The following is a 1,095,616-nucleotide window of genomic DNA, read 5'->3' as shown; positions in this document are numbered from 1 at the left end:
AGCACTCTGAAGCATGAGAAAATGTTTTAACCTTTTGAAACCTGGATGGACATAAGTTTTCTTGTGCTGCATTCAGACAGCTTTCACAATCAACTTAACCCTTTTGAAACCAGAGGAAACTGGTTTGATTTCTTTGATAAAACATGGAGAAAAGGCAATGAGCAACCCGGCAAGAAACATCCCACAAATTAAAAACAAAAATTCTAAAAAGTGACAGGAGAATGACTTCAAAATTAGTTGGAAAAAGGGAAGGGGGTCAAAAATATATTTAAAAAAAAGACAAAATATTTTTAATAATATAAGAACTATATTTATAATAATAGTAATTTTATGTTTACAATTATGTGAAAGAATAAAAGAATTACTACATATTTAAAATAAATAAATCAGCACTTTTTGGGGGGTCATTTTGTTTATGTTTGGTTTTTTTTTTAACTTTACTTTTTTTGATGTTGCTTATATTCAGGTAATTTTATTGTAAATTTTTAAAAAATGTATTTCTTGCTGATTTTTGGGTCATATATTGTTAAGTTGCTCATGTGTTTTTAAGGGTAATCAAACCCATTGGCCCAGATTCATGGTTAATGTGAAACAGGTGTGTTGAAATTGAACTGAATCAAGATGATGAACTGTTAGGCCTGACTTCATAGTAACACACCGTCAGAGCGGATGGTCAACCAGCATAGGGGGAAAACTTGCCTCAGTGACGGGGACTGTGCAGTTTGCCTCCGCCACAGGACAGTCGCTGTAAGAGCCAGCTTTTTTCCGCCTCACCTGCATGTCTGCCACTCTCTTTCTCTCCGGCTCAGAGGCTCCCTTTATTGTCTCTGTCAGTTGTGAGCTGGTGGTTTTCCTCCACTTTCTGTCACCCCTCTGTCAGGCCCTGACCGATAAAGCGAGCACCAGCGCCAATCTCCCTTCTTCAGCTCCGTTGGCTGTTCCTGGACTCCATTCCACCACTAATTAGCTCTTTAGAGATTTCTCTTCATGGAGGCAGGGGTTGGGGTGGGGGGGTGTAGGGGGCTTGAGGGGCGGGGTGGGGTAAGGAGGAGAGGAGGCAGGAGGATGTATGCGGAGGAGTAAGTGTTATTGGATATCATGGCTCCAATGACAGTGCACTGATTCTTGTACCGACAGATCAAGACAGATAGATAGATAGACAGATAGATATTGTAACATAACTTACAAAATGTCTTAAGGCTTTGGTCAAATAGGGGGCAATGAGGTGCAGAGGTGTCTCACTAATGTCCTGCCTCTGCCGGGCCAACGTGACCACTGCAGGTCCTCAGGTGATTAACATGTTGGCAGGGGTTCCTACATGAAAAGACCCCTGTTTCTTTGTCTTCTAGTGTGTAAATATTGTGCTAGCGGAATATGAAAGTAGTGCAACTATAAGGTACAAAAACATAGGGAAAAAAGATCAAGAGTGGGTCTCACATCAAGGAGGACCCTGAGGATGTCTTTGTTGTCAACTTCAGAAGGGGGAAGAGAGGAGCAGAGGAGGAAACTGGCAGAAGGGGGAAAGATGCCAGAGAGAGCTCAAAGGATTCGGTCTGGGCAAGGTGATCGGTATTCCTCGGCAGTCTGCCTTCTGGCTCAGATCAGTGGGAGTAAGCTGGCAGCCAAGCCAGAGGGCATAACAGCACAAACACACCTTCAGCACTACACTGCTACAGGCTTGGCTTCACAATCTGGAGGGGCGGGAGTTGGAGGGAGAGACAGAGGGAAGAGAAGGAGAAAATAAATACACTGTAATTATCTTCAGATCATCAACCGCTGACATCCATTGTAAATATGTGCATGTGTGTGTGTGTGTGTGTGTGTGTGTGTGTGCATATTCCAGTAAAAGCCATAATGCATCACTTACTGATGTGTCAAAACAATAGTTTATTAGATGAGATTCACTCGTGGGTTAACGGTGGTAAATCCACCGAGGTCACCAGTCAGGCAGACTCATCCTCGGGCCAGCCATGTCGAATCTGCTCACATCATCACCTCGCTCTTGGATGAAATCCAAAAACCCTGAATATGTGACAAGCAGAGAGGCTGCATCCCACTTCAAGGATTTCCTACCGCCACGCTGGGACACATGCATGACACGCACCTTGCATTAGACACCTACACGGCCCTCGCTGATGTTCTGTTACAGCTCTGACTAAAGGTCTAAACAGGTACCTGATGGGTGGGCAGAACTGGACAGGGCACACCAATGAAGTGCTCACACACGCACAAAGTGTTGTGACAGGTACCAGATGTCCTGGCAAAGGCCAACTGTCTCCACGGACAACCACTTCCCACACACACACGGGCACACGCACTTATAAACACACACATATGCACACACAAGTTTGGCCATGATGTTCATCCCATGCATGCGTGTCTCAAAGCACCTGTGGTCTGACACGCAGTAAGTGGCTATCACACTAATGCCCTGCTACACACATTTAGCTTCACACTCAAGCAAAACAAATGTCTTTCTATAATTGAAGGTTTTGGCCACTTGATGATAAAACAAATGAAAAACAATATTCTCACACAAGTCGATTACAATTCTTTGTTTCTTGACATCATAAGTAAAACCCTGACAAAAACACAACAGAGAGTTTTCTTAGCAATACACCTTAACATAGAAGTCAGTTCTGATTATCCTTAAACTCCTGCAGACACCTTCACTTTAAAAGCTTTTTCAGATGTACCTGTTTCTCAGAATAAATCAGTTTCACTCTCTCAGTATATGTAGCTCTGATTTTATGTCATGTCTACTTATCACCATTAACCTTTCACCTTTAAACTGTCTGTAAAAAGTCAATAAATGATTGCACCCTCCACTGCGTTTGTAATTAGATATATATCATATCAGAGGGTTATTAATGGTATGCTGGTATTCTTTTAGTCCTCCAAAAGACTATTGGTCATAGATGGAGTACTGAACGGGCCTATCAGGCACAGGCCCAGGAGCCCAAAGTGTCAGGGCCCTCCTGGCTTTCACTTGCAAAACGTCAAATGTCAAATAAACACATATAGACCAAGAAGACGATTCAAGATATTCACAAAGAGATGCAAAGAAAGTGCAAAGAGAAACAAAATAGCCACAAGGAGACACAAAATTACCCCAAAGAGACACAAAACAACTACATGGAGACACAATGTGACTATGACATGACTACAGAGAGACACAAAATTACCTCAGTGACACACAAAACAACTAAAACAAGACACAAAGTGACTACAAAGAGACACAAAACAACCAAAATGAGACACAAAGCCTTTACAAAGAGACATAAAATAATCATAAAGAGATCCCTAAAGACTTCAACGAGACACAAAATGACAAAAAAAAAAAGCACAAAATGACTACCACAAAGTCTGTGTGTCTTGCACCTATATATAAGAGAGGTGGTGGGGCTCTTTGCATACCTACACTCGGGGACTTATTGTCTCATAATCTCCTACAGGTAACCAAAAGTAACTTTACAAAAGCACAACAAAAGTCCTTTGTAGGTACTTTGATTTGCGATAATGTATCTTGGTTCTGTATTTGGTTCATACATTATTCCAGCAAGCATGCAAGTAATGAAATGTTCATTATTGGGCACAATTTGTTTATTATTATTATTATGATATAATGAAATACTACGAGATATAAATGAATAGACTAAGTGTATCTGTATGTTACAGATTTTGGCCACAAACATAAGACAAACTTATTTTAAGTTAAATTCTAAATCTCATCTTTCACTATTTATGCCACATATAATTACAGTCTCATGAAGTCAGACCTTGAGTTTCTGTTAAGACTGATGTGTAGAGAAACTAATTTAAGAGATATGAATACATTTTTGATGCGCTAAATCCAATAAACCCTTAATGATGAATAATCTTCATTATTATTCTATATCTCAGATAATGTAGTGTTATAATTGATCAATATGATGCCATCTTGAACCTTCAGTAATATCTGTGGAGATTTTTAAGAACATCACTCTTCAAGGCTGCAGTAAAAAAAGAAACTAAAGTATCCTCTGATGTTGTCTCCACTCCATTCTGCTTGTACTTTTCAACCTCGTGAACACATCACATACTCTCCTTTGGATGGAAAAGAGAGAAGTCTTTGCTGTTTTAAGGTTTTAAGTGGAATCTTAATGTGTGTTTTTCCCTCTACTGAACAACCCTGTTATTTCCCGCTGCACAAGGTCAACACATTCACATGGCCAGAGATGGAATTAAATAAATAACTGCGAGAAACAATTAGCGATGCATCAATAGTCGGATCAATAGTGATGTTGGTAATTATCACTTTTGGGATAGGGGAGATGGTCTTTCCTTATTGATCGCTCTCTAATTCACGGGTATAACCTCAGGGCCTGCAGAATAAATCAAAACACATCAAGGTAAACCAGATTCCCAATTCCTTTATGACAGATGCGAATAAATATTGCCCCGTAACTTAAAATATTAAAACCCGAACTTAGCTTGCATGAACACGGTGTTATGGTCATCCTTTTATATTTTGACTCTAGCTTTGATTAGGCTCTTTATGCTTCAAACAGTGAGTGCTGATTTATTCTCATTAAAGGTGGTAAAAACATGTTAAATGAGCTCAACAAATGGAGTTTATCAATTTAACAATTTTGTTTGAAATAATCAGATATTTGAGGAAAAGTCTAATATGTTTTATTAACGTATAAAATAGAAGTTTTGTCATTCTCATTGCAACTAATATCTCTGTTAAATTAGCTAATGTTCACTTTCATTTTTAGGCTTTTTCCTTGTTGTTGAATCAGTATTTCTCATATCAAATCTGATTAACTGGACAGCACAGATTTTGTGTTTGCAATTTAATCCACATTTATTTAATGCCCCTTCATTTTATTTGTTCCTGCTCAGGCATGATGTCTAATGAAATGTGACACTTAATTTAATTTCAGGCAATTTATTTTAAGCTGAATGAAAAAGCAGATGCCAAATTAACTCTGACCCAGCCAGCAGTTCTTGAGCCAATTACAGTCTGTCACATTAACCCCTATCACACAAGTACATACGCTGCTCAACACCAGAACAGAAAGCCGTGCTCCCAGAGCATTTAACCAATCACTTACGCTACATCTAATTAATAGTGTTTCACAGAACCGAGCTTCAATTAAAGTGTAGCCCTGGAAGGCTGGAAGGCCTTGGAAAGAATTGAAAAACTCAAGTTTTGTTATCCATTTGGCTGTAGATGTAGATTTTAGGTGGGAGGCAGGGGACACGTCCCCTTCAATATATATATAAAAACATTAAAATAAAAAAAATAAATAAAATAACTTTTACTTCAATAAAATTAAAGACATCTCCACCATAAATTGATGCATTAAAGTACAAATTTGCATAGTTTTAACAGAATACCAGAAATGCAGTGTTTGATGCCCCTATTTTAAATGTGTCTCAGTGTTTAAATGAAACCAACGCTTCTTGCATGTGGCAGCAAAAAATACATACAGACCCTGTATGGGTGAAATAGCAAGAAAGAAGAATTAGAAGTAATGTGCAGAATTTGTTTAGTGATTTCTAATTTAAAAAACAGTGCATCACATAAAAAAATGTCACACAACATTTAAATCATATTAGTCTTATATATTATTCAATCAAATCTTTATTTTTTATTATAGATTATATATTTCAAACACTTCCAAAACTTAAAGGTAGTCATATTTGTATTACATGAAATACACGAGGCAGAGAAAAGCTGCAAATCCTAACATTTAAGAAGTTGGAACCAGAAAATATTTCCCAGTTTGGGCTTTAAAAATGATTTAAACAATATCAAGTATCAAAATAGCTGCAGATTAATTTTCAGTTAATGACAAATTTGCTTCAAGTTAGGCACAAATGTCTCCCAAACTACATGATGAGATCTATGCTGTGTACACAATTAGTTTATTCTATTAAGTATTGACAAAATTGACTTTAAAGGAGCAGAAAATAGTGAAGCTGTCCATATATCAAAATACAATTCCCCTTCAGTCCACATTGCCTCTGCTGATGAGTCTTGTTCTCGATTCAGCATGCTCTCCCTTTCCCTCTTTATCATTCCCCCTGTGTTGCCTTATAAAATGTTGGTGCAATCCCTCACTATCAACTCTCCCCAGAGAGGCCTTGCTACCATTTATTTTCAGTTAAACCAGAATAAGTTGGCTCAGGTTTTCAGCTTTAGGCCTAATTTTGGTTTTGTCCTAGCTTACCTCTGAGCTCTCCCAAGAACCAGACTCTCTCCAGACACACAGGAGAACGTTGTGAGCCTGTGCACCATCTGAGCCAGGGCCCCTCAGGCCCCTGCTGTATCAATAATGCAGACATGACCACACTGATTGGAGGAGACAACTGGTGTTTAGAAGAAGCAAACCCAAAAGAGTGCTTTGTCTCCACACAAGTTAGAGTTCTGCGCTCCGTTTGCTGCTGATTTAGATGTACAGCTGCTGGAATGATTGCTCGGCCTTTGTGTGAGAGCGTTGCTGCCATGGACGTGTATGGGCGTAGGCATGCATGTGCATGTGCACACACAAACGCCTAAGTACATGCACACACTCAGTCACCCAGGTGAGGGAAGGCACACACAACACCCAGTCTTGTTGATAGGTCCATTGATTTTTGAAGGCCTCACTCCTTTTTCCTCTTTTTCTTTGATTATTAATTCACAGAAGCAAAAGAGAACTGCCCAGTGCTTTTAAATCTTAACTGCTCACTGAGATACGAGCCATGGGGAAGATGTGCCCGACAGTAGTTACACGTCTGTGTTTGATACGGACAATAAGCACGAGGTCATTTTATACCTTTCTGTTTCCATGTCATTGTAACAAAAAGTGCAGCATTAATGATTGTGCAGGCTGGACGTGGTTGGATCATATTGCTCAATGTTCTCATATTACATAGAATATAGTATAGAGAACCAAAATTAAAAATTTAGGATTAATCAGAGGACACACATTTAGTAAGATTCTATTTCTATAGGATACATCTGTAGTAAAAATTACTTCCTCAGCTTTTTTTCCCCCAATTACCAAAGTCCAGTATGATGATGAAATCAAAGTGTAAGTGCTGGGTTTTGGCCAAAGGGTAAGAAGTGCTGGGTGTTGGGAAACAGCCAAGCTGACCAACGGGGCTCTGAGGAATTGAGATTTTCTCTGGCTGAGGGTTTTTGAAAGTTATATATTTTCTTATTATATCAAGAGAATATGATATAATATTCTATATTTAGCTGTACATTTTGTTAATGTGTGGAATTACTTTATTCAAGAACACAGCACATAAATTAAATATACACAAATATGGGCACATTATGAGTCATAAGGCCCCTGTGCACGGATATACAAGGGGCCCCACCACGGTGGTTTTGCGTCTTTGTAATCGTTATGCACCCTTTAGTGCTTTTGAGTTCATTTGTGTGCCATGTGGTTGTAATATTTCTTTTTGAGGTCATTTTGTGTCATTTTGTTTTCATGTTATGTCTCTTTGTGATAATTTTGTGTCTCCCTGTGTCTTTTATGGTCATTATGTTTTACTTTGTGGTCATTTTGTGTCTCTTTGCAGTTGTTTTGTATCTTTTTGTAGTTGGTTTGTGTCTGATTGAGGTAACTGCCTTTTTGGTCAATTTTAGTCTCCTTGTGGTTGTTTTGGGACTTTTTGTATTTGTCAGGTAAATTTGTGTCATATTGCATCATTTTGTGTTACGTTGTAGTCATTAAGTGTTTCCTTGCAGTTGTTTTGTGTGTTTGTGTAGTTGAATTGTCTCTCCTTGAGGTAATTTTGTTTCAATTCGGGGCATTTTGTGTCACTTTGTAGTCATTTTGTGTCTTCTTGCAGTTAATTTGTTTCTTTTTGTAGTTGTTTATGTCTTTTAGAGGAAATTTTGTATTTTTTGTTGGAATTTTTGTTGTTTTTTTTCTCCTTGTGGTTATTTTTTTGTCTCTTTGTAGCACATTTGATTCTCTTTGGGGTCATTTTGAATCTCTTCCTGGTTGTAACTTTTTTTCTTTTCTTACATTTGACATTTTTGCAAACGAAGGCCCCCTAACACATTGGACCCCTGGACCTGTGTCCGTTAGGTCCATCAGAAAGTCCATCCAAGCACACAAAGATGCAAGAGACTGGTCTTTTTCTGCTGACATACAAGCAATCAAGTGTCCAGTTTTTCATTTCCCAAATTATTCACTAGAGGGAGCAAATACAAAGCTCTTCAGTGTTTCTACACTCAGAGAAGGAAGTGGACAAAGCATAGTGTAGGTTGTTTGTATTATTAGGAATTTCTTTCTAAAATAATATACTGTACACAAACTTTGTATATTATAAAAGAGCCGTTTACATACATTTATATTCCTGCTCATTTCTGTGCAGTACTTTCAATACTTGACTGTGACTCTTTAAAAACTTTTCATTTTGGATGAAGAACATTCACAAATAGCAGGGGAGGGGGTAACAAGGTTTGCTCCAAAGCGAAGCCACTGAATGTCTATGCCTCTCAAAGTTGATCCCGCGAAGGGAGTGCAGTTCAATACTGCATGCTGGGTTCTTTTTGATCACTTGACTTAGCCGTGTTTGTTTGTCCGATGTTGTGATGCAGCTGATTAGTGGAGACAGATTAATGAATCATAAAAAGACACGTTAGAAGTGTCTTCTCTGAGGGACACATCCATTCATCTGCGGCGAAGCACGTAATGCATTTTTCACTTTTTCACTGCATAATTAGACATATTGATGAATATTAACAATTAAGTCTTTCAAATGTCTTATTTTATCTGACGCCAGATAAAGACTGCTGCTCTTAGTGAATTAAATCCTGAGATGCTCCTTGCCGAAACATCTAACATTCACCCAGAAGGCTTTGCTCTGCTTGCTCCATGCTAGTTGCTCTGGGCTCCCTATACGCCCCCCCAAAGCCTGCATCCCTCAACTAACACCCACCCTTCCACTCTTCCTTTTTTCCCTTTCCCCCCACCATGATTTTTTTTTTCTTTTTGCTTGTTTGATATATTTCTTTCCACCCCACCACCACCATATTCAAAGACTTATACAATATACATGTTCCATCTGGTCAAACTTGGTGAACTTAAATATACCTGTCAAGTGCAACTTTAAAGTTTCCCTCGCAACCTCTACTAAGTCTCGCCCAATCCACCAAGGCTTTAATTAAAAAGCAGCCCCAGTTCCAGGATGTGCTTCTAAATGAGGGAGTTTGTGCTGGCAGACGAGGAGCTGGGGTCTTGCAGTGGGACCCGGCTTGTGGCTTTCATCACTTCCACTCCACAGCTCTGAAGTTCCGGAGAGGCATCTGTCTGACTTGAATTGGAAAGATGGAGAGATGCACAGTGAGAGAAATTTAGACAGAGGAGAAATTGAAGAAGCAAGACAGGAAGGGGGGAGAAAGGGTGGGGGGATATCATGTGGGGGCTGTTGATACCCTGCTTTTGTTCTGACTGCGCAGAAGTAAAGTGAAATGTTAAAGGTAGACTTTTATCTCTATTAATGCAGGACTTTTGCACACAAGTTTAAATGGTTGCCCGTTAGAATAAAATTTAATTTGGCAGAATTTTTTTTATTTTTCACAATCAATTCTGCTTCTCACTCCTGTCAATGGATGTATCATTTTAATAATTGGTGAAGATTATATATTTTTTGAGTGTTATAAATCTCATAAAAGAACACTGATCAGAACCATAATGTTTAATCAAATTAAAGCATTTTTATTGCCTTTGTGGCCATTTTAATGTGTAACGTTTTATTAAAACGAGTTGACATCAACTGTAATTCAGTCTAATAAACAAGCATAAGTGCCCAAAGTGCTCAAAAAAAGTCTATGGAAATAACCTTCTTTCCTGACAAGTGTTTTGCTCAGTTTAGCAGAAGGTCTGTAAGGATTTTAAAAAGCCGGATATTCTTGAAAACCGAGCAACTATGACATCTAGTGGTTATTCCATTTAAATACAGTGCTGCAGAGAAATGTCAGAAAATTCTGTGAGCTCCCATAAATATCTAAGAGCTTAAAATGATGAAGTTTGAAGATTTTGCGCATCCAAAGCTCACATCACTGGACAAGAGATTTAACCCCTGAAAAAGGCTCTATAATGAAAATAACAATCTCAAAGCTTAGTAACATTTAACAGTTATGAACTAGTACAAAAGACCTCCAGTGCAATAGTAAAAGAAGGAGAAGTAAATGAAAACCAGTGAGAAACGTATAGTATGTTCTCTATTATACAACGCAAAAATAAAACTGCTAATAGAAAGTTTATAAACAATAAGAAAAAATGTGATCTGACCTCACACGTGTAATGTTTGGACCAATGGTTTAGGCTTGAGACATCCACCAAAGAGGGTTACAATATACATCTGAAGGCTTACATGATGATTAATAAGACAAGAAAGATGTGAAAGCTTAAAAAGCTGCAAAAATACTGTTTTCATGAGAGCTAATGTCTGTTCTACTTCTTCTTTCTAAACTTCCAAATAACTCAAAATAACAATCTGAAGAGGTTAAAAAAAAAAACCTATTTGTTTTAAGTGCTCATAGCTCAAAAAATACATAACCTTTACAAAGGGATCACTTTTTAGACTTTCATTTTAGAGGGCAAAAAGTGAAAAAAGCTGAGAACCAGAGGTTTAGACATGTATATTTTATCATTAAATTCTCATTTAGATGTAGTGCTAAATGTTAGAATGGCTATGACTTCTCTAATTCTATAATTTATTTTATGACTGTTTATAGAAACTCTACTTTTACATGTAAGAAAATCAAAAGGGCCGAACATCATCCAGAGCTTGACGATTCTAGGCAGAGAGCCAAACCCCACTGAACCCTGCGAGAGGTTAGAAATTTCTCACGCATGTCTCAAGCGAGTCTCCGGCTTAGCATGCTTTTTGCTTAAAGTCTGAGCTCCATTTATTTATTGCCAACGACAGCACACAACACATTGGCATTTTCAAAAACTTACAGCATATCTGGTGCCGTGTGCTATAATAAGTTCAAGATACAAAGGATTAACCAGTGTGTGGTTGCTACAACTGCCACATCAATTTAAAATACAAGATGATTATAAATATACTCTGCACATTTTTGTCCTTTAACACACAGACAACTGGCATATGTGCGAGCTGAATTATTACATATTTGTCTTCCCTGTGGTGTCATTACGCATCAGCTGTTCGTCTCTGATGAAGGCCATCAAAGGAAGGGTTCAAATATCAAATACCCAAGTCAGTCATATAGACATATGTAGGTATTATAATAATCAGTCACTATACTAGCTCTGTTGGACATGAATCCCAAATTATTAACTGATTTTTTTGTTGTTCTATGTAGTTTTAGGAGGAACACAAACACATGCAGTGGTGCTGCTATATGACCTGCACTAGGATTTAACCCTGAGTATCTCCTTGTCTCAAAGGAGTGGCAGAGGAAAATTTGTTTCAGATGGCAGAGTTTACAATGCTCAGATTATCCACTTTTTACTTTAGCTCTTTGGTGCAACGTTGTCGTCACCGATAGTGACATGACCAACTTCATTATACTAGATTAAGTAAAATATTGTTTTCCAACAAAGCTAATAAATCAGCAGCTCTTAAATAAAAACAAATACTGATTAAATTTGATTAAAAATGTTAACGGGCAATTATAAATAAAACAAACTCATCGCAACCAAATTAAATATTTGCAATGCCAGTGAAGGTCAAAACAGGTCAAAACTCAGTCATATGTTTTGCTAAATTCATCTCTGAAAGACAAACACAGCTCTGTTTAGAGAGCAGAATGCTGTGTATTTGTGTTTTCTTGCATCAAGTCAGACCAGCGTTTAGCATTTGATCTTTTATTTTGATTTTTTTTTTTTCTTTGACCAAACTCAGTCTTGCCATCGACCCACCAGGGAACCGGTTCCATACCTCAAGACTTTAAACCAATAAAGTGCTACCATATGTGGGGTAGAGGCTATCGACACTGTCACATGTTTGCGATTACGCACTACAAAAGCAATCACACAGGCATAAAGGCATTAAGGTTTTAGTTTTATTTGCATTTTGTTGACACAAAGGAACTGGTAGAGAAGATGTCTTTTTTTCTATGCAGATTTCTATGCAGTGTTTAACTTTTTTTCCCCCCACTTTTAAAGTGCATAGATGTAACTACATAAAAACCTTTTCTCACAGTTTGGACTTACCGATGTTTTCAGCACTTTGTCAGGACAAAGCTGTGTGGAGCCGCCTGCATTGTTACCAAGACTGAAAAAAAGTCAGATTATGGGTAAATGAAATATATCATTCTGAGGAAAATGCCTGTGAAAATTAAACATGTTCTCCAGAGATTTACACTGATTTTTAGGGTAAGATGGCGAGACCTCCACATGCTTATGTATATATGTGATAGATCTGTTGGCTGACATTTCTTGGATAAAAATGCTAGTTTATCAGTGTCCGCACTCTTCAACCTATGTCGGTCACACTGTAACAGTCTGTTTTCATTTTTATAAGCTCCGTGACTCACCGCATTTATAATAAATCATAACAGTCAGTTACTGGAATGAGTGTTTCTTGACAGACTGGTCAGTGTACGCTCTTTCAGCCACATCTAAGTTTGTTTGCTTCCAAGACTAAGTTTTGTTTTGTTTTAACCCCCCTTCCCTCCTTTTTACAGCACGCCCCTTGTCCCTTGTTTGCAGTTTTAATGTTTATAGTTTTGTATTGGGAGGTTTTGTTGATGAAAGAGATCATTTGAACCAGAGTGCAGTGTGGGGACTACTGTGGAAGCAGAGGGCTCCCAGTTGCTTTTTAAAATCTTAATCTGAATTGTCTGTGGCTTCATTAGTAGCATGGGGGATACCACACAATATAACTTTTAATAAATGTATTCATGGAAAAGGATTAGCTAACTGATACCGTTATTTATCATGCCAACGATTCATAATTACTATAATTTGCAGTAATGTTTTGGGTTTGGCGGGATGTAAAAATGTGCATGGCATTAGCATGAGATGGGCTGAGTCTGTCTGTGTGTGAATTCAGACTAAACTCTGTTTCATCTTATTTATTTATAAATTAAATCGTTTTTGGGATAACGCACCTATGTGCCTCTCTGTGTCACTGTGAGATACTTTCACAATTTCTTTGCAGAGTGGAGGCCATTAAGAGAACAAACAGAAAGGGCACGCACAACACTCGTAAAGATCCGACATTTCAACCAGATCAACACTAGCTCTGATCTCATCTGGGCCCCCTCTCTTTCCGAAAAACTACTCCACATCCTGTAACCACTGTGTCACATCACCAAACACCAAAACACACACATTCTTTATATTTGTATCCTTCCACACCATCATAGATTCCCATCATTCAAGTATTTCATTAGAGTATTTGGAAAATACACGACACGTGAAAGGAAGAAATAACATAGTTCAAACAGTCCCTGCTGACGTGGTCTACACACACACAAACACACACACACACACACACACACACACACACACACACACACACACACACACACACACAGTTAATCCAAGTAAGGAAGCAAAACATAGCTATACATACACACGTACACATACACACGTACACACACACACACACACACACACACTATGTTTTCCTAGTGTAATTAAATCATCCCATGCTCGGCCCATGGGATCTCCCTGGAGAATTCGGAGGCCCACACTGACAGTCCCTGCAGGTCACAGGGGTGACTGTTTTTCTTGGACATGTTTCATGAGACTGCATGTGTTCTCTCTGGGAATTGGGTCCTTCTGCAAAAAGGCGATCTGGATTCTGGATATGAGAACAATTGTGGAGCACAGACTCATCTAAGTGCTGCACCTTGACACCACCAGCAACACAGGTCTTTGATTGAAGAGGCTCCCAGTGGGCGGCCTTGCATCCACAATAAGCCAGAACTCATCTCAGGTCATCTCATGTTTTCTCTGTTCATGTTTTATTAAGGAACTCACAACAGCAATGTTCAAAGGACACGGCGTAGTTTTGGATAAGAGGAGCTCTTGAATTTGTCTACCTCTTACTCCTTGTGTGTGTCATGGGAGGCACAGAAGGAAGAGGGTGGAACAGCGAGCGTATTCCTGTTTATGATAGTCTGAGATAAACTGAGGGACTAAAAGTTAATGTTGGTATAAAACATTGGAAGATCTGTACAGTAAGCGGACAATGAAAACTTACAGATCTAAAAGTAACATTTTTGTAGGTTATAGGCTCCACTGTACTGCACCGGCTTTTACTCCTAAATCAGTATTGTTGTTCCGGGCAGACCTCAGCACAATGAAGCTGAGCGGCACTCCTGTCTGTGAGCAAGGAAAACAATACGTTCATGAGTTGTATTGACTTCAGTTTAAATCACCTATTGAATAAAGCTGTTTTTTCTCAATAGGGTCACTGATACGTCACTGAGAAGATCACCTTCTTGTTACTTTCAGTCTTGCTGAGATTTGGTTGAGCACTTGGAAGCAAAATTTTGTATCAATTGGAGGTAGAAATAGCTTTTTTTGGTCTGATCTCTAAATAGTGTGACATATGTGAGTAATACCACTCTAGTGACATAAAATCACAGATTACCTCATTGATGTCAGCAACACAAAATATATCTATATTTGCAAATGTTTATCAAGTTCTAAAAACAATTTAAGTTACATGATGGTGAAATGAAAGCTTAGAGACAAGTGTCAAGATCTGATTGCACCTGGTGGACTGCAATAAGGAAGCTCAAAAAGAAAATCACTGTACATGAGTGTGTGCTGGGCTGCCATAGACAGTGTGTGCTACTGGGTTAGCTGCTAACAACGTTAGCTGCTGTTTCACTGCAACTCAGTCGTTTCAGCTCCTTTAGTGGACACACCCCCAGTGTCTCAGAAAATACTGCTCATTTTTTCACGATTTGGAAAAATAAACTCATATACTTCAAGATTTTTTTATCAATTAAATTTGGCTGGGTGGTTACTTACACATTTTCCTGTGGTGTGACAAACTAATTTCACATGTTATAATTTAAAGTTTTTAAAACAAGCATTGTGGAAAGGTGTCTAAAACTTTGTAAAACTAAGATTCACAATAATGCCTTTAACAGGGGGGTGAATTGTGGCACGTTTCTTAAGTTATAGTAAATAAACAGATAATTAGAATTTAAGACATAATCATATGCAAACGTGAAATGTGTAATATTATCTATAGAATAAAAAGATCTTTGAATTAAAGATGTTAGAGATCCATGAACACACCAATGCTAATCTAGACTTGAAGAACAGTGGCCCTCCTGCTGATGCCGAGCTTCAAGTCCATCCTCAGGTTAGACATATTGATGACTAGCCCATTTGAGTGGAGAGCTGGCAGGCTTGGGTCATTAGCCTCGCTGCTGCGGCTACGACACCAGATGGAGGTGTAGGTATAGCTGTAGGCTGTGCTGTGATCCAAGACTTCTAAACATGTAATCCACTCTCCTCTGAGGGTCCCTAACCACAGGAAGTCTCTCATGCTGCTCCACTGATCTCTACCTCATGGCCTCAGTGCACCTTAACATGTTTCACCCGGCTTCACCCAAAAAAATAAATAAAAAGATGACATCATGTTTTATATGGCAATAAAGGTGTGGTGAAATGTCTTCCAAAGCATTGATCCAGCTTGGCCTCTTGTTGTTTATGATGTCTGTGTTGTTGGTTCAATATGAAAGACTGGAGTCAGTGTATGGATTTTTTGATGTTGTTAGTTCAACAAGAAACGATATAATCAGATTGTCTTCAACAGGACTATGTAACATGAGAGATTAAAAAGGTTAAGAGTATCTTTGAGGAGTGTGATATCAATTGTAAACCAGACTTATAGAGAACAATTAGCTCTGAAGGGCAGTTATGTGACTGTTTAGGTACTCTCCGTATAGTAATTAGTCCGTTGTCACAGGATTGTTTTAATATACTGCATGCTTCTGATGTTTAAAAAGAAATCCTGGCAGCTGATTAAATATTTCAGGTTTTAGGTGGTGTTGTCACTTCATGTATTTCATGTGAGGTCGTGTGGTATTTATAAATTTTTTTTCATGTTTTTCATTATGTTACATTTTTCATGTGTGCTGTTCATTTTACCTGGCTGCGGGACACATGTCCTTTTTGGGATTTTCTTTTTCTACAAATTTCTGGGTATGGTGTGTCTTTTTTTTAAGATTATTTTTTGGGCTTTCTGGCCTTGAATTGATAGGATAGACTCAGCATGAAAGGGGGAGAAAGAGGGGGGGGTGACATTCAGCAAAGGGCCAGGGCCAGAGTCGAACCTGCGGCACCTTCGGCAAGGTCACGCTCTAACTGAGCTACTGGGCGCCCCTCGTGTGTCTTTTAAAATACACCATACTATTGCTACTGAACATTGAAAGATATAAGATAATGTTTTTTGTCTGCAATCATAAAAAATATGTGTGGAGATTTAAGAAAAAGACTACTTAATAGGTGTTTAAGCAATTACCAACTATTAATGCTTGCATTGATTTCATTTCCTTTAATTAAGACAAGAATTAGTCAGCTAGCCACCCCACCGCCCCTCCTGGTTAACGGCAAAATTTCTGAAATGATTTACTGATACTGACACAGGTTTTATTTTGTTTGTTGTGAGACTTTCTTTTAGACTGTCTTTTTGATAAGTTGTTCCCAATACTGTTGCAACAACTTTCTCTGCAGGATTTTCCACCACTGAATCAGACTTTCACCGAAGGGACATGCACACAAATCTCTATTTATAGAAAAGTCAACAGGAGCATCCTTGTTCTGAAATGACCTGTGATTGGCCAAAGCTTACAGTCAGGGCCTAGATTTTCAGATTTTTTTTTCAGAAGTCTAGTAATCTTTCAGACAACTTAAATAACAATTATGCTTTATTATGGGATTTTTGCTCAATGATGCTTAAATCAAAGTGCACACCCCAATTTTAATGCCCTCCAAGTTTTGTGCTGTATTCGCTGCTGTATGTATACTCCAAGTTAACTACAGCTGGTTAACTAATAAAATGGTTTATTACACTTCAGACTTGTCTTGGCCCAGTCATGTGTAAAATTAAGGCCATTAACAGACATTTTTGATAGTCTTTGACATGTCCGATAATCACAGTTCCACAGCAGCCGTGTCTTCTGAAAGAACTTTTTGTGTAAACAAACACAGGAAATGATGATGGTGATGTCGGGACATGCTGATGGTTTTCTGGAAGCCTGTTTTTTTGGCACTCAGCTGGTTTGACGTGATAGAGTTTATACCCTTTGCAAGTCATTTACGTGTTGACACATTGGCTGTGTGACTGTACTTAGCACTTGTGTGAATATTCATGGATGAAAAACAAAAAAAACATTTCTCGAGCTTACTGTCATCAAACTATTGTGAAACACGGGACATTTAGTGGAGGTCTAAGAAAGACATGCTACACTGTCATCACCAAATCCCCCCAGATGCCAAGGATAATGAAGCAATGACACTTTTGAATAGCACTGACAAAGTCTAGTTCTGATTTACTGAATGGTCAGTCTCTTGATAATGGATTTTTATTTTTAGATTTTCTCTCAAAATATTGTGTTTTCACAAACAAGCACACAGTTTAAGCTGTGTGCACTTGTCCATCATTAGTCTTTATCAACTCAGTAACCTCAACAAACGTCTCTCAGAGAAGCACGCCCACAAAAAGAACATAGCATGGTAAAAGCACGGAGCCTGCAGTTAATGGTCCGTGTCTACAAACATACAGTAAGTCACTCAGTAGCCCTGCCCTGGCATGCCTGGCAGTGCCCATTTCCGCAGCTTTGATCATCAAGAGCAGGAAACATGCGACAATGTGGGAGGCATCATCTGTGTTACTCACTCTACATTGAGACTGATTGCATGAGTGATATGTAAAGACGAAGAAAGCTAACTCACCACTGCACGAAAAGAGTGGACACAAAAAGAGCAGAAAAAGCAGTATGTTGCATATGGTTCATTATTAGAAGTCTGTGAATTAGTACATTTCTACAATAAGCAGTATCTTATAAAATATTTATAAAAAGGTTTTGCCACAATGATTCATTTAAGAGTTCAAAATCATTTGTTAGTGCCGCACAGATCAATCATGATCATGAGCTGTTACAATGCATAAAAAGAGGACCTTGCTTGATTGCAAGCCGACATTAACAGTACACAAACAAACCCTGTTAGTTGGTAAATTTATCATCTTTCTAGATTCTAGATTGTTTTTTTAAGATTGATGAGGCTGTAATTATCAATAGTTTTATGACAACAACATGAAATTTCAACTTGAAATGACTGTTCAACATGACAGGGGTTGTATCTTGTGATAAATCCACAGAAAATGATCACCATCATAGTTCCTTTTATCACTAGAGCGTTTTAGGTTCATTTCGCTCATTGTTTTGGTTTTCCACCATGCAGCTTTCTGCTTTAGTTCACTCTCACTGCTCTCTTTAGTACAGCATAACACTACTGTGTTCAGACAAAGTTGGTGAACATAGTGGAGCATTTGGCAATGCAAGAGTCAGATATTCCCCTTACGTAGATGGTGAAGGCCAAAGCTAAAACTAAATGAATATTGGGCTTACATTGGTTGGACAGAAACAAAACGCAAAATTCATGCTGAAGTTGTCTGCAAGGAAACTGGAAAAGGCAACCTTTTACGACTAGCCGTTTAAGTAATGTTAAGTCATGAATATTCTTTTAATGAAGGTATACAGTGCATGATTTTGCTAAATATTAATGTATACATAGCCTCATATAAATGTAATCCTTGCCAAGTTTTTAGCAGTGTAATTTTCTCCTGAGATACTGCCCTCAGCCTGTATTTTCTTATTTTCTTCTTATTGTCTGTGTTAAGGATAGTTTTGGGTGTGTATCCTATTTTCAGGTGAAGTTGGAGTTTTATAAAAAAAAAAAATAGCTACCAGGTGCCAAACTGTGAGCAGCATCCAAGAGACACACTGCTGAAAAATGCAATTATTGTGACGTGTAATGCCAAATGAGAGTGATTCTGGGGTGTGTACAGTAATAGTCAAGCACGCATAGTATTCCTTTAGTGCTTTTCAAACAAAGGTTTTCATTCAAATCTGAACTCAAAACCTGGCAATGAAAATGTTTTATTCATGCATTGTAACTTCTTATTGTAGATCTGTAAAGCATTATGAAAGATTCAATAACTGTTAACTTGGTCAACAGAGACTCATTTAAACCATTTCAAAGTATGCTATGTTGTAAAGTATTACCTCTAAATCAAATATAAAATTATCTCACATTTTATCCATCAAATGCTGCTTTTCGGTGTTGTGTTTCAGTTTGCAAACAAGCTTCCTGTTTTAATTGTCCTCACAGGTGGGCCTCTGAGTATCCTTTGACCCTCAGGGCTGAATGAGGGTCCCATTATACAGGTCAAAGGTCAGTTTAGTGCTTGAGGCTAATTGATCTGAGTGGTGCTTAGATATGCATATCCCACGAATCACAGCAATCACAACTAATCAGTGTGATTATCTGTGTGAGGCCATCAAAGGTATTATCAATTATTTAGAACTATAGATTTACTGTTTTTTGTGTCATGATTGTTAATTATACTGTGGGGTATTAAGAGAACTGTCACTTTGTTTAAGTCAGTGTGTGTAAATGGTAAAAACTGCCACAAACTATACAAGGTGATCTGTGCGCCCACACACACGCACGCATGCACACGCGCACACACACACACACACACACACCTACACACACACACACACACACACACACACACTTAAGGCACATCTCATATGATATCTCAGCCCTCATCAGAGACGTAATCACTGCCAGATGGTGTCAGTCATCTCCCCTATAACCTTTGACAACCTCTTCTCCCTGGCTCTAACTCATGAACACAGGCGGGAGCGATAAGGTCCAGGGAGTCACTGCCCAGCCTGCTGGAGGAGTAAAACTCAGAAGGAGGTCATACAGTATGACGGGCCAGATGAGGCCAGGAAATCCCTGTGGTCTGTTAATCAACATGCAGGGAAAAACAAAACAGAAAAAAACCAAAAGGTGATATATCATGTATGAAGGTCTTGTGAGATAACCACAGTCGGCAACACTGCAGCTGTTTGACAGCATGATGACATCAGATGTCAGTAAACATTTAGAAACACTGATTATCATCACGAAGCCGTCTATGTATTCATTTCTGGTGTTTACATCAAGAAAATTATGATTAATCTATGCTACGGTTTAACTGTTGAAGGATGAGGGTGCATTATTCTATATTTTTATTAGTAATAACAAAACCCATAAAAAACAACAACAACAACAACAAGTTTTTTTTTATTTCTACACTCCTTGCTGTAACATTGAAGCACATTGGTTTCTTGTTCTCAGAAATACTAATTTAATCCAATTTAAAAAAAACAACAACAAAAACACACTCTGTAATATCCGAGCACTCTAGTCTTATGCAAACATCATTCTAACAGGAATGCATTTTGGGGGATTTTTGTGCATCAATACACACGTGGTGCTCTCATGAGTATTTACAACAGCAGGATAGTGTACGTGGGATCAACTCAATATAAATTACAGCTCCCATGTTTATTGTTACGAAGGGAAATGTAATCCAGTGCAACAGTGTAGCTCTCTGATGTGTTTTGAATCATTTCTGAACAACAAAGGAGCTCGATGGCATAGAGTATCTTTGGGTACAGATGCATTACTTGTTAGTATGATGAATTCATTGCTGGTTTTGGTCTTTTCATAGGATTTATTAACAAGTAGAAAAAATATAAAATAGTGCCAGACTTTTAAATCTTTTAAATGTGTTGTACATGTTTAGTTGAGGAAAAAAAATACAGTATGCAAAATGCAAAAACTCAGTGGGTTTCTTTGCCAAAAAATAAGAGCGCAAAACCTGTATATCTTCCGATAGTTTGTCTGGCTACTCTGACAGGTGCAAGCCATACAATGGGTATGTATGTGCACGTGTGCATGTGTTAAAAATAGACTTTGCTTGAATGGCCCAATTTGTATTGACCCCAACAAAAATAGAAATTTGATTACTGTATGGTGGGACTTTGGTGCCTCTATTTCTGGCAGAGCTCATACTCCAACTAAAATGGAAGCAGTCTCTGTCTGTTCGTTGATTTTCTCGACAACTGTTCATTTGATCTACTTCACACTTGCTGGGTGTATTGCTGAGGACCTAATGAAGTGCAGTGTCAAGTGTGAGCTCTTAAGATCTGCAGGACATATTTTATACTAGTGCAGTGAAGTACACACTGTGTAGCATACTGAGAGGGAACTTTTTACTGCCTCACCACCAAATGGCATGCTGGGTACAGCTCACACTTGCTCACTAAAGTTCATTCAACCACAAATTAAGGAAAAGAGAAAGGAGGTATTACATTGTGGCGAACTCAAACATTTCAAGCATCTCTATGTAACTTTTTGAATGAACATTTTTGTTCTGTGAAATACCCAGGCTTTGAGGCCATAAAATGTTTGTGTGCACTTTTGCGTCCAAATGATGCATTTACTCAATCACAGGGTATGCCACTATGTCATGATGTTTGGCCAGGACCTGAGGAAACAAAGTGTTGAGTGTAAAGTTATCTGCATGAACGGTTCTCCAGAAAGCTGCAAACAGCAAGTAATTGTCCCTGTTTGAACAGGCATGTTTTGAACGGGCACTGCTCTTTTTATATTTAACTTGCTGATGTCGCCTTTATATGAAAGGTCTCAAAGCCAAAGCATCTTGGCTAATGTTAAAACAAGTCAAAGTATTTCAGTGAACCACAGCAGTGTCAGTTCTGCTTCAGGAGTCAAGTAATCTGATTTTTAATTTTATAATTTGAAGTCATAAATAAAAGTTGTTCTAACTGAGGCCCTATTAGTTCCAATTTACTTTTTTACATTAAAAGGGTTCACATTGAGTTTTACGGATGAATCCCAGTTTATTAGCTTTTACAACTGCTAAGTATTCTTTTAAAGAAAAGGCAATGTATTCAGTAATTTCATCAAGCAGGCTCAAAGGGCAAAACAAATGGGTCAAATGCACTACATCAAAGTAGAAAACAACGCTGCAAGCAATCAAGGAGAGTAAGTGGAGGGATTAAGTGTTCTGCAGGGAGGAGGGGGGAAGGCAAGAGGCTGGCCCAGTTAAAATAGCAACTGGTTATGATGGACAGTTGGGAACAGACTGGGAGGAAAGCATGCAAAGAAGTGGCGGACACAGGGGCACCCACTGACAAACTGCCATCACATGCTACACATGTCAAATTAGTTACCAGTGTTGTAAAAGACAGCATTTTGTAAATCTCGCAGCCATTTCATCCAACATTCCTATTAAATCTTGAAAACGCTCTTTTTTGACATCGTTTCCTAAAAACTCTGCTTTCACTAAACAGACGGATGCAATTATAAGGTGAAATACATTCAAATTGCTGCCTGATATTAGATTTTTATCAAGTAAAGAGCTCGAACAGCAACATCTGGAAGTTCAACAAGAAACCCCATCAGTCTCTCTTGACGGAGGTTTGTTATCGTCAGTTTTTGGCCACTTGGTTTTCACAGCTGTGTTTACAAGTAGCATGCCATGTTCAAATTGTCCACAGATGTTTTTCAAACACAACCTACCTGTAGACTGCGAGGTGTTGATCACAGCTTCAGTGGCAGTTTGCATTATGGTCACGACACAGCATCCTCACACTTATTTCAAGTTTATACAGGCCATACACAGAGATATCCATGTTTAAAATTACCACACAAACATCCAAAACAGTCCTGCTTGCTGGTCCGACAGACATGGAGTTATAATTATGCTCCAGACATTTTGAGCATGCACTCATGGGCTCCCTGATAGGGGAAAGCAAAGTGCAATGGGCTCAGACTCTTGCACTTATCAGCACGTTTAGGGTCTGTCCAGCAAGAGCCAGATTGTACACAGGAATGTGTCTCGGCTATAAGTGCCATGTCAAAGACTGCACAATCGGTTACCCTGTCGCCTGAAAGCCCTGCGATAATGATGTGAATACTACAAGCAAAATGTTGAATTTGTGTCCGTGAATGAAAATACACCTGGCCTCTAACTAGCAGGAAATAAATGTGAACCTTAATCATCAGTGAAAAGGGTCACATTTTTAAATTTGTCACACAGTGAACTTGGTACTGCTGGCAATAGTGGACTAATTAAAAATGATTCTGAGTTTTGGTAGGCTGCATAACTGTTATCACCTGTAATTTAGTGCTATCATGAACTTTTATCACAACTGAAAGGACATTACTTCAGATCAGATTCAAGAGCCTCAAATCACAGTCTAACCTTTACAGACACTGCTCCTGGACAATACTGTCCTGTGACTTATGATATTGCAGCCACAAAGAGACTCCAGGGAGTCTAGTTGGCATTGTGTTCCTACAACAGCACACAGTTAGAAAAGAAATACTTTCTTTCATTTTTTTAACTAATTAATTCATCATTTGTAAGCAGTATCAAAGCATAAAAAATCCTACATTTTCTTCTTCATCTTTGGTACAAGATTATTGCAATGCCACCATTACAGTTGAAAAAACTTGAATCCTGAAAAAGAACCACATAGCTGATGGTTGCTAATGACATAAACTTTACGCACAGCACACAGAGCACAATCAGCCTTTCAACCCTTGGCATGTTGCTAAATGTTAACAGATTAAAATGGCGCCACATAACTGTATTTTTATATAATCTCCTCTGAGTGTTCCTTGTATTCAACTCAATGATGTTCAAATTGGCAGTCACACTCCCCCATTTACGCACAGCCTCACCTCCTCCCTGATACCATTTGGGAACGCTGCTGCCAGTAAGACTGAGTCATCCTCTGGAAATGGTTGAGTTTGGGAATTGTAAGGTGCTGTCATGGTTGAAATGCAGTTCTCACATATGAAACAGCAAAAACTTCCATAGAGCAAAATACAAAGTACAAATGAGATTTTAGACAGCTGTCCCTGTCACTCTGGCTCTTTAGGTGGAGAATCAAAGACTCAAGCGAAGCAATTTAAATTCAATTTATGTGTTAAAGGAATACTATTTAGGACTGCTGGTCACTGTTTGTTAACACACTCAACAGTAAAAGCAAACATTAAAGCCAACCCCAGATTCACTCGTTTGGTGTTTCACTTTGCTTTATTTGTGTTTTTTGGCTTTGTGTCTTTTGGATGCCTGCTGCTTACGGTCTGGCACCTGATCGTTGCCTCTTTAGAAAGTCCTGACCTCAGCTGAGCGCTGTGTGGGTACACCCATAAATGTCCCCAACACATAAAACAAAAGAATAAGAAAATAAAGGCAGAGGGCAGAGTCTATGCAGAAAAATACACTACCACACTCTTTAGGTTGTCATAAGTAATGATTGAGTAGAATTCCTTCTGAATGTATTTTTTAGAAAAATCCCGCATGATGTATCCTCAAGGTCAATACACACCAAATGGACATGGTGAAAAGGGACGACTGAACTAGCAGCGAAGAGGGACAACTAATGAGCTGCCTAATTTCACTTGTGTCTCGGTCAAAGGTTCGACCTGAACAGTCTATTTCAACAAAGTCTTCATATATACTGCTGCTTTTTGCAGTGCTACGAACACCAAATGCCACTTTTTGCGTCTGAATGATAAACTAAACTTAACCATCTATACCCTTTATGCCCAATCCTAACCATCTGGACTTTTGTGGATGTCCAGCGTTGGTTCCCATGTGCTTTTGTTGCCTAAACATAACCGCTTTTGTTGACATAGCGCCATCCCGGAACGTCAGCAGCAGATGCAGAAGGACACCTGTAGACACAGAAGTCCATTACAAAGAGACAACATGTGACGACTTGGGATGATAACGTGGTGCAACACACTGCAAAGATTTAAGCCAACGGCCAACTAGCAAGTACGTTCTCCACCTGTCCATACCAGCGTGCAGCGGTAGTCTGTATATGTCAATCAAAAAGGAAAACCTAAAGACCAACAGGATGGATTCAAGAGGCTATGTAGCCATTTAGCACATTAACAACACAACCCAAACAAAGCACATTTATCATACGCTAGCGAACAATAACACACGATTACAAATTATATCTGCTAAAAAAAAACCCACAATCTTACCTAATATGACAAGTGCTTTGCTTTTAACATTTGTTTCTGAGCTGAGCTGCCAATCTCGGATGCCAATTTAACTGAAAAACAGCTGACAAAGACCAACTAGTGCCACCACTGCTAAACTTAGGGTGACCAATGGCTGACCATTGTCCTGGTGTGTCAGGGCCCTTAAATATTTTGCTGCTATAGTGAACTCCAGTTTGTGCAATATTTGGATAAAACCTGATGTAATGCCTTAATTTCAGTGAGCGTATCTTCTCTTTAGTCTCTCCATAGTGTCTTTTTAACTCTAAGATATAAGTATCATACAAAATAACACTGCATTTCTAAAATAAGAACAGATGGGAAGAATTTTAACTGCAGACAATGTTCTCATGTTTCGATTTTTATGTCCTATGGTCTTGAGGAAAACACATTACCAAAGATAATCAGCTGAGAGCTTCAAGAGCTCTGAATCAGCTGTTTTTGCAGACTTATCACAGCAAAGTAGAACAAAAGATAACCCCCTGTCAGTTGCCATTAACCATTCACCTTCAGATAACTTGAGGCCATTGTGAAGAAAGTTGCAGGAACTTTACAGCAGCCAATTTTTTCTCGAGAGCGTAGACTCCTCCACAGGCTCTTTTCATCAGATATCATCATCACCGCTTTGACAAAGCTTCCCTCCCCCTAATTAAGATAGTCTGTAAATATTATATTGATTAAATTCAGAAGTCAGCCACTAGTCAGGCTATTATGAAAATTCCTTCATCAAGATTTTCTTTTTCCCCTCACTCTGTAACTTTTTGTTTGTGTGGAGCATATGTCCCAAATTAATAAAGCCAGGCAGTATACTGAACCCTCTTCACTCTGTCACCGCTTGTCACAGTAGAATTGGCCTCAAACTTATTCTCTCCCTCTCTTTCTCTCTCTCTCTCACTCTCTCTGTTCTTTCTGTTTTTGCGCAAGTGTCCCAGTTAAGAAATTGCTTACATCCCACTCAGTCTGGGGCTGGATTGAAATTTCCCATAGGGTATGTACCAATATGCAGAGAGCACACTTCGACAGATGCCATCAGAGAACAAGCATATGAATTACCAGGCAGCCTGCCATCTTTGAGTTCAGACAGAATGGCATTAATACCTGATTACGATCCAAACAACAACACAACAACAACATGAAAGCCAAAGCAACTGGGAGCAGGTAAAGGTTTCATCATTTATATATTAATGGATTTACTAACAAAGCCTCTACTACCCCCTCAAAAGTTAAAATGTCATAGAAGCTGCCAACAATCAGGGGACTTTGGAAAAAATAAGAGGGGGCTGGGGGTGGGAGTGTTAAGAAATCAGATGCCGTCAGCAAATCACGTTCCAATAAATTAAATATTCGCCACTGCTGACCATAACTAATTCAGAAGCCATGATAAATTCATGACTACAATTAAAGAAAACACGATCCCTTTAATTTTAAATAGCTGTAAATATTGGCATTACCCAATTAAGTCACTATTTGACTGTAGGAAAATTACCTGCAAATGAACCATAAACACTGAACCTACGTGTTATGAGAGGAAGCATGAAAGTTTTATTCAAAGTTACAAAACAAAAAAAACCTTAAGGCATGGCAGTGTTTTACCGAAAAGGTTTCAAATAATTGTTACATTTAATATGAATTAAAGGCATGATATACACAGACTCTAGAAAGGATTTCTTTTTTACTGTTTCTTCAAAGCTGTGAACTTAACTCAAAGTACAATTGCAAAATAACAAAAATAATCCCAACTGGTTCATGTAATTGAGGTTCAAACCAGATTCTGCAATCCCTATATAACAATATACTGAATATTTGCATAACACAAAAACCTTCATATCAAAAATATTTGTATAACATGGCTGAAAGAGGGAAACAAGTCACTAGAAAAAAACAACAGCATTCATGGTATCTTCAAATTATTATTTCATATTTCCTGACCTTAACAAAGTTTTTTATGTGGGTAACCTCTACCAAAATATTTTCATACACAGTTCAACAATAAAGGCTGCCTGCTTGCCAGGGACAAGTAATATGCCATACTGGGCTAGTAAATGTAGTGAGTCACTCTTCTGATTGAGAGAGTAATAAAAACTAATTACACACATAATTTTTTTTCTAGGGATGATAATTGAAGTAACTAAGGAGTGAGCCATTTTGCTTTGTTCTCATCACTATTGAGAGTTGCACATATGCAATACCAACAGGGCACTTATGATGTGGGTAACAACAAAGAATGGCCTGCATAAGCATCAGCATGTGCAAGTATTTCATGTATCCTGCAAATGAGTTTAGTCAGATGGTGATAGAGGATGGGGCTGAAACTCCAACTATGTATTGCACAGTTGGCCTCAAGTTTGGTGGTGTATAAGATGAGTTTGTTTAAAGGCACATCAAGTTTCCAAAAAATGTCACAACATGACAATTAACTTAAGTCTTTGTTACTCAATAACTGCTAATGAATAAAGCTATTTGCAGGGGTGGGTACAAATTGACTTTGGCAAGTATATTTCTGATCCACTTGCCCAAAAAAACAAGTAAAAAAAACATAAGAAAAATGTGATATGAGAAATGTTTGTAATGGTCGTAGGGGTATGGATTTTGGAATGCAATTATAACGATGTAATCCTAATGAGGGGGCAACAAATTAGAAAATTTGAAAGGAACAAATATTTCATCAGAGAAAGAACTAAACATTTCGAAACACTGGAAAATGGAGTCAGCACCTTTTGACACTTCAGGTCTCAGCAAAAATCAGTGTTTTTTATGTGCATGTGTGTGTGCTCTGTATGCATGTACTGACTCTGATTTCTCTTTATTTCATCATACAGTTTTTACAGCACAAAATATATTTCTGAGGTACTTACTAATGATGTTATATCAATTTAATATAGATATTACTGTTGTGCTTAAAAAATATAACAGGTTCTGTACATTGCTGTTTGCTTTCTATAGCTGGCATTTCTAAATATGCTTAACTCAATAACCACAATAGTGTAACCCCTTTATTAGAACGATATGTTTATGGTGCTTGTAAATGTTCCCAGTTTGAATTTACATTTTTAAATTTAAATATATTTTGAATTAAAATACAGTTCCAATTTAACTGTACTTAAGTTCATTTTGATGTAAAAGCAAATCCTGCAAAATCTGCAACCTCATCAAATCTAAATAAAGTACCCTCCTTAATGTCAGTGGAAAAATCTATTTGTTTGTCTAATGTATTCAGTGGAGAATTGACCATTTTAACAAATATGTACTGAATTCCACCAGGCAATAGGGATGAGCATTTTTTTTTTAATTGAGTGGTTTTCCCCTTTAAGCAGTTGCTGCGTCAGCATTCTGGCAGTGGGAAAAACAAAGCGTGGTGACTCTGATAGCCTTCTTCCTGCTCTCAGGGCACATCACGATAAATGGTCCATTTTGAAATCCATAATGGACAGTGATGTAGGAGCACTCTTCTCTCTTGACATTGACCTGCCTTCTTCTCTAATTCAGGCATTAAGTCATCTCACAGAGTGCTGTCTGTCTGTGTTGTTGTTGTTTTTTAACATGTGAGGAAAAAGAAATGTATTGGATTTTCTGGGTTTTTCTTATTTTGTAATTTAGATGTTTCACAATTTAAGGGAACGCTCATCTAGACTGGGCCACTTTTTTCTCCTCCAATTACTTAACCACTTGGTGATTACCCACATTTTACGGCTAATAGAGAGCTTTATTACTGCATCATAAGAAGGTGTGATGTGTTGCGGCCACCCACGCAGTGGTTAGTCTGTAAAAGTGAAGGCATGCTGATGGTGAGCTCCCACTTCCCGTCTCAGTTTCCCACCCCTCTCAAATGAGGGAAACATCACAACATGGACACTGTCTTCCTCGTGCCTCCCATCTAATCTCTGCTGCCTCTCGTGTGAGGAAACAGTTGCATGTAATGTATACAAGACATAATGTGAGTCTGAGAGGGATTGAAAGAGAAGGTAGGAGGGACTGAAGCAAAGGGGCAGATTGGAGGGGCGTTGGGCTCCCAGATGTCCTTGCACCCCGTGTGTGTGCTTGTGTGTGTGTATCTGTGTATGTGTGTGTGCGTGTTGGAAATGACTGTCAGCAGGCGGTGCCTCAGAGAGAGAGGGAAAGGAGGGGGGTGTGAGGGGGGTAAGTTTCCAAAGGGGGCCCAGTCTGTTACCAAAGGGAGGTGGAGATTTACTATCCCACCCAGTCAAAGTGTCTCACTGGTGCTCTGATACACAGACACACACACACACACACATGCAGAGATACACACAACCTCACACACAATCTCTCACACACACACTCAGACATACTGCAAACTCTCCACAGGAAACTCTGAGCCATAATGCGAAGGCACCTCAGAGCAGACGGGTGCATTGCTCAAACCAAGTGGGATACGGTGCGGCTTTGATAGTGCGTTAATTACTCATGTGATGTGATACAGATGTCTGGGGGCTTCAGCCGAAAGTTTGCCTGACGGTTTCCAAGGGGGCCAGGCAGACATTTTAGAAGCGGTAGGTGAAAACCAAATGTATTTATTATTTATGGATAGATCAGTTTGCGTGCTGTCACAGATCCCAGCAGTGTCATGCTGATGCTAAACTGTGATGCTACTTGAAGGGCTGGCTGCTAAATAGTTCTTTGTGTACTTGGTGACAGCTGGGACTTTGAACAGGAAGAACTCTGGGCTATAAGAGCTGCCTGTGCTGTGACATGATGAAAAGGGCTTCACTATCGATCTGACAGTTTGAAACTTTTATCTGCTCTTTACTAGGAGTTTTGTGGAGTTAATTACTTTGATTTTGTCCGGAAGTTTGTTGTTGTTTTTTTTTTTTTTTTTTCAAGTAAAGGTGAAAATAACTGTATCTTTACAACAGTAAATGCAGTACAGCACTAATGGATTCAGACAGGAATCTAAGTTATAACTACAGTATGTACCTTTTGATGCAGATTTGGATCTTCATCTGACTTATATTTACCTATTATGCTTGAAAATTGACTGAAATCAGCCCTGCAGCATCTCTTAGTTCATTGTATTGTGACCACATGCTTAAACCTTTCTAAATTAGAAACAGAGGGAGAATGTAAAACTGAGGAAATCATCCAGTTGCAAACCCACGCAAGGGTCTCATTGTGGAAACAGCACAGGGGGCTTTGGTGTTTGGCTGCAACATTATTGACACAAAGCCATGACAGAATCCAAATACACCAGACACATACATCAAATGTAATAATGCTAAAGGCACTCTTCCACTGCTTGTGGGACTGTAACACGGACTAAAGTTTTTGGAGAGGTTCTTGATATAGTTAGCCAGATAAACAAACCAGGTGATTATATTACCAAGAAAAGTGACCGTGCGCTAATAGACTTGTGTCTCTAACAAGGTAAAAGAGCAATAGATAGGATGGAAAAATGTGGAAAAAATGAGTATAAAGCTATATATCAAGGATTTATCAACATGTGTTGCTATTACAAAGGAAAAGCTGCCAGTTTTTGAAAATATCTTGGGGAGCTTCATGGACCTTTTGAAACAAAATGTTGATAAAGACCAATAACACCAAAGATGGGAGTTGGGTCGGGACAATTGGAAATAAAAATGTAAAATGTTGCTGCCCATGTAATCTTCAAGACTTCTGTACATTGCAAAAAACATCTGTTTTTTGTATTTTTGATTTATGATTAATGTTTTCATTTTGTGGCATATCATATTTGCTGCCAAGACTATTTTATTTCTATGTCATATCTGTTATAATTGAAAAACCTCAATAAAAATATTGTTAAAAAACAAAAACAAAAACAACAACAACAACAAAACAAAGCCATAACAGACAGCTCCGTCTTTCAGGGACGAATGAGAACAAACAAGATGCCCAACGCACTCTGCTGATGCCTCATCCTAAACTGCCTGACTCTAACTAGACCTGGCATTTCCCATCTGTGCCCCCTTGGCAAAACCTTTTTGAAGTCCTAAAGAAGTTGTTAAACTTCCTCACTGCTTTTGAAAGGACAGTAATGCTGTTTAATTGAAAAATAAAATTCCACTTTGGTAAGATTATTTTACGTTGAGAAAAATGTGAGATGAGTGAAAGTGTTTTGTCTGAAAAATAACAAAATTCCCTCTCGTTTTTTGTTTTCTTTCCTTACCAGTGATATATTGGGACAGTCTTTCAATCAACGAAATCAAAGCGCCAAATGTGCTCCATAATGGGCACCCCAGCTGTGCATATGTTGGTGCTAATGGTCTGTATGGCAGCCAGAGGAATGTGCCAGATAAACAGAGCCGAAACAGAGGACTACTCTCTCCCAGGCTCCCTCGTCCACTCCACCCACCAGTCTCCAGGTTTCTACAGCACCGTCAGTCCCAGCACGGGGCCTGGCCCCTACCCGTGGGCCCCCGGGGGTGATACCCAAGCTGTGGGATCTGGAAATGAAAGTGTCATAAAGAAGCCAATACCACCGCCAATGTGCACCAAAACGAAGACTTCTATTAACTACTATTTTAAATACATCAACACCATCATTTCCATCCATGTGTTTGTGGTCGGCCTGGTCGGCAACGCCACCCTGCTGAGGATTATATACCAGCACAAGTGCATGAGGAACGGGCCCAACGCCCTCATTGCCAGCCTGGCACTGGGAGACCTTATCTACATAATTATTGATATACCCATCAATGTATACAAGGTACAGTTTGGTGCATGCTATAATTAAAGTCTTGACCTTATTTTGGAAGCTAATCTGCTGAATGACAGGTCTCTGTGTTGAAATGATGAAATGCAGCAACAATAGAGGTGATATGCAGAGATAAAGTGGAATATTACAGACGGGAAAAGGGGGGAAGGGAAGTGAACAAATAGACGGGAAAGTGTAATCAGTTGGATGCCGTTATCTCCCTCATGCGGGCAGATTAGTGATGAGAGGAGCAGGAATATGGCTGGCTTAAATAAACATGGGGATGAAGCTGTAGTCACACATGCCAGTGGCCTTGCATTGACCTGGGACATTAGTCACTGACCCTTATCTCGAGGTTTTATGTTAAAGAAAAAAAGTAGCCAGTGTAACTCGTGATAAATCACTTGTGGAGTTTTGAAGTCAGTTCTTCATTAAGCCCCATCTGTTATGTTTCATCTAAATAACAGTGAGATTCAAAAGTTTGACCTATGCTGTAGTGTAAATATCATCTTATTTTTAACCTGTCTGATGTAAACATACCTGTAACAGCATCTGTCTAATGAGTATCAGTGTTTTCAAAAGAGTGATAGCTGGTTTAAATTCTGTATTTTGATTTTTTTTTTGGTGAGTCACAACACTTTTGTTTACTTTTTGAATATTGATTGTGCCTTTAAAATATGAAGCATTTAATGATGATAAATTAGCGCTGTCTTGGTTTGATTTATACCAATAAATAGTGTCATGCTTTGTATAGTAACCAAGAATGATGGCGAAATGGAGTCATCAGTCAACCTGATCTTTCCAGAGCATTATGGGTTGCCAAATGAGAAAGCCACCTGGTTAGAATCAACTTGAAACTTTGAGCGCACAGTGACTTCGTGATCTGAGCAACACATGTGCAAGACAGAAACAAAAATCTTAGCAGGGGGAACAGTTGATGCACAAACAAAGAAAGAGCCACGTCTACAATGTTGAAACTATGTTGAAGCCCCGTGTTTGCTTCCTCTGGGCTGGGACAGTGTTTCCAAAAATAATCAGCTACTTATACGCTGAAAACAGTAGTGTGGGATCCTTTCCTCTCTGCTGCTCCTCTGTGCTCTCAGGAAACTTTAACGGCACAAGTAAACAATAGAGGGCCAAGGAAGCACTGTGAAGTTCTTACTGTGGCTTCAGGTTTGGGAAACGTGTTTAGTTCAGGTTATATCGTACTGAAGGAAAAGTGCCGCCAAGACCACTTTGATGACCCAATCAAACAAACCTCGACTTATTTTCTCAAAGGAAGCAATACTATAAGAGGTTGTGGAAGTGGCTCTAAAATACTATTGACAGCAGAGTGAATTATTAGCAAAGTTTTGTTGTATGCTTTGAGAGGCAGTATTTTTGCACATAAAAGTAGATTTCGGATGGGATACAGGAAACATGCCCCCCTCAATATTCAAAAAATGTGCAACCCCCCAGTAGCAGGGAACTTTATTTTGACAAAACTAAATACATAAGCACCATAAATTAATACAGAAAATACACAAGTAGGTGCAAAAATTTCACCAAAAGGAAATTAGGTCTTTGAATTTTCTGGTTGAGAATTCTAAATCCCCCCCACATATGTTAAAAAATAAATTTAAAAAACATACCCCCTTGTGTTTACAGGAAATACAAAAGCTGAGCAAACACTGTGCAAAGTTTTATCAGATGATGAGTTCCATATGGTCCATGTCAGACTAAACTCACTCTGACGTTAAGATGACGTTGAGAGGTCTTTCATGTGGCTCGATCTGCAGTAAAATTGCCTTAAATAGATATTAACGTCAGTCTGCATGAATCAAGCCACAAAACTGAGATTAACAGTCATCTCCCTAAAGACTCATAGAAAACAGAATGCTTTATTAACAGCCAGTATTAATACTATAAGCTAAACCAAACAGTGATTTGATCACAAATGATGTTAGCGTGAATGTTGTTGACTAAATTTTTGTACAAATGTGATTAAACTCCTATTAGGTAAGTGTTTGTTTCACAGTTATTGTATGTGCTTTCTTTTTTTTTTTAAGCTCCTGGCAGGACGCTTTCCCTTTGATGACAGTATTGTTGGCCTGTGTCTGTGTAAGCTGTTGCCCTTCCTGCAGAAAGCCTCTGTGGGCATCACCGTACTCAACCTGTGCGCCCTCAGTGTGGACAGGTCAGTGCTTTCACTCTCCAAACTGCAACAGCTTTGACATGTGAGGGTCAGTTTTGGTGGCCTGGCAAAAAGTTCAAGCAAAAGTCCTTCTCTCTATACTAAAAACTGACCCAAAACACTTTACGTTACTTTTATTATAACATGTTTTGTGCATATGTTTGTGATGTGGCATTTGATTAAACACGGATGTTAAAGCAAGTTTTCAGGAAATTAATTCAGTCTTAAACTTCTTGGACTTCTTTCTAATTCTCATAAAAGAGGTTTTATTTTTGTTTTTATCCATCCATAGAAACAAATGAAAAGCAGCAAGTTTCCTGTAAAGTTGCATGGTCTTGTAAAACCAGCATGAAGTTTTTTTTCATAGCTGAAAAAGCAGATGCTGTTGCCAAAAATTTAAGGAGGCAGTGAAATGATTGGAAAAAGGAAATTAAACAAATTTAATTTGGACGTCTAGTCTCAACAACTCATCCACAGAGCAAAGCTTCAGATTAATTTGTCTCAAATGTTTTCCTCTAATATGATTTTGGTGATTGTGCGCTGCAGAGATTAGTTTAGACAAAAACACATGAATATTGAAATTTGATTACAGTTTAATGACATAAGGATTTGGTTAGCTGAGATGATGATCACTTTTGGGAAAGGTCGATATTGACTGTGCATCATCACCAGGGGCATTATTTATCTCTCTGCTCTTCTGTTTGTTGCCTCTGTGTTGACAACTTGTGTGCTGAGCAGTTTACTTCTTTAATAGAAATATGACAGACGTTTATTTTGTATGCACCATTAAGTGTATGATATACGCACTTTAAACTCTCCATTTGTTAATATTAAAAACATTATCTCGATAGCAAGTATACTGAACACTTATTTTTTTAATAGAACCTTAATAGAAATTCCCCGATAAATAAAAGATGAGCATGAAGTGCTGAAGCTCATTGTCATCTCACTTTATGCACTAGACACAACTTTAGAGATAAGAGGCTCGCCTATCCGCTCTGCAGAGGCTCCAAGGTTCAACCAGGCAGACATATTTAATGACCTCTAAAAAGACTGCAGTGCGGTACAGTTGTGTTCAACAGCAGATGCTCACCATTTGTTTCCAGGAAATGTGTAGCATATTTTTGTGGGTATGTATTATGAAAGTACCCGGGTCTCTTTTGTATCTTTTCAATGTTGGAGGAAGAGAAAAAGGTGGATACATTACCACTTAGTGAAATATAAATGCCACCATGTTGTTCAACAGAGAAATTCAAATGTGTCATGAAAAATATATTGTTTTTGCCATAAAATCTTGATGCAGGATTTTACTAAAACATTTCGACAAGTGGTTTCCATTAATGAAACAAACAAGCAAACAAGTATTCAGTGCACAGAGAAACACAAGCCAACAGACAGACCTCTCTGCCAACATGGGCCAGTCTGTTTGGAGGCTTCACAAAAATATAAATATTAGATATTTAAAATAAACAATTGATCATCTCTGCTCATTAATTCTTAACATTTTGATATTCTTTGCTGACTGAGCAGTTTGTTGTGTTTGGTGTGCTGCCATGCACAAAGAAAATGCTGTCAGGAGAGACAAAGAAAATGATGACTTTACTGATTTCTATTTAATGACGGAGCGGTGACTAAAAACAACTGAACTCCTGCAGCCCTGTTTCAATTAATAAACAGGCTTTTTTCATAACATAGTAACTGTGTTACACTTTATACTTTATAATTTCAATTTGTATCCCAGGAGTGCTATATGAGAATCATTCCTGCTGCACTATCCCCTAATCACATTACTTTAATGCGATCAATTCAATAGGTCTCATCCATCTGTTATGTCTGCCCCCTTCTTCTGTCTGCCCTCCACAGGTACAGAGCTGTGGCGTCCTGGAGCAGAGTTCAGGGAGTGGGCGTCCCTCTGCTCACAGTCATCGAGATTGTCTCTATTTGGTTGCTGTCGCTCATCCTGGCAGTACCGGAGGCTGTCGGTTTCGACATGGTCACCTTCAGCTACAACAACCAAACTATACGCACCTGTATGCTTAACCCACAGAACAAATTCATGGTGGTATGCTATCATCCTTTTCCTTATCATTTTTGGATAAGAAAAATTGCTGTTTGTGCTTTTTTGTCCCCATGTTTTGCTTGTATTAAGGCCAAGACGTGCTGTGTTGTACATTGTGTCAAGGTACTCACACAGATGGGTGGTTAAATTTGCGATGAAGAGACAAAACATTGCTGGAATAATGAGATAGGGCACCCACCTGCATTGGGAGAACTTAAAATGACAGTGCAAGTTCAGCTTAATCTTGCCGTTTCTTTGAAGCGCATGTTGTTTTTGAGTCAGTAAGTGATTTTAATGGCAGGCTAATGTACTATTTTGGTTATAGGTGCATATTTTTTTAGCGCATGAACAGTAAAATAAATCCCCTACATTTCCTGCTTCGGGTAGATAATAATTAAAAACACAAACGATTGAAGAGTGCAACCAGCTTAAACTTCTCCTGGTTACAACTCACTGTTAAGGGGGTTTTCAGTTGAATTATCCGCAGAGATCTTTTCCTCTCCAAAACAAACAGACCTGGTGATTAAAATTGGTAAAATCACTGAATAAAGGAGTTTTATATTACAGATCAATGTGCAGTCTGACGCTGTTTAGCACATCCCAGACACGCCACTGACCCAGCACTAGTGTTAAAGCAGTACTCAGAATCAGTCTTGGTCTCGAGACCACTTTCGGAGGGTCTCGTTCTTGTCCCAGAATCAAATGCATTTTGACTTGGTCTTGTCCTGGTCTTGGACATAGTGGACTCTAGATTTTTAATTGAGATCACAATGGATATATTTGTTAACATAATTATTATGATTGGATGCATGAAAACGACACGAAGAGAAGCAGGGTGGTTGGGGGTTTGGGAGCAGAGACGCCAGTTCGCCTGTAATCAAGTTTGGCTACTTAACTGAAGAGAGTTCATTTGCAAAAAACAAAAAAAGAAAACACTCGTCAGTGCAAGGGGAAGTTCTGCAAGGCAGCGCTTACTGAGATGGCTGGGACAACATCACTTCTGTCAGTTAAACTGATTTCAGCTTCTCAGTGTTTGCTTGTATTAATAGAAATCAGAGGAAAATTGTGTACACACACACAAACACAAACACACACACACACACACACACACACACACACACACACACACACTGTATATAGTGTCTTGGTCTTGACTCAGTCTCACCCTGCTTTGGTCTTTGTCTTGTCTCAGCACACTCTGGTCTCAGTCAAGTCTTGGTCTTTGTTAGTATGGTCTTGACTACAACACTAACCAGCAGCTGCTAATGTGTGCCGACCGTTTCTTCTATGACTGAAGATCCAGACCTTCAGGATGTTTTACCAGTAGCTGAAGTATTTGCAGTGATCTCTTCCTTCCCAAAACAAATATAGAAACACTGAAAAAAGCAATTTCATGTTAAAAATCTGTGCTTTTTGGAAACTGTTCAGCTCATCACTGAAGGGCTGTTAAGTAGTTGATGTGAAAACATGAAAAGGGGAATGACCTTATTTAGAGCCAGAGTTTGGTTTGTCTGTTCTGGGCTTCTTTAGAAACCTGGCGGTTCAACACGGCCGACTTCGTGGACGAGGATCCACTCACTGTGTAGCTATATAACGGCTCATTCTAAAGTAAAAAAAACCCACAAAGATTCTCATTTTCAGGTAATTATACACTAAACAAAACATACTTATTACATCATCTTTAATTTCTGTGAATATATCCCCCTAAATCCTGCACACTGGACCTTTAAGAAGGACTACAACCAAATTCACCCTTTAAGGCATTTAAGCCTACATTTTGGGTTTAGTATCACTTCAAGAAATAAACCTGGTCTTCTTACCCTCTCCTTGTGATTGTGGCCCTTTTCACATCCTTGGAGCACATAATTGATTGCAGGCCAAGTGCAATTACTGAAACCTGAAATCTGGGCCTCAAGGTTAGCCACATGTGTGTATCTATGCCATATGTACAAAACTGGAGTAATCTATCTCTCTCGGATATCACATAGGCTATACAATGCTGAGGTCTGAGCAAAAAAAGCTTCTTAACAGCATTATTTATCAATTTCTTATTTAAAAGATTTTCTCAACAAGGCCAAAGTTTGGGGTGGATGTGCAAACTTAAAATGTGTTGTTTTCATTTTTCATAGAAATTGTATAACAAGGTCCTTTCAAGTTTGTAGGGTTGGGAAAATGTGGTATTTTTACAGAGCATACCTACAGTATTTCTTAAAACCACAAAGAGCCAGATGAGCCAGATGGGGCTTTCAGACTTATTACATTATTTGCACATGTGTGTAGCACTCACATGGACTGCAATAGCACAAGAGCACAGAGTGGGTCAGGTTCAACTACAAAAGCCTTGACTCTTATTACTTTGATCATAACTGCACAAGCCAAATCAACTTTACTTCCATAGTAGAAAACAATATCACAAAAAAATCTCATTTAGGTTTAAAAAGGCCACATAACAGCAGTTACCTAAAGTTGGAGAGAGGTCCTCCTTCTACAGATCATGTTTTGGCCTACAATATCCTGTTAGGGGGGCACAATCAGCAACAGCTTTTTGTGCCACTACCCCGGCATGAAAACCAGCTCCTGGTGAAAAACAACCAATTTTTGTGGATTAAAGCTGCCCAGACAGCAAAGGGTTGCTACAAAAGCCTAAAAAGTGGCTGGAAAAACAGCAATGACTCAAGAAATCACAAACATTTTTTGTTGTTGTTTGTCTCAAGCAGATGCTTAGCAGGCGGTTTGCACATTGTTCGACATGCTGTTCACCATCCCCTCTTCTGACATGATACATATAAAATGTGCACATGCAACATTTTCATGGTTTGCAAAAATGAAACATTTTTTTCTGGCAACTGGTCTCTACAGATAGATGGAGGTAGAAAGGGAGCCATTTGTGGGAAATGGGCTATTAGAGAAAATGAACAGAAAGTTTAATTATGTCTTAGGGAGTCTTAGATTAATTTACAAGTTTAGATCAACATTCGGCAGAGAGCAGATCACCTTCTGAGCAGGGTCAGGAAGATGGCGGAGTTGTGTAAGAGAGTGGGGCAGGCCATTTGATGCACTGTGGGAGACATCATCATGTGGCTTAAAAAAAACAACAACTTCTTTTATACTTAACTACAGTTCACACAGTGATTCATTAATTTTTCTCAGTTTACATGTAATGTACTGTCTTATGTGTGCTTGTTTCCCCGTAGTTCTACAGGAATGCAAAGGACTGGTGGCTGTTTGGCTTCTACTTTTGTGTACCACTGCTCTGCACTGCTGTGTTCTACACTCTGATGACCTGTGAGATGCTCAACCACAGGAACGGCAGCCTTCGCATCGCTCTCAGTGAGCACCTCAAACAGGTTGGACAATTGATAATGTAGTCCTTAACTTTAACCCTTTGAGACCTAAGCAATTGGCTTTATGTCTTCAAGAAACATTGGTAAAAAGCTATGAGAAACCTAAAAGAGATGACCCAAAAAACAGCAAAAAAAAGTATAAGCACAAGAAAATTATAAAACAAATTGTAAAAAAAAAAAAAAAAAAAGTATTATTATCATAATTATACATATGTTTCTGGGCATTTTTCCTTTAACTTTTTAAAAAATAATTCTACTGATTTCTTGAAGTTCTTGCCAAGTTGCTCATTGCCTGTTTTTTTTTTGGTTCTGAAGAGAATTAAACCTATTTACTCAAGGTTAAGAGGTTTAAATACTTGTGAAGGTGTCTGAATGCAGCACAAGAAAAAAACCTATATAATGCCAGGTTTATTAGACTAAAAGCACATGAGTATGTGTGATGTGGTTTGATCATTTAAAGCTGCTTTTTTTAGGGAGTAAATGTCTTGACATTGGCTCAGTCAGCCGTGTTTATTCCATGGTTTTAACCTCTAATCCTCCTTTACACAAACTTCACCATCTCCTCTAACAGTGGAATGATGTCTGCTGTTTCTCTCTGCAGAGGAGGGAGGTGGCCAAAGCCGTTTTCTGCCTTGTCCTCATCTTTGCCCTGTGCTGGTTCCCACTGCACCTCAGCAGGATCCTGAAGAAGATGGTTTACTACCAGAATGACACATCACGCTGTGAGCTGTTTAAGTGAGTTGCGGGTAGAACAAACAAGCAAATAAGCAAATGTGCATGATGTGGCACTGTTGTTCTGTGAGTTTTATAAGGTTTTTTTCACCTTTTGTATCCTGATAAAAACACAGAAACAAGGCTGATTCTGACAGAAGTGTTTACTATCAATGCTATGCCAAAAAGAATCTAAATGGCCACTGTGGTATTCTATAAAAGTAATTAAAATCATCTTCCTTTAATTTCAGTTTCCTGTTGGTCCTGGATTACTTCAGTATCAACCTTGCAACAATCAACTCCTGCATAAACCCCATTATTCTCTACTTTGTCAGCAAGAAGTTTAAAAACTGCTTCAAGGTATAGTACTTCCCTATAACAGATGGGTATTAATGCATGCAACACACTCAAATGCTTACACTTTATCCCTCTCTCTTACACACACACACTTCAGATTTAGTCTGGCCAGTAAAGCAAACAGTGAACTCAGGCCTTTTGTCCATGATACAACAGACGCAGCGATGGTGATGACATTCCATGAGCAACATGTAAAAGCAGCTTGGTGATTTATGTATTCACTTTGTAGGGCTGAGGTCACACACTGCAAACGTCTGTCAAATGGACCTGGGCTGGAGATAAACCATGTCTCAAGTTTGCACGTTAAAGATTAGGGGAGGGAGGTGGGGGAGCAGAAAAGCTGCACATACAGAGAGACCTCTTGGTAAAAATGGCGATGTTAAAGGAAGGAAGTACACTTGTTTGCTTTCTTGCCGAGAGTTAGATGAGGAGAGCTAAAAAGAGAACTCTCACATCTGTGCAGTAAATATAAAGCCACAACCATAAACTGGTGATCTTAGTTTAGCATAAAGACCGGAAAGTTTGGGACACAGCTAGTCCCACCAGAAAGGGGACTGCAAACAGCCCAAAACTCCAAAAAATGGTCCAATTAGACTAAAAGCCCAATTCTCTGATAGCAGCCCATATTCCCCAAAAAACATGCTTATAGCACCAGAGTCCTGTCCTGTTTCTCTGAAAATACACACAGTAAAAATGTTTGCCATGTACATTTCTGTAAAGCAACAATAAATTACATTTGCCAATGACGCTGTGGTAAATTTGTGGTTGGGCTTAGGCACAAAAACCACTTGATTGTGAAGTGGACAAAGATCACATTTTGGCTTAAAACACCCAAGTTTGGTGGCACAAAATCTGATGAAAAAGCAGGGATGGGTCGCTGAAAACAAACACTGCTGGGAAACTAAATGCAGTGAGTGTGTATTTTTTGCACATTCTTATTCTGAATTCGTCAAATACTGCCAAAGACCACAAAATACCACTTGTAATGTGGCAGGACGGAACTTTTTGTGGTGTTATGATATGCCACCAGTTGGCCCAACAGCACCTGGCCCAGCCGTATGATACGTGCATGGGCCACATCAGTTAGAAACGTTGCCAGTAATGTAATATAAGGAGCGTAGGGTCTCTATAGGGTGGGTGGGAGTTGAGGTGGATGGAACCAACAAACGCCGCACTTTCATACAGGAGCCTGCTGTTCACGTCCTGTATAAATGTAGAGCCAAACCATGATGTTTTTGCCTACACCTAACCATGTGCTTCTGTTGCCTAAACCTAACCACCCATGCCTTTTTATCCTAATGTGAACCATGTGTTTTTGTTGACACTGTGGCGTTGGTTGCCATGTGCTTTTTTTGCCTAAACATAAGCATGTGCTTTTGTTGACATCCCAGTGTGGGTTGCAACATCCCAGAACATCAACAGTACATGCAGGACGATACCTAGAGCGTATAATGTAGATGCAGAAGTCTGTTGACAGAGCGGGAATGTGTGACGACTTGGAATGAGAGTGTGTTGATATCTTCTGAGATATGGGTACTCTGAGAGTTTAACTTTGGGATAATGGGCTGTCAGAGAAATGCACTTTTGGGCAAATGGGACATTGTTTGGATGAATGGGACTTCAGAATTTTGGGCTGCTGGAAAAATGGCATGGCACCCCTGGAAGTCACTGCTCTAGATAAAAAATAAATAAGTTAAAAAAAAAAGTATATATATATATATATATATATATATATATATATATATAAACTGCAACTTGTTAAATTTACGCTTTGGCTTTTGTACAGATTGAACAAATGTGATCTGCTTTATTTATTACTCAGTTTTAGAGGGGCATAATCACTGCATAGATTTCAGTTTGTATGCTATGATAAGCTAACCATCTCCTGGGTGCAGCTTTATATTTAAAGGAAAAATATGATATGTATCAATCTTCCCCACTCTCTGCAAGAAAGCGAACAAGTGTATCTCCTACTGTTTCACTAAAATGTATTCTCTCTCTTCACATGCTTCTCAAGTCGTGTTTGTGCTGCTGGTGTTACTCTGACAACCAGCTGAGCAGCATCGGACCCATGAATGGTACCAGTATCCAGTGCAAAAGCCCCGAGCCCAACAACATCCACACTGATCGCAGCATGAGGAAAGACAGTGACTGATCTTTCACCTGAGGACTATTTTCAAGCTCTTCTATATACCCAGCAGCTTTTACAATGCAGCCAGCACTTACCCTAACATATACACAACAGAAAGACAATAAATGCACATCCGTAGGACCACTGAAGCAACAAATGAGCCTGGCAGGGATGGATTAGGAACTGGAGATAAAAGGAACAAACAAAGGATCTGGTGCACCATGCTCTGAAGCTGCCCGAGCCTCTCAGCAGGCCAAACTTCCTAAGACAAACTCCTTGTATTCCCACACCCACGGACAGTGATGCTGTAGCGTGAGAGACAAAGGGGGAAAGCGGGATGAGGAGGACCCTTTTTAACAGGATGCAGCTGAACGGTGACTATAAATTACTCTCAATCAGTGGCAGAGCGTGCTATTCCTGTAAAGGGCAGCACTACTGGGAAGGATGCACAAAGCTACAGGAAGGAAAAAGCAGACAGCTCGCTGTCAGAGGGAATGATGGGAGATGAGTATGCGGTCCCCGGGAGTTTACTACTCATTGATGGTGGAAAACAGGAAAGCATGTTACTGACTCGAACAATAATTAATATTCCATTAAACATGCGAGTGGTTGCACAGTGTATTTTACTCACACTCATTATTCATTGGGCTACTTTGTGGTATACTCAGAAGGATGTTTTGGAGTTCATTTGCCTCCTACTGCCTGACAAACCCCTTTTTTTAATTCATCAGGAGAAGAGGGAAATGTGTCTAAACAAAAAGGTGCATCTTACCTAAAAAGACCCCCAAAAAACAGTATTTTTGCTTTAGGTAATGATTATCAAAATGGCAAAAACTTCTGCTTAGTCATCCAAAAATGAAAGATTTGAATCAGAATCACGTGCGGTGTTAGGATGAGCCAAAAAACACTGGCACACAATCAAGTACAGTGTTGTAAGTTTTATAGCGGATCAGATACAACTCTGTATTTTCATACATGTCAAGCAAATGAGAAATATGAGGTAATGCATTATGACAGGTCACCAAAAATGGACATGAGCTTTTTTTTGTGAACACTGTGAATTTCAACAGATATAATCAACAATATTTGTGACTTTTATGCTTGTATAACCAATGGAATATATAAAGTATGTAGGCCTACAGTATCCACTTTTATAAAGTGTTATATTGCAGTAATAAGAAGTATTTTACTCAGACAATGTTACCTGTGTAATGACATAGGCAAATGAGTTTTTAATGGTGGAGGTTAATGTTCTGAATATTAAAGGAATGGTTTGACATTTTGGAAAATATCATTGGCTCAGTTTGAGTCTAAGACTTTCTTGCTAAGAGTTAGATAAAAGGACCAATACCACTATCATGTCTGTACATTCAATATTTAGAGATTACTTTACAGACTAGTGTAGAAAAAAGACCGGAAATGTCTGACCTGGCTTCTTCTGAAGGTGACAAAATCCAACTGCCAGCATTTCTCAAGTTCAGTAATTAAGATTTCATATCTAAATAGTTTAATTCATATGAAACCCAAGTGTTTAAGTGAAAATTTGTGTTTTTTAGCTGGCAGCTACCCCCACCCCACGCTACCCCCACCCCACGCACTATGCTCTTAGTTTACTATTTTTTAAATCTTGCACTGCTGTCAGGTGTATCATGGCAATCGAACTTGTCACTCATGAGTGACAGCATTGATACACCTGACAGCAGCTTCTCATTAGATGTAAGTCTTGTCTTAATTCATAGTATAACCTGTAATAATTGTCTCCCATAGATTTGACAAAGATAGATAGAGCATGTCTTTTATTTTCCAATTACGGGATTATTCCATATTTTATAGCACAGTTACCAACCCTACCAACAGCCAACAGGCTGTTTAAATTACTGTTTGTTCAGCATCTGTCCAGCTGTTAACTGTAGTTAACTGGAAAAAAATAAACACAAACTATATTTAAAACGAGAGATCATGTTAGTTTTACACAGAGCCAAGCTGTTTCTCCCTGTTTCCAATCTCTACGTTAAACTAAGCTAAATGACTTTAGCTTCATATTTAACGAGCAGACATGAAAGTGGTTTTGATTTTCTCATCTAATTCTTCCTGTGAACAAGTTCATTTACCAAAATGTCAACTATTCTTTATATGCTGAAATCACATTTAGCTACCAAAAACTATACCGCCTTATACTATTTTATATGTGACTACATGTAAACCTGTGTGTGTTTGACTGTGTTGGCGTGTGTGTGTGTGTGTGTGTGTGTGTGTGTGTGTGTGTGTGTGTGTGTGTGTGTGCGGTGTGAATAATTACTTGCACTTCTTTAGTTGGAGTGTTTTGCACACTTGTGTACAGAGGAACAGGCTGATATCTGTTTTAATTTACCACTATCCATCTGAGAAAGTCATAATGGAATTCATATAATGTTTGTTGTCAATGATGCTGCTGCTTAAACCAATAAATCAATTTCCATCTCCACTGTACGGAAAAAGGAGGTTTATTTCACAATTGTACTAATATTGGTTTCTCCAGGATGGCTGAGGGGGCCCCTTCTGTTTTTCATCTGCGTCTGTGAGAAAGAGGCGTCTGGGAGTGATTTGAAGCACACTGTGACCTGCTTGGCAACTGAGCCCTCAGGGTTGCTAATGTCAGCAGAGAGGATGTGAACAGTTTGGACTGTGGGAATTTGATACACAAAACTCACTTCTCATCTGTGTTGCCAAAAGAGGATTGAGAAAAGCAAAGTTTGTCCATTACTTGTCCGGGCTTTAATTGTATATTAACTTGTGCGACAGAAATGTATATATTACATGAATAAATCATGTATAATGCTCATAAATAATCTGAAATTGCTTAAAAAAGTTTCAGTCTTGCTTAACATTCATACATTTCAAGTAAGGTGTCTTTTGACTGTTCATTATCTACAAGTCGGGTGGGGGGGACAATCAACTTTAAATGGTCATATTTTGTACTATTTTAAATGCCATCTGAACCCAAAAACCTAAAGGTAGGTCTAAAAAGCATGTCTTCTTGAAAAATCGCCATAATCAAACCATTTACCATAGACAGAAACTGTGAAAACAGACATTATCCTCAGATTTTCACATTTACCAAAGCCTTTGAAAACATCACACATGACAAATGCTTCAATCAGCATCACTTGTGTCGTTGAAAATGTCACCAAAAACAGAACGTTTCCACTAACCAGCACTTTCAAAAAATATTAAATTTTGTATGCATGAAAAAGGCTTTTATTTTATTTTTTTAATCAGCTGTAACTTTGCTGACGGCAGTTCACTTAATGGCCTCAGAAAGACGTGTCCCTAAAAACAAGGATTTTCTAAAAGTTACATACAGAAATTTTAAGAAATGCGCTGTTTGTTTTGGAGATAACTCCCATCATGCTGTTTGCTTTTTGCATTGGCTCCATACATTTGGTGTGAATGTACAAAAATATGGTTATCTATGGTAAAGGGAGCGTTCCCCCAGTCACTTGGGGAGGTTCAATGAAAAACAGGACTATTTGTAGCTCCAGCAAGGGTCATGACAAAAAGAAAAAAAATAGGTCATACCCCTTCTTGCTTAAATAAAGAACAGTCCCTTAATGGAACAAGCTTTTCCCATTGAATAAAGCACTAGCTGTATCGAGACTGAGTCTGTGGCAATTACCCATAATTCTGTGTCTACCACAAGTCTCATTAATGCAAGATTACTATACCTCTCGAAAAGAGACAGCTACCAGAACAGTTTGATCCCATACACACAGCTGAAAAACACCCAAGACCAACAGAGCGTCGCAGCAGCCGTGGCTTTATCGGATGTTGGTCCAGTTATTTATTTCAGCGGGTTGGTGATAAGTCCCAGCCAGATCATAAACTTTATGAAACTGGTCCATATTCCTCATATGAAATCATGCCACATTCAGGTTCCAGTACGCCTGAAGAAATACAGGAATGCTCAACACTTTGGTTGCTACACAACATTTCACGGTTTAATGAATCAGAAAATTAAGAGGAACTAATATTTACGATGAAACTTATCAGAACAAATTTGTGCTTTTGTGGGAAGTGTGAGAGAGAAATGTGAGAGAGGGAGAGCGACGGAGAGTGAAACAGAGCGGTTTGGAATTTGGTGGGAACCTTGTTTCTTGCCAGCGGTGAATTGAATAAAGCTCAAAAACAAATAATAAAGGATCTCAAAGGTCCAAAGTGCCTCTCCATGCAGAGCTTATTAAGATTTGGTTGTTATACAGTAAACATGTTCAGACCAATTAATGTGCATGACATAGACAATAGAAAGCTACTTTACAAGGAATTTCTCTGATAGGAAATAAAAGAAAGCATGATTTTCACTACTAAACTTTTTACTAGTTATTTATTCTCTCTTTCTTCTCATTCTTATACTATGATAACTGTGAATATGCTCTCATTTAGCTTTAAAATATACTTTTCTTTTCCTTTTTAATAAACTAAACTTAAAATACATGCTTTTAGTTTTGATCTTGCATACATTTTAGGTCTTTACTTTGTTTACAATGCACAGTGGACAGTGCAAGCAGCAGTTTTTTTTCCTGTTTCTAATTAAAGAATTATAATATACAATTCACAGAAATGCTCACAATTTGCTTGCCACAAAACCACATAATCCATAATTACAGAATCAGTTATAACTGCATCGAATCAACTGAAAGAAGTCAAAGGAGTCATCCAAAATGAAATAGATAAGTCACTTGGTAGTATCTAAAGAAGAAAAATGTGTCTCAGAGTTGCTTAATTTCTTAAAATTCAATTCTTCACAATCTTCATAAAGATAATGACCCTGGAACAAACTCCAGGGGCCCCAAAAGCTCCATGTTTACTGTGTGTTACCAGGTTTCTGTTAAATGTACTGAAACTTTGTTTGGAAATATGCAGCACTAAACATAGACTTACATTAACTCACATGATACAACCCAGTCACCAGGAAAAAAAAAAAGTTACCATTGCACATTCCTGCAAACCAAGGATACGTTACACTTGGGGGGCACAATCCCTGCTAGAAAAAATGGAAACTTACTGCTACAAAACATCCATATTTGGTGCCTTAAAAGAAGCTAGAAACACAGCAATGACTATATCACAACTGTTTTTGTTGTTTGTTGGTCTCAAACAGCGGTCCTGTCCTCAGGACCTGCTCTTTAGGCCTCGTCTTTAAAGAAGGTCCATTGGTGAAAATCTGCTTGAAAGACCTTGATTTTCATAGCCTGCTCTCACATTGTACACTGCTATCTGTTCACAACAAATTATTCAGAACAAATCTGAACTGGCTGATAAGATCTGTAATATCACTAGAGTAGGGAATGAATGAATGAATGAGAGTAAGCAGCATGAGTGTTGTATTACTAAAGGTAGGACAACAACAGGTAAAAAGCTAAAACCATGTGAGGGAAGAGGGGATTTCAACAGGCCGTCATGCATGGGGCACATCAAGCCTTCAGATTCAGACACTGCAGACAGGAAAAACTGAGCAGCAAACGATGCAGGCACACAGAGGGCCCAGCAGCTCCTATTTGGCCTGAGGCCTCCAAGCTGCTTAATCCGGCCATGAGGCTCCCGATATTCTAAAATTTTGTTATTGTCAACAAACCCCAGAAAAAGACCAAAACCTGACAGGTCACAAATGTACTTTCAAAAGGCTAAATAATATCCTATTAATTTTAGTCAAACAGAATTAACCCTCTGAGGCCTTAGCACAGTGGCTGGCTTTCTTTCAAAAACATGGGAACAAAAGGCAATGAGCAACTTTACAAGAAATGTCCCAATTAGCAGGAAAATTACCTGAAATTAGAAAAAAAAAAAAAAAAAAAGAAGTAGTGGAACAAAAACCGAAAATGTCTTTAAAAAATGTAATTATAATAATTATAAATATAGTTTTCTTGATATTTTTAGGTCATTTTCTTGTCATATTTTAATAATCTAGTAAACCTTTATTTTTCAAAGGTTTACTACTTGTGAATGGCATCTAAATGCTGTACAAGAAAACTGATTTTGATCCAGGCTTTTAAGGGTTAAACAATGTACATTTTGTGGACTATTTTCATGCCCAGATTTGGCATCCTGGTGTGTATTTGAAGCAGCAGGACAGTATGTGTTATTGACTCAAAATAAGCTACAGTGCCTTATATTACAGTGTGTAATGTGGGAATGTGTGGCTCGTTGATTTATATTTAATAATTTCTGGACAACAATGGAGGTCTATGCGCAGAAGAATAAATCGGGCTTTGGAAGTCCTTGAAGAAAGTCAGAGCTACAGTTGTTGTTTTTAAATAAACGGCTGCTCATGCTGTATGAGCTTCTTTGACGTCATCCTACTTTACTTATGTTGTTGTTCAGGAACAGATGAACTGAAGTGAACACCCTCAGTGAGCCTGAACATTTCCTGACACAAAGGCCTATGGCAGACGTATTAAGATAAATAAGTAATTGTTGAACAATTGCAGACTTGTGTATTCCTCTGACAAAGGAGGTGCACTTTGGCTGATACATTTTATCTCAGGAATCAGACAGTGTGTCTCCTCCTTTGTTGTGCATTGATTATTATTATTCCTCAGACCTATCCATTCTGCTCATCCCGTCTATGTGTGTTTCCTGGAAGGCATGCACGGTACGACGCACTTCACCCTACAGTTATGGCTACGACTCAATGAGACATAATGGACGCCACATCCTTTATGCTAAAATATGTCTTGGGTCTGATCAAACACAGCATATGTTTATCTACCCTGCCCTTACATGGCTGTACCCTGTATGCCACTTTGCATGGCAATCCCTCCAAGCTATCCACCATGGCACTCGCTCACACAACTTGTGGCAAAGACTATTTCTAATTCATAAAAGCCAAAAGGAGCAATTCAAAATTCATGAACAATCTGTCCTGCTACAACCAGTGATTTCTGTGACTGTGGGGCAGTGGAGACAAGGAGTAACAGAAAGGAAAGTTCTGCCTCCCCTCATTTTACAGGAAGACACACAGACACAAATAAACTCAAGCATGTGCACATACACGTGCACACTAGAGCAAAAGATAAGAAGGAGGTTCTGTTGGATAATTACTTTGTTAATGCAGGATTTAGATAAAACAAAAACTTTAAGATATACCTTAAACAAAAACAAGGCACATTGCTAATAGAGTTCTGCATTTATGAGCTAAATGCTTTTCTTAAGGGAGTGAACGATTAATGTTTTTTTTTCTCCAAAAGCAGTAAATCTTACTGTTTTCTCCATTTTATCTAAAAAATAATGTCAATGTCTTGTCATAACTTTTAAATAGATTTAACTAACTTAATTTTATAATCAGGGATGGAAAAAAATGTGTGTAAAATATAGATGGTGTGCTTTATTAAAAAGGATTTTTTTTCAAATTACAAAAATAAGCCTACATAATGTAATAAATTAGACGTTTATTATCATATTACTTATTTGGCTCTCGGTTTTGGATATGGATATGCACCGTGTTGTCTGCCTATAATAGGCCTTTCTCACTGACAACATTTTGATATTTCACAGTAGGAATATTACAAATGATAACATATTGCGTATGTTTACTCATGCCTTACATAAGCAATACCACACAAGAGGGACTGCTGTTGTACTGTAGGCCTACATCATCACAGCTGTGTCATAGGTCGCAGTTCTCTTGTTTTTAATAACTGTAACATCACTCATGATTTTACCCTTAAATATGTTATTTTTTATAATGATACAAGTAACAACTATTTGAACTACGTTGTTACAATTTTTATTTTAATGGGGAAATTCTTTATTCATAATCAAAAATTTTAAGGCTCACACCCCTCTGTCTTTTCTTGATTGATTTCAACTGAAAGCTTTCTTATCTTGCTCTTTGGCAACAGATTTTGAGAGTATCAAAAAAAACGTTTTTGTGTTGGCTAGGTCTACATGTTACTGCAGACCAACTGTAGCTTATTGTTGTATATTGTCATATGGATATTGTGTGTCCCTCAAGTGCTGAGGCCAGTAGGAAGACTCCTCACCTGCTCATAACTGCGGTCTCTGCGGCCTTTAGCTGCCTCACCCAGCTGCGGAAACTGTGGCTCCTGTCGCCATTGAGGGGAGAGGACAGGTCAACCTTAGAGTCCCTGCCTGACCAGCAGCTGTCAAACATCCCCGCTATGAATGTAAAAGGCTCCTCTTCTCCGCCTCACAGGTTCATACGTAGTTTTACACCGTCTTGACGCAACTCGCGGGGGTTAGCCAGCTAGCTAAACTGAGGCAGCTAAGCTAAAAACAACAGCAGGCTAATGGCTCCACCCCGAAAAGCCCTCACAGCCTAACTGACAACTAATAAAACAATAAACGGGACGGAAGACGGTGTGACAGCTCCAAGAGTAACAGTGGCCACTTTATTTTTACTTCACTAAAAACTCACTAAAACACTAAAACTCCCACACATACAGGAGCCCCCAAAATAGTGGAAGTTCCCCCCATTACTTTTTTTCCTATCATATGGCAACTCAAGAGGGACACGCAGGGGGCGTCTGGTGCCTCAGTGGATAAAAGCAGGCACACATATATGAAGACATTGTCCATGCTGCAGCGGCCGTGGGTTCGAATCCAGCTCGCGGCCCTTTGCTGTATGTCGTCCCCCCTTCATACTATCCCTCTGTCCTTTCTAATAAAGGCAACAATGCCAACAAAATAATCTAAACGGAAAAAAAGAAGAAAAGAAAAAGGGACACACAGTAGGCCTCCAGGACAGTCTGTTACACTACTATATATATATATTTATATGATATGAGCACTCATGGAATACCCCACGACCAGTAAGAGTGCTTGGTCGGGCCTAACTGCTGCGCAATGGCACTTTAATAGGATGAAGCCATCATTAATGTTATTAGTAACACCTGTTCTTTCCTACAATAACAAGATACATTGTCTGTGTTGGAGAAGGAAGACAATGTTGACACGCTTTTACTAATACTTGTACAGCAGGTTGTATTGCACTTGCACAAATTCCACACATTGCCGTGTGTACTTGTTATGACATTATGTTTAGCGTACCTTCAAACCATACATACTGACATTAAATACAGTCCGTGAAAAAAATCGGTCCGTAAGTGCTGATATTACATACATATAACTACTCTGGGTGGTTTCGAATTAGACATACTAATTTACATGTCAGACATGATAGTTTAAGATGCACATTTTTCTGAAAATGTGTGCCACCTCAGCGATGATGGGGATGGAAACAAATTACTTACAAATGGAAACAGCTGTAACATATCAATTACATTAAGCCCAAATAAGGAGTCGTTTTTTTTACAAGGTCTGGATAGCCAAATGATCTGTTATATTCTTTTTACTTGTTTTCCGTAATTGTTTATATTGGTGCGAATAAATAAAATAAATAAGATAGTAAATAAAATGACCGGTCTGAGTCTACCGGAATAGGTTTTAGGTCTGCTGGTGTAATTGTTAAACATTGCCATCTGCTGGCGAAAGCATAGATCACGTGATCAATGAGAATGCAGGCCAACCAAACCAGCCATAAGTAACGTCAGACTGCAAGCTCTTTTTATTGATTGGCTGATTATCTCAATTCCACCAATCAGATTCAAGATTATAGGCGGGACTACATCTGAGGCAAACAGCAGGAAGTACACCCTCAACAACAGTTACTTTTTCGGAAACTTTTGACCAGCGCAAACCTCCTAAAAATACAGTAAATTGTTTTTTCGTGTAAACAGCCGATGGACATATCAGTGCGGAGTTTTGTCGCGTCGCGGCAGACATTGTGACACTTTCAACGGTCCAGACTGTATCATCTGCTTTGTTTGTTTACATGGTGAAAAAGCTGACAAGCTAACGTTAGCAACCTAGCTTGGCATAACCGAGTCATATGAGCTGATAATTATCCTCAAGCTTTGTCCTCATGAATGAAACTTAACATTAGCGAAGGAGCCAAACGTACCTGTGCATTAGTGGAGGGTTGTGTCGGATCGCAGTGTGCCGGTGAAAGTGTAACAATGCGGAGCTAACGTTAAATATGTCTAGCGTCTGTTAAATTGTTTTGTCACTGTACCTGCGGTGGTTTTAAAGGCCCGACAGCGTCTTCATGTCAAGATGCCTTGTTCCTGCGGGAACTGGAGAAGATGGATCAGGCCGCTGGTTGTTGTTTTGTATATTTTGCTGCTGTTAGTCGTCCTGCCCCTGTGTATCTGGGAGCTGCAGAAGGCAGGGGTCAGTTCAAATGATCGATGGATCTGATTGACATATTGCTTATTTTGATTCTGAGAGCTCTGTTGGTTTAACACAGTGGTGAAATGTAACTGAGCACATTTTGTACTCTACTTAAATGCAATCTTAGTCACTTGTACTTTACTTAACTGACGTTATATTAGTTTATATTCATTGCTTATTTATGCTATACTCCTGCATTTCCATGGTTAACTTATTAATCCATTGCATTTATTTTACTGTAGTAGTCACTGATAACGTTTATTGAGTCATACAAAGCATGTGATAGACTTTTTAGATGTGTTAAATATCTCTCACTGCAGAGCATTTCCTTATTACTAGTCATTTTAGTCTGAAGTTGTGTATCATGTTCGTAAGTGAGAAAAAAGCTTTTTTTTAAAAAAATAATTCTACAAAATCCACTTGTTTCAAGTGTTTCCTACCCTGTAAAGTTGTTTATTCAAAATAATCTTGCAAACTGATTGTCTTGAAAAGGAAAGTAAATATAACTTTATGTTTACTTTATATCTAATTGTGAAGTTAACTTAAAATTTCCCGATATGTGCTTCATTTTGTAAAGTTGTTGCGACTCAAAAATGACATAAGAATACACCAATATGACTGACTAATTTGCAACCATCAGAATACAGATATAAAGCAAAGTAAACTTAGTTTACTGAAGTTGCTAAAACTCAGAAAGATTAATTTGATTAAACTTGTCATTTAAGTTGCAACAATGTAACACAGTTAAGTAAATATGACTACATTTTAAAATAAAATTTTAAAAAATAGATATAATGTAAACATACATTAAGAATGATTAATTTGCATTTCTCAAGACAATCAGATAACTAGACTTTTTTTTAGTTAAGTCAGATACATTCTGGAGAGCCAAATTTCCAAGGCTTAAATGCATCACTATATTACATTTCAACTGTGTTGACTGTTTCTTTCTATGTAATGACAGGTTGGCGTTCATAATAAAGCATGGTTTATTGCTGGGATATTTGTCTTCATGACCATACCTATATCATTATGGGGCATCCTCCAGCATCTGGTTCACTACACTCAGCCAGAGCTTCAGAAACCTATCATCAGGTAAAGATGTCAGCAAACGTGTCATCCATGACAGCCGTCTTAAACTGCTTTTTAATTGTATGTGTCTTGTTATTTGTTTGTGTTTTTTTTTAGGATATTATGGATGGTCCCAATCTACAGCTTGGACAGTGTGAGTTGCAAATTATTAAAAGCCATTGTGCAATACATACTGTATGCACAGATATCATTTATATATGTATATACAGAATTAAGGATATTTAAAAAAGGCAATAAGCAGAAATTTGGCTGTATAATTGAAAATTTGAAAACTATATATCCTCATGTTCCATGCAATTCTGCGCTCTTTTTTTATCTTTCAGTGGATTGCATTAAAATACCCCGGTATAGCAATTTATGTGGACACATGCAGAGAGTGCTACGAGGCCTATGTCATCTATAACTTCATGACCTTCTTGCTGAACTACCTGGAGAATCAGTACCCCAGCCTGGTGTCAATGCTGGAGGCCCAGGAGCAGCAGAAACACCTACCCCCTCTTTGCTGCTGCCCGCCCTGGCCAATGGGAGAGTATGTTCAATGTAGAATTTTTTACAGGGAGGACTTCTATGCATGCAATCCATGTGGGATCACAGGCTCAGCTTACTGTGTGGCAGCCTACACACCGTACAGCTACACAAATTCTTTTGAGTTCCTTGAAGATGTTTCACCTTATCTAAGAGGCTTCCTCAGTTCTAACAGACTGGTTAGGGGTTGGTACTCTAAATACTTTGAGCAAAACATGTCAGCTTACACATTTCATAACTACTTTCTTAAATTCCCCACAATTAGAGATCTATCTGATTTTTCAATAAAATGTATATATATATATATATATATATATATATGTATATATATATATATATATATATATATTGTATTTTTATTCTCAGTGTTCTTGTGTAAATGAAGGCATGCAACATTATCCCCCTGATATTTTTTGATTTCATGGAGAGATGTTTACAGTTTTGAAAAAAGGAACAATGAAAGTCACTTAAAGATATTAAGGCACATGATGTTTCTTGAACTTTTTTTTTTTCAAGCATTGACAATTTGAGATAAAAGCGTTGTAGTAAACAAATCAAAGACAGTCACCAGCTTCATATTAGCCTCAGTCAGGCAACATCTGTAATTGATTAAAATGCCTGTGTGTGGTTAATTTTGTCCAGAGCTTTTTTTTTATTTTCCTACTGAGCAGTCAGTTTGCTCTTCAAAACTGAAAGAGAGCAAATTAATTAACATTTACCTGTTGGTCTGCGGCATCGGTGTCATCCATTCACCTTGTATTTTAGACTACATCCCTGTTATTACTTTAATGCATTTTGCATTGTTAGTGCTTGCTTTTAAAATCTATAGATTTTTGTGTTATGGGCAAACCAGATGTTGTAGCATCTAACTAACATAATTCTAATTCAAATCATACATTTTCATTTTGCAGGGTTTTGCTGTTGAGATGCAAACTGGGAGTGTTGCAGTACACAGTTGTAAGACCCGTCACAACAGTGATTGCCTTGTAAGTAAGCTTTGCTCGTCATGCACTTAATTTTGTTCGATGATACTAATCACAGCTTTATGGTCACTATTTTTGTCGGTCTTTTTCTTCTTCTGCTACATAGGATCTGTCAGCTGTGTAACGTGTATGATGAAGGTAACTTTAGTTCCAAAAATGCGTGGACGTACCTGGTCATCTTCAACAATATGTCACAGCTGGTAATGCTGCTACCATTTGTTTTTTTGTTTGTTTGTTTTTTGTTTAATGAGTCGAGATGTAATTTGTCTAAAGTAGTGACTGTATCATACAGTAGGGCCTGGGAGCATGTTAAGAGATGGCATAGCTGTAAGGAAAAATTACAAGCAGCCTGTTTCGAACTGGATTTCTCTCTGTCTGTCTTCTCTTGATCTAGTTTGCCATGTACTGCCTGGTGCTGTTCTACAGGGCTCTGAGAGAGGAGCTGAGTCCAATCAAACCTGTTGGCAAATTCCTTTGTGTCAAAATGGTGGTGTTTGTCTCTTTCTGGTAATTCTCAGTGTTTTCAAATGAAATGGCATGATATGGACATTTCTAAAAACTTGTTTTGAGCTTGATTGTATGTTGTGTACAGTCTCTTGATCTAAATGGCATCAGATTGTGTGGTGGCTGCTGACAGTAGTTATTTTTTCTTCCTCTTCTAGGCAAGCTGTGTTCATTGCTTTGCTGGTGAAAGTGGGTATTATCTCAGAAACACGTACATGGGACTGGAACAGTGTGGAGGCTGTAGCAACTGGCTTACAGGTAAGTTTATCTAGGTAAAGGCCCAGACACACCAAACCAACATCGAATAACTGGTGATGATGAAGGCCAGCTGTCACGTCCCTTCAGGTCGCCTGGGTCTCGGCCAAAAACATTGCACTTAGACACACCGCACAGACTATAACCGATGGGCAACCAGCACATATGTTATGTACCAGTGTGAGTAGAAATAACTCCATAGAAGCAGGCGACAGCATTTTGTATTTGTCATTCAAAAACAGAAAGGGGTCTGGGGGCCGAAAAGAAGGATTCAAGAGGCTAGTTAGCCAGTTAGCATTTTAACAACACAACCCAATGCAACCCAGACAAGAACAAATTATATTACTGTGCGCTGGTGAACAATAGCACAAGCCATTATGAACTGTTTGAGCTAAAGACCTCATAGGCAAACAAACAATCTTATATAACAAATTTGTTTTCAATCTCATGCCATCTTGACTTAAGCAGTTTTTACTTTCCTTACTTTCCTCATCAGTTCAACATGCTAAATCAGCCCAAAAAAGCTGACACGGGCTGACTAGTGCCAACAGTGCTGGGCACTCAAAAACTAGGGCCACAGATGCTCAGCAATGGCCACGACGTTGTCCGACAGCCAACTACTGGCTTTGTGTCAGAGGGCCCTAAAAAAAATATCATAAATGTGTTTAATTTGATCTAAGTGTCAGCATATTTCATATATATTATATATAACTATATAGCTCTCTAAGTTGTTGTATCTGATACATCTTCACTTTTTATCGGTGTGAAACACAACCAACCAACTGTCCTGTTTCCCTCAGGATTTTATCATCTGTGTGGAGATGTTTCTGGCTGCCATTGCCCATCACTTCAGCTTCACCTACAAGCCTTACATCCAGGAGGCTGAGGAGGTTTCATGCTTTGACTCCTTCATGGCAATGTGGGACATCTCTGATGTCAGAGCAGACATTTCTGAACAAGTCCGAAATGTTGGTAGGTGACTTCTGACTGCTGGAGTGGTTGCACAGTTGTGCATTATAAGTATCCGGTTCTGACTTTATGTTTGCTTTTACAGGGAGGACAGTCATGGGTCGTCCAAGGAAGTCGTACTTTGGCGAGGCGCAGAATGATGGTGAGCGATCTGGCTTGCTCTCTTCAGCCTCCCAAGATGCCATCTCAGAGGCGGTACCCAACGCCGTATCACCCAAAGGTCAATACGAGGGCCTGGGCAGAACCCCAACACCGCACTCCCTGTCAGCCCCCGCCGGGCTCAGCTCGGCCCCGTGGGATGAAGGATATGAGGCTGGTGCTGAAGAAACACAGGAAGAAGAAAGGACCAACCAAACCAAAGAAGTGACAGAGGCAGATCTCATCGTGATCACTTAGCCAACAGACTACAGCAGACATGGTTGGGCAGGACCCAATTATAGCCTTGCCATTTTCCTTCAGACATTACTGGACTGATGAAACATTAAATAAGCTGTTTGAAAGGCACATCAACCAAGTGATAGTACACGTTTGCCAACAAATGCAAAACCAGACGGACCTCTCTGCCAGTGACAGCTCCAAGAATGTTCAGTGAAGTTGTGGCCCTAAATGACTATAGATAACGTGCATTTTATGCCGTTTTGTTATAGTTAGGAGTTATGTGGCTCGTGGTCCTCTGCCAAAATGGGTTTAATTATGATTGGAAAGTCGTTCGGTTGGTTTTAACGTGCATCCCAAAGAGCACACTAGTTTCTTGAGATGAGACGCCACATAACGCCTCCCGAAGTCTGAGTGAAGTTTCCATGTGTGTCCTTTCCTGTTATTACGCACTATTTCTGGTGTCGTCTTAGTCATAACATGATTTCAGATATGACAGATTATAAAGAGAAATATGCAATTTTAAAATACAAATGTTTTCTTTGCTTTATAATGTAGTTTATAGTGATCTTTTTTTAAGATTATTTTTGGGGCTTTTTTTGCCTTTATTGACAGGACGGCTGAAGATAGACAGTTAACATGGTAGAGAGAGAGGAAATGACATAAAGCAAAGGGCAGCGGGCCTGAATCAAACCCAGGCTGCTGCAAAGGCTTCACCCTTCATGGGGCACACACTACCTGGTAGACTAGAGGTTGTTTGGATTGAAACAATTTTAAATCAAAATATGATATTAAAGCACATTACATTTCCAGAAGCATCTTTAGGTATTTTTTTTAACTGTTAAAGATGTGTGAAAAGAGCTGACGCAACAAAGGTTTTGGGATGTGCAGGTAAATGTATTATTATTAACACTAAACTGTTTCAGTGGAGACTTTAAATTGAGGAGAGTGCTAAAAGTTGTGTCCTGACTTTGTGACACCACTACAAAATCAACATGAAAGGTTCAGTGTGTAGAATTTAGAGCAGCTATTAGCAAAAATGGAATTTAATATTCATAACTATGATTTTATTAGTTTAATATCACCTGAAAATAAGAATCGTTGTGTTTGCGTTACCTTAGAATGAGCCATTTATGTCCTCAGACGTAGTCCACCTGTTGTTTCTACAGTAGCCCAGAAAGAGAGGGTCATTTGCATTGTTCCCTGTAGTTCTCTTACATGCTTGGCATAAGTTTCAGTTTTACAACCTCACTAAATCCTACACACTAGACCTTTAATACAATGTATTTCCAAGGGATATGGCAGATACTACAAGTACAAACAAGTATTAAAATAACAAACTCAATTCAGTCAGTTGCAATCAGCACATTCTAGTAAATTTATATCAATGCTTTCATTCATACAGCTCACTCGAAATATCTGGGTTGAATAGAAATTTATTCATTAGTCTTCTCAGATGCCTTTTTCTATGTGCCGTTGATCTAGTGTATTCACCACATCAATTTAGCTTTTATATTGCAGAATTAGTTTAATTTAATGAGGTGTTTTCCATCATTTTTAGACTTTAAGATGAAGTTACTTTGCAGCTATTGTACTTAAGCCATTTACTTTTTCCCACAGATTTTCTGGGCTCTTTTGTCATCGTGACTTACTTGGATTCGTGCAGGGATATTGACATGTTCAATGTACAGTGTAGGATATCAGTTTGTGTCAGAAAAAAACCATTAAACGTATTAAATCACAAGCATAATCTGTATCATATTGAGATAGAGAATGTTGCATTGCCTTACATGATTTTATTTTATTTTTTTAAATAAGACTGAGCTGATGTTAATGGTTCCACATTTTAATTGAATTCCATCTCTGACAGTCTCTTCAATAAATCAGATTAATAACATTTTCTGATTTCCTTTGTTCTTGCATTTATTTAAAAATGTCACATTTATTGTTGGAGTTTTTTTTCATGTTACAGACAAACATCTTTACAAAAACAACTGCGTCCATTATCTAGGGACAGCTATATTTGTATTATATACTTACAAATAGTACAAATTATAACTGTCATATGATCTTATAGCACAATTTACAGATAAAAACATGAATTGAAGGTTCATTGTTACAAATTCTTTATGACTGTGATAACCCGCTGATACTTGCAAAGTTGTGGCTCATGCTTCTACAAATTGTCATTGGAAAACTGAAGGTTCGTATAACTTTTATGAAGAATGACACTGGAGGAGGTACATCTGTAAATGATACCAGAAAAAGAATGTGTAGTATTCAATTCATTCCCCCTTGTGTCAATAGCCTCTATAATTGAGGCTTAAAATACACAAATGAAATCAACTGGAAAAAATACAGTGTAAGAGATTACTGTTCCATTGTCCTGGGTGTGTTATCGATATGAGCTGATATGGAGATGGTGCTCTTATGAAGCTTCACAGCGAGCTGAACCCAGTCTCCGGCTTGTACCTCAAGGGGCTGCTGTAGCACGACAGCTGCCTGCTTCCAGTGAGAGTTCTGGCTGAGGGTGCTGACACTGATCTCCTGGTCCAGGTAGATGTGGTACCAGAAGGGAACTGCAGTTATTTTGCCTGCAGATGTCACCTGGACCTGGGAAACAGGGAAAATGGCTTTACAAGACATTTCACAGTACATAAGAACAGTCAGCTACTGAAATACGCTGTGACAATTATCCGTAAATCACTAGGAATGTTTTGTTTCTGTTAGTTTAAAAATAATATGATACATGAGATCATGGTTTGTTTTAGTTAAACCCTGACCAAAAAAGCAGAAATGAGACCAAGTCATGGTTTTGCAAGTCACATCTCTCAGGTTTTACACTGAGGTCCCAAGTCAAGACAGACAAGTTTCAAGTCAGGTCAAAAGTCAAGTCAGTTTTTTTACAACAGAGTAATGATATATTATACATATAAAAACATACTTTTACTTAAAAAAATAAAAAAATAAAATGTGTTTTTATAAAATTTGTTGAAAACAAAAATGTATTTGTTGAGACAAGCCTGTTCAAAAAAGAGCGACTGAACTTAATCATAAGTAAGTAGTGCAGACGTTGCATTTTCATAGCATTTAGCACTATTAACCAGTATCACAATTACTTTGTGGTAATTGCTGGAAGTTGGAAGTTGTTGCATATCCATCTGCAATTTCTAACCGACACATTTTGCATGCTGTAATTCCTTTTTTAATAACATCGGCATAGTTTTTGCTTGCAAATAAAATTATCTTTAGTGTCATTTTTTTAAAACTAGCATTCAGTAATGCAATGTTAGTTCTTCATAGTTCTTTCCTGCAACTTGACTGGATGCTGTCAGATTGGTTCAAACAAAGCGGATCTGGGGAATTATGTGTTGACTTGTTGGGAATGGATAGCATTAATGTTAGCTGATTCATGAAATGACATATCAGACCCTTAAATAATATACTTTTTTAATTGCTTTGAGGAAGGTATCAAGTATTTTCTAGTCAAAAAGCTCAAGTCTATGTCAAGTCATGAGTCAGTGGTGTTCAAGTCCAAATCCAAAGTCTATTTTGATTTTGTCAAGTCAAGTCTAAAGTCTTTAAATATTTGACTCAAGTCTGACATTTTTTGCATTTTAATATTTATGTCTGAGCATTCAAAAGGTGCTGGGACAAAAAATACAAAGTAAGGAGGGAAAGTAAATGAAGAAGTTTGTCTAAGGTCAGGTCATACAGTCAGTATGACTCATTTCTAGGCTTTGGCGCAGCATGTCGGTGTACCAGAAGGTGGCTCAGAGACTGTTTGGGTATTTATTATATTGACAATGCATGAATTACAGTTTTAGCAGTTCAGCCTTATTCTACCACAGCACTTGTAAAGAAGTGACACATTTCAAAGAGTTTATTTACATTTATTCCAATCATGTTGGCAGCACTCATTAGGCTAAAGCATGTCCTACCTTTACGTCTCTGTTAGTGTAGTTTGCGGTGGAGTCCATTAGGTCAAGAACAAAGAGCTCCACAGACTCACTGAGATGTCTGCACTCCAGTGTGGAAAAGTCCAAAAACACATGGACCGGTACCTTCAGGACATAAAAGATAAAAATAGCATTAGCGAGTTGTTTGCAGCAGAAAAAAAGGAAGGACTATCTGGTGACAATTTTCATATGGGACTAAATGACATGAAAAATCTATGAAAGACCCCAAGAGAGGAAGTGCTACTTGGATCTGACAGAGATGTAACATTAAACAGGTGCTCCTGATGCTGTCCACAAGAGAGGGAATGGATTCCCTCAAAAAATCAAGGCACACTTGATCTTTAAATACACAAAGTAAAAATGCTTTATTTTTTGTGGCTACATGACTTTGATTTATAAAAAGGCCAAATTGTATTTATCATAAACGGCTTGTACTCTAACAAAGCAGTGTGCCTTCATTTTGTTTGACTTGGTTTTTTTTTAGGGGGGTGGGGGTTAGACAAAAAAAACTATTTATCATGTACAGTTATATTTGTGCAAAAAAAAAAGCCCAAACCAGAAGTTTTGGTTAATAACACAGATTATTACAAAAGCTTAATAAAAACCCTGAAACACTGTATTCAAAATCGTGCAGATGCTGGCTCACATTTGTTAGCACCATTATTTATCCAAATTAAGGTTTTAATACATAGTGTCAGTGGATAATCACTCAATCGCTGATTAATGCTCGGAAGCTCATCTTCCTCCTCAAACTTCCAAACTTGACAAACAGGCCGCGGCTGCAGGGCAGCAGGCTTAAAAGCTGAGGGAGAAACCAAAGTGGCAGCACAGAAAGTGTCACAGTTTCCTTTACTGCAGAACAAAAGAATATTTCCTCCCCCCTGTCACAGTTGTGTAGACCTCAGAGCCCGCTGTTTGATGTGCCTGATGTAATGTATACTGATGGATTCAGGTAGGAATGTCCTGGGCCAAGCTGTGTGCTGTGTCTTGTGTGACAGTTGTGCTAGAAAAGTGCCCTCCACTGAGGGCTTCAAAGACAACATCTGTTAAAACAAACGACCGTCCCGTGTGGGGCCTGCGAAATTAGAGCACAAACATGATGCTGGAAAAAAAAAAAAAGATAATTTCCAGACCAAATAAAGAAAAAGAATTCAAAGGGATTTTGCAGCTTCTTTAACGCAGCTGGAAAGCACACATCAAAGAGGAGTGCACAACAGAAAACAGAGTCCTGGACCTTAGTATTCCAAGTGAAATACCTTGTTCAACAAAAGACAACCCATACATGGTAGGAAACAAAACAACTGGTTGCACAGAGCCTTTTTTTTTTAGCCTTTATAGTATTGCACTATATGGCAATCATATTTAACAAAACTCACACATTTGCACCTAATGGTCAAACTTCGTATGTGAATGACGCAAGTTCACAAACATGTACGCACTGCAAGTAAAAACTGGCAGTATTGACTGTTGCATCAGGGACATGAGAGAGAATACAAAATATGAGTGGCATGAAGCGTACAAAAGGAAGATTTTGCAGCTTGTGTTTTGAAGACTGAAGAAGTTTCAGCTTGACAATATGGTATTAGTGTGCTTCAATGTATTTTTTTCTATCAGTTATTCTGGCGTTCCTTTGATATTTTTAAAACCACCATTTATCAAGAACTAATCTTATTATTAAAACTAGTTGACAATAAGACAATATGTTGTAAACCTCTTTAGCTGTTGATGCTTGTTAGAGCCGCTCACGGACTGAATTGCAACAGGTGATCAGCTTTAAAATTCCTGTTGAAGCTGACCAAACTGCAGCGGTTCACACACATCGCATTTTAAGCCATATTTTCAGGGACTGCCATGTCGACTTGTTCCATCATTTTAAGAATGTTTTAAAGTAAAAGTCATGTTACAAATGAACAAACAGTTATGACACTGCTGCTCAACTGCCAATTCATAATCTGCAGACCAGTTCAATGTCATCTTTCCCCTTTTTTTGCTTTATTGCTTAAATATAACTATCGCCATTAAAATGCAGAGAAGCAAAAACATGATGTAACCTGGCATCTCTTTGCTGCTCGTGTTGGTAAAGGTAGCCTACATTTTTGTCAGCCTAAGATATAAAAACAAAATATCAATGAAGGGATAAAAAGAAAATACAGTGGTCAGTAGGACTGGCATCTGAGACCCATTGTCCCCCAAAGCTTTTTTTTCCCAGCTGAAAACGCTGGGTGCTGCTCTCTGAGTTCTTCTGAGCGGCAGCGTTTTTTCAGCTGAGACACTTTGCTTGTGTCTGGTTGCTATGATATGGAATGTCCACACAAGTACATGGGTCAGCACAGGGTACTTGCTCTGGATGAAGGCAAGGCTGAAGCATGTGGGGTGAGACAACAAACCCACAGGTGGGAGGATTCATTAATATATACAGTACAAAGTATATTCATATATTTCTCCACTGTTTTTTTGTTATCTTGTATGTGTAACATGTGACAGTTGGTCTTTGCGGTATTTGTCCTGCCCTTCTTCCGATGTGATTGGTCGGCTGGCTATAAAGTGAAAGTAACGTGTGCAGCACTTTACCCAGAGTTGAACATGTTTCAGCTCTTGTCACTCGGGGGAAAAAAAAAAACAGCAAACACGCTGAGAAAAGAAAAGATGCTAAGCGCTTCGTCACGCTGCTGGCTTTTGACCCATAGTGTAATCACGCAGCACCTCCATGGTAAAAACTGTAAACAAATACGCTGACCTCAGTAGAAACACTTTGGTGGACATGGCCTCTTAGAGTAAAGATGTTTAATGCCATTAATAAGTTAACACTGATCCATGGGAGCTTATGTAAGAATACTTACAGTAAACTGGTTGATGAAAGGTGCAATGTTGAACCCCAGTGTCGGCTCTTGACCCTGGACTGCACTTTCCAGCAGCAATGTGTCCGACTCCACCAGCATACCGTGAACTACAATCTTTGCTGGGAAAATTTGACCTCCATCTTCTAGCAAACACCTGGTATGGATTATGGAAATATATATTTTTGAAAAACATACAACGGTAATTGAAACACAAAGCAAAAATAAACAAACACAATAAAACTTTTCTGCATGGCCCATTTTGGTCTGTTCTTTGTTAATAGTTGAATAGCTATTATCTGTCCTCATCTTTTTGTAAACTCATCTAATACAAATCACCACTTTAATAATAAGCAATGGCAATTTTGTTATGCTGTCATTGTGATCATAAAGTTCCTCTTACCTGGCCAGTGAAGCTTTTTCCATCAACTTTTGTCTAATGAGACCACAGGTCTCCACACAGTCCAGCATGATGGCGCTCCACAGCTTCTCTCTGGACGGCCTCTTCAGCATCCCCTGCTCATCCTCCATGTGGTTGAGCCAGAACTCTAGATGTTGTTCTGGGACATTATTGGAGCGAGCCAGTCTTTTTAGGACTTCCTGTTGGGGTTTTTTTTCCACAGAGCTGTACGCTTTGACATGACCTTGGCTGGCAGCGATGAGGGAGAGCAGAGAGAAGCCCTCTGACACATCGAGGACATAGAGCAGGTTGCTACAGTCTGTGGAGTCAGACTGATCAGCTGATCCTGGCTCTTTGTTTTGGCATTTCACCTTCAGCTCAGAGATGAGTTTGGCCAACGCAGTGCAGAAACTCTGATGGTAGTCCCGATTGTTCAGGAGCGCCATTTCTGAGCACTCCAGCATGCAGAAGTCTTTCGTTTGATTCTGGTCAGTCTGAAGACATGCGAGTGCACTGCACAGTTCTGCCTCTGGGTTTAGATTTGAAATGGGGTTTCCAGAGTCCTGCGAATCCAGACGCTTGTCTAGACGGATTACATGCTCGTCTCTCAGCACAGCGACACTGCAGAGCCTCAGGAAAGCGTCTCTGCAGGAGACTTCAACAATCAGCTCGTCCTGAGGTTTTAGGACAAAACCTGAAAAGAATCAAAGGAAGAAAACACTCACTCGACCTGATTATTCTCGAGCTGCGCAAACCTAAATAAGGTTTCAGTATCAACTGAAATTTACTGAAGCACAGAAAAATGAAACCTAAATGTGGCATTGGATGTCTAGTCAGATTTGTAACATTGTTTACTTAGTTCTTAATGAGACAGTTCCTGATTTTTGCTGGTTTTATTTAGGTAGGTATCAAAAGCTTTTTATTCTTCATTTTTAAAAAACGTTTTTGTAGAAAAACATCTCGATATTTCTCAAAGTTAAGTCGACAGAAAAAAGGGTTTATCTGCACCTATTATAAAAAAAAAACATCTGAAATGACAAACAAAAAAGGGAAAAATGCAGATAAACAACAACATTTTATATATGATACTGTCATGCTTAAGATTTAATATATGCTAAGCTAACAGGGGTCTGTGGACAGAGAGTGTCTAATGTACAGATGGAGCCAAATTTGTGATTTAGAGTTACTGAAATAAAATTGACTTAACAACTGAAACCACTTTAAAGAGAGACAGAGTGAAGAAAAAGCAGGAGATGCAGAAAGAGGGAAAGGGAGAGTGAGCCCAAAAGAGAAATGAGATTCAGGGGACTGTGTGCACAGAGAGAGGGGGAGAGGCGCCAAAAGGATTCCTACAGGAATAACATCTGTTCGTGTCTTCATGTCAGTGCGCGGCTCATCAGAGGCATTTGGGAAAAATGCATATTTATTGCCTATAAGAATTTCATGAACACTAAAGAGTGTCACAGGCGATCACGGCGCACACGTCACGCCGGCCGGGAAACGGATGTTGGTGATCACCGGGAAAGGTGGCGGCTCCCTTGACGCTGCCGTCGCCAATTATCAGGGCGATGAGATGCTGTGGAGCCCTGTCTGAGAGAAGATGTACTGCAACACCAACTGGAACATGTCAACTCACGTCAGGGGCGATTAAGATCACAGCGGATCGGATGACAGCAGAGTAAAGAAAATACAGTGCTCCTAGGGACATTTGGCACTCTGCAAGTTATAACATTTTGCATTTGTTGTCAGTTTAAGTATATTGTTTGACACATCTCAATTTTACTTTGGTACAATAACTTTATCAAAAGCCTCAAAGATCAGAAAATATGTGCAGTAGTTACTGCAATATCTAAATGTATTAGAATTTTTACACTGGCATGTCGTGGACTTAAGTTGCAATATTTACATAATCATGTGTCAGGTTTTTAAGACTTTCAGGGAGCTAAATCTTTATGTAATATCATCCCATCATTACAGTAAATATCTTAAATATTCTCACATGCAGATTAGCTAAAAAAAATACTCAGAAACCCTATTTAAAATTAACTGCAGGCTGGAGTACAGTAGTTGTGATGGTTTTAGGTTGAAATGTATCTCTGACAATATTTAGCAAAGTTAGAAATATTTTAAATACTATGTGTAGTCAACAACACACACTGCCCTCATCTGATGCAACATGGAAATGCATGAAAAAGAGGAGCAAAAAGATGCAAAGCAGAAAATAAAAAAAACCTTTATTATTACTAAATATGCTATAAAAAAAAAGAAAAAAATCAGGAAGGCATTCGTGTACATTGAATCTTACCCTTGGCTATGTGGACAGGGTAGATGGCTTGCTCCCAGCAGGTGTCCTCCTGGGGTCCAGTGGACAGACTGCTCTCCTCATCCAGGTGGAGTTGGAACCACACAGCCAGAGCGTCCAGCTCCCCTTCCTGAGTGACAGGCAGGCGGATCTGCTGAACCTCTCTGGAGCTCAGCCCCTCCAGGTCCTACAAGGTGCCAAAACAAAAAGGAGTTGTTACAGGGATATCAACTAAAATTAAAATAAAAATCAAGGTTGGCTGTGAAAATAGGTGCAAAAAAATGCAATATGGGTATTAAAATGCAATAAGATTTCAGAAGGTTTCATGTTGAAAAAGGAGAGTTGTGAATGTTACTGTCCTGTGAATTTCACAGACCGTTTGGACGTTACTGGTCTCTAAGCTTCTCACGCCAAACTTGGTTGTCAAGGAGGAGGAACAAAGAGAACATTATTTTTCCCACAGATAATCTGTCCTGTGTACTAATGTCAGTATATAGAGACAGTTTCAGCAAATATTACAAATAGTTGTTTTTTTTTTTATAAAAGTTGCCTACTGTAACTTTAATTTAAAACCAAAGAAGAGCTTTGTTAAAGGTGTATGTATGCATATCAAAATGTGTGAAAACACACAGTGGATTTCATAAATCACAAGTCTAATTCTAAACCTGAAAGGCTACATGTTGTATTTTCATCCGGACCAATTACACTAATATGATATCAAATATGGCTGGTCTCTGACAACCACCAAGAATGTGTCCGTCACAAAGAGTTCACAACAGCATGCTGTGTAATACAAGCAGCGTTTTAAAGATATAATTTCCAGGATTTTCCTAAAAATCAGTGTACAATGTAATCATCACTTGTGACTCACTAGTGCAAACCCACCTTTAACAATTACAAATGGACACAGTAAATGCGTCTCTCTTTTATGGCACTTTGCAAAATAAGTTGGGAATATTTTAAAGCAGTTCAAAATCCCCCCCAAAAAAATGAATAGTAATACTCATTGTAGAATATTTCAATGTCTGCTTATATTCTTTAGGAAAAGCTCTTTGAAGCCTGAGGTTTTAAGGTGGTAATGCAAATAGGATCTCTGAGTGAGATAATATCTCAACCCCTCGAAGGGGAAATTACAATATAAATGGAAACGGAGCAGAATGAAATTCAAATGTGGAAGAAAAATGCAAAGGATTTTTTTTTTCTTATTGTGTTTCTTGCTTACTATCATATTCTGAGACACAAGCTGAAGACTGACGCTGACACCCTTAAGTCTGGGTAACACTCTGCTAAAAAAGTTTGCCGCACTGATTCCACACACATTAAGTTCGTCTGCAGGTCCCTACTGCACACGTGTGGATAAATATCAACTAAGGATCCTACAGGTGCTGTCTAGGAGATAAACACAGTGTCTCCAATCTGTCAGGTGCTCACTGGGAGCTAATAAATCAGGCAACAATTCCTGCAGGCCTGTAGCTAAATAATGAGTGGCCACTGATCTGCAATATTTTAGCCTGGGAGGCGGCCAATATGTTCATTTACCGGGACCAACAGAAATATGGTCAGGTGAATTAATCATTTTTCTCAGAGTTACATTATTCAGCTTCACTTAAGGCAACTAACACAAGTTGAATATTAGGATTTCTCACTTGGCTGCATATCAGACACAAAGAAACCTGCAAAGTGAAGTAAAGTCCAAACACATTAAATTAATAGTAACTGAATGAATTAAATTATCATAGATTGTCAGCACCTGTCGTCCCTGTCTCTGCTCACCTGCACGTTGTTGAAATCTATGTTAAGGGCCGTGAACGCTTCCGTGAGAGGTTTATATCCTCCTGGCAGTCTGCTTAGTCTCTCTGTGGTGTACGGCTCCATGGAGTCATCCGGCTCAGAGCTGCAGCTCACCGGGCTGCGGAGCTCCCCGGCTGCAGCTATGGACAGACTGCCCACCTCTGATACACAAAGCCTGTATGAAAAACAAACAGCGGCGTGATGTTTGGTTCACACACCTCATGCTGCCGTCCTCATAAGGTCATTACATATTTTGTCTTAAACACAGACCTCACACACAGATGGACTCCGGGACTTACCTGTGATGCCTGCGGATCTCGAGGGACTCGACAGCCATACCGAACACAGTAGCTCCAGCAGGGATGACCCGTCCTGTTGCAGACTGCTCCTGGAATTCATTCTCACCTCTCTTTGAATGAGAAACGTGCTTTTAATGAAACTACACATCAACCGCCCTAATGGCACCAACACAACATGGAAGTTAACTAGTAGTAGTAACTAGTCGAGTATTAATTGGGAATGCAAACTTTGCCATCTAGGTCCAAAACCTATCGAACACACTACCTATAGATATCAGGGAAGCCAGTTTGCTAGATATTTTTCAAAGAAAGTTTCAGATTTTTGGAGAGTATAAGGTCCTACCTGCACTCTGAGCAGTTTCAAATGAGCTTCAAAGCTTTGCACTCAAAGTAGTAAGAATGATATGATCCATTTTTTTCTACATATAAAGTCCAAAAATGCATAAAACTTGAAAAAAATCACCTCACATAATGTTTATAAATTGTCACAGAGTAAGAATATGAGAATAACTTAATTTTGACAAAAATGTCTAATAGAACCTTATTATTGTAGGGTGATAAGTTATTTCCTCACTTTAGCCTTTAACTAGCTTTGATTTTCCTGATATAAGCATGAAGTTCTTTTCTTTTCACACTGAAATTCTTTCAAAATGTTGTATTTGACTTGATTTTATGATTTATAGTTTTGCTTACATTAAGTTATGATGCCTGTTATGTACTCTATTTTCATCCTATGAGTGGGCAAAGTGTCCCTTAAAGCCATCTTTACTTTTATTCACTTTAGGGCCCAGCCCACTCCCTGAGTTGTAAAAATTGCACAATAACTTTTTTTTTTCGGATTTTCTTATGTCAGCGTCAAACAGCATTGTTGGTGCAAAGAACTCACAGAGACATTAATATTGCACTGTGGCAACTGGAGAACAAAGTTCTGTTTCTTCTTTTTGTGTTTAATATTTGAAGTTACCTGTGGAGGGAGCAGGAGGTGGTGCCAGGCATGAATGAGACTCTCTATGATGCCCTCTCCAAATAACCCTGCGTCTACCGTCTCTGTCACCACCAAAGATACCCTAAATAAAACAAAACATTGAATGCAAAAATATGAGAAATACTACTTACACATGAGCATGAATTTCATAACAGAACAAACAAAGACAAACGTGTTGTGCTTGTAGGATCAATGTCAAGTATTTATGGTATAAATTAGGGGTCGATCGATATTGGTTTTTCAGGGCCAATACCGATTATTAATAGTTAATGAGAACAATTACTGATATTTGGAACCGATATGCATTTACAATAAAAATGAAAATCTTTCTGTCAATATCTAGATTTTGGAATATATCAAACTCCAACATAAACCTTTGTTTAAGTGCCTTTAACAAATGTTTAATCAAAACTGAAACGTCCAACATCATATACAGCAAGTTCCTAGCAGCTTTTTTTTTCATAAAGTCAAGTGAAATTAAAATAAAAAATGAATAACTAAAACAGCTTTCTGGGGTTTTTACAAAGTTAAAGTTCCTTCCATGCTGCCATTTTCTTTACACTTTTTAATTAATGAATTTGATAAAAAATTAATAAAATGAAATGCTGATACAGATAATCAGCAAAATGACAAATATCGGCCCCAATAATCAGCCAGGCCAATAATCTGTCGACCCCTAGTATAACTTGCACCTGTGTGGGATGTCCTTTGGCACTTCCATCTCCAGAGATTTCATATGGACGATCTTGATGCTACCGTCCATTCCATTAGCGGTCAAAACCTCACAGGCCAATTCATACATCGTCTTCGACAGCTCGCAGGCGTACACCTCAGCAGCTCCTGCCTTCTTTGCACACATACTAAACAGAGGAGGAGGAAACAGAACTATGACACTCATGCATTAAAACACAGACCCTATTGTAGCTGCAGCGAGTATGGTACCACTAAGAGTGGGTGATAAGTTCTAACTCAAAAATAAAGGACACTCCACAACATAAACATTTTTTTAAAAAAAAATCCAAATTCTCATGAAAATGTCTCACCCAAGGATCCCAGTGCCAGTACCTATGTCAAGTACAGTGTTGCAGCCGCTCTGGACAGCCTTCTGAATGGCTTGCTGGTACTTGCGGTTCCTCCCGTGGTCGTTGAGCATTAAGAAATGCCAGCGCTCCACCAGCCAGTTGGCCACACGGTAGAAGTTCTCCCTGGCCTCTGGATAGTCTGGTCTCAGCTTCAAGGCTTTATGGAAATGACCCGCAGCTTCGTCTCTGAAGCCCATTCTGAATAAGAAAAGAAGAAACACAATATAATCAAACACAGGAGAGGATAATTCCTCTACATAATAATGTAAAACTATTTTGTGCTACGATTACAGGAGTGGTGACGAATTGTAAAAACACGTGTATCAATAATAAAATTCATGCAGATGAGGGTAATACCTGAACAGGTGTTCGCCCATGCTGTTCAGGATAACTTCATCAGCAGGAAACAGTTCCAGCGCTTGTTCGTAACAGTCAAAGAGGTCCTGAATGCGGCCGACAGAGTCCAGCTCTTCTGTCCATTTGAAGAGAGTGAACCTAAAGGACTCCTAAAAGGAAGACGTCACAAACTTTATCTCCAAAATTAAACACCTTTCGATTCTGCAGAAGTAGAAACAGACTTCTGCTGCATGCATGATTGTGGTTATGTGTGCACAATGTCTGGCAGTGAATGTGCGCAGACGGGGTGTCGGAGCAGTGTAAACAGTCATTACCCTTGCAAAGTCCTTAAACATAGGTGCGAGGTTGAGGACCAGGAGATAGTGTACAAAGGCAGTTCCATAATCCTGGTTGAACAGGCACTGCTGAGCACTTTCTAGGGAACTTGAGACCAGCTCGTTCCTGGCAGGGTCCTCTCTGCGTCGCCTTCTGGTCCTTCTGCCATGTTTTGACTTTGCACTGGCGTTAGGCATACCTTGCAAAAATTTTAAAAATAAAAAACAGAATGCGAAGTCTGCTGTGAAATTACACTGTCTGACAACAAAATACAGATTAATGCCAGTTTTAATTAGACAATAACATTCCACATACTGAATATATGACACAGTGCAGCAGCACTGAGGGTCAAAACACAACAATATTTCACAAATCGTTATGTTTTGTGAAATATTGTTGTGTCTTCTAAAATATTGTTGTGTTTTGTGTAATGCTGTAATGGTAAGTGAAATGCAATGTTTTAAAATATGTTGTGTTTTTGGAAATGTTGTAATATTTCTTAAATGTTGCCGTGTTTTGTGAAACGTTGTGTTTTGACCATCAGTGCCACCGTACAATAGTCTATGGAAGTCCGTTTAGGCCAGGAAAAAACAGAAGCAGATGAAAATTGAGGAGCAATATAACTAAAACACTAATTCAACAGTAAGTACATTTTTCAAATTTCTAAGTCAAAGTCATGAGATAAAGTCATGATTCTGAAGTCAAAATGTTGGCGGACCCTGGTGATCTCAGAGCACTGAATTACCCAATACATTGGTTTTTTTTTTTTTTGTCACTAAAACATTGACCTCTATTTGAAAATGGGCTTCCATACATGCCAAAATTTTGTACAGTAACATTAAACAAAAGGGGCAAACGCATATCAAGCAGTAAGTCCGCTACTGTTGATTACATAAATGTTAACATAAACACTTTAAACAAAATGCTAAACACTTGAAAAGCATCTCTAACAATCTCTTCAGACTTACTGTGTGCTGTTTTAGATCACAGGCTGGGGTTCAGGATGGAGACAGACGGAAAAGATCACTGCTGTTTAGCTGAGCTGCTATTTTATAAACACAGAAACGTTAACATTTCGACTGTGTCCGATAAAGTCATTAGCATCGTCGCGAGCAAACCGTCTTTTGGCAGCATCCTAGCATTAACTCACTTGAAAAAAATATATTCAGACCGCCGCTACGATACGTTAACTCCATGTCAACAACGATCGCATCTGTTTATATCGTCGTTAAATCGGCGAGATGTTGATGAAGAGTGTGAATCACATTTTTGCTGCCGTTAAACAAGGAATGAGTCCGCGCGTTAAACAAGTCGGTTAGAAACGTGTAAAGAGGGAAGGTTCCGCGGGAGCAATTGTGAATGAAGTTTAATTCGAAGTGACGTGCAAAACGCATTAGCTGTATTTAAAAAAAGAAAAAGACAAATAATATTTTCCGTATTTATTTATAAGAACACCTCTGTAAATGTTCCCGCCCAGCTTCGCCTCTGGTAGCACCAATGACAGACGAATGTTGAAGCACAATCAAAGAGTAAAAAAGTTCAACATAGATACCACCCATGCAAACTCTTGAGGTAGCGCATGAGGGAAGAGTGACTATACAAACGATTGCAGGCCTTTATGTGGCATTTTGGTGGGTTAGTCCCTTTAGTGCTGATTATTTTGTTGAAACTTTTTTTTAAAGCAAACTCAAGACCTACCTTTTTAGTTTGGCTTTTAACTGAACTTTATCTATTGACTGTTTATTCATACACTTTAGTCTGTTTCACAGTTTTACTAATTCGTATATCATTTTATTATGTTAACACATTTATGTATTATTTTACTTAATGCTGTTATCTTGTCATTTAACTTTTACTTACAGTTTGAGTATTTTCCTTATAAAATCTTTTATTGCTACTATTATCATTTCATCTTTTTTTAAAAAAATAATTATTTATTTATTTACAGTTTATTATACCGTTCATTTTGATAGAAGTTATTTGGATGTATGAAACCGGGTTGTTGGCTACCTGCTGGAAATAACCTCAGTTAGATGCCTAGATCACGCATACAGTATGTATATATGTTTAAACTTTTGACAATATAGACATGCTACTCACAATGTTAGCTTGGTAAGATTCTCCATGAGCACCAAAGAAGACAGAATTGTCGGGATAGTAAACAAGAGAGATGAGAAAAAAAAGAAAAGATTAGTAGATGTAAATGACTTTAAAAAAAAAGAAAGCCAAGGAAAAATGTCCAGTGAACATTATTTATAATTATTAACAACATTTTTCAACATAATTATTACAACTTTACAACTTTTCTAAGGTCGTTTCTTGCTTTGTATTTAATTTAATTTATTTACCCCACCCCCCATTTTTTTGGGCAAACTTTCTAATAATTTTCTTGTACTTGCGTCATTTCTTCTTTTGTTGCTCAATAACTTTTTTAAAAAGTAAATTTTCAAGTTTCAAATGATTAAATAATAATTTGATTGTGTCTCCATCTTTGCTGAGCTACAGTTTTGTGTGAAAGGAATGAAAACCCATACATAAGCCTGTTGATGTAAACGATTTTAACAAATAAAAGCCCGGGCCATTTTGTGAAGTTTTATAGAGACCAAATCAATGTTCACTGGGCAATGACAGCGAAGCGGCGAAGCCGGAAGTAGATCGGAGTTAACCCTCTTGCAGAGGCTTTGCTGTAACTTTTGCTACACGCACACAGATGTCAGCGGAGTTTCTCAATCTGTCACTTGGGTAGGTGGAGTACGTTTGATAAAGGAAGGAAAAACTGGACACAGCTACCATGGCTCTCTGACAACTGTCTTGAACCGACTTCCGATGAACACTTCACCCGTTACCGTGTCGTTATCACCTTTTTAACGGTTATACCTGTTAGCTGCTCTCTTTTTTTCGTCATTTGACAACTGTGGAACAACACCCATGCGCCCGTGTCAGAAGTTACCATGCTAACCCCCGTTAGCTGCTGCTACTTCTCGCAGCTATGTCTGCTCTGCTAGACTTTAACCTGCCAGCGAAAAGAGCGGTGTTTTTATTGTAACGGCTAGTTTTTGTAGCTACAAAGTTAAGCGTCGTTTCGACCAGTATCCCGTTGTTGAAAACGAAGCTATCAGTCTGTGACAGAAATGGGACTACACCCGCTGGAATTCAGTGAATGCTATCTGGACAGCCCCAGCTTCAGGGAGAAAATAAAGGCACACGAAGCAGAGCTGGACAGGACCAACAGATTTATCAAAGAACTGTACAAAGATGGGAAGAACCTCATTAATGCAACAAAACGTGAGTTGACTTTCATGTTTTTAAACTGTAAGAAAAGTCTGTGTTCAGTCACAAAAATCATGCACTTGCTTTGGGAGTAGTCGTTGAGGTCTTCATGCTGTAACGACCCCAGTTTGCCAGTGACTATCCTTTCCAGTTGTGTATGTATTTAATAGGGGTCGACCGATATTGTTTTTTCAGGTCCGATACGGATTATTAACAGTTAATGAGACCGATAACCGATATTTGTAACTGATATGCATTTACAATAAAAATGAAAATCTTTCTGTTAACATTTAGAATTGGGAATATATCAAACTCCAACACAAAACTTTGTTTGAAATGTAAATGCATTTAACAAATGATTAATCAAAACTGAGACGTTCAACATGATATGCAACAAGTTCCAAGCAACTATATAAAAATAATAAATAATAAAAAAAAGTCATGTGAAAATTAAAAAAGACAAAGCAGAATGAATAAAAATAGCTCCCTGAGGGTTTAGAAAGTAAAAGTTACTCCCATGTTGACACGTTCTTTGCACTTTTCAACTTATTAAAATAAAATGCTGATACAGATAGTCGTCAAAATGCCAAAAACCAGCCCCCATAATCGGTCAGGCTAATAATCTGTCGACCCCTAGTTATTAATGGGGAAAACGGCATACTTTAAATGAATTACTTGTCAAATAGCACCAGAGACTGTCGTGGTTAGCACACTGTAAAATCTGATGATCTGTTGATCTTACTTAAAATAATCTCAGAAACCGATTGCCTTGAAAAAGGAAAGTAAATATAACTAAAAATATTAATTTATGTATCTGTGTGTATTTATGTATATGTATTTATGTATATCTCTTTAAGTTACTTAAAATGTTGCTGTATTCACTTAATTTTTGTGAAATTGTTGCAACATCAAAATTACAAGTGAAATTTCCTTGTTCTCTCTAAGTGGCAACTTCAGTAAACTAAGTTTGTCTGACTTAACTTGATCACGAAAAGAGGATTTTGCCAATGATGAAGTTATCTGCAAGTTCTGTTTTCTTAACATGTTTAAGAAAATACAGCTATGACAAATGTGCAACCGGCACAATACAGATATAAAACACAGTAAGCTTGTTTTTTTATATTTTATATTTGTATCTTCTATTTTATCTGTTTTTTCTTTTTTCTATATTTATGTTGCACCAACCCACCAGAACAAATTCCTCGTATTGTGCTAACTATACCTGGCAATAAATCTTTTTCTGATTCTGATTCTGATTCTGATTTAACTGAAGTTGCTAAAACTTAGAAAGATTGTTTTATATAAAATTGTCATTTTTAAGTTGCAACAATCTCACAAAATTAGGTTACTCTAACTAAATTTTTAGTAAACTTAAGAATGAGATTTAAAGGAAACATACATTAAGACTAATAGTTATATTTACTTAAAATTTCAAGGCAAGCGGTTTCCTACATTTAAAAATAATAATAAAATCAACTCAGATTTGACAGTGCAGGATGAGGCAGTACCTTTCTTATGTCTGTGAATATGGCTTTCTTTTATTTTGCTTTATGAGGATTATTTTTCATGTTTAAGACTAAACCAAAAGGCTCTGACTTCCTTAAATACATTTCTGTTGTCAGTCACACACCTCTACTGGGTTAAATGATTAGATTGTTATCAGTTTGAACTCTAGTCTTGTGGGCGGGGCTTGTTTGCAAGGTGCAGGTCATCAAAAATGGGCTGCTGCTGCTGTGTCTGCTTGAAAAATCCCTGATGTTGTACAATTGTATTGAATCAAGATGCATTGAAGTATCTCCAGGCAAAATATAAATTTTACCGGCAGTCTTTTTTGTATTTGTCAAATGACGAAGAGTTCAATCATGTGTGAATGTGGCTTTTGACACAGTTAATCTTTTCAATGCATCATTACTAATACAGTTGTATTAATGCCGAAGTCTTGACAGATGGACATTAGGGATGTTACAGCTGCAGTGCTACAATTGTTTAGAGATTTACCTTCACACAGACTTACTTCATCACTTTTGTTTAATGCTCCTTGTTAGTCCCCCATGTTTGTCTTTCATTTTGCCTTTAGGACTGCCCAAATTCTTCAAGGCACAGATCCAGCAAGGTGCTGTCAAGCTTGCACAACAATCTAAGTTCATGCTGACCTCATAGCGTCAAACTGCTGTAGGAGATTTTTACTGGCACGTTTTGGGTTTGTAAACAATTTAATACTGAAGAGTTAAAAACTCCAGCAAATATGCCTGTCAATACATTATCAAGTTATTGGCCTCAGCAAAATTGATTGAGGTCACCTCTATATATATCGTATATTATTGCCCTCTTTTTTTTTTTTTACATTTTTCTTTAGTTACATAAGAATATCACAAACATTTTAGCCAACATTATGCCAGAATAAACAACAGGGTTTCCCAACTATTAGGCTCTAAGACTTGAGCACAACTCCTAAGCCAAATGAACAACAAAAAAACCTATGCTGAGTTTTATTGATTTAGATGGTTTATTACAATGACAATGTCAAAATGTTCTTAAGAATTAAAAGTTAATTGCTCTTTGAAAGGGTGTGCTTGCAATATTATGTTATTATCATTATATTAGTGGCATAACATTGTCTTAAAATGACATTAATATAATTTATTGCAATTGTATCTGGGACAATACATTGTCAACCAAATGTAGTTATCATGACAGGCCTACCAGCAACACTTGTAGTATAAAGAAAAATTCTTTTCTCAGGGTCTAAACATATTTCATTGTACTTAACAGGTATGAAAATGAAAATGGAAAAAATGAACACTGATGGTAATTTCAACAATGCTTCTTCACTCAAAGCATGTCCATAAATGCTGGAGCTTCATCCTGAAGTTGTGTTTTTAGTTAGGTTGAGCTTTGAGAACGTTGCTGGTTTCTGGGTTGAATAAAATCATCATCAGTCCTTCGACATCTTGAAACGGCAGGTGGTCCATGATTTGGTGGAGAGTATGCATTTGATACAAGATCCAAAAGTCATGAAGGGAACCAGCATGTGTTTATACTGTAGTATTCAAATGAAGCAGCAGTAATATTTAGGAAACTTCTCCATTGTTGACACCAGGTCTGACAGATCTGTGGATTCAAGCTGTCCATGCATTTCACAATAAAAGTCGCCTCCTCTATAGATCCAGTCTTGCTGTAACTGTAGCTAACATAAGAGAAACCCAGCGTGGCCTCATGCTGCTGTAGCTCCTTCTGCTTCACACTGTCCTCCTGTGCTGTAAATTACTGTTGTGCTAAGCTGTTATTTGCATACTTGTGGTCTGTTGTACCTGCTAGCTGCCACTCTCCTCTGACCTCTGTCATCATGGTGAATATTCCCCCAAAACTGCAACTTCATCACATATTGTATAAACTTATTCATTTGTACAAGACTCTCAGGAAGGCAGCTGTTTTTAAGCTAAGTTAGTTTTTCAGTACAGGGTTGCCAATCGACTACTTTTGAAGTTGTTGCCACTGGTTGATTTTTTTTTTTTTGTCCGCTGGTTTGGTAGGTCTATTTTGCATGAAAATGACATGAATGATAAAAAAAATAAATGCTACAAAACTGACTCTCAAAAGAAAATGGAAATTGGAAGTAGTTCAATTTCAAGGAGATTTTCTCTTTCTCTTTCTTTCTCGTTTCTCTTTTTCTTTTTGTTACTGCAAGGTGGTCAACCCTCACATCAAACAATTAAGCTGACATTATTTTAATTCTGTATAGATATCCTATATACAACATTAAAATGCTGTGAATTAGGAGGATACAGTGTATCAGTTGAAATAAGGTTAACAAAAATACTGTCAGTAAATACATATGTACATATATGTATGTACTATAAGTTTATGACTACATTATAGTAAATAACCATTATAATGCGTTTTATGATACAGTACTCATTATATACTTTATCTTGTTACACAAGGCCCTTTTAGGGCCTAGGCAAAAGAACTGTTTAGGGAAAATGTTTTTTTATGGTTCCACACTAAATATTTATGGTGTTACTTTGTTGATATTGCAGTACATTTGGCAATGATAGCAGTGTTGTTGGACTTGAAAAGCAGTGCATATGGTTTAGCAGGAGCTTATTTTGAGATCTGGTATTGGACTGGTTTTGGGCTGATTTGCTATGGCTATTGGGCTGGTTTTGTCACACAGACCTGGCAACCCTGATCCAGTATTGCCTAAATAACACATCTTTCTTTTTGTAGCTCTTAAGTTACCAGAGTACCCTGACCTTGTCTTCGTGCTTTCTCTCAACTTATGTTTCATCAAGCTGCACTGACTTCCAAGTAGATTACACGCCACTTTCTTCAGGTTTTGCAGCCACGAGGAGTTGCAGTACCAGGGGAAACTCCACAGAGCACTATGGTGAACTCTGGTATTCACTGTCGCTCACAGATGAGTTGACATTGATGCTCTGCTATGTTGGTGTAAAATGAAACCTAGTATCCTGTTTCAAACATGTCATGTCTTGTATTTCATACCTTATCTGACTGTGGCACAACTATGCATCACTTTTTAAATGACAACATAGTGACACGTATCACATATCAAGTCTGTTAACCCTCATTAGTTCTCAATGTTAGCCTCTTGCTTCTAAGAATATGGCAAGAAATAGGGAACCCTGGTCATACCCTCCCTCCGGGAGTACTGCAAAGTCAGTTGAAATTTCAGGAAGGAACTGATGGTCATGTTGTTATGTCCTCACGTTAATGAAGAGCCCTCATCCTGTTCTGCTCAATCAAGAGTATTTTTGAAAATATGGTGTGACCCTTCTCCTGTCAAATGACTGTTTTTGATATTGTTTGATCACTGTAATCATGAGGTGTTTACTCTCCTTCCTAATTGCAGTAGCAGAGAAACTAAAACATTAACACTGCCAAAGCAAAATATAAAAACATTAATTCCCATGGCCTGGCTGTTTTTATGCTGTCCAGAAGAAAGGAAAAAAAAATGATACACCACTGTTTACAAAGGGTGTTTCCTAGTTTGATAGGTTTGTGAAAGTACCAAAATGTTAAATCGACAGAGAAATGCACACAGTCTGTATTCAGTAACTGTGTCTTTAAACAAGCTGTCAGGACTTGTGGGAAGTTGTGATGTCACAACTGTACTATACAAATGTAGAACAGCTACAGTGCTACTGTACAGAGACACTGAGAGCGCAGATCATATATTTTAATAATAACTAGATACCGGGCCCCAAGATGATGTGGTTTGTGGCCCATTGAATATGTTTGAGCTTCTCTTGCTGGCCCCGCCTGCGAGTTCCTGCTCACCTCGTAGACTTCACATTTTGATGATGCCACAGATTTTTAAAATCCTCTACTCAGCTTCAGGAAAGTTTTAAGAACACAAAGGCACCATGTCTCAAAAATCCATCATATAAAGATTCATTATTGACCTTGTTTGCAGTTCGAGGTGTCCTGACAGTACAATGGTATTCTGTAGGGAAAATGATTTTTGGGCCACAGGGGATTTTTTTCACTGAAATGCCAGGATAGACCTGGAAACACTAATCAGTCAGAGATGATTGGGCTTTTTTTGGAAGGGAAACTTAAAGGGGTGCTAAAAGGAGCATTTCAGACAGAGGGTGAATACAGGTATATTTATATATATATTATATATATTTCTCAAATGTCCTGCTTTTCTCAGTCTTAGGTATTACTTAATATTTTGGAGTTTTTGTCAGTCATCTTTGGCTCTCGTGTGGCCAAACAACTGCAAATAATGAATAAGAACTGTTTGCTGCAGCCTTAGTTACTTGTGTGACTTTAGTAGTCCCACGTGTTGTGCTCCCAGTGACCAGAAATGAAAATCTTGCACCTTTCAACTCATAAATACAATGACCAGTTGTAATTTTAATCACAAATCAACAAGTTTTGATTTTAATTTTGCAGGACTTTCATCCTAATAATCTAATGTAATATGGAATGCCCTTAAAGGTACTAAAGTTTGTAATCATAATTATTAACAAATAATCAAATTCTTAAAACAAATTTAAAGGCTATTTTTTTGCTTTCATTCAACCTGCTCTCATACTTAGTCTAAGCACAGTGGTGTTAGTAGTTTTCCCAGTAGTTTTAGCTATAGCTCAGATGTAAGTAAGTTTTAAAGTAAAAGTGTTGTTAATTTACACTCTGTGGGTGAAGCTCAGCTCCAGCTTTGCCCTTAATACTGGGACACTCTGATAATCTTGTCTCATGAGAATGTGACCCTGTGTTTGGCTCTCCTCTTCATAGAGATCATACATAATAGCCCATCAGTTTTTTCCTTCTAAATCTGCCTTGTTTGTAGTAGCTTTGAAGTAGATAGCCCTGCTAGATGAACTTGTGAGCTCAGACGGTTGTTTTTGATGAGCGGAGTTGATTTGGAGAGGCTAAGCTGTGTAATCCTCTCTGTATATGAAGCTCACACCATAAGATCTAACACTCAGCTCCGTTGTTAAATTGTTGATCTAGCATTCTGTAGTAAACATTGACAGCTTTAGTCTTGTTTACAACTTTTAGTAAATAACGTGGATTAAAACGTAGCATAAAATGCTCCACATTATGTTTGACCTCAGAATGATCTGCTGTTTGGTGTTTCCAAGAGACAGTTGTTGATCTTCACATCCCATTCCCTTCTCAGCCCGTCAGTGACTGGGAGGATGTCCCACTACGGAAAGTCCTTGGTTCTGGGAGGAAACTTTACAGTGGGGCCCCGGGCCAGAGAGCCATGACATGGAAGTGCCCACTAGAGGAGCAACATGCAGATGTGCTTCTGTTTCAGAGGGTTTCCTCCACAGGAACTGTGTCCTGTCTGTACCCTCTTATCCACCCCTCACTGCTGTCTTTACCAAGCGCATTGATTCTTGTTTGTGGGAGAAAATATGAACTTTCCATGTCTTTTGCTTTATTAGTTTAAATTTTTCTTGCATGTTTTGTTATTGCTGCAATCATCTGAAAAGTGAAGTTTGACAGAGTTGCAGAGGGGTCAATCATAGTACTTTCCACAGCTGGACTTCCTCTGGTGAGTTGACCATTTGGCTCATAAAGCAAAAGAAATTTTTACTTTTTCTCTTCACTCTGAGTTCCAGGAACCCAGCCATGTGAAGGTCTTTCTTTCTCACTGGCAGACAGGTTTAAGAGTAGCCTCTCTGCCATGGTGTGCTTTGGCTCAATGCTGCTCTCTGTAATCACATTACTGATTCTGCCAAAGAGCCACATCACAATCTTTCATTAAAATCGCATTAGCACAAGACGTGAAGTCATGTGGGAGGAACGCTTTTTTTTATCTTTCACTTCAGAGATAATAAGATGGACTATAAAAATGATGCTTGATGGCACAACTATGCTTTTGGGGCTCCTTTTTTGGTGCAAGCAAAGTGTTGAGAACTATTTGAAGTACTCATTGACCACATCATAATATTTTTGTGCTAACAGAAGGTCCAGATGCTGATATATATTTCATTCGCTACTTAGTCAATATTGACAGGATACTGCTCAGCACAGCCTCACCCTACAGACTTGTTTTGAGAATCAGGAAGTCATGAATGAAGTAATGCATGCTTTGTGGGCAGGGAGCTCGGGGGAGAGAGATTGTGGGAGGGGATGGGTGGGCAGGCTCTGCTGAGGGCAAAGGTTGGAGGCGAGTGTGGAGCAGGGATTCGGACTGGAAAAGATGGGAGAGTGAAACAGGAAGTACTGTGGAAAGGCGCACTATAAACGCTGGCCGCTGTTTGAGGGCCTGGACCAGGCAAGCTCTGACCTAAGTGGCACATCTGATGAGATTGTAGAAATCAAAACAAACATCACTGCAACAGACGCCAATGACAATACACTATGGACATCTTCAGCAGCTGAACTTTGACATATACAACCTTTTCTGGTCTGTTTTTGGGGAAACTTTTTCAGCAGCAGTCAGAACATGCAATGTTAAGTTTCCTGCTTTAAGACTTACAGTCAGCGAAAAACAAGTTCAGATAAGTAACTATTTCATATTGTAATGTGCTGCTGGTGATGTTTTGCAACATGGCTGTAATTAAGGAAACAATGTGACTATGTTGGGAGAGGAAGGTAGGCTTAAAATATTGTTGTAATTCCAATGTCACAGCAGCCTGAGGTTGTAAGCGAAGAAACAGCAAATTCATCTCAGGAGGATTAACAATATCCAGCTGTATGTTGGAAGCCTTTGGAAAACACACAGACAGTGTGTGTTTTGAACTGCCATGTTTCTACAGAAACATGGCGGTCAAAACACACTCACTGGTTCAACATGGCGATCTCCACAAATGAGACCCGCTCCCTATGTACATATAAACGGCTCTTTGATAATAAGATCCAGATGTTAAGGTTTTTACAGGGAGTCAAGTTATCTGCAGAGGTCTCCTCCTTTCCAAAACTGGAAAAATGGCTAATTTTAACAGTTGAAAAAGAAACAACAACAACCACTATATAAAGCAGTTTCACGTTAAATATAAAAAAAATTATCAATTCTGTTTGACATCTTGCGGAAGAGCTGTTAATTACAGTGCAACATGGCAGACTCCGTGGACAAGGAGCTGCTCCCCAATTAGATATGAACAGCTCAGTCTAAGGTGTTGAAAACAAGATGATTCATTTTTTTTCAAGTGATTATACACATACGTATTATATTATATTCCATTTTTGCCAATTTATCCCCTTGACTCCTACACACAGGAACTTGAAGATTAGTTTTTCACACATGATTTTTGTATCTTGTGGCTGTCTTGTTCTGACAGTGGTGTTGTTGAAAAAAGCCGCTTCTGCGTTGGTTTGTGGTGCTCCATAAGAACCAGAGCCCTTTGATTCAGTCCCCTCCCCATTGTGTCATCTTTGTTTTTCTCCCCACCTCTTCTGAACAGCGGCACACATGTTTATGTCACAGAGCTAGACTTTTATTTTCATGTTTTTCCTATTACAGAACAATCTGGCCTGTAATATCAGATATATGCAAGGTGGGGTCTGTATGACTCACACGCTGAAGGCAGTGGACCGGGGTCTCTGGCTTTCTGCAGAGAAACTAGCCAAGTTTGACAGTTCCCAGGTTTGCTCTGAAATGCCTTGCTTTAAAAGGCAAAAAGTGCGAGAAGCCTTTGCAGTGGACTTGTTTGCCCTAGTGTGTGTGGTATTTCTATCTTGTGATAGTTCATTCCTCCAGGACAGCAGCTATCATTTTAATCTGTAATGCAGACCTCTCATCTGACACTTTTATTTATTGCTCTACTGATTGTATCCAGTTGATCTATGCTGTTTTAACATCAATTGACACTACACAGAACACGAATGCTGCTGCTATTTTTTCCTCTTCTCAGAATGTTGCCTGCCGTCGATTATCTCTGGAGCTTCACGTAACCGGATAACATTCATTCTTAATGTTTTATGTAATCAAGTCCACACAGCCTGGCCTCATATATCCTCATATTAGCTGTCCACCCCACTCTGAGTTAAACATGCATGCAGCCTGTGTAATCACATTGTGGATGGGTGTGATCTGTGCACTGCACTCACATATGGCTCCAATAAAGAGCCTGCAAATCTATCCATTGACATCACTGTTGTTGGAGTACACACTAATTGTCCACAGTGACCTGAGCCTTGAAGCTGTCTTTGCTGTGTGAAAAGATACCCTGTGTAATGTACAGACTCCCCAAAATATATCTGGGGATAATAAAAAAAGAGGCTTGCACATTTAATTATGAAATGAATTATGAAAACATAAAATTATGAAAGAGATGGCAAAGCAATGCAACATACAACAACCCTATTAAATTCCTGCATTTATTATGTTCTGCATTGGGGCAGTAAAAATGTCAGGCTCTTATCACACTTGCTTGAATGGCATTGATTTTTACTGTCCAAACCCCATCAGATCTTTTACAATACTGTGACGCCGAACACTTCCCTCACTTTACGTCAGACACAATATAGTGTGTCGAGGCTTAGTTAAGGTGTGTCAAGGTTCAGTGTAATGTTGTCAAAACATGTTTTTACTATCTGGGGGAGCAGCTGAACTTTCCGTTCAACATTCATGTGTGTTTTGGGATTATTTGAGCTGCAGTTGACCAATCGGAGTCACAGATTACCCATTAGATAGGGAAAGAATTTTAGGTTTAGTTTAGGTTATGATGTGTGTTTTGGAGACTAAATTTAACAATGTATGTCATTACAGAACTATACATTCTAATGTCAACACCAACACCAGATTATAACATGTAGGCCTACTTTTTATTTACAATATAAACACATGCTGTGGCTGAAGCTTCATTCTTGTCTTGCATGCAGGTGGAAAATATGTAAAAGTAAAAAAACAAAAAAACATTCTGCTAATAAAGCCAAACAAAGCAGAAACAAAATCACTAAGAAAGGAAAGAGTAGAAGAGACACAGTATCAACATGAAATAAAATGATATACAAACTCTAAAACTGCTTTTCTATAAAAGGTTTAATGCTGGGATTTAAAAGATCATCCTCCCCACGTTCCTCTGGCAGACTGCTTCAAAGCACAGAGAGCTGCAGACTGCAGAAACCTGGTCACACTCGAGCTCAAGCCTGGATATAAGGGTCATTAGAAGGGCAAACAAAGACTATTGAGTTACATCAATTAAACTAAATGTTGTATTTCCAACATAATGTTACTAAGATAGGTAGAGTGATGGTAAACAGCAAAGGGCTAAGGATCAAGCGTTGGCACCTGAGGCCAAGGAAGAAGCAATTTACACCAAAAAAGGTTTCAGGGATGTTTATGAAAATGGTGACAATTGTATGTATTTTTTCTGACCTTTGTGGGTAAAAGAGCAATCTGTAAACACAATTTTCTCCTTCTTCTTCTTCTTCTTCTTCTTCTTCTTCTTCTTCTTCTTCTTCTTCTTCTTCTTCATTTGCACCCTGAGTAGCATTATTATTCATTTGGACTCTGTGTAAATGTAAATGCAATAGTCACTGGCCTTTTAGCTATGTTAAATAAGGTTGCAACAACTTCTGAGAATTAAGAATTTGGCTTTTGCAGGCTAAATTCTCAAATATGTTCACCAGCTACCTGCTCTGCATAAACAAAGACAGACTGATCACTGAAATATGCTAAAATGTTCTGTAGAAGTGAGGGAAGCTGCTGATCCTTCCCTGTGAGTTTGTCACTACAAGAGATCCCTCTCATAGTACATACACATATTTGACCAATTGTTAAAAAAAATGTGGATACTAGTGCTTGAAAGGAGTTGATCGTAGTATTATGTAACTCAACCCTGTGCCAGGACCAGAATATTTATGAAAAATGTCAAAAGAAGCTTTTGCAGTCAGATGGGTCAGCAGAGATGAAGAGGCTTATAATTTGCCTGACTAGCTTATCTCACTAATGTGGGGAGCTTTAAAATGAGGTTCATACAGGATTTCATATGATTAAAGGTATATTCGTTTGAATATACTATTAGTGGCATGCCATAAGGAGGTTTCCATGCTGATACAGCGAAAGCTGGGCTCGGACTACAAAAACTTTGGGCCAATTTACCCCCAATTCCTCCCTTCCAACAGAGGGGGAAAAATCTGGTCTGGGACTTTGGTCACTACCAGTGTTCGGCCCAGATTATCTGCTATTGTGAGAGGTTTTCAGATTCAGTTTTAAACCTTCCAAATTACACACAGGCTCATCTGGACTGCCCTGATCATTTTAAAATTTTTCTGCTTAGGATTTTAAATCTGGATGATTGCGGTTATGATTGCTTCAGTATTGGCAGCAGCAGGTGCTGCCAGTCAACGGTAAACACTGTAGCCCTTGAGGCTAACATTAGCTATTATACTTATATTGACAAATATTAAAACTGACAGTTAAAATTCCTCCTCCAGTTCTCACTGAAGAATAGACAACTCATGTTAATTGTTTCTCCCCAACCATTTTCTCATCCAGATTCATTTAGCCTTTTGCTTTTGTGTTTACTCATTGCAAAGAATTGTAAACACTGCAGCAAGTTGTCGTACCACGTCAGTTTCAGTTTTGTGAACATCTGGTTCCCCATGAGATTAATCTAAGTGGTGCATTACATACTGGATGGTGGTGGTGGATAATTGATCAGTCAATCTGATCAGATCAGGTCGATGGATGAGAGGAGTGTTGAGCTGTTTTCATGCCAATAAACAGTTGACGAAAGTAGAAAATTGTTGTGTCAACAAAAGCAGAGAACTAAAGAGGAAAAAAATAAAAGCATACTAGAAGTGAAAAAGTGAGTTGATTGGAAGTTGTAAGTGTTAGCCAGCTTCTTAACACTTACGGGCTATGCCTTCCAACAGTATTATTGACAAGTAATAGAAACACGAGCATTGGTGAAATCTTGTCATAGTGGTGCAGTCAGTAGTATGCATCTATAGATAAAGCCTACCAGTTTAAATGTAGTAGATGTTAGATCCAGTGAAAAAAATGTCTTGTCTTCATCCTGCTTACTGGACCATAAAATTACGGAGTTTGTGATAGACCACACCAATATAGGATTGTTTGTGTTGTCTGCAGTCATTCCATGTGCTGCAAATTAAGGACTATAGTCCACACCAGAGTGACCAGAATCACCTTTTATGGACCTGCAGTCCTGCACACCCTGCTCTAGATTTTAGCTGTCTGTGCGGTTTGGATTCATTCTTGATTTTACAGTCACTTCAAAGAAAATTGCTATGTTCAGCATAGCAAGTGTTTGCTCCCAAAATAATGACCTGACAGGCTTATATTTGCCATACCTTTATTTTGAAAATAGTGCCCATAACCCGTACTTAGATACTCCCACATGGCAGTTCATCAGGTTGTGTTTACATTAGTTAGAAGTCACCTCTGCGACAGAAACATGTTTGCCAAAAAAGTGAAAAGCTTTTAGCGTATCAGGAATATGAGCCCCAGAATTATTTGGTGTGGTTGACACAAGTTTATAATATAACATTTCTATTCTAAACTATTCTAGGGTAATAAATTTTTACAATAACTCACATCTGATTCTAGGCTGACAAATATAAATCATCCTGTACTCTTTCCTCTTGTGACCTCACCAAAATACTGTCTTTAAAGAGGTGCCTGGGACAGAGGGCTCGACACTCTGCTGCTATTGTTTGTCAGAGTCTCTTAATGTTGCTTGTGCAGAGGCCTGTTTTTGTTTACCATGTCTCTGAAGAGAAGAAAAATGGAGTCCCTCTCCAGTCTTGATTAATGATCTAAAGTTAGGTCTGTGGAGTTTCTTGCTGAAGTGCGTGAGCCAAGAAATGAGCTATTAGCAGCCATAAACAAGTTATGAATCCTTTTGTTTTGCTCCCTGTCATTAGAGTATATCTGCTACATTCCTGTGGATTAAAAGCTGTATCTGATTTGTAATTTTACTCGTGAGTCAGCTTACTTTTTATGCATACATTTCTTTTGCTGTTGAAACTTTTAATTTCTTAAACACAACAATTACTTCACCCGCAAGTAAAGAAAGAACATTTCCTCCAAGTGCTATATTAAGAACTACTCAAAGAACAAACAATTGTAAATGCTGCAATATACAAGCTGTCCCATTGTCTGTTTTGCATCCCTTAGCTTCCTGTAGTGTGATGATTTACACCAACTGGCCAAAGGAATCAACCACAGGTGTTTGTTTGCACATATTTCCTTGTGTGTTTTTGGATTGTAAAGATTTGAGATTGAGCTGAAGAGCACCAGCAGTGGATTTCAAACTGTTTGAAATAAATTATTGAGGCAGAAGCTATGCCCTTTGTGCCAGGCTCAGGCAGACATTGTCCAACACCTCTCACATGTTTGGGCTTTGGGCCCCACTATAGATTTAATCCATAGTATGTGTACACACACTGCTCAGAGAACTTTGAGTGTTTACACAGCAGGTTAGCCATGGATGGAAATTAAAAAGACACAGTAAACAGCTCGAAAATATGATATAAGAAATTACTGTGCTGGATTGTTTTGTAATTTGTGTTTTTAGTGGTATTATTATCATGAATTTCTATTATTATCCATACAACAAAAAAAGCTAATTGATTGTTTTCTCTTTGAGCATCTGGGGCTTTTTCTTAAGAGAGTATTAAATGGCCTCTGCTTTCTTTTGCAAAGCCTGAGTCGACAAAAACAAAGCATATTTCAAGTCACGGATGATTTTGTGGCAAGTGGCAACATCTGGGGCGCAAATCTGATGCTAGCACGCAAGTGTAATAAACCGCAGTTTCCTGAATGGCCACCTGAGGCTGGCTCCAATAGCCAGTCAGTCTCTATTGACATTTATGTTAAAATACCCAACTTTACAACAGAATTACACGGTTTTGGTCCATAGTTAGATCCTCCCTTCATGATAACTTTACGGGGGATAAAATTTTTATATAATTCGCCTATTTACTTTTTGTTAATGCATAAAGTCAAGCATGATTAAGGGCGGGCTGTCTGTAGATAGTGTCGCCGGATTTCCTCTACAGTGCCAGCCACTTGCCCAGATATGGTCACTTCACGGCTCCAAAAAAACAAGATAGCGATGGCAAAAATGCCGAACTCAAGACTTCAAAATAGAGTCCATAAAACGAAGAGTTATGTCATGGTAGCTACGTCCATTATATTAATACCAGTTGGGGACCTTTGTTGCATGAACAAAAAAACTATGTAGTTTAAAAATTAGATTCATGATTGATTTTTTTAAGATTTTGTCAACCGCAACAATGAGAGAGCAAACCTTTACCTCTGTAGCTTTGTTGGTCAGACTTAATTAGCAATTTGAATACTTCACTTTGCCTTTTTTTTTTTTTAACAAAAGACAATTTAGAATATTTTCTGAAATGAGTCAGTCATATATATGAGTTAGTCAAAATAATCATTAGTTGCAGTTCTACATTACAGCCAGCTGTTGAGTGTTTTTGTAGCAGACAAAGATGCTCAGCAGAGTCAGAACTTTATTCAATGGTTTATCTCAGTCGATTGTTCCCTATAGAGTCCCAGCTATCTGCCAAATCTGATATCACTGCTCCTCAGTATACTGCTCACAGCTCCAGTCTTAAAATATCCCTGTTGCATTCTGTCATGCTTCCCTAGGGGACAACCGTGGGTCAGAGATCCCACCTCGGGGAATCTCTTCACTGTTTGGAAATAGATTTGGTTTGCTGTGTTTACTGGCGTGCAGGGGTGTAGTGAAGGGTAGACTTTAACAGTGTGTATCCATAATACTGAGATTGTTTAAATGCAGATACAGGAGCAAATAAATTAACCCTTTGAAACCTGGTGTGACATCACTTTTTTTGTGCGGCATTCATACACCTTTCACATGCATTTAAACTTTGATTACGCAGTTTGGTTTGATTTCTTTTAAAATGTGGCTAAAATCGCAGAGAGCAACGTGGCAAGAGATGACCCACAAATAAAAACTGAATAAAATTAGGAAAAGGTGACATAAAAATGACAAGGAAATTACTTTTAAAAACAACAGAGGGAAATAATTAGATGTTATTAATAATTAAAAAACAAAATAGGAAAAAAAAATCATAGAAATCATATTGTATAGATATATGTTTCTTAATTATCCTGTAATTCCTGTAAGTAACTTGTAACTTCCTCCATTGTTTTTCAAGGAATCGTGCAAATTTGGTCAGGGTTCAAAGGGTTAAATAGATGGTAGCTGTTTCATTGTGCCAAACTATCCTGTAGGTTCAGGCCTATTTTATTTTCTTAAATCAGCCATGTCTTGAAACATCTTGTAACAGTGGGAAAGGCTGTTGAGGAGAAATGTATTTGTTTAATTTCTTAGCATTTCCTTTTGATTATTGACAGATTAATGTTGTATTTAGGGCATAGACCTTAGAATACAATGTAATACAACATTTACCGATATTAGGTTTGCAACACTGCTACAGCAGTTTTCAAACAAGGGTTTGTAAGGGAGTTCCTGGGGATTCCCAGAAAAGGGGGAATATTTTATTTTCACTTTTTAATTCACTATAGAAGTGAGCCCAGTGTAAGTTAGGGTTTTTTTTCATCATGCTAACTAATTCTTACTCATGTCTTGATTACACCTGGGACCTGGGAAACACAAGTGTAGCCTATGCATCTCGTTTTCACATTTCTCACATCCTCTCCAGGAGGAGCTAAGATGCAAAGAAGAGACGTTAGTCAGGGAGACACATTAGTCACTCTTATGACTATTGTCATAAGTGTTTTCATTATGCTTTTCTTACCTTTAGTTTCTTTTTTTCCCCACAGTTTTCTCCTGACTTTAGTCGATAAAAATAAAATCCTAGTTTTTATCATATCTAACAACCAAAATTATTTTGGACGGAGGTCCCTGAAGAGACGTCTTATTAAATGGAGTCCCAATGTGTATCAAGTTAGGGGTCCTTGACACGAAAAAGGTTGAGAACCACTGATATAAATGCACATATTTACATATTACACCGGCAAAACGAAGGAATTTGTGCTATTAACTAAATAAGAATAGACTTAACTTTAGTAATGTATCAGTTTTGTTGCTAATGTAATGCTAGTTTTATTTAGGGAAAGACTTAACTATGACTGACAATGCATTACATGATATTTCATTACTGTTACTTCAACTGAAAAAGCTGAATACTATCATATATCTTGAAAACTAAAACATACATAAAATATTTTGCTCATATTGAAGAACCTGACATATGCTATCAGCTTCCTTATAAGGCTCTCCAGCATTTTGGTAATACACTAGTATCATACTGTCTCTTCTGTCTTTATTTGTTCAAGCTATGAAAGCTAAATATAGTTTGCTCTATATTTTGGCATGTGCTAACCTGTGGTACCTGCCGCCCTGGCACACTAGGGTTTGATTTGCAACAGGATGTAGCAGACTGTAGACAAACAGGATGTTTGCAAAGTGGTTAACTCTGTTTGATGCATCTGACCTTCTTTTCACGAATGCTTATATTGTGTTACATTTTCACAAATGTCTTCTCAGCACAGTAAAACTTAGTAGATCTTAAGAACAGATAGTTCATATGAAACGTTCTGCCTCAATTTAAATGCACTATTTGTAATGGCTTTTATATCTGAAATTTTTTGTTCAGAGCTTGGGATGGCGCAGCGAAAGTTTGCCCAGTGCCTGGGAGAGTTTCAGTTTGAGTACATCGGCGATGCAAAGACTGATGATGAAAGATGTATTGGTAAGTGTGAGTTTGTCTCCTCACATGCGAGAAACTAACCACTAATTTTGTTACCACCATGCAGACATGCACTGTAAATGTTTGTTTATAGTTTCTTCTCTACCAGCAATTTAAGAGCAGTTTTTGGTGTGCACCTGTGGTGAGAGCAGCTGTTAATCATAATGTTTTTAGGCTGTGTGTGTGTGTGTGTGTGTGTGTGTGTGTGTGTGTGTGTGTGTGTGTGTGTGTGTGTCTGTGTGTGTCTGTCTGTGTCTGTGTGTGTGTGTGTGTGTGTGTGTGTGTGAGTGTGTCAGAAAGAGAGCGAGAGAGTGACGCAGAGTGATTGCATTTAAACTGTGAATTTTTTTTCTTCAGATGAGTCTTTGCAAGAGTTCTCCTCATTCCTCAAGAACCTTGAAGACCAAAGAGAGTTAATGGTGAGATCAACTAGTCAGAACATGCCTAAAACTCAGGGGAAATACCTGTGTGTGTGTCTGTCTGTCTGTGTCTTTGTCTGTGTGGCGTATCACACTTAAACTGTTTAACTTTGTATGCTTACACCTTTCATTGCCCATATTTGGTGCTTGCATCTATTAATGTCTGACTCTGTCATCCGCCAGAGATCCACACAGGCACTCATATTATAATTTTCTCCAACGTACGGTACAGCCGCAGCATCCAGCAGGCAGAGCAAACCAGCTCCCTAGTGGGTGAATATTTGTTGATCGTGTTTAAACAGTTCCCTTCTTGTGGCTGTCTAAGGGTCGCTGTCACACCACCTGCCTGGGAGTGGCTGCAGAGACGAAAGGATCCAATTTATTACAGCCAAGCTTTAAATACCAAGACAGATTCACATGACCTACTACTGGCAACAAGGTCCATGGCAATACAGCCCATAACATATCGAGGAAGTTGCAACATTCTTACAGGATGTGTCATTTAATGGTGATACACAGTTAAAAACTGTTAACCTGAAGGGTTGAAAGTGTCACAATATGCCCAGTAAATGGACCTGCACGCATATAGCGTCTTTCTTTTCATTTCACCATTCAAAGCACTTTCACACTACTTTTTACATTCACACATACATTCATATACTGGTGGAGACTAATGTACAAGGTGCCACCTGCTGCTCAGTTTTAAACATTCAAACACACTTACACACCGAGCAACTGGGACCAATCATTTTTTAATTTTATTTATTTTTATGTTGTGAATTGGTTGTGTTCAATACTGTTGCAGACCAAACTGCCCCTCAGGGACAAAAAAACTTTCAAATCTAATCAATTTAGGGTTCAGTATCTTGCCCAAGAATATTTTGATCTGTTGACTGGAGGAGCTGTGGATTTAACCGCCTACCCGTTCTACCTATAAGTCAGAGTTATAGTGTTGTGTTTTTAATGAGTATTTGTTTTCATGTTGTTAAGTTTAATTCTTGTTCTCATTTCAGTTCAGTTTCAGTTTGTTTTTAGAGTGAGTGTGCTTGTCTCAGTTTAGTTTTTATTGTTGAAAAATGTTTAGTTATAGTTTAGTTTTGATAAGTTTCAGGATTAGTTTTAGTTTCATCATTGAAATACAAGAGATTTTTGTCAGGGGCAAGACTTAAGAAGCTCAAAATAGGAATTGGAGTACAAACATAGGACTTTTCAAAGGCATTTGACTTGAGTATTGTGCATATCCCTGTCTTGATATACACATGCACCTCTGCCTCCTTATGCTTGCTTTGTTGATAGTTCTGGCCAAATTTACAAAGACTATAATGAAAAACACATTTCCTGTATACTTTCATTTCATTGACATTAGTTTTGTCTGCATTTCATTTGTCTAGTTTTTATTTTCATTTCAGTTAACTGAAATAAATATCACACCTAGCTTTAGTTTTTAGTTTAGTCTTAGTTAACTTAACAACCTTGATGTGAGAGATGATACCCCATCTTGTACTCTGATTTATTTGTGACCTCAAAGAATGTTAGGTAATAGATAAACTTGTCAAAGCACCTCTTTTTAAGACTTATTTTGATTGCCTGAGGGCCAGTGATAGTGTTGTAAAGAAAGAAAACATCTAAAACATTCCTCCCCTTTGGACAGGGATGCACAATTTAATGTCTGCAACTTTCTATGAACAGCCATTCTGTTGTAATGTCTGTCTGTACCGTCTGAGGTTAGTGAGTGGGCCCATCATCAGCAGCTGACTGAGATGACTGTTTTAGCGCCTGGCTCAGACCATGATGGTAAACACTCAGCTCGGCTCAGCACTGCTCAGCATAGTGGGATGACATCACAGTGCAAAGTGAGGAAAAGGTGGAGAACGGGCAGGCAGGCACAGACATGTCCTGCAGCCAGCATAGTAGAAGCACTGGAGGAATTAGGACAAATGCATTGACTTTATGAGCTCATTATTGGAAGACAGAGATACATTTAGAATATCAGTTATGTCATTTGAGTTATGTAATATAGTGCGAGCAGCCACACTGCACTGGAGTCAAACACTCAATACTGGAAATGTTGTGTCATATGAAACATCAATGGGGGTTTGTCATTGAGTTCAGGAATAATGATGGCTTTGTTATGGCTTCTGTCTAGATGAGAAACATCACAGAAACCTTAATGAAACCCCTGGAGAAGTTCAGGAAAGACCATCTTGGTACAGTGAGGGTAATGTATGATGCTTAATTTCCTCTCCCTAACATGTCAGCTCCTAGTTTGTATGCTTGTTGTACCCTAATGATTGTTAAAAAAAAAATCCATATTTTACAGTTGAATGCTAATAGCATATTAGTTGTACTACACACACTGCTCATGGCTTTGTTTCTTTCCCTGAGAATCATCTAGTATTTTGTTCTTCTTATATGTCCGCTCCTTTCACTGCACCTTCTTAAGGCGGAAAGAAAGAAGTACGAGAAAGAAACAGAAAAATACTACAGCTCCCTGGAAAAGCTTCTGAATATGTCAGCGAAGAAGAAAGAGCCACAGCTACAAGAGGTATTTATCCTTGTCTGAACTCTCCGACAGATTTGTGACATGCAGAATAGCAATTCATAATGGCAGCAAAATGGATGGAAAAGGGTATTTTGTTTAGCTTGAGAGTCCCTGTTTTGGTTTATGCCTTTGGAGCAATGGTGGGAGAGCCTAGCTGCAAAGCCTGTTGGACCATGTGAATTTCCACTGACATGCCTTGCAGCAACAGTTTTCCTGGCTTGTTTGGAAAGGAAATGTGTGCTCACTTGTGCTGTACTATCAAGGTCAAACCCAGTTGCTGCAGTTCGGGGCAGAATCCATGCTGCAATAGTATGGCATGGACTTTTTAAATTATTGGAGAATTTACCAACATTGCACTAAACAATGTTTCTGTCTTCTTGTGTTTGCAATGCAGTGTTGCCATTTAAGGCTTACCCATATGTTGTATACACCAACCAGAGAGGACACTTGAAACTGTTGACATTATGACTGCAGGCTGTTTTGTTCCCTGTGTTTTGATACAGGGGTCTGTGGTACCAACAGTGATCTCTATCAGAGTTGAATAAATAGAGCCAGTGATTTGCTCACAGCCACAAGAGTCATAAACTTCATCAACACTGCATCAGTTGTTTAAGTCCACTCAGTAAACAGTGGCATATATTATGAAAAGCAGCATGTGAACTTTAAGTTAAAAAAAAAAAAAAAAAGTTAGTTATCAGTAGTTGACATTATGTAGGCAAGGATATAAGCCAGAAATCCTACCATATTAAGAAGATACATCACATAATTGCAATTACAGATGCATTGATTTTGTTAAATTGCAAATCTTGGTATACTGTTGTATATATACTCTTTAGCAGGTGTTATTCTGAGTTCAGTTTTTAAACAATGCGACTCTAGAGTTCTTAGATGTTTACTGTAATTCTGGTGTAGCACAATGGTCGTCCCCTTCTCGACAAAAAGAAAACAAATCCTCCCGGCCGGCCGGCCAGCATTGGCCTTTCTGTGTTTAAATTTTCCCACACATTCTCACACGTCTGATGTCTCTTGACAAAATCGAAAAAGACTTGTTACACAATTTGAATATTTTTACTTACCTTCAGCCAGGCCTAAAGATGAAAAAATATGTTAACGTCAGCAATGTCATTTGCAGCATCAGTATACTCTATTTACTATTTTACAAAATTTACATAATACATCAAGGCATGACAGAAATGTATACATTTCATTCTGTTGTGTTATTGGTCAGTAGTGCTATATGCAAGTACGTCATCACTTCTTTTTTAAGAGTTGCACTTCAATCACACTTGTTTTAAAAAACTTATTTAATGAATAAATACAAATATTAAAAAGCATTCACGATTTTGTAAATGTTATATATTATTACTCTTGTTAAAATGTCATTACATTTATTGAAAAGCGTATAATGACTTGTTTAGGACTTGAAACTTGAAGTTCAGGACTTGGGACTTAAATCGGAACTTGCTAGTCTTGCGATTGCGATTTGAGTGCAAGGACTTGAGACACCCTTGTGACTTGCATAACAATGATTTTGTCCCACCACTGATTCTTTTTTAATCTAAATCAAAGGTATAAGGATTGTACAGATTACATAGCCCTCTGAGACAAGCTTGTTATTTGAGGCTATATAGATTAATTCCTATTATATATCATCAGTATCTGATCGAACACTTACCAACTTCACTATCCCATTTGTAAGACTGTAAAGCCATAAAAAGAAAAACCTCAAATTACACTGCATCAGAAGGGATCATAATGTTTCTCCTCTGCTTCCATGCATCTGTCTGTCTCTATAATCATCAAGGTGTGTGTTCTCCACCTCCACAGGCAGACATCCAGGTGGAAACCATGAGGCAGCACTTTCAGGAGGAGTCACTGGACTACGTGTGCAAACTGCAGGAGATCCAAGAGAGAAAGAAGTTTGAGTGTGTGGAGCCAGTGAGTGACTCACCTTAGTGGCTTGGCAGCACTCATGTGGCTTGCCTTTCATATTAATAAAAGCAAAGGGCAATATATGATGTCACATGGGGTTAAGTTATGAGTGATTTTTTTATGAGTTTCTCTTTCAGTTGCTGACTCTTTAGATTAACATCTCTGATCTGTTTCTGTTTCTTCCTGTGCTGTGATCTTTTTAGATGCTGGCCTTCTTTCAGACAGTCTTCACGTTTTATCACCAGGGCTTCGAGCTCGCCAAAGACTTTGACCATTATAAAAGAGCACTGCAGATCAATATTCAGAATGTAAGAAATATTGATGTTTTTTTATATTTGTAATGTGGATTGGGATGATTTGAACCATGACAATAGTTTTATGTATACAATATGTTTTTTTTCTTTTTTTCTACCAAATGAATAGAAAAGTTTTGAGTGTAATGGGTGCCAGTGTAAAATTATTTTTTTTCTTGTTTTTTATTTGACCACATATGGGAACAAAACCTTTTATATGCTGTCAGCCTATCAATTTCCTATGGCTCATTTGTTATGAAAGAGTTTCCTACTTATCATAGCCACTTAAGGTAAAAATAGAAGATTGTCAGATACAAGTTCAATATTTACTTTACTTTTTGTCTTGTTTTGGCCACCAGCTTCTGAAAGATATCTGGCTCTGCTTCATTTTTAGCTTCCTCCGGTACTTGTTAACCGCCATCAGTTAGGTTTCTGGTATTCTGCCATGCTATTGCAGTCTTATCTCAGTTTCATTCTTATTTTTAGTTTACTACCAACCACTTTCATAGAGATAAAGGGATTTCCAAGGGAAGCTCATAAATTTTGATTTGCAGAGGCCTCTCGTTAGGAGGGTCATCCTACCTAACCCCTGAGCATCAGGAAGTGACTTCCTAGAGTGTGTGTGTGCTTCCTTTCCCTACAAGACAAGGAGTCGATTTGAGGGCGCCCGGTCAGAGGTATACGAACTGATGAAGAGGATCAGGGAGACACCTCAAGAATACAGACAGACCAGCCCTATAAGTTGTGAAGGCTACCTCTATGTACAGGAAAAACGTAAGAGCTTTATATAGTTCCAATGTTTTTTTTTAATGTGGGGTGTCAAATTAGGACCATTCATAACATACTGCTGTGAGGAATCACAGTCAAGGCAAGAATGCATGACAAACTCCCCTTAAATACGCTGTCCAGTGTCAGGGTCAAAAGGGTACTTTTCTGGATTTCCTTCAGCTCCTGTTAAAGTGTGTGAAGGGTTTTACCCCATATTAACATTTGAGTTGGGAAATATTTTTGTACCTTCTGTAGGTTGTCAGTGCCTTTATCTAAAAGGATTATTGTGGCAGGAAAAGTTTGGATAGACAAGTAATTCTCTTTTATCTCTGTTATGAACAAAACATGGAGGTTCAAAGGCATTTTTAACCACCAGCAGCAGTGATGCAGTGTGATGCACCTGCAAAATGTTGCTGAAATAGCCATAAAGTGAACATTTTTTTATTTTTATTTTGTAGGGTGTTTGCAGGTCCTTTAAATGTCTTAAAGTATCTGTAATTCAATTTTATATATATATTAGTTCCTAATATAAAAAAGTCATGAAATAGTCCTCAAGGTTTATGAGGAAAAAAAAATCATTTTATCCAGTTTCATTTGTCCATCTTTTAAATTCCTTTTGTCATATTGAGTCAAGCTCTTCTGTGGTAAAGTCCACATTTCAGATATTACAAATCTTTAAAACTACCACTGAACCTAAAAGTTTCTATCTACCCTACACTTGCACTCACCTGTCGGCAAAATGCAGAGTAAAAGAACCAACCCCAAACACCATATTCTTACAAAAAAAACCTACCTACATTTGCACATGATGACAAATATACTACTAACCTTTATACTAACACTATACTTGCAATTTTTAAACACAAAAAAGATGATTTGTTCAAAGTGCAGTCTCAAATTTGGTTCAAAAACATCTTAAAAAGCATTAAAGTTAAGTGTCTTATTACTGTAGACACCCTGTTTTTTTTAAGTGGCTCCCTTGCTGACACACATAGTCATTGCAGACATCTTCCCTTGCACTTCGATCCAAATAGTGTTTAATGTCTGTATCACACCCTTGTTTCTGCAGGGCCACCTCCCTTTGGTTCAAGTTGGGTCAAACGCTACAGCACTTTTGTCAAAGAGCAGAAGATCCTGCACATGGTGACCTTCGACCACAGATCTGGTGGCAAGATGGTGAGTAGTCATAGAACACATAGAGCTGGGATTCTAATGCTACACAGTTTTATGATATTTCAACCATATCCACTATTAAATCTTTCACCTTTAAAGTTTGCTTTTTACTTTTCAGGGTGAGACGGAGTCTGTCACGCTCAAATCCTGTCTCCGCAAAACGACAGACGTGTTGGACAGGAGGTTCTGCTTAGAGCTCGACATAACTGATCGGTAAAACTTCATCTAACACGGATCCTCAAACACCCTGTAAAAGGGGTCAACTGATTTTTGTTTTTCAGGGCAAGTACTGACACAGATTATTAGGAGTTAATGAAACCGATAACCAATATTTGGAACTGATATGCAATTACAATAAAAATAAAAATCTTTCTGTCAATATTTAGAATTTGGACTACAACAAACTCCATCGCAAAACTTTGTCAAAATGCCTCTAGCAAATGTTTAATCAAAACGAAAACGTCCAACATCATATACAGCAAGTTCCCAGCAACTTTTTTTTTCATTAAGTCAAATGAAAGTTAAATAAAAAATGAAAAAATAAAAAAAAAAGCTCCCTGAGGTTTTACAAAGTAAAAGTTCTTCCCATGCTGAGACTTTCTTTGCACTTTGTAATTAATTAAATTTAACGCCGATCATTCAAATAAAATGCCAATACAGACAATCAGCTCCAATAATCAACCGGGCCGATAATTTGTTGACCCCAACCCTGATGATACTGTGCGTGTCGTTGGAGGTTTCATTTTACACTATGTCTCAAGTGACACTGTTACTTTTCTCCTGGATGACTCTTGTTGGAACACAATGCAAAATATTCTCACGTGCCGTGTCCCACAGCGGCCACAGAGCCTATAGATTATCTGCTGTGTTATTCCACATTAACAGTTTTGCTAAAGATCCTAGCTCCACACACTTGCTGATTACACTTTAGCTTGTGGCTCTATGTGTTTTGGATCGCAGAGGGCAGGACAGCAGGATTTGTGTTGGAGGGTTGCCCTTACACACTTAGCTGGGAGGGATTTGTCATACCCTGCTGTGCTTCCTGTAATAGATATCACATTTTGTCACACAACTTAACTCTGCCCTGCCCTTTTTTTGTAGTATTAATAGAAGAGCAATACCACATATTTAGTACGGAAATTTGAGTCCACACATCCATTCTGATTGGGATGAGTAAGTTGATATCCATCTGGTCCCACATGATTGTAGATCTCATAAACCAGCTGGGATGACTAATAGGGCTTATATTTGTAGTAAGTGCAAATCCAAGGTGTGCACCCTTTGCAGAAGGTGTTTTTTTGTTTCAAAGATTGCTAAACCTTTTTCTCAACAACATAATTTAAATACATTCACCTTGAAATACCAAAAATGCAGCGTTGATTCATAGTGGCTGACTCCCTGTTGGGTGCAGTGTAGGCTTCCAAGAGCCTTTGTTTTTTTTCAAGTCCTGGGATATTTCATGAACCTCCCAATTTTTGTACCTCTGGGTGAAACATACTGTGCAAGCTGCTTTTTTAAAAAAAAATGTTTCTAGGGGTTGCTATGGAAAAAAATTTCACACCCAAACACGAAGCCTATAAAATATTAGATTTTTCGCCACTTCTGATGCGCTTTCAAGGTTTTTGAGTTTTCGAGCCCTATCAGCCCGTAAAAACAATAGCTTTTTTTATGAAATACTAATAATAAACAGAGTAATTGCAATAGGGTCCTCGCATAGAAAGACAAAAGGAAAAACAGAAATACAAGTTGTACAAAATTGAAATAAAAGTACATAGACATGCATCCATACACACATACACAGTTTAGATATACATGCACAATTAATGAATAAATCAACGTTTAAATGTAAATACACACACATTTATGCAAACATTAGTTACAGTTGTCAATGCACATTGTATTATGGTGTGAATGAATGAAGAATCTGTTATTGAAAGGTTCAGCATTTTCATATATGTCAAAAATGATTGCCATGTCCTATAATACTGATCTGTAGAGCCATGCAGCTTGCACTCTTGTTTCCTGTGAAAAAAATCCTCATGTGTTCTCCAGCCCACTGGACATGTGTGGGGGAGGCCTCCTGCCTTCACCTCACATGTAGATATCTAGCAATTTAGGAAGCAAAAGCAATAGCTGGCTAATCACATTTGATGTTTTATATTGACACTGACATCCCTTAATGCCTTACTGCACTTTACCTCAAAGGCTTTGCCTAATGCTGATGTGGTATGGCTCTCTTACAGGCCAGGCACGGTGCTAACAGTACAGGCTCTGTCGGAGGATGACCACAAGTTCTGGATGCAGGCCATGGGTGGGAAGGAACCTGTGAGTCAGCCGCCTGCACTGTGTCATCATCTACCACTCACACTTGGCTCATGTAGCCCCACTGTATTCTGTTAAACTGACATCTTATAGAAAACCATTCTTTTTAGTTTAATATGCTTCCATTATCATTATATACCTGCACTTTACTGTATATCCCGAGGGCTTAACTGTACATAATAAACTTTAAAAAAACATGAAGATGTTTTTTTTCTTACAGATTGGGCACTATCTTGGTAGAACTTATTCTAAAGAAAGAGGAAGTAAGTAATCTAGCTGTACCGGACATTGTATTTTTTAAAGAATATCATTAAGTCTCATGAGCACAATGTTTCACCTCATTTTAAGTGTTTTGTTTTGCCTCCACTTGCAGTTGATGCCCAGCTGGATGATGTGGGTTTGAATTTTATGAAGAACTCCATAAGTGCCATAGAGACGAGAGGTAAGCCTCAGATTTGTAAATATATAAAAGCTCAGTTGAAAGAATTGCAAAGTGAATTATTTATCGTGAGAGTTGGTGGGTTGTGAACAGGTAACATGAGTGTAGTATCTTTATGTGTACACAAGGGGGCAGACTTGCTCCAATATTGAAACAAAAGGCTGAACAGCAGGTACTGCAGGCAGCGTGTACTGTAGAAATACTGATGTCTTTCATTGAGCAGACCTAAAGTTCTTATTCATTTGCTTCAGTCTTTATGTGTTTATCTGATCTCTTTCAGTCAAAGAGTCAGACTTGGTCTAGTCCCTCTCAACATGCCAGATATTACTTTATGCAATATTTATCTATTTTAATGAACATAGTTCAGATTGCAATGACAGCTGCTGTATTCTCCAAATACATGTAGGTATTTTCTGTCTATCTATATATCTATATGTGCATATATATATATATATATATATATATGCATACAGACTCCCCACAGTCATGAAATTATTAAATTAGAAAAGCAGTCTCCAGGCACGGAAATCATTTTGGAATAAAAAGAATGTTAGAATGAATGCTACTGTTGAACGTCACTTATATCACGCTATACGCAGTGATGCATACCGCAGGTTGGCAGCAGGAATGTCCAACGTGCCTATCCAGAAATGCCTGGGAAGTGCATGTTTATTAATGTTTAAATTTTGAACAACAAATATGATACATATATCAAGAGATAGGCAGGTCATAGCTGTGCTAGATGGAGGCTCTACATTAAAATGTCAAAAGTTTTGGTGCACAACATCAGCAGTTTTGGTGCTGAGCAGAATTGTGGCCAAATTAAGCTGAAATGAAGCGTTCATACCTGTCCAGATTTGAAATGGCACCCAACTTCAAACCACGTCTGAGAGGTGTCACTGGTAAAAATGTGTGGAAACCTTGTGTATAATATTTTATTTTTGTTTGTGTTTAATTTATTGTTTGCTTTTTGTGTCCTTTTTGCAACTTTATTAAGAAAAGTGCCATACAAATAAAGTTTCATTGTTGTTGTCAGGTATTAATGACCAGGGCCTGTACAGAGTTGTCGGAGTAAGCTCCAAGGTCCAGAAGCTCCTCTCATTAATGATTGGTAAGTTAAAGCCTCTTAGTTTCTTCCTGCTCTGGAAATGTATTTTTGTGCAGAGTTTCTGGTAAGAGCTGAATGTAGTTAAAATTTTAATTTATATGCCACTGCACTATCTCTGTGATATTAGGTTGCCCCCAGTTAGCTGAAAGTGCTGACGTAATGGATGTGTCTGTCGGGGCGATATTAAAAAAGATAGCGATTGACAATCAGCCCATGACTCAGCCTATCAGTACCATGTCTTTCTAAAGTGCAACAAGTGCCAGGATGTATCTTTGCCTCACTTCATTTTAGTTTTATATCCCGTAGAAAACCAGACAGTATCCCTCCCATCAACATCCTTGCACTTTTGGGCTTTTGCTTCATTAACACAGCACTAAAACCGACTCGCACGTGCTCATGGCTGGCTCAGTCTGTCAGTTGCCTTTATGCCTCCTACTTGTCTTCAATCCCTTTCACTCAACTCCTTTCTATAGAGCTTGTCCTCTGTCCTTTCCATTGCTTTCTGTCTGCTCTCTGGTTTCCTGCCGTTTCCAGCAGACACCAGCTCACTTTCAGCTCTGTGTTCAGAATGACAACAAACTCAGGCAGCCGCCAGCCTGTCTGAGCTTCCTTTCCAAAACCTTCCAGCCTCCCAACCTGCCGACTCATGCTGTAGACTCCATTAACACTCTGCTGCGGCACTCTGAGAAGTTTCTGTAAAGCTTGAATATAGTAAAATAAGCATTCGTCTGAGGGTTTGAAATTCCACATGTTCTTGTGAATGAGTCAGAAGTATTACTTGCATTTAAATGTTTGTTCCCTGAAAAACAACACAGAACAGAACATTAAGATGAACATTACTTATACTGGATCCCTGAAATGACAGAGGTAGTACTACTTCTACACAAACCAACACATTCACAAACATTTCATGCATACAACAGTTCACACTGAGTGGGTGAAGCGAGCTTTAAACCCTGAAGAAAGACTTCGGATCCTCCCACTCCTCCTCCTTTTCATCTCTCACCCACCGACATGGCCAGGGTCCAATCAGAGAGGACAGAGTGATAGAAAACGAGTCTCCCATCATATTACAGTACAAACAAAGAGAGCGGCACCTATTGAATGTCAGGCAACAGTATAACAGGAAGACGACTGTAAAATTGAGCTGCGTTCTGTCTCTGTAGTGTCTGTTGTACAGTAAGTGGCAGGGGAGAGTGTGGTGCTGGTCGGGATATGGCTATCACAGCTGCTGAGGTTTTGGTTCTATAGATATAATTGCAGAGTGAGGCAAAATTTGAGGAATGCAGTGAGATGTTTCCAAAGAGCTACTCAATACATTCCACATTTTCATGGTTAAAGGCATTTACCTACCATTTACCCAAGGATGATGCCACAAATGTTTCAATCTTGTACTGTCATGAGCGTGAGCCTTTCGGGCATGAGTAAATGAACAATTCCTTCTGTGCAGCAATACAGTTGGCGAGTGTAGTTCAGTAGAAAGAAAATAGTTCCTTTGAAATTGCTCACAACAATGTTTGAGGATTATCTTAAGTAACGCGGTCATGATTCCTGGAAAGAGACATTGTTGAGCACCTAAAGCCGAGTGCCATCTAGTTTCATTGCATTATTGAGAAGGCAGACGTCTCTACAGCTCATATCTTCAGCACTTGGCAACTAACAGCAAAACAATGTAGTTTGATAAATAACACCGCAGATAGGAGCAGAAAAATATGTATTTTTTTAATCTGGAGTGTACTGTCCCCATCGATATTAAATTGTATGGCAACATGTTTTTCTGCACATAATGGTGTCATGGGAGCTGCAGTTCAGCTACCACACTACAGTCACCACACAGTGGGGTTATGTCCCTAAAGGCTTAATGTAGATAAATAACATAGAACAACAAATAATTACATCTCTGAGCTTACTGCTGCTTTGTGGTCAGTAGCTTCATAATCAATGCTACTCCAACTGCTACTGCCAAAAATATATATTTGTGTCCTTGACCTAACCAAGCCTGAGCCTGTTTGTGTTAGAGCAGACCACAGAGCCTGTGCAGACCCCATCAATCTCAACACATACACACTTACAGAGGCGAAGCTTTGGCTACAAACACTCTTCAGAAGCATTTGCTTTCAGAAGTTGATATTGGACAGGCCATTTTGTGGACAGAGCAGGCGGAGAAACACACAGTCCTCCTGGCTGCGGTGCTTAGTTGAAATCAAAAACATAAATATCCACAGACCACCTACCACCCACGAAGCCAAAGTGACCTGAGCCCTGCACAGTACATGTGTGTGACTCACAACACTGACACATTGCACCTCCACATCCTCTGTAATTCATCAGAGGTTACTTAAGGTGTGACTAAAGCCCCCTGAATTTTCAGCACAACACAGCGCTGGAGTCCCTGTGGAGCCAGTGAAGTAGTGAGGGATTAATTAAACTTGTAATGAGTATAGAACCAGCAGCCCTCTACAGAAGCTGTAACTTCCTTCCATATCCACTGGGGCTAGACTCGACCCCCAAGGCTGGTAGCACTGCTTTTATCCTCACATGGCTAATTACAAGTTACATATTTATATTACATATTTTGACTTTCTAGGCAGACCACAGAATCACAGTCTGGAGTCTGGAGCTTAATGCAGAAAACCATAGTTAGCTTGTGCTTTGTGTTGTTATCTCAGTCAGTGAGCTTTTGAGTAAGAAAATGTTTTATGGTTGTGATTCATTCAGATGAGAAGAGCAATGAAGTGGATCTGTCTACCAGCGAGGACTGGGACGTCAAGACAATAACAAGTGCACTAAAGCTTTATCTCAGGTAAGCATCAGTGAGATTAAAGACACACAATAGCACCTTTACAAACGTAAACCATCTAGAGCTGTTGAATAATTTAAGTCAACCAACAGAGTATCAATTTGCCACTAATCTGATCATTGATTAATTGTTTTAGATATTTTTTTTAATCCAAAAGTTCCAGTATCCACAGTTTTCTGCTTTTCAAATATGACTGTTTGATTCTTTAATTTGTTATTTGTGATTGCATATTGAATATCTTTGAGTTTTGAACTGTTGGAGGAAAACAAGCAATGCATCACCTGTTTGATATCAAAGCTAACATTTTTCAATATATATTTATTTATTTTATGGACAAATTAGCAATAAAATCTTAGAAGGAATCAGCTGACTAATTGATCATGCAAATAATAATTAGTTGCCGCTCTAAAACCATCAGGTTCCACTCATAGGCACTGATAATATCCTTCATTTTCTAATAATTTTTATTACACATAACATCAGTCTTTAAAAGCAGGAGAGGACAACACTTGCGGTGTCATGATATCCAAAATCTAAGACGATATCTAGTCTCACTTCGCGATATCAAAAAAATATTGATACATCGCCCAGTGTTGAAATGCAAGCTAAGTTTCCGTATTTTTGTCTTTGTACTGATGCATTCAAACAGATGATTTGACTCGACTTGACCAGTTCAGAAACACTCGGACCTGGATTGATCATTTAGATTCATCTTGTAAAGCATCAAACTCTATTATTCAGAGTTGCTATGTGTCGAAGCAAATCCTCTTCTGACCTAAGAGAACCCCAGTGGTTAATGGAACATTTTCTTTCTCTCTTTTGATGAATATGATAGAGCCTCTGTTCGCTTGAATATGAAACATTGAATCCATTGTTGTCTCTGTCTTTTATAAAAATGAGTTAATTATGCAAAGTGCCTTTGCATAATTAACTCCTTGCGAGGTCACATTGCTTACTGTATGCCTGTTCCACATTCACCAACTCCTTCCTTGGTTGACAGATAGTGTGGGTGAAGTTCAAAGATTAAAAATGTAGTGGGGCTCCAGAAGGCTGAGGCAGTTTTCGTTTAAATGCCAATTTGTTTTTGTAAACATGTGCAGTTAGCAACAAATTGAGTTGGCTTTGCAGATTTAAATGAAAGCAAAGTTATGTTTTTTGAGTTTGGAATCTGCTTCTTTTCCTTACAAAAAATACTCACAAGAAGCTGATGCTTATGTATTTAAATAATTAAATGTCAAATTAAAAAAGACAACTATTCATTATGATTAAGCCATATTTTCAATAATTTGTAGCAGTTTAATTAACAGTGCTTAAGTTCAAATACAGAATAACAGCATTAAAGTTGTTGTTAATCTACTTCATTTCTCTCTTATTTTCACTGTTAGTAATTCAAGGGTGGGTCCATCTGCATTCTTTTCTGGGTTTTTTGAATGGAAACTCCCACTCAGCTGTCATTAAAAAGCAGTGACATAGGTTACAGCACTGATCCTCCATACATGCCTTCGCTGTCAATGTAAGCGGAGAGTGAGAACAGTGTTAGCTTGGCAGGTTTGAGCTTGGAGATGAAACATGGTGCTATTTTACCTTCATTTAACCAGGTGGAGACACATCGAGATATAATATAATAATGCATTTGTATTGTTTGAACACATAATTAGATCCACAGTCAGTTTATTACCTCCGGTTAGATGGCGGTCAGCATGCTCCCTGTTCGGGGAGGCAAACAAGAGTAGCAGCACACATAAGTTTAGCAATGTAGCCTACAGCTGTGGATGCCAGCTTAGTTTTTCCCTGAAAGTACACAATAAAACAACTAACTAACCAATCAGCGATAGTGGTAACTAGTAACTCCTTGTGTTCTGCAAAGCACAATTACCATTTCTGTCAAAGGAGTCTGGTGGCTATGGACAGGAGGAGCAGCCAATAAAAGAACCACCAAAATAAACAGAACATCAGTTTAAGTGTACGCTATATTAGCTTTATTTTACTGTGCCACATTGCCATCAGACAGCTCTTTCCAGCAGGGAACTGAAGCCGTCAGCAATGGTTTCTTCAATGCCACCAGACTCCATTGATAGAAACAGTTATTTTACCTCACAGCACACTGGAGCTGCAGGTTTAACCCCCCAGGCTATCACTTAGTCTGATTGTTATTGTATGACTTTCAGAACTGAATCAACATTGCATCCACAGTAGTGCGTTGTTTTATATGTAAACAACATTATGCAGAAACCGTCATCATGTCACATGGATAAGTTTTCTTTAAAGAAGGCTTGGGAAAGTAGCATTCTGAGGCTAAAACATATATACTTATACTTATATATACATATATACCAAATTTGATTTTGTGGATATGATTACATCATGAAATCTACTGGAAAGCTACAGAATGATGTAAACCCACAAAAATATAAAAATAATAGAGCTGCTCTTTAAAGTGCCACCGAAATTAAAATAGTAGTTTTTCATGTAATTTTAAGACTATTGTCCGTCAAGTATTCTAACCAGGATAAAAATGACAATGATAAGGTTGTGTTGTGATTGGCTGATTGTAAGCTTTGACCCATGCCAGTAAGCAGTTTCTAATGGGTCGTAGGACTCTGTCACACTTATAATCTTCTCTCGTTTCATCTCGCAGAGTAGAGGAGGGCTTGACTGTGTTTAGTCAGGCAATCCTCTCCGCAACATTTAGTCATATTTAAACACTGTTTAAGCCAACACAGCATATCCATATTGTTATGCTATATTAAACCATGCTGAGTGTTGCTCTGACTTGTCTTTTACTTTGTGTCTGGCCTGCTGGAATAAAGCAGGGTCAATCTCCTCAGTTTCCTCTGAGGCTAAGTACCTTTGGCTGCTGGCCAGCTGCAGTGTGAAAGTACCTTCAGATGAACTTGGTTATCTCAACGTGTGCACCATCTAATTCCATCCCCTGGCCCAGCCACATTAATCATTGCTGTGCGCAGACCCTATAAAACAGTGTGCAGGCTATTTCTGTCCCCCCCATACTCACATCAACTCTCTCCCTCCAACGCCCCCACCCTTCTCTCTTTCTCTCACTATCTCTGTGAAGGAGCCTTCCTGAGCCGTTGATGACCTATGGACTTTACAAAGAGTTTATTAGCCCGGCGAGTAAGTTCGACCACCTCTTCTACCATCACTTAATCTGAATACAGACCTTAATCAAACAGCAGTGTACACATGTGTTGTATCGGTCTGAAACGGACGTCAGTTTAGTGTCTGGAGTCCAATAGTTTGTTCTCCTTGAGTGAGTTATTGAAAACATGCAGTCAGGTGAAAAACAGTGAAATTACTTTTATTAACTTTTTTGGAAACTTTTTACCAATTCTTTTAAGTGGCTAATAGTGGTCAATCCTCTTAAGTAAAGGGTTCATAGTCTGAAAGCTATTGGTCTGTGTGTGTGTTGAATACTGATTAGGTTGCATCCACAGTTGTCCTCATCTTAAGAGTTTAAAACACTTGATAGAGGTCTCTAAGAAGTTTAACACTACATCTGTATGTTTTTCTTACTTGTTTTCAGAAATGTGCACTCTTACCATGAAAAATGTTAATTTATTGTTTTTTGACTTCCAGTGAATACAGTCAGCCCACTCTGACTGCCCAAAAAACCTTTCAGCTGACTTTGGCTTAAGCATACATTTTTGACATTTCAGCCTGTTTTACAACACTGTGTTTCTGACATTTATCAGCCATTCAAGAATCCCGTGTGAGCTTACTGCCCATCTTCATATAATTTCCACCTGTTTCAACCTGCTGTTAAAAATGTGTGGCCAAATAAGCCATTCCAGGTTAAAGCTAAAAGGTTTTAAATGATAAATATGCTGTAATTTACATGCCCTCAAAGGGTCCACAGAGTGACCTTGAACAGCAAAAAGACACACTTTTTTTTTCTTTCGCCCACATAACATCATTTATGTGGGGAATGTTTTTAAAGCCAGCCAAACTTGAATCTTATTACAACAAGTGCTATAATTGGATCAGGTTGACATTTTTATCAGGCGCTCGCAATGCCCTCATAACGAGGGGGAAAAAATGGATTAGCAACGAATGTTTTTTTGATGGATGACAGCATCCATAAGCAGCTTTTTTCCATGTTTAAATCCTTGTCGTTCCCATAGTAATGATATTTTGTGTGTCTGTATGTGTGTGTGTGTTTGTGTGTGGGCGGTCAGATGCCCATGTGTGAGGAAATGTTTAAGAGATGATCTTGGGGGGTTTTAACACAACCCTTTTATACGGTAGCGACAGTAACGTAAAGCTATCTCCCTCGCCAGCATAGTGGTCCCTGCTGCCAAATTCTGGGAGGCTTCAAACCATATATCACTTTCACACCTCTTCCTCACTTATTTAAACTGGGATGTATCATCCTCCAATCCTTATCCTCGAGGGTGATAGCCTCTGATCATTGTGTCCTTAAAGGTCTGCTGACTTTTCCTCATTTTTTAGTTTTCTGGACGGTATCTAATTAGTTTTTTAGGACTTTTAAAGTAGTAGATGTGTCATTTCTTTCACTGACTTTTATTTGGTGTGTCTTTACCTTAAACTCTGATTGTGAACTACGCAGATCAATAATGCATGTACTGTATCATCATCTCTTTAAATTTGCGGCTTGCTAATGTTGTACAGTATTCGATCGCAGCTGCGTTGGCTCTTAGCCACCTGAGGAGCACAGAGAAATCCTTGTAGTTTAATGCCGGTGCATGGCTGCTTCTGCGTTTGAACAGAGGGCGGTAGTCCAGAGTCTCGTATCCAAGCCGTCCACTGCCTGGTCCACAAACTACCAGAGAGGAATCGACAAGTCCTCGGGCTGCTCATGAAGCATCTGGCCAAGTGAGTGTTCATAGTTACTTGGTCATAGTTCACCCAATCTCCACCCCCTCTCTCTCTCAGTTCTCTCTTTCTGCTCTTCCTGTCTGTCTCCTCATTCTCACTCCACATGCTTTTTTCTCTCTCTCTCTCCCTCACTCCCACGTTCTTCACTCCCCCTTCCCTGCTGTCACTCTATCTCCTCTCTGTCTACTCAGTGACTGCTGGGTAAGAAAATTGATGCCGCTAGCATCTTAACATTTTTTTTGGGGGGGTGGGGGGTGTCTTTTCTTAGGTCATTTTAGGGAGAATTGTGTAGCCTAGCATACCTGTTCAGCATGCCGCTGTGCAGCCCACCAGTGAAGTGAAATGAAATGGACCTCTCAAATTAAGCCCTCTCTTGAGATTACTCCATACACCCCTGGATAGACCACTATTGTGCATCACTCCATTTGTGAGATTAGATAGGAAGAAAGATTTAAGAAATAATGTTAGCTAACATTACAAGGTTTTACCTCAGCAAGCTTTTTATAAACTAAATATGAGCAAATTGAAGATAAGTAAATAATCCCTCTTCCCTGAGGCAGTGAAAGTCTGGTGGATCTTATTTCATAGAAACCCGCTGCAGAATCAGGCTCTGGTAAAAAGGCAGCGCTATTGAAATTGAATTTGGATTATCCAGCGTGAAATTCTCCAGACTGGAGAGACTCGAATATTTTTCTGAAGTTGGCGTGTGTGCATGTCCTGCAGGGGAAGGAAGCAAAGCCAGAATTTCACACTCCTATCTGAAATGGTTTCAGAGATGTTATAAATGTGAGTTGTCACCAATGTTTTTGTCTTCAAAGGCATCCTTTGAAGCTATTTAAACTGTCTCTCTGCAGATGCACTGCATATCATCATATTTTGAGTGTGAAATCTCTTCACCTGTCCGTATAACTTTTTCTTCAAATTAAGGTTTTTTTTTCCTTCCACTTTTTTGACCTCCTAAGATAAAGTTTCACCCGCTGAAGGTGTTTCATCTACCGAATAAAACGTATCATTCCTCCATATCGAATGTCATTAACGTGTTGTTGAAATAACCAGAATAGCCACAGCCAGAAGTATTCATAGTTGTTGTTGGAATCGATAAGGAAAGCCTTATCAGGTACATGTGTGCGACTTCAAAAAGTCCAGATGTACAGATCTCTCATTTTTGATTAAATGTTATATTCAGTGTAGGAAACTATAAATGCCAAACTGTACATGCAGGACAACTTAATGTTTGGATTGAAGGGTATCGGCTGGGATTTGCGACAGCTTACTGTTGTTGTTAAAAACATTAAATGTCATACTATGTGTTAAAATCCCCCATTTTCAGTTGCTATATTATCTCAAAATGCAGTGACTGCTTTATGTTTCCACAGTTTGTAGTGCCTTTGGATCAAAAGAAAGTTTAAAGTAATCCCTAAAGATAGCAACTTCTCATTGTTTTTCCTGAGCCGTTTTGGACTTTTTGATACGTCTGCTCATTGAGAAATTATGCATTATAGGAAGAAACAATACAGACTTGATTTTTTGTGCAGTGCTTTTTAGCAGAAGTAGGCTAAAACAAAGACCAGCTCTCTCTTAACATCATAAAAATGATAAAGATTTGATGTAATGAAACATTGACGTTTTGGGAAAAAGAGCAGAGGAGCACTTTTACTCAGCCCTGTATTTAATGATTTTGGCTTTTGTTTAGTTTGCCATCCACCAACTAGATTTATCATGAGACAAAATGCTATGAGACCTGGTGGCTTACCACTTCTTTTACACAGTTTGCATTAGTAAAACTTGTATGGAGTGTCATGGTTTTTCTTTTTTTTTTTTTTTCAGGCAGCTGCCTAGTTGTACTTGCCATTTGCAACTATGTTTGTCTTCATTGTCTTGTTTGCTCTCATACTTAACTTTCATTTAATTTCCCCCAATTTTGTTTAAATAGGAACTAATTACAGTTATAGTACAGTAGAGTTGTCCTCTGTTTGTCTTTGTTTGTATTTAATCTGCGCCTTTTTCTTTCAAGTGTTCAGTAGCTTATTTAAGAATGAGGTAGAAACGGAAGTTATTGTTTCTCTTTCAATTGCAGTTTTAGTCTGTCCCTAAAATCAGTGAAGCTGAGAAGGTAAGTTGGAGTAAAAGATATATAATGTGTGTTGTTATCTTCCTCAGTGTGGCGGCTCACAGCAAACAGAATCTGATGACCGTGGCCAACCTGGGCGTGGTGTTTGGCCCCACATTAATGAGGCCACAGGAGGAGACCGTTGCTGCCATTATGGATCTTAAGTTTCAGAACATTGTGGTGGAAATTCTCGTTGAACACCACGAAAAGGTAACACTCAACACAGCCAGACACAAAGTGCTTTTTTTTTTTTTAAAGATTATTTTTTTGAGCATTTTCCCTTTATTGACAGGACAGTGTTAGATAGACAGGAAAGGTGGGAGAGAGAAGGGGGGAATGACACACAGCAAAGGGCCACAGGCCGGTATCAAATCCGGGGTCGCCCCTACACAGTGCATTATTGACAGTACTGCCACAAATACACTTGAAACTGAACACTTCTGAAAGCTTGAAGTGTCTACAGCAGTAAATCCTCCAGTGGAAGTTATTATTACCATGTTTTTAAGAATAGAGAAAAAGACTTTTGTATTTTGTTCCATTTTCTCCCAAAATGTCTGTCTTTGATGGTAAAATCTTTACTGCACTTTAATGATTCGTTCTTTCAGTGCAACATTTTGTGTATCATTGTGTTTCCACTTGTCATCCAGAGCTCCATTTACTAAAAGGTACGCACCCTAGGTAACACAAGCTGCAATGACAACAGCAAATCAAATCTGAATCAGGTGACGTGACATCAGTAGGCTGCACACAGCACCTTTGTATTTATCTACCTGGGTGGCGTGTAATTACTCGATACCGAAGGATAATAATGTGCGAGTGAGGCAAAAAGATCTAATGTTTGGAAGCCCTGGTCTCTTGGCACTGAGCGCTTTCTTACTATTGTTTAGAAGTTGTTGTCTTTTTTTCTTGAGTTTCGATTTGGCAGTTTCTGTTGGCAGAGAAGTGCAAATATTTTACTGTACCTGACACCAGAATTTAATTTGGGCAGAGACTCAATTAGGGTGGATGTGAAGCTCTTCTCTGTTTGTCCTGTTTGTTAAGGCTGCTTAAGATTTATACTTACATAAAAATCTTATCTAATCCACCTTAAATTCAGTTTCTTTGAGCAAATGCATCACATTAAATAATAGGTACTCACTGGTCTGTCTGTATTTATTGCTTTCTCTACAAAATAATGAGCAGAAATAAGTTCTCAGATAATGAGACTTGTACCACATTTAACTTAAACCCTCAGGACAGCATACCCTTCACCCAGTTATTAAAGTGCAGAGGAGCTAGACAGTAGTTTAATATCCAGAGTCTTTTATTTGGCCAATAGGGGGAGCCCCAAGTGCTCACACCAGGATTAAACACATTTCATTCTGTTCATTCTCAGTAGGTTGATTATACTTTAGATTCATCATATGCATTTTATATTTGAAAGGTCCTTTGCCTGCCTAAATGCATTTATTTTCTTATGCATTAGTTTCATAACCTGTAGTTCATGGGATCATGTAATCTCCCCAGAATGTTATTAATCGGTGTCAATCCTCAAAAGGGGATAATTGTCCGTGTCAAAAGAGAAAAAGGTTTGAGATTAGTTTTCTAATCTGTTTGGAGCAGCACTGCACTCTGCGTAGAATCAGATGAAACCAGGAGCTTTTAGTTTTAGTTTTTTTTTTCTCCTTCAGCTTCATTAAATGAAAGATGATGTGTTTTGTGTGAATAAAAGCCCCACCCAAGCTCAGAAATCTAAAATGGGGTGTGAGAGAATACAGAGTCCCGGTGAAAACCAACTGTATACAAATGTGCAATAATAACAGTGGCAACACAGTGTATGCTGCTAGTTGCTGAGACTACCCAGATGTATCCAACACCGTCCAGGTGATAAAGGATGTAGTGTTAGAATGCAGCAAGAGCATTTTGGAAAGTACAGCGTGTTAGAGCAGGGGAAAAGTTGAGCAGACAGACAGACAGGCATTAACTTCCCTCACAGCTTAGTCCCACTCCAGACTGTTGATACCCCCAGATACCAACAGTAGACTCTGTTTTACATTCACCTCCATCTGCAGAGAGAGGCGAGAGGGAGAGAGGGAGGCAGCAGAAACTCTCAGCCATATCAGATTTCTCACTTTTTCTATCTGCCTTTCTCCTACAAACTTTCTCTCTCATGCCCCCTCCTCCCTGTCTGCCTCTCTCGTTCACACTCTGTCTCACTTTCTCTGCCACTTTCTCTCTCTCCTCCCTTCCCTACCTCCCTCCTCTCCTCGTCTGTGATCCTTTCTGAGGCTCTGCTGAGACTTCCTCTCCTCTGCAGCCCTATTCTCTTTTAACTCCACATCTGAAGTTTATATGTAAACACGGCCCGGTGTAAACAGGCTGCGCCAGTTGGCCAGACCTCCTCGAGCCCAAGCCCTGTTTATTTTACTCTCCACTCTTTCAGAGAGTGGGTCAATTTCTCTGAGGAGAAATGTCACCTTAACTTAGACCCAGATTTCTGGACGGGATGTGATTGCGTTGCATGTGGAGCTGCGCTTGTTTATTTTGGCACAAACAAAATCTTCTCACATGCAGTTTTTAGGGTCCAATCAATGAGCTGCTCGGTGCTCCCTAGGAGCACATGCTGTGGCTGCAAATGGCCTTTTCCATTCATCTACCTCTACATAAAGCCTGTGAGTTTCAAAAGCCGTTCACTAAGCGAGGTCAGTTGAGGACATGCTGCTGCTGCTGCTCAAAACTCAGAGTATCTGCACTGTGCATTTAGTCTTGGTAGAGACTTACTGTATTCACATTCTGCATTCAGATCTTTGCAGATGCTCCGGAGTCGTGCCCTCTTTCACCTGCTGCCCCAGTATTCTCTGCTCCCACAAGGCAGTCCAAAAAGCTGAGTCGACAGAATCGGCCTCTGGCTGTCTACAATCCACAAGCCCTAGACATTCAGAATGGTAAGAGACATACACATCTGCACCTGCATATTTTCACACCTGTTAATATATAAAAGGAACTGAGTTGGGCAAAAGATGTCATTCTGTGATTGGCATAAGATCTTTATACGATTATACAAAACAATTTGGACTGGTTATATAAACCTTTGCAAAAAGCCTTTTCAGTTGTAAACTACCTTAATGGTCAAGAAATAATGACTCTCACACATTCATTTCATCATTTACGGAGCCCAGCATGCATTAGGGTAAAAATGTTTGTAAATTCGTGTGCACTAGTTAGTAATTCATGCTCTTAAATTAATAACTGGTTGCCCATACTTATGTCTGTTCTTGAATTACAAGTACACACAAATGAATAGGACATAAGCAATCTGTTCTCCTGTGAAATATGTTTAGAATTACCAAAGATCAGATCCGTTATCCAAATGTGTATTAGCCTGATAGTAAGCATGATTTGCTGTTTTGTTTTGCTTCATTATTTTATCCTAACATTGTGTTCCTTTCAGCCAGTTCATGTTAGCAGGGCAAGTATCTGTTTGTTTTGCTTTAAGCAGTCAGTTGTAATTGACATATTAATTTTACAGTTTTTCAATCAAAAGTCACAGTTGCAATTGCAAGGAGCAATTAGCAAAACTTTAAAAAAAAATCAAAGAAATATGTGGATTTAAAAGTTTCTATTTCTGTAAGTCGATTCACAAGAACCTGTAAGTCATCCACACTATTTTTCATGGATGTAGCCAGGTGGAGAATTATGCAGCTCGATAGCTGGCTAGGTTTTCTTGAACCTCGCATGCTTTCTTGTTTCTGTATAGCTATGTCAGTATAGCTAACACTAACAGCAAATCAGCACTCATTAAAATACATTTGTAGCCAAAGACATGACAGTTATGGTACATAAATGTAACATATGTAACACACATATTTTACATTTTAGCCACATTCAGCTTCTTGTGGCCTAAATGTATATTATAACAACAAACACAAAAAATATCTATAATATTTCTACAGATGAAAAAAAAGGAGAAACTTCCAAAAAATTATCCTAGCAAACTTTTTTTTCCTCACCTGCTCATAAGTCATAAACACAGGAGGGAAAACAGTTTAGATTAGACTGAGAAAATGGATCAACAGAATTTTTTTTTTCTGTCTTGCCTCTGAGGGCTTCTGTACTTAAAAGAAACTGAGACTACAAATTTTGCGTAATTCAAGGTTAAGAACTGTTTACATGTGCACACAACTTGTTAAGTTTAGATCACAAATGAGAATTGTTTGAACATTGCTGAACATTATAACTGTATTAAATGTATGATGCAATGCAGGGCAGTTACATTAAATTGCATTTCTGTATTTTTAACTTGTTGTGCTTAATAAACTAGCAACTGTGTGTATTTACTTTGATTCCTGCTGGTCTCACTAACTCAGAATTAGCCTGTCTATCCCCCAGTGGCCACTATGAACCATAGCAGTGTCTACAGATGACACACTAAACTCAGTAACCTCCTCTCTGTATCACTGTGTGGAGAGATTTGCATCTATGACTTTATGTGCCCTTATTCTTTCTTTGAAATGCCTATAGTTAACTTCCTCTGATGAAATGATAGGGGCCCTCCCCTGTGCATCAGGTGAGCTGATCACCTGACCTGTTGACCAAACAATCTAACTCCAGCAATTTCTGATCCAGGACCAGCCAAATCCCTTCCCCTCCATTACAAAAGAAATCTAAATCTGCTTACCAGATTGCCTCTCTTTACCTCCCTCGCGGCAGCTTTTAGCATGGGGTATTTTAATATCAGGGATGAAGGAGTAATCCTTTTTTTAACCTTTGTGTCTTTTATATGAGTCCCACGTAATGGTTTTAAAGTTGTCTCAGCATTCAGAGGGTAAAAGCAAATTTTAAAATGATGAAGTGGGAGAGAGAGAGAGTGCTTATGGATGCATGTGTGTCTACCTGTGATGCTGCATGTTGTACCTGCAGACGTGACAGCATACCATGCATACAGAGAGAGTACTTCAGTGAGATTTTGTGTCAAGAAGCCTCACAATAAGCGCAGTGCAGGACAGCAGTGCAGACAAAAAATATCTGTCAGTAAAGGTTTTCAGATCAGTTGTACATTTGTTATCGATTTGCTTAAACCTGCCATATCTATCTTTTTCTTTTTGGCCACCTTGGCGCAGTGCAAATAAGTACAAAGGTAACATGGTGAGCTTGTTGGCAAAGAGTTGCTCATAAGGTATCATTGTTATTCAATTAGAGTTGTGTTCTGTTCAAGCACAAGTCCAATATCCACTCTCTGTTAGCTCTGTTTGTGGTCTCTACTAATGTCTGAGAGGTACCAAGCTCTTTAACTGCTAAATGCACACTTATGTTCATTAACTTGTCATCTGTCTGCTGTTTGGTATTGAGCTCTAAGGTTTTTAAGCGTTTTCACTGAAAATTGCTGCCAGTTGCAGCCAAAAACTATGAGTGATGAGAATAAACAAAAATAGTAAAAATGTGGGCTGCGAACTGCAAAGCTAAGGGAAGCTTAAGTATTATAACTGTTAATGTGTCTCATAAGACATCCCATCTCTAAATGTTCTATGTTAAATGATTATTAACGGGACAGTTCACCCATAAATCAAAAATACATATTTTTCCTCTTACCTGTATGCTGTTTATCAGTCTAGATTGTTTAAGTGTGAATTGCAGGGCGTTGGAGTTATCTTCCGTAGAGATGTCTGCCTCCTGTTGCATATATGTCAGGCCCATTAATGTTTTCATCTTGCGCTGTCCTGAGCGTGAGCTTCTTGTCCATGAGTAGACGCACTCTTTCTTATGTGCATTTACACGGTTGGCGGGAATAGTTCACTAAACAATAAATAGTTATTAAATGAAACTGCTCTCAACAGTCTGTAGATTATCTTGAGTAACCATGTTATAATTTATGATGATGATCTTTTTGGTGCTTTGAGCACCACAAGTCGAGTGCTATCTAGTTTCATTATATTCAGAAGAAGGCAGATATCTCTATAGCCAGTATCCCAATAACACTCTGCAATTCACACCAAAACAATCCAGACTGATAAATAGCACTACAGGTAAGAGGACAAATATGTGACATTAAGTAATAGATGTATATACAGTAATAATTAGGCCAAATTCCCAGCACCAGTTCAGGTTTGCTTTGTTGTGTGTTTGCTGGGGAAAAAAGTAGAAATGGTCCAAACAAACTACTTTTTTTTTCTAACATTAACAACAGTTGCTTCCATGCTTCTCCCATCTCCCAAAAGCAGGATCTTTACTTGACAGTAAAATTGAAATAAAAGAGCTTGGATCTCCCTAGTGTTTCTTAGGTTCCTGTCTATGACTGCAGAAGTGTATTATTATGAACAATACAAACTTGGTTGTAAGTCTCGGCTGTTTTGACAGCAGTTTGATTCATAAAATCCCCTGTTGATGCAGCATTGCCTTATGTATTGATAAATTATTCAGGTGTTTTATCAGGCAAGCTATCATCACTAAGCAGGAATAGGCTGAATCTTTAACAGTAGGATAAAATTAATTGAAAAAAAAAAAGTTATTAAAACAACTTACTTTGTTTTGTTTTCGTCTCAGTGTCAGCAGCGGGAGATAGTTCCAGTCTAGCCACAGATGAGACATCAATGGGCAGCAATGAGTCTGTATCGTCACAGTCATCGTCAGCTTCAGCTTCAGAGGTGCTGCCAGAGAAGAGTGACCATGTCCTTCTTAGCACCACCCTCAGCTCAGACAGCAACTCCAGGTGAGTGGTTCACTACTGAAGTTCCAAATCAGTATGTGCCTGTGTACCACTGAAAATTCAGGTATTGATTGTGAAGGAAGTAGAGTCTTACATTAACTTACATGATTTATATTCATAGATTGCAAATGGAGCTGAAATATTGGAATTAAATATTTTGATCACTATTTTAGCAACCACAATTGAAGATATACTATGCAGGATTTTCTAAACAAAAAAAAAAACAGTTTAGACCTGTACAGCAGTAACCCTCTTTATCATCACAATAATAAACATTAGGTATTTTTAGGGTTTTTTCTAATACCAGTGCTAATTTGATACTTTTACAATGGTACCAGTGCCTAAAGAACTCTTCTTTTTAAAATAAAGCCTTAAACGATGGTCAGTGATGTTAAAGGGTGGCTTTTTTTATTACAAAGGCATTGAGCAATTTATTACCTCTTTACTGTTTAAAGCACACTACCATAGTGGTCAGGTCCCACTGGCAAGCTAACTTTTCTCATTGTAGCGTTTATTAACTAACAAATCACTTTCACTGTATACACATTGCATTCTTGCATTTAATTTTATATTCTCTGTTTGGTTGCTGCAGTCTTGCTGTCATACATCACCATCACACACATGCCCTCTGTTTTTCTCTTTTGGTTGCACACTCGCTACGCACATCATCTGGCATAGACATGAGGCACCAAAATTTGCGCAAGTCCTATAGGAATCAATACCATACACATAAGAATCTGTGCCACTGGGTTTTGGTACCCAACCCTATTTATGATTCACTAGCAGTGTGCAGTAAGTATTTTAACATACAAACTACGCCTTCTGCCTGCATTTTCTGAATTTCTTCTTATTGTCTTTGCTTGTATCATTTGTGAGCATGTACCCCGACAGCGCTCAGGTGAGGTTAGAGCATTATAAAAAGGTAGCATCCAGGTGCCAGACACTAAGTAGCTGGCATCCAAGTGACATTACCTCACAAATGCACAAATACAGTTAGGAGAAACTCCAAACAAGAATGAGAGCATTTACAAACCGACAACCTGCATAGTATCACTTAGAAAGTCATTTGGAGGCTAAATTGATGCTCTCTGTCTAGAGTCCTTTAACTGGTGCATCAAATCAGTGATGTCATACTCATATGCAAACAGTCTTTGCAATCATCAGTGTTTGATTTGAGCATGCTGTAATTAACTGGTCTCCAATTCCAAAACACCGTTATTGGCCTGATAATCAGACCCAGTTGCCATTTAATTTCACTTCATTCATTCACTAAAGGAGTCGCTGAACATGTTGGAGATGTGGGCGGCGGCTCATAGGTTTGGAACTAAGCTACACACAGCTGTGACTTCAAGCAAGAGCACTTTCACTACACAGGCAAACTATGAGTGCAATATGAAGCCATTTTTTCTTATTTTTGTGTCATTACTTTTTATGTGGTTGCATTCTGTGCTGGCATCTTTGTTGTTTTCATGATTATGTGAGTAACAGTAGTAATGCTGAAAGTATTATTGGTGATCTAATTTGTGTTATTAGGGAATTTAAGTTAGATTTGATTTACATGTTTGATAATTTTGACAAGACCTGAATTGCCAGTTATGTTCCCTACTGCTGCAGAATAAAATGTGGAGTAAATTATTCTTTTTTTGACAAGCAGCACACTCTGATAAGAGTCTGAAAATAGTGTCTCTTAAATCTTGTTCCCTCTTCACCCACAGATTATTAAATCTGAAATGCATCTCACCCTCATTGTAGAGCAACTGGTTGAATACATTTTTACTCCTGTATAGCATCATAGCAGTTACACTTTGCTGCACTGTGTGACACAGTTTTGTCTTTTCCACTCTGGTAAACAGTATTTAGCGAGGAGAAAGTGTTATAATTAACAAGCAAGAATTGATTTTTGAACATTGTGAATTGACTCACAATCCCAGCAATAGGCATCTCAATTCTTATGTGAATTCTTTAGAGTTCATACAAAAAAACAATAGATTAATCAATATTGGAATTAATGCAGTAGATGGAAAATGCTTCAACAGTTTGGCTCTCTGGCTTCTCCCTCTGTCCTCACTCACTCTACTAAGAGTCCTTGGTCCTTTTTTGTTGTTTCCAGCCCATGGCTTGTCTTGAATGCTGATGTGAGAGATGAATTATTGGGTTATGCTGCAGATGTTAGACTCTCTGCTGTGTCATGTCTACAGATTCACCTTGAAATAGACTTTTTTTCCTCATTCACTGTCCCCCCTCTCTCCTCCATCAGCTGAAAAGAGCTGTAAAATGAAAACAAATCCACCTAACAACTTGACAGAGGACAATGTGATTCCTTTCTCACTTTGACCTCTGTGGGTATGTGCCCACCTGCGTGTGTAGGCATGTGCGTATCAAGCGTTTTCTCTAAGTTGCAGGATTAGATAGACAAGGCTCTACAGTATTTTACTTATGTAACCAACTCCTTTTTTTTTCCTGCGGGTATTTTTTTGCACTTTCCCACATATGTGGCATCATGTTGGAGGACGGAAGGAGCAACCAGGAGGAGGTCGTAAATCTCAGCTCTTATTTGTTTGGGAGACAGGTGGCCGTGCGTTGGCCGTGTAAATCGTATTGACATTGGGGAGATATTCATCTTGTTTACCCTTATAGCCGCAGCCCCTGTCCCTTTATGAAGACTTGCGCCATATGTCACAGGGTGTCGCCCTGGCTTTGTTCACTCATAAATCTTAGCATGTGAGATGGTGGAGACCTGTTAGCACAGCACCTCTCTGGCCTGGAACCCAGGGATTCGGCTTCAGTCCTCGCCAAAAGGAGCAGTAGGGAGGGCAACTGTTAGATTACTTCCAGCCACTCACAGAAATGTATTATCTGCATTCTGGTGTGCTCAAAAGTGCACCTGGAAAACAGCACATTTTCGTCTGTTTCCTGCAGGAGAGCTGCAGCGAAATCTGCCTGGTCATACACAAATGCATCCTGACTCACTATATCATGCAATGACTCTTTGTGGACTGTGGCATGATTTATCATCTCCGTCATTTTCGATGTCTTGCCTCATTTCTCCCCTTCTCCCTAAATTCAGTCACAGCTTCTCCCAGTGGTGCTGTTGCCTCAAGTCCTGCCCAATGAGGTTACATTTTTTGGCCACTCTTCCTTCCTCTCCCCTGCCCCTACCTCCAGCCCTCTATGCTTCTCGCTGGCAGACAGCTGTGGATCATAAAATGGTGGATCACAGCTTATTTCCTGCCCACCCAAACTGGCGGTGGCTGGGCAGGCGGCTTGGCTGTTGGTTTGATCCCACTTTCTACAAGAAACACTACTAAATCCCACCGCTGCCCTTCTTCCTTTAATAGAAAGATAGTTGATAGCCCTGCTCATCCCCGTGTTAGCTCCACGCCAGGATCAACATGGCCTGGATGCTGGAGGGTGAAATTCCTGCAGTAATGAGAAGCAGCAGTCCACTCCTATTGATGAATTTCTCCCTGCTACTAACCTGGCAGTGTGTGATAATGTGTGATAACCCTGATGGTTAAAATAATAAAGCAAACGACCTTCATTTGTAGTTCACTCTGGAGTTCGATGCTTTTTTATGTATAATTATGTCAGTTTTCTTGCATATTCTGATCTACAATATTTGCCTATAAAATTCCTCACAGCATGATAATCTTAAACTTGTCATCCATAAACTTGTTATGAACAAACCAACATCTCAAGGGGGATTTTCATGTGGGCCTCACATGCAGTGAATTTTCCCCATTTACTGTATTTAATCATGTTTACAGAAGAAGCTTAGCTAGGCCTGTGATGGGTGAAAACAACGGATGAGTAATTCAAAGCTTGATGCTATTTTTGTTAAAGAGAAATGGCAAACGATTTCCCTCGCTTTGGCTTAGCTATAATTGTGAAAGCAATTTTGGGATGAATCCATTTACCTCTGGTACATTTAACAAGTTTCTAGGGCAGCCATGTGGCATTCACTGATTTTCCCAAACTGTTTATTCTATAATTATTTTGATATCTGTTTATTTAAAAGATCTTCACAGATCGGTTTAATCCTCTTTGAACTGAAATTAGCACTTTGACATATAAACTTCTCTTCATGTGCATTTCATTTTATGGTATTCAGGGGTTTTGTGTGTATCTGAGTGGGTTCACCTGCAGGTGGGTGAAGTGTTGGTGCTCCTCTGCTCTCCCTTCTTTTGGCCGTGACCCAAGCAGACAGTGGTTGTGCTTGGGCCCAGGTTAATGAGTGGATTTGCTGCACTGCAGCGCACTATCCCCCCATGCTGATGTGGAGCAGCTGAGCACCACAGTGGCCCCACACTGCTGCAGAGCTATAAATCACCCACAGTCAGGCCAGACCCGAACGGAACAGCCACCGCTGGGGATGGACAAGCGCACTAAGAGGGAGGCAGGGGAAGAAATGGAAGGAGGAAGCGATGCAGAGGAGGGAATGAAAGCGTGAGCCCACTGCTGCGTGCTCACCTATGTCCACATGAGATCCCCTACCATGTTCCCCCTTAGGGCCGTCTCACTCTCTCTCTTCCACCAGTGCCAACGTAACAACTATTCACAACATCCTCTCAACCTCCAGCCCCTCCCCAGCTGCTCCCTCTAATTGCCTTTATTAACGTCTCTATGGGAGCGGCAGCTAGGAGCAATTTGCTCATTATGTACTGTATTAGCACTGGCCCTGGGGCAGGCATGGAACACAGAGGGATGCCTGGCTTAGACTCCTGCTCTCCTGTGCTCCACTCTGCCTTTACCAGGACCCCTACCTCCGTCCTGTAGGTCGACCATAGACTCGTTGGCCCAGAAACCAGCTAGTGTAAAGCACAGCTACTACTGTAAAAGATAAAGCTTATGGTAAGAGTGTGGGAGTGTTACTGTGTGACTTTACACTACAGAAGTTATATACATTCCTGTAGGAATTGTATGGGTGACATATAAAAGGAAAAAGCAACATAAAGTAGGCAAAGACAGCTTCAGCAGTCTTTGGTATAGTTTCCACAAATATCTGCAATATCAAGACTGAAGAATGAAGATTTTTCCAAAGGATATTTCCTCATTTGGTGTTCTTACCAACTTTGCTTTAATATCAAAAGTATAATTGGTTTATCAACGGGGTTCTTTTTTCATTCTTAGTGTTGTTTGCACGCAGGTCTGAATTACAATGTGACTTTTGGCTGTTTTCAGAACAGAAAAGCAAACAACAGGCCTACAATGTATGAATATTCCTCTCGAATTCAAACATAATGTTTAATTCATGACTGTTTGCATCCCTCATTCTGAATCCACTCTGTTGGCATTTTACAGATACAGTCAGTCCTGATTATTTTGCCTGAGAAATTGTTATTAGTCTGGCTTGTTTACTTTAGACAGGCTGACAGGTGTGGGGTTGACGATGATGTTACTAGTTTGCTTGTGTTATGGAGCCTCAAAACTATGAAGGTCAAATAAATGTCTTTATTTGAGTTTTAATTTTAGACCTTTAGATAAATATATCAAAGTTGCTCTTGATGATTACCTTTCAGGTGAATATAGGACTGCTGTCGAGAGTCAGCCTTCTCGAAGGGGCTTTTTGGCAGATGGAGTGGAGTGGATTATTTGATTTATGGAAGCCTGTTGTCCTTGTTATTGGGATAAATGTACAGCCTGTACACAATGGGAATTCAAAGTGCAAGTCGCTCTGTATGTAGCTGCTGTACAGTAGAATGAAAAAAAGGGATATTTATTTCTTTTTTTTAGTGTAATGTGTGATATATTTTCAAATTAATCACATTTTATCATGTGCTGCATGTTAATATTTTATTAGCACTGGTGACCTAAATTGGCCCAAGTTTGCAATGATTTCATCTATCTTCAACTCTGATTGTGTAATTTTTGACTTGACACAAGCCTCATGACATCTGGAGTCAGCTTGTTAAAAATAATGGTTGTGGATGGTGTTGAAATCTGCCACTTAAGAACATACACCCTGTTGTAATTTTTGTTCTAAATTCCCAACCTCACAAGTCCTCAGGATTGGTGTAAAAATGTATTCTCACCTTGTCTCCATAACAACAGGTTGCTCAATTTAGCTCACCTGTTGCTCTGACACCACCACTTTCAGTTGTTGCTAACAATACTAAACAATCTAACAGCATAACGCAGCATCTGTTTGTCATGGTGAACATCTCACCCTCTCCACTTTGCTGAAAACCCACCAGGTTCAATGTTTTTAACATGAGGCCACATTCTTGCTACCGTCTATGTGTTTTCTTCATTTTTTCTACCTAAAAGACATGATGGCAGTTGAGGGAGAAAAAAAAAACGCTTCAGTCTTCAGGGCAAATATTCCACATTTCAGTCAGAAGAAAGCACCATAGGATCTGTGGTGAGTGAGGTGTGTTTTTTTTAATGTTTTTTTATCTGCAGGGCCCCGGCAGCTGGAGCCTCCTGGTCCACTACTGGAGCCTCAGGAGAAAGCCAACCTGCTTCCACCACAGCTGCATCCGACCAAGAAAAACCAGAGGAGAGGTGAGACACGGTTCCCTCTCTTTCAACGATTTACCTATTTTTCTCCTAAACTGGATTTAATAATTGCAGTTGAATACTTTTTCCCCTTTCTTTATCTCTATTTCGTTTTGTCATTTTTGCATTCACATATTGGCTAAATGTCACACTCTTGGATTCTTTCACTCTCTCAGTTTTCCCTCACTTGCTCCATTACTCGCTTGCTCGTCTTATCTTGCATGTTCACTCAACAGAATCACCAGCTCCCTCACTCGTCTAACATCTACTTGCGGTCTTGCACATCAATATTTTCCCTGACTTTCTCTTAATGCAACACAAGTATTGCCTGTAGCAGGGGCAGCAACCTTCTCCCCTTTCAGTCAAACCCCAGATACACACACACACACACACACACACACACACACACACACACACACACACACACACACACACACACACACACACACACACACACACAGGTATCTGAGCGAAGTGGATAGGACTGTGTACGCAGTATGCCCATTACACTGATCTACTGCTCGGCCTGCTAGAGACTAAATGATGAATTCGTTTTCATTGCTTTCAGATGCTACCGAGGAAATTGTAAACAGCTCGGTCATTCTGTGGGCAATCCATTAATGTGACTTTCATAGAAATACAAATCCTCATTTTTTTCCAAATGCGGTTCCACGAGAGTGCATTCTTCCGATTCTGAATTCAAGAACTCGGCTGAACATTGTTGTATTGACAACTCTGTGACCACAAACTTTTTTTTTCAGTTTGTATATCTTCTTTCTCCTCTCTCATCCTACATTGTTGCTGCTCTGCAGAAAGAATATGAAATATTTATCAGGGCATCGTGTGTTGAAGGCACAATTTCGACATGGTAATGTTGCTGGCATTCGAGATAACGGTTTGCAATGGTGGGCAAAACAACCTTTCTGTGGAAAACGGTTTTTATGTTTTCTGGAGCGCAATGGCATAAATACGCCTTTTTACTAACGTTTTCAGAGCGATGAATATGGCTTCTTTGGCGGCGCTCTTTTACATCAAACTGATTTAAAATGCAGCTTCTAAGCACACAAATGTGAATTTAAAAGCTGAAGCACCGTGGAGAGAGATTTCTATTCTACCTCTGTTTGTGTGCAAACCTACTTTAGAATCCCCCCGCCACTTTTTAATTATCTCACCATAGATGGTTGTCTGCTGTGTGGACCTAATGTGTGCCTGCCTTTTCGGCTGTACAAAACCTGCTACAAACAGCGCTGCATCTCATTGTGTTGGTGCATGCACACGGGTGCACGTGGGTCTGTTTTGACTCGCTTGCTAGTGTGTCTAGACTGGAGATAGGGCAAGACAAGAGTGTGTAGCGGCCCGGCTCCTCTCTCAGTGCTTTTGCTTATATTCCAGCCTGGCCCATTTCTGCTGTTTCAGGCTAGTGAGTGAATGAACAAGCAGGCCCCGGGCCCAGATTGAACTGTGCGGTAATCCTCCCCAAAGCTCCGCCAGCTCACTGATTGCCTTCATTTTTCAGTGTCACCAGCAGGAAAGCCAAGGCAGTGTACCCATGTGAGGCTGAGCACGACTCTGAGCTCTCCTTCCAGGTCGGCGCAATATTCAACGCCGGTAAGTGTTATCGCCTACACCAGTCGCTCACTCAGAACCAGCCCTGGCATATTGGATTTGGAGGAAAACCGAACACCCAATCTGATCTTCAATCGAACACAGAGATGAGACGAGGAGAAGGAGGACGGGGAGGGAGGGAGGGGGCAGGAGACACAGATTTGCTCTTCAGTGTGTCTGGAAGAGGCTCGACTGAGCTTTAATCACTCTCAGAGGAAATGAGGATTTTGTAGTTGGTATTTTTTGCCTTTTTGCTCATACACAGACACTATAGATACATTATAGTTTTACCTGGGAAACGTGGTGATGTTTTTGATAAGATCCAACAATGCATTGCGGTTTATTGTCTTGTTTTCTTTATGCTTAACAGAACACGTCTTTTTTCAACATTGTGAGCATCAGTGGTCCTGCAGATATGAGGAAATCATTTCCCATTAAAGATATAATGCTCTGAAGTTATGATCTAAATGTCAAAATCACACATCTGTCATCTATAAATATGGATTAGATGACCAAAATCTCATCTTAATCTATATCTACTCTACATACAATATTATCTGTTTTGATGACTGCACTTTAAAGATCCATTGTGTTGGATTTATGGGCATCTATTGGCAGATATGGAATAGAATATTCATACATATTTTTTCATTAGGTTATAATCACCTGAAGTTAAGAATAGTTGTGTTTTCGTTATCTGAGAATGAGACGTTTATATTTATGTCTTCCACAGAATCCACCATGTTGTTCTACAGTAGCCCAGAACAAGCAAATCAAACACTGGCTGTAGGTGGGGCCATTCGTGTTTTTTTACATCATGTATATACAACAATTTGATATACTGGAGAAGTTCCAGTTCTGCAACTTCTCAGCTAGATGCCACTAAATTCTACACACTGGACCTTTAAAGCCATCAATGTGTGATTGTTGGCTTAAAGAGTTCGTGTCGGGATAAATGCCTACAATGGCAAAATTTAATTCATCAAAAAATGGCTTTCTAATTCATATTACCTGAATGATAATAAACATAAAATGAATGAAGTGTCACATTATCAAAAACTAAATTAGATTATGTTCTACAGGCCATTCTCTTACTCTGAAATTTAATTAGGAGCTTAGCTGTTTCGTTTAGTAAAAGTACAACCGAATGATGTTGTGTGTTTCTCTTGGATCCTGACCTAAATCTCCAGTTACCTCGATGCAGACTTAGAGATGGTGATGGGAGAGTTCAGTAAAGTCTGTCCTTTAACTCCAAATCAGGCTACAAATGAAGTGATTTGCATGTTGCATAAAAATAACAAGATGACTAACTAAACATCTACAGTATCTTGCGGACCCTTGACATTTTCTATATTTTGCCGCATTATCTTGTTACTTCTAAATGTATTTGTGTTTTTTTTCATGTTGTTTTGTGTGTGTGTGTGTGTGTGTGTGTCTGAGATATGTGCATAACAAATGTGCAAGAGGTCAAAAGGTCTGAATACTTGAGCTAGCCACTGTACATACAGTCCGTCTAAAGACAAAAATCAACATTTGTTGATGTTTCTTCACTCTTGAAACTGAGAAGACAGCCTTGCTTTGCTTCTTTACTTTCTTAAATCTGTATTTACTGATGATTTCATTAAGTTAAATTGTGTCATAAAACAATGTATTCATGAGATACTCAGCCACTTAGTGGTGTCCAGAGTAGATAATGTGAGCAGGAAAAGAAAAGAAAAGCTATACAAATGAGACAGACACAACTTGTGAAGTTCCACCTGTGTAGTCTCTGCGTGGTGCATGTCTACAAACTGTATGAAAATTCTACCATTGTGATGTGAATGGAAAAAATCCAGTGTGGCCTTGCTTGATTTACCAATATTGTGTGATGGGCCACATAGAGTATTTTTTTAACAACAGGCCACGTCCAGGCAGGACGTAGACATAAACGTAGTTCCTTCTGTGTTAATGTGAACACAAGTTTAAAAAAAAAAAAAAAGAAGTATGGAAAAACAGTTATGAGTATAAAATGAAATACTCATGCTAAGATGATACGTTTTATCCCTCCATCTAAAGACAGCTTTATTATGTGTTGACTGATGATTGAAATATATAAAAATCTATATTTGTTGATAAAAATCCCCAAAATAGAAGTGTAAATAATCTCATATTAGTCTGTTATTGTACTCAGATAGAGGTGGGAGTCTTTGTTTACCTGTGGTCACTCATTTTAATGGGGAGAAGCTGATGTAAAAACACGTTAAACAACATCGGAAAACATTAATAATGCAGAATGAGTTGTTTTGTTGTGGTAGCCCTTAAATTAGAGGACCTGTCAGTCAATTTGGGAGTAAAAGCATGTGTGAATCCTGCTTTGAATTGTGGCGGCAGGTCAACTCTTTTGTTTACACCTGTATGAAGGATTGAGCTTTTAACTTCCTTGTTCATTTTGTGTTTAATTGACGCACAATACAGTGTGGGTAAACACATTTCTTTGTGTCGTGAGGCCGGCTGTGACATGTTACAAGAAGAGAAACGACGTATTGAATCAGTTTATGTCTTAATTTGGCCTTAGAAGTTCTCACTGTCAATTTATCCATGCAAATGCTGACTTGCAGATGCACTCAAATTTTTAAACTGGCTCACTTTGTTGGCAAATCAAGAAATCCTGGGAGGATTTCGAGAAGGCATGCCATAGAAATGTTCTGTGCTCTGACACATCTGTCACAACTAAATGGTTTGTGAGAGCTGTGTTTTGCTGCTGAGGTTAAGTTCAGGGTGAAATTCTAGAAAAATGGATCCAAAAACAGACTTATGATGTACAGTAGAGATAAAAATGACTCACACTGGAGTTTAGAGTAACTACGTAATCACTGTATCCTCTTCAGACCTGCTCGCTCTGACACATGCTGTATACTCACCAGAGGCTCTGTGTCCTCTGTCGTCCCCCACCCTCACCCTCCCTGTGCTGTTGTCCCCCCCTGGTGACGCTGTGTCCTCTCCTGCAGTGACTCAGTCGAGAGAGCCAGGCTGGCTGGAGGGCGAGCTGGAGGGAAAGAGGGGTCTCATCCCTGAAAACTATGTGGAGATGCTGTAGCCCCAAAATGGAAATATTTATGGACAAGTTATCACCTCCACCGGGGAAAATATGGCGGAGATGCATGCGCCTCCACTCTCCACCTTCTCTATCGAAGCCCCTGAATTCTCTCAAGCAAGTGACAATATGTTATTACTGCCGGGACATTCTTGATACACAAAGCATATGCATTATAGGCTGGCAAGTAGACTTTTGTGATGCATGTGTAAAATTTTGATCTTACTTTGGTCGAGTATCCACATGGATTTCTGCATCACAGAATGGTTTTGCACTTCCAATATTCTGCTGTGTACAAAGATGCTGTAGCCTCTATACATCCAGGTAAGTTTGTAGCAGCACCAGAGAATGAGCACCTCTTTGTCAAAAGCCTCGCTCTGTCCTCCAGTTATACATGGTATCCATGAGCTCCCAAGTCACAGAATGATCCTCAGAAACTTTTAGGAAGAATGTCAGCACTCAAGTCATTGTAATCAGACATTTCGTATCCAATCCAGCAGCTTTTGACCCTCTTGACAATGATGCATCGTTTGTTTTCAGCTTATAAAACATTAGAGATACTGTACTTACCGTGCCTTAACCATCAAAACACACTGCGTAGATGTGTTTACGGTTATGTATGAAAATGAATTGGAGTGTTACTGCTTTCACTTTTAAATTGCGGCATTTATTTTGGATATTCAAAATGAGGCACATCGCTTTTGTAGTTGTATTTTATTTAATTGGCACATACAATGATTGCATGACTTTTGAATTTTAAATACACTCTGTACTGTTTTGTTCTTGGTGCACTCCTCTACAGAAACAGTGAAACGCCTCTTTGATGCCTGAGGAGCCTCTCGTGTTAAACACTAGCGTCAGACAGAGTCAGCAGAGGTAAATTATTGTAGGTAGTGATTGAAACCAAGTGTTTTTTCCTGTTATATGATCTGTTTGTTTGTTTTTAAAACGTATTTTTAACGTCGCTCAGTTTGTTCATTGAGCAGAGAAATGAGACACTCCCACAAAGTTGACGTTTTACTTTAGCTTTATTTAATCTTCAATGTTAGAAATCTAAGTTTTATCAATGAGACCACAAAATGCAGTATTTCAAAGTTTTATGACTGTTTAGTGTATATAATCTAAATACTGAAAGATTAAAGAGTACCAAGTATATTTTACAAGTCTCCGTTAAGTGATGGACAGGTTTTCATTTGGATTGGTTTTAGCATGTACACATGGCCCATTACGATTTATCCCTCAGCTGTTCAGCAAGACACTTTAATTTTTCTGAGAGCTTTGGTTCAGCAGACTGTTTTCACTTGCGATAATTTAAGACATTGATTTATGATGTTTTTAAAGAGCCTTGACTCCTTTCACTTTTATACCCATGGGTATCCTCTTGATCAATGTTAAACAAATAAAGATTTTTTTTTTTTGTTCTTTACTGTCTGTATTATGTATTTTTGCCGTAAAATAAATATGATGAATGCTAATTTGAAACTCAACGGATTGAAGTCTTATCAAAGCTTTTACTTGATAATCAAAACAATCTCATCTCAGGCACAGTAAGATTTTCCCCCAAAAAATGGACTGAAATATTAACTTAGAGAAAATTAAGGAAACCACTGTAGCCACTTTTATGGCCACATTTTGTTGACTGAGTGTTATAATAACTGTCAAATTTATATTTGGGGAAATTCACCAATGTGAAATCCAGCACTATGTCTAATTTTGTGATGACTCATCTATTGTGTCACTGAGAAGGCCCACAGTTTCCCACAGAGACTAAGAATAAAATGACTGCTGCAATGAGGATTCATTCTGCAGCCTGTACAGTTACAGTGAGCCATGTAGTGTAATGTTAGCCTTCCTCTTTATATTGACCTGCACCCGTCCATCTGACTAAAAGCTACTTCCAAAATAACTTTCCAAAAGGGGATTAAAAATAGATCTTTCACAGAGGAAAGCACACACTAATCCACCTCCCTGATCCATTAACATCTCAGCCTCACGCATGTTAATTCTTAGACTGCATCTGTGTAATTAATTAACACACCAAATGGCCTCCAGACCCGACGCGTTGGCCTCAGTTATATAATTACCAACAGTCCACCACCACACTTAGACCCCCAGTTAGTGTGCAGCTGCACTATTTAGAAGTATAAACACACACACATTTAGTGCGCTTTGAAAATACCAAAGGTTGGATCTGTGGTTTCAGCACGACACATATGTCCACCGGCTCCCTGAAGCGACGCAATGATTACATAATGAAATGAGGCACAGCTAATGAGATGGGCAAAATACCCCCCACTATCGCCCCCCACCGCCATTCACCACCACTATCCACCCCCGGGGCCCTTCATCATCATCTTCCCTCTGCCAGAATACTGCTGAATCATAGAGACATCCACCCTGCCTGCCTCTCACTCTGCTTTGGACTGTCTGTCAGAGAGCGTGCCATGCTGCTCTATCTGCCTTCCTTTTTCTTCTGCCTACCTGTCTGCGTCTCAGGAGGATTTTAAAATCTGTCTCTCTCCTCCTTGGCTTACTTCTTTTTCCTTTTCCACTCCCAAGTCAGTGCTTTACTTCTCCGGTGCTCTTATTGTAATTTGTTTATGAACTTGGAGCATTTGTCTTTCCTCCTAAATTTGGTATTTTGACACAATTAACAACAGTGTTCATCTGGGTGGGGCAGCCTGTACATTGCCTTAAAGCAGTAGTTATCAACCTTTTTTGTCTCAAGGACCCACATTTGATAAGATTTGGCTTCAAGGACCTCCACCTGAAAAGATTTTGGTTATATATGATAAAGACCGCAGCTACCAGTTTAGGAGATTACTGTGGAGAGAGTGAAACCTGTGATCATAATCGTTACTCTTATGACCAAAGGCATGGCTCTTTTATAAACATTTGGGGGAACACATATTAAGTAAAGGGTCTGGGGTCTTCCCCCAAGAAATGTTGAGCATCAGATGCCTAATTTACTGAATTATTTTGATTGAATGCAACAATTTGTCCCTTTTCTTTATCAATTTATGGTGGAAATGTCATGGTCTTTCCTACTTAAACCATGCTCTTTCTTTTCATTTAATGACAGATTAGAACTGATTATACTGAACTGAGATTATACTGCCATCACCTACTTTACTGGATGCATTGTTGATGCAGTTGCACTGGATGCATTCTTGCAGTTCATCAAAATTAAAATACTGCCACTTCTTTCATGTCTTTAATGGGGGATACAAATGCATTGTTCTAAATATTGAAGGGGACAAGTTCCCTACATGCCCCACTCAAAACCAAGGCCTCTGCTCATGAGTCTTACTTTGCAGCTTATATTGGGCTCATATCTTAAATGAATTAAATCAAAATAATTACATAGTGAAAATAAACTGTTTTTCTTCAGAAACTCTTTCAAGGGGGTCCCTGGACCCCTGGCTGAGAATCACTGCCTTAAAGGAGCGCTCCTCTTGTGTTATGTTAAATGTGTGATGAAAACGTTTTTCTGGCATGCCTTCATGGTGAACGAAGAGAAAATTCTCCATGAACTGTTGTAAAAGGGGGCTGTGTTTTGCAATGGTAAAACTAAACATCTGTTTACAAACTTGTGTAGTATAATCCAAGCCTCATTTATCCAGTCGCATTCTCAGTACTTCCCAAACATGCATTTCCTCTAAAACCTTACTCTTGAAAACATTTCTACATAAACAGTCTCATGCAGGGACCACCAGCGTTCCTGGCCGAGGACGTGCTTTTGAATTCTGCTCAGTGAAATGCACAAGTTCAAATGCACACATTTGCCCAGGTGTGCTACTTCTATGTGGAAGTGTATTACACTGTAACGTTTTGGTGTAAAAGCATGTTTTTAAAAGTACTGAGCATACAGCTGACCAAACAGACTTTGATTATACTGCATGAGTTATAAATTTTGTAAATGTTAATGTATTGATATAGTTTTGCTGGTGTTAAACCTTGTCCGTTTTACACCAATCCATCAAGAATTTTCTCCATTTTTGTATTCTTTGTTTATGATGGAGGCATGCATGCAAGTTGATTTAACACGGGGGGAAACGGATATACAAATGATTATTTTATGGATGAATTACTCCTCTAATTGAGACTGAAATTGTGTTAGCTGTGTTGATTTCTGAGTCTCTGCATGTGTTATGTTTCAGTGTCTATCACTCAGGGATACGATGTATACATCAGTGTCACCGTGTCGTTTTAGACTAGGTGTGGGTGTGTTTGAGTAAAAACCCAGATGGACATTTTCATTTCTCATTTCCCAGGGTCCTGGCTGTGTGCCAGCTGTCCTCTGCCTCCCATGACGCAGTGTCCTTCAGCACCAAAACATGGTCTTACACTATGACTCAGCTTAGATCAAAGCCTACAGCAATTTACCTCGAACAATAAGCGAATGGCACAACTAAGTGCCACAAATGTGTCTGAATTTCCCGAATGTGTGCGTCTAAAAGTTACACTAACTTAATACATTCCTGTGTCTTCATTTGGTTCCTTTGGAGTGCGAAGCCTCTGAAATATAATCATAATAAGACTTGATGTATTATTGGGGTTGAAAACTGAGTGGAAATTTGGAGAAAAGTGAATTTCAAACATAAATGAGACAGTGTGGAGGGAAAAAAACCCTCAGCTCAGAGAGTGGGCCACAGAAGCCGCCATGTGCGCGGGCGCAGCCGTGAAATCAGCCTGATCCAATAGATTCTGTTTATCTGGCACGACTACAAGTGAAAGCAATTGGAAATCTGGGGGAGATTTGGAGAAGGCTGTGGATTCGGAGAGAGAGAAAAAAATGAGCAAAAAAGTAATACTGTCTGCTCTACAGTCTGGCAAAGCAGGCGTGTTTTCAGATCAGCCTTTAACAAGGTTAATGGTGATTTTTCTCCACAGGCGCCGTTTTACTGTAAAAGCCTCATCCTCGCACGCTTTATCTCTGTCATTTTTACTCTCTTCTCTTTCCGTTCCTCTTTGTTCTCTTCATCTCCTCTCCCTGTGACTGCTGTACCTGCTGCTGCTCCACATCAGTTCTGTTTTTCCATGCTAACTCTGTGTTTTTTGGCTCATTATCCTCCCCAGCCACCAAATGCAGCTGTTTCAAATTCACACAGATCAAACAGCCCATTTTTTAGGGCACTTTTCCCTAGCTCCTGTCTCATGGTACGATTTTCATCGCGCACACACACACATTCAAACCGTACATACATACATACACAGACAAATTACATCACATCAAGCGATCAGTTTAACTGTTTTATTAGAATCTTGCAATAGTTTTGCAAACACAAGTATGGCAATATCTGCATCAAGATATACAGTAGTAACTGGTTTTATTGGTTTATGGTGAAGGATGTCTACTGTATGTTTACTGGATAGTTGCTGAGAAATATTGTACAAAGCATCTGAGTAAAAATTCATTTTTGGAATTGGAAAAAAAAGCAGTTGTATATATATTCATATATTAATAAGAAATGCACTGCCATGGCTGTGGAGATATGGCTTAGTCTCTCTACACCCGATTCATCACCATGAACAGAAAATGGCAATGACGTGACTCCACATACAGTGACGCGATGGTGTACTGTGTAACAGCAGTTAAACACATTCTGAGTCATTCATGCCTAAAAAGAGTTCATTTAGAGGGAGACAGCTTTGAAGATAATGTTGCTCCCTTGAATAGAGGGATTTTTTTTATTTATTTGCAGTGGGTGGAGCTTGATGACCAAAAATAAGTATTATTTTTGTTCCTCTAAAGGAGTGGTTTGACATTTTGAGAAACAAATTCATTTGCTTTCTACATTTTGTATTCTTTGCTGTGGAGGATTAGATCAGAGGATTGATACCATGCACATGTCTGAACAGTAAATATGAAGCTACAGGTGGTTAGCTTAGCTTAGCTTAGCATAAAGACTGGAGGCAGGAGGAAAAAAGTTAGCCAAGAACAGTACAATGGTAATAAAATCTGCTTGCAAGCACCAAGCTCAATAACTAGCTATATATGCTATATCTTGTTTGTGTTATTTGTAAAAATGGCTGACTTTATGGGGTTATGTGCTGGACTTTTTGTGGGCCAATCTCAGAGACTTCCTGTGACTGTACAATTATCTCCCAACAGGCTGGCACACAGCCAACTATAAAACTACAACTTATCATCTTCAGGGCCCTGACACACCAAGCCGATCGGCGGGTGTGGTCAACGTAGGGCGTTTGGTGCACGTCTGTCACCCTACTTTATGTGGCGTGTCCTGCACTATTGGCATTAGTCAACCCTTGTCAGCTATTTTTTGAACAGTTCAACATGCTGAATCGACATTGTAGACAGCGGAGTCCATTTGCGAATGAAATTCTTCAGATTAGCAGTTCAGCTCAGCACATGAGAAAAGAAACCAAAGTGAGGGAAGCAAACAAACAACTAAAGTCAAGGCGAAGTAAGGTTCATTTAAATTTATATATTTTGAGAGATTATTTTTAATCCATTAAGCTCTTTGCAGAAACAGTTGGTATTGTTTGTGTTTTTGTTCGCTATAGCACACGGTAAGTATAATTTTGCCCTTTTAACATCTGGTTTTGTTATTAATGTGCTAATTGGCTAAATAGCGCCCTGAATCCATCCAGTCAGTTTTCTGGTTTCTCTTTTTGAATGACAAGGACAGACTACCACCGCCTGCTGGTATGGAGAGTTACTTCCTCTCACGCAGGTGCAAAATGCAGCCTGCGTGCTAACTGGCTGATGGCTGCAGTCTTTGCACTATGTTCCAACGGTGGCGTGTCTGAGCCTTTGCACTTAAGTTTTTCTGCGGGGTTAGACAAGCGAGATACATAGTGGTTATCAAGGGTTAGAGGTTTTGGCAGGTGGATTTTTTATCCTTAGATAGAGTCAGGCCAGCTGTTTGCCTCTGCTTACAGATTAGCTAAACTTCATATTTACAATACAGACATTAGACTAGTATCAAACTTCTCATTAAACACACAGCAAGAAAGCAAATAAGTGTATTACCTAAAATATCAAATCATTCCTTTAAAAAATTAAATAGCCAACAGTCAAAGCCTTTATTTGTGGAGTGCAGAAGGGTCGTACAGTGGCTTCAGAACATTACTGATGACATAATTATCAGGAATCTAATGTGTACAGATTTTACCATGTTTACATTACCATTCTTTGGGACACATTTGTTTCTTTTATGATTGAATTTTATTTTAGTGTAATATGCCCACTTAATAATGATAATTTAAAAAAAAAAAAAAACAGTCGAATTTCAATTGGCTAAACTTACAGTCTCTACATACATCCTTTCATTTTGTTTTGTGCATGTGCAAAGTTACTATTTTAAAACTGAAAAGTCAAGAACTGTCTTTCACGTGTCTCAGTTTTAACAGTTTGTGATTTCTTGATTTTATTGTAGTGCTCATCGACAATACCGCCATGGGTTAGGAAATCATTTAAACAGCAACAACTCAAGGATCCATCACTTGATACATCTTGTTACAAAATAAGAAATACTTTTTTGATTATTATTTTTTGTTTTGAGCCACTTGGACAATGATGCAAAACATTAAAAAAAAAAAAAGAAAAAGAAAAAAAAGATGCAAAATCAAATAACTTTACTTAATAAGAAGATAATAAATGTACTCTCTCTAACATTCAGGTAGTAAGTTCCATAAGTCTCTCACAATGTATGATACATTCATTTCTCCATTTGGCCCTTTCTGGCGCCAACTCTTACTGTAAATTCTTTTCTGTGATCCAACACACAGAACATGGCGAGTGGGAAACACACATTTTTTTCCAATATTCCAACAAGATGGTTAAAGTAGAAATGTTTTATACTATACTCAACATAAGGACTTGCTGTATTATTTACAATATATACTGTAAAATTGTAAATCAGGTGAGATAAAAAGGCACAAGTTTCCCTTTTTTAAATACAATGTAAACATCTCATCAAAAAGCATGCATTAACATTTCATTTTACAAAAAGGATATCATTTTTAGACAAAGTACTTAAATATTGTTTTCCAGCAAAATATAATTCTCTCAAAAATACTTTCCCATTCATCCTATGAACCTTTAGACATTTTTTTTAATCTTTAAAAAGGACAAAAAGGGGGCAAAAAAAGAGACAGTGAGAGATTAGCGTAAGGGTCCTTCACAACTCGAGCACAATAATGCACAACAAAGACAGATTGTAAAATGAGACCTTTCTGACAAGGGACTGTAAAACAATTATTGAGCAGGGGAGGGGGACTAAATCTTTCTTTTAATGAAGAGCAAGACATTACTCTGTATTATAATTATTTTGTTTGGACCCTCCTTTCCCAATAAATCAAATTTAGATATTTATGGCAAACAATACAACGAGTCACTATTTTTTAATAAAGAGCTGCCAAACTGTTGATTTTTTTTTTTTTTTTTTTAAAAAGCCACTGAATGAGTCATGTGATAAGAAAAAATCATCCCGAAAACTGATTAAGGATGGGCATTAAGGAGTATTCGTTTGGATGTCGGTATTAGTTCAATATAATTTACACAAAAATATGCTGATTTTTCTTATAATTTATGGTATATGTGGCTGTTGAAGTCTGGTTGTTCACTAAATGAATTTAATATTGTACTTGTTTTCTGTTGTTGACAATTTACTTTCTAATTCTGATAACAGATATATTTTTTTGAAAGTACTCAATAATAATGTTATATGAGCATTCAAATATAGAAGTTACCTAAAATGCCCATCCCTAGAATTGAGTCTCTTGAGCACCAAAAAATTCCACTCTAGAATGAATAAAAAACATAATATCTTGAATGAGAATAAGCTGAGACACGCTCCCTCCCCATTCTTCCAACAAATATAGACTACCCTCCCATGAGCCAAAATTAAAAATACATACCCCTCCCCCTTTTCTGAACCCCCTGAATAATTTTCATACAGTCCCTAAAGACAGTCATACCACTGCCATCTCTTTGTACTCCAATCTCCACACAATTACTGCCACATAAGAGAGCTCATAGTGTAGCACAGCGCCATCATTATGAGAGCTGAGGCCACAAATACATTACACCAGCACTAAGCTGTGCTAATGATGTCATGTTGTCTAACTTTAGGCTGGGTGACCATGCAGAAAGTCTTTTCCTGCATCATCACAGTTGCTTATCAAAACAGACAATTCCTGCTAGCTGCACTAATGCCTCATTTCACATTGTATCTCCTCTGTGCAAATCTAAATGTGGAAATAGGATATGGCTAATCCTATAACATAAATGCATAATACCCACACTGAAAGAGCAGATCAACTATGCACATGCTTGCCAGAAAGGGAAAAAAAAACCACACACACACAAACTTAAGCCATTCTCGCTCCATACACAAATGTAAATACACACTCACAGGGCACATTAAAAAAAACAAACAAAAAAACAAATAATCACACGCCCCCACTGTTTTTCTTCCCCTGTCGTTTTTCAGTAGCATCATAGTAGTGTTCCACAATCACCCAGAAACCAGTGGGGTGTGAGACAAGTTAATGGTCCAGATGACTGGGCCTGCCATACCTAAAATAGTAGTACTTAGCCCATAGATAAGGAAATAAACTAAATTAGGAAAGGTGATCATACCAACAGTTCTTCATCAAGCATTCATCGACATGTACCTCAAAACATCTTCTGTACAACCGCTGAATTATGTGTTTAAGAAGTTGTTAATACCTGTACACATTTGCCTGGTTTTTGATACATTAGCCGTTTGCTGTAAGCACTGCAGAGTAATGCTCCATTTTGGATTATAATCAACTTTACAGAGTATGTGTGTTTATTACACTGTGTGTCCACATAGTGTACTGTATGGACGGTCTAACGCGTTAACTGTACATGTTATGCTTTTGCCTGGCTTTGTAGAAATGAAGCACCTTAATGTAAAATGACTGGCTTGTCAAAAAACTAAACCTTTGCAACACACTTTTATAAAATGCTTTTTATTATTTCTGGGAAGAGTAGATAAGTGTTGGTTCACAAAGGGCTGGTTTTGCTTCATTGTGAGTAAAAACAGACATTTGGACAGCTGCTCTGGAGATAACACAAAACACAATTACTATGGATGCACCTCAGTCAAATCCATTACCAGCGGACTCTACTGAAATCATTTCCGTAAATGCATGATGTTTTTCCATCCTGCAGCACTCCTGACCAGTTTTGCACAAAGGTAGAATCGCTCATCAGTATTATCTTAATCCACCACAATGCCTAAGATAGTGACTTTATGACATGGGAGCTAAACGTGCAAGCTTTCTTTACACAAGAGAGACTTTTTTTAAATTTCAAAACAGCTTTAGCTTTGGACTTTTGCATATTAGTTTTGATTGTTTCACTACACATTTTAATTAAAAAAAACTCAGTATGTGAATGTTAATGATGGCTGTTATGACACCAATTGAGATTGGACTTGTTAGATTTTATGTAATTATTCAGCTTATGATGACGCTTGTATAGCCCTTAGATTATATTCAAATAGACCTTTTGCCTCACAGTCTAAAAATTTCTGCCTCCTCATAATATCCTTTGCCCTGTAATCTTGCAGTATGCTGCTACACTGCAAAGCGAAATCTAAGTATTGGCAATTTTTTTCATAGTGCTATTATTTGTGAAAGACTGCATAAGCCACATTTAATATCTGCAAAAACTTTCTCTCTAGATTTGTACGGGAATCTGATTTTAGTGCATGTGGAGTGCATCTGTGCGTTCGTGTGAAGGCATGTGGACGGCATGTGTATCAATTTCCCTCTAAGTGCATGTGTGTTTGTGTGTGTGTCTGTGTGTGTGTGTGTGCAGTGAATGTATCTACCGCATCCTAAGAAATGTATGGCTTTATCTCCATAGAAAATACTGTAATCGTCTTTGGGGCGGGGGAGGGGGTTACTTCGGGATGCTTTGTCACATTTCTCTCAAGTCCTTCTCAGCGTGTCGCGCACAGCTCCACCAACTATTCACAGCTCTGACCCGCTTGTGGTGATCGCAGTGTCAAATCAGTTCTCCCCTTTTTCTTTTTTTTTTTACTTGTGTCACCACGCCACTTAACTTTCCCATCCAAGATGAGGACGCTGGCATACTGGGCGACCGGGTGCGGGCCAACTGGTCTGGCCTTTTCTCGCACATTTTTTCTCATCTCTTCCTCCTTCTCTCTTCCAGTTCTTAAAGCCGCTTCTGTCCCGACTGTTAAGTGAGTCACTTCTTGTGGAAGTAGATTGTGTGAGTGAGGCCTGACTCCACCTTTGGTATCTGGTCACTGATGATCTCCACCAACATTTCCGGAAACTCCACCTTCAGGGCCTGGGACTCTCGAAAGGTGTAGAAACAGAAGTCCAACAGATTCCCCACCAGCTGGACAACACAGACACAAAATGTGATGAGAGACATGCTAGAGGTCAGGGGTGTCCAAACTTTTTAGAGCAGGAGCCAGATTAGACGATGTGAGAATACCTGGGGTCCAGCCGCTTCACATACAAATGACACAAACGCAACAGTTTCATCTTTAAGTAAAAAAGTATACAACTTTCCACCGTTGCTGAAAGCGGCAGCCCTTGCTGTTGACTTTATACCGTTTATCATGACCATGTCTGCAATAAATATCTGGTGTTAGGTAACTATTAGTTTGCTTCCTTACCGTCTATTTATGAAAACACAGTAGTTTTGCCTACGTAGTTCCTACTTGGTGGATGTCTTCAAACTGTATGATTGTCCTGCTATCATGAGGTGAATTAAAATAAATACAAAGTGATCTTGCTTGATTAACCAGTATTGTGTTAATCATACAGTATATTTTATAAGAAAAGCCAAGGGCCGTTTGAAAATGTTCTGAGGGCCAAAACTGGCCCTCGGGCCAGACTTTGAACTTGTCTGCTTTTAGGTGGAGCTTGTTATTGTGTCTTTAATGGCTGGCATAGAGGATTTTTTTTTATAAATCATATGTAAACCTTTTCTAAATATAAGAATTCACGTAGACTACTGTGTAGTTGTATGGGTGTATTTACATCCTGATGAGGCTCTGACCCCTTTACAAGTCTTTCCGGCTCACCACTTGGGGGCACCACTGATTTTTTTCTAGACAACACTCCTGTGAAGCAGGGTCATCCGTTCAGCACTAACCCCATTCACTCAGTCATGTGGGTCATGAATTCCAGCCATTTATCTCTGTGACCTCTCGCTTGCTGACTCTCACTTCTTGGGGCTTCGCCTACACAGTCGGTTGTTATGCCACATACCGGTTGACCCATGCATAAAAAAAAGAACAGAGATTTTGCACATTTGCTGCAGTGACCACTGTGCACTCTGCTCCAATATACTGCAAGCTGGCATTGATCCCCTTCTGTTCCATTCACCAATAACAGGCTGGTCACTGACTCTTCCAAAATAACCTCCCCCTCAGGGAGAGATTGGGATGCAATAATCCTTATTCCAAGCTACAGCACCATTGAACCGCTAAGTAAATGCATTATCCTAATCCACTATGCTGCCATTTTTCTCAAAACATGTCCAGTGATATTCGAGGCCCAGAAAGCCACTGGACACCTCGCTCCGTTTGTGAAGGCACGGCATACCGAGAGGCTGCCAAGGGAAGCCTGTGCTGTACTGTAGGCCATTGGCATGGGAGGCAGACAGGGCAAGGGTACTTACATCATGCATGGCGTCCAGTAGCTTGGTGAGCTGGAAGAAGCGCTGCCAGGTTTGGCCAGAGTTGTTAGTTGCTTTTCCCACTGAACGCCGGAGCTCCTTAATGTAATTAACCCTCATCTCCTCGAATGCCGCCTGGTTCTTCAGACCCTCTTTGGGAACTGGGAAACAAAACAAATCCTTCTGTCATCAACTGGATTTAATGAGTGGACAACAATACGGGTATAAATGTTATGACTCAATATTGGCAAAAAACAACTGATATGAGACTTGTGTGGGTAGTGGGCAGATTTATTACAAATGACTAAAACTTGTTGGTCATTTGACATGATTGGTGAGAATGTGAGTTACATAACAAAATCAACACTACTGCCAGTTATATGCAAAGAGCTTTATTTAGCATTCTGTGCTATAAAAAAGGACTGTACTGTTAGCTTTGTATGTGTTGCATACCTCATGTTACTGCTGACCATTTTACAAACTTTATTAATAATCACTTAAGTCTCCCCATTTGATCAGTATTAAGTTTTTTTTGCTTTTTAATTTTGAACTTTTGAATACAGAACGACCACTGTTGTACCCAGATTAGTCTTGAGGGTTCCAAATCTCTCTGATTTGATTTTCCTACTACACAGAAATGAGTTAAAAATGAATTGCAGCCTGCAATGTAGGATGTAAGAATGTATAGTATGCTTAGAACATTAAACACCATTTGCAGTTAATGGGCCGAGCCATGCCCAACCATCGGTATGTTCCTTTAATGTAGAGATGTGTAACTGTGTAAAGGGTAATTAGAGGTGTTCAGCGAATTACGCTCAGACTCCCACACAGTAGCCTTTTTTGGACATTTTTTCTGTGTTGACAATCTAAGCCTATTTAAGCCGACTCATTACAACCACTTTGGCCATTTCAAGAGGTAATTAGTTGTCATGTGTAGCCACTGATTCATGAAAGACGACTGATATACTGGGAAGCATTGATTAAAAGTTATCTCGGAGACAGTGACAGCAAAAAAGGGAACAACAGCGCTTATGTTTGTTAAGGAGCTTAATCGTTTTGTCAGCCAAACCTCATTCATCAGGCAGTTTGTTCCATGACCAGAGCTGTTAGATTACTGCAACCCTCATCCACATCATAATGATTTGGATGGTGGCATCAATGCACTTAAAATAAAAGGAAAGTGTAATGGGAGAGATTTAGACAAAAGTAAAGAATGAGATACAGTAACTGCACCATGAGGATGCATCGAAACGTCTACAATATCTTTCCCTCTTGCTCGTTCTCTCTCCCCGTGTGCAAAGGAGAACAAAGTCACAGATATGGAAGTCTGCCAAAGCTCTTAAATGACATTCAGCTGCTGGCTACCAGATTAAGAAACACCTCACCTCTCAAAGAGCACACCTCAAATCAGTCCGAGGAAACGCCTTCAGTTGTCCTTCAGCCAAGACTAACACATGACGATATACAGTATGCCACGTGACTGTGAGTTTTTGCAATACCGTTCATACCAAAGCAGCTGTGCTTTTAATAGCTGAACTCGTGTAAGGTCATCTCAGGCAATGAAGCAAGGCAGTGAGTGCGATTGACCCATTTATAATCTGTTTTTTGAGTTTTTGAGCGTGCAAACACCATATTCTGTTTCAGAGAAACTCAAATATGCTAGCTGAAGAAACCAGAATGTATACTAGAAATATGAATAACCAAATCTCCCCTGTGCTTATGTAAAAATCATATCCAGAATATGATAATAACCAGGGTAAGCCTCATAAATAGGTTGTTCATGTTGATGGAATTGCACTGAATAAGCTTTTTGGCAGTTTATTTATCAGTTTGATGGATTAGACATTAGATTATAATTATTTACTCATAAAGAGTTTCTTACTTATCTTTCCAGGATGTTTACAGTATAACATTACTTATACAGTGACAGAAGATTTAATCCATATTGCCCACTCCTATTCCTATGTACGAAGAGGATTAGGGCCATATGTATTTGAGTTCTGAGTTTAAAATCTGAACTCAAGTTCATTTTCAGTGTGACCCTAATCATCTTCCATACCTGTGTAAATAGTTTGCACAGGTATTCCATACTTACAAAAAAATATTATGTGAAATATGGCTGCAACTTCTGATTATTTTCATTATAAACTCATCTTTTGATTATTATCGTCTCTATGAAATGTAATTAAATAGAAAAAAATATATAATTGTGTATATATAAATCAGTTACAGTTACTGAGATAATTGTTGATTACATTCAAATATTTTTTTACAGTCAAAAGCTGATAAGTATAATAAAATGTTAACATAACATATAATAAAATGCTAAAATCACTTAACTATAACTATTATCAAAATAGTTTCTGATCATTTTTCTGTTGATCACTACATTTAAGACTGAGCTCCACACGTGTGTGTAAAGAACTTGGTATCTCAGTCAGTCACCAAATACACAGTAATCAGACCTCCTCTGCCTTCACAGCATGGCTAAACATGTCGTGGAGAGACGATGGTATCAATGTCTCATAAATTTTTATGGTGTTTTTGAAACCTCACAAAAATATCTTTTACAGCAGAATGTGAAATTCTGAGCCTGGCCTTCCTTTAAAATCTAAATCATGTGCTTTCTGTAGTAAGTTTGAGTCACCACCGGTAGCAGCAGGAACTGACAGGACCTGTTTTGAGTTCTGCAGAATGAATAGCCACAAGCAAAAGTCTACTTCTTGTCAGTTATTATTGCATCTTTTTGAGAACAGATCATTGAAGGTCAATAAATCTGAGAATGTGTGTTTGTCTGGCTTCATCAAATCCTTTTTTTAGGGTCTCTTTCTACGTAATTCTCCTCATCACACTTTGATGCGCAATCACATTTAACTATGACATAGATGAGGCCGAGGAGAGCAGATATAAAAACAGATTGGACCCTGCTGCAGAGGCTGTGATATCTGTGCTTTATTTCATGGCTGACATGAGGAGAATGTGCTAAAACCCAAGGCCACATTTGGACCTTTTGTTTTCCTCCCACTGACCCACATACACCCTGATTAGAAACTGACCTGGCATTTAGGGGCGTTACCATGACCGTCCCCAAAATAGGGCATTTATACCACCATAATTGGTGTCAAATGGATTTTTGCTGCAGGTACAGAGCCTCTTCAATGAAGCCATATTTAGTGCAGCTGCATTATTATGAGAACCAGAAGCCTGGCAAAGCTCTTTCTCTAATGCACGTAGCATAAAGAGGCAAACTCATGCAGCTAGGAGATGCTATTAGTACGCATGTCGTTCAAGGACATGCAGCTTCCTGCTCTGGGTTGCTGGTACATACCTAACTGACAGGGTGGCTCTCGGTTAAGATTTAATACCCGATACTAGTCATTAGGGAGTTCTAAAGCTGGCCCTGAGCACAACCACAGTAACAACTTATTTAAGCTTTAGGGTGTTGTATAACAGACATTTTAATAAAAACATTACATAAGTGGAGAAATGACTTGGTTAGAATGAAAATGATTACGATCAGCCCTTTTGCTTAATTATATAATGTTTCATGTGAAATGCACTCAACACCTCAGCTAACACTTTGAAACCTGAGCATATTGGCTTGATTTCGTTCAAAATCATGGGAAAAAGGCAATGAGCAACTCAGGAAAAATTTTTCCAAAAATTAGCTTTTTTTTTAAATTACAAGAAATATACTTTAAAAAAAATAGCAAAATTAATTAATTAATTAATTAATTAATTTAAAAAAAATATAGCAGCAAAGATAGCAGCAAAGAAAAAAGCAAATCCAATAAACAAACAAAGGAATGACCTGGAAAAATGTTTTTAAAAATAATTAATTTATAAAATATTTTAAAATATATAATTAATGTAATTAGAATTTTTTTTGACAATTTTTCCTAGCTTTTTTAAAAAAAAAAAAAAATTCTAAACCTACTAATTTCTTGCAATTTGCGGAACAGTTCTTATCAAGTTGCTTATTGCCTTTTTTACTCCTATGTTTACAAAATATAGCAAGCCAACTTGTAAGGGCGTCTGACCATAGCACAAGAAAAGTGATGTCAGTCCAGGTTTGAAAGGGTTACCTTACTACACATTTGCATCACCTGGAAAGGGGCAGTTTGGTGAGCGAGCAGAATGAATGAGATAATCGAGCAATGCCATTGCAGTCTGTGCAGAGGTGAGGAGTGTAACTGGCTTGAGCAGGCCACTGCTCCTGTACCAAATCCAAACAGGGTCATGAGACACCGCAGGCTCAATGAAACCTTAGCCAAGGTCAGAGAGGAATAACAGCCCTTCTCTCTTTTCTTTTTATCCCTCTTTTGCTCTCTTTCACTCGTTCACTCTCTCCATGTAACACAACATTTTTCAAACTAGCCCAAAGGCACACACACACTCACTGACTCTGTAGTACTTGCTCAGCTGACAAGTTCTGACAACTCCTCTGTAAACATTTCTGCCGCTACTCCTTCCATGAGGCCCTTGCATTACCTCTGAATGACTGTAACGAAGAGAGCTTCCTACACTGCCTCAGAAAATCCAGAGACGGACTGCCTTTTTAAGAAAATATTACTCACAAGTGATTTTGCTGAAATGTTTGTCGAGCGTCCATACAGTACAGCTGCTCACAGGTGCAGGAATTTCTTAGCTGCACATTAGAAATGTCAAATTTTCTTCCCCTATTTGCATATTTCACTGCCATATTTTGACTATATCCAATAACCACAGCAAATTGAAGCACCTTAAATTCCCCGTTTCAATTCTGTATCCCAGCTTCTTTTATCCGCACCCTCTCCTTCGAAATTCCAGCCCTGGGTTTGAAGAAAGTAAAGAAAAATAGCAGGTCTTGGAGCATTGCCTGGTGCTTGACTGGCCTTTATTAAGTACAGCAGGGCTCTCTGGAAAACCTCCAGAGGACCAGTGAGGAGAGGAGAGGGAGGCCACAGCAACAGAAGGACCAGCTCTGCCAACCCCCCTACCCCCCACCCCCCCTTTGTATTCTCTTTCTTTCTCCCTATAGCTATGCACCTGTCTCTTTCTCACCAACACAACCTCTCACTGTCAACATTTGTCTGATTTCACTCTTTAAATCTCCCTTTTCCCTCTTGGTTTCTCATCCTCTCTGTATTCTCTTTCTCTCTTCCTCATCTCTCCGAACATCCAATAGCTGAAGTCCGGCTGGAGCTCCCTTGCTTACAGATGACTCAACAACACTGAGTTTATGTCAGGGAAATGCATTCACTCCGCCTCTTCCATATGTCACTGTACTATGAAGCCAAACCAGCCAGTCAGTTGGGGATATACTGTTGGTTTCACAATCCACTGACAGAATCTATAATCATTTCTATATTTGTACATCTATAAGGTATACCATACCCAAAAATGAACATTTTTACATCAATAAGTCATGCCATATTACCTTTAATCTGTGAAGAAAAGGTATTTCTTGTATGCCTTCACAGAATATAGCAAACATATTGATTTATTGACTGATTTGGGGTCCACATTTAGCAACACCAAAACTTAAAACTCAAAACGTCTCTTTAGCAACTCTCACACAATGTGTGCAGGATAATCCAAGTCTCATTTCTCCAGTCATATGCTCAGGACTTCCCAAACAAATGCATTTTTGCTAAAAAAAAAAAAAAAAAAAAAGAACAAAAACCAAAACAACTTAATATTGGAGACTAGTTTTCAAGAGAGTGTACATAAGTTTTACTTTTAGTTCAGTTTTAAATTGGAAGACTTTAGTGAAACTACATGTGTTTAGGAAGTAGTGAGCATACAACTGCAAAAAGTTGTTTCAGAGATCGTTGTTTTGTTGTTAAACCTGGTCCCCAATCAGTCAATAATTCAGTATGTTCACCATTTCCTGTGTAGCCATGCAAGAAAAACAGAGTTTTTTCACAAATTAAAGGTAACACGAGACTAACTGATATACAAATGGTCCTTTTGTTGTGTAAGTATTCCTTTAATTTTTGCAGTTTTTAATGATGATGAATGACAACGACCAAGATTACCCTTTTTAAGTTATAGACAGGGTTTAGAAACTGAAAAACTGTTGGACTGCAGTTTTGCAAGTCTGGAGACCTTTTTATATTTTGGCTTAGAATGTGTAAGACTTAATTTAAGGTCTAAACTATTTTTTTTTTTTTAACTGTATTACAAAGATGGATCAGAAATAGAGCCAAGATGCAAAACCTTAAAGGACTTCAAATGTATTTTGATATCCATAAAATATCCATTTTTTAAAAAAGTTTTTCAAATCAATTTGATTAAAATTATGTCATCACTCATAAAGGATAAGTATAGAGCCAAGAAAATACCTGCTACATTTTGTAAGCAGTTTTGGCTTTTAAATTACTTGCAATGTTAATGATACACTTCTATGGCTGCACTCATTTTGGATAATGTTGTGACAGTTAATTGGCCACAATGTAAAGATAAAATGGAAGAGCTTGCAATACTAGGATAAAGTTAAGTTTGCCACGGTTGTGTTTTCGCCCAGTCCAACATTAACGCATCACTTTCAGAGGCCTCAGTAACTGAAAAATAAATACTCTGCCAATGAATATTTCCACTGATTGGCACTGGTGCTGAAGTTCAAAGAGTTTGAAGTCTGGCCAGCATGCAGACTCTTCAAATAGATCGCCACAACTCTCACTCCCTTCCTTATCCTCACCTCTCTCCCGCTCTCTCAATATCGAACATCTATTGACACACAAACACACACGCAGATGTATGCATAAATACAAGACTGCAGCAGGTCACCAGTGTCCCAGTGCTGTTTTAAGCTTTGCGGTGATCATTTTAATAGCAGAGAGTGGGTGTGGACGGCAGAGTTATGACACAGCTGCCATCGCGGAATTTTTAATTGTTACTATTGAACTGACAGCAGCAGCTCACAGGGTGTTAAGGTGGTGGAAAAACCACTACTTTCAGTTTCCGACTGAGCAACTTGGTCCAACACATCCTCTGTGTAAGCCTGCAGAGCCTGTGGGCGCACAGCGGCAACATGGTGGGACCTTCTTTAGTGACTGATGGACTTATTCTGTTTATCCGGGCAATAACAGAAAATAAAATGATATAAAACTGAGTAGCCTTTGCAGAGGAAATACAATAATGAAAGCACTGCTCTCTTTTTGCATTTGCATATATTCTCTGCTGCTACAAAAACAGGTGCATGCAACATCAAGTCTATTTCCATGCTTGTTATGCATGTTAACGGATTACCAAGAATGATAATCTAACAGACTTTAAAAAGGCACGATCGTGGGTGCCGGGAAGGCGTGTACAAACACTGCCAAAACAGTCTCAAAGGTGTGCGGTGGATGGAACAAAACATGATAGCTTATCAATACATTTCCTCTTTGACAAGGTGTCTTTTGGTTGAGGAATGTGGGAGATTTTGGGTGGCTGAGGTCATAAAAGGTATTGCGCCTTTGCCTGTATGTGGTGTAGAAGTAGACAAACACTCTGGCACCTCTCCTGTTCATGAAGCCAAACCTATCTCAGCAGCGCTGTGTCAGTGTTAGAGAAAGGTCTGAAAGCACCTATTATTATTCTGGTAAAGGGGGAAAAAACACTCAGGGTTGTTTGTTTTTCACTGAACCAATCACAACAGTCTTGGGCGACGCTAAACCCAGGATGGGATTTAGCCTGCCTCATTGTGCCTCTGATTATCATACCATAACATTCTTACTCTAACTCTGACCAACCCCACTCCTCTTGCCTAGACCTAACCAATAAAACCAACACTGGCAACAAGGACTAGCCAGTCATAGGGAGAGTAGGGCAGGTCAGTCCTTTATTGTTAGGATACCAATTAGGATTGGTAAATTTGAGTTTAGGATGAAGCAATAATATGGGTATGCAGACAGTGCAAGGGGAGGAGACTGCCATTTAAAATGAGTAGGTAGATCTGCAGCATGGATGTATTAAAGAAAGTCTGGATACAGCCATGGAGGTAGGGCTTCTTTCATTCCTGCTTATTGGCGTAAAAAAGCAAAAAAAGCTCTTTTTGGGGGGTAAAAAATATCTGGATCTAGTGGCCCATACGGCACATGCACTAGAGACTTATAGCAGCTGAGCACGGCTGAGCAGGTAACTTCCGCCGACAGAGCAACTGAATTCCCAGTTTGGCACTTTTGCTAGCTTGAGCGGGGGTCAAAAATATTTAATCTTGCGGCTCTTTTAGACTTTTCAAATGTTATCGAACTGGACAGCTTAAACCTAGATAGCAAAATGAGTCCTTTTCAGGGCTTTTGACGCTCACAATACACCCGCTGAGTCAGACTAGTTCAAAATAAACCAAAGATCATCACTGGAATTACCATCACTGACTCTGATGAATCCTGTTTCCAACTGCATCACCATAATGGTTGATTCAGGGTGCAGCATAAGTCACATTGCACGTTTGAGTCCCATTAAAATGTTGAGTGTCACAGCAGCAGACTATCCATTCTTAGGAAACATGTTCTTACGAGTTGGTACTTTCAAATAGAAAAAGCTCCTTGTCATAGTGAGGTTTCTCCAGGGGTGCTTTTAAAACGACCTTGCCGTTGTGATCTCTGCAATCAAAAAACATTAAGTCATCCCACCTTTGCACCATTGGGATGACTTTGAATGTAGCACCTGAAAAAAGGTGCATCCACCTCTCAACTTTGGGAAGTTGTTTTGAAAACAGATGTCTGTATCATCAGCTCTAATTGGAGCACCAGTTCAGTCATTGCTATGAAATGTGGCAGCTGTGCAGTACTTAAGTGGTACTGAACCATGGTTTCTATTTGTAATGCCTAGTCTGGATGCCTTTTAGCAAGGCAAATCATATTTTTTCCATTTACAGCATTAATTTTTATTGTTTGTTTGTCCATTTGAGTAATGGATAGCCTGAAATTTTAATTAATTCTTGCTTGGAAAATTGATGTGGACTACATAATTTTTTTTTTTTAGATAAATTATTTCCAAATGACATTTCATTATGCAAGTAATTTGTGCTTGTGGAGAGAAAAAACAGTGTGAGCAGGTTGGTATATAATGAATAAATAAGTGCTCTTGTAGGGCTTGTAGCTCACTGCTTACCTGTGCTGAGAAGCAGAAGGACCTTCATGGAAAGGAACTCGTCGTAGGTTAGCTGTAGTCGCACAAACTCCTGGCTCACCTGCCTCATGCCCAGACACAGGTCGTACATGGCTGACTGCTGCATGCGCTCCCTAAAGACAGAAAAGAGAAAGGGAGGAGGGAGGGGAACATGACAAAACAAGGATTTTAAGCTTCAGAAAAAGAAGTATTTCTTTCAGAACTCCTATATTAGCATTAATAACAATCCATCCTCTCTACTCACTCAACCACACATTCGTTGATTCATATATTTACTCACTCGTTCGGATTTTATGTCACAATTTTATGTAACTTACTCATTCATTTCCTACCACACTAGTTGAGCCCAGTGAAACAGTATTTCCACACAGTGCAGAGGAGGATCCAGCTAGTCTGGGCTAAGAGCAGAATACCAAATCCCCCCAGATTGCAGAGCGCTGTGTACAGTATCACACCACAGATGCACCACTTTTCCAAGGCTGTGGCAGCCTACAAGAGACCCCATATCTAACCCTAGTCACCATAGAAACACCATAGAAGAACAATTTGCAATTTCCAACATGTTTATGTGGACAGAAATGACACACACATGAACATATGTTTATCACACAGGGTTGTACATGTTTACCAAACAGGTTTATGTGCATAGATGTGTCAAAAATACATCACTGATTGTGCACGCCAATGGCGCATGCCTGTCGTGCATGGCATTTTCCCACTCCAGTACTCTCTCACACACATTTTATCAGCAAAATAATCTTGGTTGCGTCACAGAGTTCACAAAAACAGGAAAGAAACATTAGTAGGGATAAAGCACGGGCCAATCAGCAATGTGCTCTGCAGATGCCACAGATTCACAGGAATCTCTGGCTTTAGATGCCACTTCACTTCTCTATAAATCACCATCACATCAAGACTACAGTGATTAAGTGGCGTGGCTTGACTTGAAAGAGGTCGGAATCATACCCACAATACAGTGAGGCCACATCATTACATATGCAGCGAAGGTGGAGACTTCACCCTGATAACGACTAGACTAAACAATTTGTAGAGGAGACCAGAGGCAGCCGATTGGAAACGAGTGCATAATGTTCCCATTAAAGCACAAGATGGATTTTACAGTATTTACTGTACAGCTGTGTCTGCCGGCCCGACTAAATAACTGATAAACTGTGACAACGTCTGGGAGAGAAGCAGTCCTGTTTCCCTGCTGAGCAGCACTGTGTATGTGAGCAGTTTTGCAAAGTGCAGCATAACATCATTTGATACAACTTTGGGCTGGAGTTTCTAAAGTCTCCACACGTTTTCTCTCTCTCTCTCACCCTCTCTCTTCCTGAAATCAATTTTGCTGAATCACTGCCCAAAATGAGCTGCTGGTTTTGGGGAGGAAAGAAAAAAACCTGGCAGAAATCTCTCCTTCCCACCTTCTCGCTCTCTCTTTCTCATCTCTCTATATCTCTCTGTCTCACTCTCACTCTGTTTCTCTCTGAGTCTTGAACTCGCTCTATTTCTCTGTTTCTATGGCAAAAGATTCAGGAAGGAGCACAACTGAGGAGAAAGGGAAAGTTCAGATTCACCTTTGGCTTTAAAGGGCCAACAAAATGGTTTTTTTTTTTTCGGAAATGTATGCTCGAAACAAATCACTTCAAGTCTAACTGAAATCACAATAAAAAGCCCCAAACCATTTGATATTTTATCCCTACCTACATTTTTGAGTGCCATCTTGCCCCTAAGAAAAGAGGTGCAAGGGGCTGTGGTTAAAAACATCCCCTATGAAATGGGAGAACCCTTCAAGACCCTGATGCGTCATTGGTATAGAGAACCCCGGAGATGAGTCCTAAAACCAGAAATCACTTAGCATTTCAGCACCTCCAGTTCCCTCGTCTAAAAGTCTATGTTTTTTTTGTATGGGTTTTTGTTAGAAGCCTGAAATAAGGTCTGTGGTTAACACAAGCTGAAGAGACTTTCAAGTTTTGTTGTACGACATAAAATACGTCAGTAAATACCCCAGTCGTGAACTTTGAAAATGTTTGTGTGTCTTAACAAAGACAGTTGCTAACAAGTGGCTAAATAAGACGCCAAACATGGCTTTACAGCCTTGTAGCGGTGGCAGAGCAACCGTAGTAGAGCTCTTTTATAGCCTAATGTTAGACTTCTACTTCTGGTGACTGTATTTAGGCTTCAAAAATCCTGAAAAGGTGTTGAGTTGAGTATCATACATGTTTGTTCCACTGCTTATTTTCTGCAATGTTCCAAAATCCAAAGCAAAAACCCCATAGGCTTTACGATGAGGGAACCAGAACGAAGCTAACTTCCACAGCAGTCTACAGAAAAACGTCAACCCTGGGGTTCTTTATGCTGGCGTTAACGTATAAACGGATATGATGAGTATTGAGGGGCATTGCGAATATGTCATGATTTATGGGGTTTTGTTATACTGTGAACTTTGTTTTGGGGTTCTCTGTTTTCTAGTTTTTCCTTGTTTCTAATCACTGATGTTCTGTTTCCTGTTTTATTTTGTATTTTTACTACTCGTGTGTCACCTGTGCTTTCTCTCTGTATATCTTTGTGTCTCCCTGTCTCTCTGTGTCTCGCTCCATGTCCCTGATTTGTTTCACCTGTGTTATCAGTCTTGTCTGTCCTTCCCTCTCAGTCACCTGTTTCTGTTCAAGTCTCGTTTGCTCCAACCTAGTGTTTCCAGTCACACCTTTCTTAGTTAACCAATCCCTGTGTTTCCCTCCTGCTCCTGTGTCCACCTACCCAGCCGTGTGTCATTGTCTTGATTAGTTCCCTTTTATAACTGTGTTTCTCTTTGTCCTGGGTCAATTCGTCTGTTTTTTCCCCGCCATGTTAGTTTGCTCCCTTTTTGTTTTTTCTACATTTTGGGTCCTCATCCTGCCTCACATGTGACGGAATATGCTGTCATCTGCAGCGGTTATTTTTCTTGCGTGGGCAACCTTGCGTGAGCAGACCCTCAATGATTCCTTGAAATTTCATTAAAGGTTACAGGAACACTGTGTAAGATTTAGGGAGATGTGGTGGCATCCTGTGGTGAAGATTGCAGATTGCAATCAGCTGAAACGTTTCCCTGTTAGAATTCCTTCAGTGTTCGTTGTTTTTACAGGGAGATAAATTATTCGCAGAGGTCTCTTCCTCTCCGAAACAAAGAGAAAGGTTGATTTAAACAGGTAAAAACTCTGAATATAACAGTTTCATGTTACAAACCAGTGTTTCATCTACACTCTTTACTGAAGACATACAGTAAATAGCTTGTTTTAAAATAATGATGAACCTTTTTGTAGGTGATTATACACTTAAGAAATCTTACTTATAGTGTATTCCATTTCTGCTAATATGTCCCTCCAAAACCTACGCACTGGACCTTTAAATGAATGAATGACAAAACAGACAAAATATAAAATGTTATCTTTTCGGTATTGAGTCTGTGGACAATTAAAACACACTGTATTTAGAAGCATTGCTAACATAAGTTGCATTTCATTTCTACTTCTGCACGTAGTAGATGAATTTTGCCTGTCCAACATGTACATTAATTGAATGAGTGAGTGAGTGCCCAGAACTTTTAGGGAAATTGCTTTGTTTGTCTGTTTGCACATCAAGGACTAAATGACACAGATTACGCAGGCTTACTTTGTCTTTAGTGTAAAATGCACATCTGTCTTTGTAGTATTTACGCTCAATCAGTGACAAACTCCACTCTAATAGCTGAGTGAGCAGACAGTCTATTCAATAAATGCCTTAATGCCCTGAGTCAATAAGCACTAAGTAGCTATGGAAACAAGTGTACACTGTCCAGCCCCCAAAAGAGTGAGTGGACTCAGCAAAATAATGCACCAATTTTGTCCCCATTTTTGACAGAATAATTAATGAGCTAAACAACAGGAAGACTACTGTAGTTGAATAGCAAGCAAGCAACACACCTCCACCTGAGAGCAAAACCACACAGTGAAGATGGCAGTGACATTCAGGCTACCCATACAAAGCAGCATGCATGTGACCAGCATCCAGGCCACCAGCATCTCCAGCTGGTCTACATCTCATCTCCTCTGTCGAGCTGAGTACCAGGCCCATCCGTCAGTGGGACAGGCCTGCTGTAAATGCATCATAGAGTATGCAGCAACAGCAGCATACTGTACAGTAAAAGCGATATCCTAATGTCTCCGCAAAACGTACTTACTAATTCATCACATAAATGCATGTGCAAATCTCTGTTAGAACTTATTCCAAACTGAACTAGCCAAAATGACACAAACCATTAAGTCTCTATCACAAAATTAGATTTCCTCCAAAAGCTGTTGTCATCTCACAGAAGGAAACACATAATTCTTAATAAACTGTGATCCACTTGGCATTAAATTGATTAGAGGATCAGAGGATCTCTGGTGTGGCAATCTAATGCTTTACCGACTGTACTAAGCTCCCAGTGATACAACACAGGGCTCACAGAGTCTGAAGCTGTGTTGCACAATGGCATTTGCGCTGCTGTTTATTTATTTGTTTATTTGGGACAAACTGACCCACTGACATTGACTTACACAAGCTATTAGTCGGAGCTTTTAAACCTGCCCCCGACTGAACTCGCTCCTCTACAGCGAGCTGCCTACAGAGGCTGCTATTCTCATTTTTGATTAATTCTGTAACATTCAATTCATCAGCTGCTGTGCAACACAGCTCCAACGCAAAAAGGCCCACATACACTTCCTTTCCACTTGCTCTCTTGTTCAAACATATTAACACAGATCAAGTGGACCATTGACTGCCCTTGCTCGGATTTGCTCGTCTGTGCCTGACGCAATTAAGGAACCACCAAAAGGCACAAAAGTATTTCCTTGTGAAGTGCTAGAAATCAGGTACAACATTACGACCTTGTTTTAAGCATACTATGACTTCCTAAAAACAACGTCCTTACTGCAAAAACTCATTTTGGCCCCTTTGAATAGTTTTCAGTGAATGTTAATGGGATGCTCAAAATAGTGTGGCAGGAAAATACACTCCTTTCCTTCCAAATTCCACTTGCAAAATTGATGTTTATGCATAAATTTGCATCTAATGAGCAGCTGAAAATAGCAGACGCTACTAAACATTAATAGACAAAGCCTGACTGCTCAACCAATTACTGTATCTACTAATTATATACTCTGGAAAACAAATTCTTCTTTCTAACATCTGTAATAGTGTGTTGGGGATCCCGCAGGACATCAGACAACATCAAATGCATTTTATTCATTCTATTTAGGAAAATGCTACATTTCTGGTGCTATAAAAACAAATGAAATGGTTTGTGGGTGACCTCCTCTCTTTGTTACATTTTTGAAAATAAGATAATATAGTTTATGTATGACAAAAAATATTTCATATCTGGGCCACTACTAAATGTCAGACATTTTAATAAAATCAGAGATGTGTGCAATATACTGCAGATATGGAAGTGTGGACCTACTCGTTAAAGATGAGGTCAGGGGCAAAGTAGAGCATCTGTCCATTGGTGTGTTTGTAGGAGCGCCAGCTGAGGCAAAAGGAGGACAGACACATCCACGAGTACTGGATCAGGGTGATTTGGTCCTCGATGGGCAGGCCCCTGAAACCTAACACACACAAAAACAGACACAGATGAAGCTGATGAGGAGAAAGTACCGTTTTAAAATGTAGCTGACAATACTCAGGGTTATATTTAAACCATTCTGGACTTAAGCACCAACTTGAATTAATTTTGTTGCATGTGTGTACCTGCGTGTCTGTTTATGTGCATTATGCACCGTGTATCTTTGGTACAGTGTGCTTTTTCTTTGGCAATATTTGTTTAGACACGATAACCACCCAGAGGTATTCACCCATTCTTGTTTCATGCAAATCCCACAAGGCCTCCGGTTATTGGCATGTTGTCTATGGAGTGCCAAAAATAGAGTCGGATAGGAAACTTGCCAAACTCTCAATCAAACTCTGGCAAGAAACTCCTCCTCATACAAAACAGAGGCCAAATAAGGACACGCAAGTGACTTATCAAGGCTTAGGTACTATTTTAGTCAATACGCATGTCAATCTGCAAAATACAATAATTAGGGAAAATACATATTTGTAGAAAAGGTATCTCCAACGCCTGGCTTGACACTCAGTACAGGGCTGATGATTTAAATATCAAACAAGAGTTTGATCGCTCTCATTTTTTAAAGTTAAACTTACAGGTAACTTGACATTAGAAAAGTATGTGCTAATAACATAGCTCCCTTTGACAAACAAGTCTGACTTCCCTGTACTGCTGGCATTGGCAACATTGTTCCATGTTGCCTTGTGTGTAAGACCTGCCACGTTCAAATGTTAGCTGAATGCAGGCAGTGGCATATCTGAAAGTCGAAGGTACTCATTTTGACCCTTCTGTCTGGCTCCCCTTCTATTTATACGCCCGGATATGGCAAGCAGACACCGTGGAGGTATCAAATATTTGCAATACAGCAAATTAAACAGCCTCAAAGAGCTACCTGTGAGGCATCTTTCAATATGTCTCCCACTGACTGGCATTTTAGGGGAACTTGTTTATCCCTTTTCAAACATTTTTTTCCCACTTCCACTGCTGTGGTTTGGTTTATAGGTAGAAATGCACGAGATAAACATTAGATCCTCTGTTTAACATAACATCTGACAACGGCGATGTAAATGAGTTCTGTTTGGAAATCTTAATCTTGATTCGTTTTAATGGTAAAATAGGATTCCCTTCTTAATCTCGTTGAAGCTTTACAGGATCATTTCCTGACCTAATATTTGAAATTAAAATTGTGTGCCCCGACAAAACTAGCAGTGTTGCATTCTTAAAATGTTGAGATTGAAAGTGAAGATGTTGGCATGTTGTCCTCAAAGGGCGTAAGTTTTGTTTTAAAATTGGAGAGGACACATATGAAATGAGGGGTTTGGGGGTCCTTTGCTTGAAATCTTTGAGCGTCAATTAATTTTTTGCATCCTGGTGAATTTTTATGCACCAATTTATGCTTTTTCTGCTACAATTTATGGTGTAAATGTCTTTAATTTTGTCAAAAATAAAAGCTCCCTGCTACTTTCATGTTTTAATTTGGAGGGGACAAATGCTTATGTGTTAAATATTGAGAAGGATGTGTCCTCTGTGTCAAATCTACATCTGTTTACCATTAAGTCCTCTATCACAGTATACTCTGACTTCTTTTTTAATTCTGCCATTTTGTTTGAATCATCCCTAATAAAAACAGACTGAATTTCAATTGTTTAAAATGAATTCATAGTAAATATAACATTCTAGATGTAAAAATAGTCAATTTATAGGCTATGGTCAAAGACATTGTATTGCACTGAAAATATTCATTGAATTTAAGAGCTATTTTATCTTATACGTAATTTGCCCCTTATATTGACCTTCAAAAGCAATGGGGGAAAAAAAACTCTTGAAAATGCAACTTTTAAAAATGTGATTTACACACCTTATTTTTTTCTACATGTATCTGAGAGTGCCCTTCTTCAATTACTTTCTGATTTTGTCTTAAAAATAACTCTTAAACATTATTTAGGCCTCAGCCCACTGCTCTGCTGGTCACTAACCTGGAAGTACTTTGGCCCACTTCACCATGCGTACCATCTGCTTTCCGGCCAGGCGGTTGAGGCTTGACAGCAGGTGGTCAGTGGTGTCAGGCTGCGAGTTGTCATAGCCAGAGTACACCACTTCAGGCTCGATCAGCTCCAACACACTGCAGATGGAGGGCGGCAGAAAAGGTGTGACCACCCCAGGCCCGTGGGGCACCAGGGCATTGGCAGCGCTGGCGTTGAGCTCCTTCTCTGAGGACAGGTAACTGCCTCCAACGCCACCTGTGGCAGTTTGGCTGTCCTTAGAGCCCTGCAGGTCCTCGCTGACACCCTTCAGCTTCCCTAACTTCTTGGACTTTCGTGCTGTGGGAAACACAATGGTACTCATTAACACATTGTTGGTGGTGCCATTTCTTACATTCATAATCTGAGGTTATAATTACAATGTGACAGATACTTTACAGGTATATTTTAACAAACCTGAATATAGCGAGAATACATTGTATTATTGTGTGAACATGCACGTCTGCTGCTTAAACCTTGAATGCTTAATTTTAAACTAATGTCATTTTTTATGTCTCACTTCAGTGTTAAAGGTGTGCTGACCAAATTTCCAAACAATATCAAGGAAATCTGTCAGCTGTGCCTGAAGAAAGTTATCACTTCTGGTAAATTAAATGTTATGATCTGAATCAGAAACTGGAAAGCATCCATCTCAAATAAAGTCCAGTAAAAGCAAGAGCACATACAAGCACAATGATCATGTTTAATTTCCTGTGTATTGTTTAGTCGCACACAGATATAAGGGGATCTTTGTGGACTGATGAGCAAGCAGATATATACTGCTATTATACATTCATAAAAATCAATAGAGCCATGCAGCTCAGCTTGTCTGTCTTTCACATTGTGTTACATTAATACACATCTTTTGGATTATTATCATTTTGTAAATTTCACATAACCTCTATATTTTATACAATGAACTTTTGGACATTTGTTGGACAGTGTTTTGCAGCAGCTGCCTTCACCTGCAAATTGCCACTCAAATTAACATGTACTGACCAGAAAGAGACTCAAAATGACCACAAAGAAACACACAAATAGGGGGAGACACAAAATGACAACTAAGAACTACAGAACAACCAAAAAGACACAAATTGACCTCAAAGAGACACAAAACAGATGCATGATGGGCACATTTGAGATACAAAACAATAACATAAAAAGATACAAAACCAATACAATGTCCCCACCATCTCTCCTACTTAGGAGAGATGGTGGGGACATTGGTGGTATTTTTTGCATATCTGTGCCCAGGGGCCCTTTTTTTTCATCATAATCCACCAACACAAATCCACCCATGGGGGTAAAGCTTGACAAGCTGTCAGTTATCAGGAATTAATAGACAATCGGTTCTGGTTCATATGATCAAAAAAATAATTTTTAATTTAATTTTGTTACAAAAAAGCATCTTATATATGCTAAAATTATTATTCATAAAATTATTTTCTTGTTTATGTTATTATTATTATTATTATTATTTTTACTTTTCTCTCGTGTCACTTATTATCAGGTAATTTTATTGTAAAATTTTACTTATTTCTGGCAATTTTTGTCCTTGCTTTCTTCCCAAGCCTTCTGAAAAAATCAAGGCCGTTTGCTCAAGTTTCAAAGGGTGAAGCAGCTGCAGCAAAGAAGCTGCAGTTGTGTGTGTGGCCGCGGGAGGGCAGAGAAACAAAAAGAGGACAGTCTGCACTCAGCTGTCACTCTGGAAGAGATACACGTTGAAACGTTAAGGTTCACCGGTCGAGGGTCGGCAGGTGCGTCGGGTCGCACCCGAGCTGTGGCTAGCTGTGGGTACAGCAGTCCAAAAATAGTTGCATCTACCTCAAGTAATCACTCAATAATGCTCCACCCCGTGAGCATGCTAACTGACCCAAATCAAACGCACCTTTGACGTTGCGTGACACCATAATGCATCCATGCGTGACACGCGCACATTAGCCCATTAGCCTGACTCAGGCTAACATGCTAAGCTGCGCACGGGATCCGTCAGCGGGACTTTGACTGCGGAACTTTTACTTTCAGCGAGGTGTGTGAGAATTGCTTTATTTGTGACAAAGATGCGGCTTCTTTCAGCTCAACATGTGGGGGAAACTTTAAAGCGCATTGGGACAGAGAGGCCGGCTGGACTGGTTATATCGACATGAACCAGCAGGGATGAAAGGCTCCGCGGACACACGGCTCACAGGGTGACATTAAGACTGGTGAGTGTAACAGTTAACTTTTTCTGCTTACAAGTTATATTTTTTTAAGTGAAAAGTTCAGCAGTATGTTTAGCTAGCCGACATTGGTGACGAGTAGCATTGCGTGTGTCCGCTGTGTGGCGTACAGGGATAGTGCACTTTTGCTGTAATACGTGTTTGTGGGTACAGCTGCTGTGAAATTAATATTGCTTTATTCTGTTTATTTTCTAAGAAGTGTCAGGTCATGTGATTTGTATAGCTTAACATTGCCTTTTGCTACCAGTGTCTATGGTCTTTTTTAATTGTCCACCAGGGGCGTGTCTAGAATTTGAGGACACTGGGTGCTCCCTCTGGAGGAGGGACTTTTTTTTAAATCAAAAACCAAGCTCTGTTTTGATGCTTTCTCTTTAATGCACATCAGCATCTTATTTATAATATTTTTTATAACTTGCCAGATTAATTATTAGCCCAACTGTGATGTTAAAAATATTAGTAGTTGTAAGTAATTATTGTCGAGTAAGAATAGAATATTTTGAATGCTGTCATTAAATGTGAGAGAATTTTTAGATAACCTACATGTACTTTAGTACTTCTATTTTATGCTACCTAATACCTCACTTTTACTGTGGTACATCTGGGAGGGAAATTTTGTACTTTTTACTGCACTACATTTTTTTTGTCTGCTTCAGTAACTCTCAGATGAATAACACAAAATATAATAAACTAATACATGATTATTTATTATTTGTAATAATAATTATAAAAATATTTGTAATAATAATAAAAATAATAATCATCTTAATACATTTTATTTACAAAGCGCTTTTCAAGAAAAAAAAAGATCATAAAATAGAATACATTAAACTACACAGAAAATACACACAACATTACAACTCATATGACATTAATAAGACATCGAAAGCTGTTTTAAACAGGTGGGTTTTCATCAGTGATTTGAACTGGAAGAGGTTGTTGCAGTCCTGGATGTGTTTGGGGAGAGAGTTTTTGAATGAACTACCCAGCAGTAACCTATATAAAGCACTTAAAATGAGCTCCACCTTTACCAGTAACATCAAAGTAATAACTGGCATGCTTTCTCTCTTGCGCTCGCACACTCAGTTGCAAAAAACATGCTGCTTGAACAATGCAAGGGACGCATTACTTTCCTTTTTGATAAACTATATCATATTTATTTTGAGGGCTTTAATGCATGAACAGAGTGATAGAGTAATAGTTCCAGGGCCTTGATGCTCAGGCCTAACAACGCCACTGTCCATCATTTTTGTGTGAGTTTTGTCTCTTTTCTGGTTAGTTCTAGTAGGGCAGCAGATGACCATGATTCATGAATAAAACCTTAAGGTTGCCAGTGCGTGTTCAATGAACATAATCAGTTACAGGCTGCAAAATACAGGCTGTAACTGATTATGTACATTGATATTAAATGCAATTTATTTTGTAGCCTAAAATGTCAGGCAATAATATTTCCTCAGAGTACATTTTAACTAACCTACTTTTTGCCTTTACTCAAGTCTATTTTCACACAGTCACTTGAACTTTGACTTGAGCAAAATTTATTTTAAGTAACAATATTATTACTTTGGTAGGGCAACTCTTTCCACCTCTGGGAATATGACTGTTTCTTTACACAGCTAATTCATTAACTTATTTCCCCTTAATTCTGGCTTCAGGGCAAATTTGGGGTTCGTGATCACGCTCACTTCTCTCTGCATACTTGATATTCAGCTAGCATTTGATGCATATTTTTATTCTCTAGCTTTGGGAATCTGGCAGCTTTTTTTGCTTGTCTTACTATCAAAATCAGAATAAACAGCTGAGCTCCCATTCAATGGGTTACACTGCTGCTGCTACTCATACAGGCACACTCATTGGCAACCTTAAGGTTTTATTCATGACTCATGGTCATCTGCTGCCTTTCAACACTACATAACATTTCACTAAAAAGAGATGTGTTTACTCCAAGTCATGTTTTTGCGCTTGTAATATGCTTGAGTTAAAAATTTTATGCTGCTAAGTGGACATGTCTACATATGATTGAGACATGGTGGAGGGTTTAAATGTCTCCATTTCAGTTTGGTACACCATCCCTTTTTGCTGATGCATTGTCAGAGGGTAATCTTATGGTGTCAAGACCCCAGGTATCAATTACCGCTGTGTAATTTATGTCAGGCTCTGTATCTAATGTAGTTTTCATATTTTTTGGCATCACTCCTCAATCTACTCCGTGCTACTTAGGGCTGGGCATTATTTAAAAAATATGATACCAATACCAGTACCCTTAGATATCAATAGAGTACTTCATCTGATACCTTTTTTTCAAACTTTATTTGATACCCATCATGTGAATGGAAGGATTCACTTGCGTAAAATGCCACTATCACTCATTTGGTGGCATCTCTGCACGCTGAGCTGCCAACTCCATCAAATACACTGCGCTCCATTTCACCACAACCACAGACTGTACGGGTTGTAGGCAGCTGCTGTGGTAGTAGGCAAATCACACGAGGCACTGGAGAGGTTTCAGTGCTTCTAGGTGCTGAATTATTATGGTTGATAGCTTAAAGGTATTGAGTACCAATGCCCAGTTCTCGTGCTGAGGCTGGTGTATGTTTTAGAGGAATGCCAGTGTTGTTTGAACGATTGAGCGACATGCGGTCGTCTGTTTAAAGGAAGACTTCACCCTCCTAATCATCATTTGTATATGTGTTACTCACCTAGTGTTATGTTGAATTCAGGAAGAAAACTTTGTTTTTCTTGCTTCATAGTGAACAGAGATCCAAAAAGGCCCACATTGTTGATGAATTGAGGTCATAGGGGATTGCATTTAACAACAGAAAAACTTTATGCGGTATAATCCAAGTCTCATTTATCCAGCTGTGTAGTAGTACTTCCTGCACATACATTTCTTACTAAAATCATACTATTAAAAATGCTTCTGCATAAACTGCGCTTTCGTGCCACCCGTCTGTGTGTAAGACTCTCAAGTCAGGTCATGTCATGTCAAGTCAATTTTATTTATAAAGCCCATTATCACAAAACATAGTTTGCCTCAGAGGGCTTTAAGCATACAACAACCCTCTGCCCTTAGACCCTCACATCGTCTCAGGAAAAACTCCCCCCAAAAAAACCCAGACTCTCTATGCGGAAATGTTGAAAACATTACAGTTTAAACGAAAATGCAAATGCTTGGGAAGTACCGAGCATATGACTGGAAAAGTGAGACCTGGATTATACTACACGAGTTGTGTGAGTTTGTAAATTTGATGTTTGATGTTATGATTTCTTTAACATTTTTTTCCAATTATAGATTCTCTTGTTACCAGGGAGGCATTCAAGACAAACAAAGTTTTCTTCCCAAATTCCACATAACACAAGGTGAGTAATTGATATACAATTTTTTTTTTTTTTTTCTTGGGGGGGTGAAGAAAATTATTTAATGATGACTTTGTTGTGCCCACTCTTTTGCTCTGCTGCTGTGTGTATACTACTCCAAACACCACTTCAACACTGCTGTTGCTCATATAGCATTTCATTAGGCTGCACCTCATCCCAGCATCCACCTGTAGACTCTTATTCCCCTATGAGTGAGTTTATCATTGTCACTCTCCGGTCCTCTCTGTGCATGAACACTGTGTATGCTTGCACAGGGTGATGATGCCAAAGCAAAGGAAAATGGACTCTTAAAACTCTGTATTCACTCAATAATACATCCGTTCCACATTAGGTTTGTTGACTGCAATATATACAGGCAAGTCAAATTGGCCATAAAAAACATAAGCATTTGCACATTCACAATGCAGAAACTGTATCATAAAAGTGCTTTCCTGGAATTGATTTTCCCAATCAGTGGCCATTGGTTTATTTTATGTTATTTGGATTGGTTCCAGAAAAAATATGTTAGCTGTAACATTCAAAGGCCTTGAACATAAAGTAAACAATGGTATCCTCCCCACTGAAAATTTTTATTAATTGTTGCCCTCAATGTGAGCACTTAGCTCGTAGCATAAATTACATGATTGTTGACAATAACCTAGCAATCTGACCGCAGTTTAAGAAATCCCTCCAGATAAAACACATTTCATACTGCACTGATAATAGCAGTCCTGCCATGATTGTTGCATTGCATCCTTAACTGATGGTGTTTATTTTCTGTGAACACCTGGGTTTTCCTTGCACATTTAACTGTGCATAACAACAAGTGTTTAAATGATTCTCCTGAGCTTGAGCGAGGCTAGGAGCTGTTTCTGTTGTGGGTCTGCTGAGCTCTCTGGATCTTAAATGTGATACTGGGATATATACAATTAAACATGATTTGACATGACAGCAGACAGATATAGTGTATTTCCACAAGACAGACACAAGCATCCCCTACGTCTGGAATATGATTTGTAAGCCAGGACATCTCTGTGGCACCATAATACTTCATATATAAGAGTATGTTGTGACACAATTTACTTTCATAAAAAAATTGCAGCTCCTAAGATTTGGATATTGCACTTGGCCATATTGCGATTTTGATAATATTTTGATTAATTGTGCAGCCCCAGTTTGCTCTTAGTTCAGCTAGACTTGTATTTGGACTACATTCATTGTTACACAGTGATTCAAGTTGTAAAATTACTTTTTTGACATTTTTCATGTAGCAAAATACTAAAACTATAAACTATTTTTGTACCTAAAAGGAAAGAAATTTTTTAAAATTTTTATTTCACCATTGCATCTGTCATGTAACTGAACTCCTCTATATGACTATAATTAGTCATTAGTATTGTTTATGGCTATTTATTAACGAATGTTCAGAGAAGTTGATGCACGTTTTTTTAAGTTACCTGGCTAACTGAGTGATTCTGCTTGGTGCAATACCCCACCTGGACTCTAGTTTTGATTGCATGTGCCTTATATAGACAGACTATATAAGACCAAAGCTTATGGGGTGGTTGTAGGTCGTCCAGTGATCAGAAAGTTGGCGGTTCAATCTCTGGCTCCTCAAAGTCCGCATGTCAAAGTATCCTTGGGCAAGATTCTGAACCCAAATTGCTCCTGATGGCTGATCTATTGGTGTGTGATAGTGTTTGAATGTTCAAAACTGAGTAGCAGGTGGCACTTTGTACTTTAGCCTTGGCCACCGATGTATGAATGTGTGTTTAAATAGGAGATTGTGGCAAGTAGTGTGTGAGCGCTTTAAGCAGTAGAACAACTTGAAAATACAAGGGCAAATCTATTAACCATAACATTTCTTGCATTTTCTTGTGAGTATGGGGTATTTAGTATTTTTGGTTCATGTATGACCTTTAACCAAATGGGCGCTTTTTGCAATTCTGCAACTCTTTCATTCACTTTGCTAACATGTGACTTTTTGGCATAATTTGTTTTAATTTTATAACACAGGTACATTGTCAAGTTGGTCATTTTTTTTTTACAAAGTAGTGTGGAGATTTAGTGAAGCAAACTAGACTTATGTGCCTCTGCTGTAGTTCATTTTCTTGCACTGGGAAGTAAGTGGTAGTTTGCATAGCTATGCTTTCGAAGAAGCTTCTCCAACACTGCCAAATTGTAAAGATTTTATGATGGATTAATTTAGAAGACCTACAAATAGTTGTAACTAAAAAGCATGAAGCGGATAACTTGTGCAACCTTCTGTACCAGCAGCAAGTGTACGTGTGTGTGTGTGTGTGTGTGTTTTTCCCCTTTGGCCACCTTTTATTTTCTCAAGTAATTCAACAACACTATCAAATTTTTCTGTACATTTACATTAATTTTTAAATTTAGCCTCCTTGGGGAGCATAAAAATGTGTAATTTCAATAACTCTAATGGACTGAAAACCTATCAAGTATGCTTTTAGCCTTGTGTCTGCCACCATGACCCTGTATTGAAATGAGCCAGTGGCAATAAATGAATACATTTCATTCCACATCCTTCTCAACTATAGTGTCGTCTTTCCTCATAATACAATACTGTAACTTGTCTGCAGGCTTTGTCAGATGGCATCGTATAGAGTACTGTAGATCTACGCCTTGTGCAGATGCATTATGCATATTGTGCTCAGATATACTATATGCACACGCATACACACAAACATCCTATGACTCAGCATCCTCGGGCCTCCTGTGACTACAGCAAGACCTACTTTTCCATATCTAACATTTCTTATAAGGAGAGTGCAGCTGACTCAAATGTCACATCTGGGACACGTGACAGGGCCAATCTGTAATGAGGGTGTGACTCCTCACCTCCTAAGTTCATCCCGGCCTGGAGACACTTCCGTACGCGACATGCCGGACAGTTTTTCCTTCTGATCTTGTCAATGATACAGTCATTTCTCCCGGCACACAGGTAGTTGTGCTGACCTACAGAAAGACAAGACGCAGTGTTAATAGGATGGTGAAACATACATGCAGTTTGACACAGAACAGACATGATATTTTTAAAGTGATGTGCAAAAAAGAAGCAATAAAGGGGAAAATAAATTAGCCTAACATAAGCAGTATAGAAGGAAATGTTTGATTCTGCTGCCGAGCCTCTGTCGGTGTTTGTAATATAGGTCAACACAGAAACCCGTGAAATGTCTGGCAATATCAGAGATCTACATTTCATGATTATCACTGTGAAATTGATTGAAATTGTGATTATTCCGCTCTCACATTCTACAACACATGACTAATGGTGTGTTTTACAGTATATGGCATGGGGGTATTAATATTCACTGGAACCAGGACACTGGCTGCAGCTAGACTATTCCTGACAGTGATGCTAACATGGCGAGAATCCCTCCTGCCTCCTGCCTAGCCCTTAGCTAAACCCAATGATCTCCCGTTTCAGAGCGCTTCCTTCCGCTTCACTAGTTCTTCACTGTACAGCTCCTCTCCTCCTCCACTCTTCTCCTTCTCTACGCCTGCGTCTCCATTCCTCCTTTTTCCCTTTTTCCACACGTCCGCCAGCCTCAGAGCGCCATACGCCCACACACAGGCAGGCTCATGCTCGTGCACACATACAGTCATTCACTCTCTCACTCCAATACACACAAATACACACACATTCACACACACAACATACACGCACATAAACACACACACACACACAGCCAAAGCTGCTCCACTTGGCAATTAAAAAAAAACTGCAAATGTTGTATCTGCTTTCACAAACAAATACACACACATGGAAATCACGACACAACCCAGATGGAGTGGTATAGTGTGGCGTAGTGACCCCAGTGACCCCAGTACATGGCTTATCTCTGTGAGGGTTGATGTTAAAATTGTGTGTACATTTTAGATGGTGTGTGCAGTTGTGTGCATGCACATGCTTGCAGGTCAGTATGCATCAGTCTATATTCCCCTGCATGTTTGTCTTGAATCATTTATTTCTTCTGAAGATTTCTGGCACAGACTTGTGTTGTAGCATGAAAGCTTCCGCGTTGTTTACATGCAGTTTGCTCAAACATGTACATTCTGTGCACTGCCTTTTGTTGCATCCACAGTACAGTATTTGTATTTGTGTGTAGGACTGAGCAGAAGTTGTTTTCTGAGCTAGCAGGAGTAGTGCGCAGTGTGTCTGTCTGGCTGCTGCCAAAAGCCAAGGAACCGAGCTGCAGGAGGAGAGGCAGCAGCTGTAGCCCCACCACTATTTCTGGCTAAATCACATGACCGTTACATAAGCCCATTTTTCTTGCTCTAAAAAACAGTAAACTGCGACACAGGAAACACAACGCAGCCATCCCCTTCCCCACCCCCCTCGTGCACGCACACACACACACACGTGCGTATCCACACACACTCTCGCTTGGATAGGCTGGACCAAATGGCAATTCTGAAAAACTCTGGAGTCTTCCTGTCAACTGTTTTGCTCATTGCTGTGAATGTTGTTAATAATTGTTGGAGTGAAATACACTTTATGAGACAGGCGAAGTTGTAGTCCAATGGTGTGTATGCGCGCGACTGTGTGTGCATCTGAAAAGGGAGAGAAGTTGTTTATTTATGCACTGTGTGCATGCACTCACATGGCCTCACACAGCATGTTTACCTCTGAATATGTGCATTTGCTTATCACCTCGCCACGTGGCGGACTACTGATAAATTGTATTTTTTCAGTCTTACCTTGGAAAACAAAAAAAATCCTATGAAATCTTTAATTTATAGAGTAATTTTGACTCATATTTATAAGCGCATCCTACACAAAAATCTATAACTTCCTTTTTTTGCAATAAAAAGATTGAGAATTGCCAAATCCTATCAACATACATCATGAAAGAGACATAAGATTCTTCAGATAGTGTATTTAATTTGACATCATTCTAGTAGCTGCTGTCTGCTGGTACAGTGCACACTCTGTCACTATTCTCCATTACATGGCAACCCCAAGAGTTTTTTAATGGAGTCCACTCATGTCTACTTTTAGCTAATGATCTCATAATCTGGCAACAACCCACTGAGCGGTCTCTGTTGTCTGTCAGCTCCAGCGTACATCAGTTATGAGGACATTCTTCTGAAAGGGAAATACTCTTTCCTATGGGGACCCCACTTTAACAAGAGTAATCTGCCCCGCAGTCCTCCTGCCAGCCACAGTGCATCTGCTTTACAAACAAAACAGAGACGGACTTCAGGCCTTTGCTACAATCCAGCCTTTAACCTGACATTTTTGAATAGCCACTAGACACAAGTGGTCAGGCCCCCGATTGTGTAAATAGCCTCTCAGATACAGTAACTGCTGACCCACATCAATAATACTACTGTGCCTCTCTAAATGGCATTTAGTAGTGGCGTCAGATCTCTTAGTTGCATGCCAGTCCTGCAGACGCAAGATGGCATATAACTAAAGGAAACTTATGACACTCTCGTAAACTAATGCCATTTAATTATCCACTCACAAAGTATTTGGCCAATGCTGTGATCGTCATTCATCGGTATTTATGCAACCTAAATTACATAGCCAAACAAAAATACCAAACAACCAAAAAAAAAAACAAAAAAAAACAGCCCTCTCATAGATGTAATTGCTTTTACCACTGGGCCAGCAGTATGCAAATCACTGCCTTGCAATAGCGCTGCTACTCCAGCTCTTTGGACAACGCACAAACAGCTGTGTTGGATCGGGCTCTACACAATTAAGTTGGCCTGTCTGGATCGTCATAAAAAAGAGGGTGCAGAAGTTAAAAAAGGAAGTAAATAGAAGCTGTTATTTTGTTTACTAATCTCTTTACTTCTATAATAATCTGATATTTTTTTTTTATGTTTTCCTGTGCATTTCAGTCTCTCAAAGATTTTCACCATCTGCCGCCTTTGTACAAACTGAGTTTAGTCATTATTTAGGCCTCAATTTGGTATTTGGAGGTGTCTAAAAAAAGCAGCCAGTTATGGCAGCGTTTATGATAAAAGCAGTTAGAATTGAAAATCTGTCTTACAGTACTCTCATCCACATTACATGATAACCTGTTTTTCAGCATAATTTAAATCCAGACATTTAAATTTTATACTTTATAACAAGGTGGCACGACGGTGCAGTGGACTGTTGCCTCACGGCAAGAGGGCCTCTCTGTGTGACGTATGCATGTTCTCCCCGTGTCGGCATGGGCTGTCTCTCCGGGTTCTGCGACTTCCTCTCACAATCCAAAGACATGCAGATTAGGTCAATAACTGGTGAGTCTAAATTGGCTGTAGGTGTTAATGCGAGTATGAATGGTCGTCTGTCTCTATGTGATAGTCTGGCCTGTTCGCCTCTCGCCTGATGTCAGCTGGAATAGGCTCCAGCCCCGCGACCCTTAACAGGATAAGTGGTTAAAGCTAATTCATATCCTATTATATACTGGTTCCCAACCTTTTTCCTTGAGGGACCTCATATCTGTGATTGAGTAAACTCTCCAACCCAGACTAAGTGATGCATATAATGGATATTTCATATTATTTTCGATGCATAACAAAAAAAGAAAAACTGATATACTGTTTAATAAATGCAAATAGTAAACACAATAATTCCAGAAAATTTGTGTGAGCTAAGCCATTTTGATGAATTTTGAGCAAATTGTTTTCTGAGTTTCTTGAGTTATAATATTCCTGATATGTTGGGACTTTTGTATAAAATTCTCTGTCTGTATGTTTTTTAAAAATGCTAAATACTTTTTCAACAAATTTAGTATTCTTTTCTCCCTGACTCTTAACCGTTGTTCTATTTCTTCTTTGCTTTTTTTTTTTTTAGTCCAGGTCTTTGCTGTGCCTTTATCCCCTGAGATTTATGTATTTATTTATTTTTAGTTTATAATATTTTTTAAAAAGATATTATTTAACTAATGTTTAAAGGTAAGTCCTGTTCAGATGAACAATTTGTTTTTGTAAAGGAGACCTGGCCAAGACAGCAGTATCAGAAATCTAAACTTTAAGAAAAAAAAATTAATTTGGTTGTCTTTACAGAAATGAAGGAAATTCTGAGATAATTAGCTACTGTAAATTTTAAGAAAGTTTTCTCATGCCCTTTAAAATTAAGAAGGCTTGCGACCCCTTATGAAGCTTTGGCAACCCACAGTGGAGATTGAGACCACCAGGTTAGGAACAACTCGTCTATATAATATATAGATAGTTAACTGAGGCAGCTCAGTTGGTAGAGCAGGCGCCCCATGTACAGAGGCTACATCCTTGCTGCAGCGGCCGCAGGTTCGATTCCGAACTCGGCCCTTTGCTGCATGCCATCCCCTCACTCTCCTTCTTTCACGCTTAAGCTGCCCTATGCCCAATGAAGGCAAAAAGCCAAAATAAATAAAACAAAAAATCAAAAAACAAACAAACTAGAGGTTCAAAAGACATTTGACTTTGTTCCAAATGAAATAAATCAAAGAGCACTTGCTGCTGACTGTTTTCAGGCCACAGGGTTACAGTAGAAATATGCCCACTTCTTGTGCCCTCTTTCTCATCAAAGCAGCATTTTTAGTCTATTTAGCCATTGCTTGAATGTCTTTTCAAAGTTTAAACTCATGCTTTGAAGGAAAACAACATGGAGTAATTCCACTTAACTCTTTATATTACTATTAAACTTAAATGTTTTTAAGATGCTCATCATACAAAAAACATCATAAATTCACTTTTTCCCGTAACTACTTTGTATATATTTTTTATGTATAGAGCAAGTGCATGTTACATTTGCATTTACGGCACATTAAAAGCCACACTAAGACTTTAAAAAATCCAATATTGACATCAAAGAGTATCGCCACAACACTCTGTTCTGCTCTATCTTTAATAAACCCATCATCAGTGAAGGCGCTGATAAAGCCCATCAGATTGGCACTGCTTATTTGGTTGAACACAAAAGGTGTAACCCAGTGACTGCACTGGATCCTTTTTGCATTGATGTCAAAGAACAAAGGTATCACCGGGGAGCAGGAAGAGATGGAGGTCAGATTATATCCACTGAGGAGCCATCAGGCCGGCAGGTCAGCCCGGGCCAGGGGAACTGAGGGCACAGAGGAAGTAGTGTGTGCATGTGTGAGTGAGTTATAGCATCATATGTGCACCAAACTTACAGCACACCTTTAATAAGAGGCTTCTTGTGTAGGCTAAATGTGGTGAGTACTGTGTGTTGCAGTGCTGAAATATTTAGTCAATAATGTGACTAGTCATTTCAAGAAGAAAGGAAATAATCAATAGCAAGTCAAATAAGTATTTAAGTCTTTTATCAAGCAAAAATACCAAATATTTGCTATACCTTTCCACATGTACAGACTTGCTGTGTTTACCTATTTTTAGTTATTATTGGAATTTTAAGTCATTTGTGTTTTGGACTCTAAGTCAGACAAAACAAGCAATTTGGAGTTGTCAACTTAGCTTCAGGAAAAGGGTAAGCGGCATGTTTTCTTATTTCTATTATTTTCTATGATTAATACTTTACCAGTAACTTGTGTTTTTAGAAAATTAAAGAATCTTTAGTTGCAGCCCATATGTATTGTAAACCCTTGTGTCTGTTTTTAAAGCAGTACAAATGTAAAATGCACACACACACATACCGTAACACAAAATGTATCTAGGTTGTGTAAGAGAGACCCTTCCTCAGGCTGCGTTCTCCAACCTAAATACCTGTTAGCAACGTGGGCCACACTCATACTGTGAGCTGTGCCGACTTAGTTTTGACCTAATGCTGCACACCTGACTTTCTATACCACTTCTAAGGAAAATGCGCGCCCATGCATGTGTGCACGGTTACTGTGCGCCTGTGATTGTGCTTATATGACTGTTGTATGCAGTTTCTGATCAAAGAAGCTCTGATGTGAGACATGTGTTGTGGAGATCGAGGCAGCGCTGCTAAATGGCTTCACTCCAGCCGTTGTTACATGAGCCGCTCACACACAACCTGAAGCATTCACTCCAGCACGGGAGGGAGGCCTTTATTCTCTCGGCCCCGAGCATAGAGAGATGTGATTGGATGGCGGAGCTGCCAGTCAAAACAGAAACAGCACAAGACGTGTCCTCAGATGACCTCTCCCACAGCGGCGGTACCGAAGAATAGGTTTTTTAGATTGACACGAGCACCATGGAAACCACGACCCAGTCACATCGCAGAACACAGTGGGGCCATAACAAGGTTGTCTCTGTAAACCTCTTAGTTAAATAAGAGAACAGTAAAAACAGCTAGTAAGCTAAAAGCAGGGCCTAGTATTATTACAAAGCGCAGACATGCCAAGCCACTGATGACATGTGAATAATAAGCTAGCGTTCAACTCTTCAAATGTGCTCCACATGGAGCCGTTTATTGAGTGCAGCTGTCTTGTATCAACAAACTAGTCTTTAGTGGAGTGGATGAATGAGAGAAGCACATATGAATGCATTCAGCTATTTCCACATTTCATTAGTGATGATAGCACATATTTAGGAACTGTTGTTTTGTGTCAGAAGGCATTTTTCCTGCAGCGCAGGATAAATGTTTACACCGTGGAATCCATTCATTTCAGTAGAGCCTATAAATTGGCTGCATGTTTGCATGTGACAGTTGAGTCAACTGTAGCTTTATAAAAGTTATTATGCCTCTTCTACGTTTGTTTATGTGACAGTAAATAAAATGTATGAGTGTTAAGAGCTGCCATACTATTTAGGATAAACTGGATGACTTGTGGTGAATAGTAGAGCGGGTAGATGAATGTTTCTTTGAAATAAATGTAAATGCTTAAAGAATGAATTGAGGGAATTTTGAAAAGCTCCCAGTCAGTACTCGGCTCATAATTTAGTATTTCTATATGTTTCCTGGGACCATGGCTAAAAACGTCACTGCACAGTTGGCTGTGCCTTCTGGTCGATGTGACAAAAATTAAATGAATATTTGTCCTCTTGAGAAGGACTGTAAGTGCACAGATTTGGACAGTAAAAGGCCCATGTGGCCAATAGATATTCCAAACAGATGGTCTAAATGTAAATCTAAAATGTAGACTTCAAAGAATAACCATGCCAAGCTCCGGTAATGTAAAATAAAGCTACCTAACTTTGACTCGTCTGACTTGGATAAAGGGGGGAACCAGACCCTCCACAGTCAGGATTTCATCTGATTTGTTGATGACTCCAGAATGCTAACTAGCTCTGTAGTAAAGGGCTGTGAGCCAGTTAGTCGTCTAATGAGCTACAGACGACTGAAAAGTTTTGTCCCCCGAGGCAGGCAGTGCCAAAAGAAATTAAGCATGGGCTGGATTATTCCCCCTCTACAGATGCCCACTCTCTGCAGTCTTCTTTTATATCTCACACGCCAAGTCTGAGTTTTTAACTTTGAGAGAAGAGAGGAGGAGAAGGAGGAGGAAATACTGCGAGAGGGGAGGAGTAAAACGTCTTCTCACGTCCTAACTTACACCTCTCCAGTGCTCACTGCTGACACATCGTTTTCCATCGCTCTCCCCGTTTCTTACTCCCTCTCTTGGCTCCTCCTCTCTTTATCTCTCTGTCTGCGTCTGACTTTTTCTTTGTCCTTCCTCCCCGCCTCCTCCTCCCTCGCTGTATCTGTTTCACTGTCCTCTATCTCTCTTCACTTTGCAAAATCCTTCTCTCACTATTTTCATCCTTTGCCTCCCTCCACCTTACCTCTCTCTTTCCACCTCAGCAGCAGCTGTGGAAGGGTCAGGTAAGGCAACAGCTCGCTTTGCACATCAGAAGGGCACACACGTCGCACGCAACCTTGGTGACATCACACCACTGTACGTGGTGCCTTTATTACGCTGTTGTAGTTTGCACAGTTGCAGTTGTTTGGCATAACTAAGAGGAAACTCCAGTCAGAGAGATGCTCATAGATAAGAGTGCTGTATTAGATTTAAAGGGCATCATATAATCAATGAGTCAATTTCCGTTTAAATATAATTCATATGAGAGACAAATAGGGTTTCAGTGGTGTAATCACAGCGGCTATAGAAATCTCAGCACTTCAGCGCCTCACCTGACTAACGCTCTCACACAAAGTCAGATCTCTAACATCTGCTGCCGGCTCTCTGCCGGCCACGCTTGAAGCGAGAACAATGGCATGTCTGATTCGATAACCCCTGACACATAATGTGGTTTCAGGTCGCCGTAATGATGGTGTGTAAATATCATCAAATTAAGGAATGATTTGATTGGGAATGAGTGCAATTCCTCCAACGGTCAGGAAAACACCTAGAGGGCCTGATAGCTGACAGGCAGGCTTGTTTGCTTGTTTTTTTTTTTTTCTCCCTGCCTGCACTGGCTCTGTAAGAGTGTGTTTTGCATTCAAACACTCATCTTAATGAGTGAGGCCAACGCCTCAGGCAACAGGCACAAAATGAAAAGCACATTATGGCTGTTGCTGATTTTTTCCTGAGCTAAATATAACATAAAGGGCTGCTGCAGGAAAATTACCTACTGAATGTTTTTTTCTTTTTTTCCCCCCTTGATGTGCCACTCTACTTGGTCACAGTCTATAAATGTACTGTACCAAATATGTTTTTTGGTCATTTTAATTATCTTTTAGAAGAAAAAAAAAATGTACAAGGTCCGGTGAGCTCAAACCGTAGTTGGTGCATTAAACAGTGTAGTGGAAATAAAACTAGAATTCTCAATTAGTTAATAATTCTTGCAAAAATGATCAGCGCTGCATGCTGCCCAAACAAAAAGAACAAGCTGTTTCACGTCTGCTTCATCTGACTGAGCTGTTCAAACTGTTCTATCAGGAAAAAGTGATTATCTCAAAATGTGCGAAAATTGCTGAGTTATTGTATTTGCACACATTTTCTCATTAACATTTCCCAGTTGGAAAAGCCGTAAGCTTGTTGCACTTTTGTTTTTTCTTAAGATTATTTTCTTGGCTTTTGCCTTTATTTGATAGGACAGGTTCAGCGTGAAAAGGGGAGAGAGGGGATGACATGCAGCAAAGGGCTGCAGGCTGGGGTTGAACCTGCAGCCGCTGCAGTAAGGACACAGCTTCTTTACATCAGGTGCCCACTCTGCCAGGTGACCTCCGGGGCGACCCGCATGTAGCACAAATTTAAACATATTTGCTATAAAGCACCACCCACCAAGCACTTATAATTAACTGGTGAATTTCCTGAACAGTAACAGCATTATACCACCAAGTAGCTTTCTCCTCTTACATTCATACAAGTATAAGGGTTACAGTTTAAACATGTCACTGTCCTCTTAACGATAAAAAAGAGATGTTTTTTTTCTTTTTAAAATGTCAGTAGAAGAAAACAACTATGGCTAAGAGTTAAATACAGCAACAAAAGAACACAAATGAAAGATTGCATGATTAAAATATTACAGGAAAAACTGGCTCCACACCTACCTTCTGTCTTGAACAATTAAGAGCGTGCATTTTTAGCACAAAGACATCCATTGTGTTATAACTTAATGCCATTATTGTGTAAAACTTGCAGCATTTCTCTATTTAGTGTGTTTGATGTGCATTTCTTTGTGCTGCCTATGTGTTGTCAAATTGGCAATTGTAATTTTTAATTGGCTTGTTTTGCTAAAGCATTCACATTATGTCAACGTTGTGACAATATTTATTTTTATTTGCTTGTGTTTTCTTAAAGATTTACCGTCCAGGTTTTTCCTAAAAAAAATAAACAAACCCAAAACAATATATAGACACATACAGAACTAATCCCTCTCAATCATCACTTATGACCCACTTCAAGTGTGTGTATTTTTCTGCCGTGACTCTTCTTCTGCCTGTATTTTCTTTTTTTTTTCTGATTGCAATGTTGACGTGTATCCCTTGGCACTTAGGTGAGGTCTGGGTTTTATAAAAAGGTACCAATCAGATGCCAGACCATAAGCAACAGACCACACAAATACAGGGAAGTGAAATGCCAAAGGAGAGTGAATCTGGAATTGGATTTAACTTTCATTTTAGCTGGTGAGTGTGTTTACAAACAGCGACCAACATCCTTCATAGTTCTACCTTTAAGTTGTAGTTTGTTAACCTCTCTCAGACATCCCAGAAAAGACCTACATCTTGTATGAACACGAGTCAATGCCATACCTTCCACAGCTCTTTTGAAGAAGACTTTGCAGCTTCCACATGTCACGACACCATAGTGGCATCCTGATGCCTCGTCTCCACAAACCAGGCACACTTTGGCCGTTGAGGACGGTTGTCTCAGTGGCGAGCTGAAAGGACACAAACACACACATACACAAGAGTTTTCAGACTAGACATAAATCACCAAAGAATTTTCAAAAGTCAACAACAAAGCCGGGGCAGTCTGTCCCCTTCCTTACAGTGTTATTGCCTGATACACATTGTGAAACATTCTTGGGTTTTATGACCCACCGTACAGTAGCAGCACAATGTGGCTAGCCATAAAGATGTCTGCCAGCCAAGAGAAGAGGGCTTTGCACTCATGTGATTTATAACTTCACCAGACTTACAGAGATGACAGTGACAGATTTATAGAGGAGATTATTTAAATTCAATAAGCAGAGAGACACAGAGCAGGATGTCAAATTTAAGTAGGATCCAAAATACTTGTCCTGTTCTCTGGCATTAAAAGTCTGATGTATTGGAAAACAATAATGCAAACCGTGATGGATCAAGTATTTGACTGTGTAGTGGTGTAAACTGTGTAATTAGTTCAGGGTCAGAAATCAAAGGGGAGATTTTTACAGACATAGCATGTCATGTTGTCGTTATTTACTCCGAGCAACAACCGACAGGCAATGGCGTACATGACAGTGTGCTGCAATTCTGATCCAAGGCATTGTTTACTTTGGCATCATTTACAGCTTTCACTACTGACTGATTTCTACAATTGCATGAACATTGAAGCTCAGCATGTACAATGTGTTCTTTTTACTCTGTCATGCAGCACTAAATGGCAGAATTAGTCACAGTCAGTTACAGTTAACCTCTCCCTGCAAATGAACCCATGTGGGTCGTGGTAATATGTGCCAAAGGTCAAAAGTAATGACTGATGTGTGTCTAAAGATAATCTATTAACAGAAAAGGCAGTTTACTACTGTGTTTGAAGAACTGACAAAACCCTCACAGTGCACACAAAATAAAAAAATTGTCAGATTTACCTTGATTATTATAAATGCAATAATGATTACTTTAAAAAAAATAAAATAAAGTGCATGCATTTCCCTTTTCACTTGGGCTTACCTCTGATTTGTTTGACCGATTTAAGTACTGTATGACCAGTGAAAGGTACTGGGCTTTTGGCTGATTGGTTGTTTAAACCTCTGATCAGATGCCACTGACTGTACTTTGTCAGTTGATGTTTAGTCAAAACTGCCGTATGAGCAAATTTAGGTTGGTAAGATATTCATAATGTCACTGATAAATTCTGTTTATTAATACAGATTGAAGAGCAGCTGTACAGTGTCAGTATTAGCGCTCATCTCATATATCAGTGGGAAATTATCATCGACAATATAGCTTCCCCTGATACTGCATATCAGTATTGACATATGCCTCGGCCAATAAATAACAAGAAATTGCCGTACAGAAATTACATGACATAGTTTAGCGCTGGAACAATTAATATAGTAGTTGATAGACAGAAAATTAATTTGCAACTATTTTGATCATTGATCAGTGATTTTAGCTCTTGCATTGTTTATATAAGAGCCCCAAAAAGTCATTTTTAAGTTTATTTATTAAACTATAAAATTTGTTGTCACAATTATATTGATAGCTAAAATTATGGTAACATTATAAAAAAAGTGTGTTTATGTTTGGCATTTATGAAAAAGAATATTTTTGATTTAGATATTTTAAAACTTGAATTTTGGCATTGACACCAAAAATCCAGTATGCATTAGACTTTAGTCAGTATACTATATCTAGATTTGATGCTAAGCCATTTATTAAGTCTTTTAAGCATTTATGTTCAATGCATATATCCAGGGACATTAAGATTGAGTCTATTTCTCAAGCCAGGCTCTGCTAAATGGAGATGTAAGGCAAAAGATAGAGGGAGGGCGACAGGCAGATTTAGATTTTGAACAGGCCACCCAGTGCTGGGCGGTATGAAACATGACATGGTTTCATCAGTTTGCAGAGCAAGCAATACTCTATGGATGAGGCTCCGTGCGTGCACGAGGCTGAATGATGTGAGTGAAATTGGAATGGGCCCATTATATTAGGGTATGCTACTTATTCATGCTACTTATTAATGGAATGACACTGAATCAGTTGGCTCTCACATGTGATAAAAAATTCAACACACATTTACATTTTGAGTAGATTAAAAGCTTCCTGCATTTAAGGTTACGTGTGGGTCTACACAAAATGAGGATATACTGTATAATTTTCGATAAAACGTTTCCCTTCATGTGCGCTCACACGCACACACACACACACACAAAGAACAAGACACGTAGATGGGTACAAAGAGAGAACACCTTGTATCAAAACATTAAAAGTGGCCTCAGCTTCCCCTTCTTTTCTGTTCTAATTACCTCTCTCCCATCTCAATCAATAACATGCAAGGTGATTGTCTGGTTAACATTCTCCTTACATCCTTCATCAGACCAGCTGCCAAGCACTCTCTCTCTCTCTCCGTCTCTCTACCTCACACGCTCTCTCATGCACACACATTTCCTCCAGGGGACTAGCTGGAAAGGGGTACAGCAACAGCACACTCAGATACAATCAGGACCACTGATCTAATTCCCTCTTGTCCATCTACACACACATTCAATTTGTTAGGACGCTTAGAGGAGTCTCTGGTGAGGTGTTTGTCTGACTAGATCTTTCTGGCACGGGGCCCCATGGTTTCAGCTAATGTGAGTGCGAGTGTGTGTATGTGTGCATGCACAAATCCAATCCATGTCAAGATGTGTTTTTCAGCATGTTAATCTGCTGAATATCGCCCCTCCCCATACATCGGCCTTTTCACACCGTTACCAAACACTGTTCGAAGAAAAGCAATCCACGGCGAGAGAAACAGCCTCAGAAAGTTTAAAGTCAAGAACAACACAAGCAGAATTCAAGCCGCCCCTCTAAAGTACGCTTCTAATATGCAGTCAGTGGTCCACCCTTTCATAGTGCCGCACATTAAAACATTGTCGCTGCGTGCCAGGCTGCCTGCCTGCTGGTCTACCAACAAGGTGACTTCCCCTCCCTCAGAGAAGTATATAGGTCATTCACTCTCTCTGCTTATGAAACCAGAGCAGACGGGCCAGGCTGCAGTGACTGTGCACCAACGGCTGCCAGTAGCCCAAAACTAAACACAAGCTACCCGACGTTCCCAAATCGGGCTGTTTGAGCAGAGACGCTAGCCTACAGTTTGTCATGTGCAAGAATAATAATGGAAGGAGCTTGAGAGAATAAGAGAATGACGTGCAACAAAGGTCTCCAGTCAGAATCAAAATTAGGATGTTGTGGTTGAGTGGTGCGTGCCTTTGACCACCAGACCACAACGACACGACAAATACATTTCCTTTTTGTTCAGCTTGTCATTTTCAGAGCTTAAAATATTCTGAGGTTGTAATTTTTGTCTGTTTCAGTGAAGGTTTAAATGATGATGTACCACTGGAAGCAACGTTGTTGTGAAGGCCGGCAGTTCAGACCGTTAATTCCTGCATGCAAGACCTCGTGTCAACCTTCATCTCATGCTGAAAACACAAAGCCAGAAAACAGGAGAAGCAAATTTGCAGAGAACACGTTAACTTACTAGATGTGTATTTTAGGCAACTACAGCATATCACACAACAAATGTTCTGCTTAATCCTTAAAGACAAGACATTTTTTCTTTTTTTGAGAAAAAAATCTTAAATAATCCATCACAATATCGCGGAAATAATGTTCACAAAAGTTCTGCAGTTGTGTTCAGGCTACTTCTGTGAACTGGGCCTTTTTTTCTTGACCCCTGTCTTCTCTATTTCTGGGTACAATCTCAGACTAACTCAATGGGACTGACTGCACGGATCAAAGGTCTCATTCTTCGCTCCAGTTGTTGCTTTTTTCTCTTCCTACAGAAACCCCAGGGCAGCGGTTTCATTGTTTTCAGTGTCCTTTCATCTTTAAAGATAACACACAAAGCTAACAACTGATTTAGTTGCTGTTTATTTCCCATGAGGATACAGATGAGTGTGCGAGTGCACAGCGCCTGTTTCTTCCCACCAAAATGTGCAAGCAGAAATTTGTATCTCTCGCTAACGCTCGTTGCCCTCTTCGCTGCTTCTCAGACCGACACGCTGCTTAAGATATTAATGAAACGACAAAAGAAAATAAATGTGAGAGCTTGAAACCAGACGAAGCCCACTGTGCCCACTAAAATGTGTGAGGACCAAACCACAGGACAGATGTTTGGGCTCAAAATTGGCCTCATGCTTTTTCTACAAGTAATTCGGATGTCACACTGGGAGCATTCTCCAAATGGTTCACATTTCTCCACCCTCTCTCAGCTGTGGAAGGAATGCTAAATCAGCAACACCAGAAACGACCGCCAGAGATTCATCAGAATCTGGAAATATTGCACTTGATAATCACAGGGGTCATTTAAAGCAATCTTCCTCTTCCCTTTTTTTTTTTTTTTTTAAGATAGTTTTTCTCAAGTCGGAGTTGGTAATCGACATTACTCATAAAAGAGTCAATATGGGTCACAAGAAAAGGTCAGAAGTCATGCGAGCTTGCCATAACTAGAACAATTAGTTTCCATAGAAACCAAGCATGAAGTTGAGGAAAATGACAAATTAGAGATACAAGGGAAGTCATGGGGGCCTGTGGTTATTCTGAGGTTATCAAGATAACATCATTATGGGTGAATAATGGGCCGTGAGATGGCTATATGATGGAGGACCCACGTGGTGAGAATGAACCCTGTGACCCACATAAGTACATTAGCATGGCAGAGTCAGTAAACAAGCAGCTGAGCCACAGACAGAGTTCTGTTGTATAGAAAAACAATGTCCTCCTCATGCATGTTACACGGTCAATCACAAACACATACACACTCCTGCACTGTACTGTACTGTATTTACACTGCTGTGGATCCGGCCGCCCACTGTAAAGATAAATTTGTGTGTGTGTGTGTTTGAGCAGACACACCGACTCGCTCATTCTAGAGGCTGTTATCACACGGATAGTTCAGACAAGTACCACAGCCTCCCTGAACCTACCCCTCATGAAAGAGAAGCATCCTTGACTCTGCAAAAAAAAAAAAAAAAAAAGCACAGCTTTCACGGTACAGTACGTCTCTACAGTCTGGCCCTACAATATTTATGTAATACACACCTTGGCATGCTGAAAAACCTTAAGCTAGGCCTGTTCAAAGAATATTTATGTAACACACAACTTGGCATGTTGGAAAAAGGTAAAGGTAGATTGGTTTAAACAAGCGGAGGGAGATGAAGAGGGAGAGGAAGAGAAAGAGAGGACAAAATGGCTTACATAACCATGAGCAGACAGTATAAACATTAGGTTGACACCCACTCACCGCCTCTCAAAGGGAGAGAGGTCTTATGGGTAGTGTTAGAGAGCCACCAGGGATTTATTTTTCCTGGTGAAGGTGACCCTGGCATTGGGCAGAGTACCTGAGCATACAGAAATATGAGATTTCCTCTTTGTCGGGCTTGTGTTACACTTCTGTTAAGGTTACAGTATAATCTACTCTGAGTGGCTGCCTCTCATTGTTAAGAAAAGAACCAAAACCTTCAAGTGTTATTTATGGGGGTCATTTTCTGTTTTCAAAATCATAATTGTGCTATTTTTCTCGTAAAACAGGGGAGACTGGGGTTGATTGACGCACAGATATTTCCTGGTCCTTAGAAAGTCGCAGAAAGATAAATTTAACATCAAAATAATTTTCATTTTTTGTAATACTAGCATTTTAACATTGAGCCAAATGATAGAAAATGACCTAATATTATAAGAAACTTAGTTATTAATACCTCAGACCTTAACTTTTCATTAGCTGCTGGTTAGAACATCTAAAGGCTCATTTATATTTCCTTTACGTATGAAAATAGATAACGTCCATTTCAAATGTCACTGTTCTCATACTTCCATGCTTCATCTATGTTAGCACAGATGCCACCAAAAAATGGCAGGCGGTGTCAAAAGGTTTCAACAAGAACAAACAAAGGGGACAGCAGAGAAGGTTGTAATAATGGTCCTTTAAATGGAGGCAGCATTGTAATTTTACCTCATAGTACTAAATATTATTATGTAGTACTCGTACGGTTGTGTCTTGCTTGAGCTACGCTACACTGCCTCCACGATCTCTGGTGGTATTGCTCAGCTTTGTTCATAACTAAGCTCTCAGAAAATGTGCACAAATACGGATGAAATTACCACAGAGTACAGACAGAAAGCTCTGTCTATCTCTGTCTCCCTACGTAAGGTTGAGCATTAATGATCACTAAGATTGATTATGCCAGTGAAATATGTAAAAGAGTAAAAAGTGTGCAAACCAACCCTGGTCTTCCCTTCAATAGATACAGACTTGAAATAGAGGGTAAATGAGGTGATTTCACTATCAAATAAAAAGCATTTCATCGCAGAAATGGCAAATTTACTTTCTGAGGGAATCTGGTATCCCGGCTGTGATTGCATTCCCTGTTTTAATTTCCAAGCTGTTGTGTTGTCTTCCCTCCAAGGCTTATGCCTACAAACTTTAAGTGACCTTCTCCATAACAGCAAATCATGATTATCTGTCTCCTATAAATCCACTGTTTTGAGTGTAAACAAAGAAATGAGACAAGTCAAAGAAATGCACTCACTCACTCTGTAGGAGGTTGATAGAGGCTTTGTCTATGGGCGGAAACAGACAAGAGTATCTCATGATCTACACGCAGTATCCAGTTTGTACTCAACATGTCTGAAGCTGTGCCTGACTTCAAATTCCATAAACCAAATCCACAGCCGCTCTTCACCTCTTTCACCTTTTCTTTAGTGTGCAACCACAGGGTCTCATGGACACGGTGGGTAGGTTTAGGGCAGCAGGAGTGTAACTCAGCTACTTTTTAACTAACCAGAACTGTTTGACCATTTTTACTTCACCTAATTACTGTCACACACAGTGAATGAAATTAATCACCTGAGATATTTTGGCTAAGTTGCAAAGCATGCAGGCATGAATCTCAGGGAGATGTGGCAGGGTGTTATTATCTGGTGGGAAGGATTATAGTGGCTGGAAACTCCCGTAATTCATGCCTGTCGAGGGCAGCGAGGGACCGATCACATCCATGCAGCATAAAATTAGGCATGGGATGCCACTGAGTGCCCAGAGCTACGTTCATAGTTTCTGTGTAGCACAACATACTTAAACTGTGTGTGAATGCTAACATGCTGTTAATGAATTCTGTTATGCAAGTTTTTTTTTTACTTTTCAAACTGCACATAAAAACTTAAGGGCAACTGTATTAAAATTTTTTTTTTTTTTTTTTTTTGCATAATGCGGCAACAAGCAAAATAAACAGTTCCTATATACAGTTTATGGGGTCAACACACCCACTCGTTTGTTTCTGACCATATGCATTGCACAGGATTCATTTACACACAAAGCATGAACCAGGCCAAAGATCTCCAATACTGCTAGGAACTCAATTTAGATGGATCTTGCATCTGAGCCTTAGAAATAATGTATCTGTACAAGGCTGAGAAGGCGTGTAAAGAGGTGTAAATCCCACACACATTAACTTGGGTACCTCAAAAATGTTCTCCATTTAGAGAAACATTTTACCGAGCTAGAAATGGACAAAACACCTGTAAAATGTAGTGTAATGCAAAACAACAACCCAAAAAATTGCATGTAACTTGGAAATATTGCACTACAAAATGACACAATTTACTATGCTTAATTCATCTCCATGAAAACAATCCTGCTATTCATTTTTGCAGCTCTGTAGCAGCCTCGACTGATCTATTCAGCAAGTCCTGCAGCGCTGTTTTGATTGGCTGTGACAAAAGTGTCTTTACTGCCTTAAAGCAGTTAGGTTCTCATGTGCTCCTCACACTGATCTGTTACTGATCCCCAAAGTTTCTGTTTTTAGCACCAAGTTTCCAAGATCTTTTTTGCTGCAGAGAGAAAAAGCCACAAAACAGCTGACATGTTGAGAAATACATTGCTGGGCATCAGGTTGATTTCAAGGCATGGGAAATTGAGAAATAATGCAAACAAGAGGCCAGTGATGAAAACAATGTTCTACACATGAAGAAACATGAAATACCAGCTTGAATCAAATTTTTCTCCTGAACATAAACCTACATGATAACAGCATAAATAAGCACGGTAGTTGGCTTAAATCTAACTAAACACACAGAAAGGAGCCTGTTTTTAACCACCTTTGTGAAACGTGGCTCAAAATTTTCACTAATCTGTCTTACTGCCAGGAACATAAACACAAATGGACCACTTCAAAGCTACGCTGCTAAAACTGGTTTTGTTATTGACCCAAATCCTTTGATTTCAGTGGCATGGATGAACTCTAGACCTGGCCTCCCCTGATGTGGTTTCAACTCTATTTACTGCTTACTCTGCTTTCTCCCTTCGACTCCACGCAATACCTGGCTTCTTAAGAGTGTGTCTCTTTCCAGGTTTTGGTTCTGTTGTCTGTACAGCAGGTGACCTCCAAACTCAGCTTAGAGGCCCTGGGACAAATGAGAAAAACAAATCCCTGGAGAGGGAGATTATCTTAAAGGGATCAGCCCTGACCCGAGCCACCTCCACGCCACATACTCCTTACCTCTGTTCTCCTCTTTCTAGCAAAACTTAGCATGGTCAACTCCTGTTTACCCTGGCCTTGTTAAGTGCAAGAAGGGACAATAGGAGTCAATAGGATTACAGTATACTACAAACTAAACGTTGCCATTTAAATTCTCTTTTTTTGCATTTTTTTTAAAGAACAAAGCTTGTGGGTCCAGAAAAATTAATCATGCCAAAAAATATCTTATTCAAAAGGCGACCTTTTCCTTCCCTCTGTGATTCAAAAAGGCCTCACTCTGAATGTAGGTTAATGTACACTGGCGCTGACACATGTTGCCAGCAACCCTACGCATTAGCTGTCACATGCAATCATCCTCAACACCCACCAGTCATTTACAATTCTGCCGGGACAAACATGGAGGAACGGCAGGTGGGGAGTCCAGCGTGTGCAAAGAGGAAATGCTGCATACACAAACCATAATGCATTAATGTACATACTGAGGAGATAAAGTCAGCCGTGGGGCTGCCAAGTGGATCTGATCCGAGTGTTTATTGTATGTATACTTTTTAGTGGTTCCCAAAAGTCACAGGGTATGAAACCACAACCTCAAGAAGTGGGCTATGCATGAGAGCCAAAGCCAAGTTCCTGGTTGGCTGGGATCCAGGTGGTTAGCACCACGGCAGCACATTCTGCATGTTAGCTCAAGAACTGCTGAGAACTGCTCTCCAGTCAGCCTCTCTATAGTATCTGACAGGTTCAACAGCAGAAGAGCAGCCGTATACCCAGCTAGAAGTCTTGCCTGCACTCAGCCACTTAGTCCAAACTGCTGCTGACAGCATCTATCAGGAGCCAATCAGGTGATCGACGAAAATGTGCCGATGAAACATAAACTGTACAGCTACAGAAATGTGGGTTTTCAGAAGTTTCCTGCATGGTGTTATACATATTTTATTGTTTAAAATAGCACATATGCACATAAACCTTAGTAGCAGGCGGAAAAAGAAGGAAGTTGGTTAAAGCTCCATTTCCATATTCGATGTTTTACAAATATATTTTTATCTTCGAGCGGGGATGATCCATTTGGTCTGTGAATGCATGTGTATCCGCCCGTCCGCAGCTAATCTCTCAAACCACTGGACAAAAACAGCCTAATATTTTGTGTACACATTTAGGACTGTATGTTCAAGGACCTCCTGTGGTTTTGGTGATTCACAGTTGTTGAAAAACCTGTTTTATTGACGGTTTTCTGAATTTTCACTCCTTTTGAATGGGGTTGCAAGTGTTTTTTGGAAATTGGCTCAGCTAAAAACAAGCCTTACTGTCCATTTCAGACGTCCGTTGTAAGTTTAGACTTATTTTGAACCATAGCATCTGCAAAATAATTGCATACCTAATATGTTATGATCCACTTAAATAAGGTATGATACCAGATGAATCGGTCCCCAGTTTTGTCAACTTCACCGCCGTCTTGACGGTAAGGGAGCTGGGAGGAACAATTCCACCAGCTGTAGCTGTGGCAAGCTTTTCTTCTGTCCGCTGCATGTCATCATACAGAAGAGTTTTAGAGGCAAAGTGTTTTGCTTTCCTGATTTTGTAGACTTACAGATTTTTTGACTTGGTCATTTTTCTTTGATATTTGTGATTCTACCCTAAAAAAATAAGCAGTAAGTTGTGAATGACATGGATCAGTGATTTGTGGCTGTGTTATAAAAGATACATTCATTCTCATCATTATCTATATACTATATAATATCTGTATTTCACACACAGTACCTGTTAGCAGTAAACATTGCTCTGCTCTGCGCAATGTGCTTTGGCTCCATCAAAAATAGATGACGTGTATTTTTTTTAGCCTCTGGGACGCTTCTGAAACATTTTGCAAGGCGTCTGCTGAAATTACAAGTATTGTCTTAAGTGGCCACAATCACCTCGGGTGGCCGCCTGCCGTAGATCTGTACTCTACTGAATGCACTTTTCTAGTCAGAGATTGGTTCAGTTAAACACCACAAAAGATTTTGCCGTTATGGTGATTCAGAGCTTCTGAATAGGAGGTTAACACCCATCATCCCAGAACAAATACTATGAATGGTCCAACAAGATTATGACCACAGTTTGTTCAGCAGCATCAGACCTGCTCATTGTAAAACTTGACATTATTTTCCTGAAAGGTCAACTTTAAGATTCTGACCTCATAAGTACAAAAGGACCCACACGACTTCCGGTTAAGGCGGCCATGTAACAAGACGTGTTTTTGACCGCTCCGCTGTTCGTGCTATATTCTTGCAAAAATTTATACTCTATACCGCATATTATAGTTTGCATTGTCTATGGGGATGAAATAATGCCTCCTAAAGTAGCTAAAGTCAATCAAGAAACCAGCGAGAAAGTAAAACAGCCAAAGCTGACGGACTACGGCCTTCGAAGTGAGACCCAGAAAGCTAACGCTAGCAATAGCACCCCTCCCGCAACTACGATGGTGGAAATGGGTGAGGATAGATCCCAGAGCAGCAAAGTGGATGCAATACTATCCATAGTTACTGCCATTAAAAGTGATTTGGACAACATTCGGGAGGATATTAAAGACTGCGCCGAAGCGGGTGACACAAGCTGAAAATGCGATTTCTAGCAGCGAGAAGTTGAAACCCTGCGGGCTAAAGTTGACACATTGGAGTCGAAGCAGAAAACCTTGGAGGACAAAGTAATGGACTTGGAGACACGTTCAAGACGAAATAATGTTCGGCTTATTAATTTGGCTGAATCTACAGAGGGAAGAGACCCATGTAAGTTTTTGGAAAAGTGGCTACCGGAGGTCCTGGGCATCACTCTACAGAACCCGGTGCTCATAGAAAGGGCGCACCGAATCGGACCACGGAGAGAGAGACAGACGCCACTTTTACTGATAATGAGATTCCTCAACTACAGGATAAGGAGGCTATTAAACGCAGCAAAGGCTAAAGGGGACATTCAATACGAAGGACAGTGGATCCATTTATCCGGACCTTGCTGCAGGTGTGCAGCAGCTCCGGAAACGGTTTGACTCTGTTCGGGAAGATCTGCGTAAACTGGGACTGAGACACGGCGTGACTCACCAAGGGAAGCTACTGGTGACATACCAGGAGAAGACTTATTCCTTTATGTCCCCGGATGAGGCACGTGTGATGATAAACAAGATTCAGAAGAAGGGAGAAGACAATAATATGATGGACTGAAATGACCTTCTGTATCAGCAGTGAGTAATCCTAAATTACTGTGTTAAAGTGAAGAATGGACACTAGTTTTCATAAACTGAAGCTATATTTTCGTTTATTATCTGTTTGATGTCTGCACAAAGCCAAAGAGATTGTATTGGTGCCTATGGGCATTATTGCGTATATCTTTAGGATGTAAGACGTTTATATAATGAAGACTGACTTTTCATGCAAATTACTCTATAGATGAGCGGTAAAGAGTAAACAATTACTTCCAGTTAAGCGCGAGCATGTGAGGTTGTTTGGTTTTGTCTTGGTTAGAGAGTAGAGTTAGACTGCTCCTCACATAGTGTGGAACAGCCACACGCACTCAACGGGAGGTGTAAAGAGGAGGGAGGGTTACCTGCAGAGGTGGGGAATGGGAGGGGTTTGTTCCGGTTGGGACGTGTTCTTGTGTTGGGCCATTATAAGCTTCTTAGAAAAATGTTGTTCTATTTTTATGTGTCATTTACTTGGATGGCGGTAGCATTCAACTTTTCGTTAAATTTAATTTGAGCAGTTAAAATGGTACATGGAAAAGATATTAATTTTGTTACATGGAACTGCAGGGGACTTCAGAGTTTTAAAAAGGTAAAGCAAGTCATGTGAAGTTAAAGGACATGGACTCTAAAATTATACTTCTGCAAAGAGACACATTTAGTGGAGGAGGATGAAAAAAGGGTTAGGAGAAGGTGGCAGGGTGGTGTATATACAGCAGCATTTTCTTCACCAGGGTCAAGAGGAGTGATGACTCTAATACATGAATCAGTTCCATTCTGTGTCAACAATGTTATTAAAGACAAGAGGGCAGATATTTGATCATTCAAGGATCCATGTTGCTAGAAAACTTAAATTTGGTAAATGTGTACGGCCCTAACTCAGATGACTCAGGGTTCTATGAGGACCTGTTTCTTTTGCTTGCAACACTGCCGGGTAAATATCTAATCGCTGGGGACTTTAACTATACGCTTGCTCCGAGTTGGGATAGGTCTACAGGTACAGACCAATCTCATAACAACAGCAGATTAACTATAAAAGATTCATGAAAGATTTACAATTGCTTGACATTTGGAGAGAATTACACCAACAAACCAAAGTTTACTCATGTTACTCTGCAACATATCAGACATACTCACGGATTGATTATTTTTAATCTCTTCTGATTTATTATCTAAGGTAAAAATTGTTTATACGACAATATTGTAATTTCAGATCATGCTCCGTGGTCGCTTAGTTTATAGGGATGAAGCGATATGTACTGATCCACCTAGATGGCGTTTTCAGCATAAATGGTTGCAGGATGAGGAGTTTGTCAATTATATAGGGAAGCAAATAGATGAGTTTTTCAAATAAATACTAACCAAACATCAGCATGTACAAAGTGGGATACCTTTAAAGCATTTCTTAGAGGCACATTATTAGTTATATAGGTTATAAATCTAAAAAAGCAAAGCAGGATAAACTACACTTGGAAAACAAAATAAAATATACCCAAAAGAAAGTCTTTGAAAAAAGTGATCCTGAAGCCGAAAAGGAATTATTGCTTTTAAGGGCGGAATATGAGAAGCAATCAAGTTTCAAAGCAGCATCCAGTCTTTTAAGGCTGAAACAAACGTTTATGAACAAGGGGACAGAGCAGGAAAACTATTGGCGTGGCAAATTAAACAGTTGGAAATCAAAATATCAATAACGTCAATTGTTGATTAAAGGCCAAACAATAGTAAATCCAAAAGATATCAATGATGCCTTTAGGGATTACTATCAGAAATTATATGAAGCCAAAAAAACTGTAGCTTACAGGACATTAATGTTACGTTAAACAGGTTAAATATCCCAGTCATTTCAGACGATGCCAAAGCAAACTTAGACTTAGAAATAAGTAAAGAGGAAATAGCACAAGCCATTGATGGAATGAAATCAGGTAAACAAGCAGGACCAGACGGTATTCTGCAGATATTTACAAAAATTTAAGGATAAATTATTAATACCACTTCTAGACATGTTTAAAGAAACATTTGAAAAGGATGCACTCCCTGATACTTTAAATCAAGCATTAATCATTCTCCTTCCAAAACCGGGTAAACCTGCTAACAAGTGCGAGAATATGAGACCTATCAGTCTTCTCAACTCTGACCTTAAAATTGTTTGTAAATTATTAGCAAGTATGGATTCAAAAAATACTTCCTGACATAATAAATAAAGATCAGAATGGCTTTGTAAGTGGGGAGACAAGGGTTCCATAATGTAAGGCGGTATTAAATATCCTTTATTATAAAAAAGAGGAAAAGATCGGCTCTCCTGTCACTAGATGCTGAAAAGGCCTTCGATAGGGTTGAATGGCCCCTATCTTTTAAGGTTCTAGAGAAATTTGGAATGGGAAACAATTTCATAAAATGGGTTAAGATACTTTATAGTAAGCCTACAGCAGAAATTTTAACAAACAAAATTTTTTTCCAAGCCAATAGAAATCAAGAGAGGTTTATGCGACAGGGATGCCCTCTCTCTCCTGCTCTTTTCTTTAGCAGTTGAGCCATTTCGTTGGCTATTCGTGCACACTCTCAGATTTGTGGAATTACTATAGGCCCCACCGAACATAAGATTTCTTTGTTTGCTGATGATGTGATCTTGTTTTGTCAAGGCTCAGCTCTTCAATCCCGGCAGTGTTGGAAGTAATTCAGTTGTTTGAATTATCTCGGGCTATAAAGTGAACCATACTAAATCCTCCATTTTACTGTTAAATACAACAGAACGAGCAAATCCTGCTCCACAAATAACACATTTTAATTTTAAAATAACAGAACAATTTGAATATTTAGGGATACAGATAGTGCCAGATATAGAGCAGACTGTTAAAATTAATTATGAAAAAATAAAAGAGGAAATTAATAATTCAGTTGACAGGTGGATGAAGTTGCCTATATCGGTGATGGGAAGAGTTAATGTTCTCAAAAATGACCATACTACCAAAGTTGTTGTATCTATTCCAGAATATTACTTTACCTCCTCCTTCTGATTTCTTTAAATGGATAAAACATGTTGTAACCAGTTTTATTTGGAACAATGGTAAACCAAAACTCCGTCTCCCTCCTCTATTTGCCATTTGATCGGGGGGGTTAAAATGCCCCAATTTTTTGTGGTATTACTGGGCTACACAACCGGCTCTGACATTCTATTTTTCAGAAAAGTTAATCCACACTGGGTAGAGATGGAGTCACATAATTTAAAATTACCTCCTCCATCATTTCTATATTCTGACACGGCAAAAAAATGCTTAAACAGATCAGAAATCCGATTCTGAAACACATGGTAAAAATCTGGAATGTTGTCAGAAAATACCTGAATGAGTCAAACTTTTTGTCACAGTTTAGCCCAGTTTGGGGTAATCAGTCATTTATACCTGGGAGGGCAGATGTAACATTTAAAATATGGGCATCAAGGGGACTGAAAACGATTTGTAACCTTTACCCTCCACAGTCAGATGTTTTTATGTCCTTTGGGGAACTACAATCGAGGTTTAATTTGGACAGAAAACACTACTTCAAATATTTACAGTTAAGAAGTTTTGTCAATACCAATCAAGGTGGTCTTAATAAGGTTCCTCATACACAACTGGAAAAAATTGTTTATAAAGAATGCTTTAAGGAAGGGTATTATTTCAGACTTTTACAATTTGTTGTTATGTAATACATCAGAAAATTAAACAAAGAAATTAATTTCTTGGAACGAAGACCTATCTGCCAATATCAATGAACAGGATTGGGAAAGGGCATGCAGTAAAGTCCATACAATGTCAATTAATAGTCGCTTAAGGATATTACAATTCAAATGGCTAATGCGTATATATACAACACCTGTGAAATTAAATAAGTACAATAAAGGAACATACCAGATATATGTATAAAATGTGGCTTAAAAGGTGCGTTAATACACTGCATGTGGGAATGTGGCCAAATAAAACGTTTTGGATAGAAGTGAAAAACGTAATTGAAAAGATAATTTTAAAACAGATCACGCTGGATTCCAAATTATTTATAATGGCTATATATCCGGATAAACATAACTTTAGTAAAGCAGAAAGTACCTTTATTGATTTCAGCTCATTGATAGCAAAAAGATGTATTGCTTTAAATTGGAAAAATATGAATGGACCTGGCACTTCCCAATGGTTAAAACAGATGTTAACTAGCCTACCTTTGGAAAGAATAACGTATATTCATAAATCAAAACAACATGTATTTGAAAAGATTTGGAGGCCCTTTATTGACTTTATTAAGGATTTGGATGTTTCTGATGACCTGACCAATTTTTGAATCCCTTGCAGCCATGCACTGTATCTAGTGATGATTACCTCCTAAACTCCAAAGAGAAGTAATGTTTGTGAAAGGCCCTGTTTTATTTTGTTTTATGTTTTATTTTCGGGTTATTTTATTTCTGTTATTGTTTTTTTTTTCTTTTTTCTATATTTGGTCTATATATTTGTACAAAACATGTGATACTGAACTACTTTGTAATTACGAGTATAATTGAAAATTGTTTCACTTTGAAAAAAAACATAATAAAACATTTATGGAAAAAAAAAAAAAGGACCCACACAAGCGGTACAAAATGCAAAAGAAAAAAAAGGTTAGAGGGCAAAGACATCCGCGTGCGAACACGCACACAATATCGGGCCAAACTAAATGTGTCTGTGCAATGACCTTTTTCAAATTCAGTGTGTTCACCTACAAAGGATTACAGGCCCAGATGGCCACTGGATGAACAATGCAACACCTGCTAAGGGGTGTAGCGCAATTAGGTTCTTGCAAAAAAAAAGACCTCAGTTGTGAACTATGGAAGGAATACGTTACGTATCTGCTGACTAGTCTAACTCCTGGCTAATCTAACTCTGAGCACAGAATAATTCAAGCCTTTAATCTACACTGTATCTACAATCAATGTCTGTCCTCACAGTGCACCACAGATATCAATAGTTTTCTGATATAGCTTGTTGTACATAGTATAACAACAACAAATGTTTCCATGGTTTTGAGGTCTAAATAATGAGACAAAATTTTAGAGTAGAAACTCAAATATTAAAAGGTGCAATCTGTAACCTCTGCACATTCAACCTGCACTCACAGCAACAATGAAGTATCTAGTGTCGTGTTTGCAAAGCTGTTTTACTTTGTTGTTGCTGTTTATGCAGTTAAAATGTTTTCAACCAAACAGGTAAAGTGAAATCAAATACTGTATATCATTTACTGAAGTGATGAAGTTAGCCTGCGCCCGCACCGTCATCTGAACAGGCGCAACCCGACAAACCTGATCGACGTGTCTCAATTTTCTCATTTCAGACAAAGTCACGCAACCCTTGAAATCTGACCAGATTGGCCTTAACAAAGAGGAAACACAATTACTGACTGATGTCAGTTAGTGCTGCTTCCTTGGAAAGGAATACAGAGAGCTGAATTTTTCTGCTCAACCGCTACAGCTTGCATATCATGTCTGTGTGCATTTCTATCATAAGGCATTGTGCAGTCTATTGTGCATTTCTATCATAAGGCATACACCATGTCTTGGCCATCACTGCACAATGCCCAGACTCTCTTTAACACCAAACAAAGTGTGTGGGTGTGGGTGTGGGTGTGTGTGTGGGTGTGGGTGTGGGTGTGTGTGTCACACAGAGTCATGCAGAGAGAAGCAGGGGGGGAGTCAGGGAGAGAGACAGGCACATAAAAACCAGGAGGCTGGTTTTACCAACTGTTGTTACCTCTCACCCATCCCTCTCATTATTATTGAACTCTTATATGTAGCACACATTATAGCCTGTAACATCATTTCCTGTTCAAAACAAGAGGTTGAAAATAACATCAGTCATCGTAACCTTGGCTCGGGTGAGAGCTTCTTCACAGGTATGGCTGACTATTGATGTATTTTTAATAAGGTGAAAGATTTGCAGTGGTGCATGTGGCTGCCCTTTCAGAGCGGGTGTCCATGTCACCTTTTTGGGGCGGCCAATTCCATAGATGTCAGCAATGGTAAGGCAGACTGGAGGAGTGCAAAGAGTAGGGGGACAAAGGACAGAGTGAGACAGGGCTAGAGAGGAAGCAAGAGAAAATATTTAATTTGCATTCTTATGTCCGCAGATACTGACGGCTGATCCTGAGAGGCTTCCGAATATATCTAAAATTTCAAAAATATTGAAAATAAATACTGATCAACAATCATAGTGAGACAGTGTAAAGTAGCCAGCTAATGACTGAGGCTTCTTTATTGGCAAAAACTGATGAATAAACAAACCAATATTGCAAATACATTTGAAATCTGTTTATCAAACTGATGTTCAGTTAAGTGAACAAAGTGTAATGCGTGGCATCAGAAAGAGCTGTTGGTAAAATTTTGACAGCATTTTGTAAAATAGTAACACCATATGTTCACATCCATGCTAAAATTGTTTTGTTTTTTTTCAATTGACTATATATTAAATACGTTGTATAAAGGTTCAAATAAATCATAGAATCTGATTCCCTTTGGGTCAGTCTATAATTGCTAATAAGACAAAAAAAAGGTATTTGAAGATGATATATTGAGCTCTGGGAACAATGACACACACACACACACACACACACACACACACACACACACACACACACACGTATATCACCATTACTTACATTAAGCCACTTCTTTTGTACATTACAGTGTTTCTAAAATATTATATTTTAAATCTACAAATGAGTCATTGTCCTATTAAATATACACTTTTTGCATAATATTCAGATCAGAAATCTGATTCAGAATAAACATCTAAATGTATTTGGGAAATTTTCTTTCCGCTAGTCTGAAAGAAGAAGTATTATAGAAGCAAGAAAGCCCAAAACCTCAAAACTGACCAAATTATGTTTCCCCCCCTTGTGAGTACTGCCTTCATTAATCTTTAGAATAATTAAGTAATATCACTTACATCCCTAGATGATATTGTGATGATATGACTCTGGCAAGTAGATATATATAAAATGATATATGGTTTATAAACTGAAAATTAACTATTCTGATAATCATAAAATCATTTAAATCATTTTTTAAGCGCCAAGTGACATTATCTAGTTCTTGCATCTAATTTGTGAGAATTTGCTGCTTTTCCTATACTTATGTGTCAGTACTAAATATGTACTAAATATCTTTGGGTTTTATATTGTTGCTCGGAATGAAAACAAATAATCTGAAGATGTCCTGTTCGGCTTTCAGGAAATTGTTATTGGAAAAATCTGATTTTTCTCTATTTTCTAGAAAGACCACAGACCAAAGGATTTATCAACAGACTCACTGACAATGAAAAGAACTGCTACATGCAGCCTAAAAATTGAATTATCCTGCTATTTATGTATGCCCTTGTATATATTGCTTCACTTTACAGTATGTCAAGGAGGAAGAACAGTGGTATGCATGGAAATGAAATGTTTTGTTCTGCTCGTCATCTGACTGAACTGTCCTTGCCCTCTTTCCTCGGGCTCACAGTCACATGGGCACAAATATATTCATCAACATACAGTTGTAGGCACCAAACACACACACACACACACACACACACACACAGACACACACACACATATGTAGCGTTTCCCACCACCTTGTAATTCCCTTCACGCTGCACTTTTAATAAATCATAACATCAGGCTTTGCCACTAAGATGCCCTGTTCAAATAAAACATTCGCCCAACCAAATACTCCTGGGGCTCAGAATATCTCCCACATTTTCCATGCGAGGGAAATTCTGTCGATTCAGAGGTTCCTCTCCTCCCCCCTCTCTCTTTCTTTCTCTCTCTCTCTGTGTCTCTCTGCTGCTCTTCCTCTCACTGCCGTGTGTATACACTAAATCTCATTGTTTGAGGTGTATGAAACTCTTAAGATTAGGGTAAATACATGATATCTTGAGCTTATGGCATAAATATTTAAAAATGGCAGGCAGATCTCAGGTGGAGAGGGGGAGAGCAGAAATATTTCACGTATGTAGTATCTCGTTTGAAAGGTGTATGAGGGTGATGATTTTGTTATGAAGAGGAAATATAAAGGTGTGAAGTTGTATTTTATTTTATTTTTCTAGAGTTGGATCTCACTCTTAAAGGAGACCACTCTAGGTCCAACCTGAGTGGGTTTTTTAAAAAATATTTTAATTACTTTTTTGTGAGCAGGAGTTTAGTCTCAAGTGACATACTGAGCTCTTAAACGGGAGGCCACAGGGATTTACACAGTGAACAAAGGATTCCCTATTGAAACACGGGCTTTGTGCAGCAGAAAAGCAGCTTGTAGCTCGACATTTTCTATCTATTCACTGTTCTGCTTCATGTTGCGAAACCCGTCAGTGCTAATGAGTGGCTTTATAAGAGGAAACAGAGCGTAATTGGTTTTTCTGAGCAATACAAAGACCTGGTGGAAAGATGTCTGCACATCTCATATCCAGCATATACCTTCTACCTTAGACCTGACTGACACGCTACATCCAGATTTCTGACACCATATACTGTGGAGTGCATTGACAGCCTCTCAATGTGGCACTGACTCCTCTTTATGTACTCTGCCCCCAGGGTCTGTCTGTCCGCAGAAGCTTTATATGAGGAAAGCCTGTCATAACAGCCATGTTACAGTGCGAGGCATGCCCATTTCACTGGGATGCCTGGCCAAAGCATACAAACTCTGGTTACTGTAAATTCACGAGAAGTGCCAGGCTGCACCGAACAGATCTGTCACCACTGAATCCCCTTGGGAAACAGAGGTCATAATTTCCATTTAACACCTACTGCTCCAACACATACATGCTACAGTTTATAGTCTTGCATGTATAAATTATATCTAAAAGAAGCATATTTTTTATGTTTTATAGCTTAAAATATTGAAGCCTACAGAGCCTAAACCTAAAGCCCTGCCTCTCTGCCATAACTGAACGATCCTCTACTGTTGTGAATAAATCAGCAACTGGCTAACCCGTCGGATGTACAAAAAAAGGGGATATATATATGCCGTGTCTTTTTCTTCATGGCCGGATCTTGTTTGTGTTGCCGTGTCTTCTTAGTATCTAATATAGGATCCTATTCAGCAAAATCAGAATGCTTTCATGTTGAGAAAATCTACAAAATTGTGTTCTTTACCATGATATTTAAAGGGATAATTTGCTGATTTTCAGTGAACTTTGTATCACTACACCGTGGGCAGTATGTGTAAATGAACTGTGGTAAACTTCCCACCATTTTACCAGCACTCAGATCTCCCTGCTCATCACTCAGCTCAAACCCACTGAATGATGGAAAACGTATCATCCTGTAGCTTTTCGCTGGCTCCAGGTCTGTTGCGCAAACTACAGATTCTGCATTTTTGTATGGCCACCACCACAGACACAGATAGTTTAGAAGCAGATAGATAGACAGTGACCAGCCCCTCTATCTCTCTCTCTCAAACTCAGACCAAACTCAGATCGCTGATCTGAATTAACGAAGATTCTGTTCATGTAATTCCTATTTATCAGCTAAAATGTCTTAAAAAACAGCATCTGATGCTGTCATTCTTCCTGGGAGGACGGTCTCAGTAAATAACGTTTGTGAAAAAAAGACATGGCTTCAGATGATCGCCCAGTCAGTGTGAAACATTTTCCTGCAGCCGTCCAGGTGAAGCTTAATGTATCACCTCTCAGTCCAGCCCATTCTCATTCCCAACTCATCAAATACCGCCGTGAGTTCGACATCAGACACTAACAAAAAAAGGCACCTTTCACAGGATACACCACTGTATGGCATCAGTTTGAAATGTCGCCACTTACAACCTCATATAGGGAGCTAGAAAGTCCCTATAGAGTGGGAGGGGAGGCAGATGCTTCCAGCAAACCCTGAGCTTTCACCTTGAAATCTGCTGTTGGCTTCCCATATGAATGATGAGCCCAACAATTCTGTTTTTTAAAAAAATATAACCATGTGCTTTTGCTGCACAAGGAAATGAATGTAAAAATGAGGTGTTTTACTGGTGTTCTAAGTTTATTTTGAAAAAGCCTGTATGCATCTAATGAGCAGAAACTGTACATTTCCTGTGAAAAAGATGTATATTTTTAACAGACACAATGCATTAAATGGCACAAAGAAACACAAAGTCCCAGAGCATCAACAACACAAAAAAACTCTCTCACACCCTCTTAGTAAGAAGCGCAATCGTTGACTTTGTTTCCTCACACTACATTCATACAATATTTGCACAGAAAAGTAAAGTTTTAAGTTGAAACTGTCAGGCGCGTCTCATCTAGAGAAATGGGGTCTTGATGATTTTTATATTCCTGTGTGACGCACAGACATGTAGTTTTCAGCAGAAATAGACAGAGAAAATGGTCTTTTGATAATTAAATTGACTCTGTACCAAATTTTACGTAATATGAGATCTTAATTGTCATTGTTAAAAAACAAGCAAAGTCAGTTTGGAGACAGTTTCGATGTCTTTATCTGTCACAGGCATGAGGAAACACAAATTTATGTGTTTAATTCAATATGTTCCTGTTTCTGTTTCAAATTAAAAGCCCTCTGACAACGTTTCTGTCGCAAGAATCCCTTCAGTTGTTGACACAAGGCATTTTACTGTGAAACATTTGCAGGACTGTGTTGTTGACAATACAGTAGCTTGCACGACTTCATAAATAAGTTGTGTATGTGCTTTTTAATTGTGGAAATACAGTAGTTATAACAGTAGGTAGCTCTGCTGCAGTCGCAACAACAAAAATGTAAAATGTGAAAATATACTGCTCACGCCTGCAGTGTGGCCTGAGCATAACCTCCAGGGCCTGTGATGCGCACTGCATGAAAATCATCCTCAATACAGCCCCTCCAGTATGAAGTTAATAGAAATATGAGGCTCCGTATTTTCGATGGTATTTAAAATCGCACCATAGGGATTTCTAAATACCGTGGTAAACATGCCTACAGTATAATGGAACTTTATCCAGCACATATGCACTTCACTGGCCAGTCTGTGCACGTTCATGGTAAATTACTTTGTAATATGAACATATTAATTCCCCTGTTTACCTCGCTAAGACTCAAGGCAAAGGATAAATTGATTTTTGTATGTTACCTTATAAAATCCTTCCTCTGCATTATCACCTGTTGTGCAGTGTTTTGCCATCTGATAAGCCAGTACCTGAAGCAACACACCCACTAGCGCAGCTGTTTTCAGTCTGAATTTCCACTCGGGAAGACCTCACATAATACACTGAAACTACATTAGTATTAGATGGCTTAAGCTCTGGAAGTTATTCTAGTCACATACTATAAACAAAAAAGTCTTAAATCTCCATATGAAGGTAGTATATATTCAGCTGTCTGTCTGTGGAGTGTAATAGTCAATAAGCCACAGAAAATGATTAGAAATTATTGCTTTTGAGATTCCTTGAGACTGCCTTCATTACGCCTAATTGGATTGAATGGTGCCCACTCATTGGCCTACATTTAAACATTTACATCGTATTTAAGGCGCTTAATCTGAATGGCACAGATATCATGAGACTGACATTTAAGCTCTTAAATCCGGAGGATGTCATAAGGGTTTTAGAGAGAGAGAGAAAGAGTGAGGGGGAGGGAGACGGAGAGAGTGGGGTGGGGGGGGAGACAGAGAGAGGGAGAGAGGGTGAGAAAGCAGAAGAAAGAAAGCAGTGAGAGGGTCTCGGTGACTGTGTGCTCAGAGAGACAGTAAAGCAGAATGACAGTGCAGGGCTTTTGTTCGAAAGACTGCCAGCATGTCAATTCCGATGTAACATTTTTATCGACACCCCCCTCACCACAACCTGACAGGCGGGCAGGAGCTCAACTTTTACGTTCCACACCAGAAGTTCAGGGTTAGTCAAACAGGTTCCCTTGGCAAACTTTGGAGGAAGTCTTTCTTTTTTTCCGCCCGTTGTCTGCTGCTTAAGGAAGTATGCAAGACTGGCAATGTTTATTCACTTGACCTAGAAAAAGCTCTTGGTGTAACTGTGCACATATTGTGAATTCAAAAGTAATTTTTGATTTTATAGTGGAACTGCATACATTGTCTGGATGCACAATGTGCTGTATAAGCTATTTACTGCATGATTTGCTGTTGTTTTAGAGGATCTCAGGGGGAAAATGGTTTGTTTTTCGGGATTTGCTGGCTTCTACATCAGGAAACGGTTCTGATCTGTGAATAAATAAATTTGCTCACTTTAACCTGCTATTATAAACTTCTTCTGGCTGGTGCATTAACTAAATGGCACCTTGTAAATCACAAATTGCTGAATCAATTAGTCAGTTAATAAACTAGTCAATCTACAGAAAATTAACCACCAACGGGTTTTATAATTGATTAATCATTTTATTGCCGAACACTTCCAGATTCTAAAATGTGATGATTTGCAAATTTTTGCTCTTTGTAAACAAAATAATATGTTACAGAGATCAAGCCAGGTGCATTTACGTAGAACCTAAAATTCAGTAACAGCTCAATCAGAATAAAAATACCTTTTGTTACCACCTCAATACAAAGAGACTCAAATTCAGATCAGAAGGAATTTTCAATCAAGCTGAGAGGGATGGTGTGAACCTTTGATAATCCATTCAATAGGAAAATATATAAACCCTTAATATGATTGTTTCTCTATCTGTTTGTATCAAATATTTCTTTCTGCACATATTTTCCCCTCATAGGGGTAACAATAGGTGATGCAGCTGATGCGTGCACAGCTGTTTTATAGGCCTCCCTCTGCTGGTTTTGACAGAGAATCGTTCATAAATTAACAAAAAATTAGCTCTGCTAGTGCTCAGGGAGTGCTCTTTGATTGTGAAACAGTAGCTTTGCGTGACGTTGTTACAGGCTGCAATGTTGAGTTGTTGGTTATAACAATCATCTGCTGTTATTGGTGGCAGTAGCCTGCATATGAGACGTTTATCGGTAAATTATAAAGTCAACCTGTCGTCAGCATGTGAGGTGCTTTGGGGACATTTGTAATTTGTAGCTACAGAAAGCAACATGGCTAACAGTTTTATTAAATTTACAGTGGGTAGAACTGCTTTGTGCAAGTCAACAAAGCTCTATTCTGATTAAATACTTTGGGGCATGTAAACACACCTCTTATCGGATCACTTTATTTGATGTCCATGTAAACAGTTCAGTTGGATAATAAAAATTAATCAATCAAGATTGAAGCCCAGATTAAAGCTAATGATATACTGGTCAACAACACAAATTTAGCCTTCCAGAAGGAAAAAAAAGAATCTTAGGGTTTTAAACTGTTTGTTGGACAAAACAAGACATTTGAAAAAGTCCCCTTGGGCTCTAGGAGACTAAAACATAAAACTTTGTTGAAATCCTACAAAAAATATTGAAAATGTATTTTAATCAGCATTACTGATTGCATTAATGCTATGAAACTTTAACCAGAACTTTTTCATTTTCCACTCATTCGGTTTCTACCGCCTCTCAACGAAGCTGCTGTTATATTTAGCCAGTTTACAGCACTACCTGGCTGTAAACAGGAAGTGCAGCAGATTACAACACAACTGTCCATCTGGACATTAATACACAATAGAAACCCAAAGCTTTTCACTGGCCACAGACAGACTGTGTTGTTCACTGCTGGGCTCAGTTTAAGCCTCGCGACATACATTCATCCAAATACACCAGACTGAGCAGGACGGGGAGTCGTCTGTGCGGAGGACGGATTCCTTTGATGTCTAATAAGCAATTATTGACGTCTCGCCACGATTTCTTCTTAAACTCACTAATCCTGAGCACAAAGTTGTTTGACGGCTTTATTCACTGCTAGTACTTGCTTTTGACCACCTCAAATGATGCAAGCATTTTGTATTGATCCGGCGCCTTGTGTCTTACGTTTGTTTGCCGATTGCTCAATAATCCAATTATTGCAGCACAGCTCTCGCTGAGCCCCTGTGATGTGTGAAGAGACACTTCCTTAGCATGCAGGAAGAGGGGAGCAGGAGAGGGGAAGGGAGTGAAAGTGGGAAAACTCTTAAGAGCTGGAGAGACTGTGTGAGATCACCTATGTTGGGGAGAGAGGCAGGGAGAGGGAGAAGGGGAGAGTGAACGAGTGAAGGAGAAAGAAGCCAACGAGGGACTCTGCGGCTGTGTGTGTGTTCATGTGAGAGAAAGAAAAAGACAGAGGGTGAAAAAAAAACAGAAGACAAAGTCGCAGGCAAAGCAAAAGTTACCTTTATAAATGCACTGACCTTGTGCACTTCACATTAACCTCCCTCTCCTAGAGAATTAGTCTGTATCATTCACACTCTGCTGTTTCTAACTGCGCCAATTGATTTCAGTGGACCAGAAACGGGGAAATTGAATCTCCTGCTACCCTGGCCAAACACCAAGGGAATACATGCTAATGCTGCACAGACAGACCTGAAACAGCCCATGCTTACTGTTAGTCCACTGTTGTCTCACTGGATAGATTTGGTGTGACTAGTATGGCTCCCTAGGGTGCAAGACTGTTGGAACAGTTTCATAAGCTGTGGCTGCGAGGGATGGCCAAACTGTGCTTTCTCTTCTCTGTGCGTCGGGTTTTGATGCAGGTGAAGACAAAGAATACAAGAACGGACCCAAATAGTTTTTGGTGAATGACATTTGGCATCATAGCGTTGTACTGCACTATGGCGTCCTTTCTAACCCTATTAAATCAGAAGTGAGCATATTACTTCTGATTGATGGCCGAGGGCGAGGAGCTCAGACAGATTCATTTACGCAGCATTTGGTCCGTGTTAATAACAACTGATGCTATCACAACAAAAACAAGTTTTCAAATAGCGCTTTGTACGTTCAACCCGGGCACAAAAGGGCTTTCGGGTGCAATGAGTTTACAGAGACAGTTCAACTAAACATGTATTGATTTTTTAAATGCCTCCGTTATACAATGGAAGATGTAAGTCTCCAGCATGAGGCTAATGTTGATGTTTGGCTCCACGACGGCACATTTTGCTTTCTGCAACAAATGGCTTTAATCCACATAAATTAGAAGAAGTTGCTCAGCAGGAGGGAAAGATTACAGGGATAATGCATGCAGTGTGTGCGTGTGTGTGTGTGTGTGTGTGTGTGTGTGTGTGTGTGTGTGTGTGTGTGTGTGTGTGTGTGTGTGTGTGTGTGTGTGTGTGTGTTTAGGAAAAGAGGGAAGACGTGAAGGAGCGGAGGAGCTCTGATGAGATGGCTGAGAAAGCAGGAGTGTTGACAGAGACATGGTGTAAGAGCAGCAGTTGGGGTAAGGACCTTTCAGCAGCATGCCAGTGTTAGACCTTGATATAAAAGAGGTGGTGCAGGGGGAAGGTTGAATCAGATCAGCAGAGAAGAAAGAAGGTAGGCAGCAGGTGACCCTAAATGTCAAAGATTTAGGGTCAAGTGACAAGGGCAGACGTAATTCTGACTAGGGCAAAGGAGGAAGTCAGGTGACATTGTTATAGAGTGACAAAATCATCAGACTTTAACACAACAGACCGCCGTTTGTTTCCTATTTCACTCAACGTTCACTCATGATCATTCCCTAACCCTAACCACATGAACCACTTGTTTATTATGGTAACCATGATGACAAATGTAATAGAACCTATTTTAACTCAAACCACAATCTTTTCCTAATTTCAAAACAGTTTTTTGTGCCTAAAGTTAACTAAACCAGAACCCTTGCATTTTCAGTTCATAAAACTGATGTGTTTTTTAACAGTGATTTGTAACGCTATTGACTAACACAGAGGAATGATGCCACCACTAGAAATCTGGTAGGTGCGATGTCAACACTCATATCCCTTTTCCATCACTATGATACTGGTTCTGTTCTGGTTACCGCACCTAATTTTGGACCATTCAGAGCATTTCGCCAAAAAATGAATTGGTTCAGAACCCAAAAAGCTGAAAGATAAGATAAGATATTTGCAGAAGAGACCAGAGGTGGAGAAGGGGTATCAAGGGGGGGGATTGGGCAGCCAAGGCAGTTTGACTGAGGTCTCTCCATTCAGTAATAAAATGGAAGGTAAACCCACCCATACTAAACTTAATGCTTAATACACATTTGTAAAACCTTTGTAAAGCTCTCACTCACTCACAGCAATGTATTGCAGCAAGCTACGGTTAAACTCCCTCTGACTTCTATGCAAAGACTGTTTGAATCTCACACATTTAATAGTAGAACAAGACAGTCTCACAGCATCACATATCATGTGCCACTAGATGATGTTTTAGTCCAAATCTCCAGGAAATGACTGATTTTATGCTCTGGTTAGATCTGGTGGAAAACTCTTTCCTTCTATTACACAACCTTAAAACAGCTGTTACAGTTAGTTTGTTTGACTGCGTTTTGTTCCAGTAATCGTCATGGCTGCATTTGTTATTGCTTTTCCACCAAATTCATTCATTCATTCTCCTAACGGTATACTTGAAGAAATTTGGCTTTTACTTGCTTTGAATTTGTCCTGTACCTGATTTCATCATCCATTCATGGAGGACGCTTTGATGCATATAGCAGTTTTTCAGGTGGTGTGTGTGTGTGTGTGTGTGTGTGTGTGTGTGTGTGTGTGTGTGCGCGCGCGCGCGCACACCATGCCTGCCAATGGTAGCCTAAATTTCGGAGAATCAAATATTAGTAGGCTGCATTGATTTTGGAACAAACCTCCACGTTCTAGTGTGAGCTCAGACCTCCTGCCAAGTTTGTCTGGTCTGTCTACTCACTCTTCCTCTCCAAGCAGCAGAGTCGCCTCTCTGAGCTGTGTTCAATGGGCAGAGTAGCAATCGCTCTGCGTATTCACTCTCTGTCTTGTCTCTCTCTCTCTCTCTCTGATGATATTAGGAGAGCTCTTACTAATTTCTTTTTCTTTTTATAATTTGCATTTCAACAATTGCTAAGCACTCTCTGTGCTACTCTGGGTTTGGATTTGAAGGTTTGTTCTGTCATGCTCTTGACACTCGACTTAAAAATGTCAATGTTAAACTGAATCTTGGCCTGCAGTGTTTCAGCTGGAGTGGCAGGGAGACAGGCTCTGGCTAAAACATGTTTAAAATCCCACTCTGATGCATACAGTTAGTGGCAGTGTCTTCCAAGTCACTGGCCACCAGCCAGTAGGAGAAGACAGGAAGGACAAGAGACTTTGTTTGCATTGCATTCCTCACTCCCTTCAGGCAGCCACAGTAAAGGGTATTTCCTCTTGCTGTGTAAAATAAACATTATACTACACATTGTAGCTTAATGCTTTTTAATTGGCGCTACACACGCACCCCAAGAACAAACCAACAATTCATTTCGACTTTTTCAATTGACCTTTATCTCATTAAAGCGACTGCAGTCATTTGTACGACACAGATGGCACAGAGAAAACGCCATTGTTCCATCTTTTCAAACATAATGCTTTGATTAGTATAGAGCCTGATTCATTTGCTGGATAAACCCATTTTTCCATAATTAAAAAAGAAGAGGATAAGTTCAATGAGGTGTGGGTTGATGTGTGGGGATTAATTATGTTCATGTGGTACTTTTATTGAGACTTTCTGCTCCCAAATCTGTCATCTGCAATGAACAATATAGAATAAATTGAAAGGGGACTTAGACATGCCCTTTCCCTGCGCCCTTTTGTTCCTCTTTGAGCTTATCTCTGATCATCATCTTTCCCTCTCTGTCCACACGGCTTTTTATCTGTTTCTGCGTCTCTATTCCTCTCCACTTTCTTTTTACTGTAAATCTCAGATTCTCAGAGGGACCCTGACGTAAACCGAACAAGACACTCTCCTTGCAGTTATTTTGGTGCTTCAGTTTTATGTGGCTTCAGTGATAAATGACAAATGAGGGCTTATTTAACATTTTAGTGGGTTTAATTTTTAGCTGAGTCTGTAATGTGTGTACTGTACACATACATTGAGAGTGTTGTCATGAGTAATTTATCTTTTATGAGTTTTTTTTTTAATCTGCATTATTGATCTTCTAATTCAGGATACCATTACTGATGAAAGTTAATTTGTTCATCATGCTAATTTAGATTTTTTCCCCCTCTTCCCTTTTCTTGTCTTGACTTGAATGTTAATGTTGACAGTTTGAATCTGCGGTACGAAAATAAGCTCACAATGAATTAGGAAATTCCCAAACAGTGTTCATGTGGATTATTTAGTATTATAAAGCATATGGAAACAGGGAGAAACAAATGCTGGCGCTGCAGATACAAATTAAGACATTGTGCCGAGAAACGTGATTTTATGTAAATAAGGGACATTGGGAGATGAGTGGTGGGCCACAACAGTTACAGAAAACTGTTAATTTGACTTAAAGATATATTTTGTGTAAAATACTTCAATAACTCAAAGAAAAACACCCTAATACAAAGATCCTTGACAAACATGAAGCTTAAAAGTGGATATATAAAACCTGGTTTTGCATTTTTGTTATCCTAAGACAGAATTTCAGGATTTATTGCACATAAACTGTGTCAGGGCTTGCAAAGTGGTTTTTTTTGTTTTTTTTTTTACCACTAAGTGAAAACTTGTTGCCAGCTTACACCTTCCTCTTACCAGTTATTATAACTGTCATGTCACTTTATAGAAGTGCAAAAAACTCTTACAAGAACATCTGCAAACAACTTTAGTGATTGAATTGCTTATTTTCTTGAAACTGCGACCAACTATGGTGGTAAAAAAAAAGTGCTAGAAACATAACTGACATTTCTTTGCTCAACGTTTATTCTAATGTGTTTTCAGGCTGGCCTAAGTATTACAACTTGATCCCTGATATATGATATAAATTCTATGGTATTCAGAGGTTATATATCTGTTATTTTACACACTTTTATTTTTAGTGGGCATACATTTTGGGCACCAAAGCAAATGAAAAGGGATTCTCCTGCTTGTCTGTCTTTATCCCCCTCACACTGTAGTACAGAGGTGTGTTGACACACGTGAACGTGCTGTAACCCTCCCCTTTGGCACGCTCCTTTGTGTAGAAGAGCCTAATCTGATTTTAATACACTGCAGGGTTAACAGCTGCTCGAGGCAGAGCAAGCTCAACTCTGTGAGGACAGATCGGATCAATTACCCAATCCATCTATAGGCAGCGAATAGAAACTACCCTGCGCTGCCCGTGGATTAGATGAATATATTCTCTTTTAATCAGAGTCACCACGACCTTTCATCAATGCCATCTTCCCTCTGACCAATGAGGTGTGAAGAAAGAGGAGTTGACAGGTTTGAATGTCCTTCAGTGTCTGTCCTGTATCATTACCCATCTCTCAAAATAGATCGAAGCTATCTAAAAAAAGAAATCCGTTGTCATGCATTCACTGTGCATGGCGGAGCTTCAAGCCCTTCGTCCAACAGTAGTGCAAGGTGTAGGTTTTGCACTGCGGGTTGTGCAAAGTGTTACTACTACATTGTGAACACATTAATTTTTATGTTTTGTCCTGATTTTATTGTTAGACTTCTTTTTTTGAGAGATTTTTTGTAAAATAGACAGATTACTTACATATTTGTGATTTGGATGGATCCCTAATGCACCAATATATTTCCCTCGGGCATGATCATGATTTACCCATCCATCAAATACAATAAAATTACTTATTATAACACTAAATGAAGCATATTTCCCCCAAAGTCTTTCTAAAAATCTTTCCCTTTATTTATCACGTTTCGGTACACCAAATCAAATATTCTCTACAAAAACAGAGCCAAAAATCAGAAGCCACACTAAAATATCAACATGTTCACTAAACAGCTGTGGTTGTTTACAAGTGTGCATGCATTTGTGTCTGTTTGTGTGTGTGTATACACACCCCAAAGGGAGCCACAAGGGGACTAAAACCAAAGGGAGACCACTGAGGGGGAATAACTAAATCATGCAGCCCACAGATGTTTGTTAAATACCACAATAGGACAGGAAAGATGGGCCCAAAACTGTCAGATTGCTGTGTGGACGTGTTATTCTGTCTGACCAGTGCAGAGCATGCATTATAGAGTCGACAAATGTGGATCTAAATCTTTGAATCCATGTCAGCCTGTCTGTAGCGCTATCAAATGTAAACTAGATGACAGGAGGACCATAAGCCCCACACTAACACCATCATGAAACACTTGGCATGCGAGCACTCATGGAGAAAAGTTTATTGAGATGCCGCTTAATGAGTTATGAGGGGTTACAAGCTGAAATAAAAACATTTTTATTAGTTTTTTGTAAAGTTTTTTGAACTCAAATGAGGCTTTTTGTTTGAAGAGCTGAATCTTGAGGTTTGAAAAAGGTAACAGAAATCACTCAATAACAGAAATTCTTGTGCAGTTGATAAAGTCTGCTACTGGCTGTCAGTCCTCATGAAAAACTCTTTCATAGTGACAGTAAATTAATAATTATTCAAATGTTTTAACTGCAGGAAGGTGTGTCATGTAGAGTGTGGATATACAGCAGCTTGTACAGTGGCTGAGCCTCGGGCCAGCTCTGCTGAGGCCAGTGCCTCTCCCATCGCGTCAACACATGTGACGTGCCCTCATTTTCAACACCATTAATCTCAGAGGGGGGGGTTTAGGAAGGGAGGTGAAACGTGATGCAGTAGACTGAGCATTTGACTCAGCATTTTGTCTTGCCATTCAACTGGGGGTACTGTAAATGGTGTGTGTCATCGCTTAACTGGATGTGCAGGTGAAGAAATGTGGAGTCAAAGTTACAGGATGTTGTCGTTCATCCTCACCATAACACAGCCCATTTTTATTACTCTCAGATTGTTAGGACAAGATAACACAAAATATTTGTATAATAATTTTACTGCTATTAGCCTCAAGTGAGACTATTTAAATTTTGCTGAACAACGTCCAATGTGGCCGCAAGTGGAAAACAGCCCAATGGAACTTAGTGGAAATTGCTTACATTTCTTAAGAAATCAAATTTAATGACTCACCATCACGTGACCTGCAGTTGAATAAGACCCAAAGTAAATAACAAATGTGTCATCTACTGATTTCGCGGTATGTGTATTGTATTCTAGTCACTTTCCAAAAGCTTAGTAGCATCCATGCACAAACATTAGTCACTGGTTTTTCCAAACAGGTAACACAGCAATGTCAAAATCCCCAAGTACCACGGACCAGTCTTAAATTATTACTGGTTCTTGGTTGATCAGATCTAAAACTATGATTAGTTCCTGACTTATTCTAAATCACAAAGTCTCTCTCCTCCCAGACAACAATAAGGAAATAAATGTCATAAAGTCTCTCTCCTCCCAGACAACAAAAAGGAAATAAATCTCACAGCAATAAATCCATAAAGAAAGGGCACATTAACAATGATCACGGGAGGACTGTACCGATATTCATTCTGTTTTAACCTGGTATTTTTGAACAGTAGTGGATAAAGATTAGGTAATGCTAATATTATTAAATAGATTTGTGCTATTCAGACTCCAGTGGTGGCTGGATTGTTTCCAACTCTTGTGATCAAAACATTTCCAAAAACTCTAGAGTTGTGAAGTCCAAAAATAAAAATGTATTGGAAAAAGATTGGTGAAATAATTCCTAAAATTCACAATGTTTTTATCTTAACAAATATTCTGCTTCAGTGCATATCTTTTGTTGTTTCACCTTTCAAGAACAACATTTTCAATGCGATCAGCGATCTCTAAAGTCATTTCTAAAGTCAGTCCGATGAATCACTGGAATAAATATTCTGAACACAATGTCCACTGTCTCAGCTATTCCCTGAGCTTTGACAATGTCCCACGTTCCTCAGCAAATTGTATACATTTTTATCCACCTGTTTTTAAAAATGGTCGAAAATGTGACTATAAAGGCACAGTCTGAGGCACTCAAACAAATATTTTACAGTGATAGCTACTTTAAGATATTGCTCTTCTGTGGTTGTATTTAGGATAATTTTTTAGTAAGCAGAAATGTATATTCATTAATCCTGTCAGAGGCAAATAAATAAATCACTAATAACACTAACTGATCCAACAACATACCCAACAACACAATTATCAGAATTATGGAGAAGTATTGAGAGGTATTGATAAAAGTTCCAAGTATTAAACTGCACTAGTATCAATATATATATATTTTTTTAAGAGAATCTGACATCTGTTTGCGAAGGCTCTCTTTAATAGACTCAGTACAGTAATATATGCACCCATCTACTGTATCTACTGTATTTTCCCTCTCTCTCTCTCTGCCTCTATCACCAACAGATGAATACTGTGCATGTGCACACACCCAGACTCACACATTGTGCCATACTTTTGAACAGGTTTTCTCTCTGTCTCTCTACAGTATGGTAATTTTCTACTGTTCAGTTTCTGGCACCTCTCCAGTGGTAATCACTAAGGGGAAATCACCCCTTGAAACACTTGTGAGTGTTTGGCCCTTAATTCATATTGCATGAAATGAGCATGCAGCTTTGTTCACAGAGAAAATAAATGCCATGCCTTCAGTAGAGCTTGTCTAATACAGCCCACAGATGGGAGCTCGAATAACTAATGCCAGAGCCCAGAGAATAGAACAGCTATAAAATGGGACCTGTACCTGATCTGACAGTTATTTTCAGATTGAGAGATCTACTGACATGTCATATTCCATATATGGAGAGGTAAAAGCACTGCTTCACCAGCTGATAATACTTGCAAATTACTTATTTCATCCTCAACACTAGCATTGATTGCTGCATGATGAATGTAAGCCTAATATATATACATATTTTTTTCATCTCCACCTGAAAGCTATCTACCTGTTTAACTGCTAAATGTTTAATTTACCTTTCTTAACTATTTTCCATCTGCTGTTTGGTCCTGAGCATGTAGTATGCAGTGGGTTTAAACATTGACTGTATGAAATGTATAACAGCAATGTTATACATATCAATAAAAGGAGACATGCAGGGGAAACCCAGAAAACCCTCAAGGGGCTTGACAAGCGAGGTTCCCCATGACACTATCAATCAGTGCATACAGTCTCTTATCATTGATTAGAAAAAACAGTTATAAAATTGTTTAGAAATATATAACATATAGGCCAAAATAAAAAAAATATTAATAAGAAAGGACAGGCAGATGACCACAAAGAAGTTATGTAAAGAAAAGGAAGAGAATTGTAAAAAGAAAAGAAAAAAGCTGGAGCTAAGGAGCAGAAGTAAGGTGTGAATCTGACTCAGATTATGGCAACGCCTTGCATACAGCATGTCTCTCACTTGGTGCCCGCCCTTAATTATGAGTAACTTTAACCATAATAAATTGTAAATTAATGTGTTACATAAAAACTCACTTCCTGTACAGTTCTCAGGAATGTTGAAATTAGCTCTACAGACCAAAAACTGTTTTTTGTATCAGGCTGTAAACATGTTTATATCTGCTATAAGGTTGGCATTTTAACACAGGAATCTATGGACATTTACTCTGTTTTGGAATAGATAATAATTGGATACTACAGTGAAGCTTATTACATATTTACGGAAATATTTACTGTTGAAAACTGCTATTTATAATGAGGGTGTCATCTGACTGACAATAAGCTAATTTTCACAGTGATGTGTCACACTAAAACAATAATGACTGATGATAAATTCAAAACATTTACAAAACCAAATAATGTTGTAATTTCAAGGCTGCGGGAGTTGTTTTCCATGTTGTTTTAATTCTGTCAGCAAATGACAGCTATTTTAAATGCTGTCGGCAACACTGGAAATCCCCAGTAAAATGTGAAATGTTTCTAGGCATGCACTGCCCGTGTCGTCATGTGACTCCTGTCATAGAAACATACTGGTGATGAATGAGATCTCCAAGTGCATCAGGGGGAAAATAAACTAATTGTATTTTCCTTCCTCACACCATTGACTAAGCTTATCTGGTAAAATTTAGGTCATTTGTATAAGTAGGTTATCACTTTCCTCAATTATTTTGTCTTTCTTCTTCTGCAACTGTATCACTGTGGCACCATCCATCTCCCAACACATTCCAATGAGACAATCAACACATCCACTCAATCTGTCAGGCAAACACAGAGGCAGCTGGAGCAGTATCAGCATCGCACCTGAATACGAAGCTTCCTCCTGGTGAGCCTGAAATACCACAAGGCGCATGTGTCACTGGCACTGGAGCGAGTGGGTGTAATCATACTGGAATGAAGGAAGAACTTAAGGCATGTCAGCTGCATTCACAACAAGCAGGATAACATCCTCCTCCACCAGCAACCCAAAAGAAACCTGGTACAGAAGGCTGCTTCTCCTCTCAGGTTGCAAAGAAAGAACTTTTAAAACCACACGTTTTATAACAGCAAAGAGAGGAAGCAAACTTTAAAAGACATATCATAGAATTATTCCAAGATTACATTATACCTTCTATTAGGAGATGTGAAATCTAAAAAAAATTGTTGGTTATCGTTAGCCAAAACTAATGTATGGATCCACATGCAGAACATCTACAGGCCCAACGGAAAATTAAGATATATGTATTGCCATCGATCAAAGGTGTGAATCATGGTTAAATAATAAGTTTGATGTCCATATTTCCTCGTGTGTGCGGTTCCAAATCAATAACCCACTGATTAGGGCTGCACAATATGAGGAAAATACCAAAAATTACTTAAATTAAAAAAAAGAAGAAAGGAAGTTGTTTCCAACATTTTTTAGGTTGGAAATTAAACTAAACACAAAAGGCATTAGTAAAAAAGAATTTCGGTTACATCTTAAAGTATCGTTTTTTTTCTACTGATACACTCTTTAACTCTTTGAAACCTGACCAAATTCGCTTAATTTTTCCATTAAAAAAATATGGGAGGAAGGCAATGTGCAACGAAAGAAGAAATGACTCCAACATGAGCAGGAAATTTGTAAAATTTAAAAAAAGTACAGTTAAATGAGCAAAACATTGAAAAAGACAATTAACAAAAACTTAAAGAAATTATCTGGAAAAAGTAAGTAAAAAAAAAGAATTATTATAAATTTGTTAAATACCTTTTAATATGCAATTATGATAATTATATATATAGTTTTTCCCTAACTTTTTCTTTTTTTCCTAGACATTTTTCCCTAACTTTTTGAAAATAATTTCCTAAATCTACTCATTTCTTGCAATTTGTGAAGCATTTATTACCACGGCGTATTTTGACTTTTTCCCCATGTTTTTGAAAGAAATCACACTAATTTGTTCAGGGCTCAAGGTTAAAATAATTGTAAAAGGCATCTGAAAGCAGCACAAGTAAAGTGATGTCACTCCAGGTTTCAAAGGGTTAAACTAACTCAAAAAATTTCTGACTGCAGTATCGCAATCTTTCGCAACGTGTTTATTGTGCAAGTTGACATTGGGATGAGGATTAAAAAAACAAACAAAAACACTAAAAACGCAATATATTGTGCAGCCCTACCACTGATGAGATAATGTAATCGTGAAAGCCACTGAGAGCTGCAACAACACCAAACAGATGCTTGCCCTCCAGAGTTAAGGGTACAGTACATCAGGATTGATCTAAGATGGCTGAGATGCTGTAATAATGATAGTGATGCCCTTGTTGAGGCGGCGCAACCTCGTGTGGTAACGTTTCAACATCGTTGGCACACATCCATCAAAACCATCAGAAAGAGCAACTATTCCCACAGCTGTAAGAATTGCTATGGTCTTCAGCAGCAGGTTTAATGTTAAGGCAAAATGTTATGTGAATGCAGTAATATGTACCTATAAGGTATCACCAGTAAAATATAAAAATCTCCAAGATATACTATAAAGGCTACAACTGCTGCACGTGCAGATTAAAAGTTTATTTGCATTACTGAGATTTATTCTATAACCAGGGGCATAGGTTTAATGGGTTAAATGGAGGTCTTTTGCAACTTTAATGTTTTTATAGGGGGACACAAATGCATGTTGTAAGTAACTATATCTAGGTCTACATAGCTATCTAATTCCAACACGAGTGATACAAAAATGCATTTTAAAGTTCATTTACCACTAATAAGAGGCTTTAGCAGTCTGGGTTTGACAAATCAAGTCAGTATCTGTCAAACTGAGTTTCCTTGCCGAGCTGTGGCAGCAGAAAACACCCTAAGAGTTGTATGTAGATGAAGGTAACCACTTGATTTAACTAACTCAGATTGCTGAGGCCTCATATAAGCCTTAACTGAACTTTTTTTCGCAGATAACAAGGATGCTGGATTTTGTCAGTTATTTCTCACAGCGTAGTAGTAAGGGATTATTTCAGGGCCAGAAAAAGACAGGAGAGTGATTTTAGCAACTTACAATTCTTTTAATTTATATGACACAGCATGTTGTATTGAGGTAGACTTTTAAAAAATCTAACCTCAAAAACTACTGATATTAAATTATGTTACGTGACAGTATTACATGCTTCAGCTGTTAGTTATAAAGATAATTGGAGTGTAAAGGGCAACAGTGGCACCAGACTAAAGGAATGCACCTGTTAAACCTGAATTGTGACCTACATTGTATTTTCTCCTTGTCCCTCCTTTATTAGCTCAGTGTCACTTTAATGATACTTAACAACAACAAAGCAAACACGCAAGTGTAAATGTTCCTGTGTGTGGTTAGAGAAACAGGATGAACATGCACAAACTCTTCTACTACTCTGCTGTAAGTCCAACATTACAGTATAATGGTCCATCTCTCTGAGGTCCAGCAGCTGAGTGAGATTGTGAATAAGAGAGAAAGCTCCTGCTTAACAGTCAAAACCCCCCAAAAAGCCCCAGACTGTCTCCCTTTCAGAGCAGAGTGAAACAGGCAGCTGTAGCCAAGTCATAGGAAGGCAGGCGAAACAAAAAGCAGACACTGAACGCGGGAATGTTTGGTTGTGCCAGGTACAGTGCAGTAACTCTACAGGGAGAATGGCCAGATCTCTGTTGTTTCCCTGAGCTGTGGACAGTACTGAGTAGATGCCATCATAGTGTCCAATCAACAGTCTGACTTCGTCTTTCTGCTGAAACTCGTTAATTACTTTATAGATGGGCCAAGTTCCCAAAATAAGTCATTTGTACTCATTGGGAAACAAATACCACCACCCATTCATTATAATGAAATGATGGCTAAAAACTCACATCTCTCTAGATAAGAGCCTGACCAATTTATGGGTTTACTGATATTATTGGCCGATATTAGCCTTTCATGGACATATCAGAGCACATCTGCATTGGCTTATATTTTTTCCGATAAGCGCTGGTAAGAAAACTTTCTTTTTACAGACCATATAATGCAGAAAACGATGTTTCATTATGATGATTCATTATATAGTTTATCCGTCAGATTGCACTCCCACTCCATTGTTCATACTACTTTTAGCACTCTGGTGCACATATAGCAGCAAAAGTGCCAAAAACTGCAGTACCTCAAATGGCCACTTGAGGCTGATTCCAAAAGTATTCAATTTTATTTTATTTAAGTGAGTCAATCCTCATAAACACCATCTTAAAATGCTCAACTTTACAGCAGAAACAAGCATGTGTACAGTCTGGCATAGAAAGTTTCAGTCTCTATAGATAATTTCAACATTCATGACAACTGCAAGAGGGGCAAATGTTTTGAAGAGTTGGGCATTCAGTTTTTCCAGTGAGTGCATTTTGTTTTTATGGTTTTAAGCCTTTTTTTTGTTAGTGAAAAATGGCATGTGCATAACCACAGATAACCATAGACTGTGATGCAGCTAGCAGCTAGTGTCAGGGTTATCTCCACAGCGTCCCTCAGGTGCAGATAGCATTAGTTTAAATTGACCCAAGTTTGAGATTTCTGTATGGCTGGGCAGAAATCTGAGACTCTATAAATTAATGGACATAGCCACCCTGACATCATGCATTGGTTTTGAAACACTGGGTTTTGCAATTTGATTGTTGCCATCTTAGATTTTTGCAAAAGTGACTATATTTTCGACGACACTGTGGATTGATAAGCTTCTAGTGACCATACAATACCTTACCTTTTGGAAGAATCATTTTCATTTGACAAAGATAGCCAAACATTTTAAAGTTTAAATATTGTTTAAACACATGCAGCTATAGAAAAACATTGCTTCAATTAACTAGTCTATAACTGTCAGAAACTGTTTAATGAAAGAAGAAAGATGACAAATCTGACAAGCTCTCCGTATTTCACAGTTTTCAGTAATTTCAGTTGGTACCAAAAATGTATTGAGGTTTAAAATCCCATACTGTTTGTCTTTGCGATTTCTACTGCAGATCCAACATAGTGGAGGTTAATGGTTACTCTGAATGATCCACAGAAGACGCTGTGAAATAGTTGTCTGTGGGACTAGAGGGCATTTATTAATGAAAACTTTTCACAATTATAATCCATTTGTAATGAAGACATCTATTCTACAAACATAATTTCAAACACCTCCATTGTATTGTTGGCAGGAGACTTAAAGTTATATCTAAAAATCTTGACAAGTGAAACCAAAACTATCTGCATGATTAGACGTAACCTAAGGTAAGAGAGGAAGGAGAATGTTGTAGTATATTCTGTGTGTAATTTGAGAAAGCTGACCCCTTAACATCCCTTCAATTATGACTTTCTTTCTCTCTCCTACTGAAAACAGAAATCATATTACACTTCCTGCCAAACACGTTTACCCGTTTTGCAGCGTCAGGCAAGTAAATGATCTTTCCAAAGAGGCTCTGAATGATATTATATCTTTTTCTTTGAGCTGTCACTTGATCCCTGGATGCCTCCTTTTACCTGCTGGGTCGGTGTGACACTGCATGCATGCTGAGTGCAACAACAGGGAATCCATGGGATGGTCCTTTATGGATTCAAAGAACTGCCTGACAGGTTCACAAATCATTTAGTTTTTTTTTTCCCCACAGCAGAGCAGGAGATGCCCAGTAAATGTGGGTTTTCTAGGTCACCATCATATGATTAATTATACATTTTAAAGGCTAAAACATGTGAGAACATTACTGGGTGTATCTGGGATTTGAACATACTGTAGACACATACTTTTTCCACCCCAAAAGGCAGTGGATAGAGTGAATAAAATATACAATACATCCAATTACATCCAATGTGTAAGCTGTAGTATCTTTGTGGCATATTTAACAGAAGATTGGTTTTAGTGCAACAAATGCTATTAATTCAAGAGGTAATTTTAAAGCAGACCCAATTAAGATAAAGCTATCTAATAATTTATTTGAGTTAATAATTTTAAAATGTTATCACAGAATTAACATTTGCACTGCAGAGAAAATGGATGCATTAACTAAAAAAACAAGCTGAATAAAAATAATTTGAATTGCTAAAATAATATTTATGAAGGTCACTGCATTAAAATCCTCCGGACCATTTGGGAAATCTAAAAAAAGGTTGACTTCCAGCTTTCTTTTCACTGTTTTCTTAACAGATATTTTGTTTCTGTTTACTCTGCCTTTTGGTCGTTTGGGTTATGAATTAAGTTATCAACAAAGTCATTAGTGTTTAAAGTCACAGTTGGCAGCACCCCTTTTCTGAATCAGAGATTCTGCTGATGTAAAAGTGTTTGTGGATGCATGTGCGTGTGTTTGCGAGAGAATAAAAGTGTTATGTAAAAAGGGCCCGGAATAACCCCCCCAAACCAACACACGCACACGCGCGCGCGCACACACACACACACACACACACACACACACACACACACACACAAACACACACTCTTCACTCTATTTGAGCCAACTATGCATGGCCTACTTTGGGAACCTTTCAAGCTGAACAATTAACATTTTTTGAGCATTTCTTCCTTTATGGCATCGTTTCCAGAGAGGAACTGACAAGACAAACATGGGGGCTTAAACGTAAGCACTTTGGCATGAATACTTGGGCAAACTCTAATTAAACATGAATGATAAAGGCATGCCTTGTTTGCTCAGTCAAGTATATCAGGATACAAGAGGAAGACAATAATACGCTGGGAGAGTGAGTGGAGATGGGTTCTCTCTGCTTCCTCTTCACCAAAAATGAAATATAGATCTCATTGCTTTTTATAGCTCTGACTGAATAATGTCTGACGAGTGAATTAGACAACTGCCTGCATTTAGCTCTACAAACAATTCTTTTTTATTTATGACAATAATGATAGGCTCTTATGACCAGTTAATGTTTGTAATTTGTGATTTAATATGTACATATTTCCCTGTAGTCACTCTATATTACTGATACCAGCATGTTGCTATATCATCTCAGATGATGGGGCATTACGTTCAGCTCCTCCTCACAAAACCTCATGACTCAGGAGATCTTTAAGTCGACTTGTGAGAGATCTTTAAGACAGCAAAGTGCTGCCATTCAGCTACATTATATCATACAACAGCACACTATAAAATCCAGGCATTTATCACCAAACAGACGCATACACAATTCTTTGTTGCAGCTCTGGTATTTAGATTCTGCCTCCTTTATGCAGTTTAATGACCTCAACAACAGAAGGGAATGTCAGCGGTAGGTAACGGAGAGTAGATCTCCAACTGCAGGACTGGCCTTGCGGAAATCTGGCCCTCTGTCACCAGACTGTGTTTCAGGAAGAAGTTCACATGAGGACAAGACAAGCATTCAAATCCCAGGAGCCCCGGCCAGCAGTAACCACACTTTTATTGGGGTGTCAAGTCCGGCCTAGAATGTGTGCTGTTGTTGTTGTTGTCGTTGGCGGCGGCCGTGTTGTGCGCTTGTGTGTGTGTGCGTGTGTGTGCATGGCTCTGCGTGGGAGAGGCAGAGTGGAGACTTTTAACATGGTTTCTTTTCTGTGCAACAAAAGCATCCGATCATTGTGCCACACAATGTTCTTTTAAAAAGATTACATCCACTGTAGGCATTTACTCCTACGCTCTAATAGCGGAAGGTAAAAAACATTTCCATTCATAAAGCTGGAACAGAGAGCTGGCTTCACTGTGTCCTCTTGGCTATACCTTCTCAGGTGGAAATGTTGGATAGTAAGATCAGATCTGTGACGACTTTGCGTTTTGTATTGAAGCTTTTCCTCTCCTTGTTTTTGTTAAAAGATAAGAAAATAAAATCTGACAACTATGACATTAAAATCAGCCAAAACTTTGAGCCACTGTTGTTGAACTCCTCCAGCAGGATTAAAAAAAAAAAAGAATTTTGGTGAGCATCTGACACAGAAAACAACAGTATTGTGGTGCGTAACAGAGCTCACAGCAAAACCAAATCTGCTCTAAAAGCCAAAATGCTGATAGTGACCTTTACTTTTCCCTTAAAACTGCATAAATAGATTTTTTTGGCCAGTGGAACAAGCTGTAAAACAAAACATTGACATATTATCACCTTATAAAGTTGTTGTGGTGAACTTGTTAGCAAAAATTGCCTGTTTACTCATCCAGCAGACAGAGCTCCTTTTTGGCCTCCACCAACTCCTTAATTATAATATTCAAGGTCCAGTGTGTAGAATTCAGGGGATATATTGGCAGAAATGCAGTATGATACCTATGTTTTCTTTAGTGTATCGTCACCTGAAAATAGGAATTGTTTTATTTTCGTTACCTTAGAATGAGCCGTTTATATCTACATACAGAGTAGGTCCTCTTCATAGATGTATAATTATAACTATATACCAGATGTCAAGATGTTGCCTGCTCATCCAGGGGAGGTGCTCGCCTGACACATACGCCAAAAGTTCTTAGCTTTGTGGCTGTACTTCTGCAGTATATGACTCATTGAATATGTGCAGTAGCATTGACTTTTCTCTTTACCAGGAAAGTTTTCAACAATTATAAAACCTCCATGGATCAAAAAATCACAACAGAAAGAGTCATAATTGGCCTATTTTGCAGTTGGAGGTGTCTTGTCAGCAGTTTTACAGAGGTCTCTTTTGTAATAGTGGTCTATGAGGAAAATGCTTTTTGGGCTGGAGGGGTTTTTTTCGCTGCAATATCGCAAGTAACCATTGGGAGAAATTAGCTGCAAGGCTGAGCTGCTTTACTGGGGGCCTGGTCCTCTTCCATAGTGCTGTCATGTTGCAACTCCATGTTTCCATAGTAACCAAGAACGGACAAACCAAACACTAGCTCTAGATAGGGCCATTTGCCTTTTTTTTGTGTGTATTTTTTTTGCATTTTTTGCATTAGACATGGTAGTTCTTCTACACACTTGACACAGTCTCCAGTACCTCTTCTTTGCCTCGCTAGTTGCTACATGCCAGTAAATCCTACACACTGGACCTTTAATACAACAAAATGTCTTAAATCATATCATCTAATTTTGTAAGATCTGTGTACCTTCAACAGCAGTCGTTGAATGAGTATTTTAGTAAATGGGAGGGTCTCATCAATGATTGTAACTAAATAGAGGAAGGCCGAATTACCAATTAATGTTGTTTTGATTTTTTTTGCAGCATGGCCCTTAAACATGTAAACTAATTCCAATATGAAGCTATGAATCTGCAAGTGGTCTACTAACTCCCTTTTTCAAGAAATTTCTAAGCACCGTTTAAGTCTTTCTCTCTTCTAGTAAGTCTTTACCTTGCCACCAAAGTCTAAAATGCTTCAAAAGGAGCCTTTATTGACACCAAGCATTCATTTTAAAGGATAAAATCATATATCATCATCATAAAAATCACAGAACCAGCAGACAGAAGAATTTCTCCAGTCAGACCAGCTCATTCTACTCAAACCTTGAAAACAGTCTCACCACTCTGCTCTCCACAGCCTCCAATCCACCCACACCAGCGAGTGATTGGCTGCCCAGCAGATAAAAAAGAACTGGATTCTTGTAGGCTTTATGTATTATAATATTTTTTATCCATTCAGGTGTTTTATTCATTTAGATTTTTTCCAGTCTGTGTTCTTTTTTTTCCTTCTTTTTTTGCCATGCCAATTCACACAAGAGGGGAAAGATTGAAAACATAAATAATAATTTCGTTCAGCTATTTGTCTATTTTTAAGAGAAATGGTTTCAGGCAGTGGGGCTGTTCAGGTGCTTCAAGGCTGTCCTTGGACATGACAAATCCTATTATACTAAAAATGTATTTTCAATGCTTAATCAGTATACAAGTACTTTTCTTCCCTCCGTGAGCCAGACAGTGTCACGCTCCTCTCTTTAAACTGATTCACAGACTGAAATTCTACAAGTTTCCATGCTCGATGTGAAAACATGGCTAATATGTGCTTAGGAGAACAAGCTGATTTTCATCACTAGCTGTTGGACTGGACTGTCATACTAAAAGACAAAGTTTGAACTGCCAAAGACATTTATTCATGTGCTATGACAGCAGTTCAGAAGACATTTTTAGTCCATGAAAAGCATGTATAATGTGAAAAATGTTACTTTGATCACTTTCAGATTGCTAGAATGTGTGTTGTATGGTCCTAACTGTCCATTTGAAAGCCATTATTGCCTATTTTGTCTTGCCAAATCCTGCAACTAATATGGTGCTTGACAAAGATTTTGATCAATCGTCCCAATTAAATTAAATTTTCTTAATGTCACACAGTTCTACTGTAGGGTACCTTAACATTGTGCTTGAGTAGAACTGCAACAACATAACTGATTACTTGTCAGCTACTAAATTAATAGACAACTGATATGATAATTGCGTAATTGGTCTGAGTAATTTTTTTAAACAAAAAGGTCAAAATTCTCTAGTTCCAGCTTCTGAAACATAGGGGTAGATTGAAAAGAGCGCTTTTATGTTGACAGAGTTCAAGGTATTTACACCATAAAAGGCACAAATTGAGGCGTAAAAAAAAAATTCTACAACGCAGGAGATTAGGTGTTTGATGCCCTCATTTTTTAGTTTTGTGGAAAAAAAAAGATTGACATTTTTCACCATTTTCTGACCTTTTATAGACCAAACATCTAATGGATTAATTGAGAAAATGGTCAACAGACTAAGTGACCATGAAAATGCTTGTTAGCTGCAGTCCTATTGCTGAGTGCTGTCCTTTCTACATTATATATTTTATTGAGAATAACTGTTGGCTGAGATGAGCTACATCCCTAGTATCCTTCAGTGGGCTTTCAATTATCTTACAGCGTTTTAGTCGCTCTGAAAAACATGAACATTTCGACCAGTGTCCTCACAAACCACCACACTGTCTGAATTAATCATAAAATGCCATTTGAGACACATTGAAAAAATTAAATAAATACATATCTTCCTTTGAAATAAGTCTACACTACAATCTGAGGAATGTACAGTATACTGTGAGCACATGATGACTTTAATCTTCAAATGGTTGAACCCAATTATTCAGTAAATGTGGACAGCCCCTGCTATTCACGCTGCATTATTCTTTATCAATATACGGGCTGAAAGCTGCATACATTCAGTAACAAAAGAAAATGATTTATTATGTTTGTCAAACACTCTTGCAGAATGGCCACCATATTAATATGTCTTGCTTAAGAGTGTATGAAATGACTCATACTCAATACTGTGAGGTCTGCACTCCATATATCAACAAGAATTTCTACACACTCAAAAGAGTAAGCTAAAGAAGTTCTTGTGTGTTTTTCTAAAGCCACCTGGCATTCATTTAATTGCATTGAGTCAAGGAAGTTAATGAATAAAGATGGACGAATAGTAAAAATGTGATCGTTACTTGAAGTTTGTCAGCATATGTGCTTTAAACTTCAGCATAGTAAAACGATTAATACAAAATAAAACAAATATAAAGTTTTGACAGTACACATGAGAATGCACATAATTAATACACTTGCATGCACCATAAGATGACATCTTTGCCAGATTAGTGTCGACACCTGAGACCCACAGCCATTCCCCAACACCCTCACCTGTAACATCTTTTTCACAAGCCAAACAAGCAGCTACTTGCTTTATATAGACAGGAACCCATAATGCACTGGGAGCCCCTGTGCATGCCTGGTGTTGGGATTTAATTGGATATTAGTATCCAGCAGTGTCTGAATTAATCAAATCATTTCCATCCATTAATTTAGTGGAGGAACATACAATTAAAGCCTTATTAGTGTGCTCTCAGGAGTATGCCTTTTCATCCCTCTACAGAACATTGAGGGTTGGCCGGAGTCCAGTGCAAAGCATTCTCCTCGCTCCAATCTGGTGCTTCCTTATGATGGACACTGTGTTGATCTACAGGCTGCAAGCTTAAAGCCAGGGAAATATCAGCCCATAGCAAAGTGCCACTTTCCCCATTGCCATAGAAAAGCTAACAAAAATGTAATGAGAGCTTATCTAAATGAAGAAAAAAACACATTGTTGGCTTCTATTTTGAGTCTTTACCATTTGTCAGATTATGAAATTATTAGGTCAGGGGGCTGACAACTTTTAGAGTAATTCTATTTGGTGAAACATTACTGTGAAAACCAGCACAAAAATGCCCTAAATAGGGTGAAAAGAGATTTGGAGATTTACGCAGCAAGCAAACATAATCCAGAGCACAAATGTAGGTCATTTTATGATAATTTCCATATTTTCATATTTCATACAAATCAGACTTATTTCATAACTATGGTGCACAGCTTATTAAATAGTCTTCCAGAGCATAAATACAGGAATTTAACTTTTCTGTGATAAAAGAATTTCAGCACCCAAACCTCTAATCACGTACGATACACCGTTCTGGCCGCCGAGTTTGTCTCAGCATTAAGTTTAAATCAAACATCACATAAATACAACAATTCTGGTTAGGGCGACTCATTTTTTTCCCCCTCCTTCCTCCTCTCTTGTGAATCTCAGTTAAAACGTTTTCGCACAAAGTAATCCAGACTGCTCAGATGAGCAGCCATTTTTAATTAAAACCATTTACAGAGGAAACCAAAGTGAGAAAAAAAAGAGCCAAGGGATTTTACACTCTGTCATCCAAGGCTTCAGCGGATCAAAGAGTTTTAGTTGTGCTTTTTAATGGTTACGTAACATTTTTGCCTATGAAATATTGGGCCTGGGCACTATGTAGTCAGTCCAAGGCTCGACAGTACCACAGATTTCCTGCAGTGCATTTTCACATTTTAGGCAGGATACAATAAGCCCATGTTTATGTCTAAGTATAGCTGTCAATCAATACAATACTACTGGTGTAACAAGACACTGAAAGTGGGCAGAAACCTCTGAAAAATGTTAGATTTTTGCATTCTACCTGAGACTGTTCTGTGAATACTGTATGCGTGTATGCGCAGTAATTGTATGTATGTATGTATGTATATGTGTGTTTGTGTCTTTCTGCTTTCTTGCCTGCCTGGCTGGCTGCCATGTGGCCCGCCTCTTACTGTCATCCTGTCTGACATTAGGGCTAAGCTGGATCTCATTAGGACCAAGGTGGCAGTGATCCCGTCAACATCGCTTTGGCTCCTGCCATATGGGTCGCCTCCAAGGTAACGGGGCTGTATCAGTCTCCTCAGAGCTGCGAGCGTTGTTATAGCACGCACGCGCGCAAACACACACACACATACACACACACACACACACAAAGGCAGGGTATCGTCTCTCTAGCCGAGCATGCACTGTACATATAAAGCTGAATAAACATGTCAAACAGAGAAGACGTGAAAAACACTGATGATAAGATAATCAGGTCAGATCTGTGGGTGAGATGCACTGTGACTACATACACACACACACATACACAACATGCTTACTTAACATGTTTTCCACAGAAATACAAATCATTAACAATTCAATCGATCTACTTTTTTTTATGAGCTAAGAATTAGGAAAAATTTTCAGGAATTCATCTACTCACAGTTAATCAGTTCTTCACGTTATTAGCTATTATATAGCTGTGTGTAACCAAATCAAACCACTCATTTTACAGCAAAACAGTATTTTTCTCATTTTTGTTGACTAAAAAAGTTATGATGGATGCATCAACTCCTAACTTTTAAGTCACCACAGAAAAATGTGTTATTGATCACCAAACCAAATTTGAATAATTAAAAAAATCGCCAAGTATATAAAATCAGGTTTCATAATTGTTAAAACAGAGCAGTATTCTCTGCTCTAAAACGCTGGGGACATTTACACTGAAGGAGTTGTAAAGACCCAACAGGTACCTTTTATTCGTTTTAGCCGAATGAGCTACCCATCCGCCGGCAGGTACTGCTCACAGCTTTGGGTGTGTGCTTTGTGCCAAAGTTAGCTACTATTAGTGGCTGAATAAGAGTCTGTTGCCACACAGCAACTCTCTCGTTCTTCGGTTCAGGGTGTGTATGTTACTGTGCTATTGGTTAAGCTGCTGAGAGCAGTTTGCATCTGCGTGCTGGCTCACTCTTTGGCTCGGGAGACATGAGTACTTTGTGCCTCTAAGTTAGCTGCTAACTAGAGTCTGTGGCTTCGATATTATATTTTATATAGTAAGGAAAGGATTATGTTAAGGATGACTTGAGTGCATCTGTAAGCAAGCTTTTAGGCCCATCAAAAAGATCTGGACCAGAAATGGTAACAAAATAAAATAGTTTAATGGTCTAACTCCACAATCCAGCGCTACATATTTCCCCATGTTTTCCACAAGTATTTTTTTTAACATTTATGATATGTTCAGGAAATCACGGATTATGTTTTACTCAGAGTTTAATATTTAGTGCAATAACCATCATTATTCTCAAAGTTTTACATTGAATTTGCAAGCTACGGTGAATCAGTTTGCAGTTAATGACCAGAGTGAATAGACAGTGATTATGTAACAGATAAACCGACTTCTCCCCAGTCCCTTCCTCCAAACTTCTCCCTCCAATCTGAACGACAACAGCTGAAGAAAATGAAAATAGACAACTGAAAATAGCAGAACAATCAGTGAGATCTGTGAAATTTGGTTTCTGCAAATTCAATCAGGAAAGCTTTTGATCTAATAAATCTAAATTTTGAGATTCTGTGCAACATCACTGCCCCAAAGTCCTTCTGGAACTGTCATGGTCAAGTCACGGTTTGACATAGCAGAGCAATGTACATCATCATCCCAGCTGCAGCTAAAATGCTGTACTTCTCTTACAGTGAGCAAGTAAACAGGAAGTCATTTATGACTTGGTTTAGTGCTTCTTTGCACAAGCTCATAAAAAGTGTGAATTTATAACATCCCATGCATAAAGAGAGGATAGCAATGTACTTTATAAGAACACCAGTGGACACTTAATGCTGTTTACATACAGGGAAATCATATCACACCAGGTTTCCCAAAACCACAAACGTTTCCTCTGATTTACTGCAAATAAAGACCAGCACCTCTAACAGTAAGGAGATTATACATACTTCTGTGTTTTCAACAATGATACCTTTTGTTTCATGGTCTAGATAATGGCTTTGATATCCACTGTCATTAACAGTGTCAATGATAATTTACTTCCTTCGGCTTCACATGCAATTAGGACACCCGAGCATACTGGAAGTACAACAACTGTGTCAAAGTTTCACTTTGCCAGATTGGCGGCTATTATAGATTTTTTTCCCCTTTGGCCTGTTTGTTTTGTTTCAGCCCCCGCCCTCACAAACGCAACTGTTTATTTCATCAGTTTGGCAACAAAAGCATGTGATCAATCATTCATAATTTATGACGCTGCCAGTGGCTCAGGGCCCATAAAAACAGATATTTGCATTACACTGAGTCTTAGCTGGACCTCCCGATAACAGACCAATAAATTTTGTTGTTGTTGTACATACACAAGGGCCCCCGATAAGAGGTAAACTTTGCCTCTGTGTTACAGTACAACACAGTGCAGTGCTAGCAGGGATGATGTTGTGATCACATGCTACTATAACAATGACCTGGACCCCGTCCTTTAATTCCTGTTCCCCCAGCCAGCGTCCCGCTGCCTTTCCCAAGCCCTGCTGTTATTATTTCTGCACTGTTCAAAGCAAACGCCCTAAGTCCCTTGTGCAATATGAGTCTGACTGTAACAAACTGGCGCTCCATCTATCTGATCCTCTAGAGAGGCACGCTATTATACAGGTATACTGACACACAAACAAAAAATCATTATTTAGGAAATATGAAAACTGCTTTTCTCTGTAAAGCTGAACTTGTGATGCAATGAAAGGCATACATACAGACTACATAGAGACGTTTCCTTACCTTGACATGCTGTCTGTGATGCAGTTCTGCCCCAGGTATCCCTCACCTCTGGCTGACAATGACCCCTGTGACATGCCCGGTCGAGATTTCCACGACTCCATTAACGCCGTTACGGGCGAAATTAGATTCAACAAAGGGTTGGACTGGTCTCTCACATCATGCCGCGTGAAAGACATTGTTCCTTGCGCTCCAATCTGGTAATGGAATGAATGTCCACCGGAATTAACTCCAACAATGGCCGATGTGGGCATGCTGTTATTCTCTTGGTAATAGCTGCCATCAGTGGTCTCCTGCTTAACCCCTTTAGACAGGACATTGTTGGAGAACACATCGGGCTCATAGTTCCCATTCATAGAGGAGACAGGGGGTCCTAAGATACCAGAGAGACTGTATTCATCTATGTTATTCCTCAGGGACAAATAGGTGGTTTCGGATGCAGGAAAGAGACCAAGAGATGGTGATTGCTCACCGTAGGGCTGTTGGTTCATACATCCCTCATTTTTGTTTGGCTCACTCTTAATCTGTGTGATAAAAGGTGTGCTACTCGCATTACATTTGGAGCTGCCTAAACACATGCTCCTGAAGTCAGTTCCAGGCTCATTCTTAATGTATTTAACCATGCCCATCTGGTCTAAGCCCACGTTGAACACCTCCCCATCTACCATCTCTACTTTGGGGAATTCAAAGTTCTTGAAGTCTGTGTCTCTGGTCAGACTTGCTGCTTCTGGGCTGTTGGTATCGTTCTGCACCAAACCCAGTCCACTAGCAGGACTGGACACAGGAAACCCACCTGAGGAGGGGTTCTGTGGGCTACTGACAGCCATAGTGCCCCCCGTGGCTGGACTGGAGATAGAGGGTCTTGCTGTGTTGCAGTTGTTGGTTGCACCGGTGCAGCTACCACCTGTGGGGCTTGAGACAGATGACCTAACATTGCAGGTGGTGCTGCAGGATGGAGGTGATCTCACACTACTCATACTCTGGGGGCTGGACATGGGGGACCTCATGACGTTGAGCGGGCTGGTGAGAGGTGGTGAGCCCACTGTGCTGGACTCCACGGGGCTACATGTGGCTGAATTCCTGCGCTTGATGTGGGCCAGAGTTGCAGCACAAGACGTCTGGCTGACAGGACTGCTGACGGACGAGCACACCGGTCCGAAACACGTAGGGGGACTGGTGGTTGAAGACACCATGTTGTTGCTGCCCCCGGGGCTGGAGATGGAGCTGGACGTCTGGGGGCTGCAGGACAGAGATGAGGCCAGCATTGAAGCTGAGCTAACCGGAGTCCCAGCGGTGCACTCTCTGGGAGTGGTGCTGGGCTGCGGGAAACCAAATGGCTTTAACTTGGGGTTCTTTGTGGAACCACACTGAGCCTCCTCTAGAGCCCGTCCGCACACTGGATACATCTTCCCAGGGCTGTTACTGCCCCCATGCTGGCTAAAGGCAAAGTCTGCCTCCCTGGCAGCATTCATGTACAGGCCCATAGACTCAGCCACAGTCTTGGAAAGCTCCTTGGAGTCCATTTCCTGCTTATGACCATGGACAGAGTTGTTGAAGTGTGGGAGAACAAATGGCTGGTTCTGGCTGAGCCGAAGCATTGGCTGCTCCTGCTTCTTTGTATTGTTGTCTTTACAGTCGGTGGCCGGGCTTCCAGCAGGGCAGCTGACATTGACTATGTCCATCAGGATATCACTGCTAGTCAAACTTGAATCCTCTGTGCTGCAGCAGTGCTCCATGGTGCCGGGGACCTGCGACCATCTGTTCTCTGTATCGCTTCCGTCAAAGAAACTTTGGTATCTTTTGGTCTCCATTGCTGGCTCATTGATTCACCTTAAAAAAAAAAACAGGAAAAAAAAGAATTCAATCAGAAAAGTTCACAATGCTGTTGTTACAAGCTGCACACAAGGCATTGGTTTAATGGTTATAGTTGAGTGACAGGTGTATTAAAGGTATTTCATTCATTCAGACAGTGATTACAGGTCTCATGTGAGGCTGAATTATGTATTCAGGCATATGCTAATGAATCTTAAATTTACAGTGTAAATATAGTCTTTTAGTTTTTGGATGGATGCCAAAGCAGAAAGTTCTGCTTCAGTGGATAAAAACCTAATGAGGCATAAAAGGTAGGGCAAAGGAAAAGGGCGGTGTGATGATGTATGAGTATTCTCTCTACACACAACATACAAGATTGAACTTATTTTGATATTATAATGACTTACTTTGAAAGAATACCAATCCAAAAACATAAATTAGACGCTGTACAAACAGTATGTTAATATAAAGAAGTTCAAAGCAAGTCTGTACAGTATTTCCTCTCTCACTGATAACGCTCCTTATCGCTGCACTACAGGGGATGTACAGTCTGATAAGTTGTGGAAAACTGCATTGCAAGGGTTAACGTATCTATGTGACGTCGTCTGGGCTTTTTATTTAAATTCCCACCTCTGCTGCGCCTCTATTGGACAACTCAGCCAGAAGTCCACCAGCTTTATCAGACACATCCATGGATTGGTCGGAAAGCTGTCACTCAATAGTTATTGCTCTAGCAGCCACAACATAGCTGCGACATAACTTAAAATGTTGCTTTAGCGGCTGGATCCGTCATGTGCAAAAGCAACAAAAATACTGGAAATAATAACACACTTGACATAACAGGTTGCAATGATAGGGCATTGCTTTCAGTGATGTTTGAAGATTTATTTTCTGAGCACTACGGTGCACTGTGCGACGGGCTCACAGCTGTGGAGCAGCCGAGACATCTGAGTTAAAGTTATTCACATTGCCCGCAAAATATCCCATACACGTTACGTGCAGATCCACAAATATAAAAATAAATTTAAAAAAAAAAGAGATGCAAGAGTGATAATTCCTTCCTCTTGTCCTGCTGTGATTGCCCTGCCTCTGTAGGACATGCAACTCTCTGCATATCTCTCCATTTTGCGTTTGCGCAGAATAAATTCTAAAAGCCGATTTGTGGTACATTGTTGCTGTTAAAGTTATTATTAAAGTCATCTTAGTAATAGCTTTTGGAATGACACGACGTAGCGGGAGCAGAAGGAAGAAAATAATTATTATTTAAGTCGTATTTTTGGAAAGAATTTGAGAACACCAGATATTTCTCAGCACCTCTTGACAGGTGCGTAAAGCCAAATAAAATCTACTAAGAAAATGATTGTGGTTATTTCTGTTTGTGCATAAAGTGCGTAAACTTCTTGGCGACTTTTATTATGGAGCAGACTCCGTCAATGGCTAACGGTCCCGGTGTAAAGTTATTAGATTTGTCTCCCACAGCGAAACGGACCGAGGATGCATGCATTTAATCATCCGACTGAAGAGTGAGGAGTTTGCTTTCAGTATCACCCGAGAGCCAGCGCCAAATTAAAATGTACAGTCAAACACTGAGCTCCGTCCTTCCTTACCTTAATTACGACATTCAGAGTTGTCAGGTGGCCGTGTTGCTGGGCAGCGATAATCCAGAGGACAGAAAAAGACACGCAAAAAAAGCAAAGTCAATAAATATGAACAAACGTGTTCTGTCTACTCTTTCCAATACATAGTTGTCAGTTTGACAGCTAGACACACTGTGAGAAGTCTACTGCGTATTATCACGAGTAATCCTCCACAGCGAGCCGCTGCTCCTGACAGGACGAACGGCAGCGACGGGTCGGACGACAGCGGCAGATGATCTCACATTATGGCCGCAAATTTGCAGATTACCGATTCTGGGCCCGAGATAAAAAAAGAGTAATAAAAACAAACGAAGGAGTCGTTCGGACTCAGAGCGACGTCATTTGTGCACATGGACCCTCCTACTGCAACGAGTGCAACACAAACTCCGAGGAGGGGGGAGGAGGGGAGAGGGGAGGGGCTCAGCGCAGGTAGACAGAGCCGCCTGGAAATAGGGCACCGTGCTCAGCGCAGCCTTGCTGGAAATCAACTCGGAGGATAACAGCGAAGAGCAGGCGTTTTGATTTAATTAAAATATTCTCTGCAAGTTTGTTCAATTTCTCCGTCGGTGTTAAATCTGTCCTCTTCCCTCATCATACTTTATGCTGCTTTCCCCCCTCCTCCTTTTCATCTTTTCTACTGCCACCTCTGAAAAGGTTGTCCATACGGAGCTCGTGCGTGTACGCGCATATAGATAAGAGGGGATAGAGCAGGAGCCTCCCCAGCCTCACTTTTACACTTCACACGGATCTTACAAGAGCCCTGCAAATATTGAGTGAGGAGTCATTCTTACTGTAGGAGAGAAATCGAGTCAGGATGTTGCCCTGTTACAATGTGACGGCTGCCTCCACTAGGTGGAGCAATATTTCTATTGCTTTTGGAAAAGCAGGTCTATTGAGTGGTCAAGATGTCAATTTTATTCACACCATGTCAAACTGTGATATTGTTCCTTAATTCACACCTCGAATGAAACAGGCTTCATGTGTTCAATATGGATTTTACATTTAGTTAAAATAGATTTATTCCCGTGCTGGTCAGCCAAACTTTAAGCTGTAGTTGTCTTGGCTTACAAACAGTAAAGCACCATCTTAAAAGAAACTGACATGTAGAGAGAGCTGTAAAAAAAAAATAAAAAATCAAATGAAATGCTTTAATATTCACAGACATATTTGGAATCTGTTATTAAAATTGAAGCAAAATACAATCTCGTGTATTATTTAAATATACAAGCGTGTACCCAATGGTGGATCTTTCTAAATAAAAAACAAATAAAATTGACATTTGAAAAGAAGCAAAAATATAAAGAAAATTGTGGGGGCTAGTGTATGCAGAGAGTATCCGAATAAGAGAAAATGATCAAATGAACAGTCAAAAGCTATCGGGGACACAGTAAAAAACAATTCTCGCCCTGTTTGTTATTTATTAGGCTATTTGTGTTTGTTGGCCAAGTTGTTTATTTGAGTTTATTTCTCATCAGGTCTTGTTCTTTTTGTAAAAATAAATAAATAAATAAAAATAATTGATTTCTTTAATAAGAATGTGTTAGGTACAACACTGCACTGCATGCACCAAAATATCAGTGAAATAATAATGGATAGAAGAGATGAACACTTCCAGTTAATTCAAAAGCCATCACACACACAGTCAAATTGACATACTGTAACTTAGATTTGACAAGCTCTCTGATAATGCCCTTCGGTGTGCTCATGAGAACGTAGTGTGCCCATGTTTATCTGTGACACCACCAACAACCAGCTCTATCATGTGGATTAAGCTGTTATTTACATTTTACCGCCGATATGTCATGGCATCGATGTGAGTGTAGACTTTGGTTTCACTCCAGCAACATGCAATAATCAGTTTAATCTCTGGAGTTGTCAGTCAGTGGAGTCACTTTGTGTAGTGATTCAACGTGGCTGCGTAGAAGTGTGCATGCAGGATTTTAGGCTTTGAGAGTGGAGCGCTATACAGTGGTTTGAATGTTTCTCTTTATTGCTTGCCTGGGTTCTCCAAGCCAGCCTGTAGCCATTACCCAAGCGAGGCAGCAGCAGTTAGATTAGTCAAAGCCATCCAAGCAACACTGCCCACCTCCCTGATCTGCCTGTTAATCACCCATGAATGGGGGACCTGCTTTCAGAAAAAGCAGGAGAATTGAGATATAACCAATGTTTCCCACCCCCATTCATTCATGCAGCTCCCATTTGTCCATTGCACATAATGGGTGCCAGTCAAACACATCATGAGCAAATCTAATTTAGCTTTGCATCACAGATTTTTCCACAGTGACAGAGTCATAAGAATTTGCAGACTGACAGCAGAACATGGCTGATATGAAATCAGTAATAATTGCCTCCCTCATTGGTAAAGATTCAAGGCAGCTCCATTTGAGTCCCACTGAGCTTTCAAGCACCGTCGTTTTAGTCAAATCAATGATAATCACACAAGCCCGAAAACATTGTATATACATGGGAGCTAAAAATAGCTGTCTTTTTAGAGGGCGGGGATCCTCTTGGATGAGTGATTGCTATGATTAGGAGCGGGCTTCCTCTCCAGTTTAGACACATAGCAGACAACTCCAGAAGCTGAGGAGGCCAGAGGCAAAACGGAGAGGTGCATGCTGAGCCTCGTGGGGACAGGTGAATTGGAGCATGTTAACGCTGAAACAAAACACTTGTCAACTCAGCAGAAGGCCCTGTCCCCATCATGTGTGGTAATTACAGAGGTAGTTTTAATCAGGGAAGAAGTCCGTCACCACCGCCCTCCCTTGACTGCTTATTGTTCCTATTAAGCAGTTATTCATGACATTCATTCACATTTAAAGGGATCATGTAGTAGCCCCCGGACTGAGCCAATAGGTTGCCATTCCCGCTGCTATTCCACAACTTCGATTTGACTGAAATTTTCTAGTATTTGTTTGTATAGTTGTTTATCTTCAGGACTATGGAGAAAAACTACTGGCCCATCTTTCCTTACACTTGCATGGTCCAAAAAAGAACCCATTAAATTTTTTAGCGGATCGAAATCAAGGGTCGGGTACGCATTTTTATTTTTCGCTTTTGTTAACATTGCGAGATGTGGCATTTAGGTCTTAACTCTCAGAGTGCCTTTCTAGTTGGCACTGTAGCCCTGTTTTGTCTTGAATTCCTCCCTGCTGCAAATTAGCTGCTAAAATCATCAAATATCAGATTTTTTCGGGCAGTGAAAATAAGCTATGAACATAACATTTATCACCTTTAAGGTTGATATTGTGAATTTGTTTGCAATTCTTACAGATCCATCAGATGCAATGAAACATTAACATTCACAAGCAGTTGAGATTCTGGCCATCGTGATTAATGCAAATGAAAAGCATCTTTTTGGGTTTTTTGTATGGTGATTTTTTATTTTGCGTTGTTTTTGTATTTTTAAGATTTTTTCTTCATCTTTTGTTGTCTTTATTTGCTAGGTTTCCTGAATGTCAATGTGACAGCAGGGTGATAGAGGGAAGGACATGCAGCAAAGGGCCGTGGATAGGTATCAAACCTAAGCACTCAGCCTACCTGGGACACAGACTCTACCAGGTGAGCTACCAGGACACCCAGGCTGTTCTTACGCATTGTTAGTGCATATACCTGCAAAAAGTAATGCAACAGAATTCATACATAGCTCATGTAATCATGAGTCAGTAATTCATATGTAACCCACATAACTGTAAAACACATGCCAAAGTGCTGATGGGAGTGAAGAAGGAATTTGTACAAAGACCAAAAGTCCAGGTCAGGCAGCAGGTTGTGTTAGTGATTGACAAACACAGGACTTTCCCCTAGGACAACAGTGTTCATGTCCCATGTGAAACCAAGCAAACTTTGAGTTATTTTAAGGTACGTCATCACTCTAGGTTAGGTTAATTTTTTGTGAAGTACATAACGTGACGATACAGAACCATGTTTTTTTCTTCTCAAATCCACCCTAACCAGCAGGTTATTCCTAAGGTACCATATGAAGCATTGTATGAAGATACATTATGATGTTCCTGTGTGTTTTGTTTAGCTGCTAAACATGTTTACCAGCAAGTTAGTTTCTTTGTCTGACTGCTGAGTTTTCGTGTGGTGCTGTTCAGGTAGTGTACAGGTTTAACAGAGCGTTTCCCACAGAAAACAGCTGCTTGTTGCATCTTGAAACAAAACTACCAAGAGAGGTGAGAGTGAACCAAAACAGTTTAGATGCATAACAATGAGCTGACTGGTGCTAAAATGCTCTGTAGAGGTGAGGGTAACTGCAGAGTTATAGAGATAATTCTCTGTGTGTTCATCCCTACAAGGGAACTCTGCATGTATACATATTAATTTGGTCAATTGTTACAATAAAAATATGGATTATTCCAGCTTTAACAGAAATTAGAAATAATGTTTCATGAATATTCCTGTTTTACTGTAAGTGCTTTTGCCCCTGGGCTGTGTTTTTTCCATTTTTCGATATCATAGTAGATTTCTGGAGTGAGATCAAGACACACACACACCATCACCAGCCCCCCACCACTCTGGCCAATACTTTTTGTAGCTGATCATTCATGCTGCATGTGGTACATTTCATGCCTATATGTGGCAACTTTGAGCCCATCTGTGTGAGCATTACTGGCCTGTTTTCATTAAATGTGTCCATTTGCTACAGTAAACCATTTTCCGGTTAAGTGTTATTTGATGAGACGCCTGGTCTAATTCTGTTTGTCTGAGACAGACTTGACTGTGGCCGGTATATGGTGATGTATCTGGCGCACAGACTGAATAACCCCACAGTTGGATGCAAACACTCTTGCCTACAAAGGTCAGACATGGAAAATACTGTATGCTATTGAATTTTAACCAGGGTTGCCATGGGAACTAGCATGTTTTGACATCTGATCTCTGTAGCCATGGTCAGTGTAGGCAGATTGAAAAAAAAAGAAAGAGCCTTGGGCTATAGAAAGTGTTAATAAAAATGTATGTTAGTGATTATTTTTGAATTACCTCCTTGACATTTATAATTTACTAATGGAGATTGTGCAGCAAATGCAAAATGATGTAATATCCTAGTCTCTGATTTACAGACTTGCAACACATTAGATTACATTTTCATGTTTTTATTCAAGTTCAGTATTTAGTGCAACATCTAATATATTATAGTATTACTGGTACAAAATATAGTCAAATATATGCAAAGTTAAAGAGTTACACAACCAACTTGCAAGAGTTTAATTAATTCATCTAGACGTATAATCACTGACAGAATCACTGAAGTGTGACTGTGTCAGTGTGAAAATTTACACTCATACCATTTCAAATAAAGGCATATTTAACTGACTCCAGATCAGAAAATGAGTATATTGGGAAAGAACTGTATCACCTAAGATAGATAAATAGATAGATAGATTGATTACTTATGTTTTAGATATTAATGCATCATTTATGGGTTTAAACTTAAGATATTCATGTTTGATAAAAAAAATAATAAATGAACTGCATGTTATGCAGAGTCTTTATGTGTCTCTCCTGAGACTCTGACAACATAAATAACCTTCCAGTCTCACTTTTGACACAGATTGCCGTTCACCTTAAGTTGCCCTACTACACGGATGGCACGTATTGTTTAAATGCTGAATAATATGCATTCAGCCTCCCTCCCTGCAGAAAGTCTCTCGTACTATGTGTACACCACCTGGGGTTTGTTCATCCTACTTAAGCAATGACGATTGAAAACACATTGATGATTAAATAACATGTTTATCCTCTGTGTAGACAGAAATACATATTCAGTGGGAACACTGCGTATAGGCTACAGCCTGGCTTCAGATCAGATTATTAACATGCAGAGAATTATCACTAAATAATGTGTTGTTCAACAAAACTGTGTCAAGTACATTATGAATTGATATTCCTGGTGTCTGCTTGCAAACATTCTCCCCAACCTGCAGCACCTAAAGGAAAGCAAACACTCAGATTGCATTATTGTACGTTTGAGTGTTTTTTGGTGTTGAATTATGACTGCATTTGATTTTGTGGCACAAGATATTTGGAACGGCTTGGCAGAGCATTTTTTATGAATGTTTTGCAGGTTATTCTTTGAAATTTAAATGCATGAAACAACTTCTGTCAATCTACCCTACTCAGACAGAGTTGTTATTGGCAGCCTGTGTATGTTTTAAATCAAAGACAATGTGAAAAGTAGCAGCGAAGGTGTGTTAGACTATACTGTGTTTGAGCTTCGTTAGATGGATTAAAACTGAAATCACTGCAGATGTTTGTCAACAGATGTTTGTCTCACTGAGGAATTGAATTGAATTAACACAACTTGTTCAAGCAGATTTCATATTTTTGTGAGTTTGTACATACAGGGAAATATTGTGCTTTTCTCCACTGCATTTATTTAGCAGCTATAGTTTTAATAGTGACTTTTCAGGTATTGTTATTTAAAATAATTAATAACATTTGTAAATATGATGCTTTCTTATGGATAAAACTACTCACTGATATATAAAGTAGTTGAAAGTAGCCTCAAATCAACCACTTACAACTTTAAAATACTGCCTCCAGGTTAATGCATCAGTAGAAATTTAGTAGTGACATATTAAAGTAATTCATTGCTTTGAAAAGGGACCATGCAAACATCTACTTTGACACTTAGGCAGTGGTGGAAGAAGTATTTAAATACTTTTTAAAATACTTCACTACTCATGAAAATGTCACTTAAGAGGAAGTACAAGTATTGGCAGTACAATGTAAAAGTATCAAAAGTAGCAGCAAACTGCTTGCTTTATATTTCCCAACTAAAATACATTTATATGTATTTTTTTTTAAATAAAACAACTGAAATAAAGTAGAGGTTATTCAAAATTGTACTTGTATAGATATATGTATATATGTACTTTTTAAAATAATATTTTAAATCAAGCATAACCTTTACTTTAAATCAGTATTTTCACATTATGGTATTGTAATTGAAACCTGGATTAATTAATTATTTTTTCTTTTCTTTTTTTTTGGCCACTTTGGGACAGTGCAACATGTGTCATGTGTTAGCGTGATAACCAGCTGACTCAGGGGGCATATTATTATTCGTTGGAGGCATATTTATGGGCGCTTGACAAGTGTAAAAACAATATTCACTCTCCTTTTAGCTTTAGATTTGGCCTCCACCAGTTCTAAAGCTACAGTTATGGTGCAGTTAACTTCATGAGCCTTAAGTTGTAATGTGGAAACAACATGGAGATTACAGAGAGGATGTGTTGTAATTTATTGCTCAGAGTGTTTAAACATGTTTTTGATTTGAGGCTTTATAGGAGTAAAGTTGGTCCTAACCTGTGCTGCTCTAGCACATTCCATAAAACCACTAAAATCCTGCTTTACCTAACTAATTCTAATAAACAGCTTTTCTAACTAACCTGGGTCAGTCCACATGGACAGCCTAACACCATATTACAAATTGCATGTGAGCAAAAATGCACTATGCCATACATGAATTAGTAACATTAAAAGTTAATTACCATCATCCCAACATTTACTATTTTTGTGTAACATGACATCAGTTCAGCAAGCTGTGTACTAAAAATGCTTGCAAACTGATTTATTGTTCTGTCTTGAGGGAGCGTTCATGTGAACTTGTTGTGAGTTTTTTGGCTCCACATGAATGCAGGATAATATCTGGGTCTTAAGCTGCTAAATTCTTAACTCATTAACTAGTTGCTAACTAATGTGTGAAGCTTGGTGCCTAGCTGATAGCAGCGCAGCTGGAAACAATGTTCAGTAGAGCAGTAAAAGTAAACCAAAACAGTAAAGTTGTGGCCTGAAAACCCCCAAAATTGAGATGAAAGACACTAAAACACTTCTTAGAGCTGAGAGGAACTTCAGGACAACTACGGTGACATCACACACAGTCATTTGATCCATTATTTATATAAAAATATTGATCAGTGCAGCTTTAAGCAAAGGTTCAAACACTTCTCCCTTGACTGATACACAGACGTAGTGGTCCTTTTTCTTGAAGTATCATTCAGTTCTTTTGCCTTGACTCGAGCTGAAGGAGGGGGGCAGGTGAAGCCCATGAGACAAGCAGAGCATCAGAACAGAAGCCAGAGAATCAGCCAAGCTCAATGTGTCACTCTGCCTGGGATGTAATGTAGCGATACAGTTGAAAAGAGAGACCAGACAACAGGAGGGGAGAGGATTAGAAGAGCCACCTTTACGCTGATGCACTGTCTGGCTGTTTGTGTGTCATTTATAAAGGTTACCTTCTGCTCCTCTGTCTGTCACATACGGTTCACACATCCACGTCTATGTGCATCCAGTCTCACCAGGAGGTAGAGTGGATTCATTTTTACAAATACTGACAGTGAAGCAATGTGAATACCATCTGAAAGTTTGATCTAGTTAAGCGTCTGGTCTCTGCATACAGAAACAACTATGGTCTGTACCAGTGGGTCTCTGACTTTCAGCATTATGTGTGCACAGTATGTGTGTACATAGTTTGCACATGTTGGTCTGTGCTGATTATTTTCGAAAATATACTCTGGCCTATATTCAAACTGTGACCTTTGGTCAGACAGACTGATAAAAGTGTTTACACATACATGATTATCTTGATCTTATGTCTGTGCTTTCTTTACTTTTGGATGCAGATACAGTATAGTCAGTGTAGTTACAGTAGGGTACTCACAGCCAATACAAAGAATGATAATATTCATTATCAACAAAAGAATAAGAATCACAAATACTGAATGCTCTTTTCAGCATCTTTAAAAAAAAACAAAAAAAACCCAATTATAAATCAGTCAAATTTTTGTCTTCTTTTTGCATAGAGCACTTTTTATGTAGTATGCTATGGAGCCTTATTATTATTATTTTTATTATGATTGTTATTATTAATATGATTGTTATTATTGCAAAATTATCATCATGATTTCCACAAACACTTTCAACAGGACAGAAGCATGATTTTTATTTATTAGATTTTTTAAAGAAAAGAAAAGAAGAAAATAGGAGGCGTTTTGGTTAAGATGCTGACCATACAACTGCATCCTCCCCAGTTTGAGTCTGGGTTCATGTTATTCCTCCTCTCTACCCTCATTTCCTTCTTGCTACTGTTTCCTATCAAAATAAAAGTAAAATGCCTGAAAAAATACATGAATAAGTGCAGAAGGAAATGTTTAAATATAAAAAAGAAAACACACTCTTTTCATTACTCTCTGGTCTCTCTCAGCCCTCTCTGTGTGCGCTGCCGTCTCCGTCTCCCTGTGCACTCAGTGACCCACCTCATACTCAGAGTAGCTGGGAGGACTGGCTTTGGAGAACAGCTGAAGCCAAGGTGCAAGAGTTGAAATGGTTGGAAAGGATATACATACTGCACAGAGAGATCATATGGCCCTAAAATAGCTTGATAGTACACTTTGCAGAGAAAGCACAAGACACTCCTGTACCAATTAAAAAATACAGACACTCTGCACAATATTCATAGTTCTTTCTGGGAAAATAACATGTCTCAAATGGGAAACAAGTTTTCTTTGTGTTTTTCAAATGAACAATTCTGATACATTACACTTTGAAGCCTGTGGAAGATCAAAGCTAATCACAGTTGTGTGGTGGGTAAAAAATATAGCTATATGAGAGGTAAACAATATCTGAACCTGATTTTAACAAAAAAGCGAGATGTGAAATCATTTTGCCTGCATCTCGTCCGAAATGCTCGGCTTGTGATCATTTGCCACCGAGGCAGCAAAAAAACTCTAGAAATGAGCAACCAGCTCTTGTCGGAGTTTGTGCACTGATGAGCTGCATGTCACATTAATTATGCCAGATATGGGTGGGCTGTGTTTCTGGAGTCTCACTTCATCTATTTGTAATAATAAAGTAACAGCAAGGTTTTTTCCTGCTAACTGAAAAGCAACTGTTTATGCTATGCATGACTGAATATACTGTAAGCGCTTTCCAGTACAGTGCTATGATTTATAAATAGCATTGTATTCTTCTGCGAGCTACTGTGGACCTACAACTGTTTAGAATTTGAATATGGATACAATTATATGCCAATGTCGTACATTTCATTATTTTCCACCCATGCTAGCAAACAGCTCCTCAAAGTGAAAACCTTAAAAAAACATATTCTAATAGTCAGAAAATAATTTGTTGCTATTTCTGTTTTTCTGCTGCACTTACTTTCCTCCCTCTTATCTCGACTGTGTAGCACCTGGCATTTTTTGAAGGTGCCTGGTTATTATTAAGACATCAGTGTCAGCGCCTAATCAGTATTTGTGTGCATTTGGTTTATTAATTACATCGGCTGGTACGAACTCAGAGCACTTGGCGAAAAATATCAAAAGCTGACGCCTGTGTCATGATTAATTTCACAGTGAACAGTCTCCGCGATGTCAGTGGTAATTAGGCATCACCCATTGCATAACACACCATGTGTCAGGGTGGGTGGCGTGTGTGTGTGTGTGTGTGTGTGTGTGTGTGTGTGTGTGTGTGTGTGTGTGTGTGTGTGTGTGTGTGTGTGTGTTTGTCTTAGTGTGTGAGAGAGAAAGTGAGAGGGAGAGGAAGGGAGGGAGGGGTAAGGGGACAAAGAAAAAGAAATATGGCTTCAACTACTTCCGTAACTCAAACAGAGAGGAAGTTTTAAAGTGCTATAGCTGTCTTGTACAAAATGCTGTTGTTATATTACAGTATAAATAGTGTTTAGCATATATGTATACAGCTGTGTATCTATGTAGGTATCTGGCTGGATATTTATATTTTTTATATCGCTTTTATTAAAGCTGTGCAAGAGTATCTGTCATGACAATTAATGGGGATCTGAATTAAAAAAGCATAAACATCAATGGAAGCCCATGGCGGTCCAAATGTTTTCACCAGGTGGTAGAAACAAACGGCATCACAATTACTTTTATCTGCGCAGCGTGATTGCTGGCCTACATAATATTCTATTTTTAATTTATTAAAATGTTTCAATATGCATCTACTTCACTTTGACTTGAATCCATGAAGTATTATTGTCTCGTAGCTATATTAAATCTTAATTTTGCCAGGTTAGACACATGTAATTTTCAGCAGTGACCTGCAGTGTGCTTGGCATGCTGCACGTCTGCAAAAACTTCACTACAAACTTTTCTCAGAATTAACTACAAAAGGGTTTATTAATCCTGTGAGTGAGGGCTTTTTTTCCCCTCTTTCCTTTTTTTTTTTTTTCAAAAATAAACAATGGCCCTTAACACTCAAATTAACACAGATTGGGATTTGATGTGCTGTGCAGCCAGATGGCTTGCTCACTCACTCTCTGGCGGGCTGGCAGTGCAGCTGAGGACGAAGGCACTTCCAGAGCGGATTTGAAAGAATCTAGGCCAGAGAGAGTGGGGCTGCTCTCGGAGACTAGCCGCCAGTGCTGTCATGTTTTAGTGCACATTTTCTATTTGAGGAAGAAGCCGCTACATAGAGAGATGTGCAGTGTGTATTTGCTTGTGTGTGTGTGTGTGTTTGTGTATGTGCAGTGACTGGAAGAGGAGGAATGCCTTGATAGAAATGAAGGGAAAGAGGACTCATCTTAGAGCTGTGTAAACAAGCTTGTGGAAAAAATAAATTCCATTCTGCATTTTTCTCCTGTCCACCTACGGTCTACAGTATCTACATACATTGTTGTAGATTTTGGCACAGTGATGCCTTGGAGAAGTCAAAAATGTTCAAAATAACTGAGGGTGAGAGATAATAGAAATAGTTCTGTTAATTGTAACACCAAAGGACGTGAAAACAGTTGACAGAATCCTGATATATAGACTAAAATCCATGCTCAGTGAAATGTAAATGTTCTTGAGATTGATGTTTGAGACAGTATACTGTATGTACAGCATGCATCAATGTACGGCGACTCCAGCACCGGTGTAGAGATCAGCACTTTTATAAACACTGTAGCGCAGACATTCAAATGCAACTTTTAGAGCTAGTCATTATTCAAAAGCCTAGCCTCCATCTGGAAAGTGGCAAACTTGGCTGTTTTCCTGGTGTTGCTGTGGAGGAAAAACTGGGTCTGTGTGAAATTGCAGGACTCATGATACTTTGCTAAGGTGTAAATTTGTCTGGCTTTGATGATCATTTTCTTCACAGCCTCGCTATTGCCAATGGGGAAGGGTTAAAGTTGTCACAAGACTTAGAAACTTTTCAGGTTGTGAACACGAGTCTCCTGCAAATGATTATTAAAGAGTGAGCACGGAGAGAAGGGTAAGATTAGGAGAAGTAATATCATACTTGCTCTGCAAACTGCAGACTCCACTGAACAAATGTAATAATTTGGACTGTTTGACCATCACACATTTCCTGATATCAGATAAAATGATTTCACTAAAGGCAGGCATGAGTAGATTTCAATTTCCTGAACATCTTTCCTGGAGGTTTGACAGACAAATCCGTATAGTATTTGTTGAACAGAAGACGACTCTGGCAAGAAACAGCTACTTTGGTTTCCTATCAACTAGGGCTGCAACTAACAGTTATTTTCATTATCAATAGTACTGCTGATAGTTTTCATGAAAAAAAAAAGATTAAATATATTAGAAAAAAAAAAATAACGCCTTCTAATACAACCCACAACTCAAACTTTAATTAACCGACACTTAAGGCGTAAGTCCTCTTAACTTATGGCGACATATCTTCTATGGATTATTACATATAAAATATTTACCGGTTCTTACTGGTACTTAAATGAAGGTACAGCGGAGCAAGGGATTAACATTTGGGAATATTAGAGGAAAGGAGAAATATTAATTAATTGTATGTATTAACTAGGTACCCATGAGACATTTTAGAGCAGTGGATCCCAACAGGTCCAGCCACAGGGTCCAGATTTCTCCAGTCATTAGTTAAAGGTCCATACAGTTTCATATTTTCAGCGGTATACACACATTTGGCCATGTCCTCTGGCAAGTTTGCTGTCTCTGTTGATTAGCTGTCTCTTATTCTTTTACTCCAAAGCAGGAAACTGTGCTTCACAACAAAATCTGTGTTCTAGAAATTCACTGTATTTCTAAAAAAATTGTTTTTCAAGAACTTGACATGTTCACAAGTCACTTGTGGTCCATTCAGAATGGATCTGTGACCCACTAGTTGGGAACCACTGTTTTAGAGGTAGGAAAAAATTAGTTGTATTGAAAGTATATTGTGTATACTGAGTACTTACGGGTATATTAGAGAAAAGAAGGTATTACTTATACTGTAAGTATTCTGAAAGTACTGGGTACTTTTGGGGTATTTAAGGAGAACAGAGAAATGGCTTATATTGTAATGATTTGAGTTTGTTTGTTTGCATACAATACAGAGCCAATACAATACAGAGCCAAACAGTTGACAAGAACTGACATCCTGCCGTATCTCTTATCTAAGTATGGTATAACTATTTTCACAGCGGTGATACGCTGCAGAGAAAAAATAATACAGACTATTTCCCAGAGCTCACACTGATGTTTTAAATTCCTTGTTTTGTCTGACCAGCAGTTCCAAACCCAAATATATTCAGTTTACACTGATATAGAGCAGGGGGAAGTTGCAAATCCTCACATTTCAGAAAATGAAACAAGCAAGCTTTTGGGCAGTTTTGCTTGAAAATGATTAATTGATTACCAATATAGTTGCTGGTTAAATTTTCTTCACTTTACCAATCAAATAGTCAACTTATGGTTCTTACCTTTATTGTCATCTGACACAGTAATTTCACAATGGAGAGACACATGGAGGACATTCCTGAAGCAGACAATGGTAGACACACATGGCATTAAGTAAAAATACTAATGAACAAGGGCATCAGTTTCATTTTAACACATGGGGGACACATGAAACAGTTTTTTTCGGATGGGGTCCCTCCCTAGTAAGATTTTGAGCATGTAGCACTTATTTTTTTTCTGCACTCTGATAATTTTTCTCCAAATCTGCACCAATGCAAAAAGCACAAAAAACATAGTAAGCACAATGAAATAAAATATAATGAAAATTACTGAAATTGTGTCCCATAGGATAATGGTGAAAACTGTAAAATAGACAATAGTTAAGGATCTTTAAAACGTAGAAATCTTAATTGTACAATACATGAAATCCCTGCCCTTCATGAGGTCCTTTTGTCTTTCTCAGAAAATATTTTTTATCAAAATGGCTCCATAAGCAAAGAACAGGGCACATCAAGCTCAACAGCAGATTCACATTAATTACAAACTGGCAAAGTTGTTAATATAACTCTGCACTCAAAGCCAGGAGTCTGTGTGAATGGCCTGAAGTGCCAGACAACACCTTCTGTTTCGATCGATGGCCATCAGCATGCACACCCCCTTACACAAGCGAGCCTGCTTTGCTATATATACACACACACCAGCCAGCCTCGACTGCCTGAGAGGAATCTCCTCTCACAAACTAACTTTTCTTTCTTTTTTATTTTTCTTTTCTTTTGCAACCTAATTATCTTTGTGTGTGCGGAGGGCTGCAGATGTGCTTCCGGCATCTCGGAGGAATTTCGCTTATTTTTAAGATTAGAATTAAGACAAAGTAAAAGGAAACTTCTCCAGTGCAAAGTTACAAAAGCAAGCTCTTATATGTCTGTTTGTTTTTGAGGCAAATGAAACTGTGATGTGGAGGATAAATTAGGAACATATGTGTGTTCTGACAGTGCGAATATCAAACACGATTGAATTGGGTTATCTGTAATGAGTAAACACATTTCCCCCAAACACAGAACAATGCTAAACTTAGCAAAGCTGTAGCCGGATGTTTTGGTGTTTCATGTAAAATAAATAGTAGTGGTTAGGCTATAAAACTGTTCATTAGCTGACCACATTGGACAAGTGTCTCTGTTTGTACTGTATCGTGAAAAACAACTTTGCCGGCGTACAGAAAGCCTGTAAATACGAATATTGAAGGAGGTTGACAAAAAAAATCCCAACTCAAGGTCCATTCACCATCTTTTTACAGTGTTTTCATCTTTTTCACATGGTCTTAATCAGTGGTTTTGGGACTACTATGGGGTGCAAAATGTGAAACTATGTATTGGCAGTAACTTCTGAAAGTCTCCAGGTCACTGTGAAGTTGACAGCAACTATAGCAGATGTTGTTAATTTTGGACAGAGGCAGGCTAGCTGTTTCCCCTTCTTGTTTTTAGTGTTTATGCTAAGCTACGCTAACCAGCTAATGGCTGTAGTTTTGTATTCACCGTAACATGAGAGTGGTATCATCTTCTCGTGTAACTCTCAGAGTAAATTAGTATATTTCTCAAATTTTGAACTATTGGTCAGTGTGTTGTTGTACATTTGAAGCAGTTACTGATCTTTCTGTTTTCTTAATTTAATTGTGTCCTTATCACCATACTAGTGCAGTGCTTGCCTGGTTGAAACGAGCTGATTGCTTGGCTTCTTGCTGCCTACAGCTATCTCAAGAATTGTTCACCCAAACAACTTCACAGTCACCTCTGTGCTTCCTTGGGTCCTGAGCAATATAGCTGCCATTATAAATTGCATCCTCTAGCAATGCTAGAGTAAATGTGTCATTTGCTAAGAGCTAGCTATTTGGGATCAGACTGTATGTGGAAACAAAAGCATTCATTCTGAAAGTAACATCACTGATGCTTAAAATCTTTTCATTTGCTACAAGGTAAGGTCTTTGGTCTCTAGGATCTATCTTTCTTCAGCTGTTCTTGAATGCACCATTGTGACTGTTGGAGAGCGAGCTGCACCCAGCATGCCAGCATGTATTGACAAGTTAATGGACATACTCTCTCATTACTGTAGACTTTATCAAATAATTGACACTGACGTCAACCATTAATTTCTAGACTCCCATCTTTTTCCCAGTTTGTTGCTTTTTTTTATAAGAAATGACCATATTTAGACAAGAGGGTGGAGCTGTGGAAATACGAGGGGTAGAAGCGAAGGACACTATTGGCAGACAGCCTCTAACTCAAAGTGGTCCGCCCTTAAATATGCATAGCTCTAAGCCTTAAAAAAATGTAAACAGGTAAGTTAATAATTCATCACCCCATTCCATTCAGTATTCATGAATGGGAGAATTAGCTGGAGACAAAAAAAATGTTAACCTTCCGCTTAAATGTGAATACAATGGATGGATTATTATGGATTATTGGTTGAGAAAATCGACCTACAGAGAGATACTCCTTTCATTTTAGTAAGGTCACAATTTATGTCAACAAATCCCCTTCCTCTCTTAAAAAACAGACTTCCTTTCAGTGGTAACAGTACACATTGACAGAGCAACATGCTTTACTAATATCATGTTATCTGAGGATTAGAAAACCCTGGCATCTCTACTTTTATTATTAAGTATTTTCTTAAAGCCCCAGAACAATCTGCTGGGTTTGTTTGATCAGACAGTGGTGAAAATGTGTGCCACGAACAACAAAGCAAGGAGGTCCCTTTGAAAAACATTTACCCTTTCCTTCTCTCAACGGCACCAACTCTGCACTGGCAGAGTTTGCAGACAGGAGAAGATGAAAGTTTTACTTTTATGTTGATTGTTTGGTGGATGAAACCCACCGAGGACTTGGTATGGGTGGCAATGCTGATATTGAGCATCTGTTTTGTGCGGTGAACAAGTCTTTCATACATTAAGGAATACTTATGTGAAAAAGTTTTAAAAGTAGACCAGATTTCCTCCTTTGGTAAAAGCTGTAGCTCAGTTATCACGCCGGCAGGCACTGTGGATTAAAGTAGGAGGGAACTCTGAGAGTAAAAAGGAAAACTGTACCTTTGGTGTCTATTAACAAACATAATTCACAGGGCTGGGCGCAAAGTCCTCCCAGCAGGGAACACTTGTTGTGATTTGTGGAGTGAGTTTACTGGAGTGAGACTGAGAGACTCATCAGTTAAAGTCACTGCTCCACCAGAAATACTGGTCTTGGTCTAATTCAGAAGCATGCCTTGTTTTTTAATTGCCCCCCTCCCCCTTGTTAAAGGTTCAATTTACCTGAAATTGCAAGAAGGAAAAATTTCTAGTTATTTTAGTCAGTGATAGTATATGACAGTCAGTGTGCCATGCTGTGTGTACTTTTAAAACAGATAAGGCCTATGTCAGTCACTCCATCAGCTATACAGTAACACCAAGAAGGTTAACTTCTGATACAGTATGTTGAGAACAAAATAAGAAAAGCTATTGATGACTATAGTTGCATCTTAGTGTTTAAGAATAAGTACTTTTACTTTGAATATACATAGTTTATTGGATTTTAAAGACCTACTGTAAACGAGGTGTTCACATATGCAACAGAAAAGCAGAACCAAGTTCAGTAAAAGTATTTGTGAACTCAATAGTTACTATATCCAGGCAGCTCCAAAATCTTCAGTAGCTGTCAGTCACACTTTTTGGGGCTTCTCCTTATCTTTCAATGTTTAAGCATGCAAATACAGTATACTGTCAAAGATGTACTATGCCCAAATTATCAGCTCCTTTTGAAAATGTTATTGAAATTAATAGTGAGAATGAAAGATAACTGCTTGGCATTTCACCTTGTTATATTTTCCATTTTTTTGCCACTGTGTCCACCATTTTTATAGCTTCCTCTTGCATGCTCCTTAGGTATTCTGGCACCTGGTTACTACCTTTTATAAAGTCTTGAACTCAACTGCTCTCTGTGCCCAGGAATGTCCCAAACATAGCAAAATAAGAGTAAGATAGAAAATACAGACAGTGAGCAGAGTCTCTGCAGATAAATATGCCACACACGTTAGGTTATGATTTAAGAGGTTTTAAGATAAGGATTTTGCTTATTTCTTATTGTAATGGTGTTGGAAGCAATTTTTGTTAAAGCATGAAAAATTTCATTTTAAAAATCCCATCTCTATCCCAAAACTGTGTCCAAATTATTCTGGATAATCCACAGACCTCAACAGATTTCATTGCAACTATTACAAACAAATAGTTTCTCCCCTTGAAATTTTTGAGATTTTCAATGGTCTGAGTGCCACAAACAAATCCTTTGTGTTAGTCATTGTGTTGGTGTGAAGGCAGAAACCTCAGAGGTGGATACCTCAGAATATGACCAACTATAACCAAAACTTGCCTTAAGACCAAGCACAATTAAAGAAAGTATAAGATTTTTTTTTTTTTTTTTCAAAAATGGTTGAACTGACTCTTTAAAGTCACCACTTGATCAGAAATACCAGGCTCTCTTATTCAAAAGAAACACCTTTCAGTTAGCTTTTATTTGACTGCAGCATAGGGCTGCTTGATTATGGCAAAAATCATAATCACGATTATTTTGGTCAATATTGAAATCATAATTTTTACCACAATTACTCATTGACTTTGTAAACATGTTGCATTTATTGAGCTTCTTTTAATTCCTTAGTTTAAATACTATTGAGTTGCTTTTTATAGTGTGTCCTTAACTGATGACTGCGTTGTGGTGGATGTCGATGGAGTTGTCCTTTTCTCCTTTAGTTTTTTTTATTATTTGGTCATAGGCCACTTTGTGTTTGAACTTAAGATGATTAAAAAGATTTAACATGTTGCCATGTGGTGTATTCACCACCATGTAGCAAATCTTGCATTTTATTCTTTTTTGCTTCACATCGGATGCCTCGTATCCAAAGTGTTCTCACACAGTGGAATTTGTTCTGCCTAATTTGCTCTCCAAACGCTGTTGCTCTTCTTCCATCATCTTTCCTCGGGCGGATACAACTTGCCTCGCTGGTAGTATCGGCTGCAAGTGTCAGCTTAGGCTGAGGGAAGGAAGGGCGAAAATGCGCATGCACGTGGCATTCAGGGCACAAGACAAAATACAGGTACATTTGCAAAACGGAATGTGGAAAAGTAATTGGGTTTTTTTCCCTGATTACATTGTTTTTGTAATTGTTGGGAGCTGAAATTGAAATTTGGTTAACTTGCTCAGCCCTACTGCAGCACTTGTAGGTCCAGAACAGGTACAGTAGGTCCAGATTAATCTAGATTGCGGCTACAAATCCAAATTTATGGACATGCTGAGCTATTAGCAATTGTTTTTGCATCATGATGTGCAGAGATTTTGAAGGTGCTGTAAAATCACAAATTTAAATTCTTATATCCAATACCTTCTTCATTAAAACCTCCCCTTCTCTGGTGTTTTGTGCATCTGCAGTCCCATTCTGACCTACAGGAGCATATTGCTACATGAATTATCTCTTTGATTGCTTGTGTAGGAGGGACATTTACAGTAACGAGGAACCTGGGAACAGGATTTACTGTTCCATATGCCCTCCAATGACATTACTTGAAGTGATGATGATGACAGTCATAAATTGGTCCTGATGGCCCACAACAGATAAAACCTGCATGGGATTTGTTTTGCACGCTGCTGGCCCACCAAGACTCCCTTGATAAACCATTTCATCACTTTCAATTAGACCATTGCAATGTGACGTCTGTGATAAAATATTACAGCAAATTGCGTCAAATGCCTTCATCCAGTGCTCGCGGTTTCGTTTTGAACGTTCTCTAAATATTTTGGGAGGAATATTCATGGGAAGGTCCCCCACTCTACTATGTTGTTTTCGGCCTGTCACTCTCCATCTCCTGTAGAGGCATCATTCCTCATCTACTCTGTCATCCCGGCACATGTTCCATTTACCACGCATTAATCTCACTCAGCTTCACATCATTCTCTCTTGTCTCGTCCTTTGGGATACAACAACAGAAAAACATGCTCTGCTTGCCAAAATTCGCTGTGGCTGCAGCGCTTAACGCTAAATGGGAAGTTATAGCAGCAATCAAAATTTTGTATCACTTACGAATGGTATCAGTGTTCCAAAATTCAGAGCGTTACAGTATACCCCAAGTTCAATATTGCAGTGTCCCAGCAAGGCCTTTATAAACTTGTCTCAATGCTCCTGAGCTAACCTTTTGATAAGCCCTCGAGACAGTGTAAATTAAAGGCATTAAATCATGATTTGGTGGTGTGTGAGGGTGCTCATGGAGACATCCCCTTCACAGTCTAGTGGTCAGGGTGGAGGTGTGGTGGTCAGTGCAGACAGGTCATCCCACAGCGGTGACGGATGGCTTTCATCAAGGGGCCCATGGGCTCACTGGGGAAATGTACATGGAGACCGCTGCCAAAGGAGCTGATATTTATCTACCAGCAGTCCTGCTAGCCAGGATGCAGGAAGAGAGCAGGAAAGACAGAGTTTAGCAAGGAAAGGGACATAAAATTGGTCACTTCTGTATTAAAAGCTATTATTGAACAACTCCAGCATGCACTGTACAAATGTGTGGTTACTGGCAAATGCAATGTGGGAGGGAGATCTAATCCTGAGTGTGATTTCGGCTCAGAAACATGTATTTCTACAACATGCCTCCCAGCAGCCCCTCGCTGCTCTAATTCAATAGCAAGTGGAGACATCCTGAGATTGAAATGAAGCCAATTAGCAGAGGCACAGCTGATTTTAAAGCACTGATTAAGGGAGATGTGCCGTGCTCGTTCTAGGATCTATTCCCTCACTGCAGACCTGCCTCAGCTTGGGCTGCCATTAATATCCCATGAGGCACTGGGGCACGCTCCTGGCCAACAGCCAGATTCCCAGTTATCTGTTTAAACAATTTTGCAGGCTATTTCAAGAGGAGGGAACTGGCTGGCTATGCCTCTTGGCGCTGTTATGGCAACAGCCCAGTTCATCTTAAGCATAACATAGGGAGGTGACCCAGTATCCAGTGCCCTGCACAATGAGCATTTTGTAAGAGAAATTAGATATTTTACATTTAATGTCAGTTCAAGGTTGTAATGACAAAGAACACCCAAAACATACATTACCTAAAGCAAATATGTGGTAAACAATTATTCTACAACATATTATTTTATCTAGTAGCAGCCATCAGTATGATCAAGCTGGTGTTAAATGCCAATTTTGTTTATTTCAAAGTACGCTATTGCAAGTGTTTTGCTGCTAGTCTGATATAATAGAATTAGATCGTCATTACGAGAGAAACCTGCATGAGTGACTCTAATTTGAATTTGCTCAATAATTGCTTATCTGTGCAACCGCTCCTAAATTTAGAATCCCTTAATCCTTGATAGCTGTGTAATTGTTGCAGGATTGTAAATGCACTGAGTCCGGTACAGAAATGCATATGAATAATGTGATGTTAATGAATGGCACCTAGGTTAATAACACTTCTCAGGCTGCACCGCCCACAGAAGTGTAAAACTTAAGCAGAGTGAGACTTATCTACTATAGTTTGTTTCATTCATCTAAAGAACTTTTTTGATGACAGAAAGTTTAATTTATTGTATAATTTAAAGGCTACTTATTTATGGTGGCTAGAGAATAATATTGGAAATGATATTCATAAAATGTTATGTCCAGCATATCATAAAACATATGGAAATGAGATCCTCCATAAAGTTAATTTCAGCTTTGATGTAATTCAAAACAGTATCAGTATTCGTCCTGGTCATGCTAGTGGCATAGCTCTAGGGATTTCAGGTCTGTCCATTGATTTTTCTACTTCTTGAGCTGAAACAACTCAAAAACAATAGGATGGATCATCTTTGAAATTTGTACTGAGAATGGATGAATCAGAGGATGAATCTTACTGCCTGCAGTGATCCCCTGACTTTTCATCTCTCCCCACCAGCAAAGACAAATATGGTTTCCAGAGGACGAATACTATTCACTTTTATGATGTCTTGAGTTGTCTTCCATCATAATTTGACATTTGTGGTTTAGAATGACAAAAAATACAATACTATTGGATGGATTACTGTGACATTTGGTATAGATATTTCAGATTTACCATGGGTCCTTGGAATCCTTGCAAGTTTGTGAATTTGAGGGGGAGGATAAACGCCTTTAAAGTTTTTGAAAATATACATAAATAGACATGGGTCATCAAAATTATTTGAATTATATATTTTGTGCAAGAACAGTTCTTTTGATATTTTTTTTAACTTTAAGTTAGTAATTAGGCTATGTTCTGCTGTCTTCACCATTTCATGTGCCACCTAACTGAACAAAGTGTGACGGTCATGGGGGTGCATGAGTGGTTGAAGTTGAATGGTGCAAGGTTAAATAATGGCTAGAAAGCGGGAAAGCTATACTAAGTTAACCTTCAGCTAGGCCTGGAAAATAAAAATTAAGAACTTCTGGCTCACCAAAGACATTTACAAAAACTGGCGTGTTCAAGATTCGAGGTACATCCATATGGTGTTTATGTAGAGCCTGCAGCAAATCAATAAAAGTTCACGTAATGTGCAAAGCAGCTTAGATGAGCCATGCCACTTGAGCACCACACAGGATGTCGCTCTGCAAGCTGACAGTTATTAACCTTTATCCATGTCTCAAACTGTAACATATTTGAGGAGAATTGGGCCTGGAAAGTCAATTAAAAGTCATTGACTTTGATATTGAAGGTATGGGAACCCTGTATTATTGTTCTTTTGTTGTTATTCCCTGAAATTTACTTCCACGGCTATCATCAGGTTAACATTTTAGTTAGTCTAATATCTGTTTATCACCAAACACCTGTGAAAGTAATGACACTCCCATCAGCCTCAACTGTTAACTGAGCTTTCTTTAGTGCTAATTACCATGTTAGCTCGCTAACACCATCAAACGAAGATGATAGACATAGTAAATATTATACCTGCCAAACATAAACATGTTTACATTGACACTGGGAGCATGTTAGCAAGCAGACATTTGCGTTTAGCTCAAAGCACAGCCCCACAGAGTGGCTAGTGTGGCTGTAGACTTGTTGTTTTTAAACATACAAGTAAAAATAACCCAACCACAAACTGAGCTCCGCACAATTTCAACGAATAGTTCACCCAAAAATGAAGATTCAGTCATGATGGACTTACCCTCATGCTGATGGAAAGTTTAATAGTCCACAAAGCACTGCAGACATTTTGTGGTTATACTGTGCATTTTTTAAAAACAATCCTGGTCACCATTTGCTTCAATTGTTTGGGAGATGAGTGCAATGCCTTTTCCCCTTGAACCTCCGTCGGTGTTTTGTGGACTATAAAACTTTACCTGACTTTCCATCAGCATGACGGTGAGGAGTTAATGACTGAATTTTCATTTTTGAGCGAACTATTCCTTTAAATGACTTCTCTGAACTCTATAATATTTCCATGTTGGGGGTCCATCTCTCCATGGCTGTGAGCCTTTATATGTAATCACTTTTATTCTTTGCCTTTAGAATTTGTCATTTAATAATTTGAGACCCTTGCTGCTTTAAATAACCTTGCAGTTCTCATAATTGGTGCCTGCAATTTAGGCACCAACTATTTGACCACTTTAGAACTCCATTAGTTGCTTCATGTTGCTTCGGAAAGTCACATAAAAGTGGCAATTGTCAGACCTCTTTTAAAGCTGACCCATAATGCTAATTGACTTTTCGTCTTAAAATTACACACTGGTGTAGCTGACTTTGTGATGAGGATTTAATTACTTCAAAGTATTTTTACATGTGCTGCTTTTAATATTTTGTCCAGCCACTGCATCTTATATGATCTACCTTGAAAGCCATGAAATTAAGATGCATAGTAAATAAATAAGTTAAATAAATAAGTAACAGCTTTTTAAAAATATTCACTGAAAGAGGACTGGTAGTCTTATCAAAGTCATGATTTTATTTAGACTGAAGAAGCAGACAGGTCTTAGATCATTTCAGTCAGATATTCTGCACTCTGCTGAGTCTTGAGGCACTGCTTTCAGCTGCATATGTTGTGTGCTTTTTCTTTCACCAGAGTGAACAGTTGCACCCCACAAAAGATATTAAAAGAATATGTCACTAATTAGCTTCCAGCAATCCACAGCCATTAAGCAAACAATGTTGAGAACCTCTGTGTAATCAGTGTATGAATATTTGAAGTCATTATTGTTTTAATGAAAAAGTAAGACTATTGTGAACTTTAATTTTTGGTATTAAAGTTCAAATCAAATCAAGTAAAGCACGTTATATAGTGTTCCCACACATTATTTTCAGTGAATTCTCAAAACTTTTCCATAATATTTACTCATTTTCCATGACTTTATTTAAATTGTTTAAATGTGGTAGGCCCATGACCATACATTATTACACATGCACTTCCCAGAAAATTGGCAAATAAGCAAACTGCTAGCACTTGCTAACTAGACATTCCTGCTGCCAACTAGCTGCCAGACCGGCACATACGTGTACTTTGATAGCAAAATTAAAGATCCTATAGATGTCAGTGCAATTTTACGTATGTTTGCATTATAATTTTGACATGTCAGCATGCATTTATTTATTGTCAATCAAACCTTAGTTTTATAGACATGTCTAATAATTATTCAGCAACCTTGCCTGAATCTGGTTGTACATGATACCTGCAGACTGTATTGTTGACTGTACTGCTGCCGCAACGTCACCCTTTGCTATGTGGACTGTCATTTTAAAGCCTCAAGATTGGCATTTCAGCCATTGCCATCTTGTTTTTTTGTAGCCAGAAGTGACCGTATTTGGACAAGAGGCTGGCACTTTGGAGAAGCCAGAGTTGGATCTGACTCACAGACTACAGCAAAGCCTCCCAGACATCCTTTCATTCATGTGGTCCCGCCCGTGAAAATACATTAATTTAGACCTTTCGAAATGTAAGGGGTGACTAATAAAGAAATTCTACAGCGGCACAGTTGTCATGAATTTTGAAATTAGCTATAGAGACCAAAACCTTTGTTGGACCAGGCTGTAGACACGTTTATTTCTGCTTTAAAGTTGGGCATTTTAACATCGGGGTCCATAGGGATTTACTTTTGGTTTAGTTTTGGAGCCAGTGTTAAGTGGCCATTCAATGAATTGAAGTTTTTGGCACTTCCTCACTGGCTCTATTTTTCAGCCTTGGAGGTTGATGCTTGGTGATTCCTTAATGAATTAAGGTTGATCTTCCTCATCTGGGATGGATATTGTTTATCCAGACATCTATACATGTTAAGATTTGACAAGGTGTTTCTTTCCCCCAAAACAGGGCATGGCCTTGCCATCAATGTGATGCTGGGCTGGTCTATGAGTTTAGCATGTGACGTTAATGGTCATGCAGCACAGCACTAGATCCTAACTTAGTAATACAAGGATTACGTTTTTACATAAACCTAAACATGTTTTGGGGATTTGTATGAACAAATTTTAAACAATAGCCCAAACAGTACATATTCCACATTTTCAAAAACATTCTGTTAATTCCAAACCATTTCCAGGCCTGGAAAACAGTTGTTCTATTTTCATAACTTTCCAAAAAAATTCATGACCATTTGAACCCTCTTGATTATTGACTGCTCAGACTCAGTTTTAATTTTATTTCAAATGTGTTCACTAAGGATTGCCCAATTCACAAATATGCAGTTTTATTGCTTTTAATGCATTTGACATATGATATTTTCATACTAAAAAATACCAGTAATGGTTAAAACAAAAAAATACACATTCAGTCTAGAATTGGTTTCACATATCTTTAGTATGTCACTAACAAGAGAAGAGGTGACATGGCAATGCATATTCTACAAACATTATTCATGGTTATTGTACTTCTTACATTACTTACATCATCAGGATCACCAAAATAGTGTGATTTTGTTGTCAAAAGAGACAGGTGATGCTGCTAAGCCTTTGAGAGGATTAACATTAACGCAAATACAATGCGATGATGAATATCATATCAATATCTTTTAAAACCAAATGAAAATGCTAAAATGTTAGTGTTAGAGTGCCAGAAATCTGAGCCCAGCTACCCAGACAGTGCAGGCAAAGGAGTTTGAATTCTCTCTCTATCACTAAAACTGAGTTCCAGCAGCCCACACATGCAGAGAAATACAGTAGACAAACAACCACACACACACAAACACAACCACACACTGGTGCAGAGAATAAGAAACTACCTACTGTATATAGAGGGACACACAGAAAGATAGATATGGGCATTAAAGAAAGCAGACACGGTGCATACCTTATTTTGAAAAAATATTTACATCAAAGATCAGATTTAGAGGTTTTTTCAGGAAGTTTTATTTTTTTGTTTTGAGATATTTTTCTTATGTGGAGTCAAAAGCCACATCCCCAATGGTTTGTTACTTGTCAAGGTTATAACTTTGACTAAAGCTTAAGGTCAGAGTCTATGACCAGGTCAAATAAGATCGTCCTCCAGCGGATAGAGCATTATTCAGTAAGATGTCCTCATAAGTATACTACTATATATTGTGTGTGTGTGCGTGCGTGCGTGTGTGCATCTGTGTGTGTGTGTGTGTGTGTGTGTGTGTGTGTGTGTGTGTGTGTGTGTGTGTGTGTGTGTATGTGTGTGTGTGTGCATGCATGTGTGCGTCTGTGTGTGTGTGTGTGTGCATACTCTGCTTTATATGCTGGCTGGTGTGTGTACTGTATGCGTCCATGCTGGTGGGCGGCAAGTTCTGCATTTGAAGCCAGAGAGTCTGTGTGCCCGCTAACATGATCACTTGACAAGCAAATGCAAATTTTTTATCTTCAAAGGGACATTAAGGTCCTCTGAGCGTGCATTGATTCACAGTTTTTCACCACTGATTATGTCATCAGTGTCAAAGTGGTGAGGTCACATGATCAGACTCCTAAATTATTGACCTAAGAAAGGTTTTTTGACAAATGTTTTAACAAAATAGACTAGGGTGCATATTTATATTTCTACCTTTAATACTATATATTTAATTACACATTACTGTTATTCCTTCCATCTTGTTTCCACAGCTTTACATGTTCCTTCACCCATTTTCTTCATTTTCCTTCCTTGGAAAAAGGAACCCCAATTTGAGATGTTAAGGAGCCTATGATTGTCTAACGATCAGTGCTTGTAAGTGTGCTAAGCAGCAACTTTAGCTTACTTTAGCTGAATGCATGGATATCAGCGGGATCAATAACAGCTCCTCACAGGAGAAATTAAACATTTTTCAGTTGAGCTTTCCCTAAGTTCCTCCCATGAACAATGATTGTCCAATCATAATTTACCAATCTCAGAACCCACTGGATATCATCTGACAATAATATAGTCTCTGAGGTTATCAGACATTATTTTCATAAGTAGGTCTTGCTGTGCACACACAGTTGTGATGGTTTGGGTTAGGAAAAAATTGTGTCATGTAGTGAAATGGGTAGTCTGCAATACTGCAGCTAGACCTTTTTCATTATTTCAGGGGTTCCTGTGTAGACAGTCTGCCCACGTCACCAAGTTTGATTTGGCTGATTCGTTTGGCACTGCGACATAAAACAGTTTCTATGTTATTATTATTTTTTTTAAAAAAAAGACTAATGAGCACTGCTGTTAGGCTTTATTAGCCAATCAACACCATGGGTGGGACTAACGCCATTGTCATGCTGTTGTCAAGAATTGTCAGGCGGTAGCATAAACAATTATAAGTAATAACAACAATAGTTTGAGCCACAGACAAGATATAGTCTGCTATTTTGGGTTTTCTAAATCAACATGTCTTCTCAATATCTCCCAACATCGTAATTTGTTTTACTCCACACAGCTCCACTCTAAAAACCCTAGCAAAACAGGTATATTGGCATGGCTATGCATCAGTGTTGAGTTAAATGATGTGAAATTCAGAGAGATACTAGGTCATCTGTAATTGATTAGGGAAGATTGAATCTCCCTCCACCACAAAAATTTGTTAAGATTTGTAATAATGTCAGACTGACTGTGGAAAAGGAGTGCAACGAGTTGACAGTTCTGTCTCATTTTAGGCAAAAGACTTCAATTTGCAAATAATTGTTTACACTTTATTTAACAACATGAGACACGTCCAGACAACATTTAGGCTAATCTCTAAAAACAGATATTTGCATGTGAATGCAGATAAATTAGAAATAAACCTACTAAAAAGCTAAATTGTTGCCAGACACACGCCAGCTGGGTTGAGATTATATTTTGGCCAAGTCATTCGGCCTCTTTTGTTCTTTACACTGACTGTTTACTTGCATGCAAACAAAGCCTGTTTAAATGTGAGCATTCAGTATTACTCTGAATATTGGCGGACTACAAAGGGAAATGAGAAGACTTCCAATACAAAAATCTTGTCCCATTGCTTATAGATTTGGCATTCATATGCAGGTATCTGTTTATAGAGACTGATAGCTCAGAAACCATAAAAGAAAATCTGTCAAGCTTTGGATACCTCTTACATGCCTAAGCAGTGAGCACGGGGCTGTAGGAAGATTTCCAGTAAGATCGTGTATTATATTTTCTCATGTCATGCTTATGGACTAAGAGCAATTAAGGTTTTCATGCATGTGGCCGTCGAGCATTACAAGATTTTCTTTTAAAATAAATCAGTCTTACATGTCTATTTAATGATGACATGTCACAGACAAAAAAGCTTCAACTGTGTTGAGTAATATATAGATCCAAAGCCTGTTGTAAGTGTCGCACACATCTCTGATCATCCGCCTCGTTTCATTTTTGACTCTTGCGTGTAACTCCTCGCTGTCTGAGTGAGACCTTGAACCGACTCTCCCAATAACAGGAGGCCATCTCCATAATTACAGTACAGAGAAAACGGACCTGCCATGCATCAAACTCACAGCCCTCAGATTGTTAAAGCACATATGTCAGCTGTTGAATTTGACCCAGATCCAAGGCTTGCCGGTAATGAAACAGGGGGATGAGGGGTGAGTCAGCCACTGGCCTTTGTTAATTGCATGTCTCACATCGTCCTGGCTGGGACAGTTAATTGGAAAAGATCAAGGGGATTTGCAGTGTTAATGAGCTTCCCGTGAACCCAAGTCATACTTTGGATACCAGAGGAGCCTTTTCTATCTCCCACATTCACCGACCCGTCTGTTAGAGAAAAACTTTTTCATTTCTGGGGAGATGTGGTCGTGGCTGACTACTGCCTCATCTCCTGTGTTTGGTAGCGTTGGCTCAGAGGGGAAAAGACAGTCTATTATAAGCACAGCACCGTTTAAGCAAAAGTATTCAACTGTTAATCTCAATCTTGGTGTTACTGTGCGTTCAACATACATTATGTTGTATTTCCATATGCTTTATACCTTTGATTACAGCATAACCTCAATGAAAAACTTTGAGAAAGTGGAAAAAGGAGTAAAAGCAAAACATGCTGGCATGGAATAACTCCTTTTGTTACAGTTTAACACTCTGCTTCTTGGAAAACCTAATTTAACTTCCCCAATAATAATGCTATTACTATTAGGAATCTCCACTTTGTGTGTTTTGATTATGCCACTGTCTGCATCTGTCAACTCTGATATAGAAATCACATCATAGTTAATGAACCATATCATAGAGAGCAAGGATAAAATGCTTACCTGTGCTTTCCCTAAAAATAATTCTTTTCATTTCTTGAGTTTCTTTTTCTTCACAGCCATTTTTACTTGACATTACCTGACACTTTGGAAAGGAGTCGTGTACTAAAAAATTCTTTGCAAGAAATCACAATTATTGTTCACGCTAAGACACCTTTCAAATTCAAAGTCTTAATTATCACTCAGCACAAAATACCAGAGGAGAAAAGTGGCACATACAGTGTCAAAAATGCATCCCATATTCATGAAAGTTCGCGTTCATCAGTGGTAAAACAACCCAATGTTAACTGCTATATTAAGTTGTTCTTTCTATCAGAGGTAAAAGCACACACAAACAGTACAACTACAGTTTCTTTCAGTCTGATATCCAATCTGTACCCCAGAGCATGGCTGTAAATTTACAGTATATCCAGGTATCAGAATGCCATGGCTCTTCTGCCCTGAGGGAGTTACAGTGGTAGTGGAGTTACAATATGCTGTTGGCCCTATAAATCATACAGCACTTGGGCTATACAATCAATCCACAGCTCAGTGTTGACTCAAACTGTCACCTCCATGCTGCAGCTTACCGCACAGCAATACATGCAAACAAAATGACTGTGGAAGTTTTGGTTAATGTCGGTGTGCAGGGGAAATTCTCAAATCAATATTCAAATTAACGATCGAAACAATATTTCTCAGAACACAGTCATTTGTATGATGAATAACTGTAAGTGTCTGCTTTAACACAGATTTGTTTTATTTTATGTGTCAATCAGCCAAAACATTTAAACCACCTACAGGTGAAGTGAATACTTATGGTCATCTTGTGCTGGAATTCATGTGGATGCCACTTGACACACACCACCCACCTGAACACCATGACAGACCAAGTACACTCCCTCATGCCAACGGCACTCCTCAGTGGTAGTAGTCCCCCCCAGCAGGACTGTTACTTAGTTTGTAACAGTGTTTGGGTGGGCAGTGTATGTCAAGTGGTATCCACATGAATTCCAGGACCCAGGTTTTTAGAGCAGAGCATTGCGTGGTAATGAGATGACCAATGTTATTCACTTCACCTGTCGGTGGTTTTATTGTTTTGGCTGATCACTGTATGTCACAGTCAGACTCATCTCTAAGCGCTTTATACTGATCATGCTTTTAGTTATTTGTTTAATAGGGATAACCTGACAATTCTGGGTTAGAAAGCTATCTCTCCAATGTGATTTGAGAACATTTATTTTAAACCCCTTTGGACAAAAGCATCTACCCAGTTAATGTTATGTATAGTCGATTTACAGCGACCAGTACAGGATTTATTGATTTGATTTTGTCACATGACCTTTGTCACATGTCACACCCCTTTCTATCTCCCCATGTGTCCTGTCTAAATCTATACTGTCACAATCTAATAAAGGAAACATTCAGTAAGATTCTTAAGGACAAAAAAATCGATTCATAAGTCCTAACCCTAAACCAGCCTGCAAAAACAGTCGTATAACATCTTCTATGGATCTGGGGGAGCTTTGTCCAGTCAGAAAATTACTCAAGTGACATCACCTAGGCTTACTGGAGTTTACGAGTCAAGTAGCCCTCCTCAACATGTGCTGGCTTGGTTTGACTCAGTTTTACTTGGTGTGTCAGACCAGCCCCGCATGGATTTGCATCTTCATACAACAGCCAGGCTGCCTGATTGAAGGTGTTTCTGAAACTGATAACGCGCTTGTCTTGAGTCAATGACTTTTCAAAACAGTGCCCTCTCTCGCACTGTTTGATATCGCCATTTCCCGCTTACTGTTCTAAAAATGAAGACGGGATGATGAAATAAATACAGAGTAGGAAGAGCTGAATTGTCCCAGAATGATAATGAAGTTCATCTGACATCACTGCAACCCACTTGGAGGCAGCCGGGTGTGCTTTGATCCAACTCTGGAGATGGTCCATCGCAGCACCACTCGGCGCAACTCTGCAATTTTAAATTGGTAATGGAAACGCAAATCAGCATGACATACTGTTCTTTGACGTGGCATAGCCAATGAAAAAGCCCTGCAGGAGGGTCTAGTGACAGGCCCTATTGAATTGCATTATGGAATGTAATATACAATGTTTTTTGAGCATGACCTATACTACAGACCTAAAGTCAGGATGTGACAGCATCTGCTGCATGATTCTTACCAATTAAATCATGTTCCCCAACTTTATGGAAGAGCTGCATTATATTGATGGAGGACTTGTATGATTCATGTTAATTCAATGAAATTCAATGGCGCTTTGTACACAGGCACTAGCAACTAATCAGTGCAGTCGAATATCCAAAAATCGGTGCTACTTTTGATTCCGTTTAACCATGAGTGACTTGTACCTCTCAGTAAGAGGGTTAATGAAATAATGTAAAAGCAAACATGCTTTCAGCATTTGCAGACTTCATCAGTGTTTTTAGTGCTTTTAATTCTAGAAGTTGAATTGTCTAACATGCATCCTGCTGTCCATACAACTGTATGACAGTGAAGTATGGGCTGCTAGCTGTCATGCAAATACTGATAAATGGGACAAACATTTAGTTTAAGGTGAAGGTCCACAAATCCAGCCTCACTGAGGCAAACCTAAATCTTGTGAGTTCAGCTTTCGTGATGAGTTGTAGGCTGGCTTTACAAGGCTGCTCCAAATTAGTCCTTGGTGTAAATGCTCCATGCGAGACGTGGGAATCTTTCCCTTACACTCCAAAATAAGAGCCATAAAACTCTGGCAGCACCTTCACAAAGCTGACCATAAGTCTGTCAAACATAAAGCTTTATTCAGCAACACCACATCTCCCAATAAAAACCGTCCAACACAATTTGCTTTGCATCTCAAATACGATGCTGACATCAGACACCAAGACAATAACTCTTGAGCACAGCTACAATAACTTAGTGCTGAAGTGTGGAATCTGACACAAAATTTCAAAACAAACAGAAATGTAATTCCCAAATAGATACGATAATTCCTTCAGCCCATTCTTTAAACACTTTTAAAACATAAAGAATCCTAAACAGCTATTAGCATCAAGTCATTTAGTTTGTGGTATTTGGGCTGCAGAGCAAAGCGAAGCAATCTCTACATTAGTTGTAACTGTTTTATCTGCACACACATAAAAATGCATACTGAGTACAGGGATGACCATCATGCACATTTTTGCCAACTGTAGTGGGACAGTAATTCATATCAACAGTGTGTGGGATTAAAGGAATACTTCAGCCTCAACGTGACCATTTGTATAACAATTACTCACCGCATGTTACCTTGGATTTGTGAAGATAACTGTTTTTCTCACATGCCTCCACAGTGAACAGAGAATGCAAAATAGGCAAATATTTTTCATGAATTACAATAATCGGGGACCACATTTAACAGCAGAACTACAGTATATCAAAACATCAATTTACAAACTCTCACACAATACCTGCAGTATAATGCAAGTTTTATTCATCTAGTCTTACGCTCATTAAATCCCAAACACATGCATTTTCACTAAAACGGCATCATTTAAACAAGCCTGAACAAACAGCCTCATGCACGATCGAGTAGCATGCCTGGGCACAGGTATTTGTTGAACTCTGCTTATGCAGAGATCATACACGTGCAGGTCCAGTCCTGGTCAGGTCACACTACTGGTATGCGGAAATGTTTTATATTAAGTTGTTTTAATGAAAGTGCATGGGTTTCGCAAGTACTGAAGATAAAGATAACACTAACACTATAAGCCCATCATATTTTGAATGTGTGTGTTATGATCAGCTTGTTGTGAAGTTGTGCTCCCAAGAGACCAAAATCTGAAGAATGCAGCTTTAAGAATCTTAAAGAATCACACAGTCTAGCCCTTTTGTAGTCAAAAATAATGCCAACATGTTTTTTAAATGGATTGTCAATAGTTTTTTATTATAAAAAGGTAGACAAAACATCTTTGGTGAAATATTTAAATGCTCCTTTTTGTCTCAGCTGGCTGGGTGGGGCATGTCAGTGTCTGTGTTTGACTGACAGCAGCTGGCAGGCTGCCTGATGTTACACTGTAGAGAATGAGAGAAAAAGTGAATAGACTTGTTCTGTAGCCTGCAAGCCATTGGACAGACAGGGTATTGTTGTTGATACAAACCACACTTAACCAGACCAAGGTGACATTTTCAGGTATATTTACCTGGTGTTTTATGTGCTGCAATAAGACAGCTAGCCTGTAAACTAACATTAGCAGCTAGTGGTGCACTTTTTTATTAAATGTTTGTTTGGTCCCTCGTTCAACTACCAGAGCTGCATGACAAGATGTGGGTTTATGTTTGTGAGATAAGTTAGATAAGAAAATGACTTTAGCAGAGAGGCTAATGTGATTGTTGTTCAAAACTCACCTGTTTCGGGGCAAGCTCGAGCTCATCTGGTAGAACACACGATGCAAATAGGCTGAGCCTTTGACAGTGGCTCTGGGTTCAAAACAAACCCTTTGTTATGCGTCATCCATTCTCTCTATCCTTTCACAATCCAGCTGTCTATCATAAAGGCAATAAAAGCCATAAACAATCATCTTAAAAAAAACAGAGATCACCTCAATCGTTTCAGTTTGTTCAAATATGGTCAACTCTGGCTCAGAAAAAATGACTCTACAGTCTAATAAGTAATGTCACAGTACCTATGTTCATTATCTTAATACTATGGTAGCAGTAAACTGAATAATACATAACATAAATTTCTCACTTTTGGTTTCTGATTTTTTTTTCTCAAAGAAGAACACAAGAAAAGTGGTTTACAGATCAGAAATGTTTGTGGTAGCAGAAGACAAAATCAGATACATTTACTTTGATTTTAGTTTTAAACCACATACAAAAATGTAAATGTGTCCATAAGCTTTTTTTGTATTTTCTTGTAAAGACTCTCATGTATTACCTTGTTTTATATGGATGTAGTATTTCACTAAATTATTTTTGTTACTTGTACTTCTACTACTTTTAATCCACCATCCAATGCTGACTTCATTAGATAACAAGATATTAGCCAGAGAAACCTTTTCCAACTTTCCAAAACTATAGCGACTCTGATCTAGAAGCCAACTTTTCCTGGAGAACTGTCCACAGAGTATTTCCAACCACCTATCCCAATGTGGACATTCCTTAAAGACAATGTGCGTCTGTTTAGCTGCCTACGATAGAGTGCAGTGAGGAGGTGAACATCAGACAGAGAATGACACAGAGACTATTGATACCAAGCCTTTCAAAATTTGGGTTAATTCTGCCCACAGAAATATGACCCTTGGAAAGTCAGCTGTCAGCGAGGAAACACTGTCGGCAGAGATTGCCAAGACAGTACTGTACTCCGCTTGGTGCCGCTGCCCTGGGGATGGTTGTAGTGGAGAACACAGCACTAATGGATTGCAGCACGCAGGCTTGGACTCAGTCATACTGTACAGCCTCTCTGATTTGAAATATTCAAGCCAGCGCTCTCGCCTGTCTATTAATATTTACTTCAACAAGCGAAACACACAGTCTGCTCGTGGTGCTCTGGGGATGCATGTGACTTTTACTGTTGTTGGCTCATTTAGACTCAAGATGGACACAAAAACAAAGGGTACAGTGTATGTTGTTCAAAGCACGTAATGAGGTACACTAAATACTAAACAGTTTTCACCATCTTTGTGTAGTTTAGTTGTGTTGTGGCAGGTAGCGTTGCACTGTGTTATGTTGCACTGTGCTGCGTTGCGCTGCGTTGTGTTGATTTGTATTGTGTTGAACTGCATTGCATTGCATTGCACTGTGTGGCACTGGGCTGTGTTGCATTATGTTGCGTTAATAATAAAGGTGAATAAGTGCTAGAACTTGAAAGATTAAAGTCATATTCAGCCTTAAAGGTATACCATGGTATACCGAAAGTGAAAGTAAAAACCAACCCCAGATCACTCTTTTTTCGAGTTACACCTCACTATATTTGTGATTTTTCAGCACTGTGTCTCTTGGATGCCTACTGCTTACGGTCTGCCACCTGGTCCCTACCACCGAGTCAACTCGGCAACTTTCTCACTATATTCAGCAACTTTTCAAACCCTCTTAGCGACTTTACTTCTAAAAAGTGACAAGCGAAAAATATAATGACTTATTTAGATCAACAGGGAAAAAAAGACAGAAATATAATATACTGTAAAACATTCCCATGCATGCTGCTCAGAGAAATCACAGTCCGAGGCTCTTTCACCATGAGTGTGAGGTCTCTCCCCCTTTCTCCTCTGGGCAGTACGTTTGGGACAGGCAGGAGGAAGTAGTTCAGTTGTGGTGAGTTTCTGTGGTTATTGTTGACATTTTTGCACTCTGGATTGGAAGTGCAAGAAAGTGGTACACTATAGTATAAGCCCCATAGCTCTTATGCCATTGAAATGTTCTGTTGGGGATTCTTCTATTGAATCTAATTCAGCAATGTTTTAATGCCTCCATTAATTTAATGCCTTATGATGTCCCCAAATGCAAACGAGCATGTGACATCATTTGGCAGCTTTTAGCAACTTTAAGAGCTAGTGCTAGCTACTTTCATTGAAAAAGAGCTGGTGACACTGGTTGCTACATAAGAAAATCTAGGCAGACGGCAGAGTCTTTGCAGAAAAACACACTGCCACACACTTCTAGTGGGTCATAAGTGATGATTGAGAGGGATTACTTCTGTTTAAGTCTATGCTTTGTTTTTTAAAAATGCATTTGATGAGCAGCATGTTACAGAATTTTGGAGAGTTACAAATACAGCATTGGCTTGAAAATCTTAAGAATTCAATCTTAAGAACTGTTGAGCAGTTGTAACTAAACCACTGTGAAAATGGAGGCTATGGGTTACCTGGCAGCATTTTTGGACTGCCTTTCTCACTCCCATTATGCTGACATGGGTGACAGATGCCAGCTCTCCTGCCAAAGGCCGCATCACTCCTTGCACCCCCCACCTCACCCCCACCTGCCAAACTACCCATTACTGCTGCTGAAAATGCAGCATACATGAATCACGCCGCAGCTGTCAAAGCTCCCTGGCCCCAACCTAATTAAACAATTAGGGCATTTGGTTAACAATCAGTCACCGTCAAAGGACAAATGTGGGCTAAACGGAGTCAGTCATATGACGGTGCAGTGAAAAGAAATGAGTTCAGATAATACAAGTTTAGGAAAAAGAGGTCAAACCTGATTTTTTAAAAAGAATCTTACAGTGTGACAGTGGTGATTCTGTAGAGAACAAACTTAATGGCTGAGATATTGAATAGGATATCAGCATTGTCATATTTGAGGTGAATCTTGAGCTATTTTCAAACTAATTTAATCTTTGGAATGTGAATTAGGTAATAAGAAATGGTAGATTTTTGCTCTGATTTGTACATCTGTCTGTAGCTATGAAACTACATTATCAAGTTGTTCGAAATAGACACTTAATAACAAGAGAGCACTCCAAGAGCTGTTCTCCACCAGTGCCAATCTTCCAAGTTTTCTGAGTGAACACTGTACCATATTAACCATATACTGAGAGAAATAGCTGGACTAAAATAGCAAAAATATGGCCTAATGCTGGTGTGAGAGTAAAGGTTGCAAGGTCACCAAAATCATCTAGTTTCTTCCTGTTGGAAACACAAAAGTCTTCAGCAAATAGTTTGTGCTTTTGACTGAGGGGTCAGGAGATGGAAATTGAAATGTTGGCCTGGTATGAAGGTCACTAAAATCAATATGTTTCTTTTGTTGGGAGTTTGAATGTACATGGCAAATTTTGGACCAATCAAGTCGTAAGTTGTAGAAATATTCTCGTCAAAGTCAAATAAACCACAGACGGACGGAGGCGATCACATAGCCGCCGCTCCCTGGCAGAAGTGATGAATAAATCCAATAATGCAGACATGCCATTTGACATAAAAAACAGTTTACAATTATTTGGGTTGACTTCAGTTCAAGACAGTTACGAGGGTTTTAACCAGACTGTTGTACTGTGACTACACGGACTTGAACTCAGTGACCCGTGTTTTCCTGTGTGTAGGTCACTAGAGGTAGAGAGTGGGAGAGAATGAGAATGACGATGGAGGCAGAGAGGCAAACTGTGATGGTGTGGGAGGGGGAGAGAGAGAGAAAGACACTCAGAGACAGAGAGAGAGATTTTTTACTGCAAACAGGCCTGGGGGATTTAATCACAGTAAAACACTGAACTCTTATTGGGGGTATCAAAACACTTTATGAGAGCAGCTGTGCCAAACTGTAGCACCACAACAGCGTCCCAGTCCAAGATAAATCAACCGTAGTCCTCCAGATCACCTTATGTGCCTCATTTAAACCCGACTACTGTGCAACTGGCGAGTAATATTTCATCACATGTGAAGAATCAGTTACAGCACAGGACACTTAAAGGGTCAATTCACCCAAATTACAAAATAACTCATTTTCTATAATTTTGATATTTAACAAATAGGGCCTTAACAAAAGCATACTGGGGTTGAGCCAGTAGAAATGTGTCCACCTGTAGAGATTTGGCAATACCATTTGTAGCGTGGGAGATGCTCAGGGTAGGCAATGTAGCAAATCAAGGCTGGATTCTTGCATGATCTTGTGTGAAACCAGCTGTCTCACAGGGGTAGCATCATTAGGGCAGACATGGAGGAGGAAAATTAAGTTAATGCAAAAACCTGTAAGGGCTCATTTCATTTACGCACAAAAATAGATTTGTTCATTTCAAATGTTGCCATTTTTTAAATGTCTTTATTCCATATGAATATGTCTCACTTGAAATAGCTCTATGATTTCAGGTGGTATTGCTCTTCAGAAATGTGTGCAAATACAGACAAAATAAATGCAGAGTGCATACGAAAGTCTCTGTCTGTGTCCGTATACGTATACGATCAAATGTTAAAATGGGCTTTGATACTGGAAATTAATGTTCTCAGGAATCTTAAAGCTTCCATTTTTAGAGAATTTTAATTTTACTGTTTATAGTCTTTTAATTCAGGTATTCTCTCATGAGGCCATTTTGCATTACAGTTTCAAACAAAAGAAAAAAAATCAAATGTAATAAGGTACTGTTAATTTATTTTAAACAGTTTCTTAATTGAATTCACAATTACTGTCTTACTGTGTAAGATTTTGGCCATGTCATGACCTCTAAAGTATCCTCATGGTCTTAATTGGGACAAAGAAAAACTCCGCAAAGAGATCCCTCCTCCAGGACAGATGGACATGCAACATACTGTAAGCTGTGTGTACAGAATAGACAAAAATAGTAAAAGTAAAAGTTTCAATATGGAAATTCAAAATGACAATATTAGAAACAGATTAACACGTAGGACCTGAGCCACCCAACCTTATCTCCAGCATGAAATCCTGGAAAGAGGACAGAAGAGCACACAAGAGGCAAAACTCAAGGAAATCATTCACACATCAGAGGAAGAGACAAGGAAGCCATACATGCAAAGGGAGAGAGAGATGAGGAGCAACGCAGAATTTCCTGGAGAATGAAGATCCTGATCCAAAACATTTGTAAATGAGGCACCGACGGCCACAAAAGAGAAGGAGAGCGAGAGAGAGAGACAGAGAGGGGTCCTAGAGGCATCTGACTTTTAAACTTTGTGACAAAGAACTTCAATGGCAGCATGTCTTTCTAGAAACAGTGTTGTATTTACTATGGATAATCCACAGATCTCTGTGAACAATTTTCTTTGGACTTTCTACCAAAGAAATAGCCCCTATAAAAACAGTTCACAGCGCATTTGGAGATTATCCATGGCGAAACTTTCTGGAAAGAGATGTTGCCATTGAATTCATTGCTGCATGTCATTTTTTAATGCTGTGAGCACCACAAATGCCAGTGGTGCCAGTTTCAGAGACTGATATCTGAAAATATGAACAAGTAAAACCAAAAACAGCATGGCTATGCCACTGGTGGAAAGTAAGAAAATGACCATAACCCTTTAAACTTAAGGGCATTTTACTACTGTTTGTGCAAGGATAATTTATGTGGCGTTACCTCCTAAAATGGTGGCACTGTTTTAAAACTTTCTGATTATTGCAAACCATGATTGAGATGGATAAATGAATATTTCTAACACTAACCCGAAGCTTCCAAACATACAAGGTTCCAGGGCCAAACTCGGATGGACAGATATGAAATGAGCAACAGATGGCTAGAATTGATGAGGAGAGGAAAACAACACTACTGAGTAGAGCCGAAGTGGCATTCAGGCTGATTTCAGTCCTCTTGTCTCCATCATAATAAACCATTCATTTCACCAGTCAGAGGAGAGCACTACTCATCCCAGAGAGATTTAAAGCCGATTATTTTACCCACACATACTCAAACATACACTTTATAGGCATTAAGAACCTCTATTGACTACATTAATTTGATAAAGGTAACCTCTGTCTTTACCAGTGCGCTGCTATAATTATTCTTCATTGTAGCTTTTATTTTAAACAAATTTTAGAGCTGCACTGATCAATATTTCTGATATTAATAGTGGATCACCTGACTATGTGTAATGTGAAAGTTTTGCCAGGTACAGTTTCCACAGTTACTTCTGTTGTCCTGCTGTCCACCATTTTCGCTACTGGGGACAGTAACTTCAAAGAACTTGACACTCATACTCTTTGATAACTGGGGACAGCTACTGATGGCTACCAGGGAAAAAACAAAAGTGCTACTCTCTTCTTGTTGTGTTGGCACTATGGTTGGTTCTCTTCCTTTGTGCCATAAATTGAGTTTCATTTTCCCAGGAGATTGTGTCCAGTTACAGACAGAATACCTTAGTGATGTCTAAGGAATGATGTAGGCAATATTCTTTAGCAATCACATGTGCAATCAACATTTACTTTATAATGATTAGTTAATGACAAAAACATAGGCCCTATGAATCAAAAACCTCCGTCTTCAGTCTGAAGACATGGAGTCCACTAAATGTCAAACATTAACTTTGAAGTGCTGTTTTACATGTGCCACAAGTTGGATGCAATTAAAAATATGTTATGACAACTTCCTCTTGTTTTTAGCCGCAGTCTAGATTTTAATAGACCTCTGGAAACAGTTGACCTGGTTGTTAGAAAATACTAGCTAAACTGAGCTAACTTTAGTTGATATCATTAGCCCGACGATTGTACATCCATGTAAAGAGTTGAAATATGAAAGGCAGATATACTCACACGCATTTACTGACCCTGCGACAAACAAGACGGCAGTCATTTCAGTTGTGGACCCAACTGCTCACAAAATAGTTTTCGTCCACTAGACTCTTGTATGCTTTCACTGGCTCGCTGTCTAACATTAGTAACGTTAGGAGGTCTGGAGGACAAGGTAGTTTGTAACAATGGTTGTGTCCATACAAATCAGTGAAACTGAGGGACAAAATCACTTTTCTTTCTGCTGTATGGATCTTATCCAATATTAGTTTAAATGATGTGATGAAACCCCCTTCGTCCTACCTTTCATGTAGTTATTTTCCTCTATTTCCAGTTCATAGGGTGTATGGCTTTACCACTTTATGGCCTCCATCTAAATTTCATGTGTCCTAATAGTATTTGAGATCTGCTAAAATATCCTCGCATTGGTAGATTTTCTGCAGTGGGTCTTTTTCACAACAGATCATTTGACTTGTCAAAGTAGTCAAAGTATAGGTGTTACTAACAGCGAGCCACGGCAGTGTGACAGTGAGTCAGTGCGCACAATACCAGCACCCTGAAATAACAGCAGAATGGAATTCAGCCATTAACTGTGCCTTCATGCTGATGATAAATGTGGCCCCGGGCATTATGTTTTCGGGTTGTCCGTCTGTCCTATTCTCATGACCATAATATATCAAGAATGCCTGAAATTTCCTAAAATTATCAAACGGCCACTTGGACTAAACTACGAACCGCTAAGATTTTGATGGTCAAGGTCACTGTGACCTTGTATGTCTCATTCTAGTGTGGAGATATTTCAAGGGTTTTTTTTGTTTGTTTTTTGTTTAATTTGGCACGAATGTTCATATATGGAGACCCATATATGAAGGCAGTGTCCTTGCTGCAGCGGCCATGGGTTCAGTTCCAGCTTGCAGCCCTTTGCTGCATGTCATCCCCTCTCTCTCCCCTTTTACACTGTCACTCTGTCCAATCTAATAAAGGCAGCAATGCCAAAAAAATAATCTTAAAAAAAAAAAAATAGTAGTCAAAGATCAAGGTCACTGTGACCTCACAAAACCTATTTTTGGCCATGCCTCAACAATGATGAGATGAGAAAAATGTAATTATGGCAAAAGTTCACATGAATGTCCGATAGGATATAATGATGAAGTGCAGATATATCCAAAAGGTCGAATGTCAACTTCTCTGGAATATAATAATATTCTGCAAAACACTTCTCTGGTGATTATTCAGCATCATATCTCAGGAACAGAGGGGAAGAAATTTGGTGAGATTCTGAATTGGTGACACTAATATTGGGTGCCCACCTTGAAAGTATGCAGATTGTATACACCTTCTGTGCTGCCAAAAGGGAGGTTTATGTTCAATGTCAATGTTTTCAACAAGCATGGATGTAAACTGTAAGTGCAACTTGACTGATGCTTGGAGGCATACAACCATGAGGCAGTAATTCTAGTTTTATCATAAGAACCTGTGCTTTTCCTGATGCAGCAGGTCGAAATGTCTTCTGTGATAAAGGCCTACATCCTTTGAGTGTTAACATGTAACTTAACCCACATGTAAAAGCCCAAGAAGGCACACACACACACACACACACACTTGGTTTCTACTATATATGGCACACTAATTGTCGTACTCACTCCTGCATTGAGTGTAGGGAGTGATTCACTGAGTAAAGCTCAGTTTTCGAGAAGCTCACAGCAGAGACCATGAGGAGACCCGTTACCTAGCAACCACTGTGATTGTCTCATGCTCCAGGTGTAACTTCCGCGTAGAAGGTAGCCCCATGTGAACCAAGCAGGCGCTACGCTATTTGAAACCCTGTTATCCTTGTATTTTAAGAACACAGTGAGGAACAAAAGGATGCTGAACACACACTGTGTTTGTGCACTTACGGCAAAAAAAAGAAGCAGCTGGTGAGCTTCAAGGTTTAGGAGAGAATATCACGAGCTCAAGCGGTTTTCCCCGGTATCACATTGACTCATCAATCAAACTTCACCCTGTCTCTCTTCACACTTTCACATTCTGTGATCAATGTTATAATTAATCAAACAGCACCACACAGCTCTCTAATCAATCTCATCTCTTCCTGTAAGTTTCAAGCCAGACACCTTTGCAACAAAGCAACAGTCAATCATCTGCAGGTAGATCAACTTTATGGAAAGGCAGGGCCAACAATCCTATCAGCATATCATATTTTATCTAAGTCAGCACACAGCATTGTTTTCATCAGTAGAATTTCACACACACACGTCAATACACATAATTTACTAACAAGAAAGTGTAAATAGTTCATATAAACAAGAAAAAATGTTTCTCAAATAATCAGTTTGATGTGCTTTCCCTCTCTCCCTCTATACTTGTGTGACATCCAAAATCATTTTTGAGAATTATGTTTTTAGTAAATATATGTTAGTTTCTGAATGGTTAGGGATCTGTATAAAGTGCCACTTTTTGCAAAGACAAGCCTCTTAAGTAGTTAAAGCCCCTGAAAACAAGATATTTGTTTCTAACCTGAAGTACCTGTGATTAGATCTGCAACAATCAAAGTTAAAGGGATAGTTCACCCTGCAATCAAAATGCATATATTTCCTCTTACCTGTAGTGCTATTTATCAATCTAGATTGTTTTTATGTGGGTGTTGGAGACATTGGCCATAGAGATGTCTGCCTTCTCTTAAATTTAATGGAACTAGAGCGCCAAATTAAAAATATATACTTGAAAAACTCAACAGCAATGTCTCTTTTCAGAAATCATAACATGGTTACTCCAGATAATCTACAGACTCGGTTATTCGCAGAGTCATGATGGAACTATTTTCTCTCGACCAAACTACACCCACCCACTGTATCACTGCGCAGAGGGAAGTGTGCAGCACGGTCTTTGGATTATCTTGTGTAACTCAGTCATGATTTCTGGCAATAAACATGGCTGCTGAGTTTCTCAAATGTGTGTTTTGTTTGTTTGTTTGTTTGTTTGTTTGTTTGTTTGTTTGTTTTGGGGAGTAGGGGGGTTGGTGTTTTGAGCACCACAAGATGAGTGCCATCTAGTTCCATCATATTTGAAAGAAGGCAGTCAATATATGTATGTTTGTGTTTGGGGTGATCTCTACCTTTAAATTAAAAAGAGAAAAAAAACAACCAAAAAACCACAACATTCAAACATTCTTATATGTTTTTTATTTGAGATTAACAGTCAAAAACTCAACCAATCTGTTTGTCAGGACTGTGTCAGTGTTCTTTGATCAGTTTTGATTGACAGCGGCAGTGTAAGCGGATAACCATTGGACTCGATAATATTAAATATTTTAAAACCTGATGATATTTGCACATCCTTAAAAGTATGTGACACACCTTTTTCCAGTTAAATCCAACCCACTTCAAACATGTGAGAGGGGCACAAAGGGAAAAAACAAATACAGAAATCTCTCTTGTGAAATAACCAACACTGTTTGAACTTTGGCATAAAACAATGGGTAGGATTACAATGCTTATAAGCAGTAAGAAGTTGGTTAAGAAGTACTTTTTTTTTTTTATTCTGTGCCTTAGTCATAACTTTTTAAAACATACTTTTGAATTTAATTACAAGAAATAAAATAGATTAAAACTGGCAGTGACAGCTGACTGGTATACAGTGAACATTTATATATGCAGAAGATAGATATTCATGTTTAGAAACCTTCAATATGACATTTTTTCTTATCCCCATAATGCAAAAATGACTGATTTTATAGCATATAAATGTGCCTCTAACCTTCTATAGATTTCTCATATCGTGACCACCACCATCTGTCTCATCCTCAGTTATATTCTGATACAATAAGTGCAATGATGTTTGATTCCTTGTAGGATTTTGCTTTGAATGACTCCAGGCACACTTTGGCCAAGAGTCTGTTCAACATTTTAGTGAAGTAGGTTCTAGACAGAACAACTACAGGCTCCCAGGAGTGAAAGGAAAGAGAGAGAGGGAGATATGAAGTGGTGCTGACTGAGGTTGAGGGCTAAGGCCTGGGAAACAGTGCCATCTATTGACTCTGCTTTCTGCCTGTTGTACGTACGTGTTGTAACGCTGCAGTGATGCATGCTTGTGGGGTTAAACACAGACGCAGAACAAAGGTGTTATCAGAGGCATTTCTTTTCTCAGCCATCATGGATGTATGCATTTCTCCATGTGCATTATTCCACTCAGACACAAGGTGCACTCATAGTTTTCAAACTTACTGCAAATACTGCTATGCAGGTTTGCTGGTAAACATCAATGAAGTTGAATAGTTCAAGGTATGCAGACTGCAAATGTCAGAAAAAGGTTTACTTACTTTTTTGTTTTAATTATTGTTTATTTTCTAATGTTATTATTTTATAGGTATAGCAAGTATTTTTTATTCATTTGTTGTGCTATTTGTTATATTTGTGTAATGTGTTTATTTCACACCTTAGTAAACTGCGTACAATTTTCCAGCCATAGTGTATATAATCAAAGGGGCAGCATTTAAACAATAGCTAAATATTTTTAAGGATCAGGCAGATAGTGTGGATCTGGGAAAAGGGCAATTGTTTTGCAGGTATTATTATTTATTATAATATAAATATAATAATATCACCATAAATGGCCATTTAGCATTTTTGAACGCCAAACATTTAATAAATGGCCTATATCACAATATAATACAGTCATGTGCTAGTATGATAGTAAGAAGTTTTTTTTAATGAACAGTATTCATCAACAATTATAACTTTTTAAGACACATTTTCACACATAATAATAATAATAATAATAATAATAATAATAATAATAATACTCTACAGGGTAAAACAAAACGATCATTAATTTTTAATCAGAAAAACAATAATAACAACAGCACCATCAATCAAATAAAAATTAAAATAAGCAACGAGACATAAAACTTCACATTTAAAATGAAACAGTATTGTCATCCATCATCTTATTACACGCAAGCCTTCACTTATGGTATCATAGTTACAGTTGTAAACAAATTCAGTGATGAAAACACATTTGCCTGTAATTACATTACAGTGTGTTAAATATTATTTATTAACTATTTGTATACTGCTTGTAAATGCTAAATAAGGTTAAAGTAAAGTGTTACATATTCTGTTTATTCATTTAATGGTGCTCTGTTACTATTTATTCTGAGTTACATGTTTTGTTTTAATTCTTGAGTAACTAAAAGTATTTTGGTTGCTCTCTGTTTTCAACCTGATAGTGATATATCCAAGTCTAATAATGTCGTCCAACTTTTGAATGTTTCTAAAAACCTGTACCGTGACTAACTACAACTGAACCAAGATCAGATCTTAATCTTTTTTGACCCAATAAGACCTCATATCCGTTAGATGCCATCACAAATTCAATAACATTCTAATGATGTTAAGATTTGCCTTTTTTGGAATGAATAAAAAGTTTTTAATTTCAAGCTGTTAAATGATGGAGAGAGGATCATTTTAGGTCAGATACTCCATTTAAAAACCGAGAGCCACAGAAAATGTGTCATCAAAGCACACTCACACCACACAGTGACGACCTTGTGAATTATTACAGTGACGATTCATTCATCAGCTACTACTGTATCATAAGGATGCAGAGAGCCTTTCAGTGCGACAGCTGTATATTCGACAGCAAACGCGCTCTTATGGGAGCATGAACTTACAGGCTCTGACATCACAGTGCTCTGTAGGAGTTTGTGACAAGATTAGATGAGAGTGGACGTATTCAGCAGTGCCGTGGTTGATATTCACAGTGAAAGACAACCGTCAATGCCCAACTGCTCACAATGCTAATTTCTGACACATCTCTGTGAATTTTATGCCAGATCTGTGGTGACATGCAGTGACCGGTGTAACTGTGCATCATAGTTCACATCGCAATAGCGCAGTTAATACTTGAGTCATGAGCATGTAAAGACACAGTCCTTACCACACACATAGTTACTTTATTATGTAGGTTTTTTACTCCCTTAAAGGGACAGTTCACCCCAAACTCAAAAATAATTCCTCTACCTCTAGTGCTATTCATCACTCGTTAGTTTTAGTGTGAGTTGCTGAGTCGGCCATAGAAGCGTCTGCCCTCTTTGAAACCTTTCAAACCAAGGGCAGCATCACTTTTCTTGTGCTTCTTTCAGACACTTCTCACAAATATTTATGTCTTTTAACCCTGTACACATTGGTGCGATTGCTTACAAAAGCATGGGGAAAAAGATGATAAGCTACTTAGTAAGAAATGTTCCACAAATTGCAAATTGCAAGAGCAGATTACATTTTATTTTAATTTTTTAAAGGTAAGGAGATAAAACTATATTTATAATGATCATAATCACGTTTAAAATTATGTTACAGAATTTTCATCATTTTTGCAGCACTCTTTCCGAATCTTTTTATTCATTTACACTAACTTCCTGTGGCACAGTGCATACTGTCTGTAATGTGCTGCAAAAGTTACAATTTTTTTAATGTACTCAAAAGGCAGAGAGTTTCGCAAACACATCGGAGACCACAGAGCTTCTCGTAGAAATGAAAGGACTTCCTGTTGACCTTTATATGTACACACAGCTTTGAGGAAACAAAGCATAAGAAGCAGGAGGGTTTTTTTTCCATACATTGTGGAACACTTAGCTTAATCCTCTAATTTGTATGAAAATAAATGCAAAATGGATTTTATAGGGCAGTGATGACAAACATTTTGATATCATCTTCTAACAAGGCATTCTTTATTAAGGGTGTACATAGTAACTAATGACTTTATTTGTTATTATATATATTAAAGAATTCTACATAAATCAATTCTAAGCTTTTAGTGAGAACATACTTGAGTTTGCCAAATTGTAAAAAAAAAAATAATAATAAAATGTGTTGCTAGTGTTCACCCTCCAGCACTTGTTTCAGCTTTTTAGCTCTTTCATTCATCACTAATGTGGATTGTTAGAGCCCTTTATCAAGGACTTATTGGCTTAGGAGCTGAAGGATGGCTGGTTTTAGTTCCTACAAGACAAAGTACGTAGTCAGGTAACTGGTGAGGTGCCAGTTCACCTCCTGGGCACCATCAAGCTGCCCTTGAGCAAGGTACCAAACCCCCAACAGACCATGCGGCAACCCCTCTCTCTAACATTTCTCCACTAATGCATGTCTATAGGTCCTGTTTGTGTGTGTATTTTGGGCCTATGTATGTAATGAAGAACAACAATGGGTGTGAAAATTAAATTTCCCCAATTAAACATTAATAAAGGGCCTCTGCCTCTATTTTTTGAGCTGCAGTCTGCATGCCTTGATTAAAAATGAGAAATTTGTGAGTGTTAAGTGGTTTACCAACATTTGTAACCACATTTTTACTTAGTAGAAATGATAAAAAAACAGGCACAGGGATATCTCACAAAGAGGCAATCCTGAACATACTTTATAAATGTCTTATAACTGATAAAGCATGACTCAGATTTACTAATAATATACATTTGTAGAATGTAGAAGCTTATTTGTTACGCATAAACTCCTTAGTCACTGCTTAGAAACTCTGTATAAAGGGTGCCTTATTAGAAAATGGTATAAACATTTTGCTTTATCGTCCATGTTTTGCAGTAAGGGACAAAATATCATGTGTTTATTGTCAAATATTTTCACCCCTCGTTTCCACTTTAGCACTGTCGTGGAGGGCAATAATGCCATCTTATAAGCCAATGCCTTGTGACACGATGTGTACAGTACTCATATCTTTGATGGGTTGGTACATGCAGCTTCTCAAAACGATGAGGCCACCGGGGCCAGTGATTTCTCTGTGGAGGAGCAGGATGTCTTGGATGAGATCAGACCCGAGCAATGCTTCGCTCTGACACGTGTCAGCCTCGATTAGTTTTGACTGTTCAATGCGATGACCTCTCCAACTGTAATCTACCAGTACTGGCTCTGACAGATTAACAGTGCTATTAATTTCTAGATGGGTTTTTTTTTCTTTTTGTTTGCCTCTGGAGGGGACTCGAAGATTATGTTATTGATTAGAGATGCCATTCCAGTGAGAGAGGTGTGTTTCATGTCAGGTCCAGGCCAAAAGGTGCAGTGACACATAATAGCAGTGTGGTGGTTTAAACGTGGGCGGTTTGATAGAGTTTTGTGTGGGTGGTTATATACACAAACATGTCAGTACATACCTTGATGTCATATTACAGTCACTGCAAACTCACTGTCATTCAGCTCTCTTTTCCCTGCAGTCTGCTCACCGCTCCACACCGACCTGACCGTGATCCATCCTGGTCTTTCCCCTAATGGTAGAGAGATTATTTTCCTCTCGAGTTATTCCCCACTTTCCTTTGGAGTCTGAAAACTCATCTCTTCATGAAATACCTCATGTCATCCTCGCCTCACTGAATCATATCCCCTTTCTCCACACTCTTCCATCTTCCACCCATACACCCCAATTTGTTCTTCAAAAAAATCCCTTCCGCTGCTCCTTTGCTGTTATTTTTATTTCTATTCCCACCGCTCAAATGAAATATGGCTTTAAATCAAGCACTCCATGTTGATGGTTATGAAGGTGATGTCGGGTTTAGCTCATTAAACTGATGCACTCTATTAATGTTAATCTTAACAAGTCAGCTAAAGATTCACAAGATGAGCATGTAAATCTTAATCTGAAACATAAAAACAAAATATTTCGACAGTATAGATATTTAAAATGAAAAATAACTCACCTCATTTAAAGTGAGTTATGCAGCTGCAGTGGAAAGTAGGTGTAACAGCCTCATCTAGTGGTCAGACCTGCACAGAGGTGTTTCAAAGTACTACTGTAATAACATACTTGTAATATACCAAGAATTGTCTTTTGTACTGTAATTTTCAGAAATATTTTTGCATATATTTCTCTCAAAGTGTAGTTTTTATACCTCTTTTATACCTCTTCATACCTCTTTCACTTTAGTATATTTTTTTTCTCTCACTCATTCATTCATTTATTGTCAGTAATCCACAGTACAACAAACACTGTCAGATGGCAAAGGGACAACTTTTACAAATATTTTGATTTCATGCACTGAAAATTATGTACTTAAGTGTTTGAGAATGATTTTAATAGCAACTTTTGACACCTTTTAGAGCCTCTAAACAGATGCGTGGACACCTGTCCCTCAATGTCTTGATTCATTGACTGAAGTAACTTCAGTCACCTTAGGGGGACTGTAAATTAATGCTTTACAGTGTCCATTGGTAAAAATACAAATTACACTGTTATAACAGTAGTGGCAGTTTGAATGAGGTGTGTCAAAAAGTAACACATCAACATACTGTACTATAACCCACATGTTTTACCTTTTGCCCCAAATCTTTTGGTTAAGCATTTTTAAAATCTTTGAAAATGCTCAAATATGCAGAACAACAATTAGCTTACAATTACAATCCCTAAAAGAAAGCAAATAAACCTGGTAAACAAACAATTATGACCAAAAGCAGAGAAACTAATATGCTCGAGACTTTTCACTGCAGATTTGACTGCTGCATGGCTCGTGTAAAATATAACAATTTTTGATTTTTCCTCCCCAGGAGACTGATATTTCCACACACATCAACAGTTATGGCCAATATAGTAAATCAGTCTTAATCCACTTTATATGAGTCTCTGACACCAAATCTATGGAAAATGAAATGGGCAATTATTAATTCTCGGGCCAGATAAGGTGATGCCGCCTCTGCTCACTAACAGCATCATGCTAGCTGACCTGGCAGCATTACCGGCTACTCTACCTTTAACAGAATGTGAGAGAATTGGGTCATTGTGGGAAAACATGGCCTCTCGGAGTCACTGCTGCCAAATGGTGTAAAACCTGAAGTGACCCGCTGTAATTCAATTTGTCTGGAAAGGAGTGCTAGGTTCATTTCACAAGGTTTCTAACCAAGCTGTAGCTGGCCCACATTGTCTGGCACCTGTAATACCCTTGTCTTTGATCATGCCGAGGCTTATGAATCCCTGCTGTGTGCTTTTTTCTGTGAGCAAACTACCTGGTTAATAATAAAGGTAGAAAATGTAGCCTGGTTGGTCATTTCTATTCTGGAGAACACTTAGCTTTCCTATAGTGCAAGATTTACTTGATGAAATCACAGTGGCAGTGTGTGACTCTCAGTTTTATTATCCTCTTAATAGTAGCCATGACTTGACTGAGGGGGATTGTTTTTTCTACTTTATGGCTGTGTAGACACAGTTTAGTTCAATTTTGGTTTATTTGTATCAAACACATAAAAACAAATCACATTAAATACATAATAAAAACATATTAGGTACATGTGAGGGTGTGGTAGAATTTTTTAAAGCCTTATATAGAAAACCACATGCAAACTACGTACAAGAGGTAAAATGTTAACATTCAGAATCCACAGAAAAATTTAAATGTGAGTTTGCAAAAGTTTAACTTAAACAGGTAAAGGAGTATATTTTATAAAAGTGAAAGAAAAGCAGTTTCTGTAATTTAAAAAAAATCTTTAACTATATGGGAGACTGACAACTTTGAACTCAAACCCAAATTTATTTTCCTCCTGTTTAATTGCATTTTCAGCTTTAATGATTTCAGGATCTTTTTTTCCTCTCATAAATAGATATCAAAACAGAAGTCAAAATTGCCTAAATTATACTCCTGGTACTTGTAAATGCTGCTAATTGGCTTTTGTCCTGTGGGTTCCTCTGCACCGCTCTCAGAATCATCACCTTATTACTGTGAAGGGTTTTCCATACCCCTGTGATCCTGGGAGCTGTGTTGTCAGAGGCAACAGCTCCTTGGAGGGTCTCTGAAGGTAAATTGGTCCCAGGTGAGGGTCCAGGCAAAAATAGTGTCTGTGTTTAAAAAAGCCAAACTAACCTTGCCTGGACTAGGCATACCGGGGCCCGCTTACAGTGCTAGACCCAGGCAGATGAAGGTGCTTGGGGACTTCACCACTCATTTGGGTGACAGATTAGCAAAGAAACTTGGAATAGAGTGACTAGGAGGAATGGCCTGATGTGGACTTGAGTGGTGTTTTATTTGTTTATTGAAATATAAAGTTCTTCATAATTGTACCTAATACCAGAACACTATAATAATGATGCTCAGCTTTGTAACGGTAAGTTATTATCACATGTACAGTCATAATTGTCAGCCTATCACCACCTGATATTGAGTTGTTGAGTCATTGTTGACAAAACATTGCTGAACAAATGCAGTAAACTCCATATATGTAGTGACTTCTAACTGCGCCCCCACTGTCTGTGAAATCTCTTTATTTCTCAATGATTTTCCATGCATCCCATGGCAGTAATGGTTGAGGGGCATTGAATCCCAGTTGATTGTGTACAAAGCCTCCATTGCAGAGGTGGCTGCTCTGAGTTGTAGCCTGACAGTCACTGCAGCCTGCTGCATCATTGATTCAAAAACCCACTTGTTGACACCAGTAGTTAAAGAAATACCCAAACTGAGGCAAACCAGTGGAAAAGAAGCTGTTGTCATACCCCAGACTCAGGAGCGATACAGATTGCCCATTCAATCTGTATGTAGTTTGTGGACTTGGCTTTTTACTGCATCCTGCAAAGTGTTTTTTTTTGTTTGTTTGTTTTTTTGCAAAGTGCTGCTAGAATATGTGATTTTTGAGTCATTGATATAAGCCATTCAGCCTTGTATAACTTCAGTAATAGCTGTGTCATTGGCATTGGGCTCAGTGGAGGTTGTGCTTTGTCACCAATTCTGTTGGTGATTTTCTTGGGCAGAGACTCAACATGCAGTCGAGGAGTGGAGAGTGTTTGGTAAAGTGACCTCAGGATGGCATGTCTGCTTTTTTGGCAGTGATATAGTTATGTTGCCTTCATACACTGATGCAGTTTTCAGCCAAGTGTGAAGCAGCTGAGAATAGAGTGAGGACCCTTCAAGTCTGAGGCCATGATACTCTGACATGGCCTTTGGGTTGAGTGGGAGTTCTTGCCCCTAGTGGTGGAGTTCAAGTATTTCAGAGTCTTAAGTGTAATGTGGAGTGTAAAATTGACAGGATCATGTCGGATGGTCACAGTGAAGAGGAAGCAATATGTATTTCAGACTATTATCTCTGCACATTGCACATACTTGCTATATTGTGAACATTTGCACATTCATTAATAAATATTTTTGCACATCCTGTTCAAAACTGTACAGCTTTCTCATTCTGATAAAGCAAAATTGTACATATTTATTATGTTATAGTTTTTTATAGCATCTTCTTCATATTTTAGGTATTGTATAGTTATGTTCTTGATTGTTGCAGCACTTTCCTTTTGTTTTGTCTCTAAATATGTCAGTTATATTTTAATGTGTGCACCTAACACCAAGGCAAAATCCCTGTAAGTCAAAACCTAATAACTCTTATTCTTATTCTGATTATATATTGGCCATATCAGCATTGCTCTGTCACCAAAATGCTCTGCATCTTTTTAATGGGCTTGATTTCTTCAAAAAAGATGCAAAAAAGGCAATGACAAACAAAAGAAGAAATGACATAAAAATTGGCAGGAAATTAATTAAAAATATGGGAAAATTCTCTGAAATTTAGTTTATTTTTTTGTCTATTTATTTTTTTAAATATATATTTTTTAATTTATTTAAAAAAAAATATTTTTCTCGATCTACTAATTGCTTGCAGTTTGTGAAACATTTATTACCATGTTGCTCATTGCCTTTTTTCAATGTTTTTGAAAGAAACTGCATCAATTTGCTCAGGGTTCAAGAGTTGAAATATTGAAAGGTGTTTGAAAACATCACATGTAAAGTAATGTTGCTCCAAGTTTCAAAGGCTGAAACTCTGTCTAATACCAACACATAAAAATTCTTGTTCATATGAACAATCACCTTTGAATCTTCACTTTATAGTTCAAATTTTCAAAGCCACCACATCTTTTTATATTCAGTAAGGACTAATCTGTGTCTCATACAATGAAGGCAGAATATAGGATTCCCCATCCCTTCATTTAGTGTTAATTGGTGACCACTAGAGGGCGTACGAGTACTTATTGCCTCTCATCTCAGATCAGACAGTAATTTCTTTGACCTTGACCTCATGAAAACAAAGCAATCATTTTTGTATTTAGATGTTTATTAGTGTACTTGCAGTCATTTTACATTGCTGTTCTGTATTGTCCACAGCTCTCTTTTGTCAGATGTTGTCTTTAAACATCTTGAGGTTGATAATGTTCACTGCAGCTCTGGCTGTGATGCCTGTGGGATGTCTCAAGACTCACATGATCATACAGCACTGACCTCTCTTCAGTTGCTGTCTTTCCTCTCTCTTAACCTTCGACCCCACAGCTATATCCTCATCTTTATTGGCACATTAATCTGAGATTGTGTGTGTGTTGTGACACCTGGTGACTGCCATGAAAATAACACCCACACCTACGCATACTGCCTGTCAGTGGGTTTAGAGACAAATAGGTTTTTTTTTCCAAATCTCCAGATACCTTTTATCTACTTTCTCTTAGAGGATGGTCATTGCTTCTGAGAGCTGAGGGTCTATGTGGTACTTCAAAAAAGCCTCCTTAGTAAATGCAGGATGAGTAGAGCCTATTGTTGATGTTTGAATTTCCTTTGTAAATATAATACAGAGATCACAGCAATAGGTTCACATTTTAAAGGAACTGTGTATAAGATTTAGGGCAGTGGTTCCCAACGGGTGAAGCCATGGGATAGCCATGGGCTTTTGGTATTAGTTTAAATAGTTTAATTATCACATATTCAAGTTTATTTCACAAAATGTAATCATCACATTGGCTTAGCACATGTTGAAATGAGACATATTGCAAGAACAAGCACAAACAGCACTTTAAAATAAACGCTCTGAGGCAGAAATTCACTGTACTTCAGAAGAAAGTGTTTTTACAAACTTGCCATCTTCAGGAGTCACTTGCAGTCCATTCAGAATTGACACACATTTATCCCCAGAGGTGTATTTCTCTCAGAAACAAACTGACCTGGCAATTTCGAATGGTGTAAGCACTAAATAAAGCAGTTTTACATTGAAAAATTGGAGTTTTTATTGCTCATTGTGGAGGGGGTGCTAACTAGGTTACCGACACAAAACACTAATTGCACTATCTAGAACCAGTGTTTGGTTTATCCATTTTGAAATATGGCGGTAACTCCATGGATGAAAACCCACTCCCTATGTAGATATAAATGGCTTATTCTAAGGTAATTTAAACACAATTCTTTTTTTAGGTGGTTATATACTAAAGAAAATGTACTTATTATATTATTTTCCATTTCTGACAATATATGCCTCTAAATCCTACACTTCCTAAATATCTAATTAACAAAGATGTACAGTTCCAGAGGCCAAATGTTGTACTTTCAATTCCCAAAATGAGTATCCTGTAGTATATTCATAATGCATGTAATTTCAGCCTAAAAACAGCAGAGCTTTGGAACTGATCACATGCTTTGCATTATTTCCTTAAGAGTGGATTGTTTTGCTAAGTGATTTTCATACAAATGCCAGAGGAGACTTACTCCCCAAATCCATCATAAACTGCATTATATTAGTAGCTTACAAAAAGTACCAGAAGAAACAGTCATAGGAGGCTTTTAAGCCTTATCGCCAACCTGATTGTTATTTTTAATTTAGGGAGAGGGATTCTTGTCATTGAGGGATTTTCTGCTTTGTCATTCTGTACAGGATTTCCCTTCTGCCGGGGAAACGGTATTTCCTATTTGCTTTCTGCTGAGAGACTTCCTCACTCAAAGGGCTGCTCAAACAATACATCCAACACAGCTGACTTTCAGTTTGGAGAATTCCTCAGACGCTGCAGGAAACTCATTGGTGGTGTTTATATAGATTTGAATGAAAGCAGCGAATCAAATAAAGCGTGAATACATTATACTAAAACCTGGGACAATAGACAGATGAGATCACTTTAATTATTTTGTTTCCATTCACTCAAAATCTAATTTCCTTCCTCAAATACAAAATCTGTGATAATGTGAAAGCAAGCGTCACCCCGCCGCCAAAATACAAGAATGCCCCTGATATCTCTCCTACATTGAGTTACACATCTTTTAATGTTCAGGACCTAGTTTCTCTTATTTACTGATGTTTATGCTAGACTTCTTGTGACTTTTCTCAATTGGTACTGTGTGGTTTAACATTGTTATTTATTATTTTTATTTCCCTATTTGTGTAGACGTCGTAAAAACAAACTTTGCAGAAGCCAAATGAGGAATAAATTATGATCTAGCACACAACATCTACCAAAAAGGAACTGTTTTGTGTTGTTGTTGTTAGAGGTTTGTTTCTATTAGTCCTGTTTGTAAAACAGTAATTGTAGCCTGCATTTTAAGTTCAAAATCAGTTTAGATATACAAAATGGTGTTTGTTTCTTTTTTAATCTCTGAGTGAAGTCATCTAATATATATATATGCAACTTTACTTTTAGATTTTATGCTCCAAAAGTTACAACTGGCTTTTAAAAACTGTCCTCTCCCTACTGAGTGCTTATAAATGTGACAAAGATAGACTTATTAGTTTCTGTTGGCTTCAGGAATTAGGCTACTGTAGTTAAAAAGTGGGTTAACTCATCCCCAGTTTGCCTGTTACTACTGTTGCCCTGCTTTTTGACAAGCTGCAGTTAGAGTGAGGCTCAAGTCCGTGCTGTGCGGCGCCAGGTGGTGACGCAGGTATGTAAGAGCCTGGCAGTGAGCGGTGGTGAGTTTCCACTAGGAACCCACTAGGTGGTGAGTAAAACTGGCGTTGCCCTGTATAATCCAGGCTCACTGTTGGCAGACATAGAGGGTTTGGCTTAGTATTTGCTGCACTCTGTAACACAGCCGTGCTGCTCTCATGTCAGAGGCATACATAACTGTTTGTATGTATCTACGCATCATTGTGACTATCTTTGCCTGTAGTTTACTGTATATAGAGATTAATACAATACTCAGACTCATAACCTGTCAATCTTTGAGTCAGGGGTGGATCCAGACATTGTAAACATTTGGGGCTCTGCCCAAACCAGTGGGTCCAGTGGCATGTTCCCCAGTGAGATTGTTTTTAACCATTCATGGCAGCTATGTGCACTGTATTTCAAGCCATTTGAGAAAATAAAATGCCTTAAACTCTTTACATCATGTCGGAAAAAAACATCATCCTGTAGAGCCTTCATCATCATATTTTGTATCTAATTGTTCTCCAGCTGTCTTCATCTGTCTGAAACCATAACACAGCAAATATTGAGAGTGACTTACTTTCACTATTGCCGCCAGAAAAAGTTACCTTCGTAGGTAGTGAATTTTAACTTGTCTTTTGATTTGATCGATTTTCCTTGATTTCTTTAGGGAATAGCACAATAGGAAAAACAACATAGACATATACTGTATAACACCTGTATGACACAAAGTTGAAGGAATTTTTTTAAAATGAATATATATATATATATATATATATATATATATATATATATATATATATATATATATATATATATATATATATATATATATATATATGGGGCTTGTATGTAATGTATTTTCCACTAGTGAAAACAGTGGCTACTAGTCAGCCTTACTGATTAAATATGTCATAGGCTACAACTTTTTGCCAGGTCTATGTCCAAGTTTTGACTGTCTATCTTTGCTTTTGCTATCTTTTGATTGTGGTTCCATTGCTCAATCAATATATATTAATACCCTATATAAAAATTATACATAATATGCAGATATCTAAAAACAAATGTTAATATATAATATTTGGACAAAAGCATTTTTTTTTTTTTTCAAAATTAGTAGCTCGGTTTACCGGTGCTATTCTCAGCCTCTGTGTTTAAGGACTTTAAACTTCAAACTTTCTCTGGTATTTAACAGTTGGAACACATTTTGGGTCATCGAGGATGAGTGTAAACTTCATTGTTTCCAGGTCGTGAATATTAATTAGCAGAACAATAGAGAGCTTTAGGACCCTGAGGCGGGCAGGCGTCTCCCTCTCTCATTATCCGCTGATTTGACAGCTTGAGCGGCCGACCAGTCACAGGGAGGATGTGAGGTGGAGAAGGAGGCGGCTTGCGGTGTTTGGTGCGCTGCGCCGAAGTTTGGGGAAATTGCTCCGTTGTTTGAAAGCCAGCCGGCAGGTTCACTGCAATGTCTGTCAAACACAGCTGCTCTCTATTCGACACATTTTCAACCGGATAATCCCGAGCTGGCGTTTGGATTATTGCTCCTGCTGGGTTGTTGTAGGTAGACAAATCAATTCATCGGATTAGTCGGGGCTGGATTCATTTTCTGTGGACTTCAAGATTATTTCTTGACTTGTTTCTCATTTTGGGAGCTGTGTTTTAGTGTTTGGACTTGTCGCAAGCAACCGGTGCAGCAAGAAGTCACACACAGTGGACTGAAGTGACTGGAGACGCACACGTGTGTCCTCTTTCCTCCTATTTTTCAGCACTCTGGATAAAAAGTTGTGTTTTTCTGTTTGGGATATCGTTTAAAACAGGGAGCAAAAGAGCAAGAAAACATGTCGCTTAGCAGAAGTATTGAATTTGAACACTTTGAGGAACGAGAGAAGCCGCACCGGACACCGAGAACCAATTCGGGCTCCGGGTCCCAGTCAGGCTCCAGAGGAAACGGTCTGGTCCCCAGCCCGGCGCACAGTGCGCACTGTAGTTTCTACCGCACACGCACTCTCCAGTCACTCACGTCTGAGAAAAAAGCCAGAAAAGTGCGCTTTTATCGCAATGGAGACAGATATTTCAAAGGTTTGGTGTATGCTGTGTCCAACGACCGGTTCAGGTCTCTGGATGCTCTGCTCATGGAGCTCACGAGGTCCCTTTCTGACAATGTCAACCTTCCTCAAGGAGTCCGGATGTTATATGCGTTGGATGGAGGCAGGAGGATCACTAGTCTGGATGAGTTAATAGAGGGTAAGGGGGCCATCATGGATACAACAACCACTACATGTGACCACAAAGGTCCTCAATAGGCTATTTGATGATATTAATGAGAGATAAAGTGCATTGATTCAGACAAGCAATTGATTTTTATAAAAGCTGGGTTCTGCCTGGAGTATTGGCTAATAGGCCAGCACAACACTAACCTCAGGCAAGTTATGCCCGAAGTTTAAAGGTCACCGAGAACATATTCACATTTTAAAAGCTGGCACCTATTGGCTTTAGTAACTGTGTTGCCAGTCAGGAAAGTTTCTCTGCCAACAAAAGGTTGCTCTGATAACAGTGATCCTTTGTGCAGAGATCTACAGTACTTTAGTCAATTTATCTCCGGAGGACAGTGCAGTATAATGGATACAATGCAGAGCTTCCCTTGCACCATTGACATAACGGCTCTGACATGTTTGACCCAGTGTCCTGCATGCAGACAGGCAGACCCCTCCTTAGTGCAGCTTAAGTTCAGCACAGGCTGCTGCTAATGTGCATCGCTGGCCATTGATCTCAGCTGCCCTCTCTCCCCTCTTTAGTATGTGTTTGTGAGCTGAGTTTGTTTGGGTGAAAGTGCATTGTTAAGTGCAATCCTGCGTTGGCTGCATGTGTGATGAATGTGTATGTTGCTGTAGGGTCCATTGGCTGTTAAAAGTCTTTTAAATTGATCTCACCCTTGGGGCTTGAAAGATGGAAGTTTCCCTCCCCCATCCAGTATTATTACATGTTCAGTGTTTGCAGTATAGGAGTAAAATAATAGGTTGTAGTCGTGAGAATTTAATCAAAATTGGAAACTAATATATTGAAGTTATCATGTAAAAACTAAAATTTGAGTTTTGCATCCAATAGCCTCTTGTAAATGTTTCCTGCAGTAACAGATGTGTGATCATTTTAGTAAGGAGCTAGATAACCTACAGGGTTCCTAAGCATAAGTGCAACAGCGTACAAGTTAACAATGCTATTTCATAAAAAGTGTGAAAATACTGTATCACAGGCTGTTGCACATTGCATACACAAATGGTGCTAAGCCTTCACTTACCCTTTCACTTTCCCTGCACTGTTATTCACCCTGCAGGGACAGTGACCTCTCAGTAATAAGTTAATCTTCATGTTCAGCCCTTATGTGTGTCTGGACTGTGACCCGCCTATGATCCTCTTTTAACACGAGATGTTACAGCTCCAACACACGCGCTCAGGATTCGCTGACCTCTCACTGCAGTCATTATTCTCATATACTGGTCTATTTTCATCTCACATCCGCCTAAAACTTTAGACTCTGTGCTACACTCATTTCCTGTGTCCCATCCCCTGAGTGATGGGGGAAGATTTAGGCCAGTGCCTGATCTGAATTTTGTAGCATCACTAGTCTGGAAATGCAAAAAAAAAAAAAGTTGTTTTGGTGCAGTGGATTGGATCATTCTGCTGCTGCACTTAGCCTACATGTACAGGACATTGTTGCTAAATAAGGATCCTGGATATACATTACTAGTTGAGTACTACTAAGAATTCACCAACTTATTTTGTCCGCAAATTCTTTGTTTTTAAAGGAGCTAGGCCTTTATGACATTAAGAGCATTTTAAAGCAGCTATTTGTCAGGAAAAGATATATTGGAGTAATGGCCTCTTGAGCAGTGAATTAAATCATGCTACCTACAGTATGTGTGTCCTGTAATCCAAGTTTCTTCAGCAACGCGTGATTGTTAGTGCCTGTGTATTTCCCGCTGGCTTGCTGTTGTCGGCACTCTGCACTGCGCTCACATGGCAGTTACAGCTGATATTAGGCGGACGGTGTCGTTGCGGAAGTGTAACGGCCAGCCTCCAGTTCTCCCGTGGTTAACATTGTTGGTTCTGTCAGCACTTTTGCTGTTTTTTAATCCTGTTAATGAAGTTAGCACCATAGCTAGCTAGCCATAGCTAGCCACTACATCTGTGTTAAGAATCATTTCCAGAAAACTCATACACTCTGAATACTCCACAGAGCTTCTTTAATGGGTCCAATTGCAAAAAGATCAATTTTATCTGTCTGGCAATGTAGATTTTTTTTTTATTATAAATTTTGAGGTGTTTGCAGGGGACGCCAATTTTCGACATTTAAATGGCATTCACATCAAAAGTGGGAAACTCTGACTTTACCAAAAGATTCAATATATTTTTAAACAAAACAAACACAGATGTGTCACCTTAGCTAGTTCATTAGCCAAGGTGAAACCAAATTTAATGTATGTATTGTTATTTTGTCATTGCACAATATTAACCTTCACACTACCAACTCTGCACTAAATCATCCATCTTCAGGTGTCTGATTACTTGAACTAATGCAAGTCATAAAAATTTGACCTACTACCAACAATCCCATATGACATGAGCACAGAATTAAACTTTATGGTTCTCCTGGGGAACCTCAGTAGGGGTGTTTACAGAAGAAGTTTGTAGAATTTTTGTTGAAATGATCAGGAAGACTTTCTTTTTTCACAGACGGTGTCCCAGTTGCTTTGGATAATTCACTGACCTCAACATGGACAGTTTTTGCCATTTCCGATCGCCATTACAAAATGCTGCTGTTGTGGATTACAAAGTCCCATCCTATATATTATTTTTTCTAAATAAACTCAGCACCTAATTTGAAATTCCATGCTATCCAATTGTATAATGGTAGTGGCAGAAGTCTCAAATGTTGATTTCTAAAAACTTAAGCAAACCAGCCAATATCTGCATGCTTTGATAACATAAGGGGTATGTGGGAAAGTGATTTTGTGATTTTGGTAAACTCAGAAGTGAGATGCTCTGCAGGTGGGCCGAGCTCCAGTGTCTTGTCCTTGTTTACTCACCCATCTAATGGACAGAGAGAGGGAACATTACTGCACAGCTCAGCAGTCTGCCTCCATTGATTGAGTCCTGCTGGGGCTCTTTTGTGTGGAAACCCAATAAGCACCACTCACATGTGTGCCCCTTATGGCTGGATGGGATTACTGAGCCAAATGGTCAACTCGTCAGTCGGGTTTTTCCGACTGAGGCACGCTGTGAGCAAGGCTGGCATGATAGTGGTGTTGAACTGAATAAGTCCATATGCCATCAATTATATGTATTTTTTACTGAATAATAGCACAGTTAATGAAGCTCTGCTAACTTGGAGACAAAGACATGGTATTTCCTGTGACTTCTTCACAATAAAAGCATCCCAGTTTGGTTCGACAGTGGGAAGTTCTTAATATAAAGTTGGGTCTGCATCAGCAATAACTTAACACATCCTCAATACGACTTTAAGCACTGATAAACTGTAAAACAGGCTGATATCTGCCAGGGCCCGTGGAAGAATCATATTGACCTGCTGTGCTAGTGGAAAAGCACACAGAGGTAGCAGATACTGAACTGGGTTTAGAGAGAGCTTTGTAGTTTATAACAAGCTGACTTAGGGATTCTTGTTGGTACAATAGTGAATGTGCAAGCCAAGGGATTTATAAGCACCAACTGTTGAAATTAAGGTTTAAGTGGATTTTATATAAGCTGAACATTAGAGAATTAATCTATAGCTTTGTTAAATTCATGAAGTCATTCTTAAAAGGGTAAACTTATTCGTTAGTTAGAGAAAAAGTGAAAGAGTGTTTCTTTTAAAATGAAATAACCCATTTGAGATCTATAATGTTTTACTCGCTAACTGACCACACTGCTGCTCTACACTAGCATCGTGCACAGTGCTGCCACTAATAGCCAGACGCTGAGTTGCAGTAGGTTTTGCTCCTGTATCAGTATTATTGTCATAGAGCCTCAAGGGCTAGCTCACAATTTTCTGTTCTACAGTTTTGTTATCTTAAACTGAGTACAAAATAATATGCATCACAAAATATATTACAAAGTATACATATAAACCTCTCCACCCTAAACTAAACATCTCATTATCATCACATATATTGTACACGATTGGATTTGGCTGCAAATGTAAATACACTCCATCATATATAGTGGACACATAATTAAAACAAGACAAAATTAAACAAATGAAACAACACAAAACAAGGAGGAACAAAACAAAAACATAATTTTTGCCAATGCATACACTCGGACACTAAACACAAAAACATGCGACTCCCTACAAAGTGTGGCATATGTCAGTAGCCCTCCAAAAAAGATAAAGTATTTGTCCCATTTTCTAATGCAAAGCACAGTGGAGCACAAGTTTCTTGTGTTTTAGTTGAATCTTACAAGATTTTGTAAAGAACATCTTTTGTCTTGCCATCTCTGCAGCTCATTCTTGGACTGAAGGTAGCCCCCCAGTTTTCCATCCTTTTGACAATAATCCCTCTGCCCATCATTATACTAGTTTGGATCCAACTTCTTCTGTGTTTTTTTTTTAAGATTATTTTTTGGCATTTTATCCTTTTTTAGAGAGGACATATCAATAGTGTGAAAGGGGGAGAGAGATGTGGGGACAATATGCAATAAAGGGCCTTAAGCAGGAGTTGAACCTGAGGCCACAGCAGCAGGGACACTGACTTCACACATGGGCCATTTGCTTTATCCACTCAGCCACCAACACCTGCAAGCTTAATGTGTTTGACTCTTCTCATTAATACTGCATCACCCAAAGCAGATGACCTGGGGAAGGATAGCTTGCAAAGCGAACTCTTTGGGCTGAAACTAAGCTCTATAATGAAATACCCAAAATATAAGAAAAAAAGGTTTTTACTGTCTTCATGTAATTTACTGTTTTAATCTAATTGTTTTTAATCTTATGAATTACCTAGATTTGTTCATGTTGCCTGTAGAATTTCACTTTTAAATCATTTTGATTTCAATTATCTTCAAATATCAGTATGATTTATGAATGAGCTTATGGGATATGGCTCCCGGCTAATGCTGAGCTGCATCATGAATGTATGCTTGATGGATTGATGGTTCTCTGTGTCTTGGTAGTACTTGTTCTGTACATTTAATAGTACTCTGTGATCACTAAACACTCGTATGAAGAGGTTTGTTTGATAGTAGAACAAATCTGCCATTTTTCATAGAAACTTTGTGCTGTAAAAAGAAACTATTTGATTTGACTTAAAAATGTTAGTGTCCTGGCTTACTTAAAATATTAAGTGGGCCAGATTTGAGGAGGTAAGTTCAGGTAAGTTGTACTGATTCAACTTGTCCTCTCAAAATTCAGTTTACTTAAAAATTAAGGGCAGCCCGCACACTAACTTCTTTAATTTAAAGCAAAGAGTTTCTTTTAACAGGGTGCTTAGCAACAGATTAAGACCATCAAACATTTCAAATGATCATTTCTATAAGATGTGGCCTAATGGTATGTCTCCCGAGGGACACCAAGAGCGTACTGGCCATACTGGTTCTGTTCCTTTTAATACAGTGGTGAATATTATGACCGCAAAATATGAGGGCATGCATGCTGGGAATGTAATTGGATCGTGCGGTCACTTCATTGTCTTGGTGATGAGGAGTTTTATATTGCCTTAATATTAACATTGTTTTATGATTCCCATCCACTGCCCTCTCCTGGGTTTCTGACTGGGGACAGCTGTGTGATCACTGCAGTTAAAGCTTCTGGACTGGTTAGACAGCTCTGTCAAGGCTGACCTCATCTGTCGTCCACATGAGGACAGCAGCCAGCGGCGGCTGGTTGGGGGCACCCCTCACATCACTAAGGGATGTTGCACCTGAGATCCCTGCACCTCAGGGAATAGACTTGTCACCAGTCACCATCTGAGAGCCTTTCAGTATTCTGTCATTGTCCCTGAGATGAATGACAGCTCCAGTTATATTTTGTTTTAGTGTTCAGCCATAGCTCGGTCCCCCCCAGCTGTGGCCTAGCCTTTTAATTAGCCTTTGGTTAATTGCAAGCTTAATAAAACCAGGTATCGTGGGACGCGCTGTCTCATATGGCCTTTTTTCATTGCAGCTCGATTCGTTTGTCTTGACACACATCAGATAACTAACATTTCATTGACTGGATTTGATGCTGTATGTAAACTAAGTATTTACCAAAACATACTAAAACTTTAGAGCATCATAAACAATAGCCTTTTAAAGTTGTAAAAAAATACATACATTTCTGAGGTAAACTAGTTTGTGTTTTCAGGCCAGGCTCATAGCTATTTTATTTTACTAAAAACCCAGAGATGCAGTAATACAGGAATGACCAGCATGTTAACAAGCTACACATTTTCAGTTTCTCAGTTTGTTTGTGCTATTCTCCTTTTTTATAGCTTTGATGAGGGATTCTGTGACCTTTAGCCCTGTAAATATCTTCACTAAACAACAGTGGATATTTGCTCATACAGAATTTCCATCATGTAAAGTATAATATATGTGAGGTGTCTGTTAGGCAAAAGTTGATCCTGAGAGACGGCCATGTGTTCGTGGACACTTAAATACTTTTGTGCTGAATGTACCATGAGCAGAAAGTATCCGTCACTTTCTCTCTCCTGATAAAAGTGGAACAGAACAGCACTGAGTTTCTCGGCCAACACTCAGCCTTCAAAACAATCGCCACACATTCTTGCTGCGGTCTCCATATATCGGCCAAGCCCCTGTACTTGTCACATGACTTTGTTCTTAAGGGGAAACATTTGCGTGTTAACTGTCGGAATGGAATGCTGGCAGATAAAATAAAATGCTTTTCTTTGGAGGACGGCCAACGCAGCAGCTCAACAGCTGAAAGGGAGGGAGAGCAGTATTACACTGGCCTGGCCTCTCAATGTGCCTTTTTGTTTCAGCTGAGGAATGTTAACTCTTTGTTGTTTCACTGAGTCGCCCAATGCCAGGTTGACGCAGAATTTTAAGGTACATACCTTACATATGCAACATGCTCTCACTCCCAAATCGTCAAATATGACCCCGGTGCTTCAAAGCTTGGATTGTTGCTGTGATAATAATCAATGTCAGTATTTGACTGCTTCATATATCCATGCATTACTCCAAACAACCCAAACAGCCCATAAATTAAGAAATAGTTCTCCAGCATTATTCCTTATGCGCCAACATTGATTGTTTCTAGTTAATTTCTGACAAAGAATTATAGTTTTGTGACTCTGACTTACTCTCGTCTAACTCAGTCACCAGCAGTCCAGAATTTCTTTTTACATTATATACAGTATATATTCTGAATATTTTTTAGAACTTTTTGGCTGTGGAAATGTTTGGTAAGAAATCAATTCTAGCAACTTCTTTCTCTCGCCAGGTGAGAGTTACGTATGTGCCTCAAATGAACCCTTCCGCCGTGTGGACTACACCAAGAACGTCAACCCTAACTGGTCTGTTGGCTGCAAGACCGGCACATCACGCTCCCTCTCGTCTCTCATCCCACTGAAGAGTGAGCAGCAGCGTGAGTCCAAAGACTTCATCAAACCCAAACTAGTCACAGTCATCCGCAGCGGCGTCAAACCCCGCAAGGCAGTTCGGATACTGCTCAACAAGAAGACGGCGCACTCCTTCGAGCAGGTGCTCACTGACATCACAGACGCAATCAAGTTGGACTCCGGAGCTGTGAGGCGACTGTACACATTGGAGGGCAAGCAGGTGAGTCTGTTATGATGCATGCTTATTTAAGTGTAAATGACTGGATGATCATTGCAGCTCTTGTAATTAACAAGCAAACTCAGCCAGCAGTTTGCAACACAGCAAGTGAAACAAGGCTGATATCTAAATGATATAACATGACAGTTGGAGGGAGCTGCTGTATTGTTTTCAGTGAGAAGAGATTGGATAATGTGCATATGAAAACCAGATGGAACTCTTAGGCTGAGCTTTTTAGCCAGAGGTTTTATCTCCAAAAAGCGCTGTGATTTATAGGCTTCAGCTGTGTCAGCAGTCTAGGTAATTACACCCCATTTAATCATCCATACATAATTACACGCCACGATTATTCCAACAAGGCACTAATGAATACACTTAAGAGTTCAGGCCTTTTGTCATATCCATCAGTGTAGTTTCCCCCCTACCTCACCCACCCATACTAAGCCATTTGAGACTGTTTTTGCTATAACCCTATCCATATGGGACACATATATAGTGATATTTCCACATGAAATTCTCATTTAGGGTCCCTGGTGTTATGAGATGTGGTGAGCTCCAACACATGGTGCCCCTAATCAAAAGATTTATATGGCACTGTCTCGTCTGGGAGAAGTCTTAGAAAATTATTATTAATTATATTGTTTTAACTCTCACCTCACAGAATTATTTAACTCCAAATACGTAAATTGGGTTAAAGTAAGTAACAAAAGTAGTTAGTGTCAAATAAACTAGAAATAAAGATAGTGAACAATAGATTAGTTAACAATAAAATTGTTTCTGTCCTTTGTTAAAATTGATGAAAAAAAGACTTTTGCCACGCAAAGTGAAGAGGTAGTATTTCTGTCATATTCCAGGCATCTAGTCTCCGATTAAATGACCTCTGATTTGTTTTACTTTAGATGCAGCAGGCTGTGACACACTTTACATCACAGAGACATTTCTTAAAGCTGTGCATGCCAGTGCACTTGTGTGTTTATGGTTTCTCGTATAGTTTTTATGAGGGCAGTGTCTTTGCTCTGCCTCACTGCAAACACAGCTGTAATTGCTCAAATTATGTTGCATTTATTCATAAAATCAAGAAAAAAAGAGCTTTTTATAGCGTGAACAATTTATCAGTTTTGTTACTTCTGTTTAAGAGACATTTTCAAAAAGATTTAACTGCTACGTTTTCTATGTTTTTAATTGACGATTCCACAGATAGAGAGGAAATACCCCTATTTCATTATGATAAAGAAAATCGGACTTTAGGGTCACAGTGAAAATAGTTCAAAACCACTGATTTTCCTGAGTAGTAGTTGGGGTTGACATGTGGCTGTAACAAAAAAATCTCCTGTCTGAGAATCCCAAATCTGACAACCAAACCAGCTGATGTTTGCTTCCTGTGAGCTGACAGGAATATTTATACGTCGGTCAGTCCAGACAAATGATACATGACAACAGTGATCCTTCTCACTTCTGACAGGGCCAGCTCAGCATCCTTTCTGTCAAGCCAGTACTGTACAGGAAAACACTTTCTAATTACTTGTTGGGATCATATAATAGTATGCGATGTATCTTTCTGATTCGCACGTGCTGTGACATCCTCGATTGGGACAGGGCCTAATGAGTCGCAGATGTTACAGAAAGCAGTGCAGCCTCAGCTTATTGGTCTGTGTGATTGAATGTGTTGCCCTTTAACGTAAACATATCTGTTTTTCTTCTATTGTGTGTATTTACATCGTATACTTAGTTTTCATCATTGTTTATAGTAAACAGAGTTATGTGGAAGACATGGCTTCACACACCTAAGATAGTAAACATTGTAAGGAATTGATATGCTCGAAAACATAGTCCTAAAATAAATTACCTCCAAATAAATGCACCATCCAAAACTGCACACATTAATGCTTCTTGTAAGATTCTCCTCGGTGATTAATTCAGTCCCGTATCTGTCACATTAAACCCTTGATGTGTCTCTATTTCCATCTCTTGGTAAATTCCAAGTAGATCAGCCATGCAGGCCATCTGTTCTTTCCAGGCATCTCATGCCCTGTATTGCTACGAGGAATGTTGCATTGGACTTTAGGGGGAACATTTAAGTACAGTAACGTTGGTGCTTACATTACTTATGATGTCCACAGTGTCTTATAAGCGTTTGAGTTCACCGTGTGTTGAGAGACGACAGTTTGACCAATCCTTTGAAATGAGAAAAAGCCGGCATATTATTTGATGGATTAAGAAGGAGCACCCCTTCTTCAACCTCCTTGTTGAGATTTTTTTTCCAGCCAGGCAGCTACAGTCTGCCAGACTGTGGCAGTTTGTTGAAGGTTGTGAAGTCTTTGGGAGTTTTATTTTTTTTTTGGCAGTTAAGCCAAAACTGAGAGATACAGATCTGTTATGACACAGTGTCCTTCAGTGGAGTTTTGCCTACAACATTGCTAAAAGCTAAAGGTCCCATTATTCAAGCCACACTCTTCAAATAAAATACAGTAGAAATCATTATATTGATCATCAGTCATGATAATTACATTATTGAATTGTCGAGATGAGCAAAAATAATTGAGGTCATGTCTATATATTGTACAATATTGTCCTTGTGTTTGCATGCATGTCTGTTTACATTATAATGTCAGCTAGATTTTAGCCAACATGATGCCGGGTTAAATAACAGGGTTTTCCTGATCATAAAAAGGCTTGCACAGCATGCCTAAGCATTTTCTCACAGTGTGTGAGCCGAACGAAAACAAAAAAACTTTGCCGAGACAACTTTTGCCGTCCTCTCTAGTAGAATTAAAAGTTCATTGCTCTTTAAATGGGTGTACTTGCATTATTATACTATTATCATTATATTAGTCTTAAAATAACAACAATATCATCTGTCGCAATTATTATTCGGGACAATATGTTGTCCAACAAAAACAGTTATTCTGACAGGCCGGCCTTATCATCACCACTCACTGTTGTAACTTTGTCCACAGTACAATTGTAAATGCATCAGAAATTCAACTCAAACCCAAACTGCACATCAGGCAAACCTAACGTTCTGTTATTGGACTGAAGATAGATGACTGTCAATTCAACCACCATCTATGGTACAAATGAATTTAATAACTGATTTCTTTTGTTGCTTTTTCTATTTTAAATCATAAGTCAGTCATTTTAGTCGTGATTTATGACATGTGCTATACAGTCTTTAAGGATTACACATTACAGATGACACATTACATCTGTCGGGCTGACAACTATGTCATTTAGCTTCCTTAGATATCCACCACAGAGGTTTTAATGATAAACACATCTGCCATTAGTTACAGCTGTCTTTTTTAAGCTTCCTTTGATAGATGATTCCTTCCTCTGCTGGAGCAGAAATCCACCCATCCATCACTGTTAGGTTCTCCAGTATCAGATGAATGCTAAAAGAGTCTAGAGTTTCTGTGTCACCGAATGTTCAAGTCCTTGCAGAAAAGGTCTTTTGGTCTTTTGGTCCATCAACAAGCACATGTTAGTGCATGTGAGTCTGTGTGTTTGTAGCCCTCTGACTAGCTTTTTGCCACTGCTCTGCACTGCGCTCATCGTGCAGTTACTGCTGATAATGCTATCCTAACTCACAGCATCGTCCTGGAACCATAGTGCCCCTTTAAGGCCAGAGATTTGAATCATCAGTCGGAGACCCCTCCTGCTCAACTTTTTCAAGTTGAGCAATTTTTTTTTTTTTTTTTTTGTTCGCAAGTCAGTTTGTTGTGCAGCAGGGGTGTTTTGCTCTCCACATTGTGCTGTGGAGCGAGTACTCTTGACTTTCACGCTACTCTTTGATTGAAGCAGCTGCAGCACAGAGGAGTTACTTGGCACGGAGGGAGTGAGACACTGCTCTTCTGCTTAGAAATGGTGAGACTGCAGCTCACAGCAATCTGATAAGCTGCAGTCTCTGGCTTTTGTTTAATATGTAGTTTTGGCAACAAAATTTACATTGCACATTTGCGAGCTGTTTTTAGCTCCGTTAGTTTGTTTACTATACAATGTGAATGTCGTTTTCACACTGAATGTCCCACTGAGCCCTATACAAACTTTAAAACCTTATATGGAAAATAAAACAAATAGCTGAATATTCATATTGAACTGCCAAATCCAATTCGTCTGGCATAATTTTGAGTCGGGTACAGCCCTAGCGCCCTCCCACCAGTTCTCCCCAGGTTAACATTGTTAGCTCTGTGGCACTGCTGCTGTTGTTAGCACTGTTAATTGAGGTAGCACTGTTTGCTACAACCTGATGGCTCACCTACTGTACCTCCAGACTTTAGACTTTTATTCATAGATACAGTGTGAATGTGGCATATAGCTACTTTAAATTAGTGAGTCAAGTACACATTAGATTTAGCTATCCTTATGTGGTGCCTCATTGTAAACTCATTATTACATACAGGGTGATGGTATATCTGCTTGGCCTTGAGCCTGGCGCACCTCCAACGGTGCCAAAGGAGGACTTGTGCATGGCAGGGGCGTCCGCTTCCCTGAGCCAGGCCTAAACCTGACCGCATACCAAGGAACAGGTTGAGCTGCAGGGTCTTCAGCTGGGGACCACTTCTCACTGACGTTTCGCCCCTCATATAACATGTCAGAACAAGCATTTATCAAGCACTCCAGTTGATTCTGTATATTCAGAAGGTCATAGTCAGACTAGAAATGCATTGTTTTAAATGGATCATATTGAAATATTTATCTTCACTTGTATTGACATTTTTTCCAGCTATGTAATGTGCTTAAGCTGTGTCTTTATAGAAGATGCCAGTGTAATTTGGTTAGACTGTGTTTAAAAAAATCAAATCATGTTCTGGTTTGTCAGCAGCCCTGCCATTTAACCTGAATCAGGTTTGAGTAAATCCAGAACAGGCCTTCTTAAAAGCAACAAATCAGGATATTCAAAATGTAAAATTATTTTATTAAACTCACAATTCACAATTATTTTAACTGCCTCTTGCTTGAAAGTTACACTCATTCTTACCATTGCTATGTTAGTTTGGAGTAACAACCTCATGCCAGCAGCTAGTCATTGGAAAGACAGCGAGTGTGTTCTTGCCATAATGTCTGATTCACTATTTTAAAAAGACTGCTTGCTTTAGCCCTGTCTTACTCTCTTGGCTTCAACAGTAGTGTCTCAAAATTGAATTAAGAGTCTAATTCAGAGGTTTAACCCATTAAGCCTGTAACCTGATCCTGAGACCAGAGCTGGACACCTGACAACATCCTGTCCATTGTAATCAGTTCAGTTTGAATGTAATAGTTAGTCTGGGCTTTCTTAAACAAGGGCTGATGTTTTCAACTTCGCACTGCAAAATAAATTTATATCTGACAACATAATCTTTATTTAAAAATACTGCCGACTTAGAGACTTAAATGGAAACGCATTAGCTTTAATCTTGTGACTTTTTTCCCTGTCCTCTGCCCCCCTCTGTTTGAAGAGGAGGTAAAACTCTCCCAGACCAAACATGTCTCAATAATCTGACAGCTTGACTTGTTGGGAGTCTCTCTACCCTGATAAGCCTCTTTTCACATCCTGGGTGGTGATGGCTAAAGGACGTTTCACACATCGTCAATTTTCTGTGAAAATCATGATTCTGTTTTCAGCTCTGTAACAAAGTATTTTTCTGAATGTCCGGTGGGTATTTATTTTTATTGATTGATTTGATTGTGCATAAATAATATGACCAGTCCAAACAGGCTTACAAGACATTATTTTAAAAAGGAGAGGCTAGAAACTAGAGTAGCAACATAAATTACAGATAAAAACAATCAAATAAATTATCTTGATGCTTTTTTTGCTTTGGAAACAAGGTTAGCCAACTTATACACACCAAAATTATTTTTTTAAACATACAGTTTATTAAATATACATATTCATAACTCATTATGATGAGAACAATACAGAAGAAAATGTTATTTATTTCCCATGTCTCCCAATCCATGTAATTCACACATTTAAATTGTTTATTTAGCTTGGCAATTAGGAGTGTTTTCTACCAAGTTACACAGAATTTACTGGACAGCAACGGCATGCACCTTTACCCACAAATGCATGTCCACTTTAACACTGAATGGAGCAGTGTTTGTGTAAATTAATGAACAACAACTTTGTGAGGGAGGGCATTTCCTAATGTCAGTTCCTATTAAAAAAGCACAAACATTTTGGGAAGCTTGTTTGCCCTCAAACTACCAAGTCAGACCACACAATCGATTGCCATTTCAGCAAACCTAGAGTATAATGAGCACAGAGTACGCTAGACTGGAGGCAAAAGAGAGACTTCGTCAAAAGTGGAAAAAAATACCATCTATTAAGTGTGGAAGGGTTAATGGAGACAGAAACTGCATTATTTTGACCAGATAAGCTAAACTGTTAGCAGGTCATACTGTGGATAGTGTGTGGTATAAATTACAATCATCTGCCTTTTATTTGCACATTTTTGAGAGATGTCACATGCCATTTATCTATAGCTTTGATAATTGATCCCTCCGCAAATCTCAATATTTAAAAGTTTTGTACATTCGATCGCCAGTTAATTTGGTACACTTAGCTAAAACTAATGCAGTTTAATGCAACAGCCCTTCAATAAACCTTTTGTGAAGGTTATATTGTTAAGTGATGCTAATTCAGATAAATTTGTTGGCTGTAGTTTGTGGTGCTGTTGAACTATATTAAGTTATACTAAAAGGTGTTTCCATTGGTTTGTCCACCTTATTTATATCATTCAATTGATAAATTGTTGACAGGGGCTATTACAGCAGAGAGGTTATGGGCAATTACATATGTCAGGAATGCTTTACATTAAAAGTCAGGTTTATAAATCCCAGCATCCCCAAATAAAAAACAAATCTACACAATATGTTTAAGCTAACAAAAATATTCAAACATAGTCTTGTGTCTCCACCCAACTATCTTAACCCTCAGTGAAAGTAATATCATATGTATCCATAAATGTTTACAAATCATCTGCTTGAAATACTATGCAATGAATTGTGATAATGGGCTTTTTAAATATAATTGACTTGACTTCTCTGTTTAAAAGTAGTGTTCATCTGTGATTTGTGTTCTGCTGCTTTGTTTTGGGTGTATATTACCAAAGATATCAGCAGTTCCTTAAAAGAAATGCATCAAATGTTAACATTCATGCCCGAGCAATGCCCCACAGATGCTGTAACAAGCTTTACATTTCTCTCCTAAAAGAAAAGTAAGTTTTTACCCAGTCACTCATACACTCAGAAGCGCGCACACACACACACACACACACACACACACACACACACACACACACACACACACACACACACACACACAAACACACTACACATGCCTTCCAGCAGCAGCCTGCCATCTGCTCCTCCAAAATCAAATCACAGGTCCCAGCCACCCGGTCTACAGGCGTTGCAGCCCCTCCCACTGATGAACACACACACACACACACACACACACACACACACACACACAGCATCTTGCACACACAGTGTCACACACTGAGAGGCCCCCCACTGGGGCCCTGGCCACCACCGGATAATTAGACCTATAAGCTGGGAGGGAGGGTTAAAGTGCAGCTGTCAGGTGTGTGTATGTTTGTGTGTGTGTGTTCAGGGACTTGCACGTGTGAGTAAGTGTGCTTGCACAATACATCTCTGTCCACTCTCCCTGCTGGATTCAGAGATGCTCTTCAGACTGAATGTTAATTGTAGATCTTGGTTATCAGGGCCAGCAGAATCAGCTGCTGCTTTTGAGAAAAAAACCCCTATTTTACATCTCAAAGCTGACTGGGCAGGCGGAAAATAAGATTTCTCTATTTTTTATTGTCTAATCAATGCATTCATTAATTTGGGGAACAGTTAGCGGTCCAGTACTTGCTAAGTTGTCTTTTTTTAATGTAGAAATCATTTAAAAATGAATCAAGGGAACTGTAGAGGTAATGACAAAGAGGAGTAAGTTCATCTTACCTCTGCACAGCTGGCCAATCATGGATTAAGGTGGGTTTAAAGGTTAGATTGTCTGTTTCGGAAAGTAACAATAATGACCGGACACCTATCTACCTCTTCCTTTCTTTTCCCTCCTTCTCACCACCCAGAGGAGTTATCCTGCTGTGCAGAGCAGCTGACAATGACTTCTGTTGGCCATAATTACATTACCAAATCTATTTTACATTGGCCTTTCAGTTACATGGTCTGTGCAAGTTTTGGAAATGTCATTTTGGATGCATTAAGAATTTGGTAGTCAGAGACAGACAGAGTGCAATATGACCCAGTATTAGGTCCATACACACCTCCAGCTGTCTTAGTCAAATTCAATCTAATGTCTGATCCATAAAGAGAAAGTCAACAAACATATGATGGAGAACACATCATTGACCATTCAGTGACCTTTCTGTCACCCCACTGTAATTTTGGAAAACTGGATCCAGTCCAGAGTTTTTCCCTGCCTTTACCCAATGTAGCTTTCCGCCCCCCTGTGACCCAGACACATAAAAAGTGTCAGCCAGAGTGTGGTACTGGTGGTAAAACATTTGTGATCGATGTCGCAGATCTGATGTCTGAGTCAATGGAAAAATGAAAAGTATTAATTCACGAACATAATAACCATCCATAAACTGTAATTATAAATACATACCCAGCCTTGGAAGTCAAACATTAGTTTCTTTCATTTTACTTTTTATTCCTTTTTTTGTAAATGAAAGATGTTGATTACTTCAACTTATAAACTCAGGTAGTTATCAAAGATCTTAGAGGTATTCTGATCCTTTGTTGGTGCTTTACACTTTATACCAGAGGTTTGAACTCACGTCATGTGACTTGGTGCATGCCCAGTAGCTCAGTTGGCAGAACGGGCGCCCCAATGTACAGAGGTTATGTCCTCGCCACAGCGCAAAAAAAAAAAAAAAAATCCTAAAAAAGATGCAACGATTTCGAACAAACTTACATAGAAGTAGAAGTTTTATACAACATTTATGATTTTTAATGTATTACATGTACATTAAATTGTATTATTCAGCCCTGCGATAGTCTGGCGACCTGTCCAGGGTGTACCCTGCCTCTGCTCAGTGCCAGCTGGGATTGGCTCCAGCCCCCCGTGACCCCTGTGAGGACAAGCAGTTACCGACAATGAATGAATGTATGAATAAATTATATTATTATTGTTGTTTTTAAAGTGATATTACATTTTGTGAAGGGCGCATTATGACTTGTTAAGAACTCTAAACTCAAAGTTTAGGACTTGGACTTGAGAGCAAAGACTTGTGACTTGCAAAACCATAACTTGATCCAACTTGTGCTTCATACACTGTCATTTAGTGTATGTCATCATATAGACTCCTGTACAAACTTTTGGTAGATTGAGTTCACGGCTGTCAGGTCTAACAGTCTGCATAAAGATACATTTTAAGATTGCATTTACTTGTGCTTGTTCTAGTTATTGCGAACAATACCCCAATTGTTCTTTCTGCCTCACTTGATCTGCAAAGTATTGCTATTAAAATGTCTGTCTCTTGGAGTTTTAAAGATTAAGTCTAAGTTTGTTTTGGCCGGCATTCTGTCAGTGGTTGCATAAGAGCTTATTGCACTGAATTTAATGAACAATGTCTTGGATTTATTACATTAGATTTTAATTGGCACTGGAGAAGTACCAAGAGCACACTATATACTATAGATCTTTGTTGTGTACAGGCTGAAAGTTTAGATTTCTTGCCGCAGAAGCATCTTCTTCTGAATCCTAAAATATGTTTTCTTTTCAAGATTCTTTTCCCTCAGTGATGTTATCAGAATGACAGTCAGTCTGCCCATTAACCAGGGGCTGGAAACAGACCTGGACCATTTAGACTGCTGAGCTGTAAGAGCTGAAATGCTTGTCTTTCTGAAATCTATAAAGGCCATTTTAGTACACAGAGCAAGCCGAGGAATGAGAGAAGAAATGAAGCTCAGCGCTGATAATTGGACCGTCTGCTCAGATGTAATGTCTTCGACTGTTTACATTATGCAGTAGTTCAGTGGGCGTACTGTATCCTTGAAAATAAACAGAAGACACAGCTACAGCGCATCTTGAAAAATCTACATAAGCAGTTCTGGTTAAAACAAAGTGCAAAACAAACTTGCGTTTAAATTATATTTTTCATCTCCTTTTATTTATTGATCTCAGTCTTGTCAATGTTTTTGTCCAAATTCTTAGAGGCAAGCACATTAGTTCTTCTGCATAACAGGAGTTGAAGTTCATCCACAGGTCTCAGCACTGCAGCAGTTTATCAGGGCGCACATAATTTTACGGCATGCTGCGGGTAAGCAGCAGGCAGGCAGATGGAGACTGCTTCCAACAAAGTCAACTTCAAATGCACAACGCACAATTTTTCTTTCTTACTGTATGTCTACAGATAACAGTGCAGAAAATGGATAGTAAATGGAAAATACAGACTAACTTCCATTATCCATAGTGGCATTCCCTTGCCTGTGAGCATGCACTGTAAAAGCTGAAGCATCTATTTACTTGTTTCACTTTTTATTTCTCAGTTATCAACAAAATACACTTAAATGTGTTTTGTGCCTTGAAAACACTTGTCTGTGTTTGTGTCAGTCTTTTAGAATTTAAAGGGGACCTATTATGATCATTTTAATGGTTCAAACTTGTATTTTAAGTTTCCGTTTGAAAATCTTTACAGTCTTTAATTTTTTAAAAGATATTTTCCTCATAGTGTCTGTGCTGGAATACCTGTACTGACTTAGACCTGATTTTAGTGCTTGTCTCTTTAAGCCCAACTCTCAAAAAATCTCAGTCTGCTCTGATTGGTCAGCATTTCTGTCTTTGCGTATCCCAGCATCTCTTCCCTGTCATTACCGCTGGGGAATGACTATAATGGATAATAGCGGCACTTTTTACTGTGAAAAATCTCCAGTAAAAGCTTTTAAAAATAATTGGGGGAGAAAGAATAAAAAATTGGCAACCAAGATTACTGACGTTGGCATGAAGCATAACTAAGGCTATATAATGATATAATGTAAACACTTGCAGTAGTGTGCCTGGAGCAGATGACCATACAAAGAAATTTGACACACTATGATGTCATAATGTAGTCCAAGAGTATTTAGAATAATCTGAAGCCTTGCTCACAGGAATTACTTTTACTAATGTTTACCTCATTGTTTAAAACTTCACATTTAATATGAACATCCTTCATTGTAACACTATATATAAGACAATATATGAAAAGCCTCAGCAGTCCCCTTTAAAGAGTAATTCATGAAGCACTGATCGTCTTGAGAATAGCTCAAAGTCAGTGAAAACACTTCTTCAGAAGCTGGAGGATGCCCAAGTCACTTAAACCAAATCACAAACTGTCTTACAAGTAGCCACCAAATCAGTATATACAGAAGCTCACTACCCAGGACAACACATGAAATGTGCACAGTGAAATCTGCTTAGATTGGCTTTGTATGTTCATTAATTTCCTTATTTTTGAATTTGTTTCAAAAGAAGTCACAGAAACATTTCATAATATTGATGCATGTTCACTAACTTGTAGACATGATGTGATAGTTTGTTCATTCAGTAGGATATATTCTGTAATGACGGGCTCAATCCTGCCTCGTCTCTTTGGTTAAAAGCTCCCCAGATTCCTCAGTAAAAGTTGCCCTCTGCAGTTTGAGAATAGATCTTAAGGTTAACTCTTTGCTTGGAACACAATGTAACATGGTTAGTAGAAATACTCATTATAGTGGTAATATAAAATACTAAATGTAGTGAATACAGCCCCAGAGTAAGAGCTAATCTTTGATCACCAAAGTGTCATGAAAATAACAGCTAGCTAGTTCACGGTGCATGGATTGCTGGATTTTGGGGGCGCACACATTAGTTTGAGAGGGAGGTGGATGTTGGTTAGCGTGACACTGATGCACTGTGGCATCATTTCACTTGACACGCTTCTAACAATGATGGCCTCCTGGCCCCGATACTCTAAACCAGCTCGAGTCTTACAGTACATGTGTTAGCAGGGATGTGCTGCTCTGCTATCTTGTGCCAACAGTCAAAGACTTTACATTCATGAAGATGTCTGAATTCTGCTCACCCTTTAATCATATTGATGAGGATGCTAGCATGTCATTTGCAGGATAGTGAAACATGCTTGCAGTTGCAGACAGATTAGTAAAATGATCTAGTGAGGGTCATGGTCACACAGGGGCTCCATCTGATTGTCAGGCATGAGCTGTTTTCAGGGCCAAGTCTGGATTAAAAAACGCCATTTAGGCCAAAGGCATGAAATTTGCATGCCCACCTATTGTTCAGTGCTGTCGTTAGCATACAGCACCATCTGACACCAGTGCAATGACACCATCCAACCAGGAATATTCTTGATTAGGCTCTGTGATATTCTACTGTTTATTCTGGACTCACTGATTAATTAAGCTTTTATGTTCTGAATTCCTAGAAGTGTTTGGTGAAGTTGCAATCAATAGATAATAGGTGTAGAAGTATCATCCACTTATTTCATAGCTACTTTTCAAAAGAATGCCATATGTAATCAAGCTCATTTTATTAATTTCGATCTTGCATCTCTGTTTTGAATATAACCACAAGGAGAGCACACAGACACAGTTCAGTCCTCTTTAATATGCAAATCTGTTATTGCTATAGCCACTATATGTGTAGATATTTCCAAAACTTGTATTTATGTCAAAATACGGTTGTGCCCAGCTGAAACATCATCATCTTAGCTGTGCACTTATCGTTCATTTTTAAATTGGAAATATTTCACATACGTAACATGCATTTAGTAAAACATGCATTTCTGCATGTGTTTTATCTCATGAACTTTCTCCTCTTTTTCATTACTTCTACAGTTCCCATGCATGCATTTAGTACAAATAAATGCTTAGAATAAAATAACATTATGACCACGTGATCATCTTCATCATATGTTGCCACGGAAGAAAATTTCACTTGAGTAAGATTATATGTATAGATATTACAAAAAGTTAATCAATGTCCTCCAACCATCAGAATCAAGAATTATAAGTGAAACATAACACTTGCAAATCTACATGCATTATATTAAACTTCATATTAAATCAGTCTATATCTATTTAATACATTTCTCACTATTTATTCATTTCTTAAATAAAAAATCTACTTCCACTTTACGTTTTCCTCCGTAGTTTTTTTTTAGGGTCTGAGGAAGGACAGGGGAAGTCCTACATTGTACCTTGTGATTTTTGCTTGTATAAATGCACATTTAAACATGACAGTCAGTTACAAAATCAGTGAACGTCAAAAGGATGAAGCCTTGGCATAACGTCTTTGCTGTCTGGCCTTTGGAGATAAAATCCTACAAATCCAGAACCCCTCTTTCTCTTGTCCTAGCAGATGGCTCTCTCTCTCACAGACACACACACACACACACACACACACACACACACACACACACACACACACACACACACACACACACACACACACACACACACACAAACCATCAGTGTTTTCCCCCAGTCTTTTTGGGCAACACAAACACACTTCATTGTATATATAAAGCAAAAGTGCCTGACTGAGGTTTCACAAGTGCTGGCATCACATCCTGCACTGACGAACAGGAAAACAAAACGCCGGCAGACGACAGAGAGCGGGGGTGTCAGGGGGACGCGGGGCTGTCGGCTGTGCAGAACGTGTGGGGGCCACAGACGGGGAGGGCATCCATTGTGTGCTGTGTGATCTCAGCTACTTGTTTTGTTTTGCTTGTCCAGGCCTGGCTCTCATCCATTCTTTGCAGCGGGCCTTTCACTCTCCCATCAGGAGAGTTGACATCATGATATTCAAACCTCAGCCCACACACAATTGTTTGTCTACTTGAGTTTAATCACTCAAGCAGGCCTGAATTGCCTCAGCAAGTTTTGGCATGTTGGTGTGATGGATGTGTTATCACAGGGCAGATCATGAACTGTGTGTTGATCCTGATGTATATGTATATGATACTGATGGTGGAGTTTATTTGCACATCAGACTGTGTCTATTCTTTTAGTTTTCTTGAAGTGTAAGTCATGCATTAAGACTATTGATGTGTATGTTAGTGGACTGTTTTGTTGCATAATTTATTTATTCAATCATTTGGATAGTGCAAACATTACATTCTACAAGATATTAATGCAGGTCTTTGGAGACTTCTGCTCGAACTGCAATATCATAGATTGAGCATTTATTGCCTAGTAGCCACTTTAATTGCAGTTATATTGTTGGTTTTTAATTGCAGGCTGAGAAATATGTTAATTGGCAACAAAAACCAACATTTTATGCATCTCTTGTGGAGCTCTTATCACCTCAGCAATTCTGCAAGTCTCACTTTCTAAATGAGTCAGGGAATCTACTGAGGCTCATTTGGGCTAAAAGTAGTGTATGAGCATGTTTTGGCTTCTCACTCTCCTCATTCCTACTTGCACAGCTCCATTTGAGTATAAAGAGCTCAGCACTCATGTACATTCAGACAGCCTGAGGATGTGTACAGTAATGTCTCTCTTTTCTGTGTGTGACTGTGACTCGGAGCCAGGCAGCTGTGAAATGTGTGATAGGCCAAGCAGCCAGTGGCTGATGCGATGCAGAGTTCACTGCGCTGCCTTGGAGTTTCCCTAAATTGGTTTACAAATGTCGGGAAACTGGCAATTTAAAGTTGTGCTTCTTTTGTTCTGAAGTGCTTTTGCCTCCAGATAAAGTGTCTCTCATGAATTAATGAAATCCTCTTTATGAAAAACCCAAGGAAACATGCTTGTTTATTATATTTCGTCTTCAGTGCCTTCGCTGAGCAACGGTTTGTTGATTCTTTTAAACCTCTGTGGTTGCTGTTAAATGTTTTAGAGACTAAAGGAACAAAAAGCAAAGCATTTAGTAGCTAATGTTTAATGCAGCTAATGTGGTGAATCCAGAGCAGCGAGTTAATGATGAGCTTAGGTTTCTCATTGCGCATTTTTGTGCCGCTGCCTTGTCTTGGCTGTAACACGTGCCTGAGATTTACTGCTCTAATCCAAAGGAATTAAACAGTCTCAGGAAGCAGCCTCTGTATGTTAGTAAGAGTTCAAACAGAGTTAATAACCTGGTTGGCTTTTGCTTAAGCATCGCCCTGGCAAACTTAATAGGCATCTAGCGATCTGGATGTTCTCAAGTAAGTCACAGTTTAAGTGAGAGTTAAAGCTCATCTAGCTCACCATGAAATGTTCTTTTCCTTTGTGGCAGCAGCAGTGCTGTGTAGGCTGACCTTCCCGAAGGCAAGACGCAGAGATCTCAATCGTTCTGTCTCTTTTTTCCATTTTTCCTTAAGGCCTCCTCCCACCCTCTTTGCTTCTTGTTCATTTGGCTCAGGATGATGAGCAGCAATGAGGGGTTTGGAGGTAAATGAAGATAATGGTACCCAGTGATTACTGTGATCATTGTCCTGTCAGCCCTCACAAGGAGAGCCTTTACTTTTTGTGTGCATTTTTTTAGCCATTTACAGCCTTTTTTCACAGCCCCAAATTCTTACCAACTGCTGTTGTGTTACTTTTGTTTTTTTGGAACAAAGCCCTGACTTAAGAGCAAGAAAAGATGCTGTCCACTCCCTAAAAACCCAGTGCAGTGTGTTGATACTGGTTATGTTGTGAATATATTTGGATAAAATATGTTTTGTATTAATTTCATGCCTTGAAAATCCAACCCACCCCCCTAATATATTTGTTAAACCACTTCTGTTATTAACAGATCTGCGACCTTGACTGTATGGGGACCTATTGGCCATTTTTTGGTTTTATTCAGGTACTTTAAAGTGATTCAAATCAATCCACTGCATATGCTTGACAGGATAATACAAGAAAAATGTCTGCATCCAAACAGTTCCTAAGGGTTTTTATTTATTTACAAAATAACAAAGTAACAACTAAAAATATTTTTATATGGCTCTTATCACAATTCCACATAGTTCAGCATTTGTCTTTTCAACAAAATAACAAAGTAAACCAGCTAAAATATGTCTTCAGAAATTGCTCTCAAATTTAATTTTAATAAAAATACAGAACACTGTAAATGAGTAATATAAGCACAATTCCACTTCAAAGTAGTGTTGCTGAATTTTAATATTTGAAGTCACAACAAATAAAAATCAGTCAAAATTCCACTTATTACAGCATTATAGTAAAACTAGTTCACTAAAAGCATTACAGTAAAACCTGAATATCTGACGCAAATCGTGCTCTCCGTTTATGACATCTGTGTGACAGCTAATGTAAAACAAAAGGATCAGGCGGGGCGCATGCACAAAATAACCAGTCTCGATTAATTAAAAAATGTGTTGATCTGTCCCAATACTAATCCTTCGGTTCCGATTGGTAGTATTTAGAAAACTGTTTCCTTCAAACTCAGACTATTTTTGTGGGATATGTTTATCTTCAATACCAACAAGTCCTCTTACAATGGTTTGTAAAGTTACTCAGGTCAAGTTCTGGTTAGGTGTCGTCAGATTACATACTTAATTTAAAGTTATGTACTTAACATAAGGTAACGACATGATGACGTACCTTAAAATAACTCAAAATTCACGTAGTTTCAAACAGGACACAAAACACTGGACTCCTGGAGAAAGTTGTGTGTTTGTTTGACCTTTCCACCACTCCAAGCTGCCTCTATATGCAGACTTAAGTCTTTATAATACCACCTTCTTCACTCCTGCCAGCACATGCCTCACTTGATTACAGCCTTCACAATTACATGGGTTAAAGACAAGTTCTGGTGCATTACTTTTATTGGGTATACATTTGAACAGTGCATGAGAACAGCCTGTCAATACAAAGATTCCTTTTGTTACTTTCAAATGCACACACACTTAAAGCCCTCAGCCTGTATTTCCTCTGTTGCCAAGCTGAGCAGGACAGAAAATACAGCAGGCGAGACTGAGGACACTCACTGATGGTGAGAGTAAGACAGGGTCAGACATATGAGAAGAGGGGGGTTGTCGCATCTTGGAGGGCAAACTTCAGTTTACCCTCAAGACACGACGCCCAGCCAATACAGAACCCTGCAAACAGTTCATTTCACTGATTGGCCGAGACAGGCCCTAGCAGGACAGCGCTGGAGATGGAGTGCCGTTAGCTGTTTATCCTGACAGTGGCTGACAAGAGCAAAGACAAACATAGACAATGCAGTCTGACATTCATACACTCCTTTACTTCTTTGCTCCAAAGAATCTGCTGCAGAGGTTTTGCTGAGTCTAAGGAAACCTTTATGCTTTGACTTTATAAAAGATAATCCAGTGTACACATTTCAGTAAGGTGCAGACTACACAGTTGTAAAAGACAAGCAATGCTCGCAACTACATGCCCAGATAGACCCCAGGTGAGGCTTAAGCACCTCCATTTTTGGTCTTTGACTAGATAAGTGCTCTTTTGCAAGAATTTTTGTTTTTTTGGATTGCATTTTGTTTTTTGTTTTATTTTTTATTTATTTATTTGGCTGTTAATGCTGTTGCACCTATAACCACACCCACACAGTATTGACATGCTGCACTGACACCTCACTGCAACAAGTTAAGAAGGTAAACCTCTTGAGGTCAGCAAAAGCAAGATTAGCAGCAGCCTTTGGGTTATGCTTAAAGCAAGGTTTGGTTTTTTCTTATGTTTTATAGGTGTATAGTCGATTCCTTAACACCTTTTAATCATGTTAAATAAGTGTACCATATTATGTTTAAAGTGTTACATTAATATGATATATTCTTCAAAAGACATCTCTTACCCTGCATACTTCATCTGTATTCTAAGATCAAATATAAATAACACATTTGTTCAATGAATGTATTCTTTACTCAGATATATGCATTCATTTGAACCATTTTTAAAAGTCTGAGTAAAAGCATCATAATTTAAGACTTTAAGAGACCAACCTTTTGACCTCCTTTAATTCTTGCCTTTTTAAACCCGTGTCTATGCATGCACCATTTGTCTCCATTTCCCTGCATTCCCTTGAGCATCACAGGCCAGCCGAAAAGTACTTTATCACAGGCCGCAGCAGTGCGAGCATTGCAGAGAAAGAGGTGTGCGTAGAGGTGAAAGTAAATGAGAGTACAGCCAGGGGCCTTCACGACAAAGATAGATAATATTCCAGCCCTGAGTTCCTTTTCTTTACAGTGAGCCTGCTGCCTCAGGTGGTGCTGGGACAAGCCTGTCCTGGGGCAACAGCAAGATAACTTGGCCTTGTAAAAGGCCGTGGACTCAAATTGGACTCTGAATGGATGTGAGGTTATTTAGTCCGTGTTTGGCTGTGTGTGCATTGGGTGCAGAAGTGAAAATGCAGTGCTAGGATTGTAGTCTGAACAGTTACACGTCTTGAAAAAAAAAATTTAAGATTTGAGGGAATATGCTTAATTTCTTGATGATAGAGAGTTATAAGAGAAGATTAATACCATTTTCAAATGAGTCCCATAAATTTCAAGCTGCAGCCAGAAGATGGTTAGTTTAGCTTAGCAGGCAGACTGGAAACAGGAGGGGGAAACAGCTGCTCCGCCTTTGTCAGTAGCAAAATTAGCCTTTTAGGACAATGTAACATGTTGTATCTTGTTTGTTAAAAGGATCAGTGTGAATGATTTACTGGCATCTAGCGGTAAAGATTGCATATTGCAACCAGCTGAAACTTCAGAGTGCCAAGCCTCCCAGTTAGAATTCCTTCAGAGTTCCTTATTCAGGAGGTTTTTACTGGGATACGAATAATCCCCAGAGGTCTCCTCCTCTCCAAGACAAACTGAACTGGTGATTGAAACTCGTAAAAAATGTGAAATGAAGCATTTTGAATATACAAGTCAGTGGCCAATGCAAAAACTTGACTGGTCCTGTCTAGAATTCATTTTTGGTTTGTCTGTTCTTGGCTACTGTAGAAACATGGCAGTGCAACATGGTGGACTTTGGATGAGAACCTGCTTCCTATGTAGATATAAACAGCTTATTTTATGGGAAAAACACAACGATTCTTATTTTTTAGCTAATTATACACTAAAGAAAACATACTTATTATATATTCAATTTCTACAAATATATCCCCCCAAATCTTACACACTGGACCTTTAATTCATAAAAAAGTAAGCCTAAAAATGACAGTTCAACATGTTAAGGTGGGTTATTTGCCGGATTATTTTTTTGGTGCTGAGCAGTTCCTGGGCAATTGCTGTGCTTGGCCAAGAAAAAGCCTGGCACATCACTACCTTTACAGTGAACTTCACTTATTTTTTACGAATTAAGCAAATAAAACACCACATGTTAATTAGTGAGCTTCAGAGGTACAGATGGACAGAGCCAGGCTATCTGTTTCCCCTTATTTCCAGTCCTGGCTGTTGCTGTTGGCTATAGCCTTACACTTAACAGACAAGTGTGACAATGGTATCAATCTCTACATCTTAATATCTGCCATGAAGCAATTTCTCAAAATGTCAAACTATTCCTTTGCCACCACTGTCCTCTCACTGCAGATGTCACCACGGTCAGTGGTTTCCCTGCCAGGGGGACACTGCTCACTTCAGCAGTCCTCTGTGCTGTCCCACATTGTCCTCAAACAAATGACAAACACAGTCCGCTGAGTGGATGGAAAAACTCAGGACAGTCTTATCATTATAATGTCTGCACACCAGAGAAAGCAGTGTGTGGAATAAGGTCAGAGGTCAGGGAGAAATATCTAATATCTGCATGTTATAGTGTCTCACTCTCATAGCTTACACTACACTAGAGTCCATTTTTGACACATACATCGGACTATCCCCGTGGGCAGTTGCTATGGTGATTCTAACACCTGTGCTCTGACAGTATGGTGTGGCAATCAGCTGCCAAGTTCCAGAGTGAGACCACATTTAAAGAATGGCATTCGCTGCAGCTATGTCAAACCTTTGTAATATGTGTTCATGCTGAGGTGTGGCAGATTATCACACACTTCTCTTCTACTTTCACTGACTTGTCATGTAAAGAGGCCGTCGGTGCCTCAAAGACTAGACGAAAGGTGCATATAAAGGCCATCCATTACTGCTTTTTAATATTTATAAGTGTGTTATGGATACTGTTTCATATCTAATTGATGCTGTCTGAATGTGGGACATGCAGAAGTGTCATGTGTCTTATTTATTTTTAATGAATGTGTAACTACTGTAATGATATTTATTTGAGGTTTTAAATACTATTTTTGCAGTCAGATGTCTCACTCCTACTCCATATCTGTCTCCTTTCCTCTTAGCCTCCAACTCTTCTTTTTACTGTGGACATAGTTTGTGCTCTTAAGTAGTCATTTAGCTTTTTCGGACCACCAGTTTTTCTGATACGCATCTAACACACACACATATACACACTTTCCCCTACTGTGTCAGCCCCCAATCTCCCCCAGAGGATCCATCTGCCCACTATCTTATGCCATCCCTTACTCCTCCTCCTTACTCTTGTTTCAAGTGTGTGTGTGTGTGTGTGTGTGTGTGTGTGCGTGCGTGTGTGTGTCTGGGTGCATGGACAGTATATGGTACATACTGTATGTCTGGCAGTGTGTGGGTGCACTTGTGTGGAAGGGGGTGGGATAATGAACGGATCTTTTCCTCCTTTGTCTTCCTACTTGTCCACCTACAGTAACAGAGGGATAATCTGTGTGTGTGTGTGTGTGTGTGTGTGTGTGTGTGTGTGTGTGTGTGTGTTTGTGTGTCTGTAGGTTTGTGTGTGTGTGTGGGCACAACTCACTATAGCTTAAAAAGTAACTCCTGTTTCTGTCTCTAGGGGTGGGTGGTGGGTGTAAAAGGAAAAGTGCTCTGAGCTGCAGAGAAAATGACGATCACAGTGTGAGACAGAAGAGAAAAAGCAAGACAAATTACTCTGCGGCACAAACGCTACCAGTACTGTGCCGCTTTCCTGTGACTCTGCATTGACTCTGCAGTATTCTGGATGTCAGGGTGTCTTGACCTCGTCCTGTTGCTTTGCTATCACAGTTATTTGATTTAAATTGGCCTATTTCATTGAGCACAAAGTGAGGCACTTATTTCACATCCAAAAATACTATGGTCACAAGTGTACAGCTAAATGCACAGTAGAATGACGGAAAGCCATTAGATTTATGTAAACTAACGCAGAATCACATGAAACCCCTGGAACTGGTAGGAACACTGGCGTACCAAACTCAATCATTCATGCCCCACGAAAAGAAACTGGTAACTGTTGCTGTGTGTTCACAAATAAATTATTATTAAGAAGGATGTAGATACGATTTTTTGATTAATTTATGAGGTAAATGATTATTGCACAATGTAATGGCTTTAGAATCATGACACTGTCTGCTCATAGATTTGTTCCCCATAAGCCTCTCTTTGATGATGCAACTCTGTCTGCCACCTGGTGAGTCTCCCAAGAAAATAAAAGCTCATTTTACAACACAAAGGATCAATGATTGCACAACCAAAACAGGAAGAGGATACCTCTAATATTCACAATAACCGAATGCATCCTTGAGTATTGGTAGAAAGTTGCTCATTTATGCAAGTACTATTACTAAGTACAGTTTTGAGGTACTTGTACTGTAGTTGAACATGTTGGCAAAATACATATGTTTCTGCAATCTATTAACACAAAACTGTTTCATCGGTATACTATTAATGTTTCTAAAGTGACATAGTATATGAGCCGACTTTGTCATGCAGAGGTGGAGGGGATGGTGGATGGGGTGACAGCAAGGCGAGACGCCTGCCAAGCTGCAGAGCACTGTTCGTAAGCGACAAACATCAAAACTTGTTGTTGTAGTTAGTCATTGCTAAAACATAATCTTTTCCCAAGCACAACCAAGTGGCTTTTGTACCCAAAACTAACCACTTGTTAACCAAAGTGTTGTTGAAATGTTAAGTTTCAACATGTCTGCTACATAATAAGGTACAAGTGTAACGTATCCATGGTTACTGCCACCGATTGCCAATCAGCAGAGTGATTCAAAACCTTTGGCATGAATGCATATTGCCTTGCAGTGTTTGTGCACATGCATGTTGCATGTATCTTTAAGGCCACTGTGTAGAATCTAAAATCTTTTGTTACTACTTTTTACGAAAAGGATCCAATTATTTCACTCCTTGCTACTTCTGAATATTGTAACAAGTAAATGTCTTTCTCTTTACCCTTCCTCCTCCAGATTATCTGCCTGCAGGACTTCTTTGGGGATGATGACGTCTTCATAGCGTGCGGCCCGGAGAAGTACCGCTATGCCCAGGACGACTTTGTGTTGGATCACAGTGGTAAGGCTTCCACAGCCTTTATGACTGGTAGGCCTGACTAAGACTAACTAAGCGTCCATCTCTGTGTGTGTGATCATGTGTGTGTGTTCGTGTGTGTGTTTCTGCCTCACTGTCCTTCCTCAGCCTTCTTGCCTTAGTAGTGCTTGCAAAGCTTTTTTCCTTTAGGAAGTTTACACCAGGATATGAGATCGGACTGTATTTGTGTCTGAAACACTCTTTTTATATGATTTTCTTACCCACACGCTCTCTCACACACACATTCTTGACCTCTTTAAACCAGCGGATCCATTTGGTGTCCAAGCTATATAGAACTTCAGCCAACACTGGACAACCTCTCGGGGGAAGGAAAAAGTAGTTTAATATAGTAACAGTCCAAAGTATTGACATCCTGTTTAATTTTGTTTTGTTTTGTCAGGTTAGCTAACTACAGGGAGGTACATCCTAACACCTACTGTGTTAACTGTTACAGAGCATGAGTGATGGTGCATGCAAGATAGTTTGGAGCTTTCGTCCCACTTACACTCCTGTGCTCCACTTTTAAGAATTAGGTCTTTGAAAGAACAAAAAAAGGCACACTGTACTCTCTGAAGAAGGTACAGAAGCTGCTCTTCCTTTTGCAAAATGGGTCCAGTATACACTCTACTGTTGAAATATGGAAATAATAAAGATGTAGAAAACTGGCCTTTGCAACAGATGAGGCTAAAAATTGTTTGTAATAACGCTTTAAACGGAAGAGCTAGATAGAGAAACAGCTCATTGTCTCCTGGATCCTCAGGGATATGTTAACGTTATGAGGTTTTATATCACAGGTTATGATTCTTTTGCACTTGAAATATACCTTAAGTTTGTCAAATCTCTCGTTAGTGACGGAGTACCCAGCTGTGCGTCACTGCAGTAATTACTAGTAAAAAAGAATATTCCAATTGTTTGGCTAAAGTAACAAAGCAAACAAATAAACAAAATAAATGGTTTTTGGAGATAGATATCCTCATTCTAGGGGTTGTCCTAGAAAAGGATTTGGTTCCTTATGTACATCATGCAAGGAAGTGTACTACATTGAAGGCCCCTTTTTAATCAGTCAGTGAAATATGAATCATTTGATAAATAGCATGGTGAAGACATTAGAAATGCTGTGGATGTGCTTCTGTGGGTGTTTTTTTTTTTTTGCATTTGTGCGTGTCATTACATTACACCTCTTACCGCCCCCACCCTCATTAAAACAACCCTGACAAGTTTACCACAAGCTCCTTTACAACATCTGCTCTCACTGTACACAGCTTCACAGCAGCGCCACAAAATCAGCTGTGGCATGCAGCAAACGCCATACAAACCAAACGTGTTCATGGTGTGCTGTGATTGTTATATTCCCGCATAAAAACACAAGCGTTGTAATTGCTTTGCTCTGGATGGAAAAAGACATCACCAGTATGTACCAAATCTTGATCTGAGAGTCTTTTTTCTATTTTGAACAAATCAATAGTGACCGCTGTTAATTATTTCTAGCTCCTCTACATAATGTAGGTGTTGTTTGGACTCTTTGTCAGACAGGATATTCTATCCTCAGATCAATTACACTTCAGCTGAAATTCAGCATTATTCCTAGGATACCAAAAATCAACAAATGTATGTAATTTAGAGCTGTAATTACACAAAATGCTATGTAAAAGTCATTCTCAGAGTTAACTGATATTTTATGGTCAGCATATTATTGCTTTAGTCAGTTCTTGGGAGGATGCTACATTACAGCATTTTAATGCTAGCTCAAAATTAGGGCTTTGTATTAAACTTCTGTCCTTGGCCTTGACCAAAATTTGTCTGTCAAGACAATTATTAAATTGTCAATTTTTGAAAGTTCCTTGGTCAGATTTATAGACTTGATTACTAATTTCATGAAACTGATTTTAGTTCAAATAATTTCTTGTATGAAGGCCTGTCACGATAATTACGTTGTCCTCCACTCCATAAATCCACCGACAAACAGCTCAGTTGTCTGTCTATTATATGCAATAGGCACTTTGTTTTGTTTATGTTAGCCATTTTGTTGTTGTTGCTGCTGCTTTATATTTTTAAAAGTAAAGGTTATAGAAGGCCATTGGATTTAAAAAGTTTTTCTATCAGCAGGACATAGAATCAAAAAATGTTGTTTTATTTTGGTATTGGTACTACAACTTAAAAAGCAATAACGATACACAGCCCTAATCACAACCACAATGTAAAATGTTGGCTCAACTGAAATCCAGTATCAGATAATTAATTAGTTCCTTTTTGTTTTTTAATCTGTCTTGACTCAGCCGTAGTTGCAACTATTTTCTTTGCTGCCTCTTTGTCCCCATTCTCATATGTAACCATCATTCATGAAATCATGTGACATATTTAACATTTCCAGGGTCATTTCTCTGCTGCAGCAGCTTGTTGGGCATAAATGTGCCACATAAAGTCTGACTGAGAAGAAAGAGCAGGTTTGTTTTTTTGGGAAAGGTTAATATATACGAAAGTGACCCTGAACATATTGTCCCCCCAGAATGCAGAGTGCTAAAGACGTCACACAGCCGCTCTGCTACACCGAACCGTACAGCTAAGAGCCCTGGACCTTCGCGACGCAGCAAGTCCCCTGGTGCAGGTAAAAAAACATGACTGTGCACACAGGCAAACTGTATATATTGACACTTAAGTAGACATTGTGAAAGGTCAAGTATGGCAAATGATTACAAAATGTTACACAAATCTAAAAAAACAATTCCATTAATATGATGCCCCAAGTGACACCGCAAGGTCACTTCTGGTTGACAGGCTGAGTAATAGCCTTTTCATGCAGCAACCTCATCCTGAACCTTCCACAGCTGTGACGAGTGACTAAGCGATTTGTGTGGTGCATTGAGAGATGGTGACGTTATGCTGAGTAATTAGTGTTCTACAAGCCGTTATGTCAGTTTAAAGGAGAAGCATTTGACAGGTTGCCAGTTTTGAGTGCCTGCAGTCTTAGTTTAGCCTTGGAATGTCAAACACATTTAATGTGTGTTGATTATATCTAATCATATCTGCCTGACTACTCTTTTTTCCCCCCGACACTGCAGCAAGACAACCTGTCCACTACTCCACCAGTCAGTCTCCAATCAAATCCCCAGGTGAGGCTCCTGATGGTGTCACACAGTTTGCCTTATCAAACACCTGCCATATCAGTAGGCTCTGGTAGTGATTTTGTGCTTAACAAAACAAACTTCTCACAGCTTTAGGGTTCTTCTTCTTTTCCTGTCTCGGTTGGTTTGGGAGTTCCCACTAAAACACTGTCAGTCAGTGGGTTGGTTGGTCTTTCAGTCCAACATCATCCAAAATGAAATACTTTGAAAACTGGATTTAAAATTTTGTGCTGAGATACATGGCACCCAGATTATGAAATGAAGGTGGTTAACCAGAATTTTATGTATTTGTTTTACTGACTGACATGAAACACATTACAGTGAAGCGTTATTCAAGAGTAATTTTAACATTGGCCGCTAATACTGAACGTCATACTTGCATGCTAGATGTTAGCATATTACCTCCATCCCCTTCCACAAGCTATCTTAGTTTTTTTTAGTTGGATAAACAAAATATTCTCTAATGACTATAAACTTATCTTTAAACTTGATTTTAAATCATTTCTAATTTCTGTGCTGTTGGGTTATCTGTTTGAAGGAGTCTGTCGCTGATTAGTCATGCATTGCTAGACCTACTGTATCTCCATGCCTTGTTTCAGACAACAGCAAACTATTAAATTTGCATTAAATAAAATGACAAAAATGGCCCAAATAATGCCCAAAAATAAACAACTAGTATTCAGCCAATTGCTCAGCTCTAATATAAAATTGTTCAGACTGCAAATATAAGCACCTGCGTGGAAAAAACGTCTCTCTCTGGCCTTCTAGTTGTCAGTTCAAGTCAGAGATATCAGGAGTTTCTGACAGCTGCAACATCTGAACTGTAAAGTAGTACAGAGTTTTCAGCAAAGACTCCATTGCTGACAGTTACATAAAAAACTCTATATTAACACTGATACAGTTGATGTCTGTAATTTAAAAGAGTCAGCAGTATACCCCACTTTAGAACTGCTTTAAACCAGAAACACATAAACAGTATCTTAGAAAGTCTTTTTAAATGTTGGAAGTAAAAGGTTAGTGAAGAAAAATGCAGCATTAGCTGATAAAATGTCCTCAAGGCTTTTGAGTGAACAACATGGCCTTTTCTTCGGGTACTAAACTTGGGCTAGACTCAACATTTTTACCTTAACAGTGGAAAGGATCTTTGAATCACAAAATGCATCCATTGATTATATTTTCTGTTATTAGTACCAGTTTTATTGTCTTGCCTTTCCTTCTGGTTGGAGGTGAAATTCCTTTAGTGTCATATGAACCCCACAAATTTATAAAAAATCCTAATTCTCCATTATATAATGTTTCATCTTTTCTTTTGGCTTTATTTCATTCAATCTTTCTCTCCCCATATTGGACTTCTTAATGCCATGCATTATACATGTCTATCTATCTAATTTGTAATCCAGCTGCTGCAGAATCCACTCATTTAAAACCATGAACTGATTAGACTTCCTCCTCAGCAGTGTTAATGAAATCCTGCTCTCACTGAACAGTTAAATCGCCTGCCTTTTCATCTGTAGCTGCTGAGGTGCTCCAAAGTTAAACTGTACTTTTGAAACATTAAAAGCTAATACCATGTTTGAGATTCCCTCACATAGTGCTTCAGAGGCTCCTTTACAAACGCAAGATAAATACCCAGAGGAGAGTTACGTGGGAAAACAAAACCTCTAAGTGATTGTACAATGAAACAAAAACTGTGAAATAGTAGTGCAAAGACACAGCCTGTAGGCAGTGTGAAATGATTTTCCTCAGCTCAGCTGGGTTTATGCAGATGAAGACTTTGAGTTAAAGTTTGACGCATTATGTCTGTATTTGTGCCAAAAAAACAGGAGAGAGGGAGGCAGAAATAGTCTCTTCTTAAGAGAATGAATCACTTGAACAATAAAAGCTCTCATCCCTGCTGTGTTCCTCTGCTCCTTGTGTTACACACTTTAAGTATATTGTGGATATAGTAGTTTGGAGGAAGTCCTTTAATATTGTCATATTTTATACCAAACTGAACCAAATAATTTGAGGTAAACATGCTATTACCCATTGTATTTTAGAATCATATTTATTCATTTCGACAATTAACAGAGGAAAAGTAACAGCAGATTAGAGCTGTGGCCTGCTGATGTGTGCCATCTATAGACAGTAAAAGAAACAGATTTTGCAGTTTTGACACTGTGAGTAATGAGTGCTAGAACTGTGGGTTTTACTTGTTTGTAGCTACTGTTTGTTTGCTTGTGAAATAAAGTGTTTGTTGAGGTGGATTTTGTTGCACTTTAACATATGGCAGAAATGTTAAATGTGTAAATTTAAGAATGCACGAAGGAAACCAACAGCTTGAAAAAAAAAGAAAAAACACTGCTGTAACACTAGTTGCCTGCAGGTGGCACAAGCAGCCCCTTCTACCCATTTGAGAACATGTGCAACTCATTGGCCTCTGCGCAAGTGTCATTGGTAGAACGCAGTGGTCATTTTCATGCCCGGTGCCCACGTCCTTTAAATAACAACCCGTGCCCATCTGTGCACCACTGAGTGTGTCAGTCTTAAAGAGAGGTGTGTTCAGGGGAACTGTTGGCAGATTGCTATTTTGAGGCAACAGAAAGCAAATGCACCATTGACCAATAAAAGCTTGTCTGAAGGCAAAGGCGCAGTCTGTTTCCTGCTGTTTAATGGGTGGATTTTTCAGATAGCAAGATGCGCCTGCATACGGTTCAGATGTTTGGATAAGTCAGGTGGAACATCACAATACAGCTCTCAAAGAAGAGAATTCTTTGTGGCATGTTGTTTGTTGATATGCGTCATAGATGTCTCTTGGACATACATGGACATGGATGTCTCTTGGACATACATGGAAATAGGTGTCTCTTGGACATACATGAGGGCACATTACAGGTCACAGGAAGGCGTGAGGCTGAACTGTGCGTGCCGATGCCAGTTAACCCAAATATGCCAGCAGCAGCACGAGCATCGATAGATCAGCTGGCTCCTCCCGTTTCTGCTTGATTTTTACGCTGAGCGTCGAGCTTTGTTTACCCTCCGCCTCATGTCACTGTACACTTTTCTGCTTTGTAAGGCCGTTCTAGAGGTTACAAAAATGATGGGACCTGCACCACCACGGCCTCCATGCCTGCTTTACCTCTGCAGCTTTTGGTGGATATCTGCTGCTTCCACAAATTATCTGCTTGCGCACCTTCACCTCGAGCACTGTTGAAGATTACATGGAGATACCTAGCTGTCTGGTTACAGAAAGAAAAACAAACTTTCAAACAAGCCAAGCCACTGACAAGTAGTTGTATACACACTTACATGCACACATTGTATTTGTGTATATACTGCATAAACCATGTAAAATTAACAACAATACTCACAATCATACTTACTCCTTTTCCTGCTCTTGCATGTTTCCTGCCTGTTTTTCTCCACATAGTAAATGGAATCTCAAACAGCCAGATCTCAACTCCAAAGTCCACCAAGTCCTCCACTCCATCTCCCACCAGCCCCAGACCCGTCCCCAGTTTTAAGGTAAGATTGTTTATCACATTGATGTGACACCCATGACTTGTAGCGGCACTTGAAAACATTTTTTATAGTACAGTTTAAGTATCTTGAAGTATATACTATCGGTGTGCGTTTACTGTCTTGGACAAATGATGGTCACTGAGCAAAATAAATGATCCACAGACCTGTAAAGAGACTGTGTAACTACTTACAATTATTGATATAAGCTTTAATGAATTGGGTGCTATTTATATTGGTTATTGCAATTCATCTCACCTGGGTCCATTGAAGCCAACAATAAGACCTCTGTCTAAAGGCTTAATCGGTCAAACAGTTATCTAGATAAAATCTAGATAAAGTTAAGGGTGATATGTTGAGTATTCTCCAACACCATTTAGTAAAACTGCATTGTTGACTTCTGTCTTTGCTTGCGCAGAGTCGTCTTCTTTTCTTGCTCCTTTTCTTGGAGCATCACCTGTGTGCTTCTGTGAGATACGAACAAAAATGGGAACCCACTTGTCAAGACATCAGTGGTCAAAAACTCCATAGGTTACTTTAGGTCTAATTGTTACTCTTCAGTAAGAATCTGAAAAAAAAGTCAAACCCTTACTAAATACAGCTGTAACAACTCACTTACTGCAAGTGCATGTCTGTCACCTGAATCAAGTTAGTGTCATAAATGGTTCTATCTCATCTTGAATTACATGCTTGTACAAGACACATACATTAAGGAGTCACTTTAAGGTGGGGGATAAGGCAGGAGTGTATTGACCTACATACCACACAGTTAAGAATAAGTCTATGTAAAGTCAAGTTATCAAGTCACTGACTCAAAGCCATGTATGACCTACAGGTCTGTTTACAGCACATCTCCCATGCTGCAACTCTGGGATGTATTTTTGGTAGAGTTTGAGATAGTAATCTGATTTATTGTTGGGTTCTTCTGTAAGCAGTGCGTTAGTCCCAGACTACAGTTTCAACTGCTGCAGCCAGCTGGCAAACCTCCTCCAGAGAGCCACCACTCCTCTAAGCCCAGTCAAAGACTTATCCATCCACATTCATTTGGCAGGATACTAGATTTTTATGATTTACTGACAGCTTTAAAATTCACTGGCAAAGAGGCTGAGTAGAATAACACTTTTCGAAAACTAGACGAGCAAGCGCGAGGATGTCAGTGACACAGTCACTCATTCTGGAAGTGGTCACGTTAACTGAAGCCACATAAAGAAGGTATTTATTAAAAAAAAAAGCTTTTCCATGTCTCCAGTTGTAAAGTAAACCTTGACAGTGTTACATTTCTACATTGCTCCAAAAGGGCTACCCTTTAAGACTAAATAATAGATCCTCACTGTAAGGTAATGTGCAATATGGTGCAGTAAGGTACAGAACACTACTGTACATTACTGAAAATATCACTTGGTCTGATTTTTAATGGCGACTTGCATTTATGGCTGACATTTCAAAAATATAGCTATAAGATGTTGAGGTTGCCCGTGCTGTGCTTTGCAGAAATGGCGCTCTTAAGAAATGAATCATTCATTTGGGGCCATAACAGGTTTTATGTGCAGTGATGAGCAGTGGATAATGGAGGAGCAGATCTATTCTAGGAGCTCTGACACCTTGTACCCTCTGAAGGGCAAGCTTAATTTAGACCTTGTTCATTATTTAAATATATTTTAGAAGTAATATAAAGGTTGTCGTGTTTTTAAAAATGTGTCTTTCTAGTTTAAAGTATTTCACTGATGGAAAGACGGCCTTTTAATAAAATTAATAGACGATGCATCAACAAACCAGACCGTTTGTAAAGTTGGAGTGCTATTGCAATGTACCATTCGGTTATTTGGAGCACCACACTCTTGAGTAAATGTGTGACTAATGTAATGGTTTTATAAATCATGTAAAATTAGAATGTCCTATTTGTTCAAACAACAGCGCTCTCAGTTTGGAGAGTTTGGATTAATGAACACACCCTTTTTGTCCGTGGTGGCAGGCATAAAAAAAAAAAAATGCCGAAGTGCAATCTATAGCTCAAGCAACAGCCCTAGAGCCAGCCAAAATCCATTTCAGCTGGGATCTGAGCAGGGAGATCTGGGAGCCAGAAACATGGAGGGAAATGTTATGATACAAAGCTGGTTAAAAATCAGCAAAGTATCCCTTCAAGAATGGGATCAAATTATAATTTTAAATTTAAAGGACTTTAAAGTGCTTTTTATTTATATGAGTAGACAATAATTATAGATAAAAATATGTATCTTGCAAAGTGACATGTCTTGTCTATAATATTTATTAACTAATTCTCATTTCATTTGAAACAGTTATACAACAAAATGCCATCAGTCAAAGCCACAAAAATATGACCCACCAATAATGTTTTATCCATGTGCAGCAAGTTTTGCGGGTGCTTTTAACACCTAAGGTTGCCATGGAGATATGTCTTTGAATTATGTTTCAGGCCAGGTGCTGATCTCTATTTTTGTTTCTTTTTGCATCCTGCAGATCCCTCCGTCACATCACATCTCGTCCTCAAATGTAAATGGCTCACTGAACAACCACCAGGAGCAAACCAATCGACTTAGCCCAGAGGGTTCGTCCTCTCCTCTCCTCTCCTCTCCTCTCCTTTCCTTTCCTCTCCTCTCCTCTCCTCTTTTTGTCTGAGTCATTCACCTGATCTGCCAACTATGATACTATTGCATTGACTCTCTCGCCCTCCAGCATGTGGAAGTGACATTGACTATTACATAAGATTGATCCTCATCTTTTCCCATCAGGGCACATTTCACGATTTGCTTACCTGACAAAAGTTGCAAAGAGTGATGTAGGCCTCGCATGGAGGATGAGTGTGGAAAATTCCAATGCTGAGCAGATACTTATCTAAATGATTTTAGGGATGCGTGTGTGTGTGTATAGACATAATATCACTGCTCAGATCACTAATTGCCACAGGAGAACTAGCAGAGATCGCAGTGCATCTTGGTGCCTGTGTGTTATTTTGTTGCACAGTATGTGGTCCCTTAATTCAGTCTGAGAACTGGTTGAATTTCTGCCAGTGCTCCGTTAGTTTTAATAAACAGCTTGTCTGTGTCCTGTTGTAACCCCTGTCTCTCCTCAGCAGTTAATGGGAACCGCTACCTGCCTAACTCCACCATCTTGGAAAAATACAAGATTGGCAAGGTCATTGGAGATGGCAACTTCGCCGTGGTTAAAGAGTGCGTGGAGAGGTAGGTGCAACACATTCACTCAAAGTACCAATGTTTAATGCACAGTTGGCAGCCGTCTGCAGTGATCATGCCGCAGGGTGCCGTGTTGTGCAACTTAATAAGACGCCCGTAGCGTGCGGTAACTGCTCCATCAGGGTTTTTAAGTCCTGATGACAGGCATTGTGGAGACAGAAATATCCCATGGATTAAACCCAGCGGTGAATTCACTTCATTAGCCTTTTAATCTCTGAGTCAACACACTGCCCGGGCAGATGGGGGAAATGATGATGGGAGGAGGTCTGTCAAGTGTGTGTGTTCATAATTTGATGCACATTCCAGGAAACTACTTAAAGGTTCCCTGTGGAGTATCTTGTAAACAGTTATGTTTACAATAAGTAATTGTTACACAACTTGATTGTGTGTATCATTGAGGACAAATAAGAACGCTGAATTAATTTCCTTACACAGAAAAACATTTACAAAGCTAATCTTCTGAATGTCCAATTACATTCGCTGTAAGTTTTTTTCCTTGGTTTTTGCTGGCGCAATGCTGCAGTTTTTTTATCAGAAGAAAATTATGAAAGTGTGTCGTGTGACTTGTATGCACTAGTGCATTCTCACCTTGTAAAAAGTAACTTACAGAGTTTTAAAAAAAAAAATCAAGCTAATTTGCTCAGATTTCAAAGAGTTAAACCTGGCTGATGCAGCTAACATATCTTTCTAATAGCTCTGTGGCAGTGCTCCTGCTCACTGTAACCAAGGCTCTCTTGTGAACACTTGTTTTGAATTATAGACATTGTTGCAGCGTCAGTGCTGTGTTTAGTTGTTGGCCCTAATTGCACTGTTTCTGTTCAGGTCCACAGGAAAAGAGTTTGCACTGAAGATCATCGACAAGGCCAAGTGCAGTGGAAAGGTCTCGCGTGTCTTTTTTTTCTCCTCATCTCCTCCCATTTCGTCTCTCTCTTTTGTGTGTAAATCTCTTAGACCAGTGTACACACAAGTGTCATATGTTAGCTCTCCACTGTGCATTATTAACACCCACCCACACACACACACACACACACACACACACCATGGTGTCGCCAGTGTGTGTCTCTGATCCTCTTATCCCACACAGTTAGATCAGGCTGGTAATGTTTTATTCAGCACCTAACTCAAATTATCTTCACACTTTCACACACAGACACTGAATCACACACCCTTGACACAAAATCAGATTCAATCAACAATGCAGGCGTCTTTTTATTAGCATAATAGCTGAGTGTTGATCCTGTGTACTGGAGCATGCAGTAACTTGGATTATTTGTCTTGGTGTGATTCCAGGAGCACCTCATAGAGAACGAGGTCGCAGTGCTGCGGAAGGTGAAACACCCCAACATCATCATGTTGATAGAGGAGGTGGACACTCCCTCTGAACTTTACCTGGTTATGGAGCTTGTCAAGGTACAGCAGAGACAAATAGACAAAAAATATCAATGTACAGTATAGTCCTAGTTTCTCTGTTTTATGTTGAACCACTTTGTTGGCACAGGGAGGAGATTTATTTGATGCCATCACCTCCTCAGCCAAATACACAGAGAGAGACGCCAGCATCATGGTGTACAATCTTGCTGAAGCTCTTAAGTACCTGCACAGCACCAACATCGTCCACAGAGACATTAAACCAGAGAACTTACTGGTAAATATTTACACGCAGACCAGTTTCTTTCCCACAAATCCAGCTGCTCAGCAGGCTTTAACCAAGCATGTGATTCATTTAAGGTGTTTGAGTATCCAGATGGCACCATGTCATTGAAACTGGGGGACTTTGGGCTGGCCACAGTGGTGGAAGGACCTCTGTATACCGTTTGTGGAACTCCTACATACGTGGCTCCAGAAATCATCTCAGAGTCTGGGTAAGCAATGTGTTTGTTACAGAGATACATTTTTACTCCTGCCTCTTTCTCACAATTTTTACTCATCTGTGATTTGGTTTAAATGGAAACATCTGCACACAGCAGCAGCAGAGTAGAAATGTAGTTTTGCAAGACTGCTGTGTTGTAATCAGCCGCATGGAGATTTAAAGAATGTTGGTAATTTCTTTAGAAATGGTTATTCTGGTGTATTCTATATTATTATAGTGGACTGAAAACCTTGTCTTTTTTTTTTGAAAATGTCAAAATATTTGACCTTATTTACTGCTTTTATGTCCAGTCAGTCATCAACTGCATTCATAACACTGATATGATGGAAATAGTGTGTATTTGGCTGCAGTTAAAGGGACAGTTCCCCTTAGAATAAAAAATACATACAATCATTTATCCTCCCACCTGTAGAGCTATTTTTCAGTCCAGATTGTTTTGGTGTTAGTTGCAGTGTTGGAGATATCGGCCATAGGGATGTCTGCCTTTTCTCAAATATAATGAAACTGGATGGCACTCAGCTTGTGGCACACAAAGTGCCAAAAAGCACATTTGAAAAACTCAACAGCAAAGTCTCATCCCAGAAAACCAACTGACAACCATATCACCATACAGAGGGAAGTGTGCATCTACTCATACGAGAGGCTCATGCCTGTAACATCATATGATGTAAACATGACGAGTCCTCCTCGGCTGTAACGTCTGCTAGCTTAGTGACACCAGGTGAGCTAGCAGTAGATGCACATTTTCCTCTGCATGGTGATTCAGTTGGCGGGTGTAGTTTGGTAGTTCCTGCATGAAACTGCTCACAACAAGATCTGTTGATTATCTTGAGAAAGCGCGTCATGATTTCTTGAAAGAGACATTGCTGGCACCACAAGCCGAGTGCCATCTTGTTTTTATTATATTTGAGAGAAGGCAGACATCTCGCCAGCTGACATCTCCAACACTCTGCAGCTCACACCAAAAGAGATTATGTTCTAGATTTCTAGATAGCACTACAGGTAAGAGGAAAAATATTTTTGGTTTGGGGTGAACTGTCCTTTCTGTCTTGTCTGACCTTCTCTATCGCCTCTTTCTCTCCACAGTTACGGTCTGAAGGTGGATATCTGGGCTGCAGGTGTCATAACCTACATCCTTCTGTGTGGATTCCCTCCATTTAGAAGGTACTTGTCCTCCATTTATATCATTCAGTAAACCTCATGTTTACACTGATTCAAATCATGTCAGCGTTATTTATATTATTGATATTAACATGATGATATGACAATATTAAAAAGAGTTCAGTCACGCTGTCTGGCAGGTTTGTTTTTCATACCTGTCAATTATCTGCTACACTGACAAACAGTTGCTGTGATTAGTCGTCGTGTTAAGAGTGTCATCCTGCAGTCATAGTGTGGGAGATTTTCAACTTAAAACGGTGTCCTCCATATTTAATTTATGGCACTCTGCGCTTATTAAAATAAACACATAATTAAAGGGTTGCTTAAAGGTGAGGAAATATATTATTATGTAAAATGCAGAACAAACCGTTTTTATTAGGATAGAATAGAACTGAATATGTCATGTAATGCCGATTAATACATTTTGAATTTCTGTTCACTGAGTGTCTCTGTGTGTCTTTCTATGTAGTGAGAGTAACCTGCAAGAAGATCTGTTTGACCAGATCCTTCTGGGGCGCTTGGACTTTCCCAGTCCTTACTGGGACAATATCACTGACTCAGCCAAGGTTGGGACCACTGACAGACACACATACCAATAACACATGCTAATTTATATCACATTTGCTGACATTTTATTGAGTCCATATTTTTTCCATAAATGATTACATGAACCAACGCATGGTCTAATCATAACCCTACTATACCTAACCACCTAACAGATATTCCTTCAACTGAATGCAGTGGTAGTAAAATTTTGTAATAGTTTTCTGAATGTTAATTTTTTTTTACATACATGTCTCCTTTAATGACTATCTTCTAATGGACACACAAACCACCCAGATGCTCTAAATTAATGTCATGTATGTCATAAAAGTATGTGATAGTATAGAATGCCATAAAAATGTCAGGGAAAACTACATAGTATAGTACGCTATGAAAATTATATAGAAAACTATAGTGTGAAAACTATAGCATGAAAAGTAATAGTGCGTCAAAAAAGATAAGAAATAAAAAGATATAAAAAGTCTTGAAAATTGCATTAGACAATGTAATGCTACAGCATAACAATAAAAGCTCATGAAAAATGTCACAGAATAGTATGCTAAAAATGTCATAGTAAATGTCGTATTGTAGTATGTCATAAAAATCTCAAAAAATGTCAGGTTATAATATGCCATAAAAATAATGACACATGTCATAGTGTAGGACACAATTAAAGGTGTATAGAAAGAAAAGAAAGCATACTATGACCAAAAAAATCATAAAATCTCATTAAAAACATCATAGTTCAGAATGCTAAAAAAAATCACAGAAAATGTCACAGTACAGCATTCAATTAAAAATGTATTCATGTTCAGACTCATTTTAAGGCTGGGTCATTGGACTGTAAATAAACTTACATTTTTTTGCTATGTGTTATGATATAGCTGGTGAATGTAAAGTCAAACATAGAATCTTTAGAGATATACCAGTTAATATTTATATAAGAACGATGTGTGAAGTGAAGTGAAAAATGTATATTGTAAAATGTTTCTACATATGACCATAAGCTCTATGGAGCTTTTAGCTTCATTCAGCTTATTGCTTTGGTTTTATGGCCTGCAACTTTAGTGTTTTGGTTCACTGTCACTACTTTTATCAGTGTTGTTTAGAGAAAGCAGGGTTTCCAGGCAGCTGTTTCCAGCAATAAAGTTCTAAATACCTACAGTAAGTTAACTACCACAGCAAAAACAGCAGATAGACACAATTAATGACTGACTGGGGAACGCAGAGCAACATTTAGCCGCTTAAGAGCCAGATATTTCCCTCAGGAGTTTGTGGAAACCTAAGAACTAAAAGGAGAAGAAATATTGAATTTACATTCATCAAGCAGCTAGAAACACAACTTTAAATGAATGCCAAAGTTTCTATAGTTATTTGCTAACGCATTAGTCATAATAGCGCCATTAGTGTGTGCAATGAACTTTATTATTGTGTGCTATGTATTTTGTGATTTTGTTGTGGAGTGCTGCTCTCAAGTTAAAAAAACAAACAAACAAAAAGAAAAACAAAACAATTTTTTGCGGTTTTAAAAAGTTGTGTTTATTGCAGTTAATTGTTTTTTACTGATATACATCAGACACAACTCTTAATTTGTGTCAAATAAAAACTTAATTTTAAATTGTGAATTTGGAAAACATAATTTTGGAGACCAATAGCACAATATGGTTATTTTTCTCACAATACAATACTCCTAAAAGTCAGCAACATTAAATTATGACCCAATCCTACCTTTATCAAAATAAGTCACAATGATACAATCAAGGGACGGCGCTGCTTTAGAGGTGAAGGAATGTTTAGCTATGATGTGTTTTTTTTTTTTTTTTTTTGCAGGAGCTGATTGGAAAAATGCTGCAAGTCAACGTTGAAGCTCGATACACAGCACAAGACATCCTATCTCACCCTTGGGTCACGGTAACTCACATATCTGATTGTCTCTGTATTTGCATGTATATGTGCACACTCAACTTCTCAATGTGGAGTGACTTTTGTGCATCTGTACATCCAGTAGTTTCTTGCGTGCAAACATTGTGGTACCACTTCACCTCATTGTATGTTTATTTGTATGTAGGATGACGCAGTCATGGAGAACAACATGAAGATGGAGGTCACAGGTAAACTGAAGACGCACTTTAACACTGCGCCTAAACACAACAACACCACAGCTGGGGTGTCCGTCATCATGGTAAGTACCCCAAAACACTCAGAAACCAACAGAGAAATGAAGAAATAATTCACAGTTTTAGGCAATTTTTCTGAGATTTACTGCAGCCTTTTTCAGAGAGAAATCTCATGACCTTCATGGGATAGTTAACTTTCAGGGACCTCTGTAATCTGCAGTATTTAGCATTTAACAGGGGTTTAAAAGTACCTGACAAGGTGTCTGAAGCAGCTTGAACATGTCGGGACCTTTCCCAAACATTAACTGCATGTTGGTAAATGTCTGACCCAAATACAGAAAATTGAGCTCCTTCTTATTCATTTTATATGAATCTCACGCCCACTTAATCAGTGGGCCGAGAATATCTGACCTCAATCATCATCCAAAGTTACTTATAAACGGCTCATGCTGCTGTAAACATGTCAGACAGGCTTGTAGAGAGGATTGTAGAGATGAAATGATGGAGAAACTTGGACAGGGCATAAGAAGTCATTCTTGTTGCAGTCATATCCTTCCTTCATGTCCCTTTCCAAGCCTCACTTGCATCATTTCCTGTTGTACAGTTTGACTTCCTCCACTCTTCATCTCATCAGGTCACCCATCAGCCCACTCTCTTCAGTCTGTCTGTCTGAACTGAAAGCAGGGAAGGGGAAGTGTCTAATTAGAAATTTGATTTGGTCTTTGCTGCAAAGAGCCTCATTTCTTGTTGTAAATCTCATTTGACAGTTTGAGGTGTAAACGCGGGCCCTGGCCTCGGCCCCTCCTCCTCCTCCACCTCCTCTCCATCCTCTTCCTCCTTCCTCCTCCTCACCCCTCCCTCACACCCGGCCCAAGACCAAAGGGGACGCCTGGAGCTGAGAGCCGGGTACACACTTCAGCCCCCCCGCCCCCGCTTCCCTTCGTCCTTTCCAGCCATCGCCCTTCCCTTCGTACACTTCCCTTCATCTATTACAACTCCGACCCCCCTTCGCTCTCCCTCCCCTCCCCTTCCTTCCTGCCTCTTTCTCAGGCCCCCCTCTCCAACCGCCAGCTGCAGTAACCACTCTCAATAACCTGCTGATGTGGTCCTCAATAACACTCTCAACATTCGCTCTGTCCTGGATTTACCCCTCTTGACTGTTTTCATAATCCTCATTCTGCTCCTTTGCTCACAATTCATTCATCGATTACAAACTTTTATTGGATGTGAAAATAATTGCGTGTGTTTTGAAGGATTTGTTTGTTAAATCACATTGTCACTGAGGTTATTTGGCATGTTAACAGTGCTAATGCAAGCTAATGCAATAGCAGCTTCATTTGCATCCCTCTCTGCCTTTATTCATTGATTTAGTGATTTAATTCAAAATAACCCCTTAAAATCAGCTTTCTGTGGGGCCAAAATTCTGTCACTGGTTGCTCAGCACTGTTTCTTGTTAATGGTACTCTGTCGCCATCTTGTGGAGAAAATTAAGAACTGTGCTTGCTCTGTTCTATAGTTTGATTTTGCAGAGATGGATGTAAAGCAAAGTGGCTTTATTGCTCTGGATAAAAGACTCCTGCGACCATTTTAAAGAACAAGGCTGACATTATTATCTGTATTCCTTGTTGAGATCAAATCCTATGGAAAAAAAAAAACGACTGTGTTAGTCCCTCTCTCCATACATTCTACACCTTAAGCCAGTTTGTTCATATGGGAGATGTAAATTTATAACATTGGGCCACAAATATTAACTTTTACTTTTAAAATAATTTCCAAATAGCTGAGCATATTTTAGGAAACCTTACTCAAAAGGGAGCAAAGGCAACAACATGCTAGGGAATGTTATTTAGTCAAGGATTAAAAGTCTAGTGTGTCACATTTAAAAGATTTAGTGGCATTTAGCAGTGACAAATGATGACTGCAACTAGCTGAAACTTCTCCAGGTTAGAATTCCCTCACCCTTCATTGTGTTTTGTTGTTTGTTGTGTGAGGTTTTCACTGGGAACTGAATTACCCATAGAACCCTCTGTCTCCCATAAACAAATGGACCAGGTGATTAGTATGTTATAAGATTTAAATTAAAGGAATCATTGTATAATAATAAAAAAAAAACGAATAATGTGAAATAAAAATTAAATTTGAAATCTCATAGTGTACTATGTCATAAACAGAAGAGAAAAAAAAATAAATGTCATGAATTTCATTTTACCAGTGGTCAGGGTATATAGTGTTGTATGTCAAAGGAAAGACTGAAAAAGTCATGGTTAAGTTGGTCAGAAAACTTTGGTTAAGAAGTCACTCTAATATCTTGTCCAAAATAACATAAAAATATCATAGTATGGTATGTTGTCCATAATGGCATTAAAAATTCATTGCAAAGCATGTCTTCAAAAATAGCAGCATTAAAACTCATAGAGTTTGCCATAGATCGTCCAGACTATCATAAAAAAAAAGTCTGGCTCATGTTTGTCATGTCATACTATGCCAAAATAGTGTAAAAAAAAGTCATAGTATAATATGTCATTGAAAACAGCATGAAAACGTTAAAGTAACTTGTCCAAATCTTTGTTTACTATGTCACCAAAAACAGCATGAAAACATCATAGTTTAGTGTGTTGTCCAGAATGAAATAAAAAAGTCATATTAAAATATGTTTTCCAAAGTAGGTTAAAACTGAAATAGTAATAATAAAGTTATCGTACAATTTATCGTCCAAAATATCATGAAACAGTCATATTATGGGGTGTTGTTTGTGCTAAGCCTATTGTGATCGAGTAAGGCATTTTTTAGCATGTCCAAAAAATGTCAAAACACGCCATGTCGAAAATGTCAAATTTTGACATGTCATAAAAATGGCTGAAAATAACATATTATCCCTTGTAGAGACGCGTGAAAGAATACAAAATGGAAATCAAAGTAAAAAAAGTTACTATAGTTTTTCTTTTTTGGTCATTTTTTCGACATGCCTAATTTTATTGTTTTTGGCTCATTTTGTAACTTTCTATGCTATGGCGTGCATTTTCAGGCTATTCTAAGCTGATTCCAGGTATTTTCAGCCATTTTTGGGATATGTCAAATTTTGACATTTTTGCCTTACTATAGTCTTGCTTTTTTGGTCAATTTTTCGACATGCAAAATTCTGATGTTTTTGTCTCTTTTTGTAACTTTCTATGCTATGGCTTGTTTTGGCAGGCTACTCTAAGCTGATTCCAGGTGTTTTCACCTGTTTTTGAGACGTGTCAAAATTTGACATTTTTGCCTTACTATAGTCTTGCTTTTTCTGTCATTTTTTTGACATGCTTAATTTTATTGTTTTTGGCTCATTTTGCAACTTTCTATGCTATGGCGTGCATTTGCAGGCTATTCTAAGCTGATTCCAGGTGTTTTCAGCCATTTTTGGGATATGTCAAATTTTGACATTTTTGCCTTACTATAGTCTTGCTTTTTCGTTTATTTTTCGACATGCAAAATTCTGATGTTTTTGGCTCTTTTGTAACTTTCTATGCTATGGCTTGTTTTGGCAGGCTACTCTGAGCTGATTCCAGGTGTTTACAGCCATTTTTGGGATATGTCAAATTTTGACATTTTTGCCTTACTATAGCTTTGCTTTTTTGGTCATTTTTTCGACATGCAAAATTCTGATGTTTTTGGCTCTTTTTGTAACTTTCTGTACTATGGCTTGCTTTGGCAGGCTACTCTAAGCTGATTCCAGGTGTTTTCACCTGTTTTTGAGACGTGTCAAATTTTGACATTTTTGCCTTACTATAGTCTTGCTTTTTCGTTCATTTTTTCGACATGCCTAATTTCATTGTTTTTGGCTCTTTTTGCAACTTATTATGCTATGGCGTGTCTTTACAGGCTATTCTGAGCTGATTCCAGGTGTTCTCAGCCATTTTTGGGATATGTCAAATTTTGACATTTTTGCCTTACTATAGCCTTGCTTTTTCTGTCATTTTTTTGACATGCCTAATTTCATTGTTTTTGGCTCATATTGCAACTTTCTATGATATGGTGTGTCTTTGCAGGCTATTCTACGCTGATTCCAGGTGTTTTCAGCCATTTTTGGGATATGTCAAATTTTGACATTTTTGCCTTACTATAGTCTTGCTTTTTTGGTCATTTTTTTCGACATGCCTAATTTCATTGTTTTTTGGCTCCTTTTGCAACTTATTATGCTATGGCGTGTCTTTACAGGCTATTCTAAGCTTATTCCAGGTGTTTTCAGCCCTTTTTTGGGATATGTCAAATTTTGACATTTTTGCCTTACTATAGTCTTGCTTTTTTGGTCATTTTTTCGACATGCCTAATTTCATTGTTTTTTGGCTCCTTTTGCAACTTTCTATGCTATGGTGTGCCTTTGCAGGCTATTTTAAGCTGATTCCAGGTATTTTCAGGTATTTTTGGGATATGTCAAATTTTGACATTTTTGCCTTACTATAGTCTTGCTTTTTTGGTCATTTTTTCGACATGCCTAATTTCATTGTTTTTTGGCTCCTTTTGCAACTTTCTATGCTATGGTGTGCCTTTGCAGGCTATTTTAAGCTGATTCCAGGTATTTTCAGGTATTTTTGGGATATGTCAAATTTTGACATTTTTGCCTTACTATAGTCTTGCTTTTTTGGTCATTTTTTCGACATGCCTAATTTCATTGTTTTAGTCTCATATTGCAACTTTCTATGCTATGGCGTGCATTTGCAGGCCACTCTAAGCTGATTCCAGGTGTTTTCAGCCATTTTTGAGACGTGTCAAATTTTGACATTTTTGCCTTACTATAGTCTTGCTTTTTTGGTCATTTTTTCGACATGCCTCATTTCATTGTTTTTGTCTCATATTGCAACTTTCTATGCTATGGCGTGCCTTTGCAGGCTATTCTAAGCTGATTCCAGGTGTTTTCAGCCATTTTTGGGATATGTCAAATTTTGACATTTTTGCCTTACTATAATCTTGCTTTTTCTGTCATTTTTTCGACATGCCTAATTTCATTAATTTAGTCTCATTTTGCAACTTTCTATGCTATGGTGTGCATTTGCAGGCTATTCTAAGCTGATTCCAGGTGTTTTCAGGTATTTTTGGGATATGTCAAATTTTGACATTTTTGCCTTACTATAGCCTTGCTTTTTTGGTCATTTTTTTGACATGCCTAATTTCATTGTTTTTGGCTCTTTTTGCAACTTTCTATGCTATGGCGTGGCTTTACAGGCTATTCTGAGCTGATTCCAGGTGTTTTCAACTGTTTTTGAGACGTGTCAAATTTTGACATTTTTGCCTTACTATAGCCTTGCTTTTTTGGTCATTTTTTCGACATGCCTAATTTCATTGTTTTAGTCTCATATTGCAACTTTCTATGCTATGGCGTGCATTTGCAGGCTATTCTAAGCTGATTCCAGGTGTTTTCAGCCATTTTTGGGATATGTCAAATTTTGACATTTTTGCCTTACTATAGCCTTGCTTTTTTGGTCATTTTTTTGACATGCCTAATTTCCTTTTTTTTGGCTCTTTTTGCAACTTATTATGCTATGGCGTGGCTTTACAGGCTATTCTGAGCTGATTCCAGGTGTTTTCACCTGTTTTTGAGATGTGTCAAATTTTGACATTTTTGCCTTACTATAGCCTTGCTTTTTTGGTCATTTTTTCGACATGCCTAATTTCATTGTTTTAGTCTCATATTGCAACTTTCTGTGCTATGGCGTGCATTTGCAGGCTATTCTAAGCTGATTCCAGGTGTTTTCAGCCATTTTTGGGATATGTCAAATTTTGACATTTTTGCCTTACTATAGCCTTGCTTTTTTGGTCATTTTTTTGACATGCCTAATTTCATTGTTTTTGGCTCATTTTGCAACTTTCTATGCTATGGTGTGCCTTTGCAGGCTATTCTAAGCTGATTCCAGGTATTTTCAGCCATTTTTGGGATATGTCAAATTTTGACATTTTTGCCTTACTATAGTCTTGCTTTTTTGGTCATTTTTTTGACATGCCTAATTTCATTGTTTTAGTCTCATATTGCAACTTTCTATGCTATGGCGTGCATTTGCAGGCTATTCTAAGCTGATTCCAGGTGTTTTCAGGTATTTTTGGGATATGTCAAATTTTGACATTTTTGCCTTACTATAGCCTTGCTTTTTTGGTCATTTTTTCGACATGCCTAATTTCATTGTTTTTGGCTCATTTTGCAACTTTCTATGCTATGGCGTGTCTTTGCAGGCTATTCTAAGCTGATTCCAGGTGTTCTCAGCCATTTTTGGGATATGTCAAATTTTGACATTTTTGCCTTACTATAGTCTTGCTTTTTTGGTCACTTTTTTCGACATGCCTAATTTCATTGTTTTTGGCTCTTTTTGCAACTTATTATGCTATGGCGGGTCTTTACAGGCTATTCTGAGCTGATTCCAGGTGTTTTCAGCCATTTTTGGGATATGTCAAATTTTGACATTTTTGCCTTACTATAGCCTTGCTTTTTTGGTCATTTTTTCGACATGCCTAATTTCATTGTTTTTGGCTCATTTTGCAACTTTCTATGCTATGGCGTGTCTTTGCAGGCTATTCTAAGCTGATTCCAGGTGTTCTCAGCCATTTTTGGGATATGTCAAATTTTGACATTTTTGCCTTACTATAGCCTTGCTTTTTTGGTCATTTTTTTGACATGCCTAATTTCATTGTTTTAGTCTCATATTGCAACTTTCTATGCTATGGCGTGCATTTGCAGGCTATTCTAAGCTGATTCCAGGTGTTTTCAGCCATTTTTGGGATATGTCAAATTTTGACATTTTTGCCTTACTATAGCCTTGCTTTTTTGGTCATTTTTTCGACATGCCTAATTTCCTTTTTTTTGGCTCTTTTTGCAACTTATTATGCTATGGCGTGGCTTTACAGGCTATTCTGAGCTGATTCCAGGTGTTTTCACCTGTTTTTGAGATGTGTCAAATTTTGACATTTTTGCCTTACTATAGCCTTGCTTTTTTGGTCATTTTTTCGACATGCCTAATTTCATTGTTTTTGGCTCATTTTGCAACTTTCTATGCTATGGTGTGCCTTTGCAGGCTATTCTAAGCTGATTCCAGGTATTTTCAGCCATTTTTGGGATATGTCAAATTTTGACATTTTTGCCTTACTATAGTCTTGCTTTTTTGGTCATTTTTTTGACATGCCTAATTTCATTGTTTTAGTCTCATATTGCAACTTTCTATGCTATGGCGTGCATTTGCAGGCTATTCTAAGCTGATTCCAGGTGTTTTCAGGTATTTTTGGGATATGTCAAATTTTGACATTTTTGCCTTACTATAGCCTTGCTTTTTTGGTCATTTTTTCGACATGCCTAATTTCATTGTTTTTGGCTCATTTTGCAACTTTCTATGCTATGGCGTGTCTTTGCAGGCTATTCTAAGCTGATTCCAGGTGTTCTCAGCCATTTTTGGGATATGTCAAATTTTGACATTTTTGCCTTACTATAGTCTTGCTTTTTTGGTCACTTTTTTCGACATGCCTAATTTCATTGTTTTTGGCTCTTTTTGCAACTTATTATGCTATGGCGGGTCTTTACAGGCTATTCTGAGCTGATTCCAGGTGTTTTCAGCCATTTTTGGGATATGTCAAATTTTGACATTTTTGCCTTACTATAGCCTTGCTTTTTTGGTCATTTTTTCGACATGCCTAATTTCATTGTTTTTGGCTCATTTTGCAACTTTCTATGCTATAGCGTGTCTTTGCAGGCTATTCTAAGCTGATTCCAGGTGTTCTCAGCCATTTTTGGGATATGTCAAATTTTGACATTTTTGCCTTACTATAGCCTTGCTTTTTTGGTCATTTTTTTGACATGCCTAATTTCATTGTTTTTTGGCTCATTTTGCAACTTTCTATGCTATGGTGTGCCTTTGCAGGCTATTCTAAGCTGATTCCAGGTGTTTTCAGGTATTTTTGGGATATGTCAAATTTTGACATTTTTGCCTTACTATAGCCTTGCTTTTTTGGTCATTTTTTGACATGCCTAATTTCATTGTTTTAGTCTCATATTGCAACTTTCTATGCTATGGCGTGCATTTGCAGGCTATTCTAAGCTGATTCCAGGTGTTTTCAGGTATTTTTGGGATATGTCAAATTTTGACATTTTTGCCTTACTATAGCCTTGCTTTTTTGGTCATTTTTTTGACATGCCTAATTTCCTTTTTTGGCTCTTTTGCAACTTATTATGCTATGGCGTGGCTTTACAGGCTATTCTGAGCTGATTCCAGGTGTTTTCACCTGTTTTTGAGATGTGTCAAATTTTGACATTTTGCCTTACTATAGTCTTGCTTTTTGGTCATTTTTTCGACATGCCTAATTTCATTGTTTTTGGCTCATTTTGCAACTTTCTATGCTATGGTGTGCCTTTGCAGGCTATTCTAAGCTGATTCCAGGTATTTTCAGACATTTTTGGGATATGTCAAATTTTGACATTTTTGCCTTACTATAGCCTTGCTTTTTTGGTCATTTTTTCGACATGCCTAATTTCATTGTTTTTGGCTCATTTTGCAACTTTCTATGCTATAGCGTGTCTTTGCAGGCTATTCTAAGCTGATTCCAGGTGTTCTCAGCCATTTTTGGGATATGTCAAATTTTGACATTTTTGCCTTACTATAGCCTTGCTTTTTTGGTCATTTTTTTGACATGCCTAATTTCATTGTTTTAGTCTCATATTGCAACTTTCTATGCTATGGCGTGCATTTGCAGGCTATTCTAAGCTGATTCCAGGTGTTTTCAGCCATTTTTGGGATATGTCAAATTTTGACATTTTTGCCTTACTATAGCCTTGCTTTTTTGGTCATTTTTTCGACATGCCTAATTTCCTTTTTTTTGGCTCTTTTTGCAACTTATTATGCTATGGCGTGGCTTTACAGGCTATTCTGAGCTGATTCCAGGTGTTTTCACCTGTTTTTGAGATGTGTCAAATTTTGACATTTTTGCCTTACTATAGTCTTGCTTTTTTGGTCATTTTTTCGACATGCCTAATTTCATTGTTTTTGGCTCATTTTGCAACTTTCTATGCTATGGTGTGCCTTTGCAGGCTATTCTAAGCTGATTCCAGGTATTTTCAGCCATTTTTGGGATATGTCAAATTTTGACATTTTTGCCTTACTATAGTCTTGCTTTTTTGGTCATTTTTTTGACATGCCTAATTTCATTGTTTTAGTCTCATATTGCAACTTTCTATGCTATGGCGTGCATTTGCAGGCTATTCTAAGCTGATTCCAGGTGTTTTCAGGTATTTTTGGGATATGTCAAATTTTGACATTTTTGCCTTACTATAGCCTTGCTTTTTTGGTCATTTTTTCGACATGCCTAATTTCATTGTTTTTGGCTCATTTTGCAACTTTCTATGCTATGGCGTGTCTTTGCAGGCTATTCTAAGCTGATTCCAGGTGTTCTCAGCCATTTTTGGGATATGTCAAATTTTGACATTTTTGCCTTACTATAGTCTTGCTTTTTTGGTCACTTTTTTCGACATGCCTAATTTCATTGTTTTTGGCTCTTTTTGCAACTTATTATGCTATAGCGTGTCTTTGCAGGCTATTCTAAGCTGATTCCAGGTGTTCTCAGCCATTTCTGGGATATGTCAAATTTTGACATTTTTGCCTTACTATAGCCTTGCTTTTTTGGTCATTTTTTTGACATGCCTAATTTCATTGTTTTTTGGCTCATTTTGCAACTTTCTATGCTATGGTGTGCCTTTGCAGGCTATTCTAAGCTGATTCCAGGTGTTTTCAGGTATTTTTGGGATATGTCAAATTTTGACATTTTTGCCTTACTATAGCCTTGCTTTTTTGGTCATTTTTTTGACATGCATAATTTCATTGTTTTTTGGCTCATTTTGCAACTTTCTATGCTATGGTGTGCCTTTTCAGGCTATTCTAAGCTGATTCCAGGTGTTTTCAGCCATTTTTGGGATATGTCAAATTTTGACATTTTTGCCTTACTATAGCCTTGCTTTTTTGGTCATTTTTTTGACATGCCTAATTTCATTGTTTTAGTCTCATATTGCAACTTTCTATGCTATGGCGTGCATTTGCAGGCTATTCTAAGCTGATTCCAGGTGTTTTCAGCCATTTTGGGATATGTCAAATTTTGACATTTTTGCCTTATTTTAGCCTTGCTTTTTTTGTCATTTTTTCGACATCCCTAATTTCATTGTTTTAGTCTCATATTGCAACTTTCTATGCTATGGCGTGCATTTGCAGGCTATTCTAAGCTGATTCCAGGTGTTTTCAGGTATTTTTGGGATATGTCAAATTTTGACATTTTTGCCTTACTATAGCCTTGCTTTTTTGGTCATTTTTTGACATGCCTAATTTCATTTTTTGGCTCTTTTGCAACTTATTATGCTATGGCGTGGCTTTACAGGCTATTCTGAGCTGATTCCAGGTGTTTTCACCTGTTTTTGAGATGTGTCAAATTTTGACATTTTTGCCTTACTATAGCCTTGCTTTTTTGGTCATTTTTTCGACATGCCTAATTTCCTTTTTTTTGGCTCTTTTTGCAACTTATTATGCTATGGCGTGGCTTTACAGGCTATTCTGAGCTGATTCCAGGTGTTTTCACCTGTTTTTGAGATGTGTCAAATTTTGACATTTTTGCCTTACTATAGCCTTGCTTTTTTGGTCATTTTTTCGACATGCCTAATTTCATTGTTTTAGTCTCATATTGCAACTTTCTGTGCTATGGCGTGCCTTTGCAGGCTATTCTAATCTAATTCCAGGGGTTTTCAGCAATTTTTGGGATATGTCAAATTTTGACATTTTTGCCTTACTATAGCCTTGCTTTTTGGTCATTTTTTCGACATGCCTAATTTCATTGTTTTAGTCTCATATTGCAACTTTCTATGCTATGGCGTGCATTTGCAGGCTATTCTAAGCTGATTCCAGGTGTTTTCAGCCATTTTTGGGATATGTCAAATTTTGACATTTTTGCCTTATTATAGCCTTGCTTTTTTGGTCATTTTTTCGACATGCCTAATTTCATTGTTTTAGTCTCATATTGCAACTTTCTATGCTATGGCGTGCATTTGCAGGCTATTCTAAGCTGATTCCAGGTGTTTTCAGGTATTTTTGGGATATGTCAAATTTTGACATTTTTGCCTTACTATAGCCTTGCTTTTTTGGTCATTTTTTTGACATGCCTAATTTCCTTTTTTTGGCTCTTTTGCAACTTATTATGCTATGGCGTGGCTTTACAGGCTATTCTGAGCTGATTCCAGGTGTTTTCACCTGTTTTTGAGATGTGTCAAATTTTGACATTTTGCCTTACTATAGCCTTGCTTTTTGGTCATTTTTCGACATGCCTAATTTCCTTTTTTTTGGCTCTTTTGCAACTTATTATGCTATGGCGTGGCTTTACAGGCTATTCTGAGCTGATTCCAGGTGTTTTCACCTGTTTTTGAGATGTGTCAAATTTTGACATTTTTGCCTTACTATAGCCTTGCTTTTTTGGTCATTTTTTCGACATGCCTAATTTCATTGTTTTAGTCTCATATTGCAACTTTCTGTGCTATGGCGTGCATTTGCAGGCTATTCTAAGCTGATTCCAGGTGTTTTCAGCCATTTTTGGGATATGTCAAATTTTGACATTTTTGCCTTACTATAGCCTTGCTTTTTTGGTCATTTTTTCGACATGCCTAATTTCATTGTTTTTGGCTCATTTTGCAACTTTCTATGCTATGGTGTGCCTTTGCAGGCTATTCTAAGCTGATTCCAGGTATTTTCAGCCATTTTTGGGATATGTCAAATTTTGACATTTTTGCCTTACTATAGTCTTGCTTTTTTGGTCATTTTTTTGACATGCCTAATTTCATTGTTTTAGTCTCATATTGCAACTTTCTATGCTATGGCGTGCATTTGCAGGCTATTCTAAGCTGATTCCAGGTGTTTTCAGGTATTTTTGGGATATGTCAAATTTTGACATTTTTGCCTTACTATAGCCTTGCTTTTTTGGTCATTTTTTTGACATGCCTAATTTCATTTTTTTGGCTCTTTTTGCAACTTATTATGCTATGGCGTGGCTTTACAGGCTATTCTGAGCTGATTCCAGGTGTTTTCACCTGTTTTTGAGATGTGTCAAATTTTGACATTTTTGCCTTACTATAGCCTTGCTTTTTTGGTCATTTTTTCGACATGCCTAATTTCATTGTTTTAGTCTCATATTGCAACTTTCTGTGCTATGGCGTGCATTTGCAGGCTATTCTAAGCTGATTCCAGGTGTTTTCAGCCATTTTTGGGATATGTCAAATTTTGACATTTTTGCCTTACTATAGCCTTGCTTTTTTGGTCATTTTTTTGACATGCCTAATTTCATTGTTTTTGGCTCATTTTGCAACTTTCTATGCTATGGTGTGCCTTTGCAGGCTATTCTAAGCTGATTCCAGGTATTTTCAGCCATTTTTGGGATATGTCAAATTTTGACATTTTTGCCTTACTATAGCCTTGCTTTTTTGGTCATTTTTTCGACATGCCTAATTTCCTTTTTTTTGGCTCTTTTTGCAACTTATTATGCTATGGCGTGGCTTTACAGGCTATTCTGAGCTGATTCCAGGTGTTTTCACCTGTTTTTGAGATGTGTCAAATTTTGACATTTTTGCCTTACTATAGCCTTGCTTTTTTGGTCATTTTAGACATGCCTAATTTCATTGTTTTAGTCTCATATTGCAACTTTCTGTGCTATGGCGTGCATTTGCAGGCTATTCTAAGCTGATTCCAGGTGTTTTCAGCCATTTTTGGGATATGTCAAATTTTGACATTTTTGCCTTACTATAGCCTTGCTTTTTTGGTCATTTTTTCGACATGCCTAATTTCATTGTTTTTGGCTCATTTTGCAACTTTCTATGCTATGGTGTGCCTTTGCAGGCTATTCTAAGCTGATTCCAGGTATTTTCAGCCATTTTTGGGATATGTCAAATTTTGACATTTTTGCCTTACTATAGTCTTGCTTTTTTGGTCATTTTTTTGACATGCCTAATTTCATTGTTTTAGTCTCATATTGCAACTTTCTATGCTATGGCGTGCATTTGCAGGCTATTCTAAGCTGATTCCAGGTGTTTTCAGGTATTTTTGGGATATGTCAAATTTTGACATTTTTGCCTTACTATAGCCTTGCTTTTTTGGTCATTTTTTTGACATGCCTAATTTCCTTTTTTTTGGCTCTTTTTGCAACTTATTATGCTATGGCGTGGCTTTACAGGCTATTCTGAGCTGATTCCAGGTGTTTTCACCTGTTTTTGAGATGTGTCAAATTTTGACATTTTTGCCTTACTATAGCCTTGCTTTTTTGGTCATTTTTTCGACATGCCTAATTTCCTTTTTTTTGGCTCTTTTTGCAACTTATTATGCTATGGCGTGGCTTTACAGGCTATTCTGAGCTGATTCCAGGTGTTTTCACCTGTTTTTGAGATGTGTCAAATTTTGACATTTTTGCCTTACTATAGCCTTGCTTTTTTGGTCATTTTTTCGACATGCCTAATTTCATTGTTTTAGTCTCATATTGCAACTTTCTGTGCTATGGCGTGCATTTGCAGGCTATTCTAAGCTGATTCCAGGTGTTTTCAGGTATTTTTGGGATATGTCAAATTTTGACATTTTTGCCTTACTATAGCCTTGCTTTTTTGGTCATTTTTTTGACATGCCTAATTTCATTGTTTTTTGGCTCATTTTGCAACTTTCTATGCTATGGTGTGCCTTTGCAGGCTATTCTAAGCTGATTCCAGGTGTTTTCAGGTATTTTTGGGATATGTCAAATTTTGACATTTTTGCCTTACTATAGCCTTGCTTTTTTGGTCATTTTTTTGACATGCCTAATTTCATTGTTTTAGTCTCATATTGCAACTTTCTATGCTATGGCGTGCATTTGCAGGCTATTCTAAGCTGATTCCAGGTGTTTTCAGCCATTTTTGGGATATGTCAAATTTTGACATTTTTGCCTTACTATAGCCTTGCTTTTTTGGTCATTTTTTTGACATGCCTAATTTCCTTTTTTTTGGCTCTTTTTGCAACTTATTATGCTATGGCGTGGCTTTACAGGCTATTCTGAGCTGATTCCAGGTGTTTTCACCTGTTTTTGAGATGTGTCAAATTTTGACATTTTTGCCTTACTATAGCCTTGCTTTTTTGGTCATTTTTTCGACATGCCTAATTTCATTGTTTTAGTCTCATATTGCAACTTTCTGTGCTATGGCGTGCATTTGCAGGCTATTCTAAGCTGATTCCAGGTGTTTTCAGCCATTTTTGGGATATGTCAAATTTTGACATTTTTGCCTTACTATAGCCTTGCTTTTTTGGTCATTTTTTCGACATGCCTAATTTCATTGTTTTTGGCTCATTTTGCAACTTTCTATGCTATGGTGTGCCTTTGCAGGCTATTCTAAGCTGATTCCAGGTATTTTCAGCCATTTTTGGGATATGTCAAATTTTGACATTTTTGCCTTACTATAGTCTTGCTTTTTTGGTCATTTTTTTGACATGCCTAATTTCATTGTTTTAGTCTCATATTGCAACTTTCTATGCTATGGCGTGCATTTGCAGGCTATTCTAAGCTGATTCCAGGTATTTTCAGCCATTTTTGGGATATGTCAAATTTTGACATTTTTGCCTTACTATAGTCTTGCTTTTTTGGTCATTTTTTTGACATGCCTAATTTCATTGTTTTAGTCTCATATTGCAACTTTCTATGCTATGGCGTGCATTTGCAGGCTATTCTAAGCTGATTCCAGGTGTTTTCAGGTATTTTTGGGATATGTCAAATTTTGACATTTTTGCCTTACTATAGTCTTGCTTTTTTGGTCACTTTTTTCGACATGCCTAATTTCATTGTTTTTGGCTCTTTTTGCAACTTATTATGCTATGGCGGGTCTTTACAGGCTATTCTGAGCTGATTCCAGGTGTTTTCAGCCATTTTTGGGATATGTCAAATTTTGACATTTTTGCCTTACTATAGCCTTGCTTTTTTGGTCATTTTTTCGACATGCCTAATTTCATTGTTTTTGGCTCATTTTGCAACTTTCTATGCTATAGCGTGTCTTTGCAGGCTATTCTAAGCTGATTCCAGGTGTTCTCAGCCATTTTTGGGATATGTCAAATTTTGACATTTTTGCCTTACTATAGCCTTGCTTTTTTGGTCATTTTTTTGACATGCCTAATTTCATTGTTTTTTGGCTCATTTTGCAACTTTCTATGCTATGGTGTGCCTTTGCAGGCTATTCTAAGCTGATTCCAGGTGTTTTCAGGTATTTTTGGGATATGTCAAATTTTGACATTTTTGCCTTACTATAGCCTTGCTTTTTTGGTCATTTTTTTGACATGCCTAATTTCATTGTTTTAGTCTCATATTGCAACTTTCTATGCTATGGCGTGCATTTGCAGGCTATTCTAAGCTGATTCCAGGTGTTTTCAGCCATTTTTGGGATATGTCAAATTTTGACATTTTTGCCTTACTATAGCCTTGCTTTTTTGGTCATTTTTTCGACATGCCTAATTTCCTTTTTTTTGGCTCTTTTTGCAACTTATTATGCTATGGCGTGGCTTTACAGGCTATTCTGAGCTGATTCCAGGTGTTTTCACCTGTTTTTGAGATGTGTCAAATTTTGACATTTTTGCCTTACTATAGTCTTGCTTTTTTGGTCATTTTTTCGACATGCCTAATTTCATTGTTTTTGGCTCATTTTGCAACTTTCTATGCTATGGTGTGCCTTTGCAGGCTATTCTAAGCTGATTCCAGGTATTTTCAGACATTTTTGGGATATGTCAAATTTTGACATTTTTGCCTTACTATAGCCTTGCTTTTTTGGTCATTTTTTCGACATGCCTAATTTCATTGTTTTTGGCTCATTTTGCAACTTTCTATGCTATAGCGTGTCTTTGCAGGCTATTCTAAGCTGATTCCAGGTGTTCTCAGCCATTTTTGGGATATGTCAAATTTTGACATTTTTGCCTTACTATAGCCTTGCTTTTTTGGTCATTTTTTTGACATGCCTAATTTCATTGTTTTAGTCTCATATTGCAACTTTCTATGCTATGGCGTGCATTTGCAGGCTATTCTAAGCTGATTCCAGGTGTTTTCAGCCATTTTTGGGATATGTCAAATTTTGACATTTTTGCCTTACTATAGCCTTGCTTTTTTGGTCATTTTTTCGACATGCCTAATTTCCTTTTTTTTGGCTCTTTTTGCAACTTATTATGCTATGGCGTGGCTTTACAGGCTATTCTGAGCTGATTCCAGGTGTTTTCACCTGTTTTTGAGATGTGTCAAATTTTGACATTTTTGCCTTACTATAGTCTTGCTTTTTTGGTCATTTTTTCGACATGCCTAATTTCATTGTTTTTGGCTCATTTTGCAACTTTCTATGCTATGGTGTGCCTTTGCAGGCTATTCTAAGCTGATTCCAGGTATTTTCAGCCATTTTTGGGATATGTCAAATTTTGACATTTTTGCCTTACTATAGTCTTGCTTTTTTGGTCATTTTTTTGACATGCCTAATTTCATTGTTTTAGTCTCATATTGCAACTTTCTATGCTATGGCGTGCATTTGCAGGCTATTCTAAGCTGATTCCAGGTGTTTTCAGGTATTTTTGGGATATGTCAAATTTTGACATTTTTGCCTTACTATAGCCTTGCTTTTTTGGTCATTTTTTCAACATGCCTAATTTCCTTTTTTTTGGCTCTTTTTGCAACTTATTATGCTATGGCGTGGCTTTACAGGATATTCTGAGCTGATTCCAGGTGTTTTCACCTGTTTTTGAGATGTGTCAAATTTTGACATTTTTGCCTTACTATAGCCTTGCTTTTTTGGTCATTTTTTCGACATGCCTAATTTCATTGTTTTTTGGCTCATTTTGCAACTTTCTATGCTATGGTGTGCCTTTGCAGGCTATTCTAAGCTGATTCCAGGTGTTCTCAGCCATTTTTGGGATATGTCAAATTTTGACATTTTTGCCTTACTATAGTCTTGCTTTTTTGGTCACTTTTTTCGACATGCCTAATTTCATTGTTTTTGGCTCTTTTTGCAACTTATTATGCTATGGCGGGTCTTTACAGGCTATTCTGAGCTGATTCCAGGTGTTTTCAGCCATTTTTGGGATATGTCAAATTTTGACATTTTTGCCTTACTATAGCCTTGCTTTTTTGGTCATTTTTTCGACATGCCTAATTTCATTGTTTTTGGCTCATTTTGCAACTTTCTATGCTATAGCGTGTCTTTGCAGGCTATTCTAAGCTGATTCCAGGTGTTTTCAGGTATTTTTGGGATATGTCAAATTTTGACATTTTTGCCTTACTATAGCCTTGCTTTTTTGGTCATTTTTTTGACATGCCTAATTTCATTGTTTTTTGGCTCATTTTGCAACTTTCTATGCTATGGTGTGCCTTTTCAGGCTATTCTAAGCTGATTCCAGGTGTTTTCAGCCATTTTTGGGATATGTCAAATTTTGACATTTTTGCCTTACTATAGCCTTGCTTTTTTGGTCATTTTTTTGACATGCCTAATTTCATTGTTTTAGTCTCATATTGCAACTTTCTATGCTATGGCGTGCATTTGCAGGCTATTCTAAGCTGATTCCAGGTGTTTTCAGCCATTTTTGGGATATGTCAAATTTTGACATTTTTGCCTTACTATAGCCTTGCTTTTTTGGTCATTTTTTCGACATGCCTAATTTCATTGTTTTAGTCTCATATTGCAACTTTCTATGCTATGGCGTGCATTTGCAGGCTATTCTAAGCTGATTCCAGGTGTTTTCAGCCATTTTTGAGACGTGTCAAATTTTGACATTTTTGCCTTACTATAGTCTTGCTTTTTTGGTCATTTTTTCGACATGCCTAATTTCATTGTTTTTTGGCTCCTTTTGCAACTTTCTATGATATGGTGTGTCTTTGCAGGCTATTCTGAGCTGATTCCAGGTGTTTTCAGCCATTTTTGGGATATGTCAAATTTTGACATTTTTGCCTTACTATAGCCTTGCTTTTTTGGTCATTTTTTCGACATGCCTAATTTCCTTTTTTTTGGCTCTTTTTGCAACTTATTATGCTATGGCGTGGCTTTACAGGCTATTCTGAGCTGATTCCAGGTGTTTTCACCTGTTTTTGAGATGTGTCAAATTTTGACATTTTTGCCTTACTATAGCCTTGCTTTTTTGGTCATTTTTTCGACATGCCTAATTTCATTGTTTTAGTCTCATATTGCAACTTTCTGTGCTATGGCGTGCATTTGCAGGCTATTCTAAGCTGATTCCAGGTGTTTTCAGCCATTTTTGGGATATGTCAAATTTTGACATTTTTGCCTTACTATAGCCTTGCTTTTTTGGTCATTTTTTTGACATGCCTAATTTCATTGTTTTTGGCTCATTTTGCAACTTTCTATGCTATGGTGTGCCTTTGCAGGCTATTCTAAGCTGATTCCAGGTATTTTCAGCCATTTTTGGGATATGTCAAATTTTGACATTTTTGCCTTACTATAGCCTTGCTTTTTCTGTCATTTTTTTGACATGCCTAATTTCATTGTTTTAGTCTCATATTGCAACTTTCTATGCTATGGCGTGCATTTGCAGGCTATTCTAAGCTGATTCCAGGTGTTTTCAGCCATTTTTGGGATATGTCAAATTTTGACATTTTTGCCTTACTATAGCCTTGCTTTTTTGGTCATTTTTTCGACATGCCTAATTTCCTTTTTTTTTGGCTCTTTTTGCAACTTATTATGCTATGGCGTGGCTTTACAGGCTATTCTGAGCTGATTCCAGGTGTTTTCACCTGTTTTTGAGACGTGTCAAATTTTGACATTTTTGCCTTACTATAGCCTTGCTTTTTTGGTCATTTTTTTGACATGCCTAATTTCATTGTTTTTGGCTCATTTTGCAACTTTCTATGCTATGGTGTGCCTTTGCAGGCTATTCTAAGCTGATTCCAGGTATTTTCAGCCATTTTTGGGATATGTCAAATTTTGACATTTTTGCCTTACTATAGTCTTGCTTTTTTGGTCATTTTTTCGACATGCCTAATTTCATTGTTTTAGTCTCATATTGCAACTTTCTATGCTATGGCGTGCATTTGCAGGCTATTCTAAGCTGATTCCAGGTGTTTTCAGGTATTTTTGGGATATGTCAAATTTTGACATTTTTGCCTTACTATAGTCTTGCTTTTTTGGTCACTTTTTTCGACATGCCTAATTTCATTGTTTTTGGCTCTTTTTGCAACTTATTATGCTATGGCGGGTCTTTACAGGCTATTCTGAGCTGATTCCAGGTGTTTTCAGCCATTTTTGGGATATGTCAAATTTTGACATTTTTGCCTTACTATAGCCTTGCTTTTTTGGTCATTTTTTCGACATGCCTAATTTCATTGTTTTTGGCTCATTTTGCAACTTTCTATGCTATAGCGTGTCTTTGCAGGCTATTCTAAGCTGATTCCAGGTGTTCTCAGCCATTTTTGGGATATGTCAAATTTTGACATTTTTGCCTTACTATAGCCTTGCTTTTTTGGTCATTTTTTTGACATGCCTAATTTCATTGTTTTTTGGCTCATTTTGCAACTTTCTATGCTATGGTGTGCCTTTGCAGGCTATTCTAAGCTGATTCCAGGTGTTTTCAGGTATTTTTGGGATATGTCAAATTTTGACATTTTTGCCTTACTATAGCCTTGCTTTTTTGGTCATTTTTTTGACATGCCTAATTTCATTGTTTTAGTCTCATATTGCAACTTTCTATGCTATGGCGTGCATTTGCAGGCTATTCTAAGCTGATTCCAGGTGTTTTCAGCCATTTTTGGGATATGTCAAATTTTGACATTTTTGCCTTACTATAGCCTTGCTTTTTTGGTCATTTTTTCGACATGCCTAATTTCCTTTTTTTTGGCTCTTTTTGCAACGTATTATGCTATGGCGTGGCTTTACAGGCTATTCTGAGCTGATTCCAGGTGTTTTCACCTGTTTTTGAGATGTGTCAAATTTTGACATTTTTGCCTTACTATAGCCTTGCTTTTTTGGTCATTTTTTTGACATGCCTAATTTCATTGTTTTAGTCTCATATTGCAACTTTCTGTGCTATGGCGTGCATTTGCAGGCTATTCTAAGCTGATTCCAGGTGTTTTCAGCCATTTTTGGGATATGTCAAATTTTGACATTTTGCCTTTACTATAGCCTTGCTTTTTTGGTCATTTTTCGACATGCCTAATTTCATTGTTTTTTGGCTCATTTTGCAACTTTCTATGCTATGGTGTGCCTTTGCAGGCTATTCTAAGCTGATTCCAGGTATTTTCAGCCATTTTTGGGATATGTCAAATTTTGACATTTTTGCCTTACTATAGTCTTGCTTTTTTGGTCATTTTTTTGACATGCCTAATTTCATTGTTTTAGTCTCATATTGCAACTTTCTATGCTATGGCGTGCATTTGCAGGCTATTCTAAGCTGATTCCAGGTGTTTTCAGGTATTTTTGGGATGTGTCAAATTTTGACATTTTTGCCTTACTATAGCCTTGCTTTTTCTGTCATTTTTTTTGACATGCCTAATTTCATTGTTTTTGGCTCATTTTGCAACTTTCTATGCTATGGCGTGTCTTTGCAGGCTATTCTAAGCTGATTCCAGGTGTTGTCAGCCATTTTTGGGATATGTCAAATTTTGACATTTTTGCCTTACTATAGCCTTGCTTTTTTGGTCATTTTTTCGACATGCCTAATTTCATTGTTTTTTGGTCATTTTTTCGACATGCCTAATTTCATTGTTTTTTGGCTCATTTTGCAACTTTCTATGCTATGGTGTGCCTTTGCAGGCTATTCAAAGCTGATACCAGGTATTTTCAGCCATTTTTGGGATATGTCAAATTTTGACATTTTTGCCTTACTATAGCCTTGCTTTTTTGGTCATTTTTTCGACATGCCTAATTTCCTTTTTTTTGGCTCTTTTTGCAACTTATTATGCTATGGCGTGGCTTTACAGGCTATTCTGAGCTGATTCCAGGTGTTTTCACCTGTTTTTGAGATGTGTCAAATTTTGACATTTTTGCCTTACTATAGTCTTGCTTTTTTGGTCATTTTTTTGACATGCCTAATTTCATTGTTTTAGTCTCATATTGCAACTTTCTATGCTATGGCGTGCATTTGCAGGCTATTCTAAGCTGATTCCAGGTGTTTTCAGCCATTTTTGGGATATGTCAAATTTTGACATTTTTGCCTTACTATAGCCTTGCTTTTTTGGTCATTTTTTTGACATGCCTAATTTCATTGTTTTTTGGCTCTTTTTGCAACTTTCTATGCCATGGCTTTTACTTTGCAGGGTACTCTAAGCTGATTCCAGGTGTTTTCAGGTATTTTTGGGATATGTCAAAATTTGACATTTTTGCCTTACTATAGCCTTGCTTTTTGGGTCATAAAACGCCATAGTATAGTATGTCGAAAAATGTCAAATTTTGACATGTCATAAAAATGGCCGAAAATGACATATTATAGCTTGTAGAGATGCGTTATAGTATGCAAAGTCGAAATAAACGCCAAAAAAGGCCGAAAAACTCATATTTTAGCATGTCCAAAAAATGGCCAAAAACACCATAGTATAGTATGTCGGAAAATGTCAAATTTTGATATGTCGTAAAAATGGCTGAAAATAAGATATTATATCTTGTATAGACGCCTCATAGTATGCAAAGTGGAAATCAAAGCCAAAAACGGCAGAAAAAGTCATATTTTAGCATGTCCAAAAAATGTCAAAAAACGCCATAGTATAGTATGTCGAAAAATGTCAAATTTTGACATGTCATAAAATGGCTAAAAGCGACATATTATAGCTTGTAGAGATGCGTTATAGTATGCAAAGTCGAAATAAACGCCAAAAAAGGCAGGAAAAGTCATATTTTAGCATGTCCAAAAAATGGCCAAAAACGCCATAGTATAGTATGTCGAAAAATGTCAAATTTTGACATGTCATAAAAATGGCTGAAAATGACATATTATAACTTGTAGAGACACGCTATAGTATACAAAGTGGAAATTAATGTTAAAAAAAAAAAAAAAAGCAGAAAACATCATATTTTTGCATGTCCAAAAAATAGCCAAATGTGCAATAGTATAGTATGTCGAATTTTAATGTTTTTCAACATGCTACACGTTTTGAATTGACGTGCTAAATTCCCACATTTTTGACTTATTATTTAACATTGTACGCTGTGACATATATCTACAAGCCATAATATGTCGTTTCCAGCCATTATGTTAAGTCAAAAATAGCAATAATAAGGTAATCGTAATATATATCGTGCAAAATACCATGACACAATCATACTATAGGGTCATTTGTTCCAAATGTAATGTGGTCCAGGTAAGGAATGTGACATAACGCCAATGAAGTCAACTCAAATACTGACATTTATTTTTAACTGGACCAATTACAATACAGATTTCCAAGAACACATGCCAAAATGTTTGACAAAGAAGAAGCCAGAGAGGTATAGAGAAAGGGAAGGGCAGTGAGTGGTGCTTAATCCAACAACACTGAAATAACATACAGAAACACTTCTTCTACACTTAAAAATAAATCCCCACTGGCTTCTTGTAGCCGAACAGTTGAATTGACAATAAAATAACCTTACTATTGATTGTAAACTTACCTGACAAACAAAAATACACTCAAGCAGCCACACATGAATCCTAATGTATGAAAAAAGAAACAGTGTAGTGTAACCCCCATATAGGAATTAAACAATAATACCAGCTAAACTTAATGCTCAAGTCCCACACCCACAGATGGAAACAACAGTGGAAACATAGATCAAAGATCAGATCACTATTTAACAATCGCAAGAAGAACATGGGCAGACTGTTCAAGAGACATCACAGCGCAGACTGGCCTTTTCACAAAGTGGCCTTTTTTTGGTGCGCTGATGGATAGGTGGTTCCTGATTGGAGGTTAAAGTCCACATAACACAAAAGAGGGCGAGCTGGGAGGAGCCTTGGGTGTGACCACAGGTGGAAGGCCAGGAGGCAGAGCATGACGAAGTTCCCTTGATATCGAGCAGGGTTCATGTGTGACCTGCACAACAGAGAGGATAGCACCACAATCACACATAACGAAATAAGGACAGTCACTTGACAACAACAGCATCATCCAAAACATCATCAAATGTTGTAGCATACTGTGAAGTAAAACAAAGCTTGAAAAATGCCAAATTTTTACATGTCGTAAAAAAAATGGCTGAAAATGACATATTATAGCTTGTAGAGACGCGTTTTGGTATGCAAAGTTGCAATAAACGCCAAAAAAGGCTGAAAAAGTCATATTTTAGCATGTCCAAAAAATGGCCAAAAACGCCATAGTATAGTATGTCGAAAAATGTCAAATTTTGACATGTTGTAAAAAAAAATGGCTGAAAATGACATATTATAGCTTGTAGAGACGCGTCATAGTATGCAAAGTTGAAAGAAACGCCAAAAAAGGCAGTAAAAGTCATATTTTAGCATGTGCAAAAAATGGCCAAAAACGCCATAGTATAGTATGTCGAAAAATGTCAAATTTTTAAATGTCGTAAAAAAATGGCTAAAAATGACATATTATAGCTTGTAGGGACGCGTTTTGGTATGCAAAGTTGCAATAAACGCCAAAAATGGCCGAAAAAGTCATATTTTAGCATGTGCAAAAAATGGCCAAAAACGCCATAGTATAGTATGTCGAAAAATGTCAAATTTTGACATGTCGTAAAAAAATGGCTGACAATGACATATTATACCTTGTAGAGACGCGTTATAGTATGCAAAGTCGAAATAAACGCCAAAAAAGGCAGTAAAAGTCATATTTTAGCATGTGCAAAAAATGGCCAAAAACGCCATAGTATAGTATGTCGAAAAATGTCAAATTTTTACATGTCGTAAAAATGGCTAAAAATGACATATTATAGCTTGTAGAGACGCGTCATAGTATGCAAAGTTGAAAGAAACGCCAAAAAAGGCAGTAAAAGTCATATTTTAGCATGTGCAAAAAATGGCCAAAAACGCCATAGTATAGTATGTCGAAAAATGTCAAATTTTGACATGTCGTAAAAAAAATGGCTGAAAATGACATATTATAGCTTGTACAGACGCGTTATAGTATGCAAAGTCGAAATAAACGCCAAAAAGGCTGAAAAAGTCATATTTTAGCATGTCCCAAAAATGTCAAAAAAACGCCATAGTATAGTATGTCGAAAAATGTCAAATTTTGACATGTCATAAAAATGGCTGACAATGACATATTATATCTTGTAGAGACGCGTTTTGGTATGCAAAGTTGAAAGAAACGCCAAAAAAGGCAGTAAAAGTCATATTTTAGTATGTGCAAAAAATGGCCAAAAACGCCATAGTATAGTATGTCGAAAAATGTCAAATTTTTAAATGTCGTAAAAAAATGGCTAAAAATGACATATTATAGCTTGTAGGGACGCGTTTTGGTATGCAAAGTTGCAATAAACGCCAAAAATGGCCGAAAAAGTCATATTTTAGCATGTGCAAAAAATGGCCAAAAACGCCATAGTATAGTATGTCGAAAAATGTCAAATTTTGACATGTCGTAAAAAAATGGCTGACAATGACATATTATACCTTGTAGAGACGCGTTATAGTATGCAAAGTCGAAATAAACGCCAAAAAAGGCAGTAAAAGTCATATTTTAGCATGTGCAAAAAATGGCCAAAAACGCCATAGTATAGTATGTCGAAAAATGTCAAATTTTTACATGTCGTAAAAATGGCTAAAAATGACATATTATAGCTTGTAGAGACGCGTCATAGTATGCAAAGTTGAAAGAAACGCCAAAAAAGGCAGTAAAAGTCATATTTTAGCATGTGCAAAAAATGGCCAAAAACGCCATAGTATAGTATGTCGAAAAATGTCAAATTTTTAAATGTCGTAAAAAAATGGCTAAAAATGACATATTATAGCTTGTAGAGACGCTGCTTGGTATGCAAAGTTGCAATAAACGCCAAAAATGGCCGAAAAAGTCATATTTTAGCATGTGCAAAAAATGGCCAAAAACGCCATAGTATAGTATGTCGAAAAATGTCAAATTTTGACATGTCGTAAAAAAATGGCTGACAATGACATATTATACCTTGTAGAGACGCGTTATAGTATGCAAAGTCGAAATAAACGCCAAAAAAGGCAGTAAAAGTCATATTTTAGCATGTCCAAAAAATGTCAAAAAAACCGCCATAGTATAGTATGTCGAAAAATGTCAAATTTTGACATGTCATAAAAATGGCTGACAATGACATATTATACCTTGTAGAGACGCGTTATAGTATGCAAAGTCGAAATAAACGCCAAAAAAGGCCGAAAGTCATATTTTAGCATGTCCCAAAAATGTAAAAAAAACGCCATAGTATAGTATGTCGAAAAATGTCAAATTTTGACATGTCGTAAAAATGGCTAAAAATGACATATTATATCTTGTATAGACACCTCATAGTATGCAAAGTGGAAATCAAAGCCAAAAATGCCCAAAAAAGTCAGACTTTAGCATGTCCAAAAAATGTCAAAAAAACACCATAGTATAGTATGTCGAAAAATGTCAAATTTTGACGTCGTAAAAAAAAATGGCTGAAAATGACATATTATTGCTTGTAGAGACGTGTTATAGTATGCAAAGTTGAAAGAAACGCCAAAAAAGGCAGTAAAAGTCATATTTTAGCATGTGCAAAAAATGGCCAAAAACGCCATAGTATAGTATGTCGAAAAATGTCAAATTTTTACATGTCGTAAAAAAAATGGCTGAAAATGACATATTATAGCTTGTAGAGACGCGTTTTGGTATGCAAAGTTGCAATAAACGCCAAAAATGGCCGAAAAAGTCATATTTTAGCATGTCCAAAAAATGGCCCAAAACGCCATAGTATAGTATGTCGAAAAATGTCCAATTTTGACATGTCGTAAAAAACATGGCTGACAATGACATATTATACCTTGTAGAGACGCGTTATAGTATGCAAAGTCGAAATAAACGCCAAAAAAGGCTGAAAAAGTCATATTTTAGCATGTCCCAAAAATGCCAAAAAAATGCCATAGTATAGTATGTCGAAAAATGTCAAATTTTGACGTCGTAAAAAAAAATGGCTGAAAATGACATATTATAGCTTGTAGAGACGCGTTTTGGTATACAAAGTTGCAATAAACGCCAAAAATGGCCGAAAAAGTCATATTTTAGCATGTGCAAAAAATGGCCAAAAACGCCATAGTATAGTATGTCGCAAAATGTCAAATTTTTACATGTCGTAAAAATGGCTAAAAATGACATATTATATCTTGTATAGACGCCTCATAGTATGCAAAGTGGAAATCAAAGCCAAAAATGCCCAAAAAAGTCAGACTTTAGCATGTCCAAAAACTGTCAAAAAAACACCATAGTATAGTATGTCGAAAAATGTCAAATTTTGACGTCATAAAAAAAAAAGGCTGAAAATGACATATTATAGCTTGTAGAGACGCGTTTTGGTATGCAAAGTTGCAATAAACGCCAAAAATGGCCGAAAAAGTCATATTTCAGCATGTCCAAAAAATGGCCAAAAACGCCATAGTATAGTATGTCGAAAAATGTCAAATTTTAACATGTCATAAAAATGGCTGAAAATGACATATAGCTTGTAGAGACACACCATAGTATAGAAAGTATAGTCATTTTTATGACATGTCAAAATCTTACAATTTTCGACATACTTTCCTATGGCGTTTTTGGCCAATTTGAAATGCTTAAATATGACTTTTTCAGACTTTTTTGGCCCTAGGGCATTTTTTCTTTTAAAGTTTTTGACATGTGACTTTTTTTTTTTTTTTTTTTTTTACTTTTTTTGCAACATTGTATGCTATGAAATGTATCTACAAGGCACAATAAGTTGTTTTCAGCCTTTACTTTGACATTGGAAAATTTGACATTTTTCAACATATACTATGGCATTCTTGGCTATTTTTTCAACATGCTAAATTTTGTATATTGTCCAAACTAGCTTAAAAAATTCACAGTATATCATGTTGGAAAATTTCTACTTTAAAAATCACAGTACAGTATGATATAATATTTTAATTTAAAAAATCATACCATTATATACCATAAATATACCAATGGAAAGTCAAAAGTATGTCATGAAAAAGTAATTGAGAAAGTTACAGTACAGTCCTTGTTGTTGACATCAAGGAGGTCTATGTCTGGAATGAGGTACAGTATATCATGCTTAACAGGTAACTATCATTAGTTTGGTCTTTTCATAGGTTTTGATTGCACTGGGAAAGATATAGAATAATGCCAATCTTATTTTTCAAAACTGAAACAACACCCTACCATTGGTATGTAAATAAAGCTTAGCACTAACTGACGTGTGTTTCCTTCTGAATTAGTCACTCATAGAAAACTTGTTCCAATTCAGTCTTCTCACATGCAAAGTGTCATTTGGTCTTAACCAAATTGTGATTTAAAGATTTGAATTGTTAGATGAGCACTGAGCTGGAACAAGTGTGCACTGGCTGTCATTGCTTGTTGTGTTGACTTTGTTTTGTGAAGCTGTGAGTAAGACTAGTCTCTGTCCCTTTCTTGCTTCTCCCCTCTCCCTGCATTACGTCCCTCTGAATTAGCTCCAAGGCAATGGTATGTACTAACACTTAATGCAATGCCTCGTCTGTTCTGCTGCTGACACTCAGCACAAGGGCAAATGAGGAACGGATTTAAATTTTCTGTCCAACGTACAGAAAGAACATTGGCACACAACATTGGCTTTGTTTATCTGCTGCATGAAAAAGTTAAGTTTACTTTCTCATTTGCCCTTTCTCTGCACTTAGAATAGCAGTGATGATCTGATTTGCCTTTTTTTGGGGGGGGTATGTGACAAAAATATTGTTTTTATATAATCATCTTTCGGTTATTTATGTCCATTTCCATTGGCTTGTTTTCATCATTTGTGTCGTCCATTCATAGAGATCATTAAAAATGCAAGACTGGGTCGGCAATTCATGATTGTAGGAATAAAAAGAAAACACTAAGTTGATTAAAACCCATTTCTCCCTACGAGAGTTTGATATTCACAGGAAAACACTCAAGGATTATTGATTTTAAGCTAAATTAAGTTTCCTGAAATCAGCGTAGATTGACCCACAATATTTCTTTCTTTCTCTGTTCTGATTGGTGATAGAGGTTCAGTGTTATCAAGCTGATGGTCTTTCTGTCTGTTTTGCCAGAGGACAGCTCTTGATAAGAAGACTCTCCAGCTTACTACCCATCGTCATCCACGGCCCCAAACAGTGCCATGTCCACCATCGTCGGCTAGCAAGAAAGTCCCTTCCGCCCTTCCAGTGAAACCAGCCTTGCCAACAAAGTCAGGACCAGCTTCCCCAACCAAACAGGCATCACACACCAAAGAACCAAAACATGCCAAGCCGACTTCACCCACCAAGGCTGCTCGTCTAAAAGCACCCAAGACCGCCGCTGTTCCTGATGCTACACCCACCTCCAATGCTCCCTGCTGTCATGCTCCTGTAACTTCCCCTCATATCTCACCTTCATCCACTGCTGAGGCTTTACCCAACACCTCTTTGCCCGTTTCCTCTCCACCTGAAACAACACCCTCCGCTGCTCCCTGCTCATCTCTAGAAACTCCCTCACCCTCAGGCCCTCCTGATGTTTTCACCTCCAACACTCCCTCTACACCCGCCGCCTGCCCTTCCCCATCATCTCCAACCAAACCAGCCCAAACCTCCTCTTCTCCCACCAAACCAGCTCCTCTTTCACCCACCAAACAAATCCCCTCCTCCTCTCCTAGCAAAGAGCCAACATCCCCATCTTCCTCTCCCACAAAACAAGCATCCCCCTGCCCAGTCTCCCCCATGAAACCTGTCGTATTCTTCCCTTTCTCTTCCCCGACCAAACAAGAACCTTCCTCCCCCTCTCCCATCCATCCAACCCTGTTTCCCTCTCCTCCCTCTACACCTCCCAGATCCGCGTCCCCCGCTGGCCCTCCTTCTCCGAGCCGTCTACCTGCTGAAGAGCTAGTGGAGAAGATTTAAACGTAGTCAATAGCACCCCACACTCCTTCTTATCACATGTATGTGTCAGTAAACACGGGCGAGGAGGCTTAAACTCCGCCCCCAGCGTTTCCAGTAGCTGTAAACTGAGCCAGTGACTGCTGTGTCCGTATTTTTCTTTCACTCTTATCCCACTCATTTTCAGAGACGGAGGATATAAGGCATTTTCTTAAAGTTTGTTGGTTATATATATGTTTGTATTTATTAACGGAGGATGTGGAGAAAAGGAATGAACTGAATACATCACTGTTCTGAGTGGTTTGTCTTTAGAAGTCATGCATTACTACAGTATGTCACGTTTATGTGAATCCTTTCTTTTATTTATTATCCCATGTTGACTGCCTGTGGCTCTTTTGTAAATAGTTATTCATTACATCATTGTAAACTCCTATTGCTTTAGCAGAAAGACCGTATGTCCACACCACACTAAAGTATTTCAGCATATCAAACGTCTGAACTTGTTAGCCTAGCTACCTGTAGTGTAATTCAATTATAACCACTATCAGTAATTTCTCTGACCACAGCCATCCTGATGGTGACTGCAAGTTTACTGTTTAACTTAAGATTCCTATTTACTACACACAGCACAGCGTTACTACACACAGCACAGTGGGTTGACAAAATAAATGTAATACCAAAGTATAAATTAGCAAATTACGAGTAAATCAATGCTTAGTCTGTGAAATAGTTCAGCCTTGATATCAACCATGCATGTTAAAGTGTTAATAATCAGCACTTCTGAAGCACAAATGGCTGTTGGAATTTAATTTAAAGGGCATGTTCACCAAATTATGAAAACATTAAAGAAAAAAAAAGAGAAAAAAACATTGTCTGAGTTAGATCTATTGTGAATAGCAACCGTTTGGCTTGTGACCCCTCGTATAGCAGGAGATCGAAAAGGTCTGATTTCTGGTTTTGTCTGGTGTATCAGCTCGAATCAGTTTGATATTCTGCAAGCCGCCTGACCCAGAATTTGTCATTATGATTGTTTCTAGCAAATTAAAATTAGCCTACATAAACTATCTGTGCCGACAGCATCGTGAAGCCAGATGCAACTTATAATACATTTGTAAGTATGAAAGGTAGAAGCTGCCTGACCGGAAAACGAAACACAATCAGTTCAGGGTGATGACATAAAAAGTTCATAGTTAAAACAAAATGTTTTTCATGTTTTCACAAGATATTTTCACGTTATAAGAAGATATTTTTATGCTATGACAAGAAACTGTTCTTATTGTGACAATATACTTACTTATCATATTGATCACATTATAAAATGAACTGTTAAACTTATAACAAGATAAGTATATTGTTTCTTTCAGTTTCAGTTTCTTCTTATAAAAATATCTTGATATAACGACAAATGTTTCTTGTTATCACATGAAAGTATCTTGTAAAAGTGTGAAAAATATCTTGTTATAACAAACTTTTCGTTATAACATGAGCTTTTCCTGCCATGAAAGTTTCTTGTTATATTAAATAACTGCTGTACATAAAAATAGATCCACAGACATGAAACCAAATTGCAGGTGTGTTTCCAATTAACTGGAATTTTATTCAGTATTGCAAGGAGAGGATGCTTTAACAAAAATGTCTTTTTTTTTTGTTATAAATCATCTTGTAAAAAGCGTAAAAAAATATCTTGTTATAACAAGAAACTTTCCACATTATTACCTGATACTGATCTTTTTTTTTTTTTTTAAACTTTGAACGTGACTTGCCAGCATATCTGGCTTTTCTAATTAATGAGTCAATTTGGCAGATTATTTTGTTCACCCACTGTAACTGACAGACATGCTGACACATTCACCCACACCCTGTTTATCTCTATTATTTGATGTGAACACTGTAGTTGTACATAGTGTGAAGATTCTTAGCTGTCCACCTGAAACTTGAAGGTTTGTGTTGGCCTACGCAGGTCTGAGCTGTTATGGCCCCAAAAGTCATGAATAACTGCTGTACATAAAAATAGATCCAACAGACATGAAACCAAATTGCAAGTTTGTTTCTAATTAACTGAACTGCTTTCTGCTGTGACTTCAGTGCTGCACAGGCAGGAAACACACTAACTCATTTACCAGTTGATATAATTCCTACCAACAATGCTACTGAGTTGCATGAAACACTGTTTCTTTGAAATATTAAAGCGACGAGTTTTGATCTGTTGGATTAATCTAAATGAATGTGTTGTCAAGGTGACGGGGTTTATGCCTGACCACTAGCTCACTGCTCATAACTTAATGATGCCTTTATTAAAACCAGCTTGGCTGAAAAAATGGAGTTCCAACCTGTGCATCCTACAAATAAGTTATAAGTGATTTGTTTTTGTTTTGTACCTGTTTTAAACTCCGCAGCAGCATTTATCCCAGTTGGTGTTTAGTAAGGTTAACTCCTCCAGTGGTTCAACATGCCTCTGTATCTCTTCAGGACTTTCGGCTGCATGCATACACCACTTCCTGCCTCCCTGTAAGACAAAACTCTCACACACACATACAAAGTCCAGTTGGTACATAATGTCATTTAGCTACCCCTTATATATAGTTAAAAGTAGATTTTCATATGCAGTTTGTAAAGGGAAATTTGTATGAAAAGACAGTTTTAAAACAGGTTTATCGTCTGTGTCAAACTGGAGTAACGGTTTTTATTAGGCATAGAGTGACTGCTTTTAATGTCCTGCTGTTTGAAACAGAAGAACAGCAAAATGCAATAAAGACTTCAAATGAATGTTTGTTAATATTTTTGTGTTTCCAGAGGTTGACCACAGGAGGGTGCTATGCAATCTTGGTAAACGGTAAATGGGCATGCATTTGTGTAGTGCCTGTCTAGTTTTCCAACCATTCAAAGTGCTTTTACACTACATGTGACCTTCACCCGTCCACATGCACATTCATACACTGGTGGATGTGGCTACCATACCAGGTACCACCTGCTACTTGGTTAAACATTCACAAGCACTTACACACTGATGGGGTTCAGTATCTTTGCCAAGGATGCTTCGCCATGCACACTGGAGGAGCTGGGGATCTAACCATCGATCTTCCAAATAGTGGATAACCCGCTCTACCTCCTGAGCCACAGTCACTCACACAGCTTCCTATTGAGAAATATACTCAGACGAAAGACAATTCAAGTTATAAAATTCCATTTTATTGTCAGAACTCAGCACACAAAACACTCAAATGATTGAAAAAAAAAAAGGTTGATAGATAACAGTAGTTCTCATATAACTCGAGATTCAAACCACATCAAAGCGCAAACTTTAAAGGAATGTTGACCCCAAAATCAAAAGATACAAGTGGACAATTATTTAAGAAAGGGACAAAGGAATATGTCTCATTGCCATTTTAGTGCTTAATCACATCTGAACATAGTCACTCGACCTGTGATGAAAAATAGAAAAAGTCCCTCCTGTCATTGCACATCTCACTTTGCTGTTAGAGAGACAGGACTCAAAGAGGACTTTAAAGATGCTGAGCTGGCCTGGGCTCTGGGTATGATGTGAGGTTTTTGTTCAGTGATCTGATTTGTGATGGCATAGTTTTTCCATCACAGATATTAACCAAGTTTCCCATTTTAGAAAGAAAAAAAAAGATTTACGGTTTGCTTACTCAGTCATTTTGGAAAGAAATGTAAAAAAGCAAAATCCTTGATGTGGTTTTCCTGACATCCTCCTCCACATAAAGCTCATCTTTAACATCACTGGGTGGGAAGTTTTTGATGTTTGATTAGTCTTCTGCGCTGAAATTTGTTATGTGAGCCATGCACAGAAATGCAATCTCTTAGCAAGTACAGAGGGAATGGAAACTTTAAATATGGAGGACTACATTTAAACAGAATATATAGATATTTATATATATATATATATTTATTAATATATATATATGTATGTATGTTCCCTCTTTGTTTATCCTTCTATCCAATACATTTATTATTTATTCAAACATTTCTACTGGCTATATTGCCAAAAAAGCATGTTAAAAGTGAATGATAGCTTAATAATTATTCCCCACATACACACTACAGGAAAAAAAACAATCACTCGCCCTAAAGTACACAAATATTTGGATTTTTAAGTCAAGAGAAAAGGTTTTCACTAGCTCCCCACAAATCCCACTTCTGTTTTCTGGAGGAGATGAAAATAGACTCTTACAGCTAAAAATAGATTTGTTTTTAACCGTACAGTAACATAACCCCCACCCTGTGATTTATATGAAAGTTTTCTATCTGATCTACAAAATATAGCAATGCCCTTTTTAAAAATAGTTTGATTTTCTTACTATAACAGGACAGTGTTTTTTCTTCTTTCATTGAGATACATTCAGGATATCAGGATTCAGACAGAATAGTGCCTTTGATAAGAGTTCACACTTTGTAACCGTTTGGATCTTCGTCCAACTATGTCAGTCAAGTCAAGCCGCTGCCGTCAGCTCAGTACCTGGTCTGGTACTCGTGATGCCATCTGTTGAAGTCGTTGTAGAAGAGTACGATACTTCCAGAAGCCATGCCCGTTATGATGCACCTTAGAGGAGTCAGGAGGGAATTATGTTCAACAAATTCAAGAACTGTACTTGAGCACAATTTAGGGGATTTAGTACTGAGTATTTGAAGTAAATATTTCTACTTAGTACATTTCAGAAGGCAAAAAAATACTTTTTATTCACTTTGATTATCAGTTGTCTAGTTACTTTAAAGATTAAGGTTTAAATACAAAACACAAAATCAGCTTGTAAAATAAAACGTAGTGTCACAGATTAAACTACACAACAGCATGAATTAAGAATAATCAACCTCACCTTGAAGAGCAGCAATATTAAAATGCTGCTTGCACATTAATAATCCTACGATTACATACATAAGACTGCAACTAACGATTTTTTCATTATACAGTCATTGTTGATTTTTTCAGTTTATAGTTTAGTTTAGAGTTTTCAGTCTATAAAAATGAAAGAAATTAGAGATAATACAAATCAAAATTTCTGCCAAAAACAACTGTCCACAACTCTAAGATATTCAATTTACAACAATATAAAACAGAAAAAAAGCTGAAAATCTTTACTCTTTAAGAGGAAAGATACAGCAGATAATTAGCATTTTCCCTTGATACATTTCCTAAACAATTACTCTTCTGTTAGTGGAATAATCAATTAATTGACCAATTACTTCAGTCCTAAAGTAATACAAGTACATTTTGCGCCAATACTTCTAAGCTTTAACTTATGAATGCTGGACTTCTGTTGTAATGGGAGTATTTTGACTTTGTTGTTTTGCTTCTTTTACTTTGGCAAATGATCTGAGTACTTTGCTAACACTGGTTTAAGCATTTATACTGTTTATTAGAGCTTTGTTTGACCTGTATGTGTTTGTTACCTTTGGTCATGCGACATGGCCATGGAGCGGATTCCTGCGTCACAGCCGGGGTAGGTGAACAGCTGTTTGAGGTTGTGGACCTGCCAGACAGATACTACACCTCCATCTCCACCTGTCAGCAGATACTGGCCATCCCGACTCAGATAAATGGCCTGAAAAAGAGGGAAAGAGAACAGGTTCATTATTAAATTCACGAGGCTGAGTTTTGGGACATTCCAATCGTAGTAATAGTTCAGATTTTACATAGTTTCCCAGAACACACACTACAGTGGGGGTTGACTCTTGACTTTTTTGCCTGACTCTATTGTTCATTTGTTACCAAAAACAAAAATAAATTGTAACAAATGAACAAAGCAGCAAAATTATTCAACCTGGAACCACATGCATAAATAGTCTGTGCATAGGGCTGGTGATCTGGGACCAGTTTATCTCTTATGTCAAAGTAAAGCTCATACAGCGAGGTCATGTGGTCCGACAAAAGATCCCGGGTCAGGGCCACCATCCTTAGGGGCTTTCTGTACACAAACCCTGACTGGCAACAAAGATGGCTCCCTACAGCGAGGCTCTGAGATTTACTCGTCTCATCTGCTTTTCTTCCAAACTGTAACAGCTGAATGGTTCCCTGGGGAATCAGACATACACAAATCAAGTCTCGTGTTGGAGTCTATTATGGGCACAGTGCATAGTGGAAGCTGAAACTGAAACAGTCAGGAGCATCAATCAGCGAGTAACCGTAGCCGATGAAATGACGAGGCAGAATGTGAGTTCTAAAAGCAGCAAATGACACTAATTTAGAGCTTTTCTCGTTTGTGGTTTTATGGCACCGAATTCGGCCGTCTCTCAGCTGCAGTGATTCAGCAAGAGACACTTCAATCATCAGCAGCATGTGTGTTGAATCAGGCTCACATTAAATGGAAAAATGAAACTTAAACTTCAGTTCTGGAGTTGGAACAAGTCATTTTCAGGAACTTGACTTGGTAAGGAAAACATAAATAACCCTTCAAGAGCAGTACACAGTGGATGGACGCAGAGAGAGTGCAGCCTAAATTAGGCAAATGTTTTGTATAAAAAGAGTTTGTGGAATTTCCTGCTACACTGAATTAAATGAGCTCTGTTTCTCATTCTCATCACACGCACTGGAGATAGGCACAAGCCTTGCATGTGAAGGCGCTCACACAGACAGGCACAAAATGGGCACACACTGATGCACTCGCATACTGCACGCTGGCGGGAGGCCTCGAGAATCAATCCAGCCTAATTGCCACGTTAGATCATCATCCAAGATGGCGGGGAATGGAGCATGACTGAGTGCAGAGCCGCACTGATTTGTGTGCAGTGGGTCTGTTTTGTGTGTACAGTAATTGTCTTGTGTATCAACATTCAGAGTTAATCTGACAACAACAATAAAGATAATGCTCAATTCAGCCAATCATGATCGACGCACTTAGACTAAAGTATAGAGCAAACGAGGACAAGTAGAAATACTGTGATCCATGATACCTGCCAGAAAAATGGTTACCTTTTATTGAAATTTTTTTTTCAACTTAAAGCAGCACCGATTGGATCCTTGGTTATTTGGGGGCGGCAGAGGGAGAGGAAATCTCGATTCTGATCTATTATTATCTCAAGCCCCTTTCACGATGCACAAAAAGCTTTTTGTATTTAACAGGAAATGTAACAATCAACATTTACTCACGGGACAAATGACTGCAATAGTCAGGTGTATTTATTGGCTGAAGCTCTGATCAGCTTTGAATGGCACAGACGGAAATGCCACACACAGGTGGACGGACTTATTTTAGCCCATTTCAAGGCGCGATACGAAGACACAAAATACCATCACTCTCCATGCGTGCAGCACTCAAATATCATATGAAATTAGTCCACACAGAATTGAAAGAGAGAGAGAGGGACTGAATAAGTAACAGGTATAAAAAAAGATGCAAACCCGTAACAATTTCACTGGCCTCCATGCAGTTTCAACTGTTTACTCACCTGTTTTCCAGCGTGTCATCAGACAAGAAATAATAACAATACACACGACTCTATGGTCACTGGCAATGGATAAGGAATCTATTTCCTGTTTTTAGCAGGTTTTCCCGCATGAAAAAAGGTATTAAAGGTGTTGTAGTGAACATGTTTACAAAGTAGCCCATTCACAAAATTAGCAGTATTCATTCAAGTCCAATATTCACTCTTCTTTCAGCTCTGCTCTAAACCAACAAAATGTTCCACTGTGTTAGCTGGTTGCTAAGTTTGTCTGCTGTTTCATGTAGAGATAATAGCGGGCTGTGGATTTATCAAAGCTACTTTGCTAAAAACTGCCTGATGTGCCTGGAAATGAGGTTGATAAGTGCTGAGAGTGAAACAAAACAGTAGAGTAGTGGGCCATAAAACCAAAACAATGAGCTGAAAGACACTATCGGCCCAGACACACCAAACCAACATCAAAGAAATAGTGGCGACCGAGGCCGACTGTTGCATGGCTTCACGTGGTTTGTGTCTCAGTCAAAAAGTTGCACCTGAACACACTGCAAAGACTACAGCCAACGTCCAGCTAGCCTATATGTTAGTCAGCGGTAGTCTGTGTTAAATAAGAAAAACCAGACGACCCCCAGGACAGATTCAAGACCCTGATTTGCCAGTTAACGCATCAACAACACAACTCGATATTGAAAGAACAAAGAAGACTAACCATTCACAAGCAAACAATAACACAAACAGTAACGAACCATTTCTGCTTAAGAGTTCAATGGCTTAAAAAAAAATCTTACGTATTATGACAAGTTTGTTTCGATCTCACTCCCTCTTAATTTGTTTGCGTCCCCATGTCTGTTTTGTCCTCTCCAGCACTGAGCTGAGCTGCCGGTCAACGTGATTTTACTCACAACCAGGCTCTGCGGGGCAATCAGACATGCTAGATCAACGGAAAAAAGCCATCAACAGCAGGCAATTGCCATCAGCACGGGACAGGCCTCCAAAACTAGGACAAAAGACGCTAACCGTCAGCCAAACATCAATGGCAGACTGCTGGCTTGGTGTGCCAGGGCCTTAAATCGCTCTGTAAAAACTGCAGAAGTCCTCGGCCAGCAACCCTTTTTATGCTACATGCAGTCATTAAATTTACTAATACAAAATATCCACAAGTGCAGCTTCAAATTCGACAAATTGATTTACATAGCATTCATGGCTAGAAGTTTCTTAACATTGTTTTGTTAAGAAACAGATGACATACTACGCCATAATAGTAAAAAAAAAAAAGAGCTAGGAATACAGGAGTTATTTACCAGTTACTGCATTGTATTAATATACCTGTGTATCTACTAATGGAGTCCATGACCTTACTGAAGCCCAGCAGGAGGCCTGAGAGCTGGCAGACATGTCAGCCCGGCCAGGTAGGAGGCTGCAGACAGACATTATAAATCAGTCCCTTGCCACTGGGCGGTCAACCAAGATGGCCGGTGGCTCTGTGGGAGCTAAGATGGCTACCCAGGCTCAGATGACTAAAAAATGACTCCAGCAGAAACACATGCACTTTTAATGCCCATATTTCCTACTTCTTTCAGGGGAACGGTGGGTGGATTTTGAGGCTGGGGAAGGTAAAAAAAAAAAAAAAAAAGCTTAATTTATGGTGCTGTTAATCCCCCCGTTACACGGACGAAGGCAGTGAAAAAACTGCTGGAATGGTTACACTGCCTGAGTTATACTAGTACTTAAAAGACTGTAATCCATTCAGTATGGCTTCTGTCACTTGATTCAGCTATTAGACCAGGATGCCGACTGTTAGCCTGTCATCTAACCTCTGACTCCAGACCCTTATAAATTTACAGTGCAAACATTCTCTCTCTTTCTCAGCCGTGCCCTCTCTTTCTTAGTGGATACTGCAGGCCAGGACAAACACTTATTTATCCTGGAGTCCTACCGTGCTGAGGCTCTGAGGGCTGAGAAGATTGATTCTGGTATGTACATGAGTGCACTAAATACTGTTGGAGCCTCAGACTGGGGAAGGTGGAGCTAAGGGGGGGTGAGAGTCTCTCAGCCTCACTCCAAGATGTTAGGATTTTCCTAATGCCATCTGACATGGCTGGAATTTACAACAGCAGAGGAGAGCTGACAAGGCCGGCACACTGTTCCCAAGTTACTGCTTTAGGAGGAGCTCTGGGAAACTCTACAAGCATCTAAAACCATCATTAGTTTCTCTTAAAGACACAATAAAGTATTCGCAACCTGCAAACTGAACACTTGCAACTTTCCCCCATGATGTTAATACGATCAATCAGCATTTGTCTGCATGCGCTCATTAATCACGTCTTCTACGAGTTATATTTGTGGCTTTGTGTGGGAGCGGGCTGGTTGGCAGGTTAGGAGCCTGAGCACGAGAGGTTTCTTAATAGGAAACAGGCGTGTGGCTGTCTGTCAGAGCTAGCTTACATTTCCCAGGCCAAACCGGAAACAAAGGGTCGGGAAACCAAAGGCAGTAGCCGCTATCTTGTGTCATTCTAACCACGAGGGAGGAAATGTGGGAAATGGGGAATGTGTCGTCTTGCGCTGGAGGGTAGTTAATGGTGTCGGTGTCTAGAACTGACCACTCCTTTAGGAATGTTCTCTACCACTGCCGCCGATGCAATTTGACCTGACAACAGAGCTGTGGATCAAAAGGACCATTTCCTCTGGTGTATGCGTGTGAAAGGGAATAAAAGAGATTTTGCCCCGAGGCGTGCCGAGCCATACCTCTCTCAAATCTCAAACCCTAAAAACGCCTTTAATCAGTAAGAGAACTCTCTACACTGATGTGGTGCAGACATACATGTGCAAGTGCACTTTCACATGCATGCTCATGCACCTATTGAATTTCCTCACCTTGATGCTGTCCTCCACCTCCATGTGTCCTAGCAGTTTGCCATTGACGGTGAAGTGACAGAACTGTCCCTTGTCGTAGTAGATAATGCAGTGTCCCTCAGTGGAGGACTGGATGAGACGAGGACGCAGGCAGCGCTCTGGGCCCTCCAGGGTCCGCAACAGGTCCCCATTCATGGAATGGATCAGACAAGGACCCTCTGAACAGACACAAGTGAGCATGAGAAGTGAAGTCAGAAAAGCAGGGTAATTCTTTCACTAAAGTCAGTGTCTTTTTGTTATAAACTTTGAATTATTGCATTTATTTCTTGCATTTATATTTAGCACACTTTTAGCACAATGCACATATCTGTACATATGTCTTATCATTTATTTCTTATGCAACATATCTCTTACTTATATTTATATATTTTACTGTAAGTTAATGTAGTGTTATATATTGTAGCATAATGCACATTTTTTATCTTGCATATTTATTTATTTTTCTTACAATTTCTCTATGCCTATACATAGTATAAGAATACCTGTTACATCTCCCAGTTTCCTCCTGAGGATCAATTAAGTATTCTGAATATACATATGAATATTTTGGACATACCAATAAAGAGGGATAGACAGTCTCACCTTTGCAGCCACTGATTACAAGACCCAGCTCGGCACAGACACTTGCACATGTCACTTCACAGTCGTGGCCCGTTAGGATGGCCCGCGGTGTGGTAAACTCTGCTGGGATAACACAAAGAACACACAAAGGTTTGTGTAATATAGACAACAGGGTCACAAAAAAAGTTGCATTACTAATTTTGGTCACAGGAGGGAGTAAAATGCAAAAACTTCTAATAGCCTCAAAACTTATCACCAGCCAGTGCTGATACAGTTTATGGTGCTGACTAATAAAATAACTCAGTATAAAGAGATTGAGCCAATGAAGTCCACTTAAAAAATCTCATTGCACAGACTTTGAGCCTGTTATCCTGCACATACATTCCTCCCCTCATTCGCTCTCCTTTTCTAGCACTTGTCACCCTCTGCCTCTCCCTATCTTTAAAATGTTCTCCCCCTGACTGCTTTCACTGGATCCAGATGTTTCTGCACTACAGAGAGAGAAAGAGAAAGTTATGGTCCGAGTCATGAAGTTTGTGTGATTTTGTTTTGGTTTGAGCTGTCAGGGTGAGCGACAAAACTTCTCCGTCTGTCTTCTCTGTCTGCAAGCACTTTTATAGTTGCATAGATTTTTCTGTATTATTACATGTAATAATTTTTCAACAAATGTAAATAGATTTATTGCTGGAGAACATTTATTCATACATTTGACGTTGTTTTAAAGTCCTAGACTAGAAAACAGCATAAAAATGAATGTAGCTGTGCTGTAAAACACTAGAACCATGTGCGTGTGTTTGTGTATATATGTTGACCAGTGGTGGGACACGTCCCTGAAGTGGAGTGTGGAGTTCATAAGGGTTTCATGACTCAGGGAGGGGGTCTTGACTTTAATGACCCTATCTTCTTTGCTGTCACAGGTCAAGTTCATTCCAAAACAAGGAACACGGGGTAAAGACACTCAGTGCATGATTCACGTTTACGTGCTTTGTGACACAATTTTTCCAAAATATTTGTGTGTCAACTCTAAACAGCTCCAAGGCAATGTCATCATTTAAGTAAAATAGTTTCAAATATAATTTCTTACAGTAAATGCTGTGATAGTGCTTTTTGAGTACTTTAGAAAAAGAAGTGCAGTTTCTTGCTGACTTGGTCAGAACCATTCAGAGTGTGTGAGTGCAGTTTCTCTTTTTAAATCAATTACACGGCATAAAACCCAATACAGGTTCCCTAATAAGAACGACACGTGACTTAAACTTAATTAAATTGAACAAAAAGACGATACAGACCATAATGCTCAATGAACCCTTGTAAAAAAGCAAACTGGAGGACAAGCTGACATCTAGTCACGTGTAAAAATGACGCCAGCAATGTTTCACATCAATCTAATATATACAATAATTATAATATGAAATATTGTAACGGAAAAATGGAAACATATTCTGTATGCATTTACGATAAAAATAAGTTCAAATACTGAAATTAAATTTCAAAACGATAGAAAATGTCATTTCAAATGTAAACAAAGAAAAAAACTTTGTACTACTGAGTGACCTCACATTTTATTCTGCCAGTCGGTTGTTTTAGTTCCCTACATCCAACTCTTCTGTCCACTTTGCAAATATGCACCAGACGCCTAAACTCTAGTCACACTAGGTCAGCCACCCAAACATCTACATGTCATTTACTTAACTGGCTAACTTATGACCTACAAGCCGGTGGATTAAAGCATGATGTTGGATTTTGCTCAGAGAAGATCAATAAAGCTGATATATTGGTGTATCAGTTAACCTTTTCAGCCACGACCTGCCATTTGGTTTGAATTACCGCCACATGTGATTACAATCTTATACCTGTATGTGACTAAAGCTGGGACACTGAGGAGAGTATCAGCTATCTAGACATGTGTGGACAAGGTGTGTGTGTGTGTGTGTGTGTGTGTGTGTGTGTGTGTGTGTGTGTGTGTGTGTGTGTGTGTGTGTGTGTGTGTGTGCGTGCGTGCGTGCGTGAGTAGTGGTGGTGGTGACTACATCAATAAGCCAGCTCTACTCTGGATTGGTAAAAAAAGCCACATTTCTCACTCTCTGCCTCTTCTTTCAATGACAAAGAATAAACAAAGCATTCAGGTATCCATTTAGCTAAGAAGAAAATGAGTATTGCACAGTTTTCCGTATTTGAATTCAATATGTGAATTTCAGTCAATTAGGACAGGTTGCTCAAAACCTCAAAAATTTGATAGGGGAAGGTGTGCGTATTTGTGTGCGTGCGTGTGTTCAATATGTATAAGGATAAATGTTTACATGTCGGTATGTTTATATTTTATTTACAGCAATTCAAAGATAATAATCTAGGTATTTTTAAACATCCCTGCTGATTTTACAGATAAAGAATACTTAAAAAAATCAGAGTTTATAGTTTTATTTAAAACTATAGAAATAAAGTATAACTAAATGTATTAAAAAGAAATGTTCACTGAATTGGTTTCCCCTCTCTTAACAGCAGATGGCACTGGTGTCTGTGAAATCCCTCTGCTGCCATGCACGGTGACACCATGTGCCTGCAGCAGGAACCCAGTGTGCATAGGTCAACGTGTACATGTGCATATCAGCCACTCAGAGACATTTGTGTCATGCTTATGAAGTGTGTGGGATGTTCACAGGGCATTATGCATGAGAAAGAATGTGTGTGTATGTATGCTCTCATTCAGCCGTATGTGGAGATTTTAGCTTGAAAGTGTTTCATTTTTGGAAGAGGAATAAAGAAAAGTCTGCTGTCTGTACAGATTTTGTGAGTGCATGTTAGTGTGTGTGTGTGTGTGTGTGCGCGCAGCAGAGCTTTATGTCTGGGAGACCCTCCTGCGGTCTGGGGCAATGGAGCATCACATTGTGGTGGTGAGGGGTTGGAATGACGACTGCTTTGTCTGCTCCTCTAGCTACGACATGGTAACTGCACTGAGCTGACTGAGGTTACACTGAAGCACACACGCACGCACACACTTATGAGAACATGTACAGCACATGCACTGGTTTGTACAAACAGAACCCCTGTAGACATGTAATAATTCCATAAAAATACAGTTGATTCTTAGAAAATATGCAGTAAATTTGTTATATCTAGATATGGAGTAACATGCATTTTTATTCAACTACGAAATGTGAAATTTAAGGATGGTTACAATAAGGCTCTAAAGAAATCACAGTGTTGCTAAAATGGCAGCTAATAAATTGATTTTCTTGCTGATATCATATTTTTCAAACTCATTTTGGCCAATTGCTAATGCCGATACATACACATATTTTTTTCACCTTTTAGCAGAAAACATCAAATCTCTCCTGCATGTAACATATTATTAAGTCTACTCCGTGATGGCAGATTGGCAGATGCTAATATAAAGTACAATGCTTTTTAAAATGTACACATTCACTGGGCAGAATAAGAAAACTACATCAATTTAGCCAACATGTAAAACATGCCATATTTATTTTTATGCAACATTTCCAAACAAAACCTGACCTTTCTGCAATAATCCTGACAAAACCACAGCCAGCTGGGTGATTTGAGGAACATCACAATAGTTAAGACCTTATACCTTGGTATCAATATATATATAGATATTGTAGAGATAACTATTGGTGTTTTCACAAAATATTTACAGAATGAGATTTTGGATAAATCATCATCAGCCATGTAAATATAATGACTAAATGGGTAAAGGCAAATGAGGGCACAGTTACAACAGTCTGGTAATCTCAGAAAATTAAATCAATTTCCTGTTATGCAGCCTTTAAACCCTGGAAAAAACAACACATCCAAAATCTAAGGCGATATCTAGTCTCATATCAATGATATCAATATACTATTAATGTATCGTCCAGCCCTAATTTTAACTAATTAGGTGCATGATTAAAGCATCGTCTTAGTGGGCTGTCATATCTGTAGAAATATTTAGTTTGGGTCAAAAATAGATTTTAAAGCCTTTATTTGCCGATTCTGACAACATGCCAATATTATTGCGCATCCCAAATAAAACCTGCCTACTTTTGTCAGGTTCTACTTTTCATGTTCAATGTTGAGTAAAATAAAATAGTTTTAAACAGAAAAACATTATATAAAATGAGCGCAGAGAATGAAAATGCGGTTTATGTTCACCCATGTTTTTCAGATCACAAAAGTATTTCGCCTTTCTTCATAAAAAGTTTGAAAATTCCTTTGTATTAACTTGAGGGAGTAGGAAAATATTTTTCTTGATTCCAACATCCCACATCAGCGTCAATGAGGTAAGTGACAAACAATCCTCCGTGCTGTCTCCCAAATCAAAAACCAATGTGGCTTATTAACCAAATCACAATTTGTCATAAATTTCAGCCCATTTGTAATAGATCACTTAACAACATGTACGCCAATCTAAGCTGACCAAATTAGCACCGAGCAGGCTGAAGGCTGAGCAATGTGTGTGCGACACTTTGATCATGGCTAATGCCATATGTTATGGTAACGTAAGAGAGGCCCATGACATTTTTCACTTTTATCGACTAGCGTGACCCCATGGCCCTCGGATGGTGGTGAACTTTCATGTGCTGGCCGACGACCCCCAACATCACATTTAACGTCTCTAAGTGGCCCTCACTTTCACCCACATTAAAGACAGATTCTCTCTCTCTCTCTCTCTCACACACACACACACACACACACACACACACACACACACACACACACACACACACACAATATCTGGTCTCACAGAAACTCGCGCAAAATCTCAAACACATTATCGAAAGCTGTTCCTGCTGCAACAGTGCTGCGAAATCCAATCTGTATGCAGGAGGCCTGGCCTGGTCAGACGAAACTAGTTGTTACTTTACAGAGGGAGACCGTAAATCACACAGTCACAACTGTCTGGGAGAGTGAGCACTCAGAGAATACCCGTGTGTGTGTGTGTGTGTGTGTGTGTGTGTGTGTATGTGTATGTGTGTGTGTGTGTGTGTGTGTGTGTGTGTGCTCACATATCGGGCTGGTTTGGCTTGTGTACTTACTGCCTGGGCTCTCTCCAATGCTGTTGTGCTTTCCATTCCAGTACCACAGCAGCAGGGTGGCATCTCTGGAGCCTGACAGAACGTAGCAGTCTCCTCCGATGTACGACTCTGAGCGAGCCAGACACGTCACAACGTCACGATGCCCAAACACTATCTGTGTCAGTTTGCCTGCAAAAGCACATGAATACACTCACAAGAATCAGTACTCACAAAGCTGTAAAAAAGAAAAGAATGATGCATTTATATAGATTTAAGCAATATGAGATATGGTTGCAATACATTATTTCACATTGTGCTTAAAAAACAAAAACTGAGTATGAATTTATTACTTATTCTTTGAAACTCCCCAACGTGTGTTTGTTGATCATCTGTCTGCTTGGCTAGTAGTTCTACAAGCTCCACACAGAATCAGACGTCTACTAATTCCCAGACAAGAATAAATATTTGTTCCAACTCTGAGTGTATGTGTGTGTGTGTGTGTGTGTGTGTGTGTGTGTGTGTGTGTGTGCCCATGCACATGTAGCGCGCTCAATGTGTATATAAAAAGAGGCTAATTGCTGTCAGATTTCCAGACCACAGCTCCACTGTCTAGCTGTCTAATACTCATTACGCTCCTCATAGTGTGACCTCTGCAGTCAGACTGCGGATAGTTTGCAACACATGACATTTCTGCCTGGGTGTCAAATAATCACTGTCCATTGGATAATTAAGCTGTATCTCAGCGAAAAGATGAGGGCTGTTATGAAAACGGGGCGGGTCACTGACTAAACTTCCAAAGAAGAACAGAGACATCAAAGATGTAAAATGTTTGACATCTTTATAAACACTGAAAATAAGTAATGATTGCTGCAGCAATAATGGCTACCATGCAGCTCACACTGACACACTCATGCAGCTCACAGACACACACACTTGCATGCACACAGACAAATTAAATTGGGTGTGTGTGCACGCAGGCGTATGAGGATATGTGTTTGGTGCACGTGTACCAATCAAGTCTTGTAATTGATAAAATCCCCCAGTTCTTTAACCTGGGGGCTTTGGGGACCTCAGTGGCAGCTGTTGAGCGTGTGCGATTAAACTGTGTTCACGTTCCAGTCGCACACCCCGGTGGCAGTCACACAATAGAGCTATCTCTGTGCTCAAATCCCTCCTTCCCTCCCTCCACCATTTAAGACAGGGAGGCCCTGGCCTATAGAAATTGAATCGGTGTGTTGTATAGATGTGTGTAGGATTCTGAATGGGGGTATCGGGAGAAGAGTTGAGGAGCGCAGTGCACAGATGAAGCTTCAGACAGTTTCATTTAGGACCCCTGACCTGATGGCGTCTGTGTGCGTGTGCGTGTGTGTGTGTGTGTGTGTGTGTGTGTGTGTGTGTGTGTGTGTGTGTGTGTGTGTGTGTGAGTGAGTGTGTGTGTGTTTAAGTGAACATGCACATAAAAATGTCTGCATTGTATGTGCGTATGCAAGTCTATGCATAAAGTGAGCGTGATTCAGGGTTACACAATACCACTGTGAAAGACTGTACAGTATATTCAAGATAGGTAAATCAAGATGAACAATATTTCAGGTTATACAGGGTTTACTTGGGTATTGATTATTTATACAATAGATTTCCCCAACATCTACAATAACTGTACTAGAAGAAATTGCTAAAATTCTACTTATAAAAACTCCTTTTGAGCAAAAATTGAAAGATAAGATAAAACCTAATTTATCCAAAGGTCAATTGTTTTGCAAATGCTGTACAGCAAAGGGGGGGTGGTGGTGAAATATATAAAATGCCAAGATCAGGTTAACAGTATGGATTATAACTGTATAAAAAGGTTAATGGTAGATTTCAGTCTAGGTAGTCTACGGTATCAAGAATAACTGCCCTTGAACTGTTATAACTGGCTTTAAAGACTACAATTAACTATTGACAGCATGCATGCCTTAAACTGGCAAAAAGAAGAAGAGAAAATACAAGGGAGCCCTACTGTAGCAAGTAATTGTATAAAATGATATAAATTCCACTGACACAGATACAATACTAGGGCTGCACAATTTGAAAATAAATAAACAAATATAAATCATATTTAATCTGGGATGAGTTACGATTTTATGGGAATAGTATTTTTTGCATCTTTTATTAGTCTTAATTAAATATATCAGTGATGATGGTGGATACAACACAGTGCAGTACAGCAGAGCACACCATCTGTGGCATAGCAGGCAACTGAGAATATGTTGTTTACAGTGCTGAAAATCTTAAGTTTACTAGCGGCTGCTAGAGACTACAATGTTCACTGCACTCAAAAATACAAGAGTGTTGTTGATAAAATAAAAACATACTGATGACTTTTTTGTCTTTCTCAGAGCCTTACTACTGGAGCTAAAAATGAACAGTTTGTCCTGATGATGGTGCTAGAGTAAAGGCCATAAGGTTTATTAACATTTAGAGAATTATCACTTTAATAGCATGAATGCCTTTAAAAAATGAAGGGAATATTCCCATTTCCATTTAATATTTGTGTAAGAATTACATTTTACAAAAATACACCCTGATGTGGCTCATGGCTTTCATGCTAGAGATCAAGCAACAAGTTAAGATATTTTGGGTAAATTTATTCAGTACCAACCCAAAAGTGTACTGTATTTGCACTTTATAAGCTGGAAAAGTAAAGCTCAATTTAAAGCATGCGCATTTAGCAGCTGCATTTAGGTTTTTGTCTGCTGAGTGTAAACAGACATAAAAACACTGAAGTGAAGATCCGATGCCAAGAGTTTAGTGATTGTTAAGACTCCAAACATAGTGAACCCAAAAAATATATTGATGCATTGCTAACAAAATGGTTGCCTCATTTTGACAAAGCTAAATGTGAAGTAACACATTTACAGCATGTAAATCCAAGTCCTGGCTAATGCATGCATAGGACAAAATTGTAAGTAAATGATGTGGCATATTTTAAATATAGTATTCCCTAAGTTGAAACATATCAGGGGTTTCTGATCCTGATCAAATGAGGGCTGAGGGGGAGAAGTGTGCCAGTATTATGGTTATTCAGTACCTGAGTCAGTGGAGTAAACCCGAAAGCTCTTGTCCCAGAAACCGCACAGAACGATGAAGCGGTTGTCGGCTGTGATGACGAAACACTGTGAGCTGATCTGAATGCTTTGATCAAGCAGGTCTGAGATCTGACGGCGATGACTGCCCACGTTACTGGCTGCAGACGAGAGAGGAACAAAAAATAAAATGAGAAAAAAAAAGAAAAAATTACATGTTGGAAATGTAAAGATCTACACACAAATATTAAATAACTGATCCAACACACAGTATTCATACATCAGCAATTTTCAAAGGGCTCACACTCCAACGCACCTCCACTCAGCGCACAGTGCAAAGAAGATTTGTGAGAGAATACATAAAACATCCTGGATGTTAAGTTTACAGGACTTCACATTTTCCGTGAGAGTCTAAGAGTAATGATAGAGCGAGCACAGTCTTCACAAAGTATGCACACCACTCTGGTCAGTACAAACTGCAAATTCATCTCGGCTGTGTAATTTAGCCAAAGGTTGGTTAGAAAGCAAATTTATTGGCATTCTCTCTTCCGTAAGTGCTATCTTTTTTCTTTTCTAAAGAGATATGTCCATTGTGAAGTATTTTTTTATTTGGTGGGGTCACACGCACTGGAGAGCAGGTGTCAGAGAAGATTGTCTAGCATGGAGATTGAGAAAGTCCAGCATACCTGCTGCAACCAATATTTCAACCCATTTTTAACATTTCCCAAAGCCACAGGCGGCTCAACACTCATCCTCAATTTACTGTGTTTAGCTCAGACTCCTCCTGGAATGCAAACAGTGTAAATATATTACTGACAAGCACAAACATCCCGTCTACCTCCCCCTAAACACACACACTCACAAAAATATATATTATTTAGTACATTATCTTTGCCTAAGTATTGAGAAAATGTGCAATTGGAGAACATGTTAACAAAAATATTAAAAATGTATAGGCTAAAATTAGCCTGAAAAGTGTGCTTTCAGTGACAAATAACACACACCCACTGTAGACGAATATAAATACTGATGCACACACAAAGATTTATTCATTCTGCCTGTATCGAGGGGCAGCGAAGGAGAGAAATACAGTACGTGCAGATAAAGATGAATATGTGAGACCAAACCCTGGTTATTGTCAGTAGTCAAGTGTCTCGAAAAAAAACGTGTGGAAACGGTCTGCTGAGACTACGAGTGACCACAACATTCACAGAGAAAGAACAGCCCCCCTTTTGCCGATTTGCGTGAGATTGTGAGAGGCTGCAGGAGAGCGACGGAGGCGAAAGGCAGGAGCGGATAGAAGTGGCTCATCTCTCCCTGCTCCACCAGTGCATCCCATACATCACTGCAGCTCGGCACTCTTCCCCTGCTCATCAACAAGTCGTGAAGGATGAGAGGCGCCCATATTGTCCTGACAGCCGTCCGCCGTGCATTCTCAATCACACATTATTACCACATTCATATTCATTTCCATTGACACGCGTCCTTTCCCTCCGCTCAAATTAAACCAAAGAGGATGCAGAAAGGGAGGGAGGGAAGGGACGATGGAGAGGGAGAAAGAGGGGGAGTTGATGATGAAATGCCGGCCTAGGCCACAGCTCATTGCATTCCAATTTGCATGCAAATGGTTTAGTGTGAGAGCAGGGCCTATATCACGAGGAGTGAACTGGGGCAGAGGCTGAGAAACAACTCTAATCTACTGTCCAGGGACACGGTGCTGCAGACTGCCATGAGTCACCAAGATGCCAGCAGGATTCATACACAAACCCGCACAAAAAAAATCATTTCATGCATATATAAGCTCAAATAATACAGAATACGCATGTGTGTGGACTCTTTTACAGTCATACATGACAGCATACCTATCAGAGGGTCAATTTCCACAGGAAGTTGGTACTGCTGGTCCTGCACCGTTGAGCTCTGATGACCTGACAGAGAAGAAGACAGATTGAATTAATATTGTAATCATGTGGCCTTGTGAAGTAGATGCTGGCTTTCAGTTCATTATAACACACTGAAAATTCTAACCATAAAGTCACAGTGTCACCTGCTGGCCCAAGAGTTCTCCTGCAAATTACATATCAATTATGTCCAAGAGCAACCAAGGCCACAGAGAATATGACTCTTTATACTAACTACATGCTACAAAATGCATTTCTTTGCACAACCAAGGCAGTTAAGCTGGAAGCAGCTGTAATATTTCGGTACGCTGATTTAAAAGATGATGCTAACAGACTTCTGTGTATTCAAGTGCAATAGCAGGAATTAAAATGTCCTTTTCCTGCATTTTGGCAATAAATACTGCCCACATGGTTTAAGGTAGGACTGCAATTCATGATTTTTTTCATTATCAATTAATAGTTTATTTTTTTGATTCATCAATTAATTATTCATATTACAAAAAGTCTGAAAACAGAATAAAATGCTACAACTGCAATTTCCCAGAGCCAGAGTTGACTTCTTCAAGTTGCTTGTTTTGTCTGACAAACAGTCCCAAACCAAAATAACACACAGAAATGTAGCAAATCCATTTAATTTATCTTACTCCTACTCAACTATTATTTATATGATATCTGACAAGAAAGATGTAGGTTTTGTTTCAACATTTGGGTGAAAGTGTTGATAAATGACAGTAAATGCGTCTACTCTGAAGGCAAAAAAATTAAATGTGAATAATGTCTGTAACACTGTTGTTTCCAACATGCTCATCAACAAATTCTTCATTTTTATTGTTGGCATGCGTCCAGTTGAGGAGAATTTGTGCATCTTTTCATTCTTATCTTTTATCTGCTCCAACAGCCACACGAAGACTTGAGTAAATCCACACAATTAATGAACAGCACACATCTTGTTTATTACACCAGCTCACTAAACCAATTAGGTTAATCAGTCTGGTCTGTGGTGCGCATGGATGAGGTTGTATTCTACTGAAAACCGATCAGTCTTCATCCTCATAAATTCAGAGATATCAAATTTAATGTTTCTTCCAGGGGCAGGATGGATGCTGAGTAAATAAGGTTTTGTGAAGTGAGAGGCTGATGTATGGAGGTGGACGTGAGACCTAATGCTGGCTGCTGCATGTGTCACATTTGATACTGCTATCCAGTAGACACAGTCAACTGTCTCCCAAATCAACGTCCATCCCTTAGAAGCGAGACGGGTCAATTCTTGACTCAGGTAAATTAGATGCTGAGTATGGAGGAGAGAGATGAACCAAGGAAATATGAAAATGATTCTGTGGTAGCAAAAGATTAAATTTGCCTTGCTAAAATATCCTTGATGTTAAGCTGATGCAGAATCACAGTGGAGTAAAATCTCAGGACTAATTCTTTCGATTAACGCACCTCTCAGATACCACAAAGACAAGTATGAGTGCATGGACACAGATCACTCACCTGTCAAGCCGTGCCACTTGTTGACAGCAAAGAGGCGGTTAGCGGTGACGGTGATGATGGCCGGTGACGTCAGACCCGGCTGGGTGTTGGCCGCTACGTGGGTCACAGGAGAGTTGGATGGGAACTTCAGCACCATGATGACATCCTGCTGCATCTGCTCCGTAAACATCAGCGGAGTCTGCAGGAGAAGATACTGTTCAGGCCCCCAGGACGGACAACGGGATGCAGGGAAGGGAGGCGGGAAAGAGCCGAGATAAAGAGCGGCAGACACAGAGCAAAAACAGAAAGACAAGAAAAGCAGCAGCAGCCCGTGTTAGCAAGGGAAAAAAAGGGAGAGGGAGGAAAAAGAAGGACAGAGAGAAAGTTAGGAAGCTTGAGCAGGATAGCAGTAAGCAGCAATTCAGTAGTTTAGGTAAGAAAAAGAATAACGTAAAAGGCAAGTGATCCCCTTTGAGACAGTGATGCGGAAAAGGAAAAAATCTTCAAGAGGAAGAGCATGACCAATATTTTTCAACTGACAGTTATAACTCAAAAGTGTTACAAAAGAAATGGCATACTCTTAAAGTCCCCTTCAGAAAAGAGTAATCACCATGCAGAATGATGTATGTGCAGAGTTTCACACTGGAAGGCTGTTTTGATTTTTCAATAAGGGAAGGAGTGGATGTCATTTTTACACAGAAAGTTTTCTTGTGGAAAACATAACAGACAAATTCTTTTTTGAGCATTTGTGTCTGAAGTATTTTGTATATCTTAAAACATGCCTGGAGTATGTCTTCAACACATCACAGAAAAAATGACCAAATATATACCAATTATTAATGTTTTCTATTTGCATGACTTCGATGAACCAAGCATCCAAAAATGGCAAATGTTGTTGCTAAATTGAAGTAAACAGCAGCAAAACTACATCAAAACATCATTTTACAAACTCAGCCCTTTCTGAACGGGACTTAAAGTGAAAGCACAGATAAGTTTCACTTTTAGTCCAGATCAGAGAGGGCTGAAGGCGATGCAGTGTGTTTGGAAGTACTGAGCATACAAATGGATACATGACATGTGGATTATACTGCACGAGTTATGTGAGGGTTTATGAACAGACGTTTTGATATTGTTTTGCTGTTGTTAAACGTTGACTTCAATTTATCAACAATGCTTGCGTTTTGGATTCTTTTTTTTCACTGGAGGTAGCGGTATGCAAGAAAAACAGTTTTCTTCTCAAATTCCAGGTAACACAGCATGAATAACTTGTATATAAATGGTCACTTTGTGGTTGAAGTATTCCTTGTATTAGTGTCAGTGTTTTATCACTGTCACTTAGTGTAGTAAACTCATTTAAAAAAAACTTGCTTTAGATATTTATACTGTATATATACAGTATATACAGCATACAGAATGTTTTTCATTCCTTGAATTCCTTGTGATTCTTCTGTGTAAGACTGCAACGCATCATTATATTTATTATAAACTCACATCATGATTATCTTTGCTATTGTACATGTCACACCAGACGATGTCCTCAAAAATGGTTTTTTGGCTGGTTTTTGTCTAACCAACAGTCCTCTTAATCTTCAGAAAATATGTCCATTATGTTATGTGGGTGAAATTTTTAATACCCTTTCAGACAGATTTTGTGGAGGTATCCAATAAATTCGCTTTCCAAAACGTGTAAGTTTTGGATCATACACTGCTATCCAAAAGAATGAAAAAAACAAAAGAATATAAAACAAGAAAAACGCCAACTTCTCCGCACACGTATTAATCACTTATCAAACTGCAGTCATAACAAAAAAGTGATTTCATTGGCCTGTCAGACGGTTTCCGTTGTTAGACAGGAGCTCATATAGAGCCATTTACAAAGTGTTTGTACTAAGCAGCTCTAACGCAGAGCCATTCTCCTCCTTGCGTGTAAAGAAGAGGAACATCAGTGTTAACATCGGGAACAGACCTGAGTAAATCCGGTGTGTCTGACAGCTAACCAGACGCTCTGACAGTATCATTACCACCAGCATGGGGAGATGCCGACACTCTGACAACACACTCACATGAGGGAGGATGGCGAGAAAGTAGAGAGCGAGAAACATGTAAAAGCAATGAGAACAGGGCGTTCTGAGGGAATATGGACGGGTGGAAAGGGTTAGAAAAGTGTTTGAATAATGGCGTCTGAATATTATGTTTGAAAACGATGTGTGGTGGAGTAAAAATAAAAACATTTCATAGGAATTTGCGCATGAGTGAGGCATATTCAAAGCTGTAGCCTGGGTTTCTGTCTGTGAGTGCATGTGTGCGCTGGGTGGTGGTCTACAGCCAGCTGTCAGCGCCACAGGGACACCACACTAATAGGGACTCATGGGGCCTTGGTCCATCACAAGCAGGCACACTGACTGCACTCCTTGGCCCTTAAAAAGCCGTCACTTCACTGCTGCTGTTCATTGCTCCCCTTCACTGATCTGCTCGTGCTTCCAGCTCAGGTAGAAAATCTGGCTCAGACCCAGGTTTCCAGTGCAAAGCTGCATACCTCTTACGAAACACACATGCACACAAATGCTTGTGATCTTTCCCTTTCACACACACCTCTCTAATGATGAGAGAGGAGATGCTTTCAAACCCAAGACTATATTTTCCCACAGTTGTAGATGGATAAAGAGGTAAATGGTGGAGCAAAACAGTGAGTCAAAGAAAAGAGTTACATGAAGCAAAGCAGTGTTACATCAGGGCACAGCAGAAGTTACAGATGGTATTAAACAGGCAGCACAACGGTTGCTACTATAGCTCAGGTGGCTACTGGCACCTATTATATCATAGTATTTTCGCACAGGAGGATGACAGGTATCGTGGTTTGTGTGTGTGTTTCTAAGATTCATTGTTTTCGTGTACTGTATGTGCATGAGTCCCTCACCACTTGCATGGCTGAGCTTCGGGGTGGGTGTGGCTCAATGAGCAACTGGCAGGGGGTCTGTCCAAAACTCCTAATTTGAGACTCCACAGCCTGAAGGAAAAAAATAGAGAAGAAGGAACAGCAGAAAAAAAGAAATGAGAGAAAGAGGAGTTATTGCATCATTGTACCTCAAAATTTGAAAGGCAAACACAATTTGCATAATTAAACAATATGGCCAGTCTAATTAAGAGTCAGAAGATCAAATCATACACCATATTAGGGCAAAAAGGGAAAAAAAATATATCACAGTATTTGTCATTTTTAGGACCATCAATTAATTTTTTTTTAAAAGTGAGATTAATTACAGATTTTCAATATTTAATTCCGATTAATCACATTTTTTTAATCACATGTTTTCAATTTCATTATTTTGCACGACAAAACAGTTAAGTCCATGTTGACAATGTAAAGCAATTATTACCAGATTGTCTTGATAAGGAATCAAATGACGGCAAAAAAATGCAAGGGAGTAGCATTAAGTGGGCATGACTGTAAATGGGAGACCCACGAGCATGCCGTTTTTCTAAGTTTAGCCAAACTCTGGAGCGTTATTCCGCCCCCTACCTGTGACGCTAGCATGACATGGTTGGTGGTTCCAATTCTAGTTTCGTATGATACCAGCTCTACAACTCAGCCTGGTACAGCCTTTTAAAGACAGCAATGTCAGACAGCAATTAATTCAATTTAAAAAAAAAAAGTAATAGATCAAATAACCACACAGTAACCTGTGTTTTTGGCTAACCAAAAGAATTTAAAAAACCATCAGCAAATCACTAGCGGCAAACCATCACACTGATGTAACAACACTGTAAACAGATATTCAGAGATAAATACCCTGGCAACAGTAAAATAAAACTATTGTTTGCCAATTCCTACTGTCTCGCAGTTTTTGTAGTCATATTATACTCATTATGCTGTAAGAACACCGAGTCTCAGCAAAAAGAAAACAAAGAGATAAATACAAAATTCAACAATGGGAAAAATATTTCCACTTTTGTATATTTTCTCACTGTGAAACTCTCTGTCTCTCTCACACACACACGCAAGCGCACGCACACACACACACACACACACACACGCGCGCGCACACACACACACACACACACACACACACACACACACACACACACACACACACACACACACACACACACACACACACACACACACACACACTAATTTATCCTCCACAACCACACACAGAATCAGAGGAGGGCTGAGACAGGCGGCCTTGTAGGCTGGTTAGGTGGTGTTAATGAAGAGGTATAGGACCATAAATGTCAGAGCAGACGCCGGCCGAGCAGCTTCTGGACATCATCACACAGCTCACTGTCAGGCCAACTAGCACGGGATGGAACACACCCACAGCAGAGTACAGATGCACAGGCCTACACCGACAATACTCTATACTATCATGCTATTATCATCTAGGACTGAAACTAATTATTTTCATTATTGAATAATCTGTTCTTTATTCTTTCATCAGATTTTTATGTCTGTAAAATGCTGACAAAGCTTTAAAAAAGAAAAATCACAGACAAATATGCTTGTTATGGCCAATTAATGATGACATAAATAAAACAGAGAAATGCTCAAAAAGATTGAACTAGAAAATGTTTGTCTTTGAAAAAGAAATGATGAAATAACAGACACTAAAAATCCACAACGATTCTATGTGCATTTGCAAAGATATGTGTAATTACAAAAATATAAATATATAAGCTGAAAAATAAGGAATTAAAAAAAACCTCAAACATAGTACATATTACAGAGAGCAAAAGAGTACAAGACGAGTGCCAATGGGAATTTGTATTACAGCACAAAGCAGAAACTGCAATGAGTAAGAATATCTATCACACGGTCTGATAGATGGTTTATAAAAGGGACAGGCAGAGAGAAAAAGGCCAACACAAAATTATGACAGCGCCGTCAGTATGTTGGTGTGCACTGTGACTGGCTGTGTGGGAGTGACAGCTTGTGTGTGTACGGCTGAGACGTTTGAGCCTGACTTGGCGAGGCCTGTGAGAATGAGCTCATGGTGGAGGCCTGCATATGGTATTTCCATGAGAAAAAGGTTGGGAAGTTAGTCAGCTCATAGCCATTGTCTGAAACTAACCAGAGACCGGAGAGAGGCGTAGAGAGGGAGCGATCTCAACTGTCTGTTACAAGTTTCATCTGCTTCTTTACAGCCAATAATCGAGCACAAAAAAATAACTCTACATACTGGATTTCTATTTGCAAATGTAGAACTAAGACAGAGGAGATCACTTTTGTCTCACTCTCTCTTCGTACAGTAATTACTCTCATTCTGATCAGCTCTAAGCACACTTTCCTCACTTGCCCAGTTTAGCACTTTCCTTCAGCCTTCCTCGGCTTTACCTTTAATAATCTTTCAGTCTTTTTGAGCAGAATAGAAGGCTTAAATCATCCTCGTCACATAAATGTACCGCTGGCTTTTGCGATACATGATAAGTACTCTTTATGAGAGGATAGAAAAAGGATAAGGGGTGCATCTCATGCCAAGGTTTTTTTCTGCACAGAGGAATTTTTGCCACCTTCAGAAGAGGATTTAGTCAGGGCTAAATGAACATCACCAAAACCAAAATAATGAAAAATTGACAATAGTAGTGAATAAAAAATTGAGAAAGACATATATATATATATATATATATATATATATATATATATATATATATATATATATATATATGTATATATACACACACACATATATATACATACACACACACACACACACACACACACATATATACATATACATATAAAAACAACTCATTTGGCCAATAATAACAATATCAATATATCTACTTTCATCCCCACCTTAATTTAGTGACTGTCAAGTCTCTTCTGTAGTGGAAGTAACATCATATTATTCATACTCTTATCGTGATGGCCCACCAGCACATGGAGCCATAAAATACACTGTTTTTCAATGTATGTTGTATTCATTCATTATGCAAAATAAGAAAAATACTTCAACTTAGGGTTGTTGTTGTGTACTTCCTGTTCATCTTTGTCCAAAAAAAGCTGTTTTTGATATTGGCAGAAATCAGAATGTTGGCAAATAGAAGATATTTTATTTTACGGTCAATATCTGCCCATACCGATGACGTGCCAATATTATCATGCATCCCTAAAATGCATCCCCTCTGTATTTGTTTAGCAGCAATATATCTGCTGAACAAGCAGAACATAAACTTCAATACAATGTCTTTGACTCCCAGCAGTTAACTCCCTTCTCATCCTATATTTCACGCATGGCGCTGGATAAGCCAGCTAAGCTGCACTGACTGGGCCTGAACGCTCCACTGTGAAGTTAGCACTAATGAGACAGAGGAATTCCTGTGATTTGTCATAAAACGTAAGCCATTTAATTTCTGGTTATAATATTTAAAATGCTGAATTACAACCACAGCAAATGCTTTGCGTCATGTCCTGCCTCCTGCATCCTGAGCCCAAACCAGAGTATTTCTGAAAAATGTCTGGACCTGATTTTTGTGTACACTGCAACACTGACAGCCTCCCCTTTCCCAGCCTCACATCCCTCTCTTCCTACCTCACACAAACTAATTCCTTCAAATTCACTCCTCTTCCCCTCTCCGGTGTTGTGATAAAAAGTGTTATTATTACAGGGTTCCCAAACAATTTCATGGACAAAATTTCCAAACTTTTCCTTGTATTTTTTAAGGACCCATGATAAGAAGTTTTTCTTGCCCCACTTGCCTGGTGTTTTCAGACACATCAGATTAAAATTTTATTAAAACATGATTTTAACTAACAGGCATACATGAAGGCAGAGACAAAATGAGAGGAGAAAATGAAAATGCAAACTGCAGATGAAGGTAAACAAAATGTCACACATGGACGCATATTAAAGCTACATTATGTCGACAGCTACAGAAAATACATTTGCGATTATGTTATATTACTGGGAAAGTTATCCACAGATGGTTGCTAAAAATGTCATCAAACATGACAAAAGTCCATGAATTTTCAGGGCCAGGAAAAAGTTATTGGGAAATTCCATGACTTTTGCAGGTTTATTATGACCTTGGGAGCCCTGTTATTGACTCTTCTTTAAAAGTTAATTATGGTTTCATTTACTCAAGCATCATAGACAATTTTTGTTCATGAAATGGTCAGAAATTAAAGGAAAACTCATAGATTTGTCAAATAAGGTGACAGATTAATTGCCTATACTAGTGTTGTCAAGACACTTGAATACAATACCTTGAAAAAAATATCAATATTCAATACCATTTTCAATACCACTGTAAAAGTTATCATTGAGGGTGTAGGCAAGTTAAAATTTGTATTAAAACATAAATCTAACAAGGCTATAAAATGACAACAATGACTTATCTTTTCCTGATAAGTAGCAGAAAACAGCAGAGTGACTGTCATGAATAGTATTGTGAAGCTGGTATGGTACTGAAAACATATCAGATATTCAGGATCAATATGTATTAATAAATACATATTTTTGACACTAGCCATTACTGTACATAAACCAATCATGTGGCTGGGCCAACCAAAAATCCCATTCTGAGCCTGGAAAAATCCATGCATTCGTGCTGAGAATGCATTGGTAAAAAAAAAAAAAAAACAAAGCAGAATTTCTAAATATGATGTCCATGTTTCACAGCGTCATATGTTGCAAAAACAAAAGAGAAGCATCAGTGAAGTCAGCTGTGTGGTTTGGTACTGGCTCAATGGATCGGAAACTTTAAGAGGATAGTTGTTAGCAGGAGTGTCTGTGGTTCTGTGTTCAAGCCAAAACTGTATTAACTGTGTGTTGACCTAAACACATGCATGTGTGCAGCTCTACTGACAGAGATGCTTCTATGATCCAGTATTGTGGTTCTACTAAGACTGGTGTGGTAGACGAATTAAACTGTTTTTAAATTAAAGCCATCTATTTATTCAGTGATGTCAATAATCACCTTTGCACATGACCTCATTACTGATGATGACCGAGGATCTCAACATTTTCCATCTCATCCTCACTTTGTCTGATGGTGAGAGGACATCAGTGCATCATTCAAGGTCAAAGTGCCTCCCCTCTCCTCTGCCTATGGAGCGGAGCATTTTGCTAAAGCTAATGTGAAGAAGAGACTCCTCAAAGCCACTCAACCTATCTTCATTAAGTTCAGCTCTGACATTTATGAGGTTGTGGAACGTTGGAAAGTGGCCAAGTCTAGGTCAGCATGTCCTATCCCTATATGCCAATGCAATGCTCAGGTGATTATATGACGGCCCATCCACAAGGCCAATCTCTTTTGGGGGCGCTGGCCCATGTCTGATGAAGGTTTTCTATATTCTATACATTTAAATGGCTGCGACGCCCTCGGCTCAGATGTCCCAACCTGCCCTTTGATTTACTCGGCCACTTGACAAGATGGATCTCCATGTAAAACACGCTGCTTTTATGCAAATGGACCTGACAACAGTCACTGCATGGATAGAATAAAAACGACAATGGCCTTGTGTAGCTGACAAGCAGCATGGCAGGATGCTCTCTATCTTTGGCTTTAGATGTCTGTACTAAAATGTGAAAAAAAATGGATATAGTGAACGACATATTGTCCAAAAAAAATAAACCAGTGGGCCTTCTGTGTTTGGTGAGTGACTTTGGCTGAGTGTCAAAGCAGGTTCACTCGCGTGGGTATATTTCCCGTCTTCTGCCGAATTACGCAAACGCTGTACAATTCAGACGGAGCTCTGTGTTTTGTCGCTGGTGTGAGAGGCTGTGGGATTTTCCATAATCACATGTGAAAGAGGGGAAGCCCTGTACAACGACGAGAAGGCAACACAGGGAGTGTTTCTCTTTATACACTGAGAGGCAACACAGATGTGCATGCATGCCATGCACACCGGCGCACACGCGTACACATGAATGCATCTGCAGACACACACCAGTTCTCTGAGAGAGAGAGGGGGTAAGTTTTGACTTGCGGCGGAGGCAGGGCAGGAAGTAATCATGGTTTTGAAAAACACAGCAGTGGTCTCCACAACATTCCCTAATCTGTGCTGAGATATTCCAAACTCTCTCCCAGAACAGAAATGTACACATAAACACACAACCGTGTGCATTTATGCTGATGAGCACACATAAATATACAAAGGTATGCACATGCCAATGGATGCATGTATACATACACATGTGTATGTACAAACATATCAAGGTATGATCTATACAAAGTGTGTGTGTGAGGTTGGGTTGAGGTGGGTGGGAGTTAGTGTCTGCCAAACAGCGTGGCAGGAATACTTACAACTCTGCCCCAATTTTCTACCTTTTTCGACCCAAACATACACTCGTCTGTGACCCATCCCCCTGACAATGAACAGCCCCAGGGCCCGTCTTAATGCTGCCTAGCCGGACCCAGACCACAGCTCAGGCTGAAACAGTTGTCACTCAGTAATGGCAGACTCAGGGGACATTTTCAGACCCAAAGCCCTCAGTCTCAGAGCTCCTGTAGCCCTCAGCCACCCCCAGCGCCCGACCGTGACGAGGCCCAGGCCTGGAACTCTGTTTCCACCTTCTGCACAGACAGGGCAGGCTTCCTTCCGTACAAACACAGTTGAAGGAGAGCCTTGGCTGAGCTCACAGGGATAACACTGCTTCGGTTTATTTAACTAATTAAAGCGCTCAGACTGAGGGTGTTTTTGAAAGGTGAAAACAAGCAGATTGGACTCACAGCATCAGAGGAGGAGTAGGAGGAGAAAACAAAAAAACAGTCTTTTTTTCATCTCTAGGGAGACGAACAAACTTTGCTTTGGTCCCAGTGGCTATAGCTTGTTCTGTGCCTTTAGCATTGGTGAGTTTGTTTTGCTGTATTTCTATACCACTCTTCAAAATCAATATTCAGATGTAAAAAAAAAAAGATTATTTGGAAAATCAATGCAAATAAACAAGCCCCTAGACCGTACATTTTTCATAAAAGTCGATGCCTCCACAAAATAAGCTACAGTTTAATCTGAAAGAAAAAAATAAATTTTTTTTCTTTTATATTTGAAGCAGACTTCCCACAAAATCGAACCCACTGCACATAATATAAACACCTCAAACACTAACTGGGGCAACACTCTTCTTTGCACTGGTGTAGTATATTAACTGTTAATGCTAATGTCAAAAAACTCTTTTTTTTGTCATTATTGACAGCAAAATGGCATACATAAAACCAGAAATACGGTGAAATTCTGACCATAAAGAATCCAAAAATCTGCTTTCCTGCAGTCATCTGCTGGAAAGCAGAAGATGCTCTTTTAACACCACTCAAATCACATGCACCTGCCTCTGACAGTGTCCTGTTTGTGTGTGAATTTATCAATCTCCTTGTCACTGAAACAGCTTGGCAGAAACAGTGGCGTCCTGGTGATCCAATTTTGTGACTATGTGTTAGCCAGAAGAATGGTAATGGCTTAGTGTGGAAATGGCCGGTGCACCCTGGTAATGAATCTGCGTGTGTGTGTGTGTGTGTGTGTGTGTGTGTGTGTGTGTGTGTGTGTGTGTGTGTGTATGTGTGTGTGTGTGTGTATGTGTGTGTGTAGCTAAAGGCCAAAGCACATCTGGATGGGAATTAGGGTGAATGAGGTGATAAATCAATGATCTGCCCCTCGTGTCCGTGATGCTCCAGTCACTGAGCATGAAGGGCAGCAGAACAGTGGAGGCGAGAGGCTGCGTGGCCGCTTCATATACTCTGAACTCATCTCCGCTTAGACCTCAGTGCTAAAAGGACCTTTGCTTAAAGGATAAATCTGGTTTATTACAACTAGGGTCTTATTTTTTATTGTCTTGTCCGTTATTACTATTGGTGGGGTAAGAAACCCAAGCAGTCAGACAGGTTTTAAACAAATCCGAGGTTAGCCACTTCACTTTTTAAAATAAAGTGGTTAAGAAGGCAACATCACTGTGTTTCCAGATCTCAGTAATTACTTTTGTAAGTGAACTGTTTTATAAGCCAATTGAAATGATGGTCAAAACTAAGAAAATAAGAAACATGTTAAAATAAACTTATCCTTCAGGAGAAACCCTGTGACTAACACTCTGACGGAAATAAAAATAGAAAGTGTGCCACTTTTGGCAATACAACTTAGACGTCAAAAAAGCTGATGGGAGCAGGGTCAATTGGCCTGCTGCTGGCTTGCTGCCTTTTGCAGCAGATTGGTGAAGTTGTCAGGCTGGTGTTTGGCTGTGGGCGAGCTAGCTGTGTTTTTCTTTTCAGCGCTGTGTTTTGTGTGGTTGCTTTCGGGCAGGCCAGCATAGCTTGTGTGTGCAACGGTTCAAAGTGAAGGGGGGGATGAATAATGAATGAAAGCCAAGGAGGAGGCTTTAAGGCGTTAAAGTGGAACACTTGGTGGAGTGCTTTCAGAGGTATCACATGGGGGAGAAAAGCTTTGCTCAGCAATACCCGCCGGTAGATTGTTAGCTTTGCTCTCCCATGCCATTCTACAACCAATTTAACATGGCTAATGGCATCAAAAATATCCCTGAAATACAGATGCACTGAATGGACAGATGCTTTTATAATTTAGTCAGATTAAGCATCCATTTGAGAGTGCTAACGCTCAAGTGTACTTACTGTAATATGATGTTTTTCCCCTTACTCAGCATGATCTGTCAGGGGAGTTAAATCAGCCGTGTGGTACATACAGTAAATGTGTATTAAAGTGTGTGCGCGCATCAGAGGCGGGGGACTGGAGGCTCATGACTTGAGTTAGACTTGAGTCGCAAATTTGAGGACTTGAGACTTGTTTGGTCTACTCTGATTAAAGACTCAACTTGACTTTGACTTGGTGTTTATGACTTAAGGTGGCTGTGGCTCAGGAGGTAGAGCAGGTCACCCACTAACCGGAAGATAGGAGGTTTGATCCCTGACTCCTCCAGTACGCATGTCGAAGTATCGAGCAGTATTTAGCAAGATACTAAATCCCACAATTGCTGTTGTAGGAGTGTGTTTAAGTTGAGCAGCAGGTGCCGCATTGCATAGCAGCATAGTGGCCAAAAACGTGCATTTTTGTGACTTCGGGAAGTTAAGTTTTGTCTGCCTATATCTGATATGCGGATATATATCAACTCATTTGGCTGCTACATTTTAATAGCAACTAAGGTTTTATTTTGAGACTGATGAATATATTGCCTTTTAAGACTTTTTAAGGATCTGCGGGAACACTGATAAATAATACTATTTAAATTCAAGGATTATGCTGTCAGGAATAAAAAGATAAGTATATGATGACCAGAAAATAAAACTAAAATTATCATTACTACTGTCTGTTAAAGCGGTTTTCATTTGGAAACGAGGTAGATAATCAGAATTTTATATGACTTGACTTGTGACTTTCCTTGCTTCAGCTATGGCTTGCCTTGCGTCATTCTCAACACAGCAATTTGGGTTACATTTTGAGACTTGCACACGTATGATTTACTCCCAACTGTGGTGTGTATATATGCATGTACTGTATCGTGTATCTGCCTCACCTCTCTGAGCATGGGGTCGCTGATGGAGCTGAGATTGACTGCACCCTCGTAGGTCAGATAATAGAAAACATTGAGGGCTCTGGTGGCTTCTGGTCCCTGCTGTTTGTAGCCAAAGATCAGATCAATCCACTGGTGGAGCTGGCAGGACACGAACTCGCTCTCCAGAGCCTGTAAATGAAGGAGAGGACAGAAAATCACGAGTGTTGTAAATGTCAACAGATGCACAACATTTACACACCATACTCGAACCAAATGTTTCCCCCTCAAACATGATCCACATCCCATTACTGAGCAGCAGTTATCACTAATGCCCCTGAAAGATGAATTCCTCAGAGAAAGCAGAATATGCATCTAATTGTTCCTGCGACAGAATCTGCCAATGATTTCTTTAATGAGCAAAAAGCAGAGTAAATCCATATCTGATCATATGGGAACATCAAAACATTAGAGATCTCTTGTAGTTCATTAGGGAGCCGTTTCAGCCTCTGTCTTTGTTCTTTTCTCTGCTGGTTGTGGGCGGATAAGAGCACCGTGTTGCTCTTCTGCAGACGTCTCTGCGTCACCATAACGCTGAGACACAAGCCGTTTTCTCTCCTCATTAGCCGGCAAAGGAGGGAAGAAACATTTATGGTTTCCTCATAAAAACAGGCAATTGTGTTAATTTGTGTAAAGCTGTCGCCTCACAAAAGCCCTCTAAACACGACCAAATTAGAATGAGGCAGCCCTTGATTGTCATTGCTGCCTTGTGTCACATTAATTTGTGACAAAACATTAGCCTGTGCTACACTTAAATGGCAATTTATATCATTTAAATTTTTACTGCAGAGACCAACGCATCCTTCACTTAAATGTGACTTTCTGACAGCTCATTCTGCCTCTAATTCTTCCCGACTCTCTTAATTACAACTTTCAATCAGGGAGGGAAGGGAAGGTATAAAGAAGAGGAGAGCGTGTGCAGATGAGGTATGATGATGTTTTTACTGCAACTTGAACCTGAATTTTTGTTGGCGTTGCAAATTCCATAATCTGAACTGACAAGAAGCTTAACAGTATAAACGTTGTGTGGATAATACACAAAGAGGAATCACAACATTGGTTCCTTGAAATAAAAAACCTCAGCAAACAAAGACATAAGAAGGTTTTTAGGTTGAATGTGTGGAAATTACAAACATTCTTACTAGGGCTGAGTTTTACATGGCAATACAAAATGTGTATTAGCCCATGTAAAAGTAATTAAATGCATATCACATGTGGCAAAGCTACTAAAAACACTATTGATTCATGTCAATATCCATTTAAAGTCCTAACAATAATATGAATGTATGTAAATGTAGAGTATGTTAATAGAAAAATGTGATGCAAAGTCAGGGCTCAACATAACGATTGCGCAAGGCAAGTAAAATGCTATGTTGGGCTAGTAAATCTAATAACTCACTTGCCTGATGGGCAAAATCGAAAAAGAGCTGTTGGAAGTAGCCAAGAAGTGAGCCATTTGGCCCTCCTCTCATTTTTGTTGAGTGCTTCACACGCCCAGTACTGATCGAACGCTTATGAGAACATGGCGAGAGATAAAGACAAAGTTTATGAGCTGAAGCACAAGTGAGCATTTCACTTATCCTAGAATCAGAAGAAACGGGAGTTCCTGGAAACGGGAGTTTTATTTGATGGCGTTAGAGGATGTGAGCGAAACTCTGTTTTGGTCAGTTTGATGCAAGTTTGAGAGCAAGGTGTTTAAAACGGGTGTTTTTGAAAAGCATGTGAAGTGAAAGTCATTCCTATAGTGCTAAAAGACATTAAGTCTTTAGTCTTTGTTATTTTTCAACAACTAACAATAGTTGAGTACTGTGTAAATAACAGGAAAAAATTGTATAGGGGCAAGTAAAACTAAGACTTTGGGCAAGTAGATTTCTAACCCACTTGCCTGACTGGGAAATAAAAAAACAAAACACTGCTGAGCTCTGATACTGTATATGTGTTCTGTTAAAATGTGTCTTTTTAAAAATAATTATGCACAATGTATAAATGTGCCCTTTCATGTAATTATTTTTATTTATATTTTAGATATTTTTATACATTTCATGAATTATTGCTGTTTCTGTAATTCCACTTCTTGGTATTAACTGACTGTTGAGTTTTTAACGTGTACTTCTGTTGTTAATTGTTTTGAGATGTTGATCCATCTGGGCAGTTGGATGGTTAAGCACACCTAAAATCATAAATGTAAATGGCTGTGGTAACATTTTTTTTAACATTTTGAAGTGATAAAGATTTGACTAGAATGAATATGTTGGTTATGTAAATTTATTTGTGGCTTACAGTCAGTGGCAGGGCATTACTCTGTAGAAATGTGTATCAAAAACCAAGTTCTGGCATTGAATGTCTGGTCAAATGCAAAATCCTTTGAACTTCTTCTTTGATAAGACAGTTCTTAATTTAAATCCGAACAGCCAGCTTTAGACCTTTTTATTCAGGCAAAGGTTGTGTGTGCCTTTATACTCTGCACCATTGCACTACTGTATTGATTGTGAATCATCTCTCTCAAAGTAAGGTATGAAAGAAAGTATTGTTTTGGTAACGATACAGACAGTCTGGTATTTTATCAGAAGCAGTATCGAAAAATTTAAAGCAAGCAAGTCTCTCACTAAAAGAGTCTGCTTCATGTCTGTTTTTGTCATAGGTGTAGAACGAATCTATGAAGACTGTAAGTTTATGGTTATTACACACGTTGGTATTTAGGCCAATGCCCCACTTAAATGCAATCGCTGCTCTGAGAGCAGTAGAGTTGACAAAATCAGCAGATGGAGAGAGATCTTTGTATCATTTCCCCTTTGTGTGACTCATTTGACATTTTCTGTTAAAGCCTGAACTATGGGGTAATGCTAAAATAAAACTAGGCTAACATTTAGTATTAAGATAAAACAGAACACCCCTAGAGTCTAAGACAGTCTAGACTCAATGTCTGTCTGTCCCTCTGGCATCAGCATATTCACAGTGTTAAGTGTGTTAAAAGGCTTGTGTCATGAGACAATCTTTCTTATTCATGTTGCATTATAAGCCAGGGACACCGTCTTTATTCAAGCTCACTTTAATAGCACGCAGTGTGGGGTTCAACTGTGTGTGTGTGTGTGTGTGTGAGTGTGAGTGTGAGTGAGAGTGAGAGAGAGAGAGAGAGAGAGAGAGAGAGAGAGAGAGAGAGAGAGAGAGAGAGAGATCAGTTCATTATGCGCTAGGATTGACCTTTGACAGGATCTGCTCCCCTGTTTCTAAAACTAAAGCTGGGCCTGATGGGCATTTAATGTGCACCGCAATCTACTGTCAATCAGCATGGGGAAACAAAGAGCAGCCATGTTATTGCAGCTCCCTCTCAGGAGGCCCGCCTTTATGGAAATCAGTCGCACGTACCATTTGGAGAGGGAGAGAGAGAGAGAGAGAATAAGTGAGAGTGTGCAGATGAGTGTGTGTGTGTGTGTGTGTGTGTGTGTGTGTGTGTGTGCAAGCTGTATTGCCTTTGTAAGTCTATCACTGTGTATTGTTGTTTTGCTTGGTCTGTCAATGTCTGTCTGACAAAAGGCTCAGCAGTCCTCAGTGACTGAAGTCTAAGTGTAGGAATTTAACCTCCGCGGATCTCACAGATTCAAATAAGATCTGCCTCCGCCTGTGGGGACACAGTAAACTTCCTTGATCATGATTCTTCAAAGCTCTCTCAAAAAGTGCACAGTGTTACCTCACCACTCAGACAACAAGCAGGTTGTAAAGTAAGAAAAATGAGAGGCATATTTTACGGTTGTTGATTAATCGAATGTCATTTTATAATTACAGTTTTGGCTTTCAACAATTATGAAAACAAGATAACCAAGGTAAATTGATAATTGTGCTGCATTTGGATTTATTACGATGATCCAATCCAGTGCTTTCCTTGACAAAGGTGTACTCAGTGTTGCCAACTTGGCAAATTACTTGGTGACTTACTTGCTAAATTTAGTGACTTAAGACCATCAGGGGAAAAAAAGCAAGAAATACATTAATTGTATTTTATTCTAAGTTATTCCTATACATGCTGCTAAGCGTAATCACAGTCCGCGGCTCTTTTAAATTTGTCTTTCAGATGATTTACATTAATAGTTTAAGAAAATACACTGAAAAAAATGACTTTTTTAAGGTTCAGTGAATGCACAATGATTCCAAAGTCAGGAAGTAATCATGTCACATAATAGTGATCTCAATGTTGAGCAAAATAACCATGATTATGACTTTTCCATAACTGAGCAGCCCTATCATATTCTGACCCTTTGATTAGACCTGGAATTTAACATTTGCATCACAGTCTTAATTCAGTACATTCATTTAATCAACATTTTAATTTTGCTTGCATAGTATTAAAGAATGGACCTGTTTATATTCTACATTCTTCATATTGTCAACAAATCCCATCAAAACACATCAAAACCAACAACAAAGTCATCCTTCAAACTCTGTGCCATAGAGCTTAATTTTTGGCCAAAAGCAAGCAATAAATGAATAAACAAACAAACATCAATAGCTACACCACTGCACCAAGAACAAGGAACATGTTCTGTGTCACCGTACTCACTAGTCCAGACCCAGCTGAAAAAAGTTCCAAATTCTCCCAACAACTACACAATTTCCTAAACTAAATTACATATTTGTGACCCATTTTCAAGGATTAGCATCTTCAGAAGGAATGACTAAGATTTGAGATGTGTGCCCTAAAGAGTGTAGAGATGTTGGGAGACAGACTGGATTATTGTTGGTTTTTTGTCTTTTGTGCTAACAAAAACTTGAATATCACCAACCTTTTCTTTTTCATTGGGTGACAATTCCATACCATAAATGTATGTTTGCAAATACAGACAAAATTATACGAATGCAATCTCAATTATACGCCTGTGAGTGTTGATATAAAATCAACAATGACATCCAATTTTCTACATATTTAACATCCAGACGACTGCATGTGAGGAATTTTGTTCTATTCAATGGACAAGCACAAAGTAAAGTACAGAAATCGCATGTGTACTGACAATGCATTAACAATGATCCAGGTGAGCAGGTGTGGAAACGTCTGTGGTGCCGCACTGTGGAAATAGTGCGGCAGAAGGTTGGGGCAGATAGCAGATTCCTGAGGTGGGATCTGGTGCTACTTCAGAAGAACCGGGCAGCGTTATTGATGGGCCAATTAGCAGCCAGTGTGTGTGTCATCCCCATCCACAGGGGACTCTCTGATAATTAATGAATAATTTAGCATGCCTTTATGTAAATGCTGATAGGGGGTAGGAGTCACTGGAATCCCACATTTCTATTGTTAAGGATTTGACAAAGTACACCTTTGAAGCATAGGGGGGTCCCCTTTGTTGTGTGCTGTGACTCGTTTTCAACGGTAACAGTAATTTGGAGTATTCTCCTATGTGAGGAAATAATTTGCACTGATCTTTTTCTTGCATTTCAAACAGATATTTCTAATTCTTCTTTTTGAATGTAAAGCATATTTTACTTGGCTGCTGGTTTGCACGGTTATAACGATTATCATTTTCTCTTTTCTGTGTGTAGGTCTCAGATGACTTTAATTCTTTCCTTTCTGAAACATCTGTAGCTGGAGTGTGAATTTAAAGCTTAAAAAACATCACAAAAGCACTCAAAGAATGACAGTTTGACTATGTGTCGGTCAATGTTACTCTTTAGAGGGAGATATCCTCTAGACTGAGGGCTTAAAGACATGCTATTCTTATTTGCAGAAAAAGACCGGAGACACCAAGTGATTGCAATTAAGCAGCTGGTGGACATTAAACCAGGATTACTTAGGAGTCCTGAGGAGAAAAGCTGACTATGTCTGATCTCGACTCAATCGCTACTTCACACAGCCTCACCTCGAAATGCTTTTTCAGCATGAAAGTGAATTTATTTGTATTCATTTTTCTTTGTTCCTCACTTTGGACTTCATTACATGATTTTTTTGCTCGAAGGTAAAAGTGTCTGTTCGTGCTGCAGGTCTGCAGGACTTGCATCGGGCCCATCAGTGAAGTTTCTGTACCTCGCTGTGGTTTGCGGTTAGCTTTATGGTCTGGATTGAGCTGGATTTCACTTCAGCTTTAACGAGGTGACACTGAATGCTCTCCTCCTTCCCTCATTGGCCCTAAAAAACCCTTTTAAGGACTTATGGAGAGCTGTCTGTAAGGATGTTAAAATGTCACTTAACAAATCAATCCGCTCATTTGCATGCCAACGGTGATGCGAGCGTACACGCACGTGCCCGCGCGCATGTCTTACGGATGGTGTGGGTGTGTAATCGAATGCACATGTTGCATGCAGAGTGTTGTCAGCGGCAGACTGTTTTCTTTTGTATCGATTACGGATGAATAAAGCAAACACTTGTCAGGTCTGTATATACTGAAACGACTGTTTAAGAACAAGCTGATCAAAACATCCTGAAAATCACATTCGGTGTGTGTGTTTGTGTGTGTGACGGTGAAACATCACACACTTTCACATGAGAAAAATGATGCTGGTAAGAGTCATGTTTTATTCTTATTGAGCATTTTAGTAAATCAAAAATAACATCAAGTCTGTGTTTCCATGTACGCCAAACATAATCATCCTTAGTGGAAGCCAGTCTATTCTTTTTACCTTAATACAAGTTTATAATCTCGATTCTTTTTTCTTCCTCCAAGTTCAACAGCCTTCTTTCATTTTCCCTTCTACTTATTCTCTCACTCTGAGCGCTACTCCCTTTTTTTTCCTCCTGCTCTTTCTTCCAGTCATCTGATCCTTTGGATCAACTCCTCTGGAGTTGCCTTGCCCTGAGGTTGACAAGCGCTCTGATTAAAGGGCTTATTAGCTCGCTGTAAATGAGAAGCCGATTGTCATTTTGAAGCAGGCGGAGGAAGCCTGTTGCCAGCCAGGGGAGAGTGGGCCCCCAACATGGAAGAGGAAAGAAAAAAACCAACGGGTGACGTAAGGAATGAGAGCCTCGGAGCAGCCGCACAGCTAACAAACCATTTCCTTTATTCCCATATTCACACACACCAAAAGAACCCCAGATGGGTTGTGTGTGTTACTCCAGTTCCCCCCTCCTTCCTGCTCTACTAATTAGATAGGTCACAACTGTGAGAGTTCTGGCTATGGGTCAACGGAGGCACTCGCTGGCAAGTGGAACCCGAAACTCTAACCCCAAGTCTCTCTCTCTCTCTCCCACTCACTCCTCCCGTCCCTCTTATTATCCCTCAGCCACTTGAAAAGCAAGAATATCATGTTATGGGGTGAAAAGAAGCAGAATGAGCAGTGATTGGGAAAGTATCTCCCCAAAACAAACATGTCATGGTGGATTTGGTCTTAGTCAGACAAATGGCGTAGTGTAGACTGCGAAAGTGGTCCAATTTACAGCACAGACAATGGAGTAAACAATACTGATTGAGGAGTAAATGGATGAGGCAAATGGTGCTGACTCGAACTTAGAAGGCAGTAGGGCTGTGTTTGTCTTCTCTTTTGAGTTTTTAGTTAATGACAAATGACACAAAAATAAGCAATAAACCTTGCGCAGCACAACAAATAAGTGGCTACAGGGAGTTTAAAATATTTTTTGTCTTAAAATATTTTGGAAAAAAATTGAACGACTAGCAAGAATCAAGAGAAAACGACTACAACGGCTCTTTCATAACTGTCTGCTATGATCTCAACAACAGCTAACAAGCACCTGCAGAGAATCCAACCATCTGTCCGCCTCCATACAGCGAGGCTAACAAGCTAGCAAATACATCACCAGTGCCATAAGACACATCCACAATAGGATGAAGTGAGCAAAAGCTAAGTCAACAGTCAGAGCTGATTAAATACAGGGCCACCGAGGAAAGCTTCAGAGCGCGGCTGAATGAGGGAATATTTGGATAGCTGTTGAGAGGAGCATTGTTGTCTCACATGATTATAGAGTCTGCTGGAGGACTGGACGGTCTCTCTGCCCGTCTGGAGGTGTAGAGGCCTCTCAACACAGAGTGGAGATGATTAGGATGGATGACTCAACTGATCAGCTTGAGTGTGGTTACCCTTCAAGGAGAGGTTTTTAGTGTGTTGGGTTCTGTGGAGCTGCCGCTTGTTTATGTGTGTGTGTGTGTGTGTGTGTGTGTGTGTGTGTATATAGAACAAAAGAAAAAAGTATGTCGGACCCTAAAAATGCACATGCATCTCAAATAAATAAAGGGCTCCCACACATTTTCATGGACAAAATTTCAAAATTTTCCATGGATTTTTAAGGGCCCATAATAGAATTTATATTTTGGAAAAGCATGCGCTTCACTATGTCTGAGGCACTTGGTTACTAAACTTTTCGTCATACATGTAGGAGAGTCTTGTTTCCCTTAACAAATGCAGCCACACTAAATCAGATATGCATGTTACCTGTCTAAAAGGGGAAAGCTTGGTTGGTGTTAGTCCTGGAAAATGAAAACAAATCAAATCAAAATGTTGATGCTGAAATGATTTATCATGCAGCGCTTAGTAAAGGCAACAGCTAACTTGCAGAAAATAAGTTTTGCTGTTATGTTACATCAAATGGAAGGTTATCCCCTGATGATTAATTTTTTTTTCACACAACAGAATTCCATGACTTTTCCAAAACTTTCAATGACTTTTACTAATTCCATGACTCTTCCAGGGCTGGAAATGTTTTTCCATGACCATGAGAACCCTGAAAATAAGTGCATCAATTTAGCATCAAAAAGCAAGAAGCAAACAAGAATTTGATTGTGGCATTTCGCTGCTTCTCATAGTCTTAAATTACAATGAAATATTTGTAGGTTTTGGACTGGTCATTGGAAAAAGAAGAAGATAATTATAAGATTAATAAAAAGTTACTATACATCAGAATACTGTTCTCATAAGGGTAATATGACATCTTGTAGGGCTTGGCAACAACTCCATATCATCGCTTAGGCTGTATGTCCACCAATGTTTTCCCTCTTTTTCCCTCTGAAAATGCCAGGTGCTTCTCAGGAAATGCCCAGCTGGGAGCGGTTTGGAGGCGGAGCGTGTTTAGCTCAGACACTTTGGTTGCATCTGGTTGCTATGACATGTAACATCCGCACAAGTAAAAATGTTGGCGGGGGGTAGAGTACTTTCTCTTGCTGAAGGGAAGGCTGAAGACCGTAGGGAGATAGGATGGACCCACTAGTATGTTTGGGTTGATCAGAGGAAAGATATATTAATATACAATATATTAACATGTTCCTCCTCCATTGTTTTTGTTCAGTACTTTTACATGTAAGATGTGAAAGTTGGTCTATTTGTCCTGCACCTCCTCCTTTTTGATTGGACGGTTGGGTAAAAAGTGACGGTGACAAACGCAGCATTAATTCCAAAGTTGAACATTGTTCAAGGCTTGTCAAAAAGAAAAAACGCTCAGCGCAGAATAAAAGCTCAGGCCCTCGTCATTTTGCCGGTGTTTGTTGTATTGTGAAAAGACATGGCGCTCCCATTGCAAGGAATTTTAAAAAATACACTGTCCTCATTAAAAAAAGAAACACTTCTGTGGAAACGGCCCCTTATTAACTTAATCTGAATCTTATTGTGGTTATATCATCTTATTTACACATTTATGTTGTCCGAATAAATATTCAAATCATGCTGCAACTAAAGGCTGGCAAAATTAGTTAAGAAAGTTTTTGTTTTTAAGCACAAAGAAGTATGAAGTTCGTATGGTCACCCCAGGTCATATCTGGCTCCAAAAATCCAAGATGCTAATAGCCAGAATGCTAAAGTCAAGGCTGTGGTGATGGTGACATTACAAAGGCTGTGTCCATTATTTTTTACAGTGTATGAGTGTAACCTGTTTCATTGGTTTCCCATCAGATTTTTATTTTGCATACATCTGCAATATTGTAGTATATATTAATGTGGGTTCCCTACAGACTTTTTAAATGTCAATCCAAATGAAGTTTAAGACCAAATTTTACAACCACCAAAACAACAAAACAAACAAACAAACAAAAAACAGAGGTTACGGTCAATTTTCCCCAAATGTTTATGTAATATAAAACATGATTTATGTTGGTTCCACTATCCCAATCTGCCTGAAGTTAATGCAAGAGGCATTTGGTCTGTTATTTTTTTAAAAAAAAGATATACAGAGAGAATATTTTCAGATTTTAAATTGCAACAAAAGAATAAAGGACTTGTAGAATCTTACTTTCCATGTGCCAAACATTTTTTAAACTTCTGAAAGATTGATTTAAGACATTTTAATACTAATTAAGGCCTTTTATTTGGATTTATGAACTCCATGTCTTTTAAGACGTTATAAGGGACTGTGGGAACCCTGTTAATATCAGAAAAAATCCTAACAAAATACAGTGATAATGATTTCTACCACGCTGCTAAGCCCTTATCTTCTTGCAGTTACATGCTGTTGGAATAGATTATACATTTTGTGTTTTTGTGTGCTTCGCTTCTCCTCCTTTTACTCTAGAGCTGCCCCATCCAATAAAGCCAAAAAGCCAAGAAATAAAAAAAAAAATAAAGTATTTGTTGCTATTAATGCTTAACTGAACACATTAGCTTGGGACGGGGCAGAGGGCGCAGAAAACGGTTTAAATATATAAAAAATTACGACAGATTTCCAGGAGTTTGAGAGGCAGGGGAGATAAAGTGCTGGAGTGTGAAAACAGACCAATACTGAAAAAAAAGCATCTCCGTAGATTTTGGCAGGAGTAAAATGAGCGAGTGGAGGAGTGCAGGAAAAGGGAGAAGGACAACATTAGTGAGTGAGTATGTCAGCAGCAGTAGATCATCCCATTTCTCAGGCTCTCATCGGCCTCCTCCATTACGTCATTGAAGAGGAGGACGAAGAAGAGGAGGGGGAGAGGGATGGGGAGGCAGAGAAGAAGAGGGGGGGCAGCTCGTAAAACACTAAGCACACAGTAAACATGTCTGCCCTTATGCATGACAATACCCTACAGTGAGCGCTGCCTGACATTAGCCAGATAACCCCCTCTATCCCACGTGCTAGTTCCCATCCAACAACAAGGCTCTCAGAGGAGACACCAGGGGAATAGATTAGCGCTTGGCTAACATGGTAAACTGTGTTCTATTACACAAGGCCATACTGGGCTAGACGACGTTAAGATTTTCACTCACTCAGTCATTCACAAGTGCGTAAGTATATCTTAGTGGTTAGAGACTGGTCTTCGCAGTGGTTTACCTCAACTCACACATGAATTCCCGTGGGGTTCCTGTGAGGATAAGATGTGGAGGCTGGTGGGAACGGCATTATGTGCGTCCCAGCGGCTGTCTGATCAGAGAGTGCGGTGCGGATGAGAGGTGAATGTAAACAGCCATGATCTTTGACTTTGTGTAGCTGGTGGTCTGAGCTGGGGAGCTATCATGTCTGGCTATGTGTCTTGTGGGAAAAAAAGTGGGACATGCTTTTGTCCTCTGTGCTCTCTATCAGATTTCACACAGCTGCCGGGCAATGCTGCATAATGACACATAAAATTTGATAATATTTTGAGCATTTGTCACAATACTCAGTCATGTAATTTCTCTAATCAGGTGGCCAATAGCACCCAAAATACCCTCTTTCCTCTTGCTTGATCATAAACTGGTTGGATAATGGACTTGGCCGCCATGATGACATAGTTTCTGAAAGTGTGAACAGCTGTCAGCATATAAAACTGACAAACTTCAGAAATGGACTTTCAAAGACGCTGATAGTGTGAGTATATGGGATTTGAGGAGGTAAAGATGATTTGGCTCATATTAATATGACACTTGTCTGTTAGCACTGAGTAGTCATGTAGATGTTTACCTCTGCAGGCAAGATTACTGAGGGGTGACCACATTAACAGCTGTAGGATCAAGCGTGAGGCTCGCCATCATAGTTCAAAGTGGAAATTAGCAGAGTCAGTTCAGAGAGAACTTCCATCAAGCTTTCAAGCTTAAAGCTGTAGCTACACTACAAAAGCAAACACACAGTCCTGATAATAAAGGCGAACAAACAATTGCCTGCTGAGACACTGAAAAATCACAGAACAACATGGGCCTCAAGATGCATTTTCTTGTTTGGCTACCTGTCAAATATAAGCGCAATATTCACCTGCTCTAAATCCAAGATTGGCCCACCAAGTGCTGAAAAGCTTCTTAGATGTTCAACCTTTTTAATCAGTAACTTGTTTACATTACGTCATTGTCATTTCTTGCTGAGCATTTTGAATACAGCAGCTGGTGTCAGTTCATTTGCTAGAAATGGCTGCCCACGATTCCACGATCGGAGCCCTTCGGTGAATGAAATCACTGTTATTGGCTATTCAGCTCAGCGCACGAGAAGATAAATGGGGGTGAAAAATGTAAACAAAGGGCAAAAGTCAAGAGGGAGTGAGGTTGAAACAAGCTTATTATATAAGGTCTATGACAATAGATTTAAATAGATACATTAGTCTCTAGTAATTGGTTAAGGAAAATCGAATCCCCCTCTCCATGGAAATCTGTTAGAGTTGATGCAATGTGAGTGTGACGAGTTGACAATTCTGTCTTATATCAGACAATGTGCGACCACCGCTTGGCTCCCAAACATTACTAGTTAGGCAAAACAATGAGATCCGTAGCAATAAGCGTTTCACATTACAGGAACTGTTTGAGTCACTGTTTATTCAATGAGTCATTTGATTAAATACTGATTGAATGTCAACATTTAAAAAAAAATTAATAGAGAAATCTTGAAATCTGGGCATTAGGCATAAGAGTAAGAAACGGTGCATGTGTCATGCAGTGGAGCAGGCTACATCTTATAAAATGATCAGCTGAAATGGTTTCGTCGTTCTGTAATGGAGTTCTGAATTAGTCACAAAAATTGACTGCCAAATTCTTGCTCAAGAAATGGGTTCCCATTTGTACATCATGTCAGAGGATCCTATTACATGTTTTTAATGGAGGAGATAAGAAAGATGGGGTCAAAGCTAAAGTGATTAGATGTAGATTGTAAACCTCAAACTCCAATACGTCATCAGGGAGAGCAACATGAAGCATCCTGTTATTGCAGTCACATGGAAAATCACACACACCATGTCTGATTCACACGCTCTGATCGTGGTTTCTTAAGGCACAGCACAGGTATCAGAGGATTTTTACACACAGTAAATACTCTTCCAAAGTAGCACAGGGACTACCTTCTCCACATAAAGTGAATAATGACAAAAAGGATGACTTGAAAAAATGACTTGATGAAAACTTTGGTGTCTAACATCCACAGAGCAGGGGTGTGTTGGGTACTGACAGTGAGGGTTTATCACACTTGGGGGGTGACCTGTGGTCAGCCCTCTCTATCAACTTCTGACTCATCACTCAATCGGCTTTGCCCATTCACCAAGAGGAAAGTCTCTCACTCTTTCTGTGAGGGCAGTTTAACTGATGTCTCTGTCACTGTTTTGAGTGATCCGATGCTTTATAACGCGAGAAAAGGCCGAAAGTAATGTGCTGCCCGTTTCTCCCATGTGTGTGGTTTGCAGGTCTGTCAGCAGCACTACAAGAGCGCAGATGACTGAAGGGAACCAAACATGTGAACAATGGAGCAGCAACTGGGCCCCGTGGAGTTCAGATAGGTTAGATGGTCATTGAACCCCCACCTTCTACAGAAAAGAAAAAGGGGCAGTCTTTGTTGTCAGTTATTAACGAACAAATCAGTGTTTGGTATGAAAGAGCAACAAATACTTGTCGACTTGGAAATAGATGTATAAAATCTGTGGAAAATAACATTAAGCAACCATATATTGATCCGGAACTATCACTGCATTCAAAAGTGCATAGAGTGCACTTGATACTCAATATGTGTACTACTGTTCAATACACTTGTGTGAATAAACAGATGTGTATCTTTTCAGATGCATGAAGCTGTAATTACCACCTAACTTACTGAGAGCCTGTCTCCCATTGGAGAGACCTAACTGTGGTGCACTGTGCCTACCTCAGCTCTACTGGCATATACAATACCCGACAGCAAGCATGATGATCCTAAGCTTTATATATCACACCTAGAAAAGTGTATTTTTTCTAAAATCTCGCAGTGTTTTAGCATATTAAATCGCATGTGTGTCAGTGTAACCATCCAACTCCCAGAGACGGACTTAAATAATCATGCAATTGCATTCCATATGGCCAAAGATGTGTGCCCAAAAACTACTTCATTTATACTTTGCTTCTTGGAGATGCAGACTTATTTTGGTGCAAAGGTTTGATAATGAGCAAGAATGTAGCACAACATGAGAGCAGTGCTCGATTTATTTAAATGTGGAAACACAATAGAAAATATTTTTTCCTGAAAGCAATGAATATTCGTAATCTCAATATTAATCAAAATTACTATGATAATCATTTTGGCCATAATCCTGCAGCCCTATGTTGAAGTGCGGATAACCAACACAGAGCTTTAAAGTCTAAACTATGTAATTTTACAGATTTTTGCAGCTTTAATGTGTTAATCACAGCCTCAAAAATCCTTACTTAGTACACCACTGGACTACTCACATTAGGGGATGACTCCTACAACAGAGTGTGGTTTAGGCTGCTCCATATCTGTAGCACCAGTGAAGCCTGGACACATGACAGCACAGGTAAACATTGATGCGCACACACAAACTTGCACAAGCATATACACACGATCACCTGCTATCGCACTAATGGTTAGCAGACCTGAGAAGTGAGATGTGGTCATATATAGTGGAATGTCAGAGAGGCTGACAGTGCCCAGAGACATGTAGTTATCTGGTGGAGGAGGGATCAAGTTCTTAACCTCTCCTTCGACCTCCTGGTAAAAACAACAAGCAGCCCCTGATCTCTGTGGCATGCCGCCTCAAGACCCGCTGTCTCTGCCTGTATGTGTGTGCGGGTTTGTGATGGGTCAAGAAAGAAGGAGTGTGCCTTTACAAGCAAGTAAGTAAGTGTACTGTAGGCACTTCAGTGCAGTGAAGGTGCTTTGTCTCCAGTGAGTCTGTCTAAAATCCAACCATTCCTAAACACGTCAAAGACACAGTTTTCAACTGAGCTGGAGCCCTCAGTGTTGCGTAAGCCAGAGGTTAAACAACAATTTGCGTAGGCACACACTTGCAGTTAATCTGTTGCCATGCAACACACTCTCTACTAAACATTAGTGATGAACTATGACACATCCAACACCAGAGCAATATAAACCAGGCCTCAGTTTGATGCAATGTTTACATCTATCTTCTGCTGGATTTTTTTTTTTCTTTTATTACCAACCATGCAACTCTCACTCATGACAACAAAAACAAGCTGCCGTTTTGCACAGCAGCACAATCCTTTACTGTGAGAGGCTTTTAATGGCCTTTCCAGATTGGGCCCTAATTAGCTGTTAATCATCTAGGGCTCATAACCAGAGTGGAGACAGCAGGCATGTGTGTGTTTGTAAGCGTGCGCGCATTTGCGTGTGTTTGCGTGTTCTCTCCTGCTGTCTATCCTTGTGTTGCGAGACCATTAGCAGCAGACAAGCTAAAGAGAGCCAAACAGCCCATTAACTCCTTCAGTCTTCGTCTCTCTTCTCCACCATGCTCATCTCTCTCCCAACAGTACCACAGTTGCCAGCTGACACCCTCTAATGCCAGCTATCTGTCATGACCAGAGACCTGTCCACCCACGCATCCCTCCCTCTACCTCTTCCTCAGCCCATTTTATTTCTTTATTCTTCCAATCTAACCTCTTGTACTCTTGCTTGCTGGTTCTGTCTATATACATTTTGTAGGTAAGCCTGGGCCTTTTAAAGGCAAAATGTAATCAAATGCTAGTAATATACCGTTCACTGCTCAAAACCTCCATAGGAAAAAATCCAAATTCTGTTATTGCATGACAGATTAACTCAACATGAAAAATATATTAAAGTCTGAAGCCAACATCTTGCAGGAACTGATCAATCTGAGCATATTTTTACCGCCCATTCCAACCCAAGTTCACTGATCAGCAATGTTACAAACTTGCCCTTGCACTAACCCTTATGAAACCTCAGACAGCTCCTTTTTTTTTACTGAGCATGTTTTATTTCTTGCACCTACACCTGCCTGCTGGGCTTGAGCTGCACGCCGGATCAATATCTCAATTTGCACACAGTCGAGAAAGAAGCCACAGACTGAAATTTTTATCAGCCTGGAAACAGTAACTAGCAGGTAGCTGTGTATGAATGCAGACCATTTGGATAAATCTAAATTGCCTCTGCAGTTCTAAATTGGGCACAAAGGAAAGGAGCAGAGGAATGAGATGGCAATGAAAAGCCGCTTTGTGCTTGCAGGAGCACAAAGCACATTAACACACAGATGCTAACAAGTTGGTTTCTTCAGGGTTACTGTTTTGACTGATTTTTAGTGTGTACAATAATATTATCCAAATTGCGAATATTCTAAAGCTGAGTACGTTCGACTTCTGTATATTAAACAAGAATTACTCAGGAGAGCACTTGAGATGGAATATTACACCTACTGTACAGCAAAGTAAGATGGTAAAGCTGGTGAAACAGTACTAAAATAAAACATGACAGAGCTGCAACTAACAAGTGCTGTCACTGTCAGCTAATCGGTTAATAATTGCACTAATTAACTGATTAATTCAGCTGATTGAATGTCTTTAAATTGTGAAGAATGCCCATCATCAGTTCTGAGTTCCCTAAAATTACAACCGAAATAAACAAGTTTGCCGATGTCACATATCTGCGCATTTTAAACTATTTGGCAGTTGTGTACCCAGAAGTAATCATTGCTGTAAGTGTGACATCACAGTTATTCTGTTTAATCAGTTTACAATGATAAAACACTGAGAGAGGCACCAAATCTTCACATAATAGAAGGTATATACTATGTGTGTTTCCCACATAGTATATAGTACCAATTGTCATTGTTTATATTGTTATATGTGCAGGATATTTCACTCCCATTTGAGCAATAAATCCCTGTCTAAAAAAGACAAATGAAATGAAATTGTTGAGCACCATATGACAGCTGTTATATCTCGAAGTTTCTTTTCTGGAATTGCAAAAATTCAAGTATATCCTCTTTTTTCGCACAAATTAGCACAGTTCCCTGACTTAGTACAGAACTGCCAAAAAGCATGCCACCTCCAGAGCAAGCTTCACTCGATACAACCACCTTGGCCTAGACCATGGTGACAGCTAAAGAGGGAGAAGTGTGTGATTAATGATAGGGGCCTGGTCATATCAGCAGGCTGGTTAACAGACCCCACCACAAGACTGCACAGGTCACAGAGCACACCCAGCCTCATCAGCACCCATTACTCCTGTGGGCACACATTGCACAGGAAGCTACATCTGTTTTTACCCCAAATAAACATTTTACTGGAAGGGAATGTGGCCTGTGAAAGAATTAAAAATCGAACAGACTGAGGACTTTTAAGCAACAAAAACGTGTGCATAATTCTTTGAATTGTAACCCATGTTTGTAATATATAGTCTTTTAGTTTCACTTAATAATACCCTGTTTATCCAGAGAAATTTTCATTTAGATGGACAGCATGGCCTTTGAGAATCAGCAAAACTTCATATAAAGTCAACAAGTTTTTGAAGTCGAAGGACTAAAAGTACCAAAGAAAAACAAATTCCAGCAAAACACACAAAAGGTATAATAAATCTATCTGGTGCTTTTTGACCTTCTAAAGCAAAGCAAGGTAATCTGATCTAAAGAGTAACCTTAGTTTTTAGCATAGTGTGTGCATGTGTGTGTGCCATCTACAATGAAAATATGACAGCAATTCCGACAACATCCGACATGCATATCTACTGCATATTTCTGCTTTGGGCTGAAAAGGCGGCAAGGGGAGATCAGAAACAGGATACTGCATCATTTCTCTGCACACAAACGCAATCACAAACACACACACACACGAACGTACACCAGATGTGGACGGAGCAGGAGCAGAAGGAGAGATGGCGAGGTGGATAGGGGATAGGGATAGGAGGGTGAGGTGATGTTGGATCACTTTGCCAACACGGCAATCTGAGAGCTGGGGCATGTCGGAGGAGCAGGAGGCTCAGGTAACAGGAAGAACTGCGAGACGATCAGGAAATAACACTGTCTCTTTGAATTAGCATTTCCAGCTAAAGAAGGGGGGGCAGAAACCTCTGGCAATACTTCAGTGGGTCTGGGTTATGTGACATATGAGGCAGAGACAGAAATATGTGCATGCATGTTTACGATGTGATTTAGCGACTTGTAGATATTAAAAATTTTAAAAAATCTTAATGATAACAATAATCAAAAAATAAAAAATAAAAGGTCTAGTGTGTAGGATTTAGTGGCACCTAGCGGTGAAGATTGCAGATTACAGCCAGTTGAAGTTTCTCCCAAGTGTAAACATGAGCTCACAGCAAAGATTTCTTCAGTGTTCAGTGTTTAGGAGGTTTGTATCAGAAGCTTAATTGTGCAGAGAGGTCTTGACTTCTCAGGCCCGGTGAAGTAAACCAGTAAAAACACTGAATAAAGCAATTTCATGAAAAAAAAATCTGTGTTTTTGACCCTGTTCATCTTATCACAGAGGGACTGCTAAGTACAGTGGCTGACATTAAAACGTGAATGGTCTTATCTAGAGCCAATGTTTGGTTTGTCCATTCTGGGCTACTGTAGAAACATGGTGGGATCCATGGACGAGGACCCACTCCCTTTGTAAATATACAAAGCTCATTCTGTGGTTACGAAAATTGGCAGTTCTTAAATTTAAGTCTTTATAAACTTGAGAAAACCTATTTGTTATACTGTATTCCATTTCTGTCGATAAATATCCCCCAAAATCACACACACTGAACTCTCAACACTTGTGCTTGCATGCGCATTTGTGCACATCTGTCCAGGTTTCTTACCAGGCGATTGATGCGAACAAACTCTTCTGGGCTCTTGGCCCAAGGTGGCAGCTCCACATTAGAGACCACAGTGCCGTCCTCCATCACTCCCAGGTTGTAAGTGTTGGCGTTGACAAACATCTCGGGGAGGTAGTAGAACTCTGGGATCAGCTCCTGCGTGCAGGCATAGACACACATTTTTACAGGTCGATTACAACGCTACAAGCGAAACAGTGATTGTAAAATGGTAATTCTGAATGAGGGATGCTGCTGAAATTACAGAAGTCTTGGAGAAATCACCAAAAAGCCCTGTAAGGGGGACAGATTTGGAAAGGTGTGATCTGAATATGTCCAAGAGTATTAAGTTGAAGAAGTACAAGACAAAAACAGTTTAAGAAAAACAGAACGCCAATCCCTGTATAAATCCAGTTCAGAAATGATTTAGAGATTGCACTGTGTGTGTCTGTTACAACAGTTACACAGTGGAGTTTTCCAAATTGTACAATTTTTCATGGTAATTACATTTCTGACTGCTTGTCTGCTGCCCACATTTGTGCTTTGGCCACTATAGAAGATGTCAAAAACCCCTGAGCGTGCACTCCATTGTGGTTTTTCCCTTTTCAGTACTTGTTTGTCTGTATCTAAGCAGCAGAAAACGTTTTTTTTCTCTGCTTTGACCCCCCCTCCTCCTCCACAACAACTGAAAAAGTCAGAGTCAGCCAAATTCTTTCCTAACTATGATGATTTTATTTGGCTGTCCCAAACAACACAAAGTATTTTCAAACTGGCGGGCACTGAAGAGAAACATAGTTATGACATGAGATGTAACCTGATATGTATAGCCATTCGTCATTCTTAACAAAGCAGAACTGGCCACAATGAGTGTAAACATAAAGATTGAGTTTGAGCTTAAAAACATGTAGATAAATCCATACTGCCCTGCAGGCCTAAACTGTAATGTTCCTGTTGTGGGTATCGCTCACTGATTATAAAACACAAAGATAGAGCAGGGTGTCTTCATTTTGGGCTGATTTATCTAAATAGTAAAAAGAGTGGGGTGTGAAATGTATATTGTGTTGTAACAATTGATGTTAATATACTGTGTTAAAGGTATACTATGCAGGAATTGTCATCTACTGACAGTATCACTACCAAAAGTAAAAGCCAACCCCACAAGCTTTGTCCACTCACCATAGAGTACCTCTGTAATGAGTCTTACAACAAGTAAATTAATTAGCAATTTAGCACTTCTGGTTCCCTCGTCTCAAAGTCTTTTGGTTTTTTGAATGGATTTTTGGTTAGAAGCCTGAAACAAGGTCTGTGGTTAACACAAGCTGAAGAGACTTTCATGTTTTGTTCTACAGCACAAAAATACATAAGTAAATACCCCACACACGAACTTTGAAGCTTTTATGTGTCTCAAAAAAGGCGATTGCTAACAAGTAGCTAAATGAGACTACAGAACGTCATCACATGTGGCTACGCCGAATGCAGCTTTACAGCGTCATAGTGGTGGCAACACGGCCATAGTGTAGTTCGTCACTTTTTACTTCCGGCGATTACATTCAGGGTTCAAAAATCCTGAAAGCGATGTTCATTTGTGAAGATTATCTTGCTGAACAAAACATGTAAGTATTATAAACGTTTATTTAGAGTTCAATAGTATTAAATTGCTTTCTAATAAAACTTATATTTTGTCATATCTCATGGTATGATTAGTCGAACGCTACAGTTTCACAATATAAAGACATTTGTTTTGGGGATTTGATGGTGACTCTGCTGTCTGTGAACAAAGCTTTTGTGTCTACAAGTGCTGACTGGTGCTCTTGAGAAGAGGAGAAAGCCACAAACATGTTGACAGTCTGACATCAGAGATGAATACACCACTGCCAACACCAAGCTGACATGCTGTAGTCTGTAAGGAGAGCAGCAATGATGACAGCGTGGAGCACACAAATATTATATGCTAAAACTTGAGCAGCTGGTTTAAATTCATGGTTTCGAAAAAACAATATATAGGCTATGTATTTTTCTGCAAAAACTCTGCCCTCTACTTGTATTTTTTAAAAATTGAATTTCCTGTGTTTGGTGCGTTTATGGTCGTGTATCTCCACAGTGCTCAGGTAAAGTAAGCGCTTACAAAAAGGAAGTGGCCAGGTGCCAGGCGAACGCCAAACGGAAGTTGGTGTTTACATTCACTTTTGCTGGTGAGCGTGTTTACAAACAATAACTGACAATCTGAATAGAGAACCCCAGTAATGAGTCCAAAAACCCAGAAATCTGTTAGTCAGTGGGTTTTTTAATGTGTTTTTTGGTTAGATGCCTTAAATATGGTCTGTGGTTAACACAAGCTTAAAAGACTTTCCCATTTTGTTCTATGACATAAAATGTCAGTATATATCACATTCCCAAACTTTGAGGCTTTTATGTGTCTTAAAAAAAAGCAGTTGCTAACAAGTAGCTAAATGAGACTACAGGCAATCATCACTCCGAACCGCACCAAACACAGCTTTAGAGCCTTGTGGTGGCAATGCAACTGTAGTGTATTTCATTTTGGCCTTTTTACTCATGGTGATTGCATTTAGGCTTAAAAAATCCTGAAAAATGGTGATCATGGTTTCTTGCTGAACAAAATGTGCAAATATCAAAAACATTTGTTTACCATAGAGCTTATTTTCTGCAATGATACAAAATCCAAAGGAAAAATCCCACAGGCTTTTTGACGAGGGCACCAGGGCAAAGTTTGCCTACAGAAAAACATCATCCCTGGGGCACTCCATACTTCGAAGCATTTTCTATAACACATTTTTCACAAGCCTGGTTGTGCACAACACAATCTCTAAAAAAATGCAAATACACTCTAACAACAACATGCTCCTTTCATTAAATTAGCTGCACATTACATCCACCTCTCATCAATGGGGTGCAAACATCCAATCAAATGAGCAAGCAAACACACAGGTTTAAAACAACATGGCACTTCCTCACTTCTGAGATCTCTTCACTCCACAAAACCTGACCTGAAACAAAAGGTCAACCTCTTAACGAGGCTTCCAGCTCACCCAGGTTCACTGGCTGCAGCCTGCTGTAAATTTGAGCTGGAGGTGGCAGGATGCACGCACACACACGCACACACACGCCAACAAAACCTTGAGGGCTTCGCTCCCCAACGCTCGAGCCTGCCTTGCATGGACCATTATGTGCAGTGGCCCCTTTGCTCCAGCCTGGTCAGAGGCCAGCCCCTCTGATCCCCAATCCTGTCCTGTCATGGGTCACTGGAAGGGGCTCTGGCCTCTGGGCTCCTCTGCTACACTTCCACTGTTGCTACCTCTAACCCCTCTGCTCTTCTCTCTCCCCCTCTGATGCCTTTAGGCTGAGGCTAGGGGTCAGGGGATTGGGGGCCGGAGGTCATGCTAGCGTCAACCAGGCTAGAGACACATTGAATCTGGGTGTTGTAAGCTATTATCACCCCGTCTTTACCAGTGGGGTATGAAAACAGTGGGGCTTTTTGCCCTCTGGCAGGGACAGAGGGCTGCTATCAATGGCTCCAATGCTAAAGCTAAATGGTGTACTTAGCATACTAAATTGATACATCTCGTCCCTAATTCCTCTTTTGCCTCAAACATGAATGTGTGCATCCAAGTGGATAAAGTCGAATGACTCTCATTGAAAATATGCTAAGAATTCAAACTTAACATGGAAACAAAGTGATGTGGTCCAGATTTCCCTTTTATTTTGATCTGAGGTTGAGCTCTCACAGTTTGATCCACATTGACAGGTCTAGACTGAGAGAGCAAACGAGGGCTCTTGTTGGGCTTTCGCAATCAAGCATTGGCCAGCTACGTAGTAACACAATCCATATGTTTTATCGGCGGGATGTGAAGGGGAGGGGGGGTGGTAAACGCAATCAAGCATCAAAACCCCCAACACCACCACTGTTCCCCCATCCAGTGACCCAGTGCCAGGAGACCAAGCAAAACCCAGCTTTGACAGAGAATGTCTGACTGTAGTCGTAAATGTTTTAGGAGTGTAGTTAAAGTGTGCACTGGGGGTTCGAAAGGCCTTCAGTATGAGAATGACCTGTGCTGTTGCAGGGCAGATCCAACAGCTCAGCACAGTTTGGGGGCCCAACGGGCAGGGATTCAAGTCCAGGTTATAGCTGGCTGAATCTGAGACAGACGGCTGGGACAGATGAGGATTAGTCCAACGCTTTGATCAGAAGACCAGGAAGCTTTCATTGCATAGGGACAATGATTGGTAGTGACTGGACATTACTCTTTTGAAACCTTTTTCTTCTTTGTCTGTATGGATGCTGGATGGGGATTTATTCTCCTGGAGTGCTCAGGCCTTTATCTCCTCTAACTTCCACCCCTCTTACAAGTGAACCATCTCAAAAGGAAAGTAGGTAACTTTTTCCTTTCAGAGAGGATTTTAACATCATGTGAATCAGTGTGTGTGTGTGTATATATACAGTACCTTGACATCAGATGTGTCCCTCTGGCAGTTCCTCCATGCCCGGGACACTGAGGAGAAGGTGCGGTCAGCATGATCAAACTTTCCTCCTTGGAAGTTGAGGAAAAATGTGGTGAAGGGCTCCTGTAGATTAGAAAACAAATTAAGTCTGCATTCAAGATTCAGCTACTGTTACTGACTGAAATAGATTCCCTTGTGTGCGATAAAAACATGCAATAAAAGTCTGCGTCTTGCTGTTCAACAAAGCACTAAGTCAACAGATTTGAACAAAAATCTGCTCTTTCCACACACAATCAAACAACTGGAATCCAAAAATGAACAAGTGAAATAACAATAATCCCAGGGAGCTACTAAAGCCAATACACTCATGCTACTGATGCATTTCTAATCATGTATAATCTTGTTAGGACAGATCAATAACTGTCTCTCTGACGCAATAGCCCCCAAGTGACATGGGCACAATATGCTGTGTGGCCACACAACAAACTAATACTGAGGATAGCTAATTAAGCAGCCTGAAATGACGTACGCCTCATTTGTTAAAAAAGTGTACAAGGTTAACCACATTGTATCTCATCATGCCGTTAAACCAACAGAACAGAATAAAACATGCTGTAAAATCTCACAAATAAGTACACAATAAAGACAGTTCACATTTATTGCACAAATAGTTTTCAGTTTCTCTCTGATGTTAAGTTTGATCTTTAAGTGAGACTTGTAAGTGAGGGTTTCTGGTAAAGTGGCTTTAGAATAAGCCCGCTAATGATGTGCAGGGATCAATGAGGTAGCTCCACTGGGAGTCACTGAGACAGTGAGCTACTGGGACAATAACTGGAGAAAACTGCACGTTGGAGAAACTTAGTAACCTCCCTCTCCCTAGAGTGCAGTAAGGAAAGATTGATGGCATCTATTCAACAAAAGGTACGAAAGAGAACACTGCGGTGCACAATTTACACTCTTCAAAAACTAATCAAATAATGTAGAACACGTGGTATTACTCAAATATTTTAATATTTGCTCGAGTGGATTTTTTTTTATGGCAGACATTTAATTTCCCTGTTGTTGTTCTATTATATGGCAAAACAAACACTATAATAAATTATATGCTGCAATAAACCAGGAACAATATGCATGTAATGCAATATTTAGCATATATATATTCTCTACTTGAAATAAATAAGCTGGTGTCTAGAATCTAGGTGCCTCATTTAGAATAAATTTATGATTACATTCAATTCCAAAGGAAAACAATGAATATAAATCTAAAATCGATAGTTTGACAAATAAGGTATGCATATAATGCATATAGCAGTGCAAATTCTTTTAAAACAGAGTGGAAGTGGGACCTTTTCACACCAAGTGTATGAGCTGCATTATTTAAAATGAACAGGAACATCCTGGACTACATTTTTTGGATGGACATAAAAGCAACAATTAAGTTAACTGAAAATAAGTAAATATTTTCTAAATGTTCTAATTTCTTGCAATTTGTGAATTATTTCTTATCAAGTTTCTCATTGCCTTTTTTGTCATGTTTTTTAATGAAACCACACCAATTCTGTCAGGGTTCAAAGAGTTAAGAATGCTGGAGAAGACCTTAAATTACAGATAACTACAAAATGATGTATCTTATTATATACACTTCACTTACGATTCGCAGTAGCCACATCAGGGTGAAGCTTGAAGTGGAATAGTGGGTGCCATAATGGAATTTGGGCACCTGATCATCCTCCCAGGACTCATATCGGTCTGAAAAGAATGCTGCCCTCTTCGGGTTCAGAGCACCAATGGGCTATGGAGAAAATTCAAACATAAAACATATGTTCAGATATGTTAAAAAGTAAAAAAAAAAACACAAAAAAAAAAACCATGCAACTTCCTTTGACTGCTGCTTGACATGAAAACAGAGATACAGACGAAAAATGACAAACACATGGGCGTGACAGCAAAGCAGGAGAGGATTACTGATTTTACTGTGAATACATTCACACACCACTCTGCAGCATACCAGTTGCAAGGCAAATTAAGCTGGTAACCTTTGTGCAATACCAAATGAATATTAGATGATGTTTCCCTTCAGACAGAGATCAATCCTTCCCACAGAGTGCTTTTTAGAGGCTGTGAAACAGAGCCCCCGCAGCTGTAGTCTGTCAGAGAAAACTAATGCACTCCAATGAAAGAGTGCCTACGAGGAATATCAATAGCAAGGCTACGAGTTCCTTTAATTTCTACTTTTATTAATCTGTAACTAATACACTGGTCACCAGCCCTATTTGTAGTCTAGAAAAATGGTTAAGTTGCATTAATTTTCCATCACTCTGCAAAACCAATAACCCTGTGCTGCTCGGCTATTATTTAAATACTCATTTATAGAAATCACTTTCAGGCTGGTTCAATTTTTATTAGTCTTCTGCTGGCTGCGCCTCATTCCCTCAAACCCCCCTTCATCTCTCTCTCTCTCTCTCTCTCTCTCTCTCACACACACACACACACACACACACACACACACACACACACACAGAGAGAGGATCAATGGTAATGGAATGATGGCCTTTTGAGGATGAGAGCCTAGTAGGGCGTGGATCAATTGAATCTCTTTCATATCATAGGGTGCCTGTCACGGCAAGGCTCATCCAGGGCCAGGCATTGATATCGATCTGCGCAGTGGCTACTGTTTTGTGTTGGTGTAATGGGGCATGCTTGTGTTCATGTATCAGCGTGTAGTGGGAGTGATGCACACAGGATTTGTGCAGAATTAGCTTCTTTTGGTGTGTGCATACATTTTGTAATTTTGTAAATAGCGTTCCTGAGTGTGTGTGTGGATGTACTACGCAAAACGCCTCATGCCACCACACTGTGCAGCTCTGCGCTGACAGTGATACACTGTGGGCTTCCTCAGGGCCACTGGGGGTGGGTGAGTACACACAGTGAATTATACATCAGGCCCATTGGTCTGATTTATAGCCCTAATAACAGTCGGCTCATTAAAAAAAGAAAAGGGAGAGGAGGCATATAAAATAAAAAAAGACTGAAAGTGCCACAGTGACAGAGCGAGAGGGAGAATTGTGTGTGAGTGCATGTGGGGGCTGTTGGTTTGCGCGCACCCGACATTGTTTACTGCTGTAAATTACTGTGGGGCTACCGCTCTCCGCTTACAGTAGCTACAACAGAGCGGCGGATGACGGCGCCGTACATCAGAGCGGAGCGCCTGGCAGTGTGCTGATGAAGCGCCTGCTGCCGCCCCAGCACAGATTGGCCTAATATGTCGTGGCAAAGAATAGCACTCTGATGAGGGCTCGGATAAATGAACCAATCTCGTAGTTTTAATTAGACTGGAGAGAAAGCTACAGAACAAAGATGTGCTGGTGCTTTGAAGGGGAAAACATCAGAGAATTAATCTTGGATTAGTCCTAATCAGTTCTTTATCAACCGTGGAGGTAGTGACGGTGTTACAGAGTCATTTAAAGACAAAGTTAGGATAACTCTCACAAGAAATAATAACCAAAACTATATGGCAGGTATCTCAGATTTTTAGGCTCTGATTCATGTTAAAAACAAACCACGTAACACCTACTTAATGTAAAGAAGACATTCACAAAAACATTAAACTGATAATTGAGATGATACATGATGCATTCTGTATGCAGTCCGTCTTAAATATCCCCAGTGAATCTGTTCAATAAGAAAACTTGTTAGCCTCCCAAATTTTCCTAACATAAAAAGTATGCTCAGAGGAACAAAAAAATGCCTTACAGAACAACAAGAATCTTTCTGAAAACTATTATAAGAACACTATCTGGTGGTACTTTGCTTTTAAAACAATAATGGGTCACCGGTGATGAAGTATAATGGCTTACCGACGATTTGAGCATCACTTGGGCTTTGAGTCATAAATCAAAAGAGCCTTTTGAAAGGAGTGTTTATGTATAATGTCCTATTTAAACAGTGAAAATGGTGTGGAGGGCCTGGGGGATAAACATATGGGGCACGTATGGTGAAATCAATACACCATTAGCTGATGTGGCTGTGAGTAGTAGGTTATAGCACAAAGGTACAGGCAAAGCTCAATAAATCCTCGCTATTTCTGTTACTATGCAAATGCAGACTGCTTAATCTTTTGTTAGGAGGTTAACAATTCTTTTAATCGTTTGTTGTGCTTCATTATAAGCTGTGAAACAATAAGAATGACCATGCTTTTGCCTTCAGGGGAAATGTGTGCCCCACTGACCAATTACAATCATCCCACAACTATCTATATATGTAGGAGTAGTGCATTTTTGAGGGGAATTTGTGCAGGACCGGAGTGTACGAAAGGCTACAGGAGAGTTACAACACTTGCAGTCAGTTCTCGTGTGTGCTTATCGTGACTACAATGTTATCTCGGGGGTCGACGTTTGATGTCAGGTTGAGGTTAGAGTTTATGATAAGAAAGTCCCTGGGGTCAGAATGGCTCTGGCGGCAGGGAACATAAATTCTGTGTGGCCTCTGTTGTGCTGGGGATGATGACAGTGTGTGACACACACACACGTTCATGGCAATTTGGCTTCTCAATGTCACTGGAGGCTTCTCAGATGACCTGTTTCTATATGAGACAACCAACCGACGTGACATAAAGGGGGGGATAACAGAGATGTGGATGGTGAGAAAAAGAGACAGAGTGAGAGGCAAACAGAAGGAACAATGAAGAAAAAAAACAAAACAAGGTGGTGAAAGATGCAGACAAACAGCAAAAAAAAATAACAGCAAAGGTCAGAAAACATTAGAATGCAAAGCGAAGAAACACAAATGATTGTGGTGCAGAATTGGGGGGTGAGTGCTGATTTGGGGGGCTGTGCAGCGCTGCTTGCCCTTTTCCAGACATTGCAGTCTGCCACGGTCCACTGGTCATACACTGATATCACACGTGTGTCAACAACATGAATAAAACAGATGTAATAAAGATTGGCCCCGCTCCCTCCCCTCCGCTGTTATTCTGTTCTCCGATGACAAAAAAGGACGGCAAATGATGTTGTTCTTATTCTCTTAGACTCTCTCCTCTTCTTTCTTTTGCTCTCAGATTGTCTTTCTGTTTCTCCTCCTTTCACCCATCTCTTCCTTCATTCACTCAGCCCCCGGGGCTGCAAGGCTTGACTGTGCACAGAGGCTTAGCTGTCCAAACTCCAAGGCAGTGCAAAGGAGAGGAGCAGGAGGCAGAACAAGCTTGGAAACTGAAGGAGGGATGCATGTTAGTGTGAATCTGTGTGTGTGTGTGTTTGTGGGGCAAGTACAATTGTCACATTTCATCCTACTGGGCAACATGAAGCCAGATAAACAGAGGAATTATGCAGCTTCATACAGAGGGGAAAGCTACACTGGGAGGGATAAAAACAGCGAATAGAGACACAGAGGAGCAGATCGGAAGTGAAAGCACGACTGGGGAGAACCTAGGGGACAAGGTGTTGACTGTTGGGGTGTTTGAATGTGTATGACAGGGCGGTGTGAAAGAATGGAAGTGTGAGTGGATGGTTCATGTGTTTGAAGTATAAATGTGCAGGGCGGCTGTATTGGATTGGATTTCACCATGCACCACCATTAGTCGATCGAAAGAAAATTAACTGCCAATGAATTTTGATAATCAAATAATCATTTTAGTGTTTTTTTAAGCAAAAAAGTAATTTTCTGATTTTAAGCTTGTTAAAGGCTTACTTCACCCACAGAATGACCATTTGTAAATCAGTTAGTCATGCTGTGTTACCTTGAATTTCAGAAGAAAATTTTGTTTCACTTGCACGCCACCACAGAAAATTGCAAACAAATTGCCTCCAAACTGCCTTGCCTTGCAAACATATTGATTTATTAATTGATTGGGTAACACGTTTAGCTACACCAAAACTGTATCAAAACATACGCTTACAAACACTCAGTAATACCCTAAATCTAACCCTCAGTATTTCCCAAACACATGCATTTTCACTAAAATCTTAATATTTAAAAAAAAAAAAATAAATAAAATTATTAAATTAAACTGAACTGAAAGTAAAACTTATCTGTGCTCTCCAAAGCCAGACTCCAATAAGGTTTTTTTGTTTGTTTGTTTGTTTTTTTTCACAAAAATGCATGTGTTTGGGAAGCACTGTGCATGCCACTAGATAAATGAGTCTTGGATTTTTTTTTTGCTGCTGAATTAAATGCAAGCTTTCTGGTTTTTTTTAAACACTATTACTATTACTATATAATTAAAAAAATAAAGGGTAGATTGAATTTAGGAATTTGATTCAATATAGGGGCCAGCGATCCATATTTGCCTATATTATCTGCTCATTTAACACAGTTGGTTACAGGAGAAGCTGCCACCCCTTTCTTTGCTTTTAGCCAGAAAAAATAAAAACAGCATATACATAATTGGAAACAATTAAAACTGGTTCATTCTGTTTGAAAAGGCTCTCTGGAAAAAAATGTTTTCATTTTAATTTAAACCCTGATCTTTTTCCTAAAACTTCAGGGCTGTCTGACTTGACAAAAAACTTCTCCCAGCATCTTTGGGACGTGGATTAACAGCAAGATCTTTTCACTAAAGTACATCTCAATAATAAATGAAGGATCATAAACAAAACAACTGTCTTTCCCTCATGTTGTTAGCATAAGCCTAAGGCATTTTACACTGCATAAATTAGCTTAGCGGCTAGCGGACTTTTCCTTTACTCCTAACTTAACCAACTTACTATTATTTATGATTTGACTTACTCACCGCTGGTTTAAGTCCCTGCAACTCCTGACAGAACAGCACGGATGACTTTCAGTCTACATGCAGGTTATTTTCAGTCACCATTGTTGAAACAGTGCAGCTAACATAACGTAATGTTAGCAACATAATGTTAGCAAGAAGTCAGTTAAGTGTCTCGGCGGTACGTCGTGTTTCCTCAGTACGGCTTTTGTTTACAAATGACGTACGCTGTCTGATGACTCGCAGTTTCTCCGAAAACAAAACATTCCCACACTGATGATTTATTCCCGAGTAAACACATCAGTAAACAGTCTAATGCTCATCATCTTTCTCTTGGCTGCCCGCCATTATCTGCCGGAAGCTGCGTGACGGTGACACAGAATTTCAAAATAAGAGCGCGCCGGAAAGCGGATGATATGGATCCATGTTTATACTTTGCATCAATGTAACGTCACTGTTGCTCATTTATATCAATGCATCGTTACATCCCTACTATTTTTTAAGCTCTGTGACAGAGCTATGGCCATTTTCTGACTAACCAAAACACTGCAACAAAAAACTGCCAACAGTGGTGATAAGACAGAGGCCCCTGCACTTATGGGAGCTACATTGTGTGTATTGCTCTGCATGTTTTGTAATCAAAGAAGGCCCTAGCAGAAAAAAATGCTGGGTTTTCTGTCAAAAAAGTTGGACATGGCTCCAACTATTGCAAAAACGTGTTCGCATTCCTAATGGGTTACTTTATAACATGAACGTCATAATGCTATTGTTTATCTTACATTTGTCAAGAAAAGAGTTTATTTCTGCAGTGATAAATCTGGAGTTGTAAAATCCTGCTTCATAGTATTATAAACTGCTGTGTAGCATTTTGGCAATAAATAAACCTTAAAATTCATGGATGTTCTGGACTTTCTGGACCGTACTTTATTAATCTACAGCAACTCATCAATACCAACACAGCCCCATTGCACTTTTTAAATGCATTTCTAGCAGTAATATGTTAAATTCTGTCTCACTAGATGAGTACCTCCACCTCTCCCTCACCCCACAGGAACATGGGATGCATGAAAGACCTGAACAAATGCCCTCAAGTGCAACTCTGAAAAGCATTTCCTCCAACGTATCCCCTGTCCATTAACACATGCCTTTTTGTTTCCATGGCTGATTTATTTGGTCATTTTGGTTCCAGCAGCTAGACAGTCACTCAATCATCTCACTCTAAAACTAATCCTCTGTCCTCCCACTACTGGACAACATTACGCACAAGTGATGCTCAGTTCAATAAGGGGAGCTGGCACGCAGTAGGAGTAGGTTTTTCAGCTTTTTTTCCTTGTATGTGTATGTGTGGAAAAGACAGGGAGTTCATGCGAGTAAATAATTGCATGTCTACTTACAACATGGGGGAGAATCTTTTAAGCAGTTTCAGCGGGGTGAGTATGTGTATTTTATGTTCCAGGGAGCATCTCAGGGCAGGCATCATTGTTTTAAGCTTAATCAATTGATGCCTGGAGCTACCAGGGAGTATTACTTCACTTCCTGGGGTGTTGCAGAAGGTCAAACTTGAAAGAATTCAATTATGAAGTTTGAATTACAGACAGAAAATGATAGCCCAACCTGAAAAAGGGGTGTCTAAATGAGAGAGCCTGTGCAGTACAAATCTGATTTGTACTGCAGCAAAACCTAGCTGCCTCAAGTGACACAATCTAACAACTAATATTTAACATATCACCTGCAGTTTGTGGAAATCTGTCACAGTATTGACCTGATTCCATTTATTAGCAAATATATGAAACTTACCAAACCACTGGATTTAGATTTGCCAAGATTTGCCAGGGGTAATGCCGAAGATACAATACATTAATTACAAAAGTGTCTAAGAACATCTGGCTGATGCTAATATCGTTTATTTTTCAGTTTCCAGTAACTTTTAGTCTCTTTGAACCAAAACAGCCAATTATTTAAGTATCTTAATGAGAAGAACAGACCTCAGAGCAACTTCTTTCCCCAGGCTGTGAGACTGCTCAACTCCTCATTCAACGCCAAAAAGATGTAGCAGGATTTAGGATCAACTTTAAAGTCATTTTTTCTTAAACCGTGTTTAAGAAAAATGAAAAAATCAACCTTGTACCTTGTAAAGATAGCAATCAGCCACCAGTGGTTAAAGCAACTACAAGGATTTTCAGAACTACACACACACACACACACACACACACACACCAAATATTACCTCTCTTTTAGAAAAATACTTTCACATTTCCTTATCAATTACTTAACAACTAAGTTCTATTGAATTCTTGAAGAAAACGTTGTTTTCCTTTCATCCCTCCACTTTGAATTAAGAATCCAAAAACTGAGAATGAATTGAAGCTCCTCATGAACTGTAGCAAAGGGAGCCATGTTTAACATCAAAATATCCATTTATCAAGTCTTCCGAACTTGTGCGGTATAATCCAAGCATCATTTATCCAGTCGTGTGTTCAGTAGTTCCCAAACACATGTATCTTTGCTAAAACCTCACCATTTCAAATACTTTGCATAAACAGTGCAGGCATGCTAGTCATCCATGCTGGAGACTGTTTATGCGGAAGTGTTTTAAATACTAAGGTTTTGAGTGAAAATGCATGTGTTTGGGAAGTGAGCAGCATATAACTGAATAAATTAGACTTGGATTATAACGCAGGAGTTGTGTGAGAGGTTGTAAACAGATGTTTTGACATAGTTTTGCTGTTGTTGAACATTATTCCCTCTGTTTTTCTCTGTTTTTGGATTCTTCTTTCACTGTGGAGGCATGTAAGAAAAACAAAGTTGTTTTCCCAAATTCAACATAACATAGGGTGAGTTATCGGTATACAAATGATAACTTGGGGGGTGAATTACTCCTTGAAGTGTCCTCCCTCTCTTTGGGGTTAAGAAAAAGAAAAGACAAGTAAAGTGAGAGGAGACGATCAGCCTACAGTGTCTCACCTTGGACAGATCTCTGAAGTTGCTGGGCAGAGTGAGGTCAAGTTCCTCTGAGTCATAGTTGGTGATAACCCAGGGGAAAACCGGGTACTGGTTTAGGTCATTATAGGTCCGGCCTGGTGAAAGGTAAGAACACAAGAGATGAAGATTATACAAGTTATATTTTAAGGACAAACAACACAAGCTCAAAATGATTTCTGTGTGCACTTCCTCTATATGTAATAACACAGGTTTTGGGTGGTGTCCTCACCAGAGATGGTGTTGAGAAAGATGAGGTAATCAAAGTTGGATATCTCGCGACGCTGCCAGCGCTGGGTCATGTTGGATGCTTTGAATAGCTGCTTTGGTGTGGCCAGAGAGATACGTCTATGAAGAAAGAAAACAGATACTGAACCACTTGTATCCATTCAAGTGTTTCTCGCTCTGGTAACTTAGTGTGAAGTAGTACAGAGACGAAGTGAGTCACCAGATCACAAGCACACCAATTAGATGACTGAAAAAAGGCCTCTGCTTTTATGAGACTTTTGCAATACAAATGTCATTACATGAAAAATCTTTTGAACTTGCAGACTCGCTAATTAAGAAGACAAATATGTAATAAATTGGCTTGACTACACATATTTGTGTGCATGTGCACACACACAGAGCCCAGGGCATGATGTATGCAGTAGGACAAAAACAAATGACCCCCAATCCAATTAAAACAAAGGAAAATGATGGAATTAATCACTGTCAGGGTGTGAGATTATAGTCATTAGGCCTCTCAAAGGTGAAAGTATGACTCTCTAAATACAAGTGCACTACAAGGCACACTATTTCTTATATTCTGTACTTTGATAATGAGCATTAATGCACTTTCTGTGTGGGTTTCTGTATTTTCTTTTTATCTCCCGTAGATCAGATCAAAAATAAATGTACACATAGAGGAAAGAAAAGACAGAGGGTGTGTGATATGGGCGACATTTTTTTTTAAATCAGTGGGATTATATCCAATTATGAGCAACAATGTTGCATGGATAATGAAGTGTGGTTGTGCAGTTATTGCTGTGGCACTCTGGACATTAAATTATTTGTGCTGTACGAGCTGAATTAGCTGCCCTGTCCAGCTGTCCTTAGGTCAAAGAGGCAAGGTGTAACCCGGCCTGCAACTAGCTTGATTAATGAGCCCAACACTAACACACACAAATTCTCTCACTTGTGTGTGTGTGTGTGTGTGTGTGTGTGTGTGTGTGTGTGTGTGTGTGTGTGTGTGTGTGTGTGTGTGTGGCTGCCCTACATCCACACTGACTCATTAGTGGACACACTTCCTTACTTAGACTGATTACACACAGTTTTCAGTGTTCACTGTGACAAATACTACATAGAGCATCTCTTTTGTTTGCTATTATTAAGAAAACATGCCCCATAGACTATAAATCTTCCTGTCTCACATGTTACCTCACCAAATATTCACATATCCCACTAGACAACAACTGTCATACTTCAGATTATTGAAGACAAAAAAATTCACAACCCGCAGAATGAAACTGAAACCAGTCCCTTCATAGAAACATTCATAGTTTTCTCAGTGTATTTGGTTTTGATTTGTTCTCCTCAGTCTGTATTTGGTTTGTAAGCTTTGGTTTTTACTGTTCTGTCTGTATTTGTACTCTCAAAGTTTGAAATCTACCTTACAGAAGCCTGTAGTTAGTACATGTATGGAAACTTTGAGCCAAAAAACAGAAAAAAACATTTACTCTTAATGAGGTTTCTTCTTTTGCTTTTTGTCTCTGTAATTTATTCCCCTTATCCAAATGTGAAGGACAGAGGGTGTCATGTGCTGTATATGTTGTTAAGTCCTGTGAGGCAAATTTGTTACTTTGGGTTATATAAATAAAACAGACTTGACAATTACACCTTGACCGTCATATTATGTATCAAACGTTTAAGTAGTTGCATCACATAATTAAAAAATGCCATAGAAAGCCTTAAAAAGACTGCCTGGGCTCTACTTTAATTTCCTCAATGTCCACAGGACTTTATACTGGGAACACACAAACCAGCAGCTGGGTTGGGCCTCAGCACTGCTCGGACACAGAGCAGACATGATGTGAGGGAGGGCGAGGGAGGGGGTGTGCCCTGCAGGCTTACAAGCAAGTATTTGCTTCACACAAATAAATGAACTGGACCGTGTTTGTGTGAAGCCAATTATGTTTGGGGGGTGAGGAGAGAGTGGGAGGGACGGACAAATCAGTGACCAAACCCCTGTGTGCATGAGACAGCAGGAGAGGGAGGGAGAAAATTCAGTCTAAAGGGCTGTAGTGTTTCAGTAACATTATTGTGAAAGTTTTCTTTTCCCATTTAACTCCCTCTAATCAACAATATCTTTCCGTAATTTTAATATTCTGATCTGTTCAGATGTGGTGCTGTATATGTTGCACACAAGCCTGCAGACAATGTTTAAATTTATTTCAAATGTGCCACAAAGAGTTACATATGTATTTCTGTGTTAAGCTGTGTCTCACCTGGTCTGTGGAAGGCCGAAATTCGTGCCCACCCCAACACGAGGAAGACTGTGGACCACCTTCTTGACCGTGGCCGCATCGGGAAAGTTCAACATTACTGCCGCTGCAGAGAGGCACATAGAAACATCAAGTAATTTCGAAGAATATCTTCATTTTCCTTATTTTAAATAATTTGAATTTGTGGTTGGGAAAATGTGTGAAAAAAACAATATTATATTTAAGGCCATATCACCCAACCCTATTCGTTTTTTGGCATAACATCACCTCACTGCCACTAAACTCTTGATAAGACCATCTCCAGTATTATTACACCAAGAAATGTGTAGGTACATCCACCAGAGTGACAATGAAAAAGGTGAAATAGTTACAGAAAACTTATTTGTCAAGTACTGTCTTACTTCTGTTAGCCATGAAGATTTCCAGAGCAGTATTCTGCAGCAGGTAGCGTCTGGAAAAGATGGCGCGGATCTCTGTGAACAGCCATTTTCCATGAAGACCTTCTGTGTAGGCTAGAATCTGGGAGACAGGACAGGAAAAGAGAGACCAATGGGAAAAGGGTTTCAGTCCAAGGGGATAATGAATAGAAATGGAATAAGGAAAGGAAATAGAATAATAAAAATAAAGAGTCCAGAGAAGGAAATAAGAGATCAAAGGAAAGGCAGGGAAGGGAAGACGAGCAGACAGGAGGCGAGGTTAGTTCATTTTTCACACAGTGATGGCACAGCGGCCTGAACAGCACGATTAATGTCTTATATTGATCAGCCTCAATGAAAAAGAGATTCCTTCAGCAAGAGAATGGGCACTATTCAGCTGGAAGGACTGAAGGAAATGTTTAGTTCACTAAAAGATAATCTATATAACAGGTGACTAGAAATATCAGTTACATAAATTACACAGGGTTCCCACCGTATTCATGAACAAAATTTAAAAATTTCTTGCCCATATTTTTCCCAAACATATCAAACCTGAGCACGTTGGTGCGATTTCTTTTAAAAACGTGAAAAAAACATATTCATAACTATTATAATGACACATTTCTAATTATGCTTCAAAATTATTGTAAATTATCAGGATCTTTTCTGAGTAATTTCCTTGTTTTTTTAAACGTTTTTTCTTTCCCCCACATTTATTTTTTTTATTTTTTCCACTAAATTTTCAGGTTATTTTTTAAACTTTCTTTTTCATTCTTTTCCCTGATCTTCATTTATTTTTCTTGTACTTTTTACTAATTTCTTGCTAATTTGGGGGTTATTTTTTCTCTCATTGACTTCTTCCCATGTTTTAGAAAGACATTTTTGCTCAGGTTCCAATGTTTTTAAGGGTTAAAGGTATACAGTACGTTACGTCAACGGTTAGAGAGGATAAATTTACAATTATGTTACATTACTTGGGAGGTTATCCACAGAAGATTACTAACTTACAATTAATTTAATTGCACACAACAAAAAAGTGATAGTGATAATTCCATGACTTTTCCAGGTTTTCTATGACGTGGGAACCCTAAGTAGATCTACATATAACAAACAAAAAAACTGTGTTGACATATAGTGGTTGTTTGATGTGACAAGGATAAAAGCTTTTTTTTTATCTTAAACATCTGATTAAACTATTTTATGTATTTCCATGGCAGTAACTGACACACGGGTCAAGCAATATTGTGTTAGCTCGCTCCATATTTAAAAACGCTTTGATGAGCTGAGCTTAATCTGTCCCTGTGGAAACTGCGGCGGCTGTCGGAGTGACTTGTCCTGACGGCTGCCACAGTGTCTGACAGGCCCTGATGTTTTGCCCGGCCCCTGTGATTCATACTGCTACTAATCCAGCATTTAGATTTTCTACTAACCTCCTTAGCATTGCTTTGTTAACTACGCTTTTGTTTTAACCTCTGCTTTTAGTTTCAAAGGTGTCTGCTGACAGGGGGCGTACAGGGATATGGTAGAAAGGTAAAAAGGACACTTTAGGTTGTCACAGCATGGTTCAGAAGCTATGTTGTTAATCAAAAATATTCAAATGTGAGCCAGCAAGCTAGGCCAGAGTTAAGTTAAGGGAGCTCATTAAAGGCAGGGGACAGCAGAGGAGACCAGCTGAGGCTTTGCCAGCCAGCTGAGGACGGCCTCTCCCTCGTTGTCTCTATGAGGAATAAGATCTGCCTGCATCGCAGACTCACTTCAAAGTCTCTGGAGTTCAATTAAATGTGGATTAGTGGATTGGAGAAGCTGGCTGGGGCTAGAACCGCCAGTCTCCTATCTTCCCTAACAGGGGCTCAAGATGACTATACCAGTAACCGTCAGCCTGTAGCCTACTCCATCACAAAGAAAAACAACACAATTTATCAGCATCAAGGAAAAAAAAATTCATAAGGCAAACGAATATACTACTACTATTTATACACCACTAATATATTTCCAAGAAATAAAAACTAGATATTATATAACAACTCATTTGGCCAATAACTGATATTGATGTATCCACCTGCTTTTTAACTCATCTTAGCAATCATCAAGTTTTTTATATAATTGAATTAACATCATATTATACACACTCTTATCGTGATGGTCCACCAGCAGATGGAGACATAAAATACAGTGCTTTTCTGTGTATGGAATATTCATTTATTGAGCAAAGTAAGAAAAAAAAATCTATAGGTTAGTTTGTGGTATCTGCAAAAAGTAGCAGGCTTGCTGATTTAATTTTTAAAGCCAATATCTGCCGATACCGATGTTGTGCCGATATTTTCGTGCATTCCTAAATCAAAATCCTTCCATCCACTTACATATAATTTACACTGTAAGTAAGTGTAAATAGCACAAAGCAAGTAAATGGTAAATTGACTTTCATTAGTAAAGCGCTTTTCTTTGCTTCTGAGACATTCACACGCACTCACACAACAAAGGCACTGCCATGGGGAGAAATTTGGGGTTCTGTGGACCGAAGGAGCCAAGAATCGAATTGCCAATCTACCAGTTGGTGGTTGACCTTACCTACCTCCTAAGCCACAGCTGCCCAAGTAACTCTCATGTCTGTACAGCAAACTAGAAGTTACAGCCAGCAGCTGGTTAGCTTAGCTTAGCACAAAGACTGGAAACAGAGGGAAACAGCTAGCCTGGAAGGTTACAAAATCTATTTGTTGTTATGCTTAGGATTCTGCACAGAGTTAACAAAGAACCCTCTATAACCTGTCTGTGAATTTAGGAAACACATGCTCAACATGGAAAGGTATTACAGAAATTAATATTTTAAAAATGTAAGTTTATGGCAGAGAAAAGGCTAATTTCATAACGTTTTTATAACGTAAAGTAAGATTGCATAGTAGGTCATTAATCACAGTAAGTCTTCATTTCTTAATTTCCAAAGTTATAAAGCGATGGCAATTGAATTTGGATGACGAACTTGTTAACAATCAAATAACCATGTCAAGAATCCCACAGAAATCACAGTATGTGTCTTTCACAACCTTGTTTGTTCCGAAATCTTAATACAATTCCATTTCCAATTTTGTACCAAAAAAAAATACAGCTTTTCTGCTTTTTTTCTGATCAGAAATGAAATTCCTGTTTCCAGGTGTATGATGAATGAATGCTTGGAAAGTAACCTTTAGCCTCCAAAGGGGAGTGGTTGACTCATTTCATCCCCAGGAGTACACTCATAGCCCTCGCGATGGATGTCAAGACGCTGCCCAGGACTGAAGTGATAAAGTTGCAGTCTCTGATTCCACAGATAGATATGACAGTAGCGGGAGGCAGCCAGATATCATATTTGTCCCTGGACCAATGAATCTCCTGAAATGCGGTATATAGCACTCTATGTTCCCAAGATCATCGTCCCTATCGGCGGCGCCCTTTCCCTTGCAGATGAAAAAGCTGACTGGGTGACAAGGAGCATGACAAACTATCCGTGCTGTAATGCTCTCGCCGTTCTGACCACGTCTGGACAAATTGCAATGGTGTGGAGGTTATTGTCCGAGCTGGAGTTATGGCTGCACCAGCTTTCCTCTGTGATAAACAGTAATGGTGGAACTGGATCAGTCAGACTAAACAAGATGAGGATGCTACAGACGCAGAGGAAAAACACACCAAAACCAGACTGTGCTAGATCTTGCATCACATTTACATTTTATTGTTAGAACAAAAAAACGGTTATTTTGTTAAAAATGATTTAAAAAAACGATTGAGGCTGAGAAGAGGACAGAAGATTCCATAAAGGGAGCATAAAAAGGATCAGAAGCTTATACGTCAACATGATTGGTTGAGCAGTTTTATTGATGTTTCATTCCAAGTGGAACATTATCCATGGATTCAGGTCTGCTGTGTCCCGAGATCAATTTCAAAGCGTCACGCGAGAGGACACAGCCAAACAGAAAACAAAGGAACTAGTCTTGATTGCGATGCTTTCTCTCTGCCTCTCCCTCTCCATCTCTCCCTCCCTCCTCCTCTTTCAACCTGTTTGTGCGCCGCGCTGCTGCTCATTTCTGAAGCACTGTCGTTTGTCTTTGTCAGATGCCCAAAAGACTGCAGAATGAAGAGGGACACATGAAGAGGGGCCGGGTGACTGTGACTGTGGCGTGTAACCACACACACACACACACACAAACTGTCACCACTGAATCTGGCAGAGAGTCCTCGCCAGTGAACCCTCTCCAGCACCCTTTTCTTCCGTAAACACAGGCACCTTTACCAACCACCGCCTCCTCAGAAACATGGGTAAAGTCAGGTGGAGGAACATGGATGAAATGTCATTGAAACGGCAATGAATTAGAGTTGGAGGAGCAACAGACCAACAATCAGCAGCACGGTTCAAGATAGATGAGGCTCTCAACTACCTTCGCTGTCGCCAGGCTGAGTGTGTGTGTGTGTGTGTGTGTGTGTGTGTGTGTGTTTTTGGGCTGATAAGACACTTGAGTTGAAGAGGAGAGAAGCCATAGCCAATTACCAATAAAGTCAGTCCTTATTTGTCATAAAATATGACAAAAGTCTAATTCTGAGACCAACAGTGTTGTTTTTGTAAAAGAAATACTTAAACATAATGCTCATAAACAGCATTTGATAAGTGGCTTATGCATATTTGCTCCTTCAGTTTAATGTGCTGTGCATCCTTGAAGGAAAATGAGGTGATTGAAGTTCAATTTGTTGCCTGTTATTAAGTATTTCCGCATGGCTGCCTCAGTTAAAGGATAATGGATGAGGGATTTATTATTACCTTTTGGTCAAATGAAGTGGTGTGGGAGATAAGGTGATGAAATTAATGAGCGGGAGGAAGAGAGGTGATCCATCAACATCAAAACAGAGACGAGGGACAAGCGGGATTGGGAGAACTTGAACGGGTTCATAAAAATAAAAAAACCTGTGAACTCATCAGCATGTAGAGTTGCTTATTGCTTTTCATTTCCCAAAAGCTGTCTGCCTCCACACCCTTCAACAAAAAATGACTTTTACATGTAAACTCATGAGTCTAAGCGACTCATGGTAACAACATTTTTTAAAGTGGTCCAATATTGAGAAAGACAGCTGCAGCAGGCAGCAAAATAGGCTACAATGTAACCACTCTAGGCAGGTGCACACAACTGACGTCCATCAAAAGCTTTTTGTCACTAACAGGCTTAAATTATTATTATTATAAGTGTGTAACAACATTACAAAAAGGACCCTACAGAGATATGAAATGTTTTTCCGGACATTTTGCCTGTTTTTTCAATGGTGTCAAAGTCTCACTAAAGGAGAAGTCTCGTAGTATCTCATTAGAGGCCAGTTGTTGCAGGAAGAAAAGGGGCAAAACTAAGGGTGTAACGGTACATCAATCTGGATCAGTAATTCTGTTCAATTATCAACAGTCCAATGTCACTGACGAAAAGTGAGAACATTAATACAAATCATCATCTTTAATATATGCCTTTATTTTGAAATTCCCATAGCATATCTGTGTTGCGATGTCCATCCAAGCAAATTCAGAGAGTGCTAGCTGCTTAGCACCAGCAGGACGCTGAATTGATTCAAACAGAAATCATATCGTGGCAGACCTTATGATATCTGCAAATACTATATTGTTGTCCAAAGTATCAATGTAATATTGTATTGTAATGAAACACATGTAGGATTTGGAGAGAAGAGTGCCGATAAGGGTTTGATGTGTTGGAGTACAGAGAGTGTATCTTACTCTAATTAAAAGATTATCAGTGTCATGGCTGAATATTTAGCCAATTTTGATAATCGTAAAAAGTCAATGAGATTTCAGATGTCTTAGCAAGAGTTGGACACAAATCAGAACTGAACAAGCAAAGGTTATGGGAAAAGGTTTCATTTCTATGTAGGGTCCTTTTTGAAATGTTGTATGGCACTGATAAAAAATATAAGCCTGTTACTGGCAAAAACAAGCCATTGGAATTAGGGCTGCCGGCACTAATGCATTAATAGCTATGTGACTGAGGTTTGTGAATAAAGCCTTTTTTCCTTTTTTAAATCACATTAATCACTGGCGATCCTGGCCAACATTTCTGTCTTTAAGAGGGCTGTACTGGACTCAGTTTTAAAGCTGGTATCATGAAACTGGAAGACTGGAGGAATACAGCAGTAACAACCATGTTGTGCTAGCTAAGGAGAGCTAATAACATTTCAAAGTTGGGCTAAATTTTGGCAAGGAAAAAACGACATGGCCATTTTCACAGGAGTCCCCTGATCACGGACCTCAAGGTATCCTAATGAAAATGAGTTCTGTGGGTGCGCATGAGTCACACCTTTACAGACATGCCACGCTTTAGGCTAGTCCCATGCAGTTTTGTGCAAAAACCTGCAGTGTTTTCCATGCACTATAAATGTGTTATTTCACCTATTATATTTGAATAGGCTATTATAACATATATAATAGACTCCTAAAAAGTGCAAATGCTGTAATTTGATTCCTAATCAAGACATTATACAAATTGCTTTACCTTATCAATATGGACTTTACAACTGTTGAACATAAGATTAAAAAAAGTGATTGATCACAATTAACTATTGAAATTCAGTGATGAATCACAATTTTAAAAATGAATCATTTCATAGCCTTAATTCTAATGGATGTAAATTGACAGGATGTATTGTTCTGCTGCTGCTGGTTGCAGCTCTCTCTCTACTGGACCAATCTTAGAAATGGTTGTTTCCACAAGTCGTTTAGACACAAAAATTTGAGAAAAAAAGAGTCCAGGTAAAAATAATTGAGTTCCCCTTTCATATAAGTCTTGGAATCTGCAGCCTCAGTCCATTGTTTGCATGTAAAAAGTCATTTTGTGATATGTGTTTTAGTGTGGAGTAGTGGTTGTCGAGAGGTGTGGAGGCAGATAGCTTTTGGGAAGTGCAAATCAACCGGAGCTCACTATTAAATGAGACTGCTCTTTTTCTCATTTAAAAGTCACAAATACAAAGTAAAGCGCTGCATATAGTAACATCACCAGCATGCTGTTTGTGACTCTTCCTCACTTGACTGACCACAGAATCAAGCCATCTACAATAACCACAGCTTCAGCGGACCGAGACGCTGGCGGCGCCTTTACTGCAGCGGCAAATGAGAAAGAAAGCACACACAAACACACACTGACATTTAAGGGTTTTTAGTCAATCTCACCTGGTGCTATCACATACATACTACAGTTTACAGCTCTTATAATCCTACGCTCACTATATCCTTGTCCTCGCCTCCTCCCCCCATCACCTCAACCCCCTCCATCCTCTGTTCCACACTGGTAAACGAGGCCTTGTCAGTAAATGAGTTCATCGGACTAACGAGCAAGCAAAGGGCCCCGACACACTAACAAGGGTCTGTTGGCTGCCTGCGCCTCTGGACCAATCAGGACCCTCATCACCGTTGACACAAAGCCTCCCAGAGCCCTCTGGAGCCAATTAAGACAGATTTTGTTTTGGAGATTGAGTGATAGCCGGAAAAAAAGATAGGAGGAGAAAGAATAGAAAAAGCTAAGAGTGTGGTACTGGAAGAGGGACAGAAAGATGCATCAACATATATTAATTGTAAAGATGTTTCAGTGAAAAGCCATTACAGAAGGTGTATGGTAAGTAGTTGTTTGGTGGCTGTGCTCAGAGTAAAATAGGCAAACCATTCAAGAGGAAAACAAAGCTCCCTCACCGTAAGAACCTGGAATCATATGACTTTAAGACAGTGCAGCCACATGACTCTACTTTTACACTCCAGCAGTTATCCTGTAGCCTTTGTGCCTCAACCAGAGTACGATTTAACCAACTGGCCTCGACACCATCTCTGTCCCCGTCATGTGCTCCGTGACTGTTGAACTATGGGAGCCGTGCGGCAGGGCAAGCAGTGAAAATATAACTGTATATAAAACCAAAATAACTTAAAATAACATTTTTGAAAATACACTTTCTTGGCCACAGTTAAAGGAGATTTCTGGAAGAGTTGGACTTTCTAGTTATCCATCACTTTGACAGACAGTGTCATAAAAATCTATTAATACCTGTCATTATAATATTTTAATGATAATGAGATATTTGATGGCAATTAATTTTATATATAAATTTGAAATTTTTAGAAGTAATATATAAGCTTATAGTTTTTTCATTTATTAAGGCATGGAGAGAAAAGATGAACAGAAACATCAACTGTGCACTCACTTTTTATGTAATCATGCACCTTCAGACAAATCTGTTACTCATGTTAACTTTTCTAGAGATCGTAGAACATTTTACCCTCATTGCTGCCACTTGCTTGCCCCATAAACATTAGCTGCCACTGGCTGATAAACGTTATCAGTATTACTTGCTTTTCCTTCATCCTCCACAGCATCAATCTCTTGTTTGTCACCTTGTTTATCGATGCCATCAAAATTATTGGTCTTTTTAAGGAAACTTCAGATACTGAGCTGCCATTACATTTGGTAATGATATGGTGCTATATTGCCTACCAATCCAATGGCCGGCTAGACATCGAGGTCATGCGCATAAGATCAAAGACAAAACTACTAATTCTAATTAATAGCTAATTAATATGTTTGTGGATTGCTTAAAGTTACGGTAGATTGCCTTTGGTATTATAATCCATCAAAATGATGGACTGCCTTTAGATTTTTCCATTATTGTTAAAATTATTTAGTCAATTGTGGAAAATATTTGGTTAATGTGATCTCTGATTCCTGGTGACCTTACAATGACAATAAAACACCGGGAAGTCATTACACGCCCGCCAAGAAATAATCCTGCACACAAACCCCAAGTAAAACCACAATTTGTTGCATTTATACTTGTAGTATAGAATAAACAAAACATGAACATGTTTATTAGTGAGTTTTAAAGGTGATGCTAAGTGTATTGTAATGCCTTTCAACAGAGCCAGGCTAGCAGTTTCCTCCTTTTTCCACTCTTTATGTGGTATCAGTGTTCTCATCTAACTCTCGGCAAGAAAGCGGATAAACACATTTTCTAAAAGTCTAACTATCTCTTATACAACAACAATAATAAGCAGCCAAAATATATTATCCATAATACCTAGATTTTATGTATAAGTAAGAACAAACAATGTTAACAGAATATACGCATTGTGAACAAGCTTCAGTGTAAGCAGTCAAGACCATTTGTTTCCATCAGTGATTGATAGGCACAATTGTTCTACCATCATGTAACTGATTCAAGATGTAATCACTGGTCACACATAAAGGCCTATTTGCCTCGAGGGAAGTAAAACAAACTACAAGGTCAAAAAAAAAAATAAACGCAACTAAGAAGCTGCGCTGGAGTGTGAGAGAATTAAAGCAAAATAAACAAGCCCAGCTTGCAGCAAGTGTAGGTTATGAAGCCTAAAGGCTAAAAGCATTCAGTACCAAACGTCAGCCAGTAAGAGTTTGCACTCCCTGAAGAAAGTCCCCTTTGAAAGGATCTGTGGGGCCACTTAGTCTGAATTTAGCCTAATAAGGATTAAACCCCTTTTTGGCCCTTTTCACTGTTTGCTAACAGGTTAGCCTTTTCTCCTTTCCTTTCCTTGGCTGCTTAGCCTTTTTGAAGTGGGAACAAAAAAAGGTCTTGTGTGGATTTAGGGAAATGCTGCAGTGGTCTCGGGGTTAATTGGTGGAGAAGTGAAGACTTCAGTGCATTAACTCATTAAACATTCAGCCTTTGGGCATAAGCTATGAGGACGAACGCCTCAGAGGGGTCCTGACACATAATAAGATACTAAAGCGGCAATACTAAACACTGATGGCGGCAGCAGCGGGGATGTACATAAACATGGAATTCATAAATGAAAAATGACGAATCCCATCCTCAATAAATGAGACAATGTGAGCCTTTCCAACAAATGCTACCAAAAAGACAGAATTCAGGGATGAGAAACTATAGATAGTGTTTGTGTTTTTAAATATTTAAGATCAGCACTTCCTTTTTTACCGCATCAGAGCTCAGACTGGGGGCACAAAGGGCAGAGTTAGTGGCTCAAAGGTGATGGGGAACAAAGGATGGTTAAGACCACATAAGTGAAGGGAAGAGGGGTGAGATATGCAGCAGATATCCACAAATTGCCTCCCCCGTCTTTGCATTAACATGACGCATCTTTAAAACCTTTAGCATAAAATTCTATGTGAAAAAAATAGATTTAGGACAAAGCAATGAAGAAAATTACGTAGAGTTAACTTAAAGCATACTTTTTAATCTCACAACAACAGCAAAGCAACTAGCACATAGCTTTAAAAACCTTTTATCAGGATATAGTGAATGAAAATGCACCAGCAGCCACATGTAAGACCTTATACTATAGTATGGCTCGGTACCTGTTGAGAGTGCACTGAAAGGACTTAAATGCGTTCCTTGATTTGTCATGCTCATCAATAAACACATGCACATGAGGAAAAGGAGAAAAAGAATGTATATGCTTTTCACCAATATTCAGAAAATCAAGGTGACAGCCCAGCACTGAAGCGCAGGAGGTGTTTTGGACTCAATGCTATAAGCTGCCGTGGCAAACATCAGACAGGTTAAGATCGCTGACCGGCTCCTATCGCATTCTCCCCGCTTTCCTTCAATCTCTCATTTTGCTATTTAGCGATGGATAGGCTTTTTTTGGGGTTGTGCGAGGCTTCACTGAAGTAAATTCTTTTCTAATCCGCCTATTGTCACCAGCTTAAGTGGGTGTGGGGTGAAAAGTACACCCATCTTGGGGAATTCGGGGTTGGTTGTCCGAAGCAAAAGAAGAGGGAGAGAATGGGACTTGTATAAAGGAACTGCTGTGGAGACTTTTGAGAATTTGAAGGTGACTCAATTGGAGCTACAGGTTTATCAGTGACAAGCATTTTGAGTTTCCTGTAATAGACTGAATTTACTGAGAAAGTATCTGAAATACTTAAGCGACAGATACAATACAAATGAAGCACAACAAAATTCACTTAGATGTGCCTATATTAGATATGTGTCTACTATCTATGCCCTATTTGGATAAGACCTTTTTTGGGACAAAACTTTGACATATTATAATCTTATACATTAAAAAAATTCAAATAAACATGTTTACAAAAGTTATTTGCACATCCAGCAAACATGGAGCAACATTAGCATTTATTTGCAGTTTGGCTACCTGACGAATGCAAGTTCAGTATTCACTCTCCTTGACCCAATCGTAAACGTTGGCGTTCACACAATTACTTTTGCATGGCTATGATTAAGAAAAGATCATGTTTTGGGTATTGGTGGCACAATCCTGGCAGGAAACGCAACAATGTCACTGTAAAAAACAATCTCTTTTATGGGACTATCTTGGCGGGAAATGCAGCAATGTCTCGGTGCCTAAACAACTTCTTTTCGTGGCGTTATTTACCGCATTAACACAGCTGGGGGTCGCTTAAAACCCCCCAAGTTTTTGCTAAAAAGCTGAAACTGATTTTGCTGTTTGTTGGTCTCCGGCAGTGTCTGCAGTCTCGCCTCGGTGTCAGCAACAACCGTTCCCTTAACCCCCTGATGACAAAGTTAGCTCTTAATGTTACAATTTATTCACTGCTTGGTCTCTAAATTTGCCTGTCTGCAGTCTGGTGCTGGGCAGACAATGTAAAATGTACAGTGTGATTAAAGGGCAATTATTTGCTGAAAAATAATTCCTGCCACATTTGGGATGGACTTTGATAAGAGTGATAAGTGTGACCAAAACACTGGCGTTTGAAGCTATACAAGCACAACACTAAGCTGAAAGAAAAAGCTAAGAAAAAAGCTCAGAAGAGCTGAGGAGAACTGAAGAGATGATGGTAATTATTTGTGGGTTAATAACTACAAGTGCCCCCTTTCACATAACATATGTATGTGCATCTTTAAAGAGTAGTAATTACTGAAAGAGGCTCAGAAACTTTTGTTTAATCGAACTTGGACTCATCATTTCATTTTACTATGAAGATTGAACATGACTGTGATTGCAGGGGGAAAAATCTGAAGCACATTGTGATATTTAGATGTTTTGTCAACAGGATGATAAATAAAGGTTTAGAGGAGTTTCTACAGGAACAATTTATCCTTTTATTTGACTTTTTAGAACTAAGGATCACCCGTGTTTATCATTCTGCCCCCTTGCTTCTACAGAGCAGAGGTAAAGCTGCATTGAGCTGATGTCTGCAAGAAAGGAGTCTTGGATGAGTAAGTAATCTGCAGACTGTCCCTATGGATGTGCCATTTCAACCAGACTGGATGGGTCATTAACCATAATGGCAATCGAGGCACCAGAATTCAGCAATGCAACATTCTGCTCTCCGGCACATGAGATGTCTTTACACAGACAGCACACATCAATGCTATCAGCTTACCTTAAAAAAACAAATACATTTGGTTGGAATTACTCCTGATTTCTGTTAGGAATTAACAGCTCTAATGAATATTATGCTCTAGTCCTGACATTTTGCATTTGTATTTGTGAGACATTCTATGATCAGAAATACAGATAAAAGGAAGCTCAAAAACGCATATATTTACTCAACTTCTTCCATATATGGATCTAGTTTTATCTTCTGAAATGCAGCAGAGACCTTTCAAACAAAACAAGACCGCATTTACAATTCCAATTTCCAATATGCCGGCCTGGACATCGATCTTTCAATTGGAGCCACGTGTCTCTCTGACCTCAGCTGAATAACAGAGGCTTGTGTGAACAGCAGGTACACAGGTGCTGATTGTAATATCAGTAGCCTACCAGGCAGACTGGCATCTATAAACAGGCCTATCCATCAGGCTGCTGTGTTGCCTTTGACACGTGTGTCAGAGGCAGACGAAGGGAATAAATGATGGAGAGAGGGGATCAATCAAGGAAGGGAGGGGAGGCACCTGCCCCCTGACTGGCCCAGTCAAGCCCAGAGATGGAGCATGATGGAGGGGCTAGGCTCAGGTGCAAAGAGGGGGTGGCAACTCTTTGTCTGGAGGTGCTTGGTTAATCGTGAGCCAGGTCTCGGCCATAGTGGTCTGTGGTTGTGTTAAGGTCCAAAGTCAGATCACAAACAGAGGGACAGAGAGAGGCTGAGCATGTTTATTAGTGAAAAGAGATGGGGTTATTTTGTGTGTGTGGAAGGGAAGAGCAATTGGAAGGGAGACATTAGTCATCATTAGGAAGCGAGATGACACACTGTCTAATGGTTCTTTATGTGACTGCCAATGTGGCAATTGTCTTTCCTCGACCTGTCCTACCAGGTTACCACTCGCTGCAGAGATTCATAAGCCTGCTTTGCACAAGAGTCACGGTTTACATCTTGACAAGGGTTAAAAAAAAAAAAAAAAAGAGTAAAATATCTCGAAACTGTCTCATTAGAACTCCAAATTAAAAAATAAAAATTAAAAAAAGAGTAAAATGAAAGGTATAAATATGAAACAATGATGTTTTAAACAAGACCAACAGTCTATAGTAATGCTGCCTGCTCTGTCACAGTGGTGCTTTGAGCTGAATGCTGTTGTCAGGTATAATTTCTACCATGTCAACCTTCCTAGTTTAGCAGTTTAGCATTTGCTGATCAGAACCTAACACAAGAACAGCCGAGGCTGAAGGGAAAGTCATTCATTTTGAAGAACTAAAGTACTGAATGGATTTAAATTACAACCTGATGGTGTCAGATAAAAAGTTATATAAAAAGTTTGTTTTCTTTTTTTGGGGTGGGGGGGGTCCCTTAGTCACTATGAGGGTCAAAGGACAGAAGGATGTCCTATGCTGTAAAGCCCTCAAATTGTGATTTTAAATTTCATGATCCATCCAGTGGTTGTCGATACATTTCACCAGAAATGTCATGATGGCATCAGGGGCATTAAAGGGATCACTTAAGTTTATTAAGATTTACCATTTGGGAACCATGAATGAAAGAAAAGCAGTGATGCCTTGGTTTAAAAAAAAAAAAAAGCTTTTTGTGCCTAAAAACCCTCACCCATATTTGTTGCCTAGAAAGCTGTTGGACACAAAGCAATGACTCGCTAAATCACAACCAGTTTTGTTGGTCTCGTACATTGGTCTGCAGCATCTCACCTTGGTGTCAAATCATCTACAATCCGCTCTGCTACTAAAAGACAAAGTCAGTTCATATACTGCATCAATTTAGAAACGTCATATTAAAGGTACAAATATAACATATTTTTGGTTTGGAGAAATTCCGGCATTTTCTTCTGGCAACTGAGCTTTTTGGAGTCATCTGCTGGGGACCATCAATGTCTCTTTGAAATTTCATGCCAATTTATCAATAGTTGTGGAGATATTGAAGTCTGAATCAAACTGGTTGACTGACCAACATTGCTCTCTCTAAAGCCACCCATGGCTAAAAACAAACAATAACAGAAAAAAAGAGCCACTCAGTCAACTCAGTGTGACTATGGCCAAAGTACAACAGGTATGGGCCATAAACAAAACAAGAAGCCAGTATCTTGGGTTCTCTGAAGCTTTGAGACTCATCATTAACAAGTTTCCCTCCACTGCTCTTAAACAGCCCACATCTGGCCAGGGCACCGCTGACCTCATTCCTACAGAATGAGTTTATCATCGCTGATATAACCTCACTCAAACAACTGCCATGAAACACGAGAGACTATATCACAATCATCAATGTGGTTTATGACTCAAAAAGGACTGGAAATAAAGGTGGGGTGTGTATGCATTTTGTGTGTGTGAGACAGAGAGAGAGATTAAGGGACAGTAAATAAGGTAACAAGACTTTACTGCTCTACTGGGGAAGAGAAACTCACTTCAGGAAGCTTTAAACCTTTATTTGGCCTTATCTCCTCTAATTGGCTTAAATCATTCCTAATTGTTTGCACATGTCTTTATGTTGAGCAGCTCCCAAAGCTCGGACCGTGACTTGACATAAGCGGTGAGGCAAATCGAGAGGAGCAGGATGATAATAATTGGGTTTCCTGATGACTGGATGAGCCAAAGTGGGCTGCAGGGAATGTTGCTTGATATCAAACCCAGCCTGGATGTTGAGGATTCGAGGAAAGGGAAAACACATGACGGCGGTGATGCTAACGAGTCTGTCTCTGGGAAGGAAATGTTTCATGTCTCACAGGTGCTATAATTACTGTACCTGGAATGCAGGGAGGGGCAGACAGTGAAAGAGCGATGGAAAGAGGCAAAAGAAAGAGAAAGAAGGTCATCCCAACCCATCACTCCGCTGGTTGTTGTCGTGGTGTGGCTGAGCGATTTATTGACCATCTCAGGATGCACTCTGTCAGAGCAGACGACGGTAGCGGAGTTGAATGGATGGCGGAACGGCATGAAGGGGAGACGGAGGGAGGGAACAAGGGAGGGAAAGAGGCCAATATGAATGAGTGAGAGTGAGGGGATCCGTTTCCTTGGACTCATTGATAATGACATACCTGCTTGGGCTGTCCGTTAGTCCTATAGCACACACTACTTAGGCTCTAACTGGAAAATCAATAGGCTCCTCTCTCAGAGACCTCTCACTGCCATGGCTCTTTCTGATTGGCAGCTGCAGCCGAAGGTCGTCCCTGGTGACCATGAGAGTTTGGCGGAGCGAGCAGGAGGAGGGGGGGAGGGGTGCGGTCCCGAGCAGTTTGACACTTTAGGGAGAGCTTAACGATATGGGACTGGTCGCTACATAACACCAGGGTGGTTTTTCTTTGACTGAGTGACCATCCATTCAGCCACTCCAGCTAACCCTGAGGAGCCGTCACCACCCCACTAATTAGAGTTACCAATGTCTTCACAATGGGGGTTTCGTCATTGCATAGTCCAAGGTTGGACATTGACCTTTAGGGAAAATTTACTGGTATTCTTTCCAAAATAGTTTAATATTTGGCCTTTGGTTAAAACCTTTCGGAAACACACCGTGGCTGTCCACAGGATTTTGAAAAAGCAGCACAGTTAAACTTGTTTCAGCTGTGTTTAGTTTTTGTGTCTTAGTTTTACAGTTAATTACATTGAGTGTTGCATGCAAACAAACTAAGAAGGAAAAAATAACATCATTTATAGTGAAGCGCTGTGATTTCTTACAAAGCCTGGTATGTGACTTTTTTGAGAGCATACATCTATTGAGTAATTTATAATATATATAACATACTATTAGCTACATGGCAGTTACAGTCATTTTAATTTGCTTTGCTCTTCCAATAAAAATACCTGTTGACATTAAGATGCCATTTTCACTAATAAATTACTTTCTTCTATTACTTCAGTCAATTATATTTGATTTTCATTGTTGTGGCACAATGAGTGATAAATTCATTCACTTCTCCTTCATAAGTTATTTACTCCTTTTATGTGACCCAGTCACAGTCCCTTACACTATCAGTATAAATACTAAGTATATTCAGTGTATTAAAGTTGATATTAAAATGTGGCAAATTAATAATTCTGGATAGTCGCAAAACTGTTGATACTGAACGCATGGGCAAAATGTTTACTGATAAAGTATTTCATTTATTTTCTGCCAAAATAAGCAATCTTATTTTTATCAGTTAATATTTATCCAAACCACAGTCTTATCTTAAACAAAGTGCTTTTGTTGCCTAAACCTAAGACAGAAGTTTGGACATGAACATGGGGTTCTGGTGTCAAGGTCCTGCACTTTGTACGCCTGTCATCCTCCTTAATCTTATGCGTTACAAGAATGTAGTTTTTCTGTTACCTGAAAGAAACATCTCTGAACATAACCCAGGCAGCCATTGCGCTGACACAACAGCGTAATTAAGAAGCAGTTTAGTAACATACATACGTAATTTCAAGACAGGGTTGTAAAGTTGCCACGGCGATGTTTTTGCAGTTAGTCCAATAAGCAATGACATGCAGTTTACGTCGAGTCTTTCAGTAAATTCAATCTGCAGCTTTGGAATTACATTTTGAAAAATTAATAAATTAAAAGCAAAATATTTTTGCCAAAAATTTGTCAAACGTACTCTGTAATTTTCAGTCTGTCACTGGAGCTGTTACACTATCCTCCACTTTATTTTCCTGCTTTTTCATTTCCGGTGTGTGATGGATTGTGGAACAACATGTCCATTAAAACCACAATCAGAAACAAAATTACTTTAATGTGCATGTCAGCATTTTTAGGCGAACTTTTTTTTTGCTGCTGTGAATGTACCTCGTATTAAATACAGTTAGAATGAGTAAAAGTTTGCTATCAGGACTCAGAATAAGTTTATAACACACTCAGATTGCAATGGGGATCCAAGGGAAGGTTCCTCCAATCACGTTTTGGTTGGTATTTCCTCTGACCAATCAGCTGGAAGCAGAGCGAATTTCACTTCCTCATTCATGCAATATTAGTAGTCTCCAGGAGTGGCTCTGCAACAATAACTCTACATGCAATATTGATGGCTTGTGTCTAAACACAGAGAGGGAGCTGCTGAACATACACAAGCACATACACACGGGCAAACACACATCTGTGCCGTGACTTCATCAGTTGTGCTATCTGCCGAGCAGATGCAGGGGCCTGCCAGGCAATTAGCTGCCTGCGATGATTTTCTTTGAGGCCTCAACGGAGGAAGCAGCTGGGTCCATCCGGGTTTGGAAGACAGCAACAAAATGTGTGAACAAGAGCATCAAAAATTTACTCGCTCAGTTCATATGTGTGCCGATGTCGGCCCGTATGCGCGTGTGTGTGTGTGTGTGTTGTGCAGCAGTGAGCCACTTTCCCCACACCTATCATGTTTCCAAGGAAAAGGGAAAAAGAGCACTACTTAAAATAGCCAAGAATTTGACTTCCCCCTCTCTTATCACTCACTTGGAATTACAAAGCACACTAACTCAAGCAGACAGAGGGAGGAAACTGTTGCACATTGTGTTGCAAAATAATCTCATTCTTTCTCTTGCCCTATTCAAATATCTATAATGCCATGTCATGCAATAAAGTGTAGCCACAACATTTGGAGATGTTCTGCAAGGACTGAAGTCATTACTGGTATGACTGTGCACCACTTGTATTTGTTGCATGCACAGTACATACTGGCAATTCAAAGTAAAGATTCAACAAGTAGATGCACAAGACTGACCAAATTATCACTGAAATGAAGTTTTTCCAAGAACATTTTCTGACATACATGAAATAGGATCCTCACATAAAGGGACCAAATATGTTTCAAATATGTTTAAAAGACAAATTATCTCTTTGTGGTTGCTTCGCTAATTGTAAACTCTGTTTTTGCAACAGTGTAGTGTACACAGTAATGAGCCACCTGGGGGTACTCAGCGTAATCTGGTAGGGGAGGAGAGAGAAGAATAAAGCTGAGACCGTAGAAAAGACAGACAGAGCAAGGACAGAGAGAAAAAAAAGATGAGAGGCAGCGAGGTTACTCATCAGCTGGCAGAGATTTGCACAGGCATGGACACTGTTTTGTGCTCGTGAGGGGATCACTGTGGAGTCGTCACACAGACTCAGATCAAAGAGCTCTCTGACAGGCCCCTGATCTTTTCTCCAGTCAATATAAACCAGGGGGGAACTCTTTAGGAACCACAGATAATTCTCAACGTTTGCAGGAGATAAAGGGCACAAAGAAGTAGCAAGAATGGATGAATTAATGAGATGGCCTTTGTCATATATATATATACATATATATATATATATTACTATGAAAGGGAAGAGCAGGGAAATAGGACAAAAGGGGGAATAAAAAATTGATTTAATGAACTAAAAAAACTAAAAACTATACTAAACGCTCCCAAAGTTGCTCCCAGCTGTCCCCGCAGTATGCTGATCATACTTCTGTCTTCCACCTACAGATTTAACTTGCAGTTCAGTGCTTCAAATGTACATACAGTTTTCTGAGACATGGCTGCTGACCTTTCCATTTCAACAAGCAAAATAGGCGGATCTAATAAAATCAAATCCACTGTATCAAGTCCACTCCACACTGCAATAAAAATGAACACAGTTGCTCAGAAACATTTCATCCAATAGGTGGGCCAAAACGGATTCATAATGTCTTTATAAAGATCTGTGTCGCCAAATATTTCATTAAGCCACAGTTATCACGTCCTTCATAACATTTGGACACTTGCTCTCCAAATTGTGTCCCTTAATCTCTCTGGAGCTGTGAGGTTGATAATAAACAGTCGTCCACAAATCAAACAGCCAGACAGTTTTTCTCATTTATTTCTCTCTGTTTCAATCTTTTTCCTATTTTTTTTCTAACTATTGCTTTACTTGAGTATGATGCAGAGGGAAGGAATGCCAAGTCTTAGTTTAACATTTCTTTTAAATTTCACAATAAATTAATGCTGCCAAGTTAACTGCTGCCACAGTTTCTCTTGATACTCAAGTAGTTCTTGGAAGAATGTCCAAATTTGGTCGATTGTGCATCACATTCAAATGCCATGACACACCAGCAAATGCTACTAAGGTTTCGCTTTGAATATTTTTTCTTGGTATATAGGGACGGTGATCTGACACTAAACCTTGCCACTGAGACCAAAGTTATTTAACTAGGTGGGAAGAAAAGCCCTGCTAAGCCAAATGTTCCTCCATGAATTGTGTACTTTATTAAAAAGTATTTATTTCAATATGTAGCCTGTGAGAAGATACTACCTTTGACCTAGATAATACAAATATGATGTGATTCCATGTTTATCTGTTTTATCTTCAGCATTCTGAAGGGATATTTGTTGACATGATATTCAGCAGATCTTTCAAACCAAACTAAATAATAGATTCCACAAATTTAATCATAGGTCACTTTACACTCCCTGAAGCCTCATCAGCACTTGCAAAAAGACTAAATGATGAAGTCCAGAAGATGTGGTAAGTATGAAGGGGGGGACTCATTAATCTTTGCCTTTTCTGAAATGTTTGTGGCTTATTTCCCTCACATAGTTGGCTACTTTATATCAGAAAAAAAGTTTTCTGGAAATCACTGAATCAATGTCTTAATATTTTCTATCATGTAAAATTATTTCTGTAACAAGTGTCATGGTGTTTGTGCTTATCTTATTTGCATTTTATTAGCGTAAAAAATCGCCCGGTGTTTGCTTTTAATGGCCACTGAAATAAGGCTTGCAAATGAACGCGGGATGCAGAGAAAATATACCGACATTTCTCAAAATATAGCATTAGAAAAGTTATAGTGTCGCTGTGATGGTGAGTAAGTGACAGAATTTGTCGACTGCACCAAAAAGGGACTCACTTAAAATTAAAACGCGTATTTAACTGAACTCTTAAGAGACTTAAAAGTAACAGAAAATGTCCAATTAGCTCGATATAATTTGACGCCAGACGCCTGTAATGACCGCGGCCTCGTTAACTGCAGCAGAGGACACCGGTGAAAGGTAACAGGCTGCGATTCGCCTAAACATTGCATATGGCTTTCACTGCGGGGTTTTTATTCTTCCAGCATGCTTACATGTCTAAATATGTCTCTCACACCGCAGCCGCTTGTCTGTGGGAGAAAGTAATGACTCTGTCCTCTTCTTATGTCCTCCAACATGAAGTCTGGGTGACAAGAGGACTTCAATTACAACCTCGGAGAGACCCCTACATGGTTAAATTATTCAGCATAGACAAGGATCATGGCGATAAACCCATGGGCAAATTAACGTGTGTGTGTGTGTGTGTGTGTGTGTGTGTGTGTGTGTGTGTGTGTGTGTGCGTGCGTGCGCGAAGCCGCGGACACACGTCTTGTTCTCTTATTTGACACAATCCAAAATATCGACTGTGTAAATAACCTAAAATGTTCAATAAAAATTTTAATTAATTTATTTAGTTAAAAAAAAAAGATCATCAGGTGCATATCTGTTCATTTTTCTGATCACTACAGTTTATATTTTCGGCTACTCTAATTCAAGCTTCCCTGAGCTCATGCTGCAGGTGCACACGACACATTTATTTATTTTTTTTTTTACCGTGCAAAAAACAACTGAAAAAGGCTATATTCAGTGGCATTAACTATTTACCGTTTATTTGAAAAAGATGCAATTTCACATGACTGTGATAAAAACATACTCGCTATAGTACTTATCCCCAGAATAACAGGGATTAGAGCTGATATTAAATGAAGAGAGTACGTTTTTAAAATGTTGACATAAATGTTTTTTTCTTTTCATTTTAAACCATATTTCCAAATAATGTGACCAAGTGATCATGTCCAGAGATGTCTAATTCAAAAAAGTAAAAATCATCCTTTAAAATTATAGAACAGATGTGCAATATTTAAGAGTAAGCCAGCACCTGCAGCCTTTTTACGATAAAAGTAGGACATGCTGTGTAAACTACAGATGAAACAAAAGAATACATGCTGTTAATACGTCTATCAAATATGAGAAAAAAAATGAAAGAAAAAAAACAGTCAATAAAAAACGGACAGAAAAGAGAAACTTATCTGCACAACTCAAGCGGCTCTAAAGTTTAAAGCTGTCACTCACACTTTGTCTACACTCCTAATCCTCAAAACGCATCGAGCGAAATTACGCGCAAAGACCAACACTGCAGACCTACAGAGTATAACACTGGAATCAGTCCTAAAGGTTTGTGTTTTCCTGTGTCGAGTTGGGATCAGCGGACAGCTCCGCGCGCCCCGGTGCTGCCGAGGCGGACTGGAGCTCCTGCGCTCTGATTGGCTGCGCGCACTGACAGCTCCGCACATGATTGCAGGAAGAGAAGCCCGACCCTCTTTCACTCTTGCTAAAGGAACCATTCATAAAGTACACAAGTCCAGCTCACAGCTGAGTGTGGACGAAAAGTGAGCGGGGGGCGCAGAGAGGAGAGGAGAACAGCGAGGAGAGATGAGTGGTCACACAAGATGTTTTAGCCTTTAGCGTCTGCAGAAGCAGGACACGGACGGTGACCCGCAACCTGAATATGAATCTACCTAGCGGTGCTGGAAGTGCTCTTGAGTTGGACTGATATTTAGCAGTTGCATCCCTATCCGTTTCCTCCTCCTCACACTGACGTCCATCCGCTGCTAAAAGCAAGAAAAAAACTTTGATTACACACTTTTCCTGCACGGGGACGCATTTGCCTCTGGCTTTACCGGTAAGCATTGGATCCGTCAGCTTACTGCGACTCTCCGGTGTACAGCCCGGACCTCTGCCCAAACATGATAGCGACGCAGGCAAAGCTGGTTTACCAGCTAAACAAATATTACAACGAGAGATGCCAAGCGCGCAAAGCGGCCATTGCGAAGACCATAAGGGAGGTTTGCAAAGTGGTGTCGGATGTCCTGAAGGAGGTGGAAGTGCAGGAGCCCCGCTTTATCAGCTCCCTCAGTGAGATAGACGCGCGCTATGAGGGGATGGAGGTCATCTCCCCCAATGAGTTCGAGGTGGTGCTTTACCTCAACCAAATGGGGGTGTTCAACTTTGTGGATGACGGCTCCTTACCCGGCTGCGCGGTGCTGAAGCTGAGCGATGGCCGCAAAAGGAGCATGTCGCTGTGGGTCGAGTTCATCACCGCCTCGGGCTACCTCTCGGCCAGAAAGATCCGCTCCAGGTTTCAGACTCTGGTGGCGCAGGCCGTGGATAAATGCAGCTACCGCGACGTGGTGAAGATGGTGGCGGACACCAGCGAGGTCAAACTACGGATCAGGGAGAGGTATGTGGTACAGATCACCCCCGCGTTCAAGTGCACGGGGATTTGGCCTAGGAGTGCAGCTCAGTGGCCCATGCCTCACATCCCATGGCCAGGTCCTAACCGGGTAGCAGAAGTAAAAGCAGAAGGGTTTAACCTCCTCTCCAAAGAGTGCTACTCGTTAACGGGGAAGCAGAGCTCGGCGGAGAGCGACGCCTGGGTGCTGCAGTTCAGCGAGGCCGAGAACAGGCTGCTGATGGCCGGCTGCAGGAAGAAGTGTCTGTCCGTCCTCAAGACTCTGAGGGACCGCCACTTGGAGCTACCGGGCCAGCCGCTCAACAACTACCACATGAAGACCCTGCTGCTGTACGAGTGCGAGAAACACCCGAGAGAGACCGACTGGGACGAGTCTTGCCTCGGAGACCGACTGAATGGCATCCTGCTGCAGCTCATATCCTGTCTGCAGTGCCGCAGATGTCCCCACTACTTCTTGCCAAACTTGGACTTGTTTCAGGGAAAGCCTCACTCAGCCCTGGAGGCTGCTGCTAAGCAGACGTGGAGGCTAGCGAGGGAAATCCTCACCAATGCGAAAAGTTTGGACAAACTATAAAGTGATTGTCGAGACATTTTGGGATAAAACTTCAGAGAAGGACAAAGATGATTCTGCAACTGATTCTCCAAGCAATGTGAAAAAAATCAGTGACAAACTAATGCAGCGAGCAAACAACAACAACAACAAAAAAAAACCTTTTAAACGGAGCAATTGGGCCACTGCCAGAGAGAAAGTGAAGGTACATTTTCAGATAAATGTCATAACTTTTAGTTGTCTTCTTTAAATGTTTTCACAAAGTGAAGAAACTTTTATTTAAATATATGCACAAAATCGTTAAGTGAAAGAATTAAATGTAGCGTGCCAAGTTCATTTTTTTCATTATGTGACTTTAAAAAAAGAAATGTTAATAAAAATGTTGCAAATTAAATTACAACTTGGCCCCGTGTCTTGACGTGTTTTGACAGCTGATATGACCGGCAAATTTGTTGCTTTTTATTTTTTGTCTGATGAGGAGAATCAGGAAATTATCCACTTTGAGGACAGAAAGCTGACCTGTGCTCAACACTGGAAAAAGAAAAAGGAAAAAAAAAAAACACTTTTGCTAAATTTAAAGAAGGAATGTGCACAGACGACTTTAGGCCATAAGTTATTTTTACAGTGCGTCACAGGCTCTAAAGGATTTTCGAATGAATGTAAATCAGCGGACTCATGTTAATATATTGGCCTGGGAGCATCTCTGTGTTTTAACAGCAGCAGGAGCTCATCAGGGCCTGCAGCAAAAACTACAGCCTTAATCTGATTAATGCCGTTGATTTTAGATAACGTGGTTTATACGACACCTTTACTGTCAAGTTCATATTCATTGATTTTGATATAAAAATGTCATTCAAATAAATGTGAATTTAAAAAATATATATTTAAATACACGAGTACACATTTTAAAAACAAATGCGATAATTTCATGCAGTGTTAAACTGAACAAACACAACCACCTGTGGGTCAGCACTCCCCTGTAGTTAAAATGAAGTAAGCACTAACTGGCGACCAAAATTACAATATTAATCCTAATTTTACTGTTTTATTATTTTAGTCTGAGCAATATATTTATGTGCATTTCTGGGTTTTTTTTAAAAAAAAAAAGTTTAACTTTTTTTTGTTTAAAAAGCTTGATGTCCACTGTTAACAGAAAGGCCCCATCCAGTTGCCGTTATGTATAACCCATAAACACAGTTAAAACAATTTATTTATTGCAAAAATATAGAATATATTATAACCACAAAACAATATTAAACGCCGTCGTCGTGTTTAATTTACTTCACAAAATATTCATGGATAAAAAATCGAATCCAAATATTTTCGGGGGAAAAATGACAGCCTGCGGGAAGTGACATTTTAGCCAATTTAAATATAGTCATGTTGTAACTTCAACGGCACACAGACAAGACCTGGATTTCTTTTTTTTTTTTTTACACAATTTCAGACTTTGAGATAAAGTTGGAAACACGCTCAAATTTTTTTTTGCTCATTTAAAAAAAACAACAACACAGAGATATTAAGGATACAAACATACTGAATAAATCAGCCTGCATAGGACTGACCAGCACTGCAGGAAATTCGAGCATTGCTTCAATAAGTTGACAATTCAAATCAATGGAGCTCGAGTGTCTTACCTTTGGATCGATGGCCTTGAAGCCCGGCTCCTCTTCATCCACCTCGAAGTAGAGCTCGGAGGAGGTGATGGACAGGGTGCCTTTCACCACAACAGCCGGAGCCACCAGCTGAGCGCTGGTGCTCAAGTTTACAGGGCCTGGAGGACAGACACAAGGCGGTCAGAGACACAAGCAGAGTGTCCCCCTCTCCATGTGGGGGGAATAGGCCTGCGCTGGTTTTACGCAGAGAAGGTAATAAAACTCAAAGAGCGATTGCAGTGAGATGATGGTTTGAGAGACAGTGTGGGCCTTCTATGTTATGGACGCGGTTAATTAACGAGGAAAGATGAAACGTGCTGAAGATAAACACACCAAAGTTCACCATCATTTGCGTCTCTTTTTTAAAGTTGGGACCGTTTCTCTTAAAAAAAAAAATGTTGATCTAAAACTATTTTTACAGTATGAAGTATATTTAAATTGGAAGGGTTCGGCAGTTTCAAACTCTGTAGTTTTCTTCCTGGAATTGATTATCTACAATTAATCGATTAGTTAAAGATAAGAAAACTATAGACTATATGATATATGAGCCAAAATAAAATATTATAGGCCTAAGTAAACTCGAACTAAAATAAATGATAACAAAGTGAGAGATAATTGTCAAAAATCGACTGTCACTCAGAATCTATAGATTGCGGGCGTTTGGTTGAAGCTCTGTTTAATCTCTCATCAATCTTAATTTATGCCAGTATGACAATGAGAGCCGGGCTCAGGGGAGCTGTGGGTGTTAGCTGTGCCCGGCTCAGCACATATGAGCCATTGTATTTGCAGATGTTGCGCTGCGGAGAAACGAGGCTGGGAGCCCGGCTTGATTTCCCTGAGCACCCGCACACTCCCGCAAACGGATGGAATAAACAGATAGATATTCATTCCTCTGCCTCTCGCGAACCCCGCGAGTCCTGACATGTTATCCGTGGGTTGAAATAACATTTTTTGTTCCGTTCAGTCAAAGGCATTCAATTACACCTGAAAGCAGACAGCTGTTTAAGAAGAGGAGCTGAACCTCCTCCGACAAGCTCTGCTCTGTTCTCGCACATCACTTTATTAGACAGGATTCAACGTTTAATCCTATTGTCCTCCAGTTGCGTTATTTTAATGGCACTCTGAGCCCCATTAATGCAGCTTAGTCTGGTGAGCGCTGTCACTGCGCATAAAAAATGCGGATTACACTGCAATCCGATTAGCGGACTATATGATATTTAATTAGGATTCTTTAAATCGCAGCAGAATCAAAAGCAACAAGATTGACAACATCGTGGGTTGGATCAAATTTAATATAAGGTCGTTGATCAGGGTCAGGGGGGAGTTTGAGTTTGGTTTTTTTTTTAGGCGATGCTGCTTTTTCTTGAGTCAGATAGTGTCCCATTTCACGGTGAGCAGTATCCTGAGATAAACTCAGCTACTGCTGGATATTTAAAAAAATGTTTAGAGAGTTGCTACTCAGGCCTGTGTTTGTGCTTGTGAAGCAAACCTCCAGTGGCAGACAGAAAAAAGAAAATACTGTGTTTTTCACCAGTGCTCTACTAGGATAGTGTTGCCATAATGAAAGAGTTTTCCAGAGTTATAATGCGGGCTAGAACTTTCTGCAAAAGTCTGTTTTCTTTGTACATAAAGAGCATTTTCACAAAATTGATGCTACAAGATATCTTAAAAAAATAAACCGCAACAGCATAAAAACAGGGAGATATGGGAGGCAGTGCATAAGACAAAGTGCTATTTAAGTCACTATTTAATGCCACAAAAAAATCCATATACGGTATATTAATCTATATGAACATTACAGTGAGCACGTTTCTTTATTTTGTGTGGGCTGCAGGACTGGGCGGGGTGGGAATGACTGAAAGGTGAAGAGCATGAGCCGTTTCTTTACCTGTTAGGTTCTCCAGGTCTTTCTCCTCTAATGATGACAAAGTGTCATCGTCTCCGTCAAGTGATGTCTCACTCTCCGAGTTTTGATTTCCCAGAGCCTGACTCCTGATGGACTGCTTGCCTTTGAGAATATCCTCCTCGGATGCTGGAGGGGAGAAAAGGAGGCTTTTTATTTTGCCCTCACAGGTCATACACAGCATTATGCATGGAGTTAAATTCATTTAATTTTGTATTGTAGGTTAACAAAATAAACCTGTTCTAGTTTATTTCAGAGCAGAATTTCATGGCTTTCAAAGTTTTCTCGATCACATGTTTGAGCAGATTTTATTTTTAACTGAAGCTACACACACTGACTCAGACATCTTTTCCCTGTAAAGAAGCAGCCATTACAAACAGTAAACAATGGCAGTGGAAACGTTATTTTTAGACTGACTAATTTAAAAAAGTTGTGCTCTATTATAAGCTATCAGCATTATTTCCCAATGCTATAATTTCAGCTACAGTTACCAGAGGTTTAGTGGCAAATAAAAACATAAAATCGAAATGAGCATAATTTACAGTTTTATTTTCAGAACTGAATTCATTAACTACTATCCAGAAAAACACACATCTATTTGAAACTACTTAGTAGAGTTAATCAGTTTGTGAATTTTGTAAAACATTATCTTGATTGCGTCGTGTTACTAGCAGCTTCCAATGGTGGGTAAAAACTTTGTTTTGCCAACAGAAAAATGTAAATTTAAAGCAAAATATAGTGGGTTCATCCTCTAATAAAACCATTTACAAAGTTGATCAGTGCTGCTGTTTAAGTCTAATTCAACAGTTAGGAGCAATGCTGACTTGTGTTGCATTTTAAGGCTTGCAGAGCAACGTGCAGGCGGACAAACTAAAAACAACGAGCAAAATGAGGTGGACAAACTGCTGACATAATACCCCTACATGCATTTTGCCCTTACACATAAAACACAACACCATTTCAAACAAAAATATATCCAAACACATTTAAAACAAAATGAGGGACTCGCGTTCCCCTTTTGATTTCAACTCAACATGACTTGAGGTTCCAAATGGATTATTTAAGAAAAATGGTAATCTGCAAACATTTACAGAGCCCTGCATTCCCCAGTGGTGCATGGTAAAGATCCACAGACACAAGTCCACAGCACGAAGACTGGCTGCCTCTTTGTAAACATAGCTGGCAAAAAAGCGAGAGCTTTCGCTGCTTCTGTGCGTGTTTTCTAATGCAGCATTCTGGTAAAAACGCACGAGACACTGAACACATAGTTTTGTTTTTACCATCACCTGAGGGCAGATCAGTTGCACTTCCTAAAAATGCACAGCCGCGTCATGTGGCCATATACTTTGAAACTGCTACAAGAGCTAGGATAAAAAATCTCTTGTCATGGAAAATATGCAGCTCACTGATATTTAGAATGGTCTTCCTGTAATTAAGCCTCCCTGGAGGATTCTTTAGTTAGCAGCACTGAAATTACTACCAGCTCCTCTAATACGTACCACATGCCATTGTATTCACACCAAGCAAGTGGACAGGGGACTTATCATGAGCTTTAAAAACAGATGTATTTCTACTTCTTTGCGTTTCACTGTAAACACGTACCGTACAACTAACATGCAGTATCAAGCCTCGAAAATACAGTCTGATGCAGCTGAACCTCGTGACTGGGCTGATCCATGCTCCTTCTGTTACCCTCAAGCACAAGTTATTAATAGGTCCTCAGTATAATACACACTGAAGTGTAAAAAAAAAAACTCACAGAAACACTGACCAGTCAGTGTGTTGTTTGGCCGAGTCTATCAGAGCAGCAAGAAAAGCTATTTTGACCAGAGTTATGTCACAGATAGAAGAAATGTACACATAAGTGACAGGCTACGTGCTAACTTCTCACTCGTTCTGTTCCTGAAGTCCATACTGTTTATTTTTTTCTTGTTTTAATTTGACAACTTTGAGGTTTTGGTGGTGTGTGTGTGTGTGTTATGCGTGTGTATGTGTGTGTCCTGTCGGTCTATGTGTGTGTTTTTGTGTGTGTGTGTGTGTGTGTGTGTGTGTGTGTGTGTGTGTACCTAGGGAATCACATTGTTCAACTTTTATCAGTTGGTCTTCAACTGTCAAAGTGTGTGTATAAATGAGCTTAAGTTAAAAGTGTTAACTAAAAACACTGACAATTAAAAAATTAAATTAAAAAAATAGTCTTAAACTCACAACAATCATTGGCTCTTAAAAATGTGAATTGTCACTTAAATTAAAGCATAATTTAAAAAGATTACAATGATAAACAGTCTATGCAAAGAGCAGGCGTGCCACATTAACAAAAAAATCCAGCAGGGCACTTCAACCTCATCACTCATCACACAGGGAGCAGAAACGTGCATAAATCCCAACGGGTTACACTTTTTTCCAGGACCCCATTTCCCCGACTGAGAGGTTCAACTACCTGCTTATACAACTCAAGGCATGCATGGTTACAGCAATTAAATTGTCAAAATTAACAAATTTGTTTTTAACGGGAGCGTAGCCAGGAGTGTGGTCATGAGGCGAGTATTGATTACCAGAACAGAGACATTAGTCTTCAGGTATTTACTCTGCCACCTCTGGTACACGGGCCCCGGACCAGACCAAATCAATCCCCCAGAAAAGATGGTTCTTTCCAGGCATAAATACATAACAGCCTACTCAAGCCTACTGGCAGCCACACACTCTCCTGTGGAAATCATCTTGGCGCGGTATGAATGATAACAGTTGTCCATACCCTTAACGCAGAAATGCACATGTTTCTCCAGATGAAAATACATATATTTCCCTCTTGTTAAAAAATGAGAAACAACACTATAGATCACTCAGTAAAAAATGCTAAATATTTTCCATTGCTTCTAATTATATGATCGAGCGTGAGATTTGAAAGAGTGCAGCCACAAGTAGCTAGAAAATTAGGGTAAATTCAGGCTTGATCTCACACTAAATATTTTCTTAGGGGGGGGTGAGACTGCATTTTCCCCTCTGCATCTGATGAATATAATTACAGCCAGATATGACCTTTGTGCTCTGTTTGAAAACTCAGCCCTGCATTCTCATCTTGAGCTCCACTTCCGTAACAAATGTCGGGTCGACTAAAACAAGACGAAAGGTTACATCAGAAAATGGATGCCGTCAGGCTTCAATGTCAAAGAGTTATTTTAATGATATATTCCCATACTTCAGCCAGCCGGGCAGTATACTCTCTTGAGGTAGCATACCCTTGCCACAACTGGCTGCTGGCTATTTTTACACAGACTTGACTTTGAAACCAAATGTCGTTTGCAGGAATTTGTCTTTTTTTCCCCCAAGTGAAGAATATATGCAGCACATAAGCTGAATAAAATTGAGACCAAATACCTGAATGACCAACTCACGGAGCACCTTCAACACATTTTCATCAGCTAAAAGGAGTCAGTGACGGTGCATGAGTGATGTGTCTGTTTTCTGTCATGAACTAACTGAAGGGAAAACAAAGAGGAATTAAGATGGAAACGAAGTAAAATTCAGAGGCTTGCTGCAGAAGAACAGCGAGCAGCTGGTCTCGGTCTCCAGCTGCCTCAACGCTGCAGCCATCACAGCGGACCACAAGTCTCTCAGGATCCCGGGATCCCCAACTCTTATTGCTTTAAGATCACATTCGTATTGACTCCTGTCACACGTGCCATTTGTCTTCGGGAATGATGTCACGTTTAAGCGGACTTTTGCAGGTGACACATGGAGGACACCTTTGGTCCACTTACTGGAGAGGGTAATAGATTGAGCTGGTAAATGTGGACCCTGTATATGACGATGAGTGCAAACCCTGGTGTCTGGGATTTTTTTTGCAGGAATGAGGGATTACATGCACTCTAGGAGAGAAATGCGACTCCCGGTGTTAATGCAGGGACATGTGTCATTTAGATATTGTGGTTATATCAGTGACTGCAGGGAACTTTTAAGTCGTTCCCAGGTGACGGCTGTTGAAAATCAGCACTTGTCTTTATAGAGAGGTGCACAGAAACAATGAAAAACTGATCTGACCCATTTAAAACTCTGTAATTTGGGTAAAAATTGAGTGTTGCTGAGGTTTTTCCAAGCCACATTAAATATTCCCACATCTCGACAGGCTCCAAGTACAATGTGGACCTTTTCTTTACAAAAATGTTTGGTAGACTGCAATTTGCATTTCACTAGCTCAATATTTAATTTGAAGGACCAATACAACTTATTACTGTCTAACAATATTGGACATTAAATCAATAAATTCACCATAATGATACACCTCAAGACACATTTATTTCCACCCACAAAGGGTCTATATTTTATCATGTTTACCACTAATCTAATTATCCTGCTAAGGAATGCATCTAAGACACAGATCGAAAATTACCTCTGATCCAAATACAAAAATCTGAACAAGGGAACAGAGTAGAGGAGGGAGCATGAATGCTACTTACCGCTGATATCAGCCACTGTTGTGCAGCAAAGAAAAAAAAAAAGAACAAAATTTCACATTTCATCTCATTCACAACCACTCAAATTGAATTTCTGAGTAAAGCATGCTAACACTGAGATTGATTATTAGTCCAGCTTTGCATAATGGGAGGCAGGGTATGAAATTACCTTTGTGAAATTTAAATGAGGGTGCTCTTTTACTGTGTCTTGTGGCGCAATAAATCTTTTACTGCAACGGGACGGCTAATTTTTATTACCTTGTACCTGGTGCTACCACCAAGAGAGCTAAGAAAGGGAGAGCAAACGACAGGAAGGGACTCAGTGGATGGGACTGACCGTGTTCGGCCGCGGCTTTGAGAGTGGCCTCGGAGTGAGTGGATCCGGAGGGGTTCCTGATGAAGCGACGTCGCCGCCTTAAATCGTCCTCCCAGTAGTCCAGGCGCCAGAACTCCCTCGGCCGGCTGCAGCGAGACAGAGGTAGCACATGTGTTAGCAATTACCAGCCAGCATGGTATAGCAGCCCAGCATTAGCACTCGGTCCGAGCGGGCGTACATAAAGCCAGCATTGTGTTTGGTGTTTTTTTTTAACCCTCGGAATCACTTTTTTAAAACATTTTCTTAGACACAAACTTAGACCCCAAATAATTGTACTTGACAATGACAGTATCTCCACCGAGGAGGATAAGGTGTTCCTTTTTCTTTTCTTTCTTTTTCCTTTTTCTCTCTTGCTGAGAAGGTGAACTGAGCACTAAGTACATCACAGTGGAATGAGCAAATGACAGCGTGATCATTTTCCACACACTTCTGTGGCACGTGCTTCCATTCGAGGCTCATTTCAAGCCCAGCAGGATACTTCTTGTCAGGACTCATGGCTAGCAGGATAAGGAGAAGGCCATTACAAACACAGAGGAGGGGGTGGATAGCATTACCAATATTAATCAATGTCTACAGCACCCATTTTTCTTTCCAATTCACATCTCCCTTTACCAGGCCTGGTCAGTAAATCATCCTGCTCTCAAGGAAAAGAAAGTGTTAACTTTTAATGAGGACTCTCTGCCACATAGCATTGTGCATGTACACTGCGTCTATAATGAAATATCACTTCTATTTTTGAGAGTGATTTAATTAAAACATAATCTAAAATATTCATTACCCATGGCTCGAAGGCACAACAAAGCTTAAGAATATCATTTTTCTCATTACATGAGTAATTGTTTCTTCTCCAGTTTAAAAGGTTTTTAATCTAAAGAACTTTTGCGTACAAAACAAGGACATTCGTGTGTCAATTAGACGGCATAAAAATCCACTTTTTCAAATTTAAAAACAGCTCGTGTTAATGATTAACAACTCAGGTGCGGGAGGGAAAAACAACATGCACATCTGTGAGACTAAATCCTGACTCTCAAATCGAATAGTCTTTTTACTTATACTAAATGTTCTCATGAGAAAATCACTTTTGGGAAATAACAAAATTCTGGTGTAGGCTTTTTTCTGGAGTTACTGTACGTGTTTTTGTTTTCAGTTAGATGTTCCTAAAACCCACTGAAAAAAATCTACCACAGTTCCTTGAAATACTGTAAATCTTTTTAATGCTGCTAGGCAAAGTAAAAAAAATAAGACCATAAAGATCAGCACTCTCATGAAACATTTAAATTCAGACACCTACAGACCCTATAGGTGCAAAAGAGTTTTATATTCCATAGGCTGACCGTTTTTGAGAAGAATAAAACCGGTAAAAAGCAAAAAAATCAGTGTCACCAATGTCTAAAATACATAAAATATTTCCAAACCAATAAAAACACAACCATGACCAGGTTATTCATAAGTGGCTGCAGCATATCCTGTGAAGGTGTAGGACGACACAGTTTATGGTTTCAGTGGCATAAGCTATGACGGGAGAACCCCGGCATACTTTATGTGATCTACGCTGCTCTGGCCGGGGGCTCCTCACAAATCTTCAGTCCAACACCAATGATCACACAGGGGCCTCTAAAAGGGAAAGGAGCTTTACGCAAGAAAATAAATACAATTTCCAAACGGGTCCCTTTAAAAGTCTGTATGCCCAGACTAATGAAAACCATTGATTATTTGATTTATCTGGACAAAAAGAGAAATCTCAAAAGGCTGGTGCAGAGTGGCTGCTGCTCAAATCTCAAGTCTGCATGTAGAGAACTCTGAAGAGTGCTTTTAATTCACATGATTCCCACACATTTTCAAGGACAAAATATCCAAACTTTCCCTGACTTTTCAAGGACCCTCTTGCCCATCATTTTTCAAACATATCAGATTCAAGCTCTATCCAAACATCATTTCAGCTATCAGGCATACAGGAGGGGAGAGATGAACCCAGTGAGAAAACTGCAAAACGTACACGATGGTAAACAAAACGTCACACTTGTATGCATATAAGAGCGACGTTATGTCGACAGCTACAGAAAATTAATTTACAGTTAATTTTAGATTATGTAGGTGTTTATCCAAGGAAGATTACTGTATCAATTACATTATACACAACAAAACTCCATGACTTTTCCCAAACCTTTAATGATTTTGACTTATTCCATGACTTTCCCAGGCCGAAATACTGTGATTGTGTAATTCCATGACTTTTCAGGTTTTCAATGACTGTGGGAGCTCTGAATTCAGTGCGTAAAAGAGACCCTTAGAATACAACTAAAATAAAAAAGATGCTTGGGAATTTTATTTAAAAAAAAAAAAAGTGAAAAAGTGAGAAATGATCTAATAACGTTTTTTTTTTTCCTGAAACTGATCACGATACCTGAACTTGTGCTAATCGACTGATGCAAAGTACCGATTCAATGCCATTGTGTTAAAAAATAATAGTAACAGCTTTATACTACGAGCCCACTTCGATGACAACAAGCTAAATAAGAAAAGGCTGAGCGGAGGCGATCTGGTGTCAGTATCTAGACCCAGAGTGTTCAGGAGATATTCTAAAACAGTGAATACAGTACTTACACAACATCAATAACATCCAGGGGTTAAAGTTTATGAGTAAACGATGTAGTATGGCATCACTACATAGACTCACACACTTGCCAATATCCGAACCAGCATTTTAGGCAGTACCACAAGCATTTACAATATTGGTTTGGTAGCAAAACAACTCTATAAAAATGGGAATTTAGATTTTCTATTATCAGAGCAATGTTTCCAGAGAGAGAGAGAGAGAGAGAGAGAGAGAGAGAGAGAGAGAGAGAGAGAGTGTGTGTGTGTGTGTGTGTGTGTGTGTGTGTGTGCAAGTTGGAAAGACACAAGGGAAGCAGGTCTGTGCAGGACCAGATTTCTCGGCAGTGACAAAGACCCCACTCCATGTTTGCATGTGATAGTCTCTGAACGCAAATGGCCACTTCATCATCCTGCCTGCAATGGTATTCATCTATGAAAATAATTATCAAGGTTGTGCAAAGCACACAGCTCCGAATCAGGACGCACTCGTCTCTCATCTCACGGACGAGGGGGGGGGGTTTGTCTGATTCACACAATACCCATTAATCCATCAGGAGGGGAACCACTGGCTGGAGTAATTAGTCAAAGCATGAGGGGGACCACCTCTGCCAGTCATATTCATCCGGTGCTCCATGAACACGCAACAATGGAAGTCCTAATGATGGGCTGCTAGAGGAGGTGGACGCACGATGAAAGATACCTCGTCATCAATCCCCAATGAGAGCGCCGGCGTAACAAGAATGGAGATGTACAGCACTGTGCAACCCCCATACCACACACCGAGTGTGTTTCCACAAAGATGATAAATTATTCAGGGCTCATCCATCCTCCTAGGGCATCCTTGGCAGAATTTACTGAAGCACCATTCTTCAAAATAACAACAATTAAAATAACAAAGGGCCAGCGTTGTGCTGTGGCTCACGCCAACCACTTGTGTAATTAGTAATTAGTTCGGTCATAAAAGGTGTCTGGAAGGCCGGCTCGTTAAGCCTGATTTGACTTTTGTCTGATGATAAAAGTGGGGGAGAAACAATCTGACAGACGGAGTGTGTGTTCCCTAAAATCTGGGCAAAATTTAAATATATAACACCGCAAGCCTTACATGTGGAAGCTCTGAGTCTGTGTGTATGAAAGAGAATTTGTTGAGCCATACCGAGTCTTTCTAATGTAGACCACATTGGCTACTGATGAAACAGAGTCCGGAAGAGTTTTATGTGAGGTAGTAAATAGTAATTACCTTTTTTTTCTTTTTTTTTTTTAAACATCTCTTGGATGCTCCTCAGGACTCTAGAGCAGTAAATTTGAGGAAGTTTACCAACACAGAGGACGAATGGGGAAGCTCAAGTTTCTTCTTTTTATGTGGCCCTGATGCTCGCTCTCCCTAACCAGTTAACAAAACAGTTATGCCTTCAATTTAATAAACTCAACACAAACCATCAACACGCCTGCAAGGAGATACTTTACTGGTGGGCTCTTTAAGATTTCAATTGCACTACTAAATTGTCCATTTACATCCAAACAGAGCAGGCGTCCAAGTAGATCTGGCGTGGTTAGGTGACACACAAAACAAATGGTTTTATTGTGAGGAGCGTTCAGTATGAGAGCTGGTTCGGGATTAATGAAATGCTTATTTGGAAAGAACAGAGTTTAGAAAAGCGGAGGGCCACGTGAAATACATTAACCATGTTCTCTATAATAAACTATTACTTGATACATGGATGCCGTTTACCCAAATAACAAGCAAGGAGCACATTTATTTAAGAATGTATAAATGCCAGTATGATATGTCAGCGGATGACTGAAAATATAACAGGTTTTCTCCCTTATTGTTTTTTTTTCCTCTTGGAATTTGATCAAACTTTTTTTAGAAGGGTGTTTTAGACCCAAATTATGTGCCTGTACTTACGATTTATTTTGTTCTGCCTCAAAATTAATTCATTTTTAAAAACAGGTAATATAGATTAATATATGGGATGATGCATTTTGCATGTTTAATTTATATATATTAGATTTTTTGTATGGCTTTTGCATTAATGTTTTTTCCCTTTTTTCTATGTATTTTCAATTAAATGTTTATTGTCAACTGTTTTGCAACCCATAGTGGTTTACAAAGCTTCCCAGCCTATTGCTGTGTATTATGTATATAAGTGTGGTTTTGATCTGACGAAGATTTATGTTGGATCAAGACAGTACTCATTAAACTTCTGTGACACAGAGTAAGTGTGCAGGCGTTACTTATTTCCTCAATGTACGCTGTTTTTTGATGGACTTGCAAACACAATGTGGGTATAATTTTGCTACCAATTTTTTTAACTGCCATTTTTAAAGCACTAATTAATATAAAGTCTTTAACACAGTAGCACTGGGCAATAGTTTTGATAAAATATCTTGATAACATTGCAATAATACTTTAGGGTTGACTATTTAAACATTTGAATATTTACACAATGCAATTTTTGATTAATAATAATAATCTGTAATTTAGATACAACAACTAAGTAGACAGAGGCAAAACATCGAACAGATAGAACAGTTAAGAAGTTTAGTTAAAAAAATGATATCATTTTATCAAGCCTTTATGATATTACAACATCCAAAATCAGTAAAATATCTGACTTCGTATCAGGACATTTATATAATAAAGATATATTGCCAAAGCCTGCAATACAAAGAGTTGCTAAAATGCTATTGTTACAATTTCGACTAAATAAAAAAGCAGAAATAAAATTTGTAATTTTATGCATTAATCTCATACATGAGTCTCCATATTTTTTTTCTTTCCTTTGTTACATTGACTGTTACAGTTTCCTGCTGCACAACCACAATTTCCCTCGGGGAATATTAAGGTTTAATCATATCCTAAATATAATACTAATCTAGCATTTAGAAACCTCAAAATACACAATCCCAATCCACTTTCCGAGTCACCTCTTTCAATCATCACGTATTATTAGTAATATCAAACAGCCAGTTTAAACATGTTAATAGATTCTCTCTGCAGCTGCTGAAAGTTTGATAGCGCTGCTATTTCTAAGGCGCGACTGTTTGTCTGCTGACAAGGACAAATGACTGCCATCCATCTACATTCAATCAGACAGGATCATCCAAGAGACGGTGCAGCACAGCTTTTCCACCATTTACAGTTTTAAAAAGTTAATTTTGTTTTAACACTAGAAACTGATATAAGAACAAGAAAAACATCACATTTCCTTCTTGGTTGTTTTCTATGATTTCATTTGAACTAATCTGTTTGGGAGCCATAGGATTTACCTTTGGTGAGTATGGAGATGTAAAGAAAACATTAAATTTTTTTTGCACAGGCTTATATTTAAAGCATTTGATATTATGTAAATACTACCATGACCTTTATCATAGCAAGCAGGACATGCGGAGTGAACATGCTTTCATATATCATTGCAAGCGACTGGTCTTTGGCACAAACAGTCATTCATAACCTTTCTGCTAAATTAATTTGGGTACAGTCAATGAGACCTGCATATGCAGAAGAGATTTCTCTCCTTGCTTATTTTATATTAATGTCAGTTCCTATTGGCAGCCCTCAAATTGCTCAAACATTGCTGCTATCCCCAAGATCATTTTGCTTTGATTTGCATAAACCATGTGTTTAGAAGAAACGGGAGCGCAGGAATAGATTGAGGATTTGTCATGTTGAGGACTGGTTGCTTGAGCGCTGGCTCTTTGTCAAAGGGTGGCAGCGATCACCTCAACGGTATCTCCAGACTCAAATTAAAATGAAACAGGACCAAATACCTTCCCACTGAAATTGTTTGGCATGATTAAGTCTTGCCGAAGTGATTTTCTACATGTGCATTAATGCTTATCCTTCCCACTCCAATGAGGTTTACAGGAGACCATCTACATGTGTGTATGTTAATTCACCTCAGCTAATGTTGTTTACAAGATTCACCAGAGGTAATGTTAGGGTCACAGACCCGGCAACGTTTCCATCTTCTCCCTTTAAATGACATGTCCACATGTAATTTTGCCCATCCTTATTATTAATTATAGGATCAAGTCATTTAATTTGTCTTTTTTTAATATGAATTTAAATATCCTGATCCAACACCGCACCAGATCTGTGATGAAATATTTGTGAAAAAAAAAAAGAAATAGTATGCATTTGAAAAAGAGAGAAAAAAAATGTAAATCTTGGCTTGCGTGCAAGCAACATGAAACAAAGCCCATGTACAGTTACATGCTTTGCTTTTATCACGCTCTTGTTAACTCCCATTCCACCGAATTTCGTGCTAACACACAAGAGTGCACACACTCTCATTACCAACACAACATAAGCACCTACCACTCCTCCCAATTAACTTCAATTTATCCAACAGCTTTCAAAAAGCGATCTAAAAAAAAGAGAGGCACTGATACTGCATCTCAGCATCATCACGGGCTTGTGAGGATCAAAGTACTCCCATGGGTGGGAGGCAAAAGGCTTCAGACTCCCCACAATGCAGTGCAGCCAAATGAAATAATGCAAATCGAGCCCTAATTACCACCGGTTTAGTGTGCAGCTTCCAATTAGCAGCAATTACACTCAGTGTAAATTCACCAACAAAAAGCCAGACAATTACACACTAATTATATCAGATTTCATGGGAGGTGAAAGGGAAAGTGTTGTGTTTAGTAAGGTAGTAAATATTGACCAAAGACAGGAGAACATGCTGTGAAAAAGCTTTTTTCCAATCAAATGAAAAATGTTGCACTTGATTTTGTTGTTTAATGTTAAAATAGCTTCACGGCTTGTTTTATTTAAATTATCAAAGCATCAACTACATAATAAATAGCGTATACAGACTTCCCCCCGCTACATGGCTGAAGTGGTACCATCTGTATTTTTGATGAAGGGTCACATTTTTCCTGTGATTTTGACAACATGCATTTAAGGCCATTTATCACCACTACTGCGAGGTAATGAGGGCATCCACTGGACCGGAGTTGCATAATTCTGCCATTACTGGCCCATTGTAATAATCTTCTGACCTCTAGCTTTCAGAGCTGATCTTGAATGGTATGACAAATCTGAACCCAGCGTTTCCAACACACCCCGAAAGAAAAACACAGTGGAGAAGCTCAAGGTCAGGTGAGATTGGGAGTCTGAAAAGGTGTCTTTTTTCATTTTTATCTTAAATTTCACATTTTTGACACAAACACGAGAACATGTTTACACCTAAATGTCAAAACAAGCAAGGAGTCACACATAAAAACTCACAGAAAACACATACTTTTAAACATAACATTTTAAACTATTTTAAAAGCTAAACATAAATTTCTGCTTAGTTTATGATTTTGAAACTACACAAAATTGGCAAAAAATGATTAAAAACTGGCCTTGCTTGGTAGCTACGGAGTTCTCTGATACTTTAATAATGAATAAACAAGCCCTTAAACTCTGTACTCCGTTGTGTGCCGTGCTCGAGTGTGATGCAGGTCTACAAGGCTCGGCAATCTCATCAAGTGAGGCTGTCTGCTATTCATGAGCACCTCCTCCCCTCTCTCCATCATACGGCTGTGCCCATTATACAGCACTTATAGCACTGTGTGTGTGTGTGTGTGTGTGTGTGTGTGTGTGTGTGTGTCAAGTGCAGCAATTCCACTGCACGGTGATTGAGATGATCATATAAACAGAAGTCTGACTAACTATAATGGTCATGTAGTTATCTCTTCATTCCAGAAAGTAACTCATATTACCTGATAAAAAAAATAAACTAAACAAAAAGCACCGCCTCTAATAAAAGTCTCTGTTTTGAATTTTACATTTTCTTTCCAATGATTTATTATGTTGCTCATATTGGGAGTTTTGTAGAGTTTAATATTACCTATAACCTAATAAGGGTCATACATTATTCAGAGATCCCACTCATTTTCATGGACAAGATTTCAAATTTTTTCCATAACTTTTCAAGTACCCATAATAAAATGTCCATGACCACGTTTAAAACCAACTTTGCGCCACCTCAACATGAAGAACAATTGAAATATAGTATGAAACTGCATAGGTATGGAAAGTGGGAATCACACCGTGAATGTCATTATTTTTCTCTTAATAAAACACATCAGTTTAAAACCCAATTCAAACATAATTTCAGCTAGCTGACACACAGGGAAGGAAAGACAGGAAGTGAGGATAAAATTAAGATATGTACGTAATGGTAAACAAATGCGACACATCCATATAGAGCAACGTTAAATCAACAAATGGCCATTAAAAAATAATTTTGACATTATGTTCCATGAAGGGTTATCCACAGATGATCACTCTATTAATTTCAAAACACACAACAAAATACCTTTACTTTTCCAAAACTTAAAAGGATTTTACTGTATTTTGTTCTCATTGTATTTCTGTTTTTCTTTACTAAACATTTTTTCTTCTGAGTGTTTATACATATTAACTGTTTTGTTAGTTGCAAATCATAACACAAACTCACTGCAGAATGAATAAATCTGTCCCTCCGCCTATAATCAATATCAGCTCCTAACATCGCAAATCTAACACAGTGAACTCTCCTGGTCTGGTCCTCTTAGGCTGGTGCTGAACTTGAACTCACACACAGGGATGGGGGTCGGTGTGAGGAAAATATACCGCCAGAATACAAGCTGAAGATCTATGAGAGTAAAGGATGATCCTAAGTCTTCCACACCCCTCACTGAGGACGTTGGTATTTTATGTGGCCCTCTTTTTCCTGCTTTAGTTGCACAAGAAAGAGCTGGATTCTAAAGATAAAGGCAATTTTTTGGCAAATGGTCAAAGTAGCAAAATAAATGACCTGCTGGTACCATGGTGTAATTACAGTGGCTGGAAGCATACCAATCTATCACAGGGACCAGGGAGGGGGGGCTGACACGCTGCAAAGGGGTTAGTCAAAGGAGATAGCCTTTGACTAACTACTGGCCCCGGACAATCGATACTGCGCAGATATTGCATCCAGGGAGAAAGGAGAAAAAAAGCCCTAAAAACTTCCCAAATGGCTTTTCATTCAGATATTGATCAGCACCCTTTTATCATGACCTTGCTCCACCAAGGCCATATACTTTCTTAAGGGTATATGAAACTCATAAATCTGAGAGTTGCTACAGAGTCACAGCGGGCTGTGAGCAGCGAGGCAGAGAAGTAGGATGGTGTAATTGGTCTTTGTGGGATGGCGGCCCTCTTTCATTCTTCATAACAAGGATTCCATTACATTTCTGAGCTGTTAGGAAGGGGACAGACAAAACTGAAGGAGCTAAACGCAGAAATGTGGTTCAAATAGATGTAAATGGTATGCGTTAAATTGGTTCAACTGAAAAGCTCTTGCCGATTCTCACCTCAAGTTTCTGTGACACATTACAAAAACTTGCCACTGCACAAATATACGTATTTCATATATTTGTGCTTCCTAAGGAAGATAAACAAATAGTACAATATTATGAACTGGTGTATTGGCTGATCTTTAAACTGGAGTGCAGGACTTTTACATACAGTCTACCGAAAACCGACCAGGGCATTATTTGAGGGGACCGGTGGTCCCTCTCTACTTGCTAGAGACCACACCCAAATTCAAAACTCACATTTATTTTAACCTCAACTATGCATGTGTAAAGTTTGGTGACTGCATCGTGCACTACTGCAATGTTATCACATTGACAACATATATCCACAGACACACAGACAGACTATAAACAACTGCCAAAATATCCAAAACAGCCTCTGTGTTAGTTCCTGTTACAATTAGTGTCTATAGTACAACATTTGGCCATGATGACACAAAAAAAGGCTCACAAGGTACAAACTATACCAGCCGTTGCAACGTTGTCATGGCTGGTAAAAAGGAACTAGCACTGCAGAGAAAAGATTAAAGAAAAAAAATTGAAGAGAGTACTCCTGAGGGCTGGATAGATGCAGCGAGCTCACCTGCAGGCAAACGTTGTAAGCACGGGTCAGCAACGCTCATAACAGAAAATGACCGGTTATGGTAGGCTGACTGCACAGCACAAGCCTGTTGGATAAACGGTTAGAATATCCATCTTCTACTACAAACTTGACCGAATCGACCAGATATATACACATAAATACAAAAATACAAAACCCCACACTTAAAAAAACAACAATAATACCATACTAAAAATGCTACATATAGCATCAGACATGACAAAAAGTGGATGCTGTGCAAACACTTGAATCTTTTCCTATTACATTCAGTGCTCGACCCAGATGCACCGAGGCTCCTTAGAACACCAACTCTGCTTTAATAGTTTGACAGACTGAGAAACAAACGAGTTTCTCACCCTGCTCACTCTAAATCTTCTGTGTGATGGAAACAGCTGATGTTATTCAAATAAATTTTGAGAGCACAAATTTTTAACACAACATTACCAGCCAGAGACAACATTTTAGATTCGGAATATGCAAGTTGAAGTTAAAATTAAATGTATAAATTATGAAAAAAATCTAACTAGATAATTTCCACATTAGTGATTAAATTCCCCAGTTTTAACTGAACCACTGACAACTGTCATTTTAAACGATCCACTGAGTGTAATTTTTCGGAGTCTACACTGCAACACTTAACCAAGCTAACATATGGACATCATCAGCTGTTAATATGTTCCACCATGACACTTTGTTACTATTCCTTACAGCCCCAGCCACTGTACTGTATATACAGTCGAGGTAAATGTTATCATTAAGGCTATATTCTAATTCATATCCATGAGCCAGACTGCACGGTAGGGCCGTCCGTGGCACGTTATTTTATGCAACTGATGGAACGCGAGTCTGTCAAACTCCAACAGTCTCCCCAGAGATTTAAGAAACATCCTTTTTTGTCTCCCGTCACAACTTTTCTGTCCCAGACACATGTCACTGTGCATGATTAATGAGGTGGAGGGTTTCGCATTAAAACCCTTTAAGGACTTGGAGATCCCTGCATGATACCAAGAGTCTCGTTTACAGAAAGATGAACATAACTGAAGCCAGGCTCGCATTGCTTCGTGCAGTATGTTTATGCTATATGTTTATGACTGTATCGAGGCAGATGGATGAGCAAAACTCGAGCCACCAGCTAATTGGTTCTGAAGTAGTCGGGACCTGGACTAAAGGAAACAACTGTCTCTGCCTCGGATGAGACGGGAGCTGCGGACTGCCACAGCTGCCACTGCTCAGTACATCAGGTCATGTTTGTGTTTAGACTGCAAGTATTTATAAGCAAACCAAAAGCTATTATCAATTATAAATGATCAGTTAAGTACTCTACGAAGTAATGGACTCGTTTTTTTAAATGCAAAGAAGGGGTCTTTAAGTGATTATGTACTGTAGACACAATTTAACAGCCATCCTTAACTTTTTTTTTTTTTTTACTGTAAAAATTGATTCAAAATAAAAAGGAATTCAAAGATTAGAATACAAATAATCAATTGCCCTTAACGAAGGTGGAGTTCAGAAAGAATCCAGTTGGAAAATTGTGTGTATAAATAAGAATCAGGACAGAATCCAGCGGCAGTGTTTATTCTTTTCCCAAATACAATAAAGGCAATCTGATGGTCAGATAAGTCAGCAGCTGCAGCGTTTTCCATCCAGCAAACACGCTCTCAACTTTTTACACACAGATTTGTGCAATCACTCAGGGCTATGGTTTAGTGTATACTGCAGCTATAGAGGAGAGGATGTGGGGAAAAAAATGTCCCTGTCTTGTGTTTGTCTCCATCTACACTTTTGATGCTTCACTGACAAATATCTCTCTCTCTCATCCTCCGTTCCATCCATCTCCCTCCCTCTCTCTCTTTCTCTGTGGGTCTTCCTGCCCCTCTCGTGTCATGCATTTCCGAGAGTCAGTGTACTCTAAACAGTTATGTTCTTGTTTCCTATGGTTATAATCTGCACTGACGTGCTGGAGTCCCATTTCCTTTTTCAGCTCTGCGTGCACAGCACCAGCGCGGCCGTAATGTACTGTGTGTCCATAAAACATGCACGCAAGGCAGCGCAGACATTGTGCAGACCTCGGCCTTAACACATGCATTACATTCAGTATTATGTATCATAATTGTGATTTAAGTCTGGAACAAAAGCATACAACTAGAGATGAATCGGACTGCCGCAGTTTCCCATGCAATCATTTATTTGAAAAAAAAAAAGCTATGTGAACATGAAGGTCCTAAATGTAGTAAGCATTAATCTACGTATGTTCTGAGCTTAATGAGAAAATAAGAACTACGGGACTTTGAGCAGTCTTGCTGCACTTACATGGCTAATTACTTGATAAACAGAAAATGAATTTTAGGCCCTTGAAATGTATTTATTCAATCCACAGTTTCTTTCTTTCTTTATTTATTTATTCGTAGCAGCCTGCCACAATATCAGCATTTGCCGCCACATATTGATGTCCTATTTTTTGAGATGGACCATTCATTCGGAGCACTGTTGGAATATACACATCGTTTAGTTATTTAAAGCACATTCTCAGAGTGCAGAGCATAATCTGAGCAGAGCAGCACAACGGCAGGCGCAGTATACGTAAATCTTAAAATTGTGTTAATTTATAAAAAAAAATACAATGCTCTATTTTCTTTAAACAACAATAAGTGTTGTTTATCATTTTTTTAACCTACTTTAGATGAAACTGGTGGTTCAGAGCTGAGTCTAACCTTTGTAATGGCAGCAACAGTCACTAATCTCTGCATCTTATCTGATCAGCTCTAACTGATCCAACCACAAACTGATCAACTGATCAAGCCTCCACCCCACGACTCAAACTCAACAAAATGCTGTTGAGAGGAAAAAAACAGCTGCGTATACGCTGCGTTCACAGACCCGCAAAAAACATGGATCAGTGTGAGTCAGAGAACTGTGATTAATGTCACATGAATTTATTTACTTAATTTAGGCTTTCTAAAATATTATATATCATATCAGTGTTATAGTGGCCATAATTTATAGATGTACCTTAAATACTAAAGTGTGTTGATGGACTTTCACAATAAACTTGAAAAATCGATTAATTGTTTAATTCATTATCAAGGAAAAACATTCACTGGTTCCAGTTTTTTGAATGGAAGGACTGGCTGCCTTACAGTGTAACTGGTTATCTTTGGGCATGTGTATTGTCAGCCATAACAAGCAATTTGAAGATGCTGAGTCCATAGAAAACTGTGACAGGCATTTTTCACTTTCGTTAGTCGCAGCCCTGATTTGATGCACAGGTTAGTACTGGTGCGTGAGGAAAAGTTTAGGTACTGGAGACTGATACAACAGATGCTCTTCAGCCTTTTGATGCATCACCTACTACGCTGTAGAGCCTAAACAATTACTTCATTAATCCATTATTAAAAAAAATTATAAACAACGATTTTAAAAAACATAGACAAATTTCAAATGAACAAAAGATTCATTGTTTGTATCCTTTTTAAGCGAGAATGCCAAACACTCGCCGGTTCCAGCTTCCCAAATTGCTTGCTACTTTTCTCTGATTTGCATCACTATTAATTAAATAATTTCAGGTTTTGGACTGTTGGTAGGACAAAACAAGCAATTCTAGACATTGGGCTGTGGGAAATTGTGTGGGAATGTTTAACCATTTTTAAAATCTTTTATAGCCTAAATAATAGATAATCTATAGATTAACCATTTAAAACCTGAACAAACTGGCTCAATTTCTTTCAAATACATGGGAAGAATCCAATAAGCAACTTCAGAAGAAATGACCCAAAAATATGTAAGAAAACTGCCTGGAAATTACCAAAACAAAACAAACTTAAACATAACAACAACAACAACAAAAAAAAAAACCCAAAAGAAAACAATGGGAAGAACAACCAAAACAAGAACAAGAAAATGACCTGAAAAAGTGCTTAAAAATTCTAATGATTCTCTAAAATAACTTTAAATATGTAAATATGATCATTTGAAATACAGTTTTCCGGACATCCTTTTTATCAAAAATATACTTTTTAGATCTTTTGATTTCTTGCAATTTGCAGGACATTTGCTCTTTGCCTTTTTCCCCATGTTTACAAACCATTAGGTCAATAAGTACAAGTGTTTTAACACTTGTGAAAGACGGCTGAACGCAGCACAAGAAAAGTGATTTCAATCCAGGTTTCAAAAGGTTAATTTACAATAAAAACAGGCAGCTTTAATAACAGAAAATGTATATAGTACTTGCTCTACATATATTCTGTTTATGCATCACATACAATGCAGTATGTCTGATGGGGATATTATGTAAAGAAAGTGATATTTCCTTTATTACCAGAGAACAAGCAGAATTCAGCTCAAGCGGAAAGACAAAACCCTCCTCAGTATTTTGTGCAGAAACCATTTCACACCATCTTCTGTATCATTAGTGGATACAAAGGAAAAACCTCTCCGTGAACGTTCTGCTCTGGCTTCTTTCCCTCAATAGTGTGCTGGCGAAATGACATAGCACAAGATAAAATAGTAATGCTAATATCAATAGTTTGTCCATTACAGGTCAGCTAACTGTCCAGCGGAACAGTTACAAAGCTGTTCGTTTTCGATCTCACAAGGCCGATCAATACGGGGGCATACTGTTTCAATTTTGCCGGCATTGATTTTCTCTATAACACTCCAACCCTAAAGCATTCGTCTTTCTGAAGGAAGGAAGATTTGATTTACTGAAGAAAAATTGGAGTGCACATCACAAAGATTTTTTGCCGTGCGGGAGTGTGACATGCCAAAAGATGGATGTCCCTTGGCTGGGAAGCCTCTAGCCTAAGGGCGTCCATTAGAGCAGTGGTGCTGCAGAAAATGAGCTGCTTATATGAGGGAGGAGGAGCAGAGGGAGAGGAGTTAGTGCTCGAGGTGTGTGTGTGTGCTTTGGGGGGGACTAGGTGAGGATTGTTGGAATAAACCAGGAATAAAAAGGATGCTGATGCAGCCTTAAGAGAAAAGAATAAGAAAAAGACGGGGCATAGCAAATGCCAGGGAGTGTACCTAAACCTCTGCGTATTGAATAATGTTTCCATTTGCCTCAAACAGACCGCCTGCATCAGATTGTCAACCGCAGCTCTAGATAAAAAAGTGCGCACTGCTTCTACGTCATCACACTTGAACCTTTTCTCAGCAGCAGCCACCTTCCTTTTGCTTCGCCTGCTTCCTGCACCCTGAGTGAATTTCCATGGTACATTAGTCAGCCTATTAGAATGCAATAAAGGGAAGGTATGAGAGGGGAAGAAGAGGAGAGTAGTGCGAGTCCCTAGGGGCTGTGAGTTGGCGTTCTCCATCATCTGCCCTCATCTCCCCTCTCTGTCCGTCGACTTTGTCTAGGTGTCATATACATGAAAGATGATTCCTGACCCAAATAAACACTGCAGCAGTGTGGATGCTCAGTGGACCTGAACTCAAACCAAGAGGGGAGAAAAAAACTGGAGAGATGAGGAAAGTAAAAAAAATGACACCTGCCAGTTGTATCATTTGTGGCTATCTTGCTAGCTGTTCATTTATTTTTTTTTCCTCTCTTAAAAAGACAGCAGGCTGGCATGTTGTACACCTGAGTCTCAAGGCCCTGGGACAGTATGGATGAACAGGTAGTCGCACTATCTGTCTGGCTGTGGATCTGTCTACGTCTTGACACTAGATGACAGACAAGGGCACAAAAACGACAGATGCCGCCTCTGTCTGGTGGAAGGAATCCTCCCCGGACGCCCAGTGATACAACTGAAGTAGAAAGCGAAACAAGAAAGAGCAAAGGACAAGGAGTGGGAGAAAAGAAATTGTACGTTGTGCCGCAGAGAAAGGAAGAGAGAGGGAGAACCGCAGACGAAGCAAGGGAATGGAAAAGGGAAAATCACCTAACACCTCTTTTCTCCAGAGGCCGGGGCCGCTGTAAGCTGGATATTAAGACACAAATTGCATTCAGGCGGGTCACACTGTGTCAGAAGATATTAGATGCCTGCCGTGAGGAAACAACAATTCCCATCAGCTTGTGAGAAAATAATATTTTCATTTTCAGACTCTTTATTGAATGGAAACTTTGGGGAATACGTTTTTACGGCGTGTGAGCAGGCAGGCTTGGATTTTACACCCAAGCAACAAAAGGTCGTAATCATAGCTGCGTATTGTCTTTGTGTTCCTGGATTTCATTTTCACAGCTGGAAAAAGGTTGCTGTGTTTCATTGTGTGTATTCGTACTTCCCCTCCCGTTTGTATTCTCAGAGATGTTGCTGTACCAAACATTTTGCTGTTGTATTCATGGATTAGGGAACGGACATCTTTTTATATAAAGACGCCTGCGGGTATGCAGGTGTGCTTGTGAGTATTTTTTTTCTTTCTCTGTGTCCATCTTTTCCTGTTCTTTTTCTGGCACCAGATGTTTCTCCTATGCCCGCATACCACAAGCTCTGGTGCGAAGCTGCACCACCTGACCTTCACAGTAATTGACCAAAAATATTGATGTAATGGCACAGGACTGATTGTGATTTATTAAAAGAGCGCTGCACTCCAAGGCCCAGTGCCAATGGCTCCCTGCGCCCATCGGCAGCCATTAGGAAAGCCATCAATAGCACAACGGCATAAAGGGCCAGTAATGGGGGACTTTTCTGGCCAGGGCTCATAGAACACAATCTCCATAGTAAATAGCTGTGTGTGAGTACACATGGAGGCTAACAGAAAGGAAGAGGTGGAAGGCATGGAGATGGGATCAAGGAAAGAAGAATATGACAAATAACACAACATCCTGATATAGGGGAATAAAAAAAGAAAAAAAGGAAAACAAAGCCAGTCAGAGACAGACTCCTGATCCAATAGCAAACTAACCCTCGCCAGACGAGTCTCTGGAGAGTTGGTTCAGCCTAACAAGCGCAAGCCAGCGGCCGTCTCTCCAGCTCACCATTACACACTACCTGCACAAACAGCCATCATTAGGGAATAGCCGCATTGGATTCTGCTGCCTATTTGGCGAAACAAACACAGAGGATAGGGTTGCCTCTGTTCTTAATGGGAGCGGAGCTGTTTAAATGGCTTTCATCTCTCTCTCGAGTCAATGCATCATTCAACCCACAGCTGACATTTTCACCTTTGCAAATCTAATTTAATCAAAGCCAGGAGTATTGGGGGGGATGAGAAAGATTATGATGAGATTAAAACCATTACAGTAGTTTGAATCATTTTCAAAGCTGGGAAAATTACATGCTATGAACACGGTTCATAAAAACAAAAACCAAAAAATAAACAAAAACAGGTGCATCCTCTTGATTAAATGATTTTTTTATGCAATGCTCACTTATTGTTTCTCTATAATATCCTGGCATGTGGGAAACAAAACATAATTGTGCTAAACCATCAGAGGATAATTTATTATTTCTATTTTTACAAAAAATATACGGGCAGAAAGCTGCCTTGAATTAATAATGGATTAAACTGATTGAATTTCAAATGCCATATGTGCATGTGTGAAGCTAAGCAAAGGAAACAACAGCACCACAGAATTGTTCCCCCAATGAATTCTAAAATATTTTCAAAGGTAAAGCATAATAAGGATCTTATCTGAAAATGAAATGACATCTTCCAGAATGAGCAGCGTTATCAAATTCTGTTTTTGATTTTTTTTGTTTTACCTTTTGGAAGAGCTTCCCCAGGCTCCATGTTTGTCAGTCAGGATGTTGACTATCTTCTGAATAAGCTGTGTGGCTGTCACATGGTCACGGTACTTGGCTGCTCGGATCAGGTGGTCGCACATTTTCTCCTCATCTCGCTTCTCCGCTGCGTACTGTGCACAGTTCGACTGCGAGGAAAAGAGAAAAGATGCATTATACATTCTGCAAGTGAAGGAAGCATGAGTGTATATGCTGTAAAGGCATGCACAAATGTGTCAAGAGACTGAATTTTACAGCATATAAATTATAATTTGTACTAGTATCTTGTAGAATGTACATGACAAAAATATGTCTATAAGAAGGTATAATATTGTGTATCCACATATAGAAACTCTACTCTGAGTAGAACCAAATGAAAAGCATAGGGTCATTTCTGTCCTTGTGTCATGTTGATTAATAACAGTGGACACGTATTTACTAATGCCCTCCGGCACACCAAATCACACGATACCCACAATGCACAGGGAGGACATTTTTCTTTGTCGGAATTTGTTATCAGAATGGGCCTTTGAACTGTGCGGCGATGGGAAAAGTAAAACACCTTCTGAAAATAACAGCTATAATTTGAAACAGTGTTTTGATTTCCAATCTCTGTTTCAGAATCAATTTCAATTGCAAACGCATGGCTTAGTTTTTAAAGAGCTGTTTCAAAGTGATATTCTTATTGAAGGTGAGCACAAGGAGAGGGACGGGGAAAAGAAAACATGAGCTATGTATAGTAACTGCTAGCCATACAGGCTTGCATTGGTGCATTTACATTTTCCCTCTGCACTTTCTCAGAGAAGCAACTAAAGCAAATGGTTGCAGTATTAAGACAAAAGCTCATTCAATTATGAATGCCGCTTCAGTTGTATATTATTGTCCTTATCCAATTAACCTTAAACTAACCCACTGGTAGTAACCCAGATGCATCGCTGAACAAATGCAACCTGCTTTCCCAAAGTTACCAGTAAAGCGTTTTATAATGGGTCCTCCTCTTCAATTTGAACGACAACATTTCATATCTGACAGAAAATCTATAGGTATAAATCACATTAGAGGGGCTTTTCTGCAGGCCGCCGGGCCTTAATTATCAATCTATGTCTCTTTGTGTGGCATTAAAGTGGGCCTTGACCTTCCAGCATGATGACCTCGGAAACAGCAAAATAAAAGGTGTACGGAAAAGGAATTTTCAAGTAAGTGTTTCAAATGTTCATCTGGAGAACACTTTGCTTTTGCTGTGAGGTGTGTGTGTGTGCACGCGCGTGTGTGTGTGCGTGTGTGTGTCTGTGCTGCATGTCCATTAATCTTGATCAGTGGCAGTGAAGGCAAGCAGGAATTGGGACAAGCAAAAGGCTGGACCAAAGTGAAGGACTAAGAGGATGGTCTTCAAAATGCCACAGTTCTATGCCCCATTATGGCTGCAAGATATGACAAAAATATGCGCTATGCAGCAACGGTGTTGAGTATTGCAATAACGATTTCACTTGCGACAAATAAACAAATACTGAACTGTAGTCAGTTCTTGACTCATCATCTCTCCTGTATCCCAAATATTGGCACACAATGGACATGCTAGTTTTGTGAACCCACCATTTCCTCTGTGGCATTCGGACAGATGCTTAACGGTTAGGGCTCTGTCTGATTGGCCAGTAAGGTTGGGTATCGCCCAAGTGGCATCAGCACTTCCAAATACTGATTTAATCCATTAGTGCAAAATATCAGAAGTTGAGAGTGCATGTGGGTGAAAATTCTTGGTTTAGACAAGAGGTGGAAGTGCTGCAAAAAATTCCAGGTACTGGAGCTGGTACTGTGAACCGTACCCAACCGTATTGGCCAGAGAGTTAATAGCCTGGCATGTACCAGAGGATTTAACCCCGATAGACAGAATGTAATTTAGTACGTTGTTATCACTATATTCAAAATGCAATATTGCAGTTTTTCACAATGTGTTTATCACATTGTTGATGTTGATATTGTGCTGCTCTAACTGACGCTCAGCATCAAATTGTTGCATTGAGAACTATATTATACTTTAGTAAGAAAACAATATGTTGATCTGGGACAACAGAGAAACACTTCCACAGAAAAACGTATAAATCATTATAGAAATGATCCATTTCGCCAAAATAAATGGTCCTGTGGGTTTCCATCCTTTAAACAGATATAAGTAGCATGCCTATAAAGTCCATTTCCATCTGCCCCTGTCTGAGACATGTAAAGTCTGCAGTACTAATCAACAGTGCTGGGTTCAAACTCATAACCATAAACAAACACTTCATCACCTGTGCGTTGAGCCTGCCCAAACACCCAAACCCTCCATGCTGTAATGGGATTTTCTCATATCCAAAGCCAAAGTCGACTACAGGAGAAAAGGCCAAATTCACAGACTCACCCCTAAAATAACAACCAAAAAAGCTGAACACATCAGTAGTGCCATTAAAACCCAATGCTGGGTTTGCTTGTAAGTGGAAAAGACAAGTCACTGTTAATTCCCGGGGTCATTCCGTTGATGTGAAGTCAGAGAATATGTCGGGGTATTATGAAGGACTTATTATGTTATGTTATTATGAGGGTTAAAGCGAATAACTAAATCTCTCAGTTGGCACCATCTTGCATTCACTTCCATCCAGGTCCGCTGACAGGATAAAGGGCAGAAACTAAAAAAAAGGAGCATTTGGGGTATTTTCAAACAAACTGTTCTTTCTTTCCTTTCAAGGAATGTCGAGGAAACATAAGAAGTAAATTAAAAGTATCTGTTCCTGTTTGCAATTAGAAACATGCCTTTTTGAAGTACCCTAAGCAGTCAGTGTGCATATTTTGACAAGAAAGCAACCATAAAAAGACATGCAAAGAGACAAGCCCTTCCATTTACACAGTTAAAAGAGTACAGCTGAAGAAACGGGACGGCAGACTCTATGCCTCTGTTAGCTTCCTACCCAGACAGCCACCAGGGCACAACTTGCTGGCAGTGAGACCGTTATGACTTGCGACACTGTAATCATGGGCAGCACCTTCCATTACATGGCCTGGCTGACAGGGTCGCCCGGCGCGAGAGCCTGGCTCTGCCGGAGGAGACAGCTTGGTGAAGACGAAATGATAATGGCTGGCATTAATCGAGTCAATTACACTGAGTCGTGTCTCCCACAATTCATCAACAGTTCAAATAAATAACTATGGATGTGTGTTGGGAGTTTGGGGAGGAAATAGGCTGCTGGGGAAGTGACTGGGGAGTGGAAAGAACAGTAATCATCTCCAAAATCACATAATGGTAGAAAATGGCAACACACACATACAGAGAAGAAGCTTTGAAATGTGGGCATTTTAATCACATTACTAGACCTGTTTTTGAGCCAGAGGATAAAACGCATCCGATTTTTGTTGCTTAAAATTGTTGTTGTGGTTGTCACTGCCAAACGGACATGTTTCTACCGCGCTGATTCTACAAATAATATGCAGGGGAAATGAGGAGATGAGTTTGCAGTGCTGTAACAGTGTCAGCCTTATCTAAATGCTGTAGTTGTTGTCAGACGATGCCTTGACTCCCCTCCTCCTCTCCCTTGCTGGGTTGAGAGGGTTAACCAGTATAATAGGCTGGAAAATGGAGGCTCATTACAAGATATCAGCCCTATGTTTATCAATTAGAGTGACAGAGGAAGGTCTAGTAGTGTTTCCGTGCCACAGCGAGCCTTCAACACGCAGACTGACAAAAACAGGGTCTCAGGGTTCTGCTGGAGAACAGGAGGAAAAAACAAAACCAGCAGAGATGTTATTAAAGCGCTTGATTTGCAATCTCTTGACATTGGTGGCACATCAGGGCTACACACTCTCCAAGGCTGGGCTATCGCTCTGCGAGAATCTCCAATTTCTCACATCCGTCGACAAGCACTCCCAGAGGGTTTCATTTACAAACGGGCAGAGAAACTGTCCAGAGGAAGGCGAGACATCAGGCTTGTCCTTGTCTGGTATCAAAGAATGCAAATATACTACAAATAAATTCCTCCTGGAACACAATAGAGGTCTAGGGAGACAAGAGGATGAAATGAGAAAGGAGGATGGGGGTCGCGAAACAAAAGTAGATGCTGAACACAGTCCAGCAATTGGTTTCAAAGAGATTCTCTTGCACTTGATCTCTTGGCCTCGAGTTTTCAAATTGCAACATAAAATGTCACCAGGGGAATTCAAACAATGGGCAAGGGAAGAAGCAAGTGAAAGGAAGGGGAGGGGGAGAAAAATGAGGGCTTAAAAGTACAATGGCGAACAAAAGTCACCAAATGACAATGCCTGACAGCCACTTCAATTCTGAAATGATGCCCCTGTCATGCCGTGCTCCCAAGTATTGATTTTTTTTTCCTTCTCTTGGAGCACAGGAGGAAAAAAAAATAATCTAATCCAGTTGAAACAGATCCCTGCTGCTGGCACCGGCCCATTGCTAGCGGCCATCAAGGTTAACACAGGCGCAACACTTATCAAAGTATCTCTCTCCTGCTCCTCCTCCCCCCTGCTCCTCCCCTCACACTGTCTGTGGCTGATCTTTAATGGACTGGTCACCATGTTTGGCTGGCAGCCTCTTCATCTCTTCTACCCAGAAAAAACCCTCATGTCTGCAAAACCGCGCCCTCCTTTACCACATCAGTCTGTTTGCTGCCATCTTTTTACAATGACTTCGGCTCAGCTTCAAGGTCATGCCATGTGAAAAATCATGTGTTAAACTGTCGTCTGGAGGTGAAAAATAGTCAAATGAAGAAAGGACGTGACCAGATGAAAAATACATGTCCTCTGAATTGCTTGTTGCCTGAAAGCACAAATATGCGGTAGTGGCACTGAGCTGAAATTAAAAACAACATGAAATTTAAGCAGCAAGTAGACTTGAAGGGGACCTGTTATGCTTTTCATTATGTTTTCTTACTTTCTACTGCAAGGGTTTACATTAAATACACTGCTACATGTAGCTACATGCTAACCCCAATGAAACCTGTAATCTTGGTTGCCATTGTTGTTCATTTCTCCACAATTTGGATCATATTCCTGCTGAAATGCAGTGGGTTGTGAAGATTTTGGTTTAACAGGTTTTATTGATTTTTTTTTTTAGGATAAAAGTTCTGCTACTCTGTGTTACAGTAATTCCCTGGCTACAATGACGGTGAAGAGGTGACAAAATCCAGTAGACCCTGGAGACCCGGGAACGCTGCCCAATCAGAACCAACTGGGCTTTTCCTGGACATGGGCTTAAAGAGACTAACCTGAGGCGTCAGATGGTTTGTTATACAGAACCATCAGAGAAGCCATGATTGGAAACTGTTTAGAAAAGAGCGGACACTTTCAAAAAATACCTGTCTGGTAATCGGATGAAATATCTGTATATCAACAATTATTATGGGCAAACATCAACCAATCAGATCAACCAAATTCAAGAGAAGAGAAGATAAAAAAGATATTTTCCATCGAGAAAAGCCTTCAGTTACATTCTTTGCTGTTCTTTTAATAAGAAAAATACTCTCCAGTTCTGATATAAATTATGCTACTCCAGAATCGAAACACCATTGTTGTTTTTAACGGAACATGCGCCTTTTTATGTTGTCTTGCACACACCTAAACCATGCCCATAGCTGAAATTAGCTTCTGACTGGGTGCAGATTGGTCACAAACCCATTATTTGAGGCTAATGAGATGGATTTTAATAAAATATTGTGAAATCATGAGAATCCAGCTGCCACAAAGTAATGTAGAGCCAAGGGGCTAAAATGGAGCATCACTGACTGACAGACTGAGGTTGAATGTAGGTGCTGTAGCACAGACAGACACAGTGTGCGGAAAAAAATAGTGTTTTTTGAACATAACAGCATGTTAATATGAACTAGTAGAAACCCAAAATACATGTATGAGCCTGAGAATGAGCATAATAGGTCCCCTAAAATAAATAAATAGTATTTTAAAAGCCACATAACACATTGCCACAGTTCTGCATAAGCTAGAGAACTACTGTAACATGAAGACTTCTATTCAGAAATCACCTTCAACTGCTCATAGGAAAAAAAATCGAGAGAATAAAGAGACTGTGTCAAAGGCAGACTGTGGAATAAAGTCATATTTCGGTAGGTTAGCTGGTCACACATAATGATGAGAGCTGCGGAGGAGGAGGTACCTGGGGACTTCATTACACGGACAAGTCAGCGGCACTGAGACAACTGTTCCCCAACCATCTTCTGTAACCCACTTCTCTACATACTGGTGCCTGGAGTGAGACAGTCCATCTTGTATAGAAATATAAGCTGAAATGCTGAAAGATGCCATATTGCTATACATTTTGACAATAAAGTCAACTCTGTGCTTCTGCTCTACTGCTGTCTGGTCTTCAGAAGTTTTTTTCTCACCACTAGATGAAATTTCACCCACATCCCGATGGTTACAGTGCTATCAAAAATACAGACATGTTTCTATGTGTTTTTTTTCTTTTTCTCATCCTCTTGACAGCAGTTTTGCCCATAATGAGGAGCCCGGGCATCCAGCCCTGCTGACATGCTACATTACAGTTGCGACAACTACATGACAGCGAGCCACTGTTGGTGGCAGCTATCAGTCTGAGTGCTGCGAATGATGTGGTGTAAATAGCCTGTGGGAGTTGTGGTTCTCCAGCTCTTCTCCTGTGTGTTGACCTCTGATCAGCATTTCAACAATAAAAGAAAAGTTCTTTAGAAGAAGTTTTTGTTGAATCAGTTCACTGATTTGCCTGCTGCTATCTTAATGGGGATGTACGTTAATGGCTTAAAGGGACAGTTTACTTCAAACTTGAAAATACGTATTTTTTCTCTTACCTTAAGTGCTTTTTACCAATCTAGATCGTTTTGGTGTAAGATGCCCGAGATGATGGAGATATCAGCAATAGAGATGTCTGCCTTCTGTCAAATATAATGGAACTAGATGGCACTCTGGTTGTGTGGCTAAAAGTGCCAAAAAAATACATTTAAAGAAACTAAACAGCAACATCTCTTTCCAGAAATTATGATCATCATTAGTTACTCAAGATAATCCGCAGACCTTCTTGTGAAAAGTTTCATGTAGGAACTATTTTCTTTCTGGAGAACTACACCCGCTAACTGTATCAGAGCATCTTCTGCTGCTCTCCTAACACTTCTGAGCTAACTAATGTTACAGTTCAGCTGAGGGGGACGCCATTAATGTTAAAACCTTGCACTGTCACAAGCACAGGCCCCTTGTCCATGAGTAGCTGCACACTTCTACATGGTGATACAGCTGGTAGGTGTAATTTGGTAGAAAGAAAATAGTTCCTACATGAAACAGCTCGCTTTTCACACCAAAATAATCTTGTCTGATAAATAGCATTACAGGTAAGACAGAAAAAAATTATCTTTCATTTCAAGTGATATGTCCCTTTAAGTTCAGTCAGCTCAAGATATTACAGTATATCCTCCTAAGCTCTTTTTGTGGTGCACGTTTCCAGAGACCAGTGCTATGATAATGCAACATAATGAGTATCAGCTCAATGTTAATGTCATTAACGTGGGGGGAAAGCACCAGATCGTTTTACAAGCTCAGCAGAGGAAAGACAATGATGCCGAGCGCTAATTAGCTGCTATCGTCTGGCTTTCACGGGATCTCTCAGACAGTCAATTCAATTACTCCATATAACTGCAGAGAGATGAATCAAGGGGGTAAATAAAAAAAAGAAAAAAGATTGAGCAGAAGGAAAGGGTAAGAAAGAATAGAAATGACTTGGGTCTTGCTCACTCTTCCCTATCTGGACCTTCTTATCTGCCCTTGTGCCCCTGAGCCCACCACATTTCATCCCTAATGAACAGCCCCATAAAAAGAGGGAGTTCGATTTCTCTCTCCTCCTTTCTATCTCTTGGGCTCCCCTCTCCTTCCTGCTCCTCTAGAAGAAATCAGAGTCTATCATTTGCTGTGCTGGGCAGCAGCATCCGATCTGCAGATCTCCTTCACATTAAGGATCCTTTTAGATAGAGAACCCTAAAAGGTAATTGGATTTCCCCCTAGTTATCTTCATCTGTTTCACCCCAAGCCCACTGTAATAACTTACTCTCAGGGCCAAAGATAACTCAATTCTGTCCCACAGAGAGCCACTGAGAGTGTGAGAGAGAAAGAGAGAGAGAAAGCATATGTTATGTCTCTGAGGCAAACGGGTATCTAAATCCTCTATCACTGCCTTCTCAAGGATATGAACTCTGACAAGGAGCAAACATAAATTTGTTTTTATGTATTGAATTATTCTCCTTTCTGGGGCCTTGGTTGGCACTTGCTGTTGCTGTTAAACTAGAGAAAGTGCTCTTAAATTCAGAATAGTATAGTGAGGGAGGATGCAGATTATGTTCTGGTATTGAAGCTGCATGACTTAGCAAACCTTCTCACTTCCAGTGTAACACAATGGCATCAAAAATGAGTCATTCTGGAGGCCTATTTTGAGTTTTATTTCTCACAAAATAATAACCAACCTAAGGTGTCACCACAACACAATACAGAGGAACAAAGCTTTAAAAAACTGGGACAGAGCTGAAAATTATTTCAAAACCCTCCAACCCCCGCCCTCAGGGGGGATGTTTCATTGGCCTGTTATTTTTATTGTGGCAGTGCAAAATGAAACCGTTGGCTCTAGCAGGCTCAAGCAAAGCTTGTATGGAGGCAAAAATCAATACAGCAATATCAGAGCAAGACTTATCAGGGCTTCACTTCTTCTCAGAGGTCACAGAGGAGCAACTGCATTTAAGTGGGGAATTCAATTGTGAAACATAGTTTGGGATGAGCAATGCTGGGTATCTGATTAAGGACGGCTGGGAGATTGCAAAGGTAGAGTAAGTTTCCAATAACAACACCAAACCACAACTAAACCAAAGTTATAGCTTTCTATTAGTTGTGTTTTTGCAGTCAACTGAAAGTGAGTTCATGTAACTGATAGTGCAGTTTCATTTGGAAATGTAACAAACCCCAACCCTTTTACACCGCATACACAGTACTAAAAAGGCCCAGAGAATCTTATTTATTTAAAACATATGACTGTAGAAAGCCAGGTGGATAAGGAGAGCTCACGGAGTTGAAATACTAACTACTAAATAAAAAAAACTTTAATCTTGGTTGCCTCTCATTTGCACTCTCTAACCAAACATGCATCAAATACCTTTCATGTCACATTTTCATGCACACTGGTAATTAGACAAATAGCTGTGTGCTTACTAAAGGCTTACGCAAAAACAGGACTTGAGTTCTGTCAGACAAATGGCTTATTATCATGCCCAATTCCTGATATCTAGACAAAAAGTACACATATTAAAGGTATGAAGGTTTTGTTTTAATATAACCTTTTTACGGAAGATTCAGCTAGATGAAATGTTATTACCACAGAGAGCAAAAATAATGGATGTAGCCACCATTACATCACTCCTTGGTTTTTGGACTCCCGTTTTGAGGCCTCGAGTTCAGCATTTCAGCTGTCACCATATCAGATTTTTGGAGTGACCATATTTGGAGGAAATGGTAGAGTGGAGAGGGAGCAAGCGGTGGATCTGACTCATGGATTGAAGTGACGCCTTGCAGACAGCTTTTCAATTAAAGCCACCACGCCCCTTAATTATGTATAACTTTAAGTCTGAATACACAAAACAGGTGAGTTATATAAAAATTCACCTCACCTACAGTTGAAATTAGCTAAAGAGACCAAGCCCTTTTTTGTACCAGGCAGTAAACATGTTTATTTCTGCTGTAAAGTTGGCATTTTAACATGCATGCTTTTCAGGATTGACTGAATTCTGGAGCCAGCCTCAAGTGGCTATTAGTGGAATTGCAGTTTCTGGCTCTTCCGCATTGACTTCATTTTTCAGCCCATGAGGCAGCTGCTTGGCTATTACACAAACAGGTTTTTATGTTCAATGCCAAAATGTTATATGCTGGGTTAAATCTCAGGGATTAATGCCTGGGGGTCTGAGAAATCGAAAAGCGTGTGGCCTGAGGCCACAGCGAGAGGCCAAGGCAGAGCAGGGATCATTTGGGGCTGTTGTGTGCAGACTGGCTGCCAAGTCCGTCTGCCTGCCAGTGAGGAAACATACCCTGAACCATTTTTACTTGAGCTGCTCTTGTGTCAGACAAAGACAGCTGCCTAACCTTGCATAATGTACATGCATTTTGCAATAGCCCAAACACTGTATACCCTTTCATTGAGTGGGTATGCAGTACAATCCAAAATCTGCTGCATCAACACAGTAGAATTAGATCATGCTCCTCCAATCAGTGTAGATAATGATAAGGTCAGATCATGTCAGATAATACTGTGTGCACACTTGAAGCAGAGTGGGGGTTCACAAGAACAGGATGACAATTACACACAAAGCAGCCTATACTAGAAACAGAGCAAAACATAGCAATCACAGACAAAACTTTGAAGTGCAAGACATGTGCCCCCACCCCTCTGATTGACTTTCAACACTCTTGAGGGATTTTACTTTACCCGAATGTCAGAGAGACCCTTCACTGAACCTTAAAAAAAGCATCACATTTTACTGCAAAGTGGGGGCTGAGGGCCGAGGCAGTGGGTTTACACACAGTCAGCCCTTCAGGCCAGCACCTCTCAGGTCTGTCTGCAGCTTTTAGTGCTGGCAGGTTCCTGAGAAATGAGGGCGGGAGGGATGGAAGAGAGGGGAGGATGCCATATTCCTGTCACTGGCAAAATACACCCCCAGCGGGAGTATAATGGACAGGATCTCAGCAGGACAGGAAATGATTTTGGTGAGATCTAGAAAACAGAGGGTGGGGGGAATGTAGGAGAGTTGGACTGGGAGAGGGGGCAACGAAGGGTGCCCATGGGTCAGGATACAGTTGGCCCAGCAGCTACACGTGAATGGCAACATTTGTGCTGAGAACTGGTAGGGAGAGGAGGGGGGGGGGTGTTTCAGGGGGAAAGCGTGCAGTTAGACGGAGAGGCACGGGGATAAATTAACACTACACAATGTTTGGTTAGTGATATGTGCCAAGCATGATCTTCAGCCTCTAACTACTTCAGTGTGCATGCAAGTCTGTGTGTGTGTGTGCTCACGATTAGCATAGGGTTATGTTTGAAAAGCAAACATTTACCCTCTGGGTTTGCTGTGACAGATCTTAAAACTTGATGGACAAGTTTTGAGTAGTCATTGGATCAGCTCCTCCATGCTCTCACTGACTGTTACCCAGGACTTATTTTCTTTGAATATATTCAATGACAAAGCATTGGAATATCAAACTATTAAACATTTCTATCAAAGGAGTCTTGTGCAATGGGCCTCAAGCTACAAATGGACTTTATTGTCTGAGTTCGGCAGGCCTAAAGTTCCTGTGGATCTCAAAGGCGGAAATGTGATATGACAGATAGTGCTCGGTTAACATTTTTTCGTGGTACAGAAAAAAGTCTGTGCTGGAATCCTTCACTCGATCTTCCTTCATTCTTACAAGGCCACAATTAAAGTTGAAATATGACTTTTTTCTTTATTAATATATCTTTGTATTCATCTGTATGCTGGATTGCGGTAAAACCTGTTTTCGACACTCTTCTATTGAGAAATGCTGATAAGATTTGTCAGGTCACACATGCTGTCCAACTCAGTAAAATCACTTTTAATGCACTCTCATTAGCTGGTCTGCAGATCACACTTTAAATGCATACCACTGATAATGATATACAGTAAAACTGCATCATAAATGCATCAATTAATGCTTAGTCTACTACACTTCATAGTACTTTGAAAAGTTACAGATTTCCATTATATGCTGCGTTCACATGGAATTAAGCAGCCTGACAACACCCTCTTGACAGCACAGAAAGGAAAAAAAAAAACACTGCCACGGAAACATGCATGAGGATATGTTGCGATGGCCGACCCATACTGTTTACGAAGATTTGTGAAAATATAATTAATAAAACAATCTCATGTTTATTATTTTATCTTTCCAGTAACGTCACATCCAGTTGTAAATTTTGTCACAGGGGATGGCAAAAAGTTTGTTTTAACTCTGAACAGCGATGTCATCTGCCGTTACCGGTATTTTGTGTCTTCCTGCTCTCTTCAGCTAAAATGATATCCAGTATGCAGTCTACAGTCTCCCTGATTCCCTGTAAATGTAGCATTAAGTTGCAGAATATTGTTTTTCATTTGTGTCACTTAAAAAAATGCTACAGCAGGCTGCAATCCCACACTTGTAAAACCAATATACTTTGGGTGGACTGTAATAGTTTCTTGCACCTTGAGACGATTTAGTTAAATTATGTCAATGGTCATTTTGTTCCCATACATGCATGGTTTTATGTGTATGGGTTACCAGAGGTGTGCAGCATCTTACCTCAAACTCTGCATGTTTATGGATGTCTTCAGCCCTCTGTCGACTGAGGATAAATTCAGCTTCATTAGCCACACGAACCAGGTGGTCCTTCATGGTATGACTCAGCAGCCTAGGTAGAGGGGAGATGGACATCAGCTCACTAGAGTACTGTGTAAACGTATTTAGAATTATTCAGATTTTTTTAATTAGGTATATGGATGTCAATGTACACCAGTCATGGAGGGTAAAATGTCAGACAGATGCCTAGCAATACCATATAAAATCTTGAGCTTCAGTGTATTTAAAACATCTGTTTAACACTGTGGTATCTGGTAACCTGGAGAAGGAACAGCCATGTAATATCCATAAAATGCTGAAAAGGCACCGTGCAAAATAAGCAGAAAATCTAATTTGGAAACCAAACCAAACGAGATAGATCCTCTAACTGGGGGTGCAAGTGCTAATTGATTTGTTAATGATATGCATCTGACAAGAGGGAGGATCTCTGCCCATGTTGCTACATATGTAGTCTACCTCCCTCTGCTTATCAGTGTTGATGAAACATGCATGTTATGCGTGTGCATGTGTGTGTGTGCAGGTCGAAGTAAGCGCTCTACAGCCCTAAAGGTCAGGACTGTGCAAAGTGGAACAATAACAGACCAGAGGCCAGAGAGGAGGGATGGGGGCAGGCTGGGGCTGGCTGTGGGGTGGGGGTTTAAGGGCCAGGGGATGACTGTAACCTAAGCCTGCTGTTTCAGCACAGGGCAGCAGGGGAGCGGAGGTGCTGGGGCCTCTGCAGCCTCTATGGCCCTGTCAAGGCCCCGCTATCAATAACCGAGCCACTGCCCTTTTTTATGGTGCTCTTTGCTTAAGACTGTATATGAACAAAACAGACATCTCTTAAGACGTTACGGAAATATAACAGTAAAATATTTAGTCATAGGCAATGTAATAAAGAGTTTCTTAGGGTTCACCAAGTAAAATTTAATACTTTAGAGCCTCTTTACTACCATATTGAAAACCATTTAATAGCTGTTTGACATCATACTGGACAAAGTATGAATGTATCAAGAAAAACCAGTAGAGAAAAGAAAGAAAGAAAGAAAGAAAAGAAAAGAAAAGAAAAGAAAGAAAAGGCCTATAATAATAATATCATTTTTTATTAAGTGCTTTCTTAATGATAAAATTACCTAAACAAATGTGACTTGGATCCAAACAAGCCAGAAGTCCAGAGATTTAAAGTATTTTCAGGTCTTATGTTGCTTGTGATTTATACACGCATATTTTCTCTCAACAGCCTGCAAGCACTACAAAAACTTAAAAAGTAGCATTGCTGCCTATGGCAACAGAAAATATTTAAGGACATAGTAACTGAGAGACTTTTAAGACTAACCTAATAATGTCCAAAATACATGGGGCACGGATATGGTGCAACATGTCTGCCACAGCATGCCTGCAGCAGAGTGTGTCCATTATTATCACCTGAAGCTTCTACACTGAGCACACAGGCCACGTTTTTCCCCACACAAGCACCGTAATGCTCAACATTATTTTTACATAGCTGGTCCTTTTTTCTTTTGCTCTTTCTTTTTTTGTTAAATATTATTTTTGGAGGACTTTTTCCCTCTATTTGATAAGGCAGATAAAGTGTGAAAGGGGGAAGAGAGAGGGGATGACATGCAGCAAACGGCCGCAGGTTGGAGTCAAACTCAAACTGCAGCAAGGACATAGCCTTTCGTACATGCATTAAGACTAAGAGAAGGTAAAGTGGGAATGGGAGATTCTTATTAGGGAGGGACGTAGGGGCTCATATGCCAGGATAATTGAGAAAAAAAGACAAAAAAACAAAAAGACAGTGGCAGATAGAAGAGATGATTACAGGCAGATAAAGGGTCAACCAGAATGGCATAAACTGACAGAGGGACAGCAGGAAATCAAGAGCAATTTCCCAAGTGTCAGAGGTACCAGCGATCAGAGCCCCTGTCACCTTTTACCTAACCCCTCTGCTTTTCCCAAATCCCTCTGGGATGAGCTTGTATTGAATGGAGCCTTGAACTCAAAGATCTTCCATCCTCACTCTCCCAAGCTCCTCTATCCCCCCTGATCATTGATTGTTGTCCACAATCTTGAATAGCCACCCAATCACAAGGGCCTTGGGGGTCTTGAGGGGCCTGAGGGGCTGTGATGTGATCCGGGAATGGTGAAATTGGAAAGTGGCTGATGGGTAAGAGGTTGGAAAGATAATGAAGAAGTGCTGCTGCAAGGAGAGAGGACAGCAGTTAGCGTGTCAGAGTTACCCACCTGCCTTCGTTGACCAGCTCGATAAAGGCAAGACCTGCATTCTTCTGGATGGAGTTCTGCCATTCCTGCAAACAAACACACACAATATCAGTGACAGATCTGAAATAACTTTACTGAGTTAAAGAAAGTACATTTACATATGGGGCAGTGAATCTCTGATCACATATAATTATTAATTGGGAAATAACTCTGCTACATTTGGATGAAGATGATTGCATTAAGGTCGTGCAAATACACTCCTCCCCTGTAAAGGGAGAAATCTCTGACATGCGACGACACTGGCTGTGTGATGGTAATCTGGTCTAAAAACTACAAAAAAATAAGTTTATCAATGTGGAAGACCATGTACAATTATTTGTTAGGACCAAAAAAAGACATGACCCATAAAAGGACAATTATGACTACGTATAAATGTATATCCACCTAAAATATAGTATATATATATATATATATATATATTTGTCATCAACTGATCTGACAATTATTCTTTCAAATAATCAATTACTCATTTGTTGTACAAAAAGGTAAAAAAAAAATAGGAAAAAACATTCATTACAATTTTGTAAATCTCAAGGTGGCGTCTTCAAATTGCTTGTTTTGTTCAATAAATGATCCAAAACTCAAAGATATTCAGTTGGAAATGATATAAAATAGAGAAAAGCAGGAACTTCTCACCCTGGGACAGTTGAAACAAGGGTTAATTTTTTCCTGAATTATTACTCCATGGTTATAACATTTTCAAATTTGATTGACTTATTAATTAATCGACTTTTTTTTCAGCTTTGGCAAAATTCTTTTTGAAATCTAAATGTTTTTTAAATGGACCCTGGAGAAAGCTTTTCTTGGATGCATGCAAACTTATTGGTTTACATCTATAAGCTTTCCCACTTTTATAACTTTACCACAGTAGGCCTCAATTATTAAATCAAACATCTAAAAAGGCACAGTGACTGCTTTGGTCCACACAGGCTACATGATCAGCTGGAAAACTAGTGGAAAGGAAAGAGCTGTGTTGAGAGTGCATTTATCATGAGTAAATACACAAATTTCCTCCTCTTTGACTAACGTTATGGTTCAAGGTGTCAGTCTAAACAATCCAACCACAGCCGTGTGTGACTTTAAATCCTCAATTTCGAAGGGACAACAAGAGACGGGAAACTCAGCGGTTATCGTCTCTCATGTTCTGTTCAATATTTCAACACCTTCAACACAACCGTCAAAAGAATAATAAAGCAACAAGGTCAGGGGGCCTGTCTGAACCTCACAGCGCTTTTCCCCCCTTCTTCCTCTCTGGGGAGACGGAGAAATATGCGCCAAAAAAAAAAAAAACAGGTTAGACACCTAAACTACCAAACTACTCATAAAAAAATTATGAATCACAGCACGAAGTCACCCTACAGTTCACATTATTAAGCCGTTATCAAAATGTTTCACTTAACTGTGTACTAGTCATTTCATCACCGGTGTAAATAACCATGATGCACATTTTTCTCAAGCTTAAAGAAAGTTACACTTCAACAAAGTGTCAAAAACAACAAACTGAGTTAATTCCAGTGTGTACGTATATCTAAGCATAAACTTTTTTTAAATGCTGCTGTCATCATCTCTTGAGCTGATAGAGGAAACTGTGTGTTTATGTAGCGACTGGCCTTTCAGTAAACCTAGAGAGCCCACAGGGACGAGGATATCAGCGCTACAAGGAGGAAGGAAAGATCAATTTACAAGAGTTTCTAATACACATTCAAACATATCGGTACATATGTGATGATTTTCAAAACCATACAGTTGTGCCCTTTCAACACAACAAATGTAAAACCATCACAACCAATCATGCGCCAAGCTAAGAGAAAACATTCTTGTGAAATGCCTGTGCACCATCAATCCGTAACCAACTGCACGTCATACAGACAACAACCTAACACTTAACCTCAATTCAAAACTGCTTTCTGTCCTGAAGGACCGTATTGGCATTGACCGTGTTTACAATACATTCCAAATAAAGAGGGCACAGAGGGAATAAAAGTCTGGGCGAGGGAGTGGAAACAGTGTTTTGGAGTTGAGTACTGGCAGAGGGTTTTGCGGCGGAGGCTTGCTTTAGAGGAAGTGTGTGCCTTGGGGCCTTCTAGTTGAAGCATAGGCTGTAGTTGAAGGACATTAACCATGAGTGTTAGCCTGCGGCTGTAGGGATATTCCAGACTGCACTTTCTGGATTTCAAATAAACACCACAGGAAGTGAGGCTGTAAATAGAGTCGTCCTCTCTGGAGAGCCAGAAAACCAGTGACATTAAATTTCCTTTATGTGATTTTTTATAAATACTTGGGACTCTGACGCAGGAGTCAGAGAGTTTAAAGGTCCAGTGCGTAGGATTTAGAGGCATTTATTTGCAAAAACTGAATATATTATAATAAGAAAGTATTCTTTATTGTATTATCTCCTGAAAATAAGAATTACTGTGTTACTGTCACCCTAAAATGAGCCGTTCATATCTACACAAGGAACGGATCCTCGTCCACAGAGTCCGCAATGTTTCTACAGTAGCCCAGAATGGACAAACCAAACACTGGCTCAAGATAGGGATATCTGAGTTTTTCCTTTCGGCCAGGGTAGTTCACAGCCACTCGGGAACAGAGCATCAGAAAAACCCCTTTTTTTTTTAACATTAAACAGCTTTATTCATCGTTTTACCAGTTAAAATCACCAGGTCCATTTGTTTTTAAAGAAGGAGACCTCAACGGATAACTTGGCTCCTGGTGAAAACCTCCTGAACATCTGGATCTAAGTTATCAGAGAAAATATATGAGCACACATTTCTTCGACATGCCAAACAGCACTGGAGAAATACTAATATGTAAAGTGAAAGTGCTTTATTCAGAGTTTTTACTGGTTTAAATCACCTGGTCTGTTCTTTGCGGGGACGAGGAGGCCTGTGCAGATATTTCAGCTCTCCGTAAAAGCCTTCTGAACACTGAAGGACTCAAACCACTAGAAGTTTCAGCTGGTTGCAATCCTCAAGGCCAGATGCCACTATATCCCTCTAAATCTTTCACACTGTTCCTTTAAAGCAAAACTAAAAGCTTCTTCAGCAGAAAAAAAAAAGATTATCACAAAACCACAGCACGGAGAGGCTTCGGTTCTAAATTAGGTTTGACGAACGGCGTAGAGGCCATTGGCATTTCACAGACACAGACAAAGGTGATAGCAAGACTAATGGTGTCATTATGGGCTAAGAAATGGCTCCTCTAGTTGAATTAAAAAAGCAATGACCCTGATCTAAGGGACATCTCTCGGTGACAAAAAGGAAACAGAGACAGGTCAGTGATAGAATATTGGATTTTGGCTGCCCTGGTCAGCAGTGTCACAGCTTTTATGGCCGCTATAGGGGCCGTGACCACTGCGATCCTGATGAGAGGATACAAGCAGCCATTTGTGACCTCTCACCTTTAACCTGACCTCCTAACAGATGATATGATGAGAAGAGAGGGCTGTCCTTTGATCCTGATCAGAAAATTTGCCAATATACCCAATTGGGGCTATGTTTTGTTACGTCTTTCTTTTTTGCGTGTATGAATGAAACTTTTAATCTGTTCACGGAAATGCCCGTCTCGATCTGAAGTCGGTAAGACAGCTCTGTTTGGTCTGTGTTCCACGATGATGGCATTGAGTCTAAACACACATGCCATGCACTTCCGTCATTACAGCTGATTATCCATAATCAACATCTAAATATACCACTACCACTGGTGAGAAAACACAGACCTCTTGAGCAAAATCGCCTTTCAAACATCAGGCTCGCCACAACACAAGGAAAACATTTTCCAATGCCGAGGAAAGAAACGTCTTGGCTCTCCCGAAATAATAAATAAGTCGGTTGTGCTTTTCAGTGGCATCATTCATAATCACAAGTATTTGTTGATTTGAAAGGCTATGGGAATACAGCTTTGGATGGGACGACAAAAGCATTAATCCTGGTGTCAAGGGCTACTGATTTTTTTCTTTTTTGAAATCCAAAAAAGTAAAGCAGTTATAGGAGTTTGATTACCGGGAGACACAGAAAGTGACTGCAAAGGACACAGCAGTCAGAAACAAATGCACATTTAAACATCCTAAATTCATTTGAATGAAGCATCCTAAATTAATATGAATGTATTCTGTTATTAACTGCTGAAAAAGTATTAGTACTTTTGTATATTTATTTTGAAAATGATTTTCACTGTGCATACAGCTTTTTTATCCCAGCTGCAAATTTTCTTATGTTACTGTGGGTTATTTTTGTTGTTTTATTTTGTCATGCAAAAAAAAGAAAAAAAAAGTTCCTATGGCCGCAGACACATCAATAATAGGTGGTGACATATCCTGACATTCTTAATCAAATCAAAAAAATAACAGACTGTGAAACAGTTTATTGTAGCTGTGTGACCCAAATGTTTCTGAACAGCGCTCCCATACCAACAATGACCAAAAGCAGCCCATGTGTATAGAAGAGTAAGACAAAACAAAAATGTACTTTTATGATAATCCATCAAATATGCTATGCGTCATTGTACTTTCGACTGATTAATGCAGAAGTTGAGTTGTTTATTCATGCTGCTGTGTCCTAAAAACATGTGTGCCTCTGTGTGTGTGTGTGTATGAATAACTTAACACCAGTGTGTCAAGTCTAGGTCTCAATAGTCAACATGTGCATGTTCAGATGGTATCTGCTTAAAGAAAAACAGACACTCATATTGGTGTTTGCGTGATCAAATTCACAACTGAGGGAACATTTACCGATGTCCAAATATTTACACTGTGAGATCTCCAAGAGCTCCATGGACTCACACTTTTATGGCTACAGTAACACGAAGAGTGAAATAAAAACCTAAACCCTCCCATACACCAAACAGACAAACCAAAAGCATGTTACAACACTAAAAGTATGTTTAAGTGGAATACATAAATGTATACAGTACATTTCCACACTCAGCAGTATGTCATAAAAACAAACTCCTTTTAAAAGAAATCATTTTTCTGTCTTATCATGTGACAAATCTGGTATGTGGTTTCTTTAGTTCAATGTCAGTGGGTTTTAATGATGCAGGAAGAATAAGAATACTTAAACGCTGTGCAGCTGTTTCAGCTCCAAGTGGAACAGATGTTCAGTTCTATGAGAAATGAAATAATCACCTCATCCAACAACCTCATTTTTATAACTGTTTCTCTGACAAGAACTGCACATCTAGACTTTTCAGTACGCATATGAGCATTTTGCATAACTTGGCACAACAACAGAACAGAGAGACAACTTTGAACAGCAGTACACACTAGTCTCTAACGACACAGAAGCAACATTAACATGTTAATACAGCAAAAGGTTTATTGGTGAGAGTAGGATCAATATTTTTGTGCTCTCTCATCTTATCATTTAGTTGATGAGGAAACATGAGTATAAATTCTCATCTTGAAACACATAATACTCCATTTACTTTAATAGCACTAGGGAACACTGAACTACCAGCTACATCCAAAATTCCTTACCAGCATGTTATTAGGTACACTAAAAGTATTGATAAATGATGTTGAAACTGATACGTTTGGACTTATATTCTACTACTGAAATTCTATTTTTGCTATTACAGAAATGGTAAAGTACCAAAAAAGTACTCTTCCCAATATACTGGCCGTTTTATCTCTCCTCCACTACATTTGTTTGTTATTCGCGTTAGCTTGCTCATTGCATTGACAATAGAGATAGAATGCACACAAATCAATAAGCTGAGTGGATTATAGAAAATTGATTTAAAATCGGTATCCTGTTTGTTGGTGTGATAGGAAGTGGTAAAAAAACAAACAGAGTGCAGCAACTTCAAGGTTTTACAGCTATTTGTCTGATATAGTTTAAAACAGCATAATAGCAAATATTCTGTAGGCCTTGTGAAATCTGTTGCAGTTGGGGATCTTGACTACTGACGAGGTTTGTGACAATTCATTAATCTGGATCAATGAAGTAAATGCTGCTAAATTTTGAGTAAATTTCACAATTAGATATAAAGTAAACATAAATTAAATTTTTCAAGGCTATCAGTTCCCAAGATTACTTTAAGTAAGATCAACTTGTAAGATTTTACAGTGCGAGCTGACTGTTATCAAAATAAAAAAAAGAGTGAAAGTAAACTCTGTGCAACTCCAAATCCTGTACAGGTCCCCTGAAGTATGAGCAGGACTGACAGTAAATCATGTCCAAGTTTTGAACTTTGCCTCCGCCAGATCAAAAATGCAGAGAAGTGAATTTCCACTCCAGATCTGAGCGAAGAAGCCAGGACACGATTTTATCAGCAGGATGGCTGAGAGAGGATAGCAGGGGGGGGAAACATAAGAATACATTCCAAGGTCTTATAACGTGGGACCTGTCAGGTAGGAAAACATTACATTAACAGTGCCTGTCAGGAGGAGAGGGCTCTGTCAGGGAAATTCATTTATTTGAAACACGATTATACATTGTGCATAAATAACCAACCGTTCGTGCCACTTGAGGCCCTCCAGTCCCGAGCCACTTGAAGCCAGCTCACAGTAAAAACGGCTGGGAGCCAAATTAAAAGCCGTTCAATTTTTTAGGAGTCTCCCGTCTGATTCTCTTCTCTCAGCTAGACTTCACTTCCTGTCAGGAAGTCCCCCTTGACCCGCACCTCCTCCAACACAACACACCCCGCCGCCCCCTCTCTGGCTGCATAGTTGGCACCGATAGGGAGCCTGCAGAATTAAGTGCCAGTTGGTGTTACTGTGTTTTCTCTACGTCTCGCAGGAGAGTACCTTTTCAAAGAATATGCAGCGTGATATTATCCTCTGAACCGGAGAGTGATGGCAGGGACACTGAGCCGCGTGGCATGGCTGTAAAGGGGCAGTGGAGCAGAGCACGGGGTGAGGGCGAACAGGGAGGGAGGGAAAAATAACACTTGATTTGCACTGATCTTGAACCTTGTGTGCCTGTTTAACTGCACAGCGGGGTGTGCGTCTGACTGTGAGGAAAATGATGGGGAAAGTATTTTTGTCCCCTGGTTTCATCACATTCCTCGCCACTTCTCTCACCTCTCTCAGTTCCCCAAGTGGTTCATACAACACGGTCTGCTCTTGATCCATCAAAGCCTCACTTGCAGGGGGAGAAGAAGAAATATATCCACTGACAGATATAAATGACTATTTAAAAATTCAAACATCACACTCCACTTTCACCAACATGACTTTCAAAATAAGCAGTATCTTGTGAATGTTTAATAAAACATAAAAAAAGTAACTGATAGCTCAACTTAGTGGTTGTTTTTTCTCATTTTCACGGCAACTAAGCTTCCAACTGGTTCCCTCGTTTCTCAGATTATGTTATTGATCGTGCAGAGCATGATGACCGTGCACTCCCGACCTGTTCCGCGACTGCAGGGGTTTAAACTTCTATGCCTCTGCCACTCTTGCTTCTAACCTGGAGGTCAGAGGGTCAAGGGTCAGGAGGAACCAAGTGTTTGGGGAAGTCAATGTCCTTCTCCCCGCTGACTGGGAGAGAGAGGTGCCCATCTGTTAAACAGGTTAACTTTGGTGAGACTGGCTGGGAACACATGATAATTTGTGGTCACTGGATTAACGGGTTTGCATTGATGTTATTGAATTACTATTAAAAGATTATCTGCATCAGTGGTCCTGGGAAAACGCTATTTGCTTAGATCAGAGATAGTGGATGTGCCAGCTACTGACGTTCAATAAACCACCTAGTCCAAAATATTAACTTCTAGCACACTAAAAGTAAATATATAGCATATATAAGTATTTCTGATTCTAATTCTCTGATAATTGAAATAGCATTTCACAGATGTAAAGAGAGTCCTCACATAAAACCACTTTTTCTCAAAATGCAGAAAACCTACAACTACCAGAATGCACTGTGCCTTTTGAGACGCTCCCATTGGTAGGTGACATAATGTGGACTGGTCTGTGTGAAACAATGTCAGCCAGTGATCTTGTGTTATAGTTAAACAGTAGCTAAAACATGTTTCTGAAAACATTTGAGGTGAGAAATACGCAACTCAGTCTTGGTTTATATTTAATCAGCGCTCCTTAGTTTTGCTGTTTGAGCTCAGTTTTTTGGCCTCCGTTTTTACTGTACAGGAAGCAGTATGTGCCTTCCTGTTCACAAACCCCAGCTATTATAGCCAAACAGGGAGTTAAACTATGTTTCTGAAAACATTTTAGGACATAATCACTGCGGTAACATAATCTGGATTTACATTCCATTAACACTGCCTAGTTTAACCATTTGATTGGCTTTTGGTCTGAGTTTGAGAGACAGAGAGAGGAGCAGGTAACTCTCTTGATCTGCTGGTGGCGCTATAAAAGTGACAGGATGACCAAAGTAGAATTCATCCTTTGGGGACCATTTCACGGCAATCCATCCAAGAGAAAATTAACAGAGGTGTATCCACCAATAGTACAGCATTGCCAGGCAGATATTACAGAAAGTGATAAGTCTTTACCTGGACATTTTTGAGGCAAGTGAACATAGTTTTTTTGTATTTTGTTTAGTTGAACTGACAGTTAAGAAATAGAAGAAATTCAGATATCAAGGAGAATTAATTTTTGAGTAATTACACTATATGCATTAACATTATATGTATTTGTTGATGTGAGGCAGTGCATTCTTTCATATCTGGACTTGACCATCATGAAACCAGAGCCCCTCCACTCCACAGCTCTCTCTGTTCCTTCCACTCCACATACAGGATGCATTTCTGATAAATGGCAGAAGGATGGATGGGCTGACAGAGGGGCCGGACAATAATGGCTGATCTACAGGACACAAATGCAGCTACTGAGGAGATTTATGGGCCTCTGCTCATCGTAGACTGTCCAGTAACCGATGAGATGATTTCTCAAAGCTCCGAACGGACGGCAGCGAGCGCACTGGAAAGCTCTTTCTCTTGTCCCAGCGCATTATTTATTTATCAGATGTTTTGGGTAGAAGCCACTTCAAAAGGTGTACCCAGGAAACAACACGCTAGCCATAAACATGACAGAGACGAGAGAGAGCAAGTGTGAGAGGGAGAGTGAAACTGTCAGAGCGAATCAGGGCCACGGGACGAGGGGGAGAGTGGTTCTTTACAAGCAAGATCCTCAGTGTGGCTCACAAGAGAAAACTTTGATGATAGTCATGAAATATGCAAGAGCTACTCTGAGGATGCCATCACATTCAATAACCTAAAAGGTCTATGATGTTTTAATATTAACCTGACAAAATATTTTCTCGATTTACTTGTGTTTTGAGTAATCTTCGCAATCTAATTGTTCTAATACCATGTATCCATAATAATCACCAAACTACACTCTCAAAATTATATTATAAGCATTCCTGTATCCTGAGTAAAGCAAATGGGCAACTCAGAGAAAAAACTCTGCAACAACTTCTCTAATGGATTAACTGTTTATCTGTTAAAGAAAAAATGGCATAAAAAAATCGTAAATACAAGCTATTAAAAATGTGTTTATTTGATGGTTTTTCTGAGTCTTCTATAGTCGGGTGTTTTGGTCCGTTAGTAGAACAAACAAGCATTTAAATTGTCATCTCATACCCTGGGAAATTGTAATGGCAAATTTTTCAATATGTTTTGACATTTTATTGAGCAAACAGTTAATTGAGAAACTAATCTGCTAATTAATTTGTAAAAGCATTAACAACAACCTGAAGTGACAACAATTCCAGGCACAGATGCAGTAAGTAGCAGTCAGGTTGCACAAAACACCTTACATTTTCTCCTTAAGTATGACATTTTGGGTTTAATTTCTCCTTAGCTGAGGGACTTATGTAAGGTTTACAATCCCTTAAAAGGTGTCATTAGTTAAGGGGAAATGTTAAGGCATTTACTGCATTTAAAGAGATCTTATAGCTGTAAAATTTTACAGTTTTCATGGAGACTGTTTGCCTGAGATACCCGTTATCTTCTCACTTGGTATTGCCTCACATAAGTGTCCTATGGCAGCAGAAAAGTAGACAAGAAAACAAAATGGTCAGAGGAAGAAAAGATCATACTTTTGTAGAAACGCAATAAAAGAAAGCATAATACTAAAACAGAAGACAACAAATGTGTGAGGAAATTGAAACACTCAAATCTATAGCGTAAAATCACAAGTGTGCCCACTGGGTTCATTAAATTTTCTTACTCAGCAACATAAACTCAGATATGTTCCAGTTAAGATAAGAGTCAGAGGCACCTTAAGTTTTCCTTTTCCTTACTTTGGTAGCTTGGTCTTTTTTGCAACGGTATTGAGATTCCTAACAACCAAGACAAGAAGGAAACCTAAAAACCTAAGCGAACCTTTACCCTTATGGAGAAGACTTAAAGGTGTTTTGTGCAACTAATTTTATTTTATGGGAATCTTAACTTGAACTTTAAGTAAAAAATCTTAGCTTAAGGTGTTTTGTGCAACCTGCTTCTACTCTTTCTACTATTTTAAGCGGCACTCTGCTCTGCAACTACAGTATATGATCATTAATCCTCATTTTGTATATTCAGTATTCAGTATATTCAGTAGTCTTCGAGGATCAATATTACAGCGGAGAACAAGGCAGCACACCACCCCAACAGTTAATGTCTGATCAAAATGGTCCTTTAATTGGGAGCACAGTTGTAGTTGTTTAGAAACAGGGCACTATCAAACAGCGGTTTACAATCCCCTCCTCAATGCCAAGCTGATGTGGCCGCCAATGCAACTTTCATAGGATCCCTGATTAAAAACTGCTCTGCAGTCCCTCTCCTCCTGACCCTTCACCCCGGCTCCACTCCATCTCAGAGCTCAGGAAATTAATTACAATTTCACAGAGATGGTATCGCGTCGCATCTCCGATGAAGGTGGTGTGGGGGTTGAGGGGGGAGAAAAATCAATCAAAATCATCTCCATCTACTCCCTCCAACTGGTTGGCTGGAAAGCAGGAAGAAGTCGCAACATGGCTACAGAGGCACTTCCTGTGAGAGGAGTGAGCGCTTCCTGTGCCAGAGGGCCCGACAAACTTTGCTAAATAATGTCATCAATCACGGCACTGGCTCACTCTCACTGCCCCGTGAGGAGAACAAACACACAAATAATTATACACAGTAATTTAGCCCAGAGGAAAGTCTGTTCCTGTTTTCTTCTTTTCCCCAGTGGAAAGCAGCATATCGCCTCTACCGTCCTCCCCGCTCATCTCCCCCCCTCGGCACAACAATAAAATTACATTTGCATTAGCTGTGAGAGAATTTGGTTGGATGATTTATTGAAGCAATCAACACTACGCTGGCCAATCCCTGTTCCCCTCACTGAGAGGGAGCATGTGTGTGTGTGTGTGTGTGTGTGTGTGTGTGTGTGTGTGTTGCAGAGATTGGGTGGGGTAGCTTTGAGCTCAGAGAAAGGAAGAAATAGCTTGGGCTGGGGACCAAAGGGGGGAAGCGAGGCATGAGCTGTGCAGCGGAGCAATCACCAAGATTCTGCCTTTGATTAGATTAGCATTAAACAACACCCTGACAGATATGACAAATAGGTGCATTAGAGCCTGTCATTCTTCCCTCTTTGGTTTTCTATCTAGCTTTCACTCCTGCTATTCCTTCGTCTCTGGACATTATAGGGCTCGCATTCCCTCCATGTGTCCCACTAGTGCAAATCTATGCGCAGCCCCTGACATTCGAACAGATGTGTAATCTGACTGCATTACCTTTTTAGAGAAGACGCGAAGTGAATAATGGGAACCAAACAGAGTCGGGGTTAAAAAGGGGGAGAAGGTGGAGGAAACAGATGACAGGCGCTTTTTCTTTAGAAAATAAAGCTGATAAAATAAAATAAAAAGCCAAGCGCAGTGGTGAGAGAGGCGTCATTAATCAGACGTGTTTTTGTATTATTGGATATCTTTGTTTTTTCATGAGGTGCTTTAAATGGGAAAGATGCAAACAAACAGGGCCAGAGGGGAGTTATTATCTGTTGTCCTTGTCACTGGATGTGTGTATATGAGGGCGAAAAATGAGAGCTTCTCCACTGAATAAATACAACGTTTTATGAGACGCATTTACACATAAAGTACACCGTGCGCTGTGTTTTGGTCCACACACTAAATTAAAGAGCCACTCTGTAGCTTTGTGTCTCTTCATGCTAATCAGCAATCCTGAAGTGATCTATTGACATCCCCGATCATTGATCTGCCCACGCCTGCTTATGATCCCTGAATTAGTATTCATGAATCCGGCAGCAGCTAAATAAACTTGGCAACAAAACACCCACAAGACAACAGAGAAGAGAGGGATAATCAATGCAAAGCACCATCAAATCTACATTATCCCTCCTCATCAGTTTGGCCAGGCCACAAGGGCCGGCGCTCGGGTCAGAGGTGACGCGGACAGGTCGGCCACCCTTGACCCTCAAACCAATATTTGCGGTCAGAGATGCCTTCTATCCGGTTTCTCTGCCCCTCACTCGGTGACGGGGTGAACGTGGGAAGGTAGACAAGGTAGTGTGGAGGGAAAGATAAGGCGCCGGATGGCTCACTGTCTCCACTCTGTGCTGTGGATTTACTGCACTCAAGGTGAGCCTGATAAATCACATCGTTGGAAAAGCGGAGGGGTAAGAAAAGATATAGATGCCAGACTTGCCTGTGAACACAGAAGCATGACGAGCTCCACCACTGAGCTGCTGGACTTCATACACACCAGACCTAGAGAAGAATGAAAGAAAGGGATTCATACATTTGTTAATTATCAAGGGGTCGACAGATTATCGGCCTGGACGATTATTGGGGCCGATATTTGGCATTTTGTAGATTATCCGTATGTGTGTTTTATTTAAATGATTGCCAGAAAAAAATAATTAATTAAAAAGTGCAAAGAAAGTGTGCAGTGGAGGAACTTTTAAACCGTATTTTTAAAATTTCTTTTGTTTATTTATTCATTTTTTATTTAAATTTTCATTGGACTTTATAAAAAAAGCTGCTGTATTTGACATTGAAAGTTTCAGTTTTGCTTAATCATTTGCTGAAGGCATTCAAACTTTTTTGTTGGAGTTTGTTATATTTCACACAGAGAGACTGTAATTTTCAATGGAAATGCATATTGGTTCCAAATATCGGTTATCGGTCTCATTAACTACTAATAATCTGTATCCGTATCGGCCCTGAAAAACCAATATCGGTTGACCCCTATTTTAAACAATTATTCGTGTGTTCTATTTCATAAACCTTCCTCTGTGCTTGTGGTCATCAGTACACACACACAGACAGATACGGATTACCTAACCTTGTACCATCTGCAAGAGAGCAGATAGTATTGATGGGCCTAATGAGCCGACATGATGTTACTGTAAACTAATACATATTTGGGCCTTGTATTACAGGCCTGACTTAGTCGGCATATGTCCCATTGATCCCTAATGGCAAGTCCTGGGCTTTTAGAGGGCAGGGGGCCACTAGAGTGTCCAGAGTGTGATGCACATGCACAGACGGGAAGAAGGCAGAGTAGCCTTTGGTCTTTCAGTTGCTCTTCGTATGACACAGAGACAGACACACACACACACACACACACGCGCACGCACGCACGCACGCACGCACGCACGCACGCACACACACACACACACACACACACACACACACACACACACACACACACACACACACACACACACACACACACACACACACACACACACGCACGCACGCACACACACACACACACACACCTCCCCCTGCCTTCTCTTCAAGCCCCCCTGCAGCTATCAATCAACTTTCCATTTTGTTTGGTGGCAGCAGACATCCCAAACACTGCTATTAGTGGCCTGGCCTATGACCTGGACCCCTAGAAACCTTCAGCACAACTACCAGCTCTGGCCTCAACGCACACTCATCACATTATTAGATTAACAGCAGCCTGGATATGTTATTGCATTTAAATGAGGACAAAGATGCTCCACAGTTGAGGTCTGAGAGGAAGTTAAAAAAAACAACAAAGTGACCTTCAAGAAAATGGTATCTGTAATGAGTCTCTGTGATGTTGTACTTACTCGTGCCCTCAATGAGGAGCTCTTGTCCGTGGCTGCCCAGCAGGGTCCGAGAGAGGAAGGGGGCAAAGTCCACAAAGATCTCTCTCAGCAGAGGAGCTGCCTTCTCCAGAGCATGCTCCAGGCGCTCTGAGATACTGGAAATGCAACCCAAAAATACATAAACACTTTTGTATAATCTATGATTGAATGATCAATTTCATGCTCAGTTCGGAGAATGACCCTCTGATTTTCTGTGTCTGTGTTTACTTGATATTTCTTGTTTTGTTTTTTGTTCTTGTTTGCTTTTTGCCTTCTTTTTGTTGTGTTTTGTCATATTTGGTATTGTTTAATTGTCTCATTTCTTTTGTTATTCGTTTGATGTTATGTCAAATTTTGCTCATGTTTTATTATTTTCTGTTGAGATCCCCCTTTTAAAACATGGTAAATGCTACTTAAAATGAAACTGACATGCAACTTCAAAATAAGAGAAGTAGATGCCAAATTTAAAAATATAACATCAGTTAAATATCTGAAAAATATAATTAGGGCAAAGCAACAGTCAGTGGGTATGCATTAATATCTGATGCTTATGTGCATAAAAACCTGATAGTATATGCGCCTGTGTGTGTGCATGTGTGTATGTGAGAGAGAGAGGAGAAAAGAAGATGAATCACCTCATATTGGGGGCTGTGTTCTGGGTCACAGGGGAGAGTGGGGGGACAGATGGCAGGCTCGCGCTGGCTGGAACCTGGCCGCCTGCTGCAGGGAGAAACCAAAGAACTCTGTTATTAGTCTGGATGTTGGACAAGAATAAGACGCTATACACACACACGCACACGCTCGCACACACACACGGTTATACATTATACGACCAGGGTAGCACCATAAACCTGTGCGGAAACATGCATCTTACGAAATAATACAATGGCCTCCATTCAAATGTATAGAAGAAGGGGATTTATGATCAAATAGGGCAAGTGGGGGTACAAGTATAATTTTATGGTCAGATAGTGGATGATGTACTCCAAGCACAATATGTCTTCCTTATCAATATACAATTCAGAGGTTTTCATGATGGAAACCTCTAAATTGTGCGCTGAAAGGCTGGCAACATTTCAGTGTCAGCTGCAGTCACACCTAAAACAGTGAGATTATTTTGGAATGCTGTTTTTTAATATGTCAGCCATATATCAAACAAACGCACAACAGTAAGCATTTGTTGTAAGTAATATTTTCAGTGATACACCTGTGTTGGAATGTGAAATGCTGCTGCTTGCTTAAAATTGTTTTCACACATTAAGTCATTACATACCAATTTAGTCCTCTGGGCTGTTTTTGTGACTGTTTCATTATGCAACTAAAAGGTGCTTTACGACTTAATTCTGGAGACAGAGGCACAAACGGTACAAAGTCCGTGTTTGATTGATCTGGCAGTAAATTCACTTCCCTGTGGCTCATAAATAAGCTAATGCCCAGCTGAATATGGAGGAGGGGGATTCCTCTGGTGTTTCAGCGGGCTTGTTTTTCCAGCCAGGACAGTCTCCAAGCAGGGATAACTCTTAAGGAATGACAGACAGTGTAATGTGGGCTGGAATGTGTGTGCGTGTGTGTGTGTGTGTGTGTGCATGCAAGGTGTTAAGCAGCGCCATGTGGGCCTGGTGAGAGTATCCCTCTCCAGCTGAAGTAGCTCCTTCAAACAAAGAGGAGTAAATGAACGTCTCCATTAGTCCTCCCACTGCCCCACTAAAACACACTAGCATGCTCACAAAGCATATTTACTCAACACTGCTCGCTGACACAAAGCACCCTGTGCATACAGCTTTAACACTTATCATTATTCACATGCACGCGCGCACGCACACACACACACACACACACACACACACACACACAAACACTCCCCAGCCTGATTTTACAGTGAATGCATAATCTCCTAAAACACACGAACCCCACTCTCAAGTCACTCCCTCCTCTCTTAAACACACACAGACTCCTCAGTGAAAAAACATTACATTTTTACACACACTAACATAGGAGAATGTGACAAAAAAAATAGCTGGCCATTCAGTCATTATTTACGGTCACTGCTGAATCAGTAAAAATAAGAGAATTGGTGCAATAAAAAAAGATGTGACTTTAATATGTTTTATTGTATTTTATACATTCACTTTAATTCATACTTAAATGAGAAATCACTAACATAACATCCCTTTTCTTTTATTTCTACATATTTTGGCATTCATGTTTGATCTAGTAATTATGATTTTACATGTGTCTTTATTTTTAATATATAAACAGTTATATTTGGGAAAATTCTACTCTACTTAATCAGTGCATCTCTCTTGTTCCATGTTTTCTTCTCAAGCCTTTAGCAGCTGGCTTACATTGTACAGCGCAGCAACGTTATTTTTGTAGCCACGCAGAGGTGCAAAATCTCTACATAAATAGACATTTTCATGGATGTCTCATCCAGGTTATGACTTATCTGAAGACTGCCCTCCTAAAAATTTAGTATGTGTCTTTGTGTACTTACTTGCTGCAGAGTCTGCAGAGGCGCCCTGGGAGGCATCTCCAGAAGACACTACAGCGACACTGTCCATAGGTGTCCCACCAGACACAGATGCAGCAGTGGCTGCTGGAACCGTCATGGAAGTGCCTGGGGATGGTGTCAAGCCCACTTTCTTGGGTGCAACGACGACACTTCTGTAGAGAGACATGACAAATTATTCCCTTAAGTGTCACCTTGACACAACTGTAAGACAATGCTAACAGCAAAGGTTCGCAAGGAGCTTGATAAGGCTCTAATGTACACAGTATGGCTGGAACAACACCAACTCCATCTATACATAAGACTTAAAGAGTAATTCCAAGGCCACATCACAAAAATAGTTTAAAATAATTACATACATCTTGCTACAAACCAGTAGCTACCAGCAGCAGTCTTTATTCTTGATAGTCTTGTTGTTTACTTGACCACAGCCAATTCTAATAGAACAAAAATGCATTTCATTTTGCTTGCTAACCTAGTCTTTGGCATCACAGCATGTTGTGTACCAGCAATGTGCAGGTTATATTTCTGTCATATCAAATCAAGCCCACTTTGGATGAATGTTTTCAACTTCTACCACATAAACTAAGACTTTTTGCAATCCCTGTGACACATGTAGTATTATATTGTTGCATTTTTTAAAAAATCATTCACTATACAGTGCCAATATGATACCTGGGTTATGGTATGTATATCCAAAAAGTTTGTTTTTTTTTTCAAACCATCCTCTGAGGACTAATTTACCACAACTGATGAAAGTTTCAGCAGTAAACAAGAAAGTGTGCAGGACTTCTTCTATTTATTGTCATTTTTTAGATCCAGAAATATTTCGTTTAAAGATTAAAGTAAGAAAATCTAACAAAGCATTTGATTCCAACTTTTAATGGCTGAGCTTTCTCAGTACTTATACCCACATTTTTGCTGGTAATAAAAAAGTATTAAGCTTTAGCTTTGGTTAATTTTTACATTCACTTTTACTAAAACTGCTAAAACAACTTTTTTCTAGGTTGAAACAAATATCTGATCATTGACAGCTGCTTAAATTTCTAAACACAGTTATCTATTCAGTGATAATGCTACTACTCTAGATGTTCCTCCTGTAAAGTCACAGGAAGTGTTTCTCGTAGTGATGCGGTACGACTGAGTGGAGTTCAATTCCCATCCGGCGAACAGCAGATGGGAGGAGAGCAGCATGCAGATAAGCTGTCAGCTTAGACCAAGGCTCTGACAGACCACTGGCCATATCAAAGAGAGCCTGGCCCTGCTTATCAGTGCTGACACAGAGGAAGCAGTGTCTAATCACTGGCTACTGCTCCCTCTCAAAAACGCAAACCAGGGCAGGCTCACCACGTTACGCAAGCATGCACCAAATATGCACAAAATTTGAATATGGAAAGAAAAGATGGGCGGCACACAAAAAAAGAGCTAACATACATTCCTGCACATTCCCAGTCAGCGTGTGTTCACGTTTTTATGCACACACAGGAGGATAGCGGGGTCTGGCTCCCTGCGGTGCAGACAGATAGCTGGCTGCAGCATCAAAAGGGGTTTTCAGCTGATTTAAGGCAGGTGATCAGATCTATTAAAAGTTACTGTGAATGTTAAACCCTGACAGCTGACCTTTGCTTTGCCTGATCTATGATTTAAAGATAATAGAGCTGCATAAACGGATCCCAGTGGCTTGACAGCAGTGTTTAAAATACAAACACATAATGAGAAGGTCCAGACTGATACATAAAAACAGACGTAGCGATTGGACAAAATGAAACCAGTATTGATAGCTTGAAAGAGCAGAGATAAAAGTATCTGGTAACCTTTTTTTGTTCTGATAGAGAATAGGCTGGGTGGTGGTATCAGGGAACAAGGGCGGTGCTGACGTGATGCACCCCAGGTGTCAACAGCAGAGGAGGGAGACAGAGAGACGGAGGCCGCCTGGTGTGTGCAGGCTGAGAGTGTGTGTTTGGTTGTGTGTGAGATTGTGTCCAAAAAATACCTGAATATATGCATAAGAGAGTACAAATAAATTCACGAGTGCACAAGTGTGCGCGAGTCTGCCAGTGAACATGTCCATGTATGTGTTTGGCCTTCCATCTGTTCCCCAGCAAAGGCCCAGTGAATTATTCAGCAGGTCATTAGCCACACTTATCATGAGTGGGCCGCCCCAGTCGATTAATCAGCCGTCAGCGGCCCCACTCAACCCACAAACAGGAGCCCACGGCAGTGTGTGTGTGTGTGTGTGTGTGTGTGTGTGTGTGTGTGTGTGCGTGTGTGTGTGTGTGCTGGGCTAAGGCTGAATTATTTAAAGGTTTTAACCTACAATGGATAAGTGCAGTAAACACTGTGATTCCAGTAATCTCTGCTATTTTAGGTAAAACGAGAGCGAGAATGAGTAAGGAAGTGTCAGTGGTGTGTATGTGTTTGAGTGTGTGTGTGTGCGTGTGTGTAAAAATACCATCCTCTAGAGTGTTAACAGAGCCAACTCATGTGAGGGAGGGGGGCATACCCCCGGCAGAGCTTTGATCTCCCCTTTCACCCTTGTTTCATGCAGCCCCATGCATGTGAATGTTCAAACTGTTGTTCGTTGACATACACACAGACACATTTGCATGTACACACTACTGTCAAATCTACTGCGTTTAACGCCACGGCATCTCAAGCTGTGATTGGCCGATGATGGCTGGTGTGGGAGGGGCATTAACTTGATGACATCGGTGATTAATGAGGGGTGCAACTGGGACCTAAGGGGCTCGCAAAGTATGAGAATAGCAGAATCTCGATGTTTTTCATGTGTTTGTGAGTGTGTGGACATATGTATACGTGCATGGGATTTGCATCAGAAATGCATTGGTTGGACTTATTTATAACAAAGCAAAGCCAGAAAACATAAAGCACAGGAAGAAAAAATTGAAATTTTGCCTGAAGAGTTAAAAAAGTTATAATATATTAACTGTATACTTTATGCAGTGTGTGGATAGGTATGCACATAATAATATGTATGTGCAGGTGTTTTTGTACATGCATATACTGTAGTTACTGGAGTGCAGCCCTTCTCTTGTAACTCAGAGAGGCATGTTGGGAGGTATCATGTCGTCTGGCTTTGGTGAATTTTGTATGTTTTATGCAGCTAGTTAATAAATCACTTTAAAGAGGATATGTATACTGTACAGGGCACTCATATCACAATACCATAATGTATGTGTGATAAAGCATGTGGTAATACTGGCTCGATTTTTTGTAGCGAATATAGTGTAGTAGTACAATAAATGTTAAATAGGCTGCATTCTAAATGTACTTTAAGCTCTGATTTTCTTCATTTAAGTTTAAAATATTTTGCTGGATGTGGTTTTATCTGTAGTTTGATTCTTTAAAGGCACATTTGCACCCTGAAATAAAACTTTTTTTTCTCTTTTACCTATAGTGCTACTTAGCAATCTAGATTGTTTTGATGAGAGTTGCCGAGTGTTGTAGATGTCAGCCCAGAGATGTCTGCCTTCTCCTTCTCTATAATGGAGCCAGATGGCACTCAGCTTGTGTTGCTCAAAGCGCCAAAAATACATCTGAAAAGCTCAAAAGCCATGTATTTTTTTAGAAATCATGACCTGGTTACTCAAGATGATCTACGGACCTTGTTGTGAGCAGTTTAATGTAGAAACTACTTCCTTTCTACCAAACTAAACCCACCAACAGTATCACTACGCAGAAGGAAGTGCGCATCTACTCATGGCCGAGACCGTCATGCTCGTAACAGTGCAAGATGTAGACATTAATAGCCTCCTCCTCAGCTGAACTGTAACGTCAGCCAGCTAAGTGCTACCATGCATGCTGCATGAAGTGATTTTGGTGTGTGTAGCTCGATAGAAAGGACATACTTTATTGCATTAGAATGCTCAAGATCTGTGGATTATCCTGAGTAAGCAGGTTCTGATTTCTGGAAAGCGACATTGCTGTTGAGTTGGTTTTTTTTTATATATTTTTTGTGTGCTTAGAGAACCACAAGCATAATGCAATCTAGCTTCATTATGGAGAAGGCAGACATCACTACACTGATATCGCCAACACTCAGCAACTCACACCAAAACATTGTAGCACATAAATGGCACTACAGGTAACAGGAAAAAAAGTTCTTTTTTTCTTTGAGTGGGGTTACCCTTTAATGTTGATTTGATTTCCAGTAAGATTTCCAGTTGAAATTTACTACTGTGATCATCATTACTTTTCAAATTTGAAATGTTTTGCTCCAGTAGATATCTTTTAACATTTAACATTATAAAGATAATTTTAGAGGACATGTGGCTAAAAATGTTTATATAAAGTGTTTGCATAAGAAAAATATTGGTTGATGAAAACTGAAGCTTCTTCTCAAATATATTAATCAAAACCTAAGAACCTAATAATAATAACATATTGATTAGGTCCTAATGTGAGTCTCAAAAACTTTAGGTAATATAAACAAACTTTAGGTAACCTAAAACATGTAATTTTTACAGCCAACAACTGCAGGTTACAAAAAAGTGATCAGTGGCTCACAGAACCTCAATTGTTTTAAAGTGTGATGCAGAAAATGAAAAAGGAGCTACAGTCCTTCACTCTTTCAGTTTTGTTTGTGTCCAACATGCTTACCCTCTTCCTAAGCGGCACATTAACAACACTTCAGCATCAACACAACTCATCTGTACATCAACGTTCACATGCATGCAGAGTCCGCGGCCAGGAATGCAAACAACTGCACCATGTATATCCCAATGTCTAACACTCACATATTCTGCAGAACCATGCCGTCTAAATCATCGGCTTGTACAATGACACTGTTTAGTTCTGGTTAGTGTCAGCAAATATTTGCAGACTAGCTGTCATAACAGGGGCATGGCTGAGAAATGGATGGGAGAAATCCACTAGTAAATAAATCAGTAGAGATACTTCACCCCCTGACCAGCCCCCCAGTTTTTATCTGGGAGATCCCAGCTTCTCTCATACATTGGTCTCGTAAATCCAGCCCTCTGGGTAAGTGCAGAGTTGCCATGTTTTGGCAGGAGATGTCAGAGCAGAATATCAGATCTGGCTTGTACTGGTGTCACTAGGAGACTTACTGGTTTGTGGGAGATGCTGAGCAGTGATAGATTCATTACAGGAAGATAATAAACACAGAGCATATCTACATATGTGGTAGGTAGAATTGGTAAGGGTGAGGAGACAGCAGGCTGATAAAGAAAGGTAACCTCAGGAGATAAGAGAATAAATACAGGCTTAAAGCCAGTGCAAGATATGGATAGTCAGGAAGTTTTGACCAGGAGACATCAAAATAATTTGGCACCTTGGCATTGAGGTATGAAAATGAGGGATCACTGGGAATATGGGTGGAAGAAAGGTTTGAATGTGTGCATATGTTTTTTGTTGAAACAGTCAAGTCAATTTATCACTTACTCATCATTTTTAATCAATATTCCACTTTTTTAGGCTGCTGAGATAAAAAGAAAGGCGAATTTTCAGGTGTTTTAAGGTTTCTCATCTGAATGTTTGCTGTTTTTCATTGTTTTATATCAAAGTCATGTCACTGTATTTTATTACAGTGGATTCTAGGTTATGGTGATGGTAATTTTTCACAACACTGTGACATTTTATAGACTGACCAACTAACTTAAGTACTAAAAGCTCACTTAAAGGATAATTCAGGTTGATATTCTATATTCTTTTGTCAACAAATCCCACGAAAAAGGCCAAAATCAACATTAAAGTAACCTACTAACAAGTTTTGTCTGTGTCCGTTTATTAAAACAAACAGAGCACTGGCATTCACCCATAGGTTCATACAAGATACATAAGTTAGTCGTTTTATTTGTTTTGGACAAAGAATTTAAAAAATTCAGCCACACTTAATACTGTAATAATAGCTAGATACCTGATGCCAAGATGGCACCTATTCGTTGCTGACCTTTTGCATTCACCATAAGTTTCTTGCTCCCAAGTTTACTTACTCGTATGCAGCCGATTGAATATGTGCAGGAGTGTTTCTCTCGCCGGCCCCTCCTGCGAGTTCCCACTCAGCTCATAGACTTTACAATGTGTTGATGTCACAGATTTTTTTTTAATTATTTTTTTTTAGATTTTTACTGGGGGCTTTTTTGGCCTTTATTAAAAAAAGGGGGAGAGACACATACATGGGGGCGTCTGTTCTACCAGGTCAGCTTGGGGTGCCCCTACATATGTAGTTTAAATGCTTTTTTCAGTTTCAGGAAAACAAAGTTTTGCAAATATAAAACCACCATGAATCAAAGTTTCATGATGGAAAGAGTCCTAATTGACCATGTTTGCAATTCGAGGTGTCCTGTCATCAGCTTAAGATGTCACTTTTACAATGTTGGCATATGGAGAAAATGCTTTTTGGCTTGTGATTTTTTTGGCCACAATTAATAAGAAGACTAGCCTATTTATCTTTGAGTGACAGTGTTCTGTTTTTGTTTTTTTTTATCCTTGCCACAGCCGTGCATAAGATACATTGTTCAAGATCTGGAGCTGTGCAAGCACTATCATTTGCTCTGTCTGTATATTAACCTTGAGTTCATCCCAAATACTGTACACTGTCGTGCTGTAAAATAGAGCAAAAAATGTATTAAATGTATATAAATATGTATTAATCCATAGCTGACAATATTACTTCAAAGTGACGGTTGCTTATGACAGTGTCAAGCTGTTTTAGAAAATTATTAAGTGTTTTTGTAAAAAAAGAAAAAATATATATATCTAAATCCTCAGTAGGAAGCAGTGAGTTTGGGGCTGAAAGCCAAAGACGGGGTTTGGAAGTTGAAAATTATTGGAAAAAATGGATTAGTTTAATGTTATTGTGGTGTTTTTTCATGGGATTTGTTAAAAATAACAAAAACATAGAATACTGCCAGCCATATGTTTTAACTGATAACAAAATAATTAGTTACAGCTCTACAATGTGTGCATGAACACCCTCAGAGAGGCTTTTATTTCCTCTTAAAAGGGAGCTGGGGTAAGGTTTGCTCTCCGTGCTGGGCTGTATGCCTTGCATGAAGAGGCTCCCATAGGCAACGAGCGAGCTGTTAGTCTATGTTCTCCAGCTCTCCTGACGTCCTCTCTTCCTACTGAGTGCGCTCAGTGGACAGGAGCCAGTCTAATCCCCCTGATATGAGGAGTGCCCTGAGACCTGACAAAGCATTCCTCAGATAAAGACACGCGATCACAGAGATGCCGTGGAATTCCCACAGTTGGGGGTAGGCAGACTGCCTAAGTGTGTTTGTGAGAGCGAGAGCGAGAGACAGAAACAGAAAAATGTTTTCTTCAGTACATGAGAACCTTGACTTGACATCACCCCCATGGAGACTTCTTTCTCCCCCTTCTCCCATCGCTCCCAACCTCTACCACCCCCCCCCCCTCTGCCGTTTGTGAACGTCTGTCTCAGAACCATCGCTCCAAATGCAAACCAGACCGGTGACCATCCTCTCTCACCTGGGTCCGTCTGCGGCTTCAGTACCCGGCTCTGCTTTTGAAGCCTCACTCCTGACTCCTGTTCAGCCCTGCACCTCCAGGGGTAATGCAAATTACACAGCTTTTATGCCAGAAAAAAGGGGGATAACGCTTCAAATGTTAGACAGCGAGAGACGAGCGGCAGGAGAGATGAAAAAGAGAGTCGTTAAATATCAGTGACACGGTGAAAAGAAACAGCTTCCTGCCAGCTTCGTCTCTCCGTCTCTTCATCCCAGACATGACTCCTGTTTTCCTTAAGACATGCTCTTTGTAAGGCAGTTTGCTCAGGATGAGGACTTAGATCGACAGCAAAAAGAAAGAACAATGCGAGTGAGGGGGAAAGAGTCGGAGACTACGATTCCTGCCGGTTCAAAAGGGTTTCTGTTACAGAATGTTTTTCAAGATCCACCTCCTCTGAGGATACCAAGCTGAGATGTCTTCAAGGTCTGACTTTCAAAAGTCCCCTGCAGTCATGTTGGGATAAATGGTATGAAACTGTCAACTGTGAAGCTGGAGAATCACAAGCGTATATGCACCATATGCACTCCTGAGCAACTGATAAAGCTGTCAGGTCTGCACCAGAGGAATTTTGACCCTGATTTTTTTTTCCCATGATCACCAATGTGCAGAGCAGAAAAATATTAATTTCTATAAAACATGTGGTCTTATATGTGTATTTCAAGCCATGTTTCAACCTGAGCACTCACCTATCAAAGGAGCGGAACTGTAGTGATGAGTCTCTGGCCGCGTCGCCCACACTCCCGAGAAATGCTGGAGGCAGCAGACTCGGGTCCACCATGATATCATCAGCTGGAGCGCTCACGAGGCTGCGCAGGATGTCCTTCACATTCTTGCCCTTTGAATCAGCGGGCAGAGAAGGTCTGACCTCAGAGGACAGAGTAGACAGGGCCTCTGAGATGGCGTCTGGGCCGTGAGTCACGCCAGAGGATGACAGGTCTGCCTCGCTTGCGGCGGTTGAGGTGTGGTCATCACCAATGCCAGAGTCATACCGCCGGAGAGAGACACCGTTTTCCACTTCTACTCCACCAGAAATGGCACCACTATCTAAGAGGGCACAGATAATAGAGACGAAATGTGAGGAATAAATCCATGCCACATAAGAAATTAATTACAGCAGTTTCCAACTTTGGTGTTGAATGCCTACAACGGGTCATGAGATGAAAACAGCAAAAAAAAACCATTGTTTCTGTTTGTTTGTTTGTTTTCTTCAGGTAAAAATAGTTTTGCTTTTCAGACTTTTCTAAACTCTCTTTTTTCTTATGCTGTGGTTTAATAATGTGTAGTACAATACTGTATAAATTTAAAAACCTCAAAAATCTAAACAAACAAGGCTTTCTTAGGCATCAAAAGCAGAGAAAAATGGCTACATTAGAGATACCACTACAACGACATTACAGATAGCAGTATGATCTTCCTCTGCAGAGACATATTTCAGATGTCTTGTTTTGGGTTTTTTTTTTGAGCTGCTGTATACCTGTGCTCCTGGCAGACTGGGATCGTTGAGGGTGTTTCTTGTCATTGTGGGGCTCCAGGATGTCGCGGTACTTTGACACCATGAGGACTGAGATGAAGTAGACAACAGCAAGCGCCAGAAACTGAGCCTGCTTACTGTCCTCCTGAAACAAACAAAAAACACTAAATGATCTGTGTCTTCTTCAGTAAGCAGTATTAGAGGAGTACATTTTATGCACACTGTGTTGTGCTTGTACATTGCACAAATGTGTTTTCTGTACAACTCACGATATCTCTGAAGACAACAGCCCTGAGGCGGTTGATGTCCATGTCCTGGAGAAGCCGGTCCAGGTCTCTGACTGGAGAAATCCCACCCGTCACTGCATCAACAGGACTCTGCATGTAAGAAGGTAAATCAAACCATCACCACATGAAATCTATTATTCTTTCCCAAGCAGCACATGCACTTTTACACCAATCAGGATGTTTATTAATCCATGGGCATTTCATGGAGCAGGGTAAGGTTTCAAAGATTAGGGAAGCTATCCCTCCTGGGATCATGTCCTTAACATAATGGCTTTTCTATAGAGCCGCTGCATTATAAATGAGCTTTAACACCCGGTTCAGGGAAGAACAACACGACTTTACTGGAAGTCACTGTATCAAATCAAAGGGGCAATGACAAAAGGCCTCGTCTGGTGTCAGAAATAGCAACCAGTGTGGTAATATAATAAGACATGAGCTAATGCAATAACACTTGGTGGTTGTTGGTGAGCAAGACAAAGGGCAGAGCTGCTTCTGGGTTACTATTGAGTTTGGGAAAAGAGCAAAGGAAGATGTGGGCATTTTTAAGTGTAAAAGAACTTCAAAATGAGAGTGTAAAAAGTATTGCAGGGATAATATTTATAAGTAGGCCAACATGGAAGTTAACATCACCTTGTTCCCTTGACAATAAAGCCCATGGGATTTTTTCACTGGATTATGGATCATTGCAGAAAATAAGCTCTGTGGTAAACAATCGTTTATGAGACTTACATGTTTAGCTAAGCAAGGTAATCTTCACAAATGAACCACCACTTTTTTGATTTTTTTAAGCATAAATGCAATTAGCAGAAGTGAAAAGCTGACGTAAGGCTATAAACAAAAAACACCATGGTCACATGACTTAAAGTTGCCACCACAACAAGGCTGTAAAACAGTGTTCAGCATGATGGTGCTCTGTAGTCTCATTTAGTCATTTGTTAGCAACCACATTTTAAAGACACATAAAAGCTTCAGAATTCATGTATTCATATTGACATATTTTATGTTGTAGAACAAAAAATGAAAATCTCTTATGCTTACAGGCCTTATTACAGGCATCTAACCAAAAATCTTTTTTTAAAAAACACCAATGACTTCAAGATAAGGGAAGTGCAAAAATGCTCACTAATTTACAGTTTTTAGGACTAATTCGTGCAGCACTCTATTACTGAGATTTATTAGTATTTTAGAGAAAACAATTATACAAATTTAAAACAGCAGAGGATGTGTACAAAAAGTGCAACATAATAAAGTGAGGAGAGGAGTTGGGATACTTGCCTGCGCGGCTGCAGACATGGCTGCTCCCATGGAAGTGCTGGGCATGGCTGTATAGCTGCGTGCTGAGGCTTCTGAGCCATGCTTGAATTGGGCTTGCTGACACTCCAGACAGTTTCTCACTGCCATAGCACACACTACGGAGAAAGAGATAGTATGTGACATCATATAACTAAAGTAATTTTCAGAGAAATACGTATACGTATTGTGCTGAAAAAGGACAATGCAATCAAAGGAAAAAATGTGGAAAAAAAGAGGATTCTTTACACCTAAACTGAGAAACCCAGAACAGGAGCAGCTGAGAGAGACAAAAACAAAGGAGAAAAAGTGGGGCCATGACAAGGTCACGGCTCTGGCCAACTCTGGCAGCATCGTTCACTCTTCCCTGCTCCACCTCTCCTCCCAAGGTCACAGTGCAAGGGTGTGCTCTTGAATCACACCCACTGTGCGCAGCTCCCATAACAAATGACACTGCTTGGGTGTACACGTGCTGACTAGGCAGCGAGATACGTCTTTTGTCGCCAAAAAAAAAAAATCTTGTGGTCCGACAACTTTATGTGGCTTCAAAACTGGCACACTTACCATTTGTAATCTAATGTGCCGCCCGTCTGCTGGAGCCCCTCCCAACCCCCACCGTCCTGTACTTGACAACTGACAAATGTTAACTCTGAGCCATTTAGATTACGAAGGAGGGAATTATTCCGTCTGGAAATGGGCTCGCTTTTTCCATTAGGACTACTCTTTCATACGACCATTTATAAAACGAGAGGGGGGGGGTGGCGGAGGAGGTGGAGATGCTAAAACCTTGTTACAGTCTTCCAAAATCAGATTAGGTGCCAGCAATGGGGAGCGCATACCTCATCAAATATTCATTTCATAACGGCTGCTTTCTAAAACTGGACCTGTAGTACGCTGGCATCACTTTCTAGCAAAAAAAAAAAACCCAACAGCAACAATCGTGGCTGGATAATGTCTGGGAGGAGAAGTGCTCTTTGTTTAACAAGTTTGCATTTTGAAAGCTTTTTTGTTTGTAACCTTCATTGTGTGAGTATCTAAAAGCAAAAACTGATACCTGGATATGCACCATTACATATATGGAACAAAGCAAATGATTTAAATCAGTGTTCATTTTAAGTATTGTACCACTTTCATGCTGAGTGTGTGTGTGTACGCTGTGTTGATCTGCGTCTGCTGCAAAAGGTGCACCACATAAAATGAATAATGTAGGAATTTCAATATCTTTTATTCAGCTCGAGCGTGGCTTGGCTTCTGATGCTGTCAGAGGAGACTGTAATAGCCCGCAACAGAAGGCAGAAAAAGGCCTGGGGCTACGCTGCAGTTCAGCGCAGCCAAGGCCATTATGTAGAACTCACTATATCATGATAGCAGCCATTTTAGAGTGTTGCCATGCAGTGGGGTTATAATAACAAGATAAGAGAGCGCTGATATGAGCAAGAGTGAAAGAGGCGAGCGAATGAGAGAGCAGCGGCTGGAGATGGAGACGGCAGAAGAGAAAGAGAGAATACAGAAGGGAGGGTCAAAAAGGCTACGGGGAGCCATGACTGAGGCTAATATAAGAGGCTACTGCTGGCTGATACGAGGCAGATCGATGAACAGGGGAGGACAGAGGGCTTGGTAAAAGGAGGAGACAAAAGATGGAAATTCAGGGAGGGGGTGCAGATGAGCAGAAGGACAGCTAAACAAGAGTTTGAAGAAAATAAAAAGTTGACATCCAAGTAAAAGAATGCATGAGATTGAAAAATGTGTTTTCAGGAATAATGAGGCTATTTAAATAAAAGAGATGGACCAAGTGATGGGAAACTGTAAGAAAACAAAAAGTGTGCATACCAAGGCGAAGGCACTGTCTCAGGATGCCCCCTGACGACATGTTTTTCTCAGCCTCTATCTCAGTGAAGTTGAGGGAGCTGGCGAAGATGAGAACATCCACGAGGTTGATGAGGCGCTGTAAGAAGGTGACTGAAGCCTCCACCGCCAAGCCTTGGGATGGTTCAATGTTTTCTAGTTCATGCTGCAGGAAAATTCACACAGTAATTAATGGACAAGTGACTGTAATAGTAAAAAAAAATAGATTGAGTTAATTGTTCATTCAGTACAGATTAAGTAAAGGCTGATTTTAAAAGCTATTAATTATGGTAATAGTTTTGCTTTGTATGAATAATATTTACAAAAAGAAAAAAAAATCTTTAAGTCAATGCAAAATTGCCATAGTAAGTTACAAGTTAAGGGAGTTTTTACTTGCACACTGTAAGAAAACAGGAGGCTCATAGAACAGAAAGTGTTCAAGTTAATTTTCATGCCTATAATTAGAGAGCTAAAGTCAAGATCCACTTGTTTTTACGTTACTTTCAACTTTATATTAACTTGCCTTATAAAAACAAGTTTTTCAAGAATATGGACTTTATACAAGACTCAAAACACCAAAACATGAGCTACAAATGAAGTAATCAAGGGCGGGAATAAAGGAAGTGTATCTAAATAAGCTTGAATTTGGAATAGCTGAAAACACATTTGCATCATTGCATCTAGGCATTGCCACTTTCTGTCAGTTGGTATAAACGGTTAATCACTTGTCAGTTGGCTAAAGACCGATCTTTCCATATGATCTTGGGCAAGTCTGAAAATTCATTTGGAAGTTATGTGTCTTTTTGGGATAGGCTGCTCCCATTACCACGCACCTTTTAACCAAATGGTATGAACACAAACACACATCTACACACACACACACACACACACACACACACACACACACACACACACACACAAAACAACACATACTTTAACTCAACACCAAATTTCAGCCCTCTAGAACATAAACTGTCATGAGCAAAGGGTGGAGAAATTTGTGTGGACTGACCAACAGAGCTAATTTTGGGGCTGCTGGTCGCTGCTAAAAAGAAACATCTAAAAACTGCACCAAAAAAAGGATCTAGAAATCTAATGTATGTACGCCGATGTGGCAGCTATACTGACAACTATAAACCACATCTTAATGGGAGAGCATTTAAAACTGGCATTTGTTACATTTAGTTTTAAATTTGGTTAGAGACGACACACAACTGAATACAATTGAATTATAATGGGATTGAACTTCAACCTGTTTCTTAGACAGGCCAGTAAAGTCATTGACAGAAGCAAAGAATCATGTAAGAGAGGCGCAGTCACTGAGATCAGACAACACAAAAACAAACTAACAATGTTAGGAGGCAGCTATCTGTGCTCTAATGCGATTGGGAAAGGTCAATGCGGATGGATAACTTCCTGAGATAAGAGCCTTCAACTGTATATACACACACACACACACACACACACACACACACACACACACACACACACACACACACACACACACACACACACACACACACACACACACACACACACACACACACACACACACACACACACACACACACACACACACACACACACGCACACGCACGCGTAAGAGGAGACTCACAGAGGAAGAGGTGGCCGCAGAGAGCAGAGGTAAAATGCCTCCACACGCCATGATGAGGTTGTCCACCACCTGGGAGATGAGGTGAATACTGTTGTGGACAAACACAACGTTCTCGCTGCTGTTTACGAAGTCCAAAATCGTCTTTGTGGAGTGACTGAAAAGCAAAGGACAAAAAGATTGCTGTGTTAATAAAACGCAGAGTACAATATAACAAGCAGAACATAACTTCATAGAGAGTGTTAGTTGGCAAACTTTAAGTGAGAGCAAGTTTTCAGTGAGTTATTGTATTACATTATTTGGCACTAAAATACCACACATCCAATTGTTCTTGCTATTAAATGCTTACATTCAAGTATAAAAATATCTTTGCAAAAACATTTCCTGTGCTTTGGTCTACACCTCATCAGGTGTCCTCAATGAAGCATGAATTTCAAAGCATCCTGAAGGATTTGATTTTAGTTTACTGTAGTATGAAGTACAGCTTCGTGCAAAGACTGGGGCTACTACAAATACTTCTGGCATATTTCTATGTTTTGCTTTAAAGTAGTATTTACAAAAAAATCCTCACTTTAAAATGTGACAAATAATAACATGTATAATGCAAAGTACTTCCTGAATTCAATACCTAAAAACATTGCATTTACAAGCAAAACTCAGAAGTAAAAACAAAACGAAGACTTGTGGAGGACTCCTTCAGACACTGCTTGATCAGGGGAACGTTTAAAATGAATTCCTCGGTTTGCTCCTCAGAGGCACAAACAGCCAATAAATCTCTAATCCATTAATCAATTAAAATAATTGTTAGCTAAAGCATTAGCAAAGTCAGAGTCAGCGGATTGTTGCCCTACCTCCTCCACATCTGGACATCTGTCTCGATAGAGAAGAGCAGGTCAGTGAGGAGGCGTTGGTGCATGTGGGACCAGCGAAACTCTGGGATGCGAAACATGGTGGAACGAGGGGCCGAAGTGCTGCTCTGCTGACCTGAAGACCCTCCTGCTGCCACTGCTGCTGCCGGCTGGCCTTGGCTGGTCTCCTACAAAGAGACATCAGCAAAACATGGTTAGCTTTAAAGGATAACTTTGGTATTTTTCAACCTGGACTACAATGTTTAATGGGAAATTGGTCCAGTACTAAGCAAGAGTGCTGCAGCCAGCAGTTGCGTACAGGCTGCAGTGTAACCATTCAGAGCATATTCGCACCGTCAATTTACGTCCACTAAAAGAGCTTGTTTTTGTCACAGACAGGCTCAGATTGTTACCGTAAGTGTCTGACAACATTATGTAAAATATCCCTACAGAGAAGGATCGTTCTGTTCAAGAGTAAAATCCCTCTTTCTTAGAAACAGCTGAAATTCACTACTGGCAAACCTACCAGACTCCATTTAAATAAATAGTAATTTTAGCATTGCAGAATCAGCATATTTTCACAACTTACTGGGTGAATTTAGAGATTATTTCTACCAAACCACAGTTGGTGATTGTTGAAACAGTGGAAAGATGAACCAAGATGGTGTTTGTGAGTTTTATTTTTTTCATGTCAACTTCAATGAAGTGTATTTAACATGAGAAAATTACTGTTTATGCAAATGGAGTCTGGTGGCTTTGGTGATTGTGACTTTGTGACTTTTTCTGGTTAACTAAAAAGGACCTTAATCTTTAAAAAATGTCTACAAGTAGGTATCCTCTCCATTATGTTGTCAGACACTTATTACAATTCTCTGATCAATGGCAAAAACAAGCACCTTAGGTGGCGATAAAACAATGGTGCATAATTGCCCAATAACATTACACTACAGCCTCTCACTCAATACTGGACCAATTTTTAAAAAATGTTGTTCCGATTAGTCACTAAGACAGAAAAACATGTGAAAAGGATCCAGGTTGAAAATATACAGAACTTACCATATAACATAAGGGTTTAGAGTCTGAAAAGATCAGTCCTATAAATGTAATTTATTGAAAGATCAAAAGTAGAGAAAACAAAGACAAAAAAGATGCGTACTGTTGTAGAGGTCTCCTTCAGTTCAAGTCTCTCTGTGTCTAAGGCCACATTTGACACATCCAGGCGGGCAATTTTGATCTCTTTGGTCTTGCTGACAGAGTCTGCACTCTTCTGGGTGTCAGAGTTTGAGGCGGCTGTGCTGGTGTCTGTGGGAGCGGACACAGTTTCCCCTTCGGTGGTGCCGGTGGTCTCTGAAGGCTGACTTGGTGAGGTGGAGTCTGATGCTGCTGCAACCTCCTGAGCTGTAGAGGGCGGTGTGGTGTCTGAGGGCTGTTGGCCTGCAGTTACGGTTTCAGTTGTGGAGAAAGACTGATCATCTTTAACTTCGTCTTTGGGTGATTCTGTGGCACTTTGTTCAGGTGTTTCAGCTGGAGGAGTCTGACTCTCCGCAACAGACACCTGTGTCTCTTCAGTTTCACTCTCCTCGGTTTTATCTTGTTCTCCGACCTCTTGATTCTCATCTTTTTCTCCATCAATCTTCATCTCACGACGTTCCTGATCATCTTTCTTGCCTTCATCATCTTCATGTTTAACATCCTCCTTCTTTCCTGCCTCCGCTTCCTCTCCAGCAACAGCTGAAGCATAAGAAGACTCCTCTTGGCTGTCATCAGCATCACTCGGGTGGGTGTGGTCACTGACAGGCGACACAACGGGGGCTCCATCCTGCACGCTGTCCTCCACATAGGCTGCAGACTCAGGTGACATTTGGTCAGTCTCAACCTGTTGTTCTGAAACTACTGGCAGTTCTGTTTCTGCTTCATTCAAAGAGTCTTCTGTCATGGAGTTTGATGATTCACCTCTGTTAGTTTCAGATTTTTCATCATCTGTTACAGGTGTTTGCGCACCGTCACTCGCAGATGTAGCAGAGTCTTTTGTGTCACCTGTTTCAGCCTGCTCGCTAACTGATGTTTTTAGATCATCAGCGTTCTTGGTCTCAGTCACTGGTTCCTGCTTGTTGGTGTCTTCACTCTTTTCCTCTTTATCGTTCTCTTGTGTCACAGTAGCTTCTGTCTCTTTTCCATCATCACCAGAGGCCCCCTTAGAAGACTCCTGAACTAACTTCTGCTCATCCCCTGCCCCGACCAGGATGTTGGACACGATGATGGATGCGTGTCCCTTTCCATCGGCAGCCTCTGGTGGGCTGGAAGTGATAGTGGAACTAGTTGCTGAGTCAGGGGACTTCTGGGACAGCTCGTCCACTGTGAGCTCAATGACAGTGGAAGGGGCCGTCTCCTCTGCAGGCGGCCCATTGACACATTCCATGGTCTCCGAGCTTTGGCTGACACCAGAGATGGTTCTGATTGTGCTCTGAGAGCCTGGAGACTCCCGGCGCTGGTACTGACGGAACATACGGGACAGATTCTCTTTATGCTGCTCAAAGGTGACCTGCAAACACAGAAGAGTATTCAATCAAATGCATGAAAACACAACATGTTGTCAAAAATCTATCTAACTTATCTATTCTTTAATCAAAGGACAATGCAGATTTATTACAAGCTGGGTCTTACTTTTGCAGTTTTGGCCATCACTTCAGTGGATAATGATGACATTTTTCTTACCAAAGAAACTGCTGAGACTTGAGAACACAGTGACATTGCTACAAGTCCAACAGGGCAAGAAACTAAGACTAAGACGATCAAACAACTTGTAAACAAGGCACCTTCAAGAATATTTATACTACTTTATTTGGAGGTAAAACTTAAAGTGAATGCAACTGTCATTGCAAAGCCTACATGCACTTAACTACCATAAGCCAAGTGGGTTAAAGTGAAAATAGGAGGTCTCTCTGTGAGCTGTGTTTAAGGTATACTATGGAGGAATTGTCAGCTACAGCTTGTAAAGAGCATCTCCAACATTTTTTTTTATTTTGGCACTGTGCTTGAGATTTTCTTCATCCTTCCTCTGTTGCATGCTGTTTAAGGTCTGGCACCTGGTCGCCATCTTTTCATAAAGTCTCAGCATCACCTGTCTGCTGTGCCCAGAAGCGTCCCAAACACAACAAAATAAGAAGAAAAAGGAAGAAAGTACAGGCAGGGGGCAGAGTCTCTGCAGATAAACCACACACTTCTAGTGGGTCATAAGTGATGATTGATTATATATTATATAAGAATCGATACTTTGTTTTTAGGAAAATCTTGCATTGCATATCTTTAAGCAAGGACTTTTGCATAACCTGGGTGCTTGTTTAAAACCTGATTGATCATCTGAACAGTCGTGTTTCTTGCCCCAACAAACTTCTTTGTTACTAGCCATAGGAAATATAGCCAAAATTACAAGAAAAAAGACCCAAATTGCTGTAATCTGGATTTATCCTTTAAGTGTAGTTTCTGTGATACTTTTTATGTAAAGACCTTGATGATGCTTTTGTTTGAGAATGTAGAAAAGGCATCATAAAATGTTGCATTGACAGGACATTTGATGACAGCAAAATGGAAAATCACTACTACCACGATAGTTAATGATAAATGCCATAAACCTTTTAAACAATACATCAACATTTACGTATCTCATCTCATCATGTAAACCTCCCTCTCTCTTTCTGGTATCTATTAGTATAAGGATATTGCATGGCAATATTGTGTCCATACATGGAAGCCAAGTATGTTTAGTTTTTTGGGGGTTTTTTTGTTTTTTTAATAAAGAGTTGACTTGGTAGCCTGGAATAAAAAAAAAATAATTGCCTTTTCAATGCCCTGATACATTTTGTTGCAAAAAAGACTAAAATGAGTTGACCAGACTGACAGTTTCTCTTATATGTGAACAGATGTTGAAAGTTTTCGTTTTGTGACACAGTTGAAAAAATATATATTGCAACATATAGTGTTGCAATACTAAGCATACTGTAATACATTTAAAATCACAATAATTTTGTATTAAGACTTTAGTATCATGATATTACTGTATTGTGGGGCCACTGGTGTTTCCCACCCATATATGTAATCAATTGGTTTACACTTTCAGCCTTTCAAGTAACTGTCTCTCCATGTGTCACATCATGCTCTAACATCCTGTTTCATCTAGAAACATCTCATTACGGAAGCAAGATATTCTCAAAATGCTCTTTAGTTGTGAGCTTATTACTGCATGTAACCACTGGGACCATTTGTGGCTAACTGTGCCGTATTTAAAACTTTTCCCTTCTCCTGTGTGCAGCAGCCCACGGCCTATTAACCTCTATCAGTCTTCTTACATCTGATATGGGTAGACTAGACTGCTAGTCTATAACGACAATGGTCTGCAGTGGCATTTGAGGAAGAGCCCATCCATGTAAGCAGTCATAGATTAGCAGTAGATACTATTAGTGTGTGTCTGCTAGCTGTGCTGAGTGCGTGTCCAGCATCGGCAAATCCTCCCACGCCTAATTTAAGACCCTGCATTAATCACTGGGCTTGGAGGACAGAAAGTCAAAGATGGCTTGGTGGTGGAGAGGGGGGCGATGGAACTAGACCCACTTTGCTGCTTTTTCACCTGAGGCAATTTGGACAGAAAGAGAGAGAGAAACAAAGAAAACAAGAAAGCCAGAGATCAAAAGGGAAAAAAAATAAGAAAATTGCAAAGGAGGAAGAGGAAGAAAGTGAGTCATTGAGAGTGGAAGAAAGGAAAGGGAGAGAAAGGAGCTGATTATTTGTAATTAATTAGGCGTTATTGTTCTAAATTAGCCTGCTACACGGGTGCTCATTAATCTTCTGTAGTGGGAAGCTGTGATTGGTAATCCATAGCTGTTTTCAGAGTGCACAGCCTGTTCTAAATGCGCCAGCAGTCCGTCTTTCTCTCTCTTCCTCCCTCCTTCCCAGTGATCACACAGCAAGACCTTCTACCCCATTAGTTTGAGCTTAATTTGACATTTAGCATTTTTAGCAATTAAAAGGCCGCATTCAGAGTGCGCTGCTATGGAAATTATGCGGGGAGAGCGGCGCAGAACATAACGTCATAGATTCAGGATGCAGTCTGCACATTAAGATGATGTATGTTGGCCTTAAATGGGGCTCTGTAACAGATCCAGTTACCATTAGACAGAGGTAGTATATGTCTCTGTGGTTTTTAAAAGAGCGCTTAGCCTTGCTACAATATATAGAAACTGCCTTGGGTGGCTGGGACATCAGCGCTGATCTAATCTAATTTCATTCTACTCCATGACTCGGCCTGGCCTCAGTGGGGTATGGGAAAATGTTATGGTAATGTACAAAAACATGGTGGGCTTTTCTAATGTGACAGGTAACATGGTATTAACTGGGCGCAGCACGGCCAGATCATACAAAAGACTGGAAAGGGACGCCCTGTGGTAAACAAGAAGACACTGCACTACCTCAATACGGCAAATTTCTGTATTTTCACTTCACATAATGCTTTTGAAAAGTAAGTGCATCACAAACAGACAAAAATCTTTAATAAAATCTCCTCTTTTTTGCAGTGGAACTCCAAAAAAATCAATACTAAACCTATACTTTGCATTGTCCGCATGGTGATCTGGAATAAGCAGAGGCCCCACACCACAACCTGTTCGATGGTGGTAACGCGCTGATCTTGGGAGACCCCCGCAATAGGAGCCTGGGAGTCCCCATTTAGATAAATAGATAGAGAGCAACCACAAAACAAAGGGGAAATGGGGAGGGCAGCGTGGCTCTAATCCGATTAGCTAAATGCAATTCCTCCTCCAAAATCAATGTCATCTGCTACTGCTGGGCTGGCTGGGTGGTTTTCGCTCTTGTTCACAATATCTTTCTTTCTCACTCTTTGTAAAAACATTTTTGCTCTTAGTTTTCTCCTCCCCACTGATGCAGTGATATGCATACAGTCTTTATCTGTAATTTCCATCACAACCACAGGAAGACAAGCTTGCACAAAGGTCTTTCAGGAGACTGTACGGTACACTTTTTAAGCAATCAGTCAAATCATATGGTTGCCATCATCTGATTATTATACATTTCTCTTTATGATTTAAATATTTATTTGAGAATCACGAGATTTAAGATAAAAGGATCCCAATACTGATTGGCTTTCTACAAGATAACATCAAAAACACTCGATGCATGGCTATTATCTAGCATTGGCCTTTCAATGTTCTCACTTTCTTCTTCTTTTGTCTACTTGTCAATGTATCTATTTGAAACTCTGCAAAGAACCACAGCTTGACCTGTGTGTGTGTGTGTGTGTGTGTGTGTGTGTGTGTGTGTGTGTGTGTGTGTGTGTGTGTGTGTGTGTGTGTGTGTGTGTGTAAAGGGCAAAAGCTGCGAGGCCAAACTATTGTGCATTTCACCATGAGCAGAAAAGGGCAAATATTAGAGTAAATACATTTAGATATGCTTAACTTCTAAACATAATAATCAGCTCAGAAAGTGTTTCAAATTTTTGTAAAAGATCTGTTGGCTCATATTTAGTTTGTGGTAAAACAACTGACAGGTGTAATGAAGTTAGCTGACAGTGGGAGTCTGAAGGACAGAGGGACCTTCACGCCCCAATCTCTCTCTTTTGGAGATCTCCTTGTTCTCAAACTGATTTGTGTGCAGAGATGGACGAGGGGCACCTTGGGTGGGTGTGTGGGCTGAGAGTGGGAGGGCTGTCATGTCAGCGTGCCCACCTGCAGGAACATCTGTCTATTCAGAGAGACGCTAATATGCAGATACACTTACTTCCTAAGGACTGACACAGAAGGATATGCAAGCGAACACACACACACACACACACACACACACACACACACACAAAAATATCAACAGAGTGCGCACAGACTTTTTAAAATAAAATAAAAACAAAAAAAAACAAGATAAATATGGTCCATATAGTGATTCTGTTCAGAGATAGTTTTCTTGATGAATTTAGCCCCAGTAAAAACTTCAAATTGACAAGTACAGCTGCGAATAAGGAATTGACTATACAGGGTAAATGTCCAATAATATGAGCAAATGGCCTGAATTACCGACAGAAATAGGACACTCAAAAAATTAAACTCTTATAACGCTAAACTTTTCTTTTTCTTTTATCTACATGTAGAAAATGTAATGTAAGTGCACGTAGGGCTGCAACTGATAATTATTTTATTGTTAATTAACCTGTCAATTATTTAAAATGGCGACCAGTGTTTCACAAAGCCCAAGATGACGTCCTCAGATGTCTTGTTTGATCCACAACCCAAAGATATTCAGTTTTCTGCCACAGAGTAGTAAAGAAACCCGAAAATATACATATTTAAGAAGCTGGAATCAGAGAATTTTGACTTCTTTTTTTTTTTTAAATTACTCAAACCGATTAATTAATTATCTGATTAGTTGGTGATTAATTTAATTGTTGACAATTAATCTATTAACCATTGCAGCTGAAAATGTAAGTATGAGATATAAAACACTAATAATGCATTATTAGTAAATGCAGCACGAAGATACATGTCTTTACCAGCAAAGAGGTGAGAGGACATGTTCAGCATGAGGGATATTATCTCTATACATACCAAACTGACAACTTTACCACAGCTGACACAAGGCAAACTACTTCAAAAAGTCTATGTAGAGGAGAAGTGTGCAAATATGTATTTGTGAATGCATACATGCACTTATCAAGAGGCTCCCAGTGGGCTGGTTGTATTTATGAGGCCTTGTTTCTCTGATTGTTCTCGCACGGTTCCGATGAATATTCAATGGGCTTGGAGAGAAGGGCTTCTTAGAGCCCAAGAGAAAAGGAGGGCAAAGAGAAAATGTGCCTGGTAACTCGCATTCACACACACACACACACACACACACACACACACACACACACACACACACACACAATCATGCACACACACAGCCCTGCAGCAGTGGGAGGAGAGAGCAACAGTGACAAACAGCTTTGGTGCTACAAAGGTGGCAGGAAATCTATCAAACGGGACAATAAAATTGCAATTGAGTTTCTTTAGCTTTTTTATAGCAGATGCATGTATCTTGGTGGCTTGCAGCCACTATGCAACTATCCCAGTCACAGTCAGGGTCCCTGCACTGTGCGTGCAATTTTGTGTGTGTGTGTGTGTGTGTGTGTGTGTGTTTGTGTTTGTGTATCTCACTTCTAACAAGTGCATGGGTTTATTCACACACACTGCATGTGTGAAATTCTGTTGTTAGACGAGTGCTGGGCATTGTAACTACAGCCGAGGAGAAACAGCATTAATCTTGCGCAATTATCGGGAAAAAAAAGGCTATTACGGCCTGTCGTTTACAAAGAATAAACACAACTTCTGCACAACGCCAAACCAGACACGTTACCGCGTTGCAAAGTGAGACTACAACACACTGCTGATATACGAACAGCTGAAACAAGAACAAAAGCTTCAGGTGACACTAAATCCTACATGGATAAAATGCACATAAAAAAATAGCCCAATTCTCTAAATAATATTATAATTACACTTATATTACTTACATTATATTATTTATTATGTCACTGTCTACCAGAAATGTTACAATGAAATAGAATTATATCATATTACATTTAAGATGTGTATTTAACAGAGGGATAATAAAAAAGTTTTTTGAAAATTTTATGTTAATATTTAATGAAAGAACAACAGTGGCGAGCATACAGGCCTCCGCTGTTGTACATAAAGATGTTATCACTATATCACAATGTTGTTGTTGTTGTGTGTATGTTTGTGACCCTTGTAATACTGTTCTTGACTGCTAATGTGTTACATTTTCTTACACCTTTATTTGTGCACTTTATATTTTCGCTGCAGGTTAGTTTGGCAGTGTTAAGAGGTGTGTAGAGACATTGGGGGCACAGCGCATGCAGCATGCAGCACGCAGCACACAGCATCCTGTTTTCTGCTGCCTTCATATTGATCATCTCCCAGGCAGTCTGTCTGTGCCCCCTACTGGACGTCGAAGCTCACAGCACGCCACACTGCAGTGGAGCGTCTCATATCACAAGTACTTCTTTAACTCAGCCTTCAATCTGCCAGGCTTAAAAACCCCCCAGACCACAATCTGACACCAACCTCAATTACTTCACTGCTTTGGAACAGAGTAGCGTAATATGATATCAACAGTGAATTTCTAAAGCAGCATTTTGAATTCAGCTTTTGGAAATAAGAAGTGCCAGAAGTTTATTTTTATCTGTGCAACGTGAAAGGGAGAGACTCGATACATAAATAAAGAGTGGAAGGGCTGGTGGATTCATTCCCATTGGTTTATACTGCAACTAGCTTTTAAATTATAATCACTGCATGGCTTCCATAGCTTAATCTGATGGGCACTGAGAGGCAAGGTTCAATTACTGTGCTAGCCTGCGCTGCGAGTTAGAGGGTCAGACGATAATGCTCTCTAATTTCTTATTTGGTGAATTGCATTATGTCAGATTCAAACTAAACATATGGGTGACAGAGCTGATGGCTCTGACTGAACGCTGCTGTCCGTTCAGAATCAAACTGAGGAGGACGGCTATGGTTACAGTAATGTGGTGAGTGTTTAGGCTGACAAGAAAAATGTGAGTGTGTGTGTGCACGTGTGTGTGTGTTCTTGTGTTTACTGCAGAGAGATAAAGAGTGTGTGAGTTAAAACGAAGAGAAACAGAAACGGAACACATAAAAAAAATGTAAAAATGAAACAGATGAGGAGATAGAAGAAGATCCACAGAGAAAGATAAACAAAGCTGTGTCTGACCTGTGTGTGTGCATGTGTATAATGAGTGCTCTGACCTTGGAGTGGGTGATGGACAGGGTGTCCACCCAGACGCGCCAGCCGCCCCACTCGTACTTGATGGCGTGGTAAAGCAGGATGCGGAAGATGGCGTACACCATCTCTGTGATTTTCTGCTCCTCGCTGTTGCGCGGGTTGATGAAGCACAGAGAGAGCATCCACTCCTGCCACACAGAGCACTGCAGCAGGCTCCTGAAACAAAGCAAGTACACAGCAATGTAGTGCTGAATGAGAATTCCACTGGCATTGTAAACAACCGCGTGGACTGGAGTGTATGATGTAGTTTTCTATCTTGTGAGATTTTTACCTGCGGTTCTCTCGGCTGTTATTGAACAGTTTGATCATGTCTGACAGAAAGACCTTGCGCACCTCCATGCTCTCAGGGGATGGGGGAGAGTTCTTCAGCAGAGCAGCTATTACCTTCAGAATTTCTGCAATGCAAGAAAATAATAGAATTTTTCTCACTCTGTTCCGAGTGCATGTCTGCATGTATGTAAATGTGGGCCTTCATATAAAAGCCTAACAAGGGACAAGAGTTAAAAAATAGCAATAGCTTTAAACTCTTTGTGCAACACATCAGTCTCATACCCGGTGTTAAAACTATATTTAACTGCATTGTCCCTATCAAATAAAATAAAAACACAAAAATACTGTTTTGGCCATTTTGTAATAAAATACATCATACTGTAGCAACTTGGTCTTCAACTGGGGGTAAGTGACCCCTAGGGGGTCTTCAAAGTCACTGCAGGACGGCTGCCAAATTATTGTTTGTTAATTTAATTTATCTATTTATTTATTTATCTATTTATTTATTTTATTTAAGGATGATTCTTTTTCCAAAAAAATAAATATGTCTAAAAGAATAGTATTAGCAAAGATAAATTGGCCTAATCATGAAAACAAACATTTAAAGTGCAGAGATGGATGCTGATGCGCCTAGCCATGCTACAACTGCTGTTGATTTAGCAGCTACAGGCACAAACGAAAGGCGACCCGAAAATATTCAGAGAATTATCTAGAGTGCAAGTCATTTTTAAACAATATAGTATGTAATAGGGGTTCCTTGCTCCATTTCTCTTTGTCCTAAGGGGTCCTTGGTCTAAAAAATTCTGAAGATCCCTGCTGCAGCAAGTTGTATTTTTAAGGGTTAGAATTCAAAAGTTTGGATTTGGAAACATCCAGCATTCTGCTTGGGAATAAAACTTGCTTTGCTGGCGCAGAGGGAGAAACGGCACAAATCAACAACTAAATCATGCATTGGTCTCAACATGTGCAAATCATTGTGTCACAAACTATCTGAACTCCCAGCCGTACACACCTGAAAATCTGTGCCTGTTGTAAGAAAAAACAGAACAGAGGAGAATAAAGAAAAAAAAAAGTCCAGGCCATTGATCTTTATCATGCTGTAATGGTTTTGGTATTGTTTCAAACGAGAGAGCCAGAGTCGCAGGCCCTTCTGGAAGGCTTGGCTTGGGTTAAACCAAAGAGACTGACTGTTTAGATGAATTATCTAGACAATGTCAGTGTCCATTTACATTGAGTAGAGAGACGGCGGGGCTTGGATTTCACTTGTCTCTTCAGACCTTGGCGCTAACCGATGCCCCCTTGCCCCTGCAGACGGTTGTGTTGTTTCTACGCCTTAGTCACTCAAATTATGAGTCGCTGAACCTTTACCGCCAGAAAATTACCCCAGCATGTACCGGGAATGAGGATGGAGGGATGGCGTATTCCCTTCTTTTTTCCATTTGCTCTTGGTTCCTTTCCCTTGAGTTAATTTGAGGGAAACGGTACTTCCTCGGTTTGTTTGATTGGCTCTGACGTTACTAAAGACTGCAATCAGGGGGCCATTTTGGGAGTTTGTCGCAGATTAAATCAAGAGAATGCACGGCAAAGGAGAAACAGACCACCGCTCTATGTTCCATAGAATGTGCTCACATGTACAAACCCATACAAGGTTTCTATGATATATACCGCCTGTCTGGGATTGTTGGGTAGGAGAGTTTTTAACACAACAAAGGCTTAAGATAATCAATGTGTGACTACAGCAGGACCTTGTCAGATTAAGGCTGGTTGGAAGTAAACCTTGGTTGTGATTATACCGACTGCTTGGATTTCAAACTGATTAAAGCTGTTTTGCAAGTGTGCACACGAAGGTGTATGTATGCATGGAAGCACCAGTAGAAAAGAGAGAGGGAGATGTTTTCTTTTCTTGGCTGAAATGAATACTTAACATTTCAACATATGCGAAGATTTTGTGAACTGACGTGAAATTGGAGGTGAGTAACAGCCTGAAAATATAAGATGGGAACACTGATCAAAGCCTAGAGTCACCACTGCAGCTTATTACATTGCCGCATATGAAAAATGAGCATGCACTGTCCGCTGGTAATGATGCACTGGTAGGAGGAAAAAAAATGCAAATATATATGCAAGTATATAGTAATACACTACACATACATATGCACAGTATGACTGAATTTATTTATTTATTTATTTTTTCTTCTTCTAAGTCATAAATAATTATCAAACCTACATTTAAATTAAGGTTAGGACCAATAAAATCATTTAAATCAGATTTTTAATCTATATAATTCATAAAATATTAAGATACACTAAGTTTTATGGTAAAACAGCTTTTTAATTAAGTAATAACAAGAATTGCAACATTAAATATTTACACCAGTGTACAACTGCTGCATTAACATTATAAGACTTAAGCAAATGTATTAAAACATCCAACACTAAATTCATTTAAATGCAATGAAATCATTGATTAAATTCATACAAACCCTTTTCACACACTGGATTAATATGTTTCATTACATTTATCTTCCCTTATATGCAAATAAATCCTGACAAAACACGATACCAACTTCCAATAAAACTAGCAGATGTGTGCATATTTGTCACACAAAGTGTTCGCACCATCCTCATGCATGGATAATGCATGACATCTACGGTTCCGTTGTATGAAAATACCCTTTGCCTGCAAAATTTATGTTGTTCATTTGTTTGACTGTATATAGCGATTGCATGTCTCCATGGGGAATATCCCTCTAGTGCAGTATGGAGCAATAGGTATGTAGAGGGTACGCTGCGGGGGATGATTTAGGAGAGTAGTATGGCGCAGAGGAGGCACTTACGTGGGTTGAGAATCTTCACAGTGGAGTCGGGGTCCGGATGCTGTTTATGGATCACTTGAGTACAGATCTGCTCTGTAAGAATCTACCAGGGGACGGAGAGGGGATTCAAGTCATAAATATCCACATCGGTCTTAACAATAACAGAGACACAAACCACACTGTGGATACACAAAGCTGTGTATATGTTTCACAATTGTGTAGTATATGGCTGAATAATTGTCAAATCAAGTTTCTGCAGGTGGTCAGCCATACGATTTATTATTTCAACTGACTCATTAAATTATTATGTTGCATAATAAAGGATAAAAGAAATATAACAGAAAACCCAGGCCAGTTAAAAGAAACAAAATAAATACTGGCATATGGCTGGACAGAGAGGTGATTTCTGCGTGTCATTGTTGTCTATGAAGACAATTTCAGGCCTGTGTGTATGTATGCAGAGGACTGACCTCGAAGAGCACGTTGTAGGTCGTCATGGTGAACTGGCTGGAGTGGAGCATCAGGCGTTCGGTGAGCAGGGAGAAAAGGCCATGACTCAGCATGACCTCAGGTTTCCTCCTGATCAGGAGAAGAGAGGGTCAAAGGTCCGTCAGTAAACACTGGTATTTGCCACACGTAGCAATGCAGCTGCACTTCTAAACTGCAACATTATCTACAAATCTGAGTTGACGTCAGTGCACTAAAATATTGCTCCTGTCATTTTTATATTAAAAGTTTTATCGAATCATATTCAAAATGCCCTGAAATATCATTCATTTTGAAAAATGGCAAGAGCAAAATCAGGAGTTTTTGATGAGTAAAATTATTGCAGTGGTTGAAATCTGCAACTGTATAAATCAGCTGAGCTCCAGCTGACGTCTGAAATGGAGGAAATGAAAAAGAGAATCCCTGCTGACTCAGTAAGAGCAGTTCTTCACAGAAAAGTTTTTGTTGCTTTCATCTCTGATCGTGGCTTGACTCCAATTTCAGTTTTGTAGCTCAGCTATGAAAAGATGTGGACTGTTTGCAGATAGTCTCATCTTGCATCTGGAGGCCTGAAAAACTGTTGCCAAGACTGGCCTCGAGTTGTTTCTGGTACTACTGCATCAACACCGGGTGCACACACTATAATTATGGGTTATTAGTGAAATTTAAGCGATGAACAGCTTGCAATATGACCTGAATTTCAACATGCATTACCACTTAAAACACGAGGATCAGGAGAACTTGCAAAATTATAGTAAGAGCTTTTCATATAGAGCAGTGCTGGATATTTGACTGCTCATTAGACAAAAACACAGCTTACAAGTGACACAAACACATCATAAGGATCTTCAAAATGTCACTAAAGAAAGAGGTGTTAACCCATGATGATTCAAGTTTGCATTTCAGTTTATTTGGACACTATTAGAACTTGTTTTGATATTGATTTTAAAATGTTGCTGCAGAATGAAATTTTTCTGCACACTTTAACATTTTACAATTGCTTTGTCTCTATGAGGAACAATTAGAAATCTGAATTTGCATTTTAAAAACTCCATAATGATTAAACTAGCACAAGAAACTAAATAAAAAGTTTGTAAAATGAAAGCTATAGAATCATGATCAGCATTAGAGCAGACACTACTATAATTACATTACTACTATTAGATGTGTTCTTTAAAAAATATCTAATGCAAACTGATCTACACAGAAATTTTCAAAACAACAATTCTATATAGTAGCAAGAATTTTGCGACTATACTTACTTTGGTGGCAAGTGTTTCAGAAAGTAGCCCATTACTTTGAGTGTCTGCACTCTTATTCCTTCACTTTTAGAGGCCAAAAGCTTGTAAATCACACTGCGAAAAAAAGCAAATTACATATAATCAAATTTCAAAATCTATTTAAAAAAGCAATATTTGAAGTACATAATCAACACTCGACAAGCTTGTAGCACTTCATTAGAGATTTAGCAGTATAGCTTGTGCAAAGTTCATGCCAAAAATTCTTGAAATAGAATTTGATCTGTTTTTTAATTAACCAAAATGAAGTTACAGTGACACAGTGACACATTACTGAAGCTGTGAAATTTTAAATAATCAGCTCCAACTTTGAAGACTTTTACTTAAAGCAAAAACCCACAAGCAAAAAATGAGTACATCTGCAGAGAATATAAACTGTGATCAGTACCGAATCCCGTTGCGCTGGTCGAAGGCCTGGACCATGGGCCCAGGATGTTCAGACATCAGAGCAACCAACAACTGCAGTACATCCATGAGATTGTCATCCTGTGAAGAAAAGGCTTGAGGTTATTGTGGTGTTCAAGAAAAGCTGTGGGGAAAAAAGGGGGATATCTTAAATTGTGAGCAATTCTAAGTCAACAATACATGACAACACAAGATAAAGCTAAATATATGTGCATCATTCATTGCTATTTATTCTTTTGATGCCTAAAGTAGTAGTGACAGTAGCAGCAGAAATATAATAAGGTAAAAAAAAATACAGTAGAAATAACGGGTTACATCAGAAGCATCTGAACTGAAGAATTACAATATATGCTCCACAAAATGAACGGCTGCTTCATGTCAGTGGCTTTTCCACTGCAATGTTGTAATCAAACTTTATTCTTACAAGGTTCACTGCTTTACTGACTGATCTGACTGATTCATTTGTTATGCATCACTCCACTGTAAACAAAAGCACTTCTGTCAGGACGGCTAACTGGCAGACTTGGAAAAATAACAAGGAACAGTTATGCAGCCTTTAGCAACAGGATCTGTTTTCTCTTGCTCTGCGTATTGGACACCGGGAGGACAAAGCACAGCACAGTGGAGTTATGTTGCCATCTGGTGGTGAGGTCTCTGCTGCTCAGTGCTGCAGGAACAGCAGCACACATGCTTACCTCATGCATCGTAAGGAGGTAGTTGAGGATACTCTGTAGCTCATCTTCCTTCACGCCATGATCCTAGAATGAAATCGCACAGATCATTTCACAACTGTTTTGGTAGGGTTCACCGCGTTTTACTGCCCGACCTCAGACATCACACTTAGACCTGTCACATCAACACAAAGCTGTCACACTTTCTTTAGAGGAGGAGGTGTCTCACTCGGAAACTTGGGACAAGCAGTAGATCAAACAAATTATTACATATCCAAATATGAAAATCAAAATCAAGAAAACCTACTTCTATTCACTTAATTACAGCCTACCTGAGAATTTCGAATTTATACAAGTCCATCACCTTTTCACAAGCTTTTGATTAATTTCATTTTTATTTTTTACTTATTTATTTATTAAAATATCACTTTTAAATTTATGCTTTTACTGTGGTTGCTTTATTTTAGTCTGAATTATTTATTATATTCAAACATTCCCTTTAGCATTGATGTTTTCAATACAGTTGTTTGAATTTGAATTTTTATTCATCTATTCGCCTGCTGTATGTTTTATTTGATTGTTTAGAGTTTTGAGAAAATGCCTTATGGTGATTCTACACTTTAAATAAATTGATTGATTGACTGATGACTAGATCCCTCAATATTTATATTGTGACTATTTTGGGATAGGTTTTGCTAAGAAATTTCACAAGCAAGAAAAAGAAGAAACAGTCCCAAGTAATGTGAATATGATGACCAAACCTGGAAGAACAATCTCTTATGTGTGGAGATGGGACATGAAAACTTTAAGTAATACAACAGTAGCACTGCAAACAAAAATCCCTGGCAATATCTGTTCTCATATCATAACATCTCATCAATACACTGTATATCCAGGCTTTTTATTGCTCTATTTAAAGAGTAGGAATGTTCAGATCTATTTTCATCTAAATCCATTTAAATAAAATCTTCCCAGTTTGTAAATATGTTAATGTCTTTTGAGGAATGAAAAAAAATCAAGTATCAACATATATTATAAAGTGCACTGCAAATTATTTAGCAATAGAAATAAGCATAATGCTCTTAAGTATAATGCATATTGTTGGTGCCATCAACAATCAGGCTGCAACTCAACAAGTCAGAGAACCCCAGCAAGAACTAAACATATCTGACTGATAAAACTGATGGAACGGCAGGTAGACATAATTTTGGCATTCAAATGAGTCATTGCAAGTCTATTTTTGTTGGGGATGGGGGGTGTTGGATTTAGCATTGTGAACATACCTTCATTATGAGTTGCTTGACAAACAACAACAGAAAGGCGCGCAAAGAAAGGATCTCCTTCTGGTTGGGCCTTGGACCATCTGAAAACCCAAAAGGCAATCAAAAGCTGTTGAAAACAGCTAATAAATGAGCGACATGATACGAGAGTACAAAGGAAGAAATTCAAAATGTTTAATCATTTTTTCCTTTAAAAGCAAAGTTTTACACCTGATTTATCACTTAGGGGGCCTGAACTGATAAAATGTGGGTGTTGGTGCAGTGTGTGTTTGTGTAAATGCATGTCCACATTTCTGCGTGCATGTGAAATCTGCTTTTACATACATCATCTCTACATATATTTGAAAGAAGTGCCAGGAGAGGAACAGGAAGGCCATACATCAGTAGTGTGCCATTACTGCATAACATTATACTTTACATACAGCATATTTTTGTGTTCATCCTTACCAACGCCTTTGGGCACAACTCCACTGCGGTCCTGCGGGTTGATAACCCAGTAGTAGTATTTCAGCGTGTGCATGACCTGCAGTACAGTGCCCACCCTGCGAATGGTGTTGTAGATGGTCACTGTGCTGATGAACTCTGTTGCCAGGTAGGTGTAGAGTGTCAGTTGCACCTGTAAAAAAAGGAGCACATATGAAAACACACATATTAAAAGTGTGAGTGGAAAAATCCGGTTTTAGAGTGTCCTAGCTTCGGAGCCTCTGAGGGTTGTAGGCAAGCCGTTCTCATTTAAATAGCAGTCAGTGAGTCACAGGTAGAGGGATAACCTTGAACTCTGAGCTGAACCCTGAAACACTGAAAATAAAAAGTAGGGCAAGACTATGCAGAGCAAGAGAGTGTGATTATGGTTGTGCAGGTCTGTGTGAGTGTGCACGTCGGCACAGTAGAAACCTCCATGTGTGCGCTCCATCTACATTTCTCCAACTTTACCCATGTACCTAAATGCATGAGAATAAGCTGCTGTGTATAGGTGTGTGTTCACGTTACCTTGGCAGGGGCATGGATCCAGATGGCGGGGTTGAACAGAATGTGATCACACAGCTGCTTGAGCAGCAAGATGCCATTCTGCAAGTTGCTAAGGTATCTGGAAAAGGCCAGCACAATGTCCAGGACGGGCCGTGTCACATGCACCTTGGAAGACTGGAGCACAGACAGGAAGACAGAAAATGCCACAATAGGAGGTAAAAAAAAAAGGGAGAAATGTCAGTCAGAGGAGTCAAAGATCTGGAGAGCAGAAAGAGGTGAATGAGGTACAACACAGAAAGGGGAGGGAGAGGACACATGCAGAGAAAGACGAGGAGGAGCTCCTCTTCTGCCTAACAAGCACACAAGCCAGCTGTGACCTCCAAATACAGCTGAGGGAAAACAAAGTCTGTCTCATATTAAGTGCTGGTGTTGGTGTTTGTGGCGTTAAGGGAGTCAAGATCAGCCTTATTACAACACTGGGTTCATTACATGCAGTTACCGGTATAGGAGGGTTTCTCTCTCGTGTATTTCTTTGCCAGCTGAGTCAATTTGTTTTTGTCTCACCTTCTCCAAAGTGTAGCCAATGACGAGAAAGCCTTTGCAGGCCAGGACCTGCTCTTGCATAGCCACTGAGTTCTTCAAGAGCTCCATCACAAAGGACAGCAAAGTGCAGCTAAGTGGCCCACAGACAGACACAGACAGACAGACAGTCGGTGACACAGAGAGAGAGCGTCAGTTAGACAGTGATAATAATCTATGTAAGCTGCTGACAAAGCCCTGACTGTGAAGGGCATATCCTACATGAAATGTGATTGAATGAGGGTGTCGTGTCCCCATTGTGTAAGGAGGACAGATTCTAGTGAGCATCACCTTGAGGGCAGCGGATACAACAACGTTGCAAATTCATAAGCAAGATGGCCTCAGAGCTTGGCTACAGCCAAGTTGAAAACATAAAACCTAATTTGCGATTGATTTTAAACACTAATTGTGGGTCCCTTTTTGACAGTGATATCACTTAATATTACATGCAGGCACAAACATTTGTTGACAGATAGTGGTGTTAGCTGAAAAGCCAATGGTAATGGCCTAAAAATAATCGAATAATAGAGTGGTGTACCTCATCTGTGTACCAGCGATTAAGGGACTGATATTGTAAACTTTATTTTGGATCAGGTTGTAATCCAAATAATTATTTACCTGAGCATTCAGCTCCTTGACAGGAATGCAAGGGGAAATATTGAGTCCAATATCACCTTAAAATATAGTAAAAAATGTCTAATACAGAGTCTAATTATCTCACATATAGTATTTTCTTTCCAAAGTACTGTATTCAAAAGGGTTAATCCAGCAATTTCCTGTTGTACAGTCTGTAGACAGCACAGATACTGATTTTTATATTTTTTAAGTTAAAACAAAAGCAGCAGAGTCAGAGACATCCTGATTTCTAGTCTCTATGGGTGAAATTCTAAAAATACTACAGTTTATATATCCCATGATGCAGCATGACAGCGTGTTTTCTTACTCCCCCCCTTAAATTAATACAATTTCCTTGTACATAAAATGAAGATGAGTGAGTCGTCATAGGTTGCAATGGGATAATCAGTTTTGAGCACTGTCAGTAGTAAGTACCACAAAAGAACCAGCCAGTAAGACAGTGCCAGCCTCAATATTTACACTTCTGATACATACTGTCGCCATGGCTCAGTGCAGCAAAATAACAAAATCATGATTTAGTGAGAAAAACTGCATGCTTCATTAGAGTGTGTGTGTGTGTGTGTGTTTGTGTATCTGTGTGTGCGTGCTTACCAGACAGAGGTGTCCAGCTCGTGGCTGGAGGGCTGGCAAAAATCCAGCTGTGCAAACAGAGGGAAAAGGACCTGCACGCCTCCAATAGAGTGTATGCCACTCTGGACTGAGTGAGTCACCACGGCCTTCACATCCTACCGAAACAAACACACAAGTGGCCACATTTAACATGTTACAAGGCCAATATTTGCATAACAGATATTTGTTTTGGTATAATCAGTTATTTATGTGAACTACATTAGCTCCATGTGTTGACATATTTGCAAGTAGCTGCATAGTCACAACAAAACAAGATGTTTTTTATAATCCCACTACAATCTGCTTTTTATTTTAAAAGGCACAAACTGACAAAAGTATTGGGCCAACTACATATTACACCTGCAGGAGCTTTTATGACATCCCATTCTAAATCCATAGGCATTAATGTGGAGTTGGTCCCCGCTTTACAGCTAAAACAGCTTCCACTCTTCTGGTAAGGCTTTCTACGGGATTTTGGAGTGTGTCTGTGGGAATTTTTGCCCATTCATCCAGAGGAGCATTTGTGAGGTCAGACATTGACAAGAGGGCCTGGCTCACAAACTCTGTTCTAGTTCATCCCAAATGTGTTTGATAGGGTTGAGGTCAGGGCTCTGTGCGGGCCAGTCAAATTCTTCTACACCAGTCTCATCCAACCATGGCTTTATGGACCTCGTTTTATGCACTGGGGCGCAGTCATGTTGGAACAGAAAAGGGCCTTCCCCAAACTGTTCCCACTAGTTGGAAACATAGAATTGTCCAAAATGTCTTGGTAAGCTGAAGGATTAAGATTTCCCTTCAGTGGAACTAAGGGGCCGAGGCCAACCCCAGAAAAACAACCCCACAGCATCATCCTTCCTCCACCAAACTTTATATTTGGCAAAGTGCAGTCAGGCAGGTAACTTTCTCCTGGCATTCGCCAAACCCAGACTCATCCATCAGACTGCCAGACAGAGAAGCGTGATTTGTCACTCCACAGAACACATTTCCACTGTTTCAGAGTCCAGTGGCAGCGTGCTTTGCACCACTCCATCTGACGCTTGGCATTGTGCTTGGTGATGTAAGGCCTGCATGCAGCTGCTCAGTCATGGAAACCCATGCCATGAAGCCCCCAGCTCACAATTTTTGTGCTGATGTTAATGCCACAGGAGGTTTGGAACTCTGCAGTTATTGAGTCAGCAGAGCGTTGGCGACACTATGCACCTCAGCACTCGGCGACCGCTCTGTAACTTTACGTGGCCTGCCACTTCGTGGCTGAGTTGTTGTGGTTTCCTAAACATTTCCACTTTGCAATAATACCACTTACAGTAGATCGTGGAATATCTAGGAGGTAAGAAATTTCACAAACTGACTTGCTGCAATAGTGGCATCCTATTACAGTACCACGCCGGTATTCAGTGAGCGCTTTAGAACAACACATTCTTTCACAAATGTTTGTAAAGGCAGACTGCATGGCGATGTGCTTGATTTTATACGCCTGTGGCAATGGGACTGAATGAAACACCTTAATTCAGTGATTCAGAGGTGTAGCCCAATACTTTTGTCCATATAGTGTATATATGTAGCTTGAAGTCCAGTTGGCAGACATGCTAAATGTTTGAGAGTAACTACAGTTTAGTAAAATGTTTCGTTTCATTTGTTGATATAGTGTGACTTAAAACATGCTGAAAATATAGAAGATGAGGCAAAACTGATCAAACTTTTTTTTTTAAATGTTTATTAGCTTCCTGCTCAGCTGAAATCTGTGTTGTTGCAACACCACCATGGCTTGGTTAAACATTTCCCTCTCTATAGGACTGGAATTTCTGAGCATGCATGGCATAGCAAAGTTGGAAATATAGGTCACATATTCATTCATATTTCACACTGTGAGTGTGTGTTTGCGTGCATGTGCGTGTGCATGTATGCGTGTGCGTTGGAGAAAGCATATGTTGTGTGTGGTAGCAAAAGCCTCCCTCACAAAAGAAACAAAGCATTTTCTTTGATGCGAGGGCATGAGAGAGAACTCAATTAGTGTTCGAGGAAAGAGAAACTCAAAGTGAGTGAAGAAACAGTATTGTGTGTGGGTGTGTGCATGTGTGTATTTGTAAGCAGCATAAAAAAACTTCCACACAAAGTTCAACACCTTCTTCTAACAGGAAAAATGCACAGCTCCGTGTATGTAGTTCCAAAGTGAACCTCGGTCCCAGAGAAGGCTAATTCCATAATTAGAGCACCAGTATGGCATTTTTCAGCAGCTGCAGCAGTCTGGCTAGCTCAACACACTCGCACCTCTGCCCTAATGAGGCTATTAAAATGGAAAGATGCCAACTGGGCCGCTTTCATTATTGCAGAGGAGGAAAGAGAGAGTAAAAAGTGGTACATATGGAACAGTGGGAGGGAAGAGGCAGGCGCACAGGTGGTGAATGCATTTTTCACCAACACTGCTTTAATGTCAGCAGGGTGACTTCAGGTTAAATTTAAATAATGACAATTTGAGTAGTATCAACTCTAACTCCCAGGGGAATGGCCATCAGTTGCTACAAAAGCTAAATGTTACACTAAAGGCATAATTACCTGCAGCATGAGAGCGTGGGGTGAGTGGACAAAAATGGAGGCGTTGTCCTTCGGGGAGGACTCAAGGCAGAGCTGGGCATCCGTGGCGCGGGGGTTATAAGCGAAGGCAATACTTGAGGACAGCTTGCCATCGTACAGTAAGGTCTTATGATGCTCCGCAAACAGCAAGTCACTCTCAGCCTTGTACTTGAATGTGCCCTAAAGTGAAGGGAAACATTTAGTGGAGGAGAGCAGAAAACCATCGTGGAACATGAAAGAGAAAATCTAACTAGGATCTGTTTTTTTCCAACAAGTTTTTAAATTACTACATAACATGTTTTATAATTTTTATTTATTTACCCCCCATTTTTTCTTTTGGTTTTTTCCAACCTATTTATTTGTTCATTCCATTTTATTTTGTTTATTTATTTATTTATTTCATGCCTTTATTTATTGGTTTATTTTTCATTTTTACATGACTTGATGTTCATTTGGTTATGTATTTTGGTTTTGTACATTCACATAAACCAATAAAAAGATAATTACAAAAAATAAAATACAAAATAACAAAAAGGGTGACTACGATTACATGTCAAGGCAAGCAAAAGTAATGTGCCAAATAATCATAAAACTCATAAAAGCAATTTTAGTCATATGTTGCAAACTTTTTGGGGTAATTTTTTCAAAGCTTTTCCCTTTATCCATGCTATTTGAGTTGGATGAGAGAAAGAAGGATAGGCATCACTCTATTCACACTGCTTAGCCAGAGAACTGCTCTTACATTTTTGGAAATCTGAGAAGCTCCCCGAGATTGATGTTTTACATGTGTATGTCATACATCAATTATCATATATAACTTATGTAATAAATTACATGCAATTTTATCCTTTTGTGTTACTGCTTATGTTTAATTTTGTTTCTAATCCTTTTGCTGTTTGCATTTGTTGCTGGTGGGTTTATTTTGCTTACTATGCTGTAATTAAAAAAAAAACAAAAAAAAACACTTCAATCATTATAATGCATCATCTGACTAAGTTGTTTTATGTCTTTATTAAATGCTACTATAACAGATTTCTCAAGTTTAATGGCTTCCAACCTGGTAACCCGGTCCCAGCTGATAGATAGCTAGGATCTGAGCAGCGCTGAGAGCTTCTCCAAACAGGTAAACTGCCCCCATCTGTCCACAGAACACACGGTTGGCATCTGCCGTCTCAGACGATCCCAGGAAACACTTGTCAAACGTCTGTAGCAGGACAGATGCATGCACAAGATGTTGGAAGAAGCAAAAAGAGAAGAAAAAAAACAGAAATAGACAATTAAAGATGAAAGGAGGGAAGGTGGAAGCAAGGAAATAAGGAATTAGGACAGGGAGGAAGGATAAATAAAAGAGACCAAAATAGCCAGAAAGAACAGAGGGAAAAGGCATATTCATGTTAACACTAGCTATAATTGGCAACACGCAGCCTCAAACTATAAGCATACTGTGGCTAACATGATAATGTTCCATCTTCCTCTGGTCATGGTAGGGTGAGGCGTAAGAAGAAGTGATGAGGCCACATCTCAATCAAGTTGCTAATTTGCCTCCTGACATACTGACACATCCAGAGGATTAAACTGCACTGTGGAGGCGTTTTCATTCCTTATGAAATTTGATTTAACAATCTCGTAACTCAGCGTGGCAGAAAGCAATCCTGGGGACTGTGACAGAGTTCATATGGTGATGTGTGAGAGGAGCAGGGTGTGTATACAGTATGTAGTCATTTTCTACAATACCATCCATGCTAACAGATGAAAAGAGAGGTTTCAAACCTCAAGACCTCTGAAAGCAAAGACTGAGATTAGATATATCTGTGAGCAAGGTTTGCCATTCACTTTCTGGCAACAGGCTCCTGCAGCAATATCTGGTCCTGAGATTGATATTTGACGGAAAATCTGTTACGTGCACTCACATGGCAAACCCTGACGTAGCAGCAGGTAGATGTGTAAATATAAATTCCTGCCAGTAATATTTGCAAGTACGCACAAAACACACTCATCCTTAGAGAAGGTTTACATAAAGATACAGTCCAACACTGGGAAATTTGTTTATTCACTTCTTCGCCAAGTGTTAGATGAGAGGATCAAAACCACTCTTGTATCTGCATGGTAAATATGAAGCTAAAGTTAGCAGTTAGCTTAGCTTAGTGTAAAGACTGTAAATAGTTGGAAACGGCTAGCCTGGCTCTGTACTAAAGTAATAAAATCAGACTATTAGCACCTTTGAAGATCTCTGAATTAACACATCATATCTCTTTTGTTCACTCAGTTTTTTAAAAAAAGTGTAAAAACTGCAAGTTGTGGTTTTCAGTGTGGGTAAGTGCCTGACTATTTTTTGCCCCATTGCAGTGACGCCCTCTGTTTCAAGTATTTATGTTACTAAACTCTTGTCTATAGCTAAATATTTACAATACAGACGGGAAAGCAGCAGTATTCATTTTTTCATCTAACTTCTAGCTAGAAAAGCAAATGAGACTACTTTCCAAAATATCAAACTATTTCTTTAAAAGGTGCAACGTAAATACCTGGCCACATGCACCAAACTAATAGTAGGTGGCATTTTAAATACTAAGTAATAGCAGGGCAGGAATCTGTAAAATTCAACCAAACTGCTAAAATTCTGAGAGCTGGTCAAAATAACACGGTTATTTTACAATCTAGTGTGGAAATTCTAGTGATAGTGGCAAGAAACAGCCACATCAAAAACATACTGACCCCACTTGGAACGTTTTTTGGCACAGTTTGTGTTGTCATTAGCTGCACTGTCTATGCTTCATGTGTCTCTCAGCATTTTGACAGTCTTACCAGTCAAACAGAAACAATTTTTTTCACTAAGCACACTCTTTCCCCCTCACACAATAGTTGGCTAAAAGAGATCCTAAACCACATCCAGAAGATTCGATTTTCACTCATAGGTAAATCCTTTAACAAAACCTGAAAGCCTTTTAAGGAGTTTCTGAGTATGGCTACCATCTATACCATATCTTGTTTTATATGAATTAATGATGTAAATTTCCTTACTAATTTATTTTTGTTGGGAGGGATTTGGAATTAGGGCGGGTGGGATATGTAGATACGGGAGATTAGGGATTAAGTAAACAGATTTGGTTGGTTTCATGTACTTGATGTTCTTTCCATGTCAGTCAGAGACCAGTTTACTTTGCCATTTCAGATGTGCCCTTGCTCAATGTTCTATTACTGGTGTAAAGTCAATAAAAAGGTTTGAGAAAGAAAGAAAAAATGTTTCAAATTGTTGTTACTTACGTCGCTAGTGTTGACAAACCAGGCAATGTCTCCAAAGGAAGCCAGCTCCCCGTTCACATAGCAGCTTATTTCACTGTTTTTCCAGCGGTTGTAAATGTGAACAAGAGTCACCATGTACCACTGCAACAACAAAAAGATGCAGACTCTCACAATGGAAAACTATCACTGTATATCTGGTTTATCAGTCACAGAACATATCAAGTCAGCTAACTGGCCTACTCTGTTAGCATTCTTCCATCATGTTTCAGTCCCCTCAAGGTACGATCCCATCTACTTAGCTTTCTGGTTTCCTCTTTAGCCTTACAACCAGTGAAATAGGTTACCAATGTTACCACAGCGAAATACGTTATTATGGTTTCTTCCGGACATGAAAGAAGGCATTAAAAATAAAATCTGGGCCCTCGTGAGGTTAATTGAGGGAAGGTGGTGCCTTCATGCCCAGCGGAAAGAGAAGGATGTTTCAAATTGTCCACGAGCAAAGGATCTTTCTGACTGCAATGGTCTTCAGTCTGTGCTATGCCTGGAAGAAACTGGGAATACTGGATAATCCTTCTCTCCAGTCGCCCTCATTCCTCCTCCTCCTAGTTTTGCTTCTCTCCAGAGTCAGGTAAGGTGTGACAGTTCTTTCTTACAGCGTGGTCTAAATTTATTGTGTGTGCTCATGTGTGTTTGTGTGTGTGCATGTGATTGATTATGTGTGCGCTGACGAATGATCTCTATGATCTATTTCCAGGATTTGTCTTTTCATGTGCAAGAATATTCAGTTGGCCTGGGTCACCAAACAAGTGCCTGATTCTGCTTCATCTTTTTTTGTTTCTTTCTTACCTTCTGCGGTTTGAAGTCGTACTTTACACAGTGCTGGAATCCTTTCCCCTTGGATTTTAATGAGGTCACTATCAAGCAGCCACCCACAAAGTGTGCAGAGTAACCCATGCCTTTACTGGTGCGGAAACTGAGAAGAAATGACAGGAAAATACAAACACACAGCTTGAGATTCTGAGTGAGGCTCAACACTTTCACGCCGACTACGTTCAAGGGCAACATGGGTTATAGTGTCCAATATATCATACAAGCACTTTTAAAAGGGTCTTTAAAACAGATAAAGATAGCAAACAATCATTTCTCAACTTCAGGCTCTTCCCATCCTTCCACATGTCTCGATGAGACGGGGCCTCTGCGTGTGATTTAGTGAATTAATCTCTTTTTAAAAGGGCACAAGGCTGAAGAGGAGCTTTTATTACAAATTCTCTCAAGCAGCTCGTTGGCCAACTGGGTTGGTTATCATTTTCACAGAAGCCCAAACACATCACTGCTGTATAAATTAGATTTTTGACAGAAATTAATTATTGGCTGAAAAGAAGATCAACCAACCCTCCACTCCTCAGAGAGGAAGCAAAAGATGAGAAGACAGGAAAGATGGAGGAAGAAACAACTGTTTTTCATCCTCGAGGCTGGAGGCTGCACTTCAGCAGCACATTTTTCAGGTTCAAAATGCATTTAATATACGTTTAGGTTATACTGGCAATATGTAAATATTCATATATTCACATTTTAATTCCATGAGTAGGTATTATACCACCTTTTATGCAATTCCCCTCTCTTTGTGTTATTTACACTATAAATACACTCTATCTCCTTGAGTAATTTCTGTACTTTACAGTATGTTCAAACATAAATAAACATTGAAATGTCAAACAAAGGACAAAGGAACATGGGCGCATAAAAAAAGTATAATTTATACTTTCTTGTTGCACTGTTGTGGGTTGGGAGGAACCAGATTTCATTTTTTTACATGCAAGTACACAAAAAAATGACAATGAACTAAATCTTGAATCTCGAAACCTGAATATTAAAGTTTTGCGTTTATCAGTCAAAGAATAGTATTGTTACCTACCAGTATAAGTAAGGCTTGTCTTTGTCTACATTGATGTTGTTGAGAGGATCCATGCGGAGCCATGTGTGGAATGTAAACCCATTCTGGTATGGCCATTTCGCTATAGGAGGCAGAGCTATGGCCTGTAACATAACAGACGAAAATGGCATAAGTTGTGGCTCCTCTGCAGCTGTGGATAAAGGAACCACTGAGCATTTTGAAATTAACAAAAGGAGAAAAAAAACTGTGGGTTAGTACAATAGGTCAGGCTGAAAGCAGAGAAATTCAGGTTGTGTTTGGACAAAGGAATATCAAGCAAACACCCACCTACCCCCCACCCTTAAGGAAATGTTTGAAAAGTATTGCTCTGAATAATGGTTTTTCTGTGTGTGTAATCATGTGTGTAGCAGGGCAACACAGGAAGGTAAAGGCACAAATGCTCTCATCAAATACGCTGCTAAAAAACACAGATAAGTACTAATAGACGCAAACCCACATGGCAGACCTGTGCACTTCTGCATGTAAAAAGCACCGTCACCATGGCAGTGAAGGGTTATATATAGAAGGTCGCAATCACATGCACAATGTCTGTAGGAGGCCTGACATCAAAGCAACACTGAATGATAAATACATTTAAACAGCTTTCCTGGACAATGCATATTAGATGTAATGAAAAGTTCATTAATATTAATGTTAGGTCCATTTTATACTATAGTCCTTTACTCAGGTAAAAGACATTAAAGGGATAGTTAAAACATTGGAGTGGAGTTGTATGTACAGTGGAGTTGTATGAGGTACCTATCCATAGTCAGTGTATTACCTACAGTAGATGTCTGCTGGCACATCCCCATTTTGGAGAAGCAGACAGAGACTCAGACTCCACTCAGACACTCACGTCAGACTCCAGCCTGCATGTCAGCAGAATGGTACTGTGTGTAATACACTGACAATGGACAAGTACCTCATACAGCCCCACTTCAAAATATCTAAGAGATTATTAGCTGTTTGTCTTAATTACTGCTTAGCATTAATGACTGCTCAATGAGTAGTTGTGATGCAAGTGTGAGAGGATCCTCCTGAATGAACATAGTGTCATGCCACATCATACCCTGCGGCCATAAGAAGACAAAACAGCACACATTTCAAAATATGTGGTTAACATTTTTTTATTACAATATCCTTTATCTTTAAATTTATTTTTGAAATTCTTATATGCAAATTGAAATGAGCATTTATATATTAAAATGAGATATGTCATTTTCTCTTTGGCTCAATAAAAATACTTGAAATATATGGTGAAAAAGGCAGGCATGAGCAAAGAGTGCCATTACAGACTCGATAAAAAGCAAACAAATTCGACAATGTAATTCAAATAAATGAACAATGTTCATATTGTTTTTTTCAGTAGCAGTAATAATCTTGATAATCTCGGACTTTGCTATGTGCAATTTATTGTGTTTTGTTCAATGAGTGTACCAAGAGCATGTTGTCAACCTAACACATGTCACTGTGTGCCGTTCTATGAACAAAACCTAATAAAAAAGGTTGTTTGGTATTTAAATTAACCTATTATGCATCTACAAAAACACAAGAAAATGATGAAGCCTGTGTGTACAGTCTGATTTTTCACCATACAGACGACAAAGGACAATGAGGCAAATGTTTTGAATCAACTAATGTGCAGAGACCGAACCAAAATTCTCACAGCATTATTTGAATAGATTAAAGCTGAATAGCCAACAGCCACAACATGATAGATTCAGTCACTTTAACTGTGAAGACTTGTTGTGTTCACACACACACGGTTTCATCAAAAAGCTCTTAGACTCAGCTCCATTTCTAGATACTTTACAACGTTTCAGAAAGAGCACAATAGCCTTTGAGGCTTGAGAAGAGTTGTAATAGCAGACTGGAAAACAACTCGGAGAATGTGTGAAGCTTATCAATTAGAGCAAAACTGCATGGCTCAGTGAATGGCTGGCTCACAGTAAATACGCTTAGAAAGCACTTACTATGAAAGGATTCAGGAGAGATCATCATGTTAAATCTGAAGTCCTCTCTTCCTCCCTTTCATTAGTCTATGATAGAAATTCTTCATAAGATGAAGGAGAATAGGACTTATTGTAAATTTTGGGAGGTAGTTATGGTGGGGTTCCATATTCTGTTGGCTGACCTTTTTTTAAAATATCTAGCAATGTAATGAAACATTCAAAAGAGCATCCAATCACTAACCTCTAAATTCATGCCAGCAAGCTTATCATCTATGTGCAAATACACTTAGAGGGGATGTCATTTCATTCTGCAGCGATGTGCTTGGCATCATGTAGTATACTCACAGCTGCGTTTTTTCCTGGAAAGCTGAAGAAGGAGTCGGGGCCATTCCTGTGAGCCATGTACTTTAGGACTGACAAAAGCTTCACGGCATGACGAGGCTGAGGACAGAATACAAAAACACACAAAGATCATTTTAGACAACTGATAATGTTGACGTCCAAACAGGCATACACATGCGCATAAAATCATATGAACCCTGTTACACCTACACTGTTTATGCAGCCACAAATGATTAAAAGCAAGTGCAGCTTTGGTTCTAAATTTAACTCTCAGACTCATCAGACTTCACAAAGATTTACTCAGCAGCTCACTCAGAATTCAGTATCTTCATTTTCTTTGAGGCAGCATGACATGAGGAAAATGTGTGATGACGTTTAATAAGATTTTAATCAGAAATAAACACATATTAAAGTGTACTAGTTCTTGATTTGAACTTGCACAGTACCTATGCATGTGCCACATCATCTTCTCTTTATCTAAAATATTGCTAAATGGTGGATGTGCTTTTTTTAGGTAACAGTTCTTCTCTGGCATTTGCACTTTCATTTGCACTCATCTTGTCACAATTTCCTCCAGTAATAAGGCAGCACTAGTCTATTATAGGGTTCCTTCAGCTTAAAGCAAGTGGGATCTAAAGACTTCTTAATGCCACTTGGAATGAAATTTAAGACCAGTTTACAGAAGTCAATACTGAAGGAAAAAGACATGTTCCGATGTCATTACTCAAGGTTAGGGTGGTTTTTATTTTATTTTTTAAAAAATTATTCTAATATAAAGTATGACTTTTTGGTAATATAATGCAGGAGGCATTCTGTAAATTATTTTCCTTATTTCTAAATTACCCATTATTTTAAGCTTTTGCAATGCAACATCATTAAAAAAAGGATTTATAAAAATAACACCTCCAATGTCTATGCATTTTTAAGACTTCTGAAAGATAACTTAAGACGTTTTAATGACAATTAAGGCCTTATTTTTAGATTGATGGATTCAATGCCTTTTAAGACTTTTTCAAGGATCCGCAGGAACCCTGTAATAAACCTTCCTTTTATGATTCCCTCTCAGTCTCAGACAACACCTAACAGTGAGGACTCTGTCTGATTGGCCAGAGAGTTGAAGGAAAACTTTAGTAAAATATCTGGACTCTATTTTACCATGTTTTTGTGTCACAAGTGACTAATGGAGACAACCATGAGTGAGTTTAGTGAATTTAGTTAAGTGGTGAGAGAGACTGCAGCAGCCAGTCGCTGCAAAACAGGCTGCAATGTAATCCTTTTACGTAACTGTGCATTGTCAATTTATGTACGATAAATATGCTTGTTTTGCCACTGACAGGCTCAGTTTGTTATTATACAGTAAGCGTTTGACAATATTACTTATAATATTTATTAAAGTTCAGAAAAATGTTTGATTTCTCTGTGGGGGTTTTTTTCGTAATGTTGTCAGACATTTTTAATGGCAGTCTGAGCCTGTGGCTAAAAACATGATGGACATAAATAGACGGTGCACGACTGCCCGTAGGGATTACGTTGCAGTAAACGGTAATCCTGCAGGAATACTGGAACAATTTCAAAAATTGTTGTTCCCATTAGTTATTTAAACACAAAACATGGGAAAAAAGGGTCCAAGTTGAAAAAGGCAGAAGTTTCCCTATAACAGCATGGTGCGTATCAGACAAAATAGAGCCTACAGAGAGAACATAATTCAGTAAGTTGTTACTATATTTGAAGTTCATCACTGCAGTCTTTTGCTATGTGTTTATCGCACAAGTTAATATTGTGATGACGATTAAAATATATATATATATATATATATATATATATATATATATATAGTCACAATATACTGATTATTAATTGTACAAGCACTCATCCAAACTGTGTTGCACCACACAGACAGAATTCAGATATTGGAGCTAGAACACTGACTGATAAAAATTCCAACAACATTTTATGATTTTCAACAAGGCTATGGTTTATAGTGTTCAGTAACAGAGCAATTAAAGTTCTGCACTCATTCCATCAGCTCCGTCTCCCCAGGTAATTCACAAAAAATGAAAAAAAGAGAGGAGTGGTTGCAAGAGCTGCTTGAAATTGGGAGAGTGAGGTAAAACTCAGAAGCATAAAAGCAACTTGCCCTATTTCCCAGACAACTTGATTAGTGTCAGTGATCGATGGATTACTCTGCTTCTCTTCATCTGTCTCCTCCTCTGCGCCACTGGTCCTGCCTGGATGTAGAAACTTACCTTCTGTACATGTATCATACATCTTTAGGTTACTGCTGATATTCCCTTATAGGAGTAGACACAACAGCTCAGGAAGTCTATTTTAGAAAACTAATGTTCTTTGACTATGTAACACCTAAATCTTTTAACATTAAGGTAAATAATGCCTGAAATAACAGATAACAAAAATTCAGAGCTTTTTTGCTAATCTAATGAACAACCTAACTACAATAATGTAGTGTTGCTCTGGATCCAGGACCACTGCAGTGTGTTAGTCTGTTTTCACATGATTTATCTTGTCTCTGCGACGAGGGCATCGGCCTGTGGGATGGCAGCAGTTGAAGTGTTGCTAGCACATTCCTCATGCTGGTCCCAGACAACCAAGACAGATCACCGTGGCATGACTCTGACTCACCCACTGGCCTTTCTCCCCTTGCAGTTTGCTGAAGAAAAGCTTTAGCTCTTTTACTGTGATGCTGTAGCTGGCGAGCACACCCAGCATGTCCACTAGCAGGTCTGCAAGACACACACACACAATCATGCAGGGGTTAAACATGGCGCTTTACAACAGAAAGACTGACAAGATACAATCATTCAATCTTACAGTGAGAGGAAGCTCCAAATGACTGCAGTTTGCCAGGAAACTTTAGGGATATGATCATTTACAAGGTGGCCTCTGATTTTAGTTAGTTGTGTTGTGTTAACATTTCTTAAAAAGATCCAGCTCACAATTATCAGAATCTTAACTGGCATCTTGACAACCTAAATATTACAATGAAGCCACAGCTACAAGAGGAAGCTAAGCAGCTATGACGTATTTAAAAGAAAAGTGGGGTGAGCAAGTCCCAAATAAAAAAAAGACTTAAAATAGAGAGGACACTCTGGGAGTCCCAGCTACTGTGCAGCTTCTTCCATTCGTTATTACTGACTAATGATGGGCCATGGTATGACAGATCTGTGACTACTGTGCACATACACAGCCCCTGGTTTAAATGAGGGCTGCACTAAACAGTACTGATCTGATTAATCTGTGGATTTTTTTTGTTAGTTAACTTATTAACCGTTTGTGCTACAAAACATAAGAAAATGGTGAGAAAAGTCTGTTACAATATCTCAGAGCTATAATACTCAACTTACTGCCAGCGGGCAACAGGGCGCTGTGTGGGCTGCTGACCCATATATAATTCACAATGAAAATAAACTGGGGGATGTTTTTTATTCTTTGAGTGTAAACAAGGTGCCAGAGTGCTTAAAAAGCATAAAAAGGAGCTTATTTATCAAAAAAATTGCCATCAGACTACAGACAGAGATACACCCGACTTGTGAGAGGCTGCCGCAACTGGATTTGCCTCCTGGCAAAGATGACTGAGGACAGCAAACACAGACATTATTATATGTGCTGAAAAGTATTATTAATGTTGGTTTATTAAGTTGCCCATGGCCTCCTATTATTTTGTATAAGTGGATCCTGGGCAAAGCAAGTTAGGTATTCCTGATCTGGAGCCTCAAGTGACTTCATTAAATGTCTTTTGTTGTCCAACTAACATTTCAAACCTAAGAATATTAAACTGCTATAATGTAAGACCAAAAAAAAAAAAACGAAAATGACAAATCATTAAAGCTTAGTTTAAACCACCAAATATAATGAGTGACAGTTATATCTGGCAGTTTTTTTGCCATGTTAAGTATTACTATACACACAAACACACACACACAAGTATCAAAGCTCAGCTCCAATGCAATGTTACGCAACTAGTATTTCAGAGTGGTAAAGAGAGGAAGAGACAATCTGCAAATCTACTGTATGTGCAACAAAAAAAGTGAAAGTTGAGGCACCCTGGTGGCCAGAGGTATCGATCATAAACAACATCCCTTGTTGAAACTCTAGCCATTGTTGCAGGACATTCCTTGTCTCTCTCTCCATTTCCTTAAAGCTTTTTACTGTCAACTCTCTCTTAGACGTGATACAATGCACAGAAGTGCTGAAAAACAAAACAGTAGATAACATTAAATTTTTACATAAGAGTCATTTTAAGCTGTAAATGCCAACCAACAAAGACGTTATATCAATTCTATGAGACAATTCTTAAGGTTGTGAAATAGCATTTGTACTTTGGTGAATATTACTATTACCATTACTTTCAGCTGCCTCGTCACTGCTGGGCTGTATCACCCTTGCTCGGCTGCACAAACCCTCTAGGCCAGCGCTGTTCTAGCTGGCAAAAGTTCACTGAGCCGAACACTGTAGGATTAATTCGGACTAATTTGCAGATGGGCAACAGACTAGACTAAGACTCTGGGGAGACTGTACAGGATCATTGGGTCTGCTTTCACAGTGTATACAACAACAGAGGATGAAACCATGAGGTTATTGTACACGTGAAAAGTGGAGAGGAAAGTTTAGAATTGGTTTCTTTGTTTGTTACACTCCACTGATTCCTGAAGTTGAAGTTCATCTTTTTGTTTACTCCCCTCCACACAAAGGTCAAAGCAAAGGCTTGGCAATAAAAACATCTCTTGTAGTGTCACATCTTAGTCAAGCACCGTTCAGCAGACACCAAAAGAAAATATATGACTTCAGATGGGTTTAGGTTTAATTATATTGCGGTAACATAATACAAAATGTTGTGTCCTATGCCTCCAGTGAAAAGAAAATAAAGAGAACACTTATTCCCAAAGGTGCGGTTCTTACAGCTATATTTTTTTCTCATTTTCAACCAGCTCTGAATCATAACGGCGTGGGCAGTATGCGCAAATTAACTATGGTAAGATTCCCTCTATCTTGCCAGCACCCAGATGACCCTGCTTATTTTCTAACAAAAATCAGTCAGATGAAGCCTTTCGATTTTTGCTGTCTTTAAGGCTTTTGCCCGAACTATAGATTGCGCTTCTTCATGTTCGTATGCCCGCCACCACGGCCACAAATAGTACAGAAGCAGATCTCTCTCTCTCTCTCTCTCTCTTTCTCTCTCGACCATTGAACTTCTTTTTTGGTCAAGGTAACTTGGCAATTTACCTAGGTAGAAAGGAAAAACTGGATAGAGGATAGGGGGCAGAAGTGCAAAGCTTTAGTAGCTTTCAAAAGTCTAGTTAGAGCTTAAGTACTACCAGAATAAAAATATAATGTTAAAATGTAGGATTTAAATTTGGTCTTTATTGTAGTCTGACTGTCTTTGCTGTAAACTATAGTATGTGTAGAATTATTTGAATCCGTGAGGTTTTAAAACGTTGCTCTCTTGCCAATCAAAATGTAAAACTAAGCAGTGCTGATCAAATATAAACCAAGATCCTGTTACTCGTCTATTTCTCACTTAAAATGTCACATTTAATGTACTGTTTAGCTGTAATATGAGATTGTTTGTTTCCACCTGGCCACTCTATTATTTTTGGACTGGCAACTTGCATTATATCATCTACCAGCAGGAGTGTTTATTGGTTCACTGCAGTGCATTCTGGTAGGTTTTCTACATCAAGAATATAAGCAAACACCACAGCTTTTTTTCCTCTGCTTTCTCTGCTCATGTAGCACCGATTTCATCAGTATTTGCTTCTTTCTACTGCATAGAAAAAAAACAACATACTTCCAGCAGTGAAATACTTCAAGTACCTGCTATCATGCTGTCCGTGGTGGATATGCGCTGGAGCACCAGCTGGATGAGCCCCACATCAGTGCATGCCTGCAGGTTGCGGACGCTCTTCTTGAGGATGGCTGTGAAGATGCTCCAGACCTCGGCCTGACAGGTGGGCTCACATTTGTCCAGCAGCTCCACCATGCACACAATGCTTTCCGGTTCCTGGATGATGAAGTTCATCTCAAGGTCAAACTGGCCGCCGACCAGCTGGTAGAGAGACACAAAGAGAGTGGTTAGGAAGGGAGTATGGGGGGAGAGAAAGTGTTTCTATCAGTCATTCAGGAAACAAAACAGAGCAATAAAAAAAAGAAAACAGTTCGTAATTCGTCTTTTATCACCAGCAAAACGTAAACAAGAGCGCCAATATATGTGTCCACATTACCGTGTGTGTGCAGACTCCTAAACAGATGATTAATCATGCATCAGAGCTGCTGCCGGCCAAGTGGATTAAAGGTCAGGGGAGAAACGCAGGTCTCTGTCAGTCTATTTGTATGTCTGTTAGTCTGACAGTAGATTCAGCTGTTTACGGCTAGCCTTGAGACACTGTGATAAACCCAGAGCATTAAAAAAAAAAATCAAAGAAGAAGCTACATCAGTGAAACTAACCGAGACATCCAGACAGACACAAACAGTGAGAAGTGTATTTAGAGGTCTTTTGTTCCTGTAGGAGGCCCTGGAATACTAACAGCATCTGACACCGCCTGGCAGACACAAACTGGGTTTAAATTAATTTCTACTTATGACATACAAGAAAATACAAAGTGATAGAGTACACTAATGTGAACCTCACCCTAATATCTACATTAACTGAGCAGTGGCTACCAAAGTCAATTAAACAAGCCTGTATCTTGAATCAAAAACACAAAATTTAATTAATGGCAGCATAAGAGAAATTAAATGTGTCCCACTATGTTAACCAGCCTTAACAGTGGTCCCCAGCTAAAGCTCGTTCAGGAGCCGGTGAGGTGAAATGCTTGTCGTACGGCAAAGGAGTAATGCTCTTTGTGTGTGGAAATAAATTGTATAAGCCATAAATGTCATAATTTGTCACTTCTTAATAGTTGTGATGACATTTTTATTATTGAACCCTGCCTAATAGAAAACGATAAGGAAAATAACAATGTTGATGTCAAATTAATTTTGTGAGCGAGGCTGTCATGTTCAGAATCAAGGAGGTGTGACCGGGCGAAGAAAAAAATGAACGCGCGGTAGCCGTGCTCGGCCATTACACAGGCTGGATGTGAAAACAATATGATTTGGTGCAGGGAATGGAAACTGTCCCATTAAAATGAGTGAGTTCGGATTAACTCTGTGTATGTGTGTGTTAAGCACTAGATAGGGAAGGAGGGGAAACAGGGGCAACGCCACAACATCCTTAAAGACGGGGGATAAAGTGATGATAACACTGACACACACCTCACCCATTGTCCCTTTAACCTCCTCTCACTGATATCTATTCTTTTTTTCATGTCAAGTATCAACATTAGAACAATGATGCTATCCATCAATGAATGCACAAGGCCCATTTCCTTTATTCCTCACCTTTATACAGTCTTGTTTTTTAAGATGTGATGTGCAATACTTTATACCGATATACATTGGCATTCACACATTTACACCATAAATTGATGCACACAGATTAGTGCATTAACATTCACCAGAATGCAGAAAAAGTAAGTATTTGACGCTCAAAATTTTCTGGCAGATGACCCCCAAAATGCCCAGTTTCATATGTTTCAGAGCACTGTATTTTAGTCAGTGTGGAAAAGTCTCTAAAGCAGCATTTTACATGTTTATCTTGGTCCTGACACCTGGCAATGGCACCCAAAATTACCTTTTTGACTCACCAGCAAAGGTGGCTGTTAGATGAAAAAAAATCTGGTTGTTTTACCGGCCAAAATGATAAATGGCCTTTTTTGTTTCATATATACATTATTTTCATTACATTTAATCGAGATAAAAAATTACGTTGAGTGAAAACCTAAAAGAGTCCAGAGCAAAATCTGAAGCAAAATCATTTTAATATATTGAATGGATAGTCAAACAAAAAGTCCAGCTGTTTTGTAGAGGAAAATGACAAAATAATTTCAGCCATAATATCAACTGCCCACCTGTTAGGGCAAAAAGCCAATGTCAAAATATTAACACATGCACCAATTAATACCCCACTGGCAACCTGTCTGCGTCTCCTTTTTTTTCTCTTAGCAAGAAATCACACAGCTCTCTGCAGAGTGCCATGCATTGACTTGGCGGACAGACGGCAGCCAGGTCTGCCATTAATGGATGTTGGGTGCCATTTTGCCACAGTAACAGCTGATTTATGAGCCTGACACTGTGTGTGAGTCATCCATCTATCAGAGTCAGTTGACCAAGGATACAGAGAACAAATATGAGGATGTAGTGCCACACTACACTGACACATTTGAGGCTTAAATGATGACATTCTTTCAAAAAATATGATTTGTGGCTATTTTTCAAAATAAAGCAAAAATACCGGAGGTTTTCTGGTCGTAGATACCCAAGTTTGAGGATTTCCCATGTCTTCTTTTCTTTAAACAGTGAATTTAATTAGGTTTTTGACTGTTGGTTAGACAAAATGATCAATTGAAAGAAATATCTAAGAAGCTGTGATCGGCAATGATCATTATTTTATAAAATATTTAAACATAACAAATATATTGATAATACTTTAGAATTATTTCATCAGTTAAAATCCAAACATTATTGACTCAAAATTTAGGTGAAAATCAGACTTTTAAATATGCATTTTTGACGTCATGTGTGAAAGACTGATAGCCGAGCTGAGTGTGTAATTAAATGACTAAAAGCCAAATGAAAGACCTGTGAAGTCTGACGTTATCTGTCATAACAGAATGTGTCGGCTTTTTCAACATCAGTTGGGATTTAAATAGTCTGTGTGACAAGTATTATAATCTGTTATTCACAAGATCACTCTGAAATCTCTGCTTCTAAAGAGTCTGTTTGGAGTGGCTGAGGCGGCTGAGGCATCATCCAAATATTCAAATGCAGGTCAAAGCAAGCTACAGCACAGAGGTCAATGTTTTACCACACAAGTAAAAGGCATAGTCCTACAAGCAAAGGCCTCCGTTTCTTTAGTTGTGTATTTTAAAATGGAAATGTATCTGTTTGGACATAAAAATAAAATTTAACTCATATTCAAATATACTTTATCTCAGGCAGCAGTCTGCACCAAATCTGGAAACTATGTTCTGCTTCCCAACTGTGCCAGTTGAATCACAATACAAGCATACTACTGGTATGAAACCTCACAGCAGCTGCTTATCTCCATGTTGTTATGGGTACAAAATATAGCAATAAAAAATCTGTTTACTTATAATAAACAGGCAAAATTATGCTGTCATTAATCAACAGTGGTACTTTGAACCTTGATGTAAATTACAAACAAAATGCAATTTGTTATAGCTGAGGGAGAACATTGAATGTGTCTATTGGTGCATGGCAAAGAGGTTTACAATATTTCATTTTCTTAAATTGTTCAATTCAATCATTTACATTGCTCTATTTCAGGAACAGGTGTGAACGGTTGCCAGCTCCAGCCTCTGCTCCAGCCAAGGAGAGCTCTGCAGCTTAAAGCTGCCATAAAGCCAGTGTCTTTATGGCAGCTAGACACCAGATCCCTGGCTGGGTAACCCTGCCTGGCTGTTCTCCCCCGAGGCCTGCCTGAATTAATCATGGCTGAGCAGCCAGGCAGCCACTGGGCCGTAACACAAAGCACAAACAGGCTTCTATGGTCTCCATGGAGAGCAACATTGGAGGATGGCAAGGCTAAATGGTACCCAAGAACAGGAATTCATATCTATTGCTGGAGCTAAATTTGGATTTTTAGGAGATACATGACGGCATGTAAGGATTCTCGGAAAGCCGAGATATGAAATCCAACATTGACAATGACAAAGTTTGAAATGACGTTAATATTTCCATCACATAAACAACCTAGTTCTGCATTCACAAAGTGCATATTGGGGCTTTGAAGTAAAATTGCTGTCATGATGAACATGATTCTATTCACATTATTAGTTTCAATTTAGATAAAAACTTGAGTGGCATGGAAATGCAAGACAGAAGAAAGGTGAAAAATCAGTGTATCAAAAGACATAGTTTTTGGATAGATCTTTGACATCCAGTATATTTTCCTTTACCTCCTGGTGAGTTGCCATTGTTGTCAGTGTTATTATAGTTGTCTGTTTATTCATCCAGCGGTTACTGCACAGTACACAAAAGGACTACTATCTTATCCATCCATCCATCCATCCATCCATCCATCCATCTATCTATCTCTCCATCTATCTATCCATCCATGCATCTGTCACCACCCTTTCTTTCAGAGGCAGGATGAGGGTTTCTGGAGCTCTGGAGAGAAATATAAGGCATAGAAACTCTAGCAACACTTGTGGTAATGAAAAACAAGCCGAAATGTGTTGTTCTTGCGATTAACAGGGTTCCTACAGCTTAAGACAAGTTAGATTTCAGACTTTTTAAAACTTTTTTATTGCCATTCATGATTAAATTTAAGACCCATTTCACAATGACCAAAATTGCTTAAATTTCGCTCAAATGTTTATTATAACATAAGTATGCCATTTTTATCCAGTTTTAGAAACAAAATTATAGTGGAACACATGGAGAGCAATTAACATATTACATCGTAATTTTCTATGTGGTTTACCACCTAAAGTAGGAAATATCTGGCTCTTGTTGGCTTTTTTTAATGAAGATTTTTTTCTTCACAATGCATGTGGGTTTCACTGCCTGGATTCCCATCATGGCAAGTTTAAGAAGAAGAATTTGGTTTGGTACTATTATCAAAATTATTTTTGAGATTTTACAATGCAAAATCACACAAAAAAGGTCCATAAAACCCAATAAGTGGGCATTTCTGACAAATGTTTAAAGTGATTTTAGTACAAATTAAGGCCTTATTTTTTGAGCAATGAATTTAATATCTTTTAAGACTTTTTAAGGATCCTTGGGAACTCTGAATTAAGTAACTATTACAGGTGTTGCTGGAGTTTCTACACCTTTAATTTACTCCCTTTCTTTTTCCTCTCAGTTGTATGCCTCCAAAAACCACCAGTCAAGTTACAGCACTACAGTTGTAGCCATGACAGTTAGACATTTTTTCAAATATGAGCGTTACTGCAAAAAGCTACATATTCAAAAACATGGCTATTTCACACACACATCTTCAACTCAGCAGCACAGAGCTGGTTATACAATCAGCACAGTTATAAGGTGGACAGCCAAGATTAGTGTCAACAATTCAGTGTCAAATTAAATGTCTCCCCTTCTGTTCCTGAGTTATGACATTGATTAATGGCCAGAAGTGTTTTTGCAAACATTATGTGACGTGAAGCTGACATTTGACCTTTTCGGTATGAAATGTCATTACTTCATCATTTTATTCTATTCACAGTGACCTTAGACCACAACATTCGAATCAGTTCATTGTTGAGTCCAAGTGGATATTCATGCCAAATTTGAAAAAATTCCCTCCAGGCATTCTTGAGATATTGCGTCACAAAAAAAGACAACCCGAAAACATAATGCCTCTGGCCACGGCTGTCGCTGGCACCGAGGCATTACAAACACCACAGGGTACATGTAGCAGGGAATAGATGCCTTAGAGTTACTAGCGCTTAATATGTCTAGAAATTTGAACGAGTATATTTGTATATGAGAAACATGCATTGCTTGCCGTTATTTTGCCAAAGTCTCACCAATTATGTTAAAACGTTGGCAACAACTGAATAGAAACTAAACTTACAACTTCGACATGTATCATGTTTTAAATGGCACATATTTGAAGCATGTATCGTTTACATACTCTTATTAGTTTGTTAATCACGTGTTTTAACAAGGAGCATGACATGTAGACTGAGAAAAGAACAAGTAAAGGTTTACTAAAAGAGCAGAGCTATTTGAGGTCTGAGCTGCACAAGACAGACTTCTTAATCATTACAGACAGCTATGTGATGCTGAAGATGAGAGAAAGCAACAAATGATGACCTCTGTACCGAAGGGGAGGAAATTACCCTGCTAAGAGTAACAGGCAGAAACACTGATGCTGCCAAGCCATGACTGCAGGGTGATGAGACCCTCTTCCCATTGTGTGTGTGTGTGTGTGTGTGTGTGTGTGTGTGTGTGTGTGTGTGTGTGTGTGTGTGTGTGTGTGTGTGTGTGTGTGTGTGTGCATCCATGTTGATGTTCATCTTTCAGTTCTCTCTCTAATGAAACTGCAATTAATTCTATGGGTGAAATCATTTGAATATAAAGTCATTTGCCTGCAGGAGACGACGGCGGAGACAGACAATAGATGAACGCCCATGACAAATTTGTGTCCGTGTCTAGGATGTCTTCAGTTTGTCAGATGGCTTATATCAGGCTTTGAACCGCTCTCAACAATCAGAACACAGCACATCTATTACAAGATATCATCTGTCAATTTGGAAGTATTAGACATGAGGACAAGTCTGGGGGAGGATCTGAATTGTCTGATGGGTTTCATGCAAGTGCAAAGTATTTTTTCAATACCTCAGTGTTGGAAAAAGTATGTAAATGTCAAGTAAATGTCATTTTAAGGCTAAAATAAATTAGCCCTTTACAAGAGACCTGGAAAGACCAGTTTATGTGTTATTACAACCCAGCTTGACTATAGTTTTCAAGGCAACTGAATACTCAACAAATGGGCTGTCAGAGTGACCATGCTTTCACCAGCACTGGCCTACTTTTTCAACAGCTCTTCTAACTGGATCTCTTTTAATGAGCTATCATGTCAAACCAAAGGCAGTTCCAGCTTATTCTTCCACAAGAGCCCCACTCCACAGCACACAAAACCAAAACATCCATCACAGTGACCCGAAACATGAATCGTGATATGACAACATCTTAAAATCTGGCGCTCCTCACTGCTGATGAACACTCACATTTCCAACACACTGATGTGAGATGCTGAAATGGCTCCAGCTGATAGGAAGGTCAACCAAATAATCTGTCCAACTCAAATCCTTCTGGTGCTAGTGCTGATATGATGAAATGAGCTCCTGATGTTGTAGATGAGAGGAAATGGTGAGACTAAATGCATGCATAATATCATCCTCTGATGATAATGCATGAAGAATGTGCCTCAAATAGGCAACACTTCAGATGCAGTGGTACCAACATTTGGAATACATGCAGGATGACACAGATTTGGGCAAATGTCTGCGTGACGCACCTGGTTCTGAGCAAGATAGTGAGAATGATGAGTCAATCGTCATATTGACATCATTCCAGCAACATTCCCCTAAAGTCAACACTCCCAGATTCAGTTTCAAATTAAAAGCCCTCTCTAGTGTTTCTGTGTTCAGAATACTTGTAATATGAGGTTTATATTGTGAAACAGTTGTAGGACCATGTTGTGGAGAATACAGTGACTTGCACGGCTGCAAACAGGCACCGATGCAGCAACATTTGCTATGGTTACATGCACACCAATATTTCCCTATTATTCCAAATATTCCATTTTCCTAATTTAGCATTTTCCAATTAAGACATGTGGGATCTACCAGTAATATTCGAGTTTTAACAGCATTATTTGGCCATGTATGCAGCCAATTCAGAATATGCATCTCAGCTAAGGGTTTTTTTCTGCAGTTTGCGACATACAGCGCATTGTCCGTTTACAGTTTACTATGCGTGTCATAGAAATGTTAATTAATTGTTGTTTATTTTTAAATGAAACAATATAAAAAATGTTTCTTGAATAAGGATAAAAAAAGGACATGTTCAAAAATGACACTGCTTTCTAAATGAGTCAAATCAAAGGCATAAAAACTATTTGACACACAACTGGCTGGTGGGATCCTCTTCCACAGGCTAATGGTGTGGCAGCAGGAAACGGATGTCCACCAACTTCCAATGTAAACAAATACACTTAACAGAGTGAAGGAGGGTAAAGACTGCAAGCGAAATGTGGATGACTGCTGACTCATACAGTGTAGCAAACAAGTGACAACTGCAATAATTTCACATTATTGATATGTGATATGATATGTTGATTACGTGCTATAAATTAGTGCTTTAACCCCAAAGGTGTAGTAAAACTGACCAATTTATTGTTTAATACTGAGTGCACAAACTTGACACACAGTTCTCGACTCAGTAAGACTTTCCCTTTCCGAGAATAAAAAAATAAACATCCATAAATCTGCTTGGAAATGACAGAGAAAAAATGCTCCTTATATCCCCAGGACACAACATTTTTGAGGCAGCATCACTATTAAAGTTCTATAATTAGTTTTCTGTACATCCTAATTTTCTGTATTATATTTTGTAAATCTTGAGATACATAATCCTTAAAGGTATCTATGCAGGACTTCCCTGAAAACAATGTATATACTAATGTAAAAGTAATCCATCTCAATCATCACTTAGCCTATGACCCATTAAAAGTGTAGGGCAGTGTAGTATTTCACAGAGACTTTGCCCTCTGCCTGTATTTTCTATTTTCTTCTTATTTTGCTATGTTTGGGATGTTTGTAGGCACAGCACACAGGTAAGGTCAAGACTTTATAAAGGGATGGCAACTAGGTGCAAAATCATAAACAGCACACATCCAAGAGAAAAATACAAAAATAACAGACAAAGCATAAAAAAATACAAATATAGTAAAATGAAGCGCCAAGTGCACAATGTTTGTTCCAAAAGGAGAGTGAACCTGGGGTTTCACTTTCGCTGGCAACACTAATTACAAACAGTAACCGACAAATCCTGCACAGTATACCTTTATATAATGCCTACCATGTTTATGTATTTGCTGAGAAATAAGCATTTAATAGATCTACACTGGAAAATATCATAATGAGCTGTTACCACAGGGTAAGCTCATTTTATCATGGTAACATCTCTCTGCCATATTGCCCAAACCCGCTCTGCAATGTGCAGCTGTCACAGCTTGCACGGACTGCCTCAACACAACCTGTAATACACAAGAATTATGGATTACTGCCTTTTCACTGTCTTGTAATATTGTTTGTTAGTCTAGCTTCTGTTGTTGAAAATATTCACAGAACATCAAACCGACACCCCACCTAGTGAATGAGCCAGCCACTCTACATCTGTCAGCAGGAGTACAAGGTAAAGTGGTGACAATTATCTGTGCGGTGACCATGGAAAATTCTGGTTCAATAAACACAGCGCACTAGAGCCTTTTTTTTTTTTTTTAAATCTGACTCACTCACTTCAAATATTACAAGTAAATATTCCAAATACACTTCATGAATATGTTACAGAAGGAGCAACGAATAGTCTTTTTTGTGTTTAAAGCTAACATTAAGATTATGAACAAACAGCTAAATTATTCTTGGGTTTATAGTCCTTATTGTTATATTAATCAATTTTAAATTACAAGACTGATCATCTGACACTGTTGAGTACATCTCTTTTAGCCATCTTCCTTTCACAAGGAGACAAACAGTGAGAGACAAAGAGGAGAGGTACAGTAGGTGCAGAGAGATATTTTAATAGCTGGGTTTCTAAGAATATCTTCAGAGGGGCAACCTGCCAAGCTTTGTTTTAAACAACGGCTGACAGTCATTTTTACACTACATTAACCATGATAATGCCCCAGCAGCAGTCTGATCAACATCATTTCCTTTGTTGATTTGTTGATTTGCCTGAGAATGCAGGTTTGGTGCAACATATAGAAAACAGTAGATGACGCATACAACTGGCCTGCATAAGCCTCTGCTGCTTTAGATGACATTAAAATAAATTATTTTTTGCAATCACATCATGTATCCTGCATTATGCCATCTGCACGCTGTGATGGCATTATAGACAATTCTTCTTTCCACTTTCTCCCTCTGTACAAAAATGATGCGATGCTGGCGTCATTTAGAGCCAAAGTCTGCGCAGTGGTGATCGCTGCTGTATTGAATTCCAGCTCTTTACAAGCAAGAGTAACCAGGACGGTTTGGGTGGCGTTTATTTTGTTTCGGTTGACTTTGGATGAAATCCGTTTAATGATGAGTTAACCAGGCAATTAAGTGTCGTTAGTCTTCCGTGACCGAGAGAAAGTTACATTCAAAATGTGTGTGCTTACATAAAAAGGCCGGGCTTTATGAATTATACTGCAGCAAGATGTTTTGGCTTCACTTTTGGGGACTGTCATGTCATCCATCTTTATTATACAGTTTATGAGCAAAACAAACACCCAAAACAAGTAAAAGAAACGAAACCACAGTTTCATCCAAAGTACATTTCATCCAATTGAAAGAGAGAGGATTCAGATTACATCAAATATGATATCCATCCTGCTGTAGCCATGCTGTCCCACACTTTATTTTTCACTTGTTGATAACCAGTGATGATATTACCAGTGTGTCAGCATTCCTGCATAAGCTCCCTATTTATTATGCAACTATGCTCCAAAATATAAGATATAATTTCTCATAAACTGTATTTAATTCCCTTCTACAAATGGGACAAATGTTATCTATAGCAGCAGTTTTTCATGAACTGGTTCAGCAAACACATACACAAACATAAGTACATGCACTTAGATGACTTTTCGAACTAAAGCAAGAAGCTGCATTTTGGCCATTTTCAACAGGAAGCAAATAAAGTATTCTAGCGAAGCACTCTATAAGGAAGAGTATAACAGAAAACATTAACACTTGCACGGTCTATATCTACCAATCTGGCTTAAGTTGCAGGGTGGCTGCCATTGTCAACAAAAGGAAAAGGCTTGTCAGGAAATGGTCCTCATTAGACATCAGAATCCAGGCTTTAGGGCAATCTCTTAGTTTCCAGCACAACTTTGACCGACTAAAGTCGTCTGCTTCTGGAATAAGATGTTCAAATTGAAAACAACACTTGAATATGATCTACTGACTGCATGGATCTCTTCAGAAAATCTTTATGTGGCCTCTGTCTGGAATGAGATGTCCAGTATTTAAAAAAAATCATGCTGAAGAATATGTTTTCTCTGTTAATGTGGGGCCACTGGCAGATAGCAGGCATGGGGAGACGTGATTTGATCACGAGGCAAACAAAGAATTTCATTGTCTGACACAGCGACGCCTACAATTTGAGTTTGCATAGTGGCAGTAAATAGGAAGGAAGGTTGGCTGGTGCAACATGTTAAAAATAGCAGCTGGATCAGGGAGGTGAAGAAAGAAAGAGATAAACATCCAGCCTGCCTTGATGTGTTGAGGAGTGAGATGAGAATTTCAGCATGAAGGACCCACCCCTGATTAGTCACACCAGCGTAAAGATAGCCTATCAAGTTTTCAATAAAAACAAACATGGGGCCTAGCTTTTTTCACATTTAAAACTTTGTACCAAAATTCCTGTTGCAAATCCATTAAAAGATCCCTTTCAATGCAAGTGACAGAGGATAAAATCCACAGCTTTCTTTTGTGCAGAAACCTACTCTCAAGTTTTTTTTAAGCTAATATGAAGTTTTAGCAGTCTCTTAAGCATACGGTTTTCTTATCGTTCCCCCAGACTGTGTTTCCCTGTTGAGCTGCAGTAAAAAAAGGGGGATGTTTCTACTAAAGACTGTAACTTTCATATATAAACTAAGCCATTGTTAGACATAAACTCATGATACCCTATCGAATTTGCTATAAAAAAAAAAAAATGCATTGGTTTCTCACATTGTTGTAGATAGCTGAGGTGGACTTTCCTTCCTGAAATACCAAAATCATGAAAAAAATGATACTGAACAATGATACAGTAAATGCCAAAAGAGTGCAGTTATTGTTTAGGCTGCTATCTACTGAATTAATCTATCAAGAGACCAGATGTGTCAGAATTTGGGCATCTTAGCGCCTCAGCTAAACTATTTCCCAGAGGAAAGCTGGAATGGGAAACCAGGAAACTGTCTGCGGCTTATCCTGTCACAGCTGGTTTACTCTAACCAGATTTCTGTGGTGTGTATATGACTTTGTCACAGTACCCTCCTCATTCTCTCCATCAATGCTCGGAAACAAAGTTCTCATATAAGCTGCTGAATACAGCACTGGGCACAAATACTCATATAATGCCAGAGAATCTGTTTGAGCACACAAGTATGATTTGGCACTTCTATCCGGATGTGGAGACAATCACCACTAAAGATATAAGGCTTATCTAGTTCAAGCATGTTTTACATCAAGTCTCTAAAGATTTTTACAATGTACTAATTTAAGTGAAACCAGCCTAACCTATAACAAAATCAGTGTGCACAAATACTGTCTAAAGCATACTGTACGTGTATATTGTAGCTGATATACTGAATGAGAACAGGTAAAATAAATGCGGTTTGTAGACCTGCGTTCACACTACCAGCAACAACACATCCACGTGGCCAAGTTGTCATCGAAGTGTTGCTCTAACGCTCGTTAACATCGTAACATCATCACAGACGTGTCTGTGACAAAACACGTTGACTAAGTGCCGTCTTAAGTTTGTTTTTGGTCAAAAAAACATCTATGCTTTTAATTGTCTGAGCCCCATTTTAATCACATGTCGCCACCCTGTTGTATCCCCGTGTGCACCACTATGCACAGAGAGCTAGTATAGTGTCAAATAAACATAGCTCTACAACACAGCAGCACAGTTCGAAACAAAAACATGATTGGTTGACACTTCTCATCATTGGAGCACAACTTTTGTTTGTAGTGTGTCACGCCCATCGGCAGTGACAAGTGTCAGGCATCAGGTTGTAGCTTCACGTCACCAGCTTCCGCTGAAAATGACTTGTTGCCTGCTGCTGTGTCGCTCGTAGTGTGAACACTGCATACAACATGCATCAACTCCAATTTGGTCTTTTAGAAAGCCGGAAGACACGAAGACATGTTTTTGGATGTTTCAGATAAGGAGACAGTTGTCTCCGGGACAAAACTTCCTACTGAACCTTGATGAATTGGACATAATTCAATATAACATCCATGATGTAAGCTGTCAGACTGATAACCCTTGTGATGTTCCAGCATGAACACACTCGACCTTTTAACATTTACCTTGAGAGGCTTGTCCAGGTGCTGCGTGTCTGATGGTCCTGTAGGTGTATTATGGCATAGCCTAATGTCAAGGCAGTCTGTTTATGGATTACTGCATCATTCTTTTGACATCTCAAACGGACTCGCTGATGTATGTTTGGCATGGATTATGGCAGGACAACATGCTAACAATAAAGTATAAACAAAAACAACAGACAATTGCTGGTCCCATCACCTAAAATATTAGGATTTTCTACAATTCAGCTTACTGTTATCAAAAAGTGAATCCTTTTTGTCCTTCAAATAAGCAACTTAACTTGTGATGGGCATTTGTTATAGCGTCAACAAACAGCCACTCCCTACATTGCTCATAGACCACACAGTTACTTAATTTATGCTTACTGCCTACAATGCAAGGAGCTGTTGCTAAATGATGCAGCCAGATTAGAATAATAGATGTCACAATAGGAGTACACCAGCCAAACGGTTTAACATAAATTCCACAAACCATGCTCCCAATCGCATCAAGAGTACAGGAAGACACAGATATACTTTTGGTTATCTTTCACCTTAGCCACTATACCTTCACATCTCCCAGAACACTTTAACTATTACAGTTATAGACATAGGTATGAAGACTCGTGGAACTGGTAACCCTATGGATATTACCAACCACAGGTTATGGTCATGAGGCAGTAGACCTGATTATCTTTAGCTCTTTCATTTACTGTGTGCAGCGCAACATCATTATAATACCAAAACTACTCAGTTCCAGATACATTTGTGATAAAAGAATAATGTCAACAGTGAAAAAAATAATTGTGAGAACAGGTATTTTGGTATAGTTTCCAGTGTGTGAGATTCAGGGGGATAAAATGGCAGATATGGAATATAATACAAGTATGTTTTCTTCTGTGTATAATCACCCAAAAATAAGAATTGTTGTGTTTTTGATCCGTTTATCTACATAGGAAGTGGCTCCTCGTTCAGAGAGTGCACCATGTTGCAGCCCTATGTTTCTGCAACCACAGAGGATGAACCAAACACTGACTGTAAGACTGCTTTATTCATTAATGTTACTGGTTTAAATTACTTTGTCCATTTGTTTTGGAAAGGAGGAGACCAGTAAAAACATCCTGAAAATGACCACTGAATCCTAGTTCACAGTTGGCACATTGAAGAAGTTTTTAGTTGGTTAAAATCTTCACTTCACTTCCAATCCTCACTGCTAGATGCACTAAATCGTGGTTACTGCTCCTTTAAACAAGGCCTTCATATTTTCTTGAAAGTTGAAAAAAGTTCCTCCTCCAGTAAAGAAGAGGAACAAAAGTGATTTCCTCCTTTGTAAAAATGCCAACCCTGTGGTTCTGGCAGGTGATTTAATATCTGGGTCTGGATTGCATGGCCTTCATTTCACCCTCATACCCAAACAAGTTCATCAATTTAGGCCAAACGCACACACATACACACACACATACACACACACACACACACACACACACACACACACACACACACACACACACACACACACACACACACACACACACACACACACACTCACACACACTCACACACACTCACACACACACTTCCACAACCTTTCCTTATGCTCCCCCGTCTTCTCCTGACACAGCCTGGTACTTCAAGGAAACACAAACAAACCAAAATATTATCTTTCAAAGGGGGTCTATTACAGCGAGCCATCCATTTATACGTAAGAGATAAAAGATATGCTCAAAGAAGATCATGTTTAAATATTGTATTAGAGGAATTTGAAATGTAAAACTATCACTCAGCAAGTTTACTTCATTTGAACTAGCCAGCACTCATCCAGTATTAAACATAAGTTCTGTCTGTGAGAATTAAAGATTAATTTGTGCTTTTGAGAGTCGTCACGAAGAAAACGAATGCATTTTGAGCTAAAGACAGTATCATGATTTTTTTTTTTAAGTTATGGAAAATGTCATAGACTGTTGCAGTGTAAATGGACAGTTTGTCGTCATCATGTTAATAATTTTAATTTAAACAATGCTGGTGGTGAAAGAAAATATCATAATCATAAAATAAATCATAAAACGTAACAGTACATATGTCATTGTAATGCTCAGTCATGAGCTTAATCATTTCTCTGTCTTTCTCTTTCATTTCTCTGTCTTTTTCACATTTTAAGTGCAAACAATTATTTTACCATTTTGACAAAAAATAATTTTAAACACACTGTAAGGGGTCTTGTAAATGACATGATACATATCTAAATATTGCTTATCAAACATTTAAGGGTCATTACATTAATACAGTCCTCCAATTTAGTTATAATGCTTATTTCAAACAAATGCAATCTGCTGTAGATCGATACAGTGTTCAGGAAAGTAAAAGAAACTATAAAAATTCATATGCTAAAAATGTCGCAGTTAGCAAAAAAGTCCAGTGTTCATCCCTGGACAAATGTTACGGGACAAAAAGGAGAAGTAAAGGATCCACTTTAAAATCACTCTCTGTTTTAGTGGCTGACATTACAGCAATATCATGGCACTCAGGAAGTGAAGAGTTTCCTTTTGCGGTTTGTGAGCCTCTGGTATCTTGCAGTATAGCATGTGGCAGTTACAAGTGCGAGGCACAGATTTATTCCAGAGTTTTACTTGTACTTGAAAACTTTCAAAGTAAATAAATTCTGTGTTACATTTGATTGTGCAGTGTTTATTTATGGACTGCATCTCTTATGTGTTGCCTGTATTCCCTACAGGTTGCATGCCAGACCTTGGCAACAGATGAGTTGCTGATGCAGAGGGTGTGAAAGCAGGTCAAGGGGAGAGGAAACATCTATGGGTCGGCTGTCAGGTTCGGCCAAGGGCCAGTTTTATTCAGCCAACACGGACTTACAGGTGCAGTGAAGATAAAAGCCTCTTTGTTTTGCTAATCTGTTTGAGTACCATTTTCATTTCTTTGGTAAAAACATACATATTTATGGAAGTGTCTGAAAATGTTCAGATCTGTATGGCAGCCTGCCGAGACCTACAGCCCATTAACCCTTTGAAACCGGGAGTGACATAACTTTTCTTGTATTGCTTTCAGACGCCTCTGACAAGTAATAAAACCTTTGAACCCTGAGCAAATTAGTGCAATTTCTTTCAAAACATGGTGAAAAAAGGCAATGGCCAACTGAGAAATACTCCACAAATTGCAAGAAATTAGTAGATTTAGAAAATCATTTTTGAAAAAGCAAGGGAATAATGGAAAAAGCTTGTTCGAATTAATTATAGATTTCTAATTATGTTCCATTATTATTATAATTTTTAAGAAACACAGGCACAGTGTAATCTTCTCTGATTTATATCAACACTGTCATTTCTGAAAAATGACTAAAAGTTGTAATGAAGCACATTAAGGAAAATTCAAATTGTGTGGGAGCCAAATAAATCTGGTAAAGGTCCATATTTGTCTGACAGCTAGTCTGTCAGTCGACACCTAATCTAAGTCATCAATCAATAGGCCCTGTTCTATCTTTGCCATTCAGAGTCACACGAGCTTACACAGTCACACACCCAGACTACTGGTTGCACCAGGAGCAGGGCTGGGCAATATGAACAAAAATCAGATATCACAACATATCTAACCAAATACTGCAATACTGATATTGTAACAATACTGTAGGATTGACTATTGGTGCGTTCACAAAATATTTACATAATGAGATTTTTGATAAATAATCATCTGTAATGTGGATATAATGACTAAGCAGGTGAAGGCAAATAATAGAACAGCTAGAACGGTCTGATGAGTTCAGAAAAGTACATCACTTCACTCTCATTGCAGCCTTTAAAACCAGGAAAACACTACACATTACAGTATTACAATATTTTAAATCAAAGGCGATATCTAGTCACACATCATGATATCAACATGATATCAATGCATTGCTCAGCTGTTGGCAAAAGTTTGGATTACTCTGTCATCTGGTCTTACACACACTGTAGGCGTGCACAGACTGTATACAATACATGCATGCAATAAAAAGGGTGCAGTTTCTATGCAAATGTGAGTTTCATCTCAACAGAACCCAGTTTCAGGATGACAGCGTTATCACATATGCACAGCTAAGTAATATGCATAATGATATTTTCACAAACTAAATTACAATAAAATGAAGGGATAGGGGAAAGGAGATGATCTCTTAAGAAGAGCAGAATGGTGCAGTCTGGCCCATGACTAATACAAAGGAATATGCCACAGGCTGCAGCTAGAACATTTGCTTACAAGCAGGAAGGAAAAGCAGCCTAAATGGTCACCACTCTGTCAGTATACAGCGACAGTCCTACTGGGCAAAGGTTGATTTGTCTGCTGTAAAACACAGTTGGATATTATAACCTTAAACACCATAACCATGAAATCATAAAGGTAAGAGCACAGCAGAGTATCAAAAGACAACAATAGGCCATGATTCTAACTGCACTGTGCCTCTGTTAGAGCCAGCTGCACATGACAGACAGAACAAAGCACGAAATATATAAACAACGTCAAGGAATTATAGCAAAATACTAAGAAAAGAAAGAAAGAAAGAACAAACTAATAACCTCTTAACACCAAATAGCCTTCCCAGGTCAAAGAGTTGCCAACTTAATGGTGACTGCATGTGAGGCAGTTGCGTCATCTCTCAATGATGAGGGGTCTATAAGCGTCAGAGTGCTGCTAAAAGCTCACTGGAAACTGTTAATTACTCAACATGCCCTCACAGCTTCTGTTAAATGCTTGTTGAAAGATTTAAAGAGAAAAAACTTAATTTGAAAGGGTGCAGGGGTCAAGACAGGTCTGACATTATACCCTGAAAAAAAGTAGAAATCTCTTTTGCCATTCATATTGAATACACAAAGATTATGGCAGTATGAGGCAATTTAATTGAAAGCAAAAAGCTCAAAGAGACCTCCGAATAAGGTACATCTTCATGTAATATTTACAGGTGTATTTAATCTTAATGTGTTAATTAATATGCCTAAAAACAAGGAAAAAGGCAGAATACCAGAGAGAAAAATAAAATGCATTGGGATTCAGGCACTCTGCATTAAAGCTGTTAGAAGCTTCTGTGATCTCACTCAACAATTATATTGTGTTTTCCTTTGAGAAATCTCCCCCACTGGGACAAAGGTGAGCCAACACCTTAAGGCTTCAACGTAACATTTATTTTACAAAGGAGCAGCATTTCATATTATGTTTTAATATTCACACCTTTCCAGCATCCAACACTGAAACTTGGCTGGCAGGCAAGAAGTATTAGCATATCATTACACCCCCTGCTGTGAAAAGAAGATAGCAGGGCTGGGAGGTTAATATTTAATATTTAATAATTCCCTCCTGTTCAGCCAAAAGCTCTGATATACTGTTCCCACTTCAGCTCCAACAGCTTGCACATTCAGGTGGCTGTAGTTGTGGTATTTGTGTGGTACGCATGTAGCATGTGGAAATTTAAAACACTTGTCCATTTTGAGAGTTGATTACTTAAGGTGCATTTCATTAACCTTTGTGACCAAGGTGTGGGACTTTGGTGTGGGAGTGGCTGGCAGTGACTATGGGTGTTGGAGTCTTCTGGATGTTTAAGCAACAAAACACAAAAACATCTGGGATGTACAATGGAAAATGTACAGTAGTGGTACTAGTTGCACTGCAACTTGCAGGTATGCACACCCTATAAAAATATCTGCAGTCCATGTCTTTGCACATCAACTACCTATATTTAAAAATGCGAGTGCTTTAACTGTGAGTCTGCTGGCTAAACTTTGTTAGTCAGGACAGTCATGAACTCTGGACAAAGAGTAGGTGATGATATTAAAATTCTGATGGCATTGGCCCTCAGCTTTTACTGTAGGTATTGTTCGACCCACAGTCGGTCGTCTGTTTATGAAAAAACATCAAACATGCTTGCTCATTGGTGTGAGCACCACCCAAGGTTGTCTAGCGCCAGAGTTAGGTAAAAGCAGACAGTCTATTAATCCCTAAAAGATATGTGACTGTCATATAGAGTCAAGAACAAATATTCCAGATAGTCAGTTAAGGCGGTTGTGGCTGCAGGTGAGGATGTTTCCCCCGAGATATTTCCCTTTCGATTTGGACAATTAGTTCGGAGGAGACTCTGGGGCACACATTGGATAATCTGAAGGAACAACAACCTCCCACAGGCTTACTATAGATTCTATGTAAAGTTGTGGGGGATGGGTGGAAGATGAATTCAACATAGCTAAGATGTCCCTGTTGCCACTGCTACCTTGAGATGAGTAAGCAGCTAGAAAATAGATGGGTGGGTGAAGGGAGGGATCATCCAAAAGCCCAGTGAGGTGTAATTTCTGAGTGTGTGCATGTAAGTATACAAGAATAGAATTATACCTGGCAAGAATATGTCAAAACAGAAAGTCATAATGAAGCTGCAGCCGGGAAGGGCATTGACTCTCTGTAGGGCATGGTCACTGGTGCAAATTTTTCTCTCAACACAGAAGCCAAAAAAGCAAAACAAAACTCTAAGCCGGCGGATCAAAAGAACATAGGAAAGAGCTCTGCCAAGAGACAGTTCTACTCACCAAACATGGTTAAAACTGCTCCCAAAAATATTTCACTTCCTCCACCAACAACCAGTAATCACAAGCAAAAGTCATTTAAATCCACTAAAAACAGGCAATAGACTCTTTTCCCATTGCCAGTAGCAGTACATGAGTGTGCCTTTTTGTATTTTTTACTGGTGTGTCACATTCAATGTCAAGAACATGTCAAAAAGAGGGTAAATAAACAGTCGGAAGCAGTATGGAGCTCGGTGAAAACGTTACGGTGGTTACCCCTTTTCTTAAATCTGTTGCTTATTAAGTCTGTCTTTTAAAACTTGATGCTGCCTATTTTTAGCATTTTGTAGCAACGTCATTGCATTATGCCGACTGGAACTGGAGCCAGGAAATACCCGTTATTACTGCAGAATCACTTGTTCCGGGATTGAATGCAGATTGTAACCTTTCCTACTGAAGACAAAAGACAATGTTAGGGGGTGTTTGCTGTTTTTTTGTCCACTGAAAAAGGGGCTTTATTGTCATACTGCTGTCAATATGTGAGCTTTTTCTAACTTTGGCTGTGGTTGTCCCCCCGAAAGGACCCTAAAAATAAAGTTAATTTAAATAGCATTGATAGAAAGACATGTGTGACTGAGAATCCCCCTTTTAAGTATTCAGCAGTATTCAAACTAAAGTCTGACCAAACCTTTACATAAGAATCTCAAGATGAGGTCACTGTCAGTCGTTTTTAACAGACCAAATTACATGTATGGGAAACACTAGAGGTTAAAAAAAGTGCTCTTTTTTCCATTTCAACTGACCCTAGCTATAGTCTGAATGATACGGTTTCTATTTGCCCCTGTGTCCAACTTTAGGGCACAGTTTAATTAACTGTTCGGTATCTGAGAGTCTCCACCAACGATTCCTGGCCCCAGCTTCCTCCAACATAACCAGTTCAGTAGCATTCTGTTAAAATACCATTGTGAGCCGGCACTGTTTATAGAAAAAACAGTAAGAGGATAGATGTAGGCCAAGAAGTAAACTGTACTATGGCCCTGTTTCCTAAAAACAGGCAGCACAACTGCAACAACTGGAGGAGCGGAGAAATGATTTGTGATTGGTTAATCCTTCCCTTCACACTCGGCTGTTAAAAGGCAAACTTGAAGTTGAATGCTGTGAATGGAAAATGGGGCCTGCTGTTGAGAGACGCTACTCACCACCAGGGAAATTCGGTTTCATGGATTTACCAAAAACCAATGAAGAAGGATACCAAGCAACACACTAAAAAACATAACAACACAATTGGGATCTTTCATAGGTTTGTTCTCTGAGAATATATTTATTCTGACAGCTTTAAAACCAAACTTTCAAATAAAAAACAGATGATGAGTTTGTATTTTTTGTCTTTGGAAAGCATCATGTCTAGTAGAAAATGTATTATGTTTCCATGTTTACCCACTGTAAAGCACACAAACCAATTAGTCTACAAATAAGTGAGCAAAATAATGAGTCTAAAATAAGCACACCAACTTTGAGCAATTTAATAATTAGAATCGTGCTCATTGGGCTGAAAAGTATACCAACAATGAAGCAAATTGACCACTCTGCCCTGTGACAGACAAAACACAATAACCGTAACCCTACAACAACAGAGCCGTCCGTAGGTTGTATTGCAATTAGCACAAAAGACAAAACAATACTTTGAGCTAGTTAAGCGGCAAAATGCCACATCAGACAAGTTTTCATGTCCACTTTGTCCAAAGAAAGATGTGAAAACAAATGAAAGGGCAGTGCTAACAATAGTCAAATCTAATTTTTGGTAACTTAGACAAAAATAACCCATCAAAGATATTTCAAACTGCTACAAAGCCCCAAAGCCCCCTGAATCTCAAGCTTTCTCAATCATATATCTCTAAATGTGTGTTTCACAAGACGTTACAGTGTCTTGGCTGATTTAAATCTCGTTCAAACATCATTGAACCTTGAGGCAATCTGGCTGTTTGTCAGCACACAGCAGGTGAGGAGGCATGATGGGTCCATTATCTGATCTGCTCTGGGGCTAAATTATGTAAAACTATACGGGTAAGCAGAAAACGGACATCCCAGTAGTGGCTATTTAGAACCAGTTCTAGCTACATTGTTTGGGGGCTAATTAAACCTGTGTGCTGATTTAAATGCTATAACTGTCAACAAGATGCCATGCCAAAATGGTGTAATGGCCACAAACACGCTCTTTTGTTTAGGGAGGTAAAAAGGTCACAGTGAGCACTGAAGGTAACATTAAAAGTAAAGAATTCACACACTTCAGACTACAAACAGAGTCGAGTCATGCTTATTTAGACAACAGCCCTCAAGTGCTTCAAACTGCTTTCAGCTACAGTTGAGAAAGTGGAAAAAGGTGTGACCGTGGAATTGGGCTGATGCGACAGATAACAGGGAGAAGCAGATAGGGTTTCATTCATGTGTCAGATTAGAGGGCTCTTTGTTACTGCCAGAGAGGGCAAAGCATGCCTGGAGAGAGGACAAGGATCGCCCTCACTCCCCAACCACTTGTGTTATTGTGTGCGGCTGAAGGGATAGTTGGTGCGTTTGTTGCATTCCTGTCTGCATCATATGCACATACTGGTAGGCAAGGAATTTAAAGAAGCTGGCATGCTGTTCCTCACTGTCATGACTCTAACATTATAGCAATGATGATTGATTTGATAGGCCACTTTTTGGTTAACTTTTACATCTAAATCACAAAGAACTCCTACTTTCCAGTTGTGTTCCTTTAAAATAAGAAATTAGCAGGAAAATATTTGCATTGTTTAACCTTCAAACATTACAATCAGACTCACAACAAACTTTCAACCAAAACCATCTCCAGGGCTAGATAACTGGAAAAATCTAATTTTAAGGTCTTCTAAAGACAGCACAAATGACTAAAGTGGTTGTTTTAAAACTGTTCCTTGTGGTTTGTTCTTTATCTCACTTCATATCTGCAGCCAACCTTAGTTCCATGTTAGAAAAGGCAAAAATAGGCTACACCCGCTGATAGCTAAAGTAAAGCTAGTGAAATCAATTTCACGATTTTAAAACCTGATACATTATAAATTCCAGAGCACAGCTACTTTGCATGATTCTCCCCTGCAGTGCTGTGAAAGAAAAGGTACTAAGTAGTCTATTTTAAGAAGCACAGGGAAGATGCAGTTTAGAACAATTAATTTCACTTATGACAGCGTATCTCAAAGGAAGGATCCTCAATGTAGACATCAGTACAAGAGATGATACAGTGGGCAACAACGCACCATCAAAAAGACACTGTGCATGTTCAATTAAAGAACGGCACCTTAAAATATTTCTGAACAAATGGAATAAACCATATTTTTTCTCTCTGACACAAGTAGACAAAGAAAATCTGAAATTCAGAACAACTCAAGGTGTCTACTTTTTTGAAGTTTCCCATTACAGAGTATACTAAATACAGGCACAAAGCATGAAATATTTACAGACCCAGAACATGAGAGGACTTTTAAGCTGTAGCTACAGCCTAATATACATTAAATAAATTGGATTTAAACTGGTACTTCAGTATATAGGCCTACAATATATTTATACTCAGTAATACATGAAGTGTGTTCTTACAAAACAATGTCGTGGAACAGAGGGGTTCAATAAATATTTACTATGTTGTATCTAGTTTCAAATAGTCCTGTATCAGAACATAGTGACTTTGGTTTGTAAAGCCCTGGGACATCCTGGATCCATTCATGTTTAGTCCCAAAAATGGATCACATAAAAATTTAATACACCTAAAAGTGAGTTAAAGGTATACTATGCTGGAATTGTCATTTACTGTTTGTCAACAGTATCGCCAGTAAAGAGAATATGAAAGCAAACCACAGATCTCCTCTCATTTCCTATGTTTGCTTTTTTAAGCGCAATGTCTGCGATTTTTGTGGCTTCCTCTTAGATGTGTGCTACTTACAGTCTGGCACCTAGTGTTGGCACAATATAGGAATTTCTTACTTTGATAAAATACCTTAGAGATATCTATTTTTGATACTGTTTTCAATACCATGAGGAAAAACTGACAGTGAGGGCAGAAAAACATGAGCATGAGGTGCCAACGACAACTTTTCTTTTCTTGGTCAAGCAGCAGAATATCTGAAGTAAACATTAACAAAAATGACAACTTTTTACATAAATGGAAACATTTTTTTTGCAGTAGTGCATAACTTAAAAACTTCAGAGACTGTCACACATGCAAAAGGGCAATTAGAAAACAAAACCATGTCGAGAAAAAGCCTAAACTGTATGCAACCAGAGTGAATGTGACAAGTGAGGCAAGGACAGCACTGTGAGTGAGAGAGGAGAGGCGAGGCTATGGGGGCCCTGCGGTGTGAGTGTGAGTGAGTGTGTGTGAGTGTGTGTGTGTGTGTGTGTGTGTGTGTGTGTGTGTGTTTGTCCACGCACGTCAACTCGCTGTTGAGAGAGGAGAGAGCAAGAAAGTATTAGCAATAGTATCGATACTACAGAAAATGAGTATTGAAATTGTTTCAAATATTCATAATCAATATGCACCAATAAACTGATACATTTGCTGCCACTACTGGCACATGGTTGCTACCTGTTTTTTTAAGTCTTGACCTCACCTGTGCACTGTGACAAAGAATGTCCTAAATATTGCAAAATATTCAGAAAATAAGTCAATACAGAGGGCAGACCACCACAAACTTCTAGTGGGTCAAAAGTGATGATTGAGAGGGATAACGTCTGTATGAGTCTACTCTACTTACATTGTTTTTTTTAGTAAAGTCCTGCATAGTATAGCTTTAAACATGTGGTCACCCCTTGTATCCTTGCTACTCTGCTGCATACATTAAAAGGTAACCTATAACACCTTAATGCAATGTTTAAAATCATATGGGATATGAACAATGACATGAATTCAACCATGTGCAGGCATAGCTTTGGTTTCCACTGCTGTCCACACAGTTAGCAGCACAACCCTGAGACCTTGACTACAGGTAAAGCCAAAGGTGCATTCCACTCAATAAAGTCACACATCTCCTGTGTCACTTAACAGACGAGCCAGGAGCAGCAGAGCTTTACATTAGTCAATGGTTTACAGAGACCTGAGAGTTTCTCTACATTCAGTGGAGACTGGAGTGGCAGCATCGTAATGTTAAACAGTGACAAACTTAAGTGACATTGGAGCAGGTGGTGCATGGTGGTCTTTTTGTTGTCAGAGTGCGTAGGATTTTTTTTTGGGGAGGGGGGGTGGTTTAAGGAGTTGAGGCCCAATCCTTACATAAATATCATGATCAGCATCTAAAGCTCCCACAGTGTTTTGGGGTTTCTTTGCTTGTTTTGTTTTATAAAACTATTTAACTCACAAGTTGACAGAGAAGTAGATCTCAAACTAGCAGATGATGACGCAGAGACTGTTAAGAATACATTTATTGTCCAATGAATGACTTTTTTTTAAAGTTTAGCTGAAGTTTACTCTTTTCTATTAACATTCCACAGTTATAGGATCATCATCTAATCTTTGCACTCGCCTTTTTTGCTTCTGTGAGTAAGTGGTCATGTTTTAAGGGCACGGTCACACATGAGCGAAATTAACACTGGCCAATATACGTCTCCTGTTCACTTCCATTCAGTGTGAGCAGAGAGGCCAAAAAACATTTGCTTCTAGTGGCAAAGCAAATTGCATCTTTACATCACACTGAATAAAAAATTTAGTGAACTCAGACCAGTGAAGTTGCAGCAAAAGCCACTAGCAAAGACGTTTGTGTTGAGGAGACATTGATTGTTGCCATGTTTAACCAGCTGTTACTGTATGATACTGGACAAGAAGAACACAAAAATTCTCACATTAGAGATGCTGCCTGGCTGGCAATGAGTTCGGAGACAGGCATGAAATAAAATGGAAAATGTACCAATAGCATCATATTTTGCTGAATTAATTAGGAAGCCAGCTAAAATTAGCTCGGAAGCTAACTTTCTGTGCCCGTCATGTCAGGCACTGCCAACATGGTCGCTCATGTGTGGTGATACCCTAATATCGAGATTGCCATTTTGAAAGCAGTGAACCTAGTGCTGGAATTAAATTGTGGAAAAAAATCTTAATTTCTGTCTTATCTATAATTATCCTAATTAAGGAGCTGTCATTACGTTCAGTTATCGTGTATTAAAAAATAAAATAAGCATGTACTTTCAATATCAACCACCTGTTCCCTAGCTAACCCCACATCCGCTGAAAATCACATCAGAGTGGACGGATGCATGTGTCAGTAGTGTCTGTTGCAGAAATCCTGTCTGAGAATTAACACCCAACCTTGGAACCCCTTGCAGCTTTCAGAATATTGTGTTGGTTAGCCAGACAAGAAAACCAACACAATACTGCTTCCTGTAAAACTGTGGTCTGCTATTTACGGCACAGGAGCTCACACAAAGTGACTGTGTTCTACCTGCAGTAAACAAGTGACTGGTGAAGAAAGTCAAACATTTACCAGGCTCAAGAGACCCAAATATTTTTCTCAAGAGTTGGCAGACCAATAGGGCTGAAACACCAGTGACCATGAGACCATTTGGAATTTGACAGGAAGCCAGTTTCTCTGGCTTGCTTGATGTTCAACTTTGTTCACCAGTACTTGTGCAGTGCAAGGAGCGCACTGTTTAATCAGTTTGTGTCATCTTGTGGGCTGAGGGCTGCTGCCTAGTGTTTTATCTCAACTAGTTTGGTTTGAGGTTTTTTTTTTGTGCCACAAACTAAACAATTCAATTTCAGAAAGCTGCACAGGACTGTAAAGTAGGGCATTGATTCTCTGAGGAATTGGGAGTAGCCCTTTCACATTATTATTAGTCCTTGGATTCAGCGTAGAATATATCACTTATTGCCACTTTTAAGGCTAACAAAGTAAAAATAAGACAGAGATTATATATCCAGAGAGTAACTGTTGTGTGGCAGTTGTAGTACAAAGTAGGAAGGAGTGCAAATAAAACAAAATATAAACAGAAAATGTAAGGACATGCTATATCTTGAAGTGTGATACTACTGCACTTATGCTTGCTTTAAATGCATGAAAAAAAATATGTTGTGTAGTTCACTGCCTCCAGCACACCAGCTCTGCTTTGATACTGTCAACCCAGACAGGTTTGATCCAAGGAGCCATTACAAGGAAACCAACATTACTCAGTAGCAGAACATGACAGACTACAGTGAGTATGTGGCTGTGTGTTAAGGATACTCCACCACATAGACAGAAAACCATTTCCTAATTAAAAACATTATGGATACCAGTTTAAATATTAACTGCTACTTATATAAAGATGAGGCGTAAGGGTTTCAAATCCTAGCTCTCAACTTTACTTTCACTATAAACTGAAACAGCCCTACCCGAAACTGAGGTGTAAAACTCACAGAGCAGTGTTACAGCTGCTCTGGCTGAAGATATGAGGCAAAACCAAAGCCAGCATAACGAGCTGCTTTTATAAAAAACAACTGAATGCTGTTGTGCATGAACCCAGCCCATGTGTCACTAGTCATCACAACCACTATCCTAGGTCACACTAAAATTGTTAAGATAAACCCCCTGGGGAAACTCTGCTGTTTGCAATCACATACAGTCGAGGACTCATGCATTGCTTCAAATGAGACGCTGCAAAAGAGAAGACTCTGGACTGTGTGGCAAATCAGATTATCACCCATTTGAAGGAGCAGAGGATGTGGAGGGTTTGAGAGACAGCGTGAGGAGGGTGGTGAGTGTAATGAAATGCATGGTGCTATCGCTCAAAGTCCTAAAATGACACTGACCACGCTAAACATAGAGGTCCAGGGGGCACAGGCAGAGCTGCACACTCATATTTATGTCACATATACATAAGCCAGGCTGTCTGTGCAGAGTAAGAAAATGCAAAAACCCTTAGTAGCTATCTCTTTAGACTGTGCAACTGAAAACAATACTTCCTTTTGATATTCTATATTTGCTGCCTCACAAATCTGAAGCCACTACAGGGCAAGCAGTCACATGTTTTCTGATACTCATTTGGTCTAATAATAAAAGACTAAAATAAATGTGACCAAGAACACACACAAGCAGTGGCTGGCATCTCTATTAAACTATTCCATTTAATATTTAGGCCCAGCTTCTATTAAAGCACAAATTCAACATTTTCACTCAAGAGAAAACAATGAATGTAACCCTTAACCCTTTGACACCTTTTCTTTTAAAGTGCATGAAAAGATGTAATCATTAATAATTAAAACTGATATGTTAAACACGATATTTAAGTGTACATCTCAGACTAATGTAGCATAACATCTAAATATAACTTTTGAGTTGTATTTTTGTCTTTTTTGTTGTACCCACTTTGATGTAGTGGTTGGCTCTCTGGTTAGATGATGGGGGAGCTTTGTGTTTACCACCCCTGAGGAGATATTCATCCACTACAATTCATTTACTTCCACTGTGGGGGTTGGTGTTGGAGCAAACTTTGTGACTACAGAGATGGAAGATGAGCCTCCTTTTACTAAAAGGCCTCTATTGTCTTGCCACAGTGACAAAGCAGTTTTGCAGGTTCCACCTTTACCTCTCTCTCCCCCCTTTTTTTCCTCCAACCTAACCAGCCCAACTCTGTCTGAGCATGCTTGCTAAACTTCCTCATTACGGGCAGTTTCATTCATTCTCGTGCAGGTGCTGCAAAGTCATTTTATAACTATGGGGCAGCCAAAGGGCTATCAGTGCAGCAGACAGACAAAGCTGGATAACGACTAAGGTGGCCAACAGGTAGTAGACAGATAAGGCACACACACTCTGCCTGACCTGGATATGTCACAAAAAGCACCAGCTGACTTGCTTCACCAGCTTTTTTGCCAGGATCATTCTCCTGACATATTTAATTAAAAACTGAGGAATAGTGTGTTTTTTTCCTTGATTAAACCTAATAATTCCATGTTTTGTATGTTGAGACATAATTAGGTCATAACTTAAAAACTGTACGTAACTGCAATAGGCATATGACATTACACAAAAAAAATAAGAAATATGGTAAATGAGAACTCTAACACAATACACTACACTGAACTTATACTGAAAACCATACACCACTGGTTCCCAACCTGGGGGTCCCAACCCCTACCGGGGGTCATCAAAGCTTCACAGGGGTAACAAGGCTTTCTTGCTTTTAAGGGGTGTTAAAAAACTTTTTAAAAATATACAGTAAGCCTATATCTCAGGATTTAAAAAAATAGAATGATATTGTTATTTTAAGTTTATATTATTCAAAGTATAAACTTCAAAGAAATCTCACAGGATAACGGCACAATGAAGACTATATTCACAGAGCATCACTCTCTGCTAAAAAGTCTATACTGTATCCTTACAGTGCTGTCCTGCATTAGAAAAGTATGCAGTTAAAACTTCCAAAGAGCTCATAATGGTCAAGCATCAGGAAGGAGAAAACACTGAATTTGCCAGAAAAGAGGCCTATTAAGTATAAATGATTGTCTTTGTTTTAAAAGTAACTAAAAACACAAGAACTTATCTCTGATGCAATGCATGGAGGAAATAATCTGCTCAAAATCATACAAATCCCTCATTTTACACCAATTGAGTTCACTATTTGGGATAATTGCAAATAATCTAGTATTAATTTATATCGAATATAATATGAAATATCCATAATATGTCACATAGTCAGGGGTCATCAGTTTACTCAATTGTAAATAAATAACTAAAAAAGGCCAAGTAGAGAAAAAAAAAGTCATTTAGCATATATCTCATGGCAGCTTTCAATGTGTTCTGCCTGCACACCATAAAGTGACAGCTAAACCACTGGTGCTTAAAGTATGCCACTTAATTTTGTGTTGCACCATCATGAACGCCTTTTTATGCAGATGAGGGTGATGTCAGACTTTTGCAAACGTTTAGATCTCACTGTGAGTACTACAGCGTGACAGCGCTATCTAAGGCCTATCCTGAGCTCTCATAATCAGCTTACCAGGTTGAACACCGTCTCCACAATGTCTCGGTTGGAAACTTCCCCAACTTCCACCAGGCCGGCGAGCACGGCGAATTTCATCCTGATCCCCCTGATAGGCACTCCGGGGTTGAGCGCCATGGCGCCTGATCTCCCGTCCTTCCCATCACCTGGCAGCGCAGCGCCCGCTGTCTCCTCGCTAGCCATTGCTACGGAAGGGACGGGACAGGTGGTGTTCACAGGTAAGGCACCTGTTCACCTCCAATGGGTGACAGTGCAGCCGATGTTGGAGGAGAAAGAAGGCTCTATCTCCCCTTCAGCTGAGTTGTTGACAGTCTACAGGCACACAGACAAAACGTTTTACTCCCCATCCAAAACAGTTTAGCGAAAGTAGGCAAAAAAAAGGCGCAGAGATAGTGTGTTAGCCGTTTAAACTGCGAGGCTGGAAATGTCAGTGAACTACTCCTCTCCTCAGGTCCGTAACTTGATCCCAGACCGATGGATTAATGCCGTTAAAAGCCGCGAGGAAGTGTGCTGCAGGTAACAACGGGGGACGCAGGTGAAGCAGAGCTCGCGCCGGTTTCTCCTCAGCTCGGTCAAACGGCAAACGAGGATACGGTGACTTTAGTGTCTCCGCACAGCAGTGAAGTTGCTAGTGTCACTGAGTCCAGACACTTGACAGGTAGCGCGCTTGGCACAAGCCAAAACTCACAAACTGGAGGAAAAGGGGGTTTGTCCGTGGACGCAGCTCCGGCGGAAGTCGACTAAGGACAGATGTCCGCTTTGTCCTCGACCGGCAAACTCCTCGGACTTGCCTAAATGTCAGCGTTTGCCCAGCTGCGCCGCTTTCTCTTCCTGATTTACCCCGGTAGCTTCAGCTCGTCACCGCCATGACAGTGTAGCCCTTGAGTGAGTGGCGCATGCGCAGTGGGGAGCTGGGTCTATTCCGCTCATTGGCAGGTGTGCCGCTCAGGTGGCTTTTTAGCACGACACACCGTTCAGCTAAAATCAACACAGCGCCCGTTTATTCAGTTACAGCGAGTTATGTTTCATCATCCTGACAAGGAAATAAAATCGGTGGTGAAAGAAACTCAGTGAATTTACTCAAGTAGCCTACTAACTATTTTTACATGGGCTACCTCTACTTTACTTGAGCATTTTCATTTTCTGCTACTTAATGATAACAATAATAATAATCTTTATTTATGTTGCACTTTTCAAACTTAATAACTTAATAACTCTCTAAATAAAAAGGTTTACAGAATAAAATAAGATGTCAGAAACCCTTGTAGCCCCTCCCCTGCCCCCTAGTGACATAGTCAAATAATAAAATAGCAATGCCTATAGAAACATATGAGGGTGCAAGTTCATAAATGCAATTGATTAGACAAATAACCATGTGTATAAGCAGATAAGATGCTAATAAAAGAAATGATGCCATATAAATGATACATTTGTAGTCGGAAATATTTTTGCTTTTTACTCCACTCTATCTTTACACATAGCCTATTTACTTAATATGTCAAAATACAGTAGGGAAGACAGGGGATGGTTGTAACTGGGTTGATAGATTATTGGCCAGGCCAATTATTGGGGCCAATATCTGGCATTTTGCTGATTATCTGTCCCTACATTTTATTTTAACGATTGCCGATAAAATTAATTAATTAAAAAATGCAAAGAAAGTTTCAACATGGGAGGAACTTTTACTTTGTAAACCCTCAGGGAGCTATTTTTATTTATTAATTTTTTATTCAAATTTTTAATGACTTTATGATAAAAAAAAAAGTTGCTGGGAACTTGCTGTACATGATGCTGAACATTTCAGTTTTGATTAAACATTTGCTAAAGGCATTTTAACAAAGTTTTGTGTTGGAGTTTGTTCTAATTATTAACAGAAAGATTTTCATTTTTATTGTAAATGCATATGAAATATTCAAAAATAGAAATAAAGGATACTAGATAGTTACATATGTCACAAATAAAAACAAGTGACTAAAAATTATGCAAATTAAATCAGGTGGTGAATAAAGTGTCTGGTTTCTGTAGACAGAATGGCAGCTTGAAATGTTATTGCACTCAGCAAAAATATAAAGTGCCTCATCATCAAAAGACAGTGGTGCAGAACTTAAACTGATATAGTGTTTGGATAGAAAATGTACCACTCCACCTTAAGAAGCTGCAGCATTGCAATACTATTTTTTCCTAATACTAAATTAATGCAACAGTAATATTTCAATGATAATCTCTTACTCTGAAAGGGGCTGTTCTGCATCATGAGTAGCCTTCTCATACTTGATACTTTTGATCAAGTACGTATATTTTGTACATAACACTTTTGTGCTTTTATGTAAGTAAAGTTTTGAATGTAGGACTTAAACTTATTGTTGGCCTATATTGTATTACTGTGTAAGGATATAAATACTTCTTCCACCAAATTCTACCATTTTATTTAAATTCTCTTTTAGACAGACACACATGTCAAAATAAACAGCCATAAATAAAGCAAAAATACAAAACTATGAAGACTGTTTTCTTTCACTAAACTGATTAATGGTGGTTTTATAACATTGTATTGCTTTAATCTCCTATAGCATCACCTCAGTAACAAATATGGGCCCTTACTGCACCAGTTAAGAAACAGAAAAAAGGTGCTAGTTTCACATACTATACATTACATTACATTACATTACAAAACCCAGAAGCACCTGAGGAAATCCAGGAAAACTTTCATGTTGCTTGTGATACAGGACTACATACCTTGTGGTAGATCAATAAACTCTTAACCGACAGCCTATCATAGATATAATTTCAGAAAAACATACATCATTCACCAACTGTAGACAAAAATCACACCTCAAGATATAACTGATGAAAAAATACCATAAATAATAAATCAATACATTACTGTGTCTTAGCCTTAGGGGAACGTGTATCTTAAGATATGTTGAACAAGCCCTGGATACAGTTTTATGCTGGGGAAAAAAAACACACAGACAGGAGGGTTGAAATGTATTTAGAACTTTGTTTTTCTGCAGCACAGCAGCACATTGACAGATGTCTGCATCCTGAGGCAGTGGAAACCAAACATTAAAGCAAACTGACAGCCCTGCTTTGCTTGCCTTTTCAAATAACAGCCAACAACCCATGTCATGAGAGGTGTTTACATAGCTGAATAGATAAAGGTTCCAATTTTATGTCTATTATTGCATCAAGGAAAATCCAATTAAAAACAAATTTGTAAAGTTATGATCCATATGTATGCACTAAAGTATGACCAAGTATTTGTCTCATCCTTTCTCTGCTCATTATGTTGACTTCATATTTGCTCTGCAGGACGGCTGAGCAGCTATGAGCGCTGATGCCACTGCGGCAGCTGGCGTCACTGTTACCATTGACCTCCCAGTAAAGTGTATCTGAGCCCTCAGGGACGCTGGGCGTCATGGAAGCCAGCAGCACCACCCATGAGACGCAGGCCTCGTCTCTGATGTAATGACCTGAAAATCAACAGACTTGTTCACTGCAGCTCAAAGGTAGACCTTCTTAAATAAGGCCCTGAAAAGCTTTTACTGACCTTCAAACTGAACACAGACCATGTTTAATTATTTTTTTTAACTGGGCCCTATCAAGATAATGAGGCTCCAAGCTTCAGACACTCTGTGGCATATCAAAATTTTGCTTTAACCATCTTTTGCTCTCTTACTGCCACCCTGTGTGAAAGTCTCTTTCTGAGCGGACAATTATCATTCCTGCACATGATTTAGTGTCAAAGACAACAGAAGCTTTACTTTCAGATTGTTTTGGATTAAAGACTGCAGGATTCTTTTAAGAACACTGACAGAAGAGAAAAGTACATTAATGATGGCAAAATGAAATTCCCAGCCAGCTGTTTAATGTTTTAGATTTTAGATTAGATTATATCTAACACTGCAGATATAATTGGGTGCAAGAAGAAGAGAATACTGATTTTAAAAAACAGCCACCATGCTAAAAGTAACTCTATGTCTTAGTCTCAAAACATTTTAAAGTGAAAAAAATCTGAAATTTTATGTTGGCACCACCTGCTGCACGAAAGAATAAGAATAATCTTGATAGATATATTTAGGCTCTTCTGCTGCAGTCTCAAATTTACATGCTCAAAATATCCTTGCATGCACAGAGACACTGTATTTATCAGGCTTTTATTACTCATTTTAATAGGAAGATATTCACAGTGTAAGGAATGCAGATACTATACGCATGCAGATTATTTACTTTGATTATATTTTACCAACAGACAAAATTCTTTCTTTTGTTACAATGACAGTTTGGCTGGATAACAAGCTACACACCTACATGACGCGTTTACACACCTAGAGACTGGTTCTGCCTGTTCAGAGAGTGGGATTGTGTTGGTTTTTTTTTTAATAAACCATGTAATACAATAGTACTGTTACAAGTTATGTTGTTATTGTTATTTGTTTTTAAAAGGCCTATTGTAAAGTAGGAATTCAACACAATATATGAAACATACGTAGGGAAGCAAATATAGGCTGAACCAGTGTGAATTTTGCAACAACTAAAAGTTCAAATCTAAAGTAATTGCAACATTATCCAGTAATTATCAAATGTCACATTTATTGCATTTAAGTATTTTGCATATTCTTTTGTTTATGTGGTTTGAGTTTCCCTACTTCAAGTTGGTAATTTGTTTTTCAGTTTAAAAAAATGTATGTGTGAAAGGACTTCAGAAACTGATAACTAAAGCTATTTTTGTTCTTTTTCTACATCAGTTGATTTTCAAACTCAGGTCAACAGCTAATAATGGCAATGATAATATTGTAAATGTTGTGCATTTACCCAGTATCAGTGTTCCTTTTTTGTTTCTATTGAAATATTAATAAAAAATAATTGTGGGGTGTGAGGTGAGGTAAAGGGTTTGAGAATTGTATATTTGCCCTATAAGAATTATTTTTGAAGAGATCTTTTCTATTGTCGAACTTTTATCTTATTTTAAAGAAAAAAAGGTTAAAAAATACTTATAAAAAATAAAATAATAAAATAAATATACTCCATTGGTGATTTTTCATCTACATTTCACATTTAGGTATTCAGTTGCTTATGAACTTAAAAGCATTACAGCGTTTATTTGCTTCCACGGACACTATAAGGAAGGTTATTTACGTGGTAAAAGCTGCTTTATGAAGCCTATATTATACCCAAATAAGCCTCTTATACCAGCAGAGGGCGCCGGGAGAAGCTACGAGGACTCGCGAGATAAGCGCTGGTTCGGTCTCTTTATTTCTCGCGGTATTTCCTTCTTCCTCCTCTTTCACTCCCTGTAGCCAACATGGCAGTCGGCAAGAATAAGAGGCTGACCAAAGGCGGCAAAAAAGGTGCCAAAAAGAAGATGTAAGTAGTAAATTCTGATATCGCAACATGAAACAGGCTTTGCCCTTTTCATCGGTGTCACTTCGGTGCGAGAAACGTGAAGGATGAAGCAGATTTTAGACGGATGTCACAGGGCTAGTGCTAGTCTCGTCACCGGCCTCTGTGTCTGGATGGAGTTGTGACATGCCGTGTCCCCTTTACTCTGCGCTCCAGTACTTGGTCACAATTCAGTTTGTTTAAATAGGCCTTGTATATTTAATGTAGTGGGTTTTGCTTAGTAAAACATAACGATCTGCGGCAGTTTGGCTGCATAGTTACGATCAGTTAGGTCATTTGCTAAAAGCTACTACATGTTAGCACGGATTTAGCCAAACTTAGCAATATGGCAGCCGCACGGTACAATTGGATGATTACAGATCAGGAGTATGGTGCTGTTAGACGCATGAGCGTGTTTTTAAAGTATAGCCCTGCCGTTGAGGTAAGTAACACCGTTGAATTGATCCGATCGTAGTAAAACCACCATGCTAACTCGAGCTGTGTCCTTTGCAATGCGTGTTTAGCATTGCTCTGCTCTCAAGCTCACTGCTCAACTGGCTGTTTTGTTGGTTTGATCTGTCATTCCTGCTCCACGAGGTTGTCCTAAGTGCCTGTCATCCTCTCCTGCAGTGTGGACCCTTTTTCCAAGAAGGACTGGTATGATGTCAAGGCACCAGCCATGTTCAACATCCGCAATCTTGGCAAGACCTTGGTCACCAGGACTCAGGGAACCAGTAAGTCCTCATAGTGTAAATTTTCATTATGTAGATATATATGTGTAATAACAGCCAGCTGTCCCTCATGCATTCTGCTAGTATTGATGAAACACAAGTGTCAGAGAAATGATTAGAGACCAGTTTTAGTAAGATATGAACAGTTGGGCATAAAATTATGGGGAAAATATAACATAATGTCCTCTCTAGATGTCCATGTGTTAGTTATACTGGAGATGAATGAAACAGTTACTTAATTAATCTTCCAGTTTTTATGGTTCCAGAGACTCTGGTGTTATTTTCAGTACCACAGGTTAGGGTTAGACCAATATTGGTTTTTCAGCTTCCATACTGAGTATTAATACTTACTGAGTCTTATAAGTGATATTTGGTACTGATTACAATAACAATAAAAAATATTTGTCGAAATGTAGTATTTGGATTATAGCAATCTCCAACACAAATTCTTGTTCAAATGCCTTCAGCAAATACTTAATGTAAAGTGAACCTGTCAGCATCATAAACAGCAAGTTTTTTAAGATTTGTGAACATTCAAATAAAAACATGAATGACAATAGCTCCCTGAGATTTTACAAAAGTTTCTCCCATGCGGACACTTTCTTTGCATGTATTACACACTGCCTTCCCTGGTGTTGGTTAGTGTAAGTGTTTTTAATTAATTTCATGGCGATCATTAAAATAAAACACCAATAAAGATAATCAGCAAAATGCCAGTTGGATAATCAACCAGGCCGATGATCTGCCTACCCCCACTACAGGTGCTTCTTCTCTAACGTGTTTGTTATTCCCATCCGCTCAGGAATCGCCTCAGACGGTCTTAAGGGACGCGTGTTCGAGGTGAGCCTCGCTGACCTGCAGAACGACGAGGTGGCTTTCCGCAAGTTCAAGCTCATCACCGAGGATGTTCAGGGCAAGAACTGCCTCACCAACTTCCACGGCATGGACCTGACCCGCGACAAGATGTGCTCCATGGTCAAGAAATGGCAGGTAATTATCGTGTTTCAGAAAAAAGTATTGCATGTCCTTTCACTGTTGGCATTGTGTGTGTTGGCAACAGTACCAAATCAAATTATTTGACCTCTACTTGTTGTCAAATGTTTGAGGTTCAACACCTAGCCACGTTCATAAGTTAATACTTTACACAATAAAATGTTAACTGTTAGGTTTATATGTTTACAATGAAAACTTGTGGATGAGTACACCTACAGCGTAAGCTGATTTTATGAACAGTTTAAGAGCAAGTAAAGTTGGGTTTTGACTGGAGGTTAACTGGACTGCCCGGGAAGATTTCACAGGAATGTTAGTTGTGTTATTTAGGTGCTTGATCAACTCTTCAGTACCAGTTTTCTCCAGCGTTAACTCGGGTTGCAGCGTTATACCAGTTACGGTATACTGTTATTAAATTTACGGTCATCATACATGTACATTTTGCTTATCTATTGTATAAGGTAAAAAATGCAACCAGATGGAGAATCTTTTATTTGACACAAACTTCGATTAAAAAAAAGTGTTTGCAAGTTTCAGTAATAATAAGCATTTGTTCAAAAATTATTTTATTTTCATTACGTTAAGGGTCATGATATCTGGTTATGAAAGCGGTAATTGTGTATTACCGTCCCATATTTTGTGACAGTTACAGCACTGTGATAAGTTGATAACGTTGCACCCCTAGTGTTAACAGAAAACTGGTGCTGAAGAGCTCCTGAATGCAGCGAAAGAGACTTTTCTAGATAAGAGCGTGGATGATGATGTATTTGTGTGATTTTTCAGATTTCATTGCTTTGTGGTGGAATTTAGGACCATATTATCAAGATACAGACTGCACTGAGGTGCGATTTCTGTCGTGAGAAAGCTGCGTGACGTCTCCTAAAAGACAGCAATTCCTCCCTGTTGTGTGATAATGTTCAGCAAGTGATGGCGATATACCTTGTGTGGTTAGGCATTTTATAATCCCCAAACACAGCTTGGCTGTGTTTTATTGTTTGGCTGGTGTTTTGGTGGATTTTTAACCATAAATAACTTTGAAGCAAATAAGTAGAAGCATCTGGAAAATCAGCTTAGTTGCCGCAATTAATACATAGTTTTGGTTACAAAATTGTGCTGCTGAAGTAACTGAGATGTTTGTACGTTATTAAACGTCCTTTATTGACTTCAAATATATCATGCTTTCCTAAAACTTGAAGCTGTTAAATTTTAAGCGTGCATACTCAACACTAAGCGAACAGAACTGCAGTCTGATGCAGAAGTTATGAAGTTGTAAGAAGCAGATTGAGGAGGAGTGAGCACAGCGCTGGACCGTCACACAGCCAAAGATGGCAGGTTGAGACTGGTGTAGGGAATTGTTCCCTGGGAAGTCTAACCAGGATGTTTTCTGTCTATCTTTGTTTCTACTCAGACCATGATTGAAGCCCACGTGGACGTGAAGACCACCGACGGCTACCTTCTGCGTCTGTTCTGCGTGGGTTTCACAAAGAAGCGCACCAACCAGATCAGAAAGACCTCCTACGCCCAGCACCAGCAGGTCCGTCAAATCCGCAAGAAGATGATGGAGATCATGACCCGTGAGGTTCAGACCAATGACCTGAAGGAAGTTGTCAACAAGCTGTAAGTCGTGTGCACTTTCTCCCATCCATTAATGACCTTTTATTCAAAAAAAAAAAAATCTTTTTTTAAATTTTACGACAACGCAGCGAAGTCATTGCAGGTTAATGTCAGATTCACCGAAATGTAATTCTTGTTGCGTGTGCAAGATAGGCTTCCGGTGTCAGTGGTGACTTTATTGTTTAAAAGTTATTGATTGCTTCTTGTGCTGATCCTTTCAAGATATGGGCATTTGTTGATGGTTTGGGCGGTTTGATTTCACTTTGCATTAATTTGTTGTGTATTGTGTCGTATTCCAGGATCCCTGACAGCGTTGGTAAGGACATTGAGAAGGCCTGCCAGTCCATCTACCCTCTACACGACGTCTACGTTCGCAAAGTCAAAATGCTTAAGAAGCCCAAGTTTGAGTGTAAGTGAGAAGTTTTACTTAACACCACTTGTGGGAACGCATGATGACACTGTTTCGGTCCCATATGACCACCTGATTACTACCCATTGAGATCAGCTGATGTTCCCAAACTAGAAAAACATTCTGTTTTTTTTGTGTGAAAGGGTGAAGCTGATTTTTGGTAGTTCAGTGGGATTCCAGATTTGTTGTGCTGAGTGTGAAGTCTTGAGTGGGATTCCAGCAAATATCATTTCAGCACGGCTTGCCGTTTTTATTTTAAACATCCAGCTGTTTCAATTTGTCAGTGACCTCAACTCTGTAGATGAAAGCTGTTTGTGTTGTGTTGTGTTGCAGTGGGCAAACTGATGGAGCTCCACGGTGAGGGCGGTGCCGGCAGCGCTGCGAAGGCAAGCGGTGATGACACCGGAGCCAAGGTGGAGAGGGCTGATGGCTATGAGCCCCCCATCCAGGAGACAGTTTAAAACACCCTGACAGATTTAATAAAAAATGTAAATGACCAACAAACTCTACTGTGTTCTGTTTTTCTGTGCAATGGAAATAGTATGTTTTATGCCCATGTGAGGGAGGTAGACACAACAGAAAGTTAAAGCAGTATTATCACACAAGGTGTGGCTATTTTTTAACCATTTTGGATTGAGGGTGGCTGCATACATTTGTAAAATGTCATTAAATTTTCTAAATGTTAGGCCTTTAAAAAGTTGGTCTTTACTTAGAATTTCTGCGGTTTGTACACCAAAAATGTATCTTAACTTTTTGTTAATAAGTCAAGCCCTTTTATGTCAAAGTTCACGTTTCTGATGCTACATATCTTTAAAACCTATCACTGAAACTAATTTTCTACTTAAATTAACAGTTGCAAGATAAAGAATAACTTAAATCACTAATAACCATATTCCTACACAAGGACTACCTCTGCACAGGACCACATATGTACTTCTTTTATACTTGCCTGTAATGCTTAAATTTATCCAAAAGTCTTTCGAATCGTCTCTAAAAGGTCTTAAAAAGCAGTTATGTGTTTGATACCTGTAGACACCTTGGAATTACAATAACCCTCAGAACTTAATATATGCCTACTTTTATTTTTAGTGACCTGGGAATATGCAGTATAGACATGGAACCTAAACTGCATAAAATGCCAAACTTTGCATTGAAGGTCACTTGTTTCCAATATTTAGTCGACCAAAGGGAAGTGAAGTTTCTTCAAAATCTAGTGGACTAATATCAGTGAAGCAGTGCAGAACTCTGTGGTTTCTGAGTTAGTAATCAGAAACATTTTTATTCCCCTAAAGTGGTCTAACCTCTACTTGAACCTTACTCCACGTCATAAATAAACCAGGCTGTGAAGGGAAAATGGGCTGCCGTCAGTTAAAATGTATCAACTGATGAGGAATAAATGAGACAATCCACTAGATGGTGCAAATCTACAGTTGGTGAGGAATCCAAAACTGCTTGAGATTTAAAACCCAGTACATTTAAATTGCCAGTTTTACTCACGTTTATTTATAACCATGATAAATAATTCAGTTAACACTTCTTATTAATTTAACCAAGCAGATTAAAAAAAAGTTGCACTACTCTGAGATGAAATACTGCATTCCAGTTAAAGACAGTTCACTTCCACTGCTGAAAACATCCGTCCTCAGACCTCATTTGAGTTCTGGTCATCTAACAGTGTCCTTTGTTCGTTCTGACGGTCATGTGGCACTATCACAGTACTTGCAAATAGTTTTTAGGGACCAGGGCCCTTTTCCCTCTCAAATCACCCAGGAACCATTCTTCATCAACAGACTCCAGATCTGTTATAATGTCCCCAACCTGAGAAAAGAGGAAGAGCGAAAGAAGTTGTCTGAATGGCAGCGCTTTCAATAGATGTTTTTAATTTTTGAATTTATGCAATTTATAAATAACAAATATATAAAAATATTTATCAGTAAACCTGCAGAGAGAGTTCCTCATCACAGTCTGAGGTGAAGCTGAACAAAGCTCTGCCTCTGACACCTGCAGCCGCCCCACTCTGCTGGTTGTTGGGCGACGGCTTGCCTATTAAAGAAGACATAAAATGAATTAACGAAAAATACTGATGCTGGCTGGTTAAACTGTCCATTTGTGCCAATTACAACTGAAATAATAAATAGATAAATCAATCAACAAAAAATTGGCAAATTTTTAATTATACAAGTACAAAAACCATACGATGCAAACTTCTAGCTACTTAATAGTGAGTATTTGGCGCTTTCTTTGATTTGTGAAATAGCAAACTGATTATCAGTGAGGTCAAACAAGCAATTTCAGCCAGACATCCCCTTCCACTTTAGTAAAATTAAAGGGGCACTTTAACAAATCACTTGATCAATAGAGAAATTAATTGGCAAATGACTTAATAATGAAAATAATCATTGGTTGTAGCATGACAACCAATAACAATCGTTGCTGTTAAATGTACAACTTTACAATTATTAAGATAACCATTACATGTTTGAGTAATTGAATACCTTATTATCTTAATTTCTTACTGAACCCTTTTTTCATACATTTGTCTGAATCACAATAAGGTTAATTTCCAAGTACGTTTTCACTTACATGGTATTAGCTTTGATGTTTGATTCATGCAATAAACATATTAAGAGGAAAAAAAGTAAAAGCAAAGCACTACAGCAGTCAAGAACATACATATAGAATCAAATAATTACAAGAAAAGATGAAAAAGATACTCTAAAATACTATAGCCTATCATAAATACTGACAATAAGGCTGTTTTAGAAAGAGAAAGTTTTCTGCTGAATGTGCCAAAATATTGATCAGGGTCTTTACTGACACCTTAACAATAAGTTAAATGATTGAACAGATTGATTTACAGTAAATAATGATGAACTTAAAGCAATAACTTTGTGTTATCATTAGAACTTCATACCTGTGCAGCTCTCAACAAAAGACCTGGGGAATAAGCCCTCTCTGCTGTTGAGCCGGCCACGGCTCCACTCAGCATCGATGTGCTCAATGATCAGGATACGGTCGCCCTGCTGAAACGACAGGTCGTCATACGTACTCCCGGCAAAGTCATACAGAGCCACCACCCACTCCACACTGGGCTGAGACGCCTACAGAGAGAGCCGGACGAGAGAGGAAATATTATATTTACGTCCACATGTCCAGTATTCAGGTGCAACCATCTTTTATCTCATATTTTTTGTTAATTTACAGAACACATTGGGTGTGACGTCATCCTTATCAATGTTTCCGTTTCTATAAATACATTACCTCAGCAGGTTTGGCAACCTCAGAGTGTGTGCTCGAAGGAGCAACCATGCCTGCAGGGAAAAAAATGGTGTACAGGTGACTAACAATGAAAATGATTAGACAATGCAATCAGGGAACAATATAAAAATAACAAACCTGTAGACACACTCCTGTTTTTGTCTCTGTGAATTAGTGGAGATTTGTGACCTGGAATGGGAGTTTACATGCTAAGTTTTAATACTAATTAAAAAATGTTTCTAATTTCAGTATTTGTATACTGTGTATATTTAAATTTGGGGTTCTGCAGGAAACAAAATAAAAAAACAACAAAAAAAAAATACATTTTTAGATTTTTAAGATTTAGTTTGTTCTGTCCAAGAAGCTAATTTAAAAGGCCTTTAAAAAGCATTATACATTTCATAATGGGAAATAAAATTGTGACGTATATTCCTAATGATTTCCTAGGAAGGTTTCTGGTTTTATCTATGTGATCTGGTGCTAATTAAAGGGAAATCAGAGTCACCGTTATGTGACTGTACTTTTGGTTAAAGTTTAGTTGGCTATGTTGAGTTTAAAAGTACCTAATTATATAAAGAAACCTCCAGAAATTATAGTTCAACAGCTAACAGTAAAAATATGATTGGAGGAATTTGGAGGAACCTCAGTATTTTTAAACTCCCTTGTTGCATGAGTGTCCTGAGACCTTTTCTAAACAGCTCTTTAATGAAATCGAAACAGAGGCACAGATTCCTGACATGCCACGGAGGGAAATGCCAGCCAACATAATGGCAGCCAAATAAGCACGTAGAGAACAGAATGAATGGGTTTAGTCTCGGTGCTTCCAGATAATCTTACCAGGCAGTGCGATCCCAATGGACTGTCTCTTCTGCTGACTTTGGGGTAGAGGCAGCTCTTCAATGACCTCTACAAAGTTAAGAGGGAAGATACCAATTGAGTTGCCTTTCTGTCCTCGAGCCCACTCCTGTCCGACATACGCCTTCAGCTGGATCACATCCCCCTCAGAGAACGTCAGCTCATCACTGCTCTCGCCCTCAAAGTCGAACCTCGCCATACATCTCGGACCACTTAAGGGGAGTCAACAACATTTCAAATGTCACACTAGTTCATGAATCATTGAGGTAGTTTTTAACGGCAGTTTATGATGTAGAAATAGTACCTGACTGTTGCGGATGGTGGCTTGGGTTTCCGTTCAGGGAGAGGTTTTGGTGAATTTGACTAATTGGAGAAATAATAATGAAATTCTTAAATGTAGGGAAACCTTAACCACAGTAAAGGCACCATAAAGACGATTTTATTGGTTAAAACATACCAGGACTTTGACGTAATTGGCGGGAAAGAAACCAGTTGATCCCCTACATGTGCCTCTGTACCACTCACTGTCCACCTGCTCCACCTTGGTCACAACATCTCCTGCTCTCAGACCCAGCTCTCCTGGTCCCTCTGTGTGTGCAACACAAACAGCTGTTAACGGCTTCATACACATAATCTGAACACGCACAAAGCCTTCAAATCCAAAACAACCAATCACGGGAGGAATTTCAGTGAAACACTAACTTGGATTATTTTAAGACAGCCTGTATCTATTTTTTTTTTTATTAACATGCGTTATATGAGCTTTAGGCAACATTCAGAGCATTAATATAGTAGCAAGCAATCATTTGCTAAGATATAGTGGAGCTGATAACTTGGTCCTGACCCATGGTGGCAGAACAGCATCATTGTGGAAGGATAACGGAAAAATATTTTGGAAAATGACCCTCAGTTATACAGCTGAAATATACTGATATTAAATTTGGCATTCAGGTGGATAAAAAAATGGGAAAATAACAATAGCTTGATAATTATGGCCAAACAATTTATCCACAGATGTAGACTTGTTAATGCCAGACCACAATATGCATATTTGCATATTTACAAAAACACTCATATACAATTTTATGAATAGACCTGTGACTCATTTAATTGTTTTTCTTTTCTTTATTTTCTTTATTTTGATTTATATTCCATAAGAGATCTATGCTCAGTTTGTATTACTTGTACATCAACTTGATGTAATGGCCACAATTTGTTTCTAAATACATTTTTAAAAACCCCAGATATGCTCTGAGTGTTGCATACGGGAATTTTGATGTTTGGAGAGAGCCAGGCAAGCTGTTTTTCTTGCTTCCAGTCTTTATGCTAAAGTAAGCTAATTGCCTCAAGGCTCTTGCTTCACAAATAGGCTACGTAACACAATGACATGGTATCAATCTGCTCCTCAAACTCTTGGCAAGAAATCAAATAATATTAATTTCAAACTATTCTTTGAATATATTGTCTTATTTTAGAGTTATTGTCTGAGCTCAAACAATAGCCGTTTGGTTTTAAAACTATCTGTGTCACCTGGATTGAAGTCATATATAGCCTGCACCTTCAGCTCATAACCAGCTCCACCTGAACCAGCTGGACCGGCATCCTGTAAGGAGAACAAGATACTTTAGGGTTAATGTATCAGAGCCCACTGGGCAACACAGTCTCAAGTATCAGACGTGTATTTACTCACAAATGAGGGACGAATTACCTGTGGCTTGGAGGAGTGTGAGGCTGAGGAAAGAGGATTTATGACCTTCATGCGAGACTTTTGGACTCTGCCTCTGGTGTCTCCGACTTGGCACTCAAATGTGTTGTGGTCAATCTCCTCTAGCAGCAGGAGCACTTCATTTTGCTATTTAAAAGATCAATAAAGATATTCAGTGTTACCGAATCAAGTCTATAGATCTCTTGGAGCTGTTTTAAAGAGATTGTAGGAATGAAACTAGAAGTGCATTTCTATGTAAGGCCAGTAAAAGACACCTGGAATGACAGTTCTCCTGTATTACTGCCGTTGTAGTCAATGGAAGCTATCCCATGAGGGAGTGGAAGCTGTTGAAAAAAAAACAAAAATGAAACAGGTGCCCATCAGGTGATATTTGAAGCATGATTACGAACTGTGGTCGTGCAGTGGGATCTCTCTCACAGTGTATTTGTTGTAGAGACGGTGGCCCGGCTTGGGCCTCGGAGGTAAGACCGGTCCTTTCCTGTGGGGTTTCTGTGCCTGGGGTTTAGGTGAAGCTTCCCATGATGCTGAATGGGATCTGGGTGGGGGAGGTCTTCCTGGGCCTGTTTTGGCTGGAGGTGGGCGAGGTGGGAGCATTTTGCTTGAACTCGGCCTCCTGAAGTGCAACACCATCAAGTTGGGTGACATCCTTGCAAACTGTACCCACACCATATGATATTTAAATTTTACCACTCGATTTTTTATCCACTTTACTCACCGGGGTGGTAACGATGCCTCTGTCCCAAACTGGAAAGACTCCTGGAAGAATCCCAATTGAACAGTTTTATTGTCGCTTTAACTCACAGCACTGGGAACCATAGAAACCAGGCCACAATGCAAAGCATACAGCCACAGCTAGCTTCCACTGCAGGAAATGTGTTCATGGGACTACAACAGTTTCTTTGTTTGTAGAGCGCAGAGGAAATGAAGCAGGTGAGCTACACAACTGACAGACAAGATAAACCTGATTGAGAGAGACTTAATGTGCTAAAAATGTTTCATGTTGCAGTTTATAAGTAGATATTCGCACAGTGCAAACCCTTTTAATGAGACTTGAAAAGAATTATTCAAGTACTGGCTTAAAAATTGTGATAAACTTTCTCAAAGTAATAAGTTATTATGTCAGAATAACAAACTTTCTCAAAATGATGAGAAACTTTCTCAAAAATAGAGAAACTTTCTTTAAAATTATGAGAAACTCTCAAAAACTTAACTTAAAGTATACAATTAGTCAATCAAATAATGCAAAACTTTCTTAAAAAAATGAGCCACTATGTCAAAATTAGAAACTTTCTCAAAATTACTTAGCATTTCAAAAAATGGGAAACCTCCAAATACTTAGAAACTTTATCTAAATAATAAGTTTGAATGTCAAAATGAGAAAATGTCTCAAAATGATGAGAAACTTTCTAAAAATTTAGTTAGTATCTCTGAAAAACGCTTCCTCGAAAAGATATTAAAGTTTAAAATTAGTATGTCAAATTATTGAGAAAGGTTCTCAAAATAATAACACAGTATTTTAAAACAAAGTGAAATGATACTGTTATGTTATGATACGTATTTTTGACATACTATGTCTTTTTTTTGTTTTTTTAGAAAAGGTTGATTTTATCATCACATCATATCACATTTGGGCTTTCATATGAGGTGTTTAGAGGTTGTATTTGCAGAGTTTATAGGTTTGTGTTCATGCAGTGTGACACAAATCATACCTGGTGGGGGAGGGTGGACGTCTGGCTCTGTCTGTGGTTTACTGAGGTGTTCAGGGAGCCTACGGGCTTCTGAGCAGGTAGAGGGGGAGGACTGTCCTGAAAGTTATCTGAGACTGAGAAGAGATCTGTCTTTACAATGACACACTGAAAACATGCTCCAAATGTTTCCAAATTAGAAATACAGGACATATGATATCAGCAAACTATAAAATACAGTGTCTTTATAAGCATAATAAACATTGCATCTATAGCAATACAAAAGTGCAAACATCAAATATAACAATTGAACTTATTCTGACAATCACATATACTTCAACAATGATATAAAGTTTACTGCACATTAGAGAGACTCACATGAAGCAGATTTGCTGGGGACCCTGATGGTGGTTGGTCTCCGTGTCATACTTTGTCTTTTGAAAGAGACCCCACTGCTGTCCTCATTACGCTGAGGCTTGACCGAGATGTGATCTGAACAAAGAGACGGGTGACTTTTAAGCTGTGACCAAAGTGAGGCTGCTCAGAAGCCGTATAATGTCAACACAAACAGCCCTTTTAGTATTTCATTTGTAATCCAAAACAATGGTACTTTTTGCCAATTAAATCAACATTATTATCAATTTTGTTAATTGATTAGTCATTAAAGGAATAGTCTGAGGTTTTGGGAAATATATTAGAAGATAAATGCCACTCTCATCTCTAATAATGGGGCTAATAAGATGAGGTGGTTAGCCTATAGCTTAGCATAAAGACTGGAGGCAGGGGGAAACAGCTAGCCTGGTCCTCTCCCAAGTTTAAAATACTACTAGAGACATCCAGAGACATCTAAAGCTTACAAATTAACACTCTGTATCTGACTGTTTAACCCATCTGTCAAATATATAAAAACAGGGATTTATAGCTCATGGAATTACAAGGATTTATGCCCTCTATCCTCCTATCTTTATTTAGGAAAACAATCTAATAATCCACCAAGCATGTCTGCGCACTGCAACCGTCACAAAATAGCCTAATAACAGCATTTAACTTGTAAAAAAATTACACTTTTTACGTTTCTATTTTACTTCATATTTGACAAGTAATATATTAGTAAGCTTAAGAGGTGTTATGTATTTTTGAATTTTGTCGAGAGCCAGGTTAGCTGTTAGCCCATGGCTCTGGTATGCTAAGCTAACCGGGCTATTCGTCCCAGATTGCAGCTCTGCAATGAATTCAGACATGAGAGTAGTTCCTTTTTCTTTTTTTTTTAACAACCTGTTCTAACAAAATAATAAAATGCATAGACAAGTTTACCAAACTACACCATAAAATACCAAATATTTTTGAACTACTAGCTAAAAATTAGCTTGCTTATATGCATTCCTGTTGGTTATTTGACTGTTGGTCAGACAGCAGGAGTTTAAGGCCCTGATAATGGGCATCTGCCATTATTTTATATGTTTATGGAGAAAAAAACTTAATTTCAAATATTTGATCTGATCAACAATATAGACTAATCAATAGAATACCTCAGTAATGAGTCCTAAAACCTGGAAATGAATAAGCATTTCAGCTCCTCCGGTTCCCTCTTCTTAAAGTCAGTGTTTTTTTTGTTGAATGGGTTTTTGGTTAGAAGTCTGAAATAAGGTCTGTGGTTAACGCAAGCTGAAGAGACTTTCACATTTTGTTCTGCAACATAAAATATGCCAGTAAATACCTAACTTGCGAAATTTGAAGCGTTTATGTGTCTTAAAAAAAGTGGCTGTGTTCGCCGAGTCACACCACACACAGCTTTACAGCATCATAGCATTAGCGAAGCGGCCGTAGTGTAGCTCCTTTTAGCCTAACAATATTTAAAATCCTGAAAGTGGAGTACATTTGTGAAGATTATCTTGCTGAACGTTTGTTTACCACAGAGTTTATTTTCTTCAGTAATCCAAAATCATAGAGAAAAATCCCATAGGCTTTTTGACGAGGGAACCAGGGCGACGTTAGCTTACGGGTTGGCCTACAGAAAAAGGTCATGCCTGGGGCACTCTATAATGAAAACATTCACGAGGGTGCAGTCTTACAAAGCAGTATTTTGTCTCACACAATATACAGCTTTTAATGAAAAAATGCCACTCACTTGTTGGACTCTCCACATACTCGTTCTCTGTGACCATGGAGGCTGAGTTGTGGTTGTTTATATTAAGGTTGGGTCTCAGAGGTTCTTTTACAGGCTTTGGTGGAGGCGTAGGGGGAACTGGAGTGTCCTCTTCATGGATGCTGTTGGCTCTGGTCAACACAGAGGGACGTGATCTTGGGATGGCTTTATCTTTGAATAAAGTCTCTAGTTCCTCTTTCACAACATCCACAGGTTTCTTTGGCCGCTGAGGTCTGGGGGCTGGTGTAGGGCTTTGGGAAACGTTTGTAGTTGATATATTTTGATAGTCATTTTCTACACTGGGATTTAATGGAGGTTTAGGAGCTACAGATGGTTTAGCAGCAACTAGAGGTTTGTTGGTTGCCTTCCTGGGCCGGGGTTCCGGTTTGACTGGCTCAACCACGTTTCCCTCCTCGATGCTAGCCTGGCTCTCAAAGGCCTGGATCCTGGCCCTGATGTTGCGTTGACTGTGGGATGAATTCATCTCGCCGTCAGCATCTTCACCTTTCAAGGCCTCGTCTGATTGGTTGACGTGTTCTTCGCACTCGTTATCTGCACTAAACGCCTCCAGTAACTCCCTCAAATACTTATTGGAGGAGACATCCCCTGGATCAGAGTGAATATCGTCAAAATTTTCACTGAGCTTAACCAAAGCCTGATCTTTGGCCTCTTCTGTTATTGACTGCTTTCTGGATTTCGTTCGAGGAAGTGGAACGGGGCGTTGAGTGGGTTCTGAGTCTGAATTAGAGGGAGTAGCTTCGGCAGGGGCAGAGAGATGATTTGAAGGAATATCCCAGTGAACAGTGACAGATCTGCTGCAGGTGTGAGGGGAATCTGTTTGGTTCAGTTGCTTTAAATCTGACTTGGAGTCACTTTTGTCCCCAGTGTTTGTGGATACTGCAGTATTTGTTCCAACCTTCTCGTTGGTGGGTATTTCAGTAACTTTATCCGCTGGTTTTGGCAGGGATGGACGTGGTGGTTTTTTTGGCGTTTTACCTGAAAGGAAATGCAGCCATTAAGAAAGGAGAAGTTCAGTGCACATTTACACCACTAATGATTCTGATATGTCTCACCTGCTGTGTTGGAATGTAACTAAGTAAATTTACTCAAGTTCTGTACTTAAATACAAATTTCAGGTACATGTACTTTACTTGAGTATTTTCCTTAAATCCTACTTTATGCTTTTACTCCACTACATTTCAGATGGAACTATTGTACTTTTTACCTCACTACATTTATGATAAACACTTTTCTTTTCTTCAATTTTATTGAGTTTTTTTTTTGTTTCTTTTTTTTTGAATAGTTGATATTTTTGAATGTTTTTTAATTTATTTTCTGAATTGGGTATTTTGCCAAAAGTTTTTAATCAACACTTAAGTCATTTTCTTTTCTTTATTTTTTCTTTTTTTTTTAAATAGTTTTGAGTGTTTTTAGTTGCAACTATTCTAATAAACATTTAAGTCATTTCCTTTTTTCTGATATTTTTTAATTTTAGGGGGTGTTTTTTCTGAATTGGGTACTTTTACTTTTCAAACTTTAAGTACATTTTCCTAATTATACTTACTTTACTTAAGTAGCATTTTTAATGCAGGACTTCTACTTTTAAGAGAGTATTTTCACAGGGTGGTATTAGTAGCTACTTTTACTTCAGTCAAGGGACTGAATACTTCTCTGCTCACCTGCAGGTCTTTTTCCTGCTGGCTGTGGAGCAGCACCGCACTGTGGGACAGGGTCACTCACAGGGTCACTCAGAGGGTCACTCAGAGGGTCAGTCTGCGTGGCACTTGTGGTGGTGCAGGGGGTCCTGCGGGGGGCTGCAGTGGGCTTGACAGTGTGTTCTTCCTGTGTCTTCTCTTGAATCACCTGGTCATAGGATGGTGGGGGCTGAGTCATGAAAAAGAGAGGGATTCACACAGCCGCACACATTATTTTCTCATACACTACAGCTGCTGTTGAGGATTCTGAGGTTACATTAGGGTTATAACAAATTTAGTTAGTTTATATTCTAGAAATTAAAAAACTATTTTTACTACTACTATTTTTAGGCTGCATCCAGACTTTTTTTGATAAAATATGTTTAATTTCTACAAGCTATTTTTGGTCAACAAATTTCTAAAGTTCATTCTTGGCAGTGCAAAGAAGGGTCTTGAAATGATATCTAGACCTTCATGTTTTTCGTGGAAAATAAAATTAAAACTCTTTCTGAAAAGGGGAATTTCAAGCTACTGCACCTATAACTCATGACTTGTAGTAGACAATTTTGTGCTCTGTTTATTTTAAGTGTTTTTTATTGTTGTTCAGCACCAAACCATAGCCATAAAACACTTTTTCCTGGCAGGTCTGAAGAACCAAGCATGTTAACTAATGAAAAAACAACCAAATGAAATCAAACGCCATCAGTCTGACGAGGCCTACCTGTGAAACAGCCTGGATGCCTGCAGACCAGCTGGACTGAGGAGGACGGGGGAAAAGCCCAGAGGCTCCTGAGAACCAGGTGTTACTGGCCAAGGGTTCTGCTGAAACAATGGTGATCTCTGGTCGCCTGAAATACAAACCACACAAATCTATCACACCAATTCATTGTACCAAAATACATCACCACTTTTCAGATGATTAATTTCTTGTTGCTAACTTTTTTTCTGTCCTAGACTTGGTGGAAAAGTGCACTTATTGGCGTTATTTGCAAAGCAACTTGCAAAAAAATGATTTAATCACAGTCATCTATTTCAAACTGCATCAATGAGAAGCTAAATGCCATATCCAGAAATAGACATCAGCAGTATTTTTAAAGTTCTATGCTCTAGAAATTTGTTTACATTACCTTCTTTCTCTGGTTTGGTCGCTCTGAGAGTTTGTTCTTGCTGAAAGAAGAAAGATGATGTTACATATGTGTTATAAATTTTTCTTAGCAAATCTGAATGGAAATCATTAAAATTTCACTTCCATCTGTCAAAAATGACAAAATATAGATGTATCGTCACTTTTCTGGTGAAAAAAATTTTGTTCATCCTGAAAAAGTTACTATCCCCCATCATGATACACAATTCTGATTAAGGTCTTTCATTTTCTACATAAAAGCATCTTAACTGAATTAATCCTGCTTCTACAGGATCTAAAAATGTCGCTGAAGCTCAGTTTTTGCAAACTTACTCCGTTTGATAGCAGCTCGTAGAGAAGACAGGGGCCCTTGGCTGAAGAGAGAGCAGAACAGGAAGTTCATTTATCATTAAGGTGTGGGACCCATAACAGGTGCATGCCTTTGTGGTGACTCTGTTCTTTAAAGGAAATCTCTTCACTCGCCCCTGAGCAACATCAAACAATATCCCTGTTGCTACTTCATACTGCTGATGCCACATTATACAAAAATAAAGCATACACCTAACTTTTAATAAAAAAAAGACTATAAAAAATGGAGAAAAATGATAATACATTGAAAAATTAAGAGTTGTACAAAGACAGGTAAAAAGAATAAAAAGGAAAATTAAATTGAAACAATAAAAGGAAAAGATATAAAAATGATTTCAGATTACAGTGTCTACAGATTCATAATATAACACAAGAAGATAAATATAGTGACCAAACTGCATTAAAATCACTAGAAATCAATAATGAAAACTATATGAATGGTAGAAATAGCTTGAATGCTGTTTATATCTTACTAAATGCAGACAGCGCTAGTTCTAATAGTTATGGTTAAATTAAGGGAATGGCTTTATGGTTTTATTTAGGTAAGAATTTTTTCAATCCTCTCCTATTCTATTCAACAAATGATTGATAATTCAAGGATTTTTTTATATCACCAAACATACCTCTGTTATTGTAAAAGGCGGCAACTTTCAGCTTTACATGAACAAGAATAACATCCAACGATGCTCATGTGCTCAGTTAAAATCCACATGGCTTACAAAAACATGAAAGGTACCACTTCTCGGTAAACACAGCACATATGACTCTCCTCTACTCGACACCTTGTGTCCACACAAAAGGCAAACATATCCTCAGGCTGTTCCCTCTCAATGGGTGAAGATTATTTTATAATCCTTAAATTGCATCATTTTATCGCAGCAAAATTATACCAATAAGATCCCATGTCTTTATGCTTTCAAAAGTGAAGAGATTGTGATTTTGCTGACAGGAAGGTCTCCTGACAGTGGAGGCAGGCGCATCGTTAACACACATCCTGCTCATTAAGGGCCGACTGTAGGAGAGTGATGTAAACTATCTGGGGAACGATCCTCACCCTCGTCTCATCACCTTGTGGTTTATTTCATTGATTAGCTGAGCTGATAAACACAAGGATCTTAATGCCATCCTGTGTGATCTAAAATGCGTTTTAAGTAGGTTTCCAGATCTGTATGAGGTCTACAACTTCCCTTAATGTCTGTAAACAACAACTATAAAAAGCAGCATGACGTGTTTGTCCCCATGTTGACCTTGTGTTCGTCAGTGAGGATAGATCAGTGCATTGTTTGCTCCATTCACAACCTCACCAGCATCAGCAGATCTGACTGTTAAAGGGAAAGTGCCCTGTTCCCAGCAACAGAGATCCTAAACTTAACAACTGTTAGTGGATCTACAACCTTTGGTTGCAATGCACAAAGAAAAGAAGGGCTGAAGGAAGAATGACACACCTTGAATGTAAATGATCTGTCTTGGTTCTTTCAGGATTATCTGTAGAGGAAAACAGAAAAGTGCAGGGTTTTAAAATGATGTGTAGCAACAAAGATAACAATCCGGCACTTATCAGCATCAGTGTCATGAAGGTGATACCACTTCAAAGTGCAGTTTGTTAAAGGAGCGGAAATACAGAATTTGCAAATACTTGGCACTCGGCTTTTTTAGCATCAGGATTGTAGATAAAAAATTCTCTATCACAGAATGTGTAGTGCAATATTAATATATATCGTAACACAATACATTCATAGTATGTTAAGGGATCAAAATAAGTCCAATAAGTGAAATATCTGACATATCAGGACATCACACTGATGTAAAAATTGCGCTAAAATCTGATATGACCATAAAGCAGTCTTTTTTTGGTTTGCTACATTGCCCACTATGACCAGATATATCCAGAAGTTGAATGTTTATATTGTCTCATGGTATATCCATACTCTGTTAGTCCCAGGACTGTGACACAGCTTTCAGCATTATGGTTGTTTGAATGTGTTCATAACCATCCTAAATAAAAAGCTTACTCTATTTGAAGTGTCACTTGTCCTTCATTATTCTCTAATTTTAGTGAATTGCAGCAGGACAGTGAGCCCAAATACAAGGCAACCGAAGACTTTAATGTCAATGCAGCTGCCAGTTGTGTGTTTCACTTTCTGAGGAACATTACCTGAGGGCAAAAATATGCAGTGCAGTGCAGGATTAGCAGAGTATTAGCAGGAATGATATCAAATGTCTGTTGTTGTGTGTTGGTTCTAAACTTCAGAAATGCATTGAGAGAGAGGACTAGCAAATAAATATAAAAAATAACTATGATTTGATCTTAGCCCCTTAAATTTAGGGCCTCAAAATACCTTCAAATAAAAGCTGAGAGTCAGAACTTTAAAGCGAGTCTGCGTAACCTTTGCTGAGCGGCGGTCACTGTGGCCACAACAAGCAACCATGATGCTGAAAGCTCGAACATACCGTGACATTAGCAGAAGTAGAGAGGAGACATAAGGTCAGCAGACAGAATTAGTATTGTCTATTGATAATGTGCTAACATTAACCATCATAAGCTACCAGTCAAGTAAGGCTGTAGCAAGGGTGAACATTTGGGTGCGTTTCAATTCAATTTCTCCTTTTTAAGAAGAACAATGTCATCTTTTAAAAGCTACTTATTCTCACGTTAGGTCATTGTTTCATTTCAGTTACTACTTGCTGCTACTTACGGAAAAAACTTGATGAAGGAGAAATACAAGAACCATAACCTAACCAGCAGGACCAGCAATTAAATCTCGATGAACCAGTTAGATCAAAGTAATGTATCTAAATTTACAAAGAAGCGGTGGTTACTTATCATGCCATCATGAGAAACGCTATACATTTCCTCATTTTTACATTTCATTCATTTTCATTTAATATAGTCTATTACACGTAATACAGTAGAACATTAACTGTACTGGAACAAATAGGCAAAATAATCAAATGTTTATAAACTAACATAACTGCACTGATCATCTTCGTAAAAGAATGGCCAAAAGATATTGTGTTGTGTTAATGTGTCTCTGTAACAATAACGGAGGAATAGGGCCACTGAAACAGATTTACATTATGTTAGTTAAGAGGAAAGTCAGCATAAAAATAAAATGAATGCAGGAAAGACACAAAGTGGTGAATAAAAAAAATCAACAGAACACTGAAAATTAAGTGCCTGACACTCAAAATGTCCTGGAGGAGGACCCCCCAACCCCTCATTTCATGTGTTGTACTCTCCATAGCTTTGCTCAGCTAAAGTGATATTAAGTGGTACTTTTCTGCTTTAACACAATACACTTAGTTCTATTATTTCTTGTATCTATTGTTTTCACATCAAAGTCCATTAGTTAACAGCTTGTATAAAAAGCAATATCAGCAACGCAAACAATCTAATCTAATCAAAAGTACCTGTTTCCTTGTATTTGACAGTAAATATTTGTGACAGAATATTAAAGGAAAAACACAAGCTGTGGTTGCAGTCAGCATTGTTGTGACTGCCTCCAGCCTGAAATCAGCACCTTGTTGGCAGTCAAATCCACCTGTCACACCTGTTACTTGTTATCTATTAGAGCCACAGTGCTGCTGCCTCAAGTTACATTTTAACACCGTGTGAGAAGAAAGTTTTTGCACAGAAAGAAGTGTTTTAGCAACTGGCAGACAAAGTGTTACGCTCTGTTACTCCACACACACATGTCACCATTTCCTTGTCAATATGCACTCTGAATACATGATATAATAGCACAGTACTCTGGTTAATTTTACTTTCACTTATTCATGTGATGTGTTGTTGCCCTCTTCTATATAATACAAAGCAGTGATGCCCGTACCTGTGAGGAATCAATATGAAATCTTCTGCATCAAAGGAATAAATCCACCAGGATCCTCCCTCCTGGTCTATCGAGTGAGTGTCTGAGCATGACGGAAAGCTTGAAGCCAGCAGCCGTCACACACCCACAGACAACAGAAAAGAGAGGGAGGGCCCTGTGATACCTCAGCTCTCCTGTGTTTACTTGGCCAATCTCATGAACTGGAATGTAGTCATTCAGGAAGTCGTGGCTGTGCTGCACGACACTGTACCGTCACTGTCTTTTCCCACAGAGTAAAAGGTCACGGGCCTATTCAGGACACTCTGTGCCACTCGTAACTGGCATTATAGTCTAAAGGTACTGCAATAATTAACCTCAGCAGGTTTTATTGTACGTCTGCAGAGTCATAAAATCACATTCAGTTTGTTTGGCTGATAATTCAAATGATACAAATCAATAAACTAATCAAAATTTACATATATAACATATTTCATCCTGGTTAGCATAGCTCAAATTACTTTACTGGGGAGTAAAACTGAAAAAAAAAAAAAAATACTACAAGAATACAAAATAATAACTGAATCAATTGTGACAGAGAAAATACTGTATATGTGGAATTCTGTTGTAAAACAAGTAAATGAACTTGGTAAAAAGTATGAAGAAATATGACAAATAAAAAAAAATCTACAAATTATTAAGACAAGATTTAAATTCAATCATTCATGATTGGAGAAACACTCAGCCCTGCATCTAGCTCCTTACATTAAAAAATGGCAAAATTTGAAGATATTCTCTGATGCTTTGGGCAGCTGCTCAAAGCACCGGAGGAGCCCTCTTGGTCCAATCATTAAAAGCATTTCAGATATGTTGTCTATCAGCTCAGATGCCAGAATAAAATGTTGGCATTGTACATTTCTGCAAACCATGAATTTATTAAAACATTTCATACATATCATGTAGTTCAGATTACATGCATATGACCATATTATATGGTATGGCAAATAAAAACTTTGTATGCCAAATGCAGTTTGCCATAAAAATACCAGGATGTTCTTTTACATCCGGTCAGATTTTGCAGTATGCATGCCAGCATGCTTTTGTGGCTCCTCTGACCCACAATCTTCTGTGCGGCGGATACATCATGCACACTGAGCCGAAAATAGATGAGAGCTTGTAGACAGCTGATTGACAGCTGACTCGAACGGTAAAAACAGGAATATTAATCAAGTACACAAAATAATCATAAAGATTACCAACAACAAAAAATGAAAATAATGATAGAGAAAAGCACGTGTAGGCTAATTTTAGGCTAATTTTATTATTATAATTATTTTATTATTTTTATTTCCGTGAATATCAAATGTCAGAATCTATGATGTATGCACCTTAAAAGTTAGACACTGCAAAGTAACAACAGCAGAACTCTCTGGGTTGATCTCCATCTCAAACAGGCTGGGTGAAAGGCATTTTGTTTGATCTCCATGGTAACAAACATATGAACAGGAGGGTCAAAGTTCAGGGCGCAGCGTTATGAAGGGGTAGTATGTCCCGATATGTGTACATGCAATAGTATGTACTTTGTGAGGGCACCCATAGTAACTAAAAAGAAAAAGAAAAACTTTGTTATTTGAAACACACCCTGAGTTTCACATCAGGTGAAGGACGGATGGCAAATGGTGTGACACCAAAGCGAGACAGCTGTCAAGCAGTGGGGTTAATGCACTTTCACGATCCATTAAAAATGATAAATAAACGATTTTGTGATATTCCACACATGAATCCTATAGTTGAATTGAGGATTGCTGATTGCAACCAGCTGAAACTTCTCCTGGTTAGAATTCCTTCAGTGTTCATAGTTCAGGAGGTTTTTACTGGTAGCCGAATTATCCACAGAGGTCTCTTCCTCTTCAAATCAAATAGACCAGGTGATTTAATTCAGACGACAGGCCACTACCCCAGTATCTGCGAATGTGTGCTCACTTTTTCTACTTATATAACTTAAGATACAGATGTTGAGGAGGCTTTTTACTGGTGCTCCACAGAGGTCTTTTCCTTTCCAAAACAAATGGACCCAGTCATTTAAACCAGCAAAAACACAGAATAAAGCAGTTTCACATTTTAAAAAATGTGTTTTTTCAACAATGCTTGCCACAGAGGGGAATTGTTTACTTTCAATGTAATTTACCATCTACAGGCTTTCAAACATTCAACTTAGAGAAAATGGAAAACCCTGCCAGTTTTGTTGGTGAAACTCTATATCACTTTGTAAGGATTTGGATTGTGTTTTTAATCTGTAAACATCCCTTGGTTTCTGTGGGTCAGTGACACATGAAAGACACCACAAACACACAAGAAAGCTGCTGAGGTCAGCAGGAAAGGACTCCCTTCACAGCCGCGCTCTCACTTGAACACATGCTGACATTACTCAGCACAGCGGCAGCAGTCGCAGAGCAGCTGGTGAAACGGCTGGCAACAAAGACAAAGAAAGAAACACAATCTGCCTCTAAGTGTCACACGACACCAACACCAGAACCTCACAGTACTGAAGTCAGAGGCGGCTAAACGTCTGAGGTTTAGGCTTTATATCTTTCTACAACTTTGGCTAAAGTCTCCAGCATGGGTTACTGATTCAGTTACACATCACAGTGAGGTTATATTCAATATTGAAACCAAACAACATTTGATTGTGCAAAACAGATTCACCTTCACTTGCAAACAAGTGGTGTCATGACGCAGTTTTAGCAGCTGATGTGGACCTTCAGTCAGAGAAGATTAGATGTTGTCAAGGCAGACGAGTGATTCACAGTGGAAACTACCTGAAATTGTTCCTGACCTGTATTTATAAAGCTGAGGTATGATGGTGGTATGCATTGTATTAACACATTATTCTGAAAGGATGGAAACTGCATCAAGTACGGACAAGTCCAGCTTGTTCATGACACAGCAGCTTGCCTGGCATTCCCATGCAGACAGCTGGTGGGGTCAGGGTGTGGCTGGGTGGGGGTGTGTTGTCTGAGCTGACACACTGGCTGCAGAAAGCTGGGCAGGGCACGGGGGGGTCGAGAAAGTGAAAAATCAGGAAGAACAAAGACATAAAGGGGGAATTATAACTAAGACCTGAGACAGTTTCAGTATTCGTATGTGAAAATGAATGTTTGTTCATAAAATAATAGGCTGAAAACTGACACAACAATTCTGTAAACAAGCCAACATTTAAAGGAACAACAGATTTGTTTCCTTTAAGTGACACATGTTGCTGTGAGGTGTGTGGACCAAAGTGTCTATAACCACTGGGTGAGGTTAGTGTACTGTTACTGTAATAAGGTGACAGACAGGTTTTCATCTCTGTTCCGTGTGGTGACTGTTGCTGCCAGCTTTTTAACTATTACAGACACACAAATATCATTTTCTGAGAAATCCATCAGTGGCTGATATTAATGACGTTTTCACTTCATGGAGAACTCACTGATAAAATGACACAAAAGTAAATATTGTGCTGTCAATCCATTGCTAATCAGGTTGTTTATGACTGAAGGTGAACTGGGTGTCATTTTAGCAATTTAACCAAATGGAAACAAAGTGTCCTTTATTGTTTTTGTCTTCAATGTACAAAAATGCCTTTGAGCTTAAGCATTTTTAGTTTAAATCCACTCCGGAGACCAAAAAATGATAATCAGCCTCATTGCTTCAAACTGTGTTAGAGGTTTGTGTCTCATGGCAACTGAAGGAGAACCAGAAACATCCCAGCACAGATATTAACATACTTTAGAGATATTAAAATGTATAATATTTTAAAAAACAAGTTGGTTTATACAATATATTAACCCATATCAAACAGATATTCTAACATTTAAAAAATGTATGTATAGACTGTAGTCAGTTGTTTGTCTGTTTGAACAGCTTCTGATTACAAAAACGTAATTAAGAAGTTAAAGGGACATACAGGGTGTATTATTACATGCTAGGCTATTATCCTATCTACAAATCATTCATACTTTACATATTTACTGTTCGATAATTAATGCTTGATGTGTTTTTCCTTCTGTTAGTTTCCACTGATTTCCGCATGCACGTGAAAATCAAACACTAAACTTTTGCTATCATGTTCCCACACAACAATTATGTCACTGATAAAAGTGAATGCAGACTTGATGTCTTAAAATTAAGGAGTTTGTTAAGTGCTTTTCATTTTGGTACATAAATACATAAAAAGCAATGGCTGCTTGGGATGGTTGGAAAGTATACACCCACAGTTAAATGATCAGCTGAGATGTACAATAAAAAGTGATTTGCAGCCAAGTAAATTAGTGAAAGCATGCAAAACCAAGTTCTTCTAACCCTGAAACACCTGGATGTACCTCAGTTTTCTTGTGCTGCATTCAGATGCCTTTGACTAAAACATGAGAAAAATCATTTAATTTCTTTCAAAAACACAGAAAAGAATAAAAAGAACAATTTGGCAAGAAATGTCCTGCAAATTAAAAAAAAAAAGGAAAAAAAACAACAAACAAAAAAAAACCAAAACAAAACACAAAATAAGTAAAAGGTGACTATTAGATTAAAAATAAGGGAAATGTCCAGAAAACTAGCTTTCTAAACATCTGGCTTATAAAAAAAAGAAAACACACACATATAAATATATGCACACACACACACACACACACACACACACACACACACACACACACACAAATATATAATTTAAAATAAAAATATAATTTTAAATAATATGTAATTATTTTCAGGTAATTTTGTTATAACGTTTCACAAATTTCTTGCTAATGTTTAGGCCATTTCGCTTTGTCCTAATGTTTTCGAAAGAAATCAAACTAATTTGCTCAGGTTTCAAAGGGTTAAAACAATGATCCAACTCACTGCACTGTCAGTCTGAAAACGCAGGCTAATAAATCTGTCCCTCCGCTCTCAAAAATCTAAATGCTATGCTCCATTTAGACAGCAAACGATGAACTGACACCATATTTTAAAAAAAAAAACTCCGTTAGATGATTCAGGAAACTGGTCGGGTTGTCAGCCTGTTACATTCCCAAACAGTGCTACCTGTTGCCTGGCTCCTGCTCCGGACGTCCCGCAGATCTCTGCGCTCCCCCTCCTCCTCCTCCTCTTCACGCCGGGATTCAGCCATCGAGATTTAAAACAATGTAGGACTAAAATAAATAAATAAATAAAATGTACGAGAACTCTTTAGAAATGTGGCTAGCTCATCGGTCAACACGGTCAGTGAAACATGGGTTAGTTAGTTCGTGTCCACTGGAAGTTTCAGTGAGTCTGTCCTCAGCTCTGTCTCTCTCTGCTGTGGGCGGAGGTGGTGCCACTCACCGTCAGGACCCCAACAGCCAACACACTCACACACACTCACACACACACTCACACACACACTCACACACACACACACTCACTCACACACTCACACACAGCGTGGACATGTTCAGTCACAGCAGGAATAACACGCTAATATGATCCCGTTAGGATGGGTGAATAGGTTGAATTTGATGATTTTGTATTATTATATCTTAAATATTTTACGGTTGTATCTATATGATTTATTTTGTTTATTGTAGCCTACACGTTTTGAAATTTCCTTTTTTTATGTAAATTTATTTTTTCAGTTTTTTTTTATTTCTTATATACAATAGACTTTGTATTTGTAAATGAAAAATGCAAATCTGTTTGACTAACAACAAACAAATGGCAAAAATATCGTCTCTGGCAACTGGAACAAGTGTAAAATCAAATTATTATTAATGATGACGATGATAATTAGTATTGAATAATAATAATAATAATAATAATAATAATAATAATAATAATAGAGATAAACCTTGTCTATAAGTTTCTCTTTTATCAACAGCATTGTGTTCTTTGCATGGGTTTTTCCATTTCATGCTACTTTGTGCCAATACTTTGACTCTACTATATCTAACAGATAAATAATGCATTTTTTCCCTCACTACATTTATTTATTTTTTTTTTTATAGCTTTTAGTTACTAATTGCTTTTGCAAACTTTTAAATGCAGGCTTTTAACTCGTATAACATTTTTTTTTACACATTGCTCCTTTTACTTGACCCAATTATCTAAATAGTCTACTATTTCACAGCTCATGAACTGTTCGTAAACACTTCCTTTAAATGGAGAGATGCACTATTGAAAAAAAAATGCAATTAAATTACTTTTCCACGAGATGTCGCTACAGAACTGGCCACATTCTTGCCTGTAAACAAACGCTGAAGTCTGTAGGTCCCCAAAATCAGGTCATTTACTGAAAGCAACTTCAGACTTTATTGAGGACATTACAAGTTTTAGACTTACTAGTCTCTGACTTTGAGAGAGAGTGACTCGTGCACATATTGATTGAACTTTTCTAGGACATGGAAATAACATATTAGGATTCTTGATTTTGGTAGTATTGCCCTATAATCAGTGTTTTAATGGTAAGTAATAAAAAATTTGTTACAGTACTTAAGTATTTTTGGGCATATCTGTAGTTTAAGTGAGTTTCTTTTTTTTTTCTTTCAACTTTCACTTGCACTCCACTACAATTACTAAATAAAATGTTAACTTTTACTACACTACATTTACTCTAAGTACAGGGCAGGAACTGAGGAAGGAAGGAGGGAGGAAGGGATGGGTCGACTAATGAAGGAGTGGAGGAGAATAGAAAAATTGATTTTATTCTTTAAATCCTTTAAGTTGTGAAAAATGTTGAATTTCTTCAAGCTTAATGTAGGCTGTATTTTTTAAGGTGGTGTAAATCCTATGAAAAAATACTGAAAAAATGTTTTGTCTGCTACTTTTTTTATTATAAGCATTTACTTGTACTTTAATTTACAATACTTAAGTACATTTAACATAATAAAATTACTTTTGATACTTAAATACAATAAATAAACACTTTAAGACTTTTACGTGTGTAAAATTGTAATAGATGACTTGGACTCCTACCAAAGTCATTTTTGGGTAAGATCAGAACTTTTACTTGAGTGTGGCTTTCAGGCCCTTCATTTACCACTGAATAAAATTTGGATAAAATTGAGCCTGCATGTTTGAGTAATGTTAATGTGGAGAAATTAATTAATTAAATAATTAATTAAATTAAAATGAATTAATTAAAGAGTAGAGTCTGGATTTCTGCATTAACTGTATCGGAAATAATAAATATTTGTTCAATTTATCTAGGCTAAGCCAAATATTTGTATCAAATGAGACACTAAGGCAAATTAACAGTAACTCATTTATTTGTCCCACAGGTGGCGCCAAACTGCAGAGCTCGAATGTCAATTTCATTTATTTATTTATTTATTTATAGTATTAGTTTTTCTGAATGCAAAAATAAGATTGTGCAATTCTCTATCGTAAATCAAAGTTTTGGAAAAAAAATTGGAGTATAGTATAAGTATTGTTTTTTAAATCCAGGGGAGTGGTGCTTTTTGGAGACCAAACGAGGCAGATTGCAGGCATTTAAGGGGACAAACTTTTTCAAAGTTTCAACCCCAAACATCACTACATTATATGGCACTTTTCAGTTATTTATAAGCCACTTTTAGAGGAAACTATAATGAGCAAAAAAGCCACACCAGTGTGCGTGTGTGTCTGTTTAACTCAGTGGGAGGAGCGTTGAAGATTAGTGTAGTTTCACCTTTGTGTATGTATGTATGTGTGTGTGTGTGTGTGTGTGTGCGCGCGCGCCGCGGACCAGGTTAAGTAGCCCGGTACATGTATAATACCTCCGCGTACGATTATGAAACGGGGAAATTATGAAACTGTGACAAAGAAAGACGCGGTTGTTTTTGGCTGAGAGGACGAACCGAGTGTGTTTGTGGTTAAACCTGCCGGACGACGCTGTTCAAACTGCTGTGCGCTCTTTACCGACCAACCGGAGGATCCGTCTGACGGTGAGACCGAAAAACTCGAAACATTTAGTCTTGTTTACGGTTATAACTTTACATTAACAGTTAAATTACGACGTGAGAGTGACATTTGTGTTGTTGTCGGACCATGTGTTGTCTTTGACAGTTGCTGTCTGTGATTGGCATGTGTGTTGTGTTTCTCCAGAGGTCTGCTGGGTTTACTGGGAGATTCCCATTAAAAAAAAATGACAACTAGCTTTGCATGTTAAAGCGAAATAAGTGGAAAAACTATGCTTCGCTGTTGTGTCCTCACCATAGAGACAGACCCACCCTATCTCTAATCATAGCTCAGTTTTTTGCAGCCTCGGCCAATAAACCAGTCACTGCTTAATAACATGTTTTCAGATGGATCTGGTTTCTTTTTCCTGCACAAACCTGCACAGTGCTCACAGCGTCGTGTCTTGTTAAATATCCACGTGTAATTATTGTGAGTTATTTTGCAGTTTACCTGTCCTGATTCACCTTACAGGCTCCTCTAATGAGCTTTGAACTCAGGTATCCATTGTGAGGGAGGCAGAGTGCAGCTGGTGTCCAGTTACCAGCAAACAGCATTAATGTTTCATGGCTTGGCTTCTTGTGCAAGTGTCATTCCTTCACAGGTGTTCCCTTCCCACCTGCTAAATCAATGTGATTCACAGTCCGCTGATGTTTTTGCAGAGAGAAGATGGCAAACATGAATAAGTGAAACTGTGTTCAGGTTTCTCTCTAACTCTGTTGAGTAATAGTCTAAGGAGCTATTTCATCCTGTTTCTGATTTATTACTCAGCCTCAGCTGCAGGGGGATTATTTTTCACCCTGTTTGTTTATATGTTAGATGGATTTTTTCAAAAGCCTGTTAACAGACGCTAAGCGGAGGGCTAAACCAGAAGTTAGCTGCTCAGCCACTGTCTCTGTTGGACTCCATGAGCCCTGAGATGTGGAAGATCTGGGTCATTTCATACCATGGAAATTCATCTTTTTTGGTTAATGCTGAGCAACATTCATGGAAATGAACAGTGGCCAGCACTTAATCCAGTTCCCGTGATACATCGAGGATTGCAGTCTGCAACCTCGCAGCATGATGCCACTAAATCTCACACACTAAACCTTTAAAGGTATTTTCTTTCTCGAGCTACAACTAACGGTAGTTTTCAGAATTTCTTGGCAGTTGATGGGTTTCCTCATTTAAGCAGTGAATTGTTTTGCCCATAAAATTGCAACAAATAGTGAAAAATGCCAAGATAACCCGTTCAAATATTATATTTTGTCCAGTGACCAGTCCAAAATCTCAATATTTTTTAGCCTACTATCCTTTCATTTGAGAAGTTTTAGACTTGTTGCCTGAAAAATGTCTCAAAACAATCGATTGATCATCAGAATAGTTTAATTTAATCCCAACACATTGATGAACGAATGAACTCATTGTTTTAACTAACTTTTTAACACTGCAACAGACGGCCTTTTCAAAACAGTTTTCTCTTGAACTCATTTTAATTGAAACAAACCTGACACAAGATTCCCATTATTGCCTTTTTTTGCCTCTTATTATAAAAGAGTACTGTTTTATAACCAGTTGATGCAGTTTGCCTAGTTATCATAGATCCTTCAGTTGTTGTCACATGACCTGTGTGGAGTTTTTTTTTTGGTCATGGTCACTTTCACATCCCCCTTCCGGCCCATTAAACATGTGTTATCACGTCACTGAAACTCCATGCTGCAGGTCACATAATAACAACTGACCCATCTCTGTGTTTTTTTTTTTTTGTCAAATAGTTTGGTCTTCAGTATGAGAACAAGTGTTCTCCACAAATGTCTGCATGCCATCATCAAATGTGGCTGCTGTGGTCATAAAAACGCTCTTCATGTGGTTGCTCTTTAAAGGCCAGTAGCACCAACAGTGACTCTTTTCTGCACTCTGAGCTGAGCTGCTCTCTGGGGGAGAGATGTAAATATATCAGGGTTTCTCACCACTTAAAAGGGATTTGTTAATGCAGTCAATGTAAAAGATGTGACATTATGAGGTTTTCATAATAGTAGGGCAGCAGTTTAGTGTGATTTTGTTGTTTTTAACAACGCTGCTCTCATTTAGGATTATTTCATAGAAAGATCTTTCTGATGGTGTCTAAATTAGTACCGTCTGATCTCTGTTTATAATTGGTTTCATGCTGCGAGTCTCTGCCTCTTAATCCGTTCACTCCAGAGACCGCAGCAAAAATTTAAATCTCTGCGATTTTCCACACTTTTTATGACTGCTCCCTTGCTTGAACATAAACACTGATATGCAGCAAAGAATGCGAGTGTAGCTAAAACTTTATGATATGAGTTTCTGAGGAATGGGAGGAATGTGTGGCTAATCAGTCATCTGTATGATTACTAGCAGTGTTAAGAGGTGAATTAAAGCTCATTTGGTCGGAAATCTTTTTGGCTAACATCTGTTTTCGGACCTGCAACCAATATGTTCACACACAGGATCTCTGTGAGTCTCCATCGCAGCATGCCAGACTGTGACTAATGGTCATACTAATGTGATTAGATGTAGGCCTATAGGTGCGGGTCACAAGTTTGTGATTGATCGGATTAGCTTCACCTATACTAAGAGCTACTGATTGTTTGAAAGTAGTGTTTTTTAATTTGCTTTTATTTTTCATTTTAAACTCATAAACAATAGAAAGTTAACTGGTGTGTGATTGCAATTATTGCAAAAACATATATCAAAGTTGTGTTTTTTTTGTGAGTTAGTCATTTAAATGCAGTATACATTAAGTATAACTTGTGGGAAATTTAAGAGGAACAGGTGCTGCAGTCACTGTAACAGCAGGTGTGTGTGTGTGTGTGTGTGTGTGTGTGTGTGTGTGTGTGTGTGTGTGTGTGTGTGTGTGTGTGTGTGTTAACCTGTCCCCCCATTCCTATCACAGACGCAGCCAGCTCAGCTTTGTCTCGAGTTTGGGATTAGCCCCACCTTACCCACTCATGCCCCAACGCTGACCCTGAGAACAGACAACATTAAAGCTGTGTGGCATTATGGTGTCTAGCAGTATTAAAGTGTCACCGTCACCTTGTATTTAACCCCTTTTTGTATGAACAGATTGGTTCAGTATTTTGGGGTTTCTTTCCAAGAGTTGAATTAGAGGGTTGATTCCACTTTTACATCTATATCTTTATCTATATCTCTATATCTTTTTGTAAATTTAGAGTGCTGTTGGAACGTACCATTTGGTTATCCAGAGCAGTGGTTCTTAACCTTGTTGGAGGTACCGAACCCCACCAGTTTCATATGCGCATTCACCGAACCCTTCTTTAGTGAAAAATAAAATATGATTTTTTTCAAATTCAAGACATAGGTATATGTTTTTTTTTACTGGTGCACAAAATGAACCGTGCATGATTCCCCGCAGCACTGATTGGCCAAGCAATGTAACGTGATCATCTGCAGCCAGTGATGGCCAAGCGGGGCGTGTCATCACGAATTGACACGATGAGTCGGGTGTGTCTTGACCTCCGCGGCGGAGGCTCCGCCGAACCCCTGAGACAGACTCACCGAACCCCTAGGGTTTGATCGAACCAAGGTTAAGAACCACTGATCCAGAGCAACATGTAGAAATATAACGCTCCATTTTTTGGAACAACAGCTCTTTCTCATTTTAATGTAGAGTGTCAGATATGATTTATGAATGCACCCTAAAAAATACAGATAAAAAAAAAATACTGAAAGCTAGGCTAGCTGTTCTTTCCATGCGCCCTGATATTCTCGGTTAAGCTAACGACGTTTAGACTTCTTTCGAAACATACCTGTAGAAATCAACCATTATGTATGTGAAAAGTAGGCTGAATACTGGTGTATTTGTTGGCCAACGTATGTTTCAGCCTAGTACAGAATGACCCTCTTTCCCCTGAAAACTCTCTGCGGTGCCTTTTTAAAAAAACTTTTCTTTAGAGAGAAAAGAATAGAGATTGTAACTGAATCAGGTTGAACCACTTTTGTTGTCTTAACAATGACCCAGACTGAAGGCACAAGTTACGTTCATGCAGCCTGCTTTTTTCATCACTTATGTAGTAAAACATCATGGTGCACAATGTGTAAGAGGCCAGGGTTACTACATTAGTCTGCATCCCAATTGCCTTGAATATTTTTGAAAAAAAAAAAGGTGTTGCCATATTTGGGAAGTGTTCAGTCACCTGAAGACTAGGGAACATTTTCTTTCCTCAGCCAAACTTGTAATAAAGGCAGAGTTTTAAAAGCGTAAAAATGGAACTGAGAAAAAAGAAAAACAGGTTCGCTAGTTATCCACACCCAAACAAATATTTGACACAGATGAGCCCGACAGGCATTTTGGTATGCTCTGTATTCCCTTTAAAAACAAACTCAAAGTTTTTTGGGTTAGCTGTGTGTACTGTGCTGTGTATACATTCTGTAGCTTTTCAAAATCCTCTTTTCATCCAGCTGGCTAATTACACGAGTGCAGTCGGTGCTGCAGCTTGCTCTCATCATCTCTGATAAACATCTGTGAACTTCACAGACGCGCTGTATCTCACATTCCACACGCAAACATGTTTTTTTTCTTTTATCGGCAATTGAGACGTGATGCAAACGAGCTTTAGAGGAAGCAGCAGAGCGGAGATAGGATATACCCACACTGAACACATTCTTATCACTGACAGACGCCTATTGTAGTGTGGGGACGGGCTGAGGCCTCATACCAACATGAAAGTAGGAATGATGTCACCAGCCCACATTGTGCACATACAATGTGGTAATTTAGCCTGTGAGGTTCAGAGGGACATAGAGTGAAACATGTCTTGTGACCTGTCATAGAAAGCATTTGTAACATTTTGGTTATGATAAATGGGAAGGTTGTTATGATGTGTTTACATTCTACAGTTGCACATGTTGGGGCTTTAAGGCTGATTTAAATATCTGTGTGACTCTCAGGCTGGCAAGGACGTTCTTGTGGTTGGTGCAAAACTTTGGTCCAGACGCCATCATCAGGTCAGAACGTATTTGTTTTATGACCAAGTCCCTGCAAAAGTAATTGGTAGCGTCAGGGGCGTCATAGTGGGGGGAAAAGTGGGACTGACTACCCAGGGCCCAAGTGGGGAGGGGGCCCTTATTGGGCCTGAAATAAAAATTATTTTTTTATTTTCATTTTTTTCTCTTTAAGTAGTGACTGCAATAAGTTAACTAAAATTGTCTGAGTTAATGAACAAACATTCAGAATTCCTTACTAGAAAAAATGTGGAGTCTCTCTCAGAGGCCCCTCTCACATTTTTCAGGAGTGTAAAACAAAGTTATAGTTGTTTATTGCTTTTAATGGGTCATCGGTTAATGCAGGTGTGGTTATAACAATTGTACAGGGTTGGCTTGGGCCGTAGTGATGGGGCCCAATGAGATATGTTTTCATGGGGCCCAGAATTCCTGGCGACGCCCCTGGGTAGCGTGCTGAAACGCTAAACCAAGATGGTGAACATGTTTAACCTACTAAACATCAGTATTATGAAAAAGTCGCTAGTGTTAGCATTTAGTACCGAGTACCACTCTGTCTCCAAAAGCATCGCAGAGCCATAGAACTTAAGCTGTGTTCGAAACTGTTTACTCGCTCACTCACTATTCTCTACGTAGTGTATATTAAATTTCGAACTATATAGGGAATGACTGAACGAGATTTCGGACACCACACTGTAATTTTCTTACTCCGGAAATACATGACTGCGTTGCATTGTTAAATTTGGGAGTAAAATGTAGGGTACATCGTATGTACACAAAAATTTGCATTGTGGCCATTTTATAGTGCACTTTAATGTCGGTGCAATTAACCGCCGAGAATTTGAACACTACTACAAAATGGCAAGCACACCATATAGTGCACTATTTCTGTGATAGGGAACAGTTTTGAACACAGCTTTTGTCTTTTGTCTAAAAGAAATTTAACTTTTTTCAGGCAAAAAAAAACCCAACCCCAAAACAAAAAAAAGAAATGCAGAATTGTGAAAAAGTCTTAGGCCATCATAGATTTGTTGTTTTGGCAAAGCTGTAATAAAAGCTGTAATAAGGAATATGCATGCATGTATATGAAGAGAGGAGTTGGAAAAATGCATGGAAACTATGAGTTATCTTCTACAGTCCTTCCAGTGTTATCCAAGGTAACATCTTAATCCCTGGGTTGCTGAAGAAAGATCAATACAAACTGTAAACACACTTTATATACGGAACATGCAATGACTCGTGCATACACGGGTGAGAGCTGACATTTCACTTTGCAAATATCAGTGGCAGGGAGCAGGATGCTATCTCACCTGTCTGCAGTAAAAAGCGCCTCTCCCTCTACCGAAGGCTGAGCTCTCTTTCAAGAGAGCTGCAGCATGTGAAGTTGGCCACGTCTTTGATCCTAACAATGGGGTATAAGGGCTCTTTTGTCCTCTAGTTGGCCTCTTTAAGTCTTTATCTACTTCTTTGAGTGAGCTCATTTTTTTGAACGGCGTATTTTTCCCTACTGGGTGTTTCCTGTTAACTCATCTTCTCCCCTCCTGGCTACACTAAGCACCTTGTGTGTGTTTGAACATGCTAATGAATCGCGTGATCACTGAGCAATATGTTAGAAACAGCCTGTTTCTAAAACCTGTTTGGAGATGAATACATCAGCCAACACCCTGTTAGCCTTCATGAGCGTGTGAGAATCCACAGACCCGCAGCAACAACACTATAGATCTGCTTACATAATCACTGTCTTATCTCATAAGCTGTTTACACTCATTATTCAGCACATGTTGAGTTGTGTTGTTTGGAAACAGACAAGCTTTGTGGGGTTATACAGAAAATTATGTATATATGATACATTGAGGTTCATTGTTGGCTTATTTTAACAATAGCAAACTTATATCAAAATGTATTTGAAATTCTCCTTAAATTATTCTCTTTCATTCTCTTATTCCTATTATATGTCCCGAACAGGTACATTTTTAAAGGTCTGTATGCAGTATTCAGAATATTAATATAGCTGCAAACAGCTATTTGCAATGTAAGGTATGTTGAGTAATGGTTTCCTAAGCAGAAAATGTCACACTACCTCTGTGTGTGTATTGTAATCCGAACTTTTCCCTGGTTTGTTGTGGTCAACTGATCTCTGGCCCCCAGGAACACCGCTCAGCTTTGCTTCCAATTTTTCCCAGCGGCCACTCGCCGTACCACAATGAAACATCCTGTGCATCCCAAAAACCATTTTCCCTGTAGACCATCATTATAAAAGACACGTTTGTAAAACTGTTGACTGGACACCTCAAACTACAAACAAGGTCAGTTATGAATCTATGATGAGTTTTTGATCCATGGGGGTTTTATATTAAAAATTTCCTTGAGCTGAGAGAAGCGATTTAAAAATCTGTGACGTCATCACGATGTTTAGTCTATGAGCCATGTGAACTCAAGGGCAGAGCCAACGGGAGAAACACTACCATGTATATTCAGTCGGTTGCAAGCAGTGGAATTAAAACTCAGAAGCCAGAAACTTTTTCTTTGGTATATACACCTGGTGAGTATTTCTCATAAGATTGAATAACCACCATCTTGGGTTCTGGTATCAATATCTTTAAATACATCAATGCAAAAGAGCTAGAAGTAATGTGCCATTATTAAATAAAGTAGAAGAAATCCTTTCTTAAATACTGAATTCTGAATTTTGCAGAGCCCCTTTAACCATTGCTGTTCAGGGAAAACCATGAAAAAGACTCTTCTAACTGGCAATTTAAAACAGTTTATCCCACATTGCAGTACTTGTTTATGGATACCCTTCTGGATGCAGATTCAATATTTGGACAATTTTGAAATTTATTTGCTGTTGTCAAAAAAAGGATTGGGGAATTATTGATTAAGAATGTGGGATTTGGGTTGTATTCTTATTTTTAAATTTTTAAAATGAATTTGTCTTTTCTGAGATTTAAAAGAAAAATGGCAAAAAAACCAATAGATGTCTGATAGTTTAAAATATCCTTGTGTCATTTTTAACTTTGCAATTTGCTCTGAACATGAGTTGAATCTAAATCTGTCTTTCTCCTTAAGATAAATGATCGGACACAGCGGTCACTGAGGGAAATAATAGAAACACAGATAAGAAAATGAATGGCCTGTTTCCTTCCTGCTGTGGTGTTGATTGGATTAGGAAAGTAAACACTATAAATTATCAGACCGGGCTCTACCGTCCTTTCAATGGCTTCACCTGTAGCTCTTAAATATTTCATCGGCTGCTATCACTTTAATGGGCCTGTCTGTCAGTGGGTTACCATGACTGCCACCTGGTCTCTCTATATTTATAATAAGGATGCATCAAGGGAAATGAAACTCAGCTGGACGTTACAGTTTAGTATCTAGCACCACAAACACCCCACTGTAGACTCAAAGCAAGTTTAGTAAAGAAATGCGCTGAAATATGCTTAAATCACATTTTATCTGACTTTTCATTAATAAAGGCTGTTGGACTGAGGTTTGAAACTCCTCTTTAGTGTGAAATATGATCTCTATTCTGAGTTAAGGGTGTGTGATGCCTGTAAGCTATTTGTTCAGACCACGCCTGTGTGTATGAAAGCCTCTTAGATGGCAGAGAGCTGACAATACCAGAAACCAGATCAGAAAAAAAAGACAAAACCCCTCGAGGGTGAGCATTTCTCTTTTTATTTTTTTTACCTTGCTTTTGCTCCTCTCAGCCTCGGGCTTTCTCTCTGCTTTTGATTATTGCGAGCTACTTTGACAAAAACACTGAGGCGCAACACAACAGCCAAGCCCATGTCCTCACTTTGTCATCATGTTTACATTGGGAGTGGGGAGATGAGCCTGTTGCTTATTATGCAATAATCCTTGTAAAACCAACCACCACTAAATAGAATAAAATTCCTAGTTTTCGGCTGTCTGTGCAGTGATAATAAATAATGACTTTAACTGATGAAATAATTTGCAGCTGACAACTTGGAAAAGGCATGACATGTTTAGGCAAAACAAATTGCTTGTAACAACTCCTATCTGTTATCAAATTCCTTCACAATAAGGGTTAGTCATACACTTTTTTTTGTGGATAAGAGTTCAGCAACTCAACGTTGCACGGCACGTGTGAAGAAACTGGGCTTTGAATAATGGTGTATTGTGTCCATTAATTTTTTACAAAATAAAAGGAAATTATAGTTGGCTTTGTTACAGCTTTAAGTTTTGTAGTTAGTTCGTTTTCCTGAATTTAGCGTTCATATTTTATGTGAGCATTATTCAGCTGAGGTGGAAGAAACTGAGTCACATGACTTGACTCGAATCTGTCACAATTTGCAATATGAGGGCCTGAAACTTGCTTGGCTAACACTAATAAAAGAGTAACGTTGAATTGGATATTCATGATATGAGACTTTAGACCCCAAATGACTTTTTTAAAATTAATTATTATTATTATCATTTTCAGTATCTAAGTTATGTTTTGTTTTTGAAACATAGATGAAACACGTGAAACACATCAGGTGATTTCTAGTGCAATGCTTGAAAACCTGGCAACCTACTGGACACGGCAACCAGCTTGATGGGAGCTAATTCAAAAATAATATAATTTTGATAAAAGGATTATGTTTATGATGATGATAGTGAGATGAGAACAGCAATATGTAATGTCTGCAGCTGAAAAATCTGTGAAGCAACCACCACAACACAAAGAAGAGTACGTGAATGTGTCTGTTTAGCTTATTGGCTTCCATTTTCACTTGAGAGTCCTTTAGAGCTAAAGGGCTGTGTTATAACCTTGGAGCCCCATTCTCGGTTGTTGTGGAAACTGGAGTACATTGTCAAAATTTCAGATGACTTCACTTGCGATTTGCTGACTTACAGCAGGGACTCAATATGCGTTTCTTGCTTGTCACCACACTAATTTGAGACTTGTACTATGTGATTTACTCCCACTTCTGCTATTCAGTCTGTGTCAGACCGGCAGAAATAAATGAAGGCGTCCACCATGAAGTAGAACCCCTAAAACATGATGTAACATTACAAAAAATAGCAGTAAAAGAAGCGAGTTTAGATCTGTTGGTGTTACTGAGTACTAGACTTGTAAAACCTTCAGTCACAGCCCAACATCAAATAAATCAAAAAGTAAAAAACAAGTCAAAAGATGAAGACTGAAGGAGAAGAGAGGAAGATAGTCAGTGCACCAAAGCTTTTTTTCACTTAAAAAACACTACACTGTGTGTAGTGTAGTGAATTATCCCTAATGGCATTTTAGAAACTAGTTTCTTGACCCTGATTTGATTTGTTACCATTCTGCTTTCCTCCAGCAAATCAATGTGACTTTAAAAGATGCTGAAACATAACAAAGTAAACACATTTCTCCAAAAATTTTGTGGCTGAGATATTGTTTTAGACATCTGGTCGATATTTTGCTGCTCATGTTCTCACATTTTCTTTTATCTGTTGTCATTCGATGTAAAGCACTTTGAGTTTACATGTAATGAAATGTGCTATAAAAATAAAATCTGCATTGCCACAATCCATCCTCCTAGTTTCAAACAATGTACATTTCATTTTAAAAACATAATAATTTACACCCTTTAATATATTTATACCCTTTTTAATTACAAAAATATAAATAAAATCTCTTTAGGATAATTGACTTATGTAGGAGGCTACTTCTTTCTCTTAATATATTAAGTGTTATGCACTAATTTACCAAGGCAAATTCCTTTTTGTTAAAAATGTATTTATTTTTCTGTTTCCTTGAGAGGAAATGTCAACAGCACCCGAAACCATGTCAAAAAGAGCAACATGTAAATATTATCACAGATATTAGAGGCATATTAAAGAACAAATCATTCAAAAACAAGGCTGATAAAAGTAAGTAATGGAACAAATTCCTTGCATGTAAAAATCTACTTGGCAGTAAACCTTATTCTCATTTAGATGGTAGGAATCCATAGTCCTCAATGTTAATACACATTTAGAAAAGAATTATTGCATACTGAATTACAGTCAGAGAATGTTGTTTATTAGTGCTGGCACTGTGTGTTTCTCAAAAACGTGACCCTGCGACGTCCAAATGTCCTCTCATGTTTGAAAATAATAAGTGTCTATGAGTAAGCTAACTACATCTGCATCCTAGGCTGGATTTATCTGCCCTGTTAATTGCGACTGTGGAGACGAGGAAGTAGCAAATACATGTAATTATGAAATTGCCATAATTGGATAATTGGAAATAAGGAGAATCCAGCAAGGCTGGTGTGGAGTAATGAGATCACTGTGCCTGTATTTTGAGACTGTAAACAGACAAAAACATAAACACAAAATGCTGCATTCTCATGTAAATATTCAGCTCTCAAGACCCAACTCTCAGACTCACACACACATGCACAAAAGATGTATTTTTAACAACTTATACTTTGGCATGTGCTCTGCTTGTCCCATTTCTGGCTTTACTGTACTTCAGTTTATTTTGAGCATGTGGAGCAGTGTCTTCAGGGTAACTGCGGGCTCTCCCTCAATGACAACTCGACAGAAGGTACTGTAAATGAGAGCACGATGTAGGTCATGACTTTAATTCATAAGCCCTTTACTAGATTAGTTGAAAATCACATTTTAGTTTTCAAAAACAAGCCTTTGTTGTGCTGGAAAATGTCACACACATTCATATTTCATAATATTATAAGATGCTGGTACTCAGTCTCAGTTGTGGTGTATTGAGTTGATAAATCCAAGTGTTGACCTATTTGGCCCATAGTACAAGACAGAAAGGTTTTGTACCTAATGAAGCATAATTGAGGAGGAAGGCAGTTGTTGCCAGTGTATTGTTGTCTGAAAGAAGCTAATCACAGCTTACATCAGGCTAATCTTGCAGTCTGTTGTACCACTGAAAAATAACAGAAACCAAACCCTCAGGGGCTCCGTATGAAACTGAACGTTTGTGACAATAACCTGTCTGCATAACCCACAACACAGCAGGACCAACACTGAGACAGCTGAAAATTAACCTGAGAGAAAAAAATGACTCAGATAAACAGGGTCTGATTAAAGCACATAACAGCAAATGGGCTGATGTAGCAGGTAGGGTAATCTTCGCAAAATGTTTCAACACCATTTAATTAAAGAGCCCCATTCAACCATTCATGGCTCCAGGTCAGAAAAGGCTCAACGGGAGATAATAATTATACATTTTAACCTGCTAATATTTTTAGTAAATTTTGTCATTCAGTATGCAAATGTATAGGTACGGCCACACGTACCTGTGTGTATCCCACTGGCTAATTAATTGCCACTTGATTTGCACTGTGCACAAATGGTGGTTACAGTTGATTTTGGGATGGTGTCATTGCAGAAGTGTAGTGACCACTCCTCAGTTGACCCCTGGTTAACACAGTTAGTTCTGCAGGACTTTTGTCGTTGTGTAACGCTGTTTATTGGATTTATTTTATTTGGTTTATTGAATGCACTACCAACAATGTAAAGAACCCCAAAATAACAAAATAAATTCATAAGCTCCCAAACTGAAAAACTGATCTTACAAGAGGACTAAAGTGGATACAGAAGTAAGGGATCCTCAGAGAGAATGGGGGGGAAACCGTGGGATCCTGACTCTTACTGTACCATGAACAGCAAGTATTTGCTAACTTGACAAAACTGTTATTGTCCCCCTGTGGGAGACATAGGGTGCTAAAATATAGATGAGTCCAGAAACCAATATGTGTTTTCCGTCATCTAGCTGCACTGCCTTTGCTGTGGTAGCAATCGACTGCGGCCTGCTGACATGATTAAACACATATCATTATAACAATAATGTCATATTTCTTGCTTTTTAAAAATTTTCCTTTGTATTGCTTTTCTATTTTTCTTTTGTGATGTGTTTTAAATTTTTTTGTGTTTTTAGTGTTTTTTAGTGTTAAGTGCTTTGCCATGTTGGTTTTGATAAGTGCTATACAAATAAACTTTATTATTACTATTATTTACTAAAACATTATGGTTGGATTGACCATGTTAGCCGGTGGCCCCCAGTTATTGTTGAACGTACTTTATATGGATGGTGATGGTAACGTTATTCAAGTTTACATACTCATATAGTCAAGGGATGAAGTGCCGTAATGTAATGTTACTAAAGTTACTAGCTAACGTTAGTTAGCACAGTCAATAAGGGGCTGCATTACTTGTGATGCGGACCGAATGATATTTACCTCTTGGTCATTAGGTTTTCTTAGTTAGAGCAAACAACTTTATATTTCACAATGATGCCACAGAAAGTTGATTGAGTTAATTTATTCTGTGCGACCACTGCAGCCCCTATACGATGTCTCAGCCCCCGGTAAGCTGTGTTAACTTAGCTAACGTTGCTTATTTCGCCATGTTAGGCTAGGCAGCTGCATGCTAGTCGCTGTGAAGTGAATAGAGATTGACTGTTAACAAAAAACTGTTTTGCTGTTGTTACTGGAAACAAAGTCCTTTCTGAAGGTAAAAGGTAAGGGTTAAAATAGAAAACTGTACACTTCTCAGTACAGCTTGTATTCAAACGCGCGCAGGAATGAGGGAGATGCCACGGCAGTAATGGCGACATGTTTGATTCCCGTACTTTTCCTGGATTCGTGTATTCATTTGACTTGCTGGTATCAAATAATTTTAGCTAGCTTCAGGCACTTTGTTAGCAAGTTACCCATATGGTTTTATCATTTAGTTGTAGTATAATTTCAATTAGTGAAGCCAAACCAATTGTTTTGGGTTGAAGGATTTTAATGTGAAAGGGAGAAACACAGATGCTAGTAAAATCTGTGTTATGTAAAATGTGTACCACTCTTGATATCAGTTTTGCACTGCAGACTTACTGTAGGATGTGTGATTACACGACTGCTATCATCCCAGTCATAAAGGATTAACATGTCAGCTTTTGAAAGCCTTCTGTCAGGTCTTGTTTCTGTTTCTGGCTGCAGCATCTTAGTTGATAGAGCTGGTCAGCCTTAACCACATAGTTGGTGGTTCAGTTTCCGAGCTCCTCCTGTCCCCATGTCAAAATGTCTTGAACAAGAGTGAACTAAAAATTGCACGTATGTTTGCAAAAAAAGTCCCTGTGACTCATAAAAGGTGATGTACAACTCCATGGGTGGCTTTTTTTACTTTACTGCTGGGTGAAAAACTGCATTTGCAAGTCCATTGAGAGGTACAAAACAATCCTGACAAACAAAATGAGTGTTTGATGACTCTCCTTTAACCAACTCACCCACACACACACACACACACACACACACACACACACACACACACACACACACACACACACACACACACACCTCCATCTGTCTCCCTCTCACTCTCACACGATATCACGCTTTTATGAAAGGTTGCATGTTTTCCAAGAAACCCACATTTTTTAGAGTCTTACAGACCAAAACATAAACTGCAGAGAGATTAGGTGGTCAGTGTGGGAAAAAAAGTAGATTTTGAGAATTTTAAAGTTGATGCATCACATGACATGATTCCCATGACGGCTTGGTGTAAGTGCTGGAGAGGACCGTAGAGGAACGGGCCTCTCGCAGTTGAGAATGATGCCAATTACATCACAACACTAATTGGAACGGACAATAGTGTTATTCTCCCATGATGGCGGGATCGTGAGGATGTGATATAGATGTTGAATTCCTGTGGAAATATGAAGTGTGGACATGTGTTATTCTGTACGTTTTATGCTTGTAAACACAGCCGCTGTCAGTTTTATTTATTTTTTTTATTGATTTTTTTACCTTCTCCCTTCCTGGAGACTTTCTCTCACAGTGTTTTTCCTTTTTTACTCCCTCCCCCTCCTACTCTCCCCTCCCTCCCTCTAACCTCCTCCCTCTCCATCTCTGTCCAAGTGGCGTTCGGAGAAGCTTACTCATGTCCAGTCACTTCCCACCATGCCTTGCCTCTCACACGGACACTCACTTCCTGCTCCTGTCTTTGACATATCTGTCTTTTTTTGTGTGAAGACAGGACAAGAATGAGGTCCTCGTCTGCTTAGCGACCCCTCCCCATTGAAGATGGTTCAGCAAAGGTAAGAAACACACACACACACACACACACACACACACACACTCTGACACACTCGCCACGCTGCTTTACATTCCTTCTCAAGAATCCACTGAGCCTGCAACTCTCCTCTAACTGAAAGCAGATGGTGAAAGTTCGGCTTGTGTGCCTCGTTACGCCTAAACTCTGTGGTTGGTGGGGATGTTTTTGTGGCACTGTGGCAAAGTGGATTCAAAAGAAGAGGGTGAGCTGTGATTGGTTGAGAGGCACTTTTAGGGGCAGGAGCTGGAGGCTCAAATGTGGTATTATGGCATGCAGCTGGTGCGTGTTTTACAGTTGATCCCCCGTGGTGACAGAGTCCATATGATGCTGTATTGTTTAGTGTGGGTGTTTAACATTGTCCTGATGTTGTGTTAGTGGGAGGCAGACAGACTTAAACCGTGTCATGTCCTCTTTAGCCACGATAGCGGCATGACTCCAGGGATGTTGGCAGTGGTTTGAACTACCACTTTGGTCCAGAATTTAACATTTTATTGGATTAATTCAGATAAATTTGAGTACAGACATTCATGCTCCCCTGATAATGAAGCCTGCTGACTTTAGTGATCTCCTGACTTTTCCTCTATCGCCAGTATGACGTTGATGTTTCCATTTTTGAGTGAAATATCTAAACCACTATTCTGGTACACGTGTCCTCGTTGCCCAGGGGATGAATCCTGTTTGTTTGACACAGAGCTTTTTCTCTGCAATAATCCATAATCCAATGGAAAAACCCCATTGATTTTTTTTTGTTGAGAGAACCCAATGTTAACTTCTGTGCTGGCCTACAAATAGCCTTAACGTCATCCCTTTTCCACTGTCTGTCTGTAAAACTGACAACATTCCCATCAGTCTCAGCTGCACTTTGATTAGTGCTAATTAGCAGCTATTAGCATGCTAGAAATACTAGTCACTCAAACGTAGTGTTTAAAGGATTACTGTTTTGTTAATGTACACATTTAAATTAGATATAGGCATGAGGTGCACTGACTTGTTAAATATTGCTTTATAAAAAACAAGCATCGGTTAGTTACTGATGTGAACAATGCTGGATTTAAAAACAAAAACAAACAAACAAACAAAAAAATCACAGGATTACATCTTTTTGCCACATTTTTTATTGGTACTTAACTTTTGGTTATTAGAAAATGTGACTATTGATTGATTTTGTTTTTGTTGGACATTGTTTAGCCTGATTAATTAAATTGTGCTCAGTTTGACTATTTCCGGAGTGCTTTTTTTGCTAGTCGACTTAATGGAAAAAAGTTGATAGGAACATCCCTACTGTTAGCATTGCTGCAAACTCTTAGTGAGTGAAATGTTCCTGAGGAGATTTTATAAGTCATGTTAAATTACATGGCTGTGATCTTTATATACATATGACATCATCTCAAACTGTAATGATTATCGTCACATCCACTGTCTGCAGCAGAGGAAACATGGAGAGATAAGGCAAATCCTAACATCCTTCCCGTTGAAGTGCTGGCGTGTAAACATTGTACCGTATAGCGGAGAACTGAATTTGTCTTTGAAGTTTTCACTTACAAATTATCCCGTTTTGAAAAAGGACTACACTAAGAGTTGTCAAAGAAAACTTCTGTCTTGTTCAGCCGAGTCAGTCTTTCCAGTTAAGTCGTCGCCAAGAGAAACAACAAAGTAGTTCCTTTCTGAAGGAAAAAAGTTGGCATTTTCAGATTTCCATGGTGCCAATGTGAGTGTTGGAACTGATCTGCAACGCTGCCCTCAGGATATTTTCAACTAAAAATATATCTTGTTTTATAAAAACAAGGAATGTGAGCAGTGGGGACCTCGCTTGTCTTTTCTTTCCCTCCTAACTCCCCACATTCAGCCAGAGTAGCTCACACCCACTCGCCGTTCGCCTTGTGATGTCAAAAAATGTTTTTGTAATGAGAGTGATGTCAGGGGGCCTGCAGGAATCCACTCTGGGCGTGTGAGGTAGTCCAAAAGCAATTTGACAGCTCAGTCAGAAGTGCAGAGCGCGGCAGGCAACTCTCCAAACCAAAGCTGAGCGTCTCTTTCTCTCCTCTACTGAGTCATCTGACTTTGCCTGTTATTGTTCTCTTTCCTGCATGCCTGTCATAGCTGCTGTCTAGCCATGCAGAGGCAGAGAAACGCACTGCGATCACCAGTCCTATTTGTGCATCTGTGCTGATATTTTATGAAGCAACTTTTTTTGTGGCTCCGTGTATAATGATGTCTGCTTGTGTTTCTTTTTTTTTTTCTGCGTCCTCAGGACCTCTGTGATTATGCTTCCTCCTGTGGTTATGGTTGCACCCAGTAAGCAGTCAGGAATGTCCTCCTTCTCCTGCCTATGACATGGTTTAACTCGCATATGATCCGGTCACCATGATGGCCTCCATGGTTGCCAATGGAAACCGAGATGATGGGCAGTCTCTGGTGTTGAAAGGGGTGGATCCAGAGACCTGCATGATAGTGTTCAAGAACCACTGGGCTCAGGTAAACAACAACAACAACACTAAAGTCCCGCAGATTAAAGGAACAGTCTGACATTTCAGAAAATACACCTTTTTACAGAGTTAGACAAGAAGTTCATTACCACTGTAATGGAGTCTAAACACATGCATTAAACCACACAATAACACAACACAACTGATCCCCATGGTGGAAAATAAATTTACTTAAGTAATGTACTCAAGTGCAATTTTCAGATACTTTTACGCAAGTATTTTCATTTTATACTTCTTTTTACTTTTACTCCACTACATTTATTTTGTAACTCAAGTTACTAGTTACCTTACAAATTCTGATTATTATTATTATTATTAGAAAATATAATCAACTAATGCATTATAATGAATTATTATAGATTAAACTACCCGGCAATATATAAAGTATGTAAATTAAAATGAGCTCCTCTTTTTTCAGCTGCAACATTAAATTGATGAGCACATGAACGCATCAATAATAAGAATACAAAAATATAATATTTATTATTCTGAAATGGGGCATTCTGCAGCATTTGTACTTTTAGTGTACTTTACTTTACAGGGTCCATACAGTCATGGAAAACCTAAAAAAGTCATTTTCCAGGCGTTGAAAGTCATGGAATTAGTAAAAATCATTGAAAGTTTTGGAGATGACTTGGACTTTTGTTGCGTGTAATGAAACTTTAACAGTAATCTTCCGTGAATAACATTTCATTCAATACAACGTGACAACAAATTTATATTCTGTAACTGTCGATGTAAAGTAGCTCTAGTATCTGTCGATGTGTGGCAGAGTTTTGTTTACCATCACATGGCCTATGTTCGGCGATTTTCTCCCTGCGTTCCGTCTGTCCCTTTATTTATGCCAGCTACCTAAAATTGTTTGAACCTTATATTATATATAAAATTTTCAATGTGGGACTTTTACTCATAACCGAGTATTTCTACACTGTGGTTTTGCTACTTTTACTTAAAGGTTAAGCTTATTGGATTTAGTGGCATCTAGCAGGGAGATCTCAGATTGCAACCAACTGAAACTTCTCTCCATGTGCCAAGCGTATAGGGGAGCCGGCATTTGGTTTGTCCGTTCTGGACTACTGTAGAAACAACATGCTGGAGTCTGTGTGAGAGGACCTGCTCAGTATGTAGAAATAAATGGCTCATTTTAAGGTAACAAAAACACAACAATTCTAATTTTCAGGTGACTACACACCAAAGAAAACATGCTTGTTATATTATATTCCATTTCTGCCAAAATATTCCACTTAATCCTACACGCTGGACCTTTGAGTAAAAAATCTATGTACTACCACTGACTAATCCCTACAAGTTTATCTGGTGACAAATTTAATAACCGAGGAATGCAGCGTAATTTAGCTGTGAGCTCCACAGATTCTTGCCGCTGCTAAAGAGTCAGACCCCACACTGACAGCTACCAAGGTAGACTTTAAAGCCGCTGACACTTTGCTACAAACACACTTTTCAAACCCCTCAGTGTCTGGCCAGTGTCGTTCTGTGTAACGTGTGTTCCTCTCAGTGTGGGAGGAGTAGGTCTCACAGGCTGCCAGGACCCACAGGGGTGAACAGGGACGCACGCTGCTGCGAAGAGCCAAAAGTCTGAAACAGTCAGCTTCCCACTGCCAATATTCCCCTGGCCATAACTGCACTGCAGTTCACTGTCGCTGGGACAGCACTTGAGTCAGTTTCTACTTTAGTAAGGCAGAATTCGAGTAGAATTTATGCAGAGTTTGACGCCAAAAGGATGTTTTCACATTCATCACCAAAAGAGGAGAGTTTAACACGTTCATGTATCACAACTTGTGATGTAGACACTTGAAAGTATCTACAAACACTGAGAATGAACTTTTCAGGGAAGCAGGAGATGGCTTGTGTCCATTAGCCAAATGTACTGTATACTATGCAGGACCTTCCTAATAAAACAAGACTCATACAGAAGTAGTCCCTTTCCATCATCAATTATAACCCACTAGAAGTGCTTGGTGGTGCCCTCTGCCTGTATTTTCTTATTTTCTGTGTTGTGGGATGTTTATAGGCGTTTACCCCCTTTTGAAAAATGTAGCAACCAGGTACCAGACTGTAGGCAGCAGGCATCCAAGAGACACAGCACCAAAAGAAAAAAGAAATACTCACTCAAATATAGTGAGGCAAATGCCAAATGAGAGTTGATGTGGGTTGGCTTTAACTCTCACTTTACTTATCTACGAACAGTAACAGACAGTCCTGCACAGTATACTTTTTAAACTTTTGAAATGAAAAATATCTGCATACTAATATATTGAGGATTTATCGCTAAGGGAGAAGGAGTAGGTGTGACTTTAATAATTTTAACAGGGCAATTTTTTTTAGCGGCAAAACCTTACAGGATCAAGCACATATTATTTTGTCTTCGTACTGTATGTATGGAGGGGAACTTACTGTTCTTTGTCATTAGTTTGTTTAGAATATTTTATTTATCTTTTCTAGTGGGGGATTTGTGTTATATGATCCATTTCTTTGGTTCTTGAGGAATTATGTCAATTTATTATAATAAATTAGTTTGATAAACAGAGCTTAAAGTTAAAGTACTGACTTTGTAAACAGACAAACACCAATTCTGATACCTGAAATTGCGTATCAGCCAATATGGAGATTCGCCTTGTTACCATTGCATTTAAAAAAAAATAGCAGACTCTGAATCTAGAGCCTTGAATATTGTACATGTTGCCTTTTTACAAGTGGGACCTGCCAGTATAAACTACTGCCATTATTGCATACATTTTGCTTACGGCTAAAGTAAAACTGTTTACAAATAATCTATTTTTCCTCACCGCTTCAAAACAGTAGTTGTAACTTACTGTGTAGGCTATTGTTTCAAGGCGGCAAAGAAAAACTGACTTCTGGAAAAACTTTATCTGGGTGTAAACCACTTTCAATTTTAATAATCGACCATGTGTTATCGGATCAGTCCATAGGCTTGCATACTTTCCGATGCCCAGTCCAGCATTTTATGCAGTATAGGAGGCGATTCCAATACCTGTATCGCAACAACTTTATTTGGAAATACTGGTTTGACAAAGGAAATTCTAGTTAGAAAAGTAAGCATGATCGATTAAGAGGATTTGCTTAGATACTTTTTGTCCATCTCCTTTTTTGGAATGTGTGAATTACTGCAGTGATGTACACAGTGTTAAAGGTAATAGTTAATGTGGTTGGTAAATTCAGACTGATGTGAAAGTGCTGTGTTATCAGTGAGCTTATTGTTTTGAATACAAACTTGTTCTAGTAGGTCTCCAAGTTGAGCAGGCTTAACAGTCCAGTCCAGATCAGTGACAGTTGGCACTGAACATGATGGCAGGCACAACATCACTTTGTGTTATAGTTTATAGTTTGATTTTGGCTCATGTCTTGGGTCTGTCGTTTTATTGTTTTTTTTTCCACAGATTGGCATGTTCCTTCACTAGTCCCAGCCTGACTGTGAACAGAGAAATGAGAGCTAAAGCTTGTTTTGCTTTAGGCAAACTGGCAGCACAACCCCACTCCTGTAGAGTCTTATTTCCATGCTTCGCTAATCTGAAGCCCGATAAGAGTGCTCTTGACTTTGGTTTCAGTTCGGAAAACCTTGAAATCAGAGTAACGTGTTGTGAGTAATATTGGCCTCGTCCCTCAGTAGAAGGCTCTGGCTGTTTCGTAGGAAGATTAGGTTTATGTTCGTTCGCTGTGTGTTATCTGCAGCTCTCCAGGCCTCACAAAGCTCACTGTGTTTGTTGTGACATGCAAAGTGATCGGTCTGTTGCTGTGGCTGCCAGCCATCTAACTACAGAAACAGTGAGGAGCCATAGTGACGAGACGAGTTACTGACTCATTCCATTCATGGTTAATACCACGTGACCCCTAATAAATCTGCCAATGTTACGAATGTGTTTCTGTTTGGTGACATGTACAGGTTATGAGGAAACACTCCCACCCAGTGCATGTTTAAGAACATCTTCAGACTTCAGAGTTTCTCTTAAATTAGCTTAATCCCGGCTCCCATCGCTCAGCTGAATTTGCTTTCTGACACTTACAATAACATTTCCTTTTTGGACATCTGTCAACTAATCGTTTCATTAATTCAGAATAATACATTGGAACCATTTTGCAGAATTACTGGCACCTTTAAAATGAGCAATTCAGAGCACTGTCTGAATCTGACCCCACATATGTCATCTTTCATTAATAATACACAAGACATGCGTCAAAACACTCACTGTACCTGTCCAACAGAAAAACAGGCCAACTCTCCTTCAGAGTGTGCTGATAAACACACTGCCACTCACTTCAGAAGGATCACAAGGGATGATTGGAAGGGATTACTTCAGTATGAGTCTATAGGCAACATTGTTTTTTTGGAAAGTCCTGCATAATGTATATCTTCAAAGTACATGCTTAGGTTAAAAACACAGCACACATGATTGTATTTTAAAATGTATTCTGAGACAGATATTATTTGAAATTTCACTTCAGTCAGTGTGTTTGTTAACCTTCATTTATTTGGGGACGTTTCACTGTGCTCATGCGTAAGAGAGTTTCACAGACTAACACACACCTGGAAACTCCTTAGTTGCAGTCTGAGCAGCTCCACAGGAGGGCCTTTCTCAAGTGCACACAAAACAAATTGTTGAGTTATAACATTTTTGTAAGCAGCTTTTATTTTGAAGGTCAGATCCCTGACCAGGATAATTACTCCTACTTATGAAACCAAACATTTCCGCTTACTTGTTGCTCCTTTGCAAAACATACAAATACTCAAGGCATCATATTTTAACTTTAACCTTGTCTGCATTTGACCTTAATAGTGTCAGTATTGTGACAGCAGGCAGCCCACAACCTCAGTCTGACTCGTCCATACGTCCAGTAAGTAAAATCTTTAAATGTCAAACCTGACCCCCTCCTGTCACTACAGAAATGGCCGTAAAGCCTGAACTGGACTGAGTGCTGAGCCCACAGGGCCAGGCCCCATCGGGCTCTGAGAGGGATTGCACACTCTGTTCTCTCGTTTCCATCGGCCATGCCCCGTCCTCTTGTGCACAGCCAGTTCTCGTCATGGCAGCAGCGGCAGGCTGGGGACACTAGCTCCATTATTGTGTCTCTGGTTTCTACGCAGCCGACACACAAGGGAGGGACTGCAAACACAAAGGACTGTTTCACTGTGTGCTACCAAACTGAGTTTATCTGTGCTGTGCCTCTGGTCTATTTACACCCCATTATTGTTGATAATTAACCTGTCAGGAAGAAGGGAATGATTTCACCTGCAATGTAACAGTTTCGATTTAACACAGCGTACAAGCACCGCCTGTACAAATACGATTAAATCTGATAACCAAAGGAAACACCCACCAAAGCTTATATACTTAATGTTATGTAAGTGGCAATGCTTAAGATGCTCTTTGTCAGCAGAAATGGAGACTGACTCTGTGCTTTTGCACTTTTTAAATCCCAGCGATCGATTTGCTTCGTTCTGCTTCGTCTTCGTTGATTGAGTTTCTGTCAATTGTGTTCTCAAAATGATGGTCATTACTGGTCATGTTGACTGTAAAAAGCAGTCAACAGTGTGCAACAGTGTTTCTTGTATATAATGTAATTTTGGTGGTGCACTATTTAAGATTTAGCTCCTTCCAAACAGAATTATATAATATTATTTTGTCTTTTTTTTTTCAAATTGAAAGTGCAGGCAGTGGTCACATAAACTGCTACAAAGAACTTGTCTTATGTGTTCAAATGTTACTCTAGCACACATCTCCAATCTAAGCAGACCACGCCAAAAAAAGTATTAACCCGTGTAATCTTGGTCAGTGTCTTCCGTAAAAGCCTAATCATTGAATAAATTTGTTTATTTGTACACAAAGAAATGGGGCAGTTTGTTAAATCTGGTTGTGTTTTAATAGGAAGAAATGCCTTTTGATTTTGTTGAGAAAGTACACAAATGGCAACAGTTTTATTATGATCTGTACAAGTTTTGTATTCTTTATTTAGAACCGTCCACCAAACATGTCCTTATCTTCACCCTAAACATCTCTTTATTTTTATTTGTAATTCTCTTTTTATTGGTTTAGAATATCAAAATGAACAAAAACTACATAAACAGAACTCACAAGTAAAGATAAAAAGGAATATGTAGGCAAATAAATAAATACACTCTTTCAACGAAAATATTGGATCAGAATATATATACACAGACGATGGGGGACTAATGGTTACACTTAATTGTATTTCAGATGCTTATTTACACAAAGTCATGTCTAACATTTGAGACATATACTGTCCACTTTGTCCAGTTCTCAATACATGTATCCTTCTGGGTTTTTAAGTCAAAAGTCATTTTCTCCATCACATAGCTTTATTTCTGAAAGCCACAAACATTTTTTTTCTCTTTCTATCTGGATGTAGTTATAAGAGCTGAAGCATCATAACTTATTACTCTGCAAAGTTTGCAGCTGTTCATACATTATTAATGAATCGGAATAAGGTTGATCGCCTAATAGACTTTCACTCACAAGGAATTTGCCTTTTATTTGGTGCATGTAATAAATTCATGAAGGAAAGGTAAAAATAGGGCTGATATATGAAAAAAGTCAAGAACATGAACATAGAACATGAAAATTACAATACAAATCTGAAAAAATATACTATAAAAATAACATACCAAATATGTACAACATGTTTTGAGCAGAATGTGCACAATAATAAAGTGTGATAATGTGTTCAAGTAAAATCCCTTTTGTCTCTTATTGCAGGTGGTGAAGATCTTAGAAAAGCATGACCCCCTGCGCAGCAGCTCCACCCTGCCCTCCCTGGGTGTCATCAACCTCAGCGCGGGCTCCAGCCCTCGTTTCGGCCCCATCCCCGGAGACGAGGCGAGCGCCGTGCAGAACTATGTGGAGCACATGCTGTTCCTGCTGATGGAGGAGGAGAGCGGTCAGGCCGGTGCCATGGGCCCCATCCTGGAGTTTGTAGTGATGGAGAACGTGATGGAGCGTCTCTTTGTGTGGAGCCTCCGCAGGGAGTTCACAGATGACATGAAGCTGGAGCAGCTAAAGATGTACGAGATGCTGGTGGGCCAGGCGCACCAGCCCCTGCTGCATCACAAGCCCATCCTGCGACCGCTCATGATGCTGCTGTCGTCCTGTTCAGGCACCGCGACGCCACAGGTCGAAGCTGAGCTGGTGCTGCTGCTCAACCAGCTGTGCTGCGTTCTGGCGAAGGACCCTTCGATTCTGGAGCTATTTTTCCACACCAGTGAGGATCAGGGAGCCACCAACTTCCTCATCTTCTCCCTGCTCATCCCTTTCATTCACAGGGAGGGCACAGTGGGCCAGCAGGCCAGAGACGCACTACTGCTCATCATGTCGCTGTCTGCGGAGAACGAGCGCGTGGCCAAACACGTCGCAGAGAATACCTACTTCTGTCCGGTCAGTCCTAAGTGATGAATTACTTCGCTATTGCTCTCATTTACTTTTTAGTCCCCGTGAATCTTCCCAGACTCACTCCCACTGTTTTCCCTCGGTTTTTAATTTTCGTACTAATCAACCTCTCTGTTTGAGGAATTGTTCACACTTATTATCTGACAGCAACTCCAGAATCTTGGACTTCCCTGTGATAATCAGGCAAAAAGTAAGCTGAGGAATTCACAGAGCCACTTCAAGCAAGGTTAAACCATCTCATTGAATGTTACAAATGTCTGGCATTCATAAGATTAGGGCACGGTTGCAGGCTAATCCCATGTAAATAATGGCATTTACCCACAGCTGCAGACATTGCATGAGAAAAAGCTTTTGATGCGATGCCAGTATAACAACTGGAGTCTGAATTTAATTGGTTCCACTGGCAGGCTACAAGGATAATCCTATAGAAGATGTATGCATCAGTGCAACACTAATGATGCACTCATCTTGCAGTTAGAGTGCGGGGCTATAGAGTCTGATGTTGCTTGAAATCCCACCCTGTAAATACTTAATATGACATCTCTAAGAAACAGACAAACATATTAATACTGACCATGTCTCATGTGGAAAGCCTGCTGACATTTATGCATTAATTAGTGACCTAATTACAATATCATAATGATAATAAAAGGAAAAGGTAAAGGCAATAAAACTCTTTGCTGCTCAAATATTTATAGAGCTGACCTGTAGGAGGTATAAAACCATATGTCTTGCTGTGTGAGGAGGAGGAGGCTGATATGGAGGCTGCTGCAGCGCTCTGTTTACATCTGTATTACATTATCAAAATGGAAAAGGAAGAAATAATTTACAAAAGTATTTTGCGTTGGAGTGAGCAATAAAACACTGCTGTAAATCTGTTGTGTGAGGCTCAGAGTAAAACTGACAGCCAAAGATATATCATTAATGCCACACACTGCCTCGTTAATGTTTAATGAGGCCCATAATATTCTCTCTGCAATCACTTTATGTCAGATTATTTTTCATTAGACTATATATATATATATATATATATATATATATATATATATATATATATATATATATATTCACTGTGTAGTTTTGCAGCTGAATAGCATCACAGATTAGTGTAGAATTAAAAAAACATTGTCTAAAACACCTTTATGTTAAACCACTTTAAAAAAAACTGATGAAAATTATGATGCTATTAGAAAAGTCACAACCAAAGTTACTGAGTTATCCTGCGGGATGTAAATTTCAGATAAGATAAGAAAAAGATAAAACTTTATTAATCCTACACCGGGAAAATTCACGTTACAGCAGCTCAAGATTCAAAAGAAAAGGAAAAGGGGTGAATGACTGGTAAATAAAATGAGAAAAGATAAGAACTTGACAAAATACAAATAAAATCAAGTAAAAACAAAATAATATAAAACCTACAGCTCTCACTTATATGGATACTGTAGGTCCATGATTGATAGTTGCACAGGATCATTGCTATACACATGGTGTGTAGTGTTGTACTTGATAAATATAGAAATATACACACAGAAAGTAGAAGTATATTGCACAGGAATGATGCACAGTATAAATATAAGAGATATGTATAATGATTAGCGAAAACTTTGACTTATGTTAATTAACCAATAGTGAGTTATAATAATCCCAGATCAGCTCTCGTCTTTATCCAGAGCGCTGTAACATCTGATGTGGGCCCCTCTGTCTGTCTCCTCAGGTTCTGGCCACAGGGCTGAGCGGCCTCTACTCGTCTCTGCCCACAAAGCTGGAGATTCCCAACGAGGAGTGGCATTGCCTGCACAGAGAGGACTGGCTCCAGATGCCGTCCCTCGTCCAGTTCCTCAACTCGCTGGAGTTCTGCAACGCTGTTATTCAGGTGAAAACACGTGACGAGGCTCTGCTGCATGAAAAATATATACACACGTGTGAAACGGCTGCAACCCTCCGCTCGACTGCACTCATCACTAACATGTGACTGTTCCCAGGTGGCCCATCCTGATATCAGAGACCAGCTAGTTAGTTACATCTACAACGGGTTCCTCGTGCCTGTCCTAGCACCAGCTCTCCACAAGGTCGGTACTCTTCTTCATTCTCCTCATCCCCTTACGTGTAATGCCTCGGTTGGTTGAGTATGCAGTCATGCTCCCATGTAACTAAACTTACTGTTGTGGATGGCAGTTTACCAAATACCAAATTACAAGATGTGGAGAGTCATGTGACATGAATAAAAGAAAGACGTGGAAGGGGGAAAAACATTGCACATATTGAAATAAAGGAATGGTTCAACATTTGGGAAAGAGAAGTGGGTAGATGAGAAGATGGATACCATTGTCATATTTGTCCTTTCAATACAAAACTGCAGCCAGGAGATGATCAACTTAGCCTAGAATAAATACTGGCCAATTTTTCTGGAGAGCCCGTGGATATCCGGTCCAAAAGACTTCCTCTTCATGCGCCATGTGCTATATTGGCTAATCTCAAAAACAGCTTCTGATTTATTTTTTAATGAATGTAGACATTAATTTTTTTTTTTTTTTTTAAGGAGCTTAGTTTGTATTCAGCCAGTTCATTCTGCCTCTCCACATGCACTGTTTACCTGCTGCTCAAAGGTTATTGGTCAGTATTACTCTGACGATTTATGGTTTACAAACAGAAGCCAGAACACTTCCAATACCAAAATCTTGTCCCTTTGTCTACAGATATCTGCATACATATGCAGCTATCTGGTGAACTTTAGAAGTGTCAGTAGGTGGCCGGCTAGCTGTTTCCCCCATTTTTAGTTTTTGTGCTAAGCTAAGCTAACCAGCTGCTGGCTGTAGCCTTATATTTACCATGCAGATATAAGATTAACTGGTGACTTTTTAGGTGTGAATGTGAGCATAATTGGTTGTCTGTCTCTATTGGTAGGTCTACAGTGATAAAAGGGATACACACACTTGTATTATGCAGCTTTGTTATAGTCTGGCAACCTGTTTACAGTGAACCTTGCCCCTCGCCCAGCGTCAGCTGGGATAGGCTCCAGCCTCCTTGTGGTCCCTGAATAGAATAAGCGGTTACAGATAATGGATGGATGGAGATTTGAGAGTGGTATTGACCTTTTCATCCAACTTCACGGCAGAAAGCCTAGAAAAAGGCTTAAAAAAAATTCCACCACTTCCCTGAGAAAAATAAAGCCTGTTCAAATGGAGCTTCACACAATAGTTTCATTTGTAACAAATACTTAAAATTGTTGTATTTGCTTTAATATGTGCAGAGCTGAAGAATTTGTGGAATTTGTGTAAGAATATCCACATAACATACCAACATCTTGCTATGCAACTGTAGGCTTTTTCAACAGATTCTTCTCTTGCATGATGTTTTTTATTTGTGTAAGTTACTTACACACACACACTAACTTACTGACAATTTTCTGCCTCTTTGAAGCTGACCGTAGAGGAGGTGATGACTACCACAGCATACCTCGACCTCTTCCTGAGGACTGCGTCTGAGCCGGCCCTGCTGCAGACTTTCCTGTCTTTCATCCTCCTCCACCGTCACGAGAGTGTCCACATTTTAGATACTCTGGTCAGCCGCATCAACACCCCCTTTCAGGTACAGGACAAACCCAGCAAACTGCCAATAAAACAGATGTACACGTCTCTCCGAACAGCACACACACACACACACGCAAATACAGCATGACTCATGTTTAATAACTCCAGAAAACTACCCCAGAGGCACTTTGGATCCACCGTGAAACTTTAAATGTCAGCACCAAGGCTGGCACATTGTTGCCATGGTGATGCTCAGTTGCAGTGACATTATCCTCTTCGCAAAGCAACTGATATGAGCATTTTAACAGTTGAAACATTTTTAACATGAATAGGTCATTTGTTTTTTACATTGCTGTTTGACTGTGTAAATGGCTCGGGGAGTTCCCTCCAGTGTTTGCTCACAGTCAGCTTTGGCACACCTGCCACTCAGTGAAAAGTACGACATGTGTTTGCCTTTCAAATTTTTGACCTTGAGCCAAATTAAACATTGACTAACATGCAAATATCCCACTGCTATTTTAATATTTTCTTCTTCCTTTGATGTTTAATAACTTTAAAAACTGGCACCTCATGCTGTTTTAACCTTTGACTGAAAGTAAAACATACACACAGATTATTATTGAAAATTTTATATTTGACAAAAAACTCTCACCCCACCTCTCATGGAGGACTGATGAGGCTTAATTTCCTTGTTAACTCATCATCAAACCGACTACATTCAAACTCAACGGAAACAAAATAAAACTCACACAAACCATCTTGGTTGCTCTTGCTAGGAATCTAGTTAGTATGTCCACTGTCCCACTGATCACCAGCTCCGGTTTGGCCAAAATAATTCCTTAATTCACCAAATCAGATTTAAAAAAACATGACGTTATTCCCCATTGTGTCTCTCTGCCATTGCTGGCCGTCGGCTGTTTACAATCCTGTTACATATCCCTCCACTATCAGGTGTCACAGTATCTTTCAGCTCAGCTGCCTGTTCCACCAGTAGAGACTGGAGACTGAGCTCTTGTGGTGCGTGCTGTGCACTACATACAGTGAATTTAATAGAAAGAGGTGCGCCTGTATTTATGACGGTGTTGAAAAACACATCTTCAGGGAAATACCCTGGTATACTGTAATACCGTTATACTGCTCAAGCCTACAGGACTATTTAGGTCACATCCACCATTGCACAAAATGCCGCCTCATTTGTGACTGAGTTTCTGAAAACCTTCACCCTAGACAGGTTTACAAATGGTTCCTTTTTAGTGACTTGGACAAAAAGGCCAGAATGCATAGAAAAAGCAAGGCTTACAAAATACCTGTAATTGTATGTGATTGAATAATTATCAACTGGTTGATTTGTTTTTTTTCTTGACTAATACACTAATTAGTATAAATGTCCTCAGTGTTTGTAATGTGTTTGATTGTGTCTCTCTGGTCAACTCTGCAGTTGGGCACCGTGTCACTGGCACTTTTCCGCACTCTCATCAGCTTATACTGTGAAGATGTGATGCTGCAGCTCGTACTGAGGTGAGTGGCACTCACACGGGTTCATAGCAGTTAGGAAGCATGGTACATCTAATTGGTTTACGACATGATGAGCTTTTACTCTCTGCCTCCCACTGTGCAGCCTTGTGTTACCATCTGTCTGTGCACATCCCTCCTTTACTCCCACCTCTTATGACCACCCGTTGGTTTTCCTAACAGGATCCGTTCCCATCTGCCTCCCCAGGTACCTGATCCCCTGTAATCACATGATGTTGAGTCAGAGACGTGTCGTGGGGGAGAGAGACTGCTACTCAGTGTCAGCAGCCAAGATCCTGGCATTAACGCCCTCCTGCTGCTCTCCTGATCACAGCCCCCCGCCCCTCCGACAGCTGGACTCCATCCTCTTTTGCAAGGGCGGGGAGACTCCCAACAACACCAGCACCACGGGTAAGAAGGACATTAAAGGAACATTTTGTCTGGTTCATTACAGCTTAGATCTTGTCTTTGGCATTTTGGACACAATTTCAATGGGCTGTGACACAATGATTGTTTTCACCAAAGCAACTGCTCAGATCTGGGAACAGGGAGACCTCGTTATAATGAAGTCTGATGAGACATAAAACTCGACGACTTAGAAGATCATACTGGTTGTAAACAAGCCAAGAGTTATGACAGATTAACCAAACCACTTTATTTGAAGGTCTTTTAGGTTTGAAAGAATTATTGTGTTTTCATTACTTTATAATGAGCTGATTTGTAACGTGAAACTGCTTTATTGTGTGTTTTTAGTGGTTTAAATCACCGGGTCCGTTTGTTTGTTTGTGTAGGATGAGACCTCAGTGGGTAATTCAGCTTCCGATAAAAACCTGAACAGTAAACACTGAAGGAATTCTAGCTCGGAGAAGTTTGAGCTGGTTGCAATATGCAACCTTCAATGCTAGATGGCGCTAAATCCTCCTAAATCTTACACACTTCACCTTTATAGGTAAAATCAAAGGGAACAATGGCCAACAATAAAAACAGAAGACCCAAGAATTATCCTTTAGGAAGTATATAAAGCGCTACATAGAATTAAGCTAATAATTATTGTAGCTGAAATGCATAGGAAGCATGGTGACGCTGTGAGTTTTAAAAATGACCTTCAACTTTTTAAGGCCCTGTGTCAGTAGGCATCCACAACTCTTAGGTGTCCTCATGCATGAGACTGAGCCCCAGCTCCCAGCTGCGAGAGAGAGGAGAATTTGGAGGTTTGAGTTATGCTCCTTGAGTATAGTGAAACCTTTTAATTTTTTAAGTATTGCGTATGCTCCAAATAAGCCACCATGAATGACGGCTTTTCAGCTTTATTTGTAATTGGCTTTTATGGACGTTTATTGTGCTGCTCTCAAATCAGCTGCAAGGCAGTTTTATTTATTAGATTTTACTCTTCATAACCCTGTTTGAGTGAATGCATGTTATAACCTCAGTAACAGTGGAATGCAGTCAAAACAAACTCAACAGACTGAGCATGACGGAGGAAAATGGGAATTCATTCACTGCAGCAGTTAGAGCAAGAAATTGAAATGAAGAGGTATAATTTATTTTTTTAATCCGAGCAAACATAAGTACATTATGCTGCAATATGTTGATTTGCATTTATCTGGGACATGAACATATAACTGGGGTGATTATGAGTATTTTATCAAATTGTGATATCTCCCGCTGTTTTTCTGTATTACATCACTTTACCCCCTGTAGCTACATGTCAAACTCATTAGTTCTGCTCTGTGTGAGAGCTGCGTGGAGGTGCTGCACGCCACATTTTATCAACATTTCAGATCTGTTTTTTTTTTTCTCAGAGGAAAATGAGAGCTTCTTAGAGGAGGATGATGGCTCAGGTAACTCCTGCACCATCGGCTCAGAAATATACCTGGATGTCAGTTATCTTCATTACCTCTACGACGCCCGTCAAAGCATCAGCAGCTGCCTACGAGCCTGCCAGGTTTGGTCAGCCCCATACGATGGCGAGGACCCCCCTCCTGAGAAATACCAGCCCGGCGTCCTCGAGGAACCTCTACTGAAGATTCGACAAACCCAGATAGCTTTCAAAAGAGTGCCACAGCTGGCAGCGCCTCGCCCTCGAACCAGCACGCCACCGAACACGGAGCCACCCTCCGTCACTCAGCTGGAGCTGGAGTGGGATGATAGTTACGATGCGTGCCCGGTGCAGACCGCTGAGGCTCCTGCGGAGAGTAAACCTCCGCAGGAGCCTCCTGCTGAGCCCCCAAAGCACATCCAGGAGATGAGGAAAACGGCCATCATGTTGGTAAAAGGCTCATATATTGAGGAAAGTGAGTTCCAGGACGACGTCATGGTGTACGATCTTGTTGCCAAGAAAGACGCCAAAGATGTCGAACGCGTAAAGCTCAAATCCAAAAGGTCTGAATCAGAGGAAAACCAACTAGGCTCAGCAGAAGTTCCCCTAAAAAACGGACTCAGTGTGACACTTCCAACCTCTGTGATGGCTGATAAAAACAGCGTGGACTCAAAGGTCATAGGTCAGACAGATTGCAATACCCAACTCCAAATCACCACAGCTGCAGCGGCGGGTGATGACTTATTGGCTCAGTATGAGGAGCTCATTCGTGCGTTGGACACTCAAGCAGGTGGAAAACAGGTCAAACCTGATGGAGAGCTGAAGAAGCCAGTCACACCTGCAGAGGAAGAGGAGGAGGAGATGGATTTCACCTCCTTCTCTGCTGAGACACCAGAGCCAGAGAAAATGCAATCACCATTTGGGGTCAAGTTTAGCAGCGGGAGTGCAGGAAGAAGCCAGTCAGTGCCTTTTACTGGTGAGTGAAGGAAAAATCTTTGCTCTGCAGCAGCGTCAACGTTCAGTAAAACTTTTTTCAGACAGTTAAAAGTTTACGATTTTACTTCCTGCAGGTCCATTTGTCAGTGTGCTGTTGTCTCGTCTGGAGAACATGCTATCTAATTCGCTTCATGTCAACTTGTTGTTGACGGGCATCCTGGGCCAGTTGGCGGCCTACCCTCAGCCTCTGCTGCGCTCCTTCCTGATCAACACCAACTTGGTCTTTCAGCCGACTGTTCGCTCTCTTTACCAGGTAACACAAATACGTCGTGTGTCTGCATGTGCAGGCAGGAGAGAGCCTTTTATTTCCTCTCCTTACCCTGAGCCTTATCACGCAGACAGGAAGCAAAATACAACAAAAGATTCGGGTTTTGTTGCATCACTGAGAGGCACTGAAAGATGCATCTTTCCTTTCAGGAGTGAGATTGAAAATACAAATATAAAGAATTGTTCGAGCACAGTTCTGTAGCTGCTCTTGAGTTAGATGGAGTATTTCTCTCTGCTCTCTGTTTCCTTAACTGAACAAGAGATCCTTGATTAATACAACCAGGCTGCACATTTCAAGGTTGTTCTCAATGATTTGGTTTTAATTACTTCACTGTAAATATAGCAGATGGGAGAGTACAGTAATCCTCAGTTTCTTTTCTGTTTCCCTTTAGGTACTGGCCACTGTGAAGAACCAGATAGAAGAGCTGGCTGCCACCAGAAAAGACTTTCCACAGCTGATCACTGCCGCCCAACACTGGCTGCTGGCCCGGGAGACGTTGTTCACAGCAGCAGGTGACAATACACCCACAACTAGCATTTTTGTTTGTATGCCAGCCATGGAAAGAATGAGTATTTGTACATAGATAATAAACAATATGACTTATGCATAAAAAAATCAAGTGTTTAAAACATTCTTATTCCATTGTAATTTAAAATTCAAATGAGTTTTACTCCAGTACAAACAATGCTGACATTTAACAGAATAGTTCGACATTTTGGGGAAATATGCTTATTTGCTTATTCTTGCTGAGAGTAAGATGAAAACACTGATACCATTTATGCTGTAAATATGAAGCTACCACTCACAGTCAGTGAGCTGAGCTTATCACAAAAAAAGAAACGGTGTCATTTTTATGTAGATCTTTTTACAGAGAAAATCAACAACATATAGTGTTCAATGACTTTTGCTTGTTAAAAAGTGCATATTCTGGGCACAAAGTAAGGTGCCAGCAACAAAGGGGTTGTATTTAGTCCTTTGATAAATCATAGGTGTGTTTTGGGTGTAACATGAATTCAGCCAATCAGATCATCATCTCCCATCCCCTTTGAAAGCCAGGTGTGCTCGCACCTGACACACCACTTTATACATGGCAGATTCAGCAAATTGGAGAAGCGAGTGGTTTTCTGCTTAGAGGAATGTAGTCAGAGCAGTTTTGTCACTGCAGCAAATATTGTGGGACATTTAAGCAGAAAAATTAAAAAGTGTAGTTAAAAACTTAAAAGCGTAAACAGAACTAAACTTCGAGCTTCTGAAAGTATCAGTGAAGTTACGCTTCTTCTTGTGTGTAGAAGTGTGCAGCGTCTGTATCTTGGGAATCTAAAAGCAGCTCTGCTGTGCTCTCTGCTATGTTCACATTTTAGAAAATTTAATTACTGTAATAGTTTCCTCATTAATAATGCACCCCCCCCCCCCGCAACCCATCAGCATGTCCCATGTGTGTAACAAGTAGGGTGTATGTGTGTGTCGTGAACCCACATATGTAGGTGCATCTTATTATCTGAATAATGCACACTCTAAATTTTACAAAAATACTGTGCCATTAACTTTAGACCAGGTTTTTGTTGGTCAATGTTGCAATGGCTTTCTGCTGTCTCAAAATAGCAAGACAGCTGACCACACCTCGTTTTAAGACCTATACGCTCATGGGTGCACAGATGGCACATTTGCTGCTAACACAGCGTGAGTGCTCGCTATGAGAATGACAACTGCCTCTGTCTGAATGTAGCAGTGTCCGCTGAGCTGCACTGTGTGTTGCTGGATGTAAGATAAAGGCAATAGTGTGTTAATTAGTGAACTTTAGAGGTGATGGTATACAGTTGGGTTTTTTTGACATTTAGACAGAGCCAGGCTTGCGGTTTCTCTCTGTTTCCAGTCTGTATGCTAAGCTAAGCAAACCGAATACTGGTGGTGGCTTCATATTTCCCAAAATGTCAAACTTGCGTTAAGTTGTCATGCTTTTGCAAATCAGTAATTATCCTCAGAAAAGAACATTATGACTGTTACTTTTTAGATTATCGTCACAGATGTGTTCGTGGTCAGCTCAATAGTATTCAGAATTCAGTAGCTGGTTCAGGATGAGATTTATTCAGATTGTATTTTTTTTTTTGTAACTTTTTTTGAAAAACATTTTGGCAGCAACCCAATTATTAGAATATAAACTCTGCACTGTTGTTGTTGAGTTCTTCAATCTCACTAATGTGCTGCCAAAAATGGGTCAAGTTCAAAACAACATCTGCATTCATTATCGGTTGTGTTTCGGCTCCTGTTGGGAACAGAATAAATTCTACTTGATTTTGTTAAGTTGCGTGTCTTTGCATTTGAGAAACAGTCTTAGCTAAACCCCAGAGTGTTAGGCCTGTTTTTGAACTAGGTTCCCCATGGTTTCAGAGTTGTACAAGCTACAAAAAAACCCCAAAAAGATAAGAGCCAGAGTTTTCTATGATGGGAAATTTAAAGGGAATTTTTCAGTTCAACAGTGATACCCTCTTTTCTTGTATGTGTTCAATGTTTTTTTTTGTTGATTTTTTCCCAGAAAAGCAGCATTAAAGCTCCTGCTCTCTGGCTGAAATTATTCATGAATGGAGAAATCATTAACAGGAATATATTATGTATTGTACAAAACAGCTTAAATTCCAACTCATGCATGGTGTAGAGTATATCCATGCGTGTGCGTGATTTGTTTTCATTTTGTTCCCGTAACTTATTTAATCCTTGTGTTCTTAGACAAAAGCAGCGGCAGAAGCTCAACCCACGGCGAGGCGGTAAGTTTGTTGAAAAACTCACCACCCCCCAAACCCAAAGCCATCTCTCTGGATCGGACAGAGGTCTTCGCTACCGTCCTCTTCACGGAGTTCCTCAAAGAACTGGCCGCCATTGCACAAGAGCACTCCATCTTATCATACATTCCTATGGAAGAGTGATCGAGTCAAGTTTAACTCTCAAAGACTTTAAAAGACTCTCTTTTAATGATGGTTTTCTATTTTTTTGTCCTTTTCAGGCACTACTTGATGAAGAAACCTGTCAGATTTAGTGATTTATACAACTATTTTTAAAAAAATCATAGCGTATTTATTTTCCCAAGCAAAGATAATCAATTTCTTGTTGTTGTTTTTTTTTAATTTCATCTTTCTCGTTCTGTAAAGTTTTGTTTGGCAGCCTAGAAGGCAGCCCAAACTTTGACCTGCTTGCTGAAACCTGCACCAGCCGATAATGCTCGTTAGAGCGAGCTCCAGGTCCACTAACCAAAGACTACAGAGAGATGATTTTGACAAAAACAGCAATCATCGGCCCTTATCTGAACTCCAGGGCTCTGCCCTTTTTCTGAATGTCTTCTACAAACCAGCTTCAGTCACAGAGATGTTCGCTGCTCAGTGCAGATCTGTTAAATACTCAGGTGGCCTTTCAGGAGAGTTGCTATCTCTTTGCCATATGATTATACACCATATCTCAGCACCACGTGGAGCCTCTGTCGCTTTCAGAGGGCAGGCCTTTGAATTAGCAGCATAAAAATGTAATTGCAAAATTAACAGCCGGCCTGCACGGCAGGTATCATCACGCATCCATGCAACTGTTACGTGACAACATTTTTCTGTCAACAGGTGGGTCACTTCTGTTTTTAAAGTTCGGTGTTTCCACATACTCTGTGTGTATTAGGTGACCATTTGTTTTGCTGTTTTTCTATTAATTCATGATGGTACCTCAGGACTCTTTTTTTTCTCAGTGTATGTTTTGCTCTCTCAGCTCTTAAACAAACTTTCGGTGAAGCAATTCTCTTACAGTGCACTAGTTTATCACATTAACGGGCTCAGCATGTTCATCAAAGCAGAACCCCCGAAACCAGAGCTATAAAACATGCTATATTTAACTTGCCTTTCTTTAGTGATGCTTTGTGATGTACATATTTAAAGAGAGATGTTGTAATGACACAGAACACTATGCAAGTCAAGGATATTTTGGGTATAGTTAAGTTTTGGATATTTTCAGAATGGGGAGGGGTATTTAAGCTTTTATGAGAGTTTCTATTGCCATATTTTTGTTCACGAGGTTTTAGTAGAGGCTAGTCGTTATGATTTGTCATCCTCTGTTTAGAGACTGTGTAGGGTGTTGTTTTAGCTGCGATATATCTGAAATATCACCGTTGGGAGAGTTGTTGTTTTGCATCTTACCGATGGTTACCAAGGGGCAAACTCTTGTAAATCGCCATTATTTTAGTCCAGACTATTTCACATGGTGGTTAAATTGCAATAATACAAGAGATTTACTTTGTTACAAAGCATGTCTCTGCTGTCGAAATGAATTTACCAGGACAGAAATGTTTAATAATTAGTGCCTAAATTATGATTTTCGGTTCACATTATTGCCTGATTGCAAATGGATTTACACACGAGTGATAAAAAAAGATAAAAACATAATTAGTGATTTTTTTTAATGTATTTTTTTACATGAAGCTGTCCATTGTCAGAGTGTTATGGAAAGGTCATAGGGACTGAGGACGTGCAACACATATTGTTCTGTCCCATTATTTCTGGTGCGTTCTGTTTTTATATTAACTCCACAGAAAACACTAACACTGCTCTCAAAATAATTATTTGTTTCTCAAGCAAATTAATTTATTCTAGATGTAAAAAAAAAATCAATTATCATCCATTCAAAATGTGTTAATATAATTTGGACATTTATAATTTGTAGCTTACATTTTTACTAGATTTTGAATTTATATAGACAAAAAATGTCAGAAATGATGAGAACTTGATCTAAGGAAAAGTAAATGTACTTTTATGAAAACACAGTTTTAGGACATCTGGTAGTCTTGTAAACAGCACTCATCATCTCATAAGTCCAGATAATAAGACTAAGAATTGTGTTTAAATCTGGATTTGAATCTATTTTTTGTTCCTATTTAAATCCATTCACTTTCTACTTGATGCTACATAAGGCAGTAGATGATACAGTGGGATCTTTGTGTACTCATTTTGACAAAAACTTCTTGGAAATGTATATTTGTTTCAATCAAAGCCATTTTTAAGAGTTTGTTGAATAAGTATTTCTCTCTGGTAAAAGAATGTCGCTGAGCACTTTATCAGCCTTTTCATACTGCAGTGTCACTCTGTTCTGCTGACACCTCGACCAGCACAGACTCATTCAGTCTGTAACACACATGAAACAGTGTAACTATCACTGTTTCAGCTGCATTGTGGCATGAAGACGGGTATTATAAGTAAGCTTATAGTCCGGTTTCTGTCTCAGTGGGTTGTTGTTCCAAAGATTCATCTGTTCTGACACCATTTGGCCTCAAAGTTTTCTGTCCAAGATGTGATCAGGTTGCTGATTGTTGCTGATGTCTGAGACACAAAGGCATGCCTCTTTTAATTAAGTCAACCTCTGGTAAATAAACCTGGATGCCTGGAATGTGTTGACTTTTTCCCCTCCACTCTTCGAAAATAAGAAAGGTTTTCAAAACATAACCCAGCTGCTTTACCCAGCAGGTTTCACCTGACACGATCAATATATTCTTTCCTTTCTGCCAGAGGTGGTTTGTGGCTGTTTGTTTTATAGACGTTGACGTCATCATTTAATACACAATTTCGTTCCGGACAGCCTGTCCCCCAGAGAGACTTTGTTTAAAACTGGCTCTTGTTCTTGTAAACAAAAGAGTTTTTTTAAATGTATTTTTTAACAAAACATTATTTTAAATTTGAGTAGCTACTTTGTCAGGAGATAGGGAAAAAAATGTGCATCCATATAGAGGAGTCAAAAAAAAAATATTAAAAAAACAAAGCTCATAGCCAAATTCAAAATTAGAATTACTACAGCACCTCATCACTGTGGTAATCTAAAAGTATTTATTTTAGATTACCAAATTATTATTTTGCTATTATTTTGCCATTGAGTATATTTCATTAATTTGTCCTGTCACTGATGTACTTGTAGATGTCAGTGGTTTGAGCCAAGATAAAGTTGTCTTTTTTTTGCCTGGAATTTAGTTTTAAAAAATGAGACTTATCTTGAATTACTACATTAAAGTAAACTGCAGTTAACAAACCATTAAAGGCAAGAAGCAAACTGATGAGGCCAGGTGACCATCATTGTGTCCTAATTTCCTTTTTCACAAATGTGCTGATCACAGAACAGAACGTGCAGATAAGAAGAGGCAGACGTGTTAAATGGACATTTGAGCGCTGAAGCGATTAAAATAAAGATACCAGAGAGAATCCATATTTAATGCACTATATTATTGACAGTGTTACAAGGTGAATAACACGCTTTGACCACAAGAGGGAGCTCACTGATCGTGCTCCTGCCTGGATCTCTCAGAAGGACAAAGTTCGGTTTGCCTCTCTTGATAAAAGAGCATCTGTCATGTCAGCAGTTTCATCTTCTGCCTGTGTGATCTTCAGGCCTCACAAATGACCACAATTGCCAATATGGCTGTGGCCAATGGTACATAAAGTTATATTTAAAGGGTTGAATTAAGGTATATGCAGGTCTGGTCAGAGGACTTGTTCTTGAAATCTTAATTTTCTAAGAGGACCATTTAAATTTGAAACATCTTAAACACTGAATGAGTTTTTCAGCGTGTATTGAGGTGCTTTAATTTTCAAGCAGCTTTTTCTACAATATAAATCTCATCAAATCTTATCACCTGGTCAGAGTATGAAAACGTATTTACTCTATTATCCATCCTATACACTGAATATTGACACAACACACTGCTGCAAAGTATTTATCTGAAAAGCTTTATAACTTTTTACACTCATAAATACAAGAGATAATGAATGTTGTCCAAAGAAAACGTTCAGTATTTACAACCTCTCAGTAACTGAGGATGGTAGCTTCATTTTCAGCTGGACCGTCAATAGTTTTATGCTACGGCTGAGTCTTGCAGAGCAGTCCGATCTTCATGAAGTCTTCTCTTGTAAAATCGACCTCACCAGAACTGGGTCCGCTCGGCCTTGGGTCTCTTTCCGAACCAGACCCATCAGCTTGTTCAGAACTTTCTTGTTTCCATTTCTGATGGCTTGAACCTACAAAAGAAGCACATGAAACACACACAAAAAAATATCTCAAACATCTAAAAAAAAAAAAACAAATCAATGTTATCACGAGTTAGAAGTTGCATGTAAACCCTCACCTCATTGGGGTGCGAGTCAACCACCTTCTGGCAGATGCTGTGTAGCTGTGCAATGTCACTAACAAGACCCAAGTCCTGCTCCTGGATGATCTGTGGCGCCGTCTTGCCCGGTGATGTCCACATCTCCTGGAACACCTGAGAGCGGTGGAGAAACGAAGAGGTAGGTGAAAACACAAACAAACACTGTGTGAGTGAGTGAGTGAGTGAGTGTGTGTGTGTGTGTTTGAGCTGAGTGACAGACAGAACGGGGTAATTGCATGGTCTGTGCAGCTGACTGACCTGCTTGGCAGCCGTAGAGGAGATGTGTCCTGTTTCCTGGAGCTCCAGCAGCTCAGCCAGAGCCGAAGGAGAGACTGGGCTGAAATCAAATGAAGGGGAAATTTAATTACAGTTTAATGCATGCAGTGAAGAATTAGTGATGTAAAAGGAGGGGGAGAAGGAGAGAGAACGAGTGGGAGTGTAAGACTGAAAGAATGAATGAGTCTATCAATGTTTGAGATTTGACTATAATGTGTTTGTCTTTCCTATGTCGTCTTGTTTATTCCCCAGGCTACCAGACAAACAGAATCAAGAAGCTGTTAGAATAAATTAAGTGGAGACACAGTTTCATCCTGTTGTCTGCAGACCAGACAGTCCATCTCAGCAAAACCTCGTCCAAACATGACCTAGACATTGTGGAAAAATAAATGAAAAGTATTCATCTTTACAAATGCAACTTCGTTGGGCAGATTTTTTGTGTGTCACAAAGGGAAAACTCCAAACCAGGGCTACTTCTGCAGTTGCCAGGGGGCACATGGTGAGCTCAACTAATTAACTAAACTATAAATCTGATTAAAAATAAATAAATCTGCATATTTGTGTTTAAGAGGAAAAAAATATAAAGTTGACGTCACGCTGTGTTAAATATTGTTGTGCAGGGGCAACATCTTATCCTGACATTGTAAACAATTTCATTTTTGGCCTGAGTGCATACACTTTGGCAGGAGAGTTTGTACCTCAGAAAATGCCCCAAACCCTAATTTGTGTTTTCTAAGATAGCGAAGGTATGACCTGCCCTACTCTCCCTGGTTAGCACTCATTGCCTTCGCTGTTTGAGTTGGCTTCGTTTAAGGATGAGAACTGACATTGGTTAGGGTAAGAGTGTCAGGGTAAGCTAATCAGAGGCAGAGTAGGGTGGTTATGCCTTTGCTATCCTTGGAAACGTGAATTTGCATCCAGCACACGGTCGATTGAAGTAATGGTTGAAAAAGTTAACTAAAAGTAATGAATGATCTGTTAAAAGAGCTGAAAGTAATAAAATAATGGTTATAAAAGTCGTATTTTATAAGTATTTTTAAGGGATTTTGTGTGTTTTGTCATATATTTTATTTATTATTATTATTATTATTATTATTATTTATCATTTCATTTATTTTTTTCTGTGTGCTTTCACAGGCCGGCCGTGACTCTGCATTCACACCTGCTGCTCATTCCACACTCATCAAGTGCAGCTTGAAAACTCTGCACGCTCTCTTCCCCGCTACCAGATTGTTTCTGCTCATCACAGTGATGCTTTTGTCTCCTCTCCAGTGCTGTTTTCAGTGAACGTTTTTGATTTTCCAGTGATTTTTTTGGTTCATGACAATTCGCTGCCCTCTCCATTTCCACTGCCTCTCTCCTCTGAATTCTAGCCGCCCAGTTTCTCAACACCTGTGCCGTAAGTCACACTGCTTCCTCGCCTACAAACACCAGAGCTTTAAGCCACACAGCTTCCCAGCTTCAGCCACACCTCAACTGCTTCATCTCCAGCCTCTCACCACCATCCTCAGCCTCACTTCAGTCTGCCTGCTTCCCGCACCTGCAAAAACTCCACAACAAATTCCCTTTTACCCCCTTTCCCCTCGTCTTGTGGTCTTGCTCTTGGGTCCAGTTTAAAATAGAAGCAAACCATAACATAAGCAATGAAGTGACATTTGACATAGTTAGCTAAAAGTAATGAATAAATGGTTGAAATAATTGGCGAAAAGTGGTGAAAAAACCATAGACTGTACTTAAAGAAATCCCTAACCCTCTTTATATAGTCTGTGGAAAAAACTGTTAAATAATATAATGAAGAAACAGTTTACATAGTTGACTACAATAAGCCTGATATATAGTTGAAATATAAACGTAATGAATAAATAGTTGAAGTTAGCTTAAATGTATGAGTAAATAGTTGAAATAGCGAAAAGTATTGAATAAACAGCTGAAATGGTTAGTTAGAAGCAATAAATAGACAGTTAACATAGTTAGCTGAAGGTAATGAATGAACAGCTGATTAGCTAAAGTATTGAATATACAATTCAAAATAGTTGAAAATACTGAAAAAAACCCAGTTGAAATAGTAAGCTAAAAGTAATGAATGGTTTAAATGGTTTAAATTAGCTTAAAGTGTTGAATATACAGTTGAAATAGCTGAAAGTGACAATTAAAAATCTGAAATGGCAGTTGAGTTAACATAAAAGAAGTTAATCACTGATCCAAAAGTAATAAATATACAGATAAGGTCAATGTTACATTTGTTTTCACATTGTTACAAAAGGGATTAATAGGTCTGGTGAGATATTTCATGCTTTTGTCGTCATACTTTCACCACGCTGCCACCAGCCACTGGACCCGCACTAAATTTCCCGCATGGTTGACTGCCAACACAATTTTGTGAGGGGAAAAACCTGGAAGAGTGACTTGTTTCACCTCTATGGCTGTCTGTCCAATATGCTCCCAAGTTTAATATTTTATCAATCCCACTCCGCTTTGAGCCAGAGGGGCAACAAGGAAGTTTGGACACATTATATACAAACCAGCTAACATCAACAGATTCAATATTAACAGCCATTATAGTTGCACAAGGAGATAGATGCCTCCACATGAAAACTCTTGAAAAACTTTTATCTTCCGCCCAAACTGCTAGTTGCTGTATTTAGCTGAGTTTCTGTGTTTCTTCCCCAGCCTGCAGCTTTTGACAGTCCTGCCGGCCACTCTTTGTTTTTCTTTGACTCTCCTCCTTTCAACCAAAGCAAATGCAACATCATGCATAAATAAACACCAGCTACTTTGTGGTTTACTCACACACAAATGCTTCAGAACAGTCTGGGAATAGTAGATAAAGCAAAGCTCACAGCATCTGTGCTGACGTCAACCCATTACTAGTTTCAGTTTCATTTGCTCTGTAATGACTCTGAGTTTTTATATTCTAAGAAATGATCACAGAACAAAATGGCTCCGAGTTGAAAGACAGGGAAAATATCCATTACAGTTTCAATAAGCTGAAGTTTCTACAGTCGTGATCTGATGAGTGACAGTCAGAGCTTCACAAATACAGCTCGAGATGCATCCGACCAATCTCATTTTTCAGTTAGCTGCAGTCACTATTAAACTGCCATTTTAAGAAAACTGGTAAAATGAAATGAGTGTGTGATTTTCAGCATCTCAGTATGCCATAAACAGAAACCGTGGGAGACGCTGGTTTAATTTTTCCTAGCCATTGGCCAGATAGGCAAGTGTGAAAGGTACTATGGCAACTTCTCATTGTATCAAAATATCAAACAAGATTTTATACAGTTTCAGGAGTGTTTGGAACATTTACAAAATCCAACATGTTCCAGCAAACAGGCCTTCAGCAGGGAGAGATCAAAACAACACCTTCTTCCAAAAAAGTAATGATTTCACTGATGCAATTGGATTTGTCAAAGCAGGCTTTTCTCTGACGGGCTGTCAAGACTGTCGCAGGGGTTTTCTCATCGACAGACACAAAGAATGAAGGAGTATCGGATGATTTATGACCTCAAACATGTTAATTCTGTATAGTGATGGTCGATCTAATCAGTATTTGTGAACACTAAAAATCGAATAATACTTGATGTCAATCAAACCAGTACAGTGCGTTGCAGAATGGTACATGGATAAGACAGAATTATTTTTATCAAACTATCAAATCAAGTTGATGTGCTGTCATTGTGCAGACATTGTAGTTTGACTAATAACTAGAATTGCCACCTCGTACTTGCATGTGCCACGAACGTGTCAAATTGCAGTCGCAGAATACATCCATGTCTGTCCAGACTCATATGTAACCCTGACAGTAGACAATTCTTTAAATATGGGTGTTGCGGCTGAAAAACTACAAATTCTAAAACATAGATGCAGCACAGAAAGTCTTTATAGTCACCACAATTTCAAGATGGACACACAAGATTAGTGTCATCAGTTCATTATCCGGCCAAACGTCTCCTCTTCGTGTTCCTGAGTTATGCACTAAATAATGGCCAGGAGTGGTTTTTTTGCAGACCATTTTGATGTCAAAGTGAAGCTGACCCTTTGACCTTTGTATACATAATGTCATCACTTAATCATCATTTTATTCTATTTGAAATTTTTGTCTTAATTAGCATGTGAATTCTTAAATCATGGCCAAAAATGTGTTTTCACCAAATTCTAATCAATTCATTGTTGAGTGGACATTTGTGCCAAATCTATGGAAACTCCCTCAAGGCCTTCATGAGATATCGCAAGAATGAGACAGACACAAAGTCACAGTAACCTTCATGTTTGACCACCAAAATCTAATTAGTTCATTCTTAAGCCCAAGTGGACGTTTGTGCCAAATTTGCAGAAGTTCTTGAAATACTGTGTTCATGAGAATAAGATGGAAGCATGTCACAGTGAACTTAACAGCTAAACTATGATCACTAAATTCTAATTAGGTTAATGTTCAGTTTACGTGGAAGTTTGTGCCAAATTTGAAGAAATTCCCTTAAGGCGTTCTTGAGATACTGCGTTCAGGAGAATGAGACGGATGGATGGATGGATGGACAATGGGAAAATGTACTTCCTGCAGTCACGGCTGTTGCTTTTGTGGAGGTATAAATAACATTATTATGGAGTAGAGAGGAAACCGTTCAATAACTTAGATTTTAGTGGCATCTTTTATAGAGCCAAGAACATCTGAAGGTTTGCATAATGTGTGTCAAGAGTAGCAATCTCAAAGATAGATTGATTTTTACAACAGAAATGAGTTTATTATTAGGAATCCTTCAGCCCTGCATTTCATGCTTTCACTTAGTTTAGCAGATGGCAACTAACTGTTTTTCCTTGCTTAGTAAACTGAATCAATAGGAATCTGGCTAATGTTTTTTTTAATTCAATAAATTGCCAGCTACGACTGCTGTGGAAATAAAAAGGTCAGATTACTTTAATTCATTAAACAAACCCCATTAATCGGCACAGTCATCACTAGATATGAAGCCTATCATTAGTTCAGGTGGAGCACTGAAGTCACTCTTGCATCAGTTAGTTTATTCATGCGTGGTGATCATCGACTCAATCACAGTCATGTGGCTATGAGCTAACTAATTACACTGAATTGTATTCATGCATGTGCACGGCAGCACGGCCGTCAAAACCTACTCGGCACTATCGTGATAAAGTCAGAATGGATTTTGCCTCCATTTCTATGTGGGAAAGGGCAAGAAAAATATGCTTCCAATTATTAATTTAGCACAATCAGATTGATCTTTGACAAGCAAAACTGCGAGGCTTGCTCTATAACTTGACCGCCAAATAACATAAGCGGCAGAGAAGAAATAACGTTGTTTAGCTGAAGTGGTTGCAAGGACAGTGAAGGACAGAAGTTAATGTGAGTAAACTGTGTGCACTGCTGTTGTTAGCCTAGCTCCTGCAGTCCATGTTTACAACCCTGCCCGTGCTATTTCCCATCCCTCCTGCTTTTGGCCACTCCACATAAGTAAATTTCATCTGGCAAATTTTGGTCTGACTGCAGCTTCACTCATGCCAGCTCTGTCTGCTGCCAGAACTCCCTCCACCACCCAAAACTCCTCCTTATGTGCTAAGTTTTCGGTGTTATTGATTTAACTAAGATCTAATGTGCATGTATGTGTTTATCAAGAGGGGATTAGTTCCTTGCTGCTGGGATTTTTTGGAAAGCTTTAGGGAGTCTTTGTATGCCAAATCTGTCTGTAAAACCATCTGCTATAAATGCTCGACTCCTTGAAGTGTCTCAGACTTGAGTTTGAGTTTGAAAGATACAGAGCTGATCTTCTGACACCAGAGATACTAAATCACTTTTAGGTGACAATTAATTTTGACATGAAATCACAGTTTCTCACATGAGTTAAACCCTTGATGCAGTGGCTTGGGACTCCTTAAAAGAAAGGGAAGCCTGACAGACACTCTTTATGCCGTCATTACAGACATGGAGGAGATGACAGGAAATGAGTGAGAGAGAGATGACAGACAAAGGTCCCCGTTTGGACTCGTAACTAGGGGCGCTGTGGTTCATGGTCAGCTTCTTAACCCTGAAGCTAGGGGCCCCCTCAAATGAAAAGTTTAACCTTTTTTTCTAACCTTTTTTCTTTTAAGGATGTTTTATTTATCAAAAGAGGCCTTCTGGCTGAAACCTATTCACAAGAAAAAAATGTAAAGTTTGTATCTCTTGACCTCCTGACTCTCAAGTTAAAAGCAGCATGTGTACCTTTCCAATCCGTTCCTCCTGCCACAGCTTAAAATCGTCAGTATTTCTGCATGCAAAAGGTACAAAGTGGGCGAGTCATTCACAGGAGGCTCAGAGGGGTCCTGTGCTGAGACCTGAGCATTTACAGCAGTACGACTGCATTCATGAGCCAAGCGGGCAAAATAAATAATCAAATAAATAAAAATTACGGTAACATTTTCTATGAAGACCACATTTATTATGAAGGACTTCATAGCGAATTAAAACGCAATCACGATGCTTTATGACTACAATCATTAACACGCATAACGCTTACTGATGCACAATATCAACCGTCATAAAACTTCAGAGATGTGACATATCATCATAAGTATACATCTCATACATACATATACCTCATAAGTGTCTCCCATTTGTAAAGCGATAGACTGAAGAGGAAAGACGTGGACCAAATTGCTGCAGCTCCTTAAATCCCTAAAAATACGCTGTATGCTAGCTAGTTAGCTAACCATTGAGGGACTCCCTGAAAGTTAACATTAGTTAGTAGATTATTTGCTGTTAACCTGTGAGCTAACCGTACACTTTAACTGAAAATTGCTAGCTTGAAAAATTATATCATGTAACCAAATTTACGAGTGAATCTATGAATATTCAGCTAAAACATACAGTTAGCTTGTAGGCTAATATCAAACACTCGAGTGCTTAACTTAGCTTGGAAACAGCCTGTTTGGGATGAGGACAGTGGTTAGCACTCGCTATATAGCATATAGCATACTCACTGAGGATGTCAAAGGCTACAACGGTTTTCTTCCACTTTTTTTCCTTTTTGAATCTAACAATCTTGCAAATAGTGACCCTGAAAGTTCTCCAATCTTTGCAAAATTAGATTCTGTGGCACAAGCATTATGTGCATTATAATTCACTGTGAATGCCCTCAAAATGCATTATAGATGTGGTCTGAGTATTGTAAAAGCGACGTGTGTGAATGTCTCACCTCTGGCTCACACTCATGTCTTGCTGTTTGAGGTGACCCACCAGCTCATTTGTCACCCAGCCAATCACCTTCCTCGGCTCCTTCTTGGTCGCCTTCAACACCGCCTCAAAGTACTCCACCAGCCCGTCCTCATTCTGCAACAAAGAACCGTGAAAATGCTTTCATCGTTTCACATGCATATTATCTAATTAGAAACAGGTCAGCCCAGCAGAGTCCAGCAGAGTCCAGCAGTATGCAGCTGCCAAACAGAACTGCATCCAAGCTGACTCTGCTTGGACTCGATCAGATGGCAATTAAAAGAAAGATGCAGGAAGCAGATTTAGTGAGGGGAATCAACTCCTCTCTCACCGCTTGATTTCACCCACTTATATACTCACCACTAGAGTAAAGCTGTGCTCAGGCAGGATGCCGTATGTTTGCACCAGCCTGTCTCTTTTGACACTGGGCAGCTCCGGCAGCCCTTCCCTTATCTTCTGCACCACCACCGCCTGGCACGCATCAATGCCAGTGGGCAGCGATGCGTTATCCTCATACACAATCAGAGGGGGCAGGTTGGGCTCTGGCAAAAACCTGAAGGGAAGACGGAGGGAGGAAAAAAAGGAGAAGAAGAAGAGGGGGGAGAAAGGAGAGTGCTTTATCAGCAGTTAGATAAGCTTTGAGAAGAGGAGGTTGGCTTTTGTTTAGATACTAATAGTCCTCTTGACACCACACTTGTCACATTTCACTTGCTCCCCTAATCATTTGACTCCATCAGCCGTGCACCTGTCCATCCATCACTCCCCCTCCTAAACTCACACATACACACCACTGAGGGCCACACCTTGTACTTTTTATATTTAATATTTGCATATATTTTTTCATCTTGCTGCCACTTAGAGGCTCGTATCCTACTTCAGTCCCCACTGGGAGCAAGATAAGCTTTTGATATCATAACTCCACGTCAATAAACACAAACTCCTGGGACAAAAAAATGAGTGCAGATTAGCAGAAAGCCCACAAATTCACACTCACCTGTAGTCCTGGAGACCCTCTTTGTCCCTCATAGGAATGGTCTCTCTGGACAAAAAGATGCACAGTTCATAAATGATCAACATTTTTGATTTATATGCACATGTCAAAGCTTTTAAAACTTTAAGAATTGATATGACAAGATATTTAACTGGAAGAGGCATATTTAACGAAGAGTTAACGAGGCAATTGAATTCGTTTTAGTTCGGTGAAAGAGAGAATCTATAATTCAGAAGGAGTATGGATGTATTTTTCTGTTCAGTGGGGAAGATTAGTAAAAATATTTATTTTCTTGACATTTTGTGAGTTTATTTTGTTTATTTATCAAACCGAAAAAGCGAAGAGAGCTTGTGAAACGAAGCCAACACGTCGCTCAAACACATCTTGAGGTGTGGTGGGAAGGTATGGCACTTTTGTGAATATATTGGCAAGAAACAGTTTGTAACATATCACCTAACCCTAGACTATGTCATATATGCTACAATGACTTCTATCGTCGGCAGTTCTAGTGATTGTTTCTTGTTTTGTTATTTTTACATAAATATCGTCATGTATCATATACCTCTTGAAGGAAAATGTCAGGAAAGCATGAGGGTGTGAAAAAACACCACTGAAGCCTGCTGTGAACACAGGAGTGGTGATGTCTGCAGCATGACTATCTCCAAACTAGTAAAGTCAAATCTGTAGCTACCATCACAGGAACGAGAAGAAAGAGCCAATCACAGCCCATCACAAACGCTATTTAACGCCTCACCATGTACCTCGGACGTGCAAGGCCTCATAGGAAGGAGACAGAGCACCGTAAGATGATCAAGGCCTCAGCTGTGTGCGCGCTGGCTCATTCTGAGAGCTCATAAGCCAGTGAGTAGCACATAGCTCACGGATAACACAGGATGACGGCAGCATCCAAATGGCTCTATTCATCATGATTACCATGATGGTTCCTCCTCTGCAAAGCTCGAGACTAATGAACCAGGCAGAGATCCCAGTCACAGGGTATTGTACTGGCTCGAGCCTGGCGTCACGGCCCCGCTCTGTCATCTTCTTACCCTGATTTGGAATCATATGCCCGGGTCTCGTTTTGCACCGTCCCCCCTCTCTGCAGGACTTCGATCTGTCTCTGGATCTCGTAGTCTGGTGATGTTACAGGAGGACATGACCACATAAACAAACAGTTTATTCAATAAGACCATCACACACAAATGTAATTTTGTGGTAAATGCCAAACATCTGCTGTGATACACTGGCACTCCTCGGGTCTCTGGCTGCTGCCACATTATAACTGTGATAAACGATGTTTTTCTCCATGACTTTTAAACACCAATTCGGCAGCAGAAAGCATGAGATACAACTCCATTGATGAATAATTCGAGCACAGCACTTGGGTGTGTCAAAGCATGCTTAAGAACCTGCACGTAAAATGCTGAAATTTTCTGGCTGCCCCCCTTTGTCAGCTTTTTTTAATTAGAGCTCAATCAACAGTCAGTGAAGTTGGAGTTGACATAAAATCTATGCTTTTGTAAAGTGAGCAGCTGCGAGAAGCTAAATCAGCATCACACGCTGCTATCACACACACACACACTAATTGTTTGTGACTGGTTGTCAGTCCTAAACTTCTGCTTCACAAGTTACTGTCAATGTTAGCTCTGCTTCCTGTCTTGAAGTCTCTTCATAAATCCAGCTATCTTGTTTTCATTGCAACAAAAAACAAATTCTGTGTTTAAGTATGACAGAAACACAATTGCAGGAATGCTAGTATACACGTGCTTTACTTTGGCCTCTGTTTGTTCAAATTTAGATCCTTTACTTAAGAAAAAAGGAGCAATAACAGACTGTGGCAATACTCTATTACAAGAACAAATCACCGTACATTTGAAATTTTTCTTAAATTCAGTGGTTCTTAAACCTTTTTTGTCATGCCCCACTTAAGACGCAGAAAAAAATTCATGCCTCTTATTTTTTTTTTAAATCATTCATGAACAACAATTGGAGAGGCAGGATCAATGTTGTATTTCAGTGAAATAAAGGTCAGCATCATAGCATCGGCAAACTCTTGTTTGTTTGTTTTCCTTATATAAATCATATTCATTCAACTCTGTTTTATCCCAATATTTTTCTCATGGTCAACCATGCCCCACCTCCAGTGACTCCTCAGGGGGACCCGCCCCACAATTTGAGAACCACTTCTTTAATGGAATAATATAAAAGTAGCCGGAGAAAACTGTAACTAAAGTATCAAAAGTACACATGATGCAGAAATGTGTGCCCTGAGAGTGTTATAATTTTACATATTTTATCACTGAATATTTATTACGGATGCATTAACGTGGGCGTAGAACTCTACTGTTGTAATTGGTCAAGGTGGAGCTAATTTTAAATATTTTATAAACTTTTGGGGAGTATAATATATACTATGTGATATTTATCAAGTAGTCGAGTTAAAAGTACAAAATTTCACTCTGAATTGCAGCTAAATATAGGAAAGTAGCATGAAGTGGAAATACTAAAGTAAAGTACAAGAAACTATGAGATTAATCTCTCTAAAAAGACATCTGCATGTGTGCAAAATCTGTAGGCGACAGAACAAGTTTTGGCATCAGAAGAGTTCTTGTTTCCTTTTGTAGTCAGAGTAGTTGTCACAGCTGGCCCCTGGTGACTTCTGTGCGTCTGCATGAGTGTGATTTTTGTGTGTTTGGTGTGTGCCTGTTGTGTTTTGGTTTTGTCTGTCCTTTTTCCTTCCCCCCACCCCTCGTCTGCACTCATCACTCTACACACCTGCCTGCAATCAAGCCTGCAGCCTTCAAGAGAGCCAGCTCTGCAGCCATTCCCAGCCAGACTGTTGCTGAGCGTGGTTTGTTGCAACACGAGTCCAGCTCTTTTTCAGATCTATTCCATTTTTTTGCCTGCTTGCCTGTTTGCTTTTTTGCTAAGAGTTTTTTTGTATTCTCTGCCAAGATTCCCTGCCTGCTATTCTGTCCACATCTCCAGCTGAAGATAACCACAGAAACACAGATCACCCTTCCCCTCAGCCAGTCCGTCATTCTCCTGCACTGTTCAATATTGTAATAAAGAACTGTTTTTTTTTTTTTTAAACATCCGTTTGCTTGTCTGCTTTTGGGTTCTTAGTCCCAAGCGCGACAGTAGTGCTGACCAATCATGTTTAAACAGCAGGTCTGTGTGAAGAGGCACAATGTCATGGCCAAAATGCAGTCTTGGCTATTGTCTTACGTAAATGTGTCTGCATTCACATGCATATCTCTATTTATAGAGATTAGCTGGAATGACCCGCGCATGGAAGAGGAATTCTTGACCCAAATTTCTGCTGGCTATACCTTGAACAGCCTGAAATACTGGCCCTCACCCCCAGAGGCTTCACTGTCATCAGATCGTAGCCGAAGGGTGCCAAGATTATCTGCCAAACTATTTTTTGGCCAACAGCAATGCCAAGGTGATCAGCAGAGATGCCAGGAAGTCACTGGCCCCAGCAAGAAGTGGTCCAAGACATGATGCTCTATAGTTTTTGTACAAATGAGATACAGCAGGCTAACTGCTGAACTTTTGTGGTGCTGGTTGGTGGATTTTGTTCACAAGTTAAAGAGCCAGGCTCGCCATTTCCTCAGTGAGAAAGCAGATAAGTGTATTTCCCAAAATGTCAAACTTCTTTAAGCACAGTGCTTGAGTAAATGTACTTAGTTACATTCCATCACTGAGCTTTTCTTAGCTTTTACTACCAGTTTGACTTGTCGCACAGACATACAGTAATTACACATAAATATTCTCTAAGTCATTCTCTCAGGGTGACACAGCGTGAAAATGTCAGCTCACAAAAAGGTCTTTCAGAGTTTGTGTGTGAACAATCATGCAGCCAGTTGAGACCTATTCAGATGGAACAGTGTTCGGAGTGCCTCCCTAAATGCCTGCCGCACTCTCGAGATATTCTGCTATCCTCCCTTTTAAGTTTTTAACTTACCTATAGCTCTGGCAAGGTACCGGATGCTGTTGATGTTCTTCACCTCTGTCCTGACGCCCAGGGGCTCACCTGGTCTGTGGACGGACACATTGGCGTCTACTCTCAGCTGGCCCTCTGCGGAGAAACAAGATGCACACTGAGCGGGGAAGAAGAAGAGAGAGAGAGAGAGTGAGAGAGGGAGGCAGAGAGACGGAGTGATTTCCATACCAGACATGTTGCCTTGACAGGTGCCCAGGGCTTGCAGGATGAGCTGGAGCTCTCTGACAGCTGCAGCAGCCTCCTCTCCGCAGCTCATGTCTGGCTCCATCACCAGCTCCATTAAACCTACACCTGACACGTGTGAAGACAGCTGTGTTTTACATCTCTCAGGTATCTATCCCATGTAGCTCTGTAACAAAGTGCAGCAGTACTCGCTTTGTTGAGCAATTTAAATCTATAGAATAATGTCTGCCTGACATTCTGTCTTCCAGGGTTATAGGAGAAGCCGGTTGTTTTAAAATATTTATCTCACTGTCGACAAATTTCATGAAAAGATCAAAACCATCAAACCACCACATACATCTCTCAAAAACTTTTTAGACTTCCATAGTGTCTTTGGCCCTCAGCCCCAAGCTCATTTCTTCTTATACACAAATATATAGTTTTGTGTTTTAAAAAGTATTTTCTGTGGCTCATTTATGTGTGTATAATAATTTTTGGACAATATCTAAGGGAACATAAAATATGGAATAAGCTCCATCAGGCTTCGGTGTCAGGGTTAGGGTTAGGACTCTCCAGCTCTACCTGCTCTGTTGAGGTCTATGAGTGTTTGGCTGCGGAGGTCATCATGGAGGCTCTTGCCGCTGTCCTGCTCCAGCTGGATCTGTTTGATGCTGACACTTTTCCTGATCACCTGGCTCCTCTTTTTTCCTCCGAGGAGGCTGTATGTCAGCTCGCCGTCTACTGCGATGGGCCGCCGTTGCTGGGTGATCTGGTATCCAGCCTGAAATTTGAAAACACATCAGCTCGACGGGATGCAATTCACTCCTGTAAATCTCTGAAAGGAAGGTTGTGTATTAATGGGCTGTAATAGTAGTTGTAGCAGTAAGGGTAAATAAAAATTCAAACTTATATACCAGACAGGAACAATTGCACAATATCAGGAATAATCTCTTTAATAAAACAAAACAGTCCTGCTCTAACTGATGTTCTCCTGGTTCAATGTGGACTAGAGTCGGGCAATATGACATAAAATCTATATCAAGATAAATGATCTGATTTTTCCCTGCAGTGCACGTATTTCCTTTAAAATGCTGGCTTCCGTTTTGTATGTTCGTGCTAATTACATTTATGGTGAACGGGTAATGATTACAGCATGATGAAAATACTCTGCTGTTCACCTATCGGTTGGTTGAACTTTTGCTAGATTGCTTTGTCATTGCTTGTTGTACATATTTTCCATGTACAGTCACATACTGAAAAACGCAATATGGGTCCATTTGAAGGTTATACCAAATTTATTTTATTTTTATTTTTATTTGAAGCCTCTATTGAGGTTTACCAATGAAGGTTTAAATGACTGTTATTGTACTTTCATCTTTAAAAAAATATAATAATAATAATAATCCTCACACAAAGTCTTCCAATTGAATGAAGTGATTCATCAGATTAAATGAGTTCAGTCTTGTTTTGGTTAAATCAACTTTCTCGAATGAATAAATGTAATTTATGGTGCTGTTAGATTGCTGCTTCGCCGCCCAGTTAATACAGGTGTGTGCCTTCATTTGTGTGCAGCAAGCGGGAGAGCAAACAGTTTTGACTGCAGTGAAAATGTTCTTTTTAAAAGGCTAAAAGCCAACATTTACTGATTGAAGTCGAATATTTCCCTTGATAAAAACATTGAATCTTAAAAATTTGACTTGTGGACTTATTGACTGAAATATCAGGGGGTTTTTTTAAACGATGTAGTACATGAGCTGACTTTGTCATCCACCTTGGTCAGACTGCTGCCAAGCTGCAGACCACTGTTCGAGGCTAACAAACTGGTTCCGTTTTAGGGAGTCATTAGTGCATTCCCAGCACCGTTTTAGTCACAAACGTTGGTGTTTTTTAGCTACCCACCTCTGTGTTTCCACCAGGGATTGTGCCACTAAAAGCTGTTATTTTAGGCCTAAACATGATTTTCTCCTAACCAAAACCAAGTGTTTTTTGTGCCTTAACGTAACCATACGTTAACCACAGAGTTGTTGAAACTTTAAAAAAAACAAGTTTTAATGTATTTGCTACATAATAATACATAAATATCATGTATCGGTTTTGCGGAACAGTTATTGGATTGCTTTATCAATAGGAAAAACATCAATTTTTCTTTAATTTACATCCCATAATTGTGCTGTATGCTGCTCGTCAGGGTCACGGGTCTGTGTAAAGGTGAGGCAGGCAGCATCAATTAAATACAGCGCTGGCTGATTGGCTGAGCCGTCATTATAATGCAGCGGGAGTGCTGCCATTTCACTCAAGGTTCCTGCTCAGAAAAAGCACAAGAATAAATATTTCATCTGCTCCTCTATTCTTAAAAGAATCTGCTGCCCCAAGTATTAATTCCTGCCGTTACTATGGCAACCACATCACAGGAACTACACATTAATCATACTTATGCTAAAGAGAGTGAGGACGTGGGAGAAGAGATTGGGGGGCTGTTAGTCACCGGCTCTCTGTACAATGTGCCTGATCGACACAATCAATCACCTCTACACCTTCTCCTCTTAAGAGAGGAGGGGAAAAACAGACCATTGGGGGGATTGTCTTTGTCAATTCCTGTTCTTCTTGGTGGATTCAGTCCTCAAAATCTTCTGGATTTTTGCGAATACTGTTGCAGCTTATCAGAAATCCCCCGTTTCTTACTTTGTCTTTTCATGAGTTTTGTCTCAGCTGTTGAAAATGTTGTGTCTGCTGCCGGCTTACACAAGAGCATGTCATTCTGTACGTAAGGCAGCATCTGTAAAAGTGACGACCATTTGCATTTTTGCTGCATAATAAATCAGCTGTTATTGCCACATAATGAAGGGTGAGGCAGGTCTGTCGCTAATAAGATCCTGGTAGCCGCATTAAGTTTTGCCAATTACTCTTTGAGCCCTAATGAGCAGGGATGCTCCAAACACTCCCTGTGACTCCTCCTACCTTTTGTACATCCAACGTTACAGATGCCTGCTCACACACAGCATTGGACACACACATGCACTCCAAACTCATTTCCATGCTGTGAGCCGCTGAGTCATTCTCTGAGCAATTTGAAAGTCACTAAACAAACAAGACTTAGTCGGCCGTATCATTCCTCGCGCCTGCACGCTGATATTTTCCTCCGCTATACCTCGGGGGCCCACAAAGACATTCACAGCTCTCATTAAACACATGTCAAAGCTTCAATAGCCAGGCCATGTCTGTTTATTTGCAAACTTAATATCTCAAGGAAATTGTAATTATTTTCTTTCGCTGGTAGGTTGGTGTGGAGCTGCTGAGGCATGTTATTAAAAGGCTGTTAAAAACTTTATATATGTGCCTTGCCTGCCATTCCCATTGAAGGAGGAATGCTGGTTGGACAGCAGCATTAATCATTTAATGAGCAACTGTGGTGTTTTACAAAATGCAATCAGGGAATCCTTGTGGAACATATCAATAATGTACAACGCAATTTACAAATGTATTTTTCAAGGGTGGAATAATTTCTCCCACGATTTCTGCTGCTGGTATGGTTTTATGAGCATTGATTACACACAAAGTTTAGGTCGAACGTGAAAAATTCCCCATCATCTGCATAATTAAAACCGCTCTGACTTCAGTTTATCGAGCTGTTTTTGAGCAGCTGATGGGACTAATGCAAACTAAATAGTTATAAACACGGTGACAGCGGGTGCTGTGCACACAGTGAGCACAAATAGAGGTTCACGCTCAACCTGCCGCCATGATTTGTTTGGGGAATCTCGCAGGAAAATAAAAAATTGTAATCGGGTATTATCGTCCCTGCTGTGTGTGTGTCAACTGCTGAGAATTATTCCAATGGAGGTGATGCAATCTTGGGCAAACACACAAAAGAGCAAGAGGAACCCAACAGTAATCCCCACGCTTCTGGAGGGGATTTTGCTGGAATTTGAAGATACATGGACTTTCTGGGGGAGATAATGTATCCCCTACCATTGTGATTAAAATATGCACTGCTGCAACTGTGTGATAACCAGTTAAGTCTGTGATATATTAAATGGGGGAAAAACTCCATCTATCAAGATCTACAGAAAACTTGTGCTCTGCGAAGCTTTATCAGACACATTTTCATAAAAAAAGTCAAGTTAACTGAGGAATTAGAGCAAAATTAATCAGAAATATCAAAGAAATAGATCATTTATTCCAGTGCAACGCAGTAATAAAAACAGTACAAAAGAAACACCGGCTGAAGCTCACACTCTTCATGAGGGTACTCTCATTTTAAGGACTTCTATTTCTATGAAATACTACCAAAGGAAATCCGTCTCTCAACTTCTTCAGTCCATAATTACCCTCCTCATTACTTTGCCCAAAGCGGTGTTAGCATAATATCATACCAGGGAAAGACTGACTTTGAACACTCAAATGCAAAACTCTCAAACACTTCTCTGCCGAGAATTTCTAGATTTATTAGAAAAAGTCTCTGTGGGGCAAGTCACCGTAGAGTTCCCATGACATTTTGTCTTTTCCGTCTAAGCCTTGAAATGTCACTCATAATGGCAGTAAAATTACCCCTGGGCTCTGAGGGGTAGTGAAACTTCATCATGCGAGCACTCCATTACAGAGAGCCAAGTGAACATCAGTTGGGTGAGACTGTTAAAAGGAAATATCAATGTTAAAGAGTTTTATTAGAATACCTCTATCTCTACAAACATGTCTGTTCTACCTCTGTGATTCTGTGAAAGCAAATTTGAAACTGCAATAAGAGGAATTTAAAGCTGCAATAAATCATTTTTTGGCCACTTGGGGGCAGAGAAATCACTAACATCATCATCACCTTTTCGCCTTTCATCACCTTACAAGCATCGTGAGCTCTTAATACATACTTTCATTTTCCCCTGTGTAGATTATTGAAATTCCCCTTACACATGCCTCAGTCAAGCTGCTCAAACTTGTTTACAACTGGTTCAAAACGCAGCTGCAAGACTACAGACAAGGACGAGCCGTCAGTCCCACATAACACCTTTTCTTGCATCCCTCCAATGGCTTCCGGTAAAATTCAGAATAAACTACAGCATCCTGTTGATAACATACAAGGCACTGCATGACCTCACTTCCAGTTACATTTCTGATCTCCTTATTCTACTTCTCCACCATCCCCAAATCTTGGCCTCTTTTCTGTCCCCTGCTCCAACTTTAAAACAAAAGGTGACTGTGCATACACTGTTTTGGCCCCTACACTCTCGAACAGTCTTCCCTAATTTATCTGATTTGCTGAGTCAACCCACCTATATAGGCAAGCCTTCCTATAAAGCAACTCCAAGTGTAATATTTTTATTTGGTTGTTTTGGTCTTGTCTATCCTTCATTGTACTGTGTTCCGTATTATAATTTATTGAAATGTGATAAATTAATTGATTGTGTTTGTGAAGCGCTTTGCAACTGCATGTTTAAAAAGTGCCATATAAATAAAGCTTTACTTACTTACTTACTTTTAAGCTGATATAGAGAATTTGTTGGCAAACGGTTGCTTATTAAAAGAGTAACCAAACCCCAGAATTTTGATTTAACTGCAGTGAAACTGTAAGTAAAGTGATATTTCCCTCAGGAGATGGTGGTGACACAAACGGAGCTAAAACATAAAACGGGTAACACGGCTGGACTCACAATCATCAGAAACAAGACTGCAGATAAATACTAGTGTTGATTTATGTTTACAGTGTGTTCTGCTTCAGATAAATAAGTTTATTAATACTGCTTTAAATGAGTGTACTCAGTGGTAACTGTGAGGAGTTTCAATTAATAATAAGACAGCCACATATGGAAAACAACAGCTCCCACTCAAAGAAAATGGCTGGTATTTAAATTACGTCCATTATCGGTAACTACTGAAGATCTGAGTCATCTTAAACTTACAGATATTTTCCGTTTAATTAACTATTTAATTTTTAGTTCATAACCAAACATACACATCCACAATTGTTCAGCTAGACAATGCTACATGGGGTTTTTATGACTCCAATAATGATTCAAATTATGTGAATAAAAGAAAGCTATCCTGAAATGATCAGCGCAGACATGGAGAGGGAAATGACCTGAGGATAATGTAAAAATAGAAGTGCACCGAAGGAAATGAGCTGGTAAGTGAAAAAACACTGGTCATTTTCTTTAACGGCTTTCGGTGTCATTTGTCTGTATGTGCAGCAAATAGCATTTTTGCTGCTTCAGCGAGACTTGCTCACTATTTAAATCAGAGCTCATGGCCGAGAGAGTTCAGAGGGAGAGTTGTGACGGAGACGCTGGGGCCGATGAGGACAGCTTAAATCAAAGCAAAAGCAGTGATGCAGCATGATGCGGTGCAGGACAAGTGTCTTCACACTGCTGTTTGTCAGATAAAGCACAATCACCGACACCTGTGCTCCCATCTATTAAAACCGAAACGTTGCACAAATAGCAAGAACTGAAGAGTAACTCACAGGGAGGTCAGCGTAGAAATAATGTTTCCTGTCAAACAGTGACTTCCTGTTTATAGTGCAGTTGAGAGCCAATCCCGTCATCACTGCTGCCTCGACACATCGTTTGTTCAGGACCTGGGGACACACAGAGACATCAGCTGATAACCTGACAAGACGGCGATCAAAAAACAACTGCTTATCTCTGTTTGAATTCAGCTTAACAGCACTTACGGGTAATGTGCCTGGTAAGGATGCATCAAAGTGTGACACCAGGGAGTTTGGAGGTGCTGAGAAGCGAGCCGGTGAGCCGGAGAACAACTTGGTGTTGGAGTTAATTTGGGCATGGACTTCCAGGCCCACCACTCCCACCAGCTGCTGGGCAGCACTGAGAGAGAGAGGAGCCACCATGAGGCAGACAAAACCGAAACAGAAAAACCTCTACTATACAGGTTAAACTGCCGTAAAATCCCAAATGGCTAGTATCACCACTCGAGATTTGAATTAAAACTGTGTTTGAAAACTGTGCTTTGAAAAAGTCACTGTAAATACTGTCCAGCATCAATTAAAATTAGCAGCAGTCTCCCAGATGCAGACGTAGCATGGGTTTGTTTTGCTCTTCCCTTGTTTACAGACAGGGCATGCAGCAGGTAAACTAAATGATGCCACCGGTCCTCATCGACAATGACACAGAAACTCAAGCAAGCACGTCAAAACTAGATTATCTTTAATGTCAATGCATATTTGCAATGCTTTTTATATGCTTACATAAGTTATTGGCTATAGTATTGTTCTAATGTTTATGCAAACAAGAATAATGCTATTTTTTTTGGGGAGTTTTCATCATAAGATTTGATAACATGATTTCAGCGTGTGCATCATTCCTCTTGGAGACAGCACATTTAAACAATACTGTTGTGTCCTGGTAGCTAAGCAGGTAGAGCACAGACCATTTATATTCATTTATATTTAGCATACTTGCAGTATGATGCACATATTTGTACATTTTTCTTATTTTACAGAAAACATATCTCTGTCTAATTGCAGCTAGAAGACTGTATTGCGATCATAAATTAGGAAAATGATTGCAGATCCCTCTCATGTCCTGTACTCAGAATATGAACTGCTTATATAAATAAAGGATGACAAATGTTCGTGTATGAAATAGAAAACTCTTTCATCCCTCTATCAATGAATCTCCCAAACTCATTAAATAAGGAGGTTGTAAAATGAGGGAGTGTTGAATGTATCTGAATGCACTTGTCTGCTCTTGTCTGTGCTATGCACTTTACATATGTTTACGCACTATGCAGGCATATATATTTGTATGTGGCAGCCTTTATGTCCTAGACAATTTTCCATAGGAACAAATGAAGCAACCTGAAATCTTGAAATCTCTTCATGATATTTTCTGTAGCTATTTACGGTGTTTCTGAGCTTTTTGGACATTTCTTCCCTGAAAATATGATCAGCATCAGAGTCAATGATACAAGACCAGACATGATTTTAATGTAGACAAATCTGATATCTAACCTACAAGATATTCTATTCAAATAGCTTTGTCTGCTGAAAAATACAGCTTAACCATCTTAAGATGGTTAAGCTGGTTGAGCAGCTTATTTGACCAGTTTTAATGTGTGTTTTCACATAATTTTTGATAGTTTAGCTGGTCATACCAACTTGTGATGGTCACTCTAGCTGGTTTATCTATTGAAGTTCCTGGAAAATTGAAACCAAATCAATGTCCTTGAGTTTGGAGAAATAGCAGTGTCCTGAGGAGGGAGTATGGAAAGCAAAGGGCATAAATCAGTTGAGTCTACTGTCATGTGTTATGCATAAAGATAAATGTGCACAGCTTGACAGGCTGGCCACACCAGCATTTCTGCCAGCATAGGCTGGTTAGCTTTTTTTCCAGCATGATGCTGTCTGTGTAGGTATTACTACACTGTTGAAGAGGGGGGCATGGGCTGGCTGAGGATTAAGGAGTAGTATCAATGTAATAGTCTCCTTGTATGTAATTTGTTAGTGTTGCAATAAAAAGATGTCATTAAATAATCACAATTTGAACAGTTTCTTATTCTTCATTAAATTAGGAAATAGCCACAATTTAAACCCGCATAATCTTAACAAATACAAAAATATTCCATTGAGAGTGAAAAAGTCCTTCCCTCCACCTTATCCACTGTTATCATGACTCTTGTCGTTACTACTGCTCTCATACAGGTTAGTAATAACACAGGTCAGGGCGCTATTACACAAAGTAGTTCGCCTTTAGCCGCCTCACTTACCGTTTAGCTCGCAGCTGCGGTTGAATGTCGCATCTTGAGCTTGATGTGCTTATTCCTCTGATCGCATGTGAAGCTTTAGGACACAATATTAACATCTGTTTATTCATTTTATATAGCAGCTCACTCGCTGCAGCAGAGGACGCAGCCATGCTGTAATATTCCACTGAATAAGGGAGCTGTAGTTTTTCAAAGTGACATTTATTGTGTGCGTCTATTTGCTAGTTTTCAAAATAGAACTACAAAGCCCAGTGTTGGTGGACCTCCGGTTTCCGACATAAGCTGCGTCATATCCGCTTTTAGTTACTGGCGGGACTTCTTCACATGGAGCTTGAATATCAGGCTGTTGGCAGACTTTAAGGACTTTTTTAAGGGCTCTACGTGTAAAATTAATACATGATGATGGCTACAAACGGAAACAACGCACGTGGATTAAACGGTGACGAGTCATCAGTGTCTTTAAACGGCAGCAAATCACTCTCCGCTGCGGTAAACGGAGCAGCCAAGGCGGCTTCGTCCAAGCTGCAGAACGGAGGAACCGGGGCGGAGAGGTTCACCTTCAGCCCGGAGCCCACCTTAGAGGACATCAGGCGGATGCAGGCCGAGTTCACGGACGAGCGGGACTGGAATCAGTTCCACCAGCCCCGCAACCTGCTCCTGGCGATGGTCGGGGAGGTGGGCGAGGTGTCGGAGCTCTTCCAGTGGCGGGGGGAGGTGGCGGAGGGCCTGCCGGACTGGACCGAGTCGGAGCGGGAGCAGCTGGCGCACGAGCTCAGCGACGTGATGATCTACCTGGTGGAGCTCGCCGAGAAGTGTCATGTAGACCTTCCCCAAGCGGTGCTGCGAAAAATGGCTCTAAATCGACTGAAATACCCCGCCAGCAAGGTGCACGGGTCGGCCAAAAAGTACACCGAGTACCAGGACTGAGTTTGGGGGTTGAGCTGTCAGTCAGGGGCCGCTGGTTGCGGTGCCTGCTGGAGCTGGTGACAACATGCTGGAGTTTACTGATGGCCTACTGCTGAACATTTTGTTGACTGGCGCTTTCTCTGGGTTGACTTGTTACATGACTGTGTGAATGCTCTTAACTGATGTGTGTTTTCTGTGATACACATTTATGAGCCTGACTGCCTACGTATGCAAAGTCACCGTTTGTAGGCAAGGCACTTTGGCAATGCTGCATGCTTAGTGAGGGTTTTTTTAAATTCTGTTTTTACTCTTTTCATCATCGATGTGCCTGGGTGAATTTGGGGGGAAAAACTGTTCTGCAGTGGCTCTTAGGGAGGAGAATGGCTTTTTTTGTCTTTTTCTTGAACCTCCCTGAGTAACTTGGAAAAATGCATGACCCTCCCTCCACCATTAATTAGCTCTTAGATTTCAAAACTCTAACCTTGAATGATTAAAAGTGACAAGTTGAAGACAAAAAAGTTGAAAATGTTTTTGTGCATGGTGGTTGGGTAATGCAAATGGTTTATTTTTAGGCAAAATTTCAAATGCTACATGTAGAATTGAGTGATTTTGATTGCATTCTACTGTTTTTTAGCTCAAATTTTGGGGGTTTTTTTCTGTCAGAAGCAAATAATGTGTTCAGGGACTATAGAAAAATGTGAAAATTCAACAATAATTTCTGTTTGGAACAGTTTGTGTCTATGATAAATGGTGTAATTTTGCTAAAAAAAAAAAAAAAGAAAAGAAATATCCCTTCCAAACCCAGTGGTAGGATGGGAAGGTTCATCTAAAAATGTGTGGTGAAATAAATACAAAATACAACCATTTAAAGTTAGATGCCCTTCCCTTAAGCCAAAAATAATAAACATACTTCCTCTGTGTTTAAAACCTTTACCTTTTGCATCACATCCCCTCCCTCCCACAAATAATGAACAGTCCCTTGTAAGAATGTATTTCTCAGTGCACGTTTTACAGCTTGGCTTCAGTTTAGGAGTGTGACAGAGTGGATTGTAAAATTGGTGGAGAGTTGAAGTGGGTGATAATTGTCCTGACTGTCCCTGACAACAGGGTAATTGTGAACAGTTTTTCTGTTATTAGCTTTTTTGTATTTATTCTCATTTCTCATCAGCGTTGAGTGAACTACTCTTCTGTTTTGTTCACATCACAACTGTCACATTTTTCCTGAAGTAAAAATTGCTTTAATTCTGTCTCGTGTTTTTAACTTATTTGTTGTTCAGTCAAAATGGTTGTGATGGGAGCTGTGACCTGTTTGCCACACACATGCTAATTGTAAACGCAGGAGCTTTGTAAGTGTTTTCCACTCATACACAAATTTATTAGGTAGACTTAGCTGAAAATAGCGGTGTAATAACACAACAACGCTGCTGTAAATCCTGATTTCATGAAGCTGATATTGTGCATCTTATGTTATAAATCTTTTTAAATTGGGCTATTTCTATTTTATAGTCATTTTGGAGGCTGGAGTTTGGGAAAAAAATGAATTGTATTGCATTATACCGGGAGGTATTTCTTTCACTTACTCTACTATCATTGATAGAAGTCTTTCCAAAATATTAGAAATACTTCTCAGTGTAATGAAATGCACCTCTGAAACAAATGTATCTAACTTCCCTTTACAAAATTCAGCATTACCATGTTTACTGAAAATAGCCAAAGTTAACTAACTACTACTATATTATGTAGGATTTAGGGGGATCCATTTGCAGAAATTGAATATAATATTTCTGAGGGCGTCTTTATAAGTTTATAATCACCTGTTTTCGTTACCTGAGAATGAGATGTTTATGTCAGAGAGGGTGGGCTCTCTTTCACATTGTGTGTTCACATTGGCCACCATAGAAGCCTGGAAAAAGTGTAGGAAAAACACTTTTTAAAAAAAATACACAAAATTGATTAATGTAATGGTTTTACTTGTTGGAGAGAAAGAGACCTCTGTGGATATTCCGGCTGTCTGCGATGTGCCGAACAGTGTCGGAAAAACGCTATTTTGTCATCTGAAACTTCTTTTTTCAGTGATTTTACCAGTTTTAATTACCTGGTCTGTTTTGTTTGGGGAAAGAAAGACCTTGATGGATAATTCAGCTTATGATAAAAACCTGAAAAGCAAATGTTGAGGGAATTTTGAGTATAGAAGAAGTTTTAGCTGGCTGTGATCTGCAATCTTCTTTGTGAAATCCCTCTAAATCTTACACACTGGACCTGTAAGCAGTTTACAACCGACTGTGTGTAATCAAAAGATAGTATAATAATTCCCATTAAACAATGCTAATAAAAAAAATAATCATGAGCCCATCAGTGATGAAAGTCATTTGGTTACTGCAGAAAATCAGTCTATTACAGAACCAGCTCCATTTTTTATCATGTAACATTGATAATTTAATTGATCACCTTCAGTGTTAAAACTGTAAATTAAACAGACACCACTACAATTTAATAATCACCATAATATCATACAATTACATTCACACCATAAGAGAGGCAGAAACGTTAAACTTTGAATTTGATTGTTTATTTGTGTCAAATTATTTAGCTTAATTAGCTCAAATCTTTGGATTATGGGAGAAAAACCTGAGTGGCAGGAGAAAACCCATACAGAAATATGATTGATCAAATTATTTGGGGACAATTTAGAGTTTCCAATTAGCCTATTGTGCATATTTTTGGATTGTGGGAGGAAACCTGAGTACCAGAGGAAAACCCACACAGACACAGGGAGAACATGGACATGGAGGGGTAGAGGGTGATGGAGGTGAGGGGGAGGTGAGGGGAGGAAGGGTGGATGGTAGGAGGAGTTGGTTTTGATGGAAGGAGGGTGGAAAGAGGGAGCGGGTGAGGTAGATGGGGGAGGGAGGTGGAGAGACAGTAGAGAAGTGAAGGGGGGAGGAAGAGCGAGCTACTGATGTCCAACCCAAGATGAACAACCAGCCGACTCCTCGACCACCTGACTGTCACTGTCACACTTGTTTTTGTGCATCCAGCTAAAAATTCCCTTCTTGTTTTTCTCCGTCTCCTCCTTTTCTTTCTTTTTCATCTCTGCCTTTTCCTCTTTCTCTTTCTTTTTCATTTCCTTCTCATGCAGTTTGTCTTTCATTGTCTGTAGCTCTGTCTGTCTGTCCTTGGTCTTCTTGTAAAAAAAGAAGCCTCTTCTCTTCTTCATTTGCAAACAGAGCTCCTCTAGTTCCTCCTTCTCGTCCTCCATCTGATTTACTTTTGTGTCCCAGCTCTGTTCTTTCATGGCCAGGTTCTTTCTGAACTTGTCCTCCAGTTCCTTCCTTTTGTCCTCAATCTGTGTCATTTTTGTCTTCCAGCTCTGTTCTTTTATGGCCAAGTCATTGCTGAACTTGTCTTCAAGTTCCTTCCTCTTGTCTTCAGTCTGTTTTAATTTTTACTCCCAGCTCTGTTTTTTTCTCAGAAAGGTCATCTCTGAGCTTGTCCTCCAGAGTGGCATATTTTGCTGTCCAGGCTCTCTCACTCTGGAGGAGTTCAGCTTCTTTGCTGCTGAGCTGGTTCTTGGTCTCTGAGAGCTCTTGAGAGAGACCCTCATTGTCCTTCCTGAGATCGACAATTGTAGCGTCCCTCTGATGGATCTGCTCCTCCGCCTGGTTCAGATAAGGTAAGGTAAGGTTAGTTAAGTTAAGTGAAGTTGAGTGAAGTTAAGTTAAGTAAGTTAAGTTAAGTTAAGTTAAGTTAAGTTGAGTTGAGTTGAGTTGAGTTGAGTTGAGTTGATTTAAGTTAAGTTAAGTTAAGTTAAGTTAAGTTAAGTTAAGTTGAGTTGAGTTGAGTTGAGTTGAGTTGAGTTGAGTTGAGTTGAGTTGAGTTGAGTTGAGTTAAGTTAAGATATACATTATTTTCGTGGTTATAGTCAAGATAGCGGCATCACAAGTACATATAAGGCATAATAGATAGCAAAAGCCAGTTTACCTTCTTCTGGTTCTCCATCAGCAGTGTTTCCCAGCTCTGTTGTTTTTTAGCCAGGGTCTTTGAGAACTTCTCCTCCTGTTGCTTCTTCTCATCCGTCATCTTGTCTACTTGTGCCTCCATCTGTTTGATTTTTGAGGCCCAGTTGTGGTGTTTTTCAGCCAGGTTCTTTGCAAACTCCTCCAGAGCGTCGTATTTCATCTGCCACGCTCTCTCGACCTCGAGGAGTGTACATCTTTTGCTTAGCAGCTGGTCTCTGGCCTCTACGAGCATCTCAATGAGACTCTCATTTTTCTTGGTAAGATCCAGGATTTTGGTGTCCTTCTGGTGGATCTGCTCCTCCATCTGGATCACCTTTCTTTGGTATTCAGTCTGCAGCTTAAAGCTACTCTGGCTATTGGATATAGCCATATTTTCAGGTTGTTTTGTGTATCCATAACACTGTCTGTGGCAGACCGTAGTTGTGCGTATAGAAGACTGTTGTCTGTAGAAGACTGGTTGTCTGTAAGAGTGTCTCTGTAGTAGATTGTCTCTGTAGTAGATTGTCTCTGTAGGAGATGTCTGTGTGATAAACCGGATTCAGCTGTATTAGAAGAGACCTGTGTGTGGCTGATACCAGTTACACTCTGGGGAAGTTGGATAAAATTGAGTTCTAGAATCTTGCATCTATCTATATTTATTTATTTATTTTCCCGTTTATTGTTGTTGGTTTTTTTTTGGGGGTGGCCAAGTAATTTCTTCTTAAATTCTCTATTCCTTTCTTCAGATATTTTTTTTGAAAAATATTAAGCCATTTTTTTCAGGTTTCAAAGGGTTAGAAGTAAAATTTAGTTAGTTTCAATCTGCAAACTCACCACTAGATGCCACTAAATCTTACACACAACTTCTTTAAAGTATAATAGTAGGTCATGACAAGCTCACTTACTGTGATAGATGGTCTGAAGTTATTTTGTACTTTATTAACTGAGATTTTAGTTTTGCCACTCATTCACCTTTTCACACATGCATGGCTACGAGCTACCATAAGAGGATGCTTAACTTTCAGAAGCAATTTTGGGGTTCAGTGTCTTGCTTAAGGACACGTGGAAGAGCTGGGGATTAAATGACCAACACTGTGATTTGTGAACAACATGCTCTACCTCCGTGGGGGGTGGGCGGGTGAATATAGTGTTTAGGTTACTCGACCAACATATTCCACCTGGAATAAAACTTTGACAAATCTCCGTAGTGAAACACATCTGTGTACACGCGATGGAGGGGCATTTAGAGTAACACAGTGATGAAAACGTCTGTCTGATTTTTCATTTGATGTGTTTCAAGAAACAAACACTGCCCTCAGCTGTATATCCTTATAGACACTCAGATGCATGAGTCATCTACAGGCTGCAAAGGAGAACAGTCATGCATCACAAAAATGTTGCTCTGTGTGCTAGGCGAGCCTCACTTCAAAGTAAACAGCTTTTAACTTAAGCAGATATGACACGGCATGGCACATTAAGAATGAGCAATTGTCCACTTTATGGGTGTGTATCCAAAAACGTGGGTATGCAAAACTCTCCTCTTCTGCTGGCATTAGAATGTGCAAATACATCATTTTATTTTTATTTATTTTTTTTTTATTTTAAGATCTTTAGAAGGGCTAAGCTTTTCTGTCTTGGTTAAATCAAGTCGAATCCTTGAAGTAAACCCCCCTCAATTTGCTCATTTTGTTTTACAGCAGAAAGTAAAATCATTTTCAGTAGTAGTTCATCCAAAAACGTAAGCACCTGAGTTTTGTAAAGCACAGAAACAAAAACAGGGTCTTAAATGGGAGATCATGCCGCTTTGTAGGTGCTCTCTCAATATTCAATTTCTGGATGTGTGCCAGTCAGGTAGTAAGCTGCAATTACAGCTGTCCCCAGAGAGTAAAATATAACCCTTCTCAGCCTGCATCACTGCTATTCCTGCAGTTTTCTGTCTCGCTGCCTCTGAGAGTACATCGGCACTGCCGAAAGTTATCCTGAAGGGGTTTGGTGAGAACTCTTTACTTTGAAAAATCCTCATGCATTTTTCAGATAGGGGTGAAGCACATTTCCACATTCTGGTGAAGATAAGACTTTCTAAATCTGTTCCTGAACCCTGCTCTCACCTCAATGAGAAAGGCTAAATGTAGAATCAGTGTTTGTATTGATTAGATGTTTGTGTGGAGCAAATACAGATCCACCACAATATACATTGCACTGATGAATCTTGTGTAAATGGGTAAATGTTAAGAAAAGTTTGCCATATGAGTCATACCGAGTCATTGTTTAGCAAATCCCAAGTAAAGTCTTTGCACTGAATGCAAGTCCCAAGTCAGTGATGTTTAGTCCAAAGTCAAGTCTCAAGTGCTAAACTTTTAGTTTTTATTCCTAAAGAAGTCATAATACACATAATGTATTTACAAATATCATAAATACTTTTTAAGCATGTATTTATTTGTTGAAACAAGTTTGTTATAGAGTTACTTAGCTGTTGTTGTTCTTTTAAAGATTATTTCTTTTGGCTTTTATTGCCTTTGACAAGACAATATGAGCATCATTTTTTCCAACTGGTGCTCAGTCATGACATTTTTGTTTTTCATGGTTCTCTCCTGCAACTGGATGCTGTGGGTTTGGTTCAAAACCAAAATCCTCATCTGGGAAATTAAATGTCAACTAGCTGGGAATGAACCGTGTTTAATGTAAGTTGATTCAGGAAATTAAATGATTTGTAGCATACATTAAAAATAAAACATTTTTTAATCTTTGGGTTTGGGAGAAAGTATCAAGCATATTCAGGTCAAAGGACTCGAGTGCAAGTAAAGTCACAAGTCTCTGCATTTAACACAAGTGAGTTGCTTAAGTAAAAAAAAAAAAAAAGATGTATACTCCATCTTTATCTGCAATTTTAGGCTTTGAAATAGTTAATTTATTTTCCATTCACAAAATGTGCCTTCATGTTCTCCCGGGCTGCTGTGATGGGGATACTCTCAGAAATCTGCATAAGTATTTAATACTTTAAGCACACTTAAGAGTGAATATATACTGCTGGAATCCATTTAGTGTTGATAAGTGGACTGCATGTACACTCTACCTGCTTTTTGATGGAAGTTTTACAGCCAGAATGGGCAAATGGCTTGGAAACGCTACAAAAACATCAAAGTTTTCTGAGAGTAAGAACTGCCTCGCAAATGTCATGGTAAATTGTATGTTTGCAGGCAGTTTTTTTCTTTAAATGTTTGGACTGCTTTTAACCAAACAGCAAAGAGAACCTAGAACTGCAAAGTGCATCCCTAATAGATTTTCAAGGGTGTATTCATTAATGTGTTGCATTCTGTTTACTTAAAAGTGGAAAGTAAATGTACACCTGTTATCTTGAAATGCAGACTTAAGTCTTACTGTGCATTTATTTTACTTATCAACTCTTCAAGACTTTGCAGTTGTTAAAAATGTTAGCTGAAAGTTTGCTGAGGAGATGCTTGGAGCCCCTAATGTCTTCATGTTTTCATGCCTTGAGAAAGAAGTTAGAAGGTTCCTATGGTGCCATTCTTTGTCTGAAGACGGCGCTGAGGGCTTAATTACATTTACGACTTTTTAAATCTTAGATTTCCTTCTACTTCATAATGGTCAGCCCAGCAGATACTATCAGGCCTTGCTGGTGCTTGTTGTGTGTTTCAAAAGGATGTTGTACGTCTAGTTTTTCATGCTCACACAGATAAGCCTTCAAAGAGACATTCACAAGTGATTTTGTTTATTTTCTGTATGAATAAGCAATGCTTTCTCTCTTTCTTTCTGGCCATTTCCTCCTCCTTTTCACTATCTGAGTCACACACACATAGACACTCTTTTATCCTGTCATAGAGAAAGCAGTGGGAGCTGTCAGATCTCACACAGTGGGGTTACCCAGCAGCAGGGGTTCACATCACATCGCATCCCACACATATACACAGAAACACACACACTGGACCATTGCTAATGGTGAGGCATGATTTCTTTCCTTTTGTGTGATGCTGTCAGGGACAATCAAATCGAAATACCCCAAACTGATCCATTCTGAACATAAACTTCTTGGCAATTTTCTTCCTTTTTATAAACGTTAAAGCTAAGCCAATAAAGCAATGTTTCAAGTCACAGTCCCTGCCAACAATCAAACATTTATGAGTCTCTGAATGGTTTACAATCAATTCAGTCTTTATTGTTTGCAACAGGTTTTGGTTATGGGCTATTGCTTGACTATAAAGTTTCCTACATTGCTAAAAAAATATTGTCCTTCCAATCTGCAGCCTCGTTTATACCTTTTAAATAGCATTCTGTATAAGTTTTGATGTATAAAATTGCGGATCGAATTTGCCAAATGAAATAATTTGGTTGTTACCGAATACATGAAAAATAACAATAAAATGTGTTTATTTAATTTGGGGAAGATGTCCATTAAGAAAAATGAAAATATGATTTGACACAATTAACAATTTTAACACCTGTGGCAGCTGTGGTTTTAGATCACCTGTGGCGAATGGCTTTAATATGTAGCATTGAATGTCCTTGAATGGAAAACACATGTATAATAAATAACATTAACTAAAGCTGCATTCAGTTATTTCTAATGTTATTGGACCCACATGTGCTATTCCTTATCTGCTGCGGAAAAGCCCATTTTGAATGTTTTACTGAACCAGCGACATTGACCTGACACAATGGCAGTGAATAGATTCAAATAAAGCAATAAACAACAACAACAAAAACAACAACAACAAAAACCCTTTAAAAGCTGTAAGGGTTGGTGATTTTACATTTCCTAGGACTCTTTTGTCAGTGTGCAGGCAGCTTCTCTATAAAATGGCAATATTGCACTGTATACTCTTTTGATCTTTAGAGAAAAGTCACAGATTCATAGCTTCCTTAAGAATGGCAAAAAATTTCCTGTAACATCTGGGTTCTGCATTTTCACCAGATGTTACTCAAACAGAAGTAAATAGTGCATTTGTCAGTTATTTTGAGCCATGGATTTTGTGCTTTAGCCAGGTCCGGTACTGGCACTATTTTGGTTTACAGTACAAAAAAATAACAACAAAAAACCCCGCAAAGTCATAGGTTTGAACCATATTTGGATATTAGAATATGTATGTATATATATATATGTGTGTGTGTGTGTGTGTGTGTGTGTGTATATATATATTTTACACTCAAGTGGGGCCATAAAGTCAGAGTAACACTGCAATAAAAGTACAAATTTGTTAATTTATTGCAGTGTTACTAGGACTAACAGTCTGAAAAAAGTCATTTTTCTTTTACCTTTAGGGGGACTCTAACATCTTTGCTCCAGATGGTCGCCAGACTTACGTGACGTGACACGTCACATTTGACGCAGGCGCTGGTTACCTGTGCTCTCAGTCTGCCGCTGCCAACAGCTGCTCTGTACACAACAACTTCAAAAAGTCGACTCCGTGGTCGGTTAAGTAGGTTATGTTGCTAATAAGGACAACTGTCAAAAAGTCAACCAAGTCTTTCTTCGCGAAGTGAAAGAAAAGTCTGTAACCCGACTCGTTATTTTAGCGTTGTCTGTTTAACTTTAGCATTTCAAGGCTAAAGTATTAGGCTATTTCCTGTCACGCTTGTTGGCAGCGCGAGACCGCAGCTTGTCAAAGGATTTTATCACGTTAAGACGTCTTCCTCACAGCATCATTTCACCTGTCGAAGGTAAGAATTGGCTGCTTTTGCTGCAAACCATGTATCAGCTGTATTTCAACTGTTGCTGCTATTTAGGGCCAACGGGTTTCATATATTTGATATTAGTTGGCGACATGTTGGCTAATGCTGCTCTCATGCTATTATGTGCAGTGTTTCCATTAGTACAAGTGGTGAATAATTTTCTTGTAATAGCTGGGCTTTTCTGTCTTTGTGTTTTGCACATTGGCTGTGATGTTATAATGCTGTTTGCATAGTGGTGAAACACAGATTTATTTCATTATTAGAGTGAATTGGTTTTGCGGCATTTTTCCCCTCCAGGTTGTTGGTGTTGTGTTTTTGTGGAGTTGCCAATTGGCTCACTGCAAATTGGGTCTCAAGAAGAGGATGTTAGAGTATTTTTAAATACCTTTACGAAATATAATTCACTGTTTAATGGCTTTGGAAATATAAACACAAGGGCGCACAGGCCTTTCACATAATCATTTTCCTGTAATAGTGTCTTTAAGGGAAACTCAACATGTCTAATGTTGCACAAATAATAGGCAGTCACATTTACTATACATACTTCATATTAGCTTTGCATTAGAGGGGGATTTAAACTCGAAGGCATCAGGTATGTGACAGCTTGCTATATTGTTTTCATATTATAAACAGCACAGTGCCTATCCTATGGTTTATAGTGCTGCTGCTTTAAACAGCTTCCTAGGCTTCATTTCATAACTCATGGTGATCTGCTGCTTCATAACAGAGATTGTTACAAGTGTAAGAGATTGTTTTGCTCTAAGCCTGGTGTCATATATGGGGGGGTTGGTGGATTCAAAGTATCAAAGCTCAGTTCACAAGATAGTTAGTTAGTCTGAGGTGAGTAGTGGGATATTGGCCGTACAGCAGCTAGAGCTCATCCTACATAAACTGTTGCTAACGTCAGCATGGCTGCTGCTCATCCAGCATTTTACAAAGCCCACCACCACCACGAGTATCCACCTATGGGCTCCGGTTCCCCAGTGGAGGCGTTCATCATTGTCAGTCCCCAATCTTCTCTGTGCTGAGCTCGGTGTTGGCTCGCAGGGAGTGATTGAGGTCAGTTTCTAGACACCAAACACACTCTGTTCTACTCTGTTTCCGTTTAATCATACAGCCATTCGACTGGGTGAACTTTTCCTCACATGTCTGAAGTGCACTAGTGTATGTTTATCCTTTGCGTATAGCAAGTTTTACTTATCGAGTTGAGTCATAGCCTCCAGGCCTCTGCTGTTCTTGTGTGCTGTGCGGGTCTCTTTTCACAGCCTGTTGTTTTTGTGTTTTGTTTTGCGATGAATTGCTCTCGCCTATTGTTTTATATGGTGCATTGTTCTGTTTGCTCCATGTGCTCTTTGATGCAAACAATTTGCCTTACTCTGAAAGTGAATTTAACTGAACTCGTTTAGCGTGAATGAATAAATGAAGTGAGTGTCAAGTATAGGCCACTGCTATTTAGGGATTCTCAACAACAACAACAGCTGAGTGAATATCTCCTTTTGTTCCCTTGCTGCATATTGTCGTATTGAAGTTTCTTTGAATGTGAAATCTGGAGCTTCCTCCACAGTAGTTTTGCTTTCTCCAGCGATGAGAAGCCAAGTGATGTTTGAACCACATCAAAGATGGTGGAGTTGTTGAGGAAGGTTTGTAAAAGCCTGCTGTTTGTTTGAATCAAGCACCATAAAACTGGGAATATGAAACAGCTAAGTGTGAAACTGATGGGCTAATGCTGTTGATTTCAATGTGTGAGTGTAGAAACTTGGTGTGAAAAAGCGTAGCTGCCAATGTGCTGTTTTAACAGACTTTATCATCATTGTCAACAAGGACAAGTGTGACCTGACAAGCTGTTCAACATTTCTGAGTAGCTGAGAATGGAGGCACTCTGCAGCCATATACTTCTTATAGTTTATTTACAATTCTCCATCACTATAATTCTCCATCAGTATTAATTTTAAGAACTTTAATGACTAAATACCCAGGCTCTCAATGTGAGGTGGTGCTCAGTCCTGCAGTCCTATTGTGGCTTTATCTGATGCTTACTGTAGGAAATGGTGAATTTACTTTCCTAATATCTCCACAGTAATGTTGAGATCCACTCCCAAAAAAAAAACGTGTGCCTAAAAGGACAGTAAACAACCTTCTTCAATCGCCCTCAAGTTTACATTGTACCAAAAATTCATATATGCTTTCTGATGGCTTTCCAATTTGTACATTTTTATTCTTCACCAAGGAAAACTTAAACTCTGATAAAATGATACAGTTCTATTTTATGTTTGGTATGATGAGAACAGAGCACACAAAAGACACCTTTTTACTGCTTGTGAAGGATGCAACAATGAAATCCAAGACAAATCTCTGTTGTGGTCCGTGGTGTACTGTAAAGATACTGGTGGCAGGAGCCCAGGCAGGTATAATACATCCTTTAAAAACATCACTAAAGTTAGTTTACAACTAAATGGTATAAATTTTCCAGATTTTTAGATTCAACTTTATTGTCCAGCACAACCAAATGAAGTTTAACATCTACAACCAGGTAGTGAAAACAATGGCAAAGGTACTTATATGATATACTAATGTACAGAATGAGAGACGTATTTGTGATATATAAAAATAAACAAAACAATAAACAAAAACAGCTAAGAAACATCAGCACTGTATGTAACACTGATATGTGGAGGACAAACATTTAATTATTTAGAATTTTATGTTATATACTATGCTTAGGTGGTATCGAGGTATTGTGGTACACCGGGTTATTTTAAAATCTGAGGTTTGGATTTTTGATACAGTCAAAAAACAAAGAAGCTCTGCTCTCTCTTAAACTGATACAGAGACACAGCTCGTGTCCCCGGAGGTCAGCCTCTACTGCTGGAACAAGTAACTGAGCTGAGAAAGATGCCTTTGCCCCATTATGAGTTTTGCAATACCCATATAACTATATCCTGAGATGACTTCTTCCAACTAAACAAAAGCATTTTAGTAGCCAAATGATTTTATTTAACACGTCGTCTCTGTTTAGCCCACTGATGTGTCGGTATCCGCCACAGCAACAAGTGTCATGGAGCGCCCTTCCCATCAAATTATTTTTGTTCTCGGGGCCATAAGTATTTAAACCCAGCTAGACTTTACTTAGTAGGCTAATTACATCTTGGAAACGCAGTATTGTAGGCTAGACAATGTCTTACATGCTATAATAACTTCTACCATCAGCTGCTCAGCTTTTACCTTTTCTTTCTTTTTTTAAATAAATACCTTAATATACTATATACTCTGGTGAACTTTCAGGAAGGTATGAAGGTATGAAAGAATACATGTAGCCCAAGCCTATGGTATACTTTATAAACAATAAGCAATTATGCAATATCTTCAGAGCTTCAGTTTAATATGTGCAATGACCTAGCGCCAATGGTAATGTAGTAAAAGTACTGCAAAACAGGTAAACAGACAATTATATACTGAGGAAATCAGTGAAAGTTGTTTTGTATGTGAAATGGAGTTTAATTAGCATTTTTTTTATTATTTCTTATAGCAGTTTATATGAGAGTGGTATATTTAACAATGTAATTATGAACTGTTGTATAACCAAAGCTTCACACTTTTCTTCATGACTACTTTCCTATGTTAAAAAGTTAGTCATTTCCCTTTACACCAGCAAGAAGTGTGAATCAATGATTGTCAGTTAAGTGGGAGTTGACATTTCCTAATCGTCACTTTAACTAATGATTGACTCACTTTGCATTTGAGAATATAACAAATAGCAAATTTAAAACAGAAGAGAGCATCTGTAATGAGACAATTAAGTGCTGAAATTCCTCAAAACAAAGGGAGCAGATACTCTATGATAGAAAGTGTCTGTTTTCATCTTCAGCGGGGCTGAGAATTCCCAAAGAGCTCACCAAGGTAGTGAAGTTATATTTCTACTGACAGAAGCATTCGGATTTCACTTTCCTTTGACATCTTTCTATCTCTCTTTGTGTTGGTGAGACTTTGAGCAAAAAGGAAAGAAAGCATCATGAAGTAAAGAATAGCAAACCCATAAGAAAATTCATCAAAAATGGTCCTGATATGTTTCTAAATTTTGCAAAACATTATGTGAAGTCAGAATAGAAGTTGATGATTTAGAGCAGGGTAGCAACTACGACCTCTAAATGATCACACACTTCTGACACAATCTGAAAGTAAAAAGTGGAGGATTGTCTTTTAAAAAGATTTGAAGCGTTTGTTACAGAGCTTCAGTGCTAGATTGCATTAGATTGCGCAGGTGTTGCTGGTACTGTGTCCAACCCCTGTAGATAGTTGACATTGTGATTTGCAGCAGGTACTAAATTGTGTGAAAGCATAGCCGAGAAGCACATCTGACAGATGTATCTGGCGAATGCTTAATAAAGGCAATGATCAAAGTGTGACAGAACAGGCACAGGTCCCATTCACATAATGGCCACAGGGAGCCAAGAGCAACAAAGCTAATATGTGACAGTGAGAGGCAGGAGGATTGTCTTTTGATTGAGCCATACAGCATTAAAAAGACTGATGACGAGCTGACAAGCAGTGCTGGTCAAAGTACACACACTTTTTCATGTGGAGTGAAGGACATAAAATAGTATTTAATGTTAACATTTATTTTAGGCTGCCAATATTCTACATTTAAAACATCAAACAATTGTGAAAGGGCTTTTTCTCTGTAATACCAGAAGATAGTGTCAGGTGTGTGTAGCCCAAATCAACAGTATATGCGAGCGGTGGGAGAAAAAAAAAATGATACAGCACAGTATCATGATATTTTGCGTGGCAATACTTTATTGATACACAAACGCCTGTATTGTTTTTTTGTTGTATACATTTTTTAAAATGTATTCTTTATTTTTTGTGTTAGGGTTTTTTGCCTTTATTTGATAAGAGAGCTTTAAGTGTGAAAGGGGGAGAGAGAGGAGATGACATGCAGCAAAGAGCCGAGGCAAGGATCCGAGGCTGTGGCAAGAACGCAGCCTCTGTACATGGGGCATCCGCTCTACCAACTGAGCTACTAGGCGCTCCATTATGTAAATTTTTAATATTACAAATACAAATTAAACTTTTGGTCGCTTGCTGGAACAACAAAACCATTTTTTCCCATAGCATACTAGGCTTAGTGCTGCTCAAGACAATTGTGAGTTTTTCCCCTTGTACCGGAATCATAATGGGGGCTTCCAGACCTTTTTATAGCACTGAAACAGCTGTGGCGATAGGCCTGGCTACAAGAGACTACCCTACGCCTGTGTCTCTAGAGTTATATGGTCCATAAGTTATGCTGATGATGGTCCTTGCCCTCAAATGTTGACTTTTTTTGTATCTGAAGAGCATGTTCTACTTTTTTTTGTCAGTGTGTAGGCAGCTTCTCTATAAAATGGCAATATTGCACTGTATACTTTTATCTTTAGAGATTGGTCATGAATTTATAGTTTCCTTAAAAATGGCTATGTGTGTATATAAACACACACACACACACACACACACATATATATATTGAATTACATGCATGAGAAGGCAAACCAATACAAGAGACATGTAGGTTTGCAGTGAAGTATCCAGGTTCCTTTCCTTCCCTCTGTCCTCTTCTAATAACCATTCATGATATAACTCAAATTTTATTAGTGAGAAGACATCCATCTTTGCAGTGCAAAGTTTGTTACAGCGACTGTTAATGTAGGCTAATTAACAGTTAACCTAATTAAATTTAGGACACCTGTAAAGTGGAATATTACGTAGTTAAAAGTCCCAGTGCTGTTATTCTCTTTATCAGCACCCCTGGAATGTGTCTTTTTCAATAAGATTGCTTGGTTGTTGTATAATTAGGATGATTTTTTTTTTTGTTTGTTTGTTGTTTTTTTTTCATGGGATTGTTAATAACAAACTTCAGACTTATTCTTTGATACTTTGAGGAGATACGCAGACAAACTGAGTGCTACATCGTGATCAAACATCCTATCTTACTGTACATGACTGACAATTGTGCCAGAGTATTTTTTGGCTTGACATACTTTGATTTCAGCCAGCATCTAGCATCACCCCTCTCTCGATTTCCTGGCATGTCCCAATCCCAGTGTGCTCGGCTCGACTGCTCCTGGAGGGGCTGCGTAGGAGTGATAGACAGTTAGTAGTGACACCCTAAATCAGCCGTATAGACTGATCAAAGTGCTGCATTGTTGGACTGAAATTGGACTAGGGCTGGCTGCGGAAAGCTCAATATGAGGCAAGTTTCCGTCCTCCGACTGTCTGGTCTCATTTTGAGCTCAGCGTTTTGAATGATTCATCATACGGAGTGTGGAAATGACGAGGGAAAAGTTCAAATGGAGAGTGACAAATTCTTGGTTGGGATGTTTCTTCCGGAGGGGGCAAAGAGGTGTTGTTATTCAAATGCAGATCTTAAGTCTTTGAACGCTTTATGATAGCCGTTTCTGTTCTGAGTAGATTTCTCACTTTTTGCGCCTTCACTTTTCCGTGCTATTGTGAAAATTGGAAATTGGCAGCTGACCTTTCATGTTATACAGTAGTTGGAGTGAATCTCATACTTCTACAATGTAACCGCATTAAGTCTCTTATATTAACCACATATGAAGCAAAAGGAGAATTTCTGCAAAGCAATTCTTCCTTACAATGTCCTCTGTTTCTAAGGACTGAAGAAACAAGATCCTCTCTGAATGGCATCCAAGGCTATCTTTATTCAAAGAGACTGTTGCTATGTAGGACTGTTGCTATGGAGGAGTCTCCCGCCCTCTCACGGAGATGGACAGCTGTAGCCTCGCCACAGGGAGGAGCCCTTTCTCTCTCTCTCTCTCTTCTTCCTGTGTGATGTTTCCCGAGGAGTCCAAACCTGAGGGAGTCAGCGGGGGTTCCTTCTTCACAATGATAAAAATAAAACAGTGACTCACTCACACTGAGAGAGAAAGAGACTGACCAAGTTCAAGAAGTCTGAAAAGTTTGCAGTAATGCGGCGGATGTTCACACTGCTTCTCAACAGGTGAAACCTCTTTATGTGTCATCGCAGGCTGTTTACTTTTCTCTTTCCGTTCACACTCTGAAACCTTGTAAATCTTTAATCAAATGCCAAAGTTAATATATTTTTAAGGCCTCGAGGCATTCATGATGTTCATAAACTATAAAATATGCTCCAGACACAGATGCTTGGTTGCTGCTGATTGTTGTAGCTCCTGATATATTGTAAGTTTGTAAGAAGTGATAAGATATGGCAGAATAATTATTTACTTCAGTTGTAGAGCAACAAATGGTTGAGGGGTAAGTTAGCAGCCTGTCTTGTCAAACTGTTTAACATCCAAGACAGTTGCTCAATTTTTACTGAGAGTAATGATTAATAAGAGTGACGGTGCTGGATGTCGCAAGAGAGAGTCTTTGTAATACTCAGTTTCTACACGGACAGCAAGTCTTTAAGTTTTTTTGTTTTAATTCTTGTACATTTGTAAACTAATTAAGTCAATAGTATTTATTACTTTTTTTTCTCCAAGATTTTAGGCATTTATAGGTTTGCTCCATCAGCATTCAACTGTACTTATATCTATCTATCTATCTATCTATCTATCTATCTATGTTTGGAAAGCTCTCACTTCGTCCTCTTATTATTATGACAAGACATGTGGAATTTATTAGTTATAGGGTTTGGAAGTGTGTGTCTCGGAGGGACACACACTTCAGGAAGAGATTTTTTTATTCTGCTAACTATATCAGTTTTATGGGAGCTGTTCTCACAGAATGCATAAACATTTACAGATAAGTCAGAGGGTTGCTGGTATGATACAGAGATTTAGTCATTTGTGTGATCTGAACATTTAGCCCTGCTTTGTTTATAGGATTTTGGCATGTAAATCATACCAAACAGAACTTTGGTTATGGTTAGAGAAAGATTGCGTTTTTGTTCAAATGTTGAGAAATTTAATCATGTCCTGTCTAACGCTTCTACTTAATTTTGGCTTTTTGAATATTTAACCAAAACCACAATCGTTCTCTGACCTTAACCAACTGCTGAGTCCACAGCAATGTCTATTTCCAGAAATCATGACCCAGTTACTCAAGATAATCCACAGAACTTGTTGAGAGCAGTTTCATATAGGAACTATTCTCTTTCCACCAAACTATACCCACTGACCACATCCTCATGGAGAAAAAAGCACACATCTACTGCAAGCCAACGTTACTGTTTAGCCCAGAAGGAAGCCATAAATGTTTACATCTCGTGCTGTATCCATGAGTAGATGCACATTTCCTTCTGCACGGTGATACGGTTGGCGGGTATAGTTCTGTAGAAACAAAATAGTTTCTAGATGCTTAATGTCTGTGGACACTGAGACATTGCTGTTGAATTTTGTAAAATGTATTTTTTTTTTATTTTTGGGACGGCACGGTGGCGTCATAGTTAGCACTATTGCCTCACAGCAAGAGGGTCCCTGGTTCTCTCCGGGGTTGGAACGGGGTTCGGTCTGTGGGCGGGGGCCCTTCTGTGCGGAGTTTGCATGTTCTCCCGTGGGTTCTCTCCGGGGTCTCCGGCTTTCTCCCACAGTCCAAAGACATGCAGGTCAGGTCGGTTGGTGAGTCTAAATTGCCCTTAGGTGTGACTGTGAGCGTGAAAGGTTGTCTGTCTACATGTGTCGGCCCCACAATAGTCTGGCGACCTGTACAGGGTGTCGCCTGCCTTCCACCCAATGACAGCTGGGATTGCCTCCAGCCCCCCCGCGACCCATGAGAGGACAAGCGGTTATGAAAAATAAATGAATGAATAAATGTATTTTTTTGGTGCTTTGAGCACCACAAGCCTATCTAGAGAAGGCAGAGTTATTGAATTACTTGCTACATGTGAATATTGGAGGAAAACAAAGTGAAAATAGGTTTTCACTTTACATTTTGCAGGTGCGTTCTGTATACACATTTTGTACCTTTGCAGATGCCGTCATTAAAGTAGTATCCTCATTATGTTATAAAAAACATAATCCAGGTGGCATTATGTTTCTCTTAGGGCATTTGCCATTGCAAATTAGTAGTATGAAAAAATAATTTTGAAGAGGCAGAGTAGGAAGAGGGGAGACCTGAGTCAAGAGGAACATGTGGACTAGTTTTGAAAACTAATGGGTCATTAAAATCTCATTAAAATATTTGTTTCAAATGCAATACGGTGCTTAGTTTTACTAACCTGCCTGCTTTACTGTTGCTTCCTACACTATGTATACCTTCAATCGAATATCCAAAAGTCTTTCACAACATGTGTATGTTGAAGAACTTCTTGCAAGAGGATAGAGTTTACATCATATAACGAGGCTGGTGTTTTGAGCATTGCAGCATCGCCCCTCCACAGGCTCTGAAATCAGAGAACATCCTGGTCTGTAACCCCACTGAGAACAACCTGCTGTTGCACTTTGGCTCTGACGCTGTGCTCAAAGATCAGGCCTGCGAGGACATATTCAGCATCCCAGAGTGCCTACCTGCGGCACCTGTTTTGACGGAGGCCAGTGCCAAGCTGTGCCAGCTGCTGGGGATATACTGCTGTACCCTTCTGGAGTGAAACCAGCATCGTCAAAGCAAACCTCCTCTCTGCACTCACCATGCGGCGTGACCAGAAAATATCCTCACCTGATTCACTGTTTGCTGCCAATCCACACGACAAGCCAGCCATTGAGAATATTCAGGGCCAGCCATGGATGCAGCGCCTCAAACAATTACCCATCATCAGCTGCTATTGTTTTTTACACATTACTGCTCACTGTATATATATATATATATATATATATAAGTGGCAAGCTGTACTTTTCATATTTTGCACAATGAATGAATATTACATACACTGAAAAGCATTGTATTTCATGTCACCATTTGCTGGAGGGCCACCACGATAAGATTATGCATAAAAGGTTCATACCACTACAGAAGAGACTTAATTATGTGTGAAAAAAAAGGATATGTTGATATCCACAGTGTTAATCGGCCGAATAAGTTGTTACAGTATATGAAGGCATATTGGATATCTGCAAAAAAATCAAATATGGTGCATCCCTATTTAAGATCAAAAGTTCTTGAATTTAATTTGCATGAACATACGTGTTTTAATTTTTTTTCTTTTTAACATTTTGTGCTGCAAGTCCTCATATAACATCTTGTGTCTCCTCAGTTCTAGATTTTGCTTTTAACCCCTGTTGTGAGGGTGTTTGAAATCTTGATCACTCTCGCAGCAGCTGTGGGCTGATGCTCTTTGTATGAATACCAGCCGCGTGTTTCACCGAACAGGGCCAGAATACAGATAAGCCCTGGTCAGACCCGAAAACACCTCCCCATTAGTTCCCCTGCGATAATGTGTGCTTCCCTGTAGTAAAAGCTGCACCTGCTATGGGTGTTGTTGTCCCTGGCTCCATTTGTCTTTCAGAGTCAGATCTTTCTCTCGTTTTTCTTCACAGTTGCCTCTCTTGCTCTTTACCCTCCCGTCTCTCCATTGCACTGCGGCTCCTCTTCTCTCACCCTGCTACTTGTCTAACCTTTAAGGAGCTTCCTCGCTTTGGGCCTTGTACCAGGGGTCATCAGCTCTCTCCCAGTGTTTCCACTGGCAGGCTATCACTCAGGGCCACCGCAGGGAAAAACAGACAAGCGCTAATCCCTCACACCAACACACCAGCCACACAAAAGGTACTAGAAGCTGTGTTAGGACTTTAAATAGAGCACGCTCACTTGAGATGACGAGAACAGTGTTATGCTGCAAAACAATATTTGACTTGGAGAGGGAGTATAAAAGCCCTTTATGACTGGCTCAGTTGTACCATACTCCAGAGTCAAGTACCAGCTAGCTTATCACCGACAATCGTACATTAGTCCTGCCAGAGTGAGTTGGCATCATGGATAGAAATCCAAGGTTTGAGTCTAATCAGATACTTATATTTACCAAATGTTGATTAAATATGCATCTTACAAACAGAAATAAATAATATTTTTCGCAGCTACTTGATCAAAATGCTGAAGGTTCTGGTTCAAACAAAACTTTAAAGTTGATGAGCTTAAATTATTGATGTGATATAAGTTTGCATAGTGAGAATATATATTTGCAAAAGCTGAAATTGACTTGACGCGATTCGCTCGGTTGTTGGGACTACAAAAACGCACTGTACAGTGATGTGTTACAGAGTGAAGCTCATTTTACTTCATAAATGATCTTTGGCAGATGATTATTCAATTAATCAATTAGTTGTCCACCATTTAATTAATCACTGACTAATTTGATAATGGATTAATCCGTTAAAGCAATTTCTAAAAACAAAAAATGTCAAAATCCTCTGGTTCCAGATTCTTAAATGTGAATATTTTTTGCTTTTCATACTTTAAATGACAGTAAACTGAATATTTTTGGGTTGTGGACTAAACAAGAAATTTGAGGATGACATCTTTGGCTTTTAAAACACTGATCAACATTTCTTACCATCTTGTAGACCATACAACTAATTGATTAATTGAGAAAATAATTGACAAATTTATCGACGAGTTATCCTGGTTATCTTCCTCCACCCAGCTGCTTCCCTTTTTAGGTTTCTGTAGTGAAATAAGACTTTGTGTAGACAATTTCTCATTTCAACCTTATGAATCAGCCGTTCCTTGTCCATTTCTCTGTTTTCAGTGCAACCAACTGGAGTAGAATAGAAAAGGAATCTAATAAAATTTCAGCTCAAAACGATGCATCATGCTGTGTCGCCCATGGCCAGTTAGGACATGCCGATAGAAAACAGATTTAGTCTGTGACACTCGCGTTGCATCCAGCTAGGGCACAGTGTGAGAATGAGCCTGATATGAGTAGGTCCTCTTCCACTGAGTTGGCCACGTCGCATGAAAAACCAAACACTGGCTCCAGATAGGGCCATTCATATTTTTATGTTTTCGTGTCGGCCCCTGCACTTCTAAAAGCTTGGCACATGGGAGAAGTTTTAAGTTCTGAAACATCACTGCTAGATGACACTAAATCCTACACACTCAACCTTTAAACTCCACAGTACTTGAGCGAGGGGTTGAAGTAAACTGCTCTGACCCTGTCTTGGTCTGTTCTCCTTATTGTTTGAGCATATTTTACTTTTAAAAAATCAAGCAGGCAGTAAATCTGAGACCAGCAGCAACCATCTCTACCTCCCACCGGCCTGTGAAATTCTACACTGACTCAGCTGTCCTGAAGCGTCGGCCACAGAGTCTGGCAGAGCAGCTCAACCATCCTTATCTCCATTCAAACATAGCAACACATAGATTGTGTATGGTTCATGTGGTACGGGGCCATGTCCACCCACAGATCATGTGGAGACAGGGTGTTCAAAACACACCAAGTGAGAACCTGCAATATACATGCTGGACCACTGCCATTTTTAATGCCCCTGGATATCTGTGATAGCACCTCCAGGTGTGGAGAGTGGAACAGATTTACAGTGCTAACAGATGATAGATTACTGGAGCTACATTATGTTATTTTTAGGGAAAATATAAAGGAAATTTGACAGGTATACATTATAGTTCATAAGGCTGTGATGATATTATAATTACCTCAGCTGTTTATTGATGCACTGCACAACATGGTGTTCCTGTGCTATATCATGCAGATGACTTTTCAGTCTAACATTAAAGGGTTAAAGTGAATTTTAACCAAATCCTTCAAACTGTGTCTGTGCACGTTTGACCTGTTGTGAACGTGTTTCCCTGTCCTTGTTTTTGTAACATTCCTGCTTTGTCAATATAATATTAGATCTGACAGAGTATTTCGAGCTTCAAAATGGTTAATTCATTTATTTATTCATCTAAGAGCCCTCTGGCTCATTAGTGATTTCCTGTTTTGAAAAGACAGCTTTTGAAAAATAAAAATCATGCTTCTGCACGGAACAAGAGCTTTTCAAGGGAATTTTTTTCCCTCCACTTTTCCGTCTGGCTTCATTACATCTCCAAATTGGTTTTCATATTAGACAACAGAAAGTTTGAACTGATGATCAGTGATTTGGTTTATTGGGCAAATGGATCAAGGGAACAGATTTCACACAAAGGCTTGCAGATATGCTTGCACACAAACATATCTCTCTTTTTCTGTCACACAAACATAAATGAATTTTACTTCCATCCTTTTTACCAGTCTGTCTGCGAGGCAGGCTCTATTGTCCGTTTAATGGGTGCTGCCTCGACTCCACCTCCCTCCATCATCCCTCTTCACTCCAATCAAGACCCCTATGGGAGGGGGTGGGATGTTGCCCAAAGTGAGGGGCCCCACATCTCTATAGGTGGGGATAAATCAGCCCTCATCAGGAACTTAAATCACTATGGTTAATAGACTCAATGTGTGTCAGTGTGTTTTGGACCACCAGGGCCAGTAGTAAACCCCCCAGGAGGAGGGAGAGAGGAATCTGGGCCAGCCCTCCAGGCCATCTCCAAGTGACCAAGCCCAGCTCCACAATAGAGATCCCAGCCAACAGGGAAGCCTCTTTGGAAAGCTGCTGAAGAGATGACTAATTATTACACACAGGCATCTACACATCGGGGATCCCCTTCTCTTCTATTTGGTTCCTTTCCTGTTGCTGTGTTTGAGTGAAAAAAGGATGACGGGAGAACGGCTGAAACAAAGGCGTAAGCAGAAAGATGGAAATGTAGGGAATCGTAGAAAGGCTGTGATATAAGAGAATAAAATAACGAGATGAGAGTGAACGGGATAAAGAGATGGTCCAAAGCCTGTTTGCTGGCAGGCCCACTTAGGGAGCGCCAAGGGGCGAAGGCCCCCTATTCAGTACGTGCCACCGAGTGGTCTGTTCCCACAGCTAAACACAGGCACAGCCAGGGGCACCACTGAGGCAGAAGAGAAGAGTCCTTTCTCTCGCTGAAAAGAAAATGTCCCCCCAGAGCAGAAGTGCTTCAGTTTTTTTTTCTTCAATTTCTTCACCTCTCGTTCCTGTATGCCGCCTTTTTATGTCTCTAACAAGCTCTTGTTTGAATTACCACCATAGCTGCTTGTTCAACACCTATGGAAAACAGTGTATTCAAGAGACCACTCTTACAGACTCTTTCATCTTGTGAATGAATAGCATCTACTGTATATTATGTATTATATTGCTACAGTGATTTAGCACTGAACTCCCCAGAGAAACAGCATGTTTTTTTAGTTGGATTTGAGGTCCAGGTTATTGGTATAGTCTGACCAGTTCCAGATTTTTGAGGCTGGTATTGGAGAATTTAAAATCAGATAATGATATATTGGCTTATAGTTATTATTCCCATAAAAATGCTTAACTGTGACCAGCACATAGTGAGTGGGATGTTTTCAGTTGAAAAGTAGAAATGTGGACACGGGTAGAGTTCCAAAAAACATTTCACAGCCGGTCACAACTGTCGCAACTGTTATTTATTTATTTATTTTTTTAAAGCCCTTAGAAATGTCTTGTCATCATTAATGGTGACCTATTACATAAATACGCAAATTTCTAGGTGGAGATTTGCTAATTTATATTGAAATCAAATCAGTTCCCATGTGTCTGTGACATCCTGTCACAACTTCACAGCTCTTAATTTGTGTAAAAGTGCCCTCAGTATCATTAACAGTGAACTGGGGCCTGGGACCGCTGTTATTTTAATGGCTTGCTCATTAATAAATTTATTGACATCAAACCAGTTCCTGTGTGTTGTGGACATCCTGTTACGACTTTTACGGTTGTTGTTTGTAAAAGGGTTAGGGTTAGCTTTTAGAGTCATTATCAGTGACATACTGCCTTAATGCTCATGTTAAAAGGTTGTGATTCCAATAGTTTACATTTTTAAAAATATATTGACATAAACCACTTTTTATGTGTCTGTACATCATGTCACAACTTTCCCAGCTTTTACTTTGTGGAAAGGAGCTCTCATAAAAAATCTTTGGTATCATAATCAATGACCTCTTGCCTTAAACACGCACATTTCAAGGTTGTGATTTGTTCATTTATGAATATATTGACATTAAACTAGTTCCCCTTTGACTTGAACATCCTGTCAAAACTTTAAACACTGGTAGTTTTTTAAAAAGTTATTGGCAAATCAATTAGCATCATTATCAGTGATATTTTGCCTTAAATATGCACATTTAAAGGCTGTGATTTCAACAGCTTGCTCATTTATGAATATATTGACATCAAACCATTTCTCATGTGTCTGTGACATCCTCTCACAACTATTTCAGCTGTTAGTTTATGGAAAAGGGCCCTCAGAATATCCTTTAACTTCAGTGACCTGTTGCATATTCAAAGGTTGTAATTTCAAAAGCTTGTTCAATTATAAATATATTGACATCAAACCAGTTCCTGTTTGTCTTGGACATCCTGACAGCTGTTACTCTGTTTAAAAGACCTATTACCTTAAATATGCACATTAAATATGCAATATAGGTTATCATTATGGCCTAGCTCCAGATCTCATAATAAGATAGAAGGTAGAACAAAGTTTAAAAAAGAAATTTAATTTGTCTGTACCTGCTACATTTTGGAGTTGAAGGATGATTTAATTAAAATCAGCAGCTGCTTTCAAGATTCCATCTGGTTCTTTGGGCATGTTACTGCTGATGGCATTATTCAGTTCCTTCAGTTTATTTTTTGAATTTGTATCAGAGTTTTGTGTCCTTATGGCTCCCATCAAAGTCCGCCCATCCAGTGCAATAGCTTGATCTGGGATGTTAGTTGTTAATCATTTCTCTGTGAAGATGTGCACAGAGCAGTCTCTGATCTCTCGTTGCTTATTTAGCCTCAATTGCATCTCATCCACTTTAATTCATTTGCGAGCGGACATTAGCCAGGTTTGACTGGCCACTCAGCGAATGCTGTTGGTGGGGATCCTCTCGCGGTCTGCTTCATTCAGTCCAAACCCCACACAACTTTTCCCGATGTTGATAACTGCTTCTCTATCGTAGAAAAGTCATGCTTCAGCAGAAGGGGCAATGGAGTCGAAAATATAGAAAAACAAAGCAAAAAATAGCGAAAAAGTAGCAAGGATTTGAGGAGCTACAGGCTGCTACATTTACATGCGCTGTTGTAGTCATAGCAACTGAGTTTAGTAAACCTGTTAATTTGGATCCCTGTTAGCTGTTGTATGACATCAGTTATTTTTCCTGGGGTTTACATATATAAAAATAGACGTAGTGACAATACACCACATAAACACCAAGCACACAATTACACAATAACAATAGCAACGCAGCACACAACAGTTACATATTAAAATTACCTTAACAAAGACAGAACAATAGATCAGTGATATAGTAATCAATAATATCATAAATTATGAAAAAGGGAAAGACAAAAATTATTTATCAGCCTCGCTTTTCTGTATCAGTCCGGCCATATTGGCCATTGTGATTCATGCTAATTGTGTTTTTCTGTTAAACAAATAAATATATACATTGGATCTACAAGTCAGCAGATTCTATTTAGAGGGACTAATTTTGTTGATAAAAGGGTAAGCAATCAAAAAATGCCTTTGAACAAGCACCCTTAGTCTTTTATGTACCTTTTGATTCTTCAATAAATACAAGGATCCAGTCTATCTAGCCCTCTCATTTCCAGTCTCTCATAAAGTATAGTCGGGTATGTTAAGATGGAAAGCAATTGATTTAACAATATCGACATGTGAAATATAGAAGAGCAAATCAAATGTGCAAGTTAGTGTGATAAACCTGGAATGGAGAAAGTTTGTCTCATAAAAATAAAAAAAGATAGTAAAGGGAGCGACCGCAGTCTCGTGGAGTTTATGTTGTCATCAAGTGTACCGTGTTGGGGAGGAGTGGAGCTACAATTTCACAGAAATCCCTTTTGAACTCACCGGGGCCAAATATCTGATCTCACACTGTTACGTACTGTTCAAAAACTCCCCAGGACACCAGAGTGCTTTCCAGATGCCCAATCTACTGTAGAAGCTCCCCACATCCTGCACATACGTGTCTCCAGGCTTACAATGTTGTCTGTGCTGATGTACAATAGATAGTGTAGGAGAGTGGGGTCAGTTGGAAATAACCTATTACTCACAGACTACTACTTAACAGTAATGGCAATAATTTGATGGGTGAATAGAGACAGATGCTCGCTAACAATTTATCATTGTTTTTAGAGCCCAACCCAAATGTGAAGGGCACATTTTTGTAAAAATGACATTATTTTCAACCACATGCAGCGTCATCCTACCATGTGCATTTGTTGACATCACGGTAGCGCCATCCCAGAGTGTAAAGAGCAGACGCAGAAGCACACCTAAAACTTATATTTAGACGCAGAAGTCCATGATAAAGCTGCAATATGTGATGACTTGGGATGAAAATGTGTTGATGTGGTGTAACTAAAAACAGTATGGTTGCAGAAAAATATCCAGAGAGCCAAAAATGTACTTATATGCTATAGATTTTGAAACGGTGACTAAAATGTGACTCTGAGGTTGAATGTGAAGTGGGTGTGGCAAACTATGAGCATAGTGAATGGCATAGCTGCTTTCTAACCTGCCAAAAATTTCCCAACTGTCCCCCTGTTTCAACCATCCCTGCTTTCCCCTACCGTACAGTGGGCCTCTTTCCTTCACTCAAGAGTTAGCACAACTTTTTTGGATTCAGTAAACTATATTAAACTCAGGTTCCTCTCAGGAGGGACTTTCTTATGTCGAAGATCAAACACCAGCTTCCTGCTTCTTTGACTCCCACTATAAATTTCTGGTGTCAGAGCTCTGTGGAGAACCAAACTTTTTATGAACAGTGGGATATTTTCTAGTGTTTCACTTTATGTAGTAGGAATGCAGTAGAAATGGAGGTGAAGGTGCTGTAATTTCATACAAATATATAAAGGAAAATATTAAAACTAATCTTGACTTTTGAAATGACCCAATGCAGGGGCTCAGTGTTTGTTTTGCCAGTTTTATTTTAATTTTGGCATCACAACTGATGAGACCAAGTTTGTCAGCGTCTGTTCTAGTCTGTGTTGATAGTTTGGAGATAAAATCTTCCACCCTCAGTATGTGTGTAGGTGCGCAGTTTTCCAGCAAGCTGAACACACTTTCAATAATGGTTGAAGACAGTAGTTGCTGTTGAATTTTTATTGGAAACATTTGTGAGTCTGTGAAAACAAATGAAATGGTAGAGATGGAAAATCAGATATCAGTGTTGTTCTTCAGTATAAATCAGTGATAGACCAAAGACGGTGTAAAAATGAATTAGTTCAATAACAAGGAAACAAGATTCACACAAGTACTGACTAGCTGTCAGAGTGGTACCATGTTTGTCTAGAGTATCACTAGTTAATGATCAACATTAAGTCCCCAGTACAACACAGTAATTCATCTAGTAAACATACGCATAGAGTCCATGAAAGTAAACAGGGTAAAATATATAACAGTTATCCCAACAGTACATTCAGCGCTTCAGTCGCTTAGTTAACGTAGTATCCGTAGCGAGCCTAATTAGCAGTAAACTCATCATAATACTAAACTTTGCCAAATCAAAAATCAACAAGAGCATTTGTGGAGTACATTAAAGATGCCCGTCAGTGTTCGCATGGTCACAAATCTGACAGTATGGTGGCTGTCACAGCCTTTGCATCCTGTTTTTATGCACATTTGCCATTTGCGCATTAAAAACCTTGGAGGGAACGGCAAAAAGTTTAATCACAGATTCAGTGATCAAATAATGATATAATGTTACCGTCATTGTAAAGGCGACTGCAGGATAGTTTTTAACACGCACACAGGGCTGTTACCAGAACTCTTCCAAGAGCTGTAATATTATCAGTGTTTCCCCGAGGTTTACTGGTTTGGGGACCCCTCCCTGCAGCTCCTATTACCAACCAATAAAGAACTCAAATAATTTCCTATTCATTTTCTATGTTCCGGATTCATCTATGGCTTATTTATTTATTTACTTGCTTACTTGATTACCAACCAGCCAAGTTCAGCCTTGTAGAGCCAGGATGAGTGTTTCCTCTCTGACAGCCAAGTTGGATCAAAGCCTGTCGTCCTGTGGTGAGTCCTGTGCTGCCTGTCAGGGGATGCAGTTTCAGCAGGAGAGATGGTAGTGCTCTGGCTGGTATTTTGACTAGCAGCAGGGCTAACATTTGCATCCTCGCCACTGATGCTAGTTTCATGTTATGCATCTAAAAATGTGGATATTTTCGCCTGCTTTTCAGGGGGTTCGGGTTGATGTCTCTCCATTAATGATTTACTCGTTGGCTTTTAGACTATCTGTCTTTGTCGGGTGAAGAATCACTCGCAAAAGCTGCAATGCATTGCAATACACCTGATGTAACAATTGAATTTTTCCTCTGCGCCGCTCGCCTCTGTGGGATTGTGGGTGTGTGTGGACGTGTGTGTACGCTTGTTGAGATGAGTCGACAGTCATGCATTAGAGACTGAAACATAAATTAGATAAATAACATAAACATATTTAGTTTATTTACTTAAAAAAAACACACTGTTTAGACCAATTCTGTATGAAAAGTGACCTTAGATGACTTCTGTTGTGATTTGATGCTATACAAAATTGATTTGACTATGATGGTAGGGAAAACACTGTAGATGTTCAGAACTTTTTTAATCATGTCTTCCTCTCGTGCCCTTTTCTTTTGTGCCACCTGACATAAATTTACAAATTTCCTTTCCTGACTTTTTAATTTGAGTAAAATTTGTGCTGTATGAATGTAAACACTACTAATGACAGTTTAACGGCAACTTTCACAGAATTGTCTTAATCCAATCTCTCTGTCTCTCCCTTTGACTACTGTCTGTCTTGACTACTGTCAGTTTGCCTGTGACGGTCAAAAAACGCCCCACATCCCCAAAAATTGCAAAAAAAATTGTGAGCAAATGGGGAACCCTTTATAACCTGAATAAACATCCTTTTTCTTGTGCTGTGTTCAGATGCCTTTCACATTTCTGTCGAAAAACACAAATAACATCGAAAATAAAAAGCAATCAGCAAGTTGGCATGAAGTGTCAACTTGCTGATTGCAAAACGTTGCAAAAAACTGGCTTGGAAATTTAAAGGAAAATATAATTATAATTATATTATAATAATATATTATAATTTTAATTATTTTAAATATATATTTCAAATCGTGCTATTATTATTATTACTATTATTATTATGTTTATTCTTATTTTATTTTGGCACTTTTTTTGGGTAATTCCCCTTTTTCCTTCTTTAATTGCTTATTTTCAGGTAACTTTTTATGAACTTTTTGCTAAGTTTTGGATCAATACTCGTGAAGCTGTTTGTTGCCTCCTTTACATGTTTTTGAAAGTCAAGGCATTTTGCTCAGTTTTCAAAGGTTTAAACGGCACGGTGCCCTGTAATTTAGAATAATTCTATAATCCAGTTTGTCCAGGTTATCTTTCAGAGCTACGTTCACTTCATTCTTAAAATTTCTCCTCCTTTTTACAGACCTTGATTCCCTCGCTGTACCTACCCCATTCATTTTAAGCTTATCTTTTCTTTTCTCTGTGAAGAATAAATTAGAAAGAAAAACTATTTACGATCAATTCTGTTTTGTCACAAACACAAATTTGTGTTCTCATTTGTGTCTCACTTGTTCTTTATGTGCTCCTTTCTGTCAGTCCTGACAAACACATCTCTGAACCACGAATGATGCGTCAGGTGTGTAGCTTTTATAGATATCGAGGTCTTGTACAAGCTTTGAGCAAAACTAGGTGAACTGGTGGTTCTTCTTACCTCAAGCGTGTGAGCTCTGTGAGATTACATGTCTTACACCGTGTGCGTGTGTGTGGTTATTTTTCCCAGTGCGTTGCAGTGTCCTCAATTATGTGCGCCCCACAGAATGTGCGTCACTGCAGGTTAAGTGTGTCAGTGCTATGACACTGCTCCAGAGCATGTGTGGCTGTTTTTCTTTACTGTCTGAGATGCGAGTTGCCATTACTAACAAGGCCTTAACATTTCTATTTACCAGAGATAGGAGGGACTTGACCTTGGTATTTTCTGCGAGGCACTCTTGGGTGGTTTCTGATGTGAAGCAGGCGATATTGTGACCCACAGGTCAGCCGCTATGAGAGATTGGGTTTGTGTTCTGATACCGACTGTTGGCGGTTGTTAAGATGTCATGCTGGGATTCATGTTTCCCAAAGGGACTCAGTCAAATGGAAAGAAGAGATGGAAACAGCAGGGAAGGACATACAGTAGTTGTTACTGAACTAGTGGACAGATGGATTTTGTGTGTTCCTATTTCTTACACAATCTTTCAAGAATATAAACACTAAACAACAGATGCGATTTCTCTGCAGCCTCCAGACAGCATGTTCCCCGTGTCTACAAGTCCACAAGATCCATATGTGTGTATATGTTATTTATCTGATAGGAATAACTTATTTAAAAGTGTGCACGACTTTGGGAAAGCTACATAACACACTTGTCTGAAATAGTTCCCCAGTAACTTTTGGTTCAGTGGTTGTTGTGGGAATTCAACCAAATTAGTTACTGTGAGAAGCCACCAGTAGACATACTAACACACACACTACTAAATGCTTCAAATGAGTCTGTGTTCCTCGTGTAATTCTATGCTTTTGAAAAGTTTTGTACAAAGTCATTGCCATCTTTGTGATTAATACTTGTGATTAATAAAAATAAATAAAATTCAGACTAAAAATGACTATATCGCAAACATCAAGCATGAATTTTGCCATTTTTCTAAGCCACTAGCAGTTTGGTTCTCTCTCTCTTCTTCTCTCTCTCTCTCTCTCTCTCTCTCTCTCTCTCTCTCTCTCTCTCTCTCTCTCTCTCTCTCTCTCTCTCACTCACACACACACACACACAGACACACACGCAGAGCAGCGGGTTTGCAGGACTCAAAACAATGGCTATGTAGTCACATTTTGCTACCACTGAGCACTCATGCGATTTGCAAATACTATTTATATGTGAACTGGAAAGCTGTTAGTCTTTTTCCAGCTTATAGTCTCACGTAATGAGTGGTAGTGGTGGTAGTGTGAGCAGGAACGGCATTTGTGATGATATTTTAAAGCCATATTGCCCAGCCCTATTTGTGATCCACCTTAGCTGATATGATTCTCTCTAATTCTAACTGTGTTTCCCATAGAATTAGAGTGTGTATGTGTATGTGTGATACCTGACAACCTGGAGGATGGTGTGTGTGTGTGTGTGTGTGTGTGTGTGTGTGTGTGTGTGTGAGAGAGAGTGATATTATCTTGGTAAAGCTAATTTTACTGTGTCAAAGCTCAGATAAGAGTTTGGTGACAGGCTACCAAAAGCGAGAGGATTTTGCTTCATGTTATTCGAGCAAATTTGACTGCTGGACTGTTTGTGCAGTATGTGTTTATTCCCACCAAACTGCCAACGTAACAAGTTACAGAAATTAGCTGTAAGCTGTGTCTGTGTGAGTTTCGTGTTCAACTCGGCCTCTGACTAACTCACCAGCAATGCCAGTTCGGTTATATCCCTCCAGTCACCCTTTTCCATCCATCTCTGTACATTTATTAAATACATTCATAAAACCCTGGAAAAAATGCAAATTTAACATGCCAGCAGCAAGAATTTCAAAGTATCACAAGGTTAAAACTCTTAACTATTAATTTGCCTTTTTTCCTCTCAAGGTGGTTTTATGCATCTGCATGATAGAGAAGCATATACATTTATTGCAAAATAAAAACTCCATTTTAAATTTATGGGATTCTTTTTCAAACTTTGAGCCTTTTCTCCTGCTGCTTTTCTTTATTTCTCTCTCTCTCTCTCTCTCTCCATCTCTTTGACTCTGTGTCTTTTTCCCCCATTTTCCAAAATAGTAATTAGTACAGAATCACACTGGTGCCAGAACACAAAACCACAAAAACATGGAATCTGTGGCTTTCGGGGGCAGCTGCCTCTTCAACAGCAAGCATATGGCAGACACCCTTTTTGGAATGCAACACACTGATTTGGGGATTGATCCTCCCTCCATCCACCCCCTCTCACACTCTGCTTTCATCAAATTAGCTCGTGTTTGTATTCATCTCCATAATTATTAGCTTTTATTGAAAGATTCTCATTAGGATCAAATACGTCAAAACTAGTCTATCTGCTCTGTGTGTGTGTGTGTGTGTGTGTGTGTGTGTGTGTGTGTGTGTGTGTGTGTGTGTGTGTGCGCGTGTGTGTGTGCGTGTGTGGTGTTACAGGGCAGGTAGAGTATCAATAGATTCACTGATGTCTGCTGCAATTGAAGAATGCTGATACGACAGGATTTTGGAGAAGATCAGGACACACACACACACTCAGACACACACTCAGACACACACTCAGACACACACACGCACACATACACACACACACTGTAGTTTGTGCATTCCCCTTGGCCTCTGTGATAGGGGAATGTTAATGAGTGGAGCCAGCCTTCGAGCTGAGCGTTGTGCCATATGGACCTGCCACTGGTGTGGCACTAATCCCGCTCACTAATTTAACACAGACACAAACATGCACACACAACTCAGTCACACACATACCTGCATCTGACAAATATTAGAGAATATGGGCTTGTCATTGTGACTTTTGTGCCAGTGTAGCCATAGGTTTGCTTAAATTTGCTTGTAATGAAAAATGTAAAACAAACATTTGGCTAAACCTAAGTTTTGTAAAGAGTTTACAACTGTAAATCACATACATTTGAATGTGAATTGTAATTTGTGCCATAAATCCGGAATGATTTTGGACATATCCATCACCCTGGCTCAATAAAAGTAAGTGTTTTTGTATTTTTGGTTTTGAGAATTTTAAATCAAAGCAAATGTGGCATATCCCTGGCATGTAGTCCTGAATAAATAATAGAAGTTGCCGCAGAACAGAATTTTTATGTCTGCAGTTGGGTTTCTCCTCTGCTTTCTTCTCACTGCCAGTTTTTTTGTCAAAGACTTTAAGGCCTGGTGGGGGGGCAAGTTTCCCCTCAGTGGAAGCCAAACTCACACTCAAAACACTTGTTCACACAGAGTCTTTGTGTGACTCGCTCAGTGTGACATCCACAGACTTTAATGTGCTGTGTGCCATTGTCATCTATAGTGTAAAGATACTGTAGATCCCAAACTTTTGTTGATTGAAACTAGATGTTGGCAGAAGAGGCATAATTTACCAGTGCCATGAACTGCATGGCCAATGACTGTTTTTAGTCTCTTGTGTTTGCTTTATTTTCATATGTTTGCATATATTTTGATATTCTTGGCATATTTGTCACTCCATTTCTTGTATGTCAGATATACGTACATACATAAGAAATTATTTATTCCATGCAAGTACTTTAAATGAACAGTTTGGCTAAACATACCAAAAAAACTGTTAATTTAAAGTACTTGCATTAAACCTATGGCACAAAGTGTCAGATATTTCATCTGAGAGACATGGACTTGGTCTGTTTGCTCTACAACACCTTATTTTTAACCTGACAAATGTGACTAATTGTTACTTTTTTCTCCAACTACGAGACATTTCCTTACATCATTTAATGACAACTTTGACTATATTGTCCCTAAAAGGAAATAGCATCCAAGTGATGGCAGTTTACTAAAGAAAGTTGTAATGTTATTTTTTTCGTGAAAACTCTTAAAAGATGTTTCAGATTTATGTTAATTATGGATGCTGTAGTTTGTGTTACTTTTAAATTGTATTTCCTGATACTGACAGGTGTTTTAATTGTTTTGCCCACCCTTGTTTATATCAGTGTTTACGTTTACATGCACATAAATATTACACCATTATTGTGAATATGACATTATTCTGAATTTGATTCGGTTCATGTTAACAGCATATTCTGTTCTGATACTCCGCATTAGGCCTTTTTCTGACTGTAGCAATTTCAGATTAAGATATGTGGGATATACCAATATTATGCAGGTTTTAGGAGCATTCTTTGGAAGTATATATAGAGTGCATTAAAAAAAATGCATGTTGGGGGTTTCACTGAAATTTGTGACATAGCTTCTTGTGTTTGTGTGTGTGTGTGTGTGTGGTATGTTGTATACATATCAACTAGCCAGCAGTTTGCCAGGATGTGGTGGAAATGCATGCCCAAAAGAAAAAAAACAACATTTCTGATCTGAAGGAGAAACTACTTCTAAATACTGTGAAAGACTTGGATATTAAGAGGTATTTATGTGCAACAGCAACCTTTTCAAGAAGGAGGTTAAAGGAATAAAAACAGAGGCTGTCCAACCAAGTCTGCCATTGGTGCAAAAGTTTGAAAAAAATCTATTTTTAAGGAAAGATGTTAAAAATGGCACAAGAGGATCTAGCCCTTCCTATTTCCCACATTTTGATGTTATGAATGAATATGTAGAGCACAGAAATTGGAGTATGTTGGGCTGCATATAAATGGGAATATTTGTGGTTTATTCATTTTTATAAGCTATGTGAACAGCTAAGTGGGAATATTGTCTTTTTCAGAAAAAGGGCAAAAACTGGAATATTTTGTGAATGTAAACCTATTCAGTGGGGGTAGTCTTAAATTATAACCTTCATGATAAAAGGATTTATTGCAGGGGTTATGTAATAGACTGCATACATTTTAGGCAGGCCAAATAAACTGGCAACTGATGTGTACATAATATATAACACATATGCTGAAACCTATCACTTAAAGTCACATAAAACACAATGTACATAAAAGCAGCTGCATAAAATAAAACCCAGAGTACATTCAGCCATCACTACCTTACTCAACATGTAGTTAAAACATCATCACTACCACCAACCCATGACTGTAAACCCACAACTTTTTATACAGATGACTCATCAGCTGGTCCATGAGCCTTTAAGAATTTGATGGCCTAGGAGATAAAGGGATTTCTTACCCTGTTAGACCTGGCCTTTAAGGGTCTAAATCTCTGTTCAGAGGGGAGAGACTCAAACTCTCGATACAGACAATGGAGAGGGCTCTTCAGAAATGATTTGAGCCTTTGAAATTGCTCTCTTGGAAAAAAGAGACAGAGCAGGCGGTTTAACACCATTGATCCTTCCACTCATAACGGGCAATAAAAACAGACTTGTTGTTCTTTTCAGTAAATCATAAATTGGTTCTCTTAAGCTTTGCAAAACATATGCAGCACGCAATTTGATGGCGACAAATATACACTTGAGTTTGTCATAAAAGCATTACCTGCACCTAGTGGAGTGTTTTCTTCAAAACACTTGATCCAGGCACATTTGTGAAGCACACAGTGGCAAACTGAGAGATCCACAATTTAGTCAAATAAAAACTGGGTGAAATACATACTAATGTGAATGCAATCAGCATAAGTAAAGTTTAAAGCTGATCATTAGGGACTGCTGCCGCTGCCGCTGCTGGTGGAAAACTGCTGAGCTCTAATCATGCATTCATCCTGATGTAACAGGTTACACAGAGCTGGGGAATACACTGCAACATTTCTGCAAGTCAAATTTCAGAAAACTGCAAAAATATGCAAAACTGTGAGAGAGGATTTGGCCCTTTGAGATTCTGTAATTAATTCTAATTTTCTCATTTCTGTTTCATGTTGTCAAGATATTTTGTCACTTAATTAAACGGCAAGATTGCATTTATCCTTCTCCAAAACTTTCAAATATAAAAGGGTCATTTGCCGCTGCACAGGATCCTTGGAGGTTAGAACATTTGTTTAACCTCAGACATTTGACTATTTCTAAATTGTGCTATTTAGAGTGAGAATATTTATTCTCAAGTCTTATGAACTAGATGGTGTCTGGTTGATACAAGGCTTTCACAATGAATGTCATATTTTTAGTAGTCTAAAAGTTGACTTTTAATCTGTCGGTTGTTTTGTCCTTCCATAATAGTTTTTAGAAAGTACAACATGTACACATAAAGTTTGCACTCTTTAGTCTGCGTAGGGCCTAAACACAAGGGCCACAATATTAGGTACACCTTTTTCAGGCATGTAACTATACCAGAAATGTAGTAGGCTAACTGATACAAATACCAGTGAAATTCCTCGATTGTTGATACCAAATTCCAAACAATGGTAAAAAACAAACTTAAAAACAACAACAATAAATCACGTCTTGTAACATACCCTCCATTACTAAAATCATTTAAATTTTATTTAGAATTTTAATTAATCTCGGATAATCTGCCTTAAATGCAAAATGCTAATCCATGTGGTAGAGTTGGGTTAATTTCAGGTTTTGCCAGATGGTCTGGTGTACCAGCTTAAACTAGATTGGTTTTATGCAAACCGACTGAACCGTTATTTGTCATGAAGCCACATTATGGCAATTTTAAAAGTAGCCTATGACCCACTGCTAAATCCAACCCAAACTGCATTAGTAATATGCAATATGCTAACGTGATTAATATAATGTAATTTTCATAAAGTACTGTTAAGCAGAGGCCGGTATTGGCAACATGATGGAGAAACAAATTTCAATAGAGGTGGGAGGGGAGAGAGCTGTTTGTTTATTTGAAAGGTCATGTGTTTTTTGGGGGTAACGAGAGAGGACATGGCAGATTTAGACTCTTAAAAAGACAAAAACTTTGCTAATGTGACAACATTTTGGATTTGGTGCAGATAAAAGAGCTAGCTGGCTGCATATTTTGCTGTGAGCTGAACTTTCATCGGATGTTGTGTTTCTATTTATATCTGTTGCTTGCTTTGAAAGCGCTGCGATGGCTGATTCTTGAAGTTGAAATGAAGAATTGAAGTTTGAAGTAAATTGTAGTTGAAATGAGGAATTATTTATGTGAAACTTCCTTATTTGACAACTAAAACCTAAACACCGTGTGAGCTGACTGGAGGGAGATTGAAGGGAAGCTAAAAGCGAGGCTAACTTCACTTGCTGTTGGCTATATTGTATGTAATTTCCAGTAAATAAACGTGTGCTCTCTGTTTTAAAAAGTAATGCTACAAACGTAGGAAGGTAGCAAGTAGCCTATTCCATCTTTAGAGGGTTTACGTCTTCAGTAGGATCTTGAGCACACACCTGATAGTGTTAATATGACGTCACAGAGGTGCATATTTAATGGATTCAGTGTGGACAGATGTAACGTGATGCTACATGATAGTCAAACTCTTGTTTTCTTTTGGGACACTTTGCCATTACGTTCCACTCGTAAGCTGCTATTGAGTAAAGTGGGACACCTGGTAAAATTCTGTATATCGGTCTGTGTTCAAAGGGGTTTGAAAATGTTCGCATTGGCCCAACACTGTGTGGGTTGAAAGTATATTAACATATTTCTCCTCCATTGTTGTTGTTGTTGTTTGTCAGCACTTGAAAATGTAAGATGTGACAGTTGGTCTTTGTGGAAGGCTATTTGTCCCGCCCCTCCTCCACTGTGATTTGACTGCTGGGTGACAGCAACAAGCCCAGCATTTTACAAATGGGACCAGAAAAAACACCAAATGTGCAGCGCTCAGTGCAGAGGAGACACTCAGCATCTCATCACGCTGCTGGCATTTGTAGCACAGTGTTAAGACGACGAAACGTGGCTGAGCTACAGCTGCTCTTGTTGTCATCTTCCAAGTGTTGTTGTTTTTTCAGGCTGCTGGGCATTCTTATTCCTTTGGCATTTAACAGCAGACTTCAACAGTGCAGGTGCATATCCTGCCCAGCCAGATTCAGAAGAATTGAAAAATGAGCATTGTCACTTTTTTAAATTTTTTTTTTAGATTTTTAGATTTTTTTCCATCAGCTTTTTACAGAGGTGTTGGTTTTCATGACATTCCTTGACCTTTTTAATATTGCCTTCAGAGGAGCTTGAAAATATTTGTGACATGGCTTTAACAAGGAGATCCTTGTCCATGTTGACACAATAACATCAATTAGTTCATTTGCTGCACATTGATACTGAAAATCTTCCATTCCAGCACATTCCCAAGGTGCTGTTTTGTATCAAGAGCCAATGACTGAAGAGACCATTGAGTACACTGAGCCTGCTGTCACGTGGGAGTTTATTTTGTAACTGCAGAAAAAAAAAATTGTGTTCTTTGTGGAAAATGGTGTCAAGGTGCGGTTGATTAAAGTATTTCTTTCTGCTAGTTGTGGACACTTCTTAGCTTTCACCTTCACCTGAGCATGCTGATAGTACACATATAATAAGAGTGATCTGTCCCTGACACAAGACATAAAAACCCATATCGAATGATTTACAGGCATCATCCTCACGCTGACTCTAAACCAGGACACGTGCCTAGCTTTTGTTACATCTGCTGCTGCTATTGACTAGAGCCTCCCTCACTGCAGCTTCTACCTGTTTTGATTTTCTGCACACCCCGGAGGGTCTTTATTTCTCAGTTGATTCCCACTGGTAGATTGTTTGCAATCCTCACTGCATGTTCGCCATTGTGTGGCGTGTACTCAGCGTTGTTATGCAGTACTGCCGCAGCAGGGAGCATCCCCAGGAGTACAACCATACTGCCAAGTCAGACTGCATTGCCATCTCTCTTTGTTATGTGACATGTGTTTCTGACAGAGCTGCAATAGGCAACTCTAAAATAATGTATGAACAATATTAATAGTGTATGTCACAGAGAAGACACTTGTATTACAGATTAACTAGATTCACTTTGTTCTGTTTCTGGCTTCAGTTTCAATAGATTTTTTTAATATACTTTTCACAGGTTTCTAGGGATTTTTTTGCCTGCGATCCTGATCCCAGTCCTTTAAAACTGTGTACCTGCTGATATAGAGTCTGATTAAATACTTATATTGTAAAATAAATCAGTATAACCAATGTATCAAATGATGATGTGATAACAACAAAACAATGGGAAAGGGGTGACTTGTTTTGATGAACATGCAGAGAATTAAAGTATCTCTGTAATCTGCAGCTTTCCTCAGCCATACAGAGCTTTACAGAGAGTTTCGGCTAATTCTGCTGCTCTGTGGAGCCTGTGGTAAAGCAAAGCTGCACTGCAAGAGCAGGCTGATGTGAACAAAAAGATAAACAGAAAGGGACAAAAGAGACAGTATAGGCAGTAAAGAAAGGATTTTTTTGTATCCCTTGTATCATTCTGTGTTGCCTCCTTGTGCACAGCACTGAATAGTTGAATGAGTTGTTTCTCCTTAGCAGCAGTTTGTTGAGTTTAAGTCTCAGGGTGGATAATTGATCAGTCAATCTGGTCAGAGGTGTTTAGATGCTTAAGTCTGGTGAGAGGAGGAGTTGCTGCACATGCAAGTGAAAGCAAACTTTTAGACCCAGCACAATAAATGCTGAAGTTTTACTTTCTCTGTGTCTGGTGCTCTGCCGCTCTGTCTGTGCTCGAAGTACGCTCTGTGCTCTGATTGTGTGGTGCAATGAATAACTAAAGGGCAGGCCTATACATATTCCAACAGTGCTTCCAATGAATGCCCCCAAAAAAACCAACAACAAATCAATAAGTAATGGCAGATGTTATGGTGGCAGGCTGAAACTTTGGCTTTATTTTAGCTGATAATACCCATAGAAAAAATTCTAAGATCTGCCCTGATAGCGATTTTCCTTGGATTGGCTTGATCAAATTCTACTGTATCATGTTAATAAAAAAAATCATCACACTCAGTTATGGCCACAACACATGATTGTTTTTATTATTGATTCATCTACATATTTTTTCCTAATTAATTAATTCAGTCTCTTAAACATACAAAAATCACAATTTCCAAACCCCAAAACAGACTTACAGAAAGTACTCGATTACACTGTTCAACAGTCCAAAATCTAACTGTATTTAGATTATTATAGTAGATCAGGCAAATGCTAGGAACAAAAAATAATATTTTAACAGTTATCTAAATTGTTGCAAATTTTCTACCCATAAACTAGGGCTGTACCTGACTCAGAGTTACGGCAGTCAAATACATAAACAGTTTGAGGGTTTAAACAGGGTTTGGCAGAATGTTCAGGACGACGGCAACGCTCAAGTATTACAGTAAACAAGCTAAATTAGCCCTCCAAGCTAATGCATGCTATCTACTTTAACAACATATCAGAAAGATTTTTTGCAGACTCCACATATCAAGCATACGCAGAGGATTCATTGTATTAATTTACTGTGAGCTGTAAATTTACCACTTATAAGCAGAAGGCAGAAGATGAGGTTATCTAGGAGCCTGAGCGGGCGAAGCCTCTCTTCCTCCAGGCAGCTGCGACTCAGTCTGGGCCTGGGCCTGCAGCTTCCTGTATCAGAGAGCCGCATGAAAGCAAGCAGCGCTCACTCTAAAACATCCCCACAAGTGCTCTGCACACTTACAAAAAAGTAAAGAAAAACAACTGCTTGACTTTAATAATTGCAGTTGACTGAGGGGTCTCAGACTGATCGTTTTGATTCTTGGACTTTGAGGAGGCAGCCCTACCATCAGCTAACTGATAAACTGTCTAATCATTTCAGCTCTTCACTCAGTAAATTATAAAGTCAAACTCTGAGTGCAGTACCATGTATTTCTAGGATCATTTTGGCTGTTTGTCAGTGAGCAAAACTGTTATTTGACAGCTGTTGTATATGTGAAAGACAGGAGAGCGATAGTCCTCGGATGCGGGAGTTTCAGTCGAAATTCGATAAAGAAAAATGAGAGAAGTAGAAAAGTGAAATTAGAGATAAAGAGAATCAAGGGAGCGAGCAGATTTGAAGTGAAGTCAGACTGAGTGGGAGAGACGCAGCGGCACACAACGTGAGAAACAAAGAGGATGAAAAGACAGACAGAGAGGGAGAGGATGGAAGGAGTAAGATGATGTTCTCTCTGGCTGTCACACAGCCTGGCAGTGTTGTTCGGTCACAGGCGGAGGCTGTGCACCCATAATTCAGTCTGATTTAGGGCTGCGATAGAGCGCTCAGGGATAATAAGCAGTATAATTTGCAGAAAGGTGTGACCAGACTAGATAAGTAGGATGCTGGTGTTTGCAGCACGTCTTGTCCTCTCCTCAGTCTGTTTCTCAATTCAAAGTCAGTTCAGTTCAGTCGCATTGAGCTCTGTCCAGTTCATTTCACTTTTTAATGAACATTTAATATCAGGTCAGTTGAGTTCAATTAAGTTCAGTTCGGCAAAGCTACAATCATTAGCATGTCTGTCTTACTAGTTTACTACCTACAGGTGTTATCAAGCTTTATTTTCAAGGCTGAGGAGTGTATCATTAAGTTATGACAATAGTTGAAGGGTTATGTTGAGAAACGCCTTGTTGACAACGTTCACATCCACCGTGTAGTGTCCTCCCACGTTGTGGAAACTGCCTCTGGATGAGTGCAGGGTAAAGTAAGTGGCTCTTTGCCTTTATTGAATTTGGTGTGGTTTATACTCCAGCAACACAAACAATGTTGTTACGTGAGATAGTGTTAAGTTTGCCAAACAAAGTCATGTTTGAAAATGCTAACAAGGAAGTAAGCTAAGCAACGGAACAGTGAACACAGTGAACAGTCTTATTATAATTTTTTTCCTCTTCACACCCACAGCACCAGGACTAACTATCTCTACGCTACGAGACACAAAAGGGATTCTTTATTTCCATGTCTTACACAGATCATCAGCTTATAGGGATGCTGACTTTTTGCTTAGGACATGCAGCTTTAGCTTCAGTCCTTAAGCACAATGTAGCCATTCAGTTCAAGTTTAAAGGGAAAATTTAAAAACCTGAATATTTTTTACTCTTACCTGTAGTGCTGTTTAGTAATCTAGATTGTTTTGGTGTAAGTTGCAGCATGTTGAAGATATTGGCTTCAGAGAGGTCTGCCTTCTCTTGAGTTTAATGGAACTAGATGGCATTACAATGGTGGTGCTCAAAACCCCCAAAAATGCATCTGAAAATCTCAACCGTATCACCAGTCTGAAGGAAGTGTGCATCTACTGCTTGCTCAGCACTGCGTATTTGTCATACAAGAACAGAAAGGCATAGCAACAGTAGATAATTGGAGCTGGGATTTGCAATTCGACAGGTCACTCTGACTATTTCACATCCTGCTTGGTAAAGAATCAGTTTCAGGTGGAGAGACACTGACTGATTTATGTTTTTAAATGTTTCATAATTTGCATTCCAGCCATGACCAGGTCTAAATCCAAAAACTGACATAAGATTTTCTCCTTTGCTTTGCGTGGACTGCTGTATTTACAGTGCAAACCTGATGAAAATCCCCAGTGTGCATTGATAGTTTTTATACCAGTCGGTTGAATTTTCACTATATGTGTTCATTTAATTATTTCGGTTTTGAGCAAAAGAAAAATCCGAAATGGCACCGTGCTTCCTGACACATTTCGAGTCGTTTCCCCTCTACATTTTGTACCTCTATCGGAACATTTTTTACCCTCTAAATCACTCACAGATCCTAATGTAATTCGTTGACTCATTTTTAAAATCCCCCCTCTCATGTGATAAACTTCCTTTGGCATGGCCTGACTGACTATCAGCACTTGGCGCAGTAATTGCCGCTCGTTCAAGGATGGGACACAGCAATAAACTTGTCAGCACATATTACAATGTCGGACAGATGAGCAGGAAAGAGCATTCTGCCTTCCTGCCCTCTCATCTTAATGGCAGCCGTCTCCTGCATTGCATGTCCCCAGACAGACAACTCATTTCATCTTGCCATTAATTCTGAGCAGCGAGGGTGACATTGTGTCCATCATGGCAGCTTTATGTAAAACAGGAGCCTTTGTGTCGGGCCTCATAATACAGACGTCGATCCAGCTTGCCCCTGATAATGTCACTTGGTAATGATGATTTGATGCTGCAGTCTTGTTAAAGGTGAGGCTAATGTGTGCTATGTTTGGTGTGCCATTTCCATAAAGTGATAAACACCAGTGAAAGTGGTCACGGTGCCGCGTCACAGCCAGGTTGTGTGACAAAACAGCTGGTGGATATTATATTTACCTTCTGCATTTCATCCAGACACGTCCCCTCAGGAGCACTGCGTAACTGTCCAATGAGGCTCGTGCCCTCCTGTTTTATAGATGGCTCCCTCCGCCTTCAGTTAACACGGTATCAGCACCTGGCCTCTGAGAATTCATTAGGGAGCGCCTCAATCATACGGCCAAGCTGTACCAAAGGGACAGGCTGAGAGGGACGAATCAATTTGGAGGCATAGAGGCGCAGGTGGAATTATCAGCCTGTGTGAACCGAAGGCTCGCAGGGCTATCAGTATATTCTGTCACGGGCTGAACAAGGTGGTGGGAGGTGATTGAGCATTTTTTGGGTGGTCGGCAGATTGGAAGGCAAGCAGACAATGTCTGTTGTGGAGGTGGGGAACAACTGCACATCAACATGGGACAGACACATTATCTCTGTCCTGCCATAAAAAGCTGGAATTGAGCTCATGGTGTAGGTGGTGCATGGTGCAGCACACACAACGCTGTCAGGAAGAGATCTGTTCATTATTTACATTTTATTAAGCATACATGAGGGTCTAAGGAGGGATTCTTGTAAAGTGGATTAAAAACAGGAACTGACTAAACTGAACATATTTCACAGCAGCGCGAAAGAATTAATAATGGGATCAGATAAAGTTGAGGAAAAGTTGAGCGTTAAGTGTAATTGAGTGCTTCATCAGCCCTGGTTTACTACAGCCTCAACAGAGGAATGTCATTTTTTCCTCTTTTTTCATTTCACAAAACAAGGTTGTAACTCAAAATGTGTCATATCAGAGCCACGCTACTGAAATTTGGCACATATATTCAAAGCTCTGACAGCCCTTTTCCACCAAAATTAGCTTCGGTTCTTGAGCTGGTTCTGTTTAGTTTTTTTAGTATGTTGGTTGTACCAAGGGAGGGATTCAAACCTGTACCGAGGGAACCAGCCTGCACTACATCAGTTTGGAGCAGAACCATTGTAATCAAGGCTGCGTCATCAATTTTGTTTTAAATGCCCCGAACACTTTAAATTACGTACACAAAACGGGATGACACCCGTTCCATGTTGGTGTGAGAGGATTAATCATAAGTTTCAGTTCAACATTAATGTCATATTTTTAATGTCCCATCACCTTCCTTTCCACATGATATGAGCATGGCATTGTCCCATATAGCCTGTCAGTCAGGATGAGCTTATTTTATTTTAATGGTTTTTACTTTTTAGAAACACTAGCGATGTGGGTATAGAGATATGATTTTTGCTTAGTTATTGTTTTGGTCTACCTCTTTGGCCAGACTCAAATGTATTTACAACTATGGGATCGACTGTCATAAAATTTTGTGGAGACATTCATGACAGAAGATGTATCCTACTGACTCTGGTGATCTCCAAGAGCCACCTTGAGGTTCACATTTGTGGTTCTGAACATGTCTTAACAACTCTTAAATAGATGGTAAATATCAAATGGACCTGCACTTGTATTGTGCTTTTCTAGTCATTTTTGACCACTCAAAGCGCTTCGACACTGCGAGTCATTATCACCCACACATTCAAAAAAGAGTGTCTGAGGCTATCATACAAGGTGCCACCTGCTACTCAGTTTTTAACCGTTCACACGCACCTACACACCAATGGAAAAGCCATCCGAAACAATTTTAGGTTGAGTATCTTGCCCAAGGATACTGTGGCATGTTGACTGGAGGAGCCGGGAATCCAACCACCAACCTTTCGATTAGCGGACAGCCCGCTCTACCTCTGAACCACAGCCACCCCACTACTTTGCCCCTAAACACATGGGCTCTGGTTAAAGCGCATATCACATATAAGCAAGGTCTCCAATTCAGGGGCCTTTGTTGCATGTCCTGCGTCTCTTTGTCCTCTTGTCTTGTCTGACTCTCTACTGTCTATGATAAAATAGAGACAAAAGTGCCAAATAATGTTGATACAACAAAATGTAAGTCCAAGAGCACACTACAATGTTAAGGTTGTTACTTATTTATTAATAGCTCACATTAAAAACAAAAGAATGAGGGAACTATGCGTTGTGCATATCACTTCATCAGAGTGAATCTGAATCTGATGTTTCCCACAGGATGAATTGCAATAACTCTGGTTGTCTCTGGGCATTTCCTCTAGCGCAGTCGTCAGGTATAAATTGTAATTTGTGCAGTACCGTGGTAGTTTATAACCTGCAAAACTAATGACATTCCCATCAGCTTCAACTGTGCTTTGTGTTTAGTGCTCATTAGCAAATACTAACTGTGAAACCCTAATCTGAGATGGTGAACATAATAAACATCACACCTGCTAAAGCTAAAGATCGGTATGAGAGCACTGACTGAGCTGCTAGTGTATCTGTAGAGTCTCATTTTTTTTTTTTGTTATGATTTACAACATCAACAAAATGCCTAAAAGTTGTTGTGGCCCAGGATGTACCTTTAGTAACATTTTTCACACTGCCAACACCAAAACAGAGCTTCAGTAGTAGAGTTCTCTCCTTGGCTTCAAGCTGCTTTAAGCTTCCTGACGTGAGGCTGCCTCAAGCAAACTGTGGAACCCCCTGCTATATCACAGCCTGTGTGTTCGCAAACATTTCACAACAGGTCAGACTGAGCTGTAGATGTGTGATTTAGTCAGGTTTCTTGTGCAACAACAGCAGAACTTTCTGGCTGCTCCCTCTTGAAGTCGGTAAGCTTTATCTGTCAGAACATCACCAGCTGTTTTTAGCTCCAAACTCTTTCAACATTTGTAGCTGGTATAACTTATGCAAAACCTCGAAAAACATATTGTATTTGTATTTTTTTCTTCTACAATCTGTTTGAATTCCTTCAAATCAAACAGTTTAAAAAGACATAATAATTGGTCAGTTCAACAGAGATGAGTAAAACAGAAACAATACAAAGCCAAGGCAGGACTAAGACAAGACAAATACTACAAATCAAATCAGTGCCCAGATTAAGACAAAAACAAAACACTAGTAATAAGAAAACCCAGACAAATATATATGTATATAATGATAAAAGTAATATGGTTGTCGTTCTGACGACTGCCTGTCACATCATAATTTAATGTCCCTAAAGTACATGGTTAACCATCAAGGAATATCTGGAAAGTTCATCTCTTGTTTATGCTTGAAAAGGGCACATCAAGCAAGATTTCCTTAGGGAGCCCTTTATTATTCACCTGATCCTTTCTAGCTTGACAAAATTAAGGACTTTCCTTCTCCATAGTGTGTGTGTGAAGGAGGTATTGGAGACTTCCACTTGAACCTCTTTCCTGTTTGATAAATTAGCAAGTCTTTCATTTAGTCATTAACACTAAACTATAAATCAGTACTGTATTCTATATATACACTATTTTGTTTATCTAGGTTATCTTTATAGGTTTTTTGAAAGTGTTTATCATATAAATATGCAATTACATGGAGCCTGAATCAGTCATAATGAGATAACACAACACATCTGGTCACCAGTTGGTCTGGCATTTTTTGGTTGTGATGCCAGCTGGGTGTGTGTAGCTGCATGCCGCCATGGATCTGACAAAGCAGAGCTGATGAAGAATATTTATGTTGCAAGAACAGCCATGTATTTCCTATGAGCAGAACAATTTAACTCAGGATCCATAATTATTTGTTTCCTTGCACAAGTTAACACTAAAGACATCCACACTAACTATAGAGTAACCCAATTAACAGAAAAGATGTTGCATTAAACGTATCTGCAAACCACAGGTATGTGACATTTGCACATTATTTTGGCTTAAAATACAAGATTTCGGGGGGCTTAGGTTTGGCAGGAGAAGCAGGGATGTCTCTGTAAAAACAAAGGCTTTTAGTGGTATTATCCCCGCTGATGGGTTGCTACAAAACACCCACGTTTGGAACCTAAAAGCCTATAGAAACACAGCAATGACTCGCTCAAACAAAGCGCTTTTGTCGTTTGTTGGCTTCAACAGTGGTCTGCAGCTATGCTGCCGTCTTGCCTCGATGTTGTGCCAACTACCATCCACTCCACCTCCCAATGACAAAGTCAGGTCATGTACTGCATCACTTAAGAATCGTTGATATGTAAGAAATGTGCAAATGTAACGTATACATGGTGTGCAGAAACATATAATGCCAACATTTTGTTTTTGCGAGTGCACTGAATTGAGCAATTTCTCGTCAAAAATCAATCCTGAAAGCACTGACTCTCAGTGACTGTTGTAATCTATAAATAATGCAAACCTTTACTGTTCATTGGTATACCAGCCTTTGTGCATACGTGCACATGCATGACAGAACAGATGCACACAAACAAAAACGGTCACATTGTAAATCCAAGCTGTCAGTCCTGATATGGGGCTTCAAATTGAAAAATATGACTCCATATATTTTTATATGCCTTGATTCATATATTACAACTGCACCAAGACCTTGATCTCCTCAGTGTCATCTCTCATTCCTCTCAGCCTCTCCAGCGGGTCGAGATGGTGGTGTTGACTCCCCTGTTCCACCAAAGCCCATCAGGAGCGGTAGCGGGCATGGAAATGTCACTCCCAATGAGATCTTAATTAACATACTCGATCATAATGAGATTGCAGCAGCCAACACGTAGATCAATGAAGAACTATTCTACTATTCAAATGAAGCACACACTAAGTCATTTTAAAAGGTACGCTGTCATTTAAATTATATGTCGGGTCTTGATATAACAGTTTGTCAAGAGAAATAACAGGGTGGTGTAAAAGTGTGCGTAATGTATTACCTAAGTGATTGCAGTGAGAAATCAGCGTTTCCAACTCCCCTTTCGATATTTCTTCACAGCTACAGTCTCCCCTCATATGGTCTCATTTAAAAAAAAAAAAAATATATATATTTATATATATAAATATATATATATATATATATATATATATTTGATTCGCCTCTGAGGTTGAAGGCAGGGAAGATGCATCATTTGAAGGCCATTGGGTCTCATTCACTCCCCACTTACTGAACAGAAGTCATGGGCGGAGTGGGGTTGTTGAAGTATAAGATGTCTTTTACACCTGCTTTATAAAAAATGCTCTTGCATTCAACTCCGTCTGCTGCCTCCTTTTTTTTTATCCTGCCTCTTAGGAATTCAACAAGGCAGGGAAGATGGATGTTCAGGATGGTTGCAGGGGTGATTCGTATCCCCTTTCACAGAGCAAATGGATGGATGAAGTGTCACCCAGAGTCATTTAGCATCAGGCAGCCTATTGTGTCTTCTATCACATGTGATCACTCACACGTACAGTATGGATTCTGAATCATAATGTAAAGCAATTCTCATTAAGCCCTGACCATTAGTTGTAGAAACAAACCCAGAAAGTCTATTTGATTTGCTGGTAATCACTCTGTAGTGACAATGTGAGACGGAGACACATAAAGCTCCCAGTGCTTAATGCAAACAGGACCACTGACAGCCTATAAATGTATTATTTGTCACTTCTGTTCTGCAGGGCACTCATTAAATGTTTTATTCAGCCACGCCAATTAGGGCAGACAACCCAGTTAAGGGACCTACTGCTAATGAAGCTGAGTCTTAATCTACACTGTCTGCATCAGATATCAGACAAGTTTTCATTTCCCCTCTGTTTCTTTCTCTTTTAACTTTCTGGGCTTCCTAGTTTAATGATGTGGCGTGAGGATAAAAATGTTTTTGAAATGCGAAAACAAGAAAATTGCTCTTGTGGTTTGTTTTTAGATGCATTGAGATGAAGACAAAATGACAAAAAAAGGCTCATACAGTGTTATTTATGATGAGGGAGGTGGGATGGGAGCATAGTTATTGTTTATAATTTGATTTTCAATAATTCCAAGGTACAGCATATTCCATGGCCTGTGGCTTTAGAGCACGCTTCACAGTCTGAGAGAAAAACTAATAAAGCCCAGCTTTATGTCCTGTGAAATTAAATTCAACTTATAGCCATATATTTTTTGTCCACTTGTTTCACCGCCTTCCTCGCTATCCCGCCTTCTGAAATACACATATATCACAATGCACCTTTTAGATTTCTTTATCTGCTGTGCATATTTTGTTTTATGATGTATTCAGTGGCCTGAGAAACTGAGAAACGGAGAGCAGTTAATGTTATGGTCTGGTAGTAGTTTGTTGATTTATGGGTGCACAATAGGCCCTTGTTGAGGTGCTGGGGATGTAAGATATTTGTTGTACCCCTGCTGTTGTGAGAGTCATCGTTAGCTTAGGAAGAAAGTAATCAGACAGCTGTCTCTGCGGTCTAACAAACTGCCCCCCAGCAGCTCTCTCTCTCTCTGCTGCTCAGCTGGTGTTGAGTCTGCATGTTTCTGCAGGATGAGCTGCTGAGCTCCTGAACTTTAGGTCACTTAGTTTTCAGAGCCATAACAAAAAAACTCTAGTGCATTGATAGTCCCATTAACAACGATCTCTTGTCCTTGCTATGATTTTAATTAGTATTACCACTCACATCTTCATTATAGAGACTTTTATGGGTTGACCTGGTCATAAACTAAACAAAATCTGACCCAAGACCTGACTCGGGATACGTTCACATTATATTCCATCTAGTCTGTGTATAATAAGGCTTTCAGCTCTCATCACATGGCGCATCATTATCATGGCAGGAGGAGGTTGTAGGTTAGACGGTGAGTGTGAGCTGTGAAGTTCAAGGAAACATCGTGTGTGCCACTGTGCTCGTTAATTGGTGGAGAATCATGCTGCTGCCGGAGTTGTTGTTCTCTCTGGGTCTCTTTTGGGTTGGCCCCATCTGGGATCAGATCTAATTATCCTATCCAGGTCTCACTTCCCCGTTTTGGAGCAGATTTATAGTTGATTAAAATCAATTAATGCAGATTGAATTCAGGTAAGTTTTCTAAAGGCCCACTCCCCAGATTCTAAAATTTCTGACTAACTTTAGACCTCTACAGTTCAGCCAATACAGGATTCTGCAGTTAAGTTGATGGGAGATAAAAATCTGATAATGATGCTTGTATTGTTTACTTTTTACTTTGCTGCAACCAACAGCTCTATAAGTTGCTTTGTCAGTTGGTTCACAAAAACTTCCTCACTCTCTGGTGGCCACAGTTTTTGCTGCAGGAGGCTGGAATTTGGCATGAAGGTCAAGTGTGTGTATGTGAAGGTGTGTGTTGCTGTTCATGCCAGTTTGGCAATGAGAGTGACATGTAAGAGAAAGGTGCATAACTGCAATGCTGATTTATGTAACTTAACCAGACTGTAGACAGACACACACATAGACAGACAAATATGATATATACAATATAATCAAATATATACAACAGTGAAAATGTACACAACAAAGATTAGATGATATTTGCAAAGTGAAATATGAACTATTAAGGGCTGTCAAACGATTATTTTTTAAAATCCTGATTAATCACAGAATTTTGAAAGTTAATCATGCATTTTTGGAAGTCCATATTGACAGGGAAATTATTTTTTTTTACCACATTTACCACAGGAATAAAATGACAACAAAAAAACCCTGTATTAGACTAGCATAAAGTGGGCATGTGTGAAGGGAAGACTCGTATCCATAGAACCTATTTTCATCAGATGTCTTGAGGTCAGAGGTCAAGGGCCCCCTGTGAAATGGCCATGGCGTTTATCCATCGCCAAAATTAAACATAACTTTGGTTAACCCTGGAAGAGCCTCTTAAAGATCAGAATTTCGGCCAACAATTAACACCATAAAAAGAAATAATGCATTATGTACCGATCTTAATCACATCGCAATCGTTAACGCTGACAGTGCTATTAACTATTTTGATATTTTTCTTGTGAAAGACATTGCTTTTTGTAAAAACGTGTCAGCTTTCTGGCATCCTGTTTCTTGATGCTTTGTGTTTTGACAGTGCAGATTCATTCTGGTGTCAGTGAAAGTTCACATCAAGGTACCTTTAACCACCAGGTGGTACGGCTAAACCCAACACATCACTCTGTGTGGCGTGTAGATGCTATGTTGAGTGCGACTTTGCTCTTTTTGAGTGATTATTTTCTGTCAAACATCAAAATGTGGAAAAAAAGACAAATCAGGAAATCCTTGGGAGAGAGTGCTCTCTTTTCCTTTCTCCCTTCCTCTCTTGCAGTTTTGAGCTCTGATCTGACGTGTAATTCCTAAGACAACATCTTGTTAAGCCGCTCCGGTAGAACAAAACCTATGGAGGGTCTCTGTGGTGATAACACTCAAGCGATGATACCTTACTGTTGCTTACATCTAGCCTTTGAAGTTGACCAGATGTGATGAATAATGCATAGTCTTCACTGCCTCTTCCAAAGACAATATTACCTTTGGCAAACTTCTGCCTCTGACTTCCTCCCAGAGGACAGGTGGGAGAAGTTTTACACTTTCTTTCGTAAGTAAAGCAGCGTTAGGCAAACACAATTATTCTTGGAAACTCTTTCGTGTAACCCTCCTTACTGAGGATCAAAGTTTTTCTTTTCTAATTTGAGCAGTTTTAACCCCCGCTCTCTTTGGGCCTGAGCTAATCCTCAGATGCAACTCATGAAACTTCTCTGATTACGCTGCTCTCACAAGATACTTGACAAAAACAATCTTGGGTGCAAAGGGAACATGGTGATCAAACACATCGTCATACTCTGGAGCCTTAGCTGAACTATATGAGTGCTGAGAGACGAGTACTTTTATATCATGCCCTTTTGTAGTATTTTACCACAGACTTGAACTTTATAGTGCTGTTCTTTTCCATCCACACCCCAGAAATAAAACCTGCATGAACATATCTCTGCAAAAAAAAAAAAAAAAAGACGAAGCCCTGATGCACCCTGTCTCTGCAGCGCAACTAATTACGGCTTTACTCGGCACGGTGATGTGGAAATGTCACAGCATCACCATCAATCAGTTTTAAAGACACAGACATGATTGAAAATCTGTTTATTTCTCAGCCTATTCCTGTTGTTTTGGATGAAAATTGGACAGCTACTCTACATCATTCCCGTTGCATCATTACTACAATTCCCTTTATGCCTCTCTGACATTATTAATAGCTGTAAGTTTGTTTACTCAGCTCATCTAAACACCCCAGTTAACAAGCTAGTGTCTGTGATGTTGAAATTTGTTGTCCTTCATGGCTAATTCTCCTGCCTTTGATAGCAGATACCATTAGCACTGTCATTATGGCCCCTCTCAGTGTGAAGTGGGCATGAGTGTATGTGTGTGTGTGTGTGTGTGTGTGTGTGTATGTGTTGTGCTGTATGTGATGCCAGTCTGGCCATGCCTGTCTGCAATTACTCCCCTTAGTGGAAACATTAAAATCCACTGCCATGGAAAGATGCCATGGCTGAGACATTCATGCCCGTCCCCACGTACTACAAAGACCACGGAGTGGGCTGGATTCACCACATATGCATGTCCCATTCATCCACTAAGAGGCAGCGCAGTTGCCAAGATGGGAATTACTACTCCAATCTGAACAAGTGGTGCAAGAATTCTGGGTGCAGTAATGCCATGACTGCAGCTTTGGCTTATTGCAGCCTTGTGGGTTTGTGTATTCAGGGATGTGCCAGTTTAAAAGCCCTTCAGATAAGAAGCACATGGGAGGCACATTGAGATTAGCTTTGAGATGAAAAGCCTGTAGATATTCAAATTTTGTTGTCTCCGAGCCACAGAGGGTCCATTTAAGAGGCTCGATTCTGCAGAAAGAAAACAACTTTCTGTGTCAGCGAATGTGGCGACATCTCATCTATTTGTATTAGCATGCATCAAATTAGATTTTTATCTGCACTGATTCGTCAGATTTCATCAGAACGTTTTGGTCTGTTTGGTCTGTTTACTTTAGAGAGTAAAGAGGCATAAATGATTCGTTTGGTATCATTTTTATATTCACTAGATTTGAAGCTGCCGCACAAAAAGCCAATTTTCACTTCTAAGTACCTAAAGTGTAGATGCTTATTGATTTTAAAATGTTTCCGTCAGTTGCTTGATGCCACATCCGTATGAAACACACCTGAGTGTTATTCAAAGTTTGCCGGAGGTCTGTTTATGTAAACATTGTCTAATGTAAACATATTGATTAATACTTGCTGTGTGACGAATGTTTAGTGTAGCTCTGAACCAATAAGGGTAAACATAAACAATTATTCAGTCAATCAATCAATTGCTGAAAATTAAAGCTGCCCCCTGGAGTTTTCTTATATATAAAGTTTTTGTTTGAATTCACTGTTTCTCAGTGACACATTCCATGTAGCTGATGTCTTATAAATGTGTTGACTATAGTTTTGTCTTTGCAAAGCTTTTTTGGGGGGGAATATTTCAAATGTGCATTGTTTACAAGAAAAAAAAGATTGTTTTCAAGGATTTTTTTTTTCTTCCACGAAACCCATTGAAGCTACCATACACGGTGCCACCTGCTCACCTAAACATTAACAAGCACACGGTGGCTAAACGCTTAGGAGCAATTCAGGGTTTAGTGTCTTGCCCAGGGTTACTACAGCATGCAGACTGGTGGAACCAGGGATCAAACAGCTGATCTTTTGATTGGTGGGCTCCAGAGTAATAAATTGGCACCAGCTAAATGCTGGTAAAATATGCAAATGGCTGCTAGATTTTCTTCTCTCACCAGCCAAAAAAAAAAAAACAATAGCAGTGGTACAAGCACAGCATCTTGGGGGCGAGCTTTTAGTGAGTACGTGCTCTGCTTGGCATTTGGACGGGGGTGGGGTGGGGGGAAACAGATCTCTACTGACACACCTGTACAGAGTAAACAAGCCAAATGAAACAATCCAATTCATTGTTTTTCCATTCTGTATTTAAAATTGAAAACAAAATAGTAAAATTAGATTTATTTATTTAGTGTATGCAGTTATGACTTTTGTTGTTATTGTCTGCTTACTGTTTTTAGCCCTTTTTAGCACTTTTGTCACCCCTCCCCTTTGATTTTTGACCTCTGTCTTTAGTGGCTCTCTTGTTACTGTTGTTGTTGTTGTTGTTGTTGTTGTTGTTGTTGTTGTTGTTGTTGTTGCTGCAGTGGAGATACGTGTTTCTGTTCAGTGCCTCTGCCTGGTGATCTGAAGTTGTGGATTCTGTCTGTGCTTTTGTTACATGCTGCGTGTGTTGGTTTTGTTTTATGTCTGTGTTGGCAGACCAGTTTCCCCCATGGAGATTAGTAAAGTGATTCTTAACAGATACGATATGATACGATACGATACGATACTATTATACTACCATTTTTCAGTATTTACATACAGAAAAACAAAATGACTGTTGTGTTTATTATTTTTTCTATTCGTTTTGAAGCAGAAAAGATCAATCAAAGACCGAACCATACACAGATTTAGACTGACCGAAAAGATCTATTTCCAACCGATCCACTCTGCCTCCTGAGCCACGGCCGCCTAGTGAACCATTTAGCAAACACTTAAGTTACACATCCAGCAGACGCTGAGCAACATTAGCTTTTATTTTGAGTCGTTTCTGTTTACTTGATGAATGTAAGTCCAGTATTCACTCTTTCTTGGCTCTCTTTTTGGTCTTAATCAACCCCTGAGGGAAATATCTGGCTCTATATGCTGCACTATGTGCCTGTCTGCTGTTTGGTGCTGAGCAGGTAGCTTGCAGTGAATATTAGAGCTTTTACACTGAAAAAACTGCCTGCTGCGGTGTAAAATTATACAGTGAAAGCAGTGGAAGTGAACCAAAACTGTTGAGTTGCCAGATGGTGAAATAATGATCTGAAACTTGCTATAGTGTTAAAGCTACTTAAAGCTTTAGCTGGTAACTTTAATGTAGATAACATTGTATCATATTTGCTGAAACTGTCATTCTGGAAGAAATACATGAGACGGATAGTCTTTAAAAGAACTTTATAATGTCTCTAACGGCATTTGCTAGAATCCACCACGGCACACCAATAATCAGTCAGGACCGAAGCATCTCTTATGCAGCGGTCAATTATGTCAGTTACTGTTCGTGACCTGCAGTCAACCTAGGCAGCGCCTATCAAATATGATTCTGTTACTGCATTGTCCATTTCTGGCCTTAAATGCTTTTAGAAACGTATTTTAGCTGTAAGAGAAGAAAATTGGTGACCTGGCCGTCACATTGGAAACAGTCGTCATAGGTACCGAGCACCACCCACCAGCCGGACCAGTTTTCTCATTGAATATTTTTGAGTTTTATCGACCGAACAGCCTTTCTTGTTCTTTCCTCTCTGAATGCTTGTTTTCACTTAATGTGTCTTTGGTGCTGTTTCTCCAAAAATCAATAGCTGCAGATGAATGCGTTAGAAACCAGATATAAACTTTCTTTCTCCAGCCAGCATTATTTTTGGGTCTGTTCATGGAGTCTGTCTGACACTGACATTTCCAGTGTTTTCTAATAAGCTTCTGCATCTTTGTGGGAGCACAAAGCTCAGTAAATTTATTGACTTTAATACAATGTGTTGAAGTCAATATACCTATATTGCCATTTCCTGCAGTAGTCTCTGCAGGACTGAGCGTCGTCTGTTACACCCATTAGAAGAAGATGCTACCTACATAACGACAAGCGGACAGATTTACAGCTGTTTATATGAATTGTCGCCCCCCCCCCCCACAATCTAAAAGCTGAAGTAAAGGATTCTCGCTATTTCGTTTATGGCTTGACAATATAACGCAGGTTCCTAAAAGCAGAGAGAGCACTGAAAATGACAGTGATTGCCCGCATCTTCTTCTGTTTTGTTTTTTTTCCTCGTTGGCTACCCGTGCTCTCAAACCCTGTCCTGAACAATTTGTTTGCTTCCATATCACAATTATACAGTATATCAGCAAAGTGCGGCTGTTCCTATGAAACAGTCTGAGTTTCAATTTATGTTTTCCTACAGACCTATAGTTCTCTGCAGAGAAGGATGTGTCTGACAGAGAAACAATTTATCCACCTCCAGGTGTAATTTCCGGTGAGTTGTGGTGTGTCACCAGTCAGAACTCCTTAATTACTCCTCTGTTACTGTAATGATGGTACTAGGATCCAGATGCATTCAGATAATGGTGAGTTTTCATTTTACTCGTCTTTGTCTGCGGGAATAAGATTATGGATGAGGCAGCAACACAGACAAATGAGATTGTGCAGATGTGTTTTTACTTTTATCTCCATGCACACTTAATAAAAGACCCATACAGCCATTCGCAAACACACACAATGACATCTGTCTGCCACAGTTTACCTCTCTTCCCTGCAACAGCAGATGCAGCGTACAGTTGAGGACATGGCAGTGAATTATTTGCCGTTTTTGTGCTGTGTTTGATGGGATAAAGCCACCTCAGATGGATGAATAAATGTGCAACTCCTGCACGTCAAACCCACTGATTTAGTCATACATAATTTCTAACATTCTGGCAATAAACCAAGTCTAAGACATGTAAACATCTTGTGCTGCCAACAGGACGTTACTTAGACAAACACTATTTGCATGAAGAGCATAAACTGCACCTCAAGCTGATCTAATGAGGATACACTAAAGTGACATTCACTTTGTTTTCATTGTCCTATTTCACTGTCAAGCCAGATTATGGACTCTCCTTTGAAAATACATTTTACCATAGACATTATTCTAAACAGAAAATGATTTAATTGACAGAAATTTGTTTAGTAAATCAGTTGTTTCAGTCATTTTTCAAGAAAAAACATTTGCTGATTCCAGCTTTCTCCAATGTGAGGATTTGCTGCTTTTCTTTTTGACCATAAATCTGAATATTTTCAGGTTTTGGACTTATGGTCGGACATACCAAGACATTTTGAGGACAGTTTGAGGAATTATAATGGACATTGTTCGCTACTTTATGACATTTTGTACAAAGAAATCATAACGGATAATGTGAAAATAATTGGCAGATTAATCAATAATGGAAATAGTCGTCTAGTTGCGGCACTAATGGTCATATGCATCCAAGTTTGTGTCAGTGAAGTTTGGTGCTGAAACGATTAATGATCAGTTAGTTTAATTATCAGAAATGCCTGACATTATCTTTTCTGAAACAAAGGTTGGCAGGACTTTTTCTTTTTTTATATCCTTGAATGTGGCAGCAGTTATTTTCTGGACTGATGGCTGAACCTTTTTAAGCAGTTGATGGAATTGATTCATTATAAAAAAAATGTCAGATTAATGAAGATAAGCACTTGTTGCAACATAGTTCATGTGCACCTGATTATGGGTTCTGGGCAGAACACAGGATGTGAAACAAAGAGATCACTCAAGTGCGAATAATGTAATCAGGCAGATGCGGCAGTTGCTATCAACTCACTGAGTCATTCAATAATGCACAAGAATCACACGCTTCAAAGCCTCTTATTCACACTGAATGAGCACCTGAACTAATGTCATCTTATGTTTGACTACAATCAACATGTTTTGTCAGAGATGATCTTTAGATTCATTAACAGAACTGCGCACATGTCTAACCCGTCAAGTCTCTATCCTCATTTATGTATTAATGCAGACTAGATGTACATCAAAATAATTTCCACGAAAGACAGAAAAATGCAGCAGAAGAAAAGCATAACTCAGACTTAAAAGCTATTTACTTAAATAGGATAAATGTTGGCTTGTATGTTGCAAAACCGAGGATATGTTAAATTTGTATGTTGTCATTTGTAGCGGATATACTAAAACTTTATATTTCTTTAAGTTCAGTTTTTAATTTTATGTTGTGATGTTGTAGTTAAGGTGTGTTTAGGTTTATAGGCACAAAAATCAATTGGCTGGGAGAAAACATCATGTTTGTGTTTAAAATGCATGTCCCTAACTGTTGTTATAAACACTGGCTTTTATCCCCACAACGACTGCTGGACATGTCTCGAAATATTCTCAGAAAACATCTGCTTATGTTGCTACAAACACAGCTGGACATGCACCTTTAGCTTTTATAGCCTTTATTTGATAGGACAGCTACAGAGATGACAGGAAAGGGGGATGAGAGAGTGCAGGTGATATGCAGCAAAAGGCCGCTGGTTGGACTCGAACCCTGGGCCGCTGGGAGCGGGACATATAGCCTCTTGAATATTGAGCGCACGCTCTACCAACTGAACTACCCAGCTGAACATGCCCTTAAGTGTTGCTAAAAGCATCTGATTTGTTTGATACAAACACTGCTGAACATGTCCCAAATTATCGTTAAAAAAACACTCTTTTGATGGTCTAAAACACTGGTCTGCTATTTTCTGCTGCTTGGCGGTGTATTGACATCCACCGCTCGTTCGTCTCCTGATGAGAAACTCGGCTCACAAACGTGTAATCTGATGCAACATATTTGTTGTTTTCAGAAATGATCAACTCCAACATTTTTTTCAGGCAACTGGGCTGTTACATGTAAAAAAAAGTGATCCTGCATTCTTTTTATATACATTAAAGATACATCAGTGTTCACTAGGACTTGATTTATAGGTTTAAAATTGTGGAGACAGTAGCAGTGGCGTCACTGACGGCGTTGCATATAATTATGGGTTGATTGGAAGCTGTGATTGAAAATAGCCCCTTACAGCAGAGACAGGGTGAAAATTGCCATCCCCATGTATTCAGCCTACACATCTATATCAATCAAGGGGCACAGCTGCACTTACAATGGAGATATTCACATCCATTTTGCACAATCACCACCCGCAGTAGGTAATTTCTTTCATCTGAAGTGTGTAGTAAGGGGAAGAAATAAAGGTGATGTTTGCATGAAAAATTCATTTGGCTGTACAAAAGGGTCAGTGATTGCAGTTGTGGATTAACAATGAAATGCATCTTTGCCTTTAGGTCTCTTGGTTCATGGTATAATGAAGCACTTGTTTTTCTTGTGATGGACAGAGCTAAAGTCATTACACGGCACAGATTTCCTAATAAGAGCTTATTGTGTCATTGTTTGTGTCAGGGAAAGGGCAGAGCATAAAGACGAGCTGCAGCAAATCCTTAAGGCGCTGTGTTAGAAAGAAATTATTCGATGGTCATGTCATGAAACATAATGCACACATCTAAATGACAAATGTTTAACTTTAGACTAATTAAAATATGACGATATGGACTGCCAATTAACCGTTTGCTAAACCCCATGACACTTAGTTACTTTACTGTCAAGCTTTCTGTTGTTGCAGATTTGCTACTACATATTGTTTTTTCATTGATCCCTTGTTTCAAAAATCACAGAGGTAGACAAAAACATGCTTCTCATTTACACCAAAAATGACAACTGTTCAATCTTAGGGTCTTAAGAGTGCTCTGTATGACCACATACATAGTACATGATATAAAAATACTGAAGCCAAAGCCACTTCACAGGAAAAAAAAGTCAGTATTCTCACCAGTTGCTGGTGCATGATGAGGGCATTAAAATAAAAGAGCATTGTTCTTGTATTGCAGTGTAGAGCTAATTAGCCCTAGTGTTATTACTGTAATGACGATACCTGCTTAGATCAGACTTGTGTTTTTATCTTTTCTCGGCAGCAGTTTGAGGAGTTTGAGATGCAGGCTGGATAATCAATCTGTTGATCTTGTCGGAGCTGATCTGTTACGTTTCACTCTCAGTGTGACCGGTGTTCTGCTGCTCTGTGAAAACATTTGTAAAACGTTATGCTGGTTAGGTTACACTGGATGGGGCTGCTTAAGTGTCATCTTCAAAATCCAGTGACTCGTAAACAGGGCTTTTATTTCACTGGCTTTTCTCACTCAAAATATGCCTCTTCTGCAGTGTTTGCAGCATCACTATAGTGACACTGGGAACACAGTTTAAAATCTGTCTCGAGACGCACAGGGTTTTCCATCAAATCTGATGTAAACCCATCCACGTCATTATTAGATGCTCTGAAAACAGATGTAGTTTATAGTGCGAAAGTCTGCTCACGGTAGGCGGGAGTCAAGGTGGATGGGTCCAGTAAAGACCAGATTTTTTCTGAGTGGACCGGTTTTCCAGACCAACAAACAACAACAGTGATTGTTGTTGACTCAGAGCGAGATGTAGCTACTGTGTTTAAGAGGAGGAGGACATCGTGCATGTTCTTTGGTATTGTCCTGTTGTTGCATTGTTCTGGCAGCAGGTGGCAGATTGGCTGGATGAACAGACAGTCCTTCTACCTTTATCCCCTTTCAAAATGATTTGGGGTTTTCAAGATGATTGAAATATCTAACTGAACATTGTTGTAGTCCTTGGCGAAATTTATAGTAAATTCTCCTAAAAAGCTGGCATTGCGAAACTTTATTTTAGTTCTTAAGGATTATTGTCATTAAGGTAATTCATTATGAAAGGTAAAGAAAATAAATGGGAGTTTCTGAGTTTATCAAAAACCTGGGCTACGGAAATATGATTATCTTATGTTAGTGATATAACTCCCAATGTATGCATGATATGTGTACTGTGTGTCGGCTTGTATGTATGTATTAAAGGTTAAGTGTAAATAAGTAAATAAAAAAAGCAAGGTGCTTTTCAATGACATCCAGGATCTTTCCTTTGCCATAACCAGGTAGTTTTGTTGCCTAAACCTAACTGCTGACCCCTTTGCCTCAAGATACAAAAAGCTGCGACTGGTATTGTTTTAGTCATGCAGGGGCTTCTGCCCAAAAGGCAAAATTTGACGGCTTAAATCAAGCTGTTTTTTTAACATAACCTGTAACCACACAACAAATGTAGATATTAAAGTAATAATGTGCTTAATCTAAGTAAGTAAGCAAGCTAGTTAGCAGGACATGCTAACAATTGCAACTTATATTAGAGCAGGTAAACACATACAGTAGGTTAATCAGTTTCTTACACATTAGTTTTTGTGTTTTTAGGGACTAAATCAAGAGGGATTATTATTTACAATATTTAAACAAAGCAAGACAATAAAGGAAACACTGAGTGCAGCATGTGGGTACAGGGGGGCGGTAACGGCTCCATAATCATCTTTTGTGCAGACAGGAAATGTTAATATTGGATGTTTTGATTCACTGTCTAAGGCCTGTAAAAATGAGTACCCAATACATTTGGCTTGGAAACGCCTGCTGCTCTGTCTCTCCACCATCCAGCGATGAACAGAAGATGAAATGATTCATCACAGCGGAGACAGCTTCCGGAGAATGAGATGAGATGAGAGTGGGAAACGATGTCATTTTGTATCTCCCAGAGAAAAACACAAAGTGAAGATGAATTGTAGCTGCTGGGGGCTGATAGTACACCAACCTGGGCTGGCACTGAACCTGGCAGCGCTTCACTGGTGTGATAGCGCTGTGATATTTGTCCAGCACCTGTAATCAAAGAAGCAATACACCCGTGACGTTGCCCTCTCCTCTCTGCTGCACAGAGCCGCTGCACAGCTCGGACAAACTGAAGGTCGCTGAGGCTCGGATGGGAAACGATCTAGATTGGAGCAGGTCATCCAGTCCCATGAGCACCGCCCCATATCTCAGTATAGGCTAACTGTACCCCAGCTGGATCTGGCATGTTGTTGTTTACAAGTCTAGAAAGGCCAAGTTTTTGTTTTTTTAAATTTGAGATCTCTTTCATGATGAAGCAGTAAATCATACATGAAGGCTGCAGGCGTCAACGCAGAGGTTAGTTTGATCTCCATCCATTTGTGTCTAATGAAACAATATCAGAAAATGAACCAGCCTCTCATTATGAATTGGGTGCTCACTGTGTCTTTGTTCTTGCATTGTAGAAATAAATTTCACATGAATCAGACTGGATTGAGGAAGGTGCCCTCTGGTCTGTTCCATTCACCAAGGCATTCTTTAAATATTTAATTTCCGTACATGCGTGTCTTTGAGAGGATTTGTGGTTAGCTGCATTTATAAAGCTAAAGCCATAATAATTACTTAACTAATTTGCAGCATTTGTGCTAAACCGATAAGACTCCCTCTTTCATGGGATTCAGAGGCTGCCATCAATAATGTGACTGCTTGGGGTAAAAGTGATTTAAAGCCCATTTCACACTTGGCTTCAAAAAGAGAGTGATGGCTTGGCATTCTCAGATCCACACAGCTGCCGTCATGACCACATCCTATCCACAAGCTCTGCATTTAATGCCAGCAAACAAACTTGAAGTTGGAGGATGTGTCCCTCTCAAAAGTTCTCTCCTTCTCTATTTTTTCCCTCATCCTGTGACTCTCTTTGTCAAAGTGAGATTGTAATCATGGATCTGCACGGCATGTGTTTTTTAGTAGCATGTGAGCTCAGTGTCCTGATTAATTATGTCGATAATTGACAAATCTACACCTAACGAGTCACATTTAATGCCAATTGGGGTTGGGTACCAATCCCATTTGAACTGATATTGGTGCTGGTACCTAGAATTTGGACCTGGTACCCGCTGATACCTTATTTGGTATTCGCAATTTATGTAATTTAAAAAATATCTAATTTTTGAACAAGCTGCAGCACACAAGTGATTCTTCTACCTTGCTCATTTCTAATCACACATAGAGCTATGCCCCAATAATAAAACAGAAAAGAAAACAGACAAGACAGACCAAAGCTATTGGAGCTGCAGCCATCGTTTTGGCTTGCTGGGAAGCTAAAAGAACTCCGCCAGCTTTGGGGCACTTCGGGCACCTCTGCCTCCTTTCTTCACCCAGTAGCTCAGAAAACTCAGTTTTCCCTGCCATGAAGCCTCTCAAAGGTTGGAAGCTGCTGTACTTCTGCCTTCTTACTAAACCCTGTGCGCTTAGGTGCTGAAATTTGGCACAGATTGATTTAGCATAAATCAGTACTGCAGAAAGTAGTGTGGGTTTGGATGTCTGCATGGGGAATGGGTCTGTAACATGACTGACTTAAATGCAGGCGTTAACCACAATCTTTACCTAAGCTTAACCATTAAAGTTGTCATGCACAGATATTTTGGAAAATAACAATTTCAAAACTGTTGCATATATGTAAGAAAGAAACGACAAAAAAACCAACCCCAAAACAAGACGAAGAGTCGACAGCTGTGCACAGTGTTTTGAGGTTGTACTCTTTGAGTGGTGCTTGGAGCTAAATGTGAACACATCTTGGTTAGCATGCAAACATTTACTATTTGCAAAAACTAAAATACAGCTCAGGCTGATGAGAACAACATAAGTTTATCAGGTTCTGGTAATAGAGTATTGGACCAGTTAAAATTTTGACCTGATGATAGCACTTAATGAAATGTTGACAGGAACATCAAATATATCACAATTCATGCTGAAGTGGATGCGAATCTTTGCACCAAATATGGCAATCCATACAATATCTGTTGAGACAATTCACTCAAAACCACAAATTGGAACCTTATGGTGGCACCAGAGGAGACGTCAGAGGATCAGAAATGTCTCGAGTATACATCATCAAGGCAGTTGGCACCATGGAAATTTTGTTCCAAACTACCATCTGATGTTTGAGTTTATCGCTGCATTCACAAGTTAAGGCTTGGACCTGCTACAAGAAAAGTGAGGGAATCACCAAAATGATTTTAGGAGCCATGGATGTCTGAAGTCTGCATGCATGCATGTAAGAAAATGTAAGTGAAAAGTGAGCGAGTGTGTCTCAGTGAATGTACATGCTCTTTAACCAACAAGTCGGTGTGGGTCAGTGACTTCATTAATGGACTGATGGTACTCTGTGGAACGCTGAACACTGATGATCAACACAGAGCTCTGCTGATTAAAGTCTCATTCCCTCAGTGTAAGCACTAATTATCTAGACTGACATGCCACCGTGGCTTCTCTTTGAGCGGACAGGTCCGGGTACTCTCTCTGTCCTCCCTCCTCTCCAGTCAGGGACATAGGCAACACAAAATAGTTTCACCATGCAGCCAAAGCATAAACACTAGTTTTAATTTCATAGTTATTTCAGTAAGATGGTACATTGTGGTAATTTAGACACCAATCTAGTATGCAAGGGCAATCCTGAAAATTATGGTGTAAGGTCCACATAAGTTTTAGGGTTCTGTTTACAGGTGAATACAGTATTTGCACATCATTATTGCCACAGACTACTAAAATATTACAGTGCGACAGTTTTTAACAAATGTAATCATTTCTGCCCTTGCTAATTTAGAAATGTACTTTGTTTGTCCATCACTCCTCTGCAGAAACTTTGACCCCAAATAATTTAAAGTTGCCATAATCAATATTTTTAGATTAACGACAGTTAAATGGCTTTGTAATGTGTAAAGATTCAGTCACAGTAACAAACCCACACAAAAATTTTAACAGTGTGCAGTTCCCCTCAACGGTACAGGGCATTATTGCCTCTATGAGCTCGCTGTTTTGGTTCGTCTTCACTGCTCTCATCAGTATTGTTTTACAGCGGCAGCAGCTGTTTTTTTAGTGAAGTAAACCAACTGTACAGTCCCTGCCCAGCACGAAACGTCAGGCAAAGTTGGCAGATAGCTGGTGAACATACACTAGTTGATCATTTAGCAGCTAAAAAACAGAAATTTCTCCAAAAGAGCTAAAGAGAGAGTAAAAATTGGATTTATAGTCATCAGGCGGATGGAAATAAGATTCCAAATGAGTGCAAATGTCGCTCTGTGTCTGCTGGATCTGTAAATAATCGACTGTTTGTGAACACATTTTCCATATTAGATTGGATTCACTATATATTAAAATATAGCACAACCAAGCCATTCAGCCAAACAACAGAACATATAAAACTTTTCAGGTTGATATTATTTCATTGTTACAATCACTAACGAGTTTTCACATTATTGCTAAATCTGAAGAAAATGTCTGAAAATAGTAAAAAAAAAAAAAAAAATGCCTTGATAATTTCATTCATTCATTTATTATGCAGAACTGGTTGTCCTGGCCACACTAGTACAGGCCTTTATAAGCCCACAGGCCCTGTCACACCAAGCTGACAGTTGACTGTCAATTTAGGCCGTCAGTGCGTATCAGTCGCCCTAGTTTTAGTGGTGTGCCTCACAACGTTGGCCCCTGTTGGGCCCTGTTGGCCCCTGTTGGCAGGAAGTGAGGAAAGTAAACAGACTGAACTAAACTAAAGTCCAGAGGGAGTGAAATTAAAACAAACTTGTTATATTAGGTAAGATTTTCTCCTTTGGCCAATGAGCACTGTAGCAGAGATGTTTCCTTGCGTTTTGTGTTGTTGTTCACTGGTGTACGGTAAACATGCTTTGTTCTTTCAACGTTGAATTGTGATGTTAATGTGCTAACTGGCTAACTGGCATCAAGACTTTCTTCTGGCTTCCTGCTTTGAATGATGACTACAGACTACAGCTGTCTGCTGGTATGGAGAGTTTTTTCCTTTTACACAGGCGCAGAACGGATGTGCTGGTAGCCCATTAGTTGTAGTTTTTGCACTGTTTATATGCAACTTTTGGAGACAGGTGAAGGAGGCAGCACAACCGTTTGCGTTTGTTGCCGCTAGCTTTTTTATGTTGGTTTGCTGTGTCTGGGCCTTAAAGTTACATCTTCAAATGTTTTTCCAATCCAAAAATACAAAGACATGTAGTTTACTAATATGTTTGTCAAAGAAAAGCATTAAATTATCACATTTAAAAAGCAGGGACAGAAAATGTTTGTCTTTTTCTGCTTTATAAAAAGACTGAAACGATTATTTGATTATTAGATTATTAGATTAGTTGCAAATTAATTTTGACTATTATTATTTTGAGTGATTTTTTTTGACTATTCGATTAATTGACTGTTGGTCACAGCTGTAGTATACCCCAAAGTGGACCAAAAACCCCAAAATATTAATACTGCACTACTAGAATTTGTGTTGATGTATGAATATTTTGAAATACGAAATGACCAAATGATTTGGCAGTAAGAACAATGCACACGACATCTAAAACAACATCTAAAAAAAATGAATCTGGTTTGGAAAGAAAGAGGAGATTAGACATAAGGCATCTTTTTGTCTCCCCACAGCGTACTGTCGGAGCTGGAATCAACAGCAGACATCAACCTGGGATGTTAATTGAATGACCTCACAAATGCATTACCCAGGCCCATTAGTGTCTGCTCTGCCTTAAGCTCCATCAAGTAGACAAGATATGGCATCTTTAGGCTGTAATGTGTTGAAGCCCACAGGAAACATTTTGACTTTATCTTTACTGGAAAGCCATAACAACTCCTTCTAACATTGTAGATATATAAATAAAATGGCTATCTATGCATGTATCATTTAAACGATCACACAGACCTGTAAGGTAGAGATAAATAGAAAGATACAGCACAAACACTGTCTTTGTGTAATTAGATTATGTTCACTCGGGCAGATTAAATTTGGTTCCTTCAGGCATCAGATTTATTGAACGTCTTGTAGCTGAGATGTTTTTTTCTTTTCTTTTTTTAACAGAACATTCAGTGCTGTGTACGGCACAATGTGTCCAACATTTGTGGAGACACCGTTTCTTAATAAGAGAAAGTTTCTTTTCATTCCCTTAAATCGCAGTTTTCCCCTGATGGAAAATATGTGAGCCTTTGAAGGTGAATATTTCATCAGACAATAAGATGAAAGGGGCTTCGGACCCAGTGGCTAAAATGGAGAACTGATTTTCCTGGACATGTCTATGTCTGTTGTAGGTTGAAAGGACATGGAGATGGCTCATAATCTGATTAGACGTCCATTACTTTCTCGCAGGGACACGGCTCCTGCACAGCGACTCATTGTGTAAGTACAGCAAATACAGCAGCACATGGACTACATACCATAAGAGCGTCCATACTTAATGTTAAAGCTTGCAGGAATTATAATTGTTGTCTAGCAGACGTCTCAACTATGAACGAGAAATAAAATTCTCTTTTCAGTCACGCAGACGTCTGTTAAAAGAGCACTGCGGTTTATTGTTGCAACCTCATCTTCATAAGCTAATATAATCTTCGATATTAAAACATATTCTTCCTTATGTTAAATGTGCCTAATGGATTCCGTGAGAAATAACCGTGTTAATAGACCAATGAAAATATGTAAAGCAAATTTGAATGGCGTAATCGCAATCTGTCCTCTAATTGAGACTTGGATGTGCTGTAATAGGCAATTGCGGTTGTCTTTTCTTGGTTTAAAAGTAATTCCTAAATAAAACAGGAGTCTATAATAATCCCTTTTCCTGTCACATTATCATTTATATTAAACCCACTCAGTTTTTCTAATAATACAAAATGATAATGCATATAATGTTATTTTGTTAGTCTGGCAGTAAGTTTTATGAATATATAAACGGGGGGGGGAAATGATAATGATAATAAAATCACTCTGTATGTATAATATAAAGAAAGGAGATTATAATATTAGATAGCCTAATCCCTCACACCTCTGTTCCCACTCAGCAGCACTGGAACTGCATTCCTGTTTGACACGATGTGAACCACTGCTATACGCTTCAACTCATTAAAGCAACTGTCACTGCTGTCGATTATTAAGCAGGTTTTTTAGAGAGATGACTTTTCACGTTTAAAAAAAAAATCACAGTTTATACACCAAGAGAGGGAAATAGTGACAAAGTATTAAGAACTGATTATTGCAACTCTCTGTATTTTGGTATCAACCAGGCCTTTATTCACTGCATGCAACTGGTACAGAATGACTCCAGACTCCAATGTAGACATAAAAAAGGCCACATATTAGGCTTCATTAAATTTAAGTAATCAACTTTTGCCCTTTGTCTTAACAAGCATAGTATGGAGAAAATATGCATAATATTATAATATTATTTATTTATGCAACAATATTATATTATTCATATATTTAGCAATATTTAGCAAATGGCAGTTACTGAATTTTGTTTGTGGGGAACCCCTCTGTTAATAACCCTCTTCTTCATGCTTGGAAGTTTTACTATAGAATTTTGCTGAATGTTAAATCTGCATTAATTAATTAATTAATTAATTATTATGTCATTAAGTAGTCCAGTGTGCACAACTTATGTAACAGTGAACTTGTCTTCTAAACTTACGAAACTAAACAGCAGATCAATTATATCTAATGCAACCCTCACTTCCCATCATAAAAGAAAACAATTAAATACATAAATAAAACAAACAGAACCAAATAAATAAATAAAAATAATTAGATTGCATTAAATTCAATTAAAATGAAATAAAAGGAGCAAGAGAAGTAAAGTAAAATAGAAACAGATTAAATTTGTTGCATAATCTAACAACACTCAAGTCCATACTTAGTTGTTGTGTCACATCCCCAATCGCCGCCAGGTCAGAGTTGACCTAACTTTCAAGTCAGTCTTACAAGTCTCATCCTTCCACAAACGTCTAGCAATCAGGGAGGCGACAACATTTAATTTCTACTTTGGAAGGTAAGCTTCTTCAGCCACCATTCCAGGGAGAGAGAGTTTTGAACACATCTCTCCAGTAGTCGAGGGCAGGTCCAAAAAGTGCGGACAAGAGACCCTATTTGATTTTTGCATCTAGCACACATGGGATTTACATTAGCATAGCTCTTGGATAATTTATCTTTATTGTAGTGAAGTTGATGGAGAATTTTAAACTGTATGAGTCCACATGGAGCACAGACAGATGAGGAGTGGACCCTGTTCAGAATTGTCTTGATCTATTTGCAGTTTTATGTCCTCCTCCCACGAGCCTTTAATTATAGTTAAGGAGGGGCAATTAAAACGGGAGATAATTTCATAATACTGAGTATCCATGCTCTTAGCTAGAATATTATCTAACAGGGTTTTATCTGGTGGATAAGGGAACTTGGCAAAATTGGTTTGAGCTACTTTACTAACCTGCAAGCACCTTAAAAATTGGTTGTGAGCCAGGTGATATTTCTGTTTCAGCTGAATAAATGAGGCAAATGCACCATCGATATATAGATCCTCAAAAGAAAAGAAAAAAAAAATTATACCCTTTGTTGTCCAGATTTCAAATCAGAGTCCTGCAATGATGGAGGGAAATAATTGTTTTGATCTATCGGTGCTGAAAGGGGCATTGATACAAGTCCAAAAAAAAAAGATTCCCACTGGTATGGGGCAGTTCAGGAGAGCAGGTAGTGATGACATTTTACAAAATGAGGCTTCAGTGTCCAACCATTAATCGGTTTTTAATGGCCACTTGGCAAATGCGTTGTATGTTAAAAAAAAAAAAAGCAGACACAGAGAAACATTAACATTCATTTAAAGTCGTCGATGTGTCTAGCTGATGGTTGTAAGTCCAGTATTCACTCTCCTTTTATGTCTGTTTTGGCTCTTTATTTTCTGAATTTTTCCACTGTGATTTACTAGCAAGTTTCAAAATGTGTGTGTTGTTTGGTGTTGTGCAGGTACGTACAGAGGGGTTTTCTTACTGCTGCAGCTGAGAACAGTGGTTTCAGCTTTGGGCTGTAGAACCAACGCACTGAGCTAAAAATAATACAAAGCTGAGGGGGGCAGCACAGTTGAGTAATATTAATCCGTTGGTTCATCACTTTGAACAGCATCTTTCACATTAAACATAGTAATTTAATCCATTGTCAAGATGAAAATATTAATCAGAGCAGCTTTAAGCAAACACAATATGTACATATTGAGGTATAAAGACATTAAAAACAATTTAACGCAATTCAAAAATTATCCCATCTAATTTTTTGGGCTGCACAAGCTTTTTCACAGCAGTGATTGAGCAGTCTTGCCTCTGCTTTTGTCTGATGTTCAGTTTATTCTGCCGCTCTATTCAGAAACTCTGAATGAAGTGTTGCTCATCAAAACAAATCAAAAAAAAAAAAAATAGGATACATTTCATCAGACTTCATGTCAGAAGTGTTCTTCTGCTCAAATATATTTTGCAGTAATATACTGTATAACAAACACTGAAACACAGTCGAGTGCAATACTTTATTCTCGAAATATGTTTGCGAACATTTTTGATTGTTTTTCCTGCTGTTGACATGTCTATCTATAACTAGATGTTCCATTCATAAACTTAAAGTGCCAGGGATCAATTTTTCTTTTGTCCTTGAATATGAATGCTATGTATCTGGAGGCCTTGACCCTCCCCTCCTCCTCATTACTCCGTGCTTTTTATGAAACCCTCTGTGATCTGCTCTGGCCAACACCCTCACTGAGGAGAAAATATATCAGAGGAGCAGCTCTGCTCTCCCTGCACCAGTGATCGCAACACTGTGAGAAATACACTGGCTCCGAGCCCATGGGCCAGGAGAAATTTGTTACCCGTGATTATATCATTTATTCACCTGACACGTTGTTCTTGGCGTTGTTGTTTCTCTCCCAGTCTCTCTCTCTCTCTATTTTCCTTGTTCGTTTGTGAGGAAATGCTTCTTCATTTGTTTCGCGTGATTGAGGTGAGTCAGTATACAGCCTTGGGTAAGAGAGGGAATCCAGTCACAGCTGGTGTGTCGCTCTCCCATAATGAGCAAACGTGACAAGATGAAAGTGTGTGGCGTCTGCTGTGTTCCACAGCCCTGCCAACACTTTGAGGAAAGGACAATTTATAGATATTCATGTGGCTCTGTGATTAAAAAAAACTTTCTTTTCTGTCAACTATAAGCTGAAATCATACGCAATTACACAGTTGACACTATCTCAACTCTTCTCCCTGGTCTCCCCTGTGTGAGTCATACAGCATGAGCGAGTGATTCACAGGTTATTATCCAAGATAGCTGGCATTCTTGTCAGAGGACCAGAAGTGGTCAGAGGTGTTGCCAAACTGTGTCTGAGGATCCAGGAACTCAACCAATTTTCATCCTCTGTAAACAGGAGTAATGGGGCATAAAGCCTCCTGCAGCCAAGGGCACAATAACGTCTTTGAGTAAGCAAAACATCATGCAGTAAACAAAGTGTATATATATCTTATATGGCCTGAAAGAAGTGATGCTCAACTGAAGGAGAAAGTTCTGAAATCTGTTGTCATTTCAAGGGTGATAAGACTTTGTGGTTTTGCATCCAATCCGCTGCTAATATAACAGGAAACTGCGTGTATTTGTATATTTGTTGCCTTTACAAGAGAACAACATGACTATTATTGCTCGTAGGGGTTCATTTGCCACACAGTTCTAAAGGAAACAACATTTCAGAAAATATTCATTTTCTTTCACACTCATGTTTGGACGTTAAGTTCGGAGCTACAGTGGGGAGGCAATTAATCTAGCTTTGCATGCATACTGGAAACAGTGGGAAACAGTCTTCCTGGGTCTCTCCAAAGTTAAACAAATCAGCCCTCTAACACCTCTAAAACTCACTAATTAACACAGTTAGGCTCATTTGTTTGACCTGCACACAAACAGAAGTGAAAACGACAATCTGTGGTATTAAGGGGATTTTTGCGGTGCAACAGTTTCTTGATGAACAACAGTTTAGCCGTCCATCCACCACGACTATAGTCCTATTTTCCATTGTTGGTGGAATCATTGGTACAAAACAATGAACAGCTGCAGTAGAAAATATCTGGTTCTTTCATATAAAAGTTCAAGAGATAAGCCTGTGTGCCTAAAAATATAAATGACATTTTAAGTACAACTACTGAGGTGCATTTCTAAAAAACAAAACACCCAGTCACCAAACATAACATTAACATTGTTACATTTGCTGATATTAGGTTGTAGAAGTCCAAGTTGTCTGTATTTTGGCAATTATGTTGTTGTGTTCTGCTCACAACTGCAACCATGAAGCATTTTGAATATGCTGCAGCTCTTGTTTGTGCCTCTGACTGCCTTGTTTTCCATGCCAAAGAAAGGATTTCAATATAAAACCGGTGGACTGAATGTGAAACTATGGGGTAGTAACATTAAAGGACAGCCTCCCGTGTTTCTATGTTGAGTATTTTATTTATGTAGCAGGGACAGACCACTATGTGTTATTATTCAGTTATTTTATTTGTAGGGTTCCTATCCTGTGTATCTGTGCTTAAATTTGCACTACACTGTGTGTTATGTGCTGTTTGCGGTTTATTTTCTTTTGTTGTGTGTTTTTGCCTGTCAGTGGTTCATGTTTGGTGACATGTCAGTCCTTTTGTTAGTTTGTTTTGTATTTTTGGTGACTGTTTGGACAAGTTTGTCATGTGTACAGTAGGTCGTCATATGACAGAATAAAAACAAACCATCATTGTCAGCCAAAGAGGCTGGGTCCTTGCCGGGCTTTTTGCTGTGTGCACTCTGCCGAATTAAGCAGTAAAATGCCTCAGAAAACTTTAGAAAGAGAACAATTTTAAAATGGGAATTCAGAGTGGGCACAAATACATTTGTAAACCAGCACCCCCTTCCACTTAGCAACACTATAGTGTGGGTTGCTAGGCAACTTCACTGTGATGACAAGACTGTGGGGAGGCACTACACCCAACTGTTGATCCCCGACAAAATGTAACGGCATAGAATTTCCTTTAAATCCACAACTTGGTTATACATTTATGTAAATGTATGCTATTAGACGAGTTAAAATGGTGAGCTTTAAAAGATTTAATAGGCAGATTTTTTAACTTTGTAATTAACACATAGACATGAATGGAATTGAGTTGAATAAGTTTATTTTAAAAAATAACTAAGAAATTCAGCATCCACTTGTTGAAATGGATGCTGGGTTTGAAAGCTGCAGTTTTATAAATACCAGCCTTCCAGCCCTCTGCTTCACCCAGTTTCCATCCCTCTATGGTGGACTGTAGCTCAAGCAAATCTGCTTTGACTCTGACAACATGTTATAAAATGTGTAGGAGTCCATAATGGCCACTGCATGCCTGGAAATTGCATGGCAGTCCAAAATGCCTCCCTCAGCTCTGATAGCAGACTGAGCTGTGGTGAGGAGAAAGAACAAAACTACCAAATCCCCCTTGCAGCTCTTAAACTATCTACTCTCTTCAGGCCTCGGATATGTAAGTGGCTGGTGGCAGTAAATTGCTACAGGTGCTACAGGTGGATGAAGTGATGTGTGTGTCAAGAGCTGTGGATATTATAGATATGCAACCTATATGACTAACATGGGGAAATAAAGTTGAAAATCCACAAACTGCTCCTTTAAGCCCACCATCCTTGTACTTCAGCTCAGAATTAATCTCACCAATTTCTCCTTTTGAATGTTATGAACATTTCCTCTGATACTTGTAGTAACAGTTCCCCTTTAAGTAATTTGCATTTTAATCTTTTGCGAGGAATCTACAGTGTGAGATCAAAGTCCCTCTTTAACTCATTAGCCGATAAGATGGAAAATAAAATTCCCAACACTCCCGTATGTAGCTTTCTGTGACAGCTGCTATTAGCACACGGTGAAAAGGCCAACATGGAAATAATTGCTCAGTTTAATATCTGAATGTGCGAGTTAGAATCATATAACTTTATTTTTTTAAGCAGACTTTCCACAATCTCTTTTCCCCACTAACCGTATATTCCTCCTCCAGTGAAATATCTGAGTCAGAAGCACATAGAAAGTGTATTTCTATTCAATTAATGCTGCATGCCTTGAGCTGCGTTTCCACAGTTGCCACAGAGCTGTCAAGTGACTGTTGCTCGAAATAGCACTCAGGCTATTTCCCCAACTGTCAGCCATCGGAGCAACAGTTCTAACAATGAACTGATTTAAAACTCTGAAATTACAAGCAAACAGGATTAACCAAGATGTCACACACTGCTCTTAAAGGACACATTTTTAGTGCTATACCTCAAGTTTTGTCATTTCCTTCTGGTGCATGCTTTTCTCTGCATCTCAAAACATCTTTCCTCCTCATGTACTCGATGCTGCTTTCTGAGGAGAAGTATCAACCCTTGTATTCTGCTGAGGTCCAACATCCTTCCTCACTTTCACTCAGCAGTTTATAACAGTGAATATCTCATCGGGAGCTTTACAATCAGATCAGTTTTCAAATATCTCAAAGGAAATTAAATTGGAAAGAGTATTGATGCTTTTGTTTTATCTTGTAATAGATACATATAAGGATATGAACCAAACACTACAACTACAGTGGCAACCTGATCACCAGAAAAAACGTTGGCACTGAACATTCCTACAAACCATGAATGCTTTTCATTTATATCTTATTATGAAGGGGGTAGATTGAACTTTACATTTAATTTTGATGAAAACAACTGTTTTTATGTCAAGAGGATCCACTTTTAGTGCCTTAAAAGCTGCTCAGAACACAGTAATGTCTCGATAAATTATAACCTATGTTTTGTTGCTCTTGGACAGCCATCGTCAGCTCAGCTGGTGACTCATCTTGGTGGTATGCCATCCACCATAACCTCCATTTCCCATGAACAAAGTCAGTTTATAAATTACAGAACTGTACAGAAGTTGTTATGATACATATGAAATGTACAAATTAAATGTGTTTGTGGTTTTCAGAAATGTACAGTACCATCATTTTCTCCTGGCAGCTAGGTTGACAGGAAGGAGCATCATAAAAGTCTAGTGAAAAACAAAAAGAAATACCCTTTCTTTCGCACATAGATCAGGTTCATCCACTGTTGGCCATGTCACCTTAAACCTCTCCTTAGGGAAAGTGCGTTCCTCCAAGTTTCTAGGTCAAGAAAAAAAGTTAATTCCACAATTTTTAAATCTCATTGGGTTGCCTACAAATGTTCAGAAACGACTGATCATTACACTTAAGCACAGAGCTGATCCTCCCATGTGACAATACATTAAAAATCTCTTTGTACCACAAAGTAACAGTAGGAGGGGTCTTCTTGATCTGTTTTAACAAAATACATTTTCTCGCCAAATGTGATACTTATCCCAGAAATGTAAATTTCATAGAGGGAAGTGTCACATCCTTAGAGGCTAGATCCATCAGAAAAAGCCCAGGATCTTTTCTAATTTTGAAAATGCCACTAATCTATTTGTTAATGCAGTTCCAAAAACATGTTGTATAATTTTACAGTGCCAAAACACATTAAGGTCTTTGAATGTTTTATGTTGCTTTTTGTTTTGGATTTGGCCACTTAACTTGCTTGCCTGTCCACCAAAACAAGTTCTGACACTATTTTGCACTGTCGCTGCATTCTGTGCTTCGTACCGCCCAGGATGATTAGTGATCAGTTCAAAGAAATACAAACAACCCAGAGCGTTTTTTTCCCCCTTTGCACAAAATTGTTATGGGTGCAGTGTTGGAGAAAGATCAGAATATGCAAGGGTAGTAGGCAAAGTGATAGTTTCTGCCTTAACTGATTGACAAATATGCAAAACAAAGAGTTGTTTCTTCGGTAAATTAAACAGTTGTTGAAGTTGCAGAAAAGACATAAGAATACCTTCCTGAAATAGATCTCCAATAGACTTAATGCCCATAGCTTTAAGACCTCCAATAGATTCAATGCCCATAACTTTTCACATGCTCAAGACTGTGGTGGTACTCCCAGGGATGAAGTTACCATTTCCAGTGACAGGCATCAGCACAAAGACCAAATCCTTTCTTCTGGAAAACTAGATACTCCTCCAGACCTTAACAGGATTGTAAACTATAGAGTTGGTTTCAATGTCTCTTGGGATGCTTTTTGTTAATAGAGAGAGAGGTTAGCAAACTTTAGAATCTATAAAGCTCAGTCAAGTTATGAATGTAGCCAATACCAGATTAATGATGGCAAGCACAGTCATTAAAAAGTCACTGAGGGTAATGTGTTGTTATGCCTGGGCACAAAAATCACTTGGTTAGGGTTAGGAATAGATCTGGTTGGGCTTAATACTCAGGTTTGGTGGCACAATTGCCATTGAAAAAGCAACGTATCCATAGTTTTCTGAAATGCACAGGGCCAACATTTCCTTCTGGCGACTGGGCTGATTGGTCAGACCCAGACCACCCCTGCCAGTTGGCATTTGACATTATTGATGTTTGGTCCCTTCTGTTCATGTTGTAGAGACTGTGTCAGTCCAGTCTCCCTCTCTATAAATCACCAGACAGAAAATCTCCTTGCTCAGTTGTCACTGTCAACGCAATACATGAGTGTTAGTGTTCAATCATCACTTCTAGTACATGACAGAAACCTCTCCAGTATATAACTGAAACAGCTCAAGGGCAGGCGTTTTCAGACTATCTTGTGCATTATAAACCCTGATACAGTTTGATAATACACTAGTGATCACCTCCTTCAAATATGAAAATATTTCATGTCACAGTATACCATGTCATTAAACTGGTATACACCTGCAACCATAGTGGAGATAAATCAGCATCCACTCACACCTGAAACTGAAACCTTTGCAATTTAAAAAAAGTTTAATGATGATTACTATGTGGGCATATGGCACAAAAAATACAGCTCCTATTAAAAGTCACTTTTTACACCATGATTTGGTTTCATCCGTTCATAATATGCACTAACACTCTCTTCCCAAGTATTTCCCCCAATCATTCAGCACTTATCCCTGCTGTTTAAAACTTTCACATAATTTGGTCCTCTCTGCCCTGTTGTAGTTACAATATAACATATGTAGTGAGCCACATTACATACTGTTCAGTAAGGCTGTGTTCCGTTGCTAACATTTTTGTTGCTTTGTGCAAAACAGTAAAACTGAGTAATCCAACTATGTTTTTTACCTTAAAAACTTTCCAAATGTATAACTATATTACAAAAATAGATAATTTTGTAATGTGGAAAAAGTTTGGAAGTAGCACTTCCACAAATTCATGATTACTGTGATTGTAATACAAAAAAAAGTGATAAAAAAAGAATACAACAGGAGAAAGAGATGATAAGCTATTCAGAAAAGATGCTAGAGTGCATTCGCCTTTGTTACCTTGGAAACCACATTACAGTGTAGCACGCAGCACTTACTCTCATGGACTGAATGGATACTCATGTAAAGGTCAGTCAGAGCGTGTCGCTTCCTCTGACGTCAATGGACTCACTTCATTTCACACTGCGTTTGCACAGGCGAGACGAAGACAAAGTGAGACTATTTTTTAATTAAAAGATCCATTCTGTGTTGCTTTTGCAGGTTGGTATTAATGGATTTATTGACAGAAATGTTGTCAGTGCTTTAAAGGTGAAATGGAGATGTGTTTGTATAGCAGGTCTGCATTAGACTTGAGCTGACACTTTCACATACTGGCACTGACCAGTTTGCCAAAATCTGTGCAAGACCGAAGTTGCACCTCTGCACCTGTCCGACCAATGGCGAGCGGCGTCATTGATCGTGAGGGCACTGATTGGCAAATACAGCTGTCAATCATTAAACCACCTTTTTTATAGCATCAAATAACTAATTAAAACCAAAATTTTCCAAAAGTAAACACCTACTCGTATATCAGGATGATATGAACCACCCGAAATGTCAAAAACCATTTAGGGGAAAAAATCTTTTGACATGTATCTTGAGTTTTGGCCCATAACCCAAATGCCAACATGATTTATACTGTGGCCAGCACCCAGGATGGTGATGGAGATGTTTTGAGTTCACTTTTGGGGATCCGTCATGTCGTCCATCTTCATATACAGTTTATGAGTTGATCTGGCCATGATCCTCTCTTACCCCGTACACTGCCTAGTAAAATGATGCCAGATGAGATTGATATTCAGATAAACACTGAGTCATGTCAGAAACATACTCAAATAGTACAGTGTATTTCCAGCTTTAAATGTCAGTAAACACAACACACAAGACAATTAGAGCATTTTAGTGACCTGCTGGTTTGTCTTTGTCTTACAGTGTAGTTAGCGAGCCACTTTACTGACTCAAACTCTCTCTAATCTAACTCTCAGGCTGGGTGAGCAAACCATCTGTCACAGAATGACACATGAACATTATCACTCCCCGTTTTTCCAAATAAAAGTCACACTTCTATGCACAGACATTTCAGTTTTTAGTGATATTAGGGCCAAGTCAGACCAAGAGCTACTGACTCGTTCTGTTTGCTCTGCAACCAATTTGTCCTCAAACCACCGAGCTTCTGTTTTTAGTAGACTTTGATCCACAGCCAACATTTCACAACAAGGATATTAAATGAAAAGGCCTCACTATAAATCACCAGACATGTCCAATAAAAGGAAAGTGGGACTTAAAATATGGATAATATGCAATATAATATGATGGAATGGGCTAGAAAGTTTTGGACAAAAGTGAGTTTCACCCGTGACCTGTTATCTTACTCAAAACCTTTGAATCATGAATGAAAGTAAAGGAGTGTGATCATCCGTGAAGCAAGTCTTCCTCACAGGAGCTGATGGGATCTTATCGATAGCAGCTTCCTGACTGTAGCTCAGATAGCAGCGCTGCCGGCGGTGCCCTCAGATAACTGCTGCCACATAGCATGTGCTCTGTCAGACATACAGCTGCATCAAAGCTGCCACAACTTTAGCACCATTTGCTGCATGACTGTGCACATTAGTGATGGTTGAGGGTGGGAGATATGAAGGAGATGAAGGGCGAGCAGATGAGGAAAGAGATGAAGATAATGTGCGGAAACAATAAGTGCTCTATTTTCAGTGCACGGTGGGGAAACTGGGTCAATGAAGTGATATTTTTGTCATTTTTTCCCCTTGCCTGTATATGTTTGGTATTTTGGTGGCTTGCTGTGGACTTACTGAATTGCTGAAATTGGAAAGGAGCTGTTGCAATGTGTAGTACTCTAGCTAAAAGTTTGGGAAGTACGAACAACAACAACAAAAAATAAAAAAACAAACAAACCAGCAGATCTCCAAGAAATTCTTTTCAAGTCAGTCATGAACCATCCCATTTATTTAATTATTTAACTGTTTAATTATATTTTCTGTAAATCCCTACCTCCCAAAATGTTGGTCTTATTGTTGTTTCACCTCTACACTGTCAGGTATGTAACCTAATTCAGGGGGAGAATAACAATTCCCAGTTCTATTTATTCGCTCAAAACAATCAATTTATACAATATTCAGTTTAAAAAATCTGAATGGATGTAAATGTAAAATGTAAACCCCTTGTTGTATCATTGAATCATACATATTCAAGAAATGTTTTATGCCTCCATGCTAGTGATAGCCATGGCTGCAGGTATTATGTTTTGGGTTGCAATATTTCAAGAACACCTTGAGGGAATTTCTTCAGATTTGGCACAAATGTTTACCTGGGCTCAATAATGAACTAAATAGATTTTGATGCTCAAGGGTCACTAAAACTGCACAAAACATGCTATGAGCCATAACTTAAGAGTTCATACATTAATTATGACTCTGTAACAAAGTTTAAGACAAGACACTGAATTTTTTCACATTTAATGTGATGTTGCAGTTACATGAAATCTGCATCTTGGATTTGAATCTTCATGAAATCTAAATATCATATCATAATGAATTGTAGATAAAATCAGATACAGATTATTTAGAATATTAAACAGTGTGTTAAAATGCTTTAATTAAGTTTAGACAGTATTTAAATGATAGGTGCACATTTTGTTGTGAAGAGAACAAAACTCCAATGTAAGAGATGTGAGGCAAAATCCATTCATTCAGTCTTCATTTGTGAAAACTGTATTCTGAATTTCAGCCAAACCTAATATGAGAAGTTATCTAACATCTAAGATAGTCAAATCAACTGGGTATTTCCCAAGGTTACAGTCTTTATAAAGCAAATTCTCTGTGTGTCCCCTGATAGTGTTTTTTGGCTGAGCTGCAATCGGAATCATAACACAAATGATAATTTCATGATAAAAAGTCTCGTACTAGTTGGGGCTGAATTTGTGAGTGCCCTTTTTTTGCGAAGAATGACTATTCATTTTGACCTACCATCTCTTTCATTGGAAAAGAGGTAAGAAATAATGACTTTAGAGCGAGTATGGATAGGAGGAACAACTCAGCAACTGACACAACAACCACTGCAAATTAAAATATGTAAAAATAAGAAGTAAAAAAAAGTATGGTTGAACTAAATCACCATAAAAGACAATGAGGTTCATTGAAGAATATACAAAATTTGAAACTCACCGTTGCTACATTTTATTGCACAGATGTTGCAGCCAAATTAAATTAGAAGTTAATATCTAGCCAAACATAATGATCACTCATCATGGAAAAACCTAAATCATTAACTATAATGAGCCTATTGTGCAGCCATCACATTAAACATGCTAAATCAGCACCTGCTCAGTTACTCTGACACCGACTGACATTCCTGATCCACCATCTTGGCGCATCCACACTGCACAGGCAGGACTCCAAAGCTGCGTCATCACTTCATTGTTAACAAACCTGACAGTGATTGGCAGGCAGGTCCAATTACTGCTGCAACTGGCTGACACCAGCGCAGGTCATCAAATTCCCATTTAGACTCCCAGTTGTCAAATAGTTCCATTGATCCACGAGCTGAGGTATCTAGCTGTTACTGTCCAGGTCACGAGAAATGAGACTGGATGGGTTCAATTAATGATGCATCTTGGGAGAATGACATGAGTAGTTGTGGCAGCAAGTAAAGCTCTGTGGTTTTGTTACGCTATGCAGATATATGTTATATGTCTTGATATCATATTTACATATTTTAATGAAATATTTGGAGCATTAACGGTTTTGTAATCCAAAAGATCAAGTTACAGGCATATTTTAAGTTGCTAAAATAAGACATGATGTTAAACTATATGAATATGAGAACATGGCTCACTGGGAAACAGTGACTATATGTCTATACTAAATAGTTTTGCCAAATACATATAAGGAAACATACGGGGTGTCTGGATTTTATTCACTGATAACATTTTTTTTAGTCAAGTCAAGAGAGAGGGGAGGAGAGGGGGAGAGAGGCACAGCAATTACGGAAACATGTCGTATTACAATAACGATAGGTGTGAAATTACTAAATGGGCTCTACAATGATATTGTGGGTGTTGATAAGAGTCTCATGCGTATATTGATAGGGAGGTGTTGAAAGGCATGATAATCCATGTAATATGTTTTATGCCCTATAGTACCACCAAAAAGGGATTCCCATTGTGCCTCCAATATGTGGTTACATCACTTGGTTTAAGGTGAGCGAGGTCATGGTCTTGGTTTAGCACTTAAAGAGAAAACGTGCCCTTTCTTGTGTCACTGGTGACTTCTTCCAGTTTTAACAAAGATTATTCTCTATTTTTCTCTCATTAAACACGTGCTGTTAGTGTTTAACCATAATGATAAAAAACCTTCATGCTTTAATTTGTGAAAGCAGATGTTGTTGGGAAAACAGAGGAAATGTGCAGTTGTGTTTAGTATGAACATCTTTTCATATGTATTTTCCAGCCTGTTCGTGTCTTCACTTTGTCACATCCTCCAGAACAGGACATTGATGCCAAAGGCACCCTTTGATGCCTTCATAAGACGCACCAGGCTTTCAATCAACTTTAATATTAACCTATGTGTGGCAATATATTACTAATAATTGTAAATATTAGGTGTAACAACGTTCGGACACTGGGTTGCATCAGTCGTATTGATGATTTCCCCATATAACTGATTTACAGCTGCGAAAGGCATATCTTCTGTACCTTTTTCAAAATGCAAGCTTACCAAGAAATCAAGGGAAGTAATCAAGCCTTGAGTAAGGGCTCTGGCTCCAAAGTTTTCCATGAAGCTCTAGTTCAGTGAAGCTGTTTCGACTCCGAGTCTACTTGGCTTCAAATAATGATGCTCTTGTCCTCACTGTGGATTATTAATCTTCTGGTGGATGAAATGGAAAAAACTCCACTGATATTGTAATATTAATATTCTACCTTTTCCATTTCAGTGGATTCTGACAACTGCAGCTCCACAGTAAATTGGTTTGATGAGGATAAATTCTTTGTTTCGTGTTAATAACTGATATGAGCAAAACCATATTTGCTAATCACATTTATTTCCTATTAGCTGCAGCGTTGTCATCCAATCAATTAGTCTGACACTTTGAAATCATTGGTGCAATTCTCTCTGTATGTGTGAGAGTCTGGGTAGGTCTGAGTGTGTCTGCTCGTGCACATGTGCGTATGAGGTATTTTTTTTTAATGAACTTGAGGTTTTGTCCTTTCCAGGTCAGCAAACCATGAATACAGAAACTTCACTGCCTCAACTTCTAGCTTAATAAGATTTAAATTAGTAAACCATGTTTTCCACACAAACAAGATTCCCAATAAAACAAGAATCTCTTTAATACTGAGTAGTAAAAATATCTGTAAAAGATAGAAACCACAAATTAATAAGTAACTCGTTTGGTACCACCGAGTTTCCAACCACACATTTGCTCTGTGATTGATATCAGTAAACATGGCTGCTTTGCCAGCAATAGCGGTTCATTAGTAGCAAAAAAGTCATTTGCAACACGTAATTAGATGCAATTATTCTGAGCGAATAGCAATAATTTCAAATGTGTTGAGCATATACAAGATATCCTGCTGTGAAAAAAACAAGTGGTGTGATATTTATCTCAGAGTTTCCTCAATCAGATGTATGCATCTAATCATTTTATCTGTGTTTCACTGTACCGTAGCAGCTCAGAGAAGCCAACCTTGGAGATTAAGGACAGTGCTTGGGTAAATAAATGCAGGGGAAAAAAATTAAAGTTTAAGATATACACAGATAAGCCAAAACATTAAAACCACTGACAGGTAAAGTGAATAACACTGATCATATCATTGTGACACTGCAATCTTCTGCTGGGAAACCTTGGGTCCAGGTATTCATATGGATGCCACTTGACACACACCACCCAGACAAACATCATTGCAGAGCGGGTACCCTCCCTTGACGGCAACTCCCTGATGACAGCTGCCCCCCAGCAGGACCACCTGTCGTGCTACACTGCAAAACCTCCTCAGGAATAGCCTGGAGAAAGTGACAAAAAGCTCAACGTGTAGACCTGGCCTCCAAAGTCCCCAGATCCCGATCAGATTGAGCATCTGTGGGACGTGGAATCAAAGAATCTGCCGCTAACACACTGGTGCCGGACACCACAGGACACCCCCCCAGAGGTCCTGTGTCCATGCCCTAAGCAGGGTTGCAACAATGTGAGATTTTCACGGTACAATATGGCAAAATATTGAGTTGTCACAGTATCACTGTATACAGAATTATTACATTATATGTACCCTTGACCCTTCAAGGAATGAAAACAGGATGTTTTCTCATAGTTGAACAAACTTTTTATTGCTGTAATTGAAACTTGAGACAATTTTTAATGGAAGTATGTGTTAAAAGTCTTACCTTTCAAAATAACCACAATAAAAGTGAGATTCTCCATCTAGTTGGTTTTTTTTCCAATACTGTTGACAAGCAAATGCACATGGTATGATAATCTTCAATTTTCATAGCATGGTATACTTTAAAAGCCTCAACAGGTCAGAGCCAAGTCTGACCCATAGTGAGGTCTCTGACCCGCTGACGTGACGTGGACACAGAACCATTGGGTACCACCACGTCTCACTGATGCTCAATCAGACTGGGATTTGGCTGATTTGGAGGCCAGGTCAACGTCTTGAGGTCATGTTCCTCAGACCATTCCTGAGCAGTTTTTGCGGTGTGTCATGGCACATTGTCCTTCTTGAGGGTGTGCACCTGTCACAACGAGGTGTACTTGGACTGTAGCAGTGTCCGGCGGCTTGTTAAGATAAGACTAAACAACATTGTTTCCTTAAAGTTAGCCCCATCTTTTTTTCAAAATGTGTGTCCAAGAGAAAAGAAAAGTTTTTAAGTTTTTAATGAAAACCCTGCAGCCACATTTTGCGCTAGACAGCAAAACAAACTCTGACTGAGGTCAAAGTAGAGTTTACAGTAGCCAAAGAGATGAGATCAAGACACCGATAACCCTCTCAGAGCCCGTAAAGGACAGACAAGATTCTATTCTGAGATGTTCCTTGGCTGCAGGAGAGACGACTGAACCCTCATGACCTGATCAGTGAAACAGTGGTAAGGGTTATATGTGATCTCCAGGTCTGTAATAGACGTTGCAGCGTGGGCCGACAGGCTGACAAAGATTAGCTTTTGTTGTGGTGCTGGAGTTTGCAGGATCACACACAGCAAACTCGGATCTCGTGCCTCTTGTTTATTCGGAATTATTCAGGAGTATTAGTCGTACTGGTGCACCATCCAGTATTTATTCTGGGCATTTGGGAGCTGCTGTCAGTGAAGAGTGATATCAAAGTCCTGGCAACTCTGGCATGTGCAAAACAGCCCTGCATTGTTCACTTATAATGAAATATATACTCATTTTATTTTTGGCCTTTGCACATATCCTTTTTTTGTTACTTGGTTCAAACGCACAGTTTCTGGACCCTGATCATGTTACTGTTTTAACAGCCACTTCATAAATGGCCTCTAATGTGGCAACAGAGTCGTAAAGAGTTTGTGTGAAATCCAACTGTACTGAGAGTTCGATGTTAAAGCTAGTTTTTTTCACTTGCATCATAAATCTACTTGCCCAAAGCCAACTTTTACCTCCCCCTTTACAAATAGTTTTATTTATTAGGTAATAGTGCCATTTTCTCGAGATATTCTATCGGTTCTGAGCATGTGTAAGTCTCAACAGACATGAGAACGAAGTGAGATGACTCACTCCTTATCCATTTCTATCATCATGAGTTGCTAGATTTACTAGCCTGATGTTTCATTTAACCTGCCCTAGCAATCCCTATTGTAGATCCCTCATACATTGTTGTTATCCAAAGCCATTAATGTGATAGAATGATTTTCTGTGATGAAATTGAGGAATGGAGACACCGGTTGAAGCTTCAATCAGGACATGTTTATTACGAGCACTCAGGTCGACACAGGAACAAAAGAAAAATGCAAGTAGCCGTTCGACATACTAACATAATGTTAACAGCAAATCCTCAAATCCTCTGATTAGGGTTGATTAGGGTTATTAACTCTTCGTAATACATCACTTTTTTTCTAGGCTTTCTCATCATTAATACAGTCTGATCCTAAAAACAGAACTGCAGTTTATTCATCATTTATTTGTTAGACTATGTACGTAAGAGTTTCTGCACTAAATGCTCCTTGTATTTCACATGACTCCGCAAAATACCTGCTGCTCTATTTATGGAGATCTGCAGGTCTTAATCAGCTAGTTTTATTTAAAGGTCTTACATTTGCATTGACCACAGTCTACAAACTATTTGGCCGCACAGCTGAAAAGTAAATTACAATTTTAGGATGGATAGTTTTTGGAAAGAAATAAGGCAGGTGAAAAGTTGAATGATTTTTATTACTGTACTTTATAACTGTATTACTGCTAATGATGCCATTTAAGGTCGGTGAGCTTTTATCTTAATAAGGTTTGAAAGGATGTCCTTGTGTCTGGACCTTTCAGTACATTTGATATTTCTCTGTATGAAAACACAAAGACACACAGGTCATTGTATGCAGAACAACACAGCGAAAAATCACGGTGGGCCAAAAACTTTTACAAGCCTAGTCTTGTTTAAAAATTGCCTGACTGTAAACATAACTGTTATAGATTTAGAGAAGAGTGATGAAAAGCAGTGCAAAGCTGTCTGATGTGTGACCTTTACACGTTTTCATGGTAATGATGACAGGAATAGTATTCATGACGGGAGTAATGAGCAAGTCTGATGATTATCGAGTGTTGCAAAGTGGCAAAGTCCTTGAGGGAGGTTTTGTCTGAACAAAACATCAGACTGTCACATAGAAGACAATGTGTTTATGTCCCTTTTTTTTAAAAAAAAAAAAAAAGTCAGTGTTACTTTTTTGTTTGTTCGTTTTTGAAGCAGGACCACAAATGTTCCCTGATCTTAACCACTTGTCATTATTGTAACCATGACGACAAAGTTCCCCTCACCTTAACTGAGTACTTATTTGAACCAAACAATAATCTTCTTAACCTAACCAAGTTGTTGTGTTCCTCAACCTTACCAGAGCATTTCTGTGGTTTATAATTTCTGTTTTTGAAGTTGGCATGCTCTGCCTTTACTTCAAAATTATTTAATATGCCATTTTTTAGAGTATGCATAACTATAGGCCTTTATTTTGTCATGTAATTTGGAGGACTTGTTGCCCTCCTCTCACTTCAGCTATCCAGCATTTTCACCTCTTTGGCTGACGGTTCTGTCAGGAGAGACCAGGACCAGGAACTATGACCAGGACACACTTTTTACGCCACAAATGTTTGGCCAGTATTGGCAACTGAAAGTCATCTTGGATTCGGGTAAAGCTTTAATAATTATCATCCATTTTTTAAGCTGATTCTGGGCATTTTCATATTTCTTCTGCTCCTCTCCACTTCCCCACTGCTCTGCTTCCACATTAGTAGTGCTGATTTGTACCTGACTTGCATCATCATCTACATGACATTTTTTTGTGCTACGGTGTAGAAAAAGTACCTCAGACGGAAACAGTTCCTGCCGTTAGTTTTGACTGGCAGAGCAGCGAAGCTCTGCTCCTGTCTGAAGGAGGAGCTTTTTCCGTTGGGTACGGAGCTCTCCACCTCCTGCGAGAGCACTGACTGCAGGTGGAAAGCAGCAGTGAAGCCAGATCTGGGTCTTTTGTCTGCAGTATTGTCTGAGAGGCATCAGTATTTAATTGAGACTGTTTCATAATTGGTTAAAAACTCCTTGTGGTCGTGTTAAATAACAGTCCAGTTCTGTGTTTTGGTACAATTGGTGTTCACACCTGATGCATATCTAACAGGAGTACATATAAACTGTACTCAAGACCACCTTTTTAAGTGGCCTCGAATACGGGTCAGCGCACTGTGCCCAGTATGGTACACACTTTACACACTCATCAAACGAACTGGACATTGGGATCAAGTGTACCCGGATCCGGTCAGTTGAATTCAGTGTAATTTGACTTCATGTCACCTGTTCTCAGGTCTGTAGAAGCACTAATAAACCAACATATTAAGCTGTGAATTGAAGCTGCTCTTTAGTCAAGGTAGCTTTAAAGTCAGGACACATTTGGCAAAGTAATATTTCTTTCATGTGTACATCACTGAGGGCCCATTAATATTTAAAAAATGGAGCTTGACTCAGCCAGCACTTTACCTCAAGCCAGCTCTCTCTGTCATTTAAACAAGATAAGAAGGAAATTTGGTGTTGTTTCAATCATTTTTGTTTTGCTGGCTGATAAGAAAAGGCAAAGTTTTAACACAGCTCCTCAATGCTGATGGATGACAGCAATAAATACACTAATCTGAAATAATCACCACATTCCCTCTTGTCGCCTCCAACACCTCATTGGACAGAAAAATTATTTGGTTGTTTGTACTGTTCATAGTACGCATCTCCTTATTTACTGCCAATTATGGCAACTTTTATGGTAACTCGAATCGAATCAAATTCTATTAGTTCTGTGTAAGAGTCAAAAAGAAACTTGCTTGGAGAGTTACATGGACTACCTTCGTAGACAGCAAGAGAGCAAGACCCCCCCAGTAGTTAAAAGATCAAGACATGAAAGATTAGGAGATCTGTTTGAAAATACATCATTCCCGGGCTGCATGGGTTCGAATTTAAATTTGTACTTTGGCAAATCCTCCTCATTTCATGGTTCTCCGCGAACCCAAACTGTAAAAATGATGAAAATGTTGGAGGTATTTGTGACATTCATAGTGTGGCTGAGCAATGAAGTTTCCTGTTACAGCTCTGTTTGGTCGGAAGAAACTGCATTTACATATTGATTGTTATTTTGCCCAAAGGATTGCATTTTGTGTTTGAAATGGTTGAGCCACTGGGAATGGAGGCGTTGGGGTTAGCGAAGGAGAGATAGAACAATGTTTTGTTATTACGAATGCCTCTCATATCTCATATATGTGTCAGTTTACAACCAGAGCAGTCAGATAATGACATATTGTCCCGTGCTGGTGCAAACACTGACCTCGTGGTTATTTTGTTTTAACCATTATTTTTTTCTTGTCTGCCTGTTTGACTATCTAACAGCTCACCATAACATTGCTTGTGATAAAGTAGGTGGGAGAGCTCACTGGAGGGGATTCTCAGTGCATACTCAGTGATGCAGTGCAGTTGTAGTTCCAAAACTCGCACTTCTTCCTTCGCCTACTCACAACACATCTTAATGGAGGCTCTCCATGCTGCTGTTATGACTGCAGGTGGTCCCAGCACCCTATAAAGATCATATGGCTATTATCTACGCTCATGTTTTGTGCACGCCTGCTTCACTTTTAATATGACTACATAAACATGTACACGTACAGGTTCAAGATGTGACTAGAATGCATTTAATACAATATAAGTGGGTAATGTGCTGGATGACATTAACAGGTTTTTGTAGAAATGTGTCTCCTACAACTGTCTTTCTTATAAAGCCATTATGGTTGATAAAATCCATTAAGAAAACAAGAACAGTTGCACTTAGCTCTTTATATTAAAATCTCCCTGCACTCAAAAAAAGTGATCTGTCTTTTGTTTATGTCCCCTAAAATGTACATATATAGCATAGTTTGTCATTAGCAAGGTGTTTCACATTTCGCAGAAGGCGAAAAAGAAACTTATTGCGAGCAAATTCCTCAGTGAGGTAGAAATAGTACATCTGCTTCCATCTCCTTTTCAGCGTCATGTGCAAAAAGCATATTAAACAAAATAATAGTATAAGTACAAATTTTGAAAGGGGGCAGCATGATGTTGCAGTGTCAGCATTGTCACCTCATAGCAAGAGGGTTGTGGGTACGAACCTGCCGACCTGCCTGGGCCTTCCTGTGTGGAGTTTGCATATTCCCCCTGTGTTGATATGGATTTTCTCTGGTTTATCGGTCTTCAGTTGAACTGTGAATTGGCCGTAGGTGTGAACAGGAGCGTGAATGGTTGTCTGTCTTTATGTGTGGATGGCACACCCTGTGATGGTCTGGTAACCTGTCCAAGCTGTACCTCGCCTCTCGGCCATTGTCAGCTGGGACAGACACCAAGACCCCCGCGAGCCTTAGCATAAGCAGTTACAGATGATGAATGAACAAACTTTAAGACATGTCTGTAGAGAGACTTTGAGGGACTGCTGTGTATTTTTATGTGTAATATATTGTAGAAAGTTTTACCCAATAACTAGTTTTGCTCAAACAGCAGCAAAATGGATTAAAAATATGCTTGTGGTTGGAAAACTGGTCGGCAATAACTCAGCCTCCACACAGTGCACTGCCTCTTAGAGGAGTCTGAATTATGGATAGTGACATCCTGGTGACCCTGTTGAAATTTTACATGGTTCAATGAAATATCAGAAAATACTTTAAATTTCTCTTTCCCCACTCTTCTCCACACTTTTGACTACATCCTTGCTCTGTGCCTTCATCCCTGCTGATTTGTCAATTGTTGAGCTCCTGCATGTGTCGTCTCCTCTACTTGAACAGGTATACAAAAACAGCTGTCAGAATCAGTGCTTATTTTAACTGAAAAACAGACATGAATACAAAGTGCAGGGGGATAGATGACTACTACAAGTGGCCCTTCAACCCCTGAAAAACATGTTACTAACTCATTCGATATTGAATGAATTGTTGACAGAAATTGTACAGTTTTGTGTATCTTTTTTAATTACATTACTAATGGCATAGACTAATGGCATAGACGGTCATACATCAAAGCATTCTTAAATAAGGAAATTTTATTCAAGCTACAATTTTTAAGTCTAATTATGCTACTTAACCTGATCTGTCTTCCTAAAATTGAGTTATTTTTAAGGAAAAAGTGTAACCTCTAATTGGCATGTAGCTCACAGCATTTTCACTTACATGTGAAAGCCTCCACAAGGAACTCCATGTCGATATCTGGCAGTTTCCCGTAGTTTTCTGTGCTGCCTACAACTTCCTGTGAACAGTCCAAGGCAATTTAAAATGTCACTTACTGACAAAAATCCCACTTTTAATGGTTCATCATTACAGCCCTCTTAACAAAGAAGTTCTCAACTCAAGGTCCAACCTCTCTTTTACTTTAAAGCCTTCAGCATCGTCATGTGACCTTCCAGAGCATATTGGGCTGCTCAGTTGTCATAGAGATGGTAAATGAGGATAATAATGATGACAGTGAGAAGGCCATGAGACGTAATTGAAAACAATCGAGATGAAAAGTGAGTTGGAGCTTGGAGAGTAATGTCTGTAATCATTTTGGTAAACTTTCATGTCAGTGCTATAAAGACAGGGTTTTAAATGTAATTTTCTTTTAAATGTACTATTATACTGACTGTATTACTGCAAATTTGCGAATCCCTGTATGGTGATGAATGACCTGCCTCACTCTCCAGATGTCTGGTTAGTAGTCATCTTTGGTGGTTGAATTGGTTAGGTTAGGTTAGGCAAGAAGAGTGGGGTTGTTCAGGGTTACAGTAAGATTGTCAGGGTGAGCCATTCAGAGGCAGAGTAAGGCGGGCCATTACTTCACCATCATTGGATTCGCATGTTTGTGGGTGGGGTGTATACCTGTACTACGATTCTAAAATTAGATATTCTTCAAAATAAACCAAGCGGCTGCTCATAAAAGTCAGAAAATAATTATTGACTTTTAAATGTTAGAAACTACAGTTAAATAGTGACGAAGATTTCCATCTCCCTAGAAATGACAGTTAAGTGAAAAAAAAACCTCTCTTTATGATTTTGTGTTTCTCTTAATTAACCCCTTTAGCTGCTGTTGTGCAGAGGCTCTGGTCATGACATTTCCAGAAAACTATTGGCCATACCTAACATGAACTTTCATCCCAAAGAGTGAAGTCTGTTTGCCTTCTTTGAGGGGCATCAGTTAAAAGGTTCAATATATGCGTACAGTAAAAACACAACTTGGAGAGAACAATCTAAAAGTTAGAGTTGAACTTCAAGAAAATTTAATAGCCTTGCAGCAAAGGATCACAAAAGGTTTCGAAACTTCCATCTTTATTTTTAACTTCACTTTACAGCTCCAGTCACTATCGAAGCCATTCATTTTTCTATCTGTGCATCGACCTACAAAGCCATTCAGTTTGCTTGAAGGCCGCGTTGCCGCTTGATGCTCACATCTTAAAAGGCAGGTGATAACAGTAATTGAAATTGAGCGCTGTTGCCTGGCACTCCCGCCATAATTGACTCGCTACACCTCACAGCAAACACGACTCACACAATCCGCAGCAGACGCCTTGGATCGCAATTTCAAATCCATCTCATTTCAGACAGTCAGACATCAGACCAGTTAAGTGTGTGTTTGTACTTACTGCATACAAATCCTTTCCGAGGCACTCTGTTGTGTGAGAGAGACACACCCTCTGAAAGGTGTTATCCAGTATGCATTAAGAGAAACAGCAGGTAGCTCAAAAAAATTACTGTCAAGTTGAAGAAGGACATGATGAAAAAAAGGCATTTTAAAAATGCTGATAAAAGTACATGTTCATAGTTTCTGTTGCTGTTTCTCAAAACGGATACTTCTGTACTCGTACTTGCTATTTTGAGTGCATAAGAGCATTCAAACTGAGAAGTATGGCAAACTGCAGTGCTCAAAATAAGTCAAGAAATTGAGTGCGGAACGACACTTCTCACCTTCAGTGGTTGCCACGTTGCACGTAACACAAGGGGCAGGATAACAAACACATTTTAAACTTGTGAAATGTTTTTTCATTATCACGACACTGTTGGTGGATGTAAGCCATCACTTTGTTCATAAGGGTTAAATCTGTGGTAATTTGGCACCGCAGAAAAACAATGGCTGTATTATGAGACCTGTATACAGCATTGAAGGTGGGACCCTGTTCATTCCTATCAAAGTTGCTCAGTGGCACAGTGAGCCAAAAAAGCTTTATTTCCTTGGTATGAAATTACCTGGTTGATTGGTGCCCACAGAGCAGAGCATGGCAGAGCAGCTGGCCTACACTCTAGCGCTCCGTTAACTTGAATGAGGATAAAATGATTTAATCCTGTGGCTCTTTTACATTTTTTAAACGTTATCGCATTGAATGGATCTAATCCTGCTCGTAAAATTTCATGTTTTATTTATTTATTTTCTTATCAACTGATTTACAGACATCTCTTTCGCTGTGTAAGTCAAAAGGAAAAAGTCTTTTGGGCCCAGTGGCATCATGTGATGGACCCCAGAAATTGCATGACCCTTGTTCGGCCACCACCAAAACTGGCTTCAAAGCCCGGCGACTATCTAGTGGCCTGACGATAACGTGAACATTTACTTGTTAGCTAGTTAAGAGCAGCACATTTGCATTGACATTACACGTGTTGTGGTATACGTTATACCATCTATGGGCGTAGTTATGTTTTGGTGTTGATGCATGCTAAATGTTTGTCTTCGCTGTGAAAGATTTTAGTATTAGATTTGCGGTCAGAAGCAGAAGAAGTTGTTGATATTCCAAAAAAATATGGCAGCTATCCTTAACTTGATAGATTTGCTGGTGAGAGTCAGCCAGTATCAACAATTAACATTCATAATGTTCATGTTAATACACTAAATAAATAAATACAGAGAAAGACAAATGAGCAAACAATACAGCAAGCATATGTTTTTGATAGTCGTTCATGAAATGTTGGATAAAATGCTCCGCTATGTTACAATTTGCATAGCAAAAGAAGAGAAGCTGCCAGATCTTGTGATTGTCATTTCTGGTAATGTCACAATAGTCATGTTTGATTTGAGACAACACAACACAAGGAAGTACATAGTTTACACAGTATACAGCATGTGAGTGTCCTAATTAAAAAACCCAATGTTGAGACACAGCTATGGCTTGCATTAAAAACTTAGGTTCGCACCTAAAAACCTATTTTAAAGTCAGCATTTAAAGAAATGTTTGAGGAGAAAAAAGTCATATAGCTTTATCAATTTGGAGGCAGTTTTTCTGAAGGTAGGCACATTGACACAAAGTGAGATTATATTGGCAAAATGGTCTTTCAGTGCAGTTTTTCAGTTAGTATTCTTCTCTGCTGCTACTTTTATATTTCATTAAATTATTAAGTTAACCTTAAAAAATCTTCTGTCATGCAGAATTACACAGTTGTGATGGAAAATCTGTTTTTTTGATGTTCATATTTACCAAAGTGCATTGTTATCACAGTGCTTGTGTTGACATTTTAATCATCAGAAGCTGTTGGTAGAAAAAGTTATTCATGACTTGTGGCGTTAAGACAGCCTAGCATGTTCCACCACTTCTGAGAAAGTGAATGTTAAACCATTTAAAATGTTTTACAGTCATTTTAAAATGGACAGAGCTAATGGTTGGTGTGAACGCCACATTAGAGCAGTTTATAGATGAGTTAACTCAGTAAATCAGTGCAATTAAAGTCAGCATTAAAACGCAAGGCAGGCTATCCAAGCTCGCAAGCTATTTATTAATTCTTGTTTTATTGCAGCCCCCCCACCATAAAACACTGATAATTTGGCTTCTCTTTTCTTGATAAATGCTGAAAGCACTTCTTGTAAAGCTTGTTGAATCGCACATTGTTAGTTTAAAACACTGTTGCTGTGGTTTGCTTTTCTTGGTCATTTACCTCCTGGTTTGCTTGTTTGTTCGCTGTGTTTATACTTGTTTGCTAGCTGTAAATGGTAAATTTGTTGGCATTTATCAGCATTTCATCTTGTTATCAAACTTACTGGATGACAGTTAAGACAACCACTGACTCATTAAATGTTGCCTTTTGCTGTGGGATGCAGAGCCACTGCACGTTTTCCCTCTTACTTAAGAGCTTAATATCATCAGAATGTAATTTGTATTTAATTAAAGTTGAATGATTTTCTCCAACCGTAAGTGTTAAATTGGTTTATAAATCAATCACTTACAGATGGAATCGGTTCTTTCTCCCTTTTCAGTTCAGGTTTTAGAAGCCAAAAAGTCTGGGGTTATTTCATTATCAAACTCTTAATGTAGATACTAGAAATGTTTTTGCTGATAGCACTCTGTCTGTGACAGAGGGACATCCTAACCTTTAGTTTAGGGTTTCACACAGTGTTGTAAAAGTAAAATAAATGTGTAAACATGATAAAACACAGCATGATAAAAGATCTTAGCACCATACACAGCAACATTTGTGCAGAAAAAGTGCATTCGTTCCTGTGTGATGTGTGTGTTGACCTTCAGTGTCCTTTACTGGTCTCTGTTAGAGGCTTTAGAGAACACGCGCTCTGTGTGTCGCTGGAGAGAAACGCTGATCTTTTGCATGAGTGGAGATGGTTATGCAATGGTCTCACCACAGCAGGTGCGACACACTGACAGTGGCGTGTTGAGAGAAGTGAGGAGGGAGAGGCGGACAGCCAGGGCTATTTTTAAAGACACTATCAGAGCCATCGGTAAGGTCGGCTCAGATGCAGCATCATTCTGCGTGACTGCTGACTTCTAGGAGGGTTCTCTAAGTTTTTTTTTTGCACCGCTGTGGTTTCGGTCGTGAGCTCAGATGATGAAAATAAAATGCATATAGATGAATATTTGAAAAGGACTGTACTGCGCTGAAAGGGGACATGCAGGGCCGGATCTGTCAGGGAGGATCCTTTTTAAAGTTTTAAGTGGTGCTCTGAAGAGACGAACAAGATTATTCTGACTATAATACTGTGCTGCAGACATTTCTTTAAAAAAAAGATGTCACATAACAGATACTCAGGGATCATTTGTTCCGGCTATACTGTCTCTCCAGCAGGATCAGTTGGTGTATAAGACTATCGAGCATCTGTACGTGCTGCATTTATCCATCCTCTCTCTCCATAGCCACAAGCAAATCAAGCATCTCACTGAGTTATGAGAATTAAACTTTCCTTTTGAACAACAGAGCAGCTGATTTACTCCTGTATCCGTGCTAAGAGCCAGTAGCAACTCTGAGCATCCAGCATGAAATATCATGAACAGTTTCTCAGTGAGTGTATCTATGCACCATTGGCTCCTCTATCTGAGCCCAGCTCTAGTTAATCTAACCTTGGTTACTTCATGCATTGCGAGCAGGCAAGTGTGGCTAAGGACCCACTTCTTTACACCCAGCACCGAATTCAATTAACTGCCCAACTGGAAAATGAGTGTTTGGGGAAATAAAGCATAGAACAAGGAGACAAAGAAATGGGAGCATTACTATAGATGATGTGGTCATGCACATTTGTTATGATTTGCTGGAGCACAGCAGCGGGCTGAGTAAATGTTTTGCACCAGGAGGTGTTCAGGGCATTTGGTTATAATGTGAAAAGCTGGGGAACAGCATAATAGAGTTCAATATGAGAATGAAAATACCTGCTCTTTATGTTGCAAAACTCTTCACAAAACAACAAAATAAGAGATTAAAACAAAGGGATGAAAAAGTGTGTCGAGTCGAAGCCTCTAGGCAGCAATATGTTTGGTTTAATAAGATTGTTGTATCTCATTAGGATATTATGCATCCAGGAACATTGCCAAACAAAAAGAGAACATTTTGAGTAACACAAATGAATCACCAGATGGGCTACAACAAGCTTCTTTCTAGATATATCTAAAGGCAAGTGTAGCAATGCTGCTTTCAGTTTATTGATCAAATATTGTATGTAATAAGATTTACACCAATGATGCGAAAATCCTAGCCTCAAATTTGTTGGTTGTTGAAAATACTACTGATTATTATGAAGTGTGTTTTACAGCTAATTTTACTCCTAATATGTATGGGTATTTATTTATGTACATTTTCCAACAATATATACAAAATAATGACATATTTTAATCATGTCCTCAAATTCTATTCTTTATTTATGTTTACCTATCTTTTTCAGCTTTGTTGACCTTGTTTTTAGCTGTTTTTTTTCTGTCTGCCTGTAAAATGTTCTGGAGACTCTGCGTTGAAAGTAACTCACACAAGTCAATCTCCTTAAATGTTTACACATACTGGGCCAAAAAGGCTGATTCTGAGATTAAAGGAACACTTCTTCCCTGAAGTGATCATTTATATAGTTTTCATTTGTATCATTTACTCACCCTGTCTTATGTTGAATTTGTGAAGAAAAGTGTTTTTGCATGCCTCCACTGAATCCAAAAATGCACTCCTTGGGGACCGCATTTACAAACGCAAAACTATAAGACTGTTTATGAATTGTTTTAAATCTTAAGTTTCCAGCAAAAATGCATTGGTTTGAGAAGCACAGATCATATAACCAGAGTTGGAAACTTTTTTCAGCCACAGTGGCATGTGGATTCCAAAATTTATGAGTCACTCAATATAGTTTTACTATCATTGTGCTAGTAGCAACAGGCATATTTTACCAGCACACATACAAATGTATAGATGAGACTTGGATTATACTGCACAAGTTGTGTGAGAATTTGTAAACAGCTGTGTTGATATTGTTTTCAGTATTTCACCCTAACAGATGCGACATCTAGGATGACTTACTGCCGTGATTGGCCTCAGTCCAATGGCACAGGGGAGTGAACACAACAAGGAGAGGAGTTAATGTCATGATTCCTGCATTCTCCTCCTCTCCTTCACTGCCAGTACTTTTCCACTCACCTCACTCTGCTCCGCTCTACCTGCTAGCCACGCCCACTGCTGCAGCCTGCTCTCCCCTCAGCTGCAGCTCATCTCCAATCAGTGCAGTATTTAAGACTCTCCAGTTCACTCACTCTTTGCCAGATTGTTCCTCTGCCATGCATGACTTTCCAGCGTTCTTTTGCCAGATTTCCTGTTGCCGACTCAGCTTGTTCCCGACCAACCCTCCGTGCCTGCCACCCGGTGTACCTACCTGCCTTCTGTCCCTGACCACGTGCCCGGCTTGGCGTTCCGCATCTCCAGCGGCTTCACTGGCAAAAGACCTCCCTTCGACCACGACGATCCTTCAGCCTGCTCCTCGACGGTACCGTTGCATCCTCGGACTGTTTCTCGCCACGGATCCCCTGCCTGTCCCCGACCACGGCCCAGCGTTTTCCCCGACGACGATTCCACACGTGTTGTCGGTTCCTCGAGCTACGGGGTTTCCTACTCTCCAGCCACAGTGAGTTCCAGCAGTGTCTTCCGCCTCGTGGGATTACCAGAGACATTAACTGGGTAATTCACCCGAAGAACGGACTGAACATTTGTGAGCTGATCTTTATTTGTGTTGGCGATAATAAAGCTTATTACCAACTGACTTTGAGTGTTGGCGTACTGCTTCTGGGTTCATACACACCCGTTTCAGTACAATCTGGCCAACAATGGACCCAGCAGACCCTAGCACTCTGCAGTCTCGCCTAGCCCGATGTTGAAGAATGCTCCAGCAACACGAGGTTCAGCTTTCCTCCAGCGCCGCTGAGGCTCGCCATTCCGCCTCGGCGTTGGAGCTTTGACTCTGCTGGCTAACCAGGTTCAACAGATGGCCACCACGTTGACTCAACACGCTGTTCCTGGTTCGAGTCCTGCTGCGACGGCTCCCAACTCGGCGCCACCTCCCTGTTCCGCACCCGAACCCCGGGTGGGGACACCTGAACGCTACGCTGGAGATCCAGAGGGCTGCAATCCGTTTTTGACGAACTGCTCCATCCTGTTAAAACTCTTCAGCCACGCACATTCGCCACTGAGGAGCCAAAGTAGCGCTTCGCTATCAACCATCTTACTGGCGAGCACGATTATGGGGAACAGCGGAATGGGAGAGAGGTACACCAGCCTGCGTTTCATTTCAAGCCTTCGCTGATGAACTACGGAAAGTGTTTGGTCCCGTGTCCTTGGTCCTGGCGCCTCCGGAGTCTACTGAGTCAACGCCAAGAAGTCAGGACGGTCGCCACGACTTAGCCATCGATTTGGGACTCAGGCCCGGCAGAGTAACTGGAACTCGGCCAGCCCAGTGCGATGCCTTCCTCAACGGGCTAGCACCATACATCAAAGACGAACTGGTCTCTTTGAGCTCCCTCATTCCCTCGATGGTCTCATCGAATTGACCACAAGATTGGACAGGCGGATTCAGGCGAGGAGGAAGGAGCAGCGTCTGGAGGGAGGTTCCCACCGGTTCCCAGGTCACCAGCGGGCATCACCACCCCCGGCAACGCTCCAGCGGACTCGAGTCTGGGAGGGACGGAGCCTATGCAGGTTAGCCGCACCAGATTATCTGCTGAGGAGCGTGAGAGACGGCGTCGGGGGAAACTCTGCCTGTACTGTGGACAGGCTGGACATTTCGTTTCCGGTTGTCCAGTAAAAGGGGGGGCTCAGCAGTAGAGAGGGGCATACTGTTGAGCGATCCCAGAACTCTGCTTCCAGTCTCCGCCTTGTTACACGTGCAGCTTCGGTTGAGTGAAAAACTCACACCCTGGCCACGTTTATTGACTCTGGTGCGATGTGAACTTGATCGACGAGGAACTGGCTCGCAAATCAGCTGGGATTAACCCTGGTCTCCCTGCCACGTCCCGTTCCGGCAAACGCTCTGGATGGTCATCTCCTGGGCACCGTGACCCATTAGACTACTCCCGTCTCCATGCTCCTGTCCGGTAAACATCATGAGACCATCCAATTCCATGTTCTTAAGTCCCCTGAACTGCCTTTGATCCTCGCATACCCCTGGCTGCGTCGTCACCACAATCCCCACATTGACTGGTCCACCGGCTCGATTGTGGCATGGAGCCGTCATGCCAACAGACCTGTCTACAGTGGCATGATTAGGTCTAAGGGGTCACCCGTTCCTGCACCACTCCAGATCTCTCAGGGGTTCCCCACAGAGTACCACGACTCACGGAGAGGTGTTTAACAGCCAGGGCCACCTCTCTTCCGCCTCCCCGCTCCCTCACGACTGTGCCATCGACCTTCTTCCTGGGCGGCTCCTCCCAAGGGTCGGCTCTGCTCTCTCTCCGCACCAGAGAGGGAGGCCATGGACACCTACATCAGGGACTCCCTGGCTAGCGGGTCTTATCCGACCCGTCCTCATCCCTGCTGGAGCCGGGTTCTTCTTTGTGGGGGAAGAAGGACGGCTCCCTGCGACCCTGCATCGACTATAGGGGGTTGAATGAGATCACGGTCAAGAATGGTACCCTCTCCCTCTCATGGCATCAGCGTTTGAGCTACTTCAAGGGGCGACCATCTTCACTCAGCTCGATCTGCATGCGCCTACCACTTGGTGCGCATCCGTGAGGGGGATGAGTGGAAGACGGCCTTCAATACCCCCACAGGACACTACGAGTATTTGGTGATGCCTTTCGGGCTCACCAATGCTCTCCTGAGTCTTCAGGCCCTGATTAACGGACGTTCTGAGAGACTATCTTAACAAGTTTGTGTTTGTCTATTTGGGCGACATCCTGATATTTTCCCGTTCCAGACAGGAACACGTCCCATCATGTGCAAACAGTGTTGCAGCTCCTCCTCAAGAACTCCCTGTATGTAAAGGCGGAAAGTGTGACTTTCACGCATCCTCAGTCTCCTTCCTTGGCTACACCATCGGTCACAATAGCATGGAAATGGATCCTGCTAAGGTCTCCGCCGTTACCTCATGGCCAGTACCTGATTCCATAAACAGCTGCAACGGTTCCTCGGGTTCGCCAATTTCTACAGGAGATTCATCCGGGGTTACAGCACGGTGGCAGCCCCCCTCAAAGCCCTTACCTCCTCCAAGGTTCGGTTCCGCTGGTCCTCTGAAGCTGGCAGCCTTGAACACCTCAAGGCGCTTCAGCTCTGCTCCCATTCTCCTCATCCCGATCCTGATGGGCAGTTCGTGGTGGAGGTCGGCGCCTCGGATGTGGGAGTGGAGCAGTCCTCTCGCCTCTGGTGAGGATGGGAAGCTGCATCCCTGCGCTTTCTTCTCCGGCGACTGTCCCCAGCGGGCGCAACTTCATTTATCGGCAACCGTGAACTCCTGGCGGTTAAGTTGGCGCTGGAGGTGGCGACACTGGCTGGAGGGTGCCAGGGTCCCATTTCTCGTTTGGACTGATCATAAGAATCTGGAATACATCCGCACTGCCAAGAGACTCACTTCTCGCCAGGCCCGTTGGGCCCTGTTCTTCACCAGCTTCTCCTTCACCCTCTCATACCGCCCAGGTTCCCGTAACGTCAAACCTGACGCCCTTTCCCGCCAGTTCCTGGAGGAGGAGGAGGAGTCGCCTATCCCTGACAGCATCCTTCCTGCCTCCCAACTCCTAGGATCCTCATGGGGAATTGAGGCGAATCCTGTCGGCCTTGGAACAACAGCCGGGCCCCAGTTCCTGTCCCCAGAACCGGCTGTTCGTCCCGGAGGGGTTCAGATCGGAGGTGCTGCAGTGGGCCCATTCATCTCGCCTCACCTGCCATCCTGGAATTAACCGAACAAGAGAGGTCCTGCAACGACAGTTCTGGTGGCCCACATTGATCCACCCGACACCAAAGGCTTTGTGAACTCCTGTCCGGTCTGTAATCAGTGTAAGACCTCTCGCCAGGCTCCTGCGATCACCTGCATCCACTTCCCTGTTCCTCATCGCCCATGGTCCCACATCGCCCTGGACGTCACGGTCTGCCACTGTCAGGAGGCAACACCACGATCCTGACAGTGGTAGATCGGTTCAACAAGATAGGCGCACCTGGTACCCTTACCCAAGCTCCCCTCTGCCAAGGAGACAGCGGGATTGCTCCTCCAGCATGTCATCCGACTACACGGCATCCCTTCTGATGTGGTCTCCGATCGAGGGCCCCAGTTAAGCTTCTGCATTTTGGAAGGAGTTCTGCTGCCGTCTTTGGGGGCATCCGCCAGCCTGTCCTCCGGTTACCACCCCAATCAACTAACGGACAGACTGGCCAAGCGGATGAACCAGGAGATGGAGGCGGCGCTGCGCTGCATGGCCTCGACTCACCCCGCGTCCTGGTCATCGCAGCTCCTGTGGGTTGAATTTGCCCACAACACCCTTCGGAGCTCTGCCACGGGGCTTTCCCCCTTCCAGTGTGCGTATGGGTACCAGCCTCCTCTGTTTCCTGCCCAAGAGAGGGAGGCGGCCTACCCCTCGGTGGAGGACTTTTAATGGTCGTTGCCGCCCAGACCTGGAACCGAGCCGGACCACGTTGTTGCGGGCTGGTCGCTACACCTTGGCGGCCTAATCGACGCCGATCCCAGGCTCCCCCTACCAGGTGGGTCAACGGGTTTGGTTGGCTACCAAGGACCTTCCGCTGAGGGTGGACTCCCGCAAGCTGGCTCCTAAGTTCATCGGTCCGTTCCCTATTGAAAAGGTCATCAACCCAGTGGCTGTCCGTCCTGGCGCTACCCGTGCCATGAGAATTCATCCACGTTCCACGTCTCCAGGATCAAACCGGTCCGGGAGAGTCCTCTGCAACCTGCCGCTCAGCCGCCTCCTCCACCTAGGATCATTGGCCAGGCACGGCTTTACGGTCCGTCGCCTTCTTGGGTCCAGGCGCATGCAGGGTCTCAGTACCTCGTCGACTGGGAGGTACGGTCGGAGGAAACGGTCCTGGAGTTCAGCTCGACAGGTCCTGGACCGCCGCCTCATTGAGGACTTCCATAAGCGTCATCCGGATGAAACCGTCCCGTGCTGCTACTGGTCGTGGAGTCGTCCGTTCCTGCCGTCCTCCGTTCCTTCCCCTGGCCCTTCTGGTTTGAGGACCTGTTCCAGGGTTCTGTGCCGCTGCCAGGGTGGGATCCTCCTGCTGGCCAGCGGCGGTGACGGTGGCAGCGGCAACGGCGGGTGGCGGTGGCGGCGGACGTTGGCAACGGCGTATCGATGGCGTCGATGACGGGCTTCGGCCATGTCCGAGTTTTGACCCTCCTTCCGGACCCCCGCCGCCGCCTCGGCTTCTGTGACTTTGGGTTTGGGGCGTCGTGGGCGCGCCAGAGGGTTCTGTCATGATTCCTGCATTCTCCTCTCTCCTTCACTGCCAGTACTTTTCCACTCACCTCACTCTGCTCCGCTCTACCTGCTAGCCACGCCCACTGCTGCAGCCTGCTCTCCCCTCAGCTGCAGCTCATCTCCAATCAGTGCAGTATTTAAGACTCTCCAGTTCACTCACTCTTTGCCAGATTGTTCCTCTGCCATGCATGACTTTCCAGCGTTCTTTTGCCAGATTTCCTGTTGCCGACTCAGCTTGTTCCCGACCAACCCTCCGTGCCTGCCACCCGGTGTACCTACCTGCCTTCTGTCCCTGTCCACGTGCCCCGGCGTTCCGCATCTGGCAGGCTTCACTGGCAAAGACCTCCCGGCTTCGACCACGACGATCCTTCAGCCTGCTCCTCGGCGGTACCGTTGCATCCTCGGACTGTTTCCTGGCTACTGGATCCCTGCCTGTCCCCGACCCACGGCCCAGCGTTTTCCCGGCGATTCCACCGTGTTGTGGTTCCTCCGAGCTTCTGAGGGTTTCCTACTCTCCAGCCACAGTGAGTTCCAGCTTCGTGTCTTCGCCTCGTGGGATTACCGGAGACATTAACTGGGTAATTCACCCGAAGAACGGACTGAACATTTGTGAGCTGATCTTTATTTGTGTTGGCGATAATAAAGCTTATTACCAACTGACTTTGAGTGTTGGCGTACTGCTTCTGGGTTCATACACACCCCGTTTCAGTTAAATATGTAGTAGGTCATTTTGTCAGGCACAAATACCTATCAAAATGGACTACTACTTGTATGTGTAGTAGGATTCTGTCAGGTACAAATATCTAACAGAATGAACTACTACCAGTATAAATGTGGGGTTAATACTTTTCAGGTATGGATGTCTATCAGAACTGACTACTACCTATATAAATGTGGTCAAATGTGGTGTAAGTCATTTTGTCAGGTATAAGTAACTATCAGAATGGACTATTACCTGTAGAAATGTAGTTAAATGTGGAGTTAAGTCCTTCTGTCAGGTACAAATATTTATCAGAACTTTCAGAATCTACTATTACCTGTGTAAGTGCTTGTCGAAGTTGATTTAGTAAAGCAAAACCATCTGCACGGGGTGTTTTTTCGGAAAATTGATAGGATTTGCTGCGGTTGTGTCTGTGACTTTCTGCATGACTTGTTTTGCATCTTGAAGCATCAAGCCTCTCCCTCGCTGTGGCTTCAGTCTATGATTGTCGCGCTAAAACGATGGATGAATTGTTTTGAGCGTCACATAACCAACGCAAAGTGACTCAATTTACTGTCGGAGTTTAATCCAGCACTTTGGAAAGTCCAGAGAGCAGCATCACGGTTATATTGTGTAATCCACTGTTAACTTAGCAGAGCGCTAACTGTAAAGCAATCTCAGGATGGCAAAGGTATCACCCGCCCTCCTCTGTGTCTGATTGACTTGCCTAATATTCTAATTCTGAACCTCACCAATTGTTAACCTTTCCTGCTTCAGCTCCCTGACCGTCAGCGAGCGCAGGGGAGATTTGTTTACCTCGAGGGCCGAAGTAACTTCGGGGTTAACTCCCTTCACATAAACCAGCAGCTGGAAAGCAACAAATGGGACCTCCACTTGGTCTTGAGAAGCAGGAGCATTTATTAACCGAAAAACTGTGACTTACACTGCACATTTACTCCTAAGCTGACCACTTTTACTGCCGGGCGAAGATCCGTTTCTCTGCTCTGCTCCATATACTTCAATGCATTCACTGACACTCATATCACTCGCTCACACATTTTCACTCGACCTCTCACACCATACACACACACACTGCTCTTTTTCTAAAGGAGCCATGCCAGTCTTATAACACAAACAAAACAAAAAATACAGTGTACCTCACTGTCCTATTCTAACCTTGCAGACATTTAGGCCTGGTGGGGCCTGGAGGTGCACCACGGCCGTAACATTGTAGGGGAAACACTGCTATGCTGTTTTTAAACATAGCCTGTTTATTTTCAGTCCGTCAAGAATTTTCTCCAGTTTTGGATTCTATGTTTACAGTGGAGTCACATGAAAAAAACAAACTTTTGATATACAAATGACGATTTTGAGAGTAAAATATTCCTTTGACACAGTATCAAAACATGATATTGTATTTAAAAAGTGTATATAGAAAAGTAAATCTAAAGTGAGACTAAATAAAAGCTGAGTGACTGTTAGAGGTGGAAAGAAAAAGTGAAACAGAAAAGAAGGATTTAACTGTTAGTCAGAGGGGCTCATAGGACCATTTTGCATGATTTGTTTTTAGGAGGAAACCAATGGCTGCACCGACACACCATAACAGCTAGGTGGTGTTTGTTTTTTTCCTGTTGCACTTACGACCACACCCAGCTTTGATGTAGCATGGTACCATGCTGCACAGGTTGTGGAAAAAGCATGTTGTGAGACTACACAAGCTGGCAAGCAAAGCCACATCATTAGACTGGGTGAAGTTAATCTTTAAAAACTGATTGCAATGTGATGAGTCTCGGAAGAATGTACAGTTGAGCTGAAGTGTCAAATTGGTGCGTACTGCATAATTTAAAAAATTGGTTGTGCATACAAAAGGGGAGGCCCATATGGTTGTAAAGTTGAAAAATAGGAGAAAGCTATTGACAAAGATTTGAAAGCTCTCTTGGACAATCTGCATAAACTTCTGAGACAATCCCAAACTTCAGCTTGTCAGTTTCTCTCCACTGCATCTACAGCAATATGCCAGGCTTCGATATCAGATTGTGTGGTAAAAATAACACCTGTGCAACATCAGTCAAGCTTCATCTTTCACTGCACAGCAAATCTTTTGAAATGAGGATGAGCCTTGTCAAATGTCTGACTGTCTGTAGCTCATTTGTTTACAAATTGACAAATCTGACTAATGGAAAAACAGGCTGCTTTGGCTGTTACCAGTTTTACGGTTTTACGGTCGAGTCTTTTGATGTGTCGGTAATCGTTTTAGAGATGGAACCAGGGCCGTTGTAGTGGAGGTGAAGGGGGGCTTGTTACCCTTGGCCCCAAAACCTGCCATGAAAAGTTTTGTTTTGTTATGTTTTTGTTTCTTATTGCCAAAATTAAACCTAACTGTGGAGGGTTATTTGGTTATTACTGAAAAGCATGACATAGTTGGTACCACTGAATTCCTTGGGTCTATAAGTTTTACATGATACCAGTATCATAAGTGTAGCTTTAAAACTCAGCCCAGTACAGCCTTTTAAAGACAGGAATGTCTGCCGGCGCTTAACACGATTAAAAAAACAACAACAAAAACATTAATTACATCATGATTAACATTAACACTGACAGCCCTCAAAAATACCCATAAGAAACTCTTAAAGCGTAAAACTTAAAAATATTCAGTTTAGTGCTCGACATTAAGACACCACAACTAAGGAGCGTTTGCAAACTGTGCATTTCATTTAATCCATTATTAAAATAGTAGCAGTTTCTGGTGATCAGCTAATCTATTGGTTGACTACTTGCTTTCAGCCGTAACTTGCAACCCTACCGCAGGTTAGCGAGTCTATTCAACTGATCCTCTCCTATAAACTCATTCCCACCTCAGACAGCTAAACTCACAGAACACCCCACAGCTATTAATTAAAAGACACACCTTAGAGACAGTAAACAAGCTCAGTCTTGACAGTTCAAGTGGCGTACATTAACCACTGTAGCAAAAAGTCGACCACATCAGTGCCTGCAGGTGCTTCACTCTCTCTTCCTGTATCTTTACAGCAGGTTTTATCTTGTCAAGAAGTGGTAATGAAACAGGAGTGAAGTCGTTTAGAGAAAAGCTGTTGATAGTAACACTAAAAACCTGCGACATGATTCCTCTGAGGGTTGTCTGACAGTCGCCACAAGCTGGGGACAAACAGTTATAAAGGATGCTCATGAGAAGAAATGCACTTTTCTCCTTCCCAGTCTTGTACGTGTTTTTGCTCTCCTAAACCTCAGAGTTTTGCAAGGGCAACCAACTGTGGGCTTTTCATTGTAACCTCGTGGGACGATAATGCCTCTATTTCATCTGAACACTTCAGAAAATCTGAAAATCTCCCTCCCTCTTAAGTCCGTCTCTCTCTCTCCCTTCTTTCTTATCTGTCTTATTGCCCTCATGGTTGACCAAAAGAAAATCTCCTACTGCCAGAGGAACCATCCTAGCTTGTCCCAAAGCAATTACAAGCCTGGCTATTTCTTACCCTCAGCTAAACATATTGCAGACTGATATTGCATGACTTCCTTCTTCTACCTCTTCTTCCCAAAGATAACAGTGAAAAGTACACTCATACTGCAGTGAAATTGTCTGGGGAAACTTCTCAAAGACTTCGCCTCTGAAGTTAAGCCTTCGGAAAACCTGCCTTTGATTGCAGTTTGAAATTAAGAGCCCTAACTGCAGTCTGTGTGGACAATAAGAAGAAAATCAGGCCGTGCTAGTAATAGGAAAGTTAATAGGATTACTGCAGAGACTAAAACAACTTTCAAACACTTTAGTTCTTAAATGTGCTAGTGTTTCTTAAAGCACCTGAGTCAGTCTTACAAAGTCAGACATCATAACATTTATGTAACACACAGCAAGTCTGAACTGATGTTGTCACAATAACATAACGCTAACAGCAGCAAAGGGTTTGAAAAAAGAGGTCTAAGAGAAGCACTGAAATAAATTTCATCATTCATCATTTTATCATCCTATTTTATCCACAAAAAATGCTAATAAAAAAACCCCACAAACAAACTAATAAATCAAAAAATATTGTTAACTGGACAATTTTATGTCTTGTCTCATATCTACAAAATTGGTTTTCATTGGGCGACCTGGCTAAGGGTCATGAAGTTGACCATGAACCATTGCATCTGTAGTCCACGTTTGGATAGGGATCTTTGTTGCATATTTACTAATCACTCTTCCCTTGCATCTTGTCCTGTCCTGGCTTGACTGTTTGCTATTGATAAATTAATAAAACGACCCCAGGAATAAGGACAAAGAGTAAACCAAAGAGTAAAAGGTACAAAAGTTACAGCCAAACTAGCAGCTCTGTGAGGCTGTACTTTGGCACAACAGTGCTTTGGGGTAAAGTACCAAAGTCAGTCGGCTTCATTCTCTGGGGATCTTTAATGTGTCTACAATATCATGCCAACTGGTTGTTGTAAAAGCAAAATAGTTAAAAAAAAAATAAAATAAAATAAAAAAATCTGGCTGTCTTTATATATATTGTATCCACTTTAATTGCTTGCAGTGTATAGCAGGGTGATAAACATACAACAGAGTAAATACCACAGTAATTACATAAAAGTCACATTATTATATCTTTTCATTTTTAACCATTTCAGGTACCGTCTGACTGTATTAAATAGATACCAGAAGACTATGATCAATAAAATAAATAATGACACTGCTGAGAAAATACATCATGAATCTTTAACATGTCTGAAAATACAGAATTACACGAATCCAACATGTTATCAGCAAAGATAAATTGGCCTATTTGTAAAAAAAAAAAAACAACCTCTCGATCATTTTAACATTTGATTTACAGTACACAACCTTGATGAAAGCAACCTGTTACATATTACTCCTTGTCAAATTAATCCATGATGTATTAATATATTAATCCATCAAAAATTCTTATTGTAATAGTTTTGCATTTAATGCACCTTATAAAGGAATGTTTATACATAGCACTTTAGGCTGCCCTCAAGGCCAATTTAAATGCCTAACTCAATTTTGTATATGTAGTAGTTCCATCTTTCATTCAGCTTAGCGGTCATTGGCCTGAAAAACACTGAAGACCCCGGATACACGGGGTTGGAAAGTGGGGGCAAGTGTTCCTCAAGTTCATGTTGGTCAGTCGAGTTACGCAAACCCTTTTCTTTCATGAAACTACAAAATAAGTTTTGAAATCCACCGGTGATGCTGACTGAGACAGAGCTCTCTCCCTCCTACGTACCAGGTGCCAAATATCATGCAATCATCGCAGCTCTATTCATAATAATCTTGTAACATTTGACTACAGCCATTACAGAGCAGTTATGTAATGGAGACTTTTTTTTAAATGAGAGTCGAAAGGCACAACAGATACACAAAGGCAGCAATGTTACATATTCAAAGGTTGAAAAAGGTTGATTTCACTGAGAGAAAGGTGTGGGATGTCCTGAAACATCCTTTGGTACAAACAAACAATGACAGACAGTCTCCCCTGCCGTTCATTACAAACTGTGCATCAAATTCACATGAAGGTCAGCTGACGTCAGCTTTATTTTCTCTGTGACTAAACAAACACACTGTTTTTCTTGCCACCAGGTGCTGACATATTGTTTGGGAAGACAATTTTCCCTGGGGAGGGGGGAACCGGGTCAGCCGCCGTGCCAAGCCTGAGAGTATGAAAATGGAGGTGACAGGATGTTGATGAGGAGGCCCGAAGCGTTACCTCCAACTGCCGTGCCCTGGAGTGCTCCACTACGCCAGCCGGTAATGAACCTGTGAGGCTGCGCTCTGCTCACCTGTCACCCAGTCACCCAGTCATTCTTTCCCAACCGCACAGAGAAACAGAGTGTTCAGTATTCAGTATTAACCATCAGACGTGTTGTCTGTCTGCAGACAAACAACAACACATTTAGTATGCTACCTGAGTCGGCCTAACTGGTTGTATGAAGCGAATGAATTTTAAAATAACAGAAGGGAAATACAGAGTCAGTCAAGAGTACAAACAGTTGAGTGAGTGAGAGGGGAAGTGAGGAAAGCAGTGGAGGTATGCAACGGAAAAATAAGCGCAAAGGGGCAAATATCCGACGAAGCTGCAGGTGTGAGTTGAGAGAAGTGTGTGTGTGTGTGTGTGTGTGTGTGTGTGTGTGTGTGTGTGTGTGTGTGTGTGTGTGTGCGCGTGTGCGTGTGTGTGTGCTCTCCTGTGTCACCCCTCTGAGGTCTTGTGCCCAGTCGACTGGATCTCTCGCTCCTTCCTCAATCCCTCAAACCCACTGATGGAGAACACAACCTCGATATGTAAGCTGACAGAGGATTTTCACTCTCACTCCATCTTTCTTCCTCCATATTCTGTCTCTTTTCCATTCCACTTTTTTTGGTGAACCATAAAACCTTAAATAATTCCCATAGAGTAGCAAAGAAGTGGAGGTTATTTCGGGTGCCCAGGGTTCTGGAAGTAAAAGTCATATTCATCCCCTCGCATAATTAATGTTAGGTGACTGGTAGTTGGAGCTTTTTCAAGGCTTGGATGGACATGAAGCTTTGTGGTTAAATCATAAGTAAAAATGATCAGCAATCGTGTTTGAAAATATCACGTTCTTTGATTTTCAAACACTATGACCCGATCAACAGACCATATTTACTAGCAGAAAATTTTGTCCATGTGTTAACAGTGGTTGTACATCAGGGAAAATCTTTGTCTCTGTTCACAGATGATGATTAGCTTTAGCTTAAAAATAGCTTTATAAGGGGGCTGGTGGCTATTGATTTGTTTTTCTGTCAAAATGGATACAAATTCAAACACTAATAAGCTGAAATAAGGTTGGTGACCTGGGCATATAATATAAGATAAAGCCAGAGACATTCTTAATTGAAACCTTAATTTTTTCACAAAAGAAAGTTAATCTGGAGACAAAGGAGATGGTGAAATTTCCTGTAATTCATCACGTAAGCTACACAAGGCTTTGGCTGGCTTAGGAGACGCTGCCACAGCATGTCTTGTGCATCATAATGTAGACCCAACTAATCAATCATGAATTTAGTTGCCAACTTTTTAAAGTTGATTTTAATTTATTTAATTGATTATTTGTCAGAGCTCTACTTGTGGAAAGTCTGTTTTCTTATCCGATGTATCGCTGGAATGTTTTGCAGCACTTTTTTTCAATGTCATGCTACTTTTACGTTTGCCTCTGAGAGACCACTAGTCATATTCATATTGCCACAAGAGGTCCTTATCTGGAAAACAACCAGCTGTTGAGGGATTTTACCAAACTAGCATTTCCTTTTTTTAAGTTTTATAATTTTTGAACATTTAATGCCTTTATTAGAAAGCCAACAGGAGTTAAATGACCATCAAATTGAGAGAGAGAGTTTGGAGGCCAAAAACTACTGTTTCTAGTGAGGATAGTCTTCTGTAGCATAGCATAGCATATCTGTAAAAAAAGCAAAACCCAAAAAACAAAAACAACTGATGGAAGCTAGTGGTCCTTTACAGCTCCATATCACGCAGTATCTACCAAGTCGTTCCCACTTTTGAGCCGTCCAGTCCAATCTACGGATGAATTTCAGTCTCTTTTATAATGATTCCAGACCCACAGATTCAGATTCACCAGGAAATGTGTGACATTACAGAACATAAGAAGCTTTGACTGTCATTTCAGTACATAAAAGCATCTGCCACACAAAACAAAAAACATGATTTAAAAAAAAAACCAAAAACATATGAACCCACAGTATTGTTCAATTATGCAGGAAACTTCTGTCTTGCTAAGTTGTATAGCTGTCATTCAAACAAACGTAGGTCACTTTTCCTTCCATTTAGCAGCTATATACATCTGTTTTCTCCCCTGGGTCTTTTTAACCTCATAGACAACCTTGACAAATTCTCATCTATGTGAACAGAGCAGGTAATAGAGCAGAAATCACACTGACTAGGCCAGAATCTCAGTTTTTCCCCATTTTCCTCCATCATTCTTTTGTATTTCAACACCAGACTCTCATATTTGCTGTATTAGTATCAAGGTCTGCTTGAAGCCACATTATTTTATCAGCATGGTTGCTCTTGGCAGCACTTTCACCCACCGTGAAGCGATTGATGAAGGACTGTGCGCAGGACGCAACTTCTGGCTTAGGTGAAAATATTTGCCGTTCCATAAAGCATTTTGTCCAGACAAAGTGAAATGGAAAATAAATTAACAAACACTCTGAGATGCAAAATATGAGCGTGAGGTGATTTAGTTTCATCTGAAAAACAGTCCAATTCACCGTCTGTGTGATTTACCACAGCACTATATCTATACTCCATCAACTTGGATAATTGAAACGTATTTTAATTAAAACATTATCCATCAATCAATGGAAATCCACCCAACAATAAAAATGATGGAATACCATTGTGGTATGTAAGTGTCTTTCAAGGCGGTTGTGTGTTGTAAATAACATAATAGTGTGTTGTAATCCCTGACATGCTTTGACAAAATTTAAATTAAAGTCTTAGCCATGCAAAGGTGTCATATATATGTGTATATATATATATATATATATATATTGTGACTACTTTATGAAGAGCCAACACAGCAGCATCTCTTCGAAACAACAGGGACAGCTCAGGGCCACAGTGGCTCCCCATGGCAATATGCGGCTCTGAAATGGAAAACAATACATGCATTGGGAGCCGGGCCAGGCGGCGGGCTCAGTGGAACCAAAGGTCGTTGTCTTTCAATAAATCAGTAGAGGCAATAGCAGGGATTATTGTATAGGCTGGCGGCCATGGTGGAGCTATTACTTATCCCCCTGTCAGTGTACTGGGTCCAGTCATTGTGCTCAGGCCAGCAGTGGGTCACACAGCAGTGCCAGGAAGAGCTCTGGAACATGCAATAAAACACCCTCATGCACATGTGCAAAATGTGTACAAAAACAAATAGGCTAAAACAGTCTGTTAACACTGTGGATATTTTCAGTAGTCAGTGTGTGTGTGTATGTGTGTGTGAGTCACGTCAGTTTGCTGCAGTTCCTCCTGACCTTATAAGGCCGCACAGCTAATCTGCAGTCAGCCTGTGGTGTCATTACTCCTGTCATTTGTCACTCTCCCAGCAGCTCTTACCTTCACATATTCATCAATGACTGCCTAACAATAGCAGTAGGTGATTTGCAATCATAATGCAATTATGAGGCTGTATTGATGTGATTAAAATTTAATATTCCACTGCAGGACAAGGCTGCAAGTGGTTTTTTCAAATAAGGTTGACAGCAGAAAAGCCTCGAGAGGATGTTGCTGCATGTCAGACTGGATGGAAGAAAAGAAGTCACAGGAGAGAGGAAATTAGTCAAGGGGCAGATGTCGTGTTAAGGGGGTATTAACCTACACGAGGGGCAGTTGTCGTCCAATATCTTGGCTCCCTGTGCTCACGCCCACTCTGTGTAAACTGTCCTTTATGAGGATCTGCACCATGAAGCTGGGAAGTCAAGGTCATTCCTGCTACATCAGAGTGATTCAGGACCAATAAAACCAAACACCCGAGTGGCACAGTGCTGAGCTGAGAGGCAGAACATGATTTGTTTTCCACTTGCCGATTTTCAAGACCATTCAAAGCCCACTGGACACTACCAACAATATATTTATTTTAAACTATAGCACTCAAACAGCACTCTGCTGATATGCAGCACCTGCACCTACAATCCAATAAGGCGTATAGGCCATATGTGGAGAGATAGCTGAATTTGACTCATGACAGATCTTTGGAATTTCCAATAAATAATTTAAAATTTGCAGGATACAAACTGTACAAAAGCACAGTCTTCAGGGAAAATATTTTAAATCAGTAAATATCTAAAAACACAAATATATAGTTTCATTCTTTAAAAAGGTCTCTGTAATTTCCTAGGACAGCTGGTTGCTGTAGTTTTTTTTATCAAACACAGTTCAATTTTTGTACAAAGATTCAAGAGAACAACTATCTGTGACAGACAGCCAGTCTTTTAGAGACAATAGTCTTCTATATGCACAACTGCAGTCTGCCACTGACAGTGCTATGGACAGACAAAACAACACCAAAATATGGCTATATCCAATAGCCAGAGTAGCTTTAAGTTGCAGACTGAATGCCAAAGAAAGTTGATCCAGATGGAGGAGCAGATCCACCAGAAGGACACCAAAATCCTGGATCTTACCAAGAAGAATCAGAGTCTCATTGAGATGCTCGTAGAGGCCAGAGACCAGCTGCTAAGCAAAAGATGTACACTCCTCGAGGTCGAGAGAGCGTGGCAGATGAATTACGACGCTCTGGAGGAGTTTGCAAAGAACCTGGCTGAAAAACACCACAACTGGGCCTCAAAAATCAAACAGATGGAGGCACAAGTAGACGAGATGACGGATGAGAAGAAGCAACAGGAGGAGAAGTTCTCAAAGACCCTGGCCAAAAAACAACACTTAACCTAACCTTACTTAACTTAACTTAACTTAACCAGGCAGAGGAGCAGATCCATCAGAGGGACGCTACAATTGTCGATCTCAGGAAGGACAATGAGGGTCTCTCTCAAAAGCTCTCAGAGACCAAGAACCAGCTCAGCAGCAACAAAGCTGAACTCCTCCAGAGTGAGAGAGCCTGGACAGCAAAATACGCCACTCTGGAGGACAAGCTCCGAAATGACCTTGCTGAGAAATCTCGATCACCCTCTACCCCTCCACCCTCTCCCCCCGTTACATTCAGGGCGACACAGCGGCTCAGTGACCAGCACTGCAGCCTCACAGACCCCTTCATCTGTCCAGCTGTGTGGAGTTGTATGTTCTCCCAAAAAATCCAAAAATATGCACAATAGGGTAACTGGAAACTCTGTATTGCCCTCAAATAATTTGATCAGTCATATTTCTGTATGGGTTTTCTCCTGCCACTCAGGTTTTTCTCCCATAATCCAAAGATTTGCTCTTTGAGCTAATTTGCTTCCAAATAAAAACAAAAAGCAAATAATCAAAATCAACGTTAAATGTGTCTGCCTCTCTGAATTAACACATATAAATATCATTGTGTGACATTATGGTGACTATGAACTAGTACAGGTATCTTTTTAAGTTATGATTTAAACAACCCTGAAGCTGATCATTTGAATTAATGATGTAAGATAATAAAAGATGTTCCAAATGGTATTGATGATGCTGGTTAACAACAACAGCTGATTCTGTTATAACAATGATATTCTGTAGTTGAAATTATGTGACCTTTATCACTGACAGGCTCATGATTATTTCTAATCTTAGCAATATTTACTGGTAATTATGTAGCTGTCATTCAATTATTAAGAGAAACTTTGCTCTTAACAGATTAAACATATTTCCCTTCTGAATGTCAGTCACTGGTAAATGTAGAATACATGAAGCTCGCTGCACAGATGTTGCCATCCAGACATTTTTCCCTCATTGTGTGAGCTGAGTGATCATGAGTTGATCTGTCAGGTTAGTAACATCCTTTTCAGATTCTTTTGTTGTCTCACTGTGAGTTCAGCTGATAAAACTAAGTACCAGCAAATGCATCTAGATGTATTAAAACCAAGTGGCAAAATGAAAAATGAAGCCACTGCACAAGTGCCAAAAGCTGCAGCTCGTTGAATGGGCAATAACCTTTTTCCACCAAAATCAGTGCATGTCAATGGATTACTTACAAATGGGAAATCCACAAAAAATAGGCAATAGAGTCCTGGTCCATTGGCAGTAGACCAAAACTTTGTACACAGCATTGCAGCAGATGAGTAAGCCTTTTCTTTGTGCATTTAAAAAAAAAATATTACTGGTGTGTCAAATTCAACATCACGGAAGGGCTGCAAAACATGTCCGGAAAAAAATAGTGAAGCAGCATGGAGGCCAGCGAGAATGTTTTGGTGATTACCTCTTTTGAGCGCCTCTTGGATGCAGTTGGGCGGTATTTTGTAGCATTTGTCATTACATAGCATCCACCCAGATGCTGTATTTTCATCACTGCTGACTGAAGCCAATCAAGCTGATAAATACCTTTGACTACTGCAGAGTCATTTAACACAGGAGTGAATAACCTTTCAAATGAAGTAAAAAAGCCAGATGTTAGCGGGTGATAGTGGGGGGGTTTGTGCAGTGGGACAGGGGCTATAAACCCCCATATTAAAATGGCAAACTTTACAGCAGAAATAAACATGTTTACAGCCTGGTATATTAACAGTTTGGTCTCTATAGCTAATTTCAACATTCATGATTACTGTGCAGGGGCTGAAAAAATCACAGATATATGCCTTTTTAGTCCGTACACAAACATAAAGCCATGATAAGTCAAATTGGTGAGACTTTAGAGGTCATTGGTCAAACTCTGGGTTTGAACCTGCAGCACTGGGAGTGGCTGGTGGATTCTCAGGTACTCTGAATGACTGCATGTTCCCACTTGATCCACCTTGTCTTTACAGCTCTGCACTGGGTGCAGAAAACTAACTAACTAACCTCGCTGACCCTCACACTGTCAATCTAAAGTGTCAGTGTAAATGGATTAAATGATTGTTGAGCTGTTAATGAGGCTGACAGATTGTGGATAATAACTGTTATTAAAACTGACAACACTGGTAGTGAGCTGCTGCACTAGTGCTCTCCATCATCTTTGTTTCAGTTGAAAAATCCAGTGGTTTGTCCATCCAAAATTCAGCACAAGCAGGAGCTAACAGACTGGTGCAGCCTGCAGGGAATACTTTTTCCTTCTACCAAAATATAAATATGTATTTTAGCGAATATATAGTTTTATTTGTTTATTTGTTATAAAAAGGCTCCATAATTTTCCAAAACACCTGGTCACTGTGTTTTTTACTTTAAAACAAACAAACAAACATAAAACAGGAGGAAGTAGTGCATTTATTAGGGACTGTTTTTCCGCGGAGGATTGATCCACACACAATTATTTGGGACAGCAGGACCGTGTATGTGGGATTGTGTCAAAATAAACTGGAGTGTGTATTTCGGTTATCGGGGAACATGCCATCTAGTTCAACAGTGTTACTAATGAATGTGTTTTTCATAGTTTTTGGGCAACAGTGGGGCTCTGTAGCACAGGGGAGGGGAATATGTCAGGTTTTGATAGACACACAATACCTGTTATTAGTTTATTTTATTTTTCAGTTTTGTTTTCCACTACTTAATGGCTGTAAAAGCTGTGAACTTTTTGTGTTGAAAAATAGATTTTATATAGAATATATGTAGATGTTATTCTTTTAAATTTCTTGAATGTGATTTTGTTGACTTTATGTGAGTTTTGGAACAAGTTTCGGATTAATAGTTTTGTTGTTTGTGTTACCTATTCCTGAAACTAGACCTTGTATCCAGACACTGCAGCAAACTCTTAATAAACTTGTACCTCTGCAGGAGATGTGGCAGATATCTACTGGAAGGAGTTCCTGGCGTGGAAAGAGTGCCTCCATTTGGCCGAGCACAGCTGAAACTGGTCCTGGAGGAGATGAAGAGGGCCGTCTCTGAGAAAGAGACACTGAGAAACATCAACTGCACCTGGAGCAGTGTCTCTGGTCAGTGAGCAGCAGATTATTGTGTTTTGTTTACCAGGATTCACCTGGTTAAAAGTAGTCTAATCTAATTTAAACTAGCCCAGTGTAGTATAATATAATATAACTCCAGATTTCTTGATTTTAGACGACACAAGGCTGAAGTTGTGGGATGTGAGCAGCAGTAAAAATGTCTTGCAGCTCCATCTTCCATCATCTTCCTCACCTGAGGGGACTGCAGGCTGTCCTTCAACAGAGATGACCGTGCACCTGCGACAGGGATGCACCAAAGGTAGAAACAAACAGACTTTTCCTCTGCAAAAATGTTACAACAAACACTGATCATGTGAGTCATTTATGCAATGTTCATTGTGGTGCCACAAGCATGCCCCAGCCAACAGAAGATATTTCAGATTTACCTTCACAGAATTATTTGAATTAACTTACTCTGCTACAAACAACATACATTATATCATGAAAAAAGACAGATTCCTCTTATTTAAAATTCATATACACTTGTAAAAAAAATGTTAAATATCCTACTAACACACTTGTTAATCATCAGTGGATTCAAATGTAGGTAACCAGATGAAGACTTTGAAGTCAGTGATGCTCATAGACCATATGTGGAGAGCTTGTTAAATTTGACTCATGACAAACCTTTGACATCTCCAATAAATAATGCAAAATTTACAGAATGCAAAAAGTACAAATGCACACTATCCCCAGTGGCATCCTAACACCATAAAGGACATGTTTTTTTACATTTTATTTCCAACACTGTCTGTCAGCCTCTGGATCCAAAAACTCCTATTTTAAAGATGTAAATCTTTAAAAAATATATAGTTTCATTTTTTAAAAAAAGGGCCTTTTAGGGCCTTTTTTAAAAAAAGGTCCTATAATTTCCCAAAACAGCTCGCTGCTTTAGTTTAAGTTCATGTTTTGCACTGATGATTCAACCACAGGTCTTTCATGCAGATCCAAATGCATCTCAAATAAAACAAAACAATTCATAGGATTCAAATGTGTGCAAACATTCACAAATTGTTGTCTGCTACAGGTCTCTGTAGATTGAAAAATAGGATTTTGGATGCTGTAGAGTTGTAAATATGCCGAACAACGGGCTCACTGACTCATTTAGAAAGTTTTAGTAACTATCTATCACCCAGCAAAGTTACAGTTTGTCAGTTCAAACAGAGACACTCCAAAATAAAACAAAATTTAAAAAAAAGTGGCAGACAGTGGCAGTGGCATCGCAGCACCATAATGACTGTGCCACCAGTTTCATTTCTCACAATATTAGAAACTTAAAATAGACCCTGTTATCGAACGTTGTCACACCCATCAAAACAAAAACAACACTGCTCCGGAGCAAGACATCTCTCCATGATACAGTACACTATCAAAAATACAGATTCAAATACAAAATGCATCCTGAGGACACAAAGTGAGATCTTCTAAAATGACCTCATTACTTCTGGAACACAATGTATCTTTGTTTCTGCTTTTAAATACTGCGTTTGTCCCAGAATCTATGAATAGAGAATTCACTGACATTCATTTCTATTAAATGAATTCATTACATTTATCAAATGAATTTCATTATGGAAAATCATTATGGTAATCAGTTGAAGGCTTGTTCGTCATCATAAAAAAACTGGCAGATGGATGTAGCTATGTTTTATGTGTATTTTAAGTGCCATTCTTGAATCTCAGTTATCTCCATTCTTTGTAAGTGCTTCATATTTTATTTATAAAAACAGACTTTAACTGATACTGGATATGACGCACATGTATTTCGATGAAGAGGAACACTGATATTTAATGTAAGTCAGATTAAGTGTGGCTTTTGGTAACTTCAGTCTGTCATAGATGCAGTTACTTTGTGTTTTGTTTGTCTCTTATATTGGTGCGGTATAAGCATGCAGTTTGGTGGCCTAGCGCTTAAATTTGCAGACCATATACTCGCCTTGGTTTGAGTCGGACTAAGGACCTTTGTTACATGTCAGTCCCCATCTCTCTTTCCCTTCATTTCCTGTTACCTTTTTACTCTCTAAATAAATGCATTACATACCCCCAAAATAATAAAAAATCCACTACCTTTTAATATGTTTCCCATAGGATGATCGTGATCATGGTAGAGGATTTCTGCTCTAGAAAGATTTTACAAAATGTGATAATTTCTGTGTAAATTCTGACACTAGCTTGTAGTTTTTATTAGTTTCTTAAAGCAGCTACAAGGACCTTGTAGCTTGATAAATGACCTACATTAGCAAATGAGACCATGCCTGTTTCTGATTGCCTGCAAAATCAAAAAAAGGATTTACAGCATGCAGACCAGAAAAGCCTGTGTTTACATTGTTTCCACATTTATATTCCTAATTTAGACATTTATTTTTTTCCAATATATTTTGTGGCTGTGGTAGATGCAGGGGCATAGTGGGAAAAATGTAGCAAAGAACATTAAAAGCTAAAATGAACAGGAGGACACATTATATGAATTTACTTTGTTGGCTAAAACAAAGCCAGCTAATGCTTTGGCTAACATTAGTTGAACGTAGCTAATGTTAGCGGCATTTGTCGAGCAAAGAAAAGCTGTCTGTGATTATGAGCATGATGACAAACATGCACCGTGCAAGAGTTTGTTTAAAAAAGAAAAACTGTATTAAAAGTTCCACTGAAACACAAGTCTGTTTACATAACAATCTACAGGTTAAATAAGTGTCACTTTTTAAAATTAAGATGCAGCATGTGGTAAAAAAGTAGAAAAAGGGACAGAGTGACTTCTACTGTGCTCAATGACAAACTTGGATCGCCTCTTTTCTTCTCCAACTGTTGTGTGAATCTTCCTCCTTAAGCTTTCTCAGGGGAGGTGGGATTGAAGTGAGAGCCGTGCGTGCTTTACCTCTGCTGTTGAAGGCAGTTTTGAGATTGCAAGCTTCGTGATCTGCAGCTTGTTCTCCTCCCACACAAGACACTGACGTTTCACCTTGACTTTTAAAGGGGACATGTCAGTGCCAGCAGTGACGGCAGACAGTCCTCAGGCCTCGGCTGCAGTGAGGAGGGAGATCAATGATGAGACTAATGATGCTGTGCATTAACTGACTTTTAAAAAGAATGAAAGAGGGAGACAGTGAAAGGTGACAATAATACCCTTTTTCCACATTCATGTGCTGGCTGCACTTGGTTCGGTTAGACTTGGCAAATCTGCCAAGTGCAGATTTGTCTCCGTTACAAGAGGGCTAGCCGCTTGAAGGTGTGTCTTTAGCTGATGACAGCTTGTCTTGTGTGATGACGTTCAAAAGCAGCAGGCTGATCCACGGCTAAAGATCCTCCGTTATTTTTGCTGCAAATGTTTTTCCATAACACAGCAGGGCTGGTTAAAAAAGGGTTTACTTGTTGGAAGTGAGCTATTTGCAGAGACTTGTTTACATTTAATTTCTGATTATTCAGTTATTTTGTAGCATGAAAGCTTTTATTGTGAAGCAGCAAAATAAGGAATGTTGAGTTTTCATCAGCATGAACTTATAGACTCCTGTATGGCTGAATGTGAACTTGAAACAGTGAAATAAAGCAAATATCTTAAGTACAAACAGGGACGCAGCAGAAGAAACGGAACTCCAAACCACAGAGATTGAGTTAGAAGCTAAAAAAGCCCTGACAACTGAACACACAGAGACTTTGAAAAACACCTCACTCTCAGATCTCCTGCACAGACGGATGTGAGTTGAGTTTCAGAACAAACATGCTTGTTTCGGGGGGAGAAGGGGTGTCAGTGGGTGTTGGCTGTGTTTGGTAGATGTCACTGCTAGCTGCTTGGAAGCTGTCAGGTGCACTTTTGACCCTCCTCCATGAATGGTCTATATCTAGTGTGGCCTGGCTTGGCATGACATTGCATGGCATAGTGTGGCATGGCGTGGTGGGGCGTGGCTTGGCTTGGTGTGGAGTGGCACATTTTAACTGACAATAGAAAAACAAATCTGTGCTGCATGGTTTAACTCAGTGCAGCCAAATGTGGTAATGGAGAAAGGGTATAAAGATATCAACGAACATCTGGTGCCCGATGGTCAGACAAAACCTTCTTTATCTTAACTCGTCAGATACCGACGCTTGGGCAGTGGCCCTACACATCAAACTATGTCACTCTATACCCCTTCAGCTTCAGTTTTGGATGTTAAGGGATAGTGTATCAATATTATGCTGGTTACTTGCATGCTTTTTTTGTCTTTACCTCTGGCTCAGAGTACCGATAAATGATGCCAACCGGTGCGTCTCATACAGATGCTAAAGGTGCCTTGGCGCATTGGTGTTTGTTGCAGAGGAATTCTGCTAAAGCCTGTGTATTTTAGGAGTTGGAGTGACATTTGATTGAGTCAAAATATGGTTAAAAATAAAGTGTCCCTCAAAAACTAGATAGAGCCTATATAGAAAATTGGTGCAGACTCATAATACTGTACAATCTATTTTGTACACAATACATCTATAAGTATGTGTTGTTAATATAAAACTGATTACAACAGATTTATTGCAAATTATAAAATTGATGTGCAAATAAATATTAAGAATGTAAATAAACAACTAATGTTTTTGTAGAAACACAGAAATGCTGTTTTGTGAGTCCCATCCTGAAGAATTGTTAATCCATTCAAGCAGCTCTGCAATGAGGACGTGAGGACTGACACGCTTACATGCATACGCAGACTTGCACACCTACACACAGATGGACTAATATTCATAGACAGACACAGCGTCAGACAGGTGAGATCAAAGCCTGAGCAGCTGGTGGTCTCCCTCCCCTGGAGACAGTCAGATGGCACGCCATTAATTAAGCAGAAACCACAGTGGACTGAGCCCACCTGAGGTTAACCGTCTCCCTGCCGCCCTTAAAGAGAGACTTTTGTTAGAAAACTAAGAGGATCTCTCTCTCTTACACACACACACACACACACACACACACACACACACACACACACACACACACACACTCACACTCACCAAGGATATAACTGAACTTGGAGCATCAAAGAGCACCAAAAGACATTAAGTGTTTTATCCAGTTGTAAAGCGCCTAAGCCACTTGCAATTCAGACAGCATAACTGAAAATAAAGCCAGAAAATTTAGACAGTCTTGCCAAGAATGAATTAACTGATAACCGAATAAATGAATTAAATGATTTTGTTAATGCTGTGGTTCAGTTTAAGTGTGAAACATTAAATATGCCTGAATGCAATCCAAGCCCCAAAGTAGTGATTATTTTGGATTCCAAAGGAACGTTTTAATATCCATCTTTGAAATTATATGCACTTAAAATTTTATAGTCAACCCCCGCACTGTGTTTGATTGTCTGTTTCCCACCAATGAGGTGTGAGTGGTAGTGTTGTGCCATTTTGTTTGGTAAATTTAATCTCAGTTACAAGTGGTGACACCCATGTTGGGAGTAATGCAATAGTGGTACTATACAAGCATACCAATAATTTTCCTTTTGACTAACCTTTGAGACTTCCCTTTTCATAAATTGTGTAAAGTTGGTAAACTGTACGCTTCACAGAATTGAATTTCTTTCTCCTTTAGTGGCTGAAGGTTTAGTAATTGTTGTCAAAGCCTTCACTGTTTGGGAGGCTATTTGTTTTTCCTGCAGAAATTTAAGCTTTCTCTGACATGACTGTAATTTGGCAAAAATAGAGAAAATCGATGATAACTAAATTAGGATGATTGATTCCTTTTTGCTGTTGCTGCCACAGTTTTCTTTTTATGATGTCATATTTTGAATTATGCATATTAGTTACTGCTTTCCAGTAATAGACACTTAAGCTGATTTGTTTTGTTTGTCTTTGCTCGGTACACAACAAAGTCATAACTAACTCCAAATGTGCAAGTTTAACATTACACAGAGCATAACAGTTATTTCCAATGCAAAGAGCTTCTGTGCTTTCTCGGGCAGCTTCACAGACTAAGCTGTTTTTCTGCCAGATTGTACAATAAAAGTTCAATTAACTTCAACTTTGACCTGAAAATAGCTGACCTCCCCATTGCACATCCAATAGGACTGAGACCTTGTTGAGTGGCAAAGCTTATGTTTGTGACATTAGGATTTGGAAGCTCTGGATACTCCCTGACAGGAACTGCCCACTGTAGAGCTTCCCTGAGAACGAAATAGCTTCAGCGCTTTTTTTTTTTCTATTTGCATTTGCATCGCCAATAGGAACACTGAAGTGACAGCCGATGATTGGTATGGCAAAGTCATTTTCGTTTTGGTGAGTAAAAGTGAAAATGATGTCCCTGAAGCTATTTTTTGTGTTTTGTTGTTGTATGTTGTTTACACCATGGTTGTTTAAAGAGAGACCCTTCCACTGATTTACAGCCTTCTTTTTTACAATGTAAGTCTATTAGAAGGCTCCATCTGCCTATCACTTTTCAGTTCCAGCAGTTGTCATTCCATATTTTCCACTATGTAAAAGTGGCTTCAAAGCCCGGCGCTGAGGGGGGACTTCGGGCTACTTCATGGTCAAGACAGACGCTTAAATACCCAGCTCCACCAGACCCTCAACTAAAATAGCCAAAAATAGAGATATAACCAACAAATGAACATTACAATGACAATGAGAGAGAAGCACTTATCAACATCGGAAGAAGTTGTGGGGTTTGGACTGAGTGCAGCAGACAGCGAGAGGATCCCCAGAAATGGCACGTGTAGACTCTGTTTTTTCTGTAGTCTCCTGTCGTTTTTATGTGCAGTGCATATGCACGGTAAATCTTTTTTACATGAGGAGGAGAAACATATCAAGAAAATTATTATTACAAAGAGTTCTTTGAAGTACCCAACATAGAAACTAATAATAAAACTTGAAAACATTCTGTAGTGACTCCTCTTATAGGGTCATTTTTGTCGACTTACTTCTATATTTAGCATCCTTGACCACCTCTTATCACTGGCTCATGTCTCGTCTGTGCATGCTGCAATCTATCAGCCACCCTGTTTGAGGAGAGCGGAGCAGTGAGCCCCCTACCTGCCCGGGAGCTCCTGCCGTGGATTCCCCACAGACTGAGCCGCTCCGCTCCCCCTCAGTTACCTACCCTGTCTCCTCGCGTCAGCTCAGAGCTGTGCAGACCGGCTTGAAGGCTTCACCCCTGGATTCCCAATAAGAGGAAGTCTGTGTGTGTGTGTGTGCGCGCTCGCGCGTGCGCGCACGTCTGTGTATTAGGGCAGTGTACAGACTCCTGTTAGGCAGTAAACAATACGTCGGGTGGTTCAGTGTCTGGACGCTGTCAGTGCAGAGTTGATGTGAGAGCAAAGGCCATGACATGACTGAGCTGTTGTTTTGTTGTCACGGAAAACAACGCGCTAGATATTAGCATATTGGAATAATGAAAACATCTATGACATATCAAGATTATTTATTCTTTATGTTGTCATTCAGAGACTGAAAAATCATTTCAACACAATAAAAATATGGTAATTTCAGTTCTTCAATAATTAATGCCCAAACAACAGCTCAACATACAGTAGCTTCCTGAATATCTTGTAAAAAATCTTTCTGATTTAACCGCCCGTAAAACCACCAATTATTGTCTGTCATTTGCCTTGAAATCCCTCTTTGAATCACATCAAGTCAGTGATTTGAGCTGTCTGAAGCCCTCTGATTGCCAACACTTAATGAAACACTTCAAAAATAATGGCAGCCCCCTCAATGAAACATGGGAGAGAAGGACAAAAAAAAAAAGAAAACGTACTAAGAGTGAACTAGCAACAAATGAACTTTTAAAACGAACAGTAATTAGTTCTGCTGAACTAGACTCCCTGTGGCCTTGACGGGCTCAGCCTCACACATCGATTCTGTCAGATGATGTGGCGAGAGCTCCCACAGGCTGCACGGTGCTGAACGCTGCTGTTCTTGTCATTGCCATCACATCACAAGTGTCCCCTCAGTCCCTGTCCAATTAGAGGCCACTGTGGGCCCAAACCACGCACAGCGAACCTGCGGCTGGATTAGATGGAAGAGAAAATATTGTAAAGGAGGAGGATACCTTTAGTTTACTATCACCTTTTTTTAAAATTTACTGCAATTCAGTCAGACGGTTGGAAATTGAGTGTTTATATATGGCTAGTTTTAATGGGAAAGGGTTAGTCCTTTGAAGGAGCTCTAAAAGATTTCAAAATGCAATGAGAGTTATGCTGGGAGAACTAAACCCTCTTTAAAAACAAACATGTATTTATACTGCCAACAGTACAAAAAACTTAGCACAGTAGGTGGTTTGGGTGGTGGAGGGAGCTGAGGCACCAAACACTTCATAAAGGTATAAGTAGTAAGTCAGTAACAACTGTCAGGTTTTAAAGGCCAATGTGTGCACCTGCATGAATATTATTGGATGTTATTATCCAGCAGGTTGCCAAGCAGCTGAGAATTACTGAACCCGCTAATGCGTTTAGATTTAACGAACAAATGCTCCATTCAGTAATGACATATAACCATAACTGCAATTAACAATTCCTTTCATGATCAATTATCTCCAGATTACTTCTATGATTAGCTGATTAGCTTGATCTATAAATGAGAGATGTGATGCCAGAGCTCAAAGTGGTATCTTGAAAACCTAAAAATATTCAGTCTGTTATAACAAGACAACGAAATTCTCAATTTAGCTGGAAACAGAGAATGTTAAATATTGGAAAAAAAAACTCTAAAAATGCTCATAATTGGTGTTTTTCTTTCTGCGAATTTGTCAACTGATTCATTAATTTATTATTTCAGCTCAGCTCAATGCCCCAGTCTGTGTGTAAAAACTCTACTTGAGTGGACCTTTTTTTTTAGGAAACTGTAATTTTGGCATTGATTATAGGAAAAAGACAAACAATATTCTGATAAGGTATCTATTTGGGCATTAAAGAAAGAAAGGGGAAAATTATACAGTTGTTAACATAGTTAGGTGCAGTTTTTGTAAATTTACCACATTAATCTCATAGAATATCCAATTTTATTTTCAAGTAAATTTACGCCTTTAATTTGGAAATTCTGCTTCTTTAAAACAAAATATTACCCCTCTCCCCAGCTTAATTTTTTATTTATTTATTTATTTATTTATTTTAAATAACTAAAAAACAAAAAACAATTATTTTGCTAAAAAAAAATTACTTACAATTTCAAGAATCTCAATGACATGAAAAAAATGAAAGTGATATTAATGTAAACCCAAATAAATATTAATTTATTTGTTGTAATCTCCACATTTGTTGAACTGTATACCTGCCTGTAATTAACAACAGCACAGAAAGACAGATCGATCTGCTCTTCACTGAATTGGTTGCCCTGGTAAAAGAAGGTAATGCTACCAGTGAATTAATTAGTGAACCAATTTAAGTTTTTGCATGTAATTTGTGCCAAATCACATGGTGGTGACTGTCCTTTCCTAGAACTGTCCTACAGTAACATATCAGGTCCTTTTTGGGAAATTATTTGTAAACTAAGGGGACAGTGTCAACTCTTAAAAACAACACAACTGCTCAAAGGGCAAAAATCAATCATAGAAAGCAGGAGGGATCCAAAATAATCCAGTGTTGCTTACATTCGGTGCGCAAGTACAGAAGCGTAAACATGAGCCAGATCTGGTGGGCAAACTCTCACATGGTGTGACCTTTCATGTTACGAGTCAGTCATTCACATTCCAGTGCTAAATGTCACCAAATGTCACATCAAGGCCTCGATATTCCACCTCGTCAAGTCACAGGCAGAGATGTGAAATATGATTACAAACTAAAAAGGCTTGGATTACGTCATCACAAGCTTCTTCTCTATAATCTCCCTCTCTGCTGCAGACAACATTAAGAACAAAACTGTCACGTTGCTTGAAACTAAAACTGCGGTTTAGCCAATTAGAGTCCTGCGATGCTGAGAACTGTGGGGAGATGTTTAAAGAATCAATAGCAAGCTAATTTCATGCAGGGCACAGAGCATGGAGCCAAGCCTGGTGATTATGTTTGAGAACACAGAGGTAAATAAGAGTGTTTACTCGTGTATTTATACATCTCGAAAACCAAATTCTTGGCGTGGAACACAGTGGCATTATACACTCTTAATTGAAAGACTTGACAAATAGGCTGTCCGTATTCACAAGCTTAGCATTGATTCAGAGGGAGCAGGAATAAGACTGAAGCTCCACTGCAAAACAGCGTTTTATTCCCAAGTCTTGAGTTGAGAGTGAGAGTCTTGCGGTGCATTCACAGTCAAGTCAGGTTTGCTGTTCAGTCTCTAGATGAGTCCTTGGCTTCAGAGCCTCAGATGTTTTCACACTCCAAGACTAGCCAAGAATCTCAAGTGGTCATGAAACACATTTTGATTGACAGTGTTTTGTCACTCCATCACTTTGCATTTAAACCTCAAAACAAGGAGGAGAAACATGTCAGGGTGGCTGAAAGGAACCTGGGTGCTGAAATGTAGGACAAAAGCATTTTGAGACTACAAATGCAAACCAAGACTGACGGAGGGGGAGAAGGTAGAAGGCCGTTTCTTTGCCCACAACTACTTGACTGAGCCTTGTGTTTCAATGTCACAAAACTTCCTTATCAATGTTAATTAATGTAGCATAATACAGAGTGCAGCTTCTATTAGCTGAAGCAGTTGATTCATGAAAAGCTTTGTTTTATGCTCTAGTGCCAAAAAGGGGCTAAAATAACACATAAACATGTAAAGCAGCTCTAAAACTAAATCTTTAGTCTAAATGCATCAGCTCAAATAAGTCATCAGGCAAGCTTTCCCCGCAGCATTAAACCATGACTGAAAATCAAGTTTAATATTTGAGTTTTTCAGAGAAACTAACACAGCTCCATAGAGACTAAATATTCAGCGTATGAACTGCGTGAACATAGATTTCCTTGTCCTTCATCCATCAAGGAACAAGAAGTTTCAAACTTAAGAAGTATTCCCTGCTTGAGATAGCCCAGGAGTTTTACAGCATTACAAGGAGCTGCTATGAAAGCACAGGGTGACTTCACTCTTTAAACATATTAGCACATATTGTGTGCAATACTAAGTGTTACTGGGGTATTTTGTCCAACCGTCTGACCCACATGTGGCAACACAACAATATTAATCCAGGAATTTCTCTTTCGATAAATACTACGGTGTGTCTAGAAGGTTACGTTGCAGATTTGCAGAGCTGCTGGGGTGATCACCAATTGATGTATTTCTTTACACATACACTGACTTTTCTCACTTACTGGATGAAAAGCTCAGAATGGCTGTTAGGTGGAGATTTGAGTTTGTATTATTTGTTAGTCATGTTGTTGCCAAAGGTCAAGGACAAGTTTCCACGCTCAAATATTTTTTTACAGTCTTACAATGGCATGCCAAATACACAACCCATTAGTCAGAAAGAATGCTGGCATTATGCGTTTCTGCAAACCACAGATGTGTTACAAGTGTATATTATTATGTAGCAAATATGTCAAAACTTATGTCAAAAATTTCTTCAGATTTCAGCAACGCTGTGGCTAAGGTATGTTAAGGTAGGTTATGTTTAGGCTCAAAAACCACTTTGTTGCAGTTAGGAAAATATCATGTTTCGGCTTAAAATGGCAAGTTTTCCAAGGTTTAAAGCAACTTGAAAAAAATGAAAGCTCTCTTTCACCCTCTTTCATGGTCATTTTACTGTAAACATGCACTATAGAGTCAAAAGTATATGAAGTTTATTGAACATTGTAGAACTATGCATCGATAAAGTTCTACCATAGCCTCAACTCTTCTTGAAGGCTTTTCAATGTATTTTCAAACCCGGCTGCAGGGATTTACTCCCATTCAGCCACAAGAGTGGGGTCAGTCAGCCGGTCAGTTGGTGCTTGTTACGTTTATCATGTTGAAATAGGAAATGGCCCTGCGAAAACCGCTGCTACAAAGTTGGAAAACAACAAATAATTGTTGATGACTGATCGATTGTTCAAATGATGTTCCATTTAAAAATTTCTGTACGTTTGTTTAGTCAGTTTCTCACATGCCTGGATTTGCTGTTTTAAATGATCAGCAGATTTACTAATAATGGAAATAATCTTTAGCTGCAGCCCCATATATTTTGTCTTTTTTTTAGGTCAATTAAGATTAGACCACACCATAATAAACGGCCCATGACTGCAATACACAACAGTGAAAGTGGTTTCCGCATACTCTTGGTCATACAGTGTATTATGGTGATAATAGTTAACCTACAATGTAATGTCTTCACAAATGCACTTTGATGCATTTAGTGATCTCATCTTTAATATACATTTCTTAATTCTTATCTTCACTTGTTGCTTTCTCCATGTTTTGCAGGTGAAATTCTAAGAAAGGAGTCTGAATTTATTAATGTAGTGTGCCCCTGCTTTGGTTCTGTCCTCCTGCAGCATCTAATGACTGTGTGTGTGTGTGTGTGTGTGTGTGTGTGTGTGTGTGTGTGTGTGTGTGTTCAGAGATGTCAACCAGGAGGCTGTATGAAAATCACACCCGGCTGTAATTACGAAAAATGGCAGCGTGTTCATTCTGAAGTGAGGCGTCATTACAGGCTTGAGTCTGTGAGACAGAGCGAGAGATGAGAGAATGAGCAGAAAAGGGACAGAGAGCGAGACGAGAGAGATGGAGGTAAATGTGCATCCATTATATGAAGAGCATGGCGTATTAGCTGCTGTGGCTTAGGTGCAGACCATTATGTTTCCAGCCACTTGGAAAATATGGAGCTAAATACTCTACGATCAGAGTGAAACTGCATTAGACGCTGCAGTGCTCTCAAAAGATGCAGAAAATATAAAGAAAAACAAAGAGATGCTATACTCCCAGACGGGTGATATCAGGTCACCTAGAAGTGATGAGAGACTTGTAGGTTTGGTGATGAAAAAGGCAGCTACTGTTTCAACACTGTCGCATGTCCTGAGGGGAAAGTCGTGGCCGATGGTCCCTGAATTCAGAGCAAAAGCCTCTGGACTTTAGGTTTATTCAAGTTTGACTTTAATCTTGTCTTCTCTGTCGGTCCTTACCAAGGTTCCACATACTGTAGATATAAGTGACCATTCTCAGGCCCATCAACCTAAAGCCCGGTATACACTGTGCAGTTTTGGGCTGGTTCAGATGAAATATCATCATTGTGACAGAAACATTGCATTATCTTTGGTCGTGGCTCTAAAACGGTGGTCTGCAGGAGGCTTTAAGCCCCCTTTCCCACCGTACAGAAAACCCACTAACACCTACTAACATCTCACTTTTTTATTTAATGGGAAAGGTTAGAATGTGCATTCACTCCAAGGTCAAATACAGTAGTTATGGATATTTATTAGCTCCAGTGGACTTCTATCAGCAGTAATGGAAATACAACACCCGGGTGGACGTGCTAATTTTAGGCCCTCTGTCAGCTAGATGCTGGCCTGCCAGAAAATACCATCCATCTCTGCCGAAGCAGCATTCAAACATAATTTTAATTTAGTCAGCACCAAGTTTGAAAGAGACACCACATAAGTAAGACACATAAAAAAGAAATAACCATTGTCACATTTTCACAGACCTTCACGCTTCTGCCTACTGTTCCTTTACCCGTTTTCTGTCATGTCCATGACATTTATACACCAGTGAAAAACAAATCGCACACATACAGAAAGGCATACTCATTTGCTGCAGAGACGTGTACACAGCTCAGCTCTACTGGCAATTGGAAAGGAATCTATCATCTATTTTTAGCATGGTTTCCCATGTTTTTGTTTTTTTTTAAAAACCCTGTGTACATGCGCTAATTTTCCCAGTCATCCAAACAGTGTTTCTTGTGATGCATCATTACTTTGTTATCATTTCTTGTATGTTTATCTTTCAAGAAGAGAAATAATCTTTTAGGATGAGGACTGACCACTGTGTTTTTGCAAACGTAACACTTTATCAGACAGAGTTTGATCGTGTTTGCATGGAGTGTAAACAGCAGGACATAAGCCACTAGCCCAAACTGTGATTTCTTATCCAGATCTAGCTTCCATACAGTGAGAAAATAATACATAATAAATCAGCTTTTTAAAACATAACTCCACAAAATATAAAACACTCCTTGGCCTTAACACTAGGTTGCCACTAGGATAAAACTAGGTCGCTACTGTAGGAAGTAAACTTGTTAGCTGCTAACAATAGACATGCCAATATCTGCAGCTAACGCTAGAGCAAAACGTTCCATTCCTTATACTTCTGCATGTGCACAGTATGTGTGGTTTTGGAAAGATTGCAAAAGGATACAATCCTAAATGGATAGAAAGATAGATAGAAGCAGAAATACATCCCTATCCATCTCAAACATCATTACCTCAAGGTCATTTTCCACCCATCAAAGGAAATTGCTCTCATATTATTAGCACACCATCATTTTCTCTATTTGGAAAATTCTTCATAATGTATTAATGATCATTTTTCAAATCTCCCATTATTTTCTTAATTTCAAATTAGATTTTATAACTCGCCATTAACCGGGGCAAATTAATTATACTTGAGAGAACCGCCACTTCAAATAAATTTGTCAGGTAAGGAAAAGCTCCAGATTTTCCTCCCAAAGTTTGAGATCAAATATGCACAAAAAGCTTGCATGTACTCAGCGCCCTGGTGGATCTATTTGAATCACAAATAACATCATAAATTTGCAGAGCACCAGGAAGCCAGGGATACACAATGAACCATTGACTGGGAGCTAAAATCCCTGAGACAACATTTGCATCTCAATAAAAAGCCCTTACATAGCAGGTTAGGGCCTCTGTCTATCTCAGCATGCAAAACATCAAATGATAACAAACTGTTCACAAATAATTTGTATACTAGGGCGGTAATTATAGAGACATCTGTTCATAAAGACTTCACTGAATGCTGCATATGCACATTGTCATGGTTTTTGTTTCTTTTCTATGGACTGTTCTGCAGCCTCAGTTTGTATAGACAGGGTATACTCACCCAATTTGCATCAGAACAAAAAAAAAAGAATTGTGAAATGAAAAGAATAAAAGTGATAATATTCGTTCATGGATGCTATGATTGCTGTCAGCACATTGATTGAATTGGAAAGAAAATGGGGAGAGGCATAGACATGGGGGCAAGAGTTCATCCTTTGTGCCTTATATTGTTACTAATACATAAAGCTTTAAAGGGCAAGGGAAATACATGTTCGGATATATTTTCATCTAAGTATTCTTTGAAATCAGCATTTTATCGAGATTATGTATTAATTTATTCTTGTCATACAGTAATTCTTTTTTCTGTTTTTTTTTTGCATCCACTCTGGCAATAGCTGATGCAAGAGGCATCATGTTCTTGGGTTCTCCATTCGTCTATCTGTCCAACTGTCTTACCATCTAACTGTCTGACCGTCTATCCATCTATGCATCTATCCGTCCCATTTTTGTGAACAGGATGTCTCAGTTACGCCTTTAGGGAATTTCTTAAAACTTAGTACAAACAATCACTTAGACTCAACAATATTCTTATTAGATTTTGGTGGCTAAAGATCAAAGATTAAAGGTCACCATGACCCTGTCCATCACAGTCTTGTGAACGCAGTATCTCAACAATACTTTAAAGGAATTTCTTCAAGTTTGGCACAAACGTCCACTTGGACTCAATGATGAACTAATTTGGATTTTACTGGTCAAAGATCATTCTGACCCCGTCCATTTCATCCTGGGAAATGCTGTATCTCAAGAACACTTTAAAGAGATTTTTTTTTCTTCAAATTGGCACTATCTGTCTATCTATCTATCCATATCTATCTATCTATATGTCTATCTAGCTATCTCTGTTTAATCTATGATATCCAGATGTCATCTGTGTGCATTCATACATGAAAACTAGAATCTGTTCTTCCATCCAATAGCAATGAAATTTTTTTGCATGTGCTATGAAATGAACTGATTCAATTCATATTTCAAAGAAATGTAAAACAATAGAAAAGTCATCTGCTGTGTTTTAAACCAGGTCCAACAGGTCAGTGAGATGATTGATTACAAAGAACCTGTGCTGGATCTGATCATAATTTTGCCTATAGCAATAATATTTTATCTTAGGAATGAATGAGTCCGCCGATGATAAAATATTAATATATGGGGAGGTATAGCTTACAACTCTCTCAAAGGAAACTGTGAGCACATGCTTCAGGGGCTTCATTTCAACGCCTGCCACCGCCATTGATTTAAGGCCCAGCATCAGCAGAAGCCTCATTTAGGAAAGTCATCTGTCTCGCCTGCCTGGGCCCGCTAAAAGGTTATTTAGCTGCCCGGTGCTTAGTAGCAATAGATAGAGGCTACAGAAGAACACCGCCGTTATGTGTTTGTGTTGGCTATTGATTGCTGTGGCTTGTTTGTGCAGAGCTGTTTTGCCGGTGCGTCCTCCTCTAGTGTCAGGAGGGGGAGTGGGATACAAGCTGCGACGGCAGTGCCTGATTGGATGATCAGCATTTAGCAGTAAACACGGCGATGATGGCGGCCGTTTGCAGGGTCGGTTCTTGATAAGGAGCGCAGTGAAAACAACACAGCGTTCTGGTGTGAGATCATTACTGTCCTAATCCACAGCTGAGCTTTACAATAACTTTAAATGCACGAAAGGCATCATTGGCTACTGAGAGGATCATGTTAAATTATGCAGGACATAATACAGAAAATCCAGAGCCACAACAGGAAGGCAGTAGTGTTGTAGGAAGGAATCCAGTCTCATCTTCATTAATACAGAAATGTATGCTGGCTGTCATAATACACAGAGTTCTAATGGATTAAGTTTTAAAGTCTGTGAGAAAGATTAATTTCTCAAAAGGCAGAGGAGAATATTAATTCAGAGATGACTGCTTCATGTGTTATTATTGCTTTTGCACTGTAAAAAAGGAATCAGTTAACACATTAAGCAGGAAATAATAACACATGAACCAGTGTTACTAATTAACAACATTTTTGATCATGCCCTTCAAAACAATGGCAGCAACATCATTTAACTTGGGTGTAACAGCAAAGCCTCTTCAAGCGCTGTTGTGGTTGTTGTATAGAATCTTACAGAATTGGTTTGGTATTTTGGGAAATGTGCTTATTTGTTTTCTTTCCAAGAGTGAGATGAGAAGATTGATACCGCTCTCATGTCTGTGAGTTAAATATGGAGCGAGAATCAAAGAGTCGAGTGTTTCACCTGAATTAGCATAAAGATTTAAGGCAGGGGAAACAGACTGGCGCTTTCCAAAATTCAAAAACATTCTCTTCGACACCTCGTAAGTAGGGCTGGGGAATATACTGAAATTATATAGATATTGTGATATGCCACCAATGACATCTGTTGCGTGTCTGTCCATCCTGGAAGAGGAATCACTTCTCAGTTGCTATTTCTGCACCAATAGTCACTCACACAATTTTGTTGCAATATCAACTTTGAGGTATATGGTTAAAAAAATAAAATAAATTATATATATATATATATATATATATATATATATATATATATATATATATATATATATATATATATATATATATATATATATATATATATATATATATATATATATATATATATATATATGTAATTTTTTGTTGCCTGTGTGGATTCCGATGAGTTGTTTTTTGGGATGCTGCACTCAGCTGTTGCTCACCACATAACTCTCCATAAAAACAGAACTTATTGTTGTTACATTTCTTGTTGTGTAGCTCTGGATTATACAGACATAATTTGTGAGCTTTATTGGAGCTGTGGGAAGTAGTACTTTTTCCCTGTTTACAGTTTTTATGCAAAAACAAGCTGAACAAATTGTAAACACAGATGTGAGACTGATATTAACCTCCTCATCTTACTCCACACACAAGGAAATGAGCATACCTCAAACAGCTGTGCCATTATTTGTTGTTTTTGTTTTGCAATCAAGTCAAGTACTGTTAGAGTTAACTAACTGGATTCAGTATGCATGTATGTAAAATCATGTTGATGAAACTCAAATACAATACCTTTTGACTGACAGATGCTTCAATTATTCCAATCTCAATAATTTAAATCTGTGTCACGATATAAAAGAGAAGCTGTTAACCTCCCTCAGATGTGTCTGGCAGCACACATTATGTTTAAAGTAATTGAAGTTCTGCTACACAACTGCAGGAAGGAACATTTTATATCTCTAAAAAATAGCTTTGCTAAAAGTACGGGCACTTCTAGAAAAGCTTTTAATATAATAGCAACAGTATTGTGAAGTAGAAGGACTGGCTGTTTTGAAGAGTTATGATTTAGAAAGTGTTTAATGGTGCAGTGTGGGTGAACTCATTTAAATACCAGTCATTTCCTTTTTTTCCATTTCTAAAATAAGAATAATGAAAAGGGTGTGGGAGAATGGACATGCCGAAGCAAATAGCTGGTAATCTGCAGACTTGTAAATTAAGGGATATTATGAATTAAGTATGCAGTGGCTCCTGGATTTTGCAGGCTTTTTGTTCCTCTGTGCCAGTGGATTGTCTGCCTGTCCCATGCTTGTGAACGCGATATCTTAAGAAACACCTTTAGGGGATTTCTTCAAATTTGGTACAAATATCCACATGGACACAATGATAAACTGATAACAATTTGGCATATATAGGTCAAATGTCAAATTCACTGTGACCTTTTCTTTTTGATTATCTTGAGCACAATATCTCAGGAATGTCTTGCAGGGATTTCTGCAATTTTTGCATAAAATATTGACTTTGACTCAAGAATGAACTGATTCAAATTTGGTGGTCAAAGATAATGGTCACTCTGACCTCATAAAAAGATGTTTTTGGCCATAACTCTAGAATTCATATGCTAATTATGACAGAATTTCATGCAAATGATGACATGATGACATTATCTTTATTATTATATGTAAATTTCAAGCTTGCCTTCACCATTTTGGCCATTTCTCAAGGTCATAACACAGAAACAAAAGGGGGGAAGGCACTTAGTCAGATACTGAGTTGGTGACATGAATCTTGAGTGCCCACCTTGAAACTGTGTTGATTGTATAAATCTTCTGTGCTGTAAAACATCTGTGTTTTCACAGACATTGATGTAAACTGTAACTGCAACTTTAATGGTTTGCGCAAGCATACAACCTGAGAAGCAATAATTCTAGTTTTGGGATACTGTTGCACCCTAAAATGCCTGATTTCACGCCAGCTTTTCTACAGAATTGCAATGAATGTTTTGGGGATTTTTCTGGGGGGATTTTGTCATGAAATTGCGGGAGCAATTGCAAATTGTTGCTTTTTGTGTGTGCATGATTTATTTAAAAAAAAACAAAAAACATAAAATCAAAGGCAGCTTGTTCCAGTGAGTCAAATCCCTCTGTTCTGAGTTGTGATTTAATCTACCCTAACATTACCACTAACCATGCATATTTTATATAACTCATCTTGATTCCATCAGCACTTGAAATGGAACAGGCGATTTGTCTTTGTCTATTGCTGTGTGCAGCTATTCTTCGGGTGTGTTTTGCAGTATTGAAATGTTTGTCAATAGATGTCTTTTGTGTTCCACCACAATGCTGCACATGGTGCAAAACAGTTAAACCCCACTTTCTTCAGGGAATTATGGTCTTTGGCTGAACTTTTTGTTGGTAAATGTGAGACATTTGTGTCACACATTTCTGCATCTTCACAACCACAAACAAGGAAGTGAGTTTAGTGAAATTATGAGGGGGACTGCTTTGATTGGCAAACTCATAGGAAACTAAGATGACTGGTAAGATGTGGAAAAATTGCATTGATTGGACACATTTGCAAGGTTGCACAGAATTCATGGGCATTGGTTAAGTTTGCTTTGGTTGAGATTATGTCATTGCAACATCCTGAATATGCTACTGAGTGGCTCTCACGCATGCTTCTTTTGCCTTTTCATGATTATAGGTGAATAAAGACCTACCCTGCTTTACAGGAACAGTTGGAGGTAGTCAGAGAAACTTTGCAGATTGTCAGCCAGCTCCCCCTGGAGTTCTCTGCCTGTCTACCAGTAAAGGTGTGGCAGTTGGTGGCATGGGGGGGCAATACACTGTTCATTTGGACACAATGCGATGACACATGGCCGGTTGAAAATGACAAAGATTGGCGAAGATTCCCTCTGTTTTCATTGTATTCTGTCTCAATCTCTAGGTGAATGAGTGATTTACTCTTTACCTTTTTCTTTAATCTATTGAACCTGTTTTTGCTGCTGCTGCTGAGTGAGTTTGACAGGTTTGTTTTCTCTCTGAAATCACTTTCTTGTTTTTCCAAAAAAATCTGCACTTATCTGCATGCTGTTCATGCTGGCATGGTATTCTTCCGGTGCTGTACACAACTTATGTACCAGGATCCTTCACTCTCCACCTCTCTGCAGAACTACTGAACTGTAAGCATCGATAACAGAGTTATTGGTTAATACAATGATTTGATTTCAAATTTGTTGTTGGACGGAAGGAGATATTTGTGGCAGACAGGTGCCACCTGAAATGTTATTTTCGCTGCTGCTGAGTATTAAGAGATAAATGCTGAGCCCCCATGGAGCTGGTGAGGTTTGTAGTTCAAGCAGCTTGTTGTAATGACCCTCTTTGCTTTGCCCCATCAGCTATAGAATCTAATCAAAGACTAATCCATCCCCCAACATCCTGAAGGAGCAGGTGTACATTCATCTGTTAGTGAAATTAAGCCTCTTGTTAAACCCCTGCTGTGTTTATCTTTTAATTAAAACCTGATGGTTCTCTACATTAATATCACATGTACAGTGCATGTGTACTTCAATGACTAAACCTGCGTGTCCTTGTTTAGCAGGGATAAGAGGTGTCCTATTATGGTACAATTCCTGCAAAGCGTGGATTTAACAGGCTTTTCTGATTTGACAGGCTCGGTGCCTGCATGCACACTGGATGTGCCTGCACATGCACGCTGTTTTGACAAAGACGTTTCTCTCTGTGTCTCCTTCTGGCACAAAAGTCCATCAGTGTTGCATTTACACGATGCCAATATCCTGATGAATACTGTACTTCGCTGTAGACGGGAAACCAGGCTGCATCTTTTGATCAGCTAATCACTTACTTTGCCAAAAATACAAAGGCTAATATGATTAGCTACCAGGATACACAAAAGCCACTTGAGGTAGTTTTGGAGTAACACAGCAATAAAGCTATTAGTTAATTTTAGGAGTTGCAAGATAAACAAAGTCCTCTAATCAGAATCAAAATGATTGCCAAATACGTTTTCACACACAGAAACAAGGTATTTGCCTTGCTGTTTTAGTATACAAAAGAATAAGCATTGAATAAGAAAATGAAAATGCAAAACTAAACATAAATATAGAACAGATTAAACAACAGTAAGACAATTAAAAGTACTATAAAGAGATGCACAATATATGGGTTTTAAAATAAAAGAGCTGAACAGTTTAAGAAGTTGAAGTTTAGTTCAGCAATGTGCAAAATAGTTGGGTTGTGAAAAAGTTTTGAAGTATTAAGTATAATAAAGGCCCTACCCTGCTATATTTAATGGTATATTGTGATAATCAATATATCAACTCTATTTTAGAGTTTTAAATAACTGGATGAATGTCTGTTCTTGGCTAATCCAGTAAATCAAATACACCAGCGGCTTTTTAGGCACTAAATGTGGGGGTTCTTTGTGGACCCATTGTCATTTTTCCACCGCATTTAGTGCCACAAAAAGTGGTCTTTTTTCACAGAGACATTTCTGTTTGTCCTACTGGGATAGTGTCACCAAATGCAAGTGTTTTAAGCCAAAACATGACTTTTTCTCACCATAAAAAAAGTGTTTCTTGTGTCTTATCTATGCATAACTTTAGGCCTTATTAAAATATAAACTGGTGAGTTATAACATGGGGGTCTATGAGGATTGCCTCTCTTTTGGAGTTGGCCTCAAGAGGCCATTAGAGGAATTGAAGATTTTTGCACTTCTGCAATGCATATCTACGCCATTATGACATACAAATGTAACATATACATGATCTGCATAAATGTACGATGCCAACATTTACTCTGGCGATTGGGTTGAAACTCACTTTTGTGGTGGCTTTTGCATTAGTGTTTTCTGGTAATGTGGTTGTGTTCTTCAAACTTATTAATTACATACATATTTTAGATATGCAGTTTGTTCAAAACATCTTGGCGATTGTAGGTTAAGTTGAAGCTAATTTGTGTTGTCCAACCACTTGGACATCAAAATTGTTTCTAGTTGTTCTGAACAGCAAGTCATCAAATCCTTTTGTGTGAGCCTTTGACGAGTCATGCTGTGAAAAAGGCCTACTGCTCAACCAAAGTTGATTTCAAAAGGCCAAAGCAAAAGTGCTTTAAGTGGCTCTTTTCTAGCTTTCATGTACAAAACACTACTTTAACCCCTCCCAAAACACAACTTGCTTTCTATTTACATTCAGCACTGTTCCATGTTGAAGCCAGCGCTGCAGACAGACGCTGACTCTGTTTTATTGCAGCTCTGTTCAGGAGGCGGATGTGGTTTGTTGTGGACAAGCCATAGCCTGCGACTTCCTCTGGTGAATCATGGGATAATAAGCTTAGTGTGGAGTAAACTGACAGTTATGGGGTTAGGGTGTGATAAGGAAGGATGTGACTGATCTGGATTTTGATTAGTTTGATGTAGGAGACATCTTGTAATGTTTGTTTTTCTTTGTTCTCATTTCTGACAGCCTCGAGTCTGTAATACCTTAATTAAGGAAAATATTGATTTATCACTGAACACATATTGCCTTCACTTAAACACAGTAAGACACTGAAAAGGATAGAAGTCTAGCTGTGGCTCATTAGTTCATGTGGGACCAATGTTTTCCAAATCTATGAATATTTTATATTTTCAGCACTTGCTCAGGAAGAAAAAGTGTAAATTGAACGACTGTAATTAAGGGTGCGTACTTACAGAGCATGAAGTTTCTAACTGCACAGACTAAACTTTGAAAAGATTCGATAGCACCACTCTAATGATATGAGATTTTAGGGAATTTACAGTGAATCTGAAAATAGTTCACAAGGGAATAAATGAATTGGGCATGAAATTGTTCTGCATTATATCAAAAGAATCGCTTTTAACTTGGACGGGAGCTTTGGGACCCCCCCCCTTTTATTAAGATATACTCAAAGATATGAAGTAGTGGCATTTTTCATTTTGTTGGTACAGACAGGAAGTGGGAAACAAGCGAAGGGCGAGGGAGGAGAAATAGGGAACAAAGAAGGGTATCAGGGACAGTGAAGGAGAAAATGCATCTACTGTGTGTGAGAAAAGAGAGAAGGAAGCCAATAGAGGAAACGCTTTGCTCATTAAAAACGGGCGTATGTCTGTATTTAGACATGGCTGCCTTTAATGATTTGTAGGACAGGTTTTCCCTGTTGCTCACTCTTTCTCTGATGATGAATTTTTCAGCTTTGACTAGCCCCCAGTTTTTGGCTCTCATGTTTTGCCAATACATCTAAGTTGCAGAATTAAGCATCTGTTTTTCAAAAGAAAAATTATCAGGGATCTCAAAAAAAAAACCCAGCAGAATGTTTTTTTTAACAACACATACCGCTGTTTTAAAAGTATTTCCAGAATCTTCAAAGACTTTTCTTATCATTTGGATTCAAAGGTACTAACTCTGCTGCACAATGAGAAAGTTTAACCCTTGAGGCAAGTTGAAAATTTGGCTTCCTAATCCAAGTAACATTGCCAATTTATGTATGTTTGTGGGTAGTAGACACATATTATACGTATATCGAAATAATACAGAGGTGTCAGAATGCACCACAGAGGTCACTACCTCAGGTATTGATCCAGTAATGTCATAAAAGTTTTATACTGGTGAAATATAAATACAATTTTTAAAGTTTTACACTTGATTTGTTTAACCATTTATGTAGTAAATAGATCAAGTAGATAAAGTAGACAGTAGGTCCCACAAAAAGAACTCTCAATATCAAACATAAATTACTTAATTTCAACTTTCATTGCTAACTTTATACACTGACACAGTCAAAAGTAGTTTTAACAATTGCATCCCCCCCTGCTGTTTTATTTCCCTTTAAATAATAACACAAAAAGTGATTCAACGCTGGCTATTCTACCTGCTGTTGTTCACATACGACCATTTAGAGCACTGATAATCTGGATTATGTAATCTAGAAAAAGATTGTGGTCATCCTATCCAGTTTACAGTGCCTACTTTGAAAAAACGGCACAGAAGTAAGATGGATGAGCTGATACAGTAGATTTACAAATCAGAATCCTTCTGATCCTTTTTTTTTATTGTGCAGCAAATAGATTTAGATAAGAACTTTTGTAAAATGACCTTTTTATGTTTTTTTTTTTTTAATTTTCAGGCACAATGCTGTAAAATAATTAATACAGCAAAATTCTTAAGTACTTTACAGTTTTTCCAAAGTACAGTAAAACACTGTAAATCTCTATCTTTTTCTGAGTCAATAAACAGTTAATCTCACATTCTACTGTAGAATACTGTAATAAATGGAATGGTAATATACTGTTGAAGTAATTTACTGTATAGACACTGTAAAATAATAGAATACTGGCAACTACAGCTGCCAGTAGTTACCGTAATTTTACAGGACAAGTTGTTACAGTGTTTGGAAAAATGGACTCTTCCTTCTGTGATTGAAATGCGTAATGGTCACACACGAGAAACACAAGCATTCTAGCTTTGACCATCTGCTGCTTCGACCCAGAAACACTTCTTCCTCCAACAACATGCAGATGTGAGAGTGTGTGTGCAGACACTTGTGGCCCCTTACACATTTAATGAAATTAGCAACGCGAGACCTCATACCGAGCCCTCGTGTCTTTGCAGCGGCCGTCAGTGGAAGTGAGCTCATGTCAACAGATGGCTCAAGCAGTAGTTCAGACAGATTCATTTGTTCCCTTAAACAAAGTTGTCGCCATCAACCGCCGGACCGCTGACATCAGAACCCCATTAGTGTAGTTTAGTGGTCTGGGCGGGAGACTGAACATGAACTGACGCAGCAAAATGAGCGAGAGGATCATCCATCTGTTCTTTCCCTCTTGCGCTACAGTGAGCGCATCAGTCTACCCTTTCATCCATCTACCCTGCTCTCCATTATTTATGAGACATTAGCTCTGTATGTAATTAATTGGTGCTGTTAATAGCAAATGCATCAAGTTAATGATTTTTAATTAAGGAGATGTTTTGGTGTTGTTGATTATGCCTACAGGGCACATATCTGCTGTGGTTTATGTAAACTGTCAAGCTCTCTTTTGTCTCCATTTAATGAGCTAAGTCATGGTAAGGCTGCCATACTGTAGGTAATGCAGAACGAGGGTCTGTTTAATCTGGCAGCAACCGTTTATGTGTGCGTTGAAAGCCATTAATTTCGTAAACATCTTGAGGGGCCCCTGTGATGTCTGCTGTCTGTGGCATACGATTATTTTGCCCCACTCAGCAGGATCGCTGACCTTTTAGCAAATAGACAAAGCCGTGCAAACATCATGACGACTATATTTCTCTTTCTTGCATCACCAGGGATAAACTCTTCATTCTTTTGCCACAGATCAAAGACTCCTGTCAAATGCAATCACATCTGGAGACAATCTTTTTAACCTTTCAGATCTCGTGGTGGCAAAACAAGAATGGACTTGCATCCTGAGCAGTGGCGAAGTATCAATTAGGCTGGTTTACATGAGATTAAGGATTTCACATCCGCAGGTCTGTTTGGCTTAGAGTGCAGCTCTGTTCTGTTTTCTTAGGGCTCCACAGAGGAGCTGGATCATAGAGTGAGCTCTGGGCTTTTCATCTATGTCTCTGTAGCTCTGTGCCTTTTTTTCTTCCTTCCAGTGCAGCAGCAGCAGTAGTAGTAGCCTATATGAGGACAGTTGGTGCATATCAATCAGAACGCAGGGTGCTTTCTGATGAAGACCACGTCCTTCTATCTTTCGCCGCCTTCAATACGTGCAGATGCATCATCGGGCCAAACAGAGAGAGACTTTCAGAGGCTGGTGTTGCCTTTACAAATACAGTGAAGAGCAGGAAGAGTACTGTAATTTTGAGATGATAATAGCGCTGTCAGCATGTGTGGGAGTAAGTATTAGGGTTAGCTGGTGCAAAAAGGCACCGTCTTGTTGGTAAATGATGGTTCTGCATGGCGGCGTGGTTGCGGCCGAGGAACAGACAGTCAGCAGTTTCCAGAATGCTCTGTGGTGTTGGTTTTGTGGAAGTGGATGCCTCAACTCCCACCACACCCTCATGTGTGTCTGCAGGACTGTTTGTCTTTGTAGCATTTTGAAGAGCATCAATGTTTAACTCAGAGAGAGACTTCTTTTTTTACCCAAGCGAGAGCGCATATCCCTGAGCTCTGCTTTCATGCTTGAATGTCTGATTCTTGAATTATGAACCAGAGCTTACCTCGATCTACTTGGGAGGAAACTGAGGCCACAGATTTTAAGTAGAGGTGCAGACGTCATACATGTGGTCCAGTCTGTGACTCAGCCGTGTTGCCAGCATGGTGGCGACTGTTTATGTCCAGAGTGGCGGCCGCAGTGGGAAACCTTTCCATCGCTTTTGTGTCTACGTGCGTCATACAGAGCACTGCATCATTTATGCTGCACCTCAAATGAGAGCCTTCTCGGGCTAAATAAAGGCTACAGAGTCTTATGTAACCAAGGTCCAAGTGTGCAATAACAGTACGCTGTGTAGAAAGAAGAGACACAACTTGTTCATGTTGTTCTGAAAATATCTCTAGGGCGTCACTCTGACAGGAGCTGTGGCTTCACTCAGATGGGGGGTGATTTAACTTAACCTCTCGCAGTTTCACAGGAACAGCTATGTCCCTTTATTTTATGTTCTGTTACATCCTGAGCAAAACTAAAAAGTTCAAAAGGTAAACTGTTCAACTTTGAGGTAAACTGGCTGCTTAACAAATCCTGAGTCCAGTCTTGTTTTCCTGTTTGTTAGCATCTTTGTCACTATTAGCGCTGAGAAGCTAATGCTAAATTAGCAGCTAATGGGTCTTTAAACAACGAATGTAGTCACAGGATGCTGTTTTAATGTGTTAATGCTGTGAATGAGATAAATGAGGCGTAGCTGGCAGCAGAAACCTGACCACATCACACAGACAACAATTAAAAGTACTTAGTACGACAAAAGGCCAGGAAGCAGAAGCTGAGGAGAAACATGCCGGCTGTTATATTCATGACATTATGAATGCGAGGGCACACTGAGGCATTTGTTAATAAAGATTTGATTTAGAGCACAATTATTACACACATGGAGGGTTTAGGTTAAAGTGGAAACAAAATCATGTCTGCTTGATTTCCAACATTGTTTCCTTATATTTTCCATTTCCATCTTTTTTTTTCATGTCAAACTCCATTTTGTTTTGCCTTTATGAGTGTTTTTGAAGTTGTTTTATTGTGGTTCTTAAATATGTTATATTGAAGCTGCAGGTGTCTGTATTTTTCAGCCCAGTTGCCAGAATAAATTGTTAGCATCGTTAAGTTTCTGCAAACCACGATTATGTTACATTTGTGTGTTTTATACATATTATGTTGTTGAGGCTACATGTGTTCGAGCTGAGTTCCTCATCATGAGGAGAGTGGATGGCGTGACACCTATAGGCAAGACAGCTGCCAAGCAGCAGAGAGCAGTAGACTTCTGTTTGAGACCAACAAAAGCGTGTCTTTAATGACAGGTCCCTGGTCCAATGTCCAGCTGTGTTTCTGATGACCAAACCAGGTATTTTAAGCCAGAACACAATGTTTTTTCTAAGCTTAGATGTTTTTGTGCCTTAATCTAACCACACATTTACCACAAAATTGTCACAACATTAAATTGAGCATTGAATTATAAAGTTGGAAAACATCTGCTACATGTGAAACATATAAATGTAACATCTGTGGTTTTTAGAAATGCACAATGCCTACTTTTATTCTGCTGATTGGGTAATATTTTTATAATAAAGTTGGATCAAAAGACTGTATGTAATGTGGAGGGGTAATGTGCAGCTTGTAGTGATAATTTCACAGAGTTATCACCCAACTTTGCAGTTTTCCTCAGCTTCTTGAGGCGTTTCAGCTCATGGTTTCAGTTTTACATCCAGCAACCGTTTTTAGTAATTGTTTTAGTTCAGTCTCACCGCTGTTACTATGAGTGGTTCGATCACCAGCTTTTTGCTCAGCACCAAGCATCAACCACACAAATTAAGCAAGTAGGTGGTGAACATAGTGAAGTATTTAGCAGCTAAAGATCTAGATATTTTCTTCAGGGGTTGGTAGAGACCAAAAACTAGAAGAAGAACGGATATTGGATTTGAATTTGCCAGGTGTCCAGATACAAAACTCCAAATTAATGCTAATGTTGCTCTGTTTCTGCCGGATTTATTTTTGTTTTCTAACACGTTTACTACTATAACTCTATAGGTTTGCCCCCTGAATCAACTAATGAGGCTTTAAAGGTACAGTGAAACTGTCACCATATCTACACAGTGTTACATGAGGAAATAATCTGTAAAAATCCTCCTCCGACACCTTGTGTTCAAAGTGCATTTGCCAGAATGTACCACGACTTACCAGTTGTTGTTGACGAGCATTGATTGACATGATTGACACTTGCATTAGACACCCCCTAGCTCTTGTTTTCCTTTGGGCCATTTTAAACAATACAAGGAAGCGGAGGAACATGATTTTCTGTCTCATGTTACTGTGCGGGTATAGTGACAGTTACAGCAAATATAAAAGTTACCAACTACACTTTTAAAGACTTTCATTAAACTTTAAAACCAACAAAATCATCACAGATCTCTGAAAAATTCCCCAAACTGCCTTATACCGAGTCACACAAAACCTCCAACTTTACAAATTTTAAAGTAAAATTTGGTGCACGTCCTGCTCCTATAAGAAATGTTTGAGGCAACATAAAGCATCTACAATAAACAGAACCTACCTTCTTCCACGTCTTTTTTTCATAGTCCAACCTGCTTATTTTTAAGTTGTCTTCCCTACAAAGTTTAACAAAAAAGACACCATCAAATTAGCCTACCATTTCCCTCTGACTTTAAACTGTCACTTTATCTTGTTGTTCACACACTTTGTCTTCATGCTTTGTTTCATCTCTTCCTCTCGTGTTGCTTTTTGTTTTTCGTTTTCCGCATACTCTACAGCATTTTTCTACATAACCTCACACACACTTGAATTGTAGCAATTTCTCGCCTGTCCTACTATAATAACAGTGGTTAAGACAGGAAACAAGCTCTTTTTCTCTGTCTGCCTTTCAGTCACAGGATCAAAGATGGCTCCAGAGAATGTGAATGGGAGCGGCATCATGGGAGTGATATTGCCACACACATAAAGACCAGACTAACAGCTCTGCACTGTCATTGCCCAGCTCTGTCTCACAAGTATAATCTGGCGCTGAGAACTTCAGGAAAACTCTATGTGCAAAAAAACCCCCACCTTGATGACCTCTCAACTCCTAGAATAGGCTGCTGTCACCTAGCTGGTAATTACCTGCCAATCAGGGTGGTAGATGGACCTGCGAAGAAGAAGGGGTGGCAGTCAAAGATCAGGCTCAGTCACAGGGAGATAGAGAGGGAGAAAAACACACGAGGAACAGATCGAGGCTGAGGAGAAGGGAGAAAGCTGAGACAGAGAGGCTCATAATGAGGCCTGTGAAACAGACACAGCTGTCAGAACAGCAGAGGGAGACTGAGACGGTCGGGCTGGAAACACACACTCTTGTTCCTCATCCATGGATGCCAATTTTTGGGGCTTTTATCTGGGGACGCCATTGTGCACCATTTTGGGGCTCTGATACTGTACGCTCGCTATTGTGCAAGACAAACTGCAACGGATACAGCAGTGCTCGCTGCTGTCGAGAAGATGATTAGAAAGGAAAAGGGAATACGGGAACAAGGACTGAAAACTGGGCTACCTCTTTAAATAATGCTTTTCCATTAGATGAAGTCTATTTTTGGAAATGTTAAAAGACATTAGGAATGGCTACTGATGGTTAGTTGATTACATTGCGTTTCTTCTTTACCATATTGTCAGATAAGACAGTTTCTCTTCTTTGACAGCCCGTTGATGTGAAGCAGCGAGACATTCCCTTCTTCTGTTGGATTTATTATTTAGGCCCAACCATCAATATTGCATTGCTCATAGTTCCTGGAGTGTCTATCCCAACTGTGCATCAACTTTGACTTTCAGGCATTGTCACTACGTTTGTGTAGAGTATAGCAGCTGTCTCCCAGCTGTCTTTAATGATAATAATAATAATAATAATAATAATAATAATAATAATAATAATATTAATAACATTATTTATATAGCAATTTTCATGGCATAAGTGCAGCTCAAAGTGCTTTATAAGAGAAAAAAAATCAATACAGTAACAGGAATTATAAACAGGCACAAAGAGTAAAAACAATACAATAAAAGATAATACAAGAAATAAAACAAGATAATTATGTAAAATAATTTCAGATATTAAAATCTGTGGTACTGTAGCAAGCCAACTCTAAACAACCTGCGGGACAAGAAATTAGAGATGGATGAAGGTGCTAATCCATTTAGGACCTTAAAAACAAGTACAGCCTATATTCAAAGAAAGTTTGGATGCTGTGTAAAACAGACGTAACATCATCAAATTGCAATGATTTAAAAATCCTTTTTAGCCTATATTCATTTGAATACAATATAAAGACAAGATATTAAATGTTTAAACTTATCAGTGATATAGTTTTTTTTTTTATAAATACTCACTTTTTCTAAATTTGATGTCTTCAGCATGTTCCAACATGTTGGGACAGAGGTGCGTTTAGCACTTTGTTACATCACCTTTTCTTTTAACAACACTCAGTAAGGGTTTGGGAACTTAAGGACACTTGTTTGAGTTTTGAAAGTGAAATTATTTCCTATTGCTTGATATACAACAGTATGGGGTCTCCATTGCTGTATTTTGCACTTCATAATGCACCACACATTATCAACGGGACAGGTCTGGACTGCTGGCAGGCCAGTGTAGTGCCCGCACTCTTTTATTAAAAAGTCATGCTGTGGTAACACATGCAGAATGTGCCTTTGCATTGTCTTGCTGGAACAAGCAGGGATGCCAGATGGCAGCATGTGCTGCTCCAAAACTTGTATGTACCTTTCAGCCTTAATGGTGGCTTCGCGGATGTGGAAGTTATCCATGATGCAGTTCGTTGTCAAATGTTAGGTTCACTCACTTTGCTGGATAACTGAGCTCTCTGCGTCAGCGTGCACGTATGCCAGCACTGTGGTCTCATTGAAATGATTGTTTTTCATATAGTCCATGAGGGTTCAGGGCTTAAACTCATCTTCATGACTCATCTCACTACATGATCTGTAAATCAAAGCGTTCAGTTCATGATGTTGTACTGATGAAAATGATGGAAGTGGTAAATAGACCTGCACTTGTATAGAGCCTTTCTTGTGTTCTGACTAGATGAGTGACATTCCTTCTTGGGTGAATGGGTCCTACATGTGTCCTACAACATTCACTGTTGTGCGAGGCTACCATACAAGGGGCCACCTGCCACTCATCTTCACACACAAATAGAACAGCCATTGGGAGCACTTTGGGTTCCAGTATCTGGCCGAAGAAAACATGCAGACTGGAAGAGCCGATGGTTGAACCACCGATGCACAGATCAGTGTAATACTTGCTCTATCTCCCACCCCCAGTGAAAATCGCAAATCATTGAAATACATTTTAAAAGCATGAGCAAGAGCAAGAGATGGCATGAACATGTTCATCCATATACATATCAATTGGAAAAAGCACTCTGGTCTTTTATCATAACAGGAGTGCCTCTCACATTTGATTTAACCAAATGCGTGTCCTTCTACTGCATTTGGAGCTTTTGTACCCTTCTTCTCTCAGGCACTTATGTTGATCATGCATTTGATTTCATTTGAAGTCTGTAAGTGCTTAGTGCTCAGAGTCTACACTGGAACTGGGCCACACTCTCATAAGAAGCAAAGGGAGCAGCATTTTGCCCTCTGACCTGTTATTTTGGCAGAAAGCGCAGCTTCCTGTTTGCAGTCTTGAACGCGTACAGACACGGAGCAGGTGGGTGGACTGAGGATCAGTGACTTGTGACGGACCGTGGATACACCTGCTGAAGCTGCAGGCAAAACTGACTGTAAGGTTTAGCGGTACCACACAGATGAACCCAGAAGAGCAGACATGAAATGAGATAAAAAGGGCAACTGGAGCAGGAAGGCTGGAAGCACAAAAATTGATTCATGTTATTTCAGTGCTGCAAATGAATAATTTCATACCGGTGTTACAATAGCCAAAGGCAACAACACTCTAAAGAGAATTAGCAACGGTGAGGTTTATTTCATCTCCCGGTTTACCACTCATCACTTCAAAATCCTCCGTGCTTGTGGCCACTGTGTTAATCAAATAACCCGTAAAAACAAGAGTCAGTAATGTTTTTGAATTTCAGCACATCTTCACCAGCATGGTAAGTGGCCATGTTTAATTCATAGTTTTCTCTAAATGATGTAGAGGACAGTGCTCGATATTGCTCCGGACAACGGCAGGCTACTTGAAATGATGGAAAACCCGTTAATTGTCACTTCCTTCGATTTGAGTCTCACAATTACTTGTTGAAGGCCGCACTCGTGAGAAATGACTACGCTTCATTTCCAGGCTATTTGGGCTGTTTAGATCTTAGCACCATCTCACTCTGTCACTGCCATCTCTCCATCCTCTGCTTTGTTATCGTCTGTCTCATTATGACCGTTGTTCCTCCTTCCTCGTTCTGCTCGGCTTGCCTCTTGACAAGCTGAGGGTAATGGAGATGGGTAGGAAAGGCTTCGAGCATCGCCCCTGAGCACAGAGAAATGAAAAAAAACGAATAGCTGTGAGAATTATGGTAATAGATTCATTTGGACTCATGATAGTTTGAATTTGCTGCTTCCGTGTGCTTTTTTTTTCTTTTTTCATCCTCTCCGGCAGGATGCCAACATGATATTGGAGATGGGGTTGTTCTGGAAATCAAAGCAATGCTTCACCGTGAGTTAGCAGATGTACAAGAAAACATTATGAATCCATTTTGCCTTCGTTCAGGATATGTCTCTTTGGTTTTATTAAGAAAAGGACAATGAGCTAAGGGGCACTGAAGCATAAAATAATATTTTAACTATATATCTGAGCTGAGTGCACAGTAATGGGCTCTGCCACTGAGTTTATGTAAGCATCGTACACACTGAAGAGAATCCTGTGACTATTGATCAGAGGGACAGATTCACTCGCAGCCCTTTCTCCAGATTGACTGGTGCCTCTTGTTAGGCTTTTAACATTTTAGGATGACTTCTTATATTAAGTCTTCGTCTCTTTTGTCCAAGAAAAATTGTTCTCATGTTCTCCGCGCACACACATGCACACAATCACTCTTCATCTCCACCACTCTCTTCCTGTTTCTTCCCCATCTTCTCTTGCTTTCCCTCCCTCAGCACCCAGGGGTGCTCATTTTTCAACAAGCAATAGTTTGCTACGGACGGCTTGTGCATCACACTCACAACCCACCGCCCCCCTCGCACACACGTGCAGCTGCTGCAGAGTGTTTGCATTATAGATCCACAGAGGAAAAACAGCAGCATACCTGGAGGTAATCATTGGGAAATTAATCTGAGGCGATTCGGGCGAGTAGCGATTGATTGTCTACCTCCTGTGTCGCTGTGATGCCTGCAGGAAGGCAGCCAGTCTTCATCTGAAGCACCTCTAAAAAAAAAAAAAAAAAAAATACATCCACATCCACGTGTATATATACAGTATATACCCCAAAGCTAAAGTAGTGAGATGAGACGTATGAGGAATACTAACAGGGCCTCGCTGGGGCTCGAGGTGAAAATAGAAAGCATGAGGGCTGACATACTACTCTCATTACATCAGGGATTGTAGACTCATGTTTCATGTTTCTGAATGGAATAAATAAGCACATGGAGAAGGTGGGAGCTGTGCAAGTCCCCCTAATAGATAATTTAACACATATTCTGGCTTTGCATCTTTTTCCACTTTGTAGAAATACTTGAAAAACTTGAGATAGATGACTCATTACAAATGTCCACAGCTTTGAAAATGAGCACTGGATTAACATTATGAGTTGTGTTTATGGATCTTTGATTAATGATGCTCCTCCCCGGCCGTCTGCTCCCTAATGCAATATGTATGCATTGTTTTTCCTACGTTTCCTCTGTGACTCTGAATGGACTGCAACTAATTACTCACACAGCAAAATGAAAAATACAAACTGCTTTTGCGCATTCAATTTGCATTAAATCTGACTTTAATGTCACTTAATTTTAAGCTTGATAAAAAATCAGAATAAAAGCCTCTGGTGAAGACCTGCTTCCACAGGGGTTGTATGTGTGAAAATTCAAACGGCTGCATCGCTCTTTGTTCCAAGAGGCAAGCCTGACATGGAATTGGAGTCAAGCTGGAGTGCTTTAGCTGAGCTCGGCTGAACCTCATTATAACTTTTCAATTAGAAGCTGATTGAAGTCTGGGGCGGCTGCAGAATCAGAAACTCTCCAACCAATCGGGGGGCTTTTTAATCATTCCCTTTGGTTCAAGGGGAAGCTATGAATGAGGGAGGGTAATGAATGGCCCTGTGAACTGCACTGCCAACTGAAAATTGGGCGCTGAATTGTGTTTTTGTTGAGGAAATTAATGTTTTTCATAAATAGGAATACTAAAAGGTGGAACATTGTCACTTACACTTGTATACAAATCATCTCTGTTCCTCTAGAGGGGTCGCACAAGTACCATTAACCAGAGTTAGAAAGTGACAAGTAGTCTTGAAACCCCTGTATGAAGATTGTTGGAAAGTCGATCAAAAGACCACAGAGACACAAAATGACCACAGAGACAAGAAAAACAACCATAGAGACACACAACCACTTATAGGAGATGGAAATTAACTACAAAGAGATGCAAAATGACCACAAAGACAAAAGAGGATGGCAAAGAGATGCAAGACAACAACAAAGAAACCCAAAAAAACTACGAAGAGATGCAAAACCACAATAGGGAGATATAGAACAGCTTCATAGAGAGACAACATAACTACAACTCAATACAGAAAAAACTACAGAGATGCAAAGCGACTATAAAAAGCGAAAATGACCACAAAGAGACACAAAATGACTACCAAGAGAAACAAAATAACTCAAAGCCACACAAAGCAACTACAAGGAGACATAAAATGACCAAAAAAAACACTCAATGGTTACAAAGAAACACAAAACAACTACAGAGAGATGCAAAATGACCACAAAACGATGCAGAAGTATGGCGACAAGCAAAAGGACTACAGAGAGATGTAAAAACAACAAAAAAGAATGCAAAGATATGCAAAACAATAAAAAGAGATGCAAAACAACAACAAAATATGCCCAACAACAACAAAGAGATGAAAAATTACCTCAGAGATGCAAATCAACTGCAGGAAGCTCCAAAATGACTACAGAGAGACACAAATGGACCACGCCATTCATTTATTACACTAAGTACTGTAACTCTTAATAATGTACAACTTTTTGCCAGTTTATTGTCTGAACCAGGGCTTTAATTGTAAGCTTTCTTTCTTTTACTCATTTCCCAAATGCGCCGCCCCTGCAAAGTTCAGCCTCTGACAAAACATTGAAGTTGGGTTTGTGTGCACTTTGAAAAACAGCAAAACAGCTGAAAACCAGGACACCGTTCTGTTTCTTCTCTGATATAGACATGATACAGTATGTTTGGTGATGTCAACTCATCTCATCTGCTGGCAGATCATCTCATCCCACTCACTGTCTGACTGACTGACATCCCTCTATTCTGCTTCCTGTCTCTTTGGTAGCAGCAGGCCACATGGGGAAATCTAGCACGTTTTAAGGCCGAATGTTTTGTTGTTACACGTGGGTGTTTTTCTTTTCTTTCTTTCACACAAACGGCCTCCTCCGCTTTCCTCCAACCCTCCCCTCATCTGAAAGAGTCGTCCTCCAGTGCAGTTGGTGTAAGAGCCCGGCTCAGACAACACAAGCCTGCCAACAGTCTGCCGCAGATTCCTCCAATCCCTCTTCACAGTCGCCTTATCCTGGGCCTCATTATCCCAAGGCTCTGGCAGTCATCAACTGCACAGCAAACGTCCGCCGAATCCGCTCTGAACGGGCCCAGAGCATCTTCATTATGTGTCGGGCAAACTGATCACATACATCACGGTCCGCTGGGGAGGCCTTTATGCCTGCCTTATTTCACCGGGGTTTGAATGAGTCCTCCCAGAGAGTGAAAGAGTCTATTTCTGTAAAACGTCTGATATGCATTCATTTGCTGTTTCTATGGTGAAACCAGCGTCTTTTCTTCCAGGATCTCGCTCTACCTTTCTTTTTTTCTCACTCTCATTCCAAACATTAATTTTCACATTTCATATTTTGGAGCTTTGATCAGTTTTGTGTGCTGCACATCATCATGCAAGTCGTTTCACACAGCCGGAGGCTACCATCATTATTATCAATCAAAATACAGTGTTGCAGTGCGCCACCGTCCAGCCACAGTTTTCTTAATTATACATCACAAACAAAGTCCTGCAGGCTTCAGAAGGTGAGAATGTGTGTTTGGGTGGTGCACTGTTCACTCTTTGTGAGTGGACGTGAGCACCCAGGTGTCTCTTCGAGAGTGTTTGAGCTCATTCGGCTCTGGTTTAAATCCCAAACCTCTATATTCTGCTCCCTCAGACGCCCTCAGCCTGCTCTCTGTTCTGACACGTTATGCCTGCTTGTGTTTGCCGTCTTTCTCTCTTCTCATTCGTCCCTTTGAAGTCGGGCTTTCTCGACAGTCTGAGCTCTCCTACACTTGTCATTAGGAGCAGCACTCCCCTCCCTTTCCCTTGTATGTCTCATCTTACCCAGGAAGGGGAGGGTTAAAGCCTTACCCCGCAACTGGCTGATCAACTCCCTGGGGGGTTAAAAAAAATGAGATATTGATGTGACGCAAGTCTTTAGTGTCACTGTGGAGGAATGAAAGCAGCACAGTCTTCTTCTTCTTCATTAGTGCCTAATTACATTTCCTGCTTATAGAGTGAGACTGCTCCTTTGATGTAACACTAATTAATTGAGATTTCAAAAAAAAGAAACGAAAGAAAATACAACATTTCTTCAGTAGCTTTGGAGAAGGATTAGCAGAAGCACCGGAGTTATTATGGTTGTGATTATCTGCTCTCTAAAATAGTATTTTAGCAATTAAGGTGATTAGACAAAACGAGAACAATGAGAATCAATAATGATTACTGAATGTTTTGGGGTAAATCACTTGTCTTGGAATCTTTTTCATACTGCTAGAGAAATAAATCACATTTTGCAGCCTGACAGAAAGCCGTTTGATAGCAGGAATAATGTAGCAGAGCCCAGGAGTGCAATGACTTCAGGTCACAGTGAGGTCATGAGAGGATCGAGATCATTTATTGTCTTCCTGATGCTCTTATTTCACTCTAGTCTTCAGGTACGGTCGACCTTGGCTTTAACATCACAATGTCGTCACAACAAGCTTCTAAATTCAGCATGAAGGCTCGCTTTTGACCTTGACAAAACAATCATAGCTGCAGGCTACTGGCTTTTTTCAGTGCTTTCAAACTGCACCTCACAGTAGTATTCAGCAGATGAAGTTTGCTCAGTTGTCATCAAGTGGCTGCAATGACACATTTTGGTCATGTGATAACAGGTGGTCCTATGAAGGGGGGACTGCAACCTTCTTGTACTTGTACTTCTTGTACTAATTGTTTGCCACCTTTAATTCCCCTTGGTACTTCATATTACATAAGTCATACAAGCTCGTCAAAGGGGAGCGGATATGTTAAAATTAAAATTACCCACATCTGCAGACTGTCTTCTATTCAGTGATAATTTGATCTGATTTGATTTTGCTTTATTGTTAGAAACAATTCTGGAACGTGTCTTGTGTCCTTGGACATCAATTGTTTCAAATAAATATAATAAACATAAATAGGAAATGACATTTTACCATACAAAAAAGCCATACAACAAATTCTACAGATTACATGAGACATTACGAAAAGTGGATGCAGTGCAACATATAACTAATCATAGTTTATGAGCAATCATAACTCGTGGGTAGCTGTTTGCTGAACTGCATGTGCATTGCACTCACTGTGTCTCAGGAAAGAGTTATTGTATTTGTTATCAAATGTTATCAGCAATAAACTGAATTTATATCACTTTTACTGAACAAAGTGGTTTAAAACACACAAAAACCTCCACAATGTAAAGTTTGTTAATATTAACTGATTATTGCAGCTACACAGAGCACACTGGGTAGAGTCTACATCATTGTTCACTCACTCCCTCTGCCTTCTTTGAACATCAGACTGTAGCGATTAGGGTTCCCACAGGAGGAAGTCCCAAGGGGAAGTGAATGAGGAGGTTGTTAACTGTTATTGAAACACACACTGTGTCTGGACATCTGATTTTTCTCCAGCATCCATTGACTCCTGGTCGATGATTTTGACCCTTTCCCAGTTGATTTTGTGACTGGTTTGGGTCCACTCCTGTCTCTCTCCCAGTGGTGCTGTCCTTAGCATGTACAGTAACAGCAAAGATTTGAAGTTGTTGAGTTGTTTGGGAGAGTGTTGAAACTTGTGACATCAAGGGAAGTGATGAGGGTTCATGGTTATTTAGCAGTGTCCTTTCTGGTCTGGGCAGGATTCTCACTGCGTCCATGTATCTGTTGGCCCTGTTCACACTAGTCCACTTACACACTAGGAAATTGAGTTAAAAGAATAATTTGACATTTGGAAACACTCGCTTGCTTTCTGGCTGAGAGCGAGGTGAGGATATCGATACCACTCTTGTCTCATGTTAAATATTGAACCAGAGTCAGGAGGTGACTGGCTGTTCTCAGGAATACAGACTGGATGAATGAGCTTTCTAATAGTTCAAAAATATGCCTACCAGCACATCTAAAGCTTGTTTAAAGGCATTCTTTGCAAGCTTTTTTTTTAAAATAAAACTTTCCCTCTGCATTTGTTTTCTCATTTTCTCAGGATATTGGATAAAATCAGAATCAGAATCTGGTTTTATTGCCAAGTACATTCACATATACAAGGAATTTGACTTGGTGTTTTGGTGCAAAACAATTACCATAAAGAAAGAATAAAAATATTGAATTTAAATAGTATAAGACATAAGATAAAGATATAGAGGCAATTTAAAAATATAAAATGAAAAAAATAGAATATAAAGAACACAAAATGTATGTACAAAAGGTGCAGGGATTGTACAGTTGTGCAGAAGTTGGAGTTACAGTGCAAATATCTACAGCCTAAGTAGATAAATTAACCTACAGTGTGCAGTGTAAAGAAATCCAGTCCAGTGTGCGTTAATGTAACGCATAAAAACTGATTTAGTCTAACGTTAATATGATGTTTTAAGACTCTGGGGCTGGATTAGAGCCTGTGTCATGTGGGTCGTGGTGCAGGTGGGAGGTCCAGAGTATTGTTCATGATGTCGACAGCAGAGGGGAAGAAACTGTTCTTGAGGCGTGAGGTTTTGGTCCTGATGGACCGCAGCCTCCCTCAAAGGGGAGGGACTCAAAGAGTCCATGTTCAGGATGAGAGGGGTCGGCCACACTTTTACCTGCATGCCTCAGGGCTCTGGAAGTGTACAGGACATGGAGAGATGGCAGGTGGCAGCCAATCACCCTCTCTGAGGCGCGGATGATTCGCTGCAGCCTGTTCTTGTCCCTCACCGTGGTTGCAGTGTACCAGACTGTGATGGAGGAGGTGAGGATGGACTGGATGATGGCGGTGTAGAAGTGCACCATCATAGTCTTTGACAGGTTGAATTTCTTCAGCTGCTGCAGGAAGTACATCCTCTGTTAGTTAGGGATGTCAACCTTTGGGGTCATGAAGCCCCCACACAATATCAGCACGAGGACGGGACTCGTAGACTCGTAAAAAAAACATAGACACAAGGTTAAATCACTGTCTCCATCTATCTCTTCTATGTGACTGCAAGCCGCAGGTCCTTTTGCTTGTTTGATTGAGGCAGAGGTTGAGCCACAAACACACACACAGAGCAGAGAAGCCAAGCAGACATATTGAAGTATGCGCTTCACACAAAATCCAGCAATAAGGCACCTTCCATTAGAATTGTGTGGAGATTCAGGTGTTTTTCTTTTTGCTTTAGAACATAATTGTGGTGAAATATTGCGATAATATCATTTTATTTATCTGATTAACTGCTTTGTTCACGTTAAAGCCGCTCCCTCTCTTTATTCATTCTCACTCTCACTGGACTACGCTGCTCTGTCAGTCTCGTTGAGCTGAGGAAGAGGGGATAGGGGATGAATGTTGTGTTCACAAACATTAAGTGACGAATTTTGAGTATGACTTCAATTACAAGCAGAAATATTAAATCAACGTGTTATTTTAGTAGGAGTTACGTGGTGTCATCTTTTGATGCTACGCTAAGCTATTTGCTTCCCAAATCCAGCTCCATACTTGACACACAGAAGGGAGAGTGAGTGTTTTTATTAAATTTTTCCTTTGCAAATATGTATATGATAATGAATACAAATACAAAATACAAATATGACTATGAATCCTGAAAGGAATACAAGTAAAAGTACAAATATAAATACAAAAACATAATTGTTCAAGATGTAGAAATGTTCCTTTGGTTTCACCATAAGATATGCCATAAAATCACACATACAAATGTGCAAAAACATGCATACAACAACATATGGGCCACGTTAAAGCAGATATACAAAGCACTTTTGGGAATGTTCTGTCAAATAAGTTGTTACAAGATTTAACTAATTCTTTCCCATTTATGTTTGAGGCACGTTTTATCCCATTGTGACTTTAGCTGGCTAGATTATTGCACTGACTTTTTTTTCCACTTATGATCCTGTCGTGCATCTGAAAGCCTCCAGAGAGGCTTGGACCGCAGCATGCTTTCAATATGCAACTCTGCCAGTCTCCAGGTAGGATCTCCCAGGAAAATGAAGGATAGTTTTAAGGCACAAGAAGAAGTTCATCAATCATTTTGCAACAAAACAGGAAGGGAACTGTGCTGTTTGTTTACCCAGGTTCAGCGTCATCTAGCTGCAGCAAAGGAGTAATATGGCAGTGATTGAGGGATTTTGCAGTTACCATTATTGTCCTCAGTGGTGCTAAATTGAGTCAAGGTTTTTCTCCCGTTACCTGCCACCTGTGTAGAATAATGTCATCGGATCAACATTCAGGCTGGCATAATTCTGAATTATGTTCATTGATTTGTTCATTGGTCGACCTATTTGCAACATTACTGTCGACCTATTTGCAACATTACTGTAACAGTTACTGTAGGAAACATGAAATATATATATATGTCACAATATATGAGCAGTTATTATATTTTATGCCATGAATGTTGGCAAACATAAAAGCCCTACCCTGCAGATTAATATTTGAGTTATTTCTCTAAGCTATTGAATGTAGGTGATCTGTGACAAATGGAGCCCATAGCATCAGTCAAAATCAAATAATTTTGACTGTATTAAAGTATTAGGTTACAGAAAATATTGGTTTCTTTCATTTTAAAGCAAATAAAAAAGAATATATCTCCAATAATTACAAAATTACTTTACCTCTTCAGAGGAAATGTTTTTTCTTTTCAGTGTTGTGTGTGTTGATGATGTTTAGTGTCTGTCGCTCATCTGTGGACACTTGCTAAGCTCTAAAGGAAATGGAAAATGATCCCGACAGTTTTTGCAACAGTGGCGTCAGCAGTATTAGCACTGCTAGGTTGGGGTAGAATTGAAAAGTTGAAAACTTATCGCTTTCCACTTTAATAAGGACCAAAAAATGTAGCCCCATTAGTCTGATTCTTGATCAACTTCAGTCACTACCTTTTCTTTACAGAACTGACTTTAAAAATATAGGTACTGTTACATGAAGCTCTTATTGGTATGGCTCCTATATATCTGCCATTTCTCCAATTTATACGCCCAACAGATTTCTCAGGTCACTAGACAGATGTCCTCCTCAAATTCCCAGAGCTCAGTCTAAATCTGGCGATTGAGTGTTTATGCACCTAAAGCCCAGAACAGCCTGCCTGCTCATCTGAGGTTTGCACAAACACATTTTTTCATCTACATCAGTGTGAATGTGTTGCCTGTCTGTATCTATGTTTTAGCCTTTTTTGTAATCGTTTTTATCACCCTGTAAAGTACTTTGAATTACATTTATGATCCGATTATGCTATTCAAATTAACCTGAACATGTCAACAAAACTTATTCAATGCTGCTGTGACCTCTAACAGGATAATAATCATACTGTTACACTGTAACACTTGACAGGAGCCATTTGCAGACTCGTATTGGTCCCAGGCTGGATGGAAGTGTTTCCTCCTGGGAAAAAGTGTGATCATGATGAAAGCACATCAACACGGCAGCCCTGGGAATCACTGCTGTGCAATATTTTGCAGATGGTGAGTATAATTAGTGTCCTGGTATTAAAGGCACTTCAAGTAATTGCTCCATTGCATCCTTCCTCTTTCACTCTGTCTCTGGGTAATATTTAACCCAGATAAAGTAAAGCATTTTTCAATTATTCCACTTACACACTTACTTACTGGCACTGGCATTTGGATTGATGAATGAAGCTAGCTTACTTCCGCAGCTCATATCTGGATAAACCTTTCGTTCTTGTCCTCTTCATGGCAGCGACTGTTATCCACTGAGCTGGGCAGGCATTTTACCCTAGCCAGGACAAACTACCTAAGTAATTAACCAAATTTTAAACATAGAGAATGCAAAGAAAAACTCATGGCAAAGTTGTACTGAATGACAGAATATCACAGTTTATCAGGAATTCAGACTGGAAAAACAGCCCTGCAGGGGGCGATGCGTTGGTTTGGGTGTCCATTTTGAATAACGTGTTTTGAGAGGTCAACTTGCACAAAATAGTTTGTAAAACTCAAAGACTGGATTCCAAATCCCAAACGCTATCATTTGTGTGCTTGCATGTATTTGACTGTCCAATCTGACAACCACTCTTACTGGGTGATGTACAGTTGCGTTGCAACAGTTGAAACTTTTTTAACTTTTTTGTCAAACAATAATGGCTGGGCATCCATATTCGAAACCTTACGGGTATCAACTGAAATAATCCAGCACCAATTAGTATCAAAACCTTTCCATTCAAACAATACCTGCATTCTATTCTTTTTGTATCCTGATCTAGAAAGAAATCTTTCAAGAAGAAAACAAGACAGAAATTACTATTTGTAATGCTAATCACGCAGTCAAGCATTCTTCTTTAATGCAATGTGGGATTGGCCCACTACCTTAGTAGCTACAACCCAGACTTAAGTATGCCTATACAGTGCGCCTGTGGCATGTGATGGTATTTTACCGAACTGAATGCTTCCATTCATACCCATCCCAACGAAAGACCCTGCGTTGTTTTGCTGGAGCAACTTGCGTTGGCACCTCCAGTGCACCAGCACACTACTGTTTCTATTGAATTGAATGGGCGAACTGTGTTTTTTTAATGGTTCAAGTTGGTCTGATTGTGGCTTTATTGTTCTGGAGCAGATTGTTTCACCTCCACCTCCTCAAGCTCAGGTCACATACACCTGAATCAGCCCGTCCACCAAATTCAACGACCAGTGGCTACAGGCAAAGGTGACACAACACTTGTTAGTACAACGATATCGTAAATAGTTAAAAATAGTGGCCTCAACTATAGATATATGAAAAGCTTAAAGATAAACTGCGCAAGATTTTCCTAAAAAACAATTTATATACTCATACAGAGGTAATCCGTTTTAATCCTCACTAATGGCCCCCACAAGAAGTCTGTGGCTGTATATCTATTTACAGAGACTCTGCCCTCTGCCTGTATTTTCTATTTATTTGTTGCATTTGGGACGCTCCTGGGCACTTTGCACAGGTGAGATTGGGACTTTACTAAAAGGTAGCAACAAAATGCTAGACCTTAAACAGCATACATGTAAGAGGAATCTACGAAAATCGTTACACCACGCAAAAAAATTTAAACACAGCAGACAAGAGTGAATCTGGTGTTGGCTTCCACTTTCACCTTTGCTGGTGATATTGTTCACAAACAATAACTGACTACTCATGAATAGTATACCTTTAATAACTTAAGTATATGCTGTAAAGGGTTAAAAAAAAAATCCAGCATAAGATACACATAGTGTAAGAATTATGCAGGAGGTCAGGGCATTAGGGACTGGAGTGTTTTTTGTACCTCTGCTCTGTTGAGTCATAAGCCTCCTCCAGAAGGGCTTGTCATGCCTGAGCTCTGCCTGCGGCACTCTCCTGCTCAGTGTCTCCCTGCCAAACCACAGCAGGCAAAGGCAGGCGAGCACCAGCAACAACCTCCACACACACAAACAGGAGCACACAACTGTTTCAATGTGAGGACAGAGCAAATGCAACTGCTTTTTCTGGACATTGAATCAGTTAAATATTAGACATCTCCTTACAGTATTCACGAAACATAATAAATGTGTCTCTGAGACGTTCACACTCTTTCCTCTGTTTGCAGAAAATTGACCACATAATTAGCACTTGAGGATGACACCACAGTTGAATTTGCTTACTCATCTCCTCTGCAGATAAATGGGAGCACACACCGTTGCACACCTTGTGCTCATCAGTTACCCGAGTGAGACAGGTGGTGCTGGGTAGTCAGCGTGTGTGCCCTCTCCATAGCAGTATGTGCTGGCATCCTCCCTTGCCATACTTTCGCCACCTACGCACACGAGTGTTGCAGATGGGCTCTGGTGTAGCGTGACGCTGAATGCTCCTTTACAGTCCTCCACGGTAGGTAGGAAAACACACTTTCATTTTCCCACCTTCATATCCTGCAAAGTCAAGGTCACGACATGAACAGTGGTCACTTACACAACAAAATACTGAAACAACTGCATTCAGTTGTCTTTGTAGTTCTACTTTGTTCAGTGACTATGAAATTGAATTGAATCGAAATCAAAACTTTCTTAAACCAAACATGCCAGACTTTTTACATATTCCAGCTTCTCAAATGGCAAGTTTTGTTGATTCTTCCCGTTTTATATTACATATATTTGAATATCTCCTAGTTTTGGTCTATTTGTTGGACAAAACAAAACATTTAAAGCACTTTTTGCAAGCAGACCCTCCAAGGAGGTCAGAGGGTAATTCCCTCCCAGGATAATTTTTTAGAAACAGCCAATCTGATCATATTAGAGGAGTTTGAAACAAAAATCTCAGATCAGGGGTTTTGATATCATGGATGGCTGCAAAGGAAAAGTGCACACACAATGACTTTTTTCACGACATACAATACAATGACTTTTTTTGACATGCTATACTATGAATATTTCACATGCAAAGCAATGACATTTTTCTTAAAAAATGTGGGCACGGGGTAGCTCAGTTGGTGGAATGTGATCCTTATATTCAGAGGCTATACGTCAGTGGCCCTTTGCTGCAAGTCATCCACACTCTCTCATCACCCTGTCCTGTCATCTCTCTAGCTGTCCTAATATACTATGACTGTGAAGAAATAACAGCCGTTCTGGCTTTCCTCCATGGACGCTTTATGCTGTTTACCTTCCGGGTTGACTCTGCCTGTGTTGCGTTTCAACTGAAATGACATCCGTTTCTACCAAAATTTTTTGTTGTGTTTATAAGAGCATTTCACCAGTGTGTGTGAACACATTTCAATATATTATGCTATAAGTGTTTCAATATTGTGTATGAGCGCATTTCTGTATGTTGTGCGAGAGCATTTTAATAGCGTGTGCGTGCATTTCAGCTGTGTGTGTGTATGGTTTTTAGTTGTGTGTGTATGGTTTTGAGTTTTGTGTGTGAGTGTGATAATTTCAGTTGTTTGTGTAAGAGCATTTTAGTTGTGTGTGTTCAAGCATTTCAGTTGTGTGTCTGTATGGTTTTCAGTTGTGTGTGTGACTGAGAATGGTTTCATACATAAATGTGAGAGGTAATTCTGAATTATGTCGCACACAGCCCCTCGTAAAATAGCATGTTGAGACAGGCCAAAAACATCCCTTCTTTGGTACGATGTTGCCTGTGCATGTTGTTTTTTCAACATGCTAAATTATTATGTTTTTGGCATTTTTTTCAACATTTTATACTATGTTGTGTGTAGACATGCTATTTTATGTGGTTTTCAGCCTTTTTTTGGACATGTCATATTTTGACATTTTTTGACCAACTATGGTCCTGCATTTTTAGGTCATTTTTTCGACATGCTACTGCGATGCCCCTGGGACACATGACAGTTCCTTTTTGGCCTGCCTGCGCTCTTTGTTTCAGGATCTCCCTCCCTGCTCGACTCCTCCCACCTCTTTGTTGGGATTCACCTCACCTGCACAAGTCTATTTAAGCTTGGCCACTTCCAAGATGGCTCTCTCTCTCCATCCTGGAAGGCTGGTGACTCTTAGGCACCCAGCATGGTTTTGTTTGGTTTATTTGGTTCGCCTTTTGTTTCCTTATGGTTGACTTAGCAAGCACACTCCTCATGTACCCAACACCCACACCTCACCACTGACTACTGACCTACAACTTGGTTTGCTTTTGTCGAGTTACCTTTAATAAATTTATTGTAAATTTAAATGGTTACTGTGTGGTCCTCCCGTCTTTGTTGTGCATTGAACAAGCTGGGCAAAACACCACATGGTGATGTTTTTGGGCATTATTTCAACATTCTATACTACAACGTGTCTGGACATGCTATTTTATGTGGTCTTTAACTGTTCTTTGGACATGTCATATTTTGACCCCTTGAACAATACAGTAATTTTTTTAAATGTTATATTATATTTTTGACAATTTTTTTGAAATTCTTTATTGTGATATCTCTTGGCATGCTATTAATGTGGTTTTCAGCAGTTTTTTGGGCATGCCAAATTATGGTGGTTCGGGCCATTTTTGCAACATTCTATGCGATCACATTTGTCAGAAAGCTATTTATGCAGTTTTCTATTGTTTTTGGGACATGTCATTTTTTTACATTTTCGCCTTATAATATTGCTATTTGGGTCATTTTTTCAACATGCCATTTTATGGTGTTTTTGGCCTTTTTTGCAACATTCCATGCCATGGTGAGTGTCTGCATACTATTTTTTTTCCAGTGTTCAGCTGTTTTCAGGCGATTTTTGGACATTTTTTGACCTTTTTCCATGCTATAGCCTTTCTCTTTGGATAATTTTTTTTAACATGCCATATTTTGGTGTGTTTGGCTGTTTTTGCTACATTCTATGCTATGGAATGTATGCTATGCTATGCTTGCTCTTGACCTTTTTCCATGCTATAGCCTTGCTCTTTCTCTTATTTTTTCGTCATGCCATTTTACAGTGCTTTTGGCCTTTTTTGCAACATTTAATGCCATGGTATGTCTCAGCACACTATTTTATGTGGTTTTCAGATGTTTTGGGGACATGTCATTTTCTGACTTATTTCTATACTGTAACCTTGCTCTTTGCGTCATTTTTTGACATGCCATTTTATGTGTCTCGGCACACTATTTTATGTGGTTTTCAGGTGTTTTAATGTGTTTTTTGGAGATGTCATTTTTTGACCTTTTTCCAAACTATAGCCTTGCTCTTTGCGTCATTTTTTCGACATGCCATATTATTGTGTTTTTGGACGTTTTTCAAACATTCTATGCCACAGCCTGTCTAGGCATGCTATTTTATGCGGTTTTCACCTGTTTTCATGTGTTTTTGGGAGATGTCATTTTTGGACCTTTTTCCTTGCTCTTTGGGTCATTTTTTCGACGTGCAATATTTTTGTGTTTTTGGCAGTTTTTGCAACCTTCTATGCCAAGGTGTGTCTCCTGATGCTATTACATGTGGTTTTCAGCTTATTTCGGGTGTTTTTGGGAAATGTCATGTTTTGACTTTTTCCCATGCTGTAGCTTTTCTTTTTGGGTCATTTTTTCAACGTGCTATATTATTGTGTTTTTGGCAATTTTTGCAACATTTTATGCCAAGGCGTGTCTCAGCATGCTATTTCATGCTGTTTTCAGCTGTTTTCAGGCGATTTTTGGACATTTTTTGACCTTTTTCCATGCTATAGCCTTTCTCTTTGGATAATTTTTTTTAACATGCCATATTTTGGTGTGTTTGGCTGTTTTTGCTACATTCTATGCTATGGAATGTATGCTATGCTATGCTTGCTCTTGACCTTTTTCCATGCTATAGCCTTGCTCTTTCTCTTATTTTTTCGTCATGCCATTTTACAGTGCTTTTGGCCTTTTTTGCAACATTTAATGCCATGGTATGTCTCAGCACACTATTTTATGTGGTTTTCAGATGTTTTGGGGACATGTCATTTTCTGACTTATTTCTATACTGTAACCTTGCTCTTTGCGTCATTTTTTGACATGCCATTTTACGTGTCTCGGCACACTATTTTATGTGGTTTTCAGGTGTTTTAATGTGTTTTTTGGAGATGTCATTTTTTGACCTTTTTCCAAACTATAGCCTTGCTCTTTGCGTCATTTTTTCGACATGCCATATTATTGTGTTTTTGGACGTTTTTCAAACATTCTATGCCACAGCCTGTCTAGGCATGCTATTTTATGCGGTTTTCACCTGTTTTCATGTGTTTTTGGGAGATGTCATTTTTGGACCTTTTTCCTTGCTCTTTGGGTCATTTTTTCGACGTGCAATATTTTTGTGTTTTTGGCAGTTTTTGCAACCTTCTATGCCAAGGTGTGTCTCCTGATGCTATTACATGTGGTTTTCAGCTTATTTCGGGTGTTTTTGGGAAATGTCATGTTTTGACTTTTTCCCATGCTGTAGCTTTTCTTTTTGGGTCATTTTTTCAACGTGCTATATTATTGTGTTTTTGGCAATTTTTGCAACATTTTATGCCAAGGCGTGTCTCAGCATGCTATTTCATGCTGTTTTCAGCTGTTTTCAGGTGTTTTTTCAACATGTCATTGTGTCACTTTTTTCCATGCTGTAGCCTTGCTCATTGAGTCATTTTTCAGATATGCCATTTAACAGTTTTTTTGACCTTTTTTGCAATATTTTATGCCATGGCGTTTCTCGGCACGCTATTTTATGCCTGTTTCAGCTGTTTTCAGGTGTTTTTGGAACATGTCATTTTTTGACTTTTTTCCATACTATAGCCTTGGTCTTTGGGTCATTTTTTCGACATGCCATTTTACGCTGTTTTTTGCCTTTTTTTTGCAATATTTTATGCCATGGCATTATTCAGCATGCTATTTTATGCAGTTTCCAGCTGTTTTGAGGTGTTTTTGGAACATGTCATTTTTTGACTTTTTTCCATGCTATAGCCTTGCTCTTTGGGTCATTTTCTCAGCATGCCATATTATGGTGTGTTTGACCGTTTTTGCAAGATTGTATGCCATGGCGTTTATCGGCACGCTATTTTATGCCTGTTTCAGCTTTTTTTAAGGTGTTCTGGGGACTTTTCATTTTTTTCAGCCTTTTCCATACTATAGCCTTCCTCTTTGGGTCATTTTTTCGGCATGCCATTTTACGCTGTTTTTGACCTTTTTTGTAATATTTTATGCCATTGCGTTATTCAGCATGCTAATCCATGCAGTTTCCAGCTGTTTTGAGGTATTTTTGGGACATGTCATTTTTTGACTTTTTTCCATACTATAGCCTTGGTCTTTGGGTCATTTTTTCGACATGCCATTTTACAGTGTTTTTGGCCTTTTTTGCAACATTTTATTCCATAGTGTTTCTCGGCACGCTATTTTATTTGGTTTTCAATTGTTTTCATGTTTTTTTTTGGGAGATGTCACTTTTTGAACTTTTTCCATACTATAGCCTTGGTATTTGGGTCATTTTTTCGACATGCCATTTTACAGTGTTTTTGGCCTTTTTTGCAACATTTCATGCCATGTCGTTTTTTGGCACGCCATTTTAAGCCTGTTTTCAGGTTTTTTGAGACTTTTCATTTTTTCAGCCTTTTCCATACTATAGCCTTGGTCTTTGGGTCATTTTTTCGACATGCCATTTTACGCTGTTTTTTGCCTATTTTTGCAATATTTTATACCATGGCGTTATTCAGCATGCTATTTTATGCAGTTTCCAGCTGTTTTGAGGTGTTTTTGGAACATGTCATTTTTTGAACTTTTTCCATACTATTGCCTTGGTCTTTGGGTCATTTTTTCGACATGCCATTTTACGCTGTTTTTTGCCCTTTTTTGCAATATTTTATACCATGGCGTTATTCAGCATGCTATTTTATGCAGTTTCCAGCTGTTTTGAGGTGTTTTTGGGAGATGTCATTTTTTGACTTTTTTCCATACTATAGCCTTGGTCTTTGGGTCATTTTTTCGACATGCCATTTTACGCTGTTTTTTGCCTATTTTTGCAATATTTTATACCATGGCGTTATTCAGCATGCTATTTTATGCGGTTTCCAGCTGTTTTGAGGTGTTTTTGGGAGATGTCATTTTTTGACTTTTTTCCATACTATAGCCTTGGTCTTTGGGTCATTTTTTCGACATGCCATTTTACGCTGTTTTTGGTCTGTTTGGCAAAATTCTATGCCATGGCGTGTCTTGGCACACTATTTTATGCGGTTTTCAACTGTTTTCATGTGTTTTTGGGAGATGTCATTTTATGAACTTTTTCCATACTATAGCCTTGGTCTTTGGGTCATTTTTTCGACATGCCATATTATGGTGTTTTTGGTCTGTTAGGCAAAATTCTATGCCATGGCGTGTCTTGGCACACTATTATATACTGTTTTCATGTGTTTTTGGGAGATGTCATTTTTTGAACTTTTTCCATACTATAGCCTTGGTCTTTGGGTCATTTTTTCGACATGCCATTTTACGCTGTTTTTTGCCCTTTTTTGCAATATTTTATACCATGGCGTTATTCAGCATGCTATTTTATGCAGTTTCCAGCTGTTTTGAGGTGTTTTTGGAACATGTCATTTTTTGAACTTTTTCCATACTATAGCCTTGGTCTTTGGGTCATTTTTTCGACATGCCATTTTACGCTGTTTTTTGCCTATTTTTGCAATATTTTATACCATGGCGTTATTCAGCATGCTATTTTATGCAGTTTCCAGCTGTTTTGAGGTGTTTTTGGGAGATGTCATTTTTTGACTTTTTTCCATACTATAGCCTTGGTCTTTGGGTCATTTTTTCGACATGCCATATTATGGTGTTTTTGGTCTGTTAGGCAAAATTCTATGCCATGGCGTGTCTTGGCACACTATTATATGCTGTTTTCAACTGTTTTCATGTGTTTTTGGGAGATGTCATTTTTTGAACTTTTTCCATACTATAGCCTTGGTCTTTGGGTCATTTTTCGACATGCCATTTTACGCTGTTTTTTGCCTATTTTTGCAATATTTTATACCATGGCGTTATTCAGCATGCTATTTTATGCAGTTTCCAGCTGTTTTGAGGTGTTTTTGGGAGATGTCATTTTTTGACTTTTTTCCATACTATAGCCTTGGTCTTTGGGTCATTTTTTCGACATGCCATTTTACGCTGTTTTTGGTCTGTTTGGCAAAATTCTATGCCATGGCGTGTCTTGGCACACTATTTTATGCGGTTTTCAACTGTTTTCATGTGTTTTTGGGAGATGTCATTTTATGAACTTTTTCCATACTATAGCCTTGGTCTTTGGGTCATTTTTTCGACATGCCATTTTACGCTTTTTTTTTGCCTATTTTTGCAATATTTTATACCATGGCGTTATTCAGCATGCTATTTTATGCAGTTTCCAGCTGTTTTGAGGTGTTTTTGGGAGATGTCATTTTTTGACTTTTTTCCATACTATAGCCTTGGTCTTTGGGTCATTTTTTCGACATGCCATTTTACGCTGTTTTTTGCCCTTTTTTGCAATATTTTATACCATGGCGTTATTCAGCATGCTATTTTATGCAGTTTCCAGCTGTTTTGAGGTGTTTTTGGAACATGTCATTTTTTGAACTTTTTCCATACTATAGCCTTGGTCTTTGGGTCATTTTTTCGACATGCCATTTTACGCTGTTTTTTGCCTATTTTTGCAATATTTTATACCATGGCGTTATTCAGCATGCTATTTTATGCAGTTTCCAGCTGTTTTGAGGTGTTTTTGGGAGATGTCATTTTTTGACTTTTTTCCATACTATAGCCTTGGTCTTTGGGTCATTTTTTCGACATGCCATTTTACGCTGTTTTTTGCCTATTTTTGCAATATTTTATACCATGGCGTTATTCAGCATGCTATTTTATGCAGTTTCCAGCTGTTTTGAGGTGTTTTTGGAACATGTCATTTTTTGAACTTTTTCCATACTATAGCCTTGGTCTTTGGGTCATTTTTTCGACATGCCATTTTACACTGTTTTTTGCCCTTTTTTGCAATATTTTATACCATGGCGTTATTCAGCATGCTATTTTATGCAGTTTCCAGATGTTATGAGGTGTTTTTGGAGATGTCATTTTTGACTTTTTTCCATACTATAGCCTTGGTCTTTGGGTCATTTTTTCGACATGCCATTTTACGCTGTTTTTTGCCCTTTTTTGCAATATTTTATACCATGGCGTTATTCAGCATGCTATTTTATGCAGTTTCCAGCTGTTTTGAGGTGTTTTTGGAACATGTCATTTTTTGACTTTTTTCCATACTATAGCCTTGGTCTTTGGGTCATTTTTTCGACATGCCATTTTACGCTGTTTTTTGCCCTTTTTTGCAATATTTTATACCATGGTGTTATTCAGCATGCTATTTTATGCAGTTTCCAGCTGTTTTGAGGTGTTTTTGGAACATGTCATTTTTTGAACTTTTTCCATACTATAGCCTTGGTCTTTGGGTAATTTTTTCGACATGCCATTTTACGCTGTTTTTTGCCCTTTTTTGCAATATTTTATACCATGGCGTTATTCAGCATGCTATTTTATGCAGTTTCCAGCTGTTTTGAGGTGGTTTTGGGAGATGTCATTTTTTGACTTTTTTCCATACTATAGCCTTGGTCTTTGGGTCATTTTTTCGACATGCCATTTTACGCTGTTTTTTGCCCTTTTTTGCAATATTTTATACCATGGCGTTATTCAGCATGCTATTTTATGCAGTTTCCAGCTGTTTTGAGGTGTTTTTGGAACATGTCATTTTTTGACTTTTTTCCATACTATAGCCTTGGTCTTTGGGTCATTTTTTCGACATGCCATTTTACGCTGTTTTTTGCCCTTTTTTGCAATATTTTATACCATGGCGTTATTCAGCATGCTATTTTATGCAGTTTCCAGCTGTTTTGAGGTGTTTTTGGAACATGTCATTTTTTGAACTTTTTCCATACTATAGCCTTGGTCTTTGGGTCATTTTTTCGACATGCCATTTTGCGGTGTTTTTGCCCTTTTGCAATATTTTATACCATGGCGTTATTCAGCATGCTATTTTATGCAGTTTCCAGCTGTTTTGAGGTGTTTTTGGAGATGTCATTTTTGACTTTTTTCCATACTATAGCCTTGGTCTTTGGGTCATTTTTTTTCGACATGCCATTTTACGCTGTTTTTTGCCCTTTTTTGCAATATTTTATACCATGGCGTCATTCAGCATGCTATTTTATGCAGTTTCCAGCTGTTTTGAGGTGTTTTGGAACATGTCATTTTTGACTTTTTTCCATACTATAGCCTTGGTCTTTGGGTCATTTTTTCGATATGCCATTTTACGCTGTTTTTTGCCCTTTTTTGCAATATTTTATACCATGGCGTTATTCTGCATGCTATTTTATGATGTTTCCAGCTGTTTTGAGGTGTTTTTGGAACATGTCATTTTTGAACTTTTTCCATACTATAGCCTTGGTCTTTGGGTCATTTTTCGACATACCATTTTACGCTGTTGTTTGCCCTTTTTGCAATATTTTATACCATGGCGTTATTCAGCATGCTATTTTATGCAGGTTCCAGCTGTTTTGAGGTGTTTTCGGAACATGTCATTTTTTGAACTTTTTCCATACTATAGCCTTGGTCTTTGGGTCATTTTTTCGACATGCCATTTTACGCTGTTTTTTGCCCTTTTTTGCAATATTTTATACCATGGCGTTATTCAGCATGCTATTTTATGCAGTTTCCAGCTGTTTTGAGGTGTTTTTGGGAGATGTCATTTTTTGACTTTTTCCATACTATAGCCTTGGTCTTTGGGTCATTTTTCGACATGCCATTTTACGCTGTTTTTGCCCTTTTTTGCAATATTTTATACCATGGCGTTATTCAGCATGCTATTTTATGCAGTTTCCAGCTGTTTTGAGGTGTTTTTGGGAGATGTCATTTTTTGACTTTTTTCCATACTATAGCCTTGGTCTTTGGGTCATTTTTTCGACATGCCATTTTACGCTGTTTTTGCCCTTTTTGCAATATTTTATACCATGGCGTTATTCAGCATGCTATTTTATGCAGTTTCCAGCTGTTTTGAGGTGTTTTTGGAACATGTCATTTTTTGACTTTTTTCCATACTATAGCCTTGGTCTTTGGGTCATTTTTCGACATGCCATTTTACGCTGTTTTTTGCCCTTTTTTGCAATATTTTATACCATGGCGTCATTCAGCATGCTATTTTATGCAGTTTCCAGCTGTTTTGAGGTGTTTTTGGAACATGTCATTTTTTGAACTTTTTCCATACTATAGCCTTGGTCTTTGGGTCATTTTTTCGATATGCCATTTTACACTGTTTTTTGCCCTTTTTTGCAATATTTTATACCATGGCGTTATTCAGCATGCTATTTTATGCAGTTTCCAGCTGTTTTGAGGTGTTTTTGGGAGATGTCATTTTTGACTTTTTCCATACTATAGCCTTGGTCTTTGGGTCATTTTTTCGACATGCCATTTTACGCTGTTTTTTGCCCTTTTTTGCAATATTTTATACCATGGCGTTATTCAGCATGCTATTTTATGCAGTTTCCAGCTGTTTTGAGGTGTTTTTGGAACATGTCATTTTTTGACTTTTTTCCATACTATAGCCTTGGTCTTTGGGTCATTTTTTCGACATGCCATTTTACGCTGTTTTTTGCCCTTTTTTGCAATATTTTATACCATGGCGTTATTCAGCATGCTATTTTATGCAGTTTCCAGCTGTTTTGAGGTGTTTTTGGGAGATGTCATTTTTTGACTTTTTTCCATACTATAGCCTTGGTCTTTGGGTCATTTTTTCGACATGCCATTTTACGCTGTTTTTTGCCCTTTTTTGCAATATTTTATACCATGGCGTTATTCAGCATGCTATTTTATGCAGTTTCCAGCTGTTTTGAGGTGTTTTTGGAACATGTCATTTTTTGACTTTTTTCCATACTATAGCCTTGGTCTTTGGGTCATTTTTTCGACATGCCATTTTACGCTGTTTTTTGCCCTTTTTTGCAATATTTTATACCATGGCGTTATTCAGCATGCTATTTTATGCAGTTTCCAGCTGTTTTGAGGTGTTTTTGGAGATGTCATTTTTGACTTTTTTCCATACTATAGCCTTGGTCTTTGGGTCATTTTTTCGACATGCCATTTTACGCTGTTTTTGGTCTGTTTGGCAAAATTCTATGCCATGGCGTGTCTTGGCACACTATTTTATGCGGTTTTCAACTGTTTTCATGTGTTTTTGGGAGATGTCATTTTTTGAACTTTTTCCATACTATAGCCTTGGTCTTTGGGTCATTTTTTCGACATGCCATTTTACGCTGTTTTTTGCCTATTTTTGCAATATTTTATACCATGGCGTCATTCAGCATGCTATTTTATGCAGTTTCCAGCTGTTTTGAGGTGTTTTTGGAACATGTCATTTTTTGAACTTTTTCCATACTATAGCCTTGGTCTTTGGGTCATTTTTTCGACATGCCATTTTACACTGTTTTTTGCCTATTTTTGCAATATTTTATACCATGGCGTTATTCAGCATGCTATTTTATGCAGTTTCCAGCTGTTTTGAGGTGTTTTTGGAGATGTCATTTTTGACTTTTTTCCATACTATAGCCTTGGTCTTTGGGTCATTTTTTCGACATGCCATTTTACGCTGTTTTTTGCCTATTTTTGCAATATTTTGTACCATGGCGTTATTCAGCATGCTATTTTATGCAGTTTCCAGCTGTTTTGAGGTGTTTTTGGAACATGTCATTTTTTGACTTTTTTCCATACTATAGCCTTGGTCTTTGGGTCATTTTTTCGACATGCCATTTTACGCTGTTTTTTGCCCTTTTTTGCAATATTTTATACCATGGCGTTATTCAGCATGCTATTTTATGCAGTTTCCAGCTGTTTTGAAGTGTTTTTGGAACATGTCATTTTTTGAACTTTTTCCATACTATAGCCTTGGTCTTTGGGTAATTTTTTCGACATGCCATTTTACGCTGTTTTTGCCCTTTTTGCAATATTTTATACCATGGCGTTATTCAGCATGCTATTTTATGCAGTTTCCAGCTGTTTTGAGGTGGTTTTGGGAGATGTCATTTTTGACTTTTTCCATACTATAGCCTTGGTCTTTGGGTCATTTTTTCGACATGCCATTTTACGCTGTTTTTGCCCTTTTTGCAATATTTTATACCATGGCGTTATTCAGCATGCTATTTTATGCAGTTTCCAGCTGTTTTGAGGTGTTTTTGGAACATGTCATTTTTGACTTTTTCCATACTATAGCCTTGGTCTTTGGGTCATTTTTTCGACATGCCATTTTACGCTGTTTTTGCCCTTTTTGCAATATTTTATACCATGGCGTTATTCAGCATGCTATTTTATGCAGTTTCCAGCTGTTTTGAGGTGTTTTTGGAACATGTCATTTTTTGACTTTTTTCCATACTATAGCCTTGGTCTTTGGGTCATTTTTTCGACATGCCATTTTACGGTGTTTTTGCCCTTTTTGCAATATTTTATACCATGGCGTTATTCAGCATGCTATTTTATGCAGTTTCCAGCTGTTTTGAGGTGTTTTTGGAACATGTCATTTTTGAACTTTTTCCATACTATAGCCTTGGGCTTTGGGTCATTTTTTCGACATGCCAGTTGACGCTGTTTTTTGCCCTTTTTGCAATATTTTATACCATGGCGTTATTCAGCATGCTATTTTATGCAGTTTCCAGCTGTTTTGAGGTGTTTTTGGAGATGTCATTTTTGACTTTTTTCCATACTATAGCCTTGGTCTTTGGGTCATTTTTTCGACATGCCATTTTACGCTGTTTTTTGCCCTTTTTGCAATATTTTATACCATGGCGTTATTCAGCATGCTATTTTATGCAGTTTCCAGCTGTTTTGAGGTGTTTTTGGAACATGTCATTTTTTGACTTTTTTCCATACTATAGCCTTGGTCTTTGGGTCATTTTTTCGACATGCCATTTTACGCTGTTTTTTGCCCTTTTTTGCAATATTTTATACCATGGCGTTATTCAGCATGCTATTTTATGCAGTTTCCAGCTGTTTTGAGGTGTTTTTGGAACATGTCATTTTTTGAACTTTTTCCATACTATAGCCTTGGTCTTTGGGTCATTTTTTCGACATACCATTTTACGCTGTTGTTTGCCCTTTTTTGCAATATTTTATACCATGGCGTTATTCAGCATGCTATTTTATGCAGGTTCCAGCTGTTTTGAGGTGTTTTCGGAACATGTCATTTTTTGAACTTTTTCCATGCTATAGCCTTGGTCTTTGGGTCATTTTTTCGACATGCCATTTTACACTGTTTTTTGCCCTTTTTTGCAATATTTTATACCATGGCGTTATTCAGCATGCTATTTTATGCAGTTTCCAGCTGTTTTGAGGTGTTTATGGATTATGTCATTTTTGCTCTTTTTTTCATACTATAGCCTTGGTCTTTGGGTCATTTTTTCGACATGCCATTTTACGCTGTTTTTTGCCCTTTTTTGCAATATTTTATACCATGGCGTTATTCAGCATGCTATTTTATGCAGTTTCCAGCTGTTTTGAGGTGTTTTTGGGAGATGTCATTTTTTGACTTTTTTCCATACTATAGCCTTGGTCTTTGGGTCATTTTTTCGACATGCCATTTTACGCTGTTTTTTGCCCTTTTTTGCAATATTTTATACCATGGCGTTATTCAGCATGCTATTTTATGCAGTTTCCAGCTGTTTTGAGGTGTTTTTGGAACATGTCATTTTTTGACTTTTTTCCATACTATAGCCTTGGTCTTTGGGTCATTTTTTCGACATGCCATTTTACGCTGTTTTTTGCCCTTTTTTGCAATATTTTATACCATGGCGTTATTCAGCATGCTATTTTATGCAGTTTCCAGCTGTTTTGAGGTGTTTTTGGAACATGTCATTTTTGAACTTTTTCCATACTATAGCCTTGGTCTTTGGGTCATTTTTCGATATGCCATTTTACACTGTTTTTGCCCTTTTTGCAATATTTTATACCATGGCGTTATTCAGCATGCTATTTTATGCAGTTTCCAGCTGTTTTGAGGTGTTTTGGAGATGTCATTTTTGACTTTTTTCCATACTATAGCCTTGGTCTTTGGGTCATTTTTTCGACATGCCATTTTACGCTGTTTTTGCCCTTTTTGCAACATTTTATACCATGGCGTTATTCAGCATGCTATTTTATGCAGTTTCCAGCTGTTGTAAGGTGTTTTTGGAACATGTCATTTTTGACTTTTTTCCATACTATAGCCTTGGTCTTTGGGTCATTTCTTCGACATGCTATTTTACGCTGTTTTTGGCCTTTTTTGCAATATTTTATACCATGGTGTTATTCTGCATGCTATTTTATGCAGTTTCCAGCTGTTTTGAGGTGTTTTTGGAACATGTCATTTTTTGACTTTTTTCCATACTATAGCCTTGGTCTTTGTGTCATTTTTCGACATGCCATTTTACGCTGTTTTTGCCCTTTTTTGCAATATTTTATACCATGGCGTTATTCAGCATGCTATTTTATGCAGTTTCCAGCTGTTTTGAGGTGTTTTTGAACATGTCATTTTTGAACTTTTTCCATACTATAGCCTTGGTCTTTGGGTCATTTTTTTCGACATGCCATTTTACGCTGTTTTTTGCCCTTTTTTGCAATATTTTATACCATGGCGTTATTAGGCATGCTTTTTTATGCAGTTTCCAGCTGTTTTGAGGTGTTTTTGGAACATGTCATTTTTTGACTTTTTTCCATACTATAGCCTTGGTCTTTGGGTCATTTTTTCGACATGCCATTTTACGCTGTTTTTGGTCTGTTTGGCAAAATTCTATGCCATGGCGTGTCTTGGCACACTATTTTATGCGGTTTTCAACTGTTTTCATGTGTTTTTGGGAGATGTCATTTTTTGAACTTTTTCCATACTATAGCCTTGGTCTTTGGGTCATTTTTTCGACATGCCATTTTACGCTGTTTTTTGCCTATTTTTGCAATATTTTATACCATGGCGTTATTCAGCATGCTATTTTATGCAGTTTCCAGCTGTTTTGAGGTGTTTTTGGAACATGTCATTTTTTGAACTTTTTCCATACTATAGCCTTGGTCTTTGGGTCATTTTTTCGACATGCCATTTTACACTGTTTTTTGCCTATTTTTGCAATATTTGAAACCATGGCGTTATTCAGCATGCTATTTTATGCAGTTTCCAGCTGTTTTGAAGTGTTTTTGGGAGATGTCATTTTTTGACTTTTTTCCATACTATAGCCTTGGTCTTTGGGTCATTTTTTCGACATGCCATTTTACGCTGTTTTTTGCCTATTTTTGCAATATTTTATACCATGGCGTTATTCAGCATGCTATTTTATGCAGTTTCCAGCTGTTTTGAGGTGTTTTTGGAACATGTCATTTTTTGAACTTTTTCCATACTATAGCCTTGGTCTTTGGGTCATTTTTTCGACATGCCATTTTACACTGTTTTTTGCCTATTTTTGCAATATTTTATACCATGGCGTTATTCAGCATGCTATTTTATGCAGTTTCCAGCTGTTTTGAGGTGTTTTTGGGAGATGTCATTTTTTGACTTTTTTCCATACTATAGCCTTGGTCTTTGGGTCATTTTTTCGACATGCCATTTTACGCTGTTTTTTGCCTATTTTTGCAATATTTTATACCATGGCGTTATTCAGCATGCTATTTTATGCAGTTTCCAGCTGTTTTGAGGTGTTTTTGGGAGATGTCATTTTTTGACTTTTTCCATACTATAGCCTTGGTCTTTGGGTCATTTTTCGACATGCCATTTTACGCTGTTTTTTGCCCTTTTTTGCAATATTTTATACCATGGCGTTATTCAGCATGCTATTTTATGCAGTTTCCAGCTGTTTTGAGGTGTTTTTGGGAGATGTCATTTTTTGACTTTTTTCCATACTATAGCCTTGGTCTTTGGGTCATTTTTTCGACATGCCATTTTACGGTGTTTTTGGTCTGTTTGGCAAAATTCTATGCCATGGCGTGTCTTGGCACACTATTTTATGCGGTTTTCAACTGTTTTCATGTGTTTTTGGGAGATGTCATTTTTTGAACTTTTTCCATACTATAGCCTTGGTCTTTGGGTCATTTTTTCGACATGCCATTTTACGCTGTTTTTTGCCTATTTTTGCAATATTTTATACCATGGCGTTATTCAGCATGCTATTTTATGCAGTTTCCAGCTGTTTTGAGGTGTTTTTGGAACATGTCATTTTTTGAACTTTTTCCATACTATAGCCTTGGTCTTTGGGTCATTTTTTCGACATGCCATTTTACACTGTTTTTTGCCTATTTTTGCAATATTTTATACCATGGCGTTATTCAGCATGCTATTTTATGCAGTTTCCTGCTGTTTTGAGGTGTTTTGGGACATGTCATTTTTTGACTTTTTTCCATACTATAGCCTTGGTCTTTGGGTCATTTTTTCGACATGCCATTTTACGCTGTTTTTTGCCTATTTTTGCAATATTTTATACCATGGCGTTATTCAGCATGCTATTTTATGCAGTTTCCAGCTGTTTTGAGGTGTTTTTGGAACATGTCATTTTTTGAACTTTTTCCATACTATAGCCTTGGTCTTTGGGTCATTTTTTCGACATGCCATTTTACGCTGTTTTTTGCCCTTTTTTGCAATATTTTATACCATGGCGTTATTCAGCATGCTATTTTATGCAGTTTCCAGCTGTTTTGAGGTGGTTTTGGGAGATGTCATTTTTTGACTTTTTTCCATACTATAGCCTTGGTCTTTGGGTCATTTTTTCGACATGCCATTTTACGCTGTTTTTTGCCCTTTTTTGCAATATTTTATACCATGGCGTTATTCAGCATGCTATTTTATGCAGTTTCCAGCTGTTTTGAGGTGTTTTTGGAACATGTCATTTTTGAACTTTTTCCATACTATAGCCTTGGTCTTTGGGTCATTTTTTCGACATGCCATTTTACGCTGTTTTTGCCCTTTTTGCAATATTTTATACCATGGCGTCATTCAGCATGCTATTTTATGCAGTTTCCAGCTGTTTTGAGGTGTTTTTGGAACATGTCATTTTTTGAACTTTTTCCATACTATAGCCTTGGTCTTTGGGTCATTTTTTCGATATGCCATTTTACACTGTTTTTTGCCCTTTTTTGCAATATTTTATACCATGGCGTTATTCAGCATGCTATTTTATGCAGTTTCCAGCTGTTTTGAGGTGTTTTTGGGAGATGTCATTTTTTGACTTTTTTCCATACTATAGCCTTGGTCTTTGGGTCATTTTTTTGACATGCCATATTATGGTGTTTTTGGTCTGTTTGGCAAAATTCTATGCCATGGCGTGTCTTGGCACACTATTATATGCGGTTTTCAACTGTTTTCATGTGTTTTTGGGAGATGTCATTTTTTGAACTTTTTCCATACTATAGCCTTGGTCTTTGGGTCATTTTTTCGACATGCCATTTTACGCTGTTTTTTGCCCTTTTTTGCAATATTTTATACCATGGCGTTATTCAGCATGCTATTTTATGCAGTTTCCAGCTGTTTTGAGGTGTTTTTGGAACATGTCATTTTTTGAACTTTTTCCATACTATAGCCTTGGTCTTTGGGTCATTTTTTCGACATGCCATTTTACGCTGTTTTTTGCCCTTTTTTGCAATATTTTATACCATGGCGTTATTCAGCATGCTATTTTATGCAGTTTCCAGCTGTTTTGTGGTGTTTTTGGAACATGTCATTTTTGAACTTTTTCCATACTATAGCCTTGGTCTTTGGGTCATTTTTTCGACATGCCATTTTACGCTGTTTTTTGCCCTTTTGCAATATTTTATACCATGGCGTTATTCAGCATGCTATTTTATGCAGTTTCCAGCTGTTTTGAGGTGTTTTTGGAACATGTCATTTTTTGACTTTTTTCCATACTATAGCCTTGGTCTTTGGGTCATTTTTTCGACATGCCATTTTACGCTGTGTTTGGTCTGTTTGGCAAAATTCTATGCCATGGCGTGTCTTGGCACACTATTTTATGCGGTTTTCAACTGTTTTCATGTGTTTTTGGGAGATGTCATTTTTTGAACTTTTTCCATACTATAGCCTTGGTCTTTGGGTCATTTTTTCGACATGCCATTTTACGCTGTTTTTTGCCTATTTTTGCAATATTTTATACCATGGCGTTATTCAGCATGCTATTTTATGCAGTTTCCAGCTGTTTTGAGGTGTTTTTGGAACATGTCATTTTTTGAACTTTTTCCATACTATAGCCTTGGTCTTTGGGTCATTTTTTCGACATGCCATTTTACGCTGTTTTTTGCCTTTTTTGCAATATTTTATACCATGGCGTTATTCAGCATGCTATTTTATGCAGTTTCCAGCTGTTTTGAGGTGTTTTTGGAACATGTCATTTTTGAACTTTTTCCATACTATAGCCTTGGTCTTTGGGTCATTTTTTCGACATGCCATTTTACGCTGTTTTTTGCCTATTTTTGCAATATTTTATACCATGGCGTTATTCAGCATGCTATTTTATGCAGTTTCCAGCTGTTTTGAGGTGTTTTTGGGAGATGTCATTTTTTGACTTTTTTCCATACTATAGCCTTGGTCTTTGGGTCATTTTTTCGACATGCCATTTTACGCTGTTTTTGGTCTGTTTGGCAAAATTCTATGCCATGGCGTGTCTTGGCACACTATTTTATGCGGTTTTCAACTGTTTTCATGTGTTTTTGGGAGATGTCATTTTTTGAACTTTTTCCATACTATAGCCTTGATCTTTGGGTCATTTTTTCGACATGCCATTTTACGCTGTTTTTTGCCTATTTTTGCAATATTTTATACCATGGCGTTATTCAGCATGCTATTTTATGCAGTTTCCAGCTGTTTTGAGGTGTTTTTGGAACATGTCATTTTTTGAACTTTTTCCATACTATAGCCTTGGTCTTTGGGTCATTTTTCGACATGCCATTTTACGCTGTTTTTGCCCTTTTTGCAATATTTTATACCATGGCGTTATTCTGCATGCTATTTTACGCAGTCTACAGCTATTTTGACGCTTTTTTGGACGATGTTCTTCTTTGCTCTTTTTCCATACTATAGCCTTGGTCTTTGGGTCATTTTTTCGACATGCCATTTTACGCTGTTTTTTGCCCTTTTTTGCAATATTTTATACCATGGCGTTATTCAGCATGCTATTTTATGCAGTTTCCAGCTGTTTTGAGGTGTTTTTGGAGATGTCATTTTTGACTTTTTTCCATACTATAGCCTTGGTCTTTGGGTCATTTTTTCGACATGCCATTTTGCGGTGTTTTTGGCTTGTTTTTGCGACATTTTATGCCATGGCGTTATTCAGCATGCTATTTTATGCAGTTTCCAGCTGTTTTGAGGTGTTTTTGGGAGATGTCATTTTTGAACTTTTTCCATACTATAGCCTTGGTCTTTGGGTCATTTTTTTCGACATGCCATTTTACGCTGTTTTTGCCCTTTTTGCAATATTTTATACCATGGCGTTATTCAGCATGCTATTTTATGCAGTTTCCAGCTGTTTTGAGGTGTTTTTGGAGATGTCATTTTTGACTTTTTTCCATACTATAGCCTTGGTCTTTGGGTCATTTTTTCGACATGCCATTTTACGCTGTTTTTGGTCTGTTTGGCAAAATTCTATGCCATGGCGTGTCTTCAGCACACTATTTTATGCGGTTTTCAACTGTTTTCATGTGTTTTTGGGAGATGTCATTTTTTGAACTTTTTCCATACTATAGCCTTGGTCTTTGGGTCATTTTTTCGACATGCCATTTTACGCTGTTTTTGCCTATTTTTGCAATATTTTATACAATGGCGTTATTCAGCATGCTATTTTATGCAGTTTCCAGCTGTTTTGAGGTGTTTTTGGAACATGTCGTTTTTGAACTTTTTCCATACTATAGCCTTGGTCTTTGGGTCATTTTTTCGACATGCCATTTTACGCTGTTTTTTGCCTATTTTTGCAATATTTTATACCATGGCGTTATTCAGCATGCTATTTTATGCAGTTTCCAGCTGTTTTGAGGTGTTTTTGGGAGATGTCATTTTTGACTTTTTCCATACTATAGCCTTGGTCTTTGGGTCATTTTTTCGACATGCCATTTTACGCTGTTTTTTGCCTATTTTGCAATATTTTATACCATGGCGTTATTCAGCATGCTATTTTATGCAGTTTCCAGCTGTTTTGAGGTGTTTTTGGAACATGTCATTTTTGAACTTTTTCCATACTATAGCCTTGGTCTTTGGGTCATTTTTCGACATGCCATTTTACGCTGTTTTTTGCCCTTTTTTGCAATATTTTATACCATGGCGTTATTCGGCATGCTATTTTATGCAGTTTCCAGCTGTTTTGAGGTGTTTTTGGGAGATGTCATTTTTTGACTTTTTCCATACTATAGCCTTGGTCTTTGGGTCATTTTTTCGACATGCCATTTTACGCTGTTTTTTGCCCTTTTTTGCAATATTTTATACCATGGCGTTATTCAGCATGCTATTTTATGCAGTTTCCAGCTGTTTTGAGGTGTTTTGGAACATGTCATTTTTGAACTTTTTCCATACTATAGCCTTGGTCTTTGGGTCATTTTTTCGACATACCATTTTACGCTGTTTTTGCCCTTTTTGCAATATTTTATACCATGGCGTCATTCAGCATGCTATTTTATGCAGTTTCCAGCTGTTTTGAGGTGTTTTTGGAACATGTCATTTTTTGAACTTTTTCCATACTATAGCCTTGGTCTTTAGGTCATTTTTTCGACATACCATTTTACGCTGTTTTTGCCCTTTTTGCAATATTTTATACCATGGCGTTATTCAGCATGCTATTTTATGCAGTTTCCAGCTGTTTTGAGGTGTTTTTGGAGATGTCATTTTTGAACTTTTTCCATACTATAGCCTTGGTCTTTGGGTCATTTTTCGACATGCCATATTATGGTGTTTTTGGTCTTTTTGGCAATATTTTATATCATGGCGTTATTCAGCATGCTATTTTATGCGGTTTTCAACTGTTTTGAGGTGTTTTTGGGAGATGTCATTTTTTGAACTTTTTCCATACTATAGCCTTGGTCTTTGGGTCATTTTTTCGACATGCCATTTTACGCTGTTTTTTGCCCTTTTTTGCAATATTTTATACCATGGCGTTATTCAGCATGCTATTTTATGCAGTTTCCAGCTGTTTTGAGGTGTTTTTGGAACATGTCATTTTTTGAACTTTTTCCATACTATAGCCTTGGTCTTTGGGTCATTTTTTCGACATGCCATTTTACGCTGTTTTTTGCCTATTTTTGCAATATTTTATACCATGGCGTTATTCAGCATGCTATTTTATGCAGTTTCCAGCTGTTTTGAAGTGTTTTTGGAAGATGTCATTTTTGAACTTTTTCCATACTATAGCCTTGGTCTTTGGGTCATTTTTTCGACATGCCATTTTACGCTGTTTTTGGTCTGTTTGGCAATATTTTATATCATGGCGTTATTCAGCATGCTATTTTATGCGGTTTTCAACTGTTTTCATGTGTTTTTGGAACATGTCATTTTTTGAACTTTTTCCATACTATAGCCTTGGTCTTTGGGTCATTTTTTCGACATACCATTTTACGCTGTTTTTTGCCCTTTTTTGCAATATTTTATACCATGGCGTTATTCAGCATGCTATTTTATGCAGTTTCCAGCTGTTTTGAGGTGTTTTTGGAACATGTCATTTTTTGAACTTTTTCCATACTATAGCCTTGGTCTTTGGGTCATTTTTTCGACATGCCATATTATGGTGTTTTTGGTCTGTTTGGCAAAATTCTATGCCATGGCGTGTCTTGGCACACTATTTTATGCGGTTTTCAACTGTTTTCATGTGTTTTTGGGAGATGTCATTTTTTGAACTTTTTCCATACTATAGCCTTGGTCTTTGGGTCATTTTTTCGACATGCCATTTTACACTGTTTTTTGCCTTTTTTTGCAATATTTTATACCATGGCGTTATTCGGCATGCTATTTTATGCAGTTTCCAGCTGTTTTGAGGTGTTTTTGGGAGATGTCATTTTTTGACTTTTTCCATACTATAGCCTTGGTCTTTGGGTCATTTTTTCGACATACCATTTTACGCTGTTTTTTGCCCTTTTTTGCAATATTTTATACCATGGCGTTATTCAGCATGCTATTTTATGCAGTTTCCAGCTGTTTTGAGGTGTTTTTGGGAGATGTCATTTTTTGAACTTTTTCCATACTATAGCCTTGGTCTTTGGGTCATTTTTTCGACATGCCATATTATGGTGTTTTTGGTCTGTTTGGCAAAATTCTATGCCATGGCGTGTTTTGGCACACTATTATATGCGGTTTTCAACTGTTTTCATGTGTTTTTGGGACATGTCATTTTGTGAGTTTTTTCCATACTATAGCCTTGGTCTTTGGGTCATTTTTTCGACATGCCATTTTACGCTGTTTTTTGCCCTTTTTTGCAATATTTTATACCATGGCGTTATTCAGCATGCTATTTTATGCAGTTTCCAGCTGTTTTGAGGTGTTTTTGGAACATGTCATTTTTTGAACTTTTTCCATACTATAGCCTTGGTCTTTGGGTCATTTTTTCGACATGCCATTTTACGCTGTTTTTTGCCTATTTTTGCAATATTTTATATCATGGCGTTATTCAGCATGCTATTTTATGCGGTTTTCAACTGTTTTCATGTGTTTTTGGAACATGTCATTTTTTGAACTTTTTCCATACTATAGCCTTGGTCTTTGGGTCATTTTTTCGACATGCCATTTTACGCTGTTTTTTGCCTATTTTTGCAATATTTTATACAATGGCGTTATTCAGCATGCTATTTTATGCAGTTTCCAGCTGTTTTGAGGTGTTTTTGGAACATGTCATTTTTTGACTTTTTTCCATACTATAGCCTTGGTCTTTGGGTCATTTTTTCGACATGCCATATTATGGTGTTTTTGGTCTGTTTGGCAAAATTCTATGCCATGGCGTGTCTTGGCACACTATTTTATGCGGTTTTCAACTGTTTTCATGTGTTTTTGGGAGATGTCATTTTTTGAACTTTTTCCATACTATAGCCTTGGTCTTTGGGTCATTTTTCGACATGCCATTTTACGCTGTTTTTTGCCCTTTTTTGCAATATTTTATACCATGGCGTTATTCAGCATGCTATTTTATGCAGTTTCCAGCTGTTTTGAGGTGTTTTTGGAACATGTCATTTTTTGAACTTTTTCCATACTATAGCCTTGGTCTTTGGGTCATTTTTTCGACATACCATTTTACTCTGTTTTTTGCCCTTTTTTGCAATATTTTATACCATGGCGTTATTCAGCATGCTATTTTATGCAGTTTCCAGCTGTTTTGAGGTGTTTTTGGAACATGTCATTTTTTGAACTTTTTCCATACTATAGCCTTGGTCTTTGGGTCATTTTTTCGACATACCATTTTACTCTGTTTTTTGCCCTTTTTTGCAATATTTTATACCATGGCGTTATTCAGCATGCTATTTTATGCAGTTTCCAGCTGTTTTGAGGTGTTTTTGGAACATGTCATTTTTTGACTTTTTTCCATACTATAGCCTTGGTCTTTGGGTCATTTTTTCGACATACCATTTTACGCTGTTTTTTGCCCTTTTTTGCAATATTTTATACCATGGCGTTATTCAGCATGCTATTTTATGCAGTTTCCAGCTGTTTTGAGGTGTTTTTGGGAGATGTCATTTTTTGAACTTTTTCCATACTATAGCCTTGGTCTTTGGGTCATTTTTTCGACATGCCATATTATGGTGTTTTTGGTCTGTTTGGCAAAATTCTATGCCATGGCGTGTTTTGGCACACTATTATATGCGGTTTTCAACTGTTTTCATGTGTTTTTGGGAGATGTCATTTTTTGAACTTTTTCCATACTATAGCCTTGGTCTTTGGGTCATTTTTTCGACATGCCATTTTACGCTGTTTTTTGCCCTTTTTTGCAATATTTTATACCATGGCGTTATTCAGCATGCTATTTTATGCAGTTTCCAGCTGTTTTGAGGTGTTTTTGGAACATGTCATTTTTTGAACTTTTTCCATACTATAGCCTTGGTCTTTGGGTCATTTTTTCGACATGCCATTTTACGCTGTTTTTTGCCTATTTTTGCAATATTTTATATCATGGCGTTATTCAGCATGCTATTTTATGCGGTTTTCAACTGTTTTCATGTGTTTTTGGAACATGTCATTTTTTGAACTTTTTCCATACTATAGCCTTGGTCTTTGGGTCATTTTTTCGACATGCCATTTTACGCTGTTTTTTGCCTATTTTTGCAATATTTTATACCATGGCGTTATTCAGCATGCTATTTTATGCAGTTTCCAGCTGTTTTGAGGTGTTTTTGGAACATGTCATTTTTTGAACTTTTTCCATACTATAGCCTTGGTCTTTGGGTCATTTTTTCGACATGCCATATTATGGTGTTTTTGGTCTGTTTGGCAAAATTCTATGCCATGGCGTGTCTTGGCACACTATTTTATGCGGTTTTCAACTGTTTTCATGTGTTTTTGGGAGATGTCATTTTTTGAACTTTTTCCATACTATAGCCTTGGTCTTTGGGTCATTTTTTCGACATACCATTTTACGCTGTTTTTTGCCCTTTTTTGCAATATTTTATACCATGGCGTTATTCAGCATGCTATTTTATGCAGTTTCCAGCTGTTTTGAGGTGTTTTTGGAACATGTCATTTTTTGAACTTTTTCCATACTATAGCCTTGGTCTTTGGGTCATTTTTTCGACATACCATTTTACGCTGTTTTTTGCCCTTTTTTGCAATATTTTATACCATGGCGTTATTCAGCATGCTATTTTATGCAGTTTCCAGCTGTTTTCATGTGTTTTTAGGAGATGTCATTTTTTGAACTTTTTCCATACTATAGCCTTGGTCTTTGGGTCATTTTTTCGACATGCCATATTATGGTGTTTTTGGTCTGTTTGGCAAAATTCTATGCCATGGCGTGTCTTGGCACACTATTATATACTGTTTTCAACTGTTTTCATGTGTTTTTGGGAGATGTCATTTTTTGAACTTTTTCCATACTATAGCCTTGGTCTTTGGGTCATTTTTTCGACATACCATTTTACGCTGTTTTTTGCCCTTTTTTGCAATATTTTATACCATGGCGTTATTCAGCATGCTATTTTATGCAGTTTCCAGCTGTTTTGAGGTGTTTTTGGAACATGTCATTTTTTGAACTTTTTCCATACTATAGCCTTGGTCTTTGGGTCATTTTTTCGACATGCCATTTTACGCTGTTTTTTGCCCTTTTTTGCAATATTTTATACCATGGCGTTATTCAGCATGCTATTTTATGCAGTTTCCAGCTGTTTTGAAGTGTTTTTGGAACATGTCATTTTTTGAACTTTTTCCATACTATAGCCTTGGTCTTTGGGTCATTTTTTCGACATGCCATATTATGGTGTTTGTGGTCTGTTTGGCAAAATTCTATGCCATGGCGTGTCTTGGCACACTATTTTATGCGGTTTTCAACTGTTTTCATGTGTTTTTGGGAGATGTCATTTTTTGAACTTTTTCCATACTATAGCCTTGGTCTTTGGGTCATTTTTTCGACATACCATTTTACGCTGTTTTTTGCCCTTTTTTGCAATATTTTATACCATGGCGTTATTCAGCATGCTATTTTATGCAGTTTCCAGCTGTTTTGAGGTGTTTTTGGAACATGTCATTTTTTGAACTTTTTCCATACTATAGCCTTGGTCTTTGGGTCATTTTTTCGACATGCCATATTATGGTGTTTTTGGTCTGTTTGGCAAAATTCTATGCCATGGCGTGTCTTGGCACACTATTTTATGCGGTTTTCAACTGTTTTCATGTGTTTTTGGGAGATGTCATTTTTTGAACTTTTTCCATACTATAGCCTTGGTCTTTGGGTCATTTTTTCGACATACCATTTTACGCTGTTTTTTGCCCTTTTTTGCAATATTTTATACCATGGCGTTATTCAGCATGCTATTTTATGCAGTTTCCAGCTGTTTTGAGGTGTTTTTGGAACATGTCATTTTTTGAACTTTTTCCATACTATAGCCTTGGTCTTTGGGTCATTTTTTCGACATGCCATTTTACGCTGTTTTTTGCCCTTTTTTGCAATATTTTATACCATGGCGTTATTCAGCATGCTATTTTATGCAGTTTCCAGCTGTTTTGAGGTGTTTTTGGAACATGTCATTTTTTGAACTTTTTCCATACTATAGCCTTGGTCTTTGGGTCATTTTTTCGACATGCCATTTTACGCTGTTTTTTGCCCTTTTTTGCAATATTTTATACCATGGCGTTATTCAGCATGCTATTTTATGCAGTTTCCAGCTGTTTTGAAGTGTTTTTGGAACATGTCATTTTTTGAACTTTTTCCATACTATAGCCTTGGTCTTTGGGTCATTTTTTCGACATGCCATATTATGGTGTTTTTGGTCTGTTTGGCAAAATTCTATGCCATGGCGTGTCTTGGCACACTATTTTATGCGGTTTTCAACTGTTTTCATGTGTTTTTGGGACATGTCATTTTTTGAACTTTTTCCATACTATAGCCTTGGTCTTTGGGTCATTTTTTCGACATGCCATATTATGGTGTTTTTGGTCTGTTTGGCAAAATTCTATGCCATGGCGTGTTTTGGCACACTATTATATGCGGTTTTCAACTGTTTTCATGTGTTTTTGGGAGATGTCATTTTTTGAACTTTTTCCATACTATAGCCTTGGTCTTTGGGTCATTTTTTCGACATACCATTTTACGCTGTTTTTTGCCCTTTTTGCAATATTTTATACCATGGCGTTATTCAGCATGCTATTTTATGCAGTTTCCAGCTGTTTTGAGGTGTTTTTGGAACATGTCATTTTTTGAACTTTTTCCATACTATAGCCTTGGTCTTTGGGTCATTTTTTCGACATGCCATATTATGGTGTTTTTGGTCTGTTTGGCAAAATTCTATGCCATGGCGTGTCTTGGCACACTATTTTATGCGGTTTTCAACTGTTTTCATGTGTTTTTGGGAGATGTCATTTTTTGAACTTTTTCCATACTATAGCCTTGGTCTTTGGGTCATTTTTCGACATGCCATTTTACGCTGTTTTTTACCTATTTTTGCAATATTTTATACCATGGCGTTATTCAGCATGCTATTTTATGCAGTTTCCAGCTGTTTTGAGGTGTTTTTGGAACATGTCATTTTTTGAACTTTTTCCATACTATAGCCTTGGTCTTTGGGTCATTTTTTCGACATGCCATATTATGGTGTTTTTGGTCTGTTTGGCAAAATTCTATGCCATGGCGTGTCTTGGCACACTATTTTATGCGGTTTTCAACTGTTTTCATGTGTTTTTGGGAGATGTCATTTTTTGAACTTTTTCCATACTATAGCCTTGGTCTTTGGGTCATTTTTTCGACATACCATTTTACGCTGTTTTTTGCCCTTTTTTGCAATATTTTATACCATGGCGTTATTCAGCATGCTATTTTATGCAGTTTCCAGCTGTTTTGAGGTGTTTTTGGAACATGTCATTTTTTGAACTTTTTCCATACTATAGCCTTGGTCTTTGGGTCATTTTTTCGACATGCCATATTATGGTGTTTTTGGTCTGTTTGGCAAAATTCTATGCCATGGCGTGTCTTGGCACACTATTTTATGCGGTTTTCAACTGTTTTCATGTGTTTTTGGGAGATGTCATTTTTTGAACTTTTTCCATACTATAGCCTTGGTCTTTGGGTCATTTTTTCGACATGCCATTTTACGCTGTTTTTTGCCCTTTTTTGCAATATTTTATACCATGGCGTTATTCAGCATGCTATTTTATGCAGTTTCCAGCTGTTTTGAGGTGTTTTTGGAACATGTCATTTTTTGACTTTTTTCCATACTATAGTCTTGCTCTTTGTGTCATTTTTTCAACATGCCACATTGTGGTGTTTTTGACCATTTTTGCAAGATTCTATGACATGGCGTGTCTTGACACGGTATTTTATGCGGTTTTCAACTGTTTTCATGTATTTTTGGGAGATGTCATTTTTTGACTTTTTTCCATACTATAGCCTTGGTCTTTGGGTCATTTTTTCGACATGCCATATTATAGTGTTTTTGGTCTTTATTGCAACCTTCTATGCCGTGGCGTGTCTCGGCACGTTTTTTATGCAGTTTCCAGCTGTTTTGAGGTGTTTTTGGAACATGTAATTTTTTTACTTTTTTCCATACTATAGCCTTGCTGTTTTTTTCTTTTCGTTTTTGCAATATTTTATGCCATGGTGTGTCTTGACACACTATATTATGTGGTTTTTCAGCTATTCTCAGGTGTTTTTGGGACATGTCATTGTTTGACTTTTTTCCAAACTATAGTCTTGCCTTTTAGGTCAATTTTCGACAAGCCAGATTATGGTGTTTTTGGCTGTTTTTGCGACATTCTATGCTATGATGTGTCTTGGCACATTATTTTATGCAGTTTTCAGCTGTTTTTTGGACACGTAATTTTTTGACATTTTTAGCCGTACTATATTATGGCATTTCTCGTCATTTTTTTGACATGCTAAGTTATCTGCAGCATGACTTTTTTCATGGTATTTTGCATGATATGTTATTGTATTATCTTTTTGTGCTTTTCTGTACGACATGGTATTGCATGACTTTTTCATGCTATTTTGGACAACATGTTGTATGACTATTTCATGGTATTTTGACTGACAAAATATTCATGCGATATCTGGAACGGAGGGAAAAATGAAAAAACAAAACATCTATACTTCTAAAAGCTCTGCCACACATACTGGTTAAAACCTTGAAACACTAGATGCCATGTTTGTGTTGCTGCATCATCTGATAAAACTGAAATTGTTAGACATCTCGTACAAGTTTTTACATGTCTCTCTATAATTCAGCTCCTAAATGGTTGGTAATTTATTGAGACACTGAAATCTTGACTAAAATTTAAAAGAAATGTCTTGTATTTGGTGATCTGCAAGATTGTTAGCAATGTGAACGAACGATCCCTGCAGTTTTACCTCCTGTTGTCTGGTTCTTGATATTGAAGAAGTGGCAGTGGGGCATGAACTCCATCAGGCAATCAGAGAGTTTCTGCTGATCTGATCCGCCTCGTATTCACCTGGCTCTTGTATTCACCTGGCTTAAACCTTTCCTGATTTGAAGAGAGAGAGAAAATAGATGAATCAATATTTCTGCTCCTAGCTCTCTTGCACAGGATTATTGTAGTCAAGAATGGCTCAGACACATCTCATTATGAAACACAAGATGTGATTTGGTGCGCTGCTGAGCTGTGAGCAAACGAAGGGATTCATTCAAATTGCCAATTTTGCCAATGACGAACCAGGCATTTCAATAGGATTTTCAGGAACTACAGCTTTTTTGGGGGGAGCAAGACAAGTGTAAAGGAGAAAAGGGTCAGACACATTCACATACTTTCAGTTAAGCTGAGTAAACCTGCGTAGATCTCACAGAGGGCAACTGTCAAGATTAATGGCCAACATCAACATCAGCTCCCTGAAGGAAACAAAGGCATTTAAGATCTACCTATGTGTTTGTGCGTGGATCAATGGTGAGCTACAATACTGTACCCCCATTCAACATCATCCATTGACAGTAGGTTATGGTGATTAAGTGCTCCTTTATCAGTTCTCGGGCTACAACAAAGGTCCAAAATAGGATTAAGCGAAGACGTGGAACGCTACCACTGCTAATGCTATGGCCCTTTGAGAATCTGCTGGCAATGAGAAGAGCCACGATGCTGCAGGGCAGGATTACTGAACAAAGAGATGGAGGGATATGGAATGAGGTTTGGGAGCCCCCCTTCTACCTCGTTTTATCTTCACATCCAAACCCCTTAAATGCTTCCTGTACCATCAAATTCGTCTCTGCAAGGCAGCATCCCTCCTTTTTCTACTTCTCATGTCTGTGGCATGTTGTTTGTCACCCTGTGAGTTAGTGCTGAGGGGCAACAGCAGAGGAGGTTGGTTCAAGTGGCGAGAGCAGCGAGAGGGACGTTCATTTATCAAGAGGAAGTGCAGTGTAATCGAGGCAGTAAGTGCAAGGCAGATAAATGGCTGATAACCTTAAGGAGTGAGATGATTCATCACTTCCTAAAATTAAGTTCATTAAAGGACTGCCTGTGGACATACATCAGTGTCTCCTACGCCAGATGATCATGTTTGTTACAGTATACCAGCTGTTAAGCTTTTTATCAAAGAAAAATATATTTTACAAATTATTTCCACATATAAACAGAAACAAAATTCAATACTGGAGGGCTGTACAAATTATTTGACAATATCTTTGTTGCAGTGGAGAAAAGTACTACAGAGCTGTGGCAATCCATGTATTCGTACCAAACTGTCATGGTACAGGGTCACAGTTGAATGCACACAGCTGTGTGCAGAGGGCATGGTGATGCACGAAATGTGGACACTTTAAGTCGTCCGCCGTTAGCAACATGTCCTGATGTTAGCACAACAAGCTGACTGACGTACAAATCAGTCACACTATGTCAAGTCCAAATAAAACCCACAACAACAGAGAGAGTTTTATGTAAGATGAGTATGGTGTCAGCGTTGCTCCACACACATCAAATGTGCTAACAGACAATTAACAGCATCATCCAGATGTGCTGAACACTTCTCCTAATGCACGTTTTATTTTTTACTATTCTGTGTATTTAGGCATTTTCAGTTCATCTACATTTCACTTATAATACTTTTGTACTTTTACTTAAAAAAATATTCCACCGATTTCCAGATCTCCAAAAGACACTTAATTAGACATCTGAAAAATTGTCTCACTTCCCCTTTAAGTTTAATTTTAAAAGGAGGATTTTAATTTTAATAAGGGAATTTTTACATTGTGGTATTGATACTTTTACTACAGTAAAGGATCTGAGTACTTGTCTTAATTAGTTAATCAATTGTTTAGTCTATGAAATGACAAAAAATAGTGATTAAAAGGCTCATCACATATCCTAAAATGTCATGTTTTGTAAGCCTAACAGTTTCAAACCCAAATATATTAAATTTAGTTATTTAATGATGAGACAAGCTGCAGGTCCTTACACCGCAGAAGCTGGAACCACATAATATTTGCTTAAAAATAACTACAATGATTCATCTTCTATCAGTATGGTTGCGGATTTAAAGTCTGTCAGTCAACTTATCATTTTAGTCCTAAATCATAGATTTGTTGCAGCATGTCTGTGTAAAAAACCGGGAACACATTTACAAAACAAATATTCTGCTCCAAAAAAAAAAAAAAAAGAGCGAGAGAGAGATTTCTCTCCTGCATGCCCAGTCAGTGGAGCAGAGCTGCTGCTGCTTACACAACACATGAGTGGAGCCTGGGAACAAACAGGCGCTCAGAGTAACCTTGCCAACCAAAGTGGAAACTCCCCCACGCGTCCATTCATGTGAGGATGTACAGCCATCGCTGCTTCCTCACAATACTGTTTATACTGTGAGTGCACACTGAGCTCTGAGGCCAGGCCAGAGACAAGCTATCGCTAGGCAACAGGCAGGAAGGGAATCCGCAGCACAGCACAGACTCTGTTACTGCTGCTACAGTGAGCTGTATAGGCTCATGACAGATAACGGTCTGGATAGAATTGACACTGACAAAACAAAAAAATACAGAGGGTCACATTCAAAGCGGTCGTCATCGTGGTGCTTAAGATTCAGCAGCGTGACAGAAACATGTTCTTCTGAGGGTAAAGGCACATAAATTATCTCAACAGCTTCGAAAACAAGAATTCAATTAAGGACTTAATTTCAAAAAATAAAACCAACAACAACAAATTATCATGTTTTAAGGGAAAAGATTAATCTCTAGGATTCCCAAATTCCCAAAGACTCTTCAGGCTACCTTTAGATTTTATGTCAGTGTCATGTTGTGATTTAAAAGCATCTAAAAATAAAAACAGCACAATAAAACTAGAAAGTAATTTCAGAATACTTCTACCGGAAAAAAATGCACCTCTAAGAACCTCAACCAACTCAACCAACAAGCCTTCAACACAGCACACTGACTATTTCAATTGTAGCCTAATTTCTACTGCATGGTGCCACACAACTCAACTGGCCTGAACTGCTCTTTTTTCATTGAAATCTTTAAAATGCTAAAAGTCTTGAATAGTACCTGGTGCTATACCAAGTGAACTGAGCTGATACTAGAAGGTGGAGTTAAAACACTGCAGATCACTGATTGGTCAGAAAGAATCATAACATCACGACACCAGATATCCGTCACTACTCCGTTATTTTCAAATAGCTACTATCAGTATCAACTGCAATCAATCATCAGCAATTTTTAATTCACTTAACCCAGATTTTACTAAAAGGCAGCCCACAAAACCACACCATGTGGCCAAGAGCAAATATTACTCTTTTTGGTTGCATATGATAAATTGTAGCAAGTACATTGAACATGATGTCACGGCAGTTTCACGTGATGAGACGATCAGCTGAAAATGCTGCCTATGTAATTCAGTACAGTCTTCAGTGGAGAACTAAATTAGGAAAAGTATCTGGCATCAAAAGTGAGTTGAATCAAGCAAATCTATGCAGTGAAATTGAGGGTTTTTTCTTTGTTTGTTTTGCCAAAACACATCAGCATTAGGGTTGTGACTAAACCTTATTTGGCTGATTAAATGCTAAATTAATAAAAATTTAATAAACTAGTAAAAACATTCTTTGTGAATAAAGCCATCGCCCAAATTCACAACTTCAAGTGGCTTGTATCCTTTGATCAACGGTTCAAAACGAAACTTACTGATATAGAAAGTAACAAGCGCAACAAATCTTCACATTTGAGAGCTGAAACCCACTGAAACTGGATATTTGGCTTTTTTTTTGCTTAATACATGACTAAACAAATTAATTATCAAAATTCCTGCATACCTTTTCTGTCAATCAACTCATTAATTGTTCAATAATTTCAGCATTAAGGTTAGTATTTTGCTGTGCAAGTGACCTCAGGTTTTGTAGCATTTGAAGGCGATAAACTTTTCTGGTTTTGGAGTGTTGCTATCGCCTTTCATATCCTGGTGAGTGCTTGGAGAGACAGATCTTGGTCAAAGTTGGGCACTAGGGGATGGGCAGATTTTGAAGATCGATTCTAGGGTCAATAAAATCGATATTTAAAAAAGTGGTCAGTTTCTCTCCTCGACATTGTACTCATTTGCATTTGCATCAAACTGTGTAAATAATGTTCTGTTGTGAGCAGCTCTCGTGACGTTATGTGCCTCAGCAACCAGAGCCCTGACACAGAGATGGGAGTTCACTGGCAGAGTCGGTTCAAAGAGGCTCAGGCAAGAATGGCAAGGTATACAGCAATGAAATTAAAGTTTTCATGAATTCCTGTCTTAAGCATTGGTTTAAGTTACATTTTCAAACTGTAATTGGTCATCATTGGCTGTTAAAGACAGATGACTTACCTCATAAATTCAAAACAAAAGTAACACTACTATGTGCACTGGGAAGAGTAGATCTGTCATCGAAGGAGCGCCTCCTCGACATGAAGAATCTAACCATTACGTGGTTTTGGTGAATATTAAAGGTTTGCTGAGATAAATTTGGTCTAATTTGCACTGATAAATGTTAAAAGTATTCCCTCTTGGATGTAATTAACCAAATAATTTGCTTTATTGAACATATAAGATGCCTTCACACAGATAACAAAAACAGACAACTGATATGCTTGAAATGAAAAAAGAAAAACCCACATTTTATTGCACTTAAGTTATAAGAAAATAAAATTCTAAGTGAATCAAACAAATACACAATCCCTTTAAGGTTTTTTCTGTCTGTTTTCTTTTTTGCCAGGCAGTTTACATGAACTGAAAAAATAAAACACCTGCAACAAATCTGATTTCTCAAACCAGATCATAAATTAAACAGAGGGAGAAAACAACGAGAGGAGATAGAGCAAGATTGTTTTCTTTTTTTCTTTTTTAATATACAGTGTTATACCACTTTCACAGTTCAGCTTGAGTTGTGACTCTTGGAGATTGAGACGATTTTTCGTTTGGCTACAATGTTTCTGTTCACGTTTGTTGCCTTTGTGTTTTTAATTTTCCCACTGACAATCCTCAAGGCTGCGGCCGCAGCAGAGCAGCCGCCCCGATGATTTTAACTGCAACACATGTAACACTAAGACTCCTGGCAGCTCGACCTGTCAGTTGATGCTTGTGATGGTCTCCTCTGTTGCTTCAGACATCTTTGAATGGAACAACAATCACACACGGATACGGACAGTTCTTTCATTCACGTGTTAAAATCGATACGTCTGCTAGTTTTTTTTCTTTGCCAGTCCACACAGCATTTGTACATTTCCCCAAAGAACAGGCTGAAAGAGCGTTGTCCCAAGGAATGTGTTTACAAGTTGCCCATTAACACGCTAACACACGCACTCATGCACGCACACACACGCACACCAACAGTGTACATCCCCTTGTTTCCTCTCTGCAGGCGATCCCGTCAGTATCTGTCGGACACGCTCCCTCCTCTCAGCCTCGTAGAGGCACGTTTGGCTCAAGTTTCAGTGGCAAAAACAAACAAAATAAAACAAAAATGTCGGATGTTATCTTTTGTGATCTTTTGTTTCTTTAAGTCCAAACATATAGAGTTCAATTTGGAATTTTGCCTGGGACTAAAACGTCACAGCAAGTAAAAGTTCCATCTCTCTTTTTTCCATTCATCTAGCAGCATAAATACAGTTTGGCCACTGGGAGAAAACGGTAGAGGGGAAGGGGCTGGGGGGTTCAGGGGCGTTAATCCACAGCGCTTGGAGCTTTACTTCGACTCGTCACAGCACTGGCATTGAGGAAACCACCCCAGCTAGACTCTGAAAAATTCTGGACAGCATGATGTTTATGTGGAGACGGAGCTCCAAACCCAGGTATGTAGAAAACAGAAAGGAAGAACAAACAACTCAAATAAAAACGACAAAGAAAAAAAAAAAGTCCTTTGTGACATAATGACAGCAAACCTAAACAGAGCAGGGTTCTAATACTGAAACATGAGAGAAACCCCTTTCATATGATAAACCAAGAACGTGTTGAAATTCACAGTTGTGTTTGTGTGCGGTATTGTAAAGAAATCAAACTACAGAAACCATGGGGAGAACAAGAACGGAAATGGAGTGACAAGAAACGAGCCTGATTACAGGCTGAACCCTCCAGTCGCTTTCCTCGACAACAAGCAGCTCTTTACGTGTAACTGTGTGCGTGTGAAAATTCACCTTTAAATGTCTCCCATCTTCCTCAATCTGTCCCTACAGTCATGTTTTCCACTTTCCGGTTGGCCGTTTGAGTGTATGTGTGTGTGGGCGCGCACTGATGGGAGGGAGGGGGTGTGTGGGGGTGTCTTTAAAAATAATATATCTCTGTACATCTCAAAATCTGTCAGGCTTGAGCGAAACCAAGTCTCTGTGCGAAGCGGACCCCAAACCGAAAGGGATGAGAGTCACTTCAAAAGAGTTCAGTCGTCATCAGTCATTCCTTTCTTCCGCTCTTCAGACAGGTCGCGCCCCGACGCCCCGTTTTCAGCCCGATCCCCTCTGACTCCACCGCGTACTGGTGGTACGGAGTCGAAAGCAGGGGCGGAGCACATGTGCGGCTGTGTCAGTAACATTTGCCCAAAGGGGGACGGGGAAGATAATGGTAGAGGACAGGACAGCCCACTGTCAGTGGTGGTGGTTGTAGATTTTGGGTGAAGAGTTCTGGGCTTTGGCCCTTCGGTTTTTAGGTGCCTCATCTCCCATTCCCTCTCTATTCCTTCCTCTCCGTAGTTTCGCTCTCTTCGTCCTTCCCCACCACGTCCCTTCTCACTTCATGTCCACGTCAAAGTCCAGCACCAGCAGCTTGGTCTCCTCTGTGCCATTGCGACTGCCCACCGCACACACCAGCTTGGTGTTGGAGGCCCGGATGCGCCACACCACACCGCCGCTGCCGCCGCTCTCCAGAGTTACCAGGTTTCGGATGAACTCGCCCGTCTTCAGGTCCCACAGTTTAACTGTGCCATCGTCCGAGCTGGTGATGACAAAGTTCTTGTTGAACTGGAGGCACGTCACGGCGCTCTGGTGCTTGTGGGGACCTGAACACACAAAGATGCGGACGGTTAGTAGGACGTGAATAAAGACTTTACCTGAGGAGGAGGAACCACGGTCTAAATTTAGTTCCTCAGCCGTGAAGTCCCGGCTCCGGGGGTAAAGCTCTCCGGAAATAATCAGGGGCAGTGTAGCAGTGCTTAATGTCACTGATGCCTCAAGGCTGCTACAACTTTTGAGAAAATTACAGAATTTGTTTCTTTTTCTAGAAAAATATTATACTCACTGTTGGTGTGTAATATTTCGAGCACAGTGCGTATATCATTTTTTTTCTGCCCTGATATTTACTTAGAGTTATTTTGTTCAAAAATGACTACAACTTTTGCACAACACTTATTCAGCAATGAGCAAACACTGGTTCTAAATGTCATAAAAGTTCGGACTCGTAATGGGAATTTCTTTTAGATGGCAAAATGCAACTTAATATTTCAGTTTGTGTAAGACAAAAGAAACCACAAGAAAACATTTCTGCTTTGGCACGTCTCCATTCTAACAAGCATTGTAATATCACAGATGCATAGCAGAAAAAAAACACAACAAAACAAGAACATGAAGACAACTGTTGTGTTCCAATACTCATACTACCATACAGTATGCCAGAAAAAGATTTAGACTATCCCAATCCATAGAACGGCAAAAAAATACCAGGATGTCCAAATGCATCCACTTGCATTTTGCCATATGCAAGCCAGCATGCTGTCCAGATCCACAATTCTCTGCACAGCAAAATATAAATTGAATTATAAGATTAAAGTTCACTGACAGCTGACAGAAGCTGCAAAACAGTCATAAAGATAACTAATAAACAGCAAAATGACTGAATTATGAAACTAACAATAACTGAGAAATTCATCTGTAAGTTTACTGAATTTTAACTACATGTTCTACATCAGAGGTCTGCAGGTTGACCTCTGCCTCTGGCGAGCTCACTGAAGGGCGGTTTGTTCAACATTTCGTAATAACATTGAACTCTGTGGCATTACAAATTGCAAATTCCACATTACGGAGTGCCAAAGATATTTAAGCAAGGGGTCATAGTTCAAGACGCTATGTTAAGAAGATGTACCGATTGTATGGATCTCTGGATTTCCTGGTAAAATTTAGTCAAAAACAGACATTTTTACGAAAAAAAAGAGCAATAGAGGCAAAGTTATTTTTGTGGCTTCCAGGACTTATTCTTGCTAACTGTTCCTGAAATCTGTGCTGATCTGGGAAAAAAAGGTGTTAAAGTAGAGCTATGCTGCTCCCTCAGCTTTTTAAATAAGTTGAATTATTTAAAAATGTGTCTAAATCTTCAGGAACAAGTTTCACTGGACACATTCAAAGTGTTTCATAATGAGTTCGAAGCAGGCACATCTGTTGTTTTGAACAATTAAAGAAAGTTTTTGGATGTCATAAAATTTTTTTTAGTTGTTCTTTGTTTTCATTTTTAATTATTCTATGTTTGTTTTATTGTCTGCAAACATGTTACTAGTGCTGCCTGGGACACTCTTGAAAAAAATATTTTTTATTCTTAATGAGTCTTTTACTTTTTCTTAAATAAAGGGTTAAATTATAAATGAATAAAGTAATGCAATGAGTAGAGAATTTGATACAGAATATAGAACTCAAAACCTTTGTGAAACAAAGGCAGGATTCACGTTTTTTTTTATTCCTGAAGCCACTGTGGCGGTGTAGTAAAGTCTTCCACTGTAGGCAGGTTCTAGGACTTGTCACTGTCACTGTCACGGAGGCGAAGCAGCTCCAGCTACACCTCCGTCTGCTGTGTGTTTGTGTGCTGGCAGCTGGCAGGAGGCCACACTTTAAGTGAAGATGGCGGCTGTTACAGGCTTTGTTGAGGTGACTTTATTTGTGACTGTACGCGTGCAGTGACTTAAGATTTCCCTAAGGGCTTGAAAATGATATCTTAATTAAATCAATTAGGGCGACACAAAGCACGAACAAGTGCTGGCAAATGAACTGCTATTTTTTTTTTATTTACTTAGAGCTTGCTATAGCGGCTTTTTCATTCAGAGACATTCATTCTTTCCGCTTTCCCAATCCATTTGCAGAGAAAATTTCACCATCAACAAGCTTTCACATATTTCTGTCTCCAGTTAGTTCAAAGGCTGTTATTTACCCGAGTATACAACAATGCTCTGCACCAACCCCCAACTCGCCTGCCTCTCTCCTCGCTCCCCTCCCCACATTACCACGACAAAGCCTGCTCCATCATTACCTATACTTTCTTCAGCTGACAGTGACGTCCTTGTTGTCTGTCTATTGTCTTATCAAAACACGCTAATGAATAGTAGAAATTGTCCGCTGACCTAATTATATGACCTACAAAGTCCCCCGGCCTTCATCTCTTCACTGTAGTTGCCCCCTCTTCATAAGACACACACACACACACACCCTCCCCCCGGCCGGTCTTATCCCCCCTCTCTCTCTCTCTCTCTCTCCTCTCACTGGGGCATCCCTTTGTTCAGCGTGTGTGTGTGTGTGTTGGTGTTTGCAGGACCAGCATGCAGGGCTGTAGTTTGCTAATGAGGGCATTTAGGGGTGGGGGCACTGCTGGTTGCTGCTGCTATTCAGTAAAGGATATCCCACTTCCTGTGAGGCACCAGTAGCGCTGCCGCTGCTAATGGAGTCTGAACTATTCAAACAGACACAAAGGAAATGAAAGTGTAATCAGGACCAGCAGGCCCACAAGGTGTTGGCTCCGTACTGCCACACACAGACAAACAGGTCATTTATACTCTCTGTTTTAATTGGGCTGTCAGTTTCAAGCTAAGTCCCATCTCACAGGCTTTTTTGTTGTTGCTCAAAGCTGCCATCACCATTTTTCTACCTCTAGGTTACGCGCTTACAACCTTATATTGTTTGTTTACATTTTGCTGTTCGTCTGAGTGCGGGGGCTTAGGTTTTATTCAACCTCCGGGGAGATACATATGAAACAGGGGTTTACACAAGGAAATTTTGAGCATGAAACACTCAATTTCCTGCATTCTGGTAAATTTCTATGCATCATTTTTTGCCTTTTCATGGAAGATTGTGCTGATGTAGACACCTAAACAAATTCCCATCACAAGTGAACGCAGCAGAAATTGCTCCTGCTGTAAACATCAAATAAACGTAGTCTCTTGTATTAAAGTATACTGTCATTTCTTTAACTTTTACACCATGACAAGTGACTTACATCTGCTGTACATGAAGTTCTACTTAAACTCTAGCTGCGTTTAAACTTCAATAACAAAGACCAGCTACAGCAGCCTGCTGGGATGGCAGACTCACCTTGCAGTGTTTGCAGGCATTGTCCCGTCTTGATGTCCCAGATCTTGACAGTGGAGTCTGCGTTGCCTGAGACCAGGATGTTGTCTTTGAGCTCCATGCCGCTGGTGAGGGACTGATGCCCTGTTAGCGTGTGGATGCAGTTGCCCGTCTCCACGTCCCAGACCCTTATAGAAGTGTCCAAAGAGCCGCTCACCACGTGGATCCCATCAAACTAGAAGGCAGAGGGGAACAAAAATTAGCAGACTGAATGTTTGTGAAATTCATTTTAAACAAAACATCAGCCTCAACACTTTTTTTCATCCTGAACTTTGATGAAATCCATTTTAAACTTAAAATCAAGCTGCCACCTCAAGATAGCAGTAACCGTCCCCTTAACTTATGGATGATGCAGCTGCACTAAACAACTACACAGCAAAGCTTGTTTCTATCAACAAACTCAAGATTAAACTCATTGAAATGAATGAATTTTATTGATCTTTATAAACTCTGCTTCGTTCTCATGCGTCCAACGGTAGAGCACCAGCACTTTAAACCGTCTAACGATGCAACGCGCTATAAAAAACAATTTATCAGTGCAGTAAACAGCCTCCTCTCTGAGGGTGATGGCAGCAGCTAAAAGTGCACCGTAATCACACAAAGTGGGTGAGAGGACATCGTAGAGGACACAGAGGGATGGATTCTATGACAGCCACACACACATGTTCAGAGGGGATTTGTTAAAATATTTAAAACAGTGGAAAAACAATGATAAAAACATTAGTGCAATTACATAAGATTGACTTAAAGGTGTTTTCTAGCAACTTTGTGATCACAAGGGAAGGTGTTTAAAATAAAAATAATAATAATAAAAATCTAATTTCTTGTTTAAATTCAGTATGTAGGAAGGACTTCACGTGAAATGTTTATAATGGATTTACAAATAGCTGGCTAAAAGCAATCCTGCTGTATTTCTTAAAACAGATCAAAAGTAATCTTGGAGCTGGGAGTCCTTTCTTCACTAAATGAAGCTGCTCACCTGTAATGAGTACACTCTGTTGGTGTGGCCCTGCAGCGTGTGGAGGCAGGTCTCCGTCTCGGGGTCCCAAACTTTGACCATGAAGTCGTAGGCACCACTGACCACCCGCCGTCCGTCATACTGGACGCAGCGCACCGCCGCCACGTGGCCCATGAGGACGTGTAAACACTGACCTGTCTCGATGTCCCAGACGCGCAGCGTGGCGTCACGAGAGCCACTGACCACCCTGAGAGGACAACAGAAAGACATGAGTCAGCTCAGTGTGGTAAAACAGGGTTTAACGCATGATTCTGATTGCGACACAAGTGGTTAAGTACTTATGTTGAGCTTTACTTTCCCATAAGTTACAGACCCCTAAGATGAAATTCAAGAGTCTTCACAACATGTTCATTCATACTGTGGCAGCTGCTTTGACAGAATAATGAGACAGGTATGAAGATTTTCTTTCACTCCTTTGACATCGAGTAACGTACAGCGTCACATTCATGTTCATACTTGAAAGTACAAAAACACCCATTTAACTCAAACAGCTGCCTCCAGCTGTGTATTCACCCAGGGTGGAAAAAGAAAAGAGATATTATAGGTTATAGGACAGGAAACTCCCTATACAGAAGATTGTTACTCAAGTTTTGTATTTTTTATTCATATTATTTCTGTATGAAGTTTGTACCAAGAATTTTATCCAAACATGAAACAGAGAAGAAAAACATATTCAGATCTGGTGATTGTCGGTGCTTTCCTTAATTTCCATCAGATTCCTGAGACAACAATATATAAAATGATCTTGATTAAAAAAAACATGCTGTAAATACACAGAGCAAACACTCTTTATTTATGAAATGCCTCACGGCTCTACATAGATGGAAATCACCCACATGTTATTCACTGTCTGCCCACAGCTCGCAGCATTTCCACTGAGTGAGTAATCAAATGCTACACAAAACCTTGGTGGGCCCTAAGGCGAAAAGAGCACTTTGAGTCTCCAGAGTGTAACACTGAGTGAATGAGTGAGCAGCAGTTCACTTAAGACGGCTCACAGGCTCTATTTAATCACTACGAGACCAAATGCTCACTTTCATACAGATACTGTCCTCTTACAGTACTGCAGCGATGCTCTTTTTGCTCCATGAGATTGCTGTTAAGTTGGGTGATATGATTCTAATAATAACAGAGCAGATTGGCACATTAAAGAATTAGTCTAAAAACTTATTTGCTTTTTTTCTTAGAGTCAAAGGACTGTCATTTTTACACAAAGTGTGACTGGGTAATATGGACTAAGACATATTTAGATATTTTTAAGCTGAATAGTGATACATCATATGTATCTGGGTATTTTCTACAAAGCGGACAAAATGTTAAGCTGCAATTCAAAGCAGTGAGATGTTACAAGCAACTTTTATCAAAACAGGCTGTCATTAAAAAAATGATGGGGTTTCCATCCCTGTTTAAAAATTTGAAATGAAATAAATAAATAAAAATAAGTCCTGTATTACATAAAAATAGGCCCTTCTCTGAGAGTGCTCATTCAGTTATTTACAACAATAGCGGACTGATTAAAATAAATACTGGCACTGTGTCCCTCCATGCTGCAGGATGCAGAGATTGCGCAAGAGGAGAGATGCAAACACTGGCACAGCCTTATGATAGAGATCGGTTATGTAATGCAACATCAAACTTTATCAGTATAAAGGGTATTGTCTAATCCTCTGTCCACAAATATGTATCGGTTTTACCTCAAAAATTCAATATACTGCTGAGCCCTAATACACTTCATTACCTGATGAGCTTTACAGAGCAGCGCCGCTGCTGAACAAAGTATGCAGGGAAACCTGTGATGGGAACCATGCTGGCGGTGCAATGAGAGCATGTGACGATTTGAAAAATTTAAACTGTCTCACATCGAGACAGCCAATCAAGCTACAGCCAGGAGCAAACGGCGGGGCTCGGTGACATAAGTTTATGCAAATAAGTCTCGTACAGCAGGGCTACACTGTTTTTGTTACCTCTGGAGAGAATCATGCTAGCTGTTTTCTGCTTCCAGTCCTCATGCTGAGCTAAGATAACCACAGCTTCATATTCACAGCAACAGCTTCATATTCACCGTAGACACATGAGAGTTATACTCTCAGAAAGAAGGCGAATTATTATTCTTATTGTTATTATTATAATTATTATTATTATAAAACTGATTTAATGGATTAATTTAGGGCTGCAGCTACAAATTTTATTCATTTTCTTTTTTTACCCAAACCAATTATATTTGGTAAAGTGTCAAATGAAACAAAAGAGCTTAAACATTATATACTGCTTACCTGCAATGCTTGAATGAGAAAACTTTTTTCCCCCCAAAAATTAGTCTTAAATATGGTTAAAAATTATCATGAAATTTAAGTGTCTGATACCGCAGCTCCAGATTTTTTAGACAAACTGGGGCATATCAAAAGCACTAAGATGCAGAAAGACACTACAAAAGCTTAATTTTACACTGTATGATGCTTAATGACGAGATTGCTTCTTACCTTTTCTCATGTAGGTGCATGCAGCGCACTGTTGAGGTATGCCCATAGAGGGTGTGGATACATTCTCCTGTCTCTGCGTTCCAGACCTTGAGTGTGCGATCAGTGGAGCCGCTGATAATAATGTTGTCTCTCATCTGGGATGACCAAACGCCCCCTGTGTGGCCCACCAACGTGCGCAGACACTAAAAAACGATCACAGAAGAAGAAGAGACGTCCTGATCAGGATATTGCTAACCACTACCGACGCATCCTTAGATGTCAGAGAAGTTAGTTTCAAAGACATCATTCATATATTTCACATTTGAGCTTAAGAACTCATAAAATCACATTTGCACATTTTCCCACTGTGACCTCCTATTACCTTCAGGGGAAAAAAAAGACAAGTAAAATGAAATTTCTGTGACCTTTTCTGGGAATGAAGAACCCTGTCGTTGAATACCTGCTGCTGCTGTGCTGGAACAAAATCTCTCCCTGAGCTTTTATAATTGCTTTTACTTATCTGTTGGAAAACCAGACAATTCATTCTCTTTGCAGAAAAGCTTTGACAACAGTCTTCAATTAAAAAATACGACCATTCATCCTCATTAGGGATGGTAGATTAGCTATTGATTACGGCAGTTATGGAAATCTTTCTGATCAATTGAATTTGCGTCTCCACGGTTTCCAATTTGTCCCCCGATTTAATTATCCTAAATGCATTAAATTAAAATTCTTTGGGGAGAGGAGCGGACAGTGGGCGATGGTGGTGAGTGCTGTGGTTGTGTCAGGTTCAGAGTGGAGCGTGTCGATAAAGTGTTGAACATGTGACCCCCTGACTGCAGCTGATAAACTGCCGAGCAGTGAATGGTGGAGGTTTTTATTACAGCGAGTGAAAGAGGAAGATGATGCTGCAGACTGTCTTCCCTCCTCTCTGCCCTGTGATAAAGAGAATCACTTCATTAACTGAGGGCCAATGTGGCATAACCTGACAATCAACCTCACTCCAGTGTTAAAAGTCTATCGTGTTTTATCACCATGGTCCTTTTTCTCAGCTCCATGCAGCAGTGAAGAGAACAATGCTGCAGCTGCACAAACATCTGGCTAAATTACAATTTATTGTGCATTTAAGACATGGCAGCTTTGTGGCTAATTTGTGGAATATCTCGCTCATTATCAAGATAATTTACAATGCTCAGATTGTCCGACTTGCATCTTAATCCACGTTTGTGATAAATACTTGCTTTTCTTCTGTAACACAGGCTTGCAGTTTATTGTGTTCATATTCTCAAGGATGCAAGATTTTCTCGTGAATTGAAGCCAGTGGTCGAGGTTCCAAGAACAAGAATCACAGTGTGTGATTAGAGCCTACTCAAACACCGCGTGGGAAGAGAGAATACCTGAAATGAAGGGCTTAAGCGTCTTTATCGGTCTATGAAACAAACATAAAACGAGGCCGTCCCTGAGAGTGAAAGAAGATTTGCATTCTTTTAATGAACAGTTTTTTTTTCCCACACGAGGGTTTTCATAAACATTTGCATTATATTCGTATAAAGAATAACAGAGGGAGAGTATTCAGTGTTGCAGCTGCAGAGCTCCTTGTTAGAATGGTTATATACTGTAGTTACAATAAGCCACCGTCTTTGGCCTTTGCAAGAAACATCAGAAAACAAGGGGCAACAGGGCTAAAGCTAATGGAGCTAATGACGTACAGGGGTTAAAGTAAACTACCTCAGGTCGAGCCATCACATTATAGACTCACCCTGCATGATTAAAAGATTACCCTGGCTACAGCTGAATCTACAGTCGAGGTGCTTAAAGGTCTAGTCACATTTATTTTTTTTTTTTTTAAATGGCTGATTTCACAGTCTAACAGTATAGACAGACAAGAAACGGAAAGATCTCAGATGTCTCCGGATGTTCCATGTCCGTGTAAAATGCATGTTTCTGCTCAGCTGAATGCAGGAAGTCTATTTAACAGAGCGCAAAAGTAGATCGGTTCAGACAGTTTCTCCATTTAGATTAAAGAGGAACTCTGGTATTTTTCAGCCTCGACCCTATTTTCCCCATGTTTTTGATTCATGGAAAAACAACTTTTGAAATTGTTCAAACATTGAGAGAGAGAGTACTGCAGCTGGCTGCGGTGAAACAGGCTATTTCTGGATGAGGCTTCACTTTTTGCGAGACTAGCACAAAAAACAGAGTGGTACAGAAAAACATTTCTTTTCTCTACAAGGTCATCTCTGTAATGTTATAAGACACTAATAATAATAATAATCTGAGCCTGTCAGTGGCGAAAACATGCACTTGTTCTGGACGTGAATTGAGGAGGTGCACCAGGAATAGTTAAATTACAGCTAAATTCCCCACTGCAGGCTCTTAATATTGGACCAATTTAAAAAAAAAAACAAAAAAAAACACGAGTCACTTAGACACAAAAATGGAAAATAGGGTCCAGCTCAAAAAAGCACCCCAAAGTTTTTAGCAATCAGAGCAATGCATGATGATGATATAAATGAGGAAACGGTGAAAAACCCTTACAGCTAAGCTAACCAAAAATGCTCACCACACTAGCCAAAATATTCTTTTTTCTTTTTTCTTTTTTGCTCTCTCTGATCAGTGGCCAGTGTTAATGTGGAATAATGCACTCCATAGCATCAGGATAGATAAAGGAATGAACTTGGTGGAGGGGAATTGTCTGCGTTTGCGTCCTCCATTATTTTCTGTTAGGACTCTTTCGCCAACTGAGCCACCAAGTGTTTCTCTTTGCATATATCCCCTACAACTACAAAACCCAGCCATGGTTTCAGCTTGTTGAACAGAAAGAAGCTGAAGAAATAAGGCAGACAAACCAGAATGATAAAGACTAAAGGTTTTCTGAGAGCTGGATGAGGATGGCAACATGATTTGCACGTTTTTATTTCTTCAGCCGCTGATTTGATGACATGAGCATGATTTACTGGTCGACTCCAGATGGGCTAATGTCACGCTTGCACAGATACACTGTTTTCCACCACAGAAAAAGGCATCATCTGGTGTGCATTCACAAGCAGCCACGCATAAATACGGAATGGCCTTCATTAATTTAATCCCTGACCATATACACAATATTCTTGATAAATCCACAGCTCCAAAAGCAATCTCTAATCTCTGTCAGTGAAAAAGAGAAGAAGCTCAACTGGGTATCCATGCAGCTGAAGCATCTGGCACAGAACACCTCTTCCTGGGTGTGACAGCAGTCCACACAGGTCTGCCATCTTAGATCGGCCTGACAGCTGAGACTGCTGCTGACAGCCATCGCCAAGGACATCCGCTGCTCTGTTAAGCACCATGCAGCCACCTTTGAGGCGATGGGATGTGTGTGAAAGATTGACATCTTTCACTGAAGCCAGAGGAAGCGCAGAGACAAAGGTCCATCAGGTAAAGACAGAGAGCCTTCAAGTGTCGTCTAAGCAAGCTTCGGCAGGAAAGCAGAGTTTTTGAAATTCCTCCAGACTGCATATCTGAAATGCACATGCAAGCTTCACCACATTCAATCTCTGATGTAATACTTTCACTTCAATCAACGCCAAATGTCTTACCTGATCACTAGGCAACGGCCCAGTGCTTTCAGAGGTGGAGTCATTTACATATAATGTTCTGGTATAATAATTCTGATTGCCTCACAGCAAGGGGTTCAATTCACTATGTTTTATATAACAAGCTAAAATCAAGGGCAAGACAAAACTGGCTGCAAAGATAAAACATCAGATATCTTGGAGCTCTGGCAATGCTGCACTCATGGAAATTCATTTAAAAATATGTTAAAATGAAGCAATGTACATTCAAAAAAACCCTGTCAATATGAAAGGACACTTTGCCTTCTGTGCTAAAAATGCCCAGCGAGTTAGAAAATCAAATGATTTGCACACAAATTTTGAACAGAAGAAAGGATATTGGACTGATTCATTAAACAATTGATGGAAACATCTGCTGCAATCTTGTCAGCATCGCCACAGATGCACTATTAAGAGACGTGTTGGGGATACTTGTGTGTGGAGAAAACATGAGATAACAGTTTGACGCAACAGAGTGATGTAACACCACTTGATTCTCCCCACACTGTCCCATCACAATGGGAATCTTCTGATCGCTCTAAACTGAACACAAGGTTTCTGAGAAAAAGCAGCACAAGTGGCCGAGGAGAAGTGTTCACGTCGCTCTACCTCTGGCACTACTTGTCTATGCTGTGACCAATTTCTTTTTCCATCCCATCAATTTAAATCCTCTACCTGCAGTGCAATCCGTCGGAGCTGCATTTCAAATCTCTCCTCTGAAGGGAAAGGACAGAAGTCACCACTGATCTCCGAGAGCGTGAGCCAATTTAACCTTGTAATCTATAATCGCCTGCCAAACTCATTATTGCAGCTTTTTTCTGATGAATGAAAAAAGGACCCAGAATCAAATCTTTTCAGAGCACGTAGAAAAGAAAAGAAACCCACATCTTCAGTCTAATGGCATCAGGCATCAAAAGGAGAACACTTAAAGACCAACATCATAGTTCCTCATCTCCGTTGATCATCTCTTATTGATCCAATTCAGAGTGAGACCTGAGCTGTGGACGGGCACCCTGAGCTTTCGCTGAAGTTAAAGGATGAATGTGAGAGGTAAAAGGCGCACCAAGGTCAAACAAATTTTGCTTAAAAGGTAGATTATGGAGGAGATATTATTTGCAATGTGAGGGACAGAGGAAAATGGATATTGGCCCGTGGATTTGGAGTCTCATAAGAAATTCATCCAAGGGCCATCGCAAACTGTGTAACACCTTGAGATCGCTGATAGCCACTTTACAGGCCGGCATCTCACGGGGACAAACTGACGGCAAGGAAAACATTGCAATCAAGTCCTCAAATACGCTGGCAGAGACTATAAAGACTGTTGACAGCAGAGGAAAAACAAATGCAGGTGGTGGTAATCCCATTGTATTTTACTTTACAGTTTCACTGGCATCGACAGGCACTTCACCCGCAATGGTCGACTGGGCTTAATTGGTCATTCCTCTCTGGCGAGAGATGCTCTCTTGAGAGCAAAGGAAGCAAAGAGATGAAATCCACAGTTTGGTTGTGCCCTGTGTGAAGCACCCAAACAGAAACGGATTTAACGTCATCTTTTTTTTATGTGTAATGTAAACAAACAAATCTGAGGCGGATTAACGCTGTAGAAACCACAGACAATACACTGAGCGTCTGTGACGTCGATGTGAGCACACGGTGGTTTCACAAAAAGCAGCCGAGGCTGCTGGTGATGTGACTCATCTCAGCGTGGAGCTCCACCTACATGGAGCCGCTGCAGCTGTAACTCAACAACCTGTCATCCAGATGTTAGTCCGTAGGTGAAGGAGAGCCAAATCGTGCTCGTGCTTATCGGATGACCTTGGTGAGATCTGTTCAGATCAGCAAATGCTGTGACTGATATGCCGTGTAATCACCAGTTGGCTGAATGCCATCTTGACTATCTGTTGGACTGAGTCTTTAAAGCAATGAAAAGCAAGCTCTCTGGTCTATTGTGTCCAACAGAAAGAGAAACCTCCTGCAGTGTGATAATGCAGAAAATCAACTTCTCCAAAGACTTTTCTCTGAAACGTATGTTTGTGAAGGGAACAGCAAATTCACAACCCAAACATATCTCATTTATTCACCGCGTCAAAATGAAACGAATTGAGTGGAAAAGAGGAATGCGCAACAACAGTTTACAGAGGATTTTCAGTAAAAATGAAAAGAAAAGCTCTTTTGAAAATGGAGCCCAACACTGAAGCATGAAAGCGCTGCGATTCACAACTATGTGTGAACCTCTCGCCAACACCACAGTACAACCACTGCTTTTCTTTTTAATACACAGCGTAAAGCTGCAGCCAAGGCCTGTGTGGCTGCACCAGCTTCAGCTATGAATACTAACACCTCTTGCGGACATGTGCTGTGTAACAAGTCTGCAAAACGGCAAAATGTGAGAGGAGAGAATACACAGAGTCAGAAAGGAGTCTTTGCCAGGATGCTTTTAAGTGACGGGGTAACTGTCCATCAGTTTAGCGGTACAGGTAGTTAGGTGTCAGGCAGGAGAGCTGTTTTCATGAACAACTAAATGTACAAAGGGAAGTCTTTTAACCACTAAGCAATCATTTAGAAAACTCCTTTACTTCCAAATCAACAAGTCTGAAAAATTAATGAAGTTAATTCAACATGGACCACAGTCCATTAACAGCGCAGAAGAAAAAGGAAGCCATTACTATAAAACGAGAAAACAGGAAACAGAGAAGCGGTTAACCCATACCTTTCCTGTGATGGCTGACCAGACTTTGAGCGTGTTGTCGTCAGAGCCGCTGACGATGCGGTTACCACAGAACTGGAGGCAGGTGATCACGTGGTCGTCATGACCTTTCAGCACCTTTGGATGGGGCAGATAAAGACAGATGCAGTGAAGGGGACATGGAGGACGGGGCGGACGCAGAATGACACAGCAAGAATTGACAATGACACGTCTCTGGTGCTTTGTACATCAAAGAGGAGATAAAATGTCATCAAGTGCTGCAGGTGTACACAGCTCTTTAAGCAGTGTGTGTGTGTGTGTGTGTGTGTGTGTGTGTGTGTGTGTGTGTGTGTGTGTGTGTGTGTGTGATACTGGGTCATAGGACTGCAAGCTCAGCAAACGACAGAGCACACTGCATATGCAAAGGAGTATGAAGAGCACAGCAACCAAATTTACATCAGTGGCAGCCTGAAACGACCTGCGGCTGTTTTTGAAAAGGAGCAAAAGCACACAAGGCCCATTAAGGCTCAGCTCTAGCATGCTGGTCATGCTTTATGGGGAACTTCTGAAGAAGCAAAAGACAAACAGTCTTTTAGATTGAAGGAGAGTGAGATCATCCTGTGCTGTAGCTCATTTATTATTCACAAAGAATACTGCAGAGACCTGACCTATCACTAACTTTCCATTAACTTTCTGTAAGTCAACGCAGCTTGATATCAGATCTATAAGATCAGCTAACCTGTGGGGACTTTAAGTTTGAAGGTAAAGCTACCTTGGGTGATTTGAGGTCTCCTCTCCTCCAGTTGGTGTCTATTCTGTGTTGCCTGATGTAGGCACTCTTCCAGGGGCTGTGAGTGAAGCCAGGCTTGACGATTTTCCTCTTCTTGAGGAGCAGAGGCTCATCGATGCCTGTGAGGAGAGATAGAGATTGGAATCATGTTTCTCCTCCAAAAGTTTATTTTAAAAACAGGTACAACTGCATCTTTAAGCACAGCATCACCCACAGCGGTAACTCCAGACTGCTCCCGCTGGGCGACTGCATGTCGTCTGTCTGCATCTGTTGCAAAAACTTAAGACTCACCTTCTTCCCTGCATTTCTCCCTCCACAGCAGGTTGTCTTCTGCCAGGATGCGCCAGTAGCGACACGTCTGGGCAGCCTGGAGGAGGTCCTTCGGTTCCAGGAATGACAGCACATACAAAGCCAGCTGTTGAAAGACAATGTGAGAGGTGTAAATGGAAAAGGAGACCGATAAAGGACCCCTTATTCACTGCTGTGGGCGTGAACGACAGTACAAACACCTTATGGAAAAAGAACTTTCAGTTTAAAGAAACTAAATCAGAATAAGAAAAAAGAACAGCTGAGAAAACGCTTGTGGAACAAACTATGTCTACAATATTAACAGCACAAATCGAACTGACAAGGGTAGACAATGGTATTAGCATAGAACTGATCCTACGTTTTTATTAAAGCCTAACAAAAAATACACAATAAGAGCTTCACACAGACAATAATAATGCCAGGGCCTCAGTTCGTTAAGCCAAAGCCGGCATAAAAAGACACAAAACCTGGTATAATGAGCATAAATATGGACCCCTGAGCAATGACGGGGGGTGTAGGGGGTGGGGGTGGGGGCGGCTAACCCTGTCTGCTGTTTTTTCAAACAGGTATATATTTGGACAAAAGTCTCAACACAGAGTCTGCTGCAACTGTGAAATAATGAAGCGGATCAAGCATTAGGAAAAGAGATTGTTCTGTATCATCATAAAAAGGTTAAGGATTATGGGTTCAGTTTGTAACCCGTTGTGCAAATATTGTTTTTTATTATATTACAATAATCCGAGATGATAACGAGCCACGGCACACCGTGCGGCAAATTCAGGAGTGGCGTCATGAACATCAGGATGGAGTCAGATGTCAGCAATAACAAGGGGCTGCTTCCTCAAAGACATTTTTGACTGGTTAGTATAGGGCCAGTCTTCATATTGCTCTTAGATATGGTCTGCAACCAACAGTTATTTTTACTGTTATTTATTTCCGTCTAATTATTTACAATCCGTCGTTAGTATTGTTAGCTTGTTTACTATTTTGCACAGGTGCTGCTGCCAAACTGAACGTCCTGCTGAGCCCAGTTCAAACTTTGGATGGAAAAATAAAACAAATGGTTGAAAATTTGTATTGAACTGCCAAATCTGATTCAACTGACATAATTCTGATTTAGGTACAGCCCTGCTGGGTTATTTCAGATTATACCGTAAAGGCATTGAGTACCAATACCCATCCCTAACAGTTACACATTTTGCTGAATTTTCCTCCTAAATGTCAAACCGGGCTCCTGGTCTGAAGTCCTCTATAAAAAGTTCTTGAACACTTCATTACTCAACGATTTAGAAATATTTCCTTGTCAAATATCTGACTTTAACCCGTTCAATACTTCTTTAACATTTTAAAGAGGATTAAGGGTCGTTATGAAGGGCAATCAAAAGACTCGCATGATGTTTTGACTTCCTGCTGAAGGCCTCAAGGTGATACAGTTTAGTTTTAGGGCCATTTCAAATCACTTGCCCCAGACAAGACCCACAAACCCTGACATACCGAAATCGCCTGAAAGCCTGTCTGAGCCTGTAGTCATTACCGGGCTTCAGGATATTTCAAAGTTTTATGAATGGACCTCAAGCCTTGAGTGATTGCTTTTTAAGCCTGACACACCGGCTTCTGCAGATTCTCTTCATGGTTTCAATTTCAACTGTATCTATAGTGCAGCCACAGGGATTGTCCTGTTAAAATTACTTGACAGCCCCCCTTAATATATTTCCAGCACCTCTGGCAGAGAGGACAGACAAGGATTATCAAAAGAAGTCAGAGAGAACAGGATATATATAAAAAAGGAGAAACAGAAAACAAAATGAAAAGAGAGGGCTCATGTCCTGGTGAGAACACACATGATGCTGTTGTGGTGCAAGTGGTGCCGACACCTTGAAATCTTGCATCCTATTGCCTCACTCTCTATGCTGCCGGCCCCCTCTTTTCATCCCAACAACTGCCACAGAGAGACGAGGTGTTGAGTATTTGATCAGCTACACCAGATAACGGTGGATTGAGGCTGTTTTGTAAGAATCCCTTATGTGATCTTATCGTCAGTCTGGCACTTCAGATAGTTTGTATTGTCAGTTATGATGCAGAGGAAAAACAAGAAGCCCCACTATGGATGCCGTTAGATGATGTGAAGGAAGACTGCGACAGGATTAGGGCTGCAGAGGAAGCCTCTGTCATGTATTGTGCGATCAAAAACAATGGGAGGGATTCCTGTGGGAGTTCAGGTCAGGAGGAGGAGGACTGGAGATGAAGAAGTGTAGTGACAAAAGAAAAAGGGGGATTCAGGAACTCACCTCTTTGGGCAGCAGGGAGATGAAGTCTCGCTGAAACTGCGGCTCGATCACCTGCATCATATGCTTGACTTGTGTGGGCTCACAGCTGTCAATCAACTCATCCAGCGCCAGCAGCTTCTCTGGGCCAGTCCAGCTCTAAAACACAGAGGACAGAGGGTTTTTTTAAAATAAAGAAATGACATTACATTCATTTGGTTTCTGTCTACAGTGACTCACAATCAGTGTGTTCAAACTCTATAACACTGTTGCTCAAAGTGCTGCCTGCAAGCCAATAGCTGCTCTCTGAAACATTTTATGCAGCCCTGAACATGACATGAAATACCTGCATTATATTTTATACTTTGCAGTCCATTTCAATACTTTCACTTCCAGTAGCTACATTTTATACACTACTAGGGGACTGCATCAAACTGTGCCCTCCTCCAACTAGTGGCACCCCACCAAGCTTTTTTTGAGTACAGATATTGCTCTGTTCTTAGTATTGTTTTGCCTATTAACATGTTGTGCCTTTGCAGCATTTTTTGTCACTGGTACTGAAGAAATAATATGCACTTTTTGAGTTGCAGTGCTATTTACTCACAAAGTTTGACGTAAATGCACTTTATTCTTGCACTACATCTTATTTTATTGTGTTCTAAGCCCACATACTGTTTACATTCTGTGAAATAAATTTGAATATGTGGGGATTTCTCTCGTGTGGACCTTGAACTAATTACTGAGGAGAATATCTGGACCCTGGGGCTTGGCAAGTTGGGAACCACTGCTCTAATGTATATACTAAACCATGCACTGACACACTTTCTGTAGTAGCTATTTTATGTTTTCTCTCATACGGTATCTGTACAATATTATAGAGAGTGTTTGATGTGTAGAGCAGAGTATCCTGCTGGCTTTTAATGAAGGGAGAAACATTTATTTGCAACTTGGCTATCACAGGTGGCAGTACACTAGTTGAACTTTATTCCACCTCCACATCTGGACTGCCACACCCAACCAGCTGTAAATATGAAGTGTTTACTAAAAAACATATCAGTGGGGCGTTACGGGCTGATTGTGCCAATTCATCGTGTTAAAACTCGACGCCTTAGTGCGCTTATGTAAGCTCTTGTTTTACTTTGATTGGAGCGACTTGGAAACATACTGCTTTGTGCAGTGTGTCAGCAACACGTAAATGTTCCCTACGTGCTGCACAGAGTTGCTCGAGGCACCTGCCTATTTCTAGCAGCCAACACATTAGTGGAAAATGTGAACATCAGGAACCAGACTCTATCAACAACATTATTAGGACTCTGTGGGGTTATTTATTCTGCTTGAACATTCAGTTGTTTAACGCCGGCTGATGACGAGCACTACACTGTATGTTGGACTCAACAGCAGCGGTTGTTTTCCTCTGTGGAGCGCTGAAATCTAACAATGATTACAGGCTACGAGGCAGGATGGAAAATCTGGCAAACGCAAACCACCTGTAATTTGGCAGCTAAAAGCTTTAGCCAGAGGTGCTGGTTCTGGAGGTAATCAGGGGGTTCGAAGACCTCCTCCCTGCCACTGGGACGACCACGCAACAGTCACTTATGTGTTACATCAATTTTCTGCCATAGATTGTTTGTATGTTTTACACCATCTAGCCTTTAGTCGGTTATGTAATCATAGATGTAGTTAGTAATATTTCATGTACAGGTTGTAAATGTCCAAAAGAACCTGCAAGATGTAGAATATTTTAACAATTTAACTCTGAAGAGCTAAGTTTCATCAAAGCATTTCCTGGATAAACTCTGGTCATTCATTGCTTTTTGTAATTTTTGGTAGTCAATTACCCCCTTTAACAGCCTACTTCTGCTGCCGTTAATGATTTCTTAAATTCCCCAGAACTTCTGTCAATAATCCCCAGAGAACTGCTGCGACAAAACGTCTAGGACCACAGTGCTGATCCTTAAACGTGGAGGGAATCCAGGCTCACTGATGCACATGCGTTACTCTTTTGATCAACTAATCATCATGACGGTCTGATAATAAAACACTTCAGATCAGACATTCAGAGATGAGTTTAAGTATCTGCTGAAAAAACACTTAATTTCATAAAGACTTAATTCTTTGGCTGCAACAAAACAGATTATTGAAGCATGATTACTGTGAGCTCCAAGGACACTAAAAAGCCAATTATTCCATCTTTATAATACCTCCCTGTGCCTTGTTATTGAGAGGAAAGTCAGTGTATATAAATGTATTTTAAAATATAAACACTGTATGCTTTTGAGCCAGATGTGCTTGTATGTTGTTTTTAAATGACTAATTTGAGGTTTTGGGGGGGAAAAAAGCTTATTTGCATTTATTGCCAAGGATCTCACAAATTATTTTCCATAAAATCACAACTGTTGTTTATACCCTTAGGTTTTTGTACAGGTTAAACAAAGCTTACATATTATGTTAATTAGTGAGCCTGAGAGGTGATGGTAGGCTGATTTTGCTACTGTGGTAATGAAGCAGTCTCTTTATACTAAGCTAAGCAAGCAAGTTTATATCAAGGTTCCTACAGCTTAAGACCGATTTTACAGTTATCAAAACTGAAGGGGAAAAAAAACACCAATTATGTAGGTATAATTTTGCATAAAATGTTTATTCTAATATTAAACATTACTTTTTTGAGAAATACCTTGTGTTTCCTGTCAAGTTTTCTGGATGATTTTGTGTCTCTCACTCTGCATGTTGGATCCCACTGTCCTGATTCCCATCATGTCGAGTGTGAAAAACTTCTTGCATAAAATACACTGAGCCTTGTATGCACTGCATTGCAAGCAGTCAATGAATCCTCTGATCTGAGCATCAGAAAAAAGATTTCTAAAATCCTACTTTCCATGTCTTAGAATTTTTAAGACTATTGAAAGAATGATTTAAGACATTTTAGCACCAATTAAGGTCTTATTTTTCACTTAAATAATTCAATGCGTTTTTGGACTTCAGCGGGAGCCCGGCTATAGTTAACAAAGAGACACAAGTGGTATTGATCTTCTAATCTTACTCTCTGCAAAACAGTGAGTTTCCCAAAATCTCACACAAATCCTTTAATGTAATATGTGACTTTGCCAGGGCCATATGTGTCCTTGTGTTTGTCTTTGCAAAATCCCAAAATAACACCAGAAGTTTTTGTGAAAACATTCTTTCTAACTACAGTATGCAGCCTTGTCGTTTCCCTCTGTGCAAGCAGCTACAGGCTCAGACTGGACTGGGGAATGTACAGAGTGTAAGTTTGAGGTTTAGCCGCTGCAGCCTGCGCTGTCAAATTAAAGACTGCAGCAGGTCACGCCTGAAGAATAATATACGTAAAATAAACACTGAGGTGTCACAGGTTCGCTCAGCTATTCAAAGATAATGAGTTTAAGCTCTCTCAGGTAATGAAGTCCATGGCAACCTATTATATAGGAAATCAGAGAGACCCCATCAAGGCTAATATGTTTAAATGACATCCTATTTCCATGAAGTCTGGATTCATTAGAGCTGAAGTCTAACATTAAAGAAACGGCTCTATTATGTTGCACCTGTGCAGACAGAAATAATATAGGAAAATGAATGTAAATAGGGTAAACTATGAATACAGCATTATGTCTTGCATCTCTATCAGTGGGCTCTGACAGTTCAACAAAATACAATGAGTCCATAACAAGTTTGCCAATCATGGACACAAAATGACCTCTTAAGAGACCCAAAGTCCTCATTACTGTCTGGATAATTCTGTAAAAATACATGACAAGATGACAATGGTTTTTATTCATACTGCAGTATCTTTAGTTTCTTTATATCAGAGAAGACCATATAATCTGTTTCACTTTTAGTATAGACTATAGGTCTACAGTAGAAACAAGATGTTATAACTGCTTTCAAGTCTGAACAGGTACGGCTAATTCCAATTCCACGCTACAGTGGCTATGGTAATGTGGTGGGCCCTAACAACAAGGCAGCAATTATCTCTGAGACTAAGTGAGCATTGATTGGGCACAACATCTGCTTTTTGATGAGCTTTTGCTTGAGGGTTTGGAGTTGTCCGTGGGGGGAAGAAGAGGAAAGAAACTCTACTGTGCTTACCTGAAATGTTCGGAGCCATTCTTGGAGACCCGTGGGTGGCTGGATTGAGGTGATGCGCCGTCTCTGCTGCCCCTGACCATTGGCTGTTCGAATGTGGCCGAATGTGGTGGGTGTGGCTGGACAAGGGACAATTCCTGTCGGGCTGCAATTTACAAGGAACAAAGAAAACCTCAAAAATGAATGATGTGAAATCTTCACAGGCAAATAGAGCAAATCACTGTGATATCGAGCTAACAACAACAATCACTTCCAGGTAGACAACTGTCGATTGATAACAAGTAATGAAAAATGTGAAATCGGCCAACTTGTTGATCTCTGTTGTCACTTTCAGCCTTAATGAAATTAAAACATATAGTTAACCTGTGGTCTGACCTATCAGAAGTCTCTGCTGTGCTTTTTTTATGAATTATGCTGCTTTGCTAGCATCTTTAATAAACCAAATCTATCAGCACAGGAGCTAAATAATGTACTGCTGTGGCCAAGAACCTCATCAAAATGTTTTAGCCACCTAAAAATAATCTATATCTGATTCAGATTTCACTTATTATATGTGTTTGTTTTTATTCTTATTATGTATTTGGAGTGAGTGTTTTTTTTGTCTGTGTGTTGAGCTCACTGAAACAATTTCCAATCAACTATGATGATATGACAATAATGTATTGAATCTTAAACATTAGATATTAAAAAATTGTGAGTCAAATTTTAGCTGACTGCAAACATTAGAGAGCATTATGAGCACATTACGGACATATTAAGGATACAATATTAATGAGTACAACAATATGCTCATTATAAAGGTTTTTAGTTGTGCCAGGGTTTGTTTTGCTACAGATATTTCTACTAGAAATAATTTTATAGTGGACAAAAAGAGACACAATGGCCTATGAGTCACCAGAAAAGCAAATATTGCTAGGCTAAATATTTAAAGCTGCACTTAAACCTAAAGCATTTTTGCCCATTGTTTTGGCAAAACTTTAATTTAGTAATAAAATCCCCAACTAAAAGCATGTGTAATCTGTGGTGTTTTCTTTTAAGGTTACGCTGGTTCCCTTAATTAACCCCATTGTTCTTCAATTATATAGTGTTTATGACCAAATGAAAAGATGTGTTATTGAAATAATATGGACAAAGAATAAAATACAAAAGAATATTATGTAACTGAAGATTATCAATGATCTTTTTGACTGCGCAAATAAGAAACACTTTTTGTTGTAGAGTTCTTGGCCAAAAAATCAAAATGAAAAAAAAAGTTTAAACTTCAGACTGCAGCAAAACTTAAGAGCAAAATTGATATCTTTACATCCTTATCACACATGTTCAAGTAAACTGAATGTTATCCAGTTGGTCACAGAAGAAGAAGCAAATTTGACATGCAGAATGTCAAATCACAGAAAAACTCAGTAAATATTTGCCTGAAAGTACCTCCAAGATATATTTTTAACTCAGAGACTTCAAAGTATGCACAATCCCACAGATTCCTGGTCAAGTCCAGTCTCTCCTGTTGTAAGAACCTGGATGTGAAAAGCTGCACAGGACTTCAAACGGTGCCCATGTGCCCTTGTAATGTAAGGGCAGCAGGAGAAGCCGTCCAGCGGGCACCCTCAATACTTGAGATTACGCTTGCTGACAGCAAAAAAGGAAAGCTTGGGGTCCATTTCATTATTGATTCATTTTTAATGGGAGGGGAGGCTGAGAGGGAGCCAGCTACATGGTAACATTTACAGTTAAGTGCCTGTGTTCGGTCTGAATTTTAATGTGGCTACATGTGAACACGTGCATTAAATATTGAGGGTTAGAGAAACATCTGGGGCTGCGGGCTGAATGCTAGAGATACAGTGTGATGTGAAGCATCATTCTGTTTGAAGACACAGCTTCTTTGTTCGTGCCTCTTGATATTTTTTCATTATTTCTTTTCATGGTGGATTCATTTATTATGTGTAAAGCACTAAAACAGGGATATAAGAGTCTTTAAAATGTCATTCTACTGAAATATGTTTGACTCTAAGGTAGGAAACAAATACAGGACACTGCAGTACAAGGAAAAATTGGACATGGTGTGATTCTGATGAGCAACTGAAGGTGGTATCAGTGAAATTTGGGTAGGTTTACCTTGGATACTCTGGGCCTTTGCAGGGCTTTTTTCCTGAAGGGAAAGATCGGACCTCGGGGCCATGGTCCAACTTCCTCTTCATCTAAGAGAAGAAAGAAGAAAGAAATACATTGAAAACCAACAGAGCACGACAATGGAGAAGACTGTATATGAAAAAACACAAACCTAATTATAATGCTGCATCCTTGTTTGAAGAAAATAAAAATGTACACATATAGAATTTAGCTGGAGGGGGGCAGTTCTGGCATGTGTTGTATAATCCATCACTGTTTCCTTCGCTTCTTATAACTTTCTCTCAAAAAAGTCCGAGTCACTTTACTTTTTGTGTGAGAAGCCAGTTCTTGGGAAGCAATTTTAAAAAAGGACACGCGCCATGGATGTTTTTTTTTAAAAAAAAAAAAAAACAGGGGAGGAAGCAGAAAATTGCTTTTGCAAGTCACAGACTTTGTTAACATTATGTCTGAAATCCAGCATATTAAAATTCCAACACCACGGTCTTGCAACAGCTATATGCAAATCGGGAATTAAACTTTAATGCATAGGCTAGAGATTCAATTTATTAACATGTTCTGTAACAAAGCAGAGAGCTACGACCTATCTGTAGATGAGATATAAAACAGCCGCTTCTTTAACAATGCTGTGCTTTCTTTTGATTATTTGCCATGTTGAAGGTGATTCTTGAGCAACCAGCAGACACCCCGTAATATCCGGAGACACTCCCACATTCACACCCAAAACTCACAGTGTGCAGTATGTTCATACACACAAAATAACCACAAAGTACAAGAACTAGTACAGGAAGGGTTTCAGGGTGCAATCTTTGGCATTGAAGTTTGATTCATAGAAACTTGATCAAGAAAAACAAAGCAAGTCAGTTCTTTATCTCTTTATATCACCTGCATGTGTGCACACACCAGCCCAATCCCTGTTACCACCTACCCTACTGTGCAAACAAAGGAGCCTGTGTGAGCCCGGGCAAGCTAATTTTCCTCATCCCATGCCTGCCACTCTCTCTGGCAAGGCCTCGCACCACACATGCAAGTGATCACCATCTCATCGCCGGTCCCTGACGGAATAACTGAACTAGAGTGTCTGGCCAAAATAAGATATACAATGTAACAATCTGGCCTTGTTTCTTGATTAATTAAACATGTTTCATGTTTAAATAAAAAGCATGGCAGGATTTGATCAATGTCCTTCACTTATAGCCTCAAGTAATGAATAAAAGACTGATGTGTCAAAAATCTGCTATATTGTATGAGCCACCAGCAGTACCAACAAGGGTATATTTTAGGCTAAAAATGGACATCATTGTGCAGATTAATGTTTTTTTTTTTTTTTTTTACAAGGTTATCTTGCATTACTTGTGGCACAACAATGATGTTTTTGTACTTCCATTTCGGGTCAGAGGAATTTGTCAAAAGTTGGTCTACAGTTACAATCCAGCCTGTTGTGCTGCAAAACACAACCTGTACTGGAAAATGTGTTGCCAAACTTCCATCTGTCCTCCTGCTATTGTAGAAACTGATAATGGCTTACAGAAACCAGAAACCACATTCAAAATAAAAAAATGTCTTCGTCTTCTGAGGTAAACAATGCCCTTTTGATGTATTTTTGGTATGTTATTGTAGTATCAGATGCTGAGAATTCAGCACTGGACATTTGACTCCATACTGTCTGGCTTTACAGTGGCATGATTACAGGTCTCTCCTCAAAATGTGAGTTTTTTTGTTTATCACTATAATTTGGTGAGTGTGTTTGTCGTCTCTGTGTTTTCAGCCCTGAGGGGCACATTTGAGCATTGGGAACGGCACGCAATACATCAAAAAGACGATGAACCAAAAGAAATAATTCAGAAATGCAGAGTGATGAGCAGTGACTAGGTATAAACACAGGCTTCCCTGCCTTAGTATTTTATATGGACTACAGCATGAATCAATGCACCAAGTGACACAACTTAAGCCTGAGTTTATAGATGCAGGTGGACATGACCAGCACACCAACTTGCTCTGCAGGTTAGATGCCCTCTAGACATTACACTGTGAGCTGACCAATGATTTGTGAGGTTTCCTCAAAAGTCAGCATGGATGTATAAAAAGCACTCCATAGAGCAGTGGAGGCGAGGCCCCGTTCATTCCTATAAGAGTTGCTCAGTGGAGCATAGTGCATATTGAAAATCAAGTTTTTTTGATAAAAGTGAAAGGGACGTTGGATTTCATAAGTATTTACTTCCTCCTTCTCCTTTTCAGACATGAAATACTTATGCTGTTTACTGAATATGTCTGATGGGCATTCTGCTGTTGTTTTTCTTACGCTTATTTTTATTCTCCCATTTTTTTGGTAAGTTTGAAATTAAAATCTAAAGTTCTACTGCTGGGTATTAAATTACACGGATGATCGGCAGTGCCTCTGCACTGTGTGGCCCATAGCGCAGACACACCGGAAACTTCCAACAGCTGACCGGCTGCTTCAGGCTTAGCGCTCTGCTAACTCGAATGAGAATTAAAATCATTCAATCTTATGGCTCTGCTAGACTTTCTGAATTTTATTGGACCAAATCAATTTAAGTCAAAGGCAAAATTTCCCAGGGATCGGGATACTAAAAAAATGTATCCACAGATTTACGTCTTGTTTGCCTTGTACGTCAATGGGGAAAAAAAGTATTTTTGGGCCACATGGCATCACTTGATGGATCACTTGATTATTGAAAAATGTATAGAAGAGGCATTGATTGATGTAATCTATGTGGCAAAATAAAACAAACAAATGATGTCAAAATATTTTCAAAAGCTTAGTAGGTATGTATCTTATGTTCCACTTGTCTACATTTCAAATATCTGGCTGAAAGCCTGTTAGATAGCTAAAGAGTATAAAGTTGGGATTATAAGATATTCCTGTTTGTTCAGCTCCAGCTCTTAAACCCAACCGCCTTGTTCTTAAAGCGGTGATCTCACTGCAATGGCAGTTCAGTAGCCAAGGAGAGCCTGGGTGTGTGTGTGTATTCATGAATTTGGGTGTGTGTGTTTGAGAGTGGGAGAGAGAAAAGGGGGGAGTGCTGGCTGCCTTTGAGTGTGTGTCTCTGTGTGTACATGCAAGAAAACCTCAAACTAAATGCGGGCGTGAAAAAAACAGCGTGGAACCAGCCTCTTCTTGTGTTTCAGCCTGGGAAAAAGGTAACCAGAGCACGCAGTGTTTGTAAATCACCGCTAATCAGTCCTCCCCTCGTTCCTCCTGGCTTCCCCCTCTCTATCTGGCCAAAAGCACGACAGATGGATACACAGAGAGTTAATGATATTTTAAAGACAGCAATCACTCTTGCATAATGTGTTGATTCATTTCAACGCAGGCTACATCCTGAAGCATCAGTCACTTGAAGAATCTTTTCTCATTTTTCAAATACTGTTTCAAGCAGCCATGAAACAGTTTCATCACGTCAATCAGCGGCACAGCAACACTTGCATCCGAGAACTGGCCATTTTGGAAGGAATTGATAAGAAGCGGAACTGCAATCAAACCAGAAAATGGGTTTGAACATGTCTTTAAAATACAGTTTCTGTCAGACCCATCAAAGAGCAGCATAAAATTATTTGAGCTGCAGGGGCTGACTTAAAAATCCTGATATCTGAGAATAAGCACTTGCACAAAATGGATGGAGAGAACACAAATGGGTCACTGTTCAATTCAGTAACCTATTGCTCATTGATTAAGAATGACATTTATGTAATTACAAGGATTAATTGACTAAAAGCTTCAACACCACACAGACAAAGTGCACACAGCTACACAAAAAATCCCTCACCGCATGGGAGTGAATGATATGTGATTAACAAATTTGTTTACATTACACACACTGTGTAATGGATTCCCTTTCATATTCTTGTTTGTACTCTGCATTTCCAGCTAAGGGAGCATCATTTCATGGCTGCCATCCAGCATAATACACCCAACATCCTTGAGGATATTCTCTACCTCACGCAGTCTGACACAGTGACCCATTATCTGTGCTTGGAGCCGGAGGCGAGTGCACAATGTCAGGGGATAGGCTGCTCCAACAGGCAACAGCAAGACTGATCACATGCATGCATCTCAAGCAGTCACTTTGGTCACTGCAAGACAACCACTGCTGCATAATGTAGAAACATAATAACCCTGCAAACTGAGCAGGATCACAGGGTGTTTTTTGTTTCTGGATTTGCAGAAGTCTGCATGCTTTAAAACATAGAAGAAGGTGATATCAGCCATCTGCATGTAGTACATATGTTATAACTACAGCATAGACTAGGTTATGTGAAGGGGAGGACCACAGTTGATGTACAGGTGCAGGGAGCATCGAGCCAACACTGAGGCGAAATGCGATCATATGCCAAGCAGAAATTCAAGAGTGCATAACGCGGAAATATGACCATATTTTCATCCAGCATTGCAGAATGAAATGGCCATATGAGTGGCATTTACAAACACAACCACTAAAACAGAATCGGTGCGGTGGCGTTTATTTACTGAAGTTACTATGAAGGAAAGGATGCCAGATCGCGTCGTGATGTTCCAACATTTATCGCTAAGATAACATATAGGCCCGGGCAATTAAAAGCATGCGTCTCTGGGGGTCTGCTACACTGCTGTTCATCCTCCGCAGTGGCCGCACAATCTGCCGCGAGAGGCGCGTCAAAGATAATGAGGGCGACAGAGCGAGTCAAACACTAAATAATAAGACACGGAGATGTGTTGGAGGTGACACGGACGGTTACATGCAAGCAGAAAACCCTACTCACTTTGTAGAAAATCATCTTTAAAGTGCCGTAGAACCCCATCCTTGTAATCCGGTGTGTTTTCCTTTTTCCTCTTCAGTGACAATCAGTCCAAATGTGTGTGCGCGGTCGGGAGATAGCTGTGACAGTGTGAGGGCAGCGTACTCTCAGGTAAATCCGTCTCTGATGTTAACATGCTCGGGCACGTCACCGGACTGGCGTGCATGCGGTAGATTCCTCCGGTAAAGGCATTAAAGAAAAAGAGAGACAGGGAAAAAAGAAGAAGCTCCGCCGTGTCACGCCGACTTAAACGGGGCTCGGTCGGTGGGGTTGAACAATGCGATGCGACGATCCCGGAGGCGTGTGCGCCGCCGACCAGCCTCACCGAGCAGGGAGTGAACAGATGAGGGAGAAAGAGGGTGACACTCGGCAGAAAGGGGAGGAGTGGAGGAGGAGAGCGTCAGAGCAGCAGAGCAGTGCCCTCTTCTCTCCTCACAGGCTGCACGACCGCTCCTCCAAACAGGATCGGATTACAGCCTCCCCGGTGGAGACGGCAGGAATGGTGCAGTCCAACATTCAACACTGTGTGCGCAGCGCATCCTCTCCTCTGCGAGCAGGAGACCGGGGACGTATGCGGAGCAGGCGAGGGAGCACACAGGGACCGGGTGGGGTGCGCACTTGTCCTCTTTGCATAGAGGTGGACCCACACTTGTTGCAAAAAACAAAATCACTTCATCCATCCATGCACCCCACCCAACACGCTCTGCATTTTAACACCGAAGGCAACCTCACTTTTTAAATGCTCTGCATCATATACACTGTACTGTACAGACTGTAAAAGTACCTCCACATAGCATATATGCCCACTGTAAAACCTGACAAGTTAATCTTACTTAAAATAATCTTGGAAATCAATTGCACTGAAAAAAAAGAAAGTAAAAATATCTTAATTTCTGTTTACTTTATATCTGAGAGTTTTTACTTTAAATCTATCTGAATTTAGTTAACTTTGTGAAGTTGCTGCAACTTTAAAATAGCAAGTGAATTTACTTGATTCTTTTTAAGTGTTTAGCAACTTCAGTAAACCAAAGTCTGATTTAACTTGATCATGACAAAGAGGATATTGCCAATAATGAATATAAAAGATCTGCAAATTATTTTTTGTTAACATGTTTAGGAATATACAAATATGACTTACTGACTAGTATGTAACCAGCAAAATACAGCCATAGCACAGTAAACTTGGTTTATTGAAGTAACCAAAACTTAAAAAGATCAACTTAATTATATTTATAATTTTTTGAGTTGCAACAACTTCACAAAATTAAGTAGAGATAACTAAACTTTAAGTAAATGTTACAATTAGATATAAAGTTAACATAAATTACGATTAATAGTTACATTTACGCAAAGTAACTATCTACATTTACTCAAGTACTGTGCTTAAGAAGAACTCTGAAGCAAACAGTCTGCCATTATAATCTATCAGGCATGGATCCACGTCTGCTACACCTGCTCATTTGCACACACACATGGAACAAGCTAATATTTGCATTTCAGTATGGCAGGTAATGGGGTGACTGCACCTGCCCTGTTTGAAACATCACACACTGCTGATGGCTTCTTGACTGTTATTACAGCTCGTTCAAAAACACAGAATACAGACTGTCAGCGATGTCACAAATATACAATATATACACCATTTCAAACTTATATTTCCTGTTGGCAAATTGGTGATTCCTAGGAAAGCGATGGCACGACCTGTTCTACTCTGCTTTACTCGGCGTCTTAGTGGCTTACCGTGTAATAACTAACTCAGGGTTTCCCACACATTCATCTGTTTTATATTTTTGGAGCTGGACTGTTTATTAGGAGCAGTATTGGAATATATATACTGGTCAGTGATATTGTACCACACTCCTGGAGCATGGAGCAGAGCAGCAGAACATCAGGTTCAGTGAAAGTGAAACTTAACTTAACTGGTTCTAGGTGTAAAAGTTTGCATTCACTCAGTTTTGCAGTAGCTGCTCCTCTTATCCATCAATCTGATCTGATTAGCTATAAGATCGACAGATCAATTATCAACCCGCAAGCCAAACTTCTCAAACTGTGGCTGAGGAAGAAAAAGAATTAATGATTCTAACAGATTATCCCTTTGTGGGAAACGCTGTAATCTTGACCAGTTTCACTCCTTTTACCTAAACCACACCAATCTATCCTTTACTATCCTTACTATTCCAAATTTACTTCCTGTTGGACTGTTTTGTAGTGTTTGTGAATGACATCAACTGACACAAAGTAAACAAGGATCCAAGTTTATGCCAAGCAACGCAATCTCAAAAAAAACCAAAACGTTGTACTAATATATAGTGTCACTACAGTCATTCTCCCAACTGCAAAGACAGTTCAGAGACGCAGAAAGTGTAAATGTGGAAGACCTGGAAACAATGACCAATCAGAAAAGACTTGGCTTTTTGGCGAGGGGAGCTTAAAGAGACAGGCACTAAAACTGAGCGTTTGAGACAGAACGTGAATACAGGTAATTATAAGCAGACAGTATGAGAAAATGAAGTTTTTAAACATTAAAGCATATTTCTACTTCTGGCAGAAAACCAAAATACAACTATGAACCCGAAAAGTAGCATAATATGAAACCTTAAAGCAAAGTTTGCTGGCTTTAGGGAATGCCATAACACTATGATCTCTGCATTAGAAATCCAGTTAGAACCAGTTCGGACCACCCCATTAGTTTCTATGAATCTAATGGTGAATTTGACCTCACGAGAAGTCGGTGTCAGATCATCGAAACACGGGACACAATGAAGAGTCGTGGGAAGGGTTCTATTCACAGGTGACAGAGCTTTAAGATCTGGCAGTGCTTCAGACACTCCTGTCTTACACCTGTAATTACTGCGTGACCTGACACAGGGGTGGAATTTTAGGGCTTGTAACCGAAAAGAAAAACTTGGCAAGATAGTTCTGGAACTGTTGAGGTATTCTAGACTAGATGCTAAAAATAATCAATGCTACGCAAGAAACTGCAAACCATAGCTTTTTGTGTGAATTACCAAAACAAATAAAAGCTAATCAATTAAGTCCGAAATAAATGTCTGGATGAAGTTAGGAAAGGATCAAAATCATTTGAGAGGACACAACAGGTGTAAGAGGACTCGGCTAATCCTAGCCTTTTAGTCACACTTTCTCACCACAGATGTACACACAGAAAATCACCCGGTCTGTTGGACGTCGGGGTGCATCAGACAGAGCTGGCCGGGCTTTGTCTGTGTGTGTTTAAGGTGGCCCTCATGAGAAAGGCCCTCTCGTTGCTCTCAGCCGGCTCAACCTTTACACAGCACATTGGAATGCTTGGCATGCAAGAGGGGTTGCACTGTGGCCTTTGAATAGGCCGTGGCCTCCTTTGTCGCTCCCCTTCTGCCAGTTGGTAAAGCATTAACAGACCTCACCCCCTCCTCCTGATACTGACCTTCTGCTTATCAAACCCAGAATCATGCTGGTCAGACGTGAAGCTGCAAAAAACGGTTTTCTTAAAGAGGAACCTTATTTTGAACAGTTATTATCAACAAACAAACCTGTGCAGGTACCAGCACTCCATCAGACATTGTCTCCTTTTGCTGCAATATTTGAACAGCGGAGGATGTATAAAAATACACTCATTACATCGCAGTGCAGCAGATAGCTTGTGGGGAAATGCAAATGTTGTCTCATTTGACTGTGCACAAAGAATAGACAACATCAATGCCAAGGTTTCAGCGCACTGACTCAACAGATACTGTACAAGCCCGCAGATAAGTTGAGCAACCTTGGATGTGTAAAGACACAAGAGGGGACGATTAATGAATGGACAAGGACATTTTGCCTGCAAATATTGATCAGTTTCAATATTAATTCGTTTTTTTTTTATTTACAAACTGAATTTTTAATCTAGAAAATATTTTTTTTAAAAATACCCTGCACAATTTAGCAGAGCGCTAAATGTTGTCTTTGCTTTTCTTACAATACAAATATGCAAATTTATTTGAAAAGCAAGAACATCCCCACATGCTGAAAGCAAATGTTTAAAGTTTTGCTTGTTAATTGTCTTAAGAATTGTTAGATTTACAGCTGTAATGATCAGTTGATTAATCAACGGACAAAGAATTAATCTGCACTGAGTAATTAATTGAGAAAATGCCCAAAACTCATTAGTTATAGCTTCTTAATTGAAAAAAAATGGCTTGTTTTCTTGGTCTGGTGTTTCCTGCAATGTTAATTTAAACTGTGAAAAGTTGCAACAGGAATTTTTGTCTTCATAGACTTGAAGATTAATCTCATAACCAGGAAAATAATCAGCAGAAAAAGCGATGATGAAAACAAAAGTTAGTTGCAGCCCTAAATTAGTTATCTAAATTGCCTAATTAAATTTCAGTAGAGTCACTGATTAATCGCTGAAGCCTCAGAATTAAAGGTCTAACACCTGTCTCTTACGACTGAGCCTATTATTCCAAATCAACAGATGTTGGTGAAAAAGCTTCCCTACAGGAGAAAAGGAGCTTTCTTGAGCAAATGTTTAATGTGAGGTGGTGAACTTGGAGGAGCCAAATACTTCTTAGGCAGTGATGCATCACTAAACGGTGCCGTGTCATTGTGCGATTGTCCTCTCTGTGGAAAAAAAAAATGAGGACGAGGGGGTCCTCCTCTCAATAGATTTTCCTGAAATGGTGAAGTGTGAGCCTCATTCCAGGCTGGACAGATGCAATGCGCGTGGGGGAGGTTTGATGAATAAGGAAACCATGGATCATGGCATTCTGTGAACGATAATAATAGCATCATCTGCATGGAGTTGAATTAACATATCCTGCAGCCACCCACGCGACCGAAACATCCAAGTTTGAAGGGGTCAGGTCAAAAAAGAAATTAAAGCAAGAGCCACTGGTATCTCCCTCGTGACATCGATGATGCTCATGGAAAATAAATGAAGAACAGAGGTCAGTATTTGCAATTATCAGCAATTATTTGGAAATTGCAGTTCAGAGCAGATGCAGCATTTTAAAAGCTATACAAGTAGAGGGAAAATAGTTATTGTAAATTGTCTTCGCCAGGGGTTCTCAACCTTTGTACCTTAGGGGCTACTTTTCATTATAAAAGGGGACCATTTTTCCCAAATACAGAGGGAAAAACATGAATAGGAGAAAAATAAATTGTGCTGTAGATATATGTAACGCCACTGTCGGCTATAAAGACCAAAATAAATAATGAATCCAATTTTAATATATTCTGGGGCATTTTTCCCCACCAAACAATTTGGAGCTAGCCAAGTGCTGTATCGCACATCACTTTTTCATTTGAAAATCAATTTTGTCATCATTTTAACTTGATGATAATTATTTTTATGAATTCTTGAGCACTCTAAGATTCTAAAATACCTAGCTTTCTATATTGCCAAAAATAAAAAATTATCTAGCCACTTGACCTCCACAGCCCACTAGAAGGCACTCTGAGGCCCACCAGTGAGCAACGGCCCACGAGTTGAGAAACGCTAGTCTACACAATGAAAATGAAAAATGTACAGAAGTTTCAACACTAAGGAGAGAGCTATGAAATTTAAAGACGAGTGTCCGGTGTCGTTCCTCCCGGCACAGGCATACATGCACACACTAAAAGGCTGAAGTTGGTCAGTATTATAAAATATTGGGCAGAAGTAATGCTCAGTATTTTTTGTTGCTTATCACTCTGAATCCGAATCTAATTGGGAATGTATGTCAGTTAATAAGTGATGAAGTCTCATTTTATGATAAAAATCATTGTAGTGCAGCCGGGTTATATTCCTTTTTCTTTGTCCTTAACTGGGTAACAAAAGACATTTGACAACATTTGATAGTATTTATGCAGCCCAGGACTTTCACCATGATGTTTGCTTGAACAATCAGCAGAAGGCAGCAAAGCAGAAAACTACAATAATGAATGTAATTTCTTTATTGTAGAAATTTTTAAGTGGAAAAGGAGGCTGTGGGCTTCTGAACGACTTCCTAACAGAACTACAGTTGTTACAATATTTCCTATTGCATCTGTACAGCATCTTAAGTCAGTGATTACTACTAATGATTTGCAAAGTATAACTCAATAAGTAAAAAAAATGTGACTTAAAAAGACAGGGGAACCATTCTTGAACTTAAAACCTAGACTTTCCCACAGTTCTCTTCCAACATGAAAGTTGCAGAACAGCTTGAAGAACAAAGATGAACCTCAACTGGCTACATCTGTGTCTAGAGGTGTTTTCTGCTTCTTGTCATCACATTACATTACTGGGAATAACAGCCACCCTGTCTCCTTATCCAGTAATGTGTACAATTAAAATTGACCACAGAGCACTCAGCAAGGCAATAAAAGACAGAGAAGCTGATTTCCCTCCGGAAAATAAGTCAGTATGGTGTGAGTGCTCAAGGAAGATGATATTGACACTCTGGCCTCAATGTGTACACTGAATGGATGAAATCCACAAACAAAGAGCCAAGTGATTTCTCCATTCTCAACCCTTAAAGGTCCAGTGTGTGGGATTTAGGGGCATCTATTGGCAGATATGTAATATAATATAAAACTATATTGTCATTAGCTTATAATCACCTGAAACTAACAATAGATTTTGCTACCTTAGAACAAGGACTTCATAGCCCGCCATGTTGCACCAGCATGTTTCTACAGCAGCCCAGAACAAACAAATCAAACACTGGATTTAGACAAGGCCAGTTGCAATTTTACGCAATCTGAAGGCCACCGAAGATTCACCGAAGTTCAGCCCTGAGCACAGAGTCTTGATTTTCCACTGACCAATCAACAGACTGCAGTGTTTCTCGCTCACCCTTTTAGAACCAGATCTGTGTGCTTGGTAACCCAAGAAGAGGGGTGACCAAAAATGGGAATGGTTCCAACGGTACTAAAGGTACCATCTACAACTTTTCACAATGGAAAAGCAAAAAAAATGCATACCAAGCTGAACTGAACCATACTGACATGCTGTTGGAAAACGCCGCATTGAAGAGGCAGGGGTGAGGGACGTCTACTCAGTTGGTCGCAATCTGAGACCTCAGTGCCAGATGCTCCAAAAGAAGATCAGCATAACACAAAATTTGGGTCCAAACTCCTAGCAGTGGGAATCCTCTCAGGTTTTCTTTTTCTCACCAGCAGCAATTTGTTGAGTTTGCATCATAGGCTAGAAAACTGATCAGCTGATAAGTTTGTGGTTGAAATCATCACAGTTAATCAAATCAGCTCTATAGATTAGAGGTCTTTCTGCTGCAGAGGTGAGTGAAGGAAAACTTTCTGTTGCTGCCATTACACTGACGTGCTTGACTGTGGGGTGCGGAGTTTCCATTTGAACGCAGCCTGATTCATTTTAAGTTGGTTAAAAAAATGATACACATTTTCATACATTTGTCATGGTTTTAACGGTTATATCTGTAAGAAGTGTGCGAAATTTTAGAAACAGATTACCAACTGTTTCCTGCAAAAAAACAGGAACATTTTGTGTTAAAAGTACACCAGTGTCTGTCCCATTAATGTTCAAACAAGACAAGTACACATATGTTTAATTTCTTTGGCAATGAAACACACCTCACCTCATCATCTCACCTGAGGAGGATAATATGCACTTCCTGGCAGACAACAGTTCTTCCCAGTAGGACTACAAAGACACCTGGACGACATTCAGTCGTCCTTGTAATCCTGCTGGGAAGAACTTTAGAGGTGGAAATAAAGATGGACACTGCATCATTAGGTTTTAACTCAAAAGGTTTTAAATTTGTTGTGCAAGACGTAATGAGGTCCAAGTAATCAATAACTGAATGTGTGTCTCTTTGCATTTTAAAGACTTAAATCGTTAAGTTGTCCAATCACAAGCATCATACCCGAATCCTGAGGTCATCAGCAAAGAGCCCAAAGCATACATCAGCTCAGTGGCACTTGCCTGCTGGAAACTGATGAAGAAAAAGCTTCAAAGAGAAAAGTGTGACCCTCTCCGAAAGCCACAGCTTCGTTACATTTGACCTACAGCGTGGCAGAAAAGTTAGCCAGCAAGTTTGGATGGCTTTTATTCAGTGAGTGACTTATCTGAACTGCATCACCTTCCTCATTTGCTCAAAGTCAAGATTATTTATATAGCTTGAAATCACAAGTTTGCCTCAGAGGACTTCACATTTTGTACAATAATATCTTTAGAATGACACATTCTATCCTCCAGATCAATGATACAGAGAAGAAATAAATAAATCTCTTTGGAAAAAATGAAGAAAGCCTCACTCCTCCATCATGAACAGGCAAACAATAGTACAATGGTACAATTGTACGGAGAAGATAGTAGCAGCAGCGGGATGAAATTCTGAGTTTCTAAAATGTTAAGTACAATATAAAGTAAAAAGAGTTTCAAGTAAAGACCTTAGGATACATGTGAAGTTCAGGACTTTCATTTTGTCATTTTGACTTAAAGTTTTAAAGCTGCTTTTGGCTCTTTCGAGGAAGAGTGATCAAACTTGGATTTTCTCGCAGTCAAATAACTTCTCTAAAAATTTTAATACACTATACGATAAGTACCTCAGGAGGTCATATACTATATGCTCTAATGGCAAATTGTACAAGAAAAATTTCACCATAGAGGTATTAACGTTTCCCTCCTTTTCTAATCCCTTCCCAACGATAGGCCTATCTAGTTTTTGCATTTGGATGCAGCCTGAGCTGTCATATCTCATTCAGAAATGAAAGAGGGTTATGGAAATGCGTGTGATGAGCCAGGTGAAACTTGGCCGGGGCTGGCATCAACATTTACACAGAAACGAATAAACCTCTTTAATCATCCAGAATTACCACTCTGCATCCCAGATGAAGCAGAGCGAGCCAAATTGTGCCTGCTGGGTGCTGCCTGTCATCTGTAGATCCCTAAATATGTTTGAAAAGGTGGTGGGAAACCATGTGGGGACATTCTGACGGTGACATGGTCACATGTTTTGACCTGAACTTGCTATTAAAACTCATGAATCACACACTCTTTGGTATTTTATCCCCCTCTTGTGATACTGATCTCATCTGGAACACCATCTTCCCATACTACCTTTTATCTCTCCAACAAAGCAGTGATTTGCATGTTTGCTGCTCCAAATAAAGGATTTCAAAAGAAAACACGCCCGAGTAACCTCTGAACGGAGAGTTTACCTTAATCTCAGCGGATCAGAGATCAGAGGATCAGACTGTTAGAAGCAATGAAATAATCAAATATATTTATCACTCACGCTTTCACCCTTCTTTTGGGACTTACAGGCCATCCAAACAAAAAATAAAATAAAATAACTTTAACAATGTGAGCATTCACACTGATGAATGAATGAAAATGATCTAAAATCAATCCTAAAGAAATTGTCATTTTTAATGGTGATGTGGAGTTCAGCTGTACCAGTTTTTAAAGCAATATATTTTGAGTTACTGTTAAAATATATCCACGGTCCCCAAATATTTTCATGGACAAATTTTCAAAATGTTTCAATGGCTTTTTAAGGACCCATCATGTATATCTTTTTTTTATTCACACAGAATTTTTGGGAAAATAAAACACACTAATGTAGCTTGCTGTTGCTAGCTAGATAACTGCTGAATCTTTGCTCTGTGGTTAAAGGGTAAAGTTAGTAGTAATGCTGCAGTAAATAGTAGCCACTTTGGTCCAGGCTGAAATATTAAAACATTGTATGTGTTGTCATACTAGATTTAGAGATCCTCTGACTTTTCTTTTAGTGCCATCAGCAGGGTAAAATGTTCACTTATCCAGTAAAATATCTCAAAAGCAACCAAATAGATCACAATGAAATTCTACACAGACATTAACTGTTCTGATGTAACTTTGATGATCCTTTGGTGCCACCACAAAGTTGACAGTTTTCAGTAAACTGTCGACAACTCTCGGACAGATGGCCATGAAATTCTGTGTAGACATTCATGCCCCCTTTGCTTGTCATTTTGACTGCCAAATATCAGCAAAACTGCAGACATTACAACTCAGGTGATGGAGAACATACCCACAATAAATATTATAACTGCTAAACATTCTCATGTTAGCTATTCTCATTGTGGGCATTTCAGCACGCTGACATCGAGTTCAAAACATTTGTTATACAATAACACAGTGTTGCTATATGAACCTCACACACTCTGCATAATTGAAAGTGGTGCTTACTGTACGTTAAGCACTTCTAAGCTGAGCCTCCCAGAGGTGTGAGAGTATAGTACACACTCAAAAACACAGCATTACCCTATCTAAGCTAAGAGGAGCTCTGTGTTAAATATAGCTCAAAGTTAAATACCAGTGGCACTACTAATAATATTCATAAACATTCTCATTGAGCCTACTCTGCCAAAATAAGGAAGCATAGCGGCAGGAGGGGGGATGGTACCATCTGTCTCAGCAATGTTGCTCAAAAAGTTTCCTTGAAACATCAACAAGTTCTACTGTGAGGAAAAGACCATTAACTTCAGTATAGGACAGACTGTGGTGTTTTTCTCAACATAACAAACCGGTGAGGAACAAAAGAGCAAAGAGTGCAGGGTGGCACCTCCTTTACTGCTAAGATAAATGGAGGGATACTTTTTAACAACTTGTCGAATGACCAAGTTCAACAAAGTGGAAGACAGGAGGGAGAATGATCAGAGGAAGCTGAAGAAGAGGCCCTGTAGTTGTTGTCTCTGCCTTTTCTGAAGATTATACCATGGTGGATCCCACTGACAGGTGAGCCTCACTAATGAGGTTATCTGGAAAGAATGCAGGTAGAGCGCCTTAAAGCCTTAAGTTGAAAACGCAGCTCTTGTTTCATCAGCCCTATTCTTGATAGCCAGGTTAAGTAAAAAAGTGACACAAATGGACAGTGACCAAAAAAAAGCCCAAATGTTTGAAAAGAGTGAAGTATGTGCCTCCCATGTTGACAAAGACATCCAATTTCCAGAAAGTGAAGGGCACATTTGATCTTGTTTAGATGTGTCTACTGGCCATGCTTTGAAAGCCATTGCTCTTGTCTAAAGTGTTTGGGATTATGGTTATCTCTGATGCACCACCAGCAGAGTGGGTGATAGCAACCGTTTTAAGTGCCTGAGTCGACTGCTATCAACTGCCATGTCTGATGGCACAAAATGAGACTCACATAATGGCTGTGTGGCGAAACAGAGATCAAAAAGGCAAAACATGAAAGTTTAAACATCTTTGTATTTGGGCATTTGTTGGTGAAGATGAATGATGCAACAGAACAGCAACACAACTTGTCTGTGGACTAGACATGATCAGATTTTACTCAAGTACACATTAACGAAATGCAACAACAAAAGCCCATCACAGGCTATTTGATGGTTGACATGGTGTGTGTGTCATCAAACTGATGCTTATTCAGATATTAAGCAGTTACGCAGCAACACAAGCATTTGAAGTTCAGTATTCACTCTTTTCTTTGGTTTTCACAAACTCCTGAGGGAAATATCTGGCTCTTTAGCTGCTAAATGCTCCACTGTGTTCACCAGCTAGTCACTAACTGCGTCTGTCTGCGTTTGGAGCTGAGCATGTCATGTACACTTGTTCTTGTTGTTGTTTTTAAGAGCTTTTTCACTAGTTCATAAAAACAAATTAAAGCTCAGGGTTTGACATCAAGGTTGTTTTTCATTGCCTGGTTGGGTAATTAGGTCAGAAATCGTCTTGCCCCAAGTCAGCTCTTACTTTCCCCCTGTGCACATTGTTTTATTTTATTAGTGGTTATCAAATAACACCAAAGGAAAGCGTTAACTGTTATAGTAAGTCTTTATTTAAGAAGTAGAAGAGGAAATGAGGCTGCTCTCTTCTACTCTATTTCCATCATTAGCTGCAGAACCCCCCCGCCCAAATGTTTTTATTCATTTATCTATTTTACCATTTGCCTGATTGAGCAAGAGAGTTGCTATATTGACAAGCCTGACGTGGTATTACTCGCCCTGGGCAATGGGGCAGTTATTGCTACTGCTGAGCCCTGTAGCTGCTCTGAAGAATCAGTTTAAAACTATACTCATTTGTACATAATTAATTCAGAGATAGACAGGTGTACACCTTTTACTGATATTTTCAACATATTCAAAAAACATATTTAGAATATTTTAAATATAGAGTTAAGCTGCTAGAAAAGTGATTATAAAGAAATGACTGAAGCTGGACACACCATCTACAGAGAACTGGTTTTACACCACTTATAAAATCTTTGATAATGAAAGAATTACTTCCTCAATGAAGCCTGAGGAAATTAAATTGGACAAGATTAAGAAGTAGAAAATGTATATTTCCCGAAACACCCCTTTTTTGTCGAAATTTGTTTTTTTAAACTACTTATTATTAATTTTGTTTATCTATCACAAATGAAACCCCATGCTCTCTTTTATTCTTTTTTTGTTGTTTGTGCCTTGCTATTTATTTATTTTATTTTTTTTTTGCTTTGATTTTGTCAAGATATTGTCTGCTCTTAATAATTTACTCACATTTTCCTGTTTATGACTGTTTTTATTTAATCATTCCTTGTGTTTTTATTTGATCATGCCTGTTTTAATTAGTCTCTTTGTGGAGCACTTTGGTCGACATTTATTGTTTTTAAATATGCTCTTTAAATAAATATGACTTGATTTGACTTGACTATGTGTGTGTTTAATAATTCCATTGCTAAAAACTGAAAAGTTGGATCACTTTGTAAAAGCACTGAACTAAAGATGACTGTGAGGTGGTGTTACTATTAAGTGACACCAAATACAAGAAAAAGATGTCAAAAAAAGAAAAAAAATCTAAAAGTGAATCCCCACTAATGGTCTGAATGGGTGGACATATTTATCATTGCTACCATCACATTTTCGTCAGTGCTGTACAGATAATGAAATGTATCTTCCTTCGCATTAACAAATACACTTGATAGCGGTATGCACTGTGAACACAGAGGACGTGAAGCTATTTCTTAATAAAACAGCCTGAGGCAAAATGAAAATTACTTGTGGAGAAAGAATGCAACAGAAAGCTGATCATAAGCGATGCAATGATTTGGTTCATGAAGTGCGCTGTGCTATCGGATCATATTTACCATGTTTAATCTGCCATACAGGCAGGACTGAGGATCGAGTCGCCTTTTTGGCCGAGGCAGTGCGACTTAATAAGAAAAGTAATCTAGGTTGGAATTTGTATACAATATGAGGAAAAGAGTGGACCTCATTGTTCAAAAGAGGAGCGGTCGTGCTGCAACACAGCGAAGGCACAATACAGAGCGGACTGAGACCGTCGTTAGAGAGCACGGTGAGATGGATGATAGCGGTGCTGAGAGAGAGATGTGTCTCCCAAGATTTAAGAGGCTACACAGAATGACAAAGGTCAGGGGTCATAAATGTTTCATTTCAGGAAGGGCAGAGGAGCAGTGAACCTTGGATGGCTTGCAAGCATGTTTTTCTCACTCCCACACAGACACACAAATACTTGATGCTACTGCAGCAGTTGTAGACCGAAGAGACCTAAAGTAAGTGTAAGGGTTCTCACACATTTCCACTGACAGAATTTCAAAACCTTTCCATGACTTTTCAAGGATAGTACTTTTTTGTCTTGCTCCACTTGTCCAGTGTTTTTTAAACATATACAATCCAGACTGTCTTCACACATAATTTCACCTAGCTGGCAAACATGAAGGGAGAGACGATATGCTGGAGGAAGTGAAGAAACTACGTTACATTACTACGTAAACAGAACCCACACATCGCCGTATATTAAAGCTACAATACGGCGACAGCTTAAGAAAATACAATTGCCGTAATGACACATTATGTGGACTGTTATACACTGCAGATTAATGTGACTGATTTAACTTCACAGAAAAAATTTCATGACGTTTCCAATACTCTTCATGTTTTTTTGCTATTTTGTTGACTATTCCAGGCATGAAAAATGTGATTATGAAATTCCATGACTTTTCCAGGTTTTTCATGACTACGAGAACCCGGGAGTATTAATGCAGAGATAAGAGAGTGTGCAGGTTAGAAACAACTGTGACAGTACTCTTCAAATATGGGGCTCCATATAAGTTAAGACAGAAAGCTCAACAATGAATACAGCTAACATCACGCATGTTAATAGCGACTATTTTACCTAGCGTTTAGACTGGTCAACTAGTCTAAAGGTTAAAAAAAAAAAAAAAAACAGTCAGTACTCTACTGTACTGCAAGTAGTACTGTTTATTTTTTGTTGTTCTCTTCCTTTTTATTTGTTTGCTTGCATCCTGTCATGTCAACAAGTAAATTAAGTCTTGGCTTGTCTAGTGTCATCTGTCATAAAGAAATATTGCATATATTATGTATATTATAAGAGCCAACAACACATTTTTAATAACCAAATCGTATTTTAAATGCTGCTGAGATGTGCTGCACCTGCACTATGCTTTATGAACATTGCACATCATCCTACAAAACATGACAACAACTCACCAAATACAACTTATTAAACAAATAACTTGATTTACAAAATACTGAACATCTCAACTCATCCTCATTTGAAAAATACACACACACACACAAACACACACACACACACGCAGTCATGCGGTAACTCTCTAATGGACGCAAGCTGACATACACAAATACATCCAGGCTTCTCAGAAGCTCTGTGCACCAAACTGATGACATCCAGCCACTCCAACTGTGTGTGAGGCTCGAACATACTTTCTAGATTGAACGTCTGCAGACAGCTGCAGACTTGTACCCGTTGCACCAACATGCATGTGAGTCTGAGAATGTGTGTGTGTTTGTGCATGTGTGTGTGTGAAAGAAAGCGAATGAGAAAGAGAGACACTGGTGATCAGAGCCACTGGTTAGTCTCGCATGCCAATCCAAATTCCTTGCGTTTTTCTCAGGAGATATCTTAATAATACATTTTACTGACAATTATTTATGGGGGCAATAATTAATTGACTAATTGCACACATCCCTAGCTTACGTTAGAAAAATCTTTAAAACATAGGATATGAACAGCCCCTAAAACAGGAGTTTTATTGCAAAAGCCTTGTCTTCAAACTTAATAAAACCCTCCAGGAATAAAGCACAGAACAGAAGTACAATAAATGTACTAACTGGGTCTGTGGTGATAATTGTTAAGACTGATGTTATAGGTGGCTGCCATATGTCCACTGAATCTTGAGAAGGAAATGCGTCAAACTGTGAGGGTCGGCAGCATGAGGCCTCTGTGGAGTTACATCGCATGCTGGGCAACAGGGAGACAGACGGAGGACAGCGGAAAAGCCCCAGCTGCTGCCAAAGAGAAATCTTGAATGGGTGGAAATGAATTTTAATGTGAAAAGGGAAAAGTATGGCATACTTTGTGTTCATGAAAACTTCTCAAGAGACTAAGTTATGCAGCAAAAAACCTGTCTAACTAGGTTGCTATCTATGAGCAGATTAACTGACACTGATTTTGTTGAAATAAGTCGTTAAAGGTGAATGTCTAGCAGGTTTTTAGTGAGCAATTCCAAGTTTCTGCTGGAGGCTTAACCCTGAAAAAAAGGGCATACACTCTGTAAGCAGTGGTTATGTGTTACTGATTTGATTCAGACTTTGCTGCAGTCTTCTCCTCCTCCCTGCCTCCAAATCATACAGCGTCTGACACGTACTCCGAGAGCACTCCTACACACCGAACCACACAGAAGACACCATTCTCTTTTTTCCTATTTTGCAGAGAATGAATACGGCGAGATGAGTATAGTGGGTCATTTGGAAAAACACCTTTAGGAGCTGGGAGTTTGTGTGTGTTTGATGATTTGTTTGCTCATATGTAGTGCTTTATGGCATGCATAATGGATACAGGAATTCCCCCAAGAGCCGTGGCAACAGGAAAATACAGTGTACAGTCATACACTAGGCAGCAGAGTGCAAGGAGCGAGAGACTTTGGATGATACTGATATACTGTAGCAGAAAGTTTGTAGGAAGAGAACTATACTGCCCAATATTATACATTTTTTATGGTCTGAAATCTTACTAGATTGATGTTGACATTCAAAAGAGTACAAAGTGTTACCCATGTGGAGACACTGGCACAGAAGCTAAAGATAAAAATGTGTTTCCTATATTGTTTGTGTCTTGAGTATAGGAAAACAATCATACATCTAACCATCATGACTGTGCTCGACTATGGAGATTTTTGTTCATGTGCAGCTCGTATTAACTAACAACTTGATGCAGTTCATCATCAAGCTTTTTGTTTCACAACAAGAGATACTTTATATATAGCAGAGAAGGGAAATGAAGATGAGAGAAGAGAATATTTATAAACTCTCCTGCAAAAGCTGCCTCAGTCTATCTATTCTTTTCTAAACTTTACCACCTCTCACCAAACCAGATCTCAGGACTGTTAAAGTCTACTTACCCTGTGGGTAAAGACTGAACTTGGGAAGGCAGCTGTCCACTAATTTGCACCTTCTAAATGAAATCAATAACAGAGGATTTTAAAACTTGAATACCTCATTTCACTGGCTGATTTGAAACTTTTAACATCTAATCTATTCAGTGAAGTCTGATTGTCTCTGCCGCTGTTTATGCTTCTGTTGTGTCTGGCTGTTCTTTGTTTGTATGCATGTTAACGTCGGGGTTAGCTACCATTCTCAGTTGAACTGATAACTGTTCCTGGAATTCAGTATCCAGTGGTACTTTGTTCTGGTACTTTATTTTCGCTGTAATAACAAAGATTTAATTTTTGAACAGGCTGCAGAACTGATGTCAATTAAAATGCAATTCTGCTCCTCTGCTCTTTTCTAATCACACATAGAGCTTCTATTTCTCTGTCTCTATCTGTATTTCGCTTGTATGTATGTGTGTCTGCTTGCCTAGCAGTAATGCTAGACTCTTACTAAATTTTTTAAAAAGAAAAGAGACAAAACGCCAAAACGATAGCGACAGAATGGCACGGCAGCAAAAAGTTTGGGCTTGCTGGGAAGCCCATAGAGCTGAGCTGAGCAGCCAACAGAGCGACATCCGATGGTGTTGAGCGGCTGACAAAGCGCCAACTGACAGATCAACTTCCCTGTTTTGATGCTCTTCAAACTCCTATCTGAAGTTGAACCCAGCAGCTCCGCAGAGCACTGTTGCCGGTCTCGGAGTTTCAGGGTGCTCTGCTGCACTTCTTCCTCTTGTCTAAACTCTATGTTCTCACCCAAATCCCCCCTCAGGTACAGACATTTGGCATTGATGGATTTAACGTGAAACATTACTTGGTAGTTCTGACGTAATTCGGTTTTTACCCTTGAAAGTACAAAGTTTGGTACCCAAGTATGGGTAGCAGTACTCAGGTGTCTCAGTTGAAAAAGAAATCTTGATTTCAATGAAACAACTTGATAAAATAAAGGTAATGCATTGTATATTTCACAGAGGTATTATCTTCTATCACGTTGTCGACTGTTGGCTTCATTATGCTTTTTGAATAGCCTGGGCCTTTACACAAACGGCTTGGTTAAAATGTTGAGAGATTTGGGCATTAAAATCAACACAGTATGTGGAGTTTGATTACACACTTCATTGCTGTTGAGGCTTCTTTGTGTCCCTGTTCTGAGGGAAATAAATGGACTGAGAATATTAGACTTGTATTTTCCCTCGGCAGCTTACTCAAAGTGGACTCAGACTGCCTGAAATAAAGAACAATCACTCTGTCTGAATTTTCAGTTTGAGGTCAGGAGGTGTTGCATTAACTTGAAAATATCTGTCTACTTAACACAGAGGTCAAGCTATAACACGCTATGACATGCTAATTTTCACCTTGTGGCAGGAAGTGTATTGTTAGTTCAAGCTGCCAATTGTCCCGCTTCACTCTCCAAAACTTGTCATACAGCTTGATGAGCTGTCTACCTTGAAATGACATGTAGCCCGAGGGTGAGCTAACCAGCTATTGCAAGCGTGGAAGCAGCAGATGGCATGAAAAAAAGTGAACATGCCTCCGTTGTTTAAATGGCGCAGGCAGTACTGGGATCAAACAGTATCCCGGAACACTCAAAGTATTAAAATTTGAAATATTAGCATTCACATTTTAAAATACACATCAGGATTGCAATAACTCTACAAAATGTCTTGTGAAAATGACAGAGCAACTGTTGTCTGAAAATATGCTTGAGTGATATGTTCGAGCTTAACTCAACAATTAGCGGGCCTTCCTATCCTTAAAAATCTGCGAGAGCCGCTATAACTCAGGCGACCACATAACCATCAACGGCTTGTGTTGGGCGGATGGTTGTCTCTTCTTTTTTTATGAGGAGCCAGTTGATATGTTTCTCTGTCACTTCTTTTCCTTCACTTTTCCCCCAACTTCCCCCACCAAAGACCCTACGCAGCCAAGTGGCCAGTCAATGAAATGAGCACAAGAGTGGAAACTGGAAGTGAGGTTGGAACAACTTCCCAAAAATAGACTTCCCTCAGCACACACTGTCATAGTCTTACACCGCAACAGCATGGGAGGCTTTAATGTTTTCCAATAAGAAACCACACCGTCTTTCTTTAGGGGATGTTGGCCTGCATTTAAAAAAAAAAAAAAGTAGTGACACACAACTTGGGGTCAATAAACTCAGAGAGAGGAAAGCAGAGTGAGCTGAGCTCACACAGCAACTAAGTTATCCGCATGTTTTCTCCTTCATTGGAGCAGACATCTGAGTGGGTGCTGACATAACTTATTCCACTTATTCAGAGAAGCTGAAATCGTTATTTTATGAAATTTAAAATTGATAAAGTACTTTATTTTTGCATTGCACTGGCCGTTCAGGAACCCTCTGCTAAACTCCAGCAGAGGTTGTTTGAGTCAAAGGGTTTCATCACTTTCAGTCAATTTCTATTTCCTCTGCCATGTTTCATGACCTTTAAGTCAAATGTAAACTGAAATCCAAGCTTTTAAATGTCAGGCGAGTCAAAATAATGTAGCTGCTTAAAACTGCAATTACTGTTGAAGTGTTGATGTTTTGCTCCTCACATTATTATGATATTACTTTAGGGATTTGTAGAAACCTATGTGATTGTTTTACTTTGTGTTTTAAACTGAGTAGGTGGCTATAATGAAGATTAAAAATATGTTCATTTATTAAAAACTATTGAAGAAAAAGGCTTCATTATACTCTTGTAAAATGCGCTCAATGCCGAGTCTATTTGTTCCTACTGCAGCTGTTTATCTCTGAAAACAGGTTATGAACACAAACTTTCATTTAAAACTGAGTAATTGCCATAAAAAGCTAGAAACTAGTTTTTGGCAAACGTTACTCAAACAAAGGTAATTAGTACATTTGTTAGGGACTACTGTGAGATTGTTTACTGCAGGAGAGCGTCTGCGGATCAACCTTAAGTTATCATGTTCATCATAATGAAGAATCTTGTCACCAAGTGCAACAGACTGGCTAACTGATGTTGTTTTGATTATTTCTTTAACAACAGCACAGGTTTACAGCACAGGGGAATACCCTGATTTAATCTATAATAAGCTCTGGGTACACAGGCAACGTGCAGTGGACATATGCTTGTTTTTGCTTTTGCATCATGTTTGATGATAATTTGCATTTTTGGGTGGGAGGACATTTTTTTATTTCCCAGATCCCGCCTTTTTTTTGTCCACACTACAAGACCTAAAGGAACACTGTTTATTTTGAGGAAATATGAAAATACGACTGTGCATGTCTTTGCATTTTTTAAGATTTTTTAAAGATTCATTTAAGACAGTTCAGTACCAATTAAGCCCTTACTTTTTAGACTGAAAAGTCTTAAAAGGCATTTAGCCTTTTAAGACTTAAAAGGCATTGTCTTAAAAGGCATTTAGCCTTTTAAGACTTTTTAAGGATCTGTGGAAACACTATAATATTAAAATTCATTCATTTTGACAAAAATGAAATGAAAAAATCATCAAGACAAATTGTGCATAATGCAGGTGATGCTTATCATTTCACACTGTGCTCCTGCTTGCAACCACTCTTGCCCTAAGCACACGATCTATTGATCAATATTCCTGACAAGCCAAAAAGCTATCATTAGCAAAAACCCTCACCAGCACAGTTCATGTATGGGAGGCGGGGCTAACCACACCAATTCAACCCTGACCCTATAGATGACCTTTAAATTTCACAATAGGCAGCTCCACAATAGCTGCCATGTGCCTAGTGGTTTAATCTCCACAGCCCATCTGCTGCGGCTGCTGCCTGTGAGTTGAATCTGCGAGAGGAGAGGGAGTGCCCAGCTTCCCTCTGAAGCTCACGGGTGTCTGTCTCACTACATCCTGTGGGACAGCTGTATGTTAATGTGCACAAGAGGCCGGGGACAGCAGCAGTCACTGGGATTGCCAGGCAGACATAGAACAAGGACCCCCTTCTCAGTGGGTAGCCAAAGGCATGAACTTGGCAGATTAGACATTCAGGAAACAAATAAGGCTCCATCACAGACGGGCATCCGAAATCAAGAACAACAACAACCAAGGCTGCAGAGAGAGCCCCTCCAAAGAAAAAAAAAGAAAGAGGAAAAGGAATTCTTAAACTATTTAAGTGATGAGACTGAAGAACTCTGCCTGCCACCTTGTGGTTTTCCTCACTTTGAAAACAAAATACATGCAGTAATTAGGAAAGACAACATCGAGTAGAGAAATCTCTTTGCTTCTTCCATCTTCAAGAGTCTGTATGTAGTAACAGAAACTGCAGCATTCATAGAGTCAGTTCTTTATGGCTGAAATCAAGAGGAATACATCTTTTTACTACAGTACTGCTGCAAGTGTTTATTTTTTCCTCTAAACAAACAGCAGACTGGTAATCAGTGACAGCTGATGTCAGATGTCTCAGGTAGGACCAGCGCAGTAAAATGTTGATTCACAGGGAAAATCTAATCAATAATTCATGGCCAGGAGAGTTGCAGATTTAATCCTGACGCGACGATGACGAAGGACAGGCAGGGGCGTGGGCAGCAGTGGAGGACCCCGCTGCTCGCCACCCCCCCTTCCCCTCTATCTGTAAACGGTTGCCTGGCAACAGGATTCGCTCTCGCTGGCCTCCAGGCTGCAGTGTGCTGCCTCTGGCCTCATCCAGGGATAAGGCTCTTGTTTGCTATTAGAGTCAACCAATTCTGGGAATGGATGCAGGGTTGCCATTCAGTAATGAATTCTGCAGAGGCTGCTAATGAAGGCTTCAGTTTCGCCAGAATAAGGCCAATTTCATCTCAAAATGTGACACAAAATCATAAAGCGGGGCTGGGTATGTACCAGGAATTTCTCGCTGTGTGTATTATTACAATTTGTCACCCGCCTCGCTCAGCTAACAATGCCATGAACATCAGGCCACAGCCCCAACAGGCTGGAAACAGTCATCTTTCAAGAGGAAACAGCAAAACCTCTAGAAGTTTCTCTTTTTCCCTCCTGTACTGGCCATGCCATCTGTCTCTGATGCTCTCAGTGACGATGAAGCTTAATTGTTATGCAGGGGAGATGTGCTTACAACAAATGGATTGTTACCAAGCATTCAGTCAGTCTCTGAAATAGCCACTTCATCTGTGTTTCTCCTGTATTGTGCACACAGACATAAAAAAGTGCATCGGGATGAAGAAGGTGAATGCATCACAAAACAGGAAAATGATCTCCACAACATCCACTTGGGGATGAAACCTAACAGTAGAGATGAAAAAAAAGAGAACCTGCTCCAAATTGTCTAGTCTGCTAGAATCCAACTCCTTCAAGCTTATCAATTCCTTTTATTCTTTTTTTTCAGTTGCACATTGCAAAACATTAACATCAAACTGAAGCATCTTTGTTAGGGTTACAGTGATATACCGGTTATAAGGTATACTGTGATATGAAAGTTGATGATTATCATACCATGTGCATTTGCTTATTTACAATATTGAAACAAAAAATGCAACTGGATGGAGAATCTCACCTTTATTTTAGTTATTTCCAATATGGAGACTTTTTACACATACTTCCATAAAAAGTGATTTTAAGTTTTAATTATAGTAATAAAACATTTGTTGGACGCAAACTAACCCTTCTCTTTTCATTCCTTTAAAGGTCATTTTGAATGATAATGATAATAATAATTTTGTAATATCATGATACCGTGAAACTGCAATATTTTCTGAGAAGGTTATCATACAGAGCAAATCTCATACCATTGCTGCTGCAGCAGTCTCTGCTGCTGGAAACTTGCAACAAGAACGAGTGGTGGCGGAGAGGAAGAAACTGTCCAGAGTGTGGCTTTATATCATGAAGACAGATGGCAACAGTGCTGCTTGTAATGTCTGTAACATGATAATTCAATTAAGGGTTCAATTATACTTCTTTTATGTATGAAAATAGATATGTCTGACTAAGACTATGTAAACGTCACTGCCTTCATACTGCCATGCATCGCGCGTGTTGGCATAGATACAGCCAATAGATGCACTAGAGGGCAGAGTCAAAAGTTTCACACAACAAGAAACAAAGTGATGGGTGGTGTAAGATGTTGTGATGATGTATCTTTTGACAGAGGCAGTGTTGTAGATGTCGGTGGTCTGTGAAGCCATGAAATACACTGCAACATTTTGCAAAGAATTCTTTTCACTTCAGTATATTATGGCTTCAATCCATTCTGTCTCCGTCTCCGTCTTCTTCACAGTTGGGTTGAACTATGCTACATTGCCCCCACATCTACAGCAGTACTGCTCTGTTTCCTCCATATCTATGAGCTTTCCCAAAATGTGCACAAATACAGATGAAATGAATGTAGAGTACAGACAGAAGGCTCCATCCGTCTCCTTCCACGTATCCAACATTGAGCAGAAATGAGCCTTAAGGTTGGGAACACCAGCAATATGTTGAAACATCTTTTTACGCACCATGAGCTTAAATTTTAGGAATGGCTCGTCTTTGACTCTCTACACACAAGTGCTTCCCAACCAACCAACACGTAAGTTTCCCAGGATAAATAGCCTATCTTAAACAAAACATTAGTGCTATGCAAGCAGGTATTTTCTATGACAAAGGAAACCTAAATGAAAACATAAGATATATAAATATTCTCTCATTTCATCTACACTTTGTTCAGACTTGGAGGTATTAAAACTGTTGATTTGAAAATATGTAGGCCTACATTTTTCCAAACAGAAAATTCACCCAGCATCAGTCAAGTCCATAAAGAATCGGACTGATAAGCAGAAATGGCCCTGGTATCAATAAAATCCCTCCATTCCCATCCTTACCTAACAGCCAAAAGAGCGAGAATGTGTGGTCAAAGGACAAGAGAAGACATCGTGGTCAGAGGAGAAGTTGTAAGAGATTGTAAGAGAAGAGACTCAACTAACACCTGCACATACAGGCTCTACTTAACCTGACATTAAAATACACCAAAGCACATCTTAATGACAGACTGCTGTTTTTCATTATGAAAAGTGCTGAGGCTCTCAGAAATGAAATGTGAAAACACCTGACAATAAAAAAAACAGATCAACAGCAGCGAGTTACTTTTGAGGTAGAAACTGCTCCCAGCAAATATTTGCGTTTACCGCTTACTAATTGGTCTTAGCAGAAAAGGATGTGTGCTCTTTTCCTTTATAAGTAAGAGAAATTTCCCTGAAAGTGCAAAATATTCCAAAGCATCTTTGAGGATGAGTTTGAAGTCTGTAACAGACAGACTGAGCATGGGAACCTTAATTTCGGTTATATAACAGACTCCTTAGACATCAGCACTCCAAATTAGCACATTCATGATTCAAACTGCTCTCTGAAGTTCAACTGTCTTTTAAAGTCATTTTTCTGTACTGCATCAACCTGGTCTTCCTGGGTTAAATCAGTACAAACCAGTGGGTCTCTGCCTTCACCAGAAAACCCCTGACTGGTTCCCTGTTAACAGGTTTTGCTGGCCGTCTTAGTTCCTCCTGTCAATACTGACTGTAAAGACATCCCTTCCTAAATCCATTTCAATGTAGGAAATGAGGAACAAAATGAAAACCGAAACTAATATGAGCCTCCAGCAGTCTGAGTTAGAGACAATTCACATGGATATCTTCCACATTTACAATATTTTTAGCACGAATATGCCTCTTGTAGATTCCCTGGACAGTGTTTCCTTGCTGAGCTGCAGTGGAGAGATAGTGGCTCAAAGAACACTGTGTACTAAAAAGACGAACTTTAAAAGATATCCATTTAATTTGTATAACTTCTACTGAATTCTCATGTTAACTCCACATAAACATGGAAAAGAGAGGATGACTGTGGAATTTGTACTATATACTTACACTTGAATGAGAGTTTTGGTAGAGGACAGTATGGGACAGTACGGGACAGTACAGACAGAAGGAATCATTACAACTAGCAAAACCCGTTTCACTGCTCATATGACATAAAACAATGTAAAACTTAACTCTACATTTCAAATATTTTCATTGAAAACTAAAAACAGTGCACTGAGTCGAGCGCTGATCTCTACTGCACGTGGCGCAGCTGCATCCGGTGAAATTGTAACGATATTGCAAAGATTAAAAAATAAAATTGGGTTGTGTTTACATCTTGTATTGTGCCTAATTTAAGTGGATCAGCAGATGCCCTGATTTAAAATAAGACCGGACTTTTCCATGGTTGTCACTTTTTGAGCCACTACAAAAGGCCTGCAACAGATGGTAAGGCTTGTTTTTTGGTTGTTTTTTTTTCTTTTTAACCAAGACTTTTTCCAAAAATAGCTTTTGCTACGTGATTGTGATGACGACTTGGGGCTCCAACCAGCTGGATAAGAGAAGTAACGAGTCTGCGGTCAATGACGATATAAAACAGTCAATAAAACAGGTTTTTCAACGACTGTGAATCACTGCAACCATGAGAGGTCTTGGAACTTACATTCATAAAAGTGCACACAAAATATTAGGCTGACTGGTCCAATAGCGTACAAGATTAGCTGCATACATAAAGATACACACACATGCATGGAGGAGATAATTATAATAACTTTAACTATAATAAATAACTTTCTTATTATGTTTGGTAAATATCTGGACTTTAAATAACTGTAAGGCTCAAATAGCCTCAGGTAAAAGACATCAACAGTATTTTAAGGTTTACATGAATAGAATAAATATACACCTTTTGTTATTTTCTTTTCTTTTTTTTTTACAACCAATGATTGTGACAGTGGTGCCCTTTTGTGAATCTTGACACGTACTTTTACACCAACACCGGTATTCCAGTTAGGTGTGTTTTTGGTCAAATTCAGGATATACTGAACACACAGTAATGTAGAACAATAGGATTCTGGGGTCGTCACATTGTGCAGGCATGTCTTGATGACTCCTCAACATGTCTACAAGTATCTGCAATATTTTTCTGAGTTCTCTTTACAATTGGTAAGGTAACTTCTGAAATTTACAGCTGTCTGGAGTTTGCTGCACTTTAACACTGTCTGCAGGATTCTCCATCCTATTACCCGTGATACAGGACAAGAGCAACCAGTGATATTCAACAGATTCCCCACATTACTAATGTCAGGCTTTAATGTGTAGATAATTAGGTGCTTGTCATGCCTGTCATGTGATTTAAGTCCCAAAAAGAATGCATTTGTGTAGATTTGGAGTAAGAGCACTCAACAAGTACAGCAGTTTTTATCTGAAGTAATCTTTTTTAACAAGTGAGGTTAACCACATTTATCCTTTGTAACAGCTATGATATAAAAACACATACTGTGAAATTGAATCTCTTGTGTGCTTACCTTCCAGAAACTGTTTTACAACACACTTTCCTGTTTTACAGTTTGTTAGGGGTCTAAGAATTATATAAAATGCTATAAAGGCCTGGCAGAGCTGGAGGTAGTAAAATCTTTTTCAAGTGTTAGAACATGATTTTGCATTTTGGAAAAATGTGTCCAAGATTGGACATCAAGTTATTTTGTGACCTAAAAGTAAATGAAGTCTGAGGACTACTGGTGTGCACTGGGTTTATATTAAAGATCAATTTTACCTACAGACCCCAAAGAAAAGCGACATTTTCATATCTCTCTCTGTTCATAAAAAAGGAGGTCAAGTCTTAGCTTGCAAATTCTACTCTTCCCAGTGGTGGTGAGAAGAACAAGAGAGTGAACTGGGTAGCCAGCGCTGACTTAGCAGGTGCATCTACAGCTGGCTAGGGGGATGGAGCAGCAGCCTAACCTGGCCACAAGGCTCTCCAACGGCCCCGTGAGGTCCCACTCTCCCACGCTCATCACAAATTAAAGAGGCCAGTCGGACCAAATCAGCACTTTCTCCTATCTACTGTAGCGTGCTGATGTACAGAGGTGTAAGGGAGGCCCTGAGAAGATCAGGGGAGATGAAGCATGAAGTGCACATGTGGGTAGTGTAAGCCTTAAGCAACTCCAGAGGAAACTTCATCTCCACTGACTTTGTTAAATCCAACGTGCACAACAACTTCTCTAAAGGAATTCATGATGTAGATTTTTGTGGTTAAAAAGGCCAAAGCTCACATCTGACTTCTCTCTGGCATTCAGGAAAACACTTCAGCAACACTGAATTATCCTGGAATATGGGGACTATGTGGACATTGTTTGCATCTCCTCCTCTTGTAAAGTCATGGTCATCCTATAAAAGTGCTGGCTAAATAACTACCCAAAAATGGCAGTTCAGGTTGAGGGTATTTCTATATGCTCTTTACTCAAGGTTATACAGTATGGCATGTACTGCAAGATGTACCATGTGTTAGTAGTGATGACGGGGCTTCTCTGTAAATACCAAAAAAAAAAAAAAAAGCTCAGATTTAAGTTTCTAAAACTCACTTTAACGCAGGTTGAGATTCTCAATTGCAGATGGTGTGGGAAGCCACCGTTTTAGACTTGTGAAAGCCCAAACATTTAATTTTGATAGTAAACACTGCTGGAGAGGAAGTAGAAAATAAATGGGAAACTTGGCAGAACATTTTTTCAGCATTAGTCATTAAAGGGATAGTTCAGATCTTTTGAAGTGGGGTTGTATGGGGTACTCGTCCATGCTCAGTGTGTAACATGTAGCAGATGTCAGTCGGCACACCCTCAGTTTAGAGCAGCAGACAGGAGTACCAACACAGAAGATAAGCAATATACTACTGTGAACGGGGGCAGGAGCAAAACCTATTTTAGCCACCTAAAAACATAGCTCCAAAGTGGAAACTGGAACCATTATGCTGCTGTCTTCAACACTAGACTCTGTTGAGAAAATCAATGATTCCACATCACTAAACACAGGAGCTGCTGATGAACCACAGATTTGACCAGTTACTTTGTTTGGGTTATTGTGTGTGTTGATAGAGATGAGTATAGATTCACTAAAGTCACACATTAACACAAACCAACTAACTGCTTGAGCCAGTGGTGGACCAGCAGCTCCGGTGTTGTGACTGATCCTCCAAAGTTAACTCACTTGTCTCTTTAACTTTTTTTTTTTTTTTTTTTACCAAACGCTCAGTAAAAGAAACTACCAATACACCTTAGATGCCTAGAAAGCTGTTGTGTACATATCTTAGTGGGAGTAATGACTCATTACACTTTGTTACAGTATATTTCATTAGAGAGGAAAGACTCAGCAAATAAGTATGGACAACATTTCAGGAGGAAAAGTCCAGTGGGAAATGCCTGCCTCTAAAACTTAACTTTAGTTTTATTCAGTGGTAACTTTAATTTGGCTAAACTTGAAGTCTGTCCCCAACATGGTTGTGTTTTTCCACTGGACTAATGGTAAAAAAAAGTGGGTGGGGTGACGTGCAGAGTAATGAGGCTTTGCTAATTACATCAGAGCTCTGTTTAAATGAAAGGCTGCGGATGATGCTGCCAGGTTAGGTGACGTAGCCGGAAAATCTAATGTAGCTATGGAATCCCTCTCATTGTCATCCATCACGGTAACATAACAGACTCCTCCTGACACACTGCAGCTGAGACAAACACAAAGCTCAGAACATCCAGCTGCTCATGTATGTGTGCATTTATGTTTGGAGTGCCTATCATCGATTTTCCATTTTGTATTAGTAAATTAATCCCCACGCAGTGCCCTCCTCCCATCCTCATCAGAGGGGAGAATATTGATTGCTTGGTTATACAGCCTTAAGGAGGCCATGAATTGCTAATCGAAAATCCAAATTCTGCAGGGAGCTGCATCAGGGTAAATATTCAATTCCTGGCCATGCAAAACAAACAGAGCTAAACTGTTGGGGGACTAAGAGAAAATTGAATGAAGTCACTGGTTTTGACCTTGTGTAATCAGTTTGTTAATTTGAAAATCCAGAAATGGCAAAGGTCTTTATGGAAGGCATGATGTATACTTAAGAGTCATAAAAAAACATTTTTTTTAACATGAACACTTATCCTGGGTATGACTAACATTTGCCAAAGATGACCTTTATTTATCGACTGTTTACTGGATTAATTATCCGTTTATTCTAAAACATGTCAGAAAACAGTGAACAATGCCAATCAATTTCTTTTTCTTAAAATGTCATTAAAATGATCATTTAGTCTTACCAACACTCGAAACGTAAAAATATCCACTTAACTAAGATACGGGGTGACCTTTTTTTTCCCTTGGGGACACTGTCTGTACTGTATTGTTACAATCCAAAATGTTGGGATCCCATTTCCTTTAATTGAACTGCCTTTTGTCCATGTGCCAATGTCTTTACGTCTCCATTTTTTCTTACCTCAGTTGAAACTAAAACATGGAAATATTTGGGATTGTTACTCCCAAAAAAAAAACCTACTTAAAAGTTTACCCCCAAAATGGAAGATTAATAGATTAATTTAATTTACAAGCTCAATGATCTGGTAGTACTGTAATCTTATCACAAACAAAACTGGAATGCCGTGGTAGTTTACTTCATGTCTCAGCACAAACAAATTTTCAACCTTTGTTTTTAGTTCATATTTGTATAGACAATACTATTGTTGTGTGATATAGTACAGATATTTCACTTTTCAGAAAAAAAAAAAAAAATTAAAAAATCTGCTTTCACATACTGTAAATGAAAACATGCTATTAATTACAGTCATTGCCATTTCTGTCAAAACCACATCTTAGCCCTGTGGGTGCTATTGGCATACTTATATACAACTTGGACTGAAAATACAGAGACATATCACACACTTTGAATGTTGTCTTGGCAGCAACACAAAGATCACTGGTGACATACTTTCTCTGGTCTGGCACTTGATGCAACCCTCCTGTCTAGTGTCTGAGCACTCGGAGATGCTGATAACACACTCCAGAAAACACTGGAGCGTTTGAAGTACTGCTTAACATGCACCTCCTTCCGATTGGTACTCCTCCATTATTATCCCTCCGGCAGCAAAATAATTTCCCTTCACACTGAGATAAAGTGTGTGTACTTTGACATATGCACTCAGGCAGCTGGCTGAATATAGGAATCAATATGAGATGCTGAAATGAGATTCTTATTCTCTTCTACGTGGACAATCCGTAGATTCAACGTGAGGTCAAAGCTGTCCTAAGTAATAAGGATTCATATGAGGATGAAAACCGTCACGCTGGAAAAGGAGCAAACTTTTCCTTCCCACAAAAAAACATGCTCAGTGTGACGGATGATAGATCAACAGAAACATGCTTGGTTTATGTGCCTGTGTAGCCTGATGTGACCTCAACATAAATACAGATGTGCTGTCTGGCAACTTGATTTTTATGCCTGTCATGGTTGTAGGCACCTGGCAGAACTAAAAAAATGCCAACACTTCTATGGCGCTGCAGGATAAACTGTAAATGGATGTTGTCCATATTTTTTCAACGGATAAATTAGAAAACTGTGAATTTGACTCCACATGATGCATACTGGGAATTTTCCAAAAGCATAATAAAATTGGGGTGGGCTGGTTGCTGGTGATGGCTTTGTCAAAAGTTTAAGAAAGAAGTGCAACACAAGTCAGGCTGTTCACTTAGTTAACTTTTGAAGGTCAGTGAATTCAACGAGAGGATATAACTTTTGGTTTTACCCTAAGTATGAATTTTTATAAAGCAGCAGTTTAAAATCAAGTCCATCTTGATTTTTTCTCCACCTTACCCAAACAATAAGCTACAATGTTTGCAACATAAACTGCATTACATGCTCTTTTTTAAAAATTCCCTATCAAAGCATTAAATGGCAACAGGGTACCTATCATATATTTTCATATGAGCAGCAAATAAGAACATTTGTGTATAACAGACCAGACTAAGAGTTCAGTATTCTTCTCTTATTTTTAACCAGGATCCTATTTCCCCATGTTTTTGTATCAAAGTGACTAAAGGGAACAATAGTTTTTGAAACTGGTCATGTATTGAGACCACGGCGGCAAAACCACTCAATGGAACCATTCATGGTATGATCACAGCTAAAATTTATGTCAACAAAGTGCTCTTTTTTGCCACTGACAGGCTCAGATTGTTGTCTGACAGAGTCTGACAAAATTATGGAAATTATTCTATAGAGATAGACTGTTTTGTTAGAGATTTAAGTCCTTTTCGTTTAACCAGAAACAGCCCTTAAGTTGCCATTGTCGAACCTACCAGACTGCATTTGAATAAACAGTAATTTTATCTTCGTAAAAAAACAAACTTTTTTCAGAATCAACAGAAACAAAATAAAACACAGACAGACATTTCTGATTTGTCTTTCCCTTTCCACTGTTTCAACAATCACTTACTCTGGTTTGGTTGAAATAAACCCTTAATTCACTAAGTTAGATGGGATAATATGATGGGTCTATTCATGCTAAAATGACTGTTTATTTAAATGGAGTCTGGTGGGTTTGGCAATAGCTATTTCAGGGCTGTTTCTGTTTAAACAAAGAGGGCTTGTTCTAAACCAAAATGGTCTTTCTCTGTAGGGATCGTTATAATGTTGTCAGATACTTAGAATAATAATGTGAACATGTCAGTGGCAGAGTGGACGTACAATGATGGTGCACAAATGCAGTTGCAGCCTGTTTTAATGCTGCTGGCTGCAGCGGTCTGTGAACAATGGGAAAACCCTTGGCTTTGCAAAACTTCTTACTTTGGTCTGAGATAGTAAGTGACAATGTACAGTAGCTCTTTACGTTTATATAACCAGTTTATAAAGTCTAAAACAAGATGCTCTTTTGACCCCACAAATAACGATACAATGGACTAGCACTGTGTAGCAGACAGGACTAAGAGCCTGCGGTTAGTCAGAGAGGCACCTTAAAACAACAATCCAGAGATGCGTCTTTTGACCCCACACTGACACAGAAAAGTCAGGGTGCACTGATGCTGCACAAGGTCCTCAATTATCCCCGTGCCACTTCATGCTGTGCCCAATTGTAATACTGGCAGTCACTTTGCATCTGCTGACTCACGCCCCATCAAACTCTAGCACACCCAAGGCTGAGAGCTGAGCAATTCCACCTCCAGAGCCCAGCAAAGTGACTGAAGGCCAACATTTCATTAACCAAAAGAATATTATGCCAGGGACAATTATTTGCAGACAGCAGATCAATGTAGTCAACAGTGACTATGTGTTTGGATGGGCCACTTATGAAACAGCTATTTCAAATTCACCATGCATTTAAAAAAAAAAAAAAAGCAATGGCATGCATTACTGTACAACCGAAAATTGATTAACGTCTGCGTTTTTCAGACTAGTCACCAGAATCCTATATGACGTAGGTATTAATTGAAACTGATTTGAATATACTCATGTTTTATGTTTTTAGATTTTGTGTTCAAATTTAAGTTGTTTCTTAAACCAAAACTTTAACAAATCCTATTGATGTTTTAGCACAGAGCTTTTTCAGAATGGTTTCCCAAGGATTTTCTGTACAATTACCATTGCATTAAACCTGAAGAGATGTGCAACAGTGTAAGAGCTTCTTCAGACTCTTAATGTAGTATTGAGTGCTGCACTCATAGTCGTCATAACAACCTGAACATTTATTGAATCTCTTAGCCGGGAGTGTCTGCATGTGGAAAATGAGTGAAGAGGGGAGAGTTGGTGCTTGAAAAACAGCAGATGTGTATCCGAGGGACACGGCAACTGCTTATAAATACTAATTTCTGCAAGACAGAGAGAGATGTGGATGGAAATCAGCAGGAGCCATAAAGATTTCAGGCACAAAAGATGTGACTGGGAGGTGTCCACGATTGCATAAAATTAAAGCACGACAACAGAGAGCCACAAGACCACTGCTGATACTAAAACAGCAAGGAACATGAAGGATTCAGACCATTAAATGTCCACAGCGCTCTCAAAACAACAGAAAACAACAGAAATTAAAAACACAAGGTGCCAATACAGACACAGTCGTAATGCACAAACCCCCTCAGCTGTATATATACACATGGGGAAGGTCCAGGGTGACAGTCATGTACTACCTCAGTGATCATTTAACTTTGAGCTCATGCTGCCCCCTAGAGGTAACAAAACAGCATTTTGAGCTGTTGCAGACAAATCGCTTCAAGCACCATTGAAGAGCAGAGTGGGATTATATTCACATTTTCTCTGTTAGAAATAAAATGACGGAAACAATGCTTGACGGAGATGTGAAAATAAATATAAGTCATGAAAAGATAAGAGTTTTCTTACCTGTTTGATGAAAGCGTTCCATAACAGGAGGGCAGGACATAAAAGAGAAGAAAACATTTCTATTAGTGAAAGACTCTTAGTCAGAGGTAAATAAGTGCATCATAAGCAGGTTCAATGGGCAGCAAAGTGCTGAAATCACTTTCTACTGAAATGGCACAATGTTATTGTATATTAAAACTAACATGAGCCCTATGGTGGACAGGTAACCTGTTTTTCACTGTCTCATCTAGCCACCAAAGACCCTTAATGAGGGAGGTAGTTTGAAAAAAGGAATGGCCAGATAAACAAAATCTAACTGACAGCAGCCACCAAATGTAGTTTAGAGGACTCACTATTGAAAAACATAGAATAAAACATGCTTGTGGCACCATAAAGGCTGTTTTTCTAGACAGTTTGTGTATGTAAGTAAACTGGTCACTAACTTAACTGTTACTTCTCAGGTTAGCGTCTACATTCTCTACTGACTGTCCTTCTGTTGCATCGTGTATGAGAGTGGCAAATTTTGTTGTACCTGTACAATGACAATACAATGTCAATAAAAAAATACCTATCTATCTAGAAGAAATAGTGGATATCTTAATTCTCAATAAGATATGTGAACTCATTGTTTTTGGAAACACAGACTTCTGTTGAGTTATTCCAATTTCGTGAAGCACAAGCAAAAATTCCCCTAGGTTTCAGAGACTGATAGGTACAATCCCCTGCAGATTGGAATAATTTACCTGTCGATCCATTTTAAAACTTGGTATGTTTGAGCATGCCCTGTTGATAATCAATAATCGCTAATTTTGAAAACACAATAACAAATGCTGGTGACCTGCACCACAAATACATTTGTTCAAGAGGATTTGGCCAAATGTTAAATAGCAGCTAACCACTTCTAAGTGTGTGTCAAACTGTTCGTAAGTGCTTTTGATCCACTTGCCGAGTTCACACAGAAAAAAAAACTGATCATTCAAGCTGTAAACTGAATATTAAAACACCAGAACTACAGATGTAAGAGCTTCAATCAATGTAGAGAAGATGCAGAGGAATGAGTAATGAGGTGTGTATGAAAAAGACAGCAAGGTTACAACAACCTGCACAGTATAAAAATCATAAAAGATTCATGCCAAGTGAATCATTTTGAACCTAAAAAGACGGACTGTTGGCCGTCTGTGAGGCCGACTTAGAGGGTGGGATTCACACAGCTCTGTAACGAAGGTGTTTGCTGTGGTTGTCTGATGCAATGTTGTGTAGGTGATGAAGCAATTCACTTTTGGTTCATAGAAATCAATGTCAGTTCCTCAGTTTCTCTGCCCATTGTTCAGACCGGCATTGGCTGAAATGGTATCAGCACCGAGCCTTTACAGCACCAACAGCTGAAAAGTAAAAGCAATTTCTGTCTTTGGCTTGGAAGGAACAAACAAGAGCTGAAATGGTAAAGAAGTGATAGTGTGCAGTCGTTAGTCTGAAAGCAAAATGTGAAAACTACAACTCCCACACACAAATCACAGGGGTCCACATGCTGTGAGGAGACCAAGGCAACAAAGTCACAGGAATGAAACTGCACTTACTTTTTACTTTCTCCCCACTTTACTGTCACATGTGTCTTTGCTTATTAATTTAAAAAGTTACACACACTGGAAACCCTCAGACCAAAATGTTCCAACGCACTGTAAATTAACAAAAATTGCCACAATCATTCCAAACATTTTCTCAAAGGCAGCACTCAAAACTGCCTTTACAAGTTTTTCCTGTATGGATTAAAGATGGACAGCTCCAGTATTAAAGGCTGGATTCGTGGGTTCATTCATTCCAGTATGAAAGGCTGCTTTGTTGGCTTCGCTACACTTATTGTTTGTGTGTCATACAACTGAACTACTTGAGCAACTGAGAAACTAAAACAGCAACCATAGGCAACTCACCAAGAAGCAACTTTAATCTTTTAATCATGTTTATATTGTTTGCTTTGAATTATTTTAGATTTTGTGGATTTTAAATATCTATCTTTATACATGGACCTTTAATGATATTTCATTTTTGCACTATATCCTAATTTGCACTGCATCTGCAAAACAATTTCCCTCATTTTACTTTATCTTATCATAAGGGCAATATTATTAAATATGAAAGTATGTGAATGTCATCATGAATACTGCTAGTAATAGTAATTGTATGAATGTGTTATTTATCCATGGTCACGTTTTTGGTATTTCGAAAGGCCTCATGATCTGCATGTAGGCATGTAAAGAGGCTCCAAGGTATCTGCAGGTTAAGATACATTAAAATGAAGAACTGATGTTCGGATCCCATTGTTAAACTGATTGGATTATGGGTTACATGACAAATGTTTTGGCTCCTCCAAGGTAGCATGAATACATGTGCTTTTGTATGACGTGATTGACATATAAGGCTGAATAGTTTTTCTGTGACAAGTTTTTGCTATGGCTGAGTCCATGCATACATGTTGTACCAAGATCTTCTCTGGTGTCAGATTTGTGTTGTACAGTAAATATATATGAGATCAGCCAAGGCTCATGGACTTTCTTCTATTATTCATCAAAATAGAGATTGACCATAGCATACAAATTTTTCCACATCACTTATTTCTACGGGACACAGCTGTGTCACAGTCAAGCAGCACGACAGCCATGTCATCTCCCTGTCCAGTAAAAACGTTTCACAAAGGTAAGTGTCTTTAGGTATTCTGTTCTTCGGCATTTCCAATATTATTTAGAGTTATATTACCAACATTTTTATGTTGAACAAGACACATGGCGACACATTTGCAGCTCATTAGTTATCTATGTGGACACAGATCCTTTGTGGCTGCACTTCACTCATTTTGCATGAAGCAGGCTGATATCTTCATTTTGTATCTGTATTTAGTAAAAGTACATATTAAAATGCATTCTAAATTACCAAAACATAGAAGGGAAATTGTAGAATTTCGACCTCCTGCTTCACAGACTTTGGAGGAGTAACACATCAGAAAAGTTTTGTAGAAAAAAGACAGTCGGTCAAATGATTTAGGGTCCAGTGTGAAGGACTTAATGGCATTTAGCCGAGAAGTTGCAGAACTATAACTTCTCCTGTGTATCGAGCCTGTAGGAAAACCACAGTGGCCTACATGAAAACCACAAAACATGAATTTTCCTATCAAGAGCCAGTGTTTGATTTGTCAGTTCTATACACTTATGAAAACATAGTCATAAATATCTTGTTACCTTTCACACACATTCATACACTGGTGGCAGAGGCTACCGCACAAAGTCCCACCTGCTACTCAGTTTTTAACCATTCATACACATTCACACACTGATGGAAGAGCCATCGGGAGCAATTTGGGGTTCAGTATTTTGACTGGGGAGCTGGGGATCAAACCCACAATCTTCTGATTAGAGGGCAAACCCGCCCTAACTTCTGAGCCACAGCTTTCCCTAAATCTGGGCATTTATGTATATTCACGAATGAAATTCACTCTTCAGAGATGCAAGCTGCCACTTCATTCAGACTCAGCATTTAAAGATAGAAGAGCTGAGAGGAGTAAAAGTGAGAAGTTTACAGAGCACATTAGAGGTTATTGCAAAAGTCCTAAGAGGATGGAGATGTTGTTTAAGTTTATTATGTTCTTGTCTTTGTCCGTCCTCTTAAAAAAACACATATAAAATAGAGTTGTTGCTCATAAACAAGTAATTCAAACTTTTACAATGGAACCTTTTTGTAAAGTTAAAGTTTCAAAATCAATCATTGTAACAATGTGTGTTGGAGAAATGCTCAGTCAGAGAAAATCATCTGTACTGAGGCCGGGTTACTCAATTCAGTCAGGACAATAAGCCGCCCGTCCAGTGAGAGGAGGGTGGGTGTTGATTCTGCTCCTCAGAGATAAGAACCGAAGTCATCTCTCCTGATGGAGGGAAAAATTCAATGAATGAATGAGTGAAAGAAAAGACTGCAGAAGTACGAAGACAGAATGATGAAATTGATATAAGAGTTAGCCAAAGCAAGTTTTATGAGCAGTAAGTCAATATTCAGCCAGGCATGCAGCCATCCTCCTTCTGCACTCTACCCACAGAGGGCAACTGAAAGGGAGCTATAATTTCCACATCGTCGTACTGTTAATGACACAAAGGAGAGGTATGTCATTGAAAGACCAGAAAGATATATTTTTCTACAGACAGGGAAGATTGCATATTATCTTTGCAATGGAGATGAAATTCTCAAGTATGAACTCTGGGAGGAAGAGAGCTCTAACTGCTATGCTACTGCAGCAAGAGAATTCATCTAATTAAATATTATAAGAGAGAATCAAGTGTGATGATATCAGGCAGCAGTCATTCATACATTATTCTTAACATATCGAAGATCAGTGGATGTGACTTTTGGCCACATTTACAATGAAAGCATCCACCTAATCGCAGCAACAATGTCTTGGTGTTTTGAATAATAAAATGCAGAAAGTCAGAAGGGTGCAGGAAGACTAATTCAATCAAAAACAAGTTTAAGTTTATGTTTCCATGTCTTGTTGGCAGACAGTAAGTATAGCTGCATTCAGACTGACAACAGCACTGCTTCCTCATTCATTTCAATGAGCCTCATGAGTTTGCACTACAGTAAACAGTAAAAGGCCATCCTGCAAAACCAAGAAAAAATGCAATGCCACATTTTCTGGCCGCCAGTGATGTAGAAAGTCAGAAAGTACTAATATCATATTGTAAAAAAAAAAACATTACAAGTGAAAGTCCTGCATTGAATATGATACTTAAGCAAAAGCATATAAGTATAATGAGGAAAATGTACTTTTAAGTATTAAAAGTAAAAGTGCTCAATGCAGAAAAATGTCCATCCCTGTTGACTGTTTAAAGAAAAAAAAACTTAATTATCCTTTTCCAATCTCTTCAACGATTAATCAACTAATAATTTCTACTCCACTTTACTACTTTACTTTTATATGTTTTTACATGTTTTCTGTGTACAAATTTGTAAAGTAACCAAAGCTGCGTAATAAATGCAGTGGAATAAAAACAACAATATTTCCCTCTAATTGTAGTGAAGTAAAAGTTTAAAGTGGCATGTGAAAGAAATCATCTTAAATTATTATGAGTTATTATCCACAGCAGAGATTAGCACCAAAAGCTGAGTGCCATTTAGCCCCACTATATTCAAGAGAAGGCAGGCATCTCTACAGCCAATATTTTTTAACATTCGGCAACCAAAAAGATCCAGATTGATAAATAGCACTACAGATAAGAGGGAAAATATGCACATTTACTTTGGGGGTAAACTGTCCCTTTAAGTACAGTGCTTAAGTAAGCGTACTTAGTTATAATCAACCACTGCTGGCAGCAAACTGCATTAGTCAACCAAATCGTGTATGTGTAAGTGCATATCCCTGGTCGCTTACTTTGCAACATTACCGGCGTTAATTCTTCTGTTTACCTTGAGAACCTCAGAGCCGAGGATCAAATGACTGCCGCCATGACAACTTTCTAGAGTTGTAAAATTCTGCCCCATAGTACTGTAAACCCCTGTGCAGTGTTTTGGCACGTGATAAGCCTTCAAAGTCACTGATGTACTTCTCAAACTAAACCTCCTGGATCATATTTCATTTTCTCATCGTTACCTGTAGAAACGTGGCCCCCCGTGGTTTTTTAACAGAGTGCTATTTTTGGTCTGAACATGGCCTTACTTGTCAGATCTGGAGGTACAAGTACACAAGAGCCAAGGTCATTTATAAACCACACAAATAATAAATATGGATGTCGGGGCCCCAACCTGGCAGTCATCCATCATCTCTCACACTGTACATGCTGTTAATCAATGTCAGGTGATGAATCTGGTACAATATTTCACACACTGAATATGGTCACTTGGTCACAGGCAGGAGTTACTGTACATCTCTGAGAGGATGTTATGCTCACTTCTGGCACACACAGTCATCATTTTGTTCTTAAATCATCATAGTTATGATGAACGTTATAGTTACAAGATTTTTATTTACATAGTTTTGCAGTCCAAAGACAACCATCCATCTCCAAACTTGGCTATTTTGAGTTTTAAAGATACACTGAAGGATTAGGAAAAATGTCCCTCTTCTTTCATGGTTTCCACACATTTTTATCAAAACATTTTCAAAAGTTTTCAATCACTTTTTCAGTAATTTTACCCCATTGCCATGACTTTAGGTAGTTTAAAATAGATAGACCGAAAGCGATCATAGTGCGCAATAATAAGGCTCTTACTTTTGTGTGATATGCCTACGAACAGGCATTGTATCTATAAGTAAATCAAGAAATGTAAAATTAAAAATGGAGTGTGTGTTTTCAGATTTTGATGAACGTATTTTAAACAATAGCCAAAACGATGTATATTCAGAACTTCTCAATAACATTTTGTTAATTCCAAACCATTTTCAGGCCTGGAGGAAAGTTTTTCCAATTTCATAACTTTTCCATGAATTTTATGACCCTGGGAACCCTGTTCTTCTAAAGGGCTGAAAATATTACTTTATATTAATTAATTTTCAAATTATTATTTCCTCAATTAACAATTTTGTCTATAAAATGTCATAAAATACAAAAAGAAATGACATCTTCAAATGTCTCGATTTGTCCCATCAATAGCCCAGAACCTTTACAACTGTAGAAGACTAAAAGACTGGCAAAAAAATCCCAAAACAATCCCACTGCAGAGGTTGGAACTACAGAATTAAAGAGTCACCGTGGCAATTCCAAAATCTACCAGCCATTCAATAAATTACCATTGTGTTTCTGGTTGGTGAGTGATGCAAATTCAGCATCCACTTGCATATTTTACCAGCATTTGGCTGGTGGCTGGTGCTAGTTTTCAAACCTGGTTAAAATGGGTTTAGTTTGGTTGAATAGTTTGGCCCCTGGCCATTTTGCACAACATAACAGTTTTTCATAAGGGCTTCTTTCTAGGGCTTTTGGAGAACTTGTTCTTCAGATATGAATCACAGTGGAAAACAAGTCAATCACTTGTAGAACTTTCCACTCAGTTTTCTGATTTTGCTGTATGAAACAGCTTCCAATAAACCAACACCCAAGTTTTACACACAACGAGGGTCCTTTGTCCTTTTGCCTTGATGATATAAACAAATGCTAAAAATACAGTTTCAACACCAGCAGAACTGCCCCCACTGTATCAGTGCAATATTATCTTAACATTTTCAACACTTTCACCTCTCTTTTCAAAAGCTTTCTGATCATCTTGCCCTGTCAGACACCTTGTACTCTACAGAGGATGTAATCTTCTTGTTGCTGAGCAAGTATTTTCATTTCTGCTTACCCTCTGAACAAAAGAACCTCTGTAACCCCAGCTAAGGTATGCACACTCATACACTCATCTACAAAACCTCGTCTTCCTGCCGTTAAAGTTATGGGGAGGTACTTCATACTCCAAAAGCAGCGGGTGAATACTAAGGGGAGGAAAGCTCAAGGTTGTCTGTCTTAACAAATAGTCAATATGAAGATCTTTAGGCTTTAGGATGTTTCAAAGTAAAGCTGCAATCAAAACAGACTTGAGTGCGCTTTCATTTAAGGGTTTTTGTTATGAATGTGACAATATCTTTGTGATTGTGCTTTCGAGAGACACTTTCCTTTTTTCTGATTTTAAAAAGATATTTGATGAGGCTTGTTTGGTTGCAACTTCCTGACTGACAATGTAACTTTCAAACTTTGGTAAACAGCAGGCATTAACTTTTGTACTGCTTCACAGAAACGAGGCAAAACAACTCCACAAACCTGACGTTAGACTCATTGTCATTTCTGCTGTAATGTGATAGTGCAGGACTGCAGCGAGTGTACAGACAGCACCGCAGTACAACAGAAGTGCACATCAAAAGCGGAAAGACCACACACTGTGACTCAGACAGCAGGGTTCATACACAGATTAGACAAACTATGCAGACGGCCGCATCAGTTACAGCCAGTCAGCTATCCATTCACAGGCTGTCTTCACTGATGACCAGATTATAGCGAGCAGGACACTGTGAAGGGCAAAGGGGCGGCTTGTTGAAGGTCAGCGCTGAGAAATGCTGATACAAAGACAACGGAGAAGGACCAGACACTGTGATTCATGGCTTACGTTTCTAAAGGGAAATCACAGCGGAGTCTGGTGGATTGTAAAGACGAAATTACACCGAAGAACATAAACGATGACGCCAATACAAATACTGTCGCCGGGTTTACGATGATCAAGACAACTGATCAGTGTGGAGTGTTTATGTCACCCACATACTGTACATACAGAACCTTTAACACAAAGAGTTATGTAAGCGTTCAGATGTGGCGGCTAAACAGTGTCTGACCACTATTTGAGTACAAACTGAATCACTTGCATGATCTTTTCATACAGCGTGGAATGTTATTCATGATTAAATGTGCATAAATATCAAACTTAAATCATCCTTAGCTGTTATTTAATAAGCATTGAACACACAAAACTCGACTATTCTGCTTCATCGGGGCTGTTTGTGTGTGGTTTGATCATATTTGACTGACAGTTTCCTGGCAGCAGAAATATACAACACACCAACTGTCATCACATTTTGATTAAAATGCACCAAAATTCAAATCATTGCACAGAAGAACATGAACATCAAAGAACTTAACCCTGACCCACAAATCTCTGATGTAAAACAACCAAAACTGTTGTTAATTTAGCAAAAAATAGAGAGTTGAAGTCCTTCAGCTTCTGGTGTCCCCAGTGGGACCTAATTTAAAAAAAAAATGGCAAGAAAAATAAGTTTGTTGGATCCCATTTGAATTGTACCATGAATTACACATGATATTTGTCGATTTTAAATAATAATTTAAATAAACAAAAATAAAAATAAATAAAAAATAGTAATTTTGCAAGTCAAGAAAGTTGCAGTTTGTCGTAGAACATTTTAGTTTTGTGTGTACTGCTCAGTGAACTACATCTCTTATCTCACACAATATAAATCAAAATCACCAACATGGTTGTTGCATGGCACATTTCACTTTGCTCTTCAAAAACAAAGGTAAGTATTAAAGGAGGTGAAAATCACGTTCATTCATGCTGAGAACTGTAGGTATGCTCATGTGAGTATGTTGTGGTACAAAACACAGAGGTAGTGTAACTTCAGCAAAAGAAAGTTATTGTGTCACTTGTACAGCTTTTGGGTGTGAAATCTCTCTAATAATGTATTTTTTTTCTGTGTTATACTTCAACAGTTTTATAACAAACTGAGACTGCCTTGACCTGCAAAATTATCTTTTAAACTTACAATTATTTGTGTAATTCAGGTCATACATATCATACATATTTTACATGCAAAATGTCCCATTCCAATGGAAAAAACCTATACTACAACAGTTTCTATGAACTATTCAGCTATTTTCTGTGCACATCATTGTGTACTACACACAAGTAGCACAAACAACAAAACAAGTACAGCGCTTGCAATTATTAGATGTTAGGAGAATCTAGTGTTAACAGAGCATTCACACTAAACAGCAGTCTATTGCTGTCCCAGCTATTGACTTCCTCTGTGTGAACGGACCAGAACTCCGAGGACTCACCTGCTACCTTTTCACCTAAGTGAGATTACACTATATTGGTTGCTTTTAAAATTAATGCAGTGTGAACCATGGGAGAACAGACCCCTGAATTATGAATTTTGTTAGTGGGGAAAATAAATGATAGACAGCTGAGAACCTTTATGCTTTTATAGTTGGCAGCTGAGAGACTCCTCTAAAATGCAAAATATTTCAAACACCTCGGAGCAGAGTGTGGTCACTGTCACAGGAGGGTTGCACTTTTAAATCAAAGAAAAGTACATCATTTTTAAAGAGAATGTCAGCAGATATAGTGCAAGAGGTAATAAATAAACAACAGGTTTTCACATAACAAACTAAAAAAAAAGCATTAAAATGCAGCTGAACCTCGAGAGCCGGTTGAATGTGTCCAATAGTGTTGAATTATGTAGTAAAATGTGTGTGCCATGAAGCACAGCTGAGATGAATAATTTAACTGGACGGGTAAAGCAAGTCTTTGTGTATGTGTGGAAGTTTTAAAGAGCTTTCACTATGCTTCACATCTTCATTTAAAATCATGTTTAGGAGCTGTGACACTTTCCTAAAGGAAGAGCGTATCTTTTCTCGGCTCCTACAGCATCTAACAGCGTGGGAAATGTCAGTGCCTTCAGGCAGCCCTGTGGCAGGTGGGAGCACATCGCTATCCAGTATGCTCTGTATATAAAGCACAACAACAGCATAACACTATACACCCACAGCTTGAACCCAGGAGGTATTTAGATCAGGCTTAAAGTTCACAGATCATGTGCAACATCAAAATGCAAAGACAGAGTCGACATTAAATGCTAGCTTTTGGAGTGCTGTATGAGCAGATATGCAAAAGGCGATTTCAACACATTATTTGAGAAAAATAAATAAATAAACTTGCACTAAATTATTATCTAGCTTGATAGATTTCAGTCCTGGCATAGTTTTTAACAAATATCTGAGAATTTGGGTGCCATAGTAATCGGTCTTGACTAAAATCGGGGGGTAAACAAAACTTGTTTGGCTCATCTCAGTGCTTTGGAGCTGGCTGACTGGATCTGTGTGCTCCCTGGAATGGGACTGCTTCTCAGAATAGCCAATGCCAGATGCCTTCCTCCCCTCTGTGTTATTTGGAGCCCAAGGGCAATGGAATCCAACCTCCTGCAGTGTGCTGCGGTGTGGTCCTTACTTCAGGACAGAGAGAAGAGCCTGAAGTCCGGTGGACGGATATCAGCCGTCTTTCAGTCATTGACTCATGCCTGCAGTCTGTACTCAACTAACGGGGCATCGAGGTAAAATCATGGGGCGACTTTTTATTGCAAGCAAAGGAAGTTTATCGGCTTTAAAACAAAGCGGCAACTTCTGAGGCTGAAAAATGAAGCCAGCCTGAAAGTTTTAAATACTGCAGTTCCTCTAATGGCCACAAGAGGCTGGCTCCAAATCAGAGTCACCCATGTTAAATTGCCCAACTTTGCAGGAGAAATAAACATGTTGACAGCCTGGTAAAAAAAACAAAGAAACAAACTTTGTAGGTCTCCATATATAAATTCCCCCATCATGACAGTATCCAATTTTTATATTGCTAACTGGTTTATATTTATATTAATTTTTACAGCCTATGCTTACAATAAAAGCATAGCACAGCAGCTTGTCACATTAACATAGGTTCAGACTCTATAGAGGCTCAAATTATTATTTTCATTATATTGTAAAATAGTAAAAAATACATAACATACATACAAATATATAAAAGTTTCAATGTGATATCTTCAAATATCTTGTTTTTTTTTCAACCAAAAGTCAAAGTGTTTGTTTCTTTGTTTTTTTAAATGGAAAAAAAGATCATTTATATGAGACATCAGCTAAATGATCGCCTAACCAGAGCTTGTAAAAATACAGAAACATATCCTGACAACCAAAAATTGTTACATTATTTTACTGTATTATTTCCTGTGTTGATGTTGTTGTGCTATTCTGTTCATATCTCTGTGAAAAGTCAATAAAAACTCAGAGATATTCAGTTTGCTGCCACATAAGACAAATAAAAGTTTGAATCTTCACAACGGAGAAGCTCCAATTAAAGAATAGTTGGTATTTTTTACTTGAAATATCACTTAATGTGCCATCAAAATAGAGGCTGCAGAAGCTGATTAATATTCTAGTCTAACTTAGTAGAGGAAAAGTAATTAACCAAAATATTTGGGGGGGTAATGCTGTAAGACAAAAATAGAAGAGAAAAATGCCAAAAAAAAAAAAACTTAGTCAAACACCAAACTAAGCAGGGAACCTCACTTGCCAACTTCACTCCAGTGTGTTACGATGTCTTGCATCAGTTATAAAAGAAGAGGAAAAAACTTCAAAAATCCAATTAACTTCTTTTGCTGTCAAACCCAATATTCCACATTTGGCTATAGAAAAACAGGACAAAAACGGTTAAAAGGCCTGAGTGATGGTGTTTGTCAAGCAGCGTGATATTGTCTGGGGGAGCTTCACTTTCTTCACAACACTTATCTACAGAGACCAACAATACTTAAGGCAGCTGCTCCTCCAGGGCAGCAAGCTTATCTACAGCGAAACACTGACTGCTAATGAATAACGAGGGAGTCAGGTAGGAGCCGCAACATTTATGTAGCACAGAGAATTTTAAAATAAATTTAGTGCTACTGAGAAGCAGGCGAGATTAATTTACTTACATTTAGCAGTGCTTAATAAAGAGCACATAAAAATCTGCACTGCTTATATTGGTAAGAGTCTTTCAGTGTTTTAATCAGGTGCTTGTTGCACAAATCTAATTTCCTGTGGTGTTTGCTGTAAGTTAGTGTTCCTGCTGTGGCTATTTTTCATTAATAAGCAATGACGATTTCCCCCACTGCACCTTAATCTTAAAGTTGTGCTGCTTTTGTAATAGCTTTTTCAGCTAAAATTAATCTCTCTTTTTACTCAGTTTACTGGTAAGGCAACAACATTTGTTGTTTAATTTGACAAGCTACTTAACTCTGTCACTCAAGGCAGCACTGTCGTATTTACAAATGTGCACAGAACAGGTTGTATTTTTGCACAACTAAAAATATGAGACAAAAAAAATAAGATGAAAAGAATACTGAAGAGCAGGGTGATGACTGTGAAACTATAATATGCTATAATTAACGGAGCATAATCCAAACACTGAATTAGCCGAGGTGATTTCAAGGTTTTGTTGATGGAAAACAGTTGGTTTTGAAATATGAATAGTAAAGACAAACAACACTTGAGCCACTATAAGACCATCTGACTCGGTAGTAGCAGGATCAGGAGCTGTATCATGTCACCCTGGTTGTCACGTAACGGGCAGGGACAGACAACTTGAATTGAAAGTGAATACGAATGTCCTCAGTGTATCCAGGCATATGTTCTCAAAAATAGATGGTAAAAAAAGTGGCGCATTCAAATGTTCACAGATGGCTTCTTGGTGTCACTTTAGCAAGATTCACAATTAACAAAAAAAATATGCATAAAAAATGTACTAATTAACGGACAAAACTCTGCTCACACATTTGTTCAAGATTTTTTAAAATGGCATTCTGTCTTAATTGACCAGATGACACTTTATAAACTGTAGTTATGGTGGAAACACATGCGACAACAGTTTCTCTGTGCACAAATATGTGTCTGAGACAAATGGGCCACCAGTATATCAACAGCTCATGTTCTTTAACAGACCGAGGAAGGACAAAATGAAGCAAACGAAACATTAAAGAGGAACAAAAATGAAAAATCTAGTAGTTGTACTGTATGTAGGGTTGCAAAATTTCAGGAATATTCAAGTTTTAATCGCTGTTGGAATTAAAAAGAAGTATCGTGAATAAAATGGACATAAAAGGAGTTATTTGCTCAAGCAATATATTACCATATACAGATAGTATAAAAGCAGAAATAATTGTAATCCTTTCGAATAGAAATGAAAGAACAATTTAGTTGATCTTTAATTAAAACTTTAATTAAAGGAGCTGTATTAGACGGTCATTGAACAACATTAAATACATATTCTCTATGACCCCACCTCCAAAACGGATAAGAATTTTTCTCTCAGGCCTCAATGTTTTCTAACTCACATTGCTTTTTGTCCCTGCTGCTTATTTTTATTATCATGTATTTATTTATTTGTATTATATAGACGTTTAATCATCTTTTTTGTTTGTTTTCTTTGCTTTTAAATATTTTACTGTCTTATTGTTGTAATTTACCAGTCTTGAAAAACTTCATGTGTAGTTGTTGTGTCATCCTTTAAATTGTCTGTGATATTTCAATTTAACCATGTGAAGCATTTTGGGTTTTATTAACTTCCTCTGTGTCAGATTTTATGTATATTTCCTCCTGGAAAAGTTATTTAAAAAAAAAAAAAATGGGCTCAATGATTCTGAAAAACTATCCAACTGCAATGATTTTGGCTAATATTGCAATTGCTATATGGTGTCAATATTAGCTGGAATGAAAATTTTTACAAAATTATTCTAATTTTCATTGAAAAACATGTTAAAATGAATATCGTTTCATTTTTGCAGCAAACTGTACCAAGAAAAAATATATAATCTTAAGTCTGCAGAATATTATGTCTTGGCAAGGACATCTCTGCAACACATCATTTCCGTCCATTGCACCTGCTGGGGCGCCTGGTGGCTCAGTGAAAATATAGAGGCTGTGTCCTCTCTGCAGCGGCCGCGGGTTCGATTCCAGCATCGGCCATTTGCTGCATGCCGCCCCCTCTCTCTCTCCCCCTTTCACACTCAAGCTGTCCTGTACATTAAAGGCAATAAAAGCCCCAAAAAATAATCTTAAAAAATTAAATAAATAACATTGCACCTGCTGCGATTTAAAAATTGCAGTAGACCATATCATAATTTGTACATTTACAGACCCTTTGCAACCCTATGTGTGCGGCTCTACTTAATGTGTCTGTAGACAAAACCACAGGAAACCCAGAGGGTCAAGTCAAACTCGCTAAAGAAAGTTGCAGCACACCCACAACACCTGCTCAGACAGCAAATGCATCTTGCCAGTAGTTGTTGATATAGACATAGCTGCTATGGGCAAGTCCAGATCCCCTTACTCAACAGGCCTGCAGTGCAGGGTGTGGTGGGTGAGGAAAGCAATACCACCGCAACTAAAATGTCCCGCTGTTAATGTTCTATATCTTGATCACTATCTCCTGCAACAGCTGGAAGCCCATTCTGGCTCCCGGAAATACAGTGTGGATCCTCCTGGTCACGTTTCAATTGGAAGTTTAACCTAGAACTATTTTTTATCAGTGTAGTAGGAGAAGATTTAGAGCAGATACAATCTCACTCACCAATCTGACACATAATAAATACAAGACACTATAGATACAAAACACTGCCTCATAGAAAGCTCCAATGACCGTGTTCAAATTAATATTTTAATTAGAATAAAAGACAAAAGTGGAGGAATAATAAAGAGCACAATATAAGCAAACTGGTAGAAAATTGAAAAATACTAAATGTGTATTTTCAAGTGTACTTTGGTCCTTCGGTAGACATAGTTTCAGGCGACTTAAGTTCATACCGCAGAGACCCTGGGAAATCCTAACTATGCCATTCACTGTAGACAGCTGTCACATGCACAAGAGAGCCTACGTGGCTTCCTGCTCTTAACAGAGCAACAAACCCATGATCTGGCCATGTGGGACCCTCTATTTAGTCCGTCCAGCAAAACCGACTTTGTAAACAACCTTAAAGCTCAAGTTTCTTTTCCTCAGTCTCCTCATGTGCTTGCCTTTTTAAACAAGAAAAGAAAGGCAAATAATCAAAACCAAAAGTATTCCTGAGCACAAACACAGATGCCTCAGTCTAATCCACTGGTGTACAGATGGCAGAGTTTAACACCTTAACTCAAGGCATAATCCCAACTGTGCTTTCCCCCAGTTCTTTCTTGTTTAACCGTCAAACCAATTATCATCAAGCTAGAGACAAAACCATCTCATTACTGTTGTAAAGTTTGTTAATAGGCTGACAGATGTGGAACCATCATTTAAAATATAATTAAGTGTATGAAAAACAAGTCTCAGCCATCATGTTTTTATCACATAAACAAGACAGAGTCCACAACCCTGCTAGAAGCTCACCTGAGGCACGGCCGAGGCAGATGCGAATATCTTTATTACTGCATGTTCATAAACCAAAAGCGGAAAAATCCCTGAACTAAGTATGTCTTTGATGCTAAAAAAAGGTATACAGGATTTCAACACAGCTTCCATTTCAAAGCTCCATTCTTTTTCAAGCTTCTTGGTAGTTTTTTTAAGACCATATTTGGCATTTGAGTACAAATACCTATATATTTAATATGTGAATAAAAAAATCTACTGCTATCATGCTGCCAAATTATTGTCAGATGAAAGTTGCTAGGTACTGTAGCTTATCATATTGAAGAAAAATTATCTTATTGTTTCCTCCTAACATTTTAGTCTGTTTTAAAAAAATGGAACTGAAAATTAGTTGAAAAAAATTAATAATTTAATTTTGTGGTGTCTGTGTAGCCTTGTTTATTCACTGTCTAGGGAAATGATAATTAACGCATCCATAAAGGTATGTATTCCTTACACAGAAAAGACTGAATTTTTTACAGAACTACATCACTGCATAACTCATAAATGCTCAGACAGGGTTAATATTTGCCCGTTTGTGAATCTATGTATACATGCAATTCAAAGATATTGCCACATTTTCTCTCAAACTAATTTGGTCGCAGATGTCTGGATTTGGTTCAGTTATAGGCCACTTTGGGCAGAGCTGTTTTGCAGTCTGTGGCGTATGCAGCTCTCTCTAGGATCGGCGTTCAATCACAGACATGCATCTTGCTTTCCATTTGACTACATCAAGATTTCTCTGGCCTGCACTCTCACACATAAACCTTTTCCACTCTAATAGCTCTGATTCTTGAACTGGTTCGGGTCTTGTTAACCAGCCCGTGCTCGCACCAGATTTGAGCAGCACCATTGTCATCACAACTACTAATGATAGAAAACATGGAAAACTATGTATTGCAAGACTCCATCCTCTCTTTCCAACCTTTAGAATATGACATGCCCACTAATACCGTCAAAATTCGCACTTCATGTCAAGGAAAAACTGCTATTTCTCGGTTCCAGCCAGGAAGACTTTTTGGGTTCCAAACAACTTAATATTTGGCAGATATACTCTGAACAGCCCAAGATTTGGTACAAGAACCGGAAAACATTTTGTTGCACTGACTGCCTGCTCAAAGCACTATGTAAGTAAAACACTGTGCGTGTATGATGACTTTATTTAGAAAAGGGGCAATAATCTAGAAACACAGACATTTTTGCATCCTTTTCCAGACCTGGAAATCAAAATCCATACTATTCCATACTGCGTAAAAACCCTGGGCACAACAGTAACATATTCAATTGTACAAGCCATATGAAGGGATATATTTTGAGAAGAAATGTAACATCTTGCTGTCACCAGAGGTTTAACACAACGTCTCACTCTTTGTCTACCCTTTCTTTTCTTTTTTAAATCAGCACTGCTTTACTTTACAACAAAGATTTGACTGGACATTTCTAAGCCTGTGGCTGGGTTAACTAAAGAAACCTCTTGCTGTGGTCTGTCTGAGCTTATCCTTTGAACCCACTGTTTAACTACTGCATGAACAGCACTAATTAAAACTAAATCACCATAATAGACCCCTTGTCTAAAAAAGCTGGCCAACACAGCAGCTCACTGTGATCTGAGAGAAAACCCAGAAAGGAAAAAGGACACGCCGACACTCCCTTGTCATTGTGACATCTACCCTTCTATCTATTTTAGTCTGATATTTCACAACCTTTCTCCTCACTACCCCATCTATCTCTGATTTTTTCTGACAGACTGGAGGTTGATATTTTTAACTGCCTATCTTTCTATCTCTCATGACATTAAGGAAACACTGTCAGCACCACTGTGTAACTCAGAGGTCAGATTCAGCCATACAAAAACAGTTGGTGTGCCTTTCGCCAAGATGTTCTCAGCTCAGAGTTTAATTAAAATCCTGATAAGTTAATTTAGAAAAATACCTACTAAATTCTGGTCGGTCATAGGTACGTGTCAGACATGTAATATAAAATATAATATAATATATTATAATATAAAACATGTAAGCCAAAATGGGAGTGCTTGTTTTACATTTTTTGTTTGTTTTCATAAGTATCTGCAATGTACAAAAAACAATAAAGCGACACTATATGTGATTGGAAATAATGAAATTCTCACACAGCAGCATGAGTAAATTATTTGTCTGAATAAATCTGGTACATATAATCTACATTTTATTTTACAATTAAAACGTGAAGGTTGAACAATTTCTGAATGTGTCATGCGTAACTGGCTTTAATCTCTGGATGTTTGAACCTAGACTTCCAGTGACAAAACACGGAGAGATTAGAGAGTCATTTAGAGGGTTTATGTCTTTCAAACACTGCCCTGGGTTCGTTTGGGAAGCATCTTAACTTGACATGGGAGTTTAATCGTATTAATTTCCAAGCTGAATTAATTCAGCAGGCGTGTCAAAGGAGACTTTTAATGCAAGTAGTGTCACTGTTACAGCTCTTAACTGGCAACCTAATTCGCTGTCTAAGAGGAAGAAATTGCTAATGTTGTAGTGAGAGAGCGCTGATGTTTTGAAACTTTTTCAACCTTCAACTCGCTCCAACACATCGGAACAATTGCAAATTATAATGCAAACATAACTCCCAATTGGGTAAACAAAACAACCAACAGATAAAATAAGGCATACAGATATATACATGTGTGTGTGTGTGTGTGTGTGTGTGTGTGTGTGTGTGTGTGTGTGTGGTCCCCTGCAAAGGTAGGGTAAATGCCGACGGTGCAATTATAAAGTAAAAAGACAGTATTAGGTTTTAATACTGTATATATAATATATAATATATATATGTAATATCAGAAATGTGGACTGTGACACAGTCATTTCAGAAAAAATTCAGAAATTAAAAGATTGATGAATGAATTTAGATTGCATGTTTGTTGCTTTAAGACCTCAATGATTGAAATGTAAAACTATTAAATGACTTGTCAAATATTTAGAGAATTGAATCAAGGACATTTTAACACTTTTAGGACCTGCAGAAAGCCTGTGTTAAATCGCCGTCCATCAAATTATCAGAATTTCTCCAATGACCAGTCCGTATGACACCGACAGATGCAGACTTTTTATTTGATCTGTATGCATTTCAAGACAAACAGATTTCTGTACATAAAACTTCTATAATCTCATCTGTTATAAATCAAATCATTTATTAATCCAACTATTCGAAATATTAATTATTTAGCATAAACAACCCTATTTTTTGTAATAATAATTATATTTTTATACGAAAAGAATTTATTAAATAATGTATTTTTCTATTTTTCTTTAATAATGTATTTATCTTCATTTACAAACAAACTAAAAATAGTCTCATTGGCGACGGTCTTTTTAAGGTTATATGCTGGTGTCTGTCGGCTGCCCTGGGTGGAGCCGTGGCAGGCCAGATTTTTGTATCGTGGGCGCACTGCTACAAATAAAGTACGTCTGTACTTATTATTACTTATTATTCTGTACTTATTTATTTAGTATTTTAAGTTGTTTTTGATTATTCTTACTACTACCACATGAGCAATATAAAAACTATTACGTTAGGGTTCAAACAAGTCATCATTAAAAGGAAGATATGCTGCTCATTTGTTTTGTGGAGGTGTAACTTAACATTAATTTTAATTATATTTAAAGTTATGAAAACTGAAAACGTTTAATTTAGAAGCAAGTATGTAAAAATGAATCTTTCATTGCGATGACAAAACAAAAACAAACAAAAAAACCTTGATAAACCAGCATTTACACAACACAACTACAACCTACTGTGGGTGAAAGAGGTTATGAGTGAAGGGTGACCTTTGACATTTACAGGTTCTGTGACTCAACCAAACCCAAACTGCATGACTCTTCTAATCTGCTCAAAACTCACCCGTCTGCGACAGAAAGGCAAACCCTGAGCAATGATGTTGATGCTAAATATCTTGAGTACTTTCTGAGGGGGCAACTGTTCCGTAGCAACGTTCTTGGGGTCTGCCCAGTCAAGTGGCTTGTTCTCCAGCGGCACATGGGAGGAAGTCTTCTCTTTCCCACAGGCATCATTTGGCATCTTTCTCCGAGCACCAGACGAGAAACGGGGAATAGGGCAATGCCTCAGCATTGCAAAACAGGCCGTTTACTGGATCATATCCCAGAAGGAGCTCCGAAACCTGGCCGACTATTGTCGCAAGCAGATTACTATTCTTACAAGAACGTAGCACCTTCCCTAGAAGTCTCAAAACTGCGCTCTCCGAGCCTCTTCACCTACCTACTCAGAACTCATCTCCCTGCTGACTGGCACCCTTTAAAATATCTCTGGGGTGTGAGGTCACTGTTGCGCCCAAGCCAGGCGGAGCAGCTGCCGTCAGGGCCTGAAAAGAGGATGGACCAACTCAGCCTCTCCCCCCTCAGACAGGCACCGTGGAATCTGCTCTCATGACCCCTCGGTGGTGGAATGTGTACCAGCAGTCGTCCAACGCAGCACACGTGTCCGGGGAGCTTCCTCATTGTGGTCATTCTCTGACCCCCCTCTGGTCCTCCCAACTTAGTGGACTACATCATCACTGAGCCCAGTTAACTTAACACCATGAAAACTGTCAGCATACAACAAAAAAGCAGATTACTATACGCTTGTTTGATCGCATCTGTCAACACAAGTGTTGAAAGTGGGATTTGTTATATGCTAAGCTTCTGTGACTCCTCCATGAACCAAGGTGTTCAGGAATGTCAGTAACTCTGTCCATGTCAGCAAAGAGGCTGAGGATATTTCAGGAGACGATCACACAGTGGTTCAATGTTAGTATGTGTGACACATGCACTTAAACTAGGATTCACTTGAGCAAGTGTCAAGAGGGATGGACTTTTATTAAAGTGAATTCACTGCTGCATCTACACTGAGAGATGTCTGTCTTTTCATTTAAACCTTGCTGCACAAAGGGGCACTAATGAACAGATGGTATAAAGGTACAGGGAGTTGAGAAAAGTTATATATGCTATTTCCACTGACAATAAATATGCAGCAGAAAACTGCTGACAATCTACGCTGAATATGTATAAATGTACAGATTGAGACAGAGGCAGCCTTCTTTGTGCGCATTTGAATGTCTGAACACATGGTAACAGAAAGACCTACAGGGCTTAGCCTCTCTTCTATTCTCACATCCACCATTGTTTGAGGAGGATTACAGAGCCAGAACATCCATCACAGTAGACTGAGGGCCCTGATACACCAGGCCGGTGGACGCCATTGAGTGTCTGTGGCAGACCAACGCCCATAGTTTTTACAGTATGTTCAGCACAATTGGAGCAAGTTGGCGCCTTATCGGCAGCTGTTCAGCCAATTGAGCATGTTGAACAAACAGCACAGGCTGTCTGACAGAGAGCTCTCAGACTGAACGTTTAGCCATCCAAATTAGTGATTATACCCATTTGGTGCACTCTTTCCTTACTTTTTGTCTCTGCTTCCTAATAAGCAAAACACCACATTATGAAAACACCTGAGCCAAGCAAGGAAAAACTTTATAGCCCTCTAGTTACAAAACCTAAATCCCATGTATCCACAATTTGAATTCCAAGCATTTAATGAGACAAAACATATGCATGGTGGTGAAAATATTATGTGAAATTGCCTTTTAGTGTTGTTTTTTTGGATTCACAAAGGTACTGTCACGTTTTATTTCCATTCAACAAAACAGCCCAAAACTTTATACTGACTAGAGCGATCACAGACTACAAACAGTGCATGAGAGCAATGCTACAGTCTCTTGTTTGGTAGTATGTTGATTTACTTAGCACGGTGATAAAAAACACTACAAAAATATCTCCATTTGCCAACTCCACCAAATACAGCACGCTTGACTTCACACCACAGACTGTATGGGCTCCGTAAGCTCCGTGCAGTGAGACACTGAACTGACCATTGGTCAAGGGAAAAGCGGTTCTGGGGATCGCAGCAACAGAAAGTTTGCTAATCAGGTTGGGAGTTGGGATGATCAGGGATAAGATCCACCGTCACGAAAAGGATCAAACTGAGGTATTGTTTGAGAAGTTTCAATGCTACTTGGCACTGGGTTGTTTCGGTTGATACTCTAAAGGTATTGAGTACTGATACCCGTGGGAGCTGCCTTACAGGATAGCACCCCAAGCCGTGAGGTTTGGTTCAGTGCCTTGCTCAAGAGCAATTCGGCACTGCCATGGAGGTGATTTGGCACCTTTCCAGCTATCACACGGTGTACTAGGTCCGAGCTGTACTTGAACAATGACCCTCCAGTTCTAAAGCCAAGCTTCAGACAAAGCTACTGCCGCCCCATGAGCAAGAAAGCAATGTATTTCCATAAACATTTAGAAGAAAAAAGTATCTGACAGAAGGCCTGGCTGATATCCTTGAGTAAAATGATGCTTTTTGAATATAAATTACTTGAATGATTGGCTAACATAATCTTCTAATTTCCCATTTCACTTCATTAACTATGATTGACAATAGTCCACATGCAATGTGAAATATCGAATAAGGGAACTTGTAAGCGGCTGCTTGTCTGTGACTTGCCTGAGGCCTTATAGAGGCTACTTGAGCTATCAGACTAATCTTAGGCCACAAAGCTATGTGACCGACACACTGTTCCAGTCTGCTACAACATGATCAGCTCAGACTCGTTAAATAGCAAGCCGTGCTAGCAAATTTACCCTTGGTCTGCATTGCTTGGAAGAACTCTTTCCTTAATTATCTATTTTGCCATTTTCTATCAGATGATGCAGGAAATAACATGTAAAGGAAGTCAAAACAATTTTAATTCAAATTGTTTGCTTTCTCATGAGCAACAAAACAAAGCATTAGAATGATTCCTCTGGTGGAAAGGAAATAAAGTTCCTTGAGTTCTTGAAAAAGTTCCCATCAGGCATGCTAACTTTGTGCAAGAGAAAAGTGACAAGTCTTATGCCCTCCTGCGTAACACAAGGCTGAAACAGTGTTTTGACTTTCTTAGGAGATTTGGAGTATGACGCTACAAAGGTAGATAGATCCATTCAGCCCCACTGAGCTCCACAATTCTCAAGACTACCCAGACATTGAAGGAGGGTAAGTACCAGGATTAAAACCACTGCATTATTGAGCACATCATTTTATGGTCACAACCTTAATATTGTACAAGTTCATAACTTGCACATAAAGACCACTAACAAAGATGTGACAGAGGCAAATGTCTGTTTGACTGCTTTCTTTTAATACCATGTCCCAGTATTGCTGCCTGGTCAGTGAGTTTGCAATCCTTGGAGTGCCAGAGATCAAGTATGTTTGGCTTCTAGTAACTCAGTACACTTACAAATCACTCCCTGCTTTTCAGGGCAACTGAGATGACAGGGTCTGGCTGCAGATGTGTGCACTGAGGAGGGGGACCCTCTAGGCCTTGCATGTCTAGATCAAAGCTATTACCATTGGATGTCAAAGTCAAAAAAGCAACATTGCCAACGTGGTAACAAATGACGCAAACCAAACCTGCAAAGTTGGTGCTCAGACATCAAAACATTTCATATAGAGCAATCGCCTTCTCCTCAATTTATTGAAAAATCGACAAAAGAATACATTTAAATTAAAGTGCAAAAGAGACTGTTCAGACTTTTAATTTTAGTAAGGAATAATGCCATTGTGTTGCATGTTTAGCAACTGTGATAGATGATGCAGTTTACCACCCAAGATGCAGCAGGGTGTGATTTATTACATTTAAAGATCTATATAGTAGATACATGTAAAGGTTTCTAGTGCAAAAAAATATGGTTTTCAATTTTTTAAAAAACTTTATCATCCTTTTCACCCCACATTGTCTCTACACCAGCTAGTGATGAAGCTCCAGCCTCTGCCAGCACCAGAGGCATTAATAGAGAAAACAAATACATGAACGCTCACTCACTTTCACGCACTCCTGGACAGTGTCCATGTGAGACAGGCTACAGTTCATTGGTGGGTAAAGCCTGTGATGCAGTCTGAGCACAGCTGCAACAAGCACCCACAACCTGTAGGTCATGGATTATTGTATGTACATGACTTTCGGAGCACTGCCTCCCTCTGGTGTCAAAGACTGGGACAACAACTTTATACTGCAAAATCCCCCAATGCAACAATATCCTGTCAGATGCAGGTTTTTGCTAAAACTTTTTAAGAACATAATCTCTACACCCTATTAACTGCGGGAAGTCTTATAAATAACTCAACAGAGAACCTTTCCCTCACAAACATTAAGCCTGTAATGCAAATTAGAGCTGCACAATGCAATAATCCCATTTACAATTTCAGTGTTCACAACTAAACTTGAACAGCTCCTTAACAAGCATTGACCAGGCTCTGCTTCATAAACATGATTGCCACTGCAAGAACTGTCACTGTCAAAACTGTCAGACAACCTGCAAGTACAATGTTAAGTGAACACTCTACGAGAGGGAAGATACTTTTGGTCCATGTTTCTTTGTCATTAACTTCTAAAGCAGAAAAAGCTGCTGACAGAAAACACGCTGAGCTGGCAGTAGTGGTGGGCGCGCACGCACACACACACACACACACACACACACACACACACACACACACACACACACACACACACACACACACACACACACACACACACACACACACACACACATCACCAACAACAACAGAGCAGCTCTCTCTTTAACCACACATTCAGAACCTCACTAATTTGGAGCCCTGGTTTGTTTTCTGAGCAAAGCCTACCCAAGGCAATTATGTAAGTCTGAGCGGGTGGTGATTCTGACATCAATTAGCACAACACTTGGATTTATAAAACTTTGATTTAGGTTTTTTTTTCCAATCCTATCTCAAGCAGCACAGAGGACGATCAGCAGCTGTGTCTACAGCAGGACTGGACATTCCAATACCAGTGGGACACTGGTGAGGAATTTTGTCCTTTTTTGCTTCTCCTCAGGTTGGTGGGGAAATCTAGGCACAATGGGTGTGTTAACCTTGTGTGAACCACAGCAATGAAGGTCCCATGGAGTATATATAAAGAATTAACTTTAAAAAAAATAGTAATGCTAAATTTCAAAAAAAGATAGCTTACAGAAAACTTGCAAAGTTGTATTTTTTTTACAATTTATATTTTATATAGAAATTTCCCCTCTGAGTGATTTTATTTATGAAAATATGCATATTTCTGTGGTTATATGCTGTTATATGATGTTGCCTTATACCTTGAAACATCTTTGCATCAGTGTAAATTAAGTCTTGGAATTTATTGATATTTTCTTTAAGCTAAGTGTAATTTAATGTCTAAGTAGTGTCAAATAAATCAAACTAAATGTGTTAACCAAGACAGATGAGCAATTGTGATAAATAATTGTCACCTTAGAATAAAAAAGACAACAGGCAAAGACAGACTGCTGGGCCATGATCAGTTCAGGTGTAACAGTATATAAAGAGAGCTGAAGTGAAGACAATTTTTCATCAACATTTATCGTTAGTGACTCAAACTAGTTGCTTTTATGTGGGAGGATGAGAACACTGGTCCTTTGTGGCTCATCTCTGCCTGTATGACAAGGCCAGTGTGTGGGAGATGCCACCTACAATAAGCAGCCTGCCTTTCCTTTGGAAAAACATTTAATTAGTGGCAATGAATGGTAGTGTGTGTGCGCGAAGAGAAGCACTGAGTGTTCCTCAAATGATACAACTTTGTTATAGTAAAATCGATTTGGCTGACAAGTTATTTTTCGTTTGTATTTCAAAAAATAATACATGAAAATTGTTCACATATTAAATAGCCTGCAGTAGAGGAGACAGCAGAGGTGTAGTTCATAGTCCTACAAATTCCATATCACTCAATGCCATGAAGCTCTGTGTTCCAATGACTGTAGTCAGTCCGAAAAATATCATTTCAACTTTGTAGAAGTCACCCTGTCCTCAATAAGCACTGGACTGAGCAGCTGCTTTTTTCTGTTTTTAAATGTCCTTTCATCAATATTCACAAAGTTTGAGCCTCTGATGAGGCACAACACAAATAGGAAAAATCTTAGCGACTACAATGACACCAAGAGTTAAAAGCCTCTTCAGATTCATTATTAACGCAAATATTTGGTTGCTTTGTTGTCCATATGGCTAAGGTGAGAGCCTGAAGAAGTAATGTAATTTGTTCTTTTTAGTCAAGACAAAATATACTCCACATACCAGACACCCACCTGACATTATATTTCTTTTAACATAGATAATTCAATGCTTCATTCACCAGTGTTAATATCAATGTAACACGCTACCCTCCAGCTTTGCCTTATCATAGCTCTCCAGATCCATTTGCTACCAAAGGTCTCTGATGAGTCATTATGAGACATCTAATCCTGCAAGATCACTTAATGCCTTAGTCTTTAGTCATGAGTGATATGTTAAAATTAATTCTTAGATGGACAGGCAGTGGTGTAGCGTAGGGAGTCTAAAATGGGCATAAGATGTTCTGTTTATTCTTATCACGTATCTAAAATTAAAAAAAAGAAATCATCAAAGTTTATTATAGCTTTTAACTTCAGCCATCCTTAATTTCAGATTTATAAGCTGTTGAAGTAGGACAGTAAAACCCATTCAATTTCTACACGAGGCATGACTACATGATTATATCATGTAAATAATCTAGCATCTATTAAACAATTTTTATTTCTTTCAGTTCCCGCATCGTCTTCCTTCCCAAAACACCCCATACACACATACACAGACACAACTGACATGACACATTAACTAGTTAGTTTGTTGCCTTTTTAACACCAATTAAGTGTAACCCCTAATTGTTCTTTCTGTATACTTTTGTAAAGTTGCTGACTCTCTTTTCAGCCCCATACACTACACTATATATACGGATTGAATTATCTGCATTAAAGAACAAACTACACCTGAAAATATCAACATCTGCCACCTCCTACTGCACACTATTCATGCAGAGTTATGTAAATATAGAACTGGAACATAATCACGACATTCCTTATTTTGCCTAAGTCCAACAAATGAAACGCAGCTTACATTTTAGAGTCAAGCTTGCTCGCAGTTTTGTCTGTAAAACTGAGCAGTATAAAGTATTTAAAATCCAAGCAGTTACAGAAGTATTAACTGTACCTTTACAATTGCTCTGGGTTCTCACGAAGCTTCTGTCTTAATTGTGTATACGTTTACTTATTTTAAGTCTTTAGAGACAAACATTTTCTCCACTGAAAATTAAATAAATTGAAGTCATTTCCATTTAAAAAGGGATCATTTACGATTTTCAGTGAACATGCAGCCCACTTTTTCAAACACAATGTTATAACCTTTGACACTTACCTTGAACAACCTCCAACATTTTTCCACCTGCTGCTGTCAAATAATATGCTTTCTCAGGGGCTAATGTATATGACACCCTATGCTAATATCAACACCTGCTTCAACCCGACAGTTACAAGCCCGATGTAAACCTAACACCATATATTCTGTCATTCAGAACATGTAAACATCATGTGATGCATGCAGTCTCTTTTTAGTGCCCTTGAATGGAAAGGCATCTGCTGGAAATGTAAATCTAAATGAAATTTTGACTCCAGAATATCTTTGCACATTAGGCCTGCTGGGGCATTAATGCACAGCTAGAATATTGATTCATGAAAGTCAAAGATTTTGGAAAAGGTTAAACTATGAGCATGACACAGAGTTGGCACAGGGTCAAAAGACAAGAGTGTCAAGTAAGAAGAGGAGGTGAAGCGTCCAATACTGGTGACCTGCGGCACCGGGAACACAGTCTATCCTCATCAGCGACATGAGCAGACATGCACAGAAAGCTCAACATCATGATAAATTGTACTATACACTTTTACACATGTATTTCTTTGTGTTTGTACATGTCTGCCACACATACAAGGCACGTACATATCACCTAAACCACATGGACTGACATAGTCTTGGTCCAAACATAGATACTGATCCGCTACTACAACCCTGTTGGCCCTTGTTGGCACAAGGATACTGCAGCTGTCAATATGCACATATCATAGTTTGCAGGACTGCATACGTGTGCTTTATGGGAACATGTGCAGGACCTTTAAATGTGTAACTTATATGAAGGTAATATATCTTCTAATGCATGTAGAACGCACCATGACATTGCAAAAGCAACACTTTTGGATCTATCATCTTCTTCTACTACTACTACTACTACTACTACCACTGCTACAAAGCACTTTGTAGCCCTATTTTGAAAAGTGTAAAGAGGTACAAATAAATAGAAATAACATTTTACTTTCTTACCAAATTAATAAGCTTTTAGTGAACAGGTGTGACACATAACAGCTGCTTACTCGTATTTCAAAGCTGATATTGACGGTTTCAATTTCAGGTTAACTAACTGCCTAGAGAATTTTTATGACTCGATCAATTGGAGTCGCTTTTCAAGCAAAAATGTCAAACATTGTCTAGTTGTTTTATTTGTAAGTATTTTCTCCTTTTATATCATTGGGAACTAAAAATACTATTAGATTTTGGACTGTTGGTCAGACAATATAAAAAATTTGAAGATCTCATCTTGAGCTTTGATGTGTATTTATCACTATTTTTTTTTAGGTTTCATAGACCAGAAAATAATCATCAGATTAATCAACATTGAAATTAATCTTAAATCTCAGCCCTTTATGCATTCCTAAACAATACTAAAAGAAAATGTATATTTGCAGTTATAGACCTGGAAACTGGGGAAAAAACAGATTGTTTGAATCTGTTGTTTTAACCTTTAAACATTTTACACCAAAAATACTCAACTTATATCCAAGTGTGGCCCTCAATAGGGTGCAGGGTGGCACACCTTCTATTTTCTACTTCACCATGAAAATAAACTGATTTGCAATGCAAATCTTAATTTATTTATTTATTTTACTTTAAATGTAAGTAAGATGCTGGAGGACATAAAAAAGCAATAATAGAGCTTGCTCATAAAAAATAAAAAAATAAAGAAAAGAGTGCCAGGGGAGGATCCTCTGGACCTCCTGAAAGGGGTCTGGGCTAAGCCCCGAATGTCATCAAATCCTAGAAACACCCCTGTGTACACCTGACCTGTTTGGAGCTGCTGTGACTGGATTTCCTTCTTGGCATAGATGAGCAATGTTTGTTTATTAAATGGCCCGCTGGCCTTCTGTCATTTTGCAAAAGTGGCCAGCAGACAAAACAAGGTGAGTATCCCTGTTACAACCTGGGTAAAACAATTAAATATTAAATTAAATATAAATTAACAACATTTTATTTTGTTTTATATTTAATTGTTTCACCCATCTCTGACCTATCACTACTATCATTTTTTTATCATTATGCATTTCATTTTATTACTTGGTTTTGCCTAATTACATCTTTTTTTCTGTTTTTACATTCTGTACAGCGCTTTCTTAACTTCTGTTGATTGAAAAGTGTGACAGAGTGGCTTTAAAAGTCTCATGTAATTCATACATACTGCAACAACCATAAGAAATAAAGCATGTACTGATGCTTCTGAAGAATCATAAGAATCATAAGAGGTTTTTCATGATTGTAAATGTGCATCGCAAAACCCTTATATAGTTTGAGCAGCTAAAAACACCGAATGTTCCACTATCAAACTCATTTTAACTATCTATACAGGCAAATTACACCTAAAACACAGTGAGTGTAAATGTGTCAGATGAATCTCACTTGAGCTGTCAATAAATGTCAATCTGCTCTTTCAACACCACTCCAAATTCCAAGCATACAAGACCCACAGCTGAAACAAAATGTGTACATTCAACATCAAAGCCAGCTGGCCAACTGCAGTGACTAAGACCCTGACAAACCTATCTGACAGCTGTGTCAGATGGTGAGAGGCACACAGGAGCCAATTCAGACTGATGGCTATATTTAGGGCCAATATAAGCAAGGGCAATGTCTCCATCAAAGGCTCTCACTCACTCACACACACATCACCCTATATTGAGACCACAGGTATGACATATGATAAAGGAAACAGCTGTCACAGTTAAGAGAGACACATGCTCTTCAGCGGCAATAATTAAGCTTCCTTGCTGTGCAGCTTCCTATTGTCAGAAGGGCGTGGGGATAGCGGTGTACTTGTCATGAGACAATGCTGCTGATGACAAATCTGTCACAAATTTAATCTTTACTGTCTGTTGAGATGGGCGTTTTATCTCTGGTGTGCACTTAGTTGCCTTTGGTATATTAAGGAGAATGCCTGATAAGATAAAACTGCAATAAAACATTGTAAGCATCGGTACATTACACACAATACAAATACTTGCCCCTGGTGTTAGTCTGGAAAAGAAAGCTACAATGTGGATATAGGTCAAAATTAAAACTGGTCAAATCCAGGATAAGGGAGCCTGATGCTGCAGATTTTAATTAAAATGCAGAAAACAAATGCACAACAGAGTAAGCAGTTTAACTGAAACAAATAATCGTACTGGTGGGAGGGTTTTTACTCTTAATAGACTCTCACCACCATCTGCTGAAGTGATCCCGATACTCCAACAACTCATGTGCCACAACAGACTATTAGAAACAAACACCACCATGATGGCATTAAATCTAAATTAGCCCCAGTATTTTCTGAAGTGCCTTTATCGGCCTTAAAATAGAGAGATATGACATACTGAGTAATAACACAGTAACTCAAATATATCTAGCAGTGGCCCTCTGCACTTCATTACTGTACCACTCACACAACTTATCTGTGCCAGCATCACAGCTAACGTTTCCCCTGGGACTTTAGCTTAACACACTCAGCTACTGTTAACTAGCCAATGTGGACTTTTAAAACACCCCAACTCCACTAGCATCTCAACTAATGAAGTAATGTTGGCTAGCCGGTTAGATTGGTCAGGTTTAGGCAAGAGGAGTGAGACTAGTTAAGGTTCGGGTAAGAATGTCTGGGTAAGCCAATTACTCATTGCCTTTGTTGGATGAAGATGATCTATAACAAAAAGATAACGCTTTACAAGCTAGAAAACAGTTTTTCATATTTCATAACTTTTCCAGGAATTTCATGACCCTGGGAACATTGAACACTAGACAGAATATAAATTTAAAGTCTGATCCTCATTTTAGCACTCGTTTTCTATCTGCTAACTTAATATCTGATGTCATCCGAGTACAAGTTCATTTCAGTTGTTGCCAGATGTTGCGAGAGTGTGTTGCTGAGACAGAGACAGGTCTTGAACAAAGTTTATGTTCTCTTTGTTTGTCTTACCAAAAATGATAAATTGGTTTCAGAATGTTAAGATAATGTTAAGATTTATGGCTTGTGAAAAATGAGTCCGATCTTTTCTTTACTGACTTTGGCGGAAAAGAATCCGTCATAATCGTACTCACTTGTTGGAATGAAAAGACGCAAGACTGACACTAGCCTCCTAAAGGGGCGGGGCAATGGTTAAATCCTTGTGACACAGATCAAGAAATTACTCTAAAGTGAGCAGTCTCGGGGCTGGGGCGACACTCAAGATGACTTAATATTAGCAAGCCAAAACGGCACTGCTTAAATAAGACAGCCATGCACTGCACGACCATAGAGCTACTGGTTAATACTAGAGAGAGAAAAGGCACGTGGACAGACATAACACGTGGTACAGCTTCATTGAGGGGGATCATGAGGAGAATTGTGACGTTGTTTGTGAGGAGTAGGGCTGCGACGGTATGAGATTTTTAAAGTATGATAACCGTAATCAAAGTTTCACACAATCACAGTGAAATACAAATAAATGCCCAAGAAAAAAAGACGGACTCATAACTGAAACTTGAAACCATTTTTTTTTTCTTTTTTTCATGGAAGTGTATGTATAAAGTTTGACAGGCAGTTGAGGAGGAAAGGAAATGAGCATATGCAGAGAGTCTCTGTCTGGTTGCCTTTTTTTCTTTACCACAAACATGCAAATGTGCACTAAATGGATATTAATTTTTAATTCTCATGCCACCATATACCTTAAAAAAAGTATACTGCTGCAACCCTAGTGAGGAGTGAGGGGGTAATGAGGTGCGGCAGCTGGACCCTTCTTCAATATCTATGGATGCCAGCCCTTTGATTAATAAGTTTACTCTTGTCAGACTCCATGTCCGTGCATTGCAAACACACTGCGAATTATGAATATCATCCCTAGCCTCTAGAAAATGTCATGGCCACCTCCATTTCCTCCCTTTAAATACAGGTGCTGTGAAGGCCACTGAAGCATGCCATCAGTCATCACTGAGACGAAACACCGGCGCTAACATCCACACACTGGTGCTGTGCTACATCAGAGCCCTTTGAACCGAGCACATTAGTTCTGTTCCTGAGGAAAGATCTGACAATCAGTTACATTTGTCTTCTGAACATCAAGCGCTTCTCCGTACTCGTCACTCATCATGTCAGAGATCAATCAGTGAGGCATGAACATGCCTGGAGTTTTAACATGTCCTAAAACATGCTCTGTATATTCTCAACATGAATGAAGGATTTTACGAGGAGTCTGTTGAGCTGATGTCACACTGTCACTTTCATTTATCACAAAAGTGCATAACAAAATATTGCTGGAATACACATTGTGATTAAACAGGTAAAATAAGATGCAAAGAAACACTACTGTTGTGACTGAACACTGCGGCTGCATTCATCGGCTTTTATCCAGAGCTTTCTGTACGTATTTTGGTACCGATGGTGGTAGTATGATGTGCTTTACATCATTGTTCCACTAAAATATTGTGATCTGTTCAGGTTGTTATCTTCCCATCCAGTAAAGAAAACATGTAGTGTGTCTTAGTAAGGTGTCAGTCCACAGCTTCAGTGCTACTTAGAATAGCTTATTAGTTCAATTGTCGCTCATGTCTTGGCATTATATTGGAGTCACACTGGGAAACATCAGTATCTCTCAAAGATGAAGACTTGGATGTTTGAAGACAACTTTTGTTTTGAAGGTATTTCCAGAATCCTCAAAGACTCTTCTAACCATCTGGATGTCTGGATACAATTTGTCTGCTACACAATACAAAGACAAATTTTTAATGCAAGATTTGTAACCACTTTCTCAATTTGCACCAGAAAGACTGGCGAGTGCTGTCCAACATGTTGGTATATAATCTCCCCTACACTGATGTCTTAAAATATGGTCGTTATCAAGATTACAGGATTGGATAGCCTTTGCTAGTAAGGAAAAGACCACTCCTAACAGGAAAAAAATGTTTTATAAAAACTCAAAAGGTGAGAATAACTTTGTATTGAGTTTGCAAATGGACAAAAGCATCTACTTTCGTCACCTGATCAGTTTCCCCTAGGTGAGGGACGCTAACCAGTAACACATCACTTCTGCAAACTTTGCCTTTTGTACTTAAATATACCAAAGATTTGGGGTAGAACTTTTGAAATTGTCAAAACTCACTCAGGAGTGATATAAACTGGGAAAGATTGTGATGGTATCAGAAATAGAAGACAGAAATAGTAGCAAAAAAAGGTCACATTATCAAGGAGAAACGTGAACAAATAAATGAGGAATGGGTAAGTTTGGTAGCAAACCATGCAAATAGATCACTCACCCTCTCCAGTCTCAAAAGCTCCTCAGGCTGATATTTAATCCCAAATTGTAGCGCTTTCTTCTCTGACCCCTAGCTCATATCCACTCTTTAGTTCAGGTTAGACCTTTTTCATCCTAAATTGCCCTCCTTCTGTGTGTGCATTTTCAAATATAGAAATTAGTTTCAGTATCCTTATCTTTATCCACTGGGTAAATTGTTGGAGGGTACAATGCATGAGTGTGCAGTGCAGTAATATGATTCTGGCAAAAGGGGGAGCTGCTGTTTAAAATATGAACTATGTGCTGCTAATGCGCCGGAGACTTCACAGCAGTGATGTGATATTAACCAATCACTGCCTGTCAGAAACTGCTGAAACTTCTGTGCCTGCTGCTGAAGTGCACAAAAAGGGTCAGTTCACACAAATTACACATTTTATCACTTTGGTCTAACGGTATCTGGCCATGCTTTTTTGTTTTATTTGCCCAGGTTTTGAGGTATCAGCCCCTGCCTTCACCATACTGCTGTTACAGAGGTGAAAGGAATTTTGTTTGTGGTGCCCGTAGTATTGAAAAATGACTTCAACAGCAGGTTCTCCTCCAGAAACAGTAGCTCACTGTGAACTGTTTACACAGAGACTGTTTCTGCAGACAGACGAACAATACTTTCAGTGAAAACGGTTCAACAAACAACAGCTGTGCTTACCTTCTTGTTGGAAGAGCTTTGGTGTGTACAACCCGAGTCCAGGTTGTTATTGGGGGCCGACACATTGTTCCTGAGAGAGGGAGACCGCAGCCCTTCCTCCCCTTCTCCTTCCTCCTCCTCTTCCTCCTCCCTCCCACTCTCCACCGAATGTTCAAAGTCATCACTGTCTTGGTCCATCTCTTCCTCGTCCTCATCCTCCTCCTCTTCCTCCTCGCCCTCTTCCCTCTCCTCTTCCTCCCTCCCCTGCTCCTCCCCTCCCTCTGTCCTCTCCTCCACCTCCTCCTCCTCTTGGTGACTGCTGCTGTTGTTGTTCTCTTCCTCTTCCTCCTCCTCCTCATCCTCTTCGCCCAGCGGCTGGCCCCGCAGTCGCCTCTGCTCTGGCCCCCACATCCATCGGGCTCCTTTCTCTCCTCCGTTCACTTCGTTCGGAGGGCCGTCCTCTTCTTCTTCCCCTTCTTCGTGTCCCCGAGGGCCATTGCTGGCTCCAGATTCACTTGGTGCCCATGGCTGTTCTCTCTCGCCATCAACCTGCGACGCCTCAGGCTGTGAAGAGACAGACAAAACAATACAAAGCCTCAGAGGAAAGGTCTGATTTTAAATCAAATGCACTTATACTTGCACAGTAAATGTGCCTTAAAGATCTGTCTTGGTTAGGGCGCGGGTCTCAAGCAAATTTCAACAATAAGATGACGTGATTTGATCTCTCTCTTCTTCAAACCTCAACTCACAACTCAATCCCCTTAAAACCCACAGGCATATATTTCAAATCCTCACGTGTGACCACAATATCATTTGTTGAATGTCAATTGGCCTTACCCTTTGCTGCAGCTGCTCTTCCTCCTCTACTACCCGGTTCATGTGCTCATCTTCATCACCCTCCTCTGCTGCCTGCTGGGGTGCCCGGGCCGTGGAGGAGGCGTTACCTCGCACTGCCGGACCCCCCGGCCCTCGACTCCGCCTGCTGCTGCTGCCCCCCGACAGCAGATCCTGGTTCATTTCCAAAAGCCAGCTTGCTACCTCCTGGACCTTCGCTAGGCTGTCTGAGGAGGAGAAGGGCTTGGCATTCTGCAAAGAGACGCACAAGAAAAGGACAAAAAGCACAGATGGTTAAAATATGTTAATTGTTCTCTTGTGTCCACACTCCGCTTGTGTTTATGAGGCACAAATCAAATAAGCGCTTAAAAGATTATTGGATATCAGTGCATGCAAACAAACCCATGCTCAATAGCTTATTCCCTCCAAGAGAAAGTGTGAATATCCTTATTCATGTTCTTTTCTTGCCTCTGAATTAAAATAATGGACATTAAACATTTGCTCTTAGAGCCACACTATTGCTGCTCAGCAGCAGACAAGGAAAAAAGGTGGGAGTGATTGTGTTTGGCTTCACATCACACAGCGCTGGATGCTGGTGCTTCGCATGCGGACGGATGGGCAGAAAAGCCTTGAGAGCTACCAGTGTTCCAGCTTTCAACAAAGCCAATAAACAAAGTCCAATCTGTCAAATATGAAAGCACAACATGGCTTAAATGTACCAGAAGCTAGTCCAACAACTGTCCTTAAGATTTGAGTAGTCTAGAAGCTTTGGAAAAATTAAAGACATGTTGTTTATCTTCTAAATCCGTTAGCTTTCTGCTATGCATTCACGATTATGATGGCAAACCTACTGAATAAACACACGAGTCACATAGCGTGCTTCAGTAATGTCTCAAACCATATGTGGAATTGAAGGATTGGCACCAGAGCTTTATCTACAATGAGACAGCTTCTGCCTCTGACGCTGTGTCACAGACGCAGCAATGCAAACAGCAATCAAACTCAAGCCACAATGTTAATCTGCTTCCATCACAGCAGCAACTCTCATGTGTTTCTTTCAATCCATGTGTCCCTGCAAACTGACTGCACACATGATTGCAAAACAAGGGACGCACGCGCTGTTTATTCTCTATGTACCTATTCAGACAAATAAACTACCACCTATAGTGCAGTAACAGAAGGATGTAAGGCCTCCTGCACACATAACTTCTTAACTGGGAGTGGAGATGTCCATACATCAAACTTTTCTTCAGACTTGTGCAAATTCTATTAAACTGTTTATATACTTTATACACAAATTTGTGTTGCTGCAAGGTTATGATAAAATGGGGATTTGGCACATCTGGCCAACACCAGAGCCATTCATTAAGATCACTATCGGATTGTTGCATCAAACTGCACAGGCAAAAAGGCTTTTACTACACAAGAACAAGACACTAATTGAATGATAACAGGCCTGTAGACTAACCAATAAATTTTTATTTCAAAATCCCATAAATTTAACTGACTTTTATTGACTATAGTTAAATTATCAGTGTAAGTAAACCACACCAAAGTGCTTCCCACGTAAAACACCCCGTAAAAGCCACCACTTCATGCCCATCTTTCCTCATGCTGTTTTCCAAATGCAGCTCTAATCTAAAAATTGTTTTCTATTTTTCTATATTTCTAGATGCTAAGCATAAAATAACAGGTTGTTCTACTGGAAGCAGTGAAGCTTTGCATCCATCCTGTTCAATCCTGTCCACGGGGTCACGGGGCAGCTTGAAAAATCTAACCATATTACAATTTTAAGAGCCAGGATTGTTTGTGGAGCTTTCTTTATTTGTATTAAGGGTCTAAGACAGAGAGAGGGTGCAGTATGTTGAACAGACTGTGAAGTAAATTTGTGATGGGGCAATATAAACACAACTGATTTGACTCTTTCAGACATCTGGCAAAGCTACCAAACAGGAAACAAAATCTCAGTTGTCAACATCAATGAATTTTTAAACAGTAACAAAGCCCCACAGACACAAGATGTCACTAAATTGACTAAATTGCTGCATCTATGGTCCGATCACAGTCTGTTTATTTGGTTATAAAACTGAAAAAGGGGGACAGTTGGCTTGATCTGGCGACATACACGCTGTGAATTCTCAAGTACGATCCTACTAAAAATAATTTCTTTCAAATAAACTAATGGCACCTTTTGTCCAAAGATGTTTGAATAGGTGGAACGAGTAGAACTAGTCGTAAGATGTATTAGATTTGCAAGTCATGTTTCCATTTTTCCACGGGCAGCCTCTTTCTATGCACGTGCAGAGCATTCACTAGCAGCTTTGTGTTTTTCAAAAGAGAAACTGTCTTTGGAATTTGCATGCATCATACGTGATGAATGTCCACAAAGTTTTTCAGGTTGATCAGAGTCAAATTAGCTGGGTTATCAGTGTGCCAACTATTGGCCAATGAAAGTACGTATTATGAATTTTCCAAATGGCACTGTGCACTCATTTGCATATTGGTAACGTCTTTGTTCATTAATGGAAGCATTACAACATCGCCAAATTAAATTTCCTAAAAAAATACTCAACTAAACATTTGAATGACATGAGAACTACAGCGCCTATACCACAGTGCTCCACTTTCTTGCACTTTCCATCCATAGAGCAAGAACATAAATGTAACCATAGGAATTCATTACAATTGAACTATCAGATTGAGCAGCGTCTCCTATCCTCCTGCCTGTGACACATCTGCTACACAGTGCAGGAGAAGAAAGGGATAGAGACCCCATGTTAATGGTGAAAGAGCTGTGGACTGTAATTACTCTGAGCGCAGCATGCATAAGAATAAATTACATTATAATATATTTTCTCCCTTTCCTGGACTAAATTTGTCGCTAGTCGCATTTTAGCAATAAAGGGGTTGTGCTAAATACAGCCAGAAAGTCACCAAGTTGGCAACACTGACAGTTTTAATGCTGTTTAACAAAAAGACATTCTGTATCCTCTTTGGTCTTAGTTTCCAGTAACATCTAAATTTTTGAATTCTGAAACCAAAGCACAATCTCAAACACAACTTAAAGCACTCAAAAGCAAATCAACTTAATGCACAAATTTTATTCTCCTGACTCAACATCAAAGTGGTGAGAAAGACTTATGTAAATAAAGGTAAGTGGGATGAGTGATTCATGGATTTGTCCTGTCCAAGTGGTAGTGGGCTGAGTAGGCAGCATTCAAAGCAGTGTCATCCTTATGTCTTTTTAGTGTCAATGACTTCCATCAATACATGTGAAGCTATAAAGACAAGTAGCATGAAATAACTACTACAGTGAAGCTTCTTTACACAAGGCCACCAGGTGTGCATACATTAGTAGTGGCAGTGAAGTTCTGTAAGACCAGATAAAAAAACAAATATTCTGCAAGTCATTAAAACTTACGTCAACTACAGCAAATCACAAGGCAGTGAAACATCATTACAGACTCTGAATGCTATGATTTAAACCCATATAATGGCCATGCAATTATGTAACTTTGTCAAAGCAGTCCACAATAAATATAAAAAGGGGCTTCCTACAGTGTTTTATCGTGATTTTTTGTCTGATCCTTAATTAGTACACAATTCTTTCTGGTTTCAAGTTTTTATTCTCTTAATTTAGACTAGTTTCATTTGGCAGTTTACTATCAGGCACATGGGGTTCAGAGGTTTACTTCTGGTCCCGCACATCTCTGAAAAGAAGTTTATTTTGTCTTTTGAATTGTCCATAATCTCAGCTAATGTAGCTTTAAACAGTGCCAATAGGCCTTTTCAGAGCCCACATGAGGTCTCTAGCTAATCTTAACTGTGACAAATTAAGATTCAGCCATGCAGACTGCACTTCCAAATCTCCTCGATGCACTGCATACGAGCTGAGAACATATTTTTCGTTAGGCTCACATACTTTATCTGTCTGAGTGAAAACCAATTGCCTTGACCTTGAAGAAAAAGTCACTGGTCTCCTTTTGTAAGGCTTCTCCCTGTCTTGGCTGTATGGTGCTGGTGCTGTGGTGGGAAGCATTAGACCTATCTCAGATTGCACAGCCCCCCCTCGGGACTGCCAGTTCATTGCTGCGAGCTCAGAAGAGGAAGGCTATGAATAGCTGAAGTTGTCCCTGCCTTTTACCGGAACGGCCGAGGTTTCCGTAATTAGTTTCCTAAACACAGCATGAAATGTGTTTGTTGTTATTGTTGTTCAAACAATTGAGAGCAGTGCAAACAGGGTGAGAGAGGTTGACCCACAATAAAAAACGTGTTGCTGATGAAACAGGATAATGGAGCTGAGTTTTGATTCAACTGCTGCCTGAGAGATTTTCAGTATTTGTTCAATTACAGCCAAATGACAGTTATTTTAAAGGGTTTTTTTTCATCATTTCATCATTCACCCTTCAATTGAATCATCCCCTCACTTTAATGCACATTTAAATGGTAACAGACAATCATTTCATAATTTAAGTTTGTACAATTACAAAATTGTTCCGCTGTTAAGCCCTTAAAGTGGCTGAATTGGTGTTTCAGGGCAGCTGACACACAGGAACACAACAGAGTCCAGGAACACTTGTAGTCAACAAAGACTTGGCACATGTTTTTTATTGTAGGACTAAGAATAGAGACTGATGAATGAAACTTGCAAGAGCTATGAAGTGGACAAAAATAGCTGGGGAGTGCAGGTGTGAATTTGTGTCTCCCAAGGAAAACAAGTGACACAGGTGCCCAGGAGATAGAGAACCTCTGAGCGAAAGCAGAGAAAATGAGACTCCGAAAGAAAACAGAAAATGAGATCAGAGATGTTTTTACCCTAAATTATGGCATTTTTTTAATGAGACGCAATCTATTTTATTGACAACATGTCTAACTTTGTGTTGCACGATCCGCCTTTGTTTTAGTGCATACAAACATATTAATAACCCATGACGTAATCTTATAACATTTATTAGGGTCTATGTCATGTATTTCATGCCTGCTGTTTCTTGTTACAATTGCTGCTCTGCATTCTACATGTTATGCTTAGTGTGTGTGGCTGCTTCATGCTGCGTACATAACAATCTGTGCTAAAAAGCTATATGTTGTTGATTTGTGTTGCGTGCATGGCTATGTTGTGCTAAAACCCTACATGATGTTGCTGTGCCATTGTTTTGTATGTTGTTCTACTGTTTCTTGTTACTTCACATGGCTTGCGTTCTGTCTTAGAGTTCCTGTTTGTTGTAACTGTTGCTGTATTTATGGTGTCCTGCTGCTGTTGTTGTGTAAATTTGATCATTTTACAGGTTTCAAAACATCTTGCCAAAGGACTACAGTTGAAAATTAGCCTGATGGCTAACACTGGCACATTTACAGAATTGTTAATTAATGTGTGTTGTCCTTATAAATAAAATAAATGAAAAAAATATTTTGTCCACAATTTTAATATTTTTATTTCTTCTACTGATCATTTTGGCATTGCTGCCAGTAAAATAGTGTGTCAAAACACACAATATTAAAGCTGCTGTAACCACAAAATGTAGAGTCTGTAATTCTGGCACAGGAAATAGAGCTTACATACGAAATCAACTGATTAACAAAATGATAAAAAAAAGTTCTAATGAAATTACTAGTATTATTTACATTTTTTAAATATATTTATCACCCAACTCCCACTATCTAACCAGAATGTGGTTTTGCACCCAAATCTAAACCTGGGGAAAAAAATGAAGACACAAGACACCACCCACTAATCAACTCTTTTTGCAGGTCATCCACCTGGTACAAATACCTGCCTGAACGTAGGACTCTGCTGTATGCTACCTGCCCATCAGCAAACAACAAACAGACAAGATTAGCAACCATAATGACCCATAATTAAGCTTTTTATCTGCATCTAAAACGCAAAACGTTCTCCTCAGGAGTTGGTGGAGACAGCACAGCTTAATGGTGAATGAATATTGGATTTTCATTTTGTGCTGTGGCCAAAAATACAAATTTCAAACAGATGCTAATGTTTTTCTGTGTCTGTTGGATGTGTAAATAGGAAAATTGTTTTATCAGCAAGAATGATATGACAATATATTAAGCACGAAGTGAATAGGTCAGTTTTATCCATAAAAAAAAGAAAAATAACATGGCTTTAAAAAAACTTCAAGAGTTTCACTTCTATTTAAGTTTTTGTGCAAATATAATAAAAGCTTATGCTGCTGGTCTGAGATTCTTTAGCTAACCAGTTTGCGGCATGCCAACTTAGACAGAATCCCTTTGATTGTGTCCTTGAATATGTTAATATAAATGCTAACTGGCCAAAATATTTTCCATTTTCTTAGAATAATAACTAATAAATAAATCGGCCTTGATAATGTGCGCCCAGCAGTCTGGCAGTGCGGCGTACATGCAGACAGTCCCTGGTGGAGCTGCTGATGGGGAGGGGGAGGTGCCAAGCTGGCACTTCACAGATAAAGCCACAGCTGTGGCATGCACACATTTTACTACTTTAGCCTTGTGCACAGACTCGACATGGGGCTCTTCAACAAGACTGCTTCTCGTGGATGGATTTGGGCAGAGCTGTCCTAATGCATTGCTGGGAGGGCAACAGGTGTGTATTAACTTTCTATGGACGGCATAGGAGCAGCAATTAACCTGCCCGCCCCATCACACATCCAAACTAATTTCCTATCACTGCAGAACAAAAAAAAAAACTGCAAGTCAGTAAAACCCTGCCTATATGCAAATTAACGCAATCTGAGATAACATCTATTCGTGGCTGTGATGTTCAGGGCCAGAAGGCATTTGAAATTAACCAAAATGTGTTTCTTTAAAGTTATTTTTAAGTACTGCCTGAGCTGATTTGCAGCATCTAATCAATAAAGGCGTTTTAACTGTTATGAAATAGTTGTAAGTCCTGATCTAAATAGTCCAACTGCAATCTTTTGTACTCTGGGTACCAGCTGAACAAGAAATTGTATTTGCAGTTAATTTTAAACTGCAAAAAAAGTTTACTACTTGCAATAAATATCTTTAAGTACTTATCTTGGTCATTTTTCCTTAAGGAATTCTTGTCATGTCTATGAAAAGAAATGACAATCAGTACATATATATAAATATCCCTTAAGCTACAGTTGGTAACGAAATGAATATAACTTCTACAAATAACTTTTTGTCATATTAGCTGAAACTGTCACTAAATCTACAGTACAACATGAGACAGTCTGTGAAAAGAAAGGTGTCCCTCTGCCTCGTCCAACTGCTTCCAAAGGCATTTGCTAGACTCTACTGCAGGTCACCAAAAACAACCAATCAGAGCAGAGGAGGCTCTAATCCCACTGTCAGTTATATCAATCACTGCTCCTGAACTGCGCACACACTGTCAAACTAGGCAGCGGTGATTAAATGTGAGTCAAGATTCTGTCTCTGCATTGCTTTTTTCTTGCCGAAAATGTTTTCAGAAACATATTTTAGTGTACTGTTTAGCTGTAAAATAGGAATCTTTGCTGAAGCCAGTAGGCTGTGCGTTGTTTCAGTAGATTGTGTGTAACATGACGACCCGGTCACAAACTTTCAAAAGTTACAGCTAAAAAGTACTTTAAAATATGTTTCTTTTCTTTTCTTTTTAGGCCAAAAAAAGGCAATGCAGTAACAGAATCTTGATTCATATTTGATCAGCGCTGCCCAGTTAAACCGCAGTTCACGAGCAGTGACTGACATAATTGACAGCAGCATTAGAGACTCCTCAGATAATCTGTCTCTTTTAGTGCTGTGTGAATATAGTGACATTTTTTTTTTTTTTTTTTTTACAAAAGTTACCAACTACAGATTTCTGAAACCCTCAAACTCAGATAATGGTTTCCACCGCAGAGCCTGTACAGCTGGCAGAACTCCCTTTCTCATGTCCCATTAATCCTGTGATTTCCTGCATTAAGTAGGCTGCCAGGAAGTGCCTGTTTTTATTAAAGTAGGTTCAGAAAGTAATGTTTTAAAGGGTAAGAGACGACACTGAATTTTCAACGCGATTGAAGACACTTTGGACAGAAGTTTATGAAGACAGTCAGTACAATAGATTTTAAAAGTGATGACAAACGTAAAGTTTTACAATTTCTTTAAAGTACTTTGGTAAATGTGTCTGGGCAGCATAACAGACCTTATGTAACATCTGTCACCACCACAGTTTCCAGTTGAAGGGTTTTGTCCTTAAAGTATGGTTTAATGGGGATTATGTTTTTATTCGATTAAATAAGGTATTATTCTACACCAAATTCATAATAACAATCACTATTTTCTACATAACAGACATACGCTTATTTATGAATCACTGATGTTTGAGATGGTGGTTTATTATCTAAAAGGTGAGACATCTATGATAATATCCATTTCAAATTCCTGATTAACATTCTTATGAGGAAATTCTGTGTTTGATGATGGACTGTGAGAACTGAGATCCTGTGGGGGCGAAAGTGTGACAGTGACTTCCAGCTTTGAAAAAGATGAATCCTGACTTAAAAGAGTCTGAGTCATTTCAAGGCTACTGGACACAGCGAGCGCATACACCTTGTTGAGAATAAGGAAAGAGAATTAGAGGACTGGGCTGAACACCCTTCGAATGGCAGCAATAAATCACACCAATATGACCTTAATAGAACAGTGGGAGAGAGTGGAGGAAAATATTGGCTGCTCACAAACCACATGGTAAGAAATATAGATCGAGCAGCGGATGTATAGCGGCTCCACTTAGATTTTCAAATATTAAAAGTGGGACATTTGTGAGGACTGAAGAAACCAATATTGGTGTTTTAAAGCTGATAGACACTTTCTGCTGTCTCTGTCCTCTAAATAACTGCAACATGTGGCAGAAAAACTAATAACAGTTGATGGGGATTTTGACTTTTGTAATTAGAAAATCACTGAACCAAGAAATGCAATAATATTAAAAATGTTTTCTGGATTCCTACAAAGTCTAGAAAACCTATAAATACACTGTGTTTGTCGAAACCTTTCTGTCCCCAATTCAATACAGAAGCTATTAATCAATGTTTCTATTTAGAGCTGGTGCCCTGTGATGTCTCACAGGAAGAAAGTGAAACCTCAGTCCCTGAGCTGCTTGTCAGAGGGACGACATTTTTCCACATTCATTTCCACAGTTTCAAGTACCTCACTCTCTGACAATGCTTTCTCAGGAAAACAGTGACTTCTGTTCAACATAAAAGTGACATTATGGTTTTGTCTATAAGCGCTACGCCTCCTCTTAAACTGTCACTCATTATCTCTTTATTTGAATTGTTGCCATGCAACAGCCCAATAATACCACAACATTTCCCTTTGTGGATTTCTATCATTACTCACGAGAGCATAAATCTTCTTGGAAACTAAGAGAATCAGTCTCCTCCACTGTGAGAATGGCCTTCTGCCAGAAGGGCTCTGAGAGGGACTTGAAATCCCAGTCAGCGCCAGCCAACTATTAAAACAGTCGTGTGCATAACAAACAATGAAACAGAGGGAACCCTAGAAGCTACGACCACAAGACAGAAGCCTGTGTTAAAGCAAAGTCACTCTCTCATTCACACACACTGGCACGTGCACACAAGCACTCAGACGCAATCTTGTTTAGGCTTTTATTTGTTCCATTAGAAAAAGCTTTTTCTCCAACTGATGAGGGGTAGCAGTCACTGTAAACCACAGGCAGTCTGCAGGCAATCATCCATTTAAATGACTCTGCCAGCTGAAAGCAAGTCCACTGTTGTCAAGGCAGCAAGACGGCCATTAAATCACCTGGTTCCATTAAAGAATCAATTGCTGTGCTGCTACCCCTGGTAGCACACACTTCTGATACCTGGGAGATTGTTTCGGACTATCAAAGCAGATAAACAAGGACGCTGTGCTTCACAAGTGGTGCTTTCTGCAATACGACGCCAGGCCCCATATGTTTCCTGCATTGCACATAAAAAGCATACACCTGACTGATCAGGGGGGACATGGAGACACAGATGTGGCCATGTCATTGGGCACTGATGCATTGTTACCTTTGGTTGAGGTGGGCAGCCAGTGGCCAGGCGCTGCAGCTGTTCTGAAGTATGGCTGGAGAAGAGGTCTGAGCAGCACGCTGTGCGGCCCAGTCTCTTCATCAAAGAGGAGATGATGCTGCAGCCACAGCCACACATCGACTTGCTCATTAGTAGACTGGCTGTTCTGGGGTTAGAAGACGTGTGGAAAAAAAAAAAGCTGCAAGCCGCAGCCACTTCCTGGTCCTCGCCGAATTCCCTCAGTTGTCCTCACAGCTGATGCCTTTTCTGTTATTATTCCACATGGTGCTGATCCACAGGTACTCGGTCACTGAGATCACTAAGATCTACAGTCAACATAGCACAGACGCCGATGCTCACCTTATTCCACAGTTAGGGCACGTGAGTTAGTAAGTACAGTTTGTCGGTCCATTTCCCTCGTGATTGCTTCCCACTTACTCCACTCCCTCTGCTGTACTTCTGTCTCAGCACACACCACCTGCTGTAGCTCCCCTTTTTCTTTTGCCAAACTCACTCCCATCCACAAAACACCTTTTCCTGATACTGCAAATAATACTCAGGATGCACCGTCTGCCACTACTCCCTTCTGTCTCCCACAATTGCCATGCGCTTTCTTCCACTCCCTCTACTGCCTTCGGCTGCTGTGCAATGAGGATGCTATCCCCGGCAACGCTGCTGCCACCACTGTACAGCCTCCCCCCACCACCACCACCGGCAGCAACTCCAGCGGCAAACCACTCAGACTGAGCTCCTCCAACTTGCCGATAAAAGTGCTTCCCTCATATGTCATCTGAGCTCCTGTTTGTTCCATTAACTGAGGAAGCAGTGGACAGAATATTATAAGAAATCCAAGCCACTCTGCATGCACCAGAAGGACTGATAAGCAGGATACAGTCAGGGATGCGATGGGGGAGGGGTCCAGGGGAAGCATTTAGGAAACAGTAACAGAGCAGACGGGATTATTACAATAATAATCTGTCACAGCGGTCAAGATGTTGCTGTTGTCTGCTGTAATAATGGAATAAAATAGTGGAATAAAATTGCCACTTCAAGGTTGAAAATGTATCACAATATGACAGTTTCTCTCACCGATCAAGAACGGAAAAACAACACTCTGAAATCTGTAGTTATCAAGCTGGATCACAGTAATTTACTGTTATTAAAGTCCCACTCCAGCATATTTTGGCATTTTTTCTGATATTTCATAAGTTTCTGAGTCATTTCCTAACAATGTCAATTAGCCGAACCAAATTCTTTTTGACAAATAACTAGTTTTGTAGTCCATTATGTGTTTTGTATGTGTTTTTACTAACAGTCGCTGGCTGACTTCGAGTTGCTAAAGCCATTAAAGGATAACTTCGCTGACTTTCAACCACCTCTGTCATCACAGCAGGAACCCGCCAGCTCCAGCTCATCAGCTGGCAGCACTGTGGTGGCACGGGGAGAAGCCGAACACTGTTCATCTGCACACACTGCCCGCTGTGAGAAAATCCACAATGTATCCTTCAAACTTGCCATACCACTATTTTCCAAGCTACCAAGTGTATTCAGAGTATTTCCGAGATGGACCTTCAGTGTACGTATGGTGGTAAAAATCAATATAACATAGTATAGAAATATTTTTTACAGAAATAATGTATTGATAAACTGAAACGTTTTGGCTTTCAGTCACGTTTTTAGTGATTAAGAAATAAATTAGTGTTTGAATTTAAATATTTACTTTGAAAAATCTTGGCATCAACAGTTTATAATTATGTATTATATGATTAGAGCTCATGATAGGACGTTAAACAGATTGTATTTACATTTCTACTATTAATTTTATATTGCTGGGAAAACAAATTTCTTACCCAAACAACTGTATTATTCAAGTTTCTCACTTTCTTTTTTTTTTTCTTTTTTTTTTTTTTTACCTTTGCCTAATAGTCATTTTACTGAGCCGACCTTGAACACATTACAATGAAACCTTATGCAACCTTGTTTATTTGGCAAGCTAGCTCTTATCCTGCCAATTTCGACTCTGATTTCAACATTTGATCGCTATTTTTAACTGACAGGACTTGCTACAAAGTTTGGGTGTGCTTACCACTGCTGCTTTGAGTGGATGATGATGACTGCTGGCTGTGCCGCAGCAGCAGCTGACGGAGTTGAAGGAGTTTTTTCGTTCCGAAGACAGTCAAAGGTACTGCATTTAGGTTTAATTTGATGCACAATGTTAATGCGCTTGGCCATGGAGGGTTTTTAGCACAGAAAAAAAGGAAAATTACACATAAAATTCACCTCCGCAATACCTTTTGATTATTTTACCAAGACATTTATCTTGTTACTTTTATACATACATATAAATATACAGTATGGGAATAACATATGAATGCATTTTAATTGTTTTTTCTGTAGATGTTTTTTTGGGAATATAAATCTTTCAGATCAATTTGAGGGGTGCCATTGGTTTGCATGTTTCACATTTTATCGTTAATCATGCCTTGTAGGGCTCACAGTAGTCTGGTCTCTGTCTCTGACTGGTCATTACACAGTCTCAGTTTAGGTGGTCTTGAGTACAAAAGTCTCAAAATTGGTTAGGTGGTCCTGATAACAACACTGCTAATATCCATGTGTTTATCATTGCTTTAAGCTTTTATTAGTGCAGCTAGACAATGCACAACATTATAAGATACCTGCATCAGGCATGTCTGTGATTAGTGCCACGACTTTTATCTGCATAAAAAGTGTATCCTTTTTAATTCCCTTGTGTGTCAACATCTGTCCCAGCTTCAGTGAGACTGAATATTCACCGCTCACCTTATCACAGATGTTTAACTTGACGACTCTATAGTGATGCTTGGGGATGACATTAACATTGTTCAGCACAGTAGCTAATGGTTACCAGAGCTGATGAAGCGGTGAGGCCTGGGGAAGGACAGATAGCGAGTAGGAGGGGCGGAGATAGCAGCAAGGCAAAGATAGTTTGACAAAAAAAGTGAGAATGGCTCCTCTGTTAAAAGAGCAGCAGAGGGTTGCTATTAATAGCACACACATAATGATGTTAAATGACTTTTTAAAAAGACTGTCTGCTATCACCATCAACACAAAGACAATGAAATATGGGCAAAGCTGTGCAGATGCGTCAAAATACTGACACTTATCAACTAGAACGACAGTGCTCCACACATGGCCACAGGAGGCACATGTCCTCTACAGAAATTATCAGCGTACTGATTAGTAGGCACAAGAATCAACATCAACACAATACAATGTCTGTACCTTTATTGCTGAATCTGTAATATGACTTAAGGCTGAAAGAATTAACTGATTACCAACAGAAAATTTAATTGGCAGCTATATTGATAATCAATTTTCATGTGAGCCAGTTTTCCAAGTAAAGATAAAAAGCACCCCAGCTTTTCAAAAATGAGGATTTGATCCTTTACTTTGCCTTATATCAAGGCTGGCATTGTGGGGGCCTGTCGACAGACAGAACTTTTTTAGCCAATATTTTCTCAAAAATGATTTAGCTATTAGCAGTTACATGTTTGTAATGTAACTATGGAGGACAAATAACTATCACAGGATTACTGGATATCGAACAAAACTTAAAAACAAGATTTTCAGGCAAGATCTGGAGGTATGAGAGGCGCCTTTTTACTGCCATGGATATTGGAGATAATATGTCCTCTGGAATTGTAAATGTGTTTTATGTCTGTGTATTAATATGTGAGTCATGGTTCAGGGAGGGAGTGCAACCTTTGATGCAAATTGTGCCTCACAGTTTGAAAACCTCTGTTTGTATGATAGTAAATCAGAAAGAAAAAATATGGGGACTGCTAACAAAAACTATTCAAAAATGTTACCTTGAGTTTTGAGAAACTATGATAGACATAGTTTTTATTTTCTGGAATTTTATAGACAAAATGATTAATGGAATAATTGAAATGGGAATTAAACAATTTGCATGTTTTTGTTGTCCAAGTTTGTTTGTCCCAAGAGGCAAATGAACCAACTGCACAGGGATTAGTCATATTTAGCTAGCAATATATTTAGTGACCTTGCGTGCATGTGAAGTCTGACTTTGTGTGTTTGACAGCTCAGAATCTCAGCTCAAAACTGCTCCAGTTCTTTGTCATTTTCCGCCAGCATTGTCCCTTTGCTTATCGTCTCTATATAATCATGAAGTGGAATCATAAAGCCTCAACATAAGTGCAACATTTTCATTCAAACTGAAGCATTTTCTAGTCATGCAGACACCTCTCATCTCAGCTTGTTCTGCTCATATCCGATCTGTTTCCAGCAGCAACATCCATTAATGTCTTTACATGGAGTTTGTGTGCAAATACATCGCCTCTGAAATTGGCCTCATGTCTGAATACACCTCTAAAAGGTCAATTAAAGTGTGCAACCACAGAGAGCATAAAAGTATCTCCACCCCTGGGCTGTCCACCCTGTTCAGTATTCTACATGCTGGCTGGCTGGGTTAAATGACGCAGAGAGATCCACTCTAAAATAGACTGCCATTAGTCTCTTCTCAGGTGGCTATTGCAAAAATGACAACAACGATTATTGCAACATCCGTTCATTTGGGTGAAGTGCATCATGCTTTGGTGTGCAGCTGTGACCAACCGCCAATTGCACCCAGCATAAAAAGGTGGTGAAAAGGATAATAATGAAGCACTTAAAGCTGTTCTCAGAGCTCACTCACTGGCACATCTTTGTTCTGTTGATGGGAGTGCTACTAAAGGTGACACCTCACTGTGATTCATTGCAGCAGAGATTTCCTGAAACACCGGGTTGCCGTCTCCCCGGAACAAACAGCTCATCGGGAGAGAAATTGAACACAGCAAACATAGAGACCTCTATCTGCAATCATCTATAAAGAAAAAGTGTAACACTGTCAAACTGGAACAAGGGCAAAGGATTGTATTACAGAAAAAGTACATGCTTCACATAATGTATACAGCCACTAACACTAAGGCAGTGCAGTGACACAATCCTTCATCTGAAATCAGAATGCTCCATAAAGAAAAATAAGCATCATGTTTACAGCTTTACTCTCTTCTTTGCCAGGACCGAGAGACAGGGCAGGGTGAGAGGGTGCCCTGTTCATTATTTATGAATATTGCTTTTCACTGTGTCAGCTCATTGCTTCAGTATTGATCCATAAAGAGGAGACTCACTGCACCATAGCGGAGTTTCAGAGGAAGACATAATGACTCAAGGCTTACATGCAGCGCTAGGTAGTATCAAATCCCAGTGGGCAGGCTAGACTGGCATGAATATCACTAGTATTATTGTTTGTCCTGGAAAAAAAAGTACTATGTATATTCTGCAGTGTGCCCACTCCACTCACAAACATTCAGAACTGCATTAACTGAGCAAAAGCTTAACAGATCAATACTGAGCTCTATAATGATTAGTGTTTTTTCTTGTACTCAATGTGAAGAGTCAGGCATTAGACAAAGCTGTTGATGAGCTTACAAGAAGGGAAGTATGCAAAGCTAATTTAAAGTTGAATTTATTTTCTATTATCACTGCCATCTCCATGTCATGCTTTCAAAGTCCTTTGACTGTCTTTATGGGCTGGATTAAAAAAATCAACAAGAATCTTTCTGTAAGTTTAAAGCATAAATTGTTTATAAAGATGGACAACACCTCCCTGTTTACTATGACTGTACAAAAACCAAGCCAAAATATCAGACAAGCCAACTTGCGCTGTTGACATCATTTAGAAGCAGTGTCTGCATCGTAGCGATCTCCTTTGTATCATATTCCCGGCCACACACCTGTCCAACCTATCTGAGCTTACTAAAAGGCTACTGAAAGGGTTTAATGAAGTCTATTAGTCCTCCAACCCATGAGACCATATAAGATATATGTTCATAGAAACTAAATACTACTATGAGCATTTCCTAAATTAGCGCACCCACTGGTGGATGACTGAATAGCACGTATGACTGTTAACAGTCGCAGTTCTAAACATGTGGGGGATGTTATGTAACCTATGTTGCACCAATATTTTGTGGTTAGGTTTAGAAATAACAAAATGGTTTTGCCAAAATAAGAACGTTTGTTACTAAAGCAACATACAGTATATTGCATCAAATACATCACATTACGTTGACATACTAATTTTGTTGGTAAAATTACTCTATCATCACTTTAAGTGAAACAAACACTGGTCTCCTATATGAAAGTCCTGTATTTATTTCAACCCATTAACCCATCCCTCCCTATCACCCTAAGTGGACATTCTGGCTCTTTATACTGCGTTGCTTGACTTCCTTTTTTGCTCCTCTAAAAATGTCTACAGCCACTGGAGTCTGTTGCCTAGCTAAGAAAGTAAACGTGTCATAATTTCTGCTTGTAAAAACGCCCCCTACGATTGTATTTTGGAGGAAGACAGTGTCAATGTAAAACAAACTAGCAGCCAGAAAGCCAATGCAGTTTTCTGCACTTTATATTTAACTTCGAACAAAAACCAAGTCAGTCAACCCCTTGGCTGATGATAACTGTACTTATCTCACCACAAACAATCACTCTAAAACCAAAAAGCTGCATCACTGTTGTGTCATCAGCCATTGACGTCTGAAATGTGGCATCATTACACCACACGTTGATCCCCTCATTAAGACAAAGCAACTCATTTTTTAACACAGTGATTAACATTTTTTCTCCACTACTGAGATGAACACATTCAACCTCTAATTAGCCTTTATTGACGCACTTCAACCTGAACGAGAAAAATGTAAGAATTATTTTGTTTTTGCATTCAGGCTTTAAGCAGGACTTAGTGAGCGTTAAAATGTGTCTCAGTGTGTCAGAGGTCAATATTAACACCTCAGACAGTCAATTGGAGAGAAATTTGATTGAGAGGAGGGCCAATCTGGTGCAAGTGAGAAAAGGGATTTTCTCACTTCAATTCCATTCCACAGCAACGGCTTTAAATTTTTAACATGGTTTACTGTGGAGCTAAGCAGTCCTAGAAGCACTACGTTTTCAATCAGAAGCTGAGACTGCAAAGACAGGGAGGTACAAATGCAAACCTTACTGCAGCCTGACAGCTTTTCAATATCATTATTTTAATTCAGTAACACTTTCTGTTGTCGTTTGTACAGACAAAAAAATATCTCACACATCATTTTCTGTAAGAGCCGATGATGAACTGAGATTAATTTGTTTAAATGTTCACACCTTGTGCAAGGAAATGTTTTACTTACTCAGGACAAATGTTCTCTTCATACAAACACGATTGCTATTTGTGAGCTCACACTCTCAGCACTGAAATTATTGTATAACTACTGCCACAAATACATTAGTGCACTTTGACTCAATACGCACTTAAGCTTTATAGACTCGTGCTATTTTTCATCGTTACTGAAAGATCACATTTCATTGCATGGCTTTTCTACCGCAAAAAAATCAGAGCCATTTCTTAGGTGGCACAAATATGTTGGAATGCACCAATTCCACTTTCTCTCTCTCCTTATACCAACTCGGTTACCTAAATTAGGGATGCACGGAATGGATAGTTTTCAGCTGATATCTCAAAAAGAAGTTTTTGACCTTTAGTTTACGACAACCTGAAGATAAGAAAGGCAGAGATGTAGTGAGAAAATATGGATTTTATAATGTTCCATAGCCCTGACCTAATCAAATCTAACTGACATCCTTTTTAACACAACAAAAACAAAGATTAGTTCTGTTTCTGCCATGACTGCCAAAATTAGGCTGTAAAAAAGTGAGAGATTTTATTGACCTTCCCTCAACGCCCCTGTCCTCATATAACCCCACACTACATTAGCATACGAAATAAAAGTATGTGAAAGTAAAATGACTTTTAATAAGTGTTAAAGTCATAGCTAGAAATAAAATTAACATGAAGAACATACAAATGACATGAAATTTTTTGTAATTTTTGTTTTGGAAGGCCAGGTACTTCTGTCTTTTTCTGCAAAATAGAAATTTCCCATCATTGATTTAACATTTTGAAATATTGATCTCCTCCAATGCATAAAGCTAATTGTGCTGCGGCTGCTGTCTGCGGAGTAAATCTACAGCACACTCTTCATCAAGACGACTGATGAAGCCACAAATGAGACATTAAGGTAGACTGTTGCAACCACTGTCTAATGGACAAAGCTTAGAGTCTAAACTCCCCAAAGCAACAAATAATGATATCCTAACTTCACAGCGGTAAATATTTCACCTAACACTGACCTAATCTGTAGTTTTTAAATGTCCATGTGACGGGCTACATACTTTGAAAAAGCAATATAATTTGTAGACAAATTTGTAGTGGCTAATCAATTGGAAAATGGTCCCATTAATGTCTTCAAACCAAATTAGTGGTTGACACATTTTTGTTATATATATATATATATAACATTTTTGTTATATATATATACATATATATTATCTGATTATCCCTCCTTCATCTGAATGTATTCTGTAACCTGTAAAGCTATGGGTGGAGTGGTTAATTTGTCAACGTGATTAATAGTGCTTCTTTGTAGTTGGGGGATAAGGAGGTGAGCTGAAGTCAAATACATACATGTTTTGTATCTTTTACTTTGTGGGATAAAAATGTTGAAAATCAATAAAACATAATTTAAAATATTGAGAATTAGATATTAAAACAATGACACTTTTTTATTGGACAAACAAAAAAATCCTCTGCATGATCACAACATTATACTGAGCTTGCAAACGGACCATTTTGTCTGAGTAGACTGCACTCTAGTGGAGAAAAGGCAGATTGTGGATTATTTTTCACTACTTTAAGACTATTGAAAACATCAGTATATACTTACCAGCACACTTACTTTATCAGTAATGGTGATTCTCTTAGATGAAATATGGGATGTGTTAAGGTTTAATCTACAGCTTGTAATATAATTAAATATAGTAATAATGCATACACAATATAGCATCAGAAAATGATACAGAAAAGTAGATTTGACCGTAACCAGAACTCATCTCTGGGCACCAGGCCAAAGCAAAAAGAGGTCCAGTAAAGTCACAACTTCCTGAATCCTCGACACAAAGACAAAGATTTCCTGTTTCCGACAGGATCTCAAAAGCATGAATGACTGAGAAAGTGTTGCCCACACCCCACAAAGGATGACACAGATCCTTACATCAACACGCATCTTCTCCTGTTACACCTACAATTTTATAACACAACACAGAGCGACCTCAAAGCAAAGATAAAATACACACAACAACAACTTGATTATAGACCTTCCTACACAACATCTTTTTTTTGTGAGAAAGATTTTTTGGGGCTTTTATTGCCTTTAATGGACAGGGCAGTTTAAGCGTGAAAGGGGGAGAGAGAGAGAGAGGGCAACATGCAGCAAAGGGTCGGGGTCAGAATCGAAGCTGCGACCACTGTGGCGAGGATACAACCTTTGTATATGGGGCGTGGCTCTTACCACTGAGCCAGGAGACGCCCCCCTACCCAACATCTTTAATGAATCAGTGAGATATAATTTTCAACCAGTAAAAACCATCATAGAAAAAGAACAAAAGCTGCACAGCTGAACTGGATGCCATTACTTATTTGTTACTCATCTTCTGTATTCATCATGACATTACAAAGTTGAATAAAAAAAAAAGGAAAGTACTTAAAAATTGCAGTACAAGTCCACATAACAACTCATGACTTGTTAACCACATTTACGGAGCCTTAAGCAAGTAGTGCCAACTATGATCACTGCTGACTTTCTGGCATTAGGTCACGCCTTTGAAAGGATACTAACGTGTTTGGCTCACACTGAGAATAGCTGCTCTTCTGATGTGAATAGTTTGATGAGTTGTTTAAATTAGGTAAATATGGCAGGCACCTCATTGACTTTTCATCTGCTACTGAGTCCATTTATTTCAATGTCTCAGTAGGAGTCGTGCATAGATGCGCTTTATTTAGCCAGACTTTCCTCCACATGGCTGTGTCAGAGCAAGGGAAAGGTCTGGAAGAACACATTACCATCCCACTATAGGTGCAAGAAAGCTCTGGCCTGTTTGTATTTCTTTACACCAATCTCATTTATCTTGAGTGGCACTAAGATCAGGATGCAGGTAACTTGTTTTAGTAGAACATTTGCATATGGGGAGGCGAGAACTGATATTTAAATGGCTTCCCAAAAGAAAAGTCCACAAAAATGGTAACAGATAAATGTCAACTGTTTGATTCAACTTTATATTCTGACTATACTTGAGCTCTGGAGGAGCTCACTGGACCCTTTAAAACTACAATTTGCTGGCTGCATGTGGCTCCTACAGAACATTATGACAACATCACAGAAGTTTGTGTGAAGTGAAGAGATCAGTACATCGGGGAAGTTGAGGTCACTGGGACATGGCACGGCCAGAGTTAAAATGTGGCTAATCAACTCCAACTGGCCGTGTCAAAAAACGGATAACTATAGGGCATGAGAGTCCTGCGAGAAAGAGTCGGGGGTTTTCTAAGGTGCACTCACAAGTTGCTTTATTAACTGAAGATCTTTATAACAATTTACTCAAGAAACAGGGCTGGCATGACTTTTTGCAAGATTCCAAATCTTTAAGACTTGCCATTTTCATTATGTTGGCTGTAAGTCAGATTTGCTGTTTGCTGTAGTGAAGTGAATTACGAAATTATTACGTGCAGATAGAGAATAGGGGGGCAGGTTCATAGCCACAGTCTACATCCCATGAGTCAAATTTTGCATAGATAAATATGAAGTTAATTGTCATCAAAATACGTTCTCATTTAAAATGATCAAATTACAAAGTTCTTTAAACTTTCTAGATTTCTGAAATGTGCATCAGCAGCGATTTTTTAAACATCCCCACCTATCCTCTATTATCAATTGTGTGTACTCTCTTCTCTGGAGCAGGCAAAAGGCTGATCTGAATTATTTACAGAGAATGAGTGGGTGAGAGGTGTGGGACTGATTAGGGAGTGACACAGGATGGCTAAATCTCAGTCCTCTTCAACAGTCTGCTTAGCAAGCAGTTTCAAATTCAAATTTTAAAAAGGACCTTTTCACAAAGTGACAGCAGTGCATTTCTTTCTGCAATGACTCTGCAGTCACCTTTCCAGAAATTCACTGTTCTTCTATTCCATCATGTTCAATCTAAAAAGCAAAATCTCTTCCAGCAAATGTAAAAAGCAGAAGTATGCAATAAACACATATCAAAGTGATTTGATTTCAGCCTTTTTTCTCAAAAAGTATTTGTCATCACTTCTTGCAATAGGACAGTCTTCCATTTACCAGACATATTCATCACTTTCTTGAGCATGAGGAGATAGCAGTAGACTACACATTTGGAAGCTGGACTTGGAAGAAAATTCAATCCCAAACCATTATCCTGAATTATTTAAAACCCAATATCAAATGTCCTTTATCCGGTCCCTGGGACCAGGGTAACAGTTTTAGGGGTAAGACAATGTTAACATTTTGACATTTGAGTGCCAGTCCACACTTTAAAAATGCAGCAGCGAGCCAAGCAAGGCACTGCTATGTGCTATCACTTTACCTCTAATTCACCGGTGCGTGCTGAGGATGAATAATTCACGACTTGCACCACATTCATGGCTTTAAAGGAAGAATCCCCCTTACAGAAATAAGCTCTAAATGCACCATAAACACATCAACTGTTTGCCTTTGGCCAAACAATCACACATCCATCAACCTCAAGGTACAAAGTAGACAGTTTTTGCACCCTAACCTAAACCCTTTTACAGAAAAAAGACACACTGGATAAGCTTGTCAATACACAATATAAGGTTTCCAGAAACTGAAGTGATCACTGCAAATGTCTAGATGAAAAGCATGAAGCACAAATATTTATTTTGCAGCTATTCACATGCTTTTCAGCTCCCTGCTTCCAAACATAGTTCCAAAAATGAGCAACAAATACACACACACACACACACACACACACACACACACACACACACACACACACACACACACACACACACACACACACACACACACACACACACACACATACACACACACACACACACACAGGATGCCTTTGAGTGAATTCACCTCCTGTTTGTTCATAACAACTCCCAACAACTTCCACTGTGTCTCGTGTGCAAGTGTGAAAGCTCTGCATCCTGCCTGAGATGCTGACAATGAAACACGGGGTGGGGCCTTCCGTACATCCACAACAGCAATCATGTTCCTGTCCGACTTTTTTTTCCATTTCATTAGATAAACACATGGTTTACACATGTAGACCACACAGTAAATCTCCAATGTGAAACATATCAGACATCTTTGGCTCAAAAGGGGCACAATTTCACTTTTTGCCATAAAATGAAACACCAGTTTCTAAAACAACAACAAAGAGTAGAGGATCAGAGAGGGAAGTAATAAAATCACTGAGATTCATTAATTAATCAATTAGTCATATGACAGTCTAATCTGACACAATCTGGATGATCAATTAATTAATTGTCTTGTTCTCTCTTTTTATCACTGCAAACTAAATATGTCTGGGTTTTTAGACTGTTAGTCAGACAAAATCAGCAATATGTACTAATGATGGAAATGTTTCGTTTATTTATTTTTTGTCAATTTAAAATATGCAGATTAGTTGATTAAAATACACTCATTCTAATCCCCGGGTCATCAAATAGTGACACTTTGTCACGCCTCATAGAAAAAAGACTTCATTGTGAATGAAACTAAACCTTCCTCCGCTGCTGTTATTCTTGTTAGACCCAGCGCTCAACTGCAGTGTGCATAGTATCCATGAGGATGCAACCTACAACTAAGGTAGGTTGGTGAAATGATGAACAACACTAAGACTACAATGAATTTTTAAATGATTAAGTTTCACTTTCACTGAGCTTGGCGCTCTGCTGCTCCATCTGTACCCAGAGTACACTCTGCCGTGAGAGAAAACACAGCTTGAGAACAAGAACATCTGTATTTGGCAGCGGATGCTGATGATGTGGCGGTGCGCCACAAATAAATGAATGTGTGGTAAATTCTGGCATCTGTATGAGACACACAAGGCTTTTAACTAGAATGTAAACCCATCCATCATGACATTATTCACTGGGAGCAACTGATGGAGTATAGAGAGCTAGAGAGTCTGCACGGGGAGGAGGTTGGGGTGGACAGATGTGTAAAACAAACACAGGTGTTTTTACCAAGGAGACAGGTGTTCGTGGCCTGTGTGAAACTTTTGGTTTCACACGAAACCATCATCTTTTCCTAACAAAGCAGTTCTGGTGCTGAAACTTTATTTTTCCTGTGATCATGTACGATTTCTTTTAAAAAGGCCCCATATGCATGCAACGAGCAGAAACTGACAAGACAAAAACTGACACTATAGAGGTACCTAGAGTGTCATAGTTTGAAGCTTTAGTGCCACTGACCAAGCTGCTGTATTTGATGAGATGGGAGTGAGAACTTGTTGGAAAACAATCTGTAGGAACTTAATTCACAGTATGGCTGTACAGCTCCAAAATTAAAGCACTGTTTCAGTTATGCCCATGATGTAAAAAATCTTGTGGTTCTGCATTTTGGAATACTTAAAAAGAAGTTATCATCACCAGTCCACTCCTGTTCATGACAAGGCTGTTCAACAGCCCTTGTGAGCTACCGATTCTGATGTAAAGCACTCTGTGGACCTTTATTTTTAATCTTGTACAGTCGTAATCTTAATAGCTAATTAATTTTTTTTGTTCTTGAATGTTCATTTTGTCAAACAATCTGCTTTTGATCCCTTTCGGTGAGTCACTTTTTCCTTTGTATCATTTAAACCTATAGATTGAGCACTTATGTATGGTGCATGATGCCACAGTGGAGTCAGAATAAAATGTACTTCATAACAGACCCTTACATGGGAAGTGTGTTGCTAGGAAACAACTGGATCCAAGCTTACATCCTATAAGCTGTTGACAACACCTAACAACAAACACTAACATGACCTAAACTTGAGTCTGTAAATAGTGTTTCTCAGTGTGTTTGCAAATATGTCAAACTGTAAAATCATCTATAAATAAGTAAAAATGGACGAACCTACTTGGACATTTACCACGCTAGTTTTCATCACCTTTTAGATGGAAATGTAATATCCTTGTATTTTTTTCACTGTTTGTCTTCCAGTGTTTATTTTCTGAAAACATAGCTTGTGAACAAAATGCTGTTCACGGACAGAGAGGCACACAGCCCACAACCGGAGGATCGCAAATATGATTGCAAGGGTTCTCAAAAATAGATATTTAGAGCCTTTATATTTTGATCGCAACATCCAAACACAGCTTTAGGAACACTATGATACACCAAGGAGCAATTTCAATTCAAATTTGTACTGTCACCCATTCAAAACAGGCTCAAATCTCAGCATTCCTGTGTCTAAACCAATGTGACAAGCATTGCATTGAGCACAAGTTACATACACACAACAACTTCCTGACCCCTGACAAGTTCACACAGTTGTAAGTGTTTACTTACAGTCCTCTCTGTCTGTCTTTCTTCAGGCCACAATTGGTCTTCTCCACTCCAGGTCCGACTCCAAGGGTTGATTCCTTCTGTGGACAAAAAGGGAAAAAAGAGCTGTTAGTGCAGCTATCTCAGAGGTTGTCAAAGAGTTAACAGGTCGTGGGGCCATCTGGAATAAGTGAAGAGAAAAGCAGGAGGGCCAGAGTGGTAAGATAAGGATGCTGGGATTTCACCGTTTACTTTCCAAAACCCAGACAAAACCCGACACTTCTTCAATAGGTTTGCCAAAAAGACTACAACAGAACAATTTAACAACCTGGCACAACATACAACACCTGCATCAGCGTGTAACAGTGAGTCACCGCCACATACGTCAGTTCTTCCTTTGTCTCGTCTGATGGGAAGTGAACGGGGGAAGCTGCTGGCAAACCAGTGCACAGATAACAGCGTTAACAGGATGGTGCTTCTTTGAAAATGTAAAAATTGACCTGAATTGAATTCCCCTCACCTATTCTGCAAGGAATATATGGACAGGATCAAGTTTTTTGGCCAAGATCCTAAATCAGTTATTTTTGCCAATATCCAATAATTTATTCTGACTCATTTTTGCCAGTTGCCTATGCACATGGGCCTATGCTTTTCCACCTAATGCAGAGAACATCAGGTCTCTCCTGTAGTTGAATTAAATTTTTAGGCCTGCTCTTATTGTGATGGCCTGCTGGTAGCAGATGCAGACCTAAAATACAATGATTTTCAAAAAATGTAGACATTCACTGGGCAAAACAAGAACACTACTTTAACCTAGGTTACATGTCAATATATGTTATATCTATTTTTTGGAACAAATTTTAAACAAAACTGTAAATTCTATAAAATAATCAATAGCTTTTTTCCTTCCATTTCATTTTCACATGCTTCCAAATACTGGAGGCCTCGATTCAATAGCAGGCCAAGACCAATTACTCTGTTTGAGTTGTTGGAACTACAACTTTAATTTAAGACCGAGCATTGACCATTGAAAACACACAAAGGATATGATGGGTTTTTTTTAACAGATGTGTTATTCAATTTTAGCTGTTCAACGTTTATTTAGAAACACTATTTACCTCTGTAATCTGTAAATGTTTATGAAAATGGATGTCTTTGTTTAAAATACTACCACTCCTGTCTGTCTGTATGTGAGAGTCGCTGTGATCCATCTAACAAAATCCATATGTTCTTCTGTTGAAGTTCTCAACCTTAAATAAACACTGAACAAACCATCCAGTAGTGTACAGCTCATTTCTGTACCCTTGAATATAGTTTGCTCAACAACAGAGCAAAACACAGATAAAGGTGTTTTAATATGAGAAATGGAGCTATTGGTTTTGTGCAGCTGTGTACAAACAGTATTAGGCCCACGAGACTCCCCAGCAGTGACGACGAGGAGCTGGCTTGTGTAGAGAGAATAGGATTTCTAAGTTGACGTAAACAAAACTGGATATGAACCTCCAGTTCTGGGAAATGAACAGATGCCCAGACATGCTATCCAGCTGTGTGACATTCAATAACCGTGAGACAGAAAGATGGTCGACAGAATGCAAAACCTCACGAAGCAGGATTCTTATATCGGCTTTTATCTGCAATGAAGTGCAGAAATGAAAATTTTAAAAAAACACACAAAACTGAAGCTCTCAGTGTTTCACAAAAATGTGCAAAATTAGCTTCTGGGGAGCCTCGGAGGCCTATTGATTGGAATGCACGCCATGTGACATGCATCTCCAGTTCGATTCCAAGTGGGGACTGTTAAGCATATCGTAATTTTCTCTCTATGAAAAAAAATAATAAATTGTAATATCGTTACTCAACCAGAGTCACTTTGACTCAAGAGTAGATTACTAAGTAGGGATGCCACAGTGAGACAATTTTCCCACACGTTAATAAACTCTGATTACACCAGAGATTTTACAAAAAAAGATAGTCATCGATGACGCTCAAAATTTGTAGAGCGCTATTGAGTTACTGCTGATGCACAACAATTCCTTCTGCTGCAGCTTCACACCAAAAGCATTTAACAGGTGAAACAAGAGTTGACTGTCATTATTAAGTAGTCAGAGTTAATGCAATTTGTTTGTCAGTGAGATGAGCAGTACTACTATCATTCATCCAAAAGGCATCTGCAAGTCAAGAAGATGATCTTTTTAGCATTTGTTGAGATTAGCAGATCAGTTTGAAACATTTCAGAGAGCAATGGAACAAAATGGAGCAGCCACAGAGAGAGCTGAAGAGCTGCAGGCGACAGGCAGCACACCTTCAACTTCTTAGCAATGTAACCAGCTCCTCATTAACATTATCAGGTTCCCTATTAGCATTGGGTTTAAATCCAAAATATTGCCAAATATTTTGCTTTGGCTTTGACACCAAATCCTCTGCCATGGTCTTGTTGGTCAACTCTCAATAAGTGAAACCTGACTCCTGCTACTCTGTGCTGTGACTCTGCTGCTGCAGGGAGCTGCACACACTCTGACTTTATAATTGCAGTGTCTGACTTATAAAACAATGGAAGGGGCAGTGGGGAAGTAATGTAATCAGTGTAAGCCTGAACAACGTGTAACACCCACTGCAGCAAGCCAAGTACTAAGAATACACTTATTTGTGAGCCAGAGCACAGGGCTGGACTAGTGAGTTTGATCTCTAAAACCTACTCTATTCAAGGTCTGGCACTTATGTTTTGCCCACACACCAGCAAACCCCTGTGTTCAGAATCAAAACAAGCAACCTTTAAACTACTATATCAGAGGATATAACCCAGAGCTTTCTAGGAAAAGATCTGAATGTTTCCCAGAGGCCTTTGAGTGAGACACGCACAGAAGTCAAGGATGCCTGCAACTTTAGTCTGGGTCAACTGTGTCTGGATGATGTGCCAAATAAAATGCGTCCACATGGAGGAATGCAACTGCCGTATTTCCTGGCCTCGGTTCAGTTTGAGTAACTGTGGTTCAAATATGAGAGAAGCACGAGCTTATGCAACTGTTTTCAGTGAACAAAATTGTTGCTCTCATCCAGCATTGGTTGTGGTAAAACAAAACAAGTATCTCAAGTTGTGAATGCACTTATGTGTGCATTAATTAATTACAGCAGAGCTGTGTTTCTCTATGTCATGATTGAAATTTTAGTAAAGGTATTAACCCCAATGGACATCCTTTTCCTCTTGATTCTCTAGATAACAAAAATACATATATTTGGTAATATTGCATAACAAATTAGCAAATATATATCAAAAGTAAAATAAAGCTGCAACAAAATAAAGTGAATTACTGAAGTTACATAACCATAATAGCACTGCATTAGGGTCGTCTTCAGAATACTACTGAAATTTTTGGTTTTGTAACATTTAATTGAAACATGGCTACATATTAGTAATGGGTTAGTAATGAAATTTCTCAGGTATTCTGCTTCTGCCTTGACTTGTTTGTCAAAGCACTTTGGAAGTTTTTTTAAAAAGGTGCTATAAGAATAAATTTACTATTTTAATAATTTATTTACAATTTACAAATTGTGTTCAGTGTGGCCAAGATGGTCTTCCATGCAGATTAAGGGACATAAAATACACTCTCAGCATACCTCACACCACGGGATGAACTGTCAAGAAGGCCAAAAAAGAGCTTGATTCTCAAAGCAAAACATGGGGGAGGGGGGAACTGTTTTAGACTTCAGCAACTTTACAAGTGAAATACAGGCCTTTAGTTGTGGAGGCTTTAATTGTCTCATCTTTATTATGAAGCATTTTGAAGGGTATAATCTAAGTGATCATTACTGCACCATGAACAGCCTGCTAACATTATTTCTGAAATGCATAGCTAACAGCTAAATGTTAAATATTTTGGAGTGGCTAATCTAATTTTTTAGCAACGGTTTTGACTGTAATCTTAATACACCAAGAATATTGTACATTATAGATTATAAATTGTCATTCCAGCTCGGACTGACAAACCTTGAGAGGTGTTACAAGAATGTCTTTAATTCCTGTTACAGGTGTGAACTTCGAGCCCGGTCTGGTTGACATGTTTTCACAAAGCAGTTCTGTGAGTCTTCACCAGATTAATAATAAAACAGGCCTCGTCTAGTCACACTGGATCTGTGCTTAAAACATGACTCATTCTGGATTTTCTCAGAATTTAGTTTTAGTTCCAAGCTCTGTGGTCTACATGAGAGCTTGGTTCAGGATGTTTCCCCCGAATTAAAAACCACAGTCTCAAACGGATGAGGATGCCAAGGAAGGAAATATGCGAGCAGGGACGATGTGATACTTAAAAAAAAAAAAGCTAGCGAGCCACAGGTGAATCTTCAAATTAGCAACTATCAGTGAGATTATTGTGCAGTCTTAACTTGGCTCATGTTGCATCTAATGACTTCCTTTCGATGTGTATGCTGAGGTGGGTTCAGCTTAAGTCGGGGAACTGTCTGGAGCAGCTGCAAACATAGCCAGCGGTACAGACAGAATGAAAGACACTTCATAAATCACTGCTGGAATGCAGCCTCATTTCCTCTCCGACCCCACCTTCTCAACAGCTTCTTCCTCCGATTCCAGGAGCTTTCTGCACCAAGCAACAGAAACCTGACCATCACAATCATGACACAATTTGCAGCTGTGAGTCTCAGTGCTTTCTAAAGAAGAAAAAAAAAAAAGATTTCCCCACAGAAAACTAGCTCATATTTCAGTCATGCAGAGCAGGCGTTACAAAGCAAAACAGACACTGATGAGAGGAGGCAAAACTAATGAAAGAGGCCGATCATACATGTTTGGGTTAGGCAGTTGATTCAGAGTTGATTTATGTCATTACTGCAAAGAAAAATAATTTCAAGCTTTTGCAGACATTGTTCTCATCCTTTCAAGTTTCCATTACGGATTTGAGTTCAGATTCTGTACCGCTTAACTGGCTCTGCAAAGATTCACAACAACTTTTACTGATGAATAGTAACCTCTGCTTTTTTTTATTCATTATTAACTGTGGCAATAGTGATAACAGTGGTGGTGATGATGACAACAACATAATTAAATACACTGCTTTTCATTGATGTTGTTCTTTGAAAGAACCGACATTAAAGGTGACAACATCTTTTCACCACTTGGTTTAATGTAATTTAGTGTTGCACAGTGAACTGAATGAACCTCAAACCTCCGACTGCAGCACTCTGTCCCACAAATGCATACAATGTGCAGCTGGTTTAAAATGGTAGCAAACTGGAGGGGAATCTGCACTCCGGGTCAAAACAGTATACCATGACAGAGTTTGATGTAGTGAAACAAGGCCCCAAGTACGCCATGCTCTGTTGAAAATTGTACATAGTGGCCAAAAGTGGAATTACACCTTCAAGATCCTTCACATGATGCCCACTGGCCGAGAAAGCTGTTTTCCCATTGACTTACATAGGGAGAGATATGTCTGTAAATCAGAAAATAATTTTTTTGTAACTGTCAAAACCCCCGTGAAACGACGAATTTCACTATCTAGATCAAAGCCATCCAGCTCGATAACATTTGGAAAGTATCTAAAAGAGCCACAAGATTACATTTTTGGACCGCCATTCAAGGTAGAAGTCAGTGGAAGTCAGTCACTCCAACAGCTTAAGTTACCCACTCAGGCACACTCGGCCGCGCTTGGCTGCCGCAAGTCTCTAGTGCGCGTTAACTCAGCTTGTTTCTCTGATATCTAATGATCCAGACATCTGATCCTTCATCAAAGATTAAAAAAAAGGTTTAGTTAAAAATGACCAAGATTTTAAAAGCGGCAGTGACATGACTTCAAACAGTCAGAACATAGTTTGCTAAAAATGTTTAAATGTCGAGCCATCAGGCTGACAGCTTATGGAAAACTCTGATACAGCGGATGTAAGAAAGCCCTCCCACATGTCATGTAGAGCCTCAAACACACATCAACAGGCCAGACCGGGTCAATTTTTAAAATACAGTCACCCACTCTCAGCATCACAAAATTTTATTTAATATTTTGTCTCATGCCTAACTGTATCCAATAAGTATTCAGGCTGCAAATATGCAGCCATAGTTTTCAAAAACAAACTGGAAAGAAAAGCAATGAATCATTTAGTAGAACTTCTAGACAAGTGAAAGTCTGAAAGGTCTGCCAAAGTTCAAATGTTAGTGCAGTGAACACTATTTTTTACTTGCAAGCATTTAACTGTAAATTGGGTTCAACTACCTACAAATAATGTGTGATAGTGTCATATAATGGGCATGTAAATATAACATTTATCCAGACAAACAGCAGGTCTAAAAAAATGTATTATTCACAAGTGTTATATCCTATAATTTAAAAGATGAATAATTAATTTGCATGATACTGAGAGGGACATTCGCCAACATGTGTCTACTGCCAGAGAAAATATAGAAACATGTACATGACTTGACTGTCTTCAAAGGCATGTCATCTTTTGTTCTTTGTGTGATTTATTCGTTTCTTTTTTCTGTTATTCCAAAAAACTAGTCCAACAGTTAAGTGAAGCTTGTTATCAGAGGTTTCACTGATCTTTATATAGTTTCTTTCACGAACCCTTTTGTCTCTGCATGACACCAGTAGTTTGTATTAAATATTAATGGTACGTTTGGCAAGATTTATCTAGCAGTGGATTACATGGAGGATGTACTTGTATAATGGTCTTTTTTTCACTGGGGACAGTCAGTGGCACAGAAATCTACAGGCGGACAAAAATGTTCTTAGACAGAAGATTAAGAGGTGTTTCATCCCAGAGGAAATCATGAGGAACCTGAGCAGCAACATGCTGCTACCATGGAAACGCTGATAAGCCAACAGGTGCCATGACTTTGAGCAACACCAAAATACTTTAATACTCTATAGAGCAGCCATCCATCCTCCAGTGTATGTGTGGGATGCCCAGATCCACCAATCAGAATTGGCAAAAACAGTATATTAGCATTTATATAACAGCACTGATGTAAGTAAAATGATTGGAATATAATTTTTGTCATTTTTAAAGCAAGTTTAAAGAGTATTTGAATAGTGTCACACTCATTATTACATTTATCTAGTGTTTATACAGCTTGAGCCAAAAGTGAGTCAAATTATGATTTCACAGAATCAAAGAGAAAAGTAATTGCTCTTATATCTTTCTGCCAACCGCAGTGTCATGAATCAAACTGAATTACTCTGTAAGAAAACAGGGATATTTGAGCTTTATAATTACCATGTGATCACTCACGCAGGCATGCAGAGGGTGAGACAAGATGTAATCAATCTTTCATTCAGTAAAATATATCATTGTTTTTGAAGAAGTAATGACAGTGTGGAAGAATATTTCATTTTAGAAAAGCAACTGCAAAAAGTGTCAAATTAAAATGATCACAAATGGGGAGATGACTGTTAAATAAAAGAATGATGAGTTTAACACTCATAAATAATTTCAAATTAACTTAATAAATGTGCCTTTGATTGACATTTTACAGAACAGCGTGCATCCTGCAAAAATAATAACACAATCTGTGTAACAGGCAAACAACCTTAAAAAACAACATCACTTAGAGCCACCTCAGCTAAAAGTGATGTATGACTCGTCGGAAGAATGCATGAGGTGTGCACATTCTCACCGCATAGTCCTCCTTCATAAATGCCGGGCTATGGTTGGCAGTTGTATGCATGATTTTTGAGCATACACATCATTCACGGCTCTGGCCCCTGGTGTGTGAAGAACATCGCAACAGTTGTTTTGAAAGGTTTTGGGGAAAAAAGTTATTATAATTCATTATTGTATTGTATTATTGTAAGTATTGTCCTCTACTAGGGCTGCCTCATGAATGCCAAATATTCATATTCATACATCATATCAGATTTTTTGAAGGAAAGCATCAGGGGAGCTTTTTTTTGGTTTTTTTGTTTTGTTTTTTTGTTTTTGTTAGTCGGTGTTTAGTGTACCTCTGGGGATGTTTTGGTTGGCAGATGAAGCTGCATAGCAGGCGCTTTACTCTCTTTCATGCTGCTGTCCGTACAGGAGGCTGCAGACCCAAACCCAGGATGAGTCTAAAACCCTTTTAAACATGGGTAAACCAGCTAAGAATATTTTATAGACTGCTTTTCCATTGAGAGTAGAGCAGAGCTGGATACACAGCTCTGCAGCAGACAAGTGTGGCTTTTTGTGTGTGGCAGGGTTTTTTTGGTGTCAAGTTCTACATCACAGATGGGCTGGACAACAGGTATACATTAGAAAGCAGCATGGATGAAAACCTTTGAAAACATTATGGCTGTTACTTCTCTTTATATATCTCTTACTTATTCAGTCTCTTTTTCAAACTCAGTCCCACCTAAGTTTGGATTGATGTTTTGAGTGCTGATGGTAATTGGTAATAGCCAGTCATTGCATCTTGCCGGTAAAGACGCTAAAATTAGCATGTTAACCCAGGTGTTGTGTTTCCATTAATGCTAGTTGAAGATGCAGGCAATAATAACCTGTGACTTCTGCAGAGTCATTTGATGCAGGTATGAATGTGGATTGTAACCTTCCCTATTAGATTAAAAAGCGATATGTTAGTAGACGTAAGCAGGTTTTTGGCACCGTGGAAACAGCGTCTGGCTTTTGTTTGATATCTAGTGTCAGCAAAACATGTTGTTGCACATGTCATTAGCTTAGTTAGCCCACATCAGCTCAGAGGGCCAACTCAGCCTGTTGACATTGTTACAAAAACACCACTGCCCCACTGAACCCATTTCATTTTTCAAACTCTATAAGTTACAAGCAGACAGTAGAAAATACATATTGAACAGCCAAATCTGATCTGACTGACATTATTCTGAGTCCTAGCTTCTTCTACAGGACCTTTAACGCAGAGGCATCAGGTGTCAATTCAGAATTCAAATCAGACCGGTCAGTTCAGTCAGTCAAACATTATGTATGGATATGAATTTCACTGACAAAAATTAGGACTCCTCCTTTGCCCTTTGGCCATAATACTCTGAATAACTAAATGCCAACAAGTTGCTCCTTCCTTTTTATATTTTCAAGTTCCACGAGTACACACAAATGCTGAGAGACAACAATGTCGCTAAAGTGTACATTTCAGCCAGGGGCTCTAAAGAACAACAGCCAGAGACATACTAGAGGAAAAAACACTATGAACAGCTGCAACAAAAAAACAAGAGTAGCAGAGACAGTTTGCTATAAGACACAGAAGGGGCCGAACCTTGTCAGTTGAGGGACTGCGTAGGGGCTCGGGAAAAGCTTGCCGGTGCTTGGGGGTACAGCGTGTTATCTGCAGCACCGCAGACCTTCCCCTTTGAAGTGATGCTGAGCCACCGACTGAGCCAGGGGCACTGGAGGTGGAAGGTGGGAGGCTAGAAAAGAAATGTAGAGAAAGCAATAAAAGGTGAGAAAACAACTATGGGTTACAATAGAGACAGAAACAGCAGAGAAATGAACAAATCGTGCCTGTTAACTTTCATCGTGTAATGTCAAAAAAAGAAAATGCACCTCAGAGATTGTTTATGGCAACTTAGAGCAGAGATAAAACTTTGAGGTCATGTCATTGTTTTCCTGTGTGTTCTACGTCTTGTTTAGGCAGGCCGTCTTTCCTTTTAGGGAGTAATGCAGAAAACATATGGTGGCCATGTGTTGGAGAGCGTTAGGCTGCATAGGGAGGGGATGTACGATCAGATGGTAAAAGTGAGGAAAGTGAATTGTTTTGCTGCTCCTTCTGTTCACTGCACTCTCCCTCATGGATTATCCTCTCTAATAGACTTAAAGGCACTTTAACTGAGCCGCCAGCTGCCTGCAACCCCAACGGAAAGCCACCCAGGTCAAGTTTGAAGGGAGGATATCCTATCATGACAATGCAACACATTCCTTTAGTGCCTTTACTTTGTTATGACACCCAAACAACCTGTTACTATACTTTGATCTAAAGAATAAGCAGGTAAAATGCAATTTAAACAATAAAAGCTATAAATTAACTCAAATGTAGATATCTAAACAGCGTTATTATTGAACATGCTATTCATGTATTTTGGGTGCATTCATGTCTGCTTAAAGCTGTCGACTTGGGATCAATTCACACAAGATGCATTTTAAAGCTCCAGTAAGCGTGACCCAGCCTACTTTAATTTTGATAAACAGTAAATAATTCATCCAGAAGAAAGGGAATGTGGGCCAGAGAACTGATCTACATAGCTTCAAACAGAGACGACTTCTATGTTGGCAAACTGCAGCAGGAAAAAGTCATAAAATGAATCCACAAACTGACTAAATATAATGTTTTAGACTTAACTGTCTCAAATGGTAAGGTTAGTTTTTGCAATTTTAAAGCTAGATGGGCAAATTCTACCATACTGTGCACATTTATTGTAGATATTATTTTCCCCAAAACAGTGCAGCCACATAACGGTGCAACCACATTTTTAATCACAATCTGGAAACAGTATGAAGGGCAGACGATGAGGAGTGTGCCAGCTGTAGACACCTGCGTGGCGGAGAAAAGACAAGGACGGGATGCTGCAGTGACCTTGGCTTTTTAGTTGATTAAACTGAATTTGGAAATGAATAATCAGGTCAGTGGTTCTCTTTCCTGCTCCACAGAGTACAGACTCTTGCTGGTTTCCCTTCAAGAATCATGGTCTAATTTAGACAAACGACCTGTCTGAGTGTATACAGCATCACCAACAAAACACTCTTTTCTTTGTGTCACAATAGATTTACCTCTGTTATTACTGGGTTAGTCCTTCCTGACACCTACTGGGCTGTTGAAATGCCAGCTAATTATCAATTTATAGCTGTTCAACATTTGAATTTATGGAGGCACTACAATATTTTGAAATGATTGCGATTGTAAAAGCAAAAGGCTTCCGCTTATGGCTTACCACGACAACAACTCCTTTTAAAATGCAGATAAATGGAAAATGAATCCCAGAAGACATTCATTATTGGAAGTCTTATTCTCAAAAACACTGATGATGCTGATTGATATTTTTTCTAATTCTATTTCAACCTACATATAAAGCGAATGTAATCCTATTCCGGTCAACATTTGTATCTTGTCACCCAGCAAGCTGTTTCTTCCTGACAAATTTGTCAAAATGATTGTCCTGTCTTTAGTCTATTGTTTATTAAAGATATTCTTTATTGGTTATAGCTCATCTAATCTGGAAAACAACAGATTACTCAGCCTGTGTTTTCCACAGAACTTGAGTGTCATTCTGTGTCCCCTTTCTAAATTTAGAAATTTTTGTGGCTTCGTGAACGCAGCGCAGGCGGAGTTCCGTTTTTTCTTCAACAGCAGTTTGTGAGTCACAGGGCAGATTATTAATCTGTCAATACATTTAGAGCTGATCAAATAAAATCGATTACTGAGTGCAGGTGCTGCTGCCTGTGAATTCAAACTTTTAAACTCAGCAGAATTAACAGTTAAGTTTCACTTTCAATGCGCCCGCTGCTCCCTGTGCCCGGAGTATGCTCTGCACTCCAAGAATGTGGTGCAATCAAAAACTCAACTGAATATATATTGCAACAGTGCTCTAAATTAACAGTCCAGCTCCAAAGTAGAAAATGTATTTGTGGCAGCGGATGTTTACATTTTGGCTGGCTCCCACAAGTAAATGAACATGTGGGAAACCCTGAGTCAACTAATTATCTTAAAAGGCACAGCATTAGTTGTGATGAACTGAACAGTTCATGAACAAGAAGCAAAAACAATATATTTTACACAGTATTTAGTAAAATATGCAAAAGCTGAGAAAATCAACATGAACGCGTCATGGAACCAGTTCAGAGAAATACTAAGAGTTTGTACTGCTTGTGTTGAAAAGATCCAGGAGAAACACAGAGGACTCCCTGCTTAATTCAGCAATCTTTTGAATGTCCGTTTCTTTAAACTTCAGGTCCAAATTCCCCCTAAATATTCATTGTGAACCACAGATGAATAAGAGCACTCTAGTGTTTACATAATGAGAAAATTAAAACATAAGACCCGCAGAAACACAACCAACCAAACAACTGATAGTTAAGAACCTGAAGAAAACAACAAGAAGACGAGAGCGTCATCAAAAAGTACCATAAAACCAATATAAATTCAGATTTGGTGAATTTGTAAAGGTAAAGGTTTTCTTGTAAGAAGTCTAACAGGGTCCTCTTGGACCATGAGACAGTGGGAAACCTCTGACCAGGCGTGTAAAAGAAGCCTCCATTCACAAAGACAGCCGTTTCCATGCCAACAGGACCTCTGCTGGGAGAGGCCTCCTTTCAAATGGTTTTCATCCTGCACCTCTGCTGCAGTCTCAGAGAAGGACTGGTGGGCATTTGAGAGGGAATGAGTTGTGGGTGGCAGTGAAGAGATGCAATTGTGTTAAGGCGAGATGGAAAAGGTCTGAGCTAAAAGCCCCAGAGCCTCCGACAGCAAATCACACTGAGGCTGGAGATGCATCCGTGTGCTGGGGAGATCCTCATATCTCTTTCACACCAACATTACAACGTGGTAAAGACCCATGTTTGCTGTCAGTCTGCATACAATAGGGCTGCAACTAATGACTGCTCCAAATACTAATTAAACTACTGTTTAGTATTGGGTGATTTGATAAATTATATCGAGACAACAGAAATTAATCAACCAACAGCGATATCATTATACCGCTATAGCTATCTTGATCAATCTACCAATATCTGGCTGCACTACACCATTGACCAAATAACAAAACCATGAGTATAACTGCTTGAGGCAAAATTGGATTTGCAGGAGCTATGAGAATTCTTTTTTTAAATTATTATTAAAACGAGAAAAAAAATGTGAATGAGGTCACTCGTAGTGATGACCCTACAGAGAAGAGTCTGCATCTCCCCTCAACTGTACTGAGCTTTATAGTGAGTTTCAGATAGCTGTTTAGTTGTCTGGCAGCGACCCACAACTCAACTGTTTTGGTATACTCTAATATTGTTTTTGGCCACAGCGGGCAGCAGAGCATACAGCAGGCATATTAGCAACTAGCCTATGAGAATACTGGAGCATTTAACAGATAAAGAGCCAAATATTTCCCTCTTGAGTTGGTAGAGACCAAAAACAGAGCTAAAAAAATATTGGATTAAAATTCATCAGGTAACCACAAACGGGACTTCAAATGAAAGATAATGTTGCTGTTTAAGTGCTTTATTTGTTAATAAATGGTTATTTGCTAATATGTTTGCCATTATCCACCTAAAGGTGATTAATTATCAATGTTGTGTCCAAAACCAGCGTCCCTCAAGCAGCCAATAAAACAGTTATTGTAGGTTTGAAGCGAGCAGGTTGAATTGTCAGATATTTAACTGAGTTGACAAATGTTCTTGTATCTATAAATTGATTCTCAATAAAATTCACAAAAAATGTAATATATTACTATAGATAGAATCCATGATACAAAAGGACATATACCATATTATACAACAATATACTGTATTTTTCATACTGACCATTAGGAGTGTAATGACACATAAATTTGTATCTATATATCGATTAAATAATCAATCAAAAATTATTGATGCAAAGTGACAACATCAATGAATATTGTCATGCCTTTATTTTAAAATTTCTATAGCACATCTGTGTCACCATTTGCATCCAAGCACATCTCCTTCCTAAACACTGAAACAGTGCTAGCAGCCTATCACCAGGCAGAGGATGGCAAGCAGCCAAGAGAAAGACATATACACATCAGTCACAGACCCTTTAATTGAATCGAATTGAGCAAGTATTGCATCACTGTCCAAAAATATGGCCACATTAACAATATACCTTGTTGTGATAAGACTTGATTTTCAACTCTATGTCCATCACTATTGATAATTTAAAAAAGTGGTTACTTATCAAGACTTTAAACTGTAAAAGTGTACTGGTGACTGAAAGCTTTAAAGACATAACTTTATTGATTCAAAACCACAAATTTGAATCATAGATGGTGAGAAATTTGTCCAAAAAACAGTACAACTGGAAGGCCTGCTCTTTGTGAGAAAACTGTCCCATTATGTGTTCCTGCAGACATGATGAGTAAAAGGATACTGCAACTGTTAAAAACGTGCTTGTTCAGCACCAAGAAACAAAGGAGGTGTCTCTCCTAGGACAGGATGAACACTCTGCTCCACTCTCCTATCTGTTTTTAGTTAGCCTCAAATCGTACTGCCACAGCACTATTATAAACTATAATATATCTATTATTGACTTGTTATGTCCCAATCTGCACCTTCCTCTCGTCCCTGCACGATGTCACGCAGCGTTCGCAGTATAGCCCACATCAAAGCAATATGCCTGGGAGATTCCTCTCTGTGTTCATTAACCGACTCAGAGCTACATGGCACAGCACTGAATTATTAACGTGCTCCTTGTGCCTCACAGATACAGAGCAGAGGGCCATTCACAACTGCAGAGCACACCCACGCTCGGCTGTTGTTGCCTGTAATTCTCCAGTTAACCCTGAAAACTCATTAAGGAGGCATATTAAGAAAGCACGGACCAGAAAGTACCGTCACATGATTGATGGTAGCAGTATAGACAGAGAAATTGGATGATGAACGCATGCAATAAAACAAACAAAAAATACTAAATCTTAAGATATGGAGCCTATTTTTTTATGAGCATGAGAACAGCATACAATACTGGAGTGCTGAAGGGAACGAGAAGTGAATAAATGAGAAGTTACAGGCAAATTATCACAGGGAAGTTCATCTTAATGACTTTTAAAACACTGACGACAGGGCGCCTGGTGGCTCAGTGGATAGAGAGGGCGCCCCATGTACGGAGGCTGTGTCCTCGCCACAGCGACTGCGGATTCAATTCCAGCCTTGGCCCTTTGCTGCATGTCACCCCCTCTCTCTCTCTTCCTCTTTCACACTTGTGCTGTCAATTAAAGGCAAAATGCTCCCCAAAAAATCTTTAAAAAAAAAAAAACGCCGACGACTTTTACTATGACACTAACAACTTAACATAAAAACAGATAAAGCCAAATATTATTATATCTACAGAGGTTCCATAGTACAGAACATTATCTGATTAATATCTCAAAACATGATCCATCATATCATTTTCCAACTTTGCTTTTTTTCTCCAGGATTCAACCTGATGTTTATTAAATGTTAACTTCTGGCTAACTGACACTTTATTTCAAACACAACAAAAGACACTGCATATCGTATTACCCAATCTAATAACTTGCAAGTATCTACAACTTCCACAGCTTCAACTTGACACAGGTGAAATGACTCACATGAAGTGTTGCTGCCACTGAGTGCAAAAGCTAATATTAGCATTTCTACATTCATGTAGCTAAGTGGCTAGGCATAGCTAGATCAGGGACTGCCAACCCACAGACTGGTACTGGGCCACAGATCATTTGATACCAGGGCATTAGCAAACGATATGATTCAACAACAAAAAAAAAAGTAACTGATCTTTACAGGTTGTTAAGCACTTTTTCACTTTATCTTTAGCTCTGTCTCTCTGTGCTGCACCTCTCCTCATTACTCCCTGTGAAATCCAAAACAACAGGATACTGATTTTGACTTAAAGTGAGCCGTCAGTACGCAATGTAATCAGTGTGTCATCACATGACAGGCTACTTGATTAGCTCCTAATGCTAGCAAGAAGCTAGCTGACACACGTCAGGAAGTGAAATTTATAGGGCAACAACATGAAAATTGAAGATTTGAATCATCAGTGGGAGACACCTCAGGCGTCTGAGATTCTTCAAGTCGAGAAGCAGCGTAACAGCGAGGAGTACTCACTCTGCAGGCTGCAGCTAAATATGGTGATTTTGGATGCAGCAATCAGGCGTTTGAGGAGGATTGAGAGTTCCTTCGGAGGAGGGAAGGTAGATAAAAGGCCTAAAGTGAGTTGTGATATCCAAACATTTGACCTACTTCCAGCCAAACCTTTACTTCCAGCCTCCTTGATGTTGTTGTCTGTTGTTGCCCCGAAGTCCTACTTGATGGGTTTCGGGGAGATTTTTTTCCATGAGATTTCCAGGAAAAGGAGATCTCTCTCTCTTCAAGGTGACTTGGACCTCCCCACAGAAAAGTCCTTTAATTTCCTCTTTCCTTGATCTCGCTTTCTCTCAAGTGCCTCTGCCTGCCCACACACACACACACACACACACACACACACGCACACACGCACAAACGATGCTGACGGCAGGCTGGACTTCTGTAGAGTCTGCTCTGCTAATCTTTTTGCCTCTCCTCATGTTTTGTTTCCTTCTCCATTCCCCCATTTACTAACTCCTCTAAAGAAGGCTCCCCACACATCATACGTCCTCCACTTGTTTCCTTCTGACTTTTTTCAAGTCTCTCTCCACCAATTCCCCCGCATCAACATATTTATCTCTTCTCTCATCCTCCTTTGACCTCCTGTCCTCTCTCGTCTAGATCAGCACATCTGTCCTCATCAACCCCATGAACGTCTAAATTCATTAAAATTAATGAAAAGGATATCGCACGTGTTTAACAAGACTGATTCATACAACACTTCCCACTTTAAGTCTCCCCTCTAAACTCAAACGCTGCAGCTAAAACCTTCTTTCGCCACTTGAAACTCAAACTGCTTTTTAAAACTCAAACACAGAAACACTGACTGTAATCTCCAAGTCCTCAAACTCATCTTGACCAAAAGGCCTAACTTGTGCTCTCAAACCCTTCTCCTGTCTCCTCTCTGGACTGTGGATGCCAATTTAAACTATCATCAGTAATTCCCCCAATCCAACGGATATCATGATTCACTAATTATCCAAATGTCCTTTTCACTGAACCTTGTTTTTGGGTTGTAAAAGGTCTGGAGGACTGCCCATCCTAATCAGACTGCACTCATTGCGTTACTAAAGCAGTTCAACCCAGATGCTTCTCTCTTAAGTCCTCGTCTTCTTGGTCCTTTCCATTTCCTCCACGACCATCAGCCAGATGGTCCCTGCCATCCCTGTTGACTTGGGGGTATTTCCAATGTATGGCAGGAAATTTAAACATCTACACTGCCACTGTCTCTTCTGACTCTGATGAACACATGCTTTATTGTGTCTGCACCTTGTTTTGGGAAGCTCCTGCTATAACCGTGCGCTCTAGAACTCATCATTCCTCATCCTGCCAAAGTCTTCCTGGCTTGTCTGCTAAACAATGGATGCCACTGAACAATTAAACCATCCATTTACATGAAGGCTACTTTACAGAGGGTGCGTACACAAAAGCTTCTTTTAAATTGCCTGGTCAAGGTGGGAGTATTGCGCCATTTTCTGTGGTTGTACCTTTATGAAAGGTACAACCACAGAATGGGGGGACAGCATTGTCTCACCTTTTAGCCGACAACGACGGTATAAACATTGCCACATCGAGGTCTGAAAGGACCAAGGACAGGACGGATGTGACATTTTGATGGCATGTTATGCGAGCGACCTAACTTCAGAGACATAAAAAGTAGCTGGCAGCATTTAGCAGCTAGCTCCCAAATCTCATAGTTTTCCCACAAGTTGGGAAAACAATGAGCTCCTTGCAGAGGACGAGATCAGCCACCATATACCAGGGACGGTAACTGATTGTTATTGCCATTTTATGCCTTTTTTATTGTTTCGAAATGGGCTGTCGATGCCATGTTATATGTCACCCTATAGGCTGTGTCACATGTCACGGCCATCACATTCATCAAGCCTCTTTTGTTTCTGCGATGCCTACATGCCGTCTAAAATCACACTGGAGCTACATGATGCTGCTGTTGTTTGGTTATGTGTAGGAAGGCAAAGGTGGCGTAAAGAAGGGTCTTCTTATAGCAGCCCTATAATGTACTCTCTGTGTAAAAAGGGCCGAAAGAAATGAGTCTGGGGGACAGCAGGAACCTCATTTAGAAGCTCCACCTGTCACAGAAATATATTATCCATAAATCTATAAAATGCATATCATGTAATCCCAATATTCCTGGTTCAAATCTGTCTGCAGACGTTGGTTGCAGTACTCCAACATGCCTTAAAACAGGACAAATCTATGAAGAGCATCCCCGGGTGAGTTAACAGTGATGGGGGACGCAATACAAAGCAAACCGGTCACTACAAATCAGAAGGAAATAGTCAACAAATCCAAAGACACTTATGTGGTTGCAGTTTCCCCATTTCCCAAACAATCCAAGATCATATAATATATTTCATGAATATGTAAACATTCAGAGGCATCTGTGTCTGCCTACAAAATATCTTATCAGCCTACCAAAATAAGTTTGACGAAGAAAGCGTTTATCAGCAATTATTAGTCTCACTTGAGTATGTACAAATGTGCTTTTAATTGTTTCTAATTATACAGAAATTCAGTCTCGTCTCGAGGGATGTTTGCCACCTGAAACTCTTACCCTCTACTGTCATCCTTAATAACCAATCTCACTCGTTCCACCCTTCATGTTTTGTCAATATGAGCTTCAAAGCCAGGAAATCTCACTGTCCGTATGAGAATGGTTTTAAGGAAGGCCCTGGGGTCAGTTACACAGCAACAGTCAGGAGTGTGGGAATGTGAAGCTTTCTACAAACAAAGTCTAGGATACCCCTCATCTCTCACTCCCCAAGGCCCTGCAGCAACAATCACAGCCAGTAAAATACTGGTTCATCACGTGGATCTATGTAAACTGAAAATTTGCCATTTTTTTCTCAGTACCATCAGCCTATCTTAGTACTTCTCAAATTCTCACTTATTTATATCGCCTTAACTGTTTGATAGAGGAACACATGTCCCACACAACATCATACAATGAACTGAGGGTTTTGATACATGCACTTTAAAAGTGATACACAGAGGGCATTTTGAATCATTGTGGGTAATTAAATCAAAACTGTAGCTGCTTGGTTTGTAAATAATGAACAGTCTTTTCCATTCATCACACTAAGTTGCAAAATTATAAATTACTGGACCATGAACAGACCAAAAGAAATGACTTTGTGCATGTCATGAATGCACAAAACATGAAAAAAACCAGTATCTGACATCACATCAAAGGCAAAAGTCCGCAAACTTACTATAAATTCCAAAGTTTACCTCTAAATTTCCAGATATTTCATACTACCACGACAAATTCCCAAAGTTGTTGTGGTAACTTATCAGCCTCATTGATGCATGATTATGTTGATCAAATTTTCTTCTTTTTTTTTCAAATGAGCTTTAAACACACTGCTGCTTTTCAAGTCAAAAATGAAACTGAACAGACTGAACTCCAGAAAACAAAGTGGTTCTTGTCTATTGACTATTGACAATCAAATGAGCAAACTTATTTCTGGTGACTGTGACTAACATGTTGTCCTCAATGGATCTCTTCTATTATCTATTCTAAGGGCATGCATACACACAGTGTATCGCTTATTACAACAGACAAAGTTAGAGTCTAGACTCGTTTGCTACCCTTCAAAATCAATACTTACACATAAGGGGCAAAACTTTTTTCATTTTGATAAACAGTTGATACTGTTGGGTTTCTATGGTTGGTTGTCAGAGCTGAAAAAGTGCAATAACAAACTTCAACAAATTAAGCCAAACTTCCAGAACTAGTGGGAAACATGCAAATGTTGCTGGCTGTCCAGACTACTTCATCTGTTCCACAAATGCCTTCCAATGTACCTCTTAACAGTATGTTGCTAAAAATGTCCAGAAATCAGTAACTCCTTTACAGCCTAACACAAACCAACAGCACTGAAATAAATCCTTCATTTAGGCTCTTTGTATTGAGCTTCTGTTGAAACTGTCTCAAAAAAATGTCAACCTCCCACTGTGGTTTACCAGAAAGATGTTTTAAATTGTCTATTAAGGAAAAGTCTCGCTGGAGTAGTTGCAGATTTGACAAGTAAACGGTAAAGTATCTATTCAGTCCACTGACTGCGTAACCAGTTGGGTTTTTTACACTCTGTGCATCAAATTGACAAAAAAAGAGCACCTTTACAGCTGCACTTTTGTAATCCATGTGATATAGAAGAAGCATTACCTCAATTTCTCTTCCTGCGGATGTTGTGCTAAGATATGGCCCTCATCCGACATTGTCCTTATGGACACTGCCCCAAATTCAAAAGACAACTGACAAAAAAAGCAGCATCTATTACTCTTCCTTTCTTACATGTTACCATGCTGTTTCTGTTGTATGGAAAACCAGTTGTGGTAATCTAGAAAAAGGTGTTCCTTACTCTAGTTATCTCATGAGAGACAGGCGCAGACATGAGAGGTCAAGTGAAACCAGTTAAATGGCAGGTGGGGTGAAGAAACAGTAGTATTCTCCTGGAGAGGAAATAAGAGCCACTAGTCTTTCATGTCCTGTATGTAGAATACAGACTGCTCCCATCAGGTAAATGCTGTAAGGTACCAATTAAATACTGAAGATAGCAACATATGGATAAAAGCATCATCCCTCTACAGCCCAGTCGCCAGAAGAAAATGTTGGCATTGTGCACTTCTGCAAAACATGAATACCTTCCATTTTCAAATTTCATATCAACGTTTCTAAACGAGACAAAAGCGGTTGTTTTTAACAAGACATTATTGCATTTCCTGCCAAGATAACAAGCAATTGGTTTTTTTTTTACTGAGACACGGTCGCTTTGTCTGCTATGATTGCGCTCCCATAACTGCGTATATTAAGGCAAAACATGACCTTTTCCCAAGTGGTTTTTGTGCCTAAACCTAACCACACGTTTATTATAGTGTCATTGAAACATTAAGTTTCAATGTATTTCATGCATAATGAGCAAAGGTAACGTAGCTTGTTTTCTGGCAGTTGGGTTGCCCTCTATCAGTGAATCTCCTAAACTCAGGGGTTGTGTTTCTCTTGGTGCAAATAAAGTAATCTTGAATCTTAAAACAGACACAGTGAAGAAGGTTAAACCTGTGCTGGCTGTGTCAAAGTGTGTAATTCGACCTGACTTCACAACCCTCCTCCTGACCTTGGTTTAACATGGGTTGGAAGCTGCTTTAGTGAACTGTCTTTCTATTCGGGATGGTGTTCTACTTCAAGGACAGTAATGTTTTAATTAAATTTCCTGACTAAAACAAAACAGCACAAGAGAGATACACCATATGCTTATAGAGAATCAGGGTGCGGAGAGAAATGAAACTGAAACTTTTTATAATTATGTTAGGTGATTTTGTGAAGTTCTGATGTGTAGCAGTAATGTGCTATGAACAGTTCCAGACTATGGTTTGCGTGAATACACACCCACAGATTTCACTAACATTAGACATTAAGCAATGGGGTCAAACTCAGGTTGAAAGAGAGTGCGCTCTAGCACCTTCCCGGTTATGAGTAGCACATGTAAACATCATATCTTGGTGTCAGGGACCTTGATAAAACCTCCCAGTTTTGAAAAAGCTGGGAGTTTTCTCATAGAAACCTGGCTGCTGAGATACCGCACAGGTGCGTCTTTGACTTAAGTAAGTCAACAAAAAAAAGATGATTAAAAAAAATTATATTATGATGGACTAACTGTGTTGCCATTCTGGTTTATATACGGAAACCAGAGCGGTAAATGCAGCAAGAAATTAAACTGTGTTCATCCTCAACTATTGAGGTAGCTCAATAGTCAGTAGTCAGTACAGAAATGAGAGATCTGCTGGATACTGAGAAGTCAAAGACATGGCTGCACCAACACGGTTGGTCATAAACTTTGATAATAAATAACTTGATCAAATTATTATCATACTGCATACAGGGACATAAATAACCAGGTAAACATCCCACATAGCATCAAAACCAGGATGAGACTTAAAAACTGTAGTGTTTCTAATATATTATGACCATCTAATATACACTTTCCAACATCAAAAAACATATAATAGATATTAGAAATGCTTTAGTTCAAAAGCTCGATAAAAACTGGACACTATTATCTTCATGAAGTTATTTGAAGGCTGTTACAGACTGGAATTCTTTTGGCTCGGTGACAAGAGAGTGTGAATAGATTACAGGTTGTTTTTACCTTTCTGAAAGACAGCAAGTCCACTTTTACTTCAAGAGGTGCCCTTTGTAAAAGTACAATCACTCCTGTAAATTGTGAGATCACTGTTGTTTAATAAGAGCAATCCCCTGTTTCTCCAAATATCTAGACAACCTACAAACGATTCCCTCTGTCTCATGAACTTCTCTTATCCACGTGCCCAAGAAAACATCTCGAATGACCAACATTATAAGAATCAGGCACAAGTTAACTTGGCATTGGGTCTGCTAGCATTTGGGATATAAAACCTTCATAAAATCGACATTATTCAGCTCCTAAATTGCAGCTACATATTTTGGACAATATGGTGAAGCTAAATAAAACTCACTTATGTTTGTGCTATCAAACTTAACACAAATAAGAAAAACAGTGCAGCGTTTTAACTATGTACCAAAACTATGGAAATCCCTACCCAAAGCTGGAAGAGATGCAAGCTATGTAAACACTTTTTAACGCCGACTGAATACATATTTTTCAGCACTGCCTGTAACTTACTGGCACTGGTCCTTATGTTTTCTTGTAATTTTCTTTCCCTCCTATCTTTAACTTTATTTCTGACTTTTACGCATGTTATTGTTCTTAGCATGCCAATACCTGCTATTCAGAGCCTCTTAGTTTGTTATTCATTTGATCAATTGTGTTATCGTGCAGTATTTGCACTTGTTGTAATATGATTTCCGATTAATATATTATTATTTATTCTGTAAATTTCTAGTTATAGTTTCTGTCTTTGACTTTTTTTCTGTCTTTTAAATGTCCTTGTTCTTGGCATGCTTGTTCTTGCATATTGTTGCCTCTTGTGTTTGTTATTAATTTAGTTACTTAGTTTTATTGTGCAGTTTTAGCACTTTATAATAAGCATGTTTTTACTCTGTTCCTTTAGTGTATTGTAAAGCATTTTGAGGTACATCCCCAGTATAAAAGTTGCCATTTAAATGCAATTTGTTTTATATTTTTATTATCTCTTACTATCATCATAAACGTATTTATCAATATTGTCATGTAAGTCTGACATGAAAAAAAATCTGTGTTTTGTGTATATGTCTGTTACATTTCTGTTTGTTATAACTACTTGTTTTGTCTGTTAAATTGTTATATTAAGGAGAAAAAAACCTTTAGTATTGAAATAGATTTTAGAGGTGAGGATTTGCTCCTATAAACCCCTTTGGATTTCTTACCGCTCATGCACAATCCCTGCTATATTTGTTTTTTCTTTATTTGCTTGTTTTTCCTTTATTTGCTTTTCATCACATCTCGTGTGCTAATAAAATCCAAATCTTCATCATGAACGTGTTGCATGCGGACTGAACTTCTGGCTCAGTGCAGCTTTTGACTCAAGTTTGAGCAGCTTGTTTAAAAGGCAAACTTTTAGCGACGAGGTGAGCCAACGCGAGTGCCAAAGTCGGTCGGGTGGTTTTAATTAATGATGTAAAGATCACGACAGAGTACGATCAGCCACAGCGAGCTGAATTTGACACCGACAACTTCTTTCAAATCGCTAACAAGCTCCACATCAACAGAAGTGCGTTAAGCTGGCTAGCGGTAGCAATGCTAACTCAGCTAGCGAGCGTTAGCTGGCTAATGCTAGGCCCACTTCCACTGGTCCATCGCTTCAATATCCCCCAGTTGTGATCTTGCACTTTGTGATTTAATTCTGTGTTTACCTCAGAAATGTGGAGGTGAACAAAGACAGCGGGCCTTTCCGGTGACTCCTTTGGGTCGTGTATCCACACCGAGATATATCCTTTGGAGCTTGGTGAAGCTAACGGCACAGGCTCCGATGAGGTTAAAACGCTCCTTCTTCGTTTCTTGGTCCCTCCAGCAGCAGCAAGTCAAGTGTTTGTAACTAACAGAGGCTAGCACGCTAGCCGGAGCAGCTAACTAGCCTCTGCAAGCCGTGTTCGTGTTATGTTAGCAGGCTAGTGAAACACCGCTAACGTTAGCTGCTCTGTCAAAATGACAAATGGGGTGTTTTTGGTCGACCCTTTGACTCTGTTCTTTTACTGGGCGACATGTGATGGCGTCCGACCCTCACAGGAGGGAAAACACATCCACTGAGAGGAAACAGCGGGTCAGTACTGAGTGATTTGCCGTTCACAGGCTCTCCAACAGCCGCCAGGTTTGTTCGTCTCCTGACTCTCCACCGACTGGAGAGAATGGCTGTCGCGACATGATGATGGAACGTTTTTGTTTGCTAGTGGGCGCCCGATTATGACGTAATGATATGCTCCCTGGATGACATCCACGTGAGAAAATAATCAAACCGGTTTATTCATTTATTTTACGGACGAGGAGTTTGCGTGCAAATTTAAACATATTGATATAATATTAAATTAACAATTAAAGCAAGTATGAAAAAAATTAGAGATACAAATACAATATAGGATAAAACTGCAATAAACATATGTAGACTTACAATATATTCGAATGACATTGAAAGAGCTGTGCAGTTTGGTATATTTATATATGATTTTTATATAATATTATATTATGAAATAATAATATATACAACATAACAACAATAATTGTAATAATATTAATAATAATAATAACTTTTGTTGTAAAATTACAACTGTTAAAGAATAAAATGCTATATATAATATGGTATAATATTATATACTGATGGGTATATTACTGAGGTGTAACATGTAATGGGTGATTTTTTTTAATGTGTTCTTCAGTCCTAATTGGATATGCAGAAATTATATGGTAATGACCAATTTTTATTCCAGTTATTATTTTCAATTAATTGGTTTTAGAATAATTGCAAATCTAAGAGGATCTGAATGGATCTCTATTTGTCTGTGAAATGTATTTTGAATCATGCTAATTATTGTGTTTTTTAATCATTATTCTCTAGACCACTGATTTAGATTTGATTGTGGTATTAAATTTAATTAGAATTAGAATTAATTAGAAATGTTCAGAACATTTGCAAATTATTCACAACTGTTCTTTTTGCAAAATGACTCTCATATTTAAACTTTCACTTAAAGACTAATTTTTTTTTTTTTAATATCACATAAAACAAAACGAGTTTCTACAACAGTAAATGTTAATCTGTCAGTGTGTGCTCTTTAATTTACTATTCTTATCATTCTTAATGTCTGTTCTACTTTTGTTCCAACTAAGCATCTTCCATTCACTTTATCATGAACATCCTTGTTAAGATTAAATGTTGATATATTAATATCTATAAGTTTTTTGGGGAAAAAACATGGGAGGAGAGAGACTCCAAATCCAAATTTGCATGGTGTGTCATAAATCATGCTGGTTGAAAACCTAGACCTAATTCTTTCCAGCATGTTGAGCCTCATTTATTCACAGGAAAAAAATAAAAAAGCAAGTTATCGTGGATTAGAGTGCTGCTGCTGCTGCTGCTGCTGAAGTTAGCCCAGCAGTGCCAGCCATGGTTAGCTTTGGCTCATGGTCATTTTCATGCGCTGTATCTGGATCCTCCAGGGAGCGTCTGAAACCCTGAGATATCACTAAGCACCAAACATGTGATCCTGAGACGTGTGGAATTGAGACTGGCATCTGGTCAATGAAAACTGAAAAGCAGACCCTGGAAACAAAGGACGACTGTAAATATCCTCACTTTGCTACTAAATACTCTCTGTAGCTGTCTGCGCTTTTATGGAAATTGCTCCTTTAGGTCTACTCTTCACAAAAATCTGAACTCTGGGCCTGAGTTTGTCATTAGAGTCATCTCTCTACATGCTGTTTTGGTCGTTTTGTCGGTGAAACTAAACACTGAAATATACTGCACAATCTAGTGTTGTATATGTTTATTACAGGATTTTAGAAATGCCATAGATTGTATCTCAATATTTCCTCAAACATACAAAACCAAAGTTCATTTGAAAAGACCTGATTCATCAGGCCATGTTTTATTACTTAAACTGTTTTGTTCTTTTTTTTTGTTTTGTTAGTTTTTATTCATGAAAAAAATGTTGTTCCTGAGTGTCCCTACAAATGTCTAAACAGTAATCTCTATAAAAATAAGTAATATCTGGAAGGACTTTTCTCCTTGGATTTTTCCATTTAAAGACTTTTTAGTGACCTAAAGAGGTAAGGATCCTAACTTAATTGGCAGAAAGTATGTTGGCTTTGTATATCTGCAAACCAACCAACCCACATTGTCATGTAGCGAATATGCTGAAACTTTACGATTCCATTATGCTGTGGGTTACGTATGGTTAGGTGTAGGCACAAAAAATGCTGGGTTATTGTTAGGAAAAGACTAAATAAATAAATAAATAAATAAAAATAAAACTAATCAAGATACATATTTTTACATAGCTGAATTGACACCTCAAATTTGCAAACTTGTCAAGGGACCCTTTAAAGGGTCTCAACTCTCAGACTGGGAGCCACTGGTCAATAAGTTGTTTTTACAGAACTTTTGCTCCTCCCAGAAAATATACATTTTCCTTGTGAAAATAGATGAATTGTTATTTATCCATTTATTCATGAATGATGAGCAGCCAGTCTAAAACAAGTTCTCACGGAGTCCCATCATTTGCAACTTTCAACACAAGTACAGAGGACATGAACTCCGTGTCCTCTGGTTGATGTTTCTTATCAAATGTTGTCCACATGGTGCAAGAAGCAGTACGTCTTTCATAAGAGGCAACAAAATGTTTAACACGCTTTAAATTGCTCATCCCAACTCTAAAAAGAACCAAAGTCAATTGTAAAGTAAGTCTCCTATCATGACACACACACACACACACACACACACACACGCACGCACGCACACACACACACACACACACACACACACACACACACACACACACACACACACACACACATGTTCCCTGGTGTACGCTGTGTTTTCCACTCAAAGATTGCCCAAGAATGACTGAATGCGATGATTGCGACAGAAGGACGATGCTCTATAACATCACAGCTCTTGAAGGCAAACAAACACGGCTGTGAAATGGAGCTGATAGAGTGTGACAGGCAGCACCAGTGCCTGCTGGGTAGACACTGATTCAGTCTACAAAAGCTTGGTAAATTCAGAGAGACGGGTCACTGGAAATATGATGTTATGAATGTGTCCTCTGGGGGATTACATCACATTTGTGTTCACTGTGACAGACGTGGCTTTAATCAAAATTATAAACCCATCCTGACACATACCAAGAAATATACAGCACCTGGTGTAAGACTATGTGCATATCATTTGTCACGGTCTTGTTTGGAAAGAAGGGTTGCTGTTTTATTTGCATGTAAACCAGTTTAGCCAGAATCTGGCGCAGCATGAACAAAGTTAGTGACGCTGCCGGTGTACTCAGTGAGAAAAAACCTGCTGCTGCAGAGAATCTAAGATAGAAGTTTTGCACGATTTTTGTACTTTCTCAATGAGATAATATAGTGTTTGCACATGTTAGCTTACAATATTTTACATATAATAGCTCAGTCTTTTTTTAGAGCACTTTTTAAAACTTAAAGTAAAATAGGCTGTAACTAAAGGGATAGGTAACACCAAAATCAAAAATAAATATTTCTCCTCTCACCTGTAGTGCAGTTCATTAATGGAGATTGTTTTGGTGTGAGCTGCCGAGTGTTGGAGATATTGGTGTTGAAATGTCTGTCTTTTCTTCCATATAATGGAATTCAAAGGCACTCAGCTTGAAAAAGAAAAGAAAAAACAAACACTTGAACAACTTGACAGACTCAAAAAGAAAATAGTTCCTACGTGAAACTGCTCACAAGGTCTGTGGACTATTTCTAGTAACCAGGTTGTGGATGTCCGGAAGGAGACGTTTGCTGTTGAGTTGTTTTAAAGATTATGTTAATAGGCAGATAGAGCGTGAAAGGGACAGAGAGCGGGGATGACGTGTAGCAAAGGGCTGAGGCTGCAATCGAACCCACGGCCGCTGTGGTGAGGACAAAGGGCAGCCCCTGTTGAGTTTTTCAAATGTATTTAATGTTTTTAGCACCACAAACCGAGTGCCATCTAGTTCCATTATATTCAAGAGAAGGTAGACATCACTATGGCCGATATCTGCAACTCACACCAAAACAATCTAGTTTGATAAATATCACTACAGGTAAGAGGAAAAATATGTATTTTTGATTTGGGAGTCAACTGTCCCTTTAATTAAATAATCTGTAGAATATTTTCTCGCTCTATTTGATTAATAATCTGTCAGCAACATAGATATTTAGTATAATATCACGAGACAACGATAAGCAGCAAAACCTTATATTTGGAAGCAGGAAACGTTGTGGAAATGGAATTTTTGTATGGAAAAAAAACCCCTAAGTTAAATTTCTGTCCACTGACTACTGATTAATCGACTAAGCCTTTAAACTCTGTTAAAATCACAGCTGATGAAAGCAAATGTAAATATTTAGAGGACAAATAAAGATGTTTATGTGAACAAGAATAACACAGAATTCCAGCAAACCAATAAAACAAAAAAAAAGACTCCTAAACTCCTAAAACAAATAAAGTTAGCGTCATCTGATAAAAGTCTGTTTTCTAAAGAAATAAAAGGAGACTCTTGTTCTCCCAGACTTCTTCAGACAGGTCGTCCCACAGCCTCAGGCCTGACAGCAAAGACTTTGTCCCATTTAGTTTCAAGTCTGGACTCTTAAATGATTTCAAACTACAAACAGACTTATGTGGGACAGAAAAGGTCAGAAATGTACCAAAGAGGAATGCTTTGATTAGCCTTAAGTCAGTGCTGCCCAGATATCCTAACGTTGAGTTTTAAGAGGAGTCAAGCTCCAAAAATGCTGAATTCTTTAATACAGTGTCTTTCCCCAGAGCCTCCCTGATACAGGTAGCACCCACGTCCCTCAAACTCTGACACCACAACGTTTCTGTCTTCTGATACCTGCGTGAAGTAAAATGAGTGCTTTTTCACACCTGACAAAGCTCCTCCAGAAAAAAACAGTTTTTATGGACTGAGTAGCACAAAAAATTATGAGTAAACTCACTTCGACATGTAAGATCTGTGCAGTGCCCCTTTCAACCTTTCTGGGAGCCATTATATACAGAGGGAAAGATGGATGTAATGTTCTGACCAGAAGCCTGGCAGCTGAGGTCTGTGCAGTCTGAAGCCCGACAATAATTTATTTTGTTAAGGACAAGAAGCCGGTGCAACAATAAAGGTGTGAAAAAGATAAAAGAATGAGATGGTGAGTGTTTTTCTAAAAATGTGAATTTATTTTTAAGGTGATAAGAATCATGGTTGGACGAGCCTTTAGGTGTGATGCTCTAAACTTCAATTACTTAAAAACAAAGCTGGATATGTAGCTGTGTAAAAGATAACTCATTATTTCCATGTAGATGTTAGCTGATGATTATGAAAATGCCGGTGCTTAGTCAGCAGGGACTGACCAGCCAGCCTGCAGTGTCGATGCAGACATTGTAAGGTGACAGACAGAACTGCCGTCTGGAAATCTAATGAGAAACAGAGTGAAAAGAAGGAGAGAAAATGGAGTGAGAGACCCGTTTCTCATTTGTATTCATTGGTTTGCATGGATTGTCTGCCCTTGCTCCTTTAGACCTTCCACTGGTTTGAATTCCATCAGACGTACAGAGCTTAAAGACGATGGCGGAGCAGACTCAGTGGATTTACAGCAGCAGACATAAAGTCTGACACACAGAGTGCACTGTGACAGAAACACACACGGGACAGATGTGAGACACTTTAAACCTGCCGTTTTACATTTAATTATCTGTTTTAAACCAGTATGATGCAACGTAACTTTAAATGTTTTTTGTTAAAAACAGGAATCAGCTCACATGTGTGCATGGAGGAAACATGCCATTAGTCTTGACTGAGTTGTATGTTTTAGAGACTATACATGATATACCCAGTCCAACAACACTGACAGTGTACGGCTGTGCTGAAGCGGGCGAGCGAAGCGGTATTTAGTGGTGCTTGAAGCTAAATGCTAACATCAACATGCTATCAATGACAATAGTAAGACAATGTTTTCTTTGTCTTAGTTTGGTGTGTTAGCATGCAAAATATGCTCATTTAGTACAGCTTGGCTTTCAAGTATGTGGTCATAAAGCAAAGTAAAGTTTGATCTCAGGATTGCGCAAGATGGAAAGTTAAATGTTTCAAGACCCAAAGGCCTAAAACTCCGTTATTTAGTGTGCCAGAGAAAGTGTAACAGGATGTGGTAGGACCCAATTGCAGCACAAAAGAGCAGGTGAATAGTTGGTAATGACCTTTATTTAATCTTTTTGCAGGTTGAATGGAGCAAAGGTGAGTATAATCAGGGTGAAAGGAGGAGGGAGCGGGGATGACATGTAGCAAAGGGCTGAGGCCGCAATCAAACTCACGGTCGCTGCGGTGAGGCCGAAAGGCACCCCCTGATGAGTTTTTCAAATGTATTCAACGTTTTGAGCACCACAAGTGCTGTAACAACAGCAGAGCTCTCTGGGTTGACCCCATATCTGGCAAGCTCGGCGAATGGTATTTTGTTTTACCTCAAGGTAACAGATATATGATCAATCTTTAGGATGCACTGTTATGACATAAGTGGTATGTCCCGATAGTGTTCATAGCGCATGCAACAGTATGTTCTTTGTAACGGTTGCTGCAGTGCATATTAAAATATATTCTAGATTTCAGAACGCAGCTAAAGGAAAACAAAAAATATTACAATTCATCCTGGGGGGACATAATTGAGTGTGCCAAATATCATTGCAATCCATTTAATATTGTCAAGACATTTCACACAAAACCACAGATGTAAACCTCACTGTGGCACTAAACAAAATGTCAGGAGATCAGCAAGACCAGCAGGATTCATCCTCTGGAAAACACAAATGTCTGTACAAAAATGATTACAATCCATCCCATAATTGTTGAGAAAATTTATTTTAAAAAAACGTGGTGGACTGGCCGACATTGCCATCCCAAGAGCCACACTGGTATCATTTTTTCACAAGATGTAATTTATTGTAATTTTTTTCAAAGCTTCATCAGCAAAACAACAGCCATGTATGAAATATTTACAAAAGGCATTCCTTGAAAATAACATATTTTGGTATACTGTATTCTCATATTTACAGTGCAAAGTAACTGCAAAAATACTGACTGACACATTTAGAAAGTCACACTCACATTAATCAAAACCAGTGTCACAACTGCTTAGATTCAACACTTTCAAGCCCAAACTGGAAACAAAACATCCGAACAGCATCTGCAGACATAAAGTATTCAGTCAGAGAGTTTTTATCTACAGCATGGAGAGATGAAAATCTTATCAGTAGCAGCTTTTAGAAAGCTGTTTCAGCAACGGGTAATAATTTATCACAAGACTCAGAAACAGACTGATTTCACACTTTGAGATTTCGTTCTCTGAACAAAAACACTTTCTCTGTGAACCAGCTCTGCACAGGCATGAAAAGGAGTGGCCTCCTCTGTCATGCATGCCTGCAATCTTCAACAGGATATTTCCCCATTAAAACCTGCAGCTGGAGGGAGTCACACAGTGTAACACAACAAAGAGGCTTTGAGCTAAAGAGACGCCATCAGCAGAAACTATGAGCGGTCATATCTGTGAGGGGCGGAGAAGAGGATCGGCCAAATGCGCTTTAAGATGACCACATTCTCCTAAAACAGCATGAATCTGCAGAAAAAGGAATGTTTGCTCACTGCAGCACAGTACTTTTTAAGTTTTAAACTTAATACTTTTCACTGATTCATTGAGGCAGAAAATACTGTGCATTTACCTGGATTATAACAGATTACTGCTCGACAATACAATCAAAACAGGCAAGGCACAACTGAAACAATACATGAAAGGCACAACACTGATCAAAGAGCCACTGTTTAACAAATCCAACTGTTGCACATTGCTGTCCAGTGAGGACTTTCGGGAAGAATGACGACCAAGATGTTATTTTTGTTGCTGATTATTTTGCTGTAAAAATAAAAGTAAAGCTTTCTAGTGTCCTGAAAGAGTTGTAATGTTTCCTGGCGGTCAAATGAGCTCCTGTTGTCTCAGATGCTGCTGGATTATTTAAGAAAGGTCAAAACATCCAAGTTGGCATCAATGCATCACTGACTGTGTCCTTGCATGCAGGGAGAGCGTCCTTTGTTAACCTGCAGAAATCATAGAAAAGTGACAGTGTCAGAGAGACAGAGACAGAGACAGAGAGACAGAGAGACAGAGAGACAGAGACAGAGACAGAGAGGTCGTCCCTCTACAATTTTTGAACTGGTGACACGAGTCAGGAGTGGTCATGGAGTTCACAGTCAAAGTAGAGTGTTTTTTTTACCTAATTAAAGGTCCAGTGTGTGGGATTTAGCAGGATATATTGGTGGAAATTATATATAATATAATAAGTATGTTTTCTTTAGTGTGTAATCACCTGAAAATAAGAGCTGTTTCATTTTAATTACCTTACAGTGAGCTGTTTATATCTACATAGGGAGTGGGTCCTCATCCACAGAGATTGCTGTGTTGCACCTTTATGTTTCCATGGTAGCCCAGAACAGATTAACCAAACAGTGGCTCTAAAAAGAGCCTTTACATTTCCCATCAGCCACTACAGTCAGCAACCTCTTCACAACAAGCAAAAAACACTGACTTTTTTATGTGAAACTGCTTTATTCAGTGTTTTTACTGGTTAAATCTGTTTGTTTTACAGAGGCAGAGACCTCTGTGAATAATTTGGCTCCTGTAAAAAACCTCCTGAACGTCTGGACGTTAATTTATCAGGACACAAAGGTGAGCGCACATTAGCAGGTGCTATAGCCCATTACGAGCCGATGAGTGTAGGAAAAATACTGATTTGTAATGTAAAATTGCTCATTTTAATAACTTGGTCCATTTGTTTTGGAGAGGAGGAAACCTCTGAGGATAATTTGGCTCCCAGAAAAACCTCCTGAACAATAGAACTTAAAGAATTCAAACTTTCAAAGTTTCAGCTGGTTTCAATATGCAATCCTCACTTCTAGATGCCACTAAATCCCCCTAAATCATACACACTGGGCCTTTAAATCCCATATACTTTTTTGTCTAAATATCTTTATCAAACCACGTTTCATTCAAAAATCAGAGGAAGAGGTTATCACTGAAAAATCCCTGGAGTGAAATTTGGTCATGTTGCAGTTGCTTTTATTTACACACTGAGACATTACAAAGAAAAAAACTTTGAAAAAAAAATAAAATAAAAAAACATTCCCATCTAGCAGTGAGGTTGCAGAACTGAAATTTCACCCGTGTGCCAAGCGTGTAAGAGAACCACTGCGGCTGACCCAAAAATGTGAATGGCCCAGATTTGTCCATTCTGAGCCACTGTAGAAACAGTGGAAGAGATCTGCTATGAAAATATAAACGGCTCATGTAAGCCCACAAAAACACGACAATTCTTATTTTCAGAAGACTATACAATAAATGAAAACATAGTTATGAATATTATACACCAAATCTGCCAAAAGATGCCCCTAAATCCTTCACACTGGACCTTTAAGCCTATCGTTTTGCAGAGTTGAATTATTGTACAGATTATTGTACAGTTAAGTTAGTATTGTGCAGTTGAAAATAATGAAAAATGAGAAATGTAATAAATACAGTTAATAAATAAATAAATAAGGAGTTTTGAGAGTGAGTCTACAATTATGCAACTTTCTTACGTGCAAAGTAATTGGCAGGTTTCAAAACTAACTTTTGAAGCAGGCAGCTTCAACAACATTTTATACTTAAGTTTTCTTTCTTTGATTTGTCCAAGTTACTGTGGAGCTTCTCAGGTCTGACAAACAGTTCAGAGCTGCTGCAGAGTGCAAAACCACAGCAGCAGTAACATCACATTTACTTTTCTTTTCAGTTCTCTTGTGTAACCTGATGTGTACAGAGGGCCTCCATGTTGACTGAAAGTAGCCTCTAACCTTTGCACAGCTTTCAGAAACAAAATCATGGGAAAAGTCGTGTGTAAATGATGTTGTTCAACAGTTAGCAGCGTGGACCTTGACCTCGCCTTCCCAGCCCTTCCAGTAAGGAGACTATCCCGGGGTTAAGTTGCACCACACTTCCATGCATGCCTGGTGTAATCACTAGCAGGTGTTAGGAGTGTTTCAAACAGCACCATGTGTAACAACGAGAGGGTCACAGTTCAGCAGTCGTAGCTATACTGAAACCAGCTGGTGCGTCACAACAAACACAGGCTGGCAGCAAAAAGGAAATGGTTTGGAAACAAGTTGACTGTTGATCTGTATTGTGTTAACATTATTGTGTAACAACAGTCAGTCATAATGGGTTAGTCATAATGTCTCAATGTGTGTACAATAGGTGAACAGATATTTGTACGATTGTTTCCAGTGCATTCATAATGAGATAGTTCCTTAGACGCAGGTTGTGTTCACACCTGCAGGAATGTTGCTTAATAAATGATTGCTCCTGCTGTGACAAAATGACTTCGTCATCAGGGTTCACAGAAGAGCAGGAAAGAAAATATTAAAGTGTAAAGCTGATATATATATTCAGGCACTTTATTTTATGTATTTTAGTTTGTTTTGGTGCCTAAAAATAACATTTTAGAATTGAAAGATAACACATTTCCAGGCATATTATGACTAAAAATGATATTTTTATAGGTTCTGAGAATCTGATAATGAGGGATAATTGACCAGAAACTAAATAAAGTCTGCATGGGATCATAAACTGGACATACAGTACATGTAAAAGGTGTAAAGCATGCTTACCGCCATCAACAGATTCAAGCAAGTGTAGAGTCCTGTAGAGTTTCACCTACAACAAACAAAGCGACAAACAAAAGTTTTCACAAGTTTTCACAATAAGAGCAACAGTGACCTCTGCTGGATAAACTCCGCAACTCATCTTAACTGTTAATTTTCCCCATTTTTCCTCTTTTTTGATGCTTTTCTTCTGGTTTTCATGTCAAATCAGACAAGGAAGACAAGTAATGTTACTAAGCAGTCCAATAATAATGAATGATGCAACAGGAAACATCTTGATAATAAAAACTGTAACAGTCTGACCACCTTTCACCATTTAACTTCCCAACACAATATATCAGGAAAATTATATAGAAAGTACTCCATTATTTTTTTTTTACTAAGAAAAGGACTAATGCCGCAGTGTAAAAATTCCCATGTTATAAGCAAAAGTCCTGCAATAAATTATTAAATTGTTAAAGACTTTGCATCAAAATAAACTTAAAGAACCAAAAGTAAAATAACTCATGCAGAATGATCCATTTCTGAATCATTTATATTATATTACTGTACTTTAATTATTAAAGTGGACCTCACCTTAATGCTGTCGCTGGTAAAGGTGGCTAATTTAAATTATTTTGTACACTGGGTAGCTTGTGAATTTACTCCCTCAGTAAAGTCTCATAACTTCTCATAGCTCAATACATCAAGTAAAGTTGTTGTGAAATATGGTGAACTAAAAAGTTGGCTACAATATTTGCCTTTGAAATATATTGGAGTAGGAGTGTAGGGCATGGAAAGGGAAATACTTATGAAGAGTACAAGCAGGTGCTGCACGCTTCAGCCACATTTGACATAGGTAACAAATGACCACTAGGTTTTATCAAATTTATCAGTAGATCGACTCTGAGAAAATCTGACCTGTCTGCAAAAAACATGAAACAGTGTTGGACAGATTTTTGAGAAACATGATACCCATTCTGCTATGTTTCAGTGTGCTTACAGGTTTATTTAAAGTTACCTACCATCCTTTTTCATCCATTGGCCCAACTCTTCCATTTCCAGTTCCAGCACAGAGGGCACGTCTTCTTCAAACATTGGCCTGGAAGATACAAAGTGTAGTAGAAAATCAAAAATCAGGTTAAAAAACAATAGATTTAAAATAATTCATAATAATTTCTAGATACCGAACGCTAACATGCATGGTGCCTATTCATTCCAGTCCATCCCTAATGATGACTTTTTATTGATGATAGGGTTTTGTGAATCTAATGTCCTTGTAACTGTACTTTATTTTAACAGCACTTTTGGTCTGTGTCTTGTTTATCTAATTTTCACTGAAGAATTAAATGTAGATGTCAAGGCTAAAACAACTTAGTGAATCAAGGAGACATGATGTTTGAGATTTGGCATATATTCCAAGCAGCAGTAGAAAAAGAAAAAGTGATGCCTCTCACTCTTGCATGCATATGAAACTCAAACTTCCGTTGCACAATAAGTCATGTTTTTCAAACAGGAAATAACACACAGGTGGTACCAACATTACAAACCTTTGACATTACGGCACTGAAAATTCCTCACACATTTCTATTGCAATTCAGCAGTTTACACATTGAAAATAGTCCATCAAACTAGCAGCCACAGAATTAAAGAATTAAATTTTCAACACTTACATTGGCACCTTCTCTGTGCTGGACCCGTCCAAATATGGATCCTCTTTTCTCAGCTCTGTGAGAAGATAAAACACTTTAGTCAAGCATTACGGTAACTGAATATATCTTTACCCTTAAAGATCCAAAAACAAAATAAGTTTTGATTTATTTACAGGTTACATTGATAACATACACTGGTACACAGCTGAGGTATTTGAGGTAACAATTCAATCACAACAATGAGATAATACTTAACATCAATTCCTCATTACTACACGATATATATTTACTCATGCAACCCTGATGGCATCCAGCCACATGGAGAACTTAAGTATGGTTGTCATGTTTTGAGATTAAGTCGGTTTAGTGTGACAATTTTTTACAACATTAGGAGAACATTATACATTTTAAGTTATTACATACAAATGTTACAGTGGACAGAGGAGAGAATAATAATAAAATGGTTCCAACTGATGTCCTTTTTTTTTAATTGTAAAAAACAAAAGTAGATTTTATATCGCACGGCACCCCCAAAGGTGTATCAGGGGCGGGGGCCACCTTGATACAAATGCTGTATTGAGAAAATTATTAGAGGCCAACGTTACTGTCTTTTAGAGGCTGTAGCACACCCATTTTTTTAAGCTGGTGTGAATGTAGTGGTATCTAACTAAACAACAAACGGCATCCATTGGACCAGCCAAGTCGACATAATAATAATAATAATAATGCTTAGGCGAGGGCACAAATTGCATAACCATTTTCAAAGCGGTCCCTTCGGCTCTCACCTCAAGATTTCTGAATGAAAAGGGGATTTATGGGCACCAATGTGTCTCCCCTAAATTTGAGAGGGCTTGTTTCCAGTAAATGTTTTGCTCATTAAAATCAATGTACTCCTTCATACTAAAGCTGCAAATTGAATTTTTAAGGAAAAGGACAACCAGCCTATCTGAAGAACAATTAATCACCAAACATGTAGCCCATAGACACCACAGCATTGTGAAATTCAAAATGATAACTGTGACAGTATTCATCTATTAACATCAGAAAACTATTAATATCAACCGTTAAATAAGAAATCGGTATATCAGTATGCAGCTCCTTAACTCTCCATATGTGCATATTTTCAAGAAGCCCATACACTTCAACAGCATAATTAAACTTCAGAAATTCAGTTATGGCTTTTGGTTTTAATGTGCCACCCCATGATTTTCAGTGGCTAACTGTAGGAAAAAATATCTCAAGGTGCCGATGCATCATTAGAAATCTCTGCAAATCATAACAAACCCATCTGCATTGGCCACCAGTGGGAACGTGGGAAAATTTGTTTTTTTGTGATTTGGGTGAACTGACCATTTAAAGTGTCCCTCTTGTGATAGACATACCTTGATCTCTCACTTTTTTATTCCACTTCCGGTTGATGAAAATACCACAAACTATCATGCCGATAATTAAAACCACCAGCACCACAGGGATCAGGATGATAATGAGGCTCAAACCCTCCTCCAACTTTGGAGTGAACGTCGAACCCGTAAAGTCAGGCCCCACCGTTGATTCTGTGGGCTCTGCAGGAACAGGACAACAGTTATCAGTCAGACATCAGTGCTCATTTGTACGGTAAATGTTTTAATGTGTCCTGGTGTGTTATATTGTTCTGTTATTTAGTCTAATGATTGCTACAATGGGTAAATTATCTTTGTATGAAATAATTAATTTGAAACACGAATCTGTGCTGGTATGTTAGGCCACAGCTGGTCTGACATACCATCAACAGGGAGGTAGAGGCTCCTAAGTCCTGAGCCAGTATCATCTTCTACTGGACCTTCAACTGTAAACAACAGTCAAGGAAAAAATTGATGATTTTACTGAAATGTGTCTGTGAATAACTTTTTCTCTATTCTCAACTAGTTTGTGCCAAGAAGTGATATGTAATGAGTTTTGGACATGAAATAATTAACAACTGAATAATTTGTGAAATACTCTTTCTGATTATAAACAGAGGGTTTAAGCAAAAACTGAATCATAAAGAATCAAAGCTGTCATACGAGGCTCTTCTGTGGCGGAGGGGTCTGGTGGCAGTTCTGAAAAGGCATCAGCAGAAGTTAGGGGTATCTCTGCAGGCAGGGAGGGAGAGAGAGAGAGACAGAGAGTCGTCATCATGATGACTAACACTCATGAGTTGTGTGTCATACATGGCTCAAAGCACGTGGACATCCAAGCATTTCATGATAATTAAACATCTCATGCCAAAACCATTTGCATTACAGTAATATGCTGTTAGAATAGCTTCTACTCATCTGGAAAAAGAGTTTTCAACAAGTTATAACTTGCAGAAAGTCTTTCCAGTCATTTTGCATAGGCATGATTGAGTAAGTTCACATGGAAAAAAAATCGTAGAGTAAAATCAAAAAGTAATAGTGAACCTCAATGACGTTTTGTCCAGAACAAGGAGCCAATACTACTCTCCAGTGACACAGAAGAATAAAGTTTAGCAAGCCAAGTCTCATAAAAGGAACCGGGAGTTTAACACAAGGCTACGGTTTCAGTTCATGACACAAAACATCTGTATACCTGTCAGTATGATAAAACAATGACAACGCTGTTGACAGAAAAACAGGCCGTGATAGCTCATCAGGCCAAGTGACATTATTTTAAAAGAGGAGACTGTGCCTGTAGTGGGAGGTCAACAGCCTCTGAAACAAAATACTCTGATGTTTTCTTATGTGTTCAGAGTGCATTATCTGAGCAAATTTCAAACATGTTTTCGCCTACACTGCTTAAAAGAAACCACTGCCCCCTAAACCACCCGCCACTCAGCTTTGAGCCTTTGAGCTGACTGTAGATCCTTCAAAGGTCGTCCCCTTGACCTGTGATACCAACCACAAGGCCAAAAGAATGTCAAAAGTTTTTACTTTACCATTAAAAAATGTTCTCATTGTGGGTATTTTACATGTTCAAACTCGATAAACTTAAACAAGCAACCCTTGAGGCCAGGTGTCAGTGCTTATACAATACCGTACATATTTTTTTTTCCTATTTAATGACAGTAAATCACTGTTACAAGGGTCCTTTATAGCCTGTTGACATTTTAAAGATCAGTTTCAAAGGATCTAGACAAAAGCAGTCTTCTTAAATGTGTTTTTTTCTCAATTTGTTGTTATTTTTATTTAGTTTTGCAATCTCCTCCCTGTTTATGCATCATAACTGAATATTGTTTACTTTTACAGTGTGATAGTTGTCTTAGCCTGTTGTTTGTGTCGTATCTGTTGTTGTAACATTGTTTTTTATGCTGCCCTCTTGACCAAGCGACTCTTAAATAGGATATTTTAAAGTAGATGAGACTTGATCTTGTTTAAATAAAGGGAAAATTATTTTTTTTAAAAACAGCCTCAGTGTCCACATAGTGTATTATTATTTCTAGAATGTATTTTATTATTCACCTGAGGTCTCTGTATCACCATCAGGTCCTGGTTCTGCTGGTTCTACTTGTTCCTCTGGTTCTGCTGTCTCTGCTATCACCGCTTCTTCTGGCTCAGTTGTTTCTTCATCTTGGCAAAGCACTGCAATCCAACACATCACCTTACTTTATATCATGACACTGGCATGTCATTGACAAGTGGCAGTGAAGCTTTAAAAGAGTTTAGGGTGTTCAAGCACCTGCCCCTTTGCCCCCTTATGCCCTTTTGTTAAGGCACATTTTATTTATCTATTTTTGTGAAGGCCTCCTTGTGGTTCTTAGTAATTCTTATCTTAATTAATTTTAAAAAATGTTATAAATAAAAGGGACCTGGCTGCTGTCATTTTACATTGTCGTTCTGAGAGGACCCAGTGTGGCCAATCACTGCTGGGATTTTGATGTGTGTACGTTATCGTACAGGTACTTGGTGCGGCCAAAAAGCACAAAGAAAGATCTGTATTTCAGCAATAATTTCTCACATTTGATATTCCAATTAAATCATTATTATAATGTACATTAAACAAAATCCACTCATAAAATAATTTGAACTTATTCTGTTGCGCAGTTTTTATTAATTTATTTTCATATTTAACTCTTTGAAACCTCTGCAAATTTGCTTTATTTATTGAACCTGGGCTGAGGGCAATGAGCAACTTAAGAAAAAATGACCCAGAAAATAACAAGTAAAAAGTAAATCATGATAATTAGAAATATAGTTCTATATAGTATATATACTAATATATAGTATCTTAATATATATAGTTCTAAGTTCTTTAAAAAATATTTTCTAAATCTACTAATTTCTTGCAATTTGCAGGACATTTCTTGTCAAGTTGCTCATTGCCATTTTGCCTGTGATTTGAAAAAAGAAACCAAACCAATTTGTTTGGGAAAACTTGTGAAAGGCATCTGAATGCAGCACAAGAAAAGTGGCATTGAACAGATTCTAAGGGGGTTTCCTTCATGGTTAGTTGAAAGGATAATCCTGACTCTGATGATCCAAAGATTCATATGATTTCACTGTACATTTTCATGGAAATATAACAGTTAAGTCATCTCAAATGATGTTACAACACATTCATAATTCAGTCATTCATACAAATATGAAGTTTACGAGTCTATATAAAACTTTTGTTTCTGTTGTAGGATGACCCTGACTGTGTCCATGTCAGATTTGATTTGATTTAACTGTATAGTTTTTGAGAAATTTACAGGGGAAAGTCAGTTCAAATGACTTTATCACATTCAGAATTTCCTTCTATTTATTTACAATAATCTTCAGCTGATGAAATCAGAGGGAGATAATGACAATAGTATGATGTGGTTTGTCGTAAGGCTCCATGTCACATTAGGTTTGAGCGTGAGTCACTATAATTTCACAGATTATGCCATAAATTTTTTCTGATGTTATAAAATACTGTTTCATGTGCCCTTTTTAACTTTGAGCACTTGCCCTTTTAAAAGTCTTTTTCTGTCAAAAATGAAACACACACGGGGATAAAGACAGTTGATTCTGCAGGGATTTCACAAGCTCAGTTTCTAAAACAACATCTGAGTAACTGTCACAGTCAGCTCGCGCAGGAACTCGAGATTTCCGCGTGCATGGTCTCAAACAGTGGCTACAAAAATCTAAACTGTTGCAAAATTCACCGACTGGACACAGAGGAGAAGGTGGAGATATTGTTGAGCAATTTGTTACCGACAGAGCTTCGTCATGTTGTAAAAGATTTAACTTTGGGTGAGAAGGTTCCTTTTGTTCATGAAAATTAATAAGTAAGATGTGTGCTATTTTAAAAGTTTATTTGGGCTGATGTTAGCTTTTTAAAACTAAAATGTAGTAGGTGTTAAGTTTTTAACTGTGGAAAAAAAGTGGACTAAAGTGAGATAAGGCTGAACTGTAACTTTAATTTTTTGTGCTTTGGGTCCTCAAACCTTGCTATTTATTAAAGTGCTCTGTATTCATTATAGAACAGCCAAAATGTACTTAAATTTGACAACATCAATTAAAAAAAACACTCTTTACTTCCAGTCAAGACGTTATATTCACAGTCACAAAGTCAGTCGCGTTAACTGAAGCAGAAAAGGGAAAGAAGGGAGGAGACAGGAAAGTAAAGTTCAGAGAGTAAAGAAACTAATCTTCCTACCTGTCCTCGTCAGAGCGGTCAGCAGCAGCAGAAACAACAGGGGGGTCTTTACCCGGGGCCCTCTCATGCTACCAGTCCCAGAAGCAAACATGGTGCCATTGTGTGCCTGCTTCCTTTTCTACTGTCACAGCATCACACTTCCTGATCTGACTTAACATGTTAAATGGAAGGAGAAGAAAAAAAGAGCCTCACACACCCTCAGACTCACTCAGATAACTCACTCGGATGTGATGCAATCGACTGTGTGCTTGTCGCCACAAGTCTGACGGCTCCTCAGCTGCAGTACAATCACATTCCTGCCAGTTAGGTATGCAGCCCTACAGAGCGAGGGGGAAGCTGAACAAACTTTAAAGCAAGGAAAAAACAATTTGTGTGTGTGAGCTCGGTGAGGGCAGCTGCTCGGGTGTCTCTTTAGAGAATTGTGAACGTGTCGAGCTTTAAATACTCAGAGGATGTGAATTTGCTGAATATGTGTTACTTGATCTGTGTCTTGATACGAGCTCAGGCGGCCTCATAAGTCACTCTTTGTGGTAAAACACTGGTCATGAATTTTAGGGTCATGCTGTTATGATTATCTGTGGATGAAGGCTGTTGGCCTACTTTGAAAACACTCACGAAACAGCAGAAACACGGTGGAAGCAGGTTTCAACATGACGGACGGGCTCTGTGGTTCCTGTCAACAGCGACTTTCATCGGTACAGCTCATGTGGCATTAAAACACGATCTACGCCAAATCCTCTGAACACTGGCTGTCAGTTCTCACAAGCTGAAAAACGATTAGGCAACATCTGGGGGGTTTTTTTATGCGAGAAAAGTCTGGCTAAATGTGCTCTGTGAGAACAAACATACTTCCCTGGTAAAATAAACATAACTTTAAGATTAATATCTTACAGAGTTAATAGTCCACAGCCATTGATGTGTTACTGAACAAGCCTACCAGGCCCAGAGCTCAGGGGCCCAGAGCTCAGGGGCCCAGAGCTCAGGGGCCCAGAGCTCAGGGGCCCAGAGCTCAGGGGGCCCAGAGCTCAGGGGGCCCTCAGTCACAGCCCCTGCGTGAGGTCGCTGCTATCAACTTTTTATCTCTTGTCAAAGGGCTTAAGTGGGATTTATATGAATTGATGCTTAATTACAGCCGCCCGTTGCACGTTGGTTGGTCAATAGATAATAAATAAATAAATAAATTCTCAGTATTCATCACACGGGTTATAAACATCAGTATGAATTATACTGTGAAGAGCTTACACAAGATTCACTTTCTAGAAAAAAGGAGAATAGAGGATGAGACATCAGAGCTTGTTGCCTGTGGTCAAATTAAAACAACTTTCATAAATGTCTCCATAAAACTTTTCCCCCGAGGAAAACAAAAACTGAATGGCGTTTTTCTGAAGAAGAATCTCTGTGTTTTAGATCCTGTCTGTGACAAGGAAGTACTGTATTTTCTGTGATTGTTGTCACTACCTCAAAAGATTTATTTATCTGACTGAGTCATTCGAAAGGAGTCATTAAATTAAAGGTCCAACTGTGTCGCGGACACATACTCGCTTTATTATTGTGAGTTTGTTGCTAGTGTGTTCCAGCCGTGGAAAAGTTTTGAGGTACTTGTACTTTACTTGTGTTTTTCCATGTTATGCTTCTATGTACTTCTACATCACTACATTTCAGAGACAAATGTACTTTTTTCTCCACTGCATTTATTTTATTTCTGTTATTTGTTATCAATCAATCAGGTTTTTTTTTTATCACATGAAATTATATAAAGTACAATCAAGATTAAGACTTAAACAAAAATTATGGTCATTTTACAAAACACAAAGCCTTGTTAAAGACTTAACCAGGAGTTCAATAATTTTGTCTTACTAACAACTACAAAAATAATTTGTATTTAAGGCCCCTTGTTCTTGTTTCAGATGTTGGTGAATTGTTAGCCTGTCCACCAAAAAGTGATATCTCTAAACATCCCACATGGTTTAATTTAAATGATTGTTTGATACCCAAAGTATCAAAGATTAAATAAATACACATTTGTGTAAGAAAACTGCCTTCTTTCCTTCCTTTCCCACTATTGACCTCACAAACCCTCAGATTTATCTTGTGACCTTTGGAGGTGCTTGGCCCGCGGGTTGGACCACTAAATTAAATTAAATTAAACTAAGTCATTAAAACTGGCTCCAGCTAGACCAGATACAGCAGTAAAATGCTGCAATGTGTATCAGTATTAACAATCTGATCATGTCAAAAATTAAATCGAGAAATCTGGAAGGGGAAAAAAACTAATTTGAAAATACAGCCTCCTCTTTCCTCTGACCTCTCATGCATACGCACAGACCTCATACAGTGACACAATGTTTCTTATGCAATAACTGATTTAATCTCGTTTCTATTGTAGAGCAGTTCACAGCTCATTTGCTCAACCGCTCCCCGCTGAACTCTCTGTCTCTCTCTTTTTTTAAGAACACAAGAGACAAGAATTAGCCAGCCCGCCACCGTGGGCTGCTTCCTCTGGAGGAGAGGCTGTATAGGGGCTCAGATTTGGCTGAGGCAAACCCCTCTAGCATCAGCTACTGGCTGTTACAGCAGGCGGGTGGCTATTGGCAGCCAAAGGTCTAACAGCAGCCATGAAAATTTGCTGATCCAGCAGGAAGTCAAACCTGTCTGCCCCCCTGCAGCTGAGGTTTGAACTGGCTGGATTCATGTTGCCGCAGCCGCTGATGTGAGGTTCTTCTCTGGAGCTGCTGCCTGCTCTCACTGATGTTAGCTACAGTACAAACATGAATTTAAAGCTGCAGCTGTAAGCATTTGGCATAAACAGATGACTAAACTATTAGCAACATTTTCTCTTGTATCTCTGAAACACTTCACCAATATGGACACTTGTTTTGCTGCATTTGCAGTAAGACTCTTTTGGACTCTTTAAGTCCGTCCTTATTTGTAAATGCTTGGCAGTGTCGCTGTTGTTACCATTGTTGAAATAGGAACTTTCTCTGAAGGGTTCTCGGCCAATGAATCAGGCTTTCACCATTTGAAGGGTTGTGCAGGCACATCTACATTTGTAGAAAAGCCAAAAGGAACACCCTCTCTATGAAATGACCTGTAATTGTTCAAAGTCAAAGAAGAGGTTTTCTTAAGCCTGAAAACTGAGCCAAGAGGAGGTGAAGAAGTCTAGTTTTCTCTCAGACCACCTGAATATGCTAAAATGTTATTATAGGATTTTTTAATCAATTAAACCAAAAATTAAACTGTCTTCTCCAGCTTTAAACACATTTTGCTCTTAAAATTTTGACGCAAGTAAGGATTTTGAATGCATAATTTAAACTGGTGTAGTTTTACATATTGGCACTTTAACTTCAGTAGTTCTGATACGTCTTTTGGTGGTGTGAGGATTTTCTGAGAAACAATACTCTTTTGAAAAGGTGAAAAATATCAAGTAACTTCTTACTTGTGTTTTTTCATCTTCTGTTGGCTTCAGTCAGGAGTTCTGAAGAAATCTGAGACCACTGACACTCATGAAATTTCCTGTTGCACAAAAGAAAGGTGAAGACACACATTTGCATGTTATTGTGAAAAGTGCATTGACACCTGAACATAAACCCATATATGATTGTTGAATATTTAATCCCACAACCACAGGCCTTGACCCACGTCCCGAATAGTCAAACAACAGAAATATCATTAATTAATGATAAAAAATACTTTTGTTTATATGGTCTCAACTCTTCTGAGATATTTTCTCACTGAATACAAAAAACCTGCCTTTAGTAATTTTTCCCCTTTTTAGCCACAAAGAGGAACAGTGAGGTCGGTTACTGATGTCGAGTGTTTGATAGGTTTGAGGTTGGAGCTCTCTGGAGACCAGTCAAGTTCTTTCACAACAAACTGGGTCATTTATTTATAGACTTTCTTTTGTGCACAGAGGTTCAGTCAAACTGTTGCCACAAAGTTGAAGGCGCTCCATTATCTAAAATATTAATGTATGCTGTCGCATGTGTAGTTTTAATAATTGGACCTGAGGGGAATTCAGAAAAACAGCCCCAAATCAAATGTACACAAAAGTATTATGTCAGTATGACTGTCCACATACTTTTGGCCAGTAATGGATGAAGTACCTGAAAGCCATACTTGTGTAAAGTACATATTTCTTACAAGAAAATGACTTTGCTAGAAGTTTGTCATCAATTAAATGTACTAAAGTATTGAAAGTAAAAGTAATTGACTGTTTATAAAAAGCAAACAGTCAGAATTTTGAGAATTACGACATTTAATTTACATTGTAACATGAACGTCACCTTAAAAACTGAGCCTAAATTACACAAAGTCTTTTTGCAACTTATAGGATATAAAGAACAATAAGCGGTCTTCCATTCCTTAATTCCTGTCTCACTTCCTCCCCTCCATACATTTTATTTAGGAAACGTAGTGGAGAAAAAGTAAAAGGTGACTGAAATATTGAAAACTAAAAGAAAGTACAGTTACTCCCTGAAAAATATGCAAGTACGGTAAGTATTATTACTACATTACACCACTGTTTATGGCCACATAACACATCCTCGAAGTGTTATTTCGGCCACAAAAATTAAAGGTTTGTCTCATTTCAAGTTATGCTGACAAATACAACCAACAAACTTTACAGTGTTAATCTCTTTCAGCTTTTAAAATGACATTTTTAAAACAAACCAGGACTTGTTCCTTTGTCTCATTTCTTATCTTTTTAACATCTGAGCCGAGCAAAGCCTGAAGGAGCCTGACTGGTCTCAGCTGGTCTCAACTGGTCCCACTGAAGCAGCTTGAACTGGACTGATCAGTCTCAATAATCGTCTCAATATGTGAAGAGATTATGCTTACCAGCAGTGATAACTGGACTGGTATTGTTTACACCTTGTGGGTCTGTATCATGAAGGCAGAATGTGAACCTGGCGTTGTGGAAACCTACTACAGGAGCTGTTTTGAGCTTTTTACCAGGTCTTTAAATGTCTGTCTATATGTGGACAGATTTTGTCATCACAGGTGTGTACTTGAGATCTAAATGAAGGCTGACCGCTTTGGAGCCAGATCAAGGCAAAAACTCTGACACTAAAAAAATGATCTGAAAGAGAAAAGAAGATCTGAAAGTGAAAAAAAAAAAAACTAATCCGAAACAAAAAAAGGCTTGACTGCACGAAAAAATATCTGAATCTGAAAACATTAAAGTAGCAATTGAAAAAAAAAGTAAATATTGAAAATAATAAATAAAAATTAAAAATAAATGTTTTTCATTTTTTTTTAAGGGTATCAGAATTAAATCCAAATTATATTTTCATTGAAATTAACCTTTCACTACCCTTACTTTAATTCTGAAAATGTCTGATCTTTTTTTTTTTTTTAATAATCCAGGATCAAAACTTGAACTTTCAGTTTCAAGTTGTCTTTTTCCCAACTATTATTATTACTTTTTTAAATGATCTTACCTCTTGGCCTTGATCTGGCTCCATGGGACTGTGAAGAGGAGTGTGGTGAGAAGAAGCCCCTCTCTGCAAAACGACAAACACAATGTGAATTTAAATACACGGTGTAATAGGAAATCTAAAGTTACCTAAGTTCCTAAGTATGCCATCGTCAAGCATAACAGCGGTTTGATAAAATGATTTTCTTTTATTAAATGACTTCACCGCCATTTGACTTTTTGTGACGCGTTAAAAACAGGAACGGTTTTATTTTTTCTGCAACATATCCGGACAGAATATGATGACGGACCGCACACTTCCGGTCCGGTTGTCAACAGAGAAGCAGCACGCGTGTCTTCAGACAGTCAACATGGTAAGGCTGCTGAGACTCATTTATGTCAGTTTAATGTTGATAATACAGTTATTTTACTCAGCGGCTAACTGATCTGAACGCTCGCCGACTGTTTGGTTTTCTGATTGTTTTTATTTCTGATGATTTTCAGCCTAAAGCTCAGAGAGGAAACGGAAAAGCTCCGGAGAAAGTTGTTCACCCGTACAGCAGGAAAGCTGCTTATCTGGCGCGAGAGGAAATCAGACTGAAAAGGAAAGAAAGGTGCAAAGATAAATAAGTACCTAAACCTGAAACATGTAAAACCAAATCTGAATCTGCGTCACAAACAACAGTTTGATCCACAAAATCAAATCCCCGCATCTCAAATATATTCACAGTGCAGTACGTGAGCACAAGGTTACGTGTTTGTTATTATTTTACTTGCGTCCTTTATTATTTTTGCTTGATTTGCCTTCAAATACTTAAGTAGAAGTACAAAAGCATTAATTTAAAGTTTCAAAAGTAAATGTACTCTTTAGGCAGCAGCATAACTCTTTTGAGTGTCAGTTATTACATTTGCATTACTATGTAAGAAGTGTTTTCTGTAGTATTAGCTGGTCTAAATTGAGCACATTTTTACTATTTTCTGTAAAATCAGATTAAATTTCCTTCTGATAAGCATTAAAAAGCCCATATAGTTTATGTAAGTCTTAAATTCCACTTCTCTAATGGTGACCTGAAAATGCAAGTTTGCCTAATTATTTTGTTTGTCATAAAAACTTACTTTTCAGTTAACCACATATATGAGGCTAAAAAGTCTTCTGAAAAATATAAATACAAATGTAAAATAACATACTTAAGTGTAGTAAAACATTTCTTCACACACGCTGAAGAAATGTTTGTTGGCTCAGATTTCTCTCATTTAACTGGTTTCTTTGTTGTTGCAGGCAGAAAAATGACAAAGCAACTCGCCTGAGCAACATCGGTAAGCTTGTTTATCATATAAATTATACTGTCCACACTTACTGATGTGCGGATGAAAGCAGCCTCCATCAAACACCGTCTCAGTTCTCGTATTTGTCTCTTGGCTCTCAGGTGAGAAGCTGTTGTGGTTTCAGGGGCAGTTGGATCCAGAAAAGACGACCTACACCAAAAAAGACGCCTGTGACATCGTTGAAAGGTCAAACATTTGTGGTTTATATTTGTTTTTTGCAGATTATCATTTTAAGTTTGGAATGCATCAGAATATTTGACCGTAAAATGAGAAGAAAAACATTTAAAAACTGTGTGTGAGTATGAGAGCAGCTTTCTTACATCTGACCGCACCTTGATATTAAGTGAGCGGATATGTGTGTGTGTGTGTGTGTGTGTGTGTGTGTGTGTGTGTGTGTGTGTGTGTGTGTGTGTGCAGGTACCTTCACAGGTTTGATTCTGAACTCGAGCAGATTGAGCTGATGAACGGGATCAAAGGTCGGCAGGGTCGTCTCCATGGCGCCAGAGAGGCTGTCATCAAACAGACCATCGAGAGGGAGCGAGCGCAGTACGAGGGCGTCGGCTTTGGTGAGTCCGTCGATGTGTAAATAAATTCACACCTGTGCTAAACATGCACACACTCAGTGTTGGAAAATCCTCCCTGATCCTGTTTTATCGTCTTCACAGAGATCCCAGACATCATTAATGCAAAACATCTGAAAACATTCAGGTGAGTGAGTCAGTTACAGTGTGAATTTACTGTTTCATCACAATTTATGTATTCAAGAAGTGGCTTTATTTATTCAGCTCCAAGAGTATTAATAGTTTTTTTTTTTTAGATTTTAGGACAGGATTTACTAGGGATGGGAATCAAGAACCGGTTCCAAACTGTACAATCTGCTGCAATTGAATGCCTCAGAGTTTTTTCAGTTTATCTGTTTTATGAAAGCTGGGATGTTTCTCTGACAGTTGTGCATCGAGACAAAATGACGGCAAACTCAGACTACGTCTGTGCTGCTGGAAGCCTGCAATAGCAAAACACTCCTAAGCATGGTTTCATTTCGTGAAGGAAGATGACAACAGTGCTGCTGGTAATGTTTGTAAAATGATCATTTCAACTGAGGGTGGAAACACCAGCAACATGCTGAAACATCTTTATATGCAACGCTGGCTTAAATCCAGGACTGCCATGCATCTAGCGCTCTACAAACGAGTGTTACTGCAGCACGTTGATCAAGAAGGGTAAATGTCCTGTTATAAAAACATCAGCACTACACAGGCAGGCTTTGTCGATTTTTTTCTTTGACTAAGAAAACCTTAAAGCGTGCAAATGTTCTTTCATTTCATCAGTTCTATACCAGTAATACAGCAGCGCTGACCCCGAAAACCTGTGTAGACCAACTTTTCTTCCGCACAAAAAATTGATCAGCAATCAATAAAGAACTGGACTGATAATGGCATTCATTAAAATCTTATTTGATTCCCATTCAAAGGATTTGCACAGGTGACAAGGTGAGGATTTATAAACGTCCTTTCTGATGACGTCTGATGACATTTGTTGATGTTTTGGGTGTTTTTTTTCCGGCAGGGAGTGGACTGGTGATCTGAAGAAACTTCCAAATATCAAACTGCGGAAGGTGTCTAACAAAAGTCTGGACACAAAGAATGAAGAGGAGAAGCATGACGACAAAGAAGACGAGGAGAAGCATGACGACTTGGAAGATTACAATGAGGATGATGATGATGACTTGGATGATGAGCAGCTGGATGACATGGTGCTGATGTCGGACTGAAACTCTTCACACCTGCGTCAGTATCAAAGACTGTGGAGCTGAGCTCAGACGGCCTTCAGCAAAGACTTCTTATTGAAAAAGTGTGTTTTTGTGTGTGTGTATGTGTGTGTGTGTGTGGGCAAAAGGCTGCTGCTTCACGACTGTCCAGAAGATGGTGTCAGACTCTCAAAATGGAAAGCTAAAATTTTCTGCCCTCCGTCAAAGTCTTCTTGGTGCTCAGTGACTTCACACCAGCCTGTGAGGGGTTCTACATTCATTGTTTATTGCACAAACAAATATGAATAGTGTGTAACCTGAATACTCCATTTTATCCAATCAGAGATAGAAAAAAGGTTTTGACAGAGATGTTGAGTGCTTTAATGTCGTGGTGGCTATAAGACACAGAGAAAATGTTGCTTTCTGTGACGTGACAGCGACACTGATTAAAAAACCAAATTAAACCTGTAGAAAAGTGGATAAGTGTAAACAACAGTCGCCTTATTTTAGATTCACTGGTCAGTCACTCACACAGTGTGTCAAGTCTAAAAACATCAAAGGATGGCAACCATGAGAGCTCTAGTTACATCGATGTATAAATAACAGACGTCATAATGCTGCAAACAAAACGTCATAAACAGCTGGGCTACTTGAGATTTTCTAGTTTAAGAAATATTCAAAACTCTCCCCTAAGATAATAAATAAAACCATCTCTCTTAAAACATTTTCAGATTTCAGACTGAACTAAATATACGGTTTAAATAATTGTTTCTCTGTTTATCGTATCTTTACTCTTTGGTGTCTGAAGACCTGATTGTCCAGAAGGAGAGTTCAGGCTTCAGTATGCTTCAAACAAAGTGCTTTTATTTTTCTAACTGCATCTCAAACCTGCTTTCACGTGTATGCCCAGTTCACACTTAATGTGAAGTGTGCGGAGGTGTGACAGCAGGCAGGGCGTGACCTCCATCACGTCTCGTGCGTACAGCTGAATGCCATGCCATTAATGCCCACCAAGACAGACTGTCCTGACGCGTGCACCATAATTTCCATTTTAATGACGACCATTTCTGTATAACACCGTGTTTAAGATGAGTGAAGCTGGATGAATAAACAATGAACAATGTCAAATAACACACTGTACAAACTAACGGCCTGTACACGTCGCATTTTTTTTGCTCTCAGATCCATCGTTTACAATGCAGAAGCGCAGCGGGCGCGTTCAAAAGTAAGAGCGACACTGTCACAGAGCCCATACGTTACCAAAAGCCTGTTTTTAGGGTGCCATGGCTGCGGTCTCAGATACACAAAGTTAAACTTTTGGAACGCAGCACCGCATACTGCATATCGTGATTAGGAACAAATCTTTTTTCTTTCTTTAGTAAATATCCATCTGTGTTAAACATGGTGAAGAGGTTTATCATATTAGTGCAGGGCTAACTAGAACTTTATTGTCCAATGGACAGAATTTAGTCCTAATACACTTAAAAAACAACGCCTGCAAGAACATCTCCCAACCTAAGATTTCTGCTAAGGAGGCTAAGATACAGTGCTGGTTATGGTCGCTTAGCAACTTAAGATTCAACCTGCCTCCGTAACCTTGAGAGGGCTTACAGAATCATTTATCAGTAGCTGAAATCCCCGACCACGTCCAAGAATTTTAACTTAGAGTCTGAAATTTATAACCTCACCAACAAACTAGTGGACATGTTCTTATAAATAAATGCAGAGAACAATTGTAGTTACAACAGAACCACGTACGTGCTCACTGTCTGTGTCCGTGTGAGCACAATATCTGCCCTTTGTGCACCGATACTTCTTTGTACAACCACTTTGATCAGTGTTTACATGGACCACCACCACCGAGTGCAACACCATGAATCCCTTTGAGGAGAGACGGAAGTGTACAAACGTAAGGTACAATACCTCTCACGTGGCTCCTCTCTGTGGCAGATGACCTCTGGCTGTTTGGAAACAAATATAAACATTTTTGCCTTAAAACGTGTCATCTGAGGTTTGTTTGAAGCATACTGAGACCTTTAATAGCATTATCAGGGTGTTCACACCTTTGACTCATGTCAGTGCAGTTTGAGAAAGTGCATACAGGAACAAAATTGTCGATATATCACATAACTACAGTTTTTACAAACTTTCTTGATGATGGCTTTATTTTCCTTTTCATCTCCTCACCTCTCTTCTCCTCTCTTCTGGCCTGCCACATTCTGCGTTTCTTTGCACGTTCACATCATCTTCAGCCCTTCAGCCTGTCAGTTTTCCTCCATCACAGAAGGACTTTAAATCCGCCTTTTGTGTCAGCAGTCACAGGAGCCGAGACGAACAACACTAAAACACTGTACGAGTCTACGTCACACGGTGCTCACACCAGCTACTGGATGAGCAGGGTGTGATTCGAGACTCTTTCTCAACAGGAGAGAATCAGTCAGACGGGGTTTTGAGCTGGAGCCACCGCAGCCTCCACCGACATGTCCGAGTCCATCTGTGCTTCTGGAGCCGGGACGGGGGCCGGGCCGACGGGAACCTCCACGGTCTCGTGTCTGCCGTTGGTCAGGGCGCTGGGCCGAGCCTGAGGGTGGTGCAGGTCTTTCTCCGGGCAGTTCTGCACAGTGATGATGCGGTTGAAAGCCTTGAGGCGGCGCCACAGCTGCAGGTAGACTTTACACTGGATGTACATGAAGATGAGACCGCCCGTGAAGCCGATGGCCACCACAATCAGTTTGGTCCAGAAGGGCCACTCCAGCACACCTGAGGACACACACACAAACACAAAGACGCAGAGCACATGTCGGTCAGCCTGCAGGACGCCTGATGGATCATGATGGCGGTGTGTGCAGAGCTGTGCTTACCCTCTGGCGTATAGTACTTCAGAAGAGAAACTCTCCATAAATCGTCTGCAATCAAGAGTGAATTTAATTTCTCATATTTCTTTTGACTCTGAGTTAAAGTGTTCTATGCTATGATTTTTTTATTACAATGAATATATATTAATGTCTATTAATATATATATATATGAAGTGTTTTTAACATACTGCATCTATGATTTCTGCCTCTAACCTCAAATCCTACAGAGTGATAATACACTGTAAACACAGCACAACACACAACACCATCAACAAACACAACGATGACCACAAAAGCACTGAGGGGTCTATTTCACTGAAAACAATGAGATAAACTGTGACCAGGTCAAATGTGATTGAAGCTAATGTGTTCATTTGGCTGCCGATGCCTGTTTTTTGTCTGCAAAGAACATTATCAATGATAAAGTGACCTGTCAAAGTGTCAAACACTGGGCCACATGCTCACTTATATCTCTTTTCTACCAAATTAGCTCTGGTTCTTAAAACGGTTCCCTACAGGCTCCTTGGTGCCGGTTTGGCGCAGAGCCATTGTGATAAAGGATTCATCATTAAGGGTCGTTGCACAATTCACAAGAGAAGTAAACGGTAGCAGCAGAATCGCAGATTATATGTATGCGAACTTTGGTTCTGTTATTACATATATTTGTTTTTATCCAAAAACAAGCATGACTCAACAGTTTGTTAGACCGCAGCTTACTCTTTTTTTGACTGACAATTTCTCACTTCACTTGTTGACTTCGTCATCCTCTCTTTCCAACCACAATATGACACGCCCACTAATGTCATCACGGTCAAGTTTCAGGTCAAGGAAAAACTGATACTTTTTGTTTCAAGCTGAGAATCATACTTTTGAACTCTGAACCAATGTTTTGTTTTTTTTTTGTTTAAATGCTCTGAATGGTTCAAAATTAAGTGCAGGACCCAGTCTGTTCTCTTATGCTGAAAAACAAGTATCAGAGAAGATAAACATGATCATCATATCTTTTAAAAGAACACACTGGTATTTTGCACGTTTCTGCTCATGAAAGTGGAAAGTTTTTTTTGTTTTAAAAGTGCTTTATGAAAGTCTCATTTGACAGTGACACTCAACAATCAACTGTCTTTCTCCAGATTTACATACAGCAACTTTAACTTTTGATATGAAGTTACTTTTGACTCCCCGACATAATGACGCCAAAATATTGACACCACCAGCGTTTACAGCGGCTCCCTATGAGCCTCTCTTTCACTGTGCAATTCTGTTTGATACCGGGTACGATCTCCCAGGAAAATGAAGGCTTGATTTATGGCAAAAGGAGGTGCGTCAACCAAAACAGGAAGGGAATAGCAATTTTGTTTTTATCTACCTTTTAATGAGTCTAAACATGCATCTTAACTAAAAATCTGAATTCAGTTATTTATTTTTTTATGAGTTGCATGTCCCAACATGTTCTTAAACAAGCAAATCAAACAAATGTGTCTTTTTAATGATGTAGCAGAAACGTCATTTCAAAGCTAATGCACTTTGTTGCCTCATTTCAACACAACCTTCCGGTCATTTTGAGATAAAACTGTGTAATTGAAGTCTTTGAATGCATCAGTATGTTACAGGGACAGAACTCCATGTTACTTTGACTCACTGAAGATGTCTAAAACAAGTGTCTTCGCTCCAGAGCTTTACCTCTAATGTGCAGAGGGACACGGGGGGGATGACCATCACAGCAAGTTTATAAACTGGGAGAGTTATACAGAACAATACGCACGCATACTCTACACGACAGAAAACACAAACATAATAAGTAGCCACACAGAATATATATCTTCAGAATCGCATCACCAGAGTCAGACAGGTGTAAAGGTCAGCGGGTGAAAAAGCTGAGGGTACCCGTAGAGTTTTTTTGCGACTACGGGCGCAACAGTGCAGTATTTTAATGGTCCTGTATTGTTTGTATTCAGTGTTTTACCTGCATGATGTGCGGATGTGATGTGGTACTAATTTTTGCAATTTTTTTTGACACTTTCTCGTATCGTGTGTCACACAACTGTGACATATGCACATTTTACATTTCTATATAATGGAAAAACTGCACAGCCGTATGAACCTGTAGCATTTGAATATCTTTTCATTTTTTTCATTTTTTTGCCAGACTCCCTTTGAGAATACGACGTATTAACAATTCCTTCTGTTTCATCAAAAACACATTACGATAAAAGGCGTCATGTGTTGACAGTATTCTATCAGTATAATCCACAAAAATAAGCTGCAATTGTGAACAAACTTTATATTTTGGATTTTTTGCCTCAGTTTACTACCAGCCTCGGTTGGTTCACTGTGTTATTTTAGTAGGAGGAGACTGTGGGAAAGAGAGGTCTAAAAAAATTAACATTTGTAAAACAAGTACTGGTTGGTGGACCAGATACACGCTGAACTGAACACCGATTTTTGTTCACTCCACAACTCCACCAGTTTTTCCTCTTTTAACACAGCACAAGAGAACTGAGACTTGTTCTTGTGCCTCCTCAGAGTTTTCTCCATGTTTACCGTGTACACAGTTTCATGCTGCCTGTTTGCTGCAGTTTTTGGTCGTTGACAAATCACAGTTCACACCATTGAACTTCAGTATTTGAGTCAAGACTATGGACTTATGGTAATATAAAACACGACAAGACTGACTTAAGGCAGCTCAGGCTGAGAATTAAAACCGCTTTACTGCAAACGATCCAGATCACTGGAGCGCACAACGACGAGGTAAAACTGATGATTTTATTCTGACATTAAAAATGTGTCTGTGACCTGGACATTGCTTCAAAGGTTGTTTGGTGTAAATGAAATGGCAAACACATTACATATGGAGAGACTGCGATTCTATAATGAAGAAAAAGGTGTTTTATTTGTAATGTAATGTAATTTTATTTAGACAGGGACAGCGCACAATAAAACATTAACCTTATCTAAAACAATTTGATATGATTTGGGACCCTGTATTGAAATTCTTTCTGGGCAAAGACTTGTGTAATAATATTTTTAAATAACGCACCTTGTTCTGTATATTCCTGCTTTTCTGTATACATAACATTTTTTTAATATTTTTTTTTAACAACACATTGTACTAATCACCTTGACTGTGGCTACTATTACATATAAGGTGCTTTGCCTGTTGGCTTTCTGTTTTTATCTATGTTTTTTTTTTATTTCTATGCTTGAAAAATCAATAAACATTTATATTTGGGAAAAAAAGTTGTTTGGTATAAGGCTGGCAAAATGTGCATTTTCAGTCTGATTCTTTATTGCGCACTGGCCTTTTTAGCCTCAAGAGTATGCCACCCTGCATTTCACCGCACATTTTTTATGACCACGTCGCAATAAAACCGATTGAAAAGACAGGAAAACTGCACGCTGATGTAAAAAATGCACTTTTAGAAAATTTAAGGTATGCACGTTTGTTGAGGTTAGAAATATTTGTTAGACCTTACTCACAAAAGGTAAGAAATTCTGTTTTGCAATCAATAAACTCCCATGGTACCTTTAGTTTGCTGTGGATTGTAACCCTTCCACTCTGTGTGTCTCTGGTGTGAGCGAGGGAGCGAGGGAAAGTACTCACCATTCTTCCCAAGTCTGATCTCTTCCGCTGTTCTCTTGAACAGAACGTAGACTGACCACAACATACACACTATTGCTATCAGGTGAAACAACACTGAACAGAAGATCTTTCTTCTCTCGCCCTTCGACATGTGTAGCCTCTCCCACTGGAGGACGGAGGGGTGGGGAGGGAGAGAGGAAGAGAGGCAACGTTGGTTGAAGGGAGAGAAATGGTGTTTGATATTACAGCCTGAAAATAGATCCCAGTTTGAAGCTGTGTGAATGACATTTATGAGTGTGCGCGCCTACCTTGCGTAAAGGTTTGAGCTTCGTCTCCATGACGAAGTCAAACTTGCAGAGTTCACAGCAGCGAGTGTCTGAGGATTTGATCCACTGGTTGAGACAGGCCTGGTGGACAAAACTCAGGCTCCCTGTGCAGCGACAAGGCATGATCAACGGGCACTCGTCATCCCCCTCACAGTGGCAGATCCTACACACACACACACACAGAAAATAAATATACAGTAAACACATACTTGTATAAAAAAAATTACATTTGGTCATATTTACTGAATCTGCCACTATATCCTGACAGTAGTATATGAGACAGATATTCTGTGAAAAAATCATGTTCCTCTGCCTCCTCATAGTGCTTTTTATGGCATTTGTAAGAATCCACTACACCTAAATGAAAACAACCAAGCAGAGCTGAGGAGTCTCTAACCAGGCTGTCAATCACTGCTCGTGCACACGCTGCACTGACAATAGCAGCATACATGACAAGTAAACAGAAGAAAACCAGCGCCGCAAAAGCTTGTTTTCACGTTCAGTGGTCTTCATCTGTTTACGTCTTTGCAGTGTACACTGCGTTAGAAACTCAGAATCAGAATATCTTTATTGTCATTGTACAGGTATATACAATGAAATTTAGTTTTACTACCCGAGCAGAGTTCAATAAAATAAGAATAAAAGACTAAAATAATAGTGAAAGGTAAAAAGTGCACACACACTCACACACACACCAGTTCAGATGTACATGCTCAGTATCCACATATGCATAGACATGAAAAGCTATGTACAAAAAAAAGGAAAAGACTGCACATAAAGTGCAGACTCCTGAGGAGGAGTCTTTTTGTCTTTTTGTTCAGACATGGTGGATTCTTGCAAATGCCATTCAGCATTAAGAGAAGCACTAAGAGGAACCTGTTTTTTTTTTGTTTGTTTGTTTTGGGGTTTTTTTTACAGAATATCTGTCTCCTGTACTACTGTCAGGATATTGTGTCAGCTTCAGCTCATACGATTTATTAGTTATTTCTTTAATAAAAGTTGAACTGTATCTTTACGAATGAGAAATAAAACACAACCTCTATGACAGGGTTCCCCAATTAATTTTCCCCAAGGGCCAAAGTATGTGAAATATTCCAAGCTAAGGGCCAGGTCCAGTTTTTTTCCCCACTTTGCTAAGAAAATTTCATTTATACAGATAAGTCGTGTTGCTGCCGCTATCGTTATTATTGTTGTTATTTAATTACAATATTAATACAATGTGGATGCAACAGTTTTTATCATCATTTTATCATCATGTTTTTTTCATCATTATTTAAAACCTCTCCAACCATGTCTATTGCACACTTTTTGATTAACTCGGCATCAACAAATGGTTTTTTAGCTTTTGCTAAATTCCATGTCACTTGCAGGGATGCAGCTGTGGCGTTCTCCTGTGCAGAGGCTGATTTTACCATGGTTGAAATGGAGTGCTTGTATGAGGCCATCATGTTCGCAATTTTTTGTTTGCGTTGGTCTGAATTGGCTAGGTAGTTGGAGGTAAAACTTGCAGAATGCATCGTGTTAAAGTGCCGTTTCATATTTTCTGCTTTGCAGACAGCCACAGTCTGCATGCATATGAGGCACGTCGGCTTGGCATTTACATGATCAGGCAAAATGAAGCAAAAATTATCAGTCCATTCAGCTTTGAACTGGCGATTTTCTTGGTCCACTTTTCGCTTTTTACTACAGGCCATATTGTTATTTTTGTCATATCTCATTAAGTGGGACTTACTTTTGGCAGGCTGCTTGCTGCTGAATGACAGATGCGCATGATACGTGCAGTTTGTTATTGTTGAATACCCGCTCTCTGTGTAATGAAAGTGTACGGTGTGCGGTGAGGTCAAAATAACAGAGCAGCGGTAGCTTTGTACGTGAGCCTGAGCATGTGTGTTTGTTTGTGTGTGTGCGTGTGTGCGCGGGCGCGAACCTCGCCGAAAGGTGAGTTGTGTGCATACTGCATTAATGCCAGTCGGTCGGTGCAGCGGTGCGGGCCAGATGTTTGGCTCTCGCGGGCTGGATGTGGCCCGTGGGACGCCTATTGGGGAACCCTGCTCTTCGACTTTCTTTGTTTTTTGGAGGGTATTTGTTTGAGAAAATTTCCCTTCATAAAGATCATAAAGTCAAAAATGAACCTGATATAGATCGTAAGTGCCAACACCCACACTCTTGTGAGGCTAACTGATACCCACTAACCTGCAGACTTCCATCTCTGAGTCATCAGAGATCTGCCGTGTCGTGCCTCCATTCATACCACAGTGTTTCTGTGGTGTGGGCACTGACATGTCCCCACCCCCTGACCCCTTTTCCTGGTATTTCTTGGTGATGAGCTCTTCACCGTCTTCTGCCAATGAGGAGCTGTCCCCTGACTTGTAGCTCTTCTCCTTGTCTCTGCTGTGTGAGCCTTCTCTCTGTGAAACGCTGCCGTCTCTTTTCGTTGAGGCCCTGCTGCTGTGGCGCTTCTTAAGGCCTCCGCTGTCCTCCACCAGAGGCTGGTTCTCCTTCCCTTCATCCGAGCCCACCGACTGCAGCTCCATGATCTGTGCTTTGTCTTCTCCTCCTTTACCCCCGTTTCCTCCATCCCTCTCTCGGCTGCTCCCGCTGCGCCGGCGCACTCTTCGGGCTTTCTCCTTGCTCCAGCTGCGGGCCTCACGCCACGCCTCATCCTCAGAGGTAGAGTCTGACTGGGGGAGCCCTGTGCAGCGGAGGCGAGGTGGGAGCTCTCTTCGGTTCTTGGAAGACCGCTCCCTCTTCTCCCCGTGCTCGCTGCGGTCAGAGCTGAGCTCGCTGCGGTCGGTCTGCTCCTGTTTGCCGTTGGTTTCCACGCAGTCGTAGCCCGTGCAGCTGCTCCTCTTGCGCCGGTGGCGGCGCTTCACCTGCTTCTTCTGCGCCTGAGCTGAGGAGCCCAGAGTTGTGCTGGTGACGGTCATCACAGAGGTGTGTGTGTGCTCATTGTCTTTGTGTGATTCTGAAACATCCTCCTCTAAAGGGGTCAGCTGGCTAGAACTGAACACACACACACACACACACACACACACATGCAAACAGAGAGATGGAGATGTGTAAAAATAAAGTGAAACAAAATGGACAGACATGAATGTGATGACATTAAAGGAGCAGTGTGTAGGATTCAGGGGGATTTAGTAGCATCTAGTGGTGAGGACTGCAGAATACAATCAGCTAAAACATCTCCCAGTTAGAATCCCTTCAGTGATCATTGTTCAGGATTTTACCAGGAGCAGATGTATCTGCAGAGTCTCCTCCTCTCCTAAACAAGCAGACCAATAGACTAAAACTGCTAAAAACACTGAATAACGCAGTTGCACGTTACAAATCAGAGTTTCCCTGACACTTTTCAGCTTGTCCCACTGGGCCGCTGGCCTGGCACCTGCTAATGTGTGCTCACCTTTTAAGATTCCTCTCCAAAACAAACAGTTTGTCCTTTTACACGCCATAAACACACTGCACAAAGTGGTGCCACATTACAAAAATCAGTGTTTTTCTGACACTGCCCTTCACAGAGGGGTTGCTAACCATGGTGTCTGACATGAAAACAGGGATAACATTATCTATTGCCAGTTATTTGATTTGACTGTTCTGGGCTACTGTAGAAACATTGCTGTGCAATATGGTGATCTCCGTGGATAAGGATCAGCTCCCTGTGTAGATATAAAATGCTCATTCTAAGGTAACTAATAACCAAACTATTCTTATTTTAAGGTGATTATTCACTAAAGAAAACATAGTTTTTATATTATATTACACTGCACTACATACTTTAACTGAACAAATGGGCTGAAATGCTTAGTTCACCCTAATACAAAAGTCAAATGGCATTTTATAAGTCGCATACTATTTAGCCACTTTATATGCCAGTGTTTTCATACATTGAGATACCTGTTTCTGCAATTTTTGCTTTCACCCAAAACACAAGTGGATTTAGATTTCCTCTGTATTTCATAGAATCTGTTCATTCACTGTCAAATATTTTCTTCAAAAAAAATTAGTTCACAGACAGATCTCTTAAATATACTGGATATTAGTGTTTATGTGTCAGTGTTTTGAGCACCATAAACCACTTCATTCAGCTCCACTGTCACTGAGTGAAAGCAAAAATCTCAGGAACAGAAAACTCAAAACATTGGCATAATAGTCTAGATAGCAAGTAACTTAAAAAATACTGTATGTCTGAAAATCTGCATTGCTAGATAACCTTGAAATGAGGAGATACTTTTTTGTTTTATTTCTGGAGAATTAATCCCCAGTGAGATTGACCAGCATCGTCCACAGCTGACTGATATCTGGATAATATCCAGCCTGATCGCAGCTTCTGGATCTCTGCTCACTTCTCAAATCTTTTCAATGATGATTCAATTATTTAATTCGAAGTGATTCAATTGGGTGAGTTTGAGGACTGTTTCTCATTTTATTCAAATACCAGAGCTCATCAGATATTTGTTGGTAAGACTGGTGATGTCATATTCCTATAAGTCAGAAAAATAACCAACTGTGGATGATGTGCAGCTCTATAGTAAGTCAACTTATAGAAACAATCAGTCTAAATTCAGCATATTTTTTCCAATCATGGTGGAAATAAAGTATATATGTATATATATGTATATGTATATATGTATATATATATATATATATATATATATGTGTGTTCCCTTAAACTCCCACCAGCTTTCATGCTGACTGGAAATGAAGTTGGTGGGCCATGTACGTAATTTGCGGTGGTTAACGCTAAATAGCAACTCATAATATGTATGAATGAGTAACAACAGCAACAAAATGAAATGTCAATTTTGTCAGATTATCAGACTTGGTAATGATGAATATGAATGATTTGAGCATGGTATGTGAAAAACAGAGGTCCAAGCACTCACGTCCATCACGTGTTTCCACACTGCTGTAAACACAGCGTCCTTTCAGCCTTGAAACAACACGATTGAGCCTGTCAGCGACAATGACCACCAGCAGATATAATAATCTGAGGGATCACATTTCTGCAATCAGCCAGCTTCCTCCCATTGATTGCGCTACGGGAGCATCATCGGACCATTTCAATTTTGTGAATGCCCTCTGGGTGCAGCAGACCATACTAATTCGGTCTCCCACTCAGTGGAGAAGAAGATTTAAACTGTGCATGTTAATATCACAGAGAGAGCTGTATCTGCTCTAAGATGTGTCAGGATAACATCTGTCTTTTACTTTCTGCGCAGCAGACTGTATTTCTGCTCAGCAGCTGTCTCACCTGCATATGTCCTGAGAAGACGGGGTGATTGATGTTCTTGAGGCTGTGGTTAATCCTGTGGTGGAGTTGCTGGCCTGAAGAACAGATTCAAATTAGCCTTCATGCTGTTTCGCAAGAACAACAAATAACATCAATCAGCTATCACTAGTTTATCAAAAAATCTCAACTCACTTTCTAATGACCACATGATGAAATCAAGATTTATATTGATGATAAAAAAAATACACTGTGTTAGGGGGCACAATTACCCCAAATAACCTGAAAAACATACTAACTTATTATAGCTAGGACTGCACAGTTGATCTAAATATTACCAAGATTTCAATATGGCATCCTATCGCAGGAGTAAAATTGATTATAAATGAAGAGTTATGTTGCTACAGAGGTGCTCCAGCCTACAAATCACAATTCCAGATGTAAGGGAACATGCTTGTTTGGTACAGACCCCAGCAAAAATCAAATCATCATCATTTTTTTATTTTTAGTGAAAATATAATGCAAAAATAACCATTTTAATGAAAACTGTGTCTCATATCGCATTTGCGATATCTGTCAAAATAATCATTATCTGATTTTTTTTGCATATTGTGCAGCCATAATTACAGCCTTATTGAGTATTGCTAACATATTAACATCCAGTCGAGAGAAGAGACACCAGCACTTTGATTAATTCTGTTCACGCGTCGCTGTCTTTTTGGCTCTGGTTTGGCTTCCACCACCTTCTGAGAAATGTATCTGAATCTTTAGATTCTGGAAGTTAGAGACCTTTTTCTTAAGCTAGTGGTTAACTTTGTCCTGATTTATTTTTTTTTCTTTGGTTTATCTTTTTTGCAAAACAATTTGCTAAAAGAGACTAAAAAGGCTCAGGTGATGATTCTCAGAGGGTTTATTACTATGTGCAACCACACACTGTCATTTTGTTCATAGTTCATTTAAAAAAAATCAATTAGGGGAGCTTAAAGCATCATTTAGTGTGTCATGACTTGTGAAACAGTTTGTGTATTGATATTACTTCAGCATTTGCACATTCACACAGATCAGATTGGAGTAAACAATGGTATCAAACACTGTGAGTTGTGACCCTAATATCAGCCCTTTATTACGCACTCTCATATTCAGCCGTTACCTTGGAGATGTTGCTCGATCGACTCCCTGAGCGCCCGGGGGCCTTCCTCCCCTGCAGGGAGAAGGAGAGACGGAAAATCATTGGAGACCACAGAGAAGTATGTGATGCTTTATTGGCACGTGGCAGTGCAGCCTGGGGTGTTTAAACCAGTGATTTGTCTGGCACAAAACACTGGGTATAATATTAGTAACATATTAAAACAATATTTCACTGCACTCACATAGAGCACAGGAGCTGAGGGCTCATTCATCTCACCATAACACTTCAGTATGATCTGCTGTAGATTATTGTCATCATGAAAAAATGCGCAGATTAGTACACTGGCAAACTGATTAATAATTTATTTTTCAGTGGCAAGTTCTGGAAGCTGATGTCTTCAAATGTCCTGTTGTGTAAAATATCTGATTAAAATATTATAAAACACAAAGTCAGAAAATCTTCACATCTGAGGAGCTTTAAACCAGAAAACATTTCCCAAAAAAAACCAAAAAAGAACAAAAAAAAGGTAAAAATCAGTTGATCGGTTATCAACATTCTTGGATTTCAACTTTTTACTGATTCTTTCAGCTCTAACCTGCTGCCAGTTTCATTTAGCTAAAAGACTTCCACATCAGAAATCGTACAAGTCACTGTTAACATTTTCAACGAGATTTCCAATTGTATGTTCTCTACAAAGCTCCCTTAAAATAAGTGGGTCCACTCCCAAAAGGTAGAATGTGTAAGATACAGGCAAAATTGTAGTTTCAAACAAGTTAATCACAATGCAGTCAAGGTCCCTAATTAACAAGTTAATTTTTTTCCAATCGTGTTAATCACTGGCCAACACACCATGCTGAGTTTTGAAGCTAGAGTGACAATACTAGTACCATATAACTCATATGTTTACATTTTATTCCAGCCTAAAGTTACGCATTGAGTGATTGGCTGTCAGCAAGGCGTCATTACAGTCTTTAAGTGCATATCAAAAAAAGTGCCATGTAGAATGTATAAACATAGATGTCTAGAAACATCCAATGTGAACAAATGACCTGTGTGGGGCTGCTGTGACTAGCCCCGGGCCTTCGGTCATTTTCGACCAGACCAGATTTGGTGATTGTTGGAAAAGTCTAAAGACAAACCAAGAAGCTTGTAGCTTTATTTTGTGTTGTGAGATGTCTTAACAATGCAATCAAGCTAGTCTTAGTTTGGTGAGAGTGAGAAACTTCAGAAGGTTCACAGTTCTGGGGATAAATAACATACGTGAAGAATCGATTTTGAAAGTTTATTTTGTTTATTCAGAGAGCTTTTTCTTGTTAAAGTTAAATGCTGCTCCCCATCAGTTTGGATCATGTGGACGGGCATTAAACATTGAAGTTTTACGTTGTTAGAGGAGCTCAAGATAGACAATTGGACAGGCTAATGCTTTAACTCAACAATAAAAACAAAAACATTATATAATTAAACTAAGCAGCTTTTAACATGACCTGTAGTATTCAGAGTCATTCCACTGGCTGTGTGTTGATTGGTTAAAATCCAGCGTCAGGAATCATGCGTGGTTGGGTGTCCTTGTTATTTCATTCTGACCCGAGCTAAAGCCAGCCAATCCTATTACGCTGCCGTCCTCCTCTAAGTGCTCAAGATGCTGCTCTGCAATGTGTCTCTATTTAAAGCGAACTAAGAGCACTTTTTCTAGGACTTCCTAGAGCGCTGATTGTCCGAACTCAACTGTCAGACCTTGACTCAACCCTCAGACATCTGTGGCCTCATTCACTGTCTGCAGCTTCTTACGCAAGTTTCAGTTACGGTTCTGTGTAGGAGGTACCGAGCACTGACACTGATAAACCAACATGAATGAACAAATATCTTCCCAGGAATCTGAATCATGTTTTTTCCAAGTTATTTTCCAGACACACTCTCAAGCCAGGTCAGCCCACAACCAAGCAAGCCCCTTTTCACAATACATGAACTTTTATATTATCAATTTTAATCATAATAGATTACATTTTCTGGAAAACTATTTGAGAAAGTATTAATGAATAAAATAACCTGACAGAAATGTCTTTTTGTTAGGTGATTCAGGGGAGTAAATACTTGACAAATCTAAGTCGCATTGAGGCAAAATCATATAATAAAAAAAATAAAAAATAAAAACATTATTTTTTAAAAAAGAAAGAAAGAAATGACCTGGAAAAAAGTGCTTAAAGAATTTCTAACAACTGTATAACATCATTTTAAATATGTAAGTATGATAACTATAAATACATTTTTTCCCTGGCTGCACTTTATGGAACAATATACATATATAAAAAACTAAAACACTAAAGACTAAAAAACAAACCTAGTTTAGCTGTATGTTCAAGAGTTAGAGGCTGAGGATTGGTTTCTGCAGGGGTTTGGTAGTTTTTTGGCGCTAACTCACCCAAATCTCTTGGCAGGTGTTTAAACACAAAATGTTGACTTAACACTTACTTTGTTAGAAAAGCTGTGATTAGAAACTACCAGACTGCAACAAGAAATCTGAGATGAAACACTCCTTTCTTCCTGTCCATCTCACATCTATATTTCCTCCATCTCTACTCTCGGTTGGCTTACATCCAGAGCCACACTGGTGATGTTACTGGCAGTCAGGTGCATTCTGGGATTAAATACGTCTTGTCCCAGACAGTGGACACACACCTCCAGCCTTGGCTGTCTTTACCGTGAAAAGGTGCGGGATTCTGTACGAGGTATGTGTGAACATTAGTCCCAGTTCCTCTGAACACTGAACATGCGATGGGGTCAAGCAGGATAACCTGCCAACTGTCTGGTGTTGGAGTGAGTGGGCAGTGGAAAATGAGCTGAAGAATAAAACTGAGTGAAAGTTAAAGAGATGTTTTTGATAGTATATTCACAAGAGGGAAATTTTTAAAATGATCAGCATTTGTTTATGTCTTTCTTCTTTTGTATGCTCAATGTAAAAAAAAAAAGAGGGAACTGCCCATGTAAACCCAAGATGTAAACTGTGTACTTTTGCTGATTTCTCTACATAAAAACAGAATTTTTAAAAACAAATAAAAAGACCCAATACTCCAGTCTCCTATGATATGCAAATCTATCTGCAAGCACAACTACTTTTAATGTGTGGATATATTTCCAAAGCTATTACAAAGAGTGCTCCATAACAACTGTTTACTGTTTAAAGTTTGAGCAACTACAGGTGCACGCTACCGCACGGGATTACTGGTATGTCATATGGAGACGTGAAATCTTTTGGTCATCTGTCCTGAGACGACATCCAGAGGGCTGAAGCTTAAACTCATCCAGGAGTGGATGGTCCATACAGTCCAATATAGCAGTAGCCATTTTAAGGACCTGCCTGTTATAAATGTTCAAGAGCATGGCCTGACTCCTCCCTGACATCTCACCGGCCATGCTGACAAGACTTCCACGTCTTTTCTTATTGGACATGATTAGACTTCCAAACCAAGCAATGATACGAAAAATAAAACAAATTCAATTAAAAATCCACAAAAAAAGATCTTCTTAGAAGAAACATTAAAAGAGTTATTTTTTCTCAGGGAAAAAAGTCTCTTCTGGACCTTTTTGGTAGCAAGTGTTGGAGTATGTAAGTATGTAACCTAAATGTCTGTAACTGAACAATCATTCCAGCTAAAGTGTGATTATAGTGCTAGGATAGGGTAAGATAGAGAACAAGTTTTATGTGACATGAGCCCTTAAGGCTCTGTCCAAGCAAGGCTAGAATTGTTATGTAACTGCAAGAATGCCGAAGTAAGAGTGCTGAAACTGGCGTTAGAAGAACTGAAATGCTACTGTATTAGTCATTTAGGAGTGTCATGTGAAGGTCACCCGTATGCAGAGAAAAAAAAAGAGGAAGTATTTAATGTGCATGTGAGACAAGAAAGGTGTGGGTGTCTGGTCTCTGTGATTGTGTTTGACAGGACTTGCAGGAATGAAAAACAGCTCCTAATAAGGCGCTGTGTCATGGGGGGTACAGCAGAATGATCGGTGTTGACCAATCCAGAGAAGACCCCGCGCCCTTGAGAAGAGCCAGATAATGAGGGGATCCAATCAGAGGGAGACAACACCTCCATGCAGATTTCCTCATTGCAAATAGTATAAAATACTGGATCAGGGAAAGACAGGTTGTCAGAATGCAGGCTGACTCGCTGATGTTATCAGCTAGGGAGAGGCATTTCTGATCCAGAGCTCTGTAACTGCTCACTGCTTGCTTGAAAAGATTCACTAAAAGGTTTGAACTCAAAATTCCAAATTCTGTGTGGACATTCAGTTATTTACTGTTTACTGAGTTGCTTTTAAGAATTCTGAACATAGCGCTCACCCTGGGAGGGTGAGAGTTTTTCTACTTGCAGCAACCGAGAGAGAAACTCCTTCACAAGTGAACTGAAATTTAAAATTACTCTAATAGTATCTACTGAGTTTTAAGATGTATAGCATTTTCCCGCCAGGGCCAAATGCCCTATCTCAAGATATTGAAAAAATGATTTGTGTATCTGCCCCATCATTTGGATCTGCTTTAAAATAAAACGGGTTCTTCATTGGCCCATGCTACACCCTTTCACCAAGTTTTACGAAAATCAGGCCATAAGTTTTTCCCAATGACTGTATTTGTAATAGACCAAGCTACTGTGAAGTCACCCATTGATTTGTGAACTGTCAAGTCAACTCTTTTCCTCAAGTTTGGCATTTAGTTTGTCGCCATCTTGGTGTTTTGGAGCCAGATTTGACCATATTTGGACAAGAGGCTGGTGCTGTCGAAAAAGCGAAGGGTGGATCAAGGACACTATCGATGGAGAGCCTGTCACTCAATCGCACCCCTTAAATATGTGTAACTTTGGGCCTTAATAAAATTTAAATGAAAGGGGTTGTAAAAAAAAAAGAAAAAAAGATTTGCTCCTTGTACAGTGGAAACCAGTGTAAAAGTGTTTAGTTTTTTTTTTTGTACCAGGCTGTAAGCATGTTTACTTCTGCTGTAAAGTTGGGTATTTTAACATGGGGGTCTATGGGAATTTACTCTGTTTTAGAGGTGGCCTCAAGTGGCCATTAGAGGAACTGCAGTTTTTTGCACTTCTGCATTGGCCTAAGAGGTTGCTGCTTGCTTTTTTCCCGTAACCTTGATGACAAACAGACAAACCAAACCGAAAACATAAGCACAAGTGGGAAAGATACTTAAATTTCCAAAAAAGCCCAAGTAAGTAACTGAAACATTGTATAACTGTTCTTTTTCAGCCAATATTGCTCAAACATGAATGGGGACTATTTTCAGCTGTGAATAAACATTACTGCAGCAGGCCGGTGTAATGTGGAACTGACTCAAAATAAACAGCAGAGTCCATGTTAGTCTCACAGAGATGGAATAAGTCATTCTCGCTTTGGATGCAGTGGAGGACTATGGCTCAGACGAATAAGATACACAAGGCTTTGGCCACACAGATAATAATTGTAGGATGAAGTCATTGTTTTGATCTTTCAATGGGAATTATTGAGTATTATAATATTCAACGACAATATATAACAGCTCGGATGACCTTGATGCAAACCCTCAGTCTCTAATACATGCCTACTAACATGTAATTCATGTCAGAGCAAGTGTTGGTATTTACATTTAGTATATACAGTATAATGTAGCAGCATCACGGTTATAAGCCACATGCGTCTTAAAGTTCAAAGTTGACGATTGTAACATCTCATGTGGGAGGCCTTTTTATATTTTTTTTATACTTGACATACAAAAAGCAAAACAGAGCTTGCCTGCACCAACTATCAACCCACACACAGACACAGTTGTGGGCACACTCTGTGCAAATCAGTGAAATAAATAAGAGAGACACAAGTACAAGGCTACATCATCTAAGCTGATCAAGGGATTTGCTGATAACCAGGTTTAAATCAGTAGTCCTGCGTGGAGTCAAACACTCTGCAGCCTCCTCTGGGTGTTACATGGACACATGCACTGGGCACAGGGCACATGTTTGCACTCTTTCATAGTTTAACTGGTATTCATTATGACTCGTGAAACAGTAATACACACATTTCTCCTCCAAATGCCTATAATGTAGTTTAAAAAAAGATCAAATTAAAATAAATAGCTTTTATTTGCAATGGTTGTGTGTGTCTGCTCTCAAGGTGTAGCAAAATGTTGCAAAGATTTTTCAACATTCTGAATTTGCATTTCACAACAACCTAAATTAAGTCTAAGCAATAAATCTGAAACAAAATAATGCAACCAAGAGTGCTGTTTCCATACCCTTGAAAACTGAAATCCCCGAGTAGTCCTTTAAAGTCTTTCAGGTGGAGACAGTTGTGTGTTTTAAAGTTTATTTATTTTTTAACCAAACTTCATTCTAATTTGGAGTAACGGACATCATGAGAGCACGGACCAAATTAAAGAACACTGTTGAGGATACAGATGTTTGTGCTACTTCATCACTTTAGTGCACTCAGCATTCATACAAAGCTCTTGATGTCAAAACCCTGAGTGTAGGCTGCGTAAAAACACTGCATCCACAGCTAAGCTGTCAGAAAATAGAACAAACAATAAACAAACACGATCAGGACTACAAGAACAATGAAAATGTGTCGCCTTTTTCCCCATAAAAAAGACTTAAAAACAATATTTAACAATTTCTAGAAATGCAATCGCTTGATTTCTGTTTTAGTACATAATAAGATGGGATCAATTCCCTCTTTGCATTCAGAAGAGAGATCTGGTCTTACTGGTGTTTAACATGGCTTAGCACAAAGACTGAAAGCAGCTAGAGGCAGAGAGCTTGTTAGCTCGTAAGCTAGTCACATATACTTAAAAGGAGTCTCTTTGATATGTGCAAATCTACAAAAGCATGAAAAATCGCCAACTGTCACACGTGGGCTTCTAAAAAACATGTTAATATGACAATTTGAGTTGGTAATGAATGTATGTTTGACAGAGCTAAGATAGCCGTTTCCCTCTGCTTCCAGCCTTTGTTTCAGGCTGAGCTAAACACAACGGGACCAATTTTCTAAACACAGAGTCGTTAAAGTAGCGTCAATCTTCTCATCTAACTCTTGGTAAGAACACGAGCAACTGACAAGAGTATTCCTTTGGGGGGGACAAAGCCAACAAAGTCCGTTCAAACAGATCTACTGTGCGTGCAGCATCTGTACAGCTGTTGCATGCATATCATCATCATCACACTCATATTTCCAACTCTTTGGCTCACATCCATCAGACACAGATAGGGTACAGAAATGTTTAAAAAGGCAAGTGATCTATTCCTGGCTTTTCAGTCTTTAAATCCTAAAATGCACCTAGAGTTGTACACTGGTTACATCTTAGTTACCCATACAATTTCATGCATTGAAGGATTTTACACATCACTACAAGCAAAGAACACGTCGTATAATATCCAAAGTATCCTGAAATAAAAGCCTGTTGACCCTAAGTCCCAACAAAGAACTGCAAACGTTGCAAGAAGAGTTAACTACACACAAGATGACCGTAAAACACGCTGCTCCTTCCTGCTGTTCCTGCTTGTATAAACTTCAACCCACTGTTTAGCGATAAGAAAATGTTACCTCAGAGACAACATCATACTGTCACCTACCTGAGCCTCTGCTCCTCTGCCGACACTCTGATGCACAGCAGAGACTTTGGTGAGTCTATGTGTGGACATGTGCATGTTTCTGCAGAGGGGATTAAGCGATGTAGCGTGGACTGAGGGCTATATTTTGGTTCTGTACTCTGGCTCGAGCTCAAAAAACACCTACAGCCACATTTAGACAGCCAAACCATAAAGCTGTAGCTGCACCGTTTATATTTGGCCACAACATGTTTTACAGAACACTAAAGTATTTCTCTATAATATGAAATATTTGTTAGTTCAATAAGCAAAATAAGAAAAATATATCAATATGTTTTTGATACTCAAAAACTCAGATAATCTACTTCATCAGGGCTGTGTTGCTGTGTTTGTCTCTGTGGTAAGATAACCAAACAGCCCAATAAGTGTCATCACACTCTGACTTTTGTTGTCTCGTCCTGATTGGTCCAGGGAAAAATGTGACATCACCTTCAACCAACACAACTTTGCCCATCTCAAACCAAATAGAAAACTCCCTTGTGTAACAAAATACAAATAATGAAACAGTCAATATTGCACTACCTGTGGCAGACATACATCTATAATTCTATATCGAAGATTTTATCACTACAGTAAAAAACCTTTCAAGGTAGAAACCATAGGATTTAAAATATGAAAATGCATCCATGTAGTACACATGAGTCTGTGTATGAGAGATGGGACTGACAGATATCTGTTTTTGATAGTAACATACTGCTATGTTTTCTTAATATTCAATAGAACCCTAACAGCTTTGAGATATAGTTCAAGTAGACATTTAAAGGACTTCATCAGTGTGTTTGAAAGTAAGCACCTTCAACTTATTTTTTCTGTAGGTTGCAACAGCTGATGAGTTTCATCCCTCACTGTACAGTAAGAAAGTCAATAACCATTCAACCGTATAATTGTAACAATCTAACCTCATGAAAAGTCAATGCGGACGTGGTGGTCACCGTGAGGGATTACAGAAATTTCAAAAGTATGTGAAGTGATTTTTGTATTTTATGGATATGAATGGAAACCAATGGATGCCAGGCAAAATTTTAAAATGATTTAAAGGTCCAGTGTGTAGGATTTAGTGGTATCTAGCAGTGAGGTTGCAGATCTGAAATTTCTCCTGAAATAAAACTGCATTATTTGCTTTCAGCTTGTATTTATGGGTGTATTATTGCTTTCATGGTTCAAAACTTTAAAATCAAATTATAATTTACACTTTGACATGACATGACTGACATGAAGTTGATTAAAACTTCAATAATTAAAACTTATAATAATCATGTTAAGATTATTATAAGTATCCTATCCTCACCCTACAAATCTACAAAATAATATATAATATTATTTCGGGGGGTTGGACAGTTGTTGACAGAGGTGTAACAAAAACGGTGCTGCTGCACAGGAAGTTTTCATGTTAAACATTCAGTCTGTGGGCATCCTCATGGCCTAACAGTCTAAATGTGAACCATGTAGACACCACATCCTATTTTGGATTCATGCCGAGGGCCCTTGTTGAAAGTCATAATCCCTGCACCTCCTTATATTTTAATGTTCATTTTCATTTTTAACTGTCCAATAAAGGCACAAGAAAAAAACAGACATGGAGCCTGCAGTAAAGACGAAAGGTCTGACAATTGTGTTCACTCTCTTGTTAAAGGCAACTGCCTTGAAAAATGATGGATTTTCTATACATTAATACTGAGAGGCCTTCACTGTATGTATGCAGGTGTACTCACTAAATATAAATGTCTCCTCAAAATGGTTCCTCTTTATCTGTGCACATTAATGTATAGAAACTAATACCACCTGTGCTCTCATGATGTCTGTTTTTCCAAATGAGGTTGAAGTTTGGGAAAAAAAAGACAAAAAGAGAACATGTTCCACATGAGGTCCTTCACAGGATGACTAAGAGAGTTCAGTTTTAAAGGATCTAGTAACAGAATTTTTGATTTCAAAATTTTGCACCAGATTTATTGCTTTCACTTAATTTAGATTGGACTGAACACTAAAAAAACTCTTAATTGAAACTTCTGTATTCTGTAAGGTTGGAGCGGCACTGACAGTTTTAGGAAGTTTCAGTTAAAGTCACAAATTACAATTTGTCTTTCAAAAAGCCAGCAATCGAACAGTTAAGGCTTTGTCAGATCTTATGTCTACTGCAGGGCAATGAATAAAATAAATTTGAATATTGTGCCAAATATGAGGAAGTGTAACCATTTTACATGACAGAAGTCAATGACTCTTTAAGTTCCTGATTCTGTCTTAACAAGTAGATTTGTGGTGAAGCTGTTAATGAGTGCATGAGAAAACATTCATGTTTGTGTGTGTGAAACAGAAAGACCAAATAAACTAACTCAGTTTGTAAGTTTGTAAACGATAAAGTTCTCATAAGAAAACAACTCTGTAGTTCATGTATGACCATGATGACCTCAGTTCTCTTCACAAATAAATCCTAAACTCTCTCCACTTCAAATGCTTCCTGCTGTTAAAGAAAAACACTTTATAGGCTTTCGCATGTGATGTAACATAAGGGGAGCAAAGTGAAGCGAAGTGGCGTGACGTGCCGTAACGGGCCGTGACGTGACGCCAGTGTGTCCATGATGTTCCATGGTGTTCTATGATGTGACGTGATGTTAGGCTCGATAGAAGAAGCAGCACAAAGCATCAAACCCCAAGTGAGGGAACAGTGATAAAAGGCTGCTGAGTGCATACATGTAATGTATGAGTGACAGACTGAGTGAGTGAGCTGAAGTGACTGTCAGATGAAACTGGAGGCGGACGGACGCACACACACACACACACACACACACACACACACACACACACACACACACACACATATGCGCGCGTGCATACACACGCGTGCATGCATGCCTTCATATGCAACCTCAGTCATCAAAGGACCAATCACTGATTTCCACTTTCTGACAACACAAATCTGGAATCTTAAATCTGTGTAATCTGGCCAACTTTACACTAGTTTTACCTAATCGAGCTATTGAGCATTTTCTGGCACCTCATAGGTTCAAGAAGAGAGTTAAAAAGTCAGAAACTCACCTCAGTCTTGTCTTTGGAGCGAGCAGCACTCTTGCCGTTGCTGGCAGTCTCCCTGGCAGGAACCACAGTTATCTGTTGTATTGGCATGCTGCTGTTTCCAGGCAACGCTCCGGTGTTACTTCCACAGCATTCCCAGCACGCCGCGCCTTCCTGTCCTCCGATCCGTGATTCTGCGTGTGATCCGCTGTCCCATCCACAAGCTGTTTTCTGGGAAAGGGGACTGTGCTCCCGGATCGCCCTCCTCTATCAGTCCAATCCGGATCATCAAGAGGAGCAGAGATGGAACGGGATCAGGTCACCGTGGCAACAGGAAGACAGCTCTGGAGATGGTGGGGTGTGAGGTCGTCATGACGACTGGGAAACTACTCAACAGCGCGCACCACCTCCTCCTCCTTTTCCTCCTCCTCCTTCTCCCCCTCGTCTGCCCTCCTGCTGAGAGAGAGAGACGGAGCGAGGAAGAGTTCAGATTGACCCCAGCAGTAAACAAGGAGGCAGGGAAAATGTGTGTTGTAGCGACGTGTGTGCGTGCATCCGTGTGTGTCTGTGTGTGTCTTCCTCGGAGGGGTGGAGCCAGGATTTTGTCGTGCCTGCTGGGTAATAAGCATACGGTCCACGAGGATTAGGGCTTAGACTAACCTCAATCTCCTCCTCTGACCAGTGGTGCTGCTAATAAGCTTACACAACTTGTGCACATGGACAGCAGACACACACACACACACACACACACACACACACACACACACACACACACACACACACACACACACACACACACACACACACACACACACACTGATTGTTCAAACAATGCGTTAATAGATGTTAAGTCGCCTCAGTTTCTTCTGTGATATTGGAAGAATAAAGGCACATTAGCCATCTGACTGGCCCGGAGTGAAAAACCTTTACAACCATGTCGATGTCCTTTGCGAATGATTGAGTATCTGTGTGTGTGTGTTGGCAGTGGTGAGGAAGTAATCCTGTTTTAAATTATCTCAGGTCATGGGGATTATGGTTGATATAACTGGAAAATGAGTGACTTACAGTGATCACTGACCGAGGTGAAGAGGGAAACAAACTACAGAGAGTGTCTGTCCACTTCAGTTCACTGTACAGTAGTTCTCTTAAATTACCGTAAAACTTCAATCAGTACCCCCGGCTGTTTTTTGGTTAAATCTATGAACTCAACAGGCTTATATTTTGGACAGGCATCCATGTCGAACAGGCTTTAATTCCTTTCACACAAAACTTGGTCAGCATGGATGGAAAATTATTCATTTAACCCTGGTTTTATTTATTCAAAAACATGGAAAGAAAGTGAGCAATGATAAAGAAATGACCCAGCTAGAAATCTGTGAAAAGTACTAGAAAATAAATTAAATTTAGGGGGGAAAAAAGTAAAACAAACAAACCAAAACAAAGCAACATGGCCTGAAAAAAATAATGCTTAAGAAAATATAATAATTCTGTACACTAATTTTAAATGTAAAATTATAAATGTAGTCAACTGTTTCGTTCTTCTCTAGCTCCTTTAAAAATAGTCCTCTACATCTACCAATCTCTTTCTTGCATCTTTCTTGTTTACTATGCCAATAATATCATCTTTGGTGCTCGCGGTTTCAGTAAAATTAGCTGAATGACTAATCCTAACATTAAAGAGGGTGGCACTGACATGAAGACTTCAAGGGGTTGCAGAAAACGACTGTAAATGAAATCAAAATCAATCAAATATATATATGTATTTGCATGGAAAAGCTCCCAAATTAAGATATTTTAAATAATTAAAAAAAATACATTATTGTGGCATTAGTGAAGCATAATTAAGCATAATTAAATAGATCTGTTTATTCCGAAATCGTAAGACATTTCTAATTAGCCCATTTTTTAGCCTAAAATTCGACCATAACATGGGAAGTGGAGTTTCACAGTGCTTTTCTAGTCGCTGGACCACTTACTAGATTACCCACTCTCACATTCACCAATTTACAAACACATTCAACACCATCAGTTTTTTCATTCTCCTTTTTCTATTTTGATTGATTTTCACCTGTGCTTTGTTTGAACTGAATGTATATTGACCCCTGTCTCCACTCTGTCCAGTTGTGTTTCACTTTTCCAGACTGCTCGATTCACTGACAAATAACCACCACCGACAATCTGACGATGAACTCTGCTTGATCATTCATGTGTTGAATGAATTTCACAACAGAGGAGCCAAGAAGCTGATATAATATTTAACTCCATTACACTTTTATTCTCTGATTATTTAGCAGGGTAAGTTTAATATTTGCATAGAAAACAGCAGCAGTGGTGGTGGACCTCTTTTCATCAACCACTGCTAAGAGGAGAAGCTGTCAAACATGTGCCCCAGATATGTTTGTACCCACATCCTTTCCTCCATGCCCACGCACACACATACACATCACTGCATTACTGTTAAATCACATTAAAAATTAGGAAGTCAGAATGCACTTTGTGGCCTGCAATTGTATTTTTAAACTGAGCACTGTTCCATCAACGCTTCCATCACATGAAGCACTGCAAAGCTACAACTCATTTGAACATGCATCCAGAGAAGGTGTGTTGGCTAAGAAAATTGATAGGAGATTTGTTCTATAGCAAAATAAAAGCTATTGTACCACATCACAAGGTTTCCAGCAAAAAAAACCCACAAAACTGCTCAAGCTCTATCTTCTGCAGACAGTTTCAGTTTCACAAAGTACAAATGTGGTCACGAACATTTTCTCACACTAAATTCACGTAAAGCTCCACCTGTGAACAATCAGAAATCTTAAAATCAATACATTCATGCATTTTACATGGAGCGCTTCTGCTGCTGAAAACACTAACACACAGCCACACTCACAGGCACAGGGCCCATTAATAATTAGGGTTCATATGATCTCACTTGAACTTGAGAGGGGAGGTGATAGTACGCTCTTCACAGCTCTCACAAGTGATTGACAAAGAGATAGAGGGAGTGTGTGTGTGTGTTTCAGGAAGCTGATGTGTGATGGTCAACATAGACATGCTCCAGTGACGCACTCTGGGTAAGTGTTTAATCCTAATTTTAATTCAGTGTATTGGGAGTGGGATGTCACCTGGATCACAGGAGATTTAACAGATGAAATGTTCACAGCTGTGGCGGCAAGGTCTAGATGGCATCTCCATTTACCGAGCTGGAGGTGCTGACGATCATGTTCTCTCTCCTGGTATTTGCCCTCTTCACATTTACTGGGATGCTCAATGAGGAGTGTGCACACTCGAATGGTACGACTGCAAACACACACAAATTTCACAAATGTTTGACTTTGTCCATTTAGTCATTTTACAGACTGTTATTTACAAAAAATGGAAAACTTTTACACGGGGCTCTTCTGCAGGGATGGGAAAAACCTGAAACCCTGTACATGCAGTTTCCAGTTTAGTTGCTCCATTAGTGGGTTTACGAACATGACAGTGTTGTATTGCTTATTACTAATGCAATCTGAGTGTATTCAGCACAATTGTAAGCTGCCTTTAAAACTGCCAGAATGTGACATAATAACAAATGCCGTTTCATTCAGTTTGCATAAATTAAAGCAGTTTAAGCTCGGTAAACTGTAAATTGACCCAACTCTTATTTTTATAAGGTTAACCTGGTCAAAACTAATGCAGTCCAATACAGAAGCGCTGCAATTAATCCTGGAACTTTTCATAAAATTATATTTGTTTTGTTTCTGTTACATCTATTTCAGAGAGGTTTTGATTCAACTTCGTGATCATTTTCAAGGTAGTTTGCACACTGTGTCCACCCTGATTAATAAAAACATGGTGAAGAAAAGTCAGTACAGTGAAATAAAAAAACAGCCTGCAGGGCATTTATTTTATACTGCATTAGTTTTAGTAAGGTTTACCAGTAAACTAGTATTGGAGTATACAGTACCTACCAAAAATATTTTTATGCAAAAACAATAAACTCATCCACTAATGTCGTGACAGCCCTTCAAGATACAGCCTAAAAATGTATAGTAAAATTAATTCAAAATCTATCTGAAACAGTGGCTTGTTTCTTAAATATATTCTATCATTGTCACTCTTTTTACATGTCGACTCAAAACTCAACATAACACAATATAAGATCTTTTATCTTTTCCAAAAAACTTGATGGTACTTGTTAAGCACTCTTTTTCTATTTATCAGCCGAATGAAAAACTATTAACTACTAACACATGATGTCTTACTAACACATCCCAGTGCCCAACAGGATGAGTTCTGGATCAAATAAATATCAAGCAAAGCTGAAACAAATGGTTTTGCACACCTAGTATCTCCTGTCAGGAGGATTTTACATTTTGAGCACCAGGTTATTTGTGAGATTGATGTGTTGATCTATTTGTTTTAACTCTGGTCATCAGCCCCTATAATTTCATTTTTGCTAAAAGTTCCCATCATAAATTTTTTCCAAATGACTCCTTTAAAGTCAAATTATGCTATTTTTTCCCGTGGCTCTTTTTATTTATTTTTTTCTTCATGGTACCCTGAGATGTCTTACCGCAATGTGCTTCTGACTTCAATTATATGTTGTGGTGTGTCTTCTAATATTTTGTCTGGTTGAGTTTCATCAATGAGAGCAGACTGATTATTATTACTCTCTGTGTAGTGCAATATGAATTTCAAGAGCACCACAAACTGGCGCTGTCGAAATGACAATACAGTTGAATCAGTATCATTCAAAAACAATAACAACAAAACCTCAACATATTAATCTTTATGAATGTTTGAACTATTGCAGAGTTGTTGAATAAGAGAGGCTTAGTTTTTTTGCTAAATGTAGGTTTACCTAATAAACTGGTAACTGAGTGCATACAGTTTTATATACACATTGTATATACTAAATGTCTCTTTAAAATAATAGCAATATCCAGTAATGCAATAAACATAAAGAAAACTATGGATTTCTAAAATAACGCATAATTAAATTTCAATTTCTCTGACACACTGGCAATAAAAAAACTGCCATCATCAGCTTCACAAATGTCTCATTTCAGGGTTCTAATAAGTTTACTGTCAATGCTTTTGAAATTAATATTCCTAAAACCCACTTTAAAAAAGAAATTGTAAAAATGACACTTTTTGGGTATTTTAATCTTAAATCTGTGATACGAGAGGTAGGGAGGGGAAAAAACAGTAGAATCAGTGCATATGTAATGTATCACAACAACTTATTTACCATGACACCTTTAACAACATTTTTTACAACATCAAGTTTCTGTTGCATTATCATGAAAGTAAAAAATCATTTTTATTTCTTGGCCCTGTAATATGTTGTATTTGTTATGAATGTGCTGTTCAATAATAAGTGCAAGTCAGTCGCTGTTGCCGGCACGAAGGCAGAATAATCTCGAGCTCAAGAATCCATTTGGCAGCATTTACTGGAACTTTTCACTGCATTTCCCATTAGATCAGAATTATTTTACAGACATTTCAATACACTGTATACAATATTTTTTTCAATTTATTTCAAATTATTATTCTATGCGGATAATAACAGTCCAAATAGGTGCTAATCGAGTTGATCAGTAATCAACTTCTTTTCTGATGAAAAAAATCTCTCAAAACCACAGGAAGTGACAACTTTTGTATTTTTATCCATCAGAGACAAACACGCAGCTACACAGTGAGGAGCTGATCGTCTGACTCCAGATGACTGAGAATAAAAAACCTCAGAGGACAACAGCCTGTTTAGGGCCTCATGAGGACATTCAGCCAAAGACATGTGTGTATGTGTGTGTGTGTGTGTGTTATCAGTTAGCAGAATAAAGTCTACATGGTGACCTTTGAACATGTGTGCTTGTGTACTTTGTTAAAGGATCCTGTATTACCTGCCTCCAGGATGAGGCACAAAGGAGTGGCCTGTACGTTACACTGTTAAAAAGAAAAAAGTCAATAAACAAACGGCGGCTTCAACAAACTGTTCAAAGACAGTATCTCACGGCCGCTTTCTTTCTACTCTGCGAGTGTGTGCCTGTGAAGGCACACAGAAGCGCTTATTTACTTTGATCTTCAGATCTGAAAATAGCTGCTGTGATTCTTCCTACTGGTAAGTCTCAAAACCCTGTGCATACTTTTTCTTGTGATATCTCGCTGTTGGATTTGCTCAACAAGAAATATGCGTCAGATAAAGATCATCTCTGACTGAAGTCTACAGCTCCAGAGAGGCTTTTTCAAGATCTAGGTCAGAAACAAAAGGTGTGCTGCAAAGATTAGAGTGAGATCTCAAATTATGCTGCAGGAATGCAGCGTCTGAATTGTTCCTGTCAGGGATCAAAGGGTGGAGCCTGTGTGAATAAGCAGCTCTACGGCAGCATGAAAAGTGTTTGAATCGCAGGACATTGTGATTCATTCAGCCTCTCAGGGACAACAGAGAATGAGGTGGTGTAGCGTCAATGATACATGCTAATGAACTGATTAATGCCTCTTTATAACTTTAATGAAGCTCCTAACTATGAGATATGTTCATGCAGAGATTCATAGCCACCATGGTTATCATTAAGAACGGAAAAAAATTAGCTAAAATTAGACAGCAATGGGATTTTGGTTAAAGTTGGATATAGGGTTTAATAAAAAAGTGTGTGTTCCTGAGACTCTGCTTAATATAGAAATTTAATTCACAGAAGTAAAAAAAAAATTCTCAACTTTGTTCTTTGATTTCAACACTCACTCTTCTATTTGTATGAGCTCTGCCTCCAGTTACTTTAACTTTGTGATACTTTAAACATAGACTCTGACACTCATGCGATGTGAACTAGACAGATTATTGAAATGCTTTATAATCATTAGTAGAAGATGCTCCCATTAAAAATTTCCATAAAGCTCCATCCAGGCCAGGACAATATTTCTTCTTATTGTTACAAAAGTTACAAAAGTTATGAGTTTTACAGTGAATAGTTTCAGCCCAACATGACAACGTGTACTGTATGTAACCTGAGGAGCATGAGTCATAAACCAACAGCTAACTGACTCAAAAGTCACATTTAAAAAGGCTGTATGGCGCTCTGGTGGATATAGAAGGGTATTGCACCGCATGCTGTGTGTGTGTGTGTGTGTGTGTGTGTGTGTGTGTGTGTGTGTGTGTGTGTGTGTGTGTGTGTGTGTGTGTGTGTGTGTGTGTGCGTTTGTGTGTTTGTGTGTGTGTGTGTGTGTGTGTGTGTGTGTGTGTTGGTAATACAAAACAGTGGCTTTAATTTCAGTATGAGGATAATGTACATTTAAACTGGCAATAGCTTGTGGTTTGGCTACAAACCTGTGATTTGCTTCATCAGATTTGTTTCAGGTCCGGTGTGAAAAATTTAGTGGCATCTAGCAGTGAGACTGCAGACTGAAACCAACTGATTAATTTTAAACCGTGAAAAAGGTGATTTGCGGGTAGTATTTCATCTTAATTATATTTCTGGCATAGGTTCTGGTGGAAAAAAAAGGACATGCAGGACGGATCTCAGGAGTTGGATGATACATATTTTAAAATAAAATTATAATAATAATATAATAATAATAATTTAATTTACTGTTTTTATTATCTGACTGTTGACTTTGTGTGTGTCTGCTCTGTCTTCTGCTTCAGCTGGAATTTAAGCTGCTTTAGTCAGGTGCATTAAATAGGCGTGTTAAATCACATTTCCCGAATTACTTAAATCATTCTGGGACATTTTATACATGTGAATCTCAGATAATATATTTTTACACACTGTGAACCTTCTGCCTAACCAAATTATTCGACCAGCGCATGGCCATTATAGGATTTGTGGTTTTGTGACACAGAAATACTGTGGAAGCGGTCTTAAGAATTGGACCCATACAGGAGATGGCGGTAATATATGGTGACTCTATGGAAGAGGCTCTGCTCCCTATGTAGACATAAACTGTCATCTAAGGAAACAAAAGCGCAATGATTCTTATTTTCAGGCAGCTACACTAACGAAACGTGTGAATGTGCACAGTAAATGATCATATGACACACTGCTACTTTTAAATATTAATATTAATAATGTTATTTGTCCTACTGTATCTCTTGCAGGCATTTTTTCTTTTTTTTTTACAAAAATAACACCACAGTGAGATCACTGCAATTAGCTCTTCAGTTTCTGTGTGCTGTATCTTAATATGAAGATGTTACATAATGTAATAATGGGTTTTGTGCTGGGTAGTTGTGTAGATGGAACTGCCTTTCACTGGCTTTGAGCTGACCTTCATCATCGTTGCCTTCGTCATCTTCTCGCTCTTCGGCTTAGCTTCAGTCTGCATCCAACCAGAGGAAGCACATCCAGGTACACACTCCTCCTCTGCTGTCACACACACACACAAAAACGTCAGCTTTATTAATGCTGCATAATGTACGCTATCTCTGCTCTCTTTCAGAAACAGATGTTTATGAAGCAAAAAAGTCAAAACAGCTCAACAGAAAGCAGAGAGTAATCACCAAGCACGCAGGAAGGAAACCATAAAGTAACGTCAGAGATGTCTGTCTCAATCTGGTGGACTGCACGAATTTCAGCGTTCTGTGAAGTTTCTTACAAATGAACTCTTTTTAATGAAGTAATGTCATTACAGCACATAGTGTCGGGACCATAGCACTTTTACCAATAATAACTGCAACAATAAACTTTTTTTTCACCATGAATGATGCAGTCCCTGAGCCAATCAAAAACGCAACAAATGTGGAAAAAGGTCAGCGTTTGATAACAGAAAACTGAATCCTTACCGCCAGTATTGGTCTTAGCCCTGTCATTATCAATTTATAAAATGAAACCATTTAACTGTTGGATTGTGTTAGAGTCCTCAACAGGATGGACCAGGTAAAAAGGTCGTAAGTACATAAAGCTCCTTCCACCGTATGTTTTTGTTGAAACTTGAGTCTTGTTGGAAACAATCAGAGTGCAGTGGTTATTTGTTTTGGTCCGTATGGCCCACTCGACATCACAACTAAAATCAAACCAATGCTGTTGATCTCAGATAAAAGTTTAGCACCTGCTCTTTAGCCCCATCTGCAGTTTTCATGAAGAATCAAATTAAACATTAAATCCTGCTGAAATAGATCGTGACAGAGTCACAGAGAAATTGAAAAGACAATTTAAGCAGAAGCTTGATGCCTCTCTCGCTGCACTTTATGTATTTGAATCTGCTGATGTGTAAAACAAGAGAGACCTGTGTTTGATTTTAAAAATCAAACACATATTTTCTGGATGGTCACTGGGTCTGTGTGTCCAGAGAAGCCGTCCAGTCTGGGTTAGGATTTAACAAACAAAGTGACTTTTGGCCCCTGGAGCCCTATTGGGGTGACATCCTGGGGGGTTAGAGGCTGCTCCCTGCTGAGTTTGCCCCTTGACCCCTGAGCCCTCCGTCACTCCTCCGCAGTCAGCCGTCTACTTGCCGACGCGGAGGGGAGGAGGCGAAAGGGACTCCTCAGTAGCCCTTTTTCCACTCCCTGTTCAAGGCAGGAATATTGCACCGTAATGCCGCCTCACTGTTCTTTACAAAAGTATGAATGGGACAGAGGGAGGAGGGAGAATCTTGAAGAAAAAACTTTTTCTTCACAGAGTGCAGGAGAAAAAGAAAAAAAAAATCCCCGGCTCATTTGTGTGATGTGTCCTGATGGTCCATGCAGGCAGTGTGTGTATTCAGTGTGTTCATGTGTATATGGGTCCATTGGGGTCTGTATTGGGCAATTGCAGATAAAGGGTCTTAAGAGTAATTAAGATCTGGCTGGCTGCGGCCCTCATTAACACTGACGACCTTCATGGCATGACAACAGACCCGCTATCACTCTAACGATGGATGACAAACTGACCCATCAGATCACAATCAACACTCGTACACACACACACACACACTGGACAACACCCCAAAAATTTCAGGCATCATGACACATAACGTCTTTGCTACTCAGTAGCCCCTTTTACACTCCCTGTGGTGAGAATATTGCACCGTAATGCCGTCTCACTGTTCTTTACATAAAGTATGAACAGGACAGAGTTGTCTCATTATTTTGCCAGCTTTTAAGGTAGTAACACCGCCTCATTGAAGTCTATATAAAAGGGACAGCCAGCAGGACGGGATCATGGGCGGGACGGGTGTAACGTTTTGATGACGTGATATGCGTGCAACCCACTTCCGCTGTAGCAGTTAGCGGCTAACTCTAAGAGGACGGGCAGTGGCCAAGTACAGGACAAGATCAGCCGCCATATAACAGAAGTTATTCCATTATTATCATTTGTAAAGTGCTGCTAACACATCTGTTATACGTCACACTAAGGGCTGACACTGTTGTGTTAAATGTCCTGCTTCTTTTGCTTCCTCCATGCCAGCCTGCTGTCTAAAATAACACACTGCAGCGGCATAATGCCAGCATCATTTGGTTCTGTGTAAAAATACAAAGATGTTGTAAAGAAGGGACTTAGTAGCAGCTGATACAATCATCTCTGAGTAAAAATGGACAATATAAACCATGACAGAAAATATAAGTACTTAGGAAGATGAAACCGGCAAATGTTTGGCATTTTTGCTTGAGAAATAACTCAAATAATTTAAGATTTTTTTGTTGATCAACTAATAGCTGCAGCTCTAATATCAATACATATTGTGAGAGTGCATCTTGATTGTTCTCAGAAAATAAGCTGAGTAGCTGTTTAGGAATTTCCAAGCTGGATAAATAAATCTGTTTTTTGATTAATGAAGTGAATTTAATACCTGAAAAATCAAGTTACTTTTTCACGTCGATGCAATTTTTTTTACAAAATTCCATACCTCTATTATTAGTATTGTTCTGTGGCAGCATATCAAATTATATTAACCCATGGTGTACCGTGGATTCATGTGTGTTGGAATAATTAGAAAAATTAGTTAGAGATTAGGAAAATTAATATCAACGCCTCCTTATATCAGATCAACAACTCAGAAAGTTGGCAAAGTTGATGCCAAAAATATGACGGAAGTAAGTGTTTGATATTAATAAACTTTTCATCAATTCACACATTGCATGTCAATTTTTGCTCACATGTACTATGTAATATGGAATTAGGTTTAACCATTAACCTGCCCATAAAATGACCTATATTAATAGAAATGATATTTATTAGCACTAACCCTGACAAGTCAGGTAAAGCAATATTTCAGAAGTTTTACCAGATGTACTGGTGCAGCAACAAGTCAGGGAAAAAAATACTTTGTAATATAAAGCTTCATACTATTATTAACGTGTTTAAATGCTCTGAGGAATAAAATACAACACATATTCTCTGCTGAGTCAATATTGTTTCCACATTTAGACTTAAAGCTCATGAACACAATAAAGTCCGAAGAATAACTTCCCAACTCAGGAAATGGGACCATCTTAGGAGCACATAATTGCAGCAAAATATTGTAATTTCCCAGCTGTTATAAGAATCACATGATATTGGTCATCGCAGTCTCCAGATTTTAACACAACACCTATGGGAGATTTTAGATCAATGTATTGGACCGCACTCTCAACCACCACCATTATATCGCTTGATAGCCAGGGAATATATTTTTAGAAGAATGATGTTCAGGAGGCTTGTGGTGGAGCAACACCTGACGAGGACAATTCACGGTGTCCTGTTTCCCTTTAATTTGTTACCTATCTGTATGCATATTACTATTTGTTCTTGTTGAGTGCACCTGCCATAATGTTCAGCACAGTGGAAAAGGCACATTTTAAGAGGCACTGTTGCTTTCAAAAAGTTTTATCAGGGAGGAAGTTCTTTATCTGTGTGTCCAGGTGATGGGAGAAAAAGAAGAAAGTGAAAATTAAGGAGGGGATGAGAGGCTGAAGCTTCCTCTGTCGTCGTAAAGATCACAGCTGAAGACCACGACTGCTACAACAGTGGCAATAACAGCAGCTCTGCAGTTCAACTCTTTCCAGAGCTGCATACTCACCTACAACACATAACTTAAAAAAAAACCAAGCAAAATAAAATGTGTTAATGCAGTATATTTTCCTTACATGTAGCAGATTCCTGCTTTCATACCTAATATTCTGATTATCTGGTCATCCTCCCTCTCGCTCCCCCTTTCACACTTAATATTGTCCTGTCAATAAAGGCAAAAAGCCAGAAAAAAATCATCTTTAAAAAAAAAACAACACAGCAACCTCCAGTGCAGAAAAATGAAGCCACTGTACTAAAGTACTAAAAAACCAAGTTCTACTGATGAGGCTCCACTTGACGCTGGCTCCAGAAGCAGGACAATCCCCAAAGACACTCATGTTAAAATCCCAAACTTTACGGCAGAAACAAACATGTTCAAGCCTGGTTCTAAAAACATGTTTGGTCTCTTTAGCCAATCAAACCTTTCATGACAACTGTATGGTGAATTAGTTTTTATATAACTCAGCTGTTTTCATTTTATTAAGGCTTAAAGTTAAAGGTTGGGCCCCTATGAGTGACAAGCTGTCTGTCGATAGTGTCCTCTGCTTCTCAGTTAGATCCACCCCTCACTCTTCCACAGCTCTGGCCTCG

General features: G+C 39.2%; 19 protein-coding genes and 2 long non-coding RNA genes across 44 annotated transcripts; 12 read left to right on the top strand and 9 right to left on the bottom strand.

Annotated features, from left to right (window-relative positions):
- Nucleotides 1–29,327: 29,327 nt before the first annotated feature.
- ednraa (endothelin receptor type Aa) lies at nt 29,328–45,021 on the top strand. The gene is made up of 8 exons (XM_042484498.2): nt 29,328–29,623; nt 31,258–31,794; nt 33,831–33,958; nt 35,819–36,017; nt 39,209–39,361; nt 39,960–40,093; nt 40,321–40,429; nt 42,444–45,021. Exons 2-8 carry the CDS (start codon nt 31,303–31,305, stop codon nt 42,579–42,581), a joined length of 1,353 nt encoding a protein of 450 aa, XP_042340432.2. The 5' UTR covers nt 29,328–29,623; nt 31,258–31,302; the 3' UTR covers nt 42,582–45,021.
- Nucleotides 45,022–52,169: 7,148 nt separating this feature from the next.
- tmem184c (transmembrane protein 184C) lies at nt 52,170–59,384 on the top strand. Its single transcript, XM_042484874.2, has 10 exons — nt 52,170–52,784; nt 53,749–53,879; nt 53,973–54,009; nt 54,200–54,405; nt 55,313–55,387; nt 55,491–55,584; nt 55,779–55,891; nt 56,047–56,146; nt 56,944–57,115; nt 57,198–59,384. The coding sequence occupies exons 1-10, from the start codon at nt 52,668–52,670 to the stop codon at nt 57,506–57,508; spliced, it is 1,356 nt and encodes a 451-aa protein (XP_042340808.1). The 5' UTR covers nt 52,170–52,667; the 3' UTR covers nt 57,509–59,384.
- Nucleotides 59,385–59,392: 8 nt separating this feature from the next.
- Nucleotides 59,393–73,271, bottom strand: prmt9 (protein arginine methyltransferase 9). 2 transcript variants are annotated; one of them, XM_088075895.1, is made up of 14 exons: nt 72,965–73,271; nt 72,783–72,859; nt 71,814–72,013; nt 71,500–71,648; nt 71,104–71,340; nt 70,753–70,920; nt 70,040–70,142; nt 69,076–69,185; nt 68,759–68,951; nt 66,989–67,172; nt 64,687–65,377; nt 64,287–64,440; nt 61,429–61,551; nt 59,393–60,100 (listed from the first exon to the last, which is right to left on the bottom strand). In XM_088075895.1, exons 3-14 carry the CDS (start codon nt 72,009–72,011, stop codon nt 59,858–59,860), a joined length of 2,553 nt encoding a protein of 850 aa, XP_087932021.1. In that variant the 5' UTR covers nt 72,012–72,013; nt 72,783–72,859; nt 72,965–73,271; the 3' UTR covers nt 59,393–59,857. The 2 variants fall into 2 exon arrangements, with proteins under 2 accessions (XP_087932021.1, XP_042340809.2); XM_042484875.2 differs by having other exon boundaries at nt 72,783–73,270.
- Nucleotides 73,272–74,509: 1,238 nt separating this feature from the next.
- On the top strand, nt 74,510–132,335 carry arhgap10 (Rho GTPase activating protein 10). 3 transcript variants are annotated; one of them, XM_042484796.2, is made up of 23 exons: nt 74,512–75,099; nt 92,143–92,238; nt 92,593–92,654; nt 94,801–94,872; nt 95,098–95,199; nt 97,024–97,134; nt 97,332–97,436; nt 98,066–98,195; nt 99,259–99,365; nt 99,481–99,575; nt 101,606–101,687; nt 101,905–101,947; nt 102,058–102,126; nt 103,160–103,234; nt 105,950–106,034; nt 109,105–109,163; nt 110,777–110,882; nt 113,046–113,205; nt 115,778–115,919; nt 119,515–119,680; nt 126,080–126,181; nt 127,692–127,783; nt 130,768–132,335. In XM_042484796.2, the coding sequence occupies exons 1-23, from the start codon at nt 74,946–74,948 to the stop codon at nt 130,854–130,856; spliced, it is 2,304 nt and encodes a 767-aa protein (XP_042340730.1). In that variant the 5' UTR covers nt 74,512–74,945; the 3' UTR covers nt 130,857–132,335. The 3 variants fall into 3 exon arrangements, with proteins under 3 accessions (XP_042340729.1, XP_042340731.1, XP_042340730.1); XM_042484795.2 differs by lacking the exon at nt 130,768–132,335 and having other exon boundaries at nt 74,510–75,099; nt 127,692–130,761; XM_042484797.2 differs by lacking the exon at nt 127,692–127,783 and having other exon boundaries at nt 74,511–75,099.
- A 3,758-nt stretch (nt 132,336–136,093) lies between these two features.
- Nucleotides 136,094–233,482, bottom strand: nr3c2 (nuclear receptor subfamily 3, group C, member 2). Its single transcript, XM_042484494.2, has 9 exons — nt 233,072–233,482; nt 229,656–231,482; nt 178,891–179,018; nt 168,669–168,785; nt 160,192–160,536; nt 158,072–158,216; nt 152,593–152,723; nt 143,515–143,672; nt 136,094–142,221 (listed from the first exon to the last, which is right to left on the bottom strand). The coding sequence occupies exons 2-9, from the start codon at nt 231,461–231,463 to the stop codon at nt 142,066–142,068; spliced, it is 2,988 nt and encodes a 995-aa protein (XP_042340428.1). The 5' UTR covers nt 231,464–231,482; nt 233,072–233,482; the 3' UTR covers nt 136,094–142,065.
- A 56,974-nt stretch (nt 233,483–290,456) lies between these two features.
- On the top strand, nt 290,457–368,387 carry dclk2a (doublecortin-like kinase 2a). Of its 4 annotated transcripts, none has more exons than XM_088075894.1 (17): nt 290,457–291,357; nt 298,550–298,887; nt 321,005–321,107; nt 323,629–323,727; nt 324,182–324,232; nt 327,654–327,748; nt 330,221–330,308; nt 330,834–330,942; nt 331,777–331,834; nt 332,245–332,364; nt 332,453–332,599; nt 332,683–332,816; nt 333,911–333,988; nt 334,455–334,551; nt 336,359–336,439; nt 336,597–336,710; nt 364,821–368,387. In XM_088075894.1, exons 1-17 carry the CDS (start codon nt 290,952–290,954, stop codon nt 365,643–365,645), a joined length of 2,943 nt encoding a protein of 980 aa, XP_087932020.1. In that variant the 5' UTR covers nt 290,457–290,951; the 3' UTR covers nt 365,646–368,387. The 4 variants fall into 4 exon arrangements, with proteins under 4 accessions (XP_087932020.1, XP_087932019.1, XP_042341145.2 ...); XM_088075893.1 differs by having other exon boundaries at nt 321,005–321,134; XM_042485211.2 differs by having other exon boundaries at nt 290,458–291,357; nt 330,837–330,942.
- Nucleotides 368,388–368,788: 401 nt separating this feature from the next.
- Nucleotides 368,789–598,223, bottom strand: lrba (LPS-responsive vesicle trafficking, beach and anchor containing). Of its 7 annotated transcripts, none has more exons than XM_088075889.1 (57): nt 597,311–598,223; nt 567,765–567,996; nt 564,573–564,673; nt 561,936–562,031; nt 559,621–559,742; nt 558,552–558,678; nt 557,727–557,846; nt 555,523–555,669; nt 554,448–554,645; nt 551,877–552,010; nt 550,635–550,743; nt 550,092–550,244; nt 549,549–549,717; nt 549,105–549,184; nt 547,846–547,908; nt 547,134–547,231; nt 546,710–546,802; nt 545,432–545,540; nt 544,983–545,064; nt 542,147–542,270; nt 541,839–542,031; nt 533,177–534,562; nt 532,024–532,208; nt 531,176–531,329; nt 529,546–529,726; nt 527,701–527,834; nt 526,408–526,515; nt 526,142–526,283; nt 525,354–525,711; nt 517,144–517,313; nt 515,285–515,369; nt 514,632–514,765; nt 513,233–513,294; nt 500,606–500,670; nt 498,326–498,434; nt 485,972–486,138; nt 467,762–467,886; nt 467,428–467,442; nt 462,959–463,102; nt 461,053–461,189; nt 436,280–436,397; nt 435,882–435,984; nt 433,628–433,743; nt 433,381–433,493; nt 425,365–425,505; nt 423,717–423,836; nt 419,262–419,414; nt 400,397–400,564; nt 390,856–390,945; nt 387,960–388,152; nt 386,427–386,492; nt 384,570–384,725; nt 381,521–381,688; nt 376,512–376,613; nt 375,891–376,087; nt 371,031–371,182; nt 368,789–370,182 (listed from the first exon to the last, which is right to left on the bottom strand). In XM_088075889.1, exons 1-57 carry the CDS (start codon nt 597,494–597,496, stop codon nt 370,092–370,094), a joined length of 8,844 nt encoding a protein of 2,947 aa, XP_087932015.1. In that variant the 5' UTR covers nt 597,497–598,223; the 3' UTR covers nt 368,789–370,091. The 7 variants fall into 7 exon arrangements, with proteins under 7 accessions (XP_087932015.1, XP_087932017.1, XP_087932016.1 ...); XM_088075891.1 differs by having other exon boundaries at nt 376,512–376,610; XM_088075890.1 differs by having other exon boundaries at nt 526,142–526,280.
- On the top strand, nt 457,931–459,815 carry mab21l2 (mab-21-like 2). The gene has a single exon (XM_042484506.2). It carries the CDS (start codon nt 458,360–458,362, stop codon nt 459,437–459,439), a length of 1,080 nt encoding a protein of 359 aa, XP_042340440.1. The 5' UTR covers nt 457,931–458,359; the 3' UTR covers nt 459,440–459,815.
- A 4,299-nt stretch (nt 598,224–602,522) lies between the features above and the next one.
- Nucleotides 602,523–606,943, top strand: rps3a (ribosomal protein S3A). The gene is made up of 6 exons (XM_042485888.2): nt 602,523–602,680; nt 603,326–603,429; nt 604,229–604,416; nt 605,825–606,033; nt 606,330–606,439; nt 606,773–606,943. The coding sequence occupies exons 1-6, from the start codon at nt 602,619–602,621 to the stop codon at nt 606,898–606,900; spliced, it is 801 nt and encodes a 266-aa protein (XP_042341822.1). The 5' UTR covers nt 602,523–602,618; the 3' UTR covers nt 606,901–606,943.
- Nucleotides 606,944–607,919: 976 nt separating this feature from the next.
- Nucleotides 607,920–628,400, bottom strand: sh3d19 (SH3 domain containing 19). 2 transcript variants are annotated; one of them, XM_042485629.2, is made up of 21 exons: nt 628,163–628,400; nt 620,741–620,780; nt 619,260–619,300; nt 618,931–618,970; nt 618,525–618,651; nt 617,789–617,993; nt 616,092–617,105; nt 614,342–614,455; nt 613,988–614,100; nt 612,994–613,034; nt 612,696–612,891; nt 612,533–612,601; nt 612,261–612,404; nt 612,083–612,155; nt 611,010–611,140; nt 610,857–610,915; nt 610,535–610,764; nt 609,701–609,750; nt 609,354–609,540; nt 608,379–608,482; nt 607,920–608,257 (listed from the first exon to the last, which is right to left on the bottom strand). In XM_042485629.2, exons 1-21 carry the CDS (start codon nt 628,245–628,247, stop codon nt 608,150–608,152), a joined length of 3,171 nt encoding a protein of 1,056 aa, XP_042341563.2. In that variant the 5' UTR covers nt 628,248–628,400; the 3' UTR covers nt 607,920–608,149. The 2 variants fall into 2 exon arrangements, with proteins under 2 accessions (XP_042341563.2, XP_042341564.2); XM_042485630.2 differs by having other exon boundaries at nt 617,789–617,972.
- A 2,359-nt stretch (nt 628,401–630,759) lies between these two features.
- On the top strand, nt 630,760–670,156 carry fhip1aa (FHF complex subunit HOOK interacting protein 1Aa). Of its 3 annotated transcripts, XM_042485308.2 has the most exons (14): nt 630,760–631,017; nt 635,942–635,998; nt 645,958–646,022; nt 648,291–648,514; nt 655,278–655,952; nt 657,679–657,837; nt 657,947–658,033; nt 659,385–659,552; nt 660,933–661,012; nt 661,215–661,417; nt 662,809–663,801; nt 663,896–664,074; nt 664,481–664,601; nt 666,814–670,156. In XM_042485308.2, exons 4-14 carry the CDS (start codon nt 648,404–648,406, stop codon nt 667,008–667,010), a joined length of 2,973 nt encoding a protein of 990 aa, XP_042341242.2. In that variant the 5' UTR covers nt 630,760–631,017; nt 635,942–635,998; nt 645,958–646,022; nt 648,291–648,403; the 3' UTR covers nt 667,011–670,156. The 3 variants fall into 3 exon arrangements, with proteins under 3 accessions (XP_042341242.2, XP_042341243.2, XP_042341240.2); XM_042485309.2 differs by lacking the exon at nt 635,942–635,998 and having other exon boundaries at nt 645,962–646,022; XM_042485306.2 differs by lacking the exon at nt 635,942–635,998.
- A 656-nt stretch (nt 670,157–670,812) lies between these two features.
- On the bottom strand, nt 670,813–692,773 carry gatb (glutamyl-tRNA(Gln) amidotransferase, subunit B). The gene is made up of 13 exons (XM_042485470.2): nt 692,597–692,773; nt 690,543–690,696; nt 690,333–690,446; nt 684,464–684,662; nt 683,888–684,010; nt 683,681–683,794; nt 680,760–680,844; nt 679,714–679,758; nt 679,080–679,272; nt 678,703–678,836; nt 671,501–671,579; nt 671,222–671,356; nt 670,813–671,114 (listed from the first exon to the last, which is right to left on the bottom strand). Exons 1-13 carry the CDS (start codon nt 692,743–692,745, stop codon nt 670,989–670,991), a joined length of 1,650 nt encoding a protein of 549 aa, XP_042341404.1. The 5' UTR covers nt 692,746–692,773; the 3' UTR covers nt 670,813–670,988.
- Nucleotides 692,774–692,880: 107 nt separating this feature from the next.
- dctpp1 (dCTP pyrophosphatase 1) lies at nt 692,881–694,746 on the top strand. Its single transcript, XM_042485481.2, has one exon. It carries the CDS (start codon nt 692,990–692,992, stop codon nt 693,518–693,520), a length of 531 nt encoding a protein of 176 aa, XP_042341415.1. The 5' UTR covers nt 692,881–692,989; the 3' UTR covers nt 693,521–694,746.
- A 1,481-nt stretch (nt 694,747–696,227) lies between these two features.
- Nucleotides 696,228–697,888, bottom strand: LOC148189990 (uncharacterized). The gene is given in 3 exon segments (XM_088075124.1): nt 696,228–696,954; nt 696,956–697,158; nt 697,481–697,888. Coding segments are annotated over 3 exon segments (1,113 nt in total). The 3' UTR covers nt 696,228–696,452.
- A 4,911-nt stretch (nt 697,889–702,799) lies between these two features.
- LOC148189989 (uncharacterized) lies at nt 702,800–856,024 on the top strand. Of its 3 annotated transcripts, XR_015776141.1 has the most exons (7): nt 702,800–703,173; nt 801,586–801,753; nt 809,351–809,508; nt 809,633–809,776; nt 851,798–851,928; nt 854,086–854,293; nt 855,707–856,024. XR_015776141.1 is itself a non-coding variant. In XM_088075274.1 (6 exons), the coding sequence occupies exons 3-6, from the start codon at nt 809,442–809,444 to the stop codon at nt 854,137–854,139; spliced, it is 396 nt and encodes a 131-aa protein (XP_087931400.1). In that variant the 5' UTR covers nt 702,800–703,173; nt 801,586–801,753; nt 809,351–809,441; the 3' UTR covers nt 854,140–855,391. The 3 variants fall into 3 exon arrangements, 1 of the variants encoding a protein (XP_087931400.1); XM_088075274.1 differs by lacking the exon at nt 855,707–856,024 and having other exon boundaries at nt 854,086–855,391; XR_015776142.1 differs by lacking the exons at nt 801,586–801,753; nt 809,351–809,508; nt 809,633–809,776; ... (1 more) ...; nt 854,086–854,293; nt 855,707–856,024 and adding an exon at nt 709,834–710,590.
- A 31,483-nt stretch (nt 856,025–887,507) lies between these two features.
- Nucleotides 887,508–1,033,092, bottom strand: fbxw7 (F-box and WD repeat domain containing 7). 2 transcript variants are annotated; one of them, XM_088075887.1, is made up of 15 exons: nt 1,032,580–1,033,092; nt 1,018,159–1,018,309; nt 1,008,981–1,009,057; nt 984,530–984,778; nt 983,714–984,256; nt 912,549–912,631; nt 910,440–910,581; nt 906,363–906,497; nt 904,057–904,180; nt 903,748–903,884; nt 903,000–903,113; nt 896,718–896,899; nt 894,199–894,424; nt 893,184–893,394; nt 887,508–889,897 (listed from the first exon to the last, which is right to left on the bottom strand). In XM_088075887.1, the coding sequence occupies exons 4-15, from the start codon at nt 984,707–984,709 to the stop codon at nt 889,629–889,631; spliced, it is 2,346 nt and encodes a 781-aa protein (XP_087932013.1). In that variant the 5' UTR covers nt 984,710–984,778; nt 1,008,981–1,009,057; nt 1,018,159–1,018,309; nt 1,032,580–1,033,092; the 3' UTR covers nt 887,508–889,628. The 2 variants fall into 2 exon arrangements, with proteins under 2 accessions (XP_087932013.1, XP_087932014.1); XM_088075888.1 differs by lacking the exons at nt 983,714–984,256; nt 984,530–984,778; nt 1,008,981–1,009,057; nt 1,018,159–1,018,309; nt 1,032,580–1,033,092 and adding an exon at nt 917,322–917,777.
- Nucleotides 1,033,093–1,039,754: 6,662 nt separating this feature from the next.
- tmem154 (transmembrane protein 154) lies at nt 1,039,755–1,051,118 on the bottom strand. Of its 3 annotated transcripts, XM_042485689.2 has the most exons (9): nt 1,050,828–1,051,039; nt 1,048,667–1,048,786; nt 1,047,272–1,047,340; nt 1,046,992–1,047,054; nt 1,046,612–1,046,791; nt 1,045,251–1,045,305; nt 1,044,603–1,044,679; nt 1,043,605–1,043,650; nt 1,039,755–1,041,003 (listed from the first exon to the last, which is right to left on the bottom strand). In XM_042485689.2, exons 1-8 carry the CDS (start codon nt 1,050,916–1,050,918, stop codon nt 1,043,619–1,043,621), a joined length of 687 nt encoding a protein of 228 aa, XP_042341623.2. In that variant the 5' UTR covers nt 1,050,919–1,051,039; the 3' UTR covers nt 1,039,755–1,041,003; nt 1,043,605–1,043,618. The 3 variants fall into 3 exon arrangements, with proteins under 3 accessions (XP_042341623.2, XP_042341625.2, XP_042341624.1); XM_042485691.2 differs by lacking the exon at nt 1,048,667–1,048,786 and having other exon boundaries at nt 1,050,828–1,051,118; XM_042485690.2 differs by lacking the exon at nt 1,046,992–1,047,054 and having other exon boundaries at nt 1,050,828–1,051,030.
- A 5,397-nt stretch (nt 1,051,119–1,056,515) lies between these two features.
- On the top strand, nt 1,056,516–1,060,140 carry tma16 (translation machinery associated 16 homolog). Its single transcript, XM_042484787.2, has 7 exons — nt 1,056,516–1,056,617; nt 1,056,748–1,056,857; nt 1,057,523–1,057,560; nt 1,057,671–1,057,755; nt 1,057,987–1,058,135; nt 1,058,235–1,058,277; nt 1,059,136–1,060,140. Exons 1-7 carry the CDS (start codon nt 1,056,543–1,056,545, stop codon nt 1,059,338–1,059,340), a joined length of 705 nt encoding a protein of 234 aa, XP_042340721.1. The 5' UTR covers nt 1,056,516–1,056,542; the 3' UTR covers nt 1,059,341–1,060,140.
- marchf1 (membrane-associated ring finger (C3HC4) 1) lies at nt 1,059,579–1,086,341 on the bottom strand. 4 transcript variants are annotated; one of them, XM_088075881.1, is made up of 9 exons: nt 1,086,203–1,086,341; nt 1,083,105–1,083,533; nt 1,072,456–1,072,506; nt 1,071,330–1,071,403; nt 1,068,272–1,069,081; nt 1,066,061–1,066,241; nt 1,065,774–1,065,918; nt 1,062,178–1,062,222; nt 1,059,579–1,062,076 (listed from the first exon to the last, which is right to left on the bottom strand). In XM_088075881.1, the coding sequence occupies exons 2-9, from the start codon at nt 1,083,189–1,083,191 to the stop codon at nt 1,061,754–1,061,756; spliced, it is 1,716 nt and encodes a 571-aa protein (XP_087932007.1). In that variant the 5' UTR covers nt 1,083,192–1,083,533; nt 1,086,203–1,086,341; the 3' UTR covers nt 1,059,579–1,061,753. The 4 variants fall into 4 exon arrangements, with proteins under 4 accessions (XP_087932007.1, XP_087932006.1, XP_087932008.1 ...); XM_088075880.1 differs by having other exon boundaries at nt 1,083,105–1,083,536; nt 1,086,203–1,086,217; XM_088075882.1 differs by lacking the exons at nt 1,083,105–1,083,533; nt 1,086,203–1,086,341 and adding an exon at nt 1,080,036–1,080,171.
- LOC148189988 (uncharacterized) lies at nt 1,072,438–1,076,704 on the top strand. The gene is made up of 2 exons (XR_015776265.1): nt 1,072,438–1,072,552; nt 1,075,033–1,076,704. It is a non-coding gene; the product is annotated as an uncharacterized LOC148189988 (long non-coding RNA).
- On the top strand, nt 1,085,418–1,094,109 carry LOC148189987 (uncharacterized). The gene is made up of 5 exons (XR_015776264.1): nt 1,085,418–1,086,151; nt 1,086,241–1,086,371; nt 1,088,740–1,089,183; nt 1,091,288–1,091,407; nt 1,091,499–1,094,109. It is a non-coding gene; the product is annotated as an uncharacterized LOC148189987 (long non-coding RNA).
- Nucleotides 1,094,110–1,095,616: the final 1,507 nt, after the last annotated feature.

The sequence above is a fragment of the Plectropomus leopardus genome, chromosome 3 (genome assembly GCF_026936395.1).
Source record: "Plectropomus leopardus strain MGB_pleo_1.0 chromosome 3, ASM2693639v1, whole genome shotgun sequence".
NCBI lineage: Eukaryota > Metazoa > Chordata > Actinopteri > Perciformes > Serranidae > Plectropomus > Plectropomus leopardus.
Note: the sequence above shows the minus strand (reverse complement) of the source record. Positions and strands in the feature narration are given on the sequence as shown.

Coding starts and splice junctions, on each gene's coding strand:
- ednraa (XM_042484498.2), top strand. CDS start 31,303: ATGTGCTCCATAATGGGCACCCCAGCTGTGCATATGTTGGTGCTAATG. Junction 36,018..39,208: donor CACAGAACAAATTCATGGTG/GTATGCTATCAT, acceptor GTTTCCCCGTAG/TTCTACAGGAATGCAAAGGA. Junction 40,094..40,320: donor TCACGCTGTGAGCTGTTTAA/GTGAGTTGCGGG, acceptor CTTTAATTTCAG/TTTCCTGTTGGTCCTGGATT.
- tmem184c (XM_042484874.2), top strand. CDS start 52,668: ATGCCTTGTTCCTGCGGGAACTGGAGAAGATGGATCAGGCCGCTGGTT. Junction 52,785..53,748: donor GGGAGCTGCAGAAGGCAGGG/GTCAGTTCAAAT, acceptor ATGTAATGACAG/GTTGGCGTTCATAATAAAGC. Junction 54,406..55,312: donor CCGCCCTGGCCAATGGGAGA/GTATGTTCAATG, acceptor TTCATTTTGCAG/GGTTTTGCTGTTGAGATGCA.
- prmt9 (XM_088075895.1), bottom strand. CDS start 72,011: ATGCCTAACGCCAGTGCAAAGTCAAAACATGGCAGAAGGACCAGAAGG. Junction 70,921..71,103: donor ACTGGCACTGGGATCCTTGG/GTGAGACATTTT, acceptor TCCTCTGTTTAG/TATGTGTGCAAAGAAGGCAG. Junction 61,552..64,286: donor CTTTCATCAACCAGTTTACT/GTAAGTATTCTT, acceptor TATGTCCTGAAG/GTACCGGTCCATGTGTTTTT.
- arhgap10 (XM_042484795.2), top strand. CDS start 74,946: ATGGGACTACACCCGCTGGAATTCAGTGAATGCTATCTGGACAGCCCC. Junction 94,873..95,097: donor ACCATCTTGGTACAGTGAGG/GTAATGTATGAT, acceptor CACCTTCTTAAG/GCGGAAAGAAAGAAGTACGA. Junction 95,200..97,023: donor AAGAGCCACAGCTACAAGAG/GTATTTATCCTT, acceptor CCACCTCCACAG/GCAGACATCCAGGTGGAAAC.
- nr3c2 (XM_042484494.2), bottom strand. CDS start 231,463: ATGGAGACCAAAAGATACCAAAGTTTCTTTGACGGAAGCGATACAGAG. Junction 160,537..168,668: donor GGCCGGGATGAACTTAGGAG/GTGAGGAGTCAC, acceptor TGTTTCCCACAG/CACGAAAGTCCAAGAAGTTA. Junction 142,222..143,514: donor TACTGGACGCCATGCATGAT/GTAAGTACCCTT, acceptor TGTGTTGTCCAG/CTGGTGGGGAATCTGTTGGA.
- dclk2a (XM_088075893.1), top strand. CDS start 290,952: ATGTCGCTTAGCAGAAGTATTGAATTTGAACACTTTGAGGAACGAGAG. Junction 298,888..321,004: donor ACACATTGGAGGGCAAGCAG/GTGAGTCTGTTA, acceptor TTCCTCCTCCAG/ATTATCTGCCTGCAGGACTT. Junction 327,749..330,220: donor GACCCGTCCCCAGTTTTAAG/GTAAGATTGTTT, acceptor TGCATCCTGCAG/ATCCCTCCGTCACATCACAT.
- mab21l2 (XM_042484506.2), top strand. CDS start 458,360: ATGATAGCGACGCAGGCAAAGCTGGTTTACCAGCTAAACAAATATTAC.
- lrba (XM_088075889.1), bottom strand. CDS start 597,496: ATGGCTAGCGAGGAGACAGCGGGCGCTGCGCTGCCAGGTGATGGGAAG. Junction 542,271..544,982: donor TGTGAAGATTCTCAACCCAC/GTAAGTGCCTCC, acceptor CTTGCATTGCAG/AAATTCTGAAGGTAATAGCT. Junction 517,314..525,353: donor CAGTTCCGCTCCTTTGATAG/GTGAGTGCTCAG, acceptor GTCTCTCTACAG/AAGTGTCGTCGTTGCACCCA.
- rps3a (XM_042485888.2), top strand. CDS start 602,619: ATGGCAGTCGGCAAGAATAAGAGGCTGACCAAAGGCGGCAAAAAAGGT. Junction 602,681..603,325: donor AAAGGTGCCAAAAAGAAGAT/GTAAGTAGTAAA, acceptor CCTCTCCTGCAG/TGTGGACCCTTTTTCCAAGA. Junction 604,417..605,824: donor CCATGGTCAAGAAATGGCAG/GTAATTATCGTG, acceptor GTTTCTACTCAG/ACCATGATTGAAGCCCACGT.
- sh3d19 (XM_042485629.2), bottom strand. CDS start 628,247: ATGGCTGAATCCCGGCGTGAAGAGGAGGAGGAGGAGGGGGAGCGCAGA. Junction 618,971..619,259: donor ACGAGCTGCTATCAAACGGA/GTAAGTTTGCAA, acceptor TTCTTCTTTCAG/CAAGAACAAACTCTCAGAGC. Junction 609,541..609,700: donor AGGTTGCCAAACCTGCTGAG/GTAATGTATTTA, acceptor CTCTCTCTGTAG/GCGTCTCAGCCCAGTGTGGA.
- fhip1aa (XM_042485309.2), top strand. CDS start 648,404: ATGATGGCCTCCATGGTTGCCAATGGAAACCGAGATGATGGGCAGTCT. Junction 648,515..655,277: donor TCAAGAACCACTGGGCTCAG/GTAAACAACAAC, acceptor CTCTTATTGCAG/GTGGTGAAGATCTTAGAAAA. Junction 661,418..662,808: donor CAACAACACCAGCACCACGG/GTAAGAAGGACA, acceptor TTTTTTTCTCAG/AGGAAAATGAGAGCTTCTTA.
- gatb (XM_042485470.2), bottom strand. CDS start 692,745: ATGGCTGCGTCCTCTGCTGCAGCGAGTGAGCTGCTATATAAAATGAAT. Junction 671,357..671,500: donor CCTCTACGGCTGCCAAGCAG/GTCAGTCAGCTG, acceptor CACCGCTCTCAG/GTGTTCCAGGAGATGTGGAC. Junction 671,115..671,221: donor TTGACTCGCACCCCAATGAG/GTGAGGGTTTAC, acceptor CTTCTTTTGTAG/GTTCAAGCCATCAGAAATGG.
- dctpp1 (XM_042485481.2), top strand. CDS start 692,990: ATGATGATGGCTACAAACGGAAACAACGCACGTGGATTAAACGGTGAC.
- LOC148189989 (XM_088075274.1), top strand. CDS start 809,442: ATGAAGAGGGCCGTCTCTGAGAAAGAGACACTGAGAAACATCAACTGC. Junction 809,509..809,632: donor CACCTGGAGCAGTGTCTCTG/GTCAGTGAGCAG, acceptor TCTTGATTTTAG/ACGACACAAGGCTGAAGTTG. Junction 809,777..851,797: donor GCGACAGGGATGCACCAAAG/GTAGAAACAAAC, acceptor AACACTTGACAG/GAGCCATTTGCAGACTCGTA.
- fbxw7 (XM_088075887.1), bottom strand. CDS start 984,709: ATGAACCAGGATCTGCTGTCGGGGGGCAGCAGCAGCAGGCGGAGTCGA. Junction 903,885..904,056: donor GGAGAAATGCAGGGAAGAAG/GTGAGTCTTAAG, acceptor CTCTCCTCACAG/GCATCGATGAGCCTCTGCTC. Junction 903,114..903,747: donor GAGACCTCAAATCACCCAAG/GTAGCTTTACCT, acceptor CCCCATCCAAAG/GTGCTGAAAGGTCATGACGA.
- tmem154 (XM_042485689.2), bottom strand. CDS start 1,050,918: ATGTTTGCTTCTGGGACTGGTAGCATGAGAGGGCCCCGGGTAAAGACC. Junction 1,045,306..1,046,611: donor TAAAAAAGTGAGAGATCAAG/GTATGTCTATCA, acceptor ATCTTCTCACAG/AGCTGAGAAAAGAGGATCCA. Junction 1,044,680..1,045,250: donor AGCACAGAGAAGGTGCCAAT/GTAAGTGTTGAA, acceptor TGTATCTTCCAG/GCCAATGTTTGAAGAAGACG.
- tma16 (XM_042484787.2), top strand. CDS start 1,056,543: ATGATGACGGACCGCACACTTCCGGTCCGGTTGTCAACAGAGAAGCAG. Junction 1,056,618..1,056,747: donor GTCTTCAGACAGTCAACATG/GTAAGGCTGCTG, acceptor GATGATTTTCAG/CCTAAAGCTCAGAGAGGAAA. Junction 1,058,278..1,059,135: donor AAACATCTGAAAACATTCAG/GTGAGTGAGTCA, acceptor TTTTTCCGGCAG/GGAGTGGACTGGTGATCTGA.
- marchf1 (XM_088075881.1), bottom strand. CDS start 1,083,191: ATGCCAATACAACAGATAACTGTGGTTCCTGCCAGGGAGACTGCCAGC. Junction 1,069,082..1,071,329: donor TCTTCTCAGGACATATGCAG/GTGAGACAGCTG, acceptor GTGTGTGTTCAG/TTCTAGCCAGCTGACCCCTT. Junction 1,065,919..1,066,060: donor AGCTCAAACCTTTACGCAAG/GTAGGCGCGCAC, acceptor TCCGTCCTCCAG/TGGGAGAGGCTACACATGTC.